The sequence below is a fragment of the Aphelocoma coerulescens genome, chromosome 9, assembly GCF_041296385.1.
Source record: "Aphelocoma coerulescens isolate FSJ_1873_10779 chromosome 9, UR_Acoe_1.0, whole genome shotgun sequence".
In the NCBI taxonomy this organism is placed as follows: Eukaryota; Metazoa; Chordata; class Aves; order Passeriformes; family Corvidae; genus Aphelocoma; species Aphelocoma coerulescens.
Genome location: NC_091023.1, coordinates 6,926,556 through 8,008,799, shown reverse-complemented (window position 1 = coordinate 8,008,799; position 1,082,244 = coordinate 6,926,556). Strand labels below are relative to the sequence as shown.

General features: G+C 39.6%; 9 protein-coding genes and 2 long non-coding RNA genes across 41 annotated transcripts; 8 read left to right on the top strand and 3 right to left on the bottom strand.

Moving 5' to 3' along the window:
- Positions 1-32,211: 32,211 nt before the first annotated feature.
- PXYLP1 (2-phosphoxylose phosphatase 1) lies at positions 32,212-81,434 on the bottom strand. 3 transcript variants are annotated; one of them, XM_069024603.1, is made up of 6 exons: positions 81,339-81,434; positions 65,913-66,044; positions 44,971-45,132; positions 43,947-44,073; positions 35,942-36,081; positions 32,212-34,552 (listed from the first exon to the last, which is right to left on the bottom strand). In XM_069024603.1, the coding sequence occupies exons 2-6, from the start codon at positions 65,989-65,991 to the stop codon at positions 33,621-33,623; spliced, it is 1,440 nt and encodes a 479-aa protein (XP_068880704.1). In that variant the 5' UTR covers positions 65,992-66,044; positions 81,339-81,434; the 3' UTR covers positions 32,212-33,620. The 3 variants fall into 3 exon arrangements, with proteins under 3 accessions (XP_068880704.1, XP_068880705.1, XP_068880707.1); XM_069024604.1 differs by lacking the exons at positions 65,913-66,044; positions 81,339-81,434 and adding an exon at positions 60,589-60,657; XM_069024606.1 differs by lacking the exons at positions 65,913-66,044; positions 81,339-81,434 and adding an exon at positions 50,096-50,189.
- A 46,779-nt stretch (positions 81,435-128,213) lies between these two features.
- Positions 128,214-158,447, top strand: SLC25A36 (solute carrier family 25 member 36). The gene is made up of 7 exons (XM_069023814.1): positions 128,214-128,437; positions 137,630-137,800; positions 141,616-141,693; positions 144,273-144,373; positions 151,750-151,816; positions 153,307-153,596; positions 154,310-158,447. Exons 1-7 carry the CDS (start codon positions 128,397-128,399, stop codon positions 154,501-154,503), a joined length of 942 nt encoding a protein of 313 aa, XP_068879915.1. The 5' UTR covers positions 128,214-128,396; the 3' UTR covers positions 154,504-158,447.
- A 112,892-nt stretch (positions 158,448-271,339) lies between these two features.
- On the top strand, positions 271,340-350,903 carry SPSB4 (splA/ryanodine receptor domain and SOCS box containing 4). 6 transcript variants are annotated; one of them, XR_011152780.1, is made up of 4 exons: positions 271,340-271,812; positions 293,790-294,646; positions 335,727-335,908; positions 349,613-349,682. XR_011152780.1 is itself a non-coding variant. In XM_069024594.1 (4 exons), the coding sequence occupies exons 2-3, from the start codon at positions 293,953-293,955 to the stop codon at positions 294,900-294,902; spliced, it is 753 nt and encodes a 250-aa protein (XP_068880695.1). In that variant the 5' UTR covers positions 271,340-271,812; positions 293,790-293,952; the 3' UTR covers positions 294,903-294,914; positions 349,613-349,697. The 6 variants fall into 6 exon arrangements, 5 of the variants coding, with proteins under 5 accessions (XP_068880695.1, XP_068880692.1, XP_068880696.1 ...); XM_069024594.1 differs by lacking the exon at positions 335,727-335,908 and adding an exon at positions 294,844-294,914 and having other exon boundaries at positions 349,613-349,697; XM_069024591.1 differs by lacking the exon at positions 335,727-335,908 and having other exon boundaries at positions 349,613-350,903.
- Positions 350,904-362,137: 11,234 nt separating this feature from the next.
- On the top strand, positions 362,138-379,149 carry LOC138114930 (uncharacterized). The gene is made up of 3 exons (XR_011152886.1): positions 362,138-362,227; positions 373,593-373,631; positions 377,001-379,149. It is a non-coding gene; the product is annotated as an uncharacterized lncRNA (long non-coding RNA).
- A 42,420-nt stretch (positions 379,150-421,569) lies between these two features.
- LOC138114929 (uncharacterized) lies at positions 421,570-575,090 on the top strand. Of its 2 annotated transcripts, XR_011152885.1 has the most exons (5): positions 421,576-421,656; positions 475,696-475,778; positions 569,943-570,065; positions 573,219-573,287; positions 574,768-575,090. It is a non-coding gene; the product is annotated as an uncharacterized lncRNA (long non-coding RNA). The 2 variants fall into 2 exon arrangements; XR_011152884.1 differs by lacking the exons at positions 475,696-475,778; positions 569,943-570,065; positions 573,219-573,287; positions 574,768-575,090 and adding exons at positions 434,155-434,264; positions 435,120-435,417 and having other exon boundaries at positions 421,570-421,656.
- On the bottom strand, positions 563,242-969,096 carry CLSTN2 (calsyntenin 2). 9 transcript variants are annotated; one of them, XM_069024915.1, is made up of 18 exons: positions 878,397-879,498; positions 869,355-869,474; positions 743,701-743,823; positions 636,706-636,901; positions 634,904-635,112; positions 628,578-628,727; positions 616,496-616,681; positions 611,027-611,275; positions 610,365-610,486; positions 587,428-587,590; positions 574,233-574,399; positions 570,702-570,850; positions 569,148-569,371; positions 567,346-567,516; positions 566,615-566,760; positions 565,988-566,111; positions 564,228-564,412; positions 563,242-563,620 (listed from the first exon to the last, which is right to left on the bottom strand). In XM_069024915.1, coding segments are annotated over exons 2-18 (2,775 nt in total). In that variant the 5' UTR covers positions 869,356-869,474; positions 878,397-879,498; the 3' UTR covers positions 563,242-563,410. The 9 variants fall into 9 exon arrangements, with proteins under 9 accessions (XP_068881016.1, XP_068881015.1, XP_068881018.1 ...); XM_069024914.1 differs by lacking the exons at positions 869,355-869,474; positions 878,397-879,498 and adding an exon at positions 969,073-969,096; XM_069024917.1 differs by lacking the exons at positions 869,355-869,474; positions 878,397-879,498 and adding an exon at positions 968,676-969,002.
- Positions 969,097-976,242: 7,146 nt separating this feature from the next.
- On the top strand, positions 976,243-997,986 carry NMNAT3 (nicotinamide nucleotide adenylyltransferase 3). Of its 13 annotated transcripts, XM_069024479.1 has the most exons (6): positions 976,494-976,755; positions 977,140-977,179; positions 985,248-985,384; positions 991,328-991,511; positions 995,407-995,513; positions 996,842-997,696. In XM_069024479.1, the coding sequence occupies exons 3-6, from the start codon at positions 985,276-985,278 to the stop codon at positions 997,249-997,251; spliced, it is 810 nt and encodes a 269-aa protein (XP_068880580.1). In that variant the 5' UTR covers positions 976,494-976,755; positions 977,140-977,179; positions 985,248-985,275; the 3' UTR covers positions 997,252-997,696. The 13 variants fall into 13 exon arrangements, with proteins under 13 accessions (XP_068880583.1, XP_068880589.1, XP_068880591.1 ...); XM_069024482.1 differs by lacking the exons at positions 976,494-976,755; positions 977,140-977,179 and adding an exon at positions 976,243-976,482; XM_069024488.1 differs by lacking the exon at positions 985,248-985,384 and having other exon boundaries at positions 976,489-976,755; positions 996,842-997,986.
- Positions 997,987-998,128: 142 nt separating this feature from the next.
- RBP1 (retinol binding protein 1) lies at positions 998,129-1,014,549 on the top strand. Of its 2 annotated transcripts, none has more exons than XM_069024494.1 (4): positions 998,129-998,828; positions 999,454-999,632; positions 1,010,909-1,011,020; positions 1,014,168-1,014,549. In XM_069024494.1, coding segments are annotated over exons 1-4 (366 nt in total). In that variant the 5' UTR covers positions 998,129-998,755; the 3' UTR covers positions 1,014,170-1,014,549. The 2 variants fall into 2 exon arrangements, with proteins under 2 accessions (XP_068880595.1, XP_068880594.1); XM_069024493.1 differs by having other exon boundaries at positions 1,010,909-1,011,010; positions 1,014,168-1,014,531.
- A 15,459-nt stretch (positions 1,014,550-1,030,008) lies between these two features.
- RBP2 (retinol binding protein 2) lies at positions 1,030,009-1,037,950 on the top strand. Its single transcript, XM_069024588.1, has 4 exons — positions 1,030,009-1,030,081; positions 1,032,908-1,033,086; positions 1,036,062-1,036,163; positions 1,037,897-1,037,950. Exons 1-4 carry the CDS (start codon positions 1,030,009-1,030,011, stop codon positions 1,037,948-1,037,950), a joined length of 408 nt encoding a protein of 135 aa, XP_068880689.1.
- A 17,836-nt stretch (positions 1,037,951-1,055,786) lies between these two features.
- COPB2 (COPI coat complex subunit beta 2) lies at positions 1,055,787-1,070,519 on the top strand. Of its 2 annotated transcripts, none has more exons than XM_069024004.1 (22): positions 1,055,787-1,055,881; positions 1,057,062-1,057,199; positions 1,057,452-1,057,538; positions 1,058,403-1,058,529; positions 1,059,553-1,059,701; positions 1,060,830-1,060,976; positions 1,062,025-1,062,124; positions 1,062,259-1,062,401; positions 1,062,623-1,062,822; positions 1,063,114-1,063,224; positions 1,063,490-1,063,578; positions 1,063,655-1,063,761; positions 1,064,038-1,064,181; positions 1,064,842-1,064,972; positions 1,065,272-1,065,479; positions 1,065,716-1,065,826; positions 1,066,642-1,066,856; positions 1,067,137-1,067,229; positions 1,067,309-1,067,489; positions 1,067,597-1,067,665; positions 1,069,290-1,069,379; positions 1,070,159-1,070,519. In XM_069024004.1, exons 1-22 carry the CDS (start codon positions 1,055,879-1,055,881, stop codon positions 1,070,252-1,070,254), a joined length of 2,739 nt encoding a protein of 912 aa, XP_068880105.1. In that variant the 5' UTR covers positions 1,055,787-1,055,878; the 3' UTR covers positions 1,070,255-1,070,519. The 2 variants fall into 2 exon arrangements, with proteins under 2 accessions (XP_068880105.1, XP_068880104.1); XM_069024003.1 differs by having other exon boundaries at positions 1,069,287-1,069,379.
- A 503-nt stretch (positions 1,070,520-1,071,022) lies between these two features.
- On the bottom strand, positions 1,071,023-1,077,140 carry MRPS22 (mitochondrial ribosomal protein S22). The gene is made up of 8 exons (XM_069024005.1): positions 1,077,034-1,077,140; positions 1,076,625-1,076,785; positions 1,075,713-1,075,877; positions 1,074,386-1,074,529; positions 1,073,830-1,073,913; positions 1,072,741-1,072,886; positions 1,071,478-1,071,586; positions 1,071,023-1,071,198 (listed from the first exon to the last, which is right to left on the bottom strand). The coding sequence occupies exons 1-8, from the start codon at positions 1,077,131-1,077,133 to the stop codon at positions 1,071,106-1,071,108; spliced, it is 1,002 nt and encodes a 333-aa protein (XP_068880106.1). The 5' UTR covers positions 1,077,134-1,077,140; the 3' UTR covers positions 1,071,023-1,071,105.
- Between the last annotated feature and the right edge of the window lie 5,104 nt (positions 1,077,141-1,082,244).

Below are 1,082,244 nucleotides of genomic sequence, written 5' to 3'. Positions count from 1 at the left end.
CTGCATTCCTGAAAATGCAACCTAAATCCTGAGCAGGCTCCTGTAACAGATTCCTAACTTTGCTCCCTAGAAGCTGGACAGCAGCACGAGGGAAGTGATTCTTTCCCTTTTCTCTGCCCTCATGAGAATTCCCCCTGCAGTGAGCATCCTGTTTTGGGGTCCTCAGCACAGGAAATACATGGAATGGTTGGGGCAGGTCCAGAGGAGGTCACAAAGATGATCAGAGGGCTGGAGCACCTCTCCTGTGAGAATAGGCTGAGAGAGTTGGGGCTGTTCAGGCTGGAGAAGAGAAGGCTCTGGGGAGAACTCATTGCAGATTTCAGTACTTAAAGGGGCCTTATAAGAAAGATGAGGGAACACTGTTTTGGCTGGGCCTGTTGCAACAGGACAAAGGGTAATGGTTTTAAACTAAAAGAGGGAGGATTCAGACTAAGCATAAGGAAGTTTTTTACAATTAAGGAAATGAAACATTGGAACAGGTTACACAGAGGGGTGCCAGATGCCCCATTCTGGAAACCTTCAAGGCCAGGCTGAATGAAGCTCTGAGGCATCTGACCTGGCTGAAGATGTCCCTGCTCATTGCAGGAGCATTTGACTAAACAGCCTTTAAAGAACCCTTCCAACCCAAACTGTTCTATGATTCTAGTTTAGGATTCTATTAGGCTTTTCATGTTCCATGTGTGCTTGATTATTCTCTTACATATAATCTACAAAACCAACTTGAAAGCTGGCAAGCAGGCACAAAAATGTTCCTTGGGTTGAGACCGAGATAGTCTAAGAGTGGGCAGAAGGGAACAGCAGGAGTGTTTATGCAATGTTCACTTATGCAGAACATGCCATAACAAATAACTGTGCTGAAGCCAGGTGGTTCTTAACAAACACAACAAAGACCTTCAGCAGACTGGCTTACATGTGATTTCCACACAGGTGTTCACATTTCTTTCCTTTTTTTTTTTTTTTTTTTTTTTTTTTTTTTTTTTTTTGTCAAAAGTAAAGCTTAACAAGAGCAAAATGCCCCTTTGTCTTCACAACAAAATGAAGCGCATCAGAGCTTGAAGTGGGGAAGCAGACTGGTGTACACTAGAGTTGAACAAAGTAGCAGAGCCTTCCCCCAGCATGCAAGCTACAATGTCTCTGCTGGCCCGTAAAGCACTTTGATGACTTCCTGAACCTTGTCCATACTCAAATGTGTTTTCAGAAATTTGAGCTTGCAACTACTACTCCAGGAAGATGCCTCCTGAAGCTACAGTCATGAGCTCTGAGGTAGCGGTTTGATCAGCAACTTGCGAGAACAATAAGCACAGAGAGAACCCTGCACAGCCATGACACTCCATGCAGGGAAATTGATTGGGTTTATGCTGAACCAAACAGCTGGCAGCTTCTCCACTAAACAGTTTGGTTTCAGGGAAAACAATCAAAACCAGAGTCCCAAAAGAAAACAGAACTGTGCAAGTTCAGCTTTACTGTTATTTTGGAAGCCAACATTATAATTTTAACAGTGCTGTTGAGGAAAGAAGAGAAGAAATCTTAAAGCTATAAAATATGGTATTTCTCCTGTTTGTTGCAGGGCAACACCTGCTCAAATGGGACACTATTGGTACGGTTTTTATGGTAAGGACATCAGGCCCTTCTGAGCTCATCAGTTGCAAGCCACTACGCACACTGTGCATTCTCCACTGATTGTATCTTCAGCTTTGTTTTGTTTGAAATCCTAATGTTACCACATTATCTATAGCCTTAGACAGCTTCTTGGCCCAGGCTCTGAGACTTTTAGAGGGTCAGGGCAGAGCAGTAGAGCTCTTTATGATTTCATGACAGACCACAAAAAACACTGTATGGCTCCCCGCTGGTTCTGTTTACACATTCTTTTAAAAATGCATAACAGCTCCCGTCTGCTCCGCTGCCTGTGCTGCCGAAGGTGCGGCTGGTGTCATCCCACAGAGGCCAGGAATCCCAGCTGGGACCTCTGAAGTGCTCTCTCTCATGCTGGCAGAGACTGTCACAACTGGAATTGTAGAAGAACAAAACAGGATTACAAAATACCAGTTTTGTGGATGATTATTCTAATATAATTCCAAATAAAAAACAGGATGAAAGCCTGGATCCATTGAGATTACTAAAGGTTTTTGTCAGACTCTGAAAAGGGCCAGGCTTTCACAGGCAGCATTACTTTAGCTCACCAATGCAAAACGATATCTATCCTATAGGAAATCAATACCATGGAAGATTTAAGAAAGCAATAGATTTGAAAATCCAGTATAGCAATGTCTCATGTCCTTCCTGCTCTGAAAACATGTTGCTGGGCTGGTTTACTGGAGTATCCATACCCTTTAGTTTAGGGCTGGGCTCCTCGCAGCATGGCACACAACTCAGAATGGCTAATGGCATCAGAAAGGGCCACCCAGCCTTAATGAAAGCAACAGAATGCCAGAACACTGTGACAGAAAAAAACCCTTGCAGTGTGGAGGAGAAAGTGTAGCAAATGTCATTCAGAAGAGCAACAGGAAGGAGAAATAAGTCGTATCTGAGAATGCTCACAAGCTGTGCTGCTGTAGTAACTCTGCTGTGAGGAACTTGGAAGGAACCAGCTGGCTCCTTGTTCCTCTGCCCTACTGATGGGCAGTTCTACTGATCGCCATCCCAAAAGGATGGTGGGTGTCCATTGTCCCCCATCCTACACAGGCAGCAAGGCTTTCCACTGAGGCCACTTCTAGCCATGGGTTGTGTTGATCTGGACAATTGTCCAGCAGGCAGCAGAGTGAGGGGGATCAATCAACTTGGAGGAAGGAAGAACCAGGAAAACATCAATAAAAATTAGCTGCTGAAAGAGAGAGCTGCAGCCAGACAAAACTAGACCAACAGCACACATTGCTGAAAGCACACAAGGAGGCTTGGCTGTGCCAGAAAGGGCTCTGTGTCTGAACAGCCTGGAACACCACACTGTGCCAGGGGCGAGGGAACCACCATGGAACAAGAGACCTCAGCTGCAACACTAAACAACCTTCCCCTTGCTATGTAAGGTTTATTTGATAGTTCTTAGATCCAGACTGCAGCTCAGTTAATATGACACAGGTTAGCAATTCTAGCACTGTCACAGTTATTAAAGGCAGAGCTAACCAAAAGATGAAAAAAAAAACATTCTTGTGGAAGGTTTTGATTCTTTAAATTTTTGTGAAGTTATTTTATAACCAGAAAAAGCCCATTTAAACATCAAAACTTGGCTGTTTGATTCAGAAAATATAAGGATGTAGCATGCATGTCTTACTGCAAGAATGAAACCAGAGAGAGGACAAAATTCAATGACACCGGGGCTGATAGTAATCTTTTATGGAAGATCAGGCCCTAAGAACCTCCTAGTATTGACTTGAGGGGGGGAAATCAATGCAACTGGGATGTGCTTACAGGAATGAAAGCACATCCAGAGATGCCCAAAGTGGTGGGGGCCCATTCTGCTGCATCAGTTTACTAACAAATACAAACCCCAGGTGAAAGGGTCCTTCCTGGCTCAGGTTGGCTGGGGCACTGCAGGGGGGAAAAGAAAAATTAAGGCCCAGAGTAGTGACAAGAAAATGGGATTTGCTTGTGGTTGTGTACTAAGCAAAAGCAAAATTCCTGTTCTCTGTGTTCCACACACATGCTTGCAGGAAGCTGGTTGAATATACTGAGAATTAATTTTTAGAAACAACAAAAAATTCTATTTAAAATGATACTTTTTCATTTTTGATCTTTCAAAGAGATACAAAACCAGGCAACACGTTAAGTATTCTCAGGTACTCTTATATTACCTCTGTGCCCTTTGAAACAACATACTAAAATATTTCACAATTTTTAATGTCATGCAGGGTGTTCACATTCTAACAGCTTTCTCTGAGAGGCCACATTAATGACTGAGAAACATGGAAGATTTACTACTTATTGCCTTTCTTTATGTTCTAAGAATTAATTGCGTGGGGGTGTCTTGCCCATTTTCAAATGTTCCTTTTCTGGTTTATGCTATTTGCCTCCCTTGTTTCAGGAGATCTTTTGAATATGGGATCTCATCAACCTCGTGTGTTCAAAGCTGTAATTCTAGTTAAGCTTCTGCAAAGGTAGATGTTAACTTTTACACTAGCTATAAACTAGAACATGAGAAAAATACATTAAAAAAAAAAAACCAGATGAGACTATAAGAAAAAGAGTACCTCAAGCAATTCTGGAGGATGTGCCCGTTCCCACACTTTGCTTCTCTTCATTTGACAACTTCCTTCATGCAGTGAGAGCAACTGCTTATGCCAGCCAGCTCTTCCTTGTGCAGTTTCATGGAACAAGGCCACCCAGCATTGGATGTCTCTTCCATTTCATCTGGAGTTTTTTCTACACACTTGGAGCCAATTTCTGTGCTTTCCTTCTGACATTTTTTTGTGGCTGACAGCTCAGAATTCAAAGCGGAGCCATTCCTGGGTGGTAAAGTGGAACTCACACTTGCAAAGGAAGAATCACCAAAAGATTACAACCTGGTTAAGCAGTGGAGCTATCAGAAACCTTCTGTAAACATCAAAAGATGATTACAGGACACAGACAGCTTTTGTTTAAATACAAACAAACAAACAAACTGCAATTTCTTCAAAACAGAATAAAAAGTAAAAAACACAGGGAGGGGTATTCTCAGCCACTCTGTCTCCTGAAGCAATACTGTCATCTGCAGGTCTGATAACTTAATTTATGAAAATTAATCACTCTCTAGTTTTGAGTCTTGTTTGCTTGTTTTGTTGTGGGGTTATTTGGTTTGGTTTGGGGTTTTTTTCTTTGTTAGCAGAAAAGGTGTCAATACTTACAGTTGGGGCCTCCAAGCTCTTCCCATGCTTCAATTTCATTTTCACATCAGTTTCTGAATCTCATTGAGGGATAAGATATTTTCTGCCGTTGTTCTGGCACATTCGCTTTGTTTAAAGTATCCAGATTGAGTTCAGTGCTTACTGCATCATTTAGAAACTCCTCCTTGGAGGCTGACAGACAACACACTCTTGCTTTTGCACTCCTCTCATCCAGCAGCTTCATATTTAGGACCTGTGAATCTTGCCAGTTTATCCCCAAAGCTTGAAAAAGATGTGAAGAAAAGAAATGGAAGAGTCTTATGTCTTTTTCAGAGCTTATTTAAAGCACAATAATTACAAAGATCACCCTCAAGCCTCACTCTAGAATCAAAGTATATTTTTCAGCTCCTTTCTTTTCAACCAGCTATGCACATCAATGTATGATGATGTTACTTTTATACATGAGATCCAACAAACAAGTAGAAATTGCCTTCAGAAACATTCTTTGGGAACATTCCTTTTCTGGATACTTCCACCAAATGTGTACTTCTTCACATAAGTCTCACAAAATAATTCCAATAAATATTGTCTACAGATGTATCAGAAACTCCCTAAAATGGATGAATGGACCATACATCAACTGCATGAATCAGAGATGGAATTTGTCCAAAAGGCCCAGTTTTTACTCTTACAACTCAGCCTCACAATGCAACAGAAAACACTACACGCTTTTACCTGTCTGGATCCTGGATCAAGCTCAGTGTGACGGGTATTTGTTCAGATTCTGTAAAACACAGTGAGAAAACAACTAGATGAACCAAGTGGTCTATGAGTAATTTCTGATTTTTCAGCCTACCTGATGGCACTGCCACCTCCTGTGTTTGTGTCAGGCCTTGCCCATAGCACAGCACTAACCCAGAGCAAACTGAGGCGCTCAGAGAAGCCTTCACTAACCGGCTGCCCCCGCTCTTGTGTCAGCCCAACAGCTGAAAGACATGAGAATGGAGTCATAGAGAAAAAAAAAAAATAAAAGGAAAACAACTCCACCACAATAAAAAAATGCTGGAAAAGCCTTTAAAGGAAATAATGGAACATCAACATCCTTCATTTCTTTGATTGTTTTTTTCACTTGAAAGCAAGTCTGTATGGATTCCACCTCCTCAGCACACAAGGATCAGCAGGCCTGAAGTTAAAAAAGGGAAAATAATTAATTCTACTGCATCCTGGGATGGCACTTCCACTTATGATGATAGTAAGTCATCTGCTCTCTAGATGACTGTGCATATCCTGTCGTGTTGATAACTTTAATCAGGACATTTTATTTTTTAATAATATTTGCATTTATTTTTAGCAATGTTTCCTCTCCTTTTGTGCACTTCTCTGGACCCTATGGAAAGTGTTACCAGGCATATATATCCTTGAGATTTGCGTTTAGATACGACCAGCCACCTTTTTTATGCCCAAGGGACTGCAGAAAGGCCACTTTGGGAATTGGGGTGCATTAGACAGACTTGCAGCATCTGCAGCCACCAACTTCCAGCTCAATCTTCAGCAGACAGTGTCAAGTGAGTCGGGAGCAGAGCCAGAATAACCAGCCCATGCTCCTCACAGAAATCTCCAGGTACCTCTAATTCCTGTGGTACTACACCTGGATTTTCAAGCCCTTTCCTCCCCAGAAGAGTAGGAAAAAAGTAAGGTCTTTCTATCCAGTTACCTGCCCATTTTCAGGGGTAGAAGAGGTGAGAACGGCCCAGGTTTCACAACCGATACTCAGGCACAGTCAAGCATTCAGTAGGAACCAGCTACAGAATCCTGCAAACACTCTGCCAAATGGGAACAACACACAGAGAAGCAAGGAAACAAAAGCTTTTAAACATATTTCCTTTTCCCAAGGACCAGAGAGGTTTGTAATAAGGCAGATCTACCAGTCCTCTTGAACCATGCTACCCCACAGGCAGGTTACAACTCCAATAAATGTCAATCTTGACAGCCTGACTAAAACTTACTTTGTTTAGAGGCTAGATTGGCAAGGGAAAAAAAATGGCAACTTAGTCTTCTAAACCCTGTGAGAAAGGTTTCAGATGTAAATAATACTTTTTCCTGAGGGAGACCTAGAAAAACATTGCTCTTATAGTAAAAATCTTTCTATTTCAGCTTCAGAATGATTCTTGGGTCCATAATTACTCTGAACTCCTTCCAGGGATGGACACTTACAGAGAAGAAGGACTGGATGTAATGAGTACTGATGTTACACCTTGGTAATTAAAGGATCCAGCAGCTGACCTGTGCTGCTATTTCTTGACAAGTATGGATTAACTACAGCACACAGCATTTTGCCCCCTATCTCACATATGAATTTTAGAGCCCCAGCAAGGTATGTCTGAAGCTCTGGAAATCCATCATGAAACTCATCCATCAGATGCAAATTGTTGCTCATCTCCAGTAAAATAAATTTGCTTAAAACAAGCATTTTCTTTTTTGCCTGCATCAGTCTTTGTGCAGAAAAGAAAATATGAGAGTAATTGCAAGCCTTGGAAGATCAAACAGAAATATATTTTACAGTAACTTCCAGAACACATAAGCTTTGATAGAACAAAGAATCAGCCTAGGGCCTGTCTAAAAATACAAGCCAAGTCATCATTGTCCCCCTGGTGTATTCATGAAGTCAAATTTATTAGCTGAAGTTTGGAATTTCAAAGGCTGCAAGAGAAGCCCCTTACCATGACCCTCAGAAGACAGATGCACTGAGGCTTTTGAACATCTTACTGTTAGCCTGGTGTAAAGGCATTTTCAAGCTGCTTCTTCTGACAGACAGTACAAGTGGGCCAGGATAAATGCCCACTGTCCACTAGTGGAAAACTGTTTGAATTTACTTCAGTAGAATTAGGAAACCTAGCTTGGTTTTTGGGCTTTTTTTTGTTTCTTCTTAAATATCCTCACAGACAACTATGAGTTGTTTCAATATTTACAGGAATGTGCAGATAAACTGAAGAGACCAGTTGATCAAAACTCACAGTAGCCCTTCAGAAATTCAGGTCCATAACCAGTTTTCAGCAGGGGAGAGGGATGACAAAAAAAAAAAAAAAAAAAGAAAGAAAAAAAGCACCACCTGAAAGCTTTCCACACATTAGAAAACACTCTTTAAGAAATAATCTTCTCCCTCCTTCCGCAATTTTCTCAACGGGCATCCAATTCTTTTTTAATAAATTACTCTGCTCTGGTGACACAGCAGGCACAAATTTCAGATGGCTTCCAAACCTCCTTGTTTTTAATGACTCATTAGCAACATGGATTCCTCTACATCAGCTTGTCCCTGTGGCCACTAAGCCAAAATGTAAATGTTAAGGTCGGTAGTATTTACATGTCACCACTTATGCTAATCACAATCACAGTACCTCACTCTTTAAGGGATGCTATCAATCATCTTGAATATGATTAAGCAATAAAGTGAGCAAACAGCTCACAAGGTGATCTCCCTACTCCTCAGTCAATTAATACTGCCTTGTACTCCATCTGTTTGGAGAAATGCTTCCTATTGAGTATTCCATGCCTCCCCTCAACACACAAAGAAGTAAACATGAATAGCACCATTTTATCATTATTCTTGATAGCACAGACATGCACCTCCAGCAAGCTGCAGCTCCCTGAGTGTGTGCTTTCCCAGATGTAGTCCAGATGCCTCCTAAATGCATATGGCAGGAAATTCTTTGCAATCTTTTCTGCTTCCCGTATATTATTGGTTTATAATTGCTGCTATCCATCATAATTTTTTTTTTTAGCTACTGACTACTGCCCTGCTCTGCAGGTGTGTAGAAGAAACACAGGCCTAGCACATGAGCTACTTTCGCCTCTATCTTGGTGGGTAGCAGAATAGCCAGTCTTTAGTGTTAGTTTAAAGGAAGCCTTTTTGGCAAAATCTAACATAAACAAGATATAATATTGCACAGAGTCCAGAAGAGAAATACATAGTACCTAGCAGACAATTAGTCTGTTTTCTAGATAACTGAATTTATTTGACTGTTGTTTGGCTGGAATTGTGCTAACCAAAGCTCATATTCAGAGAGGGTATGTCAGGGAATTACAGCAGAGCAGAATGCCACTGCACAGATCCACATCCCAGCTCCATGAGAGGCGCTTGTCTGTGGTACAACACACAGATTACATTTCTGCTCCCAGCAGCAGGATGGCTGTGTCAACATGGTGCTGGTGCTCTGACTGATTAGCCTGGCTCTAGGGCTGACTCAAGGATTCTCAGCAGATACTGGAGAGTGATATCTGTCCCCAGAGAACAAGGCGGGGTTGTTCTTATGGCTGCAAGGGGCAGGGGGGAAGACAAGAAGGACAGATGTACTGGACAGGTACACCCTGAATGTAGAGTCTTGGAGAGCAAGGCTGGGCAGCACCAGAATTGGGAGACACAGAGGCAGAGTTTACTGATAAACCCAGCACAGTATCTGAAAAAGGAGGGATGCATGTTGAGTTGGACATTCCCAGCAGAGTACACTGAGTGTTGTCCTAACTTACCTTGGGCCCATTTGCTTTTAAGAGACTGACCCTGTGGTTTCTAACATTTAGTGCTTTGTCTTGCAGCCCACAGTACAGACACACCATGGGAGTTATAATGTGTGGTGTCATCAGCCTGGAGTCCCTGGTTTCCTTAGGTTATTCTATGACCTGCAAAGTTTCCAGAGATTTCTGCAGAGCTTTGCCCTGAAAGGATAAATTTAGTGCATTTCTTATGCTTGGAACCTGAAAAAACATCTCAGACAACAATTTTACCGTGGTTTTCTCTGGAACCTTCCACTAGATACCTCACCAATCATTAAAACTTGTAACGATGAATTCAGGAGCAGCTTGTCCAGTTTTAATTGATCAAAAAAGGGGTGAAAGTCTCACCAGGTTACTCTAAAATTCTCCATAACTGACACTGCTAAGAACAAGAGGCCAGCACCAATAAACCATGACAGAGAAATATTCAGAAAATAATTGGCAAGAATAAATAGTAAGAAATCCATGTCTCCCTGCCTTTTTATTTTGTATAAAATCCTAAACTAGTTCCAGCAGATAATTTTGGCTTACTGTCTCTGAGAAAAATAGTAGATCATAAGGGTTTGGAGTGTTGGAGTTTATACTCCTTTTCCCCATCACATAACTCTAAAGTTCAGCACCCTATTGACTTGTAATTGTGTCTGTACCCCTTACAAATCCTTCTCAGGCAACAGATTGGATAAAAACTGAGTGAGGACATGGGACCATTATCAGCCTTGCCCAGACCTTTAATCTTGCATGACCACAAAGGTCTGGATGACTAGTGAAGATGTATAGATTATTACTCAGTGCCTCTAATGTCTTCCCACCCCCACCATCAGATCAGCAAGGAGAACTAGTTAGCACTGAACTTTTTCTAATCTATTTCAGCTATTTACAGACACTTCAGAAAGTCACAGAAGGTATGACAATACCTTTTTTAAATTGGAAAGAAATCTTAGTTTATTGAAATAAAATTCCTGTCCTTTCTACTTAGAAGTGTATTAAGAACTGCACCAGAAAAAAATCCCCTTCACTACCATATCTCACGTGTGACCTCTACAGCACTTCCATAATTCAAGCTATGCATGTCCCTGGAGCACAATTTGTTCACCGTACTTATTCTGAGCCAAGATCAGACATTTGTTGATCACCAGCTTCAGTTCCTGGGTGAAATTATCAAACCCTACTTTATCTCCTGACTATGCAAAGTTTAACGAAAATAGCATGGAGTTTTATTTGTACCTCTTTTCTACCTGGATTCTTTTGAAGACTATTAATCTGGGAAAATTAAAAGATTATAAAAAAATCCTCTCACTCCTTAGAAAATGAAGCCCTGAAGCCTTCACAGAGTCCTCAACAGAAACATTGAACATCTTAGTCTGTCTCCCAGTGGTGCAGATGTGGATGTCTGTACTCAGGCACAGGGTGAAGAGGAAGCAGTTCTGCTTCACAAAGCCCTTGGCAGAACACAGATAGTAAATTCATGTAAGAGATTAATGGAAGTTTTAGGAATATGTTTCAAAAAACATTTTCTTGGAAGAGAATTCTTGTTGTTTGGATTTATTTGCACATTACAGTTTGCTTAAAAAGTGCAACAACAACCTCTAAGCTCTGCTGCCTACCAGAACAATACCTGCAGAAAATAGGCCTTTATGAATGATCACTGTCATAGTTTATGTTTTTAGTGATATTGATTCATTTCAGCAATCAGATAGGATGGCTTCAAACTCAAGAAAAGATCATTTAGTCTGTCAAAACAATGCTCATGAATTATAAAGAGAAACAAATGTGCATTGATTGCAAATCTTTATGTATTGTGGATGTGTTTTGTTACAATGAGCTTGCTCCATGATGAGTTACGTAGGAACATTCTCCCTTCAGGGATCAGAGAGTAAGCATGACTTAGATCCTGCTCCTACCATGCCTAAAACATAATGAAGCCAGCCAGTAGTCCCTCACCAGCACATATCCCTTGCCCTTGGTGGTTTATGCTGTCACATGGGACCTGTTGCATGACAGCAGTCCAAGAAAGCTCTACTCTCCTCTTTTGCCCCATGGTGAACTCTATTACATCATCAGTTTGAAAAAAAATTTAAAAATCATTATAGGTAAGAAGCATCTTTGTCTATAGATTCACACACTCTTTTAAGGTAGCACTGCCCTGACAAAAAGCAGATTTACTCGGCAGCTGCCTCTTTCTGTCCCTAACAACCTCATTTCTCATCCCAGCAAAAGCATTTTTGCAGCACCATGGCATAAGAGATTATGTAGCAGATGGAGAATAAAATCTGACCAGTCAAAAATAGCACTTAATTTTAACTCAGATTAGTTTCCAGTAGTAAATTCCAGCTAAGACTTCATAAAAAGTGACAGCCTCAGTCTTCCAGCCAAAACATACAAAGACAACACAGACAGTTCTTACCAGCATTTCCCATGAGTTAAGGCTTTCTAAGGGAAAGAAGTAGACATGGAAAAGAGAAAAAAAAAACCTCTTATGATTCTCACTGTTCATTAGAGTGATCCCAATCCCCTCTACTGAAATCTAAGTAATCTCCCTAAAGTTGTGCAGAAGAGAACACTTCCAGTTCCATGCTCTGAGGATGCTGCATCTCATGACCTGGGAGGTTTACATTGTCTAATCTAAGTGAACTGATTTCAGTGCCAGGATTAAGATCTTACACCTCTCAAGCTGTTCCTTAGACTCCCAAAGTTATTTCAGGAAACATGAATACGTGAGTATACCACAAGCTCTGGAAAGTCTGCACCCATATGCCATAGGTGGGCTCTCAGTCCAGGCCACAAAGTAAGATTATAAGAAATATGCTTGCACATCCATCCAAGTTAACATGCACAGAACAGAGATGGTATATGGCCTTAAAAACCTCCCTGGACAATCCCAGAGGAAAAGCCAGCTTCTTCAGAGGGCAATTCAAAGCACTGCTAGATCTGCCCTGCCACACTGGTGTCACTTAGAGCTTTACCCCAGCCTTATCATGTCAGCCAGTGCTGCCTTTCTCCTTCCCTTAATTGCTCAGCAACGTTCTCCTGGTCATGCCACTGTAATGTCTGCCAGCCTGGCTGTGAATGTCCTCATCTTTTGAGCCCTTTATTTAATCTTTATATCCCCTCAGTCTCTTCTCCTCTTTATAGCTCTTTGGAACATTTATTCATGCCCCAAAATGGATTTGGTTCTGCTGTCTGCTTGCCCAATCTCCCATCTATCAGCTCACACATTCTTTAATTCAGCTGCACATTCTCTCATCATTCATCAGTCCATTTACACATTCTTCTATCCGTCCTCAAGTGTCTCCCTCTCTGTTCTTCTCACTTGCTGTTCTGTCACCTCTCATTTTTACAGAGCTCTCCTGCCTGTCTCCTGTGGGCCCTGCAGGCCTGGCTGTCCCAGAGTACCAAACTGTGTCATTGTATACCATCCTGCACTCAAAATTGCCATGAAACATTTCACAGCTAATCAGACCTGCAAACCCAAGTATGTTTTATACATTCAGTGGTCCTGATTCTGATTTCATTCACTTCACAGTAAATTAAGTCAATGCTAGTGGGAATATACAGGTGTAAAATTAGTTTAAGTAGGATGAAAAAGAACTCATATTTTCTACCAATAACATAAGTATTAAAGAGCTAAAAAGGAAGTTGGATAAGTCAAAATCCAGCAACTGATCTTTTGAAGAAACTGAAAGACGGTGGAAGACTGGACGACTGTTGTTTTCTTAGCAGAAGTGTAACAAAGGAACACTCCCTGAGCTCATGTTATTTAGTCCCAGAGATTGTAATACAATGGAATATGTCTTTCTGACTACAAAAGGCATGAGAAAGAAACACTAAAAACTGGTACAAAATCCAGTACAAATACAATTCACTCCACAGAGGTCCCCCTCAAGGTTCACGTGCAAGACCTCTAAGTAATGGAACTAACAGACAGAAACAGAGCTTGTAACAAACAGGAGAATCCATGGAAACAATGGAAAAACAACAGCAACATGGACAAGTTCAGCCATCTGCAGAGACCTTGCTCTGTTAACACACAAGGCATGAAAATGTGAGGCAGATTCTCCCAACACACACAGGGAAGAGCTCTTGCAATTGTGTTCATGGACTAGACATCCACAAGGTATAAGAGACCAGATGAAGATTTAATTTGGTCCTAAGGAATCAGATCTCAAATGGGCTGATCTAATGGTCTTCAACAAAGAGATAGCCACAGAATTCCATTAGCACCAATAAAATTAATCAGGGACAAGAATATTCACTGGAAAGGTGCAAAGAGAAGAGAGGTTCTGTGTCCAACCCTCAGACAGAAGGAGGAAGAAAGATCTTTTGAGGGAGCTGCTAGAGGTGTAGCTGGAGTGAGAAAACATCATCAGCCAAATGGGACTGATGGCAAATTAAAGTCCAAGGAGGAAGAGAATGCAATGCCAACATCCAGAGAGTAATAACACACAGGAGAAGAAATGAGAGATGAAAAACCAGAACAGAGTCTTAGTCTAAGAATGATCAAGGAATAATGCAAGAGAAAGGCATTGAGAACACATTCAGTTCCACCTCCCAAGTGCAGAAAAGAAACAAAAAAACTCGAACTACCAAGAAACAAAAAACTGCTCACTAAAAAACATAGAAAATGCCACATGATCATGGAAAAATCAGATAGGTCCAGAGTCAACACTACACAATCACTTACCATCAGGTTAAGAAAAGAGACAAGAAAGGACATTGCAGATTAAACTCCAAACACTGATCATAACATTATACAGAAGTTCTGTCCTCCCATTTTACTCATCTCAACAGTTTCACTGAATTGAGCAGAGTTTGGTGAGGCAAAAGAATTAAATTCAAGCAGTTCTTTCATAAAGAATAGGGAAAAGAAAGCCACCAATACCAGGAACACAGAACGAGGAAAATCAAGACCTGAGAGAAAACACTTGAGAAACCAGCCATCTTCACAAAAGAAGAAATGACAGGATTTTGCTTTCACAAATAGCTACCACACCTTGGAGAGCTTGAAATGCAGTTAAGTGGAACCCAGTGGAGGCCACAGAGAGGAAGAGAGGGCAGTGGAGGTTATTTGAACCCAGGAATATGCATCTTAACTGACATAGAATCATGTTCAGCAAATGTTTTAGAGGTAATGGAATGCAGATTTAAAGATTATGGAAGAATTAAGGGGCAAATGAGTTCAAAAAGACCTCATTGACTCTGCCATTCATTCCTGACCTCTGAAATACTTGCAGCATATGATGAAAGCAGTGACATAGGCTTTGCCATAGCCTTGTTTATTAACTAATTATCTAAGGCCGCAATCATAATGAGAACTACACAAACAGCATTCAGAACAGATTGTCATTCACCAGATCAAGTTACAGTCACAGAAAGCTATTTTTGTGGCTTCTTTTCCCCTTCCAAACTCCTACAGTATTATGATGATGTGTTAATGGCTTAAAAGTAACTTTAGCAAGTTGGTACAAGGCTCAGCTTTCTCTGACAATCAGCAGCTTGAATGAGCCCATAATGATGCTTTAAATTCAGTTCTGGGCTTTTCCCCTCTCCAGAGCATCCATATGGTTTTGATCTCATTTCCTTCTCCAGAGGAGACTACCCACAGTGTGCAGGAATGGGGAAGAAGGAGCTTAAGGTGTAATTTGCATTTCCAGGTGGGAGTTTTCTGGGCCGAATGTTTCCTAAGCCTGCACTTGTCTAATGCAGCTCAACATTTGAATAACAGAAGTTGAAGTAACTCCAACCACTTGGAAGGAAAAAAAAAAACCCAAACAAACCAAACCAACCCCAAAACTCTGTATATCAATTCATACCTCTGTTCAATATGCATGAGTGTTTAACAAAGCAAATCTGAGGCTCGCTAAGGGACAGTAGCAATATGAATATTAAAAATATTGCAATTGCATCAATTACAATTTACTCTTACTGAGAAACACTCGTTCTGATTATGCTACAGAATAAACAAAAATAACAGTATTGCTAAGCCAGTGATGGGTGTAACCACAGAGATGAACAGGTTTCTGAACACAGATCAAAACATCCAGAGCTACTCGCATCCATGTCTCCAGTGCAGCTCTTCCCTACCACCATGCCAGACAGAGCTGCACAAGGGCCCATGGGGTGGGAGTCACTTCTCCCTCAGCATCCCAGCAGCTCAGTCAACACAGCACAACAGCAACTGAGCCATGGCCTCAGGACTTCTGAGTGAAAAAGCCACAGCCCAAAGCAAAAAGCTTAAACTCAAACAGGGAGCAAACAAATGCACACTGAAAGAAATTGAGAAATAATTAATAAACCATCTGAGATACTGGGGGGCACTGCTAGAGGCTTTTGCAGTCCACAAAACAACTGAAATGAGTTAAACTAAGCACAGAAGCAAGGATCTACCTTCTGCCACTATGACAGAACTGGGAAGGGATGGGGAGTGAGAAGTTTATTTAAACTCTTTTTTTTACATCCTGACTGACTTGCACATTGTGAATTTTGTGTATTTATACATTATCCTGGCTTATGTTGTAACAGAACTTGTTTGTTGTTAGCTAAAGCCTTTGAGAAAGGATTATGACAGAAGGTTCTGGCATCTTTCTCACAAACTTTTACCAACTTGGGTTCCTTTGTCACTTCCCTTTACAACAGGAAAGATGTCTGCAAGCCTCTTCCATAAGGTCTATGGCATGTCACTTTTTTGCATATATTCTATAATTGATGTCATTTTAAATGTTCTTCTCTGCTGTATTTCATGGCAGAGGCTAAAGGGGGGGATACCTTCCTAGAACTATGTTTGAAAACCAGTCTCAGATTTCTACTGCTGCGCGTGACAGATGAAATAGCGGACATGAAAGGAAGGTATGGAAATTTTGACTAATGAGGAGAACATGAAATGTAGTTAGACTCTGGAAATACCTTAAAGCAGCATGTCTATATATTACCCTATGCTCTTTCCTGGTTACACATGGTTTTTATACAGGATTTACCACTGCATTAGCTAAGCATTTAAATACATCACTTCCACAGCATTTTTCTGGGGCACATCTCACTTTACTTGTCTGTGCACACCTGGGACATGGAAGCATTCTAGAAACAGAGTCTGGACAGCGTTTCTGAAGAGAAGTACAAACTGTTCCATTGGGCCCCACTGGGGCACCCTAAGGGTGCTACAGAGCATTGCTTTCAACACCTCTCTGCAAGAGACACAAGTACTTGCCTTGAGACATTCAGCAAGCACAATGCAAGGCCAGAAATAAACCTCCAACAGATTTAATTAGAGGCTGGTGTTTAAACTCTCATTTCCCTATCATCTTCCTGACCAATGGCTTAAATCAGGCATAGACAAAAAGAGCTTGAAACTGGTTTCAGGAGATAATTTAAAACCTCTTACTCTGCTATCTCTCAGCATGGCTAAGGAGGCATATCAGCAACATAAATCTATCCAGTTCTCAGGTTCTGTTTATCATAACTTGTTTGATGCTACTCAAATCATCTTGGGAAGAAGGTATATTAAAAAAAAAAAAAATCTAGCATAGGTATTTTCTGCAAGCTGCATCTTTTGTGCATGACCAAAAGAATTTGGCCTCCTATAAGCTGTCAATGCAGAGGTTTAAAATAAATGTTTGTGTTATTAAATTCACATATGAGGCTAAAACTTCTGGACTGAAATTCTAAATTTAAACCTGAAGTGGTACACTACTAATCACTGTATTTCTGACATCTCATTTTCAGTGGTTGTTAATAAACTCGGTTTTTGTTCTCTCTAAAAGTCACACCTCTCAAAAGTGCCAGAACATCTTGGTTAGCCAAAGTGCTCTGCTCCTTTCTACACTCTACATCCAAGAACATCTGTACTAGATTTCACATTTCTTCTTGCACAGGCCACTGCTCACATGACTATCAGCATGACAAGCAAGCCAAGGAGTAACTTACAATTCTCTAAAAGGAAGCAAAACTTTCATCAGCTTTTTCTCACACTTCTGGTAGAGACTTAATGGAATAGCTAGAATTTTCTCACCAAGATGGAAACTCCTTCAGGAGAATCAGTAAAAATATGGACTGTTTGAGAGGGACAAGCAGCTTCTCACTCCATTGCTTCACTCTCTTAACCAGCTTCCAGAATCTCTCTCATAGTGACTGTTCTTTTAGGCCACCAAAATTTGCATCTCTATCACTGGAAGAGAGCACTGCACTGTCCACTCTGGGCTGCCATGATTAGACATTAAATTTCCACATCTGGACACTTGTGCTGTAACACCAAATCTTTGCCACACCACCCAAGAATACAGAGCCAAAATTATACAAAAATACAGAGCATGCAGCCAGTGACAGAGAGCAGTCACAGCGTGAGTATAAGACAACACCAGTTGGTCTCTATGAGCATTTTTTTTCATTTGTTCTATTGCAAAGTTTGTATTTTTGTCACTCCACTTCCTTTACAGACTTGGGGACTGCATGCCAGTTGTACTGAATTTCCAGCTGCGCAGCCCAAACCAGGGCTGTTGCATGTCAGAGTTTAGAATTAAACATGCAGAATGCAGAAAACAGTCACAATACCTCCTTTATGATGCTAATGAAAACATAAATAAGGAAATTAAAAAGCCCCTGTCTAAAGTAAAAATAGCAGTCACTGCCATAGAGACTGTATGAGGCAAAATGAGAACTACATTTCAGCAAAAATGCACACACTCCCGTAGCCAGACAAGAAAATCCTTCTCCTTTGCTCAGTGGGATATTAAACTTTCTAGCTGTACTTCTTATTTTTTAGATAGTTCTTTGAATGCATAGCTTCTGACTTCCTTAATTTCTTTTGTATGCAGTAAGTTTTGATTTTTTTTTTTTTTTTTTTTTTTTTTTTTAGGAGCTGCACTGCCATAAATCAGTCCAATCTGTGGAGGTCTTAAAAATGTGACAGTTATGACTGTAACATTCATAAATACTTTTATTATCCCTTCTAGGCTTTGTGGAATGCCTTGACATTCATGTCTCTGACTTGGCACAAGAACCACCATGTCTTTGGGCATGTGCAAGCCCACACTCACACACACAGAGTCTCTCTCCTGCAGGCTGTTCAACCAAGAGCCTGTGCACGCTCCTGGCGTGCAGCAAGTGCCGCCAGCGCTACGGTGTGCGTGTGACAAAGCAGAAAGGGACTCTCAGGCTCGCTTCCCACAGGGAAGAGCCAGAATTGCTAAAGATGGATTCCGTGTCGCTGGCAGAGCCCCCCCACACCTCCACACAGTCTCCCTGCTCTTTCCAGAGAGAGCAGGCGCGCTGGGGAGCTCCGCCGAGCGAGCGCTAATGAGCCTCGGGAAGAGAGACATCATCACGGCTTCCCATAACGAGTTGGCTGATGATCTTTCAGCTCCACCAGCCAAAGAAATGAAAATGAGCCTGAGTGCAGGAGCTGTGATCCATGGCCAAGGAGCCAAGCAGGGGGCTGAGGGAATGACCACTTGGCTTAAGATGTAGAGTGATAATTGATGGGTCTGTTCGTAGCTGCGAAAGAGGATCTGAATCGCTGCAGTACACAGGATTTGCAGGTCATTCTCAGGAGACTGGAACCAAGTCCCTGTAGGAAATTACAGTGAATGCAGTCAAGCATTGGCTTTCCTCAAATGTCATCTTTTCCAGTGGACACATGTAAGCACAGGAATGTGTGTGATACCACTGCAAGGTGAGTCTCTCAGCCACACATTCTATTAAATGTTAAGCTTCAGACATAAAACAGGTTCATGTCACAAAACCACATCTAGTTCTAATCCTTTTACTGCTACTAAACCAGACATTTCCCTGGTTTTCAAAAGTTCACTTGGTTCTAATGAATGCTTTGCAGCTGTGGAAAGCATCTGAAAGAATTAGTGGTTGTTTAGTAGGGATCTCAGACAAAACATTCCACACGTGATCCTTTGAGACTGCCACACAGCAAAGGCTGGGAAAGCCAAAACACAAAAGGAAATTCCATGAGGGGCTGTGCATACGCTCTCATGGGATGCAAGGGCTGTTTCAAGGCTCAGGGAGGGCAAGGATCAGGTCTAGCAAACAGAGCTGGAATTAGCTGGAGAAAAACCCAAACACAACATACAGCATTTGGAGAAACAACTGAACCCCAGCTACCAAGGACACAATGCACAAATTGAACACCACACACACACTACCATCAGCTATCCCTTTAAATCAGAAGAGTTGAGGATGTGAGCCTGGATTTGATTGCCACCACAATTCATGAGCCAAGTCAGGACCAGTGCTTTGATTCAGGTCTAATAATATCAATTTAAGTTACTTCCGTGACATCTGAGCACCACAGAGCAGAAGTCTTGAGATTATTTGTTCTTATGAAGTGAGTCAATGGAGTAGAGAAGACTGCCTTGGACTTATGTGTATTCCCCCAAAATTAACATTTACCACTGCAAAAAATTAACTGCAAATTCCATGGAGGAGGCATGAGATCCTTCTAACTACATTGAGAATGCTTTTGCAATATAATATGGATTCTATTAAGCCTCCTATGACACAAACAGTGTTAGCACATATAAGACTATCTGTAGAAGAATTACATAGAATCAGGGGAAAAAAGTATGAGATTAGGGTTCCCAGACTCTGCTGCATTTGCAATTCATGCTGAATGTGTTCACTGTCAAGCTGTCATTTTACATTAGGAGTTAATTTTCCTGCTATCGATCCTCTCTCTGCTTATTCTTTTTCTCATTCTTCAGCTGCCAGGGTTTTGGAAAACAATAACAACCAAAACTATAACAGAGAACTTGAAGTCCCAAACAAATTTTGCACACATTCATTCCACAACCATCAGCTAGCCTGACTTCTACAGCTCCATTCAAGTCTCCATTAAAGTTGTCATGTATTTGAATAATGAATCACTATTTAAAGAGAAAAGAGGAAAAGAGGCACAGTGCATTTGTGTTGAAGAGGAGTTAAAATCAAATAAAAGTACTTCACAGCGTAGGTGTTTGTACTTGCTGTACAGAACACACCTTGTTTGTGAAAACAAAATCTGACAAGGACAGAAATATGACCCACAAATTAGGTGTTGCACTTTGGTAAGGATTGGATGAAATACCCCATATAGGATAGACTGTTACAGAAACAGAAAAGGAAGAAGGAGTGTGGTAGGTACAATTCCCCCAGGACATTTGAACTACATTCTGTGCTCAACAGAAGGATTTGTCAATAGCAATAATCCTGAAAGTGAAAGAGACATATGTAGAGTCTTTCCATCAGCCTTTTCTAACACATTATTCTTTCTATTTACTCTCTTTGCATTTCTCCCAGCTGGTTTTGGCGGAGAGATACAGCAAGGGGAAAGCAGACCAAAGTGTGCATAAAGCCTGCATGTGAGATCTTTCTGGCACACAGTGATGGGACACCCTCTCCTGGAGAAACAGACACACTTCCTCTGCTCCAGCAGTGAAAGAATAGGATATTAGTGATATTCTTGGGATCTGCAGACAAACTACCACAACAAATCTTGACATAATTGACAACAAGTAGGAATGCTTCCCCTTGATATACACAAGACTCTTCTCTGGACTGACAAAGACACTGTCAGACACAGCACCCTTCAGAAAAATCACTCATTCACATTCAAGCAATTGACAACTCTATTAGAATCATAAAGAGAGGAACCTCTAGATGAAATAAATCATGATTTTTGACTCAAATTTAGATCTTCCACAAGAGAGATCCTGTTGGTTGACTGACTCCCTGCATCACAAAATACGTCACTTTGAACCTGGCAGAATATCCCCATTCAGGTGGTTACTTCCTAAAGTTAAAAATTAAAATAGCTCAGATGGAAACAAAGGGTCATCTTGCTTGGCTAAAAGTCCAAGTATTACACATTTCCTCCACTCATTTCTCTAAGATGTCATAGTTTCATATCATTATGGATTATGGCAGTTCTAACTAATCCGCTCATATTTGCTTAGGATGTTATCTGCAAAATTGATAAAAGGTAAGGCTACGAAACTTCTCATGGGAATGCCTCCAAGAGGCAAAATAATAACCAAAGTGCTACTGCCTGTGGATAAATAGGAAAGCAGTAAATAGAGCAGGGTTTTGTGGTGCCAGTGACCAGGCTAAAGGTGACAATGTGTTAAGTTCCTGACTGGCTGCAGCCTTTAAAAATGAAAGAACTTTACAAGTACAGGGCTCCCAGATGAGCAGCCTGGATTCCAACACGGCATATTTACAGTGGCAGCAATATCTCAGACACTACAGTGGAACAAACACCTGGGGGATTCCTTTCCCCCCTGAGGTGGCTGGCAGCTCTGCTGTGTGCAGAAAGCAGGACAGCTTCTGAGCGGGACACTGCTGACTTGTATCTTGATTAGATGCAAAAAAGAATGGGAGGAGAGAGACAATCACAATTCAGTGTGGTCACTGATGTGAATTTTGAACTTCATTTGACATTGCTAACATTGCTCTCATTTGGAGAGCTTCCAACCACGGTCTCCTGTCCTATGACAAGTTTGTAATAAATTATAAATTATCAAACTGCAGGTATGTCTCTCAGTTTGCAGCCCAATTTAGAAAAAATCAGTGGAAGAACATCATCAGCACATGGCTCAGGCTATGCCTGATCAAAGGGGAATTATTCCTCACAGCTCCAGGAGCGTTCAGGCACTGTTTACCTCAAGGCAGGAATGAATAGCAAGGGTAAGGCACTGAAGCCCCTAGGAAGTCCTCACAGCCTTAAAAAGTCTGCAGAGAAAATTTCTAAAATGCAGTAAGCACAAAGGTTCTCAGTGCCCAAGGCAAACTGGAAAATATTCCTTCCCTCAAGTTACTTGAACGCTAAATCATCACCTGCAGGCTCAAGCTGTCATTTCACACTGAGTCGCATCTCACAGTGTCAGGAGTTCTCCTCAAATCATTTACTCTCCCCCTCTCCACCCCAACACACACAGTGGTTTCTTACACAAGCACTAGCAGAATATTAATTACTTCTAGGAAGGAGTGAGACTTACATTCATATATAACGTACATTAAATCTCTGATTAAATTCAGTCACAGCCTTCCAGTCACTTCAAACAGTTCTACATTCAATTATAGTTCAGGATTTATAAAGGAAAAGAAAATTCTCAGCATTTCCTGGTGTAAGGGTTAGCCTAAGAATCTGAGGTTTAGCCTATAAACAGTAAGAATGGACTTTCAAGAACCAGAGACAAGATGCAAATTAAACACAACCACTTCAAAGAGGCTCCTCAGTCTAGGGAATCAAAAAAATCTGAGTTGCATGCAAGAATTTAATGCAGTCTGTAATGTTTCACATCCAGTATAAAGCCAAAATTCAGGCTATAGATGTTGGAGGTCCTGCACTGCTGTGTTAGGAGTAGTGTGCAATTCACAAATCCACAGAACAGGGAACAATTCCTTAAAGAGAAAGCAATGCAAACCTCTTAAATCTGCTGCCCCATTAATTACGAGCTGCCTTCCTGAGAGAAATCCTTTTAAAATTGTTAAAAAATGGTAAAGCCAAAGAGCCTTCCAGCAAGTCACCATGCAGAGCAGCCCTTAACCACAACCTACACAATGACAGACTCTGGGCAATGCCTGCATTTACAAAAACACAGGTGAAGGTTGGCACACTCTTGGCATCAGCCAACTGCAGATTACCTCTTTCTTCCCTGCCTCTTCCCAAAACAGACGAAAGGCTTTCCACTGAAGGTAACTGTGCACTGGGAGCACATTTTTCAGAGCCCATACACACCTGACCAGCAAACAGGACTCAGCAATTGCTCCTAAATGAGTAGCACAGGCTCTCTATTCGATCAATAGGACCTTTCTGCTGATCTACTTTTACAAGGAAAGCTGACCTACGTTTCAGGACACCTGATTGATGTATGTATGCACTGGTCTAGTGCATTTAGGTTTTAAGTTTTGGCAAAACACACAATTAAGTATAAAAATTTAGCATCCCCAATAAGTTAAATAATCAGCCAGGCTGATAGGAAAAATCTCTTCAAGCAGTATCTCATTTCTGCTGTGCATTTTATCCAGAGGAATCCTGAAGGGACTTTAAAATATGCAGCAAAGCACAGTATAAATTATATAAATTATATTATCATTTCCCTCTCAGATGAGCTCTTGCACCTGTTTGACACTGAGCAGCATCGCTGCACAGCAGGCTGCAGCTGGAAGCAGAGCAGTTTTTTATATGGAAACTGCAGGTGGAGTTCAAAGTCAATATAATTACAGAGTCTGGAATTTCATCAGAATGCTAAAGATGACATTCCTTTCATTGCTTCTTTTGAAAGTCTGTAAAACTTAAATTATTAAAAAGGTCTTCCTCCAGCCATTTTTATTTTGGATTGACATTTCTTCACTCAACTCTCAATTTCAGTGGTCAGTAAAATCACAAAGGAATTGTGCTCTGGTAGAGCTTCCCAACAGATATTGCATGTTGCAATGAGGTCAGGGTTTTCAATGAGGGTGCAGGGGAGCCTTTCCAAAGTTTGGTTCGCATCTGTGAAGGGACCATGCTCATTACAAGTAACACCCACCAGGGAGGTGCATGTATCATTTCTTAATGCAAATAGCATGCTAACATTTCCAGCAGTTTCATTTGAAATTGCTTCTTCTCTTAACATCAAGAAAACAGAATCCCATGGCAAAAAAATAATTTGGAACTTACCTTCCTTCTCTCCTCACAGAGACCTCTCCCTTCAGGCCAACTGTATGGGAGTATTAGCAGAACCTGGAAGTGGTGCTTTACCTGCACAACATTTATGGACAAGTGTCTATTGATGGAAAACAACAAAGAAAAAAGTAGGCTCAGGATTTTAGAAGCCTGGTGTCTCTGCATTTTTATCTTACCTCTGATCAATTCAGTGTCTTCAGAACATTCTCTAACTTCCCCTGGAGAACCTCTTTACTCTTCCTGGTCGCATATTTTCACAAAATCTGTAGAGCTTGCTGACTTCCTCATTCCTGACAAAGGTTGTTGAAATCCACCTAGGTTCAAAATTTACCAAGGGGGAAGCTCTCCCCAAACTAGTGCCTGGTGTGATTACAAAAACCCTTCTCTCCTGTGTTAAGAGGCTGCCAATAGACCAGACTGACTCAAGCACCACATTAAAGAACCAAAGCTTTGTGCTCTTTTCTCCCACACGTCCAAAAAATCAGTGATTTACAGAGCAGGCCCACCAGTGTAACAGCAGATATTGGCGTTCTGTCAGCCTGAGAAAAACTCAACAGAGAAGACCTCTGCTGAGAGTGTTTGATAAGGACACTTCACTCTCTTCCACTGGCAAAGTCATTTTCTGTTCCTAACATCTGAAGGAGGCAACAACCAATGTCTTTGCCTATCTCTGTCCAGATGAACTGTACCAATCCCAGAAGTTTTGATAGGAACTGGATTGATAAATGCTGTAACAAGCTTGAAATTTTTGATCAATATTTAACAGGACTGTAATCGCCTCTTGCAGGGAAGTGTTCTCTTTACAAAGACTACATTCCGGAAAATCACATAAAGAAATTCTGAAAATTCACATTTAGGAGGGCCAGAGGAAAGAGAACAGTTCACACAGAGCAAAGTGTTCTGTTCAATCCCAATTCTGAGTTGACAGATTTGAAACCTGGGCATAAATAAGAAGCAGCAAAAAAAGTTTTATGAGAAACCCCTATAAAATACTGTATTTATATGCAGGCCCACAAACAAATGCACATGAACTTATAGGCACCATTTGGATTCTGGAAAAGCCAAACTTTTCAACAAGATTAAATAAGAAGTTAAAAATCATAACTTTATAAGATTTCTAAACAGAGGGATCAGAGATGAAATAAGCTCTTCTCACTTCTGTGTCTGGAAAAGAATCCCCCCACACACACATATCAATATTTTAGAGTTGTCTCAGTGGCCACTGATTTAAGAGAAAAATTTTATCAGCTTCTTTAGAACGAGAGAAAATTGTGAGGGGAGGGGATAGGTTCAAAGGAAGTAATGAAAGGTAGAAGATTAAGATGATACAGGTTTTTCCCTGAGAAGATTTTTGGCAACAACCCAGGAATGAAATCTACATTTGCACACTCCAGTGGGAACTGAGAGAAACCCCAGCCCTGCCAAACTCTGTAGCTTCAGTTTGATGGATGAAAAGGCTTTAGACAACTCACTGTACATGGCTGGAAGACTTGGGAGAAATGCACAGCTTCCAAATACCCAAATTCATGAGTAGTTTGCCAGGAGGCTACCACAAATACATGCCAGAAGTCGTGGACATTAGGAAAGTATTTCCATACAATCAAAGAAAAATAAGGATGAGTGAAACTTGGAAGTCACCTCTTCATGTCCTAGTTACAAAACAAAATAAATGGTCAGGGAGGTGTTTGTATCTCCTGTTCATAAAAACACTGAAGGACTGTGACTTCACACCTCTCCCACCAGTTCATCCCACCATTCTGCTAGGCTTACTCCTACAATTTCTTTCTTAAGTGTCCAACTTCAGTATTTTTAACTACAATTACTTCTAGCCCTAACCATGAGGACATGAGGAAGAAGAGATTCAAATCCTTTTTTTTTTTTTTTCCTCATAATAACCATATTTGCATTTGATTACACGCTTCTCCCCTTCCAGATTTCTCTCTGAGATCTGTCTCCCTCTAGGTTGTTCAATCATAGTTTTGAGCTGTCTCACTGTTCTGGATGTTCAAAAGTGGACATGGCACTTGAGGCAAGTCCTTCACCAGCACTGAGAGAGTGGGAGAATTGCTCCATGCATTCTGTAGGGCAAAACACTTCCTTAGGGTACCATCCTCTCCTCCCTGGGATCTCCCTCATGCAGTCCCCAGACAGCAACATCACCTGGCTCCAGTTCTCTCTCACACAGCCCTCAGGAACGCAGCCCCATCCAGGCTCTGAGAAAGACCCCCACTTCCCCCCTTGTCAGTGTTATTGCTAAATAGATGTATTTTGTCTTAATTAGTACAGCCTGCAGGGAACTTATTCTTTGAGTTATCCTGAGAGTTATTTTTAATGAATACAGAGGAGAGAAACCTTCAAAGATTGCACCAGGTATTTTAACACCATTTAATACTGGTGAAATAATATGTTTCAATGTGCTTGAGAGCTCCAAGAAGCAAAAGGAATTGTGACTGCTGCCATGATAAATTGAAAGCTTAAGAGAATGAGGATGAAACATGTTTCATCCTCAATCCATATTCATTATTTAAAAGCACATAGGATTGAGAAAACATGACCTGGATTCTGTACTTACGAAACAATGCCATTTTAAAATGAAACTTAAGCAATACTGCATTTCCTATTCCAGAGCAGTAAGTGAATTGCTCATGGTTTGCTTAGAGTTGGAAGTGTGCACATTGAACCATTTACTAATCTATCATCTTTTCATCCACAAATTAACCACACAGGATTACAGAACAGTCTGAGCTGAAGGATCATCAGTCCAACTTCATATTTTCAGTGCCACTTTCAGAAATATTCAAAGGGATTTAATAACATATTTCAATTTTGAGCTTTAATGCAAACTGTTCCCTGCACCTGCTGTTACCAGTGGTTAATATTTGACATTCTGTAGCTTTCTCATCTCATTCATATACTTTTAATATTTATGTTCTCTGATCAGACAGGTTCCAAGTCCAACATATAACTACCAAAATATCTTTACAACAGCCAAAGGTGGACGAAATCTATACCATATTTATAAGGAAAAAAATATTTGCACAACAGCTGATGACTGTGGAGTGTGCCAGCGCTGGTTTACTCCCCCTACAGGTACATGAGAGCATAAGTACTTAGAGGAAATAAATCATTTAAAGCTGGGATACAACATCAGCACAGGGCATGAACTCAACCTGCATCCAGAATTTCTGGATAAAGCAAAAGGCTGACTAAGGTGGTATTCCAGTTATTTGAAGGAAATGCTTTCTGGGATTTACTTCAGGGAGGGGAGATCCCATCTCCGAGGAAAGCCCCGCCTTGCACCTTCCATCGGACTTCGCTGCCGCTCAGACCTGCTCACACGGACACAAGCACACACGGGGCTGCACGCACCAGGGAGAGAGAGCAGCGTGGGCCTCGGCTCACTCGCACGGTCACACCCCACGGTTCCTTTGCTGTCACAACTTGAACACGAGCGACTTTGCAATGTGCCCTATGAAGCCATTTTCAAAGCCCAGATTAACCCCCGGGTGACCGTAGTCTTCCTGCTGGTCACGTTTTGGGGAAGCCGTGCGGGTCCCTGCAGTGGGGCTCAGTCCTGGGCCCGTCTCCGGGAGACGCTCCCCGAGGAGAGGCGGGGGTGGCCCGGGGGTCTCTCAGCTCCAGCTTCACTCCCCGGCGATTCAGCGACAAGTCCCCGCGCTCCCCGCTTCGGGACCGCATGCCGTCAGTCCATCCCCGAACCGAGCCGCAGGAGCGGCCAGGGCACGGTCCCGGTCCCTTCATGCTCCCACCTCCGGCCCCGCGGGGCAGCTCCGGCTCACCGGGGCAGCCTCCGCCCTCCTTCCCCTCCTCCTCCTCAGCCCAGCGCTGCCCGGCCGGAGCTGCAGCCCCGTGCGCCCCTCACTGCCCCCCGCCCAGGGTATGAGAGAACCTTACGGGTGGAATTGCGGGATTGAGAATCTGGACCACTTGCAGGAAATTCGACTTTTTGTATCCAATGAAGGAGTTAGAAGACAGTAAACCAGTCTCTTTCCCCGACAAAAAACAAGGTGTAACATTTGCGTTGTCATCTGATGTTGAGGAAGTAACGCTACGACCCCTAACTAAAATTGCAACCATCAATGACGGCCAAGGTCAGCAAGCTGCTATTAAAACTCTGTGCGCACCGACCGAGCTGCTGGCAAGGCCACAGGCAGCGTTCTTCAGCGTTGCTCCACCAACATCAGAGGATGGCATCAGTGGAAGGGGGAGCAGCTCCAGAACAAGGGCAGACCCGCGGGATTTGACCTGCAGCGGGGAGGCGATGGGGAAGCGAGGGAGGTGCAGGGCCCGGGCCGCAGCAGCTGCAGCACATCACGGCTCCAGCAAGGAGCTATCAAGGACACAGAAACGCTGGTTTTTTCCGTCCGGCCACGGGCTTCCAGGATTTGCAGGAAGTTTTCCTCCAGGCCAAGCAGGAAAAGTGAAGGCTCGCATCTCAACAAAGCACTTTACAAAAATTAAGGATGGCAAGCCATCAGTCCTTTGTGAAACAGTGAGATTCAGTCAAATCCAGTGGTTTCACATGGATCCCGGGATGCATGGATCCTGCTGTGGCAATTACCTTCCATTCTATGCCAATCAGAACAAGCACTGCCAGAAGCACCCCAGACTCACAACAAGCCCGTACAGCTAATGAGCCCCTGTCTATCTGTGTTTAAGCTGGCTGCCTTCCTCCTTATAAACACCACTTCAGAGAAGCACTGCCTGCTTCTAGTCCCCTATTAAAAGCAAAAGTATTTTTATCACTCTTCAGCAAGATGCAGTGCTCTTTCTTACCAAAACCTTAATTACCATATCGCAGACTCCAGTTATATATTAACAGGTAAAACTCCCCCTAAACCTGCTTAACTCTGGGTTCACATCTAAAGGGTTAGGAACATAGCTGAGAGCACACTAATTGCTGACAAATGTCAGCTTAGACCAGTCCTATTACATAGTCATGGACACCATTTAATCCCCCTTGGAAGAGGTTTAAGCAAAAAGACACCTCTCTGGGCTTGAGATAGGACTCAAGCCATTATTGTTGTCCACTTGACAGCTAAAAATGACAGTAGCTATTAACCATCCTTCAAGATAAGCCTGAGTTACGCATATACGAGTGTAGCAGAAAAGCACTGTAGCCTGTTACTTATAAAGGTTTGGTTGTCAAAGTTTTTTTTAAAAGGCACTGAACTGGTCAAAAGCCTGTTGATAATAACTGACCAATAACTGGCATTGCTAAAGAAGAACTTATGTATGTGATCAGTTCAAAAAGGAAAATGAAATTAGCAACGAGTGGGTCAATACTGATTCATCCAAAACCAGGCTTGATTCCATCTCTGTTACTCACCACTTTTGGGGGAAGACAGACTTTTAAAAAGATGAAACAGTATTACAGCCATCTCTCTCATCATCTAAACCTGCAAAATCCCTTCTTGGATCACTCTGCTTCCGATGACAAAATTAATTGGGCCTATGCAGTAGCTGCAGCTGTGCCTACCCAGGACCAGCCAGGAGTAAGACAGAACGCAGTGTGTCCAGCAGTTGGCCCTGGACCCTTCAGCCTTCCAGTTACCTCAGGCATTGCTGCATACACCCCAGCATTCACACATACAGCCTGCAGACACCCCTGCAGCTGCCCTCAGACATTCCTTCTGTCCTGTAGCTGGCCTTGGGTCCTCAGCCTCCTGGTAGGAACAGCTTCAAACAGCTGCCTCTGTACCTGCTCCAGGAAAGATGCATGCAAGAATTTGCAACTGAGGCCACATTTTATATTCGTTATCTATTTTTCATCTTGTGTATCCTGTTTTGCAAGGACCTACAGCAACAATTTCAGCTCAAACTTTCCCCTCCTATATCCTCCAATGACCATTCTACAATGTCATCTTAAATACTGGCACAGATGAATTTTTTTCACTCTACCGGTAGACTGTTTCTAGAATGAGATCTGGACTGCTTTACATTTCAAATGCCATCAGTTTTATTCACCCTACCTTTTTGCTTTCAACAGAAGAAAAGCTTAATGATGATTTTGGTCAGGGGATCCTAAAGGAATAGCTTAAGTGTAATTCTAAATCACTTTTGAAAATGGTTCTCCAGGATATTTGAAAATAAAGAGCTTAATGGTATTTGACTTTAGTTTGAAGGAACTTTACAAAGTTCAGACTCTATCACATCTCAACTGCTTGAATAAGGACATAGCACTCACATGCAGCATAGCTCCTCTCATGTGACAAAGGGGCAAGGAACAAAACCACAAGGCAAGCAAACTGAGACCAAGCCAGAAAACTGACGGGGGAAAAAATACTTTGCTTTGTATTTCCATATAGAATAGGCTTTACTAATTTTAAAAATAGCTCTGCTGAAAATTGTAGGGCTGAGTTTAGTACACGGGGTAGCAAAGCTGTAGAATACCTGCAGAATACAGCAACATGAAGTACTCACTTCAAAATAATCATCACAGCTGTCATCTTTATTCCTTCTTCGGTCCACAAGGGTTTGAGCATCTCACATAGACACCTACTCACTTAAACCACGGGGAAGGAGGCCTCTTGCTCAGACTGCAGGACGAAATCCATCTACAACTCACCCGGTTTTAACTCCTGCTTTTCCGGAGCCGCTCTGCCGCTGTAACTCCCGCAGTCCCGGGCTGCGCCGCAGGGAGCGGCCACGCGAGGGCGCCGCAGCCCCGGCCGCGCTCCCGCGTGTCCCGGGGGATCCGCCTCCCGCAGCCCTCCGGCACCGGGAATCTTGCGTTTACACTCCTTCCCTCCCTTTTTTATCCACGCGTAACACACGGCAGCTCAAGCCAAGCCATTTGGCACTCGCGGGGTGCAAGGAGCGTTTGAAACTAAAGCTGTTACGCCTTCCTAGGAATGGCACAAACAGAAGCGAGGAGCGGGCGGGGAGAGACGGGACATCAGCACTGCTCTGGGAAAAGAGCTGGATTGGGTGAGGAAGCACTGCACAAATTTCATTCACAGTACAAGTACTCAACATGTATAAACATCAGTTTCTATTCGAATACCGTGTTTAGCACACAACAGAACAGCCCACTCCTACGTCGGTTTCAAGCCAACAGGAAGATCTCAAGCAGCATTCCTTAAAGCAGCAGCTTTTAGTCCTGTTCTATCACCTGATTAAACTGTGCAACTGCTCAAGTCAATGCTTCCCAGCTGGTAGGGCTAATTCATCACTGCACCCCTATAGAAAGGCTATTCACCAATTCCAGGATAAATAAATTCCCACCGATTCCTCTTTTCATTGTTCAGGTAGTTACATCTGTTACCTTAATCCAAATATAAATCCACTTGAAATTGCAAATTGAATCATAAATTAGGTCAAACTTCAAAAGGTAATGATTAATCAACTTCAATAATGCAGTTTGCTGATTACTTTATCTCCACAGCCAGGTCCAAGATTTGTGAGAATGATCTCAGCCCTGCAGTTCTTTCCTTTAGCACTTCTGGTGGCACTGGAGATGGATCGAGTTTTTCACTGCTGCAGATCCTCTGCATGTGTGGCTTAGAAGAGATGAGTGTATCTTAGTGAACTATGCATACACACTAGAATAATTCGATTTTGCCTTATTATTATTTTTACATTAGAGATTTTGTTCTGCTCACCCAGTGACCTCAAACATACAAGCGAGCAGGTGCTGACAACATAAAGCTGTAACTGAAACTTTAGTTCCAGATTTCCTTAAATTCCCCAATACAAGTTTCTTGTCACTGCCCTGGCCACAGTGGAGGCTGTTTTGGCTGAAACAGCTATCAGTGCTCTTCATCACAGCAGGGCAAGAGAGATGGAGCTACCAGAGAGCCCCCACTGACAACACAAGAGGTTCCACCTCAACATAAAGGAAAAGTTATGGGGTCTCTACCTTTGCTACTTACATTAGGCAAAAGGACCCCTTCCCCTGATTTCCACAGTGAGCTCGCCTTTCAGATTCTCTCCCTCTTCTCCCGCCAGCACACACACAGGGATGACAACAAGCAGATCCAGTCTCTTGGGTAGAAAGGTTATCACTCCAATGTGGTACAAAAGCCCCAAATACTCCATCAGGATTTCTAGTTCAGCATTCATGAAATGTTTAGCTGCTCCTGCCCAGACTGGGGCCCAGGATAGATGCAGTGCAGAAGTTACAAATGCAACAAGCAGCTTAACAACACTCACCTTGTTCCTGCAAACAGCTGAGGAAGTCACAACGCACATAACACACAAATATACAAAGAGACCCCAGAATTTTATTAAAAGAAACATGTTCAAATGCAGCATTGAAAACAGAGAGAGCGGAATGCCAACAGTCAGAGAACTTATGCCGAGTTATGTTTTCTTTGACAAACTAGCACCATTGAATCACAAGTCACAGACTAATTTATTTCTAGAGGTTAAAAAACCTCCACCATTATAAAATTTCTATGAATTCTATTAAAAATTGGTTCTCAATTTACTACTCCTACAGAGATGAAAGCAGTCTGAAGTACAAGTTTTCGTATCTACTCATTGTTCAAATTACCCATAAAAGACAGTTTATTCTTAAGTCTAAACATCCTGATCAAGGGAAAAAAAAGTCTAAAAAGTGACCTCCACAAGTCTTTACAAACTAAACAAGTAAGAAATACCTACTTTGTTATAAATATACACAGTACAATATGTACAAGTCTGGTCTTACAAAAGAAGAGCTTCCTAGTCCATAAAAATACTAACTCAAAATTTTCTCAGTATTTAGTCAAGCTGTCTCAAGCAGTCACCATAGCAAATTCCTAAAACACTTACTTGTTCCACACCACAACAGCTTGAACGTGTTCACAATGAGAAAGAGCCCAACACTTCACCATAAAACTGATTTCTAACCCTAATTTCCCACTCAGGTTTAGTGGTGCTGTTAGTGTTACATATTTTAATGTCACAAGACCTTTACATGTTTCTAGACTGTGTTTCAACTATTCAAAGTGCTGAAAGTGCGATCAAAGAGGAGAGTTTTGTATCCCTTTTCCAGTACACCCTTCTCTGACACTGGCAACAATAGCCAAGGGTTTCTATGTCTGTGAGGTCCAAAAGGCACACACTCATTTCACATGCTCAGGCAAGTATTCACACACAAATACATGCACTTTGCTTTAAGGACCTGCCCCACAACATCAGAAGGCTTCCGCCAAGTAAGGAAATTCAAAATTTCCTTAAAAATGCCTTAAGGTAGACACCTAGAATTCATAATGACCCTGACATGAACTGCTTAAAATGGCAGTGAGATGGTGGTGAAAAAAACAAAAAAAACAAGTACTTTTGGCTTTGAACTTATGCTATCCAAGTATTGCTCTGGAACAGAGAAACACAAAGTCTATGCTCTCTCACTCTATCAAGCAAGCGCCAGGCTACATTCACCTACATGATTTATCACAACAGTTAACAGCATTTGTGAGCATACACATACACATAACCCTTGGCATTTGTTCTTCTACTTAAGGCCATCTGCAGCCTGAATGAAAATAAAACTATTTGAAGAATGCTTCAACCATTACCTTTCTGTACTTACACATACAAGTACAAGAAGTAACAAAACTGAATTGTGCCTCCACCAGAAAACAGATCACTGACACAAGTTAACACTGCCTCTTTTCCTCCTCCCTTCTCTACAGTGCTCTCCTACGACATGCATCATAGTAGCTAGTACTGTTAAAAATCAAGAACATATCCCTCTTGACAAAGTTGACAAATTTTTCTAGTGGGCACATTGGCTTGCTGGAACGTTTATAATGATCCTTGCAAAATGAGGTCTGGAATGTGACATCAGCACCGTTGTACAGGATGCGGATAAAGTGTTCTTTGGGCCTCTTCCCATCCTGCCACAGCTCAAAAACTAACCTGGCAGCAAATCTGGGAAATCTGGCCTCTGTAATGCCTAAGGCACTGAGAACAGGGGACAAGGTGACATCATGCGCAGAGTAGAGAACAAACACTTCTTCCTTCTTGCCTTCTGCAATACGCTGCAGTCGATTGACAGTCTGGTTGAGGAGAGGATGAGTAGCCAATAGTGCGTACAAGAAGTAAAGTTTCTTTTCCTGTCTTTCTCTCTCATCCTCCAGCTGATGTCTCTTGATTACTTTGAAGTGCTCCATACCAATGCAGCCAGTTTTGGTACATGGAAATGAGACATTATGACAAAAATAGCACAAGAGAGAATCTATTGGGTTAGAAGCTCTCAGCTGCCTGGTGGGAATGCCCACAATCTTTGCCATATCCACATATATTTTCTCCAAATCGTTGTTTTTCACCCGTAAGCTGTACTGCCTGCGCTGCTCCTCTTCTAGGTAGTGGTTTCTCATGGGACAGTCGCAGCTTCCCGAGCAGAAAATGGTGCTCCACTGGTGCCTCATGTTGATTTTCTTCCAGTCAAAATCTGGCAAAAAGGTGTAGAGCAGCGCCAAAGCACTCTGCAGGGTTCGGCTTTTCCCTGTGGTCTCCAAGTAGAGCTGCTTGGCTGTCCAGTCACCAGGAAGCAGTTTGTGTTTGTTGATATAAATTTCTCGGAGCAGTTGTCCATTTCGCAAATGTTGTACAACCCCTGAATTTAGACATAAATTCACATGATTAGAATCTCTGCAGTTTTGAAAAAAAAATTACAGCTAGCAGCCTTACTGATAAATGAACAATAAGTTAAAAGGTTATAAACTTACAAAACTGAACTTCACTTGTGATTGACTATTAGGAAAACTGTCTGAAACATGAGAAACCTGCTATTCTTCAGTATCTCTCAGATTCTAGGAACTAACCTGAAATATAGAAAAGAAGTTGGTTCTATCAGATTTGTTTAAAACCTTAAGTGGTTTAATATTTATTCCTTGGACAGACTGATTGTGTCTAACATGACTATAAAAGTAAGGTGTTTTTGAAGACTGCACCTGAGTCAGGTTTTCAGGCAGGCAGAGAATGCTGTGTCCCTGAAAATTTATGGCAGCCAATAAAACCACCAGCAGTCAGGAAACAAATACACAGAATGTAAACTAGTGTGTAAACTCAAAGAACAGCGGTGAGGTGCAGCAATTGCATCAAACTTCCTTCTCCATCTTCCTTTGGGGAGTATTTAAACTGCTTGGTAATTCATGCTAAGCTCTGCCTTTTTCCAGCTGGAAAGGGAGAGTATATCCTTCTCATGTGCCAAAAACCTCTATTTCAGTATTCACATTTCTTGCACTAACCTCTCACAGCAGCAAAGCAATGGGCATGAACCCTTTATGCACTAGAACACCTCTACATAACTTGCTACAGGCCACAGGAGTCTAGATGCCAGCTCAGTTACACAATCCATGTACTGTGTGCAATTTCACACACAACAGGCTGTGTTAGGAAGCTTTCTGTGATGTCCTGCCTTGCTTTCTCCTCCTGGTATCACTTTGCAAGACTTGACAGTGACCAAGGATATCTTCCAAACAGATCCCAGAACACACAAGGATCTGACAGGGACCAGATTAGTATAAAGCATTTCCACAGACCAAGCATCAGGTTTGTCTGCTACATCAGCATCTCTTGTAGGGGACAGAGGGTCCCTCTGAATCACAACCCTGCCAGTAACAGAGCACTAGATCTTCCTCAGGAGGGAGTGAGCACTGCTGTTTGTCACAAGGGTAACAGTGCAACTGTGTGGTGTGTAGTAACCTGAAGGAAAGGTGCTCTGCCTTGCTACAAAGAAAGTTAAAAGAGATGTCAAGATTGACCAGTGTGTAACAGAGTTGTCAAGCTACAGGACAAAGCATGGTTTCTACAACTGCTGCCACTTTTACAGTAGAGAGTCTAATATTTTATCCATATCCCAGCATAGCCTAGGATAGGACCAACATGATAAGTTTCCATAAACAAGCATTTATTTCAATATAAAGAGAATCAGAAGATCCCTTTTCAAGCAGACTGTGTTTTACAGAGCAGAGGATGAGACAGAGCTGCTATGGGAACTCACCTGTCTGCGTAAGCTCTCCCATTTCACATAGAGAATGACTGGGGAAGCGAGGCAGGCTGCTCAGGGAACCATCCATTTGGGCTGCAGACCCTTTGGACATATGCTTAATGAAGGCTTCAAGCTGAGGATGAGAAGGTTTCCTAGAGAGGTACAAAACCAAAATGTGAACACTTCCAAAAGCGTATGGGAAAGCAACTCAAGAGAGTCAAGTATTCCAAATATGTCAGCTCAGAAATTTCATGGTGTGAGGTTATTTCCCACTGAGACAACATCTGCTCTTAGTCAGGACTTTTGCAAGTATGGAAAAGAAATCTAACTACTTACTACCAACCAAAGAACTGTAGGAAAACAGATGTCATGTTAAAATTATGATACCTTTCAGTAAGTAATTTAGAACAATTTCTGGGGGTTGCTTTGAATTCAGTCACTAATACTGTTATGAATTAAAATGAAAAAGAAAAGAGATTTAAAAATCCTTTTAAAACCCTCCAAACCTCTCTCTGGTTTCTGAAGTACCAATGCTCTTTAACAGTGCAGCCAAAGGCAGTAACAATCTAAAGGGGTTCAAATAACCAGTATTTTAAATAGATGATCTTGAAGGAATTCTCAGATTTTGTAATGTACAAAGCTGATTACAATCTCAGCTTTTATTTCTACTTCCTTCAGCCTCAAATCAATTAGAATGTGTAGTCTCAATTACATGGGACAGGAAAGTACCATTAAAACTGGAATAATTGGGGTACTGCACTTTTATCCAGGAAGAAAGAGGCCAACACTGCTGGACACTTACACAGGTAAGATACCCCCACCATGCAAGGGATGAATGCAGCTGGAAAAGAGATATTCACAAAAATGTCTGAGTTAACTCACTGAAACAGAGTTCAAGTCAGTGAAAGAATGCTTAGATCTCCCAAACTGTGCTGAAAATTTCAAATACACCACAGACTCAGCTCCCTGTGGTACTGCTGTGCAGAAAGCTACAGGTACAAAAAAAGCCCACAATGTAACCCAAAGGTAATCCGAACCTTTAAAAAATAAATCTGTGATCATGTTCCTATAGCAGAAATGCATTATATGAGTGGGGTCTTCTTTGTTAAATGTCAACAATTACCAAAGGTCACACAGTCACCTCTCTAATTTTGTGCAGAACTAAATCAGAAACTGTTTGGCAACCCAACGCTGCCCTAGACGGTTTGTCTTAATAGGATGTTCAGCTTGAATACAGTTAATATATTTTCATGGTGCTTAAAAAAAAAAATATATATATAGAAAATAAATTTTGTCAGGGATCTTTTACAGAAGTCTGGGACTTGTGTTTACTGTTCATATTTACATTTGTTAGAATGATAAACTACTTTTGATATAAAAACCTCAGGTCTTAAAAAGAAACCCAAGTTGCAGGACCCACCAGAGGGAGCAGTAACACCACTAAAGCAGGACTGAGTGTCTGGAATCAAAGTTAACTGAGACAAAGACATGCATGCTTACTTAGAAGAGCCAGCTGAGAAACTATCATACATGAGAGGACCTCTTGCAGAGCTATGCTCACAGCCTGCATAGACATGAGGGCTCGTAAGAATCTGTCTGTCAACAGAAAGGTAGCTCATATCATCTTATAAAATTGGAATTTTCCAGTATTTTATTTACATTCAGGAAAAAAAACCCATCCTGGCAGGAAAATGCCACAACTGCCAGTAAGAAAAAGAAAGGAAATGAGACAAAAAGCATAATGAAATTAAAAATCAGACTAATTTTTTTCATTTTTACTTCAAATTAAAGGAAAACCAGCCAATTTATGATATTCTAAATCCACAGCTTCTTCTGTACATCGTAACTTTAGCAGGGCAAATGAAGATTGGTATTTGCAAAGCAGAAAAAGGAACGAAGCCTGGTTTATGTTTCTCAAGCAGCAGAGGCTTCCTGTTGTACAATCGTACATCAGAAGCTCACTCCAGCTCCAGAAGAACATTTCCAAGAGAACATTTTGTACATTGCACTATTTTCACAGCCCAGCAGTGAAATCTAAAAATGGAAGAATTAAGTTGAGAAAATTAAATTACACCCATTAGCAAATGGCCTTTTAAGCTTATTACAGAGGTAGCAGGCTGAACCACCAATTTTCTAAATCTTGAACTTTACAAAACTCTACACATGAATAAACTGACAATCGAAATTTTCCTTAAATGCTGTTCACTTAATTAACAAGTTCTGCAAACACATGTGATAGAAAACTAGAACAACTGCATTATCCATTCTGCTTCTTTTTCTGTTTTGCTCACAAAAGCCTGAAAGAATTCTAACAGAATCCAACCCGTGCTGATAAAACTGCCAGCAATCACTTGTGGGAAGAAAGAAAGGAAAGAAGAAAGCAAAGTATTTATCTGTACTTTGCAAAAGGCATTTTCTGAAAAAATAGCAGGCAAAATAAATTAACTTTCAAGACAAAATTTAAAAAGGGATGATAATTGACGAATTTATATTCCAGTGTATTAATACAGTGTATTAATAATATTAGATATGGAGATTCAAGTTACTTAACTTCGGATTACACTGTATTTAAAGTGAGCACAAAATAAGCACATGCCTGCAGAAGTGCATTGTGAAATATGACTGTTGGACATCTTTCTGAATAGAAATTCAAAGCTTACTTCTTGTTCAGTACATATCCCTGTAGAACTGGGCAAACAAACACCCATTTTTCTCAGCAGCAGGATTTGAGCAGCACTCAGGCTCCCAGCTGACAAAGCAATCCCCCTCCCACCCCAAGACTTGGCTTTTATTTAGAATATGAATCCTCCTGTTGAATTGGCCAATTTACAGATGCTGCAGGAGATGGAGTATCCAGGCAACACGGCTGAGGCTGCTGGGGCTGTTGGAGCAGGAAGCAAAGGAAATTGCTCAGTTGTACAGTTGAAAAGACTGAATTACCCTTAAAATTTTATTTCCATAAAAATAATCAGAAAATAAAAACGGGCTAAAGAGATATCCTTCTGTAATTTTCCTGGCATTACAATGGCAAGCAACCACATTTACAAAAGGTATTAGTATAAAAAAATATTTCATATTTTGTCAGAAAATGGAACAGCTTTTCACTTAAACCCACTAACAATAGCCGCACTTCCCAATTTTAACATTTGGTTCCATTATTTAAAATCTGTTAATATGCCTTTTAATTATTTTACTTATGTACAATAGAATAAATTTAATCTGTAACAAAACTGAGGATGCTTCTTTTCCCTCAAATAATTAATTCAGGCGACCTTTTTGTTATTTACGAACTAAACACTGGGATAATAGATCCCAGATTTAATACTCTGGTTTTCATGCACTAGCATTAAGATGGACCAACATTTAAATCCTTAATCAACATTTAAATATCTTATTTGCAAAGGTCTTAAAATGCTTTAATACTGAAATATCACCTCTTTATTGCTACAGTGTACATGGAAAGAAATATTGCACAACTATTTGAACTATATTATGTATTTCTGCCAGGAACAGAGCTGGCATCCTTCAATAAAATTTCCTTTTTCCTTAAGGAGTTGAGATGCATGGCAAAAGCTGAGAGGACCAAGGAGTTGCAGAGCCCTCAGTGCATCACTCAGTGAGTAAATGTGACCACACCAGGGTTCAGACACACAAACATGACCTTTCTGTGACTGTACAACGCAAGATTCTCCCTGCAAATTGTATCAAAAGCAAGTCCCTTTCTCTTAAAATGCAAAAAATCATTTTAGAACTTCAAGCACAAATAACATGTGTTTTCTGTGAAGTTCAAGTAGGCAAAAAAAAAAGTGTGAGATCAAAGGACTACACTGTTTCCTTTTTAGAAGGAAAATGAATGGGAAGAGTCACTTAACCCAACAATAGAACATTGTAGTCTACAAGAGAGATCCTAAGGCAGCAGTAGTACTGCTGGGGATTATTTATTCACAAAGGTCTCGCAGTTTTTACATTTTTATAACAAACTCCAGAGTGCTCCCCTGGCAGGGGCTTGGAATGAGAGGATCTGTGAGGTCCCCTCCAGCCCAAATTATTCCATGGCTCTGTAATTCCATCTACTTCACTGCTCTGAGTCTTCAAAGTCAGCAGAGGCCTCAGGAGACCTTTCTTCAGCTGGTGCTGGTCTGGATCCTACTTTGACCTCACCCCAAGTCAAACCCACAGCCCCTTTAGCTCACAGTATGATGGTTGTCTCATCTCCCACCTCCCAGCTCATTTTTGTGGCAGTTTCAAAACATGTGCATACTGAACCTAAAATTTCAGTATTTGTTACTAAGCTTCTTATGATTAACATCAACACCTCTCAAAATGCCTTCAAGTATATGCTAATTAACACAGCTTACTATCAAATTATAGCAGTCTTCTGAAATCATTTTAGCATCTTCCAAAAAGCATTTCTTCTCTCTCACATACAAGCTCAGTGAAGAAACACTGTATATTTTTTACATTTGACACTATAAATGTGAGCTACATAAGGAAAAAAAAGTGTAGGATTAATTTATTTCCCCCATAAGCAAACACTACAATGAAAGGATTTTCATAACATCATTCAAGTCATTTTCTTGAGGAAAAAGTATGTGTTATGTGGTTCCCTCTGAAAATTTGCATCCAGAACAATAAAAATGATAATAATAATATTAATTGAAATTTTAGATAGAAGACTCTCCAAAGCATTTAATCCATTTGCTTATATTCATTCCACATTTATATGTCACAATCCATAATTCACAAAACCCAAGCATGACCTCAAGGCTATTTTGCATATCCATTAGAAGTCCATGGGGCTGTGGCATAATCTGCTGAATTAATGAATTCCATCAGCCGAATGCCAAGTCAAATAAAGAGCAGCCTGCATATGAGCAGCTTGCTTATCTGATGTTGTGAGTCCAGAAAGCTTAAACAAGCCAGACTTTCCATCAGGCATCTCAACTCAACTGCACAACAGCAAGAAACCCTCAGTTCAAAGGCAGCAATTACAGACTCTGTCACACTCCCCATATAAATACATTGACAATCGAGCACCAAATTTACATCACAAAGGAATATAAGCCTGACAGCCAAACACAGCAAATAGCTTCCTGATGCTGAAGTAATGAATGTTCCATTCAAAACAATGGTTGAATTCTAGATTTATTCAGGAAGGTCAGCTTTAACACATCTGGACAGAATGGTGCAGAGCCAACTCTTTTAATCTTTCTGCTGCCCTAAATTAGGAGAGGAGATGCTATTTTACATACATTCTGTTCTTGAGGAGACAAGGTCTTTCAGGGGCTGTGAGTGGTAAGGGCTGTGTCATCTACACACTGATGCTCTAATGCTTCATAAATCATTGAGAGCCACAGGCATTCCCCCTCTGGCCTCCTCAGAGCCTGGCTGTGCCCTCTTAACTGCTCCATTTGGTCATGCTGTGTCAAAGCCACACTACTTCCTTGCCTTTTATGGATAGCTTTTCTGACTCCAGGGCCTTCATGTTGTAGTCCTTGCCTGAAACTGAAGTGGAAACAGCTATAAAAGCTTCTCTGACAAATACAAAACTGAGGTCTCCTGTGGCACACTGAGAAACACAGCTACTCGTCCAACACTGTCGCTTGCAGTTAACATCTTTTCAATAAAGCTTTCTCACATACATTCTAACATGACAGATATAAAGAAAGATCAGAAGATCAGAGCCTTCAGGAACTCAAATAGAAATCTGGATCATATTTCTCTACTTACTATTTCATGCTGGAAATAATCTCACCCTTTACAGGCAGGTCATTAAAAATGTTATCACAGCTATTAGCACACGATTCATTTTCCATCTTGTTAGAAAAATTAATTTCCCACTCCACTCTATGGCAGAGATAACTGGAGTTTGGTCTCCTCTCTGCAATCTCAGGAATGCACATCTCATTTCAGGAAGCCACTCAGTTTGCAGCAGGCACAGAGTGCTTCTGGGTTTAGGTACCGCTCAAGGAAATCCAACTTCTCTTGGAGGATGTTGGATCAGACCACTGAATGACACCTCTTGACAGAACAGGCACTTTGGTGGAAGCTGAAGTGTGAACACAGAAAAGCAGCAGCCAATATCTGGCCTCCTGGGCTGCCAGTGCACACATCCAGTTTTTCATCCACCAGAACGCCCAAGTTTTCTGCAAGTCTGTTCCCAGTGATTTCTCCCAGTCTGTCCCCATGTCTGGGACTGCCCTGACCCAAGTGAACCTCTTGAACTTTTTGACCCTCTGGAGTTTCTCATGGACCCATTTCTCAAGCTGGACACAAGTTTCTTGTCACTGCAAAGTTACCAGGGATGCACTTGCTTCCACTGTCCGTGTTAGTAATGAAGGTATCAAAGAGCACCAGTCCCAGAGACCTGAGGGACACCGCCCATCACTGACCTCCACCTGAGCAAAGAGCTACTGATTCTCTTTGCATCCTCTGCATCCATTCAGTCAATTCCTCACCCACTGAACAGTCCACCCTTCCAATCCACATCTCTCCAATTTGGAGTTAAGGACGCCATGTGGGACCACACTGAAAGCCTTACAGAACTCCAGGTAGATGACACTGGTCAGTCTTCCCTTAACCACTGTCTCAGTCACCCCATCATAGAAGGCCACCAGACTGGTCAGGCATATGTGCCTTGAGTAAAGCTGTGCTGGCTGCCTTGGATCATCTTCTCATCTTGCACATGCCTAAAAACTCCTTCCATGAAGATCTGCTCCATGATCCTCCCAGGCACTGAGGTGAAATGCACTTTCAGTGTGGCATTAACACCTCCAGCACAAGAGTAAAGCCATTTGTGAATAAAGAAATAACGTTCTTGCTTTTCTGGTGTGGAATTAAAGACAGAGGAGACTTCATGCCATTCTGGAAAAAGGTATTTATGGTCCATCTACACTGCTCTGTGTACCTACTGTGCCTCTTTTCCTGAGCGATGTAGGCAGGAACACAACACACAGCCCTCAGCCACTGAAATCTCCACACCTGACACTGCTGAGGGGACAGCAGCATGAAGGGGTAGATTTGTCCAGAGGTTTTGCTAACATATCTTGGTATTTTTCTTTTAAGCATTCAGTAGGTTCACCTGCAAGTCCTCTGTTGGAAAAATCATCATCATCATCATCCTACTTAAAAGTACTTACATTTAATCAAAGAAGCCATGTTGAGAAATTACATCATCACTGTTTTTTTCTATTGCTGTACACTGTAATTTATCTGTATCAGTGAATAAAATCTAAACAAAAAAGGAAGTTCTGCCACAAAGCAGCAGTTCAGATCATATCTGCAGCTCAAAGTGATTCAGGTGTGAAAAGAGTTTTCAGCAACCTACAAAGACATGTTAGACAGAAGCACTATACTGAAACAGAAAGGAAAATTATGTTTTAGTGGCAGTTAGACACAACTTACATGTGACAGTTCTAAACAGTGAGAGGTAACTACAGGAAAGGGGTAGTTTTCAAGTAACAAACAGTAGCACTTTCTGTTAACTTGTACTTTAATAGTTAAATGTACAACTCCCATTTTTTCTTGAATTTTGACCCAAATCATTAAGGGAAAACTCTGATAGCCTAGATTTCTGAAGAGTAAAAGAAAAAATAATATAAAATACAAATATAAATTTTCTTATGGTAGTGCTGAACTGCCTGAGAGCTTTTCGTATTCAGATGAAGGGAAGCATGCTGGCCTGAAATGGAAGAGACCACCTCAAACAACGCGCTTACATTTTCAAAACGTAGAAACTTATCTAAGAGGAATGGCAACCTAAATATCCAGCTAAATAGCTTTTGCTTTTTAAAGAAACATGAAGAACTTACTCTGGTCTGAACTGGTAACCTGTAATAGTTGTTTCACAGAAAATACTGTGCACCACTGATACAGGGGTTGTTTTTTTAAACCATGGTAATACACAATGGTCAGAAGTCACAATGTGCTTCAGGCTGCACAACTTGTTTCCTGAAGAGGAAAAAATTATTCTCAAGCAAAAAAAGAGCTTAGTAAAGACAAACTCCAAGAATTTTACCTGCTGGGCACCAACATACAGTCGATGTCAGGTCTCTTTGTCTTGGGAATGGCATATAGAGGATACCTATCACCGTGTCGAATCAGCACGTGAACTGACACCAGCTTAAAATAATGAGGGGCATGACCTAAAGTGAAGAAAGGGAGAACAAAAACAAAAAAAAAAAAGAGAGAGAGAGATAAAAAAATTGCTACCTGCATACACTTTCTTTATTAAAAAAAGCAGGTATAATTAGCTTGATAGCTGTGGTACTGCAGTGAAAGAAAACACCCCTAGGAAAATACAACTTAACCAACCCAAGAAAGATTTCACTTCAGATTGCAAGACAAGTTATACAAGACTGAGGTTCTTAGCACATCTCCACAGTACATCTGAAATCCACCAACCACACAAAACATTATTCAAGCACTGAACTCTGTCAACACAATAAGGTTATTCCACTTTCATAATGCCTCTCTTCCAGTCCCCATCATAATGATGGATTTTGCAGCATGTCTAATCTGGATCTTTTTGATATACTAGTTTGTGATTTATTTGATAAGCATTAGTAGGATATGCCAATGAAGGACTTCATTCAGACTCACTGCAGCCGCTGTAGGGTAAAGAATGCAAATATGCCTTCTAGCTGACCATGTCTAATGGCTTGGAATTCCAAAAGTAATTACTTCTGTGGGGGGTTTCTTCCAGAATTTCAAGTCAACTGTTTGAAATGCAGCCGACTTGCAACAGGAATTACAATTCAAACATTAAATATCTACACCTCTCCCAACCCTTCCAATCTTAGGCCTATAGCTGACCATTGCCTGGAGACAGAACCATTTCCAAAAATCAAGACAACGGAGAGGATACAAAGGGAAGGAAAGAGCAGGAGCATGTTTTGAATGATTTAACATAATTCGGCAACCAACTGGCATTTGCTGCACCTTCTCCAAGCACCAATGAACTGACAATACACAGTTATCATTTCTAATAACAGCACATAGAAACAAGCAGCTACGCTGAGATCTGCCCTCCCAAAGCTTACCTTCCATGCTGCGCTCAGCAATGGTGGGAATATTGCAGTAAACATGAGCTTCGTAAACAGGGTCTATGGCAGGAGGCTCTGTCAGCAAATCGGGCATTATTCTCTTCCGGCTCTTAGGATTCAACCCATCTTCCCTGACAGGGTTTACTGGGATTAAATGCACTGAAAGATACAAAACATACACCATGCATCTTCAGGAGAGTTTAGGGACATACAGGATTATGACTTTTTAATCATTATTTTTAAGTAATTATACATAAAGACTATGGTTTCCATGAAAGGATGTCTCTTGATAGTATACAACAACTTTGTTGTGATTTTTTTCCTGATTTACATAGCCCAGAAGAGCTTTTTGGCAAAGTCAATGCCAATGGCTTCAGAAGCAGATCTGGATGTAAAACAGCTCTGGGTTTTGCACTTTTCTTGAAGCTGCTTTTTCTATCAGTCTCTGAGCATGAATCACAGAAAAAGGGCCACATAGGTCTGGCTGTCTCTCATCATTTTAACCTAAAAACTGACATTGAAGGACATCAGCAAAAGACACAGCACAGCTAAGATGAGGGTAGTAGAAGCCACTGGGAAAACAAAGTGGTCACGACTGAAGGAGCTGGATTATTCATCATTTTCTGCACTAATCCCTGCCTTGTCAACCTTAAACAGTCTGGCTTATCTAAAAAAAAAAACAAGTACATGAAATATATTTCTTGAAATGAAATTGATATTACCCAAAAGCTGTGGAACACAAAGAAATGCAGTAAACACACACAGAGGAGAAACTAACTGAAATACCACCAGCAAGTCTTCTGACGTGAAGATGAAAGTTGAAGAATATCTAAATGTAAGGCCAGAGTTGTAATGACCCTGCCTTGATGCAAAAGCATCAGTCAATTTATGAGCCTGACCAGACTACACTTGTAGTAACAAATATCTCTATTCTATTCTATTTTCTGGTATTTTAATCAGAAGCTTTAGAGGTGAAAAAGAGGAGGAAAAGCATTCACATTTTTACCCCATTGGTCTTCCATCTTGAGAGAAAAAGAAAGAAGAAAGAAAAGATGAGAGAATGAATTTCAAAGCAAAACTTTACTAATTCTTCTGCATCAGTTCCTCAGCTCCATCTTGACTCCCAGTTCCAATTTCAGAGGTGAATTTGTTCCCCAATACAGAGTTGTGCTGACCAAGAAAACCAGTGAAGACAGCAAACTAAAGCAAAACACACATAGATTTTAAGAACATGTAGCCAGTAATAAAACACAGGCTCTTCATTCTTACACTACAATACACTACACTTCAAACGTTTTTATGTGGTTACTCTTTGTCTGCCAAAACCAGAACCCAAGCACCTTCCACAGCCTTGCTAGTGCTGTTGACCAGGCCAAAACCTGCCAAGTGCATCAACTTCCAACTTTTCATTAAGCTGTTTCAGATTTTGCTTTCAACTCTTTTGGTGAGAATATTAAACCGTAATTTTGACTTTGGACACTAAAATTGCAGAGCTCAGCTGCCATCCTAGCATTTACCTACCAGATTCATTTTTTTAGCTCCTTGCTTAGACTCACATTGTTTTGAAACATTGCAAATCCATGCCCAAGAAACTGGCAGTAACACAGAGCCTCGGTAATATCTATCAGAGGTTGGGAACTCTGGGGCTTGCAGCACATTTGTATTTGGGGTATAAATCCCAAACCCAAGAATGTGTTACAACAGTGACTGGACTCTGCAAATAAACACCACTACAGCCAGCAGTTGTCCACAGTACAAATGGAAAATTACAGGTACATTCTACTGGCCAAGTTTCCAAACCAGAAAGTTACAGGCAACTACTCCCAGCTTCCTGCAACAATTCTCTCTAGAGCAACCCACAAACTACATTGCTTCTTCTCCCTTAATGTCACAGAGTTGGATGAAATACTCAAGAGGTCATGTAGCTCAAGCCAGCTTAGACACAGGAGTGTTTCAGCAGACAGGGGAAACCATACCCCAACAGCATAAACTCCAAGTTAACTCTGGGTCCTCAATTTCGGTGGGGAGATTTAAAAGCAAAATAAAGATTCTATTTTTTTTTTATCTAAGGCAGCTTTAGCCACAAAAAACCCTGGATCCCATTTTTGTACTGAAACTATTAAGGGCAGAAGCCAACAGATGCATACATCAGCTTATTAAAATCAAGTGCCCATGATTCCTAGGGCCAAATACGTTGTCTGCGGAATGCAAGTCTCATTTCTAATCAAACTAATTTAATAAATCCCATAACACTGCCAGACAAATTTTAAGAATAAGGAAAAGCACTAAATCTTACAGAGAAACATCTACTCTAAAATATTAAAAATAAAACTGAATATTAAGAACAACATTGAATACTAAGAATAAAATTTAATATTAAAAATAACACCTGCAGGACTGTCAGAATACATGCTTGCAGTTCAAAAAGCAACTGAAAGAACACTCTTAAAGCAGACTCTCAAGTCAGTACAGCAGCTCTGGGTACAACTTAAAAATATTTTGTGGACTGAAAATGGACTCACAGATTAGAAATAACAATAGTTCATGTACTAGCTGGTAAATATTGTCATATTGTACAATGAATATGCTTGGCTTATACCTGGGAAGAGGAAAGGACACATGATCAGCAGGATTTTCCTTTAACACACTGGAAATAACAAATGTTGGGTGAAAATAATAATGACAAAATCAGTCAAACCACCTATGCAAACACCTTCTATTTAACACAACTAAATAGAAAAAATAGCTAAATAGAAAAAAGAATTACATGAACTGGGCATCAGTCTCTACAGCCTCCTGAAAATCTCCACCAAGTGCATATACATGAAAATAACAAGTATTTCAGAGTTTGGAGAATGGCGACGGCCAGGATGAGGGGGACAACAGGGAAGAATGACAACATAAGACCAAGGAGAGATGAATGCCAGCTGGAGCTGCCTTCTCTTTGCTCAGCATGGTCACCCTGAAGAGCCCACCCAGCCACACTGGTCCTCCTCACCCCTTGCTACAACTTCTCAGAAGCTGGAACATCCCTGCAGTTTCAGAGCTTTGGGATGAGGATCCCAAGCAATACATCCTCTCTCTGTATTCTGGCTGCTGAAACAACAGAGGTATTTTCCATGCCCTTAGTTGTTTCTCAATTATTTCCTCATCTCCTAACATTCCCTGGACATTGTTTGTGCCTCATGTATTTATGATGTTCTCCCCTTTCTCCCTCCCTTCTCATTTCAAGTATTTGGCCTTCATGCTCCCTTGCTGTCTTCATTTATCCCACTTCCTGGCTATCCAGTCCTGCTTTGCACGCCTCATCCTCTCCAGCTCCCTTTGCACAGAAGGCTCAGTTTGTTCCTTCATTTTTGTACTCCCTGTACCACACAGAGCAGTCCTCTAAAGCTCTTTGAAGAGCTGACTCTTTGTAACCGAGTATTTCCCTGCTGAAGTCCTCCTCTGAAGTGTCAATCCCACCTCTGTCTCCCACGTGGGTTTTCTGGTCCGTTTGTAATGGGCAAACCTACAAACAGTATTGGACTGATACAGCTCAGAGAGGAAAGTGAAAAAATAAATAAAAATAAATTTTAAAAAGCCCCTCACAGGAAGCTGAAATTCATCTTTTTTTCCAAACTCAGTTGCTCTTCCAGATGTACAGCATTACAAGGTCAGAATAGCGCTACACAGTTTTCACATTGTTTTTTTACAGCTTAGCACTATTTTATATGAATTTCTCTATTAGTTCACAGTAACATGCACTTGCCCAAAACAGAAGTCTGACAGTGTGCACATAGGCATACTTAAATCTATGATTAAGAGGGGTTTTGAACAGGATTTTTCCACTGCTGTGCCTTTCAAAGCTCATGTTTTACTATGACAGAAATACAACAATGTAAACCAGAAATGGAACAGATGATTTTGATGTGCATTTGCCTCAGCCAGAGCAGTTAATAAAACAGATCTGTAACATATTTCATCATCTAACTGGAAGCTTTGCCAACACGGGAACTATAAAGAATATGGACATATTATTACCGAGGTAGCTTGACAACAAAAAGGGAGAGACCATATTTTATTTCCCAATATTCATAAACTTATTTTTATAACTAAAGAAGCCACATAAAAACTACTTTGAAACAGTAATTCTGAAAAAGTTATAGCGAGGAAAAAAAGGAGAAAGTTACAGAAACAATAAAAGGAAAGAGAGCTCAACGCAACTCTTCCCAGGGTCCCACCAGGCTAAAATTGTGTGAAACATGAAATAAAACTAAACATATAGGCTGCTATCAGACAAAAGTAACACCTGATGGAACAGTCGAACAGCAACTGCTGCCCTGTGAGACAGAGAGGCACTGGTCACACAGTATTACACCTGAATACTGCTGCAGAATCACTCCTTCAAGAATCCTTGCCACTCCAAACTGAGATTACTTTTTAAAGTCAACACAATTCAAAAGAAGTAAAATTCAAATTCTGATACTAAGTTTAATTAAACAAAAAACCTCCAGGAACCTTTATTTTAAATCACACCACAGAACCTGAAGACCACATTCTAAAATGAAGTCAATAGCTTGGCTAAGAAATATCTTTAAGAAACCCAGCAGTGTCTCAAACATTACGAGCGTGGTTTTATTTCCAGTGTACATTAAGTATGACCTATTTAAAGAGTAACAAGTTGATTGTCTGACTTCCATACTCCCCCCGACCAAGTTCCTGAATGCCATGAAATATATAAAATCCCCCAAATATTAGACAAGTTGCTGCCAAGCAAGAGAGACAATCATTCAGAAGTGCTTTCAGTGGAACGATCGTAACAATTCCTACATAGCAACTAAACCCCTCTGGAAAAATGTAGAGTTTACCAAATCAGCTATTGTGCTCAGAAGCCAGCAGGGAGCCAGATATGCATTAGGGCTACAAAACTGACATGAATTTGACAGAATTCAGTACAGCAGAAAACCAAACTCAAAGCAAAGTGAAATTCTTGTAGAAAGAACACCAATTAAATGCTAAATCACTTCATTATCAATTTCTCTCCCTCCTGTAGTCCTACTTTCAGCTTGAGATACAAAAGGTAGCAGCACTGTTTACCAAGAAGAAACACATTTATCCATGAAAAAGAATCAACATTTACCTAAAACCAGAAAGATGGGCAATAAAACCAGTTTCCACTGCTGTTTTTCCTTGTAGCTCCAACCAGCCTGAGAAGCAGCAGCACAAGTAGCCATGTTAGTCCTGATCTTCTGACTTAACAGAGAGCTGAAATTTTCATCTTTTATAATACAGAAGGTTCTTTCAGCCCCATGCAAACATACTATATAGAACAGCCAAATAGAAATGCAGCCACACAGCAGAAATGAAAAACAGCAACCCCACTGTAAGTAACCTTATGCTGATGGGTAAAGAAAAGCAAACACGCATGTCAGAGAGCACAAAAAGTTATTTATACACTTCCACCTTTCCCCCCACCCCTTTCTGCTCCTACCAGGCTGCCTAGCACAGAGCAGAACGCTCAGGCTTCTGAAAGCCTGGTGATGAATGTGGACTTCATAGGCTCATTAAGGTTGGAAAAGACTTTTAAGACCACTGAATCCAATTGTTAACCCAGCACCACCATCTTCACCACTAAAACCTGTCCCCAAGTGCCACATCCACACATTTTTCCTCATATCCAACACCTCCCCCAGCACAACTTTAGGCAATTTCCTCTTGTTCTGTCACTTGATACCTGGGAGAAGAGACTGATCCCCACCTGGCTACAACCTCCTTTCAGGTGGTTGTAGAGAGAGACAAGGTCCCTCTGAGCCTCCTTTCATCCAGGTTAAACACCCCAGCTCTTCTTCTAGTTGCTCTCTCCCTGAAAAAAACAGTAGTATATGGAAGAACAACCTAAAAGAGGCAGGAATTCTTGAAAGCAACTGGGGTGGGGGGAAAAGGTAAAGAAAAACAATCTGGAAAAAGCAGCTAAGGCACACCAACGCTGAAGGTACGCTGCCAATGGGGAAATGAAGCAGCCTGAGCACAGCACTGCCAGAGCTCTGACATCCTGTAATCCTGGGTATGATCCCTGCAAGTCCCAGGTCAGGTCCCTGAAAAGCCCCAGGTGTGGTCCTGGCAAACCCCACCCTCATGCCCGACCAGCACACCCCCACGATCAGTTTTAGAGCCTTGGATTGCAAATGCACATCTGGGTATCAATGAAGTTCAAATGCACCTGTGTGACACACAACAGCACCTTTCTCATTTTCTTCTTTTGTACAGCTAAATAAAGGCTTTGACTGGCTCAAAGGTAAGATCTGTATTAACAGCAAGGGCCTTCATCCATAATGCAGAAGGCCACAATCACTAATGTGCTGTATTTGAATGCTGAGTAATCACACAAAAAAAGGCTTATTAACCTAACACTGGTCAAACTATCAAGTATTACTAAGAAAAATAACCATAAAAGTCTTTAAAAAGGCTTTCTAAGCCTGTGAACATAAGCTTCTAAGCTTTAGATTTTATATTTATATAAAATATAAATGGAGCTACTAAACTTTTACAGTCCTAAATTTTCACTGGCTTTTAGTATATTAAGATGATGTAGTTTAATTAAGCAAAAAAAGCCAGTAGTTTTTATTTTAAATCAAACCTCTTGCCCTATAGAACCTGAGGAGGAATTTTTTTATATGTGAGACCTGTCCACACTGAACCTAAGAAGAAGTGACAGTCGAAGAAGTGACAGTCACAGAATCACAGCCATCAGTGTCTTTGCAGTCTCTATCCCTTAACCACTTCTTTCACCACAACTCTGCTTCCCCAAGGATTTGCCCTTCCATTTTCTCCACTTTGGCTGAGTGTTCTGCCTGTTAAGGAGCAATTGGAGCAAGGGGCCCTAAAGCACAGATGTGTTTACAAGCATCCACAGCCCTCTCTGCTACAGAACAGGCTCTTAGCTTCAAGGTCTTCTTCCCACAGAGCTGCTAAATTTTCTGAGCACAACTACAAAGGAGAAAAAAAAGAGTGAAGGGAGCTATGGGGGAGGTGGGTAACAGAGAGAAGAACAGTGGGGGACGGAGGAGGGCACACACTTAAATTTAACCTGGAATAGCAACAACAAAATGCTTTACCTTGACAAACCCCTGAGAATATAAAGAAGGTTCCTTGGAGTGTAATTTCTCCACAATATTTCAACCCAACAATTGTGTGTGTTCCAAGGTGACACAGGTACAACCTTCAGAATGCAGCTGTGTCAGGGCAGCAGAGGTAAGTGCTCCCCTCCTAACAGACTTGAAATGTTACCTACCCAAACTCTGAAAATGGATGATTCAAACACAGATTCATCAACCTCAGTACGAAAGAGGGCAGGAACTTCCAAGCTCGTGGCATTCACTAAACAGCCAAATGGGAGCAAACAGAAAACAGAGACTACAGATCCCCTCCTCTGAGTTTCCAACAGTTTGCAAACACTCAGCACCAGCGGTGAGTTATGGGCTGACACATGCCCAGACACATACACCTATTTAACCCACTCAATTTTGTGACTGCAGCTGCTGTTTTCCCTTCTGTAAAAGAGATCATAGTAATTTAGAGACTTTTAAAGCAGTCTTACAGCACAGTAGTATTGCCAACACCCTACATGTCAAGTTCTAGGACAAACTTTAAAAAAATATTCACAAAGAGTATTTAGGTGCAGCAAGCAAGTAGCAGATGTCATTGAATAAATATTCTTTTCATGCCAGAGTTTCTAATCAAAAGTGCTGAAAAATGCTTGCTACAGCAGCCTTGAATACCTGCATTTCATACTGCAGAGCCACAGTTCTGCCATGGCCTTCAGCACACCATATTCTGACACCAGAAATTAAAGCCCACTAGAACAGTTCAATCGATCCTATCAAATGAACATGGACATCCCCCTATCCTACAGCCAAAAAAACAATTACTTTGGAAGACCATGAGGAATGCTGCCGCAGACTTGTGAAACAGAACATCATATTTCAAATTCTTACAGAGAAACTTTAACCTGTCAAGAGAAATTGATTAAATTCACATAGCTGGGGATTTTTTTGGGGGGGGGTGGTGTCCATTTCCGTTTCAGTGCACTTATCTTTGTTGGGTAAATTTCTGCATTACTTGGGTCACTATTAGAAAAATGCTGCTTTTAAAATTCTGTTAAGTGCTATGTTTGTCTTTCCTCATGTGGTTCCTTAAACTACATCTTCATAGTGACAACACGGAAGTTACAGTCCCATTTCCTCCCCCAATTACTTCTTGTGATTTAATAAAGAAAAAAGGTGGATTTCCCTTTTCTTTTAGCCTTGCAGACTCAGCCACCACAGAGCCTGAAGCATCAGGTCCCTTCCTGCCCTTCTCCACCTGGAGAACTCAGCTACAGTCAGTCTCCACCCAAAACATGCTGGAGATGAGAGCAGGGCAGCCAACAAGAAGAACCATTCTCCTCCAACTGGAAAAATACCCAGGGGAAATCTGCAATGAAACTGTCGTTCCTCTGTTTAACGTGTAGGAAATATAAGTTTTCTGAAGCATCCTGTATATCACAGGTTCACTGACAGAAAATGGGAACTCAGGGAGACTAGGAAGCTGCAGGTGTCCTCAGCTAACCCAGTGGAGGTCAGATCTGATTGAGGGGGAACGAGTGTGAGCTCTAGAGTATTTAAATTTTTAATGCACATGTTTTGAAGAAAATCACAGACATTAGGACATAAGGAAAAAAAACCCTAAAGACTTAACAATGTTCTCCTGCCATGCACAAGAGAAATGGAAGTCCACACATGCACCCCAGTATGAGCTTTCTGATCACAGTCCCTGCTTTCTCCCCAGAATATCATAACACAATTGCAGCTAGAACTTGTAGGTGCATCTTACTTTTTCTAATCAATCCTGGTGTCATTTTCTCACATGAAAGGCAACCAAAAGCTTATTCTTCAGTCTAATGCCTTCTGAGTTTTCAGCCTTCTTAGTTTTCAGATCCCTAAAGTTTTTCCCTGGAGATGAAAATGTCCCTATGGACAACTGAGAACTACTATAAACAGGCTGCTCTCCTTAGCTGTTTTTTCACAGAGTTACACAGAAATAGCCTCCCACCCCTTTCCAGGAGTGGGGCAAGGCCTATTTGTCTGCCTATTTTTTGGCTCACAAGTTGTGAATTTCTTTAAAGGTTTTCCTCAGTTTGGGGCAATTTCCAAAAGCAGCCCTTGCCCACGGAGCCATAGCTCGCAGGTACTGACCCAGGGCCTTATTCAATTTCAGAGTCAGGGCAAATGACCAGATTTCAGTACTTGTGTATTCATGTTCAAAGATAAAATAGAACAGCTACACACAACCACCATGCCTGGTAGCTTACCAGCTTTAAACCACTCACACCAGTATTGCAGAGAACAGGTTTCTTATTTCCAGCCGCATTAGCGGCATAGCTAGCAGACTTTTTTACAAGGTCATAATCAGACTTACATGAGGAAAATAAATATGTTGAGAAAATCCTTTTTGCACCAAACACAGCATGGCAGGCCTTGCACTCTTGTGTTTGAGACCTAATTTAAGCAGATACATTAAATTATACACTGTGTGCTTGCATTTATTAAGTCCAGATGTGGCTCTGAAAAGAGCTTTATAGTTTTAGGGGTTTTCCTCCGCCCCCCCATTGTTTTCCACTGGACAATTCAGAGGAGCATATGGCATTGCTTAAATAGCTTCCAGGATTTTCAGCCTGACAGCAATAACACAGCAATGCTGACTGCAAATCTGAGCCTTTTCAAGCTCTAGAGATGACAATCGCTTTCCACTTCTCCGCCCAAAGTGAAAAATTACTCGTTGTATTTCATCGTATTTTCCTACTGCACTGAAACTCTACAATGTTCACCACAGAATAGATTTATATTTTCATCAATTTAATGTACTACTTTCTTTTAAATAAATAAACATGCATACTAAAGCTTTTCCTTTGCAGCATGTCACTAATTACCCCACTGCTTGGCTCCACACTCGGACTGGAGGGGTTGGGCGAGGTTCCTACAGGACATCCAGACAAGCACAGATTTGCTGCTCTATAAACACATTGCTCAAGTCACATCTTGCTCATTTTCCAGGTTTAGTGACAAGATGGAACAGGAGCCTCAGCAGTGCTTACAGTGACACAGTTATGTTGGTCCCTGGCCCACCACAGGCTCACTGGGATTCCCAAATGAGAAGGGCAACAAACACCATAAACCACCACACTCTGAAGGAAGTCCATCCTACTGCTGAGAGCTGCCATGTCTCATCAGGCTGTGAGATGACTTCAACTATGTCAAATCAGTGTCCTGAGGGCCACCAAACAAGGATTAAGTATGCAAAGACTAAACAGGGGGGAATTATGGCCTGAGCACATGATTTTTATAAATACAGTCGATCCAGCCACTGCTGTTTATCCAACAAGACTCATGAGCATTGCAGTAAGATTTTAAAGCACTGTCCTGCCTCTGTCTACAGAACACAGCAACTGCTAAATGAACTAATCCAGCTGAATTGTCCTGGAACAGATTTTCAAAACAGCTTTCATCAGCTGTGTTCAGAAATTGTTGGCAACTCTTCCCATTTCCAAGTATTGTCTCAAAATAAAGATCAAATGCTTTACATTGATATACACTATAGTGAACGCTCTGCCATCCTTTTCCAGGGGGTGAGGACCTTTGCTTTTAGTTTGGGGTTGGTTTGTTTGTGTTTGTTTGTTTTTTCGTTTTGTCCTGCATGATTCTCACAACTACTGGAGTGGGAAGCTGTGCAGCAGTGATTGCAACATGACTGAAAAAAAGATGCTTGGCAGATTTCACATGTGAACTGAACACCAACATAGCAGCCAAGAAGATTCAGCACAGCAGAAGAAAATGCAGGAAAAAGTACTCTCAGGAACATGGACTGCAAATCCTCTGGCTTCAGTGACCCTTTCATCTACAGCAGCAGGGAATGATACAGAAATATGCCCCATAAAGCAGAGTTCAAGATAGCTCAAGAGTTGCTCCTGTTCTGTTACCCAGCAATCTGTTGCTGACACTTCACATCTCTGACATGGGCTCTCTGCAGCTGAAGCCCTATGAGTGCTCCCTGCACACAGGGGAAGTGTGCACTACTGCTTTCTATCATCCTAGATGCCTCTTTGCCTTAGGGTTCTCCTCAGACAGCATCCCAAAATACTCAGAATGTCTTCTGACATTCAAGTCAACTCTTATTAGGGCATGTACTAGAACATCCAGCTATTCAAACAGGAATCCCAAAATACACAGGTAAAACAAATAAATAAAGGGACTTAAAAACACACCTTAGCTCTAGCCACATCCTCACCAGTATTGCTCCCCTGGTGTCAAAACACCAATGCAGCAGCTTTTGGGCTGCAACAAACTACATCTGCTCACTGGTAAAGGCAGCTTCTGATCACCTCTCCTGAGCTGCTTCCTGCACTTCCCTGCAGCGCCCCTGCCTGCACACCTGGGTCGGGGGCAGAGATGTCTGTCCCTCAAAGGGCTACCACCCCAAAGGCAGGGACACACACAGCCTCTGAAGCTCAGCCACAGCCTCTGCAAAGGCACAGGGCACCAACTGCTTAATATGTTAATGTCATCAGTCAGACAAAATCCACACGATCCACAGACATCTGGCACTTCTCTACAGCACTGTCCTTCCAAGGTAAACAGCCTCACAAATTCAAATCAATATTTTCACTACTGCATTAAATTAGCACTTTTCTGTTTCACATCTAATCCCAACTGCTTTCTGTCCACAAACTGACCTGCTCAGGGAAGTGATCTCAACACCATATGCCACTGCTTACCCAAGCCAAGCCAGCTCACTTGTTTGTCCTTGTCAACACCAGGACAGGACACAGAAAGCTGCCATGGATTTGCCAGCAGCAAACCTCAAAACAACATATTTAATACAGTACAACCTGACAGGTTTTTGTGCTGGGGAAGCCTTCCATGACAGACCTACTCATTAATCTCAGGAATTCAGAACAGCGCTCTCTGGATTAGAGAATTACTGGTATCTTTGGGACCCTTGCCATAAACAGCTTAGAGGAAGACAGTGAATCTTATTTCTTGTCTTCATTCAGCATTAATGTGCACAGTTGGTAAACCCAAAATTACACCACATACGTCTCCAGCTCTTCTAATCCAACCATCTCACAAAAATCATGAAGGGAGATCACTTCCACTTTTTAAGACTTCATATTTTACTGCAGCAAGTCCACAAAAGCCCCAGTCTTTTAAATACAAACTAGACCATGCCTCATTTAAAATAAACCACAATGCCATTTATTATGTACAAGCACCGCATTTCTCTCAGAAAGTGAGTTTTGAAAAGCTAAAAGGGAACTAATTTTGGGAACAGAGATTACTCTTACTAGGAAAAAAAAGGCAATAAAAAACAGCCTGTACACATTAAAATCTTCAAAATCAGTTTGAGACCCCTTATTAATCACAGAAACTCCACATGCCCAAGAACACACAGTAAATTTTTCAAAAACCCTCACACTCAAGTGTCAAGACACTTTGGATTAAGTCAGTCACTGTATCGTTTCAGCAATGAGAGCCTATCAAAAGCACAGATAAAAGAACAAAACTCCTAACCCACAAGAGAAAAATTAAAAGGACTAAGAAGAAACACGAACAACTGTATGAAGCATATTAAGCATCTCTCTTTCAGATACACACAGTGGAACCAGCACATCCATAAACCTGATGGTTTTCAACTCAATTTGCAGCAGCACAGTGGGGATTAAGGCAGGCACAAAGCACAGCTCAGAGAAACAAACCTATCATCAAACATGAAGTTTAAGTAGCCCTCCATGCTTTTCAGAAGACTGCACATGGCCTAGAAACAGGGTAAGTACAACTGCATTATACCCACTGACATTACAGTAGTTCTCCTAGTGCTCTCCAGTTCAAACTCTGCTCACTGAAGAGGAGGGACGAGAAATTTGGGTCAAAACATCCTCTGAGGAAGACGCAGAACCCAAATCTCAAACAATGGACAGCAAATGATTAATGTATGATGAGCCCATTTGCAATTCATAGATAACATTGTCCTAAAAGCTCCACTAAAAGTAAGAGGGATAAAGCTAATGAAGTGTGAATTGATTGTGAATTCTCAGAAAACTGGTCTAACATCAGCGTGGACAGCAAAAGATTAACAAAAGGCCCCTACTAAAAAAAAAAAAAAAACAGAGTGACAAGGCTGTATTTACTTTCTTAGCTTAAGACATCCAGGTTTTGGTTTGATGCCATCATCTCTGCAACATGAGAAAAAGAGAAGTACAAGGGAAGGCAGCCTTGTAGCAAGGGGAGGAGCAGCTGAGAAATCGCTTATGGAAAGAGCAAACCTTCAGGGATGAGAATCGCTGCCAGTGCCCAGCCAGCCCCAACAGGAACACTCAGCAAGGAGGGCAGAACCAGACACAGGCGATCTCTGCCTTCGCTGGCTCACCCACAGGTGAGCAAAGCCCAGAACCCATCTCCCAGAGAGCCCCAGTAGTCAGGGCTGGGGGACTGGGCCCTACACTGGCATCTGCTATCCTGAAAACCCCACACAAGAGCTACAATGCAAACCCCACACAGAGGGGCCATGCTCTTGTGAGAATTGAGGCTTTACATTGTGCAGATTTCACCTGGTGAACTAACCCTGACTCACCAAACACTGAATAAGAATGGAAGAGCCGCACATTAGGAACAATATTCTCTCTTTGTTACTTCTACAAACAAAATAGGGTGAATTTCCAAGCTTAAGAACAATGTTTCAGTTGTTAAAACACAGTTTAGCCCAGTACACAAGTAACGTATGGAAAAATCCTAGGAACAATTTTATTAGCTTTAAAAGACTGTCGTGCCATTCCAAAACATGCCTGCAGTGACCTGTAAGGCAGACTGACTCAGCTTTTGAGAGCTGTGAAAAAGGAAGGGCAGAGAACTGGTTTCATGACAAAATAGAATTTGCTAAGACAAAAATAAACAAATCACATGACCTACTGCTACAGAATCAACTGTACAGCAGTCTTCAAACGTGCTGTAACAGTTCATATCAATTCTGCTTAAATACAGTCCAACTAATCACCATGGGTGAAGTCAGAATGTATATTTAAAGAGGAATTATGAAGTTCTGTAGCCTGACAAGTAACTTTTATTGGTCAAATCCCATCTCAAGCAACTAACCCTGACCTATATTTGAAGCAACTATTTTGAAATGATTGCTTTATTTTTTGTAGAAGAAAGTAAGACTGTCTCATAGTATAATTTTCAAGCATTCATCACATCTCCTCTGCCTTCAAGGGTTCATTTGGTGGACCGATGCATTATACCACCACTTTTGAATATCACAAAAAAGCTATTTAAATCTCCAGTTACAACATAAAAAGGATCCTTAACAAAAATCTCTATATTTACAGTAAACTCTCTTCACTCACTATTAAAATGCACAAAGCCTTGGACTTATTATTTGTGGGCCGTTTTTCTCTTTAATCTTAAATTCAGATTAAATTAGCACCTGCAAAAGTAAAACCCAGAGAGACTTCTCATGAGTGGAAAATTTGCCATGCTTATGAGCTTGAGGGCAAAATTCACGAGGGGAGATATCTGCTCTCCTTTTAATTTCGTATGCTGGTAACACACGACAAAAGCAAGTTCTCTACATCAAGGATTCTAAAGCTGTGGCTTTTTAAATATAGTTGCTTGTCTACACCAGCAAAATGCAATATCCACCCAAGCAGCCACTGCCCCATGGCTCTGGTTCCCAGCAGGGGCTGAAGGAAGCCATCGTGAGGATCTCAGGCTAAGCCCCAACACCTCAGTGTTGGATATGATGCCCACAGTGTCCTTGTAAAGTAAGAGCTGCATGCAAAACTCAAACCAAGAAAATAAAACTCTACTGAGGGTTTTTTTTGTGGAAAATCTCAATTTCTGTTTCCTGTGACTCATCTTTAAAACCAAAAGCTCCAGTGCAAAATCAAATGACAGAAAGTAGAGAAAAATTATTACTGGAACAGCAAAATGTCATTTCCAGACATGCTGATACACCAACACCCAAGCCTGAACCATCAAGGCAGGGAAAGTATTTTCAAAAAACGCTAAAAAGCATAAAACAGCTCTCCACACTTTAGACGGGAACCAGCACCCTGCCTGAGCAGTGGCTGACATCCTAAAAAGCACTGGCAGATACCAAAATTCTTTTTATCAAAAGGCAAGCCTAAGCCACTGATCAAAGTATCAAAGTATGCAGGAAAACAAACTCTAAACCAGAGGAGAAGCTCCCTGGGAAAGAGCTGCCCAAGAGCCAGGGCCTTCAGAAGGACAGTCTGGAACTGATACTGGGTTCAGGGTTATAAAAAGCATCCCTGTAAAAAGGGATGCTTTCCCACTATAGTTTTAGTCCTCTTCTCTTGACTGTTACTTTCCTTAGACTTTCAGTAAATAGAAAAAAAAAAAAAAAGGCAACAAAATAAAACAAAAGTATTTATTTCATGGAAAACTTTAAAAAATCACTGTCGAGCAAACTCTACAGAGTTTACACATGGCATTCTAACAGCCAGCTTTTAAACTGCCTTTCAGTTTGGTTTATTCAAGGTAACTCATGGATAAATAGTTGAAACATCTTGAGGACACCTACCGTGAGGCTCCCTCAGCCATTCACTGATGTTTCCATGTCGTGGAAGGCCTGTGTTTGCCCAGTAATTGGGTTCTCAGGTACCAATCTTTGGGAGAAAAAGAGAGCAGCTCCTCAGGCATACTTGAAACCTCCTGTTCCTCAGCTGACCTAACGGCTAACCAATGCAATTAACATTGACAGGGTCCTAAATTCTGTCTTTTCCCATTAGAGTGAGGCTGCAGGACCACAGCTGGATTCTGATACATCCTTTGAATGCAGCTGCCATCCTGTGTCCCTGAAACGTAGGGACACTGCATTTACCTGCCCTTTGCACTGCTCCGGGCATGTTACACAGCACGAAGAAGGAAGACAGACCTCAGCCACTGCAATCTCTTCTTCTGGCAAAAAAAGAATAAAGTATACCTACATATATTCTCTGTGTTTGTACCCAAGGAAACTGCCCATTTTTAGTCAACAGCATTATGGATAATATTTACAGAGACAAAAATATAGCCCACAGCCCAGCACAGGCCATTTTTTCATTCTGCAGTTTTTCTGACAAAGAAAAACACTGAAAACTTCAGATAAAAACAACATAATTACATTTTAGTACAGCCTTAACTGACAAGTCTATCAAAACCAGCTCTCCTTTTGTCTCTAATGCTGAAGTTTTAAACTGTTTTACAACCATGACCATTTACATAAACAAAGAGGAGAAAAATAAAAACACATGTGGAATGATAAACACTATAAGAAAAATACTTCACCCTTTTATGTAGATCTGGCCCCAAACATAAAACAAGAAGGGAAACAATGACAATTACTAATAAAACTTTAATCTGCCAGTCATATTTGGTTCGGAAGTCAACCGGTTTCCCTATCCAATGGGTTTCCCAAACACAAACTCTCCATTGATTTAATTATCCATCACAGACATCAGAGTATGCTTTTAGCCAGCAGTGGAACACATTTTTAGTGTTAACTTTTAACACTGTCATTTTCCTACACTATTTAAAAATTCAAACACTTACAAAATCCAGTGGGATTTGCCATTCAAGAGAGGTTCCCTCTACTGCTGAGTACTCCAGGTTTCACTCTGTGCAATGCATTAAGAGCCAAACTGAAAGTGAGGGCACATCTGGTCCCCAGTTTTTGCTTCATAGTCCAGGCCACACAACTATATTAAAAATGCCTAGAACTCCTCGGGTTTGTATGTTCTCAGCAAGTATAAACTCCCTTTTAAAAGTGTCCTATGTGCCTACTAGAAATGGTAACCAAACCCGGCAAAACTATGAATAGGTATTAGAATATTCTAGTAAATTTTCAAATGTGTCTCAAATGCATTTCTCCCATCATCTACCAGGTATGTGCAGAAAAAAAAACTTGTGGCATTATTTATCTAAATAAATACATGGCACTTGAAAACAGTAGGACTTCCTGAAGAAAATTCCCTTACCCCACTGCTCCAAGTGAAATTCCCAGGAAAGCAGCCAGGCCCTCAAAGATCGTACAGAGACCCTGTCCTTTTGCTCCTGTACAAGGACATAAAGAGCAGAACCAGTCAGGTGCCCCACTGCCCGAAAGGTACAGGACAGAGGACCCTGGCAGGAAGGAGGGTGTCTTACAGGATCCACAGCATCACATCAACTTGCAGAATGACTATTACAGTTTAAAAAGAGTCTCCAGCTGCACAGCAAAGTGCAGTCTGCTTACATGTCTCCTTCTTCCCGGGATAAGGAGACGAAGAAGATGCAGCTGGCATTTGATCAGCCAGCAAGCCAGCACACAACATGTGACAGACATGAACTGACTGCTCCAAGAGCTGCCTGCTGTACTCCTGGGACAGAGTTCTGAGGGCAGCTTCTAACCTGCATCCTTGCCAACTGCTCCATGTCCATCCACTGAAACTGTTGGTGGGAGAGAATACTTAGAGCACAGAGCTGTTGTTTGCTGTCAAGAGAGACACTGGGGGAAATTTTCTCCATGATTTACCCTGTAAGTTGAACTGTTAGTATCCACGTAAAGCACCTGCCTTGTAGTGAAAACAACACAGGAAAGCAGACTACATAACTCATAAACCACAACAGAAAAGGACCAAGAATAAACAAACATCAAAACAGGGAACAGAGTTTTCTATCAATCCTGGGTCCATCCCCAGCGTACCAACACTGAAGATTGTGAGGTCCTACACTGGTTGTTCTCCCCAGCATTTCACTCCCTGTGTCTAAACTCAAGGTGTGACAACTATTAGCTCTGAAACAATTGCCTCAGAAGTTTGTCTTACAAGCAAGGACAGACTTAATAGGACTGCTGACATGATACCCATCACCTCCACTTCATCAGGGCTGCAGGAATCACTGCTCATAAAGCAGTTCCAGACCCTTCCCAGCACAGTCTATTAAAGTAAACCAGCATCGTTTTCTTTTTGACTGGATGGCAAACTGCTGCAAGCAATTCCTGAACCCTCACAGCTCAAGCATGAGCCAGACTGTGAACTTGTCAGCCATCCCAGTGTGGGCTGTTTGTAATATTGAGTCAGAACTTGCGGTAAATCAGCTGAGCTTGGCCTTTACTACTCCCTTCGCTTCAGAGTTAAGCTACAACTCACAAGTCTGGCTTCAAATGCTACAGTTCCACATGTGGACAAGAGGGATAAAATATCAAAACATTTACAGGAGTTATGCCCTGCCCTAATGCACAAGTTTAAAAAAGGAAGATATGTATCACTTGTATAATTTTACATTTAGTGTTACTGTTTTTCTTTTATAAACAAATTTATCACATAAAGGAAGAGACATTTTCAACACTCCATGCTTAGAAAGGCAGTAGCATGTTTTAAAATTACCAGCCCTCCTCCACAAAGCTGTGCACTGCTTGCTAACAGAGATTCACAATCTCACAACAGTATAAAACATCCATTTCTACTCCAAATGCTTCAAGGAGGTACCTTCCTTCAAGCAAAATAAAACAGTGGCTTCAACATTTTCCTGAGTCTAAATGTATAAACACTCATTTTCCTTCCATGAACATAAATCATATTATCATAGAACCATCTAGGTTGGAAAAGGCCTTTAAGATCAACTCCAACCATTAACCATGTTCACCACTAAACTATGACCCCAAGTGCCACATCTACATCTTTGAAATCCCTCCAGGGATGGTGGCTCCACCACTGCCCTGAGCAGCATGTTCCAATGCCAGACCACCCTTTTGGTGAAGACATTTTTCCTATTATCCAATCTAAACCTCCCCTGGCACAACTTGAGACTATTTCCTCTTGTCCAATCACTTGTTACCTGGGAGAAGAGACCAATCCCCACCTTGTACAAACTTCTCTCTTTAATTGTAGAGAGTGATAACATCTCCCTGAGCCCTCTTCTCTGCAGGATAAACTCCTCCAGATACCTCAACTGCTCCTTATGAGATTTGGGCTCCAGACCCTGCACCAGCTCCACTGGGGAACTGCTCCAGATCTCAGTATCTGTCTTGTCACAAAGGGCCTGTAGCAGGATGCTCTGCCTAAGTGTGGGTAAAACAGCTCAAATTTTACTCCATTTGCAAAAGTTTTCAGTGATGGAAGAATAGAGAAGCAGGGGGTCATGCTGATTTTGGTGCTGAAGAATGCTGAGACCAGCCTGACTCAACAACCCCAAAGTTAAACATTCTGAGGATGTGAAAAAACTGTTTCCTGACAGAAACAGACACTGCTGAGGATGTGACAAAGCTCCTGATGAAGACAGCACTGGTAACTCACCTCAAGCTGCTGAGCTGCAGGCTGCCCAGCTGGCACAGCTCACCCAGAAGCACAAGGTGATCAAAGACAGTTTTCGTTTTGCTGTGGAGATGGTCTTTACTCCAAGTTTGGACTAACTGCTCTACATCCTGAAGCTGGAAGAAGTTAAAGTATCAGGCTACCTGAATGTCTTGGTTCCCACTGGACTGTATTGCAGTTCTCATTATGTAAAAGTTTCTGTATCAGTGTTGGTATTGGCACTGGCTTCATGGTGGCTGCCTGCTGCAGTTTACATGCTTTTTAAAGCATCCCTCAAACATCCTTATCTCTAGCAGAAATGTTATGGTCTAATTAAGTAGAAAATAATTTTATCTTTAGATGAAATGTGATTCACTCTCCTAAATGCCTACCTCCTCATCTCTAAATAAAACTCATTTTAGTTAACAATTCAGTTTCATGTTTCAGCTGCAGCTCCTCTAGGACCTTCGCCCTATGCACAATTCATAACCAACCCTACAAAATCAAGGGCAGAGCCGTAACGAGCCTAAGGGGCAAAACAAGCTGCAGTCTGACCCTCTGGCTTGTGCCCACAGGAGGCTCAAAAAGCAATTCAGAGCCACAGGTCCCTTTACTACATGCAGATGAGTTTAAGCACACAAAAATAATAGCAGAAACCCACGAAGTTTCTCTCATCTTCTTTCTCCCCCTTTTTTGAAGTTGTCTGTCGTATGCAAAAGACACATTCTAAATGTAACGTAATGTTTTGGGGATTTTTTTACTCTATGCAAAAAAAGCATAGCCCAGAAGGACTGTGCTCTTTAAAACACGATGAAAGATGACAACAACAACGAAGAATATTATCCTATGCTATGGACACGCACTTTTACTCGCCCTCTAAAAGCAACTCATTACATTGCTGGGCATTAGTGCAGACCACATTATCACAAAACATGGCTTTACCCAGGAAATGTTCTCTCTCATGAAGCAGGGGGTAATCAGCCACAGGGCACAGTGCCCCTCCACTGCCCTGCCTTCAGCACCACCTCCTGCTCACTCACCAGGACAGCAAGGCCCTCTGCAGTGACCCACGATAAATTCATCTGAAGCACAACTCAATTTATCTGCTCTTAAACAAACCAACCACTTGTGATGAACCAATTCAACTGTGTGAAGTTTCCTGATGTGAGGGTACAAATCAGGAGAGGTTCCAGCACTCAAACCTCTCACAGCAGTTTCCTCAATCCCATCTGGTCTGATGCAATGTAAAATAGGAATTGCAGCAGTTTTCACTCCAATGTGGTTTGCCTGCTTTCATGGAGGGATTCAATTGCATTAAATTACTTAACTGCACTACAAAATGCAGAATTTTTTAAAATAAAATAGTCTGAATTGAACTCTCTAGATCGTATAGATTCCTATATGGCACACAAAACTGTTTCTTATTTTTTTGGAAAACAAACAAACAAAAATCCTTACAAACAAACAAAAAAGCCCCAAAAAAACCCCAAGCATTTCAATACAGGAAGAATGCTTAAACAACATGAAATCATGCGCATTTTTAAACACACCTATAGACCACTATATGTGGAAAACAAAACATGAGGACACTTACAGAATTGTAGACTGAGGCTCAAAAAGGCTAATAAGGCTGCCAAGGCCAGCAAGAACAGAAAACGGTTTCGGAAAAGCATTATTATTCACTCTGCTTGCTCTTCATGGTTTCATCTTCAGATATCTGTGGTTCCTGCAAACAACAAAACATTGGCAAATATACATTTCAGATGTGGAAGCATCAGCTATAGCAAAGAAAATTTAAATATCCCTTTGACAAAAGCCAAGCTGTTCCTCAAAGGCAAGCACATAAGGTAATTCAAATTGGCAACAGCAGAATGGATAAGTTGCCTTCACCTTAATTTCACCCTAATAATAGGATTGACTGTATTTCCAGAACAAAACTTTCAGGTAGATAAAAAGATTCCCATTTCCCATAAAATTAACCTTCCTCCTGCTAAAACAGGGTTAATACTTACATCCACAATTCTTATTTAAGATAATAAACAGTAAGAAAAGGTGTCAATACCACTACACAGTAAACAAAAAAGTAATAAAACCTCAGAACTCGTTATTTGCTGCAGAAATAAAAAAAAAAAAACCCACCCCTCTCCTGAAAACATCCAAACACACTTTTCCTTGCAAAATGACATTCCAAAGAGTACGGAATTTGCTGAAGTGCCCTGTTTTCACAGATGTACGTTTTCCTGTGGAAAACTGCTCTATATAAGGGCTGAGGGGGGGTTGCTCTCCCCCCTACATGCCTTTTTTTCTTTTTTAAACAACCAGCTGCTCTTATGTGCAAGAGATGCCTCTCCCTAGTACTGACAGCATGTTGCAGGAAATTGGTTAGTCTTGAAAGAAATCTTCTGAGATTCCCAGATCCTTTGAACTGAGCTCTGTTTATGACAGAACATTCAAACATGTTGACAGAAAGTAACTTTTTCCCCCATCACTGTCTCTTTTTGTCCCAGCACTTATTTCCACACAGAAAGAGGCCTCTCTTTATTTTTCCTGCTTTTGAGAACGACAGGTCTTAACATACACATGTAATTAATACATATTTGCTTACCAAAACTCTTCTGGACTCCAAAACCTGACCATCTCAGCAAGATATTAATCTCTGAGTGCTGATATAATCACAACCTCAAAATTCTCATTTTTTCTACTCCCTCATTCCCCCTCACACCCCCACCCCCTCCCCAATTAATTGTCGTACTAGTATTTGAAAAGGTCTCAGGAATCACTGAACTTATTTTATCTGCTGGGGTTGGTCTTGAAAAGAGTTGTGGGATGTATGAGATGCCCCAAGTGGGCTTTAGCAACACGAAGCCATGGCACCCACGAGCACAAGTGGTGATCACAGAAATAAAGGCAGTGGGGCTTGCTGTAATTGGAATCCATTAAACCCATACGTTTTGGAAGAACTTAGGTCTTTCCATGTCATTTTATTTGGACAGCTACCTTTGCAGCTTTTGGAAACTGGAAAAATGGAAAGATCTGGAAATTCTGAGAACGAAGAAACCAGAGTCATTACACTATTTTTCCCAAATGCCAACAGCACCATAAATGGCATGTGCAAGCAGTAATAAAAATAAAGTAAAAAGAGAGGGAGAAAGTTGGAAGGAACAATTTTAACAGTTCTCAATTTCAAAAAATCATAGCTCATCCTGGAACATCCTAGTGAAAGGCAGCCAGAAGCAAAACTGAACTACACCACTGCAACTCAACAAAGCTGTGAAGGATAGAAGGTAAAAGGATTAGTGTATGCCAAACAACAGGAGAGAATAAAGCAGTTCAACCAAACAGATGGGAGAACAGAAGGGGAACCACAGGAAAAAGCAAAAAATAGACTTAGCAGGGAGGAGAAGGTAAAATCTATTAAAAAGCTCTCGGAACAAGAGGTCTTGTGCACAGCCTATACTCATTAATACTGTTGTTGCATTAAATAAAGCTGCCACAAAAAAGGAAAAATTACAAGACTGGAAAATAGGAGATCTCACACATCTCATATTAGCAAAATGTTTTAGTGACTAAGCTTAATGAGCTTTAAGCCTTAATTGCAAGATCAGAAGTTCTAAAACACTGAGTGTGAAATGCATCATTCAAGACATTACAAACAAGGTGGAAAGATTTTTCTTTTAAATATACTTTGGCTTGCTAACAAATTAAAAGTTGCTGTGTTGCGACTTGTGAGGAATAGGAACAGCTCCTGCTGAGAAGCTGTAAATTAAAAGCCTGTCAACACAATTTGCCAATAGCTCCTCCTGGTAAGAAGCTGCTGGGAATCGGGTGAAGGTACCTAAGACTGAGTCCTGAGCCTCTGCCCCTCCAGGCTGGCACACAAGGTGCTCCCAGGGCACAGCAGCGCTTGGCCAGCACATGTTAAGTGAAGGCAGTACAGTAAGTACTGTAAGGACTCTGAGCATTTTTAAACTAAAAAAAATAAAATGAAGCCTGGAGGGGGGAGAAATAAAAGCAAACCAACCTCGTCATCCCACAAAACTATTCTTACATGCACATGAAACAAATCAACAAACCACAGATCAAAACACATTTGGGGTGTTCAGGCCAGATTACCACAGAGTAAGAGCACTGCAGAGCATCTGCTACTAACCTGGTATTTAGGCACTGCTGATCTTTATCTGTTTACCCAGGCCAGAGTGCAGGTCCTGCCCCCTGGACAGGGGCACATCTCCACACTGAGAACTCCCAAAGGGCAATTCCATCAACAACTGACAGCACCACCTCGCTGGGCTGCAGGAATGGGCCTGGTTTGTCTCCGGGGTTTGGAGCCAAGGAAGTACTTACTGCTTTTAAAGGGGAGTAAGCACCCCACTGAGGTGGAACAGCAACATCAGGAGCAGCAGCTTCCGACATGTGCCCAAAGTGCAGTGGTTGATGCTCATACCTGAGACAGGGAGGTTTAGATTGGATATTCGGAAAAATTTCCTCACAGAAAGGGCTGTCAAGCATTGGAACAGGCTGCCCAGGGCACTGGTGAAGGCAGCATCCCTGGAGGGATTTAACAGACCTGTGGATGTGGTGCTCAAGGACAGAGTTTGTGGTGGGTTTGGCAGTGCTGGGGGAATGGTTGGACTCAACCTTTTCCAACCTAAACAATTCTGTTTCTATGAATGCAGTACTTGATAAAGATGACCTATAGAACTCCAAAACTCAGTCACACTAATTTTAAAAGTGACACACTTCAGTTTAGAAATTCATAAGGATAGTCATTAACAAAGCATCCTACGTCGAAATGCAGGTAAGTAAAAGGCTACTTCTGAGTCACCTTTTGCAGCATACCTACCTACAGAATTTAGCATACCTACCTACATACCTACCCACAGAATGTAACTTTTCCTTTTAAACATGATCCAAAATCTCAACTCATCAAAACAAGACAGAATGACTCACAGCATTTAGAGCACCCTCGGTTCTTACCTAATCTCACACAAGTGCTGGTGTGTTATTGCACGCTCCCACAAAGGTAAAACCAGCCTTATGGTTGAAGGCCAGGCCAGGGAGTCAGGAAAAATTAGTAACTACCTAGAAGTGCTGGGAGAGAGGCAGCCAGCCCAGAGCCCAGGCGAGGCACGAAGCTGGAGCAGAGCAGCTGGCAGCACTAACCTACTTTCTGTTCAGCACTGCAGGGGCACTGCCAGCCAGGGCATCACACAGAACCTCTCCCTGGCAGCACCAGCTCCTCAGCAAACCAGAGAGAAGGCATTTCTTGCAGGGCTGACCGGCTAAACTATTTCTTTTGTTTGTTTAAGTCAGCCCCTGAAAATAACTTTACATCAATGCTTTCCAAGCACTTGTGAGATTAGATGTGACACTAAACCAGCACTGCCAAACTCCTGTGCCAATTGACTGATGCTGTTATATCCTCCAAATCACCAGCATCCATCTATAATACAAACCTACTCTCCAGCATGAAGCGTAAGCACAGAATTATACTGACTCACCATGACAGCTTAAATGAATCTACTTGATTAAAACAGCATGTCTCCATAAATAATCAATAGTACTCCTCAAAGTCTGCCTCAATAAAATTACTGTATTTATGTGATATGCTGCATCAAAATGACATTGTCTACTGAAACACAAGTGAGCAAAAGCGGTCACAATGAAAAAAACAGCAGACAAATGGTGACTTTGCCCCAAATGGAAGGTAGTGTTCAGTCCATACATAACTATGTGCCAAAGACAGAAAAAAGTGAATTTTGGAGCAAGCTTATAGAGTGTAGGAGGGAGAACAAAAAGCCCACAGATAACATAAGGTTGATTTGGAGTAACATTCATAGATAGTTTTAGAAAAGGTCACAGAAGAACACAGGGACCCACCCATTAGTCTGATACCTCTACACTGCATAAGAGATTTAAACTATCACTTCTTTTTGATATATCTTTTGCTATTTATCTCCATCTGTAGGCTTATTTTCTGACAAAGCCTGTTTTGAAGGCATCTGAAATGAAGGTGACAGCTCCTGATACAATTATAATGAAAAGTTTTGCCTTGACTTTCACTTTAACTCGTGATGCCCTACCAATCATTCCCCAGCCATTGGGCAGCAGCCCACCAGGGACATTTTTCATCCACTCAAGTCCAGCCCCCAGACAACTTCAGACAGTGAGTTCATAGGCTTGAATTGGCAACTAGAGAAAACAGCTGTGTCAGCAAATGGCACAAGTCAAACTTTTTCTTTGGCACTTCAAGGGATTTGCTTTTTTTCCTGCATGAACACAAAATAGTGGCTGGGATTTTCTGGTCATGACCAAATCAACTGGTGCTATGAAGAGCCGTGACAAGCACCAGAACAGAGTGGAAATGGGAATACGCAGCAGAACCAATTCTCTGGTCAGCATGACCTGCTTAGTTACTGATGCCTGTAATTGTCACGGTGAGGAAACCCTCACAAAACCCCTGCAGCCACTGCAACAGCAGCAATTTAAATTGGACATACGATCCCTGCAACACTGAGGGTGCATTTTGCATGGCATCACAAAATAAGACAGCATCTGTGATGCTGTTCAGCAAAATTCTCAATTTTCCCACTGGAAAAAAACAAGAAGCATATTTATATATTTTTAATAGCATTTAAGAAAAATAGGTCACAACACTTGGTGTAAATAAATGCTTTTCTATAAAGAGTAAAACTGGCTCATCATTGGAAATATTAAATAAAACCTGCTCAGTAGTGTTACTCATGTCAGCCCACCCACCCAGTGGGTCAGTAACCATGGGACATGCAAAACAACTGAAAATACAAATAGGTCAGCAGCCTCATGAAACAAAAACAAACAAAAAACCACACACACAAAAAACCCCCTGTAGTGGTTTCGTCCAAAATACTCATTACTATTTACCCTCTGTGAGATAAGAATTAGGAGAAAAGCAAAGCAGGCACCAAACTTGAAAGAATATAAAGAAGTTTATTAACAGACCTAAAAGAGGGAAAAAGAAAAAATAAAATCATACCACACCTTCAGAACACTTCTCCTCCCCCCACCTTTCTCCCTTCTCCCACTGACAATGTAAAAAGACAACCCTTGAGATGTTCAGTCTGTTGACCACTTCCATAATAACCTTGTTCAGCTCATTTAGGAAGAGGAGTCTCTCTTGCCCATGCTATGAAAACATTATCACAACGAGACAGCCGCCCGGGTTGGTTCTCTGCTCGAGAGAGAGTCTCTCTGTGCAGAGTCCCTTCAACTTGCAGCTTTTCCCACAACTGCATTTGAGGGTCCAATCTTGAGTTACTGGGGTACAATTTTAAGGTTGAGCTGTTCAGAAACAAAAGTTCTCTTCACCCATCTCTGGGAGCATTTACTCTCTAAGAACAGAGGCCCTCCTCCTTCCCTGGGAGCAAAGGGTCCTCCTCATCTTCATCTCTAGGACTATCTCTGGGAGCATCTCTAGGAACTGAGGTCTTCTCCTTTCCATTTGGAGCAAAAGTCCTCATCGCTTCCATCTCTCCCTGTTCAAACTTCTCATCAAATTACAGTTGCTTCAGCATCTGCCTATCTCAGCACAGGTGCTTTTGCTCACAAGTACAAGCTGAACGCTCCACCCCCCATGCCTTCATGAAATTACAACGGGTACTCTGATACATCATAGCTTTACAACAGAATTTCAGCTTTAAGCATCTCCTTCTTCTCCCTCAGGTTTTCAGCTCTTCACAGCACTAAAAGGGTTAATCTCACCCAGGCCTTGCAGCTGGAATGTGGCTTATTGCTGTTGGTTACATGATCTTTTGCCGGACAGCAGTGCAGCTTTCAGCTGGATCTTGGCCACACTGGAGAGGGGGAGCTGAGCCGCTCCGGCTATAGCAGGGCTGTGGGGGGGGTTCTGCAGGTGGAACAGGGCCCATTGGCTCCAGGATGGCCGTGGCCCAGCCTGGCCTGGCCTGAATAGGGCCTGGGCCGGGCCCACTGGCCCCCGCACGGGGCCCACAGACACCTGTCCCAGCACCAGAAATGAGAGAGAGAGCTCTGCCTGGGGTGTGTCTATTCTTAAGTGTGTTAAAGAATTGTCCACATTCAAACTGGCCAGCTGATAGGTTCTATCAGGTCCCAGAGGAAGCTGTAAGCACTCCTTTGCAAGAACATCACTTCCGAGACTGTGCTTGCTAACCCATGACAACCTCCAACACCTAAGTGAAGATAAAGAAAGCCATGATAAAAAAGGCAGCGTGCACCATTCCACAAGTAAGGCATGGAAAGAGCAGGAAGCAGTGCCTGTCCAATAGAGCATGGCTACATGTTAATATGTAAAAACTAATAGTTCCTTATAAGATAATTTTATTTTTTAATTACTTTAACATTTTACCAACAAGTATCTGATAAAAAAAAAAAAACCACTAAGATGCTGAAGTTTAATATATTTTAGCACATTAAAATATCCACATCTACATTTTTCTTGCCTTCTGTTTGCAAGTTTCTTCCTTACCTAGCCAGTTCTAAAATCCTCACACTGGCACAGCTGGTCCTACAAAGGGCAAAAGCTCCTGGCAATGGCCCAGAAGTACTGCCCAGTCTTTCAAGCAACCAGCATAAGCTCCCTCTTCATGCAAGCCAAGGGATCAAAAAGATCTTACTTGAAAAATTCTGCCCCTCTGTACAGAACTCACTTTTCCCTGTGCAGCAGATTTACCCCTGAACTTAATAAGCCTGGACAGTGACGAGTGCTGAGCACACAGAAGTGATGAAGGGACCCTCAGCCAGGCTGAACACTGACACACCTCAAAGATAATCCCCTGCTCTCAAAATACGAGGTTCCCTTGACTCCAAAATCTGAGCTTTTAAGCCTCAAGGTGCACAAGAAGAGGAACTGGTGAACATTTAAACACCCCTTTGTACTAAGCAGCTTTCAAGTTTGAGCAGGACTCTCATAAATTTTATGCTGGAAATGCTGGAAAAGCTGTCTTCAGCTTACATCTTTTGGAGAGGCTGTTTCCTTTTTCAATTCTGTCCTACTCAGTCACCATTAGGAGCTGCCTTCTTTCATGTACCAGATGCTAAGAGATGAGAGCAGAACAAGAGTTTGCACAGTTTAGGTTTGCATTTGATTTTGCCAGTCTAAGTCCTTTGGAACGTATTTGGTTTATTGAACTTAGAACCTACCAGTCTATGAATGCCCTCCTGAAACTGGGCAATAAACACAGTCATGCAGAGACACCTATGTTTGAGTTTTGTGCATTAATGTTATAGTTAATGCAGAGTAACATTAGAACACTACAAGTATTCTTTATGAGTTTCACAGCATTGGGATTATTTTGCAGTTGGAAATCTCTCCAGTTTCTGGAATTTCCTTAGACTTGCATCAATTTTCTGACAAAATGATGCCCATGTTATCTTGAACAGACATAAATGAGAAAAAAAACAAGTGCAGGAACTGTTAAAAAGCATGAAAATATCATTAAGTGTTGGATTTTAATGGGTTATTGTCAACCTTGCACAGTAAAACATTTAGGTATGTGAGCTTACCTCCCCTGTACTCCGACCACTAATCATGATGCAAGAAAGCACTTCCAAAACCAAATGCTTCTGAAAACTCAAACAAAAACTTTTGGAAGAAATACCATACTTGTGACTTGTAAATACCCTTTTTGATTCAGTAATGTTTCAAAATCACACTTACAAACACATGAATACCAAAACAGGGTTTTCCTAAGATCAAGCACAATAATTTCTGACATGCAGTCACTAAAAGGGATCAGTACTGTAGTTATTTCTACATAATCAATGATTCCTAGAACTATTACTAAGAAAAATGTAAGTAAATACATTAACTAACTTAGAGATGAAGAAAATTATAGTTCCAAAATATAAGGTGCTGTAAATATCTTTTTCTTTTGGGATGAAGTCATTGCCCTAGATCACTTTTCCTTCTCCATGCTTTCTTCTTTTCCTAATATTATCAGTATATGTGAGAGAAGTTCTGAACAGTTGAATTCAAATATTATGTCTATGACCAGCATACCTTTCTGTTAAAAATAAGTAAATAAAACCACTTTAACATTAGTCTCCTTTTCTCCCAGAACACCTCCCCTTTAGAGACTCAGCCTGGAGACAGCTTGCCTTCATGCCCAGGCTCTGGCAGCACCCTGACAGCAGAGGCATTTTTGCTCCTACCAGCTTCACTGGTCTATTTATACAGAATAGCCAGTGTTCCCATCAGCCAGGACACAGGGATGACATGTCCCTGCCTGCAGGAACTTAACAAGAGTCTAAATTAGCTCTGACTTTAAACAAAGAGAAAAAAGCAGGGCTGCACATAGAAACAACTATGGAATGTTTATTCCAACCTTAATGTTCTACCTTCTCAGATTTAGACATCTGTTTAGATCAGAGGACAAAACAGTGGTCAGCAGCAAAATTCACGCTTCCCAGCTCATGCATTCTCTCCTTTTGATTTGTACTTTTAGTCACTGATGCTGTGTCTCACTTCACTCTGGGGGCTCAGAGCCCAGGCAGGCACCTCTGCCCCTGAGTTCTGCTCCACATCATGGAAAACACACAGGGAAAGCTCCACTTGGCACCCACAGAAAACCTCTGAACTCCAGTCCTTCAGCAGAGATGTCTGTTTGGCACAACCAACACTGCTCTAACGACTCAGAGTGCAGCACAGTCCCTGAAGATGGATGTGGGTTTGAATCTGAAGCTGCATTTCGGACAGAACATGATACAGCAAGGACTGCTTCCCTCAAACCACAGAGAAGCTTCACTGTGTTACAGTCTACCAATAAAATCCAGTCTGTAATAAAATCTGTCAAATTACAAAGCTTTCAACAGAGTTTAAATAACAATGAATCACAAGCCATTCCCCTTTTTAAAAAGTCAAGACTTCATGGCATACTCAAATCTGAAGTATTGAAGAAACCACTGCAGTTCCTTTCCTACCTTAAAACCTCTTCTCTTACTTTCATATTTCTTTTATGAATTGTTGAAAGTTCCATGCTTTGGCCTTTGGTTTTCCAACTATGATTTTATAGGTCTCATGTGGATTACTCATTTGAACAGCAAATGTATGAGATCGTGAAATAGTTCCCAGAGTAGGTGTCCTTAACTTCGGTTTCTTTTGGTCCACATAAACCCTTAGTTCAAGAGATTCTTCCATTCAGACAAACTTCTCAGTAAGTACTTTGATCTGGCTTTGATTACCCCTTTTTGGTTGGAAGTAAGATCAACGTCCTACACTACCATGTAGAAATCTTAAAAAACTTGAAGTCAATACCAACCCACCAGTCCAGCATATCACTTTGGAGACTCTAGGTGAACCAAATTTTAGTATCTAGAAAAATCTGTCACAAGCCCAACTCTCTGTTATCCATTTCAGGAATGTCCCCATAGTCCTACTCCTTCTCCTATGCAATAATAGGTCGTATAAGCCCCTGAAGGAGAGAAAGTAAAAACAAAACCAAAGGAAATTCTTTTACTTCCTTAAAGGAAACTGAGCAACTCTTTTTAAACAGTATTATGAAACCTGAAAGAAACCTTATGATTTTGATGGCTCCAGGCCAGACCTGAATATTAACTGGCAGCAAAACCATTCTAGAACATACAGATAATTAAATAATTCTTAAAAAACAGCACCAGAATGTAATTATTTTAAACTTACAACTTTAAAACCATATACCATATGCTCATAACTATGAGCATAGATCCTATTCATCCCAAGATCACAGCCAGTGGTTGATCAGATAACATCACAGCTCGAAAATGGCAGTGCAACAACCTGATGTTAGAGGAGTTTGTGCAAGAGGGATGGAAGGGATGACACTGATTTAATTTCCCATCACATTTCTACTCTATCCTATCCTTGTGCTCAAGCTGTATTTTGACCCTCATCCCAAAAGATTTTTCTTCTGCCTATAGCCCTGCATGAGATCTGTTCCATCCTATATGGAATATATATTATTATGTCAGGTCACCCAAAACTTCCATATTCAACCACTTCCACACAATCTCAAAGATTCAAAATCACAGGGTAGATACACACTTCTGTTCCAAATGGAAAAGTTGTGCTTCTCCACAGATTCTACTATTACCCACTGCAGCTCATGGAGAGGAAAAAAAAAGATTAAACACACTTTGTTCAGCAGTTTTGTCATCTTCCTGCAATCTAACCCCAGAATGGTGATTACACAGATGCATTAGCACACAGTCAGCATTTTCTGCTGCCCTTTCTTCCCCACAACACTCTGCACAACTGCCAACTTGCCTGGCTGCTGAAGAGCTGAATGGGGAATAACACAGGCAACATACTGGGAAAACTGCCATACTGCTGGCAAAAGGGCAGGCCTGGCTTTCCACTGGATCCTCATGGCAGCAGCACAAGCTAACCACTAGGAACACATCATCTTACAGTTACAGACAGCTGAATACACAGGGGCAGGCCAGGGAGTTATTGCTTCAAAAGGAAAAATAAAAATAGGTTTAGGTAAACAGTACTGGCATTAAACATCATGTCCCAGCATTTCCTCAGAAAGGCCCTCTGGCTACAGTTTTGTTGCTTTAGTTGCTTAGCTGGTTTTACATTTTATCAGCCCTCACAGAAGCTCCTCGTGAAGGTACCCAAAGGTCTTCAAAGACAGAAACACAAGCCTGTGTTCAGACTCAAGAGCAATCAACAAACCGACACCACAACCACCACGCAGGGAAGATGAGTAAAGCATGAGAAATACATGGCAAAGTGCAGGAAGCAGCACCAGCATTGCTTTGTCCTTTTAAACAATGATTAACCACAGAGGGCACCAGCTGTCTGCAAGGTCCCCAACCACCCACTGCCAGCACTAGGAAGGCACAGAACAGCATCTTCCCCCTACTCAAGTAACCATGACATTTCTCATTGCAGACACTGACACAAAGTTGTGGTGGTTTTTTTTTTTATTTTCACAAGGGAAACCATGAATCCTGTGACCATTTCTGTGGGAAACTGACTTCATTCTTGGTTCACGCCAAAGTTTTAGGTGGCTGTAGAAACTATTAATGGATCAGCTGAAAACAGCCACTGATTAGTATTTCCAGACAGAGTTCTGAATGTGTTTACCATGTGGCCCAAACAAATAAGCCTAATTATTTCAGCTTCCAAAAATCAGTTACTTTCAAGAAATATGCCAGCTGTCTAGTTTTTCAAAGGCCAGTTTACTCCTCTAATCAATATGAAATAGCCTGTCGATCACACTCTGAATCCTCTGCCTGTCATCAGAACCACTTAGTGCCTAATCACACAGTTACCATCTACCTTTGTAGCCCTCCTAGAAAATGTTTCCATTATCAGCTTGCACAATGCAAAAAAAATGCTCTTTCTTGCTGCTTAGGATGAACCATTACATTGATGATTCAGGCATTATCTGATTTTTTAAAAAGAATCGTAAATGCCATTCACCACAGTACACCTTCCCACTCTTTTATTTCTTCACTGAACAAGAGAATGCCTTACCCAGCTATAATCAGAGAACATCTAGTATTTACAAGATAAACAAGAACATGAATTTTGAATTCTAACCTAAACCCAATGGCACAAAATAAGCCACATGGGCAAAGCTCATATGCTCCTACATTGACATAAGTCAAGACTCACGTATCCCCCCCTACAAATTTTAGACAATAAAGTTTCCCAAATTTTTCTCCCTAAATAGTGTGCAAAGCCAAATGCTTGCTTCAGGGGGTTCTCTTTGGGATTCACCAAAGAGCAGCCTGGTTTTAACAGAATATGAAGCATGTCACAGTCTGTACAGCATTCCTTGTATCGTCCTGGAAAACTGCTACAGAAACCTTCAGTCGTCATCATCCTTTACATAGCTTTATGATCAACTGTTTCCAATTCTGTTTCTGTGTAATTTATGCCATACAGTGGCCTGCATTTCCATTCCCTGTTATGGAAAGCATTTTCAAAAGCTTTTCAAAGAAAATAAGGAAATAAGAACTTTGAAGCACAATATTTTATCAGTACTGCAATATTTTAATACAAATGCAGTAAAACTACCATGACACTCAAACCCATGCAAGCAGAAATCTTGCATGAAATCTACATTTAAAGTCTCCTCCCAAGCATTTGACATTTCTTCCCTTTTTGCTGCAAAATTTAAGTTTTCATTTTTGTACATAATTTACCACCCAAGCCAGAGTATTTTTAAATACATCCTTCTGAATGTGAATCAATGCATCGCTGGCTTGCCTCTCCCAGAAAAGTCAAGATTAAAGGCTATGTTCAAACACTTCCCGAATGTGATGCACTGCTGGGACAGTTTCGACCCAAACTACACTCTTTGCCCAACATTTGGACCACTAAGGTTCTTTTCAAGCAGCTCTTGAGGCTGCTGTCTACCAGTGTTTGTGTGTGTGCTGCTCCAGTGCCTGTCAGTGTGGTTGGGATGCCATGCCGCCTTTTCCTGCATCTTATCTGTTACCATCTACCAGTAACTCTCAAAACTTTCCTGTATTCCCTTTAACAAACTCCATCTTCTTTAGTCTTCTCATATTTCCTTCACCAAATGATTCTTTTAACAGTCAAAGCAAAAGCCGTGTATTTTCTGCACACTCCCAAGCTCCTTGAGAGAGCACCTTCATCCTTTTGGCAGCGGCAGGCTTGAAGACTCCACCCTCTTGAACAATTAAAGTACCACCACCTCCTTTGTAGCATCCATCATAAACCATAAATCTAAATCATAAAGCATATGTTAGTAGGTGGCTTAACATTTAATTCCTACGCTCGTGTGAGGTATGTTTGTGAGCACCACATATCTCACAGTGGTTTTCCACTTAATTAATTGCCAACATGTTTTTGTTAGTCAAAAGATAAAATCATGGGGAGATGAATTTGCAAGTAGAACTGACCATAAATCCAGATAAAAGCCACACTTAGGACCACATAAATCCACCATTCATCTTTTGGGCAATAACATGCAGACACACTTACAATACAAAGCCTCTGTAAGTAAAAGATTTTTTTTCTGTATCTGCAACTTCATCAGAAAAAGCATCCAAAAAAATTCAACTAAAGTCTAATTTCAAAGGTCTCCTATAAGATTGTGAACATAAACAAAGACCTACGTAAGAAACCTCACAGAACACTTGAGGTTTCATTCGTCTACGGAGGTTATGGTAAGTATGTAAGAATATACAGCCCCTTGTAAAACCACTGGAGGAAGCACACTTCACCGGCAACAGTGGTTTTGCACACCCTGAAGCACTGCTTTTTGTGTTTCTTCACTCCAAGATGCCCACCTCTAAAACTAGACAAAAAAAGCTCAGAAGACAAAAGAAAACTGTTACAGAAAATGAAGTTCCCATCATAAAAGTGAAACAATTTAAGTAAACGCCTGCAGCCTAACCCGAGGCACACCTCTACACCGGTACAGACACAGCCTCAGTTACACCAAAGCCAATTCACAGCTCTTGTTGTTGTCAGACCTTCCTATGACACCCTGCTATCCCCCAGTGCTTCCTCTGCCCTGGAACAGGGAGCTTGTTCACCATGGATTGAATCTCATAGAAAGTAGTATTTCAGCACTACTGAGTTTACATAAAATATTTAAGATACTACAATTAAAAGCCATTAGAGAGAGGAGCATATGTGTTTTAACCATGTGCACTACTTGTAGTTACCTTTTTGAGAAGATTAAAATTAAGCAGCTTTTGCTTTTCATCCCACTCACACCCTCCCACTACAAATTCTGTCTGAGCTAATCCTCCTTCTAGAGACGTCAAAACAGGGCATAAGTATTACAGCTACTTACTGCCAAAATGTGCTGGTTTAATATCCCATTACTATTGTAATACTGGCACAATAACTTATTATATGTGACAGCTTTTGCAGTTAGTCAAGGATAGAGCCACTTATTCAGTACAGGATTTTTCACCACATAAAAATATCTTCGTAAAATTTGTAGAAGAGAAAATTTAAGGTCTGTACTCAGATGCTCATCTCAGACTATCAAGCCAGACAAAATAAAAGGCTTATAAGGTTATTACACATGCTTTTCTCACCCTGTGATTTCCACAGTCAAAGACTTTATGTAAAGTGATCCGTCCAGAAATTCAGGTTACAGTGTTTACAAATGCATTGTTTAACCCCTTACTTCCCGGCATTGTAAAATACACTTTCACAGCTTTATTTGGTTTTTTTTTAAAGGCCACACTCTGTGTTAAGGCCAAGACAATGTTCACCTCAGAACACACTTCCAATGAGAAGTCCATGCTTGTCAAAACGTTCAGGGTTGTTTTTCGGTAACCTGCAGCACAGAAACAGACTAAGAAGTCTGTTCAAGGCTCTGAAAATATTTACGTTAAGTATGTGCGATGAAAAGGATGCTATGGGACACGCTAAAGACAAGAGGCATCAGGAAACAGGTGAATTCACGAAGTTACTCCGCTCCGGCCACAGCGTACCCGCCGACAATGGGTGACAAGTCCCGGCGCCCGGAGCGGCGCAGCAGCTCCGCTCCAGCCCCGCTGCCCCTGCCAGCCGAGGCGGGCACACGAGCCAGGCTGTGGGCGCGGGGACTCGCAGAGGGACGAGCGCCTGCCAGACCCTGCCCTGCACCGCTCCCACACACCGGGTCATACACACACCGAGTAACACGCAGCTCGCACACAGCGGGTCTCGCACACCCCGGCTCCAGCCCGCGGTCCCGTCCGGCCGCAGGGTGCAGGGCTGACCCGCCCCGAGGCCCCGCGGAGCGGCCGCCGGCCGAGCCCCCGCCCGCCGCTCCGGTCCGGCCGAGGCTCCGCGCCCACAGCGCTCCCGCCGCCCCTCTCGGAGCCGGGCGCGGGCCGCACCCCCGCTGTCCCCGCTCGTCGGCAGCGACCGCCCGCCGGCGCCGCCGAACCCTTACCGGGGGAACGGAGCACCGCGGGCACGGCCGGGGCGTACTGGGGCACCGGCCCCAGCGCTCCCCGGAGCCGCTCCCCGGAGCCGCGCCCCGGGCGCTGTCCCAGCTGCCCGGCGGGCACAGCCCGGCCCGTAGCCACCCCTTACCTGCCCCGCCGCGCTCGGCGCCTTCTCCCGGGACCGGAGCTGGAGCCGCCGGAGCCGCCACGCCACGGCCGCGGCTCCGCGCCCGCCGAGCGCCGAGCCCGCCCGAGCGCCGCCCCCCCGGCCACGGCGCCCGCCCGCGCCCCCTGCCGGCCGCCGCCGCCGCCACCGCCCGGTCAGCTCCGCACGGCACGGCCGGCACGGCACGGCCCGGCACGGTAACGAGACGGGAGGGTCCCACAGCCGGCGTGGGACAGCGCGCCCGCCGCCGCCCGCCCGCCAAGGAGCCGGGAAGTGTCAGCCCTCTGAAGCAGCCTTCTTTCACAGGCACAGCTGCGGAGAGCACCGAGAGGCTCCGGGACCAACAGCGGACGCCCAGCCCGAGTTCCCCACGCCCCAGCCCTGTTTTTCAACTTCCCGCTGCTTTCAGCTTGCAGCGTTGGAGTGGATGGCCGTCAGTTCCCCGGAGATGCGGCACGACCATCTCCCGCAGCTGGGTGAGGTGGTTACTGCCGCTGACTCCGCTGGCAAGTTCTCATACTTGACTCGCCGGGAGTACGGCTCGAAGCTGTCACGGCCCTTCGGAACAAATGCCACAAATTTCAATACAAAGATAAAACATGCACATTCTCTTGTGCAGCTGATAAAAGTGAATTCATTCCATAACTTGCGCTGTACTCAACAGGATTTGCTCCAAACAAAGCAGCTCCCAGCTAACCAACCTGTGCCCTCACAGGAGCCAGTTCCAAGCTCCACCAGCAGGAGTGCTTGTTCAATCCTACAAGCTGATCACCTTTCAAATACACCAGTTTTTCATGGACCCCTAAACCAGACTCAAATCAATTCTACAGATTTGGGGAATGCCCTAATTCCCTTTACACACCTACTCTGCTATGTGGATACAGATACTTTGTGAATGCTGGGTGATGAAAAGCAATGCACTAAGTATTTGGCACCAGTGTCTATAGCAAGTGTCTGTCAGGGTTTTTGTTGCAGTCGGGCAGCACCTCAAAGAATGTCTGTGGTTCTCATACTCCCGTGGTTCCACTTGCAGCCCTGGATAATTCTGCCAGCTTCCAACTGTGCTGTCGCACTGCTCTGCCAGACCAACAGACACACTTATCTCTGTGGCCTCTACCCTTGGGTCACGGTGACTGGTGGTCACAGCCCTGCAAACAGCAGCATGGAGCCAAATTGTCTTCCTTTGATGTTGCACATCCACAGAGTCAACATACCCCGGAAAAAGACTGGGCACAGTTTCCTGGCTAAACTCGTACTATTGAATGACTGGTATGATTCCACCTGGAAATGTGCTGAGGTTCTGCAACTTTCTGTTTGGGTTAAGAAGTAGAAATTAATCTAGTTTTAACCAACAGACTGCAGAGCAGTGTGGGAAGGGGTTGTCCAGCTGCAGATCAGAAGAATGGAGCCTTTACCCACTGCTGCTCTCCAAAAGCCTTCCCCAGAGCTGCTCAGCATCCTGCAAGCAACTGCTGCACATCAAACGCAGTCACAGCTGTTCTTCCCTGCTACCAGCATCACATCAGATTAGAGCTAATTGATCATAACGATTTTCTTATTTTGTATAAAACCAGTGCCTACCATCTGAAAAATAATGGCTTTGCAGAAAAGCAGAAGACAAACTATGGGCCCCTAGATGTGGAGAATGAGTTCTGACTGCAGTTCACCAGATCACTTTAGGGCATGTTAGGATTGCAAAATGCCCAACAATTGCACAAAGAAATCTGGCCTTCCCCTACCCAGAAAGCAGAAGACATACTTTACAGAACAGTCATCTCCATACGGGAGCAGTGATTTACCGTGATGGCAAATGCTTGCCAGGGCAGTCACATTTCCATGTCCCTCCAGAACAAAGTGCAGTTCAAAAAGGATTTAGGATTCAGAAACTCAATCTGTTCTCCAATGGAATAAAAGGATTTAATTTTCGTTACAAGATGTTTTTGCTTTGGAGAATAAAATATGCTTGCTTATACACACAAAAGAAATCTACTTCCTTAGAGATAGTCATTATGATATTTATACAACAAATTACTGTTTACTCTAAAGTTGTTAATATCCTGAAAAATTCTCTGCAGAAATCACATGCACTTGGATTTTAGAGAGGAAATTAGAAGAGACTAACTGAATACTCACAGGACAGAGCAACTGCAGCTCATGTCCTTGGGACAGACTCTGAGTTACTCACAGCCCCACCATATAACCTCACTTGATACTCTGGTCAACTGTACCTACACTCTGCTGTACATACCATTATGCATCAAATGATAGTGCAAATAACATTTCATAGCATCAAGTTTTGCTCTTCTGTCCTTTCAGTAGAGTGTATCAGCTATGAACTGACAGAGGTTTTGTTGCATTAACCAGACAGTAGCTGTGAGCATGTCTGGATGTTAGGAGTGTATGCTCATTCACTACCATCAACCAGCCATGGCCGAGACAATCCACTGTTATATATGGTCAAAACACTGCAGTGTTCCTCTGGTTGACCTCAATCCCAAGAGGAAAACTGACAACCTGAGTTAGAGATGATAGGTCATGGTGAAATGCAGCCCCACCAGCCTGCCAGAACAGTTCTAAACTAATGGTTTTACTTAGATTTTCAAGCTCATGGTCATAATGTTGTTGTTGTTGTTATTGTTATTGTTTTGGAAATTATGTCTATTCCAACAGTTAGGTGGGTTTTTTTCTCCCTCTCCTTCATTTCTAGTCACTAAGTCATAGCAGCTCCACATGCTTCTGTTTGCCAGCTTTTGAATTTGAGATCATCGGGAGAAGCAAAGGGTTAGTTCACAGCTGTCCTGCAGACAAATTATAACACACATAGTACACAATCAATTCGATTTCACAGCATAAAATAACTCAATTTTCTATTCAATCCAACAGCGAATACTTCTGCAAGAAATGGGAATCAGGCAGTAAGCTCAAAGATGTTACCCAAAATACCGGCTAGATCCTAGCTACTGCTTGAGAGATAAGTTTACGGTCAGTTTTGTGCATAAAGAAAGATTTGAGGCACTTCTAACCTATTGTACTTTTTAACTGTGTGAGAGTATTTTATATGAAGTGATATTTTTTTGTGCTTGTTTCACTTTTAGGATTATTTCTTCACTAACAGTTTCAGACCCTCTAAGTCTGTGGGCGGGGGATTTTTCTTCTTTTAGGAACAGAGGAGTTTCAGTGGTCTGAAGCATTCTTTCAGTTCCATTGTTTGACTTGGGCTGGATTTCTCAGCTACACGCCTGGATGCTTCAGAGAGTCCTCACTCTCCATCTAGTAAAAGGTGACATTCTTAGCAAGCACTATTTTCATTTTACTAATTACTGGCTGAGATGCTTTGTGTTTCGGTTCTACTGCTTTTAAGTATGTTACAGAAACTGACAGTTCTGGAAGGAAACCCCTTTGAAAACAGTTATTTATGCCTCTTTTTGCCACCACCACATATCTGAAGTCCAGTGTCACCTCTTTCAGCTGTTTTGTGCATGTTCTTGTGTCATTCCAGGTGTCATGTGGTGTATCTGCCCAATGCCTGACAAAGTTCCCCGTTTTTATAGCTCTGAGTGCCTTGGTGACTCATGTATATTTCAGAACTGTATTCCTATAACTTTCTGGGATGAAAATATCGTTACCCATTAAACTACCAGACTCTAAGTCTCATTGGATCTTTTGGAATCTTCTAATAATGTTGTAACCACCGGTCTGGATGTGGTGCCACAGCCACTCACAGAGAGTTCTGTAACTCTTCTGTTGCATTAAAGCAGCTTCTGTTTTCCTCAGAGGCTGTCTGTTATCTTATTCATCAGCATTTCTAGATATATGGCTTCACAGCATTTAAAATTATCTCTGCAGGGAGTCATTCAATCCAACCCTCAAAGATGCTATTTTGCAGAGTATCATGATCATGTTAAATGCTATGTTTTCATCTCTTGCTATCAGGCTTAACTTCCTGATAGTATCATCACACTCAGCCTCATCGGTTTCAGCAGTAATCAAGCAATCAGTAATTAAAGTACATACTAGGAATATTACCCCGTATCTCGTTATTTTCCTCTACTCTTTCACGGGTTGATTAAATCCCAAATAATAATTACAACTTCTACATTGTTTCTAGGTGAAGAAAGATACAGAAGAATATGCCTTATCTGGCTGTACATGCCAATGTTGCCCTTTCTTCTGTATAACATCATAGAAAGCCCCATTTATTTTTCAGAGTGAAGAGTGCTGTTTGCTCATGACTCTGTGTCCTGGTGGATATAATACCCCTTCATTTGGAAAATCACTGATTTATTTGCAGGACTTCAAAAATAAATTAGGACCTCTGAACAAATATAACTTGTACAGTTAGTTTGGCCTATTACTTCCTCCTACTTTTTTTTTCATGTCCCACTGCCATGAAGCTGGATGCAGACCAACCACAGGATTAAAATACAGGCCTCTGATCCCAGCAGGTCCATGTTTTATCCCAGCAGGAGCCACCAGAGTATTGTGAGCACATGGCAGAATGACGAAGGCCAGTGAAGTCACCCAACAGCAATGCAGTCAGCTACATACAAAGGCAGCTGAGAACTCACGGGACAACAACCACCACATGGCAATGCTGCCCATCACATTCCAGTTGTGCTTTTTCTAAATGTGCAGAGTGACATATTTTGAAGAACAGAGCTTGTTGTCACTTCTTTATGGAGAAATTGCTGCAAGCAGCAGAAACCACAAACTTGCTTTGGGGCTGAAGCTTTTGAAAGAGGAAGTGTGTGTGGGACCACACTCAGGGAGGAAAGTGTGCAGTAGAAATAGGCTTTATAAGTACACTAAGAAAACACTCGTATCGTGCATTTCTGATTTCTCCCCAGCAGAAAACCAAATGCCATTTCCCACTTTGCAGAGGTTCAGCAGTAATCTTCATAGCCCAGTTTCTCCAGCATGGACTTGCTAGCATGAGACACCGTAGGGGAACCATAGCTCTCATTTTGCTCAGTGTCTCTGGAGAGAAAGCTTAAGTGGCTTCTTTATTTTGGCATAACGCCTTATGACACATCATACTTCACTCCTGATCAAAGGGGTCCTGCTCATAATTCACACTTCAAAGCAGTTTTAAATGAGATCCTACACTCATTTAAGAGCATAAACAAGTGACTCAAACTCTAGCTTTTGCTACCATCTAGGATCTCTTTTAATGAACTGTTGCATTGATAACCAGTAATTGTACTCATAGATTTTTATCCAGGTGTTATTCTGAATGATTATCTAGGTTAGAACAGCACATATAATGGGGTGTGACAGACAACTTCTGGAACAGCCTTAGGCCAAAATTGAATGTTAAGGAACTTTCCTCTTAGAAACCCTGCTTTGCCTGTCCAAATAGTAGAGCTAGGGGATGGAAACCAACTTGGAGACAGCACCCGCCTTTGCCTCTCTGATAGGTGCACTATTTGGCCAGCTTATTATTTCACCTATTTAAAGATCCATTTAGTAATTTTCCACTAGAATTAGCTTCTGAAAAGAAACTCCACAAAGGGTTTGGCATAGTCCTCTGAAACACAGGTCTCAGATTGTCTGAATATGTATCATTGCTTTTATTTGCATTTCAAACAATGCGGATGAAAGTACAAATGCCCAAAAAGGGGGCAGGTGCATAGAAAAAGCCTCAAAAACAACCCTTAAAATAACTGCATACATACACAGCTACTCTCCAGTGTCATTTATGATCCCAAACAGCTCCTTCTGTCTCCCTGGAATAAGGCAAGCCATTCTTCCAGCACTTAATTGGTTCTAGGGGTAACCAAGTCCAGCTGCTCTGTCTTGCAAAGCAGCACAGCTGCCTTCTCTCAGTCCAGAGAAGCTGAGGAGGGGGGAAAAATGGAAAGTACCCATCACTTCAAGAGCTCCATTCCCAGGGTCTCACAAACCTGAGTAGAATCCAGATCAGAATTTTAAACAGATCCTTTAGGAGCAGCAATCAGCTTCCTAGGCAACCAGGGTGGCCACATTGCTGGCTGCTAACGTGGAGATAGGAGGAAGGGGAGGGGGTGTGGGGGGAAAAAAAAATATATATATATATGTATATATATATGTATATATATATATATGTAAAAGATTGCCCTTATACGCTTACAGGAGGGTTTCCTAGTTCATAAATATTCTTGCTGCAAGCTGTGATTTTAGTTAAATTCAGACTCAACTTGCCAAAGACGTAGGCAGTAAAGTTATTCAGAGTGGCAGCTCTTAGCCCTTCTGTTGCGGGGCGAGTTGGGACCAGATGGTGAGATGCCAGCAAAACTGGCTTTAGTGTCTGAATGCTTCCTGGTTTCTGAGGAATTCCCAGGTATCTTGCTGGGGAAGATTTCTGACCCTTCTGGTTGTACAGAACTAAAGAGTTTTCCATAAAGTTAGGAAAATTTTAAGCACGTATATTATTTCCCTGTTGTATTTAGTTCTCAAGGAAACTGCTAACTTAAAAAGTATAATTAGGGAAACCTACCTGGAAAAATAGCCTTCAGCACTGACAACATCACTTCCAGCTTCCTTATTATCCTGTTCTCTGATACATGTCAAATCAGCTCATGAGGTACCCCAGCCAGACATGAAAAGTGGTGGCTGTTTCCTCCTGAGTCATTGTCCTTCCATTAAAATCAGTATCTAGGGCACTTTTATGTCCCACACTGCTGTCCAAAATGTGAATTTGGGAAAAGCCTTGGAATACTTTATGGACACACATGCACAGAAGTTGGTGTTGACATACAGATATTTTTCATACTGTATTCTTTGTCACCAGAGAGGCAAAGAAGTCATATGGAACAGGAATGTTAGTCTCCTTAGTCTGTGGGCACTAACAGTGCTTTGCATCAAAGCCAGCAGGTAAAGCTCCACTTGGCATACAGACCTGATGTTCCATCAGGAAACAATGTGTACATGAACACAGATAACATGGGTTGGTGTAGAATACATTCAAATAAGACTATTAAGTTACTGCTACCTGAAATATGAATAACACTGAATTTGGGTATCTGAGTATCTCAGCGTCCTGTTTCGGTGCACAAATCCATTGGCTGAGAATGCAAGACACATATAGTCTGGAGCCATGTCCTAGTTTAAGTAGCGATAAATAGCACTGCAAGATCCACCCTCCCAAAATTTTAATTCTTCCTGCTTATAGTCAACACTGATTGGCATATTGTGAATCAGCAGAAGACTTCTACACACGAACCTGCACATCCTGCTGTATCAGATGAACTTCCAGGATAAACACATGTAATTGCTCCAAGGCAGGAATAGTAACATACTCAGCAGTTATAAAGCCAGACGCTTCAATATAATTTATTTCTAGCTGCATTTGATACTTGTGTCAGAATACACCTCACTTTTAGGGTTCAATTCTTCTGCATTAACATACAGTCGGCACTACTCCAGTGTGTAGGAACAAATAAGGAAGTGTGTAGAATGTAGAGAGTGAATGAGTTGTGGAGTGTTTTCTCAGTGTGTCAGAGGAAAAACAGTCAGTGTGGCTAAGCCAGGTTTCTCTGGTTTACACCCACATATGGTGAGGATTTCAAGAATTAATTTCCTCCTCGCTACTTTAAGGTTTGTCAAAGGAACAAATCCAGTAGCCTTAAGAGTATCTCCAGTCTTAGGAGAACTTGCTTTCAGACAAGGGAGTGAAAAAGCCATATTTTAATACTTGATTCAGCCTGGAGGAACCCACTGTGAACACCAGTTATAAGCAGTATTCCCAGAATATCTAAAAACCTGCAATTGTAGCACTGCCTGATTCCTTTCAGCTTCTCCTGTTCTTAGAGATCTTTGCTGAGCACATTCTGTGAAGACAAGAAAATCCCCATTCTACTGTACCTGTGGACCCCTTAGGCAGTTAATTCCTAAATCTTCTTCTCGTGCCTTTGGATGGGGGCACTTGGTGAGCCTGAGCAGCATCATTAGGGGCCGTTAGCACCCTTAGGGCCACAGCACTTATTTCCTCTCCATATGAGCAACATTTCTTGTTTACAGCCATTCACAGAGGCACCTTCCTCAGTGAATTGTGTGGTGTATTAATCGGTTCTTTTAATATTCTACAAAAAGCACCGGTGACTCTCAACAATCAGCTCTTACAAGATTTCCACTATCAGTTCAGATACGTGTGAAGCATGGCAAACACAAACAAGGGAGGCAAGGGCCAGGATGCTAAGCTGGGATGTGATGCTGGGTCAGGGGAATGACACTTTCCCACAGCTGAAAGTCCAGCATGTGCAATGTGATGGCAGCAACTTTTACGTCAGTGGGTCTGATGATGGCTGGAAAAAAACTGTAACTTTTAGAGTGCTCTGTAAAATTATAGATGCTAAAAAGGCTACTTGGAGATTACCCTTTATTGCATATGTCGTGAGGCGAAATGTAATTTTTGTATTTTTAGTATGTTAAAGACAGCATAATTTTTTTAGGTTAAATGAACAAACATCAGGCCAAATGATGGTCCTAGAGGTCACCTCTGTCTTGCTGAATGCAGACTATCAGCATTCAGCATTAATGAAGAGTGCCTGCCAGTATAAATCATTTGTCATTATCACTCTGAGGACTCACTTTTTTTTTCCTTTTCCGAAAAACTGTGATGTCTTTGTCTTGTTAGTTTTTGCATACAGCTAACTAGCATGTTTCAAGGGCAGGACAAGATCAAGCAAAGATGGGAGGGTATTGAGTCAGGAATGTGAGAGAGACAAATAATGTTGTGCACTGTGTGATGATAAAAAGAGACCATTTGATCACAGTCACTGCAGAGAATAGCTAAATAACACAAGTCCTGTGGAAGAGCATCAGATTGCCCCTAATGAAAAGAATTAGCCAAGCAAGGCCCAAACGCTCATTAGCTCAAGTACATGTCTGAAAACAAACATATCCATATGCATGGAGCTGTCAGGAAGGATTAATCCCACAATCCCAAGTGAAGAGTGACCCAGCTGCAGCAGACTGAAGAGCTTCATTTTCAGCTATTGGACAGACAGGGAGCATTTTACTACTGCTACCCAGAAAAAGCTGCAGGTCCCCTCAAAAATAAATTAGGGAACCCACCGGAGGGATCACAGGTCCTATCCAAGGATCAAGACCTGAGGGATCCACCAAAATACTTCCTTACGTACAGCATGGAAAGGAATACATGGCAGGGGCCTTACCAACCAGACAGACAGGCAGGGCATGAATACTCTCAGTCTGACATTTATACAAAGGTCTCCAGACAACTCTGGGTATGGAACCTCCTCTCCATGTCTGTGCTGTGGGAGAACTGGGGATTGGATGTGTATCCCAACACCAAACATCTGTATACGTTGTGAGCTGCAGCCCAAGCATGGAGAAAATAGAGCAACTTGCCTCTCTCTCACTGACTGTCATTAAAGTGAGCTCTGGCTGCTCTTGCAGCTGCAGGAAGGCGGGGGTTTGTTTTCTTGACAGCCTTCAAGTGAAGAGAGTTTTCTATTTTGAGAATGTCATTCCCCTTCCCCACTCCCAGTAGTTTGATATTTCTTTTCAGAAGCTTGAAAGTAATATTAGCCACTGAAATTTGTCTATTTTTTTGCTTCAAAAACTGAAGTTCTAAAATTGAATTTGAAGTTGAAACAACATTTAAGTGATTTTTTTTCCCCTGTATGCATGCAATGGCAGTCTTAGTAGATGCTGAGAGTTTTTCAAGTAGTCTGTATTGGTTGTGCTTATTTTGCAGGCTGATTTCAGACACACAAGAAGAGCTCTGCCATTCCCCAGTGACCTCAGTGGGGTTATTTCAGGTTTACATCAGCATGACTAAGAGAAGGAGAATTTGCCCTTTTAAAAAGCCACATAGCAATGCAAGCCTCTTGTCCACAGTCATGTGCAAGTTCTGAATGAAAAAAGCATTCTCACATCTAATTTGAGTATTTGAGTTCTACTGAATTCTGATAATATTAGGTATGTGTTTGAAGACTTTTAAAAAAAAAATCCTTTAAATGGGCTCAGATACAAAGCAAGCTGCCTTTTATATTCTGCTTTTGGCTACACTGGTGTCAGATTTACTCCACCTCCTTGCATGAGAAGTAAAACCAAGCCAGGTGGGAATTATGGAGATGACCTGAGGTGTCTCAAAGAAACAATCAAAACTTGACACACCAACTATGCCAGGTAACTCCAGTAAATCCTTTTAAGACTTTATAGCCCTTTAGAGGGACCACATACAGGTGGGAAAAAGGACAACTAAAACCAGACCTGCACAGGGTGTGCTATGAACGTTTAGTATCTCTTTTTCTGGCTGCCTGTTTTTAAAGAAGTAAAACCACTGCATAGGTCTCAGTTGGGTTTATGTGTTAAACCTTCTCTGAGTAAAATGAGATTGCACTGCTTGTATGTGGGTTTTTTATTTGATATCTTGCACACCAGGAGGGAATGCTGGTTTCTTAGCAGACTATTAAACAATCTGTGTTTATCTAAGGGTACGCTCTAATGTTTAGAGGCCCCTATTTACAGTGCATTGTAAGTATGGGTTTTTTTGATTTTTCTATTCTGGCAGATTAGAAACCCCCTGCAGAGGTGAAAATATTTAACTACAGACTTTTTGTAAACCTTCTGATGTGGTTTAACCTATCCCAGCTGAAACCAGGGCATCTTCAAACTTTTACACAGAATAAATTGTTAATTAAATGTAGCAGCCTTCAGCATATTAACAGCTTTCTCACTGAAATTGGTAAGTAAGCAGTAGAATTGATAAAATACATTATTTCCCCAAAGTCTAGCACTAGCAATCTTGGGTGCATTGTTTTCCCTCTCAAATGTTCATAATTACTCACACTTATGACAAATGTGCAGTTCACAGTCGTCAGTCTAGGGTTCACTAGACTTTAGGTCCTTGTGATACTGGATCTCATAATTCAGTCCTTTAAGATCTAATTCATCTCAGCACTTGTCACAGCAGGCAAAACTGAGTTATGGCCTGTTTTGTCCTCAGCCAATAGATGGGTGGGGTATTAAACCACATGGAGAAGAGAAAGCTAATTTACCACCCTGCATGCTTAAACAAATAAGCATATTAAAAGAGACAGTGATTTTGTGTGACTTTCCTACTGCTGCTAAGTAAAAAAAATGACAGTTTTTTCTGTCCGGTTTTAAAGCTAAATATTTCAGTTCTGAAGAAAGGAGGTGGGTAAACAAGTGGCTTTGAGGACAGGAGGAAAGCATTGCTATTCTTTGCAATGAATGCCCTAAAGCGTGAAAACAGAGCACTCTCATTGTATCCATGGTTCTGCTGTCTCCCTAAGGCACAAAGGGATGGCACGGGGGCTCATACAACTTTGACTGCAGCAAAGTAGCAGGGATCCCAGTGGAGTTCCCATGGAGCTTTCATCAGAAATGGAGACTCACGGTGTGTTTAATCTCAGCCCCTAAAGACTGCTCTGTGTCAGACAGCAGCGGTGCATAAAGATTGGAACAGCAGACTGGCAAACTGGGTCTAAAGTTGCACAGTTTAGTGTAAGCCAGCACACACACATGCACATCATGGCCCCCCAAAAAACAAAAAAACCCACCCAAATTTAGGAGAAATTGAAGAAAGATCACACTTCAACCCCCCAAATACAGAGTCTGAATTATGATGCCTCTGCCTGTACTCAGCAAAACATTGTTGTTACAGGACAAACTCCAGTTGGAGTTGCAGCCTATTTGTCACATGTGATTATGTCTGGTTCTCGCCCTCAAAGTCAACAGAACGTGGGTAGAAAGGCACTCATTAGTGAGCTCCCTGGTAAAATACAGATGAAACTTCACACAAGAGTGGTATATTGAGGAATTTCTTGCCTGGAGAGAAAGAGACATTCATTGTCTGACTGCTCTAAAAATCTGAACATGCTCAGGTCAGACAGATCTGCCCACAAGGTTACTGTTTTGTAAGATCCCAGGCAGTGCCTCTGAGACAGCTGTTCTACAAATTTTCTCTCCAAAAAGGCAGTGTAAAAAAAGACTTCCCTTACTATCTCAGCCTTGCCTCCAATGATTTCATTTTCTCTTTGTATATTTTGTTCTTCCAATACAGGCTACAGCTGAGGCATTGTTATGTTAACCCATAATTTCACAGGGTCACCAAACTCCTCCTGTCTACATCATCTGGCAGAATTTCACCTTCATGTAATTTGTGAATGGATGTAGAGCAGAAATATTACTTAGCATCAAGTATGGATTAGTTTGACTGCTTCCTGAAGTTGAAGAGTGTTACAAGAAAAGAGTTTAATTCGGCGTTTATTCCTGTACATTTTAAACATCTTTTAACACATTACCCAATCTGGTGTCATACATGCTTTTAACTTGAAGGCTTTTCAAGTACAACTGATGGCAAACATGTTTCAGCTCTATAATTGCTTTCTCTTCTTTGTCAAAACCAGTGACAGAACACAAGTCCCAGAGCCAATAATATTGATATTAAAATGTGCTGTAAAAAAATTTTTTTTAGGCTAGTGATTCTTGTTACTCTGGCAAGGGATTATTTCAGCATCAGCCAGTTATTCTAACTGTGAGAATAAATCTCAAAAGTTACCTAAGTGTCCAGAGTGGACACAATACACTCTGCTTTCAGTTTTGCCTCTTGTATTTTATCTTTTCATTTTTCTTCACAAGACAGCAGTGAAGAGGATCATTTAGTACTGCCAGTAACAAAAATATTTTGTTTTCAGCCCACTGCTGTATTTTATTTTAATGGCCTTTTCAATTGTTTCCAGCTGAATTGTATGGAAATATTTTTAATTTTACATATTTTGCTTGAAAAAAACCCACGTTATTATGTAGAATATGAGAAATCATTATTGGAAAGACTTCAGTTTTAGACAATATTTTCTATTCCCAACATAAATTGCATAACCTGAATGGTGTTCCCAAAACTTTGTGCTCAAACTAAGCTCCACTGGGAAACTGCTAGTAACCAGTACTTTTTGAGGACTATGTCTGTCTTGCCACTGGTGATCTCACTGCAAATGTGAGTAAGACAGACAAATCTCCCTCAGATCTGCTGGTTTCTGGCATGTCGAGAGAGAAATCATCAATAATAACTATTGATGCAAAATATACCTGGCAGTCAGCCACTACTGGTGTGTCCCTCAGGGATCAGTGCTGGGATCACCACTGTCTAATGTCTTCATTAATGATTTGGATGATGGGACAGAGTGCACTCTTGACAGGTTTGCAGATAACACAGCATTGGGAGGAGCTGTCAACATGCTGGATGGCAGGGCAGCACATCAGAGGGACCTGAACAGCCTGGGGAAATGGGCTGATGGGAACCGGCGGAGTTAAACAACCAAAGCAAATACAGATTCCTGCATCTGGGATGGAATGAACCCTTACAACCTAGACAGGCTGGAGCCAACTCTCTGGGAAGCAGCTCTGCAGAAAAAAATCTGAAGGTCCAGGTGGACAAGTTCACATCAATCAACAGGGCATCCTTGGATCAAAGGAACCTAGGAGGTTTTAGCCTGGGGTGCATCCTTGTGGCCACCAGTTGAGAGAAGTGATCATTCCCTCTGTTTGGCACTTGTGAGACCTCTCTGGGATATAACATCCAGTACTGTCTCTCCAGTACAGGACAGACATTCACATTCTGGAGTTCTGTGAGTGCCCACCAAGATGGTTTAGGGGGCTGGAGAATATTATGGAAGAGGAGAGGCAGAGAGAAGTGGGCCTGTTGAGCCTGGAAGAGAAAACACTCACAGGATGTCCTTACTGCAGCCTGTGCTTCTCTGATCAGGGGGTACAGGGGAGATAGAGTCAGATTCTTCTTGGAACGGCACAGCAGTAGGATAAAAGGCAACAGGCACAAGGAGGAACATAGGAAAGCAATTAGATAGAAATAAAATTTTCTTACCGTGAAAGTACTCAAATGCCCAGGCAGCTGTGGAATGTCCCCCCTCTTTGCAGATGTTTAAGACTCCACTGGACAGATGCCACCACAACCTGATCTCATTAGACTTGCTGTGAGCAGGGAGTTGGCCCAGGTGAACTTTGGAGGTCACATCAAACCCAAATTATTCTATGACACTATGATTTTTAGATACATGAAGAAAAGCTACAGGGAGCTGTTGGCAGTTAACCTCCACATGGCTGGAAAATAAAAGCAAGATAAACAATCTAATTAACCATGACCCTGTTGTCTTATCTTTAAGAGGTTTTAAGATTTTAGGATGCAATTTAAAGGTAAGAAATACTGAAGATTAAGTGATGAATGGACAACAAGATAATATCCTGTATCAGATTACCAGTAGCACACCCTTGAGATCATTCTAGTATTTTCTTTGATAAGAAATTCCAGGTAGTTTAGACCTGCTGTGATTAAACAGCACTTTAAGTTTTTCAGGCTGAGGAAAACATTTAGTGTAGTAAGTATAAAGCAGCAAGGGATCTGATTAAACCAAAGAACTGATAATTTGTGCCAAAATGAGAAGGCTGAAAATTGGTTCCTAGATGGTCTTTTCAAGGTCTGAAATTAGGACTACATGTCTTTAATATTTAATTTTGCCATTATCATTAAAAAGATGCAGAAGGTGATATTTGTCAATGTCAAAGGTGGGACATGTTATCAGCATCAGAGAAGACTGAAATATCCTACAGAATGAAATGAGAAATCTTTGAGATGACAGCATAGGAAGTGGATGATATGTAACTGCACAGCATGCAAAACTGTGTATTTAAGGAATTGCAGCCAGCTGGAAATGACTAAGGAAAGAGATGTGGATACGCTGGCAAATCACTCACACTCTGTCTGCTGTACAACACAAAAAAGGCTGTCATTTTTACTGACTTTTTTGATCCTTCTAGATTTCCTACCAGAGAGCAACCCTGAATATTGTACAGTTTTCCAGAACAAACTTTTATTTTTGTAGAAATCTTTGGGTTTCCCATACAGCAAAAAGCAAAAGAAAAGTATGTATGTGTGTGCACAGAGGAAGAGATGGAAAAAGAGTAGGTAGGGGAAACATTGAAGCACAAATATAATTTTTAGGGTTGGGATTTTCTGTTTGAATAAACAGCCGCTAATTCCAGACATGTCCAAAGACTGCTTGTGAAAGCTTTTGGCAACATGAGTTCCACTAAGGAAGGTACTTCCCCAGTTAATGCTTTTGGAGGGATAGCAGGTGATGTCTTGCCAGCTTTTATTTTGGCAGTGTCATTTCCATGCTAGACCTATCACAAAGATTCTGGATGCTTGAAATACTCAGAAAATGTTGTTGTTAGGCTGTACAATTCACAAGTAACAATTTTCTTATATTGAATCATATTAATAAGTTCTCTTATTCTGCTCTGATAGTTTCATATTTTATTATTATATACATTATTAACTATGCTAGCAGCAGGACATAACAAATGCAAAATACTTGTTCAGGAACACTACTGTTTCCAGCAGGGAATAATTAAGAATGCATGTCAATAACATTTAGGATTCTAATGAATAAAAGATAACTCATGCAGGCAACTCAGAGACCTGCATAATTTTCTCCAAGGAGGTTAAAATGCATGATGAGTGCCTAATTCATGGGGAAGCATTTTTGAGTCATATATTTCAATAGAAGACAGGATGAGATCAAGGTTCAGGTAATATATAGGTTTGAAATTTCATCTTTCCTGCAGGAAGCCTTCAAAAGGACGTCAGAAATCTTCAGTCCAATTCACCTGAAAAGCAGAAAATGCCTTAGAGAGGTAGAATTTTAGACCTTCAGCACTCAGCAAAGAGAATGTATATCAAAATCAGAAACTTTACCCCTCAGTCATAGAAGCACTGACTGCATTTTCCCAGCTGGATCTGAGATGGAAACCAAGCACTAAGCACAACTGTGTTCCAATCTCCGTAACAGCAGCAAATGAAAGCAGTAAAGAATGTGACCCTCAAACTGGCTTTCTTTCAGACCCTCCACCATTCCTCTAATTCTCCTAAATGCCAGAGGCAGCTATTTAGTTTTACATCCCAAAACGGCCTTGATTTTATTTTTTTCTAGAAAAATAGCAAAGGACAAAATGTGTTTCTGTGGCTCAGTCCATTTAGACCATCTCATTTGGTTTAAACTTTGCTGTCAATGGCAAGTGTAGGCTGTAGCATTATTGTCTGAATCCTCTTGAATTCCACACCACAAAATTGTAACTGTGTCTAGAAATTACTCCAACCTCTTTAGCACTCTTCATTTCAACTAGCATTCTGCAGGCATTTTGGGGGCAAGGGAGAGGTGGGGACTGTGGGGAGAGAAAGCAACAAAGCAAGCAAGTGCAAGGGCTGTTATTGCACAGAACAGAGGCTTTAGACAACCACAACTCAAGAGACAGACATTGGTACACAGAAACACTTACAGTGTTGCCTTTAAAACAGCAGATCCAAAACTTATCAGAAATTTATAACACATAAAGCACAGACAAGATTATTTTGCTAGTTGGGAATTTTTAGATGCCTGCCTCTCAGTCGCTTTGATAAAACCAAATGTTGAAGCACAGTCGATGTCTTGGCATCACCTCCTCCCTCATGCAACTGAACGGTTTTCCCAAATTTAAAAAAAAAATCTTAAAACTTGAACCAAACCTAGAGGATATAATTGGTTTGGGATAGGTTACAACTGTCCTTCCTACCAAGCAAGCAGACGGGAGCCAGGACTTCGTGTGAGGCACTCTGAGGTTTCCAGAGTGGCATTAGGATGTGAGAGGTACCCAGGAACAGCCAGGCCTCTGCTGCAGGCTGAGGCTGTTCAGGGCTGGTGTAAGACACACAGAGAAAAATAAGGGGGTTTGAGTGGCCCATTTTATCACCTATAGACAAGAACAAGAATTTTTCTGCCACTTTTTGTCAGTGTTGTTCAAAATGCTTTCCATCTCGTAAATCTGCTCGCCTGGCAGCTCACTTTGTCTTTATCCCTGCAGGGACAGCCACTACCTAGCTTTGCTCCTATATCAAGCTGAGATGAGCTACAAGAGAGTAGGATTTTAGGCAGCATTACTTCTACCCCTGTGCTGTTGCCTGGACTACAACAGACAGACTGGGTTTGGCCAGGTTGGTTCCTGTGATGGATGGGCACAACGAAATTTCTTCTGCCCCTCTGGGTGGTTCTTTTCCTATCAGCACAGATCCCTCCCTAAGCAAGCCCTTTCCCTTAGCCCACTACCATGTCATGTGTAAAGAACTTGGTTTTCTTTGTTATAGTCTCACCATCCCATTTCTTTCTCCTTCAACCCAGTTTCTTTTCCTGTTATGAGGGAGACTAAATTTCTGTGTCCAATTTTACAAGCTATATTTTTCTAAAAGATGATAGAGTATTTCATCCATAGGCAGTGATGTGAATTTAAGCTGCTGATCTCCTGGTTCCAGGGCCCTCCTGATTTCTAGAGCTAGCTGATGCATTTCTGAACTTTTCAAGCTCTCATGGTTTTAGAACAAAACTTAGAAACATTATCGGAGGAAACCCTACATTTAAATGCCAGGGAGTGAGCCAAAATAGACCTACAAGCATTAGTTTAAAACCCTCAATTGACATGTTTGTTAAAAGTCAGTATTTGAGGTGCTGCTTGGCCACAGGAGATATAATTAAAATAGTGTTTCTGACAGGGAAAACAAAACCCTTCAAGTTGATCTCTTACCCACGCTTGCTAGCTGCAATGATTTAGCCCAGGGAATATGTGATGATACTTTTACATCAGAGCTTTTGAGGGTATTTTTTGAAGAGCAAACATGTGGTGGAGGTATATCAGGCAATTTGACGTCGTAATACTGTCTGATCTCCACCAACCAGACTCTGCAACCAACAGCGGGGAGCAGGGCATCAGCTGGCAGCTCTAAAATTCATATTCCAAAGGCTGAGGTACATTTTACAAGCCATCTGTGGCCTGCTCTCGAGGGGACAGAAGACACACAGGAGTGCTTTGAATTCTAATGAGTGCATTGGCTTGTCAGTGCCCTCTGCACTGGCACCCGGTTTCCCTTCATGCTCAAAGTTATTTACCTTGAAAATACAGCTAAGGATCTGTGCTAAGTCATCACTGTTCAGCTGAGGTTCTGTGCTTTCTGATATCCCAGCCATATCCCTGCAACTCTTCTTTTTCCTCCCCCTCTTTGAGAAGACAGAGTTTCTTGCTTGGAATTAAGAATCTAGTGAGGATGAAGAAAGGGCTTCTTTGCTAAAAATAGAGTTAGAGAAGTGCCAGATAATAATTCTCTAGTTTCTGAGAAATGCTACACAGCACTTACCAGAGGCCAAGTAATAACTTACTCGATTTCTCCATCTTTACACTGACCAATCTACAGAAATCATGTAAGATTTGTCACTCTGACCATTTCCTGGAGGTGCTTTCAGAGGAAATTGTTACTACTCCTGAAAAATATTCTGCAAATCCCAAACAGGAAGAGGATGACAAGAGAGGAGCTTCACGACAAGCAGAATAATTACATTAGAATTACCGTGGCGCAATTGAAGACAGTATTTGGCCCTAAGCCTTTGGTTTAAGGCTCTAAGTCCAAATGTCTTTCTGCAAACAGCAGTTACACTACTTTCCAGCAAATTAGGCAACATTCCAGGGGGATACTTGGGTTTACTGGAAATGATCTTTTAATTCATTGTAAATGAAGGACTAAAAATTATGATCAGGTCAAGAGACAGAAGGTCTGGGGTGCACTTCAGAATGTAGATCAATAGCTAGAAAAATTCAAAATAGACTCCCAGCTAAGTGTCAGTGCAGATTTTCCTCATGAAATGAGTAAAGTGCTGGTCTATTGGCAACCTCATTATTCACTGCTTAGCAAATGCAGTAATGACTTTAGGTAAATGTGAATATTGAACCTGAAAGGTCTCAGTACTATAAGCAGGAAACGAGCAGAAATGACAGTTGTGTTATGTCGTAGCCCCTCAGAGGGCCAACAGAGCAGAAAACTCAGAATTTGAGCAAATTGTTCTTCTAAGGCAGAGCCATTCTGAGAGTAGAGGGGTGGAAAGTAAAGCAGAAAAAACCCTGTGAAGTACCTTCCTTGTTTACTGTGTCTTTCTTTCCTGGAGAGAGCAGGGGCCCTGTGAATGTGACACATTTCTAGTAATGTGCAGGGGTGGGTGGGTCACAGAGACTCCTACTTCCCTACTCAGAAAAAGAAGTGAGAACCAGAATTCTGTCCATTTTCCTTACTATTTGTCCTCTCTTGAGGCAAAAAACACGTTTTCTTTTAGGAGTTGGCAAATCTATAGATAACTATTGGAATTTGAAGTCATCAGACCAGGAAAAGTAAGAAAAGCAGTATCTTCTGTGGCTGTCTTAATATGATGTCATTTCATTGTAAAATAAATCTTATTCACAAAACAACTCTATTTTAAGTTCAGTGCCGTAAGCAAAGGTAAACATGAGGAAGCATTTCTCTAACTAAATGATGCAGCATGGATAGACTTAAAAAGACTTTATTGTAAACATATATTGAAAAATCTACCAGTCAGTGTTTGTAAGAAGTTTTTTCAGCTTCTTACAGGTGAATTTTTTTTCACAGGAGTAAATATTCATCTTCAAAGACAGTAGGTTTTAGGCAGCATTTTAAATTGTTCTTGGTTAGTTTGGCCTTTGTTTTGGTGGGTTGTGTTTTGTGTGGTTAAGAGGATTCATGCTACTTCCAAGGTAGCTAAAGTTTGTGAATGAAAGTCAATTTCCAGCTTCAGAAAAAGCACGTAGAAAAGTGAAATTTCTCTCATTTAAAACAAATCCTAGCACCTTGGTCATTCAACTTAGACCTCTGCCATGAATCTTCTTATCAGATCAGAAGGACCTGAGGCAGTGGGTCCAAACACCTTAAAGAGTTGTACTCTAATTGTCAAGATGCTGAGGAAATTTTCCTTAGCACTGCAGTTTAACACAGTCCCAGACTTGGAGGACAGTGACACTCCATAAGAGCAATCCTCAGGTAACTCCTCCCTAGTTCACTGTGCCTGAGACAGGTTAAGATGTCACTGTGCCTATAGAAAAACACTCAACACTGAGGAATACATAAGCAAAACTTAACTGAGCAATTCCTTTAATCCTATGGTAAATCAAAACTGAATTTCCAGTTGTACAACCCAGCCTGACCTGTTGCCTGAACTTTCATGGGATTTTTTCATATGAAGTTTATTTCCCTCCCATCATTCAGTGTAAATAAAATAAAGTTAAACATGTAACATTATCCACCTAGTGAGATAAAAATCTCAGTGCCACAACTCAAGCCTTTTGTATTTCAAGGCTGGGAAAAAAGGGAACAATTAATTTCAATGGCATTAATATAGGCAGAAGGACCTGTAACAACCACCAGCAGTGATTCCCAAAAGCAACATTCCTCTGCCAAACACTTACATATTCTCAGACCAACAAGCAAATTACAGAGAAAACTGAAGCAGCTGAAGGCCACTCTGAATTCTGTCTGATTCTTCTTTGTTTGCAAGTGAAAACCCTTGTTGCAATATGGCATAGAATTGTCCTCAAAAATGCTAGATGGGTTTGTCATCACAATAGACTGAGGGAAGCTGCTCTGTAAGAGGCTGGGTTTTAATGGCATCTGATTTACTGTCATGAGGGGAATGTGTTGCAGATCTTGGCCTGTGTTCAATTTCAAACTGGAAACACCAGAGCTATAGCTAATTTAGCTAAGGGGAAGCTATAGTAAACTGTACCTTCTAAAAGTAGTTATTTGTATAATGTGTGAGGGGGAACCTTGCTGTTTGCTTCAACCTTACTGAGCAGAGAGCTTAAAAAAGAAAGAAAAACTTGCATAGGGAAGAGCTCATCCCAGGCCCCAGCTCCCTTTGTGATTGCCTCTTCTTGCATGTAAATTTTAAATGCTTTTTGAAGGTCATGGCATGGAAAAACTGAATGGGACTGGTTTTGTGGTCTCCTGAAAACCACAGTGCACATCACCATTGCTTCATCTGTGTCATTTCCTTTGCACACCAGCTACTGTTCAACTCTGCTTAAAAAAAATTAAAAAAAATAATAAAATCAAGCATATCAGTGCTTCAGTGGACCTCTGATCACTTGTTTATAACCTTTTTCTGTGTCTTCCTTAAATGCACAAGCAAAACGTGCCATCAATAGGAACAGAGCAACCTTTTGTGTTTTAGGAAGAGGTAAGTGCAGAAACACTTGGCATTTTGTAGCGTTACCTGCTCGCTAAACGCTTGCCTGCCCTGCCTCCCTGTGGTTACTGCTGTCCCTGGCACATCACAGCGTGTCCTCGCAGCTTAGAGCAAATCACCTCCTGTAAGGGTTGCCCGAGCAACTCATTCTTCAGACTTTTTTAAGCCTGAAAATATTCTGGAATAAGCCAAAGGACGCTGTGGAGGCCAGGAGCATCATCAGCGGCAAACAAGCATGTCAGTAATGCTGGAGTATCTGCAACACCTCTCCGATTATGAAGAGATATTTTAAAAAACCCACATAAAGTAGGATGCATTCTAGTGTAAATTAGCTGAATTCTGAGTTTGAGTAACTGAATTAAATTCATTCAGAATTAACATATTAATCCTTCAGAGTGAGGCTTTTCAAAGGAAGCTTTTATACATTTTTTGGCTACGATTTGATTAAACATCTCTTTTTCAGTCTAAAGCCTGTTTCTAACACTGGTGTATTATGCATGTTTTCTTTCTAGAATAGGTTAAAGGGTATTTGTTATTAGCCTTTCCCTTTGCTTTACAACAAAGAAGAATAACAAATTACTGTGAATACCAAAACACTTTGGACACTTTAGAACAATTTTCATTATTATATATCAATATTCATTACTGATTGCATAAGACAATCAACTGTATTTAGAACATTTTCAAAACTCATTATTTCTCTTGGCCCTTGAAACATAGCTCACAAATGGTGATGATCTATGGAGCTGCATTTTCTGTGTTTAAATACCACAGGTGCCTTTTAATGTTTTTAACAGGTCTTGCAAGGGTTGAGCTCAGTCTCACTTCTTTGCACCACTAGAGGGCAAAATGTTCTCATAGAACTGCTTAAAAAGAGAGGAAAAAATATGTTCAAGACATTAATTTTGAAAGTACATAAACTGTCCTAAAAACAAGACAATTACAAAAACAAGAAAAAAATATTATGGTCCCCAAAACTTAAGACAAAAAAGAAGTATCTTTGGAAACCATAAATCTTCTTTAGCCTGAGATCCTATGTCTGCATTTTTCAGTTACTCTAGAGTTATCAAGCTAGAACAAAATTCTTCTATAACTACAAATAAATAACAATGCCCTGTGGGATACGTGTCTGTCTCAACTTCAGGCGAATAGTTTTAGTACACTAAATTTTGTTCTTTGCTAATGAATTAATGCTCAAAATATCAATAGGCCATTAATAAACAGAGTTTCTACACACAACTCCTATCTGTTAATGCAGAGTCTAAATCAGATCTGTACAGATGTAAGGAGATTTTGTCCCCCAGTATTAGGTATTTGCTTAAAGGCCATGATAAATGAAGAAAGGGTTTTTCCTCCCTCCTCATTCACACACACACCATGAGCATTTGGACAATCTGACTTTCCCCCGTCTCTCAGCACCACAGTCTGAGAAGGGCTGTCCTCACTTACAGAGACCAATTGCCCCCCATACTATTGGCATTAATGTGTGGCATTTTGGTAGTATCAAAAAGTAAAATGTGAATTTACCTACATTTTCACCTCAAAGAATTCTCCCCAGGTGAGGATAAGCCAATAAATACTTATGGATAGAACAGAAGTAGTGAGTAATCAGTGATAATTGATAACTCAATACAAATCACCTGGAAATTCTTCCTCCAGTGCGACCTAAAAAATTTATCATGATCTTGAGGCTTGAGTCCTCATTGAATAGTTTCTTCATTCCTTTTCTTAACCAACATAAAAACAATAGAGGAATTTAAGTAATTAGTCTGAATTTCCTTTTTTACACCTTTACTTTCTCTGTGTCCACACATGAAGTTCTACAGAGACTTTGGACATGTAAAAGTAAATCCAGAGCTGCCCATTAAGAACAATCTTTCTCCTTTCTCCATCCTAAGTACAGGGGGGAAAAAAAAAGCAGAAGGAAAAATTCTAACATAAATAAATGTTTTGCATCCAAAAAAGCTATAGAAGAATCCCTCTCAAGGGAAAGTGGCCTGGAACTGATGCAGATGCTTCCTCATGGCTTCATTGGGCAGCCAACTTGTGTAAAAGAGTGAGTTAGAACAATCAGTTGGAATGAAATTTTGGGTGTAGCATCATAGGGAGGAGGACTGGATTAAGCCCTATTTAGTCCAACTTTGTAAACTTTTCCATTTAAATTGGTTCCTGTAGTAATGGTAAAGGAAAAATAAACCACATCTGATGTGTTTAACAATAACATGTATGTATCTGAAGTGTTTAACACTACGATGCATGTTAGTCCCATGAAAGGGTCAAAGAGTTTTCAGAAGTTGCAAAACAACAGGCCCTGCATTGATAAGGAAAAAATGGGATTTATTTCTCTTTACAAAGCAGTGTTGCTAGAATAATTCCCCTACCAGTGATTCTTTGAGCAATGCTCTGACAAAACTGGTCTGAACTGGCTCTCAGTCATGCATATGTCCTACTTGGAGCTTCTCTGGCCATGAGATTGAGTGCATCTTTTAATTAAACACTGGTTTTAATAATTTACTGACAGATTTCTCAGGAACTGCTGGTACTAAGCTCCTTTCTACAGTATAACTCATATCTAGATCAGAGATAATTGATGCCCAGCTCCATCGAGACAGGCTGTGCAAACAGGGATGACTTGCAGTTTTAGTGGTCCAGTTCTTCACACTCAGAGTGCTGGATGCTGCTTCAGCACCACAGAACAGCCATAAACCTAGGTGTCCTGTTTATGTGGAATACTTTCACCAAAATAAAAAATATTATGTTCCAGATACTTGATGAGATGGACTGCCCTGCTGGGAAATAGTGCAATACAGAATGGATCTCACCGTTGGCACTCATGAGGAACCAGTCACTCCAAGTACAGCAAAAATGCAGCTGCAACTTCACCTCCTCCTGCAATTGCTGATGTAAGGCCCTACAATGTGAGGCATAACTGCTGCCTAATTCAATCTGAGTAAATCTTTAGATGCTTTTCTGCTTTCTATATCTGAGGAAATAAAGCTGTGTGAACATCTGTATTTCTAGGACTCTGATATCTGAGTGAATACAAAGAGAAAACATTTTGAAAAGTATCATTTTTCTATAGAAATCCTTGCTTTACCCACATCTTAAGTACAGCATGCAGTTATGGTCTGCATCCCAAGGACACAAATTAATTAACAGAAAGTAAATATAAGGGAAACTAAACAGATCAGAAGGGTGTGTGGCAGTGGTTCCTAGGTGTGCAAAATTCCTAGAGCTACAGTAATCATGTACAGCTTTTGCAACAAGTACCACTGCCCTCTGTTCTTTAACCCAGCAGGAAGGGTTTTTGGCTACCTTACTTGACAAAAGGAAAGTATTCCCACAGGCATAAGATTGACCTTAACTTTGCTAATTCCTTCCCTTTCTCTGTCCTATTTATGTAGTTTCCCCAGTGTAGTGTATCTTCAAGGATGGTGCCTGAGCCTGTGATTGATTCAAACTGGTGTGGTTGCTTCATGAAAATTAGATCTTATTAGCTTAAATCAATTAAAAAGAGCAGGAAGTTCTAAGGGGGTAAGAAAAATATTTTCCCTGAACCAACAGTGTCCCTTTCATTTATTTTCAAATAAATTACAGTACGTAATATTACTTACTCAGATGGAAAAAGGACAGAAGACTACAACTGGTTGAGCTGAAAACCCTCCCATGGAAATGTTACTGAGTGTCACAGATTTGGTTGCTCTTACTTTCTCTGGAACATGCATTCTACATGTTTCTGTATATTTGAGGAAATCTCATTCTGCTTTTTAAAGCTGGATATAGGAAATGAAAGATTCTCCCACACAGAAGTGGATTCTGTACAGACAAGTGAGATCCAGCTCCAAGACTTTTTCAATGCCTTGTACCTGCAGCACTACCATTTTCTGTCTCTGTTCCACACTGCACCCAAATGTGTGGCTTTCCTCAGACCTGGCATGAACCCTTCCCTGATGAATGTTCTTCACAGAAAGGAATTGTTCTGCTAAATTTATAACCTTTCTTAAAGGCACTTCAATTTTACCTTTAGAAAAAAAAAATCACAGGAAATTTGGAGATCCAAGATAGGCCTGATTACTTCTGAAGGTCACATAACTGATTTTCTTGATTTAAAAGAGGTGGCTGCAGTAAACTAAAATATCTGTAAGTTTTAGGGTCTGTATCAATGTAGCAGGAAAACATAACACTGGGAGGTTGCCAAGTGAGTTGTCCAGAGACTCTGCAGCCAGGACTGACTTTATGAACACTACAGGAAATTCTGGTGTCACTTAGGCAACAGCTCAGGTGCAAGAAGTGAAGTACAAAACCTAATTACCCTGAGCTTGCAGGGCCTATGCCATCAGTCATATACTGTCTTTTAGAATGCCCATCCTCTTAACTGGATTCATTTCAGTGACTCAATTTTTAAGCCCCCCTTCAACAGTGCCCAAATTAATATGAAGATCTATGAATTCTAGGAGTAGGCCAAATTCAGCCCAGTGAACTGGGCATAACTTCCAAACATAGCAGAGATCTGCAACAGCTGAGAATGAGGCTGACTAACTATCCTCCAGTATTTTATGTTATAAAACAGATAAGACAACCTCAGCACCTGGGAATGCTGGAAACATGCAATGGAAGTTAAGAATAATCAGGCTTACACACACAACTAGTTTGCTTCAAAGGCCATACCTTGGTAGTTGTTTTCATTCCTGCCATTTATGCCACTGTCTTTACTCTGGAAGGAGACCTGTTGATCAGAGCAAATGAAAAGAGAACCTGTCCTCAAACATATTTTCTTATTTCTAGCAGAACAGATGAGGGAACTAGAGTTTTAAAAAAATCTCTTAAAAATGTAACTGAAATAATACCATTCTTCCCATACCTACATTCTATCAAGGTTAGCTTTCTTTCCCAATCTGCTGGCCAGGTAATGCCATCACAGTAGCACATTTTGTACCCAAAGTACCTTTGTGATATAAATAAAACCAGGTATCAGTGAACTCAATTATACCAGAAAGCAGAACTGATGTCAAAGCAATTTCAGAGTGCCTTGCGGATCAGTGAAGTGTGGGTCTGTTTTGGTAACACTGAGAACCAGGCACACTATTACATTTCCTTGCTGTTGTGGTCAGCAAACAGCACCAGCAAATACACTGCCTGCACTCATCAACAGCACCAACCTGCTCCTTTCTGCATGTTCCCCACAGGACTGAAGGGGAAAAGCACAAGCTGCTCATCTTTAAACCACCAAAATGAATCCTTTTCCTTGCCTTGCTATTAACTCAATCCAAAGAACTGAGCAAGTTGGGCAGATGTCAGGCTGAGCCAAGGAAGTTTCAATAAGCAGTTACATCTACCTTAGTGTGTGTATCTCTGGTTAAAAACCTGCTGTAACACCATCTTGTGAATGCTGGTATTACTCTGAGTGAAGGCAAACAATTCATGCAGTTTTGCTTTAGTTTTTAGACATTTGAAGGCTCGTGCTGCAAGGCATCAAGGCATGTTTCAAGTCAGAAGATGGTCTTTTTTTTTCTTGCTAAAAGGTAAGTTTCATCTCATCCCAGCCACTGCTAAATCTATTTGATATTTGGACTCTGTGGCATCTGATTATTCTGATATTAAGTTTACATGATTTGAGCCAAAATCTCCAGAGAAAGCATGGATATCACATGAATGAAAGCTTTCTAAGCAGACATTGTTTGATAAATGACATCATTGATCCAGATTTCTTTATAACTCACAGAGCAGGGTTTATGTAATTTGTTACTAATATTAGAAATTAACTGTGGGGTTATTAAAAAAAAAAAAAAAAAACACCAAACCTGTTTCCATCTTTATATAAAAAAGATTCTGACTAACAGAGGCTGTGTATTTTTTCCAATTTTTTTGTAGAGATAGCCCTGTGTGTAATGCTTATGAATATACAAATTCCAGTTCATATATGATCTGCTATCAAAGCCCTGTGAAGTCAGCAGAAGCAAGCCTGTTGACTACATAGACTCCAGGTGGACATCAGAGAGCACCATTTTGCAGCCCTTTAAAAGGGACTTCTTCTGAAGCAAAGATGTCATATAGATGAAACTACAGTTTTTACAGGATATAAATGTGCATTATGTCTCAAATCTTAAAATACGCTTCAAATAACTTGGGCTTGTACACATATTTAGCCATTGGTATGAACAAGCAGCAACTTTCCAAAGGCCACATTTGCTACAGCCTCAAAATCAGATCTAATTAGTAGTGGTAGTTGTAGCAATAGGAGTAATTTTATTTTTTAATGCATATTTAGTAGCCAGAAGGTACTGTTACAATGGTTTTGTAGCTATCTGCTCAATATGTGCCTTACTCACCAATCTCAGGAGTCCTGGTGTTCCTGTTTTATTCACCCCAGTGCTCAGGACCCTTGCAATATAACACCTTGCGCTTTCACACTGCCTTCCCCAGCATTGCTGATAACAACACAACTGGCTGGTTTTCATTAAAGGATTTTTAAAGAACTTATACAGCACATAATTGCATTACTGCTTTTAAAAGGGCTACAGTTTTCAGCTCTGTCCCACTGGAAGGCAGCATGAAACACTCAATAAAGGACACGCTTGTCTGCTTTTGGTCTAATACGTCTTTGCTACGACAAATTAGTTTTAGACCCTTTCTACCACAGGTTGGGCCTGCTTCCAGCTGAAGCTGGGCTCAAAGTGAGTTGGTAAACAGTTCAAAGCTTGGTAGAGAGGAACTCAAAAGCAAGATGGAAGGCAAGTCAAACAGGTGAAGGGTGGGGAAAGTCCATTAGGATTTAATAATGTCAGCCAAAGAGAGTATGTCAGTATCTTTGTGCTGGTTGGTAGTTAAGAATTCAGAATCAACTACCACATTCAATCCATTTTGCTGTGGATTTGTTTGCTTTGATGGGGAGCTGCAAGGACTTTGATAACTGCCTGAAAAACACTCTTTCCAGTACAAGTTCTGCCTTTCCTTATCGTGAGTTGTCAACACAATTCTCTTCAGAGCTGTTACATGTCAGACAGGGGCAGAAGATAAAGGCCAAATCCGAATCCTTCTACATGTCAAAAGGAGGGGAAGACTACAATATGCCTTTAACATTATTTCTGGCCTAAACTAGGACTTCTGAATTCCCATTTTGCAATTTTTTGAAAAACTGATTTTTTTCCCATAATTTCTGTGTTTTTCCTAGATAAGCTCTGAGACATATCTCCTGTTGAGAAACATTTCCATCCATCTTCAGAGCGAAATACAAGCTTTACACAAACATGCCATCTAACTCCTAAGGGAACTCACCACACCACAGGGCAATCAAATCCAATCAATCATAATCTTAACTTCGTCTATATTAGACTGAGACACTTTGTCCTCCACCTCTGTGATTTTTCCAGGCAGTCCATACAACCACACTCTCTCTGTTTCTCTATTCACAGCAGCGATATTTTCAGCCGAGATTTTCCCAATGCAGATGAAAGCAGTGAGCTTGTTTTGCACAGCTACCAAGGATCTTCCTCTCAAGGATATCAGCAGCTGTTAGTGTTAGCAAATCCAAAGTTCAAACAACTGTCTCTAAAGCATTACTATTCTCCATAAATTTCTCTTTGATCTTGAAATCAAACAAGTTAAGCAAAACAAGGCCTCTAGCTACTCTTTACATCGAAGACTGTTTTCTCTGAGTTTTACTTGTTTTCAGGATTTTCAGCTAAAGAAAACACTTAGATATATAATCTCTCATTTTGGCCATGGCTCCGTAAAACAAGTTCTCTTTGTGTTAAAAATTGAAAGTTCACTCACTGCTTACCATGAAAAACATATTTTCTCTCTTAAAAAGCAAACAATGCAAAAGTAATTTACCAACAAGAAAATGAACTTCAATGAAAGTGAAAATACTCAATGCTAGGAATAAAACAACACCATGGGCTTTAAACTGTCTGACTTCCTGTCCATTCACTGCTTGACATTTTCCCACTCCCTGTTTGAGTTACAGAGGTTTTAACCAGAGCCTACCCAACTTTAGCCAAGCTAGCCTCTTCATCATTGCATGTTCTGTCAATCCTGTCACTTAAAAAAATGACTAGAGTCTATAAAGGTTTGGGGTTCTCAGCAGGAGTACTAGCAGGGAAAACTGCCTTTTAGAAAAGTGCTGCAGCACAGATTGTAGTAACAAATGCACTGTGACTCAAGGCAATGAATGTGTGTGGATGGATAGGAGAAGGAAAGTAGCAATGGTAGGGGGAAAATCTGGAACAAATCAATGTTTTATCAATGTCCTTCTGAAAAACCTACCAACTTTGGTACCTTCTTTCTCTGAATACAGTGCTGAACCTAAAGTCCAGCAGAAGAGTGCAGTGACTGTTCTCATGTTGCTGTGCACTTCCTCAAGGAAGGAACTGACTGGTGAGTGTGGGGACAGTCTCCAAGAACTCACCCGTCCTGCACTCACTTCCAGCCCAAGTGCTCCCCATGCACAACAGCTGGTGAGTCACAGTATGGCCACAGTCAGCAGCCAAGTAGGGGAACAGAAAGATAGGGAGGAAAAAGATATTAACTCATCTGTTTTATCTTCTTGAAGTGCAAGCTGGTTCTCTGCATTTAATAGGTTTTAAATATTTCTTAGGAAAGCAGAAACTTCTAACTGAACCCAGGCCTTATGGGTTTTGCTGATAACAAAAATAGTTTTTCACATTCTTCAAAGCACATCTCAAAATAAGTAATGGTACAGCACTAATCCTCCTCTCCCTTGGCATTCATACCCACCAGAGATCTACTGAGAGTGTATTTATACTCAGTACTGCACTATAGCTTAGCCAAACTCAGACTTAGCTCTTTAGCACTCCTTACTATCCTATGACAATTATAATAAGAAAATTTGTTTTTAGACCTAAATTTCCAAATATAAGACTGCCAGTTTAATAAAACAATTACAGATGACTAAGTCTTTGTTCTGGTAGATTTAATACACCATAAATTCAGGCATACTGGATGCACGGGCATACCTGCAAAATAAAATTTATCATAACCGAGTTGAAAAGCTAGTCTTGGATATTTTTAAGAAAATTTGGAGATATACCTTTAATGCTGGTCATTAATCAAGGTGCAGGTCTGACTGTGTAAATGACCATAATATGACCCATTCAAAATGCATGTTTTATAGGACTTCATGAAAAGGGCACCGAGCAGTGTAAGGAAGGGTAGAAACAAGCTGCCTTTGCTCTGAACCTTCAGGAGTAACTCACCAAGCCTTCCCCTAAAGCATCTGTACAGGTATGGCTTTGGGGTCACCAGATGTGCTTGAACTACTTCCTTAAAGCTTGCTAGTAGGAATATAGGGGGAAAATACTGTGCATTGAGCTAGTCTCTTCCAATATAGCCACAAATTGATGCTGCTTTTGAAACACATTTCCACGACAGGCAATAGCTTATGTAAATTAATAATACAATAAAAGCATATGTTCATACAGTTATGAATTTCATAGTTTACTGCAGTTTTCTTTGTGGTCTGGATTGTGGCTAGCAAAGAGTTAAAACAAGGAGCATAGACAGAGCTCCAGGCAGCAGAAAGCCAGTTTGCACTGCTAATTCATTTGGGGACTCTGAAGGAACTGTTCCACCTTCTGCTCTAATACGGTAAGTGATGGCTGTGTTAGACATTAAATATAATCTGTGCTCTTGCTGTAGGCAGTTCCACTTGTGGGGCTCTTGCAGAAATGTTGTTACAATGGGTCTGCACTTGCTCCAAACCTTGCCTACATCAATGACTAGGCACAGAAAAAAGCATCTTTCTTGCTTTGCCTACTTGTCATAAGAATGGAGAAAGGAACAAACAGGCAGAGAAGCAGCATCAGTGCAGAGTCAAGAAGGCTTTGATTGGCTCAGCACTTACAGAAATGCAGCCTGTCCCTGCTCCTGTCAGAAGGCTGGAACAGGAGCTCCTGCCAAGCTCTGTACAATCAGTAAGTTTCCACTCTCTAGCAGCATAAGCATGCATTTTTGTCTCCAGGAGGAGTGTGAGAGCATCATGTGAATAGGAGTGGAGCAGAGTCCAAAGGGCTCCAGGACAGCCACTGATACTGATGAAAACAGGGTATCTAGATAAGTTGAAAACATCAGTGATAGGAAAAGGACTTTTTTAATCAAGTCAAATACAAGAAAGGGAACTCCTGTCAATTACAACTACTCCAGTTCCAGGTCATGGAAGTACTCAGCACTGAACCACTTTTCTGAATCCAGCTGGTTTTATCTGAAAGTAAATGCCAAGAAAGGAGGATAAGCAATATGTCCAGCCTGAGCTTAGCTGTCCCACTTCATACTGAATTCTCTGCAAATTTAGAACCTCTTAAAAGCTGTCCTCTTTTATAAGATTTAGTAACTTTTCTCTTCTGTATGGCAAAACTGAATGTTCACTGGTTAGACTCCCTGCACCTAAACCTCACTATCACATTCTCTTTTTTTTTTTTTTCCTTTGTTACAGCTTCTTAAAATTATAGGAAATGGTTATGGCGGCAACTGCAGTCTGTCTTGAAACAGCTGTAGCTTTTTAATATCCTGCACCGTGGTTCCTATAGGAGCAAGAAGCTTTCAGCAATACCCGACATAAAGTGTTGTCCAGTAGAATTGGTCTTGTAGTGGATGGCTCAGCTGAACTGCCCTATGGCATGTAAGTATTTCACATACTTTGCCAGATGTGTATTTCATATACAAATGCCAAATGCATTTTTGGGTAATAATTTAATCATTCCAAAGGTTACCACTCACTTCCTTCTGAAGTTCACCTTAAATATTTTATATCATCAGCACTATCATTGCAACCTGCTTGTCTGGAGTAGTTCTAGTGAGAAGCAACATTTACCTCTAGCGGCATTCCCTGATGCTCACAATGAACCACTACCACAGTGTTGTAAAAAGGCAATTTTGGCCTTGTTTCCTGAACACCTCTCAATAACAGGAGATGAACAACCAGGCAGTCTGGTGGCAATTTGAAAACTTTCAGGGCTTCTTTTGGTTCTGGGACAGGCACTCGTTATCTGCAATTAAAATGTGAAGAGCTGCCTCACATGTGGGGTGATAGTGCACATATGGGAAATTGTGGGTGGCAATAAAGCGAGCAGCCAGGCTCTGCAGAGGTGTTACACAGGAGCATGTCACACTGCTGTCACTGGTATTCTGCTGGCACTGTTGGCATGCTCACAGAAGGACAGTCAGTTCCAAAGCAAAGAGCTAGTCTCTCCCACTGGCCCTATAAAGTTTGATCACTTCGTTCTGTCAAATGGTTCTGTTGAAGCATTCAAAGTACTGCAGATGATTTATCTCCAGTTTGTTTGACTTCAACTACATCCTTAAGTACAATTTAAAACACCCCTGACATTGTGGCAAATCTATTGCAATACATTTAGGCTGAAATATATTGCTCAGTATTTTGAAGATGTCTCTTAATCTGCATCTCACAGCTCCAGTTGCTCTGACTTTTCCATTCTTCTGGGCAGGCTGCAGGCAGTGGGACTTGCTACTGTAACAGCAACTCACCTCAACTACAAGAAAGGCCAAGTGGGAACAAATATGCCAGCTCTTCTAGCTATTACTGTCACCACAGGACCACAGCAGGAAAAAAGAGGAGGCCAAAAGGGTAGAAAGCAGGAACAGAGACAGGTGCCAAAGTATCAGGTGCTCAGTCCCCTATTTTTCTGTTACAGGCTGGAGTAAAGGGAATCATATCTTGTGCTACCTCTCTACCAGCTCTTCCTGAAGTAGGCAAAAACTTCATGTACCTAGAGAACTACATGTGTCTATTTAATATTAGGCAATTTAAACAGTGCTCAACACATCCTGATTAGAAATCAAGCGAGCTGCTCTAGCACAGGGGTAATGTAGCACTGCATCTGGTCTCTCATTCTCAGAAGTACTTAAGCATGTTACAGGATACAGGGAAAAACCCACAATCTACCTGGCCAGTTCTCTAGGACAACCCTGCAACAGAAGAAAGGACCCCTACATGTCCCAAATCATGTGACACACCAGTGTGTGATGTCACATAGCAGAATCTGTATTCTCGAATCTGCTCATCAGTGTTGTTTCCAGTCAGGCCATGGCTGGAAGAAAGTGCACAACTAAACTTGGACACCCCCACCTAACCCACCTTTTGGAATTGTGACTCCACTTTTCAGCAGTGGCTCACTAATAGGCTGGATATGTTAATGTTTACAGCTCACCCCAAACCATTTACAACTTCCTGCTGTAAAGTTAAATTAACTGTTAAGTTGTTTTCTTGAACTTGTTTTACAATACATGCAGAATCCCCCAGCCTGTAGGATACCTACTGTCTGAACTAATTTTGTTGACAGCAGTAATATCTGGCCCATACAAACCACTCTTCACCATGACAATGGGACCTACATTTTAGCAGGGTCAGTTATCTGCAGCTCTTCGGCTTGAATTGAAGGTTTGTTTAGTATTTCTAAAAACTAACTTCTCCTCAAGGAAATATATGTGATACATAACAAAGAAATAGAAACAAATTATGAGCCATATACATGTGATTTGTTCTAGGATGAACTAGAAAAGATATACAACATCTGTCCTCAAATGTTACACTTTTTTTTAAAAGTCACTTTGGAAATTACTGAGTAGCCTAGGAATGGAAGCTTTACAATTATGACTACCAACATTTGGCTTCCCAAACTTTACTGTCTTCTCCCTCATCTGAAATTCTCTGTGCTTGCTTTAATCCCAGCAGTGATTTTTTTTTCCCCTTACTTACAAAAGGAAGAGTGTTATTGTACATTAAACTGACTGTAACAAGGGAAGGGAATTTGTTAGGAAGATCCAGTTATCTGTCTGCAAATTACCTTTAGTGCATTTACTCAGCCCTCAACAGCTCTTAGCTGTGTGCACTCTGGGAGCTCAGTTCTCCACAGAACTGTTCTCATTTTATGTTCATGTAAGAGACTTAATAAGGCTAAAACACAGACAAGTCTTTTTAGTCCCATTGTCTCTAAAAAGGCAGAAGATTAAAGGAGAAAGTTATAACAGTGAATAACAACCTGAACACTTTAAAAAATCTCCTTTTACTCACACCAGAGACAACACTCTTTTTATACATGTTGGCTATGAGATGTCATGTTCTCCAGCTGCCCTGGGTGATACTGGCACTCCTTGTTCTGTTTCCAGTCCAAGGACTCTGCTGCCTGGAATCAAAGTACTGCTGAATGAACTTTCTTACCTCTCCCTGATGCTACAACAAGCAAGCAGAAGCCTGGCTGGTATCTGTTTCCTGCTTTGTTGCAGAGGCTCAGCATGGCAGAAGCTCTAACCTCATTTTGCATAGTTTTCCGGTGCTGCAGCATGTGTGAGAGGAAAATGTGGCATCTCTCTTCACACTAAACTTTTCTGGGTGGTGGTAGTGGCAAGGTGCCATTGGGGAAAAAGGAAGGAAGTGGTATGACCATTCCAAGCTTGGGAAAGAAACCACATGCACAAGTCATGCAAGATTCTTGAGTTCAGAATGGGATAATCTTCAAGTGCTTCTTCGCTGTTTACTGCTTTATAGACTTCAATGCAATAAAACTCTTATATAGTCAGAAAGTTAACACAAAAACAACCAATCCAAGTGATTTTATCTACAAATCCAGACATCTCTGTGTGAATAACCTTTGATACCATTCACTCAGCCTTATTCCTCACTGTAATTCTGTACACAAACCTCTCTCTTGGGTGTGGAAACATATGTGGCTTCATCTGTCTCACAGCTGGCTCTGCCTTCTTGCAAAATTGTTGTGCAGTATCCAATGCAATGTAAGAAATCACCATCAACTACCAGAGTGTGTTGCCTTTTGGCTAAATTTTCTAATAAAGTTCCTGTAAATCTTCTGAACTATGGCCAAATGAACACATCTGTTGTTGAGAAGAACACAACCCATAAAGCTCTCACGTACTTCTGTCCCCTGCAAGCCCAAGATTACCAGCTCTTGGAGTTAGAACAACTTACTTCCTAGTTTTGAGGACAAACTCCCTGCCAAAGCACTTCTCAACAGATGTTCTGATTCAGCATTTTCTTTTCCTGTTAAACAACAGTCTCAGCAATGGCACCTCTAACTACCAGAGGCATCATTGCTTGGGGCCTATGAAACATGGCTGGGAGCCAAAATATCCACACAACAAAAACAGAGATAAAACAATGGTATTTATCAAGTCTATTGGATTACAAGACAGTGGAGGAAAAGAGGATATTTGCATGAAATAGCCCAGATAATAAAGATCAATGGATAAATATTGTAGTCTCACCCACCATAGAAACAATCATTGTTGACAAAGACACTTAAGAGATAGCACACTTAGGTTCCATTACAGCCTGGAAGTGACACATTGAGGTTTGCTCAGTTTTATCCAAATTGAGGTATTTCCTTCACACATATATGCATCACAACCAGCTTTCATTTTGAGTGTTGAAGGCAGGCTGAAATAACTGAAAAAAAACCACTGGAAAATTATTGAGGTTGAAAAAACTCAAACCATTGTTTTCTGTAAAGAAGGTTTGGACATCGATATTTTCACTCAAAATCTACACTCTGTGTTCTATGAAAGAAGTTTGAGCACTGAAGTTTTTGCCTGCCATGTCTAAATTATATTGCTTATAAACACAACCAATGATTTGACTGCTTACTCTAAAGCTAAATTCACCCTCCCATTTAAGAAAGGGAAACACTGTTGCACTCGAAGAAGCCTGCTGTTTATCCTGCTTTTAATTGATGTCCCTGTTATCCGACCTCTCAAAAAGGCTACAAAAGCAAACACCACAGTACATTTCTGACTCGCCTACTCTCTTCCTGTCCAGGCTGATTTATTGATTGCAGTTGAAGATTAGCCAACACTGAAGTGTAACTGATTACATTCAGTGTGAATTAGGTTCCACGCAGAGTCTGAGGAGCTGGAAATGTCACATTGTTTAAGGATGGCTCAGTTTTCCAACTGAAGTATTTCCTTCACACACACACACCAGTGCATCACCTCCAAGACAGTGAAAGTCACTTGGCCAAAGATCGTTAAAGCCAATTAAGTTGAGCCTCTATAGCGGCTGCAATCCCAAATTCCAGCTATAGAAGTTCTTGGAAACTGTAGTCAAAATAGTGGATATGCTTATCTGACCTGGTGGAACATAAGCCTGTCTTTTGACCACCAAATAGTTTTGGTTTGGGGGTTTTTTACAGACTGCTACCTAATTGCATATCATTAACATCATGGTATATGCTCCTTTCCAGCATTACACACCAGTACTGTTTAAAAATATATTAGCAACATCCTCTTTCAGTAGGAATACTCTTTCTTCTAAAACAGGGACAGAAATGAGGAAAATGTTGGAGCTGTATTTCTAAGTTATTCTTCTATCTATTTCTTTCCAGAATTAGGCTGAGATTGAAAATAAACTTCCATAGCAACCCATTCAGATATAACAAGCAAAACCAACTATGTTTCTGGAATGATGCCAGCAGCTGGCAGTGCTTGCAAATTTTTCATGCATAAAAATTTCAGGATATATTTGCCATCTGATTTTAATTATGGTTCCTCCAGTTAGAAAATATCACTAATAACTACAAGCAAAAAGTGCAGAAGAGAACAAATTTCAGCATATCCTTGCACTTTCAGTCTTTTCTGTGACTGACTGGAAAAAAAAAAATTGTATCTTGGACTCGGTCTAGGATGGAATTCCTAAAGGCAACTCAGAGAATTAGAAAACAAAAATCCCATCTGTTCACAGTAAATATAATTTAACTGACATTGAAAGTGTCACTGCTATCACTTAACATATGTTCAGATCTCAGGATTCCCACCCCATCCCCCAATAATTTAAATATATCATGGCAATTGGTTTTAGTAACTCTCTTGCATAATATGGAATGACTGCTTCCTGTAACTACCATGGACCCTATTGCTTGTAGTGCTCACCAATGCATTTTGGACTACTTTTCACACATATTTTTCAAAGGTGGTTTGAACACACTCTTAATGAGGGTTCTATCAATAGCTCTTTTACAAAGTGTCAGCCTGATAACTGTAGGGGAGTTGAATTATAACTTAGAGGCTTTGATTCAGTGTTTTTTATAAACAATAGGAAAGCAGTGTTCTTATTGTGATAAATCCTTGTACTTGTCACGTTCCGAGAATAATACATTCTCAGTTTAAGCTTACCTGAAAGAAGCAGCAGATATAATAATCTTAGATCCATCTCACCATTAGCTTACTTTTCTGGAAATAATTGTTGCAGAATGGCAAGTAACTTTTCCTCCAAATGCAACAAATTCAGATTTTTAAGAAGAAAGTCAGCTACCAGAGTACTGTCATTCAGGTGCTTGTTCCTTAAAAAAATAAAATAATTTTAAAAAGACCAGAGGTTAAAGCCATTCAAAAAGACCTTTACACATTGTTAAAACAAAAACCTGTCATTTTATTTCTAACATTTATCTCAGAACCCCTCTATCAGTATATCTACCACCATCCCAGAGATGCAGGCTCTACATATAAATTTGACAATTACTTGAACAAAGTTGTAATGCTTCCCCCCTTCATCCTCCCTTAGATATAAGAATTGTCCATATCCATTTCTGAGGATGATTTCAACATACAGATTCATTACTTTCATTATTTGAGCATTCTTATTCTTGATACCATAAAAATCAATAAAAGACTGTGAAGGACAATGGGAAGCAGCAGTAGGAGCTGGGCTCCTACTCCACCTTTATTCCAGTGGGGATGTCCCTTCCTTTCTTTGCAGTGGCAGATGGTGGTTAGGAAAGATAGCTTGGTTTATAGTAACTGGTGGTATCTTTAAAAAAAGTAATTCGAAACATCTGCTCTGACAGAAGACAGACCTATGCCTCAAGTTACACAGCAAACCTCCCCTCAGACGCCAGTTCATGGAAAAATGTGGTCAAATATCTCAGAATTTCAACACTGCTCCGTTCTGGATAGAACACAGCAGCAGGCAAGGAATCAAACTTCCCCTAATCTGAACTCTGGACTTGTAGGACACAGAAAACAAAGTCAGCACTGTACTACACAGCTGGATTTAGGACCATTTGAATTCTGTTTGGAGACACTTGAAGTACATGTGTATTGCATAATCTCACACAGACTTGGCTTTGTGAGCACATAGACTTCTGCTTTGCACACAAGGCAAACTAAACTCAAGATAAGATTCAAATATAACTAGAAGAAATACTTAAGAGTATATTCTTAGCCAGAAATTCTTGTATTTTGAGAGATGGAAATTGAAAAGATTCTTTTAAAAAAGAGAGATAGAAAATTTCATAGTATGATTAAAAATAGGGGGGTTAAAATCTTAGGTCACCATTGACACTGGGTTATGCAGATGTCTATTTCATTTATGGAGATAAATACATCATGTTTTATCATGAAAAGATAATAAATTCAATTTCCTCATCACTACATGCCATAGGTAAAAATTAAATATAGTTCTTCCCATCACAGTGACTAACAACCTAACTCCAAATCCAATCAAGACTTGAAAGATTTGCCAAAGCCACCTCCATCAAATATCACTCATTTCACATCACAAAAAACACTGCTCTTTTCACAAGCCTGATAAGATCAAATTCACCCAAGCTGCAATTTCATCTAGGTTAGCTAAGGCACATACAGCATATTATGAATGAAACTATTTGAGGTTCATTGTGTCTAAACTTAAAACAATGCACAGAAGATTTTGTAAAGTATTTTCAAAGAACTAGGGAAAGATAACTCACTGCATTTGATTAGAGAACAGGTTAAAAAATAAGTGAGCTTGTGTTTCACAGGAGAGGAAATAACAGCACTGAGAAATGAAGAGTTACCAGGGCTTTGTATCTGAGACTGCGATGTATCCCCAGAACTTACATGAGCCTACTTGTGCCAAATACATTCCAGAACAAATGGGGATTTCATGTTTGACCTGATGCCCTGTCCCAGAGCCATTAATTGCTCATCATAATCTTGTTAATTTGTTATCAAAGGTCAAGTAAATCAGTCTTCCACAAAGCCTTGGAAAAAATAGAAAAACTTGTAAGTGTTCTTTTTTGTTTTGTTAAACATCTTTTAAACTGGCATTGCTAACACTGTAAGTAGGTTCTTTCCATTTCTGAAAGTGCCTTTTCTAGGCAAAGGAATCACTTCCACAGGCTGTTCAGGGGCAGAAAATCAATTACAATCTGACCCTTTTAAAAAAACAAATCTAAACAAACTTTGTTCCCCCAACATTTCTGGAAGTAAATGAGATTGTCAGAAGAATCTGGAACATGACAAGACATTTCCATAGCCTACGGGAAACAGTGAAGAGTTTATACAATGAAAATAAAATTGGAAATAATATTTGCTCCATTAGGATAAACAACCTGTTAACAATACTCAACATTCTCCCTTTGTAGCAGCAGCTGATGTAACAGTTTTCCTTCTAGTATGGTTTCTACACTTCAAAATTGAGTCTCTAATGGAGCTTTTTGTCATATGCATAATATCCAGGAAACAAACTACACTGCACAGCTACACACCAAAACTTCCAATGAATTATCTCTTGCAAAAAACAAAGCCTCCTGGCAATATGTCTTTAACTGCTTCATTAGCAATAATGAACCTTATGTCCCTAATGTACACCTGGGTCAGAAAATTCCTTGTCCAGGCTTAGACAAGCTAGAGAAGTAACATCTCCTCCAGAGGGACATTAATTATTAAACTACATTTATCAAGGGAGAGCAGCAAGGCAACTGACTCCCTAGGCAACTGCCAGCGGCCTGAAAACACTTCTTTAGCCTCCATGCACATCTAGGATGGTCGGGTTTGCTCAGCTGTCCAAAGCAGGATGCTCACATAGAACACCAAGGGCCAACACAGCCCAGAGAGCAACATGTGCTGCTGTGACCCCTCTGCACTGAGACTCAGCCTCTCCCAAGAAACACAACAGCGAGGTGCAGGCAGTAACCACATTACTGCTAAGCTCCCTGGGTTTGCTTACTCCAGCTTTGCAAAACCTATGCAGTCACACATTCACCTTTTCTAAATGAGTCACAATTCCTTCTGCCTTCTGATCAAAAAAAAAAAAAAGAAAAAGAAAAAAAAGTAGAAGTTCTGCTTCATTTAGAAGTGAGTAAATATCTCAAATATTTGAAGTTTTTCACATCAGCCATGGGACAGTGTTTACACAGGTCTCTCAAAGTAAGCTAAGAACAGAAGCCCTTTTTATGGTGATGGGCAGAAACAGAATTGCATCATGGATTCACACATTTCAAAAGGGGGATGCCTTGACAAGGTAACCCACCTATCTCCTCACAGTTTGAGACTCAGTTGGGCATAGGCTGCATACAACACTTGAAATCTTTCATTCTACCCTCCAGATGCTTTAGAAAATCACATCACAGACTCTCACTTTTTTTCTCTACCTGAATTTATGCATGTCATCTGGTGACTCAGCTAATATTGACCTTTGGCTTATGTAGTATTTTACTTCTCTGGTCTCCGTAGATTATTCCATTGACATATTTTTTCAGAAGAAATCATATCTTTTCTTAGTCTTTATTTACCCAGTCTAAACAAAACAAATCTTCTAAGTGTTCTTTGATATGATAAGGCATCCATTTTGCAGATAATCTGAACGGCTCTTCTGTACACCTAATTCTCTGAATAAACCTGTCATAAAAACTGGAAGCCTAAGTCCTGCAAAGTGCTCACCACCTGCAAAGGCCAACTATCAGGAATTAACTATTTCCTTTATTCTGTAGTAAGTACCTGCATGTTCCTGACTATAAAACCCATATACCACTCTTCCAGTCTTCATTTACATGGTACTGATATCCCACACCTTTTTAAAAGATCAGCTGTTCCTCTTTTCTTCTTTCCCTACTAATTATCCTTTTTTCCTGTCCTCCTTTATCTTCTGAATATTCTGTAAGCTACAGACTTCAGATAAACAAGCAACTGAGCAATAGACTTACAAATATGTTTTTACAAATGTGTATTACGAAGGTTTTTATGTCCTCAAGGAACAGAGGCTACTCCATTCTCAAGCAAAAGAAGGCCTACAGAAACTACAAAGACAGCTTTTTATCATGCCTTCCCTGCTGGTTTTCTTGGCCAAAAGGTTATTTCTAAATCTGATCTGTCACTGATCTGTCCAATGGTTTTGATTAAACATCTGTCTTGTTTCATTCTGCTTCCTTATTTGTGAAATGGAGTTAAAAATACATTAATAAACAGATTGATAGAAGTGCATTAATAAAATCAAGGCACTTTTAAAATTTCTCAGTGGTCAACTTTTGCTAGGATAGAGTAGATGCCTTGTACTTTACACCATTGCACAAATTCACTTCTATCATTTCAAAGGAGCAGTGCAAACACAGTCATTTTGTTCAGAATCAGTACACTTTATGAGCTAGAAAACATTCCTTGTAATATCTTGCTATGATTCCAGATTCACAACTTAAAATATGCCCAACTCCTGGCAACAAAAATCCCAATCTCACCATTTATGCTGGTGGTATTTATCCCTGGAGTCTGAGTTGCACAGATCAGAAGGCTAGTTATTTATAGGACAGTCTTAAGATTTTGCAGTTTATATGTCTAAAATTCTTTTCCCTTCATTGAAAAGCTCTGTGAACATACTAGCAGAGAGAAAAAGAACACTGTGTGAGAACATAACACCATCTCCCCTGTTTTGAACAGTCTATGAAAACAAACTAGATAAAATATCAGGGAAATGGTATTTAAAAGGGGGAAAAAACCAAAAACCACCCCTCCAAAAAAAATCCTCATATATATCTCATGTAACATGTACTAAAGAAACCCATCCAGTTTCTTCGCAGAGGCTTACTTTAGATCTAAATTTAACCTTTCCATCCTCATTAGCAATAATGAAGTAGCTCAATTTCTCAGTGTCATTAATAAGCATGAGCTCAAGTCTCATTTCTAAGCCAGACATATCAGGAGATTAATGCTGGCTGTTTAACAAGCTGTACTTCATCCACTTACAAATGTTGAATCAAACTGCTTTTAAAAATGCCTTCCATGGAACACAGAAAATAATATGAAAAAAAGGAAGCCTTAATCACCCACTACTCCTTTTCCAAAGCACAAAAGATATAATTTAAAGTCTAATGTTAGCCTGACTTCCTTGTGAGACCAGCTCACTCTTTCCCCTCTTGGAGTAACAGCCCACTCACATTTTGTCACTGCCAAGTCCTTGGGCTTTATCTCACTTTGTGTACTTTTAACGTGACCTCATCTGAGCTGTCCCTGCAGTACAGGCTACCTTTAGTCATTCCAGTTTGGGATGTATTCTCAATACTTAATCCCCTGGAATTTAAAATTTATGATAGTTCTTCAGGCACAGACACTTTGTATTGGTACTAATTCTGGCCCTGAGACAGAGTAGATGTTAAACCCTGGAAAACTGTGCCTTCCAGGGGAATATTCCTTCTTCACTCTCTCTTCACTCCCTGTGCAGTGCCTGATATACTCAATCTTATTCCACTGGAAAGAAATACAGGAGAACATCACACATCCTCAGGATAACCTACACCAAGTGCAATTACACAAAACATTACCTTGTGAAATTTAAAGAAAATCTGATAGAGTCTCTGACAATTTCTCAGATTGTAAATGTTGAGTTCCTAGAACTAAAAAATACTTAAAGAGGAGAACATGAAGGTAGCGGTCACAATTTTATGAATAGGTGGCATTCACTCACTCTTCTAGAAGCTCTTGAAGTATTTGAAAGACTAAAGAAAATGAATAAAACTTAACATCATAGGTTTGAATTCTGAATATTCCTAATTTTTTATTTTCCACATCTTGTCATTCCTGAATACATGTGTCTAAAGGGAATATCTTAAGACATCTCTCCTTGCTTTTCATGATATTTGGAGACAAACAGAGCCTGGTGAATGGGATGATCATTTAAAGTAGGCATCAAGGAGATGAAGAAAAGGTAGTTCCTAGGAAGAAAACGAAGCAGCGCACCTCAGCTGCGCCTCTTCCTATGCTCTCAGCAACATCCATAAATTTGCTTGCTCGAGGGAGATTTGTTTCTTCCATCTCATGACTCAGCAGTTCAGGGCCAGCAATTTCATAGTAATTGCTGTGCTTCCTGAGGCCTTAAAAGAGAGGCTGGGCTCTACCTCCACTCTCAGGAGCACCGCAGGCCACACGCAGCCTGCTTTATCCTCATGGTGTTCCCTGAGCCAGGCCCTTAGCTGAGCTCTGTGCCACTGTCTGCTGCTTGTCAGCCTCAGTGCTCCATTCATCAACAGGAGAGGGGAGGTTGGGTTTTGTTTGGGTATTTATTTGGTTTGGTTTGGCTTTTTTTTCATTCACACAAACCTCAAAAGTTTATTGGACTAAAGGATCCTCCCTACTTTCAAGTCCCCTGGGGATACAAATCTCCCTCTCTCTGCCTGAGCATGTAATACATACATCCATTATTGCATGATATCAATAAATAATGTTATCCCAAGGCAGGAAAATTTCATAGAAGGAGAAAGAAGTGGATTAAAATTGTTCAGAACCAAAATTCTTTACTGAATAAACCTTGTTTTCCCATTTCTTGAAGGGAGAAAATATATTTCTGTGAGCTTGATCAGGAAAAGGAATAATGTATCACTTAGATAAACAGAGCATCTAAGAACACTAAATATTTTAAATAGGTCGTTTAGTACAAATATTGTTTTCTGTTGTTTTATGAGGGTTAACCTTGGTACTGGCAGAAGATAGCAAGTGCATGTTTGAAGAACACTATAGGGTAAACAAAGCCATGACTACACTTAATCCATGTTTCAGATGGGGAGTAATGGTCCCATTTCCTGTATATTTTAAACTTGTGAAATGTGGTCATATAAATATTAGAAAAACAGAGGGTCATTATAACCATAGTAAGGAGGATGTGAATCCAACACAGTAGTTCTGAAGAGAAAGACAAATGCAATTTTTGGCAACCCAACGGAAAAAAGGCAGCAGAAATTCTGCTGCATGGGAAGACTCTATTCTCCCACCTTAGGTTGCTATAAAGGAGCAGAAAAAAAACAGCTGTTATCAGGTATTCTAATTTATTCTATTACTCTTTTTGACACAGAAAGCCAGTGATGAAATTTAAGAAAGGGTGTGTTCTGTTCAAAGACAACAAGAGGAAAAGTGCCGCACATGGTATGTGTATCTTGAGGAAAAGTTAGAAAAAAAACTGAAACAAAGTCTTCGATACTTTTGTTACATGTTTTCTCCTATGACATCTTTGTTAAGTTCTATTACACATATTCTGCTACATGAAGCAGAATAGAAAAACTAAACCCAAATCCCATCCAAACAAATTCTATTTTAATTTATTATTTCTAAGAAATCAAGAGGTAAAAAAGACCGAATATTAAGTAGAAGAATTAGTCAGGTTTTTGCAATAAAAGTATGGAAAACCCCTAAAATCTTACAAAGTCTTGTATGAATGAGATCTTTTGAAAATGGGATTTCATGCAATTTGGGTGTTTTTATTTATGGTCTGCACTCTCAGGTGTGATCCCACGTGTCAGCTCCTCTCCACACTTACCCTGATAGATGAAAGGGAAAATATGCTGTAAGAATCCATATCCATCAAATATTATGGATATGCAGTCCAGCCAGAAATCCCAGCCTAACAAGGAGAATAGAAGTGGTATTAAAGTCAATTCTCAAGAAATAGTGCAAAATAATTTTGAATCAAAGTGCTTCAGACTCCTAATAAAAACTGAAAATATTACAGTTCAGACCCTTTAAAGATTTCAATGGAATGTCTAAATTTTCTATAAAATATCATTTAAAATTACAAAACATCCATTTATGTAAAGAAAATGTTTCAACAGCTCAACTTATTCTAGCTATTCAATAAGTATTCATGAAAATAACCATGTTACTTTTTCTTGTTTGTCACCGTGGAAGCCATGCATGCCAGATGAAGTTAAAATTTCCCAGATTAGGAGTTCACCTATACAGAGACAGAATAAAGCAGAGCCTGTGTCTGGTATTGAATCTTCTTTTGAGTTTACTGGGACACATGCCCCTGGATGGCATCACATGGCCTGCAGAAAACCCATCTTCTGTTCCCTTTTAAGCTACTGAAAGAATTTGAAAAAAATTGGACCCATGACCTCACATGAAGTATTTGGCATATGACCATCTTTCATGTAGGATTTAATAAAATCACTGTTGAAGCTTTCCAATACTTTCAAAATAATGTATCTGTTTTAATTAACCAGAATATATTTACTCTTTTCTGTGTGAAATCTTGTGCCAAGCAGCATATGATGCTTTCTCACTTTTGAATATTAAATTTAATATATCTTGTACCCACATACTACAGGCTTGTGAAAGTCTTGCATGTTTTTCTACTTTGTAACAATTATTCCTCTGCCATTCGCTAGTTTCAACTACACGCTGTGTCGAGTGGTAATGCAGGATCCCGGGCTGCAAAATCATTGTCCTACTTTTACTTGTCTCAGTGCAATGTAACAATTTTCTTACCCATCATCTCCACATCTCACACTTGTCCAAACCTTCTCCCATCCAACCTCCTCCTTAACTCCCACCACACTTTCAAAAATCTCACATTACATTTCCAACTTGTCTTCCACATGAGCTCACATGCTTAGAGGAGCATTTCTCATTTAAGACATAGCTTTGAAAATGCATTCTTGTTCTGTTCTGCTGTTATTGAAATATCTGCTTACATTTTGGGGGAGGGTGAGGGGGATGTTGTGGATATTCATGAAGATTTTAGCAAGTCATGTATTTGTCTTTAAGTACTTGGATTTTCAACATATTAACTCTGATGACAATTTTACACATGACGTTAAATGTTTTCCTGTTTAGCCTTATTTATTTTCCCTTATCCGTATGTTTTTGAGGAAAACCAAGATGAAAGCCACTCAGTGAGCCAGGATACTCCCTTCAGAAACACCCAAGGAGCAGTGTTTGGGTGCCTCTTTGGGGAGACGCATTGCTTCAGTAGCTGAGGGGATGACCCCTAAGTCAAGAATAAGAGGAAACAAAAACTAAGGCCACCACACACCTTACTAGTGCTGCTGTTTGGGGTTGCTGAGGGCCCTGGGGCTGCTTTTCATACCCTTTTCCCCACATTTTCTGCACTTGCTGGTTGTGACCTTGCCAGCCTCAGCGGCTGCGGGTGTAACAGAAGGGGTCAGGTTGGAAGGGACCAGAGTGGGGCATCTGGTCTCACCTCCCTGCTCCGGAAGGGTCATCCTAGAGCACAGGGAACAGCACTGTGTCCAGACAGTTGTGGAATATCAGCGACGAGGCAGAGCCCGCCACAACCGCGCCGCACCTGCGGCGCTGCCGCCTCACGGCTACCCACGGCAGCCCGACATTCTGAGGCAGCGCTCGCGTGACGTCACACCCCGGAGCCAATGGCGGCCTCTGTTTACTTGGGGGCGAGGAGATTCGTTGCATATTCACGAGGTGGGCCCAGTGCCTGCGATGACGTCACGCTGCCGTAGCCAATAGCAGCATCGGTTTTCGGGGGGGCGGTCCGTTGCATATTCATGTCATGCATATTCATAGCCACGCACTCTAGGTGCCGCAGCGGCCGCGGCGAGGGGCGGGTCCGGCTCGGCTCAGTTCGGCTCGGCCCGGCCCGGCCCGGCTCGGCTCGGCTCGGCTCGGCTCGGCCCGGCCCGGCCCGGCCCAGCCCGGCCCGGCCCAGCCCGGCCCCCTTCCCTCACAGGAAGCCGCTGCCCGTGTGCCTGCGGAGCCCCGCCCGCAGCGGGAGGCGGAGCCCGGCCCGGCCCCCGTTCCTTCACAGGAAGCCGTGGCCCGTATGCCTGCGGAGCCCCGCCGGCAGCGGGAGGCGGAGCCGGCCTGCCCGTATTTATGCTGAGCCCTGCCAAGAGCGGCGCTGTGAGCGCGGGGCGGAAGCGCCCGGCACCTCCTTCCTCCCGCCCGGGTGCAGGCGACGAGGATGAGCCAAAGAGACACCCTGGTGCATCTCTTTGCCGGCGGGTAGGTGAAGCCCCGGGAACGGCTCGTGCGCTTTCCCGTCCTCCTCCCCAGGATGCGGGTTTGGCCCCGCTGCTGGCTGGCCTGGGCGCGCGGGCGGCGGCGGCCTGGAGCGGCTGCCTGGGGACATCTCGGTGGGGCTGTGAGGGGCTGCCTCGCTCCTCTGTGCCCGAGGGGCCGCGGGGAGGAGAGAGGGGGCCGCACTCTGCTTCCCGCCCTGAGGCCCTTCCGGGCCCGCTGCGCGGTCGGGCCCGGCCCCGGGTGTTGCGTTGTGTCACGGGTGGAACGCGGGCCCCTGGGGAGGCGGGGTGGAGGCTTCGCGTAAAACCAGCCCGCTCCATCTGATTGCGGTTCCCGGGTTTGTCCCTTATCTGGCGTTTTCGTGGAGAAGCACGCAGGGCCCGCTGTGCGTGGGCTACCCCTCTGTACGGAGAGGCTGCCGGGACTCCCCGGGCTGGGAATGCCCCGGTGGTCACGCTCGTGTCCAAGGGCCGCTGTATCCATGGAATGCATTTTAACGCTCCAGTATGTGCTGCGCTTCCGTGTGGGGCTTTGGCACGGTCGTACAGCTCTCCACCCACAAAGGCAGAAGAAATAGGAGGGAAGAATGTACCCAGAAGTAAAGATGTAGCCTTAGTTCGGTTTGAAGTAACTTTTTTACCTTTACAGCTACTAATGAAGTTTCAAAATGTACGTTTTTAAGTTTCAAAACTGTATTTCAGAAGCCTGTGGTCCTTCCAGGGGCAGGCTGGGAAGGGCACCCAGCTTCAAAGGGAAAGCTGGGGGTCCTGATGGACTTGACTGTAAACGTGTGTTTGGGTAGTGAGCATGGCTATGCAGAAGTGACAGGGGACACACCTTGCATCCCATGAGAGAGCTTGAAGCTGTGATTTCCCTTTATGCTCCTGTGCTGCTTCTGGACTGAGGTGTTTGAGGTGGCAGAACAGTGTATTGATTCTGAGCAAGTCTGAGTGACTTGGATACATGTGAGTACTTTCTCTGCTTTTGGCACACTTTGCAGCATTGTGCACCTGATCTAGTGCCTGTGTGGGGGCTTTGTCATCCCCTTAATTTCTTGCACCCTGTTTAAGAGGGGAGTAGTTATGCAGCAGGAGGCCCAAGATGCAGTAATATGTACTGGTTTCTTCAGACTTTGCATCCTTGTAAGCATTCAGAAAAGCAATAGCAGGAACTCAAGCAGGATAGGGAGCTGCTGGAGAGGGTCTGCTAGAGGGCTACAAATATGATGAGGGATCTGGAGGATCTCTGATATGAGAACAAACTGCAGGAGCTGGGCCTGTTTTCTATCCCAGTTTGGAGAAGACTGAGAGGGGATCTCATTGATGCGTACCGATATCTCAAAGAAGTGCCAAGAGGATGGTGCCAGACTTTTTTCAGTGATACCCAGCTACAAGACAAGGAGCAGAGGCCACAAACTGAAACACAAGAAGTTTCACCTCAACATGAGGAAGAACTTCTTTATATTGAGGGTGGCGGAGCACTGGAACAGCTGCCCAGGGAGGTTGTGGGGTTTCCCCCTCTGGAGATGTTCCAAACCCACCTGGACATGTTCCTATGTCACCTGCTCCAGATGACCCTGCCAGGGACATTAGACAATATGATTTCCAGAGGTCCCTTCCAGCCCTAAGGATTCTTTGTGTGGTGCCTGATTGTAGCCCTTCAGCTTGACAGCTCTGCACCGGGGAAATTACTGGGCAGAATTGTGCATTATGTCAGAAACAGGTTTATAAACCTGAAACTCAAGACCAGATGAAGATTGCTCAGCTCAGCTTGCTGATTCCTATTTATTGCAGAGCAGTCTGGTCAATGGTTAGGTGCTGGCCAGCTGGGTCAGGGGTTATGCTGTGACGAAGAGGTTGAGTGCCAGCCACATGTTTCCTGTGACTTTAGTTCAGCCGAGCTAGCACTGTCTATTTGGTCACATTTTGCAGTAGAAGAGTTTTTTGGGGTCATCTCATGACTTTGCAAGCATGGTGCACTACAGATCACCTGAGTGATCTTTAGTCTTCAGTGAAACTTAGAGGAACGGAGCTTTGTTTGCATTTAAGTTGCACCAGAGCCTCTATGGAAACAACATGATTATCTCTGTCTGCTGGCTTTTTTTTTGTTTTTGTTTTTTTGTTTTTGTTTTGTTGAAGTTCATTCTTCAGTTCCTGCTTTCTGTAATGAAACTTTAACAGATGACACTGCTGGTTTAATAATGTAAGTGGGGCCATTCTGGGATCTCTCTGTAGCTGCCTAGGCTGTATGGTGTTTTTTGTGTATCTTCTTTTTTTCCACCACACAGTCAAATAGCAGCTATTATCATTGTAGACATTATGTTGGTAGTATAAACTCAGGTCCTTTTATTGTAAAGCAAGGATGCAGTTGAACACTCTCCATTCTTAAATTAAAAAGTAGTGATTGAAATATAGGATGTAATTAACATTTTTAGTTCAAGTAGTAAGTTATAGTTGCTCTTCTAGTTGTTAGACTCTATAAAAAAAGTAGTAGAAAACCTTAATGTTTTGCTTTATAGGAAAGATTAATATGTTTTGGATGTTCTGGCTTGCAGCCATCCAGTGAAAATTCAGGTGTTGGCTACGAAAATAATGTTCAGGTTTTCATGATTTATTCTTCATTTCCAGAAAGTTTATGACAGTAATTCTGTATCATACAAACTTCCATCAGAGCAGTGAACTTGTGTGAGCATTGTTTCCTCAGCAAAAGGAGGGGATTGGGTTAGGAGGTGGACAGCTGCTTTTCTGAGTTCACAGTTGAATAGTCTTCAGGTTTGCTTCTTTTCTTCACTCTTGGTGTTTCTTGCAGAAATCTGGCTGTTTTCTAATTTAATGTGTGAGGAAGTATAGGGAAGAGCCTCATTATTTGTTTTGATTATAGAATGGTCTGTAATTGTAACCCCTCTGTCTGACAAAGGTTCTTGGCAAATCCTTGCAGTGGCTAAAATGGTACAGAAAATGTATTTAAATAAGTGTTTGAATTCTCAGCAAGATCCGACACTGTTGAAATATATGAAGTAAAGATTAAAGATCCTTGGGCTTTTTCTGATTTCAGAAGATAGTTAATAATGTGTAACACGTATTATGATGATGGGGGCTTTTTTATTCCCTTTCAGAAAACAGCCACTTGAGTCATAACTGAGTTGCTAAGCACTCAGCTCCTCTCTGCCCTAAAATACATTCCTGGCATAACCCTGGATGTGTTTCAGAACAAGTGAAAAGGAGGTTAGTGCCCTTCTGTCCAAACTTGAGGTTATTTTTATATTCAGATACATTTTTGTGTGAAACAAGACAGTGTTTATTTAAAGCTATGGGTTGCTCCATGGGGTTACTAAATTGCATGAAAATTGCTGTCAGTACTTGAGAAACTGTGCCACTGGTATTTTTCTCATATTTCTTTCTAAATGCTTTGAGCTGTTTTTACTTAATACAAATGTTATTGTAAGTATTTATTTACCCTGGCTCCTAATAGAAGCTACACTGTTCATGTTTATGTTTGTTTTGAATAATGGAACCCAGTGATGCTTGATCCTGTGGTGGTGTTTTTCCTGTTTTCACTTGTAAGTTTCTATGTGGCAGCATATCCAGGGCAATTTTATTTTTACACTGTTAATTAGAAATAGCAAGTTTGATTAGTATTTGTAGTTTAAGGATGTGAGCTTAACTTACACTTTCTAAGTTTCAACAAAAAAACATAATTGATGAGTAAGGTGGGTAAAGGTTTTTGGCTGCTAGTACTCAAGTTGAACAGTATAATAACAGGAAAACCCTGAAAATTCAGGATTAATGAATTCTGGTTTTGAAAGATGTACTTGCTAAAGCCCTTCTAAACTCTCTAAAGACCGATACTGTAAAATTAATATATAAAGCTGCAACTTTGTTGATGTGGAAGTTACTCTGGTTTAAGACAGCTCATGAAACTGCTGATAGACTTGGGACCTGAATTTGCAGTAAGTGATGAAGAGATAGAAAGGTGCTCTGATTCCAAGTTGCTTGGATAATTTTCTTCTTTTTTTGACAGAGTTTTGAGCTCAGGTTTCTTGCTGTGTCTTTTGACAGCCAGTGTTTGCATGGAAGTTTCATTTTCGTACAGGAAAGATAAGTAACTGGTAAAATACATGAATGAATGTAGACCTAAGATAACAGGGTCAAGGGTTATCTTTAAGTCTTTGAGGCTGTGGTTACAAATACTGTGAAAGGTGAATCTGAAACTAGCACTAGGCAGCCATGGCTTTTGTTTTTGTAAAATACATCATTATCTCAAGGAATTTATGAAAATGTGCAATGACAGTTTCAGTGCTAAGTCAGCCTGCACTGGCATTTGAAATATTAGTGTGCTTTAGAGCATTTCTAGAGAGTCCGGTGGCTGAATTTAAGACCCTCATTTGTGCTAGAGCTGTCTCTGGTGGTACTTGCAGGGCTGAAAGGTACCAGTAGAAGATACTCAGCTGCTCTGGACAAGGGCAGTGACTCCTTAGCAGATACCTTCGCCTTGCAATAATAAGAGAAGACTTACTTGTGTAGCCATGTCTGGAAGGAGAACTTGGGATGTGAAGGCTGAACAGTTTTAGGTTTTTGAAGCATGTGCATATTTCTTTCCTTGGAGTGTCACACAAATAATGCAGGTCTGTCTGAGGACAGTGGTTGTCAGAGCTGTGTCTGTTGAACTGTTGGCAGGATTTAGAGCCTGATAGTTCCAGGTTTGTTTCTGTTAAACAAGTGAGGTGATGGTCTTCTAAACTGACATTTGGGATCAAATTAAATGTGTTGTGGGTGGTTGGGGTTTCTTTTGTGTTGTTTTGGTTTTTTTTTTTTGTTTTTGGGTTTTTTTTTTTAATGGATGCTTTTGGAGGAGAAATGTCCTCCTTAGTTTAGGAGAACATTGCCATCTTCCTAGATTCTTCAGTCCAAGAGATGTCAAGTAGACAACTGTTCTTAGTTTTATTGTTTTTCTTTTAGGTCTGTCACGATCCTGCAGATGGTAACTGCATCTTGTGATGTCCATTTGTCTTGTTTCACTGAGTATGACGTCTCTTAAACTATACAAGAAGGCTCAAGTTGAAATTTTAATTTTCCAACTTGACTGTGTTAATAGTAGTGGGATTTTGGTCTTCCTTTTTTAACCAGAGTGTTTATTTCTGTGGATTTACCTACTGATCTCTGCTTTTCTGCCCTTCAAATTACTTGGACCCTACAGGTGGATTCTTGTAGCCTTTTATGATCAGATGTTTCTGATGAAAAGTCAGCTTTGCAAGCTTTTTTTTATACTCACTTGGTAAAGCTGAAAAAGGCTTGTAGTAAACATTGATGAGAGGCGAATGTCACATTTAAGATAGATAAGATGAGCAACTGGTCTTCTGAACAGCATTCACTGGAAACTGCAGTAAGCATTCAGACACAGGAGTGTCTCAGGTCTTGCCATTCTTCACTTCCCATTTATACTGTGTCAGCAGGAGTGTATTTGCTCACCTATGTATGCTACCAGGTGAAATTCATTTAATCCTGGAGAACAAGCTACATGTTAGTAAGTGTTCCTGCAAGTCACACTTGTTGGGGCCTGTTGCATGCATGGCTCGAGAGGCTCAAGCCCAGAGTGGTTTTAGGTAGTCGAAATTTCTGAAGTAGTTTACAAAATCCCACCTGCATTTTCCAGAAGAAATCTAATATTCTTCAAACTGTTTAAATAATGCTTTTCTGAACTGTTCTAGTTCCTAATGTGTGTTAAGCCACAAGCTAAAAATACTCCCCTTAATTTAAGCCAGTGAGGAGGGGAGCAGGAAAAGTGGCAGCAGTCTGCTGGCAATTTATAGAGCACTTGTAGGCTGGAGCTGGTGGCTGGCTGTTAATGGCCTGCCAGGACTTGAGCACAAAAACATAGCTGTCTCTGATGGTATTCCCAGTAGTGTGTTAAATAAGCAAAGCTGGAAATACATTTCTAAGTAAAATACTCTGTCATTGATGCTGGTGACAGAACAGCTGCTATGCTTATTTGTACAGAGTGCATATTCTTGAATTGTTTCTCTTCTTTGTTTACCCACAAGCTCTGTTTACTGACAGTTTTTCATAAACAGATTTTTGTCAAGCCTTGTGGTGTTTATCTTAAAGGTCAAGTGAAGTAGACAAGTCAGGGTAGTTACTGAATTATGCCTTCATTTAGTAGTTTAATTCAAGCTGAGTGGATCTTGTGGCCGTGGAGAGAGTTCTGGTTCCTCAACATATCAAGATATTTCTTTTACTCTTTCAGTTTCGGATGTTGTGTCTATTATATGGGTCTTTTTGGGGCTGGGAAAATGACATATTACTTTGACAGAAGCAGACATCGGGAATTTTGCCAAGACTTGAATTACAGAACCACATAGCACTGTAAAACTTCTCAGCTTTCTTCAGCAATTTTAACTAGCAACTTGAGATCTTGAAGATGGGGGACAGAAGTTTAATTCAAACTATAAACTATTTTCAATTGTGGAAAACATTAAAAATATTCTTGGGATTAGTCAAGACATCTTAAATTGTTTAAGAAAAGCCTAATCAAAGAAGCACAACAGCAAGAAACTGCCAAGGGTGCTGATTATTTGAAATTACTTGAATGGCAGAAGGTGGTGCAGGAAAATGCTCTTAAAGAGAGCTTATGATGCGTGTGATCATAGTGCTGGCTGCTGTTACATCTGCTGGCTGTCACTGACCAGTGCCTGCCGTAGCCAAAGTTACAAAGAGCAAGCACAGAGTAGCTGTGTATCAGCCCCCGTCCCAAGTAATCCATTGCTGAGTGAAGGACGTGTGACCCATCTACAGTGGATGTCTGGCAGAAGTGTTGTAGTCAGGCATCCCTTGTGATTTGGGTGTGGTGTAGGGGAGCATTCAGGTCAGCATTAATCTTCAACTTTAGAAAATTTTTCTGCTCTGATGTAGCTGGAGGGAGCTTAAGGGCTCCAAACTCCAAGCCCTGTTCAAGAATGCAGGTCAAGTTTTTTGTCCTCATTTCTTCCCCACTTCACAGCATTTATCTCATTAATATAAATCATATCGTGTACTTTCTCTTGTGATTACCGTTGCTTGAAAACAAGTTCTTGTGTAATGTCCAAAATGAAATGCAGAAACGTTGAGAGTAAGCTCAAGGGGAACAGAAATGGACGGAGTGAAAGAAAGGAAATAAACTCGAAAGCCAACTTCCTACATTGCCTGCGTAGGCACGTTACTATGGGGTGGAGTCTGTTTTGAACTGCAGGAAACACAGACAACTTTGTCTGTCTCAGAGCTTTAGAGCTTCAGTAGCATCATGTCAAATTGTTTTGGGAGCTGATCTACCTGTGCTTCTCACATGCTGTTCATAAGGAGCCTTAACATGTTACACGTTCCTGCTACTTCCAGCCCTGGCTGAAATAAATATTAGCACATCTACTCTCTCTTTCTGCAACTCTAATTTTAAAATAAGTTTATATGTAGCTTACTGTTAGAAACAAGTGAATTGTTTATTCAGAGCAGGTTGCTCTAAGGTTTGTGTGAGGCTGTAACTGCATTTGTGTGGCACACACTGAAGGACTGTCTTTCGTCTTCCTGTGATAACACTTTTTTCCAGACTGGCAAAGAAATTTATTATCTTTCCCCAATTAAGCCTTGGAAGAGAATAGACTTCAGTCTAATGTTGGAGTTAGGGATGGGCAGGATACCTTTAGGCTTAGTAACGGGGTACCTCTAGGTCACAGTGTTTAAATGCAGTGTTAAGTGAACATAGTCAAACTTCTACTTGGCAGCTCTACTCTCAGTTCACTTCATACAAACAGATTAGGTTTGTAGGGTGCAGTGCTATATTTTTTGTATTCCCTATGGTAGAAGAGTGTTGTCAGACTACCCTCCTATTAAAATTTATAGGAGATCTTGAGTCTTAGCTGTTACTCCTACTTTGGGCTGAACTCTGTTGCATTTTGGAAAACATTTTAAAAAGACTTGAACAGTCTTACAGCTTATTAAAGGGTTTGGGGGTGTTTGAGCTGCTTGTGTTAAAAAAAAAAATAGCTGATAACTATCTTGTCAGAATCAAGCACTTCTTCTCATTATATATATATGTTATTATATTTATTAGGGGGAACAAATGCTTGGCCCTTTGAATTTAGTACAAATTATATTTATGTGTTAGTGCATTTCAAACTGAGCTGTAGTTAGCATTAATACCTGAACTGAAATCTAGGTTTGCTTCCTTGGGTTGGATTTTTAGTTAGCTTATTTGTTTTTTAAAGGAGATAGTGTCCTGGCCATAGTTTTAAGAAGGGTGTTTAGCAATGCTAAGAATACTGATCTCTGAAAATGTTCAAGAGACTGTCTTGGAACTCAGACTTTGTAGATTTGCTATTTTTCCTCTAGGCTCTGCAGAGCTAAGAATGTAGATATTAATCACTGAGTTCTGGGGAAGCCCAGGAAGGCTCTGAGCAGAGCTGTGCAGGGCAGTGTGTTCCTGGCTGCGCTGTGCTCGAGCAGAACGGCAGGAACTGCTCTGTCAGCACAAGCTGTGCACAGCTTGCCTTGGCTCGCTCTCAGAATGAGAGGCAGACTGAAGCAAACCCTGCGACTCTTCACCTGGTCAGCCATGTGAGCTCTTCTGGCCTTGCAGGTTCTACTCTACGGTACCTGGTCTGTCTTTCTGAAATGGGCACAGCTCAGGAAGCACTTGCACAGCCGCTGCTTTCATGGTACAAGGACCAAAATGCAATCGGGCTTTTGAAGATGGTGTTAAATTGCCACACCACAGATGTTACCAGTTCTTACATGTAGCTCTGTGTGCATAGTGCATAAACCTCTTCTGCCCTTAAGGGTTTTTGGCACCTTGTTTGTGGTCAGGAGCACACTAAACATTAAAAAAAAAAGTTAAAATTTACCATAAAAAGTTAAACATTTAAGCTACTGAGCTACTTTCCAGAACTGATTTGAACAGCATGTACTGAAAGCTATGTACCTTGACTACTTTTTTTCTGTTTAAATTTTCACTTCAAGTTGTGGGGTTTACAAACTGACTTAACAGTTTGCTTGCCTTCAAGGGCAAATAACTGTCATTGTGACACATGTTCCTGTTGGTTCTTCACCTTTGCAGTATGACTGTGTTGAGTATAATGTCCATTCTATGTGAAGGTACCCTTCAGTTACTTTGCAGTTAAAAATGTGGCGATCCTATTTACCTTTGCAGATGTGGAGGTACTGTTGGTGCAATTCTGACATGTCCACTGGAAGTTGTAAAAACACGACTGCAGTCCTCTTCTGTGACTCTCTACATATCTGAAGTTCATCTCAACACTGTGAGTGGTGCTACCGTCAACCGAGTAACCAGAGTTTCTCCTGGACCTCTCCACTGTCTGAAGTGAGTGTAGCTGGCACAAAGGTTTGGGTTCATTTTGGGGAGGGAGGAGGACAGGTGTGCTGAACAAATCTGTGTGAAAGTGACTCTTACGTTTGTCGTGATATTACTAGGAGATGACTTCCCATATTTTGCCTTTTAATTGTTTCCAAATTTTCAAATGTTCTTCATGCTCGAGTTTTTATCTTGAAGTAGCCAGAGCAGATTTACCTTGTACAACTCGGCTCCTAACTGTGTGCCTAGAATTCACTGGCAACATTGTAACATTTACATGCCAGACTCTCATGTTCATTCTGAAAAAGTGTTCGTATAAGACTTTTTTTAACTATTTTGTGTCCAAATCATAGAAGTTACCAAATAAGGAGGCAATTAAAATTAACTCAGCCTTTTAGTCTCTTTCAACTTTCACCACCCACACATTTTATGCCTTTGAATGTGTTCTGGTGAATGTGTGATTAGTAATACTCTTTTAGAGCTAGTAAGAAATAGCTAAGGTCAGCTTTTGCCAAGATCTGGGATGTCTTGTTTGTGTTGTGCCTTACTGAATGAGGGCTGCCTCTCCTCTCCTTGCTGGCAGTGCTTGTGTAGTTCAGGAGCCAGCAGGAAAGTTGTAAGGTCACAGTTAAACTGCTTGTAATGCCCACAGGAAGGGTTCACTTCACCCTGGGGGGCTCAGGCTCACCTTCAGTATTTGGGGAGGAGGGGAAATTTCTTCCAGGAAGGACCTGCAACTGCTTCTTGCATTAGAAAGTTGGTTGAATCTTGACAAATTCTGGGTTTCAAGTTCTTTAAATACAGTAAATGTGAAAAGATACCAAGTGACATGGCAATGGACTGTGACAATAAAAATACGTAGGTGCAGGACATGGTTACTCTTGTTTAAGGTACTAGGGCTGTTTAGTGGGGAAATAAAACTGGATTCCTTTGTCACTGTCATACCCTTACTGTCACTTGATATTTTTTGACTCATAGTTGTCAGAGTGTGGTTGTGTCATAGCAAATTCAGTGCAGTGCTCCAAGGCTCACATTATTCAGTCTAAAAGCAGAGTGAATCAGGCAAATTATGTCAGAATTTCAGTGAACTGACTGCTGTAGAATCATTTCTGCATCTTAAGCATCAGTGGAGGTGACTTCAAAGGCATCTCTGTCAGGAAACAAACTCAGAAGAACAGGTGACTCTATTGATTGGCAACAAAAGCAAATTCTTTTGTTCTTAGATATGTGTTGCATTTCATATTCCATATTCTCATCACTCATCTTGCACAATTTAAACCTGAGGTCTTGCTAATGGAAATCTCACCAGCCTCCCAGTGCAGGCTCTCCATGTGACATAAGAAGGTCAGTTGAGGTCGTATGGGGCACTTGTCCTGCTCTTCCAACCATGGATTTGCCCTTAACTGCTTTCAATAAACAAGTGCAGGCTCTGAGATCTGCTCTTTAATGTAGAAATTTGTGTCTTATTTTCAGTGCAGCCTCTGGTGCTCCTCCAGCTGGCATCTGTGAATGGAAAAGAGCACCAGTAGCTACCTCCAATATAATCCCGTCTGTTGCAACCTCTCTTTAGCTCTTTGCTCTCTGTCAAATTCTGGGACTGTAGATCCAAAAGAAGCAAGTAGACATGGTTCACTTCATTCCTATGTTTCTAAGACACTGAGATTCCTGCTGCTTTGAATACATGTATAGCTATATGTGCATATATGCATGTGTAACACATGATGTGGTGGTAGTGATTTTTAAGTAGTGGTTTAGTGAACACAGATCATGTTAATTGGGTTCAGCATTGCAAGGCATGAAAATTCTTTCAGGATGACAAAAAAAAAAGGTCCAGGTTATTTGTATTTCCAAGGTGTCTTTGAGTATGCGCTCAATATTCCAATTACTGCTGTGGAGCAATGCTGCTCACACAGTGAAATGATAGCTAATCGTTATGGACACAAAGCTGGAATGTTGCTGGGCACCTTATATGTCAGTATTCCTAAATAGCAGTGGTAACTGCAGAACCACTGTTTTATCTTTGCTTAGTGAAAGTAAAGGCAAACTTTCAGTTTGATTTTGCAGCAGAGCAATTGTGAATCAGCTGCTGGGAGTCAGAATAGGCTTGGAATCTCCTTCAGTGCTATAGATTGCTTTCACTTGTTTGTTCTCATAGTAAATTCCAAACAAAATGGCCATTTATACAAGGGTAGTTTGCTTTATTAAGTAATTGACTTGTCATTAACCTGCATTGCTCTTTGAAGAAGAAATATACAGGAGAGCTATTTGTGTGCATTGGCCAATGCTTCTAAATCAATAAGCGCAGGGCTCTGTTTTGCAGCATCTGGGAATGTAGTTAATTCTTAACTTTAAATCTGGTTTTAAAGTAATTGCTAGAGCAATTTGCAGTAATGGGATGCAGGTAGTCCTTGTTACTCTGCCCATGTCCTACCATACTTTGTAAAATACCAGTGATTAGCATCTAGATTGTGGGGCAGATTGATTTCACTAAAACTGAATATTAATGCGTAGTGTCTTACTGTGCCAGGGTACCTTGCTGCATAATGGTCTTCAACTCTTCCTAAAATCCACAACTACATGGGATCCATATTGCAAAACTAAAGGACTAATAATGCCTTATTTGAGGTCTCAACTCACTGCTTGTATCCCTGCTTCTCTGTAAATTCCACAAATGGGGAAGGTTATACCCTGCTGCCACCCAAGCAGTCTTTCCTGAGCTGTGTTCATAGTAAACATGGTATAGGAGATGTGAGGACTGTACTGTGGCTGTGACTCTGCATGGGTTGCACTCTTGTCTCAGTTACTATCAGTGAATTACCTTGTGTGGAGAGGTAAGGATTGTCTTCTCTGGAACAAGTCAGAAAGCAAAAAAACACTGGCTCCACAGCCCAGCAGCAGTGCTTGGATAGGAGCACACAGGCAGCAGTTCAGAGGAATAGGAGGAAATCCCTGCCAGCCTCTAGCAAGGGCCACTTTTCACATTGTAGTTTTCAACTTCCTTTTACTACAGGCAAAATAATCACCATGCCTTAAAGAAAAAGCTAAGAATGTGCTACTAGTTGAATACTTAGTGGATTTCAGTAATTTATGGGTATGAAAAAACCAGAACATGGAGGAAAGCAGCCTTACAGATACAAACTTCTGCCATGGAACTGTTGGGAACCTTGTGGAATCACAGTGGGGTAGCAGATGCAAAGCTATGTTGAGGTCTCTCTCTTTTTGAGAAGAGATAATAAATTGCCAAAGGTGTCCTTGGCTGGGTGTCATGAGCAGTAGACCAACATCTTCCAGAGTGGCTCTTGGACAGCAATGGCTCAGTGAAACTGAACTTCTGAAGTCTCTCTCCTCTCCTTCTCTCTTGCCCTTTGTTCTCTGGCCCTCCCACTCAAAAAAGTTCACAAGCATTGGGAGCTGAAGAGTGGTGAAAGGAATGTAGCATAGAATAAAGTATTTTTGTTTCCTGAGCAATCTACAACCTACATGAATGGGAACATTTCCATGCTTTGTATTTTGTCCCTGATTCAAGGAGGCTTTCTTTAACTTCCTAACAGACAACTCCATGCATGTATGTGTTCCTATACATAAGTTAAACCTGTATTGAGATGTTAAGTCTTACTTCTGCATTTAGTTTATGGTTTTCATGGTATGTTGAGCAATAATGTAATTTTTTTTATGCTGATTCTAGGAAACGACTAATTTTTTTTATGGCCAGCACTGTATTATTATCAATTACTATGAAAGCTTTTCACACAATATAGTTTTGGTGGTTAGTACATTCCTTAATTTTGCTGTGAATGTTCCAGTATTGTCTTTTTGTTTTCTAGGATGATCTTGCAAAATGAAGGCCCTCGTTCTCTATTCAGAGGGCTGGGTCCTAATTTAGTTGGTGTTGCGCCTTCCAGGTGAGTACAGATATGCACAATAAATGAAATACATTAAGGGATTTAAGGTTTATTTGAAAAAAGTCTTGCATCTGCAGTTGTAAATACTTAATTAGCAGCAGGTAACCTTTGATTCCTGGGGTAATTTTTTGCCTGAGGAATTGAGCCATTTATGTACTCCAGACCTCCAGCTGTCTCAGCATTTCTTATCCTGTGTGCTACTGTAGTAGTATTTACTGTTGTGTACTATCCCTTGTGCAGAGTTTTGTCCAGTTAAAAAGAAAAATTCATAAGGAATTGCACATGTAAACTACAAGTTTGGATCTTGGAAAATACAAAGGTATACTTAGCTTTCAGTTAATCCTTCATCTTCAGGAAGCAATTATGTGACTGTATCCTCAAAATACTGGGTCTTCCTTCCTGAGTTCTGGTGAAGCACTGCCTGGTGCTCCCCTGCAGGAGGAGAAAGCCTGTTCTGAAACTTCAAAAAGGTTGAGACATTGCGTACGATGGGAGATTCACCAGCTGTCCCTGAGAAAGCAGATCCAGCAGTGGGCTGGGCTCCAAAGGGTACTGGGGCAGTGCAGGGCTGAGGATGTAAATCTGATCTAGTTGGCAGTGGTGTTGCTGTTGTCTATTGCTCTGCATCAGCACAAATACTCCAGCTCCTTAGCTGGTGCTGGCAGGCAGAGAGAGGAGCAGATCATGCCAGAGTTTGAATTTATCCTTACATAGAACTGCTAGCTGAAGTTCAGTCTAAAAATAGGAGAGTACATAGGAAGAGTACAGAAACAGAGCTGTGTAAAAGTAATATAATTCTTCAGGCCTGGATGAGGATACTTGAAGTTGTTTCCTGGCTCATAGTTTTTCTTCTCTGAGAAGAGCCTTTATGCAGGGGGAATATATTCCACAAAGGTTTTATTCTTTCCTTGACTTAGTGCCCTGCTTTTGTTTGTTTATTTATTTTGTTTGAAGAGAAAACATTCCTATCTCTTGCACACTCAGTTGGAGAGTATCCTAACTTTTTTGGTTTGAGGTATTTGGATGTTTCTGAAAAATATTACTAAACTGAACTTTAGATCTGATGAGGTAATGTTCTTTAGATCCTCTGCATAAATAAGAGAAAAACACAATGAAGGAATTAGATTGTTTTTATTTTAACAATTTTTTTTAAGGATTTGGGAATATCTGAGGTATTTTCTGATCACTAGATTAGCACCAGTCTTTGGAAAAGCTGAAGTAAACCCAGTAATGTTTTTGTTCTTGACACCTACGGGATGTCAGCACTTCCTAGTCTGGAGAGCCTGTAACTTTTGTACAATAGACCGATCTGTTCTATCAAATCTTCAATATTGATATCACTTTAATGGACATTTTTACTCAGGAATGGGATCCATTGCATAAATGTCTATCCTCCATGAAGAATATCCTCAGCTGAAAAAAAGAAATTTTTTTCAGTTAATTATATGTGAAGCCTTCTGTTTCCCTTTGGTTCTTCCCCCAGGTGAAATACTTAGCTTGTTGCCTCCCATCCGCCATACCAAAAATGTCAGCTTGATATAGAGTGCAAACCTTATTTATAAGCACATCTTTATTTCCCTCTGGCTGATTCTGTCTTCAACCAGTACTTCATTTCAATTAAGCATTAGCTAAGTGGATTTAACATCAGCTCTTTGTTTAAATAAGCTGTAGAGAAGCATGTTTCATAACACATCCAGTGTACTTAACTGAGTACAGGTTCCATTTTAGAAATTACACCCACAAAACAAGCACTTTATCTTTTTTGTAATAAAGAAAAACATGTTTGCACAGCTAATGATGTTAATGTTCTGGTCGGGAAAAGTGGCACATTGATTTTTTTTCTCTTGCAGAGAGGTGTCTGTAGATATAAAACAACTGCGTTACAACCTGAAATGTGAGGTTTAGATGTGCTTAAAATAAGATTTTTAGCTTTAATGACTGAAACCAAGCATTTTTCATAATATTGAATTGGGATGCTGACTTTGTCTGGCTTTGTTTTGATACCAGCTCACAAACTTGAGTGTAGCACAAGTTTACAACATTTTTCATGGTGTATTCAGAGACAAAAATCAGTGTCTATTATAAATACAAAACTCTGGAAACAAAATGTGAATTGCAGCTTCACAGCTGTTCTAGCATTTAAAGCATAAATATTTATAACCACAAATTAGCAACTTTTAAATCTTAAATGCTATAGTAATAAGAATGTTGTTTGGTTTTTTAAGAAGCTACATACTTGCTAGTTCTCTTCAAATTGTCCTGCTCTTTGAATGAGTTGAGGTCCATTAGAAGAAATTTGTTCTATTATTAATGTTGAGGAATACTGAATCTTTTTTAGTGTTTTTCTTCTCTGGCTGAACTTCCTAGTGTCACAAAAATCACTGCCATATTTCAAACTATCTGTCCTTCCCCTCACTAATTGATAATTGGAGCTGTTGTCTGGGGGGAAAACAAGTTCAAGTGTCATGTCTTTTCCATTCCTAGTATAGTCCCACTACTTTGCAAGAGTTAATGGCTCTGCTTGTTAAGGATTTTGACGTGTTAAACATAACATAACTTGGATTTTGTTCTAATTTTAGAGCAATATATTTTGCTGCTTACTCAAACTGCAAGGAAAAGTTGAACAATATTTTCAATCCAGATTCTACCCAGGTACACATGATTTCAGCTGGTGTGGCAGGTAAGGATCTGTAACTTTTTAGCTTCATCCTACAGTTATATCTGCAAATGAGAGGTGACAATAAATGTGGGAAAAACCCCAACAAAACATGTTCAATAATTGAATGATGTCTTTTAGTGGTTATCTGCCTTGGCCTCTCATTAAACAGGCTCTCTAGAGAATTATATGCATGAAACTGCACTGAGTGGTAAATAACTGTGTGTGTGAGCAGTCTTCTCTAGAAAACCTGCATGCCTGCTTTTTCAGTTGTAAATTTGTGAAATGAAAAATGTAACCTTTCAAAACAGTAACTTGTTGCTCTGTAAGCTATAAACATTGCACTGACTTCTGGTTTAATTCTTCTTAATCAGTTTTTTTACCACCACTTTCTGCTATGGTTTTGTATATTTGACTTATTTTTGTCTTTCAGAAATGTGCCTGCAGTTATTTGTGTAAATTATATGTAACACTCCCCACTCCTTTGTTCATATACCAATCTGTGAGAAGCTTGCTCTACCATTAAAGAGTCAGAGAAGAGCAGATTTTTCATAGTTTGTGTTTTCATCTCTGAAGAAATAATTCCTATTTTATATCTGCAGTGTAATTTTGGTGTATTTTAGCAGCTACCAATATTTGTTGCTCTGTTTGTATATTTTGTGCTTTGGGATCATTAACAAGGGGGAATTAAAGGCAACTGAGCTATGGTCATGAACTTGTGCTGGGAAAATCAAAACTTGGGCTGGCAACACTTTATTGTTGCCTGTGCCTTTCCTGCACAAAAACAAATTTTCATATTTTTTTTTTATAGGCCATGGGCACTTCACAGATGAATTCTGACAATTTAATTGTTGAAGTTTCTAATTCCTGTCAAATTTTACAACCAGTCTATAGAATGTGAGTACCAGCAATCTGGAATGGACTCACAAAGGTGTGATGTCAGAGTAAGGAAGAGAATTGGTTTTCTATTTAATGCTTGCTAATAATCTGATACAGAAAGATTTTATATAGCATATAAAATCTAAGTGATATTAGCTTTATACCTAAATGACACTAATGTTCATCTCTGGCACATGAAATGTTCTGGCAGTTTTTAATCTTTAAGGTGTAAGAAGAGCTCTTTTATTTCACCTGAGTCAGACAAGGACAATGCAGGGTTTGCTTTTTTGATCATCTAGAGGTGTGTGTTTTTGTTTGTAGGTGAACAGCATGGGGAATGGGATGGAAGGGGATTTAATGAAGAGTTCATCCCAATCAGTTAATTGCATCAAGAAAAACGAAGAGTCTTCAGGTTCTTGTCAAGGGAATAAAACATGTCTTTAATTTGGGGGCAGAGGGAAATGTGGGTGATATAAACAAGTCTGTCTTCAGCTGAAGACAAATGAAGGTGCTGAGTGTTCCTTACCTTTGAAAGTTCCTGCCCTCATTCTGTAGTGAAAAGCACGTTTATGGAGATGTGCTGCAGTGCCTTTTCCTAAGTGTTTGCAGCCTCAGGCTGCAGTTTGTCATGGAGCTCTGTAGCAGCTGCCCTTCCAGAAGGTTGGTTGTGTGCATTTGTATGTACAGCTGCAGGACACTGGGGAAATGGATTTGAGCCTTAATTGCTGTTTGCCTTTTTTTACTTTTGTGTACAAGTTTTAACATTGAACAGCTCTTGAGGCTGTTGACTTTCTCACACTTCCCAGGTTCTGCAGTTGTATCTCTAAACTAGTCAGTGAAATGGAATGGTTGGTGCAGTTCACACCACAGGTCTTGGCACTGTACAGTACAGAAATTCTCAGGTTCTTTGACAAACAGCATTTCAGTTCTCTGTTCTGGTGTTATTCTGATACATGAAAAGGACTCTGCAGTTAAAATTAACAGTGCTTTCTTGGGAATGTGCTAACCTTGTTTTGTAATTCTAATATATTTCAGAAAATGCACTTAAACCAGCTATTAACAGTTTTACCTGCAAGGTTTGTATTGCTGTATGATGCAAATCACCTTAAAGAAATGGCAAAATAATAGGGAAAAGATCAAATGTGAGCTCTTATTTGGTTGACAGGTTAATACAGAAGATCGTTGCAATACTTGCTTTGGAACCTAAGATTTCAGAATTGGCAAGGTGGATAAATACTTCAGAATTAGCAAAAAATAATCAGTATTGGTGTTTTTCTTTTTCAGCTGCCATTGGTTTCAGTAAGGAGTTGAGTAATTCAGTCTTAAATGAGGGTTGTTGTTTTGTTGGTGGTTTTTTGGTGGGTTGGGTTTTTTTGGATATGACCTTGCTGTTTCGTAAAGTCTAATACCTAATTAGCATGAAGTGGGATTTGCACTTGCAAAGCTTTTCCTGTAAGTTGCAAAATACAGTAATGATGCAAAAATACATTAAAAAAAAAAAATTGTAACATTGTTTTATGAAAGTACTGCAAATAGTGAACTTCCGTCAACTTTAAATTCTGTTTATTTGTATCATGTGCTAATACATATCTCAGGCTAGACTGATGTCCTTGTTAAATAAGGATTGTTTTATGCACATGGCATTTTTGGGAGTGAAAAGCTGAGCTATAGTATTTTAAGCATTTTTTCTTTTGTTGGTTGGTTTTAGGCCTGATTCTTCTCAAAATATGTATTTATGGTTTTAAGATTCTCTACTAAGTTTGTTTTATCCCAAGAAGAATGAATTATTTACATATTAGTAACTGATGCCTTATGCAAATAGAAATGAATGCTGTCTTCTTGCTGTGCTAGTTTCTAGCATATAGAGCACATCCCCTTCATACCTAAATATATCTGTGTTGACATGAAGAAGTACTCAGCTACTCCTCAGCATATCATGGTTCTCTTTTTGCAAACCAGGGCAGGGAATATATCTGAACGTATTACAAGACTGAGAGTGTTTGTTTGTGTGAAGAGAGTTGATTTCTGGACATTTCCAAGTTAGGCTAAATTCTCAGATTCACTATAAGCTCTGCCTTCTCATTGCACTCAGCCTTTCTTACCACAGAGAAGAAAAGCTGTAGAGAACTGAATGATATACTTGATTCCTGTATGGCTTTCTTGTTTGCTTTTTTAATGATTCACAGCCTCAATCAGACAACATGGTTGCAAATCTGCTGCAAAACTACTTTGCCTTGTATGCTATTGCTATTTTTTCTAGAACTTTACTAGCAAACCAACCCAAATGCAGATTTTTTTTTTTAATTTAAAAATAATTGGGATTACCTTATGTAGAGACACATTACTTGTGTAACTTTTCAGTACTATGCACACAATTAATTCATACCAAATAAAATGCATATTTAGTTCACTGACCTTAGAAAGTTGGATTTCATAAGGCATCTATCTTTGCTTTTTCAGTCCTAAGACTAGGCTAGCTTTTGTGAATAATATTTCAAGGGAGCGGGGAAGGAGGAGGGTTCACTTGTAAATTTGCTATATAGGTAAGTATTTGGAGATGTAAAATTAAACTGCTGCAAATGAGCAGAAATTTCAGTACTCAGTGCATTTTACACATCTATTTTAATATCTGTGGCCTGTTTTGATTATTTTTCTTTCTTTTTTTCCTCAACTTTTACCTGCAAACAGTTAGATCTCCCAATAACTAATTGACAAATCCTTCCTCTGGGATTCGATTTGTACACTTTGTGTCTGATGAGGTCACTGCTTGTTGTTATGATACAGAAAAGCCTGTGTCTATTTTAGGCATTTACTGTACATTTCTCCCGTGAAAAGAGTGAGATCGTGTCATCTCATGCTCCCCCTCCGCAGGTCACTTCCTGCAGCAATATGGACTAACTTAAACCTCGTGAGTACTGAACTGAGCGTCTCTTGCAGCCTCTAGTGTAAGAACCACACATTGGGTTTGTGATATCTATTGAATAAACAACGTAAGGGGAAGGCACTTCTAGCTTGAACTCAGATGATGTGCGTTGTACAAAGACATCACTTTTCATTAACTCTGTTTAGAGTGATTTTTTTTTTTTTTTCCTGTGCAGTTCAGGGAAAGGTAGGAAATACCTTTCACTGAGAGCTGCTACTGTACTTAGCTTTGGCTAATTGAAAGCCCCTGCTGGGTTAAACAAGGCATTTTGGGGTTTTTTTTCCCCAGTGTTCCAGAGCTGCCTTTAAAATGCTGCAGCTGATATTCTGTGTTGTCACGTTTATTTCAAAGACCTCTTTTCTTTTTCTTTTTTAATATGTGTATATAATCTCCTTTCTGTCTCTTTCTGTTTATTCTTTTGGTTTGTTTTTATTTTACTACTTTGGATTTTTAATTCATCATTCCATGTTCACATGTGTCTGTATCAATTACGTTGGCTTATAGATTAAAAAGCACCAACCCTATCCTTTGAAATATGATGCATAATAGGAATACCTGGGATCTTACCTGTCAGTAGCTGGGATAGCTGAAAAAGTAGTTTTAGGTAATCCTATCTGAAACTGCAATATCATAAAACATATAAAACTACAGGAGTTTGTAATACTGCTAAATTTATCTGTATTTGTTATGAATCTGTGATCTTTCTTGAGGGTGCAACTCATTGATAGGCATTGTAAAGCATTATAAAGATCACTGAGGCCTTTAAAAAGAAAAAAGGAAACAATTGATGAAGCTTCATGGCAGTTGTCGAAAGCCCCCAAACTTTGTTTTAACAAATATTTTTGCTGCAGATTTTCTGTAATTAAAAACCAAAATTTATCTTCTCAAGGATCCCAAATGGTGTGTTTCATGGTTTGGAGGGCTTTCCTTGGTGTCAGCATCACTCAACTCTTAATTAATTTTTCTTCTTCACTAGCTGCATTTAGTACATTAGCTGTAAGAATTGGCCTGTAGTCATCTCATCTTGAAACCTTGAAGGCCCTTTGATTTGAAAACTTTGGTCTGAATTGTCAATTTAGACTTATGACAGCCCTGGGGAAAAATATTGGCCATGTTGCTGACTGTCTGATCCTGCTGTTGGAGGTGCTGCATTTAAATAATGCTTACAGTGATGCCAGGAGTGCAGTTTTGAGTAGAGTAAGGGCTGCATCCTGTGCCAACTACTTCTTGCTGGAAATTTCCGGTATACTTTTCCCAGCCAGCCTGGAAGTATCAGGCTGCTGCTATGGGTGAATACAGTCACTGCTGTCACTCAGCCTCTGCCACTGGTGATACCTATGCATTGCCTGTTCCAAATTCAGGATTTGCAGAGACCCTTATTTTGAGTTGAATATGAAGGAGAAAGACTGTATGTTACAGTCTAACAGTAACAAAATTCCAAAACATGCAACTTAAATAGGAATGCAGAAGGCTTTTTGGCTTTGTTGATTTGTAATTAAGAACTAGGAGAGACTTAAGAACTAATTTTGGTTTTTAGAGAAGTCTTTCTTGGAAGATGTGTTGGTAGGGGAAGTGAGTAGTTTTTCCCCACCTTATTTCAAATCCTTTGTTGCAGTTCGGTGCATTTCCTAGTGCACTTCATGCCACAAAGATTCTGATTGGAAGTCAAAGACAATTAAAACTTTATTAGTGCCAGTGTAAAGAAATAAAAACATGCAAGAATGAAGTTTCCTTTCAGTGTAGTTGAACTCAGGCTCAAGCACTGTTGGAATCTGTGGCATTTCTGTGACATTAAATGTCAGGTCAGACAGGCTCTGGCTGCTTGAGCTACAGAGCCTGTTTTGCACATGTGGTGTTTTAAAAACATCCCATGCCTTGTATGGCAGAGTAGTTCCCCCACTGCTTTGAGTTTTTACATTATTATTTACCTTCATGAAATAGAGATATAAAACTCTTGGCTTGTTAGGATTTCTCTCCATCATATGAAGGGTCTGTAAGTACTGAGATAGGAAAAATGAGTAGTGAATCAGAAAAAAAGAAAGCCAACTCCAAACCTTTATTATCTACCACAGGAAGTTGCTTAATTAAGAAGTTTGAGTCAGTTTAAAAATCTGTTTAATCAGAAGATTGAACAGAAACCTCCAATCTGTTTTTATTCTTTTGGTATAGAAAACCAGCTCAATCTTAGTAGCTTCCCAAATCTGGTACATTTTTTTTAGAACTTGAACTGAAAACCATAATGACCTGTTTAAGCTTTGGGGGTGGGCACAGATCAAACCTTAGAACAGTTAAGATCCCCTGGCATTTCCAAGTATTGCAGACCTTTGTGTGCAATGTAAACCTAGATTGTGATTGAGCAGGAGTAACATGTATGCAACCAGTTCTACTAAATCTGTTGCTGTGAGCTGTTACTGATCTGATAAATGAGCTTATCAATAGCCTGTTGCTGGATAAGTACCATACCCCAGCAAAGCACTGACTGAGGTAACTCTGTCCTTCCCCACACCCCCAGTCTGTCCCCGTGCAGGAGAGCAGCATGTCGTTGTAGTGATATACCAGCCATGTGTGTCACTTAGAGAGCAAGTGTCTAAATTTATCATCTCTTGCCTGGCCATGTTCCAGCTTTTCCTTTTTCCTATTCTCTCCTGCAGACATGACACCTCATTGATGGTGCATGTGCGGTATTACAGCTCGAGATGATTTTTTAAGTTTTACTTTCTTTCAGAGCTGCCTTTCACTCTGCTTTCTCTCTCTCTCTCCACAGTTGTGCAGAAGTAAGAGTGATTCTTACTTCTTTTTTTTTTTCTTCTTTTTTCCTTTTTCTTCTTTTTTTTGTTTCCTTTTTTCTTTTTTCTTCTGTTTTCTTTAGTGGACTGAAAATCAAAGCTTTAACCCTTGGCCCTTATGCAAGCCTGAGTAGTTGCTGTCTGTCTGAACAGTTAGAAGTCATAGTATTTACTTTAACAATTTAAACACTCATATGCTTGTAAAAGTATTCCAAGGCCAGCCAACAATCTTTGCTTTGAATACTAAATAAAAGATTAGCACTCAAATTTAACTGCTCTTTATAGTTCAGTATTAAAAGGTCTCTTAACTTACAGTAATAAATGCCTTTTAACTGCACCAAAAGTAGTATTTATTCAGTCTGCATGCTTTTAAACTCGGATTGTATTTCAGGTAACAAAGTAAATTGAGACAATGTTTCATAGCATTTCAAATTGCTATTGCTGTCTCTGCAATTCTTATTGGCATTTTTGTCCAATTGGCTGATATTTGTCTAGTTGGCATTGGTGTTCTGTGGTGTCAAAACAGGGTTGGTATTAGATAGGCAGAGAACTGTACTTAATTTGGCTTATTTTATATGGGGCATCTCTTGCTAAGAATGAAACTTACTCAATATTAATGTAAAATTTAAAAACAATCTAAGTGTTTATTGGCTATATGGATTCACAAAATGTCAGCAAAATGGGGACTGTGGAAAAGTCAGTATAGTCCGAGTTTTTGCATCCACTGTACCTTACTGTGTGCATTTGGAGCTTAGAGGCAGCTGTTCTTCTGATATTATCACATCTAATTTTGTTCTTTTTACATTTTTTAGGCTTTACTGCGATCACAACAACTAATCCCATTTGGTTGGTAAAGACACGATTACAGCTTGATGCAAGGTAAAGTGACAATGGGAAACCTCACTGCTCTGATAAGATTGTACTCAAGTGTTGTTAATCTTTTCTGCATCCCAAAATAGAACGAATTCTTAAACATTCAACATCGCAAATTTGGAAAGTTGATGCTGGTCTCTCTACAAGTTATACTATAATTTCTCTCTGTTTTAATCCATTCTGAGACATGCTTGAGGCACTGTAGTAGACTGACCAGCAAATTTGAGATGAAATTTAAGGTTAACAGTCTCATTAAAATCATTTTCTACCAATATGCTTGCATTTTCATTGAGTAATACATTCTCTTTAACTGTTGAGCTAAACATTCCTGAAATACAGATTAAGTAAAATAGCAAATGTTTATAAAAAGGCCGTAGACATCCTCAGGGTTGGTTGGTTTTTTTGTTGTTGTTGTGGCTTTTTTTTTTACATACAATGACTTCTAACTTATAAAAAGGGGAAGACTTCTTTCATGGATAGAACACAGGAACTGCCCCAATGTGGGATAGTCAATAAGTTGTCTGGACTTGGCACAGAATTTAGTATAGAAACTGTTTATTATAAGACTTGCGATGAAAATATAATTTTATGCAAATAGGAAGGAAGACAGACCTCTATATTCCCATCTGTTTAAAACTGTAGGGAGACACTCATATGATGCCATATGATATGTGTCCATATAAGTTACCATAACTCCTTAGAAGGTTATCTGCTGTTCTATGCTCTGACTTGCTCACTCAGACCTCTGCTGGCACAATCCATGTGCCTGCCCTTGCAGCTGTAGTGAAGCACAACTCATGCAGTGTTGTCATGGGTTTGCATAGCTGTGTACAATATTTTAACTACTTCAATATGCACAACTCAATTCAGTGAGCAAGCTCAAAAGGGGAATAAACCTTTATTTGCCAAATACTGCTTGAAACAGGTCTATCTAATGAGCATTTTCCTTGACATCAACAGTGGCTTAGTTCAATCAAATAACAGCTCCCAGTGTTGTCTTGGTTGCTGTGCCAGTTATTTGCTGAGAGCTGTAATGCTGAGGGCTGCTGTTTCAACTCTTGGGCACTGAATGCTGTAGAGTTCTTTATTGAGGCAACAATTAAGGCAAATCCATTATGCAAAAGGAAATGGTCATTTCTCTCTTGAGTCACTGACATTGATAGCCCTTTTAGGAGTCTGTTTCCAAGGAGTTTAGTGTATTATTGCATGAGAATTGGGGAGGCCTAGAGCTGCTTAATGTTTCTATGGGATACTTTTTCTTTAGTCACTGTGTGAAGTTTGGCTTGGATTCCGTGTAATGCTTTACCTGCATTTAGTGCTGAATGCCTTTGAGGGTTTCATGTTCTATGTGTTGTGCTCAGCTGTATCTGACTTGGAGCCCCTCAGCATCAGTGCTAGGTATTTCCCAAGTTTTCTCATTGATCCAAACCTGTTTAATTATTTTCCAGTCTCACTGGTTGCACCAGTTGATATTGGACTTGTTATCTCCTTTTTAGGAACCGTGGAGAAAAGCGAATGAGTGCTTTTGAGTGTGTCCGCAAAGTTTATCGCTTGGATGGTTTTAAAGGCTTTTACCGGGGAATGTCCGCATCCTACGCGGGCATATCTGAGACTGTTATTCACTTTGTCATTTATGAGAGTATTAAGAAAAAATTACTGGAGTATAAGACTGCTTCTGCCTTGGACAATGAGGATGAATCAGCAAAAGAAGCATCGGACTTTGTTCGAATGATGATGGCTGCTGCCACTTCCAAAACGTGTGCAACATCAATAGCATATCCCCATGGTAAGTGGGACATGTGCAGCTGAGACCCTGAGTCAGATCCATCAAAGGGAGTCTTCTCAGTGAGATTTGTAGCCAGTTTTGGTTTACTTGCTCGCAAAATACTTCCCTGTCTAAATAGCAGATTTAGCAGGTCAAAATGAGTATAGGATTCAGAAATGGAAGTGCAGGGCCTTTTCATAGGCAATGTGTATTTTGCCAGGGTATGGCCCAAGGTACTCAAAAGAGGTACTTTTCAGTTGGAATCTTTCCATATACTCAGCAATTTTCCATAATCTGCTAGTAAATTCTTGTCCCCCTTCTAGGGAAACAGGATGTCTAGTTTGTGTTTCAGTTGGACTTGATCTTCCTGCAAAGTAGTTGTCTATACATTGTTTGTTAATGAACTGAGTACTGAACCATTGTCAACTTTGGAGCTAAAATGTAAGCCCGAGCAATTGTCCTCTTCTGGATTGTAGCTAAGCAAATCAATTTGCCTTTTTTAGTCAAGTATCTAATACTGCCAAAAATGTAACTCATTCTGTTCTTACAGATACTTGGTTTGCTACTTTGTTCGTCTTCCTCCTCCTACTTTAAAAGAGGAGTTGTGAGATTGAGAACACAGGAAGAGGGATTTTCGTGTAAAAATCACTGATTGGTTGCTGGGAAAAATAATTAAAAGTGGTGAAAGTAACCACTCATTTTTTCTTTTTTCTTCACTGGTTTTCTTTGTACAGAGGTTGTACGAACAAGACTAAGAGAAGAAGGAACAAAATACAGATCTTTCTTCCAGACACTCTCTTTGCTTGTGCGAGAGGAAGGGTACGGCTCCCTGTACCGAGGTTTAACTACACACCTGATCAGACAGATTCCAAACACGGCTATCATGATGTCCACCTATGAAGTTGTAGTCTACTTACTTGATGGATAGCAGTGTGACAAGGCTTTCTGGAAGAAGGTGGAAGATTGAAAGACTGGAGTGGACCACTGAATGTCAATGCCAATGTGGTGGGCAAAAGGAACGTTGTATCAGGAACTAGCAGCTATGGACAAAACAGAAGGTTGATTGTGGGCAACTCTGAATAATTTTGCTGCCTTTGTGTGGTCTCATGTCAATGTGACAAATGGGAACTGCCCCATAGGGAATGCCTTCATACATCTCTTAATTCAGAATTATTCCTTTATTTTCATCTGTTAATCTAGACAAAGCCATTGAGTCATCTTCAGAGACCCAATGGGTGAGGGAGGGGACGCGAAACGTGTTCCTGAGCAGCCCTATTCACTTCTCTTAGTGATTGCTCTCAACTACATCATTTTTGTTCTGTTTTACTGCGCAGTAACCTGTTGGAAGAATGGGCAAGACAGTACTTTTGTAGCTTTCTATACCTGAAACTTCCATTTAGTTGCTCTGAAGATTCATAAAGAGACTGAGGTAGTAGTCAGTGTGTAAAGTTTTCCATGTTGCTACCTCAAGACAAAATATGGTGCAGGGACCCAGAACAGTTATTTCTTCACTACAAAAGGTGATACCTGGTGTAGCTTTTTTGTTTGGTTTTGATAGTTCTTTTTTTCTTTGGTGTTTGAGCAGTGTTGTTGGTTAGTGAGAGAGGGTCTGACTGTTCAACTCTTCAGGTTATCAGTCTGTTAATGTTGGTGTATGTGGACTTCTAGTCCTGCTGCATCATCCTTTTTCTTTTCTGGAACTTTTCTTAAGTAAGAGACGCCTATGAAACACTGTCCTGTATCATCAGTTTTCCTTGCCAACCTGTTCAGGTCACTCACACAGCTAAGGAAGAAGTTGCTGAATGCTACTTTGTAACCTTTTTAAGGATTTGTCATGTGATGAGACATCCCAACTACTCTAGCCTCCCATTTGGGAAGACAGGATTCACTCAGATAGTTTCATGCTGCCTAAGCACAAGTTGTATTACCCTTAAATGTCTGGCAAGCCTTGGATTACTAGTATTTATATGGGAATACTGGGGGGAAATGCATATCACCATGGCTAGGGTGACCAGAAAGCAGAAACCATTTGAAGCTGTGATAGATCTTATCAGTGCAGACAGGCTGTGTGCAGAAGGATGGAGAAATTATAAATGAGATCTTCTTGAAAGCATTCCCCTTGATAATTACTGTATCACTTCTGTCAGCTTGAGCCTGTGTACTGAACTGCAGCTGACAGTATAACCTTGTCCTCCGTGTTGTCTGATTATTCAGGCATTGGTTTTGTTCTGTAAGCCAATTGCAAAATAATGCCTTGCATTCAGCAGTGAGGTGTAGCTGGTTTATTCTGTCATAATTTACAGAGTTTTCCAAAATCATACAACTAGAGTGTCAGGTTTAATGTTACGGGAAGTTTTACAGCTTTCCAGACAGACACCTTTTCAGTCTGCATCCATTATCCTTACAAGGAAGATGATCATTATAAATTGGGGTCAATAGCTTTCTCCAGATAGATGCTGCTACACTGGCATGGACAGAACTGTGCTCTCAGCTCTTCCAGTGTGGTACTTCAGTACACTTGAACTGTGCATCATGTGCAATGGCTTTGTTTTATGAATGACTTCTTATGCACTTTGTGGCCTTCTTAGGGCTTATGACTTTTCTTCCTCTTACTGATTATCTGGAATCAAACTGTGTTTGAAACATGCCGTTTGATTTTTAAACAAAGCATGTGGTTCGATTTCTGTGTAAGCTGTGCAGGAGTTTATGCTGTAAATTCATAGCATCTTTGTGGCAGTGGTTCTGTAGGCTCTATGTAAAACCTCAAAGCTTGCAGAACAATCAGTCTGGGTTTTTCTCCTTTGCTTTCCTTTATTGACCCTTGTCATGTTCTCCACACAGTGTCAAAGTATTTGAGTATTTCATGTAATTCTCTGTATTAATTGCTCATCCTCTAAAAGCCACTCATAGCAAGTACAGCAACCTTGCAGTGTTGTATTGACTTCCCTGCATGGAAAATGTTCCCTTTTTAAAGACAGCATGGTCTGAGGTGTGACCATGGTGAACTTGATTGTCTCAAAGACGTGAAAGGAGTGCTTAAATGTGTTTTAAAGTGAGCTTTTTCTAGTGGTCTCTCTAGGAAAAGACTGGAGTATTTATGAATGACCTAAGCCTTGATGCAATGCATTTGTTCAGATAAATAAATGCAGGAATAGTGACTTACTGTAATTCATGTGATGTAGAAAGTGAGTCGCTCTTCAGGTTATCCATATTACTCAGTCACAGCCAAAACTTAAATTGGCAAAGAATATACTCAGCTTTGGAGTTGATGAATACAGTGAACACTTGGAGTAGCCTAGGCTTCATGAGTTTGTCTCCTCTGTTTGGATACATTGTCCCTTGGTTCTGTGTTTGTCTCCCATTCCTGGGTATTCCCTGGAATTCCCTGGGTACTGTGTGTGCCTTTTCTGGGTGAAAGCAGAGCCCCTGGAGTTGATAAGTAGGACATGTTAACAAGGACAATTGAATATGGGAGATAACAGCTAAAAGCAGACAATTGGCTTTATTACTCCACCTCTTTAAAGGGTGTTCCAACTTTGTTTTAAACTTCAGGTGTGATCGTTTTGGCTTCCTTTACATAACCAAACATAACCCCAAAGTTTCTTGGGATTTTTCATTATTTTTAAACTACAAGCACCTGCAAAATTACCTCTGATATATTTCCCAAAGATCTTTGAATTATGTATATCGTTTTCTTGATATTTATTATAAAAACTCAAAGGGAATAACAGGATGCTTCATTCAATAATATCTCTAGCTACAGAGCTGAAAGCAGTGCATTTAAACTTTCAGTAGCTTGGTCATCTTGACTTGTATTTGGATGTCATGTATTTATGTCAGCCTTGTCTGTGCTAGAGGAAAGGATTTGTGAAGAGCTCCCAGTGGTTAATTCGTTCCTCGTTTCCCTGGCTGTGCTCGGAGCCGAGGTTGGTGCGCGGCGGGGCCGGCAGGTGGCGCGCCGCCCCCGGGAGTCGCGGTAGGTAAAACCATGGAAAACAGATCCCGGGAATGCCGTCCCTGAGCCCCTCCTAGCCCTGCAGCGCTGTGCGGGAACAGGCCAGCTGTGCACGGGGAGATCCGCTGTGCCTGACCCAGTTTCTGCTCTGCGTGCTTGGAAGTGGGTAGTGCGAGGGAGCTGTGGAATGTTTTGGTTGTTGTAATTGTAACCGAGAGGTCGCCTGTCCACTCATCCATTAACACTGCCCCATGTCTGTTTACATAACGCACTCCGCATCTTCCCTTCCTGATTGAGATGTTAATGACAGCGGATTGTTTGTTTGTTAATGGCAGTTTCTGCTGTTCGGTTTTTCTTATGACATCTGTAACATTCCTCAGACTGTAGCATTGTAAAAGAATGCTTCCAGAGACAAAAGAGTGAAGAGCCTTTATAAATGTTGCTTCCTGTTTAAACTGTTCAAATTTGGAAAACAAGCTGTATGCTGAAGTGTGCCTAGGTAAATGTACTACTTTTTCCAACTTTCTGTCTGTTAAGACTGAGTTATGTAAGTTTTTTCAGTTCTTCTATTTAAGAGTCTGCCTACCCTGCATATGTGAACATAACTATGCCCTCAGAGTCATAGCTAAACGCTCACAGATGACAGATGGAGAACACTTCAGTACTCATGTGAGGTTTGCTATTATTCTTGCATACATGTAGTTGGCTGTAAATGATGTGCATTTACTCTGTATTTATATAGTTAACTTTTTTGTTTGGATTGCTTTAAACTTCAAAGCAAATTAAAATTATGTGCTTCTATTCAAATGTTGCCTTCTGTGCTAAACTGTATGCTATTTTTAACCTTTTAATTTTTCTATTATTGATGCACACCGGTGCCTGGATAGTTGTGATTAAAAATGAAAAATTCATTAGGAGATCCCAGTGAATCATTTTATCTTCTGCCATTTTATAGTAGCTAAAAATAAGGCGTTTGTATTGTACCTTTAATATGGCCTTTTTGGAGGGATTCATGGATGACCTAAACTAGTGCTATGTGTTGTGCAGTTGGATTTGAATACAGTTACCTCTGCAGAACTAAGGGGTCCTGTCTATCAAGTGAGATTCAGGAACTGGTGACCACAAAACTCGTGTCCATTTGAAGTGCCAGCTAGCACAAGCCACTGCTGACAAAACTGAAGGGGCAGTAATTCCTTAAAATACTCAGAGTTAATATAACCAAGTCCTTGAACCTGACACATTGTTAGATATTTATATTGTTTTTCTTACAGTAGTTGGTGCTTGATATGAAGTCTGTCCTCAGCTTCCTCACAAATCATTCTGCAAATGCATCCATGGGGTTTGTTTGGTGACTGTGCTGTTTTTCCCCCTCAGTGTGTGTTCTGGAACTGAATCTCTGCAGCCTCTAATATGGAGGCAGGCTGGATGTCTCTGATTTGATTCTTACAGCTATTCAAAGCTACTTGAAAACTTGCATTAAATCAGCACATCTGTGATAACTTTTTTCTTTCAGTAGCTGTTAACATGAATTGCCCTTTACCTTGCTGTACTTTCTAGCTCCCAGGCCAGCTAGGCTTAGAGGTGATCAGTCCTCTGGAACCAGTACAGGCAACCAGTGTGCTTATCCCTGACACATCTGAAATTGTGCCTCTAACTGGCATAGCTGGAATCATCTGTAATTGATCTTTCACTTTATGCTGCAAAGGAGGCAATCTGGCAGGGCAGAGCTTAGGGTAGGTCTGTGGGGATGTTTTGATGTTCATGCTGCTTTACAACCCCTTCTGCTAGAGGGGTTATGTTGAGCTTGCCATGGTCAGAAAGGTTGTGTGTAAAATGAAGTTGTATTTGCAGTGCTAATTGGTTACGACTTGGCATTAATGCAGCAGTGCAGTCTGACTGAGATGCAGCCTTAAAGCATGTGAGGCTTGACAATGATGTCTTTCACAAAGGAAAGCCCTTGAATTTGCTAATACACTTACACTAAAATAAAATGTACTTCCAAAGACAACCACTTATCTTGTATGTGCTGCTGCCAGCCACTGTGCTCTGTGCTGACTCAGAACATCCTTATCTTCCTGCACAGCTTCTGTAAAAGGCAGGAAATGCCAGGACTGGAATCCAGTTTTTCATGAGCAAATTGATGCAAACAAAATGGTGTCTTGAACTGTGAAAGACAGATTGGAGCACAGGAACTTCTGTTTGTGTGGATGGAATATTTCAAGGGATGTTCCTAAATCTGGGCTCACTACTGTAGTGACACCTCAGTGATGAGGTTGTTTGAAGCTGACTAGAAGCTTTCCAAGACAAGCTCCAGATGGTGAAATGCTGATTCTGGGTAAACCTCTACAAAGGCAATGTTTCCTCCATTATCTGTGGCTGTTTGAAAGTTGGTAGCTTTTCCTCTTTAGCAGACACTGGGGATGGGACTAAGGGAGTATGTGTTGGAATTGTCTGGAGTGTAACCAAAATGCAAAGCAGTCTGTTCTGAGACTTGGTCATCCATCCAAACTTCTGAAATACAATATGCAAGTGAGGCAGCAAATACTTTAAGGATTCTGTTAATGTAGGAGTGTCACTATGTAATTAGAGAGTAGATAACATAGAACCTGTATTTGAAAGGGAAAACAATTAAAGAGGAAAACTATGGGTTCATGTGTCTGTAGCAGAGTTCTAAGTACATCCCTCTTCTGCAAAGTATGTTACAGACATAAAGGTAACTGGCCAGTAAGCAAGAATTGCTGGTGTTAAAATAAGCTGATGATTATTTGTGATTGTCTGTATTTCACATGAAGTAAATGCAGGAGAGCCAATCTATATGGGGTTTTTGTGGAGCTATGGGATGTGAAGCCACAAAGGAAATATCTTGTTTATTCCTACACGGGTAAGATCTTGATTAAAGATCAAGTGTTTTGTTATGGGCACTGTTGGGTTGCTGGTGAATACTGCGTGTTCTGGGTGGCCTCTACTGAAGACTGACAAGAACTGGTCTTGGTATTGTGAAAATCATTTGGTGTGGTCAATTTTTTTTTTTTTCCTCTTTCTCTATATATATGGATATCTTTAAGCAGTTCATCACTTTAACTGAGCAGTAGAAGTTATTGTGTTGGTGATCTGGATCTGTCCTGGTCCAGTGCCACATGATGCTTTTCTGGCAGCAGTATATTTCTGTCAGTGTCTGAGGATTAACAGAATGACATTCATATGCTAAGATGTTAGGAGAGAATATATGGCTTTCATAGGGAATGTTCTGGGCTGGTTCATCCTGGTGCATTCCTGTTTGCATGTAGTGAGGGAGAGTCTGCATTAAGCAGGGATTTGGGGTGTTGACTGGGGGAGGTGTGTGGGCATTGTAAAGTTTTCAAGGGAACTTGGTGAGAAGCTGTCCTTTCCAAGTTACAGGCTCTGAGAATTTCACTGGAAAGGATAAAAATCTGGAAGTTGGACACATCTGAGTTAGAGCAATAGAAAGCAGCATCCTTGCCATAACAAGAGAAACAGGTAAAAATAGACTGAAAGAAGTGAGTAGGTAATGTGATTTGGTTTGGTTTTATTAATGTTTTTGTGATTTCGGGTTAGATGTGTAACAATATTTTTAAATGGAAAAGGTGTCCCCTTTGTCAGCAGTTCTCACCCAGAGGAAAAAAGCTCTCCAAGTACAACTTTGCAGAATTTTTATCCCAGTTTAGCTGGGCATGGAGAAGGTAATATTCTGTATACTTTTCAGGGCCACATCAGACTCTCTGCTATTCCTAGCTCCTCAAGACCTCCACAAGAATGCCCAGCAGAAATTTTTCTGTGAACTCAGATCACTTCCCTCTAAAGAGAAAAGGCCAATTCTCCTAAGACTGTTCTATTTCTCTCAGGATAGACTTTAACTAAAATGAGCACCAGCAAGAGCCTTTTGGATATGGATGCTGAAGGGAGAGCACACCTCCTGACAGAACGTGCTCCCCACTTTCTGTAGTTTATCCTTTGGATAGGAAAAGGAAGTAAATGCTGAAGAAATAATAACTCTGTTCTTGCTAAGAAAGCCCAGTAAGTGTGAATCTGTTCCCAGAAGTGGGTCACGCTTCAAGGAATTCTGTGAGAACTCGCAATGGATTTGCCTAGGTCTTCTCTTTCAGTCTATCTGGGAGCAAGGTCTGCTTGGGGAAGAGTTTCCTTCCTCATTCCCTGGAAATAGTTGGAGACAGATCCTGCTGTTAAGACTTTCACTGCCCACAAATGCTTTTTCCTGCCAAAAATTCTTACTGAAGTGCAAATAACTTTTTTTTTCCTCTGTCTGCTAAAGGCGGGCAAGCAGAATTTGTTTCTAAGCTGGTAAGTTTTCATTACAGTTCTCAGTTACTTTCATTCTGTCATTTCTGGAGGTATTTGTTTCCCTTCTGTCTCTCCCGGAATGCAGCTAGCAGCAAAAGTTTAGAGTTCTGTTATCCTGCACTGCCACTGTAAATGTTTCTGGCCTTTGCAGGGACTTGCAAGTTGATTTGGGGAGCTCCAGCTGGATTTGTGCTGGATATGCTTAGAGACTTGGAAATATGCTTTGAATTACTTGAAACAAGAATGATCTATTATCATTCACACATTTTCCTAAGAGACTACTTGAGGGGAAATACTGAAAAATGACAACCATTCAGCTCTGCTTATAGGGTGGTCCAATATTATTCCCTAATTCATTCAGGCAACAGACAAAGATTTAAAGTGCTTTCTTTGCAATACTAAAAATTTTTTTAAAAAATCACAAAACCAGTATGAAAAATATTGACCTTTCCCCCTTTGGGAGAAGAATATCTGCCCTAGTCCCTAATTGTTATAAACTGAGGAGACCGTTGCCAAAATTTTATAGCTTGGATGTAAATGGAATATTGCCTCTTGAGCAGGAGCAGCTTAGAACTGTTAAAACCACACACACACACTTGGCCACACAGGGCTGAACCAGTTAGAGCCAGCGTTCCCCAGAGCTCAGGGCAGCCAAAACTAAACTTTCTTCCCATCACCTTCTTTCCCAGGGTAAAAAATTGTTTCCTTATGGCAGGGCAGGGACACTGGAGTGGTCCTCAGGTATTATTGGGTATTTCTGTGGGACAGCATTCTTCTAATTCTCAGGATCTGAGCTTTTCACTTGGGCTGTCACTTACCTCACCCTTCTCCCCCTCCACAGAAAGGTGATCAGAATTAATTTGGGAAGGATGGGATTTTTAGAGATGACAGACAGGGAAAGAGGCTGAAAGCCCAGTAAAAGTATGAGAATTCTGGCTTACTAGGAAAGACAAAAAGATATGACCACCCTCTCCTTCCCAGATAGCTCGAGAAAGATTAATCTTTGTGAAACTTTGAGCTTTATTAATCCCTAGCTGTGGAATTACTTCTGTTATTCAAATGGAGACTTGGCAACATGTGGTGGCAGTATATGCCAAGCTTCCTATTCCTGAAGAGGAAATAAGACTGGGATCTGGCACTTCCTAAAGAAGGATTCAGCCAAGGAGACAGCATCTGGAGAAGGCAGGGAGTTTCAACTGCTTCTCTAAGTCCCTGAGGTGAAGAAGGCTCTGAACTGAATTCAGTGTTACACAGTATATACACCTTACTCAATTATATCCAGTCTTTCCAGTTTACATGTTCTGGAAAAGGAGTAGAGGAGCTTCCTTAGCACCTGGTTTCTCCTCAGCCTTGTGTCCACATACAGCCTTGAAGGGAGATGGAACAAGGCTACAGTGATTCCCAGGCCTGCTCTTTGCTCAAGCCAGACGTAAAAGTCAGAGGGGTAAAGGGTGACTTTAAGCTGTTAACAAGGAACAAAAGCTGTGTAGCTCTCCTCCTGATTTGACTGCATCTATTTCCTAAATTTTTATTTCCTGATGTGTGTTTGTACAGTTTTTCTTTCAGCTGTAGATTTTGATGATAAAAGCAGTAATGGATGGAGAAAACAGGATTATCTCACTAGGTACAGCAGTTTTTCTACAAGAGAACTGAAGTAGCATTGCAAAAAAAAAGAGCTTCTAACAGAAACATCCACAAACATCCTGAGCCCATAGACTAAACAGCATTCTTGGGACTGAGCAAGAAGCCTGGCAGTCTCTGCTAAAGTCAGGGGTAAGAGTGGAATGTCAGCAAAGTCACCCTGAGAAATAATAGGTGGGCTATATATAAGAGAAGGATAAAATGGGTTAGGTTGGAAGGAGCCTTAAATTCATCTCGTTCCAACCCCCCTGCCATGGACAGGACACCTCCACTAGACAGTGTTTTTTCATACTGAACCTGGCTAATTCACTCTTTTACATGAAATTAAGGTAAAGACAAAAGGAAAAGAATTGAGGTATTAGTCAGCTGAGCTTTGCATAAGGAAAAATGAACTACCAGCTCACTCCACTGCAGGGAACAATTTAGCAGTAGTGTTGTCAAAATGGTTTATTATGCTTAAGTAGGTATAGAGATCTTTCTACAGAAAGAACTGATGAGGTGACCGTAATATAAGATGATTTAAAACCTCACTGTCAGCTATAGTCTCCTATGGAATTATGTTGAGAGAATTTGGATTATGATGAACATTATTATTGTAGCATTGAGGAGTGTTAATCATGAAAAACCTGGTTTAGTGGGAGGTGACCCTGCCCATGGCAGAGGGGTTTGGAATGAGATGTTCCTTTGGGTCTCTTCCAACCCAAACCCTTCTGTGATTCTATGAGCAGGACATCTTTGTGCAAGCTACAGATGTGCACCTTTGGAATGTCAGCTGCCTTCTAAGTGGGCCCCAATTAATGCAGAATATTTTAGGTTACTATAAATGCATGCAAATTAATTTTCTGCAAACTAAGTAAAAAAAATGGTGTAGTCAAACTAATTCTTGATTTAGCTTTCTCTTGGCTTAGTTTTTGAGGATTTAGGAGTGTTAGTGGGGAAAAAAAGCATTTCTACCTGTAATACCTGATTTGATTTAACAGAACTGTAATTTAGCCTGTTAATTTGAAGTGTTACAAAGTGGTTACTTGTGAAAAAGCAATGTAAGTCCAGGAGACCCAGAGGGACTGGTGAAAAGATGCCTTTTTTTTTTAAAAGGTCATTCTGAACTTTTGCCTCTGAAGCTGAGGGATTGTTCTTGACCTTGGCATTTCTGGTCTCTGGACCAAGGGTCATTAAGAATGTTGAAAACAGAGCTATAGAAGACTACCCATTTTCACTTATTGTGGAAACTGATAGTTTTGCAAGTATGTGAAAATTTGATCCAGTCTACAGTGTGCTTTTTCTGCCAGCCAACCCTCCTATTGATGGTGTAAATGACTGCACTTCTCCCTCTGGGCGAAATGGTGAATTTGTTCAGGCCCAAATATGTCTTTCCATGATGAAACTTTACCCCCTTCTATCAAAAGCAGCTTTTTTTTTTTATATAGTAATATGGTTTTCCCACTGTTTTTCTAGTCATAAGAATTTCAGTGCAGAAACAGTGGTGTGGTGTTTTGGGAATTGCATACCAGCTAAAGCAATTCCAGTCATTGTTCTCCCAGCTGTATTTCCACCCCTCCGTGGACCCCGCACTTCAGCTTTTCCAGGTTAGTGGGAAGTCAGTAAGAATTAATGAAGGTAAAATTACATGAATGCCTAAAAGATTAATTTATGCTGATTATTTCCTTGTTTACAGGCAATCAAATATCTCCTAACATGAACAGAAAGTCTCTAACATGGTGAAAAGCCTGATACTGCTTAAGAAAGCACTTTGAAGGTTAAAGACAATGTTAATATCTTACAGTCAGAATTATGTGCAGCACAGTAGGGTCACCAACAGTAAACCATGAATGGGTCATAGCACTTACAGAACAGAAGTACCACATAAATTCACATTCATAAATAACATATGCAGTCCTATAGGATAGGAAAGGAAGTATATTTGAGCTTTCTCATATTTTCCCTCAGTATGTGAAATGTTATGAGAATTACTTCTTTTTTTAAGGTGATTAAGTGTAAAGTGATGTACATATGAGTTACTGAGATCAAGCTCTTAGGGTTGGATTGTAACATTTTGTTGAGCTTATTATGATTGAGGTTCATTCTGTATTTGTATTTTCTGATTATATCAACCTAATTGTCAGTCAGAAAATCTTGACCCATGCTGCTTAAGATGTATTTGGCACTAACAGCAAATTTTAGAATTAACAAATCAAGTGAACTATATGTATATATAACTATATATATAGTTATAGTTCAGTATATATATGTTGAAATATATAGTTCAGTGTGTATATATATAGTGTATATATATACTGAACTAACTATCCACTGTTCTTCCTACAGAGTCTATTTGCAGAGTTCTCTGTTTGATATGTCCCTGCCCTCCAGAGATGAGGGTATAAGACACTAGAAAGAAGTGTTGTTTTATATAACTAGTCAATATAAAAGCATGATTCAGAGTGGGAATTCTAACAAAAAGCAACAAAGCTAAGACCCAGGTCTTGAATAGCCTGGATAGAGCTTGAATATATCAGTGTATAAAGATGTTAGTTAATGTTTTTCTTCACATGACTGATAAATGTTTGGAAGTGGATATATGAGTTGAAAGAGAGATTCTCTAGTAGGTCACACTTCTAGTAAAGTTTCATTTTTGATATTTTCTATACAGGGTGATATTAAGGATAATTTTTGTGGTTGATAAACCTGGTAAATTCTAGTAAATCAGTAAGTTGCTTATGACATGAAAGTATCTAACACCTTGTTGTGCTGTCTGCAGTACTACTGTTTCTGTAGATCATAATAGACCTCCCAAGGATTTATACAATTTGCAGAAATAGGACCCTAATGTGCAGGTTTAGTATTACTACTGAGAAACAATGTGATTTGCAGGTGGTTTATGGCTTAAAAGTGGCCTAGGAATGATGACAGAAGACTACACAGTAGAAGCTTAAAGCCCATTGGAAAGATAAGTCATTTATTCTGGTTCAAGTATCCTTGCCCAGCTCCTCAGCAGGGCCTTGCCACTCAGCTAACCTGGTGTTGTTACTGTTCTGTGACTCTTGTGCAAGGCTTGAGTAGCAACCAAGGCACCTATAGGCACATAAGAAATTACTCCTCTCTCACTTAGCAAAGCAGGACCAGACAGGGATTCTTGTGTGATTAAATCCAGGTCCTTGTTGTGGGAGCTTGTGGCCTATACCATTCATAAGTCTACCAGGCTTCACCTTTAAACTAATTAGGTTACTTGTTCCACTGGGAGGTTACCTCAAAACCTGGCTTTCTTGTGTTGAAACTGCTCTAATTTACTGTCCTAGCAAGAGTCCATGGAAATTGATATCACCAGTGACAATAAGTGCCAACAGCCCTCTAAGGAGTCACTTGTCATAGGCACTTTGTATTGGAGACAGTTTCCTTGATTTCCTTTTTTCTGCTGGCTTTCTTTTACTTTTGAGTAGCACAGGGGAATATCTTGCATATGGAAAAGTGGCCTGGGTTGCCTTGTTCTTGGATTTGCGTAGTAAAAACGCTGTCTTATTTTTATTTTAAAACAGTTCATCATGTTTGTACAAACAGGCTGAATAATCAGCCAGCTATTGTGTCTTACAGTTAGCAAATAGCACAGCTGGCTCAGCTTCTGTGCACCCCAGCAATTAGTTCAGACTGACTCTCTTGGATTGTTTTTGCTCTATCTTGGCTCTCAATTGCTGGTTTGCAGCAGTGACTCACACATTCTGTACAAGTTTTTCTGTGGCTCTATAGACACTAAATTTCCTTTTGGTTATATATGATATTATGACACCATTGAAATGCAACCTCATAATATTTTTGCTTGCATCCTTCTGTGGGCCTGATTCTGTTCTCCTAGCTTGCCTAAATAAATCCTACTCATTTGATGCCATCATGCCAGCCTACTACTGCTCTTCCAGCAGCACAGTGTAAGGCTATCCTGAAAAAAAACCTATTCCAGTGGTTTTGAGCTCTCCTTCATTGCTGCACACCTATAACTGCTCCTGTAGCTTTGGGGAGCTGTTGTCCTAATGTTATTGTATTGTGTATGTCTGACCTTCAAGCCTACAGAGTCCTTCAGTGGTGGGGTTGTTTGAAGTCATGGGAGAGTCAGCACTTCCATTCCTGGCTCTGCAGCTGTGCACAGCATGTGTAAATCACGTTACCCTCTCAGTGGGAATTAGCCATGCACTGACAGGCTGTGGATATAAATAACAACGTGTGTGGAATGTAAGGTGCATTCAATTGATCTGTCTGATAATGAAATAATTCACTGGCAGCTGGTCTTTATTACAAATTTTGTTGCTGTTACTGAAAAAACTGAGTTATCATCCCTTTTTTTTTCTGAGAAAGTTTTCCATTTCCCATTATTTCCTGCTGGGAAGTCTATAATTCATAAAACAGGTGACTGCACTGTACTGATTGAGGCTAATGCCAACAGAAAGAGTCTTGAAGGGGAGGGAAAAAACTCTTCCTGTGGGGGAGAAAGCTGTTCCTGTAGAGAGTTAAATCACTGGTTCTTACTGTTTTTTAAAAAATCTGTCTTAATTTGTGCTACTCTCAATGCCAAAGAGAAATAGATTTACAGGTATTTTAGTGAACCACAAAAAGCTGTCTCTTACTTTTCCCTTTGAGAGAAATACCCTTCTGCTAATTTCAGAAAGGCCTTCTTTGGACACTGTAATTAGAGTGGTTTCCTGGATTCCTCTAGATGAGAGTTTGTTTCATTCAAAAGGGCTTATACATCTTGGACTCAGAGCCTTTAAATTAGAGCTGCCTAAGCGTAATTTAATTTATGCCAGCATTCTCTGTCCCTCAGGCTGTTATCTTGTGCCCTCACATAAGGTGCTTTCACCCAACCAACTGCAAGTCCTAACACAAGTCTTGCATAAGTGAAGCGGTTAAATTGACAAGACCAAATGGGGAAAAATATTATAGGTGCATAGCAGTCAAATTATAGACTTAAATGAGCCAAATCATAATTAATTTTCCTTTTTATTTTTAGAATTTTGTTTGGATTGTTTGGGGATTTGGGGAATCCTATGAAGCTGAGGTAAATCCTTTGATGTTTAACAGTTTATGAATATTTTTATCATGACATCCAATTGCCATACTCATGCTTTGAGATAAACTAACTTCACTTCATGAAGAAAATAATCATTGAAAACATACAAAACTCAAATAAGTAGCAGATTCTGTGACTCTAGTGCTGGACTGCTTTCAGTAAGGATTTTTCTTTGTCATTATTCAGTTGAGATTTTGCAGATGAAAACCTTTTGCATTTTCCCCTCTTCTGAGACAAAGGCAGAGGGATACCAAAATTTCTTCAGAGTCTGTGATAAGTGAGCACATTGGAAATAATCTTTGTTTTCTCAACACAGAACATTTCAGAACAGGACTGGCTTTTGTCTGAGGCAATGCGTTGTCATTGGTTCTCCGCACATTTCCCTGTGCTTCTCTAGGTCAGGCACTTTCAAAGACAACTCCTGTGCAGGAAGATGTACTGGGATGTGGCTGAGGAGTCTGAGTGAGAAGTGACCAAAAATATTTGGAAGGCATCACATCTGGTATGGACACAGGACAACTCAGCCACTCCATGGGATGGACTTGCAGGGAGGGAGAAGGGGAGCAGCTGAACAGATGAGTATTCAGGCTATTTATAGGCTTCCTTCCAAATCTTGGTTGGAAGGCTGGCTTGCTTCCTAAATCTTAGTGAAGCTATCAGATCAGCTGTATTACTTGTACAGACTTTTATTAATAGAACTTCTGGAGAGACTTTTGGTTTCTTGTGCCAAAATGTAGAGAACTATCACCACACTGTAAAACAAAAAGCAGGCTTTTTAAAATCACCACACAAAACCTCAATGGTCCTGAAATGAAAATATAAGTAGACGCAGAGAACAAGTTTTAAAAAAAGCATAGATTTTGTTGCATCAAGCATGCTGTTCTGAAGGGGAGCTGTGACTTCAGCTTTGAATATTTTCTTGTCATAGGGGTTGCTGTGACCTTCACAGTAATGAAGGGGAAGGAGCTGTAGATTGAAGGGAACAGGGCCTGCTTTTCCTTGCATGAGTGAAGCTCTCCAGTTTTCAGACTGGGAGGTTGTGTTTGACCATTCTGCACCCAGTTCTGACTGCCCTGCAAAGAATGTTCCTGGAGCTGCCCATTCCCCTGGCCTGGAAGCAGCAGTGCATAAATAAAGCTGTATTTGTGTGTGCCTCTTCCTGAGCCAGGCTGAAGACTTTCTTTTCCAGCATGGTCCATCTGCTGTCACCATTCCCTGTTGAAAGCAGTTTCCACTTGGGTGTGGTGCCATGCACATCTCAGTGAAGCTGCTTTCTAACACAAATCAGTCAGAATACTCGGAACTGTGCTTTTATTTAACTGATCATTTTGTCAGGAAAGCTTTAGAATATGCTTATATGTGGTGTCTTGTTGCAGTAAAAGCCAGAGATGGGACAAGCAGCTGGGGAGGGGATTGGAGTGGCTGTGTTTCAGTGGTCTGAGCACTTGGACACACCTGCAGGTGGGTATCTCCTAAAGCTGTGCTTTAAATGTTAAATTTTCTTCCTTACATAAATAGTAGTTAAATACTTAGTTCCCCTTGAAAGTCATGCTGAAGGTCAGGAGCTGGTGTTTAACTCCCATTTGTGTCTTTTGAAAGCCTCCATTTTTATTTTGCCACTGTGCAGCAGCATTAAAGTCCAGCAGGCCCATCTAATTTTGAAATACTCAATATAAGAAAAAAAATTATAATGTGAAAATGCTGTTAGATTTTACAAACCTTCTTTGCAATGCAAAATTCATTCACAGCAAAGAAGTTGAATCAAAGGCTCACCACTGCCAACTAATTATTTAATGTTCTCCAGCTAATGTTGCTATGCTGCCAAAAATGTGTGCTTCCATCTTTTTCTTTTCTCATTAGAAGAGGATAAGCTCATAAATTATTTTTCTGCTTGAGTTGTTTGATTTGGACTAAATTCTCTTTTGTGAAACTATATGTCTGCTCACCAGCAAACTTGGAAAAAATGGCACATCATCTCTGTTGCTGAAGCTAGAAGCAAATATTTTTTTAATTGGGTTTTATCACACTTTTCAAACAAAATATATTAAAAATCTTTATACAAGAATCCAGAAACCAAAGTGAATGTGTGACTACTTGTTTCTACAAGGTCTGAATATAATGGTACAAAACAAGGCGTTGGTTAATTGCTTGTCAAAGACTTCAGAGATTTGCCTTCAGTTTGCCTCTGCTGCAGACCATTACAGGTGCTGTAAGATTGCTGACAAGTAGCATTAGAAAGGCTTTTCTTAGTACACACAAGAGAACAAACCCTGGACTTCAGGTGCAGTTCGGAGGTGTTCAGGGTAAAGCAGGGAGTCTAACACCTGAACACAGATGCCCCTCAAAACCACCTGCCACCAACTCAGGGTGGCTTTGCTGCACACCAGGACTAAATAAATGATGCCCTAAGAGGCCTCCTAGAAACAGAGACTAGACAGGAGTAAAAGAATAAAATAGGTATTTATTTGAAAGGCCTTCAAAAGTACCCCCTGGGGAGCCAGAGGCTACTCCCAAGATGGACCCCAAGATGGATGATAGGTCACGAGTTCTTCACACCTTTATAGGTTTGGTTCATTTGCATATCAGGGTTAACTCTCCAGTTAAAGCTTCAGTTTAATGATGTAACTTCCCCTCTGCTTGCCCCCCTTAGAGGCTCTTTGGTTTATACTTTTCAGGCCTAGGATGGTCTGAGTGTCCCTGGAGAGCAGGCCTGGAGAGGCTTTGTTATGTCTACATAGCATGAGAGCAGAAATTAACAGGCTACAAGAAGCTTCAGAGTTACACGCTAGGCAGTACAGGATTTGAAAAATACAAAAGTTAAAACCTAGGGCATCACAAACACTGACATTCTGTCTGTATAAGTTGGGGGGTGTTGATGTGAGTGCAGGTATGATCCCCTGGATCAAATATGTGTCTCTTTGTTGCAATATCCAAAGATAAGCATTTTCTAGTAGAGGTTTATTCTTTGGACACAGCAGCTCGTAGCTCTCCCATCTGGAGCTAGGATTTCATCAGCTTTTGTAAACAGCATATTTCAGTCTGATTCAGAGGCTTGGAAAGAAAGAAAAATCTGGAATGTTACTGCTGTGATTTAGTAAATAGTGCTATCCTCCTGTTCCAGTGCCACACTGTGCTTCCCTCAGAAGGAACAGTGTTAGTTGTCCGATTCCTGGAGATCACATGTGAGGAGAACACATCCATGAGGTGATGAAGGCTTCCTGTGCAGTATTTCAGTGGCACCAGGGCACAGCAGAGCAATGGTTGGAAACAAGGGCAAAACACTGGGCAAAAGAGGAGAATTTTCATCCAAACAGGTACTGATCCCTTACGTATCCTTAGTGCAGAGACAGCTTGCAATGGTCAACTGGAAGTAATACTGCAGTTCAGCTAAAGCAAACCTGAACTTATAGAAATAGAGATGTTCCTATGAATAGGAAGCATTTGTATTTGCTTTGAGAAGTAAAGCCAGGAGGAGATCCCTTTGGGCTAAGAGTCAAGGTCTGAGATCTTCAAACTGAGGTCTCAGGACAAGGCATTTCTAAAAATGTGTAAATACTCAGCCTGTCAGATTTTTGGCAGTTTTTGCTTATGTCTCCATAGTGAACCTGACAATTTCAGTGCATGGAACTGGTCAGTCAAAGAAGTAATTGAGGCATTAAATGGTTGTACCCCCAGATATCTCATAGCTGGATTCCTGTAAGCTAAATTAAGCATAAAACACTCTATGGAAGTAAATGTCTTTGTTGCCACTGGGGTAAATGGAAATAAGAAAAGGTGAGTTGAGGTATTGGTGACAGTGGTTGAAGAATCTGAAGCAGAACCTGGCAAACCTGTATAGCAAGCTTGGATTTATCAGATCTATTTCAGCAAATGGATGTGTGAGACATTAGTCTAAATGCTTGAATTCCATTAGGGGAGAAAAGAGACAATGCTGAATTTCCATAGGCAGGGAGATGTCTCTGGATCCCAGCTGACTTTGCACATAGTAGTGATCCAGTGGCAATTGAAAGTATGGCCGGAAATTTCAGATTATTATACAAATTCCAGTCCTGATAAAGATAAGAGGAGAGGTGGTTGGATTTTTGGTTTCTTTTTTTTGGTTGGGTAAACTGTATTTTTGGATTTATTGCTACTTTCTGGCTTCTGAATAAGCAATGTGTTTGACCTCACACTGCATAGAATTTGTAGATCATGTTCCTACGTGCCCTTGGCCTCCACTCTGGATGCTCTGTTGCAGTTCATTGTAGTACAAAAGGGAGGAAGATGCTGCAGACATTCAGATGGCAAGTTAACTTTTATAGAAAACTTTTTTTTTTTATATCATGGGCAACTTTAAAGACCATACACAGCACCTGCCTCAAAACTCAGGCCTCAGAACTCTGGTGTTCTGACAGTGATTGAGATGGTCTGTGCCTGAGCCTGCTGAGTTCTGGCTCTTTAGGGGTGTTACAAATGAAATCACAGCACCCAGGAGAGGCCTTGTGTTGAGTAGCCTGAGTACAATCCTAAATTGTAAAAGCCTCCTGGCAGCATGGCACAGAGCTGGAGTGTTGATCTCCTGTTCTCCAAGTCTCCATATCCATTCATCTTGTCAGCTGGGACTACACAGGACAGAAGAATAGAGAAAAACCACAGAAAATATTCAAAGTGGTACAAATGTTAGCCTTCTTTCAGAGATTGCTGAGCTTCCATGTGCCTATTTGCCATCTTTAACCACAGCCCTGCAGGCATTTAAGGATGGCTGTGTAGCTGGGAGGGATTGAGCAGTGCATCCAGACTTCCAGCCTCCTTCTGCCTGGGTTCCTGGCATCAAGAGATGCAGTGCAAGTTCTGATCTTGATCAAGCTTGTAGGAGTTGAGGTGACTTGCAGGGCTGAGCAGTTGGGATCCTGGGCTCAGTAAAACTGCATTCACACTCACTTGTGTCAGCATGAATGTGTGATATCCTCAGGAAAAACACTGGAAGTGAGAAGAGAGCACAGCAATGCAGTTATAGGCAAAGGAAGAGACAAATTCCACTTGGACGCTTCCAGGTCACTTGCCAGGTTTAACTGCCAACTTCTTCCCCCTCAACTTCATGACAACCTTTCCATTGCAGTGGCCATGTCCATATCTAACAATCTGAGTAAAGTGGTCTCTCTACAGTGGATATTAAACAGTTTATGCCCCAGGCAGTGAGTGCCCATTTACCCTCTCTTCAGAAGGCTAAAGGAAGTCTAAGAAGAATTTTTAGCAGAGCTGCAGTAAAATCTTATTTGCTGTCCTGAGGTTCTCCTGCTGCAGCTGAGATACTGCTCTTGCTCTAGGAAGAAGTGGCATTACTCCAGCTTGCAGAATCCATTTCCCTGAGCTGGTGCTCCTTGGTGGGTGGTGACTAATGGAATGCTACCCTGAGAAGTGCCGCCGTAAGGCTCAGGGATGCTGAGAACCATCTCTGGGGTCAGTAACTGCTCGCAAGTAGTTCTGTGTGTAACAAATCTTTCCATCAGGGTAAGTGGGATTCACCCAGCTGTGCCCCTGATGAGCTGCTGTGAACATGCACTGTGAGCTGTGATTTAAATTGGCACAAGCATCTAAATTTGTAATGAAGAATTTTTATCTTCCATCCATATTATTACATAGCTGTGTCCCATATGCCTGCTTCCCAACTGCACTTGTGGCACTTGGAAATCTTCTGTTTCCTCCCAGCTGAGAATCAATTAAGAGGATGGAAACACTGAGTTACTCTTTATTCAATTCTTGCGTTTGTTTCTGGTAGCTCAGAAACAGGTTTGTGGAGTTTGTTGCTGGTCTTGCTTTTCATTTACAAATGCACTCTTGATAGAAGCAGCTGGTTTTAAAATGCGTTAAGTAAGACATGCTTTAAAAAGAAGTTCAGAAATCATTGCAGAGATGACTAAAGATTTTATTTTGTAAACTGCATGCTTTATTTTAAAATGCTGCCAAGTATTGATTATAGTCTTAAGTTCTCTGTCCTTTGGATTTTTTTTTAAGTCAGGGACAGGATATTAATAGATACATTATCAGGTAAAAATAACAACTAATGTTTGGGGAGAGAGGGCATTTTCCTATTAGTTCACCAAATGCCCTATAAGCAATACATTAAACTCCTCTCTTCCGCTCTCTTGGCTTTCTGGTTTGCCACATCTCTCTAGTGCAGCTTTGGAAGACAATGAAAGGCAGAAGTAGCTGTAGGGTTTGCACCAAATCCCTTTGTGCCTTTGACACCTTTTGTTTCAAATTCCTCCTGTAGTATTTGACAGAGATGCATCTGCCTGCAGGTAACTTAACAGCCTGTGCTGCACTTAAATGTATCCTCTGTCTGTGGCATTTAGAGTGAGCGAGCAGGGGAGGGATGGATTGTGGCACTGCAGGCAGCTTCCAGTTGTTTCATTGTACAGCTCGTATCGGAGGAAGTTCTCCTGCTGGGACCTCCCAGTGAATCTGCTCCACTGCAGTTGCTTACATGCAGAAGTGCTTAATGTGGTTTCCAGCTGTCCTTTGATGTGTACCAACAGATAGATCCTACAGGGAGACACAGCGTCATGGACACAAAGATCTGTAAGGAAACTGTGTTACTTCCAAAGGGCATTTTGTTCTCTGCTCTCCTAATTATCCCTTCGTTTGGGCAGCCTTGCTGTCTGGGAGGTGTTCCCTTGGGGCAGGCAGAGGTGGAAGATCTGGTACATCTGGATGCACTGAAGCACAGTCACTTGATAGATAACACACTTAAGGTTTTACTTAATGCAATTGGAAGTATAATTCAAAACTGGCATGAGCCAAGTTCAGGGTGGTGGTGTAGACTGAAACATCAAGGTCAAGAACAGAGTGGGTCCATTAAGGGTCTGTGAAAACTTCCAAATAGCTTTTTTCTGCTGATAACACAAATGGTGCTTTAAGACTGTACTGTTTGACAATATTGCAGTGGATGGTGATGAAAGAGGATTATGCTAGAACTGAGGGCATATGTTATCTAATTAACATTATATACATGTATATAAAATTCTCTGGACTTCCAGTTATTGATAAGTTTGGCACTATTTTCAATTTTCCTTTTAATTTAAATTAAAAGGAACTATCTTACTCTTTAGAATCATGCACGCTCATTTTCACTTACAAAGCTTGTGCATTTTAGCCAAGAAAAATACATTTGTGCAGACTGAGAACTCCTCCTGAACTGAATGGGAATTTTATCTTTGGGCTGACTGTGCACCACGTAGCATTTCTGCAGGGAAGATATCAGAACGTTTCATTTGTGTGCACTCAGGAAAATGTATCCTGGATAATGTCTCTGCTTATGTCTGAAGCTGGGTCTTAGAATTGGCTTTCAGACAAGGACTGATACAAAGAATGCAACACAGCCTCCAGATTTGCAGACTTTTAACCTGCCTGTAATAGCACTCATAACTTACACTTTATTTTACCTCTGAAATTAGCTGGGTTTTTGTTGTGGTTCTGTTTCACAGCAGGGATCCATGATACAGTTCTTGCTGGATTGTGCAGGGAGCTCTGTGCTTGGACAAGTCGATGGTGTAGTGATAAGTCCTACCTTACACTTAGATCTTTCTGCAAAAACATTTTTAAGAATTTCAATTTTACTAAGTTGAGGGGATGGTACCAGATTTACACAGACTTTTGGGGAGGCATTTGGGTAGTTAAGTCTACTGCTAGGGTAAAAAAAAAAAGGGTGGCATCTCCTAGGTTGCAGTTCAATCATTTGTATTCCTCTAATGCAGAAAAAGCCAGGGAATTGTCTATGCCTTGCATCAGTTTCATTGGAGATATTGGCCACCTGGGACTGGGGTTTGGGTTAAGGTTTGGCTTTCAAAAACAAGGGAACAATCAGCCCACTCTTAGACAGGCTTGGAGAGCCAGCATGGGGGCTGCTGTAAGTGCAGTTTGGCTTCCATGGGAGAGGTGGCTGCTGCTTCTGTTTCCAACTAAGGCTCATTGAAAGTTAGTTTCAGAAAAGGACTGACATCTCTTGCTACTTTTTGCACAGTTTGTATGCATTCCCAGTTCACTGGTGGAGAGGGAAGTGTCTGTGCAATCAGAGCCTAAGGCTCACTCGAGCTGCTGGATTAAAAGAATGCTTATCTTCCAGCAGTATCTTCATTTTTAGGTACATCCAGAGGCACTGGTTTCAGCAACACAAATAGGAAGCTGTATAAATGTACATTCCATGGGCCTAAATAATGTTGTGTCAGGGAAGGGATGATAAAGCCACCAATGTTCTTGTCTATACAGAGGCAGACAATCTTTAAATCTGACAAATAATGAGAAAAGAGTATGTGTTAATAGTAATTAACTTTGAGTGGTGTCTTGGAAAGCATGAGGCTTTGCTTTATAGAGCCACTGACTGATGGCTGGATGTTGGTGCTTGTTTTGTTGTACAAGTGACTGATGCAGTCAAGCTGATGATATTTTGCTGAGGGCAAGTCAAGAGAAAATGGAATAGTGCATGTTGGATATTGTTGTCCATAACACTAAAAGAATTGTACTGCTTTCCACTATCTCTAGCCTGGCTTATAAAGAAAAAAGACTAATGAATTCCCATTATCCTTGACAGTGTCTGTCTCGTATCTCTCAAATTACCTCTCCCAATCTGTTCCTCTCCCTGTTGGCTAATTCCTGTCAAATTTCTCTGAGGCAACAGTAAAAATTATGGTCAAACAAGTTTTTTCCTAGTAGATAGCAAAGGATCTCCATGGAGTGTCTTTATAGAGGGGAACACCACAGGGTGAGTTTGTACCTGACTGAGCATCAGAGAAGCCACCAGGGAGTGAGTTCTCTGCCAAAGCCTCAGTTAAAGTGCTCAGCTGTGGGAGATGAAGCAACCTTCAGTGGTTCTGCTGCTCACAAAGCAAACTGGCATTACTGAGTTGTGGCTGAGTAATGCTGGATGTTGTCTCTGTAGGTTTCTTAGGTCCTTGAGACTTCCTATTCCAGTAGCCATCCCGTGGAGCTGAAAGTCACAGTAATTAAATGCCTGGGTGAGATGGTGCTGTTGGCACCACGACAACAAATGTCTTTCACCAGAAGAAAATTTGTTTTCCCGAGTTTGTAGTTTATTGGATTTAATGGTAACTTGATTCCTTAACTGCTTTGTGAGCCCTTAGTCAGAAAAGCAGCTGAGACTCTGAATTTCTGCCCATCTTCTTTGCATTTAGATGGGAGGAAATTTCCCTAAACATCCATCAGGTTTAACAATGACTAATCTTCAGTAACAGCTGGAATAATGCAGAAAGCACTCATTATGCAAAAATCTGCAAACAAATGGCAAGTACAGTTCCTTGCTTCTGTTTCCACAGTTGAAAATGAGAAAGCTTTTGCAAAGTCACGGAAACAAAATAGCTGTGCTAGTCTGGAAACAGCAGCCCTGCACAGCTTTTCAAGGAGAAAAGAAGAAACCTGATGCTTGTGAATGGCTGAATCTCACATGTACCAGTTTTGAACTGGCAATTTAGTGCTTGTGCACCTCTTTCCCTAATATTCACACATGAGCCAATGTTCCATCAAAAATAGTCTTTCTACTGCCATCCTTTCAGAGGAGAAATTCAAGCGCATTTGTTTGCATGTTTTCATGCATTTGAAGAGTATTCTGGCATTAGGCTTTCTATTAAGAAAATCACAGTGTGTAGAGATCCAGCACCACAGCAACCCTTCTTCCAGAAATATATACCTGTAGTTCTTTGGGGTGTGGTTTACTCGTTGAACAAGTTAATCTCCACTGCATGAGGGAGAGACAAATTTATTCTCTGATTTCCTCAATGATAGCACATTATGGATGGCTTAGTAGCCATCATGGTTTCAAGATGGAATCATTAAAGCATCAGACAAGCTTTCCATGCATATTTCCTGGTTATGTGTCACACCCCAGGAAGGTGAATGTGAATAGAGGTCAGTAGCACATAATGAACATGTGAACAGTGTTGTAAGAACTAGTTCATCATGGCTGTATTTGTGGTAAGAGGGATCCTGATTTCTCTTTTCAGATTCACATGCAATTTACATGTAAATTATCATCTTCTCACTGGATTTATGCTGAAATGAGGGTGAGAATGTATTCCCTCCATCTACAAATCATGGCCAGTAAGTTTATATGCACCAGTGGCACTAGATGCAGGCTCAGTGCTCTACTTTTATATAGAGATAATAGACGGGAAAAAATAAATGTCAAAACTTCACTGGTGAAAGAGACATTTCTAGCAATATATAGTAAGATGGACTCAAACCGGGAAATAAATACTATTTTCTCTTTCTACAACTGGTATAATTTGTACTGTGGCAATGGCTGAGGCCCCATTTAGTTGGGCACTGAAGGAATAGACAGCCTCCTGAAGATCTCAGTCCTGCAACTTTTGTAACTGTCTTCCCACTTTCTCCTTAAATGGTTCGTAAAATCTGCCAAATGATGAGAAAGTTTCTCATAAGTGAAATATGTTTTAAATGGGAGAAATATTAATGATGACTAACACTATTCCTGTTTTATGATATAAAGGGATATTTAAAATAGTGTAACAATATTCTTCAGTTCAAATACATCCTTTTATGGCCCTGTAAAGTATCTCACTTGCATGTGAGAATCCTATGTAGAGAAAGATTGAGTGTACAATAAGATAAGTGACTGTTCCTTTGGAGAATTCGAGTGTCAATTCTTACTGAAGTGATGAAATCTGGGTGCTATTGCAGATATCTGAGGGGATATGCTTTGTTACCCAGTGTAACATCCACAGATGATTTAGTCTGCACCTCAGAATTCCTGCATTTCATTTTCTGGAATTCTGCTTTGCTCAAATGCTATCACACAACTCCTGCTGTCAGATGACACCATAGGAAAGTAGAACAAACAGAAAATAATGCCATTACATAATGTCTCTGTTCTTTCCCTCATCTTAGAAAGTGACTTTGCCTCAGCATCAGACTGGAGTGTTTGCATCTCCTATTCCCCTTTAAGAAATAAATAGGTCAGTTTTCTGCAACAGGGTGGAAAGAGCCAACCATGTCCATGGTACTGCCACAGGCATCTGATTACTTACAAAATATGATTATTAACCATGTAATCATGTGTTTCTCTACCATATTTTTCCTGAGGTAGTGTTGTTCAGTAGTCTGTTGAAAATGTGCCTGGGACAGCCTGAAGAAATGCACTGATAATGAGCTTCCCTGCCTGGTGATTCAGTCCTTTCCAGTTTCCTGAAGGTCACCTCCAGCTGCCTCCCTGTTCACGCTTCAGTTTCTCCCAGTTCCATTTCAGTGCTCTGTGCAATAACAGGTTGCAGAATTCAGTTTCTTAAATTGGCATCCTTAAAAAGCCCTGCTCTGAAAATCTAAGCACTTTAATGATTATGTGAATCCACTCTGCAGGCTTTTATATAACAATTTTGGTTTTCCTCTTGTTGACATTCAAGAACTAAAGCAGAGAATCCAAAAAAGAAAGCAGTGAATTCTTCCTGTTCTGAGAGCTCTTCAGCAAGAGCTACTTCACTCCAGGAGCTTTCTTTTATGATACCCACAGAGCACTGCCCAATTTTTTGAAATGGCACTCAAAGCTTGGTGATCAATTGCAGTAATGTGTCCCCCATCCCTAGAGAAGCAGGATCTATGAATGGAGCCAACCTAAGCGACAGAAGTGGCTGAGCAACCCTGACAAGTTGCCTCAGAGGAAGCATGTGTAAGTCTACTTCAAGTCAGATGTTTTCATGATTACATGACTTGCAGTCTTAAAATACTTCAGACAATTGCTTCATCTCTGGTCTGGTTGCCAGGTGGATGCTACAGAGTAAAGCCTTTGTTTCTCTTTTACTGAAATCTTTAGGAAAACTTGTACCTTTGTCTTCTGTGAAGAATTTTGTTTAATGATGCATAGAAAATTTGTATCTAGTAGAACATCAATAAAGACTTTTCACTGTTAATTTGCACTAAGGGATTCGCCCAGGATGGCATTTCCAACATTCTTAGCTCAGCAATCTCATACACTTTTGTGTGCTTTATGCATAGAAACCATGATTAGACAGACAGATTTGAACATGGCCCTGTGCCACATACTTATTAAAATGTAAGTGCCTGAAATCAGCCATTAGCTTTGGGATTTATGTTATTTGTGAATATGATAGTAAATTTGGAGTTGTTCTGAAGCAATCGTTATTCTGTGAGATAAGTATGGGAAGTATGCCTAAAGGGTTTTCTGTTTGTTTCCACTGATACTACATCTTTGTAGCTTTTGCTGCCCTGGGGCTGTGTACTTATCCCCTCTGCATGACGCTTTCATGTCATTAAACACACGTCTATATTGTGGTTTTTTTGGCTGAAGTTCTACAATATTTTAGATGGCTCACACCAGACTAAAAAATTGCACTGAGGAAAGAAAAAAAAAAAATCAAGACTATTTATTTAGCTTGTGTTTTTCAGCAGGAATTGGGCAGTCAATGAGCTTGTAGGTGAAGTATTCGAACTGGTAATGCCAAAACAGAAGAGTGATAAATGTTCAGAAGGAAGTTGTAATGAAGAGTTCTGGTTCATCTGTGGCATCCTTTTGACTCACCACAGCATCTGGTGTTTTGGGGAAAGAGAACATCAGGCTTTTTGGAGACCTAGACTATATGGGCCATCTCTGTTGAAAGTTCAGAATAGGCACCATGCATTGTCTGCTTCAGGCCTCTTGATTGATCTCAGTAGCATTTTTCATCTGGCAGCTATTAATGTTTGTACCCGATAAAACTGGAGAGAGCAGTTTGGAGAACTTGCAGTGGATGCTTGGAGCCTTAATTTCAAGACACCTTACCTTCTTAAAATGTTTAAAGGGACCTAGAGCCATTTATACAGCTTACTTAAAACTAGCTCAGATTGTGCTGCACTGTTACCTGCATTATGAATATAGCTGAAGCTGTGCACTGCTGTGGGTTGGCCACACTTCCTCACCTCGGGAAATTTGCATTATGATTTCTAGTCCAAGTCACATGCAAACATATTTTCTCTTTTTATGTTCTACTTCTGTCTCTGAGCAGACGCTGTAGCAAGGTGCCAGTGGGGTAGGAAATGAGCTGCCTCTTGGAAGCATCTGGAGAATGCCGTGAGCTGGGCTGGGCTGGACCTCCTGCTCAGCTGGACAAACACCTCAGCTGGCAGCTCCATGTCATCTGCTTAGTGAAGTTTTTTCTGCTGCTGCTTATTTTCTCCTTATGGAGAACGCTTTGAGAGAAAGACTCAACTCCACCTGGGTATGCTGTGTTTAAGATAAATGTGTCTCCACTGAACAAGGGTGGTGTTACTGACAGAAATACTTGAAAAATAGTAAATATTAGGGAATACCCTGATGAAATGATATCTTAGTGTATATGTTCAAATCCTAAAGTCATTTATAGGAGGAAGGTGTCTAGAATGAATTGTTCATTACAGATTGAAGCCCCAGTCTCTTCCTACAGCACAAAACCAAAGTACTTCCCTGACAAAAGGCGTGAGAAAGACAGGTCAAGTGAATAATACAGAACACTGGATAGTAGTTCTGGAAGGGAAACAGCAGGGAAAATGCCAGAAATACCAAAAATCAATTTGCCACCATAGAGCTCTTAAAACTAGTACCTATTGGGCTGAGGTGCTGACCTCATTAAAGTTATCAGGAGCATTTCTGATGGCACTAGCACAGTTTTGCCTGATGAAATGAGGATGAGTGCATGGGGTGTGTTGCATTCAACTGATATTGCCTTTGTTTGCTCTGAGGCCTAGGAGAACCAAGGGAGGAAAAGTGGTAAGCTCAGAAAGGTGTGAATTCTTCAAGTGGATGCAGCTCAGCCAAGGTGCTGGAGCTCGAGCTGCTTTGTATCAGTGCTGCACAAGCATCTCCTTATCCATACTCCCAATTTCCATGTGAGGCTCTGTGATTCCTGAAGTGTTCACCAGGGCTGAAATCAATGAATCTGCACGGAGGCCTGGAAACCTGACTTTACTGGGTTCTCTAAAAGTATTTTGTTACATAACTTATGCAAATTCAGTGCAAAGCAAAACCCTGCATCTGCTTCTTGGAATAATTTCCACATATCTAGAACCAGAGTTTAAATTATATTTTAAGTTATTGATTTAATAGATATTGCTTAATATATTTTATTGTAGTAATAAAGTCCTTCAATTACCAAGTTAATATTTCCCAAGGAAAATCTGGCGAGTCCTAAGTAAAAAGTGAATTGCTGCCCACAGTTGATAGCTTAATAGTGGAAATGCTATTTAATTTCATTGTTATTCAAATTTATGTTTGGTTTTCTCAATTAGCATATAAATACTATAAATCACTTAAATGGAAAAAAACCTTATCGTGGAATATTTGTAATGATTATAAATAGCTGTGTAAGGCAAAATCTTGGCTAACACATAGCAGTGAACACAATTTAGGCTGAACAGGGTTATGGTACAATGAGAAATGTTTGTTTTCTCCAACTTACTTTCTGTGGAAGAATTTTTGGATCCTTATGTAGAGATCAGAATCTTTCCTTCTTAAATCTATTCATGTTAAGGAGTAATCATTTTCTCTTACGTGTGTATATATGTATTTTTTGAGATGGTTTGCACATCTGTTCTTTAACAAAAGCCTTTTTTTAAGAGTAAGTTCAAGCTTCTCTTTTGCATCTTTAAAAACTGGTGCTGAAAGGATGCTGTTCCTGTAGCCACCTTTTGCCCAGTGTAGGTATAAATTAGTAATGCAGCTGAAGAAAATATGCTCCATCATTCTGCTCTCTCAGTAGAATAAGGACATAGATTCAGCAACATGGATGTTTATAAATGAGCAGCATTTAGATCAATGAAAGGGGAAGTGACAAAGCCAATGATTGGTTAACAAAAATCTGTTTTCATCCCCAATTTGTGTGTAGACTGAAGTGCCAACATGTTCAGTTACAGCAGTAGAAGTAGGTAGCTTCTAGTGTTTTTAGGTTAAAATTATCACCCTGATCTTTTTTCCATTCTTAGCAGACAGACAGAGTAGGTAAAGGAATATCAATTTAATTTCTTCCCACAAAATTACTCAACCTAAGAAATGACCTATTGATACCATGCATAGCCTCTGACAAGGAGGTATCAGTGTCTTTTGTGAAGTACAGTGCAGGGCTGTGGTCTGAGAGCAAATCCATCCTGGAGCATGTCAGGAGTTGTACTGCAGCAATGGGAATGTGAGCCTTGAGTAGAGATGAAAACCTGTAGGCTCGGGTAGAGCCCATGCCTTTGGTTCTGCAGGCGACACACGCAAATGATGCTCGGCATCCAAAAGGAACAGCTGTGCCTTGTAGCATTCACTGTTCTGGTTGTGCCGGCCACTGCTTTCCTAACACGTGCTGGGAACCACCCAAATTTCAGTAGGAGCCCCAGTCCCACAGGCAAATCCTCCCAGTAACAAGACAAATATTCTCTCTGCCATCTCTTTAGGCTTTTGCATCAGCTACCAGCCTTGCTTATGTTGTTTTTCAAACTGATTCTCAGGTTCTAAGAGTGAGAATCCTCACCCTCACTTTCCTCCAAGAGTTCATTGGTTCGTTCCCACACCCTTCCGCTGCTGGAACTGAGAAGGCAGGTATTGGTGTTGATCTCTTTTGGGTGATAGGAAAGTTTGAGTTATTTCTCACATAGCATGTATGGCAATTGCCATTTGAACACCTCTGAATTTGACAGTATCTGCTTCACAGCTGCCACTGCTCTGTCTGGTTTTAAAGGAATAAATATTTCATTAACAGCTGAGAACTACATGTTGTTCACTCACACATGCATAAAAATATACTAGTTAACCATCCAAGGCATAGTGTCACTGGGTCCCTGACAGGCAATTGTTTGAAAATGTTTGAATATTTTGAACTGAGGTTTATTCTTTGTTGGATGCTTTCTTAATCAGCCAAATGACTCAGAATGAACATTCTACCTACTCAACCTACTCAAGCATCAGTTATCTCATTTTCTTGAATCTAACTATTCAGGGGTTTATGACTCCTACATTTCTGCATAATTTTTTAACATGGGGTTGGACAATTATCTAGGCAATGTAGTAGAGCAAATGCATCTTTTTAACCTCTTTCTGAAAAAAACCAGTAAAAAAAAGTCTTTGTGATTCCAATTTCAGAGCCCAGCACAGTCATGTTTTGTCCTGGTGTCTCAGCTGAATTAGCAGCATTATATCCTTGCATCCCAGATACTTTTGGCAGGAATTGTAGTGGGACATGCTTTAAGTTGCTTTGTCTGGTTAATCAGGAGTTCAAGCAAAGACAGCAGGCATCATGTTAATGTAGGAACTTAACGGGCTTATGACATTTCCCTGCTCGGTGTGTCTGGGCTGCGCTGCGAAGCTGACGGTGTTTGTACTGGAAAAGAGGGAAACAAATGCTGTGTTTGATCTGGCTCTTGCAGAGCGTCAGTGGGAATTGTTAGGGATGTGTGAAGCACGTACAGAGCTCACGTGAGCTGCTGCTCTCAGAGGTGTGAAACTTCTGTCACTCCCAAAGCACTGACACTGTTCAGCCAGTCAGACCAGAGCACATTCAGACCTTCCTCATGCTTTTTAACCACCTGAATTTGGAAGGAGAGCTAATTAAATATGTACAAAGCTTCATGTCTATTATAAAACCTCTTCATGTCTATTATAAAATACAACAGTGACACAATTTCTCAGGTGAAACCTACAATGGAAGTGATGAAAACATGCATTTCAAATGAAGCAGCTCTGCAATCAAGATGAAAAGCAGGAGAGATCTTGCCTAGGCAAATTAACCTATCTACCCAGCTATTGTGTGCTGGAAAAATTATTTTTAACATGCCTCTGACAAACTTGATAATTACTTTTTTCGGTAATCAAAGGCTGTATTTAACGAAACAGAGACGAAATGGGGAGTTCAGCATGAAGGAAGAGATGTGTGTAATCATCTTTATCTGTTCATGTTAATGCTGTGGGAATGCACTGCCTCAGAGCCTACAGTTATACTCTGAAAGAGGAGCAGAAATAATTACCTGTCCTGAGTGCTTGCTAATATCCACTATAATAAATGTTAAAGGGGCTTGTGAAGGATTTAGTCCCAAGAGGTGCTTTGCAGGCTGCAGAACCAGAAAAATGGCATGGAAACGTGGCTACCTGCTTTGCCAGGTAGCTTCTCCTCCTTTTCCACACAGGCATCATCTAATATTGAGATACCCTGGAGTTTCCTGAGTTGAGCCAGCTGCTGTGAGGTGCCCTGTTGGGCAGTTCAGCCTGGACTGCCCCCAGAACCTGCAAGGTGAGGTTTGCAAGAGGAGAATTATCAGGAACTCCAGCACTGGGGAAGGCAGGTTCTGCACTAAGTTAACACAGTGCTGAGAGCTGGCACAGCACCCAAGGGCCATGCAGAGCATCTTAGGTTTGGTTGCTTGCAAAAGAAAAGATCTGCTTGGAGGGGAAAAAAACCCACAAAAACCAAAATGGGATAAAATCCAGTAATTCACACAAAACTATAAAATTAATGGAACCTCATTTAAAAATCAACATGAATTTTATATCATTCCACATGTCTTGTCCATTTAGGCTTTTTTTTTTTTTTTTTAAATTAACAGCTTTCAAGTAAAGTACTGAAAAACACTTTGACTGGAGGGTTTTGGAATGAAATGACAAATTTAATGTGCAGTTTGTCAGCAACTGAGAATAGAATTTTTCTAGCCTCATTTTGCCGAGGGCATTTTCTCTTGTTAGTCTCTTTCTGATCATCTCTACTGCCTGAGAAAGGAAAAATCTATATTTTTATTAGCTGCACTGAAGAAATTGAGTGACAGGGGCTTTTTCCATGACTGACTACTGACTTAAAAAAGAAGTTATGGCTGGGGTATGATTATTTTCTCCTGCCATGCTGAGATTAGAAAAAGTTGAAGTCAGCACCTAGTTGGGGACAGTCATCAATACAGATGATCTACAATAAAAATGAAATCTAGCATTACATTCACCCTTTGAGCAGCAGCTCAGTTTCTGTGCTCACTTCCTCATTAAGAAACTTCTCTTCAAAGAACCATCATTAAATTATGTTTCTCTGCTTCTCAGGATGATGTGCACCTCCTAACTTAGCACTTACACAGTCGGAAAAAATAACTTTGAGGTTTTCAGCTCTCTCCATTGACTTGCAAGAGGAAAAAAATAATGAAATGACTCCTTTCAGGTATGAAAAGAGGGTGAGAGATACTTATTCATCAGTATACTTGGACAGCATGTCCCCCACCATGAACATCTGTGGTGTTTTCCTAAACTTTATCACAAACTTTAGCAAAGTTCTAATATGTTCAGTTTAGTGGATTTCACTTGAAGAGTAAATGTAGTTACTTACACAGTATTTTGAAATATCCAAAGTGAAAAGTTTGGGAAGGCATTGAAGTCCAGTATATTCCCCACATTGCATTAAAATTTGGTGCTTTCACAGAGATAAGAGATTGTACGTATGTTTCCAGGCTTTACAAGTCAAGCATCAGCCAGATGAAAATTTATAATTGGAATCCAATTTTCTGAAATTAAACATAATTTGAGCCCAACAGCTCCCTGTGCAGCATCACATGGGTACCCTCAGTTGCACACAGCTGCCTGTGCTGGTCCAGGTTGATGAAACTTCATGGCTGAACTGTTGGAGGATGGTAGAGAAGGCATAATTAATAGTTAAATACTGTATTTTTAATATTCATAGAATGGCCTGGGTTAGATGGGAAATCAGAACATCTTGTTCCAACCCTCCCGTCACGGGCAGGGACACCTTTCACTAGATCAGGCTGTTCCAAGCCCTATCCAACCTGGCACTGAATGAGGAATTCCAGGCTTAAGGACATCCACAACTTCTCTGGACAACTTGTGCCAGTGTCTCACCACCCTCACAGCAGAGAATTTTTTCCTATTATCTAATCTAAACCTGTCATTTACAAGCTGTTTAAAATCTGTTCTATTATCTTACTTATTTTAGCTTAATTTTAACTTCATACTCATTGTCTGAATGATTCTCTCCACTGGGGGAAATGGAAGTTTGTTCATTCTGTTACTCTGTGAAGAATCAACTGGGAAAACTGCACCAGAGGCAACAGGTATTTTATTAACTATGCATTTGAGCAAATTAATTTTCTCAACCTCATTTCCTGAGAACAGGCAATCGTGCTGCAGAGATCCTACTGTTGTTACTGCTCCATAATCCAAATATTGCTCTGGTGTGCACTTCCCACCCTACAGATTTGTCACTGGACTATTATGTTCTGCTCCACTGTTTTTTCTAATTATATTACATATCCCTCTTCCCGTAGCTTCCATCCCATCCAAATAATACATTTTAATCATTTGATGGAACGTTATTTCATAGCTTCTTCATAAATTCTGATTGCCGGTATTATTTCACAACACAAAGTCAGTTCAAAGTTACATACTTCAGCTTTGATTAGTAGTTCTGCTTTTCTTAGTTCTCCAGAAGACAGATAATACATTTCAGTGGGGCTGGCTTTTGCTTTGAAAGCTGGGCTTACTATTATGGTATAGGGAAAACAAGAGTATAACAAATGTGAGTATGACAAGTTAAATTTTGCTTATTCCATTAACTGTAGTTGTGTTGGAGTTTGGTTGCTGTTCATTCATGGTAATAATCCACTTTTTTCCTCAGCAGTTGGAGCATACCTAATACCAATTACAGCTTTTACCCTGTGTCAGACCGCTTTGAAATCCATGTTGCCATATTTACTCTTCACTATTTATACCTGGGATTTGAGGAAAAATAAAAGTATAGGTCAAGAAAGGAGAGAAAGAAGAAAACATACCTGTTGAGTTAGAGGGCTCAGTTGTTTCTGGTGTGAATTGAAGAATTGCAAAGTGGTACTTAGTCAGCTAATTGCTCTCCATCAGTATTAATGTGCAGTTTATTCCAGCTAAACATGAACTACTTGGTGTGAAAAGCAATTAAGAAGTGAAATCATAGACCCTAAACCCTCAGGGATCAGGCTATTTTATTGTAACCCATTGATGATTCCCACACAGACTTTACTTCCCATTCAGGTAATCTAGTTTACAAGCTATTTGAAAACTCATCTGCAGTTTATACCTGATTGTTCCACATCTGAACAATATTACTTTGCTATTTTCAGATTTGTCTTCATTTATTACTATGTTACATAATGACATCAAGATAATTAAACCACTCTCTAATGACAGGAAGACAATGTAATATCAGAGGGAGAAAATTACATATCTTGCATTCTCTTAATTTCTCAGAAGTTTGGAGTGGGAGAACTCAGTAACTCTGCCTCCATCAACAGCCCTAAAGCGCTCTCAGGCATCAGACATGTAAAGGGAAAATGCCCACAGCACAAAAGCCACTCAAGGGTTTAATTAAGTTTGCCAAAGCTGTCTGGGGTTCAGTGTCCCGGCACCTGTAGATGGTTTTCCTGGCTGTGAACAGGCTTGCAGCTTGTGCTGGACTGATGTGGTTAAACCCAGCATGGGTTTGCTGGCATTCACTGCCTCCTCCTCATCTGGGGTGGCTGAAGGACATTCACACTCTCCTTAGAAACCTCTCCCAGTGCAAACCCAGCCAAGCCTGAAATTGTCCTCCCAGCTGCACATTGGCTGGGCTTTTATTGAGCCCTCCCCCTCCCTTGTCCCCTGCCCACATATCTTGACTTGCAGCTTCACTCCTGGGAGAGCCCTGAACACAGAGTGTTTTCTGTGGAAGGACACAGAAGGACCCAAACCATTTTCTACACACAGTCAGGACATAGAAGTTTCTTATCTCATAGATGAAGGAATAGATTTGGCCTCAGGCAAGGTGCCCTGGGCATTATGTCCTATAATGAGATAGCGAACAGAATATTTTCATCTCCTCCTCTCTCCAGGTAAATTTACAAATGGCTCACTCCTGCCTCTCTATTCAACAATTTATTCTTTCACCCAAATCAGCAAATTAAAATATGAGTTCTCTTCCGGGCTGACATTTGCATATTCATTAAACATTTCATTAAATTATTTCACATTTTTAATTATGCTCGCTGACATCTCAGGATGTACCTCTCGTGGCAATCTAAATTGGCAGAGCTGTACCTCAGACCTGAAAGGGCACCACCATTCCTCCCCACTGCCAAAATGCAGCAGTGTCAGAGAGGGGCTGAACTTCCAACAGGCACTTACTATTGCAGACTGCCTCCCCTCCAGTTCCAAATTCCTTTTAAATATTTCCATATTCAGCAGCACCAAAATTATCTTCATGAGCATACATGCATTATATGCTTACAGGCCCTGGCATGTCATATTCTGATTTATATTCATGGGTTTGACATTAAGGTTTGTTTTATATTTGATTCAAATACTTCATTAATATGAAATTAGCACAAAATGCAGTCAAATAAGAGGAAGCATATAAACTGGTGGACTGTCTTTTTAAATTCTGACTTGAACCCCTTTGGTAAAGTCAACATTTTCTAGAAAATAGCTTTATTAAATACACTGGGTTGTATTATGCAATCCTGATTTTTAAGGACATCTGTAATAGCTGGAGGATTAATTCATTCAAATGAGAAAATGAATTACGCCGGTAATTTATTGGTTTGGCAAAGTATGTGAAAGACTGCTTTTCTTGGGTGTGATGTAGAAAAACATTGATTGTGTGAGCACTGCAAGGTGAGATTTGTGTAATCATGAGGTAGTTGCTAAATCAAAGAAAAATAGCATAGTAATGAAACTTCATTTGTTCACTCAAATGCTTATTGATTAATGTTTATTTTCTCATTTCGATTTAATACACATTTTGTGAAAAAAGGCAACTGCTGGTGACAAGAGAGCATATATGATTTGACAGTGAATTAGTTTGGCACCAGACAACAAATTTGGCACTGAACAGAGTTCAGAAAAAGTTTAGATATGACACAGAATAAGGTTGGAGCTGTATGGCTGAATATTAATGCCTTCAAATTCACTAGGGGTTCCATTTTCCTCTAGGTTCATAAGTCCCTGAAGGGTTTACAACTCTGACCCTGTCTTCTAGAAATTTCACAATGTACACTTCAGTGAAAAAAAATAGTTTAATAGAAATATTGGCAAATCTTAACAAAAAGCAGCTCTACTTCTTTGGCTCTGAAGAGTAGTAATGAAATAGATGGCAGGAGAATAAATGTGTAAAATGAATGTATGTTTAAGTCATATATAAAACAATGTTATTGTGATAACCTGCATGCAGCTTTTCTCCAGTGGGATTTACTCATTGTGAATACATGTGACCATGCTGGAAAGCACAGGTGAAAACTACAGGAATGTGAATTTATTTCCTTCCTTAGTTAAAATGTGCACAAACTTAAGCTGTCAGAGATTTGTACAGAACCAGGATTTTGTAGGAGGGTTTTTTCTTACTTTCTCGCCACATCTCTAATTTTATTAAAAAGCTTTAAAGAAGCATTGCAGGAAGTAGCTTCTAGTGTTGGAAAACAAATATTTAGCTTCTCTAGAAATCATATATGAGAATATTGCAAAGTCACCTGCAATAATGTCACTTTGACTGGAAGCAGATTCCAGGGTTTTATCTCTTACTTTAGTTGTGCCTAACCTTGATTTTTAGTGATGATCATAAATATAAATCAAGACTAATGTATCAGTAACACCATCAAAGTTGACTTCAGGAGCCTATTTCAATAACTTGGACAAAAAGCATGTTCTCCTGGGGATGGTCTGGTCTTCTGACAACTTTTTTATTCATGAAGTGAGGAATGGAATAGATTTATTATGCAAGATCAGTAACAAACAATGGCATGACTTGTGAGGCTTATTAGTACCTTAAAGGTTGTTGCTAACAAAATTTTGCTCAAGTTCCAGAAAAACACTTTATTGTATCTTTAATGTGGCAATGGAATATTGTGCTAAACTTATTATTGTATTTATTTTTGTTATGTACTACAGTGATGAGTATTTTCTAGAATTGGGAAACTTAAAAGGTTATTACTCTCTATCTGAAGAAAATTATTTCTGTCATTACAAGGCTATTATTTCTATTCATTTTCAGTGCAACAAATTGGTTTTGCAAGATTTTGTTCTTCTTCCCTCCCACCCCCACATGTGTCTCATCTCTGCTGATCTTAGGTTAATGAAGAGCCACGTGGCTTTTGTCTGTGCAGAAAATATACAGATCTCATTTTAGGTTCAAAAATAAATTTTCTTACAAAGAATATCAATGATGTTATTAATCACAGCGTGCCTTTATAACTTTATGTGCTAACTATATTTTTGATGCTTACTCTTATGCTGGTTTATTCTTTTATGTCTAATTAGTCTTTGAATAACAGACAAAATGATGCATACAGTTATTCCTTCAGATTATTCATTCACGACATTTGAAAGCTTCTGTTTCCTAATGCAAGTATACATGATGGCTTGATAGAGTTTTTAAATTTGATTTTTGTCAAGGAACAGTGTCACAATCATTATTAAATATCAAGCAAAAAGCTGCATCAGTAACAAGACTTACAGATGAGCCTCCTGCATTTATCACTGTTCTGTAGTCTGTGTTGAGGAATGAAGAATTTAAATTTGCTCTGATAAATGCATGGGCTCACTGCAAGTTAGAGCAAACATGAAAATAAACTGGCATCCTTGATAACACTGGGAGGTTTTTGGGATTGCTGGTTTCATTTCTGTTCTCTGTTGTCCTTTCTAATGTCACCTGGTATATTCCTTTCAGCAGGGAAATGCTCTTGGTTGTGCCTATGAATTAGGTCTTGGAATGAATCTCTAGGCTGGACAAGGCTCCACTAACAAAGCTGAATTCTGTGTGAAATACATCATCATGTCATGACTGACCAAATACATTTTAAAGATAATTAACTTTAATACAGAACTGCAAACTTTAATTTTACATGTACTGGGTACAATTCTGTACTAATTTGGATATGCAGTGCTTGGCTTTTAAATTTATTGCATCCCCATGACATTTTGTAACATGAAATGATGAGCAAATTTTCTGTCTTAACCCCTCCATCAAGTGGCTTCTTAAGGAATGTTACTCCCGAACTTGGGCTGTGCAAAACTTGTCAGGAAGCAGAATGTCTGATTCTTTTAAATGCTAAGAAGATACTAAAAACAAAAAGGGCAAAAGATCAGTATTACTTGCCTTTTTCTGTGAATACTTTGCCACTTATACAACTCACTGCCCTCTGAGCCTCTTCTAGCACAACGTCATTGGCACTTCAAACTAGAGAAAGTTTTGAGTCATCATTACATGTTAATAATTTTTTTTTAAATTCCAAATATGGAATGGGTGAGGTTCATGACAGGAGTATTCAGCCTTTGATCAGTGAGTTTTTTAGGTTCTGGTATTTCATGATTCATTGATATTAGAGTAACTTTTACCATTTGAAAAACCAGATATATTCCCACTTTCCAAACATCAAATTCTCCATTCTCCCACTGTAGTCCTGGTATGAAGCATCACACAATTTTCAGAACTGAAAGGAAAACATGATTTATATGTATAAAAGATACTTTGGGTAATTTTTGTAGTGTTCTAATAAAAGTGATTGGATGTAACTTGTTCCTGCTTTCCAGGACAATATTGTTTGATTTATATACAAAATGGGTCAGAATTTATTATGGTAGCACAAAAGTCTCAAAAACTGTAAATCAACAGAGAAGTTCATATGTAAAGATAGAACTTCTCCAGCAGGTTTATTGTGCCTAATTTGGAATGCACACCACCCTTTGATATCCTCCACACACCTCACTGTCACAGAGAACTGAAATCCAAACCCCAACTTCCAGCATCAAATGGCACTACAGTGCTTGGGAGAAGTAGTTTCCATATTTTAACTGTGTATCTCCATGCTTTAGCACACAAAGGTTGGATTGATTTCACCAAGCATTAACGTGCCCATCTCAGGTGGGGCAGGTGTCTGCTTTGGCCACGCAGCTAAAGCAGAGCCCAGCAGATTTGAGCTGCTGACACGCCCTTGGCAGGTGCCTGTGGGCACACTTGCACAGATACCATGCCTAGACACAGATTCCTTGTGCTTGTGAAAACAGAACATTTTTTAAAATGGTTTAGAACATGAGCTCTGAGTGTTTATTAAAAAAAACAGGACTAATTTATGTGGGCTCTTAATAGAAGTATATAAAATTACATAACCTGCACATACTTCCCTTCAGTGTGGATCACATTTCCTGCATGATAGCTGGTAACATTTTGATTTGTGTATTACTTGATTTTTTCTTACACCTGAGAGGGCAAGTTACGAAGCAGACAGATGTTCACAACTCGCGTTTACAAGCTTAGAAACTTCCTACCAGATGCCACGCCATTCCATACTCCCAGACACCTATTCCAATATCTCTGACCCCTCTGTTTCCATGTGTGAGAGGACTGCCTTTACGTGCTGATCTACGGCAAGCTACTCAGTAAAACTCTCTGCGATCCACAATCGAAAATTTTACATACTTCCACAGATATCTGTAGAAGTTCTCAGTGTCGCCTTACGCTATTTTCAGCAAGAACAGCCGAGCGAAGAAGGCACGTTCGGGCTGAAGCGGCGCCGGTTCGGGAGCGCTGAGAGCTCCAAGGGCGGAGCAGCAGCACCGGCGCTGCCCGGCCCCGGCTGTGGCCGCCGTTCCCCGGGGCTTGAGCGGGCGCGGGGCCGTTCGCTCCGCAGGCCGGGCTCGCCTCAGCGCGCCGGGGCAACGCCTGGGACCAGCGGGCGCCTCTCCAGCACGGGCACAGCCGGGACCCTGGGCCGGGCCCCCTCGCCCCGCGGGGTGCGGGGAGCCGGCCCGGCGCTGCCCGCGGCCGGTGAGTACCTCCTGCGGGCCGGGCGGCCCCTGAGGGGCGGCGGCCGGGGCTCCGCGAGGTGTCCCGGCGGTGAGAGGGGCACAGCACAGCCCGTGCCGCCCGCCCGGCGGTGCCCGGGGGTGACGGGGCACAGCACAGCCCGTGCCGCCCGCCCGGCGGTGAGAGGGGCACAGCACAGCCCGTGCCGCCCGCCCGGCGGTGCCCGGGGGTGACGGGGCACAGCACAGCCCGTGCCGCCCGCCCGGCGGTGAGAGGGGCACAGCACAGCCCGTGCCGCCCGCCCGGCGGTGAGAGGGGCACAGCACAGCCCGTGCCGCCCGCCCGGCGGTGAGAGGGGCACAGCACAGCCCGTGCCGCCCGCCCGGCGGTGAGAGGGGCACAGCACAGCCCGTGCCGCCCGCCTGGCGGTGAGAGGGGCACAGCACAGCCCGTGCCGCCCGCCCGGCGGTGCCCGCTACAGGAGAAAGGCACCACCGCCCCGGGGGCGGCCCCGGCCGGCTCCTCCCTCCCTGCGCCTTGAACGCTCCCGTGCCGAAGTCTTCTTGCCAGCTGCGTGCTGAGTGCCTCCAAAATCTGGGGCGGAGGCACTTAATGCTGCCTATTTAACCACCTTTGTTTAAACTGTACTGTGTCAACGTTATCTGACGTGTTTTCTTCCAGTTTTGCCTTGCTGCTGGCACTTGCTATTTTTCACGTATTATATAACGCCATGTACCATACCCGGAGCGCGGGGGAGGGTCGCTGCTGCGATGCCCTGTGGGCAGTGGGGTCTGGAGGCGGTGCTGCTGCAGCTGGAGCGCTGTGGAGCAGCAATAGCATCCCTCAGGAGCCCGGCATTGCTCCGGGAAGCGATGAGCGCTCGCTGGGTTATTCCAACACCGCTAATGAGGAGGAGGCAGTGCGGTTTTGCCCCGCAGTGTCAGGGGTGACCTCTTTTCAAAGGGCTGTCAGCGACAGCGTCTCCCCGGGACGATGTTTTAACACTCATTCACGCTCGTGGCAAAATGTTTTTCTCGCCGCCCCTTTATTCCCGCAGCGTTACAGGCGCTGCTGGTGTCACACCGCACGGCTTGGCGCTTCCTTCAGCACGCCGAAGAGATGTACAGTTCCATTCATAGTTTTCTTCAGTCTGTCCTCTCAGCTGGTTTTAAGTGCTGGACAATGAAGTCAAAATATCTTTAACTTGTACTTTTGCGTTGTTTTTGAAAACACAGAACACAAAGGGCTTTAATGAGAATACTCAGGAAAAAAGGAAACGTTTTCTTCCCCTGTGTTGCAGATGCATCTTATTGAACAATCCCGGTTTTCATTTTCCTTTTGTCACAATTCCCATACCTATGAGATCTCTGAGGATCCGAAAGAAGCAGAGAGCTCCAGGTTCCTTCCTGGTCTTGCGTTAACTGCCCCGAGAACCAGGGTGACTGTTGAACTGTCAAACAGGTTTTGTGGTGCAAAGAAATAAATCTTTTGGGTTTTTTCCTTTCTGCTTCCCCGTGGGTAGGAGTCTGTGCTCTTTGCAATGAGTGGTTAATGGTGGCACCAGCAGTGTCACCACTTACTGCGTGGAGGGATTTCATCCTGAGTGTATATAGACCTACATATGCCTTCCTATTCTGTGGCAGTAGATGAGAAACTCATGTATTTAAGTAAGCACCTCTTTTAATAAATCAAAATTAGGCTCTTCATTAATAATGCCTTAAAATAGTTTAGATGCCTCTGTACCATTGGGACAAAGAGGCTGGTGTCACTGAAGACTTACTCAGACTTACGCTCACATCTGTATCTGACGTTAGTGGCATTTAATCCTTATTTAATTCTGGAAGGCTTTAGAAGTTAAATACTGTCACAGAAGAATTTGTAGAAAAGCTTGATTTTTGGGTCACATTAGTGTTTTGATTCTGAATTTGTCAAATGAAAAGCGAGTTTCATTGGTATTTATAGTGGCATCAGGACCAAACCTGAAGAGGAGAGGGCTTATTGTGTGCTCTACAAGGATGTTCTTATCGATTATGACCCCTATTCATGATGATGCAATGACTATTTACTAAAGAGAAAAAGCAGCAGAGAAGAAGGCAGGAATTCTGTTGCTGCACTGTTATTTTTGAGCATTTTCACATGAGCAATTTTGTAGCTTTGTAATATATTTTTAAAAAACTCTGCATGCTACTATTTTGCAATGCTGGTTTCTAGCTCTTTTTAGCATGTGAGGCCATAAGTTCTACTTTCTTGCTGCCTTCATTTCATAAGGATAGGTAGTGAATTTCCTAAACTAACACTAATTTATTTTCCAGGTGCAAGCCCGGGACTGATGTTTTCTAAATGTTAACTGGTCCTAGGAGAATGAGAACTGCCTGATCAAAGTGTCAGGTTAGTTGTCATCAGGCCATAAAAGCTCTCTCTTTTCTATTACCATTTTGCTTTTCTTTGTGCTCATGTCCTTTGGTTTATAAATTTAGGTTCATTATGTAGGCTTGGCTTATTGTATGTGTTTACCAACTACTGGTAAAGTAAATTAAACTCATACATTAAAGCAGTGTAAAGTAAAGTATTTCAGCTTTCCAGCAGAATTAAATATTTGATTCTGACTTTGAACATTCATGTGTTATCAACTTCTAAATATCAGCACTACGTCCATTTATCTTTGGAACTTCTTCAGCATTACAAACACTTAATGCCTGATTTTAGACCAACACCTTTTCTTAATTTCCACAGACAAACTTTACAAGCAGTTCTAAGTGCCTGTTTCAGATGCTGAAGTGAGATGGAGATCTCTCCTGTAGTTCAGAACTTGCTTCTGGGAGGGTAATTTTTGAGTGGGATGCATCCATTCAAGGGTTTCAGATTATTTATCCAAATTATCTCTATTTGCTCCTAATTAGTCTAAATTAAAGCGCTGTCCCTTCAGTTTATGTTAATTTTAAAAGTGCAAACTACTTTAATTCTAAATGAGAGCAACCACACTGGGATTTAACAAGTTTACTGGTTTTGCCTAATCAGAAGTGTTGTAAGTTTGTCACTCTAGACAAATCTGCAGATTCTGATGGTGAACAGACTGATCCTTGTTAAAACTACTGATAAAGCTTCTGGTAACTTCCTCAAAAGTCTGCATCTTCAAGCCCGTGTCAAGCAGCCCTTAAGACAGAATTCCATAGGCAATAGTAAGTGTGAAGGACAATTGATTTTACATGGAACAGGGGTAATATAACTCAGCTCTCAGTGCAAGTATTCCAATTATATAGAGTGGTTTAACTTCCTGAGATAAATATTGCTTGTGTTCAAGGCCCTAATTTTGAATATTTTCCTGGGCACAGTAAAATACATGGTTCTCATTTCTTTTTTATTTGTGTTGTAATACCCATATGAAATATGTGCTTCCAGTAAAGTTATTCCAGATTTTGTTTTAAGTGAATTCTGATGAGAATTCCTATCTCAGATCCCTTGTCGGGGAGTCAGGCTCTGATAAAAGGTACACAAACCTAACAGTGTCTGTGATAAAAGTTAAATGTGGTTGGGCTGCAGCACAAAACAAAGACTACAGCAAATATTTCCTAAATTATTCTGGAGACCTGTTCTGGTGCATTCCAGTAGTTGTGTAGTGTTAGTTGAATGGTTTTTTTGCCTACTCAATTATGTGCCTCTTAAACCCAAAAGTCCAATTTCTTGTTAAGAATCTCCTATTGTCTATTTATTAAGCTTCCCTTTAAAACTCTGCTGAGACATGGCCTGGTCACATAGTGCTGGTGAATAATCAGATTTATAGTCTGCAAATCCATTTTAAACATCTGTTGAACAGTGTTAAGTGTGACACTTATAGCCAAATATGTCCTAGATGCTTCCCTTCTGCCCTAGAAGGAGGCCAGCTTTTTAAGTCCTTCAGCTTTGAGATAAAGGAACAAAATCACTTTATTGCACTAGAGTTGTTATGTTATTTTAGCAAATAGGATGAGTTCCTGAAAGACCAATTAACCTTCATATAAGTGAACTGTGCTATGTTGCATAGTGTCCTTTGGAAGCTCTGCTGAAGTTTGCTGATGCTTACAGTGGCTGCTCACAAGGATAATTAGATGTTAAAATGATGATCCTTGGATTTCCAAGGCATTCTCTAGGGATCAAGGGCCTGCAGAAGGGAAAGTGATAACCTGAAATCTGAAGGGGAGGTAGAGCAGTGCTTAACCAATACCATTCATTTTTATTTTGTTGGCTGAGAATAATAGCCAGTTTAGGAATAGTTGAATGCTTCCTGACAAGTAGAGGGTGACTTTTTAAAAGCTGGTTGATAAGTCATAGATTGTTTCTTTGTACATAATTCCTTCTCCTAGGAGAATGAAGGGCACAAGCAATCCCATGTCAATCCTGCTAACAAGACTTGCTGCTACTTAGCCAGCCTGCCTTAGTCAGTGCCTATTTCGTCTCTTTTGCACAAATAACATGGATAAGTTTCGCCTTCCTTTAAGAACTATTATAGCATTTTTGATACATGCATATCTGTATGTTTATTTGGGGCCCAGAGAACTGGAGTGGAAGTCGATGGGATGAGGGATGGGCTGTTGTCTGTTCACACAGGGAGCCTAATCAGCAGTTCAAAAATGCAGTCCAGGGAGGCTGGGCTTAGTATTGTGGGGCAGAGGTTCCTGCAACAGCAGATCCTGCACAAATTCGGTTTATCCAAAATGCTACATTAATTCAATTACAGCTTGAATGATGTTTAGTTCTGCCTATAAAGTCAAATAACATGTTATTGACTCTTCCTGGGTAATTTCATGGTTTCTTCTTCCTTCCCCATATCTCACCCTGGCAGCTGAAACAGGTTTAACACTTTATCTCATTATTTGTTCCATTGACAGCAGAGGTGATTCTTGCAGAAAAAAAATGAGCTGTGTGCACTCTCATCACAGAGAAATACCAGAGTCCTGTTTCTTCTGACTTCTCATGCATGTGGGTGTTTTGGGTTGGTGTTTTTAATACAAAATTGCTGGATGCAATTTTCTGTTTTGATAATAAATGGAAGAAAACAAGCTCTTTGGGAATTGTCAGGTTCCAGGTGCTTTTTTTCAACACCATTCTGGCTACTTAGGACTATGTGAGCAAATGGAATTTCCCCAACAGTTCATTCTGTTGTCAGCGGACTGCATGTGCAACTTTCAACCTGTAGTTTCTTGAATTTTTTTATGCTTTACTTTGCTACTGAAGTGTATTTTGAATGGACATATAATTAGACATAGAAATACCCACCTATATATCCTTTTTCACATATGGATGTGTTTGGTGTGTACACACAGAGTGCACCAAGTTATTACTCTGTGTGAATAAAGCTACTAAAATCTTGACTGTTAAGTGTAAGAGATGTAAGAATTATGAGTTAATGTTCACAGATCAAGATATGTGAAGCTTTTGGGGGTCAAACACGTTACCTCCTGGTGCATTCAGGATCATTGCAGTGCATTTATTTACTCTAGAAATATCTGAGTGCTCTGACTTAAAAGACTTTAGGAGAGCGGAATAAAACAAAAGTTAATGAAAATAAAACATTCACTTCCGAAGACTGTACATCATGAAATATTCATAGTTGTTCTGCAGACAGGACATAGTATATGGAGAGGAGTAAATCATTTTGTTGCAGAATTGCAGCTTGATGTATGCTGATTAACACTGGAATGTAATTGTTTGACATAATCAGAAGGGATAATATTTTGGGATAGCAGATATGTATGGTTTTGACTGAAAACATTGATTCCTAAAGATGAGAGTGTCCTGCCAGCATTCTGTGGGGTCCCTGCTGGTGACTAGGTTGAGAATTAGAAAAGTACATTACTGTTTCATTTCTTTTACAAATACTTTCACCGTGAGAAACATTTGCTACTTTAAATGTTTTGAATATACTCAGCATCCTGTCCTGGTTTTAACTCTGTTTCTTGCTACCACTCATTAAAATGATTTTTAGTAGGATTAGTTGTCATGTTTCAAAAATAAGTAATTAATTTTTTGTTTTTTTCTGGAAGGATTGCCCAACTTCAGGTGCTCTGCTACTTTAGACTGCTGTTAAATAGGACCATTAGTCTCACCTGACTTCTTCCCTTCTTTTCCTCTCAGCTCAATTGCAGGTTGTCAGTGCTGAAAGAAATGCTCTTGGTGGTGGAGTGGTATAAAGGGAAGTGTTAGCAGCTGCTCTTAACGGAGTTCCTGAATTCTTCCTGCTGCAAAACCCAAGTGGTTTTCGAGAAGAGCTTGATGTGTATCAAAGTTGTCTTATCCCCACTTGTCTGAAATTCAGCTCAGTGGGTATTAGGCTGGAATATTGTGTCACTTCAGGTGCTGAAATGCTTTGTTGTATCTTACGTGGTTGTTTAGAGATGTCATTTTTTTTCCTCTCATATAGTCTAGATTGTCAACAAGCTATGCTGCAATAAAAATGCACTGGGATGGATTTATTTTGCTACTCTAAAGGAAATTGCAGTACAGCTAATTTGCAAATGAATATATTTAGAGATTCTTCTGTTCAAATCTTGTAGTATTGATTTCACAAGTCTTTGTTCAGGGTATTCTTTTGAACCAGGAGGAAAAGTGAAGAGGCAGTAATTGCAACTGTGATGATCTGTGGTTAATTTGAAACACTTTCAAAAACACTTTAAAAAGCTTCTGAAAATCGAGGTGAGTTGGTGATAAAATACCAAAGTTGCTTATGAAAATGATATTTAGAAACCTGAAACACCTGGAATGCAGACTCTTAAATGTGCTTCTCTTACCTTCAAAAAGGTTTTGGCCCAGAGCTGTAAACACAGAATTAATTTTCCAAACTGTGGACTCTAAAATAATTTGTATATACCTAAAAAACTTATAAAATGTAAGCAATGTTATCTAATGCCTTTCTTTGTTTCAGAGCTATCTGAGGTCTGATCATGGATGCATTCAGAGTTGCCAGAGTTCAGTGGCCGGTGGGGATTTTGCAGCAGAAGGGATAAAGAAGGGAGTGTATTGTTTTGTCATGTTCTTTGCTTCCTCACTAAGCTTCCTTTTAGTCCTGTCTTCTGATAAGTATCTTAAACAGAACATTCCTAATGAAGGGACTGAGCCCCAGGTGACAGAGGTTCCTATGGCTGCTGGTGACCCTGGTTCCTTTGGTTAGGCTGGAAGAGATAAGGAACTCAGGCTCCAGTAAAACTGCTGTGTAAGCTCACACCAAGTTCGTGCAGTCCATTCAGTTAAGTTCATTGAACAGAAGTTAGGAAATCAAGTAAATGGTAAATTTAAGCTCCCTGTGGCCCAGCACTGAAAAAAAAAGTTTTTAAATGAATATCAAACTTGCATTATTTTATCAGATAAAAATAATGTTCTTAGCAAAAGAAGCATGTGTTTACTGGAAATTAGGGTGTATTTGAAGGTAAGGCTGGGTCTGCTTGGGACTGTTACTCTGGCAAATTATTCGTCACTGTAAATGTTCCCTGGGGTAGAAGGGAAAGCAGTGCATGTGGTGAGTTCCTGTTACATTGAGATGCATTTTAAAAATGACAGTTATTTGCACAGAAGTATAAAGTTTTATAGTCCCTATATTTGATCATTTATTTTTAATGAAACAGATGTGTTGTTAACGCTTTGCTATGAATTTGCTGATAGTGAAACAGCAATAGCCATGGTGAGTTGTGTGTGTGTTAGGGCAGAAAATCTGCTCAGAATGTGTTATATTTCTTCCTTCTCTTTGGTTACCTCCCTCAGATTATTCCAATTTTTAAATGTTCCTTTTTTTAACTACTTCTTCCCAAAAGTATCCTGTATACTTCCTGCAAGTCTGCATTGTATCATTCCAGTTCATCTGTTGACTTTGAAAACAGAGGGTGAGACCTCACTCCGAGTTTTAGAAAGTAAATTATGATTTTGGCCTTTTCTTTTTTAGAGCACAAATGATACCTTCTGTGGAGCCTGGTTTGTTTCTTTTCTTCTGGGCCTCTTTTTGTTGCTTTTAAAAACTTCATTGGGAGTTTGAGGTTATCCCAAGCACTTGGGGGAAGACTTGAGGATGTGTATACTCAGTTGGGTGTGTACTTTTCCAATGGCACAATCTGGCTTCAAATATTACCAGCTTTACAAAATCACTTATATGACATTTATTCACCAATATATATTTTTGACTTGCAGACTTGACCATCAACTCTCCTATTTTTCTAAGTTCTGTGAAAACTTAGCAGAATCCTTCAGTTACTACATCAGTAACCTTTTCTGCTTTGCTCAGTGCATATACATGACAGACTTCAAGAACTTCCATGTTCTGTTAATTCACTTTAAAATTAAGTACTTTAATATTCACATTCAGCATAAATATAGGCCATTAGTTGACTCAAGCAAATACAGCCACAAGGATGAAGTTTCTCTTTAATATTAAGTTGTTATACAGAAAAGTCACTAAGCTCATCTAGGTCCTTCAAGTAAGCCAAACTAAAATGTGAATATTTATTACTTCTAAAATGTCACTTCCATTTATGAAGGGACTCAGAGTATCTTTGTTTCACAGCAAGCAGGTAAAGACAGTGAGCTGCCCTTAGGTGTTAGCTGAAGTTCTTGGCTGTATTTGCATGAAATTAGTTGTGAGTGTGCAATAATTTGCTTTATGCCCACTAAAATAGGTGCATCCAAGGTGCCACTTCAAACATCATTAAGGTATGAAATACCCATCTTGTCTTTTCTCCTTTTGTTGAAGTTACTTATAGGTGGGCATAAATACACAGGGTAAGTGGTGAAATATTATAAATAATTATGCGACCAATCCAAAATCAGGGGTTTTCACAACAGTAATAAAGCCCTGCCAGCCCAGAGGGTTGACAGCTATTGATCCTGACTTTTATAAGTAACTCAATTTTGCCTCTTACATTGAGGACTTGGAACTGTATCTGCAATTATTTCCAGGTCCAAACCACACTTAACCAGAAATAATTTTTTTGTGTTGAAAAGCTGCACTTTGATATGTAGGCTTTATTTCAGCCCTACTGAAATCAATAGGACCTTTTTCTGGTGACCTCAGTAAGGATTGGACTGGGCCCATAATTTACGCTTGCAAATAATTGTGGCCACAAAATCATATCTACAGAAATGGAGGCAATTCCTCAAAACCAGGCTAACTTCTGCTTGTCAGGGTTTTTTTGGAAGGGAATTCAGTAACTGGCTATGGTTTTTCCTTTATCCTCTGGGGTTACCAGAAGCACAGTAATTTTCAGAAGTTGTTGGGTCAGGGTGACATGATCTATGGCTGCTTCCTTGAAAGGAAAGCTTTCTCTAGGGTAAAGAGGAGTTCTGCTTCATTGTGCCTGCTGTGATGAGTCATAGGGAGAGAAACTGCTCCTTTAGGGTAGATGTGAGTGTTCTCTAGCTATGACCTGAGCTTTCTGTTTGCAAACCTGTCAGTCCACAAAGCAGTTGATTCTCTCTTGCAAACAGCACTGTAACTGGCTCAGGTGTGATCAAAGGTAAGGGCAAAATGACTCCTGCTTTTAACAGAAACAAGGTGGATTTTGTTCTCTGAATCCTCTCCCCGCAAATTCAATCATGAAACTGTAAGGATGTTGGTTGTAGATTTAGCTGGCAGACACCAAATATTTGCAGAAACAGAAGAAAAGCCTTTATGTGCAGATTTAAATGTTTGCAAGACAAAAATCCAGTCTATTTCTAATAGATTGTTTACCCCAGATGAACTAGAAACTGATTGACAACTTGAAGTCATACTCCAGAAAATATTTGAAGTACTTCTTTATTCTCAAGTAGAACTTTATTTAGAAACATGCGCTGGTGGAAATTTCAAGATTTATAAATGACCTTTAATCCAAGGATACAGGATCAGTGAAAGAGACAAATGGTTTGATATCTCCTACGTGGTGCAGTAGAAGGAATTGCAGTTGGACAAGATACACCTTCTTTGTAAAATACAGTTGGCCTGCAGCTGGAAGGCAGCATCATGACTGTAGCATTAGGACTGATGCTTTCCAGTGAACTGTAGCCTTTATGATCTTGATAGTTCAGGAGGACTTCACAGTGAAATGTTTAACCTCTAGGATGGACTACAAATGTCTTCTTTAAAAAATATTTTAAAATTACATGGCAAGTTAGTGGAAGGAACTTAAAATGTTCTAAACTGCAGAAACACCTGCAGTTTTCTTTGCTGCTTGCCTGCATTAATTCCAATCACGTAAGAGAAGTGGCACTGCCTTCTACAGTGAATAAATAACTCTGTCGGTGATAGGATTTCTGGAGATTTATTTTCTTTGCAAACACTCAGTGTTCACGAGCATGTAACTGGAATGACTTTCATCATACTTGCTGTTTGTAAGTTGATTTGTAATTAATACTGGCAAGCCTGAAGATACGGTCCTTTGTACCTTGGTTGATGCAAATCAGATTCTGCTTTGCCTTGTGGGAGATTTTTGTGTGTTTTCATATTGCTCTTTGCTTGTTCACAGCTGTGAAGGATATAACCTTGGAAGTAGTCCAGTGGTTGTTTACATAATGGCATGATGTGGTTTTCACCCAGCTCATGTAGGTGGGGAAGTCAATACCTATAGATTATTTAATCTATGGTTTCTCCTGTCTCAGTTTTCAAAGATCAGTTAAATCTATGGTGCTATCTTTAGTTGTGGTAATTAGAGTGATGAATATATAGTTTTAAATTATTATTTTTTCTGAAAATTACTACTTTTTTCTGAAAATGTCACTCCTAAAAATAATTTAGGTAGCAATGCCTAAATGTATATTTAAATATTATTCAGACGTGAAGCATCAATTAAAGATGGCTTCTTCCCTAACCAACATGCAGAAGAAGGAAACCAGGACAGCCCTTTTAGATGGAAAAGGTTGGTCCCTGACATCCAGCTCTAACTCTGTCAGGGAATTTAACAGAGTTTGCCAGATAAAAATTATTTAAGTCTTGCAGGCTTTGGAATTGAATGTAATTAAGAAGATACATTTCAAACCAAAATGCTACGCCCACTTCAAATCTATCTTCAAATACATCATGGCAAAATAGTGATACTGTATTCGCCCATCTTGAAATGCCTTTAGTGTACTCATCACTGTTGTCTCCTACCCTCTTTGGGAAAAGACTCACCTGAGAGAGAGAAAAAGCCTGTGAGACTACTAAAGAGTTCAAAAAAACTGAACAGAGAAGTTTTAGCATATCTCTTCTTCTATATGTCACTGCTAGGAATAATTTTGGGATTCCATTCCAGGATGTATTCAGATTCCTGAAAGGTTTGAAAAGTACATTGCAGTGTTTCACAGTAATGGAGAAGAGGAGCCTTGGATGTCTTTGAAAGAGTTTAGGGAAGAGACTGAGTGTGGCAGTCATGAAGCTCAGTGTGATGAAGGACAAGAAATCCTTGAAGGTGTGTGGAGATGGTGACTCTGGGAAGGAGTCATCAAAGTCTGTCCCAGCGAAGGGGCTGCTCTTCCTGCCTGCATAGAGGCACACTCAGCTCTGTGCTTATCCTGAGGTATGTGGAAATAAGCCCCAATGTGCTCAGTGCCTCCGTACAGGACCACATGCCCAAGCTGAGATGGATCAGGAGCAGTGGCAGCACAATACTGCAGTAGCACAGTTAGCTCTGTCTTGTGTACTTCAGGACATTGTGAAATTGCATTTGCCGTTTCCAGATTCTCTGTTTCAGATTCTGACTCCAAAATCCCATGAGGCCAAAGGAGGGAAATGCAGGGAGCCTGCTGTGCTCTGCAGCCATAGAGGAAAGATCCATCAGGTCCCATAACTTGGTGCTCTCTGGACTCTGCTTGTCTGGAGACACCAGGGCTGGGACCCTATAGTCCCCTTTTGGGATTTGCTTTAGGGTTTTCCTCACAGCTTTGTGTGTTCAGGTAGGGCAGGGTAGCAAAGGGTACATTGAGGAGCTGTGTTACCAAATCCTGGGAAGAGTTTTCCAGATACAAGAAACCAGAGACATAAGGTCCAATGGTTTCTCCTGACCATTTTAACTCTTTGGTTCCCAAGTGCATCTTTTTGAATTTGGCTGCAAAAACATAAAAGCCTGGTTAAGCAGTCCCAGAGCAACAGTTCAGTGACTTGGGGGTTGAGCTTTTTTTGGTTGGTTGGAGTCTTTTCCACAGACTGGCTTAAGGAAATTTTAGAAAAATTATTAGTAGTCTATCAGCCAGTTTGGTTAAAACAAACACAAAATGGATTAAGCATTCGAGCTGTGGAATTGATCTCTGTGGGCAGTTCTTACAGCATGTGCTTTGAAGAGAAATGTGCTGTCAAATGTGGGCTATGCTGTAGTTTGGGGAAGGGACCTGCACCCAGCATTTAAACATGTTTTTCACTTTTTTTCCCCTTGTTTCTAATGGGAAATTAATTCAGCACAACTTTTTCTATTTCTCACTGTGTATAGTTAAACTGGTCTGTAGAGGGTATGTGTACCAGGCTGGCTTCCTGGGGCAGAACTAATCCAATCATTTATGAGTTTAGCAGATGTTTTTGCTTTTCAGGCCAGGTGTAATCTCATGCACCTTTTTTGTAATTCTTCCCTGGAGTAAATGCTAGCTAGGCTAATGGCCAAAAATTTAATTACCTTTTTTCTTTTTTTCTCTGTTTTCCTTCTAGATGTGGGTAGTGCCACTTTACATCAGACTTCCCCTCTTTTAGGAACAGTACAATGATGCATCTGTTCATATTTTGTGCAGAAAACGATCACTGACTACTTTTCCTTTGCAATGGCATTTACTGAGTTGATTGTGTTTGGCACACTGGTGGGCTTTGGTCATGGAGAAAGATTTATATCTATTTCTTTATACTTTTTGTATATCCTAATGGAAGTGCTCTTCTGTTGTATTATACTATTGTCTTCTTACTCTGCCAAGGATTAATTAATTGTTTCTTTACCCTGGTTTTACTCTGAAGTCAACATAAAACTTGGGTCAGAAGTGGGCTAGAAAGGGAGACATCAGGGCTACAGACACTGAAGAAACACTGAGAGGGGTACAGTTGGTCTTTGGGAAGCCTTCATACCTCTCATTCACTCATAATGGGGCCGTGTTGCTGCTCATTGACTGTACCAGTAGTTTGACAAGGAAAAGAAAAAGTAATGATAGCAAGAGACGTATTGGACTGTTGGGAGGCAGGAGTGGTGCCTTGGGGATCCCTGTTAGGACTGGATCGATAAAGCTGTCGTGTGACTTACCTGGAAGGAGAAGCTGGCATGCCAATAAAACTTCTAGAAGACATTAAATCAGGATAACTGTGCACCAGTGTCAGGCTGTACAGAGGTTAGAATATGGACAAATGATAACAAAAACCTGCAAGACACATAAGACATGAAAATATTGCCCATGGAGTCTGGAAATCCTCTGTTTGTCTTTTCCCGTGCCATACCTCAGGTAACTGTGAAACTTAAATGGAATAGACCATGGTTTGTCAACTTTGCTGGAAAAAGCAAACTGCCAGTACCAGCAAGGGTTTCATGTGTTAGATACTGAATGTGAGTGTTTTGCAATAGAACTTTCTCGCAGAGCTGTGGTGGGCCAGGGAAGGGGAGTTTTCAGCTCTTGTCTATGCATGCAGAAGCACTGGATAACATGGTAATTCCATTAGCCAGACTGCCTCTAGCCAAGCCAGCTGATTTTGCTGGAGAGAGGAAGTGTATGCACTGTGCTGGCTGTGGGTTTGTACCTAAAAATAGTTCATGGCTGTGATTACATAGGCACAATTAAGCAGAACAAAAAGCTATAATTGTCATACTGGCAAAATGATTCTGCGAAGAGCTGGCATTGCTTGGTTTAGGAAACAAATTCTAGGTGGTTTGATTCACTGCTATTTTTAACTCAGTTTACATAATGAGCTATGGTCCCTAAATGAAAATCTTGGTTCTGCTGGCTCCAAACTGACTGGTACTTTCAGAAGCTGATCCAGCATTTTGGTAGTTCTGGTTTGCTCTGTAGAAATCTGTTTCTAGTTGATGTTCAACCATGTTAGTTAGGAATTTAAAGGTAAGTAGTGTGTCAGTACATGTCTGTGTTTCAAGCCCCAGATGTGAATCTGGTTCACTGAGGTTGGCAGATGTGCTCTCGTAGTGGGTCACCTGCTGCTGCAGCATCAGGCAGTGTGTGCCTATCAGCCAAGGCGGGGACAGCTCTTCCTTGGGCTCACCTGAGGCCTGAGAGACCTGCAAATATCTGGTATGGTAAACTAACACCCTACGGAGTTTATTCATATCAACAAAACCAGCACCTATATTTCTAGCACTTTTAACCATCTGGAATCTGAGTAAATATGTTCTCTAAAGGAGCAAGTGCAGCATTGTGGGGTTGCTGCTGTTACTGCAGGTACTCAGCTGTCAGAGCAGCGCAGCTTGGTTGTCTCTTATGTGCAAGAAAATTCATTGCCTGAACCAGTGTAAATTTGCAGGACGTGTGGCATTTTAAAATGTCAGTAAGTTAAGTGGGGTCTGTAAACATTCTAGGCAGGTTGTGGTTCCTTTGCTTATTGTTTGACCATTTTGAATGGAAACATCCGTGTGGTTTTATTACATCACGATTTGATTAATTACAGCCAGTTGAACACTAGATTACAGCACCAAGATGCCGAAACACTGAAGAGCTTTTAGGGAGAGAATTCTGAATACTGACAGAATTAAGTGTGGCATTTCCTGATTAAGAGTGCTGTGGTGCAGATGTTAACACTGCCACTGCTGATTAAAACAAATTGTAAATAACACTCGTAGAAAATTCAGTGAAAGCCACAGTTGCCTTAGTGGTTTTTTCAATGACCAAATGTACCCATTTTAGAGGACACTTAAGGTTTCTATTGCTAACTTCAAAAAATGGAAATAGAATAGATTGCTGCTCAATCAGTACCTTAATTTCTCCAACAGCAAAAATCTTCAAGGTATTTAAGATGGAAATCCTGAGTCTCTCACAGCATTTTTTGGTTTAAACTTAAATTTTTTTATAAAGATTAGAAATAGTAAGGGTCTCAAGGCACAGTAAAATTGTGGAGAGTCCAAGATATTTTTACTTGCCTCTCTAAAGCACAAATAGAACTTTAAAGAGAGATTTATGCCTTGGCAGTATCTGGTCTGTCATTAGGGCCCTCTTCCCATGAGGCTGGACAGGATTTTTAAAACTGAAAGCATCCCAGCTCTGGTGAGAAATAGCAGTGCCTTTGAGCAACTCAACCCATAGTAGCAGCCACCCAAGGGAGCCTGTGGCTCTGTAAATTTTCACTGCTCTCTTTGAAGATTTTGGGCTGTACTTCAGCTCCCACTTTCATGAAAAGTGAATATGTAAATGTGGGGTTTGTCTCACTGTTAGAAGCCAGGTGTTACATAAAAAGCAGTTCAGAAAAACAATAACTTGAAGTTGACATTTGTTTGAAGAGAATGGAGATTATATGGGCATGTAGTCCGAAAAATGCTGCATTTATTGCCGATTAAGAAATTCAGCATAGTCAGATAATGAATAGTGCTGTGTGACTCCCTATACCAAGTCTAATTTGGTAATAATAATTAGGTAGGGAGTTAATCTGTTTAGTCTCAATGGCAGTGCCATAAAAGGAGACAGTAAGTTTAATGTGTGAAACTAGTAAACTGTCAGGTGTTAAATTAAACAGCACAGCTCTCCTGCTGATGGGGGTCTTAACTTTTTAGTGGTGGATATAAATAGGGTACAACTTGGGGTAGTTCTTCCATATATACCAATTTAAGTGTTGTTGAGCAGCTGTGGCCTTGGGAAACACTGGTGTCAGAGATCAGAGCTGTTGGACTATGTGGTGCCTCCAGTGCAGAGTGCAAGGCAGGGCAGATCAATGTCAAAATTGGATCATGCCAATATGGAAAGGCTGGGCTGTTAAGAAGTGTCACAGTCATGTGCTAGGACAAGGTTTCAATCAGTGACAAACTTGGTCATTTGCTGGAGTAGTAGTAACTTATTTAAAAGCTGTGCTTTAATAGCAAGACCATTTAAAATCATGCATATTTATTATATAGTTTTGATTTTTTTTTGTCTGCTTTGATTCTTCTGTTCTTAATAGAAAAATCAGTTTTGAGTTTATTAGTGATAACAACTAATGCCTTAAACGCTTTCCCTCCATAAATAGAACATTGCAAATATATAAATAACTACATTGCTTTGATGCCTAGATATGGTTGTGTCTTATAATTAATTCATTTCCCAATAAGAAAACCAATTTTAGAAAACAAGCTTTACTTATCTGTATTTCTTCAAAGGAATCTAATTTCACAGTAATTCAGTTATGTAACCGCAATTAATTCATTGTTAATGTTAATTAGAGTAAATATTTCTAAAATAATTGGATAACTTTAAGTGTTGCTAATGATTTTGATTATTTTACCTTCAGAATTTCTCACTTAGTCAGCACTTCAAATGAGTATGCCAAGAATATGTTCATGTTTTCTGTTTCTTCTTTTATTTTTTGGATTTCTTTTTTCTGTTTAATTTCTGTTCTCTTTTCTTCAACATTAGATCTAAAAAGTGTCAGCTATGACCAGATGTTGTTTGACTATCTCCTATATACCCTTTTAACCTATTCTGTAGAGTTTTAAAACATTCATGCTGTAACCTTGCAAAAGAGATCTGTGGGGGCTCATTTCTTCTTGTATTATTTACTGCTAGTGGAGCAAATTGCAATATGTGAAATGGGACAGATGCCTTTTTATTTAGCATCAAAGCTTATCTTGTAAGTTTTAATTCTGTTTCAGGAAGAACTGTTTATGGCGATTTTTATTTATACAGTGCAGGTATGAGGGCAATGTGAGAACTGGGAAACAGCCTCAATTCCTCATTAAACCAATTCCTGAGGTGAAGTATTTCCATAAATCTTTTAGTGTTAGTCTGAAATTCCTAACAGAAGAGGAATCTTATCAGTCTAATAAACATGCTGTGGGATAGGTACCTAAGGCAGACTTAAAATCCTCCCTCACTGCCTGATTTTCAAGCAGAGAACCCGCAGGCAAGAGGTGGCTCTGGCTGGTGCTGGGCAGAGCCATGCTGATGGTGCCAGACTGGGCACCACTGTCAGTAGAAAGGTCCTGCAGTGCCAGGGGCTTGTGTTATGCACTGAAGGCACAGCAGGACTGGCAGCTGATTTGTTTGATGCTAATATTGGGGGGATGGCCAGCCCTGGGGCTTAGGCTGGAGTAAATTGCAGTAATTGTTCAGTCCCCAGATATTTTCTCCCACATATCTCTGGGTGTGTCAAACACTATTAGTTTTGTGTTAGATGACCCAGATTAATGATGTAATATAAACCCAATGAGGTATCAAAGTGCCTTTTTTTTTTTTTTGATAGAAAAACCCTGTAAGATTTAGTAAGTACTGTTTACAAAGGGTAATTGATGTGCCTCATTTGTGTGGCAGCATGCTGCTATAGGATATGGCAGGGCTTTGCCGGGAGGAAGAAATTTGTATTCTCCTGAGGATGGGGACAAGTTTGCGTTCCTCTGTGATGGAGAGCTAATTGCCACCCACAGATGGGACAGCCTATCAAAGCAAAGGTAATGCATAAAGCTTGAGTTGAATTTTGTTTTGGTTGGTTTTTCTAATATAGTTTCCCCTCTCCAAAAAAAGTACTTGACTTGGAGTTAAAACAGATAATAGAGTTCTTTGATGGAGAAAAGGTTGTGACTATTGAAGCTTTTCTTCATTCTCTTCAGCCTTTGCTGGTGCATTTCTAAGTACTTTTTTATCTTGACTGAAAGTTTTATTTGGTTATTCTAAGGGATTTTTTTTAACCATGTCAGAGATAAGGAAAAAAGAAATCATTTATTTTCATTCTTAGAAGGTAGCTGCTTAAAGAGAAATCAATAACAGTGTCTGTGAATGAGCTGCTGACCAGTTGACAATGTAATAGCCTGGTTTTGGAGAAAACAGAAAAAAATGCAAAATAAAAATAAAATATGTTGGAGCTTAGGTTTAGGATAAATTATTTGAATGCAGATCTACTAGCCTCATGGGTTTTTCTATCATAAAAATCTTAATCTTTACTATAGCCAGTGACTTGTCATTTTGTACGGATTTTAATGAATTCTCAAAATCCTGTTTGTAATTAACCCTTCTTTTCCATATACTTCATGCATTAGGAATACCAATTAGTATTAGTTTTTTGTATTAGTCTTAGGAAAAAATGTTATACTAATTGTGTTGTGTCAAATTCTATAGCACTTTTTCTAGGCAAAATAACAGTTTAAAAGTGAGCAAACAAGATTCTAAGATTCCTCATTAGTAGAATGATGGGGAGATTTAAATCAAGGAAAGATGAACTCTTGGGGAGTATCTTTCCTTTCCTTTACTGTTGACTCCAGGAAACTGAAGCTGATTTTGACTTTTCTGTGTGTAAGTAATTGACATAATACTTTAATTCCCCCTGCACTCCTCATGCATCAACTGGCTTGGAAAAAAACAAGGATGATCAGAGCATTGGTGCCTGCTTTAACTCAGCTGAGTTGTATTAAAAATACATGCAGCCAGCAGAGCTTGTATTGGTTATGGTGTTTCTGAAAACAAATATCTGCTCCTGTATTTTGTCTGTCTAATCATTATACTCCAGTGTAGAGGGTTTTATGCAGTAAATTCTATGAAGTACTGTATTCCAGAGGATCAGTGATAAAATCCTTGCCCTGTTAGAGTTGATCTAGGTCCTGTGAGTTCAGGAGGATTAGAGTTCAAAGCCTCCCAGTGCAATGAACATGTTTCCTTCAACTCATGGGTGGAAGATGAGGTAGCATAATTACTGTGGGATGGATTCAACTGGGCAGATGTTTGCAAATCATCTTTATTTGGCTTAGTAGCAGAAGAAAGCCCCCTGCTCTCCTGTCAGCTGGCAGTTCAGTCAGTCCTTTTGCCTTTGCAACTCTCCATTTTCAATGAGCAAGTCACAAGCGTACGTCGCAGAGTCCAGCTCTGTCTTGGCAACATCAGGAGAGGCAGTCACCACAGAGCCTGGGCTTGCAGTGATGGGCCTGTTTGCCAGGTTCCACAGCTACAGGCCTGTAGCTGTATGTTGTCATGCAGGAGAAAATTAGAATCTTCCTTTCTTATTTCTCCTGTAAATTTAAAGGACGTGATTTTTCTTTTCTGTTCTATTTCTGTAAATATGGAAGGTGCAATTTATAAAAACAAAGTTTGAAATGGACCTCAGGTAGCTGATGGATTAATTCTAGGAGTTTTGTTAAATATTAAAGTAAATTAGGAATTTAAGGATAATTATTCACCACTCCTGTTTAGAGAAGACAATTTAACATGGAAGAGTAATTCTACCTAAAGGTATCTTCTTTCTTCTTTTACATTTAAAAATTTAATTTTTAAATTAAAAGTTTGATTGGTAATTGATTTACCTTGGTAAGACATGATATAAAGGCACCTCTCAATTTCATCTCTGAAATGTTTATAAACTGAAAAGTGAAAGAAGTTTCCATGGAGTATCAAAAGAGATGCTTAGCATAGGGGCTTAGTTAACCTGATCAGAATAAACTCTGGACTCCAGCCTCTTTCTTGCTGAGAATCAGCACTGGCCAGGCTGGAACAGTGTTCAGGCTGTAGATTGGGCCCATGGTGTGTGGTTCTAATGGATTCATTCTCTGGGAAGTTAATGTTTGCTTTGGAAGAAGCAACCTGTGTGTGGGGAATTAAGTGATGTCTCACAACTGCAGGAATCAGCCCTGGAGAAACAAGACTTTGTGCAGAGAGGTTGATTTTTGTGGACAACTTTTTGCAGTGTTGGTTTCTTTATCTGCAGCCAGTCAGATTCATGTCTGCATTTTAATAATTAAATCTCTCTGTTTAATCTTTTAAATCCAATTTGGGCCATTTTTCAAAGACCACAGCTCCTTTGCCTGTCATCTGAATGTTTGGTTTATCTGAGCTGGTCATGTAAATTGAGTGTCTCTGGTTTGGATCTGCTTTTTTGATGGGTAAATACCTCCTTGCAAATGGACTACAGATCCCTGGTTTGAGGGCTGTGCTGCTGCATTTATTTCTTGGTGTTGGTTGTTTTTGTTGTGGGTTTTGTCTTTTATGGGGGTAAGGAGGGAGGCTGGGGAAAGCAGTGAAGGGCAAAGAGTTAAAGAACCTGTACTGGGATGTGAAATGTGTATCCTAAGGTGTTAAGAGCTATTACATGGATCTGCAGCATTTCTGATACCAACCTGGAGTAGTTATGCTTCTGTTTATGATTGATAGTTATACTTCTGCCAGTGCCTCCATTATTAACTTCTGTTTTCACAGAATTGTACTACAGGCAGAGTCTGTAGCTGGGTAATTTTATTAAAGCAGTTTTCAACAAGCTCTTTGGCTGTACAAGCACGGAAAGAATATTAAATAAAAAGAAAATTCTGAACCCAGGGAACCTAGTGTTCTGATATGGGATGTTAAGCTATGTCATCACTAATACAATGTGTAATTTCTGTTTTGCTCTTATTGCATGCAAAGTCAATGATTTTTCAGCATCAGTAGCTTCAAAACCGAGTGTTTTAACCATTGCAATAATAGCCTGGAAATCACAAGATCTTAAATAATGAGTTGGCTCTCCATTGCCTTCCACTTTGAAGGGCAGTTTGGCAACCAGGAGTAGCTGACCAGAGCCAGCGTTGCAGCAGAGCTTTGCCTCTTTTAGCTGCAGCCTTGAAGGGGTGGCTGAGCCAGGACTGTGAGCAACACATTGCTCAGAAGGTCTTCAAACACAGCTCCTGTGTGACTGTCCAGATTCTGGTACTGGTTTACAGGGTTTACAAAGGTTATTTAGGATATCGGATAGAGATGTAAACTGAAGACACCCGACTTAACGAATCAATAGTTTTTCAAAAATGATATCTGGGTGGTGATATCCTCAGTTTTTGTGTCTGGGCTTAGGCATAATTCCAGGATATGATGGTCTGTGTGGGGGAGGCAGAGTGATCTGAGAAAATCCCAGCAAGATCAGTGGAGAGGTTTTGGCCTTTTACATCTTCATCCATGTTTGTATGAGATATAATCTACGATGACGAATCTGAATTATTTCATAAGCCTCATCAGCACAGTAACTGGGAACTGCCTAGAATGCCTCCTAAAGACTTCTTTTGCTCTCTAAATGAGCGTGAAATCTGGGAATTTGGCTTTGATTTGAGTATATTGAACGTGAATGAAGCTGCCTGATGCAGAGCAGGAGGCTGTAATGAATATGGATGTGGTGCTGCTGGCCTTTGTTAGTGCAGAGGTGCCTGGGGAGATGAGATGGGGGAGCTCCTGAGTGCTGATCTTCTGCTCAGCTCTTGATGAAGGATGTTTGATAACTTATTTTTGAGGTTTTTGTTTGCTGTTTTCCCTTCTTTTTAAAAGATATCTTTAAGAGAGCTCCCTAGAGATCTCTGACTGTACTACTTTACAACTTAGTAGTATTTTACTTTTTTTGGATTAGGGGTTCAGTGAATCAACACTTCCTGCTTTCTAAACAAAGGAAACTTCACATTTCTAATTTTTGTTTTAATCTCAAAACTTCCTAGTTAAAACCAAAAATCCCTAAGACGTGGATAAGTCAGAATTTCACTGCCTTCTCCCTCCCGCCTTCCTACCCCACATTGAAAAATTAATTTTATTTCAAGTTAGTTAACTGATAAGAAGGAGACAAAATTATGTTGTGTATTTTAGAGCCTTAAGCAGTATTTTGTGTATTTTTGGGACAGTTATTATAGCTGACATGAATTTACATCTTTCCTTTGTCAGGCTATACTTGACAAACACTTCTTGACCTGTTTTTTTAAATATAAATGTAATATTTATATTGTTTGTATATTCCTCCATAAATTACAACTACACCCTGAAATTGTAAACATAGATTCTGACAATCAAATGACAGATTTTTCATGAGTGTTCTAGTTTATTTTAGTTTTTCCCAGGAGCTTCAGGTTATTAATTTAAAACAAAACAAAAAAAAATTAAAAAAAAAACCCTATTTATTTCCTCTCTCAAATGAAAAATGAAATAAATATAATCGAGGGAATTTTTATTTTGAATTGGGAATTAAGCAAAAGTGTGCTGTACTAATTTTTCTTTTTAAGTACTGGAAGGGTACAGGCTTCCTGCAGATATTGCCAGAGGAGAGCAAAGGTATTCAGGGAGTAGAATAGAATTCAGTAGATGCATTGTCACACAAAGGATAGCTGGAATCCTGGAACAGTTTAGTTAATTGGATGGTTTTGCTTATACTATGCAATTAGGAAATTACCCATGTGGCATTCAAACTGTTGTCATCTGAGCTTCAAAATCAACACTTTAATTCAGAGCAATGGTTTCTTTATGAATATTTATGTTATACTTTAGATAAATCTTCACAGAGTTTCAGGTTGTCTGCATGTTCAGTGGGAAGCTTGAGTTTTCAGCTGTCCCTCAGAGTCAAAAGGGTTCTGTGATGTAGAGGGACTTGAGAAAGTCAGTGGCAGAAAGCTCGACTGCACAGAAAAGAGAATTGTAAAACATTCTGTAAACAGAGGTGCTGCATGCAGAGAGATTGTATTCCAACAGATGAGGTTTCCCTAAGAGTTTCACAAGCACAACATAAAATTACAAAAAGTCTGCTTATTAAACTCTGGGAGAATTTTATTGCTTGTAGAACTTCAGTCTGAATGTCACAGCTGTTACAAATTACAACGTTGAAGATTAATGTAACCGTACATTTCAGTGCATACAGGATAATGGGAGCAGAGGGGATGATACAGGATGATGGAAGTTTAATGTAATGCACACATTTTTAGCTGATTAATAATAATTTGATGCCTTCATGTAATACTTTACATGTCTTTTCCATTGTACATGCCTCTAATTCATAAGTCTTTAAAACACCCCAGGAAAAGATACTGGCTGAACATCCCCGTCTGCCGCTCTCTTTGGATGTTGCCTGCGTGTATTAGTAAAGATTATTTTAGTGGTAACTCCTTTCTCTTTTTTCTTCATAATGTGTCTCACCTTGGTCTAGTTTTGTGGTTTTTCCATGAAGTTTTCCAAAGCAGTAGATCCTAAGAGATATTAACTGTTACTAGTTGATGCTGTATTTCTATTTTTTGCTTCTTTGAGATACGGCTCTTGGGTTTTAACTAGGAAGGATTTAATGTATTGATGGGGTTTCTTTCACCATGTGGCTTTTTGAAATTACTTTAATTTCATTTGCAATGCCATGCTGCTTCTAGTCCCAGAGTTATGAAGCTCTGGTGTGCAAACTGCTGGTACCTGCTGGGCGGTGGGAAACGGTCTGCAAAGACAAAGAGTCCACAGGGCCTCTTGGGATGGAATTTGATGAGCACGCATTGCCACTTGGGAAGAACCAGAGCTGATGGAGGAAAACACACAGCAACACTTTTCTCATGGTATTGAAGCCAATGTATTTTTATTTTATGTTTCCCTTGAGCTAAGAACGTTTGTGCGATCAGTTCCTCAGGTCTGGTGGTGTTTGCTAACTTGTTATGGAGTAGTAAATGGGTCACCTGCTCACCATTTCACCTGGTTTGTAACATGTTCTCTTGTATCTATCTCTGCTGTGGACCTAGCTAATCACTTTTTGAAGCTTATCCACTACTCCTGGCATGGAGGTAACAACACATGCTCTTTGATGCCCAGATTTGGCAGTTTCTTGAAGGTCCCATCTTCTTTTTAGGAGATGGACTTAATTAAGCATGATAGACTTTACCTTTTTTTTCTCTCTTCAGTGCCAGACTGTCTTGCACTCAAATAATCATGAGGCAACTGTTTCAGTGGGAACTTTATGAAGCTGAATTTTGTAACTGGCCCAATCAGCTTGCAAAGTGCCCCTTGACTTTGCTTCCCACACAAGTTTTCTCTGGGAAAGGGAGCTTTAATTTCCAGCTCTGACTGTCTCGAGCAGAGGCCTTGCAGAGCGTGCTCATCCCCAGCAGTGGGGACGAGCTGCCCAGGCAGCATTCCTGGAGTCTGGAGCTCGTGTGCATGACCTGCAACACAGGGAAGGGGAGAGCCACATTAGGAATGCCTGCTGTGCTCTCAAGTTGCGACTGGGGAGAAGCCTGGGAAAACTCCACCAGCCCACACCAGCAGAACTGGAGGTGCTTCTGGATGGTCCAGGTGCATCTTCTCATCCATTTTTACAGGAATTAATATAAAACCTTCTCTCTGTATTCTGGTAACCATTTTTATTTCCTTTCTTACCCCTTTTTATTTTTTTTAGATCTCTAGGATGGTGTGAACCTCTCACACCATATAGGGAAAGGATTTGGAGAACCTTTCCCTCTGTGAGGAAAATGGAGTACCCCAGCTGTGCTTCCCAGGCTTGTTAATAGATCTGTTTTATTGTGTTCTGTTCCAGTGCCAGAGAATTTTGTCAGGCAATCCACAGTGATTGATTCTAGGGAAACAAACCACCATTTCCTTCTGTTTTCAGTCTTGAGTCACGTTGTAGCTCTCATACCAGACTTTTTTCCCAGTAATTCCAGAATTCATGCACTTGTCTACCAACAGCTGTACAAAATTAACTGAAAATAACTTTCAATTCTGATCTTCATGCCTAAAACTTATGATTCAGAGACTGATGAAAACGGCCCATCATCCTTCTGGATTTTATATGGAACAAAAAAGGCCATGTCCCAGACAACAGAGTTTCTTTAACTTCTAGAGTTTCATATTGTTTTTCTTGATGTAAGGTGCTCCAATGCTGCATGGAATCATTTTTTTTTCTGTTTCTAACTGCGGGTCACCTGCAAAAGAACTTGAGAATTTGGTGCAACATTTACAGTTTACTTTGTCTTATTTTCCTTGCAGATGACCCTCTACAGAAAAGGTAGAAAGACCCAGAGAACACAAACACTCTTCTTTCCATTTGCAAACTCTGTAGAAAGCTGGTGTTCCATCATTAGTTGAAGCTGATATAGAAGTATTTGCAATGGCAATACACTGCTCTTAGTCACACATGGTCAAGCGTGTTCTGCTAAGTAACAAAATGACAAATTCAAGCTGTGGCTGCAGGGGCCAGCATGCTGTCTGCTTAGCAAAGTCCCCCTTAGTAAGCATGGATTCATTGCTTTTCCTGGAAATGCTGCTTCTCTTGAGGATCTCATCCATACAGTTCTCTTCCCACTGACATTCTCCATCAAGGTGTTTGAAGTGTCTTGTTTCCTACTGAATATTTTTTATTGTGTTACTGTACAGAAAAAGCTGAGTGTTGAGCATGAGAAGGGGGAGAGGAGTGATGGCTGTAAAAGGCTGCTGGGAAAAGTAAGTTGAATAGAAAAGAGGTTATGGGGAGGATGGGTTGAATGTAAAAAACATTCAGGTTGGAGTGGCTTGATGGGGAGTAGTGAAATTTTGTAAAAAAGTTATTACACAATAAAGCACATCCATTTTCCAAAATATTGCCAGCCACAAGGTGTGTGAGTCCCTGCAGGCCAGACAATGTGAATCCAAGCCAATCCATCCTGTCAGGGTTAGATTGCTGCCTGCCACAGACTAAAAACCATCCAAGGAGTATTTACCTTTCCACTGCAACCAAATTCCAACAGTCATTCCGCATCGTGTTGTCATGGAGCAAGAGGACTAACGTTAGTTAGTGTGGATCGATTTTATCCTAGATAGTTGGAAATTTACTGCTGACTTAGAATATTTGTGAAGGTCACTTCCCCTTAAAAAAAATCTACAAGGAAGTGGTAATAGAGCAGTACACTGTTTCTAGAGCAATTTTAACTCTATGGGAAGATAAGCCATATTATTTACAGTCCAAGGTCTTGATGTATTTTATGTTTAAGCCTTCAATATTTCTCTCCTTTTTGGTTCAGTTCCCTGTTTATTTTCAAATTCTCTGTGAATGAAAAGGCAAAAATGTTTTCCTTTTGTTACCCATGCTATCATAATATAATACAATACAAAATTAATACTGCATTATGTAAAATGCAGTATTGCTACATTTCCTTCATGGAATGCTGAAATATTTTCATGCTCTTAGAAGTTTCACCCTTTGGATTTTGTACCTGGTGCATTTTCCCAGAGCTCTCTGGCTGTGCAAAGCCAGCCAGCTTCCTTTCATGGATTGGTTCCATTGACGACCTGCTCACTGGGACTGTATCTTTGGCTTGGTGTAGACAGATGACCTCTGGGTGAACTTCTAGTAATTTGCTTTTTCTATTTGTTAATGATTGGAGATTTTGTAGAGGATTTGTGTACAGCCGAACAGCAGATGAACAATAATGCATGTCCTCATTAAGTCTTCAGTATTTCTTTTTCATTGGACTTTTCTTTTGAGTGGGAAGAACTGAGCCCTTATTCAACAGTTAATGGTATCAGAATTGTCCTTCTTAAGTGAGCAAGTGCCTACTGTACTTCTTAATTTTCTTTCAATGAAAGAGTTGCACAGAGGCATTATGAGGAGTTTAGCAGTGTAGCTAGCCAGTATATGTTTGGTTGGGGTTTTTCTGTTTTCCCTCACATGGCTTTTTCCCCTTTTCAGGCTGGTGGAAAATTGCTTCATTATATGCTGTCCAAACAGCCTAGGAATAGCCAGAGGTCTTTTTATCAGTTTTCCAGTACATTCCCACACCTCTGTTTCCCATTGATAACCCACTATTTTGTCACTACCTTCCATGCTCCTTATGTAAATTAGTATCAAAAGGTTTCAGAATATTTTATGGAGATTCGAGCACTTCTTTTCCTCACTTCTGGAGACAATACGTTTTGCTGACTTTTACAGTGGTTTTTAATTTAAGATCCTTTTGTTTTTCTTTCTCCTTGTTTGTTCTCTCCACTATCCCACCCTCCTTTTTTATCTTATAGCAGAGAGTGTTGCATTTCTTTGAGCTTTGTATTGATGTTCTTCCATCAACCTTGCTTTTTTATATAAGCATAAATAAATTTCTGTACGTTACTAATGAGTGGTGTCTGCTGTAAAATCATCCTTTAGATAATATTATAAAATTAGTGAAACTTATATAAAAATGTCTTTTCATATCATGCCACACTTTAAAAAGTGAAATTGCAGACACTGGAGAAGTTTGAATTCAATTCTGATGTGACATGTTCCTATGCATTTAACACATGGAAGCAGCTTTTCTTTTTCTGGCTGTGATCCAAGCCTTGAGTCCCCATTCCTGTTTCTTTGCTCATTGAAACATCCAGTGGCTTTGGGCGGATTTAAGGAAAGGCTATTAGGAAATAAATGGCAAAATAATGGTTGATGTAATGAAAAGTGTATGAAATGAAGTCTAAACCGGGTAATTAACTGCTTTCTGGTGCTCTTCCTACATTGATGATTCCTACATCATCACCACCATTCCTACATCATCAACACCATTCCAACAGGTTTGGTGTCTTTTTTTTTTTTCATTTTGAAAATGTAAGGCTACTTTGCTTTGGGTTTGGATTGTCCTTTTTCTATTGCAAATGAAACACACTTATTTTTGATGTTTGTCATTGGTAACTTAAGAATTTAATGAGGTGTTCCTATGAATACCTGTGTGCAATTACTGTGTAGTGTCTCCTTATAATTTACCACATTTAGATCTAGGCTAGGATTGTGCTAATGAACTGCCTTGTTTGCATGTAACTTCCTATGTTAACAGAACAGTATGACAGTTCATAAAAATATTTTTTAATGAAACTTACTTTTATTGTCTGTAGACAAATAAGTACTGTACAAAGCATACTTCTTTTTTTTCCCTGTCAACTATTGCATCCTCCTTTACAGCAAAGCACTAATCTTAATCTATGTCCCATGTTGTTTTCCAAAGTTTCTTTCTCTGGGTCTTTCTTGAGTTGCTTTCTTTCTCTTCCTTAAGCAGCACGTTCAAACTGCCTGATGCACATGGTAACCTTCATGTCAATGTCAAATGGGATTGTTCTAAAAAGATCCACTGACAAAGAGTGAAAAGGAACAAACAAATCCATCAGCTTGCTAAAATGAGGGTTAAAAAGCCTGGAAATGTTAGCATTTAAATTTAAAAAAAAGTTGATCTCCTGCCAGCCTTCTACTTTCTGTGCTCAATTCATACGAATTGGTAGGATATCAGATGAGGGAAGTTAACCTCTGAAGCTTTTAGGGGAAAGCTGTTTTGTCTCCTTCAGTTCCCTGCTGACTCAGGGGAAAGAAGCTGGCAGGTTGAGCTAGGAAGTGCATTTTTTGGGTGGACACATTCTCAGATTTATTTTTCTTCCAGTTCTTCTGCAAGCTGAAGGATAAGTTTTAAACACTGCTTTTGAAGTAGTCATGAAATAATCCTACATGCTATGTTATCCTACTGTTACAGGAATTGGAGTATCTTCAAGCACTTATAGACGGGATGTGCAGGAAGCAGTGATTTGCAGTCTTGTAACCTGTTAAACTGGACACTACCAGGATCACCAGCTACCCAAAGAACATGAGGCACACTTAAAAATGAGATAAGAAATCATTATTTTTAGTTGCTTTCTATTCTATCAGCCATTACAACTTTTAAAGGACATCTTGTTAGTCATGAGAGCCAGAGGCCTTCCTTTAAAGGCTGGGATTGTGATATAAATGCCTCACTCTGTAGCTCACACCTTCTAAGGAAGGCACTGAACCTTGTGAGACCCTGCTGTTATTGGGAGCTGGCAACATTTTGGTTCCTGACCAGGCGGTAAGAAAAGTGTCCTTAGGCTGGTTAAACTTTCTGGCTGTGTGGACAGTTTGGTGCCTGCTTAGAAACAGGTGAAAAAACTCATGGCTACCTTGAACTCCTATTTTAAAGACTGTATCTCTCAAACTAAAGAATAATTTCTTTATCTGCACTGTGCTGGGATTTGACCTCTTAATGTTCAGAAAGGAAAGAAGCTCCTGTGTCTTCTGTACAACCAAAGTATGTGCTGACAGGAGATGTGCTCTATATCCATGATGTGATGTGAAGCAGTCTTAGAAAAATTCCCTACTGCTCTGAAAGTTACCTCCTTCTCCCTCCAGCAGAAGGAATAATTCAAGGTGATGAGCTTGGTAGTTTTAGTCCTGAAATCACTCTACTCTCCTAACATCAAGAAGAAATGGGCCAGACTTCAATGGTGGTTTTCCTTTTCATTCCTCAGTGAAATGTACTGCTTTATCTTGCAGGGTTTTCTAAACTTTAGGAATCACTTCAGGGATGGCAAAGTCAAAAAAAACTGGTTTATTTTAGTTATAATTACTTCTGTCTGGTAGCAATTAGGAAACCAGAGAGGCCAGACCAGTTTGTAAGTGGCAGGAAGGCTAAATTTATTGAGATTTTCATACACATTAAGATCAACTTTTCCAAAGAGATTTTTCAGGGAGAAGTCATTAAGGAAAAAGGTAAACTAATGAGAACTCAGACTGGAGTCCAGTTGTGCTACCAATGTATCCTTTTTTGCTCTTTAGAACAAATAATTTACCATCTTTTGCTCAATAGTGAAACCCTACATTGTATTACCCTGCAATAGTATTTCGGCAGTCTCTATAAAGGTCATTAACAGGAAATAGAAGAAGAATTCCATGATGTAGTTGATCTTAGTTCGGTATAACAGAGTAAGTGAAAAAAAATCTCTTTTATGATTCCTCAGTTGAATTACAGCAAGTTGCTTCTCAGGATGCTGAAAGGTCAAAGCTGCTGTTTCTTGGTGACGTGTCAGAGCTTGTTTTGTTCTGTTCTCTTTCGTTGGCTGCCTAATTATGGTCTGCCTGCAGAAGGGAACTGGATGATCCATGATGAGTTGCTGTGCCTTTGGCAGATGGGCATTGCAGTCATACTCTTGGGCTTTCATTTGCATGTTTCTTACATCTCTGTATTTTCACAGGAAGATTCTTAGAATACATGAAAGTTCCAATTGTTACATAGCAAACCATTTTAAAGATCCACTTTAGAGTTTTACCATTTGACCAACACATAGCTGTTGTTTTTACACAAGGTGAGCCCTTGCAGTACAGACTGGGGCTGTACTTCAACCCTCTTTTTAACTGGCACCACATCCCAGGAAACTGTGTAAGGCTCAGCCTGGTTACTGGAAAGAACACGGTGCATTTGCACCTGTGTGGAAAAATTCCTGGTGCATCCTCCTGCTGGGTGTCGTGAATTTCTCTGAGCACTGTCAAGACCAGCACCCACCTCTTTACAGCGTGTGTACCCTCAGTGCTACTGATGTACCTGTCCTGTGGAGTCCCTCATTGTTAATGCTGTGCATGTGTACTCCCTGGGGCTGCCCTGAGCTATTCTGGTGTCAGCTTGATGTCCTGCACCTAGCAAAACTTGCACTTATCTCTCGGTCTGGAATATTTTTTTTTAATGCCTAAAAAGCTGATTGTGGTAGCCAATGTTGCTATAGAAACCCACTGTATATTGGATAGAAAAGGATGGCTGCCATGGAAGTGTGCTGAATCTAAATGCTAGATGTGACAAAACTTGCTGATACAGACTTGCTGTCTGTAGGAGCATGTTAGTTGAGGAAAGACAGGGATTACTGCACCATCAGTTGATGATACTCAGATCATACATTCACATGTATTAGACCTGTTAAGTTACTTATGAGAAATAACCCAGATGTACCTTCATGGGTATTAATAACTTCCTTAATGTTATGAAAAGGACTTCATCCAAAGAGGTACAAGGCTGTGTCTTCTTTCCCAGTCAGCAAAATCAAACCATGTTTAAGTGACTTGCTGAATAAGAGTTTGCTTAGACACATCCACAATGGCTTAAAGAACTAGATGAACACGTGTAAATGTAAGAGGAGTAATGGTCTTTGAAGCAAAAAGCAGAAATCTTCCAGACAAGTGAAATAAAGTAAAACTTTTACTTAAATGATTTTGGCAACACGCTCGGTAATCAAAACATGAAGATCAACTTGCAAACCTTGATTGAGTGTGGAATATTTCAGACAGGTGAGCAGAGAAAGGGAAGAGAGCAGGCAGTGAGGACATCCACAGGCAGACCAAAATGAAGTTTGATATGGCAGGTTTCTACCTGGGGGCTTCCAAAATTCCCAGCACAATGAGTATTTTTTTCTCTCCAACCTGTAGCTGTTACAGTGAAGCTGAGCCTTTCACAACAAAACCTGTCCCTGAACTGAAATAATCCATCCTGCTGCTGCTTTTCAGAGTGGAAATGGTGTGCAGCAGGAGGGGAGGAAAGGATTAAATTAACCTTGACTTTAGTGCTCAGTGTTAGAATCCATTTTAAAGGAAAATAAACATCTTATTGTTTTGGTGCAATTATGGACTTAGAACAAGTTTATTTTAGGAGTGGTTTTATTTTTATCTTGAATTCAGTGGTAAGAACTTTAAGTTCTCTTATTTGTACCTATTACCTTTTGTTTCCCTTGGCACCCCTTTTTTCTGTCGAGCCTTGTAAGTTTGTAATCTGTTGTGCCTTTACACCTGTCTAAACACAAATGGTGTTTCTGATGTTTTTAACACCCTAAAGGAATTTATAAACTCTGCCCCCATGGTTGACATTAATGGTTCTGACTGGCCATGGTTTGTTTTGGGCTGGCTGGGTACAGTAGCACTGATGTAGGGGGCTGAGACACAATCTTGAGTTGTAGGATTTAAGAAATAATTGGTTTAAATATGAATTTTCTTTGATGTTAAAATAAAATGGGCTGGCAAGCACAGTGCTTCTATGCTTGTGCCTATAAATAGAACAAATTTTCCTTTTAAGCCTTTGATAAAGTCTTGAACCAGCTGAAATTCCTGCTTTCTTGTGTTCCAGCCACTAGCAATGAAATGGCTTTAATATTTAAGTAACTGTTTTTATTAGACTCTGGTAGGCTTTAATAGGTGTTCCTGGAGTGCTGTTGACTTGTTCTTTATTGGTTAGGTGAGAGAAAAAGCTTTTATTCTTTTCCAGCAGGACCCTGAGGGTGTCATTCAACACCCTAGGGCAAGATGCTGAGCCAAACCCAGCAACAGGAGGCAAAGACAAATCTGGATTTCAGGGAAATAGAGCAGGTTAGGCCTCAGCTGCATTCTGTTAAATTTCATTTTTGACACATTCAAAATGTATTAATCAGTTTCTATTTCCAGCTGATGGCCTTCAAAATATGTTTATTCACACAAAATAATTTCTGTTGGTGCTTTGAACTGGACTAACTTTTATGTGAAAATTGTTCTGATAAGTCTTGCCTTGCATCAAAGACAACTTTGTCACTTTCAAAGAAATATTTTGAAGAAATAATGAACAATAGGAAATTGCACCATAAAACATTAGGTCTTGTGTGAAAGTAGGCCCTGAAGTAAGACTTCCTGTCCTACAACCCTAATGCCACTAAGCATCATTTTAGCAGGATGTATAGGATTTTCATGTTAGACTGGAAAAACAACACAGAAATGCCACTTCCACTAGTGAAAGTTGAGTCCTTTGCAATGTACATTGCCATCCTTTTGTTGGTAGGTTTGGGAAAGAATAAAGAACTTCTGGCATGTTTAAAACCCACCAGCACAACAACAAAGTAGCAATAGTTTTTGCTAGCTGGGGTGTTGAGCTTTGTATTTTATGTTTGGGCTGATAATTTGAATTAAGGAAAAAATGTATATTTAGACTCTCTCCTAAGCTGTAGGATCCCTATTTGCTGGATAAATACTGCATTCCAGTAAGGAATGTTGAAGCGTCATTTGTTCCCACCAGACATTACAATCCCCGTCTAAAAGGGCTATTCCAACTCATTTTGCTGAAAATACTAAAAAGAAAGTATCATCTTATACGTAGGACCTGGCGCAGGAAATACCATCGAAAAAAATTTCTTATAGAAAGCTTTAAGCATATTTATCTAAGTTATAATAAAGTAATGACAGTATTTGCTGTCAGTTTCAGATTCCAGAGTATTAAACAGTCCAGAACTGAAATGTGAATGTATGTTTTTCTGAGTTTTCACCTTATTTTTCTGTTATTGCTTTCAGCAACTGCTGTTGTCAACTGGGCACTCAGGATATTTTTTCTCCTGCACAGAAGTGTTGATGGGTTGGGAACACCGCTTTAGGGTTAATTTTCTGAAGGGATGTTTTGAAGTGTGGTTATTTTTGTAAGTCACTAGTCAGAGTAAAGCAGACAAACTAACAAAATGTGAAATATTGGGGCTGCTGGGGATGGCTTGAAGACTAAATATAATTAAATTGAAACAACAGGATGAATGATGCCATGCTCAGAATAGAACTCACATAATTTACAGTCCAATAGGATGTACTTAATGTTTCTTGCTTGAGCAGGTCTAGGACATTGAGCAATAGGTGTTTAGTGGTTAGTACTTAAAATAGTACTGAAAAGAGAAGTTTAGTAACAGAATTCATTGTTTAATATAAAGGATACAGTTTTGATATAGAAGCTAAAGAATGTGAAGCTCTACTTGCTAAACATAAAACTGAATATATATTTATGGGGTGGAGGGCAGGTCCAAAGACATGGGTGTAAATAGGTTGTCCCTTTCAGTAAGCATGTCTTTAGGATGAGATCAGAGAAGCAGAATCCTGATTTTCAAATGTAATTTTCACCCAAACACTTCCTAATCTCCAATTTATAAATCCTAGTGGCATAGTGGGGTGTGTTCATCAGCAAAGCATCTGTGTGTGACTCCTCCAGGCCTCCATGAGGTCCTGGCTGCTCTGTTCCATCCTGAGCCATTCCCTCAGCAGCTGCTCCCTGCCTGTTCTTAAGAGGTGTCCTTGTAGGAGAGACCCCAGAGAACACAGTGCCTGGATCCAGCTGCTCCCTACCAATCAAACATGTGAGCAGAGATGAGGAATGATGGTTGTTTAGCTCATTCACACATCGGGACAGCTCTTCTCATTCAATCCCTCTTCTGTCCTCCTCACAGAGGAGCATTCCTGGCTCCTGGATGGGGCACGGTATTGCTGGACAGCCACAGAAACTGAGTGACGGAGCCTGTGTGAGCTGCACACCCTCCATGGGTGAACTCAAGAGCCTTCTTGATATATGCCTGAGAAAACTTTACTATCTTGTCTTTCAGCAGTCACCTCCCCTTCCTTTCCCTGATGCATGCATAGTAGAATGAGTCATGTACTCATGAGTCATGTACTCTGGTGTCAGCACCGTTTGTAACACATATGGAACATTTTATAATGGCTCCTTTCCTTTCGGCTTCTTTCCAGATACCTGCTGGTGCTTTGCTAAGACTGAGATTTCGAAGGCCAAAAGCAGGTTTTTCTGTCCTGAGTTACAAGGTAGGCTACTGACTGTTACTAAGATGTATCAGTGTTGCAGTGTAAATCAGGGATAATCATAACAGTCCTAAACAGTTTCCAGAGGTTCTGGATGGAGCCTAAGTGCACCTGCACAGGTAATTGCTCTTCCTCCTCTAACAGGATGCTGGGGCACTGTGCTGTGGCTGCATGTCCTGGTGTTGGAAGGATGAATTCCCACATGCTGTGTGAGCTTCAGCTCCCTGAAAGCCCATTTCTCTGGGGTCTTTCCCCTCTATTCTGATCCTTGTCTAACTGTGCCAGCAGCACAGAGAGCTGCTGATCCCCAGGAGCTAAGTTCATGGATACCACAGTGGAGTCACTTTTACTGAGCTGTATGAGCAATTTAGGATCATCTGTAATTATTCAAAGTACATTTACCTATGCCTATTAAAAATGATAAATAAAATTCTGTATGGATAAATATGGAACCTCTTGCCAGCTAAGGCTGCCATTGCAAATAGTAAGAAATCTGATCAGTTTTATACATATAAAAATAGTAGATAAATATTGTATTTTATGGACATTTGTATATTTGCCTGTATACTTTTGTAATTTTCCTTCTTTCATATTATAGAATTGCTAAGGAAAAAAAAGTTGATTAGCTTTTCTAAAAAAATTTTAAAGGATGAAAAAAATTCTAGAAAGTTAGAAAGATTTGTTTGGCTTTCAGCAAGAATAAACATGTCAAGTCAAACATCCTAATCTAGGCAATTTAGTTCAGCTCTGACATTTCTGCCTTAGGCACTGATTGGAAAATTGTGGTTTATGTCATAACCAGCCAACTAAGCTGCCTAATTTTGATCTTGATATTTCCATGATAAACATATTTTGGTTTGTTTCGTCCTTGAAATTGAAACCTTACTCTGGCTGTTTTTTAGCTAATTAATATTTTCCACTCTTCCAAAATGTTTATGCTTACCATGAAGTAATGAGGAACTGGACCTTTTGAAAGGCAAAAGCAGCTTAATTTGAAATTTTTATAAAAGCTGTGGGGCTTATTCCTGGTTCCTCTTGTCAGTTGAAGAACTTTCCTGGAAGTCCTCCATGTATTTAACCAAACAATCAAACTTATGGGAAAAACAGTGTGCCATTCCTTATAAACCTACAGGCCTTTCACTGTGCAAGGATGAAAGACAACAGACATAATCTGAAACAAAGCAGGTTCAGATTGGATAAAATCTCTTTTTTTCCCTTTTTTTTCAATATATGAGAGCAAGGCAGTGAAACAAGTTGCTTAAAGAGATTATGCAGTCTCCATCCTTTGAGGATTTCAAGACCCGACTGTATAAATCTTGAGCAACCTGATCTGACCTCACAACTGCCCCTGCTTTGAGTAGAAGTTTGCCCTAGAGACTTCAGGTCTCTTCTAGGGTGATCGTTGTGTCAAGTCACCCAGTTGCTCTGACAAACATGCAAACCCAGCCTTTTTTGTATATAAGGAGTATGTGTGTATGTTCCATAGGAAACACCTAGTCTGAAAATCGAAACCTCTGACAAAGAGCTGTGCCTGAGACACTTCAGTAGAATGAGCAATTAAAATTGTAACTGAGAAATCCCTCTAACAGGCACTTGCTTCCCCTTACTGCTGTCCATTTTTGGGAGCTTTTCTGCTTTTTATTGCCATAAAGACTTTAAAGTTATCTTCATCCTTTTTTGCCTGCTTGATCAGATGTGGAAGCACCTGTCTCAGAATTGGCTGCTGCTTGATGGCACATTTCAACTTGAGGCTCCTTTTTCATTGTATGAAAAGGTTAAAATAAATGTTCTGGGTTATGCCTGAGAAATTACATTTACATGTTGAAGCTGTTTCTGTGCAACCAATAAGGCAAGAATTACCAAACTCAAAGATACAAGATATAAATGCCTGATAAGATGATTACAAAACTGGAAAGAAAGCTTAAGAAAGAGCATCTCTTTACTGGTCTTACTAGTGTTGAAGGGTTTATTTCTAACTCTCAGAGCTTAGGATTTCTTGGTTTGCTTGGAAAAAATCTTGCTCTGCTCACAGACATTTTTTCCCCCATTACATGTCTCTGGTCATTGTTTAACATCAAGTTCCTAGTAACCCTTTGTTTACCTTGCCCTGCTGCTGATGCTGCAGGGAGAGTTAAACTCTAAGGTAAGTTGAGAAATCCTGTTTTAAACTTTTGAATAGGGAAAATCAGTGCAGTGGTAGTGAAAAAGGGGTAGGAGCTGACAGAATAGAGAGTGATGTTTACAACTCTCAAGTTTGGTTGTTTGCAATGCAAGCCTGACAATTTAACTGGTCCAGTAAAAACAAACAGAAAAACTTAAAATCAATGAATTCTCCAGCAGCCAACACCAAACCAAGTATCCAAACAAAAAATGACAAACTGAAAACAAACCCACATTTCTTAGTGCTCCTTTGACCCAGAGCAGCTGCAGTGGCAATGAGAAAGCTCTGCAGAGGCTTGGCCTCTGACTTCCACAAATGTCAGGGTGCACAGGGAGGAATGTTGGAGGAAACCTGTCCTTCCCATCTCAAAAAATCCCTTGTTTAGCTTTACAGTTACTTATTTAGATATATATATTTTTAAACCCTAAGTTCATCCTTAAATAAGAAATCTAGTTTCAGGGTGCCCCATGAGTACTCCCAAACAGAGTTGGGATTCCCAGGTAGAGCCCCTTCTGTGAGCTTTGAGTTATTTATTCTCATATCAAATAAACCTTTAATTTATACTGATGAGGCAAATCTGGCCCCTCCTCTAATGCACATGTGTAAGGATATTCTGAATTCTCTGTAATGCTGAGCAGACTCAGACCCACATGGCTCAGATTCGGTTGTGTTGCTTAAATCCACAATAGAAAAACCTTGCTAGCCAGCAAGAAAGCAAATATCCAGAGGTCTGGGAGCTCTACAGAGAACATCGACCACAGCACACTGTAAATGAATTTAAAATCCTATAATATCAAAAGTATGGAAAGAGAATGTATACACAAGTTATTACTCATCTATTGCCGTATTTGACGTCTTTCCATCTTGGATGGAATTGATTCTTCTATTGCAAAGATGCGAAGGCCTCACTAGTATAGAATGGTATTCATAGAAATCCAGAAAGCACTAATCTGAACCTGGGAAGAATAGAAGCTGTGTTTACCTGAGCATGGGAGGTCCTGTGCCCTGTGCTCTGTGGTAGCTTTCAGGGGTGAGAATTGAGTGCCTTCAGTTCACAGTTGTGAGAGCTTCTCTCGATTCTTTTCTTTTGTGACCATTCTTTTTTGCCTTTCTTATGCTAAAAAGATTTACTTTATAAAGCTTTTAACTTAAAAGAACATACTTCATAGAGAAATGGTAATTTTAAGGCCAGCTGAAAGGCCAGCTAAAGTCCTACAATTGCCACATGGCCTCTGCCTTCCTTTGTACAGGGTTGCAATTTGGACTTTAGGGAAAGACCAGCACTTGCAAAGCACCTGTGGGGTCTTATCTGTGGCTGGGGCCCCTGGGTGATGCTGGGTGTGGGCTGCTTGTACCAAACTCCTGTGCCCAGTGGGGACATGGACGAACAGTGTCTGTGCTTTGGCTGCTTGTGGGAGAACATCCTTTGTGCTCAAGATGACTTGTCAGCAGTGATCAGACACCTTGTGGCATCTGAGCCCCACCCTCCATGTTTGTGTCACTGCTGGGAATGTAATTGCATGCAAGTGTAAAGGAAAAAAATCTTGCGGTGTTTGATTTTGAGGATGGTTTGAAGAAAACTGATTAGAACGCAGCTGATGCTGGGGTTTTGTTATAGACTTGTGTGAAGTACTCATGATGTTATTTGGGAAATAGAATGCAATGCAATGTGCCTGAAAAAAAAAAAAAAAAAAAAAAACCACAGAAAGGAAATAAGCTATTAATCCTAGAAAACAAAGAGAAAGGGACACAAAGGTGATAATTTTCTTCCATGCCACTTCTTCAAAGTGATTTTTCCTTATGCCATCTGATGTAATTTTGGCACTGGCTGAGGTGATGTTTCTAGCAAACTGCTTCACTCGGTGTTTTGTTTTCCTCTTTTTCATCTCTGATTGACAGTCCCACCAAGAAATAACAATGAAAAATTCATGAGGTCAATCCCCAAGTGATTCAGAAAGGACTTTCATGGGATTAGATAGCGGCAGTTAAATTTCCTGGGGCACAAGTGTGCTTTGAGGAAAGGGATAAAAGTGTATTATTCTCTGGATAATCCTGGCTGAAATATAAAGGACCACTTTTGGTGAATAATTAGAGAAAATGTCCCAAAACTATCTTTAATTGCTATAGCATAAAAACATGTATTAACAGAGATGAAAGATATTTTTGCTTTGGCTCCAGATAAGTGAATAGTCTGTTGAATTTTACTTGCATTGGATTGTAACTTTTATTATTGGTTCACTTTAGTGACAATATTGACTCAGTAACTCCAACTGAGTCAGAAGAGTACAAAATTATTAAATGAGTATTAAGGTGAATTTTTGTTTTATGGCATGACTTGTGTTCTTATATCTTCCTTCATTTTCTTCCTCTATAGGTAAGGGCATTTTCTTTTGCTTTATTTGTTTTTTAACTCTCATGGAAAACATGAAAATTATACGTATGACTGACATTGATTTGTATTTATGATCTGAATTGCTAGGAGATAAGAAGCCCTTTGTTCCTATCTATGGGACAGTGTGCAGAAGAATAGCTACAGAATTAAGCTATGCAGCATTCACCCCCTTCGTGCAACAGTCTGTTGTGCGCTGGGAATCAGCCTCAGGGCCTGACCTGGAGGAGGTAAAGACGCCTCAGGAAAACAAACACTTGTCTGTGTTGATCTGCTGGTGCTTACAGAGGGACTTTCTGAGGGGGGCTGAGGCAAAGGAAGTTCAGGGCTTGCAGTGTCATGTAGCTGGAGAACAGCCAGTCCAGGAGCTCTGGAAATTACCAGTATTTCTCATGGTGCGTGGGGAAGCTGGTGGGTTTGCAGCCTCTCGGGCTGCTGCGAGAACACCAGCACCAAACCACTTGTGCTGAGGGGGCTGGCAGGGAGCCTTGAGTGCAGCCCACAGGACAAGGGTGCTGCCTGCTGAATCCTCACTGTATCTTTGGCGTTTCGCTCGGGTTATCGTGTTGAGCTGAGTTTGGACAGGTGTTTTTGTCCTTTGTGGAATGAGATTTGGTCTTGCTGACTGCTGACTTTATCCTGTGTGCATCTGAAGCTGCCCATTTTCTTTGTTTCTGTGGCTCGTGGTAGCTGCACTGTGACCTTCTGTTGGGGAAAGAGGAAGAGAAATTACAAAGTCTGCATGGTCTTGATGGAAGCAACATGTTTGGTGCTTGCCAGTTTGAACTGTGTCAGTCAGGTCATCAGCACATATCAGAATCACAGTTCGGAACCATTGTCCTTGGATAATTCATTACCATGATAGCTGTAAGCTTTCACACACTGCTCTGCCAAAAGGAAAAATGTAACATTTATAAAGAGAAATCATATGGAAAATTGGTACTTATAAGAAAAAAAAAAATCTGGTTTTTTTTAATGACAGTGTTAGAATAATTTTGGTCAGTCTAGATATGTTGTGGCAAAGTGTTTACATGAAGATTACATCTTTCTTTGTGTGATGTGTAAGTATATATTTACCTATGTGCTGAAATAGGTTTTGTGTCTTTAAAGTTTTAGTTTTATGAAAGAAAAACCTGTCCCCTTTGAAAAAATATAAATATGCTCCCTTTGTCCAATATCTTGGCAATGCACATTCTCTGTCCATCTAATTCTCAGTGAGAATTGTCCCTGCTCTTCAGTGTGGCAGTTTTGGTTCTGCTGAGACTGCCTTATACCAATCAGTGATTTATAAATACCACAGAACAAGTTTGAGGGGATTCACTTGTGTTGGGAAAATTTTGGGGTTGTACTGAAAGAAAAAGTTACAAAGTAACTTCCCTATTACAACTCATGGCACTTAGTTTCTATTATTGCCTCGTTTAATTAGATCTACAGATAAGATACACAAAATTAATCTATGTCTGATGAGGTCATGATTCCTTAGTGCTCTCAGAACATTTGGGCTGCCTGTTGCTGTTTTCCCAAACTCGTTTTCTGCCTTTCACCTTGTGTTTCTGCTGCTTTTCCAGGGAAGAGCCAAATCCATTTGCCTTTCTGTAATAGCAGAGGAAGCTGAGGGTATGAGCACTTTGATACTGTGGGCATTAACTGAGCTATTTCACAGAAAGCCTCTGGAGAAGTATTGGAAGGACTTGGATCCTGCAAGCTTCCACAGTTGGGTGGTCTGCAAAGCAGCCCACCGAGAGCCTGGATGAGGTGGGAAAGGAAAGAATGCAATTACAGCCTAATTAGAAATCCAGATTCTCTTCTGCAAAATGTGTAGTTTCCTTTTCTGCCACAAAACTGACTTTTAAGGCACTTAAAAACAAATGCTCCAGCAAAGAAATTACATAGTTCAGAATAGCCAGTAACCACTGGTTAGGTTTTCTTTTTGATTCAACTCTACAATCTCCAACCACTTGGCTAGTGACTACTCTGATGGGAGAATAGAGCCCAGCCATTACAAATCTCTCCCATAAAACCTCTTTGACATGGGTATGTTCCAAGAAAAAGGTTCTTTTTTCCCTTCCTCCTTCCTGCACCCCTGAAATGAGCATATTCTGACTACAAGAAATTTTTTTGGAATATCCTTAACACCTATAACTAGCAGCTGCTGAGTACTTTTTTTGTTGAGGAGTGAAGTAGTGTGGTCTGAGCAATGTGGGAACTGGACTTTCTAGAGAAGAGGCAGTCACTTGTGAACATGATTAATGACAAATCCATGCTGTGATGCTGACTGGGTACTTGCTTTGGGTGGTGTCTAAGGAATTTATTAGTGGGTAAAAACAGTTTGCAGAAAGATCAGTTTACTAAATGGGTCTAGCAGAGGTTTTCTTCAAATTTACTATACGTTTTAGGATTGCAGGAAAGCATGTGTTGCTAGGTTCCTAGTGGAAATACTTGTCAGATATTCACAGTCGGATTTCATACCTGATTTAATCTCTGCATAACTGTTAACTAGATTTTATTGATTATCTATGTTAATTATGTATTTTAAAATGTCAATTCCCTTACTGCAGAGTTCTCAGATCATTTAGAAGCTTTATTTTTCCCTTGACTTAGTCATGTCTCTTGAATCTAACCAAGGAAAGCAGGAAGCAGCATGGAGCTGCGTGAATCACTCACGCCAAGCATTATTTGACCTTGGGGTATCTTTTCTTCCCTTGCAGTGACTATTTCACTGTCAAGGGATGAATTGTCCATGAGTCCTGTTAGAACCAAGCTGAAGATAATGAATTACCACAGCATAGAATGACTCAATGCTTCCCAGTGGGTGATACAGGAAAGAGCAAAATAAATGAGGAAGATGTGCTGCAAGGCCCAGGCTCTCCAATCTGAGTCAGCTATGCCTGCCTTGGGCTTCTATTTTGGTATCCTTTTAAATCATCTGTTCCTCTGCTGAGATCCTTTTCAGTAATGCAAGTAGACTTTGTGAGCTGGACCCTCTAAACTGACCTGAGATGGGGAAAGATTGCTGCCTAAAATGGGAAAAGGGTTCCACTTACATGTTTGGAAGAGATAGTGTTGATGAAATTAAGTTAAATTTTTTTTTACATAAACATGGGTATTTTGTCATCATGTTGATGATTGGTATACTCCGTATTGGTAACTGACTTTTGGGGGGAAGAACAAATTGAACTTCTAAAAATATTTCAAGGCAAAGATGAGGACATCATCTGAACACCACTGGGGCAGGTTGGGAAACAGAGATAGCAGCAATCCCAAGCAGTAGTAGAATCACGGAAAACAGGAACCTACAGGATTTGTGAAGCCATTTAACCCACTTCCCTGCCCCAGAGCAGGATTAATTTCATCTGCTGGAGTTTCAGAAAAAGTGGTACATGAAATGTTCATTTACACTGCTAGGCAGAATTTCAGTTTTCCTGGGTTGCAGAACTAGCTGATGAATATAGCCTGAAGGGGAGGAACCTCTGCTCAGAGGACTAGTCGGGGATTTGATACCTGTCAAGCTAATTCTGTGATCCATCAAATCACTCTGGTCATTCTTTCTCCATTGTACTCTGTGCAGCATACAAAAAAAAAAGGACTGAGCAGGCTGCAAGCGCCTCTTGGAGTACTCAGAACAGTGGGGCCATACAAAGACACCGGTTCTCATTCTTTGAAAACCAGCGTAGCCCGGGGCAGTGTATGTGATTTACCAAGCCCTGCTGGTGGGACAGTGCTGCTTTGTTTTACCTGGCGCTGGGAGCTCAGGTGTAGTTTTACTGTTCTTTATTACACGATGCGGGTGTGCTCCGTCCAGTACCGGGAGACTCATGAGGACAAGGATTGTAAAGCATCTCAGATCGGCTCACACATAAAGGCACCTACGTGCACAAGCACACAACCACTTATTCATCCCAGGTACCTACATGTGTTCTGTTTGTCTCTGCCTCCCTGCACGTTGGGCAGTCACCAGAGCATTTGCCCTGTCCTGCTGGATTTTTATTATTCCAGTAGATGTCCCATCTGTGAAATAAAAGTAGCTTTCTCCTGTCTTGCTGTGGTGATTGCGAGTCACACGGTGACAGGGAGTGTAAAATACCCACAGCAGACAAAAGTTCAGAGAATCTATATCCGTGTAAGGAGTCTCTTGGGTCTTTTGTCCCTTTGCTTGTCTGAAGTTACTCCCGGTTTATATCATCCTGATGGAATCATCAAGTCTGGGTTGCAAATAACAGATGACTCTAGCGTGGCTAAAAGGAGAGTCTTGAAGCTCGAAAACTGTCCACAAGCTCTCCCCCAGTTCAGTCCCAGGCACAGTAACCCCCTCGCACAATGCCAGTGTCCTGTTTCACTGATGGCGTCGGTCCCTCTCATCCCCGGGTTTGCATTTTGTCAGGCTCACAGGCAGCTTTGAGGAGTGTTTGATCTCCGTTTTTTCAGTGTGTGACACTTTTCCTAAGGCTATCACAAGGAACATCGAAAGGCATCTGCTCATCCGTAACACATCTGAGCGCAGCGGGGCGCCGGGCTCGTTAGCACCTGTTAACAAGGACAATGTGCATTTGCATTTCTAAGGGTAAATGTGGAGAGCTCTGGTGGAGTTTGGGTGGTTTGGGGTGTTTTGTTTGGAATTCGCTGCACATGCTAGCATGGTTTAGCTTCTTCATGTTGCTTTTTCAGCAAAGAAAGTAAAACAATATTGAACTATCGACCAGGGTACTTAAACTACTAAGTACCTCTGAATCTGTTTATTGAAGTCTGCTCCGTTTGACCTGTATCTGAGGCTCTTCTGCACTAATTCAAGTTACTTTCAATGAGTATATTTTATTTCTTCCGTATTCACTTGTTTTAGCTTCTTGCTGTTACAATGTGTTTATATGTGTGTTGTGTCGGACCCTATAAAAATCCCTTTTTCGAGAGCTTTAAAGCTGACAGTAACGGATGAAACTGTAGCATGGTTTAACCACATTTTTGTCTTTTCTTCTTAATCAGCTGTTATGGATTCTGCCAGACGGTCAGAACTGTCACCGTTCGTCCAGAAATCTACCTGTGTTTTTCTTTATCCTCTCTTCCTAAATCAGGGTACCCTCTTCCATTTTATGTTTCTGTCAGAGACCCTTCCTTTTCCAGTATTATTGTCTCCCTCAAAACCAAACAGAAGACCCGCCCAATGTTGGTGATGGGTCATTAAGCACTACGGACACCAGTAAATTCAGCATATGCCAGCAGTTTGCTGCAGTTATTCCTCAGTCTGATGAGAGCAGAGCTTGCCAGCCTGGTCCATGCATTACAGAAAATCTTCCTGTTACTCTCTAGAGCTGCAGCCTCTCTCTCAGGCTGAATTTAGGTTCAAGTGTCTTCTCTCCTCTCAGCCTTTTTAATCAGACATCATAAAGTACATTAGTAAATGACTTGCTTTACTACTTCCATGCTTAATGAGCACAGGGCAGAGCGGTGGGTCCCCTAAAAGCTCGCTGCTGAATGGATTGATTTCAATCCCCTTCGAAAGAGACTATTTCGTAACGGTGCTAAGTGAGGCATCTCATTCTGACAAATTCATTTAAGCACATTTAAGCAGGAGCCACATTCCCAGCTGACACACTGGTACAGACTGGTACTGGCAGCAATATTAGGAGGTGCATTTGGAGAAGCTTAGACCCTGATCCTATCTACAGCTCCTTGTGAGAGAACAGATTTGGCAGTGGACAGACAAGGATTATGTGTTGCGTCAAGAATTAATGTGGTCCCCTGGGTTTTAAGAATATATCCATGGACAATGGGTATTCTTATATATATATATATATATATATATAATTTTTTTTTTTTTACAAAAGTCATTACATATGACCAACACGTTTAGATATTTTTAATACCCCTCCAGTCTCAAAAAAAAAAAAAAAAAAAAAAAACGCCAAACAACACAAAACCCACCAAACTAACTCACAACAGCAACAAAAATAATATGGAGTTTCAAGATAATTGGTAAGCCTACAAAAGGTGGGAAAGGGGGATTGTGATGAGGGGTTTTGTTTATATTTGCTTATTTTTTGGTTGTTTGCTTACATTTATCTAAAAACTGGGATGACTTTAATTTTGCACTTTAATTTTTTAACGATATACTGAAAGCAAATCTTGTAACTTGGAATCAAAGAGAGAATTCCCACTCCTTTTGCTAGTTGCCATTATATTCTAGGGTAGTCGGAGTATGCCAGGGAAACCTCTGGGAGAGCATTGTGCAAATCCTGACTCTCAATGTGTCTGAGTGAGATGCAAAATAGTACAGCGTTTTGTTTTGTTGATGAGTAAGACTTCAAGACTAGTTTTCAATAGATAAAAGTTTAGGTTTTTCCTATGCTTATCGTATCTTTATTTCCTACATCTGCACAATCTTGAGTTTCTTTACTTCAGTTATTTCCCCCTGACTCAGTACAGGCAATTCATGTCTCATATTTTTGCTTGCAAGCCTCAAGGATTTACGTAATTTTCTGGGAAACACAAATCAGCTCCAGGCTAACAAGTGTTCACGGACCTTAACACTACTTAAAGAACAGATGATAAAAAATAGAAGTAAAATAAAACATCCAGCTTGGCTATTTCACTATAAGATCTCATGGAATTTTTGGCCTGACTCAGCATCTTTGAACACTTGGATCTGATTGTACCACATCATCCAGAATATGTCCATGAATCAAAAGATGACAGTTAAGAACAACAAAGAAAACCTCCTAAACTATTCATTTCATTTGTACTCCATGTTTAAATTTTAAAATTCCCTTTTGTAATGGTAAAGAAAGGGGTCAGGAAACATTTGAGAGCATTGTGGGTCTTGGCAAAAACAGTCCTGCTCTCTCTTTCTAATAGGCGTTGACCCCAAAAAAGGCTAAAACCCATGCAAGCAGTTTTTCAGTTTTAGGTTATGAGCAGTGTTCTTGTCCCCTGTATGGCATTTATTATCAGCATGTGTATCGCCCCTCCATGGAAATCCTCCAGCAATACTCAGATTAGTAAAGAGGTTCATAAAGGATGAACTCTTTCCTAGCAGGCAATGTGTTAGCAGCAACAATGTTACTGGTAGCAAATATTTTGAAAATTTAAATTCATGCAAATACATGAAGCAGGTAAAAAAATTATAACCGATTTTTTTTTCATGTGCTATTCTTTTTCATGTATAGTTTATCCTGGGCAACACCTGATATTCCTTCACTTTTTTGAAACCTTTTATTTTTTAAAAAAAAGGAGAGCAAACAGGAAATTTTTGCCCTGATTTTTTACCCTAAACATGTTCATGTGCAGTTTATTACAGGTTAAATCACACTAGCTACCCTTTGTGTGAACTTTCACTGGGCTCAGATGCAGTCAGGAAGAACAATTAAAGTCCTGTAAACTACAGATTAATTCTTATTGATTGCTCTAGTTTGAGCGCCCCACAGGGTCTACAGCTTTATCCTACAGACAGTTATGCACATGTCTATCTTCACCTTCTGGGAGAAGTTATTTTTAGCTGGAAACGTGACAATCAATGTGTGATGCTCCTCACCAGCTCTGGCAGTGGCTTCTGTGGCTTCATTTTATATATATATATGTATCTATATATATAATATATTCAGCAGAGTGTACATCGTGCTCTCTGAACTGGCAAAGGTCTCAGGGAGGAACGGGTTAAGAAATGAGCTTTACCCAGGCCACACACGAGCTGTAGCATTCCCATCTCCCTGTTAGTCTGATCCAGACAGTGAGGGACAGGGAGAGGTGTCAGTCTCCTGCCAGGGGTAACACACAGAATCCTCCCTCACTCTTGTTGATGGCTTCGTGAGGGGGCTGAGGAGCCCCAGCCAAGGGAACACAGAGGAGGGACAACCTCCAGACCGAGACTGGGAACTGGGGGGAATTTAAGAAGCAGCCAAGGTTTATTTACATTAAGACCTGTGGAAGAGAGTTAGGTGTTTTGCGTGCACTGAGGCAGCACTTGATTGATAGTTGGTGTTTCTTTATTACGTTTTTTCCATGGCTCTAGTAATTGTGAGGTGATAAAGCAGCCCAAATTTAACCATCTGCACTAAAACAAATCATATGAAGTACTCGTCCCTTTTTGGGCACGGTGCACCTGGGTTGCTGCAGTGGTGGCTGCAGGGTGATCAGCTGGCAAATTGCCTGTCCATATGCTGTCACACTTGGCTGCGTGCTGGGCACTGAAGCAATGCTCCATGGACTGCTCAAATGGATGGACGTGTTTAATGGAAAGTTTTCAGTTACAGAAATTTTGTCTTATAATATAGCAGGAGATTTTTAGCCCCCCACAGGCTTTGCAACTGTTGCTTCCCCAGAAGTTTTAGTGGGACTTCAAGTCATGACATGTATAAACCAAGGAGGGAAAATGAAGATACAGGTGAGGGTAAGACAGGAATTCTTAAGGGGAAGGTTATCCTTGTGTATGTGTTTGTACAGACTCTTTGTTTTGTTTTATTGCTAGTCATTTTTACGACAAGCAGATTTTCAAGGAGCTCACTGGTGATGTGTTGTGCTGCAGCAACTGAGATGTTCAAGATGTGAATAATGGAGCACAGAGCAGCCCTGCAGGAGGAGTCTCACTGGTGGGGCAAAGAACTGAGCTGTGAGGAGCTGGGTGTGTTCACAGCCTTTTCTGGTCGGGCCAGGTGCTGGGTTTGGTGGTCGTTGACCCCACCCAATGATCAAGTGGGACATGCCACAAAGCTTGTTATAATGCTTTTCTCCATCAAACGAAACAGTGCCTGTAGTGGTGAATAATGACTTCCAAACTAATCTCACACTGGCCAGTTTGTCCAGATGTTTATCTGAAAAAAAAAGACCAACACTTCAGTCACTTTTGTTACTGAAGCAGAGCCTGGGCTGATTCCAGCTGCATACCCTGGTTTACTCAGTGTGGGGTTGCTTGCAGAATTTTCCATGCAGAAGGAATTAAAACAATTCTCTTTCCCCTCCCCTCCCCTCCCCTCCCCTCCCCTCCCCTCCCCTCCCCTCCCCTATTTTCACCTGTTTTAATACCCTTTTATGCTTATGAACCACATATTACTCAAAAATAAATGCCAGGGGCAAATCTAAGTTTAACATTGTTTTAATGATACTTTTGGAGACATTGAGAACTGATACCAATTCTCTCTGAAAGAGTTTTAAATCTTCATGTTCAATTAGTGGGGAGATCTGATTGCTGTAAATGATAACGTTGGCTGTGCAATCTGGAGCTGATTGACAGTGCACTTAAAGGGACTCTCAAACGGCAGTGGCCGCATGCACTCCTTTATGCAGGTGGAAGAGGTGTGTAATTACCCACAGTTAGTGTGAACATGGAATTCGTGCTTTCTGAGAAGACTTGAGAATAAGTTTTGTAAATATACGATGTTACTATGATTTTTCCTGTAACTGTTCATAGGAAATGCCACAAAATAAATTAATGCTTGAAATATTAGAACTACAAATGTCTCCATTCTTCAATGCAGATTTTTATACTCCCACTATTTATATTTAGGTGGTACAGATGTTGTCATTTTCCTTATAGATTCCTTTATTTTCATGGGTTGGTTTGAGTCAGATGATGAGTTATGCCATGGGAAACTAACTCTTAGACAATTTTCAGAGAAACCCTACTTTTTTTTTTTTTTTTTTAATGAAATCATACCAGGGTTGACATTTAGCAGGAATGTCTTACAAATTTGGAAAAGGTATTGTTCTCTCCTAGAAATTTTAAACTTTACTGAAGAAAATGCATTCATGCAATAGAATCCTATTACATTCTGTGGGATATTTTTGAAATAATGCATAAAAACAACTCCGTTTTTATTGTACTAATTTTTATTAAGTTTTGATAACATATAGCCCTCTGGGGTTTTTGACTGAAAAATTAAGAAACTTCAAATTTAACCATATGTATGATTGATGGTCTACTTCTCTTTTAAATTCCATTTAGTATCTAAAGGCTCTTTTGCCTCTTAGTGAAAGTATCAGTACAAGAACAAGAATATGTTGCTTCAGCCTTAATTTTAGCTAATACTAAGAAGAGAGGAAAGGTTCTTTAAATAACTACGCACTGGAGGAAATTAATCTGTGTAGAATTTCTCAGGTAATATTAATATATGGAAAATTGAAAAGAAGGGGAAACCAAATGGACTCCAGTCACCAATTGTGCACACAGTGTGCTCTTATTTCTTTATTTCTTTTTGTTTTTATTTTGAACAGCACATGGTGAACTTAAAAAATGTGGGTATATAGTTACATGACATAATTTGTTCATTTAAATATATTTCTTAAGGAATCTTGTAAATCTTAGTTTTTATGCAATGGACTTTTTAATTTGTTTATACAAATGTTGCAAGTTTAGCCTGAGTTCAGCTGGGTTCAGCTGAAGGTGATGAAAATTGTAGGTCTCTTGTAAAGTACTTCCTTAATTGCTCTGGTTTTTTATATATATGAAATAGATGTTGTTAAATTATTTAAGAATTCAATTTAAAATGTTTCTTTTAAAAATTGGGAATGATATACTGTGGCACTGATTGTCTAATCTGGGATGTTATTGATTGTACCCTGATGCTGACAGAACTGTTTTTCTTCCTTTTGTGGCATTTTCACCTTCAGAACTTGCACAAGGTGACTCCGATATCCACAGGCACATTCAGTGATATGTAAAAGTAATAAATTATAAATCTCCAAGCAGAGTCTGAAGTTATAATTAAAAGGAAATGTGCTGGGGTTTTTTCACCCAAAGTTTGTAGATATTCTTAGGTAGCCAAACATGTAGAAATTAAATTCTCTGAGGTTTGCCATCCAAGGGCTGCCTGTGCCACAGTTCAGAGTCCACAAAGTACGATCTCTTCTTTTACTACTAACACACAAAATGAATATATTAAAAAACTATAGTCTCAGTTGAACACAATTACTGTATGACATAAATATTTACACTGTTATTAGTACCGACTGCAAATACACAAATGAAAATCCCTTACCTAGTTGTACTTTTGTGCTTGGGTAGGAATTGCTCTAAATTTAAAATCGACAAGCAAATGGAAGAAGTAAACAAGAAAATGATCCAGAGTCCCCCAGCCATCTGCTTGAAATACTGTATTTGAAATCTGTGTAATCTGTGGAGTTACCACTATTTGTTTTTCAGACCAAATGCCTTTGTAACTCAGCGAATAAATTAGTAGTTGTGAATTAGTGAATGAATTTTGGCTTTTTTATCTTTCTATTTCCCCATTGTCCTCAAGCAGACTGTCGACAACTTTTTGTTAATTTTGGTCTTTGTTCGTCATTCACAGGTTATTTCAGCAAATCATTTCTGGTTGGCAAATCATTTGAGTTCTTTACTTTGAATATTTGCTGTTTGTTTTCTGATGGTTTGCGCTTCTGTTCCACAGGAGTTTCATATGTACAGGATCTTCTTTAGTTTGATGCTCTTAAGTGAAATTTTAGGAAGAGTAATTTAGTGCAATGAGAGTAGAAACCAAAATTAACGTCTCAAACCTGTCAGAATTGACATACATTTTATCTCAGTTAATGTTATGGGACCTTATATACCTACATATAGCTCTTGAAAGAACTGTAGCTTCCTGGAGCCTGTACAAAATCAAAGACATAATGTCAGAGGAAAGGAAATGATGCAATATATTTTCCTCTGTTCACTTATAGTCTGAACTTCTCTGGAATCACATGTTATTTTTAAACTGCAGAAACGAATTATACAAGGGAAAATGCAAAACTCCTGTTGCACAGCTTTTTTTTCTGATAATATTTTATTTAGAAATAGCAAGGGAAACTTCTACCTAGATCTTACCCAGCATGTCTGCAAAGAGTGGGGCAGTTGGTACAACAGGTATTGTATCATAGTGCTTATTTCATAGTTATTGCTGCATATTTGTGGGTTTGGAGGGCAAAGGAGAGAGTTTGTACAGCTTGATGGAGCCTCAGTAAACATTACCATCTATGTTTTGTACTGAGCATCAATAGATCTCTCTTTTTTCTGTAGCAGATGAGGCAGATGATCAATGGTCTTTACCTCTTTCAGGAATTTGTGTTTTACTTTTTGATTTGCATTCTGGTTGCCTGAAGCAGAGGAGTTTTGTTCATTTTTTTAGACAGAAAAATATGATTTAAATATTGTGTTGGGTTTTTTTCTTCTCTGCAAAAGGTGCTTTTAAGACACAGCTTCTTTGTGATGCCCTTTGCTTGGTGTCTGCTCTTGCACAGCTGCTCGCACACTCTTGCCTGGGGTGTAGTTGGTGGCAGAGCTTCAGGAAAAAATTTACATTCCTGAGGATTGAAAGAGCTGCTAAGACTAAGTGGCAGAAAAAGAACTGGCTGATGCCTCTGCAAGAGTAGTATACTTTCTAAATATTTGAGAAATGATGATTGTCAGCACTCACACAGCACAGATGTGAGAAAATGCGGATGATTCACTGGCAGATTTACTGAAGGCAAAGCCCAGCTCAGCTGTTCAGCCAGGATTTTGCCGTGCCTTTTTGACTCATCCGTTTGGATGGGGCAGCCACCAAATCCTTCATCTCTGATACTCACACTTGCTTACAACTATGAAATCTATTTCCTTGAGATGAAACATCATGGTCATGTTTTAGAATACTGTCTTGTTATGGAGTCTTAGTGGTCAGTGGTTAACAGGTAGTACTACTGCTTATTGCTATTTAGTCTTACAGTCATACTGGATGGATGGTGTGGATCCAGAAGGAACATCTATTAAGTGTATTTACATTGCAAGTAGCTTCTCTGGAGAGTAACAGTCACTGATTTTCCATTCCGCATAGAAAGCAGCATCAGGTAATAAAAAATACCTTTGGAGTAAAACTAATCCTATTTTTATTTCTGCTTGATACTGTGGAAATTAGCTTGCTTGGGGCTTGCTTTGCATTAAAAAAAGAAACCAAAAAAAGCAAAAAACCAAACTTTAGTCTACCAGAAGTGTCCGTTGTTTGCATATATTATAGATTTAAAACCTCGCAGTAGAATAAAAAGGATAGATTCTCGTGGAAGCATAAATACTTGCCTGTGACAAGTTGACAAAACCGTGGTGGTGAAGGTGAAACATTTGTCAATAGTATCTGCAAATGCTTCCCTCACCTGCAGGTTGTCACCTTCACGATCACCCATTTGGGTGTGGCCAAATACCAGGAAGACAAGGTCCCGGTCCCACGTGTGAGGACTGCCTGTCAGCAGTGAGTGTGGCACACAGCCACCTCGTTCACTTCTCAGGCACACCGGATTGCCTGGCGTAACCTACTTGTGACTTTCATTTGATGTGTCAGGGGTGCATGTTGCAGTCTCAAAAACTCCTGTGTGATTACGTGTTCTGGAGCCGAGGGTTAGATGAAGATTAGCGGAAACATCAAAGCTGCAGTTAAAATGAAAAAAGATGAGTTAAAGCCAAGTTATTAGAGATCCCTTTGAAGTGTTTACAGATTAAGCTTTGTCTCTTTTAAGCAGAATACTTATCTGCCTTTCAATATTTAAATAATAAGACACGACAGGCAGTGCTTTTCTGAAGGGTTATTGTATGGCTGTGCTGTGCTGAACGGCATCAGGCCAGGGGCAAGTGACTTCAGTCGTGGAAAACCTGTAATAATCCTTTAAATATCTCTCTATGCCGATGTTAAGCAGACCTTTTGAAGGTGAGAAGACCACACAGCACACTTCCAGATGAGTGCTGTAGACGACGATGTGACACTGGCGTTAGCCAGACTCAGGGATGGCTTTGAATGGGATGCTTGAGTTCTAGGACAGATAATAGATCTTCCTGTAAGATGTTTTAATGGCATTTTACAAGGAACAAATTTATTATCTCTTGACAATTTGAAATGCTTCCTGTTCCACTACCTGTGCTAATCCCTTCTGGCCTGCCAATCTTACTACAATTGTTAGAACAAGCACAGGGGACCCGGTGGACTGTTACTGTTAATGCAAACGAAGGCAAAGTGAGTCTCAGAATGTTTTTCTGCATAGAAAGGGACAGTTGGCTTTTTGTGTGTGGATATAGTGGATATATATTGAGAAAACTCATGACATTCCACTAATAATTCTAAATATTCATAGCCATACCTAGAATTGTTACTTTTATAGTGTGAAATTAAAAATTGTTTTTTGGTTGGGTCTCTACAAAGTGCTTTTTCCCTGGAGAACTTGCAGTACAAGGGTTAATGGAATCATCAAACAATTTATTTTGGAAGAGACTTCTGCAGGTCAACTGGTCTAGCTTCCTAAAGTGAAATAAAACAAGAGAGACAGATGGGAGGCAGGTATGGAATAATCAATATAAGTATAAAAAGGGTGCAATTCTCATCCAGATCCAGTCATTGCCACTGGATGCAGACTTCTGTGTTTTAACAAGTAGTGCTGAGTTGAGACAAGTCCTTTTAGGGACAACTTGATCAGCAGGTGCACTGAGAAACGAGTGGCACTGAGCAGGAAGGGGAGGGAAAGGGGAGCCAATTTCTGCTTTTCATTGTAAAAAAGATATTCACCATTTTATAATGATAAATTTGCATTCCATGGAAGGGTTTCTGAGCTATACTTTAAAAGTGAGAAACGACCTGTAGGTAGTGGAATGAAATGCACAGTCCTGCCAAGTAACGGCAGGGAAAAAATGATCATAATAATGGTTTTGGATAATTGCAACTACATTTCATGGAAATATGGCACCCTAAACAAATGTCTTCTGTGCAGCTTTACTGCAGCCTGTGTATTCATCCCTTCCCTTGAGAGCTGGTGCTGTAATTTCTGTTGGGGCAGCTCCCAGGCTGTTGTAGGAGGGAGTGTGTTCCTGGCTGGTAGTAGCTGGTCTGCCATAGGAGACTGGAATTAGATTGGGTGTGATATTAATCTGAGGTGAGGGGGAAGATGTTTCAGAGGGAGTTGTAAAGCAAAGCCTCCTCTGTTTGAATGAATGTTGAACGTGTACAGATGCCTGTGGTGGGCATGAATCTGTCCTGGCTGCTTGTCAGTGGGAAATTGATTCCACAAGAATCAATTTTCTTAAGGTTCAAACCCTCTTCTCCTGATGATGTAAAGATAGGTGCTTGATAACCGAGATGTCACAAGCAGCTAGTGTGCTTCCTTGGTTCCAGAAGTCTTTTTTAAGAGGATGAGTACTGCAGAATGATTACTTGTAGGTCCCAGGTCAACTAATATGAGCTCAATATGCATCATAGGTTTTGTGGGTCAGTTTCCATAAAAAACCTCTTCATTCCACACTTACATTTTCCTATTTATTTGTTTAGTGCCACTTACAGTACAAAAAAGGCAATTTGTTTTTTTACAGAAAGAAAATATTTCTTTTTGATATGGTGCCTTTCAATCCACATCTGATGCGTTTTTAATGTTTAAAATTTTACCATTAGAGTTACAGATCATTCATCATTGTCATTGCTGGAACTGAAGGTGTCTAATTGTAGTGCTTTTAGTATGATGAAGACTGACTACCCCCTTCCATGCTACATCACTGCCATTCTCTACCAAGATACCTGTGGAGTTTTTGTGAGGGCTTGCTGAAGCAGCTGACAAAGTGCTCAGAAGCTGAATATTTTCTGTGTTTGACATCTGGTTCCGATATAAAGAAAAACTAAAGAAGTTACACAGCAAGCTGACCAGCAAATTTGATCATATTTAGTATGTATTTCTGATAATGTGAGAGGTTTCTAGGAAAAGGTGATTTCCCAAACTTCACAGTCCAGTCAGAGTAACAGCCCCTGTGGCCCAAAGCAGGAGCTGGAATGTGCAGGCACATTCCCACTGCACGGGCACAGGTTGAGTCAGTTGTGCTGCAGCTGGGTCAGTGACAACAGTTCCAGTCTGGGAATCTCTCCTTAGGGACGTATCCGTGTCCCTGTGCTGGAGCTCTGAGCCTGTGTGGCCACAACCATGGCAGTGTGGGTGGCTTTCCTCTTTTGGGGATATTTCTGTTTTGCTTAGCAATGATATTTTCAGTTAAGCAAATACTCTTTGCTGAAAGGTTCAAGTTAAATTCCAAACAAAATTGCTGTATCGTAATGAAATCCCCTTGGGTTTGTCCTGGCATGAGAGTACCTGTGCAAATGGCAAGTACTTTTCTCTGGGCAGAAGGTAATTTTTTGGTAATGTGCACATGACACATAATTTTCACATTAATGCTGTTTTCTGCTTGCAACAGTTAAAGGCACAATATTTGGCAGCATTCCTGCTAAAAAAATATACTTCAGAAGATTGCTTCTTCATTATTTTTTCCCCAAAATTCAAAAATGTATTTGGATTATAAATGAAACAAAATTATACCTTTACTAAGGTACGTTTGAGGACTATACCCAGACTCAAAATTCCAGTTTCTCCCTCTCAAACACAGAGTGCCAGGCAAGGAGTCCTGTTAGTCGAGGAAAATAGATACAAGGCAATCACAGAATTCTTGCAGATCGTTAAAGGGGTATTGAAAGGTCTCTGCTGTTTCAGGGCCTTATGGGTGTCAGATGCTGTATTGTATCTTGTGTGAAATGTTGTCCCCTAACATGGGGTTAACCATCAGTATCACATAATAGGAAAGCTTATTAATCATTCATGAATCTTGTATTGACTATTTCTAAATGTACTTTAATATGTTATCCAGAAGCCACAGGCAAAAGAATTCTGAAGAAGGCAGTAATGTATGGTGAGAATTCCTTTCTTTTGTCTGCTGCAGGTTTCCAGATTGCTTGAGCTTTCCTTGCACAGGACATAGCTGAATGGCTCTCAAGCAGTTTCCTGACAAGTGTCATTTTCAGTTTCTATTCTTTTTGCCACTTCTCTCCAAAATTGTCAATATGTTAACTTATTACTTTTTTTTTTTTTTTCCAGTGGAAAACTGCAGAGTGTTTGTGTTTCTTTCCTAAGTGAGGAGGATTGGTAGATGAGTTGCTTATTATGTGTCAGGTAAGAGAAAGCTCAGGCTGAGAAAAGCAGGAAATAATTGCTTGGTGAGAGTAGCTGTACTGCATGGTGGGACATGAGGGGTTTCAGTTTCAGGTTGTTCTGCCGAAGGTGTTTGGGTGGGAGAGCACTTCCTTGGAATGGTTATTAAAAGCTGTTGGATTGAACACAGAGTTTCTATTTTAACTTGTTCTGTTTTACTGTTCAGCTCTCTAACAGGATGTAAGGGAGGAATGCTGTCTATCTGTATTCCAGGTCCCAATCTGTTTGGGATTTAGTTGTTTGGGCAATACACAGTAGATGATGTTATTGAAACAGAAAGTTTTTTCCTCTCTTGGTGCCTTGTGTTACTCACATTGTTTAGGAGCTAAAGGAGGATGCCGTTTACCCATCTGGAGCTTTCTCTTCCAATCATATTTCTAAAAACGACTTTCACAAATGTGTCAGTACACAGTAAAAGTGTTCCCTCAAATTGTAACTCATACTACTAAAATATGTGACTCTCTCAGATACATTTCATCTACCTGCCCTTTTTGTTTCATTTGGCAGATAGAAGGTGGTAAGAAAAGTCTTTAGGATAAACCTTTAGATTGGAGTTGTCAGAACGGCCTAAGGGAATTCAGGTGTCCAAATCCCTGCCCCAGACAGAGGTTTTAAAACAGTATTTTATTCCTGCCTATCAGCTCATCAGTAATGATGGGGCCACATTAAGTCTTTCCATTCAGTCAGGTTTTGCGGGCTAATGTTTACTGAGAGTTTCACGCTGAGACACCGCTTTTTTCTACAGCACCTGCGGGTACACCCCAGGGGTTTCTCTCTCTACCCAAGGTCAGGCCCACCTTGGCTTCGCTGTAAGGTAGGGAACAATCCAGCCCAATATGTGATTGTGAAAAGCATCATTTGCCAAAAATACTCTTTTTTGGGGGTAAGATTAATTTTTCCACTATTTATTTTCATTGTAATGAGAAATTATAGTACCTAAACAAAAACTGGTAGTGGTTAAAATAAATTAATTTCCCTCTTGTTTATATTACTGAGGATTGTGCTTATAAAAAATTTTATTGACTACATCATTGTGGATGTCTCCTTGAAAACATTCCTCATTGTGTGCTGGCATCTTTTATTATGTCATAAAACTGCAATGCTACATAATGGCTGATTTTTCACCCCACTCTGGTAAAAAGCCTAAGTCCTGCTTTCCTTTTGAAAGGTAGATAGGTGGTTTTATACTAGCAAGATTAGAGCTTAATGTTACCAACCTCAGCCATATTCCTCAGGGGAAAATGAAACAAAATTCAGTGAGATGGTTTGGAGTTGGAATTCTTCATTTTAGTCATATTCCCTACCATCGATAGGTAGCGTAAGACAGGAAGTCTGTTAACTGATTTAAAGAGAAAGAGCTGCCTGATTTAAATTTAAATTGTATTGTTCAACAATGTTGTGTAATTAGATGGAAAAGCAGCAAAGTCCTTTTATTAGAGATGTCTTTGTAGACAGTAGCCATGAAAGCCGCAGTGGTTGATGCTAATTACCATATTTTGTTTAAACTTCCATCTAAATGAAAGGATCATTCAATTCCGAAGCTGCAGCCATACAAAAACCACAAGTGAAGTTGAATTGCTGCTGCCAAGCAGATGGGGCTTTGATCAGAATAAGTTATTTGCAGCTTTATTGTCTGGCTTCCAGGGAGGGGCTTGTATTGAACCACCCCGCTCAGAAGAAGGGGAGAAATGAGTCTTGCTGATCTGAGCTAAGTTCATGGGAGAATGAATTTTCCCATTCTTAGATTATTTTTGCAGATGAAAATCCAGGCTTGAAAAGAACAGCAGTAAGGCACTCGATATTGGGTTGCTGTAATGTGTCAGATGGGTTTGGTAGGAAGAGATTAAAATGTTTATTTTAGAGGAATAGAGGGGGGACACAGAGTGTTGGTCACAGCTGCCTGCATATTTCTCCAAGGTCGATTCTAAAACTTGCACTACCTGTGCCTTTTCACTGATGTGTTTCACACTCTATGGGATGGACAAAAACTGAGTAGCCTCACACATCCAGGATGCTTCCTGTAAAGACAGTGTTAGACATGGGTCCATTTACAAAGCCATCCAGAGAGTAGGGCAGGGGTAAGTGAGAAGGAATTCAGGAGAAGGGGCTGAAAGGTTAGGGGGTTTTGGGGGGCTGTGGGTTTTTTCCAGTTATATAGTATTCCATGTGCAAGGGGATCTTTGATTACAGCAATTTACTAATACAAAAACTGATTTCCAACAAAGAGTGGAGAAGGAAGAAAACATTACCTGGCGCCGTGTGACTGTGAGGTAGAAGATCAGTATAAAAGTAGAAATGACAACTGTAGAACAGGACTATCCTGAGAAATGCAGAGCAAACTTATTTTCTATTTTTAAATTTTATTGGTTGTTCTCAGTCTTGTCTCCCAGTGAAAGTCTAAAAGTGAGAAATAACCATTGCTTCTGTGATCTTGTTAGTCAAAAAGTCTGACTATGAACATGATCTTATTCTGACCTGTACCATAACTATCTAAATTCAGGCATTGAAGTTTTCTCAAGCATAGAAAGCCTTTCACATGCAAAGACAGAAAGGAGGGGGTTGGGGGTAGGGGAAAAGCCAAACCCAAACCTGATAACTCTGAATTTCTTCCAAGTTGCACTACAAATACTGTGGCAGAACTGTATCATTTCCAGGCAGTTACAGTCGGGGATGTTCTGAGGCCTCTTTAGCATGACATGTTTTTTCCTTTTTTCTGAGGTGATGATCCTGTTTGTGTGCATGTTTGTACATGCTGCTGCTCAGTGTCATGCATGTGAAACTTGATAATGGTTTATCCCCAAAAAACAGTGTGTGGCCTCCAATTGGTTTAGATTTTGAGGTCTGTGCGATTGGTACAGTTGAAGTGGACTGAAGATAAAGCTGTAGACTTGCTGAGACTGGCTTCCGTTTTCACTTATGCAATACAAACCAAGCCAAATCAAAACCCTCAAAACCTATAATTTTGATATATTTTGGGGGTTTTTAAAGTCCTTTCCTTTTCTTTAACAGTTTCATTTCTTGTCATGTCTCTGAAAATATCTCCACAGTGCTTTACACATTAGAAGGGTCTCAAAAGAAAATATTATGACAATCTAGACCTTGTGTCAGACTATCTTCAAACAAAAAGCATGAGAAAGTTTAAAGTGAAAGGGTATTTCTTAGCACTTAGAAATTTTAATCACATTTTGTAAGCCAAGGTTTTTTTAGAAGCACAGCAACACAGATGTCTTTGTTTTAAGTAAACTGAGTTCTCCTCCTAAAAGAAATAAATATGATCACTATTTTTGTAGTAAACAAAGAACCCCAAATTTGTGTTAAATTGAACAGATTTTGGGTGCAAATTCTTAAGCTTGGTTCAGAATTTTAACCCCTCCTGCTTTGTCCCTGAAATGAGACCATAATAGAGAATATATTTTAGTATCTTATGCAGTAGAGTATTATCCTAAACATATGCAATCTGCTGTTCCAGGGGCAGTGAACATGGAGTTAAGGGGACTTTAAAGGATGCCCCACTGCCGTAAGTGGACTGGTAACAAATGAATCAGGCACCCAAATCTTCAGCTCTTCTGTAGGGATGACATGACAAAACTACACACTTAGGAGTAAGGGGGTCAAATACTGGTTCCAAGACTGTATTAATCTGTTTTTCTGAAAGCTCTTAGAGGAATTTGAAAGCTCCCAGGGCACAATTTTTGGAAAGTCTGTTAAATTGTAGGACAGGCTACCTTCCCCTCTGCCCCCACCATGAGTAATGGTGAATAGGCAAAACCTTTTTGTCATATTTTTGGCAGCAATATCATTTACAAAAAAATAAAAGGGGAGGGGGACTATAGAAATCCTTAAAAAAACCTCTTTTCTGTTTTGGCTTTTCTCCAAGTACAGAAGGCATCAGTGGTGATGGAGAAAGAAGGCATTGGTGGCAGGCAGAAACTTTGAGGTTTTTGGTTGTTTGTTTTTTTTTTCTTTTTTCATGGTGATGGGGGAGCTCTGATTTCTCTCAGCTGTATAATTTGGCCTAATGAGAAGGTAAACCCTCAGGTTTGATCACACACAGCTCAAATTCAGTGTGTTTCCAGCATATCAAAGAAGTTCTGCTGCCTTGGTGCTGAGAGTGGAGCAGTAACTGGCTGAGCAGAGCCAGGTGTCAGGTGAACACTCCCACTCAGGACTGGACAGTGGGACACAGTGGGATTGTTCCCAGAGATTCTCCTGCTGCTTCTCCCCCTCTTACTGCCTCATGCCAGGGAACTACCTGGTGGAGACAGGGGTATGTGCAGACAGCCGTGGCTTTTGGGGATTTCACCACAGCATTTCTCTGATCAGTAGAACCTTTTCCTCAGTAAAATGTTCAGATCAGTCCTCAAATTGAATTTTCAAGGTTACATATTATGGTATCATTGAAATACTTTTCACTATTGAAATAGTCCTTGACACACAGTTAGATGCAGCTCTGAACTTTTCAAAACTGGGACTGAAAATCTTTCCATGTTGGATTTGTTGTGGTAAAGAATAATACATCTGCACACAGACCTGTGCAGATGGCCACTCCTTCCACTGGTCCGGAGCATGAAGCCAAGGGCTGACACTGCAGTTTGTTATCTTGATAGTACAACGGGTGTTGCAGTCTAATTCCAGTTCTAAGAATTAATGGTGAAGTAATAAGAGGCGATAAAGATCATAATCTGTGTGAAGCAGCAAGGAGCAGGACAGAGTTGTGTCATTTACTTTGATGCAAATTAGGTGTTTGTTCTGCATTGCTCTGGTAGTTCAAATGAGGTGAAGCACATGCAGAAAATCGGAGAAAATTGGTTTGTATTTACCATACCTGTTCATTTACCACCAAGCTATGCTAGAGACCGATATGTCTTTATTGGCTGGTTTGTATCTTTATATTTGGACATCTTTACCAGAACAAAATAAAATTGATTAGCTGAAGAGCACTGTACTCATGTAGTTTGTTTTCTTTTTGCTTTGTTTAGTGAAACTTCAAGGTATTTAATGAACCATTATCATAACAACTTCTCGATTCACAGGTTTCTGTCCTTCTTAATGATTAATTGAAAAATACAAGCTGACATCTCTGTGGCTGCTGTAGTGATGGTTTAAAAATAAGAAATGCAGTATTTTTTTAACCAGGAAGGAGGAAACAGCAAACCAAATTCCTGATCATGTGTAAGTGATCTAAAACTGGCAGCAATTCGGAGAAGAACTTCCCAAATTGTTAAGGGTGGATTACAGTCATTTGGCATGTTTGCCTCATTGTGCAATGGCATTTAATACAGTAGCTGGATGTTTTTACCATATTTTGGGGGACTATGTAAGTTCTTGAAAGCTTTCATGTAGTGACTTCAGTCCTTTCAGCCCTTCAGGAAATAGTTCCATTTTTGATACTCGAGTTTAAGAAGTCTCTGTGAAAAGCATTAAGGGTTACTAAAGCAAAAGTCTCTGTGGGTTATGGATTTGTGTTGCTTAGTTCCTGCAAAGCTGGTGGTGCATATATGGGTGTTTTCTGATTTATGTGGGGAAACGAGTGCTCCCCATGTTGAGGGTGAAATCACAGTGTATTCATTGCTGTTGTACAGAGCTTCTGCCTTTAGACTCCTACCTGAGGCTCAGGATTCCCACACAGCTAAAAGTAACACGTAGGTACCCCCAGCCGGTGATTTACAAGGTAACAATAACTATCACATAACTAATTGATCTCTAGATCTCTAGAGGTCAGATCCATACAGACACCCCGGTGCTGCCCTCCAAGGGCCAGGGCCCAGTGAAAGGACAGAAGCTCTGGCTGTCTTGGCTTTGAACACTCAGACCTTGTGGGCTCTGGGCTCTCAGCCACACCTCGGCTGCTACTGCTATGCTTGGTCAGACTTCCACAGATTTTGATGACCTCATTTTGTAAACATACCTGTTAACGCCTCTGAATCACAGCAATCTGAGAACCTGTTGATGTGGAAAGTTTGCTCCATGCAAGATTTTAATCTCCATGATGTGCTTTAATGTACATTTTGTCTATTCAGTGGGCGGAGTAGTCAGTGTCTCCATGAGTACTGCTTTGTGATTAGCTTCTGTTCTCTGCATAGTAGAATTTTCCTTACATCATGTTTCAAGAACAATATTTGTGCAAACAAATGTGCCCCATACTCATGGCAGATCTGCCACTCATTTCAAAGTGAGTCTACTTGCAAGCAGGTGTAATTAAGGAAATAGTTTTAAAAATACCTGTCCTGACAATTCATAGTAGTTTTGTAAACTTTCACCAAAACATGAAAATTTCACAGGGAAAGCTTTAATAGGGTATCACCAGCACATTTAATCTAAATGTATGGTTCTGTGACAGATGCACAAAAATGCATGTAAATCTAATTTTCTAAAAATAATAAATAAAACTTAAAATAACAGATCCTAATCTAAGAAGGTTTTCCTCCATCTTACTAAAACAAATCTATTTCAGAATAGGTTCACTAGAACACTGATTAGTTTCACTAAATTGATCCTTTTTGTTCTGCTCTGAGAAGATCTGCATGGTGAATTGCTTAAAGAATTGTAGTTAACTCATACATTGAGAATTTCTTCTAGAAAGAACACAACTGTGCATTTAACCAATTTCAGGATGGTTTTCTTATTTAGAGAGAACTTTACTTCTGCAGAAGAGCCCTGGAGGGACAGACTGCACCGGAAACAGGGAGAGCTTCCTCCAGGTTGTTTTGCTAAGGAGTATTTTTCCCTTACAAGACTTTCCCCTCCCTGTTGGCTCAAGGCCAGCAGTGACTTTCCTGGCTTGCTTGAAGCACAGCAGTAATGAGAACACACTTCTGGAAATGTCTTTGTTGTCTGTTGCCCTTGAAACAAGTCCTTAAGAAGGGGGTTGGCCTTAAAAGTGTGGAGGAGAAACATTCAGCCTTGGCTCTTAGGTTCACAGATTTCGGGATGGGATGTGTTCCTCGGGCTTTGTGCAGATTGTGGCTCTGTCCCCTCCGTGCTCCCAGGGCAGAGCACCGGGGGACGGCCGAGCTGAGCTGCACTGGCCTCAGTGCTGCTCCTCAGGGCTTAATGTTAATTAAGACTTTGGTACATTGTCTTGAAGATTACTTAATCCTGTCATTGTTTTAGTGCTGATTGCTAATGCAATTAACAGATATTAATCCCTGTGCTCTTTAAGAAATGAACAAGAATAGACTTCTATATCAGCTTGGTTTTTGCAAGCATCTTTCCCGAGCTACAGCTTTTATGGCAAGATGGTACTAACTGCAGCTATCTGCCGCTGTACTCTGTTTAAAAAGTCCACCATTTCACTAGAAACGGCTTAAGAGGCCCTAAAAATACATTTGAATTGTAGTCACCTTCATGTCCCTCTGCCAAATATCGAGGAGTTTATTTTTTTTTTCATTTCCATATTCTCAAAGCAACATTACTTTAATTTACAAAGTCTGTTTTCAGCAGCATGAATTAATGTTATCAATCAATCTATCTTCCTCCATAACATAATTTTTGAAAGCCTGCATTTTGCCGTGCTGTAGTGAAAAGGAAGTTGGTGCCTTAAATGACTAAGTGATGGTTGAGATTTTAGTATGCATATATTTTGGCTACTTTTCCATTTCATATGGCTCAATTGATGATAAAGAGCCCCTACACTCAATATTTCTAAACTTTTTCCTATCAACATTTTAAGTTACTTGCATCATGGTTTCAATGTTACATAATTAAATCAGATCTTGAAATTATTTAATTTAAATTTTCATAGATAAGTTTAGCATCTTCATTTTAGAAATCTCATAAAGAGATTATCTTTTACTGATGGATCAAAATTTTTTATGTAATTTTGTTGGTACAAGTCTGTAGATTTTTATTGGCTTTTCCTTACCTGGAATTTTTGAGGGTGTAATTTTGGGGTTTTGTTTGTTGGTTGGTTTTGGTTTTGTTTTGAGGAGAATTATCAACACCTTTTTTGCTTAGCGAACAAACTTTTTTCTGTAGTGAAAATCTGTAAATATATGTAGTTGAACTAACATTTCGAAATGTTGATTGAATTGTATTTAATTTTTTCAATTACCTGGATCCACTTTCAGGAAAAAAACCCTGAGAATGTTCTCAAGAGTTCCTTATTCAAAGTCAAGTGTAACTATCTCGAAGCCCAGAGAGAGAAACACATTCACAGGGAACCATGTCTCAGTAGCAAGGTTTCAAACGTTTCAATGGCAAACAAGCAATTATTTAAATAATAAAACAAACACCTGCTCCTTAAAAGCCAAAAGCAAAGAGAACGCAACGCCCCCTGCGAGCCCCCAAGGCAGGCACACGCTCCTGGGCAGACAGAGGCACTGCCTCGGGAGTTTGCTGAGCGGAAAGGCTCCACAGCTGAACAATACACCCAAGCTCCAGCTTTCTCTTTAAATAGATGTGCTTTGGCGACTGCCTCTTTACTGAACGTGCTTTTTGTTGGTTTTGGGTTTTCTGTAGCATCCTCTCCTTTCATCTCTTAGATTTTGAAATAGTTTTTGACAGTGTGATGTATTTAAAGAAAAAAAATATAAAAAGCTTTATGCATTCGTTTGGGGACTCTTTTTTTAAACCTAAGAGAATTGTAAAGGATCTTGTAAAAGTTGAGTTCTATGTGTTGATCTAAAGAACTTGAGTTAAAAGCATTTAAGCTTTTTGAAGTGTGTGGCAACTGCATCAGCAATTTATATGGATGGGAGATCAGCTCTATAATAAATAACTAGCTGCATATATATAACTTCTGAAAGCCTGCTATCTTGTCTATTAAATAACTCTTTTTTTAATTAAAAGAAGCCTCTAATTAAGCATATGGTAATGTTAAGGTGTGATTAAGGGAAGTTTCATTTGAGCTAGAATCCTTTTATTTGCCAACAGTCTGACAACATACAATTTAACTCCATCTCTGACTCGAGCTTTCTGCATGGCAGTAACATTATTAGTTTAATGATAGAGCTGCTGAGTTACAATTCAGGGAGTGTGCAATTACAGAGCCTCCTGAGCAGCCTGTCCTCCTCCCTGCCCTGCTGGCAGATTCCTGGAGATGACTCACACTCCATGCTCAGGGTTCACTTCAGCATCCCACCGCAAAATGTTTTGGGGAAGCGAGGCCTGTGCTCTCAAATGATTTCTGGAGGGAAGGACTGACCACTCCAGCCCTACTTCATAGCATCAGGTTTAACAGGGAATGCTCAAGCCCTAAAACTAACAGGCAGCAGTGAAATCTCTCTTCACACCCTCGGCCATCACTTCCTGTGTCTGTGTCCTCAAGCTTTGCTTTGCTTCCTGCAGAGCTCAGGGAAAGGGTATCTGTGGAGGATCATTCTCCATCTATTGCAGAATATTGGTGAATATTGGTGGGGAATGCAGTTTCATGCTACTCTGAGGGGCCCCAGGGGCTCTCCCAAGTACCCAGCACCCAGCGAGGTCCTTGTCGAGGGTGGCAGGACTGGTTTTCCTTCCTGCTTCACTTTCCAGTCTGATTGTGCAGGCTCATGCTGGAGGCACCTGGAAGTTCCTGAGAGCTCATGGCCAGACAGTGCCGAAACCACGGAGGATGCTCAGAACATCCCTCAAACTGTCTCTGCTGTCCAGTGTTCTGCTGCTGAATGTGATTGTTTCAAGTCATATTGAAACACACACAGATTTTGTGGTGAAGTACCCAGGTAGTGGCACTCTGAGCATCATCTGAAATTTAGAGGTAACAGAAATCCTCTTATTGTGTGTTTTGGGATTGGACTGATTGCTAAAGGATATGAGAGGAAAAAAAACTAATCTGACCCTCCTTCCAGAGGGTTCAATGCTAAACTTTGGTTTCCTAACCCATGATTGAAATAGTTGTCTTTAATGCTCTCCTCATGTGAAAAATCTGTGGCAAAAGCAGTTAAGCACATAAAACCTCCAGTAATATACAAGATATAGAATTCAGACTAGGCTTGTGCTGATGCTGTTCTGTCTCCTGTGTGAAAACAAGGAAAGGTGACAAGATGATGATCTTTTTTTCCCCTTTTCTGGGCAAAGAGGATTGTTCCTCCATATGTGTTTTGTATTTAACATTTTAGGTCCCATATCTTTTCTCATCAAATGTTCAGTCCTGCTCTTTTGGTACATCTGAAATAGACTGAAGCTTTGGTTGGTAAGGAAGGCAACTGAGGGTTCAGAATGGGTAAGAAAATATCTTTCTGACAAAAATGTCATGGAAATTTGGCTTAAATCAGGAAAGTCCAGTTTTATATATGTATATATATTTTTAGATATCATCAGTGATGTATAAGTCATTTGGCAGGTCTGCTGTTTTGTTTTGCAAGGGTATGACATGGTGGGCAGCTAATGTGAAAAATGAGCATGGCCTTGCTGGCTGAAAGGATCTGCTGGTTTGGGCTGGGATAAAGTTAATTCTCTTCCCTGCACAACATCAAGGCCTTTTCTGCTTCTCAACCCACCACTGAGGAGACTGGGGGGTGCACAGGGATAGGGAGGAGATGCAGCCAGGCAAGCGACCCCAGCTGACCCAAGGGAATTTCCATGTCATCGTGCTCAGAATGTGAAGCTGGGGGAAGAAGAAGGAAGGCAGGAACATTTGGAGTGAAGGCGTTTGTCTTCCCAAGTGACTGTCACACATGATGGAGCCCTGCTGTCCTGGAGGGTGGCTGAACACCTGCCTGCCTATGGGAATGATGAATGAATGAATTCCTTGTTCTGCTCTGCTTGCATGTGTGGGTTTTGCTTTGCCTCTTAAACTGTCTTTATCTCAGGACACAAATTCACTTCTACTCCTCCAATTCTCTCCCCCATCCGACAGGGGAAGTGAGAGAGGGGCTGTTTGGGGCTGAGTTGTTGGCAAGGGTTAAGCCATGACTGAGAGCATCTCAGATGATGGCAGGACAGGGCAGAACCACATAAATCAGCACCTTCTGTGGCACTGGACTGTATCAGCTCTGCAGAGATAAAAACTCAGCAAATTAATTTTGGGAGTGTATTAGCATTTTTGGTACTGAGGGGTTTTTTAATGGCACTTCGTAGGCTTATAAAAACAGAAAGGGGGCCTGTAAGCAGTATCAGTTTTCCCCAAAGATCTTGCAGAGTGAGTGGGTTTGCTTTTTTGGAAGGCCATTCTGATGAGGTTTAGTATTTTGCATGTACTCAAGATGGGGTTTATTGTTCTGGCACTATGGGCACATCTGACTGCTGGAACATGCTGTAATTACCAGTTAAACTCTGAACTTGGGCACTGAACAACACAAGATTGCTGTTACATGTCCTCCTTCTTTCTTGTCAAATAGCTCCTCTGTCATATGACAGAATTGGGAAGAATTTACTGTTCAAACATACTCATTTTTCTTGACAGAACAATCTGCAACTGCAGATATTAAATGTTACATACCACATATATAGAATCCATAAGATATTTTACATATAATTTGGAGTATTCCCTAAGAATACAGTTCATTATTAGAGCTAAACAATTACTTTGTTTCCCTTAAAGATGTCTTTTTATAAGTCTCTAATTAAAAGGAAGAAAAAGAAAAGTTTTCTCTAAAAAAGTGAAAATAGTTGAAGTGCTTGGAGTTCAGCATTGCGAAATCCATAGTACCATGCAATTATTATTTAGATACAAACCAGTCAATCTTTCAAACAAAAGGAGCTCTTGTCATATCCTGTTTCACGTACTGGCTGCACTTCCTGGTGTCACCAGGTGAGGTATGTGACAGCACTCCTTCCCAAGAGGCAGTTCTCCTGTTAAAATATTTGGATTATGGCAACTAGAAAGAAATTAATTAGAAGTGAATAGCTTGTAGGTAGGAATGCTGTGTTTCAGGCTATGTGTTCATCCAAGTAACTGGAGGGAGGAAAAAGATTAGAGTTTATGAAGTCCTTGTTTAACTTCCAGCACAGAAAGATGTTAATTTTTCCAGTCTTGCTCTCCACAGTTTCCATTGAATGTCTTTTTCTCCCAGTGAATTCAAGGAAACTCAAGATGTTAACTGGCTTGTAGGATGGTGTTTGTAGCATGGAGTTGGTCTCAAGCTAAATGCAGGCTAAAATTTGGAAAGCAGGCTCAACTTAGAGACAAAATATACAGTAGCATTAACTCCTAAGAAAACCAGGTTGATAGAGTGGAAATTCTGCCTGACTCAGCTACCTCGATATGAACAGGACCATTTGATTGATGAAAATGTATAGCTCCAAAGGTGAAAAAACAAAGATATCTCCAGCTGCACACACACTTCATTTTCATTTTTTGAGGGTCAGAGCTCTTCTGTGATAGAAATACAAAAGAAATCCTGTGTCTCTAGGTTTAGGGGCCTTTACATGAAAATTGCAGCTAACAGAGGGGACTCCATATTAGTCCTGAATACTTCTTTCCTTCTTTCTCTAAACAAATTAACATAGTCCTGTTTGATTCCTTTTCTTAAAGTTGCATTGTGTTTTCTCTATGCTGATATGGTAGTGACACATTTCTAAATTGGCTCATATTGATCTCATTCAAACTTTACATGTTTCCTGAACAAAAGCTCTCCTCAATGTGTTCCTCATCCTTGTTCTTCCATGTCCTGCTGTACTGGTGTCATAGCTCAGCCCCACACAGCACCTCACTCACTCCCTTGTCAGATGGGGGAGACAAATGGAAGAGTAAAAGTGGCAAAATTCATGAGCTGAAATCAAGACAGTTCAACAAGTAAAGCAAAGCAGAACAAGGAATGGATTCACCACTTCCCCAGGGTGAAGTGCTCAACCATCCCCAGGACAGCAGGGCTGCAGCAGTGAAATGGTGACTTGGGACAACACCACCATCACTCGGAATGTTCCCTCCTTCCCTCTTCCCCCCAGCTGTTCCAGGGTCAGCTGTCCTGACTGTGTTTCCCCCCAGTCCTTGTGCACCCCCAGCCCACTCGCTGCTGGGGTCAGGAGCAGAAAAGCCCTGACTGTGCAGTCACTGCTCAGCAGTAACGAAAACACCCCTGCATTCCCTACACTGCTCCCAGCACAAATCCAAACTATAGCCCTGCACAAGCTACTCTGAAGAAAATTAACTCTACCCCAGCCAAAACCAGCACAACTTGTGGGAGCAGCTGTTACTACAATACCACCTTTTCCCCCATCTGGCAGGCAGATGGGCTAATCCACAAAGAGCCACTATTTGTTCATGGATCAATTTTCAGAGTCTAAAGTGAACAACCGACAACCTTTCCAAAGATGCTGAACATGTCCATGCCTGGGGAATGTTTCACAATACAAGAAAAGTCTTTCAAGACTTTTAAATATTCCTCTTCCTCTCCCTCTCTCTCTCTCTCTCTCTCTCTCTCAGAATAGGAAGAAAGAGCACAGTAAAATTTTTAAATTAGGAGGTTGTTTTGTGTACCCATATATGCAAGAGCTCTGCATTTCTTTATTTCATTCTATTTTTTAAGAGAGAAAATATTACAAAAGGAAAAAGGAAGGACTTTTCTTTCCTAGACAGCAGCAACTGCAGTAGCTTAAGTATTTTACAAATTCAGCAAGGATTGTGATCAGAAGACTGATATGCTAGTTTGTATTGACCTATGATCTCTCTGAGTTTTTGGTTTTCCTGCTGACATTCCTGGTCTTTATTTAAATATCTGGGCTTTATTGCCTGTTGAATTACTATATCCTTGCTGTTTAAATACAATGAAAAACATTCTATCCTCTCCTTTTTTTTTTTTTACTTTTTAGAGAAGGGCTAGAAGTACCCTTGGTCTTTCAGAGTTTAGTTAGCAGTGGGATGTATGCCAGAATATATCTGACATTGTGTAAACTGCACATAAAGCACCATAACAAAAAAGCTCTATTGGAGGGCAACTTGTTACTTTATGAATCCTATTTTTAAATCAATCACAAAAGATTGGAAGATAAGTGAATAATGGTTGAGTGTGTCAAATGATGCAATTGTTTTCTTTGTCTGCTCAGACTTTGAGTTTCTCTTCCAGAAGTCAGCCAGTGAGCTGTGTCCTCCCTGACAAAGAGCAAACCAGAGCAGTATCTGGCTGCAGCCCATGTTGTTTTCCTTCACAGAGGTGGTACCTCTCTGGTGAGGCCTGTGCATTGTCCCAGGTAGGGCTGGCAATACTTCAGAGGCAATATCAACAGTGGGTTTCTGCCCTGTAGGGCCACACTTTCACTTCACAGCCCAGGATGTCGCAGGAATTGTACCAGGTTGGAAGGCAGGAGTGGAAGTGTTCTCCTGGCCCATGCGCGTTGTGTGCTTTTCACCTTTGTTCACCATCTGTCCTCGCTGGAGCTGACGTCTGCCATGTGAGGGCTGCCTCCCTGATGCTTAATTCTCTGATTAGATGCTTATGGCACCCTCAAAAAGCCCCCTCAGAAACCCAGAGACAATCGGGTGTCTTTGTAAGGCGCACACTTCCCTATCCCCGTGGCGCTTTTGTGCACACACCCTTCCCAACAGCCTTTTGTGTGTTCAGACCCCAGATGGTTGCCTGCAGTCACAGCCTTTAGCAGAAGAATCATATTCTAATTGTCTAGTGGATAATAAACAGTACTGACTTTGCTTCTGATGTGAATGGATGTCTTCAAGTTGAAGAAACAAAAGATCTCCTGGGGAAAATCACTGAAGATATGTATCACTGTAAATCTTGAACTAGGGGGGAGGGAAGCTGAATAAATTAAAATTCCTTATTGGTTTTGCTGAGGAAACAAGCACTGCAGAAGTTGAAGATTAAACCCCAGAAAATATAATAGAATTAGCAGAGTGTCTCTTAAATCCTGCTTTCTAGATTGCTGCAGCTAAGCAACTAATACAGCCTTTTTCCTATGTTCTGAATTCACACGGGCCATATTTGATACCTGGAATGCTTAGCAGTTTATTTTTGCTGAAACAAAATGCTTTCAAGAAGACTTTACAGTTGCTAGAGTGTTCTCAGAAATTTCCAGTGGCAATAGCTGAAAACCTTTGAGGCTCTCTTCCCTCCATTCTGCCCTTCAAATCAGGGAACAGAAAAATGTGACACATCCCGAGAGTTTTAGATGGAGTTTCCTGGAGTTTCAGATATTGGTAGTTAATCTGAGCAAAAAAAGAGTCCACACTGATATTAGTCATGCTTCAGTGTTAAGTTTGAGCAAGTATTCCAGGGTTGGAAAAAAAGTTTTCTGTTTGGTTTGGGTTTTTTGTTTGGTTGTTTTTTAATGGGATGAAAAAAAAATGTGTTAATGTAAATTTTTTTAGCTGTCCAAGGCGTGTTGCTACAATATGTTTTTCTAATATCTAAACAGAGATTTTCAATCTTTTTAGAAGTAGTAATTATCACCAGACTTTTTAACATAGAAAGTAGGATTATGAAATAGTAAAACTCTTAGGTGCACTAATAGTTCCAGAATATTATATATACATATATATTAAAAAAAACCTGTAAATCACAGGTGAATGTCTGGAACGTGCTGAGTAACAGCAGAAGTGTATTTTTATAGAAGGATTTGAATAAATCTGTCTTTGATACAGCTTCCATAACTTTTGGAAAATGCAGGATTTTTCTTCCAGAAGCAAGGCAGAATGCAGGATAAGCTCTGGCTTTTCAAAGAGAAGGATCTTTTTTGGACCTACCTCTTCACTTGTCTGTTAAGTTATATGTTGAAATCTCATGGAAGTTACCCATTAAGCACTTCAGGAAAGCAGTTTTGAAACAAAAACAGTCTTTTTCAGTTAAAAAATTTCTGGGCACTATGTATGAGAAATACATTATTATTCCTTACATTTCCAGAAATACATTGCAGGGAAATCTGGGTGACAGACCTCCCCACACAAGCTCATGACAGGATTTGAAAGAACAGCTAATGTGCTACGGTTCTGCACACCCAAATTGCCTGTGAGCTGAAGTATGCACCTTGTGGCTTCCCATAACGAATTATTTTGGGATGATGTATTCACACTAAAAGAAAAAAGGAGACAAAGATCATTGCAGCCACTTCTTGCTAACTGTAGAGTCAAAACTTTCCTGTGGGAGGCCATAAAGACCTATTCTCTCACTGGCTCAATGGACAAGAACCAATATTATCAAAAGTATCAATAACATCTGAGTTTCCTTCACTTGTGTAGTAGCTGAGGTAACAGAATGAATACACAGGGAACAAATGTAGCCAGAGGAGTTGGACCCGTCATGATTTAGTCTAAATCGAGGTGAGATGCTATTGATGCATCAAAGAGACTTAAGTGAGCTAATGAGGATCCACTTGCACCCAAAACTCAGTGTCAGTATCACTGTCCTGTAGCAAAACAACCACTTTATGTAAAGTGTCAGCAGTCTTTTCTACTGCCTTGGGTTTAGGTGTTTCTGTGGTAGCCATTGTCCCAGGCTCTACATCCATCTCTTCCAACTGAAAAATCTGTGTTTGATTTTTCTCTTGACATCCATGTTCCTACAGTTGCATGTGATTGTGGCAATGTACTGCAGGCAGTGTGATGTAGTAATAACACTTGAAAGCTATGATTACAGTAATTATTAGAGGCCAAAGCAGAGACCACAGAGTCTGGGATGTGAATTAGCCACCAGTCAGGTTCTGATGGGCTTTGTGGCACTGTAATGACTTAAAGGGTCTGATGTAGTTTCAAAGCAAGTCCTAAGCAAAGGCTTTTATGACCTGGACTGCAGCAGCCAGTGGAGGCACAGGCTCAGTGCTTCCCAAACAGGAACTGCCACCTCAGAGAGCATTCTCAGACAGAGGTTTCTGTGTTTGAATTTAACTACTGGAATTTGCTCTTCAAGTTATGCAGAACCCAAAATAAGTAAGTAGAATCAATTTTGGATTGCTTTCAGTACTGTAATAACGATTTCCATTGTTTATCAGCTGACTCTGTTGCATCCTCTGAGATGTCCCTACCCTTTTTACTCCTGGCACAGGCCAAGGAGTCATTACAGTGTTTGAGACAAAACCCCTCCCTAAAAACATTGTACTCTCTTGTTTCTGTGTTAGTGGAAACTTATGGTTGTCTTTGTCCAACTATATTTTGCCTGAGAGAAAAACTTGAATACCAGCTCCATAGAGAAATCATCTCCTTCAGATAGTCCTCGAGACCATGAGCTCTGATAGAGATAACACACGAGGAAAATGAAGGGGAAGTTGAGCTGCTTTCTTCTTACCCGAGAGCACTGTGTATGTATAGTCTGATGTTTTTTTCCTTATCTGATGTGTTTGGGAAAGGGACTTGACTGTGTTATAGGACATGAAGTACACAGTAAACTTTGGAAACCCATCTCAGAGTGCAGGTAGCTCTGCTTTTGAATAGATGGGTTTCTGACATTTTAAAATACTCCACTTTTGCATTGTTAAGTATTTCCGAATGCCATCCTTATTTCTCAAATGTAGTGTACATGATCTTTATGCTAAGAATCTTTGAACTAAGGAAACATTTATGCAAGTGCTGATTCCCTAATCTCTGTGGATTTTTGTTGTTGTGCTTGCAGGGGGATGAATTCTAAGAAGGTAAATTCTAACTTCTGTCCAATGGCCTAGGGGAGCAGATCTCAGCTTCAGTAGCAATTTGTCAGTTCATTAAGAGATGCAGTATCCTGGCTTCCTGGTTAATGGTTTTGCTAGGCTCCAAGGAGCAGTGGCAAAGTCTGAATTCATGGCTACCAAGATATGGCTGGGTCAGAATGGAAACACCCATGCAGAGAACCTCTGTCCAGACAGTGTTTTGAATGGCTGGAGCAAGGCAGAGGCTTCTGTGCTTCTCTGGGTGCTTTCATACAAATGTCCAGCATTCATGGAAGCAGAGCTTTAGGACTGGAATACTCCTAAAGTTTAAACATCTTGTGTGGGAATTTTGTGGACTTTAGATTACTATAGTTAAGGTCATATCTTCACATGTGGATATCTAAAATGCATGAAAATACAGATTTTCATCATAATTTTCAACTTTGGTTCCTCTGTAGGAATGATGACTGGAGTATTGCTGTACTTAAGAGGGCTGTTAGAAATAATATGCATTGCTTAAGCACCATAAATGGAAATTGTGGTGCAATGAAACACAGTTCTTTACAATCCATTAATCTCAGATGTGTATTTGTTTTGTCTTAAGGATTTCTAGGTGGGCTTTGTCCACACTGTCCATCAGCTGATAACCTTTTCTTTGTGGCCTCACTCAACTCTCCCCTCTATCTTATCTGGAGTTCACCCAAAACTCCAACCTGCATCTAAACAAGAAGAATTCCAGGGATGTAGATATACAAGACATAGCAGTGCCTAAATGGCCTTTTGTTGCAAGCTCCTTCTGCCTGTGCTGGGAGACAGCTCTGTCTGGAAAGCCGGGCAGCTGCAGGGCAGCCTGGACTGTCAGCAGAGTAACTCAGCCTGCTACTAAAAACCAGAGCAGATGTAGCCACCCTGAGGACAGCAATGCCCAGAAACCAGGTGGGTAAAATATCAGTGATCTGACAAGTTGTTTCGATGGATCACAGGATCAGGGCTCAGTACTTTTGTGAGTGTGTGTAGGAAATGTTTCCTAATTGCTTCTGAGTGCAGCTGAGGGTGTAGGAAGGTTCACCATGCAGTAATGTGGAATCTACCTTGAAGGTGAGTGTGTAGGGGAAGAACAAATTTGGGCAGTTACATTTTTTTGGCCTGTTTGCTATCAGATGCCAAGATACAACTTCAAATGATGAGTCTCATGTGAGACCCAAGTAGAAAGCAGATTACCATCTTCTTGATCCAAATCAACTTTCTTTTTCCTCACTTCTTTTTCTTAACTGCACCACTTCATGGGAAGCAGTGAACAAACAACTTTGATTCTCAACTCTCTGCCCAGCAATTCCAAGGTGACTGGAGAGGCAGAAGATTTCTCACCTGGCCCTCAGCACCTAACCATGGTGTTTCCCAGTCAAGCACAAAGTGTATCATTCTTAAGATTTCCTTTCCGACTGTGATTTTTATTTTGTGAGGTAATTTCAAAGCAGTGGAAGACTTTGGGGAATGTGAGTAATGCACAGTGCTTATGATACAGCCTGGGTTCTGCACAGGCTTTATGATGCACAGCTCCAGGAACTGTACCTAAAGGTTCATTTTGTTGACTTTGTGTCACAGAGTTTATCTTGAAAGGTTTGTAATGTTACACAAATATGTGCCTCTTCCTCCCCTCCCCAGGTATTTTACAGGATCAGCTCAAAAGAATGGGTTGTATCTGTACCATGCTTGTGTGTTTTAAAATCACATTAATATTTTAAAATGTGATTGTTTCCTATTCTTTTACATTCTCATCTATATACAAATAGCATGTTGTAGCCCTCATTAATCAAAATGACGCCTTCTACACCCTCAAATGTTTTCACATTTGCACATGAAGTGTGTTCCCAAAACTCTGTGCTGCCTGATTGATCTCTGCATTGTGCACTTTTCAGACCTATGTGCCTAAAGCTGGCTGAAAAGATACAAAGCTTGACTTCTAATGTGATTTCTTTAATCTCCTTTTGTAGAATTAGTATTACAAACCATGTAGAAAGTCTTTCTAAGTTTGCTTTTTGCATCAAGCTTGGCACAGGCACGAAGGACCACATCCCATCTTACACTGGAAAACACACTGCTGGCTGCCAAAAGAAGTGTTAGGAAACACTGCTGTTTTGGGAAAGGGTGTAAGAGAAAAAAGGCTGTTAAAAACTGAGAAAAGCAAAACATTGTCCATGGCACAGACTTGCCCCACTGACTGTCCAGACATGGCTCGTTCTAGGGCTCCTCTTCCCAATGAGTGCCACAGAACAGACATTCGCTGGTGCGCACATCCAAGAGGAGGATTTAAATTCAGTAACTTGTCCGCTGGTAAGAGCACAGATGACTACTCATGTCAAGACTTCCATGTATGTATATATAAACCAGACAAAGACTGCCTGAGGGAATGGGAAGCAGCAGAAAGCCTTTTCTAGGCATAAAGAACTCTGGAACAGATAGAAAACTCCCATTCATCCTTTGTTTTCTATCTACTGTACATCCCAAAGGCTGTGGGGATGGGTGTGTATGCAGGGCCTGGAGAGGAACTGGAGTTTAATACTCTGTTTAAAATATTTCATTGGGGTTCAGGAGTGTCTGACCCCTGGAGGCACCACTAGGTCCCCACAGAAGTGGTGCTGCCATTATCTGACACTTTTTCTGCCCACATGGCATGTGTGAAACACAGCCAGTTTTACTGCAGCTCATATGGAGGATTTCTTGACTGAAGACTCTCAAAGAATTTGCAGAATTTCCTTTCCATTTTTTTTAATGGTCTGAGCTCGGGTATTTCTCTTGTCTGTCTCAGTTCTTTGCTAAAAGCCTGTCTGAACATTTTAGTAAAAGAAATAAAAATACTGTAGAAATAAGTATCATCATGAAAGTGCAGTGGGGGTAAATTTTGCCCCCCTCCATCCCCAGAAGTATAAAGCATAGGTAGAACAGCAGAATTTGAGGAAAAACACTAATCAGAAAGGTTTTCTTCAACTTTCTCAGTTTTTATTGTCTTGTCCTAGAAGACACAGTAATTTTATGTCACCTTTCTGGACTGGTCTAAGGTCTCTAAGAGAAGATAATCTAGTTTTGGGGTGAGAAGTGCACAGCCTGAGCAGAAGCAGCACCTAACATTTCTTGTCTTGAGTGTGGCCCCAAGCACTGCATGCATGAGAGAGAAAACAGCATGTGCGTGAACCTGTGCTGGTGTTCCTGGGAGCAGAAGGGAGGGAGGGCGATTTAGGGCCGAGTTTATTAGGATTAGAAACCACTGCTTTTCAGGTTGTTATTTACTGGTATCAATGAGTAGTGATGGAAGCACTCGCCCTATGACTGTTTTGTAACTTGCACTGGTTTGACAGGACTTGCCTTGCCTGCAGCCTTCTGGGAGACTTGAAGCTCACCCAGAAGTGTGGGGTTAGTTTTGGCAGCCAAAAGTTTAATTAGAATTTCACCCGCACGTATCTGGCTTACAGAGCCCGGATAACGCAATACTCCCGGCAGCCCCAAGGACGCGTCTGCTGAACTTTTCACGGCAGTGCCCGATGCCCGGCATTAATCCCGCGGGCGATCCCCGCCCGGCCCCGGCCCCGGCTCCGGCTCGGCTCGGCTCTGCCTCGCACACCATGAGCCGCCCGCAGGGACTCGCTAGCAGGACTTTGGGCACCTCCGTGTTGCCTCCCCTTGCGAGCGGCACGCCGGTAGATGCTGCTGTGCTCTGCCGGAGGTGCGAAGCCGCCCGCTCTGGCCCGTAGGGCGGCGGCGAGGCGAGCGGAGAGGCGGCGGCGAGACGCGCTGCTGAGAGAAAGTTTGCCGGTGCCCGAGGGCGAGTTTCACGCGTGAGCGGCCGGGGCTGGCGGGACGGCTCGGCGGGTACCGGAGCCGCGCCGCGTCCGCGGGGGCCGGGCCGGGGCGGGGGGAAGGGGCGTCGCCATCTGCTGTTAATTCCCCGGTCATTGGATTAGTAACCCGCGGTGATGAGATCAGCGGGATCGGCTTTCGCGAGGGGGCACGGCGCTCGCCGCGCTCCCCAGCTGCGCCGGCTCTCGCATGAGGCGGCAGCGGGCGGCCCAGGGGGAGGCAGCGCGTACAAAGCCCGGTAGCCGCCGCAGGCCGCCGCCCCCGGGCACCGGGCGGGGCTCCCGGGCGGCCCGGCCGAGCCGAGCGCAGCCGCCCCGAGCCCCGCAGCCGCCCGCAGCCCCCCGGGCACGGCGCCCGTCTCGCTCCGGGCCGCGGCTCCCCCCGGCCGCCCCCGGCTCCTCTCGCTTCCCCGGGGCACCCACGGGCAGCCGGCGGCGGGAGCAGCCTCTGCCGGGCGAGCGCGCTCCGGGCGGGGGCACGGGCTCCGAGCGTGGCGAGCTGGGCCACGGTGGCTCCCGAGTTTGTTTACTTGTACCCCGCGTCTCGCCCCCGGGATCGCCTCTCTGCCGGCATAGCGGATCGGTGGCGGTGCCGTGCTGGGGGTTTATGGTAAGTTTGCGGTGGGCGAATCCCTCGGTTGGTGGGAATTCGCTGTTTTGTTGCAGTGTGTTTGTGGGGGGCTTCTTGTATTTTTTTTTTTTTAGTACTGGGTTTCAAGCTGGTGTTTAAAGGAATACACTTGCTAAGCGTTATCTGCTTTATAATGAAGTGGTTTGCAATAGAAATTAGTTTCCTGAGCTAAGTAAGAGAATTATTTCTAGATGTTGGATAACTAGAGATCTACGTTTCTCATAAACTGAATGTATCTGACTTTGCGCTGCCGAACGCATACCCTCTTGCCTAATGATTGCCACAAGCTAATGTTTTACAGTGGTTACTTGGTGCTTTTTCGGGCAGTAAAAGCCAGACCTCAGTTCTAGAAGGAAACAGATCTGAAATACTAAACTATCTTCTCGTAAGAGTAAGAGGCAAGCTGAACCTTTGTCAAGACAAGCCTGAATTTGTATGCGAGACTTGTGTTTCAACAAAGGAAGGTATTGACTGAATTTGCCCTCATGTTACTTGTAAGAACTCGGAGCCAGGCGGTGGGTTTGCTGTCGCTGGTAGGAAGCTGTTCCTGCCGAGGGACCAAGGGCAGGGGAGCTGAACGCTGCCCTCGCAGCCCCATTCGTTCCTGGAGGGGCTCTGGCGTTGATGTGGCAGCATCCGTGCTGGCAGCAAGTCATCTTTATTTCTTTGTGCCTAGAACTTGGCGTGTAGACTGCTACAGGGTGGAAAGTGTCCTATATAGAGAGATGGCCGGCTACCACTTCAGCTGCTGGTTTGATGTTGGCTATAGCCCTTTGGTGCTTAAGTCATACCTGATATTTTCACAGTGCTCTGTTTGCCTTCCGGTGACAGAAGCAATCCCTGATAAGATATCTCCACGCTGCAAAAGAGCTTATCAGGAGAAAAAAAACCAGTCCCAGAGAGTTGATGCTTGTGGGTGAAACTGGCCTGACTTGTGCAGTGTATCTCGAAGGATGCTACATTTTTAATGTTGCTTCTGTAACTAAAGCAGACTGTCAGGGACATGAATATCAAATTGCTGTTAGATTATTTGGTGCTGCTGACAGAGAAATGCCAGATACTGTACGTTCTCCTAACAACAAGCGGAAGTTTTATAACTGGCCTTAGTCATGTAAGTCTGGTTTCCTTGGTAGCTAATGTGCCTCGGTGTCTTGCTGCTAACTCCGGATGTCCTTGGATGACCGTCCTGTGCCTCAGTGTCCCTGCCAGGGCTGAAGGGAGGCTCGGTACTTCCCTGCATCACCAGCATGACAAAACTTCCTAGCTCCGTGCCTTGCTGAGGCCCTCATGTGGGTGTTGCTCTGGAAGTACACTGGTGCTGTTGGGCTCGAGAGCCCTGTATGCATTCCCACCCCATCCCATCCTGCTGGCCTGTTTGTCTTTGCAAATGTCACTGCAGCCAGCTCTGAAGCACCGGGCTTCCTGCTCAACAGGCTCTGAGGCTCGGGACTAAGAAAGCAGTGCCACCTTTTTGCAAGGAGCTTTTCAGAGTTGTGAGACTTTTGGTCTGTTTGGCTGTTTTTGTTTTTTTTTTTTTGGGGGGGGGTGTCATGGTGGGGTTTGTTTGTTTTTGTTTGGTTTTTTAACAGGAGCATAAAACCTCCCCATGAGAAGTACTGATCGGGTATCTGGTTTCTTGAAAGAACCAGAACTTCTGATTCTTGGTTTGACCAAATTACAGTCATCTTTATGGCTCGTGCTTGTGCAGCATAGGAATTTCTGAATGATGGGACATCTCTCCTGTGACTCCACAAGCAACAATTCATTAATTCGTCAGGCTTCATTGTTGCTGTTTTATAACTTTTATAATGGATTTTCCATGTACCAAGAAAAACCAAGGAAGCTATTTTTGTCTCGTTTTCCTTCACAGTCACTGTTTTCCCCTCTTCTGTGTATAGGACATTGACCTCTTTTTATGGAGAAGGGAAATAATTTTCACAGTGGCACTCAGTGCCATGTGACAGGACTCCATATGATGGTTACTTTGAGTTGGCTTCTTTTAATTGAGACAGCTGTGGAGTTTTCTTTTGAGGAGGTGATTTGCTTACACATTTGAGACCTAGTGAGAGCAATCGAGGAAGAAGGCATTACATGATTTTCTGAGATAGTATTGTTAAAAATCCTTGGCTAAAGTGAGTAGCAAGATCATGCTAGATATTCAACTGTCCCATCCCCATAATTCTTCATGGCCAAGAAGAGGAGGGTAGGAAGAGTGATGCCTTATTCAAATTCTGTAAGCCATGCTGTGTTTGAGCTGTCTGCTCTCTTCAGTCTGCTTGGCTGCTCACTACTGCTGCACTGACATCCTCTGCTTAATTCTTTTTGTGCTGGGGCAACTTTAGTGTAAACTTGTGGCTTTTGCAGTGGTAAATCCCAGGCTGAATAATGGTAATGCAGAGTGGCCTTGATACTCACATCTATTTCCTGCATCAGTTAGTGAGGATAAATGCACTCTTAATAGAATATCTGTGTAAAGAAAACCTGGATGTATTCTCGTCTCAGCAGGTTTCCCAGGACAGAGGATGGATGTAAATGTTGCTGGACTTCATAAATCCTCTCTGAAGACTGAGGCGAGACTGATGGTAGAGAGGAGTGGAGACTGGTACTGCTGGGTGCCCGCCTTCCTGGCGCCATCCAGGAAGCAAAGCTGGGCTTGTGGCTCCAGGGATGAAGGGCTCCATGCTGGCAGAGCTCTGGATGGATGGATGGATGCAATGTAGTCTCTCTGAGCTATGTTAATTCAGTATGCACCTTGAGATTAGCAGAGATGCAGGTCACACGTGTTGTCCTGGGAATTTCAAGTATTTACTAAGCCAGAATAGATCCATTTTCTGTGATGAAGGCATTGCTTAAACCTGCCCACTGAACAGTTAACCAGTTCTTGCAATCAAAGCTCTTTGTAAAGTTTCTATGTATGGCTAAATATTTGCTTATAATTCTGGAAGTTGGTGTTGTTGGACTGACTGGAAATAAACGAGTGCTGTGGGTTGAAACTTGCCAGACCAGATAGCTACCTCACTCACTGTATTTTTCGTGGCATTGTGTTCATGCTGGTGAATCTGTGTCACTTCCTGCAGCACACATAGCCTTTGGGGATGACTTTAGGCTGTCTTTGCAACATGCAACCCCGGCAGCCCAGGGCTCTGTTAGCTGACATAGGTTGTGCTGTAGGATAGGATGTTAATGCATCATGTGCTTCCTGGAAGAGCAGTTCATGTTTTCCAACTTTTTAAACTTCAGTCAACTCATGCTCAGGTTGTTTGTGGGGATTGGTTGTTTGCTTTTTGCGTTGCAAAGGTGCGTGTGCATCACTGCCACTGGTGCTGGACTGTGTACTGCCAATATACTGGGGATTGCTGCTTCAGAAGGGCTGAATGCAGCTTCACTGAAAACTTTCCCAAAGAACAACAGGTGTCTGTTATTCTGTTGTAGTGTCCAAGATCTGTCGCTTGAAGAGAGCGGAGTAGTGTACGTGACCTGTGCTCCCTCAAGAGTTAAAGTATTTGAAATGGGGGGTGCTGTCTGAATCCTGCTTTCAGGTGATGTTGGGAAATACCTTTTCCTCAGCTGCTTGTACAGTTCTACAGCCCACAGCCCTTTAGATAGGATGGTGATTAAGTTAAAATTTAGTTTTGCTTTGATTTTTTGTGTTTGGAAAGCTGGCAGTATAATCAGTAGCATTCACAGCCTATCAGGAACAAATCCTTGCCCTGAATAGATTTAACGGTGTGCTCCAGTGGCCTTGGTGGCAGCATGGAAAAATGCATAAAGGAGAGCTAGAAAATGTGGGTTATGTCTTTTGGGAGCAGTCGTGGTTAAGAAAGATCAGTGCTCACAGGGTGCCATGACTTTGGGCTAAGAACTGTCATTTGGCTGGCAATAATTGATTAAAGCTTGATGGCTCTATTTTGTCTACCTCTGCTCTATTGAAGACTGGCCCATCAAGAGTGCTGGGCAGAGCTCACCACTTTCCTTCCTTTGGCTCTTTTCCACCGGAAATGGAGTAGTGTCAGGTACTAGCCTGTTGAAATGTACATATGTGTGTGTTTGTATTTTTTGGTGGGCTGTCTTTTTTAAGTGGATGTCACCTTTGCCTCAGCGGCCAATGTGGAGCAGCATTTTATTTCTGTAGGAATTGGAATGCAGAAATTTTACATAATTTGCTGTGGTTTGGCCATAGCAAAGAAGCATGTGAGGAGAATTTATGTTTCCATCCTTAGTAAGAGGTCAGGTGCCTGGACTTGAACATGTGTGCTCTGTGACCTAAATCTGTTCATTCTGAAGTCATTTGAACTTAGACCAGTGCTGAGCAGTATTCTGTATAATTCCTTGCTTCTCTTTGCTTATTTGTGTATCTTTGGATTGAACATTTTGGGGTAATCCTGCTCCTGACTGGTGTCAGATGACAAGTTTTATTGTGTTGCATTGCAGAGTGTGGTGACTTAGCAACTTTATCTTTGAGGATTTGTCAGAGGCTGAAGTGACAAGTAAGCTTTGGTGTGCAGCGTGAAGTGCAGCAATGTATGAAATCCATCTTGGAGCTGATTGCAAGCTAATTCTTTCAGAGCTGTACAGCAGACTCCTTAGATGAGCTTGCTTTCTTGATTAAACTTGTTTCCAAAAGCTTGTTCTTGCACTACCTTTCTCTTCCTAACCTATTGTTAAAGCATGGGGTGCACTTGTCTGCTGTTGTGCCTTTCTGCAGTAACAACTCCTAAGCAGAATTTTGCCAAGAGATTTCGAGAAACTGTAAATACAACCAATCTTTTCTCTGTCTCGTCAAAAGAATGAGGATTTTCTTCCTGCAGAAATGGGTCCATGCCCTGGGACCTAACCATGGTCCAGACTGCAGGAGCTCATCTCCTGAAGCCTCTGCTTGCTGTGATAGGGAGCTGCTGGGGGAATTCCCTGTGGAAGGGCTGGACAGCCTGGGACTTCTTGTCCTGAGGCAGCACAGGCGCTGCTCGCAGCCGACTTTGCTGTTCTGTTTCTTCAGTAGTTTTTCTGCTTGGCACCTGAATATGGCCCAGCTCTGTGTGAGAGGGGAAAGTGAGGCCAGTACCTAGAGACCATTCAAGCTCCTTCTACGCCTTGCAGCAGCAGCCTCATGTAGCCTTTGTTAAAAAGGGTGTTTCTTGAATGTTCAAAAATCAACATATTTAGAATTGCTTTTTCAAGGGAGCATTAATCACGAGGGAGCACTCGCATAGCTTTAGGCATGGAAAAAGGTGGGATTTTTCAAATCTGATGAAAGGTTTAAATACTTAATTATAATTTAATTTTAACTGCTTCTCCTCTGTCTCTTCTTCAAATGAATGCAGAAACAAATTACCTCCAGGAGATGGATACCTTTTTCATTAGATATTGGAGGTCATAATTTTAAAAGAGAGCCACATTGTGCAAAGTATTTACATCAGTGCTACATTTCATACTGAGAATGAGCTGTCCACAGAAATCCCTACGTGGAGGTTGTAGACGTAGTCATGATCTGTGTGTTGGTTCTAAAAAATAGTTTTGCTCTGGAAGGATGAAAATGGCTTGGAAGAAAGTTGGCTGGTATCTTTAAACACTGAACTAATTCTCCAAAATATTGAGCTTACTTCCCAATTAAACTATTTCATGATAGAAGCCACGCAAAATGAAGCAATAAATTCAGTGTTGTCAACAAGGATTGTATTACTTCACCTGTGAGAAAATGCCATGACAATCAAATCGATGTATAGCCAAGGAAATAGTTCATTTAAACGGTAAAGGGCATTTTGAATTTTGAGCTTTAACTATTTTCTGAGTTACTAATGAAACTGCAAACGGTTTCTTGTTTTGAGAATGACTTTAAGGGCAGCTGGGACAACAATCGGGGCGGGGACCAGTACTGGTACTTCTGAACCTCTGTTTTCCAAGTGTTTTAGACTCCATGTCCACAATAAGCTCTGCTGTCATTTGCTTTTGACAACAGAATGATTGCAGTGTTATGAAGTCAATGGTTGCTTTAAAATAAAGTTCAAATGTTCGTTTGTTTGTACTTCCTTGCTCGACGATGTCACTGCATATAGTTACGTAGTGTGTCCTGTATTTTACTTCATTTGTGTGAGTTGCTGGCTCAAGTTATAAATAATCCCAAAATCCAGTGTAGTTGACCTGGGAATTTACAAGTTAAAACTGAAACTTTGTCCTTACAGCATTGCTTGTGGTATTTTCTGACTGAGACACTTTCTTGAGTTAAAAAAAAGCACCCATTAAAATTTAACTAATTCATTTGTTTGATTATCTTGAAAGTTAATTCTAATTTAACTTGTAAAAAGGTGTACTTGTAGATACTTCAGATTTGTGTAACATCTTTGCATGGGGAATTGAGTGTCTGTTCCTCATGGCTTATCACTGGTCTGCTTGAATTTAAATTGAGGATGTGAGAGTGTGATAGGAGCACATGCTGAACTCTTTCAGAGACTGAGGATATTTTGAGGCTCCAGCTAGTTCACTTGGGCAGGGCCATTACTTTATTCTTTGCCTAGGAAAGGAGCAGCAGCAGTGCCCTTCTGGGCATGTGCTAAACCTGAGAATAATAAATAAAATTCTGATCTTTGATGTTTTCATCCCATGCTTGAGCAAAGTCCCTGTCTGTAGAGCAGATTGTGCAAGGAGGTTCAGGTGCATCTTGCTTTCAGAAATTATGATGCAGCATAAAGAAATGGAAATGCTATTTTCCTTGTTGAAATCTGTTGTCAAGCATGGCAGAGATGACAGAAGTTGTTTGAAATAAAGACAGTGGCACATCAAAGTCTATAAAAGACAGAAGCACTGCCATCCCAACCTCATTTCATTGTTGCTGCATACTAGTATTACATCTGGTTTGTACCAGCACCTGACTATCCCCGAGCTTCGGTACCATCAGCCTCTGATGCTGTTAACATCTGGGTAATACTTGCTGTGATATTCTCACTTCTAAGTGTACTGATCATTCACTAAATATTTATAGAGTCCTTGGGTTTTGATGTTGCAAGATAAAAGGGTGCATTTTCTATCATCTGTTGTATTCAAAGGCAAATAACACATTGAAGCTGGTGATTATTTAAAATATTATCACATCAATAAGTTCCTTTGTACTTTGGTCAGTGCTGACGTAACTGTTTCCAGTAGTCTAGAAAACCTTGCACTTAGTTCACTGCTGGCCTGTTTAGACTAAGATGCAGTGTTGTAAGTGCAGTGATCATCTACCAAAGATGTGAGAATGTGCTCAGGAAGGATTTGTTACAACATGTGTAGTATCTTGTCTTTTGAGATTTAAATAGAACAAGATGTATTAAACAAGCATGAGCATGAGACCTGGAATATATCCTTGTTGTTTTTAAATTCTTTAGCATTCATATTAACGTTATTGGAAACAAAATGTGTGGGTGGAGAGAAAGAAGAGAGGCTCACCTGTGAGATCTCTTGGTAGCAATGTACTCAAGTGTGGACAGGGAAAGAGAGGAGCATAGAACAGCAGTTCTTGAAGGTGATGGGGAAAAAGGTGATTAATTTGTCAAAGGGACTAAGCTTAAGTATTTGTCAGGATTTAAAAAAGGAAATGGGGAGTGAAAATAGACTTCACAGGCAGGGTGCACAAAGGGAACCATCAGGAATTGCTGCAAGGTCCAACTCCTGTGCTGCTCAAACTCCTGTGAGGAGTCAGCAGTGATGTGGTAACAGAACTTCCCTCACCTCAGTAAGCTGCAGTGGGATGGGAGGAAGTGCATGAGGCTGCTGCTTTGAGTTCATGCCTAGGGTTACAGTAGGCTTTCAGTTTATAATAATTGGGGTTTTTTTTAGTGAGTCACCTTCAGCATTGATAACTGGCTTGCATTTCCTGCTCTTAGGCTCGGTAACAAGAATCAGCAGCTTGTTTTCACTCAAATACACCTCTGTCTAGCAAAGGGGAATAATAGTGCAAGGGAATTAAAAATCCATATGTTCTAGTTCATCACAGTTTGACTGCTGGAAAAAGACACCAAAGGGAAATTCAAGCTGAAATGTCTCAACACTCCTGGGACATGAGAGTGACTGATGAGCTCACTTTTACTGCTTTACTCCATCCACATCCTGCTAATAGAGGACATGGGAGCAGGAAGTCTTCCTCAATGCAGAAGCCAACCCTCTCCCTTTACTCCCTTTATTTTTAAGTTTTGTTTTCCCTGTGGTAAAATCATTTGGAACCTGGGTGAGCAGTGCCCAGGGTTAGACAGAAATGTGACTCGGTAGTGCCTGCTGCCTCGTGTGTCATTCAGGGGATGAGCAGAGACTCTTTCTCTCACCCTGTAGCTAGAGGCTGGGGATGTAATTCCAGTGTGTGGAGTTGTGACATCATGTTTTCTTCTGCACATGGATGAAGATAGTGAATGGATGCAGAACTGTTTTTCTTTTTGTTTTGACTGTTGGAAGAAGTGGAAAAACCACTGGCTAAACCTGACATCTAAATTTAGATGTCTGAATTAGCAATGCAGGAAGCAGTAGCGTAGCAAACAGCTCGGTTCCTCTGGAGCACTGCTGGCTGGCAGGATAGAAAATCTGGGCACTTAACAGATGCAGGCATCTCTTCACACCTCCTGGGAAAAATGTGTGTGGGATGCTTCCTCTGGATAATCCTTAAGCCTAGGCTAAACTGGCAGTTTAACTTTCGTCAGAATTCCCAGTGAAGAGGTTTTCACAAGGGATTTTTTACTTGTAATTTTTTTTTTTTTTTGTCTATTTGCATACAGTGGGGTTTGCTTCCACAGCTGTTCTGCGTTTGGCTTCCATAGTGGTAAGGAATGTGGTGTGCTGAAATCAAGGCTGAGCCTAATAGTCTATTGTAGAAATAGATTGTAAGGAAAAATTCAAGCAGTTACTTTATTACAGCAAAGATGTGTGGGTTGATGGTCTTGGTAGAATTCAGTCCAGTCTCATGGTACAAGAAGAAATTTCATTACTTGTAATAATTAGCTTTTGAAATAAAGAGGATTATCTTTCATTTTAATCACCCTGCCTTAATAGCAGGGAAGAAAAACCATTGTTTTATAAGTGTCCCAGCTCTGTTCTCAGTGTTTTCTAGAATGACATTTTAATTGAATTTTATATTTATGGGACTGATACTTAAAACTTGTCATTCTCATGGGTTCTTACCTGTTTTCCTCTGTATATTAACCACTTGTATTTTTAAAGAGTGTAAGCTTCTGTCCTGCTTGTCTTGCAAAAAAAATTTCCTCAAACAATTCTTTGTGAAGAGAATTATTACTTCTAGTGATCATTTTTAACATGCAACTCTTTAATATTCAGCCACATTTCTCTTGTTAACACAAAGCATTGTATATATATGCTTCATATCCAGTATGTGAATAGCTTGTAAATAAATTACAAAAGTAGGTTTAAATTTCATGCCTGTACTTAGCAAAACTAATGGATGGTAATCAGTGTAATGGCTGATGATAGATTGTGCTGTGCCAGCAGGGGAACTGGCACCCAGAAGTAACACCAGCTCAGGAATGGCTAGAGACTGGCTGGTGAACGTGTTCTTCTCCAGATGCTTTTTTAATTCCTTCAATTAACTTGATTAAGCAGCTTAGCTTAAGTAAGCAGAATTTGTGACTTGGAAGTTCTCCCATGTAGTATTTTCCCATTGCCTTAGGAATTAATTCCTTTAATGTCATGTCTGTGTAAAGCAGGCAGCCGTGGTCGCTCCTGAGTCTTGCACAGACACGAGATGGTGTGTGCTTAGTATGAGAGGCACACACAGGGGTGGTGTTTCCCCTCTCTGCAGTCATAAATCATGGTGATTTCTGCACAGTGCAATTGAATGGAGCCTGACAACTGTATTTTTTTTATTGGTGTTGAAAGTTCCCCGTGCTTAGATCACTCTGAATCCTCCATCAGGAGAGAGGAGCACGCTCTCTCCTCTGTGCCCTGTGGTTCCTGAGCAAGGGAATTGCTCTCAGGAACCACTTTGGAATTTCCTAATTGTATCACTGGTGTCCCAACCAGGTAACTTGGTGCATTCTCTTTTCTACCCAATGTTTTATCATCACAGCATGTGCCATTAGATAGGGAATAGGGACAGGGATGTTAAGGAGGGAGTCAGATGGTAGCACAGAGTTCTTGTCCACCTGTTTGCTTTCCTTGAAGACATCCCCTCCTATTCCAGTAAGGATGGTGGTTATGTTGCAGTCGCCTATATTTTTTAGAGCACAGAAAAGTGGCCTCAGCTGGAACCTATTTTGTGTATCCTACAGTTCCTGGTGGTACTGGGGGACCCACCTATCAGTAACTACTGCAGCACAAGCAGGATTGACTGTTGAATATTGTGGCGGCCTCTCTGAGGCTCAGCTCTTGTGTTTACAGCTGCTGGCCCAACAAATTGTTGTTTTCCAAATTGTAAGTCATTCATTCTGGTCCTGGCTTTCAGTTATTTGTATAAATATAAGTATTTCTGTAGTATCAGAAGTTGCAGTGTCTTATATAGATTGCCATTAAATCAGTGTAGTAATTTCAGAAATTTAGATCTGTGTTTACAGGTGGGACTTTTTTTCTTAAGAGAATTTCAGAGAGGAGCCTGACACTACATCTCCTTTTTCTTGGTTTTAGTGTGTTAATCAGATGATGATGTACTTTCGTAATTGCTCATGAGTCTGCTACATAATGAAAGGGGAGGGTTGAGTGTGCTTCCATGATGCTTCTCTTTCTAGCAGTGCCAGGTGGGGAGGTAAATAACAGGGTGCTAAAAAACGGTTAAAATTTTAAGCCGTATGTGGCTTCCCAGTATGAAGGAAACTGACAATGGGATGTACAGGAGGGGAAGAGATGAAAAGGAAACGGAAATTAGAAAGACTGGGCTTGTAACAAAAAGCCTTTTGCCACAGATGTGGTGAAGATATGTTGGGCAGTTGAAAATACTTCTGTTTTCCATTCCCTCCTTCACTGTGGAGGAAGATCTCTGTTCATGAGAGAGGTTCTTCAGGTAGTTATAAGTGTTAATAGACCTCTGGGTTTTAATGCTTCATTGAACTTCCATACTGTGTAAATTACTTTCTGCAAACTTGCTTCAGTTTTTGATCTCTTGACTGTAAATTGTAACAGAGTTCATGCTAAAAATGAAAATGCATGACTGCTCTTGATCGCATGATTCTTGTAGAGATTTCTGTGTCTGCACAGCACTTCAGTGAAAAATACGTCAGTTTATCTGTTCAAAGAATGGTTGGAATTTAAACTGCCTCTGATTTCCAGTATCCTTAGATACTTTTTTCCTTAACCTGTAGGCCAAAAGTCTTGCTTTCCTCCTCTGAAGCTATTTGTAGCATTTGTGCAGTATCCCACATGGTTTTACATTCATCAGTGGTGTGGTTTGTATGTGACTTCCAAGTCTTTTGCAGCAGTAAATGATTGATTGAGAAATGCAAGTTTGCATTTAGGCTCAAGTGAACATATTGGTTAGTTGTCAAATGATTCTGGAAGGATCTTTGTATAAACCTACTTCATTTTCTGCTACTTGTGCTGCTCTTGAGGATGTAGTAAACAAAAACAAGTTTAGCTCTGATGAAGTTGAAAAAAGAGTAATTTTCCTAGTATTCATTCAGGAATGCAGGCCGTACTGAGTGTGTTACAGTTTTTATAACTCAGTGGGAAGATGACTTGTTTTCCTGGAGTTAGTCCTTTACTTTTGAAGATATTTCTAAATGTTACTTTTATTCTTTATCATGATGGAAATCAAGATGATCTGTATATGCCAATGCAATCTAGGGTTTTGTTTTTCCCAGAATTAAAAACTCTGAGCACCTTGTTTTTAATATATTACACCTGTTGCTGGAGCTTAGCTCGTAATTACTGATGGGCTTTCTCTTTGTCTAAAGTACAGCTGATCCAAATTTAGACTGAGCACATTTTTCTCCAGGGCAGAACAGGTCCCTGCCTGAGTTATGGGAGAATCAGTGTCTGGCAGATTTAGATCATATCTGGAAGATTATCTCCAATCATATCAAATATGGGGGGTTTGTGCAAAGATTAATTGGAATATGCTCTTTTTATTTTTAATATAGCTTTTGCAAGACTTCCAGAATGTGATGCTACTTATTTTATTTCAACAGCAGTACACCTAAAGAGTAAGTGCTAGTATATTTTTAGTCCCATCAAAGCTTGCATCCTGGTACAGTTTTCTTACAAATAACTTTGAATCTTTTTCCCCCCCTTTTCATCCAATGCATTAAAGAAGGAAATATAGTTAGTAATTAATTGTTACAAATAAAATGCTGCTTAAAAAAATTGCCTGCAGAAGACTGCTTAGCAGGGGGAACTAGAGTGTAAAGTTATTTTGAGAAATACAGACCTTGTGTTTCAGCTTATAGATCACAGTCTGTGTTGAGAGTTGTCCTGTAGGCTGGGACAAAGCTGATTTATTTTTATCCATACCTCTATTAGGAAGTCTAGTGTGGGTTTTTTAAAGTACTTTCCTGTGGTCAAAAATACCTGGAATTGTTGGCTTTTGTAACATGAAATTCTTTGAGGATGTACGTTGTTAGGTCAGTAGTAGAGAGACGTAAATGCTACTTCAAGCAGCAACTTCTTTCACCATGGCTTTTCCTCGTTGGAGGCCCTCTCTGATTTTAACACTGCCAAGTCTGGAATAGTTTTTCTCTACAGAACAGTACTAATTTGAAAAAGCAGCCTTTCTGCTTAAATCTGGCTCTAGGGCAATGAAAGAGCCAGACGCTGTACCTGACAAATTTGGTGGCCACCCACGGCGACATTTTGGCATCGGTGGATCAGGAAAAAGGAGCTGGTGTAATCTACCTGGATTTATGCAAAGCATCTGACATTGTCCCACAGGACATCTTTGTTTCTAAACTGGAGAGACTTGATTTTGATAAATGGATCACTCGGTGGATAAGGAGTTGGCTAGAGCAGGATGCCCAGAGATCTTTGTAGCTGCCCCGTCCCTGCAAGTGTTGAAGGCCAGGTTGGATGGGGCTTTGAACAACCTGGTCTAAGGACAGGTGTCCCTGACATGGCAGGGGAGTTGGAACTAAATCATAGAATCACAGAATATCCTGAGTTGGAGGGGACCCATCAGGATCATCGAGCCCAGCTCCGGCCCTGTACAGGACACCCCCAGAGTCACACCTTGTGTCTGAGAGCATTGTCCAAATGCTTCTTGAACAGGCCTGGTGCTGTCACCCCTTCCCTGGGGAGCCTATTCAGTGCCCAACCACCCTCTGGGTGGAAAACCTGTTCTTAATGTCCAACCTGAACCTCCCCTTACTCAGCTTTATGCTGTTAACCCGAGTCCTGGTGACCTTTAAAGGCCCTTCCAAACTAAGCCATTCTGTGGTTCACCACTGTGGGACCCACTCTGGGTTCTCCTCAAGGTCCCCAAGACCCTTTGTGTCTTCAGGAGTCAGATTCTTTACAAGGGGGCATAACTGTCTGTAAATCTTTAACTCCTTAAAACCCTGTGCCTTTTTTTTCCCCAGCCTCTTCTGTATTACCAAGTGCCCTATTTCCTCAATTAATAGCAAACAGACACAAAAATACTACTTGGTAAAATGGGAAAGCTTTTATGAGCATGAGGAAAATCAATTTTGTTGCTTAGAGCTTAGATGGTTTGTTTCTATGGTATTACTTTCCCCATCATCCCCATTTGTCTGTGCAATTGTTCTCTACTGACAGATGGGCTTTAGCAGTGGCTGGTGTTTGAAACAGACGAAATTCATTGCTGTTGTTTAAAAAATGTGGGGTTTCGAGAAAACATTTATTAGTTTATCAGGAAGTAGTTTTGTCTTTTTGTCAGCACTCCAAAGAAACTTGATTTGTTGCCTCACCTGGGAAATACAGAATCATCTGTGCAATCTGATTTTGTCATGATGCTTCCTTAACATATGTAAAGTGTATTTACTTAATCTCTGTCCTTTAAAAGAAGGAACTGTGGGACTAATGAAGCATTGCTTCCTGGTTTTGTGTCTTCTGGCTGACTTGATGTGAAATCTTCAGGTCACTTTGCCTGCAGTTACAGCTTTGATGTGAGCTCATTCTCTTCAGGATTTCTTGGCAAGATGTGGCCTTGCAGCCCAGCCTGGTGTTCCATGTGCTCACTTCCAGGATGTCTATCCTGTCCTGTAGGAACAGTTATCCTTGAGCCTGCTGCTGCTCTGTCAGATTGGGCTGAGGGTGGCTATTGACTGAAGTAGCTGAGGGGAAAGGGTTAGGAGGGATGCAGATGGTGTGATTGTGTAAGTCTATTTTCCTATTAACAAAAGAATACGCTTTTGTTCAGGATCAAACTTGTTCTCATGCATTCATCTCCTGCATGTTTGTGCAAGAACAATGGCTGGGTTCCCTCCAGCCTTGCCCTCCCTTTCACACTGTGCAGCCCTGAGTGAGTGGAAGTGGGTTTGACCCCCATGTCCATTTGTGTCCACCCATGGTTTGTCAAGACAGCCTTTTGAGGCATCTCTTCTACATCAGTCTGTTCAGTTCACTGCAGGGGGAGGAATATCTTCAGCTCTTGTCTGTTGTATTTGGCCGGAGGCGCGGTATCTTTGTGTCACTGGAGTTTTGCAGCACTGCTGGAAGTATTAAAGTCATCCAGGTCACATCAGGAACTGCCTTGTATGGGCTGCTTCAGCTGAGCAGAAGGTATTGTCTGTACACTGCTGCTTCAGTCCAGATGGGAATTGAACAAAGACTTGGATGCAAAAGAAGATGACAAAAGTATCCTGGTCATTCCAGAAGCATTGCAAATTTTAAGCTGTTAGTGAATGTCTTTTTATAAATGATACAGAGGTGAGGCCCTAGGATCATCCACTGCAAAATGTACAGACAGGCACTGAGAGAATGGAGCCATCTCTTGTGGAGTCTGGCAGATCTACAGCAGCCTTGTGATGCTGTAGACGCCTGTGGAGCTGCTACTAGTGAGTGTTCCTCCTTATCCCCATCCTCACCATGGTACTGCCCTTAGAAAACCAATAGCAGACTGAGGCTCCCTCATGATGTATGAAGGCTTGCCAAGCTTGGAAAACATTGACACAATCAAAGACTGAAGCTTGAGCTGAGGGGCCAAATTTTCTCTCCAATGTGTTATTACAGTTTCTGCAATTGCATTAAAGTTCTGGTGAGCGATTCTGTCAAGCCAGAGGAGCTCTCATCTGTCTGATTGTCACTTTCTACCATCTGCAGGCCTTTCCTCAGTCTGCTCAGGGATCAGCTCTGGCACGTGCCCTGGGATTTGCAACTGGCTAGACTGAGGAATGATGCTTTCCAGGAGTATTTCTCTCATTTATGGCTTTTTAACTTATTTCATTTTAAACGCTGACTGGCTCCACTACACATTACAGCAAAAGGAACTGCAGTGAAAGAAAGGCAGTGGGAATGTATTCAGCGACATTTTGAGGCCATCACTTAATGGATATTCCGATTTTGAAATTGAAGCTGTAGGGCTGTTGATCCTCTACAAAGCCATAGAGGTAAAATGTAACATGAATTATCTAAAAAGAAAAGGGTTAGGGTGGTGAAAAGTAGTAATGACTGAGAAATTGCAATATCAAAACTTAATTGTTCCTTGGGCTTTAAATCTCACGTGTGTGACACCTATTGGTATTACTTACTTGGTGAAGCAGGGTGAGTAGAAATGTAAAATGGCAAATGATCCTGTAAAATGCAAAGGGAAGCTGAAAATGTAATTTTCAATTTAGCATTAAGCCTTTTTTGTGTGTTAATTTGCTGTTTTAGTATAACCCTGACACTTGAATATTAAAAATGGCCACATCAGCTATTTGGCAAGTCAGGAAGGTATTCAGTGCGACAGAAGGGTGGCTGAAGGGTGAAAGATGAATGATTTTGTGCCCAGAGAGAGAGGAAGATGTAACCAGAAGCTCACGCCTGTGCTGAATTCAGACATGAAGTTCAGCTGTGCCCCTTAGGGCAGCTTGAAGTGACTATGGAAATTTGCTCCATGGTTTGGGCTGCTGCCTAAATAGATGGTTCTGCCTTTGAGCTTTTAATTTTTTTTTCCTCTCTTTCTTTCCTTTTGCCAGAGCAAGTATTTACATAACTGTCTGATATTCCAGATCAGAGGGCTTATCCACCTGATAATAACCTCACAAAATAAAACACTAGATTTTGCTTGCTTTAATTTTCTGAGGCGGACCTATTTCAAGGCTATTTGAATGCAGGTGGCTGAAGGCAAAAGGGAAGAATGACTAGAAAGGGTTGGTAGAAAGGAGGTAGCAGCTTGAACATTTGCACCCTTATGGTAATTATGAGATCACATGGGTATTCCTGTTAAATACTGTGGAAAGAAAAGTGCCGTTTTCTTTCAGGTACTTTAGACTGAAATATTGCTAGTTTTAAAAGTACTTGCATAAGTACAAGAAGGCAATTTTTGTTGTAATGTGTTACTATATTTGTTTTTCAAATTGCGTTGCTGTATTCTGAGAAGGGATTATGCAGAACTGTTTACAGACTTGAAAGTGTTTTCAGTCTTCTTTTATGTTTCTTGGGGATAGAAATCTCTACATTTAAAACCAACTTTCATCTTGAGAGGGGAGAATTCCAGAAACACATGCAGAGAGAGGAAGGCATAAAACCAACCCAAAACCTCAAGTCAGCTCAATTCCAGAGTACAGTAGATGGAAGTATTTAAAAATATACATTCCACTGTATTCATTGCTACTCAGGATTCTTTCTGCATTCTTCATCATATGACTAAACTGCTTCTAAGTCGGGTGGTACAGATGGTGTGGTATTTCAGATTATTCTAATTCCAAGCAGCTAAATGCACAGTCTTTTTTAATAACAAGCTTATCCTGAATTTTGAAACAATTACATTTTTTTCACATTACAGAACAAGTTACTCTTTATGGAGGAATGTCCTTGGGATTTTCAGGATTTGCATTCCTTTCAGGAATCGAAGAAGTCATGACTTACTGCTGCATTGTTCATCCCACATATTAAATGTCATTTGCTAAGTGTGCATGCAGCTTAAAATTTTGTCTGTAGTGCAGGATAGCTTAGAATAGCCAAGCATTTTTGTCTGGTTGCATTGTTACTGCATATTCCCAGTTTGACAAAGGAAGCCAACACTGTTGATATATTGCCCATTTTGAACAATGTTGGATACCAGCATCTATAGTTGAATCCAAGCTAGCCAGCCTTTTTAAGGTGCCAAAAATGTGTTTAATTCATTGTCACCCTCAAAACTGTGTTGTCATGGTTATGTAGCTGTTTGCACACTGGGAACAAAGTTGATAGATACTGGGCCTTGTGCCTTCACATTGTCTGGGTGGGGGTAAAAGTCCTTGTCCTTGAACATATAAACCCTTTTCATTGATCTGCCCAGCACAGCATATCATGTGTTTTTCTTCCTCCTATTCCTTCTATGGGAACTTTGGGACTGGAGTTAGATTCAGAGTGTTCAAACACTGAGGGTATCTGTTTTGTTCAAGCATCTGGGGAACGAACAGTTTTGGTGCCCACAGAGGAGTGGCCTTGGTTCAGAGCCTCCTGCTGCCTCTCTTGGCATTCAGGAGTCCTTGCTGGCTGGCGACAAAGCCCATGTTGGCAGGGGAGGTGGCACTGAGGTCTGGCTGCAGGAGGGAAAAAAAGAATGAGGGAAAATAGCAGAAAGAATGAGAACTGCTCTGTCGACATTGGAAATGCTGTTGGATAGAGGCATCTCCTTTCCTGCTTTTTGTGATAGCCACTGTCACTGGTCAGTGTCATTAGCTGGGGCTCACCTGCTGCTTCTCACTCTTTGGGTAAGTGTTGTTTTAGCAGGATTAACCTGAGCCCCCTAGCATGTTCCTAATGTAGTTTTGAATTTCGTTTGTGGTGTCATTTCTCATGCGTGTTTGTTAAGCCTCTTGCTGTCTAGTTTGTGATCCAGAGGGAAATACAACTATGAATGCTGAAAGCTGACTTTGCAGAAGGCGTGTTTCTTTTATCAGTTATGTTCTACTGATGCCAACATACCAAACTGTTAAAAAACGCACCCTATTTAATTACAGCAAAGTGATGTCCCAGCAAGCCTTTCTCTGGTAAGTGTAATTTGTGGTTTTATTGTGAATAAGTTCCCTAAATATTTTAGCAGTCTGAATGAAGACACTGCTAAGTGACATTGACACACTTTTCCTGTTTGGAGTTGTATTGTTCTTGTACAGTACATTTAGTCTAATCATTGTAGCCTGACAAAGTTTGGCATGAACAGGAAGCTTTGAGACAGAAATTATTTAGGTTGCAAACAGTCTTCTCAATCAGAGATTTCCAGGTGCTGATTATTTTCCACAAAATATCTTTTATTGCAGCGATAACTGGTGAAATTTAGTGTTTGTCATTAAACCAGTGTAATGGAGAGGTCATACATTAAGCCAGTAACTCCTGTAGTGGTTAGAAATTACTGGAAGAGCAAAGATTTGGGAAAACCTTCAAAGCAAAACTTTACAGTGGAAATCAGGTCTTTCTATTTCTGAATATTCATGTGTCTGGTGAGAAGATTTAGGCAAGGAAATCGAAGTTTCTCTAAGAGGTGTAAGATTGCAAAAAGTCACAGCAGTTAAATGAGACTGCTTTGACTAGTTTTTGTTAACGCAGGAGACGGTAAGGTTTTACAACCAAATATTTCTGTAAATGGGTTGAACACTAACGAGTCTGACAGGAATAATCTTCTGTCCCTAACCCACAGCTTTTGCTAGTGGTGTGTGGTGTATCCATCCAGTGCTGCAGACGGGAAGCCAGTCTGGGGTACCTCTGCCAGATGAATTGTTTGTCACTCCCCTTCCCTCTGGGGGAGTGTGCTCAGCTTTCCCAGGAGCTGCTGGGGTGGAGAGAAGCTGCCTGCAGAGCCCTGTAGTAGGGGGGCAAGTATGACTTTGCTGAGGCTTCTGCGCTGCAAGTGTGTGACCTGTGGAAATAGGGAGGGGATGTTTGATGGTGCAGATAGGCTGAGCCCTGGTGAGCTGTGTCCCTCCAGCAGCAGCTGCTGATGGGGTGGAGGGCAAAGTGGTGCTTCCCTGCTGTTCTGTGCCTCGGCTGTGTCTCTGCCATCTGCTTGGTGTAAAAGGACAGGATACAGGCGAGGCAATAGATGATCTGGCCTTTGAGACACATTGCTCCTGCAAGCACCCAAGGGGACTGTTGTGAGCTGCCAGGAGGAGTTTGTGGATGAGTCGCTCCCGGTGGAGCTCACATTGCTGCTGCCTGGGTTGGGAGGCAGGGCTGCTCCTCATGTAAAGGCTTCCTGTCAGCTACTACTCAGCTCCAGCAACCAGAGCTGCCTAACTGTAAGATCTTTCCACTGTTGTTTCAGCCTATGTCCATACAAAGCTATTTGGCAAAATATTCCATTATTTCATTAATTTTTGTGGTAATGTTCATGTGTGATGAAAAACCTAATATTGTAAGATACAGTTTCAAATCAAAGTACTTACCGAGGGCACCCCAGAGTACAGGCAGGGTTGTGTGTGTATCGAGGTACTCATAATATGGTGCATTTTACTCCTCCGAATTACTGATCTATCTATTAGAAGCCTGTTTATGTTACAGTTTGGGGCACATGAGGAAGAATGTCTTTGGCTTGCCAAGTGAGTCAATTCGGCGTTTATAATTTCTTGGTGATTTGCCAGGTAAACATCTGTGCCAAGTTTAGTTTCTCATGTGATCAGGAAGTGATACAGCAGGATGCACTGAGGACTTCCCCGGCTGTCTCCCCTCAGCACCCTGACAGGAATGTGGTAATTGTCTTGTGCTTTAAAGTAGAAATTTTCAAAGGCATGTAGAGCTAAATCCTATACAGGAATCACTGACGTTCCCCTTGAAAATCTGATGTTTTCCCTTTTCATTTCCTTTCAAGCTCAAATAATCACCTTTTTTAAAAGGAACTACCCAGTCCCTGGGCATGTGTCCTCCTATGAAAGTTTGCTTACAAGATTTACTCCTGTTGCTTCCCTGTATTAGTGTCATTATTTAATTTCTCCTGGGATTATTGGTGTGGAATAAAGTCCTGAACTTGCTTTGCTGGGCCAAATTGGCATTGTAGCTTTGAAACAACCCACGAGTGCTTCTCCACTACTGGAAATGGGAAGCATCAACTTAAATGTAATTGCTGTTTAAAGCTTTGGATTCCTTTTACATGGTTTGGAAAGGAATAAGGGGGATCATTCAAGTTGATCTCATGTGAAGAGCTCTGTGAATTGTGAGTCTTCCTGCAAATGTGACATGAGAGGATTGGATACCTATGTATATTTTTTTTATTTTCAAAGATTAAAATTAGGTGCAACGAGTTGGTTCTTCCACATTGAGGTGTGGGCATATATACCCTTGTGGGACCAGTCACCAGAAAATATTTTCATGTAGTAACTTAACTGTCATGTGGTTTTAAAAATTCAACTCTTTACTTTTTTTCTTTTTTTTTTTTTTTTTTGAAAGATGGCTTTCACATAACGTATGTATGGTTTAATTTCTGTGTTTAATACATGCAGAAAATCCTTTGCATGGTATTTGCCATTGGAAATACCATGAGGACTTCATTCACTTCTCAAACTCGGTTGGATGGTAAACTTCACAGGGTTTTTTTCCCTAAACTTTTTTGTTTCCTTCTATTGTGATTGCATGTTTCTTACCTTCTTTCAGACATTATCTTTGGAATGGGATAGTGTGTTTGGAATAGAAGTTCTTTAAAAGGAAGAGCATGGACTTGACTTACCAAGTGAAGTCTTGCAGGATGTTTTTTGCAAGAACATCTCTGCCCATCTGCTGTTTGGTATTTTATGACAACCCCCTGTCACCTGGGCTCTTCAGCCTCTTGAGAGTGTGGAGATTTTTTGCTTCTTGAAACACTTCATCACTCTGTCAGTAAATAAACAGAGTGGGTCTACTCAGCTATATTTGAGCATTCCTGGACTTGGCACTGATTTTGCTAGAAGACAGAAGTATGTCTGGTGCTGCAGATACTCTGTTTGATCCCATGTCAATCACCTATTTGAGTTTTTAGGACTTTGTCTTCATCTTTATTCCTTTAGTACTTTTAGAAGTTCTTTATTTACCTCTGCTCTCTGCCTGAGCTCTAAAACATGACTAAATCTAGATTATCCAGGTTTTTCCTGGTGCTTTTTTACCATGTTCGTCTGTGGAAGCAGAGAAATAATACACTTCAAAATCATGTATTCTCCTTAATGTGTCTTAATGTGTTCCAGGTCAGCTGAATACTGAAATATGGGAACTGTGGATTAATTAGCCTGCTGTCCATTAGCAGGAGGAACATCCCCAGCTGCAGTAGCTGCCCATTAGAAATGTCTGCCCAAGAACTGAAACTGCCATTCTTCATTTGTCCTTCCATGGCTCCTCTTCCTCAATCCCTCTATTTTTTTTAGCTTATTTAAAAAAAACCTAAATCTTGATGAATTTATGATGGTTTTCTCCTTTTATTTAATGCCAGGATAAGTTTAAAAATTAACACTTATATTTTGCAGCCTTTTGCTGTTGGCTGCATTTGTTTTAATGAGGGCAGAGAAGCTGAAGTCTCTGTCACCAGGGCCCAGGGCAGAGCACATCTGGAAGTAAAAGGAGATTCTGACCTAGTGCATGTCTGAGACTGAACCAAAAGCACAAGTGAAAGTGAAGCTACTGCTGCACATAAAGTTTATCACTGTTGCTGGGGAACAGCGTCCGCCTGCTTTGGGCCCGCTGTGAACTTGGCCAGACAAAATAGGTGGAAGGGCAGAAGGTGGGGAATGTCTGCATCCTATTATGAATTGGAGGAAATGACTGTCTGCGCTCTGTGTGCTGGTGGGCTCCACATCCTGCTGGCAGCCTGGTTAGCGCTGCAGGACACTTCACAAGGAGGAGTGAATTTAGCTCTGGTGTTTAAAATAGCTCCTAGGGATGAGAAGAAGCACTTCAGAAATATGCTGTGGGTTTTCTGTTGGCTTTCTTAAACTAACTGGAAACTTTCTGCTTTCTTTCAGGAGCATTTTTTACTCTGGAAACATTGCTGCTAAAAAGCTCCAAACAGGAGGAGTAAATCCAGTCGGCTTGTCAGGTCACTGGCTCAGTGTAACGGTGCTTTCATGAGGTGACGTTGGGCCAAAGTCAACTTTTCTTTCTCCTTTGTAAACCTGCAGCCAAGCAATGGGCCAGAAAATCTCAGGGAGCATAAAGTCTGTGGATGTGAGGGAGCCCCCTTATAGACCCGTGAAACGAGAGCTGAGAGGCCCGGATTTTTGCAAGCCCGCGCGCTTGGACATGCTGCTGGATATGCCCCCTGCCAAGCTGGAGGTCCAGTACAAACACGCTTGGAATAACGAAGATCGCTCTTTAAATATATTTGTAAAGGAAGACGATAAACTGACTTTTCACAGACACCCGGTGGCCCAAAGCACAGATTGCATCCGGGGCAAGGTGGGCTACACACGGGGCCTGCACGTGTGGCAGATCCACTGGCCCACGAGGCAGCGGGGGACTCACGCCGTGGTGGGCGTCTCCACAGCCGAGGCGCCGCTGCACTCGGTGGGATACACGTCCTTGGTTGGTAGCAACAGTGAATCCTGGGGCTGGGATCTGGGGCGCAACAAACTCTACCACAACTGTAAAAACCAGCCCGGGGTCACATACCCTGTCTTTTTGGAACCAGATGAGTCTTTTGTACTCCCAGACTCCTTACTGGTGGTTTTGGATATGGATGAAGGGACGCTTAGCTTCATGGTCGATGGACAGTATCTTGGAGTGGCCTTCAGGGGACTAAAAGGGAAAAAACTTTACCCCATAGTCAGTGCAGTTTGGGGGCACTGTGAAATTACAATGAGATACATCAATGGACTTGACCGTAAGTGTTGCATTTCTTCATTACCCTCTCAACTTTTCTTTTTCTTTCTCCTTTTGCTGTGGACAGTGTGCAGGAGGGAGCAGACTGTTCAACTGTGAGGAGACTGCACCCCATACTTACTGCCCACAATGAATATATCTCTGTTGTGTCTTATAATGATGGTATGGATTGTATCAAAATACCTTCCTTTTTGGCAGGCACAGAGGCAAGAATTCCATGTCCAAAGAAACTGAACAGGCTGAGAAAAAGATACTGAGAAACTTCCTGGGTATATTTAACAGTAAAACTCTTGTTTACTGGAGGATATGTTTTTAATCTGTGGTTTCCAAATAGGATTTGCGGATCCTGTAAAAATTTCCTGTAGTAGTGGAAACTCTTACATGGTGTGCATAAACATACTTGAACACAGGTCAGACAAGTTCTTTCTATAGTTGCCTTCTCAGGACCCTCAGAAGCAGCTGCGGATCCCCAAGAATCTGGAAACTGAGGTCAAATACTGCTTTCAGCAGTTTTTCTGAAAGAGTTCTGTTCCTTAGTTCACTTCAGAAGGTACTCTCTCAGGATATTGTCCAGAAATCAGTGTTTGGGATAAGCATGAGCTATTTCTGATCTAACAGGGTAATACCTAATGAAACTGTTACATGAGGAGCAGCATGTTGCTGCTGTGACCTCCAAGCAGCAGCCCAGCAGAAGGTGAGTTGCAGAAGTGGGTCCTGTCCTGTTGTCCATGCGCAGGAAGGCATGGGCTCTGCCAGGTCTGTGCCCAATTCGCTCGAGGCCAGCCCTTCGCCATCAGCTTCTCAGCTGCTGGAAGCTAGGGGATAAAAGGATGGGCAAGGTAGCAGGTGGAACTTGGTTCTTGATTAAAACTGTATTATCTGAGGCGTAGTAGGAGCTGCAAATATCAATATATAGAAACAAATAGATGGCAGGGCAACATTTTCTTGTTATTTTGGGCTCTTTGAATGGAACTTAGTCTTTTAAGAAGACAGTAAGAGCAAGTGTTCAACACTTGCCTTTCAATTAGTAATTTCTAAAAGAATTTACTATTCTTTTCCATTAGGATGGAGTGGTCTACATTTTTTTCTGTCAAAAATTAATTATCTTCTCATTAACCTTACATCTGACATCCCAAGTAGAAACATAATTAAATAGTTCAACCCTGCTTAAGATTACGTTTTCCTAAACATCTGTAATAAGCTCTGGGGGGAAAGACTTTTTATCCACAGAAGCTGTGCAAGTTTTACAGCTAGATGCTAAATGGCAGCTTCCCAAGTGCTTTCATACAGGGGAATATCCGAGTATCTTAAGTATTTTGCAATTACTCAGTCATTGCAGAATGATGTGCTGACAGTCTTTTTTTGGGTTGTAGGGGAGAGAGACTTTTGCAAACTGAGTATTTGTTTGCGAAAGCAGTTTTTATAATACTGGGAATATCTGCCAAACTAAGCAAAGTACAGCTCAGCTTGGTCCACCAAGTCCACACAAGGAATTGTTCTGTATTCCTTTTGTAGCTTTCACAGGGCTGCTCAAGGGAGCTCTAGAAAGATGAAAACACAGGAGGAGGATGTGAATGAGTTCGGTAGAAATTATAAAATAAAAGGGAATAAATGGAGAAGGATAGCTGTGGTCTGTGAGATGTCAGACAGAAAAATTCCTATCCGGTTTCTCGTGGGATAATTTTGCTGGAAGAGGCAGGATAGCTTCCTAAACTATCCCTGAGAAAGTCAAAGTCTCTATTTTTTTTTAAGCACGTGAACTCGTGGATAAAAGCAAACTTGTGAACTAAACTTTTATGTAGGCTTGAGTGTTAATCTGATCATGTGAAGAGGAAGTTTAAAGCCTCTTCGCCATGGGGCAGTTTGACATCCTGGAATCACATAATTTACTATCACATGTTTGCTGATCTATTACTGTCCTACAACAAAAACAGCATTCAAGAAACCAAATGAGCTTGTTTAGCTGTTGCTCCAAAGGAAACACTGTCTCTTTTCTGCTAAAGGTGTTTTTATATAGCTAGCCCATGTGCAACAGTGCAAGCTTGGCTGTGGCATTCTTCATGTTTGCTCTCATTGCATTTTTGATTGCAGGTTTTTATAATTGCTTGTTCTTGTGAAAATCAGAGCAAATATTGCAGGACAGTTGTGTTCACAAATGTAAATACATTGGAACATACATGTATGTGGGGTGTTGTTATTTTTTGGTTCTTTTCTAATCTTACCAATTAGGTCTTTTTTTCTTTTTTTTCCCTAATACTTTTTTTCCCCCTTGTATTCCCTGGAAGTATCTCCTGCAGCTTTTAGTAGATCTGGCCATAGTAATTTAGCTGGTTTTGCAGCTGCTGTCAAGCAGTGCCTCGTAACTTGCTATTCAGTGATTGATTGTTGCTGCTCAGAATGCAAACCACAGCTTGTGATGGTTGTTTGTGTGGTGTCCTACAGAGCAAACTGAGACCTCCACGGCAGGGATTTCTAGTGTTTTCAATACTTGCTGCTTAAATTGAAGACCTCTGAATACTTTAAAGGCCCGTGTATTTCAGTTGCTTGGCAAAGAATGAAAAGCTTGCAGGAATGGAAGAGTGAAAGGCTCAGATGACGGGCTTTCATGCAGCTGCAATGAACTTAAACATACGTCACAGATGATGCGGGCTTCCAAGTGTGTTAATTACTGCAGAGATGGCAGATTCACAGGAGGATAAGGCTGCAGGTCAAAGATCAAGGACCCGTGTGCCCTCTGTGCTCTGGATATTGCTCCTAGAATAATGCTGTAATTAAAATCAGTTGTACTTCTTCCAGCTGCATCTGATACCCACAGTATTCTGCTTCAGAAACTACTTTGAACATCACATGATGATGATCTGTGACTTTTCACAAGACTTTTTTTCCTTTTTTTTTTGAGAGACTTGGAGTTGCAAATATTTTCAGGATTTGGGAGGAAAGGCAGAGGGGCAGGATGGAGAGTGCTCATAGTAAGTACATTGAGTTCTTCCCAGCACAAACTCCTTTGATCAAATGCTGTCAGTACTTACCACACTGATGTTTGCCCAGTTCCTAAGCTGGACAGAATTTTACATCAGCCTTCTGACTTACTGCCTATTGCAATAATTAGAAACCTCAAATAACATAAAAGCAGTAGATGTTACTTTTCAGATCAGGGTATGTGCTTGTGTACAAAAAGCTGGTCTGTTTATATCTGGTGTCTGATGAGGAGTCCTGGAGACTATTTATAGACTGGAACAGAGAAATAGCAAAACACGTCTGTGTAAATGTACATTGCAGATCATGAACTGATCCATTAGTGTTTAAACAAAGCATTGGGAGGACAATCAATATAACAGTGCTGTGAAGGCAAACTTGGTCATTGAGTAGGTAAACTGAACTCATTGCAGTTTTTGCACTAAACCTCCCACAGTCCTTACTCAATTCTGAAAATAATAGTTGAGCTCAGGAAGCTGGAAGCATTTGTCTCAGAAGAGAAGACTTTACTTCCAAGTATGATTTATGAAAAACATTTGTCTGTACCCATTTGTGTTTTAACCTGCAGATCCTTCTTGCAGGATCTGGCCCTCACCAGCAAGGGTCCCTGGGCTCTGTGTCAGCAGTTACTGAGCGCTGCCATGCAACAGATCCCCTGCTTTTAACATCTCTGTTTACATCCCCAAAGGAAATGGAAGTATTATTCGATGTATATTCTTTGAATTTACCGACCATGAAGGAATAGGTGGACTAAATATCATCCGAACAGAAATTTTGGCTCCTGTTTTTGTGTGCCAGTAGCCTGCTCGCTCTGCCTGCAAGTTGGCTCAGTTCAGGGAGTTACGAGCCAGTGCATGCTCCTGTGTAGAGGCCCAGAACAGTAGTTCATGTTCCTGGATCCTGGGTTGCTTGGGGAAAGGGTGATGGTCCCTTGGGCTCCTGCCTCTCTTGGCTGCTGGGGCGCTTGCAGCCCACCAGGGAGGAGCTGGGGGTGGTTGTGTACTGCAGGTGTGGGGAGGGAGGAGGGGGTTCAGTGCATGTCCTCTCTGTTCGCTTGTACAGCTACAGAAGTTCCGGCATGTGGGGTGAGTTCAAACCTTTGGCTCTCAGCTGTTAAGATCACAGTGTAACCCCTGAAACTCTTTCAGACCTGAGGCTCTGTGTGTTTAGCATTTTGAATGAAGGGTGGTGCTTCTAAGCTAAAATACCAATTTTGGAGCTATGCACAACTTCTTTCCTCTTTCCCACTGTTCTCAGTTTATTTTCATTTGCATTGGTCTAACACACCACAAATGCTAATTATAAGCATACACTCTTCCCCTTGGAGGCCTTTTTGCCATAAAGAAATCTAAGTCAAAATTGCGGCGTTACTAACTGCCAGGAGAAATCCATAATCTCTCATCAGACTGGGTTTTCCCTCCACATGGTTTTCAATTAAAATTTTTAAATGGATTTGGTTTTTTGTTTATCTAAACTTGTTTTATGCTATTTATATAATACATTACTCAGGAGACTGCAGTGGGAATAATGTACTCTGAAAATCTGGTATTGCTAAACCTTAAAAAGGATTTTCCCTACAGACATGCAGTCAGAGGATGAAGCAGCAGCAATTAAGCAGCCAATGCTGTGAAGAAGCAGTCTTTAACGTTTGAGATAATTTAACAGGAAACAGCATTTCAAGCTTCAAGAGTCTGATAACTCTTGTTGGGGGTTTTTTGTCTTCTTCTATGTGCACCCCCCATCTCTGGCTTAAGTGTGTTTTTTGTCCTTTAATCTTAATTTGTTGACACTTTCTAATTAATTCTCAGCCTTTTCCCAGCAGGTTGAAATCACTTTATTGTCACTAGAATATGCCACTCTGCTAAGTGGCTTTTCACCCCAGCCACCTCCTGCCCCTTCTTGGTGATCTCTGCATTACATCTCTCTCCCAGATACTCTTCATTTATTCAGTCCCCGTTTCTTTCTTTCCTTCCCCAGCTGAGTTTCTCTTGTTTTCTGTTACCACACTAAGCAATAATAAATTCTTACCTATCTCTTTTTTTTTTTTTTTCTTGTCCCCAACTTCAGGCATTTTTGTTACTGATAACTAGAAGATCAGATGCAGTATCACTCTTCCAGAGAAGGACATTTCAGATTTAAATGTGTGACTTTAACTGTAATGATGAATGGCATTTGTTTTATATAAGTTTGTCCTGTTAAGATCTCCAGTGACAGAGCCTCCTCAGACAATCTAAGGCACATATCAGCTTTACAGATAGCAGGTTTGTTGGTTTCGGGCTTTTTTTTGTGAGGGTTTTTTTGTTTTTCCCTCATTACAGTCTTGTCTACTTTGTTTATCAGCAAGGAATCCAGTTATCATTGGCCTAGCACATTAGAAGGTGCTGGGATACTTTATTTCAAGCTCGGTAGTTCCCAAGGCTAAGAACAGGCATCAGTAGTCCACAGCTGGGTTGTGGTTTCTTTGCATCCTGACATACCTGTGCTTTATCTTCCTTCTTTGGTTCATAAAGGTGCCATGGCAACTGCCAAATCTACACTTTTAAGGAAAAAGTGCCTGATTGTGTTTCCACTGATTTCCCATGTATTCTGTTTTTAAGAAATAAGAACCTTGAAGAGCAGTGACTATACTTCTGTTCTCAAAATTGATGTGAACAAGTTACACTGTGAATATTGTACTTACTACACTGAAATAGCAGCTTGGTAGCCTTTGCTTAATTCTTTTATGAATTTGCTTGAGCTATGATGCTAGAACTGCTCAGCAATATGAACTGGTTATCACAGGTTCATATTAGAAGTGGAAATTTGTAAAGGATTATTGTTTTTGGATTTTCTCTATCTCTCTTGCTTTTGGGGATTGTAGACTAGAAATCCAAGTTTCAGGGCAAATAGTGATGCTTCTGTTATTCAGTGAAATATTTATTTTATTGCCAAAAATGCACGCTTTTTAAATTAAGACTGTTTTCATACATGTTTCCTCATAAGTTATATTTCTCCTTAAGATACTCCTTTTTTTTGTCTCTCTAGCCATGGAAGTTTCTACCCTTCCGTAATCATAAGCTCTTTTTGCAGATGGCCTCTTTCTCTTAAACCCAGTGTAGCTTCTCTGCTTGGAGAGGCAGTTAAACAACCTAATTTCTAGTTTGAGCTCAGAGAAATTTACACTCTGAAAAAGAATGTGTTGTGGTGAGTGGCAATTCCTATACCAGTCTTCGTATTATGGCAAAATCCATTTTATATGGTAGATTGACAGGCAGTGGGTCCAAAATGAGCGAGTCCAGAGATGCTGCTTTATTCTGCAGGTGGTTCCACTGAAAGCAGTGCTGGGTGCTCCCTGTGTACAGGAGAATAAAGCTAGCAGTAACACTGTGTGAAAATAATGCTGAGGCTGTGCAGTCAAGCACCTGGAAGCTGGCAAATGGCAGAATGGGTTTTGCTTTTTTGCTGGGCAGCCTTATCCCACTTGGTTGAGATAGTGTTTCACTCTGCTAAAAGGTGGTAGGTTCAGCTGCAAGTCATCCTTTTGTACTCACTTTTTCCTTGACTCTTTTCTCCCCAGTCCTGTGTGTCCATGAGTTGGTGTATTCTGTAGTTTTCCCCGGAGAGCCAGAGTGGAAACCCCCAGAGCACGCCAGTCCCTGTGTTCTCAGGTTCAGGTTTATGTTACCCTTTGAAGATAGCAGTGGAAAAGTCCTGTTAGCAGGACGGCACTGGATCAAAGCTCCCCCTCATCTGCTTTGGTTTGGCAATATACCTTCAGTCTTTCACTTTAAACTGCTTTGGGGTGGGACTGATGATCAAATCTGTCTTCAGGTCTGTTATCAAACCTGATTTTTGCTGAAAACCTCCAACACTAGAAGTGTGAGATGGAGCATTTCAGTCTTCAGTGCTGGAACTCAGGGTTGAGGCAGAGGAGATGTTATGCTTGAAGTTATTGACAGAATTGAACTTCATGTACAAGTACTGAGAGAATGTTTTCAGTTGATTAAATGTTAGTTGGTGATGAAATACAGAAGATAAAATGATGACACTACAAAGAGAATTTCTGTTGGTAATTTCCAGTGTAACCTCAGATCAGTTAGTGAAAGCTATACCTGTATTTTCCATGGTCATGCTTAAGAGAACACAAATTTCATTTTCGTACATGTGTCAAACTCGTATCATGAGTAACAATATAAGAGTATATCTCTGCCTTCTCTGAACATTTACTTCTGAAAGTAATGAACTTCAGATGTGGGATGTCTTTGAGCTGGGTTGGCTTTTTTTTCTAAGAAAAGGTTCGTATTAGCTCTGTCTCTGCCAATTTCTTATCACTGGTTGGCCAAACAAATTGTCTTCTTCCAGAGAAGTGATTTGTATGAAACCAAAATGTATTATGAACAAAGTAGGTAACATTAAAAAAGGATAACTTTTGTTTGAGAGTTTTATTTCTCACAACAGACACTTCAATTTTTACAACACGCTGTGTCCCCATTGGAAACGGGAATTCCATTTCTGCGTGTGTTGGTTCGGACACAACATTTAAAGGCGTGGTGTTCCTGCTTTTCAATAAAAAGTAACTATAAAAGTTAATAATATTCTTGTGTGTGCCACATATCTGCCTGTCTATTCACTGTGCCACTGAATGGGCCACAAAGCTTTGAGACAGCATCTTGAAGCTAAAAAAATCTGCTTCCTCCTCCCTCTGGTTTCAGCAAGCTTGACAGCTACAGTTTATTTGAGCAAGACAAAATGATTAATTTCTTTTAGATCCTGGTACTTTTCATCATTTCTTGTAGTGTTTACCTTTCATATTTTGGCGTTCTCTTAAGCATAGAGCCTGTAATTGCTCTCAAAAATATGTTCCTCTGTCCATCAAAACAGAACAGAATGTGGGGTTATACTAATGCCCTGTTCACATGTTCAAAACTGAAATGCTTTGTGCTTCTGAAAACTCCTCATTTTCAAGTGATTTGTATTACGTAAAATACACTATATGGAGAGGCTTTAAAAAGATCTTTATGAAAGTTAAAATAATTTTTAAAGGCTTAGGATCTTGGTTTGTTTAGAACCTGGTGCTCAAACAAGTGCAACCCAGCAGCGCGTTTGGTGTTTGTGTACTGTCAGCAACAGCTTCTCTTCCAGCCTCGCTTTTTGAGCTTTTATATTCTTTGCAGTGTTAACTGCCACCCTGCTGAATTAGCTCATGCACTTAAAATTTTGTAATATTTTGACACTGGTGATGTCAAAGGCTGCCACTTCTCATTAAACAGGCAGTGTTGGGGTAAGTGACTTGGGTTAGGTTGGCATGGAAATGTGTGCCTTGGCTCCTGAAGAAATACCAGTTAATTTCTTGATTCGTACTTGAGTTTCACTGCACTGGAAGGTCTCCTCATCACATGTGTGGACTCACTCTATCTTTGTTGTTTTAACTAAAGCAATTGCTTTAATGTGCTGTGTTGTAGCCATGACTCCAGCCCTGCTCCATGCATGCTTACCATATGTGTAAACAATTTGCTGATTTTAGTGGTATGACCTGATGGCCTCTGCTTGTATAAACAAATGAAGGCCAAAGTTCAGAGAGATCAGAAGGGAAACTTTAAACATCCTGCAAAATCTGCAGTCCATTAAGTCTACGTTAGTATTTGGTTACAGCCAATCCTTTTGTACTTCTGAGTAATTTGTTCATGGCATGTTTGGGAAAGGAGGGATGGCTTCACCTGGGGCTTGGACTTACACTGAGAAACCAGCTTCAGTGGTATTTTCTTGGCTTGGGAAGGCAATGCTCACACATGCTTCACTTTTCATTTAGATTGTGGTTTGGAAGTCAGAGTTGTGGGGACCTTGGCCAAAGGGCTGTAGTGTGCAAAGGATGTATGATATCATGAAGGACGTGTGACCCACAGGCAACAGAATGAAATGTGTGGCAAGGGAGGAGAAAGAGCAAGAGGCTAAAGTGAGAAGTGCCAGCAAGATCTAGGAAGATGTACTTGAAAGAGCAAATGTGAAGAAGGCTCTAGTGCTTAAAAGGAAGAGAGAAAGCAGACAAGTCTGGGAAGAGGGTTAAAGAAAAAAGATGCTGAGATTTTGACAGAAGGAAATAAGCCTTGATGTAGTAAGCCAAGTAGCACATGGAAAAGAAGGGTCAGGACTATCCATACTCCTGAATGACCAGACATCCCTCCTGTACTTTCTTTACTTTCATCACCAGTTTTTCTGGAAGGAGTGCAGGAGCTCCGATTCCAACCCCCAGCTGCATGGTAGGGAGTGAAAATTCACCTGGCTCCTCCTGGTGTTAAGCACAGCTATGCTGAGCTTTCCTGGCCACTGCTTGTAACTGCTTGTTTTTGTAAGTCAGACTAAGAGCCTGTATAAGTCAAAGAACCTGACAAATGTTCCCTGTGTTTTTAGTATGAACTTTGCAGGAATCACTGTGATGCTATTGGCATCTCCCAGGATTTTTTGTCATTCATGACTTTACAAATGGAGTTTTCAATTTGTGTAGAAATGAGTGAACTGTTAATACTTCTGCATCTGAGAGGCTGAATTAATGCTGCATATTTTTGAGTGACATATTCTTAATTTCTGATAGACTTTTATAAGTTCTTAAAATTTTTTTCCTCAGTTTTCTGAACTTACTGTAAATTTAAATCTGTTACTGCTATGTAATAGATCTTGTGTCCTCTAAAATAATTTGCTGAACTTCCAGGTATTACTGATCATCAGGAATATGTTCAAGGCATTTTATAATTTCATTTCAAGAATAAAGCAGAAACTAAATCATCTGTGATGTAAATGTTTTCAGAGTCCTGCATGTAACTTGATGTACTTGAATTGCTGGAGTTCCAACCTTCTAGCGTCATCCCCAGCAGCATTTCTGATAAGAAACTCTGATAATAATTCTGAAATGCAATTCTGTTAACTGGGCAGCATCTGTATGCAAGCAGCGGCTTCCCAAGAATGTGATTTTTTTTTTTTTTCCTAAATCACTTATGCAGAGGAAGTTCCAGACTTCCTCTGGCCCATTTTTTCCCCAGCACCTTTAATACATAATGCATACATAGGCTATATTCATGTTCATGTTCATGTTCATGAAAATAAGTTTGTCTTTAAAACAGAACAGAACTGGAACAAACCAGTATGGTTTGGACTTTGTATCGAAGTGGGTGATGCTTTCAGCAGCTTCCCTGGCCACAGAGCAGCAGTTGTGTGCTTCTCCTTACCCACGTGCTGCTGCTGTGGCTCATGATGCCCCAGCTCCAGCCTGGGGTAAATGTGAGGTGCTGCACACGAGTCATTAGTGGTGACAGCTCTGCAGAGAAGGAGCTGAAGGAGGAATTGGCCTGGGGAGAAAAAAAACGAGCCTGGGAAGGGGTGTCTGTGCATGAGAGGCCTCTCTGGCAGTGTTTGGCTGCTGTCATTAGAGGTTCTCTATTAGAGAGCCTTCTGTGCTGCTTTGGGAGCAAGAGCAGCCATTACCCTGTTGTGGTGGATGGGTTTCTCAGCAACCCACAGGAAAGTGCTGGTCAACAAATCCCACGGCTCCCAGGAACTTCTCATCAGCTGGAGCTACCATCTGCTTTCTGTTCCCCAGATTTCTGTGCTGATATAAACTTCCTTAAAATGGCAATACAAAGAAGCATTTTGTGTGTGAAATGTGAGTGTAAAATCAAAGGGTCACTTTGACCATGGTACACTAAATCACTTATTCCCCATTATTGTGAATTACTGTAATTTTGATTTAACAGAAATTAAATTCACTCTAAGTTACTCATTTGCTTTTTAAGACACCTTAACAAGTTATTGCAGTAGGCATCTTATGTTAAATAGGGAAAAGATTTGCTTTCCCAGGTAGAAAGTAACAAAGCATTTTGTAGAATTTATTGTTTTCTCCTTGCTGACAATTCCTTGCAATAACAAATGTCCTAGTTTGCTATTTTCCCTGTTGTATGCTTAGCTACCCTTATAAGCAGGATAAGCTGTAGCCCCAAAACCCCCTCAGTTAGCATCTTCTGGTTATGTTCTCAGTACACAATTACCTTTGCAGTGGTAATATTTAAAAGAGAGATTAGGCTTTTAAACTAGAGCTTTTGGCTAACTCTGCATAATTAGTTTTTGAAGTAATGCATGAAAGGAGGTGTTTGGTAGGATCTGCTCTTGGAGCAGGGGAAAATGAAAACCCAGTGTTCTCTCTTCTTGAGAAGTTGCTCAGTACTAAGAAAAGAAGAAAACCCCATTTATATAACCAATACAAGAACACACGTTAAGTGTAAAAAAACTTTGTTTTTCAGGCTTTTAGGATCAAGATTTTGGGCCAAAAAGGCAGATGCTAAATCAATTTCCCAATGCTAATCTTACAGTAATGTTCTGATCCTCTGTGGAGCTCAGCAAGGCCGTGTGCTTCTCTGAAATTCTCTGGCTGCTGGGAAGTGGTATCTCCTTGTGCAAGGAAGTCTTCTCTGCTTTAGATGGAGAAGGAGAAGTGTCTCCTTTTCATGAGCAGGTGGACAATACTGTTTCTCTAGTTTCTCTGCAAGGAGTATGATAAGATGTTTTTTCAGGAGTTGGGGAAGAAGAGTGCTTTGGTGTCCTTCTCTGAGTGGACAGCTATAAATTGTCTCTTACTCATTCTTTCCTTCTTTAATCTGCAAATGATACTGTCTCTGTTCACACAGGGGCTCTGTTCAGCTGATTCTGCCAGTTGTTTTGCAAAAACAGTATTTTAAAATCGTCTTTTGAGATAAAATGTGAGAAATGACCTTTGAAGAAATTGGGGTAAACCAAGTGAGTCGTACAAATGCAATTGTGCAAAGCTGTCTAGGTGTCTTGAACACAACTAGATTTTACTTGATCCCCTGAATAAACCCTAAAATTCTTGGGTTTTTAAAAAAGAACAATTTTCTTTGACTGTCAAGAAGTCACTAGTTTCATTTAATGTGGAAAATCATGATAAAGCTGATTCAATTGTAGAGCTCTCCTTTGACCTTGCAGAATAAGAAGCAGACAAAGAGATGGATTTTCAGGTGGTAGAGGGGGGAGGTACTGACTAAAGGCCCTTCTGGATCTTCTTGCTGCCAGTGCTTAGAAAGACCTGATCTGCTTCTGTTTCTCTGTCCAAGTTAGTTGCAGTCACAGGAGTTTTTAGGGGCTCTTTGGCTTGGTTTGACAGCTTTTTACTCTGTTCTACCTAGAGTGCAGTAAATGGGTAAGCAGAGAGAGCCTTTTCACGGAAGGGCTGATGTTCTGTATTACACAGCACTTCCAAAGAATGAAGTGTTCTGGATTAAGCAGGATTAGACCTGTAATTTTTCTGATCTTTATCTGTTCTTTAGGTAATAACTTCCACCTTTTGGTGCATTATAATTTCACAAATAAGCTTCTGCAGACAGAGCCAAACTATCTGTGTCCCAAATGGGCCATCCAAGATGAATGATATGTATATTTCATCTATATCTATCTATATAGCTATATATATATAATCTCATTCTTATCCCTTTTAGAGCCTTTCTTGAAATTCTCATAGAACGCATTCAGCTATTTTTGGAAAGGTGAAACCAAATCCTTTATTAAACATGGAATTGTGTGGTGCAGACAGCAGTCTCCAAAGATGTTACTACTCTTTTTGCCAGGTAATTGTAGCAGGGAATTCAGTGCCTCCTGGGGCACTTCTGCCAGCGGTCTCCAGTCATTTCCCGCCTCTCAGGGAAAACAATGAGCAGTAAATGATTTCTGGTTTTAATTAGGCTGACAAGGATGTGCCCTGAAGTACATTAGAAGGCACAGTCATTAAGTGTGGAGTCCCTGGAGGCATTTCCTGCCTGTGCCTTGGGGCTGCCCATGTCCTGGGATTTGCTGGTATGCAGCATCAAACACCTATATTTTCACTTATATAGTCAACGTTATGTACAGTAGATTCCATTACAGAGGGGACCTCGTCTAGTCTGTGCTTCCCCTTGATCCCGGCTGGAGATCTAGTGTTCAGATAAAGACTAAATTAAAAATCTAACAAGAATTTTGGCTTTTGATATTAGAAACTGTAACAAAGAATAGGATGATTAGACAAGTGAATATATATGATGATTATTTCATGGAAGGGAGTGTAATGCTTTTTAGTTGTCTGAAGGTGGGAATGTGTGGGAGTAAGGGCAGTCCAATAGGTTTTGAAATTTAGATACTTCAGAGAACCTGATGAAAGAATCCCTTCTGAAAAACTTGTATGTTGGTGAAGTCAGGCAGTTCTTTTGGGAGCCTTTTTTTAAAAACAGGCAAGAAAAGGTGGAAGCAAATGGTCAGGTTCTAAGTTGGGAGGAGATTATTAGTATGATCTCTGCTGGGATCTACTCTGCTCAGTACAGTAACAGTGAACTGGAAAATAAGGTGAAGTAATTTACACACAATCTTTCACGGTAGATAAATCCAAATTGGACTCTGAGCAGAATCCTGCAGTAATTAACTTGACAGTAAAGAAGTAGGTGAAGTTTGGTGATGTCATCTGCCCAGTGATGTGTAACAGGATGGGGTGAGGGGAGCAAATGTGCTTCTGTGTGGTGTGTGAGGAGTTCTGTGCAGGATGAACTGTTGCCATCTTGAAAGAGATCCTGGAGACATTGTGCCTAATATGATGAAAATGTCACTAATGAGTCACCCCCAGGCTGAATGTGATGTTGTGAACTGGGACAGAGCAGGGAACTGGTGATGTTATTGTGGCCAGCTTGTGTCTTGAGTACCACGTGCTCTTGTCCACACCTGCCCTCTCCTACCCCTTCTCCCCAGATGTTAAAACATGTAAATAAATACTAAACAAAATAAATACTAAAAATTAATAGGCTGAATAGGAAGAAAAGTATGGCTTCTGCACAAGGAAAGAATAAATAAACCTGGATCTGACCAATAGTCCCCCTACATCTGTATCCTCGACAGCTACAATTACTAGCTGGCTAAGGGACAGTGTGGGAGCTGGGTAAGCTTAGAGGGAGAGCAATCCCTTTCTTTCCCCGATTCCTCTGAAGCTTTATTTCATCTGGGTGATCCCTTAGCCTCTATTCATCTGGATTTCGTACTTAGCCAGATGTATATGTGTTTAGGAACCCTTAATAGTTAGTTTCCTAAACTTTCTGGTCTCCTTTTGTGGAGCTGTGTAAGCTTTTTGCATCCAGAGCACGTTGTGGCAGCTTACATATGTGTTATGTGACAAAACACCTCTCTTGGTTTGTTTTGGCTTAACTCTTCAGTCTGAAAAAGAAATAACTGCAGAGAATATTAAAAAAATGTCTGTGCATTCATAAATGGCACAGAAAAAGTCACTGTGGAAGGTTCTGTGTCAAAATCTGATGACTGAGGTGTTCCAGTGAAATACCAGGTGCCTTATTTAAAAAAAAAAAAAAAAAAATTGAAAAAATCAGTCCTATAAATTATTGCAGTGAGATTATGTGAAAATCAAAAGTATAAATGGGCTTGAAAAGGAATGAAATATATTCTTAGAGGATCTACTGATATTGGTTGAATGTGGCAGTTCGGTTACATCCTTCAGCACAGGAAGTATCATGAAATGGAAAACAAAATAGCGCCAGGCAAGCTATCATAAAATAATCTGCTCATAAAAAAAAGTTGAAATTTTATATGGTGCTTCCTCATGTATTAAAATAAATACAAGATTTAGCTATATGTTTTTTGAAACACCTGAAGGTAATAGAAGTGGATCTGTGATAAGCACATTCCATGATCTCTGACAGGAGAGACAGGATAACTTGATATTTAGTAAAATGTCAGGTATTTCTGAAGACCACTAAAGCTGCTACAGGAGTTGCAGCAGGGATTACAGGTTTGTCTGGTCAGGTAAGGTGAATTTTATTTCCACCTCACCTCTATGAATAAGATGAAAATAAAATATGGAAATACTACTGCTAGAATTATTTGATACTCTGTTTCTCACATGTGTTTTCCATTACCAAGCAAATGCTTAAAATAGTTCCAGGAGACCGAAAACAAGTTTTTGTCAGACACAGTTTATAAAATAGTTTCAACCACTTAAAATGGAAACAGCTTAAAATGGATTATTATAGGTAAGCCTAAAAACTGCCCTCAATAAAGATTAGACCATGGCAGTATTCCTGCCGTTGCTTGGTAGTGAAGTTAATTCTGTCTTTTTTCTTGAGCTGAATATGGGCATCTGTTCATACTTAGGTAACCTTTAGACCTAAAAGGAAGCTGTGCATGTTGTTTGCAGGCATCCTTATGGCTACTCACCAGCTGTTCATTCAGAACTGGTCATCACAAACACACTGTAAATGTAAAACCTCCCCTGGTGAAGAAAGGCAGCAGATCCTTTGCCTTCTCTCTCACTGAAGAAAGTAGATGGGAAAATATTCTGCTTAGAATTAAGTGCCTTATTAGGCCTGAACTAAAAATCAGCTGTTAATTCAAACCCAGCACCAGTGCTTCAGCATAGCAAGGGAAGCAAATGCTGCCTCCTGACTAATTTTAGATTGACTTCATTAGACACAATTTTGTATGAGTTATGTTGGCACTGATCAAATAACTGGTACAGTATCTGAAATAGGAGTTGTATTGAAAAAATAGGGGAAAACTGCTATTGCTAAAATTGCTGATAGGTATCCTTGAAATGGCTCACTTTAGGTGGGTTTTCTCTGACTTAGAGTAAATCTGCCCTTTCTGGTCTGCTTACACTGTGTGTATGTGGATTGATTCCTTTTAAAGATATTTTTTTAATATCCTAAATATTTGGTGACTGACACCAGTCTGCCCTGCCTTGTTCCTGCTTACATTTGGAGACTGATGCTCCATGATGCATCCTTAAAGCATCGTTCAGCATGGGACAAAAGCTGCCTCTTGCCTCATGTCCTTGCAATGCTGTTGGTCTAAGCCTTGTTGTAAGTTGGCTTTCAGTGGGCTGGTTGGCTTTCATTGCTGCTGAATCTGAGGGCAAGCAATGAAGCATCAGGACATCTTTCTGGCAGTCAGTGAGGTTAGTGTGACTCTCTGTTGGAAATCCTCACTTCCACCAAAGCATTGCTAACAAATACATCTCTGAAATAGCATCCCAATGAAGGTGTCTATTAGCAACACTTTGCTATCTAAAAAAGATGGATTAAAAGAAAAAAGAAACACATTTATTTTTAACTTACCTCTTTTTTAACCTGAGAAGTTTATTGGAAAAGATACTGAGTTTTAGAAAAATTAGCTATGGATACCTTGGATCCGTGAACCAGCTGGGAGTAGTTCATTTGCAGATTGACTTATCTGCCAGCAGCCTTAATCTATTTGACATCCATTGATGCAGTTCATTAAAGAAGGTCACTTTCTTGTTATTGCCTGAATTGGAGCTTAAGATTCCAAACTGCCCAACTTTGGCAAGGTCTTACATTCGGTAACCAAGCCTTCTCCCAGCTCAGAATGATACCACCACCCCCTGCCTTGTTTCTTCCAGGTTTTATCCTTCAATAGCACCAGATGTTCAACAAGCTTATGTTTTCAGCAAACCTCCTGGGCCTGTTTATTCTCAGACTGTTGCACTGCAGTGTTGGGGGGTCAGCAGTTGACCTATTAAAAAAAAAGTAGTTGATTTCAGGGGAAAATTAAATGCCTGAAGTGACAGGTGAAAGCAGTGTGTGTTTTTAATGTTTAATTCTGTGTGAGAGAGTGAATGAGGGATGTTTTGTTGTTGGTACCTAGTGATGAGTTCTTGAAATTTAAAAAAAAATCAAACCGTGGTATTTAATTAATTGAGCAGGAGAAATTGCAGCAGCTTCTACACAAGAGTTTCAACCATTTGGGTTTTTTTACCATTCGAGTTTTTTTATTTGGATGGTTGTTTTAAATTCAGCGCTGTTTCAATTCACTTTCCCTCAGGAGGTTTTGTGTTTCTGAGGTAGGGAGGCAGGGGACCACCCCTTCAGCTGCTGGGGTTGTGCTGCTGGTGCTGATGCAGCCCAAGCACTGGGCCAGCCTGTGTTAGGTGAGAACTGGAACAGCTTCTCTGGCCTCCTGGCCAGTTTTCCCTTTTTATTGAGGTTTGCAAGGTGTCATACAGGCCACTATGACAAGTCAAATTCAACTTGGTACCTGGTTCACCCTTCTGGCTTTCCATTCTTTGGTTAAGCCCGTAGTTTCAGCATTAAGATCTCTTTCAGAGCTGAGTGTGTGTCCTGCTAAAGGAGTTACCTGAGCTTTGTATCTTTTCTACTTTATTATTTTTGTGTCTCTTAAATTCTCTTTTTTTCCAAGTGTTGTTTATTACACCCTGTAACTTGGCAGTGTGGTCTGTGCAATCCTCTTCTACACTCCCTGCTGCTGTTTTATTGAGTGCAAGTGACCTCTTCAAAAACAAATAATGTAACAGTGATGTGAGGATGTCAGGGCTTTGAAACACTTCATATTCTTCCTTGATGTTCAGGTCCCAATAAAGTGCCAAAAATGCCCAGGAAGGGAAGTGATAACATGTTGTACACATCACACAAGGGACTTGACTGTGAAAAACATTGGTTTTCTTTTAACGTTGATGTTTTGGGTTTATTGTCTAGGTGCAATTGAACAAAATGGTGAACTACCCCTTCCCCCCCCCCCGCCCCGTGTACTTGGGGTCACTTATGGTGTTCTGGCCATAGTTTGCTTTTCATCCTTTGCAAGCATTGAACTTGCTTTCCCTTGGGAAAGTGAAAATATTGGAAATAAGCAGTGTTGTCCAATGACATTTAATACTTGACTAGATTGCTCCCTGAGCATGGGAGCTACATTTAGATACTGGGGCTGTGTTGAACATACTGAGTTAAGCTTCAAGAAAAGCATGTAAAATCACACAGCATAATTCTTTGTGTTATTTACAGAGCTCTTGTTCTGAAGTATCTGAGAGAGTAACACATATTTTAATGAAACTGTAATAAATCCTGGACTGAAAAGAAAGAAGGATAACTTCATAGTATGGTCACCTTGGGCTATAGGATGATTTTGAAGATAGACTTATTAAATGTTTTTTCATTAAGAAAATTATTTGAGCTTCATATTGGGATTGACTCCCATTTAAATAGACATCAGCATACTTAAAAAATAAGAAACATGAAAAATGGACAGAAGAGGCTTTTGTATAAGAACCAGTTTTATCAGATACATTTTCTTGTTGCTACTCTTTATTTTTGAAGCATTTGTTGCATAAGCGCTCAGTGCAAACTTTTATTTGCTATTAAATTCTATTACAAAGTTCTTTTGACTGGAGTACTACTGTGTTAGAAACACAGACTCTATTATTAAGACACGTCCTACTTGACGTTGCTTTATTACAAGGGAACTTTTTGTGCAGAAAATGGTTGTCTGTCATGCTTCAGGTAGCTGTGATTACTGCAGCGTTAACGTGGCCATATGCTCCTAGAAAGTTCATAAGGCAAGGAAAAAAGCTTGGCACTTCTTGAGCTAAAGAGCTTGTGTTGGAATGAGGCCAAGCTAAACACCTCCAGGTTTATGATTTGCATCTCTCCTCAGCTGTTGGGGTTCCCTGGGATTTGTACCGTTGCTCAGGGGCTGCCTGCAGGCACTATGGATCCTACTGTCAAGTAGAACAAATATATGGAGAGCACCTGGGGAGAAATAAAATTCTTATTCTTTGACCTTTTTAAGAGAAATTTTATTGCATCTGCCTTTACAAACAGTTCCTGTAGGTGCGTGATTCCCGTTTTCCATGAGAGGAAGTGTTGAGAAATGTGTGGGTGAATCCACGCGTTTTTCCCTTGCTGTTTAAATGTGCGCTTCAGTGTTAGATTTTAAAAGTATGTGTAAACCAACCAGCAAACCATAAATCCTTATTAAAACTTACTGGAACTGTTGAAATGTGTATTTTTCTTGAAATCACACTCAGGCCTTGTTTGTTTCTTTGGGTTTTGTTTAAAAAAAGTTCAGAAAAGTTTGTTTTTCAGAAAACTCCACATCAAGTCTTATGTCAGATTTTTCTCTCCCTCTCCATACACCTACATATTTTTATAGGTATAAATAGTAACCATAATGTTCTTGAGCTTGAATAACACTTTTCTTAGTCCATCAGAGATGAGGTTGCCCTCTGTACTCAGCTGTTAGCTGCCTTGCTCCCCTCCCTGCATGGTTCAGTGCTCCTTGCTGAATGCTCCTCCAGCCAGAAACCACATCATGCTCTAGCAGTTGGTATTCAAGGAAAAAAATGATGAGAAAGAGTCTTTTGAGTATGCATGTGCAGGGCCCAGCAGGAGCTGCTGGTTAGAAGGAAAATATGAACTAGAAGTTGTATGTTTTAATAGTGAGGGTAATTTATTATCCTTTGGAACTCTTTTATCAGGATATGCAGTAAATTGCCCGGTTGTGTGGCTTTTAACATTTAAGTTCATCTACCTTGATACAGCTGCTAATTCTGCTTACTGGATCAGAGGCAGGAGTTGCAGGGTGATTTTTCCGTGGGAGCACAACTGAGCACCTTTGGAAATGCCCCCCTGGCCACTGGAGTAGTTCGTAGCTATGGCAGCCGAGGTGACTCTGCTGTTGCTGCTCAGAGCCACGTTTACAGCTGTGACAAGGCACATAATGTGGCCATTGTGTTCTCCATTCCGAAATGGAAAATTAGTGCAGGCTGGGGATCTGTCAGTTCCTGGGCACGGTGAGGCAGCTGCTCCTCTCCCTCCGTATCAGATCTGGAAGTTAAAGGTTTTCAGGTACACATGCAGCAAAGTAACCCTTAATACTGGGTCATTTTCATGGCCAGCTGGATAAAGCACAAAGGCTGTGACAGATTTTTGGTGTGCAGAGCCTCTGATGCCCTTGAGTAATGCCTGGCTGACATCTGCTTCCATGGATCCCTGTGCAGGACAAGGGCTGGTTTGAGAGATCTGTACCATGGGGTTCTTGTCTCTTTGTCATTAAATACCATGTACTTGCTAACATTTCTTTCAGACAGCAGCTAATGGAATTAAGGGTATTTTATGTCATCTCTACATCAATAATGCAAAGTGGGCCACATCAAGAATTGATTTTTTTGGTGTGTGTTTGGGGAAGGAAGTGGAAAGATAATTTAACTCTTGACAGTGAGAGATTTCTTTCTGTTACTCCAGTTTGATGTAGCTTCTGGTTGTGACCTTGAAGTCACATCTAGAAGCAAGGAGGCTAATTAGTAGAATTTTGTAATTACTTTGGATGACTCCATGCAGCAAAATCAATACCCCTGGAGCAAAGCAAGTTGTACTGCAAAGACAGGTTAGTGTGTAGGGCTATTCCGGTTGTACTGCTGTGCTGCATAGGTTGTAATATCAGTATTTTATTGTGTCTGCAATCTGGGTGTTGGTTGGTTGAGTTTGTTTGGTTTTGAGGTTTTTTTTCCTCCATGGGGTAGCCTGTGAGCAGAATTGTTAATTTTTCCATGTGCTATTTCCACGGCTGTTCTCCTTCAGTCAGAAAATCAGCAATTCTATTTGCTGGTGCCAAGTTTGCTGTGTCCTTTGAGAGGATCAGTGGCATCCTCTAAGCTACCTCCATAAAGGAGGAATAACTTGAACTTGCCTGTGCCTTTGCAGATGGTGAGGGAATGCCCTGACCATGCAGAAATAATCCAAGGCAGGAGCATATCCAAAAGGAGAAGGCAATTCCATGGGGCAGTAGAGAGCACTGGCAGTGTTTGCCATTTCTAGATAAGCAAGGAATGGATTTTTATAAGCTGCAGGTTTGGTTGACAAAACTTCCCCTGAAGGCTGACAGGAAGCTTTTAATTCAACACTGAGCATTGCAAAGGTCTGGAGTTTGTATGCATGAGCTGCCATACACCTGCTTGGGTTTGTTTGCCCTGGGTATTAAGTACTGAAAAAACAGTGTTGATGTGTTTATTTCTACAATTTGATTTTTTTGTTTTGCACATTGTAAATATATATTCCAACGTTTGTAACAAACGCGTATTTGGGGACATGATGTGCAAGAACTGATGTTTTTAACGTATCATTGTTTTTTAAAGCGAAAAAGATTTCAGGTGAAGCTTTTGCTTATCTCTGTGGTACTGAAAACCTTCTGTTCAAGATGCAGCATTTTTATGTAGCAAGTACTTCAAAAATCTTATGGCCATTACTGCTAAGTCACAGTTTAATGCAGATTATTTATTTGTTGATGGAAAGGTAGCATTTAGGTAGCATTTCCAGATTAATATATTTCTTTTTTCTTTGTTTTATAGGGTGATAAACGTAAGCGGGATTTCTCTTTCATGCTGTTTTCTAGTGGTTTTTATTCCTTGTATTTGCAAATGGGGTACTAAAACATGAGGACAGGCATTTTGGTGCTGAAAATCTCCCTGTATATATCATTCATTTCAAGAGAAAACTTTTTGGTAGGCTGAATCTTGTGTCTTGATAGAGATGCTTAGAAGGTCCATTTTGATTTTAGACAAGGGCTTCAACCGTGTCTCTTGCAGCTGAAGAGACATGCAATGTCTCTTCATTCAGTATGAATGCGTTGGATGCCTGTTACATAGCACAGAATATTGTCTTTTATTAAATATTAAAGGTTCTAATTCCATGCTGTGCTACAAACAGCTCCAGGGTTTCCTGGTATTTCTGCAGTTCACACAGGAACTGTTTGTGTGTTAGGCCACCCGGTGTTTCTGGGCACTGGTGTAGTACAGAAGTCAAACTTCAGTGTCCTCAGGTTTAGTTTAGCAAAGGCGTTCTGGCTTTTCCCATTCTCCAAAGTGCCAAAGCCATGGCCATGTACTAAGTGCCACTCTCAGTTCACAGCATCATCTCTATTTACCAAATTCTTCCGATGTGTGCCTAAATTCATTGGAAGTCAACAACACATAGGCACGTGCTTGATGACTCTCCTTGAGGACCTCCTGGTGTCTGGCCAAAATCTGTAGAAAGAGCCCAACCCACCTGTGGCAGGAGCTGGTGACAAGCCCATCCTGCTGAGCCAGCTGATTCATCATTACCGACAGAGCTGAGGGATCCTGGCTCTCCTCTTGGTGCACCCTGCATTAAGGTAATAGGCTGTGATTATAGACTGACTTAGCCAGTTTGAAAAAAATCAAACCCACAAGCCCTTCTCAGCCTTTCATCAAATATTCTTTTGCTGATGCTGACAGAAAGGAGAGCAGGCAAGCTATGAATACACTTACCCTCTTTTAAATTTGTCTGTGGCGATGCAGACTCTCATCCTTGCCCATTGACACACGGAGCAGACGTGCTCCTGCCTGCAGCCTTGCTGAATTGACAGTCTCTGTCACCAGTCTGTGCTATCAGCCCATCATATGGTCATATTTTTATTCTGCTGGCAAATCTGCCCCATCAAGATCATTGATGGAAAATGTCAAGTTTTTGTTTCTTCTGATGCTTCATCTTCCTGTGATGTATTTAAGTTTATGATAATGGATTTTTAATTTATTGCATGCTGTTTAATGTACGTGGCAAGGAGATGTGCACTCATGGGACTGGGATATCAGCCTTTGCGAGCACACAGGTACTGGAACTCTGGAGTAAGTGCCTGTTTATTGGTGGGTTTACATGTACTGAAATATTAAAAATGATATATATTCTAGGATTATTTTTTGTCATTGCAGACACAAGTAAAGACTTATGTTCTAATGTATTTTAAACACAGGGCAAGGTCTTTGCAATTCACCTTTCCCTGCTTCCCATGGGCTGTCACTCTGTCTCCATCTTCCTTTGTGTGATTTCAGCTGAAGAGGGAAAAAGGATGAGTCATCCATCAGCTTATTGTAAGACAGTGTAGACAGCTGTAGACAGTAAATATATCCTGTCTGGAGATTGGATTCCAGTAATCAGCACAGAATAACCACTGACATCACACAGGGTAACTCTGAGCTCGACTCACTCAAAAAAAGGGGGTGGGGGAAAGGGATTAATGGTGCCAAAATAGCAAAGGGCAGTACTCCTTCCTGTCTACATCGTGTGTGTCCCTGTGGTGTTTGTGGCCTCCACAAACTGCATGGGAACAATTAACTTGCACACTGTTGCTGTGGGCTGGTATCTTAATACGGCTTTCTTTTAAAAAATATGAATAATAAAAATCAAGACACGAGGCCACAGCAGTTTCTGTGCCTAGGGCTAAACTCGTGGCATGGGGAACAGGTACATCATGGTACCTTTCTTAATTGTAGACAGTTTGGGTTGAAATCTTGAATTTTGCTTGCAGAAATATTTGAGGAGGATGTGGCTAAAATGGAATGTGTATTTAATTTGTATGAGCACAGCTTTTGTATGTCTGTGGTTCAAGGCTTATGGCTTGCGTGTCTCCACTTGAAGTCTGAAAGTGGAAGTGAGTGAAGTGAACCAGTTTCCCCTGAATATCTTGCATTTGTTTATTTGGAGTGCTCAAAGCTACCAAGGCATTAAGGCAAAATAGCTGCTTCCAAAGGCAAATGAGAAACATGGCCAAGAGCTAGGAATAGCATGAAGTTTGACATTATTTTCTGTCTGGCTGAACAACAGCCAGAGAGACAACAAATATCCAGGAGAGGTTGAGGAAGAGATTGCACTCTTCAATGTCACTATGGCCAGCTACTGTTTTCTTCAGGGATACTATTTTAGCAGTATGGGTCTTTATTAAAGCTCCTTCTTCTTTCTGGAGTTACTAGAGTGGTTAGGATCACTCCATAATAACCCTGTCCAAACCAGCAGTTGCAATTGATATGTTTTATTTTACCCAATATTACGAGTTTCGTAATCTGTTGAATATGTGCACAGCGTAAATTAGAGATTTTGCATTCATTTGAAAAAGGCTAATTTGTAGTGCCTCATGCAAATCAACTCTTTATCAAAAAGCTCCAGGGAGCATGTGTGTACTTTGTTTTCATGCCCTTCTCAGATGGATCTGTAGGTTGGAAGCTTCCACAGTACAGACCAGAAGAAGCAGGTCTCTGCTTGGCATATGGAAATGAGATTTAAGAAATCGTTTAACCAGTGATGCCTAGATTTGCTGCTTTGAAATGGAAATTGGTTGCAAAATAAAAATGTTGCTTTTATATGGGTTCTGATGGTCTTGCTAGTGCTGCTACAGGAGGCAGGAATGAAGTGAAAGATATTTTAATAACTAAACCACCAAATCCTCTTTTTTACTTTCAGCCTAGCTGTATGTAGTCCATGTTCAAAGAGTTGTTGCTTCTGTTGGAAACTTCCCAGATTAACATAAAGACTGTAATTCTGTTAAACAAATGTTTGAAGTGTTCACATCAAATGTAGGTGCAGCAGGATCTACATCCGTAGGTCTGGAAGCGGGCAGCCTGCATGGCTCCCCAGGTTCCTGTGCCTTCAGGAAGCCCTGAAGGGGTTTTGGTGGTCAAGTGCTGGCAGTCCTGGGCCCCACACACTGTGTGTGGCTCAAAACCAGCAGGAAATGCAGGTTCTAGACTGGGGTTTAAGATGTTTAATCCTGGAAATAGGTGTCTCTGTGGGAACATGTACGAGTTAATCAGTGCTATTACATTGTTTGGGGCTTTTTTTCTTCTCCTTGTTTTCCTCCAAGTTTTTAGAACCTAACATTATTAATTGTAATTTTAGTTCTTTTAGTGAGTGTCTTCCTCCTTGAAGCAGCAGCAGGTCTGTTGTCCCTGCTGTTGCTGGGGGCAGAGTACAGGTGACAATGAATGCTGCTAATGAAGAGCAGGATTCAAACCAGCCAGAGCAGCAGCCCTCTCTCATACATAAGAGTACAAATAATGAAAAGTTTCCTCTTCTGATTCAGGACTACTCTTCATGCATTAAAAATTTCAGAAGAAGGGGAGGGTGGTGACTGTGTGTGGTCTGAGGAAAGAGATTCACCAGTTTAATACTGAAAGATGTGCCTTAACTGCTGAATCATGCTCCTGGGGATCCTTTGAACTTTAATGTGGCTGGAAAGAAGTGAACGTACTGTTTCTGTGCAGTATAGCATAAATGTGGTGCCTTTCTCTAAGGGCTTAGTATTTAATGTGAAATTTGTTATTTGCGTTTAAAAATGTATTTAGAAGTTTGTAAATAAGCAGCTCAGGTTAATTGTTGGAATTAGCCTGTGCAAAATGCGTGGTCTTTCCCAGAGGGAATTCTGGATGAGTACTTTGAAGTTTTTTCGTTGTGCAGCTACCCAATTTTTTTCAGATGACTTGAAAAGCTGCCAGCATCTCTGCTGATTCAGAACAAGCTGACAGTGTTCTCTGCAGAGCTGGCTGTGTCTTTGGGGGCTGGCCTGAATGAATTAACACAATGTTTACGGGGGACAGTCTGGGAAACCAAGGCAGAATCAGTTTTAGAGAGCCTCTCCTTTCATGTAAAATCAAGAAAACCAAAAGAGTGGTGTATTTCATATATGTGTAACTAGGAAATTTCAGTGGGGTGTGTGGTGAGTGCTGTGCTAGGAAGGTCATAACTGGGTGGAGATCAGGAGCTTGTGTTTCTGTGTGTTTTCTAGGAATTTGTACAGCAGCTCAAGCTGCTGGCACAAGTGGTGTGGTGATATGTGCTTCTTATGGCTTGGAGTTGGTGTTACAGGAATCAGTGTTCCAGTATCAATGTCTCATTTTAATTTGGAAAAAACCTTGACTTGAATGCTACATATTATTGAAGATAATGGAGAATATGCAGAAAGTTGTTGTAAACAGTTGTATGCGATATGGAACATGAATTTCTCTTTTATTCTTTAATCTTTTCTGTGATGAGGTGATCATTTTACTGTATTGTGGTCTTCTTTCTGCTTTAAAAACCTGGGGATGAGTTGCTGCCAACAGCACAAGAAAATTACTGTGGCTTTGCTTGCTAGTGGTGTAATACAGGAGCAAACCCTGCACTCCCTGCTGTCAGTAGGGCTTGCAGTAAGTGCCATGGACTTGCTTAAAGTTACTTCCCGTAGTAACTTCACCAGCTCTGGGCCTGCCATCTCCTCTTCCTTGAGGGCATCTTGCCCTTTTTCTTACTGTTTCCAACCCCACAACCTTTTGGTTTCAGCTGATATGCTGTAGCTCCATGTATTTGGAATCATGTTCATATTCTGGCTCTCCAGGTGTTACAATAATCAAGGACAACTTTTATCCTTTTATTAACCAAGGAAGCAAGATCAGAAGCATGTATTTGTATCCCACTGCAATTTATAAAAGAGAAGTGATCAGATTAGGATTTACAGGATGGTTTTTTGAAACATTTTTCCTTTTACTTTATTTCCCCTTTATTAGAAATCTGAAAATTATACTTTTGCAGGAAGTTTGAGCACTGAAATAAAGTCAGTGGAATGCAGGAGCAGCATGTGTGGAGAAGCCGTGCTGGCTCCCAGGGAGGGTGGTGTTCCTGGAGACTGGTTCTACTTTGGCTGTTTGTCATCCAAGGTGATGGAAGCCCACTGGCATATTGCTGCAGACTGATGGATTTTTTTTTGTTAAAATCTTTGGATAAGAGTATGAGGAGAAGAAATCCAATCCAGGCCACATGTGTGTCTGTGGATAGTGATCCTCAGAAAGACAGTCTCAGGGAATAAATCTGTTTTTTATGAATGAGCACCTGTTGCTCTTCATGGAAGTGATAATCCTGGAGCAGCTGCTGGTCAGGACCAGTGGTATCAGCTCTTGGCCCTGCTTTAGCACAGTGTGTTTCAGCCCCATCTGTGGACTCGCTGATCTGCTTTATGATAAACACAGGTGGCTCTTTGATCATGAGGACTGACAAATGGAAAGTCACAGGAGGCTCCTTGTTGCAGCCCCACATAAGTTCCTTTGCCCACTCGAGGAGGTGTCACTGCAGGGCTCAGTCAGCCTGCATGCTGCCCTAGACACTGCCTGCTCCTTCCTGTCCTTCCAGTCTCCCTGGAGCACAGAAACCCCCACAGTGTTTTAAAGTGAATAAATGGGTATGTTTCTGTTTCTTGAACCTCGTTTTTAGAATGTTACAACATAGAAAATTGCGGAACTATGGTTGTGCTGCTTCTCTCGTGTGCTGAACTGGCACTGACGGAGACAGGACTTCAGGAGGTTCTGACTTAACAGGAGCTTGGAAGCCTGGTGGCACTGATGAGCCCTTCAAAACCTATTTTTAGACTGGGAATACTGAAGACTGACAGTGTAGTCTTTTGGGATCAGTCTTTCCCCATCTTTCTCTGTAATGCCAGCTCAACGGCTGTTTTGTGTGCAGAGTGTTTGCATAAAATGGGGGAAAAAACCAAACTCACAACATTTTAAGCTCCTACAAAATCAAATCAAGCACAGAGATTGCTCTGTAATTACAGGGGGCTTGCTTCTGAAACACGTTGTTTTTTCCTGTATCTTTCTTTCTTCCTCTTAAAGTGCCTGCATACGTCACTTTGTAAGGATACAATTGCCCTTACAAGGGCTGTGCAACTTCTTGGTAATGTTATTTATGTAGACCCAGGTGCCTGCTGTATTTCAGTGATTTCATTTGAAAGAATTGGACTGATAAGCCTCAGGTCAGATCCGCCATTCCTATACCTGGGCAGAGGTCTGAAACTGTGTGGCTTCTGTAAGCAGACATGGATATTTATAAGCAGAAAATCAGAGGATGCTGCTTCATTGACCACTGCTTCTTATAATTTGCCTTTTATAGAAAGTACCATGTGCATATGTATGTGTGCAAATGCACAGAGAGTATACATGTGTATGTGCACCCTCTCAGCACTGGTTTCTAAACTTCAGTGGCAGCACTGGGCAAGCAGAGTTATCCTGAGCACTCCCAGAAGAAACTCTTGGTTCCCAGAAAAGTCTTTCCAGCCCCAGTGCAGCTCACGTGGGAGCAGTTCTTATTAGCAAGAGGTGTGGCTTTCTCAGTTATCTAAAAGTCACAAAGCATGTCATAATTATCTGAAAGAAGATATTAAAAATTCCTTTCCCATTTTCCTTCTCTCCCTACTATCTCTACTTCTCCTTTTCATCTGTTTTGGTGTGTGTCTGTGTATTTAAAATTTTTGAGGGGCAGGGAAATTTGTGGGGTTTTTTTAATCAGTCAGGATACTCCTTTAATGCATTAGAAATCTGCATTTTTTTATCTACATTTATCTCAGTGTTTTCTGGAAGCTGGGAGGAGGAAAAGAGACGTGGAACAGCAGTTGCCTGTTAGCTGTGTTAGATTGTCGCAGTCTAAAGTACACAGCTTGTTCTTGAGATGACCAGACTTTTATTCATGCTTCAATTTCTTTCTGTTTAAAATACAAAAGACAATTTTTTAAAAAACTCTTTTTGTTCTGGCTTTTGCTGTTGTTCAAGTATCATTTGTCAAGTTCAAGCAAGCATGGTAAATCCATTGGCAGAGGCTTATCCAGCCCTGCAGTGCAGCACCAGCAGCACACTGAGCCCTGGGCCCAGGCCAGGTGCTTGGCTAACCCCGATAAGTTGATAAATGCTGATAACCCAATGGACAGTGGGGCAAATTTCTGCATTTGTCAAGGTACTAAATATGTTTATGGCAAAAAATGTAATTACAGTATTTTTAGGTATGCAATACATGCTACCAGCTGTATTAATTTTCTTTCCTCATCACTTCAAGTTTTCCATTATTCCTCTTTTCACAAGTCCTGATGAACTTCAGTGTTTCCATGACTCGGGGTATAACATTTGTTAGTTTTTTCAAAGCATTTATCGCAGTATCATGAGCCCCAGTGACTGAGACAATGCACTTTGGAATGTGCACAGATGGATAATTATAAGCAATGCTCAGTTTATATTAGCAGAAAATAAAGTTAGATTCCCAGCTGAGGCAGTGGAGTGCCCCTTACACAGAGCACAGCCCTTCAGGAGCCACCCGTGTGTCCTGTGCTGCCCAGCGTGGGAACACCTGGCCTTGACAGAGAGGGCATCTCCTGTTGGACACAACAAGGCAACTTGGTGGATGCATTTGCCGAGCCTGAGAAGAGGCAGAAAGATGATGCCACATTTCATAGAGCTTGTTTTAGGTCATTGTGGTTGTTTGCCTGCAGAGGATGAGCCTTTGTCAGTCAGCACTGCTGCCATGAAGTGTGGTGACGTTCTTCTGCTGACTCCAATAGCAGCAGATCAAGCCCTGTCATGTTTGTAACAGCTGAAGCTCCATTTTCCCGCTCTGGCAGCATCTGGTGAGCATCTGCACGCTCTGTGTTGAAGCCACAACAATGAGACTTCTGTTACATGGAGTATTTTGGGAGAGGAGGAGGCTGTGTGAAAATTATCCTGGGGGGTAGCAGCTCATCCCAGCGTGTTTCCCATCACCCTTGGGTTGGTGCTGCTGGTGCAGTGATCTGTTGCCTGGTAAGGAAACTTGAGCAACTTTGTCACATTAGAAATTAAACCTTGTAGAGGAAATCATTCTTTGGAGCTTCTTTGTGGCCTCCTTAATGAGTGGGAGCTGGGATTTGGGCAAACTACAGAAGTAGGGTTAATGAAGTGGAACTTTCCCTGCCTTTCATCTATCTCTCGTAGCTTGTGATTCAACAATGACTTTTGCATTCAGATGTTTCATTTGGTCTCCTTCTGCAGCCAGGTTTGGAGACACATGCTGATTAAATTATTTAGTAGTAATAGATCTGAAGCACTCACACATAAATTTACAGGAATATTAAAGAAGTCAAATGCTATTCCAGGTGAGAAGTAACATTTGAGTAGACAATTCATAATAACATGAGCTCCTAAAACTTTCTCAGAACTAAGGGAGGGAAGGCAGTTTGTAAGAACAAACTCTAAATGTCAAGTTTATGGCTTTTGTTGTTGATATTTATGTATGACTGATAGTAATGTATACCGTAATGGTGCTATGCAACCAAGTTACTTTCTTCCAGTTAAGCAAAAGAGTTTAGTGTGTGATCAAAAAGCAGGCCCCAAAGGAAACCATTACAAGTCTGTGTTAATGTTTGCTCTCATCCTCTTCCTTAATAACAGAAGGGACTCAAAGCTGTTTAGGTGGGCAAGTTAGGGGTGGTTTGGGTTTTTTTGTTGGTTTTTCCCAGATCTTTCAGTAGAAATACTTTATGAGAGAGAGGACTCCTGTCCCTGGATTGCCAGAGGGCCTTTCTAGTGGTCACACTGCTGTCCCCCATCCTCTTGCTGTCCTCACACTCAATACAGGAGTGGGTGGGCACAGTCTGTGTCCACCCAACCTCTTCCTAGTCCAGTGCTTAAGTTACAGATTTCTTTTTTCATACACATCAAAACTTACTCTAATTCAGTTTTTAGGCAGTCACTAAGATTTCTGCAGATCAATGTTTTTGTTAACAAAGTCAGAACAGACAAATACTGGCTTTACAGTGAAGGCTAAGCAAATTCTACCAAAAGTTAAGAAGGTATGACTGGTGATAAACGTGCTTATGCCTTCATTCCCCATTTACTGAATGTTAGTAGATGTTGTGTTTTTAAAAGGGGAGGGACTGGGCAGCCTGGACGAGGGCTGTTCTGTTTTACCCTGGGGTTGCACCCTGCCAGCATGTGGGACCCAGGAGAGGAAGGAGTGACAGTTCCTTCCTCGAAAGCAGCCTTGTCCACGCAGCCAAGGGGTGGGAGGCAGCCCGACACAAGCCCAGAGGTGACCTCGAGCTCAGCAGGACTCGAGTGGCTGCCAAAAGGAGCAGGAAGCTGATGCATGGCCAGGGTCTGTGTCTCTGAGGCAATGGAAGAAACAGTTTCTCTGTGGATGTGCTGGGGGAATTTGTTCCAAGCCGGAAAACGGCCGAGTGGATTAGCAAAAGGCAAGCCAGACGACAGCACCTCCCTGCCAAACCATGGCAGGAGGTGTCTTTACAAACCTTCCGACTTGAGTAGTATTACCTTTGGGAGCCAAATTTCAGTATTTAACATTTCCTTGTTCTAGTTTGTTCTGATGAAATGAGGCTTTGAAAAGGGGTTTCTGGGGCACTTGCTTTAGGGTAAAGGTTGCAGAAGATTTTTCCCAAACTTATTGCAGACTTGCACGTTCTTTTCTGTTGTTCTCCAAATATTAAGGAGCAAGTAAATTTTTTAAACTCTCATTTCTGTGAATAGAATAACAAGCCAGAGAAAGTTTATTTGCTCTAAATACTTGATATCTGCACAACTGGTGTGGTTATGTGATGCAGTTGGATTCAGCTGGTTATGGTGAATATTACGTAAGATGCAGCAAGGAAGCTCTTTGACTGAGGTGACACTTGCTAATGAGTTTATAGCAGAGCTTTGTAATGGGATTTAATGTCTGCATGCTCTGGAGAGGAGGGTGGGATTTGAGAAGGGAAAGTAGGCTGCATGGAGCAATGGAAAGGTCTGTGGTGGTGCTGTAATGAAGTAGTAATTCATGAGTCTGGTGACCTGCAAAGAGAGGGTGTGAGGGGAAAACTTTTGGCTGAAATGATGTTTAATAGATAAGTGCTTTCACCATACATCTACAGAATAATAGAAAAATTTTACTTGAAAACTCCAGACTTTTATAGTCTTAGTTAAACTTCGATTATGGGAGATCTGTCTGGAGCAGTCAAGCGCTTTACTCTTCTCTGTCCCCATCTCTGGGCTATGTGAGGCTGGGGATACTCCATCCTCATTTGTCCTGCCTGCAGAGGAGATGTCAACAGTAAAGAATTCAGTGGGGGAAAGTACAGTTAAATCTCTTGTAAACAGTGAAACTACCAATGCCTCTGTCTGTCATAAGATTCTAGAGTTTGAAGATGGGCGGGGCAGCAGGAGCTGGGGCTGGTGGCTGCCTGTATTGGGGTGGCTGTGCTGACAGGGACAGTGTGCAGGGCTGGGGCTGTGTGGGGTGGCTGTGCTGGCAGGGACGGTGTGCAGGGCTGGGGCTGTGTGGGGTGGCTGTGCTGGCAGGGACGGTGTGCAGGGCTGGGGCTGTGTGGGGTGGCTGTGCTGGCAGGGACGGTGTGCAGGGCTGGGGCTGGGGGCAGTTCGTAGCACCCAGGCCTTTGGAGCAGGGGAAGAAGGAAGCTGTTAGGGATAGAAAGATAAACAACCACAGAGGTTCAAAGCATTAAGTATTTCCCTCACTGTAAGGGATTGGGGCTCATAGTTTTTGTTTGTAGAGGAATAAAAAACCTACTTGGAGTTTGTTTGCAGAGCACAGTAAGTACCTTGACTGACTTACAAAACAATGAAAAACTGAAGCCTCTTCACCTGGCAGCAGTATCCCCAGCACAGTGGTTCTCATGGCTGTGGGATCAGGCCATGGGGAGGGCAGGAGGTGGCAGGTTATGTCCTATGGCAGCTGCAGTGTGTGGTAGGAAAGGAACAGTGGAGTTGAGAACCAGCTCCTTTGCAGTGCTCTTCATTGCTGGGGACAGCTCAACATGCAATTGTATTTCTGTATTTCTGACTCAAGAGCTTTGCTGTCACACACCCACCACAGGCCAGACTAGCAGCACCTCATGTACAGACAGAATGGACAAGGATGAGCCTAAGGCTGCACAGAAAAAGAGTTTTAGACAGTGGAGGAGGGGCATGCATAGCCAAAGCAGAAAATGGGGGAAGGAGGAAAGAATCAATAGTTCATTAGATTTATAGAGTAGAAGAGGGAGAAAAGGGATCGATAGTTCATCTGCTCTGGAGATGCTGCTTGTGAGATGTGTGTGGTTAAGACAAGGACATTATGCAGCAGCTCATATCAGCATATCAGGGAAAGAATGAAGGAGAAGAAGAAATTAAGGGTAGCCAAATTGTAAAGCCTGATTTAAGGGAGGGCACCCTCTTAAAGAGAGCTTGTTGACAAATATGAAATGATTCTTTGAGGTTCTTCAGCCTTCCTTCACCAACACTGTCTGTGGCATGAACAGCTTTGCTGAAAATTCTGCAGTTTTCAATTAGGATTTCAGTGAATGTGAGTTTTGTCTGCGGGATTTGGCGTTGTGGTTTTAATAGTTTACAGCCCAAGTAAAAAGTAAATACTGTGTTGTAACAGACAGATTTCAGACACGGGTGTGAAATTTTCTACAGAATGAGCTCATTTATTTAACACATATGGACTAGAAGTAATGCAGTGATGCAGTTTCCATGATTATACTGTAGAGAAATAATAGCTACTGTACTCTGAGGCTGTATTTTTAGAAGGAAGGTTGCAAACATGCAGTGTTGGTTTGGACTGGCACTTCAGAGTGGATGTAAGTAGTTTAAGTGTAAAGGGCTGCTTTTAGTACAAAGCAGCTATTTTCTTTGGGTTTATTAATTTAAAGGATTGTGTATTGGCCAGCATTAAGTGCTGATGGTCTCATTAGGGCCCATGAAAGCACCTGTATAATATCCACATGCACTGACATCTTCTAGTAACACAAGCATTCTTTCTTGCCTTTAGGAATATCAGTTGGCTTAAATATTCCTTCATATTTCCTTGCTGTGCCTGAGGGAGAACAGTCAAGTTCTCCTGTGAGCTCTGCAGTGCCTGTGAGAACCAGAAGCAGGCTCTTTGCCTACGTGGGTAGGCTCTGTAGGAGATGCAGCAGTTAACTGTCTCTTGCTTTCAGATAAAATAATGCAGCTTGCCTTTTTAATGGCTACAAATCATGGGAGCTTCAGATTTCAAGTTCCCTGTGGCCCTCTTAGCTGAGTGTACTCCTGTCCTCCATGCATGAATAATGCATGACCTCACTGGCTTTAGTAAGATACAGCTAATTCTCTTGACCTTTAAGGGTTTTTTCTCCCTCCGTTATTACTTAGCTGCCATCCTGTTGGAAGGGAATGAATTAACCACAAGACTACAAATGCTGGTGAATGTAGGAGACAATAACATTATATGGATAAAGCAACTCCAGAGTTCAAATTCTTCAGCAGAGATTTGTGTCTCTAGACTTACTAAACATCTCACTTGTGCTGTGGACACAGTTGGTCTACCAATATTCAGATAGTTTTGTGTGTAAAGCTTTATCAGATGCAGTGAAAGCCCCTGGGCGTTGCTGCGTGGGTGAGGTGGGCAGGGCAGGGCAGAGCAAGGAGCTGCACACATGGGGCAGGATCTGCAACTGGTCCCACCTGTTCTCCTGGCCTTGCCAGTGAGCATGGCACTGAGGTGGTGGCAGGGTGCCCTTTGCAGTCCTTTTTCTGCATTTGATACCATTTCTGAAGGTCAGACAGCTGTTGGAACACAGGTGCACCCTTCCTGGGATGGCTAGGGAAGAGAAACCTGCCTTTCTTTATTTGTTTATCCAGATGGAATATCCTTCTGAAAGTCGTACTTAAAGCTTAAATCTCTTTTTCTCCTGTTTACCCAGCACAGCTGTAGGGAGAATTTTGGCATGGTCTGTTCATTTTAGCATCATGTTCTCTCCATGTTGAGTAGGTAAGGCAAGACTTGAGAATGGCAGGGATTGACAGAGCACCTGCTAAAACAGACTGCTCTTTATAATCTGTAATTCAAATGTTTATTTTAAAGGGAAATACTTTGGTTGGCAGGCTGTGAAGTGTGTGATGATAGCTGAGTAAGCCTCAGCCTATCTGGGTAGCAGGAGGTAGAACCAGGTCGTGACATGTTGTGCTTTTTCTCAAGGCACAATTTTTCATCTGGTTAACTTGATGTGCTGACCCCTGTAAAGAATAACTGAACCCTAACAAAATGATTTTTGATTCATGGCAAACTGTAGCTGGACTGACAAATCAGGAACATTTAAAGTCTTTTGTGGTATCTAGTGACATTTATATACAGTCCTAAATAGTTGACAATAGGTGAGATTTATTGGCATAACATACTAACAGCTCAGTGCTGGGTCTTAATTCTTATTCATTCTAAAATGAGAAAGGGAGGCCACTTACATTGTTTCACAGTACAGGAGAAACATTTTAGGAAAACAATAGGTGATGGAAAAAGTAATTTAGGCTGACAACATCGTGTTTTTTTCTTTGCTTAACAGGTATTTTCTTATGAAAGAAAAGTGGTATTGTAAGATAAGATTTTTAAATCCACAGGTGCTGCATATTGTATGCAGAATTTATCTGCTTTAAATTTTTGCCAGTTCTAACAATTGTTTAATTGGCGCATAAATTACTTACGTGTCTTGTTCTCCCTGACGGTGTTTTCGCTGAATTTTGTAAAGACTAATTACTGTCATCCCCAGTAGAGTTGCTCTTTTACATCAGCAATCATTCACAACTTACTAGGTGCCTGCAGCTACAAATCAGTCATTTAAGCAACCCTGGAAAGTGTTTTGTAATTTATTTTTCACATTATCCAGCCCATCTGGTAATGGAAGAAGCTAATAGCTCTAACCATATTATCAACTTGAAATCCAGCCATTTCAGAAGCGTTGTAATTAGCAGTTCCCTCAGCCAGTGACACAGTCTGAGTGCCACTCACACGTGCCACTGTGTGTGCAGAGAGGACAGGGGCTTTTCCCTCCTTTTTGTCTGCCTAAAAGACTTCCAGGAGGACAGAAGGGGTAGTTGGAGCTCTGATGTGAAGACAGGTAGTACACACAAAATTAAAACTAAAGGCCACAGCTTTGTTCAACCAACCAGGCAATTTCTGAAAGGATTTCAAAGTTCCAGGAAAAACAAGTTAATACCTTGAGACCCACCTTCCGTGAACTATCTGGAACAGGGCAGTGGCAAGCTTTAATTAGAGAAGCAGTTGCTCATCCATCACCTCTAAGAGTCAGTGGGCTGACTTCCAGGAGCAGGAGTCAGATGTGGCCAGTAAGAAGAGCCACCTGTCCCGTCAGCCCTGTGTCACCTGCCCAGCCCTGCCCTTGCCACAGTGCCGGTGCTCCAGCCAGGGCATGCCTGGGAGCTGCCAACCAACGCAAACACCACGTGGAACCTGCTTGAAAGGCACATTTTGCATTGGTGCATGGTAATAGTGGGTATATTTTACAGCAGGAGTCAATTTAAAAAATAAAAATAAAAAATTAATGAAAAAGGTGTGTTTTGTTAGGTTCCTCAGCCATCTATTCAAAACCAGTTTATTTTAAATGGCCTTTGAACAGAAGCCAACTAGAAGTTTATTGCAAAAATGCAAAGTAACTTTCCTGTAGGTCCTGTAGGAAACAGTTATTTCTCTTTAGATTATAGCTGTATATTTGGTGTTTCATTTTCCAGTGCCTATTGGAGTAATAACAGGATAGAAAATAAAAATTTTTACTTATCCCCTTTCCAATTTACCCAGTCTCTTTCTAGATGGTGGGACTGACCTTTTGTTACTCTAGTACTTGTTACAAGGAAAAGAAACTCAGCCTGCTCTAAGATGAGGCTCAGTCAGTTAATGAAATAGTATGTACTGCATTATTTACAGTGGCAACATAGTAAACTCAATGACCCTTTTGTTTCGTTTTTTTGAAGGCTTTTGTTCATCTGCCTGAAGACTTTGTTGTTCTGGGCTGAATGGTTTTAGCATCTTTCCCCTCTCCACACCCCCATTCCTATTCTGCAAGTACCAAATGATAAAACTCCCATACTCTGTCTCAGGAGATTATTCCACAGTTCATTTCTGGTATTCATCTTGGACCACTCTTGTTTCCAAAGTTGTAGTATTTCCTGAGCAGTTGTTCTTCATGCTGAGAGCTGCCGCATTTGATTTTTGTCTGTCCCAGCATCTCCTCATTACTGCTTTCATTTAAACGAGTTCTGTGGTGTGAGTTCTTTTAATCTCCCCTCCAGAGCTAAATTTAGTCAATCTTAAATCAGGCTTAAATGTTGTATTATTGCACACAAGTGTTGGAACATTAGAGCTGTACTAACATAATGCAGTCATATAGCATATACTACAATTTAATGGTTCTGCACCAGGAAACTGGATTAGGGATTGCATTTTACACCAAATTTGAGAAGTTGAAGGCTGGTTTTTTTCTTGCTATGAAGTCGAAGGAGCTGGAGATATGGCTGGGCTTTGCCTTGGACTCACGCTCCATAATTCACTGCTGAGAGACACTTTGTGTGTCCGTCCCCTTGACGTGTTCTGTTGCCCGGTTTCAGAGCAAGCCATCTGTTATGCATTCAGTATATTTCACGGTCACTTTTATTCAAATATGCTGAAAGCTGCTTAAGGAAGAAATTTTTTTTCTGACTCCTAAGTCTGACTGCATGGAATGAGTGATGTCTAGCTTCACTTTTCAAGACTGAATGGTTTAATAATGGAATTAGGCTGGGCACATCCAAACCCAGAGTGCTTCAATGTCATTCCTGCCTGCATGAACAGCCACTGTGATTCTTCCTGCTTGTCATGATAAACCAGACTAAGATGACAGTATTCATCTTCTGAAAAGTGAATTTGACAGGCGCTTTTGCTACTAAATTAGTACTGGGAATTTTGTCAGCAGTACCCAGGCTGGCTCTTGGTGCTGGCAAGTGAGTAACCTTGTCTCTTGGCTTATTTGCAGGAACTGCTGGCACTTAGGTGAGCTCTTTTCATCTGCTTGAGAAGAATGCTCCAAAGGCAGTCCTTGGGTTTTTTTGTGGTTTTTTTGGGTTTTTTTTTAAAGCTTGGTTTGGTAATTGTGCTTCAAAGGCAAGGATGCTGACAGAGTGATGAAACTGTTGGTAAATAATTTATGCCGAGGTTGCCACTGGGTTGTGGAACACTGTCTCCATATTTTACCCTTTATGAGCAGTGACTGAGTTGAAGTGAAGGTGAAACTTTATTTTAGAGTAGAGAAGGCTGCAGTGAGTCAAACTGTGGTGGCTCATGGTTGCTGTTCCTGGCGTTCTTCCCCTGCCCTGCAGCAGGGCAGGCAGGCAAGGTGTGTGTGTTGCTGGGGAGGGAGGGCAGTGGGTTGTTACTGGGGTTCACACCATTCCCAAAGCCCTTGCTGCCTCCCTCAGTGCAGGAGAAGGTGGTTTCACAGTTTGCTCACTCTGGGTATGTCCCCTCTGTCCCAGAAAGGTGCTGTGTGTGAGCCAAGAGAATGGCCCAGGCTAAGCATGATGAACACCATAGCTCCTCAAGAGGTGACCAGATGTTACAGTTCATTTATCCAGCTTAGGTATTGTTGCACCTCTTCTGCATTCTTGAAAAATTTAGGTCTTTATCACTCATTTTTTTTGGTAACAAGAAAGAAGCAAGCATGTGATTTAATGCACTAAGTGTCTCCCTCCATGTTCCTCCCAAGTGACACAGGTGGTTTGTTTTCAGAGCTCCTCTCTTTGGTATTGTTTTTAACTGAGCAATTTTCATTTCATGGAGGAGGCAGGTGCTCATTCTGTTAATATCTTTATAATTTTCTTTCACTGTGTGAAAACTGCTGTAATGGAAGCCAGCCTGGTAGAAAGGTCACCTCCTTTTAATTACTTGGTTTTTTCTTTTTTTTCTTAGCATTAGGAACAGGACAACTTAAAACTCTTTGGAAATTGGTCTTTAACATATGTGCTCTGGGAGGGAAATGTTTTTCCCAGTGAGAAAGGCAGACCATGGGGATGTGTTGTCAAATGTTGCTACCAAGACAGAGGTCCAGTAAATGGATCTCTCCTGGTGATAAATTGTAACAGCGAAGAGATTGTGAGGTGACAGCACAAGAGCTGAGCTAGTCTTTACACCCCTGATTTTGGTTTTAACACAATTTTTACTTCACAAAGACACATTTTAATGAAGCTTTGGCGGCGGGGGGACGGGGGGGGTTGTTGTTGTTTTTGTTCTTCTTGTTGTTAGTTGGGTTTTTTCCAGAAAATTCCCACTGTGGCACAGCAGTGTAACAGATCCTGGCAGGAGCCAATCCCAGCTCGTGCTTGGCACAGGTGCTTCAGGCATCCCTCAGCACAGGGTCGATGACTTGCCAGTGCCAAGCAGAAGCCACTCCTTTGGGCTGGGGTGGCTTCTTGGGTGCCTGTGTTGGGTGTTAGATCCACCAGGCTTCTTGAGTGGTTCCATGAGGGTGTTTGCTTCTGGGCCAGGCCGTGGACCAGTTTAAGCTGAGTTCATTGGGGTAGGATGTTCTTTGTGGTCTTTTATTCACAGGGGGAATTTCTCAGCTCTTCAGGCCCGTGTTATGCACACTCAATGTTTGCCAGGATTTCCTGCCAGTTTTTACTCTGTCTCACGTCCAGCACATTCCAAGCAAACATTGCAAGACAAACACTGCACCTGGCATAGCCACTTGAGCGGGAGGATACAGACAGGAGACTCTGCATCTAAATGTTCTCTTACAGGATGCTTTTAAGACAAAGCCAAACGGTGTAACTCTCCTCCAAATTCCAAAGCAGAAGCCCCCCAGGGATGTGTCAGTTTCAGTGCAACCCCAGTGTGTTAGTTTGGACATGGCTCGATGCTGCAGTGCAGCTCCATGAATCCAGCTCCTCTCCCTACGTGCAGCAGAGCTCACTGATAGCAGGAACTTCTTTGGTGTGGCCAACCTTGCATAGGAAATGTGTCAGAATCCTCTGTGACTGCCATGTTCTCACATGTGCTGTGGTTTGGTGTTCATAAAGCCTCCAGACTCCCAAAAACCACTGTAGTGGTTCTTACAGTGTTGAAATAATGATTTTTGTAGTGTTTTGAAGGTTCTGGCTAACAAACACCGCTGTATATTTACACCAGATGTCCGTAATCCAAAAGTAATACAAGATATTTTCTTTCTCTGATGTTGGTTTTTATTAGTTAGATGTATAGTTTTAAGTTGATGACACTGTATTTTTTTCTTACTACAGATGTGAGCAGTAACTTCTCAGTGCTGTTTCATTATACATCTAAAACCCAGAGTTACATATCTCAAAATTTGCTGACATGCAACTAAAGTATCACTGGATCTGAGTGAATGTGGCCCACTCTCTCCCATGCCTTTCATGTTGTTTTCCTGATTTCTGTCACTACTTACAGGAAATAAAAATGAGCATCAGGTGTGTAATTCATCCTTCAGTGGTGAAAAAGAAGAGTCCATCAGTTGATGCCAGGTGAAAGCATTTGCCTGCAGCTTGTTGGACTGTCTGCTGGTTTAAGAACTCTGCTCCTGTCATAATGCTCAGCTTCAGTGAAAACTTCCATTAGGAAGGCACAGTCTCAGTTGTACTTTAGTTATTCCTTCCTTTCCACAAGATCTTTCTAGAAATACTTTGAAAGCATTTTAATGCCTTATTTTTAGCCTACAGTGACCTTGCTGGAATGAAAGATTTGATGAGGAGATTGGCCTGTGAGTGTACATTCCTTTCTTAACGAAATTGGAGGGAGTGTGTGTAGGAAAAGCTCTTGCAGGGAAAAAGGTACCTGCTGTTGTGTACCAGAGCTGCAGCACTTTAAAAGGTGCTGCCTGTTGCCTGACCACAGGTCAGATGCTCTTACTCGAATTTAAAAAAATACTTTGCAGTTATTTAACAAACCATTTTGGAGCTTATAAAAGTGAACTGTTCTTTGCAGAGTGTTTTGATGCCCTCCCCAAAGCTTTCTTGAACCCTTGCGATATTTGTTCTGTTTCAGATGTAGCAGGTTTCTGTACTAAGGGCTAGTTTAACTTCCTTTCTCTATGGCTGTTAATCTGTGTAACATATAATTAATATAGAAAAAGCAATGTATAATTTGTTTGTGCAGATGGACCATACTATTTTATTTTAAAGAGTCTAGTAAAACTTGATGGTTTACCACTTAGAAACATTCTTAATCCGTGGTATTCCCCCAGAGTGATTTATAATACAGCAAGAAATGGAAAGCTTAAGAAAAAGGAGGAGGGTTTGGATGGGAACACTTAAAATTTCTTGGCAGATGTTTGCTGCTAGGAAATCTTAGGGTTTTTTCTCTTTCCTTCTGGGAGTGAGATTTCAAGGAGGAAATGGCAGATCTGGGTTGCTGAGAGTGTTTTCTGAAGGCAAGCTCAGGGAGAGCCTCATTTACATCGCAGACCACATCCCTGAGAAAGTGTAGCCTGGACTCCTCACCTGGAGGCTGCCTGGGGCTTTGGGAAGGAGCCCCAGCTGTCTGACCAGGGTGGCTGCCACTGCTGCCTGGCTGGGGCTCCCTGCACTGCCCACAGCTCATAGAGGAGCAGTAAGAAACAGCCTTTTTCTCCTTGGAGAGAATGGAGTCACAGAGGTGCAACTAGAAATTTAAATTGCTGTTCCTGAAACCCAGGGGTAAAGACCTGCATAAGATTTAAACTGTTCTGGCATTTGCATGAGCAGTGCTATTTTGCTCTTATCAGATGCACTTCAGGGTTGTGATGTTTGAAATTCTCACAAATGGTAGATGCAGAGAGTCATGCTAGTTATTACATTAAAAAAAACCCCAACAAACAAATTAATTTCCAGCACTGTGTGTTGTTTATGATACTTAGGGGAATAATTATTATTTGCATTTCAGGTAACAGTTCTTAGTTTTACATTCTTCTGAGCAGAGCTCCCCAAAAACGTGGCTGACTGCTTCCAGGAGGCAGAGTTTTACTGAGGCTCTGCAGGGTTAAGACCATACCCCATGTTAGATCTGCAGAGCACAGCTTGCACAGAGGAATCCTCAAAAGATCTGGAGGCTCCAGAGAGCTGCTGGTTTGTTTACATTTTGTTTTCTTTGTCGTTCTTTCAACTCCCCTACTTTGTGCATGCAAATATAATTAGTTTAAATGTCAATACTAACGTTTTAGTAATGGGTGGGAATGTGTTCACATGGTGCTGGAATGTTACAAACACAATGTGCTCAGTCCTGGTCCACCCTGGAAATCTGCTTAGAAGGGCTGTGGTCTCCTGTTGCTGCAGGGTGAGTGTTGCTTTTCTGTGAGACCCTCAAGCAGTGATACAGGTTGCTCTCTATGCCGTTTGCTTGTGCCCAGGCATAGAAGTTCTTGTTCAAAGCTGAATGGGAGAGGGGTCCGGGAGTTTTGAAGAATTGTCATCTGGCTTTGTTGTTTTGAAAGGGAGAATGTCGTGGAATGTCAGTGTTAAGTGATGTTACCTACCAAGGAAGAGGCAGTGATGAATAATATACAGTCCTGCTTTTGTCTTTGGAAGATACCTCAATAAAGGAAAAAAGATTAAAACATTGGCCTTTTTCCTAATCTGGAAAGTTACCATAGAGACAGTGAAATGCATATTTCAGTTAGTACCAGGATCCCAAATATACAAAGCCCAGAATTCGGGTTTTGTGTCAGTAAATAAAAATTACAGTATATATGATAAAAATATTTCATTCAGAATATGAAATTCATGACATCAACATTCAAATATGTCATCATAGCAGAGATGATGGAAGCAATGCACTGAACAGAAACACAGAGAAAGGAAAGCTTTCATTTTTCCTTTATTCATTGATATTTTTCCACTGATCTTGGTGTGGTGCTGGCCACTCCCAAATTGCCTTTGTCTTTGTCCATTAGTAATCTCCTGCTCTCTCAACCTTCCCAGGCAGGGTGTGAGCAGGAGGAAGCATGCCCTGCCTCGCTGGGAATGTCTGCAGAGGAAAGCAGGAGGGACAGGCAATGGAGGGCTCCAGGGCTCTCTTCTGTCGCTGCAGCACACACAGAGCTGCCTTTTGAGTTTCCTGGGAAGTATCTGGATGGTCACTGCCCTTCTTTCTTCACTACCTCTTGAGCTGGAAGATGCTTGGAAGGATAAAGTCAGCCCAGTTCTCTTCACTTTGGTGCCACTTTGGTTTTTGCTCCCGTCTCCCAGCTCTGAAGGAAGGCGTCTTCCTTGATGTGTTAGTCCTTCTTATTGAAGAATTTTTTCTGATTTTTGAAAGGACAAAGAGATGCAGACCAAGTCTCAGCACTTTGGGAAGTGGGATACATCCTGTTTCTTCCTGTTACTGCTGTTCTACAGTGTGCTTTGGGGTTGTGGGTTTGATTCTCTGTATGGTTGAATAAGACGTAAAACAAGCACGAGGTCTTGATCTCTCCTCCTAGAGTAAAAGCATATCCAAAGTAAACAATGAACTAATGCCATGGGTGTAGAGGATGGGTTTGGAATGCTCTCCAGGAAGTCTGCTCTGGTTGGCTGTTCCCACCCCTGTGAAGGATGGTTTTGGAAAGCTCTGTGTAGCTTTTTGCTCAGTCATTGTCTACATGATTAACTTAATTAGTTAAGAAATATCCAAGACATCAGAGTGGCCTGGGCATGTTCCTATGCCCGAGGGGTCAGTGTTTATCTCAAACTCTGAGTACTTGGGAAAAAAATCAAATTAATCTTACAGGCAGATTGACTTGGCAATCAGAAATGACTTGGCTAGAGGGATAAAGTGAAATATATATGGATGGGGGACCCCATTTAGCAGTGTTTACCCTGGTAAAAATCCCTTTGGCTTTGCTGACAGTGCTGGAGGAGTCAAAAAGGGGAGTCGCCAAGGAGCGGAAGGAATTTGGTGGGAAGCATTCTTTTGTGCTCTGTGTAATTCTGAATGTGCTTTTAATACTTTGGGGGGGGGGGGGGGTTGTACTTTGGATTAAGTACCAAGTTAAAGAATTTAGGCTTAGAAATTAGCATTTTATCTGTTGCACCAATGTCACCTAGATTTTTATATAAAACAAGTAAAATACTCTGTGCCTGATGTTTCCAGACCCACAGGTAGAAGGGCTTTTTCTTTTTAAAGCCCAGTGCACTGACTGACACTGTTTGAGAGTAGGAGGTTAGAAGATAGGGAAGGAGCCAGCTGATAAGAGAGAAAATAAGACAAATGGTTTAATAGGTCAGAAGATTTGACTGAAAAGAGTCAGAATGGAGTTATATATAAACTATAAAAATTACATATATGTTTATATCTGCCACACAAGCTTAAAATGGGATTGATATTTGTCTCTCACCTTTTTGGTTTTGTAATCACATTAATAAAACACTACAAATTAGTGTTCAAAATATGAGGCTGATAATTAAGGAGTCTGTCCAGAATCTATTAAAACATAGTAGAAATTTAGCATCAAATTGATATGCCAGTACCTGGAAGAAAACTAAAACAGAAGTCCCCACTGTTACTCCCATTGAAGAACTTAACTGTGTAAGTTTGAAATTGATATTCTGAACTGTAAATAAAATGTCAAAAACCCCAAAAAATGACCAAAAAAGCCATCCCTGTTGTAGGGGCTGGAAATAGCCTCATTGTGTTCAGTAAGCTGTGCTGTCTGCTTGGCACTGTAATGAACCAAGTCATTTTTTGTGAGACCTCACTGTGGGCTTGCATAAACTCATTTATTGTAGAAAACGGGTACCTGCATGTTTACCAATGCCCAGATAAGAAAGTAGATCCCACTGGAGCTAAAACCATGTTGAAAAAAGTTTATATTTCATTAAGAAATTCATTAAGAAATTATTGTACATCTCCCCAGGCTGTAGAATTCTAGAAATGGTTTTTTTTTTTCCTGTGGTATCAATCACACATGTATGTTATAGTGAGCTGAGTGCCTAGAGCTCCTGCCTGAAAGTCTTTAGGAATCTGAAAACACAGACATGTAGAAACTGTGATAAGGTTTTTTGCACATATTCGATTTCTTTCATTTTAGTTTTTTATTTGCTATCAGCTGTATTAGTGGGTAGATGAGATTCCCTTTCCTACAGAAATCAGGCATGCAAGTACGTGAAAGAGGTGGAGGAATTGCTAGGCTTTGCTTTGTTGTTCCCAGATGCCTTTTTTAATTGCCAGCCTCACAGATTGACTTAGGGACCTGAAATTCTAGATAAATCTTTGTTCATAATAGCTTTTCTGCAGGCCAGATGATGCTTTCATTTACACCTGTGCAACTGCTGCCAGCTGGCAGCTGGGGCAGAGCGAGCTGGAACAGGCTGTTCATGGACAAGGCATGTTTGATAATGAATCAGTGAGAAGCAATAAAGCCAGACCCTCTGTGGTGTTTTGTAGTTCCTTCCAGAGCACAGCCACACCACTCAGGGGTTCAGCTGCTCCTGGCTTTCTGCTCTTCTTGTCTGACACCAGTGGGGTCCTGTGCAGATGGTGGTCATAAAACCACGAGTGGGGACAGAAGGACCAAGCATGAAGCTGGGAGATGTGTCAGGAAGAGAGGGCTGGGGTTAAAGTCCCCCTGGTCACTCCTTGCTGCCCTCCGCTTTGTGCTTGAACTCATTGGAACAAGTGAGCAACCCTGGAGGAAGAGTCGTTGTGTGGAGTTTGAGAGGTCCAAAGGAAATGTGTTGGCTGGATCTGGTGGGCTGCAGAGGACAGGGAAAAGTTGAGTGGTATTACCCTGCAGGCCTAGTTCTCAAAGTATAATGAGCAGTGTTGTGAGGAGTAGGCTGATGGATGGATGGAGAATGGCAGCAGGTCCATCCCAGCTGCCACCCTCTCTTTCAGCTGTTCTGGCCAGAGAAGACAGCTCATAGGGGGCTCCTGCTGTCCATGTATCCAGAAGGACCAAGTACAGTAAAGTTTTGCTCAGTGATGCTGCCCCAGAGGTGAAGAAATTCAGAGTGAGTGAAACTCGGGTTAGCTATCAGATTTTAGGAATCCTGTGTGAAACTCCAGGGGATGTTTTTGTGAGTTTTAATGTTTGTCCTCATGTTGTATCCCCCTAACCCCCACGTGCCCAGGAACAAGAAAAGTCACTTCACTCCCTAGCCCACCTACCCTCTCACCTCTCCCACCATGTCAGTGGGTTTGTGCTGGTGCTTCAGAGGCTTGGGGTGTGATAACGCATCTCGTACAGTGGCTGTAGAATGCATAATATGGAAATCCTCTTTCCACACTCATATCTCACAAAAAATGAGTTTGTAAGATGATGTAGCAGTATTGCTGATTGTAGGTGGGGCACAGGGCTGTGACATTTCAGACAGAGCTTTGCTAGCATTGAAAGATGGTAACAAGAGCTTGTGATTGAGAAGAGTTGCGCAATGGTGAGTGGAAGCAGCCCTGTGTGCTCTACCTGTGCTACGAGAGTGCATTTGTGTTCAAACTGAATGCTTTAGAATGTGTTCAGAGAGCATCAGCTGTGTTTGCATGCCAGGAACAATGATGAATCCTAAATTCAGTAGGAAAATAATTCAGATAATCTCCAGTACCCATTTTCTGCTGGTGAAGATTATGGTTCTTAAGAAAAAATTGCTTTCAAGAAGTCCAAAATATAAATGGTACTAAACTAATTGGATCAAATTAATTATATTGAGCTTAATTGCAACTTCATGGCTCCAGATTTATTCCAATGTAATTCTGTTAATACCAAAACTAGAATAAAGTGATGAGTCAGGTCTATTGTTTGTGAATCTCCACTAGAGATCATTAGCTTGTATACAACTGCATTAAAATTTAAATGACATGCTGCTGTCATTTTTTCGCTTGGTTTGAGAAAATCTGCATATGTTGGAGCCTCTGGTTAATTTAAATTGAAGCAGTTGAGAAGATGTCATGTAACGATGATATGAGGAATGTAGTCAAATATTAATTGTCTGAAACAGCTCAGCACAATTTGTATTAATGTAAGTAGGAGAGTCATCAGTTCTGTTACCCTGTCAATATGGTGAAACTTCAAAGAAAGCTGCAGTGTGGTGCAAAAGATGCTTTGAATCAATTTAATTGCTAACTAGGGTATGCAACTTTGGTATAATACTAAAGAGCCATGCAGAAAACTATTGTGAGAGGTTCCAGCTGAGAGTGGGAGTTGTAAGCAGTGGAAATGTCGAATGAGGGTGTGTTATTTCAGTGTGGTGGTATGGAGAAATTCTGGTGAGGCTCCAGCATGCCAGGCACAGTACAAGAAAAGATGAAAGGGAGTACTTCACTGTCCCACACAACGAACATGTCACACAAAACGCAACGGGTATAAAAGAGGCCAGTGGGAGAAGGGCAGAGGGGGCAGTCAGGCAATCAGGGACCCACTGGGTTCAGCACATAGTCCAACATTTTGGTTCTTTGCATGCTTCTCATTCATTCTCTTCCCTTTTCCCTCTCCTCCTCTCATCCTTGATTAGCTAACTCAAAATAAAAATGTGTTTAAGAACAGCTGTGAAAACGTACGAGTTTGAATTTTAGGATATTATAATCAGTATGATTAGGTTTCCCACCAAGAAATCTCCTCATCTGCTGTCATGCTGTTAAGGCAGAAATGTGTTAATGAATTAAAGGAATCAGAAGAGGTTCACCAAAAATATCTTTGACTTCCTGCCCCCCCTTTCTTGAGCAATAAGGATTTGTTCACAGCCATAAAGGTGGTTATAGGTGTGTGCCTATGCATGCTATTTTATATGCCCTTTTATGAAACATATCTCATGAAGAGATGAAATGCAAGGAATTGTTTCAGCGTATTTCAGTCAGGGTGTTGCTCACAGTGTGCGGGTGCCTGTTGCAATAGTTGTCTGCAGTGGTTTGTCCTTGAATCCTGAACTTTCCTTCAACTTTTTCTGTTATTACTTTGTCTATAAATCTGTCCATAACCCCTGAACAACGTTGTCTTTGAACTCGGGTGCATCTACTCAGTGAAATTCTCTTCCAAGCTTTAATCTTCTCTCACCTTGATACATTTTAACTTCCCTGTTTATGGGCTGGAACAAGAGCTGAATTTAATGGTGATAAATGTGTTTCTGAGATTAAAAACTATAAAGTATATATTACAGATTATTCTGAGCCAAATCTTCATTCCCAGCGTGGTAAACTTGGGGAAGTTCAAGGAGGGAGGAGCTAGGGAGCCTGTGGTTGTAGCTTAGGCTCATCTCTGATGTCAAACCCTTGGTTTTGTTGGTTGGTTTTAAAGGGCGTCTGTTAATTTTTGGTGTCTTTGCCTACTACAGGACATTTAAATTATCACTGAAGCAACTGTCCCAATTTACTTTCACACTGTGTTCAAGAGCAAAGCTTGAAATGTGGAAGTATCTGTGGGGAGAAGAAGAACAAAGAAATCAAGGCAGAAAGGAAATCTTTCCAGCCCGTCCTCCTTATTTACATTTTTCTGATGCACATAGGGAATGAATTCATATGTTTCCTTCCTCTTTCAAAAGGGAAGTGGCCACTGGTTTTGCTTATGCTCTTTGTCAGCATGCAAATTTATCAAGATATGGCAAAACCAGTTTAATACAGAGCCTTGCTCCATTAAAAAAAAAAAAGCCACTTGTTTGCTGTTAAAATTTCTTAGTATCTGACTCTCCTGCAGTTTCTGATTCAGAGCAGTATAATTTAGTAATCTAAATTGTAGAAAGAGTGTGTTAAAATGTTTTAAAATAGGAGTTGTACATGTGGTTTTGGTGGTGGTGATGGAAATTGAATTATTATGATGCATATGTACATTTAAATTAGCAGTTGTAATTCAGAAAAATGAGATTTTCAGGTGAGTTTCCCAGTGAGGTGTGCTTGTAGATTTGGCCTGGGCCAGACTTTGACTGTGCCTGTTCTTCATATTAAATGTGGTGGATCAGAGCTCTTTTTTGGGTGGATCATAAACCTACCTAGAGGTTAAGAACTATTAGAGACCACGAGGAGCCTCTCAAGAGGGGTTACTGCAGGTATAGATGTGTATTACTATAGATATAGCCTTCCTACAAATGTACACAGACAAATTACTTTTCCAAGAACACTCCTATAACCAATACGACTAAAAAAAAAAATATATTTAGGCCCATGCTTAAGTCTACTAAGTTGAAATCTTTAGGAGTAAATTTTAAGCCTGTATTGAATTAATCGAATTAAGGCTCTGGTGCTCATGAGTCAGGACCAGTTGTCTGAGTCTTGTGTCTACCTCCCAGGAGATGACAATCTCTGAACTGCAAAAAGGACATTGCACGGAGCTGTGTATTTGTGCTTAAAGAATAAATTCTTTATCGAAGCCATAACAAGAGGCCACTGGCTTTAAGGCTTGGTTTTCGTTTGTTTTCGTTCTGTTCTGCTTTTCAACCATTTTCCTCTCAAGAAAGCACAGCTGGAGAGCATTAACTGAAAACAAATGATGCTGCAGAATATCTGCTTGTTCACTGCTGCTCTTTGTGCTTAATTCTGCTAAATGCTGCTTGATTGAAGTTTTGAACTGCCCTTAATTGCATCATTTAACACTTAAAAGCCAAAGGTATCTGTAAACTAATCCTCCCTGCCCATCCCAAGGCATGCAGGGGAGTGTGGGGGAGGGGTACTCCTGAGCCCTTCCCCCTGTTCAAGCTTTCTTGCCTTCCTTTCTCCCTTTAACATACTAAAGTCCAAGTGCCGAATTTTTGTGGGATGCGGGTGAGCTCAAATACAGGGCGGTGTTTGTGTTGTTTTTGTATTTCACCTTTCCCACCGTGCCTGCTAAAAGCGAGGGGCGGGTGTGGACAGCACAAAGCTTTATTTGTGCAGGCAGACAACTGTTGGAGACAGTGGCTCCTTATCAGCCGTGCCTGATAACACAACATCTCCCCATCTGCCACCCGGGAGCTTTGGAGCACCGAGTGCCAAAGCTCCCAGCTGCCTGGGAAGGGGCTGCCGGCGGGGGCGGATGGATAAACCTGGGATTTAGGGAAAAATGACAGTGCTCTCCTGCAAATCACGCTGTGCCCTTTCGAATTGCAGAATTCTTGAGAGAGGTGATTGCTCTGGATCGCCTGGACCGTGATTTAAATGTGATTTCTAAGGTGCTTCACTGGGTTAGGCTGCACAGAGCTTAAAGACATCTGTGGGGAAAATAGATAAGTGTTATCCTTTGTCCGAGTTGCTGTTAGGAGATTTATTAGCATTTTTTATGGCTGGTCATAGCCTGTGTTCTTTAATATATTATTTGCAATTTCCTTTCCCTAGATTGTGCCATTTGAGGAACACAGCTCAAATTCTCCATCAGTTGCATCAGGGAAGCCATAAATATGTCACAAGGGGCGTATTTATGTACCCTATTATGCTTTGGAAAGAATTTGGCCTGTACTGTGTAAAATTAAAACAATAATTAAGCTTTGACAGAAAGGTTGGAAGGAAAACTCCTGGCTTACATATATTTGTGTGCTTATTGTGTGTGATAATTAAATGGTAGTTACAGATTTCTGCATACTCTAAATCACCCTAATGGAAACACTTAGGCCACGTTACCTCTTAGCAGGTGTCTTAATAACTGGAGGAGGGATGAAAATTGAGGAAAAATGATTTAATAAAAGCATGCTGCAGTCTGTAATACGGTAGGCACTCGAGTGCACTGGTGGGGGACAGAGGATTGTCCCTCGGAGCAGGTAAACATCAGGGAGCTGAGTGCTGGCAAGCTGTGGAGGAGCTTCCCCATCCCTCTTTCTGGATGTGGGAGTCCCACCAGAGCAGGCCCAGTGTAGGACTGATGCCTCGTGTCCGTATTGGAGCCCTTTCCATGGCAAGGGATCAGTTGTTGGGAGACACCATCCCTCTGAAGATCATGATGCTCACTGATCTTGGCAAAGTATGAGGTAAAAATGGAGCAGTGAAAGGCAGTACTGGGCAAAACCTGAGTGCTGCTGACTTAGAGAGGTAAAGACTCAGGAGCAGGAAGGGGAACTGGGCAATAACCACAAAGTGTGGAAAATACAGAAAACCTTCTGCCAGGTAGGACACGAACAGTGGCATTGGGATATGAGCAGTGGTGTCAGGATAGGAACAGTGCCATCCTGCTTTTTCCTCCTTTCCAGACTGCTCTCTGTGCACTGGCTGTGCAGCACTTCTGCAAGACTTCTTTCTTGAGGCATTGTGGCTTCAGCTCCTTAATGAGCTGCCTCATCCCTTGTGGGGAGTGCAAAGTTGGGACTGGAGAGATGTCCTCCACTTATTTAATGATGTGCTATCCCATCTCTGTCTCCTAACACTGTATTTTTTTTTTTTTTTAAAAATCTAACTTTAAAACTGCCTTTCAGCAGTTGGAAATATTAACATGGATCACTGAATATAAGTGCTTTTTAGTAAGTTTAAGGTCAAAACTATGGAAATATAAGGTAGCTTGGTGTCTTAGGTATGTATATGAAACAACTAAAAAAAAAAATTCTTAATTTTTGGTGACATCAATTCTTACAAAAACTTCCTTTGTCTTTCACCCAGCTTTAATTTTGCTGATTGTGGTTCCCCCTCCCAGTTATATCTGCTTTTATAACATGAGATAAAAATATGTTCTTCATAGATTAATGAAAGCCATGAACATGAGGTGCTGTTAGAGCTTTACAAATTTATTTTTAAAAATAGTGTTGTCATTTGGCAAATAAGTGTTGTGTGCTAAGAGCTGCTCTTTTGTGTGAGCCATATGTAACATTGCAGTTAATAACATTTAGTGTTATCGGCTGCTAGATGACTTTATCTCAACTACAAAAGCCTGTTTGCAGAGAGGAGGCAGCCTTGCTGGAGTGCCAGATTGTTAAATAACTGCAGGTTGCCAAAACTAAATGAACTTTTCGGCTGGTAATGATGTGCAAATTGCTCTCAAAAATGTATGTGCACTGGAGGAATGCTCACAAGCACAGGATTGTGTCTGGTTACAAACTTCCTTGCCTTTGTCCTTAACCCAGCAATGGCACCGTTAGAATGAATGTATCTGTATGTATAATAATACAGTTATTTTGTGTTATTCATAGCTGAATAGTTACTCAATAGCTATTTTAATTAATGTAAGTAACCACATATATATTTAAGGGATTTTTAAGTTATTATCTATTATGTTAAATAGCCATTTAAGCTGTGTTGTGGCCCTCTTGGTGAAATGCAGCTCTGGGTGAGAGGAGTGCTCCCAAAGTGTTCCCCTGGGTGTGACTGTAGTGTAGGGAATGGAAGGTTTGCAAACGGGCCTTTTTTTAAACTACTGGTACCAGATGGGGAGACACAGGAATTCAATACTGACATGTCAATTAAGCAGCATTTTTTTAATAATTAATTTTTAATTTTCTTGAAAAATAATTTTCTGTAATATGGCAGATATGAGGAGATACCTTCGGGTGAAGAGGTCTCAGAGTAAACTTTGAATGAGAAGGTGATTAGTTAAAGTATGTTCAGGAAGGTGGCTGGAGTTGGCCCAGGCATGGAGCTGTGTTACCCAAAAGCTGCAGTTCCTCCCCAGGTGCTGCTGCAGCCCAGAGGAAGCGCTGGGTTTCCTGTGCAAGGCTTGCTCCCTTGCCCTGGAGTGTCTCGCCTTGGATTTCTTAGCCTGGTTGGGAATTTTGTACAAAGAGCCATTCTTGTGAATCATGTTTTCTTTGCAATTTTGCATTCCAGCTCAGCAATTCATTCCTTCTTTTTCTAATGGCAAGGACATTCCTGGAGTTCACATGACTTTGGAAAAATGGTTAGTTCAGGTTCTTCTGGGGGTCTTGAATGTTCCAGTTGCAATCTGTTGGGGGTTGTTTTAAAAATACAACTCTTGGTATACCTAATATGCATTAGAAGTAGTGGGATGTTCAGACAAACAATTAATATCCCTGAATTTAAGAGTTTTTCAAAGGTAAATATTTAAAGGTGTGAAAGAAAGGCTTTTTCAGTAACCAAGTTAAAGCTAACGATGCGGCCTCAGAGTATTCATCTTCCCAACCCTCGCATTATTAGACTCTTCTCAGCAGTATTTGTTTGACCTCAGATGAAAACAGCATTTTGGAAATACGATTTGAACGTTTGAATGTGCTGTGGAGTGTTTTGGATGCATCAAGTCTGTGTGTGTGTTTCAGGTGGGGTGCACGGCAACATCCTCTGGTTGAACCAGTCCTTTCCTCTCTGGAAGGACTGAGTTACTCGTGGTGCTTTTATTCCTGCTTTGTAAAATACGTAGTAAAAATGTGAGATGTGGTGAAAGGGGAGTGCTGGCATTAAGGTACACATGAAATGGTTAATGATGGTTCTGTTGAGCTAGGCTGCCTGAAAAATGCCAGTCTTTAATTTTAAAGTTCTGCCTTGGTCCCATAAATTATTTTGAAATTAAGATTATTTATTTTTCTGAATTTAATTTTTATTCATTTAGGACTGTGCACAGCTACATAAATTTTTAACTTAAAACGCTCTTATTACAATTTTTTCTCAAGTTATTACAGCCAGCACCCCAGAAAACATAATTTTTATTTAGTATTGTAGGACTAACCTGTTCTGAATTTGTTGTAGGTTTGAACTGCTGTCGGGCAGAATAAAAAGAATATAGTTCAATTTTCAAGTTGCAAAAACACGTTTAGTATGGGCAATTTAGCAGCTGTTGCAAACACTTGAGGGCATTTCTTCAGCATTTGAAAATTCCCTGTAGAAGTGAGACAGGAGACATTCATTTCGCATTTCAAGCTTGAAAAATAATTTAACCTTTCCTTAAATTGTGTTTTGAAGTTTGGGATTGACGCTGTGCCTGGCTGCACAGATGGTTACATTTTACATATTCCTTTGTCTAGGGAAAAAAAAGAGACCACATGGTCAGTTAATGGCTTTAAACACTCCTAGTCCTCATTTTATATCTTCCTAATGGGACCTCAGAGATTGTGGGAAGATACTCAGAAAACTGTTGTTTATGGTGTAAGTCTTGTAAGATGTGTTGTATTCTGTGTCCCAGAACTCATGAGCTATTTTTGCTCCTGCTTATTAATCCTGGTTAATGAATTTTACAGCTTCATCCCTTAAGATTTAACATTCATAATTCTGCTGTGGAAAAAATTGAAACTAAGATCACCGATGTATAGAAAATGCTGCTTTGTTACTGGAATGTGAGGGCTCTTATTTTGTAACTTTTAATAGGTAAAATTATCAATGAGGTGTATTTTCAAGAAGTAGACTCCATATCAAGTCACTGAAATGGGTTACAAGCTAAAAAAGGTTTTTAGTCTTTCAGAATGCTTTCTAAGCTTTTTTGCAGCCACTTTGGAGAAATACCATAGTGAACCGTGGACAACACAAATCAAATGTGTTGCTGGAATAAATGATGGAAAATCCATTAAGTCAGTGGTGTGTCACCAGAGCAGACAATTACAGCATTTAAAACCAGTCCTTAATTGGACATTTTGTGATATGCAATGATTTTTTTTTTTTCCAAGTAGTTTTAAAAATATCAGCTAACAAATTGATAGATTAACACAGAATTATAGAATAAAGTCATGGAATGGTTTGGGTTAAAAGGGACTTTAACGGTCATCTGGTTCCATCCCCCTGCCGTGAGAGGACACCTTCCACTAGACACAGTGTGTGTAAACCTGCATGTGGCACATAAAAGAGTGCTGTACAATGTTGAGCACTTTTAAGAAATCTGTCAGGTTTATAAAATGTCATCACTACAGTATATAGGCACAGGACTTTTTTCCCCTCCATTTGAAAGTGCTAGTAAGGGTTTTAAGGCTACTTCTGTTTTATCATGTAAAAAGGAAGAGCTTCCTTTAATCTTTTAAATTCTTACCCTTTTAAACCAGCACATGCAAAAAAATCCATCTGGTTGAAATTCTTAAAGATAGCAGTAGCTGGTACAAGACTTCACAGCTTTATTCCAGTTCCTGTGGCAAAAAGATTTCCATTGCCAACACTGCAGTCACAGAGATGATTCTTGCTACTATGAGGTGGAAATTTTATGATGTTCCTGCAGTTCTGTGTGAGCTTTGCAGGCCAGGATGAGACATAGGGGTGAGATGGTTTGAGATGCTGGGGATCAGTGTTTGGGTCTCCAGTATTAAGTGCTATCAGTGAGGCATTTCTGGCAGATACTTAATTCACTTTGATTAAGTTAAACTTGAGACATCTGAAGATGTTGTTTATATATTTTGGGGGTGTTTGTGTACATCCATATCAGAACACATACCCTGCCTTCCAGTCAGCCGAATTCTCCTCCCCTAACTTATTGACAGAGGAAAAGGTTATGTTTCCTCTAGATTTTTGAGGGTGTTTTGTTTGGTTTTTTCTTCCAAGGAACTTCCTAGAAAGTAAGGAAAAGCACTGTTGGCTGAGAAGTTTGGTTACCCCTAAGTGCCATTTCCAGTTCCAGTGCCTAAGATACAGAAGGAGCTGGGATAAAAAGGTCAGGAGCTGCCAGTGTAGTTCATGTTAACACAACATGACAAATGTTGTATTATAAACACAGAAACTCTCTGTCTTGTTTGAGATCTGGAAATGTAGTAACTTCTCATGCTGCAGCTTGGTAGGGTGGCCTGAGGAGTGGTTTGGCATTATTATTGTAAACCTCACAGATAAAGAAGCTTAGTGTGAAACTTCGCAGCCCCTTACCATGGGTGAAACATAGAAAATTCTGCCTTGGTTTCTAGTGATTATCTTAATTGCTTCAAGATACCAAGGTTTTCCCAATACTGTTACTATCTTTATGACTGGTCGATAGAATACAGAATCTCTGTTGATAAATAAAACATCTGTAAATGGAGCTGATGAAAAATTAACTCTTTCTTTTCTTTCTCCTGTTTTTCCAGCGGAACCCCTGCCTTTAATGGACTTGTGCCGAAGATCAATTCGTTTTGCTCTTGGCAGAGACCGCCTGCATGACATAGAAATTCTACCTTTGCCTCTGTCTCTGAAAAATTATTTACAGTACCAATAAGACATCTAGAACCCTCTGGCCTCACATTGGACTTCATCAATGCAAATGGCAGAAAATTGTTTACAGCAAAATATAAATCTTTGTGATGGACACTTAAGTGTTATTTAATTTTTAATATATATTTTTTTTCTGAACCAGTGAAAGCAGGTCACTGTGGGGGACTACTAAAGAATGTGAAAACATTGATTTGATTAAGGTTCATGTGTTACCTGTTGCCTGTTGTGTTTACAGTCCTGAAGGCTAAAATTCTCATCTCTTATACATTGGTTTATCTTTGTTGCCTCTGGTAAATGCCAATAGAAAATCTGACCTGCAAGATTCACTGTCCTGCAGGACAGAGCATTCTTCAATATTATGATTTTTATTTTTCTTTCTCTCTCCTACACTTTACCCCAATAAATAAAAATAAATTAGCAAAAGAAAAGTCTTAACAGTAACTTCTGAAAAATATTTAAACCTTGTCTTTGGTATGCAGAGTTGTTGAGAGTTCTGCATGTTCAGTGCTCAACATAATTAGGCCTATAATATCTAAAAGCTCTAATGTTTAAAAAAAGCAGGTTATTGTTTAGAAGAAGAGAGCATGGTTTAAAAACATGAGAGGAAAAAAATGGTTTATGTGTCAGATCAGTTTCTGGACTTGGTAACAGTAAGGTGCAGTTCGTTGTTTTCAAGACCAAATCTAGTCCCTCCAAAGTTATGCAGTTTAAAACAAAGTGTTCACTGTCCCAAGAATTTAGGATATTCATATTTTAGAAAGCTTGTCACTTTTTTTTATTTGAACAAATTTATGATTTTTATGTGGTATGAACTCTAAGTACTTTGTTTTCTTTTTAATGTATGTGTGGTTATAATGTTTATTTATCTGTTTAGCATCTGTGGAGTTCTCATTTAACTGTTTCCCATCTTGGGGTGACTGATTTTGGTTTTTTCCCCAACTCCATCTGAAATGTATCAATTTTTCAGGCTCATCCCTTTTTTTTTAAGATGCTGCTTTCTGTTTGCGTTTCTTACATGTTTCAAGTTATCTGCCTGAATCATTATCTAGTTTTTAAACTGGAAGTTGTTGTTATGGCAGAATGTCAAATGTTTAGACTGAGCTGCCTTCAGCATATTTTAATGTGAATTTACTGATGAATGAGGAGAAAATTTCTAATAAAGTCTACTGTCCTAAGTAAAACTCCTCTCTCCTTTGATGAAGTGTTAAAACCTGTACTGCTCATAGCCCAGAGGTGAAGTTCAGTTTGTCATGCAGCATTGTAAATGCTTCTGTTTTGTTCTTCTGTGGGATTGCTGTTCTGGGTTCCTGTGTGAGAGATGTGGCAGGCAATGTCCTGTCCCGTTCCTGACTTGTCCCACTCACTCTGAGTGTGGCCTTGCTCTTGCTCCCAATACCATTCTGCTCAGATTCCTCAGAACAAAACCTTACTTCTGAGCCAAGCTGTGCTTTGGGACTTGGTGCTTTTGAGGCAGGTTGACTGCTGTGCCCTGATGATCCAGGCAAAATCACAGCCCACAGAGGGCTGCCCCGCTCTCAGTCACCTCTGGGAACAGAATTACAGTTCTAGCTGGCAAAAAGAAATGTGAGATACAACAACACAAGCAAGAGTGGAAGCAACAAGGGCAAGGTAACACAGGGGTGTCAAAAATGAAATAACTAATATTTGCTTGTCTGGGTTTAACTGTAAGCTGATGTCTGCTTCAGCATGGAATTATTTTGGACTTGCTTTCACTTAAGGTGAGAGGTACATACTGCATTTCTTCCCTTAATCTTACAGAGGGGAAGAGACTACTGCAGTGATCCCCATTTTTTACCTTTCCTGCTTGCTTTTTTTTTATTTAAATGTTTTGTCTCAGTAGGTACATAGGAAGAAGGAGCTATAAAATTATGATAGCTAACACAAAAGGCAGAACAAAGCTGTGCCAAGTGATCTGTTGTAAGCAAGGTAAGCAGCTGTTCAGGAATGGCAGAGCAATCCTGGTAGATCTTATTTTTCCACCCCCAAAGTCCATGTTAGGTAAGTATTCCCTAAAGCTAGTGTTCTACTGTGTGTAACTACAGACTTCATGTTCCTTTGAATAACTGCAGTGACACAAGTGTTCTTTCATGTGACCCAGGCCAACAGCTTCTTAATGTTATGGTAAAGTCAGAACTGATATCATAAGGCAAACGAATGGTGCCTCTGTATGTTAATTAACCTAATCACAGTTGCATTGGAATTTCAGTTGGTGCCCCTTCTGTGATGATTCCTCTAAACCAAACATCCTTACTTTAACTTTCAAATATTTTTTCTAACACTTAGTGTCTTCCAAGGAATGCTTGTTCTACAGGAACGATAATTTTCTTCTTTTACTGTTTCCTAATTGCATGTTGTGATTCTGTGGATGGTAGATAAACTCCTTCATATGGGATTAGGGCCATGTTTTTGGAGATCAAAGTCTTTTTGATACAGTTTTCTTGGTCCTTGTAATGAGAATGCACTGTGGAGAATATTAATGATACTTCAGTGTTCTTCCTAACCATCCCTGTGCAAATGGATTCTCTTCCAAGAGCGTTTATAGGAAACGCAGAATACAGGTAAGGATGAATCAAGCATTGAGGCTAAACAAGTGTCAGAGAACCTTCTCACAAAGAGTACCAGGAAGTCTCCTCTCTGCTGGTGAGCTCCAGCCTGGGCGCTGTGTCCGTCACGTTGATTCTCCAGGCTCCCTTTACCGGAATGTAAATGTTGTTTCAGGAGGGAATTGAGCAATAATTTAGAAAGTGGCCATGCATTGGCTTTTGCCCAAATCAGAGGTCAAATGCTAAGTTGTTATCTTCCTTCAACCAAAGCAGTTGAAACTTCTCAGAATCTCTATCCTGGCCACCTAAATGCAGGAAGATCCCTACCCAGAGGTCCACTCTGGGGGATATCTGACAGAGGGGATGATCACTTACTATGAAGCTGAACTCCTCTGAGATTTGGAGTGAGATCTTCCTTGCCTTTGTATTTTTAATTTCCTGCCACTTCTGCCTTTCATTACATGAAAAAACATAGTCAGTGTGATGGTTTTCAGCTTTCACTGTGTCCCTGTGCCTGAGTAAAAGGAGTGTGGCTTCTCTAGACATTCTATGGAAGTGAATTTCAGAATCACAGAATATTCTGCATTGGAAGGACCCACAATGATCATTGAGTGCAACTCTTAAGTGAATGGCCCATATGGGGATCAAACCCACAATCTTTTATTAGCACTCTGCTCTGACCAGCTGAGCTAATCTCACACCCATGTGTTCCCATGGCTGATAAACTGAGGGGAACAGAAGCTCTGTAATGCAAAACACAAGAGTTTGTTGTAGTATTCGATGGGAAAGGGCACATGCCTGGGAACTGCAACCAAATTGCAACCTCTTTGAGGGGTGCATGCTAATTACTGGGTTGCAAAAGGAAATATTTTACCTACCCTGCATGTGATTCTCTAATGTGGCCCCTTCCTAGGAATTACTGAAGGTTCAGAATCCCTTCTGTTACAATAGTGGTTAAGACTTGTATCATAGCTTCTCTTCTCTACTTCTCAGTATTCTTCACCCGTCTGCAACTCATGTGGGGTTGGGGTATTGATTTATCTCCCTGGAGATGCTGCTTTGGTCATCACGATTCACAGGTGCTGTAATCTGAATGACACACTCAGGTTTTTAGACTTACTAAGGCTGTAATTTTGTAACACCTACATTTGGAGTCAAATTTGAGAAGCCACTGTCCTTTGGTGTAGCAGCTGTCACATGTGTCCCACTAATAGGCTGATAAAGTCTGTGCTACAAAGGCTTTACTTCTGCTTCAGATTGAACCACTGGAGATGTGTTGAAATGTCTGCATTCTCATCCAGAGACAATGTAGTACAATCTGCAGGGAAACCATGAAGTTTTATTTTAGTCTTCACATGTAGTCTTTCTGGTGTTCATGTTTTTATATCAACAGATCAACTTTTGCTGTTGAGGTAGGACCTAACTTTGGAGCAGTTGCTGAGTGTTCACTTGAAGCTGGGAAAAGCTGTTACCGAGCAGACATGTACAAATCATTTGAGTGTTTTTGATAGTTATAAAAGAGCAGCAAGCCAGAAATGCTATAAACTTTCCTTCTCATCTCCATTACAGTTGGTGTTGTTAAACTATAACCATATGTTCTCCTGTCAGTCAGCGGCAGGCACAGTACAGCCAGCTCTGTATCAGCCCCAGCAGAGCCCATTCAGGTGCAATTCCCACTGACATCAGCAGGAGATCTGCCTGAGTCAGCACTGCTGCTTTTGGTTCCCATGTAAAGATCCCCAAACATTTCCAATACATTGTATTGAGCCATACTTTATTATATGTAAGCAATCTCGAGCAGATGGTTTCTGCAGCAGTTTTTCTAATTTGGCAAAACATGCTGGCAAGTGGAGTTAGGTGAATGTTGTGAGAAAGTTGAACAAAAAAATGCATCTCGTTGAGGCTGAGAGCAGTATTCAAAGGGGAAGCCAGACTTCTTGGCTCCTTGGTGATGGTTTTTCATTTATAAACCTTTAGAATCTCACAGTGGGTTTTATTCTGTATGCTTAAAGGAATGTAGGATCTTTATCCACTCCTGTTTATCTCAAAAGAATGTCTGGTGATCATAAAGTGGAAATCCCTCTGCTTGATTCAAAAAGACACCAAAAAACCTCCTTCCTCCTTGGGAAATGTTCTCTGTAGACATAGAGCCATGGGAAAAATACAATACACATCAGCCTGGATGCCCCCCAGACTTCTGGGTTTTTTTTCTTTTTCTTGAGGTAGCAACTGTTCCTTCAGAGAAGGTCTCAGTGGGTTCTGCAGGCATTGTCTAAAATAGAAATGTTTTGAAACACCTGCAACAAAGCTAAACACCCTGCTGAAGGTATGTTGAAGCAAATTTGGGTGTACTGAGGTGGGGGCAGAGAACAAAGAATCAGAGCTTAGAAGAATAGTGTTCACCTTGTTTTCTTTTGTTAGCCCCACTATTGAGTAGAAGTAAATTCAGAGGGGAAAGGAATAAAGAAAAGTTGTTCATGCTTCCATTACCATCAAGTGTTTAGTTTAAAGCTTAAGCATCTGTCTTCCTCAGTAAACCTTTGTTGTACAGCCTTAACATCCCCAAGGCTCTACCACTGACTGCTGCAAAAGCCTCTGAGTGTCTCTGGGCTCTGCAGTTGGGTGTAATAGCACCCAGTTCCATGTCTTGTCCTGTTAGAACTTAATTCATTAACTTCTGGGCAAAGAGCACAGCCACTCTGTCATCTTTGACACTGCTGCAGGAACATGTGGGGGTACCCAAACCAGCTCCCATCCTCAGCAGAGAGAGCCCAGCCCTTGGCAGAGCAGAGCTCAGTGTGGGGCAGTTCCTGTGCCAGGCAGCAATGGGACAGCAGCGTGAGCACGTCTGCAGGCAGTGATGGATGGCTGAGCTGGAGTGGGTCTGCATTTCAGTTGGGAGGCAGCTTTGCAAATCCTGTTTAAGACAGGTGTCAGGATCAGGTACTTGCAGTTTCATTTGTGTAGCTGTGAAGATTTGTAAGGTATATATAGGCTCTGATCTCTGCAGGTGACAGCAGATGTAGAAGCAGAGCTGATGTCTTTAATAACTTTAACATATTAGGGGTGCTTACAGTGGAGACAGCTATGTTGGATTTTCATGTACTGTTTCTCTGACTTTTGAAAGCTACAGCACAAAAGGCAGATGTCTTCAGACTTCTTGGGAAGAGCAAACAAAACACATAAATGAGCTGATATTTCTGCCAGTGCTCATGTATGACAAATGCTATTGCCAGTTCCGAATGTCTGTCACAAGGCAGCATCACAGAGGCACTTAGCTGAGATCAGAATCTTCTCAGTGGTGCCTGCATCGGTTTCCTCCATATTTACCTATTTTGTTAAGAAGAAAAAAGGTATTAAATAAAGCTACTCAAATTATGAGCTTAACTTGAAAATGCAGTCTTCTAATGAATAAAATGCTTATATCACACTTAAGACTTTATTAGCACACAAATAACTGCTGCACACATACCTGGGAAACTAGTGCATGTTTTTAATGGGAAAATGGTTCAGCCTTTTCTCATTTTACTGAGATAATCAGTTTGGCAAGTGCTGTGCTTCTCATGTAGCAAAATGTGAACAGCTCCAAGGCAAGGAGCCAGAATTTCAGTTATATACATTTGGAAGTGACTTCCAAGCACACTAAACATACCTGTGGCATTATTTTGGGGACTGAAGTCTTACTTCATTTGTAGATAACTTTTAACTTTTGGGAACTTAATAGGATTGGGATCCTTCTAAGCTAAGTATTCTATACTCTCTATTGTCTAGAAATGAACCATACCAAAACCAAACTCCCCCCTGTAAATTAAGCTACCTGGGTAAACTTGGACTGGCATCAGGTGCTGCTGGTATTAAAATGTTACCCAAGTACCATCTAATTACATAAATAAACCTCCACTGGAAAAAGCCATCTAGAATAGGAAAGGATGTTTATTAAATTGGCCTCCAAAAGTACTGAGATGAATTCCAAGTGGTGCTGTAAACTTTTATGTTCTTTATTATTTGCTGATTCTCCCTCCAACCCGCCTCTACCATTTCCTGTGTACATCAAAGACAGCAGTCCAATTTTTCCATTTTTTCTTTGACCCTAAGTTTTCATGATACAAATAAAACCACCCAATTCTTTTATTCATTGTTTCTAATCTTGGTGCATCTTTTACCTCATTTTACCTCATTACCATATTTTACCTCAATCCCATCTCTTACCTGGTATTTGAGACTCAGGCTGTGTTTCCCAAGCTGAGCTTCATGAAAATCCACCTTGTAATTTCATTCTTCTCCTCACCATCCACTTTGGGGAAAGCATCTTACTATTGAACTTCACTGTTCATGACTCCAAGAGCCCACTCAAAAGGATATTGGGACATGTCACATTGGTGGCTTGCTGTTGAACTGACCTAATTAGTTTTTAATGTAATAACTGTCCAGTTATTAAGGTCAGTGTCCCCAAATGGCCTCATTCTGCACATCTACACAAAGACACAGGAGATCATTCCTAATTTGCAGCTAATACACCTTTTGTCTTGTGTGTTTGCCTTTTATATGCAATTTCCCTTGACTCGTCTACTGGGGCCTCACCCTGGGAAACGGTGGGTGCTTCAGCCTTCCATGACCCCAGTTTAATTAGCCTTTTCAGAAGAATCAGCAGTATTTAAAGTAAGAATTTGTTTTAGATCAAAGTTCTTTGAGCTGTCACAAGAGCATTGCACAAGATTGGAATAAATATGGATTTTAATAATAGAGATGCTTAATGTTGAGGTTTAAAACTCAACGCTTCAGTTCCTCTCACATCATTAACTCTCCCGCACTAAGGAATGTTATACACAACTTTACTATCAGTGATTACTCTGACATAAAAATAAGAGAAATAAATCTGTAGTTGTAATACAGAAAATTCCTCCTTTCTGAGATCCATGACCTCCAGCTTCCTGCTGAATCTGAGCTGGAAAAAAGAGATCTGGAGAGGCTGGTTCCTTGCATTGCTTGGTATTCCCATCCCCCACAGAAGGGGAAACAAATGTTTTTAATTGTCAAATAACTGATAATAAATGGACAGCTGGGATAGGAACCTCTCCTAGGATGTTGTGTCTTGTGCACTGAAAGGTGAAATACATGTTTGGGTTTTTTTCCCCAAAATTTTATCTCTTCAGAAAGATCTCCTAAATATTTATCTTCTAAATATGTGCTTCCCATTGGGCATGAGGAGATGCTTCTAATCCTTTTGAAATACTAGTCTTTTGGATCAGGCAACTTTGTGACTTGGGAAAAGGAAGGACACTTTATATCATGCCCTCTTTTTATTTATTTTATCTTTAGTTAAGACTTTAAAGTTTTGTTTGATTTCCGATTTTGGAATTTATCTGTAGAAATACAAAAATATTCTCTTTTTCTTTTGTGAGTTTCCTTACTGAATAGTCTTGCTATAATTAAAGAAATTGGAGAGTCAAATGATGTCTTTTATGAGACCAACTGAATGAAACTGAAGAGACATTTTCAGGCACAGAAATGCTTCACTGAAATACAAACACCAGTTTTCAAAATTAAATTCAGATTAAGAACTGTTTAAACTTGATTTTGCTGCACAGAAATTTGATAGTTGATAAATGTACTGATTCTGTGCCCTGTTACAATTTTTCCCATTCCTGAACCACCAGCAGTTCCTGTATGTGCTGCTGAACCCAGCTTTCCTCTCTGTCATGACCTACTGAGTCTTCCCTCTCTGTGTTGCAGGTACAAACCTCTTTGATGATGTAATTGATTAACTTGGTTTGAGTTAAACTTGTATCATGAGTTTGAAGCTGTATTTTGCCTTGAGGATCAAAGCTTCAGCCTGCATATCCTGAAAACTGGTCTGGCTCTTAGAGTACAGCATTAGTCACATTAAAGATATTATCTTTGTAAATTCCATCCTGTATATATCCTGCAGTAATGGTGTGTATGTTCGCACCATCCCTTCTACAGAGAAGGTAACTAAAAAGAGCAGATGTCATATATTTAATCAAGACCTTTCCTTTTCATGGTTTTCCTGTTTAAAGAAAACGAAGATTAATGAGTTCTGAGAACTGAAGTCCTCTGCTGTCTGCACAGAGCTGCTTTTTGAATGGGCCTGTAGGCTTACACCTCCTCTGCTGTCATGCAGAAACATGGCAGGAGCTCACTGTGAATTTCGGTAATGGAGTAGTGGCATTCAGGCGCAGGGAGGGCCTTCCCCCCGCCATCGGAGGTGCGACTGAAAGAAGGCTCCAGGGAGCGAGGCGGGCAGGGGCGCGGCGCGTCTTTGCGGGTGTGGCAGGGCAGCTTGCGCAGGCAGGGTTGCAGTCATCCGCCTGCTAGTGGGGTTTTTGTTTTGTGTTGGGGGTTGGTTGGTTGGGTTTGGGTTTTTTTTCAGCAGTGGTCTCCAAACGATCAAAAACTATAGCTGGTAAAAGTGTACCGACCCAAACAGAACCCCCCAAGAAGGACACATCTGCGCAGACGCCTTCCTGTAAGGAGCATTTTAACCTGCAGTAGTACCAGGGGATGCTGCAAAAGGCGCCTGCGTGCGGTGCGAGCAGGTGAATGATCTCCTCTGTCTGGTGGCCGAGCTTAACGAGAAAGTAGAAAGACAACGGAGTGTTAGGGAAAGTGAAAGGGAAGGGAAGTAGACTGGTGAAGTTTCACCCTTCCATCCCTGAGAGAAGCCCACCAGGAGTCACAGCAACCTTACTTTCCTTCCCACTATCAACTATGAATAGGGGGTTTTAAAATCAGTGTTTGGGATCCCCTGACATTTGTATATCAAAGCTTTTATTTAAAATTGCAGATTTTTTTCCACTTTTCAACATCTTAGCTTTTGGCTAGGAACTGTGTCTCCTGGCACAGAATATGCCCTCTGTGTTCCTCTCTTAGGCTGTCGCTTCCTGGAATTTTGAAATTATTTCACAATTATTTGCATCCTTTTGCTCTAGAGAAACTCCTTCTCTCTAATCCTTTTCTGCAAGAAAAGAAGCACAAAACTGTTGTCTCCAGTCTTCTCTGGAACAGCATCTACTCTTGCTCTAGAAGCAGGAGTGTGAAATGGTAAGAGGGAAGAAAATAAACTGGAATTTAGAAATTACAGAGGTGGGTTCTTCAAAATCACAAAACCTACATGTCTTGGCAAGTGCTAACGTGGGTGAAAAGTCAAATTTCACTCTTTAACTAGAACTTGCTAAGCAGTGCATGGGAAACACAGCTCCAGACTCATCTCTGAGTGCCTCTGTATAACCTTAAAGCAGATTTTCAGCTGTCTGGTTCCTAACTCCAGGTGAGCAAAGCTGCTATTGGCTACCTGTTGCTCTCCCAAGATCCCTATGCCAGGTGTTTTCTCTTTCTGCAGTACAAGCACAGCAAGGATGTCCCAAAACATCATTATCTGCAATACACCTTAAGCAATGCAAAGAAAATCTGTGTTTCTGTGGCAAGATGTGCTGCTTGCCTGTGCTGGTGAAGGGAGGGAGAATGATGAAGATTTTCCCCAACAGTTTTATTCCATAGCACCCACATGGGTATAGAAGGGGGAAAGAAATCACAGGTTTTTACAGATTTTTAGGTCTAATAGAAATTCATTTAATAATTTTAGAAAGAAGGTCATAACTTAGCAAGCCAAATTCCTTCTATTGGACTGTGATGAAGCTCTTCTTGGACTATGATGAAACCCTTCTGTTGGATTATGATGCTTAGTTAGAGAACAATAAATGTGTTTTTCATTCACTTTTTCTTATTATAGTTTGTTCCAGTTCTGGATGACAACCACAATTAATGGTAGAATTAAGTTCTTTCCCCCACCTAAAATTACCTACCTGGAGCTCCAAGCCACTGGTGCTGGTTCTTGTGTGAAATTTAAGAATGATGTGGCACTGAGTATTACCTTACCAGTCTGATATATGTGCATTGTAAATTAATCACAACTTGATCATCTTTTGATGATCTAACCATACAGTGAAATCTTAAATTGTAAGGAAACATCTCTAACTTTTTATAAAGGTCATATCTCTCTGTGCCAGATTTTATAATCTCTTAAAAATGGTTTTATGAGTCAATGGTCTACAGCCAGGTAAAAAAAAAATTCTGTCTCTGGCTGTCCCCCACTTCATTTTTGATGTGAGGAACAGATTATCCTTGCTTTCACTTTCTTTCCTTGTTTCATTTGCCGTGGAATTGCTTTGAAAACTCTTATTCTTCGCTGCATATGTCTGTTGTTACCCACATGTTTTTTAGCTTCTACTTTCTGAAATAGTCTCTCATAATTAAAACCTGGTATCTTGTTCTTTGATATAAAACTTAATTTTTTTCATCAGCATTTGAATTGGTCTAATTCTTCAAGTAGCCCAAATTTTTTTCTGTACAACTGCCCTGTTCTCTGTCATTATCTCTCACCCCCTCAGTCCTTTTTTTAGTCTGTAAATTTGATAACCTGTGATCTGAGAGTTGCACCCGAATCACCATGGAAACTTCAAACAGCATCAAACTCCACTGGAAACACTTTTCAGTAATGATCACCTGTGGATAACCTCTTCAGGGGTTAGCAGCAGTCAGTGCTTATCCACAAAATGGGCACTTTGCTCGGGGTGCTGCCATTTTCTAAAATAAGGCATCAGGTACTAGGTCAGATTGTTCACCAAAGTTAAAACAGTGCTTTCTTTTTTGCAGCTTAAAATGATGTTCAAAAGAAGCATGTGAGGGAGATGTGGAAAACAAAACTGTGGAGTTCAAGAATGGAACCAAGAGAAGGCAATGGGGGGGGGGGGGGGAAAAAGAGGATCTTTGTTAGGAATAGAAGTATAGTAAAGTTTCCTGGTGACCCAATAATTTAATGCAGTCATTGTGACACTCTCCAAAAAACACTGAGCAGGTTCTTCAAGGCCAAATGATTAAATTTTTTTTCTTTATATTTCAATTACGCTCATGCTGTGCACTCTTTGGTTGTTGATGACATTGTTTTATTTATTTATATCTTTTTTTATTTCATTTTATTTCATTTATTTCATATGCTTGTGTTCTGACTGAAACATTGAGGCATTGTCAGTTCTCTTCCATTTGACTGTATTTCGTAAACACATTTCCAAGCACTGCATCGGAAAGTTAATATCAGTGATCTGATTTTTGTCCCGTCTGTCTCATGTCTCAGTCTGTAGGGAGTGTTGGAGGTCGGGAGGAGGTAAAGAGTTACTGCTGTGCAAGTGGTTGCCTCAAAAGAGAGTTGCTGAACGGAAATGCAGTTCCTGCAGTGCACTTCATGAGGAAAACATAATCACTTGCTAAACACATAGTGATACAAGTTCGCTTTCTAGTTTTGATACACTTTTTGTATGTGGCTCAAGCTTGTGCCTTGGCTGCTCCTTCATTTAGAAGTGTTTGAACTGTTTCCAAGCAGTTAATAGGTGACAATAGTTTTTCTAAATTGTATCAATCTCCGGTGCTCCAGAAGTACTTTGAGAGATAAAAGGACAATGAAGATGATAATGAGGTACTTAAGGTTACGAAAGCACTGCTGGGGTAGTTTCCTTTAGGCATCAGGTTTTTGTTCCTACGGAGGCTGATCCTACCATGCTAATGGATTTATAGTAATGATACTGGATCAAGTTTTTAGGATTTATAGTAAAATGGTGATTTATAGTAAGATTTATGGTAAGGTGCACACAGGGTTCTCAGGAAGATGCCAGGTTCTTATGGCTTGGCAGCCTCAGGTGTATCTGTTCAGGAAGGAAACATTGTTTAGCACCTTGGCAGGGTTATCCGAGGCTTTGTTAGCAGCATAAATTGAAAATACGTTTGTCCCGGTGGAGTTTGGCTCATGGCAGGTGATGAGGGAGGGTTCGAGGAGCAGCACTCAGTGGATCACCTCACACCAGCTGGCCACCAGTGCCATTCCTGCTGCCACAGCGGTGGCAGGAGGAGCCCGAGGTGGGATTCTCTTCTCTTACAGCAGCTACAAGTGAGGTTGCCTCTGAAAGGTCCTGCTTGCTCCCTTGCTTCAGGGTGTTTTTTCTCCTGCTTCTGTATTAGCACTTACATGTTATTATGTAATTTATTTCCAGTCAGATAGAACGACTGTGTAAAATAGATCAGGGAATGCAAAACCAAACCAAAGCTGTCATTGCCTTTACTACCTCCTCTTAAAGAGACTTGTTCTTCAATTCTCCAGGAGTAAGCTAAAAAAGTACATGTCTTTTCTGTCTTAAGGTTTCTGCTGAGTTCTGCATTTTATATTTTGTTTTATTCACTTGATGATACCAAAAGCCATCATCGCCTGGCCCTGCTGGCAGCCCCAGGGTGAAGGTCTCTGAGGGCGCTCACCTGAGCGGGTGGTGGATCGAGCCCAAACAGGTTAGGCCCAAATGTGTTTTTACCTTGCTTGAGGCTGTTTTTTCTCTAGAGAAGGGAAAGCTGGTGGAGGTGGAAGGGCAGGATTGGCCTCAGTCGTGTCTGTGTGTGGTGACCGCGGGAGGCAGCCCAGATGGTGGTGAGAAAGAAGAGGTACCTGAATCCTGGAAAACACAGTCCCCACCTGGGAGGGGGGCCCTGGAGCAAACGGCACCAGAGGGTCAGTGTCAGAGTGACACACATGCCAGGGACAGAAACACAGCTTTTGAGGTGAAGAAGACAAATGTGTGCTTTCCCAGCGAAGGGCAGCATGGCGGGCACTCCTGAGGGCTGGCCTTCTCCCCAGGGGTGATGCTCGTGGTGCCAGTGAGGTGAGGGGCGCCCTGCAAACCCCAAAGGCTGGGGAGATGTAGCTGTCCCAGTACTGGGCTTCATGGTGTTTGGTCTGCCCAGGTAACACATGGTGGGTTTGATGCTCTGTCCCTTCCCACAGGAAGGGTTTGGCAGAGCAACAGCTCAGGCAGCATAAACTGCTTTTAAGTTTTGGGTATAATTTGTCCCCTCAGTTTGGTCACCCTTGTTGGGTATAAGTAAATATTGAAGGGGAAATGCAAAACTAATTATTTGCCCCTCAGCTTAGGCCAGGCACAGTTTTCATCTGTCCTTTTCCACAGCTCTGTTTTACAGCTCATCTTCTGGCTTTAACTGCATTGTAAAGGAGTGGGAAACAGGGTCAATGTTTTGGTATAGTTTGTGTTATTGATGTATTTTTCTGTAGGTACATGTGTATGAAGTGAGGAATCCAGCTTGGGTTGTGGTTGCTGACATTGTATTCAGAGTTGTGTTCCTGAGTGAAATCATGATTTGCTGTTAAATAATTCAAACCCTATTCAAATTGATCCATTTTACTGTCTAAGACCTGTAGAGATCATATGATATGGCAGAAGGCCACGAGTTTATCAGTTAGTACAAAGGGGAGATAGCTGGTGTTGACACAGCATCAGCTGTCAGCAATTCTCATAACCCACCAGCATCCACTGAGGCAGACTCTTAGATATTTCTGCGTTTCTTCTTTTTGTGTTTTATTTTCTTCTTACGGTGTCCTTTTCTGATTTCACTTAAGAGGCTATGCTATGGTAATTGTGCATTACTAACTTTTGCCTAATTGAATCAATATTCTGAATTTGACTTTCTTTTACAGCACCCTATTCATAAATTATTGCATGATGATTCATGTTGTGTTGGTTGCTAAATTAGTTCCAAAGAGTGAAGCATAGCATGTATTCAGCACTTTTTGCACAGAAAATTTGTGAATGCACAGAGCTGCCTGTCTTGGAAGACTGATGCCAAATGGCTTGTGATGTACTTTATTGCAGCTCTTCTAGCTGGGTGTTTCAGGTTTCTCATAATTCAAAGTAATAGAAAAGATTAGAAAAATGTGGTTATTCTATGATCTTACTTTCCCAGGTTTGCTGTCATAAATCACCCTAAGAGCCTGTAGCTGCTGATGAAAAGGGTAATCCAATCTTTTCCTCTTATCCCTGGCAGTGACTGTGCTCTGCCTTCCCTGTGTCGGTGGTAGCAGTTGTGTGGCCATGCAGGCAGCAGAAGAGGAAGAAAACAAATAAACTTTTAGCTGTTTCAGCATGTTTTGTGACTTGCCACATACCAGTGATTGCTGGTGGTGACACAAAAAAGGGCAGGAGCACACAGACGTTTGTGTGGGCTCTGATGGGTTTAAGTTGGTGATGAAATCACGTCTGAAGAAGGAACACAAAGGGAAGAGGAATTCATATTTTGTGCAGATATGCTGTGTCTTGGTTTTTTTTCCAAATTAGCTATTTGCAAATAAGAAACACTTTCTCAGTTTTCATCTGCAATTTTTAAACCTTCCTCTTGTGCTGCTCATCCCATATTCCTCAAAACAGCAGAGTGTTTACTGAGCAGAGGGAAGTGCATTAGCTGAGGAATCATGAGATTGTGCGTGAAATTCCTTTGGTAACACTCGTATTTCATGGCAGCATGTTTTTGTTTTCTTTCTGACTTCTCTTGATCTTAAAACATAGGTAGCTCTTACTAGAATATGAATTAAGCTCATTATGTCTTTTTTAGACTTTCAAATAAATCTTAGTGCAAGTACTTTACCCGTTATCCTGGTAGAAGTATTTTTTTGACTTTTTGTTGTTTTTTTTTTTTTTTTTTAACCTGAGGTTTGCTCTGTGTTTACAGAGTTCTCTGTTTCAGAAGGCTGGTTGGGTTTTTTTGTTTGTTGGTTTGGTTTTTTTCCTCAGAGTGTTATTGGAAAGCAACTCAAGGTTACTGATTTAGGCAGTTATTCTTATGAGAGCTGTGTAGGTCATAGGTCCCAGGTCACAATATATTTTATAGGTGTTCCTCAATTCCAGACCCTTCCTCAGGAAGGTTCTATTTTCCTTATTTTCTGAATGTCCACTTGGTATGGAATGCAGCAGGGTTTTTTGTTTGTTCTGTTTTAACAATATCCATCTTACTGACAAATCGATTTATAGTCCTTCTGCTTTTAGGGGAAAGTCCGAGATAATCTAACAGATTGTGGTTTTCACTGAATTTTCTTAAAGAAGTGTAAGGGTTTTCTAGTCCTCTCTTAAACCTGGTATGTGTTTGAGATACAGATGCAGAATCCTTACTAAAAGCTTTATCTCTGAAGTACTGTAAACAGGTAAGCTGGCCAGGACACAGGATGCTGCATCAGTGAGTGAGCTCTGGTAAAATGTCCTGATGGGGATATTTTGTTCGAATGTTGAGGTAGTCTCTGTGATGCTGTGGATTCAATGAAAGTCCACATGGATTGTCACTGTTTAGTTTTGGGTTTGTTTTCCTTACACTGCCACTCAGCGGTCAGTAATGTGCCATCAGGAGATTCCAAGAGCTGAGAAATGACTCTCCCAAACGGTCAGCTCCTTGTTTTGGGAGTTCTTTCACGGTGGCATCACACTGGAACTGTCTCAGGGTTCAGAGGAAGCCTTGCTACATCACCAGATGAAATCTTGTTTAACTACAAAGTGTTCAAGCATCGCAATTGAATCCCCTGCCAAGAACTTGCTGTTCTGCTGTAGAGAATCAAGATTGCACTTCCATTTAGAGGAAAGAGAATCAAATAAGAGGTTTGCTTTGGGGTTTTTTTGGTTGGGTTTTTGGGTTTTTTTCCTATTCTTTTCCTATTGCTGCTATGCTTGTGTCTTGATATTTGTCTCACTTAGATGACTCATCTCTCCAAAGGCCAAAGCAATGGGAACATCTAGAACGCAACTCAGCCTAGCCTGAAGTCATTCCACAGAAATGAAAAAGAAAGGTGTTTAGGAGGAGAAATGAAACATTTTTCATGTCCAAAAAGATAGGCATTTAATTTAGAATATTTGTAATATTTTAAAATTTAAAAGTATTCTATTTACTTTTGGATAATTGAATACATTTAAATTCAAACTATTAGTTTACAGATAATTATTTCAATTGTAATGCTTAATTTTTTTAATAGTTTGATTAAATGAATTGCAAAATCATGAATGCTTTTGATCTGGAAAATTTTGCTTCTCTTGGTTCTTCCAGAACCATTCCATCTTCAATGTGCATTTGGTGTGTTGTGGACTCTTCCATAGGATGCTGCAAAACAGATGCAGCAATCCAGTTTTAAATGAAAAATTACAAATGGGGCACTTTCATCCTCTTCTGTGAATGTGTGAGGAAATCAGTGGGACCTACCTGTGACCAGTTTTTCAGCTGAACATATGTGGGTGTTCTCTAAAACTTCTCAGTGATTATTTTTCAAGCTCTAAGTTTATTGAGACACCTGCATCTTGTCATTTGAATTCCTGTTCTTTGGCTATCTACATCTCATGAAATAATTTTCCAGTCTCTGATTGCGTAATAGTGGCATCTTGCAGCATATAAATTATTAGGTAGATAACTGGGATCTCAAACTTAAGTAGCTACAAAATGTTCCTGCAACGGAGGGTGCTTGTGAAAATTAGCACTTGTAAGTGCAGGAGGTTCATCAGACTGGCAGAGGAATAGGGCTTATGGTGTGTGTAGTCACCAATGAATTGTGCCAGGCAGGACCAAAATTTTGCTAGTATTTTTCAGTTAGGAACATTTACAGATGCTTGGAGATGGGAAAGTTTAATTTATGATGAAAGGTGCAGTTTGAACACTTCTTTCTCCCTACGTGTCCTTTACTGGCTGCATTTTGCTATGGACTTTGCAGAGTAGGGGTATGAAAGGCTCAGTCTTAGATATTTGGGGTCAAATCAGAGGTGACTTTCTGCCTGTGTCTTGACAGCTTAGAAGCATCTGAGTCAAGGAAAGCAGCACAAAATGATGGTAAATTTCTCTCCTTTCTAAAAGAAGAGACATTTGTGGGAAAATATGGTACAATGATGGGTGTGAAGAACAACGACCATTGACTGACCTGGAAGAGAACAGAGCTTATTGTAGAAAAGTTTGATGTTATTAACACTATTTACAGAGTCATCATTAGAAAGGGGGGAAAAAGGAAGAAGAAAGGAGGGCACATGGGATGATGAGAAGCAGAGGAGGCAGCACTTCACCTTGGTTGGAACCTCTCTGTGCTGCTGCCATGCAGTGCTGGCTGTTGACAACAGGAGGGATATCACCACTGAGAGGCTGGGATACTCAGCAGTTAGGATGGAACCCAGTCCCAAAACATCAAGTTAAAAGAATGTTTAAAAGAAATGCTGCTTTTTTTACCTCCTGCTAGACAATATTCTTCAGGAATAAACTGAAAGTTTGTGTTTTGGAAGGAGAGGACAAAAGCAGGTGGAAGCAGATGGTGACCGATAGGTGTGAGACGGAATTAAATAGAAAGCTTGGGCTATGTATTTCTGTGCTAAAATAAGTGACTAAGCCTGCAATTCAGCAAAAGCTTTTCAAAACCATCCCCAAATCAACTCTTATTCAGCAACAGCGTATTTCTCAAAAATACCAACCTGAACAACACTAAGTCTGCTAAATTACTTGAGTGCTCTTGAAAATGTCACAGCATAACATGGAAGTACTGATTCAGGAAGACATCCCTACTAAGCAAAGAGTTTAAACAAGGGGTTATGTCCATTTTGGAATTAGAACTGTTAACACTGCTTCTGTGACAAATGGATTTTCATAAAGCTTAAGAATCTGTTTAAATTTAAAGACAATTACATGGTCTCTTGAATTAGGGGCTAGTTTAGCAGAAGGAAACAGCTGAAGCAAGTATGGTAAATTGATTGAAAGCATCTAGAAATTGTTTTGGGAGGAATGTGACTGAAAATAAGGAAGACGGTTTTAAAGGAAGCTGAAAAGGATTGTGATATCAAGAAAATGTGTTAATTCAACCTTTTTACTCTACCTTCTCTTATGTTGTGAACAGCTGTAAAGAAAGCCCAATTTTATACCTATGAGACTGGACATTTGGAGGTTCTGAGGATGATTAACAGTATGCAGCACTCTTTGGCAGGAATAACTAACAGAGGAGTAAGAGTGATGGAGTTTAGTGTCTTGAAATGCTGCTGGTGCTCTCCATTTAAAACTTTCTTGCCTATTATTCATCCAAATCAGTACAAGCTATCGTCTTTCAAATTTTAGGCTTTTACAGCTCATTAAAATGTGAAGTTAGTCAGGCAAAATAATTCTGTCAGCACTCTGTAACAAATCTTTAAGGATTGTTGAACACATTTGAAAATAGTCCAGAAGAACAGCTGCACAGGATTAATCATTCTAAGGCAAAACCTGGTTTTTCCAGACCTGTGCATACACTTCACAGTCTCTTTTTCTCAAATGAAAAGCCTATTCCTATTAAAAATCTGAAACAAACCAATCTACAATTACTTTTGTCAAGTTTGTCTTCTTGACCAAACAATTGGCTAATAAAAATCTCTGGCAACAAGCAACTAAATGATGATCCTTCTGCATGTGGGCTTTCATTAAATTCCAGCCCCATCACTGCACTTCTGATGGCTGTTCCATTCTCATGTGGATTTGGCCTGTGGTTGGCAGCTGGCAGCTCCAAGCCTACCTGCCTGGTTCTTTGTGTCAGACTTGGTGGTGACCCCAGGTCTGAAGCGCGTCAGGACTGAAAGGGCTCTTGAAGAGGTTTGGAGCATCATTTCAAGGGGTTGTGCAAGAAGCACACATTACTACTTACCTTATAGGAACCGCAGGAATTTAGCAGATGTCTGCTGTCTGTCTCCTGGGTTACCAAATTAGTGTTTCTAACTTCATACACATGCCAAAAATAACAGCAGGTACAATTTGTTTTAATTTCATCTGGTTTTGTTTCCTTTCAGGAGAGGGAAGCAAATAAAAAGTTTATTTATGACAGAAGGAAGTAATTTTTGCAAAATTCCATATTCCAAATTGCCCTCTGGCTTTGTGATCTCCACTCCAGGATGAGAGTTTTCTGTCAGCTCTTCCCTGGCTGTAGCTCTATCAATGTTAGTCAATAGGAACATGAAGTCTGAGGAACAAAATCTGCCATGCAAAGAAAGGTCTCTTTAATGAAACAGTCCTGGGTCTGGAGCAGTTTATACTTTTGGAAAGAGCTGATCTCTGAATGCACAAGAGATCCCCTCACACTTCAGCTAGTCTGCTGAATTTTGCATAATTAAAGATGAGCAGTGAGAAACTGGTGATGGGCATGGTGCATCCATAAATAGAGATGGCAAAGGTACATCGAACATTTTTGACATTTGAGCATTCTACCTACATGAATTCTAGTGTTTATTTAATGGAAACATATTCTTTTTGGAATATATTCATAAAGGCAATCTGTTTGAGGTACACTGAATTTTCAGCAGGTGTGAGCCAGCAGTTTGGTGATGGATGGAATGAACAAGCATTCAGTAGGACATATTTTCTTTAGAAAGCAAAATTCTAAGTACCTGATGGACCTGAAAGCACAGTGGCTCCAATTAAGAACTGGTTGGCTCTTTAGTTAGGCAAATACTTTTGGTTGTTTACTCTCAATAAACAGCTAAGGTGCTGGAGACATAAAAAGAAAGAAGCACCATGATCACCTGGCAGTGGTGTGGGGTTTTTTTTCTATACTATAATTAATTTTAAAGATATTCAAATATATATATGTGTGTGTGCATATATATATATGTTTCTTACAGGCCATAAGCCTCCAGTTCCTGGCTATAGTTGTAATTGTTAATAGTTGGATGTGATGGATTTTCCCAGCTTGCTTCAAGGACCAGGAAAAAGAAAGATGTTTAAGTAAGGAAGCAATGAGCGAGAACTTCTCAAACAAGCCTGCTAGACTTTTCCAGTGGAAACAGCACAAGATCCCATTAGAATAACTGAATGTCCCACACACCACCCCAGTGATTCTGGGATTCAGCAACCGCAGTGCACCTGGCGCCAGACACTGTCTGCATTTGCAGAGTGTTTCTCTGGATGAGAATGACCCAGCTGTCAGACACTGAGTCTGGACAACTAAAAGATGACTGTGGTACAGATGGACAAAACTCTCTTGTCAGATTATGTTTCTGAAAGAGATAAGTTTTAAAGAATTTGTCAAAAATAACCACTCTATTTTTTCAGGACAAAAATAAACATCATTTTGGGAATAAGTCAAATACCAAACAGGAAACAACTGCTTATTTTTAGGAGTAAGGAGCTGAGATAAAACACGGTTGCATGAAGCCACTTGCAAACACATAAATTATTAAAATGTGTTGCAGCTATTACTCAGATACTCAATAGGATGAATTAAAACTTGCCTGCGAGAAACTAGGCAGGAATCTTTTAACTCTACTACTGCTGTTTAGAAGCTGTGCTCAGTGCTTATGGCTTGCATGTCTGGAAAAGGGATGGAATACTTTGTGGGAGCTGTTACATTACACTTGCCTTGATAGGAAGTTGTTTAAGCTAACAAAAGCAAATTATCCCACTTAAGTTGTTGGGGTTTTTTTTTAAGTATTTACTCCAATGTTTTATGAAGAGCAGTGTTCTGTTCTTCACCATCATGCCCTTTGTAGCCTGAATCTTGGGTATTATTATCCTAAATTTAAATTCCCTGCAGCCCACCATCAAAATGGTACCCGTTAAAAGAGTAAGGCTGTTTCACAGGTGCACTAATATTCATTCTACTGTAGTAATTTTTAGTTTGTGGAAAGTACTTTTCAAGATAATTATATTTCTGCTATATTTGGAGGGAGTGAGGCCAGTTGCCTTCCCCAGGGTTAGAGCAGCAGAGCCAACACAAGAACAGAAATCTCATGATGGAAAGCTGATTTCATGCTGTACTTAGAGCTGCATGGTGCACAGATCTCTGTTTCATGAACAACTGAAAGCATTAATGCTCTTTTAAAAAACATTTCATAGCCCAAACAGTAAGATGTGACCAGTAACTCTCACATACTGTAGCTGATAGGCAGGTTTCAGTTAATTTCCATTCCTCACTGTTTATTCAAATAAAATCTTTGCCACTCAGAATGAGTGAGAGCTGGAAGCACTGCACCCAGAAGCAAACTGAAGTGAATTTCATAGAGAGGGGCACAGGACAAAACATTTCTAAAGGCTGTGCAGATAGGAAAATTTTGAATTAGTTCTAATACATACTAATAAGTTTTAAATGTTCGTGAAGCAGAGATAGGTTACCTTAAATAATTTAGTGTTTGCTAATGTCCATGCCAACCAGAAAATATATATATATAAATTTCATGCAGATATAGTGACCTTCTTGTCTTACTATACTATTTACACTATTTACAGTCAGGTAATTTATGAGCTGTGGTGTTCACAGTATGCCTATAGAATAAATATTCAATATAAGGAGAGAAACAGCAGATTTTTCTGTTAATCTTTCGCAGGTGGAATATATATCTCTGTATAATGGAACCCTTATTCATGTATTTCTACCTTGTTCCATTTCTTCACAAACCAGCCGTTGGGGCATGGGGTCTTTTTCCCATGAAAATGTGTTGAAGCTCTTTGCCTCGTAAGTTTGGGAAAAACTGAAAATATTATCCTCCTCACCAGTATGATCAACAGCCTCGCTTTGGCTCTTCAAAATCAAGTCACCTCCTCAGTCTGAGTCCTCTAGACTTCTCTTTAATCAATGGAAAAAGAAAGAGAAATCTACAGGATAGCCTCTTTCACAAACCCTAGATACTGATATTAAAATGGTAGTGTTAGATTATTTTGCATTTTCTGACCAATATTAGTGTACCATAGAGCAAATCATTGTAGTTAAGTAGTTTAAGATTAAAATAATAAGATTAAAAATATATTGTAGGATTGTTCCAGTGAGCAGTATTTAGGTCTAACTCCTGTGCTTAGTTGTAGACTAAATAAAAATAAAGTAAATATTTACTTTAAATAATTTACTTTAAATAAAGTAAATATTTACTTTACTTGTCTTGGTAAAGTCTCTGAGGTGACAAGGCAAGTTCCTAATAGAGATTTCAGCAGGTGTATGGTATATTATATGTAAGTTGTCCCATCTAGATTGCTTATGAACTCAATTTGGTGGAAGAATTTGAGGTAGAAAGTCTATGTGATCCAATGTTTCTACATAATTTCATTGCTGCTATTTCACTTCTTTTTTCTTTTTGCACCTGAACTATCTGATTTCTTGATTTATGGTAGTTTTTATTTTCCGAAGTGGGTGGCTGCTAGAAGGCAAAGCTGCATTTGTGGTACCCAGCTTCAATTTCTCAATTTACCAAATGCCTTCATTCTGACCTTGAGTGAAGTAAATCTCAGGTGTCCAGAACTGCTTCTGAGCACATGAGCAAATTAAGATCAGTCATGTTCTACTTCACTTTCCCATCTTCCCCATTTATTCCAAAGAAGTTCTGAAGATAAACAAAATAAAGGCTTTGTAGTGTATTACTGTGAGAGGAATTACAGGAGTACTTGAGACAGTGAAGTTACAATTCCTTTTTAGACAATCTTTGACAGAGTCCTCCAGCACTTCCCTCCCAATGTCATTGTATGCAGTTAATGAGCTCCGGTAAGGCAGAGTTGTGCTTTGTTACTTGAAATTCAGGGCTGTTCCCCAGCTGTAGCAGCATCTTAAACCATGAGAGCCGTTATCAATGTTAGCAAAATGCCACTTTCCTCACCAAATGGCACACTGGCCATTAGCAACAATCTGCCCACCTGCCACGTGATGAAACACCACTGCAGAGATGCCATCCAGGAAAATGATATTCTTTGCCCAAGCTGTCAAGTGGAGGCTGAGTATTTGTTATTGACTAAGAGGGGATACTTACTTTTGTATCACATTTCTAAGTAAATTTTATGACTGAATTTGAATGATGGCTCAAATGTTACCACAAGCAAGCTCTTTCTTCTATGTCGAAGAATGTAATTAAATCAGGTATAAAAATGCAAGGGCTCTTGAGAGCACTATGTAACTGCTACAAAACAGAGTGGCAATAAGTAGGGACCCTTTACTACAAATGTTTTCTGGTAGCAGAAAATGAGTGTTTGCTTTGAAGTGAATGATGAAGTGAATTAAGCAAGACTCTCTGTATTCAAGTCACAGTTAACAATGTGGTTATTGGGCTCTATTTTTATCTATTTACCACCATGAGTGAAACAGTTACCAGCCCTTTATAAGTTTATAAGTTCTTTATAAGTTCTTTATAAGACTGAATATGGAAACACTAAATACTAGTAAATAATGATCTCCAGATATAGACCTGGTAACTGTAATCCAAAGCAACAGAATATTGTAAAAAAAAAAAGGGGGCAAATCAACAAGTGTTGAAGGAGGCAGAAAATATTGATAATTAAAAAAAAATAAATTCTCTTTCCTCCATTATTTCCATATTCTTATCATTACTACTTTCTTCTGATGTGGTAAAAATTATCTGATGTTATCTGAGAGTCACACTCATGAGGGTTTGGCAGTGTGTTAATTTCCATAGTAATGCACTTCATTTTTCTTTCTGTATTACAGAATCAGGTTTCCAGCAGTCTCTGGAGGAACTTCAGAAGTGTAAGTTGGAAATGGATGAACATTGCATCAGTCACATTTTACAGTCTTGCCATGAGAGAAAGGCAGTGGTGGACTGGGCTCCAGGTTCCAGTGCTGTAGGTACCTCTCTTAACGTGTAGATAAATCATGTCAGTGCAGTAGGATTGCTTGAGAACAGAAAGTCAAACACATTAATCTGAGTGCCTGAGATCACTGATGTATTTGCAGGAAGTGTCAAAAACATTAGCAGCATTAGAGTTTTGTTTATAAAAGTGACAGGTTAGCTAACCTTGCCTTAGCTGCATTATAATTTTTGTATCAAATATGAACAAGTGAAAACTGTGTTGTCTGCAAAGCACTGATGCTTGGTGGTATTAGAGAATCAGCTCTATCACCAGTGTTGTTTCTATCTGTGAAAGACTCCCACCTGTGCTTGCAACTGCTGTGATGACTGAACTTCTTGCTGTCTGATTTCTTATTTTACATTTCTGTGATACAGATGAGTTCACAGTTGTGGTTTTCCAAACAGCAAACATAGCACTTCATTTTGTAATAAATCATAAAGAGCATGAAAATGAACAATAGCAGCTGTTACTTGGTACTAACATTTAGTTTCAAAGTAATACACAGATTTTGAACCACTAGAGAACACCCCTGTCCTTCCCAGGTGGTAGGAAAGATGTAGTTTACCAGATATTGTTGCCTTAGCCATTCCCTATCACCATATTTAAAAAAAAAAAAGTGCAGTTCCTTAATTTGAGCTGGCTCTATGATTGTGTTTATAAGCTGTTAATTATCCCTGACAAAGAGAACTTGTTCTTTGCTTTTCAAAGGACCCAGGTATGGCTCATTGCTTTCAGAGCAAGCAAGTTGCTACCTTAAAACAACCCATTTGCCTGATCTAGTACAGTTGTGTGTGCTGCAGAGGCACAATTTTAGTCACACACCACTGCCAGGATAGGAGTGGAAGTGTCAGCCGCAGGTTGGCCCTGATGATTGAACAAATTTCATGCCTATTGCACCCCATCAGGCAGCTCAGTGAATCCACTCCTCTCCCACTCGTACTGGGCTGTTGAGAAGACCAGCTTTGGCAAAAGTGACCTTCCTCTGAGTAGTCCTTCTTGTACATTTATTCTCTGTGGGCTCATCGTTCATCTCTCCTGTTTTGCAGTTCTTTCTGTGTATGCTGGAGGTTGTTTTGTTGCTGTTTTAATAATTACAGATTGCCTGTTTTGCAAAGGTTTCCAGCTGCTGCTGCCATCTGTCCTCTTCACACACCACACAAAATATTTTTTTAATCAGCGTTTGGTCTCTGTGGCCACTGGAGCTGGTGTGATGCAGACTCAGTACTGCTAGGGACAGGCAGCCTAGCAGAGGGCAGAATGAGTTTGAATGATCCTTGTGGGGTTGGACTCAGCATATGGACTCTTTCTGTCAGTCTTGTATCATGTGCCTCTGTATGAGAGATCTGGAGTGCGTGGTTGCTGACACAGGAGCACGCAGGTGAGCCTGGGAGCTGGACGTTTGCTGTTGGAAGCCAGTGGAGTTTGACATTCTCTGTAAAGGTTTCCTACTGAAGCTGTACTTCCTCTTGTTCTAAGGGTCCCATCTGTACACATCACTGCCTCTTACACATGTTAATTCACAGCGTAGTGAATGTGCCCCTGAAAACAGTTGTCCCTGATGACTTCTTGCCCTGAGTGACCTCTTCATCTGTCATTAAATTCAGTTTTCTCATCAGTACCTTTAATCTTTAGGGTGACCAGAAATGAATGCTTCAAAGCACACAAGAAGATAAAAATCTGTTACATCAAGTGGGATAGTTCCTCATGTCTAATCAATAGATAAGTGTGATCTCTCTTTGCTTTATTTTGAGTCAGTTTCTTTTTTTTTTTTTTAACTTTGGGGAGAACAGCATTGTCCTCTTCCTACCTCAGGTGCAGAACATGGACCATCTGATAGAGCAGTCTCCAAACAGATGGTTTATCTCTTTCTGTGCTTGAATGCAATTTCTTTTCATTTTTCATCAATATTGTAACATAAGGGACATCTCTACTGAAAGCTGATAAAATTCTCCTTGACTTCTATTGCTGTAATAACCTAGGGAGCTACTCTGTGATTTCCAGCATTATTCCTTTCAGCTTTCTGATATTTTACCCAAATTCTCCTCTGTGAAGCTCTCTTGCCACTATGCTCTTAACTGAAATACTTTGCTCCTAATTCGCTTTAATAATATTCAGTCTTTACAGTGGGCCAGTGGCCACTGTGGCCCCTTAATCTCAGTTAAGGAGTTATGTATATTGCCACTGATTCCAGCTTCTTTCAGAATCAGAAAACCCTGATTCCAAGATAAAAATATTCTTTCAAGGAAATAAAAGATAAATTAAATTTTACAAGAGACATTTGAGAAGTAGTGAATAAAATGTGCACACTCTTGTTGATGTTACTTTGATTTAACCAAATCTAAGAATAATAGGACTCTGTCTGGTTTAAAATCCCCATAATTACTGGAACAAAGACTATAAAGAATAATAATGAAAAAAAACTTACATTAATCCTGAACTCAGCTGCTCCATAGCAAAAGCTTGCAGTGAGCCATTGAGAAGGAAGAGATAGAAGCGTGAACTGCAGATTTAGATGATCATTATTAAAAACTAATAATGTTTGGAAAGAGAAACATATAAATAAGAAGGAATGGAGAAATTTATTAACTCTTCTAACATTATAATATAAAGATTTCCTAAAGACTTTTACTAAATTCACCTTGCCAGGCAGCTGGGCTCAGCATGTAGCTGGAAAGCAGAAGGGATGAAGGGAACATGTCCTGGAATCTCATGGGGATTGCACAAAACCTATCAATCCTGTAGGCTGTTGTAAAGGGGCTTATCAATTCAATCTATGTTTTTACCCCCCTGCCAACCAACAGAGCCTCCATTTAGGATGTTTCTGAAATAGCTTCTTGGGTTTATAGAAGGGTAAAAGTGATCATGCTGTAAAGCCACTGATCTCCCTTGCTTTGCCCAGTGGCAATTCTACCTCTCCTGGAGGAGTGCTCAGTCTTAGAAACTATTTCTTTAATGTTTTTACTTACACACAGATTTTTAAACAGATGTCTAAAGCTGCAGCCACTATGAAGGGTGGATGAGACCATGTGTCTGTTTGATGATTGGGCTTTTAATTTATTCCATATGGAATTAAGAAAAAACATTTAAACAACAGTATTTTAGTGCTGACAACTGTGTCAAGAAGAGCTAATCTAGCAAGAAGAGCAGGAATGATCTGTGTGAACTCCTTGGTGGCCTGCAGTTCTGTCCGCAGGAAAAGTGATGGAAACAAGCAAAAACCTTTCAAAGAAAAATAACTTTGCTTTTTTCTTTGTTGCTTTGTTAGTTCTGTTGTGCACAAGCTGAAGCATGTGGGGAATCAGAATCATTAAGGCTGGAAAAGATCTCCAGGATCACTGAGTCCAACCTTTGACTAAACACTGCCATGTCAACTAAACCAGAGCATCAAGTGCCACACCCAGTCATTTCTTGAACACTTCCAGGGATGGTGACGCCACCACTTCCCTGGGCAGCCCATTCCAATGCTTAACCACCCTTTCAGGGAAGTGGGAAGGTGGTGGGTTAAGACAGACTTGTGAGATAAGTAGCAAAGAGTTGACTATAGTTCTACCTGAATCCCACCATGTGTGCCATTTTCACTGGGAAAGTCGTGGCTCTGGCACCTTGTACCTCTCTTGCCTCAGGCAGGCAGCCTGTCAGCCAAACTGGGAAGGAGTACTGGACAGCAAAAGAAGTGATAACATGAGATTGGAAGTAGAAGGAAATGAGAGAACATGTCTAGTTCAAGTATTCTTCCCAACACTGAAGTTTTGTTACAGTCGTTACAGGTCAAGGGTACACCCAAACTCAGTCACAGCTGAATTTTTATTTCAGCAGCTACTCTGTTGTTTGCTCTGAATCGCTGTACATGTTCATCTGGATGTTTGGTAAAGGGAAGTGACCTTCCACACTCACTGATGCTTATAGGCATTGTTACTAATCAAGATTTACATTTATTTATACTTCTGGATCATAACATCCATGATGTTTTTCTGGCTTGTTGGATTCATGTGACCTTGGGAGAGAAGGAGAAAGATGAATTATTTCTATGCAATGTTATTTTCTTCTGTCTTTGTGTTGCTAAGTATAGGGATCCACAGTTGTATTCAGAAGCTGCTGCAAGTTGCATATTTCACGCTTTATTCTCAAATCTCTGCATTATTTAATTGATTTGTTGCCTCTTCTAATTCATGACAATGTAAATTATGTCAGAATCATATGTCTGTGCACCTTTTCCTTTGCAGGGGTGCTGCTGGGAAAGCCCCACTTTTTCAGAGGTTCTCAAGTATTCTGTATCCAATTAGTTCACATTCATGGATAGATAAAGATCTCTTTAATTTTTCCAGCCTCAAATTTAATGCTACCAGATAAAATATTAAGCCATCAGATAATGCCAAAAATGTTTTTCTACAATGGTTCTCTACAGTTACAGAATGAAATTAATGAACATGATAAAATTAACCAGCAAAATGCCCTTTTGAGTCTTGAGAATGAGATTTTGTTCCCACTACTTCACAGTTCCATTCTGTCACTGTTTTTGTGCTGTGCCTTCTGTGCAGGCATTCCTGCAAAGGGGAGGTCTGTGTAGATCAAAAAGGGTGTTCTGCCTCAGCAAGGGTGACAGAATCAGGCCTTCTGTCTCCAGGCACAACCAATTAATCCCTGTTAATAAATGTGTAACTATGGAGGGGATGAGGAATTCTGTAGGAATCAAAGCTTGGAGCAGTGCCTCAGCTCCTGCAGAGAGCAGAGTTAAATACTTTCAGTGGGAAGGTCGCCCTCTGTCTGTCCCCAAGCGTGTCATTAGCTGGGGGTGAGGAAAACACGTCTCTGTTAGTGACTGCCCTGCTTGCAGGACTAGCTGTTACACACAGCTCATCTTCAGTTTGATGTAATTAGTTCATGTTCATTCCGTGGCCAACTCATCACTCTGATAACTTACAGCGCTGGTTCATTAAAGTCATAATTGGCCATCATATTTATTTAACTACCAAGTATTTTACATAATGAGTGAATACACTTAGCCACTATTGGGAAAGAGTTTGTTAATCTAATTAAAACTGACACACATACGGGGCTTTTGAACTTATTAAGAATGTATAACAAGTTCAGGTAAGCTCTTTTAAAGCGTGATTTTTTTTTAACCTTGACCACAGTGTCTTTTCTACAGTGTGTTTTCCTTTTGACCAAATGAAAATGTCAAAAACAACACATCTGCAGATCAGGAGCCACTGGTCCTGGCAAACTGCAGCTAACTTGGTTTCAACACAGATGAGAAAATAAATTTTAATTATTTTATCTCAACATTTTCAGTAGGCTGTTTATCCGTGCTTTTAATTTGTAAGAGCATAATTTTCCTTTCTTACTTCCCATGTAGTATCAGAATTTACTGTTACTTGCCATGAAGATAATTTTTATTTATTAATATTGAGTGCATTATGTATATAAACACCATATCCATACTTAATAAAATAAAAACCTTAAATATCTTTATCTATAGAAAAAAAATACCTTACATGTGCTATGTATGACTACAACCACTAATTTGGTGAATTTAATATGCACAAAATGTGTTAACTTTGTAACACAGGTTTATACAATGAAAAAAGTAGTGTTTGGGAACTTTAATGATTCTGCAATGAGTTTGATCTCCTCAGAAAGGAAACAAGTGGTGAGAATCTGATAGCATGGCTCTTCAAAGCCTGCCACAATTGTGATGCTCATTATATTTTGTTTCGGTGCTGCATCACTCCAGAAATGCAGAAAGATGTTTTAAAAATAAAGGGGCCTTTTCTCGTCAAAAAGCACCATCTAGTGTTGGTTTGTAAAACTTTGGCCAAAAATATAAAGAACAATGGAAAAACCCCCAAACTCAGGACTTCACTGTAAAATAAATGAAAAATCCAGACAGGAAAAATTACACTGGCTCCACAACTGTTAGTTGTTGGGACACAGTAAGGTTTCCTTGGCACTTGGAGTAATAAGTTCACTCTAGGGGCCTTCCAAAATGTTTTCAATAATCTTTCAGAGTCTTGTATTTTGATCTCTTGCCTTCCAACCTGAGATACAGGGCAGAAACATCTCCTTGTGACCCAGCTGCTTGTAAAATGGCTATACTTTGTACAGAACCTAAGAGAGAAATTACTTCATTAAACAGGCAGGAAGCCGTAGGAAAACATGGTATTTTTCCTCCTAAGTATGCTTATTCTTATCACAATGTTAAAGCCTTTTTTCTCTGCTAGATTGCACGTTTTACCTTTAGGCTTGGTTCAAAATCCCTTCACCTGTCATGTGGTGCTCCCAGAGGGACACTGTTCACACCAAGCCCCAGGGTAGCCCGGAGTCTGTGGCAATAGCAAACCTCAGGTGATCGGTGCTTCTAATGTGTGTGATTCAGGAGAAAGCTGAAATTTTGGTGGGATAAAAATGAGCAGGATTAGAGGTAGGAAGAGAATTCTTCTTTGCTTGCCACTCACATGCCTGTGGTTAGGAGTGCACAAAGAGAGACCTGGGCTCTTTCCATGGCCCAGTGAGATTTTTGTACAAGTTCCAACAAAACATTTCAGACAGACAAAGAGAGTTCCAGCAGAGACCGCTGAGAAAGACATGCCGTTGTGTTCCTGTTGTATTCCCTGTTGTATTCCCAGTAGCCCAGGGCTTGGAACAGCCTCACTGAGGTGAGTGAAAGCTGTTTATCCTGTTATCACATTTTTCCTGGCAAGGAAAACAGCCGGATTTCTGCTCACTGTAGATCATGTGAATGATTCTTGAAATTGCAGAGCACTAGGAGTCTTCTTATCTCAGTAGAAGGTCTAGGTGTAAAATCTTTCCATGAATTGCTAATATATACCCAGAGACTGGTGCCTGCCGTAAGGAAAATATCTCAGATGTGGCACAGTGAATGTGACATACAATTATCTACTCTGGGAAGAGGACAGATTGAAAGTTAAGGTTAAGCTGGAAGAAAAATGGAGCAGTAGTTAGCTTGCCTGATCTCTCTTGAATCTATATTATTTAATACATAGCAGAATTTTAAATTTCAGTCTCTGGAGATCAAACACAGGCATAAATAATTATCAAGAATTTGACCTAGAAGTCACTGGGGTCTAGGAGATATTTGCAGTAACTGCTGAGAATTTTGGATCTATCCCAAAGTAATCTGCTTGATTAATAAAGCATGTTCTGAAAAAATTATAGGCTTATAAATAAAGAAATAAATATAACAACCTTAACAGAATTCCTCAGTAAACTGATATCTTTAAAGTTTAAATAAGGTCTAAAGTTCCAGAGAACCATTTTTCATATGTAGAAAGATTTTGCCTCTGGGAAAAAAACCAAAGAAAAACAATGCCTGATGTCCCATGAGCCCTTAAAAGAATCCCAACAAAATAAACAAGTGGTAGAGAGAAATGAAATACAATGTTTTCAGAACTGGGGGCAGGAAAGATGCTACAGAAACCATCTGAAAAAATGACAAAAAGTCTGTGCAGTGAAATTCAAATTTACTACAGAGACTAACAGTAGATCACTTGCTATTGTTGCCTTTACTGAGGTAGCTATTGCTTTAGAATTATCTAGTTTTTATTTTAGAGCAAACCTGGGGAAAAACTTCAGATGCATTAAGCATGTAAAGAAAAGTTTAGAAAAAACACGTGAAAGCAACTTGTATTGTTTTAGACCAGGCCAAAGCTGAATTAAAACATTTAAATACAATGTTTCAGAATTCCTGGGAGGTTAAAGTAAAATGTTATGTTTCTGCACTAATCCATAGGGGTTTTATATGGAAAGATTAATTAACTACCTTAGGTTTTGGAGCCATTCCTAAAGCATTAAACTGGAGAAATATAACATGGCTGTTTCCAAAATTGGTGAGATAATCCCAGCTCTCCCAATACAAACCAACTTTCTTAATGCTTCAGCTTCATAAATCACAGTTTATATGAGAATCATAGATGTCTGTATAAAATTCAGAAAGTCTTCAAGGTAACAGAACAACCTTAAACAATTATGGACTTTGTATGTAGAGAATTCAGAAGATATCTGAAATACATGCCAAAATATCTCATTGTATTTAAGACAATTTAACCATTTTCTTAGCTGGATTAGTGTTATCAGAATATTGGGAGGGGAAAATAGACAAGGAAAAAAGGAAAATAGACAAAATAGTCTGTGCTACATCTTGTTTTCTGCTTGCAAGGAAGATGCATTCTTGGGTTTTATCTTGAGGCTGCAGGTGAATTTTAGATAAAAGGTGACCTCCTAAGAAGATACACACCTTATGTGTATGTATAAATGTCACTACATGGATACGGATTTGGATATGCATACAGTGATTTATCAGTGTCCTTTGATGTATTGGCCTGTAAAATTTTCCCAGAGGAATGAACCACAAATTGAAAATTCGAGTCTCCTGAAAGTGAATGTAGATTATAGTCAGGTTTTGCAGTCCTCCCAGATGTATTCCACGGACCTCCAGACGCTTCGGAGGTTGGATTAAGGTTTAAAACATACCTGTGGTTACGTGATTGGAACACCAGATGGCAATACAACGACGTTGGAAACATTTCCGTGCCCTTCTGCTTTGAATGCAGTAATGAGGAAATGAAGGACAATAAAACTGCTTTGACCGTGTGTTTGAAAACGTTGATTAGTAGGAATTGATATTCTGCCCAACCAAGCATGATTTTATATGGATTTCATGGTCAGGAGGTTTTGAAAAGAGATCAATGAGAAATTACCCCAGATGCTGGTTTGTTTAATTCTGAAGATTCAAAAATAAACTTTGAATTGCATTAGTAGCTGTATTAATATTAGCTGGAGCTCACAGCCCTTTCTTGTTAGCCAAACACGGAACAGTAACAAACACACCTGCTCTGATCAGGAGTACAGGGAGGGGCTGCTTCAGCTGGCACTGCCAGGGCTGGCCAAGGAGAGTAGCACAGCAAGTGCAAGGGACCAGGTGAGTGGTGGAATGCAGGTGTTAGAATGGAGCATCACTAATTTCACTGCTGCAGCTCTGGTTGCATAATGTTCCCAGGGGTGAGGAAATTTAGTTTTCTATGTTTTGCAGAGTTGTTTGTGCATAAGCGTGAACGTAGCTGCCTCTGGCTTTAGTCAGGTTGCAATCCAAACCTCGAAAAGCTTGTTGTCTAGAGAGAGTGTTAAATGCTAACTGGCTAGTGACCTCAATAACGCATTAAATATTAAAAAAAAAGTAGAGATATTATTTAAAAAAGGACATGTTTTTAGTGGAGGTGTGGGTTAAATCTGCCGTTCTGAGTGAATGTGACCTGCTGTCTGGAGCCCTATTGAGACTTACATCCAAAATGGCATGGAGTTCACTAAGATGAGAGGCAGTGGCTCCAGCAGTGAGCATAGGGTTCTGAAAGTGGGACTCCAGGTACCGCTGGGTTTATTCTGTGTTGAAGCTTCTCCCCAGAATAGCCTCAGACTTAGTTTTCACAAGAACATCTATTTATAGCCATTTTAACCCATAAAGTGGCAATTGTTTTGTTCTGAACCAGTAGAAAGGAGATTAACTCTGCTGTGTTGGCTTTTATATGAGATTTTTGGTGTGTGCTTATGCTAGGGGAGGCTGGTGACTCTGCAGCTATCTGAAAGAATTAGATTCATCTTCAGTCAGCAAGATGCTTTCTGCCTGTTAAAGTCTGAAAAAGCCAAAGTGACACTTGCTAAATTATTCTCACTATCCAGCTGAAAAGTGTTTTCTCATTCAATAATTCTTTTCCCTTTTATCCTTGCAAGGGGTACTTCCTTGTGTTACTTACAGAAGTGTTACAGAAGTGCAGAAAGGTTGACAACCTTGTTTAATTTTCATCTCAGCTAAAATGATTTCTCCCTTCCAGAGATCTGTGGGGGATCTCAAACTGAGAGTGAAGAAATGTGAAGTTTTTCTGTTGATCAAAATGTGTTGCAGCTGAAAATTTTAACCCCAGCCAGGGTAAAGATTAGCCTGTAATTGTATTTAATGTTGAAGAAGTAACCAGGTAGGTGCCAGGCCTGTGAGCTAAGAGTGCAATAAAGGTTTTAATAATGCTGACTTTTGGCCATGAATCAGTACAGTATTTTACAACAGAGTCATACATTGATGTAGGTGTTTCTGTGCATGAAAATAAACACACCCATGCACATCTTGGTGTGGACAGTAATGATATATCAGTAACTGTGGTGAAAAAGTCTGCAGTGTGTTAGAACAGAACTGGTAGCAACTTAATTGGTAACATCTTTTCAAAGGAGACATCTGGGTGCAGTAGAAGTTTACCTTGAATCTATAGCAGCATTTAAGATTTCAGGTTTAGTTAACAGATGGCAGATAGGAAGCTGTAAAAGAGTAAGACTGAATTAAATGCCTATAACCCATTTTGTTTCCTCTAATAATCTCAAAGACCTTGGCAGAGGTCTGAAAGCTCATTTGATTGCAATAGACTAGGTGATATATCCTCTAAGGTACAATGGGGAAAACTCTCAGTGTGTCACAACCGTAATATTAAGCAGCAAATAACAAGGCAAACTCTGAATTTAGCTCCTGGTGTATGGTTTATGTATGACACTCTCCACTTTTCACAAAGGAATTTTTCTGGTCCAACCTCAAACTGTAGGGAATTTAATCTCTCGTTTACTACTTGTACTACTACTTAACTGCACTGAGATAGTGAGAAAGTGAAAACATTTACTTCCCTTCTATTATATTGAAATATCCTGTTTACCCAGAGGATGGAAGCACCTGACCTCTGATCTCCAGTGAGCCGTTTCTGTTTGTTAATTTAGTTTCCTTGTTAAACAGACAGTGCATAAGGAAGATAGAGGGGAAGAACGCCTTGGGTTTTTTAAAAATCAAGTGTTCCTTGTTAGTTTTGCATGCAAACTGGTCTACATTTCATTGTCCTTAATTTCCTGACATAAAATTTTTCTGGATTGTTCTGGCAAGTGAACTATGTCAGCATATAAACTGCACTTTCAGCTTACACACTAATGGATTTTCTTTCCTTAGAGCCATAAGAAAATTGTACCAAAAAGTGGAGAGCAAATAGCTCTTTATGTTTGTAATAGCTGTTTATTTTTCAGTTGTATATCTTGCATTTTCCGAACTTTCAGTGATACCAGGAGCTTGACATTGCAATTAAGACATTACCTAAGTACTCAAAAGATCGCATTGATGTGGGTTTACAAAAGCCTTTTGGATTCAAGGATAAAGCAGTATCTTTGCTGGAAGAAAATGGGATTAAGAATTCTCTCAAACTGCCACCTTGTGAAGGCTCTTAGAGCCACTGATAAGTTAAGGCAGGAGCATTGACCAGTGAGGGGGTATTGTAGGAACAGTGAGACTGCACGGGCCACAGGTCAGAACAAAGGTGGTGATGTTGAGGAGGAAGGGGAATTGTGGTGAACCTTACGAATTTAGGCTATGCTGCTTTCCCAGACACAGCAAATGAAAATAGAGCAAGGTGGATGGGCATCTGTCTTCAGGTTTTTGTAGCCCCCTGCCAAGCTGGGTACGGTGAATCCAGGATCAAACTTTTACTGGAGAATTGCTCCTAATAAGCACGGGCCAGTGTTTCTCATGCAAGGAGAAAAGGACTGAGCCATAGCCTTTGAACCTCAGCCATGCCTGAGGTGTCACTATGAAGCGCAGCCTGAGGTCAGCTGTGCACTTGAGAGATACACTGGGAATTTTCCACCAGAGCAACCCATAGCAGGTCGTCCTTCTGAAACTCGGTGGTATTCTTTTTAACCTGTTTTCATGCCTCACCATGGCCAGGGGCCCTGATTGTGTGAGGCTTTAAAAATCAGCTTTCCCTCCTATATGATTATTTATTTTTTGTAGGCGAAGATGGGGATATTTCTTAATCATAAACACATTGGTTTCATGGAACTAAGTTAGTCGTAGTTACTTGACATGTTTTGACCAAACTCAGTTAAAAACGGAGTGTACTTAGAGCCTTGGACAGGGAACCAGATATTGTTACCAACTGGAATGGACCAAAAATGGCTTGAAAGGATGTTTTCCCATCTGTGTTCACTAGAATCTGAATACAATTATACATCATGAGAAGTACATGGAGTGTACATATAAATCTTTACTATGTTAAAGAGAGTAACGTAATCAAGCAGTTTTGAATGACTGAAGGTGAAAGGGCTACTCTAGATACTGTCACTTGTATTTTTGGAAATTTCAGCCCTTGCAAGTGGAGAAACTGATCCTGGAGTTTCTAGGTGGCTCTGTTATTCTGAATTGTTTGTTGATAAATGAAAAAAATGCCACAAGTTGTTTTGAAAGTTTGATTTTTAGCTTTTGTTGGATGTTTGCCATTCCAGAGGCTTGCTGGTCTATTATCTACCTTCCCTTGGGAGCTCTGAGGTGTTTAGAAAGAAAATAACAAATGATGCAATTTCTGTGTCAATTATTTTTATGGTGAATGTTAAATGTTTGATAAACTGAGCAACATTTTCAGTTTTCAAGGGGTAATATGAAGATTATTCTCATTATATTACACGATCAAGGTTATCACACCACATATAACAATGAGGTTAATTTGCATATGGATTAAATATTTGCTAATCTAACTTTGTATTTGACCCAGAACTATTGTGGACAAGAAAAATATCCCATAATAAATATTTTGTAGCCACTGCCTTTCATGTGTAGCACAGGATTAATTGTACAGTTCAATGAAAAACAAATTGAAAAATAAGTGAGAAGATTATATTAAGAAATAGATAGGATAATGTATCTTGGAGCTAAATTTACAGTGTAAAACCAATAGTGTACATTGATAGCACCTGAGAGTAATGCATGTACTAGAGAAAATTATATTGCAATATGCCTTGATTACCATCTGCTTGATTTTAATTAATTTCCTTAATTGGAGAACAATGCATTTTCTAATTACACATGAAAACACCACTAGCTACTGCAGTCTTTATCTATTGCACCAACTCTCCTGGTAGATCCACTGCCTGTCTAATTTATAAAGCCTCATCTCAGTGAACACGGGCTGTTTGGCGGACTCATGACAATTACTCAAATTAATTACATGTGAAGCAACATTCCAAACTTGTAATTTAGGTGCAATAAATTTCTAACAGTGAATAACTCAGCTCACATGGATATAAGGGTGAAACCTCCACCAGAAATGTAATTAGAAAACAGTACAGTTGAAGCTAGAATAAAATTTAAAGTGAAATGTACCATCTGAGTAAATGCTTTGGAGATAATGGCTTTGACCACAGGAATGGAAATTAGTCTTACTTCAGACCAAAAAGGTAGTATAATGTAAAAATATCTTATCAGGTAAATAACAAAATATTTAAGCCACAAAATCAAAACATCAAGCGCAGAGGACAAATTTATTCTACTTGTAGCTCTGTTGAGATCTAACTTAGTTACAGATGAAATAAAATTGGCTCAGTGATTTAAACTAGAATTTCTTCACATTAAATGTCCCTCTTTTCTGCAGACTAATGGAATAAATCCATCAAGGTATTTCTATCTTGTGGCTTAATCTTCTTTTGGATATAGTCCATCACAGTTCAGCAAGGTACCCTTTCACAGATTCCCATTTCTCAGTCTGAAGCTCAAGAGTGTGCTGAATAAGAAGGGGGAGTGGCTCTTATCTGATTTATCACCTGCCTCATTTTTGCAAGATTAATTCTATGCCAGGTATTTGAGTTGTTTTGAAATGGAATCACATTCAGCTGTGTTACGTGATCCTGTCTTCAAGGGCAAACTGTAAAATCGGGGCAGTGCCTTGGGTAGAAAGAGGAACCAGGGCTTCAGACAGAGAACTCCAGGGGTTTTCTGTTCCATCTTGGAGAGAAGCACTTTGCAATGCTGCAGCTGAATACTGCCCTTACGAACATCTGCTGTCAGTTATTCATTTGGACACCTCTGCTAGATGTACTTTGAGATCAAATCTGTTAAGTGGCACATTTCTGAAAGTTTGAAGTGCGCAAAACCCCCTCAAATTACAAGTCCCTGTTTGTAGTTTGCAGAGTAGGATATCAGTGATATGATACTAAAAATGTCAGCCTGGTGCAGAACTCAGCACAACCTTTTCAGGGCATTTGACTAATCCTTACTGGATATGAGATCAAGTTTCCATGCATGGTTTTGAGCCTCCATTCTTTAATACCACTATTAGATTAACAAATTTTGCACTAAGATTGACTTGGATAAGAAACAGGAAAATTGTTCAAGCTGCAGAATACACAAGGCCTGGAAGAAGTATTAGACAAGAAAATTCAGGAAAATAATCAGCCAGAGGGCAACTTAAAAGGGTTTCATTTCCAAGGAGAGAGTGAACAAGGAATTTGGGAGAAACTGCAGCACAGGTGAATACACAGCCTGCCGTACACATAGAGGGGAGGGGAGAGGGAAGCCCTGATTACTCTGCAGTTATGTCTGTGACTGAGATAGGAATTTTTGGAAGAGCTGATATATACATGATTGCAATATTTACACAGCAAAGTACGTACTAAGTATTTTTTCTATAGCTGCCATTAAAAGAAACCAACAGAAAAATGTCTCCAGTGCATTCTTAGGATCACGGTTTCTTGTTGCTTGGGTAGAATGTGTTTGGAGCCTTTCCTGTGCAGGTTTGAATTTCTCTGCAGGTATTCTATTGTCTACACATATGAGGTCTATACATTTGTTTTAAACTGACTTTAATCAAAGAAAAATGATGTTTATTTTGACTCTTGATGTGCTTTTTATGCTACTCTCATCCTCTAAAACATTGTATTCATCTGTTGTGCATCTGTTTGCCAGTGGCACTAATGACTGAGTGTCGTTCCTTTAAAGAAACTTGAATGAAGCTCTTTGAATGTGTCAAAATGTTTTCAATTATTCAGTATCAGGAAAGCTACAAGGATATGGGAAATTGATCCTTGGAAACAAAATATCTGAACCAGAGAGAAGAACTGATTTGACTCAGAACTAACCATCCAGGTTGGGGTTTTGTGATGTTCTCTGATAATCCAGTTACATATTTGATAGTCCTGTCTGTGATCTCATGAATTTATTTAACCTCTTGTTGTCATGCTTAAATACAAAGGTTGAGCCTGGACCTCCACCTTGGAGGGCTATTGTCACCTGAGGTAAAACCCAAGGTCTTCTGGGGAATAGATATTGCAAAATGATTGTGTTGGCACATGTTATTTCTCTCTTTATCCAAGTAGATGGGCTCCCCTTGCTGAAGTTAGCTCCATGTAATCATTTTGCTCTAACTGCTGCATGAAAACTGTGTAACCTGCAGATTGCATGTCCAGGAGCACTGGGAACAACACACATGGGAGAGGGTGATGTAAATTATATGAACTATGTGACCCTGTATAGAAATAGATACTGGTATGATAATGAGAAGATCTAACATGTAGACATAATGATGAAATGAAATTTTTCACATAGTTTTTTAAATGAAAAAAATGATGGCAGTCCGGTTTCTCTTGTGCCTTCATTTTTCAGGGTAATACTGACACTTACTAAAGCAGTATTTTGTTTGACTGAAAAACAAACTGCCTGTAAGCCTGGGCTTACTCCATGTTCTGCTGATTTCATCACTGAACCCAATGAAGTTGTCTAATACCAGCTTGAGTACTGTATTACAGCTGAACTGTGAAGTACATCCAGGTTATCCCTTTGTGGCTCTTCACAAAGGATGTACTTGAAAACTTGCTGGAAAATAATCACTTCTTTTTATGTGAACTTTAAAATTTTTTTTAGTGATTAAAACTCATTATATATTCCAGAGTTCTCTGGCAGCTGTTACCTACCCTCCTTATTCTCTTTCTGTCTCATAAATGCTCTATTTTAACCCTATTATTCACATAAATAATGGTGATTTTTCTTCTTCAAAATGGGAGACCTAACTCATTATTAGAAATATTTATAATGGTCAAATAACAGTAGTAAAAACTCTTATATGTGATTTTTCTGTATCTGAAGGACAGAAAACAACTCAGGAGAATTTTATTCTCCTGGTTTTAATCATTTGCCTCATATACCACCAAGAAAGAATGAGGAAGATATTCAATCTCTCCTCATAAACTCACTATAAATATTGTGGTTCAAATATAATACATACAGATTGCAGGAGGGATTTTCTGGGACTCTTAGATGATTTAAATATTTCAGTCACAGGAAGTATTACATTTTATTTAACTCCTACTGCTAATGTAACTTTCGATTATTTTAGAACATTTAAAGAAAAATTTAATTGTTTGAGAAATGTTTGCTCTCAAACAGTCCATCTCCTCTGTGTGGAGCAGGGATTCCTGGTTTGTTCCATGCCACTCCTGGAGCATGGAGTCGTTCAGATTCCCAGCTCCTGATCAGTTGTCACAGCTGCCAGCTGGAGGTGGGAGGCAGGACTCTGTGCCACACTCTCGGTAGGCACAGGCACACAGAGCTGTTCCCCAGCCCTGCTAGCAGGAGGCTGCAGAAGCTCTGGAATTCCAGCTCCCTCACCCACTCTGTGCCTCCTGAGCCTTCTCTGCACAGCTGAGGCTGTGCTTGGTGACACTCTGTGCTTGGTGACACCGTGTCTGCCACCAGGGCTGAGAGACACCTTCTCCTGCACTGCTGTGATATCCTGCATCTGGCAACTGAAGGAAGGTTTTTAACCTACCTAGACTGCATTTGTTAGCAGGAACCTTTCTGCTTACTGCTAAGGGAATTCTGCACCAGCAAGAATTGGCAAGCCTGGATATCCACATCAGAAAAGGAGGTTTCATACAGTCTGCAACCAGCTTTGCATTCTCAGGCATTCTTACACTTGTTTTATCAAGGTATTGCAAAGCCTTATTTCAGTTACTTTCAAATCCAAGCACCTTATACCAAAATATAAATAAAATGGGCAGAAAGTTACACTCCTTATATGGGATTACACTTTTTACAGCAGTAGCAGTATTGTCAGAAAAATGAGATTAATCAAATTTAAGGGAGTAGAATTTTGTTCCACGTGGTTTAAGTTAGTGTGCTAGGTGTAAGATGATATTATCTCTGCTTTAATCAAATTTAAGGGAGTAGAATTTTGTTCCACGTGGTTTAAGTTAGTGTGCTAGGTGTAAGATGATATTATCTCTGCTTCCAGTCTACTAATTTTTTAATTTAGAAATATTGTTAATGAGCATGCTGTATCTGACAAACTTGTCAAGTCCTTGTGATGCCATGAATAAATATTTAGATTGAGGACAGCTTTCTCTAGCTGAAGAAGCAGGCAGACAACTGAGCTGAACAACAGTGATATATATCATGCAGGAAATTAATTTCTTCTCAGCAAAGTTCCATGGAGATACTGGGCATAGCAGTACAAGGCAGTATTAGGGACTTTATTTAAGATCTGTACCTAACATTAAATCTCTGTAAGATTATTTGAGGACTGCCTTTCCCTATAGGACGTTTTTGACAGCATTTGTTGGAGTTCACAAATGTGGTGCCTTCAGGTGACAGTTGCCTTGATGCATTTTTGATAGAATCCTGCTACTTTTTCCTTAACAACTGGTGGGAAGCCAGATGGGTGCAGTAGAGTAGGACTGACTGCTGGGTGGTCCTGAAGCAACAATCTCCTCTAACAATGATCTGTGAATTGTGGTGGGTGAATTTCTTGTCAGATGAGCTTGTACAATTACCAAACCTCTGCTAACTTTAAGAGCAAAATTATTAATAAATGTCTCTACAGTCTTTTTTTGACATGTGCATGTAAAGCCTGCCAGCAGTAAGGATGCAGTAATGCAGATTTGCCAATGCAGCTTCAGAGAACTGATCCTGTGAGATTTAAGTTAAAGGGAATGATTGGAGAGTAGCTGTATTTTAAATGGCACAGTTCTAAATTATCTCCCAGCAGCTTTTCAAGAGTGGTTTTGCAACAATCAGAATATTGTCTGTTAATTTTTTTCTCTGAGGGTACCTTGGGTTTTGTTTCTAAGGTCTTTCAAAGATTTTCTGCTGAACTATTAAACTTTCTGACTCATTTCTCTCTGAAGGAACAAAAGAGAAAATTCCAGGGTAGGCTGTAGAAGGGCTAAATTTCCAGAGAGCAAAGAGTAATGATGAATTGTGTGCAAAATGGCACTGGTCCTCCTGCACCCTTCCCTCAGCAATTTCACTCCCTTGTCTGGAGGTTCAGTTGCCTAAAACTATTCCAATATCAAAAATGAGGAAAGCTTTCCAGCCTGGAGGTATATGATATTTCATGTCAACAACAGAAGAAAATGGTTTGACATGATTAGCTACATTTTGTATCCAGCAAGAGTTTGCCAGGAAGATAAAGAATGTTATTGATGATCAATTAATCTTTTCTTTTTGAAAGCCTAGGATGGGAAAAGTCCCCTTAGGGTTGATTTGCAGGAACTTATAGGCACTAAATCTTCTTTTAGATGCCAGTATTTAGATGTCACTAGCATTCACAAAAACCTTTACTCAGCCCTTGATTGACCATGGGGGCAGCTGTCCCTCAGCAGTGAAGATTTTTCTGGTGAAGCACCTATAAGTCTTCTGTGTATTGGTGTAATTACTTGATGACAGTCTTAGCCCGTACCTGAGTTGTGCCAGGATTCACCAGCAGCCTTGTACCCATATGCTGGGGCTCTATAATGGTGGTAAAACACCTCTGTACAGCGGTGCCTCTGGGAAACAGATGAGAACTGTCCTGCCTTGGACTAATGCAGAGTGGGGATATGAGTGTGGATCTTCCATTTCTCCTGACAATATCTAATGTCTGATGCAGAGAATGTTCTGGAAATAATCCCAGATCTCAGTTCTTCCCCTTGTTCCAGTTTATGTATAAAGTGAAACATTTCTTAGACTGTACTTCTGAAGTAACCATCAGACTAGAGAGTCACTCTCAATTTGCCACTGGCCCAAAACTTGCTTAGAAAGGGCAGATAAAAGCTACAACTTTTAACAGAACAGACTGGGGGGGGATCAACCAGTCACACCAGTGCTTTTGGCAAAGGTACAGTGGAAATGGTAACTTTATTTTAGAAACTTCATTTGTTCTACATATTTCTGAACAAGAATTTTAAGAAACGATCATGTCCATAAATTGAAAGGGCTAGTAATGTGCACAAAAGGTTTTATATGTAGGGCTTACATAATTCAACTCCAGTTCCTTTCAGTTTATCCAACTGCTCTTAGAGGCTTCTCCAAGTGTGTTTTTATCTTTTAGGAGTGATTCTGAAACAAATAGTTTAATTTAGTCATTGCTTCTAATGGCAATCCTTTTAGAGAAATGCGAGAAAAGAGAGAAATGGGCAGAAACTGCAGAAGGTAAGATTCTACAATCTGGTTAATGCTGTTGGTAAAATATTACATTTTAGTACTCCCTGCTGCAAATTTAAGCAAAATATTAGGCTTTACTGGTCTATCACTAAGATTCCACGTTTTATTTTGAAAAAAATGTATTTTTCTTTTGAGAAGTACAGATGGCAGTGTTGAATAAATTACTCGAGCTGTATCTTCACAGAAAATACAGAAATTTAGTTTTTGTGCTGATGAGCTAAAGCTCAGTGACTGTCTCTCTCATTATTCTCCCAGGTCAGTGACCACCTCATTGTATTATCCTAAATAATTAAGAGGGTAAAGCTTCTGCTAATACTGGAGAACAGCAAAGATTTTCTGTCCTGTATAAATTGAGCATGAGTGAGGTGCTTGCCAGGTGGTTAATCAAAGTAAAGGGCAGCATTTTGAATCCAGCCTTTTAGCTCATCTAAAATGGTGCAGTTCTGTTGAATGCATTGAAATTATGCAGATTACATTAGCCGTGAATTCATTGAATTCATATTTTGGATTATTTTTCCTAGAATGAAAATCTCTTTTAAGCTGAATTATTTCATAATTAGATATTAGTTGAATTTAAAGGCATTAAAGGCACTTGCTGACTTCCCAGCTAGGTAAGGTCAGTGGCTGGCACTGCAGCCCTGAGTGCTGTGAGTGTGAGCAGTGCCACTGGCTCTATGGGGAGAGCAGGCTGCACGTGACAGAAACAATCTGGCCAAGCGATGGTCGCAGCCCAAGTGTCAGTGGCCACCAAATACCCTGTGAATCCCAGCATGAGCCCTACTGAAGGCTCTGCTCCAAGCTCAGGAGCTTCCCAGTGCTGCAGAGGACTCAAATGTGGGGTTTTTGAGCTGTAACTGAGGGAGCCTGGTTTCTTCTGGAGTTGTGCATTGTAGCTGAGTGCCTGTCATGTTAAAGAACCCCTGACTGAAGTCTGTGCTGGAGTAAAGATATACATAAAGTGCTTTATTTCATGTAGTTTCTCTGGTGTCTAGCATGGAATATTTTAAAGTCTTCTATCTTGTAGTTAAGTTTCAGGGAACCTGGCCAATGAATTTATAAGGCAAAGGCTGAGAATTTTTTGTACCTACAGTACAAAAGACCCAGTTTCCCAAGAAGGAAATATATGTGGGTGAAGAGGAATGCTCAGAGTATGAGAGGGACCAGGACTGTACCAGCTCTGTGCAGCTGCGTGTCTTCTGCTTTGGGGGGACAGACAGAAGTATAACAAGTCTAGAGAAGAGACAGACTTAATACAAACTTCTGCCCAGGAAGGAAGGCCTCACCTCCAGGTGGTGGAGGATCATCTCTGTCATCGCCAGGTACATTCTCTGCTTTGCAGCGTCATTCTGGGACAGTCCCTCCTTATGTATTTTGTGTCTCTCCCTGTCATACAAACAGACACATAGACAAGAGGTCATGAAAACAGGCAATGGGAGATGCCACACACATCTCACCATTTCCTCTCTTCTTATTTCTGTGGACTTTGTTCAGTGTGGCTGAGATGTCTATACTTAATTTAATTTTTTCAGTTCCAACCACTCTCCCTGCTTCATGAATTAAGGGAAGTTCAGGCCTTTCTCTTACAAATAAAATAATATATTTTTCTGTAATTTTATCTCTTCAAAATTGACTGAACCTGTTGTGCTGAGGTATTGCCAAAATACTCATTTTGAATCGGGGCCAGACATTGCAGGAAAGTACTGGTTGGCTTTTAACACATACAACACCATTTGCAAGTATGTGAAATGAGTCTAGGCATTCAAACCCCAAAAACTGTGTGAGTTTAAGGAAAATAGCAGCATATTTCAGAAATGTCAAATCTTGAACTGCTGTGGATCCAGGGTTTTACTGTGTGACATCCACAGTCACACTGGAAGTATGTTAATGCTGGCAGAAATGTAATACTATCACTTCTGTTCTTCATTTCATTTATCTCCTCCTACTTCTTAGCCTACTCTTATCTGAAGTGTCTGCTGAATTGTGCTGGAGTGTCTCATCCACAGATGAAGTCAAGGTAAAGCACATAATCCCATCTCTTTGTCAGGATGTGTTGAGTTCAGTGTACTCACCGCATTTCCAAGGAAAAGAGCAGGAAAGTGAGCAAAGGCAGCAGAGTTATGAAAGGTGTTTGGCATTTAGTTCTGCTATTTTATGAAATGTGAGCAAACAGGACAAACAAAGGGTGAATATTTTCTGTTTACATGATGCCCTGCTGGTAAGACATAAACCTTTAGATTACTTATCTGTGTCCTGTGGAGTACCTGATGGCTGGGGAGACATGTACTGAAGATCAAACTGCTGTGATTTTTGCATGCAATATTTTCCTAGGCAATGTTCTTGTTTTCCTTTATAATTGCATTTGTTGGATAACACAGTCATGCGTGGGCTGGCTCACCTGCAAATGCAATCACTGTCACTATCACAGTTACACAGAAACTGAAGGGCTTTATTCATATCTATATCAAAGCTTCCTTAGTCTTCTTTGGTGTTTTAAAGTTGCAATAAATATTCTTCAAGTCTCTTTGCACTGTCATAGTGGGATGAAAAAACCTGGCTGATAGTGTCCCCTCAGTTGCTCACACCTGGGGACAAGTCATAGCATGGTTTGAGTTGGAAATAACCTTAAAGGTCATCTTGTTCCAACCCCTGCCATGGGCTGAGACACCTTCTACTAGATCAGGTTGCTCAGAGCCTCGTCCAGCCTGGCCTTGAACGCTTCCAGGGATGGGGCATTCACAACTTGTCTGGGCAACCTGTGCCAGGGCCTCACCCCCCTCACAGGGAAGAATTTTTCCCTAATATCTAATCCAAATCTTCTCTCAGTTTGAAGCCCTTCCCCCTTGTCCTGTCACTCCAGGCTCCTGCAGAAAGTCCCTCTTCATCTTTCCTGTAGCTTCCCTTCAGGTAGTGGAAGGCTGCAATTAGGTTACCCCAAAGCATTCTCTTTTCTAGGCGGAACTACCCCAGTTCCCTCAGTCTCTCCTCGTAGCCGTGGTGCTCCATCCCTCTGATCACCTTGGTGGCCCTCAAGTCACATAATGCAGAGCAAGAAAATACAATCTATTAAGGACTGTATTTTTTTTTTTTTTTTGCCTATATGCTGATTATCTTTGCATTCATTTTTATATCTAAATGCCACCCTTTTCTCTAAACTCCTCAAGAAGTAAATTTTTGGTGATTTTTTTTCTCCTAAGTCATTGCAAGAGAAAGAAATCTGTAGAGTGGCTTGCGAAAAATCAGTCAGTTCAGAGGTGGTTCTCTGTGTGAGGGCAGCTTGGCTGAAGGGAAGGCATGCAAGGCATGCTTGCATGAGAAGCTGACAAATGGGCAGATGAGGCTGGGAGCTGTGCCCTTAAAAGCATTCTAGGAGAGATGCACGTGTTCAAGGGAGTACTGTGGAAACTCTGAGACTGTACTGCTTCATTTATCCTTGGAAATTAAAATGGAGAAGATGCTGTGAGCAGCTCAATATGATTATCATTTGTGACATGCCGCAGGACTTACAATTGCTTGTGGCTGTGGCCTTAACTGCTAATGAGTAAATGCTTCCCTTGGTTACACCTGTGCTGCTCCACTGACTCCATGGATCTGTTATGGCAAATGGGAATGAAACTGGAATAAAGCACTTAAAATGCACTGCTGTAACTAAAATGCTGATCACAACAGTAAGCATTTTTGGAGAAGAAATTGTAAGAAACAGGCACCTATGTTTGGTTCGTATTATTTATTTACAGTCTACTTCTCTTTCTCCTGTGAATAAACTGTAAAGTGATCAAACACAGGCTGGATTGTAAAAAAAAAATAATGTGTGAACTAAACATAATGAGTTTTGTTCCTTTCTGAGAAGATTCAAATGAGAAGGTGCAAGGGCTGCTCTGCTATATACACATATTTTTGGACACACCATAGGAATTCTGTGTAGATGAATTTCACTGATACCCAAATTGGCTCAGAAACTGACATTATGGGATTTGAAATATTTGAAGCTGAGGCTAGGAGAGTTTCCTCCATTAATGTGACTTCATGAGTTAAAGCTCCGCAGTGTCCTTTTTATTCTTAATTACTCTCAAGAAGCCCTTGTTAAAATTCTTGCTGGTTTTGACAATAAGATAGAAGCCCCCTAGTGAATGGCATCTTTTAAATAAAACAGTTCTGCTTACATCACTCAATAGCAACTTTGTCTGACATGTACTAGTTTTCCATCTTTGTGTATTTTGTTTTGCTTAAGAGTCATTCCCCTCACTTGAGGTCAGAGACATTTGCAAACCTTCTGCCTGAACCAGCTCCAATGAATTCTCTAAGCATAAGACTTGCAGTACCTTAGCTATGTGACTGATGAGCTATCCAGCTCCATCAGAGGAATAATACTCAGCCACTGGCACAGCTGAATTAAGGCAGACATGGAAGAAGAACCTCTTAATTGTGGTGTCATAAGAATTCACAAAATTACCTACATACAATGGTGAATACACACATGTGGGGACAGGACAGCTTGAGATACTGATAATATTCCATACAGATTACACAGCTGAATTTACCCCAGCTTAGAAGTAGCTGAAGTTGTTTGGTGTCTACTCATTGGTCTCTGCAGCATGGATAAGAAGGTTTCCAGTGCTAAGCAGCCAAAAATTTGGATCATTCATTAGTTGTAACCACTGTGGTAACAGTAAGATTGTTGTAACAAGTTAATAAGAAATAAGGCAGTAATGAAACTGTCATATTTAATTGGATATGAATTAGTGTGGCAGATAAAAGCTCTTCCCAGACCTGGTAGCAGCCATTTCAGAGCTGGACTGAAGCACAGCAGTACACAGGAGCTGCTGTTGTCTTTGCTCCTCTACTGATGAAAGAGGGACCTGGACCCCAACACTTCCAGTCTGGCACTTTTCACAAGAATGAAGAAACAAACCTGGCACAAAGGATGTGGCAAATTGAAAGGAGTTTGGTGTGTGGCACATTTTATGCAGTTGGTGTTGTGGTTGGTAAGAGAGTGACTTGCTGGGTTAACGTGCTGTGAAACCTCTCCTGGGTTACTGTTCAGTCCATTTGGCCTGCTCTATCTCCTTATCACATAATCCCCTATTGGACCGAGGGTATTTTCTGTTAAATCTTAGCTTTGAAATGATGAATCAGGGTTGATTATGGTCAAATATGTCCTGATTAGATAAATGGTTTGATGGGCAGAGCAATTGTTTGATGGAGGGATTATTTATAAAGTAAAACACTCCTGTTGGTGACACCCTGGCTATTTCCATCTGGGATGGGTGCCAAGGGGACTCATTTTCCCTCGGCAGCACAAAGCTCAGCTGCCTGAGGTTATGGACTCTCATCCACCCTGGGCATTGCAACCACGGTTACATTTTCTGTGCTACTCTTTGGGTAATGCTGCAGGAACTGAACCCATTTCTGAGGAAGAGTGTGTGGAAAAATGAGCTATTCTGGAACTGCACTGCTGAACCTTGTGTGTGCAAATTTTGATAAAGAAGCAATTTCCTGGCCCTTTGTGCTCCACCACCTTTGCAGCTCTAGCCCAGTGAGCTCAGCATAGGAAAGTTTCAACCAGGTGTCTCTGTGGCAGGTAGATTGTTTTCAAAATGCCTGGAACTTTAGTTCAATATGGAGATCTGCAGAGGAAGGGGTAACAATGCTGTTTTACTGTTGATCATGAAATAAGTTTGACAAAGATGAATTGCTAAATCAATGTTGCCTTGAAAATGCTCTGATATTTTCTTTACTACATTCCTGTTGGGTAGAAGTTTATTACTTCTTAATTGAATTTCATTTTATAATGAGAACATCTTGAATGCATGTTAATTGTGCTGTATCAAAAGCCATGGATTTCTGAAAATATGTTAAAATAAAAATATACTCAAGAAATAAAATGCCGTATGTCCCTCCCCCTCTGTGATAATGACTAAAATTCCCTAATATTTTATCATTTTTTCAGCACAATTTTCCAAATTTACTATAGATAACACTGGTTATGAAAGGCAGCTTTTTCCAGTACCTTTTCCCAAGAACCAGGGGCGGTAGTTAATTTGAATTTTAGCATGTGAGAGAGAACTAAGAACTATTACTAATGCTTATACAGTTTCCTGATTAAATATTAAATTAATCTGATGATTAGTGCCTGGTTTAATTCGATTGCTTCTGGTATTTGGACTAAAATATTAAGTGATCTCACCAGGAAACAACAGCAGACGTGCAGCTGAGATGAGCACCAGCTCACAAGAGAGACACGGGCAGATGAGCATCTTGTGAAGGAGAACTACCAGGACAGTCTGCAAAATATTACCAAATTCTTGCCATGTGCCTTGTCGTCTCACCAGGGTGAAATATTTCATTTCCCTTCTCTAGGATGTTGTAACTGGAGCAAGGAAAAAGTGAGATCAGGTCTCTGGCTCCTAGCTGATAACTTGAGGACAGCTAAGGCAACTGGAATTGGAATCAAGAACGTTGTCAGTAAAAATTTCAGGATGTCTTTAAACCTTTATCTCTCTGGTTGCTGGAAATCCCCCAAGGCTATATCTACACATGACAAAGAGCCAGCTGAATTCTCTTTAAACAAGATGATTTCAGGAAATGGAATGGTATAACTTTTTTATTGTGTCATTATATGACTTTTATAATGTATTGTGAAACGTAAGTAACTTCAAAGAAGTTGTTGGTAGAAAACTCATGTTATTCTACAGCCCTTTCATAGAAGTATTAACATACACATACACATGACTAAATGTTTATTTATTTATTTTAATAATACCAGAGTCCTCAACACAAAAGCAATGCTTTACAACTTCTTTCTATATACATATAGTCATATGTCTTCAAATCTCCTTTTGTCTTTTCAAGGTATTTTCTTGTTTCACCTATCTTTCTAATTCTCTTTAGCTGGCACGTGTGTTTATGAACACTGGTGTTGTCCATATTCTAGGAGTTTATGAACTGTTCCAAAATTAATGTGGATTAGATTATATGTAAGAAACTAATGAAGAATATCCCTTTGGACAAAAATCAGTAGTGACTATTTGGTTTATGTATCAAATGCTCATTTTAGCTATTTTTTAAATGCGGAAAAATAGAAAAATATGTGCTATCTATAGAGATTTTTGTATATCATATTTTTTGTGCTAATTCCATTATTTTCATGACATTCATCCTTCACTTCAATGTTAATGAGGTGGCTGGCAAGAGGGCCTCTAATGATCCAGATTTCTTTTTCACTGCGTATTGAGAGGAGACCTCCTCCTATGGGACAGACACTGTTTGGTTGATTGCTTGGCTATTTGCATAATTATTCACTCAAAAAATAGTGTATGTGTGGATTTCAACAGCAGAGTAGTAGGTAACATTATTCAACTTCTTTGATTAATGTATTACTATTTATTTATTTGAAGTATTAAATTTTAACTACTTAAATACATACATGAAAGTATTAAGAGTGTTATAAGTAGTGAAATTATTATAAACAAACAGGTCTACACTTCAGGTAAATTCTGCTTGCACATTTACAGAACAGGCTGGATTAGATGACCTGCAAGGGTCCCTTCTAATCCCAGCTCTTTTATGACCTTGGGGAAATTAAATGTAACTTATTCCCTGCTCACTTTCCCCAAGGCTCCATTTCTCCTTCATTCCAGATTCCTATACATTTGTCCCCTTTGCCCCTGCCCGAAGCAGCACATGGGGATGGGGAATGGGGACTGTTGCCAGCCCATAACATCTCATCCTTACACCCTCTGCCCTGCTCCAGCATGGAGCCTGCCCACAGACTGCCCTTCCTTCAGGACAAACCTGCTCCGACAGGGCATCTCCCTGGCCACAACTCCTTCAGGGAGCATACCCTGCTCTGGTGGGCTCTTACCGTTCCCTCAGAAGGAAATGGTGAGATCAGCCAGCTCCCCAAACAGGCTGTGCTCTAACAGAATCCATAGTGTTTCCCTGTGGAACACCAACTTCCCTCGTTTGGAGGAGAAGCCCTTGAAGCGTTGGCACAACAACATAGGTGCTTCAGGCTCTTAAATACCAGGGGTGATGTTTTAAGATTAATTGGAACCCAGTTTCTAGGAAGAATAAAGTACTATAAATCATGGATACATATCCTGTCAGTCTGAGCAGAGGGTGTTGGATGTCTGAAAAACCTCAGCTCAGTATATACAACACTCTTATCCTGGATTTCCTGTTTCAATTCAGTGTTCTCAGGATAGTACAGGTAAGGAAAAGGATTTCTCTTAGCCTCTAGCAAAGCATAATTTAGTGTACAACCAGTTGATTTTCCTCATCTTTTATAGCATACTAGAAATCAGCTTTTGAGAAAGTATTGGTAGGAATATCAGTGCTTAGATATTAAAAATGAGATCAACAAATTCCTTCAGATTGTTTTCAGCACTTTTTTTAGGAACAATAAAATAATACAAAGTGGATTCCTGTGTATGGTTAAGCTGGAAACCATTTTAGCCTGTGATGGCCCTTCTTGGATGTTAATCATCGTTGTCTTTAATGCAATTAATCACAGTTGTGGTTTGTTAAAAGTAGTAGGACAGACCACTTTGGTGGAATCCATAATTCTACCTTTTTCTGAGGAAAACGTGGAGCAAACATTTCAATATGACCAAAAATCCCAAACAGATAAACTCCAGGAGGGAAAAGTGTGAATTGGTCAGATGCTTAGAGAGAAAGAGCAGAACTATAGCTGTTACTTAAATTTAAGATGGAAAGCTGAAGGGAGCAATGCTGTATTTAAAGACATCATTGGGGTTTGTGGCAACGTGGCCAAAGCAATATGTGAGGGATTCTGTGGAACTAGTGAAAGTGCTGAGAAGCACAACTACTGTGCTCTGTTTTTCATGCAGTCATTGCATCCAGTATTTCAGTTTCTTTGGCATTTTTGCTGATGCTGACAGGAGGGGTTGGATATTTATGCGAGGGAGATGACTGATTAGATCTGTGGAAGGGAGCGTGTGTTTTGTCAGGGTATTAACGCAGCTCAAGGTCTCTTGTCACAAGTGTTTATGGTGACGAGACAAATACAGAGCAATTACCAGTTACTGGGTAATAATTTGGCAACATTTTCAAAGTGGTAAACAGAAGTGACTGGAGTAATATATGAGTTGGGGCATCATCCCAAAAACCTATCAACACTAATTACAGATTTGGTGCACCAGGTGATGGTTCAGCAAACATTTGCAACTCTTATGCTTTTTTTGTTTGTTTGCTTCCATGAGATGTAGTCCTCAGCATGGGACCATAGCTCTTCCCTGCCAGTCTCCCACACTGTGCTTTCCCTGCTTCCTTTTGCACATGGATTTGTCATGGAAAGACAAGATACTTGAGAATTATCTGGGCTGGAGAAAACCAGTTGCACCTCATGGACTATCTTTCAAGGGTGAAAATTATCCTGTTAATAATTGATATACATGTTCATGTTTCTAATAAAGGTAATAAGGAATATATTTAATTGGGAATTGTACACAGGACACTTGAGATCTGTTCTTAGCTCTGCCAGACTTTCTGTGTCAGTATTGGTTAGGTGTCTGTGGTTACAGCTTCTGCTTTTAAAGAGAAAGGATACTTCTGTGTGAGGGTAGCAAATGTACCTGTGACTGAAGGCAGAAACCTCATCAATAAGGTGCATATAAACATCTAGAATAGATGTGAAATTGTCAGACAATATAGGTCACAGTTGTGCTGAGGGACATCTTTATTTGTAAAATTGAAAGACTTCAGTTCATAAATACACTGACAGGCATACATTCTTAATGAATCATTGGGGGAAGGGAAGCAAAAAATCCAAAATGCCAGACCTTAAAAACACAACCAGAATACCCCCACACAGAATCCTAAAAGACAAAAGAAAAAACCTAACCCTTATAAAAAGCCAACAAACCAACAAAACCCCAAAACAGTAAGATATTGAATATGGCAGTCCTTACATTAAACCTTTAAAGCAAATTTTTTCCAGCAGACGGAACAATTTAATTTTCAGCTTGTTACTCCCATCTTCTCCCATGCAGAAAAACTCTGTGTGCACAGGTAAGCTCAAGCACAGCAGCAGCTGCACTTAAATTAGTGAGGCTCTACATCTACTTACCTGCATGGGCTGCAGCTGAGCTGAAATGAGGACACAATTAACAAAACTTTTGATTGTTTTTTTTCTTCTGGTTTCCTGGCATCTTTAAACACTTTTTCATGCCATTCACTCTCTTGCGAAAAGAGGGAGTATAGTGGCAATATTGTAACTACTTCAGATTTATGTTTTTACATGCATTTTTAACACAGGGATAATGTGAGAGGAGCTTTCAAAGGGTGAAAGAGTTGTACTATGAGTTGGATCTTTCTTTTTGAGGGGATTTATTTTCAAAAATATTTCTATTTAATGACTGTGTTACCGTACTGTGTGTACTGATTTCTGAAGGGGAGTTTAATGTTCTTGTACTTTGATAGGTTTTTCCTTAAATTATAGATGGAATGATGCTGGTGGGAATGCTACTGCTTGAAGGAGATAAAGCACTACTTTGGCATGCTTCACTTCAAGTCTCACATGAAGCCACCCTGGTGGTCTGAGTCCTGGCTGGTGACAGTCCTTCAGTGTGGTACTTAACCTTCTTTTGTGGTGCAAGCCCAGCCCTTCCCTCTAACAAATGCCACAGACACTTGTTTCTAGGCTGTCCTCCCCCTCTATGGCTTTTCTACATCACCGAAACAGCCTCTGTGAGAACACGGTCTAAGTGACCTTCTGTGATGTGATTTGCACAGTCTCATTAACTTTCTTATCAAGCCTAGTCCTGAACACTGAAGTCTGCGGCTTTGCCAAGGGAGCTGACACTGCATAGAAACATTATAGCTTCAAGTGCCAGTGGATGGCTTACTGTTAAATCTGTTAGGAGTGCTTGCATGAGCCTTGCTGAAGCTGAAAAAAACCCCGTAACTTGTAACATGCTGTCATAAATCCATAATTTTTTTCATTTGTAAAATAGGTAGTCTTTTTAGGGTAAAAGCATATTAGCTGGATAGCCCCTGGACACTTCTCCAGGCAGAGTGTATAGCTGAATCCCTGGGGCTTTGAGACTTATTCAACAAGGCATCAAGAATTTCAATTTATGTTAAACAGTTTAAGAATTCTTTCCTTGAAACTGAAATAAGAGCCAGTATAGTAGACCAAGCAGTTGCCTTCTCAGGGTAGCTAAGGATGTTAAAGCATTTGACCTTAACTTCACATTGCAAACTGCTGGTGTTGTCTCACCACAGTTTTTGCAGGCAGTCTGTATTTATCCTGCCTTCTGGGAGTAGAGGAGTTGTGATATGAAAGGGTTTTTTGTGTTAATTTTGACATTATCAAACAAGTTTCAATCTAAACAGTTAAAGTTAGCTAGTTGTTTAAAACCTAAACCTACTACTGAATATTCCAATTAATGATCCAGTCATCTTCTGTGAACAGGGAAGACTTGCAGTTTTAGACCTATGGTAGCCCACGAAGTGGTGCTAAGATCTACTGAGTAAAAAAAGATTTGCCCAGTTAGCCTGGGTCCTTGTGGTTATTCTGGCACAGGTTTAGATCACTGGGTTTGTTACATGTGTAAAAAGCAGCAGCCCTGTAGGTGCCTGCACTCTCTGCTCATGAGTAGTACAAAACATGTGGGTTCTTTCTTTATTTTCTTGTGACTGCAAGGAATAGAGTGTGTTTCCACAGGTAAGTATTGTTTTGGACAAGTCTACCTCTTTTTGTTAATATTCCCACCCATGTCCTGATTCTGACTGAAATTCATCCTCTAGGCTCAAGTTGTTTAACAGACTCTTCTGGCTTTTACCTCTGGGTGACCAGAATAGTTGGATATTACCAAATACAGATAATAACTGGAGATTGGCAGGATCTGTAGAAGAACTTCTGCTCTCCATTAACCCTAACTGTGCTCCTGAGGGCAGAAGAAAAGCAGTGGTAGAGAGTTTCACAGCCAAGGTTGTAGCCATAAACTCCTTCAGAATTATCAGCTCTAGTGGGTTCTTTTTAAAATGAATAGAGGAGTTCTGAAGGCTGGGATGGGAGTTTTAAATATCTTCCAAGAAGGAGTGGCAAAGATGGTGAAAGCTGCTTGGTTTTAAAGAAAGAAGTGAGAATGTGAGAGGAGGAAGTGCAGCATCCAAAGGAACAGAGGAGTCTTTTAGAACCCATTTAAACAGAAACTCAGAAGTTTTCTTTTGATACACCTTGGTGGTTTTGTTATACCTGCACTGTAATTCACAGTCATCCCACACACAGCCCAGTGTTGCTGTGTTAATTGAAGATTTAGTCATCCAGGAAGATTAGCCCAGTGTACTCCTTGAAAATTGCATATCATGTCATTAAACTAAAGTTAATGCTGGGCAGTTTGTTGCAGAAAGTTAATCATTTTGTCCTCCAGGTCTGTGGAGAGCCATGAGAAAAATTATATTCCTTTAACTGTTTCCTTTAACTGTATTCCTTTAACTTATTATATTCCTTTAACTGTTTTTCAGAATGTAGTCTGCATTTTATTTTTCTGGTGCTAGTAATAGTGCATTTAATCCTCATGGTGTTGTCTTTTTGGTTCTGTTACTCCATGACCATCACAAAATATGCAGCAGCAAAATGCATCAAGAAACAAAGTCCTACATTTACCAAGAGCTCCATATTATATTAGCCAAACTTTGCTATTAACATTTCATGAACAGAGATTAATAAAACGTTACACAATTAAATATTTCATATTATCAATTGCTTCTGATTAGCAAGTTCATGAACAGTGTGGGAAAATATGATAGGTTGAACACTCTTCAGTATTAGTACTATTCAGTATATGTGATGCTGGAAGGGCAAACCTATTACTTTAGTAAGTCATAGTTGATTTGGTGCAAATCACACATTCATTTAGCAAGTTTATTCTTTTAACCAAACTAATCACAAATAATTGTTATGTCACTATTTAGTTTATACTTTAGTTTGTCACAGTAATTAGTTTATACTTTAACTGGTGTGCAGAAAGTTTAATTTTTCAATAGGTTTATTCCTGCATTATTTATTCGGATAACATTGATTAAATAATTCTCAAATTGACCTGGAGGGGATTTTTCAGCAGGAAGACAGTATTTATTGCATGTGAAAAGATTTTATTCATGTATTCTGACTTCAGAAGAGCTCTTTCATAAGATGCCTATCTTTAGAAAGTGTTTATGTGGCAATTTCATAGTATTTATTTATGCCCTTATGCACCAAAATAAGCCAGTTTGTAAAAGTCTTGCTCAGGCTGCTGAGGAATAATTTGCAGGAGTGGATTGAGCAAAGACAATCTGACATCACTAATGGCACTTCTAAAAGCTGTCCCTTTCCCCAGTGATGGAGATTTTTCTCCTCTCAGTATGTTTTTTCTCTTCTCTCCATTTTTAAAGGCTGTATTCTGGTACTGGGAGAAGCCTAGTAATAGAGAGTTATACTAATTAAAGCACATACTCCTCTAGACACCTTTCCTTTCCATTTTTAGCCCTGAAATGATAAATCTCCCTATTCAGAGTTCTCTCTTCTCTGCATGCTTTCAGTTTTCACTGCTTAGAAAGTGAATATTTTCATGAGTCATGTATTAAAACTTACCTGTTATGAATTGAAAGGGTTTTGGTCTTTTCTGCAGTGTTCACTGTGAAGAGGAACTGTATGTCCTCTCACAGCTTGGCTCACTTGGGAATGCAGCCACTTTTCTGGGATTTTATATGGTCCCCTGTGGTATTTGATGATCATTCTTTAAATAGCAATATATTCTGTCATCCTCTTCTGTTCCCTGAAGCTACTCTGTTTGTCCTGAAATGCTCTTCTATTTGTTGTGGAAATTCTCAGCTTTTCTGAGAAAGGGACTGGTAAAAAAAAAGTCTTTATAGAAATTATTCATCTATTGAGAATCCTGCAACAATACAGGGCACAGCAGCAGGGGGAGGGCTTAGGTGGAGGAACACATCTCAGTGAAATTAAAGGTAACTCAGACTGTCCTTCCCTCTGCCACACTGTTCCCTGTGATGGTGCAGTACTGATCCAATTTGTGCCAAGTGCCCTCAAAAGCAGGCCTGGAAAACATTTGAAATAACGCTAACAAGCAAAAGATGAAATGTAATGACTTTCTTTTCTTTCTTCTAACTTTTTTTTTTTAAATATAAATTCCTTTAAACCTTGATAGGTGAAGAGCCATTTAGAATAAGTAAAAAGGCTTAATCAAGACCCATAAAGTAACATAATTTTCTTTACAACATCTTTTAGCCAACTGAGACAATGTTAAACTTCTAGCACAATTATAATCATGATCCAAATGAGAAATTCAGTACAGATGTTAATTCCCCTTGTTTACTTAAAACTGTGAAAACTGCAGTTGATGGTGGTGTAAGAAGGAAAATACCTGGAGGTAGTTCTTTCAAAAGCAATCATTTGGGAATATCTAAACTGAACTTGTTTGAAAGGGAGGATGAGCAAACATTTACATATGAAATGTAAATTTCATACACAGTAAGAGTGCCCACAGTTAGAGAGCTCATCTGCATTTAGAAGATTATGAGAGAAGAGAAATCATTTTTTACATAAATGAACTATGTAAAGTAAGTGCAAACAAAGAGGGACAGAATTCGTTGAACTCAGAAGCTATGGAAAGGGAGAGGGAAAACGAATTGTTTTCAAGGCAAGTTACCATTAATACTTTGAGATTTTTCTGGGAGAAGGCACTGACCAAGAAGTAAGAGTGAATTTTTATAAAAGCATGGCACAGGGGACTTTGTCTTTACAAAGGCGGAGATCCCTTTTAGAGGTAAAACTGGAAAATCTCAGTTCTAAGAGGTAAAGGTGAAGTTCTGGCTGAATGAAAATCAGTAGTAAAAACTGTTAACTTTTTGAAAAGAACCAGGATTTTTCTCATTGTTACCTATTGGAGTAAGCACTGATCTAAGAACTAGAACATTCTGGATTCTGACTCATAAGTCTATATGATAAATACATTCTCACAATCTCATCCTCACTTTTAAACCTGCATGGTGTTTCTCATGAACTGAAGAGACAATTAAATAAAAGGTCTTATTCATATAAAAGTAAATGTTGTAATCTAATTTGTTAGGTTTCGTATTTGTGGTATCAACATTTTACAGTTGTCTATGACTAAATTCTGTCTCACCTCATGATGTAAGTGCCTTACAGAAGGACTTATTAAATTCATTTATTTCATTCTGCATATGGGACCCTAAGTCTGATTTTCCTTGCAGTTCTGAAGTTGGTGGGAATGCTGGGTGAATTATTTGGCTTATCCTGAGAATGGCATTCTCCTGCATGCATGTCAATGTTCATACCTAACTAGCCAAGCCCCACACAAATGTGAGAAAGGAAATGTTCAGGCTTGAGGTGTCACAAGGGCACCGTTTGGTTCTGAGTGTTTGGGGAATTCACGGACTGCCTAGGATTTATTTGACACTTGGAGGTGGATCTTGCACAGCTGCTGGAGAAGGCTGGTGGCATTTAGTTGGGAGCACAGATGGTGCTACGAACTAACCTGGAGTGTAAGCAGCTGAAAAAAAATACTATTGAAGGTATGGTGAGTCACAATTCAGGGACTATTCTGAATAAAGTGAGCAGCAGTTCTGAGGCTTTGCATGAGCAGTCTGCTATGGGGATTGAGAGACAAGGAAGCAGAAGAGGAGGGAAAAAAAGCCCAGGTTTTTTGCCTGGTATTTGCTTTAAAATAAAGCTCTGCTATAAAATGCATATCAAGTGCATGTGGACACCTAAGCTGTTTCTAGGTGCAGGGGTTGGCATCCCAAACCAGGTAATTAATACCCTGCAGTGGGGCTGTATGAAGCAGGAGAGGATTTGGTCTGCAGTGAGGTTCATTGCTGTGGATAGTGCCCAACCCTTTTGGCTACAGATTGATCCTCTCACTTTCAACTTGCCACCTACTTGCAGTTAAGATAATCATCAGTAGCTTGATGCTTAAAACACCAATGATGTGTGAAGGAGAGAGCCAGTCTATTCCCAGCCATCATGCCTATTTCACCTTGCATGAAGCAGTCCAAGAATCACTGCCTGAGAGTGAACAGACATGAACAGGACTCCCCAGGCCAGTAGTTAGAGGATGGAGAAGTTCTGGTGCCAGAACAAGGGCCCTACAGAACTGTATCCTCACAGGAGGAGCCCAGGAGGGTTCCCTAATCCAGGATTCTCTAATTTCTGCTAGAGAAATCAGCATGTACCTGAGCACCATGTGTACAGAAAGGTTGATGTGGCTGGATGTGTTGCACTTGCAAAGCATACTCTACAAACTTGGCCATCCACCTTGAATATAGGAAGGAAAAGCATCCATGTTTTTCACATGATTTAAAAAGTAAGAGAACAGTCAGTGCACAGCCTGTTAAATGCCTTTCAATGGGTGATATAATTACAGAAATTCTCAGTTTATGTGTCACTGGGTACTGGCCACAGTAAAAACATCTAGGTTTGTGTGGGCACCTGAGACTCCTCATGTAAGTACACATATACAAACATTTGTAGTTACACCTGTATTGTTTACGTATACACAAATACATAGATTTGAAGAAATCTGCAGTTTAGGAGACCATTTGAATGAAAGTTCAGAAATTAACAAGGATTTGGGTCTAAAATAAAAATTAGTGAAACTTTTAGATGATTTGGTTATCTTGGGCTTCCAGTCCTAAGTAAAGAATTTGAATGACAAGGTAATATTGTGTAGATATTTCTTTCTGTGACTTCAGGAAAGCACTTAAATATGAAAGTTCCATGAACTTCAGTGTGACTTACATGCACTCAGACTTGCATACATGCTTCAGTCAGGACTGTGGAATGCCTTTGGCTCTCTGATTGATAGATAGGACTTTTTTTCCTGGCTATTTTCAGTTAATACCATAATTCAAATGTAAACCAGATCTTAATACAGTAATTTTTTTCCTATGGTATAAAAGTGGTGTTTTTCAAGTACCACTGATTTTGAATACTCAAATAGCAAACTTGTAAGGTACCTATAAAGAATAAACCTTGCCCAATATTTTAAAATTAAAGTATTTGTACAAATTTCTGAAAGAATTTTGGAAATGCTTCAGACCTTGAAAGCATTTTGAAATTAATGTACTAAAAATATTTGGTTAGTTTCCCCATAAACATATTTCGTTATCAGGATTTAATTAATTGACAATGATTTTGGGTAAAACAGACATTTATCAAAAGGCAGTCATAAGAACTGGTTAGAATTTCCCAGTATTCAAGTTTTTTACCACTCATGTTTTATTCAGGATTGTGCTTAAATATTTTCCCAGGGTTATCCAGCATAACCATTTTCTGACACAGGCAGCCTGGTTTGGATTCATACTGCTGACCTACAGATGAATGACACCATATCCAGTACAGCTGGAAAATATCTGCAAAAATATTAATCATATAAATGATTGATGAATTTTTCTACAGTTCATTGAATAATTTATTTTCATGACTGGTATTCAATAAACTCTACAGCCAGCCTTAAACCTGCTCTAATAAGTAGGCACCATCCATCACCTGTCAATGACCAATGCAGCACCCCTGCCATCCAGGTCCCATAATTCTCCATTTTAAAGGGAAAAAATGGTAAGTCTGGTCACCTTTTCTTCAACTTTAAAACCTCTTCTGAAGTTGAAAAATTGGATGCTTATGTTAACCTTTCTGACAAGTTCTTCCAGACTTTATGACAGATTGCCCAATTCTGGTCCAGTGGAGCCATGGCAGTGGCAGTGCCTGGCGGTGCAGCCGGGCACCAGCTGGCAGTGATGGTGCTGCTTTGGGACAGAGTGGAGAGGAAGTTCTGAGTCAGTCCTCCTGCAGGCTGATCCTTAGTTACAAGGCTCTCTGGGTAAAGTTACCTATTACCTTCCTCAGAAAGCTCTCTCCTACTTTTGGATGTAGCCATCCTTCCCCTGCCAGCTCTGTACCTGAAAAAAGTGGAAGTGATCAGCAATTCCATCTGACATCCAACAAGAATTCGGTTTTTTGCACACCAGTAATAACTCTCATTTAGGCATTCCTCTTTCTGTCTGAAGCCATGCTTCATTCACACAAGTTCTCCCGCAGAAATTTTGAAAGAAACACTTTTTGGGGTGATGATTTTTACCCAAAGTCATGACTGCTTCAGTTTGTGCTAATTATAGATTCCTAGACTGTTGACCTCCAGAAAGATTCTAACAGGTCTAATGTAGTTCACCATGACGGTAGGCTAAATTTTGAGGGTTTTAATCTATAAGAGGAAAAAATGAAATTAATTACTATCTTTTATATTGGTTCCTTTAGATAATCATCTCAACCAGATAATGAGTCAGTATTTATGAATATTTTCTTCCTAGAGGTGTTCCAGCTGTCAGGTGGTACCATGTGCAGGTAGTTTTTTCATGCTATGTGTTATCATCAGTTACTCAAGAGCTGAGTCATCAGCTGGACACAACCTTCTGTGGTGAAATTTTTTCTCCCCTTTGGAATGTCTTTTCTTCTTTAGGCCTTTAAATTTTGGAATTTTAGATTTGAAAATTTAATTACCTTCTTTCTAAAATGATGCACATCCTGAAGTGAGAGACAGAAGGTGGGATAGAGTGCCCACAGGAACCACAGTCCATCTGTATGCTTTTAGCCTTACTGGGTGCCTTGTTTCTACTCTTCCTTTGTATGATATTTTTCATATGTTAGTACATGTTAATCAATGATAAGAAGAATTGGGACATTCAGACTAGAATGACACACTTGAATGAATGAGAATTAGTATCACATTTAGTGTTTCAATGATTGTTTATTTTTTGTTTTGAATTAAAATTTACTTAGTCAATGCTGTGTTCATAGAAAGTTAACTTAGATATGTATATGTCAATAATAGAAAAATGATTCCAGAACAATATGGTCTTTTAAAGAGGTGTAATTTCTTCTTATGTGTGTTAAGTTACACAGGCAGGACAGTTACAGAATTCTGTGAGTGGACAATTTTAAAGCAATGAGTGACTTAAAATTAGTATCATGAGAAACTTTTTGAATCACTTTGAGATGCAAGAATATTTGTGAAAGTAATGGCCAGTTCCAAAGGTTTTTTTGTGTTACCCTTTTTAATGGGAAGAGAAGATAGATGGGAAAAGTGGTGAAGCTGTCTTTTACATCCCTGCACAGGTGTGGGAGGGAATACATTTGATATCAGGGTTTATCAGTGCTGGTAATAACGATTAAGAGAATTGTTGCCAGACTGAAAAGTGCTGCTGCAGGCCCACATCCATTTTATATCGTGTTCTGCCTTCACCACATCAAGAATAGTGAGCAATATTAGGACAGGACCCAAAGATCAGTGCCTGTCTCAGGAACTGTGCCAATTTGCAGATCTTCATTCAATGACACAGTTAACTGTGTTATTTCCTCCTCTGTAATTTATTTTCTTCTCTGTAATAACAAACATTGTTTAGCATTTACCCTCATTGTTATCTAATGAGCAAAATTCCAGACTTCGAACCTAAATTCACCAAATTAAGTTAAAGAAAAATATTTTTATTTTTAAAATATTTTAGCCATTCCAATTTATGACCCTTTTCCTACTTCTTATGAATTCTTTGTGATATTGTCTTTGATAAATATCCACCATCTTCCTAATAAAATGTGCAGTAACTTTCTTTACATAATTGAGAGCCCTTTAAAACTTATTCTTAATTGCTGAGGGACTGCCTCTGTAACTTTAAGATATATTGAGATTTATAGTTTTATTACTTTTGCACTTTAATACTGCAGTTTTCTCCTATTTGAAGTGCCAGAGAAATTGGTGAAAATATTTCAATTCATACAAAATGCCACTGCTGGAGTTATCACTTGCATCAAAAGTTGAAGTATGTTCGTGCTATTCTGAAACTTTTTATAACGGCTTCTGGTTCAAGCCTTTTTGCATTTTAAGACTTCACTTGACTTACAAAAGATCCTTGTTGGACCTTAAATTTGCATATTTGCATGATTTGTCCATCCATACCTTTTCAACCTCACTTATGTTTTATTGTCAGCTTTGCTCTGTGCCTTCACTGATGCGCATCTCTGACTTGATGTGATCAGCTCAGGGTTAGATCTGTGTTTAGCTTGTGCTTCCAGCTTTAGGACTACCTTGGATGCAGAGCAGGCTGTATGGTCATCTCCATTATAGCAGGGCCAAGCCAGTGTAACTTCACTAGATTTTATGTTTGGAACTATTTTTCATTAGTTGTGTATCAGACTGACTGTCTGAAATGGGTTTATCATTTTTATTGCCATTGCATTTGTATATTGATCTGTTCTTCTAAAAGGCTGTGTTTGCTATGCAATGTGCAATATCCTCCATGCTGTGGGAGGTCATAAACATTTGTAAAGTGCTGAGACCCAACATGGCTAATCTTGAGTCTGTCATAAATCATGTATCAACACCAAACCAATGTGATCTCCTTTTGCACAGCTGGGCTTTGGGAAGGCCATGAAACACTGATTGTACACAGGCTCTTCCTCTTTGACCTGCTCATGTGGGGCTGGCTCTTTTCAGCAAGAGCCTGCTGAATGGCCAGGAAGAGGCTACAAGTGTATGGAAGTTTCCCTCATATTGTTTTGCCATGGGAATATTTTCTTGACTACACAGATAGAAAAGGAGAGGTAAATTCTTGAGACTGCAAAAGCTCCATGAAGTATCGCCCTTCCATGATCCTTCACTGCACAAGATAATTAGCACTGAGTGTTGCTCAGCTTGAAAGTGATGTTCATTAGCATTAATTGAAAGGCACAAAAAAGAAAATTTATTCCATACCTCAGGAAAAACGTAACATCAAAAGTTCCACACATTTAAATTTTCTAGATTTCTGAAAAATCAAATTATCTCTTTTTTCCTAATAAAAAGTCCAGCAATCTCTTAGACATTCAAGTGTTCTCAGAAATGGAAACTAGGAATTTTATAGGTCAATAGAGACACAGTAAAATCCCCAGCAGTCAGATATCAGGAATTTAGATGAGTCTCCTGGCCTATCTAGTACCTGTGTGAAGCACAAATTCACTAATAGGAAAGGGCTAAAATGTCTGCTGCACTTCCTCCTCAAGTACTCCCTTGTTTGTTCCTCCAGATCATGGAACACTGGAATAATTGTGTGTTCAAGTCAGAGCAGCCCTGGATTTGACCTCCAGAAACTCTAAGTTACCCTTAATCATAGCTGCCACTATCAGCTCAATTCCAAGAGGAAACTTGATGCAGCATTGTCAAAAATATTAATATGAAATGAAATGAAATAGGACAGCATAGAACAAAACTTGGAAAAGAAAACAATGCACTTTGAGCTGTTTCTACCATCTTCACTCTCTCTGTCATTCAGAGTAGTTAAATGTGACTTACCAAAACCACCATCAGAGGTACATACATATTTATCTTAGGCTTTGTTTAATAAAGCAGTGATAGTGTACCATTTAATACATATTTATATTTAGATACTACCAAATGATGTCTTCTCATTTGTTCTATGTTTACTGAATGGGAATGTTATAGATATAAACCCTTTCAACACCAAAAATTCTACAAAACCTATAGGTATATTCATACCTCACCATGTGCTCATACCTTAACTGCTGGAAACACTTCAGTGAGAGCCCTCTATTAACTCATTCTTTTAGGAAAAGAGAATCACAACTGGACATCAATAGTGATAGGATTTAAAAAAAAAAAGTGGATATTTCTATTGCTAATTTATCTTAACATAATTTAAGACAGAAGGCACATCTTAAGGTGTTAACACCCCCCAGACCAAGGTCAATTTTGTATTTTAGTAAATAATAAGAGACATAGACAAGTTATTGTAATGTAATTGCACATCAGCAGGGCTTGTGTAAATTAGACAAGGTGCTTCTCTTTGTGAAATGTTTGGTGTTGATGATCATGGCATTGGCTTATCTGATAGAATAAGGATCATGAAGCTCAAACATAAGCATTTGTATCATGATCTGATAGAGTTCTGTAAAATATCAAGGTCTGAAGCAGTTAAACAGAGGATAAGTATTCAACATTTCTAATTATTCTAGAGCTAAGGATCACTTGGTAAAATTATTAAGCCACTGTAAATCAAACAAAGATTTTTTATTTTCTTTTTTTGGATGTTAAGCTTTGGAGTGATTTGTGGAAACTGACCAACAAATCAGCTTCAAAAGGTTAGACATCTCTTTTCACAGTTACCAAACAATACAAGCTCTACCTCATATTTTTAAGCGTTTTTATTTTGAAAGCAGAAAAGTCTAAATTAGCTAAGTAATAGTAGTAGTTTGTTCCGTTTTCCCCAGTCATGAGGTTCTGGCCACTACACCTTAGCTCATATTCTCCATTTAGTGTTTGGTGTATATTCAAGACAAGACTTAGTTCTGCTAATTAGAAAATGACTTTTCTCTTAAAGTTTCTTCTCTTAAGAGTGAGCTTAAAGACTGTTGAATGTGTCAAGATGATAAAAATGTCAGTTAAACATTTGAAAGAGAACAAAACTATTGTGAATTATTACATTAGGAAATGAAAGGGCTGGATGCCAAATGACAGCAATGAAACAGGTAATGTGTTACTTCAGGATAGCAGAGAATGAAAAATTTGCTATTTCTGCTACCCAATTCTTAACATGATTTTCTGCTGACACTATAGTCTAAATTTCAAGAAAGTACTGAAGAAAAAAGATTTTGATCTTTGAAAGTAACCTTTTAAAAAAACTAATTTTAAAAAAATCAGCATGCCTATTGGTTATCTGTATTTGAAGACTGTAACTTCAGCTGGCATTGTACCCAAGCGTGGGGAGCTCTTTGCCAAATAAGCTCAGTTTCTTGCAACAGGCTTATCTTGCTTTGATCTTCACCAGCTCCTCAGAGTGTGATCACAGCTGTTTGTATATAATGGCCTATGCTATCAACCAGATGCCTTTTGTTGGAAATGCAGTTTACAGCTTGCCTAGGAGAAGGAAACACCTTGTCCCAGCAAGGGATGGGTCAGATGGCTGAAGATCACAAAAGGTTGCCCCATCATTATGTGCCCAGAGTTTGGCTCCACAGGCTCTGATTGTCAAAAGCAATATATATTTTTCCTTGATTTATGTGTTTTTAATGGCTTCATCTTGTGCTTTCACACTATCTGATCATATCACATTCCAAACACGATGTGATGTAATGCAATTCACTTTTTTCTGTCTCTGACTAAATTAACAATGGAGAAGAGGTATGGAAAATGCTCTACAGAATAACTTATTCACCTTCACCTTCTTAGCTTTCTTTTAAACTTCTGCAGGATTACATTTGTCTTTTCTTACAACTGAACAGCTTGCTCCCTTGAGCCATTTCCTCAGGGAGTTTTCTGTCTTTTACCTTGCCATTTATCATTATTACTTCCTCCACTTGCACTGTTTCTTTCTGCAATTTCTTTTTCTGTTCCAGTTGTTTTGTATTTCTTTGGTTTAGGATATTTCTTTTCATTTTCAATTTATTCTTGTTCAGATTTACACAGTGTAGATTCAATTTTCTTTGCCAGATGCGGCAATATTTTATGATATGCTCACTTTTTCCCCTTGAAGATTATTCACATTAATCCCCATAGTTCAAATCTCAAGTGACCAATGTTTTGATCAGTTATTCACCATGCTTTTATTTTATCTTTCACAGTCTGTATCATTCTGTTTTGATTAGTTTCTTTGTAGTTTTGTTTTCTGTTTGCCCCCTTCTGTCTATACCTCTCTTGCATGCTCAGTCATCTCTTTAAAATGCACAAAGTAAAATTACTGACCTGTAGCTTTTAACAAAAATGTATCCCAGATGGTAACCAATTATAAACTCCAAAGTTGGCAGCTGCTAACAGGACCAAAATGCCTTCTGCTCTTGTCTGCAGTTTGACACCTCTAAGTGCAGAATGATTTGCCACACAGGCAAATAGTTAATAAAATTACTGCTTTAAGTTTCCTCTGTCTCTGAAACATAAAAACCTTCTGGAGGCTTGGGGGACACATTTTAAAATGTGAACTAATTACAATGATTTTACAAAGGACTTTATTTATGCTATCATGTGTTATTAAATTCAGATGAACAAGGATGTCCAAATACATAAGAAGTAATCAGGCACTTACTGAAACTTGATAAGTTCTGTAGCGTTTTCTCAATGGGTCCTGCAGCAGCTGTGCCATTATTGATTGCTGCACTAAGTAGTTTTTAAATGTTTGGTGTCAGCATTGCAGACCTCATCATTTATGAATTGCCATTTTCTTTGTCCCTCATTTGTACCTGTTAGGATTTTTGCAGTGGGGAAAATGAATAATTAAATAATGTTTGTTTTAAGTCACTCAAAAATTGGCTCTGAAAGAATCCAGATTTTATGTTCATTTGTGCCAGAACATCTTGTAGGCTGATACAGCTCACAGAATTTGTTGCCTTTTTTTTTGGTCTGGATTCCTCATTTCCTCTTGGTTTCTCTTCAAGCTACACAAATAGTTATCTATATAATTTTTACTTCTAGCCAAACCAGACATTATTACAATCAATAGAGTGTAATGTTTTTTTCTCTGTACTGTAGCAGAATTTCACTGTTGCATTAGATGCAGGAGTCCTGCATGTCTGGAAATTTCTCTGTGCATTTTCTCCCTGAATGATCGAAGACCCTGTTTTCAATTTGATTAGAAAAGATTAATAAATGGGAGTGGAATTTTTAGTGACAGATGCAGTAAAAGATGATGATGAGAGGTTTACTTTATTTTTCTTTAGATGAAGGAAAGATGACAAATGTCTTATTCCTACCAGAATAGAGTTACTTTATTCTATGCCAGTCAGTGATGAGTTTTCAGAACTGTTTGTGATCAGTGGTATCAGAAACCCTGAGAAGTGTTAGAGTGCAGTCAAAATTGTAACGATTGACATGCAGTTGACATATTCTGAAGGAGTTACTCAACTGAAAAATAAATTCCTTGTGCAGTACCATGATTATTGCACCAATGTTTCTTAGTATGAAAGCCTGTTGTCAAAGTTTTATGTCTATCCTCAGATAGCAAAAGGAATACACTGGTTTCCAGAGGCATCCACAGACTTTTTCACTTATTTCCTCAAGGTAATTAACAGTATTTAAGTATGTGAATTCTCCTGAGTTCCGTTTTCCTTCAAGTCAGTAGGAACTATCCATGTGCTTCAATTTCTTTCTGGAAAAGGGCTGCATATTTAGATTCTCAAAATGGAATGGGCACCGTCTGCCTGGGGAGGTGGTGGAGTCACCATCCCTGGATATGTTTAAAAAAAGACTGGATGTGGCACTCAGTGCCACGGTTTAGTTGAGGTGGTGTTAGGGCATGGGTTGGACTTAGTGATCTCAGAGGTCTCTTCCAACCTGGTGATTCTGTGATTCTGTGATTTAATTATATAGGGGTGGGTGCCTAGATTGGATATCTGACCTATGTTTGCTTATCATGGATGTGTTTCAGTTGATTGTGATAACCAGAGATAATATTTTTCAGATTAAGTATCATATACTTTTGAAAGGTTTGTTTCCTTTCATTGTGTGTTGAGGAACACAACTGAAAATCAAATCATTTATTCATGCAAGGCCTTCACATTGCTGGACATATTTACAAGTGCTCAGTGGCAGGGGGATTCTAGAATTGGACAGATGGTTATACTAAAAGTGGATTGTTGATCAAGAATCAAATTTAATGTATGCTCTTTTGGGTGATTCTTCCAAATTAAAAACTTTAGAGTTCAGTTACCCAAGGGACAAATAATCAATCAATTTCCATTTTGGTGGTTTCAATTTCTTTTGTATCAATCTTTCTGCTTTCTCCAGTTATTAAGTAAATGGATGGTTTTCATACAACCACTTACAGTACCTAACTACACAACTGCTCCAAGTAATTGTCATTTGTTGTGAGAACTCTTGTGAAAAAGAGGCCTATAAATGAACTGTACAAAATAACTAAGAAAATGATTCCTCAGCTTTCCTCCTTCAGTTATACCTTGAACAGTGAGGATGGGGTGATGGTTACTTACCCAGCCATAATACTCGTAAAGCAAAATTTGTGAAGCTTTAAGACTGCAATACTCATGTTAGGGATAACTTTTCTTTAGGTTTTTTTTTTTTAACCTAGATGTCTTCTTGGGTCAGAAAAACATTGTTAAAGTCAAATTGAAAAAGTAATCTGTTGCTTATGACTGCTTATTTGCTCTTAGAAGTAATGGATCACTGACAACTTTTACATTACTTTTGAGTCATGCACTCTTTGAAATACAACAGGCAGAACCAGTGCCTCTTGTTTTGATTTAAAGCAGCCTCCAACCTTTAGAGAGAGATTGGTTGTCCTTCTTGAACTAGTCTGTGTTGCTCAGCCCTGACACAATTCCCAATCTGTAAACTGCACTGTCACTGTGTAGACAAGATTTTTCAGAAGATGTTAAAGGAATTAGATGCCCTCTTCCTCCTTGCATTGAATTACACAGAGTTTTAGGTGCCTTATGCTTCTTTGGAAATAAATTGATGTTAATACTAAGTTCTGTAACATCATTTTGCATCCTTGAGATAAATGTGAATGTGAAGTTCACATCAGAACACAGGGTTTAATTTTTACCCCAGTTAGCATTTAGTTCTCAAAATTCCAGTATGATGGTCTTCCCTGTCCTTAGATTTTCAGTGTTTCCTAGCTCAGGTTTGTTATTCTTTTTCTTACAGAGTCAGAGCAGTCTAGCTGAGGGCTGATCTACCTCAAACACCCGTCTTGTCTTGTAGTTGGCTAAGAAAAACTTTTTGAACTGGCTGAAATTTAGCATGTTGACTAAGACTTAGCAACTAACAGCACACAGAAGATCCCAGACAGACACTATTCTGAACAACTAGATCATGACTCTTCCTTCATTTTCCCATTGCCTTTGTTTTCAAGGGTCAGATGTTCTGTGTCTAACCAGGAACTGATATGACAATTACATAAGGGTTTTTTCAAAGTCCATACTCCCCTTGTCCATAACCAGGCATTACTGCCTGGGTCACACATATGATTCACACCAGAATTTAAAATCATATATTGTCTTCTAAAGTCCATATTCAAAAGAAGATTCTGTGTATTAAAACCCTTTCATATTGACTTTTTATTTCTTATTTCAGCCTTTCTTCTTTCAGTTAAGCATGACTTCTGTAGCTTTTCTAGTGAATATTTAAATGTCTTTGAAGACTTTGCTAATATGTACATAGAAGTCAAGTACCTTTGGGAAAAGTGCTTAAGCATATAAATGTCTCTCTCTCTTTTTTAATTTGAGTGCAACCAGTCAACCTTCATATTGCTGACCTGCTTCCCTTTGTTCCTGACACTGATCCTATTTGAGTCACAATGTCTAGCCCTGCAGATAATTGGTTTGTATATTTCTGGGCAGCTAATGAATTCTTCAGGATGACAAAAGTTTTAGACCTTTAAAAAAAGAAGCTTCAGGAATGTTTCCCAGTGTGCCTTTATGTGTTTGATAGTACCAGTATAAAATTCAAATAACTTGAGGCATTCTTTAGTTTGTTTGATACAGTCAGAAAACCACAGCAATAAAACCAGGGGTGAAAACAATCAGGACAGTTAAAAGATAGAATTACTGGGAAAGATTAAAAAGCCCAGTTTCTAACCAGGTTTCCTTCCTGGAGAGAAAGAAATTAGCTATGATGAGAATAGAAGGAAAAGTGAAGAACCATATCCCAACATTCAAATAATTATTTGCATTTGAGCATACTGTATTGTGCACCTTTGCATCTCAGTAGTTTGCAGATGCTACTTATTAAAAAAACCAACAAACTTGTAGCAAAAAGGATTCTCTGCTCGTGGCAGTTTTGCAGAGCTCTATCAGCTTTAGTGCATCTGGGCTGTTTACATTGTAAAGCATTTGCAGTAAGACTGATGCATTATGTCTCTCCAAGATAGCACGGCAAAAACTTTGGCTTCAGGATTTGGCATGAGCACACAACACAATTACTGATGCTCAGCTTTAAGCAATTAAAGCCACACTCCTGTCTCCAGCAAGTACCATGATGTACCCTGCTGTTTTTCCTTATACATTAGTGTTAATTAGCAGCCTTACCGTTCAGCTGTCTTCTTCAGAAGCCAGAAGCAGGATAGGTGAAGTACTTAAATTTTGCCTTTTTTCTCTCCCTGGTTAGCAAAAATGTAGGGCTTTACTGCAGACTCTGAATGAATACTCATCATCTTTGTTTTGCATCTTTCACTTATCCTTAGGTGTAAAAAGTCCCATATCAGTTCCAAAAATGTTATAAACTTTTCTGGCTGCCTAACTTTGTAATTTTCTCAATTGCTTTTAGATTGGCTGGTTTTTTGGGTTTTCTTGAGAGAAGTGAAACAAGGTATGTTGTTTAACTGTCCAAATATTTAGCTTCAAACTGCTGTGAGACAGTGCTGTAAAATTTCTTTCTTGTGCTTGAGCTGAGCTGCCTGGGATGAGGTTGTTCTTCCCCAGCTGGGGCAGGAACATCAAGTAACAGGATGCACCTGTGGCACCCCAGCTGGGACAGGAACACCTCATAATGGGATGCACCTGGGGCACCCGGGAGACCTGGGACTGATGGGAGCAGGAGCTCCACACACACGGGAAGGTCACACGAGAGGTGTTCTTGCAGGGAGCTGCTGAGAAACAAGGAAGGTAGGCAACAATTCCACAAAATATAACAAAATATCTGCTTTGGGGAATATTATGATGCAGGTGCTTTGTTTAGATTAAAAGGGTTTAGAACATGTATTTCTTCAGAAAAATGGTGGCCACAATGAGTGCAAGAAAGCTGATAGCAGCTTTGGTGACCAAGGAAAAACTGAGAAAGGAAAATAGTTGTTTCTTGTGTGGTAAAGTAGCACTGGTAATTGCACAGATATCCATCAATTGGTTGCACTGTTTGTGTTCATTTTCAGGTTTCATTGTTGCCATAATATATGAGAAATAACAGTGGTTTCTCACTCCATTAGCTGGAAAAATGTGAGAAATAAAAGCAAGGTGCCTGAAAGGGAAATGTCCTCTTTTAACTTGTTTTCTAGAACCTTCTGTTACTGATTTAGTTTTATACTTTATATTTGTCTTAAGGATATGTCTCCTTTGTTTGGTAAGGTTTATTGTTTGTAGTGTCTTCTTAACACCATCCTGCTGCATTTTATTCTTGTTTCTTGAATTGTTCAAACTGTGATACTTTTCACTAAAAAGTGCTTTATCAGTCTCACCCAGATCATAGACTTTTTTTTTTTTTTTCCTTAAAATAGTTGGTACTTTTGGTGCTTGAGGCTCTGGCAGCAGCTTTTTGAGTCACTAACACAGGGTGTGAGCTCAGCTCCCGAGGGAGCAGCCGCAAAAGCCACTCTGGAAGTGTAACAGCCGTAAGAGAATGAGAAACAGTGGCCAGGGCCGTAGAAACATGGCAGACTGCTAATAAGCAAGGAGAACATTTAGAGACAGGGTTGAGATTCGAAATGTCTTAGCAGCCAGGACATAAAGACCCTTTCCCGATTAGCCGGCAGAAGGCACCTGAGCTCTGCCCAGCTCCCGGGGCGCAGCCTCAGGTGTGGGTGGAGTAGCTGAGGGGAATGTAGTTAGTGTTGTGTGAATTACTGCTGCATTCACTGAGCTGGGGAGCTGCGCTGTGCTTGTAGCCCATGCTAATTATGAAAACATACGTGCAAGTTTAAGGAGTTTCAGCAAGCTTTACTTTAATTCTGTGCAAGTTTCATAAAGATTTAAATCAAATGCAATTTATTTGACAATTGTATGCAGAAAACAAGCTTTATTGCCAGTGATAGTAATGGAGGTCTTTCCCAGCTGCTGTTAGCAATGAGATTTGCTTCACCTGGTTTAGATTAGAGTCCTAATTTTTTGATAATTATGGTCGTTTTCTGCATTTGGTGGGGGATGCTTGAGTTATACCAACATTTTTAGTAACATGTCTTATAGATTAGTCAGCCTCCAGAAGTGAATACCTACTGACTGCAGACGTAGCCAAGATGAAGATCTCTGATTAGGTATTAACTTTTAGACACCTCAAGTCAGATACACCAGTGATGCCTGTCCCTTGCAATGGGTATCTTAAAATAGTTGTAAATAATATTGCCCTTCTGGAATACCTTTTCCTGCTTATTTATCTGAAGAAACCCAAATGGGTGGAATAGTTTCTCAAAAGATTAAGGCTCTGTTGGATGTTCACAAATTCTATGTGAGCACAGAAGAAGAAACAGCTTTCAAATGATAGGTAAGGAAAGACGTTAAAATGAATTTTTATAGGAGCTGTGACTGGTTACGTTTTAGAATAGCTCTGAAAGTGTTGATCCAAATATAAAGGTTTACAGAAATGAACTTTAAGTTATACTATATATTCCTATGTTGAAAGTGCTACATACCACACTCTGTACTGTTATCCCATTCCCAGCATTTTCAGGGGTAGAATGAACTGCAAAGAACATATTTCCAAGTAGTGTTCTGATGAAAAAGGGGACATGGCATATTGCTGTTAGAAGAGAGAGTTCGTTTAAATATTAATCTGAGGTGCAGTTGTTCTTTAAAGCTTCTAACTGCTCATTGAAGCCCAGGAGTAACAGTTTTCTACAGGTTTATATAGGAGATGTGTGCACTCAGCTTCCAGGGAGGCTGACATAAGCATTTGTTGATGGGACAGTGGCACCAGAGAGTTCACTTCAAATATGCTTATAATCAGCAATAGTCATTTAAATAATACAGGATTTTGTATCCCTACTGTATCAGGGATATAAAATAAGTCATGATTCAATGCATTTCTCCCTCCTGTAATAGCAAAATGAAAATGTATTAAGTGAATTCTAAAGAGAGTTTTGATGTAGGTGTGTGTTGTGAACTGCTTGTCAAAGTGCATTTTAGACTTTTAGAGTGGATGTTTTAAGTGTTCAGATGAATGCAGTTCAGTATTTACAGGCAATGCAGGCCACTAAAAGTAAAGAACATACCATGGAAAGAAAAGGTGACTTTTATGCCTCCATAAGAAAGGTCACAAATAGGTAGCAACAGTCAGTATGCTGCATCATGCTGAAGTGTGACCCATTCCTTCTAGAACAAAGCTTGCAAGGAACTAGAGTCAACTTCTGTGTGAGTTAAACTTTGCTTGTAATGGCAAACTATTACATGCTCTGTTGGTGTAGAAAATGGCATTTTCCTTTGAGCTGTGTTACTTTTAAAACTATTTGAATAGTGGTACACTTATACATCCAAATCAATTTATTAGAATAAGTCCATGCTCTTGAAACAAAGTTGACTTGTTTAAACATGTTTAATTGTGATTGAATTTTATTCTTCCATTTAATGAACACTGTTCAGTCATAGTGTTCAATTGCTAAATTAATTAACATGTCTGTAACTCTAACTGCGCACATGTCAATCAAAATCAAAGGAAAAAGTGACAAAGAATTTGCCTGGCAAACAAAATAGGGCTATTATATGAAATGAAAGTAAATGCAAAATTAGAATGAAGTGTGTTTAACTACAGTAAACAGGCGCTATTGTTCTGTTTTTTAATATCTGTTTCAATTATTTTTTAAAGAAATCATGCTTGTAGAATTTGTTAAATATTGCATAAAACTCTTTTATACTTATATTGACTGCCACTCTGACTGATATGTTCACCATTCCACATCATCTATGTACTAATTGCTGTTATAGTAGGGACATATTTCTGTATTGAAAGGTGACATTCTAATTTTGAAGGGATGAGGTTTATCCTTAAGTATTATATAATAGTATTCACTTATGTATCTTTTGGGGTAGGAAAGGTGAGGAGTATCTCAGTTTTCCTCATAAATAACTTAATGAGCATTTTCATCTGACTCTGCTGAATGTTTTTTCAATCTTAATTTAATTTGCTATATCATGTAATTAAAAAAACCCCACAACTCAAATGAGTCCTTTATGAATACGCTGCTGTGAGTTCAAAAAGTAACACTCAGATCATTGCATTGTGTTACTTTGTTCAGGTTGAAATTTTTTCCTCTGTAAATAATTGTATAGAAGACAAGCAAGACAGTTTGGTTTGAAGAACCTACAAAAGAAGAGGACAAATAAAAATTCCTGGCATTTTGCAAAACAACTTAGGTAATTTACCTTTATCACAATTGGTTTCTGCAAGCAAATAGCAAAGGAGGCATTAAAAAGACTGTTCTGAGCAGCAGTAACTGCAGGACAGATGTAGGGAGAGTTGTAGAGATGATATAATGCCATTAACGTGACTGAAGCAGTTGAGTGACTGACATTGTCAGTCGTGGTGCCCTGTGTCCCTTCATTAGCACTGTTTGCAAGGCTGCAACAGAGCCATTACAATGTAAATTAGAGTATTCCGTGAAATGCTCCATGTACCCTTTATAATGTCATTGGCAATAACCCATACAATTTATATACCACATATGGTTTAATATCACACATCATTCTAGTGAGACATTACACTCTAAAATACTCTAAAGAAAATTAAGTTTACCAATTAAGAAGATAGAAGTAAAGAACCAGAGAGTATGATGATCACTTGCTATCCAGAAGCCCTTAATGGAGAGGTTGCACATGTTTTCTATTTTCCAGAGGAGTGAAACTTCCTGCATGTCACAAGGGTTTGAAATGAGCTGTATAGTGTGTGGTGAAGTTTTGTTAATGGATCCTGTTCTGATTTGGGGCCATACTGTCCTGTCACTGCAGCTCTCATGCAGCAGGGCAGCTCTCAAGCTCTCCTGTTGTCACATGTGGATTGTGTAGGCACCCCTGTAGTACCCTGTGTGCACAAGCTCCCTGTGCAGCCCTGTTCTGCACAGGCTTCACCAGGGATTATGTTTTAAGGGTAATTTAACTTCAGCATCAATCTTGTCCCTAGCTGCCCTTAGTCATGCTAAATCAAACACATAATTGTTAGTATGGATCACTCACTGTGGTGCCTATTATGCTACTATAAAGTCATTCTCCTTTACTCACAAGAGGTCCTGAACAGGCCTGCAAGGAAAAGTGATGGTCAGTGGTAGTTAGGAATAGTCTAACTACACTCTTCTTTTGCTCTGTATTTGGAAAATATGATCCAGAGATCGTCATAATTCCTGTTATGGGTAATTGTAGCCTGGTGTGTGATCAACAAAACACAAAAGTAAACAAAAAAAGAAAAATATTAATATTTCTGAATGTTAGAAACATAATATAAACAATATTTACTTTATGGCCTTATTGAGTGTTATTTGGCTGTTGAAGGCAGCCAAATGAGCAAATGGAATGGGGACTTCCCATAGGAAATGCTCATGGAATTAATACAGGTGATGAGCTAAGCTCAGGGTCAGCTGGGAATGATGCTGGAGGTGTTCCTTGTTCTATACAGATGCCATTTTTCCATTATATACCACGAAGCCACTTGGGGTGGGGTGTCCAAAATTGGTGAACTTGTGCTTCTGACAGTTTATACAGCAGCCTAGTGCCCAGTGGTTCTATGTGGTGTCTTTTACCTGGTTTCAAAATGCACTTTTCCTGTGAGTGAGTAAGTTGCCTAAAGAAGGTGAAAACTGAGAAGTACTCAAAGAGTACTTGAAGAATAAAGTTAGGCTTTGGGTATGTGCCATGTGGGTTTTGGTTGGGGGAAAAGAAGTCTGAAGTTAGAAGTCTGAAAATGCAAGCAATTCAGTTTTAGGCCAAAGGTGCTGCAGTCAAATCAAAAGCTAAGTTTTTAGCAGATTCTGTGAGGAGAAGGGGTCTTTTAATATTGATTTATTTGACCTTGTGAATTTGAGTTGTCCTATTGAAAATGAGCAGGAATACTCAAGTGTCTTACTCTCAAATCTGATTGGATCTGTGTGATACCAAGGTTGCACTTTCTGAAAGAAAGGAATTTCACTTGAGCACAAGTACAAAGTTGATAGAGAATACACTGAAATGAGGGAATTTTCTTCCTAACTATTCAAAAAACAGCATGAGAAAAAATCACCTTATAGCCAGCTACCAACTCCCCAGGAACCAAAAAGTAAAAATCACATCAGTTCCTTTAAATAAATGACAGCTCAAATATTGCCATGGAAAAATGTGCATACACAGCCTAGTCACAGTTCTTTAGACCTGCTGCTTTTAGCATAGCAGACGTTATTAATGAAGTAATTTTTTATTCATAAAAATGTCTTCAGCATTTCTGTAGTTCTTAATTTGATTTCAGCAACTCTGCCATGCAAATAAGTAACACCAAGTTTGGAACAGAAACCATGACAAAAATATTTGCTTCTCTGTTTAGAGCACATGGCTAATGCCCTTAAACATGGCTTTGAGACTTAATTTCTAAATACACCTAATAGTGGGGGGTGCCCACAATGTAAAATGCGAATTTTCAGGATATTTCAACAACATAAATAGTTCACAATGGATCTTGGAAGCCACAGCTGAAGGGAGGAAAACTAGGTAATGAGCATATGGGATTTCAATGAAGATGTATAAAAATAATATTCAGTAAGTACTTAGAAACTGATAAACAGCTATCTATCAATTATTAGGGGAAATGAAATTCCTCTTGACATAAAATAAGAATTGTATATGTGCTTAGCAAGGTTACAGCTCTATTAAGTAACTTCTGGTTCTGCTTAGGATTAAAGTTCAGTTAATGTCAAACTCATTTGGTGACATAAAGACATTGGATCCTCAACTTTTTTGAAGCACATCAGCATTCAGTATAATTCTCAGTTTAAAACAGTGTGATGCTAACCAGTATAGCATGTACACAAGTTATTTAGAAAAAAAAATTCTTCTGTCTTCTCTTAAAAAGGATGAACCAACATACAAAATAATCAGATACACAACTTGAATGTTGGAAAGTTCTGATCCAGTTCTCTATTTAGTGCTGCACAAAATAAAGCAGCCCAATTTCATACTTTATAAAAAGAAATGGGCTGGGTAATGAAAGCAAAATGACTAAATCAGCAAGGTATCCCACTGGGGCTATAGTCCATTTTTTTTCTGCACTGTGCCATGTAGACCTATATTCTGTGCTTGGGTTAATATTCAGTGCTGGAACTGTGTTCCAGAAATGATTGCTGAGATAACATTACTTCTGTGTCTATTACTTCTGTCAGAACACATATAGATATAGATTGATTTGAATTTATGAAGTGTATTACTATTTATTCCTCCTAATAGCAAAATAGATATTTGCAATAAATAGGAGATGACGTTCATTCCCTCTGTGCTTTTATGAGAGTAAAAGAAGTTTAAAAGGTGCTGGCTAGTCTGTAAATTAAGGAGACAAAAAGCTGTGCTATTGAACACAAAAGGATCCCTTCAGTCTCTACCACGTCTTCTCAAGTCCTACAACCAGGAACTAAAGAAGTCTGGTCGGTCCAGCAGACCTTAATTGATGCCACTGTGCTTGCTTGGTGCTGCATCAGGCCACTAAAGAACAAGAATAACTTTTCATAACATTTTAACACTTTCCAAATGTCAATATGAAGAAACTGCATTTTCTGGCTAAGTATATAACCTCTGAATCGTGGTTCTGTTAATAGAAATGTTATTCACAGTAGTTGCTTATTAAGTTCCACATGTATCCAGCCAGACCCACAAACTTATGCAGTATCAGAACTTGATAGGATGACCATATGTCCACAACATGGTATGAATGGAAGACAGTCCCTATGGAAGCTTACATTATTTTCATTGATATTTTATCACCAACTAACATTCCTTCTATTATCCTTTTGAAATAATATTTATTTACACATTGCAGTTCTGTAAAGAATAGAATAATCCTCCTTTATTATCTAACAACTTCATTGTCAGACCTGCAAAAATAACACTGCTGAAGTTACATTCCTTGCTTGGAAGGCAGGGTATTTTCATTTGTGCCAAATGAGTGAAGTCTGGAAACTTTTATTTCTTTGTAATTTAAAATAATTTTTTGTAATTTTGTTCATTCTGGTCTTCCAGAATATGAATGAAGTCTATCATTGTGTATGTGAGAGATTTCTTCACTCCCCTCTGTTTTCCAAAACTTGAATGCTTCCTCTGTGCCACCACTATCAGTTCTTGCCCTCTGGCAACAAGATCAAAAGGCAAGTGGAATAAAAGGGAATAGGATAAAAATAAAGAATACAAAAGAAAGATGAACTGGGAGAAGAGCAGAAGAAATGATTAAAGAAAGGGAAAATAAGAGAGATGACAGATGTAAAGCTGATATGTAACAAGGTTATGAATGTTTTAATGCAACTTTTATGGAGACAACCAAATGAGTTTATTTCAGCTTACTTGAAATTCTGTGTGCGTTTATTGATTCAGCAGCGTGAAAGTCGTCAAATGCTCATTATCTGTCAATAAAGATCACAGTCACTGTGCAGGAAAGTCACAGACCAGTTTTTCGAGGAAGAATGTACTAATCTACTACTGAGAAGTAGAGGTTTCAAGGAGCCTCTCTCTAACCATCTGGCTGTCTTGGAATACAAATATTTGAGATGAATGGGTTCTGTGGAGAAAGAGACAACCTAGAAAGGATATTAGAAGTAGTTTGCTAATGTCAAGTGCTGCAGGGACTGTGACTCCACAACTTCCCCAGAGGGAGCAAACAGGGAGGGTTCAGGCACATCTCCGATCCAGGGAGGTGAATCCTTGCCCTGTAGAGATGTGGTGTGTGTTCAGAACAGAGCCAAGCTCAGTGTCAGATCCAGTGCCTGCTTTGGGAGACAGGTGTTTCTCAAAGCCTGAGACAAGGAAAGAGCTGTCTAAAAGAGCTATGAAAACTTAAAGCAGTGCAGTAACTACTCCTGATAGTGTCGCTGTGTATTCAGAGCTCTCCTGTTTTACCAGACTGCGTTCTTTGTGTGATAGAGTCAGTGGATTCTGTTCTGTACCATGCTAGTGAGCATGCACAATGATATTAGTGTGAAAGGAGGGATGGTGCACAGTCCACAGGAGGGAGCAGTCACTCCTCCAACCTGTGCCTGATCCAACGTGCAGTAAGTAGTAAGACTGGGATCCTCTCAGGGGATTCAGTCTGAATGCAAACTCCGCACTGTGAGAGACCGGTATTTAAGCTTTTTGCAAATTTATTTTCTACATGGTTTTTCAAGGATCAGTCACAGCCTAGCCCTGTGGAGAGACATGAACGAATAGTTTTTGTCTTATGAATATCACTCAAGGAGTTTGGGAGACCTTATTAGCCGTGCTTATATCCTTATTTTCTGTGTGCTGCTGTTCAGCAGTTCAACCTCAGGTCTGTTCTGCTGTTGAGACTGCCTAGAGATAAATTTCTTTTGCTAGAGAGGTGGCTCAGGTAAACCCAGGAGCAAACTCCAGAAGGATGGGTAGAATTACTGGCAACAGCAGAGATAAAAAACAGCATGACTTGGTTGTTTTTCTAATTTTCATGTGGAACAGATTTGAGCTTTAGGTGGTCACTGTTGGCTTCTTAATAGAAGTGGGCATTGTAGTGCTTTCTACTGTTAATTCTGGCTGATGTTTAGCGAACATTTTTTTCTCACTGTGCTCAAGAGGAGAAAAGGAATTAAATAATTATGGTCTTGGAGGTCATAATGTGCACAGAGAAATCTGTGTGTTGAAACTTGAATAGCTTTCACTTTCGATCCTACAAAATAAGAAAGACTTTGTTTTCCAGCCACATTTTAAAACCAATACAAGAACAATTGTGTTTGTAACAGTATTACACCAGCATTTGAATATAAGGTGTAAAGACAAGGTGATGTACAAGTTTGCAAGAAACTTGATAACCCTGCTGGATAATAATCCTGCCTAGGAAAGGGGACTAAGTTAAAGTTTTGAGGCTCATTTTAAACTGGTCTTGCACACAGCAAGAAAAGAAGTGCAAGGTTTGAAAGTTCATTAACTGCGCCTGTAAAGTTAGTATTTCATAATGCAGAAAACAATTAATTTGTATTGATCTGCAAATGTGTATTTATTAAAAGTGTGTGCTTTTTGATGTATATGTCCACAGGGACTTCCTCTGGCAAATGCAATAAGTTGTGCAGTGGACACTAAACTAATTTTTCTTTTTAAAGTAACATATTATGAGTTTCCTACAACAAAGGCTTTTTTTTTTAACTTATGTTTCTGTCTCTTCAGTACTGTGCTGCCTTACACAGTGCATGCCTTGCATCTGTTGTGAAATGAGAGCTCTTAATTGTTTTCTCACTTATTTGGACTCTTATTAGCTTGGTGGGGTTTTTTTGTTTATTGTATTGGTTTTGCATGGCCTGGTTTTGGGAGTGCAGGGTCCACAGAGGGGGCTTCTGTGGGAAGCACGGTGCAGCAGGGCAGTGGCTCCTCTCCTTGAGCAGCAAGAGAAATCATGGGTGATGAACTGACCATAACCCCCATTCCCTGTCTCTCCCCACTGTTGGTGGGAAGGAGGGAGGGATTGGGGGGGTAAGGGTGTTTTTAAGGGCTTATTCTAATTCTTGTTATCCTGCTCTGACTTTGCTGGTAATAAATTCACTTTATATCTCTAAGTCGGGCCTAGTTTTGCCCTTGATGATAATTGATGAGTGTTTTCTCCCAGTCCTTATCTCAACCCATGAACCCTTCATTATATTTTGTCTCCTCTGTCTAGTTTCAGAGGAGGGTGAGAAAGAAGCTTTTGTGGGTGCCTGGCATCCAGCCAGCATCAGGCCACAACACTTAAGTAGAAGGGGAAAAATTCCTTTGGCTGTGCAATCAGAACTCATCAATAACTTCAAACATTCCAAGAACATGTCATCCTCTCCTCCCTCTCGACCACCACTTTCTCTCTGTTCTAAGGCTATGATTCCCTCTGCGTCTGTAGCCATTTTGTAGTGTTTTGTGGGAAGTAAATCCAGTCCCACAGGCAGGAGCAAATCCAACGGTTCCATTGGCAGAGCCCCAGTAAGCCTGTACTACATTCTGCAGCAGCTGTTGCAGCATTACTGACTTCTACCCAGATACAGTCCTGAGCTGTATCTTCATTACCTTAAAACAGTGCTATGTGTGCTGCCTGTCATTATCTTCTGGTGAAAAATAAATTACACAAGAGCAACTACAGAGAGATATTACCCTACTTCATACCTGGAGTCCATCCACCTCTTCAGAGATAGAGCAGTATTTGAGGGGAAAGCAGTTTTGTCCAATTTTCCCCTCTATCACCTTGAAAACAGGGAACTGATAATTACAGCAAACCAAAGTTGTTGCCCCTTCCTCTCTAGTGTCACCCGTGTTTTGATCACACTGAAAAGAGGTTGCTGTAGTTTCCTCTGCCAGGGACAGTGGTTCAGGGCACTCAGACTCTGATGTAACTTGCTGATTTTTAGAAAGGTAGAAAAGGGCTTGTTTCTCATTTTTTTATTGACTGTGTTTATAATGTCACAGTGTTTTATAGATTTTTGGCAGCTCTATCTCCATAGGTAACACGGGTAAATATTTACAGAAGTAGCAATAGGAACACCAATATGAATCTTCAAGAGGACTCAACGTCCTGTGAAGTGTATGACTTCTGGTATAGCAGAGAGAGTCTCTTGGGATGTTTTGAAGTATTATAACCATTTCAAAATCTGGCTGTTTTGTTCTGATGGTTCTTAGTTGTCTTTGGGAACAGGCCATGCTCACCAACGTTGCATTTTACCAATGGCAGTGCAAATCGTGCCACTCCTTCTCTGAACTGACACATTTCAAAAATATCTAATGTTACTTCTGTGTTTATTTTCCACGTAGCTTGGCACATCACAGTCTATTTACTGACTGATCATTCCTTTTCCACTCAAGATTTCTTTAGCCAAAAATAAGAGAAGCAGTTTTGAGATCTCGCTCTTTGCAACTTGAACTTTTGTTTTATTAGATAATAATGGAAACTCAAGCTGGTGTGGCAAATGAAAGCTCATTCTTTTCTTTCTTTACACACTCTTTTCCACAGAAATAGGCCATATTATTTTGTTAGTCCATATGGCTTTAAAGCAAAACTGTGTAGGGTTTTGTCAAGATATATGTAGCTCTTGGGAGTTTCCTTTACATCTATTAAAAGACAGAGTTTTTCAAGACTTCTTGGTAACTCATGAGGGAGTTTTTTTGTTGTCCCCCCCCCCATCTGGTTTGGCAGTTCAGCAAATCGATGTGCAGAGCACACTATCTTCTCGCCAGTTTTATAGTCCAGTTACATCTGTATCCAGATACATCTGCTGTGTTGCCTACAGTCACATCATTAAGTAGAGTTTGGGTACTTGATGGCCAGCACAGGGTAATTAACACTGTATCCTAGGAAGGCAGCTTGATTTCTTACTTGCTACCAGTTTTACTGAGAGCCGCAAAACCTGGCTCTGTCACCTTAATGCGTTAATCTGTTACTCACTGGCTAATGAGAAGCTGAACCCAATTTCCAGAACTGGTGAACTTTTGCTGCTTCAGCTGAGGTAATTTACATCTAAGGCTCTTAGTGTCTGTGAACAAATTAGTATTCAGGTTTTTAACCTTGCTTGGAGGAGGTCTTTAGGAGTTAGATTGAACAGTCAGACCAATGTCTGTGTGAGGACCAGAAGCGCTTGCAGAGCGCTCCTGGAGGTGCTGTCATCATTATGGCTCACCCTTCAAAGCAGTATCTGATGACTAGGAGGGAAATGACAGAACCTGAAGTTACTTGGTGTGAACAGTGCAAGTGGCAGCAGAGATGCTTAAGCAGCACAGAGCACAGCCAGTGAAAAATATGAGGTAGCGCTTATTGCAATTTAAATATATTTTATGTAAGTCCTAGTATAGTATTTAGACTGCTCTTGAGAAGATAGATCAGTCTCAGGAGAGCCACAAAAAATATTTGGGTCACAGAAATTCTAATTATGGAAGATCATACTATTCCCCTCTGGACTCCATCTAGAAGTAAAACCTTTTCATTATGTGGTTATCTCACTGGTATTCCATCGCCATTACAGTTTGGGGTGAACATTTTGGTGGCTCCTAATGGAATCAGGATTTCAGCTCTGCATTAGGTGGTGAAAACAAGTTCAGATACAGAGACGTTGACCTGTTAACAGGATAAAACCAGGGAAAGTTCACATTAGTGTTTTAACCAACTAGTATAAGAGGCTAGAGACAGAGAGATGGAGCTGGGTGTAGTCAGTTTATGTCTCAGATAACTGACAGATGCTACATCCTGGACTGGGTTTCCTGCACTGTGTCTGTGTTCCATCACAACAGTGGTCATGAAGACAGTTCATCCATTGCCACTTTATGTTCAGGAGTGCTCTGAGGGCTGTTCCAGGAGGTGCATGACTGAGGTGTATTTTCTCATCTGGAAAAAAAAACAGGTAAGTATTGCTCTGAATTATTAATTAAAATTAATAGACTTTTTCAATGATCTTACTATGTGATACCAGTAAGATTACATAAAATCCTTTGTTTCCAATTTTCTAAAATAAAAAACACAAGACAGAGTCTTCTCAATAGGAATGATTATTCTTCCTATCTGTGCTCTAGGAAACCATATGATCTGCCTATGGGACAGCCTGCATTAGCAGAGAAAAGTAAAAGTTATGCGGGGACCAAACCCAAAGCTGTACTTTGAAAAAATGCTATAAGCATTGGCATGTTCTGGAAAGTTTCAGCAAATGTTGAAAAAAGTCCAACAAGCCGAAACTCCCCAAAAGCACAAACATAAAAAGCAGTTTGCCAACTGCAAAAATTCTGGCTCCTTTCCTCTTCCCATATTTACCACAGCCTCATTAAGCACATGAATTGGATGACTCCAAGAGCTCTTTTTCTGTAGGGCAGTCTGGCACAAACTTGCAACTTGTTCCAGGAACTCCCAATGAACCTCTATCAGAAATAAATAATTATATTGAATAAGCAAACAGAAAGTTACCAAGAAATAACTGTACATGTGTCAGGACAGTTGTTGCAGCCTACTTGCTTGTCAGAAGATTGGGCACTTTTTTCGGTGCTGAAAATTAATATAGTTACTTCCCATTTTCCCCTTTCCTCTGTGTGAAGTGGTGATTATGAGAGAACTGTGGCTAAAGGGAGTACTTTGGTAAATGTAGAGAATACTGTGATACACTTAGGAATGAATAAATTCCTTTCAGATTCTCTGTCATCTGCTAACAAATAGATATCCCGGCTCGGTCAGTTTTGAGCGTGTTCCCCTCCTCCTTTCTCTTGCTCAGCTCATTGCTCCTTCTAACTCCCATCTAGAGGCACTTCCTGTCTGGCTCAAGGCCCCTCCTTACCATCTTCTGCATTGTCTGCAAAACACTTGTGTATTTGTCCTGTACTACAGAGGTGCTGACAGGACATGCACAGTAAAGAGAAGAGCTGTAAAATCATACCAGATGTAAATGGTGCAGGAAGTGAAGACAAGGTATAATGACTATTTGAGTTATGTTCCACAGAAAGAGTGAACATTCTTTAATAAATCTATTTTCCCAGTTATTCTCAGCTTATATCTTTCCTTACTCCATCAAAAGTGAGGTATTGAGCCTTGGTTTAAAGGTAAAATAGGAACTGAAGGCATTGAACTGCCTGTGTTCAATTTAATGTCTCTAAATGCAGATGTACTGAATCAAGTAGCTGCTGTCTAGAGAGCTGTGATGTTTTATGCTACCTTTTTGGCCTTTATCTTACACAGAAAGAATGGTCCTTTTCTAAAATAATAAATGAGCAACTGCTGTGGTGAGTAGAATGAATAAACATCCATGCATTTAACAATGCAAGAAATTGTGTGCTTGTCTTATACAAGTGTGTTAATATTCTACACTTTAGAGAGAATGGAGATAGAATGATAGAGTTGTTAATGTGCTTAAAGGTGAAAAGGCAAAATAATTTATTCAATGGAAAGGAAGGGCAAAGATAATACTCCAGAAATATCAAAGATGTTGTTTTTAATAAGAAATCTGTTTAAAAATATCAGCAATCTAAAGACTAGATCACAAATAATGTGTCTATACTCATGTATCTTCAGGTTCATGAAAAATACATACATTTAGTATTTATGGTTTTGTGTTGGTTTTTCTTTTTGTTGTTTGTTTGGTTTCTTTTTCTTTATATCAAGGTATCTCTGCTGTCTTAATATAAACTTTACTGCTCTGTAAAAGAAATTCAGTCAGTACTATGGACAAATTCCATTGTGAGTCATTTGAAAGAGGGAAAGATCCTAAACCCAGGAAGAGGCAAAGTTGTGACTCTTCCTAGAGACATTTTGGTATTGCAAAGTGGAGGATGACAGTGTTTCAGCCATTTAGCTGAAATGGATTTAGTTGTAGCTGAAATAGGTTAGCTGTGCTTTGCATCCCATTGTCCTTATAGGTTTGGCTGGATGAATGGATTCACCTGGTACCAGTCACAGTGTTCAGAATCAACTGCAATGCTGGGGTGAAACTTCATTTCAACACAGCGTTCCTGTTGTGAGGTGTAATAATTTTTATTATACTTTGAAACTTAATTTTAGATTTTTTTTTTGTTTGTTTGGCTGGTTGGCCATTCTTGTCTGTTACCTGCAGTTTAGAGAACCTGAGACAGAAGAGAACAACCTAAATAGCCCTGGCAGCAAATGAAATTACAGCCTGCTGGAAAGGTCAAAGCAGTGCTGCTCACAATGGTAATCTACAGAATACATGAGGCATTCCATTTCAAATACATCATTCCTCTGTCAGAAATTGCAAAAGAGCACAGAAAATGACAAGAAATGAATCCATAACTATTGGAATGAAGTTGGGAAGAACTTAGACTTAACATGTTCCAGGTAAAAAATAGCCATTTGTACATTACTCTCAACAGTTGCGCCTGAATTACAGGGAGAGCTGGTCCCCCACCTGCTCTTCTCGTCAGTGTAACAGCCTTTCTCCCATTTTGCAGTGAATACTGGGGTAATCACAGAGTATGTGTGCAGCAAGGGTGTTTTAAAATAAGTGTAAATTGTTCCAAAAACATAGGTAGTGTTCATGGTGGAACTTGATCAGTCGGGGCGAATGGTAAACTGTTTGTTGCTACAAGAAAAGAGGACAACCTGATCTCTGCTGCCAGGGCTGATGGATGGAAGCAGATCCCACAGACCAGGCTGTGATACTGACTGATCCTGTCATTTCAGTGGGCTCTCTGTCCCATGTGACATTTGGTGTTCGTGTTATTTTCCTTTGCAGCTCATATTTCCCTGGCTGGTGGAAGCATATGAGGTGTAAAATGTCATTTGTTTTTGGGGATACTTAGCTGCTACAAAGAGGAAGCAATCAGGTCAGGGGAATAGCATGAGCCAAACTGTCACAGGGAGAGAGATAAGAAGCAATGCTGAGTGGTTCTGTCAGGAGCCATGATGCTTTTACAGTATGCAGAATTTCCTGAGACAGTGAGCAGAAAGATGTTGGCCAGTAGGGATTACTAACTTTTAAAATACATAGTGAGAACTCTGTGCAAGGCGAATTCTCCCTCCAGTGCTGTGGAAGGCAGGAGGACAGAGTGCTTCAAGCAGGAGTAATTGGCAATCCCTGGTGCTTAAAATGAAGTGGTGCCTTTGAAGCCAAGCACACCAAAGAATATCTTTGCATTTAATTCATCTCATCAGTCTCAACTCCAGCTGTCAAAATTTTGATGTCAATGGGAATATGATTTTCAGTTTACTTAGTAGTGATGGAAAGAAGGCAATGATAGGTTGTGTTTTGTCACCCTTGTTGTTGTTTGCTGATTCCTTATTTGGAAGCAATTCCTTCCATGGGGCACAGGCTTGTGCAAAGAGAGTTAAAAGTGTCCTGGTGTTGCTTGTCCTCAGTGCATGATGGGGCAATGCTAGACATGTTCAGCACCCAAAGAACTGACTTTTAAAGCAGGCACCTGGAGGTTGATAGGACATGGCAGCTGCTAGGCCACAATGCCTTTCTCAGGGAAACACTTCAAGGTTGTTTCTTTCCCTTATAAAGACTTCCTCTTTATCTGTTCTGCATTAAAACTTCAAGAGTGCTGGAAAGCCAAACCCTTTCTGCTGAGGGATTTCTAGTTTAATCCTTGTCTTTACATGATGTGTGTGCATTTATTAACTTGTGAGATAACTTTTATATCCAAATGATTTGTGCCTGAGTTTGCTCTGTGATTTACTGTTTGATTTTGGCTTCCAAATACTATTTCTTGGAGTTACAGCTAAATGGCATAACTTCCAAAGATGCATTCTGCATAGCAATCCACATTGGTTTTGTTTTGCTTTTCAGTGTTAAAAGTGGTTTACAGAGATGTAATTTTAGATGTAGGTGACTTCATCAAACTTGCATTGCTTTTGCTTCTGGGTAAAGTCTCCTTGTCCATTCTGCAATTACTCAACCACAGAGGAGGAACTGACCCCATATTTTTGTATTAAACTGAGAACAAAAGGATCACAATCCAGATAAAGTTGTTCAAGCGGGAAGGTTTTTCAGGGATCTGACCTAAAGGCTCTTTCCTCCATAAACCCATTCTGTGTTGTCCCTTCCCCTGTGGATAGGGGAGAACAATTTCTTACCCATGTTCCTGCAGTAGCTTTCAAACAGGTGGGAACTGTTACCTCCCGTCAATATTCCTTCCTTAAGCCTGAAAAACCTCAAATTTGTGATATGGACTAAAGAAGTGTTGCTACTTCCTTAGAAATATCTTTAAAAAGTAAAGTTCAGAGTAATCAAACTACTGTAAGCAGGCAGATCTGGAAAGATGAAGTAATTTGTAGGAGAAAATGAAACTTGTACTGGGAAATAGTACAGTAACACTAAGCAAGTGCTTAAGCTGAGGAATAATTATATACAAACTTTCCAAGAGTATGTTGAGGCTAGAAATCAAAACATGGGTTTTAGTCATCATACAAACGAGGTTCTAGAACAGCCTTTTAGTACAGAGAAAAAAGCCCAGCTAATTTTTAGGAGGAGCTTGATCAGTTTAAGAAAGTGATTGCATGATGTAATTATTTGTGAGGGTAGAGAGAACTTAATAGTCTGGGCAGTCTCTTCCAAATCTTCTGTTTCAGCTGAAGTACCTTGTTCAAAAGTCTCCTTAGCCCCCATGTCTCTTGGAAAGATGGAGTATCTTATCGTGGGATCCAAAATATAAACTGAAAAATTTAACAGCGAATACTTTTGTTCTTCCTTCTCACTTGGTCAAAACTTACATCAGAGGGAGTTGTGCTGAGTGAGAGTATCTGTGTGTGTTTCCACATAATAAGTTCATGCCCCACTGTGACTGAATTTTCACTGTACACAAAAATAGAAATTGGTTTTGGGGAGATGAAAAGAATGTCAGATGCAAGTGCTTTATTAATGCAAGCAGCAGTCCCATCCTTAAAGTGTGTTGTGCTGGGAAATTTTCTCCAATGATATGGATTTGCTTTTTTATTTGGAGGTCAAAATTTTCAATAGCAGTGTTGGTAGTGACCCATAAGGCTCATGAGAAAAGCTTTAGCAATAAGCATTCTCCTAAATGCATGAGAATCATTTGTATTTTAGAGGCTATGCTTTTCAAGGTATTATTACTTTTATTCTAATTTGTTTTGGCTCATGCTTTTGTTTTTGGAGGGTTTTTTGAAAATGTTGCTAAGAAAAGGAAAATTTAAATAGCTGCTGTCCTATACAGTATACTTTAAATTTCTTATTTCAATCAAGGATTGAAATCAAAATGAATCTTTCTGGGTTTATATCATATCAGAATACTAAAGGATCAATGGAAAGTAGGTCCACTCTGAAAGCTGGAAAACTTTCCCCACATAATTTGGACAGAAATTTTAATAAGATTCAAAACTATCCTGAGAAAATGTTCATAATCAAATTTTCTTCAAAATCCTTTCTCTAGGATTGGGTTTAAAATGCCATAACATGAAAGGGACAGATGTAAGTATTGCAACTTGAGCCTATCAACAAGATAAAAATAAAGTTTGTCTGCTTTTGTGAAGATTTAGGTTATTTTGACTACTTCCCCTAAGCATTCATCTGTATGCACAACAGAAGTTCTTCTAGAGTCACCTAGGGGACTTATATTTCAAAATTTGTCCCAGTATGTCACCATGAAGAAGCATATGATGAACTTTTAAAATACTTCATACTGCAATAAATGTAATACTAAGCAGAGATCATTTATACATTATGTATGGTAATGCCTCAGGAATATCATTCTGGAAGAAAGTCAGGAAGGAGTGCAGGAGAATACTAAAAAATCTTTTCAGATTAAATTCAACTTTATCACTTGCGGGAGACACCTCCTACTGAGGTGAGCAATCTCATCATATCAGTACATTTCTGCTTCTGCCATTCCTTCAGCAAAGTGCTCATGTGGTTGGATTAAGCCATCTCCTCCTGTTCTATATTTATGTGTTAAACCTTTGGTCATATTTTTTGAGAGAAAGCTACAGATGAGTCTCTGTGTGTGTGTGGGCAGTTGATTCTGTGAGATCTGAGACTATTTTCTCTCTGTCTGTAGCCCTACGAGTAGGACATCATGGGGAGCTGTCACACACTTCACTTGAATTTAACTTTGTGCAGAGTTCTGAAAGTTTCACTCTTCTCCTTTAGTTGACTTCTCCCTTCAGAACTTGTCAATTCAGATATTTCTGAAAGGAAAAAAAAGTCACAAAGGTGAATTGTTCGAATATTGTTAAGATTGCTACTTATCAATGTTACTATCTGGTAAGCTTTCATCTCTCCTACAGAACACAAGCCATAAAAGCAAGGAAAGCAAAAGAACATAATCTATTGTTTCTTGCATATATAAACCAATGCTAACCATGTCTCCCTGTCCTCAGATGCTCAAATAGTAATGAGCAAATAATTAGGTTACATCAGGATACATAAGGAAAAGGGGATGGTCGAGAACCTGTACAAATCCATACCAGGCAAAGTGAATGAGCCAGGTTTTTATTAATTCATATACTTGTGGATTTTTATTTAAAGGTGATCACTACATGTTATTCATCTGTATACTGCCACCTCTCTCTTTTTAGCAACTAATTTCTGTCTACATTTTAAGACTACTTAAAGGAGTAGCAGTAGTGTCAATTAAAAAAAGCAGCAGTGATATGAAATGCTCATTTATTGAAACTTAGCGCTAAGTCTTTGTTTTTTTATGAACCTATTTGGTATTCTTAACTTTGAGTTACTTCAAGTTCATGTGTGTGAGTTCATTCTAGAAACAGCCTAATGGATAGGAATTGTGATCAACCATTATTGATTCTTCTCCTGTTTAATAAAAGGGAAACCAGGCTCATTTAAATGATTTCATTAGAGGAAGACTCAGTGTGAGTCATTCTGTTCTCTTCATGCAGTATTGCCAGCTCTCCACCACACAGAGGCTCAATTTCCTCAGAGCTCTGCCAGCCAGCACCTCTTCTGCTTAGAAAAGAGGAGAGTCCAGGCAGCTGATAAGCTGAGGGAGTTTAGATTGCAGCATCCAAGGAGGATGGAGAGCTGAGAGAGTTCAGCTTCATCAAATAAAGAAAAGGAAGGTGAAACTTCCTGTATGTTTTGCAGTCAAGGGAGAACCTTTGCTTTTCTACCTTTCCCCCTACATTTGCTAACTCTGGATTGACTTTTAATTTTCTCAATATTCCTATTTCTTGCTGTCTATGAAGTCATGTCAGTCAGTATATAAAGAATAGTGAATTTATATCTCTCATTTCTTTCACCCTTTTTACCTCTCTGAGTTTGAGAAACCCACTGTAGAGGAACAGATTATTTTCACGCTATTTTTTCATTTCTGATAGTACTGAAAAGATATTTCCTCAGTGCTGGTTCAGGTGAGGCAAATCTGCCTGGTGTACCATGATTTCCGGTGAATTTTATGCATTCAGTGCAATTCTGTATGCAGAGGCCATCCTGGTCTAAAGGTATGATGGCTACAGAACACAATTTCATAACTGAGGTACAGACTGTTCCACAGTAATACATGATTTCCCCTTTGAGGCAGTATAAAGCTTCATCTTTTAGCCACGGAATGACAGCAGTGGTGACTCTGTGCTTAATTCCCTTGATATGGGTAAGTGCAAGGACTCCAGGGATGAAGCTGCAACAGCAGCATCTCTTGGAGCCAATGCAGCACTTTAGAAAGTGTGCACAGCATCAGGGGGTCCCTCTGGGGATGGCAGAGCCCTCCAAGGTCTACGGTGGCCATCACAATCGTCATATAATGCACATTTTAATATCCCCTGAATTACACTCAGTTCAGTGGCTATTTAATTAACTATTACCTAATTAACTACTTGCTTGAGAGATATCATAATGCTTCTGCAAATGGAGTAAATAGGTGATATGGGAGCTCTTGAAAGTGTATATTAGGGGTTTTATATATATATATATTAGCAATTAATCAGGAAGATGATGTGTATGCAGAATTCTCTAGGAAATGTTTGTGGTGCCAAACTCTGACCTATAAGTTGCTGGAAGGGATGGTTGAGGCTAAGGAATTCTGCAGTCATTTTCCTTCAAATGCTAAGGAGGATACTGCCACCTTCTTCTTAATGTTTGGGTAGGGAAGCAAATGTTTGCATGAAGAAACAGATATTGGCTTTTGAAGTGGAAAATTATTTCAATATGTTTTGAATAAAATATTTCACTGTACCTAAGAAAAGTCTCAATTTTTTTCCCAGCTTGTTTTGAAGAAATATTCTCTTTAATATTCAGTGAAAAGTCAATTATTTCAGCTGGGATTTTCATAGTCCTTGTTTTCATAAGATTGCATTGTGCTCTCAAAACTGCTTGAATACCACTGTTATGGCTAAATTACTGCATAGGAAGTTGTGCAGAAAAAACCTGAAGCATTCATAAACCAGAGCACAATCAAATTTATGTGACTAATACAACAATTTTGTTTTGAACTTTCTTCCAATATTTTTAATCCCAGATAGTAACTTTCTAATGTAAACAATATCACTTGGTGTAATGTTTTCACACGGTTGAATTTGCACCTAGTTTAAGAAAAATCAATATTTGTTAATAGAAGCTGTTGTTTGTCCTTCAGTCAGCTAAACAACCAGCATGGAGCTGGATAAAAGCTTAAAGAGATAGAAGGAAATGAACACAACCGTATGAAGAAATAAGCACAGAAAAATTTAGAACAATTCTATTAGTAATGCAAGGCTCACAGAATTGGGGTTTTCTTTGATTCACTGCTGAAGCTCTGAAGCAGCAGTAAAATGGGAGAGCAGTCGTGACACTGCTGTGCCGAAACTGGATTTGAGAATAGTGTCCCTTTCATCTTCCCTCCAGGGTGTGAGGTGTCAGCTGTTACTGAAAGCATTTCTTGTTTCCAGTCACTGGGACAAGTCACCTCCCAGTTTAACTTCTGTGGTTTATTCCCTGCTTGTAATTTCCTACTGTGCTGCTCTACAGTCAAGGCCTAGAACATTCTTAAGCAGAGCTGATCTGGATTTTGCCAAAAAGACTGCATTATCGTTGGAGAATCATTTTGACTGTTTTCTTTTAGCAGTCCAGCACTATGATTTCCTTGAATTTTTTGTTCTCATACTGATTTTAAAATATTTTAGGATATTCTCAAAATCAAAATAGTTAATGGGTTGGAGAATAGCATTTATAGGGTCATGGTTTCAATGTGTCTGGAGCAATGAAATTGTCTGGAACAAAATGTTTGTCAAGGGGATAAATTAAATAAGCTGCAAACTACTCTCCCCTTGGGAGTCCTCTGGCTCCAACCATTGCTTGGGCATTTTGCCTGTCCTTTCCTCACTCTGCTCCTTGAGGTCTTTGCCACCCTATTGTCCCATATCCTCATCTCAATTTTAGCTTTTTGAAGCCTGCAGCTTCAATCATTTGTGCATTTAACCCTCTGCCTGTTCTATAGTGCTTATTGGGTGCTAAACATTTTTGAATTGTCTATTCCTATTTAATGTCATTAAAATAATAAGGTTAGAGGATGTGCTGTTGATTTGTTTTTTCTCTCAATATTTTACTATTTGCACTATGGCTGGTGTTTGAAATCAGTGGACACAATCAATCAGTAGGTTAAGCTGTAGTATCTCATTAGCTGCTCTGTGTTAATTGCAGGTGTAGGTACTACTCCTCTGCTGTCTTCAGTGACTGTCAAATTAGTGCTGGACAATGAATAAGTCTTCCTGGGTGGTGTAAATTTGCTTATATTCTTTGTAAGTTCTAGGAAATCAAATAAACTTATATGTGTCCCATTTTTCCTTACCATTATCTTTCTCTACTTATTTAATGGGCTTAAAAAATTCCTTCATTTGGTAAAAATTTCTGTGCATCCAAGAATTCAAGGTCGGGTTTTTTTTTTGCTCTATCTCAGTTAATAGCATTGTGGTGCATTTGTAGCCCGTATGCTAACTCGGTGTCATAGTTAATTTTAATTTTGAAAAGAACATTCTTTACTGAAATGCCTAAGGTTTCCCTGCAGTAGCATCAATGAAAGGCATTTCAAGCTGTCCTAGGGAGAGAAAATGAGAAATGAAAAAAAAGCTATAGACTTTGGCATTATCTTTAGTTCACTGACAAGGAATTCTTTAATGTTGAGTTGTGGTCATAAATGGGATGTGAAAGATGCTTCGGGAATAAAAGATACATAAATATTCAGTTGAATTTGAATGGTAAGTTTTTTAAGCATCGATACATGTTTTGCATTTTATTTAGAGCTATTGTACAGTGATTATAATACAGCTCTGATATCACATTAGATATAAAGCCCAGTAGCAAATGTGGAATGAAACAAACAGTAATCTTTAATCAAAGCTTAACATTAGGACAATAGGTGATCATTTTTTAAACTTGTATAAGAAATAGTAGGTTTTCTTCTAAACTGTTAACAAAGAAATCTAAACTGCAGTAAACAGGATGGAAGGTTTTGCCAGAGAGTTAGCAACTCTGCCATAATTAACCAAAATGTTGCCACATTTGGAGGTGCATTTTCCCAGAACAGAGCACTGCAGTGTATTTTCATGACAGTACAGTGCCACGGAGAGCTGTACAGTGGCTCCTGGCTGAACCTCATCAGCGTGGTGCTGCAGCTGAAGCTAAAACTGCCCGGTGGATTTCTGTTGTTGCTATAATTTCATTACAGCTACATAGGGAACCTTCTTCCTGTGTTCAAGGGAATATTGCAGGTGTGCCTTGGAGCAGAGAGCTTTTTCCAGAGAGTTCAGGGGGTCCGACAGCACAGCAAAGCTCCTGGTGGATTTTCAAAAGAGCTGGACTTATTTATGTAAGCAGAAAGGTTTTTCCATAAAAACTCAGCTTTAACTATGGGCTAAGTGAAAAAAAAAACCCTACCCTACATAACAGCAATAGGGTAAAGAGGCACTTGTGTGCTCTGAGAGCTTTCTCATGTGAGATAACTAAGTAAACTAGATCATTTCCACAGGATCATATGTGACTAAAAATATGTTTCTTAAATGGAGCTGCTTTTAAGTGCCTGTGATACAAGTGCACAAAATTAAGCACTTTGAGATAGTCTGAGTGAAGTGGACGAAAAAAAGGAGGAGCTCCATGTGAGAGGTGCTTTGGTGACTGAGAAGAAAGGCCCTGGCCTCAAGGCCATGCAAATTTCTGTGGTCACTCAAGGCAGAGGGGTAAATGATGGAACTGCCTGAGCAGAGAAATGTGCCTTTTAGATGTGAGCCTGAGAGAAATGGGCAATATGTATTTTAAAAGATACTCAACAGGAAAAGAGTTTAAAAGCCAAATAAGCCAACGTCTGGAAGAAAATGGTAACAGAAATTCTTAGATGAGAGGAAATTACATTATTAGATTTGACTATCAAGCTTCTTTATTTCTACCTTTGTGTGTGAGTCGCAGTGAAGGTTTTTGTTCATCTCTTCACACTTCTGCTTGTTCTTAGTGGCCAACAGGTCACCAAAACAGTCTCTGTGCAAAGCCAAGGCAGAAGTTGCACAGTATTATACATTCTATTCAGGATCTGCAGTACAATGTTCCCCCTGAAATGTCTTTTCAGAACCATCAGATTTGAGTCTTTGCCACAGAGCTTCAGACAGAGTGTGTTATTGCCAAAGACAATTCCAAAAATAAAATTAGACATATGGTACTTGGTAATAATGAATGAGCATCCAGGATTTCAATTTGGTTTCTGTAAGTGCTTAGGAATCTGGGTGTTTATCTAAAATAGAATTAAGCAGATGAAAAATGGGTTGGAAATTTTCCCCAGATGAACTGTATTAGAGACTTTTAATCTTTTTGGGCTTGCTAGGAAGAGTCATCTTTTATTCTGCAGTCTTCAATAATTATCAGATAGCCTGTGTTTTGGTTTTCCCTTCCTTCTATTGAACTTTGATCAAGTTACTATTTTATTCTCTGCTCCTCATCTATTTTTAAATAGGTAATATGTCCTTTGGTTCATAAGATCATTGTTAAAGATAAACCTCCTTTCTGAGCAGCAAAGTACTACAGTTATATAGAAGAGCTGCACATTTATCTCAGATTTCATCTGAGTTCCTGTGAGAATGTTAGTTTTAGTATTACTCTTGGGTTTAAAATTCTAACTTGTCAAAGAATTTGATGTTGGGTAGTGAAGGGAAAGAAATTGAAAGAAAATAAATAGACCAGCTTCTGTTTAAGCTTATGGGATCCTATGGTTTATTCATGACCAGCCCATATTTAATCTAAATTACCTCTTTCATCCCAAAACTTTAGCGAATATCAATCTAGTAATTTTAAAATCTGTTTTGTTACCTTCTTGTACCATACCCTGTACTTGATATTGTTGTTTACCTCAACAATGCTAGTATGCACTAGCATGTTTGCCAAAACAATTTAATACTGGATCACAGAGTATGCCTTTATAATAATGAAAGTTTTACAATATGTTACATTTTCACGAATGCAGAAGCCAAAATACGTTTTGGGAGTGGAAGTAAAGGGAGAGAAAAATCATCAGGTCAATGTCATTTTAGTCTTTTTCATTACACGTGACAGGAATTGTTAATAAATAATGAAACTAAAGCATGCTGAAACACTTTTCCATTCAGTGGCTGCATCAAAGGAACAAACTGAAACAAACTAAAAATTACCAACAAACTTGAAGTTAGCAGCTTGTCCACTGCGTACAGCAAAGCACAGCTGATGGATGAGCTGATGGAGGCAGAAAAAAAGCCATGAGAGACAGTTCTTAGAACTCTAACTTGACTTTGGAAACAGAACTGGTGTGAGCAGGTTCACAATCATAGCACATATTCTGCATCAGACAAGCATCTGGAAAACCTGATGAAGGCTAATAGAGGTCACTGGTAGGAATTAAACAAAATAAAAATTAACTTTTACAGTAGTGAGTATGAATATGTGCATGAGTAGGAGTGCTATACAGTAATGTTTTATTTTTCTGGAATAACAGTGCAGAATTAACACATGAGGAGAGCCTGGCTCCTTGCTTTGGAACTGCACTGCCAGAATCTTGGGGCTAGTGAATGAATAGTTGTGAAGATTATTTCCTTACCATTTTTTTTTGGTGTGAGTTTTAGACATGAACTAATAAATCCTGAACATATACACCAGAGAATGATTAAAGAGAGAGGAGTCCTAAATTAAATAGATCTTTGATAGCAGTCCTACTCTGCAGACTTTTTCTGATATATGCTGTCATATCCATCTCCCAGTCTACTTCAACTGACCCATAAACTGCAATTTTAGTTTCAAGGAGTATTTTATGAAATCAATTGGTTGCTGGTATCAAGCTCTTATTTTGATAATGTTAGTGTTTTCTATAGGAAACTACTAAATAATGTCATCAAGGATGACAGAAAGCTTTTCTTCTGTTTATTATGTAAAGCTGCAAACACTGACAAAAAAAAAAGTTAAGGCTTCACCAGGCAGGTCAAACACTCTTCCATTCCATTAGGCACTATTTTTCTTTCTTTCATTCTTTCTCTATTTTGGTTGTTGCTCTTGTTTTTTCAGCAGTTCTAGTGAATACATACTCTGGAAAAATTCCAAAATGCCTCAAGACTAATGCTTTGGGCTGTGAGAGATAAGTGAAATATATGATATTGTCAGTGCTGACACTTTCAAATGCTTCTCTCTAAATAAATTGTATTGAAATTGATCTCTGTAAATCCTTCTTTACATTACGTGTTCTGGAAGAATCTGTCAGTTTACAAAAGTCTATCTTTTTGCTTTTATTTTCTTTCTTTCTTTTTTCTTTTATTTTTTAATGAGATACATGAAAAATTGTGTTTTGTATATATGGTTAATGTGTCAATGTGTTTGCAGGAATAATTATTACACTTCGTAACTGGCAATCTGAAAACAAGTAATTAAGTAAAAAACTGAAATATGTTTATTGTTTTTTTATACTATACTTTTTGCTTGAAATACCTAGGTTTATTGTCTGGATTCATCATTTTATTTTGAGAAATATACAAAGGGTTGATGTATGGTTTTTTGTTGTTTTTTGTTTGTTTGTTTTTTTTTAACTGATTTTCTTATGCATACAGCCTTTGGGAATGAGGAAGCACTTTTTTTTAAAACAGTTTTGTGTAACTGTGCTTTTATTCTGTCTCTTTAACAGGCTAAATAGCCTATTGTCAATAAAACTCCAAATGGCTGTAAGAGAAGCTGGTTTTTAAGACACCTATGTTTGGATAAAATGCCAAGGGATTTATTGGCATAGTCCAGGCAGATGTTTTCAGAATTGCAATCATAAGAAATTCCTGTAAAGTGATGAGCATTTATTAAGTTGGACAGTGACCAATGAATGTGACATACGCTATGTAAAGGGAAATTAATTAGAAATTAATTCACATCCCACTTCTCAGCAATGGGCCAAATCTATTAGCTTATATAACCACATAAAAAACTCAGTGCTCTTTTAAGTACTGATTTGCTGTTTGAAAATGAAATTAACTGCATCTGACCAGACTGTAGGACACCAGCTTGGGTGAAATCTGCTTATCATTGCAGGATGCTTCATAGTATCTCTATATGTGACCAAAAGTTTACTGTCCTTTGTGGATGGCCTGCTGTGGTGAGATGAGCATCTGTGAGAAGCAGTCCATGCACCAAACCAATGGCATGTTACAGAAGTGATGTTTGTACAGGAGAATAATCTGGAATCAGCCATACCTCCTAAATTGGTGTTTTGTCCATTAAAACAGAGCTGCAATCTCTTGGAAATGGAGAATGGAGCAGGTATTTCAGCCTGGGGTATTCAAAGGGCACAGCAACACACAAGTCCTATATCTGCCTTCTGAGGACTGACAGCACAGTGCATGCAGTCCACACTTTGCACTGACAGGGATTTTTAACTTTCACTGTCCTACTGGGCAACAGGCACAAGCTGCAGAGTCACATGATTGTTGCATATCCTTTATAGTTATATTCAAGAGTGAGCAAAGAATTTTAGCCTGTGTCTCATTTGTCAGAGACCATAGGATTCATGTTTTTTAACCTTTCTACAGATCATGGGATATAATTCGCTTTGTAAACTTCCCATGGCATTTTCACTCTGAAGTTTATTTCCAGTTACAGTAATCTATGCCACTGCAAATCTCTTTGTCTATGCAGCTAATTTCTTCTGGTATTGTATATTTCCATTGTAGACATAGGGTCTTGTGGCAAACCCTGTGGGTTGCACCTGTTCCTGGTGTCTAGAGGATACATTAACATTTCTGGTACTTGGTTATTCAAAAAAAACCCCAACCAGTCCTGGAGTGAAAAGGGTAAACTGGGAGACAGGTAAATTGGCAAATGAAAAGGCAGGTTCCTGGGATGTAGAGTGTAGTTCAAGCAGTGGAGCTGTTATTCCAGCCACAGTGTTTTAGTTACATTCTCACTGCACTCCATCAGTTAAAGGCTTAGCTTTAAAATGTTTTATCGGTAGCCATTAAGGTGAGATTCCAGGGTTGTACAAACATGGTCTTGTTGGGGAAATTACAGAAACAGCCAATAGATGATTTGAATGCTGTCTTTAAAACTACCAGGGACAGTTGTACTCTCAGTTTCTGTGTAGAAGCAGATCTCCAATATCAGCCCTTGGCTAACAAACTTTATCACTGTCTCTTTTCAAGATTAGACAGAACAGAGTTTTCTCAGGAAGGTGTTTGTGCAGAAGAGCAGCAGCAGCCTGGACTGTGAGCTAAGTGAGCAGCACGGAAGCACAATTCACGGTGTGCATCTGCTGGTACTTGCCACCAGGCAAGGATATACCCACTGCACCTGTGGGAAGAAACTAGTCAGGGGGATATAGGCAAAGGTTAGTGCTAGAAATGGTTTATTGAAGATCATCTGGAATCTAATTCATTCCAGCTCGTCCATTGAGATCCACTCAGAGTTGATAGTTTTTTGTTGTTGTATTGGAAATGCCACATTTTCAAAGTAATTTTATGATGGTGGGAAATGTAATCACTGGGTAGATAGCTAAGAATTTCCTAAGATGCATTTCAACACTTATGGTTATAGTGTTGTTTTTTTTTTTTTTACTTTATTTCATGAATTAATTTTTTTAGCAAATGACAAATGTCTGCTGTTCAGGATTGCAAGTAAACACCCCAGCTTTCAAGCAAATAGGGAATGGACTATGAGGAACTTGTTGAAAAAATATGTAGCTGGTTAATTGGGAAATTTTTCCACTAATTGCTTCTGTTGTTAGGAGAAGTTTCTCATTTGTTGAAACGGTAAAAAGCGCAGAAGAAATTCTGCATAAAATGTTCTCTTGGGTACGTACCAGAACTTCTATGGAGGAGGTAGGAGGAACAGGAGGAATGATTCCAAAATTCACCTGTTGGAAAAGCCTTTGCTCTGTTTTACTCAGGCCATCTGACAGTTTTGGTGATGTGGTCTCAGATCGCATTGGGCCTTTACAAACCAACTTATTTCTTCCAGAAGAGCACTGGTCAGTGCTCAAGGCACCAAAATAGGTAAAGTCTCTACATGTCAGCTTGAGAGCTTTTTGCAGTCAGGTTGTTGGTGACTGCATTAATAGTTTTGATTACTTTTGTAAAAAACAGCACTAACCAGGATCAGGCTTCATTATGCTGAACCAAACCAACATGGAAACATCATTCCCTTCTACCTCCTCCAAATTCCCTTTTTTCTAAAGCTCTCTTTCAATTACTCAGAGTGTGAGTAAGAGCAATGAACTCAGGGGATTAGTCACTTGTGTGTGTGACTGTATTGTGGGTTTTTTTCAGACTCCTACATGAGGGATCTCTTCCAAATTCAGATATTCCTCTCAGGTCACATGCATTATGAAATTGGTAAAGGCTTCTGGGATTTATCCAGCAGAAAAATAGTTCATTTTCTTGTAATCTCTTAAGGTTAAAGCAAGAGAGAAAATCAAATTGTCACACTTCAAAAACAGTAATTGATTTGCAAATATGATTATAGGGCGCTGCTGATGAATATTGGTCTGGGTTTTTCTCTTCTGTGACATTTTTCCGTGTTTGGCTGTTCTGATGTTGCATCAATGAGTGGCGTAGTTGCTGCTGAAATCTGCATTGCTGCTTTCCAGTATGGTCAACAGTAATGCAGAAATATCAGCTAGAAAATTGGTCTTTAAGTAGTAGTAGCAGAACTTGCAAAACGCAGCATTTATGAACTCACAGCAACATTTTATTTTACAAAACATTTACTATTTGCAAATATCCTTATGCTTCTAGAAATAATAAAAGAACAAGTGCCACTAGATGCAATATTTACACAAATTTGATATTCCTGTCTTGTTTGCAAATGTTTGCAAAATTCCTCAGCCTTGTACTTTAAAAGTTGGGAAATAATATTATTCATACAAATTTATGGAAACCACATATGGAACTTTTTGCCTGTGAAAAACATCACACTATCAAATTGAGGTAAATTGCCAGTATCTAAGTGCTATTTGATAATACTTCCCTAACTAATAGTCCACCTACTTTCTTGGGTATGAGATGACATCAGTTAGATCCTCTGTCATCCGTGTTGAAACTTTGGCAGATGGGAATTCTATTGAGAAACAGCTTTTTCCCAAACTCCACTCGTGATTCTTGCCAAGGTTATAGCTTTTCACATAGAAAAGGCTGAATTCAAGCATATTGCCAAAGGACATGACCCTGTCACATGGCGAGGAAGAGGTTCTTCTCCTCTGGAAAGAGAAAGCACAGGCTGGCGGTGGCACTGGCTCAGGGAAGCCAACCTGGTGCTGATTTGCTTAGGTGAGTGCCAACTGTTGTACACAGTAGATGTTCATCCACTGTGTTGGGGGAAAAGGTAAAACTGGCTAAGAATAGAGAGGGAAAATTAAATCACAGTAATAAATCCACTGACTCTATAGCTGAGTAATGCAAGATTCTGTTCTGAAGAAGAAATAAAAATATATCATTATGCATAATATGAAAACAATATGATCCAATATAGACAACACAGAAACGGTAAGTTAGTAAAAAGTACACGCAAAATCTCAGAGAAAAATTATGGAGATGCTCACAGCTTTTTACCGGCTAGGCTCGTAGTTCAGTGCCTTTAGAAAAGCCTTGGGCAGCCTAGAGAGGTAGCACGGGCAATCCAGCATTTCAGGAGCTCTGAAAGCGGCAATGGTAGCTGAAAAGCTGATACTACCAGCAGAAGCAAAGAGGGAGAAACATAGCTTTTGGTTGCCAATTCCTGCAATTAGAAGCTTTCAAATAGAAACAGAGACAAGATGTTTGCAGAAAGGGTGCAAGCCGAAGAGTGCCCCCTCTCAGGTCCTTCTTTTATTCAGAGAAGTGGAAAGGGGAGGACTGGGGGTGGACCCGGGGTGCCCGGCCAATCAGACACTGCTGAAGAGTTTGAGTTACATTTGGTTTTGTCTGTGCTTGGAACAAAGTGGTTCAGAGCACATGGCAGAGGCAAGTGTCTTGGGGAGGGGGAACGGAAGCTCGGAACAGGCAGCAACAAAAAATGTCATGACAATTATCTAAAAGGCTGAGACAGGCAAGATTATTCTGCTTTTTCCTAAAAGTGCTGTTTTTCCTTACACAATGGCATACTGATGTCACTTCCATTTCTCATTTTCCAAATGGTCCCCCTTTCTGTGTTCTGTGTGCTGCTGAGAGGGTTCTGCTGCTCCTTACATTACCTAGAGCTGGGAAAAAATACGTTGGCTGGGCAGTTACTGGGTGGATTTAGTAAGTGTAGTAATTCAGTTAATTACCAAGGGACTTAGCTGGTATATGAGCTCACTGGTCCTTGTCACTAGCATTCCCAATCCCCTCCAAAAGAGAGGAGGATGTCCTCCCTGATTTATGGCTTCTGTTTCTCACATTAAATGGATGCTCGAGCTGGTTCCTGTTGTCCTGTAGAATAAAAAGGCCATTTTCTTTTTATGATCTACTCTCCCTTTAGTTGCAAAGTAGGCATTTGTTTATTCTTAATGTCCCCACACTTCTGTGGTTCTAAATTCTTGTCATGTGGCTTTTTTCTAACAGCTTGAGGCTGAATGATCATAGGAAGGTAATCAGATGCCATTGCTGAGTTGTGAATTTCTGTTCCAAAAGCAGCAAACTGCACCTTGATTCAGTTGTTGAGAGGCGGGAAGAGTAAAAATTCTGGGATATATCAATTCATGCAGCTTTAAAGATAGCTTTAAAATGAGTTCAGTTGCATTTCTACTTCCTGCTGGCCAAGAATCATGAATGCCTTTCCCAGGGCTGGCACTGGCTCTGCTGCACACTGGGGCTGCACAGGAGCCTGCCAGAGCTGTCGGTGTCCAGCTCGGGGCAGCCCTGCTGCCAGCTCCCTGCCACCCACACCAGTATGAATGATATCTGACAAGAGGAGTAATCTTTGGGGTTTCAGAAATATTTGGGGTGCCCTGGCCTGTAGTTCAGTCTGGCAGTGCCAGGCGTGGTGCAGCGGCAGGTACAGGTGGGTGATAAGGCTTGGAGCACCTGCTGATCCCTGCCGAGTTTGTCCAAGGCCTGCATTCTCATTACCTCAGGATTTCTTAGACTGCACTCTACCCTACTTGTTCTTGGAAATCAAGTTAAACAAGTCATGACATATAAGTATGTAATGAAACTCAGAGTTTCTTTTATGTGCTGTATCTGTTAATTCATAGCAGCACTGTGAGTGCCAGGGGAAGAGTGAGGGTTCAGCAGCAGCAGGGAGCAGCAGGCAGCTGCCAGGCACATCTTCCCAGCCACAGGGTGCCACCATCGCTCCAGCTGATGGAATCCTGACAGCAACAGGGAATGCATCACCTGGAGATTAACAGAAACGTGAACTACTTCAGTCTAGTTTTCAAGTTAATGTTTATGCATTGATATGTTATAATCACACACAATAATAGTTTTCTGCATTTGAGAAGCTCTAAAAGATGTGTAATCTATTTAAATTAGGGAAAGGAGTCCCCAGAGAATGTAACAATGTTCATAAAGTAATCATTACACTTTCCAGAATTGTGTTGACCTGAGTTTGGTGCCACATTATGTCCACATCAACCACAGGAAGCCCCAGATTGTCCATGAAATAACCAAGTGATGGGATGCACATGTTCTGTGAAGTGACTGTGGTGAAGAATAGGGATGCCTATGTCTGACAACATTTCTCATAGGCAATAACAGCTGCCAGAGTGAGAGAAACCAGTCTGGATGCTGTGTGGCAGCTCAGCAACATTTGAAATGGCAAACCCAGAAGATTAATGATTGCTTTAGGAAAAAACAGGGCTTTGCTTTAGCGTGGCATCCTGGAGTAATAACTGTTATTTGCAGGTGTACTGGGTGAGGGTTGAGTGGCTTGGGTTATTTTTTTTCATGGTTTAGGAATATTAGTTATGGGTGTCCACCAAAGCTGATGGATCTTTGAGAGATTAGCCTAAGGACAAAAATTTATTCCTCATGTTATGAAATCCAATTAAAATTTGGAAAGTGCATGAAAATACTGTTGATAGCTATAAAACTGAAAGAATAATGGAGTGGAGGAAGTTTCTCTGGATCTCAAGGACTGCTTAGTGGTTTTTCACTTAAAATTAATTGGATTTTATGCTAAAACAGCATAGGGAGCTAAAGCTAGAAGCCAGGACACTGGCAAGGAATTTTTGTTCTCACTGGAATACAGAATTTTATACTTTATTTTGGTCCTTCAGGCCTTTTATGTCCTGATCTGTCTTTATCAGCAAATTATTTATAAATTAAGATATCCAGGAGTTTATTCTATAAACAACAAAACTGGTACTTCTATTTCAGGATAACATTTCTGAGTGTTAGATAAAAAAGTTTCAGATTGGTTAGATGTTCAGTTCAGGCAGTAAAGGTAGTGACAATAGCCTGAGATCTGTTGCCTCAGGTTTTATTACAAGGTCTGTTTTATTTTCTAATAACAGACAGACACTTACTTTGGAGGGTAATTTTGTAAGAAATATTCTATCTGGTTTAAATAGCTCACTAATTTAAGTTCTCAAGAATCCAGTTCCTGTTTCTGTTCCTGTAAAAGGCCATGTAAAAGAAGCAACACTGATTAGATCCAAAATTAAATGAATAGACTATTTTTTAATAGGTTGGGTTTTTTTTTTTAGTGTAACAATGAGCAAAAACTTAATGGTAAGTAGATTTTGTAATAATTGTACAGCATCACAGCAATTTCAAGTCTGGGCTTTAGGTTCTGTTTCATTTGCAGTGGTTTGGAAGATTAAATGGTTTCACAGGAGTGAAACTGGCAAAATTGACTGATAAAGCACAAAGGTGTGGCAGTTTGCTGATAGATGACTACTGGAGAGAAAGCCTAGGTGACTCTTAAACCAGAAATTCTCTACTGCTCTGACCAACCAAATAGTCCCACATGGCCCTTAAGTACACACTTCAGTCTTTATCATTTGGGTAGAATCCAGCCCTTTATATCCTTAACGTACAATTTCCCTTCAAGAAGAATTCTTAGTTTATTTTGCTGAAACTACATTAGTTCCTCTGTAAGGAGCAGGAATCACCTTGCAGGCAACCTAAAAGATGCAGTTTCATAGCATTCATGTACCTCACACTCAAGAAAAACAGTACTGTTAACTTTCTTTTCTGTTTTGAAAAAAAGTGTCAAAATGCCTTTTCTGCCACAGTTAAGACCATCCAGCCTGTGGTCCAGTTTATGCTGAGACACATTATGTGCAAAAAATCATATTTAGAAATTTCTGCCTTTGTGTTGTCCTAAAATTAATGAGGTCTCAAGTAACAGAATACGGTGTGTGTGAGTCTGTAGGAGGAAATACTCAGCTCTCCAGTCTGATCCTATAGATGGAGAGAAGGTTCTATGTGTCTCAGAAGAGGCTGAGTTGGAGCATTTTGCACTGACTGTGAATCTGGTTTGGAATCCTTCCTTTTCTCTCTACCCCACAAGACTAACACCAGGACTGGCAGAGGAAAAAAAAAGAAAAAAGGGAGCCATTACCTTCCAAACTTACAACCAAAACTGCAGAAAACATCATCCCAGTTGTCTACTTAGTGTGGAGTTCTTTCAGGTTTGACTCAAATTTTAGGCTGTTTCAGAAAAAATGGTGTGTCTGAGGCAGAATGTTGGTCCACCTGTTGGCAGCTACTTGGAGCCAAGTCGGGGACTGTGCAAGTTTCATACACTTTAAAGTTTTTAAAATTCGGGTCCTTTGGTTGTGAGATTGATAGATGTAACTTATAGCCACTAGAAATGTCGACAGGCTTCACAAAACCCTGCTTTTATTAGTGTATGATTGTGAAAATCACACAGTGTGCTAGGCCCATGAGCTCTGCGTTTTCCCAGTCTAGAGTTAGGTTTGCATTAATGTGTATGGGATGGATTGTCTGAGAATGAGTCTGCAAAAATGGCACTCTGACAATTTAATCAGTTGCCCACCTGCTGCAACAGATTTTGTTACAAATTTCGGTTGAGAAAGGTGTTATTTCTGTAATTTTTACTAATCTCCCTAATGTCTGAACCAGATCTTAGACTTTCAGACAGAACCTGTGTTTGAGCTAAGTCTCTATAGCAGAAATTCAGCCCAAAGGAGTTTTTCATGGCCAAATTATAAATTGCTGGAAAATAAATTTCATTTTGAAAATGTGGATTCAGCCTTCAGTGGCACAGCACTTTGCTTTCCCAGTTAATAGCGTAGTGACCTATATGTGCAAAGTTTCTTTAAGTATTTCTTGAGGCAAGTTTTTCTGCTCTGGGTAGGAAGGGATTTATTATTTTATGTAACTCACTTGGCTCCAGTAAACTGTGTGATTAAAGACTTCTGTAACAGCAGCAGATGCCCAGAAGTAGAGTTGATAAAATCTGGGAGTTCTAGAAGTCCATGTAGTTTAGTCATGGACACACTTTTAATTGATGCAATTATGTACCCCTATTAGTTAACCTCATCCTTTATGTATTTTTTCAGAATTATTCTGTGGACAGTAACATTGTGCCATCTGTAGGAAAAGAAAAAAATCTCCAAATCTATGTAAAATGTAAAGTTTTTCTGAGACTTCCATAGAGGGTGAAAATTACTCAGTGATGAGATACATGCTATGGGAACAGGTCAGTCCAGAACAGCTCTTTTCACATGGGCTATTTATGAAAAGTTAAATCAGTAATTTTCTTACTAAAGTTGATAAGGACTACTGGAAGCTAAAAAATCTCCACCCTCCCATATTCACTCAGTTGTGTTATACAGCACCTTTTGTATGCAGCTGGAAGTAAATGAATGCATTCATTGAAATTAATAAGGGTCTTAAAGGAATCAACTTATAATATTTAAATTAAATCTTTTTAAAAATCTGCTTCCTTTAAGACAAATATGAAAGAAAAGGATGCATGCCATAAATAGAGGATGATATTTTATAATGAGTCCTTGCAGAAGTCCTTTTGGCCTGTTTGGTTGGTTAGTTCAACCAGAAAAAAATGATAAATCATGTCAAGATAGAGAAGTCCTTTTACTGCTTCAAAATGAAAAGAAAATCTGATTTTAGAATGTCAGGTTCAGGATTTAGGAGTAGGATTCCCATAATCAGTCACTCAGAATGAATCGTATTATTTAAGATGTATTTTCAGGCAGACAAGCTGAAAATATTTCTGTGTACAATGCCAAGTCAGTTTACACTATCTTTCACATCTAAATTGCTTTTTCACCCTATGCAAATGGAAACACACACACAAACATGGACACACAGTTTGTTAGTGCTGAGTTCCCTTATGAATACTTAAAAATTCTGACAACAGTGCACAACAGCAGAAGGGGAGGGAGTTGGAGGTTTATCTGTGGTCTCTTACCTTGCAGACCACTGAAGGTAATGGACACAATAAAACTATTATAGAATTGCCCTAAATGGTATTTAATACTGATAACACTTAGAGGGGGATCAGCTAGTAGGAACGGGGCCTAAAAAATGGGCCTCTGTTGGGTCTATCCTTCAATTATTTAGAAATATGACAATTTTGACAGACTTTTGATAAACAGGGCAGGAAGGGAAAGAGCTGGGCAAAACTTTACTAGGCAGATGTCTTTGCTCAGATATGCCAAGGTAACTTTTGGTGTTTAAGGAAGGGATTTTCTTTAATTTTGTCTTTTGCATATAGCAGTCATGGCCCATAGTACTGCAGCATTATAAGTGAAATGCATGCAATGAAGTAAATATGTAAATAACTATAATAGCTGCAAACTGTAAATGGCATACTTGATCCTTTAATAGGTCATAGTGTGCCAAGGTACTGGAGTGTCTAACTTTATAATCTTTCAGAGCATTCTTATACTGACTTTTTCCCTTAGCCTTTCATCATTTCTTTTGACTTTTTTGACATGGGAATTTTTTCCCAAAGTTCATACCCAGCTCTCTGCAATCAGAGGTCCAAACCACCAAGGTTTATATTCTTTGGGAGGATGGGAGTGACTATGAGCTAAATCAGTGCAAGAAATGGTATGCCAGTTCCACCTGTCTTCATCAAAATCTGCTTCAAAAAGGTCTTTCCAGCTCTCAGCTCTCTTTGATAATGCAGAGATTTAAGGATTAACATAATCCTACACATATCCTCTGTGCAAAGTGATTCTTGTAATGGCACAGGGCTGAAGGTGGTCTGAAGCAGGAGGGTTGTGATGGGTTTATGGTTTCAGAAAAGCATGTGTGGGGGCACCTACAAAAAATGCTGGCTTGTGTAAGTGGACACTTGATACACATCCAAAATTATGTAAAAACATAAGCCCAGGTAGGGGGGCATGTGAATTGGACCCTGATAAAAGACAAGATATTAAGGACAAGAAAGCAAGAAGGACAAAGAATAGATTTGGGAATGCCATATATGTGTTTTTTATTAAAGGACTCTTTTTTAAAGGACCTTACTCGAGCAGTAGTCATGACTTCAGATGGACACACACAAATTCTTCTGAAAGGTGGTGAAAGAATTCTTGCTATAGGTTGGAGAACAGTGTAAAACCAAACCCAAATAAGACTCAGCACATCAAGGAACAGTAGGAGGTGGAATGTTGGGGTGTCATGCCAGACCTCAAAGTGCTATCACTGCCTCCTCTTCATGGGGGCAGAAATGGGGAAAGAATCTGATGAAATGACTGAAGCAATGCCTTAGCAGCTGAGAATGCACCTATTCTAAACTACAGCTATGAGTAGATTCATGAAATTGCCAGCTCCAGAGTGAAAAAATTCCAGAGTGAAACTCACTACTTTTTTTCTTCCTGAAATGGGACTCAGCACACAAGGCAGGTTATTACATGCCCATAGGAAATCTTTCTTTCCCTCCATATCTCTCCATGCTGCTCTCTATCATTATTCCCCCCCCCCCCCATCCCTTAGTGCTCTTCTGTATCCCTCTGCACAAATGCTATTTCTACAGCTGCAGTTTGTGAGGGTGGACTGTAGGTCAGATGAATTATCTTGGCACACTCAGTTGCTCCATTTCTTCCTACTGCTTCTCTGCAAGCAGAATTCCCAGCTTGCTCTCCTTGCAATAAATGAGAGACCCCTCATTTCAAAATAAGTCGGGCACTGCTAAACTTTTTGGCAGATGCACATATCTTGGGGTCAAAATCTAGTATCCTCTTGCCTTCAAAAGTATTAGGTGAGCCAAAGTTTTAATTTTAACAGAGCTCTGGGCTCAAATACGTGCACAAGTTTCTTGAGAGCAAGTCTGCTGAACACCTGTGCTTAGTACTCCTGCCTGCTTCAAGGCTGCTTTGCATGTCTATCCTGTGACTGAATTTTGAAGGCCAAGGTACTCAAACTTTCATGTTAATGTTGTGCTCTTTTCCGTTTTAAATTTATCAACGTGTGTTTTATGGATCTTACCTTACTGGATTGGAAAAAAACCTGAATGTTTCCACAGGCAAGTAAAAGTGTTCCAACACTGCAGAGTGCACTGTAAAATGGGGATTGTGTTTGAAGCCAAAAACCTATAACCACAGTCTTGTTGGTTGCTTTCTTTGGGAAGAGCAACAAGCAGCAATCTCCATGTGAATTATACTATCTAAGGTAAATAGTATGTGAAGCTTTAGGGTGTCCTGAGCTGTTGCCAGGACACTGATGCTAGAAAGCACAGCTGCCAAGTCAGATGCAGTTTATTTAGGAGTTTGGAAGCATGAGCCCATGACAGCAGCATGATGTAGAAGCTCAGTTTGGGTTCATTTGTTCTAAGAAGGAAAAGGGAGAACAGCAGCACCTTGATAGAGCCTTCAGCTGTCTGTAGGAGAGAGGCAGCAATCAAGAATGAGGTGGGGAGGGGGAAGGAATTGCTGGATTTTGAAAGCCTTTTAACCTCTGACTTCAGAGAAGAATGTGTGTCAAATCTAATGAAACAAGGAGACAGATCTGGATGGGCCTAATGGTGACACTTTTATAAGACAGCAGACAAAGAATCTGTCTTTGCTGAATGGAAGCTGACAGTAATTTCTCTTTTCACAAAAATGGCAACTTGCTGAAGAAGAAAATAAAAATGGTAATGTGCAGTTATATGTGCATCAAATCCCCCTGACTCCTATGCCTATAACACTGGAAAATGGTAATGCTGGTGGCTTTCCATCATTTAATAAATCTATCCACGCTCATTGTGTTTCCTTTTAAATTTGGTGTGGCCCCTTTTACGGTAGTACTTCCCTACCATAAGTCAGCAGAGGGAAGATAATATTACAGAATATACTGTCTGTTTCTAGCCAAATATACATTTTATTAAAACAGGGGTATGAATAGGTGCTTCCACTTTTAAAATGACTTGGCATTTTACCTATCCTTCATAAATTGGCCTTGATCTCCTTCTTTTCTTCCCAAGCAACTTTGAAACTGTAACTCTTAAAATAATTTTGTTTGCTGCTCAGTTGGTGTCATAAAGATGCTGTTTATTTTTTACTGGGCTGCCAAAACTTAGTCAACATTGAACAAAAATTTGCCTATGATTAAATTTATTTACATCAATATCCATATTGAAGTGTGAGACTAATTTCCCATATAGTTCTGGATTCTCCTAATTACTATAAAACTAGCAGATCCTTGCAATGTTGCCAAAATACCTGCTTTTAAAGGCTTAATAGCTAATAAGTGACGTTTTATGTGGACTTGGAGAAGGGAGATTATAACCCAATGTCACAAATACAGAGAATATTGGGTCAGTATATTTTAGTTGAAAAATGGGTAGGTAAGATGTTTAGAAAAAATGCTTTCACTTGGTTGAAAAATTCTACAAAAAATCATCAGAAAATACTGTTTTATAAAACCTGAACCATTTCAGTCAAAACATTTCTTAGTGACTTCATGTCCATGAATCCAAGGCAAGGCCTTAAGGGACTCTGCATTTGTGGCTTATTGATTTGCCTAGACATTCTCTGCAGACATCAGAAATATCAGTTTCTCTGAATAGGATCAAGTTCTGAATAGTTTTGTGTTTACTCCAGTTTTATTTTTATTAATAGCACAATATCGAAGAATAGTAAGAAAATCCCCAATGAACTCAAATCTCTGGAGGATCAGTTGGTTTTACCTTTTCTACTCTAGGAACATGAGCTAATACAATTCTGTGTAGACATTAAAGGGAAGTGGAGTGTGATTAGTTTTAATTCTGGCTCCCAATTTTTAATGGGAGTTTAGAAGCCTTTTCTAGATTAAAATAAAGTGAGATGAAGAAGGGAATATGAGGTATGGTCCTTCATAATACAAGCAAAGCACTTCAGGTGTAGAAATGCTTTAGTCAGATTTAGTTCAAGCAGGATATTAAACAACTTAAGCTCACACTTGGGTTTTGGAAGGTAAACCCCCATTCTCTGGAGATTATTTCACTTAACAGATGATATTGTGATACAAGCAGTGTTTGATAACTGAAGAATGTGCTGAGCCAGTCCAGGCTTCATGGGAGAGCTTTACACAGAGCTGGAATAATGTCCCCAGCTGCTGCATCAGAATAACGCCGCTGCCTTAGAGTCTGAGGCGTTGGTGTTCTCTGCACTTTCAGCTGCTGGATAAACTGTATAGACACAATAAGGCTTCTCCTGCTGAAAATGTGTGAGACAAGTGGAGAAGCTGCTTTTACTAAGATTTATAAGGAATTAATATTAATTTTGGTACTGTGACTGTCTCACTCCCTTGACTGCAGTTTCTGAGTTGTATTAGAGAAAGCTTAACCAAAGCCAAACAACAGGAGCCAAGTGTTATCAGTACAGGAATGAAGAATGGGCTGAGGTACCCTCATTCTCAGAAAGAGAAATTGGAGAGGGACCATAAGGTTCTAAGCCTTGAGTGTGGCTCACACACATCTTCTAGTAAAAATTTTGTTGTTTTTTTTTTTTTCTCTCTCATGAGAGAAAGCTGCAATGTAAGTAGGGTTCATCAGATGCTGCTGCTGCTGATTTACAGATATCTTTTCCTGAGTGCATATTTAGATCTTGGGGTGAATATTTCATTTTTGCATATTATCCCTTTTTATTAGTGCTGGTGTTTGTGCTATAAAATATGTTCTGGTTTAGAATCATAGAATAATCTTCTTTGCAAGGTACCACCAAGGACTTTTAGTCCAGCCTCATGCTCAAACAGAGCTAATAAGACCAAGCTGTGCAGGCACTTCTCTTGAAACCTCCAAGTGCTGGGAAAAGGTGTTAAGATAATTGAGAGGACAAGTTGTCCTCAATTTAGTGTACACCTGTAATCAACTCTCAGGAGATACTTATCTCCAGTACTTTAATAAGATGTGCTGAAAGAATGTAGCCTTTAAGAATGAGCACCAGTAAGAACAAAGGTATCAGATATCTTGTCAGCCAGCAGACAGTTTGAAATACTGGATCTTTTGATTCTCTAGAAGATAAAGAAGATAAACTTTTTCATCTTTCATGTGTAAACTTTTTTTCTGGACAAAGAGTGGCAGTGTGGATGGCAAAATTAACTGATGACAGGATGGTAGAGATGAAAGATTCCTGAGTACTCACTGACAGAGGCATTATTTTACCTTAAAATGGCACAGTTCTGACAGTGGTAGGTCTGACATTAAATTCTCAGGATTTGCAGAGCTACAAAAAATTTTCTTGAACATACGGAGTAATGATGCAATTTTAAATGAAATCTATATATTTCTGCATCTGCTATAGGCTATTTTTGCATTTCCTTATGATTTGATTTCTCGTGGGCTAGACTTGGGTCGTGATAGGAGGCAAACCAACCAAGAAAGCTGGCAGTGGAAGTAAAGGAGTGCTATGTATTGATATTTCAGGATGTGGTGTCTTGGATTTTCAGTTAAAAACTGTTATGTTTTTGCCTGGGTAGAGTTCCAAGGACTGGACTATTTGAAGTGAAGGAATTTGGTATCTGGACTGAGGGCCTAAGAATGTAGCCTGTAAATAAGAATCCATTCCCTGAATTTCCCCAGTTAATTGCTATTTTTAATTTCATGTGATTTCCTGCCACTTGGATCCACTGAAAGTTTGGAAAGCTGTTCTTACAAGGTTTGTTAGGAGCAGAAGTGTACCTGGAAAACCTTTATCTAACTTTTGACAATCTGCTTTTGCAAAACTATTCAAGCTTCTGAAAGAATTGTCTTAAAAAGCAAAGTGGGAGACCTTGCTCCACAAAAGAAAAACAAAAGAGTTTTTCAAGCATCTCAGTTGGCTCCTAAATCTCTTTGCTGCTGTGATTTGTGCTCCTGAATCCAAACTTCTGAAAATCTCTTATCTTCTATTACATCCATCATTCACCATTTTTCTAACAGTAGAAAAAAAATGAAAGGGGAAATCTTGTTAATGGAAATGAGTGTCCAGCTACTGAGGCAGATGAAAGTAAATGTGGATTTGGCTGTTATTGGATAATATACCACCTATTCCCAATTGGAGGCTGAGACCTTGTAACACATATTTAAATGTTCTTTCTGTTTCTTAAATATTTTAAATTTTTTTTTTGTATAAATTAACTTTCTGGACACTGTATCTTTATAAACATTTCCTGCCACTTCTATTTGTAAAGTTTAGTGATAAGTTATGCTTTCCACTAAAACTTAATAGATCAAATGATAGTTTTTTCCCCCCATGATTTGTTTGTTCAATCAGTTCCTGATTTATAAGCATAGAGAAGAAAATTCTTGTCTGCCATAGCATCCAGTACTGTGCCCTACCTGTTTATTTAAGCTGATGCTGTAGATGGCCAAGAGCATTGAACAGAGTGAAAAAGACAGCTGGAAATTTTGTATTTCCCTGTGGGAACAAGGCCATTTTATTTTTCTACGCCCAGCCTGTAACAGGAAAAAGAGAGTGAAAAATTAATTGTATCTCTTTCCTACCATCTTAGGCATTAGTATTGATGCCACTTATGACTAAAAGAACCTAATTTTCCTGCAAGTTATGAACAATAGTTTAAACAAAAGGCCATCATCATCACTCTGATGTTTCTTCATTGCTGTACTGCTGGTTACACAGGGCAAGTCTGGCATTCTGTTTGAAAGGTGCTATTGATTAGTGTTGTGCTGACACTAATGGAATGAAAGCTGCTATTTAAGGAAAATAAAAATGTTTTTGAGTTTGGGAAAAGAATCTCAAAATCTCTGAATACTTTGTGGAGATATCTTCCCCTCACTCTGAAATAAGTTGTCTCAACACAGTTCTTAATTCTGTGTCTTAAAGAGAGACTGCAATAGACATTTCTAGCTGACCTCTGCTGCACATTTTCTGTATGCAATACCCCAGGAAAGTCTCTTTTCAGCAGTCTCTCTCATTACTAGGAAACGAGCTTGTAGCAAAACTGAGCTGGGAAAATAATGGCAAACGTAGAAATTGGAAAGAATAAAGTTGGCCACAGCAATATTGTTATTCATTTGGGCTGTGCAGATTCTTCTCATTCAATCAGGCACCATTCCAGTTATGAGCTCCACATTTTTTTATCTCTGAGTACCTCATCCTAGGATGTCTTAGACAATCCATTTTCCAAGTCCACTCTTATCCTTGCTGCTGTTTGCTTGTCCATAACTTCTTCATTTGTCCTTTAAAAGAAGATTTCTAAGAAGCAAGTAGTTTTGGTTGATACTTGGAAAATACTCTATGCACTTTTATTGATACTGGAGCTCAATAAAAATACCCGCCCACCCATTCACAGTGTGAGTTGCACCAGAGGAGGTTTAGATTGGACACTAGGGAAAATTCCTTCACTGAAAGGGAGTTCAAGCTTTGGAACAGGCTGCCCAGGGCAGATGGAGTCGCCATCTCTGGAGGGATTTGAAACGCCTCTGGATGTGGTTCTTGGGGATATGGTTCAGTGGTGGAATTGGAGTGCAGGGGTAATGATTGGAAGCAATCTTAAAGGTAATTTACAATATAAATGATTTCATAATTCTGTGAATGTCAGACTCCAGACCATCTCTGGGAAGTACAAGGGGGGAAGCACACACAGACTTCACTTGCTGGGGAGTCATGCTCTGGATCTCCTCATTTGACCTCTGTCAAAGGAGGTGTGAGGAGGATTGACAGATTCAGTTCAATCACTTTTGTGTTTCTGTATTTTTATGATCCAGACAGTGTTCCAGAAAGAGAAATGTATTTTTAATGATGAAATACCAATTAATTCATTGAGATGTCAGAAGTGTATTCACCATTCAAACGTATTTAATTACTGCAAGCGCTTGGGTTTTGAATTTAGAAATGTAATATTAGTTAGGCACCTCAAATGCTTCTTTTTCATTGCTGCTTCTGGTGCCTATAGTGCCCCAAACTGCTTGCAATTCATCAGTGGTGTCTGAAAAAAGGTTTTATCAGAATTCTGCCAGAACTTCCTAATTAGGTGTAATTAAAATGTTCCACAGTGATAGCTAAGTTAAAAATGTTCTTTTGTAAGCAACAGCACTAACGAAGCTCGGTTTTCTGAGAATTTCTCTTACATGCCAATGGAAGCGGCCTCATTTCTTCGTAAGTCCCTCTGTTAAATTCCTGTGTTGTCCACCTTTTCACACTTCCCCAGGGCGTTCTCCAGGACATGCCCTGAAGCTCCTGTGATGCTCTGCTCCTCTCTAGGTCCCACGTGGTTCCCTGGGCATGAGCAGCTGTCTTGGCCAGGGCTGTGTGCGTGTGCTCACAGCCCAGCAAGCAAATCCAATCCAACAGCTCCTCTTACACTGCACATTCCTTCCCTTTATCCATCTGGAGATTCTCATAAAACTCAAAAAATTCCCATCCCCAACCCAAAAACCAACAGAACCCCCTCACCCCAAAAAGCAGTACCAAACCTCACACCCACCAACATTCTTTCTGCCTTTGAGATCTCTTTCAAAGTTTGTGATTTGGCCAGTAAATTAGGAATGCGTGAGAGTGTGAAAGATGAACAGATGATGTGATTGTATAAATCTGCTTTCATTAAGAAAACAGGGCTGGAAGTTCTGGTAGAGCCTTGCTGGTAGCTGACACTGCCTGGATCTGCTCTCACACAGCCTGCTGTGCTTTAACAGATGAGGTATCTCCCATGCATCCAGCTCTGATGCAGCGTTTTGTGGAGAACAAGGAAAAGGACTGATTTTTTTATTTTAAATGGGAGCAAAACAATTTTCAAAATTCTGTTCGAAATATGTATGCTCTGCCGTACCTTTCCTGGAAACTTGCTTTCTATAAATGTTTGGACATTGTTCACAGAAAATAAAGAGGTGGAGTACTAATGTCAGGCTGCCACAGTTTATAGCTTGGAGAAAATAGTCATTAAAAAAAATGACTGTGTTGGGCTCAAGGTTAACTGAGGTATTCTGAATGTTTTGTTTGAAATTTCAAATGAACAAAACCAAAATAAGCATTTGAGTGGGCCAAGAACTTCTGGCAACACTTTTTTTCATAAGGAATGTCATAGTATGAAAGCGGTGTACATTTAAGAGGAAGTTATGTATGTATCTGCTTTTTTGTTTTGTTTTGAAAATCATAAATCTGCTTAGCAGTGGTTTTTTTCCTTCGGTTTTGTTGTTGCCTTAAGTTTTCTGGACTGCATAGATTCAATCTTAGGTAAGTCAAGCAGTGCTCTTTTTAATGAGTCGTCTTGGAATGACATCTGGTAGCCTTCAGTTAACTACAGGATCGGGTACCACTTTTCCACCCTTCGTCTTTCGGCCTTCTCACTGCTGATCCACCTCTTTCATTTCTGAGAAACTGCAATAGAATGCCCCATCTTTACTCCCTGCCTTCTTATCCAAATTACCATCCAGTTTCATTATTTATACCTCTGAAAGTTCATAGCATCTAAAAGTAGATGAGAACAATCCTTCACGCTTATGCTGCTGTTTGTAATTGAAGGGATGATTGTGACTTAATTGTTATTATTATTATACAAATAGACACTGCTGTCTAACCAGTATGTACTTCATATAGGTCATCTTTACTCACCTTATATCACCCTACAGTAGTTGTTTTTAAAAACATAATCCTACTTCTGATGTCTATGAATCATATCTTACATAATTTGTGTTATGTATAGAGCCCCTCTGCCATTTCTTCTGTTGAAAATATCCTATCTCAGCATCTTAATTTAAGGTAGGTTGCAAAGAGAGAGCAAAAAATCCTCCACACAACTAAAAAGGTTTTTATCTCCCTATAGCTTTATTTTTATTGGGGTTTTTTATCTTTTCTCCTTACGTTTCTGTATATCAGCAGCAGTACTGAATAATAATGATAAATAATGTAGGCTCAGCCAGTACTCCACATTAGGAATGGAGGCACTGAACTCCTGAACTATTCTCTCTCTGTCCACAGGCACAAGGAGGCAACAGTACTTTTTCCTAAATATTTTCTGGTGTGTAGTTCTTCCCCTACCTACAAAGGTTAAGCCATTTTTTTCTTCTTCCTTATAGATGGTTTTTAGTGAGGGTGAGGAAAAAAAAGTGGAGGTTGAATTGTATGAGTGGAGTTTCTATGTTAACTTATATTTGTAGCATAGCTCTGGTCTGATAATTTGAGTGTAGCATGTTAATGGAAGCAGAGATAATTTAAAGGTGGTCCTTTTAACACAACTAAAATGACCCTGTTAACTTTACTTTTCCACTGTATCTTTTTTCCCTTTCAGAAGTTTTGTAGAGGGTACCTGTGAGTCACCAATGGATGATTCCCCACCAATAAATTTATTTTCTCTTCTGAGCAAACAGTAATTTCAGCACACAAGGGAAGGGAAGAGATTTTTCGAGTCTTATCCCCAGTGGTAGTACTGGCATCTTCTTTGGTTTTGGACAAGGAATTCTCTCTGCTTTTATGAGGCACACAATAGTTCATTGACTGACCAGATCATGAACTGGGCTGATTTGAGCAGATAATGCTCATAACTGCATTAAACCGTGCAGATGAAAGCAGAATTTAGGCTGGTGTTTGCAGAGCATTCAAACACATGCAGCGACCTGCTTGTGTGTTGCTTTGATTATCTCTGAGTTACTGGGGCTGTGCGTGCTGCAGGAGCAATAAAATTGCTTCTCCTGGTGAGGTTGGATAATGCTCTCTGTTTAGCCAGGACTGTGAGAAGTACTGCAGAATAGTTGAACAAATGTGGGGTCATTTTTATTTCCATATTGAACTTCTGATTGTATTGATTAGGCCCTGATTCAATAGCACAGGTCCTCAGATATGATTACATTTTATTTTATTTTAACGCCTTCCCCCCCCCCAACCCTCCACCTTCACTGAGGTCCCTGAGTTTTTTAGTGTATGTAGCAAGAGATTTCTTAGATTGCAGAGGGGAGGGGGGAATCACAGAATAATTGTGCCATGTAAAGGATGTGAAAATTCAATTGCTGGCCGCAATGAAATGTCAGCGTACTTTGAGAGCACCACAGCCCCAAGCAGTGAGAGCACCTCCCAAAGTGTAAAGAAATAATAGTGATTACAGAAAAACTTGCTGCCAATTACTGTTCAGAAAGCAACTGTGGCTTTGTCTGCCTTAAAAAACACATTCCATGATCTACAGTTATGAAATAAAAAGGGAATTTTGTATCAGTGTGAACCTGCATCCTTAGGATAAAAAGAAAATTAACCAAGTGCTTATACGTTTTCCTGGGATATTCCCTGAAGTTAATGTGTCAGTTTTTAGTCTTAATTGCAGCAGCAAACTAGAAGCAGCATTTTCAAACTCAAGTCATAGTGATATTACAGATAAAATGTAAGAAATTGCAAAATGGGTCTGGATATTTAGTGAAGCTCTTTAGAGGTTCATGTTGCAGTTGCAATGGTCATTTCTGAGTGCCCGTGAAGCAAATCTGTGACCATGTTAAAGCAACTTTCTGCAAAAATAGCTCTAAACCACTTTGAGACTTGGCCCACCAGTATTCACTCCCATACACATAGGTAGTGCCTGTCATTTTTTTGTGCATGTTGTAACAGACAATATTTAACAGAACCAGAACCTGAAGATGGAAAAGCAGGTTATGCAGCTTTTTACCATGCCCAACTAGAAAATCACCTGGTCATTATTTCTAGTGATATATTATAGACAACAAAAAATTCTCTTATTCACCAGTAAGAAAAATCCTCTCTATTTCTAAAAAATTATTTTACATTACCATAAATCCAGACTAATTTTATGAATGATTGCCGAGATATATCAATATTAATAGTGCAAACCAGAGAGAAATTGATTACCAATGTAATTGTTTGTGATAATTCTGTTTTTTTATGAAGGTCATAACAAAACCAATCATCTTCTTATTTTTATTTCTTATTCTCTTTATCATCAAAGCTGGTCTGGCAACAAAAATTTAAATGTTCAGGGAAACAAAAGTACCTTATAGATATTTTGCCAACCTGATACCTCTGTGATGAGTTAGGTAAATCCATTCTGTTATATCTTTTCTCCTCACCATTGAAACTAAGCACGAGGCAGGCTGGCTGAAACACTCCTGTGAACTATAAACAGAACAACCTGTGTTGGTAACAGGGATCTTCTTGAGGCCCTTGGAAACTCTAGTAATGACTGAAAAGGTGAAATGGTCACGTTTACCTTTAAAGACTGCAGCAAACAGTGCCAGGGAATACAAAGTACCATTCAGGCCCCTTACCTGTCTGATACTGTGCTACCAAAATTAGAACCACCCAGCTGCAGAGCTTTCTGTGTTCCAGGACATCAGAGATCGCTTTCCTGAGCAGCAGCAGGGCTGTGCTCAGGCATTGGCTGTCTGGGCAGCTCTGGGAGATGTGTTCTGTGACCTGGAGGATCTGCAGGACCGCAGTACCTTTAGGCTGTGTGTGCTAAGCCTGTGTAGGAACTTGCAGTTTTGTAGGAATTGCAGTCTCTTAGATTGCAGACTCGAGTATCTGGTCTGCCTGCTGAACCACTGAGAGATCAGTTGCCTGTAACCAGGATGACCCAGCACTGTCCAAGGGCATATGATTTTTGTGAAATGTTTATATCTCTGCATGTTTCAGAAAGAGCTGCCATGTGCCTGTTCTCTGTGTTTGTATAAACCCAGACAAATTTGACAGGATGCACTTACCAAAATTACAGGATAAAATAAATATGTTTTTGCAGTGCTGACAGATTCCAGGAACTTTACGTATTCTGAAATTACGGTCTAGTAAAAAGGAAGCTACTGCAAGGTTTTCACTGGAGAAAAATCTCCGGAGGACCTAACCTTAAACTCCAAGGAAGCAATCAAGGAGGTAGCTTATCCACCCTATTTTCATTCCTAATAGCTTTTGCCCTGTTGTCTTCTGTTGCAAACACTGAAACCCTTTCTTCCAAGTATTTATTGCTTTGGTCTCTGTAAGAAAAAACCCAAACCTAGTACTGAGACAAGCAAGTAAATCCTTGAAAGTGTTGCAGCTGTTTTTTCTCTTTTAATGTGAGTCTGTGGCTGCTTGCTGTAATATTAGACAAATATTTGTTACTACTCGATCCTCTGCTAACACACGAGCATTGTGGCATCCAGCTTCTTGTTAGCTAATTTTGTGCTATTTTCTTGCACAGTATTTCATACTATTGTTTTTAGCTTCTAATACTTTATGGATAGCTGTGCAAAATAGCACAAATCTAATCCAAAACCAAACTTGAACCAAGGTTTTGCACTGCTATACTTTCTAGTGAGGCCAAATTTACTGAAGACTGAGGGAAAATGTTCAGACATCTGGATGCGCAGAAGAGAACAAGTAGTGAATTAATTTACTGTGCTTAGTTCAAATCAGCTTGTTAGAGCTGGGCAAATTCCTCAAGCATTTGCATAAAAGTGACAAACTTTATAAAGGTGTGCAAAGCATGAGTAATCTGCCACACATCTATTAAAAGAGCCAGAATTCAGTGCTTCTCAATGGGAGTCTGATAAATGACTTTAGAATTGCTTCTACTGTAGTGTAAATCAGATTATGTACCTGTTATCTGAAAAGTGAGGGGACAGTCTGCCAGGGACACTGAAAAATATGTGCTGCTTGTGAATCATTTAAGGAAGAACCTTCTATCATTCGTGGCCTGGAAATCTGTGCTAGGAAGAAGTTTTCATGAAGGAAACCTCGACAACTAAAGAATGTTGTTGTAACTGCTGCACACGGGACAAGGAACTCAGCAGGGTTTTTTACCTTCTTATTCCTGCCCTTCTTAACTCTTCAGATACTGTCTTGCTCCCAGCTTGTGCCTGTGATTATTTGTCTTTCTCACTCTGAGTATTTACCATGTATTCCTGTTCCCTAATGCCATCTATCCAACAATGCTGACAAGAAGAATGCTTCACCTCAGGGGACATAAGTGTCTTAGGAGATATCTTTTCAATTAACCCATGTCAAGGGGGTTATGTTTATTCTAGGGATAGGTAATTTACTGTTGAGGAAAGGCTTTTAAACTATAATTCCCAGTGAGAAATGAATGGGTGTCTTGCTCTGACTTCAGGCCGGTATCATATAGATAAAGAAGGGGATATTTGTACTAAGAAAGTGGACTGGACTACTGGGGAAGACTTTTTCTTTCCTTCTGCAGTACTTTTTGGTGGCTTTAAGCAGTTACATAACCAAACAAAGGAGAGCTTCCCCAGCGTGTAGTATGACTTTGTTCAAATGCCATATCCAATAAGCACTAGACCTGTTTTGCTGGAATATGTGTGGCTCTGAGGGTGAAAACCCTCTGGATTACAGTGCTTCCCAAGAAGGGTCCTCCCTGAGCTTTTCCAGAGCTTAGGAAAGGTGTGTGGAGGTCAGACACTTGTAGCCAAGGATCTTCTGAAGATAGTGTGAAAACTTGGATAAGATGGAGCAGTGCTGGGTGAATGATACACTGTATGTGAAGGCTGGAAATAAAAAAGGAGCAGTTCCGGGAAAAACTAGGATATCAGGGTCCTGATGAACACTGTAACAAATTAATTCCTTGGTCTTTATGAATCTTTGGGGTTGTCTGTGATTTTGGAGGGGGGAGGCGGGGAGCTATAATTCATTTGTTTTGTAAAGTGTTTTGATGATTGGGTAGTACCTGGGGATCTGTAAATTCTCATGAAGCTTTGAGTTTCTAACAAGAAACAGATGGTAGTTGCTTTTGCTATAAAGAATCTGTTCTCAATATCCTTTAAAATATCATGTGCACTGCTATTGGCTACTGTTTGCCTTAGTGCTGATAACCCTGACATCTTTTTCTTGGTTTCTATAAAGACAATTTTGGGTAATACACCTATTTAAATAGAAGAAATCCACCAGAAATGCTTTCTGCCTATACAATTATCATAATAGCTGTAATAAAAGCTGGTGACAGCATTGGATTAGAGCAGGCATCCTGGATAGCCTGCCTTGTACCCTCTTACAGAAACTCTGAGTAGAGTTTGAATTCATACATGTTAAGCAGAAAAACCTTAGCTTTATTGAGTGTGCTTCTCATTTCTTCATGGACCATTTCCCAGCTTGCAACTATTTTGCAGATTTTCTCTTTCACTGCAGAGCTTTTTTAGATAATTCAAGAAAACTATTTAGATAATTTAGAAAATCCAGTTCTTCCCTCTTCCTCGCACAGTCCCTGTGCTCTTTCCCTCTCTCCCCAGATCTGTCAGCATTTATTGCCTACATCTTACCCTATTTCTTGAAACATTACATCTTCACAACAGTCTTTCTATATTTCATATGTAAAAAGAATCACAGTTGAATTGAAAACTGTTCCCTGTGGGATTAGTGCAACTTCACATCGTGATACAACGTTTTACAGCTTGTAGAGAATATTTGCACAGCATGGACTGTGCATTTAGAAATTAATTTCTTGTCTCTTGCCACACAAATGATAGTCCTGCTTTGACTGGTTTGTGTGTGAAAATCCAAAGAAAGACTGCTGATGTTTTTTTAAAAATATATCAGCAAACTTGCAAAAATGAAATTCTCAGTTTTCTGCAGTATGTCAAGTCAGTCATAGATAGTGCTTGTCTGCTGCTGTAAAAAAGTAGATGAGATTCATGACATTACTTTAGTTAAAAGATCAAATAAGTGGGATATAAACTCTTATTCTGCCATATCTTCATGCAGAAAGTATTAGATTTTGGATGACACTTGACAGTGACTTATACTTGTATGATCATAGAAGTTGATGTCTTAATATGACTTTGTTTTTAATTGCAAAATCTAGCACTTCATTATTGGGAATTTCAAATTTTCTAATATTTCACATGGAGCATAGCAGCTGGATCCTGTTTAAAGACTCCATAATAAGGCTGCTGCTGACATATCTGAAAGTCTAGCAGCTTGGAAAAATATTTTTTGGGATTTTCTAATATGAAATATATCTTTGAAGTATTTTCTTAATGCTCTTCTCCCATGCACGGGGTCTTTATGCACATGGCACAGGATTTTATCCAGAAAACTTGGACTTTGGGCCTGACTGCCACCCCCCCACCCCCCCACCCCCCCCCCCCCCGGCCAGTTTCTGGAATGAGAGGGAAGAGTGAAAATCATGGTGTAAATTCAGAATATGTTCTTTGTATTTTCCTGTGTTCCTGTCCTCTTAGAGTACATGCCTGGTGTTCTTAAAAAAATACAACGAATAGTTCTCAAGGTATGCTCTGTTCAGGTTTCTTGGCAAAAGAATTAGGTTGTTTTGACTGTGAAGAGTTATTATCAGTTTTTCTCAACACAGTCACAATGACATTTTGCTTTCTGAAGGCTGCACTGATGCTCAGAGCAGCTCTCTGAGTATGGCAGTGTGTTCATCATCTCGGCAGGTTTTCTGGCAAGAAGTGGTGGAAATATTTAATTGTTTTGGTATTTTTTGGGGGGGGGGGGGGATTGTGGATTAATAATTTAGACAAGTATAGAGTGTTTGCTTTATGCTTTAGATCCTTGAATTTCCAGAGCTATAATTGCCATAATATTCTGTAGGTATTTTTAAAAAATCAGTCCAGTCTGTTCAGGATGTTCATTGAAAAAAAAAAAAAAGAGAAGCTGAGATTTGTATCTACTAATATACTACTATAAAGACAAAAAAATTAACTTATAAAAGCAATACATGCTCTACTCTTGCTCTAAAAGAGCCATATGGTGTCCATAACCTTAAGGTATGAGATTGTATATACATTTAACAAAAAACGATTCTCCACAATGTTCCATAGAGCCCAGAAAAAACCTGATTTGCAGGACTAAAATTGTTTAAATGCAATAAAAATATCACAACAAATAAATAAAATATTCATTTTAGATATTTAATAAGAAATTCTATGAGATATAGTGAGAGCTATGATAGAACAGTAGGGCCTGGCACCACTGTATCATCCTTATGCTCTTGTAAGTTTATTCAAAATGAAGAATTACTGGAAAGCATCACTTTGTGCTTATCATTTGTCCTGCACAATACAGGAAATGAATGCTTTTATCTTTCGTATCTGGATTTTATGCACCTTACAGGAAGAAAAAGCTTACCACAGAATGGTTTATTTTTGTTACCAAAATAACATGACTTTGTAGGGGGGAATTTCAGAGTGAACAGTTTTGCCTAGTAAGTGCCATATTTCAGCAGTCACTATATAGAGATACACATTTGTGATCTGCTTCATTTTTAGCCTGGGAAAACAAGCATAGGTGGAAAAGAGAGAGACTGATTTCCTTTGCTTAGAGGATTTATCTTTATCTGATAATGACTCTGTCATGAATCCTGGCAGTGATGCATAAGCATTTTAATTCAGTTCTTCTCAGACTAGAATCCAGTGTCTCTGAAACTAAAGAAACAAGGAAAGAGAATCCACCTTCCTCAAGTTTATTATAAATGTTATTTATAGTTCCTGTGCTTGTTAGACGTAAAGCTTTTTCAATGCACAGGTGGAAGATCTTTTTATCTTGGTGCATCTAGGTGAACATGTGCACTGACTAAAGGCATTCTCTAGAGAGGAGAAAAAAGAAATGCAGAGGGGGGAGAAGAGGTTAAGAGAGGAAGAATATTAAAAAAGAAAAAAGGTGAAAATTTGAATAGTGTAGGAATTTTTTCCTCCTTTGTGACCTCTGAACCTCATGGGTATTTTCTTCTTACTGGAAAAGGGTATGCCCAGAGAGTTTTTCAGCACTGCAGGACACCACCCCAGCAGCCAGCTGCCTGTGAACTCTCTTCTCTGAGCATCCAGGTATTCCTCTTTCTTTTAATTTCTTTATTTTACACATCATTTAGTGCCTACTGGTAATGCTACAAAATGAGTTTATTACTGATGACAATGATAAACCACCCCGAGTTCCCAACAGAACCAATTCAAAATTGTTCTCTCTTCCACTTAATAAAATAGAATAAAGCAAAATTCTTCTTTTTTTTTAATAAACTCTTTTGGAGAAATTAGTCAAATTCAACAAAACTTGAATTGAACTCTAATGTACATCAATAGCTCTGTGAGTTCAACAGTGGAATTCAACAGGAGCTCTTTTTGTTAAGTTCCAAACTGGCTCAACTTTGCCTGAATTTGCACTAAATGATATACACCAAGTTGCTTACAGCTGCTTTTAATGGACTTTGGATATTTGAAGTACACATATACATTAGGGATTGTAACTTCTGGAAGAGGAGATCTTTATCTGACAAGAATAGCTGTACTATTTCAGTGAACAAAGGGAAAAGAGTTCTCTATTTATTTTCTGATTTAAATGTGAATTTTTTCTTCATCTTTTCAGATATTGACAATTTCAGATCAGAGTTATGTCACTGAGCTTTCATACTTTGTGTCACAAAACAAGCAGGTTCTCAATATTTTACTGGGTACGCAAAGCCCTCCTCTAGGAATCAGAACCCCCCCCATGCTGGGCACTGACAAATCTAAGCCAGAATGGTGTCTACTCTTCTCCTTCCCACAATTATTCAGTGGAAGATAGAATTTGCCTAATAGCCGTTATTCACATTGCCCAAATGAACTAACACAACTTCTACTGGAGTTAAAATAAATGAATCACAGAATATTCTGAGTTGGAAGGACCCACAGGGAGCATTGAGTCCAACTCTCAAGTGGATGGCCTATAGAGGAGTCAAACCCACAAGCTTGGCTCTAAGGAGTTTTTGTAGGAAGCAAGATCCCCTTAATTAAAAGGAGATACATAAACACATTAGTAGAGCTAATCTGCTTTCTAACTGTCCCTCCCTCTTCATAGCGGTTCCCCACCTTTCTCTTGTGAGGATTTTTTGGCTTTGTTTTCTTGTCTTGTCATTTCCACACAGACACACACACACACAACAGTACAATTGCAAAACAGAATTTTGCCATCTGGTCCAGCCCAGCAGATCTATCTGTAGCACAGCATGCTGCCACTTGCAGGAACTTTGCTTGTGCCAAATTTAGTGGTGTCATAAGCAGTGTAAAGACATGCCAGTACGCCAGTGCAAGTCACCATGAAGGCAGTTCAGATACTCGAAATTGTAGGTTATAATAGGAAAGGATCCAATTTAGGTATGCAATATAATGGAATGTCATGTAGCTGATCACTTCTATAACTTATAAATTTAGGCTCTTTAGTCCCAGTGTGAAAGGCTGCATCTAATGGCATTCAACTTAAAGCTTTTTTCATACAAAACTCCCAAAAGCTCCATAGAAACAAAAGAGGAAGACTGTTTTTAATGATGACCACAATTGCAGTCAAAAAGCAAGGGAATGCAAAGGGAGCTGGATGCATGGTGTAGGAGCTGTGTGAAAGAAAGAGGAGGATAGCCTTTTTATGTATGCCATTTATAAACCTAAGCAGTTAGTTTGACCTTGCTCATCTGCTGATGAATTCTGCTTTTCATTTCCATTTGAGAACTGTCCCACAATATTGTTTTATGCTCTTAATTCCCCTAATTAAACCCATTGCTTTTGTAGCTACATTTAAACTAAAAAGTTATTAAAAAAAAAAAAAAGTAAAATAAAAACTGAACTGACTAGATTAAGCACACGGCGTGTTAGGGTTCAAACCCGAAGATTTTAGATTCTGCAAATGCTGGATATATTTCACCCAACTTTAGGTCTCTATTTCTTCCCAGACCCTGAAGGGAAATATCTGTCTCCTGAGGGTGATTCTCCCTCCTTCCTGCAGTTGCCCAAAGCAGGCCCTTCCTGTGGCTGAGCCCAGCTGTCTCTGTTCACTTCAAAAGAAGCTCCAAGGCTGACTTGTTCACGGTGCCTTTCACATTTCCAGCCTGCAAAAGCCTGTTGCAATCGAGGTTATGGCATATTTGACAATTTGGTTTATACTTAATCCATCCCAGTCTTTAAGAACTGGTAGAAAACCATGGGTTAGGAAGTTGTTAGGCTTGGGTTTATTGCACTGAGCCAGGGCTCAGAAGGATGATAGAGGCTGTAGCTATGTTAGCTTGAATGTGGGATAATAAGAGCAGATCTGTGGAGTGAGGCTGGTGGCACTGAGGATGCAGTGACCCTGTCACAAGGCTTCTGTGAGGCTCTCCCTCACTGCTATGATGACCTCAGGCACAGCTGGTGAGAGCTGTGCAGGTGTAGGAGCAGCCTGACAAGAGGAAGTAATGCTGTGGTTTGGCTGGTTACACTTAGGATCAAGCAAGAATAATGGAGCAGGGCTAGAACTTTTAAAACTCTAAATGTTGTAAGTGTCCACTAGCATGATGGAGGCCTTGTATGCTCCTGCTGATGAGGAAACAAGTTATTGAAAGCTCCTTTTTGAGTGGTTCACTCTTTGATAAGGTGACTATTTCACAGAACAGCATTCCCTATTTGTGCTTCAGTTCTAAGCCTAGATAGCAGTCACTGCCTACGTTTTGTTTTCTGTCCCTGTTTCTGATGCTATTTGGAAAGGTGATTTTTGGAAAACATTGCAACTTTGCCTCTCATATCCATGATTTAGCACTTAGAAATAAAGATAAAAGTCTGCCCTTTTGGGTGGCCAGCTGGGAGAGGATTATTGTAGACTACACTCTGTGAACTACTAGAGTATATAAACAGCTTCTTTTTTTCCTATGCTTTTATATCACTTATTCTTGTCACAGTTTTGTGTGACAGTAACAAACTACAAGAAATTTATGTTAAGCTTTAGTCTTCAGTATTTAGCAACTTTTCCAATCTTCCTTTTAAGTGGCACCTTCAGCAAATTGCCAGGCAGGTACTCTGTTTATGACAAGATGATGGAAGAGGAACATGGTTAAAGCCACATAACCTCAGGTGTCATTGTTGCAATGTCTGCCCAGGTGTCTAGTCAAAAAGAGCGATTCATTTTTGGCATTTAGCTCTTCTCTGTGGAAGGTCTGTGTGAGAATTCATGATAAATGAGGCTGAGGTTCAACAAATGTTCACCACGAGGGAAAACACAATCTTGTGAGTCAGAGCCTAGCAGCAGGTAAAGGTCAAGGGGAAAATATGCTTTATTCTGGGAGCTTTTCATGGGCTGACTCAAAAGCTGCTGGTCTGCTGTGGTTCAACCTTATGATATCTCATGCATCTTGCCCTACTCTGTCGTCCTATTGTGGCTCAAGGTGCTCTAATCCACAGGTATTTTGTAGAGAAAAATGGGGTTGTTGCACAGCTAAAGAAGCATTGCTGCTTAGGAAAAAAAAAACAGCAAAGAAATTGTGAGAAAAGTTGATTTCTTTTGGCACCACCTGGTTTCTTTTAAGTCAAAATAAATGAAAACGAGGAAGGGCAGCACTGAAGAGCAGTACAGTGAAGGTGCTGCTGCAGGGCTGCTGGCATGAGCTCCGACCTCTTGGCCATTATTGTGTCTTTACAGATCTAGTTTCCTTCTTCAGCACATATGGGCCTGTTATATCTATGAATAGCTGTATTCATTTGATCAATTTGGCTGTTTCTTAGATAAAAACATCTGCTGCTTTCTCCCAAAGCCAAGCTTTTGGGTAAGTTGTATGACTGTCTTAAATGTCTCTTATAAAATTGTGCTATTTTCTTCCATATATCAGTGTTTCATCTACTTTTGGTACCTACTTGATACTATGTTTTCCATGGTTTTTTTGTTTAATTTGGAGTTCAAATCATCAGGAAAACTATTAGATTATAGTCACTTTTTTTGGTAATTGAAAACATAGCTTAGCAGTTTATTAATATAGGAAATACCTAAAACTGACTTTCTAGCTATAAAAAGAAGAGGCTGAAAATATAAAATATGACCAGTGAGGTTAAATGAAAGGATGTAGGCAAATAGAATGAAATACTAATATTTGTATGCTGTCTATACCAGTGAATGTTGATTTGGAAGGCTGGCAGCAAATTAGTGTTGATCCAGCTATATGTCATTGATCACTTCAACAGAAATGGAGTTTGGTGATCAATGACTATTTCTCTTGGTGAAAGATGTGTTCTCAGTTCAATCACAGGAAAAACAGAGGATTTTACTTTTAACAACAAAATTAGGACTTCTCTCCCAAAATAGTGAATTACAGAACAGAAACTTGGGCCAGAGTTCTCTGATTACCAGTGTGCCCAAATTATTACACTTTCTGACTGTTTTGAATGTCTTCCTATTCCAAATAAGTGTGTCAAAACTGGTAATTCCTCCTTGAAATACTTGAAGTTCAGTAAAGAGGTATATGTTAATAAAGACAAAAAATTGTTTTTCAAATGAGCCATCTATTGATGTAACAGAGAAAGCAGCCCAGGTTTGTCAGTAATGGACACAGTAATGTTCATTACCTGTGTTTTTCCATATTTTCAACTGCTGTTTACTTTGTCAGCAGGCTGGAGAGGGTTGAGTTGAATTTTAGTCTATTGCATTTCCAACTTCACCAGTCAAGGATTTCACCGATTTAAATAAATAGAAGGATTAGCTGAAGGTCTTATGCAGCTTCAGAAAGTTTCTTTGAATTCCTTGTGATTGATTCCTGGAATAATTTCAAGTAAGTCACACTGGCCTTTGTCTTCTTCCTTCTGCTCCATCTGTTGAAGTATTTAAAGTAATGAAGGTCTTATTTGGGCTTTTTCTGAGGGAAGTCCTGGCTTCTGGCATTTTAAATGTAAGTTTTGGATCTGTCAACCAGTATTTCAACTGCTGATCAATATTTGTATGTATGACCTGAACTGAACTCAGATGTATTCTACTATAGATTGTTTGACCTGCTCAAGGAGAAATTTTATTTTTCAGCTATGTGTCAGTTCCTATGTGACTTCTCACTGAGGATTGCTGGAAAATGTTATGCTTTGTTTATGCAAGATTAAAAATGTAAATCCTGTTGCCAGTCTTTGGCCATACAGTAAGATTGTGGGATGGTGCTGCTCTGATGTTACGTGTTCAGAGAGCTTTATTCCTGAGTGCTCCCTAGATGGGAATAATCTGCATTGTTTACAGGGTCATGGGCCAGGGTTGCAGTGCTGAACGCCGTCTATCTTGTCACCATCTAATTCGTGTCAATTTAAATGGTTTCTTATTTATTCCTTGTTGCACACTTTTTACTTATTTAGCATTGGCTTTTTTGGCTTATTATTCATTTTTAACCACTTTGGTGAAAGGCACTGTAATTGGTTCATGCAAACAGTGCCAGCTTCAGAAATGAACTGCAAGACTCTCAGTAAGCAAGCTGATTATGTTTGACTTAGACTCAAAAGAATATTTTTTCCCTATGAGAAGCCTAAAACTTGTTTGTTTTATATTTTTTGTTTGCGTCTCTGAGCAAGGTTATTTAAAGAAAATGGAGCTAAGAACATGGGAGTGCGTCAAGCATGAGTTAAACTGCTATTGGTAGTGACATGGATTTTGTTAATTCTCTGAGAGTGGTGAAATAGGTAACCCCTGACAACCTTCTTAGAAAGCCACATCTTTGCTCGTGTGGGTAAGGCACCGAACTGATGCTTTAAAATCACGAAAGGTAGTAGGTATTTCTGGGGGGAAAAAAGGTTTATGATCCCTTTCTATTAAGAAATATGGAACTCTTGCACACTCGGAAATGAGTTTAAACAGAATCTGCTGAGGAATGAATCAGTTGCTGTAGCTGCCACAAATCGACCCTTTCCATTTTTTGTTGGATCAGGTCGATGTCCCCAAGTCCTTATGAAATACAATATATCAAATACTGCTGCCCTATGTATAGCTGGTCTTACAAGTGGCTTTTTAATTTTTAGATGTTCCATCCAAAAACCCCAAACGCGTAAATGGACTAGATCTACATCCCTAGCAGGTTTCATATAAGCTGGAAAACGAAATTCCGAATAGATGTTTCTCCCAAACATGCCAAGCATCAGGGCAGGGGAAAAAGGTCAGAGAGTTAGAGAAAAATGTAATCACCACTCTCATATTCATTTCTGCAATTACAACACAGTGAAGAGAAAATATGAGTTTGCAGAGCTCTAAACATTTGAAATTGATTTAGCCAGAATAAATACATTCTTCAGTAAGTGCTTTCCCATGTACTAGTAACATTCAAGTTTTTGTGACATAGGAGACAGAACTATAGTGATTTAATCAACTACTTTACTATGACTGCCACTCACAAGGCAAAATATGCTGTTAGTTTTTGTAATGTCAGTATTTATCCAGTAAGGGCACTGGGCTTTCTAATTAATTGTATACAATAAACACAGACAATAGCAGCTGTTGCTTTTGATTTTCATCAAACTCTCCACAGATACATGTTGAAAATTATTCTCTTCCACAAACACACTGAGGATTTTTATTGCCTTAATTTGTGGGCAGTCTGAGGCATCTTGAAGCCTGATTATTTTTCAGTGGGTGGAATAATCAGCACTTTCTAAAATTCAGAGCTCTACAAGATCATTTGATGATTACTGAAACTGTTGGCTTATGATCATGATTTTAATAGAGAAGTGCTTAATCAGATATAGAAGTCATTAAAAAAAAAAGGCAACATATCTTTCACATGTTTGCTCTTTACCATCGTTCCATATGTTTACTCTCTTGGTCTCTTGCTCTCAGGATATGCACACTTTAACCTCTGCTGGTGGTTTTGTATCAGTGACAACAGCAGTTACTTTATGGTGCAGAGTAAATTCATTAATTTGTTTTCCTTTTCCTAAGTTCCATTAGAACATGTCAGTGCTGTATATTTAATGCTTCAGTGATTAATCCTTTTTTGCAGTAGGAATTGCAATAGTCCATATCATTGTGTTACAGATGGGTTGGCTTTGCTAAGGTCTGTTATTGGCCGCTCCAGTGAGATCAGGTGCTGAGCTTTGGCATCATGTTGAGGTGAGCTAAGGCTAAGTAAAAAAATCTGGCTTGGCTTCTGACAAAGTGAAAAAAATGTGGAAGTAATATTATTCTATTAACTGATTTGTTGAGGCATCTAAAATTAGAAAAGCTTTGGGATTGGCACTGGCAACATGTTACAATATGAAGTACTCCAGAGATGCCAGAAATTATATTTCTGGAAACAAGTATAATATAATGTTAAAGTTTTTTTATTTTGTTTTGTTATTTTGGCTCCTTGGATTTTTCTGCCATAGGAGTTCTGTCTGGTTAAAGAAGGAAGTAATACCATATGTACTGCAACTTTCTGTCATCATGATTTTGTTCAAAGAATTGATAGTGTTCGGACTATTATCTCTGGGTTAAAATGGAAGCTGAAAAGCCCTGAGCACAGGGTACCTGAGTAGGAGCCTTTGCAGGTGACTCTCTCACCTGCCAGTATTCTCAGTGGCACTGGTTTCACTGAGGGAGAATCCCACTGCATGCAGTGGAATTTGTTCTGGTTTTCTGCAGAACAGGTGAAAGCAGAGTTCAGTGGCCTCAAATTCCAATTAATGGTTGACATCCCTTGCTAGAAAGAAGTAAGTAACTTCTGCTTTGAAGTGGACATTCATTACCTGCAATATAACTTTTAAAACTGGGGACATGGTAGCCATGATCTTTGAGAAACTTTATCCTTAATCTCTGAAGGTCTGTTTTGTAGCTATCCTGGGTTTGGTGCCTTTTAGAAGAGCTGCTTTGTCTTACTGAGTGGCAATCAAATCAGGAAATGGAAAACTGTATTGCTAAGGCCTAATGAGGACATTTTATTTAAGTTCCAAAAGACTCAAAATGCTGCAAGCAACGAGGTGATATAGCTAAAAATCACGAATAATCATAAGCTCAAGTGCTGAAAGATTGCTGTTGCCTGGCTTCCCACTGAAGAGTTTATTACTTAAAAAGATTGCGCTTTTACATCCCTCTTTGATATGCTTCTCTTTTCATGTTTGAATAGTGTTTACTATTGCCTGTTTCCTCAGCTGTGCCTAAACTTGTCTGAAATTTTTAATGCAGTGATTCTCACCTTTCTCAGGAAATACAACTCCTAGTTTTTTAACTGTTTATTTGCACCAAGTCCTGGAAACTCTCTGTGCTCTCACCTCAGCAATGTGAATTTTTCTGCTATTATTAGTCTGTAGCATTAACGTTGCAATCTGTCTGAAGTTGCAAGTTCTACTAATGTTGTAAAACCGAGCAGCAGGTCACCCTCATCTCCCAGGAATCTCTGATAAATGAGTAGCTGTGTGTCTCCTGTCAGCTTCACAGACCGCAGCCATGTTCCTTGCTAATATCACCACTAGTAGTAAAGTATTTATTTAATTTTTTTTAGAGCTAAAAGCAATCACTATATATAGCTGTAAGCACAATTAACTGCTCACCAAAATTCTATTTAGAATGCTTAGAACTTTGCTCCATCTTTTTTCTTAAAACTCTTGCACCTTGAGCCATTTCTTACCAGGTGGACAAGTTTTGCATAGCAATCTGAAAGTGTACTTTTGCCTCATTACTTTGCATATCAATTTTAGATTAGTCTCAAAATGTCCTTTGTAAGGAAAATGAGCACATGAACAGGTCAGATTATACTTCTATGAATGAGGTAGGAGAAGGCCATGTGGATTAAGCAGAAACAGACAATTTATAGTTCAATGTCCTGGGCCTTATAAATGGTTCCAGTTATATCAGGTACAAGTGAGTTTGACAAGATATTCCACACAGCTCCACAATACAGGGTTGACAAATATCCTTCCTAAACCCCAAGAAGAGTTCCTTGAATGTATCACTGGCGTGTGCTCTCACAAATGAAGTCTCCTTCAAAGTATTCAGTCAGCACCCTCTCAGCAAGTTACTTTCAGTTTACGCCCTGCGGCACTTGAAAGTGTATATTTAGACAGTGACAGACAGCAGTTTCAGATAGGCAACTTCATCTTGGTTACTTCCCTAAGGCACCAGATTTGCCAATTTGTTAATGCCCTTTGCCTGTAGCAATTTCATACTTGGTTTGTCAAGCACATTTGTTATGTATGTTCAGGCAAAGACTGCAATAATGAAAAATGCCTTATCCTGCAAGTTCTTCCATCTCTTCAATTCCAAACTTAGAGCTGAAGGTTTTGCATTCCAGCAGTAACTGATATTTAACTCTTAGTGGGTTTTTTTATCTGAAGTTATGGAAGACTTGCAAGAGGCAAAAGCAGTGAGGAAGAAGCAAAAATATCTAAGGTTAAGTCAGACAAAGGTCACAGGAAAAAGCAGTGGTATGGACAAAAGTACATAGCAGAGAGGAATGTGTTCTCAATTTGGAATAAAGGTCATAGGGGACATGACTGTCCCTTTGCTAATGGCTGTCCCTGTGTTAATAGGAATTGTGTATATAATCATATATGTATAATGTATCTGATAAGTATATATATAATGCATATAAATAGAAAAATATATTCTGATTGCAATTGCATTCTTGGATTGACTAAAAAAAAAAATATCTTAATTTCATCCATCTTTGCATTCAAAGAAAATGAATAGAGCAGGCTTCCAATAGAGGAGAAGTAGGCTTTTGGGGCAGTGAAATTACTGTGACATTGCATCAAAAAATGGACTGGTTTTAGTGTAGTGACTTGAGGGTTATAACATGATCTAAACCCTTACTGATGTCAGAAAATAGGCAACAAAGGAAACTAATGAACTGTTCAAACTGGGGCTGTTTGCTTTTTAGCAGAGGCTTGTGTCCAGCAAGGGTCAGCCTAATCCAGTGGTTTGGGAAATATAGGAAATGCATTAAATTTTGTTGCTTCAGCATAGAAGAATATCTAATTCTTCTAAATATTGAGTCCAGAAATAGTAATCCAATAATCAAGACTACATATGTGGCACTTTACAAGAGCTTACAATGGATTAGTCCATCCCTTGAATGCTGCAGAGGAACAGCTTCTTCCTAGAAGAGAAAACAAGCCAATGCTCTTTGCCAGGAGTTCTTCTGACCAGCTTCTTTTTTTTTTTTTTATCCAAACTTTACTTCTGGGTAAATTGTGAGTGTGCTGACCTCAAAGAAAGGGAGGGACTCTTGAGATCATTTGGAAAGAGGATTGTAAACTGCAGCCTGGCAAGCAGCACTCCCTATCCCTGTCCTGGCACTAACCAGACATCCATAGCAGCACATCCTGTTTGTTATTTGCTTGAAATGTGCTTGCAATAATTTAAGTAGTGATAGAATTTTTCTAAAGCGAGGATTATCCCAGCTGAACTGGTTTAACACAGGCCATGGGTATTTCTGGAAGTGTTTTGCAGTCTGCTTGGGAACTATGGATCTGGAGATAAGTTAAAATGAGTTAAATAAAGCAAAAGAAAGGAAAAAAACCTATTTAAAAAGAAAAAAAAAGGCAATCAGACTCATGAATGAATAGGCCTAGGATACAGAATAAGTCTTTTCAGTTCCTCCAGCTGAGTTATTGCTTTTGGTTTTCTTGTCTGTTCTATAACAATCTCTCTCGAGATTTTCACTATCCCATATGCAGCTCTAGTTGCTCCCAATATTCAGCAGAAATGTACATTTACCTTCCAAAAGCTGGTTTCTGCAGGTAAAAGCCTGCTTTGAGAGCAGCTGTTGTTACTGACTGATGTTAGTGGAATCAGACATGCAGTCCATGCTTTAAATGACACAATAATAGTGCCTCATCTGCCGCAAAGCACTATTACCAACATTTTGAGAATCAATGAGATCCTGATATACTGTTTATTTTTTGGAGAAAAATAGCTACTTGAAAAGCTCTTGGGTCCAATTCTCAGCTGGTTCAGCCCCATTCCATTGATCTTAATGTTTCAGATGGAATGGAGGCTTTGAGACACTAACACAAATCATCATGTGCAAAGACTATTCCAGATGAGGCAGCTGTAGAAAACAGGTAAATGAAATATCACGGTGGTTAATTATTCAGTTTGAAAATTCCATTTTGTCTTACACAGTCACTTATTTAGCATTCTATCCCCCCTGTCCCTCCTTTTCTTGAATTTCTTAACATCCTAAAATGAGTCACTTATGATTGCAAATGTGGACTCAGAAGAGTTGCCTGGCTCTGTGGTTATGTCAGGAGACAAGGCACAATCCTGTTCCTGACACCATCCATATGCTCATTTTGAAGGAGCAGTTTTTGCCAATGAAAACAAAAGGGAAGTAACTGAAATTTGTTTTCTTATTTTACCCACTTACATTGAGAATCAATATTAAAAAAAACCAAAACAAACCACTCAAAAAAATTATCCCAGGTTCACAAAAAGCAGTGTAAAGATGTCTGATGTTTCAGCATGTATTCAGAGGACACTCAAAGGCAGCTGCCTGGGCATTCAGTGGCCTTTTGAACTGCTGGTTTGCAATGATATTTGGAAAGAGGAAAGTAATTCACCATGGCTGACCCTGTAAATATTCTTATCTGCAACAAATTGCAGGAAAGGGTTAAAAAACTGACATCTTAAGTGGTGTTTTCTAATGGAATATAGTATCAGTGATATTATAGATTATGACATAAACACTGCATGGATCAATTCATTGTCCAGTCTGCAGCCTCATCATTTTTTGGTGTGATGAACTGTTTGTTTCATGGTATAAGACCTACATCAAATGCAATTATCACTTAATCAATCTTGAGCCATAGAAAGTGTGTAATGGGTGGCTGGATCAATTAGGAAGTTAGATCACTTCATCAATATAGCAGGGCAAGATTATTTTAAAAACTGATCTCCTTTCTTTTATATAATGTGCTTCATATGTCTGAGGCAAAACAAAGGTCAAGCCTAAATTATACATGAAAGTATTTTATTATCAAAGCAGCAGTCCTAAATTTGACATTAGGCTATTACTGAGTTATTGCAAACAAAGCCAAACATAATACAAATAAACGTTGGTGCATCGTGCCGTTCTTTATGCAGCCTTTGAATCAAACACTTGTTCTAATTAATAAAAACTTTCTAAGCAGTTGCCTGGTACCCAAATTCACCTTTCCTATCCAGAACTTCACCTCTTAATTTGAATAAATGAAGTTTATCAAAGAGTGCTGGAGCAGTCTGTTACTGTGAAAAGAGAACACAGTTGTTGGTGAATTAATTAAAAGACAATATCTACAACTGCAAAACATATTATGAACATTTTTAAGAGAACATCAGAATGCTGAGTGGGGAAAAGAGAAATCACTCTGGAAAGGGAGATATTTTAAATTAGTGGGGGTTTGTGGCCTTTGAAATTGCGTCAAATGAAGTCTTTGAATGGCTTCTGGAATTAATATTGGTATGGTATGGTGTGGTTTTATGTGATGTCTTAACTGTAGTAATTTTTTTTTTTTAAGTCTTCTGATAACATTTCTGATGGCTCTTCACTTTGAGGAAGCTGCAAAGACTTTTTTTAGTGATAAGAAGTTTCAAATTAAATGCAGAGCATATATAACTAAACAGTTGAACAGATAAATCTACAGGAAAATATTACAGTTTTGCCATAAATGAGTAAAAGCAGCAGCAAAAAATGAACCAAACTAGGAACAGCTGTTTTCTTGATGAGTAGCACTGAGTGAAGTTATCATGAAGGGTCTTAGTACATAATGTGCTCTCCATTGGCCTGATTGAAAGCCTATTTATAAGGCAGTGGGAATCTTTCAGTGGAATTCCCAGTTGACTTTGAATCAGATCCAGTAAATTTTGACTTGTATCTCTTGAATCCAAATTCTCTCATGTGCCTAGTGTGTCTTAAGTTTAGCACTATTTTAAAATAATCTAAATATTTTTTCTATCAAAATATTATTAGGCCTGTAGCAGCTCTAACACCTTTTTTTTGTCACTGAAAAATCTGAGAAAATAAAAAATTAAAAAAAAAAAAAAAGTATTATGATAGATAACCATACTGATAACATCTTATAGAGTGGGGCAGTTGGAAAGAGAAATGGTTATAACTGGACTGGCAAAGAAAACCAAAAGAGGTATATGTAAATAGCAAATGCTAATTTTGACATATAAACAGAGTTAATTTCAAATACTCTCATGTGTCTGTAATAATTATCCAGCAACATAATGCTTCAGAAAGATCAGTATCATTTCTATACTACATAAAGGAGCCAATTGGAGTCAAGGTTTAATTAACTTTATACACTGATTTAAACAATTAGAAGTTGTTAAAAAACACATTTACAAAATGAAAAACCATTCTCTGTTTAGATAGCAGTGAAATGAAAATATGACCTGCCAATTAATGTGGAAGACTCTTGTAAGAGTAGAATCCTGAAAGTATTGGTATTTCAGAATAAAATATTTCTCTAAAGATTCAAAATGACAGTAGCTTCAGTTTCAAATCATATGTTATCCCTCTCAATACAAGCTGATTCATCTGTAGGCTCAGTATTAACAGGAACATTTCAAACCAAGATAAATACTTGGAAGAAAAAGCTTGCTTCTTAAAATGAGAAATACTGTGTATTACATTTAGTTTGTCAAGGAAATTATGATAAATAATTTCTATCTTAAAGCAGAAAAGTGTGATTAAGTGATCTGAACAACTAGTGGCAATATCCATCCTAATTACTTTCCCTGTGTTTGCATAATCTCTTCTGTAAGCATAGCCTTGCTCATAGTGAAATACAAATGTGATAATCGACATTTTCAATCTAGGGCAGCAGAGACACCTTGGCAAACAGCCGTGTTCTTAACAGCTGCAGAGGAGGTTCTGGGTGTGCATGGATGTTCTCATGGCATATGGCAAGGAAATACATGTTTTATTTGGTCCTTAGAAGAATCAGGTTTGTTCCCAGAGGGGAATGATTTCAGGAGAGTGTCCCATGAACACAGACAATCATTGAAAAGACTGGTTTCTCTTGCCCTCTCCCAGAACAGCAAAAAGGGGCAGGGAGGGAATCAGTATCTTTGTGTTTAAAATTAATATTTGGCAAGCTAAAAAACAAATGTAGAGAGAAGATCTTCCTGTTTTCTATAAAAACTTGAGGAATAAACACCATGGAGGTTGAAAGAGCTATTGCAGATGATGAACAATGCTGGCATAACAAAAAATGAGTCTGCGGTGCCCCTGAACAAATTTATGGTGGAAATTAAGAACTGTGAATGGAATTAGGATCTGGAGCAGCCATTCACAGGGGCAGAGGGGACATTCGGTGTTAGGATGGATTTTATTATGCTCAGAGTTATGTGATGTGCTTGTCTGCAATAGCTGATTGGATGGCTCTGTTATGTCTGGGGTGCTTTACCTCGTCCTTTCAGAGTCATTCTACCTAAAGAAAGCAGCTGCCTGGGGAGATGTAAGCCAGGAGATAGTGACAATTTTTTAGCTAGGTTGAACTTAATGATCACAACTGTAATGAGGCTTTGAGTTTAATCTAGTACATGATAGGTAAGGGATGACATGATTTAAGCATCAAAGCCATGCCTGCCTTTCGTGACAATTATTTGTTGACAGGTGTGTTAGTACATCCGTTGTGAGAAAGATGACTTTCATCCTCCTAGATAAAAAATAGATATTGCAGCTGAGCACTGAAACCTTACCAAGCTTTCAATCAGTACTATATGTAATTAAATGGAGATGTTTAGCAATTTAAGGATCCCACTGAAATCTTATAAAGAAAAACCTGATGCCTAAGAAAGTGGAAACACATTTTGCAGACTACGTTACAGTGCTGGTCAGATAACACAGCTATAGTAATCACTGGCTCCTATGAATCTTTTGTGGTTTAGAGTTTGTGAGTATTTTCCTTGGTGCTAAAACAGGTATCTAAATTGCTTCCTCTTTCTAGAATTGTATCTGATGTCAAGACAGAACCTTAACTCAGAATTTTTGGACAGAAAGTCTATTCATATGGGCATCTCTTGACAAAGCTTTTTTGTTTTCTAATTAAGCAATAGGAAGATGAATGCAATTCTATTAGTTGTATCCATTTTCAAATACCTATTTTAGCTGATTTTGAACAGGAACTTTTAACTCAGTATTATGACACTCTTGAACAGGAAGTAAGATCTCCCTTACACAAAGTATCTTATTCTTACCATTTCTAATCAGGCTGATGTTTAACATCACATAGAAATCCCTTTCATGTTGTTTTATGGCCATGGCTCCTCATCTTTGTTTACATAACAATGTACTTTCATCACCCAAAAAGTCCTTCACCTAAAACTTGGAATTCTCTTTCAGAAAAAAATAAAACTTTAATCAGATTATCACTTTTCTCATACAAAAAGTAAGAACAGATCAAGTGATAACAGGGTCTTGTTCCTTGTCTGCTGAGGAAAAGACTCGTTCTTGACAGGTGCATGAAACACTACCTTTCCAGGTAGGAATTTGATCTATTTAAAGAGTTAAAATTAACTCTGTTTTAAACTGAGGTTTCAAGAAAATCTGTAAGGTGGAAGGTAAAGGTTTGAATATGAATAGAACCTAAAGGAAGATTTGGGTTATTAGAATCCTTTGCTCATAGAGGCCAAGTTCCAGGATACAAGATTTTGAGCTGCACTCATCAGGGCCTAGGTGTCCTAATAGTTTAATAGCTGTTGAAAGAAAGACAAAATAGTTATGAAATATAAGAAATATAAAATAATTTAAAATGTATATGGTTTTCCTTTTATTTTCTATGCACCTGGCTCTAATCTTTGGTAGCAGCATTGTCTACATTTGGGTGGTATCAGAAAGTTCTGTCTTTGCTATTACAACTGCAGCTTTCGCCTAAAAAAAAAACTTTTCAAGGAACTGCCCTAATTTAGAAGTTAAAGATAATTTGGGTATGGTGAAATACTATTGTACCCATTACTTTTTGTCCCTGAGAGTGGTAACATTACTTTGAATGGAAAGTTCTTTTGAAGTTCCTTGTGAAAGATGATTTTTGAGAACTGATGATAAGGGGAGAGGGTAATGAAAATTAATTGCATGTGTTTCATAAGTGTGAATTTCCATTGCAGCTTGTGAGGATGATCAAATTGCTATTATTCATTGATCCATAAGGACAGACATTTTCCTAACCTGTGACTTGTAGTCTTCTCAGGGGACACTGAGCTCATGCCTGTGCTGCTGTAAATGGACTTTACTGTATGCAGTGGGGATGAGCTTCTAGGGCAAAGAGCCTTGCCCAACTCTGTTAGTACATTGTAGATATAAACATACAGATAATGTTAAAAAATACGTGTTTTTCCAGTGTGGCTTATTTGTTTGGTCAAGCACTGTTCTGGCCTGCTGTAGTTTTTACCTTTTTCATATACTGTTTGTTTTCTTTGTACCAGATCTTTAAATTTGCTTCAGAATTTTGGCTTAGTATGGTCCCTGGATTTAACTTCAAGTCTCACAACATAAATCCTGTTTTTATCTCCCTATTGCACTTTGAGATCTGCATAGTTAAATGGAATGAGGAAATTAAATGTCAGTGCAAAGAGCTGTATTGACCTTTACACTTTCTTTTTTCCTTCTGAAAAACTGTTTTCAACATGTTGTTCATCCACAGCACCTACCCCCAGCAGATTTGCTGTGCTTGATTATTGACTAGTTGATGTTTCTGCAGTGAAATCTTCATGCTTGCAAGGCAGTGCAAAATTAATTAGTATCTCTTAAGGGAGGCAGTAGAGCTATTAAAGAAATATTTTTTGAAACTCTTGGGGAATCTGTATTCTGTAATACAGGAAAGGAAAATCCTACCAGAAACCCAAGTGTAATTTCAAGGAATGAAATGTTATGAAATGGAGTTTGAAGGTACTAAGTTAATGCCTGTGACAATGTTATCTAATGGGAAGCCTAGAGACATAGGACAAAGGGTGATGGCTTTAACATGACAGACGGTTTAGATTAGATTTTCGGAAGAAATTCTTCCCTGTGAGGGTGGTGAGGGCCTGGCACAGGTTACCCAGAGAAGCTGAGGCTGTGAGTGTTCAAGGCCAGGTTGGACAGAGCTCTGAGCAGCCTGGTCCAGTGGAATGTGTCCCTGCCCATGGCAGGGGGTTGGAATGACATGGGCTTTCAAGTGCCTTCCAACCCAAACCATTCTGTGATTCTACGCATGGATGGGCATCCCCATTCTCAGTAGCTGTAGGAGAAAGAAGAGAACTGAAACATTTTCCTCTTAGTCCCTTTTAATGGTGAGCAAGATTTGTTAGGGAAGTTCCAAGTGCACAGAGATTCCTATTCCTTTTTTCTCCTTCCTCTGAGCGTTCCCAATGCCACAAAATTAATTTGGGTTTAATGCAAGGATTTAAACTTAGGTTCAAATACATCATAATACATCATAACTCTCAGAATCACTTTCCTCCTTGAAGTCATGGTATTTTTTTTTGAGAAAGGAATAGCATAATTTGAATTCCAGTGTGTGACACACTGAAATAATGTTGCATGGTAGATTAGTCCTATATGCATTTAACAAAGTTGTTACATATCACACATCCTGGAAAAGAGGCTATAATGGGAAGGTTGCAGATGGTAGCCTATTAAAATATATTCTTTATCAAGCCTGGTTAGCCAATGAAACTGAGCCAAGCAGTGTGCTCTCGGGGGGATTTTGCGGCTGAAGTTATTTACCTTCAAAAGTACAAAGTAATGAGAGAAAGTAGATTATACCTGCCCCTTCAAAAGAAAGACACAGGGTTTTTGTAAACACATACCTGCCTAGGGTAACACATACAGACCCTGTGATAAGCAAAATTATAATAAATGGAACAACACATTGCTGATATTGGAACATCTGCTTTTTGTGTGCCCTGTGCTGGGCAGAACTCAGTCCAGGGCAGTCAGTTCATATTCTGCTGTGTAACCTCTAGGCAGGAGGAGCCTGAGGGAGAGAGGACTGAATCAAGCACTCAGGAGAAAATATATATATATATATTTTTTTTTTAATAAGCGTTTAATCAGGCTTTATGATAAGGAAAATGGAGGGTGAGTTTCCCATTCCTTATTTTGACATGAAACATTGAACATGTAGTGATTATTTGCTAGATAAATATAATTAGTTTTCAATTACCATGAAAATGTCATCCATTCCCTTTAAGTATCTCTGGCACTTTCTGTTCTTCTAATCACCATCACGCTGACAAGTCTCACATTGGCAGGAGGTGAGAAAAAAGCCCTTGAAATAAGAATCATTGTTCTTTGTTGAGTACCAAGGTTTGCGTTTGAAATTGGATTAATGATACAGCTGGCTAGGATTTGATTTTTCTAGGGTTTTAGGCTTTGTCTTTAGTTCCATCCTGCCCTTTGTGCAAGGCTTAGTTGGGGGGTTAAGATTGGTCAAGGTCTATCCTGAAAATGCTTTTTACTGAAACACTGAGGAAGTGTCCTCTGCTTTCCATTTCCATCTAACCCGAGAAGGAAATTGGACTAACAGAAAAGTGATTCTGTAACAATACCATCACAATACAAAAGATGTGTGTCAGGGTGGTTTTCCTGATGTATTAAATTAATTGACAAATAGGTGTGAGTGAAACTTTGAATGTACAAGCTGTATGGACTTGCCAGAGGCAATGTATCTTTTCCAAATTTTAAAGGCTCTGATTAGCTCTGATCTTTGTGCAGATGAAGACAATGAAGGATGCAGAAACCTTCTTATTCGTCCGTAATTGCACTATAAAGCTTAGCAAAATTTTCTTCCTTCTGCAGCGTTGAGATCATGAATTGTGAGACTTTCTGGTATGTGTGAAATAAAGAAGGGCCATACCCTGCCCTCCTTCCATGCTGTGAAAAGGACACTGCAGCACTGCAGAGGTTACAGCACCCTGAAGTCCAGCTGTAGTAGCAGAAATCTGTTTTTCCTTGCTTTTCTGCTCCCTCCTCCCTGTCTGTGTCTGGGAAATAAAAATTGTGTGAACTTCCCCTTGCCTGAGTAGATGAGCTCAGGTTTTTCCAGTTATTTACTCGGTGGTTGTCTCTATCCTCCAGCAGGTTCTGAGAGATTTCAGAGGGCTCTGGTATGAGCAGACACAAGCAAACTCTTGTCATTTCTGAGGTTAACAAAATGTTAATTATTGCACTAACACAACACTGACTTTAGAATATCCCATTGAATAGGCTGTTTTATTAGCCCACTTTTAGTGCTGCATTAATGGGGTGTCTGTAAGGACTGTGTGTCTCAAAGGCCCTATATCCTGTGGTGCTCAGGACACAAAAGCCCCATAATGCTGTCTTCAGAAGAGCATTTTCAGGAGCTGCATTAAATACCACAGGTGCCTCTGTTTGTGAATACGTTTGCTGCTAGGGAAAAGAAGTGATTTGAGTTTAAAAGAGGACAAACAGATAACAAAACTGTGAGCAGAATTTTCTGATTAACCATCTAAAGAAACTCCATGTGGAACATAAAACATGCCTGTAGCTGAGCAAAATTCCTGGTGAGTTTGTGGATGATGCACAGTAATCTAATCTGGAGCTTTCCATAGTCCCTGAAGTTTCCTGAGGTGCACAGCACAGTTGGTCTGTTGTGTTTAATTAAGAATAAACTCAGCTGAGAGGGATTTTTTTATTGTTTTATCTACTTTTAATGTGTTTAACTAAGTCAAATGGATGTTTGGCTGGATAAGCTTGTGATGATTTGATTTCTAGTTTTATAGCAAAACTGGGACTTGAATGAGGGCTCGCTTGAAATTTATTCCTTGGTGAGTAATTCACTAGGTAACTGTTTGATGAGAAAAGATCTGTACAAGATAAAATCACCAGCATTTTTACCAAATTTCTCCACACTGTGATGGCCTCATCCACTTCTAAACTCCTACCACAGTCCCCTTCAGGGTGGAGTCAGTTCATGGAAGTGCAGAAAATGCAGAACTTGATTCTGCCTGACTCAGAGACATTGCTCCATGATTTATTCTCTAGATAGATTTCCACTAGTGACAACAAGAATGATAAATATCATTCCCTAAAATGAAATATTTAAAATGTAGCAGGTAGTGACAACTTGTACTGCAGAGCTTTCAAAAGAATTATCTAAAGTGTTTTCTTGTCCACTTGTTTACTTCTGAATAAATCTGGGAAAAATTAGGAAGGTATAGCTGCCCAAAAGAAAGTTCTGGAAGAGCTATTATTTTAAAAGAAGATCACCTGAGCACATATAAATATATATCAACAGTGGTGAATAAGAGAAAAACTTAGATCTTACAATGAATATTACCTTTTCCATTTCAAATTTCCAAATACCGCCCTGATAAGTTTTTAACAAGATCCACCTATATTTATTTGGCCCTTCTGTTAGAAAGTCCCTTTGCAGATGTCTTATTTTAGTTCCATTTGACTTACTCATTAGAAATAATTTGTCCACAATTGTAGACATTCATAGAGAAGTTAGGCAGTAAGAGATGCTTTATATGGTAGAAAGAAATTTTAAATATCAGGTGGGTATAATGAACTTCTAAGCTCAGGTTTGATTTTACTGCTGAAGAGGGTGAAACTCCTGGCACAGGGGTTATAATACAGGCAAAAAGTTGTCAGGATCTCAGAAGGGCAGCACACAAATGGAAAGAAAACACTCGAGAGTTGTTGGATACCAGGAGGCTCCCTGTGGTTGACAAAACCCTTAAGCCACACCTTCTGAAAGCTTGGAAAATATCCCCATTCCTACACTCCCCTGCTGATCCCTGTTGGAGACAGTGGGTAGGACACTGGGCAGAGCTTTTATCTCACCTGACTGTTCTTACATTGTGGATTAATCCAGGTCACTGGGAGCTGTAACATGGCTTGAATGTAACCATTCAGCTCACTTGTTGTGCACTGAGTCCAGAGTGCTGAGAATCCATGACAAAATTCCACTGCTTCTTTAGCCTAAGAGGAGTTCTTGGAGCACTGGGTTCTGCAGCGTTAGTTTGTATTGTCTTATGATGTTCAAAAACCGCTTTGAAAAATTGGTTTCTGGATGGTTGGGTTTTCTTATGACCCCACTGTGGCTTCTCACCTTCAGATAAACTGCTGGGAGAACAAGAGTTAACCCATTCAGAGCTGTCTGTGCAAATCAGGTATATATTTAGTAACGTTACAATGAAGAAATAATACTTTCTGTGCAGGCTTTCTGATGAAAAGCTGAGCATTTCAAAGGGTGAAATTGCCAGAAAATACAATGTCATTTCTGCTCAGAGTGTTTGCTGGGGATAAAAAGATAATCCTAGGGAAGTCACTGTCGTGTCTAAATGTTTTTGAAAATGCAAGCTTTGAGGGGTTTTTTTTAAATGAAAAAAAAAAATTGAAACCTTTTCCCCTTCAGCTTACGAGTCTTGCGAGACACTCGTATTGCATTTGAATTACAGTAGAATTATTGACTTGATCTTAGATTTACTATGATTTATTTCCTGCCATGAGTTGCTGAAAGCAAGTAATGCAAAAATCTCATGGTAACTAACACGTTAATAAATGCAAGGACACGTCCAGGAGGTTTTTATTTGCAGACCAAAAACCTAGAATTTATAGAGTCTGTCTTAGTTATTATTGTGAAGAAGATGGAAAAAAATGCAATGAACTGTATTAAAAAGATTGATGTATGGCTGCAAGAGCTCTTGACAATTGAGATTTCTCTCTGAAGTGTTGTTTAACATGTATGGCAAAAGAAATGCAGGGGAAGGAACCCAATTTTCCCATGAATTTTTGAAGGACTTTGTATCTAGCAAAATAATGAAATGATTGAAACACAAATTCTGTGTAGCCAAGAAAGCAAAATATTCCCATTTTATGACGCAAGAACTTGTGCCAGGTAACAGAAGCAAAATGATTTCCTGGGTATTTGAGCTATAGGTGGTCTATATGGGTGTGGTAGTTGGGCTGGCCAAACTACTCTGGTCACGTCTCTTGTTGAGTCACTGGCTGGAACAAGAGCTTTCAGGGTGATAGGTGACCTTCCTGTGACATGCACATCCTAGTAAGTGTCCTTTTAAAGATAAAATTCTTCTCTTCTTGAAGCTGAAATATTCTTTACTGGGTGAGACGGGCGATTGTTGTCCTGAGCACTCTCTCTAATATTGGACAGCATTGGAATCAGTTTGGCCCCTGAAAATAATTTGCAATATGTACCATATTCACTGTTAAATTTTGTGTAACACCAGCTGCTTAAGTGAAAGCAGTAATTTCTGAACACTGTGTTACGGTACCTGGGCAGTCTTCTCCCTGCTCTCAGATGTTTACACCTTTCAGGCAGGCTGTTACTTTATCCTTGCTCGCTGTCACTTGGATGGATATTGAGAACTTCATTCTCTTCCATACATTAACTTTCCTGGAAATGTTAGTGAGAGCTTGAGGTCTTCAGTAACACAACAGAGAAGTTCATGTTTAATGTTTCTGTGTAAATTAATCCTCTCTGATCTCCAGTAATTTTGTTTGTCTTTTACTATCTAGACTTTACTAGCCTGAATTTTGTTCAAGTTCCACTTCTAATTCTGTTTTCTATGGCACGAGCAAGAAGCAAAAACCTTACATTTATGGACATATGTTTCATGTATTTTTAAAATTTTTGTTTGCTAATATCTAGTCCTTTTTTTCTTTTTATTTGAGCTCTGCTTTTATTTTCAAAGTACATTATCCAGGTGTTTTTAATTTAAGATGCATTTGGGGAGACTAAAAGTTGTGGGTTTGCATTTTTTTAAAAAAAGACATTTTTCAAACCACTTTATTATTTTTTTTTTTTCATTTTCGTTCTCTCCAATTATGTTTGCAGAACCTCCTAGTTTTAGAATATATTTCTCAGCAGCATTAGAGCATAGCATTACAGTCCAAAATAGAACAGTTTTAATGGGCTGGTTTTATGTATTTACTGCTCTGCTTTATTTTCTTAAAATGCTGTGACTTAAAACAATACTTGTAGTTGGTCTTGATTTCATCATTTAACAAAGAGAGGATCACCATCTCGGAATATCTTCCTTCAAATTTTTATCATTTGCTTCAGCCCAACTGTTTTCTTGGCTTTGGAGGAGGTGGTTTGACAGCCACCTTTATTCTGTAATGTTTTGTTCAGCAGGGTTGGTTACAGATATTCCGAGAGACAAATGGTGGGAAATGAAATGATGGCTCATCTAATATTCGATTACATATATGTCTTTCATTTGTTCACCTTGGCCACCTGCCCAGCAGAAATAGGTGCTTATTGTTCTCTAAATAAATTATGTTGGTTCTAAACTTCCCTGCAATTTGATACAAGAGTTCTGTGTTTATTTGCTGGCACAGGCTGCTCTAAAAATATTCAACCTTCTGTGGTTTGGTGTCTGTTGTACTCATTACCTTGAAAAGTAATTATGCAAATATCACATTGCATTAAATACAGGCAGGTTTTTACTTATTTATGAACATCTCAAAATTTCAATTTCTGGCCATGCAGCTGAGAAAGGTCGGCTTGGAGTGAGAGATGGTGCTGCCTCCCCACCCATTGCTGCAACTGAGCAGCAAGTAGGAGATAAGGAAAATTGTTCCATTCTTTGCCTTACCTGCTTACTGAAAGGAGAAGTGCAGTAAATTGGGCTGTAGACATTCAGTCACAGGGGGATTTGGCTATGCTCAGTTCAGTGCCTGCCTAGTGCGTGTAAAGAACACACCTTTTTTTCTCCCACGAAAATAAAGAGGCAACCCTGGAGAAAAAAAGCAAAGAGAGCTGAGATAGAGATGTTTGAAGTGTAATTTGTTTGAAAAGAAATGTAGGCTTCCAGCAGCCCCAAAATAATTAACAAAAATCCTGAAGCTTGTTGCTTTGGACTGATTCTGATCTCTGTGTGTTATTGATAAAATGTTGCCCGATCTCAGTGATCTGAGTCACTGTTTACGTGAAGTGGGAATTGGGAGCTCGGTTTGGCTGTTGCACAGAGCTGTGCATGCAAAGGCATCTCTTGGGCGCTGCTGGGTGCAGAAGGCTGCTATTACCAATGGATGGCCAGGGGCTGCAGAGGGATTTTATCCAGCTGATCCAAATTGCAGTCTTACCTATCTACGGAGAAATAAACTAAAAGGGATACCAGATGGGTGAGTATCTGGGGAGCTACAGACCACCAGCAAAAACTCACATGTCCTTGAAAAAAGTGGAAAATGTTGCTGTCTGGGGAAGGGGTTTAAAAAACCATGAGTACTGGAGGAATAATTGGCCTTTACTGTATGGAGAGCTGACATTTAGATTTCTAGAAAAATCTAGCAAAAGTTTTAGAATGCAGGTGTGATGATCAGGTTCCTCTAAATATTTCAAAATAAGCTTCTCAAAATCAGACAATGCTGCAATTGTTTAATAGGTTTGAATAGCCTTTACTCCTATCTAGAGACTTGGCTGTAAGAAAAGTATGTTGTCAAGGAAAGGCTGCACAGAGGTCTTGGCACAAACTGAACATTAACTGAAGTATCACTAATACCTCGCTGACTGGCACAAGACAGAGAACTTGGCACTCTCAGAGCTGAGCTTTGAGCTTTGCTGACTTTTTGTTTGGACTGTTTTACCACATTTGCCATCCGCAAAGTGAGTAGAATATCACTACCTTGCAGCAAAGCTCAAGCAGAGCTTCAGAAATGAAAGGTGCAATAGAAAAATCATATATTGTAGATAAATATGCCTAAGTTTTATTGTTGGCCTTAAGGAAGGTAGTAGGAGGTCCATGATTTCATGGGCAATGTTCATATAATGTGATTTTCCCCAACTGGATTTGTTTTGTAAGACACAGACTTACAGTTTAAAAGAGCTGGTAGTGACCCTATTTCCATTCCTTATTAAATACCCTACTTGATAGGGAAAAAAGGAAATCCACCCACTAAGAGTTATCTGCAACTTAATCTGAAACAAGTTATTCTCTTTCTTCAAATAGTAAAGGACAGTGACATCTATACTGTACATATTCAAGAAAACTGGCTTTTAATGTTGGTTTCTGTACTGTAACTAACTAAATTTTCCAAAATTTAGCAATTCAACTTGTGTTAGTGGGTTAATGTGTAATTGGGAGTTAGTTAGACAGGTCTTAGCATAGTTTATTGTAACAGCTCCTTTGAGCCTGTTTGCTCAAAGTCTGTTCTGCCCAGAGAAATTTTAATTCACTGATCCAGAGCCCTACAAACTGTAATGGCTGTGTCGTTATGTGTAACCATTTACATGATGGGCCATAATAGGTTCTTTGGTTATAAGCTATTGTGTCAATTGGATTTTCATGCATAAGTACTAAATTTCTGTGGTGAATAGCTTTCCATAGCATAACCTGAACCTTTAATGGATGTTATTTATTCCCTTTGTCTTTCCAGTTTAATCAATGGTAATGCTTTTTTTTACTGTGCATATTTAATTTTGGGGTATTTAAAGGCTTTTGAATTTGATCATTAGAAATAATGTATCTTGTGATGCTTGTCTGAATTTCTTTTGCAAAACATTTATGAACACGTGGAGTATTTTGAGGAAGGAAAAGTGGGAGAGTAAGAAAACAAACTGTGTGCCTTGTGTACCTCATGCAGATACTTGGACACTCTTTTCCATTTTCACATAATACTGAAGTTAGCAGCACCTTGTGCATGTATCATTCTCAGTAACAGTGCTTTTTCTGGGATTCTCTGTGAATTGTGTTTTTCTACTTTTCTTGGGCAACTTTGTCTTCTGCCTCATATAATTCCCATGGCTTAAGAAATAGAATTTACAGTACTCATTTTTTCATTATTTTCATGAGCCTTTTTGTTCCTCCTTTCAAATCTTTGCCTGTAGTGAAATGGCCACCCTTGACTTATGTTTCTAGCAGCAGAATTATTTTGATACCTTTTACTGAAAAAAGGCAGAATTGATAATATTCAAATCTCCACAACTGAGCAGGATTTTTGGCTGTTAGGGAGGCACATTAGAGGCAGCAGCCAGACCAGACCGGGGATGGTGATTTGCTCTCAAGATTAGCATCTAGTAAGAATAAACCCCTGGTAGGCTTTAAGGCTTGTTCATTACTCTAAAGCTGGATAAAAAGAATATCACACTGAGCTCCAGAAGCCTTTACCCCCAGATAAAGAAATGGATGATAAATTATTATAAATTTCCTTCTACCACTTTTTGCTTATAGACACAAGGAATGTAATCTGATTCATTTATGAGGTCGCTCCTTTGACCACATAATATGAATCTACATTTTATAGTCATTCAATCTGTCTTTGACTTCAGAACTATTTGTAACTACTATACTCTACAAAAATTACAACTGTTACAATTGACTAAGAATGAGAAATATTGTATTTGAGGAGTAGATGATGTGAGCCACAGGGAAAGCTAAGAGTGTACAGTGCTAAAGGAAAGGATTTCTTCATTAGTGAACTTAACTGAGATCACATGGTAACACAATTAGCACCAGAAATATATAGCTAAGAGCTGTCTAGAATAATAATAAAAAAATCATTTAAATGAACCTAATATTTTCAAAGTATCAGGGCCTAATAAAATTCACCCAATGAATATAGACAAATATCTGAAGTATTCACAGTGGGTTTGTTCTTTTTTGACAACACATGAAAAATGTTGGAAAAGGTGCAGGACCAGATGAAATTTAAGATTACACAATTTAGAAGAAAACCTACAAAATCTCATTTTGGTTGAGACACATTTCCCACAGAACAAGGGCTTTGTAGTGCTCATGTGACAGAGAAATCACAGCATTTCATTCGCCTTTGCAGAAATCTCAAAGGCATTAAGTGAATCTCTACAAGATGCTTAAGAGGGTCTATTTTTCATGGATAGTAAGTAACTACAACAACACACTGTTAGCATGGTCTGCATGAATGCTGCTACTAGGGTCTGAATGCGGCAGCTTTTCCAGCCTATTTCTTATTCCTGCTGTATGAAGCCCTGTTGTTTTATGTATTACTGTTACAAGGTGAGTCCTGTTATTCTTTGGAACCTATAAAAGTTATGAAAAAAGTTATGAAAACTATTTAAAGAATGACTAGATGTACTGGCTGTGTATTATCTGTCACTCCCTGATTTCCCTCCAGCCCTTGTGCACTTTTGTCCTTATCCGGGTGGTCACACACATTTCCTTTTGCCTGATGTATTTTGGTTGCTGGATAGGCTCGCTTTTGGATTCCCTTGGACTCTTTTTGAACTTGCTTATTCCCAGAGTAAGGGTCTTCATCTCCTCAAGGTGAAGCATGTCTGTGCTGCTATTCAGACTACACTAAAGAAGCTTCAGCTCAAAGCAAACACTACAGCAGTGTTAGCTGGAACAAATGTAGCAGCTGAAAACCAACACTTAGAAAATTTAGGGCTGTGCTGAGTTAAAAGGTGCTGTACTGCATGTTAAACTGTCTGTGGCTACAAACCAACCAAAATTCTATTATAAAATTGGACATTAATAGAACTGTGCTTGTTAAAGCCAAATGTTTGTTGTGGTCAGCAGTGACGAGGCACTTGCTCACCTTTGGACTGCTCCATTGGTGTACCTGCTTTCCCAACCCTAGGATTGAGCTCCAGCCTCACTTCTTAGTCTGTTTTTCATTTTTGTGTTGGTTCTCTGCTGGACATCCTGACTCCTCTCCTGATTAGCCTGGCTCTAAGCAGTAACGAGCTTATTAGGAGGCCCAGCTGAGAAGTGAAATATGCGCTAATAACTTGGCTCTACTAAAAAGGAAAAAAAAAAAAAAAACCGCTCATTTTATCACTTACACTGCCTAGGGGATGAGAGGAAAATACAAATGGGGTGGAAGTGAGAGTAAAGGCTTTATGGAATAAGCAGTGGTAAGCACAAGGATTTAAAGCTGTGGTAAGCAGAAACTGCCTGTGATCAGGGAAGTGAAGATTTTCCTTCACCCCAGAAGTTCCTCCTTCTCACCAGCTGAGAAGGTTTATAGTATATGTAAAAGAAAAATAAAATAAGTTGGTTTTAGAAGAACTTGTGAAGAGGGGAAAAAAGAGCTCCCAGCAAGGAAATCAACAAGTGTAAACACTTCATCTGTAATTAAAATCTGAAGATGATGCTTGCTGCTCCCCTGTGGATAGGCTGGGGAGTATACCTGCCTGCATGCATTGCACAGGTGAAAAAGCTTCTTGAGCAGTTGTTTCCTGTGAGTCTAAGTTTGCACTTGAATTAGGGCTGGAACTATTGTGTCACAAACAATAAACTTTCAATTTTACTTTCAGTTTTGCAGCTCTGGGGTTTTTTCTCCTGTTCATGCCCCTGTTCTTGCTGTGTGCTTACCTCTTGCAGTGTGTACACCCTGACTAGGCTAAAGGTGCCCACCAACCTCTCTATTACTCCCCTCCTCAGGTGGACAGAGGGACAAAAATTAAGAAAGGCTCATGGGCCGAGATAAGGACAAGGAGACATCACTCAGAAATTAAAAGACCTTCCCCTCACCCCTCCCTTCTTCATGGGCTCAGCTTTACTCCCAATTCTTTGTCTCTTTCAATTTCTTCACCTGAGCAGTGTAAGGGGACAGGGAAGGTGGGTTGCAGTCAGTTTATCACACATTTCTGTCACTCCATTCTCCTCACACTCTTCCCCTCTCCCACTGTGGGTCCCTTTCTCCACAGGTCCCAACAGGATCCTGCCTCAGTGCAGGCTTCCTGTGGAGGTGACAGCCTCCTTCGAGGAGGACCATAGAATGTCTTGGGTTGAAAGTGACCTTAAAAATCATCTCGTTCCAAACCCCTTCCATGTACAGGGACACCTTCCACTAGGCCAGGCTGCTCAGAGCCCCATCCAGCCTGGTCTTGAACTCCTCCAGGAATGCAGACATCCACCTGCTCCAGGTCCTCTCCAGGCTGCAGGTGGATCTCTGCTCCTCCCTGTCTGCACCACCAGCTGCAGTGGAATCTCTGCTCTCACTTCTGGAGCAGCTCCTCCCCCTTCCTCTTCACTGACCCTGGTGCTTCTCTCACATGTTTTCCCTCCTCTCCACAGCTGCTCTTCCCCAGCAGGTTTTTCTCCTCCTCCTTGATTATGCTCTCCCAGAGGCACTCCCACCATCACTTGGCCTTGGACAGGGGCAGGTTGGTCCTGGAGCCAGCTGACACTGCCTCCACTGGACACAGGGAAGCTGCTTAACAGAAGCCACCTGTAGCTCCCATGCCACCAAAACCTTGCCACATCTCTTGTATGAGAATATCAGAGAAATATTTGTGTAATTGTGTGAGGCTCATCTCTACCAGACTTCTCATCAGCAGTAAGGTAAAGGATGCTCGAGTCTGATGGATAGCATTTCTCACTGGAAATCCCACTTTCTATACCATAACAGACTGTCCTTTATTGCTGTTTCTTCTGTTCCCTATTTAACTTTTGGACATGTCTCTTGTCTGGTGTTTTGGAAAGGCAGAGGGTTCTCTTTAAATGTCATCTGTCCTGCTTAACATTGCACAGCAGGAGTCAACAAAGTTTCCATTGTAGACAGTTTTTCATTCAATTACTTAACAGGGATTTAGAGAGTGCTTCTGCCTAAAGGCTTAGGTTGCTATACCAACTATTTAAATTATTTTTCCCCTAAAGTATTTTCATTACTGTATTACAGTAGGGCACCAAAATACATCAGTGCTGTTGTAAGTGAAAAATGATGCAGCATTTGTAATCATTTGGCTTACATTTAGAGGTGATGATAATAGTGATTATAATTAACTGAATTTGCTGTTCACTGTTGGCTGCAGAAAATACTGTGCAATTATTATCTAATGTGCTCTATGTCTGCCTCAATTCCTGATGCACAGACATTGTGGACTTTACTAGTTACACATTACTTGGTGCAAATAGATGTAGTATGCTTTCCATTTAAGAAGCTTTATGGAATGAATCCTTCCAATAATTTCTTCCAGTTAATTAATATGAGTTGGCCAAAAAGCTTGTACTGCAAACTCCAGTGTATATTATACCTACAAGCAGTTCATTTGCAGCAGGTACTGCTTGCTGGGAGAACAGGAGTCACTTAAGTCGCACCTCTTTTCCCCCCTCTTTTCTCTGTCTGAATAATAAAAATGCAAACTTGTAAATAAAATGAAAGTGATCAGTAGCATAGTCTGGTTTCCACAGGGATCTTTTCTGATACAGAAGGAGGTATTTCTAGAACAGCAGTTAAAGCACAAGCACTGTGCTGAGTGATAGTAACAGTATGTAGAGGGAAGTTGCATTTGGCTCTGCTCTTGGTTCTTGAAGATCCATCATCACGGTTTTCCTCGTTGCCACTGAAGAAGCAATGCTAAAAGATACGGGTTCTTAAATGTATTGGCTTATTAAGATTAAAACAACGGGATAGTTTGGGTTTCATTTGATCTCAGTACTGTCTACAATATTTTACTATGAGAGCAGTCCGCTCCAAAGTGTGATTCCTGCACTGAGATGGAAGAACTGACAGAGGGAACCATATGATGGGATGACATGCTTTTTAGGTTAAAAATAACTGTATCATACAGTCAGAGAGACTAAGCTGTTAGAAAGCTTTGGGAGTAGAAATAACAGTGTATAGCTGAGGCATGTGAAGAAAGCTTACTCCAATAACAAGTGGATTATAAAAGAAGAAAATGTTAAACAGTGGTCAATATTTCCTCTATCCTTTTATAGATAACAGAGCAACGGGGAAAAAACCTACAGTTTGATCTCCAGCCCTCAGCAAATAACTTAACCTTGCTGTGCTACAGATTTGCTACATAACTGGTTTTAGGATATAGGTTGAAAGTCTTAATTTTTAATACTTTAACCTCTTCAAGATTCATGTGCCTAAGAAGGCTATATGTATGCAAAGGGTTGTTTGAGTAAATGAAGTCATGAGATTGCCTTATGTTGAATCCCATTTTTTTTTCCCCTTTAAACAGTAAATACTAGAAGCTGTTCCATTTAATTAGGATGTCAGGCAGTGATCTCACCTCCTGAGGTGTACTTGCTGTTTTCCAGGGGATCCCTGCAGGAGGTAGCAGCGGTTTCAGTGGCACTGAAGCGGCCAGAAATAGAATACTGACAGTGCAAGGTGGGGTGCTTTGCTTGAAGCAGTAGACTGAAAGTTTAAGGTGTCACAAATCTAGGTCTTTCTATATAAACTGGGTGTATGTTGGATATTGCTTGGATAGCTTGATGTTCTCCTTTTTTAAGTTAGCAATCAGCCTTGTAGAAGGCTACACCTGATTTTATTACAAATGGAAATGTGGCTCAATATGATACTGCAGTGTTTCATATACTTCATGCTCTTGAAATGTCATGCAAACTATGTAACATCACAAGTTTTTTCTCTGTAATCTTTCAAATTTTTTACATAATCCCACTATTAAATAAGGAAAAACCCTCCACATAAGCCAAACCTCTGTGAGCTAAGGAGCTAAATTTCATTTGGTGATGTGTATCATGTATCTCAGTTCTAGCAATGGTCATTCTCCCTTTCTTTTATGCTTGTTTTCATTCAGCTGGCTTTTCTTTCAACCAATTTTTATCTTGTCATACAATTCTAATAAAGAATTTGGCTGATGACTGGAATGTCAAAGGACCAAATTATGAAAGTTGATATAAATAATTTTCTTTCAAATAGGAAAAAAAAGCTCATTGTTTCTTGCTGCTTGTGAGACTCCTTCTATGTTCTTACACAAAGTAGTTGGTGGTCAACTTTTTTATGTTCATTGGCTGATCTGAAAAATTCCATCAACTAATAATGAATGAGTGGAATCCAGGCAGAGGGGGATTAACAGCACAAAGTTTCTGGATGCTGCAGAGTGCAATGGGCAAGGAAAATATCTTGCTCTTCCTGATCCATGATGATGAATGACAATGATTACCATGAATTTGACACTGTTTCCCCCAGCATTCTTCTGGAGAACCTGGGATCTCATGGCTTAGACAGGCGAAAAGCTGTCTGGATGACCCCAGAGAGGGGCGGGACTAAATCCAGCTGATATAAAACTGGATATTCAGATCTTTTGTGCAGGATACAGATAGTAGAGCATGTTTTGATAGTTTTGTCTCTAGCACAGTTAGTCCTAGCCAGTAGAAGATAATCGTCCTTCTGCATTTTAGGCTGGATTCTTTCCTCCCTACTCTGTGATATCTGTGACTCTTTGGCACTGGAGATGTTTGCTGCTCAAAATTCACTCTGGGTTATTGTAGCCAGTTTTGTTTTATTGAAATTTTCATTCTTTCCTTGTATAGCTTTACTTTTATTAGGTACAATGCTTTTGCCTTAGAGAGAATAAAAGTTGTTATACCTTGTGGAAATAAATTCCTTTTTGTTATAAATGAGTCCCAGCAAACTCCCCAGAACGTGGGAGGAACACCAAAGGTGTTCTTTGTGTTCAGTGGGACAAGAATAGTTTTGGCTTTAAAGCTGGTAAATTTGTGAGCTCTTTTTGTGCAGAGTGTAAGCCTGGATACTGTCAAGGAGACATTTCTTTCTCTGCTAAGGGAGTGCTTGATTTGCTATTCACATGTGATATTGAGAAAATGTGGTGCTGAAAAAGGCAAGTTACTGCCCCAGAGTTGCAATTTGTGTGGTACTGGAGCTTGACTAATTAGCAGATGTCAGATCAGGGTTTTGTCTTAATTCTCATTTATTAGTGTTTATTTATCCCTTGAAAGGAATTATCATAATTCTGCCTTTGTCCTAACCAGACTTTTTTAAGTGAAAGGAATTATCATAGCTCTGCCTTTGTCCTAACCAGACTTTTTTAAGTGAAAGGAATTATCATAGCTCTGCCTTTGTCCTAACCAGACTTTTTTAAGTGAAAGGAATTATCATAGCTCTGCCTTTGTCCTAACCAGACTTTTTTAAGTATCTTGAACTTTGTGAAGAAAAAGGTTGCCTTTCCACATAAAAATGTCAATACTTTGAGTCTTTCTTACAAGGAGGAACAGAAGAGAGTATTCCTTTACCTAAATAGCAGCAGATGAAAAATCAGGCCAGTGTCCATCACATGAACCTATCTTCATCTTGTTGTAATAAATTTTTCCTTCTGCTTGCTTTCATTTTCTGCTGTGTTTTCTCTTGAGAATTAGAAAGCAAAGTTTTTGCTACCACACTCAGAAAATCAATCAGGTCCACCTAAAGAGATAACTCAGACACCAGGCAGTGTTTGCAATCATCTTTTTTCCTTGAGAAATCTGTTGGAGACTTCAGACTGTGATTATCATTGAACTTACAACTGGGTAAATGGGATGATTCTTTTATTTTTAATGTACCTTGAATAAAACTGACAAGTTAATACCGGCTTTGCTTCTATTCTGCAGACTTGTTTCTTGGGTAACTTTGAACAGAAATTAATGATTTCAATGGCATCTGCATATGTTTATCACGAAAGTGTTTCCCTTAAGTTTATTTGATAAAAGAAGCATTATTTAGAGCAGAGAGTCTTACCTGCTGTTTGTCCAAGCTTGTTATGCTTTACAAGTATGCATGAAAATGTGAGGAGGAATCAGTGCATCCAAACCAAACAGCTGTGGGATGCTGTCATGTCTGTGTTGGGGAGTGAAGGCTCAGGTCTCTGAATTTCCACTGAAGTGAGCTGCAAGTTCAAACCTGAGCTGGAGTGGCACAGCTGCTGTGCTGCACTTGATGCTCCAGCCTTTGTCTGTCTACTCCCAACACAACTGTCACTGTAAATCAAGGTGTCAAAAGGACTGATCCACTCAAACTGCAGTAGTTAGGGGTACATTGTGCAGTTCAACACTTTTTTTGGTAAAATGTTTGATTGTGCAGTGGAATGAAAACTGTGTTGCAGAAGAAGCAGAGAAGCAGTAGAGAAGTTGTAAAGAAGCAGTCAGAAAGAGTGCTTTTGAAGACTAGAATTACATAGGCAATTATATATTATTTTGCTCATTGTGTCATTTCACTTGGAAAAAAGCCACCTCCAACCAAGTTCAAACAACAGTTTGTAGATGGCTATGATTTATTAAGAGCAAATTCCTTCAAACTGAGACTAGAAATAGCATAAACTAAAAGCCATCAAGATGGAAAGCCACTAGCAAATCCATTTTCTGTTGTACTGGTGCAATGTGAAAAATATGAAATCATCCTGGTGCTATTTAATTTTCTTATACAGAGTAGCCAGAGGTTTAACTGCAATTCTTTTACAGAAATGTTTATATTACTCAGGAAAGGCAGGCTGATTTTTTTCTTGGTACAGTATATAGATGCTGATTTCTGTGGCATTAGAATTTAAGAATATAGTCTCATTTTATGCTCTACTTCAGAAGGCTGTAGGAGCTACCAATTTATGTCTTTGATAAAGTCTAACATTTATCTTTCAACTTTCTGATAAAGAAGAAAAAAATGAAATTAGGGGACAAGCTCACCTACTACTTGCAAAAAAGGAGTTAGGTCTTTGAAAAGCTAATATTTTATTAATTGTAAAAAGAATCTTTTTTAGGCTCTCTAAAAAAGTAGTTGCCCTTAAGCTATTGGTATAGCAGCATTTAAAATAAGTTTCTGACATCCTCAAAACGTGGGGTTTTTTTTTTCATTTGATGTCTCTTCAAACTTGCTAAACAACAAAGCAAAATCAGTTCTTGGAGCCTGAAGTATCTTTATGGAAAACCAGGTTATGGAATAAAAGAAAATTCATTAAGTTATATAAAACTGTAGTGTTTTTATTAATACAGATCTTTAGTCTTAAAACAGGTTTAGTATTTTACTTTTTACCCATTTTTGGAAATAGATTTCAACACATTCTGTCCGTTAACTGCATTTTGTCACTAGAATACAAGATCATAGGGCAGAGAGAACTGAAGGTGAATAAAAGTATATGGTTTCCCTTTTCTTTCAAATGAGAATCCGAGAATCCTGGTGTGCATAAAAGCTCTATGCCAGAAACATCAGTGAATTGTGATTTAATGAAAGCAAATCTGTTTGCCAGGAGCTAATTTGTGCAAAAAACTTCTCATGAAGCTGCTATGATTAGACCTCAACTCAGAATAAAAATATAATCTTTAGAGTTCTTTGTCTCAGATTCTTGCCAGGAACATTTGCTTTAGTAGTTGACAATGTTGATGAGACAGTTAAATCTGCTGTAAGAGTAAACAAAGGAACTGTGCTTGTCTTGGCAGTGTTTTGATTATTTAGAAGTTGTATTTATCCCTGTAATTGTTTCATCTTCAGACTGGGATACCAGTGTTTTTTTTCTTCTCAACTTCCACATACAGTGTCCTTTCACCTACATGTTTTCTCATTTTGTCATTTTATAAGAATGAATCATTACACTTAGCAAATGAGTTGCAGATCCCTCATGCTTTCTCAGCTTCTGTCTGCAGATTGGTTTCTCTCTGAACTCCTCTTTTTTGTGGCAGTGTTTCCGTTAATGCATTATTACAAGATCCGATATTACTTTATTCCAAGTAAGAGGAACTGACCTTTCCTCTAAAGACACCAAGTGCTGCCTGTGTCAGACAGCTGAGCACTCAGCCCCCCTTGCAGCAGGATGTGCTCTCTGAGGCAGTACAAGCAACTGTGAAGCACAAAACAATTTGTTTTGTTAAGGAGCTGTTATGAGTAATTGTTTGCACTACAAGGGTGTATGGGGAGCCCAGGCACAGATAAGGACATTGCATGAACCTGGACCTAATTCTTCACTGATAGTAAGAGAATTTGGCTCGATAATGAGCTAACAAAACCAATGTTCTGAAGGTCTGGCAAATAGAATGGGTGGTAGTGGACTTCACGTGTCAGGTGTCGTGATTTGTGTTTGTTCTTGGCAAATCAGTGCAACCCCTTTCATTCAGAAGTTATGCTGAATTTCTGACATTTGGGAATACAGCATGTGATTGATAAATACCTGCTGGTGTAAAACCAAAAATAACTTCCCTCAAATGCTGTCCCATACACTTTTAACATTACAATGCAAGAAAATTAGATTAGAAGGAAAGGCAACTTTGTTTACAAGAATGTTATGACTTATTTTGGCTGAAACTTAGTTTTCTCAGTTTTTCTTAGCAAGATGCAGAGAAAATTACTGTGAAGGCTTTTCATGCCAAGAAGCAAACTGAACAGTCTCTTTTCATGATCTAGGCTGGACCATTTTCCCAGTTTTTCTGCTGAGGGAAAGATAGTAATTTTTTCAAATAACTTACAGTGTGCGACTGAATAAACACTGTCGGTGGTAAGCAAATGCAGTGGACCTTGAGAAAGCTACTTCAATGATTAATCAACTTCATATTTCTGACACCTCTGATTCCTTGGCTCCTAAATATGATAGAGAGAAGTATGTGAACTGCAGTTCATAATGGCTTATAAAATGTAAGCATAGTCCCTGGTTCTATGCTGCCTAAACTGGATTCTTCATCTTCACTGCATTTAGGCAGTCGTTAGACAATAAGTTGTCTGCATGGAGTGTGAAACCATCCTACAAATTTCGGGGAAAAAGTGAGGCCTTAATATCTGGGAATAGCATTGCCAATATGTGTCAGAAAAAAAAAAGGCTTTTTTTGTAAAGATAGACACTGAATCTTGGAGTGATTATTAATTTCAGGATATTAACTTTCCTTGCATAATGGCTGTAGCTGTATTTGTCTAGTAAAATGTGGGGAACTGTACGTTGGAATGCAGGTCTTGGGTGGTGGGGAAAAGAGGGATGGTAGTCTATGGGATGAAGTCCCTGTGCTGCTGTGTTATCCAAAGTCTGGCTTGTAACCTCTTGCAAAGAAACAACTACATAAGTAAAGTTTTTACATTCAGGTTTAATGTCTGCAGAGTAACTGCAGTCTCTGTGCCATGAGCAGGGATTTAACTGCTCTGCTGACAGTGACACTGTCAGGTCTGCCTGGGACTGCAGTGTTAGCTTTAGCAAAACCTTTCCTTGTAAAGCTCCTCCCTTATGAACATGCTTTCTCCTAATGAATTCTTGTTTTGGGTGTATGTTTCTTGTACCGTTATTCATAGGAACATCAATAATCACACACAGAACAGCTCATCTTGTCCCCTCCAGGCTGGAACAGCTGCTGCCCAGCCACCAGAGGGGAGAGCTGTCTCCTACTGACCCGGGTCATGGACCAGCACTTTTTCCATCCCTCTCTTACCCGGTTTCAAACCACTTTTAGCACTGACCAGTGAGTCTGGGAAAGATCATGCTGGTAGACCAACATGACATTGCTCAGCAAAGTAAATGAGGAATCTTTAATTCCTGTCGGTAGGCATCATTCTAAAATATCAATATACACACCTCTCGTGTTCTGACTGCAAACCCAATAATTTCCAGGTTTTCCTTTTTGTTACCCTGAATATCTGACTTAAAGATCATACAGTGTTTTTTAGGGAATGTACAATCCATATACCTGCAATTCTTAGCCGTCAAACTAGAGCAAAACCAGGACAATTCTGTTCAGAAATAAGAACCTGACAGTGAAATATCTCAAAGGACTGGAAGGAAGAAACCATACTTCAATTTCTTGCTCCCTCACTCAGATGACCAGAGACACCTAGCAGACTTGTAGTAAGCTACAGTCAAAGGAAAAGAAATAATATATCATGTTTCTTTTCACTGCAACTATTAAGATAGCAAGCTTGTAAATTTATCTTTTAAAGAAAACAAAACAGTGGAACTGTTTCTAGCTTTGACATTAATTATTTGTATGTGTATGCACACATATACCAACAAGCATGCATATATGTTTAAGGGAAATACATTTTTGAAAGTCTAATTATTTTAAACATTTAAAGTTGCATCATGGGGTGGGAGAGAAGAAAAAGAAGATATGGATAGAAGATTCTAGTCTTCAGAGCTGTTAGTGTGACAAACTTCATAAACACCATGTGTCTGAGAAATACATAACAGAACTTATAAAGCATTTATGGAATTTAGTGACTGTGAAAATTGCAACTGCTAGTATTTGGAGTAGTAGGAGAGTTGTAACTTTTTACAGAAGATGACATTTTTATTGCCTTTGCTGTTTATAACCATTGTTTTCTACACAAGAGAAAGAAGCATGTCTGTAAGAAAAGTATAAGGCTTGAATAAGCATCTTAAATGGAGGTGATGTGAAACATTATATTTTATCTTAAATACTCTACTTGTCAATAAATTATGAAGTTCAGGTTATTTTTAATTTGATTAATTTCAAACCCAAAGTGGGAAACGTTCACATAATCCTGTCCTTGTCCATAATCTGTGACATACATCTGGAGTCACGAGAACTCATAATGTGGAGTTTAAACAGGCTGTAAACAGTTCCTTCTCTGGATTATTGCTCATCTCTGTGACAACAGTTAGTGCAGCATACAGTGCATGAAAAAACTGTGTCACTGTATGAGTTAGAGAGGTTGGAGCGCAACACTAGTTTGGAAAACTCTCTGTATTTGTTTCTTCAATGTCATTACTGAAACAAGCTGCTTTTCTGTGAATCTTATCTCACCCATGTGAAAAGAGTTTCAGAAGGAGTCAAGATCCAACTATCAGATTTCTTTCCCTCCCTCATGTGATGATGACCATGTACAGTTTTTCAGTGATGCTGCCGAATGTTGGACATGTAAAACACCTAACCTGAAGAATATATTTTATTTTGAATAAGATAGTGCAGAGATAAGCGTAAAGGTCTGAGCTTCTTAGCAAAGTGCCTTATCCTCATAGCTAAATAACCATCATCCCCTTTAGGGGTATGGATAAAGAATAGAAGAATGTGGAGAAGGAACAGTTTTGCTAATGTCCAAGACAGCAAAATTAGAAATACAGTAAAGACATTGCTGATTCAATTTCAGTATCCCATAGCAGACCCTTGAATCTTTTCCAACACATTCTTTCTTTTCCCTTGCTTCTTAGTTTATCCCATCTCTGCTTTGTAAATTTTCCAGTCTTGTCATTAATTCTGTTTTTGCACAATGCCTGGTACCATAAATCCCTCACCCTGGCTGAGATCACAGGGTACCACTTAATTTTGTTTTGGTACAGGGTAAATACTGCTTTTATGCTGAACAATGACTGTGTTTGCCAAACAAGTAGGAATAGAGGGTAGGGAAGACATGCTCCATTAAAATCCATGGTCTTGCCAAGTGTGCTTTCTCAGGCTTAACAAGAGCACTCAAGTTCTCTTCTCTTATTAGAAAACTACCAGAGACTGTCAAGGTATCTGCTGAAGGCAGAGACAAATAGCCTGGAGATAGCAAAGGCAAACAGATTACCTGGAGCTGTAACACATGGTCTAAGATACTGCTTGAGCATTTCTTTTTTTATGAAGAGTAGCAAGAATGAGATAAAAAACCTGAAATATTGACTTCTCTGGATGTAGGCTGTGCAGGCTATGGCTGCCCACAGTGCATTCTGCCTAGCCCTCAGCTTTCTTCTCTCAGCAGCAAATTCCCCACAACATTTGTATAGCACAGAAATGAGAAGGGTTTGGGTGTTTTATTTTTTCCCCTCACCTTAGAATTAATAAATAGTAACAAAAAAATTTAACCTCAAAAAGGATGAAAATAGTTGTTGACATCTTTCAACCCTTTGTAATCTGTATCTAGCTGAAAACTGGGTTGTCTGCTTCCTAACTCAGATTTTGTCTCAGCTGTTTCTGAAAATATTTCTGCTGTATTGAGTTGTCTTTGGTAGCTAATTTTCAGTTGAGCCCTGCAGACAGAAGGAAGTATTACATCGACCTAACTGGGGCATATTCACTATGAAAAGAAAGCGCAGGGGTCAGCTTGTGGTGACAGCAGGAGGGACTGATAGATCACACTGAGATGCACCTTTTATTCTCCAAGAAAATTGTGTCCTTTTATCTCTTGCAGTGTATTTCTAACCCTTCTGCTGCCTTTTGCTGCCCTGTGCCCCTCCTTATTTCCTGTAGTGGCAGCACAACAATAAGGATTTTATTAACAGTAATGTACATCCACAGAGTTTTGTGAATTGGGGGACACTCTACATCTGCTAACCTGTTTTCTTTCCTTGCAAGGTGAACGGCTGCAAGATGTAAATAGATATTTTGCAGGAGAAACGCAAAATGGAGGTGACATAAAACATAAGGCACTGATACAACCAGATGCACTAGAAGAGCAAATGCAAAATGTTTGGAATTCTGCTCTGACATCACAGTATTCTTGATATAGGGCTCCATGAATTCTCTCATTTCTTTGTATGTAGAGCAAAATGCAAAGAAAGAAATCAGAATGATTTCTAGCATGCTCTTTGATGACTGGTTTGGACTATGATGCACAAACATGCACCTCAGAGATGTACTTCTTAAAAAAATCAATCATATCCATTGATAAATTCTCCAAGACGTTTGCTGTAATTTGATTTATAACAATGTAGCATAACTTGAATTCTTGCCTGTGTAAAAAAGATCAATGTGAAGTTGCTATTACAAAGATTTATTCATGGGTACACAATAGTTTCTGTCTGCCTAATTAAATCTATGGTATCCAAACCAATTCGATTGGGTCAAAGTTTGTGCACAGAGTAGCTGGCAAGTGCTGCATCTGCAGTGCCATTTAGTTATGGCAATTTGTCAGTGGCAGTCTTAAATTATGAGATGTTACAAACACAGACATTTCCTTAACATTGACAGTGTCATTTCAGGCATCCTTAATGACATTATAATTTTTATTGTTGTTGTTTGCTATCTCCTTCCTTCCCAGAAATGCCTCTGAGGCTTCTCAAAATAACACAAAAAATCAGAATGTACAAGTCACTCATAATTCTTTGCCTGCTTCCTCACAGCTTTGTTGTCTATAGAAAAGCCTTGCAAAGGAATAGAGTTTGCCTGAAGAAAATTTAAAGGTATCTGAAGTTGCTTATCTAAGTCCTAGTTTAATGAAACAAAGATGAAAGCTCTCAGTTTCAAGGACATTATTCAGTTTTTGAAGATAATTACTGTGATTACATGTGTGTGTCTACATAGTGAGTAATTTTCTGGGTAAGAGGAAAGATGAGTGAGAAACAATAGGTGTCATAGCTCACTAGGAAAAAAAAAAAGTAAAATGTGTAAAACTTTTACTCTCTCTGTATTCCTATGGTATATCTGTTCAGCTGCATTATAGAGCTTTACAGCTTTCTGTCCAGTTCCATCATTTTCTTGAAGGGAACGAAATGTAGCTTCCAAGTTTTTAAGAAGGATATTTGTCAAGTGGTTTTGTAGCACTAAGGTACCACAGATGACCCAGTTAGGATACTATGTAGCTTTGGGGGGCGGGGGGGGGGGGGGGGCAGGAGTATTTATGCATGGTTTTTTTCTTTATTTTATTTTTTAAATATTTTAATCATTTTTTTAACTGCACTTTCCCCATGTCTAGCACACACATGGGAATTCATGCTGGCTAGAGACTGGCAGTGATCTCCTGCTGGGGAAGCAGTGAAGTTCCTGGTAGCTCCCAACTTATTCCTGAATTTGTTTGATTTCTGGAGATTATTTTGTCCCACTGGTCCATTAATATGTCATTGCACTCCTATCATGAGATTGACTGATCTTCAGTCTAGAGATTCTCACAGCACTGAATCAGTTTGATGTTTGGTTTTTTCCTGGCATGCTGTTCCAATGGAGTGGGATATTTCTTTCACACCTCCTGTGTTGCATTTGAAGAAGGACAGCTCACAGGCACTTGAGTTGAGAGGGACATTGAGATCCTGGGGTTTAGGTATCAGCTATGGCTGATAGTTTTCTTTTTGAATCCAGAGGAACACATCACGAGGAAGAGAAGATGAAACTGAATTGAAAAATAGGGTCTTAGGAAGAAGTGGCGTAGGAAGGACACTTCAGGAGCAAAATGCCATTCAATTAGTTTTTTACTGATGTAGTAAAAAAGATGAACTAAAAGAGTAAAAAAAGAAATTAGTAGTAGATGAGACTTGGAAGTCAATTACAAGAACTGTATTTCCAGAAAGAGCTAGTTTTTCATATATGTAATTTGTTCATGGATAGTAAATTAAGTATTTTTAAAAGCACCTGTATCATACTTCATGGCAGGGGGACTGAGGCACACAAAGTGAATGTCTTCCAAAGCCCCAGATCTGTCCACTTTTGTTCAAAGCCTCTGGAAATATTACTGTGGTCACTATTACTGTTCTTCAAAAGGATCAGTGAGTGTTTTCATTTATTTGATCAATGACATAGAAATGGAAGAATGAGGGTATTTCACTTTTTGGCAAAATATGATGATGCTGCAGTCAAACCAGAAGAAAGGTGTTTTTTATAGCAGATGCAGTATGTATATACATTATAACTATATATGTGCATCAAAATCTAAATATCCTGTATTGTATGTGTTTCATACATATTTCCTAGGAGCTTTGTAAATCCATTTCCATGTGTTCTCTGTTGGAAAACAGAACTGCAATACAAAAGTAACATATTTTGAGCTTTTTATCTTTCTATGTGTGTGCCTTTGTTTACATTACCTGTCTGAAACAACAGACTAGTATATTGTTTTTTCCAATACAAATGTTTTGGTACTCTGGTATCCTACCTGCTCATAAGAAATTTTATTCCCATTTATTATTCCGGTCGATTGACTAGGGCAGTTCAATTGGGTAGAACTTACTCAATCATCTTGTCCTACTGCCTGACCACTCCTGTTTCATTCTCAAAGTCAACAATGACATTTTCTGCAGCTACTGTGCTCAAAAGGAGCCACAAGAAAGTGAGAAAAAAAATTCCATTTAACAGAAAGTAGATACATGGCTATTTAGATTCTTTGGAATTGTCCTCCTGTACTTGGTTGCTGCTCCCAAAGTTATGAGAGGAAAATGTCCACATCCACAAATGTGCAGCTTGGGCCAGTTCTGAGGAGTTCATAAGCTAAGCAAGAAATGAAGGGGAGAAGGGTTTATTACTCAGTTAAATTAAGTGTAAAAGCAATAGTTAAGCACTGTCCTAACTTTGAGGACTGTTATGTAGAGGTAATACAAGGTTTACTCAGTATTTTGAAAGGAAACAGTTGTTGTGGTGTTTTATTCCTATGTCAGTGGCTTCTGGATCTATTTTTATCTATGTTACAAATCTCTCTCAGAATGGCAGTATTGACTAAAACAGAGATTACTTATTCTTTGAATTTTTATTCTTTCAAAAGGAAGATAAAACCTCTAATTGATTTCCTGCAGAGAGTGCAGAAAAGCAAAGTCCTGCTAAAATCATCCTTAGTTAAGCATTAGCTCTAATTGTAACTATTAGAATGAAATCTTCCAGATGAGAGGTTTGCAGGACTGTGTTTTTGTTGTTTTGATAAGCTCTGTATTGTTTTGGACAGTTAAAACCAAGTCCCAGTCAGAGTGTTTTATAAACCACACACATTTCTCTGTCAAGGATGCTTTGGTGTAATTGCAGTGAATACTGGGATAAAATTTCCACCTTACAGCAGGCACTTGGCAGATCAGGAAATGCTGGTTCCAGGTGACAGCAGCACAGTACAGTGGAGTATCCACAGGGTTCTCCTGTGCTTTTCCAGATGAGCTATCTTGCATCTAGAGCTCAGCTGCTGCTCCATCTTCCTGTGTGCTCTCTTCTCCTGGCTTACCTCCATCCCTGCTCTCTCCTTCCTGTGTGAAGCAGGGATGTATTTCTGGTGCTGGATGAAGCCCTGCCATGCATGAGTGAAGCTGAGCCTGTGGTGATCTGCAGGGGAGGGATTGTGTGGAGTAGGATTCAGGAGAGTGATTTGTGCGCTCTCAGAGGAGCTGCAGTGTTCAGCAGGACTGAACGAACACACCTGTATGCAGCTACATGGAAACTGTGAATTTTACTGCACACTGGGATGTAGTGAGGCTGGGATTATTTGTAGGGTTCATCCCTCTTCTCACAGCAGTATTTGTTAATTTAAGAGGCACACAGCTCCATTTAAGGTCATCTAGTACAAATGGAGCTTTTTAATACTGTAAGAATTATTAAAATCTTGGTAAATGTGTTACTTTTCAGGGAAGGTTGAGGGGAAGAGGTGTTTTTTAGCAAGGAGAAATGGGCAGTAGGATTAAAATGAATGTTTTATTGGTCTAAAGTCTTATTTGTGAGTGCAAGAGTTCCTGCTCCTTTTTTTGACTGTATCACTTGGGGGCATGGGAGCTGCCATAGTGCATCAAACCAGTCATTTGTCTGCTGCAGCACAACCTTGCCAGCAGTGGCCAGTGTCAAACACTCTGGAAAAGGCCAGGAAAACCTGTGAGGCGGCCAGAGTGGGGAACACTGATCCTGAGAAAAGTGAGGAAAGTGGCTTCTTCTCCCTCCTGCTTTTGTTTTGCTTTTGTCTGGATGAAATGGATTGAAAGAAAGCTCCAAAGCCATCATCTGTTTGTGACAGCATTTTAAGTGTTCCCCTTTGAAAATTCACCACAAACTAAAGAAACTACTTAATAAGAAGGCAAGGGGGGAAAGGTATCCAGCTGCATTAAAAAGTACATCTAATCCAGTGTAGGAAAAACTATTTTGTTCAGCACAAGAAAATGTCTGTATGCTGCATCTACCTCCTACCCTCCAGCATACCCCTTCCAGCTCCCCTCCTCCACAGCTGGTCCATGTGTGTGTGCTTCAGTGTTGTTTAAAGGTAAAGTTAGTTTCTGCTTCCCCCACATTTCCAAAGGGAGGTATCTTCAGGAATGCTTGATGATTTGCCCAAATCTAGGGCAAATTTAGGGGCTGTGTCTAGCCATAAATACTAAACACATCTTGTGATGCAGAGCCAGCAGAGTAATTCAGAGGCTTTCCATCAACAGTGCTGCACTATGTAAGTCGATGATGGCAAAACACTTAGAGTTGAAGAAAAATATATCTCTCTTACATATTTTTATTTCTTCCCTCCACTCCAAGCCTTCATTACCATATTTACAAGTTTTTAGAATACTAAGCAAACTATTGATGGAAGGTAATTAGGATCTCTGCGTTGAGCCTAAATGCCAACACAGGAAAAAACAGCACATTTTTCAAGGAAAAATCTCACAAGACTGATTTGTGGATGTGGGAGACAGGAAAAAAGTGTTCAATAAATCCCTCTGGGAAGGAGTAGAGTTTGGGTTTGTTGACTACCATGGATCTTGTTTTAAACTTAATAGTAGTGGTAACTAATAGTGAATTTATTGGTTCTGGTGCTAACACATCTCCATCATTGGATTAGGATGCAGAAATAGTTCTGTTATGTGAGAACTAACCAAGCCTCCTCCTTTTCAAATGAGGCTCATTAGAAATTGGGTTGCTCTGCATGCTGCCCATTACATCTCAAACAAGCTTTTTGTGTTGGGTACAGAACTGGAGCTTCAACAGCAATAATGATCTTTAGTCAGCTGGAAAATTTTAAAGGAAAGCCAATTATTAGTGTGGAGATTCTGGTTGTAGGTGGCATCCTCATTCCATATGTTTGATGCTGACATATTTAACTCTTCTTTGCTGTAACCAATCTCTGGATTCCACATGTAGCTAAATACCAAAGGATTTTCTGTTGTAGCCCACAGAGATTTGTCCTTACTAATGAGACTTTAAATCACCATGGAACACAGTGCATTTTTAAGTAGGTAATGAATAGTGAAGAGATTGACTGAGTGATTGATTGATTGATTGATTGAAAAGATCATAGGGTAAACACAATCGGAGAGGAGGGATAGGACTGAAAGAAGAGCTCACATGTGCAAATAGCTGGCAAAGAAAAAAGCAGAAAATATAATAAGGCTAAACCCACCATAATACAGAGAAATACAGTACTGGTAATGACTTGCATTCCTGCAGCATCTTTCATCCAGAATTGTCTTCAGACACTGCAGAGATCTCATCATTCATCCTTCCAAAGAAGTCACCTTTCAGGTGAAGGTGAGAAAAATAGATTAGAAAGATATGGAGAAGAAATATTGTGAAAATCTAGGGAAAGGGAGGCAGAATAGGCAAACCTATTTTTCAAGAATGTTTTGCAAAACATCCCACTCATAAACAAGTCATGGTCCTGAACTGAAGGCATAGATATTCCATAATAATTTATATTGCATCTGGCACCTCATCTTGGGAAAAATAGTTGGATGTCTTACCTACTATGAAACTTCAAGACATAACCCCCTCTGTGCTGTATTTTGAGGCTGGTCCTGCCACATGAAGGCATCATCTCCTGAGCATGTCCTAGTTTCCCCAGGGAATGGCCATGAGGGATCCATGATCTCCACCCAGTCTCTGGTTTGGACTGAGGACATTATGGAGGAAATCCACAAGTCTCTTCAGACAAAGTACATTTCAGTGATAGTTGAGGACTTAAATATTGTTTTCATCTTTTTTAAAACAGAAAAAATATTAAGGCAACAGCATTTTCTGCCTATTGTTTCTGAGAAATATGACAGACTTGTGAGTTGGAAGGGTTAAAGTTGTTTCTGCACTTTGCAGGAGCAGGGTCTTTCACCTCCAGTCCCCCCGCAGGCTGGAATCATCTCAGGTGCAGTAGGATACTCAGCGGTGGAACTGCAGATAGAGGCAGTCCTGATTAGGAACAGAGTGTGATCATATAATTATATGTACATTCATGCCCACAATTCTTAAACACAGGCAGGAGGACTCTCTTTTTCTCTTCTCATTACACATTTCCCATTCCTAAAGAATAGAATTTCATTTTGCAGCTACGCAGCCAAAGCCGCCTTAGACCGTAAGAAGGAGAGACTGTTCCGGCTCTGGCAGCAGCACTTCAGTGTGACAGGGAATGCAGTAATTCAATTAGGAGCACTGGCAGTTTAATACCCATTCAGTGGGCAGTGTGTGAGCAGCTGTGCTCTGCCACATGGTAGCATAGCACAAGGAGGGACAAACATTTGCTCTTGAGCTGCCCTGGTTTCTGTATTCCTCACGTGCAGTGTGCTGGGCAGGCGTGGGCTGCTGCAGAAAATTCCATGCAAGGTTCTGCGTGGCTATGTCTGGACACTGAGTGATTGCACCTGTCACTTTTCATCCTCAGACAGGTTCATATTAACCTTCCCCACTAGAAAGTGTACTTCCCTTTCCCAGTGCCTCAGGCGGAATTTCTGAGGAGACACCTTATGTTCCCCCTTTGAAAAAAGGCAGAAGGATGTTTAACAAAGTGCTGCCAGAGGACTTGAATCCTCTCCATCTCTCCTTGCCCTGTCCCCTACTGCCATTCTTCCATCAGGCAGATACTGTGGTGTGTAATTCAATTTTAAGTAGCAGAAGCTGCATCGTTCTTATACATACACCCAGGTCGGCTGGTGCATGAAATAAAGATGTATGCACAGCCCAGGAGAGAGATGCATGTCCTTTGCACCTGAGAAAAGCAGATAACTGTTACCTATGGAATGATTTAAAAATTCCCACTCTGTCTTCCAAATTTCATTTTATTCAGCTCATTCACATTAAAGTACTCCCTTCTTGTGCTTCTGTATTTACATAACTTCATACTCGACTTCACAGCAGATGTGCTGTAATTTTGGGGTTTTTTTTGTTGAGAAGCAGGGATGCTTTTGGTTTTCATTTTGTCTTCTGGTTCTGAGATTTATTCCCATTATCTCTGTACTTTTATTTTGATAATTGTACTTTACCTTCTCTGAACTGACAGTCTATTTAATTTGTACCCATTTTACTGATGTTCCTTTGTCACCTGTGTTCACATGCTCAACCAAGAATTTCTGTGATAAATTAAGCTATAAGATAAAGTTATTTTTATTGTGAATAAGCCCAAAACATCCAGTCCAAAACTGGAGTTTCAAGGCATTTGTTACATAGCTTTGTTGTTGTCTGGTGAAGAAGTAGCTCCAGATTTCACTTTTAGAAGTTTTAATAGCTCTTGAAAATGTCTATACAATGTAGCTGTGTTCCACTAGCAAGGCTTCAAGAATTATTAAAAGCGATTCTACTTAGATTTTTACAACCTATATTTCTGCTATAATGTACTTTCCAGGTTCTGAAGGGGTTCCAGTACAACTGTGAGAGACTCTTGTAAACCAGTGGGTTCTATGCAGCAACATCCATAAAATGAGCATGGCTGAACATTAAATTTGGCAAACTGCCTCCTGTGGCTTTTGTAGCCTGCCTATGGAGCAAGCAGAGTCAAATGGCTTTTAGAAAATTCACATCAGGCTATGGAAAAGGTTGTTAGAAGAAGTCAAATAAGATATTAGAGGTTATTAGAGATCAGAAGTTTCCTGGTGCAAGCAGGCAGCTACAGCAGGTGCTGCTGCTGTGGTAGATTTTAGCACTTGTCTCCTTAATTTGTGCAAGCAGATAAAACATAACACTGAGACACCTTTGTTCTAGCACTCCCATTCCTTGTGCTGGGCTCTGGATAGTCCTTTCTCCCTCTCTCTGCACCTGAGGACTTCAGCCATCAGTACTGACCAAAGTAACACATCTGATGTGTCTGCTGAAGCACATAGGTTTCTGGATGGAAGTCACTGGAAGTCACTGTAAGAAAAAATTGAAACAGTTATTCCCAGCTTGTGCTGTAAAGCACCACAATTCATATTTTTTCTGTGACTTGCACCAAATGTCTCATCCAGTAACTTAGACTTTGTGGTTTTTTTGTCAGTAAGGCCATACTCGCTTATTCCCATTTACAGATCAGCCTGCTATTAAACATTTACCCAAAAGTGCTTTCTGTACCATGGAGTTCTTAACTGCAGCTGTTACTTGAAATGTAAACTCACTCAATGATGCAACAGATATAAGTTTTCAGTCTTTATTTAACAATTTTGCATGGGATACTGGGTGATTTTTCATTTGTCTAGTAGAGCAATTTGTTATCATCCTTGATTAATTCTTCAATCGTTATAGTTTTAGTAGTTCTTAGAGCACCATAGATCTTTCTCTCTCTCTCCCCCCCCTCTTTTTTTCAAGTATTGATATTCTAAAATATATCTGTGCCTTAGTACAATAAAACTTCACATTTGTTGTTTTCTTGCAAACAATTCAGTTTATTCAAATGCTCAGCAGAGACATTTGTAACCAGGTCAAAAACAGGAGTTGATAAAGTTCTCCAGATGTCAGTAAAATGACTGAAAGAAGAAACCACATACACAAATAGCTGGCATAGAAAAAGCAGATGCTGATGCAGCAAGAGAAATTATCTTTTATTGTTTTTGAACACACTGCTGACCCATTGAATAAACACCAAAATTATATTGCTGTATGAAGCAAGCTTTCACTGTTCTTTGAAAATAGGATAACTGCATTTCTAAAAGGCCTCTGTTATCTGTAAGCAAATCCCATTGCTGTACAGAAAAAACCTCTAATGGTGTTATGGGATATGGTTTATAATAGACCCAGAATAGCAAATATTGTTGTGCCATCAGTCTGCTCTAACCCAGAACTACCTACACTTGGAAAAAGAAAAGGCTAAATTATTTATTAGACAAAATATTACTAGAGGGCAGTAAGCCTTTTAATTTTTGGTCTGTAATTTTATTGGTACATTTTGGAGGGAGGGATTAGAAGATAATAGGCCTGTGATAGTGAGCTGCTGGATCACAGGTGACAATCAGCATCAGCTTTGTCAGTGGGCATGATTTATTGAAGGCAAACAATCAGTCTTTATCAGGGTGCATGAAAAGAGCAAGTGAAGGTTGTCATACTGCCAATAATGAAGTGTCAAAAAAGGGATTTTTTTTCTAGTGGACTACAGAATATCAGGGACATAATGTGCTCTTACAATGTTTAAAAAAATTGTTTTATGAAAAGAGAATGAGCGGGGAATGAGACTTTTGTGATGTTATAGTCCTCAGTCTGCTGCTCAGTGATGTGAGTTGAGAAGAATCCGATAATTTGAATTTACAGAAAACATGTTCTAGACAATGCCCAATAATCAACAGAGTTCCCTAGGTTAACAAATCCAATGACACGTAAAGAGTGATTTGCTTCACTCCCTGAAAATCAGGCTGGTTTGTTACAGTATTTCTAGAAAGATGCAAAGCCATTTCTACCAAGGGCTTCCATCCCTAATCTGTCAAATACATTATCAAATGTACCCTGACCTATCTTATGTACACTCATTATGATGCCCTTTTCTTGCAAAGCTGTCATAATGAATTCCTTAGAAGTATGGGAGCAGAGCTGGAGAGCTGGAATTGTTACCAGTGCTTATTTGTAGATGGGCAGTTTTGGGCATCCATATAGAGTGGGAAGAAAAGTAATCAGATTTGGAGCTGTACTGCATTTTACCAGAGCTATTCATAGAAGAAAATGGCTCAGTTGGCACAGTTTTAATCATATCAGGATCAAAGTAGTTATTGGATTTATTAATGACAATCATTAACCGGCAGTCAATGAAGTGTATATGCAGGATCACTATTAGCAATACAGCCTCATAAACCATAATGCTAAATGTTTACAGAATGCTCACAAATACAAATTTCTCCTTCTATTACTAATCCAAGCAATTTGTAGAAGTGCCAATGCCAGCAGAAAAACTGCTGGTGTTTTCAGACCAAGGTTTAATGCTGCTCTCTTGCTTTGTCTTTTTCCCCACTGATAAATATTTCCTTGCTTTTTTAATGGTTCTTTTAATCTGGCTTCTAATTTATCTCAAAAGTGGCTTTGTTATAGTTTAATGAGGCTGATGATTGTCCTTTTCTCAGTGTTACAGGTTTGGGGGGAAATGACCTCTCAGGCAGTTTGAGATTTTTTTTTTTTTTTTTTTTTTTTTAACAAACACATTATGCTCCCACTCCTGACTCTCCACCGATTTTTCCAAAAGGAGGCTGTGTGACTTTGCCCCCATGTGCTGTCAGAGTAGGTGATACCAGCCCTAGGATCAGATTCAATTCTACCTTCTGGGTCTCCTTGAGCAGAGCCAAGAACCAGACTGGAGCATGGATTATTTATCTAGCTCTGTGTTTATCAGAAGCCTTTTTCTTCCCCTAAACACATTTTTGCTGCCTTGTCTCTGATTCATTCTATGTCAGAGGCTAAGTATTAGATATCTTTGTTCTCTTTGTGATGTGAGCCTTAAAAAAACATAGATTATTCTATTTCCTGAATAGATGTTGAAGAGTCACCAAGCTCAGACTCCTTACCAGTCTGTAAATGTTCTTGGGGATGTGGATGAGCATGATGACTCTTTTTTGATGACCAATAAAATTCCTGAAAACTTGGAGATTTAACTTCTTTTCTTGTGTATAATCTCTAATTCACTTTTGCCTCTAATACTCTCTTACTGGACATGTGGTTGAATAGCAGCACAGCTAAAAGCTTTTCCTTCTAAAGTTGTCTTTAAATTCTTTCCTTGTTTACAAAATCAATTTCATATAAGAAGGTTCCCAGTGTTATCAAATTCTTAGAATTTCTGCAAATGGGAGTATTGCTTATTATGTAGAAAAGTAATAGTCTTGCTTGTGTTCAAATTAATTATAATTACTGTTGCAATATTTATCCATTTCCTATCCATCATCTTCCTGAAGTTTCCTGTGTTTGTAATAAGCTCTAAGATCTATTGCTGTGTGTTTTATAATACAGAGGATTTTGAGATTTTCTGCCTTACGCATAACACATATTTTGATATCATCGGAAAGCAGGAATTTTCTAGAATAAACACACAAGTCCAGAGTTTCAAATTTGTTGATTTCAGGTGTCATACTTAAGCATCCAATGTCTGATTCCTAGGAGTATTGAACAGTTAGCCTCTAAGAATCAAATTTCCAGTGACTTGTATGTAATTTTTTAAAATTTGTTTTCCCCTCTACTTCATGTACTTCAAATTGAGAACTTAAGAAATTGAACACTGGAAATATTTTTTTAGTCTTTCTCATGCTTTACTTTTTTTTTTTTAATAATCATTAAAATCAAGCATTGTCCATATTCAGTTTTTAAAGTTAGAAATTAAAATGAAATGAAAAACCAAAATGAAACAGAAATCAAATAGAAGTCTCTCTGGCTCATTTTCCCCTGAAGTGAGGTGTCATTACTTATTCTATCATTTACCAAGGTTTTTGCTGTCTAAGCTGCAAAGCTTTCTTTGCTGTCTAAGCTTTCTTGTGAAATGTTAACAAGGTAAAGGTAAAGGGTCTTTCCATTACTCTTAAAAAGGACAGGCATTTATGCATCCAGATTTTCAATACTATGTACAAACAATTACAAATGAAAATATGCCTCTGCAGTCTTGAGTAATCTGAAGCTGCAGTTAACATAACTATGGATAAGATAAACATTATGCTGTAGTCACCACCCGTACCCAAAATTACCCAAAATCTGTGCAGGGATTGTTTCTTTTTTTTTTTTTTTTTTTGAGTTGGGGAACAACAAGTGTTTTTCCCATGTTACTGACAGACAATCATCTGTCAGTGTCCACTGCTGTCTTTCACTTCATTAGCTGGACTCCAGATTTTAAGGAAAGTTTAACTGAAAAATGTGTTTGCAGTAGTGCTCCAATTATTCTATGTACACCATCATGTTTATGGTAAATTTTCCAACAATTTTTTTTCTAATGTATAAAGAAAACACAGCTACTTTGATTTCAGGAAATATACCCAAGTTCTAGTGATTTGCTTATAGTAATGAGATTTTTTCCTCTGTCCTCCTTTATTTTTTTCCTCTGTTGCTCTTTACCTTCTTTTTATCATTCAAGTGCCTGGAGGAAAACTGTTCCAAATGTTTTCTTCTGGCATGATGGTCAAAAGAACCTTTCAAGCATAATAACTGATAAACTATTTATAACTATTTACATGTAGGGCTTTTTTTCTGCTTTGGTAGTCAGAGGGCTGTGTACAGGTCTCAAATCCCCAGGGCAGTCAATTCAGAGGAAGTTAGACATAAAAAGACATAAAATCCCTACAGCTGTAGTTGCAAGAATTGTCACCTTTTGTTGGCTTCAATCAGCAGGACAGCCTAGAGAACAAGGTGAAAAACTTCCTGTGCTGCATGGTGACAGTCAGATGCAGTAAACAGACCTTTTATGTCTTCCCTTAGCTGCTGTTCAGTGCTGGAAGCACCTGGAATCTGCAGATAGTTCTCCTTCTGCACCATGTGTTTGGAGATAAAGCAGAGTGGGATAATTCGTAAAACTCAGAAAAATTACCACTTCAAATCAAAGTCTGTTACAAGAGCTACATAAAGAACAACAGGAAGATTAAAACATAAACAAAAAGACAAATTGGCATGCAAGTTTCAAGATGAATTAGAAGGTTTGTGCGATACTGGAGAAAAGTGCCTGTAAAACATAATCAGAGTGACATCCTCTCCAGTGGGGGCATTGTGGGCATAGAGCTGGCAGGTGGGATATTCCACTTGCCAGGAATCAGTCACTGCTCTCTGGTGAAGACAAACACATTCCTGGTGGGTCTTTGCTGAAATTACTGACTCTGAAACACAGGAAATCTGGGGAAACTCTGCTCTGCTGGGACTGTGTGTTTGTTAGGCCTGTGTGGGTATTGCTGAAAGGGTCTGGGTTGTGACCTGGTCCTGCAGAATGTGCTCAAAACTGAGGAAAGCTCTGCAGGCACTAGAGCTTTTGAAGAAATTTGGGAAAAAAAAGACCTAAAGCAGCAGACGGTCTTAGCAGGGAAGGCAATTTTCAAGTCTAACTCAGGTGGCAATATCTATATGATGTCTGCCACAACAAACTTGTGGAAAGTCATCAGTGTGGTAGAGACAGTAATAGAACATCTGGTTTTGTGGCTTTTTAAACAAGGTGCTGATCAAAAGAAGGATATTAATATTTCTCTATTGTAGAAACCTCTTCTTACTTGCAAGGGGGAAAGTGGCAGGTGTCATCAGGATGCATGGAAAGCCTGGAATGATATATTAGGTTCATGAAAAATAAAAATTTACTATGGGTAGATTAGGAACATTCATGGGTTCGTAACTTGCCAGATTGCTATAAAGTGTGCAGAAACGACAACTGTGTGTGCTGTGCTACAAAAAATATATATTCCTGGTATATATTCCTTGTAGCTAAGGTGGAAATAAGTTCTTTTGTATGTCTTATTGTTTTGCTGGAATGTGAGAGATTTCCATTGGGAAAAATTCATAATTTCTGTCTGCATCTGTGCATGGAATCTGTGACATGAGAACAAGAACACTGAACTGAGAACCCAGAGGAGTTTAATGACTGATCACATAGACTGAGGTCTCCTCAATCTGAAGAAGGCAGATACTGGAATTGTATGTTTGTGTTGGATTGTTTAGTGCTTTTAAATACCTGTATTGTTAAGGACACGGGGGAAATTTATCTACTAAAAGTGAACAAGTGAGAAATTCATGGATTTCCACTGTAGTAGGGGGTGAGGTCTTGGCCATTTGGTGTTTATCCCAGGCTGTATTGATGCTCCCTAGGCAACAGGGGCTACTATGAATGCAGGGAATAGAAATGACACGTGGTTCTTGCCATCTGAGGAGACAACATAAACAATACCTCAGTCCAGCAGGATGAACTGACAATCTTTGCATCCCAGAGCAAGTTAGTGATAGTGTGGTGTACAGACCTTGGCTGCAGGTTCTGTTCCCACCTCTTTAGAGCTAAAGCATCACCAGGGCTCTGTGTTGGTGGCTGCCTGGCTTTCTGATAGTGCAAATAATGTGCAGTTCTTTTAACTCACTAGATAACAGCAATTGGCTGAAATCTTGGTAGTAGATGAGCACTATTATATGTGATGCCCAAAAAGAGCATTTGAAAGATATAGGACTAAAACCTGGTCTCAGTTCTATTTGTGTAAAATCCTCCAGTGATATAAGTCATAGTTATTAAAACAGGAAATGGTTTTTCTCAGTCACAAAACCTGCACCTGACTTTTGTCATTGTACATTGAGGCACATGAAAGAAGTTACTGCCTGGAATTAAAAATCCAGGGAGAAGTTCAGGTCCTAAACACACCAATTATTAAAGTAAAACCTTAAAAGAAAAGAATCAAAGCTATTGATGATCCCTTTTCCTGCATATAAAAGACTTTCTGTAGAATGACTGCTTTTACCTTTCATTTCAGTGGCTGTTTATCAGTGCTTGGCAGCAGCATTTTCATTATCAAATTCCAGCAGACGGTAGCATTGGCTCATCAGGATGTCCCTTGGGTATTTCTTGGCCATGTGATCAAATAAGGCATTTTTCCCAACTTGCCTTCTTTGATATCACAGGAGGTATCAGTCTTTGGAGTCATATTCTAGGTTGTAAATTGAGAAAAAGGATTCAGCAGGTTCACAGCAACATAGGTACCTTGACTTTGGCTTCAAGGATAAGATATTGCCTTCAACCAATAAAAATCAGGCAGTGCTCTCACTGTGTCTGTTACTGTCTTCTGTGTGCAGTTTTCCAAACAGAATTCCTCTTAGCTGAGGGGAAATTCTGTAAAGGAAAGCTTAGAAAAAATCACAACTTAGCTCAGTATCTACTCAGATCCTAATGAAAATCTACCAGAAATTCTCTTCTTATTATATTTGCTTTCTGAGACTTTATACAGACTTCCTTGTTGTCCTGATTATATATGTCCTAAAGTATATACACTGTCAAAGCTCTGGAGTAGCTCCACAGAGGGGGAAAAAAAAGTCACAAAGCCAGTGAGCTATTTTTGCTTTGTATCCATGTGCATTCTGATTTACAACTCAAATGGTATCCGGAAGTCAAAATGAAAGAAAAGGGTTCACTGTTAAACTAAATCCTATATAACTGTTCTCAATCCATCAAAGCTGTTAGAAGTGGCCCAACTTTCATTTTAGCAAAATTCATGTGCTGATGTGATTCTGGTGTGTTCTTATCCATGCTGGAAAGTTTTGTAGTCCAAACCATGTGGAAACATGGGTTAAGGTAGTTGGATCTTTTATTTCTCTATAGTGACTTTTCCTAACTAACCACAACAGAGTTCCTTGTTCCTTTTATCCAGGACTGTGATAAGAGCAGTGCTAAAAAGCCAAGCAGAACTTTACAATGATAAACCTCCTTGTGTAGGGTTTTCATTCTGTGCACAGTACACACAGTACAGGAACCCCTAAGTAATATTTGCTTCACATAGTAGACTTTCAGCAGCATAACTTCAAAGATAGGTAAAAAAAAGAAAAAAGGAAAATAAAATAATTTGTTTTAAAAGATATTTCTGTCAATCATATTCTATTCATGTTTTGCAGTGAAGAAGTGCATAATGTGTTTATGGTTTGCAGTTCCTTGTTGTGTAAGAGGTAAATAGTTCATAGCATTGTGTTGCTGGGGATGACTTGTATATTATTGGAAGAAAAAAAAATCTATCCAGATTGCTCTTTGGCTTTAATTAAAAAATACCACCCAGAATATTACATGTCTCTCACTTCATAAGGGAAGTGTCACACAGTGTAAATTATTTCAAAATTTTCTTGCACTTTGTGCAAGCAATTACTGTTTGAATGTGTTCCTTCGCAAAGGAGAAAAGAAGGGAACTATACTACTTAGAGACTTGCTTATATTATCCTAGAGCCCACCAAACACGTTAAGGCTGCTTCTCTGTTTTGACTGTTACTGTCAGAATTTTGTTCAGAGAGAAATACATAAAATCTCTGTAGCTGGAGGAATATAATAAAGTTGTTAGTATATCTGTAAGGTGACTCCAAAGGAGTTATAGGACCATACATATAGTCCTCAATGGTAGCTTTTAACGTGCATCTTTAAATTAGCTGCAAGATCTAAAGTCAGGAATGGGTTTCAGTGGCTACTTTGATGAGTGCTCTGTGTTTTGGCTATCTGAAAGAACCTGGGAAATGGGCTGTGTGCATGGCAAGGACTGCTCATGGGCTGCTCTCAGAGGTGTCCCTGTGAACAGCTTAGTTATATTCTGCTACACTCAGAACTTTCTTTGTCTCAGGAATTCCAAGGTGAGGACATACTAAAACAATGGTGGTGTAACTGAACAGATGAATAACTGGATGATGGGATAAATTTGGGTCAGAATTTCTTTTGTACCCCTGTTATATTCAGATTTTTGTGAATTTCTCATACACGGCTTTTCTGCTGTGGAAATCCATATGAGGACATGTACAAGATGTGCTTGCTATGATCCTACATTGTTCTTGTTTGACAGATGGAAGGTCTGTGTTCTCATCCCACTTTTGATGTCCTGTTATCAGCTTCTGTCCATTTGGTTCTCAGTCTGTAAAATGAAAAAGGAGCCTCAATCTTGACATGTAGTCAGAGATTTTCTAAATAGCCCTGAAATTTTGGCTATTTTGTCATCTATTATCTCCAGTCTGAGTTTTTGCTCTGTAGTAGAAAATAACTCTCAGATATACAAAGGAGGGTTTTTTACATTTTTTCTGCAGGTATCAAGAGGGTGGGCTCTTATTGGAACAAAATCAGTATCTATACACCAATCTCATTAACTGTCACAAGTATTAAAAATTGCAAAGGACACAGGGAGACATCTTCAAAATACAATTCTATGTCAACTACTTGTTAAAAGAAATTGCAGCAAATCCTGCACTGTGTGAGAAAATGTCTGAATCTGAACCAAATAAAATACTTGCTCATGCCCTTGGGAATCAATGCTGCCAGGTTTTATGCGGCTCCAATTAAAATACAGCACACAAGGGATGCTCATGCACAAACCCCACAAATTTGATTTCAGTACTGGTGCAGTACCTTACTCATCCTTCAGTGCTGGGTTATTCATGAATAATGGATATTTTATTTGTTATTTAGATAAACAGTTTTGTGTCTGCACCACAATGTTCTGCTGTTTGCTCTAGCTGTGAGAAGTTGCACGTACTGCGTGAAGTTCAAAAGTTCAAATTACCAAGGTCTTTTGGCCTCTGCAAGAATGAATGGGAAACCTAAAAGGGAGAAGGCTTCTGGGGGATGTCTGCTTACAGTTATTGGGGTTGGCAACAATTTTGGTATCACATAAGTAGATCAACAATTTCTCATATAGAACCCAAAATTCAATTGTAGTCGCAGAGGCAATACTTCCATGTATTTTTTTCTTTGGCAGCGAAGAAAATGTGTCAACTCTCTTCTGTCCATCTCTTGTTAAGCTTACATGTACACTTTTTGCCTGCATGCCATAAAGTCAGAAGAAATATATTAAAATGGATCTTAGAAATAAGTTTTGTCTCCTTTTCTCATTGAACTGTTCATAAAAGTGTTAGTGAAGCTGTGTGTGCTGTTATTAAATCACTTATATATTGGTCTAGCCTACAAATTTGGTATAATAAAGCAAGATTACTTTTTCAGAAACTCGTTAAACTTTACTGAGTTGTATTATACATGCAATAATTCTAAGTCTTCTACTGCAGAAGTGGAGAGGAGCAGTTTGTTCCTCTATGGTTTAACAGTTTCTTTATTTTGACATATCTGGTTTTGCAGCTGAGAAAGGAAGCTTCAGATAATGCCTCTGGGGCTTCTGGAAACTTGGAGTTTGCAGAAGATACACTGACAAAGTGAAACGAGGGAATGACTGGATAATGAAACTGAGCCTGCATGGGCAGCAGTGTCAGGATACTGAGATGTAAGACAGGGATAATTCCAGTGTGTGGCAGCAATTACGTAGAAAACCTCGTTCTCCACAGTCTGTGCCTGCCAATGCCTTCTGTCTGTCTGTGTCTGTTCCCTGTCACCCTCTCACACACAGACAGGTGCAGCACCCACAGCCACATGACACAACCCACTGGCACAGTCCTGCATTGGCACAGTCCATTGGCACAATCCTCCTTCGGCACAATCCACTGGCAAAGTTCTATATTGGCACAATCCATTGGCACAGCCCAGCCTCAGTGTGCCGTGTAGGCAGGCTTACCACTGAAAATTTACAACCCCTAAATTTAGAGCTGCTTTGTGAGTGCAGAACTCCTCCAAGTTTGGCCCTACAGTCCTTTGGGCTTTAATTCTGTCTGATGAGGTTAATGATCGATTTTTAACCCAGATTTTGAATTAGTCCTTGTGGCAGGACTGCCTTTAACAGGGTTCCACTGTCAGCAAAAATGTTGAGATGCCTCTTGATTAGATGTGATGAGTAACATACACACAATGCAAATAAAATTTTCAAAATTTCTCTCCCCTTCCGCCAAGGGAGGAGAGCATTCTCTCTCATGTTTTTTTATCTTTTCATAGAATGTGCTGAGTTGGAAGGGACCTGTCAGGATCATAGCAATAAAAGGCAAAAAATCTGCATAGTAACTGAAAAGTGTGTCACATAAAGAGCTGCATGAAGTCATTCTTGCAAATGTCATTCAAAAAAATGAGACTGTACCCTTTCTTCAAATATATACCTTATTTTCAAAATTAATTTGTTATTGAAATTCTAGCAAATAATGCCATTACATATTATTAAAAAGTGACTTGTTTTTGTAAGAAGCTGGAAATTAATTTTATAGGACATTATTGTGGGTTTTGGTCTGGTGCAAACAGGGTTATTGTACCTTTATGTGTCTGTTATATGGAGCAGAATTTAACTTTACAAGAAACAAACATCTTGTGTTCTAATTGAATTGAACAAGTATATACAAGAAACATTCATTTCTTTATTATTGCTTTTTCCAGCAGTAGTTGTCATATGCAGGCATAACTTTTATTTCCTTTTCTCTCTGACAATTTTAGCTCCCTGTCTCTGGGGAAATAAATCAGCAGAACATTGTCTTTGCTTTTTAGAAGCTCAAGACTGGGTAAAAGAGAAGGAAATGCAGTATTGCTTCTGCTGGCTGAGCTGACCAAATCTAATTTTTTCAGTAATTTTTTGTTTTGTTTTGTTTTTTAATTCTTTAAAGATGTCTGTTGGCCTGTTGTTCCTCCAGCTTTCAGGCAAGGAACACACACAGCACACAGAACACAGCACTGCAGTGTTGAGGGGTGTCTGTTCCAGCAGCTCTTTTCCCTCTCTGTGAGGGGCAGTAGCTCCCTGGTTCCAAGGATGCCCAAGCAGTTAAGCCAGCTGAGGACAGCTGCAGTTTACCTTGTTGGACATGTGACTTCTGAATTTCCTCCTGTGATGTTATCATTCCAGCTTTGCCCCATGTCTTATCTTCTTATCTGCTTCACCTGACAGCTCGGTTGATATTCAACTCTATCTGTTTAGGCAAGTTCTCTCATCCTCTTTCTTCAGAGCAAAGTGCTCAAAACCTCTGGCATCAAGGAGCACAGCCTGGGCCTCTCCAGTACTCGCCAGGGCACAACTTGAGATGATCCAGCTTTGCCTGTGCTCCAGGGTAGAAGGCTGTGAGCCAGATCCTTGCTCAAAGGAGCTTGTGAGTCCACAAACAGGCATCCCTCACACCTTCTCAGGAATCTGATTAATTACAGCTAACAATTCTAATAGCTTTGAAATAGGCTTGTGTCCCTGGCTGCACCCCACCGCTTTCCCAGGCCCAAGCAAAGAGAAGTGGCATTAAAATGCTGCTCTGTAGAGAAGGACTTTTCTGTTTCTGTTCTTATCTGGCCCACATATTCTGCAGGATCTCATCTTACATAGAGTTCTCTCCTCTTGGAGACAGGTAATATCAGTATTTCCTGGTTTTTAATATGGATCTTGTTCAGCCATCCATTGCAATACAGCTTTTCCTAAACTTGCTTGTGTTCATGCAAAAATTTCTTGGGCAAGAAATACTGATTATACTTCATTTGTGTTACTTTATGTTGTTGAATTTTTGTTCTTGAGTGTATACAAAAATTAGGACCATGGTGCCTGGAGATGGATCCACTACTGAGCTAACTTGCTTTGTCAGCTTTTTTTAAAAATACATTTACATAGAATTATATTTACAGGGTTTTCTCATTTTCTAGTAGAGGTTTGTCTTCATTCATGACAACATGATGCAAAATGTCAAGAGTAATTATTCAACCCTTGCTAAAACCTTCCTGAGAGGTCATTGGTCGTCCAAAGCAGCCATGCAAGAAAACACACAAGCATGTTGTCACTGAGCTTTAGGGAATAAAGTGCTAAAGGGATTGACAAAGTTCACGCAGCCTATTTTACTGTACATAAGCACTACCTTTCAGTAGCCTCAATTCCCTTGAACCTGTTTGCTCCATGATTTTGTTGAACACTTTTAGTCTTCTGGGCTTAGAGTTCTGCCCTTCTCCTTTACTACTGAGTTATTTTAAGCAATCTCAATGCTAAAGCTTTTTTTTTTTCCTTGTGTTTTTCTTTGAGAATGCACTTTTGCTTCATAGGATGAAAGCATTCCTAGAGCAAATCTATGCCTGTGCAAGTGTAAACTTTGGGTTCTGTGATCGTTCATACCAATGAGATTTCATTCTGTTTGACTTCAGGGAAATTCTATTTTGAATACAAGAGGAGAGTGAGAAAATTAATTTCTAAAATAAAATATGATAAATAGTCTGTCTTAGTGCATAACACAGGAATATTGTTAGTAAGAATAATCCTAGCAACCATACTATTGCACAATTAGATTCCAAAGCTCCTGATTTTAAAACAGTTGCATAGCTGAAAGTCAAGGAAGAACAAAATTGCTGGGGAGTTTCCTCTCAGCCAGGATGAAATTAAGCAGGTTACTCTGAGAGCTGGTTGAAACTGTAAGTTTAATTAATTAATGGTTCAGGGCACAAGACTTCTGATAAAGCAGACTCTTTGTGAAAAGAAAAAAATAATAATAAAGTTAATTTTTATTTTCCCAAGAAAATTAATTAAGTCCTGGTTGCTTTTAATGGGTTTTGCCCCTGCTGTCTTGCCTACCCTTACCTGATTTCCTAATTAGACTATGTGTCATCAAGAGATGATCAAGACTCCTTGTACAAGGAGTCCCTGCAGAGACTGTCTGACTGCCTTAGGCTGGAAATTTTCAAAACCAGTTAGAAATAGTGCAGTAAAATAGACTGGAGCTCAGGAGAAAACAAAATGAATGAGCACAAAAGGAGCATGGATTATCAAGCAGTTCAGGTACTAAGATATGGTTATAATTGTACTATTTTATTAACCTTCTTAATTTTCTTTCTTCATCATCTTTAAAGAATACATAATCTGTGTTCATTAAAGTCAACAGACGAGCCTTTTATATGCCAAATTTGTAAAGTTTGATGAAACCAAGAAAGGTTTGGCTGATTTGAATCACAGAACATATGCAATTTAGATGGCACAAAAAATACAGTGAGAGTGAAAAGGAGAAAAGGCAAATCCATAACAGCACCCTGGGACTGCAGATCCCCAAGGGGTGCTGCTTCATCACTTCAGCTGTGGTGTTTACCTGGGCAGTGTATACCGAGACTTCGCAGAGTCTTTTTCCTTTGAAACTTGTTCAAGTTGGTTTAGCTACAGTAGTGAAAAACTGGGTTAGAATTGACCTGATCCATAGAGCTCCAGCAGCCCCTGTGGATGCCAGGCAGGCTTCAGGCTGCAGCACACATTTGTGGGCAAAGCCGTGGCTGGGGGACAAAGGAAGGCTTAGCTCCCTTTGAGCTCTGAGGTTGGGATGGTGATTCCAGCAACCTTCTCTCCTTCGTGAGCTAAATGCTTAATGGCATTGCTAAAGTTAGTGAGAAATGAGTGCTCCAATAAGCACTTGTAAGCTCATAAAGAGCTGTGGTGTGGGGTGAAGGCCTGGTCCCGTGCTGGGTGACGTTAGACAGCACCATAGCTCTAGGGAAGAAAACGGGGACAATGCAAAGGTATCCGTTCATCTGAATACTCTTCCACCCTGCAGAAACGTGCAAATGTAGGAATTCTTGAACTGGAGATAATACTTTTTTGCTTAATGACTCTTGATGGATGTTTTCTTTTTGCTTGCCACAAGTTAGTGCAGTTCCTCTCAGCCTTCACAGCCCCCTGTCCCACACCGTGGTCAGCGATAATCTCTCACAGGCTGATCTTTGTGGCAGCCACTGAAAGCAGATCCTATAGAAGTGCTAGACTTGATCACCTTCTAGACAAATGAAATTAAAACATTATTGAAACTCCCTGGAAGGGAAGATTAAACTTTTTCTATTAAATTGAACTCCTTGGTCAAAGTGGAAGATTCAAAGCAGATGGTGTATCAATGGTTAGAGAAGATAATTATCCTTGAGGTAATGAAAGAAAATTCATAGCAATTGAAAACTTGTACCCCAAAGGACAAAACTTTTCCTATTAGAAAATATTTTAGAAGTGCCTTAGGGATTAGAAAAATGAAGCTCAAATACAGAATAAAGATGATCATGTGCTTCTCTGCACTTTACACCGTGTGATCTTGTAATACATTCATTCTTTTTGTTCTTTAAATCATGCCTTAAACAATGTGGTAAGTTGCAAGCAGGTTTATTTTCTTGAATTAAGAAACAGTGAATAGGTTGGATTTTTCTGGGGGTGGTCATGAACACACAAGGTATGCAGTTCTAGTATTTTGCATGGGAAGTGATTGTTCCAGATACGGTTTGGGTGTACTGCTCCTGATTCTCTGCCCTTTGTGCCAATTTAGTATTAGCAGCTAAAGAGTGATGCTCTCACACTGTTGGCATCCCTTTGGGTCAATGTGCTATTAAGCTCCCATTACTGAGGAGGGTCTTTTGGTTTAATGCCTGCTCTTTCAGTTTTTTAGCTCTGCTGATGGCACCATCATGTCAAGTGGTGTCATTTGAATTGAACGGTTATTCCTGATCAAGCCACTTCGTCCACTCGTTCCAGTTGGTCCATATTGCATTTCCATTTTTGATCAATTTGAGGACAGTGTAATTGCCAGCTCTCCATGAGAACATCTCTGAATGTCCTCTGAAGGGACATTCTTGATGTTTTATTTTTGTTTGTTTGTTTACTCCTTCTCCTCACAATCTGAAGGAAATATTAATCTCAGTATTAGGGTCTGAACAGGCAATTCAATCATCATAGCTTTAAAACTCCTCATGTGTTCTATAAGGCACATTACCATGTCCGTGTGCATGTTTTTAGCTCTAGCATTCTGATGATTTTATTCTGCAGATGACAAGCAGCAATTTACTGCTTGTTCTGTCACTTTGCATCACTGGCTCAACCCTAAGAAAAGACTTTTACAGCTGAGTATTAATCACCATGTTTGTGAAAGCTTCATAACATTCAAGAAAGCAGGAGGAATTGGGTACCTTTTGAATTTAGATTTGCAGATTTGTCTAGATCTCCACCAACAAACTGTGTTATTGACCTATGAAATGTAGCTTTGTATCTCTTGTTTGTTTCTTAACACGTTTCTGTACCAGGACTTATTACCAGGAAATATTCCAGCTGGCAGCTGGAATATCTGGACATTTTATTTAGATCCAGAACTTTAAAGCCCTTTTAGGAGAATCCTGTCCTTTTATGGACCATACCAAGCTTCAGGGATCTGCTAACTGAGAGTGTTTGCCATGTGAATTAAATAGTGTGAATTAGCTGCAGTGTCTTCAAACAGCTACTGACCAATCTCAATGTTTGGTTGTCATGGGAAAATGCAAAAAAAAAGACAATTATTTCATTTTCATACCAGAGATAAGTAGGAAGGAAAAATATGATCTTGGTACTTAGTAATACAGTGAAGTTGTCTGCAAGGTGCAATTTTCCCTCTTAAAATAAGTAGCTCCAAGTAATGCATAATAAATATGAGTGTGAGCTGTGAAAGTGATGAGAGCACTGCTGAATTAGTAAGGATATGCTTTGCCTGTAAATTTGTTTCTCTCATGATTTCATTCTTTCACTTATAAATCACAGGATGTTTGTTAAATATCCTCTTATTCAAGCACAAGTAGCTTATCAAATACCATACATAATGTGCCCACAAGCTGCTTGTGGTCTTTTCTGCATTGGAGGTTTAACATAAGAAATGTCAGAAGAAAAAATGCTTTACATTAAACTTGGGGCTAGAAATATAATAGGCTTTCAGTAATGATATATGATCAGAATTATGCAAAGATGATGAAAAGATCCTGGTGGAATTCTGTTCAAAAATGTTTCCCTTAAGGGAGCATCCTATGAAACCAATTAAGAATAAACCCATGAGGATTCTATTGAATTTGTTTCAAAGAGATACTGTATGCAATAAAGAGCAATTGCTCTTTTTGTAGGGTTTTCTTTTTTTAATCATCCTTCAGAAGATCATGAATAATTATACCTCTGCTAGCAAATCTCAGAGGCTGGTTTTAAAAATGCACAAGAATTTCCCAGAGGAATTTATTGTTTTGTTCAATATGATCATATTCTTTAGGACAATTACTCATTTCTTTTGTGATACTACTGAGGATTGAGTGTTTTCACAGAGGCTCACCAAACCTTGAGGTGAAGAGCCATTTTGGTTCCTTCAGAAATCCTCTTAATGTCTACACTTGGAAAATCCCCTCTACTATAATGTACTCAAAGAATTTCCTGATAATAGCCATGGTGATGGGTTACAATTTTTCTTCAATTGCTAAGAATATTTAGAATATCCCAAAAGTTGTTCGTAGTTGTCCTACTTAGTTTTCTGATATAACCAGCGTTCTCTGTCTGCTCTTTTATCAGAATTTTGCCCAGTACAGTTCAAATCTGTGCACAAGTAAGAGAGATGTGTTAATTAGCCCTGTGCTGGAAGTGGTGTGGAGGTAACCCGGTTTGTTTCTCTAGCTCCCCGCCGTGCTGTGCCATGGAGACACAGCCAGGGAGCTGAGTCATGGATTGATTTCCATGGGCCAACACATGTGGGCAGCATGGACTTGGCTGATAACTAATGGCACCTGCTTCTTCTAAAATAGTGTCAGAGGGTAGAGTGGAGGCCAGACCCAGTAAGATGAATAGCTACATTTTAAGAATATTTTGTCTTTAAACTATACAGAAAAATGTCCCTGTGCTATGTCCAATGATTCTATGCTCCTCATGAAAAAAAGGTTTTATGGGGCAATAGGATTCGTTGCTTTTTCTGAAGGTTCATAGTTCTTATCTGGAAATTCAGCAGTTGCAACCTCTGCCTGATGGCAACCTCTGCCTGATGGCAACCTCTGCCTGACGTCTTGCATTCTATCTGTTTAAGTACAAGTAGCTCCCTGGGGAGGAAAAAGGGGCTTTCCTGAGGCAAGCTGTCCTTTAGGAGGACAGGGTCTCTCCTACCATCAGTTCCTGCATATTTTCCCAACTCATTCTATTTCTGTATATTCAATAGATCTTTTAGTGTTTGCAGCTTATGAGTTCTAGTTGCTGTCTGTTAATAATAGTAATTGCCATGTTTCTTATAAAATCTGTTCTTGATATAACCTGATTTGGATAAAATATGCTATTAGGGGACTTCAGTCAGGCTTTACCACAGAGTAACTGGGACTTTGAACAACTTTTATTGTCATGTTCTGTTTCAGGTTACTTATTTGGAAAACCTAGGTAACTGTGGATTTAACATTGGAGGTCTCTATACTATAAAGAGTAGCTGAATGAAAGACTTAATAAAATGAGGAGGTTCTGGGATGAATAAAATACTATTACAAGACTCAAACAATTGAAACTTAAAATATTTCTGGACTACCTGCTTTGCTGCTGTACAAGGGGCAGAGTAGGCTGCCTCTTCTTAAAAGTATTTATGTAGCCAAGGAGCGTGACTGGAGATACAGGTGGCATTTGTCTAATGAGAAATTAAGAATTTAAGCAGTCACGATCATAACAGATGTGTGATAGAAGGGAGGCAAAATTAGCCTCAGGTGTTAGGATCTGGTACATGACAATGGAGATATTTGGAAGCAAAGTACCCACAGAGTGAGTCAGGGGATGCTGGGCTTTGAGCCATTAAGGGCCAACAATCCCTTTACAGACACAGTAAAGTAGGAATGCTGTAAGTATTCTATTAAAATAGAAAATAAATCTTTTCTTGGCTTGCAAGAAGGACAAAGCTAAGTATGACTCAGAGACACAGTTTTCTCACATTTGTGAGAGCTGAGTAACTGGAAGCAGATCTGGCATTTGAATAGCCTCTTCTTGTAACTCCTTAAAAGTCAGTCACAGCTCCTGTAAGCTGGAGTTGCACAAAATGAATGCACTTGAACAGTTTCTGGTGCCTGCCAACCCTAATCAAGCCCCATCGATCAGTCTTACACTGCACTAATTACTATAGTTACACACCCAGTCCTTACCACTGGCCTCACAGACCCTGCTTGCATAATCTCCTTTTACCCAGCTTCTCCCCGTCTCTCCTTTCCCTCAGTATCCAAATTGCTTTTGGCTCAGATCTCTGTCGTTCTGTAAACTGACACCTTTTCTCTAAAACCTCGTTCTTTGTATGCTTTTGTGGATCCAGGGTAATGCTGGAGGGAAGTATTCCCCTTGTCCTTCTGGACCTGTGAGCTCAGAACCAAATCACTCCAAGGCAAGGAGCCATTCTGTGGTAACTTCCAAAGAGTGGCACTTTTGAGCACATCTCAAACCCTTATAGAGACCTAGATCTGACCCCATTTGGTTTTGCTTTGGAATAAGGGGAGATGTGAAGCCAAAATCAAGGCTCACACTTTGTCCTGGGTCTTCCTGTGAACCTTATCACTGTGACAAGCACACGGCTGTGCTCTCAGTTTCAGCCAAACCTCTTTGCTGTACAAAAGCAATCACTATTAAGGACCTGATGAACCAGAGCTGCCTCCCCGTGTGTAACTTATTTGCTTGTCAATTTGTAGCCTTTGCAATGAGCATATCTGTGAGAGGATGTGACACCTGTAGTGTCCTTGAGAGAACAGGCCAGGCCAACGTGCAGCCTGCTCACTGACCCATGGCTGTGCATGCATGTGGCCAGGGAATGTGGCAGCACAGCTGCTTGCAGCTGTGGGCTGCTTGGGCAGGACACAGAGCTCTTCTGGTGTGTCTGGCTGACACTAGGAATCTCAACAGATTGCAGGAGAGCATGGAGCATTTGGCAATGGGCAAAGCTGTCCCACTGTAGTGAAGATACCTCAGCCACACCTGGCAGTGCAGGGCAGGTTGGAAGAACTTCTTCTTTTAACTGGAAAGTTGTATGTTGTGGACTTAGAAAAAAAAAAATTGAGTCTGAGAATAAATGTGTATTTCATAGTATTCATCTACCTTTTGTCTAAGCCTGAAGCAAGATAAGTTTTATTTAAAGGGAAAAAATCAAATCTGGGAGGGAATTATCATTCTAAAGGAGCCACCTGGTTCTGAGGTTGGATATACAGTGGAAACAAATGTTCTTCTCTGTCTTGCTGACACTTCTAAGAATAAAAATATTTGTTCTGTTTGTCCTTCAGCACTTTATTGAACTTCAGAGCCCAGTTCACTTTGAATTCATGCTTAATGAAGCGTAACTTGTATTAATAGCAGCTATGAAATCTAGATAGTGTAATAGAAATTTCAGCTGGACACAGAATCTGACTCAAGCAGCAAAGACTGGCAAAGCCCAGTTGTGATGTACTCCAGAGATTTCAATTCACATCCTAATGACACTGCCCATGAATCACTGCCCACGTAAACAAAAGCCTGTTTCTGGATAAGAAAACCACTTTACCTGAGCCAAAGGATGTCTAAACAGTATCAGTGAGGCACAATGCACAAATACTTTCAGAGAAGACAAGCATGCTACAGAAAATTGGAAAAAAAACCCAAACCAGTATTAAAAGTCAGCCTGAGAGCTTTGGAAAGCTAGGAGGATATTTTTAATAGTCAACTCTTCCTTTGTGAAGATATTAGAGGGACTTTTGGTGTCTTGGATACCCAGGGGCTTTTAGTAGGCAGCAGGGAGCCTGAGCTAATAAGCTGTGTAAAATACAAGGTGACCGGTTGGAGCATTGGACAGAGATGCCCAGCCTGACTTGACATCTACAGCAGCTCAGGCTCAGTAGCCTTGGCCAGCCTGTTCTGTGCTCCACAACACATCTGCTGGGTTTCCTGGCAGAGCAGGAGGCAGTGCACCTGCATTTCTTTGGCAGCACACCCAAAGTACTCTGCCCTTCCCTGTCCATCTTCCTTTGTGTCTTGGGAGCTGCTTCACCTGTGGTGCTGTTTATTCACAGATAAACTGCTAAAGTGTTAATCTGAGTTGATTGTGCTTGTCAATCAGACAGGTTGAGTGCCTTACATTCCCATCTCATCCTCTGTTCTAGAAGAACCAAAACACTTTACAGAGTTAACTAATCAATATATGAAGTGCATTAGACAAGCAACATGTGTTTTGTTTCATCTAGTTATTGATCTTTGCTTGTTGACTGAATGAGAGCCTAAGTTTAAGACTAGATATTACTAAGAACTATGGGATAAAAAGGGACAAATAGTATATAAAGAGATGTAAGTTCTACTAAGGTAGGTAAATCTGATACAATGCCCAATTTGGATCCTCCAGGTTTTAATAGGTGAAATTTAGACACTAGGTAATCAGAGTGAGTTCTGTCATTCAAGAGGTTCATGAAGGATCTTATCAAAGTGTATAAATATCTCAAGAGATGGTATAAAGGAGTGCTGGGTCTTTGCAGTGGTGCCCAGTGACAGGACAAAAGGCAAGGAGTACAATGTGAAACACAGGAGGATCCCTCTGAACTTCAGGAAACACTTTTTTACTGTGAGGGTGTTGAACAGTTGGCAAAGGCTACCCAGAGAGGTTGTGGAGTCTGTATCCTTGGAGGTATCCAAACCATCTGAACGTGGCTCTGGGCAGCCTGCTGGAGGTGTAGGGACCCTGCTTGAGCAGGGGGTTGGTCAAACTGACCCCCAGTGGTCCCTTCCAGACTCAGTGGTTCTGTGATTCTGTGACACATCATCACCTCCACAGTACCAGGCCAACAGTAAAAAGATTCAGCTTTCAGACTGCAGTGTCTCACCTGAGGTAGTAAGTAGTAATCACAGTGGGTCTTGAGGAATCTCTGCATCTTATACAAATTCCCAGCTATGCCATGAATCTCCTGGTGTAGTTTGGGCTGTGATTTTCAGGCTTCCTTGGATTATAAACTATTTTAAACAGTGATCAAGAGGATTCCTGATCTCCACTGATGCTCTCACATGTCTCATATATAATATTGCAGATTAAACATCGCCTTTAAGACATCTCAAAATCTGCTTCTCCCAAAGAACCCACCCTGGCTTTTTTTTTTTTTTTTTTTTTTTTTTTTTTTTTTTTTTTTTTTTAAGGGAAAAAACCACTGTTGTAAAAAAATAATCTGTGATTAATATAATGCTTTTCTCTTTATATATGTCACATAAAGTGGTGTCAATTGCCATACTTGTGGCTTTAGTGTTGCTGCACTAACCTAAACCAACCACGTCTGTTGCTCCATGTATAGATTTGCACTGCAAGTACCAATTCTCCCAGTGTAATTGCCTTGACTGTGCATATGAGGAAAACCTGTTTACTTCAACATTATATCTGAGGACTGCAACTGAATGCTAAATAATTGTATTTTAAACTGTAGAAAGCTGTTTGTTATTGTAGATCTCCACAAAAATAAGTACAAAAGAATGCAGCAGTTCCTGTATTTAAGAGCTTTTTTCTCTGGGATTCCACAAGGGCCAGAGAATTGGAGAATTTCCCAATACAGATACCAGCTAGCAAGTTACTCTTTAACCTTTATTGTTTTTAAAACCTTCATTAATAGTTGTGTCCAAAGCAAGGCTGAATCTTGTTCAGTAGCACTCCAGTGATTAATTCCTTCTCCTTCCCCCTCAAGACTCTGACTGATTCGTTTTTTGTTTCTTCCTTAAGTTCTCCTTTATCCATCTCTATATTGCAGTCATGGGTTCACTGGTCCTGAACTTTAATCCTTGGGTCACACTGCTGCCAGTGCTGGGATGGCTGTGGTGAAGCTGTCTGAGTGTTCTTTTTTTGACCTCTAGTATTAGGGAGCTTTCCAAATACAGGTTTTCTGTCAGTTCACGGGCCTGGGTGTGTGCCTGTCCAGTGGGAATTGGTTTTCATCACACAGCATCTCTGAAGTAGCTGGGGAAGATGGATAATGTTTCTGGACGAGATAGTCATGGCCAAAATATTTTCAGAGGGTGAATGTTCAATATCATGTGAAAATCAACCCACACTGAAGTGCCCCAAAACACAACCACTTCTAGTCTGAGTAGACACGGTACAAGATCCTAGCTAATTTCTTGCTCTGTCACGCTTAAATGAAGATGGTAGTTAAGATTAATTTTCCCTGGATAATTATTCCACTTAGAATGGAGGTATTTACAAAATAGTACAAAAAAATCTGTCTTCAATGAAAATCATCAAGCAAAACAACTTGTGTGTACTCTAGACTTTTGAGACAGCATAAATAAAATTGATGCTTCCCACTTTAATAGGCTTTTTGCCTCAACAATTATTTTGACTAAATGCCTCAGCTTTGCCTTGGCATTTACTTAAACAGCAGAGGAATGTATTCTGCAACAATGCTGTAGTCTCTGAATGGGCTCCCTTAGCTATCCTCAATGGGACTGGAACCAGCACTTTGGGAAAAATGGCACTTAGTTATTGTAAAAAGAAACCTAAAAATGACAATGCTGCCATTAAACTGAAGAAGTATATGGGATACAGGCTTTGAACTCAAACTTCTGGGCATGATAATTTCAGAATTTCTACGCTACCTTCCCAGTTTCAAGTCTCTCACCAGCTCTGTGGTTATTGTTGTCTGCTAAACATATCTCTATGGGAATGCAATGCTTGTGACTGAGTTTTATCCTTAGATATAAACTTTAGTTCTTACCTTTAACTGCCTCAGAAGTATTGTAAATTTAAAAAAGTAAATAAAAATATTGCATTCTAGTAATCCCTGGAATGAGGCATTGTCCCATTGTTGGATTGCCCTTGTAGGAGGATCACCTTTCAGAGTCAAAGCAGGCATCAGCATTTAGATTTTGCTTTTTAAAACATAATGTACTAGAAGAAGAAACCCTGAGAGCTGTGAATTTCAGAACTCCTCTTCCTGTCCTGCCTGCAGCTCACTGCTTCTTCGTAGGCTTTATTTTGTCATATCAGGAGACATCCCTCACCAGCATTATGTACTTTCCAATTCTTGCTTGTGTAAAACAGATTTCCAGTATATATTTTGGAATTTTGGACCATAAGACTTCATAGATAATAAGGTAGAAGGTATTTCTAGTTCCTTAAGTATTTTTTGATATTGTGCTCCTTAATATAAAAAAAATCTTCCATGTCTGAATCACTTTATTAATACTTACGTTAATATTCAACAACTGTGTAATTGTTTATTCTAATAAATTTCTAAAGGTCTCCTAGACCACTGTAGAGCTGGTCCTAATATTTATAAAATCAAAGATTTCTATAGCCTTAGATAAACAATATTTTTTAATATTAAACTTTCTCTAATAAGTAGACATGGCCATATCTTTATGTAAATTTGTCATTTATTTAAGGAGAAAATGATACTCAGTATCAGTAATGAATTTCATTAGGACTTGATTGTCACTGTTGCAATTATCTCCTTTCCCTGGACAGAGCCCTTCACTCTTAGGCAGTTGGATGTCACCATTTGATTCAGTCTGTAAAGGAGCTGTAGGAGAGCAAGATTTGCTTGCAATGGTAATATTTATGATCTGCAGTAATTGTATTTGGTTAGTCATCTTGCTATATAAGGTGTTATGTTGAATGGGGTACAGGCAGTGTTCACACCACACATGAGAAAAGATAACCAGAAAAGTTTTTTTAGCTCCACTTCATAAGTGGAAAAACTGAAATACAAAGGAGGAGGCAGAATCTTATGAAGATGACAAGCAAAATGGGCAGTAAATGGAGTCTAGGTTGGCATATTTGAGGCTCCTCTCTACCTGTTCTGCCCTCTCACATTCCAGGTATAACATTGATATTTTTATTAGTGTAACCCAGTCTGTGTGGTATCATTCATGTGAATAAACCCAAGTGTCCTCCACCTTATAAAACATGTAGTAGAAAAGACTATTCCCAAAACCTTACAAGGTAAGTTTTAACAGGCCACAACAAACAGCTAAATCTCAGACAGGGGAAAGCAATGAGACAAAGCTGAGCAGCCTGATAAGAAGCAATGCCTTTTTGGAACTGTTACTCCCTAGTGGCTGTTTCTATCTTGAATAATATTTTTACTCATGAGTGGCGCAGAAGAAAAATTCAGAAATTGGAGGGGTTCTTATACCCACAGAAAGGCAGACTGTGGATGTCACTACTGAGGGCTCTTCCAAGTGTTTCATCTACAGGGAGATTAATTATTTGGTTCTTGCTGGAGTTGCTAATAGGATAACTGATTTAGATGGTCATTCCGTCATAAATATCTGCTTGAAGGGATGAGACGGAAATGTACTGCAGTTAAATGTAGAAAGCTCTCAGATACAAGAATGGAGGTTAAATGAAGAAGCAAAACCAATCCTCTCCATAAGCTAAATCGACCATCTCTTCAACACAAAAATACTTTGCTTGTTCTAAAGATATAACTGAGCTTGAGTCATCACTCCAAAACTCACATCTCATTCCTGCCTATCTTCTGTGAAGACATGAACTTCACAAATCCAGTTTTTTCTCTCTTCCTTGACCACTGCATTGAAAGACAGCAAGAGCAGACAGAATCCTTCCTTTTCCTTTGAAAAAGCAGCTGGCAGAGCTAGAAAGGGTTAAAAATAAAGCCCTGCTTACAAAGTTTTATTAATCTCAGAGACACAGCTGAACTCTTCCACTAAATGCTAAATTTCTAAAGGTTTTGCTTATATTTCTGTGTGAACCCTGTTTTAAGGATGATGTTTGCAATAATATGCCTAAATAATTTCTTCCTCCCTGTATCTATGATTATGTTCAGGGAAGTTATAGTTTTTCTTTTTTTAAGATCAGAATAGAAAGACATTTCAAACCCTCTAATTTAAAGCACAAGAAAAAAACTACTGGTTTTCCTCACTGTAAGGTCTCTTGTGATTTTTGTGTCTAATACACGTCTCTGTCAATGTCTCTTTGTAACACCTTTAACTCTACAGCGCATTGGTATCTTACAAGGTCTTGGGAAATTTGGAGACAGCTGTGTGTTAATTTTATTTTACCAAAATCTTTTACACAGATTGATTTTTCTCTCTGAGCCCCTACAGCACTTTTTCTCATTCATATACATTTGTGAATCCTTTTTCAGTGGTGTTTTCATTTGAGCAGACGTTTCTGATTGAGTAGTTAGCGGGATTTGCAGAAGTCACATTGAAAAATTCGCTGTCTCAGGAGCTTTCCTGCTGCAAGGCACACTGATTCCCTTGGTGAGCTTTCCTCTAAGCCCTTTCATGCAGAAGCAGCCAGGGAAATTTAAAAACTGCCCGTGGTCTTATTTACTAGTCTGTCCCATTTTTGTTGAGAGACATCAGACTGTAACTTCTAACTCAGGGAAAGTGAGAGAAGAGGCAGGAGGGCTGTGAGGGACAGCTCCTGATGTAGTCAGGGTGCAGTGCTGAAGCCAGGAGGAAATATTTGGTCGCTGCCACAGCAAGCATGTGTGGTGAAGGCAGCAAATCTCACAGGCTCCAATCTCTGCTGCCAGGCTACAGTCAGTGAATTTGTTGGAGTCAAACTGGAATAACTAGAAATCAGAATTTCTAGACCAGTGAGCCATTTGCTGGCTCCTGTACTCTGCAGAAAAATCTTCATCACATAAGGAAGGCAGATATGAATCTGTTGTTGCTGGGTCTGTTCTGCTTGTGTCTTTGCATCTTATCTATGTAATCATTAGATCAACTACAACTTTTTAAAACATTGATATCTATGAGTATTTGTCTATATATGATCCATCAATATATCATAGAATCATGGAATGGTTTGGGGTGGAAGGGACCTTAAAGACCACCTTGTTCCATCCCTGTCATGGGCAGGGACACCTTTCATTATCCCAGGGTGCTCCAAGACCCATCCAGCCTGGCCTTGAACACTTCCAGGGATCCAGGGGCAGCCACAGCTTCTCTGGGCACCCTGTGCCAGGGCCTCCCCACCCTCACAGTAAAGATTTTTTTCCCAGTGTCTAATCTAAACCTACACTCATAGTTTGAAGCTATATGGCAGGTAAGAACTAAATCCTACTTTCTCTTCGTGGCTGGAATATCTTTCCTTGCACTTGATTTTGGGACTAGCATCAGCTTCTTGTTTTCTTTTTCAGTGTGGTAGAGGACTGATGTTTAAAGGTTGTCATAGTACAAGCAAGAACTTGCAAATAAGTGAAAAAGCCATTTGTATCAGTTAAGCTTTAATTTTCAATTTTTTATTCCTAGTGAATCTTGTGTGTAACTAAGAAAAAAACCCTTAAGTTTTGTGCATCTGTGTTAGGAGGCTTTCAGTCTCCTAAATCAGGGAAGGTGTAGCAGAGTGTTTGACTACTTGAGACATATTTTTAGCTAGACTAAGCCACCATGATTTGTTGTAGGTTTTCTAAATTCAGGAACAAAGATCATGGAGGTTATTAAAAAACCTGCAAAGGTAACAAAGGTTTGGAATTACGAATAGAATTAAGTTATAAATAGAAATTATTTTTATTCATAAAGTAGTAAGTAAATATTGTTGTCTTTTTTGTGACAAGACATAATTCTTTGAAGAGGGTTGCAGAAATCTTAAAGATGCCCTAGCTCGTATTTCTGATTTTTCAGGAGCTCTTCAAGAAATCTCTAAATTAAATATATGATCACATTATGACTTAGTCATTAGCCAAAATTGTTTTCTTCTATATATTTTTGAATTGTCACAAAAGGAAGAAAATTACAGGGTGGAAAACTTTAGACTCTTTTTCTAGACAACTTGTAACTTGTTTTGTTTCTTTGAATCACTGCAATTTCACTATAAGTCATTAGGTTTAGACTCAGGACTTGTGCAAGGCCCGTCCTAAATTCCGAATAGGTTCTATAGGCTATTTAAATTGCTAGAAAGAAAATGCACAGTCCGAGCCTGCAGTGACTTGTGTGTCTTCTCAGGTCACTGAATAGGAGATGTATATTTGCTGTTAAGAGAGAGTGCCAGGACTTCATGGTTGCTCTGGTTGGGATTAACGTGGAATACAATTTTCTTTCCTTCTTCTTTTACTTTGTTAACTAATGACACACAAGAAGTAAAAAATCTAGATTGCATGGAGGGATGGAGGAGAGTAAAGGCAGTCAGGAATTGCTCTCTAAGGAGGCAAGGGTAATTAGGTTTAGAAACTTTTTTTCTATTAAGAAAACAGGCCTTGCAGCCATGCAGGCTGATGATGGGCCCAACCTTGCTGTGGGCACACTCAGCACAGCTACTCTTAACTAATATTTCAGACCCTCAGGAAGCTTTATTATGGAAAAGTGGAAGCAGCCATATCTAATCCCATTATACCAAAGGGAATTGCTAAGGCTGCCCCACTCTGGATGTGACATGCAGGAAACAAGGACTTCTGTTTGGAATCTGTGAACTCTAACACTAGTCTGTACCTGTGATGACTCAGGACTGGGCTCACTGTCCCTGTGTAGGATATGCATTTTCCCTGATTTTCCCAAACTCCAAGCCAGCCAGGGGATGCTGTGCCACTGAAATAGGGGTGTGAAGTCTGATGTCGCCTTCAGTACTTGCTGTGTTCAGCCTGGCACAGCAAGGGCTGGGGGCAGAGATTTGGATGTTCAGATTTGGCTTTTGCTTGTTACTTAGACTTGTGAAGTAGGAGATGAACCCTTCTGAAAATTGGAAAGGACTGAATTGCATCTTAGACCGCTGATGTTGGGTACTTGTGTGGCTAAAGAAGTGTGCAGGGGGAGTTTGTGACGTGCAGATCAGACCTGAGGTAATCAGTGGAACATCTTGTAAAAGAATGAGATTGAGCCTGAGGAGCTGACAAGGAGGGGAGCTCCAGACAGAGCAGAAAGCAAAAAGAAGTCAGGTACATTGCTGTGTGTGATGAGATCCCATACATCACTTACATGGTCTAATGCAATTCATAGGCTGGTGATTCAGCATTAGGTTTTTCCCCTTGTACTATTTCACATTTTATGTGTGTAATATGTGGTATATTCATCCCTCTCTTTAATATTTTATCATATTTTATCACACCAAAATGAAAGGGGAAAATAGATGGCTATTAAATGTAAATACCAACAGCTCTTCGAGAAGTTCCCTTTCCCTTGCTTCCCTTTCTCAGCAGCAGAATGAAAAGTTGTGTAGATGCTCTAAAACTGGACTGGAAAAGTCTTTTGACATGTGGCATATTCCTTCCTAGGAATTAGCAAGAGAGATGGCAGACATGGGCCAGATATTTAACCTTTGCCACCAGAGGTGTGTTAGTGTTTAAAGGTTATGGTACAGTAAATGAGAATATCCCAATAATCAGTGAAATAAAGATGACAGAACATTACCTTTTATGTGAAATTCTAAAATTATATTTATTGGCCAATTCACAGAAAGTGCCGTAGTGACCACAAAAATGATTCTGGCTTTTATACATGTACAGAACAAATTTTAAAATAACAGATCTATTTCAAATATGCATTTAATCAGTCCTGTGGAAAACATGGATACTAACAATGTCAAATTCATAAATGACTGTGCAAATTGGCATGGCTTTTATGAAATACACCACTATGCCATGGAGAGGGTTTTGTACAACTTCTTGCTCCATGTAAAGTTAGGGTTTGTGTACTGTACTGTCTGCCAAAATTTGCTGTACATTTTCTTTAAGAAAGGGTTGGTTTGGTTGTTTGTTTTTTTTTAAACAGCTGATTCATATCTGTTCAAAAATCATTTCATATTCATCTTTTCAATTGCATATAGTCATTTAATTCATCATACTGCATAAATTGTATAGATTCATGCTTTCAGAAATGCATTTAGCATCTGCAACAAGACATTTCAAGACATGGTTTATGGTTGTTTCACATCCACAATAAGATATTTCATGTAAGAGCATCTTTCCTGGGCTGAACAGTCTGTTGGTTTGAGACACATTTACAGAGTACAACCGTTGTACGTACAACCATACAGCATATGTTTATTTAATCCCTTCTCTGGTATATGTTTTATTATCCATAAAAGTGGCCACAACTACACAGAATTTGGACAGCTAGGAAGCAATCCCAAGCTACAAAATACATGCTACCAACTGCAGTTACTGCTCCTCAACAAAAACCAATGCACTAACATGGAAGCAATCTGGGAAATGGCAAACTTTGTGTGAAAAATTCTACATTTTTGCAGGCAGATGAAATATCGTTTTTACTGTCAAGAGATGATGAAATATGAAATAGAATTGTCCCAGCCAATTAGAGCACAGCTGTTACATTTGGCATGATGAGATTATTTCTCAGCTCTTTGAAATCCTACACTCTCAGTAACATATAAAATATTTAATAACTATATAGTTAATTCTAACTAGAACAACCCCTTTCACCAAACTGCAACAATATTCAGGGTGCATGCCTGATTCCTGCTCTGCTGGTCATCACAAGTCATGTTTTACAGTTCCTTACTGAGGAATTCCTCTTCCTTTTCCTCTCCTTTGTGTTGCAACCTCAGCTTGCAAGGCTCATTCATCTTCCCCCGTCTGTCAGACCTTGGGTATTCCTCATCCAATGGCTCATTTTGGGAAGGTGGGCAGAGAAGTGACAGGAAACAGCCAATGCCAAGGCAGTCATTGTTTGCTCCTGTGACCTAAACCCACTCCTGGCAATTCATCATTTCCTACAATATGGTTTGCATAATTTACACCCACTAGGGACTGAGATATGCTGAGGGAAGCAGAGAGTTCCCTAAAGTCACCACTGGAACCCTCAGTGTTCCTGCTCTCCCCTTTACACCAATCCTTGCAGACAGAGCAAATGAAGAAGAAATGAAATTCTGTTTCACTTGGGTCTTAGTGATGCAGTGGCTCTTCAAGCACAAGGATTTCAGTTCTGGTTTGGTGTTCAGGTACAGGAGGCAGGAGCAGATGAAGGAAACACATCAATGAAAAGACCCAAGCTGACTTTGTACATTCTCCCTGTTTGCCTGTGTGGCTTCTGAGCCAGAGAACACAGGCTTGAAAACAAACCCCAGAGTCATCGTGCCAGCAGAGACCAGAAACGTATCACAAATTTGCAAAATAAAGGTAGGCATGGCAGTAATCAGAAGAGTTGGCACAATTCTATTTCTTTGCAGCAGTTAGTGCCTGGCTGGAAATCTTGAGCATTTGTTTTAGAAAGTAGGTGCATTCTACTGACATTTGAGGAGAAGCAACATTATCTGTCCTAAATGAAAGTACTAATAGTTAATAGTTGCTGTTTAGTATAGGGACACTTAAAAACATGGGCACATGAATGACAGTGTCTGTTTTCACATTAATGACAATAATCTAATTTTTAACAAATTATACTTTGTCTAATTGTTTGGCTGGATCCAGTGTTTATTGGTTGGCTTTGTTAAATCATTTCCATGTAAAAGACTGCTAAATTCATATCGTATGAGGACTTATCCACTGATTACAGAAAAGATTTTTTAAAAATCAAGTTTCAATTTAAATTTATTGTTTAACCTTTGACAACTTATGCAGTGACACACACCAACACAGAGCACCTTAACAGAGTGAACTGATTGTGACACATTTAAGGAAATACCAGGGCATTTATTTTGTGTATTAAAGACATTTCATGAAAAGGTAAGAAATACAAGACTGAAGGAATGAATTGGGATGAGGAGGGATTCACAGCTTCTCTAGTAAATGACCAAAGGCAATGAATTTGATAACTATCTAAAAATATTCAAAGGATATAAATCATGGTTAGAGGAACTATTCAGAGTGGTGCAAAAGGGTATAATTGGGACTAATGAGATAGAAATTACAAAAAGGATTATTTAAATTCATTTTCAGGAAAAGCTTTCTAATGGTGAATTCTAATAGACTCTAGAACAATCTCCCAGGGGAAGCAGTAGAAGCCCCAGGCTTAGAAACATTTAAGTAGGTTGAAGCACCCCCACCCCTAACACTAAAAAATATATTCTAGTAAAGAATTCTGCACTGTTAGCATAATACTCACACTACATTTTCCTTTTTTCTACTAATCTTTATTTCTAGGATTTGGTAAGTCTAGTATGAACTTCTAAACACACTGAAATTGAGATGAAACAATTCTTAGGAAGCCTACCCATAGTGTGTATTACCCTGCAAAGCAATAATCCACTCTGGTGTATCTTCCCATCCCTGTCATAATGACCCTTTGAACAGAACTGCCTGTTAACCACAATCAAAAATTTACTCAACTGTTGGTGCAGTATATGTAACAGAGTATATATAAAAACCCCATCTCTTTTCAGATATACCTCACACTTTTACATCAGTTTGGGGAGAGGCCAACAATAAACGTGCCAATAGTTGATTCTGAGAATGGAGGCAATAACTTTAGCTCTCAGATTCATTCAGGAATGGTCATTATCCTTGAAAAGTTTTCTATTATGTGTATTTTCAAAAATCAGGAGTCCTAACTATGTGGCCACTTAGGAGATTGTATCACTTCAAAAAGTTTGCTTGGGGGCCTTTTCAATGTGGAGTATAGTCTGCCTTGGGTGTCTCCAGCTCCTCATCAACCTATGGATCTCCAAAACTAATCAACACAGCTGTCTGTGGGCAAAAGTTCCATTTCTTACCTCAAATTAAACTGTGTGGTAACTGTACCCTCAAACTCGAGTTACAGAAGACACAATGTTTGCCCCAAGTCCCCGTGGGCTGGCTTTGGCTCTAAATTTTCCTACATAGTGCACGCCCAGTATAGCAGTACCTCTCATGGCCCTGCTGCCTTCCCAGCTCTGCTGGAGGTGCTGTAACTGGAACTAAAGGAGGCAACTTCAGCATCAACAAGGCTAAAAAACTACAGGGTCTCCTTCATCACCAGAGCCCCCACTTCCCCATGGGAACTGTTATGTGATTTTCTTGTATACACACATATGTGTGTATGCGTACATGTCTGGTCACCTCGGAACCCTTCGACATCCTATATTCATTCTTTTTCTTGTTCATCATAGTGTCAGTTCTGGCATGAAAACAGAAAATGTTTCCATTTTCTTACTATTTGACACTCGAGCTTTTATGTGTCTTTCTTTTCTACAGGTATAAATTTCAACTTTTTTCACATCACTGTAAATCTTAACTCTTTCTGTTATTCATGCAGTATTCTCTTCTACCTTCCTGTTCACTCTTCCTTAAATAATTTGGTTTCCTAAAGGAACTGACTGTAGTTGATCCATTCTACATTCAAAGAGCATGCCTAGTTAAAACATCATCCACCTTTTCATCTACTGTATATTAAGCAGTTTGTAGACAAGGATTTACTGCCAATTTCAGTACTGGTTTGAAATGTCATTGTAGTCACAGACTTAGTCAGGATTGTCTGATCAAGTCTTTTGTATCGGTATATTTAGGGGAGGCAGGAGTAGAAAAAAAAAGACATTGTAATTTTAATAACTTTTTGCCATTTTTTCCCCCTTAGTATATCCTGAAACCTTTAGCCAGAAATAGTTTTATGGGTTATTACACCAAAAGACACCTGAAAGAACTTTATACCCAGCTGGGAAGTTCAACACCTCTGAAAACCCAAGACTATCCAGATTTTTACAAAAGGAATAGGAAGGGCTGCAGTAAAGCATTTTACTCCCATTAAATTTTCTAGGTTTCTAAAGCATGAGGATGGAATACCACTGTAAAATCTTTGTTTCCTATTTGGAGGCAGCTTCTCTTTGTGTTTGGCAAGCTTTGTGCACCTTGCCCAGGGAAAGCTGAACTCTTTTATTGTACAATGTGCTTAACTGGGAAAAAAATTCTGCTGCTTCTTTGTTCTCAGCACAGACATAAATAGTGATAATACACGGCCATGGAGCTTCAACAGCTGATGAATGCACAATTTCCCCATGACTTAGTACTGAAAATAAGAATGAGGGCTTTTCCTGAACTCTGTTTCACATGTCTGCAGTGCTTCACGCTGCTGAGTGTGTTTCTTTATATACAATAACTAATGAAGCACCAGCCCAAAGCTCTCCACTGTAACCATTGTGTCATTCCCTCTGCACATGTTTGGAGTGCTCCACAAGGGAGGGCTGTGAACAGAGCTGCAGGAGAATTATTGAACCACAGCACCACCAAGCTCTTTCACAGGGCCGTTCATCAGCAGCACTCACAGCTTTCCAAAGGATGCCAGCAGTACTGTTCCTATTGCCAGCAGAGACACCAAAACAAGCAAACCACTGGCAATACTTACTCCAAAGGCAGCAAAACACCTCTAGGGAAAAAGGTTACCTGCTCTGGTGCCTGCCTTTTCATCACCAGGAATGAAGTTATGAACATACAAAACCTCCTGGCTTCATTTTATTCTGTTAAGTTTCAAAAATAAGGGCTACAACTGTTTATTATTTTAAACCCCTGTGTTAGAGAGAGGCTTATGAAATTAAAGCCTTTGCTCCCCTTTCCTTTTTGCACTGTTCAAGTGCTGTGTATTTTTAATTTATGGTCATGTCTTCTTTAGAGAAAAACAAAACCAGAAAGAGCACACCAGGCTTGAACCTTGCTCATTCTACAAACGTGATGAATTATAATTACTTTCTGAGATATCACTGGAGCAATTTTCCCAATATATTGTGCAGAAATATTTCTTGAGATTGGGGGTGTTAAGAGAGTATGAATTTTTCTCTGCTGTAGCTTTAGTGGTTATCTCTATTCTTTGTGTCTTTCCTCTCCATGCTAACAAAAATGAAGTTGGATTCCAGGCGAGTCCAGCAACCAGAAGTCTGATCATTGGATACACAATCTGAGACATGCAGCTTTAGGGAACCTGATCCATTTCAGTTTACAGCTCTCCTCACATTGCTTGTTATGACTTTCTCATTTGATCCAAATGTACAAAGACTGTACAGGATCACAGCTTCTGGGTGCTGTAAAAAGTACTTATGTTACAAAGTGTTGCAAGGTTTGGTGCATGCAAGTGTTGGTTCCTTTGGGAACACCAAGATCTTTGAGGGATGGGATGGCTGCTATTCCTGTGGCTGGTTGCAGTGGTGCTGGAATACTGTGAGCTTTGCAGGCTCTGGGGACAATGAGGCTGTGCAGGAACAAGGCCTGGCAGCTTCCTCAGCTGTGCCTGAGGGAGAAACCTAATGCCATTCTGTGGTTGGTGATACTGGTTGGAGCATGAGGAAGATTATATTTGTACAGCACAGAATTATGTGCCATCAACAGGAATAAATTTAGTGACTTAGAAGGTGATTTGATTTCTTTAACAATCTTTTTGGTATTTATGTTTTGTCATTTGGGGTTTTTTTCTCTCCTATCTCCTTAGATTTCCTCACTTGGTGTAGAACTCCTTTAAGCAGTTGCTCCGTAAAGGTCAGCAGCTACAGGGATCACCCAGAGGGGCATTAATCCCAGACCTGTTGTTTAAAGCCTAGATAAGGCTACTGCATCATCCAGGTTCCTCCCAGCATTTCCATTATTTTTATTCAGTAATTTTATCAGGGCAGAACCTGATAAAACCTGATATCCCCCCTGAGACTGGGGATATCCTTGTTTTGAGATACTTATTCCGTTCAGCACGTGTGAATTCAGGGAAGAGGAAGCCCCTTAGAGGAGATGTACACACAGTTTAATTCCTCTCTCAGTATCCATAGATTTTTGCAAACATCCTTAATTCTGGTATTAAAATTTATATTCCAGGAGCAGCTCCATCCCAGCAGACCTTTAGCTGCTGTCACCCCAGTAAAGCCTTTCCTTGTGCTGTTCTGTGGATATGGAGCGCTGTGTGTGCTGGCACCAAAACTTTGAGAAGAGGCAGTGTTGTGTCCCAGTGCACTGGGACCCTGGCCAGGGAAAAGATTAAAGCTGCCTCTGAGGTTACAGCTGTAAAAAGAGACAGCTGAGACACAAATTAGGTGCAGGGCTCAAAAAGCTTTGCCTCAGTGAAGTAAGGGCTGCTACTGCATTACCCTCTGACCATCCTTCACCTGGGGCTGCTGATCTCCCGTGGCATTATTTTCAGTTTAGGGTCAGGCAGGGACAGCTGCTGCAATGGAGACAGTGGATTTCATCCCCACCAGGAGGAACTTTGTAGCCCTCTGATCCTTTCTGAGCCTCATTTTGTTCCCAAATGGAGTAAGAATGGTGCACAGGTGCTCAGCAAGCTCAGCACCACCACATGCCAGACAGGAAAATAAACTGTTCCCTCCCACTAGCCTCTGGTGAGAGCTATCATTGGGTAAAAAGCAGTCCCACCACCACTGCAAGGTATTACCTGCTGGAATGAACAAATAGCAACAGTTTATTTTAATTAGTATTAAAGATGTCACGAAGCCTTCATCTTTATTTCTAATTTGAACTGGTGTCAGCCAATGCAGTAAATATTGAGATTAATCTCAACTGCGCATTTTAAGGTTTAGTTGCAAAGATAAAACACCTGTGGAGGGGGGTAGATGTGAAAGAGAAATGAGCACTATTAATCACAAATAGCCACGTAGGTAGGTCTATTAATTCAGATAACATCTTCAATTTGCATTTGTACGTTTTGCAGCTTTTCCCAGCCTAAATTTTTGAAGTTCTAATCTAAAAGGCATCACTGATGTGATGTCATTTTAGACCTCTGTTGTCACCTCTGGATTCCTGATGCCATGGATTGTGGGTGCCTCTTCAGAACTGCTTTCTTTGGATACACTTGTTTATTGCTACTGTAAAAAAGCCACCTCACCACAAGACAGACATTGAGGGTCTGGAGCACAAGGCTGATGAGGAGCAGCTGACAGAGCTGGGGGACACTCAGCCTGGAGAAAAGGAGGCTCAGGCGGGCCTTTTCACTCTCTCCAACTCCCTAATGGGAGGCTGTAGCCAGGTTGGGGCTTGGTTTCTCTTCTCAAGTAACAAGTGATAAGGTAAGGGGAAACAGCCTTGAGTTGTGCTGGGGAGGTTTAGATCGAATATTGGGGAAAATTTCCTCATTGAAAGGATGGTCAGGCACTGGAAGAGGCCATCCAGGGCAGTATGGAGTCACCATCCCTGGGGGAATTTCAAGACACATGAATGGGGAACTTGGGGCCATGTTAGCGTGGGTTTTGCAGTGCTCAATGATCTTAAGCGGTCTTTTCCAACCTGAATGGTTTTACAGTTCTAAATACTTTTTTTCAGGGAGGAAAGGAGATAATTTTGGCTTTTGATTAGGGGCAAACCCCCCCCCCCATGTGTGTCTTTATGCACATATGTGTGTATGTGTTCTGGTTGGTTTTTAAGCAAGTAGGCTATATCTAAAATAAGTGCTGGAGGGGAGGAAATATTGTTAGAATTGTTTTAGAAAAAGTGATGTTTCTTTGATTTTCTGTTAGTAGTTTCACTCAGCTATCTGTGTAGCTCTCAGTGCTACACAGATATTCTAGGGCCCATTTTGTGAAGAAGTCTCTCATTCTCACTGCCATTTTGTGAAAAGGATGCTTCTATTTATTTAAATGAAAAATGCTGCATAATGCACTCCAATGAGTAATCTAAAATACGTACAGTGATACATTTTAGTTTGCTGAATATCTTACTGCAAACCAAGTTTTAGTGACAACACACATGCCTGTATTACTTTGCTTAGGTTTAAAAAGGTAGGTTTATTTACAGTAGAGAAAATACTTTGTTTGCTTCTTGTGTAATGTACGAGTACAACCTGAAAAGATCTGCTTCCAGTAACAAAAAGATAAAAGTCTATTAGATGGAGAAACACACTGATGAATTCACAAACATATAAAAGAATTAAAGGCTGTCAATAAGGTTGTAAATTGCTCTTTTCATGTTGCCCTAATGTTTAACAACAATAATAATCAGGAAGAACAGAAACTTTAAAATAATTTAAGTCCAGTTTTAAATCTGAAATTGACTTTTAAAAGCAAATGTACATATTTAAATCTTTTTTTTTTGAACAGAAAGATTTGCTGATATGTGCTGATAACAAGCATCATGAAGAGCCTGCTTCATATCACTTAAAAAATTAAAACTAGGAGATTATCTAGGGTACTAGGATGGTAGGAAATGATCTAACATAAAACATCTTTGTTCAAGATATTCAGAAATATTAATTTTGTATTGCACAGAAATTGTGGACATTTTTACAGTTGTTATTCCTGCAGATAAAATGTACTTATGTGGCCTTGATTCTGCAAATATTCTTCTAAGTTTAATACGTGTGAGAGAATAAAATGAAACAGGATTGATAACAAAAGAAAACTGCTGTATTGCCAGTCTTAACAACCATGTGACAACATGATTGCTGGCACAACAAATACAAACATGAATACCTCTAATTTTAAAATTAATATAGATTTTTCTTTCATTTACTTTCTAGTTATTTAACTACATGGCCTAGTTGCTGTCAGTATTTCCCTTCAGCTATCAAATGCAGAAACTGGAATTACAAGAACTCCCAAACACACTATATATTCTCCCTATATCCCACGACATTCAGGAGCTGTTAGTAACCTAGTATTGAGGGAGGTGGATACCCTCAGGATTGCTCCAAGTACCCTTTGCAAGCAACATCAACCACCATTCAGGGCGCTCAGGAAGGTCCTGTTGTGGCTAGACTGACTGGGAGAGTGGAGAAGAGGAAGCAGCTCATTTTAAACAGCAAATTATGAAAGCAAAAGTCAAAGATGAAATTGCAAAGAAAACAAAGTACTCAGGAAAATAACCCAGCCACTAAGCAGCATTCACTTCCATGCCAATTTGTTTCTATGCGTTAGAGCAGCTCCCCTAGCAAGTGCTGCAGCATTTGGTAAGCAGAGCAGTTGAAGACGCAAAGGTACTTAAGGAAGGGGGACAAAAACCACACCACACAGACTTATCAACACATTGTATACATAGCTCTGCTTTTTCCTTTTTTTTTTTCTTTTTAAACAGTGTTTAAGAAAAATATGCTGTGTTACCATAACAAACTAAAATACTCTCTCAACCCCTTCAGAGTTTAGTTTTCATTTTCAGCTATTTTGGTTCCACATAGGTTTTATTTTTCCTTGTCTACTTTATAAAACCTTCTCTCAACATTAATGGCTTCAGGAAGAAGAAATAAGGGAGAATTATGAGCACAGAAGAGAGCTCACAGTGTTGGTTCCTTTCTCTTGTGCACTACAGGCAGGCAGGGGTACAGAAGAAATAGGGCATAATGTTTTTATAGAATACAGTCAGAGAGGAATTCCAGCTGGCATTCACTAAGCAAAAGGGAACATTTTCCTCATCTAAAATAATTGTTTAAATCCCAGCCATACATAGCTATGGAATAATGGGGTCACTTATTTTCCACTAGTTCAGTAAGATGCTGCAGTAAGCTAATGATTCCATGAGACAGACTGTTTAAAGCATTGATTTGCTGCAAATTGCTCAATCCATAACTAATGAGCAGCTCTACAGATTTTCAGTGAATCAATCCCATTAGAATTTACAGTTTGCATAAGATCATATTACTCAATCTCTGGACACAGAACAAGCTGGGGTTTTTTTTAATAACCTTCAGCAGCCCCTTCTTGTTGCTGTTTTTTTAAAACTTGTTTTAATTTTTATCTGTAGGTTGGATAAAAATCCCTCTCTTGAGGGTCTGACAGCATGCCTGAAAAAATACACTGTCCATGTCTACATAGGCACACATGCATCCCCTGTCAGGTCCTAGATATTCCTATAACACAGTTAACATCCAAAAGGCAGGATGAGACCACAGATGGAATTCAGCATCTGTCCCCTGTAGCACTAAAGCCCTGTCCCAGTTCAGAGGAGGATTATGTTTTTTACTCCTATAAGAATGTGAAGTTAGATGGCAACTGGTATTTGGACCCACAGAAGTAATTCTTCATAACAAGCTGAAATCTCTCCCATGTGAAAAAAGTAGTAAAGGCAAAAACCTCTATGGATCAAGTGACAGGACTTTTGTCACACACCTGCAGGTAAAAACAGGAAATTGAGAACTACGCTTGCTAACAGATCAAGCTCTGGGTTACTTTATTACTGTGTGTGCCAGAAGGTTTGTACCACATTTTCCCCAGGCTTTGTAAGAAAAGGATCAGTTCTGTCATTATCAATTACTACAACAAGATCATTTTAGGCAAAACAGTTATAGGCAAGCAGAAGTTCAAATCCTGTCAATTAATTCAAAGACTGAAAAAACATTGTATTGGTTGTTACAAAAGAGCTGTGGCTGCAGGCTGTTTGTTAGTACGGGACTGTTGAATCATCCCACTCCAACTGCTCTTGCCTGGTGGCATTCTGTTTGTCTCCCTTTTGGACAATCACTTCCTCCTCCTCTTCCTCCTCTTCTTCCTCTTCACTGTCATCTGATTCAGCACTGGTTGTGTCTTCTTCTTCATCATCTATGTCTTCCTCCTCACTCTCCTCTTCTGTCTGGTGTGGCTTTTCATATTTCTACAATACATGTAAAGAAATGGAAGAGAGACAGTAGCAGAGAAGTGCCTTCTTAGCAGCCAGTGGCTGTCTCAAATGAGCATTCAGAAATGCTAACATGATGGGGAAATCTGCTTTCCATCATTATGTGATTATTAGGCATCAAATCTCATACAAGCTGGTAGCAACCATTCAAAAACTACTGTAAGAAGAATGGAATGTCAATAAGCAATATAGTTGGTAGCCACACTGCCAAAATTTAAACCTTCAAAAATCAGCTTCTTTAAACTACTGATGATTTCCCCTCCCTTTAGTGCATCAGTGCTTACATTAAAAGGTTAAAACCAAAGCAACTCTATCATCTTGGGTACCTACAAATAGACATGGATGGAATGGAAGCGATGGTGTACCTGAATGTTCTTCACCATCTTCTTTAGTAATTATATATGACAACAAATCTGAAGTTCTCAATTACATCTTAGCAAGGTGTGCAGAACTGGGATGGGGTCCTGAGTGTATGTATGTACAACTGAACAACTGCACCCTGAAAGAGGCTCAAACCCTGCTACCAGCCCAGCCAGTGACTCCTGGCAGTGCCAGGACACAATGCTGTGCCTCAGTTAAGTACCTCCATGGGGTTGACAGTGATGGTGAGAGCAGAGTCATCCCAGTCCATCTCGTTTTCCTTGGCTCCCTCGTGCTCTGCGGAGCTGTGCTGATGGGCCGTGCGGATCCGGTACACGCCCAGCGTTATGACGAACACGAGGATGCTAACACAGATGATGATAACGATTGTGGCCACACTGGGAACAACTGGAACAAAGGGTGGGAAAGGGAATGGAGTTATACCTGTGGAAAACATCGCCTAAACCCCACTAAATACCTCGTTAGTTTTTAACCCACAGCACTCCCTCCTTGGGACTGAGAATCAGGACAGACACCTGCCAAGTGCCTGGGATGACAGAAGGTGTTGACCAGTGCCCACCTACTAAGGTGGAGCAAACACAAATGTTCACATATTTCTTATCCTGAGTATGATAAACTAAAAAGTGAACAGGCCCACCTTTGCTCTTTGAGACACTTAACTACAGAAGACGAATAGTTAAGAAGTGCAGAATCAATTAGTTTAGAACAAGTGTTTGTGCAGTAAAATTCTGTTCTCTCACCTGCATGTTGACCCCTTCTGGTCACAGCTGAGGCCTTAACTTTACTTGAGACAAAATGTACATCTCAAAGCTTATATTATAAAGGTTTCAAACACTTGTGATTTGAATCTCAAGCTCCCAAAAATAAAATAATGCATTGCCACCTTATTTGCCTGTGTTACAACCTTCCTGGGAGACTCTTGAGGACTCAAGACATTTTTCCTCACTGTTTGGTTGCACTCTGAGAAGCCCCTGTCTCCACTGAGTCACAGGCAGAAATCTCTCTGAACTACTGCATGTAATGAGTTCCATAATTAGGTTAGTGGAGAACTGCTGCCACTCTATGTACCTCGAGGTACTGCAGTTCCAGGAGCTATAGTATAACCCAGTCCATAACCCATTTTATGACCTTGCCCTGGAAATCTGAAATCAAAACAATATTTAGGAACAAAAAAAACTAGTTTGCAATAGTTTATCCATTAAACATTCAGTTTCATTTTCGCGAACTGTCTATACAATGTAAAGAAAAATACAGTGATTTTCTAAGCATGTCTGTATATAGCTACTTACAACTGGCTACACTTTAGATCAGCTTTACTTCTTTACATGTGTATCATTCAGCTAAAAGGATTTCAGAATCCAACTTTTAAACCGGTATCTTTGCCCTGGATTTAACTTCACTGAAAAGTTTTCAGATTTGGGTATATATTTTAACTCACATAGCCTAAAAATTAAATTAAAATATATCCTAATTCCTGCTGCACATAGATGAATCTATCTTATCTCCGGAGAGCCCAGACTGAGGCCTTGACAGCAACTAACAGAGGCACTGCAGCAATTATACATTTAAAAAATAATGCAATTTCTTCCTTTTGTTTAGAAAGGAGTGGGTAGAAATTAATATGCTACAGAAATACAAATGCACAAGGGCAATATGAGCATAAACATTACCCTTCATGCCATTCAATACTAGAAACAAGACATTTTTTAACTGTGGGGGTCAGAGTACAAAACCACGAATAAAGACTTTAAAAAAGGATACCAGGTTCCAATTACAAAGTACATTGTTGGACAGAATAGAATTCAGTGTTACCTTCTTTCACACCTGTGCAATGATCTCTGAGAGGTTTTAGAAGCTGAAACAATGGACCTCAGGGCTTTAGTCTGTTGAGCAGGCTGACCCCAAGGGAAGCACTGACACACCAGCATCATTGTGAGCAGTCTCTGTGAAGGTGCCACATACCTGAGTTGTGAACTGCACTTACACTCCCCTCAGGGTGCTGAACAGATTGGAGAAATTGGGGTTGGACTATCATGTGATTTACATGGTCCATGAAGTTGGAGTTGGAACTGTGTAGGATATTAACCTGGGAGAAGAGAAAAATAAGAGACCAGATACTAAAAAGTGTTTTATACTCCAAGCCCACTGGCTCCATATATTACATTGGACTATGAAGCTCATCAGCAGATAGGAACACTATTACATAGATCCTAAAGGCCAAATTAACTTCTTTTTTTATGCCAGTGGAAAACACACAGCTTAATATATTTCTAACTTCTAGCATGAAAAATGCATTCTAACCTTTCTGGCTGTTGACTCTGAAGTGGCACAGAACAGGACCCTTTTGATTTACCTGTTTAGTGACTTTTTCTTCTCGCTATATGAATCAGCTTTTAGGTGTTATCGAAACATTATGAAATAACTGTTAATTTTATTAACAATTACTAAGCTGTTAATAGTTTTTATAAACAATTATTAATTTTGACCATATTGCTAATTAGGTCCTGCAATTTCCTGTAGTTGTTACCTGGGCTCTAGGCCTCGGTGCTAGGTCAGAAAACACAACTCCAAGCTGAATTGATTGCTCACCTCCAGGTTGAATTCATTGCTGGTGTAACGCCCATTGAGCTCCGAGCACTTGACCCTGAACTTCCTGTCCGAGGTGGCCGAGGTGGCCCAGTTGCGGTAGCGGAGCTGCCGCAGCACCTGCTCGTAGCTGAACATGCTGTCCACACCTGCAGGGTGGGAGGGCAGGGACAGCTCAGGGACAGGCAAGGGAATGCTGCTCTGAGCAATACAGAACAAATCAACTGCTCACAGAAAACATGGAACTTGGCAGAATAGTCTGCAAATGACAGGGCATCAAATACTCCCTGATACTCGATCATGCGAGAACAGCTTTCGGAATTGAATGTAGCTCCCTAATGGAGAGGGATGAATACAACAACAAAGGTACAGAATAAATTACTTAGCAATCAGAAAAAAGATGGCCAATGTACCAGCATTGTACAGGAACACTGAGGAATCCCCTCACTCCCACGTTCCACTGTGATGGTCCACAAGAACCCCATATTTAAAGAAAGCAGGGATGCCATTTTCCTTACTTGGGGAGTAGCAGGAGGGATGCTGAGAATCCAAAGGGCAAACCAAGGCGCATCCAAAGATCAAGAAGCAATTGTGTTTTTTAAGATACAGTCACTCTGGGGATATTAATGTGTAGTAAATCACAGATTTCTGTTTAATTTCTAAAATACTGGAGCTTTCATTCCAATATATAATCAGTGTGACAAAATAAGGGAAAATAAATTTCATTAACTTACCATAGATTGAATATCCTGCAGTGGAATTTGTGGCATCTAGATGTCTTCCTTGCAGCTCCCCATGATCAAGTTCTAAACACTCTTGTTCAGGGTCTAGTTCTGCACCAATGACCAAAACATCACAGAAATCCAAGTTGTGGAGCATTTCCTCTACTACCACTTCCTTATTGGCTGTGAACACATGGCATAGATCATGAAAAAAAAGAAGGAAATTAAGATAAACGATCACAGACCAGCTCAGTCATTTCATGTGCTTTGCATCAGGGCTTTCAATTTTTGCCAAGATGGCTGAACTGTTTTTGCTGATATTAAATCCAGCACACTTGAAGCAAATCAAGAGAAGTATCCTGTCTGTTCTGGTGCCGTGATGATGAAGGCCTACAAACACCCAGTGGGATAGATAGAAAATATATTGCTCTGTAATAAATGGCATCCAAGAACACTACTGGAAGTAGAAAACTGAAATTTGATCTAGGAAATAAATTAATGTAAAAATTCCGTGTTTCAATGCTGTATCAATACTGGGTTCCTCGAGGAAAATCAAACTGGAAAAATACACAACCAACATATCTATGCTTGGATGAGTCTCTCAGTTACTTTATGCCCCATAAACAACTTGCATTACCAAAGACCTGGCCATCTATCCAAGAGCAGGGCATTATCATAAATAGCAAGATCCTATGCTGTATGACTCAAAGAAATTAAGTTATAAACTGACTGTCCTTCAATATGTACAAGTAAAAAAATAATTCTATCATTGGAAAAAGAGTAGCATATCAAATTAATATTTAAACTCTCTGATCAACTTAGCAGAGAGTGTGTGGCAGAACTGCTTAAGCAGCTCCCTGAGGACACAGACACAGCAAGCCTGGAACTTCCTGCCCATTTTGTGAATTTGATGTTAGAGGGTGTATTGGGAAGGAGGGCACAGACAGGAAAGCCTTATGCCCTAGATTCCCAACTCCTGGTGCAGTGAATTTGGATACCTAAATGATAGGTACAGCTGTAACATATCCAAAAATATAGACCAAGTCAAATTTGTAGGCCTCAGGGAGTCCATGCCCCTAAACTTGCATATTATTACCCATTTTCTCTCTTCTACACCTAGTTGCTGCTCATTCTAGTCCAACAAACAGTGTTTAGAATGATTCCTTAAATTATGAGATATTTAATCTGCCTTGCACACAAACATCCAAAAAGAATATTCCTTTAAAGACAATGATTTTAAATTTGATTTATAATTTGGAACATTCATCCAGTGTTGAATAAAATAATACACACATTGCTCAGCATTAGAATAAACTGTCATCATTGAAGAGAAATATTTAAAAAGGATTATATATACATTTTATAGGTGGGAAACTGAGGCACAAGATTACTTTCTCAAGTACCACTCACAAGCTGGTATCAGAGCTGGAAACATAAGAGCAGACTAAAACTTCAACTTTTGTTCAATTACTGCTTCTCACTTTATCAGCACAATTAACAAAATTCTGTTACAAGTAGAGACATTCTCATGAAAATACCCTACATAACAGAATATGAAAGGATGAGTAGGAAGGAATTATTCTGAAGTATACTAAATGGGCACTACATGGAAAATCTGCTTTTTTTGAAGCACATTCTGACCCATTTAGCACATTTTTCAATTTGTTGAATTGAATTTCTTCAGTGCAGCATTACTGTGGCCTAATTAATCTGGGTGAAGTGACTTCCTTTGCGTTACTTGTTTGCACCATCCTTTAAAAAACATGAGGAGACATTAAAAATAAGTAATAATATTTAGAAAGAAAGACACAAACCTCTGTCATGTTCTCTTAAGTCCATTGGATGCTCCATTTTAGTGACTGTGCTGACAATCCTGATGTCAGGTAACAAAATAACACCTCTTTCACTTTCAAACTGTGCAGCTGGTCTAGCAAAGTGGTCCATGCCAGTTATTGTAATCTTGGGCTCATTGGCCTGAAACACCATTACATAGGCATCTATATCTGGGATACTAATGCAGACATCTTCACCAAAACATCTGAAAAAACACATTAGTCATTAACTAATGCATGTTAACACATTGCACATCAGAGGTGTGTAGCATTGGCACTGCCCCAAACCCAGCTCATGGCTCTCAGATCAGTCTAGTTCATCCTTGGACACTGCCACATATAGGGAAGTATTCCTGTACCACTGTGTACACAGGCAAGCTCTGTCCCTCTCATCCCTTTCCACCATCACAGCTGCTCACACTGAGGGACAAAGTCACTCTTTCCTAAGGTCACTATCAGAATAATATTTTAACGTTTAAGTGACATTTAACAGAGCAGTAAATGGTTAAAAAAGTTAACTAGATAACAACTAACTTTAGTAAACCTAACATTAAATTCAGAAAGTGATGGCTAATGAATACAACACGGTTATCTTGTCATGTGTGATTAAAAGGGCCTAATTAGCCATTTAAATTGGTCCCATCATGAACTCTTTTTGGCACCCTCCAGTATTTGCAGGGGTCAAAAGATGCCCGTACTTCCACTTTCATCTGAATCAGCACTGTGCTTTGGAAGTGAATCTCCTGACAAACTCTCCCTCATTTCATCCTGGCACAGGAGCTGGCCAGCCCTGGAGTGTGCAAACTGGACTGCATCCAGTGAGACTGCTCTCCAAACAGGGAGGTCAGCCCACAGCACTGCCCTGAGCCTGGCACTTCGGAAGAACTGTGCCCACAGCAGGTGAGAGTCGGCAGAACCGGTGTTTGTCTTCCCTCTAAAGCCCTGCTTTCCCTGCTCTGTACAGAGCTGTGCCCCAGGGGAGCCCAGCAGAGGCTGTGGCCAGCTGTAAACGTCATTGTGCAGCTTCTGTCACTGCTGCTCCACGGAAGGGGAAGGACACAGACTCCTGCTTAACACCCTCCACCAGTGCTTCGGTACAGCACAGATGTGTGAGGGGACAGACACACAGAGGCTATTTCAAGCACACCTACAACTACTGTTCTTGCAGATATGTCCTCTGTTAGATGGAACAGGCCTGCATTAAAAAGTCACGGCTCTGGCTATCCTCAAAAGGAACTATAAATGTTTAAAAGTAAAAGTAAATAAGATTCAGTCCAGACAGTATGCCCCAAACTATAAAGAGAATGCAAGTACATTACATGAACAAGAAAGGTTTCTTAAGAAGATAATATCAAAAGAAAACCACCATGTAAATTGGCATAAAAGTAAATTAAATTAATCCTTTAGGTTCAATAACAAAGCAGTATGATTGATCAATTTAATTTAGCCAAAATTATTCTTTTTACATGGCCAGAGAAAAAAGCAATTCATTAAAAATGTTACTAATCTGTTCAATTCAGCTGAAGTATAACTTACTGGACTTTAGATGAGACTTTGAGACGTCGTACGCCTGCAGTAGGAAACTGTCTGGAATTGATGTATGAGACCTTTTGCAGGGCTTGATTTATATTCTCAATGTCATCTCCTTCCATGACAAGGACTGACTGGGAAGGGTTGAAGTGATACTAGGAGAAATGCAAATTAGTATTTAAGGGACCAGATACAGAGTACAAATTAATGTATTTTTTAAGGAATGTTGAACAGACATAAGTTAAAAATTTAAGGATTTAAGAAAAAAAATCTTAGTAGCTTATCACTGGCTGAACCCACATGTTGTTCTCTAAAACATGTACTTGTATCAGTTACCTAAATAACTACTGTTGTAATTAATTTTGTAGTAAATTAATCCCAATTTGCTGTTCTTTGCCTAGCCTTATCAACCTTGCTGATACTATTTCTGCAGCAATTTCCAATGCTGTTTATTTTTGAACTCTGTAGAGTTCAAAACCTTAACTTACCACCATGATTATTATTCCTATGTAATCTTTTTAGGTTAAACACATTCTTCATATAAAAGTATTGCCTTGAGCCAGCCTAGCATGCAGAAGCATATTTTGGCTGCTTTCTGTGTGGTTTTATCCTGGGCTACCTTTCTGAGATCTATTTCAACATGAACGAACAAAACAATTACAACATTTGCCTCCTACATCTTCATTAACGTCAGACACACTAAAGGGGGCTCTCCATCCTGTCTCATGATCAATAAGGGTGTCATGATTTAAGATGGAGTTGCTCCTTGCACAAAGCTGCTCACTTGGGCCAGCAAACCCTGCAAAGTCAATGCCTGCTCTTGTAGCCCCGAGCCATCTCTAATCCATTGCACTGAACACAAATCAGTCTTGCTGACCAAGAAACTTTGTCAGTGTTGTGACATAACCAATGACTGATTTTTACCTTCACCATAATTAATCCTAATTCCATGTTTTGTCTGTTAATTGGTTCAGTAAACCATCTGCATTGCAGAGGAAACCAGCATAACCCCCGTGATGTTGTACCCTACTGTTGTCAGCACAGAATGCAAATGCACCTCTCTCTCCCATGTAGTCCCTCCCCAAAGCTGGGCATTGATTATGTGAAGATGTTCTGTCTACATTTCCTTACAGCCAGAAAGGTTAAAAGCAAAACACATCAAACAGACTGTGAAGAACAGGAGGAAGTGCAGGGTTCTCTGTCAAACACAACATGGAGGACTGGGTTTAAAGCTTGTGCAGGAAGGTCATAACAACACTGAAGGGTATTTTTTAACAAAGAGAAGGAATAACATGAGTCCCAGCCTGCATACACTTCTTTTTTCTGTCTTTAAGCTAGCAGCAGTAGAGAATAAAATTAGCAAAAGGAGACTCTAGCTAGCCAGTTAATAGCTCAGCTGCCAAAACAGCTGGAATTCTGCCAAAGGGACCGGAGAAAGCCCCAGTCTGAGCCATTTTTGTCTTTCTCATTAAAAAAAGCTAAAAATAGCAACAGTTTAGGCAGTATCTCAGAGAGCTGTTACAGATATCTGAAAATTAGGCTGCAGCCCAAAAATGTCCAACACTATCGTGTCAGAAACTGCTGCTGCACTGCTCTTTCTTAGGCGGTTAAAGGGTGAATCTCCATGGTCCAAAGTGCCCAGAAACACCTTCCAGCATCAGCTGGCCAACACGGAATCTGCAAAGCACCACGTACACAGCCCCACAGAACCCATTGTCTGTGCAGCTGTCACACGCGCCTGTCTGGGATCAGGTGTGCTTGTTTCTGACACCACAACACCTTTCTATCTCATTTTCTGTTCAAGGTCAGGCAACTGTTCTGCTTTCGGCTCAGCTTCCTTCCGTCAGCCCCCTAAAGAAACACTTCCACAATCTCTCTCTGGCTGCTCCTTTCATTTTTGCCTCCTGCTGTTGCACTCACTGCTGGCTTGCTGAGGCAGTAAAAGCAACATCAGTAACTTAAAAAAATCCACTATGCCTCATCTGTATTTCAGAAAATGAAGATGTTTTCAAGGTTTGAAAAAGCATGAAAAGGCAGAAAACAATCCCTTGTCTTCCGTTTTCCCTCTGCACTGCCAGTACAGTAAGGAAGCCAGTCACGCACACTGGAGCAGCAGGGTTTTTTTGGGATTTTCCCAAGCGCATGAAACTGGGGTGACTCAAATATTGTCAGGTTTCAGAGGGTAACAACAGGGGAGGAATTGCTATGCTTTTAAGCACCACAGACCAAGTGTACAGTGCTTTAATTCATGGAAAGTCTCAGCAAAGAATTTACTATTAGGCATACACACATGGGTTCCAGAAATCCCTACCTGCTCTTTGTATGCACTGCCTTTTAAAAACAGCTTTTATCTACCCCTGTGACATGTTGCTGTGAGAAGCAGCAATGTCAGATACTTAATGATGTCATTGGTACAATAATAAAAGAATTCTTTGGGGTCTTTCCTCATATGTAAAAGTTAGAGCTAGCAAAATTCCTCCTTATCTTTGCACTTTCAATTTTCATTTTTACCCTTGCTTTCAGAAAATGTGTCAGTTATACTACACCACTGCAACCCATCATCACCTGGACAGACATTTGGGCACATTTCAGGTCAGTCTGTACAATGGAAAGGTTCAGCTAATAAAATGTAGTCCATGGCATTCCCCCTGGATGTTCCAGGTGAAATGTTACAGCACCATCCTCCTGGCCCCTGAAAACCCCACACTAAAACACCCCTGTGCAGTTTCTCAGGATGCATTGTCTGCACCCAAAGGAACTTCCTGGGTTGGAATTGAAGCTCAGCTCCTTTGGAAGTGGTATTTGTGTGCTAGGAAACAGCTTCATAGTGCATTTACATTAAGCAAGAGAATACTGTCACCAAACAATGGTGTCAGTAAAGGAAAACTGACAGTACAACTCACTGGAATAGCCAAGATCCTACATATGTATCCAAAGAATAGAATTTGTCTGAATGGATGCGAAACAATCTGGCTACCAGGTCAACTGAAACAGGATTTCTCTGTCTGTTGTTCACCAACTTTAGAAAAAGCTCTACATTACCAGTAGTCATATACATAATGAAGATGGATAATGACTTATATTCAAATCTAAAAATTTAATTTCTTGACTTTAGGGTTTTCATTGCTCAATTTTCATGTACCATAAAGTTTTCCTCTTTGAACACACTGAATTTTAGAATGCTATTGCATTAGGACTTCTGTGTTCCACTGCTTTAAAAGTACTTGAGATCAAAATTCAATAAATCTTTGCAATCACATCTATTTCTGTAGAAGTAACAAGCATGAAAACACAGCCTGGCAATTCTAAAATATCAGCAGTGCCTTACTTTCTGATCATCTAGCTCTGCAATAATGGAAACATTTTTCTTTGCAGTGTCACAGCTCTTCTACTGCTCTGTTTTTTCTTTGCATGATTTTATGGGAAATTACATTGCTTCTGGGAGTACATTTGTACTGTGTGTACTCTACCTTGGGCTCTCCACTTCATAAATCAGATCTAAATTTTTATCAAAGATGATGTCAGTTCATCTCTCACCTTTATTCCTTGGCCAAGACTCTCAAGAGAATTAATATCGAGACCTTCCTTGCAGGCCTGCAAACAGGAAATCACTTTCTGACTCTCAATTTTCCCTGGCCGGATTGTCAGACTGGCCAGGCTGCCGTGGAAATACTGAGCAAATCTGGGCTTGGTGACTTCACCTCCTGCAAGAAAGAGAATGCAAAATGGTTATTAGTACCAACACAAAAACCACACATCTAATATATCACTTTATGTTTTAACACATTTAAAGAGTTTCTATCCGTCTTAGCCAAGTGTATTTGAGATCCCATTTATTGTGGTGCAGTGGAATGTCTTTGTGGATTGTTGGGTGGTACCTGGTAGCAGGCTGTCTTTAAGATTCTTGTTTTTCCAGGATTGTATTCAGGTGTTCATAAAGCTGTGATAGCAAACCCAGAGCTAACATGGCTTCCCAAATGTATAAAAGGAAGCATGTGATTTTTAAAAATGACCTTATTTAAGTACCCAAATGCCAATTTAATAAATGTTTAAATCCAGTATTTATTTATAGGGAAACTGTATTTGCAAGTGTTCCACAACAAGATCAGCTACCTCTGCCTTTCTCCTCCAAAGAACACAGTACCAGATGAGCTGAGTCGTGGCTCTGTGTACACGAAATGCCACACTCCCTGTGAAGAGCTGTGTCTGAGCTATGCTGTGAATTCCCGCAGCGAACAGGGACCCGTGCACAGCACTACCCTGAAAGGCTGGGAGTGCTGTCCCTCACCCAAAGTGGATCACTTGGTGCCAGGTCTGGTCCTGTCACTCTGTGTTTCACCAGGTCCTGTAGACATGCTCGGTTCGGTTTCACTCCGGGCAGCTCCCAAGGAAGACTGATCTTTAGGAGCTGTCAATAAAACGTGATTACAGACTGCCTGCTCCAGTGATCATGGCATCTCAATTACTCTTGGGACAGTTAGTGATTTACTCATCCTCCTTTAGGAGAATTTTTAGAGCTTGTCTTTCCTGCAAGTGTTATCTCTTGCAGTGCATGTGAATGACTGCCTACCTCGAGCCTGGGAGGACTAAAGGAGCGACACAGCAGTGAGCCATGCAGACTAATTGGATTAGCAGTTGATAAACTGTTGATAAGATGTTGTAATTGGTAGATAAGTCATCTCTACAGTGTTTGTAGCTTTAGTGTCAAACAACTTGTTTTTGCCAGGCAAGATAGCTCAAGCTTGAACTTTAACTTGAAGATCTGTGTGTGGATCGGAGCTGGATAGGGATGAGGTGGCAAATTTTTTTTAGGCTGCTGTTGTTACCTAGAAGCCTGAAAACGCTTACTTCCAGTCTCTGCAGGAATAGCATTATCAAGAAGACTCGAGCTATTTCATACAGTGAAGAAAATACACACTGGTGTACTGACAGGAAAGAGGTGTCCAAGCAGGCTGTTTCATCAGAGAAGTAGGCAGGTTTTGTTCTTTTTATCTTAACATTACAGCATAAACTGCCTCTCTTTTTTTTACCCCAAAGCAAGGTTCCCAAGGGGAGTTTATTCTTCTCCACTCTCATTCATTTGTCCATTACACAGAAAATTTCCTCTGGGCAGAAGTTTGGTGAGATTTCATAGAAACTTTCACATATACAAACAGCTAAAGTTCAGCCTTTCTGATACTTACCAAGACAATTATTTGGTAATTATTTGGTAAATCGATAGTGCATTATGGGGACGTTGGCTTTTCGGCCAAAATGCTGTTATATTTATCTGCTTACACTGTCTTTAAAAGTACATATTGCCACTAATAGAGCAGTAATGTATCTGGACAGAAAAAGGTAAGTCAAATTAAAAAAAAAAAGGCAAACATCTCCTTAAAAAGGAGGTGAAGAGAGAAAACCAATTAAGAGCTTACAGAAGAAGAAGGAATCACATTTTGTTTGAAGCTTCACATTCTCATATCACTACAGAATTGTGAAGACAGCAAGTTCCAGGGCTAAAATACCAACACTAATCCTGAAGCTTTGAAAGTTAGAAGCCTATAGTGAGTCTGCCAATAGGTCTTAGTAGTTCCGAGGAGATGCAAAATAAGAAGCAGGCTCAGATCAGTGATGTATTTAAATGTGAAATACACTCATTAAAATGTATATAAAAGACCAGACAAGAAGCCAGAATGAGGAACTCAGTGCTGTGGCTTTGCCTGACAGAAACAAGCAGGATAAACCAAAGCATGCATGAACAGACACAGGTTGTTCTTGCACTTTGGACTAGTTCGTCTCTGGTATTCTTCACAAAGCACTTACAATTTCTAAGTCATTAGCAGTGATACAGTAATTGCCCATAAATCATTAAATATGCAGGATATTCACTGTGCCCAAGCCACACTTCTAAAAAATGCTGGTGCACAAGGAGGTATTGCCATCTTGGAGATATATAATTTAAAGTCTTCTGTCCTGTCACCAACATAAAAGCATGGAAGAGAATATGAGTGTTTCCAGGAATAAGCTTTTAAGATACTCTGAAAATACAGGCACTACAAAAGCATTGAGCATTTAAAGAACAAGGCTTACACACCCTGTTCACAGGTATAAAGATGGGGTTTGTGCAGCTGTATAGATCAAGACTGGACTGTCAAGGAGGTGAAGTAATCTTTGTTTGGGAGAGGCTATCAACTGTTATGTACGCAAAAAACCCCAAGTATTTCAAGAAAACCTGAGTGAAAAATAGCTGAGAGTACCCAGTGTCACACTGTGTGAGTAGAGAAAAGCTGCAGAACCATGGCCATGGTGATGCAAGGTGATCCAGGCTGGGAGAATGCATGTGAACAACTGAGAGCAGAGCCTGCAGGGCACTGAGGGATGAGGCAGTCTGTCCCCAGCTTCAAGACAAGAACAGCTGTACTTAATCTATTCTTGATAATATTTCCCGAGCTTCCTAAACTCTTCTGATGACAGAGGCTCCCCAAGTACTCCACTCCATCAACCACTGACCCTCGAGGTGGACGTTTATTCCCAACAGGGAATGGGAGCTGTCAAAATACAGTCGTATGGTTTTTCTTTGCCAGGCTACACAAGGACTTCTCTTTACATCTTCCACCTAACACTGTATGCTGTGAACATCCCTGTTGCTCTTCCTGAAACTTATCTTGCTGAAGAACTAACCCTAGTGTAGTGTTCTTGTCATGTATGTGTAAAACAGGATGTGCCTGTTAATCCAGGGCAGTGAGAACACCAGCTTTTAATCACATGAAAAACAAGAACACCTACAGAGAGAATACCATCTTATACCAGATTGCTAAATAAGCCTTCCATAAGCACCTTTTACCAGTGTTAAAGACAAAATTATATACCTGCCAGTTCTGAACTTGAAGGTGAACAGAAGTCATTATATCTGACTCTTCTTACAGCTGCTTGTAACTGCAGCATGCTGACATTTTGATATTCTTCTGTCTCAGCATTTTAGAATCTTCTCAGCTCAGTGGGGTATGCTAGCTGCTGATGTTCCCATCACCAGTAATTATTAGATTGCAAATGGACAAAATCAAATGCAATAAAACTGGAAAGCAAAACCCAAAACTCTCACTAAAATTAAAGGAATGGCCTAAAGCCAGTTTCCTACAATTCTGCTTTCTAGCTTGGTTAAAATGTTTTATTCATACTTGTTTCTGCTGTATTAGTGTGTTTGAAAGCTGTCTTTCCTTCTGCTTCTGCAATCTGATGTTCTTTGAGTGTTTGACTTCAGCTTCTCGGTGGGTAGAAATTTAGCTCAGGATGGCCAGTCTCCAAATCCTAGTCACTCTAAAATTCTGAGCTCCCAAGACTAGATGAGTATAAATATATTTAATCCAGCATGAATGTAATAATTCTGTTGCATGTTTAAGCACAAGGGATAACTGTACCTAATACAGATAATAACATTTTACATAATATTATCCAAATGCTTCTAAATACTGGTTTTTCAAATAGAGATTCTTTGACCCTGAGCATGATTCATTTCATGTTCCCCACATAGCTAATAGGCAGCTCAGAGTCAGTGGTTTTGCTGGGCAGGAGGATGCTCAGTTCCACTGCCTGGATTTGACTCAGGACTGATGTTACAACCTGCTAAGAAACAACTGAGAAAAGACACGAGCTGCTCCCAAAAGCCCTTACTGCTTTAAGGGACTTTGCGCTCTTGGTTCTGACACCAAACTGAACCTAAGCAACAACATTTTTGGGATAATGAAGAAGACCTAAATAGATTACACAGAGAACAAAGTGGAGCTCCAGTGACAATGGTCTTGAGGTAATCCAAGTATACTAAAACTTGTAATGGTTCTGTAACACAGCATCTCCAGTTTCTCCCCAGAGCTCAGCACATCCAGTTAACCTAGATTGCCTCAACAAGGTTCACGGGACTTCTCTACTGTCAGGGTCTTTTTGCACTTTCCTATGAGTGAAATACTGCTGAGATAGAGCTCATCTCCATGAAGATGCTGGTAAATTCTGAGAGAATGAGAAAACCTATTCCTCAACTGTGTTGTATCTTGCGTTTCACTCAGCAGTATGTTTATTGATTGCAATGGATTAATATGCTGTGAGTGCTAATTCTTGGGGGACAGTTAAGTACTTATGGCTGATGAATGAGAGGCCAAGAGAGGAAAACAGAACCTTCCCTGCTGTCAGGGAATTAAGTTAATGTCTACTACACTATAGTTTAGTCACCAGCTATTCTTACTACAATTCCCTACCTGAAAAATTTTTGAAGCTACTGATTTTTTTCTCTTCCTTAAATGTAAATGTTGTGGTTGCCGTCACAGTTGTGAAGGAATACAGGCCACAGGGCTGTTCAGATCTTCCTGATAAAACTGTGCATTGCTTTTCACACTTGACCCAGCACATACCAATGCTCCCAAAGTCTGGCAGATACAGGAGGATGGATGGTAGCTTTCAGCATTAATTCAACCCTTATAAAGGGAAGATCGTGTCAACAGACTGTGGAGGCATCCAGAGGAGCCATGACATTCATAATTACTCACTATAATGCTGTTCACTCCTTAGTCATTGTCAAAGTAGCATGCATCACATCTTTCACTTGCTAAAATAATAACTGTTTTCTGGACTGAGATTCTTCTGTGCTGGTTCTGATCTCTTTTGCTGCTGGAATTATCTAGATAACTAGAACTATCAGGGTATGCTGAAGGGTAGTGTCCCATGATATTAGCTGCAGCCTAGAGGCACCTCCTGCACTGGGGCAAGGGTTCCTCTCCCACAAAAACCCTACAAGCCTCTGACCCCTTGTGAGTGTTAGTTCCCTCCTGTGCCATTCTCAGCTGGTGGCTGAGCTCACAGCGAGCCCACCAGCGAGCACAGCCAGGGAAGGACTCACCCAGCAGGACATGCAGGAGGCTGCACCCACAGACCCCTCAGTGGGGAGCGATCAGGCTGCCAATGAAAGCAAGACTTTCCAATATCAGTGCTTGGCATAGACCTAAATAGTCACAAGGGACAGTTACAGCTACTGCCTGAAATGTCAAACATACCAGATCAAATGGAGAAGAGCAACCTACTTAATTTTAGCTGAGTATGTTGCAGATGTGTGTCTGTCTTGGGGGCAGCTCAGTGGAGATGATACATGTGGAGGAAAACAAATGTTTTGTTATAAACAGCTAAAGACTGCCAGATGAACAACAATTTAGGGGGGTTAAGAACTGTTACCTGGCAATCACCTCTGGTTGCAGCCATGAAGAGGTTCTGCTAGATACAACATGTTTTATCTGTTAGATATAACATTGGAGAGTCCAGGGGAAACTGAAGAGTCTCAGGGTTTGGACTTCATGGGGTTAAAATGCATTCATTAAAGAAGCAGAGCCTGTTTCCATGACACTTTTGTTTTGTTTTTCATTTTGCATTGAGTTGATAAAAAGTGTGACAGAATTTGATTAGCATTGAATTTTACAGTTGTTGGTTTGACTACACAGATGTAAAGTGCTGTTTGCATTCCTTACCAGTCTCCAAAGAACAATCAGGCACGTCAAAACAAGTGACTTTACTGAGCTCACAGATTTTGCAGACTTTTTGCCCTATCCTAATAATGAGCAAGTAATTATCGAGGCAGTCAAAGCACAATGAGGTTTTCATGGGAAATGGTGAAATCAAGAGAATTTCCAACTGAGATGCGATTCTTTTAAGATATTCTAGACTCTGGTTATACTAAGCCAGATAATTAGGTAAAAATTGATTAGTCAGGGTCCCAACATAATGATTGAATGAATCTGGGAGGAGACACAAGACATTCTGGCTCTGAAGTCCTCAGGTCCAAGCCTCCAAATTTATCCCATCTTTTTATTATAGCAGTTTAGGGAGCTGGGCTTAATTCCCTGACAAGTAGATTGGCTGTTAAAAAGGATGAAACTTAACACAGATTTCAGGAGTAGCCCCAATTAGTGACTTGACATTTTATACTCCCAGAGCTTCTCAGCACAGAGAAGTTTTAGTGGGGTTTTTTATATCACTCAGATAAAAATTAATCAGAAACTGGACATCAAACATGGCCCATGTTAAACCTGCCCCTGCTCTGGGTAGATATCATAACCCAACAACCTCACTCAGACAGCTTTAGGCTTTCAAGCTTTATCTGAAGTATGACAAATTCAGAGAACACTAAGGGCTCCCTGCTCTTACATGTCCAAATGCCAATGATCTCTGTGCAATGCATCCTTAAACCAAACATGGGTATAACTTACACTATTGAAGGTAAGGTTCTCAGGATAATAAAAACACTCTACAATTTTTCACAATTAAGCTAATACATAAATGTTGCTAAAAAAACCCCTATATCCCTATTCTCCAAAAAATATTTTTGTGCTGGTGCACAGTGGTCCCTGCAGAAATTCAATTAAAAATGGGACATATATCTAGGCTGAATGGGTGACAGATTTGAATGCAAATTCAGCTCTCCAAGAAAACACCCTCCTAAACAAAACCTTCCACACGTTTGTGTTTCTACTACAGCTAAAATTCAGCAAAGATCTGTGAAGTGCACTGAAATCTGCCCCATCTTTCTCTTGATGAGAAGGACAGTGTAGCAAGAGCAGTGCTGTACCCATGGAGGCATCAGTACACAGATATTCAGTATCACATTGTGCTGAAATTGCCCCAGTGCTCTTGCATTAAGGTGTGTTTGTACCACTCCTCTGAGGTCTCAGGTTTGTGCAAGCTATGTCAGCCCCCTTGGCATGATCCAGTGGTGCTGGATGCAGAGTAAGGGCAATCTTTATCTGTTGGATACCTTCATTTCTGGAGGAAGTACAAGGTTGAGTGATGCAGGCTGCTGCTACACTGCCCCCACTGTCTCTCCTTTCTCTGACCCCTCTCCAACTTTTAACTCTTATAGTTCTTCTTGCCTTGAATCATCAGTCAGTTCTCTGACTGCACTGGGTGATTTCTGTGTCAGAAGAGGGCTGGCATGTGAGAATAATAAGGCTATTCCACAGAAGGACTTTTAAAGAAAACCTGATCTCTCCAGCATAGGCTAAGGAAAGAGGAAAATGACAGGAGAATACAAAAGAAAAATAGAAAACAGCAGTTCCTTAGAAAACAGGAACAACAACAGCCTTCTGCTGTGTCCATGATAATAAAGTTGCTGTTGACAGGCTTCTCCTGAAGCCCCTCTCTGTGCAGTGTCCAGCATAACTGCATTGTGAGGCTCCAGCACTGCTGAAGGGGTGGCACTATTAGAAACAGTGACTTACAGTCACGGTAAGCTACAGCATAACCTTGTGACAAGTCATTAACTTGTGTCACTACTTTCCTGACAGTGCTTTAGGAGCGAGACACAAATTCCTTCCCTCCCAAAATGCCTTGTATGAACTCAAGACCTTATCTTTTCAGAGAAACCATGAGGAAGTCTGTCTTCTGCCTCTGGTACAAAAAATTATTAGACTACCAAATCACATAACTCGCTCCCTTCCTTGGCTTTTGCCACTGAATGTATAGCAATAAAGGGATCAGAGGGGGAACCTATAAACCTTGGTTTAATGGAAGAAGTTTCTCACTCTGTAAAAGGGTCCATTTGCTATGTCCTCAGATAAACTGAATCAGAAATAATGAACTCAGAGGAGAACTTCCTGGGGTAAGCTCTTGTAAAGTGCACTCCAGGACAAGCTAATGATTTGTTTGCATTGCTCAGGAGAATGAAACAGGATGTTAAAACCTAAAAGAGAGAATAAGAACATAAGATCATGAAGTCTGATTCTATTCTTGCTTTGATGCAGATTTAAGTGACCCAAGGAAAAATCATCTACCCTCTGGATACTGCACTTTATCCCCACAGAGTACGGGTGACTCTCCCGCCTTGCTGCACAATTGTGTGACCTCTTCATTATTTAAAAAGATCTTGAGACTCTTAAGGTAAAAGGACAAATCTAAAAGCATTTTTATGCTAAAGAATAAAAAGAGTAGTAATGAGAACCAAAGCTGAGGCTTAGGGAGTTCTCTCCTATCCCAATAGACCATGTTTGCTTTTAATATCCATTCAGGGAAGAAGGGGTTCAGAGACAGGGCCTTTTCCCTGCTGTTCTCCTTGGTGTCTTTTGTTCTAGGAGGCAGACGTGCAAGCAAGTCAATTTTGTCCTTTAGATACCCTGAGAGAGTAATTTGGCCTGAAAATTTCTTTCACCGTTAGAGACAGAGCAGCACTTTGGCCTTAAATAACCTGACCTACATCAAAATCACAGCCTTAACAATCATCAGTGAGACCAGTGATGTGAACAAAATTTTAAAGATGCTAAGATTAAGTTATATAATTAACCCTATCTACCTGCAGAGAAAGCTGTCAAACTTCACCAGGGTACAGAAAGGGCTGATTCCAGGAACAGCTGTTCCAGGTGTTTATTTCTGCCCTCAGTTAGTTCGCTCACAGCCCAGTTTGCTTAGCTCTATGGTCAGCGTTACCTTTTCCCAGGCCTCACATCACTGAAATCACAGGTAAGGAGTAATCTGGGATTTGCCATGCATGAAGGCTGGCACTGTGTTGGAGTTTAGGTTCTACCTGTCACTGCTCCTGGGTCATATGTAACCAAACCAACATCAGCAGTTTAGCCTAAACTCCCACCCTCAAATAAACCACCCCCACTCAAGTTCAGCAGTACTGAACATCAACTACGCAAAAAACAGTTCGCTCTGGGCTAACCATTGTGAAGGACCCTAAATCAATGAGGTAGCTCTGCTTAGATCCTCCTTTTAATAAGCTCCCTGAAGAAAGAACCAAGGTTTTTATGTTAAAAAAGGAAAATTATACCACAGTAACATACAGACTACCTAATTTTAAGTAGATAAGGTACATATTGATTATGCCAGAACAAATCATGCAACTTTCCTCATGCCCAGTATGTCACCAGAGCTGGGAACTGTTCCCCAGGCTTGATTATAAGTAATTGGGCCACTTCCTGGGCTGCAGTAAATCTGACCCTGTGCCTGACAGACCCTGGGAAGAGTCTCTTCGATCACTTTTAAAGCCTGGCTTTCTGCTCTTTTAATGATATTCATTCCCTGCTTGTCTCCAAGAATCTGCCCTTTAGGAAGAGGCTAATTTCCCCTCCTTTTTGTAGAGTCCTAGCACTCAAATCACATTATTTAAAGAAATTTTGCATAAAATCAGGAACAAAGAAATCAGGCAAGATTTTTACACTGCCTGAAAGGAAAGGGTAAAGATGTGGGAGAGATTTGCTTATTCCACAGACAAACCAAGGCACAGTGAGCACATCATAGGCTAAAGTTTAAATTTGTCACATAAGCCTGAGAAATTACACATTTGGTTTGTTTTCATCCTATGGTCAGGAGAACAGCACTGATCTTAAACTGCTCTTATATTTCACTTGAGCAGCTGAAGGTAGAAATAAAACCCAACCTAACTTTTCATAATGAATGCTACAAACAAGGCTATAAAAGTCAGAAAACAGTTACTGAGGCATTGAAATATCAATAATAGGAAATAATAATCTCAAAGAAAAGAATTTTCCATGTCCAAGATTCCTGCATGATATAACTCTGAGAAAGACAAGGAGGAGGTGCAGGCATGATGCTTGCTGCATAAGCCCAGGATGAGGACCAGTGTAAGTGATGGAAAGATCAGGGCTCAAAGAGTCACTTGTATCACAGAGGACACTCAGGCTCCTAAAGAGCAGGAGAACAATTCCCTAGTCAGAACAGAACAGTTCTGACTAGAACTGAACGTTTTTCATATCTGAGAGGGTAAATCCCTCATAGCAGTATCAGACTTTCCTATTAGTGCTAACAGAGCAAATTGCAGTTCTTGTTCTTGATTTTTTCACTGTCCTCTAAATACACTCTTCCCACTCCCTACCAGTTCTTCAGCTGCCCCACAGCCACAATGACATTTGGCTGTCAGTAGATCAGAATCAGTGTGGGAAGAAAAAAGGAATGTTATTTCTTCTGATTCATTTACTTGTCTGAATTGAGACTCTTTTTCAAATAATTTGACTTTGACAAATGGATGCTGTGTACTCAGAACTGTAAAATGGTTTAGTAAAGACCTTAGAAAAGAAGGTCTTGCCCTTTCTGAAGGAGGAGGTTAGAGCAGTGTTCCTTTCTGCTGGTGCTTTGATGAAAAGGAAGGAAGCAGTCTTAGCACACCAGAGCTGGAAACTCCTCATAGCCTCTTAACATGGACACTCCTGAATGGCTTATGACACCAAAATCACTGCATATTTTACTGAAATAAATCACAGACTGTTGTAAAGCAGCTTTCTAATGCTTTGAAAATGTAGAGGTTTAGACTATTGTTACTGGCCAAAATGTATTAGTCTAAGTAGACCTTGTTAACAGTTTCACAGAAAGTATTTATAGTTAAAATATTTATTTGATAGAGACGCTTTTTCTTGAAATATACAAATTTTGAAAATTAATGTTTTGACTAGAATAGATTGGTTTTATATGTTGAATAATTACTATTTCACAGGCTGAAATGCAGCACGGAATCTTATTAACAAAGTGACTTTCCACACCATCCATTTAAAACAGTTTGAGGTGATCAAAACAAATGTATCAAAAGATGAGCTTGGTCAAAAGCAAAAGCTTGAAATCTTGTTTCCCATAACCATTAAAGGTTTATCTTTTTGCCTGACACATGATGGTTTATCAGAATCTTTAGCACACTGTCTTACTAAATCTTAACATTTTCATGAGGTGGAAAATTTGTTTCTACTTTTGACGAGCTCCAATTCTCTCACTATTAAAAGAGCAATAACACAATATTGCAGTAAATATTAACAGCAGCAATAGGTACGATTTCAGTAGTTTAAATCATGTGTTTCAGCAAAAAGGAGGAAGAATCTTATCTTGAATGGTTATTAATTAAGCCATCAAATTATCCCAGGCAAAGATAAAAATGTCTGAAAACAATTGCAACTTTCTATTTGCTTAACAGCTTAAATACTAAATGTAGTCTGTGGTCTGAATGTATTGTGGGCCCATGTGAGGAGTTTGGCCTTAATTCCTTCTCTTCCCAATTTGAGATACGGAGACAGAGGTGCAAAGGGAACAAGATTATTGTTGTTCTCAGCTGCCTTGGAGGCTGATGAACCCCACAGATGCAGGGCTCTGGCAAAGCTGGGACAGCTTTGGCTTAGGCAGGGCCTGTTCCACAGATACCAGAACTGCTCCAAGTCTCCCACACGTGGCATCTGCAGCATGATTAACATGAGGTTCATGTGAGGGCTGAGGGGAGTGGATTCCCACCAATACCAAGACTTTTAGGAAAAAAAAACCAAATCACTAAAGACTGCTTTTAGAGAGTAACAAAAACACTAAGTGTGAATGAAAGAAGATAAGGGGCAGAAGTAATACAAGTAACGCACAAAAACATTTTCGTTGACCTATGCAGAAGAACCTCGTATAAATATGAAGTAAGGGATTAAAATAATTTTTTTTTTTTAGCACAGCTACTGAAAAATGGTGATTTTTCAGAAGGCAATACTCCATAATTATTCACAGCCTCTATGGCATTTGCTCGTGTTTGGAAAGAACTAAATTTACAAATGACATTTGCATTTGCTAACTCTGGAACTTTGATCTAAAAGTACTGCACCAATACTACATAACAAAAAAATCAGCCCGTGCAAACACCAGCTAGACAAGAAACAGTCTGTACTTTTCCAAATATATGGGATTAGTGCAATGCTGACCAGCTTATCATACCTACCTCAGTGATCAATATGGTAAACTTAGCAAATCTTGTTTTTAGGGTTAGCGAGGCTTCATTCTGCATGTTGTCATGAAAGTAAAGATTGGATCTTTACCCCACTCATAATCTAACAGCTGGATTTGCTTTGAGTACTATTTACACTGAACAGCCCTGCCATGCATAAGATGTCCAAATTTTGCAAATAAGCAGAGATCAAATTGGCAAACAAGGTGATAATGGAGAAGGTGAGACCACATGAAAGAGTGGGGAAGAAACACAATCTATGTTAAAGCATTGTTTCCTGATTATAGCGTCCTTCACTTCATACTTTAAGTGGAAACAAGACATAGTGTAAATAGAAAGTCAGCATGGAGGGGTAATGGAGACAACTTTACCAAAACAGACAAGCAGAGAAAGAAGAGCACTTCAGGTGTAAGGCAGAGAACAGAGAAAGCAAGTGGTGTAAGGACCAGGTAAAAAAAAATGAGAAGAGTGGGATTATGAAGGGCAGAAACAGAAAAAGGTAATATCTAAGCAAAGGCCCATACAGGCACGGCTCAGGGGTTTGGACTTCAGGATTTATTTTACTCTCACTTTTACCTCTGGTGTATAGCTGGGTGAATCAAGTACATTACTGGAATTGCTGGTGAGATACATCCAGTATGAAGGGCACAGGATTGGGCCATGAGTTGCAAAAGAAATATGGGGCAGGGACTGAAAAGAGATAGCTAGAGTTCTTTAATATCCAGATAGTTTGCTTAAGACTGGAGAAAAGGGAAACAACTAAATGAAGTGAAGACAAAAGATTACTATCTTTCACACTGAATACACAGACTGTATCCAATATTTCTTTAGATGATGAAAATGCAAAGCCTTTTAATGTCCTGTCCATTTTATCCTTGGACTGGATTCATCAACAACTCTGGATTTACATCTGATTTTATACCATCAATCTTTTAGCAGTTTATTTCCTATGCAATCAGAGAGACAAGTAAGATTCTTTTTTGGCCTGAACTCCTGATTGTGCTGTGTTAACTGCTGTGATTTTACCTTGCCAGCAAGCCCCCACTGTGAGCTGCATGGCGATGTGGGAGGGGTGGATGGGCCAGTCGTTGGTCACCAGGTACGGCTCGTACGTCGTCCCGTCCATGTACAGCGTCACCACGGGGAACTCCACATTGACAACGTAGTAGTGCCACTCCTTGTCACAAATCTGGGACACACAGCAAAATAATAGTTAGCTCTTACAGTGACTGATTTTTATATCCCACATGGTTTTTTAAATTGTGTTGTTTCCAGATTCCACTCATAGGAACTAATAATGTTGTTGCAATTTCTACATCTCTAACATTAATGAAAGCTAAAACAATGTTGATAAATACTCTTGGCATATTTGCAAAATACCTGCGATAAATAGAGGGATCTTAAAACACTTTTTGAAAACAAGACATGGATAGAAAATAGAAAAATCAGACAATTTGGTATTTTCTCTGTATTTTCACATTTGCTAATACACAATATTAGCTTCTTAATATTTATATCTAGTGTTGAGAATACAAAATTTCACGTAAGAGACACATACTTGGCATGTACTGGAATAGTTACTGGGGATCCCTATTAGGTTCAGATTAAGAAAATATACAGTCCTTAGTCACTGAATTGTTGACTTATTACCAATGATTGCCATTATTAACTTACCACATCACTACTTAGAAAGTCCTGTCCAACCTGCCAGGACCTCTGCAGTACTGAAAGGAACCTGGGCCATGCTCTATGGAACACAGAGAGACCAGCAGTCTGTGTCCCACTGATCTGGGACTTGAACTTCTTCACCCTTCATCTTTTGGCCTTGAGCTTTTTCCCAGATGGTGGGAAAAATTAGGATCTTTATGGTTTCCCTGATACCCACCAGTTTTGAAAAGCAACGGCCACAGTTACACCATACTTTCAGGATGACAACTTTAATGTCAAATCACACATAAATTTCTGAGGTGGATAACCAGGGATTACTGCAGGATGGCCAAATTCAGCTTTAGCTCAGAAATGTACACCTGGATGAACCTGTGCCTCTAGAGAAAGAAGTCTGGTGTGCAAATATCAATGTCTGCCCAATTATTTTTTTCTGTTGTTGTATCTTTATGATTTAAAAGTTCAAAGGAATAAAGCACAGCAAACTGGTAGGATGGGTGGGCTGTTTTAAAAACAAAGCAATAGTTACAACAATGGTACTTTCAAGTCTGGAGAGGTTCTTGTTTTGATGTATTAAAAACTGGAAATGCTTGAATGCAGATATCCTTGCTGTTTCACAGAAGCAAGCAGCAAGCAGAAAGTGATGTTTAAACATAACACTTTGTCCTTGGCCAGGTTAAGTGCTATCTGGTACAATATCTGCCCTTTGAAAGCAAAAGCTAATGTTTTGTTCCAGCAGACATTTCAACAAGCACTTAAATCACTTCTATTTCAAACGGATACATTTATTACTGCAGACATCATAGCTCCACAGCAAGAGATAAATACAGAAAGGGGCTGCTGGAGGAAGCTTTTCTTTTGTTAGCAGCAGACAGCACAAATGTTTTCTGAACATTAAATGAACTGAAACCAAAATTCAAAGTAAATAAATTGGAAGACTGAAAACTTTACTGAACAAACAGCAACCACCAACAGTATTATGCAGCCCTGCCTTCCGAGGAAAAGCAGCTTGCCAAACCCCTGACCGGCTCATTAGCATGTGATGCATCACAGCTACATGCAGCTGACATTTTATAGAAAACAAAACCTGTTTCTGAGAGACCTTGCATGGCCAAACCTGGCACTTTATGGAGAAATGTTCCACACTATTTCTGTTTTGCCACCCTAAACTGCATCACTCGGGATGCCCCAGGTGCACCCCAGTAAGTGAGCAATCCTCATGTTTAACTAAAGCAAGAGTACTTTGACAGAGCAAACCCAAACATTTTGGGGCATTTCATACACAAAGAGCACAATTATGTGTAGCCAGTGTACTTACTCCATTAGGCAGTTACATTTTTCAAAGAAAATGCTTCCTGGAAACACAACATTTCATAAATCCCACAATTCAAGTCTCCTGCAGCTGGGCTCAAGTGCTTCCAAGAAAAATGCAGATGTCCAACTGTGGACATCCACACAAAGTACTTAGCTTTTATTTTTTCTTACACATTCTTGAACATAAGATAATGCAAGTGCAGACAGCTTGGTGAAGTCCTCGAACCATCACTTACACGTGTTTCCTTAAATTTCAACACATAAGCACAAAAAGCTTTGTTTTGAAGGGAATTTACACACTCAAAGTTCCAGCTCAGCTGTTCCTAAGATTTCAACAGCACGTGTTGGTCATCTTAATTGTCACACGATTTCAATCAAGCTTAGGGACACAGACGTGTTTATTCCTCCAAATGATCTTTCAGTGTAAAAACAAATATTCTACAGGGAAGCAGAAGTTACTTCCAAACTCTGGAATACATCCCAGTCATTCAGCAGCAGGCAGTACTACGTGCCTGACCATTTCACAAGCAACAAAATAATGAAATAAATAACTGTGGTGTGTAATTTGTTATGCTGTCATTTCAGACACCTTCTTTACCTTTTTAACATAGGAAGCCAGTTTTTTCCTTGCATGTATTCCACAGTGGCAATGGAATACAATATGAAGCAGTGAAGCCAGGAAAAGAAAATGATAAAATATACTACACTGGCAAATAAAGAAATTTTAATAATCTCAAGTTGGAAATTTATTTTAAAAATCTAATTTATAAAGCTATTCTAATGAGATAAAAGTACAGATGAGTAAGCTGGGCTTTCCAAACCTGCTGAATGGCTTGGTCTAATCACTCTATCACATCAGTCTGCCTCTAAAAAGTATTAATCAAATCACAGTGAATTAAACAGCCTGAAATCCTAGTGCTGATTACAAGCCATTGCATTGGAATATGCTTTTATGAAATAGCTGAAAACAGCCTCCATATAAATCTTACAGAGTTTGTGTCCCAAGCTCTTGGCACCTTCTAATGAAAAATGTCAGATGTTTGTGTTTTATATTAGAATGCTCAGGAAAAGACTGAAACCAAAATTCTTGGTCTGAGAAGCATGTGGTGCTTAGAACCAGACTTTGGTGGTCTGCAAAATGCCCCATTTTTCAGCTTTGTCCATACAGGCCTGGCATGCACCTGTGAGAATTTGCAATTTCCAGCTCTTTGAGCTCCCTCGGGTCAGCTGGGGACACTCCTGGAATGGGGGCCATGCACCTGCTTGGCTGCACACACGAAGGCAGCCTGTGCTCCCAGAAGTGTCCCAGTGAAGAGCCATCCATGTTCAACCACGAGCCTCTGCTGAGCTTCCTGCGTGTCCCTCCAGTGCTGTTCCGCAGCGCAGGGAGCCCGAGCAGGCCAGCAGCTCTGCACATCCCCTCAGTGCTGCTCAGGGCACACCCTTGGGGCTGAGAAAGGCACTGTGGCTTCCATCTTCTGCTTTGTGTGACTTTGCTGAGGAAGTGCTGTCAGGACACATTCAAACATCCTCAACAAAAGCAGGAGGAAGAAAAGGAAAGCAAAGAAAGCTCTCTGCTCACTGCAAAAAGCACCACTTACTGCAGCTATGAGACAAAAATCCTTCTGCCTGAGTGGTCTGAACCACTCGTTCAGTTGGCAAAAGTGGTCTGACAACCACTCGTTTGAAGAAAGCATCTTAATCCAAATTTAAAGCACAGAGCATGTCACTGTATTCACTTCTCAGTGCCTTTTGTAGCATCTTAACATGCTCTGAATCCATCACCCCCATCCTTAGTCATAATTTATTACAGCAGATCTAAAACACTGTGCCTGCTTTGGGCCCCTAAGTACAAGGAATATTTAGATAAACTGGAGTGAATTCAGTGGAGAATCAGCAGAAGGGCCAGCTCTGGCCACACGAGGAGAGACTGAGGGAACGGGGATTGTTCAGCCTGAGGGGAGGCAGTGCTAGGGAAGAACAGCAGCCCCGCAGTGCCAAGGCAGAAGTGACCACAGACAGGCTTTTCAAAGTGGACAACTCCGCATTTTTATATCACCTCACTAAAGAAGGCAGGGAATATTATACTTAATGGCATTAGCACTATTCACTCAGCCACAATCCCAAGGACAACCCTCTTGGCCTTTTTCTGAAAGCAGCCAAATGCTTTGTGGCTCTGCTTCAAAGCCTGGCCCCCACTACCCTGGTTCAGAGGACTGAAAAGAAATGAAAATTGGATGGGGAGAGGGGTATTGCTTTGAGTTTAAAAAAATACCACCTTTTTCTCTCCATCTCTAAAAAAATCCTTCTGAAAGAGCTTTTTAAAAATTTACAAAGTTTTGCATTGTTCTTTTTCTGCTGATTCCAATAGTTTTGATAGGTTTTTTATATATTTTGAGACAACAAAATATTTTTATTATGCATTTTGGACATATTTTTATAGCACTGAGAGAAAGCACTGCACTGCTTACAAACAGGGAGCTAAAAGGAAGGTTCTGTAAGACTGTTTCATTACACTTTGAATCAGGACCTAAGGAATAGTGCCACTGCCACAAGAAAGCCTAAAAAAGATATTAATTTGGAATTGGTTGGCAGTGGATTTCATATAAATTTGAAAAAGTTACATATATTTGCAATTTTTCAAAGAAAAATGTCGTATACTTACATATGTCAATTTAAAAAAAATTAAGCATTTTAGTCATTCTGCCCAAGATTGGTGAGTTTGCATGAAGGCAGTTCACAGGTGACCACAGAGAGCCTTTCTCCTCTCCCACTCTCGGGTTTAACAGGGTTGTCTCTGAAATGGGATCTTTAAAGACACTAAATTAGCTTTAATCTGTTACTTTAGAAACTCATTTATTATCTTAATTGTTTTCCTAATGTCAGTTGTCTGCAATTAAGGCACGTTAGTTTAAAAGAAGAAAAGGAGAGACCTTGGGGCATTGCTATTGCTATAACTGCTGCTTCCTTTTGATTTCTTCTAATAAATCTTTGCCTCAAATTTCAGTAGCTGAGCTACCTGCAAAAGCCGACTAAGTGGTATAAAAAAAAATAAGTTACACAGCTGACTTTTTGAGCTCTTTTTCTCATTGTCTATAAGCACTTCTTTTAAAAATTATTTTATTATCCCTACACCACCAGGAACAGAAGATAACACTGCTAAAAATGTCCTGGTGGAGATTTCAAGTGTGTAATTCGGCACACAGATATTCAGTGTGAAGGATGGCATTGCTTCACTGGGTACCTGAGTTACCTGGTGCCTTTCTGTTGTCTAATGCAATGAAGAAAAATCTGTGTCTGCTGTGAATATGTGGTTTTATGATAAAAGTCTGCTTTTTGTGGGAATCAACAGATAGTCACTTGGAACTGGCTTTGTGCTACAGTACAGTCTGTCAGCATATTCATTTTGGGGAAGAGCTTTTGGAAATAAACAAAAATAAAATGCAAACATTGACTAATCAAATCCATTCAGTCACATTAATTGCTGTATCTTGTAGCATTTTTTATTCTATCTCAGTAACAGGCTCTGCATGAGGACATATTTGTCCTCATGTGTTGGCTTTACTCAACCTATTGCTTCACTGGAAATGATTAAAACATCTCTGGGAAAGGGTTTGGATAGTCTAATATCTCCACAACCTCTTCAGAAAACTTTAAATAAAGCTCTAAAATATTCAGATTATGTACCAGGGCTATTTTTTTAAAATACTCTCTTTGTGTTTTGTGTTCTACATTTCTCCTTCAGCAGCTTCTTCACACGGCACTTCTGCCCCCCGTTTGTAAAATCAATATACCCTGTCTCTGCAGTGCCAATAGATACAGTATGGAAGTAGTAATTAAGGCAGGATGGAAGGAAAATGTACTGCATATAGGAAAAGGAGGCATTGATCCACACTCCCACAGTTAAATTTACAGGTGATACACTGAAAAACATTGTCACAATCTACCAAAGCAGTGTTTTTGTATAAGAATACTGCTGCACACGTAACCTACACATCAATCTTGTAGCTTGAACCTCAGCCTGCACAGCCCTGCTCAAAACTGATCACAGAATCTCCCTAAGAAAGCTCCTGAATTCTGACAGCTGGTGGCTGGCAGTGAAGGAAAAACCCCAACCAGCCAGACTGCTTTGCCCTGGACCAGCTTTTCCACTTTTGAGACTGGAGCATCACCACTCTTCCAAGTGTCAGCAGTAGCGGCTGTAGGATGGAGTAATTTGTACTCCTTGATGAGGAAGCTTTTCCACAGCTAGCAGAGCTGTATCAGAACCTGGATGTCTCTAGTACAGATGCTGATGTGATGTTACAGCTTTTGTACAGGGAGCTAATTTGGAAAATTAAATAACCATTCTTCTACAACTGCATTTGCAAAGGACTGTGTGTGATCAGTCCTAGAAAAAAAGGAGATGAGCACTGTGCAAATTAATCCCTTCTTTCTGGAACCTCAGCTAAGTATCAAAAGAACATAACCCAGAAAAGGGAGCAGAACAGACTTCCCTGCTCCTCATGGAAGTCTCAAGGAAGTTATTGCTTCCTCACAGGACTTTGGGTGAGGAATCTGGAAACAGTTTGTATTTCCTACCCTGGCTGCATGGATGAAAGGAAGAGAATCCCCTTGTGATTATCCTGAGCCACAGGGATGTCATTCTCAAGGCTCTGCTGGCAGTGGCTCATGCCCCAGCTCCTGAATGAGGTACCAGTGACATTACACTGTGAAACCCAGCCAGCTCCCTTCAGGTGTCCCTGCACTGACATCTTGTTGAGAAAGCTGAGCAAAACAGAAGGGGTTTTCCACAATTGTGTATTTTGAAACAAACTGGAGGTGAAAGACTGGGAAGCACTTCCTTGCCCTTATAATCTCACTAATTGAAAGGATAATGCAGCTTCACGCTGATTGATTTCAAATTAGAGTTTGTGTACCTTATAAAAAAATTGTTCCTTCAATATGAACTATGTGGTTGGATAGTTTAGAAAACTGTCCATTAGAAAAACCTGCTGGAATTTCTTGTGTACCTGCTCAAGTAAATGCTTTACACAAAAAAGCACATATCTAATCACAGTCTTTCCAAACTGACATTTTCAACTATTTACTCACTGTCTAGTACATATTTTGTTCTTCTGCTTGACGTTTATATGACTTAGACATTCACTAAAAAAAACCAGATTTTCAGAGACTGTTCAGGAAACATCTCTAAGATTTGATATTTTTAAGAAAATACAGATAGAATATTTTGTTAGAATACCTTGAACCCTACAATATATTATGCAATACGGTTTATTTACCATGTCAAACAGAACTGTGATGTCCATTAAATCACTTAATCACAGAAAATTTGGTGAGGAAAGTTCCATTTTTTAACCTTTTTTTCTCTTGAGAAATACTCCAACAATACCAATTCATCCAGACTAATTCCTGAAATACATTTATACAGCATGTTTGCCAAGTATTTTCCTTTATAGCTACTGATGTTCCCATAGGAAATGCCTTGTTGCATTTTATCAGAAATTCTTCTTTACTTTGTAGTGACAAATAAAAGTAATTATTTTTTTCCCTCCTCAGCCATTTCCCCTCCACATCCATTCAAAAGAATGCAGAAGGAAGAGCAAGCACCTAAAACAGCTGAGTCTGTATTTAGCACCAGACTTACAGATGTAAGACATGTTTTGATCTTTGATTTTCCCGAGATTAAAAACCTGAATCTTGCAGAACTCTGCAGTGTGTTTTATTTGGAGATTGACTGACACAGCCAATGTCTTTCATCTCAAAAAAGAAGGTGAACACAGACACTGCAAGTCACCCTGTGGCAACGGGGGCAAATTTCTCATTACTGTGGGTTAGTTTTATTCTGGTTTGTGTATCATAGAATCACAGAATCACAAAGAATCACCAGGTTGGAAGAGACCTCTAAGATCACTGACTCCAACCCATGCCCTGACACCTCAACTAAACCATGGCACAAAGTGCCACATCCAATCTTTTTTTAAACACATCCAGGGATGGTGATTCCACCACCTCCCTGGGCAGACAATTCCAGTACTTCGTCCTCAGTTTAAAAGAGCTAAGTATATAAATCTGACTGTGAGTTTTCCAAGATTTTTTATCTGGTTTTGTCCAAGCTCCCTGCCCCATATGCTGGAAAGAGGATGTTAATTGTGACACTGACCTCCCTGTTAGCCAGAGTATCCTCCCCTCCCTGTGCTGCGGGCATTCTGCCAGGCAGAGCAGATCACTGCCTTGCATCTCAGCATCCCCTGCCCCTTTTGGAATCAAAATATCCACTCTATTACTCCAGCATTTAATGAAGCCAACTTCATTCCAGCCACATACAACATTTGAGTCATCTGCAAATGAACCTTCAGTGTGTAAAAACAGGAAGGATTTAAGAAATCTCAGGGCAAACCTCTATTCATTAACTGTAGAAAAAGAAAGGACAGGGAATGAAATAATAATCAAAGACATCACTTAGCTTCTTATTCTGCAGCCCCCTGATAAGATCTTGCATGACCACAGTGCTGGCCCTTTTCCATCAGAAACCACTCTCATTTGAAATTTATCTGGCTGTTCACCTGCACAGATTCTTCTCCTGTCTTACTATTAGAAGAGACTTGACAACTCTGTCCCATACCTGAAGACTTTTACGTTACTGTAAGATGGAGAAATGGTAAAACCAATTCACTGGTGCAGTCCTTTACAGCTTTTAGTGGCACATATGAATGTATGAGATATATAGATATGCATATGCATATATAGACACAAATTTTGCATTTTTTTATGTGGGAAATGAAGTTACCTGTGGGAAATGAAGTTACAGAAGTTACAGAAAACCCACAGGTGCTCACAGGGTACAGAAACAGCATTGTGCTTGAACAGACAGAAATGGATACATGTTTCGATCTGAGACCTTGGCAAAGGCTGCCTGAGTTGAAACAATGAGTTTTTGCAGCTTAAAGCAAGAAAGTAGTTTTGTAATAAGTATGCCTTATGAAAGTAGAAATGTATTTTTAACAAGTAAAAACATGTTTTATGCAAGAAATAATAGTGATAAGTAAAAGAGTAAAGACTTTTCAGTTTAACAATAAATTTTATAATAGAGTTTTTTAGAAGGTTAAGATGTAGTAATATAAGCCTGTGCAATAGGCCCTAATAGCAAAATGTGGACTGGATAAGAAAATACGCACTGAGGCAAAATCATGTACAGTGAGGATTGGTACAAATGTGTTAGCAAGCTTTGTGGCATTTGCTTACTGGCTTAAAAAAGTATATAAGGCCTTGTAGAAAAAAGCTGCTTTTAGCTACCTCAGCTTTTGGACCTGCTGCAGCTGCTGCTACCTTGGCACCTGTGCCTGCTGCAGCTGCCGCCACTTTTGCTATTGCTACTGTAACTGCTGCTCTTGATATTAGAGATGCTGTTCACAATATCTCTCCTGCCTCATCCTTCAGTAAACATGAGACTGATTCCGCAATACATCATCTCTGTGACATCTCTCAGTCATCCCGGGACAATCCCCAAAATCCCGACAACAACCTAGAGTGAAACATTTGAAAACAGGGTTGTGGTACAGTTACGTATTTCTAAAGCTTTAAAGTAAAAAGGGAGCACTGTTTTTAGAAAGTCAACATGGTATAATCACTGAAATGAAGAAACTCCAAACAGCTCATATCGATATGAATATTTTCTTAGACCAATTAGTACTATTCTACCAGTTGTAAATGTTCTAGTTGTAAAGACTTCAGGGTACATTCAACAGCTCCTATCAGAATAAATTGATTTAAAAACTGTTAAAGAAAGAGACATTATCAGAGCATACTAAGATAAAAAACATTTTCAGAAACTAAGTATTTAATAACTGAGTTGGACTGAAATTGAAACTAAACTATTGAAGTGCAACACAGCCAATGAAAACTGACACCTGTTAACTCCACTATTTAAAGGTATTATTGATATTCCTTCAGCTACCAAATAACAAAGTCTTTGTAGGTAATAGAAGGGAAAATAATTTATATAAACTGTTATAATGGTCCCATAAAGAAATTTTCATGGGCTTAGGATGGATGTTAGTTATTCTTCACCAGTAAGGAAATTTTTCTTGGCCATTAATCTCTCTCTTCCTCTCTCTCCCTCATGTGAATAAGCCCAGTTAACATTATTTGAATGTGGTGCTCTGGACTGGGCCATGCCTCCTTCCAGGCTTTCTAGGCTGAGGGGGCTGGTCTGCAAAGGACAGTTATAATGGGAGCAGGGCAGTAGCCTCCTGTTTCAGAAGCAATATTCCCTTCTGAAGCTGTCAGATACCCAATGAAGGGAGCAGCACTACTGCCAGCAGAAGTGAGACAGCCAGGAGGAGAGCAGACCACTTAAAAAGTTTTTCCAGGTTTCTCTACTGTTGTTTAAAAAAATAAGTAACAAACCAAGTAATTGCTATTTTATCTGCTCTTTTTTCTTACAATATTTCACTACCTGTAACAGGAAGCTTTACTGAACAGTAACTCATCCTGGTAGTATTATTTCCCTTTTTTCCTTTTGTAAAAATTCCCTTTATTTTTCTATTAATTAACACCAATCAATCACAAATTAACAAAAGGCAGGAAAGTCCCCTGATGTCAGGGAATAAAAATAAAACCATTAAGGATAATGCAAAGAACTTTGCTTCAGAGATGCAGCATGGCCACTGCCAGCTTGGATTTGCCCTTGGAATTCTAAGGCTGAGGAGAGCAGGAAAAGCAAGGGAAGAGAGAGGCACTGTACCTCCCACCACGGATACTGCAGCTTGTCAGGCTCAATAAAATATTGCCTTGCTCCTACCAGGGTGGAAAACTGCTCCTATCTAAATGGAAAGAATGATCAATACTCCGAGATGAATGCACTTTCTCCCTTACAATGAAACATGGGGACCTTTTTTTTAGATCAACTTGAATCAACTGAATCTGAGGAATAAAGAGATCAGCCAAAGTCTTAGCCAGAATAAACATTACAAGTTTAATTTCCTGCCTCCTAATTTAAAGGGCTTCTATGATTATTTTATTTATATGCCAGATACTGATCTACACTGTGATTTGTCAGTATAAATTTTCTGCTAAATATCTCTTTAAACTACAGAAGCTACTATAAATGTTATATAACCAAATGTATATGTATATGATCAGAGATGAAAAAATGCAAAGACCTGGGGAGATCATATCTTTGGGAATTATTCACAAACAGAACACGTTTACCACTAAGCAAATAATAATATTAAGGAGAGCTACAAAACCCACCCGATCCTTTGAGCTCCTACCTAACTGAAACAGCCCAAATACCTCCTTTATTTCCTAATCTGAGACCTGATACCTGATTGACATTATCTATTGAAGTGTTCAATTAATTTTTTGAATTTCAGCTATCAGTGCATTTATAAAGCATGAAACGGTTTTATTTCCAAATGGTACCCATTATGTTCCTGAGTACATCACTGGGAAGGGAGCACAGAGATTAGGGATGTTTTCATGTACACTGAGGCCCAAATTATGTTAGCCTTGTTTTCTTGCATTATTAATGTCCTTTCCAAAACCAAAAAGGTGTGGGCTTTTGAACAACCTGACTTCAAAGAGAGCTGAAATGAGCTTTTGGTCTGTGAGTTTGTTCCCTCCTCAAGACAGCACACATAGAATTCACACTCATGAGGCCTCATCATTCATCTTTGAATCTTATCTGGAATTTAAATCACTTTCTCTCATCTCCAGGATCTGCCTTCTTGTTAGGTGACACATGCAGGGATTCTACCTATTAGATATTTCTGTTAAGAGATTTGCAACAAACTTATTTTTCACTCTTTGGAGGGCTCTGTCTGCAAATGGAATTGTGGTCATAAACTAAATGAAATGCCCATTTAACACACCTCCTGAAACACACATTATTTGCTAGAAAACCAAGCAAATACTTTTCAGTTTATTAATAAGACTTAATCAAAACATAGACTTAATTAAAAAAAAAAAAAGACTATGAGTGTTAATACAAAACAAGCCCTGCTATTGTTTGCCATTACCGCTCAAATATTAATATTCAGGGATTTTATTCAGTTTGCTTTCTGGAAACCTGGCTGAAATGTTAAAGGTTACATTTGAGTCAGGCATCTTGACTGCCTGCTGCTCCAAGGACTGAGGCAACTGGGAGTTCTGGCCACACTCCTGAAGGGTACTCAGTAACTGAGGATTTTTTTTTCTCTGTGAGCATAAGGAGGTTACATGAAGAAAAAGGAGGCTGTCACTGTTAAAAGCAGGATGATACATCCTTCCCTTGCTGCTGGTGTCTGAACAAATACAACACTTGATTCAGGCAGCTTTTAGAATGTTATACAGGTACAAAGACTGTGATTAATGCAAACTAGACCCCAGAGACAAAGAAAACAGGGTAGCTGGGGCTTGTTTGCTTTGGAGGGCAAACACGTGTGCTCAGCTCTGAAAACACCTCCTGAAAAGAGGTCCTGTCTTCTCCCTCTCACACAGTCCCACCTACTCACATCACTCACTTCTCTCAGACCAAAGGACTACACTCCCTTATCGATTCACATTCCACAGGAAGTGTTATGTGCTGGCATTAATTAATTAAATAAACATCCAGACTTGATGCCTCAGCTCTCAGCTACCATCTGGGAAACACTGGGATTCTCAGTCTGCACACAGAAGAAAGCCCACCTGGATACTGCCTGGGGCTGCAGAACTGTCCTTTGCTGGCTCTTTGAAGGGTTCCCATCACCTGGCAAATCCCTCTTCAAAGGCTCTGATCTCTGAAGGAAGTGCTGAGACTGCTTGCAAGGGTTGCTTTAAACGTGCTCAGCAAAGGCAGATAGAGCTGACACGGGTGTTAAACACCTTTCACAATTTCCACGTTTTGGGAGAGGCGATTTACTTGAAAGATTATTTGCTCTGTTGAAAGTGCACAGTGCAAATCGGGGATGAAAGAATCCCTGCTCTTACACAACTCTCACACTGAACTGAGAGGATCTCTCCAGGGAACCACGGGGTGAATCACGTGCAGCCCAGAGCCCACTACTCTGGCAGGTCTGGATACTGCAGCAGTCTGAGCTGGAGGCAGCGACAGCAGCACAAAGGCACAGCAAAAAATTGGTGCTCCTTCCCCATACAGATTAGTCTTGGATTTACTTCGGTTCCAGCAGGCAATTAGGACATAATGCAGGGAAAAGCAAATGCTATTTTGTTTTTAATGCAGCTAAAAGGTGGCAATGAGTCATACTTGGCTACCTTAATAATTTCTGTAAAGTGAAGAATGGTTGTGTGTCCGTGCTTCTGTATTTATACATAGAGATAAGTCAGGAAATTAAACAACCCAAATATTATGCATAGTCTCTTTAGTAAAATGGGGACTGCTGGGACTTTAATTACAGAGCTGGCATTTTGCAGACGGGCTGATTATATGTTATATGCCATAGTAAGGTAATTAGTTATCAGCTGTATTTGTGAATTTGCCAGAGAATGCTGTTATTTAGTCAATATGCAGCTTGCTTTTAGCACTAATCATGATCATGTTCTTAGTGCTTTTATGGGAGGAAACAAGTCAGCATTGAGGGTCTTCATCCCAGAATAGTTCCGGGCTGATGTAAGGGACATGAAACAAATAGACTGTGGCAAGACATTTTTGATATCAGTGTTGCAAAAGCCCTTAAAGTTTTATGGATCTCATTAAAGTAATTGTTTAAAGGCTCAAACATTTATTCACAATTGAGCTGTCTAGAATTTTCCCAGTGAACACTGTTTTGTTGATTGGTAAATGGGTGCTGAAACTACTACTGTTAGAAATAAGACAACAAGTTCTTCAGGGAAAAAAAACCACTGAAAAATATGCCTTTTTAGTTTTGCCAAATAGGTCAGGTGTTTGCTTGCTTTCAAAACTGTAAATAACTTAAAGAAAAAGAATCTGAATATTAAGGACAAAAATCCCAATATGCTCCCCTAAAGTATGTAATAACAGACCCAGACCAATTCATATGGAAGTCTTACATAACATGAAACAACTGTAACTGCAGAAATAAAGGTAATAGGTGAATTGTCTGCCAGCTGAGAGCTGTGCATTTCTGAAATTCAAACACAATCAGTCCATTTGGGCTAGAAAGTGGCAGTCAAGGAAAGCAAGAGCAGTTCTGCAAGGAATCCAAGTACGACATTCAACAATGTCTCATTACCTGACAGAAACTGGACATTTCCTGTCACCTCTGCACACACAGGACTATGGTCTCCTATGGCACACTTGAGAGTCAGATTAATAACATGATTTTATGTTTGAATTGTAATACACTTAACTGTGATCCCAGTTCTCCTTCTATTTACTTTAGCTGAGCACTGTGTGATCAGTTACTGCAAGAATTTTCATTAAACCAGCCACATTTGGTTAAATATTCATCATACGGAAAATGAAGGCTGAATTAGAAATCAGGGTCTCTGTGCTGGCCACAGAATTACAGCAAAGCCTCACTCAGGAGCGCATCCAAATCCAGGGATGTTGGCAGAGGTGCCTCAGGGAGAGAGGGCATGAGGCCGCTTGGCAAAGAATAAAAAATGCCATGCAGGCCATGCATGCAATTACAGCAACAGTAAATTACTCTGAACAGGTTTGAGTCCACAGGTTAATTGGAGTAAACAAACTGGAAGGGATAAGACTGAATCAGTAATAAAAGAATCACTGCAAGATTGGAAAATAACTTAGTCAGACCCAGACTGCTTGAAAAAATGCAGTAAAATTCTGGAATGTCTGCAGTGCCATTAATTGTCCATTTGGAAGAACACCAGAGCAGGGGTAGGAAGATCTGTGTACTATCAGCCTGCAACTTTTTGTCTGTTTTCAAGCAGTTGTGAGTAAATTAGAAATAAGAACTTAACTGGCTGCTGTGAGGATATTTTAAAATTGGAAGGTTTGTTATAATACTCTACTAGAACTCTGTGCAACTTCTATGGCCTAGTGATGCTTCTTTTGGGAAATTTGCTTGCTGATGGAGGTTTGTTATGACTTTAACATGCAATTACTTAAGAAACCCCTAATACTAAAAAGCATCACAGCTATCAATAATACCAGAGAATGCCAGGAACTTTCCTGAAATTATGATTCAATAAACTTGGAATTTCTAATATTAAAGTTGCGCTTAGAATTTCTTTTGAAAACAACTTCTGCTAATGGAAAATTTAAGTGAGGAGACTGCTTTTGCCTGCCTAGGAAGTTTCTGTAGGGTTCATTGCCTGCTTATAAAGAATATGCAAGCCTGAAGTAAAAAAAGCTTTCAAGACATGAAATTATTCATAAGGATTTCCATTTTTCTAGCCAGCACTATTACTGCTACAAAACTATAAATAGATTCACAATTATTTGTAACCTAATCAGGCCATAATTACTAATGAGAGAATGGTTAATGTTAAATTTTGAAGTTATCCTGGCTCTGCCATGCTCTCACGGATCCAAGCACAGCTTCAAGACTACATTTTTAATTGGTGGCATTGAACTGAAAACCTGCACGGTTACCCTGATCTTATTTAACAGCTGCTGATTCTCCTTTATTCTTACACAGTGAATATCCATTTGGTAAGGAAGCAAAGGTTTGGAATCTCAGCCAGTGCAGATTCACACCAGTGGAAGCACTGGCTCATCAGCTCTGCAGATGCCTAATGCAGTCCTTAGAAAATTTTAGTTTCTGCAGCACATAAACACACTAATAACATAAAAGTTCAATATGGCCAACAGATATCAATTCTTCTGAAAGTGAATGCAAAAATTGTTTTTTTAATCTATGTCTTAAGACAGTCAATATCTTAAAAAATGTAGAGCTCTTTATGAAAAGTGAAATTGATCTTTCTCCTAATTCATGTAAATCACGCATTTGGTTTATCCACCACAGTCATTCCTAATACATCCCAGGAGCTCTGTAAGTAAGAATATTGATTTTGATGACCTAGGGAGGTGGTACATTGAGAACTGACAAATCCATAGTACAGCTAAATGACTCCTACAGACTTGGGTGGGGAGTTGTTTATATGGCTACTTTCACATGACAAATGACTGATATAAGTTTTATTAAACCACATGACAAATGACTGATAAAAGTTTTATTAAACCACTAGCAGCCATAATAATATATTTTTAGAATATTAGACATTACTTAGAGAATAATAGGTAAAGCTGGAAGGAAATTTAAGGGGATATATAAAGTGTATCTCTCTCTGTGCCAAGGTTGTGCATGTACCCCCACTACAATTTCAATAATAAATACAAGAAAATAAAATGCACTGGGTAAAGTATAGAAAGGGAAGATTAGGAGATCAAGTTCTTATTTGGTGCAAGTAAACTACTGCATTAGAAAATGCAGCTTTCAAATAAGAATCATTCTATTTAAGGTACATTCACTTGTGGCAGTGACACAGGACACTTCACTGTAGTGGCTGGAAGAGTTTGCAAACTGATTTGCATGCAAGCTGTGAGCTGCTTTTGTAGCCTTGAAAATCATAATGTGTAATACTTATTTTCACAATGGGTTTCAAAAATACGGATGGCTTAATTACAACTTTAAATAATGAAATTGCTTAATCATGCTGACAGATAAAGCACCTGAAAAGCCTGATCGTGTAGTGTAGCTGCAGCATGTCTTTGTGCTGTCATGCTGTAACTTCCAGGTGTCTTAGTAAATTAGATCAGTAGTTCATTCATGATGAAATAATTCTATTATAATCCACCTTTCTTGTTGCTAAATTGCATCAAGCAAATATGTCAGTTCAGTAACACTTGATGACTGCATTTAGGCAGCACCCTGTGTTTAGTTTTTAACTGCAGAACTAGAAAGCTGCTTGGTTTTGCATTTTTATATAATTTTTCGTCATGTGCTTGAGCATATGCTTTTCTAGGCTTTGACATTGTCAAGAGACTACCCAGATGTTAAAGTAAATCAGTGGAAAAATACCACCATACTTTCTTCCTGAACTGCAGACGTCCAGAAACCCTGGCTCCAAAGCCAGAATAAACAGTTCATGCACATGGATAAATTATATTTATTAATAACACAACCTCTTTGTCTCCTAACCTGCCATTGGAAGGATAAAGATGTCAGTCCTACCTTTGTGAAATGCTTCAGACAACACCTGAATGCTCCAAAGCCAACCTGCTTTTCTTGTAAGATAAACAACAGAGGGGCTTCAGGAAATTGCTCAAGATCTTGAACATTTCCAAAACAGTTTGTGCATGTGCTGTACAAATTCTGGTAGCATAAGTGATCAATCATACAGTGTAAAATAGAAATATTAGAAATAGCTGACAAATAAAGTAAATGTGACTGTTAACCTTCAAATCATACTCCGATTGGGATTTTGCATTCTAGGCTTTAAATTTCCCGAGTTCCCAGAGAAACTGTACAACCAGGGCATTAACAGACACTTTAATCCAGCTTGTTTAGGTGTATTAATAACTCCATATCAAGATATTCTCTAAGAAATGAAATTATTTTGAGGGCCTTCCCACAGTATGCTTAAAGAAGGTTAGAGTTTTTATTATTTCATAGGGCTATAGACAGTTTTAAATCCCTTTTATTCTATGCAGAATTTCCTTCTTTTTCTTTTTCCTGCTTTGATAGAGAAATGGGTGTCTTAGGGTCTAAAGGGCTTGGTGTTTGCAACAGTTCTAACTTGCCTTGGGAATGATCATAACCACACGTGGGAAAAACAGTTGCCCATGTAAGACCCAAAGGACAACACATATTAGGGATCATTTAAGAAGGGTCAACCCAGCTCATTCAAAGTCTTTGGGAACAGTAACTGATCATGAACAGGTGTGAAAATCCCATACCAGTGTAATAAAGCTGTAATAAAACAGGTCACAAAATTGCAAAATGTAGAGCAGAAATATGCAGAAAAATGTCCAAATAATTTCAAGCAAATGCAAATAGAGAAATTATAAAATACTGAGCTTGGTTGCTCCTTAAGGTCATCGAAGTTTTACGGGAGCACAGAGCAGTCACTGTGTTTCACACCAAGCTGTACTGCAGAAATCAGAAATGCACAAACCCACATCAGATTGTAGGGAATACTTCAGAGGTGGCCCAAGGGAACTTCTGTATGTCATAAAGCAAGTTCTGGACAGCCACCGTGATTGGTTTGTCAAGATTTTGTTGTTATCAGTGATAGAGCAGTTGCATTAAAAACTTCTATTAAACAAGCTTCTTTCAGTTGGGATCTCAAAGAATATTTTTGGCATTTATCATCACTGGTGACTCATCCTTGTGCTACCAAAAACTGTTTTGAAGCAAGACACTGAATAAATATTTGTCAAAATAGCATTTAAAGATGGAAAGTGGCAATGAAGTGTGTCAGAATAGACAGGGCTGTAATGGAAGGCACTTGAGGTGCCAGGGATGCTGCCAAGACTTTTTAAGTTCTGGAATTATTTAATCTCTGTTGCAGAATTAGTGAGATTCATTTATCATTTATCTCTTACTGGCTCTATAGGAAAACACCTCACTGATTTCTTTCTGCAGTTTTATTAGAGGTGTATGCACAACACAGTGCAGGCCTGCATACCAAATTCTAAACTAAGTGTTTAAGAGCATAAGAAACTCTTTTGAGCTTCAAGTAATAAACAACTAAGCTCCATCATAAAAAAAAAAAGTTAACTTCAAATAGAGCATCATGTTGAAAAGGATGGGACTAGCAAGACTGAGGGCTTTTTTTACCTAGAGGAGAAATTTCACACACAGAGATGATGGAAACTTGCAGCATCCTGTCTCTCTGTGTACCCTTAACCCTCTAGGACTGAAGTCATTGTGTACTTTCCATAAGTATTCACTAGTTTTCTCTCTCTCTGAATCTCTCAAGAGGGAGGCCACTCACCGTTTTCATTACACGAAGGGTGCTCCTCTCAAAATGGAATGCACACAAATAACAATTCTAAACAATGTCTAACAACCCAGCATCAAAGAACAACTTCCAAGCATAAATCCTGTTATTTAATGGAAATACCTAATTTAACCATAAAAAAAAAGTCCAGATACCAGATCAATTTCACTTTACCCTCTAATCATGTAACAAATTCCTTCAAAAGTCAGTTCCTGCTCTACCATGTCCTTGTGCAGTACCTTGTTTTAAAAAAGGAGCTGGGAGTGAAGGGCTTGACTGGCCACAACTGCTTTCTCCAGGGGGAAGCCCCTGGTGCGTGTGTGTGGCCAGTGAAGGGGTGACATGCAAACCAAGGCCTTGCCTTGATTCTTCAGCAGTTCCAGTTCAGTGCACACACAGACAAAATGCACATTTAGATTTAGATGCACCACCTTTACCTCTAGTTCCTGTTAGAAAAGGAATTGTTTGGGGCTTTTCCACAATGAAAAGCAGTGCAGGTTAATTGTGGATTATTCAAAGCAATTTATCTCATCTTAGTGAAGAAACAGTAACTTTTTGCATGTTTATCTGGTTTTGCTGACTTAGAATGACTCCAGATCATGCAGTGCATTCCCTGTTTTTAATGGGATCAATATCAATTTTGCCCATGGCGTGAAGACTGTTTGCAGAATGATAACATCCTGAAAATAATGTTGCACTGTGAATAAAGTACATGAAAAAATTGCTCATCCCTGGCTCAGAGACCTTTTCCTGCTAAAAAAAGTGCTCCTATCCTATTGATTTAGGAGAAGGAAAAACACCTTCTGGCTTGACTGTCCTCATATTTGTGTGGCAAGTGTAATACCTGTGCTGGACAGAATGCAAAATACACTGTCCTATTTAATGTTATGTATTCCACTGCCACCAAAGGCTTGAATACCATGGTTCATCATTCAAAGTACAATTTTGGTTTGGTTTGCAGCTTTCTAAGAAAGTCAAAGACTATTCTTAAATGGCCCAAATGCATATTTGGCTAACTAAATAGTTCACTTAAAATCACACCTATGTTCCTATCCATTTGAGACAAATAGATGATGATGTAGTTGCCTTTTACTGACTTTGGCAACAAAACGTCTTGTAATAGGGTTTTAAAAGTGTCTAATTGTTAAAGTATGAGAAAAGAAATGACAAAAAAGCTGACAAACACATGGTGATACTCAATTGAAACTTTTAAATGGGAAACTGAGAAAAAAGGTCATGATTCTGAAACAAAGGAAACACCTGGGCTTACAAGGAAATGAGAATAAGTAAAAGGAAGGAACCTCCTCTACCTGGGCATCTATTGCAGTTTTTATTTCCCAGCATTACAAACTTGACACTGATTTTCTTTAACATTGCTCTTTCCATTCCTTTACTTCCAAATTACTGCTAATGGATTCTCTCACAACTAAGACACTTTGCAAAAGGATGAAAGTGGGGAAAATCCCAAACTATCTACATTTCTTTTTTCCCATGTTCCTCATAAACAACAAGGATACCTTCAGTGTACACTGTTACCCCTGATCATTAGCACCTTCTGCAGAGGACCTAGCAGGTCCCTGGTAAAGGCACGTCTGCCCAGGGCTGTGGCACTCTCAGGTCATGGATCAGTACAGGAAGTTAAAAATTCACCTAGCAAAGCCCATTAATGTAACAAATAGGGCTAAATAAACTCAAAGCCATACTGGAAATAAATCCTTAGGTTTATGAACTGACTTAAAGACACAAATCTTCCCAGAGCTAACTTGGCAGATACGGTCATGTGGAGGTTCCAGACACTTCTTATGCAAGGCTATTACAGTGCCAAGAGGCTTCAGATGCACTCAGGTGCAGCTGTATAAAATGTTCTGGGGATCCCTGTATCCAGAAAAGGATGGAGCCTGCAGCTAAGATGTGTGCCATACTCACCCACCACAGAAATGAGATCTACAAAATTCCATTAGACCTGGAATGACAATAAGCTCACATTCCTGGTCAGTGACTTGAAAGAATGAGGAGTCTCGTGGAGTAGATAGAGCCCAGAGCAGCTGGCATCATAAATTTTACTGTTCCACAGTGAGAATGATAAATGATTTCACCAGTTCAAGCTTCACCCTCTTCCAAGGTCACTGGATTCCTCTCAGCAAAAACAATCTCTGCATTGTTGCACTCAAAGTGAGCTCAGCAATAAACTGCTCTGCCACATTTTACGCTGCTCTGGCTGTGCTTGGGACCAAGCCCTGGCGGGTCTTGCAGAGTCATCTCTGCACTGTCCTGTCTGCAGAGTCCTGTCCCACAGTGCAGATGGGGGGAACATGGACAGCAGCTGGGCACAGCTCACTTCCCAGGCTTTTCTTAACATAACAAAAACAACAAGAAAGCGGCGAGTATGCCACTACAGAATGAACTCTCTGGAGGTGAGATTTCCAGAGGTACTTCAGCATCTAAATATGCAAATAATCAACTTAATCTTCTCTTGAAAGTCTAGCCCAGGTTCTTTTCATATTGAGCAGGATCCTAATTTGTTTTATGATGTGGTTTTAAAATATCCTGTGCTTTCTAAGGTGGACCACTCTGGGTATACAGTTAGAAGAAGGCATCATTTTACTACATTATAGTGAAAATTTCTCACTGCCTTGTCTTCAAAACCATGCAAGTTCCTTCCCAGCCCATTATTCACATATATTTTATTTTCAGTTTCTTTTAATTTACTCTACCATATAGGCCAGATGGAGCACGAAGAAGAGATAAAGCAGCAATTTTTATGAGGTCCCTTCATGACAAAACTTACAACAGTATCACCATGACAATATAAATTTATCTTCATGGAAGTCTGGGCACACAACCCATAACAAACTTTATTTATACTTTAATCTTACTTTCTTTTTCAGCTATAAACAACAGCTGAAAATATACTGTGGAAATCAATTGACAGCAGCCGAATGAAAGGAAATTAATCAAGTAACCTAAAAAAAATATTTTCTGTCTCCAGTTTCCATCATGTAGGAGTTTTCAGTAGTAGTTAGGAAGGTTCATGGCCAAGTTACAAGAGTTACACACACAAATTTCATTTATTGAGAGGACCCTGGCTCTCTCTTATTGTAAGGACACAGAAGCTGGCTGCACTCAATTTTCAAAATTGAAATACTTCCCACAAACTTTGCATTATCATTAATTTAGATGCTTATACAGAGTTAGAAATACAAATACATCTTCAGCATTCAGAACAGCCTTATCTGAGGTGGTATCAGTTACTCCTGACTTGCAATCTTCAATATGATTTAATTTAAATTTGTTTTAGACACTGTAAGATTTCATATCAAGTACAGCAGAAACTGATTCCAGACTGGTTAACGTGCATGCAAAGCAAGTGCTATGATCACCACAGGCTTTCATCTGATAAACACGATGGTGATCTCATTTTTATATGCATTTAGAAGGTGAATTAGGAAAGTAAACATCCTATAGCTCATCTTCAATAGCATAGTTTGGACTCAAAGATAAGAAGAAACTTGCTTTGAAAAAACAGTACTTTGCTGAAGTCTGTCTTCTTTCATCCAAATGATCCTTATCCTGCCTAGAATTAATAAATCTATGAAAGGCGACTCTTATCTCTTTAATAATAATTTCCTCGCAATATACTCTTAATAATAAGGAGAAATTACATACAGCACAGCAGATGAAAGGAAAGGTCTGCAGATTGGATTTACAATATAATAGAAGAGCCTTTCTGTGTCAGCATACTCTTTACTGAAAAGGTTTCCATCACTTCCATTGTGCTGATAAAGCAGATTTTTTAAAAATGGTAAATGGAAAATTTTTAGGGAGCTATATGCAATGTCACATCTCCCTCCACTGCCAAAGGATATAAACCTCTACTTACCGTTTAAAGTGGCTCAGTTAAAAAAAACAGCTCCTGAATAAAATGACTCAACAAAGTTAACTCATTTCTCTCTTTTTATGTGGACCCTAATTAGAGTTAAAACAGCTGCAAGTTGCAGTGAAAGTGCAGAAGACTCCGGACAGACCCCGGACAGACTTCAGAACAGTTGCTCTGGGATCTGGGTCGTTCCCTATGCTCTCTAAAGGGGATGAGGAGGAGGGAGGGTCCAGAGGAAGCAGGGAGGTACCTGGTCCAGTTTCCAGTGGAACTCGGCGGGGCGGAAGGTGTCGGCCTGGTCGAAGTCCTTGCGCAGCAGGAACACGAGCCGGCAGTTGTGCACGTACAGCGCGTAGTGGTGCCGGTTCATCTCTGCGGGGAGGGACACACCCAGCTCAGCCACCCCACACACAGCAGCACTTCTGGTTGTGTCTGGAAGTCTTACACACAGACAACACCCAGCCAAATATGAGAAACCCCAAAGAACTGAGTCTTCTCATGGATCATTATGGTTCTTGCCGGGAGCATCTTCTTGAATTATGCCGTATCAGCTTTGTTTATGGAATCATCCTGTCCCAGCTAATAAATCAAATCCAAATGCATATTTCATATAACTAGTTTCAGTGAAGAATTAGAACTGTTTCTCCCAATCTAAATAATAAAAAAAATTAAACATAATTTCATTATTTTATTAATCAATTTCTGTGAAATCTCTCTAGCTATGTTATGCCAGCTGTGTTTGAAATTTAGGTAGTCATCAGTCCTCTCAACAAACTCTCAAGTCAGCAATGTTTAGAGTGGCATCATCTGAGATTAGTTTTTTCTCAGACCAAACGAAATGAGGAGAGATGGCAACACTCTACTGCTGTTGATATTCCCTTTGCATAACATCTTTTCCATACACAGACTCACCTGTCTTGTCAGAGTTGCAGAGAATAGTCTCCTTCTCAGCTCTTAACCCAGGACTAGGTCCATGTTTCATCCACAGAGTGATGGTGAATTGATCAGTTAAATTTTTTGGAACTATTCCATCTGGGATTTTGGCTCCTTGCTTTCCATCAAATTTAAAAATGATGTCATTGCTATCCATGAGCAGCCCAGCTGTCCAGTTGGTTGTTGTACTGGGAGATGGTAACAGGTCAATGGCACCTGAGGAAGCTCCTGCAAATCACATATCATGAATAACACGATGAGAGACCAATGAAAAAGCTGGGAAGATTAGTTTAATATAGGCCAGGGTTCTGATTCACACTCTTTAGACTATTTTACTACCCAAGTGGCCCTACCAGCCTCAAAGCCAAATCATTGAAATGTTATAAAATACCAACCATGGTAAACCAGAAAGAGTTTTCTAGATTAAATGTAGTGCACAGGAAACTATAAAAAATAATGTAAAGTTACCTTTCTCAGAAATGTTCATTATTTTCTGAAATTCAATAATGACATTTCTTCAGCTGTTTCAAGATCTGCTACGAGTCAAAACAAATTTTCTGCATTTATCTTCCCTCCGTGACAGCATGAAGATAGGTGGGGATGATATGCGGTAAAATACAGCATGGTGGGGATGAATGCAGGACAGGCCACACAGTGTCCAGCAGACAGGCATGGATATCCACAATAACTCTGGTAGGAATGTCAATTCACAGGGGGGATTCACCCTGACCAGATAATATCACTTCAGTGCTGGTTTCTGGTACATATTTGGTGGTTGTAACTCCACATGTTCTTTAATGATAGACTGAGATGGAAAACACCGTGGTGCCAAGGTCTGATAAAACAGCACAGTTCTTCACAGCTCTGTGTTTTCTTACAGCTTAACAGCTGCCAGGCACTATTAAAAACATGTAAGGAGCTACCCAGAGCATTTACCTACTGGTGAAAGACAGCATTTAGCATTAAGGAAATACAATTCCAAGAATCTTTGTGTTCCCGTTGCTGCTTTGTCAAGTAACAATATAGTGAGCAAACCGTGACAGCATAAAAAATCCCCTGCTAAGATATTCTGCCTTCACCATCCAAGAAGAGATAAAAGATCCCAAATCTCTGCAGGTGTGCAGAATTTTAAACCAAGAGTGTGTAGAATTGTATCATAGGGACTTCAAAAAAAAAAGTATTATAGTATTATAGATTTGGAAACATTCACATTATTCTGTAACTGAATGTCTTGGATTCTCCTCTAAAATTTATTACTGTAAAATGAGGCTATTTTGAAGTGATATTTTAAATATCAAACCTAACACCTACAGGTTTATAGTTTGAGCACAAAGTTTATTTATTTTACAAACTGTAATTCTGAATAATGCACAACACTGCACTGCTTAATACAGAGATGTTACCAATAGGAATACATCAAACTCAATTTATCCAGATGGCACAATTTGGGATAAACTTTTTTTTGCTTCTTTAATTCCATTTACTAAGAATAAAATTATTTGCACAGGACACAGGTAAAATCATTATTTTCTCACTCATTTTCCTTCTGAGCTAATTTTTATATTCCGTTTTTTAAATTTCCAGAAGGAACAGAAATACCTTGTATCATGGTTTATATCAAAGAAAATACATTTTTAAATGGGCACGTGGTTGTATTAGTTAAATTATGAGCTCAGAGAAGCTTCACCCCTCATTATCTACTCTGGCCACAAACATCTGGAAGTTTTTATTTTTTATATTAGAATTAATCCAAGGATATACTCCAAAATGCAATTTTGTCATGGTCAGAGTATCATAGAATGGTTTGGGGTGGAAGGGTCCTCAAGCATCAGTCAGTTCCAACGCTCCTGCCATAGGCAGAGCACCTTCAAGCCCCATCCAGCCTGGCCTCGAACACTTCCATATTGCTAGTTAAACTCAGCAGAGTGCTCAGGTAAATTACCTTATTTACCCAACTTAAGGTCAGGCTTGTGCAAGAGCATTTTTTTAACCAGCAACAGGTTCCACTTTATCTGCTCATATTTGTATGGAGATTTAAGGCTAAGTTTGGAATCTCATCCTGTTAGCGTGTTTTAATCCTGCCCTGAGAAAAACCATTGGATTATGTGCTTGGGAGACTTGGCTGGAATAAATCATGCTTTTTCTATCCTAATAAATCCAGCCAGAGTCCCAGGCTGCTCAGCCGGGTACAGAGACAGACCTGGAACAATGCGAACAGGATCTGTCTGGAGGTGTTCCCAGAACAGCCTTATCATTGCATCAGTGCTCTTCCACAATGTAGTGCCTGATGCCCTTTTCTCCCAAAAATACTTTCAGAACAATGCAGGAACTGCTGCATGAAGCTCGGTTTTGGGCTGAGATCCCTGAAGCACCTCTTGCATGTAAAAGTGTTTATTTTCACAAGTGATTTATGCAGTTGGCCCCACCTCCTCTCCCAATCCTGCACATTTGGGCTCCAAACTTTGTGCCAGGATAAGCACACAGTGATGCTGCTTGCTGAGGGCCCAGACTGCTGGCTTAGCTGGAACCAAATCATCCAAATAACACCCAGCCCTAATTGTACTTCTTGATCAGATCAGCAACTTTCTTTGAGCTTCTTGCAATGCTGCACCACCCAGGATAACAGAGAGAGGGCAGAATCTTAGCTGGAGCAGGGCCTTGAGTCTGATACTCAAGTGTTTCCCTGACTCAGTTTCCCATTTGCCACATGTGAGAATTAGCAATCCCATTATTTTCTGTTTTACCTACATTTAGAGGGAAAGGAGCCATCTTTCCACTATATTTTAGGCTCCTTAACCTATATTTCTTTTAGTGTGGTTTATTCTGATATGTTTTTGCAGTCCAAATGGCATCTTTTAGACAGTCTGTACTTTTTATTATTGTCAGGTGACAAGGTGAAAGAATGCTTACTAAAATGCTTTGGGGCACAACACTAATAATTCCTTGACTTTAAAATGACTCGGGTGCAATTTAATCATTTAAGCCGCCCACCTTGACCATCCAAGGGAGTGCAGATCTCTGGGTTATGAAAAGCAAACTTAAACTTTCTGTCATATAAAAAATGAATTTTAATTCACCCTCCTTAGCATCTGCCTTCTCCAGATTTCCAACAGATAAATGAAGAAATGAGCACAGGATTTATAAATGGGATCTTTAATTACACACAGAGAGCCTTGCATTCTACATGGTGCAGAGCTGTCTGTGAGTGCTCAGTTCTGCACTCTCTGCAATCACACAGTGCTTCACTGGACAAAAAAAAAATCAGGGTTTTCTTCCTTTTCAAAGGATTTTATCATCTAGCCATTAATTACAATAAGGTATTTTCTGAGAGAAAACTGATTTCCAGAAATAATTTAACCTGCTTTCATAGGAGTTCTCTCTACATTAAGGATGGTAACAAACACTAAATAGCAAAGTACAGGCCAGGCTAAAAGCAATTCTCATGTAAAGCACATTGTCACTTACAACCCTTTTATCAAAGTCCTGTTACAAGTTTCTACTATGTCTGCTCTCTATGAAGATATAGAAAACTTGGACAAAAAAACCAAATTCTTTCTGCAGTGAGAATTTTCCCTCTATTTACATACACTCTTACACTCTTATCTATTTTCTCAAGTGCTTTGCATTCTGTTCCTTCACAGATGTGCTGAGCAAAAGCTGAAGTTCAACAGTGACATCTGTCCACTGCTCAGAGCTGCCTGCAGCCACCACAATGGCCCTGACAGACCTGAGAAACTCTTGTAATTCTCTTTTCTGCTCTAGTGTCAGCAGGTGAGGCAGTCAAGCCACATTCTGCAAACTGACCCCCTTAGAGTTTGCACAACCTTCCTCAACTAAGGAATTTTATACCAGCTGAAGGTAACTCCTTTCAGCCCTACACTTGAAATGATAATGTTGGACACAGCTGCTGCCAGTGTTTAATTTCAAGGTAATAATTTCGTGGTTTAGGTCTTGTTCGTAGTGATCTGCACTGAGTGACTGTGCCATTTGCAGTTCAGGTCTTTAACAGCACAAAGCAATGTTCTTTTGGCTGCCAGTGCAGGTTCTTAGAGGAGGCAAAAGTATTTAACTTTAGCTATAACATATTTATTTTTATTAAAATTCTAGTACTTTATGAAATCAAGCCTTGCTCAGCCTCTCAGATTTACTGTCATTAACACGATTAAGATGCATATTGGGGCAGATGGGTTTTCATCTGCTCTTCTAGAGCCCAGGCAGTTGGATAAAGACACACAAAGTCATGATTGTTTCTGTGATCTTAACTAAGCAATTTTCAAGTTGAAAACATTCAGATTTTATGACAATGCTACTACTCCCACTCACCTTTCCCTCCCTTTCTCCATCTCCACTGATAATTGATAATTGCAACTGCCAACTATTTTCCCCTGGAGATTCCTTCTCCATTTTTAATAATTTAGTAACACTGGCTGAAATTTTTCATTTACAAAAGTTATTTCTTAAAGGTTAGTGTATTGATCTTAATGTATCTGCAGCACTACTGTGTGGTTATCAGAGCAAAGGTAAACCCTACACCAGAGCACCCCAAACCAAAATCCATGCATTTAAATGGAAAAAAAATTACACACTTGCTACTGTAGCTGAGACAAGAGCCAGGCAAAGAGACATTTTGGAGAAGATAAGAATCAATGTCCACACCATCAAGGCTTCAGAGGAGGACTCTAAAGACAGGATATTAGAGGAGCAGGAGAGACAGCTGATCTCAAAAGATAAAGGCGTTATTGTGTGGCCATTGCTTTGCCAGATACAGAATCTTGAAGTCTCAAAAAAATGCAGCAGTATCTTCAAGTATTTAATCTACCTTTCCAAATTGATTTGTGCCTTTTACACCAAGTTATCAAAAAGCACAAAAGGGGAGGAAAATAATTAGGAAATATTTCCTCATGAGGTCAGCACCTATCTGAAATTCATGTTTCTTAAATATTTTTGCTCAAATGATTTCCCAAAATACTCTTCCACTTTTTGGTTGTTTGTCCTCTGACACAGCACTGAGCAGCAAAACAGAAAGCTGAGTCAGGAAGACAAACACAACAGGGAGATTCAGTTCCCTTCAAATCCTATGGTATTCCTGTGATGGCAAATCTACACTGGAAATCTCACTACACTGTCACACCAGTATTTGTAGCAGAGGGAAGAAAGAAGCAGAAAGATGTGGAATGAGGAAGAAGGAAAAATAGGGAAGGGAACAAGATCAGGAGAGAAAAAAAAATAAAGGAAGGTGGGGAGAAAAGTATGAAATAGAGAAAAAAAATGGAAAAGAAGAATGGAGCAGCTGTCAAATACCACTACTGTCTCCATTTTCATTGCTACAATCCAAGGTGAACCAGCTGAGCTAAATCCAAGTGCTGAATGTTTACAGGTCACAAGGAACTGGAGCTTTGTCTGGAAAAAAACCCCCATTATTGTGTCAACTGAAAACCATATTCATACCGCATAATTTCTGCAGAGATTTTTCTGAGTAGGTTTCACGATCACAGCCCTTTCCAATGTAATTGGTCTGCAGTTCAATGGTGGTGTGGATTGAGGACACTGGTCCATCACACGTTTCTAGATGGATGCTGGGAAACAAGGGTATGCTGCCAGAGCCAGGCCTGTATTCAATCCGTTTGTTCCAGTCTGGAAAAAACAAACCAATAAAAACAACAAGATCCAATGGTGAGTAAAAAAAGGGAAGGGAGTTATATAATTTTAAATGACATATTGTTCTCAAAGGCCACTGTCTAAGGCAAAAAGAAGAGTTCCTGAATTTGGCATCAATAAGCTACTGTCCTAAAAAAATTGGATTTTGACCCTGTTTTTATAAGAGCATCAGGCTCAACTAAGTAACACTGCTGCTGATTGAGTCACACAAGCATGGGCTACACACATCTCCTGACAAGAAGTGCTAATTGGTGTCAGTCTGGAGCTCCAGTGTCCATGTTCCCGTGACAGACTACAAGCCAGCTCTACAAGGAGGAGGTGTCTGCTGTACCCAATTTGGTCAGATTTCACAGTGTTGTGGTAAGAGCAAATACGTCCAAGAACCTGGCTACACACGTCAGTCTAATGTAACACCTCTGTAGTGCTACTTGTCTTCCAACATCTTCCTAATTTTGTGAAGCATTAATGACAGGACGTTCCAGCTGAAAGGATGACTTGTGCTTCCAGCCAGATCTGACTAATCCATGCTTATGCAGACGCCTCACAGCCCACAGCATTTAAACAATCCCCTGCCTTAGGCAGCCACCTGTTTGTGCCACACATACCCCTGTGCTGCTCAACTGAAGCATTTAATGTTTGAAATCCAATTAATTATGGTGTTTGCAACACGCTTCAGAGAAAACCCAAACAAGCAGCAGTAATTACAAACGTGTATTTTAGCTGTCTTTACAGCTCGTGTTTTCATCGAGTCACAGAATGGCTGGAGTTGCAAGGGATCCTCAAAGCTCTCTTAGTCCGTCCCCCTGCCATGGGCAGGGACACCTTCCACTAAACCAGGTTGCTCAAAGTCCCATCCAATCTGATCTCAGTCAGCTTGAGGGATGGGGCATCCACAGCTTCTCCGGGCAACCTGTGCCGTGCCTCAGCATCCTTATAGGAAAAAAAAAATTCTTTCTTATATCTGATCTAAATCCAACTTAAAGCTGTTGCCTCTTGTCCTGTCACTACAGATCTCAGTAAAATGTTTTTGTCTTGCTTATAAGCCCCCTTTAAGCACTAAAGAAAGGCCTCAGCAAAATCTCTCTGGAACCTTCTCCACACTGAACAACCCCAACTCTTTGTCTGATCTTAAATGAGAGATGCTCCAGCCTTCTGGACATGTTTATGGCCCTTCCCCTTGTTGCTCTAACAAGTTCAAATCTTTCTAGGTAAAAGAAGACTTCATAAATGGAAAAGTTCTAGGTCCTAGCAGTCAACAAAATCTCTGGAAGCAAATGGACAGAGACATTCTTTCTAAATATCAGTGGAAGGAAAACTAAGAGTAGATACAAATATAAATATGGTTTTAGTAGGTGAAGGAGCTTGGTGTTTTCCAATAGATCTCATTTTCAGAAAGCTTGAAAAATGGTGCTCTCTCCTACTGTCTTAAACTGTCTTAAACATTTACCAAAAAATCAGAACGTCCAATGTGAACACTCTGAAGTGTAAGGCAGTCATCAGTCCAGCGTCCTGGCAAAAATGCTACAATCACTGGTCTGCATTTCAAAATTCTCAGATCTTCTTCCTGACATAACCCAATTGGTAATCGTGCAGCATTTTGTTATCAAGAGGAAGATGAGACTTTCTGGAACATTCTGAAAGTATGTTAAGCATCTTTTTTTACTAAAATCTTTAGGACTTGTACATCGTGACTAAGACAACCATGAGTACATGACTGCCTGTGCACACATAACTGAGTTACTATTTCAGTTGTAATTTCCAGGTAATTCACTCCATTTGTTCAATATTAAGTTAGATTTGATCTACAGTATTGCATATTTCTCTGCAATTGTCAGCTTAAACAGTTCCATTAGAATTTCAAGTATCATATATAGGACAGCATTACAATAATAGGTTTCTGTTCCCTCCCCATTGCAGAAATTTGAGGTTAACACATTTCCAATAGAACAACAGCAGCAAATTCTTCCAAGGTACTTCACATAAAAATAAAATAATTTTATAAAAACTAGTAACATATGAATTACTGATCTTTATCATCTCTTATTCACCAGTTCAGGCATTATATTCCTCTACCCAAAAGGGAAAAAATCAAGTCTTATATATATCTGAAGACTTTCTGATATTTCAGCTGCTTTCAGCCACATTTTCACTTCTCAGTTATCCCAAATGAACTAACACTCATACAAAATATTCATTAGTGGATGAGAGATGTGACTAAATTACAAACTGCAAGGTATCTGTAGCTGCACACTCACCTCCAGCTATACGAGGAATGTCCTATAAAACCCACACCATATAAAATGCCACTGCTCGCTAGGAAGAATAATGGGAGCCCCCTGTTTCTGCCACAAGAACTGGAGGAGGTATTTTGTTTCACAGTATTACCTTTCAGCTTAGCAGAAGTGGGAATTTGTACCCAGAGATCATAAACCCTGCACCCCCCTAAATCACTCACATTAATCTCAGCCCTAAATTGTAAAACATCAACTAGACTTGAACCAGTGTTTTTGTACCTTGGTCCACTGCACCATCACAGACCAATCCTCATCCTACTACCACTGCCTTCACTGACTTAGTGCAGATTTAGGAATTCCACCAAGATGTCCCTCTCCATGCCAGAGGCATTCCCAGGCAGACGTGAGGCAATACTGGAGTAGGTTACAATCCTGTGATGACAGAATAGTCCCTAAAGGCAGCGACAGCTCTGATAAGAAACAACTGGCTTATTTCTGTAGTACCTGCCCCCCAAGCACTTCAGCATCCCAGAGCTGTGAAGCTGAGGCCAACACCCTCTGGATCTCACAACCAGTACAGGCAGCAACACTGGGAAGTGCACAGAGTTGGAAAAAGCAACAATAAGTGGTAGTCACAGCATGAAGAAATTATTGTGAGAGCAACCCAAGTCTTTAATTTAATTTAATTTAGAATGGGATGAATATAATTATTTTGCTTTCTCCCAGAATAACATCCCACATTTGACTTCCTCAAAAGATCAGCACCTTCCTTCAGGAATGTGGTGGCACTTTTTCATTTTCTCTGGAAGTGACTCAGATGAAAAGTCTTATGTAACCTGAGTCTGCAAAAGCCTCTGAATTTAAGTATTTTCCAGATTTGTTTAGATATATAATCCCACCTGAACTGGCAGGTTGCACTTAGATTAGCTAAACCCAACCAACATAACTCCTCCTTTGACACAAACCTGACACAAGCCGTGCTACAGCACCATATTACACTGCAAACTTAGGAAAGTAAACACTGTCAGGGTAGAAGACTAATCCCAGGGGGAAAGTCTGGATAAAACTAGCACTGTTTAGTCCTGCAGCCTCTGTTTGGATTTTATAATTCAACAGGCTTTTGCTTGTCATTTGTGGCATAAAGCTACTCCAGACATTGCAAGACAGCCCTAGCTGGGTTATCCCTACAATACAACACTAGAGTGCAAATATCACCATATCAAGCTTGTGGTTCAGATTTCATCAATTATAAAGCAGCTATGTAAACCTGGATCTTGGTTTCTGAGACCCTCAAACTATCACAAGATCAAAATGGATCAAACTTCAGTAACAGTTTGAACCTTTAAAAGTAAATCCCAATGCGCTAAACAAATTTTCCTTTTAACAGCAGGATAATGTAAAGACTTTCCTTGATCTCTAAACTTAAGGGTTTCTGTACTGTCTTTGTGATCCATGTTTTATACTTTAATTCATTTCTAATGCTAGATGACACTAAGAAGGATTTAATCTAATTTTTTCCCTTGAAAGAGATCATGCAGAGAAGGTATGATCTGATTCATATCTCCTACATGTGTGTGGCCATAAACTTTGATTCCATCTCATGGTGTTAAAAACGACAGCAATGTAATTAAAGATAATTGTAACACAATGAAATGCAAAACTTCTCTCCTGTTGCACTGAAGATGTGCATCTTGGCAGCTAAATGCAAGATAAAATTTATGTGGTGCTGTTAGTGAGCCTCTGCAGCATCACTATGTAATTGCTGGAACAGAAGGTTCCCAGAGCAGTGTAATTGGTATCTTCTATTTTCTCTGCAGCATCCTCACATCTGTGCTGTTTATGTAGGCTGGAGACTTGGCCAAAGGTTACTCTGGTGTCTTTTTTATGTGAAATAAGATGAGTGACTTGTTAAGGAAATGAGAATCAGGTCTGACTCAGTTACAGGGTTTCCACAGCGAAGAGAAAACTCTAACTAATGTCCAAAGCTCTGCTACAATACCATGGTTTGCTAAGAGATTGGAGTGTGCATCTCAAAGCATAAACAAACATTCATATACTCCTTTTCCTTCTGCAGCATGTTGATAGTTTTAAAAAGACAAACAAAAAGGAGACAAAAATTTGTGCTTAGTACAGAACAGTGGAAGGGCTGGTGCTGCAGGAGCTGGTGAACCCTAATGGAGTAACTGTTGTGCCTGACCTACTGACACTGAATATTCCATCAAGTGATAAAGTTCCCAGCTCTAATGGTGCCTAATTATGTGAAATAAACATATAAGAATCTTAAAACCATGAAACAACAGCATAGTTAAGCTATTGTTTGTTGTGAGATTGCATTTCAATAACCTATTTCCCACAGTGTCAGAGCCCCAAGGGCACTAATAAGCCCTAATGAACCTCCAGAAGCTTCACCTGGGGCCTCCATCTGCCTGGAGCTCTGTTTAAGCTCAGCCCCATCAGGCTGGGCTGCAGGTGCTGGTCTGGCTCAGCCACAGGTTTCCTTGATCCAGCAGCCAGCCCAGCGACTTGCTGCTCTGGCTTGACAGAGCCTCATCACTGTGGACCTGCCCAGTGACCTGACCCCAACCCTCATCCAAGGATCCACTTCCTGGGACCTCCTCACCATGAGGGGGGATCTGGCATCTTGGCTGAGCCTGGCCCCCTTCTCTGGGTCTGCCCTGCTCCCCTCAGCAGGGTGAGGGGTTGGCCCTGGGTGATGAAGGCTCTGCCAGCTCTGTTATTACAACTGGCTCTTTGCTTGCTTTCCTTTAGGAAATAACCTTGTTGCCACTTTTGGGTTGGTCACAGACTTCTAATGTCTCTACTGGAGAGTCTGCAAAGTGCTTCTCAGATTCTAAAAGACAGACTCTGAAACACTGCATGGAGTAGTTATCCAAATCAATGAATTGACCGTGTCATAACTCGTGTGGAAAGTCTTCAATTTCTCAGCCCAATGTCTAAGAATATGTGGAACATTTTACATGCAAAGAAAAAAAAATCATAAAGAAAAGCTTCAAACCTAACTGGATATCCTGTAGTGCTTTAAATTTTGGGCAGAGGAAATGTTAATGGAAAGATGCTGTCAGCTGCATCTCAGAGATAAGAAACTTCTCAATGAAATTATAATTTCCCCAGTAAAGCTCAAGAGGATCTTGCAGTGAAAATTCAAAAAAGAAAAGATTATTTTTGTAGTTGAAAATGCAGAAATATGAACAAAGCAGTTCTCTTCCACAGAGGTCTATGGAAATAAGAAGCTAGTTATATAAGTCTAAAATGAATGGGGGTTTTGTATCACTTAAGAATGGAAAAGACTGACTTCAGTATTTCAGTCCTCACAGATAAGCAGAACAGCTTGCAGAGAGGGCAATAATGGGTTACTCCGAAAATGTGAAGTTCATGGTACACAGGGAACTAACTGGTAATGATCCCTGTGAGTCTGCCTTGGGAGTGTTATTTGATATTTCCATTTGCAGTCTTGGCACAAGACCAGGACCACGTTAGTTACTGCTGCCAGTGAAGGGAAAAGAAAGCAGTGCCACACTAGAAGTCAATCTAGAAAGAGGATATCCTAAGCATAGAATAAGATGACCTTGAGAACTGATGTTACAGAAATAGTGTTTAGCAGTAATGATAGAAACTCAGGAACTTCAGCAAACTGCTGAGAAATCACTGAAAAATGACAAACGGAAAAAAGAGCTGATTCCATTAAGACAAGAACAGCATTTCCACGAGCCAGTCTGATACAGCCAGGCAAAGGAAAGGCAGTCTTGGAATGTATAAAGCACTGTGTTTTCAGTAAGAGGCCATGGTAAAAAGAGACACGAAAGGACCTGGAGTGCACAGCAAAGAACTATATAGCTATAATGCAGACACAGAACTTACTGAGGGCATAGTTTAAAAATTAGATTGGAACAAGTATGACTGCTTTCTCTGAATATGTCTGGTAGTCAAAGAAGAGTAAAAAAAATGTTGATACAAGTACAAAACCAAATATGAACTTATGTAAATTTTAAGCTCAAAACTCGGTAGTGCTCAGGAGTTCAGTTAATTTTCAAATGTCTGGAGTGGTTATTTAGAGTGGGTTTTCTACTAAAACGGTGCCATTCAAGTTAACAGCTGAATGTAAGTATTTCATTCTGATTACCCTGGTTGAAGGATGTATGGCTAATGCATGCACAGCAGTGCCAAGTCTAGACTAGCATAAAGACTCCCTGCTTCACAATAAATTTCATTTATAAAAATATGGTTGAATATTTTACAGCTAAGACAACACAAGGATGGTGTTTTGAGCTGCTAGGTATGTGCACAAGTGAAATACAAGTTGATTTATGTTTAGTGCAGAAAATATTTGGCCTTTTAAAATTGCTCTGGAAGACTGGGAATATTATTCTCATCAGCAAGGTTTCTGCGCTTGACCACCCTCTTCCAAATAATCAATTGCCTTAGTACTCATATTCCTCCTTGTTAAAAGCACTGGCAAAACGAAAGCCAATATGGTTTTGGTTTTCCTCAGTAATTGGATCTTAGTAGAAAGCCCCCATGAAAACCATTGTGAAGTCACTCAGCAGCTACTGCAAACAGCATCTCTGAGGAATGTTGACTCAAAAGCGATGTAAGATCACTCTGCTACTGAAATAGAAGGTCCTGCCCTTCTCTGTACAAAAGAAGGATTTTATTTCAGCAGAAAGAGCAGGGTGATGTGACTGCACACAGCCTCTGAATGACTACTCAACCTTAAAAAGGTGGTAGGCATGTGCCTTTTGGTGGTAGCAAGGGCCCAGGTCACCTTAGTGAGCCCTACATGCCTTACAAAAGAAATTATATGCAATATCTTTGATACATTAACTACCTTTATTAAATATTTTTATAATCTATTAGGTGAATAAACAAACAGAAGCTTGTATTTCAGAACTATTTTTAAGCCAAAACTATATGAAAGTAATTTAATTTTTCAGGACTATCTCTTTTACGATGAATTTTTAAAGAACTTAAACCTCATTCTCTTTCTTGGGTAGTTGGGTGTGGATGCATAGGGGTTCACAGACCTTGGAAGATAAATGTAAGAAATCTTTCCAGATTGGTAAAACACTTGAGAGGCTGGATGCTGTGAAATCCTTTCTATTCAGAGTTCTAATTGTCTGTTAAACTGCAGGTGAGTCACCATTGCTTATGCAAGGCCATATGAAACTTGGCATAGAAAAAGAGTCTTCTTTCATGAGGGGAGACAAAGTGACTTTTGAGTTTTGGACTGTTGTCTTTGCTCCACACTCATCTCCCCAGAAGCACAGCCAGCCTCCCCTGTTGGTTTAAGGAGAGCAGAGTTCTCTGACACTTTCTGGGGTATTCAGCCAGTTGCTTTAGAGAAGCTTTTTTCTTTTAATAATGATTTTCTGTCTGAATCAACTGCATTTTAGGCAGCAACCTCACTTGTGGTTTAATTGCCAAAAATTGAGCAGACCTCTAACAGTCTCAAAACATATTTTTTAAGTTTGTGGGTTCATGATTCTGCCCTTTCTTTTTTGAGGCTAAACTCTTTTTCTCCCCACACAGTACATCGATCACGAGAGAGCCTGGTACAGGAATAATTGCTTTCAATTTTCTGCTATCTTGCATCTTTCAGCACATTATTTTATATTTAATTTCCATTTGTTATCCCACTATGGGGGAACAGTAACAGTTTTGTGAAAACTGTTCCTGGAAGTAGCAGAAACGTGACAAAAGGAGATTACAAGACTATAAATGAACTAAAGGAAACCTGGTCTAGATTGCAGGACATTTCACCTCATGCTATTTAATGAAAATACTTTATGGATATTTAGTACTGTGTTGCCACAAGTCTGCCCACCCTGCTTTGAATAAGGAAGATGCAACTTTATAGAAATCAGTATTTGTGACATTAAAACAACTGCAGTGAAAAGAACCACATTGAAAACGAATCCCCAGGAAAAAGTGTAGTGTGCGCTTTGTGTCTGCAGAACTGAAATCAGGCAGAGCCCTGGAGGGAGGGACAGAACCTGGGGAAGGTGTTGAAGATAACAGGTTTTTGCTTAGGATGGAAACCCCTTAATTGTGTTTAAAATGTTTTAAACCAAAAATCAAAATATCTTCAACTGCAGATCGAGCCAAAATGATATCAGGAGTACCATCATCATCCAGCTTTTCTTGGTAATGTAGTCCTTTACCTACCTAGCAGGACATGGTCACACCATTGTTTGGAAATCAGGGACATGAAAACACAGCTGGCATGAAGAGATTTTGTAGCACAGCTATAAAAGTCATTTGACAAAACTCACCAATGAGAATTTCCAATTAAAATAACTGATTAGGAATTAATTCAGCTCATTGATTTACATTTTTAGCTTGCTCAGGACACAAGTAACACTCCAGAGTGGGCTGTTCAGAATGGTTTGATGTCAGCTTGGGTCAAGTTTCTTTCTAAAGTAGCCTCTTAATAGAGAGGAGGCTTGTTTGCTGAAAATGTCTGTGTGGGGATCTGGCTGCTTGTGTATTAATGTCCATCATCAGAGAGCAGGGAAGCAGCTCCTAGATTTAATGAAGTCTTCAATTCTATCAGCCCAAGGGAATATTGATTAAAGGAAAGCACCTTGGCTTGTGCAGCCTTATTTGCTTTGCCACACGTCAGTCACGTGCCGCTGGCCTCAAGAAACAGGAATAATCTTGAATTGTTTTACATAAGCCTGTACTTCCCAGTCCCAGCCCTGCAGAGTGGAGGTTGTTTGAAGGGCATCTACACTGAATTTTGCTGCACTAAAAATTTTAATACTGAATTTGTGTTAGACTACTACTATCTCTATTCATGATAGTTACATAAACAAGTGCACAATATTTCAACTTACAAAAGCCATTAACTTTTAGGAACTAAGTGCCAATGCCATAAATTGAAATTCCAAGTATTTGTTTGTTCAAGATAACACTGAAGAACAAAAAAAAAAAAAATCACGTATTTTAGCAACATCTCTATTATAACCAAAGACTCAGAATATTCCTCTTTTCTGTCAAAAACCTCCCATTATTTTACTTCCTGTAGTCATCCAATCTTTACAAATATAGCATTATTTCAAAGATGGAGCAAACCTGCTGGCTGCCCCTTTATGGGGAGGTCACAGAGCAACAGACACAGGGAAGAAAGAACACTCTAAATATCTTCTATTCCTAGTCTCCAGATTTCTTCTTTAACTACTAGAAATACTCTTGGAAAGTTTTGCTTATTTGATCTTATTTTTTTCCCTAGAAACAGGTTATTTTTACAGATACTGGCTCAAACTAGAAAACAGCAGCACCTACATGAATTTCTCCACCTTTAAAAATAAATAGGCATAAAAAAGTCTCATTAAGAGAAATGTATAAATTTCTGGAAATATTGTGTTGCAGCACATTTTCAAATTACAATTAATGACTTAGCAATTAAGAACTGGAGCCCTGTCTACCCAGCTGTTTGCCTAAAGACCTTCTACCCTGAGTAGGAGACATCCCCTTGCACTTTGTGCTCCTTGACCCGGGCATGTGCCAGTGAGGTGAAGCAGTCACGTGTCTGACAGATGGCACATACAAAGAACATGAATAAAGCATAAAAAAAACCCCTCAAACCCCAACCAAACCTGATGTGAGGTTTTTTCAATTCCTTTTATTGGTTACCCGGTGTCTAAACCCACCTGATAGGACCAGTAATAACCATCTCTCCTATAATGGTTTGAACTACAAGGTAACTATGACAATAGTGGGAAATACAAACACACCATTACCACCTTTGCAAAACTTATTCAATCAATAAAATACCTAAATGAAAAAAATATAGAAATGAAAAAATATAATCAACAATTGCACCCATCTTAATACCAATCCCAAGCTAATTTGGGGGTACTTAACTTATCTGAGATAACTCCATAAAATGGAAACAGAACATTTCTCCAGTGTAAAGAGACCATAATAAGTTTTACAGAATAAATCACTTGAACAGTAAGATCAGTTAGAAAATGTGGAAATAGTTCACAGGTATTGTGTACTTTTTTTAACAAAAATGGTATTCAAAGTACTTGGGTACTAGTACATCCCAGAAAACTGAAATGTGGCTCTGCTCGAAGTGAGGCCTGTGGAAATGGAATCCTGCTATTGCAGACATTTCATTACAAGCTCCTCTAGACCAGGGCTTCTCATTTTACAAAGAAAACCTTTTTTTCTTCTAAATGCCAACCTGCAAATTTAGCTTTAAGTACAACAGCCAAACTGATTTTTTCTTTCTCAATCATTATGTTTAAAAATTACAGTTATGAAGGTCGAGTTAGTCCTGAATGACACCTGCATAATGTGGTCACATCCAGTTGGTTTGTATGTAATCCAGCCCTCATTTTCATCTTAATTCCTAATAATTAGTAGCATATCTATCTTCCCAGTACATTGTCAGCTGGGGTTTTCTCCATTCCAGACAGAGTGTAGATCCTTACAGCCTTTTTAGAAAATCAATTCCTACTGAAATGTCTCAATATAAAGACAGGAATCGGCTCTAAAAATGCTTATCACTCCCATTGAGGGTGCCTTGGCTCCTGGATGCCATGAAAGCCAATCCTGAACCTGGAACAAGATAACCTGAACAACTCCAGCTCACATGGCAAAAGTACCTTGCCATTGTGAAAGATTGTATTGTTTATTAAAAAGGATGCCTTTAAAACAATATATGTAATCAAATATACTTATATGTATTGCCAATCAAATATACTCATGATATATATTGCCAAGTATTGCTTCCTTTAAAACAATATATATATATATATATAATCAAATATACTCAGGATATGTATTGCTAAGTATCGCTTCTGCAACTACTGTATTGCTGTACAGATGCTTGCATAACAGGAGAGTGTGGCATGCCAAACACTGTGTGTTCAGCTCTTTTTCCATATAAGAACAAAAAAAAGATGATATGCCAGATATTGTGTCTTCTTCTTCTAAAAATGGACAAGGAACAAAAGGTCGAACAGAGGACAGAAGAGGAAGACTACTTCCTTCATCCTCAACGACCACCGGAAGGCAGAAGAAGACCCCCTAGCAACAAGTGGCACATGCGCAGAGTGGTTCAAAGCAATCCACGAAGAGGGAAGTAAAATCATATAAATAGGGGGGGCCAGCTAGAATACTGACGTGACAGTGGTTGAGCGCAGACTCCCGGTCACCCAGCGCTGTAATTTGCTCACTTTCTACTTGCTACAATTAATAAACCATAAATTGTTGCTAATTGGCGAAGTCTTAATTTATGACACCATGGTGGCTTCAAAAGTGTTCTTTAAGGGAATAGTAGGAGAGTGGCAAATCAGCAGCATTTTTTTTTATCCTTCCAGTATGTTCATTCTGACTCATAAGATAACTTACTAGAATTGAAATTTGTCTTATTTCTTTTTGTCTGGTCTGCTCTTTGTTCTGCCTAGAGAAGAAACATGGCAAATGGAAACAAATGTGGGATTATCATCCACTTTGTTATCAGGCTTGGAATGAGGCATAAGAAACAGCAGCAGTTCTCCACACCCATGCAATAAGCACCCTACTTTCCTTACTGCGAGGTAGAGGGAAAACACCAAAGAAAAGAGATTTAAATAAAAAATTAAAATAGATAAGCTATTAAACCTTACCTTGCCAGCCTGGTTTGCACACTGGTTTGACATTAACTCGTACCAAGACATCTTCTGTTGCATGTTTCTGCCCACAGTCAAAAGCTGTCACCATTATCTCATACTGGTGCTGTTTATCATAGCTCAGTTTCTCGGTGTTCCTGATGTTACCTAGAGATTCAACACAAGAAAACATTCAGAGATTCATTCTTGGCTAAACATACACAGACTGCAACATTTGGGTCCTGTTTCATCAAGTGTTTTGTGACTTTGGGCTCTTTAAAGCACATGGGATATCCACAGGCAGGACAGTTCTGAGGAATAGGAAGGATTTTCTTTCAATCCAGCAGAGAAATAAGAAGATTGTAGGCATATATAAGATGGGAGGGATATAATATGGGTATGGCTATATGAGAAAACATCTGCTCAACAACACTTTCTAAAGTAAGATGGTAAAAGTAATTAGCAGTTACATCTTGACATGTGAGGTATGAGTACCCTCATTTTCATATTTTCCACAATACACTGCTTTAAAAGCCACATTCCTGTGATCCACTACAGAATCTAAGTATCTTCCTGTTTTCCCAAAAGCTATTACCCTTTAGATGAGAGACATTTTATAAATAGGAAAAGCCCCAGAATCACCTCCTGCATTACAGTGCTTAGCAGTATTTGATACGGCAGCAGAGTTATCACATGGAAAATAAAACCCAGCAACAACAGGGTTTATCTGCTGAACCTGACACACATATAAAGGTGACAAATTACCTGCTTCAAGAACAAAGACATAAGAACTTTCAGAAGGAAAGGGAAAGATCTTTCTCAGAGCAGTTCCTGCAGGACTAGGAGAGCACTGTGCAAAATGTATGGGTTTGCTATTAACAATTCCGGCATTTTAATTCTGTCCATTTCCACTGAAATGTATTTCTTGCACAAGTTGAAACTTCATTCTGTTTAATCCATTTCATGCTTTTGCTCAGGGCTGTTTGTTTTATCATCTCTTTGAATGAGGATTTTTGTTCCAGAATTCAAGAAACAGACGTACTCTGCAGCAATGCTCCACATAACTACTTCCTAACAAAGATCAGCAAAATCCAGTTGATTGTGATAAATTTGAAATGGGCAGCCCCCAAATCCTAGAATTTAGTCAAATGCAGTCAGCTGATCCCCACAGATACTGGCCAAAGTTTGTTCAGGCACAAAACGCTAGGCTTTGTTTGGGCATTTGGGTTTCATTTTCTTTTTTCTTTTTGCTTAAATGAGTGAGAGCCAGGAGAAAGCAAACAAATGCAACTTTTTAAAAGAAGTCTTTCACTAAAGCTCCATTAATTTGACAAGTGAAGACTTTTAGCAGGTGTCTCTCTGCTGCACACTCCTTACCTTGTCAGAGCCCACCACTTCTCTTTCTACTACTACTACATTAAAGCCAACTTTAGGAGTTTAAGTTAAACGGATGCAAAACTTTCCAGGTCAGGCCTGAAGAAAGGCTGCTTTTTGCATTTATCACCATCTTCAGGCTCAAAATTTGTAGCTTAAATAGACTCTTACATCTGCAGTTATAAGTCAGGCCCAATACCCCATTTACTGTTGACTCTGAGTCTCTCTCCCTCCCGTTCTGAGCCAGGCACAGAGGAGCACAAGCCATTCTGATATTTTTATGTCTCAAAAGGAGAAACGAAATGAGCTGCTGAAGGCTAATATGGAAACAGGACAGTGTCCTGCAGCCTCTGGGGTTCTCTCTCCAGGGTACCTCATCTTGCCAGGCATTTTCAGGCCTGTCATGGACACAGCTCTTTCCTCCCCACAAGCAACTGCAACAACGACACCAACTACTTCATTGGTTTTTGAGTTAGTGATTGACAAAACAATCTAATCACCCATTTTACTATCTTCAGTTGCCTGATTAGTGGCTGCCTAAGAGATTTCATGAAAAACTGCCACTGTATATACTTCATTACTGATTTTATGTCTGCTCAGTTCTTCTATCCTTTCTGCATTATATTAGTTCTTAAATTAATCTTTATATTTCCCTACTTGGTTCTCCTTGGTATTATTTTAGTCTGTGATTGGCAAAAAAAATTCTCAAGAAACCAAAATTGTCCAAATCTTTGTTAGCAGATTGCTAGAATGTGTGTGGTACATTAACTGTCCTACAAGATTTATAAATCATTACAACACATTTATATTTCATTAAATCTATCCTCCAAGATCTGCATTTCATTATGGCCATTTCAGATTTGGACTACAAAGATTCTAACTCTTAGGTGTTATTCTGGAAGGTCATTTGGATGACTTGCAGATGCTACCCAATAGTTTATTGATTTCCTAGTAATTTTTTTCTCTTATCTCTGACGCTTTATGACTCTTTGGGTTTTATAATTTAATCAATACAATTAAAAAGTAGACACAGAAGGAAAGCACTATAAACACAGACTAATTAAATTTTTAGAGATGATAGTCTGAAAGTTTCTGTTTACATCTCACCCGTAGACAAAAAAGTAACTAACAACATTAAAAAGTGAAAATTTTAATGGCAGGAGTAAGCACATTTCTACACAGTTCAAAATTAGGCCATAATTTTTTTTTCAGTCTTCCAAATATCTGCCTTTTCCTGGAAATACCCAGAGCTATAACAAATTTTCAAACAACATAAAAGCAGATCAGTGACTACATGAATATAAAAAGTCCTTCCTGAGGACACAGACATTTACACCTCTGTTTCTTCAAGGTCAGTTTTAGGGATAGATGGATATAGACATCCCTCTTTTATGGCTCTTTCACCTTACTTTGGAGCAGTCACAAGAATGGGGAAAGACTTGACTGATTTTATATGGTAATTCCCTCCTAAATTCCACAGTTACTAAGTCCATTGAAGGGTTAGAATTTCTTCTTGTAAAAAAGATTCATTTTAAATGATAACGGAAAGTATCTGTCACTTAATAAATATATAAATATCAAATGCAGATCCTCAGCTATAAAGTTTGGCTTTACTTTTCTGGCAACATGAAGTTTGCACAGCTCCTACCACAGCTCTCGGTGCTGTAAAGGGGGACCTTGTGAGGTCCTGTCCTATCCAGGATGAAACCTACAGGCCCCTATCTCATCTTCACATTGACCAGTCTGAACACGTATTTGTGAAGTGCTCCCCAGAGGTGGGTGGCAAATAAGAGTCATCCCCATTTTAGGTGAGAGTAGGTCAGAGCCATGACAGAATTTGTATCTATACCTGAGCTCTCTGATCATCTGACCATAATCCCTGACAAATACAGCACAAGATATGTCAATAGAAATGGGTTTTGCTGGCATTACAACAGATCTGTGCATTGTGGTTTAATTTTTCTGTCACCTGAAAAAAGCCAACACAATATTGATACAGTAACAGACTTGATTTGGATTCTCTGTAAGGAGAAAATGAGACTAATCTGAATGCAATAGTACTTTTAAAACATATTTTGCCTTATACATTTAATCACAGATCTTTGCACAGCAAAGCATAAATTTGTCCTCTGCCTTTACTTGACTGTATTTTATGACTAAGAGTTCATTACCCTCCAAGTTGGGCTCACCATATACAAGAGTAAATTTTATTAGTGCTATAGTTTCAGAACACAAAGTAATTTTATTCACAAAGAAATTACATACCAAGGGCCAGAGCTCCCAAATGTAACTCTGAAGTTTTATATTACCTGCCCAAAGTCCCTACGTTACAAGGACCTGTAGGAAATACCCCTGAGCTGATGCTGATTCCTGTGCCCACCCACTCCTGCCTGCCATGGAGTGGGGATGAGGCAGTCTGTGCACCAACACAGCCTGCAGGGCTCTCTCTGCCTTTCTGCAAATGTTCCCCAATGCATAATACAATTTTTCAAGGCCAAAAAATGCTCCATGCATGGATCCAGGGACAAGAAATGTTTTACCTAACAAGACAATGACCTGCCAAAAGAAATAGAGCTGGTAGAATAGCTTCATCTTTTTACAGACCTATGTTTGGGGTTAGTTTCATATGTTGGTCATGAAAAAATCCACCATCTGGGGCAGACAATGGCATATTTTCTCACAATTCACCTCCACCTCCATCTTTGGGGCCCCTGCAGTATTTAGATTTGATTTTAAGGTATCTGCTTATCCTCTTTCTGAGCAATGAAGCTCCAGGTGTAGGTGACTGAAAAGCGTAAAAAAATCACAACCTGCAGAAGACACAAGAACCTAGATTTGTATTTCACAATGGCTAAAAAACCTGTTAACAAAATCCTCATTAGCACAGTATTAACAGACAGTCCCAGGCATCTCATACATCTATTTTAACCACCCTATAGGGAACAAAAATGGGCATGTTTCCAAAGAATTTGCACCAGAGAAAGTTTATATCAGCTGCCACAGAGAGACATTCTCAGCAGTGAAATGTGTTGGAACTAAACAACATATTTCTGTCACAAAATAAAAGTGTAGCCATCTATTCTAACTCTGTCTCTAATCCCAGTGGGTTTAAGCAATTACCATTATCTTTAAAAATTGCAAATTAGACTGCAATTACTGTTGGTTGTGGCAGCACTGCTCTTTTAGTGAACAAATAGATCAAAAATATTAATTGAATTCATGACCAAGAAACTGCAAGTATTACAACCGTATACCAGTTATTCACTGCAGGCTTTAAAGTCATGTTTAAATCAATGATTTTCTCATTGCCTTTGCTGAAAAGCAGGTCCCAGGCACATGAGGGCAAAGATATAACCAAGGATTCCTGACATTTCCCATGCTTTTGATCATGTTTTGACTGCAAAAAGACACGATCACTCCTGAGGCAGCTGCTCTGTGTGATAGGAGCTGAAAAGACACGAGCAGTAGAAATGACTCCTCTGTATCACACCAATTTCAGGGTATTCTCTGTCGCTTATATCTGCCACAAACCTGGCAGGAAATTATGAAACAACCTGTGAATTCTGTAAGTAACCACCCCTCCATACAGGCAAGTCACGTGGAGCTATGGAAGAAAATTGATTCAGAGACGTAGAGAACTTTCTCTTATGACAACATGGGAAATCTCACAGTTAATAAAAATCCACAGAGAGGAAAAGCTTCTAGGGACTGCTTCCAAATGCCCACTTGCTGTAAAAAATCCTTTGTGCAGTTCTCTGGATTCTCAAGAATCCTCAGGATTACTGTGCCAGCTGCCCTCATTTACCCAAACACAAACATATTCCTCATGATTGCACTTCCTATACCATACCTTTGCATCCCAGCGAGTGATAATGAGATGGATTTTTCCCCAAAGTCAGTACAATTTATTGATGTAACAGGTTATTGTCTTCTGATGCTCATCTGTGCATTGTGCAAGAGCTGCACAAATACAGATGAATAACTTTTGAACAGGGTAAAAAGATTTTATAAAACATCCCAACATGAAAATGACTGCTCAGAGAAAACTGTAGCTCCATGCATGCTTTCAATTTACAATTTGGCCAAAAATCAGATTTAACTTCCAAACTGAACTCTCCTCCTACAAACAGCATGGATTAAATGCTTCTGCTAGGGGAGATAAATCAGAGCACTGCTGGCTATGTACACAGGGTGTTTCTTCTGGGGAAAGTATTTTATATTGTCGGAAGCAAGCAGAGAATGGGAGAAAGGATCTTCTACACACTTTTCATGCAGCTCAGCCACCATTCCCAAACTCAGTTCCATGTTCTATGCTGTTCCAGGAAGCTGACATACAGGGCCACCAAGGTCAAAACCTACTGCATATGGAAAATTAATATGGTTTATTATTTTCCCTAAAATATAAATTATATACCTTAGAAAGACCTCTAAAAACAACAAACAAATTTAAAAATTGTACTAATTCTTCAAAGCACATTTTCTTCCATGCTGCAGAATAATGGATCCACTTCATGAAGCACCACAAGTGGGCAGGTCTGTGGACCTGTGATCCTAAAAGTTTTATCAACACACATATGCAGAATATTGTATATTCAAGCTCTGCTTCAGGAAGTTCAGGGGAATGGGACTAGCTGTAATCCACTGAATAAACCCTGCATTAGGGAATACATGCTGCACTGGGGAATGACATCACTTGGATGGGAAACAGGATCTGAGAAAATTAGGAGAATGGACTGAGTGACCAAGAATCGTATCACCTGATCTGGTGCCTTAATTTCCACAGGAAATTACTGCATCGCTGTCTGCCCCAGTCTAAGACAAAAGGGATGGAATTTCTCAGTGTAAGTATTCCTCCATTCTCAGAGATGAGAACAGGATTTCTCTCTGGAGTTCACTCTCCAGCCAGGTGATCAGCTCATCCCAACAGGCACTGACACTCCTGCAGACAGCCCTGCTGTGCCAGCACTCACCGTTCCTGTCGATGGCAAAGGGCACATCTGCTGTGACAATCTCGTAATTGCAGATCTGGCTGTACTGGGGGGAGCAATCCTCGTCTATGGCTTCCACCTGCAGGATGCTGTCGTAGATCTTCCCCTCTGTCACAGTGGCCTTGTACATGCTCTCCTTGAATGCTGGGGAGAACTCATTAACATCCTTTACCTGGATATGGACTACTGCCCTAAAATAGGCACACAGAACATCAAAAAGAAAAATTAGTTTATGGTGACACCTCACAAATAGTTCCTTTTTAAAACACTTGAAAAGACTAACAAAACATATCTAGAAAACTATATAAGCCCCTATTAAAACGAGATATTACTGAATTTTTATGTTTAATTTGCCTAATTTAGTATCTTAATATGGCACTAGGTAAAAGTCTATTACCCTGGCTTATAGGGAGAGGGTTTCACAGTGCTCCCTATTAAAATCTGCCCCTAAAACTGAACTCCAGCAGAAAGCCAATGATATCATTACAGGGTAAAATAAGCAAAGAGAGAGGAAAAAAAAATCACAGTAGTCTTACATATGCACCTAAAAATTATCAGTTTACAAACATTCTTCCATATTACATAAGGCTCTCACCTTCTGCTGATGATAATTATCTAATCCTTCAATTAGTTACAACACTGTACATACAAGCCATCAAGGCCCTTAGTGAGCAAACTCTAAAGGCCTTGCTGTTGGAAGGATTTGCTTGCTGTTTGGTTTGATAGGCAGGGGAACAGAGGGACACAGAAGGGATGTTCTAGAGCAATGGCAGAGCCACAGTAAACGTTGGGACCCCAGAGAGCGTGGCTCTGTGTGTGTGTGCTACCAGACAAAGTCTGGTGGCAGTGGGCCACATTTCATTTAGTCAAGATTAGACTAAAATTTTCCACAAGTGGATTTCTACCAGATTGTTACTGACAGGAGAGGGGGGAACGTACTAAAATTTGGTATTGTGAAGGAAAACCTGTTTCTGTGATTTGGTGGTTATCTGCTATTGCAGGCTTCCCCCTAAATCTGTATTCTTTTTAAATATCCTGAAAACTTCAGCATGCATTATAGACCTAATTAAATCTTTAATTGTCATGTGTCCTGGGTGAGCAAAAGGAAGAATGATCACTATAAATCATTTCTTATAATGGCTCTCAGCAAAACGAACAATTTGTAGAGCACTTACACATCTATGTGAGTTAAATTCATCTTTAATGACAAATAGTCTGGAGCTTAGTTTCATGAATTTAAAGGGAAAAAAGGCACTGCATCACCTAAGCTTATGCAGGGAATTGGCTCCATGGTAAAAAGTACCACCTTCTGACCTTCAATGTACTCCAGAGGATTTTAGTTCCTCTGAGACTCACTGTCCAAAAGCTGAGGTCAGAGACACTCTGTTCAAATGTGACACTACTCAGCATTTGACATAAATATACTAAAAAAATGGGATGATTCCTCTTTTCTTACCATTTGAAATGGGATGAACAGAGAGAAAACCTATTTAAAAATTGTGACTATCAATCGAAAGCCAGCTTCTATGGCCTGAATGTATTCAACACGAAAGCAAGAATGGAAAATATAAACCAAAACTGAGATGCATTTGAACCGGGATCCTGTCAAAAGCTTTAACTGAAGCAAACAAAAAGGAATATATTTTCTAATAGGAAAAAGGAATGAAAAAATGGGTAGAATATTGCAACAATGGTTCATCGTATTTGCTTTCTACCTAACAATAATGTAATGTAGAGCAAATGTATGCCAAAGCAAAAGAATATTTCTCCTCATTTTCACCTACTTGTGAGATTTCTTCCAGTTTGTTCCACCTGGTCCTGATCCACAGTCATAGGCCTGGATGATGAATGTGTATTCCTTCTGCAGTTCACAGTCAATCGGACTCTTTGCTCGAAGCCGACCTTCTCCAGATGTCTTGTTCAGCACAACAGCCTCGAAGGGCATTTCTTGCCCATGGATTTTAAAAGCACATATTTCACCTGTGAGGAACAGCACAAAACAATCATAACTGGGGGGGTCTAAGTCTTATGCACTGGAGTGGCACCTGCAAAGTTCATTTGTATTTCACCTGCTGTTACAGAGGGGGGACATACAGACTCAGGCAGCAGGTCATTATGCATCCAAAAGGGTCATTAAGCAGGTGCTTGTGCAGTGGGATGCGCTGAGTGCAGCTCCAGGCACACACCTCCCTCTTCCTCTGTCAGTACTAAATGGTTTCTGAAAGCCCCAGAGGCCATCCCATATGGTACCAACAGCAACGCTGCGCTAAGTTATTTTTGAGCTGAATTAAGAGACTGTATTTATTTAAAGAAAATAGCAAAAAGAAAAATAGATAATACTTCAGAGGTGGTCTTTTTTTAACTGCTGTTGTTCCTTGAGCCACTTGAGCTGCCAGGTGGTAGCAGATGTGAAGATTCTTGCAGTTTATTTCCCAACAGTGGAAAAATCTAATGGTGCAGAACATGGGCACATTCAAAATACATCCTGCTTTATTTACAGACATACATCATCTTTGGAACAGAAGTAGTTGAAGGAACACAGACGAGTGTCCCTTTTGGACATCTCAGTCACCCACCCACATTCACACTCTCATACATGAATGCCTTCTTGGCAGTAGCTCACTCTGCCTCCAAACTGTTTCCTAATATAATAGATCCATAGCATCTCTCAGAGGAGTACTATAGACCAAAACAGATGATATAGCAAGGACTAAAAAAAATCGACTTGGTCACAAAAGACAACATAAAGAATCTTGTGAGAATATGAGTCTGGAAAGGGAAAAAAGACCCAGTTTCTGGTGTTCCTTTTTTTATCCATCATACTGATAGCAAGGATGCACACCGAGTTCATTTTTAACCATTCCAGAATCCAACTTTAAAAATGAAATATTTATACAAAGACCAATGTGACTTAAATATTTTTATGACACATTAAACACATGCTCTTTTATGAGCAAGTCAGTCTCGGGACATGCATTATAGATTCAAAGCGGTCTCCCACTCACATAATCCTTTTCCATTTATTTCCAATTTACAGTTGCAGCCTTTTGGAAATCTCCTTGCCAATCATAGCTGAGCCAAGTGCCAAATTCTAAATTAACTCTGAATCTATGACCTCTAATTCAGGCCAGACTCCTCTTTCTCTATTACAACATATTGTTTATTTTTGCAAAAGAGAGCAGACAGTGAGTTTATAAAAAGTGCTGAGGCTCGTAATTCCTATTACGTGTGAAAAATAAAAAATGGCAAGGGTGCATGTGCAGGGAGGGTGGGAATTAGGTACACTGAGGTATAAACACAGGATTTTTAGAATATTCCCTCAACTATCATCACACAGGCTTCCCTTTATGACCACAGGAGCTGAAGCTTTGCTCAGCTACGTCCACTGGCATTTAGGCAGACAAATCCCACACTTGAAAATTGCAACCAATCCTATGAATGTCTTTATAGGACCAGCACACAGTTGTTTTGGTAATTATGAGGCTCTGAAAACGTCCAACAAGCATTTGCTTGGACATTTTCCTGCTGCATCCCCTCCTGCCAGGGGTGTGAAAGGGCCATGGAGTTTCCCAGGACAAAGCTGTGCTCTTTTCCAATCACTCTGCTGTTCACCCTCAATGAGCTCAGATATTTGGGCTACAGAAGAAGCAATGGACTTTACCCCAAGAATCAGATTTTGAAAAAGACTAACACTTTGCACATCCATAAAAGCAGGCTGCACAATGGTAACAAACTGTGCACAGGGACCAAAGCATGAGATTAAGAGAAGGCTGAAGTGAAGCAGCTTGTTCAGCTTTAACCATGGGCACTGTTCACTGAGTTTGTATCCCACTGCTGTCAAACACAACCTTTGAAAAAAATTATTCTAATTTCCTTGTAACTTCAAAACAAAACAAACATTCATCTAAAATGATATTGTGGATTTCAGTGTTATTTTAATTGAATACAAAATAAGCCAGTGCAAACATGGGAAGTCTAATGGAAAATACTGTTTGCTATGTTCTGTGAAGACTGGCCTTCATAGTTTCTTAATGAAGTTTTCCCGAGATGCACAATCCATCAACAGAAATCCTAACTTCTGTGGTTTGTGTTTATTATTTTATTGATCCACTGTTTGATTGCAAACCATACAGCATTTGCAGACATCCAAGCTACCGTTCTTAAAAAACGGAAATAGCTCTGGGCAGAAAAAAGTTCTCTCAGCCCTTATCTAAATATTTATCATTTTTTCCTCTCCAAAGGCAGAGCCCTAATGCAAAGCAATCATAGAAGCAGCACATGCTCCAATTAGTTTTCATCACATATTTTAGAAGTCTCTATATCCCGCTCCTATGCGAGATGCTCCAGCTTTGAATATAACTCTAATTTTGTCTCCATATTCCCATTTGCCAAAGATAAAATAATGACAGCTGCCTGGATATGGTGAGATATTTGTAAACACACACCAAAAAAACCCACACTGACTTCCAGAATGTGGGTACAGAAACCTGCTTATATGAAAACAACTGCAAATGTTTTTAAAAACTGGATAAGAATTTTTTTCAAAAGAAGGGCTCTACTGCTGTTTCCAAAGAAATTAGTTAACACTGTGGAAAATTAAAATGTATAGGATCGTGATGTTTTTTAAAAGGTGTCTTAAGGGCTGTATTGCAAGTAGAAATGATAACAGAGTTGTAAGAGCTGTAACAAAGCAGAAAATTAAGTAAGGTCCACTGCCAGACACACAACCATTGACAGATACATGGAACTACTATTACTAACCATTATAAATAGTGTCTTTAAAATGTAACAGATACTATTTCTCATTAATAAATAGAGCTACAGGACTTCATTTCAACCCAGCTGAGCTAACCTCAGACCAACATGATGCCAATGAGAATTGTGCCAAGCTTAGGTAAGTATGGTTTTGTAACTCATTGGAGGAAAAGGAGACAAGAGTTTCTCTCCTACTCAGACTCACCACTGAAGTTGCAGGACCTTGGCACCACCTTCCCCCCTTCTCCTTTGCAAGGCTGAAATAATGAGAGTACAAATCGGGACATTGTTTTTCTCCCAACAGACAACCCAGCAAAATTCTGTGCTTTTTTCTTCATTTCATTTGAATGGGTTGGGGAGCAGGTGGATATGGGATGTTGTGACCATGGAAGAGGTGGTAGAACTGAATTGCTAAAAAAAGGATAAGATGGTGACACCATGTAAAGGTAGAAGCATATTCATGAGATCCTATAGCAACTTCCAGGGCAGAGGGAAAATATCTCTTCTCCCAGGCCAGGATGCACATCCTGCGGGCTTCCAGCTGAACTCTGCTGAGAGTTTCACTTTAATGCATATTTTAACTAAACTCTGGACACATTTTTTCTTCAAATCATTCAGACTAGCATTAGCCATAAGCACCTATTAATTTTGAAGTTTACATTCTTGTAATTTTGAAAGCCTTGGTAGAGATCCATATGTTACTACTGCAGGGATAATAAGGATATAATTTTCTCTGTAAAAATTGCAATAGCCTGAAAAAAAGCTACTAATGGTTCATAATTTCTGAAACATAACCAACAAATTTATCCACTGTTTGGAAATTGATAAAGACAATGTTTCACATTCAGTCACATTTACGTGCAAGATTTAGTGATTATAATCCTTAATCAATAAAACTGTATTGCAAATTACTGCCTTTTACATGAAACACCAAATTCATACTTCTTTCAGTAGAAATAATAATCCTCAGTGTTACTTCTTTAATAACTACACAGCCTCACTCACTTGAAATCAATTTCAGACATTATTAGAAAATACTGCATGCTTATTTGGCCTTTCACAGCTCCCTTTGCTACTTCCTCAACCCTCACTACACCAAGAATACTGAAGACTTCAGATGGAAAGCTGGGATCTCTGATATTTCATCACCGTCATCAATAGTTAAGAAAAGGCCGCAGTTGTATGTGAATCAGGAATCACCAAATGCTGTTTCACTTGGTTGGCTGAGGTTCAGCAAGGCCAAGTGCTAGGCCACCACAACCCTGCAGTGCTCCAGGCTGGGGTAGAGTGGCCGGAAAGTGCCCAGCAGAAAAGGACCTGGGGGTGCCAGTCAACAGTGGCTAAACAGGACCCAGCTGTACCCAGGTGGCCCAAAAGGCCAGTGGCGCTTGGCTTGTGTCAGCAATGGTGTGGCCAGTAGGAGGACCAGGGCAATGATTGTCCCCCTGTACTCAGCACTGGTGAGGCCACACATCAAATACTGTGCCCAGTTCTGGGTCCCCCACTGCAAGAAAGACATTCCCCAGAGAGGGGAATGGAGCTGGGGAAGGGGCTGGAGCACGAGTCTGATGAGGAGCAGCTGATGGAGCTGGAGAGGCTCAGCCTGCAGAAAAGGAGGATCGGGGGAGACCTCATTGCTCTCTACATCTGCCTGAGAGGAGGCTGTAGTGGGATGGCAGTCAGTCTCCTCTCCAAGGTAATAAGTGATAGGGCAAAGTAAACAGCCTCAAGTTGCACCAGGGCAAGTTTAGATTAGATGTTAGGAAAAATGTTCCCACCAGAAGTGTGGGACAGGCACTGGCACAGGCTGCCTAGGCCAGTGGTGGCATCACCATCCCTGAAGGGATTCAAAAGACATGGAAATGTGGCACTCAGGGACATGGGTTATGATGGGCTTGGAAGTGCTGGGTTAATGCTGGGCTCAATGATTTTAAAGGTCGTTCCAACCTTAGTGATAATTGAATGCTTAGGCAATCCCATGATTCCTTACGGAACAGAGCTTACAATGTCGTGTCCAGAACACATCTGGGTGGTGACGTACTCACATGGATTAGTTCCTGAGACCATTTGTTAACTTCAACTACATTTTAAAGAGATGAATTGTTTCCCTCAAGTGCTATGAAATGATGCAGCTCCACAATACAGAGATGCTACAGAAAAAGCATAGGGGTGACAAAGAGGTCACATCTCACTAAACAGCAAACAGAACACACGAAAGTGTTCTAAAAGCTCAACAAGAAGAAAAGCTGCAATTCTATCTTGTACCTTTTCAGTAGCAGTAAATCAAACGTGAAGCTCAAACGTCTAGGAAAGCAGGCTTCATTAGTTTGCTGCTGACAAAATCACTCCTTTACATTCATATCCTGTTCTAATTTTATTACTCTCTAGCCTTTTATTACACTTCCATGTGTGTTTTTCTCTGACGTGCATATCAACATAGATAATCCTTCATTTAAAATTAAGGTTGCTGTTTTATACTTCCTGAGATAAGCACAGGGTCCCTGGAAGATCCCAAAGTGCCTAAGAATCAAAGCCCCAGGACCACATGGCACATCCAGTCCGACCTTGAAGGAGACAAAACCCCTGCTCAGGACAGATGCGTATCAAGTTTTGATTCAAAGGACAGACAGAAATGCCACGATCAAGGTGTTACAGTGACCTCTAAAGCTTTGCACAGCAATGACAGTAACACTGCTTTTTCCTTAGGTGTGTCCTTCAAGAACTTAATTCAGCTCCATGGATCCATCAAGTCAGAGGTATCTGACAGCCACCACACTAATGAATCTTCTTCATGTACTACATGCCACCAGTAGGCTTCCAAGAATTTTATGTAACATGTGGATCTGCTTGTGGCATGACTTTCCTCTTGTTCTAACTAAAAGTTTGTAAACAAAATTGAAGTACTCTCAGCATGAATCAAATTTGAATCTTTAAGGCTTTACATGTGGATGGAAATCCAAACACAGGCACGCTGTTCTTGGAAAATTTATCAGCAAAGATCTCTCCTGGCAGTTGGATGGACACCTGAAAATAAGCACCACAGCTGGGACACTGCTCAATTTGCTGTTTTCTCAGAAACACAGCACTGAACCACGGCATGCTGTCAATGTCAGATTTACCAATAACTTTTTTAGGGGGTGCTGTTTCTCTGGGGTTTTTTTAATCCAGCCTTCCACAATAACAGCTGTATACAAGTTTCTCTGCTGGAATCCTGCAAATACCTCCTACAGTGCAGAGCTGGTGACCTTTTGAGTGACTCTCACTGGGAAGGTTTACAGCTTTGACAAGTTTTTCTATCACAGGCTGTAGCTACTGTTTAAATAATTACAGAATGCAGAAGGTTATGTTTTGAAGGAGGAAAGGGCAGTTTTTTGGGAAAGGGAGGCAAAATAATAATTAGAGATATGAAATATCTGTAAGGATGGGAAAAAAAAATAAGGTAGTAACTACTGCATATGCTTTTCCAGTTCAGTCAAGTCCATGCTATTAAACTCATACTGAAATACTAAATTCCAGGAAGCAATACTGAAATCATGAACAGAGGGAGGTATTCATGCCTTAATATAACACCAAAATTTATTATTTCCTCATATCTAATTTTATGGGCAACACGCTCTGCAAAGCAAGAGCATAAATCCACTGCTACCCTTCCTGTTCCATGGATTTGAAACTGGAAGAGGAGGAAACTGCACTTGCACTTCAAGTAATTCATTGTTGCCATAAGCTCGCACCAAATGAACCAGGCTTCATCCTTCTACTGAAGAAGGGGCCAATTGCTCAGGATAAAAAGATACTTCTGTGGGCAGCATAAAGCAGCAGTGATATCTGGGTTTCCTCCTGGCTCCACAATAAGTTTCCCTACTCTACAATTTTGTTTACATAAATCTTGCTTAAAAAGTGTGATTTTTCTGGACAAACTGTGATTCTAGTGAGATATCTGACCACACTGCTCTGTTGGAATCCCCCACTGCTGAGATGCGCAACACATCCCACTCAGGTCTGCACTCCACCTCAAATGAGGGAGAACTGATAGATGTTTATTTGAAAACTGCAATAAACACTGAGGTGGATTAGAAAAATACATAACAAGGAGATAAATGTTTGTGCACATAAAGATGTGCTTAATTAACTACTGACTGTGCCTTTCACAAACACCTTCTAAAAGCATAGAAACATAAAATATTGTTATTCCTTCCTCCCAGCAATCAAACCCTTACCAAATTAACACTCTATTGCAAATAATTTCAAACACTTCTTATTCTCTTATTCTTTCTGAAATCTGCAAGATTCAAGAGAGAAAAAAAGCAAGAGAGTGTGATTTTAAGAAGAGTACCAAAAAAGTATAGTTTTATAATCAATGTGTGGAGCTCCACACCCACCAGCACCAATGGAAGGCTTTTGTCAGCCTCAAGTGTTGTGTTTGGAAGTATCCCATGGATTCAGGAGTGCATCCAGTGTCACACAACCATGCACTCAGCACACAGGAACAGCTGTTCCATTTAGTTACAGTGCTGTAGGGCACAGTACAGTCTCTTCAAAAGTTACATGAGTATCCCTAAGAAATATTTGCCTTGGCATTTTTTAGAATACCACATTATAATAAATTATTTGAAAAATTAATCCTGCAACCGTGTAGTTAAGCCTGTGGAAAAAGCACATTAATAAAAGGAACTTTATCCTCCAGGAGCCAAGTGAAGCATAATTACACAGCTCCCAACTGGGTCATTTTCTGCTCTCCTTTTTCACAGGTGTCAATAACAATCACAAACACCTCTGGGTCGTTTTCTTCACACATAGCCTGCATTCTTTGGGTAGTGCTCACTTGAGGCTGCAACATTTGCTATTGTAACTGCAGCTTTCCTGCTGCTGCAGCAGATCAAACACCACACTTTGCTTCAGACACTTCTCTTCCAGGAAATACAGAGGCCCAGATGCTCCCACTGCCCTAATTCCATGTTCGTGTCTGGGAGATGGGTCACGAAGCTATTTCACCTCTAGATTAGTGAGGTCTACACTGAGACAAATAGGAGATAACTTGCCTTATGAGGCCCTGACCCAATTTACTGTGTATATCCTTTAAAAAAAATAAGTAGACCTATTTCTAAAAGAGTGACCTACGTCTGCACATAAAATTAAAAAGCTTATTACTATGCTTGCAATAATTTCCTGCCACTAAGTATTACTGAGCAGTTAAAGAACAAATGCTAATAAAATATGTGAAAGTAGCTAATGATGTATAACATTCCTAAGATCTTCAAATGAAATAGAGACCTAGAATTAGGAATGTGGGCTAGCAAATATATATTGCTTACAGAATTCCTTCAGTCCTGCAGGCAAACCTAACAAAAATATTTCCTGCAGCAGGATAGGTGCTCCAACATGATCAGCTAGATTTGGCTCCCTTGTGAGATACACAGAGATAAATAAGAAAATGAACATCACCGTGTCACACTCAGAGTAGAAAATCAGCAGCTGTTTAGTCTGCAGAGGAGTCGGCAGACTGACAAAAAACCTTACTTTTTAATTAAACTACTTTCCCTTGGGCCCTATATCAAGGCAGACAATTTCTGAGATATAGCAGCTTAGAAGATGTTGAATTTATTAAAATTATTATTTCCCTGAATAATTTTAAAGGCATTGTTTTGGGGCATAGTTAGCTAATTCAAAGCACACAGTGAATGATCAATCAGTTTTTCTGTTTCTTTTGAATCAAAGGCATGAACTAGCTCTAACTTGAGAGCTAAACCAGGAACTTTGGACTGGCTAGGACATAATTTAAACAGCAGACTCAACCATGCAAACCAGAGAGGCAAGTATTAGGAGCTAGGGATGTCCTGCAAAAATAACAACCATAAAATAGTTCCAGTATTATGCCTTTGAATAACTGTGGAGCTTCCACGGCATTGGCAGCCCATGAAATGAGTTCAAAGGGAGAGTATGCAGTTTGGAACTTTTCAGTGGCTCCTAAACTCTTGCTTTCACACACAGTAAAATGTCAGAGATGCATTAGGTGTCTCAGGACTCTTCCACCTTTTGCCCACAAGAACACACGTGAGAGACAAGGCTTTGAGTGAGAGGTTAGGAAAGGGATAAAGTGCTCACACATCCTCAAGTTTTCACTTAGTTATTTACTCTGCTGTGGCCTCTTCTTACAGAAGCAGATTAAATAAAAAATTTAGGAACATTAATTTAATCTTGGCATGGAGCCTGGACACAAGGGATTAGTCTGTGCATCCTGTAGACATGCAGCAAAGTAGAGCACTGAGTTTAATTGTTACAAGAGTACCATATGGTTCCTCCTGATCATGGCTTTTTTTCATTTGTTTTTACTTCCACTTGCCTGTCTTTAAACAATCTGAAATATTCAGCTCCTCCTGTAAAGTCATAATTTGGACTGGATCTCTAGACAAGATGAGTTACTTTGGACACAAATGCTTCTGCTACAAAGCATCATCTCAAATGAAAAGAAACACAGTCAAAATTATAGCATCTAGCTTTTTATCAGAATGGAAATCACATAGCAAAGATAACAAAATTCATCAAAGGAAAAAGTAAATGCACATCTCCCTAGAAGATCAGCTGTACTCTAATTTGTTTGGACACTTAGAATTGCTTTTTCTATTTCTAAAAAAATATATTCTGTTCATCCTATTCCTCTGAGCCTCACAGTCTCCTCCTCTTTTGTTCTGTTTAGTTTAATATTTCCTACCACACCTTAATAAAGAGAAACGTCAGTGCCTTTTTATACTGCGCTGGTCTTAAGCCCAAGGTTGCTCACCACCAGCCCAACAACCCACAAGACAGCTCCAGCCACTGACCAGAGCTCAGGCAGACAGCAAATGTCTGTGTTTTTATGCAGAAAAGGCTTGCAGTGCTGTGTCACTCACAGGCAGTTTAGAAGGACACCTGCTTTCAGACACAGCAATCCAAGACTCCCCAGCACAACTTTGTGTTGAGCTGCCTTCACCTGCTCAGGCTTAGTATTTGACACATGAGAGGTGTGAGAACCTGAGCTGTGTGAGCTGACTACCTCAGTACTTCCAGCTGCCCTTGGGCAACTCCTACTTGGTATTTCACTCCTTATTCTCAGCTTTTCATTCTCCTAATAGCAGCACAAATGCTTAAGCACTGCAAAACCCCAGATTTTTCTGAGACTCTGATGAACTCCTACTCAGAGTTTAGTAAGATCCTTGTTTCTCAATGCAGGACTGCCAACCTTAACAGGTGCTGATACATTCCATGATTCAGATGGGACTCCAGCCACCAAAGCAATTCCAGAAGCACAGACCCATGGCACAGTATTTATAATGGCAGGGAGGATTGTGCTCCAGGAAATCTCTGACTGAGCAAAGACATAGCTCTTTCATGGAATGGTATGGTCAGTACTAGCACAAAGTAACTTCTCCTGTATGGAAACTTAGATTAAGGTTTTTATACTCTCACTGACATGAAAATAACTCTAATGGATATATGAACTGCAGCTGTGTTGAGACTAAAGCTACAGGACAGCCATTAAGAACTCCATTGTAAAAACAGGGGCTCTGTCCCTTCTAAGATTTTACACTGGGATATCTTACTCACATTAATTATTCAGCAATGCAAAGAGCTTTGCTTTCTAAACTGCAAATTCAAAGCCACAGTAATCTCAACATGCACTTTTTTTTGTGCTTTTTATCATCTAACCCACTGAAAAACCCTATTTATTTGCTGTATCTCTTAGATGTTATCCTATTTCTTGCCCTCTTGAGCAGGAACTCCACAGACGACAGAAATGGTGTTGTTCAGCAGCTTTGAAGATGGTGTTAGCTTTTTTTTCCCCAATGTGAAATTAAAAACTATTTGAAACTTTTCGTGAAACTGAGCTGTGTCAAAATAGTTGTTTTTAGAGAAAGTTCAGTCCTCTCGAAAACCCCCTCACCACTGCAGAAATGGCAGTAATATAAAAAAATCCACAAAATGCTTCTACTTAGGTACAATTATATTTTTGATAAACCATATTTTTGCCAGCTCCACTGCAAATATTTAATGACTTTGCTCTTTCTCTTTGACTTCTGCTCCACGTCTGCTGCCCAATTCTGGCTGTGTTAGTCTGAGAGGTGCTTGTGAACTTTTAGAAAAATTACTCTTCCTTGTTTCCTCACACGTCAGAAACTGGGGGTGCCAGTCCTGAAAACACATAGCACTTGTCACAGGCTGCAGTGGGCCTGGGAGTTCACCATCAGATTCAGTTCCTACTGTATGTGAATTTGGACTTTCTAGGAATTTCTAATCCCTGGATTTGTTGTCCTCAAAGCATGTGTGGTCTTGCAAACATTTCAGTGTCAGGGGATGTAACAGGGTCATTGCTCCCTCATCACCTGCCTCAGTTCAGCCTTTGAGTAAGTCCCTGCTGCAAGTGCAAAACTAAAGTCCTGAGGGAATGACAAAAACTCTGGAAGTGGACTGAATTCGATGGAATCCAACATGACACAAACCATGTTGTGGCTACATATTTCAGTTTCATCTCTACATTGAAATATCTGCAAATTTACGACCTATTCCTTTAAATTACTTAAAATCTTTCTTTCTTTTGGCATATTTTGCATCCCTAAGAGTTAAGACTTCTGTGGGAGTTTTGAGAGGTCTGGATTTAAGTATAGACATAAGTCTTTGCATAGCAAACCCTTTTAATGTTTTAAAATTTGAACTCCCAAGTTCTGAACAGTTCTGTATGTTTTTTGAGCAAATGAGATACCACATTAAAAAAAAAAAAAAAAAAAAGACTATCTGAAAACAGAGCTGAAGTTAAAAGTACAACCTGGGTCTTACTGATTATTTACAAATTTTGCATTGATATCAATGGCAAAAGGAATCCCTTGCTGAGTGCTGCTAAAATCCATAATTGCTAAAGGCTACATTAACCTTGGGAAACCAAAGTGTAATAAAACTAAAGGTTGTAGTACAGAAATGAACACAGATCTCACAGTTACCAGCAGCTGTTATGAATAACATCACAGTTCTTGCTAAGAGATTTTTTTTCTACTTAGTCTGTATTCCACCCCCACTTTCATTCTAGAAAGTGAAGACCAAAGCTTATTTTTTATGCTTTAGGAGCTATGGCTGAACTTCAGTTGCAATTTAATTTTTAATCTGAAATTAATGGAATGAAGGATGCAACTATTAAAACCAAACATGTGCAATATAAAGCAATAAAAAAGTAACACCATGTAAATTCCACAATAATAAATCATTCCAGTGATTCCGAAAGCACAAATAAATATCGATGTAGTTTCTATTTAACTGTTCCACAGCAGTGTAAAGAAACAAATTATATTTGCAGTTTCTGAAGTAAATTATAATATTAATTTGAATATATCTAGTCGGAAACACAAAGTATTTTATCAAGATGTAAAGTTAATTCAAAGCCGGTTTTGTGGTTACCACTCAACAACATTTATGGCATTTGCATTTATACTTTCACAAGTGGTCAAACAGCATTTGGCTATGGCAGAACTCCTTTGTGAATGCTCAGCTCTAGCCCTGGGAAGCAAGCACTGTGTCGACACAGTTTTTAGAACAGCCATTTACAGACCTGAATTTTTGGGTGACAGATGTGTTTTTGGAAGGAAGAACTGAGTAACTGCTTGTCAAGGCTGAAAGCAGCTTCTCTATCAGCTTTTATTCCATATATCTTTGAACATTCTAATTTAATTTAAAAAGTGGTATTTTCTCTCAGTGAATATGGTGCAAAGCTGTCTTCTAGGAATGATCAATAATGGCTGTGCTATCTGTACTGATTGGGTTATTTCACTCCAGGTCACCCCTCTTGCTCTGAGGACACAAATGCCACTGAGAGTCTCCTCTCCTCTTAGCCCTGCAGCACACAACTCGCACTGAGTGACCAGGATCACGCTTCTCCTGACACATCATTAGCAGCCTTGTTTACTGAAAAACTCATTTCCAGATGTATTGAGTAAATGCTGCTCCTCAGGAATTCACTGGAAATTGCAGGTGGTTACAAAGCCTAAAGACCAGGCTGTCATGATCGTATTTGAGCTAAATAACATAATTGTACAAGTGTCTTTAAGGGCATAATCTGGACACAGAGGGATCGAACAGTTGTCAGTGAGAGCCCAAGGAATCTTTATTCTCATTAAATACTTAGAACATTTTGTCTCGGTAAGACTGGGCTGAACTTATACATGTAACAGTTTAAAAAAGCTTGTGATTTGTTGCAAACTGAGTACAAAGGAAAATAATGAAACAGAGTGACAAACAAAGTACTGCTTTAAGAACTCCTAGGAATGAAGAAATACAGGAAATTAGCCATGCTTGTGCCAGGGCTCTTGTCTGCAGGGCAGAGCTGCACACCATGAGACAATGGGGCCATCTCACAAAACCTAGCAAACACCTGGGAACAACTGGGATTCAGAACCATAAATAGGCCACCTGCACACGCACTTGTTTCCCTGGCATGGCTCTCTGGGCAGGGTGCTCTCCTGGGGACCAGAAGGAACCCAGAGAAACAGGGTGCTCTCAAGCAGGTAAGTCTCACCTGAGTGAAGTTCTTCAAACACTCCAAAAATGCATTAACACCAGTTCTGTGGTTAATGAAAAATAAGCAGCCTCAGCTGGCAAAAACCCCAGCAACCACCCTCATCATCCTCCCAGTGCTGCTCCATAATCACAACATTATGGCTGTCAAAATTACTTAATCAATGACAGCTCACTTAGCAGATTATGTACCATTATGGCTTAAAGAGCCATAATAGTACAGAGATATGCAGCTGAGTAACCCTTTAAGAATTTTGAGTATTATAGGTCTGATGAATTAGATGATAATGAAAGGCAAGTTATTAAAGCACTTCTCGTTTTTCACAAGTTGTGATTTTCAAATTACCCAGTGTGCCAACTTTTACATCTACAAACCACATTCTGCAAATGGGGTAAAAAAAGCTTCCCAGTTGTGGCACTGGCATAAGTGTGTGATGAAGTCTGAAAGGAACACATTTGGCCCACTTCAGGCAGAGCAGAAGCTCCTTCTCCTCTCTTCTCCAGAATTCTGGGAATTCTCAGAAGAGCAGGTGTGTGAGTATGTGTGCACTGCAGAGAGCAGGTGGGAAAATACTAATGAAACCCAAACGTACAAAAACCTCCTGGCTCGAAAGGAGACGAACCCTTGGTATCTGCCCCTGAACATCAGGAAAGTGTAGTCACCACGGAGCGACTACAACTTTAATCATGTGCTAGGCTTGCTTGGTCTTTGGAATGGTTTCTTCTGGTTTCCTTTCCACAGTGGAATAGATGTGTAAACCTTTAGGTACACGAGCTGCTTACACCACTGCCCCCTGCACTAGGCAGTGATTTCAGAGAACCCCTTCCCCCTCTTTTTTCTTTTTTAGGGTTTTTTTGGTCTGGTTTGGGTTTTTGTTTGTTTGGGGATTTTTTTGGTTTTTTGTTTTGTGGGACAGGGCAGCAGAAGGTGCTGGGGGAAGAAGAAGAATCAAGTGTTTTATTAAACAATCAGTGTTTCTTTTTCACAGTTTTACATTCTGGGTAGAAGGCAATCAGGTAAAAGAACTGATAATGACTTTTTTGTGGTTTTAGTGATGAACTAGATCTCTCTCATATCAGTTTATTCATAGCATTGTTCCATTGGCCTCAGGAAAGTGTTCTCTGTTTTTACAGCTGGAAGTGAACCAAATAAGCACAATAATGCCCAGTGACAGCTGCAAATGAGGCATTTTGGGGGGGAATTCCAGAACATTAATCCCTTTTTCCACTGTGAACAACACACACATTTATTGTTTCAATAGTGCACATCCACTGTAAGTGTAAAAAACTGTGCAAGAGTCTGTGTAAATTCACTGGAGATCTCAAAAGCATAATTTAAAAGTTATTTTTACTGTTACTAGTACTGTGACCTATAAATCAAGGATACATGGATACAACCACATCCAGAAAGTGATTCTATTGGCCATGACAGAGGAATAAACAGGTGTTTTTACACAGTATCCACAGCATCTGCCCTGAATTATATTCTCTTAGACTGCAAATAGAAGTAAAATATGGATGTGGAAAGGATTATATGAAAACACAACCACAGTGCTACTCTGATAGGAGCTTTGGAAGGATGTTTGACAGATTGTGCTATCCAGGAATGAGAGATCTCTTTGCTTTGATCACAAGGCAAAAAAAAATAATAAAAAAAAAAAAACAGAAATTCTTTAGGTAATACTGGATTTGAAACAGTGAAAGCACCAATTCGAAATCAGAACAACAAAGTTTCCACAAAACTGATGACAGACAAATAAAACACAGGTAGAGCCAGAAAAATCAATATTAATTATTCCATTGATTCCTTGCTGTCCAGAGCAGAAGCTCTGAAGAGGTCACTGCCCACCAGGCAGCCTATATTCTGCTACAGTATCAAAAATATTTAGTTGCAATGACCCTCACACGTTTGATTTCTGCTGCTGAATGGCACCATTGGCAGAATGACAAACCAGGCTTAAGGTAGACAATATTCTGGCAACAATTATTCTGAGATACTCCCTGTATTTTCAACTCTGTTCTGTAAAAATATACCACTTTAAAAATAAATATATTCTACAGCTCAGTGTGGCTTTCTGGTTTTTATACTGAAAATGCTACTGATGCCAGAAAACAGGGACTTATTTCAACTGAATGATACAAGTTCCTCCCTCCATCTCTTTTAAAATCATTCTATGAGACATAGAATTGCATCAGAAATAACAGTACTGGATGAGGCAAACCAAGAAACTAAATAATGATGAAAGCAAGCCTTCCAAAGAAATACCTGAGTGGTCTGTGAATGAGCAGTGAATAGGTTATCAATGAATCTGCTGCTCTCAGACAGGGTTAATTAACCTTTAACTCCCAGGCTGAGAACTAAACTCCAGGTGACAGAGAAGTCCCTGTCCCCAGAACAGAGGGGTCAGTTGCCAACAGGTGGTTGATGGAGAGCAGGGCAGGAGGCAGCAGGAAGGGGTGTCCCTGCCACAGGTTACAGACAGACCCAGCATGACCAGAGACCAGAAAGATTATTATTCTAATCTAGAATTATTTTTGTAATTTAAAAATAATTAATCTGTGGAATTCCACACCAAGCCAGGCTTAAGAGGGTCAGGCAGAGTCAGGTTTGACTCCAGCAGGATGCTGGAAGAGACTGGTAGCAAAGAGAGGGCAGTGACTAATGCAGACTTGTCAAAACCTCATGGAATTAAAGATACCTGCAGTTTATGGTTCCAGTCCTACCTCAGCTAGGTTAAACACCAGATTTAAATGCTGTTAGAGAGACCTGTCTCTTGGAAAGCATCTTTGGCAGAGGAACTGGGGAACAAGGCATGGATCCAGCTTAGCTCTGATCCATCCCACCGTTTTAAGAAAAACAAAGCAGGCCAGATTTTCAAGAGTCAAAGCCAGCAAAGCTATCAGAAATACAGCATGGCAGGAATTGCACAGTTTATTCTATGCCCACCGTGACTTCCTGAATACAGACACATATATTTGGAACTAGAAGTTCCTAGATATACATACATATTTTCTCTTAACTTTCATAATTTTAGCAGCCCTAGGGGTATGTGAGGCACATCAAAAGACCTTGTACATTCTGAATACAAGGTGGCCATTTGCCACCACCCCCATCGAGAGGTTACCTGAGGGGCAGATTGCAAGACCTTGTCCTGAATGAGATGCAGGTTTGCTGTAGGGCCTGTTCAGAACCCACATCACCCAGAACTCTCTGTCCCCTCAGGTAGCACCACGAGTCTCTTGACATGAGATCTCAGGACACTGAAAAAAATTTTATAGACAAAAGTACTGTGCAGGTATTACAGACATCAGCATCTGGTCTGCAAAAACCTGTCAGGTTAGCAACTCTGTCCACAGAAGAGACACCCAAATTTTACATGTTTTACCTTCAGGAAAAGAAGCTTTTTTTCCTGAAAACTTCAGCATATTCAAAATGGAAATTGCTGAGGCACAATAAACAATAGAGCTACATCTCCAATTTTACAACATCATTATTCACACAATGGCTTTCCTTTAAAATACTCTTGAAGAAGTATCTAGGTTGATCATAAAAAGCTGTGTTATAGCCATTATATTTCTTAAACAGTTGTTTTTGTTGGATGTTTAAACTTGCAGTCACAAGAGGATGATTAAAGGTGAAATGAACTATGTAGCTCTGTGGAATTTCTTAGCTTGTCTGAAGAATTCCTTATGGTCATCCCAGACCAGAGAAATGAAATACAGTGCAGTGCTTCCCTACATGACATTTTCTAATTCCGACATGTTTAAATTTCTTTAAATGACTTTGCATAAAGCAGAGCATTGTGAAAATATCTAAGCTAATGCCTTCTGCTGGACACATTCACTCTCATGTTGGTAGCAGAACGCAGCACTTTTCATGTCATTTATGCAATGGCTACAGTCAGAGCCAAGATCTAAAAGTAAGGAGCCAAAAGTAATCCTCAAGTCCTTATACAGAGCTACCTTTTTAAGGGCTCTCATAAAAGGATATGTTGTCCTATGGCAACTATGGGAGCACATAAAAGATTGCTCTTTCTTACAGTCTTGCAGAGGATAAGAACGATACAGACATTATTCTCCCCTCTGGGTGAGGGACAATCACAGTGACCTGGCAACCTCACTCCCTGTTAGCAAGTGAAGTTTTAATGAGGAGCGTCCTTTCTTCCTTAGAAACAAAACAAAATCCCTTCAAATGAGAAAAAGGATCAGAAAAATAGTTTAAAAGTACAGAGGAAGGAAAAGATGAACCATTCCCACTGGACCAATTCAGTCTATTCTCTGTTCAATAGATTAAGCAGTCACATGTTGATTTGTTGGTTTTTTGGTAGTTTGCTTGATATGGTGTTTGATTTTTCAGCTCATTCCTCTCTACTACAGCTACCTAGTCTTCTGTATCTGTTACTCCTTTGTCTGATGTCAGGCAAAGAATCAAAGGACTGGCAACAAGGAAAATAACCGGAGTGGCTGATCATACACAGTGCACAGCATCCAATTATTCCATGCAGCTTGCTTAAATTATTCAAGTCCCTCTGCTGTTGTTTATAACCTTGTGAAGCTTTCTTTCCACAACAGTTTTTGTGGGAGCTGATTTAAAAGCCGTAAATACAAATAATGGGGCAATGTAGTTTAATTGAGGAGTGAGCTGGTTCTTCAAAGCCTGACTTGTTACAGTATTTCATATTCAAAACACAGAGTTCAGCCTGAATTGAATAGAAACAATGTCCCCCATGCCAGAAGGCTGAATCAGATTGCAGAGGAATTTAGTTGCCTACTCCAAAATGATTTTGTTCTCTGTCACCATTAACTTAACAGCTGGACCTCGCCATTACTTTTCAATCTGTTCGAGCTGACAACAGGGAAAGGTGCTAATAAAAGAAGCAAAAATGGGTGAAAAAACACATGGGATATAAAGCAGTCACAGCTCAAAGACTTGGATTACTCATTTTCTCCTTCAACAAATCTAGCCTGCTCAGAATAAGAATTCAAGCACATTATGGCTCTGAAAATAAAAACACCAGTTATTTTTTCTCTCCTAAAAAAAACCCCAGAAAACAAAAAAAAAACCAAAACAAAACAAAAAAAAAAAAAAAAAAGGAAAGGAAATGTGAATGTAGAATGAAAAAAAATGAAAGCATACATAGCATTCACAGTCAAAATCTATCTGTGGAAATAAGAAGTTTATATAAAATGATAAATAAACGATATGACACTTTCTTTTAGAAAGTATTTTTTGTGCTGTTCCTTTACTCTCCTCTTTTATTTTTTAAGACTTGTCATGGCTTAAAAAATATTTCAAATATTTTTAAATACTTGCTATGAATTTGCATTATGTCCAACAGGCCACCATTGAATTCACAGGCTGGGTGGACACCAACACATCTGCTTTGGACCAACTTCCCACCTCTGGGCATTACAGAACTGCAGGCCCAAGAAAGGCTTCCCTTTTTCAAAGGATTCTTGCAAGAATAGGTTTTAATGACTCATGAAAACTGCTTTACAGGAAACTCTGCCAACCAAGCTTTCCATCTCAGAGCAGCCACCAAACAGGTCCTAAGGTAGGAATGTCATTGAAAACCTCATTTTTCTGTGTAGCACACAAAAATTCTTGACTGTATGTAGGTGTAGATCTTCCAAGAAAAAAACCGCATCACATCTCAAGGAAAGAAATCCCTCTAAAGGTTTCTTTTTAACCAACTTTCAGCTTCCAACCAGTATGGATTTAATGTTCTCTTCAATATTACCCAGGGCAGCATAAAATATATTGAGAGTTTTTCTTCAAATAGAACAGAATCATCTTCTTCAAAGAATGATTCAATTTTTTCCTCTAAATACAGTTAAAGTAGCAGTAAATGCATCTTATCAGTCCAGCTACTCTGGATTCATTTTTCAGAATAGATTTCTGCTTAGAGAGATACTTATTTTCTGGTTCTCTGTAAGTTCTCCTAGCGAACAGTTTGCAGTTTTGAATCCATTTACCCAAACAATTCCCCATAAAAGACTGTCAGCAATATCTTGCAGAATAGGAAGTAAAACACAGCAGCAATATCTTGAAATTAAATGAAGCCACAAGAGAAACAGAGAATTTTACCCAAATCAGTGCCACCACAACTGCATTTTAAAGCTGTCGGATATTTGCTATTTCAGAAAAAATGCTTTTTAAGGAAAAAAAAAAAAAAAGGAAAAAAAACTCCTGGTCTCACCTGCTGTGCTATGAAAATCTCTGGTCAAAGAAAGCATCTGAGAAAGTTACAATATTTCCTAATGACTAGGCTTCCTTAGACCCCTCATGGGATGTTGAATGGAAAGTCTAGCAGGTGGTTTAACTTTTAAATGCTTCTTGGTGTTTAAGATGTATTTAGAAAAAATGGGAACTAGGGATGGTAAAGAATTCTTTGTCAAACAATCTTTGATTAAAAAAAAGTACTTTTTCAGATTAGGAGTTGTTTTCATTTATTGAAAGTTAAAATGCATTTCAAACCTCTTCTCCTAATTGCCCAGTTCATTAACTGAGGGAAAAATGTATTTACAGGCCTAATACATAACACAAAATTTCTGTAATCTGAGTGGCCTCCTTTATATAGATGGACCATATAGTGCACACTTAAGGGTGCTATTTAAAAGAAATTCTTTTTAAAAGAAGCAAAATTTCCAAAGAGGAAGTTGTGAAAATTAAAGGTAGGAAGAAAAAAAGGAAAAGAGAAATAATAACGTATTCTAATTTATTATTTAATTATATACTCCATAATGGGGGGAAAAAAGATGGAATATGCAGTGCATTAGGGTAAACTATGCACAGTTTCAAAATTACAATATGGAAAAATTAGATTTTTGCCATCACTACACAGTTCAGCCTGCACTGTAATACATATTTTAATATTCAGCTTCAAAGGAGTGTCCTTAATGGCAGCATTTCAGTTTTTTCAGGAAAGACAGATGAGAACTAGATGGAATGGAAACATAATGGGAATTCTGCTATGCCAAAATAGATCTAATTCAATTAGCACACATGGCTGAAACCTCAAATGAAACTAATGAATTGCAATGTCCAATATGCCTTTAAATCAATTTAAACAACATCATTATTAATGTAATAATTAATGCTCCTAGTAATTGACAGACCCTGCTTTTGTGTCCATTAATGTATTCATTTACTTGACAGGCTGGTTTTAAGATAGGGAGAGTGGTTTTGAGGTGTCTTCTATTAGGCAGGAAACAGTTAAGCAGCAGAAGTACATGGACACTTAAACCCAAATGCTGGTACAGAAAATCAGTCAGTATTTGCAAACAACTGGTTTTGCTGATAACTCCACTCCACAGTTCTACCACAACTGTGCCTTGGTAGATGGCACCTGGGAATAAATCACTGCATTTCACTAACACTGAAAAATCTTTTCAGTAGTTTTTGTTTGAGCCACTCCATAAGAACTTACACTGCCCAACACCCTGCAGGATACCAAACACAGTCACTTGGTGACTTTGGGGGCAGAGTCTCTAAAGGCACAGCTCAAACTCTTTCTGCCATGGCCAACTCCCACTTATGAAATGAGAAATGCAAAAACAAATTTAGGCATCTCATGCCATTAAATGTAGGACCAACAGTTATTTCTGCCATCCACCAACCAGACACCTGAAGTGACAGCTCTGTAAACAGGGACTCCTCTAAAATGGCACAGTTCACACAGGATCTGTGAAAACACAGGATTCTATCTATCCTGGACCTCAGAGACCTGGCCAGGCAAAAGGAGGAGGGTCAGTCACAATTTCCTACAGCAAAGTCATTTGCTGGAGGGTCCAGTTGACCAAGGGTAAAAAAAACCCAGCAAAATAAAAACCCAACCTCATGCAACTTCCCCAGCCACTTTTGCTCGCACAGAGAAAAGCAGTATAATATGGCTGCACTCCCACAGACAAAGCCAGCCTCCTTTCCATGTGAGAACATTAACTTCAAATGCCAGAAAGAAAGAGATTTCATTTGTGAATTAAGTATTCATTAATAAATTCATTTATTAATATAATCCATTTCTAACCATTGTACTACTGAAAAAGTAGTTTGTAAGTACAGAAATCATCCATGAATTTTAATTAGAGTCTATCAGAATCTGGGTTTCACCCTTCACCTTTTATAAACTCACACTAAATCAGTGCTCTTCAACAGAATATGTTAGAATCCCCTGATACAGACTCCCACAGACCAGAAAAAAAAACAAAAGCCAGCCACCCTGGTGGCTTGGTTCATGGGCATTTCTCCTGCAGTGATTTGATGTCCCTGTGCACAGGTTAAGAATTCCAGCACAACCTGTGAACCAGTGCCAAGCAGGAAGCTGATCTGATCCCTGAGCAATGCCATGGGCTCTATGTGGCTCCAGGGTACAGTTCCCTGCAGCACAAAAGTAGTTCCAAAGAAAAAGTAACTGAAGTGAGTAGTAAGACCTCGTCCACACTCTGCTCCTGCTGGGAGGAAATGCAAACCAGTTTCTGTTTTCCAGCATTTCTTTAGTTTCCTGGTGGTATTTTAGGCCAAAATTGGAACAACTGTGTGACTAAGACAAGGCAAGTCCACAAATGTTTCCCCAAAATTCCCCAGGTATGGAAATACACGAGGCCCAAGCTGTCAGCCTTTTTCAACTGCCATTACAAACCAGATAATCACTGATAGGAGTTGATCTTACGAATCAGCCCTGTATTTTTAACTGAGTAACAGAATATGTGCATATGTTAACCTTACTGGGAGAACTTCTAGGTGTCTGTGTAATGCCAGAAAACACCTGCTACTCATGGTAAAAGGGTTTTTTTTTCAGTAGCTCTACATAATGAATCATATTGAAATATAATTTGTTTTTAAACCCTGACAAATCTGATATATTCCCTCTATGTTGAAATATATTATCATGAGGTCATTTGTCTTGAATAAAACTCTGTGGGAAATAAGGGTTTTATTTTAATATTGCTGGAGTCTCTGAAAATCAGTGAACAAAAAGAGAGTGCCCAATGCCCAGAAATAAAAGTGTATGATTGTTGGAAAAAAAATGTTAAGATACAGCCACACATTATGGGGAAATATTTTTCATCTGGAATTCATTAGCTCCTGACACACAGTACTCGTGTAATAATTTACATCTCTCTCTAGTTCCTTAAAGTAAAATCTGCAGAAATAAACCATGAACACTTTAATTGGCTTTTGTGTTACTGGCTGAGATTAAACATGAAAAGTAAATGGGAAAAATTATTTAATGCAAGTTGAACATTTTGCACCAGCAGTATTTTCCTCCAAATGCCTTCTAAAATTCACAAATAAAAACTGAAATAATTCTTTGAAATTTATGATATATGGATTTCACAAAAACCTCCTGAAATATTTATCTGTTTACTACTGAAAAACATATAGTACACAGGCAACTTGCAATTTACTAGCATGGTAGTATTATGCTTTTGTTTAAATAACAGGAAATCATAAAAATTAATCTGAGATGGATTTCACATTTTAGTTCCTATTTTCTGATTGACAAAAAGGGGCAGATAAGGAACAATCATTCTCTTCTTTCATTATAAAGTCAGCTAAATGCATAAGCAAAAACCAGCATTAGCAGCAATCTTCCCTTGCCCATAAAAATTTTCCATGATTTTATTACAGCAGAGAATCAAAGCAAGCATTCTTTTAATTAAAAAAGAGGATGAAAGAAATGTTTTGAACCAGTCGAAAAGATCTGTAAAACACTCTCACAAAACACTGTGTGAAAACAAATGTAAAATTATCAATAACATTATTTCTTTATCTCTCAAATGTGTTCCACGTATGCAGGATTATCCAACTGAACTACCTTTATTGGTTTTTACCTTTCCTTCTCCTGCATCTAAATCAACATGCAAATATATTGGCATTTCTTTAATGGCACTGTATTTCTTGCTCCAGCACATCTGATCAGATTTGAAAGCACAGTGAAATCAGTGAAGCCAACCCCTCATTTCACCATCTTATTTGTGACAAATAAATTTTAAGAGCCAAAATTTCTCCCTAAAGTGCCCTGGCGAGGTGGGAAGGCTCTGAGATGACACCAACACACAGCCCCAATTCTCACTGCTCACTCTCACCCCATGCTAACCGTGCCTCTTCCTCAGTTGTTCACAGAAAAATACTCACGGGCATGTGTTGTGAAACAGATTGTGAACTGAGCCAGGTTAAAAATAACTCTTAAAGCCAATGCCAAGTCTTCACATTTTGACATAATCCTCGGGGGCTTGGAAAAACCTTTCTAAGGCTGTTTTCACATCCATAACCAACCCACCAAAGCAAAAGCAAATACTGGCCGGGCTTTGCCTTTTATTCTTACACTCATCTGTGTAAGATGGACAAGGAGCTATAATTTAGGACAAGGAGCTATAATTTAGGTTTGTAATCTCACTGAAAATTCTGAGATTAAATCTATGTATAACTAAAGACAGAAAATCATCAGTGCCATGTCTCAGAGCTAACATAGACTGACTTTCAGTTTCCAGGCCTAGATAGAAAAGTTTAGGAGTTTTTTGATGCCTTTTTATTTGGAAGGCAGTTTCCTCTTTTTTTGGTATGAACTGAGATTTTCTGTTGGTGCCTGTGGAACACAGCTCCGTTTTTCAGAAAAAATTGTGCTCTAAACGCTCTTCCCCATGAGAGAAAAACTGGATACTTCAACTCAATGGTCACATCATTTTGAGCCAAAAAATGTAAAATGTATCTTCTCCCTCTTGTTGAAGGGATGGTGAGAATTTTTTTCCCTGCTTTTCTTATAATGGTAGTCTAAAGGCAAAGGGAGAGTATCCTTCAGCCCTTCTTTAGGGAGCAGAGTCAGGGGAGAAGAGCAAGAAACTCTACAGTCAATTACAGTGGGAAAAAATAAGGTGAAATATAATCCATGAAGGAAAAGCACTACTTGGAGCAGGCAGCTAGTGTAGCTCAAGATAACCTGGATTCACACATGTGAAATGAGATTGGCAGACAAAACCTAAGTCAGAAAATATTGCTATTCTCAAACGACAGTCTTTACTTGGGCGCATCCAGGCTAGAGCACACCCCAGCTCCCTCAGCTGAGTCCCCTCACAGCACTGACAATAATGCACCCTCTATGACACAAGTTGTACTGCTTGGCAAGGATTTGTCCTGTTATTCATGTGTAGAACTTTAAAAACATTCAAAGAAATAGAGAATCACCAAAAAAAAATGAAGCATGAAATAGCAACAGCGCACACACAAAGCTTTAGCACGTTGTTTGTTGCTATTTTCTAACTGCCCTCAGATTTAAATCAGCCACGAATTTCAATTAAAGAACTATTTCCTCAGGAACAACAACAGGGGATGGGTAAAGAGGAAGAGTATGATGCTGTGAGGCACCTTGTGTGCACTGCTACAGAGAGCTGGTGTTAAGTCCAACAGGTCCTTGCTCATCCTGAGCCGTGTGGTTTGGGAGACCTTGTGACACGGTATTAGGTACCTGTGCCAGCTGTGCTTCCCTCTAGCTTTGCAAACCCCAATCAACCCAAAAGACTGTCTCCATTACTTTTATTTATCTTTTTTTTTTTTTTTTTTTTTTTTGGTATGTGTTTGTAGAGACACAGAGTATTTAAGAGAGCAATGGTCTCCACAGAAAAGCAGTGGGACCTAGATGCAAAAATAATCTGTGTGCATTTTCTGTCTCTCAAAGGTAAAAGCAACATTTAATCATAGTGATTCTACAAGCAAAAGTAGGGCTTGTCTAAAGGCCAAAGATTTATTTGATATACAAAGAATCCAAGGATGATTTCTCAGAAGTATTAAAAAGCTTAATTGGGTTGTGATGATGGAGTAAGTCCTTTCAACCACTTTTATAACATCAGCTCCTAGCAACCAGAGTTATTCCAACCTCACACTCCTACCTGCCAAGGCACAGATATGGGACACAATCTGTGACAAAGCTTGTAATATCCAAGCAGGAAATTGCAAAATTATGGGCAATTCACTTCCTCTGTGCATATAGCCCTTATTTCCAGCACCTGCAATTTTGAACTGTAAAATGACAGCATGCCAAGTTTGTGTCAATCATGGGTAATTTTGGGACTAAATAAGTAACAGGGGCCCTAAAGGCAAGCAGAGGCTAAAAGCTTAACATAGTTTTGATTTTAAATGTTAAGTCACCCAACATTTCCTTAGTGAAAAACTTCAGTAATATTTTGAAGCAGAGATATTACGCTCTTTATAAATGTTTTTTCCTGTTGTGTCTTCCTAATGGAAGTCATATTAGAATCACTTGGTCTTGCATTGTCTTTCTAACCCTAAGTACTTAGAACCCAGTATTAATGTATTAGCTCCCCAAGATGTGATAGAGAAAATCAAGGGTAAGTCTTCTCAATTCAACCAGCAAAATGGACATGCACCGCTCCATTTAAAAAGTACTTTGTGCCATTCTTCTTTTTCACACCAGTTAGTTCTGTGACAAATGCCCCAATTTTGTGACTCACCTTTGACACCCTGACAATACCTAACAACATATTCCCTTCCATCTCCTGTATTATCAGGAGAATCTCACAGGCTTTTTTTACCCTGCTATTTTCTGTCCTTGTCCCAAAGGGATAGATCACAAAGCAAAGATATGCTTTTATCTACTACTTTTATCAGCCTGGGTAACACTTCCCATGGAGTCCTTTGATGCAAATTGCCTGCTCAGCCTGAGGAGTCTCCATCTTTCCTCTCGCAGGGTAAGGACATATTACTCTTCCTTGCCTTATAAAGGATCCAACCAAACAAAACCAATCCACAACCTCTCCATCACTTGCCTATCCATACATTTCCCTGGCTACTCGGCAGCTCTAATGATTCCATATGTTGTTTCTTAAAGCGTAAAGTCTTTTTAAAAAATTCCACCCCATCTACCCCCAGAATTTACTGGAATCTCCCAAAGTCAACACATCCCTGTCCATTTAAAATGTGGAAGGGTTTGGTCTCAAGCCTTTGTGCAATGCATGTTTGAGATTCTTCAAGCTTTCAACTCTAAAGACCATTGCAGAATTTATACTACAACACATTCAGATTTCATAAATTTGTAACATTTCCTGGGTTTGAGACATTACTCCCCTACTAACTTTTTTATAGCTGGCCAAAAAACTTCAGATAAGCATCTGACTTGGTGTTAAAAAACACCAACTATTATCTGAAATTTTATTTCATTTTTTTTAAATTTTAACAATTCATTAAGCAACATTGAAATAATTATCAATAACCTCAACCATATTTTACACAATGCAAAGACTGCTGAACATATTAGCTTTGTATTTGTACACCTAAGAGTTAAATACAAACTGAGTGTGAGCTTTTGGTCCCAGCTTAGTTTTAGGTATTATTTCATAGTACCCTACTGATTGTTATGTGAGACTAAAGATAAAACAGCAGAAGGCAAATTTTCAGCTAAAGGACACTTTTATGTTGGGTGTCACAGGGCCTGGGATATGATCAAGAGAGACAGTATTTGCAAGTACCTTATAAAATTCTTTTCAGTTTTCGTTACTTTCTTATGAAAATAAATATATTTTCTCTAACGTTATAAAAAGCATATAGGAGGCATTATTTTCATTTTTTTGTCATGTCTGAAGGCTGAAAAATCTTTCTGGTTCAGCTGAAAATTAAACTTTACTTTTTTGAGGCAAGTAGCATGAAAGTTCTGAAGGGACTCAATAATAACAACTGAAGTGGCTGTGCATTAAAGGGGCTTGTCACATGCACTGCATTGTTCCAGAGAGCCTTCCAGCTGCACGGCACAAACGGGCTGCCAGTGCCTCTAGCACATTCTTCATGCTGTACATTGTGCTTCTCCCCCTTTGGTTACCACCGTCACACCTGTAAATTGAAGTAGCATTTGTGGGGGGAAAGTAAGACAATTCAATTCTCAGCCTACTGTGGAGCCAGCCTGGAAACAGGTGAGACTTCCTAATCCTATAAAAGCACCTCTTGCTTCTGTGTGAAGCTCCAGGGCTTTGTTAATCACAGCCCTCCCACTGCCACTGCTCCTGCTGCTCTCCCAACACCACCAGTGGCACCGTGGGACTAGAGGGGGTGCTGGCTCCCTCTTTAAAACACAGCCTCATCCTTTTCCAAGAGACAAACATGCAGTCTGTACACCGGGAAATGCAGTAACGGTAACCCCAGCAAGACACAAAATTTAATGTTAGGATGTACTGTGACTGTGGAGCAGAAAATTTGCCCCTACTGGTCATACAGGATGCAAGTGTCCAGGGGTAAATGAAACAGAAAAGGCTGCTACAGTCACACTGCACCCTGTGCAACTGAACAGAAAATACAGATGGAGAGAAAAAGGAAAAGCTAACAGAAATGCAGACCAAAGTTTGGCACATGAGTGTGGTTCTACAGTATAGAAAGCAGCCCTTAGACTTTCATCTGGCCTTTCATCGTACTTACTACACAGAATTTTACTCGAATTATGAACCGAATGAGGTTCTCTTAACCCCCCTTTTCAACTTTTTTAAAAAAAGCCTCAAGTTTTCACACAGATTGTACACACAGTGGTTACACTATAAAAATATTTAGGGCTGGCTTAAAGCCAAACTTTTAAGTGTCGGTCCTTGGTTTAAACTATCAACATTGCATGGGGAAAATGAACTAATTTCAATAAACAAACACCACCACCATTCATTAGCCAGATGCAATTGATTCAAGGAAAAAAGGAAAGAGTGATGAACATTCCAAGCAATATTCAAGATTCGAGGTATTTCCTAGGTCACAAAAAGCACTTGAGATTTCTCTGCAAGGTCACCTCTCTCCTTTCCTACGTGCATGCAAGAGGAGAGCGGAGGACATTGTTCATCTTGACTTCAGGAAAGTTTTCCACTCTACATCCATAACATTCTCACTGACAAACTGAGGAAGTTCAGCCCAGGTAAGTAGACAGTGAGGTCTATTAAAACTTAAGATTGGAGCAACTGACAGGTAAATAATTAAAGTGGTCACTTTAAACCTGGGATTCATCCAGCACGCACATTTAGCTGACATTTTACATCACTGGGAGGAAATATCCCAACTTAGAAGAGGAATATTAAGGCACTTTACAAACAGTAAGAACTTGAAGAAGATAATCAAATTTTCAGGTGTGTTGACAAGACTCACTATCAGGGTAGAAATAAAATAATTAACAGAAAACTAGGAGAGAATAATGCAGAACTGAGCAAAGGATTCAGAGAAAAATACTGCAGTGCTCTGCAGCAAGTGATGTGTGCATGTTCATTATTCAGTAGCATAATTCCTTGGAAAGGCATTTTAGTTGGAAATATGCAACGTGCCTACTTGGAATATGCCAGGCTGTATTACAATTTATATCTTGTACAAAGTATGTGGAACTAGATATTCTGAAACTGAGCAAAAAGTGTGACCACAGTGTGATTCAAAATCTCTTAAAGCACAAAAATATTTTCCTAAAGAGGCAAACAATATTTACTATTTTAAAGGATGTACAAGAGGACAAAGGATCTCCATGTTATTAAGAATTTTTATGGGGTTTTATATATGTAAATTGTTACATTACAGTAGAATGATTACTTTCCAGTAGAATTAGACCAACATTTATTCATTCCAAACCAAGAGAAAGAATTTGATTTTGCCATTTTCCTGTTTTTGACATAAAAAATAAGAAGGCAATTTTGTCAAATCTTATGGAAAAGTGGATCTGAGAGGATGTAAAATTGCATGAAATAGCAAACAGTTTTGTGGGGAAAAAAACCTCAAAGAAACATTCTGAGTAGTTTCACAGAGCTCTGATGAATACCATAATGAAAGAAAATGAAGGCAGACACTACAGAACAGAGTAATCAAAAACCCGGATGAAAGCACGTTATTGTCTCTTTGTTACTGCTCTCTGAGGAAGGAGAGCATGCATTTTCCAGAAGGAGGGGTATTGGAGATCCTGCTTCGGGGACTCAGAAGTCATTTGGAATGACACTGAAAAAGCATGTGTAAAACAAGTAGATATCAGACTGAGAAACAACAGAGGCACCCCTCTAATGATGGATTTCAAAGCACTTTGTTCAGTCCTAGTGAACAACTGTGTGTGTGGAACAAGATATTGTCTGTAGCAACTTGGCAATTGTCTCTCCTGGATCTCTGCAGAGAGGCTAAAATATAGGTTATCTGGTTTTTTTCAAACATGCTCTAGGAAAAACACAGGGCCTGCTTTTACTTTTTTCTATAAAAAATTTCTTAGAACACATTTTGCAAGAGTATATTTTGAAGATACTGCTGTGCTTCCTTCTTTGGCATCTCTTTAATGAAGTATTTCTGTTAGGTAGGAAATTCATTCTGCTAAATAATTAACATATACCATGAAAACTACTATAAAAATTACACAGGTTTCTACTATGGTGTTACGTACATCTTAATAATTTCTTCACCTTGTTGGTAAGCTTTGGCACTTCATATAGTATTTGACAGTATGCATATACTTTAGGGTGCAGGAATCAACTGGCTGCTGGAAGGTCCCAGCTTTATTCTGACCTTTTATTGTGTGCTATCTCAGTAAAACAGTGATGCTGATACATTTTTAATCTCCTACCCTACAAGGCACAGAGCCAGCAATGAACACTTTTTATGTCACGGGTGTGTACACACAGGCTTGCTCTTTTCCTCTCGAGAAAGCTTGGAAATGGAGAAGAGCCTTCATGCTTTCAGCCACCAAAGAGGTGTCTTGTTTCTGTCTACCCTTAAACACGAGTATGTTTGTTAGGCTGTAAGTCTGTCAGCTCAGACACTGTTTTGCAATGCATAGTCAGTGTATACAGGATACCAAACACTCTGCAAATGTAATCCAGCAATTTATTATATTGAAATATAGTCTTTCCAAGAGATGCAGCTTCTCACACACAAGGAGAGCCCTCCATGCTGTGCTTCTCTCCAATTTATAAATACACTTCTGAGCCAGGGAGCTGCAAAGGCCTAGAGCACTTCCAAAAATGACACTGGCAAATGGAGAGGCAGCAGCAACAAGGCAGCTTTCCCTCGTGCTCATAAATAACTTGATAAATGTTTTTCAGTCACCTCCAGAATTCCAGGGGTTTTTTTTATTGCTCTTGAGAAGAGAGACTCAGCTCCAGAAACAGAAGTAACTAACTCAAGAGTGCTGGTCTGCCTGCTGGGTTAGAAGCTCTGCCACGTGGTGGGTCCAACTATGCCCTTACTACTTGTGCCTCCTTTCCAGTGTAGAGTGAACACAAGGTCTATCTGCCTTTCTCATGCACAAGAAAGTCCCTATGTTGCTTTGACACCTTTCAGCTTTACCTGTCAGGAATATGGATCAAGTGCTACTCAGATTAAATTTAGCACTCTCAGGAAAAGTTGTCCTCTCATATCTGCTGCCAGCAAAACATCTTGTGTTGCAATCCTACCATCCTGTTACTCAAATATTGTTTTATTAGACAAGAACACTTTTCAAGCAAGTAAGGCTGATTCATCAGGAGTTATCTCAAGCAAATACCGCAGAAGACAATCCTGTAGTAAATAATCATACAAACTGCTCTCCAGTCAACAAGATTAAAGTTACAAATAACTGCTAATGAGAGTCCATAACTCAGGATCTCTTCTCCTCTCCTCTGTTCCAATACATTCTTATAGAAACATGGCATTTTGGATCCTGCTTCAGCACATGAATATCTAAAAGTACATCTCTGCTCACTACCACCTGCAGTCAATCACTGTATTCTGCATGTTCACCCATTATTTAATTATCTTTTTAATGGCCTCTCTATGCAAAAAGAGGAAATTACACTATCAAAGGAAAAACAAAAGCCTACTTGAATATAAGTAATTACCTAATGAAGAAAAGAGCATATCAAGCAGTAACAAAAGCAGTCCTAGACACTTGTATTTGGTCGATGAAGGAGAAAATAAACCAGATTTTGTGAAGACTTTCTACACTTACACTTCATTTAGCACTGGAGAACCATCCACAATAAATGACAGCAATAACAACTGAGGAGGGAGTAAGCCAGTTTACCGTTGAGTAAATAATGCAAACAAGTCCCTGATTTTATTTACTAAAAAACAAAGGGAACTATAAATTCTGTATCTGAAACACTGATCTGAGGCAGGATGTAATCTCTTGCTCCCAGGACTCCTATCAGCAGTACAGAGTTCAAAGTCAAGTCCCTTCTCCATAAACTTTAATGTGGTCACATTCCAATTCCTCGTCCACCTCAAAATGTTACAGAGGAAAGGTGTTTTGAGTTTTGCAAGCCCTGTGCAACATTAAAGGAAGAGTAATAACTTTCTCCTATCAAATGTTTAAGAGCTACATCTTGCATTTTCCAGGTCTAAGAACTGAAATATTTAGACAAACACCATTTTAAATGCTTGGGTCCATCTTCCTACAAATGCCCAGTGTCAAATAAACACTTTTGTATGCCTTTACAAACTATGGCAAAATCTGTCAGCTATCTGCATTAACGGACTTACAAAACATTTTTATCTTAACCAAGAATCAAAAATATATCCAAAAAGTGATGAGCATAAAATCTTTCTGAATGGAACTTCATTCTTTAGGAATCCATAAAACGTTTCGACAGTGGAGTGCAATGATTGAGAGACAGCAGCATCTTGCTTTGACACACTCAAAGAGACCCTACTTGAAACCAGAGTGGGAAGATAACATTCTCACACACAGGAAACAGGATGTTCCAGGACAGATGAGTGACTGAAAGGAGGGAAAAAGGCATGTACTGATAGCTGGCCTCAGAGGCCATAATCTCAGTAGGGTAATGAGTAAAAACTATGTTAGCAAAACAGTGGAGAGTCTGAAGGGATAATGAATCCAGCTGTGGTGCCACCAACACATGGTGTTGGTTATTGCTGTGGCTATTTTCTGAACAACCCAACTATCATTAAAGTGCTCTTCAGGGACTCAGAATAGAGGTAAAAATGGATTTTTTTTTCTTTTCTTTTTTTTTTTTTCTTTTTTCTTCTGACAGCAGTGGCAGACAAGCTAAAAGATGAACTAAACTGTGTTTACAAACACAGCTTCTTTCATATCCACCATGGCTTTAAATAGCATTTCACTATTTTATACATGTTTCCTCTTTGTGCAGTATTTTCCTGGAAGTGCAGTAGACTGTGCTCAGCAGGCAGGGGTCCTTGATCTTGCTCAGGGAGGGCCCAGGAACAGCCTGATCACAGGTTAAGAGGTAACAAGCCTCTGGGTTTTTATGTGATGCTCTTTCTCCACACTCACTTCATTCTGAGTACCTTTCCCTGACATCCTAAAGTGGATGGTTCTGCTGGGGCAGAGGCCTTGGGCCAGTGAAATAAAGAGAGGCCATGAGGCCAAAACAGAGAGGAAACAATGGAAGCAAGCGAGGAGCTTTAGGACTGTGTGGTGTGTTCAACCACCTACTTGAACTCTGTAGGTGAATGCACCAGACAGACCAACAAACACACCTCTACACATCTCTAAATGACCTTATCAGTTATTTGGGGGAGACAGCACTTGTGGCATTTGGTTAAAAACAGAGTGGAAACACTCTAGATTAGTACTTTGAAAGCTAAAACTCTGAAGACAGACATTGTACACAAAATAAAGCCTGAACAAGACAAATTACACTGACAAAAACCTATCAAAAGCTATTAGAATAAACACACGAGCATTCCTTTGGTATATCAAGAGTTTTAGAGACCTCAAAAACTCCAGGAAAGAGCAAGCCTCCTGTACATGATTGCAGCTCAACACTTATTTCTAAGCCTGAGGATGAGAGCTGCAGTCAGGGTTACTCAGAAGGTGACAAATTAGGATTAGAAAGATAATACAAGTAATTCTTCACACTGGAGTGGCAGTAACAGCTATATTTAAGGTCAGGAAGACCAGGATACAATACCTGGAGAATGGTTTTGTTGTGAATACTGACTGTTGGGGAGACACACTTACAAAGCTTAGTACCTATTATGCTGCAAAATTTATCCTGCAATGGTAAAGGTTCTTCCATAAAAGCTGCATTTTCAGACTCTGATCAAAGTTTTTGACACAAGTTTTAGCCCGTGTATGTAAGTAATCCCAGAGCTGTCATTTCTTTGAAAAGAGAATGACAACAGTACTAGATTTTCTTCCTTTATAAATATGTGATTTTAAACATTTAAATGAAACAGAATCTCATCCTATTTCTCTACACAAAGGAACACTATCACAATTTCCAAGCATATGATTTCCAGCTGTTTCTCATGTGCTATTTAAAGTCAAACTACTAATCTCCTTGGTACAAGAGATAAACTTATTAAGAAAAAATTAAGGTTTGAAATCTTGGATATTGTACCTTATGCAAGGCTAAAACTGGGTCTGAAAATAAGGCAAGTTTTCTATGTAAATGAAAAGAATCAAATATAGTTAAAGAAAATGTATCAGATACATAAATTCCCTGAAATAAGCAGAAGACTCAAATGAGCAGGAAATCAGTAGACTGATTAAGACATTTGCTTACTGAATTAAGTTCTGTTTTCTTATTTACATTTTCTAATTAAGGCTAAAATAGTAACTTGCATTCTGTGAATTTCTAGTTGTGTAATTACTAGGAAATAATAATTGAATATCTGAAAAAACTGTAGAACAAAGAACCTTTAAGAAAAATTGTACCAATTCTTTAGTCATACAGAATGAAAATCCCTTTCTATTAGAATTATCCTGCAATTACTGCTGAATCTTTCTTCCTCTTAAATGTCTAAGAAATACACAAAGTGAACTACTCCAAAAGGATATATCCTCCATCAAAACAATGTGCCATATCCAAGATGATGAAAACATAACTGAGTGTTGCTACATTTATGTTCCACTTAAGTTCATCAGTAATTCAAATGCTTCCATCAGTGTCAAAGGACCAATTAAGCCAACTTTTAGACAGTTTAACTGACCCCCCAACACACTCCTGTAAAAGAAAAGGACACATCCAAACATCTGAGCATGAGTTAAGAAGCAGAGTCCCCAACACTGGGATGCCTTTGTGCTGAGGGGCACACAGCTGATAGTTCCAGGAGAGGAATAATTACTCTGTATTAAATTCTGAAGATAAACTGATGGTAAATCTATCCATGCTCAGGATGTGGGGAGGTGAATCAAACACAGCAGGGTACAGTCGATAGCATCCGACTCCCTGGCTGATGGCTGCTTGTTAGAGCACGAGCCCATTCTGCACGCGAGTGCGTAAATACACAGCCAGCTTCCCTGAGCTTAAAATGATGCACGTTCTGCTTTGGACAGGGAGGCTTCATGCAGGAACCCTACTGCTACCATATACTTCAAAGAACAGCAATGACAGGCAAAGAATCACCTCAGACACCCCCAAATATGTCCAAATTGTACGTACTGTCCACTGACCTGCTTGTGACCAGGGATGAGCAAAGGCTGCTGAATGTGATGTGCGCAGCACGGGACAAACAGAAAATGATCTGCAGCAAAATTAGGGATGCACCCAAGCTTAGAAGTTATGAATATAATCCTACATATAAATGAACTAACTTTTCCACTGCATGCTGCTGTAGCAGTTAATAAAATCACTCTAGAAGTACTTTTTCTTTCTTACTAGATGTTTATATGGACAAAAGCTGGACTTTCCTATTCCACCACTACTGCCTTCATATTGTTTTTAACCATCCTCACTATAACTAGTGAGAAAATAATGGATTTTTACAGACCAATTCACAAAGACCATGAAACTCTTCAATTATTTAAACTATCAGAGAAGTGACCTTAAGCTGTACTCCCCCAGTGAAACATTTATTTTATAAAGTCTATGTATGTGTACCCACTAAAAAGTGTCTGAAAACTAAAAGTAGCATGGAATTCACAAACTGGGACTGAAAAGCAAATCTGAGCAAACTCCGATTATTGTTCTAATGTGTCTCAGTGGAGCAGAGCATTTTTCACAAAATCCCGTTAACAAAATCTCCATAACAGCATTAAACACAACATGCCATGCTGCTGGGAACGCTCTTCCAGCTTCCTGCATATACAGGCTGTAAACTCCTCGGATCCCTGGAACCAAACTCTCCCTTCATCTTTTTCCATGTGGATACTAGAAGATGAGAAGGATGACTGGCTAGTTAGGACTGGGAATTGATTTTTTTCCCCTACAGGTATTTCTTTTCAAGATTCTGCTCTAACAAAAAGCCACCTCAGAGACACCTCACACACTGTGAGGGCTCTGAAGGGGCTTAACAAAAAGGGATCTAAAGTGTAGAGAGCTGGGCAGCTCAGAGCTCCCATCCCAGGAAATCTGGTGTCACCCTCTCAGGCAGCTCTGGAAACATCCAGTGAGGGAACTGCACAGCCTTCCTGCAGGAAAAGAGTCAGGCCACAACAAAGCACATTTCAGTGTGCAGGCTAGCCCAGATCCAAACTTTGTCCAGCAGCTCTTTGCTTTGTCTACAAAAATCAGTTTCAAAAGTCAAATATTTAAGCTTTATGTAGGCAATAATGATATTGTAGGTAATATGGATTTACACAACCTGCTTTTTCATCAGGCTTTTAAGTCCTACATATTTGAAAAAAAAACCCAGGACATATAAATGCTGCAAGTCTAATAAAAATCAAGTTACGCAGATTTTTAAGTAGTCTGGTGAAAATTGAGCCCAAGATACCATCTGATAGCAATTTCTACAGTTTATTTGTTCTGCCTATAACCCTGATTGGAATGCATAGAATTTTTTCTGCTTTCTAGCATGAACTGGCCAGGTCAAGACTGACCAGAAGAACAATTATAGTCATTTGTTATAATTACTAAACTGAGGCGAGAAAACTAAGTCTGGAGGTTTGGTTCAGGCTAAAAGACAGTACTTCTTTCTCTTGCCTAAAGGGAGAGGCATAACTGTCAGGAAAAGACAAAAATAAAGAGACAACCAGACATCCTTTTGAAAAGCACTGATAATAAAGCAAGTTAGAGTCCCACAGGGAGCTGTGCACCAAGAGAGAAAGGAAGATGCATGGCCATGTGCCCTGCTTTGCCCCAGGTCACAAGCAGAACATTCTTCTTCTCTTTGCCTGCCTGAGACCAATATCTCCTATAAGCTTCTAAATGAAGATGAATTAAAGAGGGGTCCTTAGTCTGTGAGTTCGTGTTCCAACAATTTCAATTCTTCTGTTCATTCCTGTTCCAGTAAAAGCTCACCAATTCGGTCCCTTCAGCAAATCACACAGATATTTGTGTGTTTACAGATATTTCCTACAGATATTTGTGTGTTTACACACACCTCCCATGGGGCAAAAGCAGCAATCTCCCACTTAATTTAAATCTAGTCCCAGTGACACAGGCCAGCAAATCATCCTATGAAGCTGCATTAATCAACTCCCCTGGGTGTAAACCAGATTTACACAGATCAGGTAGAGACTGGACAGGACTTTTGCTCACTTGCATTGAAATAAGTAGTTCCACAAGCACATTTCCCTATCTACAGCCTTGGAGTCATTTATTTGCAGTTTTTAGGTCTGAAAAGGTGGTGTTTCATAGGCAGAGTTGCAGGTGGCCAAGTGGAAGAACTGGCAATAGTTTAGTTCTTGTTGTTTTGATTTTTATTTTACTAAAGATGAAAACAGTTACATTACATTTAAATTGCTGTGAAGATTAAAATCCATAGATCTTGTGTAATAAAAGCTTACCTAGAAAGAGCTTTGACATTTAGTTTACAAGTGTGCTATCATGTTTCTCTCAAAAGCTTCTTAACTAAATTGTTTTGAACAGTACCACTGTAATACACAGTTTTATATCTAGAAATCAAACTTGCAGAGATCATGATTATTTAAAATATTATTTTGAAATGTCATAAACCCTGTTAAGTATATGCATAAAATCAACTTTACTGTCAATTAAAGAAATCAAGAATATGTAATTTTATTTGACTTGTGACTCCAGGCACATCAGCACTCTGCTTGTTGCAGGAATTCATGAATGACACAGGAACTACACCTGCAATACACACAAAGCTTTGACAACTGCACACATATTTCTATTACATGCTAAATAAGCAAAGAATTACATTATTTACCCCTCTGAAGCAAATTCAGACATTTGGATTTTAAGTGATAGAAAAGGACTTCTAGAACTAATTTTTTTCTTTATTTTCTTCACTTTTACAAAGCATCATCCAGGATTTACTTCTGGTTTGTCATTGGCTCCCACACAGGGATCTTGGCATAACCTAAATGGATCCTTCCTAAGGAGGACCACCAGGAACAAACTCTCTGAGCACAATCAAATAGAATGCCCAATTTCACACAAAGTAAACAAAATCTATTCTATAGAAAGGGGAATCTAGAAAAATACTATATAATCCCATAGTCTGCAATATGAACAATGAGCTTTGACACGAGGCAGAATTATTTCTCCAGGCAGATGTAATTAGGAAGGAAGTAAAAAAGTGAAAGAAAGCAAGGTCAGACTGTGTGAGACTGGATTGCAAGGGCTTTAAAGTGCAGAGTGGGAGGAGGTTGCAACAAATCTCAAACTAGTAAAGAAAAAACATCCAGGGTACAATTTGTAGCAATAAAATGAATAAATAAATGTTATCATTAGCATCAAAAAGATCCTCACAGCATCCACCTGTATTCCCTCAAAGGCAGCTTATTCATCCCTGATACCAAAGACAAAGCCTTCAGTATTTTCCCTTTCATTAACCTTTGTAAGTTTTTTTTCTTTTCTTTCTGACTACAGATGTATGCTTTGGAAATAGGTTGTCAAAATGCAACTCCTTAATTCATTATATACTGCAGAAAGAAAAGACAACCTCAACATTTGAAATTTACACGTTCTAAAAGGTTTTCTATTTTAATCATGTCAAGCTAGATGAATGGAATTCAAATGGAGAAAATTAGACTACATTTGGGCAGGTGTACGTTTAGATTTTTGCTTTTCATTTATGGCCTGAAGTAGTGAGGGATTTTGTCTGATTTATTCACACACCCACCCCAAAACCACAAAACAGAAGGTGGCAGCATTTCAGGGGAAAAGAAAACCAGGACGATAACAGAGAATTTAGAGACTCAAAACGTATCTTGTTTCTTTGACACCAAGATTACTTAAAGAAAATACCTCAGCAGAGCCATGCTCAGCTAGAGCTTCCTAGTAATCTTTGGACCATTTGGAAATTCTGGCAACAGTGTGAGAATAACAGATAACCTTTAATTCCAAAGGAGATTTTCCTTCAGTCTTTAGCATCATGCAATGTAGAAATACAGGTCTGCTGAAAAGCTCCTGGGAATAAAAACCATCTTTTCCTTTATATTTTAGGATGACGAAAGCCTGGTTTAATCCAGGGTCATTTTAGAAAGGACATTTCCTTGACTAAAAGCAATCCACAACAAAACAAGGGGAAGAGCCGTGAGTGACATGGTAAAAAAAAAAAAAAAAAAGGTTACACAGATTATGAGTTTTATAGGCAAGAAGAAAAGTAATAGATTTTTTTATCTTGCATTAAAGGGAAGAAAAAGCATCAGCAATAGAGGGAACAGAAAGACATATTTTACAGCCTGAATAAACGTAATGTAAATCACACCAGATACAACAGAACTTCTTTTTTAAACTCTTCAAAAAAATGAGAGGTTTTCAATTTTAAAAAAAAAGTTTAACTGTCTTAGCCAATCTGTGCTAATTGAATAAAGACTGAAGCATTTTCATTTTTAAAAATTACATTAGAAGAATCCCAAGCCCTCCAAGCCTTTGGGCACAGTAGCGGTCACACAAACCCACTTAAAAGCAAACAAAGCAGTTTGCAAGTTACTGTTTACAAGAGGAAGTTTGCCATATGTCCATGAGAAAAACAAATAATAAGAAATGCAGCAAAAAGTTTAAAAATGGCAAGACAATACTTCTCTTCCTTCAGGCATAGTTCAGTGTACAGAATATTCACAGGCTGGAGCTAATACTGCCAGAATTCCACCTTGCAGAGAGAGGGTGACTGGCTATTAGAGGGTCTAATATGACAGGTTAGAAGCAGCAACAGTTGAGAAAAGTTCTTAAATAAGGCCAGATATTTTCCACAAACAAGGGAGATTCAAGCATATTTAATTTCCAGACTAGACATAATTTTTTTATCAAGCAGGTGTATGGTAGCTTGCTCAGCTATGAGTGTATTTACTTTGCTTTTTTTCCCCCAAGTGTAAATTCTTCCTTAAATACTTCAGGGTTCCTTTTCTGCCCTAAGTTATGCAGGAAAATCCTACTAGATGGGTGCCATAGCTACAGAGGCAGAAGACCACATTTTGTATGCAAGTTTTGTACACTTGGGGCTCTGTTGATCAATAGCGCAAGGAATGTATCTGGATTACAAAGACAATTCAGTCAAATTTTGGTATCTGGACCAGGCTGGGGTTACTACAGAGCAAAGCATTCAATGAGCTGCAGGAATGACAGAACATTCCACAGAGGATGCTCTACAGTGCTGACAAAGGGATTTTCCAGAGCAAAGCCATCAGCTGCATGGAACACAGAGAATGAAGAGGTTCAAAAATGGAAGGATCCATCTCTCTCAAACTGGCATCTGAACACCCAAATTAATTAGTTTGTTCCAGCCCCACCAGAATTCTAATAGTTACTGCATCTGAAAAGGATAAGACAGTCTGGAGGAGAATTTTTCCCTCTTATCCAGGCAGGTACACCCTCAGTAGCAGAGTTTAGCAGACAATACTTGGTACCACAAAGAAAGACAATTCCCTTGAAGCCCTCAGTGTTTACAAAAGTGTCCAGCATTAGTCTGTACTTTATCTCCTACTGACCAGGGCCATTTACCTGAAGATATTAAAAATGCAACCCAAGAAGAGACACAGCCCCTATCAACCTTCTATCCCTCTGCCATTTTGTACAATTCCTAAGGTTAATGATTCATATTAGAAATTAAAGAATATAAGTACCATGACAACAATACTCCCAATTCTACTTTTTGGACTTCCCACATTGCATCTGTGCCTAATATATCTGGGCTTCCTGGGACAATGGTTCCTCTCATGACTGAGTGAGCCCAGAACAATGAGATGTGTTCTCCACTTTTCTCACGGAACACGTACTGCTGCTGTTCACCAGCCTGCCCCACTCTGTGCTGTGTAGCACATGCTAAGAACAGGAAGGAAGAACAGAAGCTAAGCTTTAGATATTTTGCACATGTATTTGGATAGGAAAAACAGCCAAACCCTAAGAGAGCTGGAATAAAGCAATATGTTCTGGACACAATCCTCCAGGGAATTTTACTCTCCCAAACCACTTTCTGTCTGTTGTTTACGCATCCTGCCATCGAGTGTTGTACAACTGAATGCTCCACATACTTCTGTCAGCCTCTCATCATCCCCTTCTCACAGCCATCTGAAATGCCATCAAATTCTGGAATGATTAAAGTAGGGATTTCTCTGCTTGAGGACAAAACAAACAAGCTCCTTTCCCGGGCTGAGCTGCAATTCACCAGTGCTATGGTGTTACGCCAGGTTGACAAAACATAACAAAGTTACAAAAAAAGGAATGAACCACAAACATTTTTATCTGGTCAGTTTGGGTTCTCCCACATGAACTAATTAGCCCACTGTCCTGGGATGCTGCAGGTTTCATGGTTTATCTGAAATCCATTTATTCTGTCACGTTCTGAGACTTGACAGAGATAAACGATCACAATGATGTAACAAAGTACTGTTTGGTGGTGGGGTTTCTTCTTTGTGATTCTGCTCTTCTGAATACATGGAGTCACCAAGCAGTGCTGATTATAAACACTCACAAACAGAGGCTCCACTAGTTGTACGCAAAATCCCCTTGGTAAAAATTTTGCTTTTACCTTTTTCCTCTACCACTGTTATAATACATAGACTTTTAGCTTCCAGGAGTTAATTTTCTGTGTCTCAGTTTATTATTTTATTTATTTATCTGAAAGGCAACTTTCCACAGTCAAAGACAACAGGATAAGCAAGCTCTTCTAGAGAAAATATTGCGTATCCTTACTCTTAAAGTACCTGTTAAAGCCTGTCATATATGGCAGGGAAAAATAAGGGATTTTTCTTTGTTGTAATTCTAAGGAGTTGCTTTGTACATTTCAGTTTTGAACTTTGAAAAAATCCAACTGATGAGTACCATTTCTTCCCAAAGCTGTGCCTCACAAATTACTAGTGGCAAACAGACCAAAATTTAGAAAAATGCAGAGAGAAGTGATCCTGTGAAAAAAGGGGTTTTGTTCAGTAAGTCATTACTACAATAAAAAGAGAATACTCATGCATGAGAGCACTCATTGATACAAGATGGAAAAGGTTGCTTAGCAGTTTCTATGAGGTCTCTTTTTGCTCTGCTTATACATTTGGCTTACAGAGAACTTGAATTCCACAACAAGGCCCACTTAATTTAGAAAGTTTATAAAAGAAAATATTTGCCATTAATAAAGGTCAGGCCTAATTTTTCTTAGGCACCTTAGTACAAACATGGAATTGACCATACTTAACCAAATTGCATTGCAATTGCTTCAATGGTGCATCCCTCATCAGGGAAGAATGAGGTGTACTTGGATTATTTCTCATGTAATATCATCTTGCAGTCATTCACTGCACTTTGCTTATCTCTGTAGCATGTAGCAGTAAGCAGCTTATGGATGTAGTCCATTAAAAATATGTTTGGTTCAGTCTTCTGTATTATATCAATAAGGAGATACAGATTTAAAATCTGGAGCTAGAAATGCAAACTAAATCATCCTTTTCAGCCAAATTAAAAGGTGAACATCTTATCTAGGTTATCCAGGTCCCATCAATTTGTAGAGGTACAAAGGATGTAATCCTCTCTTGTTCTAACACATCTCAGACACTAAAGGCTCTGTAGCATGCCCGGTGCCCTCTTAGAGTTTGAAACATATAATTTTCCTCTAATAAACCCAATCAACATTCTTCCAGTCATTGTCAGTGCAGCAAGGGCAGACTTCCAATCATTTGCCTTAAGGAAATCTATTCTATATATTTATATATTGTGATGTTAGATCCTAAATACCACATCTCACACACACTTCAAACTCCAGTAACTACAGGGGCACTAACAGCAGGCTGCACCCTAAATCAGTTCTGGGGTAATTAAACTGCAACTGTAAACAAGCAAGGTCACTAATGAGCTGAGACAGAAAACAGAACTGCTGGCTGCCTTTCAAGTTCAGAGGAGTGTTCAAATAGATGTGTTATACTTGAGAGCAGAGAACTAGATCAGTATAATAATTAATTCATTGTTTATCTGAAAGTTGTTAGAAATTTCAAGGGTAATATCCGGAATGCAGGAAATTGGAAGCTGTGTCCATTCTGTGATCCAGTATTTATCACAGCAGGGGATTCAGGAGCTGTCACTGAGGTCACAGTTAGACACTCAAATGTGAAGAGACAACCATCTCAACACAAAGAGCCGCTACACATTAAAATCTACTGCAAATGCATCAGAAACACAATGTCATGTTAATCCATGTGTAAGAAAATGACTTTGGTGCCCAGAAGTCATCTTTGCCACCAAGGGGAATTGCAAATGGTGTCCTGCTGACATTTGTTTCTGTAAAAAGAAAAATCAAGAGGGGACCGAGGCACATGCGCTCTACTGGGACAAGTTCAGAAGGGGAAAGAAAAACAGCAATTATATAAGCAGAAATGTTCTGACAGATTAGTACAATTTCTCTATACCCTGAAGCAGTAATCTTGCAAAAACCCTCTGAATTACTTTGGCCAGATCTGCTGGCCAGTGGGGGACTATGAAAACACGTACACATGACCTTCAGCTTCAGATTACAGGCTGACACAAGACTGTGGCTGGACAGACACGATGCAGATTTAGGGAGCTGTCCCCTGGCCCAGTAAGTCAGAAAGTTCCTAGTAAGTCCACAAAACATAAATACATATTTTTCTCTTCATTTCTTAGTATAAGTATCAAAAAATCCCCAAAACCCACAAGTGATTAGAGATCTTTACTAAGCTCAGAACTTTATATTGCTTTATGAACATCTTACTGTGTCAGTGTATTCCAGTGTGCCGTTCCAAGGGGAAATGCATGACACTGGCTTCCAGGCAGTGGAAAAGGCTTCTCAAAGAAAGCACAAGAGAAATGTTCTGTCCCAATCACCTTCCTTTCAGGTGGGCAAACATGAATGAACTTTTAATTTCCTCTCTGCATCAAAGACTGAGTCACCTGGTTTGCTCAAGCAAATCACAAAGCCACCTTATGTTTAATCTGATACTCTTCTCCACCCAGAACATATCTCCTTTGCACCGTGGGATCTGTCTGAAGCCAGACTTATTCATGAAGTTCACCAATATATAACATAAGCAGCACTGCTCTCAGGAACATGCTCTTTCACAGCAGTTAGACTTTTGAAGCTCTACCAGTGTTAATAGAACAAATAAGTCTTTGTCATTTTTTATTTAGTGGTATTAAAATAAATACCTTGATACCTAGGCAGCCAACAAGAAAAGCAGGGTTTACTGTGGTAAAACAGACAGAGTATGAAGGAATCTGTCCTTTAAACTTGACTTTAATATTAGTGCTTGTTAATTTCTTTTAGCTCTCCCTTACCGTAAAGGCAAAAGCTGGGGACTCAGAGCACATAAGGACTCGACTTGTACTCTCTCTAGGTCATCAGAATTCCAGCTGTTAAGGTGATCCTAAAATTGTTACATCAGTATTGAAACAGCATTATGCATTTCATTAGAGAAGCAGTTCCAGACATCACTCCCTTAAGATAACCTTAATGTGCACACGTTTCCTGTATATGACATAGCCACCACCAAAAATCTTGTGCTAGTGTGTGTTTTATGCCAAGACCAATATTAATTGGAGTTGGAATGCAAATCTAAGCATAAGTAATTGAACTGAAATTCAAACTTATGTTTAATGAATTCAACAAAAAATGATGTATTTTTTTCTTAAACAAAAAACAAAACCGAAACACCCCCACTGAAAACAGGCGGGTTTCTGTTTTCTTTTCCCCCATCTTTTAAAATAAGTGCTCTGATTTATTGTTTCAATATTTCAAATTATCTAGAAATATCTGAGTACATGCCCTTATGCCTGTGGGGTCTTATAAAATTTGACATTTAAAAGCTGGTAATAAAGTATTTAAAATTATTTGCTCCTTAAATTAAGATTAAATATTCCCATTTAGGCAAATTCTTACAGACTTGTATAAGGCACGCCAGCTGCAAAATCTGATCCGAAAAATCTTAGACTATGAAGTATTAGGTCTCAGTTTTAGGTCTTGGTTGGCTTACATTGCCTACAAAATCAAGGCTAGAGACAATAAGGCAGGCTCGAAATAAAATGAAATCTCAAAAAATGCTTTCTTCCCTGTATATCCTTGTATTTTCCCACATACAGTATGTTAAATCTCCATATTCAAGCTGCAAGTTTCAAAGCTGATATTACACTTAGTTTTAAATCCTTGAAAAGAGAACTTTACTAAGGAAACTTTGACAGACCTTCAACAACAGCACCTCACAACTCCCTTCATAATGCAACCTGACTGCAATTGATTTAAGGCTGCTCTGTATTCCACTTAGCTCTGCCTCTTCATTTGAGTTTCTTGTATTATCCTCACTAATTAAACTGGTTTTCTGGTAGTGCAGTGACAGGTGAGCAGTACCTTCTGAATACTCAAGTATTGGGCCCTCTTCAGTGGCTGGTTTCCATGACTGCTAATGATCAAGTTGTACTAGAGGGTACTTTGCATCACTGAACACTTCTGGGTCAGGAAGAAAAGGTGACAACACAGGACTCTTGTGATGTTCAGAGAAAGAGAGACTTCCTTTTGTCTCCACCACTCTGCATTCCTGGATAGAATATCAGAGCAAGGTGCTGGGAGAGCAAGGTTTCTTTGCAGCCAGTACTCTGCTTCTTACGTTCAAAAGGTGACAAAGTACCACACAAGTCTGTGTCACTGGATGTTTGTTCTTGTGCTGCAAAGTTTTCCAGTAACTGTGTCCAGCTTCCAGGGGAATATGGAATATCACTGCTGGAGCAGTGCTCCCAGTGAACGCCTTTGCTCAAAGCAAACGCTTCTCTCCCACCAGCAGCTCCTGTAAGCACTGAGCCACACATACATCATCCTTGTATGTCACACCTAAACCCTCTCCATAGTATTTTAAAATCCTGCCAGGCAAGATCCAACGGGAACTGTACAAGCTCCCTGGAAGGTCCCTGCACAAGCTTTTATCTGTTTTTATGTCTGGTACATTACTGCATTTACCAGTGAGCCCCTTCAAGTTTTGCCACACTGAAAAGATGTCATTGTGAGTCCTAATGATTACTGCGTAAAATGGTTTAAACAGCATTCATTAATAGGAATAGAATTAATTTCAATGCTACCATGAAACTGTCTTTGCTGCACCATGATAACAGTTTGAGTTCTGTGGGGTTTCTCTCCCCCAGCAATATGGAAGAATAACAGAAGGAACAAAAGGGGCAGCAAAAGAGTACTTAAGCAATAAAAATTCTTCAGGGTCACTGAGCCAGTAAAATATAATAGCTGCCAAAGGATGGGATTTACACTATATTTGACCAATTTTCTTTAATGCAATGAACATTTCTTCAATACTTCCATATAACTTTGCTGGTATCAAAATGAGATTTTTTTTTTTTCACCAAAGCCTTTCACAGTTAAGTTAATAAATTTTGTTTAAATTTCAAAAGGAAAAAAATATATATATCTCAAACACACCATATGAAGAGTCCCCAGAACAATGAAAAGCTTGGTTTTATCATGTGATTTTCACAGAATACTAGAGAAAAAAAATGTGTTTGTCACCTTTAGCTACTTAGCTGCCTCTTTTCAACTACCTTGAAATTAGCAGGAAACAAGGATAAATCTTGGCTTTTAGCAAGATTTAGTATCAATTCATCAACTGTATCTGAGAAGCTTACCAGGTGAAAATGTACCCTAAGAGCATAAAAAAAAAAAAAAAAAAAAAAAAAACCAACAAAAAAACAACAACAACAACAACAAAAATAACCACAAAATCCCTTAATAAATTTCCTGGCACATTCCAGAAAGAGAAATGCTACACGAATTATTTTTTAAAATGTACAATTTAGTTTCATATCAGCATTTCATTTGCCATCAGGAGCCTGTGTTAGAAAGGAATTTCCCAGTGCCCCCATCTTCCCTATGCTTCAGTTCCCATCACACAGCAGGTTCCAACCTGGTGCCAAAAGCCAAGTTGTGTTCCATACTGCCACTTGCCACCCCTCAAAATCACTTTGTCATTTCCTCTGTGACTTGTCTCATATTAATTCTTTTGTAGTTTGTTTCCTTTACCAGCAAGTAAAGACATGCAGTGATGGAGGCTCAGAACTGCCCTACAAATGTGCACAGTATGAGGTCCAGAATCACTTCTAATTCCAGAATGCTGCAGAACAGGGATAGCTCAGGTGACCCATTTTTCACTACTGTAATCTCAAAGGATACAAAACTAAACTGTCATTCCAAGAAAAATGATCTTCATTTTAAAGCCATTTCTTCTTTTCATTACAATCTACTTTTTCTAATTTATTAATTTATTTTAATGAGAAAGACTGGGAGGAAAGAATAAAATAACTGCAATTACTGTTCTACTACTAAAACATGGTGGGTTTTAAAGACACATTGCTTCAAAAGAAAAGCTGGTCTATATCTGAATGCCAGAGCACTCACCCTTTAATCCTAACATGTGTAGTCTCAGGAGGAAGGCTTAACATTTTCTAGGCAGTTCTGTGCTAAAGATCTCACCCTACACAGCACATCCCAAGGATGGCTGAACACAAAATCTGTATCACAAAAAATGGTCCATTCTCTGCCCATCTGTAGCCACTGCAGTCCCTCACAAGCTGGGGGACGTGAACAAAAACACACATTAAAGCACATAGGCAGCAATACAATTTGCCCTACTTTACTTTGTTTAGCCCCAAAGAACAAATCAAAGATGATGATATGACCATAATGTGGCAAAACACCCAAGGCAGATGGCAAGATTTAGAGGTAAGAGGCAGGCTTGAAGGAATAGAGAAGAGATAATAGGAAATCATTTATCCTCGAGTAAGGCAAAATTTGCAATTATTTCAGTAAGGTTCTCATTCAGGAAAACATTTAATCATGGTTGTTTCCTCAAGTGCATTCATGGTATGCTGAACCAGGGGTTCCACCTCCGCAGGGAGGCACATGTCCTTCAATCACAGTGCAAAGGTGAGGCAACAAAAGGAATCAACATCACCTGGTCTCTCTGTATGTAAAAATTACTAAACTTGTTTTACAAGCCCTGTGATTTCCCAGCATTAAAATATTTTATACACTTACGAGATGGTCAGCCTTTCAACTAACTATCAAACTGAACAAGGTTCTTCCCACATTCAAAAAATATCATCAGAATCAATGCACTTCAACACAGGGAAAGATTATCCTTGTGGAACTTGCTGGCCCCTGCTCAGTGGATGTTTTCTGAGCCCCTCTAACCAGGCCATTTCAGCCCACTGCAGTCCTTCCCCTCTCATTCTGCATAAGGCTGGCATGCCAAAGCCAGTGATGCCACTGTAGGAGAGGAAAAGGAATCCAGCACGGATCTGTTGGGGGAGAAACACTGTTCAGAACAGCAAAGGCACCTAAAGGGAGATCACCACAGCCAGCACCCAGTGCCCCAGGGAAGAAAACAGCAGCCCTGCACAGTCCCCAGGGCAGAACAGCTGGAAGCTCCTGAAGCAGAAAAGGGGACCCTTATGAGAATCTGCCCTGTTGGATGCAAAAAGGTGGTGCTGAAGGATTCTTCCCCATCTCCACTAAGAAAGGGTCTCCCCTCCTTTCTTAAGGATGTGGATCCTCTGTAGCAGTTCAAATTCCCCAAATGCATGAGCTCTGTAGTCACTGAACAAGTGAGTTCAGAAATCCAAACACCTCCAAAATGGGACTAAAACTCATCAAATTTTTAAATCAGTGTTAGGAGCTGCTGTGGTACAAACAACACATGAGGCCTCAAGGAGTGGCTCTGATGGAGGCTGAGCTCAGCCACAGCATCCAGTAGGTTGGAATGCCACAATCCCAAGTGCTCCCAGCTCACCCACTGAGAAGCACAGATTGCACTCCAAGGTACTGCTGCACAGAAATGTGTGTGCCCTGGCCTGCATTAAATAATCAGAGAACAGATTGCTGACAGTGCTGCATGTGCTATTGCCTTAAATCACCCTCACATTAAAGAACAAGTGGGAAGGAAAATCTGCACTGAAATCCATGAAAAAAATTCCTGCCATGTGGTCCTTCATGCCAAAGGGAGAGTTGGGCTCTGGATTTGTATGTTAGATATTTTTATTTTATAAAGCTGATCTTTAATTAGTGCAGTAAATCAGCCGCAGTGAGGGATGCTGGAATGACTAGTAAAGTGTCCCCATCCAAAATGTGCTCATATCAAAGGAAGAACAGATGGCTTAATAAACAATCTATTACGCAGCACAAGGATTTTCCACAATATACCAATTCTCTTTACTACTGGAATTATTAATTTCCTGGGACATTTGTAATCATAGCTGGTTAAAAAGTTGTCTAGACAAAGCATTCATTTCCAAAAAAATGTGGCATTGTTTTACTCAATTCAAAGCTGACTGCAAGAATAAAGCCTGGAAACACTGCTCTAGAATACTCTTCCAATTCAGTATCACAGCTTTGATAGCACAGGAGAGAAGGAAGGTGGTTATATCCATCAGGAACAGACGGAGATCACAGTCTTACAGTAAATTCCTTGTGGATGAGCTCTCCGAGGGATTCTTTGAGAACAGAGAAAATGGTTATTTCTAGAGACTGTGCATTCTACTTTGACATAAGCCTCATTCCAAAAATTTATATTTAGTACATCAGTGAGACCTCAGTTCAGATTTTTCAGGTCTTTATTACCATTTTTGCCATTAAAGTAGCACTCCCTAGGTTTTAGAGATTCAAAATGAAAATTTTCTTCTTGCAAAGGGACCAGAAAAAAAATAATAAAAACTAAGTAACATGGCATAGAGGTTGTCCCAAAGTGAAGTTCTATGAAATAGTCTATTGAACTCTATCCAGAAATGAAAACACTCCTCTAAGAAACAACTACTTTTTAAAATATTAACTTACTCTCTTATCATCTTTCATTTAATTCTTCAAATCAGACTGAAAAATCTGAATAAAGATCCTATGAACTCTGTTGTTTTAGAAATAAAAGTATATTCTCACACTGAGACCTGAACAATGACATCATACATACAGGCTGTTTTTTACTCATAGCTCTCTATTTCCAAATGGATGTAATGACAAGGAATATTAACTGTGCTCCAGTTTCCACCTTCCCAGCTGCTGAGGTTCTCAGGAATTAAAAGATTCCATGAAGATACAAATAATCATCGTGTATCACTTACAGCTAAATCTAAAAATAACCATATTTGAGCAGGTGCAATTAAATAAATTCTAGCAAGCTGATGCTGTAAAACCACTCCCTATATTTTAGTTTTTCCTCTGGAAAATTTGTATATGCCTAAAACTCTGTTGTATTACTGTATGCTGCCTATTAAAATAACTACTAACCTGTGAGAAGGGGCTATAGGAGGAAGGAGTCTTGGACATTACAAACTTTTCCTTATCTGGCAAAGGGATGAAATTATGACCAAAAAGATACTGGGGAGGGGGAAGACAGAGAGGGGAAGGAGTAAAAAACCATCATATTAATCATGGGCATAAATAACTCAGTCTCATATTTCACCTCTCACTCAGATGAAAATCTTTGAACTGTCTCCTGCACTCCAAGTGAAATCTCTCAGCTCTGGGCTCAAAGCAATTATCTTTTTCTTACAAATTCTTCTGCTAAAGTTGGTTTTATTTGGCTGATTCGGAGGAGAAAAAGAAAGATAAACACTCTTTCCAGTCCACTAGTTAAGGCACTTGCTTGGGACAGAGGAAGAGAAGGATTAAATTTCCCATCCAAATAACTATTTCAATATTTCTACAAAATACAGCAAGGGAAGAAAGTGATAAAAAAAACATCTTCTTGAGCAGTGTGCTTGTTTTGGATACTGAAGACCTCACCTGAGTCCTCCCTAACAAGGAAGTCTCCTGATCCTGATCCTCCTGCCTGCCCACACCCCGGACTCTGTCCTTCATCCCTGCACTGTCCTTCATGTCACAGCTTCGTCCTCTCGTGACCAGGAAGGACAACTCAAGATTGATGGAACTGCTGCATTTAAAGTAGAAAATTGCCATTACAGAATGAATCTACATAAAATAATCTAGAGCTACTGAATAATTAGATACATATGGATTAGACTTTGAACTCATCCCAGTCTGGAAAACTCCGCAGAATTCAATAAACTACATTGATTTGCCTCTACATCAACTACATCAATCTAAATCTGATTGATAAGAGAGCTACAGGCTATTTTTCCCCTCTTATCCATAGTGCAGAATGCACCTGCTTTCACAGGTACTGAAAAAATATTCAAATTATTTTGTTGTTGTTTTCCCATGTGTAAAAAATCTAAATAGAGGATATACACTATCATCTATTCTCAAATTATATCTAAATACTGAATTACAACAGCCTTAGACTGTTTGCTCTCAACTATTTCTAGAGGTAGGCAGAACAGGATAATTAAAAAAAAAAGCATGGTTTCTGTCCATTTAATTAACATCTGGTAAACAATCAAATGTTAATGAACATTAAGCATTTGGCAAAAAAAAGGTAAAATGCCTTGAGAATATAAATTACCCAAAACAAAGAAAATAAAAAATAGATAAAAATTGGAGTTGTCAGCTCTGTCAGGGAACAGTTCTAAATAGGAAAAGGCCACCCAGTGAAGATTAAGGATAATTACAGCAGAACTTTGCCATGCAAACACTTCCTTGCACTGAGCCTGCTTTCCAGGCACCTCGAAAAAGAGAAGGTAACATTCTTCTATTCTGCCAATTTATAAATACTCTTTTATATACTTCCAAGTCACCTCTGTGCTGCACTTCCTTTGTAAATGCAACAGATTAGAGGAAAAATTGCATTGTATTACATAAAACAGAAAAATATCTAAACCTATTAAATCAAGAAAATAAGAGAATGTGTGGATATATACAAGAATATTTGGACATGTATATCCATTTTCAATTAACAGTCAGGTCTATACATTCATTTTTCTAAGGATTATGAGAAAATTCTGTATCCACAAAAAAGATCTGGACCACCATTAGTCTTCCTATAATTTTTTTTTTTTTTTTAACAAAACCACATAAGAAAACCAAGTAAACCTAATAACAGTCTTTCTACAGAAGACAGACCATTTTTTCTGTTTCAAAGCGTGATCTAGAAATTCATGAGAAAAAGTGTTTTTCAAGGGAGTTAAAAGCGTAAATGTTAGCAGCTAAAAGTAGTGTAAAGGAATAGAATTCCGAGACCCCAAGTGGGATTCTGGGAAGATGGTTTTCTTTTGCTATTTCTCCCCTTTTCTTCCCAGTTTTACAGATAAACAGAAGTCTTAATAAAAGATGATAAACATCAGCTTTACAACCCTCATCAGACACTAAATATTGTCATTTAATCTGTATTTAAGACACAACCCTGGGAAACAACAGAACAGGAAAAAAAAGGATGAGCTGTTAATAACATTTTCATAGGAGAAACTGAACAAAAATAGAAATAAACAGCAGAATCACCAAGGTCAAAATAAACTTGTGGTTCAATGAATGCAATTTTTAGGACCCAGCACGGGAAGCTGTATTGATAAGTCACAGAATCATGCCGAAGATTATGTGGATTTCTCTAGCTGGTAGTGTTGCATGGGAGTTCGCTGGATTATAGCCCAACAAAAAATGAAAGCCATAAACAGTCATTTGGAAGATGGTGGCTGCAGAAGATTCACTCCAACTATCAAATAACCAGCATCAATGCTTACTCAATGTAATTGAGTGCAGTTCCTCAGAAACATTTAACACATTGAATTATCTTACAAGGTCTCAGCTACAGAGTGGCTGGCATTCAATGACATCTAGAAACATCCAACACAATGGGAGCATCTCTAATACAAGCAATTTAGGACTATGCAAGTTCATAAGTTTCAGGAGACACATTTTAAAATATGGCCCTATAGCAATATATTCTTTTTCATGGATAATATGTAGAAGAAGTTCCTTCTAAAGTAACTTAATAGTCTTTGAAATGCTAGTTGGGTTTTTTTTTTCTTTACTCTTTTCTAACTTCTTTTGCCCCAGGCACTGGATAACAGTATGGCATATATTTACTGAAAGTATTTCAGCCAAAATGATGACAAGTCAGCCCACTTTTACTTAAAGTCAATAGAAAACATGGAAATTCAATTTGCTGTTGTAGACCACAGTAAATGTACTAATTAAATTATAATGTCTGCGAATTTTATAAGTAAATGTTGTTGTAGGTTTCTATGTAAACATTAATGTTCAAATCAGTTTGGTAAAACTGCATTTCTATCAATAATCACAGATACTGCAACTCCTGAACTACATTTGGAAACACCCTCTTTACTCATCTTTGAGCACAGAGCAAACCACACCTGAAACTTGTGTCCATTTCCAAGTGCACACCAAATACAATCTGTCCCAGTTGGCCAGCACTACCCAATTGCACTTAATTTCCTTGGAGTCACTTTCAAACTGCCAATTTAATTTTTCATATCTGAATTGGTCTTTTTTTTGTTTTCTTTTTTGTTTGGTTGGGGTTTTTTTTGGTTTGTTGATGTTGTTTAATTTATGAAATGCAACTGTCAGAGACCTTCTTGTACATGTTGCTTCCCTGAGATTTTATTCCCAAACTGTGTGGTGTTGCTTGTCCCTCAGTTCAAGCTCCTTCAGTGTTCAAGCCACGCACACCAAGTGAAATACCAAGTGATATATTGCACTGGGCATTAAACTCTACTTCCTTTGAAATCACTAGGGAAAGTCCTTAAAGATTTCAGCAGAAGCCCTGGTGTTCACCTTCCAACACGCTGACATGCCCCTGCTCTGTCCTCAGAATTATGATGGGTGTGGTTATATGCATGTGCCCAACAATGTTTCTTTTAGCCAAGCACAGTAAAAAGCAAACAAATGCATTGGCACAGAGCTTTAGGATGCCCTCCAGCTCACAGCAAGCCTTCTCCCCAGTCAAAAGCACTCCCCAGCATCTCCCTGCTTTACAGCTCCCTGGGAGCTCAGGCTCTCCTGGACATGTCACCTCTGTCACCAGGGCTCAGACACTCCCCAGCTGAAAAGGAGACTCCACAGCACACTCCCACACCCCCAGCAGGGCAGCAGCACTGCAGATGTCTTGCTAAATGCAATCAATACTCCTACAAATGCCATCAATCAGTAAAACAGAAAAGAACAGAACAAAAAGATGACACCATAAGGTTCTTATTATTGAAAGCATATTATAACAGAGAGTAAAGCAGCTAAAGAGGCACGGTGCAGGATATGGCAGAGAGGCTTGGCTTCAAGATTCCTCTTAGGCTTTGATGTTTAAATGAAGGCAAGACAGAATCCGAATAACATTCTTGCTTAATCTACTAGAAAACTGTTTTCAGCAAAAATTGCTAATCAACCACAACAGGATTTTGAAGCAGAATTAGAATCTTAGCAAATGTAAGCCCAAAAGAGAAAAAGAGCCTATGTGTCCAGATTAATAAGATTAGAAAAAAATAAAAATAAGAGAAGTGTTAGTACAGTAGAACAAAACCCTATTATGCACCATAATTAGATGTCAGCACACATTCTGTCAGCTTACATGCTAATTTTAATTTCTAGGGCAAACTGTTTTACATGTTTGGACATTTAAATTGATGCTTTACAGTCTAGTCATGAGTATCAGATCTGAAAATTAACCTCTTCTGACAGGCTATTATTTAGGAGTTGATTCTGCAACCACAAGTGAACCATGTTTGGATACAGCTGCAGTTTGGTCAGAGAGGGCATTTATCAGCCTGTCTGCATTTGAACAGAGGCAGGTACAGCTTAGGACAATCAATGCAACAGCCCTGCAAAGTTTCACTCACTTGAGGGATGACCTTGATTTACTCCACGGACTTCAAATTAGTGGAGTTCAGCAAAGTCACAGTCTACTACGGAAGGAAGAACTGTTCATTTCAATATCCCAAAATACTGAAGTTCATTCAAATATCCCTAAATACACTCAAACATCCCTATTAATTAAAGTAAGCACATCAACTAGCAAAATACCACTGACATCCATCAATTTGCAAACGATCATGTCCTGCTGCACCAATACTTTTTCTCTTGAGTGCTAAGAGAATTCATCCTAATTTGTACAGAACATGAGATCTCTGTCCCATTAGGGGGATGGACTTTTTGCCTTCTATGCCCTTTGAGCATGAAAGTATAAGAAAAACTTGAACAGGAATATTCAAGGCTTCAATTACTCTTTCTAAGTTCTATTTAGAGGAGAACAAAATTTCCATTCCCCCTCCCCATTACTCCCTGTTAACTTTATTCTATTTTCATCTGAGTATTTCAATCCAATGTCTCTGTATTCCGTATAAATTAACTGTGCACATATAAGAATGGTTCTGTTTTCCTGTTATTATAAAACATTGATGATGTTGATTTATAGCATCACTTAATGAAAAGGCACTCTGAGATGATGGCTGAGTGGCACTTTAATTTCATAAAATAAAGTCTAGGGTGCCACTGAAGTAAATTTAAATAGAAGAAAATTATTCCCAAGCACAGAAAAACAGTATAGTGCCATATTCTTTCACCCAACACAGATATGAACTTACAAGAAACTTGTGTTTAGCTTTATACAAGGATTTAAACTGATGTTAAAACAGTTTTGAATTTATGAACAATCACAAAAGATAAAATTATGGGTATTTTAAAAAGCATTAAACCAAAAGGCTGTTTAATGCTGAGGATCTTACACAGTGTTCATTTGAGAATTTCCCAAAGGCACTGGAATGAGAAACTAGTTTATTCTGGCTAATGAAAAATATACCTGCTAAAATGCTTTCACATAACCATATATTAATTTTATTTGATTTATTATTTTAATAAAATCAGTAGTTTTATTTCATAAAATTATTCTTTTATTAAAACCCCCATTGTTGTGTGGTTTCATGTGTGTGCACGTTTGCTGTTTGTGATCTTGAAAATACTGATTTGAGACAGTCAGCCTGAGTCCTCCCCAAGTCTTCAAAAGAGGACAAACAGAAAAAAAGTATCTTTACTATGTATTGCAATAACTCTGAAGAATCAGGACTACTATGGAAATGCAAGTTGGATTCTATCTCCAAATAACCAGGATGTGCCAGCTAAGTTTCACTTCCAAAACCAATTTATTGGCAATGGTGCATGAACCAGGATGAACACAGCTTGATTTACATCTCACGCTGAGCTTGTAGCACTGAAAACAACAATAACAAGAAATCCTGAGGTGCTTTACTTGTAAATTAAACCAGTGTATCCCAGAACACTTGTCTGTAACACACATCAAATGCTGTAATTCTGCACACTCAGTTTCAGGTTATTTTATCTTTCACCCTAAAAAACAAAATACATTTCCCTTATGGGAAAAGCAGAACTCAAAAGCAGACAACTGGTCTACAGTGATGGCTTTTGTATTCTATTTCTGTCCATGTAAGAAAACAGCTCCAGTCAAGAGTTAATTATCCTTTCACAAATAAAAAGAATCTTCATTATATGACACTATACTAAATCTCAGAGAGAGGTAATTTATAGGAGGTGGTAAAAATTGACGATAGCACATGCCCCAAGATGTTGTTTTGTTTCTGAACCTAACTGGAAGCCAGAGCAGTGGAAAAAAAATCCAAAAAAGTAAGAATTTAGGAAAGAGAACAGATGACAATAAAGCAGATTATGTGAACTGAAAAGTTAAAATCTAGATCAGTGTCTGGCTTTACTCCAGAACCTAAACTCGCTCAAGTCTGGATTTTAATGAACTAGTATTTGTACAGCTATAATCCATATTGTTCCAAGTGTCCTTTCCAGCTCACCATCACTGAAGTATATTTCACCATAGTCTTTGCCATACAGCTACTCTTAAATAAAAAACTGTTTCAAAAGGGGAAAAAAATAAAACAAAGACCACTGGTCTGTACAGGAGTCTAAGAATATCCAAACAAACTTATTTGAATTATTCCATGAAATCAGTTGTGGAGGCAATAACCTAGCCTCAAAGAACAATGAACATCATCTCAACAGCAATAATATTTTATACCAACTGTCTGTGGAAAGAAAAAGAAATTATATTCCATCCAAATGCTTCAATGTTCAGGATTTGATCTGATTTAAGAAGATTGGGCCACTTTTCCTCTCTCCCTTCTGAGCATTCAGAATGAGGAGCCTTCCATTTACTCCCATAGAGAATGGCAGTATTTCTTGTATCTCCCTATGTTTTCCAGGGCACAGCTGTACTGCAGCCTCAGCTGTTAGGAGGCTTGGGAAGATTTCTCATCTCTTGCACCTTGTGGCTCAAGCTTTCACTCTCACCTAATGCTGTGTCTGCTCTTTTAAAATTAACTCTGATTCTGCAGCACAGGTAGCGGAGTATGTTTTTAAAAAGCTATAACACAAATTGTCTCTGCATATAACAACATTAAGGGAAAACTACTTTCATCACTTCAGGGCACTTTCTTTTGTATCATTATGAGAATTATCTTATTATGTTAATGTTTTGCACTGAAGTTCTAATCCATTGAGGATCTCTGGAGTGATACTAAGAGGAACAAACAATTAACTACCAGCTAGAAACATTTAGGTATGAGGCAGAAATGAGAAGTTCTGGGAGAACAGTCTCAAAAAAATTAACAAATCCATTTATGTTGATTGGAGCAGCAAAAACGAGAGGTTTTTTCTGGTCTCCCATAACATAGAACTTTCCCCATTTAGAAACATATCATTGGAAGTAGAGGGGAAAAAACACCTTTGAGGATTAAATATTAGAGTTTCTGCTCTGCATTTTATAAAATACCTCAATTTCAGCACTGATTAGACCAATAAAGACACCATAGAAGTAATACAGCTCTGAATGAAACAGTGGCACAGTTAGTAATTAAGGATTTTGGGGATTATGAGATTTTTTCCTGCCATCAAGCTCCTCAAACAAAAACACACACACAAAAACATATTCCCTACATTCCTTTCAGTTAAAAATAATTTAAGATTATTTCCTTGCAGCCTAATCTAGAACTGGAATCAAGTTCAACAAAACATAGAAACATTCATGTTTTAAAGATTTCTACCACAGCATTTCCAAAACCTCCGTAGGAGAAAAACTCTGCAGAGCCACCAGCATTTTGGTTTGTTTAGCTTAAAGAAAAGCACCAGAACACTTGCCATGAATAAGGTAATAGAGAGTTCAAAGTCCTGTATACAATATATAAGGAAACTACTTAATTTTGACACCAGCTGTTTTGAGCTCCACTGAAATAGCAGGAACATGATTACGAGTGGTTTAATTGAATAAAGACTGGTTTATAGTAGAAAAAGAAATGGCAAATAATTATATTCATTTAATTCACTTGGGATTCAGCTTGTTTTCTGCTTCCTTGATATTAATGAAAAGAAATCTAATTTGTTCTACATGGCAAGAGATGTAATTTAGATGCTTATTAATGCACAATTCTGGTAGCAGCTCTCTGAGAAATGTAGCTTTTAAAGTGTTTGTTTTGTAACTCCAGGAAGCTACAAGTGTAACAAAACAACACGCTTTGCGTCCAAGTTTAAAAAAATTGAAAAAAATTGTTTCTCACTGCAAGCAGGCATATTTGAAGACTTTATCAGAACCTGGAAAGAGAGCTTTTGTAACACCATGACTTAAAATATACACTTCAATACAGTATTTTCTGAACTTTACTGTAAACATGCTTAACATTAAGTAAAATGACAAAATAGTTCTCCTACAGTCTCTAACATTTCATACCATTACACACACTGGACACAATCACAACGTCCTTGGAAAAATATTACTAATTGGCTTTAAGAGCTATCACATCTGTCTTAACCAGGCTAATCCTCTCTGACACTGCCTGCATTCTTGCCTCCCAAAGAATACTTCTGTTACTTCTAACTTTTTCTGCTGCACATGCAGAAGGAGTGTTGCAGGCATTGTAAATCCTAACTGCACCACAGGTTGAAATACAGGGGAAAAATGAAACATCATCAAACATGCCTTGAAATCAAGCAATGGGAAATAAGTACCATTGCAGATCCACCTTGTGATCTACCCAGGAAAAGAGAGAGAAAAGAACAGCAGGACAGCAGAGCTCCTGTGATCATACACAGCTTCTAGCCTGAAGGTAACTAAGTGAGGAATCCAAAGAAATAGATTTCTTAGGCAATGCTTAGTTCCTTGGCCTCCTGCACAAGGCACAACTCTCACACTTTGAGAGGGGCATTCCTGAGAATCACCCAGATGTCCTGAGCCACTTCAGGGCACCTTCCCATGCTCTGCACAGATGACTTGCCATCCAATTTCCCTGACTTTTAAAATGAGAAAAACCCTTTCTCCATTGCTCTGAATCCCTAAGTTTTTAAATTTCCTGATTCAAGAGTTTAATTTTCAATTAAAGCTGTGGTCATGGAGGGAAGCAGGGATAGGAAATAATCATAACATTAAGGAAGAAAAAAAAATCAACACTTTCTCATTGAAAATCTCATTAAATAGGCATATGCTACGTATATACTATATACACATATATATATATATCTCTTGCATACATATATTCTATACATGTAAATAAAAAAGACTTCAGATTAGATGCACTCCCATCGTACAGGCAATTAAGCTGGTGTATTTCTAGAAACTGAAACTTGTTTTTAATGAGTGCTACAAACTTTTAAATTTTGTTTCTCAAACTCCATTCTGTTCCAGCTAATTGTCTAGTCTGCTAGCTGCTAATTAGCTGCAAGTCAATAACTGAAGTTTCTGTCAACAGGATTTGAATTTCAGCTATAAAGCAATGGAAATTCATTTCCACTAGCACACCTTAGAAATTCCTCCAATTAGCTGCCTTTTGTCCTGATTTATTCCTGTGGGATGAATACTTACAGTCCTGAACTTTATTTGTTGCTGCACATAAATAACCAGGATTATTTTCCAAAAGCCTATTAATGTTTTATTTTTATAAATCACATCTATATCCACTAGGATGGCTGCCCTTACAACGTTAAGCAATTAGTATCTTGAACAACATTTTGTAATAAAACTTAATTTGCAATAATTAGAATCTAACCAAAAAAAATAGTTATCATTAAGATACCTACAGGCATTTTGCTTGGATGGTAAAATAATGAAGCTATCTATAAATGTTTCCCTCTTCAAAGTAATGGTCCAACATATAGACGCTTCAAAATAATATGTGAAGACAATACATTTTAAAATTGAAATATGATTAAACTTTAAAACACAGTTCAAAACTGCAAACATAAAAAAAGCAGTTTTGATTTTCCTTAATGCAAACATCCAGAAGTCTGAAGGAAAAAAAATGTAAGCTGGTAAAAAAAAAAAAAAAAAAAAAAAAAAAAAAAAAAAAAAAAAAGTGACTTTTTGGTTTTAGATTTCTCAGATTTTTTTTTTCACTCATTTTAGACCTTGCAATGGCACAAGACATAAAAAATAATTTGTAAAATATCTTTGCATGTAAATATAAACACACTGGACCCATTTTCTTCTTCCATTTCTGGCTTTAGCTATGGGTCCTTCTGAGAAGACATCTTTTTATGGAATGGTGCTAATAAAGAAGACAGGATTCACTGAAGGGAGAGCAAGCCTATCAAAAGCATTATTTTCCAGCAGAAAGAAAGTATAAAAGAAAAGACTGGAGAAGTATTTTTAGGCTACTTTATTGGACATTAGTTTTGCTCTGGGCTCACTGCATTAGATGGGGAGCACTGTGATACCATGTTAAATACTGCCTTGTACAAGCACAGCTGAACCTGGCTCCAAGACATTTACCTGTGCATAGTAGTTGTATAGATAAAAATTGTAGTAATGCCCATATTTGATCAAGAAAGATGAATTTCCAGGTGCAAAATCATACAGGGTCAGGATTTTGCTGTTTTGTTTGTACACTGAGCTCAGAGGGGACAGCAGAAGCATTCACAAACTTGAAGAAAAAAAAAAGGCTATAATGAACTTAGGTTTCCCTCTGATAAATTATATGAGATGCTTCAAAAGTAAGTGGAAAATTTGAAAAGAAAACAAGCAGCACTTGAGACTACTCTCTTCAGTGAAAAATAAGGAAGTTCACTATGTGGAAATCAGCTGTCAGCCCTTTATATCAGGTCTCCAACAATAAAGCATGACAAGCCTGCATCTAGTGCCTCACAAAGTTATGATAAATGCCTGAAAGGGCTGCTGGGTACTTCTAAATACTGTGCTGAATATTCCTCAGCATACAGCAACTGTCATATGTAATTGCACTGATTCAGTGCCATTAGAACTGTGGTAAATAGAAGAAGGGGAGAATATTAATCTGCAAATTACTGATGGACACATATCTGGGTAGATCAGAGCTAGGCAATCACCAACCATATTAAATTTAACAAGAACAACTGCAGAACTCCCTGCCTGGGATGGGGTAATCCTAACTATAGGTACAGAGTGGGGGACAAGAGGCTGGAGAGCAGTGCCATGTAAAAAGTCTGTTGAACACAAGTCACCAGTGGGCCCTGACGCAGTTGGGCAAAAGGGAGCATCAAGCACTGCACTGCCAGCTGGTCAGGGGACACAACTGTCACACCTCAAGTGCTGTGAACAGTTTTGGGAGCCAAAAAGACAAAAAACTGTAAGAGTGTCCAGAGGAGGGCATGACTGAAAAATATAACATTCTCTTAGCAAAGGATTGTTTCTCTCACTCATAAGGATTAACATAACCCAAAAAGGACTTTGCCACTTTTATGAGAGAATAAAGGTCCTCTGCATAGAAATACAGAAGTATTCTAAAAGCAGAAGACTTTAAACATCTGCTTGTGTTAGTGGATACGATGGCCCTCTGCTAGAGAGAGAAAAACTATCAAGAAGGAATTGAAAACAAAAACTAATTGGAAAGCAACCCTAGAAAAATATTACCTAAACAGCAAGCCTTTGATAGCAAGCATACATTTCTAGAACACAGAAGAATCCCTTGAGTCTGAAATACTACAAAGGTAAGCAGAGTCTCCTAAATTCTGTTCTGGGTGTTTTGAATGGGAAATGAAGGCAACATCTGGATGGCTAATCCAGAAAAGGCTGATCTACAGATTCTACTATGCCTGTTGTGCACTCGTAAAACATGTAGCGCAGAAAATATTATCTACCATTCTTCAGCACATCTCACCCTAAGATCTTAACAAGCTTTGCTAATATGAAACATTTGCACTGCACAATGTCCATGTGTCTTAGGGAATAAAGGTTTATCCTCCTAGTGCTGGCGTAGTCTGCTCTAGCCTAAGAACTGGTAGGAAGCCAGGCAGCTACTCTGGCCAAAATACAGCCCAAACTGAAGGAGCAGACCAGGATAATACATTCTAGCAACCAAAAAAGCTTAGAATTTGTTTTTCAGTATATATCTGTCTTTAGCATGGTTCCTAATGCCAGTATGGATCGGAATTGGACTGCTGGATCAGAATCATCTGACTTTCTTCCCTTCAAGATTGTCCACACACAAGATGTAAAACTGCACTTTGTGGAAGGGGATGATCAAAAAATTAAAATGAGAAACAACCTTTCAGTTTGCCATGTTTCTCGTGTCCTGGATTTCAGCTAAAGCCTGTGAAGCTGTAGGTGGGACTGAGCAGTGCAGGAATCCAGCGTGGGGGAAAAGCAGGCACTGCACATAGATTGTATTGTTGGAAGTTTTATCCGTGCCTGATAATGCACTAAAGCTCCAAAATGCCAACACACAGGAAGAGAATCACTTTCCCCCCACTGCTTTTGACACTTTGACACTGAAATTCCTCCTTTTCATTAATTACATCATCAATTTGTTTCTGTTGGTATCTTAATCTTCCTCAAAGCCATTTCACCCCTTTTAGGAGCACCAGCAGAACATTACACATCCCAGTCTTGTCAAGGAGCCTCAGAAGATGGCCCTGCTCATTCTGAGCTTTAGTCAGTCTGGGCAAAGGACTGCAGATGCACTTTTCCACAAGATTAGCCACCAACACAAGTTTAATTTCCCATGTTTCCTAAGGTACAGAAAAGTGAAGGGTGTGGAAGATAGGCAGACAAAAAATTGGTTTAGGCTAACCTGAAACCTTACATTTGTCTTCATGTACTGTCCCCATCTGTCTTTGAGGAAATCAACAATAACTTCAGCATTTTTACACTCCTTCTTCTAGCACTGAGCCACAAGTTATTACAGCAGCCCAATTTCCACAGATCCACAAAATGCAATGGACTGCGCTTCTAAGGTGAAAAATGTATGAAGTGGTTGAGGTCAAAGACACAAAGGAATTTTTTATTTTACTGGTTTCTTCCCTTTAAAGGCCTGTTTTCAGATTCCATCCAATTTCAAATACACTACACAGTACAGAAATACAACTGGGAATGTCCCTAAACAAATTTTTAGCACTTGGCCATCTACGTTGTTGATAATGCCTTTAAAATATAAATCATGCTACAAACAAACATTAGGCCCTCTAGGGTTCTCTTCAAGACATTATCTCACACAGCTCAGCAGGGTTTAAGTTTTCTCAGTCATCTTTTTAAGTTAAATCATTTAAGTAAAATGTGCCTTCTGATCAGGGCCTTAGATTACTCATATGATTAGAGTTAGAGCCGGAAACAAGATTCCTGGCATTCCAGTTATGACTTGTTTAGGAAATTGATATTGGCATTTTCTGCATAATTTGCTATTTCTCCAGTGAATTACTTTTCTGTCTTCGATTGTCCTAAAGAAATTTCAACCTTATGGGGGAATAAAACTAATTAAAAAACCCGGCAAATTTAACTTCAGGCAGAGAGTCTGAGCTTCCTGTTAGAATTAATGTACCTATTGATCTGTTAAAATAATAAACTAAATTTCACAGTCTATCACAGAAAACAGCAAGGTGTTTGAGGTCAAACACTAATTTATCCTTTAAAGGAGACTATAGGGTTTCTTATACCATATATAGGTTAACCTGGGCAGCTTTCCAAGATAGGATGAGAAGAATAAATAGGAATAAGGCCCTATGGAATACACAGGGAAACAATTAGTCATGTTAAAGGTTTTTTTTGTTTTTTTTTTTTTTGTTTTTTTTTTTTTTTTTTTTTTTTTTTTGCTTTACACAGACAGAACTCCCTGTAATAATACAGAGATGATGCAAAGCATTCATTCTTCTCAGGGACACATTTTAAACTGCCTAGTGACAAGCCTTTTTCTTTTTTTTTGACCATGTTAGTTAAAGTTTAAAATAAAGTAGTCTTAATTCTTAATTCTGCAATGTATCTTCTGTGAGTTTTGTCCTCTTCCCCAGTCTTTCCTGAATACAGTTGCTGCTACTACATAAGTTAGGAAGAAAAGGTCTGCTTTAGATTTTCAATATCAAAGACAAATCAATTCTAATTTTTCAGGAGATGAAACCACTGATGCAGAAGGTCATTAAACACTATCTGCTTTTCAGTGGCACTGGAGCCCAGAATAAAGGATCTCACAAAATGAAAATCACTGAGATTGAGAAGACGAAGAGAAAGGAACAGTTTCTGCTCAGGAGGGGGCACTGAATATATTTACAAAAGGGACATCCTCTTTATTAATGCCATATTACTGATTATACCCACTGAGTACCCAGGTGCTATCCCAGTGATGCAAATCCTTACACAATATAGGAATTTATGACCCAAAACTCCAAACAAAATTAATCTTTGCTGCCAGCTGTCCTCCACTAGCATCACTATGTACCTGTAGTTTAGTTTTAAATTTAAAAAAACCCCAAACAAACAAACTGATATTTTTATTTCAACCAACTCACTCATGTTTCCTTCTGGTATCTTATGCTATGGAATCTTTACCACAATAATTACCACAAAAACATATTCAAAATGATCAAGATTCATGTAAGTTATTGTGTTAAATGGAAGCAACAAACACATTGCAGAGATGAAGCCCCAAAAGCAATGTTAAACAAAAGAGCAGGAAATCTGAAATTGGCATCTAGGATTCAGGTCTGACAGTGCACCACAATCTGCAAAGATGGCACATAGCAATTTACACATTATTCTTTCTTGCATCATTTGGAAAGCCTTATCAGCACGGCTGCCAGTCCCTTTGTCTTGTTGGGTTCTTCATCACACCCCTGAATTTATATTTCCCTGATCAAAACCGCTTGCATGAATATATTAGATATTCATCACAATTTGAAGTCAGACCTAAAAATATCAGTTTGGTTTACCTTCCCTTTTTTGTTTATTTTCTTTCTCTACCTATTCTCTTTCCTTTTATCCTTTAGTTGCCTTTTGTTTAGCTAGTATCAGGTGTATCCAGACAGGACCATTTTTCACTGAGCCTGTGACCAATGAGGCAGTCAAGAGCATTGACCTAAAGAGTTTGACGTTAATTCAAGTTTGTCAGGTCACAAAATTCCTGGTAAGACTTTGAGCTGAGCCCATGTTTCTGCAGAGGCAGTACTACAGCAAAAGGCTGAATGGAAAACAAACAAACAGGATTTTTTTTTTCACTTTTATTATAGGTTTCCTCTCCTCTTTCCTGCATTTGTCTTCTTTCCACATAAAAGAAGTAGGCTTGACTCCAGTAATAGCTCCAGCTCTTCTCAAATAACTGTCTCTATTAACTCTCCCTCAGCCAACCACCCCTACAAGGAACATTTTTTATTATCTCAAAATAGATTGTGTCAGTTGTTGTTACAAACAGCAATTCCTTTTTCTCTTGTATCTTTGGAATTCATTTAAAATACCTGCAATCATACACTAGCCTTGGGATTAAACTGGCCACTGTACACTTCAAACTGCAAGCCATGCTCAGCTGGCCAGTGGCACAGACTACCTGCAACTATCTTGCTCTGTAACTGTATTTGTACTCATTGTCTCTCATTCCTAAACAATGCTGTTTCTCTAATGCAACACAGTGTAAATTAATTTTCAACATCTACACATTTAAACCAGGTAACCTGGTTTATTTTTCCTAATCTCACCACATTCCACAGACTGAAAGCAGAAACAAATACTCCAATATCAGGTTATCTTACCTAAATGCTTTAGCAGGCTCATTAGTCAATACACACATTCATTTCCAAAAAAGTGCATGGAAATTAATGTGTAAATGCCTTCAAAGTGAATGAACTGATTCTCAGATGTGGAACTAATAATAAAGAGTACTACCCACACTACAGTTGTTAACAGAACTGTAATTAGGATTTTAACAATCAGAGTTACTATCTAAATTTCAACAGTCATCTTTTTACAATCATGTTAATTAGGAGAACATTATAAGGTAAGCAGGACCATATGCTTTCAGTGAAAAATTATTTTGTGAAGTTATCTTGCCTTCAGTATATTACACACAATGTGGAAAAGTAGCCTTTCTAAAGTAACTTGCATGCTATCAAACTTATGCAATATTTTAAGCTTTTTAAAATGTAAAGAAGAATTTTCACAGGCTCAGTATTTAATCAGTGTTGAAATCTTGAAATGAAAAACAAACTGTAGGAAAACCTAGCCTGCCTTGGTCACTCTGAAACACAGCCCTGCCCTGAGCACCACGAGTGCTTCCTCCAGTTTGGGTTCCTCTGCAAGCTCCGTGTGAGTGCACTCAGGGCCTGCCCCACACTGCTCTGGTGTTAGGGGACACATCTCAGGTCACACCATGGCACTACACCCTCAACCTGGTCAGGGTGCCACGCCTGGCCATACCCACTTAACTCATCCAGCCTGCAGCACAAATCTGGACACAAGTGTGTTTGAGAAAGGCTGGGGCACACCCTGCCAAAGGCCAGGTAAATGGCAGCCACTGCTCTCTGCCTGCCCACAAACCAAGTTATTTTACACCAGGGAGGTTGGTGAGGCAGGAATTACTCTTGGTAAATCCACACTGACTGTGTACAGTCACCTTTTCTCTTTCAAGTGCCCAGAAATGCTGTTCTGAGAGGACTCCGCTTATGATTTGACCTGGGACAGACCCTACAGTGAGTTACCTTCTGTTACCTCGGGACAACAGCACTTAAGACCACACTTTGCCTAGGAGATCATTTAATAGTATATATGTTATATATAATATAGCTGAATGTGGCCTGTGCAGCTCTGAAATCAGATTCAAAACTCACAAAGACTAAAGTTCTATTTTGGATCAAGTAAATGCTCAAGCCATTTGTAAACTACTGAAAGCTGCTAGTGCAGCTCTAATAGGACATCTCTATTACCTGCTCCAGCTATATTAAATATTTTTGTTAGCTAAATGACAAAATGTTGATTCCTGTAACTATACTTCAATCAGTCAGTGTGACAAGTATATAAAATTTAAATTGTCTGTATTATGATAAGGTCCCTTGGAATGTCATCCAAGACAATTAGGAAACATTTCTCTTATTCTAACCACCTATATGTATTTTGCATAAAAGTCACATGAAGTTCACCTGTCATTCTACAGTACCAACATCCATCAAATGACAGCATCTTCCATCATCAATTGTTTGTTATAATGGAAACAGAGTCCCTGAAATACAATGTACTAGAAGGATAAATGACTCTCACTTTGAAAATAAATGTACCTGCTTCACCTCAATGTTTATTTCCTATGAGTGCCAAGGGGATGCTGAGACATTCATCCAGCAGTGGGAGGACATTATCCCATGGCAATGTTCTGTTCTGAGAGTCTCTCTTAAATAATCCAAGGTCTATTATCAACATCCCTGATCTACAAAGCTTCATCTTCCAGTATGTGTACTGTGTACACTGGGATCAATCCTGGAAGATGATGGAGCCCTTTAAAGAACATGTTACCATGAAAAAGGTTTCACCATTTCATGGCCTTCTGTCCTTAGACAATACCAAACGTGCAAAAAAAGTGCAACACACTTATGTTTTTAATGTTTGACTCAAATAAGAGCCAATACCAAATTTTTAATCAGTTTGGTAAATTTGATTTTTGAAGGCTTATGGGTGTGCTTACTTTAAGGTCATGAATATAAAAATCTGTTTATTAATTTTAGTGCTGCAGAGTTATTTCAACTCAGAAAACCATTCTGTGAACTTAAAATTGTGCTCCCACCTGCAGAGATATGAGCAAAAATGCAAGCCTTTTGTAGGGCGAAGCATTTAGATGAAAGCTTTCCTCTGATACAGAATAAAACTAAGCCCAAAACACTGAAAGTATGCTCAGAGTGTACAATAACATCACCATTTCAGCTTCACAAAGGCCTCTGACCTTCCCTTTCATACCTGTCACTTTGAGATTCTGAGAAATTGGCCTAAACATTCTTCTAACCCCACGTATTCAGACTGTCTGCAGGATCAGGGTCATGTTGATACAATTGACAGAAAATAAAGAAAACCTTTATTCCACCAGATACTGTAAGAAAAATATGATACATCTCCTTGAAGGAAGTCTGTCGATTCTGTTGTAGGGCATATTATCAAATAGCATCAGGAATGGTTAAAAGTGGATGGCTTTTGTCACACAAAGGACATGGCAACATGTACCTAGGTGTGCACTGCCTTTGCATGTTTTTCTCATCACAGAAGACATGCAGATCAATTTACTCATGAAGAACTTGAAAACAGTAAACACAAATTAGGGTCCCAGCTAAGACACTAGTAAAATGAAGACACAGGAGTCTACATCTATTTAGAAACATTAAAATCAAATGCAAACAGAGAATACTAAGAACAATATCTTCACCTCCCAATGTTTTGAATCTCAGAGCATTTTCCCTACTCTTTTCTGCATTATAAATTCTACTCTTTCACATCCAGTATCATGGAAATGTAGAATAGGTGTCTTTTCTTTTTAGGTTTAGCTGAAAACAACCTCTCAAGCCCACTTTGAGCCTTTTTTTCTCTGATTGGTCCTACTTTGGGGTTGAGCTCCCTTAGTTGAAAAATTTGGTTCCCAAAGCATTCCACAATACACCTACACCCACAGTGATGATTTTATTTCTAAGGTTTAACTAACATTCACCAGCAGTTCCTACTTCAGAGGAGTTTCAGTCTCCAGATGCTTCCAATCATTTAATTTGATAAATTTCAAATATGGTCAACATGAACTTAGTTTCCAATTAAAAATAAAATAATAATATGAATTTTCACATTCTTACATAAGCCCAGTGGAAAACAAACAAACAAACAAAACAAAACAGGAAAACCAGAATAAAACCAGGAAACATGCTGCCACTGAAAGCAATATCAAGGTTTTTTCCTGACCTGGAAGTATTTTAAATATATGCATTTCATTTGATGAGTGCATGGAAGTATATTCTGTTCCACAGAATCTCTTTAAAGTTAATATAAAACTTGGAACCATTTCTAGGTTTCTGCACACACAGGAAAATGTTTATACCCCTCTTTCTGCATTTGGCAGGGGAAGTCCTCAAGAACTATAGTTTGGCAAAAATAAGAAAACCTCACCCAAAGTATTGATGTAGTCAAAAAGAAAAGAAGAACCTAAACCAAGAAAATGGGCTGATGCATAAAACACCAACATCAAACTGATTTTTCAAGTGCTACATGACAAGTCAGCTGGAGAGGAGAGGCCACATCTTGTGCTCCATGGACTGAAATATGCAGCATCCATGTCACTAGAAAATCACTGGAGATTCTGACATTTCAAAAACTGCTCTTCTGCATAAACATCCTTTATAAGATTTACAAAACAGTTATAAACAACTGCTTTTTTCCTCAGGATTTCTGTTGTGTTTCTAAACTCACAGTACTAATGGTCATTTCAACTTTGTTTAGTGATGCTTGACCCACAGGTAAGTCTATGCCTGAAGAGATCTACAAGAAATACTATAAAGAATTTTAAAAACCTCACCACTGATACATTATATTTGCAGGATCGACAGCATTCAGGTGCTTTGTACTTTAGCAGTCAGATCTGTCCATAATACTTGTTTATTTTCCCTGACATTAACAGTATATATTTAATTTCCTAGCAATTTTGACAACATACAGCCACAACTCCTGTAAAGTCATAGCATCACGTGCATGCAGTAAAGCATCTTTGAAAAAAACAGTAACACATTTTTAAAAGGAATACAGAAACCCAAGCTTACATACTTGAGGGTTTTTTGTTGGTTTTTTTGTTAGGTTTTTTTAGGAACTAAGCTTTAGAATTTAAAACAGTAAAACCAAGATGCAGAAGGACACAGTAAGTAAAAACAAGTTAGGACAACAGGATGCTTTAACCTGAGGCATCTTTCACATCATCTGAAGCAAGTTAAGACTCTGCAGCAAAGTACTTCTAAGAGATCATTAAGGATTATGTCAGCATCATGCTACATTTCACTGAAATGCAGCCACCTCTGGGATAAACACAAACATCAATTTAAAGAGTACATCCTTTGCAAAGTAGTTAAAAGAAGTTTCCAAAACTGCAGTGACACAGCAGCACGCTGAGCTTAATTTGCCTACCATCTACATCCTTGCAAGCCTCAGCACTGATAAAGTGCAATAAATTTGTGTTTAGAGGGCAGATTCCTGGGTCAGCAGAAATGAACCAAGTGATGGAGTTCAGTTGTGGTTGTGTCATAAACCACGTGGCCATGAACATCTCTGGAACCAGAAAGGACTGCAACCCCTGACTTCCTCCAGCTGTCAGCATGTTCCAATTCCCACCCAATGAGGGGATGATAATAGTATCAGCCAGTGTATGGTTTGCCTGGTGAAACTTTGCCCCAGGACTTTGAAACAGAATGAGTCTATCATTGCCTGTATCATATATGTGAAGCATGTCCAGGGCACACAAGTGTAGAGATATGTGCAGAAATACTAGGGTTGGAAAGGGGTATTGTATGACCCCTGTATTATTACCCTAAAAGCAAGCAAAAACCCCAAGGATGGCCCAGGTAACCACATTCCCCTCTGTTCCACTGGGAAACCACCAGCACCCAACTCATGGCATACCACCACACTAAATATTTATATAAAACTTCATTAGCAATTCAATGAATGCAAATTGTAAGATAATTTGTAAATGTTCCTCCCTAATTTTAAGGCACCGTGTAGCAGCACTATGAATTATATGGGTAAATCTGTGCTATAGCTCAAGGAGAATAGACAATGTGTTTACATAATTCTGTTCAGATCAATAAGGTTTGAATAACTAAACCCATAAAGAGACTTCAGGGAACCTACTTTTACTATTAAGGAACTGCCTTTGCACCTAATTTAAACATAAAATAGACAAACTATTACATTTCTGGGATCCTTGTTAATTGTTTTGTTATATATTTAACATTTGTAACAGCTCTCACAAGTACAAAATTAATAATTGATTATCAATTATTTGGAAAATAACCTAAAGTGGCTATGATATGTATAATTTGCCCATACAGATGTATTTTCTTTTAAATGAAGTTTATTCTGAACTGCAATAGGAAGCATCTTAATTTTCATGTCCAACATATATTCTCTGTGAGATTAATAGTAAAGCATTAAAATCAATAGGATTAAAAATGTATAGATAAATAATACCTCTTACACGGCTTCCTGATATTAGCACTGTACTTTTAGCAGAGAAGTGTATTAAAAGGGGTAGGTTACAAATAAAATAATGAAAATGAGTCATCTTAATTGTTCAGTTACATATTCCATTAGGACTACATAAAGCACACTCATGTACAGCTGAACGAAACCTAAAACTCCATTCTGTGTTAACCTTCCTATTTTTCAAGGTGAATGTTTTTTTAAAGTAGTGCCGGGATTAATTTACAGAACAGGACTTAGAGGAAGATACTCACCCCCTAAAAAAACCCAAACATTTGCTGCCACACCTGCTGTGCTCAAATTCTCCACAGCTCCTGCAATCACAATCATAACTACCATTTTTGCACATTATAAAAGTAAAAAATTGCCACTATGTTCTAAAAACTCAGCAACCTCATATATTTTGTTGTTTTTCTTCTTCTCGTCCTAAAGATTCCAACTTTTATTCTTCCCCAGCTCAAATTATGTACTTGCTTATAGCAATCTGAGTATGTTTTCCTTTCACTGCCTTTTATTGAGCTTTACCTCACACTCCAGGCAGTCACTTCCTCGGTAGGGAAAATTTACTGTATTTGTGCCTGCACCTGGAGAGTTCCCCCCACTCCTCTCTCATCGGGATATTCTGCCCACCCTGACACCCAGCTCATGGCAGGGAAGCAAAGCAGCTCCTCACCTGCTGCCCACAGCCCAAGGCCTGGAGGGGTTTTCAGGCATTTAGTCACTTGATGAGCCACATGCTGAGCTGTTTGTACTCAGGTTTCTTAGAGGAAGCCTTTGGGTTTCATTGGAAATATCATCCCTCGAAGTACTGCTGAGGCTGTAAATCTCCCTAATTGCCAACTGAAAACATGCAAATATTTTCTTCCTGTGTTCTTCACCAGCCTCACTGCTGCTGTGACTGGGGGAGAAGGAAGCCTACTCTCTTCCAAGTCCTCCTCCAGCTCGTCTCTCAAATGCCCACACGGACGGGATTCTGCCAGGGAATAGCAGCGTGAGCCCAAGGTGATCTCTGCCAGGTTTAGTCACGTTTACAAAAGTTTCTAAGGCACACTTTGCTAATTTTAACCACAGAAAACTTATAGCACAGGCAAAACAAAGCACCGCTGAGCAGAGCTTGCTCAGCCCATGCCAGAGTTCCCAGATCTCAGGCTCCTAGGTGGAAGAGGAGTCTGCACAAGGAGATGGTGAGTGTTTGGGATCCAGCACCTCAGACACAGACTACACTGCCCTGGGCAGTGGCACAACAACATGCCAAACTGTCCCATGTTCCTGACTCTCAGCTCCTTCTATTTAAGGAATGTCCTTATCCACGATATAATGGCTGCAAAATTCAATTTTGTGACATTTGTGACATTTTTAAAGGATCCTGGGATGGCTCTAACTTCAGGCATGCTGCATCTTGAAAAAAACCAATGAGCTACTGTGGGACTGCCCAACTGCAGATTCTAAAGGGAAACACTGCACTGGATACACTCCATTTAAATTAACACGTACATTTTTCTGTTCAACACCACGGGCTGCAAAATTCCTAACGTTCGAAAAAACCTAGAAGCAGTTGTCAGATTATTCAGAGGATGTAGCGGAGCATATCTTTTATATTTATTCTGCATAACCTCCACACACATAGCAGGCCATCACATTCCAGCAAAAATATCTCAGTACAAACAAGATTGAAACAAATAGTCAAAAGGAACATCAAAGAGCAAAGCAGCAGGAGTTTGCTCTTCTAAAGTTATCAGTTTTCATCACTGAAGCAGAGAGATGAGAGACAGAAGGGGAAATGCCAGATGCAGTCATGTAAACCAAGCTATGGATCTGGGAATGTAAGATGGCCAACAAACACTGCAGTTAGCAGAGAGACAAAGACTGCTGACTGAAATATTAAATCTCTGTCTACTTTCTACTTTTACATTAAATATTGGTATTTACTCATGTTTATCACTGCAGGTGGTTACAGGTTTATTCTAAAAAAAAAAAAAAAAAAAAAAAAAAAAAAAAAAAAAAAAAAACAGAAACCCACCACCCCTAGCAGACGTTTAAGCTTTCAGACTGTGAAATGTATTCACCTGAACTTCAGTTAAGTGTTGATCAAAGAATGTTTAACAAAAAGAATGTTTTACATACATGAACTTCCCAGCTTTGAATTTCATCTGTGAAAAACATACACTAACAAGGTCCAAAGCTGTCAATCAATTCTTCACAAATAATTTTAGCATCCCATGAAGCCAACACATACATCCACTATATGCACAAGAATTAGCACAGAGCACTCCAGGGTACCTTCTCATCTAGTACAATATAATTATTTTACCATTAATTTTGTTACACATTATTAGTATTGCAAGAGCACCAAAATCAGGGTCACATGAAACCACAGACAGAATTTCTCACAGTAGATGTAAAAGCCAAATTTTCCAGCATGCACAAAAGGCCTCTGGTTCAACATGCCAGTATGGAAACTCCAGTCTCTTAGCACCCCTACAAAGCTGCCTCTCTGCTTCTGCTGTTGCCTAAATCAACATACTAAATGGTCTGCAAATAGCATTCAAAATTTTTATGATCATTTTAAACAGTTCTCCTTCCTCCTTCCATTGAAGATGAAAGTATTTAAAATCTACCACACAGCTCTTCTCCTTAAACTATGTTCATCTATAACCTAGGGCTGGCAAGATGAAGAAAAGCCTGCAGAAAGTGCAAAGTTATGACACATTTCCCTGTGAAGCCATTTAAAAGTTCAAATATAGCACTTAATCCATTTTAATAACAGCTTTAGGAAATTGAAGTAAAAAAATCCTGTGCAACTTTTAAAATTGAACTCTTCTCATAACCTACAAAACATTACTATGAAACAGCTGTGCTGCTTTTTCCAAGAACCATTCCCTTCCCCCTTTTCAACAACCTAAATAAAACCAAGAATAAGGATGAAAAAGAAAATACAAAACTAACACACATTAAATTTCCCTCACTTTTACCCTTTGACTCCCTTTGTACTTAACATATTATTACTGACTACTTTCTAAGAACAGCATTCTCTTGTTTTTAAAATGACCATCTAAGAATTATGTGAAATTTAAAGCTCCCCAAAACACAGTGATAGTTTTTCTTTTACATTCATAGCACAGCTAAAATATATCAGGTCTGATTTTCCCCTGCTTTTTAGTGGGGAAACAACCTACTAAGAGAGCAGATTAAAAGAAAGGTTCAGGAGGAATGCTGAGGACAAACACTTCTCCCTAGCTTTACCTGCACACAAAATTGATGAAGTCTGGGGGTTCCCCACAAGCTAACCCGCCCTTTCCCCCAGCCCAGCTTCCCCAGCCTGGCTGAACTGGGGGGCTGCTGGCATAAACAGGAGCCAGTAAGCCCCTGGGGCACTGTGATGTGGCCAACTCTTTGCCCCACACCCTGTCTTTGGCTACTGCTCCCCAAAGGAAGAAAAGTCTAGAAAATAAACATGAGGACTCACCTACACCCAAGATGCTGCAGAGAAGACCAGGTTCCTGAGGTTCCTCACACACTATAGGACAAGAAAACTCTGCCCCACCCAAGGACAGGAGCCCCATCTGTGGGTAATTGGGTAATTGCCACCAGCTGGCACTGCACATTTACACCTGTACCACTGCCTGCAAACCCTCCCGAACAATTGTGGCACAGTTATTTCCACTGCAAACACCTGTGAATACCAGAACACTTAATAACAGTCCATCCCAGAAAACAGCTGAGAAAAAATACTAAGAAAGCAAGTCAATTCAATTATCATAAAAGTTCTGTTTGCTTCATTTACTAACATCAGGGCTTCACAGCAAAGCCAAAGACGGTTGTTCAGACAACAAAGATGAACCTGGTTGTCATTTCCAACTGGGCAAGGGGTTAAAATCTCTTTTTTTCCCCCAAATGAATAGGAACTAAGAATTCAGCATGTACATTTTGCAATATCCATCATTTATAGACCATGATTTGATAGCTTAAAATGGGAGGCTAGAAGTGCCTTATGTAACTGCTTAGGCTGTGCACAATGTAAGCAATGCAGTACATGTCCAATTCTAACAGCACCATGCTGACTCTGTCCCCACAGCCAACCTGCTGTGGGCACTCAGGGATGCACCAGCTTCTGAAAAGATCCCAGGTGCTGTCATGGAAATATAAGATGAACGAAGCAGAATGGTCCCATTCGCTTCAGAATTAAATCAGAACTAAAGACATGGCTTGAGCCCTCTGGAACAAAGTGGTTTTGCAATAGGGAGGTCAGCATAGTTAGTGAATGTTGAGGTTCTCCAACTCTTAAGTCAGAATGATTTTATGTATTGCTACAAATACTTAACAGCTCCCTGGAAGATTAAATTAATTTCTTACTCCTCAAATATCCACATGTCACATATCTTTGGTCTACTCTGAAAAGAACCAAGTATACTTTACAGCTTCCAGATAGGACATACACTGGCATATTTATTTCATTTTTAGAACTGCAGTGAGCAAATAAATTACCTAATTCAGGTTTCTTTGAAAAGAAGCCTGAATATACTAAATAGTCTTCATGGATTTATTATTTTTAAATTTTTACACCTCAGTGAAATTTGTTGCGTGAGAGGAGAAAACCCCCACAAGGTGATCACAGCTGGAATAATTTCACATGGTCACAGCACCATTTTGTTAAATGCAACTGAAACTGGTGAGCACTTTTAAGGGGGGTCAGATGGCTGGCTGGCCAAGGCAGTGCTGTTGCTGCATAAATGATCCTAAAGGTGTAGCTGGTATTCTTTTTTTCATTTATTCTTCCTGGGTGCCTGCCCTTTTGCACACAGACTAAGTGCAATTTTGTTCCTGTGTTTGGGCACAGGACAGGTTCTGCAGTGTTTCCACAACACATTCCTCACAGCACTCCCCAGCTTCCATACAGTTATAATCCCCTCTGTGAGCAGGCTGGAGGGAATCTCAAATAGGTACATAGGGTTATCTGTAGGCAGCAAAGGGGAATTTGTTGGAAAGGCTCTTTAGTGGTTAAAGCAATGCCTACAGATTTGTTCACACTTGCACACCCCTTCCTTATTGTGTCAGTCTGAATGCAGCCAAGGAAAAATCAGGAAAGAAAGTTCTAACTTTTTTGTACCACAGCCCTAAAACATACTCACTCTTGCTTTACAAATCCGTGGTTTTATACAGAGAGCAATTTTGTACAGAAACAATGTCTGCCTCTCACTGCAGCTCTACCTTTAATGATGGTTTCAAGGAAGGTGAGTAAATGCTTGCCTTTTCATTCATGGTGTACACTGGCTAAATGAATTTAGCTTGAATACCAAGTTAAAAAAACTACCTCTAAAATATACATGGTGTCCTTCAGATGACAAATAAAGCAGTGTAGAAAGGCAGCAATTTCCAGTGAATTGCCTATAAAGCAGACAGTTCTGGCACGTATGAAGGAACAGGCCTCGGTCTCTGATGGAGCTTAATTTGCTTTTGCTTACTGCTAAGTCAATTTCATAGGAATGATTTATCCCACGCTCAGAAATGTTCTGTTAAGGAAAAAAAACCCAACATGCCTTTTGGCATCTGAAAACACCAGAGTACCTCATATATACAGATAGACCTTCCTCACAATTCCTTATGCAAAAACTAGACAGCTCTTTTCTATGTAGCATAAAAGGGCAGGTGCCTTTTCACAAGATGGAAAAAGTTCTCACTTTTGCACCTGCCTTAATTCAGACATGGAATCACAGAAATCACAGAATATCTGAGAAGACTGTGAATGGTCTCTTTAAAACATTAAAACATTACTTGCTACATCAGTGATTTCATCAGTGATTGTCAGGTGTTCAGGGTTAGGGCAAGATGAAGAGCTTTCCTCCCACACCAGTAACGCCTTGGCACATAGGAGAGAGTGCTCCAGCAGAACTTGAGTGCTGGAGTTTAACCTGGCCATTTAACATTGACAGTTAAGCAATTCTTTGTTGACAATCATTATTTCCATATGTTGTGGAAGATACAGAATGCTCCAATTCCTAGCTGGAATAAATAATTGCTCCTACTCCTTCTGTATTTCTCTGGCCTTGTGGCAGCATTCCAGGAGCTGTGTATCACAGGACACCGTGCTCTCCTCCACACAGAAGGCCCTGAGCTTTGCTTCCCTGAGGCACATTTGCATTTGGAGGATCACCAGAGGGTGGCTGTGGCAGGGCTCTGACTGAACTTCTGAAGAGGAAATCGCCAGAATCATCTGACAGCAATGCATCAATTCTGAGCTGTTAACACTGTGCTTTTGTGACTACATAGCTCAGTCCAACTCTGAATCAGGGTTGTATCCCTACCTTGGTCTAATAAAACATACACAGACTCCCAATGCAAGTGGAAAAGCTGACAGGAGAAAGTACAGATTTTATTTTTACCCTTGCTCCAACTCAATAATGAGAAATAATGCTGCGCTGAACACATGCCCCAAGCTTTGCCTTTCTAGGTTCTACCTGTCTAAATTAATGTCCTGGGCACTGTGGCAGCTGCACAGCTTAGATCAGGCCATGCAAATACACTTCACTCGTTTAAGATTTTCCACAGCCCTTTGCTTAAGGGCTTTCTCCCTTCTCCTATGTTTTGTAGAGGAAAGAATACACAGGTATCATGGGGCACTATGTGATGTAGGATCCCTCTGTACCTAAAGACTCCTGCCTTTTCATGCACTTATAACTTTATTTATTTATATAGCACTTTATTATTTCTAGTAGAAAGTTTCAGGAAATTAAAGCAGATATCTGCATTTTTAATTACTCTAATGTGCATTTCAGTTCTGCCTGTCAGTGCACAATTAATTCAAAAGGGTCTACTAGAAGATACAAATAATAATCAAATAACAAAGTAGTACCTCAAATAAGGGCAGATAAACCATAATTTGGTTAATTGGACTGCCTGTTTAGGCAGCAAACTTGTCTTTTTCCAGGCCTGTACCTTTATAAAAGCAAATACAAAACTGTTAGCGATCCTTCTGTAGAGTAAGCACAGAATGAGAGGGTAAAGATGCTTGGAAATTAATCTCTTCAGGAGTTATAAGAAAATGCTACAGGAAGCAGAAGATGTTGTCTGAGAGGCCTGGATTTCTGTTTTATCATCCACTGACTCTGCCTGGTTTGTACCTGTGCATCAGTTATGCTCTATTTTGAAAAAGATGGTGTTTAAGGTGATTTGGCTGTTTGTCAGACTCCAGGGAGGGCTTGGTGACTGATGTTGTGATTTCCTGTGTTGTTACCTGGGAGACAGTGATGCAGCCTAGAAATTATGACGTTCCTGTGGTTTGTCTTAAAAGAAAAGTAGCATAGCCAAAACTTGAGAAAATATACCTAAGCCTGCTAAATCCACTATTCTTACAATACACTGGCATTTGTCAGTGAGGTGTAGGACCATGGGGACTAATCCAAGTATCTTTATGATATTTGGTTAAAAGACTTCTTACATGTGAAAAAGGGAAGAGGGGAACAGTTGGTCTTACCAGATTTTATAAGACCTTTCCTCATTCCATCTCCTTGTTATTATATCAAAGGAATTTATTATTATTATTATTATTATTATTATTATTATTATTATTATTATTTGGGGGAGGGTGGTACTTCAGCCAGTTTTCTACAGTGTATTTCAAGCATGTTTACTGGGATGTGGGACATGTTAGAAAACACTGGCTTGTCCTAAAAAGCTGTTCCATGTGAAAGATTAAGCAAGTACTAGGGCCGGTTAAAGGCTGGTCCACAGAAACTCCAGCTCCTCCACTAGAACACTGAAACCTGCCACTGCATAAAAACAAAAGGAAATTTAGATTCAGGTCCTAATTCATCATCTCCTTGAAGGCCTTCGAGCAGCCTAAAAACTTGTCAGAGTATTAATACCTCTTAAGTGGCCTCACTGCTGAAGTTCCTACATTTTCTGTTATTCTTCTTTGCTTTCAACTAATGTCCTCTTGTAAATGTCAGCCTGAACAAGAGCACAGTAGTGTAACACTCAGTGAGATCTATATCAATAGAAACAAAAGGAAAAAATCCTTCACTTCATATCAACAGGAAAAAAAAAGGAAGATGTTGGTTTTCATGACTCTAATTAGAATGGTATCAATGTTTTATCTCTTCCCTCTATAATTTTCACTTCACCATTTTATTGCATCTTTCTATTTTCTGCATGATTTTTTCTCCTAATTAAATTTATTTTCTGTTTTATATTTCAGCTACATCTATAATTTACAATCTTTCATTCCAGAAGTACAATTTCTTCACCTTTCTCTATTCTCTTCTGGCAGGTTTAGTATTAGAAATCATATGAAAAGGGGAAGGAATATAATGACAATATCAGGCAGATGATTTATCATGAAGATTATAGGCTAATAGGCCATGTCAAAGCCTGTTAGAAAATGTATGGAACACTCTCTGTGTTTTAGTGAGCTCCAAATGTTACATTAGAAAAATTGTGACAGGTGATAATTGAAGATATTAGTATGGGGTTAAAACCAACTGGAAATAGGACAGTGTCCTCAAAGGGTACACACTAAAAACCAGGATTCAGACAGAAAATACCCTGAGCTACACTTGAGACTTTCAGTCAACAAGTCAAGTTTTCTTTATTGTTACAGTTATTATTTTTTTTTACTCTATCCTCTGTATTCATTGCAAAATAGGGCAGGAAAAGCATAAGTGTGAAGTCTCTTAGTCTTTCAAATTATACAGGGAAATACCAGCAGAAGCCTTTCTGAAAGATGTTCCTCTGAGGGGAAAACTCCTGTAATGCTTCAAATAGAGCTGAACCAGCCAATAGCTCCAAGCCTCCTGCAATGGAGTTTAAGTGGCATCAGAAAACTTTTATCCCTGAATATCATATAGCACATGCTTGGCCTTCATCCTTGATTTTCCTGGTAGTTCCTAATAAAGGATTATGTATGTGGTAAACCCAGCTAAATGAACACTGAATGTGTGAGCAGCTGGAGAGTTTATCAGCGGCTTTATTTAAAGACAATTTTGTGTCCACAAAAAGGAGAGGAATAGAGCATCCAGGCAGAGTTATTGGCATCTACATGAAGATGCTGGGTTCTGCTTCTTCATTTCTCTGAAGCACAAACTCATAGTTCTACCAAAGAAGTTTGACTGTGTAGAGGAACATCTCACAGGCTCCAAAGCACCAGGTTAATAACTCCAGCTCACCTCTCTAGCACCGGACCACCACCATAGTCAGAGCTGTACCCACGGTGATGTTTATCAGAGCCCTCGGAAAAGAACCCAGGAAGTGTTTCTCTTCCTCCCTCTGCAGCACAGGACAATATTTTGCTAAGGTCACACAGAAATCTCTCACTTAAACAACAAGGTGCCAATGCAGGAGCCCCAAAAAGCTGTCAGCACTCCAGTCCCTTTCTCATGACCCACAGGCAGGAGAGCTTCCCAAGCATGGCAATGCTCAGTTCAACACCATCATCCCCAACACAGGGGATGCCCTAACAGAACCTCCGGCTTCAGGGTTTTTCTTCAGCTTCAGTCTCTATAGTGACATAAATGGACTCCTGAGCTCATGGAAATGGTACCTGGATGAACCCTATGCAATGTTTTCTCAGAGGAAAAGAAACAAAGCTTTAGTTAATGGTGCTCTGAAAACCCGACAGATGGGGGCAGTTACACGATAACTGATCCAAGTTTCAGCTACCTTAAAAATAATTAACATCGAATGGAATATCATACAACCCAGAGACATAAGTGATGCAACTTATTTCTGGGACTCTAAAATGTCTCCATTCAATAAAGGAAGGCTGATACACCTAATTTTTCTGAAGCACAGTAGTTCATCCTTTTTCCTGTTTAATTTCAAGTATTGTTATTCTATCATTCAGTGTCCACTGCCCAGCCTAATATAAAGTCATGAAGTCTAAAAATATGGCAGAACCCATGAATCTTCTCACTTTTATTTTTATTAATTTTTGAATTTAAAATGTATTAAATACTCATATTAATTTAATGATCTCATAAAAAGGAATTTAATTCTTTTTCCAAATTAATTAAACCCCACTGAACTCATCTGCTACCACATCAGCAGGGCTTCAAAAATTCATAAAAGCAGCTGACAGTCCTTGTAAACAATAGCTGTTCCTCATAAGACCACATTAAGCTGTCTATTCCAGAGAATTAAGAAGCATGAAATAATTTTGATGACAAAAGTTAATATTTAAACAGAATTATCATGCCAGCATTTTCTCTACCAGTGGACTCTCTCACTTAGCTTGTTTCTGTTCTTACAGTTTGTCTAGCAAATTAAGGAGGATTCTGACATTCAAGAGATATGATATTAAAATATTTGGCTTAGCAGATATGAAGAACATAGCAAAAAATTCAGTGGCAAACCTAAGAAATAGATTAAAAAGAATTAGGTCTCAATAGTTGTTACAATATAGCATTCTAATGATAAAATAAATTACAGATAAACAATCTCTGCCATTTATTCTTTTAAAAGGTATTTTAAAACTGAGTATTCATTGAGTAAACAGCTTTGATGAAGAAGGAACAGCTAAATGAAGCACTAGGGCTGGCTACACATCATCAAATATTTAATTTTGGTAGCATTGTAAAATACGACTACATGGAAATGTTTCTATTAACGTACCCACTCTCTACAGAAAAGTCATTAGGAGAAACAAAAATCTCCAGCAATGTATGGAACTGCTGATATTGCTGTGATGTGTGGGCTGCCTGTGTATCTGCTGCAGGACTTGCCAAGGCCAAACACCCTTTTGCCATGATCCCTCTGCATCCATACAGAAACCCTATGACTTATGTTCTTATCAATGATAAGAAGAACACAAATAGAAAAGAAATCCTTAAACTCGGGAGTTTAAATATTGCAAAACTACAGACAAAGCAAATAAGCTTTATCTATAGGAATGAAAAAAATATCTATGAAAACAATTACTACAGTTTTTAAATACTAAGGGCTCACTACATTCTTCCAATGTTATGAATCTTACAGTATTTAATGGTTCTCAAGCACTTCTCATCAGGGAGCTGGTAGTCATCAGAATCTCATTGCTCTACCAGTCAGCATCCTGATTGCTATCATCCAACAATTTACTAAATCAGATATGAACATTCAGCAAACCACTATCATATCAGTGGAAGCCCTCAGGGGAAAGTATCCATGCTATTTATTATATACAGAAGAAACGCTGCTCTTTTTGTATAAAATAGGTAAAGGTTTCTGAGCCAGGGGTGTATAATGTATTATAATTTATTAACAACTGGGTTGGCTAGCAGCTGTCAGAAAGATTAGACACTTGCATAATCATAATGAAAATCTAATCAAGTCCCCAACTAGTATCAATTAATTTCAGGAAGAGTTAAGAAAAACTGTAAAGGTTAACCAAAAATATACATCTAAAGTATAAGAAAACATAAAAGAATAGAAAACAGAACATAAAGAAAAGTATTATTTAAATCTATTCACAAGAAATTGAGGTACAGTTAAGAGGTAATTACATGTCTGAATAAAGCTCACCTATTAAAGTCATGCTAACAAAGCTGGAGGCTTTGTTATTTAATATTTAACAACAGCCAATGAAAAGGTCAGGAAATAACCACAATATCCTGAATGGGTTCTGAACCTGGACCTGAATCTGAAAGTTTGTGCCCCAAGGAGTGGTTTACAGGACTTCTTGTGGCACCAAGGAATTCACTGCTGTCTTTACTCTGCAAGCCTTACACTGAGCTCTGTTTTTAAAATGACTCAGTTTTCTACCATACTGCATTAGATTTTTAATTGCTCAGCATTTGGCTTCCAAAAGCAGCTCAGTGCAACATCAAGCCAGCCCTTATTCATCACTCTACCTGCGCATTTCTCCTCTTCTGTCAGCCACCCCCACTTACACGTGTTATGGCTCTTAGGGAAGCATATACCTAAAGTAAACACACCATATAATTCCGAAACTTATTCTAATCAAATGCAGTAATGCAAATCCCATTCTCTAAAGTCCAGATAAATTCCAGAATTGCCAGGTACTAATTGCCATCTTAAGGACAACATCCCTGTTACAGAGCCTATAGTCTTTTGTCTTACTACTCCCCATCTTAAACCATGCAGTTTAACCACTTGTGATTCTGGCAGGATCTGTTTGAACCTTGCTCTGTTCCTCACCAAGTCTCAGCACATACTCAGAAGGAATCATCCTTCTCTTTGCAGCACAGAGATTTTCAACGGCACAGAGATTTTCAACAACACAGAAATTTGGTTTGTGTCTTTCAAAAAAACCCAGAGCCCTCAACTACTACCAGTTTTCAAAAGAGCTGATTGAAATGCAAACTGATACTGTAGAGAAAGATCAAAATTTCCACATACACATGGCTAGACATTTCCTACATCTCCCTGCCCACTGGCTCATTTCCTGAAAAATTCTGCTTCTCAGAGCAGGAGCTGCAAATGCAACCCGTTTTGTCATCAAATGATGGACACTTTGATGACCAGGGCAAGAGATAGCTGTACTGTAATCCCTGCTCAAATTGAGAGAAAATGTAAGAGTAAATCAGAATTCAGGCAGACATGTAAATGCCTTGATGTCAGGCCGAGTTCTTTGCTATTCACAGAAATTCTTATATTTACATGGAGCATCACTCTTTATTGCACAAAAAGGAAAGGAAAAAAAAGTTTTGCAGAATAAATGCCAATCATGAATTGACTTGTCAGCCTGAAGTGCTCACATCCAATGCCATAACCCAGTGTCTCCTTTGGCAGAAAACTGTATCATTCTACCCCTCAGAAAAAACTCATCCTAAACAACATGTGGAGACCCAGTGGGTCAGCAGCAAATACAACACTTTTCAAATAAGATAGCAAGCTGGACATTTAAAGATTCTGACACATGAAAAATAAGCCCAGTGAAGTTGATGTGCTCAGTTACACAGGACTCTAAGAGCACATGCCAAAGACTTCTATTGCCAGAAGCCTCTCTCTGAATACCAATAAATTCCAGACCTTTCTCATCTTTAAAGACCTCAACAGATTTAACTGACTATAGCTGAGAATGACCCAAAGCTACCAGAGAAAACTGTATCTCAGTCAACTGTCAAGAATTTGGGAGCACACCTGGGCTTTCCCTTGCACAAAGAGCACAAAGCACTCACCAGCCATAGTTTTAACATCAGGGAATTAATAGTAAAATACCTGTAAGCACTTTTGGAAAGCCTAGACAAAGCTTAATGTTCAAGGTATGTACTGTGTACTGAATATGCTTATGCTGGTTAAGAGATTTTAAGTTGCAAAGAAAAGAGTGATGTGGATTTTCTTCCCCATTTACATTTCTATTTGGTTAAAGTATTCCAGGCAGTTTGTCTTCAAAAAATGGGCTCTTCAAGAAGACAGATTAACAGCTCCTCTTATAGAATGACAAAACAGGACCAACACAACAAACAAAACAAAAGACAGCTACATTAATATTAGATTACCCACTAAAGAAAAACAGTGTAGATGGAGACGTGCATGACATTTTACAAACTTCTAAAACAGAACAATAGTATCCATCTTAAAGACAATCAATTAGATGTTAAAATATCCAAACAGTCTCTCAATGTTTTACATTTTTGGCCTTGTGTCATCTGGGAAACTGGAAACAAAACTGAGAGAAGGATGCAGTATTTATATATATGTTTTTTAATTTATTGTGATGTACTGACAACAGTTTTCCATGAAAAAAACTTGTTAAAACAGTGAGACTTCAAACTGCTATTTCTATTCCTGTCATGGAAATTGCATTGCTTGACACTGCAATGGAGACTCCCTGCCATATGCTTTTAACCCTTTAATAGAGTGTATTTCAAATCCTTCATAAAATAACCAGAAGCAGGCTGGAAGGGGTAATAAGCAACTATTTACTCCAACTGTAACTCCAAGGAAATATATTTCTAACCTAAACCTTTTTCAACATCTACTTAAAAGTTTCTAATAATAGAAATACCAAAAGTTCCTAACTCCTCTAGTCTAATAGTTAATCATCATTAGCACACCACAGGATTTCATAAAATAAAAATGGCAATGTATCAGAAGTTCTCTTGCTGTAATTTCAAAGCACTACTCTTTGTTCTAGTCCTGGTAAGCAGAGCAGCATATTCCTACCTTCCTTTTATCAACCCTTTCATGTACCTGAAAACTCCTTTGTGCCAGCTGTCCTCTCTTCAAGAGATCAAATATCCCACATTCCTTCTAAGATCCCTTCTTGGGATCTCTGCCCATGCTTCCTACAGTGTAGCATGACAATGGGTGTGTGTGTACAAAGGAAAGAGCTGCTAATAAATAATGGGCATAGCAAGAAGTCAGGAATCCCTGTGCTTACATAAGGAAAGGTATAATAGCTGTACAATCCAATTATTAAAGGCAGTCTTCTCATGTTTTATCTTCTTTATGAAAATTATTTGAAGAGAGTCAAAAGTGAGAAGATTTGATCCTATGAGCCAAGCAACATTTAATTCATTTAAAGACCCTTTGAACAGCAGCAAAGGGACTTTTTCTTGGCCTAAGATCATCTAACAACAGGCAAGGATGGGGACAAGGAAGGTTCAACCAGTGGAATTGGTGGCTTACATGAGCAGCACAGGCATTTGATAATTCATGATCTTGAAATCAGAATTAATTTTCAGGCACATGTAAGTTAGACAAGAGTTGTATGGCAAGAAGGAGAAAAGTTATCCCTGAGATTCAAGTCTGGTGTAAATTTCAACAGGATGCTTGCACCTCTAGGTCGTGTTCTGTACACTCCTCTCAAATTCCTTATAATTAAATGAGATTGATGGAATCAAGAATGCTTGATTGGTCATATTTACTTGTCTTTACAAAAATATTTCCCTGATTACAAATACGAGTGTGCTCAAATCTGTTTTCTTTGGACATGTTGGTATTCCAGCCAAGTGCCACGAAAGAGATGCCCAGCTATGGAGAAGCTTTGCCATTTCTAGCAAGTATTTTATCCGGTGAACAATTCATTACACTTCCAGAACTATTTGTGGGAAGATGTATTCTTCAATAAAACCTTACAGTGATAACAATCCTCTCACCTGCTTTTCACTTCATTACTTTTCCACTCCCACAAATTCATTTCAGAGACAAGTTTAAAGGAGCATTTTTATGCATTGGCGTTTGCTCATAACTTAAGCAGCTGAGCAATTCCTAATTTATGTGGCTGTTGGGAAAACATTAACTCTGAAAGAACTGTATAAAAATGGGAATTGGATTTTATTTTCCAATAATGACAAAGTACCATTTTCACAGATTACTGTAACTGATTATTTTATAACCTGCTCATTTGTGGCCAACGATGAAATCCTTTGCAACTACCGTATTTTTGATTGAACTACAACCCTAAACATTTTAATTCACTGTTTTAGACATTTAGACAACAAAACAATTACAAAAGGAAACCTTTATTTAATACTAAAGGAAAAAATTATTTTTGTGTAAGTATAAAAGAGTTGATTGATTAAAAGTATTTTATTAGGTATGATATAAATTCACCAATAGTAGGTCAAAACCTGCAGGTTTCTAACTAAACTCAGTAACCAGAAAATTATTTCCACATTACCAAAACATGTCTAGAGTGTATTAATATCACAGCCATCAGTTCTTAAAAGGATAAACAGTTATATAACTTTATTTCGTATTGAGGCACTTAATACTCTGAGAACTGACAAAATGGATTTATAATCCCTATTACTTTTTGACATCTCTCATCCATATGGTTTATGTACAAATAATGCTATTGATTACTTAATGAAAGCATTTATGTGAAAGTTCAGAAATATCCTAGAGTTAAGCACCTCAGCTATACATTTCATGAAGATGAATGTTTTTGGTTATAAATCTATCTGCATTGCTTCATACATTCAATACATAGAGCTAAAATTATGAACCAATAACGTCAATAAAATCTGCTGTGTCAAATTTATAGCAAGAATGAATACACACATTTAAACACTCATAGTTCCTGGAAGCATTTTAAGCAAATAGGTATATGAAGAGCTATGGCTGAGAGCACCTAGAGAGCCAAGTTCAAGTAAGTGAAATTCATTTAATTCTCTGCACGCCTGAGAAGGTCAAGATAAGATTATATAAAGGTACAAAGTTTATTGGCTGTCTGCAAATGTCACTTTAAAACAAAAGAAAAAGAAAAGCAGTATGTTTAAAGAATTCTCCTCAGCATCTTTCAAGAAAGAAGGAACCTCACCTTGCCAATCCCTGAAAGGTCTCCAGGTAAAGAACTACAAAGATCTAAGTATAAAAGCAAATAAATCAGCATCTTAAGCTTTGGTATTTTTTAATTCCAGCAAAGTGATTCCAATCTGTCCTGAACATTCATTTATATATCTACATGAATATTAAAAAAAGAGAGACCAACCTACAGTGAAGTTGAGATATAAAATGTCTGTAATTTCTACTCAGATACTAAAAGAAAAAAATGGTAGAGCAAAACTCTGGATGTTTAAAGCTTCTACTCTGTTTTAAGGCTTTTATTATTATCCATTATTCACTTACTTTCAGCAGCCCTGAATATCTTCAGGATCCTACTCCTTATTCAAACTAAGAATGCTAATCATTCTGAATTTTGATTAATGCTTTTCAGGCTTCACTCTGCTGATGGTTATTTTCCTGTGTTGGCGGCTTGATAGATATTGCCATGCACATTTAAGTAAAATAATTAACTGAACTAATTTTCCTCCTCTCTGGAAGTAATTTTGTTTATCTGCTTGCTCCCCCCAAATCATAGCCATAAATGGAAGTATTCCATTTATCAAAAGCATTGGCCGCTATGAGTTGTAAAATTAAATATTTAGACATCTTCCTAGAATAGATTAAATGTCAACTGTGTCATCTAATACCAGGAAATATCTATTAAAAATACATTTGATAGTAGATATTTTCTCATAATACTAAAAAGCTGAGAAACAAAAAATTCTTAGAGTAATGCGAAATTGAAAACCATACATAATTCAGCACTCAAATTGAATTTTAATCATTTCATAATGCTTGGGGAAATATTTTTATACTTATGAAAACTAAGGGAGATAAAGAACATTACCAACCAAATAAGTGGTTTTATGTTCAGGCAGAAATGATACAGTAGCTAATAGAAATAGGTTATTTGGAGCAGTGAGAGGAATAGGAAGCACCCTGTACATTACAGATTCACATCCAAGTTTACAGGACTGTTGAAGGAAATTAAAAAACATGGTATGAGGAACTCAGGAAACTTTTCATCACAAAAGGGAATAGTGGACCCCTTTAAGAGTTTAAACAGAGGAAAAGCTGAAAGAAGCAGCCGCCCATCGGCAGACACTGCTGCACTTTGCTCTGATGTTGTTTAGAGTCCTTCCTTCGGACAATTCCCCTCCCTGTATGTGGGTTATTGCTGCCTCCTCAAGTGGCCCTGGGCGCAAACCACTGGTCTCCAGTAAAATACTGCTTGTCTTTCATACCCAAGGACTAAAGGGGTTCTCAGCCTGAGAGCTGTAAAGGACAACACTTCCAAAATCACTGCCTACTGGATTGGTAGAAGGATCATCACCAACCAAAAAAAACCAATCAAACATCATTCCAGTTGGTGTGAGCACCAAGAAAAATCCAACAGAAAGAACCAGGACTGGCATGTCATTCACACTGTGAAAACAGAGTTTCTCAACAGATGTAATAAAGATATTCTGAAATTTACAGCTACTGATTCTGTAACATGAATCCAACTACCACAGAACCATCTCAGGATATATGCAAAGCACTATTTGACTCTTGAGTAATCCCTCACAGTTGGCTCAATAGGTCTACGAGAAGATGTTGGTAAAAGGGAAAAAAAAGCAACAGTTTTACTACCTCATCCCCTTCAAAATACTGGGAAAACACCTGTTCTACAGGACCTTCTTCTCGTGTTCCTCCTCAGTTTTCATAACTTAGAATAAATCTTTGTTCTCATTCCCTTAGGTACGTTGGTACTGTAGTCTTGAGCTTATATGCAAAGCAATTCCTCAACATATGGGGTAAATCTTTAGCAGCAGGGAAGGGCATCTACCCCTTCTTCAAATTTCAGGCCCAGGTGTCTTTGAGGACTCTGATGCACAGATGAACTTTTTGTACAAGTTGAGTCTTTGGGAAGAGCTGAGAACTCTGTCCCTGTGTCCCCCAGAGGATAAGAGGGCTGAGCTAAGTACTTAACTGCTGGTTTGTAGTGAACGATCAACTTCCAAACCAGGAGAACTATTTAATTTACAGTGTCCAAGATTTCCATGCCTTGTAGTTGCCACTCATCCTGATGCAAATCCCAGCTCAGGCTTTCTCAGATATTACTGCTGGCTTCAGCAGATGGTTGCACACTTAGAATTAGTAATTAGCCATGGTGTTAACAGAGAAGAAAACACAGACTGGGGGGGAAAAAAAAAAAGGTTGTTTTTCTTTTACTATTATTTTTGCTCATTTTCAGCCACACTGAAGATCCTGGTCTCCTGTCAGTGATAAAGATTAGCCATTTTTCTGCAGCAGTTGATTAATTTTTCTTTATAGGTAACTGGATTTTGTTTGATAGTCAATTTTTCAATTTTTCAAGGGCTAGAAATTAGGAAGATAAGGTCCATCAGGAAAGTTAGTCCCTATTTGCTGAGCACAGGAAGAAGGTTATACATTAGAAATATACCATTTTTACAGGGGAGACTGGGAAAAAAGCCAAGGAAATGCTGTCAGCATTTCACTGGAAGAAATGAAAACTAGATCCAGGACTTGAGTCATCATTAACAGAGCAGTGGGTTCAAACAGCTCTTTAATATTTAATTCTGTATGTATAATTTTAAATCCATTACACTTTTGATATTTGCAGATCTAACAGTCATTTATTTGCTGTGATAACATGGCCATAATCATGAAATAAAAGATGCAGTGCTATTCCAAGAAAACTAGAGAGGGAGGGAAGGTGTTTGGGAATTTTGGCTCAGATGAAATTTTTGGCTGTTTCTATTTCTCAATAGCAGGTGGGATAGTCAGTTTTCCCCAAACAGCACTATTTTGTGTCACACACTTCACACAGACCAAAAATGAACACTGACATATTTTATCATTACTGGGTTTTCCTCATTAGTGTCTAAAACATAGAAACTGTTTTATTTATCAAGGAAGCAATTGCTTCCCCTTCGAAACCAAGAGACACATTATTTAAATCAGCCCCAGAACTGAGCTATTGCAGCTGTCCATTCTTTCAAGCAATCAGATCTATTAACAAAAATAAATCTAAAAATACACATTTCCTACCCTTGTCTCTGAAAAAAAAGGATTCACTGAAATCACAGAACATACCCTATTATTCTTGTCAATTTTATAATAAATATGAAACCATTAAATAATTTTCTGACTATCAGAAATACCTTCAAAAGGTTTCTTTTTTTAAACAAAGCTACTTTCCTGATTCAAAGGGAGAGTAAGCTGGAAAAAATTATTAGGCCAGACCCATGTGTGTCTTATTGGGTCAGACTCACATTGCCTTCAGTCTTTTAGTAGAGCACTAATAACTCCTTGTAGATGAAAATCTGACTTACTATCATTTCAAACTGATCGTGCCATTTTCTTAATAAACCAGAGCTAATCTATTAAGTGCTTAAATGGCCTCTGGACTATTCCAGTGCCAAGAATAAATAGAGTGTCTTCATGAAAAGCTTTTTATGTTTCCTTTCTGAAAAACATTCAGAACAAGGAAGCAATAGAAAACAGTAACTGCCAATAGGTGCAACCCTCACATGAGTAATCCTCTTCAGATGTGTCAGTGCAAGTCAAAGGTTCTAATGTCAGTGATGAGATCATTATTAGATGAGAAATCCTATGACAATTGCAGTACTGTGTGGCAAGAAAAATAAAAAAGACAGGAACCTGACTATAAATACACACACTATTTATTTGTGGCACAACAGAAAAGGCAACCTCCATTTAACTTTAAAAGCCTAAAAATTGAATTAAAACTGTATTTCCATGGCCTATGATTAAGAACACTTAGAAACAGACAAAAGTAGACAAAGCCTTTGTGTATAACCATCTCTGTTGCAGTGCCCAAAAACTGAATAGCTGAGAATTCTCTGTCCTGTCTGCAGGAAGGGCTCTGACCCAGCACACGGAACACTGCAGTTTGCATTTTCTTGACCTAATGGAGTGATTATCTGGAATAATTTGATAGACAACAGCACATGAGAATTGTGTCTTTAAGTTCTATGTCAAGTACAGACTGTGATAAACAAAATGGCAAGAAATCAAAATTAAATTCTTATCAAGTGAAGACAACTGAAAAATTTGCAATAAGCCATGAGAGGCAAACAGCTCCCTTTCAGGACTGACCTACCTCTTTTGAATGTCCACAGTAGATAAAATTAAACACTCTGATGGTTTTAAGTTGCTAAGAATTTTTCCTTTAAGGAGATGAATATACACAGACATGCATCCTGTACTTTGACCAGTTTGGACAGGACCCTGAAACTGAAGCAAGCATGCTTTTTGGAAAATGGTAGAAGCCACCTTTCCAAACCAAAAGGAAATGAAAGGCAGAGAAAGTTCAAAAGCATGCCAGAATATGAAACAGGAAGGACTGCATACATTACCATCATCAGGTTTGTACAAGGAACATGAAAGCAGCAGTTATATTAATAAGGCCATTTATTTCAATAGATTCCTACAGTGATCTTCATTGATGTTGATTGACACCAAATGATGAATGGTAATCAACCTGGACACTTAAGTGACTGCCCAAAATCTGTGTCAGATGAAATAATTAAATTTTGATTTCTGAAGTCCTCTGGAGTCTAATTCCTTTTAAGAACAATTACAGATACCTACCCTGGCTCAAAGAAGAAATTATAAGAATTTATAATTCTTAATAAGAACAAAATAAACTGAGTGTATGGGAAAACTGACTGCCAGGTGAGGTGGAAATACAAGCTATCAGATCACAGCTCATAGTCAATTCAAATGGAAGAAAGGGAAGACTCCTCTCTTTTACGCCTTTTCTATTGTTTCCATTGTCATCGGCGAAACAGCACATAGTGGCTTAAGTGCAGAATACTGAAATATTAATTCCTATGCCCTAGTTTTGTGCTCTGTGCACCCTCCTGAAGTGTGATAAGTTACTTATTTTGGTTGCTTGATAAAAAATTGATCTATTCTGACCAGTGCAAACATCCTAAAAAGCCTGGTTTTACTCAAGTATAAACTAAAGAGCCAGCACAATCAAAGCAGCTTTGGTGCACTCAGAAAGCAGAAAACCACAATGCAATACCACAAACCCAACAGAGTTTTCAATAAATCATAGTGAATGATAGCAGTTCATTCTTCATATACAAAATATTTTTGAGTCTGAACATTTCTCAAGATGAAGACAAACTCAGAATAAATATTATGACTGTAGCATTCACAGAACTACCTGAAATGCTCAGCATGCATCTCCTGCTGTGTATTCAGGCTTCAGTTTCCTAGAGTTTATCTACTGACTTATCAATCTCAAAAATTAATTCTAAGCTAACATCAGTACAGCTTATTTCAGCACCTTAAATTATTTCCCATTAGTTTTAGGAAACAATGACTCAGCTTTCTCTTTTTTTATTCAAAGCTGAACTTTCATTTTTTAAATCTGCCTTCACTTCTCTTCTGATGTTTAGATTTTTACATCTTTATCATAGGAACAGAGTTCAAAACCTCCTGTTTTCATAATAAAAGTATCCCAGAATGAACTAATAAATATTTGATGTTATTTGTGTATGATTTAAACTTGCAATCTAAACATAAGTCAGTATCTTCTACAATTAAGAGTCAGTTTCAAGGCTGAGTATAAGAACTAACTTCAGTAAAGCAATTTCAAAAACTCCTTGGAAGTTGTATGTTATTTTAAACAATGTATGTTATTTAAACAAAATAGCTGTGCTTCAGTCCCTTATTCCAGGTCACAGAGCCATTCATAAAGAAACTGCACTGTGGGCAAAATGTTACTGAAAATTCAGACTAAGTTTAATTACAATGCAAATTTAACCAGTACCTTAGCTGCATCATGGCAGTGTTGCCCTTCCAGAAAGTGATTGCTGAAAACCCCAAAATGCACACAGCCTGTGGCTCCAGATGCTTCACCTATTTATCTAATGTCGCTTCTCCAGTGTTATTTCAAACCTTGGCAAACCTTTATGTGGTGAGTCAGCTTAAGACATGTCAAAAAAACTAACAACATATTTTAGGATGGTCTGTAGCTTTCTGACTTAAGGGTTTATTCACAACTTTTAAATACATTTTCAGAGTTATTTAGGTTTTTTACTCTAAAAATTCTCTTGCTGTTCTGAGAAACTGTCCTTTTTTTCATCTTTCACCTCTTAGGAAGTTAGGCCACTACCTCTACACCTGCAGTCACAGCATTAGGGCAGACACACCTGGAAGTGTTCATCCCTGAGCAGTTCATTCCCTCTCTTCTACGTAGATAACATGATATTGAAATAAAAAATTTAAAAATAAATCAGCACAAGGGGGGTTATTTCTAGATCTAATTCTACTCAACAAAGCCACAGTCGTTGGCAAGAAAAAATTCTAACCAAATTAACTTTTATCTGTATGTAAAACCACACCAAGCAAACAAATTACATGGGGACCCTGGAGAAAGCGGTAGTTTTTCTACTGTGCTTTTACATGCAGCATAGAAAAGCACTTTCCAGTAAACAATAGGCAGGGCCTGCTACTTAAATCTTGCAGATTAAAGCATAAGACTGTTTTGTTTTCAGTCAACCAGCTGCATGCTCAGCCCCACACCCAGCAGCCTTTGGCTCCTCCAGTGACACTGATAATCTGCCATATGTAGCACATCCTATAGCAGCACTCCCCACAGAGATTGGACCAAGATCAACACTGTTGTGTTTTGCAAAGGGCATTGAAAAGCTGACAGATGGCAACAGCTGGGGCAAATTCAATTCAAGGAAGGACTTTTTAATCAAAAATTTTATACAAAGCGAATGGGGCTTTTCACTGCACATGATTTCTCTTTCATTGCACATGATTTCCGTTGCCTTTCATGCTGCTCCCACACAACAGCCAGTTCCCACAAATAAGGACGGCACTGAGGTAGCAGAAAATGGGCAAATATCCATTTGAGCCAACAGAGCTGCAGAATTTTTCCCTTTGCTCTGTCCACAGTTTTGGTGAAACACTGCAGAAGTGAAGCCTGGGAGAAGAGGCTGTACAGAAACACAGCTCTCAGCTCCATGGAAGTTGCCCGGTTGGCATGCAGAAGCTTTGCTGTCCTAAATAATGTATTCTAGTCCAAAAGCACCTAAAAGCTGATGTTAAATTGCTGTCATCCTTTCAATTCTAGCACGCCTATTAATTACAGTGTTATATTGAATTTAATTTCTGTACTCTGGATTCCACATCAAATGCAACATTCGCTGTTCCTGCCTTCATTCACGGCTTTTTTCATTAGCACACCTGGAAGCTCTCCAAGGCAGGCGTCAGTAAGGAGCAGAAGTCTTGTCAGAAATATCCATTAAATCTGTCACATGCACTAACAAATCAATCGAGTACCAATGAGCCTTTCAGAAATTTTTTGAGCAGCTGGTTAAAAAGGGACCCACCTGACCTGAAAACTTTTCAGCAACAACAACACACTAGGCCTGACGTGTTGTGGTTATTATATCCACTGCTGCAGCATCACAGTTATTTAAATTTCTTTGTCATATGACAGGAATACGTTAATTTTAAATGCTTGAACTAAATTCAAATATAATTAATTAAATTATTTTAAAGGAAAATAGTTAAATTTAAATACAGTTTTTTATGGAGATGAATTCCTGTAATAGGTTGGCAATTGTTCTCATTTGTTAATCCAAATTATTTTCCTGTTATTTTAAAATTTATATAAAGGGCAAGCAAGTTAGAGTACATTATGATTTTCAAAAAACAAGAAAAAAATCAGAAATTTAAAAATTCAACTCGCATTTTTAAAGTTTGTTTTGCAGTCTGCTTATATCACCATGGTAATTGCACACCAACTAACTGGAGTCACAGTCAATGAAGTAACTAAAAACCAATCATTTCCAAGAACTAGTTCTTTTTCTCTCAATCTTTATATAATTTTCTAAACATCACACAAGAGACAATGCTATTAGTGAGGGAAACTGACTCATGATATGAAATACTTTATTACAAAAGTAATAAAGGCAAGTGTTTGTGTGGATACAAAATGCATACACTGGTAATTTTGTCCAAAAGATGCTATAACAGCACAGAAGTTTTAAAATAGCGTGCATCATAAATGCCTATAACATACCTACCTATACTTCACACCTACCAATATTTCATCTATTTAAGTCCTCGCGGGTTTTCAGTAAGAAGAGAATGTGTCAAGGTCAGGGTGATGGAAGGGCGTGACAAACAAATCCATTGACAATCCATGACACTGAAACAAGGCATTGAGGGGGGAGGGAGAGAGCAAGGATCCAAGAGAGTGAGACCACACAACGCTCCAAGGAAAGGATTAGGGCATCCAGGAGATGACTGGAGCTGTGCGGATGGGATTGGGTGCCCATTTTCCATCATTTAATCACACCAGCATGTCCTCCTTAATTAAACTCGCCTGAGCCAATTAGCTGGGCAGCTCTAGTGTTTGCCACCATGGCAGAAGCAGATGGTAATGAGGGCTCTGTCGAGCCTGTGGGTGGCAGAATGTGTAATCCTGCAAAAACCTAACACAAATGATATATTGTTTTCTCACAGATTCTGGACTCCACTGTGTTTATGTTCACCTCCTCCCCCCCATGATGGAGGCAACAAACAAACAAAAAAAAATCTAGTGTTGCCTCCACTGTCTTTCTACACTGCCTTTCAGTCTCAGAAACAAGAGTCAACCTGACATCAGACAACATTTAAAATAATATAAATCTTTGGTCTATTTAATACAGAAGCATTGGACTTCATTTATAAATGGAGAGGTTGTTTCCAAATCACTGAACAAAATTGCTGTGTGCCAGTCTGGTGTCACTGGCAAAGAACCCAACTAGTGAAGATGCTGAGAGATTCTCCAGATAGCTGGAATAAGGTTAGACATTTCTAATTGCAGCATTCTTTTAGCTTGGGACTGTTTTTTCAACCAAAAATAATTTAGATTTGGTCCTCCTAGCCAGCATGCAGATTCACATCCTTTGGAACTTTGGCCCATATAACTCAGGAAGGTTTCGTAAGTGTTAATGGTTAAATTTACTTGTACAATTTTAGACGACATTTTTAACCAGTAATCCAGACCAAGGGGCACTCAGATGACATTTGGGTGCCACTGCAGTGCAACACCTTTAAAAAGGAAGGTTTATCCTCTTTAACTTGGCACTAAGAAAAAAGGGATATTTCATCTTTCTTCAGAACAGTGCATCACTGGCATATAAAGAAGCTGGGAGGAGACCCAGCCCCAGCTGAGCCAAACTGGCCAGAGGGATATTCCACAGGGCATGATGTCAGAGGATAAACTGGGGGGAAAGGTGGCCACACCTGCTGCTGTGAACTAGCATTAGCCAGGGAGTGGTGAGCAACGTCATTGTGCATCATCTTATATTCTAATTCCATTATCACTTCCCCTTTCTTTTCTGTTTTTCAAACTGTCTTTATCTCAACCTACAAATTCTAGATTTTTTCCCTGATTCTCTTCCCAGTCTCACTGAGGGGGGGGTGTGAAGGAGAAGCTGTGTGGTGTTCATCTGCCTGCTGGTTAAACCACAACAGGATCAATAGAATATAGAAAGGCCAGAAGGGATATTACATGCAGTAAAAAGTCTGTTATATCTGGTAATAAAATCTTTCTTTTAAAAAGCTCTTAAAAAATCAAGAGTAAATTAATATATTTCAATTAACCTGAAACAAAGACAGATGTTCAACAGCATGACAAGTTTGAGTCCCCAGCACTCTCACAACCTCTCCTCCAAAAATATGCTCACAGCCACGGTTAACCAGAAAATTAAGTCCCACTGACAGACAAAGTCCCCAAATGAATCAAGTGTAGACAATACGTATTCCTCTTAAAGTATTTTTCAACTATGTATTTAAAGACTGCAGTTTAAATATTTTAGCATGTTTAACTGTATTAATGACATATATCATAAGCTGCCATATTTACAACTACTGAGAGGTCTAATATCCGTGTCTACTTCTTTTTAATACACTCTAAAGAAACATGGGGATAATGACAACTAAAAGAGCATTTCCTTGATATAAAATGCCAAGGTTCACAGGAGACAGGTGGATTTCACGCCTGTTACATGATGAGGTCAATGCAGAACTGCTATACAAAAGAATGCAATGAGGACATGAGCCCCTCCCAGGGTGTTCACTCAACACAAGGGGGTCACTTTGCCAGAAGAGTGAACTCCAGGAGTCAGTCTGCTGTCAAATACCTTCAATCTACTTTCTGATTTTTATATGAGCCTAAAACACATAAAGAAGATTCATGGCCTAGCAGTCATGTAATGTTAAACCACTGGTATTAAGAATTTTTATTCCTACCTAATATTTTGAAAACTTCCATTTTTGTGTGTATTGTACATAGTCATAGTAGTTGAGAGTGAATAGTTTATATAAAAAATAAATTACAATTTTTAAAAGTTATTTATTTTGAAATAAAAGCATCACTCCCACGCAAATAGCAAGGCTTACACAGGACAGGGAAGCCTCCTTGCAGCCTCACTGTATCTCAGTGGGATCAGCACCATCCACAACATCCCTGTGACATCTCTCTGCACACATAACATGATTAAGAAAATACTTGGCTCTTTACATCACGTCTTGTGTTTTCGTCTTAAATAATTGGATCTTTTATTCCTTGATATTAAATCTACAACGGCCAAAACCAAACACAGATCTACTCAATGATAAACACATTTAGTATATTCCACATTTTTGGTAAAAAGCAAGACACATTTTGTTTCTTCTTCACAAAGCACAACCCCAAGACTAAACACTCAAGGAATTATTTTTTAATTTTGAGAACTAGCAACCTTAAAAATACCTAGACAATCCTTTTCCCCTCTCCCTTCTCCACTCCACTGTTTGCCAGTACTTTTCCTTCGTGTCTGTGCAGTGCCTCTGTCTGGAGCACGAATGACAGTCAGAGACAGAGCTGTGAACCACACTGATGTGTATCTCCAGAAGGATTGTTAACTCAGGTTCTCAACATCCACACAATCCCATTGTTACATCCCCTGTAAACACACCTATCTCATAAATGGTTATGGAACAGAAAATAGGTGAGAACAGCAAATCTTCCTTGTGCTGGTGCTGCACTCAGAGATGCTCAGTGCTCCACAGTCATTGAGATAAAAGCACTTGGGAGAGCTCTTTTTTTTTATAATCTGAACACAGAAAAAAGGACAGTGGAGGAAACAACAGGCCAGGAGAACAATTGGTTTGATCCATTTCACACAGCCAGAAACAGGAGAATTGAGCAGAAAATTGATGACCTAAACCACCTGTCCAGAGTTTGAATTCTTTATATTCTCCTTCCCCTTTTTGCTTCATAAAAGTAGCATCACGTGCATTTTTTAGGTGGTCCTAGCAAGCAAAGGGATCAACACCACTTTCAGGCTATTGGGAGTGTTTGTTCTTGTCCAGAAAAATAAGCTTTTTTCAGCTGACTGGAAAGAGGCAAGTTTAAAGAAAAGTGGGGGCTTTTATCTATTCTTCTCACAAGAGAATAGTTGACCAATAACTATAAGGAATTCTGAAGAATAAATAATTACCTACTCAGGCTATTCTTTTAAAATGTTCTTAATATTTAGAAACCATTACAAGCAAGTGACATGTCCCTGCTGCTTTACATTAACTCAAGTAGTTCCATTCCAAGGAACACATTTTAAAGCCTTTTGATTTTATTTTTAAAGCAAGCTGGAATCCTGCAGTGCCAATTTTGTTGCAGTAAACTTTTAAGTGGTGAATATTCCAATTCCACTTGTTACATTACTAACACTTCCTGGTATTATAAATTATTTTTCTAAGTCGTTATAAAGAATCATTCATGCTTTTACAAGGAGACCTTTTTGATTTTCATCATCATTCACATAAGAACATGACAACACAGGAACTCACACATAAAACGAAATATTTATGTAAAGGAGAGAGATGGAATTGAATTAATGGGTGGACAACAGATGGAATGAAAGTGTGAAGAGAGATATTAGAGTGGAATTTGCATTATTTGACCCAGTTTATTCCTTCCTTTGAGTTCTCACACTACTCTTTCAGCCCTCCCTCTGAGAGTCCCTTATGTTATTGCAGCACTGGAAATAAAGATGGGTGCAGATTTTGGATTCTCAGGTTCACACAGACTGGAGAGCAAAAGTGAGCAGGTCAAGTTCACTACTTCTTGAGTATCAAATAGCGAAGAGAATCAAACTACACAACAAGAGAAAATGTCCTAGGGGTGTCATTCTTGTTTGCTTCAATTGGCTCAGTGTAAATCTTCATGTCTTGGAGTTATGCTTGCTAGCAGAGTTTTTTAAATAATTTCATTTATATCAATAAAAGTTGGAAAACATTCATTTCTACCTGAAATTGTAAAAATTTAAGCAGTTATGATTTCTACTGCAATCTTAATGATGAGGGATAAATACAGCAGTTTTACATTTTTCACTTATTTTAATATATGACCTTGTTCAAACCTCAAGTAACCCTCCATGTGTCACACAAACCATAACAAGAGAACTATTCCTCATCCTTGTTATCCCCAAACAGATGTGCTTCCTATGCTGCCCTTCCTGTAACCTTCAGAATTTGAAATCCTTGAGGAACCGTCTCTGATTTTAGAGAATGTCTAAAAAGTGTAGAAATCACGCTTAACTACATGACAAAAATTACATCTCAAAAGCAGTCTTAATTCACACTAAATGTTTCATTGCAGAAAAAAAACTTGTTAAAGTTTATTTTGTTAACTCAACAAAATAAATTACTTTCTGCAGATCTTAAAATACTTTGTTGAAAATAAAAACGTAATGGATATAGTTCATTGAAATAAATGACTTTGTATTTTAGCTGCAGATTCAGGCACATTGTTCACAGTGTAGTTTTTAATTATAAGCAAGGCTCTCACACAGCAAGGCTTCATTAGTTTCAAACGAGTGCAACACAAAATCTTCATCCATACTCCGAGCATAACAGAAGCTACAAATTTTTGGACCTATAGGCTTAGTAATTCAAGTACTCCCCACTCAGGTTTCTCTCTTGTGTTCTGAATAGCCCAGAAGTTTAACAACTCTCACTATTTTCCTGGCAGCTTCAGTGATAATCTGTTTTAACCAAACGATTTTTACCTAAATGGTTACTTAGTACACTTCAGGGTTATAAGATTCTGTCCCTGTCCTATTGTGTAGGGTTGCAATCCACTGTAATATTCTGTCCTATTTTTCTAAAGATCAAGTCTTATACATAAAGAAAACTACTCAAAACCAGCCCAAATTTATTTCAAACCAGTATTTTCCATAAATAGTTTTAAAAGTCCAAGTGGTTATCATCAGACTGGAATTAGTTGGTTATTTACCTTGCTTCTTTCTAGCTTCAAGTAATTTAGCATATTTAGGTGTAATAAAGTATCTCAATGTTCCCATTCATTATTGGTTTTATCTGTCAGAAGGAATTTGCATTCACTCTCACGCATTCAATTCTCATTTTCTGCCTAACCCCTTCCTCCTGCAATGACAGACCACTCAGCAGCCACTAAAAGCTCCATTAGAACAGCCTGAATCCTTGACCCTTGAGTCTTCCTTGGACATATTGGTGTCACCTATTATTATTATTGCACAGCTCTAAAGATGACTAAGAAACGGAATCAAACTCAATCGGCAAAAACTTCAAGAACAAAAAGTAACCAAACCCCAAAGCCCTCAGACCCTTCATCTCTGAGCTTCAGGGACTAACAGAGGTCACTGTGAGAGTGATTGGTTTTTTGGTGCATTCTAAATCTGAAACCTGAGCATGTTTATCACTCTTAACTTTACTGGATGATAAGTAGCATCCCTTAAGCCAAAAAAAGCATCTCCAGAATTAATTGTGCTATTACCAATCTTTTATTTTACCTTAGATTAAGATCACCGTGAAGAGATTGGTTTTTTGCCTTTGAATGCTACAGTCTTAACTAATTAAGCTGCAGTAATAAATGTAAACCCCAAAGATAGAAGTTAAAAATCATTTAAAAATTGTTATAAAAAACTGCAACACTCTGTGGCTTTGCCTGCACTTCATATTTTTTGATCATGCCTCATTTTCACAGAGAAATATTTAACACCAATGAATTCTGGGCATCATAAACTGACTTGTGTTCTAAGGCTGGCGGACAGTGAGTAGAAATGACAATATTCAGAATGACAATTTTAAAATAACTTCTGTACTTTTAATGTTGTACCAAAAGGATAGTTGCTGCTATTAATGCCACTGCTTATCAATACAAACAAATGAACAAGGAGGCTGGACAGCTTCACAGTTTGAAGCAGAGAAATGGGATTTCGTGTTCAGCCCCTGGGTATAAGTAGACTGACAACTACTGGATTTGCTGTGGTGCAGCTGAGAATACACACTCCTCTGAACTGCTAGAATAACAAAGAAGATTTGGGAGAGTTTGTGGTGGCAGCTTGTAGTTCAGTGAATATTCAGGCATCCTTCCTAGCTGTTTTTTTTTTTTTTTTTTTTTGTCTCCTTATTCTTTACAGTGCTTTTAGCACAGCCAAAATATAGTCAGAGACTAGGACTCCATCTGACTCCATCTGCCAAGGAGGTGTGATCTGGAACTGCTTCTGAGACACAGATTACTTGTCTGGGGGCAGCCAGACCTCTGATCTTGCTAAGAAAGGCTCTCTATAAATTTATCAAGAGCATAAAAGCAGCTGAAGATGTAATGGGCCCAACTCTGGTACAACTACCCAGCTCAGCCTCGCTGTGACACAAGGCACTCGAATGTGAGTTTATCGGCCCAGCAATGGGGACACAGTGACAAGTGTGGCTCTTCCAAGGTGAGAATGGGCATGCATCATCTCATTGCTCTGAAAGTTACCTCCTGTTTCTCTGCTTCAGGTAACACCACAAACAGCAAACCACAAACAACAGAAACACCCTCCAGCCCAGGCTGTTTTAGATGATCACAGTGCTTTTAGGGAGTAACATAAAAGGCTTTTGCACAAAAAGAGTCTGAATAATCTGCTCTGCCTAGCCATTTAGGATAGGACTAACCCTAATGCACTAAAATCACTGTACAGAAAGCTCAAACCAAGCTTCATAAAAAACCAGGAGTATGGTGAAGTGTGCAATACATCGCCCAGGGAAGCTGTTGCATCTCTGTCACTACAGAGCTGTAAGATTAGGACAGAAAACTTATTTATCAGGAATGACAAGGGTCCTGCCTTGGGCAGGAGGATGGACTGATGACATCCTAAAGTTCCTTTCATATCTATTTTTGCACAGCATTGCTGATGAAACATAGTTGCTGTTATTAGAATGCAGATAGATGTCTTTTCCAAAAGCCTTCCATAATATCACAGCATTCTGTGAGGGACAGAATCCTGTCAAACTGATTCAGTAGATCTCACCTTGTTTCTAGCCAAACTACCCCTAAGCCTGAAAGTCAAATCCTTGAAGTGATTACCCGCCTCCCCACCAGAAAGGGAGCTGACTGTTGCATGGCTGACTGTGCCAGTCAGTGTAAACTGAATTAAAGTTACATTCCTTCTTTCACGTACATTTTATTAGGTTTTTTTAAGAGAGATTGCTCCCATGGATGTCCCTAAATGAGCTAAGTCCACTCTGCATCTATACAATGTTTATGGTTTCTTTGTGGGTTTTGTGAGGTTTATTTTTTGGCGAGTATTTTTTGGCCAAGGGGACAGGAGGAGGGTCAGGGAATGTCTCTGATACCCTGCAAAAGGTTCCAGGCTGCCATGGTGAGTTTAGTAATTCAGTTGTATTTCACCACTCTGTGAAAATCCTTTTTGGGCCAGGACTTGAAAAACTGAAATATGGAAAACTGCTGATACTGAAACTTCTCACACTTACAAGCTTATACTGGTATTTTCAAGCTTTTCTCAAAACTAGGAGACAAAAAAATGTAATTGCACAAAAAAGAGAAAGTGAGGTATGCTTATACCAAGATAATTTGAAGAACCAGGACTTTACATACACTTCAATTATTCACAATAAATTCATAAGATAAAGAAACACCAAAAGCCATTCACTGCAATCTTGTGAAAGTCTTCATGCTCCAGTTATGAAATATGCTGATCACATTTGAAAGTCAGCATTTTCACAGGCACATTTAGTCCTGTTAGTCTCTGCTTAATCCTTCCTGGAAACACAGACCTGTTGAGATGGTAACTGCACAGAAGATTCCTTTTTCTCCTGTCATCACCCTTGATGTTAAACATTAGACAGAGGTAAAAAAAAGAGCAGATTACAGTAATTTTCTCCACTCAAGTTTGTGACCACTCAAGTTCGATGTGCACCATAATGTGTGTACTCCTAGAAGGGGTTGACAGACTTACCTTAGTAGCCACAGCGATGAAAAAAGGCAGAGGTATTAGAAAAAATGTTAAAGTTTCCATAAGTAAAAACAAAAACACCATTTGCAGTTTGGAGCAGACCTGAGCCAAAAGTAACATTTAAACTAAAAAATGAGAACATGGGAACGGGTACAGAAAACATATCAAAGCACTAAGGGCAGATAAGAATCGTTGAATAGCAAATGCCTCTTAATATCTTAGTTCTGCTGAGTAACAAAGCATTTATCTGGTGAAAAACCATTTGCTCAGGTGACAAGTATGAAATGCTTAAACTACCAGGGCAAGCAGCAGGATCAAAGTGCTCTGTGCATGGCTCAAAACATCCTGATATGCACAGCTCAGAGCTGGAAAACTTGCACCACTTCCAGACTCCTCTCACTGGACTCAGAACTTCCTCAGGGAGTGGAAAGCCCTTCCAGAAGCCAGGGCTGTACAGCAGAGCTGTGTTTTCCAGCATAGGAAGAGCAGTGGGATCCCATTATCAGCTGCTCCCTTCTGTTGGTAGTGCTCATCCTGTCATCACTCCAATCCTGGAGAGCACTGTGCAGCCTCTACAGATATCCCAGACTTTGCCTGGCAAAGCAGTAAGCAGGGATTTGCAGAGAAAACCTCAGGGAAGTTCCCAGTCTCCAGGGCACTCATTTTGACGTGCCTTTCAGGGTGGAGATCCCGTCGCCTTGGCTACAAACTCGAGGACCACCTACCCCTTCCTTCCACAACTTAAGAGCATGTCCAAAAGAACTACATCCTCACTAGCAACACGTAAATATGGAATAAGTATAAATTAGTAGATAAATGTATTAAATAAATATGCATTTCCCCTACCATGGCCTGTCACAGTGACAAATCCTGTAAATTTCCCTAAATCTGTCACTGATGGAGGACGAGCACTTCAAAGGGAAGACATTATGAACAGCAGAAAGATTTCACTGTGCACATAACATCCAGCCACGTCTCTATACAGGCCTGCCCTAGGACCATCAGCCTGGTGGGTAACACGACACTGTGCCTTCTGTTGTTGGTTCGGTTTTGGTCCTACAGAACTTATGCCCATCTGCAGAGTGAATGCATATATGGCAGTTGGGTTGTTGTCTTTTTTGTTCGGTTGAGATTTGGGTTTTGTTTTGGTTTGTTGGAGGGGCTCTTTTGTCAATAGATTTTATCACATTGGTACTACTAGAAAAAAAGTTTGTTTCTATAAGGTTACACAAATCCTGATGGAAGAACCAACAATCTGCCTGTACACTATTGCAGTGGTTGTTGCAGAGGAAGAAATCACACAAATTTAGTCTTGGTACAGTTTGCTCAAGGAGATCTAAGCAGACATTTCAGCACAGATCAGAAACTGCCCTGATATATTCTTGAATCTGGGCCCATTAAAAAAACAACCAACAAACCATGGAAAAATTTCCAAATACTATAATTTTTTTCTTCTCCAATAGTTGCACAAAATACTGAAAATATTAACAGGCTGATGACAAAGGAACTGTTGGAGCTCTGATTCTCTGTTACAATTAAAGACTGATGTATTATACCACTTAAATTTCCACATTTAAGCAAAATATACCCATAAAGGATATTCCACATTACCACACTATTAAAAGTACAGTTACTGAATATTGCTAATGTTGTAATTGTATCTGTTTCAGTTTTCTCCTCCTAAATACATGACGCAAATTCAATTTTCCATAAAAAAACTTAAATAAATTAATGATATTATGAAAACCAATAAAAGTACATGATATTAAAGCAAAAATTACAACAAAAATAATAAGTTCCTCCAACAATTTAAAAAGACAAGAGTTTGCAAAGTGCATAGAGGTTTTTCCAAAAACAGGGGGAATCCAGGCCCTTCAAGGGAGTGAAGGGTTCAATCAGTACTATAATATTATGCCTGGACTGCAGACCATGAGTCCAAATATTATCAGGAAACGAACTATTAATACCAAGGAATACACAGAAAGTATTTTCCCTTGTAAGAAGTAGATACTTCTCACAATATAAATCATTCAAATCAATAAATGGAGAAGCTAAATTAAAACTACTGTCTAACGTAACCTTTATCACAAAAGCCAGTGTGTCTGTGTAAGTTCAGTATTTCAAAGGATGATTCTCTACATGAAAAGTAAATCACTTTTTAATAAAAACATGTAGATTCTCCCAATGTAAAAGCTGAGAAAATAATTAGGCTAACAAATTCCCAGTCAGCAGAGTTTGCAAAGTGTCAGTGACAACAGCGCGTGACTAACGTCCCTGAAAGGATCCAAGGGGAATGCAAGCAAGAGAACCAAATATGAGATGGAACACCCACAGTAACAGAGAAATAGAAAAAAGGAAAAAAATGAAAAGGGCATCTTTTCACTAGGAATTGACCTTCATGCAACCAAGAATAACTGGGCACCATGAGAGACAAACAAATCTTGATATTAAAATAGGGTTCAATATATAAAAATCATTTGTGAACTCCTGTTTGGCAGGGTAGGAATTGATGCCAGTATAGGCTTTTGGGAAAAGTGACAGAACAATTCTTTCAGGAAGCTGTAAAATGCTGTTTGGGACAAGCACTTGGACTTCTGCTTCCTGAACATGACTACCCCACGAGAAAAAGGATACTCACCTCTACCAGTTCCTTTCCTTAGAAAATATTCTTAAACAAGATCATCTTTTTAACAACTGCACCATCTTAGGATCTTCAGAGCAGCTATCAAGCTTTACTATTCTCCCTTTTCTTCAAAAAGTATTTTTAATGAAAGAGGGAATTTAAGAGAAAACTTGCTTGACATGCAGAAGTCCCATATTCTGCCTAAGGGACTCAGGACAGAAAAAGTGTCAGGAAAAACACTCAATACAGATGAAAACTTGTGTATGACATACATCTATCACACAGCAACCAGAGCAAAAGTTTTCAATACCTCCATTAAATTTTCTGTCCAAGTCTTGACAGTTATAAAGTACTTACACAGTAAGATATGATTTGAGCAAATTTACATGTTTGTCAGACAGCTTGCCCATAGCCAGGGAGCACAATAGGAAGAGATAAATCAGGGACTCTTACTGCTGAACAAAATTAGTTATGTATTACTTCAGGTATTTGCAACAATTCATTTCTATAAAAGCAAATTCAAATGTAACTGTATAATTATTATGTTTTCCCTAAAAATATGTTGATAGTGGGTGCCTGCTGTATTATTTTGTTCTGCTTCACAACAAATTCAGTGGAGGAAACACCTCATTTCAAGATCTGTGGGCCAGTAATCGGGTCCTGAGGACTCAGACACAGCCTTCAAATTACACTGGAAATTCCTTCCTTAAAAATGCTAATAAATTCAAAATGCAATCCACAGGCTCAAATGCAGCTGCTAGTGTACATTCCTACCTGCAAAGGGAACAGGTGCATCTTTATCCAAAGCAACCAGGGGAGGATCCAAAATCACAGTGTCGTTGTTTTCAGTTATGATTCCATGGTACGACGTCTCAATCCAGGGTTTGTGTTTGTTCACTAGAAAACAAAAAAAACCCATGCCTAATTAATTTGGTTTGTGTTTCATGTCCATTTAGCTCATTTTATCTATAAAGAGAAATTATTTAACATACTTCCAGTATTAATGGTATTATGCAAAAGCCACTAACAAGATCCCTAAAATAATCATTCAAATATAAAAGAAAAATGGCATGCACATTGTACTGCACTGATGAGAAAACCACCACTTACAGCCATCCCTCCAATTAAGACACCAAAATAAAAAAGCAATTTGCAAAATATTTTTAATGTGTTCTCAGCTGTCAGCATAATTAGGTTCAAGACACTTCTGAAGGAATTACTTTCAGTTGCAAAGCTCTAGTGCAAGAGAAAGGGCATCCAGAGAAACCCAACTTGACAAGACACAAAGGCAAGCAGAAGGGTGGGTGAGAACATTTGACTCTTGGGCAACTTCTCACTTTGTATTTTCGAGACAATAGCTACAATTACTTTAGTGTTCTGTACATTGTAGAGAAAACATAAGCTTCTACATTTTAATCACTGATAAAAGTTAGCACTTCTTTTTAATTTAACCAGCTTTAGATATGCTTAAATGGGATCTGATGTTTTTCTGGAAAAATCTGTCCTTCAAATCCAGCTGTTGAACATTTGGATATCTGGTCTTGAAGCACAGGGGAAGATCACACAAAAAAGACACTTTAAGGAGAGGATACACCACATCATCAGATTGTCTTATCCCTGAACCCTTACCATTTACATCCCTTTCACGATCCATCTCCTACTGATTGTATGAAGTATGAAGACACAAAACAAAAAGGAAGGGGGAAATGTAAGAGGCCTAGCTTTGCTCCACTTATAAATTGTGTTTTCTTCCTGCAGGCACAATCTGAATGTTATGTCACTGGAACTCCTACATAAGTAATACAATGGTGATAGCTAAACGAATTTCAATTTGAGGAATGTACTCCCCCAGGCAAGAGGGAGCACTGCATCAAGGAGTATCTACCACATTTGCAGCAAACTCATGCAAGGTAATTTCTATACCTATTATTTAGCCGTGTGTACCATACGCTGAGGAAAATACCTGGTGAATTAACAGAAATCACCTCCAAGATGGAGAGTTGACACTTAAAGTGAAATCAGATTTTTAAAAAGAAATTTAAAAAATTAAAAACCAAGCAAAATCCACAGATATAACCCTAAACTCTTTCCTGCCTTGTCTTCTGTAAAACCCACAGATATCAATGAGATTCAAGTCCCTCCCTTTGTGAAGAAAGCAGCAAAAATCACCAAGACAACAGAGAGGGCTCTGGCCACAAGTAAACATGGGCAATGAACAAATTATTTTTTTTCACTGGCTATTTGGAAAAGGCCTACAAATATATTTGTGGCAAATTGAAGTTCATTCTTTTTCCTTCTTGCTTCTTTGTTTAACTATTGGGAAATTGTGGACTCGGGAAGACTGATCCTTTTAAAGCTGAATTAGTTTATATTCTAGCACTAATCTGGGAGCTTTGAGTTCATTTCTATGTTGCAATATATCTTCTTTCAGAGGAAAGCATACTTATCTTCACAGTAGTTGGTTTTGCCCATTTTTGCAATAACTAAGCAACATGAAGATTAAAGTGGGGATGTGTCAGGGAAAGGTGAAATGGAAAACAGGGATCTCAAATCTCTTTATCTTGTAATGACTGTACAGCCAGAGGAGAGATTGGTGAGTTTATGTAATAGATGAAGGCCAAAAGTCTTGTCGATGTTGAAAAATGAGAAGTGATGGATGCAATTTCAGAGCTTTTTATGGCATTTGGGATTCTGGTTTGCAGGGTAGCTGAAGTATTCTGTAGTTGTTATTCGAAAACGTGAATTGCCTGAACATCCAGACACACAAATGTGCTCCACTGGCACTCAGCTATGACTCAAAGGCTCTGACTGACACAGGCTGCACTGAGCCAAAGGTCATCTCTTGACTGAAGGCAGATACAACTTAGCCAATGAAATAGTACACAGGAACTCGCATGAAAAGGGAACTCCTTATGCAACTAAAATTTCAAGTACTAAATGCTTTTTCATTCCCCCGATTCTGTTAAGTTCCTGAGCTCTTAAAGAACAATCAATCAAACAAAAAACCCAAACAAGCAAGCAAACAACAAAAAAACCCCACTGAAACTTTCCTCGTGGATTCCTACAGAATACTTTTGATGGCACTTTCACTTAAGAAACTCTCAGGATACAGTGACTGCAATTCTACCAGCCTTAGCTCTCTTCAATTGGTGACCAATGAGCAATAACAGCAGTCAAATGAGTGACAGCAACCTAATTCCTAAATTATACTGGGGGGAAGAAAGAAAAGTATATTACGAACAAATGCCACAGTTTAGACCAGGACCTTAGAGACTGGTATTGGGAAGAAGAAAAGAACAATAAAGCAAAAGCAAAATAAAATAAAATAAAATAAAATGTCAAATTATTTGCAAGCTCTTATCTTGGAGATGTATCTTGGAGATACAACCCCAAATGTAAAACATATGACTGTATGTGCTCTGTGTAACCCGTGGTGTGGAAACGTTACAAATAATGGAAAACAGACATGCTTTTGGGGAGCACAAAGCAATTCTTTTATATCAGATGATCTATCACTTCGAAATACTTTCACATCATCAGAATTATTGATCCTTTTACACTCTTTCAGGTACTTGCTTTAAAATAAGAAATCTCTTATGCTGAGATGAGTAGCTGGTGTTCTGGTAGGGTGGTGGGGGTGGGGGGGGGTGTGTTTATATTCTCCCTGCTGAAGGCTGGTAAAATGTTCCTATAGAACTAACTGCATAAACCACTCTGTAGGCTTTCATAAAATAATAGATTCTAAATGAAAAACCTTCATACATAACATGATCAATTAATATTTTAAGTTTCTTACTCTGAAACAAAAGAACTACAAAATGTTAGACTGGTTCAAATCAGTATTTATCCACAGGTTAACACACCTCTCAAATCTCTGATATTTTCCTATCCCTATGCAGTATAGAAATTTCAATATTAATTCAAAAGTGTTTTGTCTTCTCTTATTTGAGCTACTGATTCTACTTCAGGATATATTTGAGTCAGATTTTAGGTTTCCAAAAACACAGTAATGCCACACTGCATTTATTTAAACACTAGAACAAAAAATGCTGTCTATTTCAGGCTAAATGAAACTGTATGTTTAACTGGAAAAGAAAAAAAAATTCACATTATTTTAAAAGTTCCATAATTCTGATTATAGACAGTTCTCATTAGGATATTTTAAAGATTAACATGTATCCATTTTGGAAGGAGACCACTACAAAGCCAGTTAAGCTCAAACAAGCAAATAAGCTGGATAATCAGCAGATAAGAGTTATAAAAAAAAAAAAAAAATCTATTCCCTCTTAAGACATATTAAGTTGCAGCACATTGATATTAACTCTAAAATTAGGAAAAAAAAAAAGGTTTTCTCTTTCTCACAAAAGATCTTCTCTGGAAGCATTTATTGTCTTCCTTTTCCTTGCATTTGTCTAGCTGGGTGGAAGCTGGAATCAGTACAAGGCTTTCATGAATTCAAACATATTTAGTTAAGACATAAAGATACCCATGCTGTGGGTAGTTTGTCCTTTTTAAACTTGCCTCCCTTCCTATAATTTATTAGTCATTCATATAAACCCATTATATAAATAATTTATAGCATCTAGGATAAGACAATTAATCTTCTTCCTTTATTACGGCTCGAGGTCAATCCATTAAAATTTGTCTGCACCATTTACACTGCATTTTCTCCCTTTGTCCCACCAAAGGTTGTGATTACAAACCCTTGGATGCAATTAAACCACTGTGCTAGAAAACTGCCACTCTGTGCCCCCTCTGTAAACGCACTTGGCACGCAAAGCACCAAAGCAGAAAACGGTGAAAGAAAACCAACCCCATTCTGAAGAGTCTGCAGGAAACCTCATGCCCCCAGGATTGCTGTAGTGAAAGTCAGTTTAAGGACAGGCCCCAAAATGAAACAAAATGAAGAGAAAGGCCCAGATGATGTTTAGAAGCCCCAAAACATGCTGACCTCCTACACTGTATTTAAGACTGCAAGACATGCACGTCACTTTCTGAAGGCAATCACAGTCTGTGCATTAAATCTTCCAAGTCTCAAAGCCTGTGAGCAACAGAACTGCAATTTGTCAGTGCAGAAGCATTATTATAACAGGACTACAATAAGGACGAAATGTATGAGGACATCATCTTCTGAGGAAAGACATCTTTTCTCTAAGCCAATATAGACACTTGTTTGGGCGGGGGGAGAGGGGGAGTGGGTGGAAAGCAGCACGTGCACAAGGGACACAGTACAATGGTATTTGCAAAATTCAGATGATTTCTGACTCAAATCATTTAGAAAATGTCACTGATCCAAAAATAACACATTATAAAAGAATTATGAAAGAAAGAAAAGTGACTATTAGAAGGTTTAACTCCTGACACTAGGGCAGATTCAATATTGTCAGTTAATTTAACTGCTGATTTCTAAACTTCAGGCAGCTAAAACCTGATGTAGCAAATTATAATGGTTAAGAATTGCTTTATGAATGCAAATGTTTTCTTTCTTTGTCTCCTCTAAATAGCACAATGGATTTATTTTCCATTTAATTGTGTTGATAATATGTTTTCTCATCTCTAGCTTAAAGAGGTTGTCAATTCCAGTGAAATTGACAAAAAATTTAAGCTTTCTTACCACCTCTTTTAGCTCTAAGTCTTGTCAACTGCTAACTTCACTGATCTTCAGCTCAGCCTGCTGGAATCCTGCATAAGTGTCAAAGGCCTTCCCTTCAGAACCAGCCAAACTGAGGATGCTCAGGAAGCCTTTGACACACACACAGGAAATCCCATTAACTTCTGTAGAATGTAAGAGACTGAACTTCCTGCCTTGTGCACTCTGCAAGCCCTCACCCTTTTGCAGCAAAGAGATGCTGCTAGAGCCCTGTTACAGGGATGCAGCTGCCATAGGGACAGCTGCAAGGCACGGTCCCTCTCGCTGGAAAAGCCTCCAGACCCGGACACCATTGACCTGGCAGTCACTCCTCGCTGGGGGCAATACTTTCCTGGGTAGATGCCACAGTGAAATCTGTGGGATCAGAAAAGACCAGAGCTCTGGCACACTTTTCAGGTGTTTCAAAGCAAATGGCAACTGAAAATACAGTTTGTCCTTTGTTGAATTCCTGCTCTCTGGAGAGTTTTAACAGCCCTGTGCTCTGGACCAAGAAGGAGAAGCTTGAAAGAGAGTGAGGTCAGAAGATGATTTTGACTCACAAGTGTGGCTTGTGCCATGTTCATTCTCTGATGAACAAGTGAGAAGTTTTGAAAAATCATATCCTTAATAGAAATTCGGTGGCATCTCCAGTAACTCCAGTTTCTGGTAACTGAAATATGTCAGAGATTGTGGTTTTTGCTGAGCAAGTCCTCGTCACATGGTTCATACATGTGACTGTATTGGGCACGTGTAACTTTGTAACAGAGTAGACCTTAATTCCCCCAAGGTGTGTCTTGAGATAGAAACCTGGATTTGCAGAATGAGCCGGGAATAGCAACCAAAGACAGCAGCAAAATCCCAAATCTCATAAAGTAGCAGCTAAGAACAAAAACAGTCAGAAGACAGTCAGATTTGGGTGCTTAGGTCACTAAAGAAATGAGGATTGGAGCTTGAGAAAGAATTTAAGACTTTCTCTGAAAGGCAGAGAAAACAAGGACATGGATAAATGCATTTTTCAGGAAAAAGAAACTAAGAAAGAAATGGAAACTAAAAATTGCTGTGAAGTAGGAGAAGTAAACAAATGCTTGCATTTTACAGGATTAAATCTTTCTCAGCATTAGGAAAAAAAAAACCCAAACCATTGAGTAGCTCTATCACGAGAAACTGTTTCCCCACCTACAAAAAAACCTGAAAATTTTCCAGAAACTTTCACATATAAAACACACTTTATATGCTTTGCCAAAGACAAATTATAAAGAAGAAATTTATTCTGTCCCACACACTTCATTCTCCCTGTGATGCCACTGCCTGAATTACTGAAATTCCAGTAGTTATGTTCTAGCTTTATTTTTAGATAGACAACTTTAAACCATGATGCTTAACATGCTTTTACATAAAATAATAACATGAAACTCCTGCCCCAATTAAGGCAAAGTGAGTTTTGACACTAAGATCAGTTAAAGCAGAATTTATATGATTTATGATGTGTGATTATGAGATGTGAACTCTTTGGAGAACATTTAAACTGAGCAATACATTATGGGCAGTGCATCTCAGCAACATTAAGTTACGCAGTGGAGCTCCTGTGGATACCCTGGCATTGCTTTGCTTGTGCTGCATAACAAAACCCATTCTGCACCAAACACACTGCACGAAGTTTTCTGCCATAAACACATTTTCTGGCCCCCAAGAGAAGGTCTTTCAATAATGACAGTTCCCATCAACAGAATTTGTTCTTATATTAAAAAATGGGGAACATTTGAGAAGGAAGGCTCTTTTGTTAGTAGCTAATTCTTATTACAAGCTAATTTGACCAAAAGCACCAAGCCTAATAGACTTGATAATATCAGTAATCACTCCCATGTTGGCTATTTCTAAAGTAAAATAACATACTCCCTACTTATTCTGACATGTTGAAATGTTTATGCAGCTATAAATATGTTTACTTCTCTTCTAAATCTGTTTGTTTGGGGGGGTTTTTTGTGAGTGGGGGAGAGATACTTCTTAACACTGACCAAATTAATATTAAACATTTAACAGGAACTTTGTGAATGCTTTGCTCAACCCAAACCTGTGCTGTTCAGGAAAAAACAGTCTAGCTACAAATTTCGTAAAACTCCACTTACAATTCTGCTACGTAAAACTTTCAGCAGCATTTTTTACTTCTGATCCTTATTTCTGAAAAGCACATTTTGAATTTTCACAAGCATACAAGAATTAGCCTTTACACCATGTCTCATTGCCATCTTTTAGGTAATGGACCACGTAGTTGGGCCTTGAATTGCCTTTAAGCTTAAAAGTTATTTTAATTAACACAAAAGACATTTCAACTCCTTCATCAAGATGCCCTTATAAATTTATCTATTGATAGTTGTCATAACAAACAGACTTCAGAGAATGCAAACCTGAGTTCTGAACTACCATAGTTTACGTGCCTCAGTATTAAGACCAGGAAGCTGCATGTGTACCAGATCTAAGGAACAAAACTGGAATTAGGGGATGAGTCTGTCCCACAGCTACCCATAGGAACTTTACCAGCACTTACTCTGACATGAAAGTTATACAGTTAAAAATCTTGGGGAAAGTATCTAATGGTTTAAAAATGTTTTCATTGATGTCACAAGGGCACAAAAAAGTCACAAACAAGGTGTTTTCCTATGTACTTGCTTGAACTCAAAAAGCTTTTCACTTACCTTGCTTGCTGATCTTTAATTCAACATGAATTTCTCATGAACAGCTTCATTGTCATTTAAAAATACATAAAAGCTTGAGATGCCCAATATTTAACCCTTCTACCATTTGATATTACTTTCTTCAATACTTAAAACTCCATGCTCACTATATGAAGCTGCCCCAGTCTTAGACACTTTATCTCTTTTGTTTGGGCTGAAAGCTGTTCAGAACATGGATTTACTTTTCCATTCTGAGCATTAACAGCATTCATTTTAAATTAACCTGATTCTAGTCCTTCTTCCTTAAATAAACAAGAATGGAGTGTCCTCTGAAGGGTTCTGTCAGATCTGACTAGGGCTTCCAGCACAGCTGTTTCACTGACTGGGTACCAACTCCTTGCAAATACTCCAGGCATTTCAAGTAATGCTGAGGAACACGCAGATCTCTAGTGAACATTTTTATCATGACAGTGTGTTTTCACAGGAAGAAAAAAAAATAAAATTCAATGGTTATGCAGAAAAGCAAGAGAAATCCCCTAACAGCACCGAAGACAGACCTCACTGAGGAGCTGCAGACCTGCAGCATGTCCTGTTTAACTAAAGAAAAAATTTGCATTTATAATACCCCTCTTACTGCCTGAAATACCAAAATGAGGGGATTCCAATTGCTGCTATTTCTTCCTATGAATGTCTCAACTATGACATCTCTAAAGTGAACATTGCAGCTACTACAGAACTCTAGACATTTTAACACTGACTGAGCAGATTTTCAAAGGTTTCTCAGCACCTTATCATTCAGATTAGCACGTTTTTCTTTGTAAATAGTACCTTGAGTTGAGGTTTTAAAAAAGGATATTAAAGTAACTTAAGTTTTATGCAATTACGTCTCAAGAGTTTCAGGAATACTCTGTAGCTGAGAACAGTATTTGGAAAAAATCCAAGTTAAAACCCCTATTAGATTATGAGGCTAAAATAAATGAAAAAAGAATCTTAAAAATTGGTTGCCTTTATAAAATTTCATGCCACACTATTTTGATAGCACAGACTCAAGTGCTATCACAAATTTAATCTCACTGAAATCCTATGCTCCTATATATAAGCCTACACCTTTGGAAATCTTGGGAAATTAGATAAATCCTAATGCCATGGGGTTTTAAAGAAGTAACTAGTTCCTTTTTGGTTTTTTTTTATAAAGTATTGATGTTCACCTTTTCATTATTTGTTCAAAGTTAGTTTTCCATACAGCAGGGGCTGAAGGATATTGCAGTAGAGAGAAGCTGATCTTGCACAGGACAGGTACTGCTTCAAATTACCTGTCCTTTACTTCATCCACAGAGATAGGTAGCCAGCATATCTTGAAAGGTCGTGATCTTTTTCTTTCTTATGGCCACCGCTCTTTCCAAATGAACCATGTTGGTTCTGAAATTGTGACTGCATTAGAGAAGAGATGCTTTATTCCCCCATGAAAAACCCCCAATAAACTCAAATTCTTTAAGAGGGAATAATAGGAAGAGTGAAGAAACTGAGAGAGACTGATAAATTCTAGGGACGCTTGCGTGGGCAAAAGCTCATGAAGCTGAAAGGTTAAGGGAGAGATGTTAAAATGCACAGAAATACAGAGCTGGGAGCATAAGAACCCTTTGGAGTACATATCCTCTGATTGTCTTGCACCATTTGTGGATTATGGGCAAACCACACGTGGACTGCACATGTCACATTCCCTATTCCACTGCAAGTTGTTCACATGTAGGATGGCACACCTCTGTTCCATGCAAGTCCCAGGGTCATCACAACCTGTCCAGTAGCCATGGACCAAATCCACAGATTAAACCACGAAGTGTAAAACTAGCTACCAGTAATGTAGGCAGAAGGGCACTACAGAGAAACACAAAAGGAAGCCCATTTGCAAGTACTTATTTTGTGTTCCGATGTCTCTTAAGTCAAAATGTACCTCAAAATAAATACATTAACTGACTTTCCATCTTCACACCAAACCTCTCAGAATATGCCTTTAAATGACATTTATTACATGGTCCCATACAATGATTACGTAAGTTTTACTACCATCAATGCACAAGGCAGATGCCAGTTGATGGTGCTGCCCTTCTCAGCCACAGCAGAAAGCAGGAATGCAGTAAATAACACACAGGCAGGATGAAGATAACACTGGAGTGTCTTCTGCATTGGTACAATTCAGTGCAGTTCTATCCACGTTGGACATTTCTTACAGACTCTCTATTGTCTCCTGAAGAACAACAGGTCCTTGGGACAGAGTCCAGCTTCTTTTCACTTTAATACAATGCCTCTGATTAGTTTGTGGTCCTGACTGAAGCTTCTATACACTCCAAAACAAATAAAGATCTCTCTACCCCCCAAAAATCAATAGCAATGTGGGTGTTCCAGACATTTTAAGAGTCAAGACCTCTGTGTTTCAGCTCTCCAAGACAGAGAATGCACGTAATTACATGGGCTATGTAATCCATATGGTGAACACACTGACAGCCTGCTTTACATAACTATACTGCATTCTTTAGACATATTCTAGCTACAATTTAGTTTTTTCTACTTCATTTGTTTTCTTTTAACAGCTTAGTCTAGACATAGGAACTGCCTGAAAGAAATATGTTTTTAAGTTTTGACGCTGTTTCTGATTATGAACAGCTCTAACTTTATAACACAATACTTAATTTAACTGATTTTTATGCACCTCCTCATTATCAATGCAGTGTTTATTTTTTCCAAGGCAATCTTTTCTCTCAGTACATTTTTTAGATTTAAACCGAAAATTATCACTGATCCTATCTGTATTGTTTATTCTTCCCTCAAAGCTCCCTCACCTCCTTCTTTTGCATTTCAACCTGGAAACAGGCTCTTATTTTTCTTTCTTCCCTCAACATCCTCAAGTGTCTCCTAATTGCTGAGTGTTTCAAAACATATCAGTCTATTTACATAGAAATTATACTGCCAACAGCCAAGTTTTAAAATGCAATTCTTATATTAGCAAGTACTCCTTCCTCATATCCACATTTCTGTATTTAAATAACAAATGTTGGATACAAGTGGTGCTTGGGGTGAAAGCGTGGCAGAATTTGCCTGCATTAGGAGTCAGAGTTCCCATAGTTCCAGTCAGAGCTGGACCATGACATTGCCCAAACAAGGTTCTTGTCCCCATATGGTTCCAATGACAGCACCAAGATGCTTTTTGTATTTCAGCCTCTTTAGGAATGAGAACAAACTATCAAATTCCACAACTTAAGACAGCTTTCCAGCTCTCTTAAATCTTGACTCCAAGTAACCTCCCTGTATAACTGTCCCCCTCATTTTAGCCTGATCATATAAGCAGGTGAGGAAGGAGACATCCAAGTACAGGAAAGTAAACATAGAGATCACCTGAATGTGTGGGTTACCTTTTCCCGTCCCTGTTATTACACATAACAGAAGCCAGCATTCTGGGGTCTGCACAGCCTTTCATCAGATGCCAATATAAATATCACTCCAAGGTTTCTTTTGGGGTTTCTTCAGAAATTTTTAGTTCCTGCCTGTGTTTCTGCCCTACTTGGGCAATGCCAAAATGCTTTTAGACTTGGGGCACACTGTACAGGAGATCCCACAGGAAACAAAAAACTGTGGCAAGACTGACCAATCTTCCTGACCATATAAAACCACATGATTAAAACCTCCTCCTCCTCATTAAAAACCACATCAAGTCTACAACTGGGTTACACGTGGGAGATGACAAGGCAGCAGGTTCCTCTGCTCCACTGCGGGATGGGATATTTCACTCGCTTTGCATGGCAAGTGACATCTGCTACAGTGATGCCTGATACAGTTCTTCCCAACAGCAGGCACAGAGACCCACCACCTCCTCCCTTCCCAGCACAGCCCTGCTGCCTGTCAGGTGACACTCCCAGCCTGGGAACGGGGGCCCATGAGCCCCACAAAAGTCACATGTGGCTCATGAGTTATGGGTAGCCACTGGGGCTGCTGAAAGCACTAAGGCAAATGAAAGAAAAAAATCAAATGATGATGGAAAACTGCTGGTTTAAGTCTTGATGTAAAACATTCTATTGTGTTACAGGCTAGCAAGCACACAAACGACAGTGAAATAATCAGTGGTCAGACAGACAGGAGCTCCCATCCTCGGGCAGCACAATCCCAAGGAATGCTCACTGGTTGGGAGGTAACAACTTTGCTGCATTTCTTCTCCAAAAATGAAAATACACATTTGGAGAAAACATCTGATTTTGAGAAACACTATATGAAATCAGTACTTTTCCTCCAAAGCAGGTACTATATAATACTAGAATAATTAATTGCTAACATGAGCTTGATATGTGTACTTACATAAGATACATTCTTTATGTCTATAAATTAATTCATTTCTGTCTGTCTAATCTTAAAAACAGCTAAGTTTCCATTCATTCGTTATTAGTATTCCCTGATAATTAAACAGATCATTTCCTAATTACTGCTATCTGCTGTAAAAAGAGTTTCCAGGGCTCCAGCCAGTGCACAAAAACTTAGTTTGTCAAACAAAAGACAGACTGATGGAATAAAAATGAAATTGCATTTTCTACCCATTTGAGGTTATTTTTAGTTAATTGGTTAAATCTCATGGCTAAATATTAAACACTATTTTTCCCATCTTCATCACTTTGTCCCTAATTACCAACCATCTCTATGAATTGCTAATATGAATGATTTTGACCCGTGACATCTCAGCTTTTATCCTACAGTATTGTAGATGGGACATATTTTATCACAAATTTCATTTCATGCTTTTTATTGTGAAAGGTATGGAACACTGAATGATAATTATCTATTTTACAGTTCATTCATTTCAAACTGATCATTTCATATTCATTACTGCAGTGACAGACATGTCCTGTCAGTTTTACCCCTCATTATGCACATAATATCTGCATTTGAGCAAGCAATAGAATTTTGAAAGGAGATTGCAACCAAGATTCCATTTTAAAAACCCCACCAAAATTCAAAAGAGCTCTACCAGCTTACCTTGTTACATTAACTTTAGGGCCTGCTGTCAAAGAAAATGCTGACTAAAATCACATTTCTGATATTTTTTACAACCTGGTTAAAAAAACTAGGTTTAGGCACAAAAATACACAAGCATATAAATCATTCCTATGAAATCTGAAGAAAAGGTTAAAGCTCCTGGATATATTTTCAAGAAATGAACCTGGACTTCAATTTTTCCTAGTATTTCAGATCTCACCAAAAGATCATTATTTTTTGTATTTGAAAAAGTCACCCTGGTGATAGCCAATGATTACTTGAAAATGTGTGTAACATAAAGGAGAACTTTTTTTCTGTGCTTCCTAAAGCAAATACTCCAGCCAATTTCTATGTTCCAATTTTAAGTAAGAGCTCTCTGGACACTCTTTTTTTGAGGCTCCTTTCATCAGAAATAATTGCTGATAATCAGAATCTCTTCATCCATTGATTGCATGTTCAATGGTATATTCAAAGGACATTCGGCCCTCACAAAATCTGGGTTGCTAATAGAAAATTGTTCTGCTTTTCCTTTTAATGTCCCCAAGTAGAGGTTCTGACTCCAAAAGAGGAGGTTATAATATAAGAAATACGGCACATTAAATAGAAAATATATGGGAGGAATGAGTACAGCTGGAAAGCAAACACCCATGAAATGCCAAACCAGATATGCCTCAGTACAAGCCAACAGAGGGTAAAATGAAGCTTTGTGATAGCCACAGCTGAACCACATCAATGACCAAGCATTTACACTGGGCAACACCAAATGGGACCAAGACAAGACAATCTGTTCACTCCCCAGCCTGGTGAGAACCTTCTCTGTCAGTTTGTGCAGCACAGGCAGGGTGTGGCAAAATCAAAATAGTGGATGCACATCAGACCACTCAGATTTCCCTGTTAGGAGCCAAGATCTCTACAGAACACGTCAGCCAGGATGCAGAAGAAACTGCCTGCAGCTATTTAAATGCAGAAATGACATCATAAGTGGTAAGGCAAAAAATACATATTTTTCAGGGGTCAACACTGACAGTTGTTTATAACCTGATTTGGAGAGACCAATGGTTGAAAGGACAAAAGAAGGAATGAATTAAATCACAGTTATAGGCTTTATTTATTTATTTGCATTTTTCAAATAAATAAAAGTTCTGAAGACCTCACCCTGCATGTATTACCCCCTGTGCAATAGAAGAAAGGTCTGACCATGCCATGTCCTCAGCTGAACTGTACAACATTCGCAAGTTTTATCTGATCTGAAAGCTTGTAACCTGTAACTGCCCAGAGCCTGTCCTGGATAAAACCCAAAATAACCCCAAACAAAACCCCACACAACTCCAAGTTTTTTATGACTTTGAAACTTCATTCATTCAAGATCCTCACACAGTAACTTGACAGTAACACTTAAAAACACTAAAATTGTTATATATTAAAATGCAACAAGAAACAGCAGAGTTCCTTCAATGTTTGGATCACGCTTGGGAGCCCAGGGAAGTGCCTGCAGCTACACAAATGCAGAAATGACACCCCATAATCATGTAACCGTGAATTTAACAAGGCTGACGCAGGGATTTGGCAATTGGCTGTGTTTATATCAGCACATCTTCAACACTGCTCATCAACCTTTACTGTTACAGCAGAGATTAAAGAGGCAGGGGAGGAAAAAAAAACACCTAAAAATCCAGAGTAACTTGCCTGTAGAAAAAAAAATGTATTTTATGTTATTTGTGTCAGTAATAGAATCTACAAGCTCAATTAAATAAAGTCACCTGCCTGGCAAGGGTCAGAGGACTGCTCTAGTTCAGCAAGCATAGACCAAAGGGGCCACTTCTGTTTGACTACTCACACATGTGGGTAGTCCCCAAACACAAAGGAGGAAAAACCCTGCTGTCAGAAGGGGCATGTTATCGAGCAGGGCTTGGCAACCCTTCAAAAGTACCTTCCCTTTCAAAGCAGTACTTTGAGTGCCTTTACATCAAGGATGCCAACTTGGATCTCCCCCCAGCAGCAGCAGTTCCGTGTCCCCGGTCCCTCCCGGGTTTGATCCAAGCCCAGATCGCGGCGCACTCGGATCACAGAGAGCAAACAGCAGGGCCCACACGTGTGAGAGCTGAAAGGCTCTGCAGACCACAGCCCTGGGAGCCACTGCCTCTCCCAGATACACATCACACATGATTATCCCAATGTACTTAATGTGTTCATACATTTTAACAAGATGCAGATGACAGAGGGAAATGATGACAAGCAAGCTGCCCTAACAAATGCTGCACATATTTTCATCAGTCTTACCATTGATACTACACTGCACATTTGCATAACAAAGTGTAAAAACACACAGGCCTCGTGCTTATATCGTTGTGAGGGGGAACACAGGAAAAAAGGCACTGAATTTTCTTGGTATGGCCCTTGTTAGTTAAGCAATACCACAAATAAGAGCTATGCTAACCAAATAATTTATCTGCTCTCTCCTATCTCACACCAGCAACAAGTCTTCCTTTCACTGTTCCTTCCTAAAGTTAAAACTGAACAAAAAAGCAAATGTTAAGATTATCATGCTGATCACATTCTCACTGGTGCAATAAGTCAAACAAGAATTTAAGCAACTGATTTAAATGTAACAAATATATAGCCACTACGAGCTCCAAGGTTTGCCATACTTGTAAGGCTAGAGTAGAATTGCATGGCTGTAAGTCCTCTGCACTGCCTTTTGCCCCATGATTTGACAAGTAACTCTGATCCCCCAAGGCTGGGACTTGGCATCCCACTGGGAATCAACTCCTGAACTACTCCAGACTTTCAGCTTAGTGCATCCATTTCAATGAGATCTCCCTACAAAGTCGCAGCTCAGCTGCTTAACACATTTCCTCCCCTGGACCATGACCCATCACTACAATCGAGAGCCCACCAACATTTTACAGTCTAGGACTGAGGTGAAGGTGGAGAGAGATGGTGATTTTTCTTTTTCTCCTTTTCCTTCTCCATGAATCAAAGCTGTAGTTGTTGATTTTGTAAAGCACTGCATTTAGGAATAGAGCCTGTTCAGAGAGCTTAACAGAGCAAAAGCACTTTGAGCAGCCTCCAGTCTGTGCAGGGAAAGCACTGCCAGAGGAAAGTTTTCTCCTTTTGTAACAGTATAATGCAATGCCAGCATTTCTATCATGCAGGCAGCACAGTGCAGAGGTCCTGCCTTTTTGGGGGGACAGATCTGCCAGTTACCTGAAAAATCTGAGAACAAAGGGCTGAGGGAAAAGGCAGGTCATCTCCACACTAGCTTCTAGTGTTTGCCACTGAATGAAGGACGCTGTCAAAAAAATGAGTTTAAAGAAAGAAAACGAATGTCCCATCAAATATATTATAACCATTGAATTAAGAAGGAGAAGAAGTATTTGTCTGTAAAAATTACTCATGGCAGTTGTTTCATTTGTTTTGGGTGTTTTTAAATCAGTCATATTCTATAGAGAAATGCTGTGGGCAGGTTCATTACTAAGCTTCTTTTTATCAGAAGCAGGAAGACTAAACCTATGCAAGTCATAATTTGATGGACACTTGAAATCAACGTAAGTCAGCTCTATTCCAAAAGCTGCACTGGATCCTGCATTTTTGTAGCCACTATCTCGTACCAGCATCACCCTCCTGACAAAGATACCCAGAACAATGTACAGCAATGAAACCCTCCCACAACCCCACACTCTCCTCTAGCAAAGGCATCTGTTGGGAAGTCAATTTCTTTTGGAGGATGTAACAAATATCTGGTGAATTGTGCAGATTCAGAAAACTGTGCAAGAAACAGTGTCACAAAATTCCACATCACAACTGTAGCAGAGTGTCATAGGTTAGCAATCTCAATTAGAAACCTGAAATAGTATCACAGACCTCAACAAGATTATTCCAGTTTTAGGCCAATAACCTGCCTTGGTCATGTTTGCACACAGCTAGGAGATAAGATTGAAGAATTTTTGCTGAATTAATCCCAATAAGACCCAAAGACTAAAAATAAATTAACTTTTCAATGTGCATTATTCCAGCTTCTGATACTACTTCTGGGTTTATTCTATAGTTATCTTACACTGTTTGCAATAGAAAGATCATTATGAAAAATAAAAGTTCTAATCTTCAGTTTCAAATGCAGTGGTTTGAAACTCCCCCCGTGACAGCCTCAGCATTAACATAAGCCAAAATGTGTAACTGGGTTTCTTTCTGAACCAAACAAGGTTAAAATTAAAGTTCTTTTTACACAAGAGATTATGAGTGATGGTACAGAGCCGAGACAGGGTTCAGCTCCAAAGAACATCACCAGTGTTCACAGTGTCATTTACAGCAGAACACTTTGCCAGCACAGAGATCAGGACACAGGAAAATATCATCGCCACAATGAGCCTTGCAGGACTGAGTGTGCAGTGCACAGCCACAATCACCTTTGCTGCTCACCAGTGTTTACACTAAACAATTCCACAGCAAGTTAGTTTCTTTTTTTTTTTCTGTTGCCTTAAACTTTTAGATGGTAAAGACAGTGAACTTTATTCCTGTACATCTGTTAGTGTTTGTATTCACTTATCCTTGGCTGTTTTTGGTATTGATCACAGCATATTTAGTTTTATCTTTCTTACTTTTTACATCAATAGCTTCAGTTATTTCTTTTTTTATTTCAGTTTTAGCATCCTTTTATATAATGGCCAAAATATATCAATACAAATTTCTCCTTCCCGAGGAATGGTTCACATTCAGAGGCTAAGGCATATTCAGGGCTCCACTGAAAAACAAAATGGACAGGCAACAGTTACGAGTACAATTTCAAGCTTTTAAAATGTCTTTCATGAATCTTCATCTGAGACAGCAGTTACTGCAAGGGGCCACATGCAGACAGAAGAGACCTTTTTCCAGGTCTTTCCCTCATCATTTCCTTCAGGACATTTCTCAGAATGCAGGATTAATACCATAACTGTATTACACCAAGCTTGCACTGCAGATCTAACACCCCAAGCAGTCTCATGGCAATGCTGAAGTGAACAAAGCATTTATGAATAAAAAAGCTTGTAAATGATGAAAATTAAGCATATATTGCAATCTTCAGAGTACAATACACGATCCTCAAGGTTTTAAAGAAATCACTTGAGCTATGATTTATGAATGTGAATTTATGAATGCTCCAAGCCATTCCAGTGCAAAGCCAAAGCTTTATGAAATCACGAGTACTCATGGGGTCACTTATGCCTGAGCAGGGAAGCTGCAACCACAAGTGAAAGGCAGAAGTCTCTGAGCCACAGCCCAGCTTTCAGAGACCCAGTTCTAGCAGCTGACAGAACTAGCACAGACTCAAACCCAGCAGAACAAGGCAGTATCTCTACACTCAGCAGACACAAGCATAACGTGACCACATCAAATGACTCTGCCTGATGTGGGGATCTGACCACAGAATACAATTTGGCAGCCCAACCCTAGCCCTGAAACATGAGTGTAATTCTTAATGTGGCCTCAGATTTTACCTATTTCTGTTATCAAATGGGTAAAATCTTGCAAATGGGTAAAATCTTGCAAAAAAGTTTGCAAGAACAGCAAACTCAGACTCAGAGCCCTCAGATGAGGGAAGACAAGGTGGCCATCACAACCCATACAGGTGCCCAACTACTTGCTTGTGAGTCGGTCTTGTTTTTAAAACTATTTAATCACTCACAGGTGTTCTCAAAGACCTAGACCACACCTCTCCAAATTCCAAAGCAGCATGGAAAATGTATGAACTGTATTTCAGTGGCATGACACAAATATTTTGGCTGAACAGTGACTGGAGCTTGAACTTTGGAATTTCCATTTACAAAGCAAACATCAAGAACTGACCCATTCCTCACGACCTCTTTGCTTGCCCCACGTGCTCCACTTTCAAGTCTCCAGCCAATGTTTAACCTCTAAAGAAATACCCTCCACAGCAGCACTTTAATGTATAATAAGAAAAAGATTGAATCAAAATTAATCCATCTCAATTCATTAATTGTTTCCTTCATAAAGTGAACCTCTTCTCTTTCCCCAGAGCATTGAACAGTCCCCAGAGGAAAGGCTCTTCCTCCTTTTTTCCTCTCCCAGTGTAGACTTCTGTTTTCCCAAACATGACTTGCAGGTGCATCCATTCAAGTGCCTGAAGAAGCTGAATGTTCCTTTTCTATTAACAATAAAAAGACAGGTACTAATAGACTTGAGGAGTGTTTGGCCCCGGGCTGGACATCATAACAGCTTTGTTTTGTCTTTTTAAAACAGTTTAAAATAAGCAAATTGAGAGTATAAATCCATTTTTTTATTATTATTCTTTCTTTGTATAGCCACCCTATTTCAATACAAACACATTGTCCTTATTCTTCTGTTTGAAGACAGCACAAACAGCTTTGTGGCTGTTTGTAGTTCCTGCCATTCTCCTCAGAAATTTGCAGATCTCCTCTCCCCCCTATAGTTTAAATATCACTCTTCACACCTCTTATAACAATGAAAAAAGAATTCTGAGCAACATGGTGAAGTGTGCAGTCAGTAGCCCTCAAATATTCCTTTAAAATAATTTTATTCAGATGGCATATTTTTTACAGCTTTTATTTGTAGCCATAATTCTATTCCTTTAAGTGGTATCATCTCCTTGATTTGCCTGCAGGTGTTAACAACTGAGGTTTTTAAAAATTAGGAGTACAATACCAGTGAGTTTCATAAGGCCCTTAAGTCTAAATTCTATGGAAATACATGGTGTTTATAAATTATTCTTTTAACTGACTGCTTTGTTATGTTAAGCAGTAGGAAAAACTAATTCTATTACTACTTGTTATAACAGTGGCATGGATTTTTTTTTCTGAGATCTGGAAGATTGAAAGTATAGTGACTTGTCCACTCGTATGTTTTTTTACCAACATGAAAGAGCAGAGTTGTGTCACTAGTGAGGAAAATATCTATTAAGTTGTCAGTTATGATATAATTTGCCTTAATAATATGGAACAACTGCAAGCTCAAAAAGTGACAGATAACACACAGACATGTCACAGAAGTGAAATACAGAATAGTAATTAGCATGGAATGAAAGAACACGGAGATGAAAAGGAGAAGAGGGATAAAATCTCGTACACAGGCAGACAGAGACTAGAGATGTGTAACAGACAAAACCAAGAAAGGATCAGGCCATTCTGTCCCTGCTTTGCCAACAGATAAAGAACCTGCCTGCTTATATTTTGCTATGGATAAAGACCTGCCCTTGGGCTTCTCAGGCCATTTACTACTAAAGATGGGGTTACTTTCACTCCTTCTGTAGCAGGGGAACACAGAGGAACTAGACAGACACCAGACATTTGCTCCTGGAGAAGTCCAGACACATTCCCTCTGGAAGAAGACAATGTGTGTAGGTAGCACCACACACCGAAGACTCAGGTATAATAATTTCTGGCTGACAGTGCAAGTCCTTTCTTTCCACCTGGTTTTCAGGTGGAAGAATTAAACTGTTTTGCATATGCAAAGTGACAGTCACATGAAAGTACTCACAGTAAGAATCTGCTTTCAAAACTAACAAGATTATGCAACCCACAAGTGTACAAAAACTATTATCTCTATTAGTCTCATTATAATGACATTTTTGAAATGTGTGAATGACAAATAAAAGCAGTAACTTGCACTTGCAGGAACTTTTTAATTGACGTTAAGGGGCAAGGATAGCAGTCTGTCAGTGTTAGGTCTTATCAGCCTCTAAGCTCCATCTTTCTTTAGGACGTGTAACTGAAGTAGAATGAAATGTTGAACTGAAAAAAGATCTGACATCCCTTTTATAATAGAGGAAACAATTCAGCCAGAAGAAAAGATGACCACAGGATCATATAGATATAGATTAGATAGATATAGCTATAGCTATAGATATAGATGATATAGATATAGATATATAGATCTACTTTAGAGTTACAAATAAGCTTCAGAATAGAGAACCAAAAGAGATTACAGCAATTACTAATTTCAACACACACCCCATGCATTAGTTTGAGGCAATAATAAACTTGATCAGTTACAATTTCATGACTAACCTAATGCCATAGATGTTTTTACTCAAAGGAGCCAGAGATGCAAGTCTGTAATTGGAAACTCCCACACCACATGTACCTTGTATACTGAAATTAATGTCACAAGTGTAACAGTCCCAATCATTCCAAATTATTAAAAGCAATGATATGTTACGTATTTATGGGTGTTTTTTAGCTTAAAACTAATATTTTGGAAATTAGATCCATGCCAAGCAGACTAATAGTAAGACAACAGGACAAGTCCCATCTCTGGTACACGTTCCCAACTGAACGAACGAAACAGTAATAGTTAGAGTTAAAATAAAGAGAATGCCAGATCTTACCTAGATTTCATCCAATATGGACTACATACAGTTAATAAAAGGAATGCATGATTAAATAGTGCTGGCCAAAGAGGGTAGAACACTCAGCAGTGAAAGTTCCAGTCTGAAGTCTTTAAGATGAGTTAATTGACTTATGGGTATACACCTGTATATTTTCAGCATATTGAGAGAGATGAATTTGCTGGATCAGTATCTGCATAGATTATCTGCCATGTCAAGTGCCAAATGCAGAAGAGAAGCCTGTCAGAAGCAGCTCTTTTTGCATCAAGAATGGATACAGAGGTGTCATTTGTAATGAGTCCTTCATAGTGGCTACCCTTTGTGCTAGAGCGTGTCTTGGTTTGTTTTTATCCAAAACTCTGCACAGAGTACACTGGCATAACTTCTCAAATGGATAAGAGAAATGCATGCAAATCCAGAGGTACTGAGTACGTATTAAGCTGCAGGCAGGATGCTGTAAAAATCAAAACAATTCAGTAATTCCTCTTTAACTGCTAAGTTATGGAAAGTCACACCACACACCTGCAGCTGGCCAAACAGCATATAAAAACAAAAAAAATAGCCAGATATTAATACTCACAATACAATCTATGCATTGGTTACTTCAGTTCTTGCTAATGCATTAGAGTAACTGCTCTAATCTCAACATACTAGATGTGATTTTAATGATGTACCAATACAAAAAATGACCATAGCCACATTAAAATCCATTTCCATGCACTATTATCTGAATAGGTTTACAGAAAAGACTTAATTTTAAGAAGGAAGTTATTTTCTCTTCACTAACAAGCTACCCCTCTCATAGCAGTCACCTTTAGAAATGAATTCAATTATCCATTCAATTATTCAGTTAGTCACAGTCACACTTTCCTATTTTTCCTCAAGCAGAGGGATGTTAACTTTGACTAAATCTACCCCACATTCACACATTTTCCACAGGGACATAACTGGGTACATATGGCACTCACTGCTTGCTTACCCCTACAGGGAACCATCATTGCATCATGCTGTGAGGTCACACTGTAATAAGATCATTTAAATATCTTCAGGACCAAAATAATTCTTCATTAAAAAAAAAAAAAAGCTAGAAGACTGAGAGAAAAAGTGTTATTTTTTTCACCCACAGGATTTTGGAATCACATAGCACAATTTTATGCAAGGAATTTGTGAAACAGACTAGATAGTTCAAGAAAAATGGATACTAAACAAAGCTGGGCAGAAAAAAGTTTAAAATCAGTCCAGCATTGTTACAATAACCCCACAGCAAAATAAGGACAGTACAGGAATGAAATGCAGAAGTAGGAAGTACTTGTTCACAACAAAAACTTTCTTAAGCTTTCCTACTGTTAAAAATATGTTACAGAATCATTTCTTGAGAGTGTCTCTTGTGCCCTTTCCCCCCACCCTAAGTCTCCATGTATATTCAGTCTGACAATAACAGATTGCTACAGCCTGAAGCTTTTTAACCTCACACCACCTGCAGAGACTCTGTGCCACAGGGGCCTCAGTCCTCAGGTCACCCTCTCACAGCCCGGCCCAGACCACAGCCACTGCACTAACACAAGGCAGGGAAGTCTTCACCTTCTTTCAGCCCTATTTCAGCACCCCGGTGAAAGCTGCTGACATGATTTGCTTCTTTCTTCAGAAAGAAAGAACGCAAATATAGATCTACTTTAGAGTTACAAATAAGCTTTTGAATAGAGAACCAAAAGAGATTACAGCAATTACTAATTTCAACACACACCCCATGCATTAGTTTGAGGCAATAATAAACTTGATCAGTTACAATTTCATAACTAACCTAATGCCATAGATGTTTTTACTCAAAGGAGTCAGAGATGCAAGTCTGTAATTGGAGACTCCCACACCACATGTACCTTGTACATGCACCTATCTACAAGAACTGCCCTTAATGAAAATGCCTTCAGTTGATCAGTCTGAGGGGAAACACCTCCCTCTCAAATCCCCACTCCTTTATTGTAAGTGAATATTTTTCTATAAAATATCAACTATGATGCTTTCTCTTGGCTCAGCCTGGCTGAGATGTAGTTTGCCATCCCAGACACCTCTACAGCCCAAAAAAATTCTGTGCCTGTGTTGGTATTACTAAGACTTAATGCCTACATGCCAAAGCCACAAACATCTGTGCTGTGGGATTACCTGTATCTAAGAGCAGTCCTTCAAAATAATGGATGCTGTACATCATCCCAATGAAAAATCCATGAGGAACTGTCATTCAGAGAAGCACTTAATCTGAGGGGATAGAGATTTACTCTCTTCGTATTTGAGGCACTGCTTCCCATGTTTACCACGAAGACTCGTTTGCATCCTTGTTTGATTGTTTCCTGTGTGGAGATGGGAGAGTCAGACAAGACCCTTCCCTTTGGTGGCAGGAGGACAATCCCGGCAGCAAATGATACAAGAGCCATATAAAGATGGCAAATAAACAGTTAACAGATTAAGGAAAATATTAAAAAAAAAATCTTTTATTTTATATCACTAGAAAATGAAAGCATTTCAAGATTTGTTAAAAAAAACCAAAACAACAAAACCAAACCAGATAGCAAGACAACAGTGCAGATGACATCAGCAAGACAGCTTTAGCATGAAGGCAACTCCAAAATAATCAGCTGGGATATGAACAAGTCACATGAGGCTCCAGATCCCACATATGAGGCTAATATATTAATCTCTAGTCTATGGCTTTCTCTTGAGGGTTTCTCTTGCAAGTTCTCACTTTCATCAGAGACCTGAGGAAATACTCAACAAAAGGCTCATCAAGGCTGTCATATTTCCCTGTAAAATTTCACAGTCAATAAATCAGTGTTTCTGATAAAGCATACTGTGCTGAAAAAATTATCATCTTCTCTTATATCCTTCTAAAGGATAACTTGTTTCTACAGTAATGGGATAGCTCTGAAAGGGTGAGTAGTTTTATTAAAACTTTGTTTTCATCAGTGCTGAAAGGTGCTAAAAAGCTGTAAGGTATTGTGCCTACCACTGCCATAACACAAAAGCAGCTTAAGCTTTCATAACCAGCACAGTCATGAACTGAGAAACAATGTACTCAAAGGTCTGCATAGTCAAACTCAAAATACATATGAAATTATTTAAGCACATGACAGATAGCGATAATATGGTTTTCCAGGCCCACAACAACATATAAATCAACCTGATAGCTCCCCCACTGTCACCACTACACTCTGGCAGTGACTGAGCTCTGGTTTGACATCATCCCCACCTTTCCTTGAGCCCACAATCCACCACAGCCACCATGAAGTCCCAAAGCAGTAAAACCTGTCTGAGTTATTGCCCGCCTGCCCACACTCTTGATTAATGGCTCAACCACAACAGTTAAAAACCAACAATGGAAAGAGCTACATGAAAATTTCAAGTGATAGTAAAAATGTTTCCTAAGAAAGGAGGCCGTGTTTTCAAACAGGTAATTTAATTTCCTTGCACTGCTTTGTAAACTGAAGTTTGTGAAATTAAAGTGAGATTTGTTTTCATGCTAAAATCCACTGGGAGGCTGATTATGCTGAAACACACTTCACCAAGTGTTGAAGGAACAAAGAGGAATGCAAAGAATGTTTCAATATATGGAAACTGCATATTAAGTAACGCCTTGATTTTCCTAAATGAATACACTAAAATGAAAAAAAATATTTCTTATAGAATCAAATTAAGATTTACCACAGACTAATGAGTAACTGCAAGCAAAATTATAGCTCTTTAGCCAGCTCACTTTATGTTAATTTCAGTGCTAAATACTTTGAGGAGAATTTCTTATGCAAGAATTGTGTTGCTCTCCTTCCATAAGGCAGGCGCAGGTAAACTCATGCTGTGGATCTGCGCAAGTTCCAAATAAATTCTTACCGTCATTGCCACAATGATCTGTCACCCATTTTTCCACCAGTTTCACCCACACACGTATATATAAAAATTAGACAAACCAGAACAAGAAAGTCCATTGGACTCCAAGACTTTATTCATCATCACACTAAGAAACAAGTTGTTCTACTTGTAGGTATCAATCATCTAGGATCAAAATGAAGACAGAAATGCTTGAACCTAGACAATGACACATCAATATTCAAATTATTAAGTTCTGGAGATTTCTTCCCATTTGAACTTCAAGCAAAACCAAGAAAGGGATATGGAAGAAGCAGCAGCAACTGAATGTTTCACTTGAGCTAAGGCATTTGGTACTGCAGAGGTGCAAGGTATTAAACACTTCAATAACCGTGCAGTAGTCCATCCTCACCTATAACCAGTGTGGAAGTTTGGTTTCACAATCCCTCCCTCTCTTTCAATTATTATGGACAGAGTGGGGGAAAAAAACATCTCTGCTGATCTCATAAGAGTATCTCAAAATGACATCCAAATCAACTGCATGCATAATGATCTCACATGATATCAAAGTTGTTTATGAATGAAAATTTCAACCAATATTTTTGGTAAATTTCTACAAATGTGACACTTTGGGCTGTTTTAAAACAGTACATTTTTGAAATGCTTCTCTTGAAAAATGAGAAAAAGTCCTCCTAATAAATGCTGCTGGGTGGTTCAAGTCACAAAATAGCAGGGATGTCTCACCCCCACAGAGCTGCAAGAGTTTCAGCTGAGGGTATTTCCTTTCAGAAGTTTTCTAAATCTCAAATGAATTAACAGGAAAATGGTGCAGGCATTAACCCCCTGGAATTCTGCACTGCTTGGGAGCTTCCAACAAGCCTTCAAAGACTGCCCTCAGGAATCTTATCATAGCAGATGGATTTCACTCAAATGGCCCCATCTGTCATTTCTCATTCGTGTGGCTGCAGCTTGAACTCAAAGAACACCTAGGGCATATTTTCATCAAAATGCCTGGCTAAGCAATCCAAGAGATGAAAGAGATAAAGAAGATAATGCTCCAAATCTTACGCTGAGCAGAGTCTGACCCAAAGAAAATTAAATTCTGCCAGATTCGTTCAAGTTAAGAGATAGGAATAGAATATTCCCCCCTGCTCCCTTCACCCAATGAGCTGCAGAGGTAGTATTTGGCAAAGGGAATTTTCTCCTTCCTGTCATTTCCTATTTTCCAGGGTTTGGCCATCTGTCCACTATTAGGTCCCTTTGAATGACAAACCAGTTTAGAAGCACAGAGTCATTTTCACAACTGTTCTCTTGCAGGGCAGATAAGGATAGAAAGGGATGATTAAAGCTTTTGCTGGCTAACAATAAAATAAATCAGGAGGAAGAAAAAAGAGCTGATCTGAGTCTTGCGAGACAGAAGATGGTTTCAAACTACTGCCACCCATAACTAGCCTGTCTGGAGGAATGGAATCCACCCCACACTTGGCAGCACAGCGGTTCCATTTTAAATGTAAAGTACCTGGGTCTATTAAAATGCCGTCATTTCAAGCATATCCAGTCAAATGCAGACATTCAATTTCCAGTGAAGAAGGTGAATAATACAGATGGTGCACACAGCTCCAGAGGACAAACCTCCACCTTTTCAGAAAGGGGCACTTGCTGCTCATGTCTCCCACAGAGTTCTCCTCTTTCACAGGCAATTCAATATGCTTGCACCTAGTATAGACTATTTTTCCCTTTTCCTTTATTTTTTTTTTTTCTCCTGAGACTTTTGTCAATATCAGTGGAGACAGTTATCAAATGCAGCAGTAGGGAAGGATAATACAAGTTTTCCGGTAAGGCAGGACAGTCTCTGGATCACAGTGTATTGTATTAGTGTAATGAAATAAAGAGTAGATTTCAGTTGACTAGAACAAACAGCTGTGTTTTTCAAAAACACCTTAAAAACACGAAACACGAAAACCTGTTCAAAAAGTAGCGCTTTTCATAAACATGTAATTAATTTAACAATAAATCTGTGAGTTGCCAGACAAAATCCGACCAGGTACCTGACCAGCCTTTGTGTCATTACAAACTTAAGATAGCATCTGTTGTCTGATAAGTGGCATGGCAATTCTGCAAGATTTGTAAATGTATCAACAGTTCGGAAGTCCAGGCACACACTTTTGAAGGGAGATGGCCCTAAAGGAGCCCTGCTCCCATCCCCAGGGGAAGAATGAGGCCAGGAACCGTGCCTTGTCAGGTGCTAACCACAGTAAGGAGCTTTCTCCTACTGATTAGGGACTGCTGGGACACAGCACATTACAGTTTACTCTTCCTTGCATGGGTCAAAAAATTCCAGACAGCATTCATGTCTCTCAATTTATGCCAAAGCATCTTTTTTTCTCAGAAAAGAACCATAGTCGGGTTCAAACCACATTTTGACACCAGTCTCTGACACTCTTTTTCCTTGACCCTCTAGACTGGCACCCTAATCATCCCCTCAAATTTGAATCTACACATCAGAAAATGTGTGTTTCTTCATATCAGAGGGATGATGCAAATATAAATTCAGCATTTGTACCATGCTGAAACTCCAAGGCCATAAGAAAGTTGCATTCTGAAGAGAACACGATGGAAAGTATGTAAGAATTCTCAGTGGAACAATATCCTCACAAAAAGCTATTCCAAATGCTCTGCATTAATGCAGAGAATTGCTACCAATAATGGCATTTCTGTTGGCATTTTAAAGCTATTTTATATGTAGAACATTTTATACAGACAGATATTAGACTATAATCAAGCCAATGCCAGTAACACTTCAGTGTGACAAGATCAATCACAGGAATCCAATAGCTTGGGTAATCATTCTGTTAACTCCAAAGAATTGGCAGAACTCAGCAGCTGTGCTTTCCCCCAACTTTTTATCACTAAGCCACATGATACAAAGCATCTTGTGATGCAGAGTGAAAATCACTTTTATAAAGATGAGATGAAATAGAGCAAGAAATCACGCAGGTAAGATCATCAAGAACTGTTGGAACTCCACAAAGACCTTGCGAAGCATTTGTCTGCAGTAGGCCTAATGCCAGTAAGCAATATCATAGTTTATGAATAGTAAATTCCCCTCACACTTAAATAAAATATTTATAGTAATCGATTAAAAATGTAACTCTATATAATGTCTCTCTATATACACATATCTTACATATGCATCTAAAGAGACTGCTGGTGACAGAGACACGAGATTCACAACACTGAGGTGAATCACTTTACAAAATGTACTTATGAAAGCTCAAGAGGGAATACCTTGAGTGGTGGGTAATTGCTTGTTCCCTCAATAGTGCTGAATTTAGAAATGAACAGTAGTAATGATATTCATAATGAAAATCCCTTAACTGTTTAGAGACCACTACTCTGCATACTATTCACTAACTACTGTATTAGTGATTTTTCATAGGACAGGGAATTTCAGCATAATTTTCATTAGGAATGCTACAGTATTTATTCACTTAATGGCTATTTTCATGCCCTCTAGGCAGTCAACTCAGTCTGAGGAAAAACGTTCATACACAAAAGTTACAATAATCACACAGATTCATTCACTATCAATTTTGGCAGCACACTCTCACACCTAGAGCACCTCTCAAGAGCCCAGTAGCAAAAGACAAATCGAACAGCTGAGAAGTCCAGGCCACTACCAGAGTCAGTGGGCAGGTTTAAGGTAACACACTGAGACAGGGAGGAGGAGAACAAAGCCGTTTATATCAGCTATACCTTGTGTCCTTGTCTAGAGAAAATGGAAACGGCATCAAGCAGGACTTGGGATAAGGAGAAAAAAAATCACTTTAAATGTGCACTGATCATCATTCCAAATTAGGCACATCACCTTCCACTCCAGACACTGCCCCAGACACATTTACTGCACCCAGGAACCCATTCAGCAGCTCTCAGTCCACCCCCATCCTCCTCAGCAACAGCAGCACACTTTTCTGCCAGCCCACCCCTGTATCCCACCCAACTTCACGTTCCATGCCTTTTCCTCTCCAAGGCCACACCTTACCTTTTTTGGATTCTGAAGCATAGCTTAAATTATGAGGGTCACACCACTCTATCCTAGTACAAATAGCATATTTGATACATCAGGATATTGCCTCACAGCACAAGAAAGGTTTGCAGACAGACAGACACGGTTCTCTCAAACAGCCCCTTTACTCAGTTGTTGCAGAATACAGCACTGGGGTGTTTCAGGGACTTGCCAGTTCTGATTCAATCAAGACTGCAGAAGAAGTCATAATTTTAATACCAAGACTAGCACAGGCAGCAAATACTCAGGTATAACTGTAATTTCCAATAAAAATACACCTAATTATTTCACTCTCCCACTTTTTGTTTTTAAGCATGATTTTTTCTGTATGTTTAACACAACATAGTCAAAAGGACATTGCAATGGCTTTCATCATTCATCAGAATAAAAAATATAACTTAGAAATAATAATATGTTTCTCAGAATCAACTGTGCAAGAATTTCATCATGTGTGAAAACTACTTGATTGTAATTTTGTAACTAAAAAAATTAAAATTCCCTGAAAAATAATATTAATGGTAACCCAAAACATCATTTTAAGAGACAACAGAATCTCAGTATCTCACATAGGTGCAATAGGGGGTTGCCCAGTAATCAGATCACTGTTGAACCAGACACAGGAAAAATGATAAAAACTAAATTCTATCTCATAGTCCTGCTACTGCCCACTGAAAAAAACATTTTTGCACAGAATCACAGCAATGATAACAAGGTCAGACCTTTTAATCTTCCTATTATATTAAAAAAATTAAGTAAGCTTTAGTGTGCTATTTTAAACATGGAAAAAATGTGACAAGTCACTGCTAATTACATATTCAAGAGCCATGTGAATTAGGAGCTGACTCTAGTGACACAAATTAGTTCTGGTGCACCTGACTGTTTGAGTGGGGTGGTCAGGACTATGCTGGGGGTGAATTTAGGGCTTCCTGGCTTCATGCCCAAGATGACACTCAGAGACGAACAGGCCTGGGCAAGCAGCAGATCAGCACAGCAGGCTTTGGGATGCAGCATCTGTTCCAGAGACTTTGTGCTCCAGCCTTAGTTTGAATTTCTTTTCTTACTTTGAAGCCTAAATAAAAGTTACAGGTAAGCCAAGGCTTCGTGTGCACACGCTGGAAGAAGTCTGCAGCCTAACTCAACAGGATACTAAATCTATCATGCAGGACTAGCTGTACACAGTGATATATTGCTATTTCCTTTATCATCCTTTGAAAACCACCATTTCAGTCCCTCATGTAAATGTGTTTTGATCCCCATTTATCAAACAGCAGCAACGTCCTCTTCTGCTAAACTAAACTGCCTAATGTGCAGTGGGTATCAGCCTTCCCCACAGCACATAGAACAACCAAGTGAGCACACTCCAAAAGACCTGACCAAAGAGGATAAAGGGTTTACCTCTGATGTTATCAAGATAAGACTTCAAAATGTAGTGAATGGACAATTTTGCTTATATGGTTTGTTTTCCCCTTTTTAAGGACAAGATCTAGAACAAAAGAGATCAACTGGAATAAAATGATAGTATGCTGATTAACAAAAAAATTACCTAATTTTAAAGCAGACATAATTTCAAAGATTTCAGGATACAGGTCTAAGTCTTATATCAGTTTTTCTGTGTAAATAAAAGTAATGCTGTGATTTCAATAGCCAGTGCAGAATATACTGAAATAATTTTCATTAGCACAACACTAAGCTGCTATCAATACATTTTTTCAGTAAACATCTCTTTCATGTTCAGCCTTTCCATCTTAGAGGCACTAAGATAATTTTCTTCAATAAAACAATTTAATTTAAAGGATTTTATCCATATTTCACAGTCTGCTTATGACCTACTTCTTTGTATTTGAACTAAAACTAATCATATTTCCCATGCATTTTACAGAATAATAAGATCAGGAACTGAATATTAGAGAGAATGGAAAAAATACCACAAAAGATGCTTCCACACTGCTTCAAACAACCTTGAAAGCTCCACCTCCAAGTCTGAAACACTAAGTTTCTGCTTTGGAGGCATTGATAGCTTGAGTTTTAAAAATCTCCATAGGTTAATTAACACAAAACCTGGCCTAAGCAAAGCCCAGCAGCCATAGGAGAGTGGAAAATGCTTCACAAATATCATTACTGCAATCACCACGAAGGCAGCACAGCCCTGCCAGCCTCGGGCATCCTGCTCCTCTCACCAGCTCTGCTCCCACTCTTGGCTTTCCATTCCTGGCTCCAGTAGTCCCCAGCAGCACCAGCCCCAAGTCTCTGCCCCCACTTCAGGTGCCCAACACCAACATGCCCGAAGAGATGCAGCATGGCTGCACAAGCATGGCTTATTCCCATTTGGAAAGTCTCAGCAGGCAATTAGCATTCCTGATCAAGCTAAAAGGTCTAAACCAAAAGATTTGCAGATTTGGATATTCTTCCATTTTCCAGAGGGCTTACTAGTTAGGAAATTTAATGGGGTTGCAGTCTATTAAACAAGTAGACAACTTGAGATTAAAATCTTGCAAGGTATGCAACAGCATTTTTCAGTAGAGTATATTGTAACAGCAGTTCTACTGTTAAAAATTTAAGTAAAATAGATTATGTAAGTTTGCTAGAAAAAATGAGCAATGTAGTTTACAACCCAGCGTTTTTTCCAAAAATAATTCCAGTGAGCAAGTCCAATGAGCACCTTAGTTTCAGCAGTATCAACAGACAGCATAGAGGGTAAATGCCACTCAAAACTTTCTAGTATCTCCTCATTATCTGATAAATAAGATAGTGGGTTTTTTTCAAGCATACCCTTGTTTCTTTAAAGTAGACACAATAGCAATCTTGACATTTTAGATACAGCCTCTGTCAAGGGTTCTCTGTTCTGATCAGAGAAAATGTCCAGTTTGTTGATTAGTTCCTGGTTTTCACTGATGGTCTGAAAGGCTGATGACTTGTATGCACTGAACCCCTACTGAAAGGCTCCCCGAACTTCAAACCTCTTGTTATCTGTAAAAAGAACTTTCAGACATTTAATCATCATTGCTACATTTTACAGAGGATAATGCAGGGATGCTGGGTTAAAACCTTCTGCTCCCAACAAGTCAGACTATAAGCCTTTCAGAGCACCGTGGTGATACAAACTGCTGTGCATTACCACAGTGGACTGAATGATTTATTCATACCTCAGGCTCTCGTTTTCTGCCCTGTATCAAGCCACAACAGAATCTTTACTGGATTGCAAATCATAATGACCTATGACCAAAACCCAAGGGCAATCCTGCCACTTTTATAGATACATAAATGATTAATAACTGGGAAAGGAAAGAATTGCATGTATTATTTGCTACATTAAATCATCTAAAGTGTATTGTATTTCAGCTTGCAATAAGTGATATCACAGAGGAATACAAAAATCTAAGCCTGCTATTTCTGCAAACGCAATAGAGAATGAGAGCCTATTGACCAGCAGATTCCACATCACCACTTATGTTCCCATTTTCCCTATGCCAAAAGAACAAACCCTTCATACTCCTTCAAGTCTTCTCCTTAACCTTCTCCAAAGAAAAATTTTAACAGCAGAAATAACAATTGGTTCAACAAGAAATTAAGCATTTAATGAAGTAAAGCAAAGACTGTCTTTACATTGGATAAATCAACTTTTGGTAATGCAAAAAAATGCACTTCTTTCCATCCCTATATTGGTTTTACCAGCATATGAGCCTGAATTTGTCAGGAAAAGTAACTTGATGTGCTTTGTCTGAGGCACAAGGAGCAGCACTTGCCATTTCAGAACTGTACAGATGAGTCAACTGCACCACTGGAAGAACTTATACCAAGAGCAAGTGTTCATCATCTCTCTGCACATCATTTCTCAGCAGATTGTACTCTACCAGTATAAAATAGCATATTCAAATAACTTTTAATATTTCATCATGTTCACAATTATCTGTAAATAATTTATTGTTTGCTACAGTTAATACATGCAGGAAGTTCACAGACAACAACACAGAGCTACATTAGTAGGTTTTTATCCTGTGGTGTGCTACAAGGATGCCTACAAAGCCCAACTAAAAGCTTTCAGTATAAAGCTTGAGCTTTTGATCCAAACCGGCATGTTCAAACATTTGAAAACCACATAGCTTCCATGAAAACATGACTGGTACAACAACAGGAAGAGCTTTCATTTTTAATCAGTTCTGTTTGGATGATAACTTCCAACAGTCTTTACCACCACTGCAGCTGATAACACAGCACTTGCTGAGCTCCCTCATTACAGCTTTCTCCAAACTCAGCACAGCTTCCTCTGGCAACAGAATGCAGGAATCACATCCCACTGCTCACAGGCAGGGATGGGGGACCAGCAGTCACATGGAACACAAGATACATGAGCTGTCTCTCCACTGATCAGTGCAGGAACATCATATTAATCAAAATACCAGCAACAAGGCAAAACATCAGACAAGGATCCAGATGGTAACTGTAAAAACTCCAGAATGCGTTACCTGTTTACAGGGTGGTACTGCAGTCTTCTACTCAGAGAAGATGGGTATATAAATCTATGCCAAAATAGGTTAAAAACCCAAGTATTTCAGGGAAAATTCTTGTTTTCCCTGAAAATAGGAGTATATAGATGCAGAACAGTGGATTTGTACTTGCCAGTCCTCCTCTTTCTTCTGCACTACCCCCAGTCATTCTACGCTGAGAAGAAAATCAATTTCATCATTCTGTGTGCCCTGACCAATGAAGTACTAAGACATTAATGCTGTCAAATACCTTTGTTTTCCAAAAGAGCATAATCAGCTCTCCATATTAATTAACCTCATCCCCAACTGTAATCCCAAACCAGCAAAGGAAGCTAAGAAATACAGAAAAACTTGAATCATGTGGTACAGGAGTAATCAGGTAGAATAAATGCAAATGTAAATCACTAACAACCAATTCTCAATCACCTCTCACTTTTTAGAGTGTCGTTGAAGGGAAGATAAGAAGGAAAAAAAAGTGGGGAAATCCCTACCCAGCCATGTGACTTCAGGAGCCTTTTCCCCCAAGACACCAGGCAGGTGGGATGTATCCCACCCTCATCAAATGAAGGATGTTGGCCTTTGCATGCCCTGCAACCATCCAGGGAAAAAGTAGCCACCCTAAGATTCTGCCTCCTGTAAATTTTTCCTGGCAATGGCAATCACCTCAGAAACACTCTGCAAAGCTGTTATTCCTTCTTCAGCAGTTGGCACGAGTTTACTGCTGAGCAGCAGCAAGTCCTTCTTCAAAAGCCTCTTTCTGTTCCTCAAGTGTTTTTTTAGTTAATCCTCCAGAGGGACCACACTCATCTTCTAAAGCCTTGACTTCCCCAGGTAGTGATAATCCACCAAAAGGAGATGGTTGTGATTTCAAAGCACTCAAGTCTCAAAGTGCTGGCCTCAATCTGCCAAATTCAGTCCCAGATGGAATAAAACCAAGCTGAGCCAAACTGGGAAGTTAAACTGCAAATATATTCCCCTGCCTCCAAGGAGTTTTAGTCCCCTGCTCCTCTGGGGAACAGGTCACATGTCCTATTATCTTGAAATTGCCTGGGTTTCATTTCAGACACTAATATTTACAGGTCTACAATATATGTTTACTTGAAATACACAAATTTTAGTTTTTTCAAAGTCTCAGTTACTAAAGTTTCTTCTCCCATTCTCTTTTTGTGTTTTTAACTCCCAAGGAGTCCAAATAAACGCTTCAGAATCTCTAATCCGTTACAATACAAACCATGCAGAGTGTGCCAGTCACAAAATTAGTCTGTGATTTGCAAAGGAGGCTCAGCTCAAAAATAGAAAAAAAAAAGCAGCATGTGCAATGATTACTCCATTTAAAGAGGAGGTGGGCAGAAATGAAAGTTACCACAAGATCAGAGAACCTTTTATATTGATTAGAGTTTAAAAGGATAACAAGAATAAAGAAGCCTGTGTAGAGTTATTAGTACAGGGCAATCACCACTAATGAGTTATCATTAGAAAATGCATTCTGATGTCATGAGGGATCTCAAGCACGTAACTCCAAGCACAGAAGGAAGGAGGATTTATGGAATATGGGTATTCACAGGAATGGGGAAGTTTACCCACCTCAATACTGGATTCCTCTCTATGGAATAATTAGGTCATTTCCATTTCTTTATCTTTAATATTATGTTTCTGAAATTGTTTTAGGACAGCTATTCTCACAAAAGCACAGTAAACAAAAGCACATGCCTGTACAAGTTCTATCATTAATTAGATTGTACATATCATTACGATTTCAGCACACCAAGCAATTGCTCCTAACTTTGTGCAAAGCAGATCAAAGTTGCCTTAAGGTAAAAAAATAACTGATCAGCTCCAGAATCTGCACTAAGTTGCAACGCAAGGCAAGCAGCTTTTATGCAGTGTCCTTTAGATTGTGCGATGCCCTGGGAGGCTTGGATGTCAAAACACACTTGGGTTAATTAAAATCAAGGTCAAATTAACAGTGTTTCTCGTTTATTTTATAACTAGGTATTACATCAAATTTCCTAATATCAACAAATTGGTTATCTAAATTTGAGGTGGAAAATGAGTTCTAAACTTCAGATAATTTAATAAGGGTCATGGAGAGGTTAATAACTATTTAAAAGAAGAAGAAAGTAACAGTGGATGCTACACTTTCTCCTGAACTTCCTATCCTATGTCTGAGGTTCCTCAGCTTCCTTAGCATATTATTCTTTTTCTTTCCTTTGTGGCAAAAATTGCAAATAATTAACAGGAAAAAACAATTTATAGAAATCAGTGCCAGGTGCACAGACCAGTATTCTTGCAATAATTACAAGTAGGAGGAAAGGAGTGAGTTCTCTAACAAGTAAAATACAATGTAATTACTGGCTTATTTTCCTTCCCAAGAAGTCTTCAGAGTCTGGTGTAAGCCTGGCTTTATTCCTTATTGTGACAATAAGAACCTGCAACACAACTGAAGGCATGCAAAGCTCTTCAATGGTCTGATTGCTGTGGGCATTGTGCCAGCTTTGTGGGAGACTGTCACACTCCCATAGAAAGTGTTCAATATACCAGAGAACCAATGGCCTTCAGAATCTGGGACAAAGATCTCTCCCTGAATAGATTTTACTTAATACAGGATACCTACTACATTCCACAGACATATCAATTTAAATTTCAGGTCTGCTGTGGATGCCCCAAATCACAACAGTTTTGACAGACTTGTAGCTGTGCAGCTTCTTGATGGGATTTGGCGCAATTTTGAAAGCTTGATCCGAGCAGTATTTGCTGAGCACATTCAGTACTTTCCTTACATTACTTACACTGGTCATCTCCAGTCAAAGTCTCAGGAGTGGCTGCAATAACGCAGACTTGAGTAAAACAAGTTTGACGTTTTCTGAGACCTCTGAATATAGAAGGGACCTTAAAAACTCCCCTCATTCAAATTACAGACTTGGTTAGGGAAGGAACAGGATGATGGCCTCTGCTGCTTTTCTAAGTGATGCTTGGTTTACTAGCATTAATGAAGGGTACTTAGCCCAGGTATCCACAGAACCAGTATATTTTTCTCAGAAAGGATGCCCTTTAGTGACCTGTGTTGGACAGATCTTCATATCTTTAACTAAAAACCTGTAATTATAAAATTAATGGTCCTTCAAGGTCTAAAAACCTGACAATTCATTACATTTGCCTTAAGGAAATGCTCATGATACATTAAAAACTCACAGTACAAAACAACCATCTAGCTGCCCCCACAGAGATCATGGGAGGTCACAGGACTTGTGCTTTCAGGGAATGCTGAAGACACTCTCACTTCATTCATAACTTCACCACCACCAAAGGCTGCTCTGGAAGGAGGGTCATGTTCTCCTACATCCCATTTTGGGGTGATGCTGCCCTGAGCTCCCACAGAGATTGGATCGCTCAACACTCTTCCAACCTGGGATGTCTATGACTGATCGATTTCTACCCTCACATCCATCTCAACGACCTTCCTTTCTTCCTGCTTCAAAGGTTAGGTTATAGCTTGATGTCTTTTTAATTTTGGTTTGGCTTTTTAAAAAATTCCCCCCTTCCAATCCTAAAAAAAATCAAGAAAAAAACCACAAAAAAATCCAGCCTCCATAAACCCAACACCAAAACAAAGCCCCCAAACACCCCACATGTCAGCTCTTCTGTGTCTATATTCTCCCTCACACTCCAAAGGTGATGTCTTGGTTTTGAGCTACTATTCCTGTTTTCATATTCTGTACAGAAGCGAGTATTTTTGTCATCATACAGCAGGATTTAACTTCCCTAAATTCACAGTCCACAGCAGAAATGTCACATGAACATTCTGCCAATTTGATTTTCAATTTGAAATTCATCATTCCCAAACTCATAGTGAAGCCCTCATTCAATTACAGGCTCTTCATTGACTTCAATTAGACCAGTACTGATCCTGTTTCTTCCCACACAATTCTACCATAATCTGGTTACTTCACACTGCAGCCATCATATTTCTCCTTTAAATACTTAATCCCACAGAAAACTTTAAATATTCATATCATGCAGACTGAGCAGTTATGCCAATGTCGAAAGAGAAATGGAAGAAAAGCACAGTATTGCCGGTTCTTCTGGGCAGATGTGAGAAAGCTCAATGCCTTTTTGTCAACTGGAGGGCTGCCTTCGGTTTCCACAGGTATTGGACACTCACAATAAGCACTCTGTTCTTCCAAAGTTAAAAACAGATCACTTCAGTGGCCATCCGGCACTTCCAGTGTGCAAAGCATGGAAACAGCTACTCAGTGACACATCCATGAGCACCAGTTGGGATAGGCTGTTCTGCCTTAGGCTAATGCAAGTCTTTGAAATAGACACAGCGTGTTCAGAGACTAAAATAATGCAGTTTGGTCCCCCATTGCCTTTCCCCCTTTTCCCATTCTGTCTAGATGACATCCCATATTACAGTGTGGGACTCAAAGTCCCAGCTACATCTACTGCCCCCTCACTAACAAAGGTTCCTTTCTTACAGCATATTTCCCAACTTCAGTTTGAACATTTCAGGTGATAACACTTCCCCTGAGAAACTCCTCGGCAGCACTAAAAGCATCTATTTACAACTTTTTTTTCCCCCTTGGTGTTTGTATAAATGATACCCCTTTACTGCCCTCCTCACTGCTGAACATGAAATAACAATTGAGTTCTTTATATGTGCTTGCATAGAAATAATATGTTGACGATTAGATTAATGATATTATACATGTTCGGCTTTTCATAGTTTCTTTCCTTATAGTCCTCAAAATTTATCCCTTCTTTTATTCAATTTTCTGTAATGTTTCACTTATTTTTGCTGAAATTGAATGTAGCATTCCCTGTGTGGAATCAGAACAGTCTATAATCTCACCTGTAAATTAAACTCACAGTGGTTTCTACTGGTGGAATCTACTGGTTTCTTGTCTGGTTTTTTTTAGAAATCCCCACTTTTCCCTTTCTTCTGTTTTACCTGGTCACACAAGTATCCCTTCAGTCCTTGTTCTTACCCAATGATCATCATCCGCCCCTCATATTTTTCCAAGAGGCAAATGACTTTGATCTCTCCTCCTATAATGCAGATACAGTTTCTGGTTTACATTCAGTGAAAGATTTGTACTGTGAACACACATTCCTTCTTCCAGATGCTTAATAAAGTTATGAAGTGAGAAATCACCTCATTTAGCACCTCACAAGATATCCATGAAACCTCACCAAACCACTTTACTCCGTCTATGATCTGTCATCTAGTTTTCCAGAACTGAAGCTGCCAAGTATTGGAAGAGAACAAGAGCGAGAGCACACCCACAGCCTCGAGAGACTCAAGACACCAAATGCAGCAAAAAGACTGGTTTTGAGACTAGCAGTAGAGAATCAGAAGCAAATACTGTCAGGTTCACCAAAAAAGCATACAGATTTTGCATGTATTTCCAAATGTAGAAAAGAACAATGCAGTAGAAAAGGGGATAAAATGTTTTCTGAGCTACTTTTGCTTATGATGCAGCAATAATTAAGTTTTCCTGCTCTTTAATCATGTGAACAAAGAAGGTTTTATGTGGACTTTACAGCTTAAAATTGCTACTCCTTCTTCAGTGGATTTACTCTACCTGTTTACAAGCTGCTGGAAAACCAGCAGAAGTAGAGAGGAACTTCTAATAAAACAGAAGCCTCATCCTCAATTACTGCAACAATTAGAGCAATTATAACCAACTGCCAGTCTCTAACGAGTAAGTGGTCACAGAGTAAAAGCTGTCAGGGTGCACGGTGACCTGTCACATCCCCTCTGACTGGGGAGGAACCGGGCTGTGACCCTCCAGGATGGGTGGAGTTTTCTGATACATTATCTCTGCTGTAGTCAGAAAAATAAAAGCACCAGTGCAGGCATTGCTGCCTGGCTGCTCCTCACACCTCCTTTAAGCCAGACAAGAGCAGCTGCCAGCATCGGGTGAGAACAGGTCACTCCCAGGAGACACCTCCACAATTCCTAACCTCAGTCCCTTGGCTGGAACTCGCTGCTGTGAGTGTTCAGCAACACACTCATTAACCAATGAAGCAGATATAAATTAAAACTGATTTAGTATTAATAAATAAAAACACGTCACCAAGCAGCCCTCAGAAGTCCTGCAAAAGCATCTTCTTGCAAACTAAGCTGATTGAAGTCACTGGGGACATTAAAGCCACAAGCCCTCAGGACTCCAGCAGCAATCACGAGGCCAAGCCAGAGTGATACAGTGAAGTGGAACCTGGAGCAGGATGTTCTGAGCTGGGCTCTCAGACCTGCTCTTGTGTTGCCTGTTGAAGGACAAGGAGTTGCAGAACCAGTGGATGAGTAACAAATATTAAGTGAAGTCACTTCTGCTCCATTTTGGAGCAGATGCCACGGAGGTCTTGTTATTCAGTTCATCAGGACTGTCATAGGTTAGCAAGCATAGTCCCGGAAGGGATATCCTTGCTAAGGGGTGCTTACAGCTTCCTCTGGGACCTGACAGAACCTATCAGCTGGCCAGTTTGAATATGGACAATTCTTTAAGCCACTTAAAGCTGTGACCGCCTCTGTGATCCACACTTAAGAATAGACAAACTCCCCCCCAAGCTCTCTCTCGTTTCCGGTGCTGGGACAGGTGGCTGCAGGCCCCGTGCAGGGGCCAGCGGGCCCGGCCAGGCCCTGCCTGGGCCAGGCCGGGCCGGGCCACGGCCATCCTGGAGCCAATGGACCTGATCCATCCGTGGAAACCCCCCCCCCACTGCCTTGCTGTGGGCAGCCGGAGCGGCTCAGCTCTCCCCCCTCTCCACTTCCATAAGCAACATTCCAGCTACAAGGCCAAGGTGAGATTAACCCTTTTATTGCTGTGAAGAGCTGAAAACCTGAGGGAAGAGAAAGAGAAGATGCTTAAAGCTGAAATTCTGTTGTGAAGCTATGATATATCAGAGTATCCCGTTGTAATTTCATGAAGATATGGGGGGTGGAATGTTCAACTCACAAGCAAAAGCACCTGCGCTGAGATAGGCAGATGCTGACGCAGCTGTAATTTCATGAAAAGTTTGGACAGGGAGAGATGAACCAGATGAACCAGATGAGGACTTTTGCTCCAAACGGGAAAGGAGAAAACCTCAGTTCCTAGAGATGCTCCCAGAGATAGTCCTAACGATGAAGATAAGGAAGACCCTTTGCTCCCAGGGAAGGAGAAGGGCCTCTGTTCTTGTTTCTGAACGGCTCGACCTTAAAATTGTACCCCAAAAAGCTTCAAGAGTGGACCCTCGAAAGCAGTTGCGGGAAAAGCTGCAAGTCGGGGGAAGGGACTCACATGCGAGCAGAGAGACTCCTCTTCCTAAACGGACTGAACAATATTTGGAAGTGGGAGGCTGTCTCGGTGTGATACTGTTTTCATAGCACAAGCAAGAAGAGACTTCTCTTTCTAAATGGACTGAACAAGGTTATTATGGAAGTGGCAAACAGACTGAACATCTTAAGGGTTGGGGTTTTTTTACATTGTCAGTGGGAGAAGGGAGGAAGGTGGGGGGAGGAGGAGAGTTCTGAAGATATGGTATAATTTTTTTTTTCCCCCTCTTTTAGGTCTGTTAATAAACCTCTTTATATTCTTTCAAGTTTGGTGCCTGCTTTGCGTTTCTCCTAATTCTTATCTCACAGAAGATAAGCAGTAATGAGTATTTTGGGCCAAACCACTACAAGGACCTAACTCTGAAATCACAGAATGCCTTAACCAAACTGTGCTTCAAAACAACCTATTTGACCCATTTCTATTTTTAAAGCCTCCAATTTAGAGGCTGTAAAGATGTAATACCTTTTCAGTGTAAGTGAACTGTCTCACTGATTTGAGGTATACAGCTAATAAAACAATTATTCCTTTACAGAACCAAAAAGTCAATTCCAAAATTAGGTTTTTAATTTAAAAACTGAAGTGCTCTTCTACACAACAGATGAAGGGCACATAACCAGGTTCAGCATTTAACATCAAACTAGAGATTCAAATCTTTGCTTTTCCTTTCTCTGGTGTGATCTTGCGTATCTGTGGTTATATAATTGGAATTATTAACCTGAATTACTAGAGTGTAAAATATGAAGCTGTCTGTGATGGTAAAATTCTTTTAAAAAGTGTTATGATTTAGTTGGTAATAAAATGTGCTTGTACTGTGAAAATTTTAATAATATTCCAAAACAATAAACATCTACTTTCTCAGATAAGAGTCACCAAACGACAAGGTATCATCTGGAAGATGTAATTATTGCTAATGGTAGAATAGTATTTTATGGAAAGTAAGAACACAAATTTAAAGGACATAAAAATATTAAATTGGAAGGTTTGTTATTATTATGTACTTAAATAAAACAATTGTATTTTCCCTCTATATGCCTCTCTCAGGATGGGCAAGGAACCCTGCCCTGAATCTTTTCAAGCATTCCTTTCTCAAGATTTAAAACTATACCTAATTAATGAGGAAAATATACAAGATTACTTTGAATTTTGAAGACTCTCAGAGAAATGCTGCTCATTTTCATACTCACAGCTCAGGCAAGTAGCCTTAAAGCAACACTTCTATCAATTGATGGCATACGGTCCCAAATACCAAGCACTGGAAATGGGCTTCTTACAGTCCAGTCCTTTGTCCCTCAGAGCTTTGTTTTTACCTGCACAGAAGGACAATGTTTACTAGCTGGAAATATTGGATATGCACCTGCTGTCTGAGCATCGCATTGCTAAACTTTCTGGAGAGGGAAGTCCACTTGTGTAGGAAAATGAACATTCAGATTTAACCCAAAACCTGTACTCCTTTTAAAAGATATTTTCCACCTGGATTCTCAGGTAACCAGCTGAGGTCTCAGCCGCTGCCTCAGGCTACTTTCCTTCAGTAAAACATGGAATGAAACCTAACATGGTTCTGGTTTTGATTATCTTTTTGGAAGGACCAACCTTTGAGGTTTGTAAGTCAACCAGGTACAGTTTGCAGCCATTTGTCCTTTGCGGCTGTTGGCAATTTGAAACAACCCAAGCGACAGAGAGCTGGCAAGAATTCCAGTTTACAGGAGCATCCTGGCCTGCACAGGGAAAGCACAGAGATGTGAAAGCTTCATTTCCTTTAAGGGATAATGTGTAATATACCTCCAGGATATTTAGATAAAAGCCATGCTACTGACAGACTGGTTTATCATAGTTCTCCCAGAATCTCAGGGAGATTAAGAGGTTGTCAGAAAGATATCATGGAGTTCTTTTCTTTGATAAAGATTTTACAGTTTGGATCAGTGGAAAAATAAGCCAATTTTGCTCAATATCAATTTATTCTGTGTTTGGCAATCTCTTTAGACTCTCAGCACTAAGGTAAGTTGCTTAGTTCATCTTTGCAAGGGGCCAAGCAAATATTCTTTGATAATATACTAGTTATGAAGGTCTCAGCATGATAAAGAATCTGAAAGGTTATGCAGCCCTAAAAAGTAAGTTATTTTCACACAGCAAGTAGATAATGATTACATTTATTCTGAGTTCAACCAAAAAAATCCACCAAGAATTAGTTAGAAACTATGCAAATTATTTCCATTTTCATGGAATAATTAATGCCTATGAAACTTCCCAACATTTATCATCACTTCAATGTACAGTCAGATGAATGGATAACAAATGCACTGCCTGAAAGGAGGAAAGTTCTAATAAATCATCTGTAAAGTTAGATCTGGGCATGAACTGAGATGTTTGTGCAGTAGATATATTTAAGAGTAAAATGTGATGTCTTTAGCTTTTGTCCTATCAAAAACAACATGTACAATATCAATTTGGGTAAAAATAATTATGTGCTTTCAATAATCATCTTTCCTAACATTTGGAAGGGGTTTTCTCTTGCTCACTGCATTGCATTCATTTCTTACTGACAAATTATAACAACAATTCTCAGGACAGGGGAAACTGGAAGGATGTAGCAGAGGAAGTGATCGGTCTACAATCACATTTTTTAATTTAAATTTTTTCCCAAAGCACACCCCCACCTCACCAGGCCTTTGGAGTGACCCTGTAAAGTCTCATTCCAGAACAGATCAAGAAATTTCTCCTAAGGAATGAGATGAAGCTTCAGGTGAACAGGGAAGTTCTGGCTGTCGTCCTTCATACGCACTCCTGAGCTCCAGGCTTGGAGTGGGAGCAGACTTCAAGGGAGAAAAAAGAAAAACCATTTGGCCTAATGCTATGAGGGGGAACTTCAGCTCTAGCAAAGGCACCGGAGGATTATGATCTTCCCAGGATTAACTGTGTGAGAAATCAGCTGCGGACGGAAAAGGAACCTTTATAAGCAAAGTCACTGCAGAAACCCTGAGATAAAAGTGTTATGAAACAAAGGGAGGGCCTTTGTCAAAGGCACACACTGTATCAGCTATTTTAACTCCTAGGTTTTTACATGCAAATTACTATCGAGAACCTACATTACTTCATTCAAGCCCCTTCAGTTAAGAATATGTTAGACATAAAATAGCAGCCAAATTAATCAATTGTAAGACTTTTCCTGCTGCTAATCCATACAACATAAATTATCAAGAATAAAATTTGGCCCTATATATGTTTCTGTGGCAAAGTGAGGACTTCTGGAGCCAAGAAACTTGTTTGATTATATGAACTTTGATTGCCCATGTCATGCAAATGGTCCCCAAGCTATTGCCTACAACCAGCTTTGTGGAGAACAAAACCAAAACAGAGATTAATTATTTCAGCAAGGTAGAAATAGCATTTTATTCATTTAATTCTCCTGGATTTTTTCTTTTTAATATTAAATTTAGTTTTAATTTCATATCAGGAATTGCTGCTTCTTCTCTCAGTACCCACTGCTGAAAAGGGCAGATGCTGAAGGTAATTAAGCCATGAGTGACAGATGAGTATTTGGGCAGTGTTCCATTCAGGAGGCTCTCTCAGCACTGCACTCCTGCTTGTCCTACCTGCCCACTTTGCCATGGCTCCAGCAGAGAAAACTCACCCACGACCAAGGCAGCCCCTCCTCAGCAGAGCCAGATAAACTGGGAGAGGACAAGGAGAGGGCGAAGGGGCATCCATCCACCCCAGAACACAATGGCCAAAGTCTCTCACCCTGCATTACCTCTTGCTCCATTGTCCCTTTTATGCCAAGATCACCTTTTAATTTCTTATTTTGATTTGTATGGCTTTGGTATTATCTAAACAATGTTGTTAAGTGATGTAGGATTCCTAATTTTCTCCTGATTCTTAAAACAAATAATAGGAAAATAACATGAGTCATTTTCGGCACATATTTTACTTGCTAAATATAGTCAAGTACAAAACACAGTAACCTGTTCAACAGCTTTCATCTTCTATGGAGCAAGGTGTTGATGAAAAGCAGTTTAGTAGCTTTGATAGCAGGGAACACAAGAAGTTGCTCATTCTGACTTGTATTATGTAAATGGCAACAAGAGATGGGCAGACCTTTCAGCCTGGGAGCTGGAACAGAAAGATTCTACTTATGAAATCCTTAACAGGTTTGCAAGTCCTGAAAACCAGAAATGAGACATTAACAGTAAAAATTACTTGAGATACTGCTCAGATTTTTTTAGGGGCTTTTTTGCTGCTGCTGTTAAAACAGGAGAGGATGCTTAAAAGGGGAAGAGACTTTCCAAAACTGCACGGTTTTGTAACACTGAAGATGATTTATAAGATGGCTGATCATAAAATATATGCTTTCAGATCCTACAGACCAGGTGCCTGTGCTAAACTATGCCCTGCATTAATTACAAACCAGCATTATGAATTTGAAATCTTCCCCAATAGACTACTGGCACCTTCCACAGATTTATAGGGCTAAGAAAAGAGCATTAATGTCTCACAAGGCAGGTAGAATTGAAAATATGGGGTTTTCAAGCACATTTAAATCTAGGCACACAAAATGCTTCAATTCATGTAGTAGCCATCCCACACAGACCAGAAACCTTCACTTTCAAACATGATTTATGAAAAACCTCATGTCTAACATAACATAGCCCAGCTGTTTGTTAGTCAACAGCAAAATGTGCTTACAAAAACAGTACCTTCGTATTTACCACTGGTAACTTGATGCTAAAATCCAGCTGTTCACTTAGAAACTGATCCACCAGGCAGTGGGAAGGCGTTTTCTGAGGGGATTTTTCAACCTTTTGCAAGAAATAAGCACTTAACTCTGTGACCTTTTGCAATATTTTCCTACCCAGCTGCCAGAATTACAATTTTCTTTTGTCTTTTTCTGATGTACCCTTTTATCCTATGACTTCTGATCTATTGAAATGATAAACTGTGTAAGAAGAAGAGGAGAATTAGCTACTTCCTCTAAATTTCATTGTGCTTTTTTTCATGTTAAAAACTCATCATTTTCACAATTACCATCCTGGAACAATCAAAGATACAACTGAAATATTTTTTTTTTGAGAGTACAAAAAGCTCTGAATGCCATAAAATTAAAAGTTCTGCTTGACCTGTTCAATACTGAACTGAAATCTGCATTTGTTTTCAGTATTTCAATTGCAGAGTTTCAAACTGAAAGCAGAAAGGAACCTAAAATCCTTGACTGCCTAGCTCTGTCAGCCAGGGAGGAAACCCATTTTTGTATGAATAAACCCCGACAGGATGCTGGCTTGGCATCTCCCACTGAAAAGCATTGCAGTAGAAAGAGCCTACTTAATTCTATTAACTGGTTCTAATATGCCCTCATTTCAATTTCTAATTCAACTTCAAATTGGAATAATTGGATCCCATTACTGCTTCTGGGGTTCTTGGTAGATTAGAGAGCTGCTATCATGAATCTCTCTCTCTGTCCCCTATATTGGCAGTTATATAACCAAGTGACCCCTTATTTTTCTATACCGTAGAATGCAACCTTCCTCCTGACTGAAAGGACTGATACTACATGACAACTGTTTATTTGGACAGCTCAGCTGAGCCAAGCCTTTTACTCAGCTATCTAGAACATATTCCTCATCCCTGCCTTACCTCCATTTTGCCTTTTTGAATAAGCTGTTAAGAAAAGGCAGAACACAGTGATTTTGTATCTTAAAAATGTCCTTTTTCCCAGAGGATGTCCCTTTTCCCAGAGCTCCCAACCCAGTTCAAGGCAGGAGGTGCTGCAGAGCAGCCTCCAGCCAGGCCCTGGAATGCCCCTGCATCCCTGTCCCTGCTCAGGCAGCTGCCCTGAGGGATGTCACCACCACCTTCAGAGCACCAAGCCCCAGACTCCCAGCAGAAATCTGTCACAAGCCTCTCCAAAGGTCACGCCTCTGGAGAGTTGTCTGTAACAAAGCAGAACAGCACTTGGAGCCACACATCCTGCAGCAATCCTTGCCTTGGTAACTGAGCTGCACTTCACCTTCCAGGAAATAATCCTGATGGATTTTCCTACCTTCAGGAACTATGCACAGCAGTACCAAAAAAAAGGCTGGATTAGTGACTTGAGGGACACTTTTCCTTTGAAGTGTCTCGAGGGAAAGACAGTCCATGCATCAAGAACACATTTGCTTACCAGAGGTGCCCAAAGAAAAGGCACTTCAGACTGCAACTCACACACACATCAATTATGTCAGTGGCTCTTAGAGTTCTGCACCTTTCTCACGCTCAGTTCCACAATCCCCCAGCTGCCACCCAGCATGGGTATTCCAAACAGCAGAACTAAGCAGCATACACATCAGGAATACCATGTATTACCCTTCTTGTTGGGTCATATCAAGACTAATTTAATCCCTTTTCCTTCCTTCCCCCCCCCCAAAAAAGAAATAATTCATGACTTGAAAAGGCACTTTTGGGAACAATCCTTTTAAACATCATTAAATTTCTATAGCCAGCAGTGCACTATGGTAGGCATGGATGTGCTGGGCCACATCCAAATCAAGTTAAGGTTAAAAAATTAACTGATTTATTATATATTAAACAAGCAACTAAAAGTACATGGAATTAGACGAAACTTGTATCATGTATCTTGGAAAAAAAACCCAAACCAACAATTAGTCTTCTCACAGAGCAGCTGCTGGCAAAACCAAGCTCTTGGTAAGGAACTGTTTACTCTTTTCCAAGGATCAACAAGCATTATTGACAGAAGTATTTAAATATTATTCCTTTTTTTGTTTATTGGCAGTTATTTTCTGTAGAGCAATTAAGACAAAGCTTGATTGCGAGGAAAGCTTAATTTGAAAAGAGAAATACATATTTCATGAAAGCTGATAAGGAGTTTCTAATTGTGGAAATTGCCTTACCTCCAAAAAAGGCTGTAATCTCTTCTTTTGGGGAGGAGAGAGAGATTTTTCTACACCCTAAATATCCACTCCTATTGAACTAATCAGTTGGTGATGCATGAAATTAGACTTCACCTGTCAGGGTGCCCTTGCAAAGGTCTTTTGGAACCTATTATTTAACAAACACTCCAGGATAATTCATCAAGGAGGTCACAGGACTGGACACAGAGCTAACTCACACCTAATGAACGAACATGCCCAGGTTTTTTGTAGCTCCATATTATTATAGGAAGAAATCACATTTTGAGGAACCTTCCATTGAATCTTTACTTTCATATGGCTTTAAAGAGACAGAAAAGTAATTAAATATAAAAGCTTTTGAAAAAGTTCTGTTTTTTCCAAATTTGATATGCCTATATTACTAAGCAGTATTTGATATCTACAGTGATCAAATTACCAGTTGCTACAATGAAATCCATGTGGGTAGAAACAAGTGACATTACAGCATCGGTACTACTGAGCTTCCACACAGCTCCTGCTTCTCCTTCTGAAACAGGAAAAAAGCTGGGAAACAGCCCTAATGGACACAACCACAGAGCTCAGAGAGGAAAGGAATCAAGGTCACAATGTGCCAGTGAGCCAAGACTGCACCTGGTTGCCTGAAAATCCTACACTGGGTAACTTGGTGGACTGAGACAGAAAAACAAAACTTAACAGTACTTTCTGTTTAAATGAGGAGTCTTCAGGCTTTCAGTAGGAAAGGTGGCTGTGTTTTTATTTGTAGGAAATAAAAAGGAAGTGGCCATCCTAAATTTAATTGCAAACAACAAAACAGAATAGCTCAAGCATCTGATACAACAGATAAATGATTAGCTAATGAACAGGTGTCTTTAAGCTGGATCACAGGAGTTTCTTGCTAGTGGACACGTGATTTTGACAAGACATACACAGCCTTTGGTTGCAACACACCTTTAATTTTTCAGTGTGTTTTCTCCCTTTTCCACGCTTCTGTATAATCTGACACAAACTCTGTATAATTGTTTCTCTCTACTTCAAAGGGTTGCATGTCTCCTATGACTGCAGTGGACATTTAAATGCCAAGGGAACAATCCAGCACAGAAAAAAATGTGTATGTGTGTGTATATATATATATATATGATCTCCACTTGTCCTTAATAAAAAATTAAGAACTCTACAAAAGCAAACACAACCATCTCAGATCATCCACTTTCCTCCTAAAGCTTCTTACTTATTGAGTTAAATGCACAGTAAATTGATTTATAAACTAATCGAAGGGTAGCAGAGGAAGAGAGAAGATAAATAAGCCCTGACAGCTATTTTTACTTTTTTACCCAGGCAGTCCCTGTTTCTCTGCAATGAACAATCCATCCCAGCAAGGTGCTGCAGACTGCCTGAGCTGGAAGATGAACTTCAGTATCCATGCCTGAATACGCAGCTTCATCACCAAGCAATCCCCCCTTAATTCTGGTTACGATCTTGTGTGCAAGCTGGAGCTCTCTGATCAGATGTGACACATCAATAACAAGTGATCACCCACATTCCTACCGTAAGATTTGCTGGTCCCCATTAAACAGTGGCACATGTAAACTATGATCACAGCATTGTGCTGGAGTTACAGCTGTTTCTGAAGTGAAGCATTTCCTAGGAGACTTGTGGGATAGCCAAGTGTCAGCACTGACATGCCAGGTGAACCAGCACACAACTCTTAGGACCAGGAGCTAAGTTAACTCAGCTTGTTGCATTATTCCAGTTCTCCTGGGGGACCAACAAGATCAAAGAGTTAAGCCTGCAGACACTCTGCTACTCTGAGCTACTTTGTCAGGCATCTCTTTCTTCCCCCAGGAGAATGGCTCAGAAGGAATATTGCAGGCTGAGGCCCTGGCTGTGCCAGAGGGTCTTTCATGATGAAAGATTGCAGCTGACTGTGCAGATGGCCATTATCAGAGTCCAGTCAGATCACACTGCACTAGCTTACTCTCCTACTGCACTGACATGGTTCAACTTCTAGCAAAGCAGAATTTATTTAAAGGGAAAACTGAAAAAACTGGAGTGAGTTTGGAGCTGGCTGGATTCAGTCCAGCACAGACAGAATTCTGGACAGAAACTACAAAATCCCTTTGTAACAAAAGAGATTTGAAAACATTAGATAGACATTTTCATCAACAGAACTTACTGCTTCCACCCAGCTCCAGATGTGCTAAAACACCCTGACAGCTGAAATGTGAACTTGAGGAAAACGCAATTTAAAAATGAAAAATACTTAGATCAATTTTTGTAATCTTTGAAAAACAAAAAATTTCATATGTTGAGGAAAGTTAAATGACTTTATTTCACTCAAGGCTAATAATACACATGCTGTCAATGATCACCAAAAAAGAAACCCTGAAGACATTTCAGAACCTAGCAGTGCAACAGAATCCTATAACTCCTAAAAATCCTCATTTTTATTGACTCTTGCAGCAATATCTTTGAAGTACAGCCCCAGAAAGGTGCACAGAAAGCTGAGTTGCCTTATACTGTGCAGCTTGAATTGGGAATTTTCTAAACTTACTGTATGCACCCACAGGGGCTACAAGAAAAACCAAGCCAATTGTCTGTTATTACGTGTCCCTCCACCTCCCTTTTGCTAGCAGACAAATGCCAGTGGTGGCAGAACCAAAGGCAAAGCAAAATCAAGACTAAATTATAATAGTAGAGAAGTTTTCATTTCAATGTTTCCTTCACAAACTAATCATATTGCAGACTTCTCATTTCTGGGAAAAGGAATGATGCTACATCATCTCCCTCTTAAAAGGCATTCCTGCGCAATTTATTCTCCAAGGTAAAAAAAAAAATAACAAACCAAAACAAAAAAAAAACCAGACCACCACAACAAGAAAAAGAAAAACGCTTCAAGGAAAAAATAATCAGCCACATCATGCCCCTCACAAAGAATATTTCATTACATTTCAGTAAATTATGGCCTTGAGACCACTGAAGTAGTCATGAAATTATCAGGCTGTATTTATCCTCTCCATTTATGAAATGGAGAAAATGCTGCAGCACAGAAAGGCTTTTCTGCTCCAGGCTTTTTTACATTATTAACAAATAAGTGCTGGGTTTGTATTTGGAATTTGATAAAGATTACCAGTTTAATTTCACAGGTTTCCAGTGACACGTTCAAGGAAACTGTTTAACAGGGAACTAAGCTGACATTTGGCTTGCAAAGCCTTTGAACTAGCAAGTACATTAATTCCACTGCAAACATCCTAAGCCCACAAAGGCTTATGCTATTGTTCCTGAATTATCCACAAGCTTTGAATTAGCACATGAGAGGCCTCCCAGAGGGTCACAGATCATTGATTCTGCCTAGACGAGTCTCGAGCATGCTGATCAATGAGAGACATAATTGGAAGGTCTCGAATAATTGGAAATTTCAAAGGACTGCTGCAACCTCTGCAAGTACAACTGGTACAGAACCATATAAAAATACCAGTCTGAAGGGACTTTAAAACAATGCTCTAGCTTCAGTTTCTAAAGACTGCCCATTCAGAAACATCCTTCTCCATCATTAGTAGCTGGCAATTCCACCCATAATTTTCTGAACAAAATTACTTCAGGTTATGAATATTTGAGATTTGAAAACTGTCTTCTAACTTATACTGGAATAGCACTGTCAAACTTCTGGGGGAGAAAACAGAAATAGCAAATATGCTTTAAGGATTTTTTTTTTTTTCTTTTTTACAAAACTGGCAAACTTCAAAGTAAAATCAAATCCCTATAAATGAGATTACACATTTCATACAAGATTTACAGTATCCTGGTCTTACTGAAGTATCAGAGTTCTAACAGTAATAATTTTCCCTGTCCCTGCTCTGCCAACAGAAGTTTATCTGTGCTTTGAGCTTGGATGACATCTGGGATATGCTGGTGGTACCAGAGAAAGCACAGGACCTGAATTCCCCCACCATCATAGGCCATTACAGAAGTGCAAGAACACCAACACCACAGTGGGTTTGGTGGGAAAAAAAAAGAGCTGCTGATGAGGTGTTACCTAATTTCCAGAACAAACTTCAAAGGTTCCACCAACAGTGGAATTACCTACTATTCAATTTTGTTATGCCCCTACACTATTTCCACATGAAGAAGAAAAAAGCAAAGGTCCTGACTGTTCCATTTCTGGACTTTTTACTGCCTGTAATCTTGAAGGGAATGATATCTTCTGTCAGTCCCATTTCTAAAATGCTGCTCTTCAGCATGTTTTTGGTTTTGTTGCTAAAGCCTCAATTCTTCCTCAAGAAGATCTGCTCATCATCTGCTTGAAAGCAGATCTTCATGTGAAGTAGGGATTAATTGCCAAGGGAAAGACTGCACACTTTAAGATGGCTCATTTCATGTTGAAGTAGTCTGACAAGAGCAAGAAAAAATTTCCAGCAGAGAGCTAAGCAGAGGTCAGACTAGCCACAGAATAACCAATCTCCAGTGCAGGTCTTATGATTTGTCACACCGACAAATGAATATTTCATTCTGCCTGGGAGTGCCATCAGGAGCCAGAGTGCTCAAACGATACAAAACACTTCTGTCCTAAAAAACTTCCTGCCCAGGATCTTGGAGCTGGAAATCCAGGCAGGCAGGAAGAGGCCTGTGAGGCACCTGAGGCAGCCACACCACACAGTGCCAGCCCCAGCTCCCTGCCTGGGCTCTGGTGAGTTTTAAGTGTGGGAAGGAAAAACACCTTTCTCCCTGCACTGGGAGGCAGAGGGTCTGGAGCAGGGAGGGGACACAGGAAGTCTGCAGGGACCTGAATTTGTTTGCTTCTCTGATTTACACCTGAGCAAGCTGTGGGAAGGCTCTGCCACAGCTCAAAGTCCAGCACAGTGACCTGTGCAGAACATGGAGCTGGACACTGTCCAAAGGCTGCCAGCTCCCTCCACGAGCGCCCAGAAAGCTCAGATTCATGCTTTGGAATAAGAATGCTTTTACATGAGAATGCCAGAAAGGAGATTCAGCTCCCCACACAAATGAGAGCACAGGATGGAAATGCTGTGCACCACAAGGCAGTGGCTCAGGGCCCTCCACTAATAAAGGAGTGACTCCAGGAGTCAGTGGAGGGCAAACCATGCTCCGAGCTCTGAGACACACGAATGCTGTGTCCTCACTTCACATCCACCACAACTCGGGACTTTCTTCCCTCACTCGTATCGAAAAATGAACTGCATCCACAATATCACACATATTATATGTTATATTAGAGAGTATTAATCTACTTTGCAGCAAATATATGTCTTTTCTTGATAAAATACATGAGAGATTGCATCAGTTAAATATTATATTCCACCCCATTCTAGCAATAGGACTCCAAGAGAAAAACAGACAAGCACTTCCAATACCCTCAGAAAGAAGAAAAACAATTCATCTCCTGGAAAGTTCCTAAATACCGTGCTCAACTGAATTTTTTGCTGAACTATCCCCTCTGGAAATTGCATTTCAAAGAACTGAGAGGATACCTAAAATGAAGAGCTTAAAGTATAAATCTTGAAACTCAGCACTTCTCCATGTTTAACCATCAGAAATTCATACTAAAATATGAATCAGTCAATAATGCAAAGCAAGTCAGTTGTGTAACAGGAAGGAAAAGAGAACTGGAAACAAGGCCCAAAAAAATCAAAGAAATATAACATTTTTAATATGATTGTGAGGCATTTTAAAATATTGAAAGGTAGGTAAAAAAAATAACCCAGTTGTAATTAATCGTCTTTGAAACTATAAACATGTAATTTTTACACATTTCCTGACAAACCTTTTATTTAGCCATTGCTGTCATTTTGCAGCTTCTCTCTGATAACTTTCAATGCCCAGCATTTCACTGTGACAGCAGCTGTGAGTTTTCTCACCAAAAGTAAAGCTGTGTTAGTAGCCAAATACTGAAAATGTGAAACATTGAAATTTAACATAAAGGAAAAGACTTTTTCCAACCTAACAAAAAACTCAGAACTTGAAGTTTGTCAGAAACAGCAATTTGCTATTATTTGAAAGGAAAAAGTTGTAGGTGTTAAAAGGTTTAACGGTAGTTTAGTAAATTGCCAAGAAGTTGAGGACAGAAGGTCATAAAGAACAAAAAAAGAATTATAAAATCGCCATTTGCAGGACAGCTCTAGCTTGTGAAAAATCACCAGCATCCTCTCTAAAATACTTTCTTCTGACCAGCATCTTTTTTCCTCTGGCCTCTTATGGTACAATTTTTTAATCCTCTTTTGCTTATGTTCATTTTGTTTGGGCCATCTCACTTTGGGGTTTCCTAGTGAGCAAGAAGCTGTAAAAGCACACAGTGCCTCCATCCATCCATCCATCCATCCATCCATCCATCCATCCATCCATCCATCACCCAGCACAGTTCTATTTAAGCCAGCATCTGAGAGAACAAACTGCACACCAGGCTGAACAGAACCAGAGCTTTGTGCTCAGCAGAATAACAAGAGACTCTTAGAGCCAGATGAGTTTCCAACCAGCTCCTATTTCCCTTTGAGGATAACCAAGCTTTGGAGAATGGGCCCAGAAGGGCTGTGGAGCCTCCTTCCTTGGGAGTTTCAAGACCCAACAGGACAAATTCCTAAACAATTTGAACCCAGAGCTGAACCTGCTTTGAGCAGAGCCCTCATGGCCCTCTCCAACATGAATGATTCCGTGGTCACAGTTCAAGAAACAAACCTAAATTTGGGAGCAATGCTGGATGTTGAGAAGTTGGGAGTTCTTTGGAAAAACCTGACCTCCTTGAGGTCGCCTCAGTGCACCAGAAATGCACGTCCAGCATCTGAGAGGACAGTTCAACATGCACTTATTGGTGATCCTTGCCCTCCCTCAGGGATGTGGAGCCACAGTTTCCCATCCAACCTTCACATCAACATTTCCAGGTCAAAGCATTTAAAGAATTCTCCATCACAACAGTTCCATTTTTTCCCCCTAATTGATAAATTTCTTTTACCATTTGCAGTTTGTTCCAGTGACATATTCAATTTCTTTCATGGACTTAATACTAACATTCTAGAGAACCAATTAAAATAGAAACAATAACTTAATTATTTTGCTTCAAATGTGGTGTGAAATATTTTAACCTCCTGGAAACATTCTAGAGCAAGCTTAGTTTTATACAAAATAATTTCCCCCCAAATACAGCAAGAAACTTAGTTTGCCTTTTTTAAAAAAAACCCCACCTTTTTATATATTGAAGAGCTCAATTAGAAATAATATTTTTTTTAATTCTTGGTAGAATAACTAAAAGTTAAATTCATTTACACTCATCTGCTCTATCACAGTCAGAACACAGAGTCAATGGCTAAATAAGGGGATGGGGGTAGGAGAAAGAAATGTAAGAATGGACTTATTCCACATAGAAATACTATGACAAAGTTATGACAAAAAAACTAATCTTGACTGAACATTGAGTATTTTTAAAGAAAAGACTAATCCCTTCATTCCAGTCCCCAGCTGCAGCACCTGTGCAAGCCACAGCCCAGGTCACAATGACAGCCACTGCTGTGTGACAGCACCTACCTACCTACCATGTGGCACCTTAAATCCAACAAATCCAAACCCTCAGGCCTCCTCTGCCAACAGTGAGCTGGGCCATTCAATACTGAAAACTACTTAATAAATGAAATAATCCCCCTCCACCAAGGTCCATAGATGGGACCATAATACAGAAACCCAAGGTAATGTGAGGATAAAGGAAGGGGAATCACCTGGACTGCAACTCTCAAACACAGTAGTGTCAATTAATTGGGGAGAAAAAGTAACCCACATAGCAAGTCTCCATGAAATAAAAATTCTAGTAAGTGAAACAAGCATCTTGAACAGACTGCTGGAGGAAGGTAAGGGGAAAACACCCAAAGATGGGAAGTTGATACTCTCAGCTGATTAAACCCAACATCCCTGTAAGCCACTGTCTCCCCCTCCACTTTCAAGAATTTTTGATCAAACATAATCAAGGAATAAGCAGCACTTTCATTCTGATATTTATTTCTGCAAATAAACTGTCTTCAGAGAACTTTTCAAGTCTTATCACAGCCCCCTCAAAATCAGCTTATATTCTGAGTAGACAGAGGGGTGAGGTCAACCAGGATCAAGATTAGAAAAGCAAGATTCTGAGAAAAATGTCATAAGAGACAGACTAGAGTTTGTATGATCTAAAAATACAAACTATCCTCAAGGACTTGTTCTGTAAAAAAATTGTGAGTGCAAGTGGTCCTGGGACTACCTATGACCAGAAGATATCCAATTCTAACGGACATTCACTAAATCTTTCACTCCTAATGGAAAACATTGCCTTTTGGGGACATGTTTTTATGACAATACTATTTCTTTAGAACTAAAACTCACCTCATTCTTACTTTAACAAAGCAGTTTTACTTGTGCCTGGTTTTCTTCAGATGAAAAAGAATAAAAGGCTACTAAAATAGTCCAATCATAAGAACAGCATGGTACAATAAGTGTTAATCAGGCTTGCCCCAAGCCATGCAACATTCCTCTTCTTCCCAACACAAACGCAAGTGCCCTGTATTGACCACCACAATTAAGTATTCACACAGGTTATACATCTGATCAAGTTTTATGCAGCCCAAACTGATGTTTTAAAACAATAAATTACAATTTCACATTGCTTCTGCCTCTTGCATCTGATCCTAAGAAAACAAGCATTAAGGGGAAGCAGGATACAGTTCAAAGACATTAATTCAGGTGACAGAATCAATAGACAATATTTACTGGTCAGCAGAGTATCAGCCTGAGCTTTACGACTAAAATCAAAATTATTGACAACAGCAATTCAAATAACTTCACCCCTCCCAAGCATCAGTGGAACTTGCTCTCCTTTGGCATTAATCTCTTTAATGGGAGCTTTGGGAGTTCTCAAATCCAGATGGCTTATTTAGGTGTTTAATTTTAGGCACCTGCACTTGCTGTGATCCAGGCTTTGACAAAGATTTGTATGCATTTGCCCCAGTTCACTGAGTAGAGAGCAGGATACTTTGCAGCAAGTGTTTACAGGAACAAGTTCCAACACTTACATTCTTATTTTAATTATGATGTCTAGCTCAACACACTCTGCCCATATAGATTTTATAGCTCTTGGTTTAAGAACACAAGTCCTAGAGTGGATTTAACACCAAGGAGTCTTCAGACTCCACTCAGACATCATGGCCACACGGAGTTCCTAAGGCACCGGATTTCAGCAAATCCATCTCTGATGCAAAAGTCACCTTTAATTTTCCAGAGTCCCTAAGTGTATCTACTCCTTTATCTATATCCCTGAAATAAGATGGCTACTGCTCCTATGTTTTTTCCTCCCCTTCTCAGTTTGCTGGGTACTGACCTGGTCACAGCCCCTCCAGTTCAGGAAGGGGGATCCATAGCTCTATTGCAGATAACAGAGCATTCCCTCAGAAGCATTCCTGTTCAGCTGCAGACACAATGTCACAAACCAGAAAGTTAAGTCTCTACACTATTTACTGCAAGAGACAAGGTTTATTCCACACATGTTTCTCAACAGAAGCTTTATTACACTGGTCTGCGTAGTGCCCCTCCACAGAAAAACAAATGCAGTATTTAAGATTAATCTAAAATACAATTTTCTTTTATTCCCAAACAGATTTTTCTAGAATATTACTTATTTTCAGGTAGAACAGCATTTTCCTATTTTCTCTGTGAAATGGTTTTTAGCTACAGAAATCCACTCATAACAACTACAGGTAGGTGTTAACCAAAACTCTGCCATCAACCATAGGCTGGTGTCCTGCTACTTTCCCAGCCTTTACCCAGAGGGATTATCTAAGCAGCAGAATGATAAAATCATCCCACCACATCTCAAACCCAGCCTGCTGCAGGAGGCACAGCTCAGAAGGAACACTGCTTGTGCAAACTTAGTCACCAAGACTTGTCAGGTACAGTACTTTGTTCATATCTGGCATTAATTCAAATATTAATTAATATCTTTGTCCTTTTTAAATGCAAATGGAAAGTCATGGGACTTTTGTCTGGATAATACAAACTATTCAAGAAATTGTGCTCCCCTGGTTTTATGAAAAGTGTTTTATACTTCAGATCAAAACCTCAACAGGTTACTGCGAATAAGCTGATCCCTGGCAAATTAACTTGCAACGAATGTGAGGTAAATTGACTCACCAAGAAGCTACAATGCCCTTGCTGTGAAGATTGACACAAGTCATGAATAGAGAAATCTTCATCTTGAAGAACTCATCGTATTCTTCAGATATTCTACAGCATTCTTTCCCTCCTAGCACATCGCTCTTCCAAGCACTTTCAGGTAACAGCGTCCTCCCCACCTTTCTCACCATTACAGAGACAGAGGTGAGTGTACACACGTAAATACACGCATATTTAGCTGGTTGGCTTTTGCCAAGAAGCATTTTGTTTTAAGGTTTCAATCTATTTGAAGTTGTAAATGAATGCTAACTATACACTTTACAATATATTATCCCCATTAAAACCTTAATGTATCAAGACACCCCTGGTTCATTAGCTTCATTGTTATCTATGTTCAAATGTTCACAGAGCACAACACTTCCTAGAGGAAGTGACAGAATATAACCTGAATTTTACATCCTTTACTATTTACCAGTGTAGATTTAAGCTAAATATCATTTGGACCAAGAAAATCTGTTTTGTGCTATGAAGGAAGTCTTGCTCTGTATTGATGGGTCAGGTATCTACCTCATAAAACTAAGGTAACCAGAAATATGTAATTTTCCAGGATCAGGCTGTTAATTCCCTTGGGGGACAGCAGCAGTGCTATAGTTGAACACTTGGCCTACAGAAGTCCTCACAGTGCTTCACAAACCTTATTTTCTGGCCTCAGAAATGGTTACAGACCCTCTCAGACAACAGCCATGAAGCCCAGCTGATAGTTGCGTTCTGGGGACTGTGGTGTGCTTCATTGCTGCTGCAGAGGCATCTCACCCCGGGCAAAGGGAGGCAGGCTCACCGAGCTGGAGTTTGAGCTGAGTGCTGCCTTTCAGCTGCAAACACACCTGCCCTGACTACCACTCCTGAAACCAGCAATTTCCCCTTGCAAAAGGGAGTCCAGGTCTGTGTAAAATCTGCCAGACTCTACTCTCAGTAAAGGATACCACCAAAAACAAAGCAACAAAATCTTCCTTATTTTTTATAAGAAATATTTATGATGGGGATATTCCTCTGCCTTCAGGAGTTTCATATCCTCACTGCCACCTTAACTTTCCTTAGGCAGTTCCAGCCACCATTCTGGGGTTGGGCCATACTCCACTGCTGCTCCTGAGGTTTCATATTTCTCCACTAAAGGTTGTACAGTGAGATGTACATGGACACAGTGAAAAATAAAACAGGGTTATAGCTGTTCTTCCAGTGAGGACACATGGGTGAGACTGGGAATCCTGGGTCCTGGGCTCTGTGAAGTGAATTGGCCAGTAATCAGATAAATGCAGGAAGAACACCTGTGAGTTATATAGGAAACAAAGTAACAAAAGTGTCACTTCCAACAACAACAAAAGACTAAGGAGTATTACAAGTACCAGAGTAACAGTCTAAGTGCCCAACACTCCCATCCCCAGCTCAGGCTTCAGAGTTCTCAAAAGCTGCTTTGGATGCTCAGCCAGCCTAGAAAGCAACCCAGAAAACTCCTGGTTTAAAGCAGGACACACATTCCTGCTGGAGGAAGTAACAGAGCCTGGATTTCTATTCCCAAGTTTTAACCACGAAAAAATAGTTATTCATCAGGACACAGCACCACACCGTTGCTGCTACTTCTGCTCATGATTTACAAGCATTTTCTTATTGTTAAATTACACTATTTGCAGTGTGCCAAATGTGCACACATGGCACTGCAGAATTTCCAGCAGCTTGGAACAGGCTGCACAATTACGACATGAAGGGCTGATTATGTTTTACTGCAACTGCTCTTTCTAGCAAATGCCTCAGCAAACTGCAGTGGTGCAATTACAATATGCTGATGATCAAGTCTTTCACACCATCCCAACGTTCTAGGAAGTTTCACCTGTTGTTATTTATTCTGTTAGGAAATATGTCAGCAATATAATTATTTAACCTTCTTTTGTCACTTCAATATCAAATTAAGTGTTCAACCCAAAAAGAATACTAGCCTGTACATCTCTCCCTTTTTCTCACTCTTCAGCTTTATCAGCCCGGACCAAACACAGTGACAGGAGTTCCCAAAAGCATTTTCTCTTTCAAAACCATCAAACCAGCTCAGCCAATAAAACTGTTATTGTGGTTTCACTAACCACTGTTACAAATTTGATCTTGTCAGTTTTCAATGTAAATGGCAAGGTGCAACTAACGCAATGTTTTGCATCCAAGTCAGTTTAGAAAATGAAATACACTTGCTACTGGTAGTATTTTTATACATGAGAACATGGAGACATAGAATAAATTAAGTCATAAAGAACCCTTCAAGGCCATCTGCTGCAGCCACCTCCTCAAATCAGGGCCAAATCTGAAGCTAAATACACTTGCTCAGGGCCTTATACACCCTGTTTTGATTATCTGCAAGGATGGAGATTCTACACTCTCTCTTTTCCCTCATTACTCCTATAGGGAGAGAGGGAATCTCAAGGATCTCAATGTGCATCCCCCCCCTTACGCTTTCCTCTCCAATTTTATATTTGATTTAGACACAACAAATACATTTTTGGGTATTTCATTTGGGTATTTGGCCTAGAGCCACACGTTAAAAACTCATGAAATGTATGAAACTGCTTCCAAAAGATATTTTATTTTCAGAAGCAGTTTACATTCACTGAGCCGATGTACTGAGATGGCTGGAAAGCAGGTAGAGGCACAATTCTGCCTACAACTTCACTATGCCTGATCATCTTCCAGCAGTGAAAACACTGTGTTGTGGTTGTGGTAGGACAAGACTGAGGTTCTTTCTAGGAGGCTCTGGCATCTTCTCATCTCTCAGTTCCATGAAGTAGAACATTTCCTCTCAGTGATGGATGTGTGGAGGAAAGTTACCCACAGGGTTACAGATGAAGTAGGCAGTAAATATCTGGGATTTTAAACCCTAAAACAGATTTTAAACCCCCAGTAAATCCAGACACAGTATTTTATTTTGATGTTATTGACTCCAGAAGCTTGAGAACAGAATCTTGAAAACAAAAAAAGCACCTACTGTGATTAAGATATGCCTGTATCAGGTAGCAATCCTTATTCCTACCACATCCCAGAGCTTGATTTTGTTACACCCGCTAATTCAATTGCATTAAAATTTATTAAAAAAAAAAATCTATAAAGTAGTTATTTACAGATAATATACCAGTTTGAGATGCAGAAATTGCACCTTTTTCTGAAGGATACCAAAGTAAAAAAAAAAAAAAAAAAAATCCAAGCAAATAACAAGAGAACTGCTCTGGTTTTCATTTCCTTCTTTCTCTTCTCAAAGGTTTTCCAAGCATGCATCCCTCTCCCTACCCATCTAGACTTCATAGCCAACTCTTATCAGACCTGTGAAGAAATCTGGGTTTTACTCTCTGCTCCACTACAAACACCCTCTGTCCTTGAGGATGTGAAGACACATCCTCCATGGCAAAGCTCCAAGTACCCACCTGACCCTGCCACATCCCTTAAAAGCATCTTATTCAAAGGGCTTCATTTTTTTCCAGCGTCCTGCCTCTTCTTCCCACTGTGTGAGCTCACAAAATCTGAATCATGTAGATGAGGTCAGTTTATGCTGCTCTACATTTTGAATTTACAATGTCACTCAGATCCTTTTGCTGACTCGGAGGTGAAGGACAAGATAATTGGATCGGGACTGGTTGGACCAAGGAAGGTCAGAATCAAGTTCTAATTTTACTTTATGTCTATTAACGTATCAGTGAACACTAAGATTAGATGCCAATTCAAATGCTCATTTTTAAAAAACAGATGGCAAACCAATCAGAATCCTTGAGATTATTAATTCTGAGATGAACATTGTCCTCTTTTACTTTTCAAAACAACCTAGCTCAGCTTAAACAAAACTAAAAATGTATATATAAATTATAACCAGGTTACAGATTGAGTGATCACAGCTGAAGTTTTATATTCAACCACAAACACTCAAAACTTTTTTAACCTCTCCTCCATACATAAAATTCCAGGATCTGCATCACAATTCCACCACAATGAAACTTTTAGTAACTACATGCAAAGCCAGTGGCTTCCTTCATTACATCTCAGTTTGCAATAAATCTAAAAACAAATTGCAAAAATAAATTTGTAAGTATTTCTCAGTAAAACAGCAACAGCAAGCACCACCTAAAATTAACTTGTAAAGCCATCATTCCATTCAAATTTATGAAATAAAATTACTTGAATTCTTCACATGCATAATTTTAGATTTAAAAAGGCAATAATCCATTTCCTTCTGCCTTGTCACCACCAGAACCAGATGAATGATTTCAGATGTTAATAGAGGATTATATTGGAAATGTTATTTTATTTTTCACACAAAGAATTATTTCTAAAATTCTAATTAATAGAGGATAAACCTCCCAAACTGTAAAAATACTTAAATCGTCCTTCAACTAATGTTTAGGTGTAGCCCGGTATGATAATAAATCACTAAAATCTCAGCTGATGCAATTTCTAGGTGGAAAAAACCTTGGAACATAAGTGAATCACCTTCATTACGCAGTTGTACCAGGATTTCATACATTTGGAGCTCATTTATTGCAAAGAATGAGGTTCTTCAAAGTCAGCCTTCCACAAGTCATCATTTCTGTACATTATATACTCCCTCATGTCAGGAACAACCATCCATGACATATTTATCTGAATTATTTGGAGCCATTATGAGAAGAATTCCTGTTACACCTGCTTAGAAATACTTTTCCAGGCCATATGCTCTCAAAATAGCCTCTTCTGTGTTGAGACAAATACAGCATAATGATTCAGGAGAAAGGTGAAACAAAGTCTACTTGAAATTTGTTGTGCAAATGTCCTCAGACCACCAGAATCTCATTATGTTTGGATACATTAATTTATATAAGTTTTGTATTTGTGCAACAGTCACCAGAAGAGTCTCTTCTGACCCAAGTTGTTAGAAATTTAGAAAATTTAATATTGCAGAGAAATTTAAGAACATTTATATCAATGTTTTCCTTCACATAATTTCATACAGAAAGTATACATTATTCCTGTTCACACATCCACAAGAAACAACAGCAAGTCAAAACACTCATCCATGACTCCTAAATCCCAAAGACTGTGCTTGGTTTGGCTACGAAAATACCACACAGAACATCATCTTCAAACATTTCATTTGGGCAGAATGTGGAGATGCAGACAGCAAAGAAAACAAATGAAAAACCCCAAACCAAACACACACAACTTCAACAAAAGGCTTTATGAAGCTGTTGATTATCAGGGCTTGTCATATTAACATTTCTCCAGCCTTTGAAAATGAAGAAAATGACAGATTACACAATTCTTCAAGTGCAAAGGGTGATGTCTAACATAGATAATTTTCCCTTTTGTTTAAATTGGTTCTGGAATCACTCAGAGCTGGAAACAGGGAGGTAACATCTGTAGCACTGATTCAAACTTACCAAAAATTCAAATATCAGGCATTCATTGGATTGTTTGTTAGTGGTTTCTTTCATCATTACTGCAGTGATTTAGATCTTGGCTCTTGCCGAGTAAACAAGAGCAAGTCATATTTGCTTGTCAACTCTGTCAAGTGCTCCCCCAATGAGAAATGTTGGATTAACACTCACAGGGTCAGTTTACTTGCCTCTAAACTTTCATTTTAGAAGAAAAGCCAGATTTCTACTTATTAAAATTCATTTCAGCTATGTAATAAATGCAGTTTATTTGCCCTTGCAGACTAAAAATTATCTGAGGGGGTTTTGCAGTCAAGATGATAAACACACACACAGAAGGTGGCAATATTTGCAGCTGTATCTTTGTGGCTGCTGAGCATGAGGCAGATGTTGGAGAGCAGAAGTTTGAGGTAGCACAGACTCTTCCAGCCAACGTGAAATCAGAGAGGATTCCTGATATCCAGGGAGCAGAGGACCATTTTCATGGCTATCTGCACCTCTATCCCACAACCCAAGAGATCCCACCCCTGGATTTGGGCCACAGTGACTTGGCACAGAAGAGAAATTATCAGGTTTTTTCCCCACTCCTGGGTGTGAGAAATCACATAATATGAAAGCAAAAGTAAGAAATCACATGATTATCTTTTTTAGCACTCCTGTAACTTTATGTTATCTTGTTTATTTAGTACTCCCCTATAAGAAATCTCATTGAAAACAGTCAGTAATTCTATGGAGGGAAAGAGGGGTCTGCCACCTCACTGCCCATTTTTAGCTTCCTTAAGGCCAAGAATTATTTTAGCAGTTTAAAGAGAAAGATGAGATTCAGGGTGAAAGAATCAGAGCTTGGTTTAATCCATGCCTAATGCTGTGTGGTGTTTTTCAGAACTTTAAAAGATGCAAGGTCTAAAAGACTTCTCTAAGAAAACAAGAAATTTACCTTCCTAGAACTAAAAGTATTGACTTCTGGATGAAGAAGTGTAAAGGGGTTTAAAATGATGGTATCTTGTTGTTCAAAAATACCCACTGCTGGATTATCCAGAAGCTGAACACTTACACACCCAAGCAGTCAGTTAAGTGCTGCATTATATCCCCTGTATGCTCTTATTTATTATATCTAACCATCACCTACATTTTTACTGTTCCAGAACACAAACTTAGTTCTGAAGAGCTTTGGCACACCCTAGAATAACAGATGTGTAGCTTTCAGGCTTGATGGCACTATTACCATAAGAGATGGGTATATCAGCTAATTATCCCACTGAGGCTGGCAGGGATGGAGTTAAGTGTCCTCCTTGCTGGTCAGCCTCGGCGCTGTGTTTCTGATTTGTGACTGAACCAGCCTAAAAACACAGCACAGTTTTGGCTGTTGCTGAGCAGTCCTTGCACAACATCAAGGTTTTTTTCCCTTTTTCCCCACTCTGCCCTCACAGCAAGCAGGGGTGGGCAGGAAGCAGGGAGGGCACAAAGCCTGGACAGGGGACCTGGCCATCCTGATTATAAAATTCAAGCTACTAATTTAACTCTATCTGATGCCCCTGTGCCTTGCACAAGACAAACACAAACCCGTGGAAAATGTTCCAGTCAAACCAGGGCTCTACACCTGTGTCACACCTTCAGGCCAACAGGTCTGGGTTACACATTCCCACCCACCCACCGGTGCTGCTGCCAGCATGGAAAAGGGAGAATTTCCCCAGGGGAGCAGTTTCTGGGTGGCTGCCTGCTAAAGAACAGTGACAGTTACCACAGCAGTGACAAAAGGCATGAAAAGAATGACAGCAGCTTCAAGTCTTTCACGGCAGTTCTCAACACTGGTACAGTCTCACTTTCCAGAAAGGTTTAAAAGAAAAAAAGGGGGATTAAAAAAGTCTCAGAAGGCAGTCTATTCTTCTGCAACCCTGAACTTTCTTCTTAAAGATAGGGGCAGGAAGAAAGATTTTTCTCCCCCAATATCTCACAAGTACAGTATCTTTAGCACATATTTTTTCTTTCCCTTTTTTTGCAGTGTGAGTGAAGTCCTTGCCGAGGTATAATCTCCAAGGGAAAAACATCATTATAATTTACAGAAAGAACTAAAAAAAAACCTAAACTCATACGTACTAAGCATGTAATTCTGAATCTGCTAAGTACTTCAAACACTTTTTCTACCACTAGGGCTTTCACGGTACATTTTCACAATTCTCCATTTTAAAGAAATAATGAAATATTTGTTTTAGAAAGTGCAGTGCAGCAAAATTTAGTTCCAACTCCCTAATTTTGCCTGTGTGTCCCCTCAGTGAGGCCAAGGCCTGTCACTGTGCTTGGCTCCCAGTTCCCTTTCCCATGGGGAGCTGCTGCTGGACAAAGTCCTTGCAACCAGGGAGCAAAAACTCCTCTTTCTCTGGAGAATCAGCCTGGACAGAAGACTCACAGCACAGTAAAGCTACAACTTCCAAAAATCCCTGGCCCTGGAAGCCAGGTCAGCTCCTCTGAGGCTTTAGAGGCTCTGATGCCACTGAAGTCTAAGCCCAAGCCACTAAAAGAGATTATCTGTTTCAATGGTGCATATACAACCTGACAAGGCCATTAAACCAGCGGGGATTTTAACTTATTTTGCATTAGCTCAGAAAGCATTTAATTCCTGAACCCCAGAAATTTTTTTGCATTAAAAAAAGAATCAGACTAAACCAAAAATTATTACCAATATATCAAGGTTATGTGAACATAAATTTCCTCCCCATCATCGTGGATTTGGAGGTCAGCCGTTGGTATCCACCCATTCCTGACTCACTTCAAAGAGAATTTAGGAAGGATTGATTTATTCCCAGACCTCACAAAGTGGAGGAGGAACTGCCTGACCTTAGATGGCCAGAATGTGATTAGGTATATTTGCTTTTCCCTTTCCACAGACTAATTGCCTAAAGGAGAAGACAAGGAACAGAGAAGAGGAATATTATCTTTAATGCAGAGTCCAGTCTCTGAAAGAGACACCTTTGAGGTGTCCAAAGAAAATGGCAAGCAAACCAAGGACAGACTCAGGGCATGTTAATGAGGGAGAATGAATGGAACATTAATACACTGTAAAACAATTTTTAAGTATCTGCAGGAATCTGGAGCCTATTATTCTGTCTGGTAATAGCATTAGTCCCTGATCCGGACCATCCCTGCAGCAGAAATTATTACTACAACCAGTAAATAATCAGACACATAAGGATCTTGGCTCAAAAAATATCAAGGCACTTGGAAAAAGAGCACATATGAAACCAGGGAAAGGGGAAAACCAAGACAAAACCAATAGGAAAGCCAAGCTAAGTTTCATGTCCTTATTTTTAATTCTAAGACAAACCAGTACATCTTGACCAACCACCACTCATCTAACAACAGTCAAAACACATAGCTGTTAGGACCTAGCTACTTATTTTTAGTGGATCCTAAAGAAAATATTTCAATGTGTCTTTCAGTGTTTTCCTGGAAGACAATCTTCAGGAGTATGATTGCACAAAGCCAGTGCAACATTGGTTTTCAGGTTAGAATAATACTCACAGATAGTACCTAAAAAAAAACCCAAAAAAACCTCCCAGTGCACAGTAAAGCCAAAAAGCCAATAAAAGTGGAACACATGTTGCCTCCTATATTACCTCCTATAGTGTCAAGACAGGTTAATTTTAGAAGGCATTCCAGTTAAACAGGATAAATGATTTAAAAATCCAGTTTGATCCCAGTAATTATATAGGAGGAATATTTTGCATTTGAGAATTAGTTTGTAACTGCAGTGATAATTAGACCCTTCATTATCCTTGTACAGATAATTTTTAAGGCAAGGTGGTTTGAACACGTTCTGACCAAGACTGTGCTCTTTAATAAGCTGTTGAAGATGAAAACTGTAACACAGGAGAACTACCAAATAAATTTTCCTCCAAATGTCCAATTAAGAAAGAAATGTAAATATGAGTAATGTGGTCATTAAAACCACAAAATGAAAATACAGTGCAGTTATCCCTGCAATGTGCAACTGGAACACAGGGATCTCTCACCTGAGAGCTCGAACGGGACAGCAAACATCATCATTTACTGACCTCTACAGCCTAAACAGAAGACTTGTGGCCCCTTTAGTAAGTGAAAGCATCTCATTCTCATTTCTCTTTTTCTAAATTATCTGTCACCTCACAACAAACTTGTATATTTTCCAAAGCAGCTGATAGATATGCTGAGACTTCAACCAGAGAGCATTGCAGGTATGCAAATCCCAAGGGCATTTTCCTCTGTTCTGAGAAATGAACACCCATTTTTCAATTCTTATTGGAGATGTGAAAAACAGTCTACAAACGACAGCAATAAGCCCGCAGTCTCTTGAATTAATATCAAGGTTCTTTTTTTAGTTATTAAATTTTGATTTGCGGGTGGGGAAAAAGACATCCTTAATTTACATGTCTGTATTTGTCTGGGCAGCTGTTACTGCACAAGAGTGCTGCTCCCTTACAGAGGGAACACCAATCCTGTTCTCACACTCACATGAAATTTGTTACAAATACTGGAGTTCTTTAAACAGTGCCTTCAAAATAGTTTTGATTAAATTTCTCCAGAGACCAGAACAGGATTACAGACTACTTCACAATTCATTTATCTGTCATTTAAACAGATCTACACTGAAATAGGTTCTGACACAATACAAATGGACAAAAAACACATAATTTGAACAGTATTTCTGGCAAAACAATTATTTAGTGTTTGCCCTGTTCCTTGAGGTGCTTTTTATTGATCAGATGAACTATTTTAACTGCTGTGGCTGAAGCAGCTGGATGAAGGATGAAATGGGAAACATGCTACATGAATAAAGTTCTGGGTTAGACATGCACTACCACCATTTCAACATCAGCTGTGAAAATAAAGATGCTCAACATCACTGCTATGAAATTATGCAATGACTGAAATGATATGACACATAACCCAGAGACATGGGAGGAGAAGTAGGAGAGAGAGGATACTGCAAAACATTTTCATCTTATAATACAACTAGGAAATCAATTCAAATCTGGTTTTGTCAATTTTTTTCATATGCTGTTTAATGTTTCTCTTTGAAAATAGGTTTATATACAGTGCAGAAAATATTTCTGAGTAGTTTCCTGCCTTTCAGAAGATCTGCCACACTTTTAAGCACAAGGATCCTTCAGTGGCAACAGGCATGCAAAGACAAAATGTAAAAAAAAAGGCAGACAAGCACGTGTGCCCTTGCCTGGTGGAGTGGTGGAGGAGGCTGCAGATTGCACACCACAACAGAAAGCCTGAGTTTCAAAGCAGAAGGTGACTTTTTTTGGCAATTATTCAAAAGAATTACATCCTATTGAGGGATTTAATCACTTCTCTAAATATTACTGGAACCTCCTTCACCTTACACATTAGTCACAAGTACAGAAATTCATCTGATATGTTGACAGAGTAAAGGGCTTGAAGAGCAGGCAGCTAGAGGCAGACAGACTGACAGAGTCAGCCTTGAAAAAGTTCCAAGTGTGTGCAGATATTACAGAAGAACAGGGAGCAATTAGGCTGAACTACCCACTCCAAGGGTGTTAATAATATCGGATAAGTAGTCTGAACACAAAGGTGACAAAACCTACATCTCCTTTATGCTGTGAGGCCAAACAGCTTTTCCAAGAAGGGAGAAAAGAAGCTGTTGCCAAATTAGAGCAGCCCTAAGCTCACTGCTGCAAGCACTCCCCAGGCTGCCAGCTCTGGCTCTGCTCCTCAGCACTAACGCCCCACCACAGGCTGACTGCCAGCCCATCCTCACACTCTCTAACAGAAAATTTGGTGGGAAAACATCATATGACATTTTTCTAAAGTAAATTCCTAATGAACAAGTCCTTATTGCAGCTTTAGCAAAGAAATCAAAACTCTGTACAAAAGCCTGATTCTGAGACCTGCTTTAGCAGCTTGCAACTTGTTTCAATACCTGCTCACCTTGCTAAACTGTCACTGCGGATTCTGACATGAAAGAGCTGCCAAATGGGGGAAATACCCATCCAAAGAGGAAGCTGAAATCTTACAGAAAAAGTGCTAAGTAGGATTGGACTTGGCTGTTGACTTTGCAGAAATGCGTCCCCAGCAGAACTGTTCCCCAAGCCTTCAAAACAAGGTATTTTGTCAAAATATTGCAACATATGCTTAGGCACTTTTGATAGGGCAGGATGGGGATAATTGTGGTGAGCAGATAGAAGTGACAGATTAAATCAGTTAGATTTCAGTTGATATACAATGGCACAAGGCTTCATCTTAACCATAGTTCTTAACAGGCCCCTAGTTACTAGAAATGGCTAGGAACCAAAGCATCAGAAATCTTCAGAAGTCTTCCAAATTCTGAGATTCTAGTCAAAGAACCAAACAACAACAACAAAAAACCCCTTACCACCCAAAACGTAACAACTGAAATCTGTTCCTTTCCATGTCCTCCTGTTCTCTCTGCCAGGAGATTGATGCAGAGCTGCCTGTCCCACTTGTCTCCAGAAGCTACTGCAGAGCCCCCACGTTTCTCCTGGCACACATAGAGAGAAGCTTTTCAGATGCTCACCCCATACTGCCAGGGACCACCTGACCACACATACTTCAAATACTCATTTTTATCAGCTCATATTCTTTAGCAAAATCTAATTTTCTTGAGAATTAGCTAATCTCAGTTAAATGAGCTGTTGATGGTTAGTCAAAGCCAACAACAGTTTTAAAAGCTATGAGAGAAGAAAAACCACAAATAAGTCTGATAATGAAACAGTTACAGGCAGTTTGATGTAGCATTTTTGTTCCTTTTACAAAGAGAGACTGCAGGTAATAAAACCAAGCAGATGTTTTCATTAGTGGATATTCTATTTTGCCTGGAATTATAAATATATATACATAATATATTATTCTTGTTAAATATGTCAAGCATTTAAGCTGTTTTACTAGGAACTATTCACTGTTACATTTGGCACAACTGCTGTGATGTGTCTGTACTACAGCAGAAGTGAAACCAGTGTTTGAGGTCTGTCCCAGGGATCTCTCTGAGGAGGAAGGAGGCAATGGACGTGCTCAGGACTGAGCATCTCATGGGCTTCTGGGAGCTAACAGGACTAATGGCTCAGGAGGTGTTTGAAGGATGACACCTTTGAGTTCAGGGTTTATCCTCAGGAGGAAAGGGAGGAGTTGAGTGAGCTGTTCCTCAGCAAACTCCTCCACAGTGTTTGAGACAAAGCACAGTACCATTAGCAACACTTCTTCCAATTTCCTTCAACAGATTATGGATCAAATCTTCTCTATAATCTATCGCAAGACTGACTGACATTCTTTGAAGAATGAATTGAACCCTAAATTATTTCAGTTTACAAACAGCTCCACAAATACAGACATGCTATATTCCACAGGATTGAAGCTGGCAAATGAACATTTGCAAAAAGGTGCTCCAAAAAAATCTGAATAGCAGGTTTATTTTTTCAGCTTATTTCACAGACCTCTCAGAAGTAATTCTGCAGAGCAGCAGCATCATAGATGAGTAGAATGTCAGCTAAAAGCCACAGTATTAGTTACTTTTCAGTGAAAAGAGCTAAATAATGCTAGTAATAATATTTAATACTTACTTATTTAGGTTTCAACTATTTATTTACATCACTACATTCCACTGGTACCTGAACATTCCCTTCATAAGCAAGGCATCTTTATTACCAACTTTCATCCACATGCAGAAAAAAATGGGTATTTGTCTGATGTCAGTGGAATAGAACTGATGTTTCCTTTGCACTACAGGAAAGGATGTGTCCTTTGCACAGGACATATGCTCCAGTTATCCCAGGACTTCAAACACAGCAGGAGCAAGCCCCGAGTGCTCCTCAGCTCTGCTGTTCTCCCTGTTCCATCTATCAAATCCAAGCCAGGAAGGCTCCTTATAAAACAAAGGGCTGTCCAGGATTGGGTCTGTTGTAGTTGTTACAGACAAAGGAAACAACCTCAAAAATGATGATTTGTTTTTAAGGCAGTTTTGCAGGTCAGATTTGCTTGTTCCTAATCAAAAAGAGGACTGTGAGGGAAAAGAAATGGATAGAACCAAATATGTATCAACAGACAAATTTACCTCAATTTGAAAAATGCACTTTGAAAGAGAAATACTTCAGATTTCTCAGTGCATCGGATTTAAGTGTTATTTGTATGAATCCATGAAGAACTTGAAAAAAGCCTGCTGTTATATTCTCAAAAAGATACAAGTTATTATGAATCAGAAGGGACTGAATGCATAAGTATTTTTAAATGTATGTTAGTGGTGAAAAAGAAGGCAGCAATAGTTAACTTAGCTGTGAGAGTGGAGGACTTTAAAAAAATATTGAAGAGGTGCCTGAAAATATTAATCTGAAAAATTATAAAGTTAGCTTAAGAGAGACAACAGAATCTTGTCCCTGCCCTGACTCCTGTCTGACTTGAGTATGCCCTTACATCAGGTGAGTGGAATGGAGGATTCCTGTTTCCCCCTTCTTGCATCTTGCAGTACTGTCTGAATTTTGCTGGCTGTTGTTTTCTTGTGTAAGATTTTATAAAGCTACTTCTTCCTACACTGAAGAGTTCCCTTTCTTGGAGTGATCCTTTTATGAACATGGAATAACATCTTTAATATCAAATCCTTAATTTCTCTAGAATGTGAATGCTCCACATGCCTTTTACATGACTAAAATCCTGTATTTCCTTGAGCTTATTACAGATGCAGGTTCCAAAGGATAATTTTGAGAGTATAAAGCATTTCACGTGAAAAAGGTTATTTTAAATGAGCAAAGTGTCCTTCATGTTTGCATATGCAGTCCAAGACTAGAGTGTGCCTCATTTGGGTTCTCTGTGTTGCATTCTATTTTATTTTCAGTAACAGCTACAATTCTGACCACACAATGCTTATGCTCTGTCTTATGGTGAGTAAATAAACTTCAAAAAGCACAGCAGCCAAGTTCAGCTCAGCACTGCATTGCACTGTTAGAACTTGTACTACACACAAGCAGTGCCTGCTCACACTGCTCCTCAGCCCAAGTGCCATCCCAGGGCTCTCCAGTGATGGCACAACCTACACACAAGCACACTTCTTGGTGAGTTAAACCAAAAGCACTCATGAAAATTCCAAGTACTTGTTTTTAAAAAGGTATCTACAAGTGCATTTCAGTTTTGGTCTGGCTGCTGCGCAGTAGATTTACATCTGGCTTCAAGGTACTATCATATTAATCACTCTTTCTGCAACTCCAATACCACAACAGATTTGCTATCTTACTCTAGCTCTAACTCAACTTTAAAAATAAACATGATAAAGTAGAAGTTCTCACCAGCTCTGAAAAGCAAGTGGCACCAACTAGGAAACTTGCTTTTCAGGAGCAGTATCATTCCTGGGTGATTTCAGTATCTTAGCCATGCTCAAACCCTACTAGACCGGTGTAGTCACTACTCAAACTAACAAGTAAATGCAAGTCTCTGCATCGAGCTGTGTGCACTGTGGAAAGATCCCTCATGGGATTAACGGAGGTGAAGATTTAGGAAAGGTCTCAAGGCTAGTTAGAGCTGTCAAACCTTTTGGGGCACATAGAGATAAGACATTTTCATTTCCTCATAATAACAAAGATGCAGATACACCATCACTAGAAGATACTGATCATCACCAACCTTTAAGTCATAGAAAGGTAATACATTTCTGCAACATCTTTTCAATGTTCTTGGCATGCTTTAAAACCAGAGTGACAAAAACATACAGATGCCATTGTCTCCTTGTTAGCTGAAGCAATGGGACACACTTGCCCCACTCTGAGGCTACAGAACCCAAATCACTTTCTGTCAAGGGTATGAACTTGCACCAGTGCAGAACCACCATGGCCACATTAGCATGGCTTGTCTTAAATGGAACAACTCCTGGTATAAACTTACCAAAACCAAAGCATGCAAGTTGTGCAAAAGGCTGAAATAACAATGTCAGTGGGGAGTTACAAAAAGCTGGTATTGAATTTTTCATAGAGACAAAAAGAGGAAAAAAAAAAAAAATCTTCAAGTCAGAGCCAGATCAAGATTGTTTCATCTATGGGGAAAAAGCAAAAGTGACAAGGCAGAGAAAGAGGTCTATGAAAAGGACAGCAACCAATCTATAAAAACAAGAAAAGACCCCCTGGAAACAGCATTTCAGGTACAATAGTCTGGAGGTTTTATTTACTAAGTACACATTTCATTCATGATACACATGGGTGAACTGGCAGCAGATTAATTTTGCATTGCAGCAAAGATTGAAGATAGCCAAGGAAGACATTACACATAACGTGTTCCAGAGGCTGACCAAGCAACCAAGATAACAGCAGATGAGAGGGTTTTCCTTAAAAATAGATGGCATGATAGATAAATGGAGGGAAGTAGGATAATGAAGTACTGAGGTTCTTTCCTGAGCAAGAGGACAAGACTTTAGTTCTGATGGTCTGGCATAAAAAGCAGATCTGTTCACTACTGCCCTTCCATGAAACATTTGCAAAGATAAGGAATAAAAAGTATTAAGTTATATCATCTGAAAAGACATCAATTCATCACCACCTTCTCACACATTGCTAAGGCTTTGCTTTTGGATTTTCAGACTAAGGCTCTTCCTCCTTTCTCAGTTGATTCCATTGAGCATATTAAATGATATCAGCACCAATTCTGAGAATAAGGAAAAGGAGTTAACTCTTGATTAGGAATTTATTTACTTTAAAATCCCATAACCAGGTATCACATCTTTAAATAGTTTAATTATCAGGAACTAATTTCTTCAGGCAACTAAATTGATTTAGCTCTTCATAATTTTCAACATTTTTAACAATCATCTGTGATAACACCAGGGATCTTGCTCTACACCACATCATTTTTAACTTCTCTTTCCTAGGTTATCCCAAGATAAAAATAGAATGTCCCTTTAAGATCATTTCAGACACCTCCTTAGCTCTCACAGAGGAAACAGTTGAAAACAGTCTGTTCTACAGGGCAACTTGGCCTGGATATGTCAGAAATATGAAATAAGAGGATGAAATACTTCATCAGCTTTACCTATCACAGGCTCAACAGCAAGACTGGCAGCTGTGGGACTGAATCAGGGAACCATTCAGACAAAAGAACAAATTGGCATCAGCCAGACCCATTGTGAGAAGGTACAGACAAGACTAAAATCAGGGAGCTAAGTAGTCTGACATTTCCTGGGGGAATAATCAATGTAAGAGGCTGGAAAATTACTTTGGAAGAGGCTGGGAAAACAGAAAATGTAATTTGCAATCAACAGCCAAAAAACAGATCTAGGTCTGTGTGTCTTGAAGTGCATCTCAAATTGTTTAAGACATGTCTTAACTAAATAAAAACTATGTAAGAAAGAGACAGACAATGACCTTCACTGTGGTTACAGCTCTCAAATCTTTAGTTTTGTACAAATCCAAATTACCCTTGAAAAGGTGTTCTGATTACATTTTCCACTCATATAAAGTTCCAGCATCCATCTGGATGTAACAAAGAGGTGATTGTCCATTGCTCCCATGGAACATCTGCAAAGCTCTGCCTTCCTCTGTAGCTAAACTGTCCAACAAGCTACAGGGAGTTTTTTGATCTTTGGTGCTATTTCAGTGATGGGATTTATGTTTAGATGTAACAGAGTTCATTGACAAGAAAAATAAATACAGTTGAGGTAGACCAGACACTACAATCAAGTTCTCCCCTGCTTTCAAGACTGTCTGGTACCAGTGATTCTCATGTGAAATACACTGATCCCCCACAGCAATATCAACATGTGCTTCTAAGCATTAATCATAAACGAGACAAGGGAACTAAAAATAGATCAGCTTTCTAAATTTCTGATTTCCCCTTGTGCTGCTGTGGCTCAGACTGGGCAAAAACATTTCACAAAAGTAGTGAATTCACTAGGAAAAAAAATAGATCTTTCAAGCACTTAGAGTTTCTTAGATGTTGCAAAATGAATTCTCTCTGTAGCTGGACAACAAATGGGATAGCAGATTATCAGAAAAGTCAAAATGCAGTGGTTTGACCTTTCCTGAGATATACTGAAGGAACTCACAATAAAGTAAAGTAACAAATTACGAATTTACAGAACTGGAAGTCCATTTCACTCTACCTGTGTTTAGGACAGATGCAAGATACACTCAGCTGTCCTTCACAGGTCCCACAACTGCTCTAAAAATGTAAATCTACACTTTGAATGAAGTACCATGACCACTGTGCAGTAAAGTATCCTAGGACATCTTGTTCTGCTTCCTTCCTTCCTTCCACACGATCTGTGCACATCTGCAGCAGTCCTTAAGTGCTCAGTGACACAGTAAAAAATATTTTAATGCTGTCAAAAGTTACATGACAAAACACAGCTTGCACTGAACTGAGTTTAAAATGAATAGAACCCTCTAGAAACCACAGAGTGTTTAAATACTTTCCTCCTCCCCTTCTAACACCACAGAAATAAATACCCAAAGGTCTTCTGCCTCCAAAAGAGGGCTCTAAAGAAACCTTCATATGAATCACATCATCTGAGATGCTGAATAATGACACCACAAAAATTTATAAAGCAACTTCTAAAATCTGAATTTTAAGGCTAAGCACAATATTAAAAACACCAGTAATTTTTTTCTTAACTTAAAATATTCAAGCCTGGAAGCATAGCTTGGAATTATTCTTTTACCATGTTTTAGCAATGTATGAGCTGAAGACAGCTGTTGGAATAAGAATCATCCTACACTGTGGCTAGACCAGTCTTACATCACATTCCCAACATTTCCCATAATGAGCACTTCCCAGGGCAGCCTTGTCACAGGTTACCCAGGCAAATTCCAGCTATGAACATAACTGAGTGAAGGTGCATGGGATTATCAGAAAGAATAATAGCTTTTATCCAGACCTGAGCACAGGCTGTCTCCCTGGAGCTCTGTAATCCCAGTCCTGGACAAGCACTAGGGTGTAGTTAACAATTCCAGTGGTGCTGTCTGGTTTGACAGGGTCATGGTCCAGGAATGCTCCAGAGCACGGTGTATAATTAGTACAACGAGCCAAACAATATTTTTTTAAATCTCTATGGCTCACCACAGGGTGCTTATGTTAAGAGAAGGTTTGCTTGTTCCTACATGGAAAAATAATTTATCAGTGTAACCTCTGAACAGAGTCCTGTATCAGCTCACACATACATCCCATAAACAGCTTTATTCTCACTGCTGTGATTGCAAAGCATTGTTTTCTGTTAATACACTCCAGTGTTTTAAACTTGTTTTTAAAGGCTCATTTATTTAAACACACTCACACTACTATGTAAATACTCATGGTCCATGAGTCCTAGGATTTTGTTCTCAGACTTTTTTTTTTTAAGATTAATCATGACAGCTTTGCTGCTCCTCCCAGTACTGGAAAATACACTAGAGAAATTAGAAGTGTACCCTCCATTTATGTCAAAGAAATATGGTGTGTAGTTCCTGAGAGCTCACAAGATCCTATGGAGGTGCTGCACAAACAGCTGTCCCTCAGATTTGCAGAACAAACAGACTTTAGCAAATACAAGCTGTACAAGCCTCCACACACCTCATGCCTTGCCTGAAGTTATCACATCTATTCCCTGATGTCTGTGATCCAGGGATTGTGTGTGACAAAGCCATCTTTTCATCACATTCTTTGGAACAAAGACAGGCTTAAGTTATTATTTCTATCATACTCGGATCTGACAAACCCTAAGCCAAGGTTTGCATGCCTACAAAGTTACAGGAGTCCTCAAAGACCACTGAGCACCAATTTACGCAGCTCCATTGCTGAATTTCAGCCTTCCACCTTATTCCCAACAATGCATTTCAGACTTTAAAAACTCACTTCATGTTTTCTGTGTAACTTCTTGTAGTATTGATAATCATTCCTGTTGATTCTTCACGACAGCTTTGCTCACCACTACCTGTCACAGCTCTCAGAGGCCACTCCATGCCCCTGAATATTTGAATTACACACTGGCAGAACAGTCCTGTTTCAGCACGTTGGGGGGATACTCAATAGAGGTCTTGCTCTCCAGCTACATAAATCAGTGGAGCATTTCAAAAAGGTAACATGAAAGATTTATTATCCCATTTCAGGGTTCACACATATTGCTTCCTAACAATAGTTTAATAGTGGTGTATAAAATGCAGGTTTTGGAAATAATTCATCATATTCTGAAAGGACTTTGGTTTGCATTCCAGACTAAAATTTCAAGCTCCAATTCATATTGAAGTCTGAACATGCCTCCTCTGCTCTGAAATCTGGTGTTTCCCATTTTTAGACCTTTTCTTGCACACCAACTCCCATTAGTTCAATGAGTGCTTTCAGCAAGCAAGTCACAGAAAACTGTCACCAGTAACGTGGCTGACAAACCACTGGGACCAACAGCATCCACCACAAGCTGACATCCAGGGTCCCACTTGCACTAATAGATGGTGATGTCTCTCAACAAAGCTTTCTTACGGCCAATATTATTTCCTTCTGTTGAGACAGGTTCTCCATCTGAATAAGCAGCTCCTTGTGATCTTTTGCATCAGAAGGGCAGCAGCTATTATTTTCCTATGACTGCCTGAATTGAAAGCAACACAACATGAGAGCACAGGATTGGTAGCAATCATCCCACACACAACTCCACAGCACTCTAATGATCTATCCATCATTCCAAAACCAATTCCGGAGATGTGCTGGCTTTAAAATGAGGTACAAAAGCCACACATACTAAAGTTTTAAGTAAACAGCTAAAAGCATTGGGTTCTAGAAAACACATCCTTTTTTTTTTTTTTTTTTTAATCTCCATACTTTCCTTCTCTTTTTTTTTAATCACAGATTAACTTAAACCAATTACAAACATATCACATTTAATAATCACAACCCTTTTGGACAAGCTTTAGTTTAAAACTCAAGCACAAAACACTGTCTCTCCGTAGCCTTGAAGACTTCCTGAACTTTTCACCTACTGTGCTGGGCACAATAGGCATTGTTCCCTTTCCATACCAAGAGAACAGAACTGAGACAGTAACAATGTGCACAAGCCAAAGGACCAGAGTACAATAAAATAAAGAAATTCACAGATCTATACTCTCAAGAAGTATTTGGGGATGGAGAACATACAGAGAATAAAATAAAGTCTGAGTCACTGTAAAAGCCAGCTGCTTTCTCCTTTTAAGTGAACTTAAGGAACTGCAGCCTAAACAGCAAGGAACCAAAGTTAACACTGGAAACCAGACTTCAAATATATGTCTACACTTTCAAAAGATAATGGCATTTAAATTCTCTGATAATGCTATATTGCTATTACTGTTACATATAAAAAGATGCTGCAGTTAAGGTCAGTTTCCCTCGCTGTTTTTCAGGCACACAAAACTCAATGCATTGGGCAATACATAAATGGCCTAAAAATGTATTATCACACTTTTCTGTAGGCTTTTACTTTTTGGCAGCAACATATAATTTCTGTCTGAAAAAGATCTTCCTTGAAGTGTGTTCAGCACAACAAAACTCTTCCCTGCAAATCTGTGTTCCAGTACGTGACTGGTGGGAACACTTCATTGCAATTCTTCACCCAGCCAACATTTTATGGCAATATAGTCTCATGTCAAAAATAGGGAAGATGTGCAACTTGAGCTCATCAAATACAGCACCAAGGTTAGAAATCTCATTTATTTTCTATATCTACTGAACAGAGATGGAAAAAGGGTTCAGTTGGGTGAATAAGCCATTTATTTTGTAGAAGAAAACAGAGTAACACTTCAGCACAATCAAAAATTACATATTCAGTTGCTTCAACACCGAATGAACTTTTTGTCTGTGGGTAGGAGCTTAAGATTCACACTTGTTCTGCTTCCTCTGTGAGTCTACGGAAGTATTGCTATCAGAGGTAGGCTACAAGATGCACAGACTGGTTGATAAAACACGTTCCACATTTTCATGTGCAGTGCTAAATTAACAGTTGGACTTGATGATCTTAAAGGTCTTTTCCAACCTAAATGGTTCTGTGATCCATAGACCTTGATCTAATGAGAATCACAGTTTTCAGGGAAAATAGTGCAGAGCAATGTTCTGCATTATGAAAACAGGCTCCCGTGACTTGGAGTACAACTGAATTTCTATCGCAAGTGCAGGCTGTTGCTAAATGGAAGTGCTGGGACAAATACCCAAATGCCCAGAAAATATGGGCCACAGCCATATCAGGCAAAGACTGGAAAAACAACAATAAAGCCATCTAATACTTTTAGGAAAGCCTACGATGAAGCAAGCAATATTCCAGGGAATACCCCACCTGGGAAATAGCAGAGTACTCGCTCATCTGAGACTGTCTCTCTACTTAAGTAAACACAGTTGAGCATTAATCAGGCTCTCCTCAGCCTGAGATTTTGGCAGCTAGAAAAATGCTCCTGTATTTCTACTTCATCTTGTTAAGTGGCACCTTAAAACAGAGAGAACCATAGGATTAATGAATGGTCATTTTGCTTATCTACCTGAGGGCAATATGCACAATAGAAATGCTCTCAATAACAGGAGAAAGCTCAGAAGCATATTTCAAGGTGGCCTGCCTTTGAGGCAGAATGCTAAGATGACCAGGAGATTTACATCTCAACTAAATGTAAATAAATGCCAATGATTTTAATCCCCAGTGGTTGTTTTGAATAAATCAGCTCCATGCAGCAGATAGGATTTCATTATACCCATGATTTATATTAACCCCTAAATGAACACCTTGGCACAATGGAGTTTCCTTATATGCCAGCTTCATACTTTTTCAGAAATATTTTTATATAAATTAAAAATTCAGACTTCATACCACAGACTGTGGAATAAACCTTTCTTTAGGGAAGAGTGTTTTGCATCACACATCAGATGTGTGTCATCTTGTCCCTGTAATCCTACACTTGCTCTGAACCCAGGTCATATAGGAAATTACTGTAACCTGTCTTCCTTTTTCAACTGGACAATCACTGTATGAGCCAGTTTTATAGTTTTAATTATCATTAGGGGCTGATTTGCCATAGCTTTATACTCAGTAACCTTTAAAAGCACTTCTCAAGCACGACTACAGCTGCAGGAAAAAATTTCCACAGAGCTCAAATGCACTCTTTGGGCAATACCAAAACCAAACAAAAAGTTGAAAAGAGAAAACTTGTCTGAGCTAGAAGACAGATCCCTGTGTGTGGGAATGTTAAGCAAGCCACTGAGGCAAGATCCACTCACTGGAGTAATTCAGAAATGCCTCATCTGTCAGAGAGGATAAACAGTTACATCGTTTGCTGCCTAAAATTCCAGGGTTTTCCTTCCATCATCTAAGTATTCTTTTATCAGCTAAAAAGCACCTAATTCTCATGAGAGAACGTTAATGACAGGACTTACTTTATTCCTCCGCGAGAGCCCTGAAACGTGCAGGATTTCTCTTGCTGGCTCAGTAAAACAAGGACAGTTAATATACTCTGCTCTCCCATTTTTCACCTTCTCCAGACTACTGCTTTCCCCCAAAAAACCCAACCTGTGGCTTACACTGTTGTAGTTGATGAAACTTCATCACTGAACAAACCATGCACAATTTCCTTGGCACCTACAAACTTCATTACAAATAAATTAATTGTACATGTTGATTCTTACAGTATTTTGAGCAGTCTAGCAATAAAATTGACTCTTCATTAGTGACAGGATAAATAATCCCCTGGAATTTTGCAAGAGGTAGCAGTAACAAAGCTATACACCAGCTAATGTACATCAACACATCCTTTCTGCAGTGATATCAACCATATTTCCTTGATTTAAATACAGTCCTTGTCCTGATGATCTCAAAAAATGTCTTTCTACTCAGCTAGAGTAGAAGAGTTTCCCCAGTTCTTACTCTTCCTGCAGCAGCTCCACTGCAATGAAAAGATCACTTCTCCTAAATATAATCCAAAGCATGAAACTTGCATAGAAGAACTTGGGATTCTGTCCCTCCTTCCCTTCAGCCAGACAGTGGCAGTGCCAGATACCAGCATGGTTAAATGCTCCAGAAGCACGGAGAGCAGGGCCCCCAACAGGTATATTGTAATTTCACCAAGGCTACTGCACCTGCACACCAAGCAACAGCTTTGTTTATGATTCCTTCAGAGCCGACATGCCATGAAAATTAGGGAAAAAAATTCCTTTTGCTAAGTGTTTTTTAGTAGACAGATAATGTTCCCAAACAGTAATCCATTCTACTTTAAACTATTTTTTTTATTTAGGCTTTAACTTCTTAGTCTTCTTTGAACCACATTTTTCTAAATGTATAGGAAGCACCAGTGGGCTGGAAATCAATAACAGACAAAAATTTCCTTTGCCTTCCTCTGAAATTTACTGCTCTGTCCCCAGTAAATCTTCAAATGTTGCATGATAAACGGGCCATGACTTACTGGCATTTTCACATACCACAAGGGTTGAAGCTGAAGGCTTTAAGCATTGCTGAGTCAGCCATGGGTGCATTAAAGATTTAGCAATTCAGAGCTGTAAACTACAGTTTATTCATTTCCGAGTCATAAGTTAAGCACCATTGCCTCAGCTCTGGAGTAAAACACTAATACTAATAACTTTCACATTACAGTCTGAGTTGTTTATCTGTTGCTTCCATGTAAAATTCCCACCAAATCCATTTTAGAAAGGTCAAAGAAATGGAACAGGATAGGGCTGAGCATTCTGTATTTTAAGACGAGTTTGAAAAATCAGTGTATTTTTCTGGCAAAGTTGAAGTAATTACAACCTCTCAAAAGGAGTGCATTTTGCTTTGCTTCAAGACCAACCACTCATCTCCCCTTTAGGTAAACCTCAAAATACAGAGAGATTTAGCTAGAATGAGCATTTGTGGCATTATGATCCTGCTAGCTAGCTACAAATTACTTTGTAGAAACACAACTGGTTTGGGAACTGCACACATTTTTGCTATTTGCTTATTTCAAGTGGTAAAAAACTAATGCTCTCTGCAGAGCCACCTCCTGCCCACTTGGCTGGCTTTTAAAAGTATCAACACAGACATTGTTCCTGAATTTGGGGTAAGAAATAGCTACAAATACTGCATGTGGAGCACAGAAGACACTGGTAAATGTTTCCCACTTGTGCTCAATGACAGCAATGCTGTGCACAGGTCAGACTGGAGCTCTAAGATAATCAAGCAAAGGAAGGATGAATTACAATTACAGCATGAGAAAGGAATAATTCACTTGGCTTTTCTGTCAGAGTTGTCCAGAAAACTCATTTAGTATCTTGGTATTTCAGAGCCCTCATGTCTCACAGTCCATTCGTGTATTAGGTGCCTGCTGTGAAAACTCATAAAGCAGGACTAGAGAAGCAGCACTCACAGAAATGAGTTTATGGGAGTATTACAGATGCTACAAATTAAAAAAAAAACAAAACAAAACAACCCTTGGACACTACAGTTAAATCAACAAGTGGGGGGAAAAAAATCATACATCTGAACCACCTGCTTACTTTCTTAAAAATAGGAATATAAAATTACAGGAAACTAAGTATTACACTTATACACAGAAGAAGTCTAGTTTTGTGCATTTGCATGGTAAGAAGTTGTAGGAATAAAAAATGAAATCGTTTTTTCAAATATTTCAGAGAGTTCAAACTTCAAATGTATCAGTTCAGCAGTAAGCCATAAAGTGTGCACATGGTAATATTACTGCAGGTCCAGAGAAAGGACACAGGGGCAAAGCAGTGATGCAAATCTACAGGTGACTAATTTGTTATTGTTGGTCACTGCAAAGTAAGAATGGTTGAGGCAGGAGGCTGCTGAGGCTTCGCATCCCCAGGGAACAACAGGCAGCTGTGGGGGGCACAGACTCTCACATTGTAATGCTGAGAGAATTCTGTAGTGAAGAAATCAGTCTGGGATCAGAGGGCAAAAAGGCAGCTATAAATTAAGTTCTGCCTGAAAACAAGAAATATAGCTCAGATGCAAGAGAGAAAAGCAGGACTGAATACTAATGAAACTGTGGTAACGGAATAAGACCAGACAGGAAGGTTACTAAAAATAGCTCTCAGTGTTATCTTCTGAAGATAGTTTCAGATTAAATCATGAAAATCATTGAATAAAAATTCAAATGCTTTTCTGACTGGAAAACAAAGGAGACAACAAAACAGCAACACTGATAAACAACAACATTACTATCAATTCAGGAATGAAGAATCATAAATCTGAGGATCATCCCACACCTTTGCAAAATTTCAACCACCAATGGTCTCTAATCTGTTCACTTATGGCAGCTGCTGCAAAAAGAAGGAAATATAAAAAAGCATTATAAAACTCTTAGTAGCAGCTCATTTTGCATTATCTGGATCATAACATGCTGGGAAAGCAGACCATTAATACTCTGCAAATAGGACTGGGTGCTGTTTTATTGCAGGCTGGTGTTCTAATTGTCCTTGCTGCTAGAGCAATCATTCACATTGGAAAGCACTTAGCTCAAGACTAAATAAGAGACAGTTGCTCTACTAAAAGCTGTGAAAGGTTTCTTTAATACATTTCTTTTAAACAAAGTACTTGGAGGAGCTATTGTGAAGCAGATGTTTTTGAATTACCCCAGAGAATACAAAAAGACCTATTTCATCATTATATGGAATAAGGTATTACCCAAGGCAAATGCTGGTAATAAAATTTTCCCCCAGGATTCCTGTTGATATTAGGGATATTATCTTACCCTAAATATTACAAGAACTTAATTTTCAGAAATGAAGCAAGTACACAAGTTTGCTGGAAGGCAATAGCAAGACATTAAAGCACCTTTGAAAAACTAACAGATTTCCTACACAGTTTGCAAGTTGCAATGGTTTCCATAACTTCTTTGAAGAGCTTCCACAACTCCAACGATTCCAAAACCTAAAAGACTTTTATATATATATATTGCCTAAGAAAAGGGGACTGATGTGATCCTATTCACTCCAAAGAAAGTCCGAAAAGTGCCACATCCTATCCCAGGCCTTCCTCAAGTCTCCTAACTTTGCTGTGATTAAACATAATCAGATAGTGAGCTAAAAAAAGCTAAAGGTACCTTTAAGGTTGGATTCTGTGGGAAATCTAGTAACAAAGCATGGCCTGGAGAAGTTGATGTGAAAGCAATAAATTAGCAGTGGTTTGAGCAGTTCTACACAAGCACTTCTACAGAATGCTAATTTTTTGTTAAAACATGGTAGTTTCAGGTGAGGGAACTGCCAAGCCAGGCAGTTTCTCCATAAGAGCTCCAAGAAATTTAGAAGTTCTGTGTGGAGGAAGCAGATCCTCCCTTCCAGCCTGGATAACCAAAGAAGCCAGGCACAGAGCTGTGCCAAGGAAGGAAGTCTGACCAGCACCAAGGACACAATGACCTCACCCCTCCTTTCTGCTCATGTTGAGCACGTCTGAGGCAGCAGACAACCAAACCAAGGAATTATCCTTTAAGAAGGGACAAGGAATGCCATCCATATAAATCAGCTGGAACAGTTTTTATTTTATACTCCAGAGCCTGTAAACAAATGACAGTAACTTTTTGCTGGGTCAGAGGGCACTGCTGCTCATGGAGCTGGGGTTCTGCACTTGTTTAGTTGGCCCAACACCAAGAAGGAGACTTGGACCAGAGAGCTCATTTTAACTTGAATTTTTGTTTAGAAAAAAGAGAGTAAGCAATTTCTAAGCCTAGTGCTGAAGCACAGAGCATAACAGCCATATTATACACCATATGTAAAGGAAACACACATATAGTGCCAATTTCTCCTGGGCTCAGACCCCAACCTGCTTTCTCACCTCACTCATTAGTTCACTTCTTCAGTTATTTACGAATGTAACTTGATAATACAAACTGTTGATTCTCATCCTTAAAAACCACTGAAGTCAGTGGAAGCCTTTTGAGCACACAAAACTTCTTCTGAGAGTTTTAAAACATATGAAACCTCTGTAGAAGCACTAGAAAAAAAACCCTTTCCCTCCATTTCCAACAAGGAAAGAAACAGCTATTGTTAAAAAGGCTCAAATACTTAAATGTTCTGTGCCTGTGAGAATTGAAAGGTATCAGCTGGGATATGGTAATACAAGCAGAAGAGAAATAACAATTGCCAGGTAGTTATTTATGATGCAATGTTTTATTACACGATTTGAGGGGTATTAGTGCAACACAGAAGAGGAATTGCTGCTATATTGCTGCAGGAAAGTTCATATGACAATCACAGCTTTCTTTTTGTTGTTTTTCTGCTTATTAAAAAAAAAATCCCCTCTTTTCTTTTAGACATGTTTTTCAGCTGAAAATATGAAAACCAAAATGACACTTCCATTCTGAGATTAATGGCTGCGTATTTTTGAACAAACAATTCTGAATTTTAATCTGAATATCTCAATGCATTATTTATATTTACTCAATCATTTGAAAAATACTCCCTCACTCCTATCCTAGAATTTTCCTAAAGCCAAGGAAAGCAATATTTCAGAAAATTACTTTGTACTTCTAATAAAGAGATATTTCCATAATAAAAACCCATTTGACAACTACAATCACAACACAACAGATTGTTTTAAGGAAGGATTTGTTATATTATAGGAAAAAAAATAATGAAAAAGTTGGCCTTAGAGCTAAATGAGCTAAAAGTTTTCTTTTAAGGATGCCAGTGCAGTTTATTATAGCAGTCTAAAGCCATTTCTCTGGCCTACAGAGGTGTTGCTGAAGATCCAACAGTGAGAGGCACTGATCAATTGGGCAAAGATATGTTTACACTCTTAAACATCATCTACCTATTGCACAGTTCATAAAATACCTGCGTTTTTACTTCCCTCAGATATATTTCTCTGAAATACTATGATCATTTGGATCATTATTTCCACCACATATGAAAGCTTTAAAATTAAAATGAGGCAGAAATACCAACATACTTTTTGTCCTTCCTTTGGAGGTCTAAGCAAAAACCATCTCATGGAATCAAGCATACCTGGTTACATGAGTCAGTCACAGGATGATTTTAGCAATGATAATTAAGAGATATAAATAGAGACATTTATGTCTTTATTTCCCTTGACTAAAGATGAACACTGAGCTTCTATAGTCTAGTGGAAAAGTAGAAAAATTCACAGATACAGTTAAACACAACTTTGATTTTAGAACTTGATTCTTCAAAATATCCAAAAGAGCATATGCATTGTGATTACCTTGGGACCTGCTGTGCTACCTCAAAAACAGATGCTAAATTGAGAGCACTAATTACAGAATAAGTGCCCACTAAATCAGACCCAATGCTACAGCACAGTTGTTACTGACATTCCTGTTAGTTTAAAAGAGAAAAGTACATTCCTAGCAGGCAAATCATATTTCGTGCATCACTTTCTGCCTCTGCATGGTTGAACTTAACACCTCAGCACCATTCATGAGTAATAAAATCAAGCAGTGGCATCCCCCTTCCTCCTTGGCTGGTTTATAACTGGTTTCAGTCAGGTTCACATGGTGCCCCTTGTACAGAGCATTAGGAAAGGCTACTCTCAAATCATGATATAATTGAATAACAGCTCTCTGTCAGGTGGTGACAGCTCCCTCAAGTCTCACTTGAAGAGCCAGGAAAACACTATCTCAAATGTTAATGAGAATGAGGAAACAACAATAAAGAAAGAAACAATTTCAAGTCATTGTCTAAGAAAAAAACAAGACATTTCTAACGACAGAGATTCTTAGAACTTCATGTAAGAAAATCTTTTCCTGAAGTCCACACGCATGTTCTTTTTCCACTTTTTCTGCTCTGAACAATGATGCCATTTTCAGAACCACTAATCCCACAGATACTACGGCACAGTTTCTTCCTTTATAAATTGAGCCTAAGGATTTCCCACAACCACAGGTGAGACAGTAGCTGACAACATTTAATTAGGCAATATGTACTGCAAATGGAAAACACAGATTTAGAGGGGAAAAAAAACCAATCAGCTACTAAGTATTAGATGAGAAGTCATACTCATTTCAGCAGCAGCCAAAATCATATTTCTGTCTTTCCACTAAGCTGTCTTCTGGAAAGCAACACCTTCAAAGTACAGTTACACTGCAAAAATCCAACACAGACAGGAAAAACAATGATTAAGACAGATCACACCTTTCCATCCCACAGATTCCCAAGCTGCTTTATAAAAACCAGTCATACAACTTGAACGAAATGCATTTTCCTATCTAGAAACTGCACAGCGCAGAACAACAAAGGAGCAAAAAGAAGTTCTGGCAGAGGACATAAGGGCTCTGTGTTTGCACATCAGGACTGATTGGACTAAGAGGCTTGTAGCAAAAAATATCAAATAAAGGCCATTCTCCCTTGATTTCTCTACAGAACCTTTCCTTATCACTGATAAATTACTTTTTCTTGTGTGAACTTACCACTAAAGAAGGACTTCCAGCACTTTTTTGAAACGGCTATTTTGCTAGGCCACCTTTGTCTGGTGTCCTAGGCAACACCTGATCTCTCCCCATTTTTCTGCCAGGATGCAGATAGCCAGAGGGAGCATTTGTTAGGATTCAGTGACATTCTCAGTAGGTAAAGCCCCCTGCAGTCAGTCTCTGTGCTCCTCACAGCAGTCTTCTTCTTGGGTTGAACCTGCCAGTGCTGACACGGGGGTGTTAGCAGACATCTGTTTAAATTAAGGGACCCAAATTCGTGCTGATTAATTACCTTTTTCTGTGAATAAACACAGAGTATCATGAGTTAATTAAGGTACACAGTCATTCTAACTGGTGTCAGGTGCACTACTCCGCATCCGATGCAAGGAAAGAAATCCTTCGGCACTTCAGGACACAGCAAACACATCCAAACAGCCTGGGGTTTATCTGGGCGGACACTGAGGTCAGCAACTCGGCACACACTCCTGCAAACCACAAAATTAAACAGTGCACAAACTAAATTTATCCTATCACATATTGAAAAACTTCTCTTCAAATGAACTCGACTCAGTCTTAAAGCTTTGTGACTTCAAAGCCGTTTACTCTATGAATATTCATGACCTGAACTATTAAGGAAAGTTACTTTCAGTCTATTCTAGGTCTTCAAGCCTACCCCGAGGAACTCCTGCAAGCATCTGAGTGGCGCAGCTGACTGGGGGAGGAATCCCAGGCAAGCGCATCCCCGATTGCACACATGGCTCAGTGAGTCACGCAGGACACAGCCTGGAGCTCTCCTGCAGCTGCAGGGGCACCGTTCATTCGCTGCTCAGGCTTTCCTTCCACAGCATCTTCAGTGCTATTGCCAAATAAATGGTACAAGTTCCACTCTGAAAAGCATTCTTGACTATACTCATTCTATCCTCATCTGCACTGAAGATCATCATAAGCTGTTTGGTCAAGAACATCCATTCTGAGAAATAAAACCAGACTCTCTATTAATGGCATTAAATCTACAGTGTCCCTCCAGAAAGGCAATAATATGAAGATCTTTTTAGAGACTGTCGTGAGACACATAAGAAAATACCAGAAATACATGGACTGAGAGTCCAGGGCCCCATATCACTAACATGTAAGCAAAATAATAGCAATTTTTAAAACTGGTCTACTTCTTTTGTACAAGCCTTAACTCAGGGCTGGAAGTTGTTTACAGCTAGGAGAGTATGAATGTCAGAGCCAAGAAGTCCACTTGCCAAATAAAAGCTGAATTTTAAACACTAGAATGAACAGGAGAGCTTATAAAGTTTACAAGCAAGTTTCAGAGGAGCACATTGGCCATTGCCCCGGGATCATTAGGTTAGATTACAGGAGTGCAGGTTGTTATTTCTACAAGGCTGATGCTGTGCCGTCCTTCGTGCCAAAAAGACCAACAGAAATAGTAACTCAATATTAATAGAGAGAAAATGTGATAAATCAGGAAAAGGAACAAACCAGAACCTTCCCTCTGGAATGCCATGAATTTCACATGCCTATAGTAACAAAGGCTCTCAGAGTGCAGCACAGCAGGGTTTTTACTGCAGTCTTGCAAGATCTTTAATAACAGAGGTTGTTATTGCAATGCTTTGCATGGTGGTTCTTGGCTACTTTTGTCTCCTACTTCTGATCAATAATGGCTTAAAGAAGCCGTGTCTCCAGGAAGTTCACATGTATTTCTCTCAACGTATTGCACAAGTCACAGTAGCCTACGACAAAATTGACTCACAGTGTAATTTTCTGCCTACTAAATAGAAAACTGAAGCCTCTTACAGCATTGTTGTCTATTCCACTGCTCATAGCAGGTTTTGAACCACACTTCTGGAAATGAAATAGTATCAATATAAAGATGCTTAAAAGCATTAATTTGTGTTTCTCTAGTTAATTGGCAGCAGGAGAAAAAATTTTTCTTATAATTATCCACAGTCTGCTTTTAATGCCAATAACTAGATACAAAACCCTGCAAAACAGCTGCTAGAATTAAAGCCAGTTCAAGTCAGTCTGTTGCTGTCACTGATCTTTGCATCTTCCAATCAACCATTTTCCAATGGTCTACCTTTCCAACACATCTGTACAGCAAATAAATCTTTCTGTACAGCTTTAATTGTGACTTCATGTCATACACCTCAAAGACTCCAAGGGCATTTAATGCCTCCTTGCATTGTGTCATTCATTTTTTGGTCTTCCCACTCTGTAAGGCAGAGGTCCATCTCTTCCACAAATACTTTTTCTTTCTACATTTCTCCAGCTACAAAGAGCCCTTCTTCTGCCTTCCTCCTGCTGGCTTCCCATTGCTGCCTCACCTCCAGTCCTTCCGATTGTACAGCTACCAGCCTCCTCTCCCAGAAACAGAAACTTTCCTGCTGACATAGCCTGAATCTCTCCTTATTCCCAATCACCCTAAATCCTTCTCCTCCTCAAGAAAAGCTGCTGTCCTTGAATGAGGTCCTGCCCTTACCTTCTATAGGCATTTCTGCTTGATTTTAGCAGACTGAAGGACCTGGCAATCACTTGAGCAAGAAATGACAGAGATACAAGAGCATACCTGCTTCAAGGTCCTTTTCTGTCAGTTCTGTTATCCCCTTATCTTTTACAGAGTCTGGGAGCAGACAAGTCGCAGCACAGTTTCAAAGGGTAACCCACAGAAAGGCCAAAGAGCCATTAATGATCTCTGTCTGTGCTCAGTGTGCCCACACTGCAGAAAGGCAAACCACAACACTGCAGCCAAAGGGGATGAACAAAGGACTGGGAGGAATCATTATGGTGACACACAAAGTTTCAGTTCCAACAACGAAATAAGCAGGGTAAGAAATAAAAGTGCAGGTTACATTTCCACTTTGAAGGAGAAAAGCACTTCCCCACCTACTGTACCTCAGGGAGCTCCCAATTTTTTTCCTAGAGCCACACTGTACAACTTGCTCTCATCTTTAACATCATTCTTTGGACCAAATCACACACCCAACTTCATACCCAACTACCCCAAAGAGATTCTGAGTTCCTGGCACACCAACTGAATGGCATATTTGACAATTCCCACTGTGCTGGATACACATGGAAACGAGCTCTCTCCAGCACAGCCATCTGGGCTCCCCATAGCAAGCCCCAGTTACCACACCAAAATAAGACATCCACTAAGTTCTGTTCATATTCACCAGATGAACATTTCACGAACTGAAACTCAAATGAAACAAACTCAGGAAGCAACTATTTTTATAAACAGGAAATTCTCATCTCTTCAATTACAAAATCAGGATTACCCCTCAATTAAGTCATTTTATGCTAAACACACAATGCCTTTACACGTCAAATGTCTTTTCAGCAGTGTTGAGAATGAGATCCCTGATTGGATGAAGGCAGAATTATAAAAAAAAAAAATACCAAACCTTAATCTTTAAAGAGCATTACTGCTTCCTAAACCCTAGTCTGGGCTAATAAATCCTTTTATCATTTGAAATATAATTTCTGTAAATACCTTATGAAAAGATATTTGAAAATATAAGAATCTGCTTTTTATAGTTGTGCAAAACAATTCAACCCATCTGCTTATTCACTTAATCTTGTTAACTTCTAGCAAAAGAGAAGGAAAATTCGTACATCTGTAAAGAAAATACTTCATGAAAGGCCTTTTGATTTTTTTTCATATCCCCAAATTACCAAAGTGTTTGAAAGAACTGCACCTACTTATTTATAAGAAGGAACGTATACAAAACTAGGCCATTCAGACAAAGTTCTTTTGCTAGAAAGTAACAGAATTCAGTAGCTATCAGCCATAATGTACAAATTCCTTATCCAGCAATGCTGGAAAGATAGCTACAGTCTCAAAAATTACTTAACAGCACATCATTTTATCCAAGAGAATCCTTCCCAGCTTTCTCCTTTCTGTGATAAACAGTTTACTTATATTTTTTTCAGATCCTCTTGATCAAAAATCAATTTAATTTGACGAGAAAAAAAATTAGGTTTTGTTCTGCCCCAGGTACCATCATAATACACATTAATCATGTTCCTATTGCACAAGTAAATTAAATTTTTGTTTACTCTGTTGGATTTTCAAAAATGCAATTAAAGGTAGGATATTTGAGCACAAAAAGTTATGATGGATTTAATAATGACATCTTAAGGAAAAATACACATTTTTGCCTTTTTATTTTCACAGGAAGAAACTTTATTTTGGAATCCATGCAGGCTCAGAAATTAATTTTAAAACAGGTCTCCAAAGAGGCATCATTCCTTAGCCCTCAAAGGTTTTATACTAATGGTGGTGTCTAAAAACATTCTGTCCCCTGTATTGAGACGTAATTCCAGAGAGTGATAAAACTGCCAGTAGATATGTAAGTGAAGAGCACTCAGAAGCGAAGATTATTCTGAAAAATTGCAGGAGAAAAGATCACTAAGAGGTTGAGAGAGTTCAGGGGTCTCTTGAATGACGCAGGAACACTTGAGCTCCCTCAGGAGCAAGATGGAGGCCACGGTGGGCCCCAGGAGAAATGTCAGAAATCGTGATCTGTCCAAGCCCTTCCCCAGGGCCAAGCTGGGAAGCTTCTCCTAACAGTTCTTGAGGAAATACACAATTACTGACAATCCGCATGAAACACGTTTATTCTGACTGAAGAAGATGCTTTCAAGTCTCAATTCTTCTCCCCCTCTCTGACAGGGGAAGAGAGAGACGTAAGTTTTTCTAATGAAGGGATATATAGATGCCTTCTTTAACTGAGCAGATATGACATGTTTTTCCCAGGCAGCTAGGATAGATAGCCCCAATATCCTTGAGTAAAGAAAAAAGATATATCTTGGAGTACATTTCTTAGATATAGTGGGGCAGCTGAGAAGTCAAATTGAATTTGAGGACAGAGGAATTTATGCTGCATCCTCATTACCATGGTAAGCTCCTTTAAGTGCCTGGACAAGTTTAATGCCTGAGAGGGAGGCTGCAAAATCCCACACGTTCTTGTAACAACTGTCCCCCATGGAATTTGAGTTGTTCAGGCGGATTCTAAGGCTCATTTTCAGAGAAAGTCACCTCAGCTCCTTCAAGTGTGCTGGAAGGGATTCAAACACTTGAAGAGCAAATTATATCCTTTCTTTCTCCAAAATTACTGGAAAACATTTCAAAAGGCTTCCAAAACGGATATCTGCTCCAAGCTTCATAGTTCAACAGTGGGACAGAGTTGAAAAAGAGGAAGAAGCAGGCACAGAAGAAAACCAAAGCACAGAAAAATGCAAATGAGTCCTCAGCTTTTATCCTAAGTGTGCAGGTAAGACTCAAGCAGCTAAAACAAAAGCAAGATATAAGTTCTATAGCCCATGGCACAGGGAAATAGGAATGGAGATCATCTAAGGAAGTCCCTAAAAACTTAATACAGAACCATCAGACTCTTAAATAACGATGAAAATATAAAAATGTGTCAAGTACAGCAGATGTAACAACAGAAATCTTAAAATAATTTAAGAAAGACTGAAGTTGCCTAGAGCACAGTAATCTCAGTCTTGTTGACAGAAAGTTAACAGATGAATTAGCCTTTAACAGGCTTGTACAGAATGCTTCTATCACTGTTTAAGGGGACCCATGATGGCTGGGAGCAGGTCAGGGAGTATTTAGGACAAGTTAACTGATAATAGAAAGGCTGGATTGGAAGTCACTACACTCATTTTTTTATCTGGTCTTTTAAAGATGAACAATAATTGAAGGTAACTCTGGAAAATCAGTAACACACCAGAAAGTCAGAAGGTCACAGAGGCAAACATTAATACAAAAGACTAATTATGTAACAGAAGAAACTGATTTATGTTCAGAACTATCACTGATAATAAAAACAGGTTCTTAATACAGAGTACCAGGTAGGAAATGCTCCTCACACAGTGCAGCTACAGAGCCCTTGGTTAATAAAATTTTAACTAAAATACAAGGATATTATAAATACCAAAGGAGATAATGCATTTACAGTCAGGTGATAAAAGTGTAAATACAAGGCTTCAAATGCAATTAGGACCATAGCATTCTATTATTCTTTGCAAAAAGCATTACTTTATGTGGGCTAGGGCTTGTTTCTAGCATTTTTTTTTCTTCAAGTATAACAACAACAAAAAAAATCCATATTGGATACTTGCCCCTTCTCCATCCCCTCCACACAAAACTTCAAATTGAAAGAGGCACTTCTTTGTTTTACAATGAAAAACACAGTAAGAAAAATGCTTCTTTCACATGCTCATAAACAAAACAGATGAAGTTATTTAAAAGCCTCTTCTAGATCAAATAAATGAGTGAAAATTCTTATTTGGAGTGAAAGCTTCTCAGACTTGACTAAATACCGCTCAGGACATGAGGCATGCAGTGATTTAGGTGACATCCCCACCCAAGGGACCTCTGATCTACACTTATCCTCTGAGCAGCCATGCACACAGAGCCAGTGCTAAGAATAAACAGATTGCCACAATTCAGTCTGCTCTCACTTTGGCTACCAAAACATCTCCATTAACAGACCATTTGTTCTTGAAAGTGTATTTTGGAATTTCTAGAATAACACTTTGAGTAAATAAAAAAGCCCCAAACCCTAAGATAAGAACCTTAACTACTTTCAATTTAATAAAGCTAACATTAAAAATTAAGTGCTTTGTTTACACACAGATGGCAAGAGAGATCATACACCCAGTAGAATTTTCTGATTTAAAAAGGAAAGGCAAGAGAGAAAAATTAAAAGAATCTATCTTGAGACAATGTATGGGCAAGCCAGCTAAAGAAAATCACCCGAAGGAAAGCTTGTACAATTTCAACAGAAGACAGAAGTTAAAATCCTGTAATTTTGCAGCTGGGTCACTTAAAATACCTAAAAGCACAAACATTATGAGAAAGGGCAAAAGGGAAAAATGGAAATGAGTGTTTCCTGGGAGATTAAATCATGCTCCATGGAAAAGAATCAGCATAAAGCTCTCATGCAGCCAAGGAAACAATTCTGCCCAGCCCTCCTACCACTATGATTCATTCCATTCAGCATCCCAAGCATTTCCAAGGAGCACAGGGCTCTTTCAGTGGAGCCAAACATTACCCCAACTTTATTTCCACTGGAGTTAACAACCACTGATCTGAGCAGTAGGACAGCAACAACCAAATTCTGAAAATCCTAGACCTGGCTGGGGAGAAAGCAGAGGGACATAACCTTCATCAATGTTCTCATTGAATTCTGTCCACTCTTTAAAACTCACCCAGCTCCACCTGGGTTTTGCAGAAGCTGCAGCTACTTACACATCAGAAAGAGACGTGGAGTCCCTACAGCAGAGGGACGGGGGACAGCCTTGTCCTGGCTGTATGTCTTGAAAAAAACACTTCAACCACAGACCCACTGAGGTATTTTTGAAGCTTTATTCAAAAATACCTCAGTTGTATGAGAGTTTGAAAGCCAGTTGAGACATGGCTGCTTCTCCACTCAAATCACTATTCTTACTAAAACACAATAAAAAGACTGGCAAATGTTCAGTCAATAATCAAGAGAACAATTGCCATTTCAGTTGGAATAACTAATACATAACATGATGTTGGTTTACTTTCTGAAGAAGAAAGAGCTCAAAACACTAAAAGAATACTAAGGGACTATCTATCAAGCTTAAAGGAAGGCTTAGGCATGTTGTAAGGAACAGATTTATCGAAAAAGTTTCATACAGTAAAAGAGAATATTTGCACAAAACAAATAATACTGACCTGGACATAAGCATCTCAAATGGCTAAAATCACTTCCACATAAGGAAAAAAAATGCATTACTTCTGTTTTAGTGGGAGAAGGGTGCACATACTGCCTATGTACTACTCTGGGCTGGAAAGATTCTGCTGTAGTTACACAGCTAAAAATGATGTTTCCTCTGAACAGCCACAAGACAACTGCAAGCTCTGATCCTTGAGTCATTGAGATCTCATTCAGCCTCTGTAGTTCGCATAAACAAATAACTCACTCGTTTTGGGATGAAGACAGGAAGTGTTTAATCCAGCTATGACCGAGACAGCAAGCACAATTCTCAGGAGTTGTAAAAAAATAAGACCTGTACAATGAATTACACTTCCCTGTGGTTAAAAGTTTTAACAGAGGCAAATACAGTTGCACACGTGTATGTGTGAGTTTTCATTGCAAAACAAGTTTAAAACAATGGGGGGAAACTAAGCACAGTTTCAGAACAAAACAAGAGCAACCTGAATGAGCACTCAAGTTCAGTGAAGCTTGGCATGCTCAGAAAAGCAGTTATTTGCCAAAAACTCCAAAAGTCTAGTCCACCTTTCTACCAGTACTTAATTAAGTTTTTTTTTTTAAAAAAAACTTGGCATTTCAATTTTATATACTATGTATTGCAAATTATATAAAAAAATAGGTAAAAGAAAATAAGGAATGCCTTTTAGAGGAGTGGCTATGAAAAGGTTGGCAGATGCACAGTGTAAGACAGAAAAGGTACCAGAAATACCTGACATTACCTTGAACACATTAGCAGCTGACAGAGTGCTGCCTATGAGAGAATGAAACAAATTTATAAATAAAAGTGTAATAATAATAAAATAATAAAATAAAGGGGGGTTGGGATTAGTAGGAAGAAATTCAAATAACTGAGTACCATACCTACCCATTTATAACTTCTCCATAAGCTATAGGAAAAAAAACCCACAAGATTTCTCCACTCATGCTTTATTGCCAATTTAGGTGCCTCAGGTCAGTGGCAATGCCACAGTTTTTAAGAGGGAGACACAGGGAACAGGAAGGACAAGGGCAGACTGGAAAACGCAGGAGTGACCTCTCAAAGGGAATCATGACTTCCTTCTGTGATTGAGAAGACAGCAAGGTTCAGACAACTGTTTAGATTGGAAAAAGGAACATTGAGTCCAACTGTTGCCCCAGCACTGCCAACCCACCACTAACCCATGTCCCCAAGTGCCACATCTGCATGGCTTTTAAATTCCTCCAGGGCTGGGGACTCCACCACTGCCCTAGGCAGACTGTTCCAGTGGTTGGCAACCCTTTCAGTGAGGAAATTGTTCCTCACAGCCACTTTAAAACTCCCCTGGCTCAACCTGAAGCCATTTCCTCTTGTCCTAATGTAACAGACAATTTGTACAAAACACAAGCCATTAACTATTCTCAATTCTGAGAAAGGGCTTTCAATGCCCTTGCTTTTCATATCCAGCATCTTTTTTGTCCAAGCTGCTTGATATGCAGTCCTTTCTTTCTTCATCTAGGGAATAAAATAAATTTTAGTTGAGAACTGTAAACAAAACATTATCTTCAAAAATATTTATGAAGTACTCAACAGCTGTATGTCCTTTATAAACCATCTAGAGATTGCTTTGCATCACTTTTTATTTTTCTGATTTATAAAGAGATTTTAAAAAAAATAATTGCTGTATAGTACCTTGGAAGGTATTCTGCAATATAAATCTCCCATGTGCAATATATTAGTTACTCAGATAGACCTTACAGAAAGGTGGTATGAAAACATGTCCTCAAATAGCACACAAATAATAACCAAAATTAGTGTGTAATCACCACAACCAGGGGTGATCTCAGTGTATGTCTGCAGCTGCTTTCACTGCTATCATTCCAGCTCAGGTGGAAATTCCCAGCCTCACTTCAGAACAGGCACCTGCAGCTTGATGGAACAACTTCCCAGCAGGCACCCAGTGCTGCCTGAGCTGCCCTGCAGAATTCCAGGAAGCCTCACAGAGCTGCAAACAGGGTAATGGATCCCAAGGATAATGGCAGCAGGACAGGAGAGATTCTCAACACATCAGAGACGAAGTCCTGCCCCTAAAAACACCCAAACCAGCTTTCAGATTCTAAACACAGTTCATCTCAGCTACAAAGACGGATTTAAGGGTTCAATCCTTGTTTGGGCAGTTATCCCTGCTGAGTCTGGAGCTGCCCCAGAGTTTACAGACACTGCCCACATCCTGCACGAGCTGCAGCAACAGTGACAGCAACAAGAGCACAGAGACCCTGGGGCAGCACAGCTGCAGGGGCACTAAGCCAGATGCTGCTGTGGAAAACAGCATCTTCGCAACCCACATCAGCTGCTCCTGGGCCTCTCACCAGCCTGGGAGGGCAGCTGACTTGTCTGGCTTGTGTTCTGCTCAGAAGAAATGTCAAAGAGCCAAAAGAAAAACAAGATAAACCTACTTGAAGTCATTTTTCCCCATCATCTGTTCATTTACCTTTCACTAGAAACAGATCTGGTTTCAGGTGTTTCTTTCTCAGCTGGTTTACTACTTGGATAACTTGTTTTCTTAAGCCTCACTAAGACTGAGATAAATACAGGACTTCAGGTCCCTTGCTTTGCATTGACAGAACATGATAAGGTACGTTATCTGTATCCCCAGATAAGTATTAAAGTTAAGATCCTCTGAATTAAAAGAACACCAGTTTGTAGTCTTTAATATTAATAAAATTAATTAGGCAGAAAAAAGACTAACTTAGAGCACATTAAAAAAAAAAAAGGCTTTGCTGGCATATTTTCTCTGAAAATCCAAGCTAACACTTCTCATTCTGTGTGAAAAGCTTCTTTTCATGTGTATATTCAGGGACTTTAGTAGCAGAATATTGCAAATGTGGTAAGACAGTGATAAATTTGCAAGGACAAGCCAAGAGCAATCTAATTGTGTTGTTTCAACCAAAGCCAGCTCAATGACTAAGCTCTCTAAGGACAAGGAATATAAAGCCTTTTTTTATTTAATGACTGCAATTCAATTTCTGCCACTGTTGGTCACCTGAGGAAATCCCAAACGATGCAAGATTTCCCATTCTGGAGACACGGAATAACGGGGTATGAGTCTTACCTCCCTCACACAAAAATTACAACAGTAGTGAATGAAGATCTTTCAAAATTTGGCTAAGGAGACAAAAGGATTTGTTATTTTTGGTTGTTTGGGTTCAGATTTCTGTGCTTCAGCTGCAGTCAGTGCCCTGTATTCAAACATTCCAGGTGAAAAGGTACTGAATCAGACCAGGACCTGCTGCTGAGGAGATGTTCTCTTACCAGCTTCCACAGGAATCACCTTGGCTAACAGATGGATTTATGGTCTAAGGGGACTGAAAGTGTCTATTGCATATAATCTTTATTACTTGATACATTTCAACAGTAAGGAGGTTGCTTCATAATGGGATGACTTAATCTCAACTGTTAATTAACTATTCATTAGAATCACTATGCAAATCCAATAATACATTACACAGGGTTGGGGTTTTTCCAAACCTATTCATGTTCACAGTTCAAAATACCATTAATTAGCAAGAACATCATATTATTTAAACAGGGTTAGGGAATGTGCAAAGTAATTTTTCCTTAATACATTCTCCCAGCTTTTTTGCCTCAAGAAATCTCTCAAGTGTTAATTGCTGACTTTTACATATACAAGACTGCTCAGGAACACTGAACATGCTCTGAGAATTTCATCAGTCTGTGCAACCCTCTTTAGTTCTTTTACAACTCTGCAAACATTTTATAATTTTTCCAAAACATCTTTTTCCTATGAACTGCACAATGCAATGAAGTATAACATTACAGATAACACGCAAATTATTGCTCTTACACAACAATTTATAAAACTGCACCTTTACTTTTCGGTCCTCAAAAATGAGAGTTCTTAATTTTTTGTGTCTCCTGTCCACATAATTCATGTTTTATCCCTGCTTTAAAACTGATTTCTTCATCAAAGGACCTGTTTCCAACTTCAATGATATTCAAGGGGAAAAAAAAAAAAAACAAACACAATTACCAAATATTTTTAGTGTAGATAATCTCTCATCTACTACTAAAATTCTGTCCCATCTCAGATTTCATTACAAAATATCTGCTTTTCCAGGAGAATAAAAAACTTTTCTGAACCACTTATGGACTAAGCCAGAAAGGCTATTTCCCAAAACAGAAGGAATTCAACAACCTGACCCGAATTTTCACATGACAAATTTGCCGCTGTGAAAATGGACTACAAGTCTCATAATTAACCTCATTTGTCAAAACTCTAGTTTCAGATTTCATCTAAAACATTTTTCAGAATTAGATACACACACAGAGCACACACAATGAGTTTCTATTGTTTGTTCCCGCATCTCATGCTCTGGACCTCAATCCAAACCCCTGGCAGCCAGATACTATTTATTTTTCATGCCTAGTCCACAGTAATACTGATTCTGAAATAATGCACTTCATTTATGTTTACTCCTAATTCTACAACAGAGCAAACAAAGAGAAGTAAAGCCCATATCTAACAAAGCTTTGTTCACCATTGGGTATTGGTATTTGAAGACAATACATTGATGATATCTTGTGCTAGTGTTAACTAAACAGTTTTCAATGACGTTATTTGAAGGTAAACAGCCTACAAGAAAAAATTGCTCCTAATTCTTCTGTGACAATCCAGCAAGGTTCATAATAGTGCTGCTACCAAACATCCTGGTAGGTGGCAAAATAGTTTAGTAGCCTGTGGTGATGCATTTGTTGTCCCACAAGTTCACTGGTGTTGTGCACCAGGAATTATCTCTGGCCTTTGCACATGTGCAGATCACAGATGGCCCCTGCATAGCTCAGGGAAGAAGTCACAGCCTTTCTCTCTAATAATAGCATTTCTCTAAGATTTTATTTTCTTTCTTTCTGCACGATGCACAGACATTTCTGGGCTGGAGGTACCAAGTGATCATCGCTTTATTTCTGTCCCTGGCCAGTCTTTCATGAAGTCAGTTTGATTGCACACATCCTTCCCATGCCACAGCAGCAGCTCTGTGTGTACAGCACGATCATGTTCCAAACCCTGGCATCAACAGCAACACCCAGCACAACAGCAAAGTCAGTCAGAAAAAAACCCCAAAAAATCAAAAAACTTTCTTTATCTGAAAGGCACTTCAGAGCAGGAGTCCATTAAGTAAATCATTTGAACAAGTTTTCATGTGCAAAAAACCCCCTAACTCCAAAGCTCTATTGACTTTAATAGTTCAAACACATGAAGAGCCGCAGTTTTCCCCTGGTTTGGGGTAAGCACAAATCTGCTGGTGGTGGTGGCTTGGACTCCTTACCCCAACAGCTTTTCATATTTCTGGGTATTATTCCCTCTTCCATAATTCATACATCAATAGGTAAGCTGCCATGCTCTATTTGAAAAATAAGGGTCAACAGTTGTTCTTTTACATTGTTCGTTGACAGAACACAAAGCCAGGCTGCTCTTAAAAAAATTCCCACACAATATCAGTCCCTCCTCGCTCATTTGCCCAAATTACTTAACTAAGAAAACTTTAATATGTACCGTTTTTTAGCAAGAAAAAACTATTGTATTAACAAAAGCAGTACCACCATGTAGGTGATGTGCTAAGCCCAAGGAATTGAGGGAGAGGCATGAGACAACAACATGAAAAATCCAGGTATGCACAGAATCAGTTTCCCCTAACTCAAAAGTTACTGTAACACAAGGGTGACTGTCTGAAAATAATACACTTTGAAAGTTTCACTAAGATTTTTTCCCCCCTCTCCTCTTTGTCAATACTAACCAAAAGGTCCACTGAAAACTTTGTTCAAGTTCTGCAGAAGCAATGTCTCTCCAGCAAAGGATGTAACTGATGGCAGCACTTGCTAAGGTAGCTAGTGTCTGCACACATGCACAAATCACAACTGCATCAGCTGATGGTTACTGACTCACCTCGGGAGAGTAAGATCTCACTACAAACAAAGGTACAGTATTAGGTCCTCAGAATGGTTATCAATACTCACAGTGCTCTTCTATGTAAAATTCTAACTATTTTTAAGCCACCTACAGATTTCTACATGGCAGATACTTGGAATTTGATGCTGTTTAAAGCAGAGGAATCCAGATTACATCAGAATTTTTTTTTTCTTTTTCCTTAAGTTCTCCCTTTTAATTTTATTATTTTAACCCTGACTCCAGTAGCACTCTCTCATGGCAGTGCTGCTGAATAACTGTGCCCTTCCTTAATGACATGGCTTTATAAAAACAAAAAGAAAAAATGCAGTACAACACCCCCAGTTAGCTGAGATGGGGATAACCTGTCTGGCCATCTAAGTGGCACCTGCCTGCTCCCAAGAGCCAGGGGCTCCTTACTCAGCTGACCAGCTCACCACCTCTGCACAGAGCTCTAGTTGAGATGTTGGCCATCAAAATATTATTCTCCTCTGCAACCTCACATAGCCATTAAGCAGAGTGCAAGGACAGGAGATGGGATCTAGTACCCATCAATCACTATTCCTCTGCATGCAACCAGGACTCTTAGCAAAATATAGAGAAATAACTATTTCACAGCCCGACTCAAACCAGCTTCACTCCTTCCCTCCCCATCATAAGGAGCCAAGTGGTCCTTGAATGCAAGATTGTATCACAGCTTATTCCTGAAAAGCAATATTAGCTTTTTTAACAAAGAAATAGAACACTAACACTGAAGGTGCAGCAGCAGACATGAATTTAATTCTCTAATGCAGTTCAATCCCAAAATTATAGACAATTACAAATGCACTTACTAAAGCTACCCCATTAAAATATGACACAAACACCCAGACAAATAGTGCAGCATCCATTAGGAGCTAAAGATATAAATCTTGCAAAGTTCTTTACCTTTCATGCAGTGTCATCCCTCAGTTGAAATCCCTATCATCTGTGTTACCTGGACATTATTTCTCTGCTGATTCCCTTGCTGCTGTGGCAGGTTTGAGACTGTACCTGAAAATCAGTGGCAAACACAGCCATAACTTTGTGTATTGGCAACAGAGCTACAAAACTTACTTTGTTATTCACCAGTTCTTCATTTGATTTTCAGACTAGTGAATATCTTTATCCATCACAGTTTCAGGTCGTTGCTAGTTCAATCACAGAGTAACTAAATTATTAGGAAACAGGATGCAAGAACTGACAGCCACTACCAAAACTCTCAGGTTTGGTTTTGAGAGATTCTAGATGACATTCTCAGCAAGAGATTGCAGAAATCACAGCTGGAACAGAGCAACTGCATCATTACATTGTGAGCACAAGTAAAACAAAGAATATCAAAAGCAAACAAATACTTCTTAAATCACGTAATTGCAAAACAAATTAACTAAGCAAAAATTACTTGAAAAACAGCACTTAGGGCAAATGCTTCATTCCTTTCTCAGCCATTTTCTAATCTGCCAGAAGGTGCGAGCAATACAATCTATTTTCAGGGAGCCTTCATACCCAATATAACCCCTCATTCCATTTCAGATAGGGAAACTCTCAGTACGTTGCATTTCTGAACCATCCTATTTGATAACATAAATCCCTTATTACAGTCCACAGACAGACTGGAGTAGCTCTCTTCTCAATGAAATATGAGAACAGGGAGAGAACACACAGCAAACTGGACCCAAACCAGATACAAAGAGCACATTACACTGTTTTTCAAGCACGACAGCAGCCACAGAAAGGTGGGATTTTTCTACAGAAAACTGAATGACCATCTTGGCATTCAAATCTCTGTTCATTATGTTTAGACAAAAGACAAGAACCTCTCAGCTACAGAAAGGGAAATTAAAAAAAAAAAAAAAAAAATTTGCTAAACAACCCAAACAACGAGACGCCTCAGAAAGCTATAGAAGTAAGAATGATGGGGACCTACAAATTGACTGATATCAATTGCATCTCTTGAAAAACTGAATTTGAGGAATTTTTTAGAGGACAAATTATCACATGAAAATGGGAAACACAGGAAACACATAGGTTTGGGGTTTTTTACAACTAAAAGAATGGATATTTCATATTTCACATCAACATTCAGAAATGAATAATCGCAAAAGAAGTCAACTATTGTGGACACCTGTAATCATTTCTACAACAAGCTATTACATTTCAAATGCACACAGTTACTGAAAAGAGAAAATGGGGAGAAAAAAGTAATTACATGACTATGTGAAAGAGCAGAAAAAGAAAAATTGGCAAGCTCTCAAACAGCATCACTACAATAATCTTCCCCATGAAGAGGAACTCACACCTCTGGTGTTGGTATTTCATCACCAATCAAAAAATGAAACCGGGGGGGGGGAAGAATAAAAAAGGTAGAGTTTGTATCTGAATCCTTGGTATCCATTCCAAAACATGCTTTAAGAGACTATTTCTCTCCAGCTACATCAGGAGCCCTACCATGCACAGAGAGCTCACACTGAGGAATTCTGAAAGGAACCTGTCCCCATGTTCACTTCTGCAGTAACCAAATGAATGAGGTGCTTCCTTTGCATCTGTGGATGTTGTGAGAAATTAGAACAAGTCTGATTGCTGCAGCATAATTGGATTGCAGAAGTTGGCAGAGTAATAAAAACCTCCTAATTACATGATCAAAGTATATCACAGGCATAGAAATGCCTGTTCATTAAAGCCTTGCCAACTTCCTCTCAATCATTTCACATGCCCCACTCAGACTCCTTTTTCATTGACTGTTAAAACAAATGCTCATTTTGGTTACAAATCTTTCAGTTATCTGAGGGTACTCTGATTACAGTCTGAAAGAATATTAAAAATATCCATTTTATACAAGGCAGGACCAGAAAAAACTTCTTTATCAGGTTACCTAATGAACTTGAGGGATGTTGTTCTTGAAGAAAGCGTAACTTGACCGAACAGCAGCAAAATAAAATCCGACCAAATTGAATCTCCAATTGCTCTTAGAAAGACTCAAAGATGAACTTCAGAAAAAGCAGATATCTTTATGAAGGTAATTAAAATTGATTTGGCAAATGCCAGAACACCATTTGAAAGTGTGAACTGACTGTGTTCCCTTTATTAGTCTCTCTAACCTCACTAACCATTTAGGTCTCTTTCCATATCTAAATTAGAATTCAAGTGCAAGACATTCACTTTTCATTAATGTCTCATGCTTCCCCAGCAGAAAAAGAAATCTAGAGTAATAGAATGTTAAGACTGTACCATTCTAGAATAGAAAAAAATAACTATTAATAAAAACTTTAGACAGTTCAAAATATGGTAAATATATGACTGATTACAAGTTCTACCAATTACTGAATTCATTTTACTCAGGGATTTAATTTCAAAACTTTTTCCTCTTTTTTTATTTTTATTCTCATGGTACAGAGTTCTCACAGATACTGTCATTTCAGAGGGGAAAGTAGCCTTGAGGACACCATAACGTCAGGTGCTGGTGTCAGCCCATGTGTTATGACACTAAAAACAAATTCCGTAATTCCACTCTTTGTTTGAAGGAAACATCCAAACCCAACTCCACAATTCAAATGTGATGCCCTGCACTGGGGCTGATTGAAGTACCTGATTAAAATAAAACTAATTAAAACTTTGAAAACTAGGAAAAAAAGTGGGAACTATCCTATTCAAAGCAGATTTAGGGACACACTGTCACATTGTATTTATGTTTTAGACACTGTTATTGTGCCTGTAGGTTATATCTGGATGCAGTTTTAAGATAACTCTCACTAAACACAAATTTAGTGTTTTAGGCTCTTTTTGATCACAAGTTCTTGGGAAGGTTTAAACCTCAAAAACCAATCTTCATTCAATGGTCTGAATTCCTTTTTTGTTTGTCTCTGAACTGTTGCATGTTCCTGGGGGAGGCATTATCCGTTAATTTACTCAGTGTCAAGAGATCCCACCCACACACTGCAGGAATTGACACTGACTGGCATCACATGGGAGTTTCTCACTGTCTGCAGCCGATCCTGGCAAGCCTCAGCTGGACCTGTCTATGGTATAACTGAGCAGTCCAAACGTTCCTAAAAATACTGATCCTCTCATACCCAGGACAGGCCAGGGCAGAGCTCTGTGTAACAGCAAGGCTCCTGTTATTTTTATTTCTTCTTTTTATTTCTGTTATTATTATACACTGCATTAGCCCCCAACCTGTCAAAAATTTTCCAAAGACAGGGAGACACCTCAGGTATTAAAATAATAATGAAAGTCTCAAATTTACACCAGCAGAATGACCTTTAACAAAGAATTCAGGGAGCCATTTGTAAACAAGGGTTTCAGTGTCTAGCAACTAACACATATATAATGGTGAGTTCTAATAAATCCTTTATACTTTTCCACAGCACTCTGGCAGGAATAACAAATAAGCATAGTTAATATGCAGTTTTATGATACATTTCAAAAGAATTCCTAATGAGGCTACACTCAACATTAACTAAACTCCTTAGCCAGGGATAACCTTAAGAAAAGGCTTTTCTTCTGCCATCATATAATAAATAATAAAGATTGTAGTGGACATTTATCTTTCACTTCTGTTAAATCTTTGATCATGGAAAAGGCATTAACACCTAGAAGTTTAATCTTGTACTGAAGCAAAATACAAAGAACATTTACCAAAAAAAAGTCTTTCAGAAAGACTTTCAGAAAGTTTAGACTGATTTGTTTCAAAATCCATCAAATTAGGAACAAATATGAATTAGAAATTTAGAAAAATTTCCATTTGGGGGGTAAATGAGGGTCTGGAACTGAACACCAGTAGATTCTTTTAAATAAAGCATTTTTCCCCTCAGAAATGCAGATCTTGCACTCAGAATTAACAAATGTAAGCCACATGCTTTCTTACAGACCAAAAAGTGAGAAAGGATTTGTCACAATTTCTGTGACTTCACACTCACAGTGTATTCAATGCAAGGTTTGTATACACAAGATTTATTTCCAGACTTCTTTTTCCTCTTCTCCTCATCAATCCCTGCCACTATAAGATATGACACCACTTCTTTCTGAAACACACAACTGGCTTCATCTATCTGAGCAGAGGAAAGGGCTCATTCCTGCTTAAGGAAGTGAAGCAGAAGTCCATAATCTTTCCAATACTATATATACAGGGGAAACAAAATCTAATTCAATTTAACTTCAAGTTTTGACCCCATCTCCCACCTCATGCCTACCTTATGTTGACCAAATCAAAACAGAGCTGTGAACCTCTCTAGAATAGTAAAATAAATCAGGGTAGGGTTACCCAGCAGTCTCTTCCTCATCTAGGCAAGTTTTCCTTGTAGTCCAGTGTCTATCACAACAGATCTGGCTCTTTGAAGATCCAATATTCCACAACTGCCATCACATTTTCAGCTGGCCCTTGTCTATTCCAGGTTTTAAAGAATGAGTATTATCACACAGTGCCCAGAACTTACAAACAATACTGTTATTGTAACAATAACCCTGCTCCCTCATACGATCAATCGTATCAGGTGTCAACTAGTACTGAAATCAAACACTTGAGAAATGACAGAAGGTTCTTCAGATCACTTCAGATTCAAGTTTCAATTCCCAAATACCAGTAATTGAAATCCAAATATCATCTAAGCATATTTAGGAGTGAAACACCTTGTGCAAATTCAAAAGGACAGTCACTGGTACCAGTGCTGCTTCACCCTGCTCAGTTCTTTGGAATCTCTTCCTCTTCAGGCCACTTTTCACAATGAATGGGTCACCTTCCCCCACCAATATTTTTCAGAACAACAGTATGTACAAAAGTATTAAATTGTTATTTGTAAGTCCTTGGAGATACAACTCTTTATTAAACTCCAGCAACTTAGTGGTAACAATTCTAACTGAAAGAAATGTTCTCCTAAAAAAATACTCATTACAAAGATTAGGGATGGCCTCCCCAGCTTGGCTAGGGAATCATTCATGAAACTGAGTGGCACCCAGTGCATGACTGAACAGCCAACCCCTTGATAAATCACCACCTTGCAGCAAAGGAGCTGAAGAGTCAGTTCTGCTAATATCATCCCCATCTTCATGATGATCATAAGAAACAGTCTAAGCCAAAGACTGAATTCAATTTTATACAATTCATCCTGGTAACATTAAGACACTTAATAGTTGTGCTTTTTCCCTTGAGTCAAGAAAGCTGTTTGAATTTTTTCTACTGCATCACCCAGTAAAAACAACAGAAGAGACTGGATAAAACAAGAGTTGTAGTGTAACTATCAGTGATGCTGTACAAGTATCAGAACTACAAGTTTTGTCCTAGCATGGGGGTTTAATGGTGACAGTGGCTGTAAGGACTAATCCAGCAACCTTCCAAAAAGCTCATTTTCCGTCCAGCAATTTACACAACAATATTTATGCTTCTTCCTTAAGGAACCACAAAACCAGAAAAGAAAGCTGTAGGACACCTGGGCCATCTCCAAAAAAATTAACTCAATCTCCTCTGAAATCAAAGTTTGCAAACTCTGCAATGTTCATTTGTTTGCCATCACCTGGTTATAGCCCCTTCATGACTTGCAGTGGTGTGACAGGAAATAATAGGTTCAATATACCCAAACCAACAGCACTGATATATCCTGTGTTCAGCCCCTTATAGAAAATGTCATCAGATTCTTAAGAATATTCTTAAGTTGAAAGAATGAATTTAAAAGAATTTAAGTTTTAAAATTTAAATCTAAATTACAGAAATAATTTCCACTGCTATCTTTTCAGCAAGAGACCATGACTCTGCCTTAATGACTGTCAAAATGAATTCTGTCAAAAAGCCACAAGCACTCTGAAGGCTTATTTCAGTCTCCTGTTCTGCAGAGCAATTACAACAGTCAAGGTTTGTAAATTATACTCTTAACACTTAAAACTGTTGATGGAATACAGAAAATAAAACAGCAAAAAATGATATGGACTGCTTGTAAATAGACTGGGAAGTCAGAACAGTGGTGTTGGCCCACAAGCTCTTCTCCTGCTGGAGTGATCTCAAACACTCACTCCAGTCTTTGAACAGGTTCCTTCTGCCCCTTCTTGGCAGGGAATGCTGCAGTCTCTCATACCTGCAGTTATTTATTCAGCTCAGCTATCAAAGCTGCAGTCACAAATTCCTTCATGTGGCTTTAAAGGTCAAAACCATGTCTCTCCAATTTAGCTCACTCGTGCTGCTCTTATATTGCAAATCAAGGTCAAAAAACTTAGTTTCCTCTCATGAAAGAATGAGAAACAGTTAATTTCACCACTGAAAGCAGTACCAGATGTAGCACAAACAGCAGCACTTTACAAAATGTGACATTCACTTCTCTTCCCAAAGATCATTTCTGGTGGTAAATGAATACTCTGTATCAAGTTATCTTCTTATGCCACCAAAGCTGAAATAAACTGATTTTTTTCTCATTTAAAGAAAATATTTATCAACATTATATGAAAATATTTCCACGTTGTAATTCACATGTTCCCTCACGCAATCTTTTACCTAGAGCACTTCAATTTGTTAGCTCTTGATAATAAATTATAAACAAGCAGTGCATGTGAGCTAAGTTCTCCTTCTCTCTCAGAAAAAAATCAATCTGAATAATTAATTACCGAAAAGCTAAGCAGTTGTTTCTGCAGCAGTAACATACTGGGAAAACTCAAAATTTTTCAAGCTCACTATTTCATAATCTAGACTTAAGCCAGGATCCAACTCTACTTACTTCAGCTGTCAAAAAGAATAATTTGTTCCATCTTCTCTAGATGAGCCTTCCTCTCTTTATAAATATTGATTAGAGAAATAGCTTAAAGACAATTTCTAGACAGCTCAAGTTCATAAAATGGGTCCCTGCTACAGTGTGCTGCCTGGGACTGCATGCCACATGCAGTTTTGGCTGCAAAAAGCTCAGCAGGCAAGACAATAATTCCAGGATCTGTAATAAGAGCCAGTAGAAAGGCAGGAGAGCAACACTGAATACAACACTATAGTTCTCAGCTGGACAGACCTCCTCACTTAGAAATCCTGGATTCCATGGGCAAATCCAACAAGCATCCAGCACCCAGCCCAGCAGTGACTGTTTCAGCCTGCAGGACCAGACCAGCCAAACACTGGTGTATCAGCACATTCACTGCTGCATTGCCAGGCCTGCACTTCAGGTTCAAACACTAAGAGTTAAACCTTTCAGATTAGATTAGCACACATTCAACTCCATCCTCAGAAAAAAGGAATTCAAATAATCATTGAATTTTTACCAGGACACTGTTTTGCCATGGAGGAATTTAACTGCTGAGAAAAGCACCCATTTGGTCCTGTAACACTACATGTAGAGGAATATGCTACATTGACCATTGGAAAGTAACAACAGATTTTACATAAAAATTGAGAGCTAAGAGTTACAGTTACATTTTTCCTCTATTATAACCCTTTTTCACTGCAAGAGCTGATTTCTTCTTCATGTAAAATTAGTTACTTCCACTGATGAATTGGTTAAAAAGCCTTCTACCCTATTTACTTATTTACTCATGATACACTGGAGTAATAAAGAATAATCCTTCAGCAAGGAAAACATTCATTCTGTAAAAATACCTAGCTATACTTTTCACATGCACAGCTATATATGACCACACACAGCATGTATACATGCAAGATACACGAGTGCTAAAGAATTGTGTTCAAAGCCACCCCAGATGACTGCAACAGCATCTGCATCAATTAATGTCAGAATAGAAGTGCTGATGGTGTGCACACATGTACATAAATATACTGTAAAAGTAAACTTCTATGAGATCACATCTGAAAGAGGACATGGCAATGTATGTAACAGAACTGCTAAACTATTTCCACTCTCTCTCCACTCCAAAATACTATAAAATTAAAGTAAACCTTGGGCAAAAACTTCCAAAAGCTTAGATTGACCTGAAAAGACAAGACAGACACTCTTCACTGGAATAAAACCTTACCTTGATGTTTTCAGACATAAAGCTTTGCTCCGTTCACATTACAATAACTCTGTAGAGCTTTTGTTAACTTCAATTCTTATGTTCTTTTATTCTTTTTGATCACATCATGGCAAAGTCATTTCAGATCAATACATTGCCCAAGAGGTCAAAAGAACTCCAGTCAATGGGTTATTTGGACCTACCATGGACTATTATTAATTAATCCTCAGAAAGAAAGTACTGTTCTACTCGAAAAGCAGAGATAAAGCAGGAATAGCTGGATCAAAATTCAAAGAAATCACTTAGTATTTAAAGTTAATTAATTGCTTCTCAATACTTTCTGAGGGCTTTTCCTACTACAGCTGACCACAGATGGCCTGCATTATTTCACATGATTAGAAAGAGTATTTAATTTCATGAACATTTTATTTGGCGATTATTAAATTTTAAGTCTTTTATGGTTACCCTTCTACTCTGTTTTAGCAAGGTTTTAAGAATAATGTTCACCCTTTCCAACAACTGTCTGACCACGGGAGGGAAAGAGCAGCTCATGCCAGTTCACCAATGAGAAAATGAGAACCATGAGACAGAAGGAGAAACCCTGAAATAACCAAATTAGTTTAAGACTTTATGAACTACTTTGTGTCTCCAAAGAATGTCTCTCACATTGTAGCTGCCACCTAAGCTTCTGTAAAGTCCCATAATACTAAATAAAATTTGACATTATGAAAAACTGCAAGTCTGCAAAGCACCTCAATGTCCTCAGTATTTGTGTAGAAATCTATTTATGTTATGACTTACAAGCTGATGTGTATGTACAGCTTTTCAGAAGCAAACTGGAAATCTGCAGACCCTGCTTCAATACCAAAATTAAATTTTGATTCCTAAAACAGGCTGAAATTACTTTTTACAATAAAAATAAATAAATTGTTTGGTACAAAAAACCCAAACAGTTAGTTTGGATTAGCAAACCAGGTCTAACAAAAATCTCAGACAGCAACAGTTTTACTCTGAATTTTCCAGACGTTCAAAAAGATAGACATATGTTTTCCTTTGGCTGTGTATCCATGTACAACCACAACATCCATGTTCCTGATTTTAGAATCCACACCAAAATCTCAAAGCTGTAATTACTTATATCCATTTTGTCAAAATCTTGATAACTGGGTAACAATCAGTGACTAAATCAGTAAGGAAGTTTTCCAGTGAGTTAAACATTTCTACTTTCTCCCAGTAAATATTCTGATTCCACAGAAGAGCTGTGTCTGATTTCCCAGACTATTCTGAGTTGGAAGAAAACCACAAGGATCACGGAGTCCAACTCTCACATGAATGGCCCATGCAGGGATTGCACCCACACTGTCATTAGCACCAACTGAACGCATCTTATCTTCACTGTTCATTTCATGGACTTGGATTCCTTAATTCTCCCTTTATAGACATCAGCATCAAGAGCACAACTGCATCAACACTATTTGGCAATACTGGTTCACAGCTGCAGAGAACAAGTAGTAGGAATAATTGTTTAATGCCACTGCCAGAAAAATGTGTTTTGGAAGAATGAAGACCCAGCTGTGTCAGGGGCTGCACAAGGACCAGCCAAAAGCATAAATAATCCCATGAGAAACAACGAGGAAATTTACAGTTTCTTGAACTAAGATTGGCATATACAGAAGGCCTGAGCACCAAGAAATGAGTATAAAAACAGAAACCACAGACATACAATAGGCCTCTGCCCAGACATTGCCTATTCCACTTAAACTATTTAAATTCAATTGCAAGTCACCTGGGCTAGCTAAAGAGTGGAAATACTCACAGTGGAGAGAGCAAATTCTTTTTTTCCTTCCCATTATGAAACACTCCCACAAATTTAATTTCTCTTTTCTACTATCTTTAGTATCTTTGCACTCCTGCATACTTTGTATTTACACCTTAGCTCATCTCCACACAGAGGACAATGACGTTCTGTTGCTATTTTACATCAGTGCTTGAACTACTGGCATGAAATTGAGGAGCATTTCTGATACAGAACTTTCTGTTCTGATTCATGACAAACATCCTTCCTGAAATTAAACTCTCCCTTCAGAAACTGCAAGTTTTGCTTGAATGAAGACTACAAGTAATCCTCTACTGTATCAGATTATATAAGGCACACAGTACCTCTAGATAATTGCAGGGCAAGATACAAATGAAGATTAATCTTTTTCACTCTGACATGGGGAAAACAAAAGCTGCAGGTTTAAATTATACCATCAAATTCCAAAAGACTGTAAAAGCTTAACAGTATCAACACCAATTTTCAATCTAAGTGAGATAGTATATATTCACTAAGGCACTAAGATTTTCACAATTTAGGGAGAGATTCACCTGATATCTTGTGCTTTCCTCTTATTAGTAAAGCTTCTATTTGTCAAAACTCAATTGCAGTTGCCTCTGCTCCCACTCCTCCTCAAACACCTCTCACACTGCAAGAAACAGTTCACTGACTGCAGCTTGTTAAGCAAAAGAGCACCTAAAGTACACAGATTCATATTGGGAAAGCAGATAAACAATTACACAGGGATATTGATTACCAAAGACATTTACTTTTATTAAAAGCATTATTCAGATTTGAACACTGACTGAACATTTCACACTGTGTTCAGTCAACAGCAATGCTTCACCTCCCAGTGGGCTACGAGCTAAGCTTCAGCTCCATGGCACAGCGTGTGGCAGAAGAATCCAACCATGGAATTATCCCATTTATCATCCTAATTATGCTTCGGAAGCTGCTGCATTAACATCAATATCTGCATCAAACTCCAGGTGTCACTACAAATTCTCAGGCAATGAGCAATGTCAGCGTGTGAAAGACAGAGCTGCCCAGGCAGAAATCAATGGAATATTACTTCCGTCCTCCCCCTCCCTTCAGGATCATGGCCAGATGAAGAAATACCTGTGTTTGATCCTTATATCTACAGAAGGCCCCAGCTGACACGATGTGCAACTCCACAGAGCTGCTTGGAAAACCCTGACAACACCCAGATCAACAACGCACACTCTCACAGCAAGCACAAAAAGAGCCTCATGCAATATTTTACCAGACATGTGAAATGAGGAAAGGAAGATCCCTTGCATAGTAAGTACAATTAGACTGCTGAAAGAATAAACAGAAAAGATATTCTGCAAAATATGCCAAGGGAACATATGGGTGCTATAGCAACACTGAGGTATGGCCAGGCATGACCAGCAAAGGGAGCTCTCATGACAAGGTCACAGTGCTCACAGACTGCCCTCACAACACTGAAAGCACCTCTGGCATGGTGCCAAAGGACAATGATAAGAGGAGATTCACAGGAAAGCCATCCCACAAAACTCATCTGAAAGCAACCCCAAATGCAATGCAAGTGTACAGCTTCATGTTAACAGGGTTGGAACGGGGACACCAGGAGAGCAAGAGAGCTATCGAGAATTAACCTGTCCAGGATCTCTTCAAGGAATACCTGCAGTGACTGCCAAGAGAACAAGTACTGACCCATATTCCTCTCTGCCACACAAATTGTTTTTACATCCAGCAGGGACAACACCAGTGTGAACCCCCCCAGCTTCTTGTTCCACAGCTACAAACACGTGAAGTAGCAAAAACAGGGAATTGGAATCTCCGCAAAGTAATTTTTTTTTTCTTTTTTACAGAAGAAAAAGCATCTTTTCCACAGATTAAATGCAATCTTTGATTCAGATCTTTACATTTAAAAGCAACAGACTTCTCACTGCATTTATATTAATGCTCAGACTGGAAGCCTTGTTGATTAAACATTCAATTGCTGTTGAGTATCACCACAGCCCTATTACCTCGTGCTGGTGTCTGAGAGTGAATCTAATTCTAGCCCAGCACTAGCGCCTGTACATTTTTTTTTTAACTGAATTTGCTTTTTCATACTTGTGCAGATGACTAATTTGCTCAGCAGTAAAACTTCTTTGCTGACTGCAATAAAAAACCAACAAAACCACACCGCAGCCAGTTTAATCAAAACTAGTCCATTTTACAGGCCCTAAAATGAAGGGGGAACTATGGGCAAACGACTGGAAAGAGGAACAGCAGCTTTCTCTTTTTATTATATACTGTGTTCAAGTTGACTGACTTTGGTTTTTTGTTACAATTTAGGCCTCTTCTTGAGTAGCTATTTGAACTGTGATGACACTGACTTGATAGAAAACTGTCAGAAATACAGGAAGCTCTTACCAGAATCCATCAAACCATTTTAAAAGTCATCTAAAAGAAGGCCCATGTAAATATGACACCCATTGGTTAAACCACTGCCAGTCTTGATTACATTAATAGTATCAGAAGGTTCTTCAAAATTACCTTGGCTTTTTGTTTAGTACTATCTGTTCCTAGTTAATGAAAGTTAAGTTCAACAGTAGCATTCTGACTTCAGAATAATTATCTAAATGGAACAAAGATTCTGCTGCTATTAAAGGATGTAGAATAAAAGAGATGCCCTGTATAAGTCTGAAAACAACCACAGCCTTCTTCATTGCGTCCTTGAAATGAATGCACATTAAGTGGCACAGGAGAACCTACAAAGAGAGCAATCAGTGATATGAGCTGGAATCTAAGGTAAAAAAAGGTCTGTTCACAGACTTAGACAAAGAAACCACAAAAGAATGTGCTGCTGAGAGATCCGTTCTCCTGCAAGGTAAAGCTGCATCACATTAAAAGAGATTTATCTTCAAATGATATTTATAATACACTTTGACAAGAATGAACAGCCAAGATAGGGAAAAACTTCTAAATTATTAAAAATATTAATTGACTAAATTTTTTTCTTATGAATACTAAAATAAAGCTTTGTCTTAATTCTGTTCTGAGATCTTTTCTCAAATAAGGAGGAGTCCCTGTGGTTACACTCATGGCTTTATTATTCCCCCTTGAATTTTATGAAGTAAAAAAATGAATGTAAGAAATTATTTCTTAAATGGCTCACACATCATCTTAGGTCCCCTTTTTCACCTTATGAAATGTTTCCCACTAATCTTGATTTCACAAAAGGACAAAGGGAGGTAAAAATATTGGAGACATTTTTCTGATTCCCTTTTTTTTGTACATGAATGCAAACAACTAGATTATAATTAATATTTTATCTGTCAGCTACTCCTAATATAACATCTGAGCAGTAGTTTGTCACTTACTGCTTTTTCTTTATTAATATTTCATGATATTTTAAAAAACACACAAAAACCACAAGAACAAAATCAGCAGTAAAATAAAATACAAGAGAGACCAAAAAGTCACTTCAGACCTCATTTTCTATTCATGGTGTATAGTTTAACAAATAATGTGTCTGTGTTTGATTTTATTATGTTACTGTGTGACCTACAGAATCTCAGGAGACCAGCTAAGAAGAGAGATGACCATTATTCCATTAGTGAGAAAAATCAATAAGAGTAGTTACACACTTTATGCAGTCTAAAACCTAATTCATATAGAATTTTTAAGGAGAAGAATAAAAAAACCCAAACAAACAATTCTTAACTTTCCCTAGCCAAGAAAGTAAAATAAAGCTATGTTTCATTCAGAATCAAGGCCAAGAGTCTGGCTGTTATGCCTAAATACACCAAATGCAAATATAAATAGCATCTGTATTACAATGTAGGGTTGCTTTGGGGGTTTGGTGGGTGGTTTTTTCCCCCCTTTCAAAACATTGTTATCTATAATTTCACACCTATTAAAAATAACATCCTTATTTTACAGTAGCTAGAAATGCTAAACTAAAAACCTACACAAATGGAAAGCAGAGATAAGAGACAAATGTTCTGCCTGGGAGAAAAAAAAAAAAAATTAGCCTGCAAGCTTTTCTCCTATCTCTGTTTTCTGAGGCTCCTTTAGTGCTTTTGCCAGAGAAAAAACTTAAAAATAAATTGGGGTGATAGGAAAACTAGCAACACCCTAAGAAAAATACTTTTAAAGCCCTGAACAACAATTTCCAGCCAGGGCATAATCACTGCATGGTAACCTGTGTATTCCTGCCTCGGTAATGACAAGGCATCCCTGTCACCAAACGGGCCCCTGCTGTGCCACGAAGGCTCACACATCTTAATGACACTGTAAGAGGATAACAGGCAAACATGAAAGAATGCCAGCTTGATGTACACTGCATCTGGAACTCACAAATCAGTCATTACCAGCAGGATTCACCATGTTTTTCAATTATCCTTGAAACACACAGTCATACTGTAATTTAGTTTAAGGAACAAAGTCTAACTATTGGTATCAGAGCCTAACCCAAAAAAACTCACATTTCTCAGATGGTGTGGGGATGCTTATATTAATGAATAATCTTCCTAAAAAAATCCTGCAAAGCAGAAAGATGCATAAGCCTGGAGAAAACAACACAGTGCTGAATGCACCACTCTCAGGGCCTGGGAAATCATTCACACATAGGACTGCCCTGTTGATTGCCCTAATTATCAGCTTCCTTCCCAGTTCTGGTCACAGACAGAGCATACATACCTTGCTGCATCATCCAGCAGTTGCTATGACACTCTGAGGTAGCTGACAGAGGCCCTTTGCTTTGCTGAACACAGACCAAGAGCATCCTCAGCCCTGAAACACAGAAGCTGCACAAACACATGCTCCAGGAGAAGCTCCATCCTTTACACCACGTGGAGCACAACAAGCCAGGGTGCTGCTCAAATCCTTGAACAGGCAGCAAACACAACTTTCAGCCCCAGCTTTGTCTAAGGTTGTGAAGAGGCACTGGCTCTAGAGACCACTGCAGGAAGGCTGCAACTGGTACCATTAACTCCCAGGTGCTGGTGGACAGAACAGCCAGCTCTGGCCCAGGACAGGATTCAAGCTACACACACTGTCTTCTTGAGGAGACCAAATAAATAAATCAGCTTTATCATAGCTAACAGTTTCAATAAAACATAATGCAAGGGGAAAAGAATTCTTTAAAAGCTACTAGAGTCAGCAAAGGGGGGAAAAAAAAACCAAACCCAACAAAACAACAAACCACAAAAAAAAAAAAAAAAAAAAAAAAAAAAGCCCCACCACAAGCCAAGCAACCAAAGCATTGAAAAAATTGCAAACTGTTTCTCAGGAATAGTACAAAACCCTGAGGGAAAGGATGGAAAGAACCGTAACCTGGGACTTAAAAGCCCACGGTGCTAGTATTGCTGCCACAGTCTCCACATCCTGGATAGAAATGCAGTTGAGTTACTGCACTTCCAAGGGAATTAAGTGTGTGCCATTAAGGACAGCTACAGATTGTAAGACAGCAAGAGGAAAGAAAATTGAAATCAAGAAAAGAACCAGGTAGTCTGAGTACGTCCAAGCTAACTAAACCTTTTGGGATAGGGCATTTGGGCTGTGGAAGATGTTTTCTTCCTAAGTTTTAGTGGAAAACACATTTTCAGCAGACTACTCAAAACCAAGGTACTTGCTTCACATTTGCTTTAACAGCAGAGCTGACAATGTGAATGACAATGGTGCTTCTACCACCACCACCCAGCTGGTTTATGACAGAATTCAGAGATTATTTTGCCCATTCACAAGAACATGTTCTGGCTCATACAGACAGCATGCACTGCTTGCTTTCCTTGCACTCCACCTTGTTCCTCACTCAGCTACACAAAGTGGAAAGATCTGGCATGGTAGCACAGAACAGGTGGGAGCACAGAACAGGAGACAGGCTGATAATCACAGAACGTAGCTCAATGTGAACAAAGAGCAGCATTTAAAATAGAAAATGCATCACGCCTCTTTCATGAGGAATAAGCAGCAAAGAAAAATAAACTTCAAGCCAAATCCTGTCCGTGGAATCTCACAGAGCCAAGAAGGAAGCAAGAAGAGCAAATCTGTGGTGTTTCATGAGTGCTGTCAGCCCAGAGCCTTCTTTCTTTCCAGTGCCCCATTCTGAGGCAAATCCTAATAAAAAGTCATCTCACTGTGAAATATCAGTGTATAAGCTCCTTGAAAAAAACAGAACATATAGTTTTGTACTGCCTTGGACACTAATCTTGATCTGCAGAATATGCACTGCTACGATTTCCCAACTGAAAGCCCAGTTTTGATCTCTAAACTTCCAACTTCCTTCACAAGCCACCCTGTTGACTTCAATGAAGAAAAAAAGCTAGGAAAATATATTAGCTAGCATAAATAAAGGGATTAGAATCTGATGCATATCAATCCCAAAAAGCCATCTGATTACAGAACAAACCACAAGTGTTCTATAACAAAAAGACAGAATTAAACTTAAGTCAAAAAGCATGACTTTTCACCAAGTCATTAAGAAATGCATAAAACATATTTGTATTTTCCGTGCTTCAACTGTTTACAGGTCTTGCCTGCAAAAATTACAAATTAATATTTAAGAAGTTAACAAATGCACCATTCTCATTCACAGAAACAGTGGCCTAAAGCTAATCAATCAATTGCTCTACAGATCCATAAAATCTACTCCTAAAATGGAAATGGAACAGTTGAACTCATTTATTTACAATCATTTATTCAGAATATGCAGGGTATGTACATATAAATAATACAAGGCATGTAGCAAGGATACACAATATTTTTGAAGTAGTTTTTACAATCTGCTCAATGCTCACGTCACATTACAGTTCTCTTCAAGAACTCAATTTAAAATGGGAAACATTTTCATGAATCAGTGCTCCAAATGCATTTAAAAAGAGCTAACAGCATGAAAAATCCTTCTTTAGGGTAGAGTTTTTACAGATTACTTGACAAATAAATTTAAATTCTAACCAGCAATATAGATACCTAAATAAGCCTAACCTTGGACTAAGTAATTTCCCTCAGTTGCTGGCACAAATTTTGAATGAGAAGTTTGAGTACAACACAAGGAACTGCAAAAAGCACATACAATGAACTTTATCCTGTTATCAGCTGCATTCAGATGTATTGGTGATGAGACTTTAAAATGCATCTTCTCTTCAGAACCACCATGCTGAGAAACAGCCCTGCCCATCAAATAGTATGCATCTTATGCTCAGAGTATTGAGCAAATCAACTGCCGTCTTAGTCTTTTAATAATATTTTTTCTACCTGAAAAAGCTATTTAAATAAATTCCATTTAGTTTTAATATCCTTACCAATTGCTCCACAATATTAAATATTTCTCATAGGATGCAATCAAAAATTCACTGGCACGAGTTAGGAATGAGAACAGTGGTGTCCTGTGCAAAATACTTTGCTGAGTTTCTCTGAACTCCAGATTCAAGAATTATCTCCCTGACTGCAAGAACTTGCAGTTAAGTTGATAACCTGCCCAGGTTGCCAGCACCTTGAGAAAAAGAAAAGGTCAAAAGGTCTGGGTGTGCTAAACAGCATTTTCCAGAGACACTGGGAAAATCTGAGCCCCAAGCAAAAAGCAAGACTTTCTACTACACTGTCCCAGCCTCACACAGTATTCATCTCAAAGACTTCAGAAACAGGGTCAATATAATGTTTTTTGTCATCTTCTCGTGCACACTGCAGAACATGAATTAAACTAAACAGTGACTAAACCTAATGCAATAAAGACACTTTTCAGCACACCAGTAGTAACCACCTCACTTGGTCCAGTAGCCATTTGCTCAAGGCAAGATTTTTAAAGAGATTTACCATATTGACATATGTAATGATTTTTTTTTTAGTAAATTAACATTTTTGTTCTTTTCTAGTTCTCTAAAATTTTTAAACTAAAATTTTGCACTCTAGTCTTGAGGCCATGAAATATGCAAACACTCTTTCTTTAAACTTACCTGACTTACAAAGAGGGTACCAAGAAGCCCCCAGGAGACTTCAGCCTACTTACCCATACTTTGCATCTGACCAATCCAGAACAGGCTGCAAAGGTCTCTTGCCTGTGCTGAAGACAGATTATTTTTAAAAACTGAAGACAAAAAACCAACTTTAAAATTTGATGGGAAAGAGAAACATTAACAGGAGAAAGAGGAATAAAGGCAATTATAACTTTTAATCAGCTTTCCAAGCTATTCAGTGAATGTTGGTGTTCATGAATAGCAATCAATACTGCATTCTAGTAATTTGTTATGCAAATGAAGCACTTCAGCAGTATTATCCTATCCAAAAATTAACACCTTAAAAACTCAAAAAAAATTTAAAATCTATTTGCCCTTATTATAAAGGCAAAGGAAAGAAAGAACACAGAGAACTTTCCTGGAATTTGAACTAGTTATACAAAGGTACCTGTTTACATTCCAGAACAATTCCCACAAGTTGAAGAAGATTTTGATACCTAGATACTTTTGAAATACCAAGCCCAAATTCACAAAAGACAGTTTGTTCAAGAATTATAGCAGAAAAAGTGAACTATTAGCATATGTAAAAGGAGTTTATAGCCTTAGTATAGTAAAAACAAAGTCAGTATCTCCACTATGAATGACAAAGAAAGAAAAAGAAACCCAAACCACTGGTACTGGTCACATTGAAGCCTGGTCTGAATACAGAGGAAGAATAGTCAAACCTCGTGTAATTCCTGCTATAAAAGCCAGGAAGAAAAGATGTGAATTTTCCCTTGGAATGTTATGTTCAGTGATATTTGAAAATAACACATCTGCAGCTGCATGGTAAACACAGCATACACAGCAATTCATAAGTAACATCAAGTTAACCCAGACAGCAGCTGCTGAAAACTTATTTAAAAATCAAAAGCACTCTTTATTTTTCTCCTGCCCAGACAAAGTCGGTAGTGTTAACAGAACATATTAATCTCAGCAGCAGTCAGGTGTTTTCCTGGTCACACAGAAGTCTCACTTTATCACACACATACCCAGACAAAGTATTGTAAATCACTGGAAAATCTTCTCCAAAATATCTGCCAGCACAAAGAAGCAGGATGCCAGATGCTTTGTTGGGTTTTCAAGCATACTACCTAGTATATTTCTATTTCAGGTCACAAAAGTGGGACATTACTTTGTACAAAGGCTATGAAGCATGGTCAACACAATTTCTCTCACACATTCTGAATTCCTGTGTGCAAACTTGCAGATTACCAAGAGTCTGCACACATGGACTGATTCAACTTTCCCATAGTTAGGAGAGAAATCCATTGATTTCCACATGAGCTGATGTACCCCTGAAATACAAGAATACTTCAGACTACTACTCCAGTAAAACAAGCACACACTTTTTCTCCAGTTTTTGTAAAATAAATACTGCATGGAAGCTCCCCTGCAGCAAAAGTGTCTCCAGCTACATCACTGCAGTGAACAGTGCAGCAACTTTTCAGGGTCACACTCCTACAGAACCCATTTGGGTCCATGAGCTGGCAATGACATCTCCATTCCCTTTCTGCAATGCAGTGATTGTGTACACTCCCCATCAAACACATCTTGGAGAAAAAATACCAGTGTGAGCACATGATGCTGCAGCTCTTGCACAATTTGAGCAGTCCATTTTTTATGAGGACCACAGGGAAGCTCATTAGCCTCCCAAGGTAGGTGCAATTGTTGTTCTGAGCCAGGTATCTTGGAAAGTCTATGCAGAACCTTCCCTTTGAAGGGCAGAAGTCACTCTCAAAGTTTTGCTGCATGCACTCCAAAGTTCAGCCACAGCAAGTTACCCCCCTGATGGGTCATACAAAGCTGGTGGCAATCAGTTCCACTTAATGATGGGAACACCAAATGTAACAGCACTTGTTACTACAGAAATTAAAGTATCAGTTCTACATTTCAGATCAACTTCCTGCAACAACAAGCATTGAGTTAGGAGCAAAGCCCTCCCTTGTAAGACGTTAATTTCTACATGCCTAAGAAAGTGAAAGGATACGTGTTCTATTTCATATCCTTTCTCCTTTCCAGATCTCACAGAGATCACAGGGTGCTGAATTTTGACAGACTCACTGTATGAACTGATATGCATCACAAAAATATTGCCAAGTTTAGAAAGTTCTTACATTTAGATCTGAGAATGGAAATTTAACTTGTAATAATGAACATGAAACCAGCTGAAGTATTACAAGTCAACCAGGAAAAACACTGTTTTTCTGGAACCACAGAGTCCTTCAGTTCCCCAGCCTTTGGAGCCTTAGAAGGTGCTACATTTCTTATGAGGCAAGGAAAGCAAGAGTAGCATATGATGTCCCACATGCTCCTATCCCTTTCCTCCCTTTGAGAGGAGGGACTTACACAGCTATTAGTGCTGCCCAGGAACAATGCAAAATAATTCATAAGTAGCATCCCACTGTTGCTGTTTTTCTACAAGTTACCACTGTGCATTTCCTTGCTTGCCTCGCCTCTCCATCATCAAATTTCTCCTACTGTGCATGCAACAATAGCTGAGAAAGAGATCTGCACATTATACACAGGAAAAGACTGCAATCAGCTCCCTTTCCACAGATTAGACCAGACTTCTCCAGGTCCTGGGTGATTCAACTCCCCTGTGTATTTGGCCTTCAATTTCCTCCTTTGTTCAACACAGTCATTATAATCATTGCAGCAGGAAAGTGAAAAGGTCAGGAGGTCATAAATTATATCAGAGTAATTGCTTCTGTGAAATATAAGATAATTCTCTAATGTGCAGTCAGCCTAAAAGAACTGGTTTAGACAAGATCTGCAAAAAGATACCCAGGAAACATTTTGCAAAGATAAACTCAAAAATCTCAAAAATCCTTTACAATTATGCTACAGTCAGGACTTTGTAGGACGTATTTTAGTATAGAAAGTGGTGAACTTAAATACAGACTAAAATTAATTTTCCTTCTATGTCCCAGTTTACCCTTCAGCTATTCTCAAGGTTTCACTAAATCCACTAATCTGCCAATATTGGCAAGTCTTGCAAAAATATATTGGGTTTTATTAGCTTCCAAAGAAACAGAAGCTGGTCTATAATTAAATTTCTATAACAGACCTTATTCCCTTGCCCTAATTTATTTTTAGAATTTGTGGTCTCAATGAGAACTGATTCCTGAAATACAGTCAAGGCCACATACCCAAAAGTTTACAAAATTTCAAAGCTTTCCCATCAATCAGAAATCTTTGGAGAGGGCTCGTGGCTCAGAGCTCCTTTCCCTGTTAGGGTTTGCAGTGCTGAAAGCACTGAAGCCTTAGAAACCTTAGAACTTGATTTGCCAACCATTTTGCTTATCAAAATACCAAACTATTTTTTCTCTTCTGTTGATCTTGCTGTAACTAAATGCTCTCTGTTGTACAAAATAAGTACACAGCCTCATTTTGTACAGAAAGCATTTATATTGTTCAGCTTCAAGTCTTTCAAAGGAGATTAAGCTAAACCATGCACAGATTTAGCTCTTCATGTTCAAATGGAGTGTTTAAAAAAACATTACAGCATTTTAGGATTTACCCCCTAGTAAATTCCACGATACATTAAAGAATATATACTCTTTGAGACTGGAAAACAAGACAAGTTTGTATTTTGCAAAATGAGGGGGGGGGGGGGGGGAGGCGGGGGGAAGTAAATATTCCTCTGAACTTATAAGGGAACTAGCTCTTTTAAGACATCTCAAATTAAGTACTTTCTAAATAAAGGCACCTCCAGTTGCACAGTCAATTCCCTTCTTGGAGTGAATTGCCCTTGATTATCCCTTGCTCTTCTCCATCACACCAGTCCCTCCTCCCTGAACACTTGTGTACATGTTGTCCATATGTTTGCACACCCCCAGGCACCAGGGAAGCGTTCTGCAGACACCAGTGCAGGCTGCAGCCACGCCAACACCACGTTTCCCTGCTTGCCCACTCAGCCAGGGTGCATTCCACAAGCCAAGGATGCTCCCCTGCAGAAAGGCAAAGTGCTTCTGTTGCAGAAAGTGTCCTTTAAAACACAAAACATGGAGAGCCATTTGCGTAACACAGAAATTGGCCACAGAACATTTTGTTGCCAGCTGGGTCCTCATTCACCCCAAATGCTGCTTCCTACCAGACATAACCACTGAGTTACCTTGCACTCAGGGCAGACCTGCAGCCCACAATGCCCAACAGAAGCAGGCACCAACAGTGATTTAAAAGGCTTTCAAGTATTCAGACTTTAAAAGTATTTATAAACATTGGAAGCATGCAGAGAAAAATTGAAGTTTGCAACTTACAAATTAGCGTGAAGTAATTATTATTTATTTACCAAGACTGACATTTTAAAACCTGCAAGAATTATATTCAAATCTACACAGATTTAAGTTATATATAAAAAAGAACATATTGGACAAAATATCTTAACATCTTTTATTATTAGAAAGTCAAATATCCAATGAACAGACTGACTTTTTTTGAGGTCATGTTGTTTCCACCAAAAATATTCTCTCTCAGATATTTTTGCTGATCTTCACAAGCAGCTCCAGTTCTTTTTGATTTGTGAATCCCTACAAATTTAGATGGACAGCTGAATGGTAACACAAGCCTACTGAAAATAGACATGTTTTTCTTGATTATTTTTGCAGCCATTAGAATAGGCCCACAGATCCCACAACACCAAAGACCACCATTAAAGGAGGAGTGCAGAAGAAACAAAAAAGGAAATCAGTTTCCCAAAATAAGCCTCAAAATATTTCTCTTCATATTATTTCATCTCAATAACTCTGCCTCATCTTGTGCTTTTTGCTTCAGCAAAACACTGAAATGATTGCACTTTGATCATTTATACAGACACAGTCTTTATCCTTTTTTTGAGGAAGAAAAAGATAGAAACCAATTACAATTGGCTTCAGTAGCCAGTGCTTTTCCCTTTATGACACCAAATCAAGAATTTGAGTCCACCTCTGCCAGGGTTAAAGACCACTATCAAAATGCTGACTTTTTAAGGTAGTTAAGTATAAATCAGACATTTAACATCTTTCTAGCTTTCATTTTTCAACACAAATTTAAAATTCTGTTAACTAAGGAAGGAAAAAGGAACTTTTAAGATCTAAGCCTGACAGTAATGGCAAATACCATCTGTTCAGCTATAGCTCAGGAATTTTTAAAGTAGCTCTCATAAGAAAAAGGGAAAATCATCCTTCAAACACGATTGCTGTACAGTTTCTTCAGAAATACCTCAAACATTATTGCCAATGCATTCCGTCACAAATAGGCCTGTGCTAGTAGCCCTTGTGAAACTAACTCCAAACCAAATTTCAGAAACCAACATCATCTATCAAACAGAAAACCATGAGAGACCTCAGAAATTATTTTAACTTTGTTCCACCAACCCATATTTTACAAGCTCCTCTTACAACCAAGAAATTCAACCCAGTCACTGCAAATTTGCAACCCAATATAGGCAAGATGTGTAATACTTTCCAGCTAAAGTCAGACTTTGACTGCATTTCCAAGAGCCAGGTGTAAGACAAAAACAACCCACCAAGTTATGAGGGAAACATTAATTACTTCCTTTGTGTCCGTTAATTTTTGTGATTTACCTGCACCACCTTTGTGCTTCTCCCTCACATTTGAGGTAGAGTTTATCATTTTTTTTAGGGGATAAAAGACTACATTTTCTTAGTCACTTGATTTCAGAAGCTTGGTTTTTTCCTCCTTAAACTCCCACATGTCTTAAAAGTCATTAAGTCCTTGTAAGATGATGACGATCAGAGACACGTGCAGTACATATATAAACACATACACAGTATTGACAATCATGTGCATATTTCAGTAAGAGGAGAATCTACACAAGTCAAAAAGAATGAGGAAATCAGTCCCAAATTAAGCAGAGTTTATTTTTCTCACCTACTTTACTTACTCTAATCTGCTAGCAAATGAGTGGTAGATGAATGCTGATCCGAAAAGCAGAATCTTAATATTTACATCTTGCAATTTTCATCAAATGAAATAAAAGGTGCTCCACCTCATTTTAATTGTCCTAAGACATGCAAAGGAAAGTAGCAGTAAATTAAATGTCATTCTCAATAATTGTTAATAGAAAAACAGCCAAGTATTATCCACATTTGGGATATGCAACTTCAAGTGATTGGTCTGATTTAAAACGGCAACAAAAAACAGCTCCACAAAACGAGTACAAGTGAAACCTGGGGAAAGTGCAGCACTGCTTGACTTCACTACACTCACAGCATTTAACAGTAACAGACAGGAATCATGGGGCTGGAATACAGACAATGAGCAAAACAGACTGCTCCAATACAGGTATTCTGAAAGACAACATAGTGAAGAATAACCCCACTTAAACCTGCAGGATACCCATCTTGGCCAACACTTCACTCAATAGTTTTAAGTTGAATAAAAAGCACTTTGGAAAGAACAAAAAAAAAAAAAAAAAAAAAAAAATCACCAACCAAACACCAAGAATTGTTCTATTGACTCAGTGAAAGCAGTTATACCACAGGAAGCTGTAAGGTGAAAGAGATTGAATGAAACATTCCCCCTGTTTGGATAAAGGCAACTGTTAGCAGAACAACATTAAAAGCTTTGAAATAACTGTTTACATTTATAGGAAAACACACAAAGGATGAAATTCTGATTCCACCAAGATACACTGCAAATCTCACATTGATTTAATGAGGGTCAAGATTCCACATACAAAGACCAAACATCTAAATAACAGCATTAACTGCTGGGAAACTGCAAATCCATGCAGAGCCATCTTTAAAATCAATACAGAGAGAAGCTACATTAAATGAATTGTAATTCAGCATATATACTTCTATTCTATTCCAAAAGTTACTTTTAGGTAATAGGCAAAAATCGTCTTTCCTAGCCCAATACTCCTAAATAATCTATTAGTCAACTCACACTCCACTTGTATCTTGAGGATACTGAGCCCCACAAGGGCCCAAAAAAACCCAAACCACTTTTACAATCCCTTTAATTTCTGCCAAGCTTGAACATCTTGTACACACTCAACCTATGCCAAAAAGCCAACAGCATCAGGCATACTTCACCACCAAGCACCACAAGAGATTTACACGAACTCAATTCATGTCTTAAAAGACAAATTTTAAGAATCATCCATCTTCCACATAATGCAGGATTTCAGGGCAGGGGGGGTAAAACCCACTTATATTCAATGTGTCTTAAAAACTTACTTTTTTTTTAATATCAGTTTTTGAGAACAAGTACCAAATTAACTGACGCATTTAGAGACACACATCCAGAGCCTTTAGGCTAATTTTATCAAGAAGTCACTTGAATTTTGATGTCATATTAGAATGCATCATGTTTTAACAACTTACTCTTAACTCACTCCCTTACTCTACACCTATAAGCAATCATCATATCCATTCTTATTAGAATACACACAGCAAAGAATTGGAAGGAATTTAGAGTGAACTGTCCTCAGGTGCACTTTAGAAATCAACACTTACACATTTTAAATAGTTACATTCCACTCGTTAACCTATTTGATAAAATAAATTTGCAGCTCATAAAACAAAACAAAACACGGAAGCATTACAGGCATCCTGTAGATTGTGCTGAAAGCCCCCCTGTGAGGTGCACAACTCTCACCAACTCGGTATAGCTGTTGGGTGTTTAAAACCCAATTAAAGAAAACTGAGGTCACTTATAAGTGTGCAATTTGGCCAGGAGAAGGTGTATCCAGATACAGATACAACCCTTGGAGTTCAGAAATAGTCACTTTGAAGTGGAAAAATGTAACCGATTAATGTAAAACTGAAACCAGGAGTTCTCACTCCCCGTTTTCACAAGGCATTTGAAAGAAGCCAAGTCACATGAGCAGAGTTCATGAAGATGCAAACAACACGGAAATGAAGGCTCAGGGTCTTTCTTTCTGTTGAAAATCCTTCTGTTGCAGGGTTTACTCTGAAAATTGTATCAGAGCACACTCAGCAAGTTCACACATCCCATTCCAGGATCTTGGCACACTCCAGTCTTGCACTGCTGTCTCATGAGACGCGGAATGCAGAAGGAATGGTGACGTTTCCTTTCAGGTTTGTACCACTCCTTACACCCCCCAGGCAGTCACGCAGGCACATTTATACGGATACAGACGTAACTCTGTTTAAAGCTAACACAGAGCACACACACGCACGTGCTTTTCCATCCACATTTTCTGCTCACTACATAAATCAGACAGCAGACATCCCACTACGCTTTCCTGCAAGCACTGACTGGGAGCACAGGGAAGTGTATGGTGCTGCGGAAAGCACTTGATACATTACAACACAAAGTGGCAGACAAGTAATCCTGCCTCTACGTGCAGTGACAGATTTAACAGCTCCTCAAATCACGCCACAAGTGTCTCTCGCAAAATTCCTTCTAACTTATTTTTACAAACACCCTTTCCCAATCGTGACAACATACTAAATTCATAGATGAAAGACTAAAGGAATCAAACCACAAACTTTAAATTTAGTCAGAAAATATTTTCTTTCTAATCTAAAAAATGCTTCTCAAGTTTGATATTAAGCTCCTTTTCCCCACTTCTTCAAATTGCTTTCTCATTTTACACTTATTACTTTAGCTCCTACTTTTCAAACTAGGTTCACCTGTTCTCCAGTTCTCAAGTTTAACAGACTCAGATTCCTCCCCACCCTCCTCTCTACCTCAACTGCAAATACCAAAAGTACAAATACAGAATTTATTATGGGCTTGCCAGTGTACTACTCAAAACCTACATTTGTGGAAACGAAAAGAAGTGTACCAAGTCTTAAATAAACCAGGATGGTCTTTAAATCTATAACAAAACCCTAGAATCTGTGTTGGGCACTTATGCCAGTTTTTTAAGTCTTACCCACCCCCATTCACTGGGTTGCTGGGTGAAGACCCCAGTAAAAGTCAAACTGTAGGAGAACAAGGGACAGCTGAAGCCAATATCCCTGCCTTGGCCAGCTGCAAGTGCCCAGGGAAAAGAGAAACACACTGGGCAGTTTGAAATCCAGGACATGAGATGATGTTAGGAAGTCACTGCATGCCTTCTGCTCCCTACCAAAAAGTCTGGTCCCCTCTTATGCACTAATATTCCAAGTTCCACTTTGGTCTTACAGCTCTCCAGTTAAATGCACTAGAAGATCATGACAGCAGCTTCTCCTGAAGCCTACCCAGAATGTTTCCTCTTTCTGTTTAATTTCTGTCCTGCCCAAAAGAATATGGAGAACATGATTTTATCCTCTGCTTTGCAGGAGCTTTTGATGTACCTGGAAACCATTTCCATGTTCCTCAATTCCTTTTCATTCAGTCAACAACTGTTTCAGCATTGTCAAGTCACATTTTCTAGACTTATCAATCTCCCTTGTTCTCTGCTGGAATTAACTCCAGCTGGTCCAGGTTCTACTTGCAGTGCAACATCCAAACCCCAATACTTCTGTCCAGCTGAATCTCAAGGAAGGAATGTATCTCCTAACTGTGTTGCTGTGTCCTAATTATTCTGTTAAAATTATTGCAACTGATTTAAAGATTATTTTTTCCTGTTAATTTCTGCTTCATAAATCAAAAGGAATAAGATATTTGAGAGACTGAGGAATCACCATTTGAGCACAATCACTGGGAAAGCCAGAAATAAGTCAAAGATCCCATTTGGTACATGCCTTCTACCTGTTATTTTCAAACTGCTCTTTCTTAAGGATGCCAGAGAGGGAAGGAAAAAAAAGTTCTCTGAGAAGAGCTACACTTAGTTTATTGTCTTCCTCACAGACAAACAGGTTTGAGCCAGGCCAAATCTCCCTGCTATTGGGCTTTTAAATGTGTCTTTTAAAATTACACTTACACAACATTAAGCAACATTAAACACATTTTCAATGTCAGGACTAGAGTATTTGCCATATTTGCTAAAACAGGCTGTAGACAACAGGGAACTACACTTGACACCAGCAATTATCTTGCTATGGAAACAATGTATTTTCTCTTTCATTTTGCCATTATTCATTTCACAGTAGGGAAGCTCTCTGCCCTAGATGACGTGTTAGCTTCACCACTCACACACTCTATGGGAAACAGGCAAGCTCTCTGCCACCTTCTGGAAGCAGAACCTTCTTGGAAACAAATGAAAAAAAAAAAAAACCACTTTGAAACAACTATGACAAAATGGGGACCAAGATGAGGCCAGGGATAAAGGCACAAAGAAAAGGAACTGCGCTTGAAGCTAGACCTCTGAAATTACTTTCCCAAAACATCCTGTCAATCTGACAGAGAAAATCTGTGTATGAGAAAATCCACCCTCTGACATTTTTAAGGGGTATTAAATAACAGTACCATGAAACTATAATTTCAGGAATCCTAGGAGTAAAATTTTTTTTCTAACACACACTGAGCTATACCTAATACAACCAGTAATTTGCACTCTACTTTTTAATGCCTAATGGATGCACAGGGATATCAGATCATCAGTATCTTTTTTCCAGTTAAGCAGTAAATAATGAAAACAAAGGGACAACTCCTCCGAGAGCTAATCATCTTTCACACACTCCTCCAAATCATTAAAAGGTGGAAAAGGAAAACTGAGGTCCACCCAAACTGTGTGCAATCTGGCCAGGAGAAGGTGTTTCCAGATGCAGATACAACCCTGAGAGTTCAAAACCAATTGCTTCAAAGGGGAAAAACAAGGATGAAATTCTGACTGCTCACAAGCCACTTAATGTGTGATGACAAAAGACACATTTTGGAAGGTGTTCTTTAAGTGGCACACACTCTGCTTACCATTAAAATATGCTTTGGAAGCTCTTAGGTTCCCAGTTTTGGTAGTCTTCCAAGTAATGCAATTAAAATTGGTGACAACAATATGATTATGACTGGGAAGCATTCTCTAACTTCATAATGATAATTTAAATATAGTTGTCAGTCTTCTAGGCTGAAATACACCTGAATACTAAAGCTGTTATCAAATACTGACTTCTATCTTTTGAGACCTCTGAATCATTTCATTATCTTGACACCCAGACTTCATAATCAGACAAATCTTTTATCCTGTGAGACACAAGAGTCAGTTTTCATGAACTGCTTTTCAATCAAAACACTCTGAGAAAAAAAAGGTTCCTAACTCCATTTATTGATGAAAAGTAAGGGAAAGATGAAATCATTTACATGTCTTTATTGGGGTTTATTGGTGAGCTACAGAAAGCACCAGCAAAGAAAGCACAGTTGCTTCACCTCCCAGCTTCTGACCTAAGCACTTGCCAAACCTTACTTCTTGTGTATTTTGGACAAAGCTGAAAATAAGGCTCTTTTTTTTTTTTATGTCTCCTATGAACCGATAATAAGAAGTATTTCATTATTATTTACTATAAAAAGAAATACAAGAAAACAGTGTGACGCAGAAAATTTCTGACTCTAGGATCTGTCTAGTGTGTGCTCAAAGCTTTTCCTTCCCTTTCTTCCCCCCAGGCTTTAAGGTTTCTCTTCCACAGAAGATGCTGGCTCTGTGTCCCTGGGTCAGTTCTTTCTCTGCTGCTGATAGTCATATCTGATGTATTCACATCATAGACCTGCCAAGTGGGACTGAATGTTCCATTGATTTGGAAACGTCCACAATGACTAAGACTTCAAGTTTTGCCCATGTAATTAATTTAATTGGAAGCAAATATTCTTAGTTATTCAGATCACTGAGAGGCTTTCAGCTGTACTTAAAAATTAAGACTAAAATGTTGTTTATGGTAATGATGAAGTTCAAATACAGTGAAACTTAGGTGGATTAATTGGGTCTTACAAGAAATTTGGATATGAAAGCCCTTTTAGGACTTCACTGAGTAGTTTAGTAGTACATACTAGAATAAGATAATAAATTATTTAAGAGATCAGCTTTATGCAGAGATTTGTGGAAACAAAAAGTGCTGCAGGTTGTATTGCTCCCTGCCTATGACCACATGGACCTATGAATTTTGAATTTGTTGGGGGGGAAAAAACTTTATCCTTCAGTGTATTCTATTTTCCATACCTAAAGACCACAAGAGACAGTTCAGACATCATTAACACAACTACATTAATCCAGAGAGTGCACTTCTGTCTTATTGAAAAAACTATCTGAAAATACTTAAAAAGAAAACATTTTTCTGTCCAAAATGGTGATTTTTATTGGACCCTATGATAGAGATCTCAGTGTCAACAACCTGCTACAAAGATAACAAATTGCATGTGCATATTTAATACACACATTAAGTTCTCTAACTAACCACCTCCTAAACATTCTGATGTTACCTCATATTCTTTTTCCTTGGAAAACTTTAGAGGGTTGTTTTTTGGGGTTTTTTTGTTTGTTTTGTTTTTGGGGGGTTTTGGGGGGGGGGCGGGGGGTGTCACCCTTTCTATTGAGAGTAAATTATTTTTGCAGCCTGGACATATTTAGTGAAAGAAATTGTTATTTTCTACTGAGTGAAAAGCGAGAACCAGAACTGTTCCTGTAATCCTTCTCCCCATCTTCAAAAATGTGGGAAAAAGGAGTGGGGGTGGAGGGCAGTTGGTTTTGGTTTTTAAATGAGAGGCAGCAGAGCACAGCCAAGAAGATGAGATAGGATGAGAACTGAAATCATTATCTTTGGGTTTTTTGATCCTCTGTACAACAGGATGCTCAAGGCACCAAAGGAGTTTTCTACACACCACATCCTACCTGTGTCTCCAACCAGAACGCACCTTCAAGCCCCAAGTCCACATTATGGTTACAGTACCAAGCTTTGCAATTGTGTCCACGAGATACCCACAAAATGCCTTTTGACTTAAAACTTGCTTACTGTAGAAAAACAGAGAGCAAGGAGAAAGTAGCACCAGGTTCTTGCTGAAATGAACCCTTTTTTTCTTTCCTCTACCGATCAGGTGGAGGAAAAAAAAGGCATATCAAATATTAACTGCATATAATGCCAAGATATCTTACTCCATTTATTAGTACTGCATTATAGTCTTTGAAAATATCCAATTATATCCAATAAAGTAATAAGAAAAAACTTAAAGCACTTGAATATCAATATAAATAACCCTGAAATGCCTATTTTTAGCCACCAAGTACTGGCAGATTGTGGCTACTGTTCTCCAAAAATGTTCTCTGCAGCCCTCCAGTGGTGAAAGGCACAGAAGAGCCCAACGAGAGAACGACCCCGTTTCGTCTGGTGAACTACCGGCAGCGTTTAAAAGACATCTCCCAAGAAATAAAAGCTCACACCCTTATATAAAGAAAAGATCCTTATAAAGGAAATAATTACCTTGAATTAAATTAGAAAGTAAAGAGGATGGAAATAACTCCCCTCCATCAAAATGTTGCGTGTTAGATGTTAACCTGCCCAGAAAACACTGTATTTCCACCAGGACACCAAGGTACGTTGGGTTAGTAACAGAAGGCACAATCCATTTCCTACAGTCACTTTCTGCTATTCATACACGTAAATGTAAACGAAGTCAAGTAACATTTGCTGGAAAAAATCAATTTCCTCATAAAGTTACGGCTCAAGCAGTTGGTTGCGGTTTTCTTAGGAAAACAAACGCCAAACAAACACTGAAGTTTTCTCTTCTGTCTCACACACATGTTCACAAATAAAATAAACGGCAAAGCCCCATATAAAAAATAAGAGCAACTGAAACGTTTGAAAATAATATAAAATAGACTGAGACAGAGTTCTCAAAACTAAGTTTCTAAAACTTGGGGTTTGAAAGCCAGTCCTAAACTGCATGGAAACAATGCGAGGGAAAAGAACGCAAGCAGAGGCAAGAAATCCCCGACACCTGTGAGACCAGAGCCTTTAGAAGGGGCAAGGCTGGCTGGGAGGTGGGAGCGCTGCGGAACAGCGGGACCCTCGCTACACCTGCGGCACCGCGAGCGGCGGGCGGAGGTCACCCCGTGCCACGGGGAGCTCCAGCGCCTTCTCCTCCCGCTGAGCTCGGCCCAGCCCCAGCCCGCGGAGGCGCAGTCCTGACCCCATGCCCGATCCGCGGCTCCCACAGGAGCGGCACCTCCCGCCCGGCCCAGCCCGGCCGCTCCCGCATCGCCCCGGGAAAGTAGCGGCCGGCGAGCTGCGGGCACCCGCTGCCGACCCGCCGAGCCCCCGCCCTCCCAAACTTTGTGCCCCTCTCTGCGGGGAGCGGCGGCTCTGCGCGGCAGCCCCGGCAGCTCCGCTCAGCCCCGCGCAGGGCGAGGAGTCACCCCGCTCCGCTCCTCCCCGCCCCAGCGCTCAGTGGCCGTCCGCGGGCAGCCGCGCCCCGGTACCTGCCTTTGGCGGCGAGCAGGCTGCCCAGCCCCAGCGGCAGCAGCAGCAGCGCCGCCGGGCCCCAGCAGCAGCAGCGGCGCCTCCGCATCCCCGGCCCTGCGCGACTGCTGCTAGCCGCGGCTGTGTGCGGGGCGAGGCGGCGGGCGGAGGCTGCTGCCGCCGCGCCGTCATTCGCCCTCGCTGCCAGCACCGGGGCGGCTCCGGCCCCCGCCCCGGGACCGCGGCGACGTCACGGCGAGGGGAGGCCCGAATATTCATGAGCCGAGGCGCCGCCGGGAGGGCGGCCCCGCGCACCTGCCCGCGCAGGTGTCACCTCGGCCCCGCGGGAGAGACCGCCGGTGGCGCGGGGCAGGGCCGGCCCCGGGCTGGGGACACGGGGAGGGCACAGCGAGCCGGGAACAAGGACATGGCAGAACGGTGGGCAGTGAGGGAGACGGGACGGAAAGGAAGAAAACGAGGCTTTGGTGAAGGACGCCAAGGGCACCAGGAATGGAAGACACATAGGTGGTGGCTGGAAGAAAGGAACGGAGAAGAAAAGATAAAGTAACAGTTCAGTAAAGTTGGAGGTAAATAGAAGATCTTGGAAACCCAAAGTGGGAAGATAACATAAAATGCTTTTGTTGGAGGAAAAGGACAAATTGCAAACGTTTTAGTAAAGGGGAGAAATGAACAATAAATGGACAAACCTTAGACATGGAGATTGCACTGCTGAGGCTTGGAACAATGCAGAAAGGCTGTGGGGGTCAGGTTGTGAAGGCAAGGAAAGCTGGGGGGTGGGGCCTCACAAATTATGCCCAGGTGCAACTCATTACCAGGATTGCAGACAGCTGAGATACTCTGGAAGGAAAGCACCAACAAACGCGAGGACACTCACATTAAGATTACACATTATACTGACTGCAATATATTAGCTACCTATAAGCTTTGAGAGCTACAAGGAATTATTGCAGGGTAGTCTATGCCCTGCAAAGTCCCTTCCCTGCTTCAACTGGTCCCTCATCTATGCTCTATCCCAAAAATTGCTCATCAAAGCCACCTGACTTTGGAAAAGCCAGTACTTCCAACAATCACCGCTCCAAGGGATTCTCGTTGATCACTTGGCTGCGGGAGTGTTGTCATTGTGACAGAGCAACCTCGGGATGCTCTCCTGAAATGGTACCTGAACATCTCGTGCCTAAGAGCAACACCAGGGGCCGTCCCACAGAATGCCATGTAACTTTTGCACCAAAGACATCACAGGTGTTGAATACAATATTTTGGGTTTAGGTCTCTATCACTATTCCTTTCCATTATTTTTCTCTGTATGTAGTGCTAGAAGCATGATTCATTGAGCAATTTGCTTTGAATAGATGGAATGCAGGATTCCCTCCTCCTTCTGTCCACACACATGGAGAAAAAATGGGATGGGATACAGAAACAAGAACCTAAGCCCTTTTCCGAACCAAATATGTAATGCTTCATCTGCTAAGGAAGATGTGTGGAAATACATATTTACTGTTATATTTCATTCAGGAAAAAGAAAAAAAAATTTAAAACTGTTGGGACAAACTTCTAAAGATCTTTTTGACTGCTCAACTAATTAGTTATGGAATCTGCTTTCCTGCAATCTCTATTGTGAGCTTGAATGGAACAATGTATTAAAAAAAAAACAGAGAAAATCAGAAGTAATGTAACTTTGAATACCACAAAACAATACAGAAAAATTAAATTTTTGCCAGCATTCACGTCTTTGTCATCTTTCTAAAGAAGATTCTTCGATAAGGAATTCAGCCTTTTTCTGTTGGTGAGGAGGAAAGTGCTGCAGCCCCAGAGTGTGAAATGTTGCCCAGCAGCGCTGGCTGTGTGCACAGGGAGGGTTCCTGCTCAGACACATGGCGTGCCCGTCCCTCCCCATCCCAACAGGGCACAGCGGGACCGGGCTGGGGAAAGCAGCCGTGAGACAGAGCAGCTGAGCTGCTGAAAGGGGCACTGCGGTGCTGAGTGCCCGAAATCCGGCACCTGCAGGCAGATATTAAATATAGTGCAGACAGATTTAATATAAACAGCAATGGCCATAACATTAAAGCCAGGTGATCCTGCCCAAAATCGTCCACATTTATAGTGGTCACACTGACAAATACTGTAAAGTCATAGAAGGAACTTTAAAATCTATAGGATTGTAGTTTGTTAATTTAGAAATAAATAAATAGTAGCAAGCAGCATAAGCATTTTTTAACACAACACCCAACTTTGTGAAAGGTGAAAAATGTGATCTGTGGACTAACACTCCGAAATCATATATATATATAAACACAGCATCATAATTCAGAGGAGGGCATTTTCCTACATGGGAACCAGCAAGTCTTTGAGGGAGCTAAAATTGGAAAATATCGCATTTTTAGAATGAGCCTGTTACTAACAATCCAAAATACAACTGATTTGGAGGTGGGATGTAGAAAGCAGGTTTGCAAGGCAGACGTTGTACAGGAAGAAGCATCTCCTCAGACAACTTATAGCCTAAATAAATAAGCCAGATAACAGAAGAGAAAAGGGACAAATGTTGCCCCATTCCATGGGCAAGGAGCTGAAGCACAAACAATGAAGAGGCTTCATCTGTAGATAACATTAGAGTGTATTCATCTGTAGATAACATGAGAATGTAGATAACATTACAGTGGTGTCAGAATTAAAACCTAATTTCATCTCTGGTACCTTAATCAAAAACTCTTCTCCTTTTTACTGATTGTGTTTGTTTATTGATATGACAACCTGGGTGTTCTACAGTCTTCTGCTGGTGTCTAATACAGGTGATGGATGTAGATGGATAGAATGGTTTACAAACAATAATGATGATGATATGGTATTGTGCAGAAATTTATAATAGATAGTTGGCATTACCTCTTCTGTTTAATACTGCTTCACAACCCAGTGTGCCCATTAACTCCTACAGCCTTCATCAGGGCTTAAGAAAGCAAGTAGAAAATTCTTTACTCATTTTATTCTTTCTTCCTAATCATTGTGTAACTGAGTGTATCCTTCCATTTTTCCTTGCATACATTTTTGACAGAACCATTACAGCAGGGAGATGTATTCTTTAGTCCCAAACAGGAACGTGCTGAAGGATTACTTCTGACCTGAGATCCATCCATTCGCATGTCTAGAACCGCCACTTTCTCCTGACATGGTTTATTGGTCTTGTACAATAGAAATTCTAAAACAAGGGGGAAAAGGTCACAGCCATGTATTCACTGCAAATTATTGACATGGACCTGGCACCAGAGGCAGTCTATCAGAAAGATCCATTTGAGTCTGGAGATGTAAAGATTATTTTTATCATAATTTCTGTAGTGTGGATTCAAGATACTGCTGGAGGCCAGGATTTAACCCTGACAGGCAGAGTTTGCTGAAGAAATCTGGGTTGCTCCAAGGTCATGGTCGATACAACTTCATGATATATCAGGACATTCAGCTGGGAACTTTAACTATTGGGATGTTCATGTTTTCTCAATAAAAGTTTTTAATATCAAGGTGAATACTAGATTTTCTAAGTAACAAAGAAGAGAGAACTTGGCAGTAATATTCAGGTATAAAGTGGGATTACTCTATGTTAAGTGCATTAGACTCCATTAGTTAAAAAATAACTAAAGCAACGAAAATAAATGAAATCATGAAAGAAGAATCTGTTTTAACATTATAAAAGTCACTTTGTCATCCATAAAAAAGAATTCAGTATGTAAATAAAAATAATTCAGATCCTATAGCAAACCTCATTGTAGCGCTGGTTGGAGGATCAGGGTCTAAGGTTCTAAGTTCTTCATAATTTTATTTTAGGACATGTTTGTGTAATACCAAAAATGGGAAGCAGGTAATCTGATTGAGTGCCTACAGCCATGATTCAAACAGTGTTAAGGTATAGTTAGAAACAGCCAACTAACTAAGGTACAGAAATCTCGATTTGATCACATTTAGAAGATGTTTAAGCATTACCAAAGAAAATAGCATTATGTTTTCATGCTGGAGAAACAAAAAGGGGAAGGAGCTAAGTGTCATTTTAAGGAAGAAAATGGATTTAAAATACAGATTATAGAGCATGCATTTTCATATGATACATAGAAGTTTGCTATTGCAGTCACAGGATAGAAAAATAAGTTTCCAATAGAATGGAAGTAAATTTTAGGTTTGCTGGTGAATATAAAGTAATCATTTTCCTGTGTGCCAAATGCAGCAGCAATAACAATGATGTAATTTGTGTTTCTTCCCAACAAGCATGAAGTATGCCTGGGGCCATGTGATTATTTGTTCTTGCTTCATGAGTTTAAACTTTCCTTGGACATCAGAGGACATGAAGAGAATGATGCAGCATTTTGCTACTTCTACTACAGGTGCCATTGCCTCTCTAGAAGTTTGCAAGCATTTCTGCAGACTTACGCAAGTCAGGAACTTTCAGTAAATAATTATGGTGGCCATCAAGTAGAAAAAAACAAACAGCCTGAGAAATTAGTATAAATATAAACATTACTTCCCATATATGCTCCAACTGCTAATGTGTTAATTAAACAGAAGAAAATGTACTTAAATTATTTATTCTTAATAAATGAACCATCTGAATAATAAATACATGTGTTCTATAACCATCAGGAAGGTTTTTAAACAAAAGGGCCTTTTGCGGAAGGAAAAATCACATGAAAGGTGGGGAGAGAACTGTATTTGTTTAAATACCATTAAGAACCCAACCAAAGCCAAATAGCTCTAATGGTGGAAATTAATACTGCTGACAGGCTATTGCATTGTCTCATACACTTTGTGTACAATGCTGTAATTCCTGTTTAAGAATACAGATGAGAGCTCTGAAAGTATATTTAACCCTACAATGGCTAATCAGTATAATGGAAAACGTGCACTCAGTTCCTCAGCTCTTTTTGAATTTCAGTCATTAACACGGAACCCTGCTGCCTTCACACTCTGCTTCTGTCATACTCCTCAGTTTCAAAGACATAGATCCCGTTTTAGGCTGCATAAGAGACACATGGGTTTGTTATTTTGAAAGCAGTTTTTGTTTTTAATGCATTATGAACCTTCCTGGGTTTTTAGAGTGAGACATCACTAAATAAAATCATGTTACATGCTAAAATTAATCTTGCTTAATCACATCCAAACAGGCCTTTGATGGACACCTGTGTAAAACACTTTTGTCTGGATGAAAATGAAGCTGGTAACTGGGTAGGAGACAGCTCAGATCTGAGCTAACATCACCACCACGCTCCTGGATGTGCTTTGGAATGACTCGGATAACAAGCCCTGACAGCACGCTCTCTTTCACAATCCTGCACTACTTTTGGCAAGGCTTGGGATCTTCCCACCAAATTCCTTCCTGGCTGACTCGATCCCACCCACCTAACTTCCCCATAAAGCTTTAGTTGGAGATTGTGCCCCTCCATGTTCACAGACACAATGATTATATGCACAACAGCATGCTGAATCTCTAAAATACAAAGAGAGCAACGCTATTCAGGCAACCAGCTCATGGAATCCCCAGTGGAGTGCTTAACTCTGTATTAGGCTTTTAATTGTTTTCCTTTTAACAAAAACAAGATTCTTAGTCTATTTTAACATTAATGAATGAGATAACACCCACTAGGTGTTGGGCTTTTCAGTATGAGTTACTGGGTACTATTGCCCTTGTTTTGTGTTATCCAGTTTAGATCTTTCATTTAAGACATTTACATTTAAGACATTTTACATTTTATGTAAATAAAATACAGTTTGGAAGCAGAGATAATATGTATTTTTATTGCATTAATGAGATTGTCAGCAGAGAACAAGAAAATTAGCAAATCTATGGAAAAATTTTAATGAAGGTAACACAGGGTTTCAACCTTAACATTGGATCCAAATTGGAAAAGATACAGTTAAAATTAAAAATTGGAAGTGAATAAGTATTTTTCCTATAGCCAAGATGTAATTTCAAGAAAATTAAGCCAGGAACACACTGTATAAATATTTTTTTCAATTCTGTAATGTCTGCCTTAGAATTAGTTTTTGATGCCTCTATCCAAAGGTATCAAAACCACTGGGTGTAAGTCACAACCAGGGCACTGTCTCAGATCCTGACTAGTCAGATAGGGAGATTAATGCCTCCAGCAGAACTACAATTGCAGCTTCCCACATCCACTCACCATAAATTACTTCCCCTTCTGAAAGTGTGGGCAATGCAGTCTTATATGTACATTTAAATTAGTGACTGTTGATTTCAAGTAAGTTGCTATGTTTTATTTCTGGGGTCCCCCCCAATTAATATTTTTATACTTTTGAGAAAGATTTCAATGGAAAAGTAATTAATCATAACAACATGATTTCAAAACACCTCAGATTTTCCCCTATTTCTTTTGTGAGAGTGTTCTCAATGTCATTCCTGCTGTAAAAAGTAACAACCCTTCTCATCTCTCCTATTTTGCATTAGCAATTGAGCCCCAGAAGCAATAAATGAGTTTTTATTTGGTTACTGGTTAGACACTGGATGATCAAATGAGAGTGTGAGAAAGGTGACAGATCAACATCTGCGCTGTGGCTTGCACCAAACAAAATGAAAAGTGAATGTAGGGTGCCTGGCACAAGTGTATAATGCTGTTTTCAGATTATTAGATCATAAAATTGGAGCTGCTGTACAACCTGCTGAACTAGGGCCTTTCTTTGGGACCATTTTTCGTGCACTCAGAGAGCCAAAAACGTGGCCTTGTGGAACACTAAGTCAGCTCTTCATGAGATGGACTTCATGCTTGCTGAACTTGGATGGCAGCACTTTAGGTAACTTAAAATATCCAGAGGAAATGAGAACACCAACGTAACTACAGTACTCTTAGTTCTTGGGAGGAAATGCTGTCACCTGAAGGAACAGTAAGCAAATTCTTTAACTCTTCAAAACATTTATTTCTCCTTCCTCGTATTTCCTGCCTTCAAACCAACCTTCCTCTCCTGCGTACAGAACAGTCTGTAAATAGCACAGTAAAGCTGAAGATGTAAATTGAAACCCCATTGCAAGCTTTATAGCCCATGCTAATTCATTTTATTCTCCTTTTCTCTTTTTACAGACTTTAGGGATGACGTGAATCCATGTAGGACATGAATATGGCCATTTGAATGTGTGGAAGGGGAATAACAATAAATACCAAAGGTGACCTTTGAAGCCCAACTAAAAATGTGATTTGACAAAATTTTAACGATACTGAAGAGAAAAATTACAGCATTTCTATCCACACTGAGTGCCCTTTATGGCTCCCATCAGACAGCACAACAAAATTTCTATAGGATGTTTTTCACGCTCCATACCTTCTTCAGAACTTTGTCAGTTCTTGCACTTTTCCCACGTTCTAGAACTTTTAAATGACCATTTTGTTTACTTCACCCTAAATATTTTATGTATTGACTTTTCAGTTAATCACTATTTGCTGTGCCTACTTTCTTCTAGTTTCTGTATTTCTCAACACTTCCTGAAGGTCTAGAAAAAGTGTCAGACTGTAAATTAATGCAAAAGAGCCAAAAATCTATGAGGTTTTCACATTCTATTTGTAAAAAGTTATTCTAAACTAACACTTAAAGAGCTTCTATTTATTTGGCAAAGCACAGCTTCCCTTTACCAACTCATAGACTTCAAAATGAAAAAATACACCTTTGCAGGAAAAGAATATTCTAATACAAAAATGTAGTCAAAGCTTGGAATCTCTACATGTCTATTACCACTGCCGTAGTGCTACCTTTCCTGTATTTTAATTACCATTATTACATCAGGCTGAATGTCAAAAAGTGTTGATGCAGATAAAGATTTTCCACTCACCGTAAAATTTCCTCCTCAAGCTAAATTTGAACCAGTTACTTTAAATTGCTGCTCTTCATTTTTTCTTGATTGATGATAATTCCTTATAATTTCCTACCTTTTTCCCCATGTCTGATTTCTCTTGATTATTATAATAATATAATCTTATACCGTATCTATTTTGCTTTCTTCTGAGGCATATTTCTCGATAGTAACCATTTTAGGTTTAGTGCTGTTTGATTTGAGCTGCCAAGAGCTGCTCTGTTTTGGCTGATCACTTAGCAAGAGCTGGTATTTCCAGGCGCTCATCCTTTCGGAGGGAATATAGGTGAAGAGTGCCATCCAGAGACACACAGAGCTCCAGGCATTCGGGAAATGGGGAAGAACCTGTGTGCTTGAGTCACAGCACTGGGGGCTTTCTGCCCCACTCTGGGAAATACAATGCAGTGTGGATCATTTTTGTGTTAAAGATCAGCACAGGTTGTATCTGTATCACAGGGAATCAAAGTTCTTGGGTCCTCAGCAGTACCTCACATTGTGCTGTTGTTAGCACGCAACTTCTACTGCTCTGACTGTGCCCATTTCCTCTGCAGCAGCTGAGCCCTTCTCTGTAGAAGAGAAACTACTGTGACTTTTGTGGGTGACTGTATCACACCCAGATGAATGAAAACATGGTTTGGAAAGCAGTCAGAAAAGCTGTACTGAAAGACAATGTTTCCAAGGATGATAAATTATGGAAAAATTACAGCAGAGAGATTCAGTGCTGAAATGCATCCACATTGGTATCCATGAACCTCTGAATTTTAGCAAAATTCAGCTGAAACCAAACAAAGGAATTGCAGTCAAGTCCTTCTGAAAAATGAGTTTGAGAAACCCAGAGTGACTTCAGAGAGGAATTACATACACAGGGCAGAGATAGCAGATTCATCATTCCGGGAGCCGAGATGAATTCCTAAAAATATAACCTTATTTGTTGGGTTTCTAAACTAAAGGGAATAAAACCAGCAGAGTTCACATCCTAGAACCATTCCAAATGCAGTGCTATCTCTTCAGCATAGATTTCCACAAAACAGTAATTTTCTTACAGGAAACTCTAATACAGCCAAGGACAAATAAGCTCCTGATTTAGTCATAGAAGAAATCTCCAAATCCACAGTGTCCACACTGCTGCTTGATAACTGATACAGGAGCTATTGCAATATCCCACTTACTGATGTCCTGGCTCACTATAAGGCTTAGAGTTTCCAGAATCAGTAATCCTTTAACTGTGAAGGTGATAAATGTTGCAATTATTCTCAATTTCCCCAAGTGATAAGTTTTAGTACATAAATAAAATGTAAGCAAGGAACCTTTTTCCACATTAAATGGTTCAGAGCCAACCATACCAAAGGAGGCCAGAAGGATTCTCCTAAATGCATCCTGTGAGCCAAATTTGAAGTATTCCTCCAAACTATCCTGCCTTGTTTACAATACCAGGGGACACATTAAGTGGCCATTACCAACCATAACTTGCAGAAATAGCTCATTGGAACACAAGGCATCCTATCCCATTCTCTAAAAATCAGAAAAGATTTTGGCCTGCTGCCTGAATGAGGTTACATGACTTACCATGCCCTTTTCATCTACTAACTTTCTGGCAACACAGAACTCCAGATTAAGTGTATTTATTTTTTGTATAGAATATCGTTGGTGAAACTGCTCTGGTTTGGAAAATTAAATTTTGCTATACTTCCAAGGACAGTGCTGGTCCTCCAAGTAATTGAGAATTGACTTTTTTGAGGACTGTAAACTTCAGCAAAACTTGTGGTAGGCAATGAATTTAAAATGAACTTATTAGCCCACTAAGTGACTCAAATTCTACTGTAAATGGACTAACAAAATACAAAGGAAAAGAAGCAGAGCTTTTTCACAGAGCTGCATTTTCTTACTATCTCATCAGAGTCTTGCTGCAGAGACTGCAAATTTCCCAGTGAAATTTCTAATCCCCAATACTCGGTAGGAAAGGATTGTTTAGCAGTTGCCCAACAAGTGATTGACATTTGCATTTCATCTGTCTTTGGCAACAACAAAGTCACTTTTGTGCTTTAGTAACTTAAGTTTGGAAAGGCTGCAATTTAGATGTGATAACAAGAAAAGTTGTTATTGTAATACAAAAAAAAATTAGCCTCTAAAATCTCCTAGAATTTGATAGGTACCAATTAATAGATAAAGCAAAAATATTATTAAAATACAAAACCAATCAAGCAGTATGATATTGTTTCAGCTGCTCATGGATCAATAAGGAATGGCCTGTACCCTGAGCAGGTTAAAATTGTCCATTAATCAAGAGGAATGTTTGCTTTTCCTAGAAGGTTTTTTAGTAAGCACATAGTGACTTTGCCTACTTAGATGGGAGGTTTGCAATGTCAATGCAGTTGCTGATAGCCATGTAAGAATGTAAGATGAATGTAACTCCACAGTAAAAGAGAAAGCAAACTTCCCAGTCCTTGTTCCAAGAGGGCCTCCAGCTCCTTCCTATCCATGTGGCTCATCCCACAGGAGCCTCCAAACCAGCACCAGGACACCTTCAGACAGGAACTCTATGGCTAAGCAGAACCACCCCCTCCACGGAGTTCTAGGAATGTTGAGTGGGAAAGTTCCTTCAGCTGAGCAATGGAAGCACCCCAGTTAGCAAAGCTCTGTCACAACAGAATGAGCTGTGAGGGAGCAGGCGGCTCTGCCTTCCTCCCAGGAACTGAGACAGTGCTCCAGGGCTACTCTGAGCTGGGAAAGCTGAGTGTGGACAGATCTTGGCCATCCATCAGCTTCACATGGAGTCTCTGGGACACAGCATCTCAGACAAAACACCCCCCACAAGCTCATCATTTAATTTAAGTGCCATCACATCGCACTGTGCCAAGCAAATTGATTGATAGGTTGTTCAGAACATTCAAAACAAGCTTTCCTTTTCTCAGCTGTTCCCACCTTACTAAATCAATCAAAAGAAGTGTGATTATATTGTAAATTAAGCATATCAAGTTTGCTGTAAGATTTCCTTTTTTTTTTTTTTTTAAATTATAAGTGCAGGATCAGCAGCAAACTAGGTAATAAACACATTAAAACATAACAGAAGATTTTAATAAAAAATAGCTGAGGACAAATATGTGACTCACTTTGCAAACAAAGCAAACAGTCCCAGCCCACCATGCCCTGTTTACACTGTGGAGCAATTGCAGAACACATGAACTAGATTTCTGTCAAGTGACATCAAAGCAGCAAATGAAATGTGGTCCCTGCCCACACTTGGTGTCCTCCAGCTTTTTACTGTTGTGCAGTCCAGAGGACCAGACTAGGGTAAAACTGAAGATTGGAGTTAAATTAATGAAATGTGATAGTGTGGGCAAACGGTTTTCAGCATCATAGCTGTAGTCATTCCATCTCCTCCTATTGTACAGTACACTTTAGCAGAGCACACAGAGCTTAAGTAGGATGTAGTAGCATGGAGTTAATTTCAAATATTTCTCTCCAAAACCAAATCGCAATCTGACAAAGATTTTGTGATTTTTTTTTTTTTTTTTTTTTTTTTGCACTCAAACATTTCAAAGACTGGAAATGGACAAATAGGATATCTAGGTATCTTTACTATTCTATAATCATTTGTGTTACAGCCTATAGTCCCTTCTTCCCCATTTTCCTTACCTGATAAATTATTTCTAGAGGTAATATACAGAAGGACGTCCTTTGTGGTTGTAGAGTTTGCACCTATATTTCTCTCCTTACATTCGCATTAAGTAACACTTGTGCATGTTCATAGAATCACAGAATGGTTTGGATTGGAAGGGCCCTTAAAGCTCATCTCATTCCAATCCTGCCATGGGCAGGGACATCTTCCACTATCCTAGGTTGCTCCAAGCCCCATCCAGCCTGGCCTTGGACACTTCCAGGGATGGGACAGCCACAGCTTCTCTGAACAGCCACTGCCAGGGCCTCCCCACCCTCACAGGGTAGGATTTTTTCCTAGTATCGCATGTAAACTCACCCTCTTTCAGTTTGAAGCCATTACCCTTTGTCCTGTCATCTCTCAAGATGTACAAGGTGCTGTCGGGTATTGATTTGATCCATTTAATTGGCACAGCAATTTAGTAATCCCATGCTGACAAGTATTTCTTCATTCTATGCAACTTGAATATCATCCAAGCACCTGGACATTTTAAATGTGAATATTTGAAGTTCAGATTCTGCAAACCTTAAAGTGATGAAAATATAATTTCCAAATGTTTGTAGGAGTTAAACAAAGCCAACTTGAACTACACTTTCCATCCAAAAGAAAAATGATAGAAATATTTTTATAGTGGTAACCCACTTTTGCCCATTTTCCCTTAGTGAACATCAACAGTGCAGCATGTAGGCAACAAGTCTGCTACCAATTTATTGTATCTATTTTCATGTCCTAAATAAATGTAGAAAGATTTTGCATGGTTTTCAGTTTTTCATTTTCAGAAAAATTAATCTCTTGAGGAAAAAAAAAAAACAAAAAAAGCCCCAGACTGAATTAATTATGAACAAAAGATATCCATGGTAAATGCAGCAGAGGCTGCAGTGAGCAGAGAAGTACCATGGCCTTTGTTTAAGAAATTGTATTCAAGTCACTGTCTTGTTTCTATCTCTATCTTGTCATACAAATGACTCTTTGACAGAGAGCTGATACCTCATCAAAAACTATTATAAAACCATAATTACTACTTCTGGATCATTAATCTGAAATAGCAATATGTTTCTGCATAAATGGAAGTGAGTTGGGAAATTCTGCCAGTCTGTGGTCCCTCAGATGTGTTATAAAACTGTTAATTAACAGAACAGAGACCTATATAAGGTCTACTTAGTTCTGTTATCTCCATGAAAAAAGGAAGACTCGGGGCCAGATTGTAATTCTGGCCATGTTACCACTTCCCTGGAAATTTCAGATATCCATTCCCTGCTCAGCTGTCCTTTCCCTTCTTACTCAGACTACTGTGAGATGGGAACTTGGGCATGACCTTCCCTGCTCACTGCACTGTTTTGTTCTCACTGGGATGCTCAATTTCCCAGGAATGTGTTTGTGCCTAAATGCATTCCAAGGAAGATAAAATACAGGCTTTCTCCCCCACTCTTCAGTGTTACTTTTCTTTTTTTTTTTTAATTTCATATTGCTATCCTCCAGTATGTCCATACCATGCCATGGAAAAGAAAGTCCATACAAAAACTGGCTGTGATTAATCTTGAACATGAGGTAATTACTGGCTGGTAAATGCAGCACCCTGCCATAACATTTTATAGCTGTGCTTTTGTAGATTAGCATACATAAAAAGGCATCTGATGAAGTAGCACATTATGAGATAACTCTTGAGAATGACAAAGTAGAAAGGACTGAGAGAAAAAATTAGGAAAACTGAGGCCAAGGAGATCAGAGGTGAAGATATATTGCAACTATTATTCATCTTTCCAGTTCAGAGACAGCTTTACATGTGAAAGAACTACAAAATTTGACCCTGAAGAGAATAACAATACATTAAGTTTAGAAAATAAATGAGATGATTTAGTGCTGAATGCAACCAAAGTTGTCAAATACAGGTTGTTTTTTTCACTGTGTTTTGCTTTGCTACTGAGTTGTCTACAAAAACCTCCACTCCCAGTGTGATATTTACAAAAAAGTAGCAGAAGATGCTCAGATCCTCCATCATTAGCAGATACAAGAGCTCTAAAGCTATGAAAGTAAGGGAACTTCTGCAGGAGCTACCTAAACCAATCTCAGAATTATCAGGAGATACTGTTTAGAAGTGATGCTGATTTCACTGAGTCCAGGTTCCAACTACTGCAGAATAGAGGATATTTCAACTCAGATGTGAAGAGGAAGCCTGATTAACTTACAGGGCTATCACACAAAAATCAAGACAAAACTGGTCAGATTACACAAATAGTTACAGCTTTCAAATTATAAATCATATTTCATATAATCAAGTATTGATTACTTAAGACTTCTGAGAAAAAAACTGTTAAATTGTTTCTCATATAAGAAAATACAGCTATGTTTTAGACTTTAATTCTCATAGTACCCTGTAACAACAGGAACAGCAGGACACAAAAATGAATGGTGTAATCCTATCCTCCCACCAGTTAAAATCCTGATTTTGCTCTCCAATTGCTAGCATAAAAACTATAATATTTCATCCTACATTGTTCCTCACTGTTGTAACACAAATATTGAAACTGTAGAAGTCATTTATTACAGCACTATTGGTAGTTATAAAAAAGCTGGGGGGAGGCTCATTTCAGAGCCATAGACTCCATGGGATCAACCACTACTGATTTCACCGAGTTTTGCCTTAAAAATTAATATCCAAAGCCTCCGAGCAAAACTTACAGTGACTTTATGAGGCCGAGAAATCACATCTCTAATGCAGTTTGAAATAAATCATATGTGTGAAATACGGAAGAATTAAGAATTAAATCCAAACCTCATTTTTCAACACCACTTTCTGCGGTGTTGTTTGGCTTTGATTGTGGGTTTTTTGTTTAACTCATTCCGAAAGTTAAGAGAAGACCCAGAGTGTTCACTGGACTGAAGCAGTGAGCTGGGGCTTTGTCATTGTGGATCAGTTCCTTTGGGAGGCAAAGCTCAGGCTGAGCAGCACTCCACAATCCAGGGACTCGCTGAGCCCTGGATCTCAGTGCTGCCATCTCTGCTCCTCATTAAAATGGGCTCAGGAAATGAGCCCGGGCCCTGGCCAGCTGCTCAGACGTTGGCCCCACTGTTTGCTTGCTCCCCAGCCCCTTCCTGCCTTGGCCAAATTGTAGTTTCCCAACCTGCAAGGGCACAATCCAAGGAACAGCAGTGCCAGGGACAGTTCCCAACAGCCAGTGGGGACAGCAGCTACAGGGACACCAGAGGAGATGCAAAGAGGAGAGGCAAAGCCAACAGCTCTGTGGAAGCCACATGGATATTTCAGAAATAATCGTGTCCTAGTTTTTCCTAAAGATACCTTATCTGCTTGCTTTTCTCTAACAAAAGATTGTATTACAAACTGTTCTTTTCTGGTATACTCCATCTTAAAAGGTTTTGGGGTCATTTTTCTGTATTTCATCTGAGCTGCTAGTTTCTTTGAGTTCAAAGCAAGCTTTACAAGTTTGCTAAGTGTTTGCTGCTCTTACTGCAGCTATCGAACATCTTTCCTGTGTTTTACTTTTGTCTGTTGCTTGTAATTTGTTCCTCCTACAACTGCTTGCATTGTAAACAGTATATTGCCTTAAAACTTCTGCAGCTCAATGAACATAGATGCTTTACAAAGCTAATTACCATATATGTAACAATTATTTAAAGGTGCTTAAAATTGATAACTCACAGAAGAGTAAGAGTTAGAAAACTAATATATGAAAAATATATGTAAATGCTTCCCCATTATGAGAAGCAAAAATATGGATAGGTATGTCAGCACATAGATTGCCAAAAAGAGATTTTGACATTGAAATGATTTTAAAAAGTCAATTATTTCTTCTCATCTGACCAATCTTTACATCAAAAACATTGCCTGCATTCTGAGTCATGTTTGCCAGAAAGAAAATGTAAGAAAACAAGATCAAAACAAGAACAAAAATGAGTTTGAAGAAGGAAGAAACCTAAATTGTCTTTACAGAAATCCAACACAGAATCAGCAAAGAGTCTGAAAAATCAGTGATCACACTGCAGCCAAGGCACAAGATAGCCAGACTAGAGAGAGTCTATGTCAGCAGGGCCTATTCATACACTTTTAATGAGGAACTTGGTGCAGTTAATTGTCTAAAGTAAGTGCTGCGTTCAAAGATGGAGAAATTTTATGAGGAAATCCTCATCCATTTCTTGCCCCTTCCTACCTCTTTCCATAGAATCTCTAAAGATGCAGGAGAATAGGAACCATAGTGTTTATTAATTATACAAAGGCAGCTTCTTCTGAAGGATTTCAAAGCATCTTGTCAAACATTTAATTACATCTCACAGCTAGCCTCACTTCAAAAAGGTGTTAGTACCTTGTTACACAAGGCTTTTCAGGAAGAAGAGGTTTCAGTAAAGGAACTGGTAAGATTTCACTGCAAAATCATTGTGGAACTGAATAACTATTCTCAAAAGGCAGAGGAGCAGGAGGATGGGCAGGAGCCATCCCCAAACTACTCTGTGCACTGTGCAGGGACAGAGGCCTTGATGGATCCCTCCTGGAAATCATCCCACCTGCTGTCAGTGACCAGTATCTTGGTACAGAAAATGGTGTGTATTTGAGCAAAATGAGGAGGAATTCCCTCTCTGATTCTCCGGTTGACACCACTCACAAGATCCCTGAGGGACAAAGAGGTGTCTGTCAAGCAAAGGGAGTTAAGGAAGAGCTGCCACCCCTGTGGAATGTTCTAGGGATGCTGCCTTTGCACACTGGTGTTTCAGTACTCATATCCATGCCAGGAAAAACCATGGGAAAACTGCAGAGGGACTTTGAAAAAGCTACAAAGATTTCCAGAGACCTGAAAAATATGCTTTGCACACATCAAGCAGGAAATTCAACCTATGCATTTTGTCAAAAACACGTTAAGGAAGTCAGGAACCAGTTAAAGTAGAATACTTTCAATAGAACAGTAGAATTAGTAAATTATGAGGCATTTAATTCAGGCAACAAAATGAGAAAAAATAAACACACCAAAAGCTGACACTACTAACAAAACCTTCTTCTTAAATAATTCATTACCTATTGGAATAGACTAGCAACAAAATTGATAAATTTTCCAACAGCCAACACCTCTAATGTGAGGCCAGCTGCATTTCAGAAAAAGGGACAATTGACTGGAAGCTGAGAGTAGTAGTTTAGGTAAGCTTAATGACTACAAATGATTTGGTGTGACCTTAAAGCCACCAAACAGCTATGAAGCACATGATTTCTGTGCAGATCCTTCCCAATTGTGAAAATATTAAGGTGATTTAGTTATTTGGTCAAGCTTTCCTGCCTTTTCAAAAGTCACATATCTCAAAAAAACCCCCAGCATTCCAGGAAAGGAATCATGAGAAAGTTCACATTAGTGAAAAGGCAGAAATTTCTGTTCTGTATGATTTTTTCCTTTATTTTCTCAATTACTAGTTTTTTATTTAAAAAAATAAAACAAATCATTAGAGATACTCCATTAGTCATTTTGTTAATCACAGCTCTTAGCTTTCAGACTTATCAAGAAAAGGATTAACTTCTTAGTTCCCAGTGCAAACCATTATCTGCATAATCTGGGAACTGGAAGGCTTGGTAAATAAAAATTGAGGGACCAGAGTTTTCAGTCAAATCCATATGGTTTAGATAGGTGCCACTGATGAAAATCATGGTCTAAACCTGCCACTGTCTAACAATCCTAGGTACTGGTAGGTAGATGGACAAGACAGGCTGTGAGCAATCCTTTTTCTCTCTTTTCCTTGGGTAGTGTTTTGGTTTTGTCTTTTAAAAGACAAGTTCTGCCAGATTTTCTAACAGCAGTTTCAGACTTGCCTACAGTGCAGGGCAGAATCGTTCATGCATGGTGGTAGCAAAAGCCACTTTAGCTAACACCAGAGAGGGGAGGACACTGCTGCCACCACAAGCAGCCTTGGCTCCTGCTTCACTGGGCAGTGCCACTGTCACACTCTGCTTTCCTGGAGGCAGCAGGAGCAGGAATTCCCACTCTGAATGGGGGCCCAGCTTTGTGCTTTGCTCACAGGGCACTGAAAAGGGCCATGCGCTGCTGTCTCCCAACCGGGCCCTGTCCCCTCAGCATGGCCAAAAGCAGCAGCTGCCACCTGCCAGGACTTTGTTGCTCACTTACCTCAGCTAAGCCCATCCCAGGATCCACTACCATTAAAACCCCCATGAGCTGCTATTAATATGAGCACGAGATGGCTTGTGCTGTTAGACAATGCAGTGTGGGGGAAGAGAAAGAACTGCTATTTTTGCCATTTTCTGCAAGTGTTTTGAAGGTATAGATTTGCATTTGGTAATCTCCATGGGCCCATGGAAGGTGAGAGCTAGTCTTGTCACATGGATAACCCTCCTGGGCACCCAGAGAGGCAGGTAATGGGCTCACAGGCACAATTACCAGGAAATTAAAGGAATGGGAGAAAGAAGAAAGCCTGCAATTAGTTAAAAATATAGGCAAACGTGCCACATACCACATTTTGTTATGCCACAGTGTCTCTGCATAACAATGTAAAAACAATATAAGGATTACCTAATAAAAACTAGTTTAATGCTTGTGCTGCTTTGGGCTCTCCAAATCTGCCATTCTTAAACACTTGAACTGATGATAATGAATGTGTGTCTTTATTCAGGGCTTTGACAAAAGATTTCAATTTCACATTAAACTTGTCCACATGGCAACATTAGACTTTTATGCTGCAGGGATGTCACAAGCACATTTTTATTCTCTCTGCTTTAATTTTGGTTAATATGATCATCCAGAGTCAACTTTCTTTGAAATAAAATACAGGTGTTACAAATCTAAAATGATTGCAAAGGAATATCCTAAACCAAGCTACATGAAATAATTTAAATGCTTTCTTTCCATTTTCCATTTCTGAACTAATGTATTTAGAAATTACCTTGAGAAGAAGGAATACTTGTACTTCCAAGTTATTTGTATTCCTGTCAGATACACAGCATACAGGTGGTACTGCCCAGGAACTTCAGTGTAAGAACGAAGTGTGGAAGAGTTTGCATAACAAAGGAGCTCATTCTACTCAGAAGACAAATGAAAATTAAATAAATGCAGTAAGAACTAAGTCTAGACTTGAACAGAAGACTTGAATTCCTTGAATTCACAGACCTTATTTTTTACATAAAAGAACATTCGTTTTAAATAAATAAAGGGGGAAAATATTTTTTAAAATATTGCTGTAAAATACACCAGCAGAGTTTTCCAGCAGGAACAACAATGATCACATCAGTCTTGCAACAGTGCTGGGACTTTCCACTCTGCTCTTTGTTACAGCCTCAGGCAATGTTTTCTGCAATTGTCACTGGAAGGCCTGAGTCTTTTTTCTTGTGTGAGAAAGATGAGAATTTTTTTTCTTAGTCCTTTCCTAAACCTCTCCAAACAACAAAATAACATTTACTTTCTGTGGTCAGTTCAGGAGCATCTTGGAGCTTCCATTAGATTCAGAGACTGCAAAAGAACAGAATCTGTCTCCACAATCTGTGGCCATGGAATGATAACTCTCCAGCAGTAACATTTTATGGCTTTTCTTTTCCATTAGGACAGAGTGTAGCACTACCCTACTTTCAGGCACAGCCAAACCTCACATCTACCTTGAGAAATTATGAACAAGTTCACAAAGCCAGGCATAAACTAATTTCATTATTGCAAATACTAAGCACTGGAAGATAAAAATATCTTTCTTACTTTCCCAGTGGAAATGCCCTCAATCCCAAGACTAAACCGATCCAGAGATGCACTTTAATGCTGTGGGCAAAACAACCTGAAATCAATGGGAATTCTGTTTACCAAAAGGAAAACAGAGACTTGAGCAGATACAATCTTCCCTTTTCTCAGTGTTGGGCTCTTGACTGACAGTCAAGATTCCTCGTCTTCCCTAACTGTCCTATAGAGTAAAAGAGTAAATTTCCTGAATTTCCCTTCTTAGTTTGTATTCCCCAGTCTAACCTCCTTGATCCCCATTAAAACTCCAAAAAACACAATCCTGTAGTCATTACTAGAAATCATTATTTACATTCAAGCCTCTTAAGGATCTCCAGATTTTGCATTGTGCTATGAGACCACTACTGGAGAGAAGAGTTGGATATATTGGAAAATAAAAATAATCAGTGGGATTTTTCCCTTTTCACAGTAACTAATGTTAACCTGTCTCAAAAGACTTGGAAAAGGTAACCTGCTTTCTAAATACAGGAAAAGAAAGATACTTGAAAGGGATTAAAATCTTTTTGATATCAGAGACAAAAATTACTAACTTGCATTTTGCTTTCCAGCTGAGATTTAAAATTGATGCACAGTTCCTTATGAATCTAGGTATTCACACTAATTTAAAATTCATCTCTTCATGAGCAACAGAATCCATTGCCCTGAGTGTGCAGAGTCTAACCAATTTGTCAAAATAATCTTCAAGTTTAATTTTTTCATGGTTTATTATAATCATAGCCATTTCAAGCAGTGTGATAAACCTGCAGATGTGTAAACCTCTGATTCCAAGGAGTAAAACCCAATAGGTTGCAAATAGTCAGCTTCAGAAAAAGCATTTGCTTAGAAATACAAATCTTTCTTTCTAAATAAAAGTAGGGATTCCTATTGTTAAGAACATCTTAAAATATATTCTCATAGCTGTAGTTTTAAAAGTCTTAATAACATCTCTGTTTTGGAGTTCCTGAAAATAATCTGGAGCTTAAGTTTTGTGTATTTTGAGAAAGCTTTATGACAGCATTTCAAAGATTTTGCCTACTTTTTCCAGGTACTGCCAGGGTCAGTACATGGAACATGAGAGCGGGGATCCATTCTGTGCTCCCCAATCTGCTGTTTCCACTCCTAGGAAGAAAAAGGAGGAGAATCCTGAGCTGGCTGGGAGCAGAGGCTGAGGCAGTTGTGATGCAGAAGAGACTTCAGTGCCTGCTAATGGTATGTTACCTAAGCTGTAATACATAATGAAACTAAATTAAGGACAGGCAAACTTAATTCCAGCATGTGTGAGCATATTAATATTTGACTTGGAAACTGTAGGAGCATGACAGGTACATGTGGGAGCAAAAGGAACAGAAAGGGAACAGAAGAGAAAGGAATTATATAATTATTATTTAGCAGTCCTTAGATCAGCTTGAAAGTTACTAAGCACTGTAAAAACTCAGTGTAAGTGACAATTCCTGTGTAAGCATTTAGAAATCTCAAAACGTAAGGAAAGCTGTAAGAGGCAAAGCACTTAGTTCAAAGCCCTCCCTTCTATGTCAGTGGCAAAGGAGTATTTTGATTTGCTTTATGGGCAATAAATAACACAAAAGCCTAGAAGATGCAGCAGGAGTGACAAGACTGTGCAATCCTCACAGGACAGCACACACAGCTAATCAAACACACTGGCTTATTGCCTCCAGAGCTCCTTTGCCTTACAGTGCTCTCCTACACCTGAGTATTCTTGGCTGGAAAAGAAAAGGATGAAATTATAAATCATAGCGAGCAATACAATGGATTTGGCACATCCTACACATTAATTCACGCAAAGCTTTCACAGAACTACTTGGGTACCTAAAGAAATGAACAAGCATCATCTGCAAATTACTATTTCTTTTGCTGCAGAACATGAGGTGCTGCCTTCCAGAGGCAATGAGTCCTGAAGGGGCATGATGCATGAAGAACATAAGGTCTCCAATTGCCTCCAGTGAAACAGCCTCTCTGACTGCAGGTCACCATTACTCACAACAGCAACCAGAGAGCAAACCCAAAGGTAACACTGGATGAGCCTGATCCTATCTCCACAGAAAAGGGGATTTTTGCTCCCAAGTCAAAAGGGTTCTGAACTTCATCTCCCTCTCCTGCTCTTCAGTCTCATTCCATTATCTTGGGTGTTCTTGCCACAGCATCGAAGGTGAGTCTCCTATGGTCCTGCAAGGTAAATACACTTACTTCCCTGTGCACTACAGCAGATTAAGTACCATCACATTTTATTAGAGTTAAGAGAAAAACTGCAGGTCTGCATACCTAGTTGAGAATATATTTTACATTGCAATGTAATATTCTATGATGTTATGTTACCAAACACTGAGCAACCTGACAGATACATCTGTTAGAAGTATAATTACACAGGATAACTTGTATTGGTGTCCCTCTCTGTTAAAGAAAACAATGGATTTTCATTCAGAGGGGCACCTTGGAAGATTAATGGTAGTAATGAAGCATGAAATATTTCCTTCCTAGCATGGTTAATCTGAAACAGAGGAAACAATCATTTCACCCTGGAGGGATAATCCTTTGAGGAAAATCTTCAGTGAAATAATGTATTGTCATATCTCATCCCACATAATGTCAAAGAAACTAGCAGTGTTGTGCTTATTGCAGTAAAGGCCAACAAGAACAAAAAAAAGGACATGCAATCAGCACAGCCAAAAAACAGATACACAGTGGTATCAGCAGGAAGGAGAGAGCAAGGCAGGAAAACAGTGACAAGAAGCAACAGCATAAGGAGCAAAGGAGGACAGAGACCAGAAATTTCACCACAGGGAGAGAAGCTGGAAGGAACTGTTCAAATAAAAACAATGAGGGGAAAAATATTTGGGGGCAATTTTTTAAGTCAGCCATGTTAAGCATTTGTCAGAAGGAAGTGGCCACACGGGCAGGTACTGCAGCTGGGCAGCAGCAAACAGCACCAGGGCAGGCACTGTGCTTCCTGAACGGCCTCCTGTCACCCTTTGGACACAGCACCAGGGCAGGCACTGTGCTTCCTGAACGGCCTCCTGTCACCCCTTTGGCCAGACTTTGGCTGCTCTGCTGCAGCAGTGCTGCCCTCGAGTCGTCCCCAGCTCAGTGGCAGCTCTCTGTGGTACAGCACTTTAACAGGGGCTGCCTCCAAGGCTGGGCCAAGACACCTTTAACTTCAGGACGGGGTGGCCACAAGCCCTTCTTAGACAATCTATACCTTGAATGGACTCTACCAACTAACACAGAGACAAGTACATACACAAGAGAAGCAACGTTTCAAAAAATATATACTCTTTTTAATTTTTTTTTAAGTAAAGTGTTTTCAAGCAAACACTGGTCTCCATACAAAAAAAAATCCCTTGATAACAGCTTATTAGAATCATCCCCTCAGATCCTTACCAATGCTCTATCTTCAAAGAACACTCACAAGCCTTTCATTTTTGGTAGATAAGCCATTTGATCAATATTTTCAACACTAATCAAGGCCAAGAGCAATTTCATTTCTACCCTTTCCCTAAATTGAATTGGAATCTAAGCAAGTGCATCACTCAGTTACTTTGCTCATAGTAAGCAGATTCAGCTGAAGGAGATAGAAGCTTTCAGTGCCAACTAATGCTGTTCAAATGATAATACTTTATATTTATCTCACATAAACATCAGTACAGCAGGAAATGCTAAACTTTCTCTAGGAAAAAAAAGCCCCATTAAATAAGTCTATTTCTAGATTCTTTTTTTAATACCTAAGTGCCTTTTTATTACTTGAACTGATGACTGCTGTTGTCCTGATGATTTTTTATTCTGCAAGATGTTTTATGCTCACAATATTCTCAGTGTGAAGCACTAATTAGAATCAGAAAACTGGTCTATTCTCATAATCTTTTTCCTGTCCATATTTATTACAGGAAATGCCTTTCCTGTAAGAAGTGTACCTTCTCCCCTGTTGTCTGGGAAGCTGGGTGAGCGTGGGGACTGTCACATCCCACTGCTCAGTGCTACCAAGAGCAAGTTATTTCCACAGCCAGCACAGACAGCAGAGGCTGTACCTCCTGAGCCACAAATGAAACATTCCCTAGGGTTTGCCTCCAGCCTATTCTTCTGTGATGTTTTGTTTGTTCAAGTCATACCACAGCCACTACTGTGCAGCCTGAAGGCCCAGCAGAGCCCAAGATGTGAGGAAGTAGCACAGCTGCAGCCACCACTTTTCCTTGGCAGGAGGTTTCAGGTATCTCTAATTGGACAGCTTCTGTAGCAAGAATAACTCAGTTTACCCACACTAGGCTGGTGTTTGCTGTCACTGATAACCTTGTGTCAATGTGGCTGTGACCACAAGAACAACTCCAGTAGGATGCTCTCACTACACACTCCCCACTTTTGTGTCACACAGCAGCCAGGACTTTGTTGCTGCCAGGAAAAGAATAAGGAATGAAGTGTAGAGAATATCAGTGTGACTATAAAAATGCATGGCCATACTTCACTTCACTGGAAGAAAATGCAGCTCGACTACTGCAAGCTCTGTAGCAATCCCACAGACTTCCCTTTGGCTTTGAGAAAGCCATTTTGGCTTTATCCCTCTGCAGTAGACACTTTAAAACCTGTCATACAATCTGGGGGTTTTTTACCTTTTGTTTCTTTCCCTGATATTACAACATAAAACACACAAAAGAAAAAAGTTCCCTTTCCCAAACATCTCCAGAGCTAACAGGAGCTTACAAAATGCTGTCTGCTGTGCAAACACAAATTTAAGACAAGTTTATAGGGCCTGTTATTTACCCAGCTATAACAGCTTCTTTGTTAGAGGATGGCACTGTAATTATCTGCTTTTATCATTAATAGCTTGAGTCAGTGGTTGATGCAGAGGTGACAAATCACTGAAATGCCTGACAGTTTATGGCTTTTAGCACTAAGGAATGTTTCTTTTATTTCCTATCCCTTGTGTATGTTGTATTTCCTTTAGATGTCTTCTCTTACATACACATCTCCATTCATAATTAAACACACCTGATCATAATTTATTCACATGCAACCAGTTACCAAATCTCTTTTGTTTAGTGATAGTGCAGATTTGGAAAGTGGTGGAATGAGGGGAATGTTTCTAACTGAGGAGTACCAGAGTAAGGGCTTCAGTCTTTTATGTCCATTCTGAAAACATCAGCCAGCAAACAAAGAAAAAGTACTCATCTGCTTGAATTTGCCAGCCATTGGAAGGGTGGGGGGAACTGCCAGTACCCTCAACTACACTCCAAAAAATGGAATAAGAAATGTTTCAGGCCCAAAGCAGGAAAATGCTCTGCTTTCCCTACAAATTCAAGTACCCATGTTCCACTTGCATCCTGTTACAGGCACATAGACCAAAGACCAAAACTAGTGCTGCCTGTGCACACCAGAGTGCTGCAGAGCACAGGCCCAGTCCTGCAAACATCGAGATGAGAATAAAGAATATACTGTCAGCTTTAGACTGCCCTTCCCTGACAGGAAATACAGCCAGCTTGTGACTCCATTATTTACACACAGACCATCTGATTCACCCTATGTATAAGCATAATTTGCCCCATACAATGAGGTTCAGTTGCTCACGCTCCTGCCCCATGCTCACAAAAACACACATACCCCATTTGAAATGAAATGTAAGCCCCTGTGTTGTAAGAAGTCAGTCACTTTTGGAAGCAATGAGTAGCAACTGTTAAAACAAACCAAACTCCATTTCAAATCCACCGTGAAGCAAAGAAACAAAAAAAGAATGAAGCAGAAATGACCTTATCCATAACTGCAGCCATAAGGCTAGTTAGGATTCCTTCTGAGTAAAAAATAGAGAAGAACAACTGGCAAATGTCAGCCTCATTATCATGAACTCTTTTTAGTAGTGAAACAAAAATTACCCTTAGATCTTTTTTCAACAGCCTAGACCATTCTGTGTGTTAGAAGCCTTTCCATTTCTTTTGAATAACTATCAAATTATGGTAACCTCTTTTCTCTTTAGTACTAAAAGCACATGTTTCAGTCTTAATGAGTTTATACACGCTACATTTGTCTTTCACAAACACTTGATGTTAAACAAGTTGGGGCATAATGTTGTGAAATACAGTGAGCAGAAAAAAAAGGAGGAAAAGCTGAGCAAAAAGAACATTGAGTTCAAAGGTAATTGCTTCTCTCTGATACCTACAGTTTTTCGTATTTTCCTTTAGAAATACTAAAATATAGAACATTCCAGCTCAATAAAAGAAATTCTGAAACAAGTTCATGTAATGCTTGTGTCACTGTTTAAAGCCAAGATTGTGTTTTTCAATCTTAATTCTGCAATGTCTGTAGATAGAGAATACAGTTGTCCTTAACCTGACAGATGTCAATGGGAGTTTTCCAAAGTAATAACTTGGTAAGAAGTCAAATCCTAACCTGCTGCAAATCTCTGAAGCTCCAGTAAAGTTAACAGAATTGTGCTGTTTCATGCGAGCCTGGGCTCTGGCACAATGCAATTTAATCCGGACACTGTAATCTTTGTAGCCGGCAGTTCAACTAATGCATGTTTTTACAAGTCACTTGACTGAAACAAGGGCAGGTTGTTATATTGGCTTTTTTGTCTCTTGTATAGTTTTGGTAATTTTTTCTTTGATATTCTCCAGTAATGCATCCTCAAGTGTACCTCCATCTCTTCTTGAAGGCCAGGGCTTTAAGTCCACAGTTGTTATCCCTCCCAGATATGACCCAGCTGCTGTTGGGTCCCTGGGACGGTGATGGAGCACGGCTAATTTTCCCTGTTCATGACATCATAAATTATCCTTTATGGGAAAAGATATTATTCATGTATCCACATTATCTATAGATAAGGCTCAGAAAAAAAGACCAGATGTTGGGTTTTGTAGTGGGTTGTTGTGGAATTTTTCCCCCCAGAACATTTATTTCCCTGTAAAGAAACTTCTGATTGTGATATCAGGTCAGGATTAGTTGTCCAAATTGTTCCCCACCTCCCCTTGTCCAGCTTCCTGAACTGACACTGCGTGGGTCTTCATCACATTTACCCACCTGGCATTACTGGACCAGGAGTACAAAAACATTTCCCCCTTAGAGCTCCTGTTTCTCACTTCCCTGGTACCTGTAGATACAAATGCAAAGCTGAGTGTTCCAGGTTTCTATGCCCTCAAAACTTCACATCCAGCATTTCGCCCTGTAAACACAGAGAGATGTACCAACTCTGTGTGTCTTGTGAGCCTTGGTACAAGTACATTCAGGCTTATCCAGCTGTAAAGGCCCTGGTCTTTGAGTTCAGAACTGGTCTGAACCCAAATCTGGTTCAGCTGGTCTTTGGGCTGCAGAACTCAACTCCACATGGAGGGGGACAATGATATGGAACTAAACAGAGAGATTTCTGATAGCTGACCAAGGAGTAGCAGAGAAGACAAGGGATTCTGCCTCAAGCCTCATTCAGAAAAGATCCCTCAGAGTCAACTCCAGGCAGCCAAGGCCATCTCACATGGCTTGTGACTCCCCAGGGAGCAGCATGAACAATAAGCACCATGTGAGGGTTTTACCATGTGAAGCACACAAGGATTCCACTCAGCCACAAATTTAAGATCAGAGTATGAAGGCTAAACAGAATGTCCCATAAGATACAGTAAAGGGTCAAAATTCATGTTTGAAAAAATGGGAGTGATAATACTTACTTGTTCCAGAGGGTTGTTATGAAGCTCAGCAAAGTTCTGTGATTCTCTGACGTGCCCTATCAATGCCAAGTGTTATTACCTCTAAAGAAAGCAACCCTCCGATGTCTCCTGCCAAAGTGTGATTTATAGAACATGCCACAGAGCAAACCAGACACAACTCTGAGAGATGCAGAAATAATAGCCTGTAGCACAAAGGGTGCTGCTGGCAGGGAGCTAACAGCCTGTAGAAAGGGCTTCCTGCAGAAAGCAGGACTGTATCTGTGAACAGATGTCCTGACTTTACAAGGATGCTAATAAATCTTCCAGCACTTTTCCTACTATGTTCAATGAGCATCTATCCTACACCTTGAATGCTTGCTGGAAATGGCAGCTTTACACAAGATACTTTTCACCTGGTCTTGCATATAACATAATCAATGTATCTTCCCTCTCGTGACAGCACCCAAGAAAGTCACAGCTGAAATCCCAGTGAGCTGCTTCAAGTTCCTCTTCAATGCAGCAATAGTTCACTCAGGTTATATCCCTGAAGCTTCTTTTAAAAATATTATTACCAATATAGAGGACAACATTTTCCATTTTTTCCTATGAATCCAGGAAATTCAAACATGGAGTCAGTTGAAGAATATAGCTATCATCCTAAATGCTCCATTCCTTAAATATGGTGCTCATTGCTATTTCATGTTACTTACAGCTGATATTCCATCAGAAAACAGACAGATTTAGGATACATCAAATAAACTTTATAAGATCAGAGAAATATTCACAATGATGATACAGCATTTATAACAACAACCGCTAGAAATGAAAAAATCCACACTGGCCTAACGCATGATGTGAGTCAGTAATAACTCAAATTCAGTGTCAGGCAGAGATGCCATTAACTTGTGACCCAGTAAGCTAGCAGCTGTGAAATAATGTGTTCACTTAAAAAAAATAAAGCAAAAAACCCAAACCCCAACAAATCCCACCACAAAAAAAAAAAGACTGAACATGTTGCTTATAAAATGTTTACACCCAGTTTACCAATTTGTGCAGTAATGATACTTAGAGTTTGTTTCTCCAAAATGGCTTTGAGATGCCAAATGCAAAACAAGAATTAGAAGACTTGAAAACAGCGAGCATATAATTGCTACCAAAAAGAGATGGCATCAGCATATTGCACACACCCAATGAAATCCATATGGCCATGGCTAATTTCATCTCCCTAAATTCCGTTTTGTCCTTTCTTCGGAGTTGATACGTTCATGTTCTAAATTACATTTCCTGTAACTGCGCTTCATGGCACGAAACCGGGCCACTCTGAACTCAGAAGTGAAGTAAATCAGCAGTCTGGCAGCTGAAAGCATCATCTGGAGGAGGGAAAGCACAGAAACACCCTGGGAAGGTCAGAAAGCAGTGAGTGCAAAGTGATGGCTGGGGCTGGAAGGTGTAAGAGGGTGAGGGGGGCCATAATGTCACCGTTTTGTGGTGGGATGAAGCAAAACAGAAAAGTGTCCTCCAAAACTTCCTTATCCAAAGATTTCTAGATTCCAAAAGGAACAAAGAAGAGGCCTGGACTTAGTGGAGTTACCTGAGTACAAATCTGACTTAATGGGCTTTTCAGTATGTTGTAAGAGTCACTGCATATCACAACTCTTTGGACATTTCTTTTTATAATTATGTCAGATGCCTGCTCTGGAAACCTTACTTCCCCCCAAACTTGCTGTTAAAGCTCAAGAACGCCCTGGTTTGCTAGTTTATATCAGTTTTGTCAAAGACTGTAAATAGAGAAACTTGGATTCTTTATTAAAAAAAAAAAAAACAAACCAACAAGATTTGTTTTTCTTCTGATTTTGTTAGTTTTTCTAATAGATAAAGCTAATCAGACAGTATTTTCAAATATTTTTAAATACAGAAAATCCATACAAAAAGCCCTGTGAGCATCATATGATTGGTGTGTTGGAGTTTCCACCGTGTCTAAACACAAAAATTGGATATTGGCCTTTTTTCATCCACGATCTCTGGCTCTCACTCTATGACCAACTGTGAAAAACTCTGTAAAGAAAAGGGATTGAGATTAGACCTTCCCAAGGGGTCTGTTTTGATGGAGTTGAATGGAAACTCCTGCTGATGTCTGATGACAAAGAGAAACTGGAAATGTGGGTCCTTATGTAAACAATGCAAAATGGAAGAAGATGTGATACTCTGAAGCCAAATAATGTTAATAAATGTAAGAACAAATTGTCCCAAGAGCAAAAATAATTAACCAAATTGCAAATTGACAGCTAGACCTGAACTTTCTCAGATAAAAGAAGACTGAGAACTGGTGTTTGTTTTGCTCATTATCTTTTCCTGAGTTCATGGTACCCACAGCTAATGAGAGGATCAGTCTGAAATTTCCAGTCTGGCAACTTTTTTAAGTCAGAAGTACAAGCAGGTTACAGGTAAGGAGACTTGTACAGCTAAAGAGGATGTGAAATTTAAAGTTCTGAAATATTAACCAGAGTTTCATGTTCGATATGACATCTGATTGGCATTGCTGATAGAGCAGAAATCTGGAGAGAGGAGAAACTCATCTCTCTCCCTCATTGTGTCTTTCCTGAAGATGCTTCTAGCCCCACATAGCTTCTTGGCTTTTCTGTGGCTGCAAAGAATGCTGAAAACTTGACATTTTCACACTAGAACCCAATTTCACCTTGTTTGGCCCTTGACACCTGATTTTATATACATGTATATGTATCTTAAAGCGTTGCCAGCTAGAACATTATCCATTGCCCACAGAAGGAATTCTCTCAGGCCACCAAAATGCAGGAAGTGTAACATAGTAAATAGCTCGGTGCTCCAGGAAGATGTAAAGCTTTTGAGGGCAATTTGTAGTAAATGGCCACATGCCAAGCAAACTGCTGTGCAACAAGTGATTGATGTCCTTGCTGATATTCCCTATTTCTCTGCCAGGCTCCTGCAGCAAATCCTGCAATAAACTGGCAGCTCCACTCAAGTGAACAAGGCTGAGGTAATTGATATGTGCTGAGAATCTGCCTCTTCTCAGCTATGGATTTCTTTGGGCAGACACTCACCACTAAAATCTACTCCTAGAGAATTGAGGCAGCTCTGTTTCATACATAAATATAGCCACTTAAATTTGGCTTCCTGTCCCTCAAATTACAGCCATACTTAAAACCAGAATGCTGCTGAGCTTTTCTCAAGTCAAGGAGATAACACTTACTTAGAGCAGTTGGGCACCTAGACCTCCCATAAAAATTACAGAACTCCTAGGCTTAGAGCCAACAGCCTGTAGGATGACACAGGAAAAAAAAAATTTAAAAAAAAAAAAAAATCAAACTGCATTCCTCACTATGGGGACTGAGGGAGTTTTGCTTCTTGGAGTAACTCCTTGAGGTGCCAATATGAATAAGGTATTGTTTAAGACAGGCTGAGAGGCAGGCTTGGACAGAGGAAATCAGCAGAGGTGACAGTTTCTGGATCCACACTGACACAGCCAAGCTGAACAGAAGGCACAGGTGGTGTGATGAGAAGTCCAGGGGACACTTCTGTAACCAGAGTGTCCTCCAGTCAAACCCTGGGCCAGCCAGTACCAAAGCCAAGTGCTCACCCAGGAATATGCTCATGCCATGGGGTTCATTTGCTGGCTTAAATGGACAAGTTTCAATCCTTTGGCCACTGAACATGGTGTATTTTAAGAACGCATTAAACATAATGCTAAAATGCTAATGCAGATAAAAATGCTTCAGAATTATCGACATTAAATTGGAAATATTAAGATTAAGATAAAAGTTTCCATCCCACTTCATCAATCACAGGTACCATATTCCCCAAATTGTCTTTTAAGTGAGCTAACTTCTAAAGAGAACCCATTAACGCTATTACTTGTATAGCACAGAGACAATATAACAAGTACATGATCTGTGAAACACTTGGAAGGAGAGCTTGGGAGTCCAAACCATAAAATATGGTAAAAAATATATCTTATAAATAGACGTAAAAATATTTTCTGTAGTTTCCAGTTGTAAAACATTCCATAGATGGGATTCAGAAAGGTCACTCCTCACTTTTAGAAGCCTCTTTATAAAACAGTTCATTAAAAAAATTAGAAATAGCATGAAATTCTATTATAAATATTGCATTACTTACAAATACAGTTCTCAGTAGAACTGGAGAGCCCAGACCATCTGCTCAAAGTGCCAAGGACAACCACTTTACTTCAGCAAACGTAAACAAAGCTGTGCCATAAAGACAGACCCACTGTGGTTTAGTAGATTTGCTGTTAAAGAGAGAAACCTGCTTGGTTTCCAAGTACCTGGCTGGTGCAGCTTTATGAATGAAATGTGTGAGATAACAGCATTTACTAATGAGTCCTTACCACTAATTTAATTGTTTGTTCTTCCTGGTATTTATTGCCATGATTACCTCTGAAGGGAGAGAAGAGAAATACTTATTTTTTTATCAAAACATTTCACATGGGTCGTGCCAAGTCAAACAGTTGCCAGCTGTAAACCAGCAGAATATTTACAGCAGGCTCTAACAGCAGCCACAGCTGATGGAGAGTGTCCTGGCAAGCTGCTGAAGTTTCTCCTTCAATGGGTCTTAGCTAAACTGTAATGCATAAAACATACCTTCAGCACACAGCAATTTGGGCTTGGCTTTTTCCTCCTGTATATTAGATTTTGTTGTATTTAAATGTATCATTTCAAGTCCCTCCACTGAATTTTTACAAAGATCTAAGAGAAAAAACCACATCAGTCTGAAAGATAAAGACAATACACTCTGTCTGTTTCTATGGTTATTTTAAATCAGTTTTATGCTGGCTTTGACACGGGTCTATTAAATCAAAAGCCAAAGACTGAAGTGGCAGTTCCAGTAGAATTGAATGAAAGCTGAAATAACTGCAGTCAAAGAAAGGGTCAAAGCCTATGTACTGCTTCAAGAGCAACCTTCCTTTATTCGTAACAATGATTTTTAAGCTGCTAAACATTCTGAGCATAGAAAGATGCCACTGAAAGGTGCTGGACTGAGGCCCAATTCAACAGGAGGTCTCTCTGGCCTCAGTGCCTCTGGATGCACTATCCCAACCACAAAACCTCTCCACAGCCTCCTCTAAAAGCCCTGTGCCCTAAGTGCCACCACAAGTGACTTCGGTGGGAGGGACATTCACCTCTGAGGAGGCTCCATCCCCCCTCATTTCAGATTCCACCTTGGGGGCACAAAGAGAGCGTGAGCGAAAACACAAGAATGGCCTCAGCTTGTCAGACATGGTCCACTTAGCCAAGGAGCTGATTTGCTGTTAGAGATGATTCAGGAAAGAATATAAACCCAGGAAAATGTATTCTCATGGGTTCCTGCTTTCAACAATAGCAGCTTTTTTGAGATAAAATTCAGATGGACACAATGGTGTTAAAAAAATCCCTATTGATTCACCATGACTTTTTGAAAGATACTTTGTTTCTATAAGACTGTTGCCTGATAACTCGATGGAAAATCCTCAAGGCTTTTCTTGAGAAACACTGATATTTTTTCTGTAAATATATTTTTATTTATTTTTTTCTTTTTCTTCACACCATTATTGATCTCAAAGACCTCATATGCTCCCACATGTGAGAATTTAAACAAGCACGTGCAAGACAGCAACATTCTGAGCTGTGAAAGTGTCTCCCTTTCATGGGAGTCCTATTTTATAGTCATTTAGTTATACCTAAACCTGTATTAAACAATGCTACAATAGAGCAAAGACCTCAGCATTCAAGAGCACAGGTTTCCAGAGGGGAGAAAAGGTCAAAATCAATCACATAAATTCCACTGCTTGCAAAACCGCAACTCTGTCAGGGTGATGTTAGAGCTGATGGCTTTACAATAGTTCCTGTCACCATCTACAAGAACCTGATGATCTCCTGGTGAAAATGGTGATCTCACCAAGGAAACCTTGGTCAGGATTAGAGAGGAAAGTGAACCAAGAGTGGAGAGTGTTTTGTGTTTACAAAACCAGTGTTGGGCTAGTTTACAGAATCTGGTTTGTTTTTCTGATTCTATAAAATATGTGGTAAGAAATACAATGGATTTCATTTGGCAACTGTGATTACAAATTAAAGACTTTCTTCAACATAAATGTTTCTCAGCGTCACACCACTTACCTGTTCAAGTGTAACTGTTGAGCACTTTGCCTTTCCTTCCAAGCCTCAGCCATTCCCCTCTCACCTGGAGACCAAGTGACCTGGTTGTGTGAGCAATAACTTCAATTCCTGATTTAGATCCAAACTGCAACAGTTCTGCAGTTGTGTTTGTGTTAATGAATTACATCAAAGTAATTCAAACTACTTAAGAGAGAAAGAGTCCAGATCAGAGTTATTACTATACATTTTATTACTATACATTTCGGTTTTCTGACCTTTTTTTTTTTTTTTTTTTTTTCTCATTCTGAGGAGGACATTTAGTTATCATCCATTTTATCATATTGGATTTGGGGGAAGAAAGGTGAGAAGGAGGGAGTGGAAGCAAAGGAGAAAACCCCAAATGTATTGGAGAAAATCTGGAGAAGTAGGAGGCTGGTGGGAAAATTTAGTAGCAAAGCTCCTTAAAAGAACAGGCCATATTTCTACTTAAAAAAAACCCAAAACCTAAACAAAACAAAACAGAAACACCACAACAAAAACCCAGTAAAAACCCCAGACAAACGGCCCAGAAAGAAAAACCTCAAAACCAACAGAAAAGAATTTACAAGCTTTACATTGCCAGTTGAGCAAACTGTGCTTTTCCAGCCACGTCCAAAACTGCTTTTAACCTGCAGGACAAACCCAGATGTCTCAGCTTGTGGCCCCCTCAGTTTGTGCCAGCCCATATGAGAAAGAGGAACCATAATGAACAGCTTGATGCTTTAGCACCCTGTCAGACCAGAACAGCAAAGATGTTTTCAAAACAGCTTCTTAGGAACAGCTTATCCCTTTCATGATCCAGAGAACAAAGAAAGAGCATAAACCAAAACAATGAGAAAAATATAAAAGAGAGAAAGGAAAAATACATCTGAAGGCAAAAGGTGTTATCCAGAGATTACACTGGAGCAGAGGTAGTAAACAAGAGTAAGTATGCAACAAAACAAGGATATAGCTGAGTAATTTCTTCTGATTTTTTCAATGGTCAGCAAAATGGTGCAGTTACATAACACAAATGAATTACTGACAGAGATAAGAGTATTGCAATTTAGGATTAGGGGAACTTTTTCTGGGACAAGAAAAGATTTTTCTACTTTCTTACAGAGACCATTTGTTTCTTAATTTTCCAGGCATTTCAGCCAAGTGCTCAGTTGCTTAATCCAGCCATACTGGGTTTGTAATATGCCTCAGTACTTACGCCGTTATGAAATGTCTTCCCCTTCCTTTAAAAAAAAAAAAAAAAAAAAAAAGGCAAGAAAGGAAGACTGTGGGTGTGTAAGAAAATGTCTCTCGAATGTTTCTATTTAAAAAATTATCTATTTAAAAGAGCAACTAAATGATAACAGCAGCTGTACATGGGTATCACCATGCTCACCAGCTCCCCTCACTTCATGTAGGATGACCCAAGGAAAGCCAGCAGCAGCCAAAGAAGTGTTTTCAGACAGAAGGGTCTGGAAAACCACAAATGGACTATACTTCAGAGCTCCCTGGACCTCTCCAATTTTTCCAGTACAAATCTATGCATAAACATTGTCATTTTCCCTTTAAAGAGGTGTCTGGGAAGGCACACAACAATTCCTGCTACCACACGCTATTAAAGCTGGTGGAGTTTTAGGCCAGGATGCCATCAGAGCGGCGCAGCAATCTGCTCCAGGGTAAGGCACTCCCTACATCAAGGCAGCATAACCAGGGCACTGCATGCTGGAGACAGGAGTTTTCCAGCTCTCCTTTTCCCAGGATGGAAGAGAGAAGCATGGACCTCTCTGCTGGGCTTGAGACTTTCAACAGCCTTTCAGTCCTCTAAGTCTGACTGTGCTGCTGTGTCTAAGTGGTCAAAAGGGAGATTAGAGATCAGGGGAAAGGGAACAGAGACCAGCCTGGAGGACAAGAGAAGTAAAATTGATGTTCCAACATCTACAAAATCTCCCTTACTTCTGCTTCAAAAAGTTAAATATTTTAGTAAGAATTTCTAAGGGACTATCTTAAAGTCACAAGTCAGTGTTCTGTCCTTGTTCCAAAGGTTCACAAATAAGTTGTACCCAGTTCCCAGAGGTAGATCACTGTCTCAGAAATTTACTTGGACAAGCAAAGAGCACAAGATACTTCCAAGATTTAATGGCTATGAGGTGAGAAGATGACTTTCTGGAAATATTCTGCAGTGAGCATCCCATCACTTACAAGAAGTTTGTAAAAAGCAAACAAAGAAAAGCGAGGAACAGAAGGAAAGTGAATTCATCCAGAGATGGGGCTGCAAATTCAGAATATGTTCAATGAGCTCTGGCACAAGCGTTGGAGCCAGCAGGGACTCCTGATATACTCCTCTAACATTTCATCTGGTGCACAGAAGGGGTTCATGTAGAGCAACCATGTTGCTTGTGCTAATTCTGCTCCACCTGACCATCCCCCTGACACAGAAAACAGTTTAAAAGACAGCAAAGAAAGAATAAAAATGTAGTGTTGAGGCATGTGAGATATTTAAAAACATGCTTTTTGTATGTTCATCAAATGTACCAGTTATTTAAGTTATGCATTAGTGAAATTTGGGCATGTTTAGACAAAGTATTTGAAAGGTTAACTTTATCATATTTGCAGTACAGATAGCATAAGAAATTCCACACCAGCTTAACAGCAAGTGATCAGGGCACAAAACAGCAGGTGAGATTTAGATTCAGAAGTATACAGGGCCATCCACATAGCAATAATTTCTCAGCTCACTCATATACCCTGTTTCTGGTTCTAAAATGAAGAGCTGGGTGGAAATGGTGCTGTATGAACCTGGCCCTCAGGACACTGCAGCACATCTGTGCAGTGGCTCACACATGGACACAAATATTGGGCTGTTTCAGCAGCAGACCAGCAAGGAATATGGAATAGGAAATATGGAATATGGAATGCACCTGGGCCACTGCAGGAGCTGGAGGCTTCTCTCCACCTTTATCATTAAGTTCTGGTCTCTACCACAAAAAAGAGATTGAAGAAGTGAAGGGCTTCAAGCACAGATGAAAGCAATGCCAGTCAAAGGAGAGAGGAGGAAAGGAGTTATTACAGCTGTTGGTGGGGTCAGTGGCTCTGACCCAGGAAGAGGTGACCGGTCTGGGGAGATGGTCCCGAAAGGAATCGCCTTCCCGAGGTCCGGTGTCTTCCTCTCAGCTGTTGGCAGAGGGGCCCTTGCAGAGGCTATCAGCTCCTTAGTGATTCTCAGCTCGTGATTTCAGCTCAGCTCTGCAGGGCACCCCCAGGCCAAACCAAACCAGAGAGAGACGAGAAGGCCCGTGTGGCTGGTTCTGCACAGAGGTAGCTTTATTGTTGGTCTCCTCTGGCGAAGGGGAAAGCCAGGGACGAGCTCTCTTCCCCACAGAGCCAGGGGGCTTCCTTTTATAGGGATACAGGGGATCAGTGGGGGACCAATGGGTTACAGAGGGTCTGGGACAGACCAATGGGTTACAGAAAGATCTGCATAGTGTCTCTCAAAGGATTGTGGGTCCACTTTTCCTCGCCATGACCCAAGAAGTGGCTGCCCCTTCAGGGAGTCCTGCTGGGCGATTGTGAAATCTCTTGTCTCAGCAGAGATCCCTCCAGGGCAAGGGCTGGGCATATCCCACAGGAGTGAAGATGAAGAGAGTGCCCTGCATTCATGCAGGCACACAGGAGCAGGAGGGAGGGAGAGTCCTCTCCTCATCTTTCCTTGTTAAGGTAAACAATCCCACAAAAATGAGTGTTGGGGAGGACAAGGCTGGCATGACCTCAGTGCTGAAGGGTGGCAATTAGATCACAAAGCAGATCATGAAAAACTTTCCTTTAATCTTGGGTAAAGGTGAAGTGATATTCCAAAACATGAATTCTCTGCTGGGAATCAGAATACACATGGCCGTAATTATTCCCAACACTGAATTTCGGAGAGTTTCTAAAAGAATTATTTGTCTGCTGCTAGAGACCAACAGCATGGGCGCAGGGACCTGCTCAGCCACAATGACAGTGCCTATGTCACTTACACATGAAATCCCAAATAGATAAAAAAGTAAAAACTAACACTTTCTCAAAATTTCATCTTAAAATAGTGCATCTGGGTCAATAAAATGATACAGATCAAGTCCCAACTTTTTGAAGATGACCTCTCAGCGACCTTGCTACTTTTTATATAAGCTTAGAAAAGTTTTTGACGCAGCAGCCCTATAAATCTACATTAATATCCAAAACTTACGTTTCAAGATAGACAAAAACGAAAAAGCTTATGCCTTCCACCATTTTCTGATTGAATTTCAATTAGTTTTCAATCAAAAACTTGATCATTTTCATTCTTAAACAATGCACATATTGAAAATTTCCTTTCAGTTGTACCACAGCAGCTTTTCTGTTCCCCTGAGTTTAACAATAAGTATGTGTGTGCCCTCCCACTGCCTCAGACCACCACTCCTGATGTAAAGAGAGGTGGATTGGTGCAGGTTGTGTTTTGTTTCTCCAATTTCATGTTAGATCTGACAGGAGGAAAAACTATATACTTGTCATCCTATTGCAGACACTTCCTCCTTTTATCCCAAGGCCCAGATGCTTTTCATTAGGTTATGCTTCTCCTATGGCTTTCATCTCCCTTTACAAAAGGCAGACTGCTCCACTGTACAAAAATATGAAAAAGAAAATCTGGAAAAGAGCCTCTAAAATATTGTGCCTTCCTTCCCTACTTTTATTTTTATATCTCCTATTCTTTCTGTACTTTTGCCATGGGGTTGCTCATAAAATATCTGGACAAAAAGTAAACATGTTCAAATTAATTTCTCACACTGAAAAGTCCTTTTTCCTCAGACAACCCCAGGGCACTAATAGCATCTTTTTATATATTCCTGCTTGTCTTCCCTTCCATCCATTAAATGTCTAGATCAAGGGTTCTTGGACTCAGCTTGCACAATCTTATCATGCTGTTTTCTTAATTTAAATGCTTGTCCTCACTCCACAGAGTCTAATACTTCATCTGTTCATTGCAGGTCTCCTTAATTCACTGAGTTGATTAAACATTTTAAATATATATGTATATATTAATTATTTATGAGAGTCAGTTGTGTGTGTCCCCTGCCCCGTTTCCAGCCCTGGAGAAATATAAACAGTCAGTATGGTTGATTAGTGCAATCATAAAGGCATATTCCTCTCTTCTTTCCCCTGCATCAGAATAATTGTGTTTAACTTCTCACTGGGTCATATCAAAATATTTGTTCACTTCTGCACTGGTCTCCCCCGTGGCCATTGTACCTTCCCCACTGCCCAGAAGCTGAGTCACTGTTGTCACGCCAGCCAGCCACACTGCTGAGTACCTGAGCCATGGTAACACACCTCGCTCTCCCTTCTGAAACACTGGGGAGGGTGTGGTTACATCAGGGCAACTGATGGAATGGCAGTGTAGCAAAACACCTTTTTCTGGCTGATACGCCTCCTTCCTGAGCACCAGCGAGCAGGAGTTACTCGAAACGGACAGAGGCTCACGGAGAGAAACAGAAACATTGCCCAAGGCTGAGAAATGCCTCGGCCCACAGCATGGACCAGAAGGGATGTGTTAAGGCCCAGGATGGAACTGGGACACCACTTTTTCCCACAGCCAGGTGTGGCAGGAGCAGTGGCCTCCAAGAGCAGGGGAGATGGGACCAGGGGAGTCACTCCTGAGCTGCCCCAGATGTTCAGTACTGCCAAAAACTGGTAACTGTTATCCCTTAAGATCTGCTGTCCTAAGGGGCATCCTGCCACCCAAACACTGTGTGCACATCCTGGCTTTGGCTTCAGGTAGACTTTCAGTTGGGTAAAGACCACTACCTTACTCCCAGAATATGACGAGGAGATGGGAGAGCTGAGGACAGACAGACAGCACCAAAGGTAATTTAGACCCAGAGTTTATCATACAATTCCAGCACAGTTATATTCAAGGAAATTTCAGCAAAATCAGTGGAGCTAAATTTAACCCAGTCACGTTGCTGAAAGGTGCAATCTGAGGAATGTTTCTGAAAATGGGTCTGGATGGGCTGACCTGTTTTCTGACATAACTGAGTGCACCATCAGATTGTAAGCCTGAAATACAGCTCCAGCAGAAATCAAAGGGAGTTTTTTCTTCAATGAAAGAATATTTCCCCCTCAAGCCTTCAGCAGAGCTTTGTAAACTATAAGATATCTGAGCAGCTGTTCAGCTGCTACAGCTCTGGTCATCAAATAGATAATGAAAGAGGGGGCAGATTTATGCTCTTATGCTTTTTATTTCAGAGGTCTACAGTTCTGGGGTTTGCTTTCGAACAAAACACAAACTAAGTTACAAGCCATACCGCCTCCCTCTTGGGAAGTGGCCTCATTTCCTAAGCAGAGGGAAAAGCAGAGGTAGCAGAGAAGAGCAGCACTCCTGGAGATTTCCAAGGCCCTGCAGGAGAGACCGTTCATGCCTTCAAAATTCCTCTTATCCCAGGACTGATTCCTGCAGTCCACTCAGGTAACTTTGAATTCAACTATAGTAATTGAAAATATGGTTCTATTCTCCTCCCACATAAGGCACCATAAAAATCTTTACCTTAAGATAGAAAACTTTAAATCATTATATATCAGAGTTTTCATCTCAGTGGTTTTTTCTTAATGAAAAGATTTATTTCCAGCAGGAACACAGTTTTAAAATATATTCTTGTACTTCTAAAATATTTCTTCCTCTTTTTTTTTTTCTTTTTTTCAGTAAAAGATAATGACGTCAGTTTAAGAAGCTGGATAGAAAAGAATTTCCTTTGTACTAAAATTTCTTTTATTGTTGCGTTGAATCCCCAGGTCAAGATGTTAAATTGCCCTTTACAGGCAGTAAGAGTCTCAAAGAGCCACTTAGCAGGATTTGTAGTAATGTGCTCCCTCACCCTGCTGCCACAATTTTTCTGGGATGGACATTAGTCAGGACCACTGCACACTACAGAGCTTTCGTTTAATCATAAAATTAGCCTCTCCAATCAGGTTCCAGGCACTATTACTGAATACTGATGTCATGTTTAAACAAGTCCTGTATTAAAGCAGAGAGTGGCTTTTGACTATTTCTAGACTTTGAGGTATTTTCATACTGCACCTATAGCTGCACTGTGAACACCTAATTAATATTTCTTTTCTGCTGCCACCTTCTCTCCTTTCTCCTCACCCCTTCCTGCTGCTGCGATTCCTTCCCAGCTGCTATTCCACCCAGCTCCCTCTGATTTGGAGCCACCAGCTGACAGACACAAGCTTTAAAAGCAGAGGTTGTCTTTATTTTCATCAAGAGAAATCACAGCTGCAAGTTTCAGTACCCACAGAGGCTTTTAACTGTGACTTTTTATTAGAAGTGCTAAATTGGGAGTAATAAAAACTCCCAATTTAATAGTTTAATAAAAAGAGGAAGCTAAAAGCCAGCATGGCTGTGGAGGAGCAGCAGTGAGACTGGAGGTGCCAAATATTTGGGTTTTAAATGGCTCGGCTTTCTCCTGTGTTTTATGATTCCAAAGAAAGGCTCTCCGGTGAGCTGCTCTGGGCACAGACAGGTTTCTGCTTACGAGCTGCAGAATGTGACTGTGTACTCTGCACTCAGACAGCACTGGGCTACTCCTCAGATGCACTGTGACTACACAGGACTGTCTTTTGCAAAGCAATTGGGAGGAAAAAGTCCTGGCTGGGATTTTCTGATGCATTCTTCAGGCAGACCTGGGGCCAGGCTCTTTGAAATAGCAAAGGATTTATCTACAAATAGGAGGCTCTGTCTCTTTGTATCACAAATGTTTAAAATCTGACGCTTATTTCTTGTAAGAAATTTGGGGCTGTTTTTCAGAAATAAGGCAGGCTTCCAAAGTTGGTGTTGAACAGCAAGGGGTAACCATGAAAATTCAGTGAGTGCAACTGGAAGCTTCTAGCCAAGTAGCCAAAAGTAACCCTTGTCTCACCAACGTCACATAAAAAGGCCGCATTACCAGACCTGACTATTGCCAGATATCCCCACGTTGCTGCCTGGTAGTGAATTGTGCTTTCATTATTCTGTAACACCATAAATATTACAAGAGTTTAGTTTTATTTCCAATGTCAGGATTCAAATTGGACTAGAAGCAGTAATCCCAGCATAAAAACCAAAACAAATACAAAACAAAAAAACCCAAACAAACAAGCAAAAAACACAAAAAAAAAACCCCACAAAAAAAACCCCATCAAACCAAACAAGAAAAAAAACAGCTGAAAAAACACCCTTCAACCCCTTCTTTTTTTTCTTTTTTTTAAATAAAGCTGATAAGTCAGCTCTGTGGTGCATATAAGCCCTAATATTGCAAGCATTAAACAACAATGTAAAAATAATTTTTGAGAAGACCTGGTTTTGCCAGAAGTTGTCCTGCACGTGCACAGCTGCGCATGCTAACTTCAGAAAAATTAGCAAAGGCCCAAGGAAAATGTAATCCAAATGACAAAACAAGTTTCTATATAAAATGAACAGACAACTCTGCAACATTTATCTAAATAAGGACAATTCATCTCTTATTCTTGGGTATAAAGGAAGAATGGGCTTTAGCTAGATTGTGCCAGCTGTCCTTGTCAGTATTAGAGAGTGCTCTCAGTACAAAATCTCTGCTTAAAAAAGATGCTTTAAATGTTGCTTTTAATTATTTCCATATGCTAAAGCCAGGCTTTCTAGACTTCAGACAGTTGCTGTTCCCCATACTGTAAACTATAACTAGAGTTTTTAACCTTCTGAAGGTCCAGATGAAGCAGTCCTAAAATGCTATACAAGGAATTTTACAGGTTTACTAGCTGACTCCATTAAAAAGTGCTTATTACTGTGGGAGTACACAAAAGTTAACAGGCAGAAATTATTCAGAGCTCTCTCACAGGCAGAGTGAAGCACTATCAGCATATCAAAACAGCGATCGCTGCTGGATGCCACCAGAAACTTATAGGAAACTGTCAGGGGAGAAGGGAATTTTGAGGAAGACTAAACCAAGTGCACACGCTTTGCATCATCCCCGAGGGTCAGGGAGATCTGAGAGCAGAAGAATGAAAGGATGCAAAGCCTCTGCTCAGGCAGCTCTGCTGCTGCCAGAGTTAGCAAATTTCCCTTCGGGGAATGAGCAACTTGGATGTGGTTACTGCTTCCAGGCACACTTTCTGCTTTAATTGTCAAAATCCTACAAGGCTCTGTTCCCAGCACTATCTCCAAAGATGTGTGTGTGTATATGTGTGTGTATGTGTGTGTATGTGTGTGTATATATATATATATATATATATATACACACACACACATATATATATATATGTATGTATATTTCTGTCACCTGATTCTTCCACACAAGAACATTCCCATCCAACCCTACTCTGAAAGCATTTGTTTCACCCATTTTAGTATTTGTCACTTGAGAAGTTTCTGTTCCCTCCTCTTCTAGCAACTGCTTGTCAGGAACCTATGTTAGTCCCTAACCTTGGTAATTCCCTCTTAGATGGCATCTCCTTGGGCAAGGAAGGCAGGCTGTATTTCAAAACATGACATCTGCATTAGCAATTCCTATGAAAAGAGAACAGGATCAACCGCTGCAATGAAGGAGGGAGCCCATATCACTGGAAATTTGGGGCTTACAGTTATTGAAAGAAGAAAATAGAATCAGTAACACTTCTTGTATTTGCTCCAGTGAGTTCCTTTCAAATCCACGTAAAAGAGCATTACCCTTCTGAATTTTATAAAGCCTGATTTCTGAAAAGACTACAGTTATTAAAATTATTTTACAAAAATTCCCTAGTCACAGATATTTTATGTGTTTCAAGAAACTCTGGCATCTCTCTTTTGATGAGTTTTGGTGTTCTTTGCTTGCTTCTGGGAAATCTTTGCATAAATGCTTTGGATTAGAGGATGAAGTTTTTTGATAGCACAAAGGATGAAAGTTCTGTTTCAGTAGTAGATGAATAAAAATGGTTAGGGATTATATAAAGGAATAGTATTTTGTTGAAAACAGATATTTTCTTACTAAGTTTTCATGAACATTTTATCAGAAAAGGCTTCTGAGGTTCATGATTAAATTCGAACCTGCAGAGAAGCTGTTTTGTGACCCCTGAATGACCAACTTAACCTTAGATTTATACAGAATGAGAAAGCTCCCAAGGCAAAGGAAATCCATAATTTCTGGGTGAAGACACTCCCTGTGGCCCCAGACTCTGAGGTTTTGGCCCTTGCTCTCCCTCAGACAGACAACGGGAGCCTTCCAGATTGCAAGTGCTCTCTCCTTAAAACAAGAATGGCAGCATTGCCTTCAGTGTTTTGGAGCTTTCCCCTTGCACCAGATAATAAAAAACATTTTCAAGTTTCAAAATAGTTTCAAACAAAAGTGAAAAACTTTTAAATATCTAAAATATTTTCTGAAGTCCTTTTTCTGTGATTTCTAGAGCTGGTCAGTTGAAATTCTTCCACCTCTCTTGTCCATAGACACATGCACCACATACCCAGGTTCCTTTCCTCAATTATCCTCATTCTCAGGGATGATTTTCCAGCTCTCAGTTTCTCATGCAGGCTGGCCTGACTCCCAAAAGGGGGTTGTTTCCTACTCTATCACATTTTACAAAGCTTTCTCCAGAGCCTGCAGTAAATGACAACTGCTGGATTTCAATCTGTAAAATTTTGCAATCCTGGCAAGACCATTTAATTGATTTGTGGTCATGGAGGAGATGCCAGGTGGATCTGTCTGGAGGAGAAAAAAATTCCTGGTGCTGTAAAAATTTAAAAGATGGAAACACCAGGGACTGGTAATTGTACATCAATAAATTTCGAGGTCATCTAGAAGCGACAGTAGATAATTAAAGAGCATAACTGTACCACTGGCAACCTGATCTCAATTAAGCATTCCTTCTTAAAATTATTGAAATTAAAAGGAGAATGAAAAATCTGCTTTTTAAAATCACACTTTCAAGGAATTTTTAAGGTCTAATCATGAGACCTCCAAAAGGCCTGATTTTCCACCTCTGATCTCCTCTGTTATTTACAGCTTAAGTGTTTTATTTATACACAACCACAACTCTCCCTACTCCTTCTCCCAGAGGAGTGCCTAGTATTTAAAACATGCGTTAAAGGGCTGCTGATATGATGCTAAATCTATTTCTGTCCTTGTAAATACTGCTTTGCTCAGGGGAGTTGAAGCATTTTGGAATCCAACTTTATTTGGCATTCCTATTTTGGAACAGGAACAGTCAAATGCCAGGCATAACATGTGAGCAGAGCAGGAGTTCCCTCCCAGTGCACACCACCAGTATTACGCTGAGGAGGATTCTCTTTGAGAATTATCCTTCAGAAACAATCACTGCTGTTACCTTTGCCTCACAAATGTTAACAACTTAGCAAGTGGAAGGCAGCACAATGTGCTTCTGGAGAGAGAGAGACCTCTCACTCCTCTCAGAATATCTTGCCTTACACAGCAAGAACGTTTCGGAGCAATAACTCGGTAATAAAGGTGGATATATTTTATGGAAATGTGATATCATTCCATTGTGCCAAGAGCAAATAAACTGCTGTTTCTTATCAATCTTTTCCTTTTGTGCCTTTTGGCACCTGCCAAAGAGCAGGTGAGCTCTGAGTGAGCTCCCTGAGTTTCTTGGCTTTTACAGCTACCGCAACACTTCCTCCAGGCTGCTCCCTATGGGCGATTAGCAAACTCAAAGCCTCTACTGGCTTCCTCTTCCCCTCAGAGTTTTCCAAACTGGTTTTCCATCTGCTCCTACATATTTTTCTGAACATTCCCATTCATACTAAATATTGCCAGACACAAGGCAGTATTTTAAATGAAACAGCATGTGCAAATGCATGCACATATATTTTTAGCAGACTACTTCTGGTTTTCCATGTAAATAACCATGAAAAACAAATTTTAGGAAGAAAATTCAAAGGCTGTTAATTAATTAAATAGAAGAAGAATGTGGTGACAGAAAAAGCTATTAGTCCTCTGGGAATTATCTTGAGAAACTGAAGAAAAGGTCTGAAATATACAGGTGCAACTCAGTAAGGATAAATGCAAAGCACTGCAGTTAGGACTAATTCACTCCAAAACCAACAAAAAACCCCAACAACAACAAAGATACAAGAAAAATCCCCTCAAAACACGATGGAGGAAAAATGTAAGCACCAATTTCCAGATAAGGATATCAGAATTTGGTAGATGCCCAACTGAAATCACCTGTATATCACTGCTCAAAACCAAACTAACAAAGTGTCACGTGAGATACAGAGGACATTCCTCTGTCCAGCCTGGCAGTGGCTCTGTTGGAATGGATCATCTGAGCACTGCATTGAAGGTTCACACCCACCACAGACTGTCTGTAGGAGAACAATGACAATGACCAAAGAGCCAGTACAATGTCACAGAATCATAAGTCTATTGAAATTCCTAAGGACTGAAACGGGATTGTGTGTTCTTCGAAAACACTCATTCCTGTGGTTCTGAGTCTAAACCTGTATGTACATGATACAAAGGGATAGAGAAGGAGTTAATAAATTGTTTATCCTCTGGGGGCAAAACAAAAAATAATGGCCTCAGCATTCAGCAAGAAAGATTTGGGCAAGGCACTAAGAAAACTTGTGTGGTGAGGACAGTGGAGAACTGTGATACATTGCTTTAGCACTGAAGGCTTTTGGAGAACATATTACAGGAACATTTATCAGGAAAAGCTTGGTAGAAGTTATCTGGCCTTTTGAAAAAGTATAAACTAGATGGTGTCTTGGGGTTTCTTCAAGATAAACCTTCTCCATAATTTAATATGATGTTTTCCAAAGCTGTCTATTTGTCTGCAAATTTCAACATTTACTCCCATCTGAGTTAGTCAGATTCATTTGTATTTTCTTCTTCACTTAAATCTTCTCTCGAAGCCCTGTGCCATGGTCACCCATCTTTAGGGCTGACTAGAAAGCTGTCTGGATACTGTAAATATTTGCCCTTCTCCAAAACTGAGCCCAGCACCTTCACAGGAATCCCAGCCTGTGTAGCACAAGGAGGAAGAAGTTGTGACTGGAAAACCAATCAGCTGGAAACCTTCCACTGAGACTGGATGCTGCACTTATTTCCATGGAGCGTTAGCACAGTCACAATTCACAGCTATGTTCACTGGAGCTGTGTAAAGCTTCTTGACTGCTTTCAGGGTTTCATTACAGAACTGCGACCACACAAAATTAATCAAATGTTTCAGCAGCCCAGAATGTTTTAGCTTTAAGATTCTCTAATTAAATCTGGGGGGGGGGGGGGGGGGGGGGGGGGGGGGGGGGGGTCAGGGGGAATGGATAAAGGAAAAGACTATTTTAGGTAGGAATTAACCAAAATGCGACCTGATGCGTAATCACTTCAACCACTACAACCTCTGTGTTTTATCAGCAAAATGTATTAGAAATAGGCTTGAACTAGAAACTGGAACACAAAATATCCAGTTTGAGAGGAGGTGGCATATAAAACTGAACATGGATTTTCATTTTACAGTTGAAGCCTCTCTGTATTATATCAAGCTATGGGCAAAACATATGAACTTTGCCAATTTTCCTACTTACAGCCCAAACAAATAAATAATATATTTAAAATCACAATTTTCTACCTACTCTATTTCTTCCACATTATTTGTTTTCCTCCAAATTTTCTGGACAACTTCCACTGGGACAGTTTTCAGGCCTTACATTTTCATTTGTATTTTCCCCAGTCAATACAGACCCTCTCTAAAAAGCCATGCACCCAAAATGCCACCTTGGCCATTCATTTACTGAGAACTGGAGGAACTTCAGCTCTCTGCTCACCTTCCTGATGCACCCAGTGAAAGAGCTGGCCCTGAATACAGAATCTCCTGAGATTTCCAGGTCTCACTGCAATACAAGTAACTTACAACAGTCCAAATGCACCAATCATGCGCTCCTGCATGAGGAAGTTGGAGTCATAAATCCTCTCTACTTTTGCTCTGAAAGTTTTTTTGATTGTACTCTGTCTCATACATCACACGCTGTCTGCGGAATTCAAGGGCACTTTCCAAGTGGACATGTTTAAGTAGGCCAAGGAACTCTTGGACAACATGATAAAGCTAAATTAATCAACTGCACAGTAACTTCATACAGAAGGTAAGAAGAGAGCATGAGGTTTTGGGGTGTTCTAAAAATTAATATAAGGAAGCATATTTAGAACAAATAAAGGTATAAATGGTATTCCAACTTCCAAGCCTGGGTTTTGTTCTAATCCAGAGATATAGCATGGTAACAGAACATGAATTTTGGAATTCATAGATGGAGGGAGAATGATGAATCACCTGTTATAAAGTGCATTTGATCCACATGCATAACTTCTGCTATGAGAAGCTGGAGATAAGCAGATGTATCAAGTGAGAGAGAGCAATCTGCTGCCATGGTGTTGGACACAAGAGGATACAGATTCACTACGTCCTTCAGAACAATCAAACAACACAAGGAATTAGATTGGATACATTATTGGACTGTAGGATATGTGCTTTACAGGCAGCACCATGACACCACGGCAGTCAGTTGTGCTTCTGTCCTTGTGGCCAATTTTCAGACACCTGCACTTTTCTGTCCAGGGAGTTCTCCCACAATAAATCCACATGACCTCCTTAACTTCACCCAAATTCAGTTTTCAGTGCAAGGAATACCTTGGCCAATCTGTAAAATGAGGGTATGGCTTCCCCACATCCAACTGCCTGGCAAGGATTCCCTCCTTGATTCTGTCAAACGTCTCTGAAAGCTTGGAAAAGCCTTGCTGTGCATAGGAAGGCAGGGACTTTCTTCCCTGGCAGGAGATGCTACAAGCTGTGCTTGTATGGTTCTTTGTCTCTGCCAGCTCTTGGGGGTGGCGGGTGGAGCTGGCATTTTGGAAACAAAAAGAAAACCTATTCATCTTTTACCTGGGTTATTTGGTGGTCTTTTAAAACAAATTTCAGTGAGATTTATTTCAATCGAATTTAATTAATTGCATTTTAAAAAGTCCAAAGCTGTACTAATTCTCACTACCATAACAGTATTTCATTATAGTCATAAGAATTGATTGTGATTGCTAGTTTTGGCCTTTTTTCTAAAAAATTAATTAGTTAATTAAAAAACCAAACAAACATAATGTTTACATAATTCTCAGATTCTAGGAGGAGAAAGCATTCAGAGTGGGCAGAGGGAAATTCAAATAATGAAAAGGGTTCACAACCCACAGAACTAACATAAGTTCTGGGAAATTGGATTAACTGATTCTCTCTTAAATAAAGACATCAAATCTACCTCTTGGCATTTCTGCTGCAATCATCTAATTCCACTGTCACATAAAATAACTAATCAGATTTAAAAGGGTTAGGCACAAATTCTAATGATTCAGTGCAAATCAAGTACTTTATTTATTTTATACATTCATAATAAATTTAAACTGTTTAAATAACAACTTTACCTCAGACCCCCAACTCTATATTAGTCATCATTAAAAATCAGAATATCACACATTAACTATTCCCTTAGAGAAAAAGAAACCAATCAGGAACTGAGACAACAGAGATCTTGATAATAAATGATGCATATTCCTCATTCTGTCATCATTATTTTCTCATTCTTTTGTCATTTTCCACTGAAATTGAGTCATGAAAATACACTGAAATTATAGTTAGATGTAATTGGTGCAATTGAACTGCATCCAAATTCTAACTCTGAACTACTTTTAGAAATAACTCTTTGGTGATCAGAAAGAAAAAGAAAAAAAAAAATAGAACCTCAAGTATGGGTTCTTTCTCACTGTCTGACAAAAGCCTCCCTGGCTCAGCACAGGAATTGGTGCTGCAGGGTCAGACTGGGAGTTTTGTAGCTTTACATTCCAGGCAAAAGGCCCCACTTGTCTTTCCATTACAGTTGCAAAAGCCTCACTTGCTCTGTAGTAAAAGGGCCCAGAGAATTCCTCATAATCAAGGAAGGGAAAGGCTCAGAAGATGCCTTAAACATCTGTGACAACCATTCTTTCTCTGCTCTGCAGGCCACATTTTTAAGCCCCCACTTAATCAAAACCACCTCCACTTCTTCCTCTCACACTAGAAAGGACTCCTGCCACATGACTGACCAATCACACCTCAAACACCTGAATTAAATAGCAATTATCATCCCCAAATCCAATACAAAAAAGTCCTAATAGCAGCACAGAATCAGATAGTTATAAATAATGAGGAATCATAACTTTTTTATCCCCTAAGATTTTGTGAGTAGAGAAAGAAGCCAAACTCACAGTCAGCGCCGATGAAAAGCAAAGAGACAGCAAATTTTACTGTCCATCAGCTTTTCTTAATGCATTCTCTCTACTTTAACGATGACACAGATAAATCTCAAGTGCTCCTCTATGCAGGCAGTGTGTTCGTGCAAGGTGTAAGGAACTGACTAAATTAAACTTTTTACCTCAAAGCACACTCAGAGCTCAGTTTGATGCTTTAGCCTAGAATGCAAACCCAATAAACAGGAAAGAGCACCACCCCTGGTTTAATAAGGCACCAGAAAGCATTTTTAGTTTCCCAAAAAGGGGAAGAAAAACCAGTCACTGCATCCATATTTTAAGAGCCTGTTTATAATCTGCACCAAAAACCTCTGTAAAAGCTCAGCTGGTCAAACATGCTTCTGTTTATTGTACTTTTTGTCAAAACAATAAGTCTTTGAAAAAAAGGGTTTGGTGCACTCAATTTAAGTGTCCCATATTCAACAGTGCAGTCAACTGGAAATTCTCCATCAAAAAGTATTAATATTAATTTTTCCCTAACTGGAGTTAGAAAAAAAATGAAGTTAATATTAAAATAATCTATTTTATTTTTGGTTTCTGTAAAATTAGAAACAATTTAAGAGCTCATTCCAATCAAGCACAGATGAATTTTCTTAATTGTCAATTTTCTTTCTTGAAACCCCATCCTATCCAACTTCAAATTAAGTTGCTCCTGCAGCTTCCCATGCTATAATTGCTGGGTTGCTCAGGCTGATTTCCTATTCTCAGAATACTAATAGAAAGTGAGGAATTTCTGTAATGCTCATGCTGTGATTAATCACTGCAGGTGGGTTTCAGTGGCCTTAATCTCACATTGTAGAGGTCATTAACAGCCATTACTTGCCCTAAGCAGCCTCACCCAGGACTTCCATCCATATGCCCACCATCTGTGGGCCCAGGAGCAGCACATAAGCTCCAGCCTGGGCCTTCAGTCTTAACTTAAAGCCATTTGTATACTCTTGTTTCTTCTCCTGTCCTTTTGGTGTCTTAATCTGACATTGACTTGTTGCTTTGCTTTATTTGATGCCACTGATGGGAAAAACTGCTGGTGCCACCTCTGTGCTCTCCTTGCTTGTCTCCAGCACTGTGAGACTGTGCCCTGCAGGCACCTCTGGCTATCCTTGGCTCCCCGCTTGGCTTCCCTTCGGAAATAACTGAGTTCTTACTGTTCTCGTACACTGCTGGCTCCACACAGGCATCTGAGGCACTCCTGCATACCTGAATCTTACAACCTTTTGTATCCTTTCCTTCTTCCTGACTGACTCGTTTCATTACAGAAGATCCTCAAGCAGGCTCAGAAGTCAGACCTGAGTTCCTAAATAACTCCCCCTAAATAGCACTGCCTCCCTACCAGCACTGCCTCTGGTGTATCCTGGCTGTATTCCCACCCAACAGTATTTTGGGCATCCAGCTTCCCAGGGAGTGCCTTACAGCCTGTGCACTCACCTCAGGGCTGTGAGTAGTGGTGTATTGCAAATCCTAACTGGTTCTGCAGTCCTTAAATTACCATTCATCCATGGTCACACCGCAAGTGACAGTGGAGAAGAATTAAGTCCTCTCCCTTGAGAGACAGGCTGTACTGCTCACTGAGCCATGCTTCTGCTTAACTTCCCTGGCAGAGAATAAGTTTTGCCTTTCATTTCACCACTCAGTCTGGAAAAAAGGGCTAAAAACAGAATAAGGAAACAATAATTCTGCTTTAGCAGATCACAGGATTTTTAGCATTGAAATTCCAGTGGCTGATTTTTCTGTGCACTGCAGAAGAGCAGGAAGCTCTGGGGACTGGGAAATAGGCTCTTTTAGCACTGGGTCACTGCTGTGAATCCAGCTCAGGTCAATGAAAATGGCAGCTTAGTCGCCTGTGTTAATTTTGCTGATTGCCTCAGTCCAGGTCTGTAGAGCGTCAATAGCTACAAATAGCCCATCACCACAACTGCCATTATTCAAATAAGTTAATTAATAAATTAAATACCCAACAAAAGGTGCAACAGACCTTACTCTCACTAATAGGCTGCTTGTAAGACAAGATATAAGCCAATGAGTGGAGTTCCTATAGTCAGAAAAAATATATATTTGTCCTTTTTCCAGCAGAAAAGCAGCCATGATTCCATCACTTTAGCATGTATATATCTTTGATTAAATCAAAGTTTTATCTTACACAAACAAATGGGCATTTATTGTCCAAAGTTATCTTTGAATAGGGAAGGATTTTTCTGTTGGCTTTGAGTTTATTAAAGGCTGTACTGTTAAATATGTAAGATCTCTCAAGATTTCTTTGGTCTCAGTGAAACGTTAGGGAAAGAAGTGCACAGCCAGACAATATAAACTGTGTTATTTAAGGAAAACATAAGCAGGAAAAATGAATAGATAGACATAACCTCTATATACTCAAGAGCCACTTTCAGACCATCTAGCACTACAAATATTTAACCTCCTCCATCATCATCACAGCTCTTCCACAACATCATGACAGCACAAACTAAATTGCACGAGTGCCTTAGCTACTTTTTTTTTTTTTTCTGAATTGTTTGGCTATCTTTTGAATACAACCTGAGCACTGAATACACTTAACATGTAACACTGGTTTGGGATACACAGGAAAACCTTTGTCATGTTCAGTCTTCAGCTACAATACCAGCTCCCTTTGCCTTGGAAAACAAGCTGAGCTGCACAGCACAGCTGAGTGCCAGCACTGCCCTCGTGCCATGCACAAACATGGGAAAGCACTGAGGCACACAAGGGCAGGAAGGTAAGGCTGGATGTTTCAGGCCTACAGTAAAAAGCCAAGGTGCAGCTGCCAGAGCGAGAAGGATGCATTATCTGTTAACTCTAACTCCCCAAGCACCACAACTGAACACTGGGAAGGCACCATTAGCTGTTCCAAGGGGATGGAGAGCTTTGCACTTCTGCTAGAGCGATCCCATCTGGCCTAATTAAATGATCTGCACTGACAGACTTCTGGGGAAAGTCCCATTGTGTTCTCCCAGCTGGAGGAGGAAAATGCAGTTGAGGCCTGCTTCAGGGAAGTAATACGGAAGGGTCTCCCAGGGAGCTGGGATGTGTCTGATGGTTTTAAAAATGCAGGAGCAGCAGGTGAAGATAAAATCTAAAGAAGCATCATCCCCAGTTTTATGAAAAGCAGTGACCCACTTTCTGCTTCAGATAAAGGTATCACCTGCGGGTCTAGGGCCTCCTCAGTGCACAAGACCAATGAAGAACCAAAAAGGAAGATTTCCTGCAGGATAAATGGTACTGAAACAGAATAGGAAGCAGAGTGCAAATTAAGCTATGGCCACTAATAAGCTATGGCTAGTAAGATAATGAGTAGCTGAGAAGAGCAGCAAAATGACCAAATGATAGACTAATTATGACTGAATATGAAGAACTGCCAGCATCAAGCACTCAGATACTGTAAGTCAGTCCACTGAATGTGGAGCCTTTTCATCTGCTGAGCTCTTGGAATAATTTTGTACTTTTGCTCTAACTCGTAGCAAAACCAGCTTTGCCCTCATGAGGCTTGACTGCCACTTTAAAATACAGTCCTGTGGTCCCCAAAGGGGGTGTTCAGGTGGGGATGTTTAGCCTGGCACAGTGGTGCACAACATTTCTCCACCCTACTTCCCCAAAGGTGTTGAGTGCTAGGAAGTCCTCAGATTTTTCTTTAAACAGATAGGGAGGCTTTTGTGTTTGCTTTTTATATGACCCAATATAGTTAGAGGATTGATATATTTAGATCATGCAGCTTTTCAAGTGACAGCCCCACCTGTTTAGTGGTAACAACATTCAAATAAGTCTGTCAGTGAATTCAGGCAAGAAAAAAATATTCCTTGTCTTTTGTATTAACGTCTTGTTCTCATCAGTTAACTCTGTCAACTGGATTTTTTAGAAAATGTTTTGCAAAATACCAAGGATAGCACAATCCCTTTAGATTGAAATTCACTACAGCTGCCTGTAAAGTGTTGTAGAAGGTGGACTCTTTCCTGCTGTGTATGCACAAAATAAATAAGGTTAAAATGTTCTATTTGAGAGACTTGAACTAGAAGAATGATAATTTGTTGGGCACTGCAACAGAGAGTGTGAATGTTATTAAACTAGTTCTGGTGAATCACATTCAGCTTAAAGATACTGACTTTAAAACTGGAAGCACGGCGCTCTAATAAACTAATTTAATCCATCAGTATCAGAGCACATTATGTGAATAATGCAAAATCACACAGCACATAGCACACTGACCACGACCTTTCCATCTTTCAGGATTTGTATTACCTTGCATTCTTTTACTCACTGTGATGTAACTCTGACAAACAGATTCATGTTAAAACAGATGGTCATAGGCCTGGCTCAATCTATAATTTACATGCACACTGTGGTTTTCTGTAAATTTAAAATGAACAGCATGATGCTACATTTGGTAGCATCTTCTCTTGTGCTAATATCGGCCTGAAACACCAGCTCCTTCAAGAGGTCACCAAGTTTCATCAACTGTCAAAAATGTGAAGGTGAACCCCTCAGTACATCTGCAGATTGGACACATTTAATGACATTTTTGTTTAACTGTATTCTCAAGTAAAGCTCTAAGTCTGATTACGTACATAAATCCACAGCGTAATCTGGATGATAGGCACATGCAACCCTAGGCATCAGATTAGACATTCAGTTAAAAGAAATCTGCTTGCATGAACCTCAAGTGATGAATACCTACTATTGTTCTTCAAAGAAAGAGCCTCAGGATAAGAAATTTGCATATGTAAATGATGTTTTACCTTGTGATTGCTGTGTGCACTCAGAGCTGCAGGAGGCACATCTGTATTATTTTTAAAGTCTTTTCCTGTGTATTTGATTTCCCAGTTTATCATAGTTCTCTTTTAACCTTCCTGTCTATTTTAGTGAGTAAAGTGAGTAAAGTAAAGTAATTTTAAAATCCCCCTTGTTTTTTCCTCAGCAAAGATGCAAGTTCTCAAAACTGTAAGGAATATGCCATCAGCGGAAAGAACAGGAATCTGATTGAGCTGACTTGATCCAAACTCCCAGTTGTGTGTCTGTATGGCTGCACAACCTATGGCAAGTCATTTCACCACATCTCTTCCTTTCTAGTCTCTCTTCTCTTTGGATACACATTTTCAAGGCCTCTACTCTGAAGAGAACTGGGGACTACAACATCTGACAAAATGACTCAGACACAAAACACAAAGTGATTGTATCATCATGGTTGTTTTCAATTTTTTTTGCAATATCATCCACAAAGTCAAAGGAAGCAAAGGGAAAGACTTCCTCTAGTCCACCAGGTTTTGGTTCAGATGAAATTCAGAACCAAAATTTTGCTACACCTTTTTATTGTTCTACACCACAGCAGTGATCAGAGCCAAGAGCTTTCTTACAATTCTTTCTAGAGTTAAAACTCTCAGAATTTACTATAAATCTCCACTTGATCACATTAGTTCCAGGCTTGTTTAATGGCTTTAATTTTTTTTCCCCAGGTACCTCAGTGATGCAGAACTCATGTTTGCCCTGCTCATATCCTCCTGCTGTAGAGCTTCCTCCCCTGGAATTATGAGAACTCTGTCAGTGTCAGCAGCACTGGTGACACAGCCAAGTTTCCCTTGGCAGTTCTGGTTGATTCGTGCTGAAAGGAGGGAACTACACAAAACAAACGTGCCTGAACTGGTAAACGTGAGACCAAGGTCAACAGCAAGTAACTGAGTAGGGAATGCAGTCTTACGCAGCTGCTCTTCTATTTGCTACTGTTATACCTGGGGCACAAAATCTATACCTAAGTAGAATTATTTAAAAGACTCCAGAAAAGACCATCTGGCTCCTTGTGGCACTTACGCTCTTCAATTACTAGCAAAAAACCCCAAAACTATATACAGACATCCGCACCTATGGTGATGTAATATTTCACTCTTATTATTTATAATGGCAATAACTACTTCCACATCAGACAATCCCTATCATTTAATGACCTCAGGCAATGCCAAGAGCATTGACTCCTCCAGCCAGTCACCAATTGCCAGGAAATACCTGTTCCTGAAAGTTATTATTCTTAAATTCAAAGTATCAGACGAGAGTGTAGAAAGAGGAGAGGATGTTGCTGTATTTGCTTACAGAACTCCAGCTTTGAGTTTGTGACTTACTCATTTTTGTAATTAGAATGTGTAAACCTATATGGGCCTATATATCATAAAAACATTCCTTAGAGGTAGTATTTTTTCCTAGGGAATTTCTCCTTGGGTGTGACTTACAGCCAAGGCAAGACTCCAGTCCCTGTCTTCAAACTGAGACAGCTACCTAATGTATGTTCCATCAGTGATTTGCCCAACTTGTCAGATTTTGTGGGTACAGAGGATACGCTGCTGAATTTAAGCTAAGACAGAGCCCTTTTCTTTCAAATACTGTAGTCCTAATCCACAAAAAAATTGATCTGGGTGCTCTTTTCATTGTATGAACAGGATGTAATGATAACATTCTCCTGAAAGATTTTTGACACACACTTGTTCCACCCTTGCTGATGGGTTCCATGAGCCAACCTAATTATATTACTGCTCAGAATGTACTATAATGTCCCCAAACTTCTTCCTCCCTGCCCTGTTGAGGAAAACACAGTTTGAAGTGATCAGTGGTGGGAGAAGCACATCTGAGCCTCAGCTGTGTGTGAACAGTACAGCTACAGATGTTAATTTTTATTATACGCTACTGGATTTAAAGATCTCCAAGTATTGAACACTTACAGTAATCACAGAGCGTCTAAAGAAACTATTTAACAAACTACAATGTTGCATTCGTAGAATACATTTGTACATAATTGGTGAAATATAGGAGTTTGCTTCCAGTTTAAGAACTCTCTATTGTAGCATTTTTTCAACAAACGCTACTTATGCAAAGAATGAAAATACTTTATTGAGATATTTACAATAACTTCCCCTGAAGCACAGCTGCCAGGTAGCATGTGATTACCTACACTCACAGCTAGAAAGAAGATCCAGCAGTTTATGGGCCACTATTATTATGTGAAAATGAAAATAACAGCTATTTCAGTGGATCAACATAGGATGCAGCACCAGCTATTATAAAAGGGTCCTGAACGGATCCTTGTTGGCTCTGCAGCATTCCAAAGGGGTGGCCTAATCTGCAGGCACCCCAAAGCACAGCTGAATTTGCAGGCCAGGACTCTGCACTGCCATCTGTTCAGCATTCTGAACTGCCAGCCTCATCATCTTCCAGCCCAAAAATACATTTTTTATGGCAGGAATGTATTTTTCTATGAGCAATTAAGGCAGTTCTAGGAGATGGATTATTACAAGATGCACTTAAGTCACTGAAATGTTAATTGGATATTCTGGCCAAGCCAAAAGAAAACAAGTCCATTTTCCAAAGTTTAACTGATTTAGAAGGCCTGGTAAAACCAGCCCAACCTACTGTCCTCAATAAAAAAAATCAAATCCTGCTCTCCTGGTTCCACAAGTGTGCCCTTTATCACAGCTATATAGGAATATGCATGCAGATTATAAAATTACTGGTGTGTAGTACTACCAGCAGCAGAGACTCATTTGGCATGCTTCATGGAGAATTTTCCATAGACACTGCCTGCTCTGTCAGAGAATGCTTTGGGTTGGAAGGGACCTCAAAGATCATCTCATTCCAATCCCCTGCCATAGGCAGGACCACCTTCCACTAGACAAGGCTGCTCAAAGCCTCATCCAGCCTGGCCCTGAACACTGCCAGGGATGGGGCCTGTATCTTGGGAACAAAGAGGAGAGCAGGGAAAGAAGTGGATTAACAGGAATTGTGATGAGCAGCATACCAACAATAGAATTTCTCTTGACAGTGTAACTGGACAGGGTAATTTCTTAGAGCTACAAGCACTAATTGCACCAGTAGAAAAAGAAATATCTTTGGTGAAGCCTGATTTTCCATGGCACACATCTGCTGTGGTAAAACAGGCATAAATACACACACATATATACACACATACGTACATGGTATAAATACAGCAAGTTCTCAGTATTTCTGAGAAGGTATGGATCAGCAGCACCTCCTGCCAGCTGCCCAGAAGTGAGGAGTGACAGGCTCTGGAATGGTTCACATGGCAAGACACAACTGCAGGAGCAGCTCATAGAAGCTCTGACTCCTGAACAAAGTCCCAGAAAATGTGGTAGAAAACCCACAATGTTTCCAGTGGAAATTGGTCAACGACTTGAAAGATTTATCAAATCCATGTGACCGAAGAACAAGTAAGTATTTCTCACTTAGATCACATCTCTCGGGAAGATCACCAGGTGTGGCTTTTTATTCCCTCATCTTTTTTTTTCCCACCACAGCCCTACTGGACATGTCATTTCCCTTTGGTTCTGTAATAAAAATTCCTGCTTTTTTTGCCTCGACATGCTGCTAAAACATCACTTTTTGTGAGGCAAGAAATGAAATGCAGCTCACAATTTTAGTTTGGGAGCTAAGTCTCTGTTTCCCCATATCTTTGACTGTGCTAAGGCAGTGCATAAATCCTCTCCTCCCTCCTCTTTTTTAGTGGATGTTGGACTTGGGGTCCAGCCAGTCAGAACTTGCAGGCAATTGCAGAAGTGATCTTTGATTAGGGCTGTTTTTCTAGGACTATAATGTTATAAAATTGCCACTTTTGTATATCATCTTGGAAATCCAGCCTGGAGCAATTGGGTAATAATTGGCTCCCAAGTTTTTTCTTTTAATTTGAAAATCAAAATTAATACATCAGCTCCCCCACCCCCCAAGTAATATCCATTTCATCCCTTTGAATATATTATGGCTTCATTTTCATTTTTAAATCGCTCTTTGTCAGCTCTTGGCTATCAGTCCTCACTTCAAATATTCAGAGATATTAATCAGTTTCTTTCATCATCTACTGAGTGTTTGTTCTAGAAACCACTACTGTTATAGTTTAGAAACCTAATTCAAAAGGGATTTATTATTTTTTTCTTTACTTTTAGCAAAAGATAGCTTCTATCAAGTTTAACATTACTACAGCAAAGAAAGTAAATAAAGCAGTACAAGAGGAGGAACAATTTCTGGCACAGCAACAAGTTCCCAGCAAATATAAGGGGGTTATTACAGGAGGCCATTAAGTGGAACATTCATTTCCTCACAGTGCTGCAATTACAAAAATATCCCATTCTATATGAAATCCATGTCCAGAACCAAGGTATCACCTACCTGAAACCCTTGGCATCAAGGAGTTAACATCAAGCCTGAAGAGTTAGGAGAGAGAAAGCCAACTCAACGGGCTTTGTATCTACAGTTTGCTTTTGTTTTTCCATGCCTCTATCTTCTCCATTAGCAGCAGTTTTACTGGCTGAAAGAAACTATGGCACACTAAGACTACCTATCATTAAAAGAAAACTATTAAAAACCCAAAAAAACCCCAACCAACCCAAAAAAGAATTAAATTCTGCCAGTGTCCAATAAACAGACCCATCACCAGATCAAGGTGGGTAAATGGCTGTAGGCTTCTCCAAATGCAGATCAGCCTGCCCACTACTAATTTACAAGACTCAATTTTTAAATTTTTTCCTTTTTTTTTTTTTTTTTTAGCAAACGCACTCCTTGCCACAAATACACAAATACCTTTATGTTTGTTTCTAGCCCTTTCAATCATTGTGTTTAAGACAGCCCGAGGAGCTGCTCCACTGAGTTAAGGCTGATTCTGGATGGGAGGTGTTTCTAGCATAGAAGTTATTTGGTTTAACTTCAGCATTTTAACTTTACTATTTGCACAGGCATTGTTGCAGCATGAATGTGAGATATTAGGGATATAAAATTGAGGGAATCCTATGATATGCAAACCTAAGATTTGGCATTTCCACAGAGTTGTCAGATTCCTGCTGCCTGACAAAGGAATTCTACATATCTCCAGAGAAAAATGGCAACACTGCACATTATCTAGGGGAATAAAAACTTTCTAAATTGCAAAACAGAGCAAAGATCAAAGAATTGACAGAGGAAAGGGAAAGCAAAAAAAATTGACAAGTAGAATAGCAGATTGAGAGCTGTCTGAGAGACTGTGAAAGAAAAATAGAAGCACTGGTCTTTATATAGTAAATTAGTACAAAAAATCGTAGAGAATTCACAGATAGCATAAGACTGACATTAATTAACATTTATAAAGAGAAAATCACACTTGAAATGCCTACTGAAATTTTTATTAATTAGCAGTACTGATCCCATCTTGCCCACAAATGCTCCAGGTATCTCACAGGGCACATGAGACTTGTGAGCTCTGTACACCAGGACTCAGGGCTGATATGATAAAACACAGATGTATCTTAGTGACAAGACTTTCCTGCCTCCCTAAAATCAGAAGCTGTTTGGCAAGCAAAATTACTTCACTGAAACATTTTAATTAGTTTACCTCTTCTAAAGCTTTCTGACAGATGTAGATTTTAAAGAGGGATTTGAATGAGAATAATATATCTGGCAGTAGATATTGCACCTAACGAGTCTGGAATCTAATACATGTTGGCTTGCCATAGGACATAAGCTCCTGAATCACACTTCAAAATTCAGAAGCACTGAAAAGAAACCTCATTTTATTTTTCAACATGCCCTGACTTTTCAGAGCATTACAATTTCTCAAAACCAACAACTGTTTATGCACAATGTAAATATCACATTTCTAAAATTACAGAGATTATGTGGCCTTAACACCCCTGTAGAGAGTTTTGGCCTTACGTCTACTTCCTGTAAAATACCTCACCACAGCTCCCAGTCAGCCCAAAACTTCTCCAGCTGCCTAGAGACTGAATCCAACGTGATGCCTCTTGGATTAGCTTAGACCAGAGAAGCAAAAGAGGTTTCATTCCACATGTAAAGCAAACATATATCTGGAATCCAGTTTGGCAGAAACAGGAGCTATAAATACATGCAAATTCTTCAGATTCCTTTCCCAAACATTTGAAAACAATTCCTGGGATTTATTTTCTTTTAATTAAATTTTGAGCTGGGCGCTGTGACAGATTCCCCTTGCTATGTCTTGTATGCACACCTTCTATATTTTTTAAACCTCTTCTCCTCCTTCTCCCACTCCCTACAGACTCACCAAGACATAAAAGGAATCCAGAAAAAAACCCTGGCATTACATTCTTATCTTTGAAACCTCAAGGGTGAGTGGATTTGAAATCTACAGTTAATTTTACAAGAGCTGAACATATGGTGATACGAAGTTTTATGTGTGTGAAGACCAGCTCTGCTCTCTCCACCAAGAAATGTGAGGAGTATTAAAATACCCATTTTTTCTTAACATTGCTCTTCTATATTGTCCTAGAAGGAGGCATATTATATGCTTTTGTCTAATACACAGTTTAAAACCACTTCCCATTTCACACATCCATAAAGCTAGGTGCTTTATTTTTTTTTTTTTTTTTGCTCCTAGCAAAATAAGTTTTTTCCGCTGTCACTTAGTAGCTGGATGTGAACCTGACAATCAAACTGCTCTGTACCTGCTGCTATCACCACAGGAACACTTGTCAGACTACAAAAATGAAGAGATTTAAAACAATAATTGCTTCCAAACTCTCATTTTCTCCATTTTCAGCAACTGACATCTATTGCCATGGAAACAGTCAGAGAGCAGAGTAACAAGGATACAATCTGACCTGGAGGTTCTAGGATTCTTCCAGCTGCCATCACACTGATAACAATTTTCAAGAAGTGACCTCTCTATTGCACCTTTAATAAGAATCAGGAACACATTACTTACTCACACAGTAAAATTGAGCTAAAAAACTGCTTCTAATTTTTAAGCTGGACTTCCAGTTCCAATTTGCATTAATGAATTTCCAGGTATATGATAAGCCATCTAACATCTTTAGTATAGCCACCATCTCCTCCCAGGGGTGGAAGAGCACCTGCCTCAGGTGGGGATTTCCCCTTGCACAGTTCACTCTACTTGCAACTCTACATGCACTCAGCTGCTTATTTTCATTATGCCCATTTTGTGTCATTAAGATCTGAACAAGACAGAAACAGAGCTGAACAAACTGATCCAGGTAGTTTTCAGGACAGCACGAGATAAGCACTGTCATGCTCACCAGGAAAGGAAACAGTTGCCGCTACCCAGAGTGCAAATGAGTATTCTGCAGTCAGACCTGAAATTCAGATACCAGCCCTGGAATGGTTTCTGCTAAGCACCACCACTTCACTATCAAAGGTCTTAATATATTTAAATATTCATTAAGTAAATCTTAAATATTTTAAATTCTGTATGAAAGCAATTATTCTGGTCTTTTGATCACAACCTTTTATTTTTTCACTGTATTTCCATAAAGCCTCAAGAGATTTGTACCTACACTTTCAGTGCTCAGATACCACAGTGTTGATTCAAAACAGTGATACCAGAGGTAAAATCCACATGGCTCAGGGATGATGGTTATTTTCCTTAATGGCTGTTATTTGGAGAACCAACAGCAGGACACAACTGGATTGCAAAGATGCTGCACACACTTGAAAATACAACCCAATGTTCAATAGACTTAAAATTATACTTGGGGAACCAGCTGCTACTTGAACAGATTGCCTATGTAACATCAACATCACACTTTCATTCTGCACTGGGAATAACTTCAGAGAAGACAACAAGAAATTCCTTAGCTGGGGATAGACTTTTGGTACTCTGGCTATTTCCATTCTAATTTTAACCAATGAGAGCTATGTTAAGTCTAGACTCAGAGAGTACATTAAGTACTCAGGGAAAATTCATCCTGAGCTTCTTTTGTGGATGCTCAGCAGACAAGTAGCATATTTTTTTCTCAGGTATTTATTTCTCTCAATATTCAAGATTTCAAAGAGGACCTATAAAGCCTTCCTGTATTTTAAACGGGGATTATTGTGCACTTCAGAGACTTTTGCTGTGACACTTTCATGCAGCTTGCCAAATGCTTTGAAAGGCCTCTGAGTTTGTGAACTCAAGTTCAACTAATTAGAGTGAATGGAGAATTCTGAATTCATGAAAACCATAGGACATCAATAAAACATAAAGCCTACTAGGTCAGTCCAGAAGTCAGCAAGTCCATTTGGCAGCCACTGAATAACGACAAGGATGAGTAATGCCAAATAGCAATGGGAGCTTGTGGCAAGAACAGTCCACTCACCCACACATTCACAGAGCCACAGAGAAGGTGGCACAGAGAGATACCCAGACTGTCCTTTGTTACTGAATCACTATAGACTGAAACTGTCCCTTGAATGGGCACTTCTGAGGTGTCATCTTATTTTCTGTGCCATTCTGCACCCACCAACCACAACTCTGGCTCAGTAAATAGAGCACTGGGATGGTATGCAGGAGACTGGAATTCTGTTCTTTCCTAAAGTCCTTTAGTTAAGTGACACTGGAAAAGCCAGCCTTTCCCCGTGACCCTGCAAAATCCTATTTATCTCTGCAGAGTGAGATTACCTGATGGAAACAAAAAACCCAGACATTATTTTCTTAGCAGGCAACTAAATAAATTAATCATCTCAATTGAGGGAAAAAAATTATCATCTCACAGACTGTTGTGGTATCCAACTGTCCCCACATCAAAGCAATTTTAATTGAAAATTTTGAAGGGCAGGAACTTTCCTGCAGCTCACAATCTGAACAAAATAAATAACAATTAGAAACCAAATAGACTCTATTAGCCCCTACTTCTTCATCTCAGCTACTGACCAAAAAGAGGAAGGCAACTATTCTTTTTTTGGTGTGTAATAAGAGCTCTCCAACTGCGTCTGGCCCGACACCCAGCCCGTGGGTGTGTGAGTGCTGCTGTCTGGCATGCGGAGGCACTGTGCTCTTACATAATCCTGCTGGGAAGGCTCCTGGTGGGAGCTGCTACCATGGACAACTGCCCGGCTGCCTTTTTCCATTCGAGACTGGCTGCACAATTTGCTTACCTTCCCCTGCTTATCTGGCCCTGAAGCATTTTGTAGGGCCATTTATACCCTCACAATTTCAGCAGGTTATAGCAGAGGATGGGTCTTGTACTGTACAGACATAGCAAAGGCATTCCCCAGCCTTAAGGAGCTGCTGATCAAAACAGACAACACATAAATGGGAAGCAAAAGTCTAGAGTTGCTACTTAAATTTTCTATCTCTGTGTTCCCCAAATCCCTTGTTCACTGAGGTGTGTACACAGCATGACCTCAGGCAGGATTTTCTTAAAAAAATCCACCATGCAATGCTTTTGGCTCCTGCCACAGTCACCTTTACCAGCAGCTCAGAGCCCTCTGCCTTGTGCGATTCACTCACTCAACACCAGAATCTAAGCTGAATGACCAGTCACCAAAACAACTCCAAATCAAACTTTGGGTACTGGAAAGAACTAGGAAATAATTGCCTACAGTTAATCTAAGAAAGAAAAGAAAAGGCAATGAAGAGAAAAATACAAGAAGGATGCAAAAAAATTTTAATTTCTTAAAGATATCTGGATGAGATTTTGATAAAAATCATGATGTAATTGGCTATTACCAGATTCAAAAGAGGCCATGTTGAGAAAATATTGTGTTGTTAATTTATAAGTTTGGCTGTATTGAGCAGCAGTGAGGCTGTTATTTGTTCTTTGTTTCTGCTACATTATGAGGGGAAGGATAATCAGGAGTAATTACTACCTGGTAGGAAATATTGTAGATTAACAGAAGGGAGAAATGAAAGGCAATCTACACACATAACATATTTCTTAAGAATATATCTTCTCAGGGCAAAGACCATATTGGTCTTCAGCTTCCATCCCTAATGACAGGCACAAACCTTTTACACACTGCTACAGCACATCACATTTATTGATGGTAACAAGCTCTGTAGAAATGGATCATTAAAAGAACACATGCAAGGAAGTCCATAGACATCAAAGTTTGCATGGAGAGCTGACAGAAAACAACACAGAGAAAATTGATGTGAGGAGGCAGCAAATGAGCAAGAACTCTGATGGAACAGAGGGAGGTTGCTCTGTTCAGCTGCACTTCTGTGCTTTGCATTGACTTTTCACCAAGGTGAAGAATGGCTTTAATCAGGTCCTTGGGGTCTGTGCTTGGCTCTATCAGCCTTTCTATTGACAGTGAGAAAGTCATTTCACTTTGCTGGGAAATCAAAGTGTGGGGTGGAAATGGCAAGATGTGCACCTTGAAACCAGAATTATGGGGACTCTTGGCCAGTGTAGTCAATAAAGTCTGTCTCGGTTCCCTCTCTATATAATTGTGAGCCTCTTTGTCTGCTTGGCTGAAGGAACACTTCTCCAAAACACTCTTGCTCTCAGTGAGCTGGGGATTTTTCCCACATCAGTTGCTAAAAATGTAATTCTGTTTTGTTGCTTTCCAACGAAAACAAAGCAGCACAATGCCAGACACAAGAGAGCAGATGACACAGGAGAATGATAGCCTCCAACTGTGGCATCCAGCCAGGCTTCTTGAAGCACTCACAGCCAATCTGACAGCTTGAAGCATCCATCCCGGATCACACCATTATTCTGGCAACTCTAAATGTTTGCCCTTAGCAGCCAGAAGCACCAAATATTTCAGGAGATCAATCCTTCCTCCTTGAAACAGCTAGTGAGTTGTCCTCTTTTAGGCTAAAAATACCACTCCTAAATTCAGCCTGAGATCACGGGAGCTTAATGTTTATATTTAGTCTTCAGTAGTTGTACATGTTACTGACCAAAGTATTCTTAAATCCTTTCAAAATCCTACAACATTTGTTTGAAAGTGAGAAGTTCACTGAACACCCACCTCAGTTATTCCGGCAACCAAAAAAATTACCCATGGCTTGGTACACAGAAGAGAAAGCATTTCCAGTTATTCCTTTAATACTGATCATCTTTGCTTTAATAGTGACCACCTCTCAGATTTCAGGGTCTTAGTGGCCACATATAATGGTTTGTGAACCCATACAAATATAGGTTTATATATCTGTAGGTTTGCAGTAGTTTTATATGGCAGACACAGAACAAGCACAGTCGTCTCACCTGTGCTGTAATTCCATGTATTGGGAGTGCCCTTGAAGAGAGATGGGACAGACATTGGTTTTCTCCCTTCCACTGTTCCAGGACTTCCTCATATCCAGGGAGCTCTGTGGAGTGCAGTGAAGCAGTCTGGGTGCAGGGCAGGCAAAAATTTGTGCATAGAGTTGGACTTATAAAAGACATAGATTAGATCCTTCTGAGAACTGAACTTAAATCTTGTTGGCAGGAAGGCCAACAGAATATCGATCGTGTGGAATTTTCCAACTGCCAAGATTTAGGTCTACTTTAGAAGAGAGGCAATTACTAAAAAAAGAATGAGATCAGAGTTCATGAAGAGCAGCAAATTAGCTAGCAGTGGAAACTCCCCAGTATTTAGATTTATCTCCAAGTCATACACTATGAATGTGTGCAGACAGTAGAGCTGTGTCTATAAAGCAAAGTTTTTGAAAATTAGAAGTACCATGTCCAACTTGAAAAAAACCACCATACATGACTTTTAGAAGAGATATTTAGATGAAAGAAAAAAAATTAAGAAAAAATTGGAGCTTTCTGTTAAGGAAGCAAATAAGAAAAGCTCGAGGACCCAGTCTGCTAAGCTATGAAACTACCACTCAGCTAGCACAATATATTATATATAATTGCATAAAAGTGCTAAAAAAAGTTGAAGGTTGACTTATTACTACTTGAGATGTGATAACAAATAATATTCCACTGATGTCTGACCATTTAACTACACTTTTTTATCCAATATTTTTTATCCAATAGATTTTTTCCAATATCCAAATAAGTACAACTCAGGGAATGCTTTACAGAATTCAGAGATATGACTTTGAGTTAAAGCAAGAATTTTCATCTTCTAAAGACTGTCACTGTAACCAGCTGGCACCAAAATTGTTCACATTTTGTGGAATCATTTCAGTTTCAGGAAGATTTATCACTGGGACAGCTGACAAATTCCTAAGGCCACTATAAATGGGCCTTTTTTAACCATTTTGCCTTGTTCTTTTTAAGTTATAGACAAGTAGAAACAGAAATTTCTCCATATGGTTTGATTTTCTTTTTTTTTTTTTTTTTTTTTTTTTTTTTTTTTTTTTTTTTTTTTTTCCAGTGAAAGAAAATCTGGACCTGTGAGGTGTTTGGGATTTGGCTTTTGTTGTTTTTAACAGGTACACAAGCTTCAAATCCCTCAAAGCTGAAGAATTTCTTTGCCAAATTCCAGCAAGGACAAACTATTTCATGTCCAAAGTATAAACCTCAAAAATTCAAACCTGTAGTGACAGGAGATGTTATAATAATGGAAATGCAAAACATTAGCTCTGCAACAAAATAACAGTAGCTATCTTTTCACCATTGACCCTCACTGGGTATCAAATGAAGTAAAATAGGAAAGCCTCAAATATAACCTTTTAGTGGATTTATCAAGACATAATAAAGACATGAATTCTCAGCTTACACACTATAATGTTACAAAGAAGCTGTAGCTCTTTAGCAAACTAAAATAAACCAACAGAATGAGAAGTTCATGTGTTTACTACACAAAACAAACTTGATATCTGAGTACACTGTCGCTCTGTTCACTGGCACAGAGTAAGACAGTGCAATATACTTACTGCCTTAGCCAGCCTTTTTCTTACAAACATTTGGTTCCTCCTGCTGGTCAACCTCCCCATTTAATTTCACTGTCTGGCATAAAAAAGGTTTTCCTAATAGTTGCCCCTATATTACAAATCATAACAAGTATGAGAGAGTAGGAACTGACTTTTCCATTCATTTCATTTTGAAGAGCTGTCTCAAAGAGAGGAAACCCAGATAATCCTTCCCTCCCTCCCCCCCCTCCTCGTAAACCTTTGAGGTTTGAATTTCCTGCAGGCAAGACAGAACCAGAGAGTGGGAACAGCCATTCATAGGGACTTAGCTGTAATTTGTCCTGAGAGGAATCCAAGCTCAGGTCAGCAAGGTGCTGATAATGAGGACAGAATATTTCTCCTGTTCAGTACCCATCTCATTCAGGCAAGTCTGGTGAGAAGCTCAGCCTAAATGGAAAACTGTGCAGAGGTATGACTGTGACCACACCATGCAATTCCAGAACCCACCCCGTGCAGAGCAGTGCCCCCAGGGCGGCTTCCCCTGCTGTAGTGGGTCAGCATATTCCTCAGTTAAACTCTTCAGTGAGATGGTTCTGACCCCTCTTTGGGGGCTTTGCCCCGGCCTGCCCATTTCCCATCTTCCATGATTTGTCTCCCCTCCACTGTCCTAAACATGTATGTGCTCCCAATTTCCAGGAGAAAAAAAAAAAAAAAGAAAAGAAGGCTCTTTCAGTAAAGCAGGCTTCAGCTGCGAAGGCCATGAAGGGGACATAAACTAATTTCCACCATTTATCAAGTGATTGGGGGCAAGTTTTTCCAGGCAGATATCTAAAGACACTAGAGAAGGAATGATATATAATCAATGTGACCAAATGCATGTGGCATACTTTAGCAGCATCTTCCATCACAGCAACCCAAATATGGTTTTTAAAGGACCAATAAAGCTTCACATTAACTATTAAACCAGACAAGAAGAGAAGAAATCACCTATGAGTATAAACTGGGAGATTTAATGGTGCAGGCAACAGCACTTTGGTAGTTGCTTAATCATTTTGAATGGAGTAGTTTTGGAAGTGAAGCAGGTCATCTCAGTATACTTTTTGAATTCTCCATCTTAGGTTCACCTTGCCTGGAATATAATAGTCAATGAAATTAAATCTGTCAGGAAAAAATATGCTTCAAGTTCACTGAATTTTTTTTTCCTTCCAATTTCCTTTTAGCCAATTTAGCTATGCTTTTGAAGTGGAGGTGAAATATTGTTGGAAAAACTACACCAGGACTAATTTTCAAACTGACTGCAATGTATATAGGATACCTGTGGTTGCAGCTTTGGAAAATTTTGATAAATGAGAGAGAAAATACAGGCAAATGCTTGCAACAATATTCTAAAGATCATTTTGAATTAGAAAATATACTTGTGACTATTTAAAAGGAAAAAGCTAACAGCAAACAGAGGGAAACAAACTAGTGCTACCCCATGTCTAACAGCACTCAGCCTTGCATTCCATTTAAAAGGCATACTCTTGCCTGTTTAGGGATTATTCTTTTTCTACCTAATCCCCTTCTAACTTGCACAAATCCAGCATTTGAATATGAAGCCAGCAGTATCCCCTGCAGAGGCTGCAGCTGCCACTTCTGAAATAGCATTTCTTTGGAAATCAGTAAACAGCCTCACCTTTAACAATCTGTTAGAGATGGTATTCCCGGGGTGCAATCTATCCTGGTTTATGTGTGATCATTGCCCAATTTGTTCTTATTATGTTATTAGTGCTGAAAGATGTTTTCCATTAGAGGGTGCAAGCTTTCAAGTTCTTGCTGGCTAAAAGATGAAGTTAAAGGCTTTCAGCTCTTAAGGGAGAGACATATTTGCAAACATTTAGTTTTTATGGAGCCGACCTCTTTTGCACAATAGCTTTACTATTTGGATTTTCAGGTGGCATACATGAAATGAAGCTCCCAGTCTACCCAGGATCTTTCAGCATCAGCCTTAATAACACGTTAATACTTCACAAGAAGTCTGATCAATGTTTTTGAAAACATAGTTTAAATATAATACTCACTAGCACCAGCTACAGAAAAAGCTGATTCACAGGAGGAGTGGCTGGTGCCATATATTTCAGTGAAACATTGGTCCCCAGTCCAAATGAGGTCTGGTGGCAGTGGCCAACAGCTGTTGACACCTTTTTGGTTGCTATTCACTGCCAGTGTGATCGGAGTTTGGGCAAACCACAGCAACCAGACTGGTGCCCCCTCCTAGATGTACTCATCACAGCCAACAACTGCACTACCAGGCACATTCACTAAGTCAGACACTTGACAACCATGGAAACAATGCCTTTTGTATTTCAATGCAGCTCTTCTGTGCTGAGAATAAAGGAACGGGGTGCTGTCTGCTACCTGGGATACTCCTCTCAGAACTGCAAAAGCTGTGAGCCTTCAGGCTTAATCTGGCATTTACTGTCGAGTGTAAATCAATAAAACAAGAATTAAAATGTGTGTTCTTAACTTGCTGAGGAATTACTTATTCATACATTAAGCTGTCATTTTATTTTACTCAATAAGGAAACAAACCCTCCATCACTATGCCAATGCCCTTTAATTTACCTGTAAAGAAGCCTGTACTGTTAAAGCACATACAGCTCCAAGTCCTTCCCAAAGATGTACAGTCTCTCATTACACAGATGACAGTCAATGCAAGGTGACTGCCTAGTACCATACTGAGTCTATAGAAGACACAGAACTAGGACCCAGATCTCCTAAATTCTTGCTTTTCCTGCTCCATTCCTGATGGGCAGACAATTTGGTAGCAATCTTGCAGGAAGACATCTCCCACCAATAGTGTAAATAATTGTAAAGAAAAATTGTCACAGGCCTAATATTCATGCAATTGTGTGCCTGTACTGAGCTAGACTTTTGTGAGGTCAAACTCACTGAAGTTTTTCCATTTCTAGTGACAAGACTCTCCTTTTTAACATTAGGACCTCTGCTCTCAGAAAACTGAGATCGATATTACTGAACTTGAGCAAAACACAGTGCACAGATGTGGGAACTCCACTCCACATGCCCTGCATGCTGTAGGAGGGATGTAGTTTCTGCTAGCCAAATCAAAACCTGACAACTATGTCAGCTGCCAAGCGACAAACACAAATGTCACCAAATTTCAGGTTACACCAAGGCAATTCCAAGTGTGAAACCATCCAATTATGAACTGCCATTTCCAAAGTACAAAGCTGCTCGTGTATCCATTAGAGCTCCAGAGCACTTCCTCTTTCCCTCCTGGAAATTACTGAAAGGAGCTATGACAGCAGTAACAGAGACAACCTGGTTCTCACAAATATATGCTCATATAGTACTATACCCAGAAATTAGGTGGTGGGGTTTTTTTTGATTTTTTTTTTTTTTAATTTATATAATTCTTCAAAGGAAACATCTTTTTCCTTTGCTGGTTGATACAGAACATTTTTCCCCAGAGCTTTTACAGAAGGCTTTTGGTGGGTCAAAGTTTGACAGCATAAAGCTTTACTTTTGGATTAATAAATAGGGGGGAAAATGTCAGAGAAGTTTATTTTATACACAGTTTAGAAGTTGCCAATCCTATCTATGATTTTTGACAGTTCACAGGTAATGGGCTTTATCCTCAGTACAAAGATTCAGAGGATTAACTACAAGCTTTATTACATGTGAGATACATATAAGATAAAGCAACTTGAGAACATAAATACACCTTTTTTCCCTCCTAAGTTTACTGAATTTTTTGTTAGGTTTACAAGGCTTCATTAAACAAACTATTTCTTTATTCTCACACAGAACTTTTGGAACTACCTAGACGAATAACAAAATATTCTATCACAATTACCTGATTAAATGAGGACACCACTCTCAGCACTTAAAAGCAGAAATAGAGAATATAATTTTAAAGTCATCTTTCAAGTATGTACAATACAATGTGAATGTGCAAGCCTATAGTGTTTCCAGTAAATATTTAAAACTATTTGAGCCATAAATTCTCTCAACTTTAGCAAGAGAACAAGAGAAGGACTTGAAAAGGTAAACGTTTTTTGCAAGGTGAAGACTTAAATAGTCTCCAAAATGGACCATTTAAAATGAAGAAACAGCTCAGCTGGTTTAAAACAATCATATATTATCATGCAAAATTGTATTTTTAACTTTAAAAGCTTAAACAAGTTGAAGTCAAACAATGCTATTCCTGTCATAAATAACAACAGCTGCCAAAACCCAGGGCATTGGGTGCCCCTTCCTACTGCACCTTGGCTCTGATAATTAGACTGGATAGTTCTCCTCTGCTTCAACACATGAATGAATAACCAACTTGATCAACCCCAGCTATAAATTCTAATTAAACTTAGGCAGCTCACAAAACTGGGGCCAGACCCCTAAAACTTGTTCCTGTTGTTAGACACTATGGGAGTTGAAGTCTGCTACAAAAACATGAGCCAAATCCAGAGTCTCATCCTAGCCCAGCTGTGGACAGTCCAGGTGAGGCTTCTCTTTCCTTCTGTGCCAGTTCTACCAGGCACAAGTATTATGGGAGCTGATGAGATGGCACAGAAGGCAAGAGGAGCCTCACCTGGACTGTCAAGTGTTCTGTGTTCAGTCATACACGGAGCCCACTGCTTGGAAAGCACTGCTTCCTCATTCCTTGGCTACCTAGAATGGCCCAGCTGTGAATTACATTGACAGCACTGAATTTATCAGCTCAATTCTAGTCTTTTGCCATAAAACAGATTCATATATAAGCAAAGAGATCCACATGCTGTTCTATTCCTAAAGGAACTGGTAACTACCAGCCATTTTGGAACCATTTTTCCTTGGCTGTAACTGCTTTTCTAGAAAGCAAAAGGTATCTCAATATTCAAAGAAGATTGATATTTAAGCATTCTGAAATTTAGGGGATGCTTAAATAGTGCCCAGTAGTCTATGATCCACCTGAAATAAATTTGAAAAGCCATTTAAGTCACTGTCCAGTAGGACAGCAGAACCTAATCCCAATTGCAATCAAAGGCTCTTATATTTTTAAGTCTGAAGACACTGGATTGGTCCCTGTGGGTAGAGAGAGGAGAACTGTGAAAATCAAAATTAATCACTGCAGTGATTCTAAGCAGACAGCCCTTGTAAATCAAGGAGTTACTGATCCCCTTAACAGCTCAGCCCAAGCAGGCACAGGCTGGGCTGGGCTGTGCTGCAGGTACAGCTGAACGTTCAGGTTTGTGTTGTGCTGCACCGGAACCTCGACTGCAGGATGAACTCACCCAGGCAAGTGTGACAGAGGAGGCTGAGGGCAGCTCCCAGCCAGCACCTGAGATTTCAGTCCCTGGGGTCCTTGCCTTAGACTGGAAGTGCCACAAGTCCTTGTGTGAACATCAGTTTTTTTTGGAAATAGAAGTATTTAATAGAGTAGCTTTGTTTTTAAAAAATCCTGAAAGATCTCAAAAACCCCAAAATTGATGGGCAAGTTTTCCACACGTGGGATCTGCCTGGCTGGAAGCCCACCTGGCTGCAAACAATTTGAGGTTCCCAGTGCCTGAAAGAATGCAAGGTTTTTCAAAAACCTCTTCAGAGAGTCCAAGTGTACTTTTTACTGGGATCATAACGAACCTTGTGCAAAAACAGTGTGATGGGAAAAAATAGATCCTTCAAGGTTTTCTGCCAGAATTACCAATATCCAAGTCTTCCCTTTGGTTCTAGGCTTAGCTACATAAAGTGTACTGACGCCTGACTGCTTGAGTCATCATCCTTACAGAAAGCTATGTTTAAATGCTTTGCATCTTACATATAAGAAAATAGTTAATTATTTCATTGCTGATACTTAGATCTGAAATATTCAGTCATGAGCGTGAATTTAGTTATGCCAAAGGAAATATTCTGTTTTCACAATCAGAAGTGGAACAAAGATTTCTCTCCAACACTTGTTAACTGCTCATTCTAATATGTTCCAGCTTTAGTAATAGTTAAATATGAGAAATCACTGGGACTGTAGGCACTCCAAACTCTGTCTGGTTTCAAAACTCTTGAACTTGAGAGGAAGCACTGCATGCAGAGAGCCTCCAAGGTGGCTGTATGGTAAATCAACTCAGACTGCAGGAAATCAGCACCAAGAGTAGCCTGAGTTTTATATAAAAACCAGCCTGACAAGGTCAGTAGCTAAGAGTAGAAGGCAGGAGGTATTTACTGGAGGAAAAATTTTAATAGCACCAATGGCAAGATTTTAATTTTGGTATTATCTGGGATTGTCTCAAAAAGCAGACAGCTAACCCAGTAGGTCATGCACCTACCCTCACATACCAAGGCAGAGCCTCATTCCTAGGGAATAGATTTTTCACCTTAGTATATATTAGAGATTGTATTAGCCACACTCAGAAGTAAAGTAGGTTGAATCTATTTTAGCTCCAAACTGATTATCTCTGTATTGTTATTATTTATTATTTAATTCCTTCTGGACCATAAGAGTCAAAGAAAATAAATTATTATATATTTCTAAATGTTCCCCTATTTGATATACTACTTCAATAACACAGTAATTTTATTTTTATCTCCTAGAGAGATATAGAAACAAAGAAATAAAGGAACACAATCATAAGTTAGAAAATAAAAGCATAGTTTCAACTTCTCAAAGCCTCAGAAATTCCATGGCTGTTTGTCTAAGAGAACAAAGCCACCATTATTCCGTAATAATTTCTAGAAGGCATCAACACAAACTCCTACTTCCTCTGTTCTTCTGAAGAAAAAATTCCAAACTGTACTTCACTTCTGAATACTTCCAGTGATACTCACTATTAAAATGCTCATTTCCCTTTTTAATTAACTACCCCAGCAATACCAAAATCCTTATAATTTATGAGGTATATTGTGATCACGTTATTAACTCTGGTGGATAGCTTCCCACTGAAATAGCTCTGTTCAGGTCAGTGGAATCGCTTGTGTGAATGATTTACCAGACCATAATCTGACTGAGTATCTCAGAAAGCTCTGAGAAACCTTACATTTGTTAACACTGGGCATGAAGATGTGATGGATAAAAATTTATGATGTGGAAATGCAATATACCCTATTGAATACCTACTTCTTAATATATACATTCAGATAATGGTCTAATTTAGAGCCTTATAAAAACCTTTATGTAACCAGTTAGCATTTAGAGCAGTGCCCACTACGATGCTCACAGCAGTGCTAATGGCCTGTATTGACCATTATAGATGTTTGAGATAACTCTGTCAGAGATTCCTCAACCATTTTCGTTCTGATATTCTGATTTCCAGTGTGCTCTGAAAGGTTAAGTTCTCCATATCTGAAATTTTCTTTGGGTTTTTGGAGGTTTTCCTTTAAAGGTCAAATAAAACATGGCCTAGTCATTTCTGTGACCATGTTCTGGAAAATTTACAGGTTTGGGGGTTTGGGGTTTTTTTGGTTTTTTTTTTTTTTTGGCTTGTAAGAATTCTTTTGGAGGATCCTGCGCAGTTCTATTATTTGAAACACAGAATGAAGCAAGACAGGATTTTCAGCATCAAGTCACATGAAAAACCATGTATTTGATCACATTTTTACCTTTAGAAACACCTCAGTTTATGTGTGCTCAGATTTCACTTGGGTGTGGAATTTTCTAATTCCTCAGTGTTCCTGGCTTTATCAGGGCTCTTGGCCATGAATGTTCAATGCCTGGCAGTAAACTTAGAATCCAGTGAGAATTTTGTGAGGATTATATAGACACTGGTTCCTTTCCACATATTGTGTACTGTCAAAAGAATTCAATAGCTTGGGCTGGTGTTTATTCAGGACAGCATTTACTGGCAAGCTTCATCACAATTTGACCTTCTCCAGGCCCACCCCTTTCCAGAACTGCTGTTGGTCAATGTCTGTCTGTGCCTTACTGCAGCTTCACAATACAGAAAAATAAACATCAGCACAGAATTTTTATAAGATATAAATAATTGGCTTTCAGATATCTATGAAAATACAGCAAACAGACAGAAAAATCATCACATCAATAGCAGTTTTTAGACTATTCTAAGCAATATTATGAATGTTACAACCTGAGAAACAACAAATTACTGACTGACTCACTGTGTGCTTCATCTTAAAAAGTGATTTCACATCACTTCAAGTACTCCCAAACTAATAGATTTCATATCTTCAATAAGCTATCAGAATTACACCAAGTACAAGAGATCACAGAATCATTTAAGTTGGAAAAGACCTCCAGGATCATTGAGTCCAACTGTTTCCAGCACTTCCAAGTCCACCACTAAGCCATGTCTCCCAGTAGGACATCTGCACATCTTTTAAATCCCTTCAGGGCCGATGACCCCACTTCCCTGAACAGCCTCTTCTGATGCCTGGTCACCCTTTCTGTGAAGAAGTTTTTCCTAATATTCAGTCTAAACCAAGGCCATTTCCTCTGGTCCTATTGTTATCTGGGAGAAGAGCCTGACCCCCACCTGGCTCCACCCTCCTCTCAGGGAGATGTGGAGAGCCAGAAGGTCCCCCTGAGCCTTCTTTTCTCCAGGCTGAGTGCCCTAAGCTCCCTGAGCTGCTCCTCATCAGACTTGTGCTCCAGGCCCTTCCTCAGCTCTATTCTCTTCTCTGCACACACACTCCAGCACCTCAATGTCCTTCTGGTAGTGAAGGGCCCAAAGTGGATATGTAGATCATAAAAGACCCCAAGAACCTCAGCCTCGGAAAGTTGAAATAATTTATGATGTTACTGTTATTATGAGTCTGAGTTACAACATAATCGAGCCGCAACTTCTTTGTGCTTCCTAAATAGAATACTTAGAATAAGACCCCCTAAGTGAACCACCCCCAGTTACAGCCCAGCTAAGGAAGAGCAGCCATTGTCTATCACAGAACCAACTTTATAGCCATTTTTTGCCTGATAGTCCCTCACCTATGTTGGTGTAAAGGATTAGATGAAAATTCCCTTCATCCACTCTAGAGCCCCAGCACAGCACAACCAGTCCTACAGTCTCATCATGCCTCTCCAGCATATAACAAACTAGGAAATAGCCGACTCCAAGTGATGAGGTTCCATCTCATTGCAACAGTTACTGTAATTAGTCTCTATGTATTTGACTTTGTGCAATTAAACTTCATTCCATTTCCATTAGTCAAGTCTACAAGGCCATATAAAATTTGTGGATGACAAAATGAGAAAGTATTGCCAGTCCTAAAGGAAGACTGCATCATAATTCAGAAAGAATTATTCCCTTAAATCCATCTAATCCTTCCTAAATTATGACCCAGTCCTCTTCCAAAATTGGTAACCCTTTCTGACTTTGTGTCAGACACAAATTTTGTAATTATACCCACTTTGTTCTTGTAACGAGGTCACTAATTGAAATACTAGACAGGATTGCTCTCCAGACCAAACCTTGAGAAGCAGCACTGGTAACTTCCTGTCATTGCAGGAACTTTCCCTTCCATATAATTCACTGAAGCTTCTACTTTAGCAAGCTTTTTATCCACCTCATAGCTTTTTAATTAATCCCCATTTTCTCATTCCCCTTGAGGAACTATGCCAAAAACTTTGCTTAAATTTAGACAGATTAGGTTCATTGTATTCCCCTTGTTTAAGATGTCAGCTATCTTATCAAGATATTAAATTAGTCTCATAAAACCTGTACTTGATGAAACTATATCCCATGTTATTCCATTTACCTCTGAAGCCTTGATTGTTCCTTCATTCAAAACCTAGAGATTTTGCCTATCAATGGAGTCAAACTCATGATTTCATGCATTGCTTATAACTTCCACTTTTGTGAACAAATCTTTTTGGCTATTCTCCACATTATGATATCAGTAGATGTAGTGGGTCATGGCAGCAGACACGGTAATGAGACAGATTTCAGGCAGGATCGAGGGAGAGATTTAACCACAGTCCTTGGCCTCAGAGACCTGGATATTAACATGAGTGACCTCTACACAACCCCAGCACGTACTGTGACAGAAGTGTGTGCTGCCTTCAACATCACCATCCATGAGTCCCAGTTGTGAGAATTTGTTTCTATGGAGATGTGTAAAAGCATATTGCTCTCACTGAACCTTAGTGTACCAGAAAGTGCAGCATTGTAGAGGTAAAAGATTCTCAGCTTCATTCATTTGGAAGAATTGCCTAAAGATGTGAAGAACAGTGAGTCTGGTGAACCTCATCACAGGCAGGATCTGTGCAGCACATCACAATCAGTATGGAGGATCTCACACAATGCTGCACACACCAAGGTTTCCAGTGTCAGAACTGCACATAAATGCAATCTGTCTTGCAGAAACAAACATTTTCTACTATTTACAGAGTGATCCAGTAAAGCATCCACAAATGACCACACTTTTCTTATCCAGATGTCAAAGGAACTGCCCCTACCCCTAGTACAAAACAGTAGCACACATCTGGAGTAACTGCATGGGGAACAGACCTTTCTACAAAAATAATCCTATAGCTTCTATTCATCTTCACAATGATTTGCCTGCAGACTTTCTGGAAGTTGCAGAAACACCACAGAGATATTTTTAAGATCACTCAAACAGGCATTATGATTTATTTTGATACAATTTTACATATTGCAGTTAAGTTTTATTACGTGAATTCTTTTTTAAATGAACAGGGCCCCACTTACATTGAGTTTTTGAATACCATTAGTTTTTTTCTTCAGTAGTTTTCTTCTCCAGCATATTCAGCTGACACTACACACAGCCAGACATAACAGTTTCCTCAGCAGTGGACCCATGACTTTGCTGTAGGAAGTGCTCTGTGATAAAGCAACTTGAAAGGAACAACCACTGCTAAACTTAAAATGCAATCACTTTCTGTAGATACTCTAACATCCAGAGCTATATGGGAACATCTAACCACTCTAAAACATATAATGAGTAGTTTCTACCCATGAAAAATTCTATGTGCTCAGGATAGAGATTCTTTATGAACTATGGATTGTTAAGAACAAGTCACCAAGAATAAAACAGATTTTGTCACAGCCTGCATGAGCTCAAGAGCTCTACAGGTTATTGGTATTGATTTGACATTCAAAAGAACACTACCCTAATTCTTTCAAGAGAGCCTAACTCAGCAAGAAACACAGTAAAACCACTTAAGTCAGGCTTGGAATGGTACAATAATAGCAAGGTTCGAGTTATTTCAATTCCTGTCATTGTCAGTCTGAAGCACTAAGCACAGAGAGGCAAGTGTGGAAGGAGAGAGATTTTTGAAAGACAGGAAGATTTGAGATACTTCTTGACTTCAGCCTATTCATTATTAATCGATCTTTGATACACTTAAAAGGTAAAATTGAACCAATGGCCAATTTAAAGCTGATGTGTGTTGATATCCTGGCTGAGAATCATTTGAGAAAAGATTAGAGGACACAAAGCAAGCCCAAGAGGATGAAGTAACCCTACTGATGACATGCTTAATTCATCTGAATTCCCACATGTGGAAAGGGTAATCAGAGATACCTTAGTAAGGCCAAGCTCCCTTTCTATCTATATTTTCTTTTAGTTTTTCATCACTTATATTTTTTAAAGCAGGTATCATTCCTTCTCTGAAAGTTTACTTGCAATTTGAGAACATATATGATGAGCATAATACCTTTCATGCTGATGTTTCACATAAAACCCCCAACTTCTATCAATTAAATATGTAAAAATATTAGAAAGCTTTTTAACTGTTTTCCCGGTGTACCTTTCATTTTCCATATTGGTTTGCATAAGTTGTTTTATACTGACTTGAAAACATACACAGCCAGAGAGCACTTCCAAATTAAAAGTTAATTGATTGCACTTCAGACAGGGGAAGGTAATAGGGGAGGGGGAGAAGACAGTATTCCTACCAAGAAGCATCCTTATAGTCATTAGTTGCAGAAAGGACTGCTCCAGAGGCATGCAACACAAGCAAACCCTTCCAGTAAAATAATGAGGAGTTTTGAACAGCTATCTACTCTCTAATGAGAACATTTCAACCTTTATGAACACACCAGCCACAGATCCTTTAGTCTTGCCTGACATATTGCCAGGTAGAAAAATCACACTTGGAAGTGGTGAATTGATCAAAACAAAGGCAACTGTGGCGGGGGAAGCCCAAGACTAACCCACAGAGAGAGCACCCTTTTCTTGTAAGGCCTCAGCACCTAAACAGCTCATCCTCTGATAACCACTGTCTCAGCTCTCCTAGGGAAGGAGCATCTGTACCCTTTCCAATCAGCTCACTAACATAAACAATAGACATTTCATGCCATAAATGTACCAAAGCAGGCAGAATACAGAATTTTGAGCACTGCAAGATGTTGAGAGCCAGGCTCACTCCAGCTTTTCTTGCTCGGCTCCCTCTCCTGGTGTACACAGGGTAGTTCAGCCCTTCAGCAATACCGAGGGGTTTGCTGGGCCTGAACTTCAAGATTCATTTCTCATATTCTTTCATTCACTCCCCCCCATGAAATACCATTTCCCTCATTCTGAAACTCTCTTTAAAAAATAGATAAATTTTGGCAACAAGTCATAATAAAACACAAAAGGCAGTGAGTGCAGAAAACTTTCTTCTGGACATTATTGTTGTCCTGGATGAATACTGTGTCCAGCTCTGGAGCCCTCAGCACAGGAACCACATGGACCTCTTGGAGCAGACCACAAAAATACTGGAGGGCTGGAGCACCTCTCCTATGGGGAAAGGCTGAGGGTTGGGGTAGTTCAGCCTGGAGAGGAGAAGGCTCTGAGGAGACCTTATAGCAGGGTCTTGTTACAGGGCCTGTAAGAAACGTTTTAGCAGGGCCTGTTGCAATACGACCAAGGATAGTTTTTAAAATAAGAGAGGGTAGATCTAGACTAGATGCAAGGAAGACTTTTTTACAATAAGGCTGGTGAAACAGGGGAACAAGTTACTCAGAAAAGTGATGGATGCCCCATCCCTGACAGAATTCAAGCCAGGGCTCTGAACAATCTGGTCTAATTTAAGATGTCCCTGTTCACTGCAGGGGGGGTGAACCAGATACCTTTAAAGGTCCCTTTCAACCCAAACTACGCTATGATTCTGTGTCTTTATTTGTGCTTTTTTTTCAGATTTCTTCAAGCATAAAAAAAGTGGGGCTTTTCTTGAGGTGAGGGGAGAAGATGGCATGGTGAAAAGATTAAATCCTTTACATTTTGAGGAGAATGCTAAGCCAGACTAGCATGAGAAGTTGAAATATACAGTTGGACAGCAGAAGTTCCCTGAGGGTCCTTAGAGCTACCAAGATTTGGGGCTGGACTGATCCTGCTGCATCCCACACTGAGGGAATAGAGAAGACAATGGTAATTAGAACAGGGATTCATAGTCTCTCTTACTCAAAATCCTTAAGGGCAGCTATAGGAAATTCTGTCATCTGTCCTGTTAGCCTTTCATATTGCCTTCCTCCACTTTCAGATTTTAAAAAATCCAGAATGCAAAAGGATCCATTTCAGTGTTATCCAGCAAAGACAGATATGATAAAATGTTTTCCTTTTGACACAAACCACCTATTTATGGATTATCAACATTTAGCTCCAATTGCTGAATTATACTGTGTGATTTGGAGGATGGCTTTCATCAGTCCCATCTGGTCTTCAATTTTTTCTGTCAGAGGAATCAGGAGTTACAGAAATCCTCAACAACTATCAAAAGGAACATGAGGCATGAGTTACTTAGTGGTATAAAAATAAAGGCATCTATTTCTGGGTTTGTGGTAACTCCAGAGACTATTTCCCATGGCTAAGGATCTTCATTTCCATTTCTAACTCAAGTGTGTTTTCTGTGTCAAACTTCACTTCCATCACCTCAGAGTATCAGAATTTTCTGTCCCAGTCCTCAAAGAAAGGAAATTTCCATTGTGTTCTTTCAGGGTTTGGGCTCTGGCAGGACCAGCGATAGGGGTCCATTTCCCTTAAGGAATGAGAGTTTCACTGTCAATCCCAATGCAGTCGCACAGTTCTGGTGAGGACTCAGACCCTCTCAGAGGACTTCAGCCTCCTGAGGCTGTGCAATCTGGGGTCTCTACTCCACCCTCCTACCCAGCCCTGGGTTTACTACATGAATAGCTGCGAGAGTTCAGCATTCCCATCTCTGTGTGATTCAAAGTATTCACAACCAAGTGAAAAGCAGCAAACAGATGCCTGATGTTGCATTATGTGGAACTCTGTTCTCTGCCACCAGCTGTTCAGAGAGAAAAACTCTTCCTGGCACAGCACAGGTGGCACACACAAAGTGCAAATTAAAGCCACAGCTTCTCCCCAGAAGAGGTGGAAGTCCCAGCAGCACTGGCCTAGTGACCTGTGCCCCTGACCAGAGTACAGGAGAGAGAGAAGAGATGGGAGGAAAGGACAGGAATAGGGCACAGAGCAGGGATGAGCAGCTGGGTGTGCTGAAGTGGCCCTGGAGCACCCAGGCTCTAACCTGGAGATGAGTTTCCTTTCTGAGCACAGAACCTGCCTGAGTGAAATTTATTTAACCATTTGAAATCTAAGTGCTGTAGTTTTTGATTTAGCAGTATTATAGAACCTGTAAGAGATGAGATATGTACATTAAACTATACAGCTTCCTGTTAATATTTATTGTTCCCCTAAAGCAGCACAAGCTGTACAGAGAGCTCTGTACTCAATACCAATGAAAACCAATCAATATGCAAGCAAGGAACAGCTTCTGATTTCAGCTGTAGCAGGACAACCTCACACAAGCAAGATTATGCCAGATTCATTCCAACATCAGAGATATGAGAAATCAGATTTGCTGACACAGCCCAATGGCCTGAGCCACTGTGGCAATGCAAATCACGCCAAATCCAGAGAGCCCAGGAATTACGAAGGACTGGCCCCTCTGAATCAGAAGAGCAAAGCTACAACAATTTACTGGTGGCCACTGAGGTAACATGAACTTCCTTAATTCAACTAAGAAACTGAAAATTACACGCACTGAATGCAAGATTTGCCAAAGTTTTTGTGTTTCATTTTTTTTTGGTGTAAATCTGGAACATTTTCTGTTTTCCAACATGAGCTGTTCCCTTCTGTATGCCACCTCATTATGTATTTATGAGACTGCCTTGTTTGCTTCTTCTTCATCTCTTTTGTATCAGAAGTGACTTAATCTCAGCACAGATCTCAGGGAGAGAGGGAAAGGCATACTGATGCATGAAGGAAGCCAAGAACAATATGTATTTTCAAAACAGAGAATGGAAAATATCTTAACAAAGGTCCCAAAAGGCAAGCTGAAACAAGCTCTTATTTGCAGAAGACAAAATACTTTACAGATGCGAAGTCCTTCCTCCTTTTATGCCATGATCAAGAACATTAATTCCTGTGGATCAGAATAGTATTTCTTCTTTAGAGAAAATAACCTGGTTCTAACAGTTTCTCCAAAATTTAGAATGGACAAATACAACTAAATACAGGAGCATCCTTAGAATTAAAAAAGATAACTTTTGCCTCCATCTTTGTAGAAATCTAATATATTTAAATATTCCTAGTATTTTAATTTCACATACACTATCAAAAGTACAGGTCAGCATAGGACACCCTCCCTTATATTATTGAGTAATTTCTCAGGGTATTCTGAATGCTTTCAGCAAAAAATAACTTGAACACATTATATCGTGAAGAAATTCTGACTTTAAAATCCTGCCATAGCCTTTAAGCACAATCAGACTTTGCCTCTTCATCTCTCCCAGTAGTTCTACAAAGGTCCTTCCCTGCATTTATCACAGCTGCTCCAGAAAATTACTGAGGAATGCCCTTTGAAATACCTTGCAAAAGCTTCAAGACTGAAGCACAAGATCTGCAGTTGAATCTAAGATCAGACAAATACCAGTGCAGTGCTGGGAGCTCGGCTCTGTGCATCTCCCCTAATTCAGCCACTGATCCTGGCTTGCTGAGCCAGTTGTTTTCATGCCTGTGTGGAACAGCCCCACTTTCAGGGAGGTGCAACAGGAAAACACACATGGCAAAAGAGGGATATTTCCAACCAGAAATGGCTGGATGCACACGAAAGGGGTAAACAATTTCCCCAAGTGATGCAGCTTGTTAGGCCAGTTGCACACCCGTATTTGTGAATATCAGTGAGAATCTGGATGGATAAAGCAGGAAACTTAGCATATTCCAGCTTTTCAGATTCAGAGAGGAAAACTGAAATAGCTCAAAAAGGAAGGGACAAATATATCTCCATCTCTTATGTGGCAGGACTGTGCCACTTATACCAACTCTTTTGTTATAGGAACAGGGACTTTACAGTGTCAACTGAATATGACATTGTTAACAGAATGATCACACACTTATTAGGAGAGCAACATATTACTTGCCTGGTGGAACTTATGATAGAGGGAGAAGTACACTTGTGACTCATGTCAAAAAATGGCTGGTGACATCAGATTTGGAGAAAAACAGAGAAAGACCACACACTGAACACAAACCAAAGTATCTAAGTTTGCTGGTATCTTAGGAGCTCTCTCTATTTTCAGGGCAGATTAACCTTGTCCTCCCACTTTGCCTTCCTTTTCATACATTACCACTGCATATCAACAAGGTCAACTCTGGCACTCACACTGAGCTGCACGAGTATCTATGTGAAATGCAAATCCGTAACAAAAAAGTGATCATTATTTTTCGTCCCGCTCACTTGGGCAACAGCAGTCTTTGCTCACTTTTAATATCATGTACAGCCAATGCAAACACCAGAACCACTGTAAGTGGGCCACAGGGGACTTCATTTTGGAGCACCAAAGCACAGCCATGAAGGGCCAAGCCCCACAGACACTGACAGAGGAACCCACAGCAGGAATGTCAGCTGTGCTCTTTCCTATTTGGTGTGGAAATGCAAGCTAAACACCACAAACACTCACCTCCTTACAAAGTAAATGCATTTTTGCAAGCCTATATTTCTCATTTATTCAGTCTTTTCTCCGAAGCAGCTTATTAGTGCTCTGTTCTCCAGTGCATGAAATCTGGCTTTTCCCCGCTTCGTATTTCCTTTAGTTATGGGCTTTTTGGAACAATTGTATGGATTTCTTATTAGCAGTGCCAATGTTTCATTTAAAACATCACTAAAGACAATTCTATTCTAAATGTGTCAAAAATCAAGCTGTACATTTCCTGCTAATCCAGTAAGTGTATCTGACGAGTAAATGAACACTCACTCGACTTTCTGTATAGGGTACACTTCTGGCACCAGTTCAGTGCTAACAAGGATTTTACTGATTTGTACTGACATATATTCCATTATAGACTCTACAGAGGCATTCAGAATATTTGAATTTTTTTTGGTGGGATTTTTTCCATCCTCACTTACAAATACATGAACAGAATTACATTTTTTAGACAGTTCAGGTTGGTAGGCAGTAGATAAAGCTACCGAATTATACATTTGTAGAAACTACCTACCAATAAATTTCATCCTACAAACATCTGGTACAATTTCCTACTAATTTTTACATCAGTTGCTTTACCTGTGCACAGTTTCTCTCCTTTTTCACTATTAAGTACGGTGCACTGCACAGCTTAGGGAGAGCATTGAATTGCATAGATCAAGAATTCATTGACTTATTACTGCTAAAAGGAATGACATGACTTGGTCATTCTTTATTGTGTTCTGTACTTTTGTATCTGATGGTCAAACCTATTTTAACCCTTTCTTTGACAAGACTGGGGCAGTCACATTTTACAATTGCTACATTATATTTTCTGAGATTCCTTGCTGCTTCTAAGCCCATCCTGACACAGCTTCTTTTACAGGAGGAATTTTAAAAATCCTTTTTCAAAATTACTATAAGAAATTCTAGTTATGCTATTCAAAATTATTTATATAGTTTACTAAAGAAATGTGTCAGAGGAAAATGTGAAAAATAGGAGTTTTTTACTGGTACTGATGGCACCAGAATGTCACCTTCCTACAGAGAAGCCTGATACCAGACAGCTACAGAACTTCTGCAGGGCATGGAGAGCCCTAGAGGGTTGGCCTGAGACATAAATTTGGGGTTCTATTCTTTCAAAAGTTTTCTCTTTTACGTTTGCCAAATCACACAAACTCAAGCCTTATAAATTTATCTAGATGCTATAGACTAATCTACCTTAATAGAATCCATATCCTTTTCTTCCCCCTTTACTTTCTTAAGAAGCAAATCCTTATCCCAAACGAATGAAAAGCTAATACACATTGTAAGACCATCAGTTTCTCCGTAACAAGTGCCAGTGATTGATAGGAGAAAAAGTTACCCAAGGTTTTTTCAAGCCCCTCTTTTGAAGAATTCTTATTCTAACTTAAGGGCAAATTCATTTCTTGAATAAAGCAGTGCCAATGTCATTAACCTCATTGAATTGCAAGTCTTGGCAAAAAGAAAACCACCTTTCCTACTACTTCTTTGAATGTAATTATTCATGATTAAAGAAAGCCAAATTAGTAGGAAATGTGAACTCAGTTCCATAAAGCAATTTCAGAGATATGAGCACCTGCACCTTCACTGCAGAGAACTGTAAAAGAGAACCCTTTACTGCCTGCTCACAATTCAGAGTTGCTGTGCACAGGCTCAGGAAGAAGAAATGAAATGTTAATTATGTTTCTTTTAACCAAACCCTCCTCTAATATACCTGTTTCTGGGAATACCATATCCATAGATGGTTGGAGTGTTCTTGGGTTAAGAAGCTTTATTTCAGATGCGAAAAGATTTAAGTCAGGCATTACTTAATTAATTCTTTTTTTATTTTTTCTGAGTATTTTTTGGAATTTAAGACTTCTCTTAAGGAAAGTTCATTAGCTATGTAAGAACATCAGGCATACTTTTCCTTCTACAATCCTGTTCACCTCATTGTGCTATTTCCTGCAAATTGCAAAGAAATTGAGTCATTCTAAAAATGGCACTACCGAACTCACTCCCTGCATTTCAATGTCAACATACATTAAAGTTTCCAGGGTTATTTTTCCTCCTCTTTTCTACTGGTTTACTGTCTGATTTCCCTTCCTTTCTGATAGAGGCCAGCCCTTTCTGCAGTTGTTTAGTTGTATCTTGTATACATAAACAACAATTAGAGGTTAAAGACACAAATGTTTTAACCTTTCTGCATATGCAAGTAATCCTTTCTCCAAAGAGACTCTGCTCTTTTCATATATCTTAAACTAGTTCTTTATTCAGTGCCATGCTTTACCTTGAAGGTTCATAACTTTTATCTTGCAAGGAAATCTCTCATTGTTTCCACTGGGGTTTACAGTATTAAATTCCAAACAACTGTTAGTCCTGCAGCTGGCAGTGAAGTTGGTCACTTATGCAACTCCAAGGGCTCAGTGCTGGGGTCACACTCTGCTACCAACAAACACCACTACTGGGGAGGAATGCAGAGAAACTGAAAACAGGAAGGAATCAAATACCAGCTTCCAGCAGTACAGAGGGGTGTGGATTTACTGGAGCCTTAAAAAAAAAAAAAAAATCTATTCGTGATGAGTCTTAACACATCTGCAGAAAAGTCTGGGTAGGACAAGAGAAAGAAGAAGGGCTAGTTTTGTACATTCTGATCTTCACTTTTTCTATAAAATTAGCAGCACAAAGAAATGACACCACAGTGAAGTTGCATCACTCGACATAATGCAGTCCCTTGACTCTGCAGGCACCAGGATCCAGAGAGACAGACATGGCCCTCGTGTACCAGGGTTAGTCATGGACAACCAGCAATGTGGCTGAAGCTCTGCTGAGGTAAAGATACCGAAGCCTGGAAAAGCTCAGGGGATGATGCGACAAATGGAATCACTGCTTTGGATTTTTGTTTATTTGAATTACAGATGCCTAAGGGGGAGAAAGAAGCAAGCCAAAAAGTCTGCTCTGCACTTCATGAATGTTTTCAGCAGAATTACTGTTTCATTTTCCCTTTTCTTCTTGTCCAATCCAAGAGGTATTTAGGAAAAACCTTTTTAAATGGGCTGAATTTCTTTCTCCTGCTGCTGAAACAGCTACTAGCCTAACACAAGCTTAGCTTTTAATTTCGACAAACAAGGTACGCAAATCATGATTTTCGCGTCTGTCTTGCTGCATTAAAAGCCTCACATATCATGATTGCACATTTTGAGAAGTTTTCTTACTATAAACATCTCCTAGATTAGCATAAGCAGTCATTAGAGGAAACAGTAAAAGTGCTCAGTAGAGCAGGAGGAAAGTGAACGTGAAAAGATCAACAGAGGTAATGTGGATTGGCAAAACCATAAAGCTCAGTGAAAAGAAGGGGGCAGACTGCAAGCACAACGAGAACTGAGCTAAAGAGGGGTACTGAGATATCTTTTCAGATTCTCTTGGGTCCCCTGGAGACAAAGTTTTGTTTGGGGACAGAACTCAACCACTTTCCCCAAGAACCAAACAGGCAATAGAAGAGCACACAGATTTCACATTAGGGGGCAGAGAAGTAACTGCTCACATCTTCCCTTCCCTTCTCAACTGAGGTACTGAGGCCACCACGAGGACACATTGTTCCCAAACATCTGAACTACCTCAGGACTTCCCCGAGGACTCAGTGAACTTGTGAGTGGAATTGTGTCTTTTCTTTCAGAGGACACGACAAAATATCCACAAGAAAGTTTTAGGGATAATATCTCCCTCCTGAATGGCTTTTGATGCAAGATACAACCATAGCCTGGAGTACAACTAGGCAGGTGTGGCCTTATTCTGAGGTTTATACCTGCAGCTACAAAAATATGAGCAAAAAAAAAAAATCTCAGGGGTTGAGCCCCTCCTTCGTACCCAGAGTGTTTCATATTCCAGACAGTTCCCCCTGTACTCTGATCACATCATTAATCATAAGGACCCCATAGCTAACAAAACATCCTTTTCTTCCAGAGGAACAAAACAATCCTGAAAGGTCAATAGAAGTAACAGCATGAATCATAATAGCAGGCAATTACATCTGCTGCAGTATCAACAAGGTACTCAGAAAACAGCATCAGAAGTTGCTTGATCAGTGACTGGAGCAGAAGGATAAAGGAGCTCATCAGTGACAGCTGAGATAATTGACAGCTCTGGCAAATGCCTTGGCTGCAGGTGCCTGAAGTTCATCACTATTGATGGCAGGTTCCCACCCGCAGGCCTCACTCCCAGAATCCCAGCAGAGCGACTGGGTAGCCACAGAGATTTCTGCTCAGAGATCTGCTGGGACATTGATGCCTGGGGGTTAGGATTTAATGGTGTGGTGCATGTTGAGGATTTGGACTGGTAATTTTAACTGCACCCCTTTTTTTAAGTTTTTGTTAAAATCTTTTCTTAACGTCTACTCTCTTTGAGTTAACTTCAAGAAGTTATCACAAGATATCAGACTACTGCAGATAACCATTTTTAATGGCTGAGTGTGACTGGAGCCATCAAGAGAAACATGAGACACCAGCTTTTACAGTCACAGCTGCTTCTCCCTGTGTTGTACTGCAGCAAAACTCCCACTTGCATCATCCACATACAGATGCATTTAGATGCCTTATGCAGAAATGGAGAAACGTTATCCCACCTCCTTTGCAAACTTTTCTTCTGCAGCCAGTAATTCAGCTAAAATTTTTTTTGCACATAAAATCTTTCTGGTCTTAAGCATCTCTCACAAAAGTGCCATCCCACAGTAAGGGCCAACATGTTGACAGGAATTCCCTAAAGAATTATGGATTGCAGAATCAAGGTCTAACTTTTGCATTCCAATTCCAACAGAAATTCCAATTTCTAGATGAAAAGGTATCTCTGAAAGCAACATACAGACATTTTTCACTTCTGAATTTCTGCCTCTCCATTCCTCTCCTTTCATGCAGATAAGGGACGTTGTCCTTGTCATCTAATTAGCCAACAAATTTTTGCAATATCTGACAGTTACATAATTTCTGCTTTTTCCTTTATGTTGGATATATCAATTTAGACATATAAAGTCTTCATCACTCATATTTCCTGTTTAATATACATGAAATACCAGTAATAACTGGGTATCATCTCACATACTGTCCAGGTCTTTTCTGAAAATAAATTAATGGCAAACTGTTGAATCTCACTAAAGGGAGATTTTGCAATTTTTATTAGAGCATGCAAATAACTGTAATCACTTATGCCACAAAAAAATATTAGTAAAAATTATTTTTGGAAGTCACAGAAAATACTTTTTTAATAAACCATGAAATTATACACAGGAATATCATAATCAACTGTATTCATAATTACATTTAATACAACTGAGAATGAAGCTTTCCTAAAACCCACCTGTTTGTTGATTCAAATGGTGCCTTTAACAAACTGCAATAAATCGGCAGCTTGCCTAATGCTAATCAAAAATATGCAATAGATGAATGGTCCAATGCAGCAACCATGAGACATAATTGCAGTAAAATAATAAACAGCCACAGCTTGAATGATGTTTATAGTTTGATGACAATGTCAACTGTCAACAGTCAAACAGTCAAATACTTTTTCTCCTGAATAAAATTTAGGGAAATGAATAATACTTAAAACCTCATCCAGGTGACATTCATGAAATATTTTCCTCATTGTTCAGCAATAATTTATTTTTTTTATTGTATTCAAGCAAGTCGCAGTGTTGCCAGGACATTTATGTGGTAACATTTACCTTCGTGTATGCTTGTCAAAAACATGATTTCTCCACAAAATAGAACATTGTAAATTGGATAGATTATTTCTTGAGGGCAAGGAAAATAATGTTGTTTACTGCTATTTTTTCTAGTTTTGTACATATAATAAGACTCTGAAATTAGCGCCTCGGGATGGTTAATGAAGCCAAGTAAGCCCATTCCTTGTACAGCAGAAGCAATAACTTGTTTTAATTCCATGTTAATATAATTTTTTCAAAATAGACCAATTCCTCTCCATTCTGGGGCAAATTATGTATTCTATGCACATACTGAGCATGCCTTGATAACCATAGATTCCATTACAAGTTTAATAATTGACTGTTCAATAGAGCATTGATGCATTTTTGTCTGGAACCAATTCACCTTTGTCTGTGTATCAAGAAGAAAGTACAGTGAATCACAGATACGGTCTTGAAATGTAAAGGCCATATGCTTTATTCATCTCAGGTTTTTTAAACTACATATTCATGACAGGCATTGCTTGGAAATTAATATCCTAACTTGGATATGCTAGTATATATACAATATGATTTATTAGAGCAATGATTCATTGAAAAGCACCTTGAACCTATCAAGGAAACAGCCCCTTCTGTAAAAGGTTTGACCTCGAAAACAAATCACTCACTGGTGTATCTGCAAAGATGCGTGTGACGTGTCACACTAACAAACAAAAACTGTGGTTACAGTATTTAAAATATCAAGTTTAAAAAATCCACCAAAACTGTTGCTGTTACTCAGACACACCAATGTCTATGTGGCACAACAGTAAGCACCAGAAGGTCCCCCTTGTTCATGCAGAGCCATCATCCCATCACTGCCAACTCAGGAAGAAAAGATCTTCTGAACAGGGGGCTTAGTCTCAAACGTAGGATGTTCCATCTCACAAAAAAATAAGCATCTCCATCACCTCTGTCCTCACCTAACAATTCTAACCAAGGTCAACCAGCATGGGTGGTTTCAAGCACAAACTCATTGATCTAGGTCTCACAACCGCATGGAATTCAGCCCAGAATGAAAAATAAGACTGAAGAAACAATCTCTAAAATTTTCAATAAATGGCACTTAAGGAGAAAGAGCAGTAATTTTTTCTCCATTGGGAAAAATTCTCTGTTAGCTGTACAGTAACCTAACTACTTTTCCATCTTTGGAAGCTGCATGTCTAAATTTGTTGTATATTATTTCATTCAAGCCAGCACCTTCAAGAGCAATAAATTCACATACAAATTATCTTTGTCACTTTGCCACAAGTGCACTATTGGCCCAATAGTGCCGCTGAATTTCCTCCAACTATAACCAATGCCTAATCCCTCACAAGTAAAGCAGCAATGCCCTGAAGTAAAGCATCTGTTACTTAGACTGATTTGTAAAATCACAAATGTAGATTTGTCATCAACCAAATCTGGTGAAGGGTTGCTTCTATCTAATAATCTTACCTGTTACACTACCTTGTAACATATAAAGGCTGACATAAATCTTGTCATGGTAAATAACTGATAATGTTCCATTTAACATCTTAAGAGATTTCAGATACAGACTCTGGTATTACTTCACCATTCTTGTTATTAGGAAGTGTTTATCTTCAGAGCACTACAAAGCAGAAAACCATTTCAAACACCTCTTTGCAATCTTACCTTAACTTTGGCCATCTTCACAGCCATTCCTCCAAAATACTTGGGTTTCATCTCTAAATATGTTCACTTCAAACCATAATAGACTTTTCCCCATACTTTGCAGTTGTTTTCTCTCAGAGGGTTTAAAAAATCCTTTAGGATACAAAGTACCCCAAACATTTTTATCCACCATAGCTATGTTTTGAGAGGCATTTATCAAGTTAGGTTGCAGTTTTGCTGCAGCTAAGATAGACCCCACTACAGTGATCACTCTCCAGAGAGCCCAGATAAATGCACTGTTCCGAAAGCCCCATTCTGAGGGGTGTACTATCACAGCAGTCACTCACTCACACAAACTCAGGCTATCCCCAACATTTATTCTACTTGAGGAGTAGCTGTAGACACCCCCTGTACTAACCCTTCATTGCGGCTATCAGACCCAAAAGAGAGAGTGTTCTGCTAAACAAGTGCTTTTTTCACCCACCTGGGGTTGATGAGCAACAGAATTTCTTCACATCTAGAGAATTTCAAGTCATGTCAGCTGCAAGCCATTAGCTCAGCTCTAGAGGTGGGGCCACTGCAAGTACCCCATTATCCATTAGGTCTGGAGGAAAAACAAAATAAAACACTGAAAAGAGCTGAACTAGGATTTTTAGGAATCTACATTCATTGTTTTCTAACACATTTGAGATGTCTAAGTTTCATTTCCCTGCAGACTGTGGGTTTGACTACACAGCTATCCAAGTGTTAAACAGCTTCATTGTTGATTGGATGCTTGTCTGTGATTTTATTTTATCTTTTGGGGGTGGGGCCCCCAACAGGCAAGGTCAATTTATTGATTTTCTGAAGAAAACAATAACTTACAAGATGTGAACTCAATTCACAGTCCAGTTGAAGTGTTGGGAATCTCCCCAGTGGTCCCTCCCCATCTTTAGTGTGGTTCTGCTGTATTTAGGAATATTTCCACTCTTTCATACCCTTCTTTGCTGAGAATACCTTTGATAAGTACCATTGATTCCCAGAGATTTATTTAATTCATGTTTATTTAACAAGATGTGCTCTTTACCTACTTGTATGGTGTTACAGCCCTGATATGCTGCACACTCACACCTCCACTTCTGGTTTTGTTGGGATTGTGATTACAGACACATGGGCAACAAAGACAGTGGACACTGAAGATCTTAATTGCATAGCCTCTTCTTCCTTGTTTTTTCTCTTCAGGACAACTAATAATCATTTATAACACAGACAGCTGGGTTTTTTTCTGTTCCCACATAACTGTTATGTTGTCACTGCATTCAGTAAAACACACCCAGAGAAAATGCTTTCAACTGACGAGTTCAGGAGATAATTCTAGTTCTGCATTAGCTGGAAAATTACTGACATTTCACAGCATGAGGGATGCTGTTTCCTAAGTGGATACTTCACCTTTTAAAGGGCTTATTTACAAGCTTGGCTGTATGCTGTACCATTACATACAGATTTTGTCTTTCATCAACAACAATGGCAAGCACCAACACGGCTCTACAGCTCTAGAGACACTTCAGCTGCTGATGGCCTCGAAGTAGTGAAAACAACCAGCAGTTTCTCATTCCTGAGTTACTTTGTGTTTTTCATAGCTGGCTCTCTTGGTTGCCTGGATGCTGTCTAAATAAGTCAAATGCCCCATTCAGGACTAAAACGAAAATGCACTCAAAAATACATGGGAAAGGAAGATTTTAATGAAAACATTAATATCTTTAATGAAAAATAGACCAAGCTCTACTTACCATTTCTGTCTCTGTTTTAAATATGCATATATTGTCAGCTGTTAGCACATCACAGCCAGCTACGCTATCTTGCAATAATAACTAACAAGGACAGTTACACAAGATTTCATGGCTTTCCTGAAGGAAGAAATCTTGACACAGTAGTTATGAAAAGGGGAAAAAAAAAAAAAAAAACAAAAAAAAACAAACAAACAAAAAAAAACCCTTAGGTCCGCTTTTCCCAGAGCTCCACATAAAATATTTTTTTCTGCAAGGGTTTATTTTACCAGTGATCTCTGCAGGAAGAGCAGAGCTCCCGATAAAGTCAGGCACTGCTGCTGGATTCTGAATTGCCTGTGTATGGACAAACCAATTAGTGACTAGCAATAAGTCATCAGGTGCAATTGAAAGGAATATGCAATCTGGCTTTCCTTTCTCAAGAGGCACTTATCCTCTCATCTATTGCTGCTATAACTTGAAACTCCTTTACAGTTGCCATCTGGCATGCAAGCGTGGAGCTGGGCCTCAATGAGGAACAATAAAGATGGATGAAAGCCTTGATGCTTTGCACTGCACAATACGGCTTTGTAAAAGATCCTTTATATTAAATGATACTGAAATCAAGATTTTAAGCATTATATTATGCCTCATTGTATCATGTCAAAGTTTATATAAAACAGATTAAATAATCTTCTAGCCAAGTCACTAAAAACTAGACTGGTGAGGGACGAGAGAAAGAAATCTTCTAGCTGACAAACATAAGAGAAACCATCATCAAAAAATGGGTAAAATGTGGTATTTACAGCACATTTAATTTTTATTCTCTAAAGTACAATATTGTATGTCCTAAAAAAGTGTACAAGTATGAACAAAAAAGTATTTTGGTTTTTTTTTAAATTAAAACCATGTTGTGCCTCAACAGTCCTTGAGGAAGATGGCAGTGTCAGGTACTCAGGGGAGGCAGGCATCTGCCTGGCACTGAGGGACTGCAGCTGACCTCATTCCATTGCCTGGTGAAATTGCCCCACTTGCAAAGAGCCAGAGTACCAGCACTGTGCGGGCACAGAGGGAATTCCCTTGAGGGAAGAGTGACCCTGCAATGCCTCCCCAAAGCACCAACCCCACACTTTTGTTTGTCCACAAAAGTCCCACTGTACTAACTGTAAGATCAGTTATAGGAAGGGAAAAATTCTCTCAATTTCCTCCTGACAATTCTAGGAGAGGAAAAGGAGGTTACATGGAGGAAAAAACCCCTGTAAGTATGGTTTGCTATCAGAAAATAGCAACAAACTTGATTATTTCAGCACGCCTGTGTGGCTGTGGCAGCAGAATCAAAGGCTGGAGTACCTCCATTTCTTAGAGTGGGGAAATGTTGTGCCTTTACAGTAATTCCTCTCAGAAAAGCAATCATGAAATCCACATATTATACCCAGCTTTTCTACGTTACACAATTCAGAGTTATGGACAAGCTATTCTAAAAATTACAGAGTTCCCAAAAAATGACAGCTCTGTTTCCCAACAAACCTTCAAGGTTTGAAATTAGTCTTTGTTCTGCATTGAAAGAACACAAACTCTTCTCCATATCTTTTCAGAAGGGAAATGTGTCAGATATTCAATTTTATCAAAACCCATTTGCTTTCCAGTCCTAGACTCATCTCCTTTCTCTCTGCCCTATCTGTGCAAGAGATCAGCAGCACTAAGCAGTCAGAATGTTATCAGAACAAGTATGCCACCATGATACACTTCAATATTGACTAGTGCCACACTTGGCAATTTATTTACAATCATCAGCACAGGACACACGGAGATCCAGCAAGTACCAGTGTTGGACAACATCACAGAGAGAAGTTCTAACTCTGCTGGGCTACCCATGTTCCACAGCGGGGAAGTTACAGCACCTTTGCTGTACAGAAGCATATTACAGTAGCAGTACATTTATGTCTTGGTCCTTTCTGAATTAGAACAGAGCCATACCAAGAAAACAGGAATGGTTTCCTTTTGATAATGGTATTACTCCCACTTTCAGCTCAGCAGAACTATTAAATCTCAAACTTCCAATGATATAGAGGCTTTAGGTATAGGGAAGCTGACATTTGACAAAAATGGTGCTGTGGTTCCCAGTACAATTATTAAAAATACCTGCAGGTAAAATTCTGTAGGTTACAGAAGAACACAGCACCACACTAACATTCACCAACAAAGATCCCAAATAATGCACAAACCAAAAGCAAGGTGCCAAATACTTTCATTAAATCCACTTGAAAAAAACAATGTCAAATTTCTTATATTAAAAAATTGATTTTTAAATGAACTTACAAAATTTCCCTTAAACTGGTTATATGCTGTTGTTGTTGCCTCCAGATACAGACCTGCAATTTTTTTTTTTAATTGTGATTAAAAAACCGAACAACTGTAAGATTTTATCAACCAGTAATACAACTTACTGTGCTAGAAACATAATATGGAATGTCACTGGAAACATTATGCAAACAAAACAAGCTATTTCAGCTTCACTAAAATTCAAAATACAAGTAAAGGCAAGGACAAAAACAATTGATACATATTGGCACAACTTTACAAACAGTGGAGCATTAAGGAGAGGGAGGAAAAAAAAAGAACCTAAAGCAATTTAAATGCACGTCTGAGTGACTCTCTACAAATAGAAAGAAATGAACCAAACATTTCATTCTGTTTACCTGTGACAAAAAAAAGACTGTTTTGATGCTCATGGAACCTAAAACAAGTGAAAAATTTTGTTTATCTCCCTTTCTCTACTTGTATTTTATCTTCTAGATAAGTCTTCCTTGCAGCCAAGTTAAAAAGTTTTATGATTGTTTTTGAGCCTTTTTAAGTTGGTCTGGGTTTTTTTCTTAGCTTTCAGACAAAGCTTTGTATTCTGCCCTGTCTCTACCTCAGCTCATTTATCTTCTATGGCTTCAGAGGAATCAGCACACCGGAGCCTGCTTTGCTTTGTTTCTGCACTGCAGTTCAGCCTTTTGATTCCTACTGCTTTCCTCAGTAATAATGCATTTGCTAATGTTTGCCTTTAATTCTAACAGCAATCAACCAACTGGATGATTTTCATTTGTAGAAAGTCAACACTTTCTTGCCCACCTGTATTTGTGATATTCGATGCAATGTTCAAACTAACTGTAACTGCAGCACTTAAGTAATTTAAAGATAAAAGCTTGTGTATTTACTTCACAGATGAAGCCGTGTGAATGATCACCAACACTTCAAGCTAAAGCTCTCCAACTCTTGTTATGGAGGGGAAAGGTTAATGAACACTTCTCTCATGTTTCTCTTCTCCATCTCATCCCAATAGAATTTTCTTCAGATCTGAACTACACATCAGAACAGAGTAGATGCCAAGAACTAAAAGATTATGCTGACATGCCAAGCCGCTGTTTTGGCAGATTTTACAATTATGAGGCCTAATTCTACAGCCTCAGTGTGCATAACTTACATAAGACCCTGGGAGTTTTGCATCTCAAGAACTGCATCAAATGCCAAATTTTCTTACAAAAACCGATTCAAAACATCTGGAACAACTTTGGCTTGGAATTCTGTACTCATAGTTTCACACCTTGGCATGCGTATTCTGATTTAAGTTTTACTTAATGCTAACATAAAAGTAACAGAGTTACATGTTGCTCCAAATTCCCACTGACACTAGGCCAGAAACCCATGAAAATAATACTGTGATAAAGAGTAGAACCTAGTCCAGTGATTACCATTATCTTTAGGTAAGTGTCAGAACAATATATGATTCTGTAGTGGTAACTTTGTCTTCATTTGGTTACTAGAAGACAGGTTTTAATTAGATCATCTTTCATAATCATTGTGGAACTTTCTGTGGTCGTTTGTTCTTCCCTTGCAGAGGAGCATCTCAGTGCTTCAGCTCTTGTACACTTTCTTGTCTGAAACTCACCTCTTTCCATATCATCCCTTTTACATCACTGCACTTCAGACATGCTTTGCAATTTCACCCACTTCAAGAGGGCTCAGTAGAGAACACAGCTTGGGATCACACCCACTGTCCTTATTTATTACCATCAGCAAATTATTCTCAGTTCTAAAGCATTTTATTTATTAAACAGTTTCTTAAAAACTGATGTGAAGTGGAAACCTTATGTTTAAAGACAGGAAGCCAGAAATGCTTATTACTACAACTGTGATTCAGTTTACAACAAAACTGGTGAAGCACAGAACTTCAGCCAGCACAGAAAAGTTCCCACTGAGATCAGTGAAGCCACATCAATTTGTGCCTACTCAGCAGTTCATCCCTAGCTTTCAAACCTGATGCATGAGATTTAACCTTTGGATTGGTTGTCTTTCTGTAAATGAAGGACAATGTTTCCTCTTATAGGGAATCTTATATATTGACAAAACACATAACAGTAATTCAAACGCTAGAAAGAGCACGTTTTCATCCTAGCTACTACTTTTCAGAAAAAAACTTTATATGTTTAGTAAGCCTGGTCAGCCAAAATAAGTGGTCCATTATGCACAAAATGTCAGTGTCATAAAGTTTTTTAAAATGGATTTTTGTCTCTCAAAGGTAGTTGGGGAATTATTGTTTCTACAAAGTTCTAGATCCTTTTATAAGAATGATTATTTATACAGACACATTAGTTCATTTCAAAAATTGCCAGTCTGGCTTTTCGTCATTATATAATCCCATAGCTTTTAAAAGTTGAGCACCTACAATCTGGACCACTTTATGTATAAGAAATTGCTTGTGCAGTCTTCATCCAACATTTTCCCTGTTTTAAACAATGACAAAAGTCACTCTGCCACTAACAATAACAGTTCCCTAATATCTCAAATTGCAAGCTGTAGTCTATGAAAAATAAAACTTCATGTGAACAGAGCAGGACCAAAGACAAGCATGGATATGTCATGGAGAAATACACAGCCACACACAGGCAAACTATTTCAGCACTGTCCACACTGCCACTTTAATCCTTCTGAAGTTAAACCTCAAAAATGCATACTCTGCTCCCAGTCTGAAGCCAAAGCCCCACTGCCAAAACCATCTCTTGGCCAGCTTTCAGCAAGGACAATGAAAAGTCTGAAGTACATCTCATGGCCTCTGTGCAGGAGCGAAGCTTCATCGTTTACATGTGCATTTCACACAGTAAAGCTTAAAAATGCATTCCACAATCCTATTTATTTTTTACCATCATGTCAGACAAGAGGAACATTTGTGTTTCCCTTCAACAGTATGAAAACCAGGATGTTTGTGGTAGACTAAAACTAACTGGTTACATTCTGACATCTCAAGAAGCTGGATTTCATATGCCTAAGAATTAATGAAACAAATTATTTAAAACTCTCTGGACTCCACTTTTTGCAAAATCTATTTAACACACGTTTCATGACATTTGTTATTTCACAAAACATTCCATAGCTGACAAAGAAGGAGATGACTTTGTGAGGCCATTCAACACAGAGAAGGCTGAGCTTCATGAAAGGAGTAAGAAGAATGTGTCTTTACAAACACACCACATGAATCTGCTTGTAGGTAGGGCCAGGAACTTAATACATAGGGAAGTAACAGAAGAAACTATCTGTTCTAAAAAATGTTACTAATTGGCACCGACTGTTGCTCAGCCAAGGCTGTGTTAAAATCCTGAACTCAGAGAAAAAGAACAAAGACTTAACAGAATTATGAACAGTGTTTTGTTACATATAAGAAAAAAAAAGGGGAGGGGTGCATAGTAGAGGGGGACATTAGTAAACGATTCGGGAAGTCTGTACCTTCCGAGTTCCTCGGCCAATGGGGGAAGGAAGAGGGTGATGTGGATGGGAAATTAGGATAAAGAGGGGCTGCGTCCCCCAACAGTTTCAGAGACCCCATGAGAAATGCCCCATGGCCTCTCCCTTTATTTCAGTGAAACTACAGGACTCCTCTGTCTCCTTTTTGGACAGAAACCTTTGCCGCTATGAATTCTTCCACACATTCATTACTCCAAGCCTCGCAAGTCGACCTTCACCGCGCTGTTAGCACATCCCTGACGCCGCAGGGCCCGTCTTTAATAACAGCAGGAAGCCGAAAGTTTGGGACGTCACCTTCAGTAAGTAAAGGAGGCGACTCTGCCGCTGTGCAGCAGCGCTGGGGGAGGCCCAGCCGCGCGGTGGGGGCGGCGGAGCGGTGCCAGCCCCGAGCCGGCCCCGCTGAGCGGGGAAGCAGCGCCTGCCAACCGCCGGCAGCTCCCGCTTGTCCTGCGGTAAGGACGGAAGGACTGACTGACGCACGGACGGGAGGAGCCGGCCGGATCCCGCCGGGAGTCGGGGAGCGGCTGCGGGCGCGGAGGGGAGCGGAGCGGAGCGGGCACTGCGGGCAGCGGGTAGGCCTCGAACCCCCGGCCGGGGCTATCGGGCTCGCCACGCCACGTACTCGATAAACGCATATCCACGACCATATATATACATACATATATATACACACACACGCATACACACATAGACGTATGTATGCGTGTGTGTGTATGTGTATTTAAAACAGAGAGCTTTTTTCCCTTCTCCCCCCGCCGTTCCCGAACACCTCCCCAAGAGCAGTGAGAGTTAAAGAGGACAACAGCGTATACGGTTACTTTTTTTTTTTTTTTTTTTTTTTTTCAATCCATCTGGCTTTCACCGCGTAACTTACTCGTCTTTCTCCCCGGCTTTAAGAGGGTGCAACAGCTGCTGTTTGATTTTATAAACAATCCGTGATGTTTGTTTTCTTTAAGCTTTGCAGCAATATAATCAACGTGAGCATGGATTTTCCAGGTATGATTTGCTACTGAAATCTAGTTCCACTGTGTGGTTGTACCAGTGAACTGCCTTCGTGCCTTTAGCTTCAGAAATGCGAATTTTAGCATTTAGCTTATCTATGATAACCTAATTAGCGTTTGGATGATCTAAAAGACCTTTAAGAAGTCCAGAGATGCCTGCGGGGAACACTGAGGACACAACAGATGACAGTCCTGTCAAAGGGGAATTTGAGCTTGTGCCTTTTAAAATAATTTAATGAGACAAATCGTATTTCATAGCAGTGATGATTTCTAAGGACTTAATTAATACAATGTTTCAGTTGGTACTGCTGCACCTGGAGCAGATGAGGGTGGCCAGGTGAAGCTGTTAAACCCCCACCTGCCTGCCCTGGCCACAGCAGGTGCCCTGAAGGAGAACTGCCTCTCTCTCATGAGCCAACTTCATACCTGTATCTTTTCCCATCACATTGTTGATTTAGTGCAATTACCACTCAAATAGTTGTGTAGATGTCACTCTGCTCACCAAGCACTGTGCATTTTTCTGAACAATAACTAGCAGAAGCTAAGAAATTAGCCATACAGCTTCACAAAGTATAGTGGAGAATTTCAAAAACGTAAGAAATGTCATCCAGCCCAGTGATCGGGCACAGGCAGTGAGAGGGAAGATGTGATTTAGGGACACTCACCTGTCCCTTAGCTTCCCCTGGTGTTCCTGCCACCAGCCACAACTGCTTCCTTAGGGACACCATATGTATTTGAATCCTCTCAGGTGCACTTTTGCTTCTTGTAAAATTTCTTGTTGCTTCCACTGGCTGCCCTCTAAATCTGATATTGCAGGGAGAAGTTTTGCATTCAATTTAATCAGTGCCTTCATCATTCTGCAAAACTCACCTGTAGCTTCCCCCAGGCTCCTCCTCTCCGAACCAAACAGTCCAAGCCAATTGGTTTTGCCTCTCCTGGATAGTGGTAGCTCCATTCACTTGGCCTTTTGAACTGTCCTTCTGAGCTGAGACCAGAACTGCTCATGGCAGCCAAGATCTGGTCCCATCCAGGATTTCTGTAGTGCTGAAGCAATACCCTGCGTGATGGGCTTGGTTCTTTCCCTCATAATGCCCAGCATTTTGTTGCCTTTTTGGTCCGCCATTGGAAAAAACAGGAAATGCCAAGTTTTGTAGCTGGTAAGACTGTATGGTTATTAATGTATATTTTAGTTGTCATAAGAATGTATAAACATTTAGGTGATAGTTGCAATGTGGCTGCAGTTACCATTTCACTGTAGTTGTTTCAGAATCTCACTTTTTTTCTTTGATAACTAGAAAATCCTGCATAGGTAAGATGCTCTTACAGAGAAAGAAAAACATTTTGGACAATAGGGAGGCACATACCTGCTTGTATAAATTCTGAATTCTTTGATTATACAAGATGAAGCAAGTGGAGTTCTAAAGTGATCATTCAATTAAAACATAAAGATAAGCAGTGTGAACTCTTGAGCCTAGGAACCATTTACTTAAACTGCTCCATTGCTATGCAAAATCATCGGTCTTATTAGGAAAATTCATAGATTAGTACAAGAAATGCACATGACGCTTTGCATTTTGATGGCTTAAAAATTTAACTGCAAATAGCCTTCTGACTCCTAAATACACTACACTTTAGGGCTCCTGGACACTACTGAATGGGTGCAGGAATGTTGATTTAAAGAGCAGATTTATGTATTCGTTACTGACCTCAGCTGTTGAGTTGGAATTGTTGCCTCTGGCAGTAACTTATAGATGAAGTTTCAGAGGAAACTGAGACCTATCCTGCACTTTACAAACTGAGCAGTTCCATATATTGCAGAATTCCTTCTCGCTTCCTGGAGGTGGTCAAGTAAACCTTGAAGCATAGAAAGACAGCTTTCTTAGGCATGATTTAATTTCTTTTTCTTTACTTTGCTAGAAGACGTGTTTTGTGTAGCTGTAGAGCCAGTGAGATGTTCACAATGGCAAATAGCTATCCCTTTTTTGAAACCCAAAAGTAAGCAGTGGGATTTTGGATGCTGATGCTTTAACTTCGGTCTTGCTGTGCGTTCTGGAAATCCTTACGCCCTGGTTGCTATATATAATTATTTTGCATCTGAGTGTGCTGCAGTAGTACTTCTAGGGGTTTCATTAGCTTGCTGCCTTTTAAAACCAGCTTTATAAGAGCAGATTTTTGTGATTGAATGTGTTTTCTTTACCACTTAAATTTATCTTCCATTTGTGTGCAAGTTCTGAGATTTGCCTTAGGATATGCTAAGTATGTTTTGCTAGTTGAAAGAAAATTACAGAGATGTTGATAGACAAAAAATCACTCTGAATGGCTTCACAACAGGAACTCTTGAAGTTTTAGCAAGAGTTTGTTTTGACAGACAGGTTGGTGCTTTCACTAAATCAGCAGTTTGTTTGCTTAAAAAATAGGCTCCCAGAGTTACAGTTCTGTGTGAATCCTCTTTTTCTGCAAATCAATATATTGTTCATTGTGGATGACTGACTCATACATGCAAACAGAAGGATGACTACTGGCTTTACTTAGAATAGTTTGGACAACTGTAGAAGAAGAAAAAGCTTATTTATTAGTGCGATATGGGCACAAAGAATAGGAAGGGAGTTGAGTGTCAGATGTTGAGTGGTCACTAGCAATTATTGGAGAAGTAATCATAAGGGTAGGAAATACAGATACCAGGAGATGCCTGTATTCTATTGAGCTTGTGGAAATGCTGCAAAACTGTGCAAGGAGTGCTGCTGTGTAAGGCCAGTGAGATCCTGCATCATGTGAGGTGTCGGCCAGTCTGGCCCTTTTTTACTTGTTTTCTGCGTGGTTCTGGGTTAGTGTAGTATCATTGGCCTTATAACCAGCTGAAACTGCTACAGAGCTCCATGTCTAATTATTGTCAAGTGTTTTAGGAGCAGTTAGAATGTAATTAATGCCTTTTTTACAAAATGGGATTATTTCATTATTTTCCCTAAGAATCCAGAAAAAAAAAACATTAAGGACATTATGCTGTGATTGTCTTTACATGTTTACTGTTTAAGGACAGCAGAACATCTGAAATAGCCTCAGAATATTTAGTAAATGCACAAATAGTGTTGTTAAAAATACGGGATTTTTCTGTTGATGTGCATGAATGATGGTTTGTGAATTTCATGTTGCCAAATTGTTATATTCCTTGTTGCTGTTCAGGCAATGGGCAGCCTGTAAGCATTATTATTTTGCAGGATGATTAAGGATATTAATAAAATATAATATTCTTAAGAATACTAAGAAAAATATATCATATAGGATATTATTGTGGGAGTATCTCAGTGGGTAATTTATTGTCTGGACTGTGGGACCAGACACTCTTGTGCCCCACTGTGTAATTCTAGCTATAAACTTGCAGCAATTGACAGGCTTAAGAAAATGTGTTGTTGAGTTGAATTCACAGGCACTGTTTTGTGTGTGTTGAGAATACAAACTTTTTAAGCTTGTGCTAAGGAATAATTCTGCTCAAATTTTTCAGAGTTCAAAATTTTTGAAGGCAATGCCATGTTCATTATTAACTAGAGATTCAATATTTGCATGTATTTCAGACTGCATGAGTCCTATGCTCAATTTATTATTTATATTTTTTGTGCTTTGTCAGTGTGTAGTTTTTGTGGTGAATCATCTTCTTTAGTGCCTTTCAACTGCCTATTCTCTGTAGCAGAAAGAGTTGGGATTGGAAGCTGAAAACAAAGAACTAGATTTTATTCAGAAGAAAAAACTCATTACAAGTAAATGGAACTGTAGATCATATTTAGGTTGATTTTAGATATTTAACTGATAGAGAGGCTTTGTTGGTTCTTCTGTGAAAGGAAATTTCCCCACTGATGCAGCCTGAAATAAAGGAATGGCAAGAGTGAAGTATTGTGCTGTGATTTGAAGGATTATAATCTGAGAGGAAGAGACACTTCTGCTGAGGCTGCTTTCTCTGTTAGCCACCAGGGCGCTTGGAATTCAGGCCACAGGCAGTTTTCTTCGAGGTAACTTGTTCACAGATAACTTTTTGTTTAGCTGGGAAAATTGGTGCCTGGACAGAGAGGAAGAAGAAAAAGTGAGCACCCCCAAATTAAGCAGGTCTCTCTTAGGCAAAAGAACCCTGTGCGTTGTTAAAGGCAGTATTTGGTGTGCTTTGAGCCATCTTCAGTGTTACATGTGAAAAAGCCCAGATGATTTTTATAGGGCTGTATAAATTGCTGTTCTAGTGAATACTGCACTGAGCTTGTAGGGCATCAGATCTTGGGGTTTCTTTTCTTCTTTGAAGCTGCAATGGGACTTATGTTCTCTGACTAAAAGTCTGGTGTGGGGATTGGCAGAAGCAACTTCATAGTTCTGATATGCTGAATCTGATAGAAAATCATGTATCCTGTCATGGCTCCCAATGAAAGTCAAATAAATGGGGTGCATCTGAATCACTGGAATTTAATAATAATATGACTCACCACATGGCCCTGAAAAAGCTGTTTTAGAGGGGTAGAGCATCATATTGGGCTGTGTGTAATATATATGTGCTCCTTGCAAATTCTTTTTTGGCTGGAGTGAGTAACTTTTTGATGAGTAAATAAAATACTGCCCCAGATGATACAGTTTTCATTTTTCCTCACCCAGGTATAGTATGTTCATTATTAAAGTGAAGGTGGGGATATACAGGTAAATATTTGTCACTGTTGTGGAGGATTGGGTTTTGATGACAGCAGATGCTGGTAAATTACTGACTGGAGTAACTTCTCTTATGCAGCAAGGAGAAACTCTCATATCCAATCGTATTTTTAAGGGATATTTGTGTACTGTGGTTTGCTATGATTTGGGTCAGCTACTGAATGTAGTTCTATTTCCTGACTTTGAAGATCTGTCTCACAACTATAATATTCTTAGTGTCACTTGGCATAACTCAGCTGGGCTTGGTGCATCTACATGAATTTATATGAGGTAATGATGTGGCCCAGTAAAAGAATGGAATTGGGCAGCTTTGAACTTGCTCAAATCTAAATTTCATCTAAATTAATCTAGATTCACCCTCACAGGAGGAGATAACACTTTAATCCTGTTCTAGGATTTGGTTTATTTCTTCTTTTTGCAGAAATTTTCCCGTAAGGGTGAGTGCCTCATAGCATGCACGTATCAGTGTCTTGTTCTCCAGTTTACTAATTTAACAGCTCATGAATCAGACTGTGCTGCTCAGCACTCCATGCTGCTGCTGATAATTAATCAGATATGGCTCTAATTACTGACTTTCAGCAGAACTTAACTGTGGTCATCTGTAACGTCATCTGTTATTGACATATTGTAGGAATATAGGCACCAGAAAAAGAACTTGCAGGAATTTTCTAGCGAAAATCATAATGATTTCTCCATCATTAAACCTTTTTTTATATAGCTTAAGTGTGGCCTACTCATTTGGAGGTGACTGCCCTTTTCTGTATTGCCACACGATGTCCCCTGTTGTTGGAAGCTTCCCAAACTGCAGACTGGCATTTCTAGGAAGACACTGCTTGGCCAGGGCTGCTGGTACACAGGCCCAGAGCAGGGCACAGAGACTCTGTGTCCAGTGTTTGATTTCTCAAGAGACCTTAGCTGAAAAATCAGTTAACTCTCTTTTTTTTTCTGTTATTTTGAGTGGTCTAATGATTTAAAACCCCTTACGTAATTAATACCAGCTGAGATAGCAACTGAATCAGAAAGTTTTGTTTCAAATAGTAAAAGTTGTCCTAGATCTGTTGAATAGGTGTAAGGTGCACTATAACTGGGGATAGTAAAAATGAAAGCACTGATTCTTGTTTTTTAAATATATATATATATAGGGTGTTTGTGAGTTTATAGATGTATAATATCTTGTGAAATGTTTTTTCATTACATGTTTATTTACTATTAGTACAATATTGGTTTGTTGTGGGGTTTTTCTGTTTTCTTTTTTCTTTTTTTTTCTTTTCTTTTTTGCTGTTGTTGGTTTGATTTTTGAGTTTCCATTATCAGTACTGTCAAGTTACCACTAAAAATTACAGGTTGTAATCTTTCCCTGGAGTTTCCAGGGTATAAATGAGTAAGAGCTGTGATCAAACTGTCCAACACCTTTGTTTCAGGCGAGAAATAGAGTAATCTATAGAAGTAAAAGCAAAGCAAAAGAAAGCATTCAGTTGAGAAGGCAAATAAAAGAACAGCTATGGAAATATAAAATGCACTTCATCAGAACAGGAGAGAGCACAGGAGAGCTGTGAAGCAGCAGATGAGAGAGCTTCCATTCAGATGCTGATGTTTTGCTCAGTCTCAAGGCAGAAACACCTTTCCCCATACAATGGAGATACCTTTACAGAATTGCTGATACGGAACAAAAGAATATTTTTTGTTCGTTCTGAATAAAGAACCTGTAGATTTTGGATACAGTTTTCACGAATGAGTTTTGGTTTCTACGCAGGGACAGTAAACGAGAGGAGAGAGTAGAGTGCTGTGAAAGGAGCTTCCTACAGCTGCTCCCATCATAGACCATAAAACTGTTGCTAACTTTGAATGTGTCTACAGCTTTTCTCCCCAATATATCTCCCCAGGTATGATGGATGGTATGAAAAATGAGGAAAGTAAAATAAAAACATTATAAAACAATCGTTATATTCTGTACTAGATGCTGAAGGTAAAGATAGCAATTAGTGCTTCATAGAATTTTCTCAGTAAAAAGTTTCTAAGTCACAAATGATAATATTAACACTTGTTGCTTGGTGCACTGAGTGCTGTTCAATGGTACAGTCCCAGTCTTCAGGTTGTAAATCCTCCATAGATGAACTGATAGTGTTGGCAGGTATAAAATATCAATATGACATTGATTTAACCATTATTATTAATTTTTCTAAGTCAGAGAAGGGGGGGGTGGGAAGGGACTATAAGAACTGGGAACAGTAAGAGGTAGGCTCTGAGCTACAGGGCTTTGGTGCAGTGCAGATGGAGAATGAGATTTGGCTAATCAGAGCACACAATCTCTACTGGGTTTGTCTGTTGTCCCAAGACTGAGTTCTGAAGTTTGGGATGCAAGTATCTTCTGCAGGAAGACTGTTCCATTTGATGGAGAGGGCTGGAGTCCAGGGGAACGGAGGAGAGTGGTTGTATGATACATAGCTGTGAGCAATGTAGAGATTTCAAATTCTAGGAAAAGACTTTGGATTTGCAGACGTTTATGTGGGACACAGTTGTTTTTATCATGCCAGTTATATTCTGGATTAGTTTTAAAAAGACTTATGCAAGTAAATAGCTCCAAGCACAGTGGATTTAAACTGATTTCTGCTACATTTTTAGTAGATGACTGATAGTTTAAATTATATAAAGGTTGCTTGTAAACACGCCTGCAAGGCTCCTAACAGCATTGCTCCCTACCCATTCATCCTGTCCACAGCTTTTTAATGGCCCTGGGGTTTTCCTGAAGCAGCTGTACTTCCTCCTCCCTGCTGTTCCCTGTTGTTGGTCCACTGTCTATTGCTCTGCAGTCCAGCTAAGGAACCACACAGGCAAATGCTGATAATCTAGCTGGAAGTATTTGCCAGCTGGCTGACCCCCAGCTGCTGCCTGCCCAGCTCTAAGGAAGTTGGACCTGTAGGATTGGGTGTTGCATGTGAGGTTTTGTCACGTGTTATGAAGGTTCATTGTAAGAAGTTACTTAAAAAAAAATAAAATCTGCTTTTGTAGCAGGCCTACAGGTCCCAACGTTATCAATGGACAGGAAGACAGAACAAAACCTCGTTCTCCAATAAAAGCAGGTTAAAAATAAAAAAACATGTTAAAATCTGTCCGGTTTTAATACTAGTAAGAATAGGAATTTCTAGAAGTATGGTCTAGCCATGTCTGTGTGTGGGGAAACAGAATGTATTGGTGCTCTCCTAATACCCAAGAACAGCTGTGTTCCTGAGCAGGCAGTTGCTGAATGCTGTGACACAACTGATCTCTGCATACTTCACTGGTGCTCCAGGAACACCCAGTTCTGGAAACGGTGCTCCCTTTAGTTCAGGAACAAAGGGCAGACTGCTCTTTCTCAACTTGCTTTTATTTTAATTTCTTTTCTTCAGGGAGGAGTTGTAATGTTTTGCTGTCAGAATGAAGAGCAGGATCCCTGTCATCCTTCTGGCCTGTGGCTCCTTTAACCCCACCACCAACATGCACATGCGTTTATTTGAGCTGGCCAGAGACCACCTGCACCAAACAGGTCAGTGAGGGGGTGTGAGCATCACACACACAAAGGGGTGTGCTGGGAAAAGCAAGAAAGAGTTCTAATATTCACTTAGATAAGCTCTTACTTTACAGCTGGGTTAATTTTAATATTCTTTACTGATATTAATGTAAAGCTTTCATGGTGTATTCAATACAGGAAGTCTGGCATTACTGCAGTGTATGAGCAAGTATAATGAGTGTTCATGCAAAGAGAATAAAAGTTGTATCAGCAGTTTTAGGATCCTATTCATGGCACTGGCTGAACCTTGTGAAATAATATGGTTAATAATTTTGAAACTTAGGAAAATCATTTATGCTCCAATTTCATGCTTTTATGATGCAATGTGTTTTAATATGAAGAAGAGTTCCAGGTAGCAGTTTTGACAGGTGGGGGAAACTGGAGAAAAGATGAAACATTAATTATTCATTATCTGTCTTCACTAAGAGGCACTTTATCTATCCTAGAAAAAGATCAGAAAAGTGAGATGTCATGAGGCTAAAATGTTTTGGCAACAAAAGAGCAACGTGGGTAACATCAGGAATTTAAGAAAGAATTAGAAATGCTACTGGAAAGCCTGGAACTCTAAGCTTGATCAGTTCCTTAGTTGTTCAGGGATTTATTTTTTATTTTCTTCATCTGGCAGCTAAAACATGCACTTATGTTTCTGGAAGTGGTTGGGAGGGAATCATTGTTTATTGGAATCTGACAGAGAAGTTCCTGGGGAGGTAGTTCAGTAGGAGCCTGAATAGCAAATAATAGTAAAAGGAATTTAACTGTCAAATTGAGCAGGGGCAAAGAACCTGGTAACCCACTGATACCATTGTGCTACATACTCTGAATATACAGTGAGAATAGTTTGACTGTCATGAGGAGGAATTACAGAGCTGGCTCTGAGGGCAGCCTCTACAAGTTTCCATTGTCCTATAACTAAAATTATTTTGTTGCTCCTGCAGGACTGGAAATAAAGGGTTGAAAAGAGATTTTAATCTACTTTTTTCATTGTAGTTTTATAACTGATTCTGCTACCTGGGTAAGCAAAGAGTAGAAAGATAATATGAGACCAACTGGTAATTCTGTTTAAGTCATAAATTATTGCCCAGTAACATTTCTTTGCCTTGAAAGAAGGACTGAACTGGGAAATGAATTATTATTCTGTCTGAATCAATTGGATGTCTGGCCTGCTCCAGGGTCAGTATAGAAAGACTCCACCCCTTACTCAGGGCAGTTTGCTTAAAGTCTAGTTAAAATGATATTAATAATGAAATTTTGGGAAGTTGAAATGTAAGTTGTGCATTATATTACACCTAATGTCAATGCCTAGTTCTGGGTAGGGTGTGATTTGCCTTTCAGCTTCTTATTTTAGTTTGTGAAGCCTTACAAGTGCAAGTGCTTTATGCATTAAAGAATCCTTCTTTGGTGTCTGGGTTGTCTGTAGCATTGTCTTTGCACTTTCTGAATGCTTAACCCAGGATGGCTGCAAAGCAAGAACCCTCAGTGTGTTTGCAGAAGCTTTACCCATGCCAAGCAGAGGTGGCTTTATCTGAAGTAACTCTGATTTCTCTGAAGTGCAGATATATGTGTTTGTATGGGTGGATACACAAATCCCATATATGGCCCTTCCTGCGACAGGGAAGATAGTTTCTCAAGCAGAAGGGGTTGGCAACATGCTATAAAAATGACTGATTCTGGATGCCTGTTTTATAGCAGAACCATTCCTACCCAGGAAATTAATTGGTCATTCTCTCATGATTTTAGCCCTGTTTCTACTTCTGAGGTTACACAGGGAAAGAGGGGAGAAATTGGAGCTTATTTGCTGAGAAGAAGCAGTAGCTGCAGCCTGGGAGCTGATGGAGGGGCTGGAGAACAGTGGCTATACAAGACTTGTCTGACTTGAGGTAGCAGTCAGTGATTCCCTTCTCAGAACAGTGCATTTTGGAGCTGACATCCACCCTGGATGCCTGAAATGAGCGAGGAATTAATTAGTGTGAGGGGCATATTTCCTAGGCTTGAGAATGGCTTCATTCTGCTGCTACTTCACTAGTGATGCTCCATCACAAATCAGGCTGAAATGATGAGTTGAGCAATAGCTTGGCTGGAGTTCACTCCAGTCACCAACCCTGGAAGTGTTCCAAAGATGTGTGGATGTGGCACTTGGGGACATGTTTTAGTGCTGGGTTACTGGTTGGACTCAGTGATCTTACAGAGCTTTACCAACCTTAACAATTCTAGGATTCTGTGACTTCAGAGTCAGGTTTCACTGTCGTGAATGTCGTGACTATCCCTGATGTGCATCCTGACTGACATCTCCAGTAATTCTGTCTGCCAGCTTTTTGTACATCACTTCAGTTTCAAATGCTGCCTAATCTTATTTTTCATACATCCCTATTTTAAGTAAGACATTTTATTGGGTTTCTACTACTTTAAGTGCAGTTTCATTGTCACATATCAAGTAATTCATCCTTTTTCTGTTAATATCAGCCAATAAATCTTGTCATGCTGCCTTTTAAATACAGCACACATAGCTGTGTGTGCCTGAATGACTCAAATCATTCTCTTTATCTGGATTTTCTGTCTACTCATGTGAATTTGGCACTTTACACATCCTCACACATAGCTAAAATTTTCTGAGATTCAATCCTTGTTTTAAAAATTTTTTAAAGTTTTTTGAACCTTGCGGTGACTGTGGCAGATGCCTTTACAGTTTGCTAATACCTCTCAGGTGCTTTTACTTCCCTCTGACTGTATTCCTCATTTGACCATAAAGACCAAAGAAATAGTACTAGAATCAATCTATCTTAGATATTTTTAATCTTGTTTCCCAAGTGCTTCCAGAGGATATTTACATCACCAAGTTTCCAGGTAAGACCAAAAAGGATAGAGGGCAAAGGAGGAGGGTGTGAAAGACAAGATGTTTCTATCTGTGGCAAGACAAATGCAAGGGGAAGGTGAAGGATAATGAGTTATTATCTTATGAAAACTGGGGGAAAATGTGACACTGTTAATGGGTTGTGTCAAATGCAGTTCTGGTCAGCAGAGCTGAGAAGGAATAATTATGCATAATACTTGTTTAGCTGCATGTTGGGAAAGGAATGAAATCAAGCAGCACTCAGGCACTAGGTCTAGGTTGCACTAGGTTGCTGCTGCTCTGGACATGGTGCAAGGAAGAGCACTGAGGTTATTCCTGTTCACTGGGTAGGGTAACACCAGAAAGCTGCAGAGCTTCTGTTGCGTATTTTCCTATGACGCTGAGAGGAAAATGAGTAGTGGGGGAGACTTAAATGTATGGAGGTGTTTGATTTATTTGGTTTTCTGTAGTGGTTACTTATTTCTATTATTTACCTCTGGTATAATTTCTCCCAGTGAATTCCAGACTTACTACCAGAAGAAATTAATCTTTAGAAGCCCCACCAAAATACACAAACAACTGTGTATGAAATTGGCATTTGATAAATTTGCTTTAGTATTAGTAAGCTAATTAAGCATTACAATTTGTGTTAGTGTTTGTGACAATTTTCAGTGACACCTTTATAACATAAAACTAAATACCTATTTTCCATAATAATCTACTTTAACATGTTTGAGGGACAGTCTTTGTTTCACTACTTTCGTTATATTTAGTTTCCTAAACACTAACCAGTTCTCCTAAACAGTCCTTAGAGAATATAAGTTCATAGCAAGAGGAACTTCTTTCCTGCTTTTGGTAGGTATATTTTGAAAAGCAAAGCCACTTAAGGGCCTGGAGGATTTTTCAACATATTTAGAACAAACAATAATAACATACTTCATGATGAAAACAAATAGAATTCCAGAGAAATAGAATTTGAAGATAATTCTGGACCAAGGAAGGTTTGAAGCAATCTGTAATAATTTATGGGGGAGAGAAGAGAGTTGCAGTGGACATTCAGAAAAGCCCAAGGAGACAGAATTTAATGATTTCCTCTTCACATGCCTGCCAAAATTGGGGGACATATTTAAATTGATGAACTTTTAAATTACTGAATAGAAAACAAGTTATTTAGAGTCAGTAATAAAATTATTTCCTATATTTTGACAGCTAAAGATTGTATTTTTATGTGGAAGGCTCTCATGTGCATCCTGTGTGCATAGTGCTGGGTTACTCAGCTGTGAATCTTCTCAAACCATTTCTGTGTTTGACTGTCTGAAGGTGTTACCAACCTTGATTTTTCTCTTCCAGTTGGTTTCTTTTCTGCTTTGGAGCAAGCTGATGCAGCATCAGAAACTCTTACGTCATCCCATTTATGCAGCTCTAGGCCAGACTAGAGACTGAAATCTTTTCATCTCACAAGGATATAGCAGACTCATATCATTCTTGGCTAGCATGGTCTCATAGAAATACGATTTTTCATTTAATATATTCAGTTGAGATATAAGGGAACAACTTATATCTGTAGAAACTTAAAGAAACTGAAATGTGGAAACTAAAGTCATAGCATAGGAGAAACCTTTTAATAAGGTTAACGTAGTAGTGAATTCAATCTGCAGTTTCCTTCCCTTTAAACAAGAAATGAATTCAAACTGTAATTTCTTTCCCTTTAAATGACAATTTGTTATAGCACTGTATAATACCAGAGTATGAGAGAATAATTGTTGTTCATAAATCAAGTGAAATTATTTCCAGTTTCAGATCAAGAGATGGACTTAATTATATACACATCTTTGCATGTTTCTGGAAAATTTTATCTTGCTCATTTTGCCTGTAATGAGAATATTTTAAAATAGAGGATGGTTTGAACTGCCATCTTAAGAGGATGTAAATCTCATTGACTCTTAATGCTGGTTTTTTTAAGTCCGATTTTATGAAGTTCTTTTGAAAATTTTATTACTTCAAAATAAATGTGACATTACTGGACTGTCATGTTAGAATATTAAATTGTCATGTGCCAGTATCAGAAATATCAGGAATATTATTTTCCTTACAAAGCAATAAAGGTAGCATGCTGAATTGAAGTTTCTTTGTTAAAATAATTGAATTAGAAAAAAGGAAGAGGATTTTTTTTACTTTTGAGTATCATATTTATCATAGTTATTTAATTGCATGTGTTACATTGGAAATAATTTTGTTCATTTCTGTTCAGTTGAAACACTCTTTCTCTCCTTTCAATTTCTTGAGGGTTGCAGCTTATTGTGGTGCTTAATTTTTGTTTCCTGGTTTGAGGCCAGAACTGCAAAATCTAACAAGAGTCTGTTGTGTTAATGATTACATTATGTTACAGGGGTAGAAAACTAGGGGCATATTTTCAAATGTATTTAACATGATCAGCCAGACAGAAAGGCATTTAGTGGCTGGTAGGCTGATGTTTGGAGCACAGTGCTCTAAGTCTCATTTTAGACTCCATTAGCCCCATCACTGTGCTTGAATCTTCTGATTTGTCTGAATCACATTAATCACAGCTGCATTACACACAGTAATATGTTGTAATTCTTGCTTTAACACAAAGAAGAGGCACAGTGATTCTGATAAATAACAATGATCAGATCTTTAAGAACAAAGTAGTGGTCAATTAAGTCATTCGTTGCTCTGGCTGTATCAAAGCTGTACTAACTGGATATGAAACTTAATTATATCTAACAATTTTGATAGTTTGCAACATAAATTATGACTATGGCTACCTGGTTTAAAATTGTCTGTTTACCCAGATTTCCATTTTGGGTCATGTGTTAGCATAAACATGATAGTAATTGTGAGCAGTTCACAGGGGAAGAAAATGTTTGCATTTTAATTTTGTAATTGCTGGGAATGGATTAAAAACAATACCAAATCAAGTTGTTCATAGCATAAACTTTGAAGTTAACCATGGAAGTTATCCTTTGAAGAGATTGGGCTAGGTGAGCTCCTAAGGCCCTGTCCACCCTAAATTTTCAAGATTCTGTGAAGAGGACGTAATTTTCTTTTTTTCTTTTCTTTTTTTCTCAAAGGAAGATACCAGGTGATTGAAGGCATAATGTCTCCTGTCAATGATAACTATGGGAAGAAAGGCTTGGTTTCAGCAAGGCACCGGGTAGCAATGGCTAAACTGGCACTGGAGACATCTGACTGGATCCGGGTGGATCCTTGGGAGAGTGAGCAGGAGACATGGACAGAGACAGTAAAAGTATTAAGGTGATTACGTTATCTTTTTCCTGTCCTTATGAAATTACTGACTGCCAGAAATCTGCCAGGCTGCCATGTCAATACACAGAACTTGCTCCTCTAAAACATGCAAACAAGTCAGGATTCCCCACCAGGAATCTTTCATTTGCTTTCCCCAGACCTATGTAATAACCACAGTACTGCACAAGTGTCCTTCAAGTAGTTGGATGCATGTGGAAAGCCTCTGAAAAATTATGGCCACTGCTGGGTTCTGCAGGAAAAGTTCTTGGCTCTCATGTTACCTTTCTTGGGTTTAAGTGTCTAAGCAGGTAATAGAGAGATTGTAATCAGAAAGTAAGAGCGTTTATAAATTCTTGGTTCTTCAAGAGTATCTCTGTTCCAGATTAGCTATGTTAGCAGTATTATGCCTCCAGGTTTATCTGTTCACACATCCCTGTATAGTTTTTTATTAACTAATGGTAAGTTAAACCCAGGCCCATAACTGCTGATGTTTTCTTCTAAGTCTCAAGTTTGCTGTGGTTCTGTGCTGGGAGGAGAAATTAAACAAGTTGTCCAAAACCTGATGCAAGGACCCTGAAACCTGTCTTTTCCATATGGTAATAAATGCATTATGGAGCATAATAATTTATTATGGAGGGTATGAAAACACAAACTTCTTGTGTTAACTGCTCTTTGGAAAAGGTGCTACAGAAGGTAACAGATACCATTAAACTGAAAGACTTCATGGAAGTCTACAGACAATGTGCTGTAAGAGCTATCACTGATTCTTCATTTTTCTAGCTTACTTTCTAAGTGGAAACAGGTGTTCAGAGCTCTAAATTGTGCCTTCCAACAGCTTCCCTAAAAGCTCTTGTGGCTCTGTGTGAAAGCAATTAAAAGCCAGACCTGTTACTTTACAAAAGCATCCATAAGAATTCACTACAGACTTAACAAGACAACTGGTGGAGCCTTTTAGATCCGCTTTTATTTGCTTCACTGAGGGAACACAGACACCCACTTGCTCCTTTTGCTCCTTTTGCCCCTTCCCTCTAGGCAGCAGAACAGGATCAGGCTGGGAGGTTTTCTATCTTTGCAGAAAACTGTTCTTTCTCTAGTCATAACTGTATGTCCCAGTGTGAGAAGTCACCAAGTACTGTCCTACAGTATTGGCTGGGTATGGGGCTTTTGTCCTAAACTTCAATTCAGTCAAACTGTTTTCCTCCAGAGAAGCAGTCCCAAATCTTACAGATCAGGTGATCCTACTTGGATCTTGCACAGCTCCAACTGAAGTGAGTACTGCTTGCAAGATGGGGTTTGTAAGATATAAATCCACTTCAGAGTTCTTTAGGACAAGAGGTCTAGTAAATAAAACCTGTATGTGTAATTTTCTGCTCATGCAAAGTAGTATGAATGTGGTATGAACAGCTAAACTTCCCATTTGCCTAGAAAGTGAACCTCTAGTTTTATTAGTAAATTCACAAAATGTTAAAATGGCTGCTTGTTAAGGAGAGAAATGAGCTTACATCTTTTTTTGTCCACAAATGTTGACCTGTATTAATGAGCTGAATCAGTGCCATAATCTAATGCTGAGCCTTATCCCTTGAATGGGGAAGCAGGGTTCTGATGAATGTAGGTGTTTGTGCTCTATGTTGTATTTTAAGTGCCACAGGTGAAAAAATAAGAGCAAAAAGAACTGGCTTTAGGGGATCCTTACTAAGTATAAACAGGCAATGATTTATTGTAGAGTTGTTCTTCACATGCTTTCAAAGTTAATCTATAGGTTCTTCCCTCCTCAAAAAACCAAGGACTAACTGCTGCCTTCATTATAAGCTCCCTCAGGTAGGAAACTTCAGTACCTATAGAAAGAGATTTTCCTATTGCATGGCAGAGGTAGAAATCATTATTGTACCTAAATGTCTCTTCTTATCAGTATTTTGAGTTGTACACTTAACTGCACTAGAACATTTTGTCCTGAAACACATGAATGGCCTTTTCCTACAGTACTTGTTTTAACTGAGTGCGATAAAAATGTCACATTTCATCAAAATCTCTGGATTTTGCAGAGGATCCCAAGTAGCTGTGACATAAAAGAATCTTAAGAAGCAAAGCTCATATCCCGCTTATGGCAGTGCTATTAAATGAGTATGGAAATCCTGGAGACTATCCCCAGGCCTTTTTTAGAGAGGAGGCAACGTAATAGAGCTGTTATTCACTTACCTCCTGTTTGTGAGTATTCTTCCTAGACAAGGAAACAGTATCATCAATAAGCAAGACTGCATTCATTGCTCTTGTGGATTTGATTGGCATGCAGCTATACTACAGAGCAGTTAAAAATTGGCAAAGATCTGCATTACCCAGCTTTTGTTGAGTTGTGCTTGTGCTTGAGTTCTATAGTTACTCAAAGCTCCATACACCATTCAGAAAACACTTAAGAAGCTGGCAGATGGGTTTGTCCTTTTTGGTATCTCTAAAGTAATGTAACCACCCCACCCCTCCAGCCCTTGAACTGCTGAGCAGACCTGGGGCAGCTCAGATTTTGCAGTGTTTGTAACGTTAGTCCTGCAGTGAGCTCTTTGCCAAGCGTTCTTATTTTTGACTCATGGCCCGAGAATGTCAGACCACGACACACAGTCAGTGTACTTGACTATACATAGCAGCAGCCTGTTTACAGCAAGACAGGATTAAAATTAGAAGTGTGGGAAGGTGCAGACCAAGCTATTGGTACCTGCTCTCTACTGCCACATGTCCCTCACCTCTTGGCTGTGCAGTTTCTTTGGCCAATGGCTGAGCATCAGAAATCACTGGAGGTTGCTTTGCAGCCTGTCTGGGTGTAGTTTCTTTACACATGTGCAACTTACTCCTGTAGCTAAAGTATTTGCATGATTTGAAGAGTGTACTTTTAAATCCCTAACCTGTAAATTCCTTCTGTACAGCAGACATTCAAAAGGTCAGCTAGGGCTTTGTACGTGCACTGAATTCAGACTGTTCCTTGGAACTCAGAATCTTTGCATTGCTGCAGTTGTGTAAGAGCTGATGGTCGCTGTAGCTCTGTATGTGCTACACAGAAATTGGACACAGACTTGATTCTGTGTCTGCTTGTCCTGTCAAACCAGGAGCTTGTTTCCTGAAACAATTTTGGCTTGTGCGGATATGAACAATGCTTAAGCCTGGCTCGGGATGGTGCAAAGCAGGGACTATTCTAAACAAGCAAGGCTGTGCTGATTTGGAAGGAAAAGGTGACTGCCATGAGGGAGCAATACCAGTATTTCAGGGGAGCACCAGGGATCGGGAGCAATGAAAAAATAAAGTAGCAGAAACCTGGAAAAACTGAAAAAGGGATCCTTGCCTGCCTTCCTGGATCTGAATTCAGTGAAAATACAAACACAGAAGACGTGAAAAATCTTAGGAGAATTTTTAGTTTCTTGGAATTGTGATTCTTTTAATTAAAATGAATGGGAATACAGCAGGGTAAAAACTCGGGGAACATATTTTTATGGAGAAGAGGAGAAGAGAGGACAAGAATGGCTTCTACTCAAAACAGAGCACACGTTATAAAAACACTATCATGAGGGGTTGTATTTAGTCAAGAAATTACAGCTAGTGATTGAAGTGAGATTTAGTCCTGTTTTAGGCAAAAAACCTCCACTATGCTTTAAATGTAGTAGCTGCCAAAATTGCCATAGAATTTCAAAAAGGATTTACAAACCAGGATGCCATTAAGGAGATTGCTTGTCAATTCCACAAAATGTAACTACATTGATACTAATCTCATGACAGAACAAATGTGCCAAATTCTTAACAAATGGTATTCAAATCCAACGTGCATAAAAGTAGACCCTGTTCTTGAATGGGAAAGTGCCAGGTAATCGCTTTGTTGCATCTCTGAGAGGATTACCTCACACAGAAGCCTTTATTTTAAATGCAGGCACCATTATAATGAATCGCTCAGAGTGTTCCAATCCAAGGAGTTCATGAGAAACAAACATCCCACAGAAAGGTCTACGGGAGAGTCCCTTTCTTGCCAGCAACCAGGTTGGTTCATGACTGTAAACATGATGCTGTGTTTAGCATTAAAAACTGTACAGCTTTACCAGATCAGCAGTGAAAAAACTGAACATAGTAGCTGGTGAGTTTTGAGAGTTGGAGCTGCCTGCCAAGACCAAGCCATGCCAAATGCCAATGTAACTGCTGGGGCAGTTGTTTTGTAGTAACTCCCACACAGATAGGAGACCTTGGAGTTGTATGAATTCTTGGTTTTATAAGCATCTCTTTAGCTATGTCAGAGATGTATGTTGTGGTCCGGCTTGTTCTGCAAAGCATGAAATATATGAATAAAAAATATGAAAAATACAGGGATTACTTAGAATTCTACTTCTAGTATTAGACAGTGGACAAAGTGTATGGATACTGCAGCTGTGATGCTGACATGTTGATGTTTGCTGCCTTTCTGGCCAGAAAAGCTCCTGTTGGCAGTAGAAGCATGGCAGGCTCTGGAAATGATGTCAGTTTTCAGTTTTCTATCTAATCATATTCCCTAGTCCTATGACTGGCTAGGATGCTGCTGGATTTTTGATAACGCTGCCTTTTTCCTATAGTATTATAGCATCTCTTGGACATGAATAATACATTTCAGTTGTTCCTGGTTGTTGATGAGTTGTACCTTTACAGTTGGTAGAGGAAAGAAGTTACGCTTTTCGTGCATCACCACTGGAACATTTCTTACTTTCTGAATGTCTCCTTTTAGATGTTTGTGGAAGACTTTCAGATGTGCTAACCATCAAATAAGTGTAAAGGGAAGGCAATACCTCCATCCTTCCCCTTCATTTCACAGGAATACAAGGCTGTGAAAATACCTGGTCAATGTTTGTGCAGTGCTCAGATGGAATAATGATGAGTGCTACAGAAGAAGTTTGAGGAAAGAGTTCTGTGCTGCAGCTTAGGCAGTGAACAGCAAATAAGAAATAGAGAAAATAAAGAACAGCAGGGCAGGATGGGGTGGAGTAGCCAGGTTCAACCAAGTCTAATCTTTGTGCTAAAGTATTTCTCTTTATTTGCTTTTTCCCCCTTTTGGATTGCTTGAGTGGAGTAAAAATTCTCCTTTAACTGTGTAGAGATAATATTCAATATGCCTTGAGTGATGAAGTAGGTGATAAAGTAAGTAATTGTGACCAGACACATAAAAACCTAAACTGAATTTTCTTGCAACCTTCTGCAAAAAAGCCTGGAGTAAAGGTAGATGCTTTTAAAAATAAATTTAAAAAAAAAATTTAAAACTGACAAGTTCAAACCAATTTTAAGTATAAACTTCCTAGAAGACTGAAAAAGGATAAGACATCTGTTATTTCCTTTTGTCTTTCCAGTTCTACCAGAATTAAAGCTGCTCTGTGGGGCTGATTTTCTGCAGACATTTAAGACACCCAATCTCTGGAAGGAAGAAGACATCAAAGAAATAGTGGAAAAGTTTGGTTTGGTGTGTATTAGCCGGGCTGGCTCTGATCCATCTCAGTATATCCAGGAATCAGACCTTTTAATGAAATTTCAGCACAATATTTTTCTAGTGAAAGAGTGGATTCAGAATGAAATCAGTGCAACACAGATACGCTCTGCCTTGTGCAGAGGACTGAGTGTGAAATATCTCATACCAGACTCTGTTATTGCCTACATTGCACACCACAATATCTACACAGAAGAGAGCGAGCGCAAGAATGAAGGGGACTTCCTTCAACCTCTCAAGCTGCATAACACAACAATAAATCCTCTGAGTGACTGATTTCTGCAGTGTGTGCCAAGTCAGACCAGGAGTTTTTTCCTGTAAATTTCTTGAGAAAGTTGTTTCTTATTAATAATGAAGGGAAAGTCCAAAATTTCTTGAAATCATGCGGTGTTTTAAATCCATGAATGTGTGTGGTAGTGCTCAAGAAAGTTGGGATGCTCAGCTGCATAGCTTAAAATATACAAAGAAAAGCTTCCTTGTGAAAATAAAAGAAAGGAGATCTTTACAATAAATATTCTTAAGACTTCAATACTTTCAATAAGTCAATAAATATGACTTAAGGGTCAAACACAGCACTTTCCTGACTTGTAATTCTGTAATCCTTACTGTTCTAAAACAGCAAAATACAATGAATCATAACTTGAGAGAGAGAGCGATATGTTTAAATATACATTACTTCTAAAATTTGACCTTATAAGATCCTGAATAACTTTTTTGATTTTTGGCAATTTGGCCAAGAGCTGGAAATAAATCTTCTTTCATGCAAGTACTTAAAAATGCACGTGCTACTTATGCTGCTTCTAAGCCTCCGGGTTTTCAAATGACAGACAGTCCTCATCCCCATATTTAAAGTAGGTTTCTTTTCTTCTCTGATCCAGAGTCTTCTATAAGAGCAAGCAACTGCCAAAGCCCCAGAGTAGATAATATATCCAATAGGGACTTCAGCTTTACCATGTGAAAACATCTGAGACACTCAGTATTTGAGCTCTAATGTTAGCAGGAAAAATCCGTGCTCTTCTATGCTGGTTGCCTGTTGTGCTGGTTCAGTGTATCTCATTTCTGACAGAAGTCACTTTCAAAGAATATGAAGTGCTACCTCTGTGTTTCAAAGTTTCTTAACTGAAAGCATTCATTCAGTAGTGATGTAGCATTTATCACTGTACAGAGCTAACCAGTGCTTCCTAATATAAGTGTCCATCTAACTGGTCCTTTTGAGCCCCCAGTTGGTCAAGCAGCTTCTAGTGGTGGTTCTCTAGAATTAAGAAGCTTGTGGAACAAGTGAAAGGAATACCATATACAGGTGGCTTTCACTGAATGAGTCTCTATGATTGTTTTCTTGAAAGAAACCATAAAGTAGCTGAAACATATTCAAGAAAGAATTTGCCTCAAAAAATGCATAAGCACTTGTATAGCTTTGGCTAATATCCTAAACTAAAGCTATCTGAAAGGGGGTTTTTTTGAGTGGCATGAAAAATGAAGAGTAGTATGATTAAAATGGATTTCCCTTACACAAGCGATATGAAAGGTGAATATTTCATTTGTTTTAAATCAAGTCATCCTGTTGTCATTAGAAATCTCAGAGGTTCAGCCTAGTGGAAGGATTTAAAGGCAGCACTTCAACAATAATCGGATTAGAAGGACTTGCATAGCTCCATGGTCTAAAAAATGAGATAAAAGAAACCAGAGTTCAAACTAGCCACAAAGAAAGGCAGTGAGTTGTGTGGTGCAGAATCAACCCACAGCTCTGAGCCTTTGGTTTGGACAATCACCTGAAGTAGGGATGCCTGCAGACTTCAATGGCTACTGGAAAATGATCAGCAATGACAATTTTGAGGAGTATCTGAAAGCACTGGGTAAGGTTCCCTTCATACTTCTTGAATAAATAATCAATAAATGCCACCTCTCTTATTCTTTACATGAATCTATTTTTTCTTGTACAGTTATAAGTCATTTTTGTGAGAAATATTTTTTTCAGAAATGCACTTTAAGAATTGCCTTAAGCAAAATTGTTTTGCCTTAAGCAGCCTCTACTTTTTACCATCTTGAAGCTTACATTAATAGGTATTAAACTACATAGCTTGAAGAGGTAAGTGGCAGATCCAAACATAAAAAAACTCCTATAATTTGAAAAGCAGTAAAATAAAGTTTTTATATTTATTAAAGATTCAATACAGTACTTTATGCGATTCTGTGTGTTTGTATTTGATGTTGTGTTAGTATTTCTATTGAAATAGTGAAGTCTTTATTAACTGTCAAATACAAATGGCATTTTTTAAAGATTCCACATAATCAGAAAATTGAAGCATTAAGTTATTAAAGTTATAAGAATTCAGTTATAGACTTTTTCCAGATCAGAAGGCTGGTTTGAAAAATTTGGACATCTATTTATCTTTGTTCATTTTAGTTCTCTGTAGAAGCAACAAGCTTCTTTTTGTGGAAAAAAATTTTTGGATAAAAATAATTCTTTTTCTTTTTCAGATGTAAATGTTGCTGTAAGAAAAATAGCAAACTTGCTAAAGCCTGACAAAGAAATCCTTCAGAACGGGGATCATGTGATCATTAAAACGCTAAGCACTTTTAGAAACTACATCATGGAATTTGATGTAGGGAAGGAGTTTGAGGAGGATTTATCTGGGGTGGATGATCGCAAGTGCATGGTAAGAAGCAGATCTGTAACAGTGGACAGAAGGGAATATTGATAATATGAGGCCTTCCACAGAACACATCTTTTAACCATCCATGGTGGCTATTCCTGAAATTATTTCTATACTTCTCAGTTTGCCAAGATGTACCTACAGTGTTGAGCGTGCCTTTGTATTAGAGGAATGCTAATTTTAATCAGGAGCACAAAGCGATTTTATCAATCAGTGAATAATAACCTCAGTGAAGCTATGCTCGTTTATACTAGGGTATTTGTTAGTCAGAAGGACATCTAGGGTCACTTCCAGAACCTCTTTAATGAGTAAGGTTTTACAGTAGAGGAAATCCACTGATTGCAAGGTCAGGCACTGCTCCCTTAATAAGAATAGCCAAGTGCTTAAAAATTTCCTGAGTGTATTTATTAGAGCACACACTTAACTACCCCACTGGAACAAATCTTACTGAAATGAATAAGCAAACACTGAGGACTTTGTTTTACAATAGTTCTGTCTTATGAGCTCTTTTTGCTTTTTAACTTAGGAATGATAAATATCAATTTACAGGAGAAAAACTTGAGAATAGCAAGTTCTCACCTATTACTTTGACAGCATGACACTGCCAGTATTCAACAGTGAGGAAGCTGACAAATAAAAGAAAATTATCTCAGGAGAGACTCTAGAGGAGGAATCTCAGAGAATTAATAGGTTTCCATTCTTAAAAAGATAGTGCTATTTAAAACCAATACTTTTCTCTCACACTAAGATTTTCAAATTTGCTTTTGTTCTGATCATGGCAGGAAAGGGAAAAATTGTGAAGACCAGAGAAAAAGAATGTTTGGCTACTGAGTGCCTCAGAGTCCCTCTGTAGTCCATGTTACAGGGGGTACAAGTTTGATGAGAGTGCAGAATACAAAATTCTCAGAAGGGAGGGGCCTGTGTATTTAGGAAAGTGCCCCAATGGCATAATGTGGTTTTGGCTCCTGGAATGCTGTTAATCAGGATATTGAGGTGCAGATTCACTGAACAGTTACGAGCCCAAGGAGAGATTTAAGACTGAGATGATTGAATTCCCATCAAAGACACCAGTGCTCAAAACATCTGTTAAAAAGGTTTGGGTGTGCACAGAACTGTCCCTGTCTAAGCATTGTCTGTACTTAAATACCACTAAATTCCCATCTAAAGGAGAACTAAACCATCCTGTACATGGTGGAAAAACATTTTAACAAGCCTAAATTCTCTAACCTATTTTGCTACATTGAGTGATAAGGGAAAGATTCAAAATGTTAAACCAGAAAGAAGAATCTAGAGAGAGATCATTTTGCTCACTACAACAGCTGTTTGATTTGGAGTAGAACCTAGTTCAGCCTACTTTCAAAGGTTACTCAAACATTTATCTATTTACTGTTCAGTGGAAAATGCTTATTCAGCCTTGGAAGCAGAAGGTATCAGCACCTTCTTGCCTGTTACAAACAAACAAACAAACAAACAAACAAAAAACCCAAACAACTAGGGGTAGTCACTGACTCTGACTGAGTTTTTTTTAGGAAGGACTTAGGGATGTAATTCCATCAAAACACCCCAGAGATCTCCGTGTCTCTTTATGGTCTCCAGCTGTAGCTGGACAGTTCAGGTCTCTGACCACTGGTGCTTTATTTGCCCTGTTGCAGCATATCACACTTTATAGTTCAATTTTCTTATTAAACATTTCTTTTCTACATGAGACCTCTGTTTTGTCAACAGCAAAATAGTACATCTGAAGTGACTTCAGTCCAAATCTGGTAACCACAATGTCAGGCAAAATAAGCAGGAAAATAACTCCAAAGGTGCAGAAGGAGTCTTGTGAGAGAAGAGTCATGGAGGTTGTAAGAGATACCGGACCACTCCCTGAGTGGTGTTACAAAGAAAACCACCATAAAAGCAAAGGTTGAATATCATTCTTGGTGCTCCATTTGTTCATGTAGAGCTTGTGGAACTGCATGCCATAAATGGCTTAATCATTAATAGTCAACCTGTGTAATGGGAGAGATTGTGAATCAATTACTGTTATTTATATTGTGGACTGAGCAGACCACTGGGCAAGTTTTATCCAAGTAGCTCAATGTATGAGCAGTACAAAGTAACATGGATAAGACAAGTTACACATTAAAGATTAATCTATGCAGCAGAGCAATCATCAGGAGACCAGAAAAAATAACCGCAGAAGTAATTAATCCTATAAGGATAGATTGTTTTTTCTTTTAATGAAGAATAGATCATCTAGCTAGAGTTAACATATCTGTAAAAATAGTATCAGCACGGTGAACAGGTTAGATCCCGTATGTAATTCACTGGAATTGTGTTCACCTTTCAGCTGTAAAACATATCCTTGAGTCAGTCAGGGTAGAGTGTAACTACAGTAATTCCAAATCAATACTGTCCGTGAGGAGTAAAGGCTAAAAAGTTTTGCTGATACTTATTTTAGAAGTAAGTTGAAGTTTTGACATTAGGAACTTGATAGCCTTGTGACAGTACAAGCCCTCTCCTCCTTTCCAGTTAGGGTTTTTTCTTTTTTATAGTTGGCCACTCCTGGGAGCCTGTCTGAACTTTCTTGGTCAGTGAGTTAATTGAGTAGGATAAACTGTAGCAATTTCAGTTTGTCCTTCCTCTGACCCTCAGGTGTGGCTTTCTTGCATGTACATGTTTTTGGGTGACTGTTCTCTGAAGGGATAGAGGTACCAGCAATTGGTGACATCAGGTCCTTTAAGATGGTTTCTGTAGGGACGTGAAAATTTGCTACTTTGGAAGCTCTAAAGCCCTGCTAGTTTAGTTAAAGATGCAGTTTCTGTGTTCTGCAAAATCAAAGATGGGGATAGTTGGCCACAAAGGCGAGATCACAAATGACAGTTGGTATCAATGACCCTCGAGCTTTCTACCCCAGGATTTGATCTCCTAGATAAAAGTTAAATTACGGTTTCTCTATTCACTTGGCAATTTTGTGAAAGATACCTTTCTGCAAATTCAATGATACATAAGTATCCAGGGTTGTTAAAAACTTGGCAGTTTCAAGTACAAATGTAAAATGAAAGTTTACATCCTCAGGAGCATCTTTCATTCTTTGCAAATGTTCCAAGGTGTGTAGTAGATGATGTAGAAAGAAATTTAGAATATTAATTTATACTACATTTTTTCTCACATAATGTGAATTGAACCATGTAGTCAAGTTTCTACTACTTTGAAGAGTTTGTTCACAGTTTTACTTGGCAACATATTATCAGGTGGAGACCGTACTGAGACAGAAATTTAAAGTTAAATGGATAGTTCTGGCTTTGGTATTTCTCAAACTGAGTCTTTGATCCTGCTATCTTAATTCTCAGTGAAGCTCCAGTCTCATCATGAAATCTCCTCAATTTTAAAGATAATTTCTACAATCTCAAGTTGTGATTAATTTAGCATCTCAGGTATTGCTCTAAGTATGAAACTTGTTTTCATGTATATAAACATTACTGTGGAAAAAATTTACTGTGCATGCAAAAGGAAGACAAAGCCATCTCTGAAAGTATCTCTCATTCATCAGGAGATAGTTGTGCTTCCCTTTTTCACTGTCAGTAATAACCAATGAAGCTGATGAAACATCTACAATGTGAAATGTGTACCAGCACATAAGAACAAGGCACACAAGCCTCCTGTACCTTCACAGTGCAATTTACTTAGTATTTAGTAAAGAAATTATGAAAAAGTTAAGGGAAAAACCTTAAAATGCTGAAACAAAGGCTGAAGTTTCACATGGCAAGTCTTTGCATCCAATGAGTCAAAGCAGATTGAGAATTGGATAGCTTCGATGCAAAAATTACTTTCCTAAAATTTTTGTTTTTCTAATCACTTTTCTGCTAAAGTCAGAGAAAACTTTTGCATTATAATTATTCTCTGCTGTTCAGGCATTTGAAAGACTGAATTGCTTTGTCTTACACTATGCAGAATTAATCTCTTTTGGCAGAGACTAAGGGAAAGCGATCTGTTAAAAAATCAAGAAAGACTTTATGTTCTAAATATAGAACAGCAGAATTTCTTGTATAACTGAGAACAGTTGTGTTATAACTGAGTATTTTTCCAAGCATATGAGAGGTGCTTTGGTAACTTAGAACCTTGTGCTCTCTGATACAGTAATTTTCTTCTTCCATTGAAGCAGGGAGTGAAATGACAAAGGACAAAGGCAGGGGATTGGGAAACAGAGAAAACTGCAAGAATTTTAAACTGAAAGTGGGAATTAATACATCTTAACCATTTCATTATCTAAAACTGAATACAAGTGGAATATAACCATGAATAAGTTATCAAGTAGGTGGTTTTGGAACTAATAGAACTTCTAGTCGTAGTTAAGATTTGCTGGGGTGGGGTAGGATGAGGGGGATTTGGGAGTTGTAGAATTCACATGTCAGATCTATATTACATCTTACCATGTGAAGTGTCAGTTAATGTTTAAAACAGCCACATAAGGACTGTTCACAGACACCTGACACGTGACATATCCGACTGAAGGTAGGAAGTTGTTTGAAACTGATCATGGCTCTGTTTTAATTAACAAACGTGCCGAATGTGACACTGATTCCTCTCGAGTTTGTATTCAGGAAAAATGCAGTGGAGTTAGTTGTTCTGGATAAAATTTGATTTATACCACTTCAAGGTCAGAATAAAGCCCTGTTACAAAATCACATTCATTAAGCTTATTTAACTATTTAGGCAGGTTCCTCTGTTACACAAATGGAATTCACAGCTGTTAATCTAGTTCAGAGCAGGTTTTGGAATTAAGGCTTTGCTGCCAGAAAAACAACAACCAACAAACAACATTCCAGTACATGGAATTGCAGGAGGGATCTCCCACAGGGTGAAAAGATTCAAAATAAATTGTGGCTGTCTAGCAAGATGCAAGATCAGCAATATGTCTTTACCCGATCCCTCTGATTTAGCTGTTTTATTTCTTTACCCTTCCAGTGCTGCCCTTTTGGGCTTGTAAGTGTTTTCTCATGTACTTTGGTGGAACAAGCATTATTCTAGAATCAGTGTTGCTGGGGCTTGTCTTCTCTCAGATTTAGTCCTCCTGTCTCTCTGCAGTACTGTAATTTCCCCAGCTCCTCATTGGCATAATTACTGATTTTTTATTTTGGGGAAGAGGGAAGCGTAATTTAAAAGAGGTAGACTTCATGATAGTTTTCTGCTGGTATTTCTCACCTTTTACAAACTGCTCTCAACAGGTGAGGAAGAAAAGTCCTCCAGTCAACCTCTTTGAGGCTCCAGAGAGCAGAAGTCCACTCCTGGGTCTATCTCAGGCTCTCTCAGAATGGACTCTGGTCCATTCTGTCTCTGCCTCAGTGAGGAGGAGCAGTTTCCTTTTTCCTGCCTTGTTCCACCCTGCTTGCTCCTTTGGCATTACTGTTACTACCTGTAAGTGATGTGCTCAGCACATTTGCACAGTGATAGCAAATGAGATGATCTGAATCTTTTGCTGTATAATTTAAGATGTCATAAACTTAACATTTTGCGGTGCTGGATTAATGTCTAAACCACGAGACTGATTAGAAGCTTTTGAGCTAGTTATTCACAAAATTTCTGCTAGCATACTAAAGTTCTGCAGGGAAGGTGGGTTTAGATAGGTTTAGTATTTCAGCTTTTTGTGAACTCTAAACAGCTCTGAGAGTTATGAATGCAGAAAGTGCAATCAGAAAGAATTAGCTGAAAGCTGAGAACCAGACTTAACAAAGCCAATTTTGAATGACAAACCATTAGTGTTACATGCAATTGCATCTTGCTAAAATTACACAGGGGATAAATCAGTTATACCCATTAATTTAAACAGTAAGTGTCTTAGAATTGATTCTGATCTTTGCACAGAGTGAATAGGATGCGACGGGTTTTACTTTTTTTTCTGGCATGGGATATGCACAAGTTTTCCTATTTTTGTATTATTTGTATACAATTTTATTTCAGTGAGAAAAAAATCCACCATTCCTAAGAAATAAAACAATATGCACTGTCTAAAATATTGTCCTCCTCCTCCCACATATTGTCAGCTGCATAGCCTGGAGCTTTTGCTCACTTACTTTCCTACTCCCTGGAACATACCTCTAGTCTTCACTTTCCTCTGTTGCTCTTATGAGTAAGGATTCAAAATAAGAAATTCGAACATTAAGATCTGATCCTATCTGACAACAGCTTACCTTTCATCTAAAATTTTTCAGTACAATCCTAAGCCCCTTTTCTAGCAATGCTGCCACTGGAGATGCTGACAATGACAGAAGCAAAGAGGACTTTGCTATGACTGAGCTACAGCATGGCTAAATAGGTTCAGCCTTTGTCCAGCACCAGTATCTGGAGATAAAGCCCAGGAATCCTTCCAGGAAATGCTCTGTTGGGTTTGGTGTTGTTTTCTCAGTAGTTTCTCTCTCTGTGGCTGAACTTCCAGATGCAGATGTGATGAGATAAAAGGGTTTTCAGGGTGGAGAGGTGACAAAGCTAGCCAAGGCTGTATTCCCCTGGGAGCAGCCTCCTGCACAGAGGCCATAGGGAGTGATCACATGGCAGAATTCCCCCCTCGAAACTATTTGTCTGTGGCATCAAGGTTAGTTTATTCTATCAACACTTCATGTTTTCCCAAAAAAACTGCTTACAGGAGGTTTTTATATCACTTTGATACTTAGTACAGATGAAATGGTTTATCTTGAGAAGCTATTAAATACTTTGTTGGATATATTACTGTGTTTTACCAAAAGTTCTAGGATATTTTCTTTGGTGTTATTTACAAGACACAGCTCAAATTGGATTTTTCTGTTTCATCTGACCTAAAAAAATGACTTTCCATTTTTTAATCCTTCTTAGATCAGAATTACAGTTGTAAAATGACCTGTCATTCTCCCAAGCAGAGAATTACTGGATTGAGATGGAGCAGGGAGTGTGTCGTGCGCTCATAGCTTTGCAGTCATTTGGTGCTCCATATATAGAGGCAACACTCTGAGGGAAGCAGGAGAAAAATAGAACTGGTACTGCTGTGTTTCTCCTACAGATAGGAAATCAATAATGTATTTTTGATGAAAGGGGGTAGCTACAAGTCATACTTATAAAGGCAATGTGTCAAAAATCTATGTAGCATTAACAAAAAATGTTCATTAACTACTTTGAAAAAAGTTATTTTCTTCCATTGATCTGTAAAATACATTCTGTACCTTCAACTGCTGAGCGCCTGACCCAAGCAGGCACACAGGAATTGCCAGCAGGGGAATGAGAAACATTGTGCAGAGCCAGCACCAAATGTCTTTGCACTTAGACCTTACTGGGAAATGCAAAGTACTCTGACAACATGTTTGATGACTATTTCAGTAAATTACAAAGATCATTATCTCTGGCTGTGGGTCAGTATGATTTGCCACTGGAAGCTGAAATAGTGCCAGATTTCACTACAGTTACTGCTACTAAAGAAAAAGCAGATATGTAGTCAATAATTTGTTTGGGATTTACTTAATATTTCATTTAATAAATCTACCTCATCTCATAGATGGAAACAGTAATGAGAATAATTATAATTTCCTCCAGCTTTAATATTCAGGAAGATCCAGGTGGTGCTATGCATATGAGTTTAAATCTTCATAACACAAAGAGATTAAATCACTAAAAGAAGTATGTGGGCGCCCAAGTAATAAGAGAATATCAAAGCACACAAAAAGTGAAAGACTACAGAAACCATACCATAAAACTAAAGAGAATTTGAACTTTTTTTGTGTTCTCAGGCTTCAAATGCTTTTTCACTTCCCAGAGGAGCTCCATTCTCTAGTATTACACCTCAAGAATAAAGTGTACATAATCTGAAAAATGTGCAATATTGGTGGTTGGAATTTTTGAGAAGAGTTAAATTGAGGCAAGACTCCCTGTTTTTTACCTCGCTCCGTTACCCTTCCATGCGTTCCTTTAGTACTGTTAACAGTACTGTTGACTAATTGCACACATCACCATTCTCTATTGAAGTTTCCTACAGAATTACATGCACTTGACCTAGGAAGTGTTCACCTTAGGTTTAAGTATGATCAGGTGGTAAGTAAGCAAGATACAAACTTGCTTATGGTGAACTAGATTATGTACTATGTAGTGGAAAGGCATAAACAATGTCTTCCATTTATTATGCAAGTAGTACAAGATGCTTGAAAAGGCAGTCTTCAGTTTTAGAGAAATATTCCATTTTCAACTAGTTGGTTCTGTTACTGGAAACTGCTGCTTTCCAGAGTCTTCTGAGTTTGTCTACCTCTCCTCCTCTTAGGGAAGAGGATAAAGAATAGGAGCTGTCTGCCTGGGCCTGCCATGTCCACCAAAGCCTGGCAAAGATTTTCAGTCATTCCAGGTCGGTGGCAGTAGCTCAGCCTCTGTAATCAGGCAGACCTTAGGTAATGCTATTACCAAAATGGGGGCAAACAAGGTCAATTACAAAGGCATACTTTTCTAAGAAAAGTAGCTTTACATAAAAGGTAAAGTGTTTCTTTATCTTGAGAGTGTGTGCCAGGAGAGCAAAACTGGAGGAACCAAAGGGTCATACAGAACTGCCTTAGAAGTCTACAAGTGCTTGGCTCCTGATTATACCGTGGCAATATCCTGATCCAGTCTTCAAAAATAAATACTTGCTCTTAGATACAGCAAGAGAGATTATATGTACAACATTTGCCCTGCAGTATTTCTGGAGTATTATTTTTATGTTCTAATTCAAATATTTGGGAATGTTGTAAACCAAGCATTGCTCTGGTTTAGGTATTGTAGAGGGTGGAATGTTCGCAGCAGCCAGTGCACATTAACAGCCAGAGCAACTTCAACCTCAGCTAACACTCACTGTGTGTGGAAGGACGTGTTTCAATCTGACTTGAAAGAGAATTTTGTATCTTGTGTATTAGTTTAATAAAAGAGACACTGAGACATTACAGTTTGACCTAAAGAAAGGATACAGATGCCACTGATTAATCTTACTGTCATAAAGTGGTTGCTCCTGCTAACAAAGAAAATGACATAATGTTCTCTTGCAATATATTCTGCCCTTTATAACCTTCAGAGCAAAATAGCTACATACAGAAATCCAAAATTGTATGGTTTACTCATATTCCCTCAGTATTTATATTTCTCAAAGGGAATGCAGAGGATACCTGAGAATATTGTGTGATAAGACAGCTTGGTTAATGTCTGTGGGTTTAGACTCTTTGTGGTTATCACCAAATTGCAAAAAGCACTATCTAATCTTGACTGGAAAAACAACAAATCCTGAGAAAAAAGTGTGTTGTTTTCTGAGATGAAACAATTTCAATCACCCTTGGAGGCTAAAAAGTTAACATTTCCTTGTGCTGCTACAAATATTTCTCTATTTCCCCCAAGTGTACTAAGTCAGTGAATATTTTCACGTGTGATAACATTCACAACTGACTTTGAACATTAGTCGGATTAATAAAGTTGGGTCCTACTTTTTCATGGTATATTGCCTCTGAATTCACATATAAGCCCACAAAATTTAACTATTAAGCTAGACTAAAGATTAAACTATGCTGAGCTAATACTCAGTGGATACAAATAAGTGCAGTTACTAAGTAAAGTTGCACATACAAATGCTTCATTCCACAGTATCCCTCACATCTACAAATCGTCATTCATTTTCTGTTATATTCATTTTTTAGAATCAGTAATTTGTAGATAAGGTACCTTATAAATTAAACATTATTCACTTTGACTCCTATTATTTGTTATCTTCTATCTTTTCAGTGGATATCTGCAGATTCAGATATGGGAGAGGATTTAGGTTATGGTGACCACATTAACTACAGCTTTACCCAAATGTGTTGTTCCTTCCTGCATTAGCATTTTTTATATTTAAAGGATATGGTTTCATAAAATGTTATCTACTGCTTGGTTTAAATACATCACTTTACAAAAGAGAACAGAAGAATTTGTGAATGCATTTTCTAAATTAGAGAGATTTTTAGCAAGAACACGAGTTAGTCTTTCAGAGCCCCCATGTGGTGCAGACAGACTGATGGGATCAATACTATTGCCTTGCCTATCATTATCTATCCTGGCACTCTGTAGTGATTCATTTTCCATGCTTGTTTAGTCTAAAGCTTCCCACAGGAGGAGGCTGCTGCCTGCACTCATTCAAAGATAGTGGCTGTCATGGTTATCATTTAAGGATTAATTGTTTGTGACATTCACAGATTAAATAAATAGGACTGGATAGTTTTTGAGTGTTGAACTAGTTTTAATTAGCAGAAGGAAAAATGTAGGCTGACTTCTTCCCTAGAAACTACACAGGATGGATGCAGTAAGTGTCCTTTAATGGCAGATCAGAATCCATCATCTCTCCATATCTGACTACCCATGCAAGCAGTGGCTGAAGACTTTTACAAGGTAGACAGTAATTCCATATTTCGTCCTCAGAGTCCCTTCAAACAAGCTGATTGAAAAGCCATGTGCTAATATTAATGTTACACTATCCTCATGGAGCACAAACTGTCACAGCTCTTCCCTCTTTAAATATTTTACAGAGCATTGCTTCTCTTTATCTTAGGGGGATATGAAAGGCAAATTTTCAGTAAATGCTAACCAGAGTAACAAGCTGTAGGATGCACTGTCATACATTTAAGGAGTTTTATGAATCAGGTTTTACTGAACCACTCAGGACAGCACCAATATTCACAAAAGTGCAGTGTTGGTTACTGCACCTGACTCTTGACTTACTCTGCCAGTCCCAGTTCAACTAGTTCCCCAGCCTCAGGTGCAAAAAGCAGGATGTTGGCAAAGTTCCCAACTTGCTGATACTTCAAACCACTCTGCTTGATGAAGGAAGGCAGATTGAGACATGAGGAAAAACCAGCTCAGTATTCAAAAGCTTTGTTCATCCATAGTGCCAGTAAATGGGAATTTTTTTAGGTAGAACACCTGGGGAATCAGGGTGGAAAAAAACAAACTGGATCTTATGTTTTCAGCTCCTTTTGCAAATACAGTGCTAGGCTGCAGGGCCCTTCTGCTGCTGTGTTTTTCAGCAGGGAGAGATGAGTGTGTTCTTACACAGTGATTTTGATGGTATTTTTCCTTGCTTTATCTCATCCCTCCAGTTTTTGGCAGGCAGTTGGGCAGCAACTTTCTGTTCAAGCTCATTTATTTTGTAATTATCCTAAGTGGTACAACACTCTACAATCATTCTTTTTATGAGATACACTAATCATTAGAGATAAGTTTTGCTTCACAGAAACTAATCCTAATATCAGAGAATATTACAGTAATACCAAACATGTCTGTTTTGTTAGACTACTGTGTCTTGGGATGGAGATAAGCTGCTTTGTGTACAGAATGGAGAGAAAGAAGGCCGTGGTTGGACCCAATGGATTGAAGGAGATGAAATGCACCTGGTAAGATCATGTAAGAGGTTTTGAATGCCACTCTATTAAAACAGTTAGATAAAACACAGCAGGGAATGTGCTATGTTCTTTTGGCTTACTTTGACATAATTATGTATTGGTGCAGCATTTGACTTGTTTCTAAAGCAACAATTTCATTTGGAACCATTATGTTTTTATGTCCCTTACAAAGCCTGACAGTTTCAAATGTTCTTTCTGTGCTCAGTGTCTGTCCAGACACACCAGGCTGAAACGTTCACACAAGGAAGACATTTAACAGAATTTCCCTCACACAGTCTGTAAAATACTCAGTATGTGAGCTGTGAAACTGAGCACCCAACAATAAGGGAAAAATACACCATTCTTCTTCTAAAATAATTACAGGCCACACTACATTATAGTCTAGAGAACTAAAACAGCAATTAAGTGTTTGAAAATGATGTTTTTTCAGATCATCATTTTTATCTTTCTAAATTAACAGGACCTGAAAGAAGATGCCTATTCTTTTTTCCTATAACTCTTTATAGCATCCTCACTCTCTCATCAGTGTGGGTACAAGGCAGTCTTCCTGCTGAGATAATAAACTCCAAACTCCATTTCTCTTCACTGTGCAGTACTATTAGCTTTCAGCAATCTAAATGGATATCCTCTAAATGTTCAAATCAGTAGCAGAGTTATGCAGTCTTTGCAGAAGTACCTCAAGCCCCTTATTAATAAACATAATTTTGAGAAAGTATTGGAGGTCCCAGAATCCAGTTTAGGAAAGGAATGTATGTGACAGATCTTACCATCTGGACTTGATGCAGCACAGGTAGGGAGAAAGTTGCTGTGTAAATGATGAATTTATAGATGAGTCCATGGGCTCACCTAAAGGAGGGGAGGAAGCATTAAAAAGGAGATGCCCAAATTTCCTGTGCATACACTTTCCCTCCATGAAGCATTTTGCAGTATTTCCACACTGCCTCCCAGCTGCACACCAGGCATCAGCCCTTTCAGGTTCTCTGCTGGCAAACAGGTCTCAATTACCCATTACAACGCCTGGCCTAGAAGTTCAGCTTAACCTGGCTGCTCCCAAGTCATACACAGCTGTGCATTCCTCTGCACATATATAAACAGCAGCACCAGTTGCTCTTGGATTTCTCTGGATTGGCATCCTGGTTTCTGGCCCTTGTTAGCTCCCAGGCATTATCTCTTCCCATCTTCTGTCCCCAACATCAACTCCTTTAGCCCTGGTTTCTGCTATCCTTACTCTGATTCCTGTTCTAGCCACACAACCCAGCCATGGAGCTCCATGCCCAGACCACTTTCTATACTTGTCCCTGTCAGGAGGTTGATTTTAGAAGTCAGAAGCTCAGATTCAGTTGCTCAAATACATGTGTCTACTGCAAGTTAAGGTAGCTCAGGGTAATCTGACTTTTCTGATGCTGCTTTTCAGAAGGCTGGGAAGAATTCTGGATCATACCTGCCAGCTCATGTGTTCACTCATTGGCACTTGGACAATTTACCACAATCTGTCTCTCATGTACGCAGAAGTCAGTACAAAATTAATTCATGCAAAGGAAGTAACCAAGCACTTTAGAGCCCACTCCTCAATATTTCAATTTTCTCACTTCTTGTATTTCGTAAACTTCAGAAGATGTCCTTTTTATTTCTCTAATCCTTAATGCAACTCTCTTGATTAAAAATACAGTGAAGAGTCCCCTTTAGTATCTTATTTTGACCAGCTAAGATTACTAGGTCCTGTACTTTGGAGAGTACTTTGATACGAGCAGTTACCTTTAAAGCATTGATACTCAATAGCTTTATGATCCTACTGAACTTTACTCAAAGAGCCAAGTGTTAATTTATTCTTGTCACAGTTCTGCAGAGAGTGGAACCACATCCTTTAGTAGTTTATCGCTTCCTATTTTCTTCATTTCATTCTGTGGTCCGTACTCTGTAGTTCTTTTTAGATTTTATTTTATGTGAGTGACTTATTTGACCATTCCCATTTCCTTTTGTGTTTTATTGCCCTTTTCTATTGTATTGATTGCTTCTGCTCCATAGTTTTTGTCACTGTCAGCAGGTCTCTCAGCCCTTACTGCACACTCCTCCTTCTGGGTTACCTCTGCAGTAGTGAACAAAACAGGTCCTAACTGAAATCACTGGATCAATCTGTTGTTCCACCAATTCAGCATGAAGCACTTTCTCTCACTGGGGTCTAGCAACATAATGTCAATTAAGGTTATTGACCTAGTTTCTTAAAATCATTTTATCGAAGTCCCCCATAAGAAATGTGCATAACTTCCTCAAAATATTCTGGGAGCTTTATTGAAAGTCTCATCTTGAACTGGAAAGTGCATCTCTTCTAGGTCATACATAAGCATTGTCTTTATGTCCCTTAAGAGCTTCCACACTATTTTTTCTTGCACCTAAACCAGTTGCCACAGGCACACATCCCAGGCACACACCTGTGTGCACTTCTCAGGTTAAACTTAAGGAGTTTCAGGAACAGAGGTGGGTAAACAGGCAAACAGCAGCAGTCTCACAAATCCGAGCCCAAGATGTAAACACTGCCCCTACTTATGCCCAGCTCACAGCAATCCAAAGATTAGCAAGGGGGTTTTTGAAGAGCTCTTGTGGAACACAAAGGAACAGCATTATGCATCCAGTGTGGTCAGGCTCAGTCACACCTCACTGCTGTGCTGGTTGATAGACCTGGGTCAAATATTCTGTACAGTTACCTGCCTTTTATAGCCATGATCTCTGTGTTGCCAAAGGGGATCCTGATTTCTGAATTTGTAGGCTTGAGCTACCAGTCATCACCACACAGATTCAGAACTGGTGAGGCAAATCCATCCCCACTTCCTTATGTATCCAAAACAGAGAATGCCCATTTCAAAGACCTAAAGTAGTTGTATACACTGCAAATAGAGAATAGTGCACCAGGAACATATTTGGCCCTTTAAGATCTGAGACCCCAAAATAATTTCCCTTACTCCACCTTTTAGCAGAAGACAAATCCACACCAGATGGCTTCTTTTAGGATGAAAAGCAGGCTAAAATATAGACAAGCCCAATCTAATTTAGTAGAAAATTGTGAACTCAAATTAAGCTGGACATACATGTGAATCTATAATGTTTGTGTCCTAAGTAAAAGTTGTGGTTTTTAATTATTTTTTCTTCCTAGGAAATAAGAGTGTGTGGAGTCACATGTAAGCAGGTCTTTAAGAAGGTACAGTGAGCCTACTGCTGCTACAGGAGAGAACAATAGAATTTACAGACTTGACACCAACTCTCCAAATGCTAGTACTGAACATCATCAGTGACAAGAGCAAACACAGAAATGAAGACCACATTAGAGCTGTATAATTAGAATAAAATATTTTTAGGAAATAACTTTGAAAAAAAATGACTGCAAATAAAACTATTTTTAGAAATGCCAATTAAAGATACTAAACTCTATAAATGTGTGCATACCATAATTCTTGACTATACCAAAAAAGGACTGTTAGGTATAAAACAAGATGCTGGAGTTTTAGACTTTGTAAGCTACTTTTTTACTCTTGATAGACATCACCCTTTCAGAGCCTTAGCAAGGGGCCTCCAGATACCCTTGTTTTCAAATGTTGAACTGCAGTTTTAGGGAAGCAAATGAGAGCTGTAGGATGCAGCTTGCACCTAAATCCTGAATTCACTGAAGCCAGTAAGAATGTTACCATTAGGTCCAGTGGAGTAGCACTGTACTGGAAGCGTTCCATCAAAAATAAAAACCTAATCTCTCAAAATGAGTAAATTTATGGATCAATATTTTGGAAAAACAGTGCTTATAAAACCATGGCTAAGGGGCAATTATTTTCCAAATGCTTTAGCCAATATCTGCCCATGCATTTTTTTTTTCTAAAAAGCTTTTCTTAGAAACTAAGAGTAAGATCATAGCTAGAAACTGTCTATACTTGTACACACACCACACAGAGGATAAGACCAGCATTGCTTTGTACAGTATCATTTGCAGATGTTTTTATGCTCCATCATAGTCCCATGTTTTCATGCAGACTGAGCATAGGAATGCCTTGGCCTGGCAGTTTAAATCAGAACTGTGATTTAAACGTTAGTGAGGGTAATAATTTGCTGACCATACTGCCAGATTTTCAGTCCATCAACACGCTGGAGATATACAGTGAACACCACCACTTCACATCAAATTCAAAAAGGCTGGATCAGAGCTTCAGCATGTAACACAGAATTCCAAGTGTCTCCTGTACCAGCTGTTATCAGCCATTTTCAGGGACTCAGTCAGTGGGGAAATCACTGTGGCAGAGCCTGTTCTAAAGTGGGAATATCCCTTTTGCTGCTCTGCTGCAACTCCTGTACTTGGCCTTGCTTTGCCTTCCTTGGGGGCTCAGTGCTGACTGAGACATTTTAGACATGTAAATGGGAACAAATGCTGCCACTCTCTACTAACCAGAGACTATTTTAAAATATGCAGTTATTAATCCTTTTTAGAAAAGCTGGGAGCCTGATCTAACATAGAATCATAAACACACAGAATGGCCTGGGTTGGAAGGGACCTTAAAGATCAGGTAAGTCCAACCTCCCTACCATGGGTGGGGACACAGCATAAAGAAAAGGAGGTTCAGAAACAGTCATTGTAAAGTCTAAAGTTAGCACAGCAGGGGTGGTAAACTTTCTGAACTATGGTATTTCAATAGTACTATATATTGTGAGTGTAGCATCAGATGTGCTGTAATGGACATCTAATTTAATTTTCTAAAGTTTTGGGGTTTGCTTTACTTAAGAAAGTAACAGAAGATAACTATCCATGAAGGCTTAAGTGTCCCCATGTGATAAACAGGTGAGTAATACTCCCTCTCCATGTACATTCTTGTGTTGCCATTGCAAAAGCTGTGGATGATGCTACTCAGAATTACAGACATGGAATGAAATTATTTACTGTAAGTTCCCCTGTATTTTTTTTTTTTCTTGGCAATACTTATGCCTAAGGAAGTCTCTGGGAAATATACTTGAGTCTGATCAACCAGGTACATGCCAAAGCTGCTTTTCTCTCCTGGAAGAGTGTGTTAGCCAGCCAGCTGTGTGTCCATAGATCAATGGATATCCCTGCTGAGTCACATACAGACCACCAGTTCATGGGGATTAAGTTTTCTTGTACTTGGAGTGGGACAAGTCAAAACTGGTTACAATTAAATATGACAGAAAGGTTGTAGGAGAGGGAGAGGATCAGAAACGTGGATTTTGGGCTAAATTGCTGCTCTGCTTAAGGGAAATTGCAACTACTTGCCTATTTAAAATGCTGTTTATCATCTTACACAGGGTTGAGGATAGCCCAGTTGCCAAATTTCAGTGTATCGGTCATTTGTTTTTCTTGAAAGATTATTTGACACAGAAACTTTTTTTCTTCAAGTTTCTAATTATTGATTTCATAATCATGGACACCCTCCAGGTATCCTACTCTTCAGCCCCAAGGAGAGTAAGAGAACAAACAAGTAACTGTAATAAAGTGACGGCTCACACCACTATCCCCAGTTAAACTTGGCATGATTTTTTTTAATGTTCAGCACTGACTGAGACCTTTTTTGAAATGTAATTTTCCTTCAATAGAACTTGGCTGTTCATAACCCTTAATTCACCAGCTGTCTTCTAATTTTTGCCCGCAGCTCTCTCCAGTCTTGTGTAACATTCACAAACTCTTTTTGCAGAAGGTTATAAGTGGATCAATTAACATCTAGCTAAGTAAATCCAATTGTTAAAAGCTATTATTATTGTAATCAAACAGACAGCTTTTCCCCTTTGGGTCATTTGGTACAAGGGCAAATTTAGCACCATACTAATAACTAATGGCTTATCAAGCAGAAGCAATGTAACCTGCTGCTAATTATGGAGAAAAAGCAAGTTCACAATGTACTTCCACAGCTTATGGACATAAAATACAGAAACTTCAGAAATATTTAACTTTGAATATCTTTGCTTCAAATCATCTCAATTGCTTGTCATTATAATTGTAACCTCTTATCTCTACTGCTGCAACCGTTTCCCTTGGAAAAGGAAATTATGTTCATTCATTGCTTCCACGACGATGCTTTCCAATTAATGTGTGTAAAATCAACCATGCTGTTTCCACAAACCTTTAACAACCTGTTATCATAAAATGTAATTCAAAACTTTCTCCATAAAATAGATCCTTGCTGAATGTATAGCATTCAACAATTACTTGACAAACATCTTCCTCCCTGACTATTTCATAACTACTTAGTGACCAAGACCTTCACAGTGAATTCATATCCAGATTTGCTTGCTACTCAGGAATCAAACTTTATATTGATTTTCTTGATCTTCAACAGAATTTCAGCCCTGGTTTGCCAATATCCACTCTGTATTTCTTCAGAACTGCAATACCTTCAGGCAATGGACATTTTATATTTTGTTAGGAAAGACCAGTGCCTACAGAAGCAGTGTGAATGGAAAGTGTACACAAAACAGGCTTTTTCCATTGTTGAGAAAACACTCTTTTTGTTTACTTGAACCTGCAACCTACAGGTACATTATAATGTAATTTCTCCCACCAAACAGCCATTCCCTGTTTTGTCCATGCCACTCAGATTTTCTTTACCCCTTCTAGTATATAATCTTGGCTGCTTTCATATCTTGAAATCTAAGCCACAGAAACCAGAATTGAAGTAAGAGTTGGGGTCACAGTCTACATTTATGCAACAGTTCAACTGTAAAGGATGGGAAGGAGTTACTTAGTATAATCTGTGTAATAGTTTTATTGTAAAATAAACAGACCGAAGGCAAATTCCTCATAACAAGAAGGTGCATCAGATTCCTAAAGAGTCTCCCATGGGACTGAGCAGTGGAGCATAGCAGTCTCCCGGCATGGCATGGCATGAATGATGTGCTCCCCTGGATACATCCACTTCCATCAATGTCTATCATTTGGTTGGCTCTACTGTATGAAACTTGACAGTAAAAAGCAAGAGTTCACCATTACAACATTAATAAAACATCCTAGTATGTATCATTTTGTATTTTATTCTTTTTTGGACAGCCTCATCTGTAATCACATAACAGATTCACAACTATTCATCCTTTCTTCCTCTATCAGTAGTGCATTTGTCTTGGATTATTACCCGTGTGGTACAGCTATTTCTATTTTAAAAAGGTTTTTTAACCTCAAAGCAAACGTTTATTTAAATAATTTTCTCCTGTCTAGCAAAAGTGCCTACAAAAGTAGAGCCCCTTCAGTACCATGTATTTTATTACTAGGGCAAGCACTTTCTCTATATTAATAGCTGATAGTAAGAATCCACATTGAACAGTTAAGCAAAATGGCATTTCAGTTCTTCACCAAACCCTTCAATAAGACTGCCTGACACTTGAGTTTCTGCACCACAGAGGCAAAATAAAATTCCCTCTTTCAATGGCAACATTCTTATTAAAGGAAGGGAGGAAAGAAGAATGGGAAACAGTCTGTGGTTATTGACTCTACACTTATTTACATAACAAGAGACCATTTGTCTTGTGATACACCACTATTCTAATGCTGAGCAAATTAAAAGGTCAATATTGTGACAAGAGCATTCCAAATCTAAAATATTTTATTTAAATGTTCTGCTATTTGACAGTTCAAGATTGGAGCAGAAGCATGAGCAGTTATTTATGGGTCCATAAGCATTATAGAGTAGCTAACATTTAAAACTTGTTTGTGCATGTGTGGAAATACACACAACATGATTCTCAGCAGTACACTGCAAAGATAGGCAGTCCTTAAAAATGCTTTTAGACTCACTTTCAGAGCTTTCTTGTGTCTGTTTGACTGGCCTTTCTTTCCCCTCCCCTTCCAGCTGCAGAAGGCAACAGTACAGAAGTGCAGAGTTGAAACACAAGGAATGATGAAGACCTAACGCAAAATTGTACTGAAATTTGGAGTTATACTTAAACAGAAGAGTTCCTCTCCATCCTGATGTTCCCACCAATTTTTTCGCTAGTGTGAGTCAGTGGATTTACTACAAAAAGGAAATGCTCATAATGCAATGCAGTCACCATTATAATTTGGTGAGGCTTATGACCACAGTGTATGGGGAGAGCTCACTGAAATTTAACATTCCATCAAGTGCAACAAGACTCACAATAGTTCCTTGCTCCCCTTCCCTAATTTGAAATCAGCATGCTTCAAGTTATATTTTCTTACCAAGACACTGATGCGTATCATCCATAACCATTACAATTTCCAACACTTCTCTCCAGCTGGGCATGCTAAGGGCATGCAGAGGAAGTTAACACAATTCAGTAGTACTTCTGTGAAATGACTGTGTGATCTTTCACTCATCCTGTCAAGAAACATGTTGCCATTCTTGATGCTGGCATTTCCAAGGTTATTTTTGTAGAGGAAAATGAGAGAAAAGTGCCATTTTATCTGTGTTGCAGCAACACAGAAAGAACTTACTCAAACACAGTACCAAGCAGCTCCTACAAACACTCAGCTTTGGGTAGAACAATGTAGTTCACTGTAATGCAATCTCTCTGTTGTAACACTGATGCCAATGATCATCAGAGACACTTAATTTCTCAGGACAATTCTTAAGGGCAACATGTGGTCTAAAGTAGCACCAGCTGGAAAGCCAGTCATCACTACTCCTTTATTCCAACACGTGTTCCATTATTGCAGCTGTAAACACAGATACACTCTCAGTTCCTCAGTTCTTTGGAACTGGTAATAGATTCTAACTCTGAAAGAATTACTTGAATGTTTTAGACCTATTATACATAAAAAACCAGCCAGAAGCACAGAACAGACTTTTCCAACACTGCAGCAGTAACATATCATCCCATCTTTGCCTGAGATTGGCTTCAACCAATCTGAGACACAGGGGCTGACTCAGGAGCCAGACAAACACGAACTGCACATGAGATTTCACACTCTCCAAAATGATGCAGAAACAGATGATTCATTCCCTATCAAGCCAAACAGAAAAGAAGTAGAACATCAAAGTTCCCTAGCAAAATAACCTGTGAACAGTCTGGTTCCACCTCCTTAAGGACTAAAAAGCCCCAAACTTCCATTAGAAACTTTCCTTGTCATCTTTTGTGGAAAATTACTCCCAAACACAAATGCAGAATTACTGCAGATAGTATTTTTTTTTTTCAACATATGTTCAACCTTTTATAATGTATTTTTCTCTCACATCAAGTCCACCTTGTAGACATTTGAATTATCACATTACACAAAATTCCATTTCTAGTTGGAAGCATCTATTTTTTACTGTCTTTTCAAATTTATTTTGGGAACCAAAGAAACAAGTAGGTACTTAAAGTGCTGAAGGTCACTCAAAAACCTTACCAAGTGCTTAACTTTGAGTTTAAATTAACAGGTTAAAAGTACCTAATTTGCTTGAACATAATTTGGAATTTTTTAGGAGAGCCTTTTTCCCTCTTCAGCCACAAAAATGCTTTGATAATCTGATTAATGTCATGCAGTACTTCCCACTGCAGCTTATATAACTTCAGGGACATATAGGTACCTTCTCAGTTACATATTCCCCTGAAGTGATTGGTTTTCAGTACCCATTAGACACTAAAAATTTGAAAAGGGAATGCCCAAATCTTAGTGAAGGTAAATGTAGGACATATCCCCAGATAAAAAATACTGTTCTTCTTTTAAGTCCCCCTTGCATAACAAAAAGGAAAAAAAGGCACCACAACAGCAAAATCCTCAATAGCAAAATAAGTACTGCTTTCAATTATAGAGCTGACCAACAGTTCATTACAGTTCGTCTTGAAGCATAAAACCTCAAGACACTGGATCATGTGCCTCAATACAGGATGGCACGGGATGGCAGACTGCTTATCAGGCCTGGTAAATCCTCCTCCAAAAAATGTTTGTATGAATCAAGAGAAAAATAAATGCAATAGGCAGGCACAGAAAAGAGCACTTTTTGTAAGAGATATGTCTTTGTGAAGTAAAGCTCTTCCTGGACCCACTACAACTTTTTTTGGAGTGCATTTTGTTTTGTTGTGCAACAGGCACATTCCACCAGGCAAAAAAAATTGTTGATGAAACAGCTGGGCAGAACAAGAAGATTTTTCCTTTTTTCATATTCCTTCTCTTTATAGTGCAAGTACTCCTTAATTTTAGCAAATTCAGTTTTTTAAAGCTGTACCATGGGTCACTTTGGTGCTTATTTGCTTATAATTTGTTCTTTTCACAATGAAAGTACTTGCTGAAATAACACTTTTAATTTCTTTTTTACCTTTTGACAAGACAGCAAAACTACCTGTAATTTTGCCAAGGATTTCAAAAGTACGCATTTCCATGTTTAAGATTAATTAATTAACTTCCATGTTAAGATTAATGCAAGTATGTTTCCTTGTTATATTTAAATATCTAAATTCAATCTTCTGTCTGCATTGCAAATGCCCTTGAATGGGATTCTGCAAGGTGCTGAGATCTCTACCTTGATATGGGAGCTATTAAAACACAATGCTATCACTGACAGAAAGAAAAAAGTTATGTTGATGTGCTGAGTAGATAAAAGGGAGATTATTCAGCAGCTGCTGGGTCCGACACTAATGAAAATGTATTAATGGGGAGAAAAGGAACAGTCTTGGGCTGCTTTTGATAAATCTAAACTTTCAAAGCATCTAATTAGAGACTCAGTCTAGTGAGTGTGTGTCTGATAGCCACTATGCAAAAGGTTATAATAATGATATGTCTTCCTTGAAACTTCAGGTACATCTGATTGCCATGCAGTAATAGAACCTTTAGTTGCAAGTGAAGGATATATTGTTGGACAGAGATAGCAAATCAGCCTTGGAAGGCCATAAGCATATTCCAATGAATGGCAGGCATGAGGCAATCTCACAACTGTCTGTTAATAGGGCTCCCAGCCCTTCCAACCATGTTGTACGTTGTCATTGTCACTCTTACAACGTGGTGCTGTTTAAATCCTTAGGACTGCTGCCTGAAGATGTAGCTGTAATAGTCACATGGAGGAAAAGGAATCATTTTTTCCCCTCATGCTGAATATTGTTCTAACAGACATTTTTTCTACCTTAAAATGCCCACTGGTTTCAATCTCCTGATAGCAGAGCTAATTCGTGCAGCAGTCCTCTCCCCAAAAGGTTCATTTTTCAGTGGGAAAGCAATGGAGCACAATACCCTGATAACCAAGACTCTTCTTTTCCCTGACAGGGTTGTCTTTTACTAGCAACAAAGGCAATGATAAACATCATTCTAACAGATATATAGCTTACTGCAACAACTTTGGTTTATGTTCGGCAAGTTAGAAAAAAATGCCCAGTTATCTATATTTTTACAAGTAACACATTTCATTTCATCACAGGACTCTGTTTTCCCACTGTCATGAAGGGAGACTCCTCATAAGGAGTCTAATGGTGCTGAAGAAATATTTCCTAGCTCAAACTCCTTTTTTATGGTTGTTATCGCAGAAGTCAAAGCTGACACTACACTTGTGCTGTGTTCACACCCCTGGCAGCCTGTGACTATGTTCATAAAAAGGAGACACTTGTATCCATGTCAGGTTTTGTTCTGGTCAAACCTCAGATCATCTGGAAATTTCCATAAAATCGCGATAAAGCCAAATAAACTACACTAACTGTAACTTCAAATACAGTCTAAATAGGGCAGGTGGGAAAAATCTCTAGAGACCAGAGTGGATACTTTCATTTTGCACTAAGTAACAAATAGTTTTAGCAAGACAGAGGTAAACATGGCTGTTCTGCCTTATCCATTCAGCTTCCTTAAGTTCCTTTCAGAAATATTCTAGGCAAACTCTTTTCCTTCTTTCCTTCTTTCCTTACCTTATTAAACCCAGTGAGTATATAAAAAAATTCACTTGTGTAGTTCTTCAGTTTCTAGGAAGCTTTTAATGTAAATTTGGAAAAGTAATTTTTGATGCTCTGTTGAAAGTAACTCTCCTTATAAACGCATTAATTTTTTTTTCACATATAAACTAGAGAAACACATCATCATGAACATTACTCTGAACTTCTGGGGAATCCTTTCTAAATATAATCTGAGATTATATTTAGGTATCAGGTTTTCAATTTTCAATTCTTTTTCTCTTTTCTTTTACTCTTCTATGAAACACAGCCTGCCATTCTCTTATATTATATATATAGATATAGATATAGGTATAGGTATATCTCTATCTAAATCTATAAATTTTCATCTAAAATACACAATTTAAGAATTCATTTTATCTTTTATCTTCTTCTATATTAAATGTACTTGGTACTTTTTACTGCAAAATGAAATTACCGTATTTATCAATTACTTGTTTCAATTCAGTTTTCCAGTGGCAATGTCAATAAATCAGATAAAAATGCTCCTTCCCCTGCTTTCCATGCATGTGCATCCAGTAACTGAAACCACATGGCATCACTGCTATTAAGAACCAATCCTGTCATATGTCTGGGAGAAATCTTAACTTCAGCAATGTGTCCTGAATTATATTGCTTGGCCCATCCCCAACGATTCTTAAATTGATTGATTATACACTTGCCTTAAGAGCCAGCTTGCAGTGGCAAGTGTGTTGCATTTTAACAACACTGAGTGTACCAACTCATGTAACTACAGCATACACTATTTGGATTTTTCAACTTAGATTTTTTTTTAATATTACTATAAAATTTCATCCTAAATTCTATTTCTATCAAATAAGTGCCAACTTAGAGTGAGAAATTCACCAAAAAGACAGACAGATATCTAAATGCCACTTTACTACAACAAATTATTTTCTAATGTTCCAGGATGCCTTGGAGAGTTAAACACTGATTCATTTCTCAAACAGGATATGGTAGAATGAAGCCAGAGCTTTTCCCACAGAAAGGATGCTGTTGTGGAGCTGGAGACACAGACAGAAAAGGATTAACCATACAGCACTGTGAGAGGAGTGAATTTATGAGATTTACTACACAGAGCATCCCTTAATCAACAGGAAATAATGACTTGTGCTTACGTTCTAAGAGAGATGCAACAGCACAGGATGATGGTATTCAGTTACCCTGAAGATTTTGCTGCTGGCTTTCTGAGCTGGTGTTTTTTTCTATCTGAAGCAGTAAAACTGATTTATGGCAAAAAGAAGGCATTTGGGAAATAGATACACTCACCAATCTAGGAATTTTCCTAGGAGTACCTAACAGTTCTGGAACTGCTCTGCACTGATAGCAGCGTAGTGAAAGAAAACTGGCTGAGTATTATTGTGGATTTTCATCAATAGCTCTGGACCCAATTTACAGTCCTGCTGGGACACTGGCTTTAAGTCCTTAAGGTTATCACAAGAATGGTTCTAACCTTTTTCTAAATGGCTGCAGTGAATCCAAAACTATGCACTAATTGCAACAGCTTATACAACTTTTTCTCTTCATCTGGATTCTAGAATTGGTCACAAAATCTTTCTATCATTGAATTCTGTCACTTAGGAGTTATGTGAAAACTTGAGGTCTAAGATATTTGAAAGTATCTCCATAAAGTTTTCTCCAGATGAGGTAAAAACTACTATTTCTGTCTGACAAATTTGTTTCTTTAAAATATTCTTCTAATGGATAAGACCCTGCATTAAAATGGCATTTCAGCTTTTATGGTCAGGCATGAACAAGCCAAAGGAGATACATATTTTCTTAGCTAAATTGTGCTTGTCATGGAAATATCAAAGAAAAAACCCCAGACTTCTTTCTATAGATTCTTTTAATTCAAAATCCATCCATCAGTATTCCAGTCCAATGTCTAAGTAATGCAACCTTTATCTGATGAAGATAAGAAGCAGCAGTTGCAATTACAAAACTGCCACAGAATAAATACAATTAAGTTATAGATTACAGTCACAGGTATTAATGCATAGTTCATGCAGGGAATTCAGGTCCTGAAAAAATCTTTTAAGAGAAAATTTAAGCATCCTTAATGGCAATGACAAAGCACTTAAACTGGGTTCAGATTTTCCATCCACTTTAAAGATAGCCCAGAAGGAAGCACACTTTAGTGGATATGCTCACTGACTTGCTCTGCATAGTGACTTCTTTCATGACCTTGGCCAAACCATCTTGCCTCCTAAGTTTTTCTGATTTCACAAAGGCTGATGATTTTTATCTGCTTCCTCAAAGCCTGAATACAGAGCTTTGAATAAGTGCTCAGGAGAATTAATGAATGAATAAATTCAGTATTCCCCATTTATTTTGAAAATCAAGGTCGGTCAGCTTTATCCACTGGCCAATGGTTCTCTAGAGCATAATATTTCATAATGTAAACCACCTTAATAAAAATGAGTACTCAAGACAATAGAATCCATTGGATTATATTTTTAATGTTTTCAAACTCAGTAACACAATCACAAGTGACATCATGAAGTCTCTAAGAGCTAAGCTAAAGTCCTTAGTTAAGAGAGGAGGGAGGTTTTTGGTTAATACTGTGTGTAACATCTGCATCCAACTTCATCAGCAAAATCAGATGGAGTAAGAGAGATGGAAATTACTGAAAAAAGATGAAAACTCAATGTCTGAAAGCCAATTATTTTATTTCTAAGAATGATTAAAAACGTATTTTGTGCATCTTTGCTCAAGTTGAAGGTAAACACAAAACGTGCTGAACTGGCATAACTGTGAGCTCTATGTGCTCTGTGTACTCCCACAGTGTCTGCACCCCGTGTCCCTACTGTTTTGTCAACAAGGTGTCAGACAAGTTCCTCTTCTGAGATGTGAATGAGGAAATTCCCCCTTGTCTTAGGTGTCAACAAAAAGTTTGTTCCTGCAGATGTCTGTTCTGGAAGATCAGCTAAGAACTCACATAAAATAATAAGTGTTTAGACAACAACTCTATGTACAACTCATCCAAATTCCTTCCATTCCTTCTCTGGAGGGCCCAGGCCTGAACAAAGCAATAAGCCCGAGTCAGAAGCCAAACCTCCTACTCCAAGGCACTGAGGTAGGCTTGCTTGTACTGACCTAGCAAGAAAGCTTGGGATCAGCGAGGGATATCCAAAGTAGAGTAGTGCCAGTCAATACTGGGGGAAGGCAACCCCCAAGTGGGCCATCAAATAGTATTTGCTGAGCCCATTCTGCAAATAACACCTTTTGATTTCACCCTCTCCTGCTGTACATGCCTTTCCTACTGCTCCTGCCACATCCTGGTGAGATCTCTGGGCAGCAGCTGAATCCCCAAGACCTGCAGGCCATCACACACTGACAAGCAGCCGATTGCCTCCTTCCAGAGTACTTTTAGTTTTCAGAATGTGACTCCTGTTGTTTGTGCAGAACAGAGCCCCCAGCCTGGTGAGATAGCACCTCTGACAGCTTTTGCAGTAGCAGCCATCACTGAATACATTTCAAGTGATTAATTTTCTAAAAAATAAAAATAAACCTAGTGAGTGCACATGTGCTAACAAGTTAAAAATAATAATAGGTGTCTGTGACCATGCTGCTTCTGTCTGAATCCTTCAGGGGAATTCAGTTGCTAAGAACGACTTACGCAGTTTGCCATATTTCTACATGTTAAACAACAACCAAATAACTATAGGCAAAAGTCCCAGCTGTCAAGCATGAGGAGTGTAGGGGCTGCTCGGGGGAGTACAAGGCATTTTTCTCCTGTGTTATATCTGCATATTGGATCATTTAAAAGGAAAATTAAATGAGGCAAGGACAGAGTGGGAAGTATGTTACCGTCTCTTCAAAATACCATGCCCAAAAGTTTACAAGAAAAATTCCATTTGACTGGTCCTTCTGTGCTTCATGTAGAGCTCTAACAGTGCTTTACAGAAGAACCTTCCAAGGGGAATGCACTTCCAGCTCTTTCCAATAGCAAGAAAGGCTGAACTTTGCTCACCTACCTAGACAGAAATTCTCTTCTGGGCAGGTCTCAGACACAATGGGAGGAACTGGAGGCAAGTGTTGGAAGTAACATCCATGATTGTTGACTCATTCCACACAAACAGCATTTGGGCCTCACTTTTCAGTCTTGTCAGTCAAAGTGTTTTCCATGAGATCTTTTCTTTTCAAACTGCCACTAATCAATACTGACTCAGAGGAAAGAGGCAAGCAATGCCATCTTTGTTTCTTCACACACAAATAAAGACTGAACAAGTTACTCAGGCTTTTAGCAGAACTAAGTTGATTTTTCATGACTTTGCTTTATTTCCAAGGCCTCAATATTCAGCCATAAATCTTAGCCCTATGTTGAAACCTCACACAAAAGATATGAGCTCAGAGTTTCATTTTTAGCAAGTGGTTTTGCAAGAAAAGGATGCTGAGAACAAAACAGTCATGACAATTAGGAGAGGGCACCTTATCTTAATTTCTTTAAATAGATACCTTTTCCATGGGAAGGAAATAGTGTTGCCATTTTGAAAGTTTGTCTCTGTGTATGCAGTATAAAAACAATAAATGCAGAGCACAAAGAATAATTTCTAAGTTGTCAAGTGGATAATAAGTCAAAATTTTAACATTTTGTTGAGAAGCAGGTCAGTGTAACTGGCAAGGCAAAGACCTGAGACACAGAACTCTCCACCCAGGGCTTTTAAACAATAGTGTGAACAGCAGCTGTACTGTATCCCGGCACCCCATGATTTTGCCAGGCATTTGACTGTGTTAGAGGTTTTACTGTCTCTCAGGATATTGATTTGTAAACTGAATATTCTCTTTGTGGACCTTAACACAGCACTCCTTAAAAGCTCATGAAGTACCATAGAACTCTGTCAAGTCAATATTTCATGTTTCATTAATTCCCTACTTAGCCAGTTCTCTGATTGGTTAAATGTAGTATCTGTAAACCTCCTAGCTGTATTTTTACCTGAAAAGGCTCAAAATGCTAATTTAGTATGATGGATAAACACGTGCTTAGAAAATACATATATTGGGGAAAAAATGTAAAAAATAATAAGGGATGAGCATAACCAAAACTTTGTCAGGAAAAGCTGTACAAGTATATGTATATGCTGTTAATTAGTTATGATATTTTATGCAAAGGATGTATTCATGTCATAATTAATTCTCTCTGAATGAGCGTAGTTATGCATATCTACAGCAATGGAGCCTTCTGTTACTTTATTAGTTGTTAATGGGCGTTAATTGCTGATGGTCACACAATACAGCTTCAGTCTCTTCCCCATCTTACCAAATGACTTACATAGGAAGCAAACTACGTCAGAACTTAAATCAATGAGCATAGAAAATATCTCACCTTGCGCTTCTAGGACATACTCTCATTCTAGGATGTGATTGTAGACATTCAGTCTGATGTATTATTTTTACAGGACCTTTTAGTATATACATAAAATGTATAAATAGTAATAATGCATTATTAATGTTGATGCAACACAGAGGCTAAGAAAGAAAGTACACAAACATATGTAAAATCAAAGCTATTGCATAAGTATTACATAATATCACTACAGAACAAAGGGATTTTAATTTTCCCTTTCAATGTGACATCATTCATGGTTTCATCTAGAATTTCTTAGAGTGGAAACAAACACAGTAGTAGTAGATGTGATCAGCCCAATAAATTGTGCTTGAAATGAGACACACGTTTTAGAAAGCCGTTCTTGTCCTATGTAAAGATATGATCACCAACTGCCCTGGATAAACTGCCCTACAGACAAACTGCACCCTCCAGCCAAGGATGCAGGTAATTTCCTGGGGGCATTCCCACAGGAATTCACCTCACTCCAACTTTCAGTCACTGCAGTTCCCCATGCCCTTGCCTGATGCCTGATTGAAAACCCTCTTCATGTCTCCTACTAGTACAGATCAAGATACTTCTTTTCCTTGTCTTAAATTAGCTCCTTAAGTTGAGGCATTTTAAGAACTCAGCTCCCAGAAACTCTCAGCTTTCTTTAGGTTTGTTTTGAGTTTTTTTGAATCCCTGTACAAATTTTCAGCATTTGTGGAATTTTGCATTAATTTTAACAAAATAAAGGCTTAGATGAGAAATCATAAGATCAGTAACTCTTCCATTTACTTAGTTCTGAGTTGAAGATCTAGATCTTAACACTTTTTCTAACAAATTTTTTAATAATATTCCCATTACAAAAAAAAAAAAAAAAAGGAGAGGAAGGCAAGGAGTTCAAGAAATTTTTGACTTTTGGTCACTTCTATTGTTTCTGTAGAGCCAGCCGTAAGTTATCTTAACTGATTAAAGCCCCATAACATAAAACCTTCAATTAATTTTCTCTTAGTACTTACTTTAAATTCCAATAAAGTTTGACTGCACATTCAAATTCTCCATTCTGACACATTCTGAATGTGCTTATTTGCGCAACTGAAATCCATGGTTTTTTCCACAACAATGTATAAAATAGCTTTCCAATGCAAATTGACATGTTTCAGAGGAATTAAAAAATCATTTTTAGGGCAGGATTGATACTAATTATGATTGATTTTGATTTACTTTACATTTGCTAAACTTGCTCTTCAACCAAAACAAAAATTCAAAAGTATAGTTGGTATAAGTACAGCTATTGGTACATAGCAGATATATTGAAAATCAAACTAAAACAAAATTTTTTTAACAAGAATATTCCCTTTCCTGCCCTGTCTTACATTTGTTTCACATTCAAGACTTCCGTAAGTTTTAAATGGGAGTTCTGGATGTGTCAGCTCTGTAAGGCTGCTACTTCACAGCGAAAAGTGAATGTAGAAAGGAGGTAAAAAGACAATTCACCTTGGAAAATTTAACTGGGTTGTACAATTTGCCACTGTGTTCAATATATTTCAAAGGTACCCCATAATAGCCAGTAGTTCTTTACAAAGGTCACTGTAAAATCATATCCTGTATTACTACAATTTCTGAAAGTGTTCCTTGTCTGCCAGCTGTTCAACTGAACTTTGTAAATGAAAGCAAAGTTTCCAGGGTTATCACTCTGCCCCTTAAACTGTATTATCTACAAAATAATAAACCTTAGTGGAAAAAAAAGATATGAAAAGGTTTATAAAACATTCTCTTAGCAGAGATTGTTTCCAGTCTCACTCCTTAAGCTGAAGTGGTTTAAACTCTCACCACCATGCCTGCCGATTACAATGGGACGTGGGAAATGGAAACCAATGAAAATTTTGAAGGCTACATGGTTGCTTTAGGTAAATGGAAAAATGTTGACTATATAAAGAGAAAATGTTTCAATTATAAGCAAAATCCTTCTAAAAATTAATGAGATTTTTCTGTAATGTACATTGTGGCATAAGGGTTTCTGCCAATGGCCTTACAAATCAAGTAATTGTAATGTAATTAAAATTGCAATGATCTAAATGTATAAGCAAATGAAGACTTGTAGCCAAAGATATTATTATTTATTTAGATAATTGAAAAAACAGATGCAGATGGGGGGGAGGGGGGGAGGAACCAAAATAACACACTTTCAGATATAGAAGCTCTTTTTTACTCCTGGTATATACTTATGGTAAGAGTGTAGCCACAATCTGGTTAAAGAGGAATAAGATATTCTATATCACTAAAGTAAAAATAATGCCATGATTTAATCAGTGCTTTGAACTAATTATGTTACAGAGATGAAAAATTTGATGCTTTAACTGATTTTCTACCAGTTTTACCAAAGAACCTTAATCCTAATTGATTGATCTGTTTAGATTGAAATAGAAGGAATACATAAATACATTAAAATAAACTCTCATCATTTTTCATCAACAATTGAAAACAGTTGCAATTTTCTCAAAGCTATTGTAAGACAGAAAGGCAAGTCTCACTATTCATAGTTTTTAGCTTCTGCATTTATGGAAAAAAAACTCAGTAACTTCAGGGGCATCTGAAAATAATATGCATATACACCTGTGAGGCACAAAAAGAGAGAGTCATTAAAAATGAGAATGATTAGGACAACGAGAATGATTAGGACAGTGTTTTGAATTTCAGGAGAAAGATACACATTAATTGAAGTGATTTTTGTGCATACTTGCATATATAAACCTAAAATTATATATACACTATAAGTGATAGTAATTTAAAACTGCCAATGAATAAGCAAAAAAACTCAACACCAAAAACACTGCAAAGATGCATATGCTATAGGTGATTCTCAGAAAGAAATTGCAGGGAAAGGGTGAAAAGATATTCTTCTGCTCTTTTTCCCACAATTTTACATTTTGTTGATATTTTAAGTATTAATGTGCTCATATTCAAAGGACACTGAGGTTTTGAGGGGCTTTTTTAAATTCATCTGTCCTTTTAATTAATGCACACACATTTCTATACTTTAATTAAAGATTAGTTTTGCCCTTTAAGTCAGAAACTTTGATTTTATCATAAACATGTTACAAAGTATTTAAATCTACTATAATAGAACTGCATATCATTTTTATTGCTTATATTGTTCAAAATGCAGTTATGAAAACCATGCTTTAATAAAACCTCCCTGATTTTTCTCCAGGAGCTACAAGACTAATATATTAGTCAGAAATAGCATTTCTTTAGAGGTCTAGACATTTTTTTCCCTGAGAGAGAACTAAATTTTATGTTGCCTGGCTATAAATCAGACCCAGAGATACCTTTAATCCACCACAGCAGATAAAATATACCCAAGAAGTCTTGAATATAAATACTGAACAAGATCATTATTCCCCATGTTAAAAAGTCACATTTTTTTCAAGCCTATCCTCTTAGTCAATTCGATTAGTACTTCACAAGTAGGATAATGAATCTAGCAAAAGAAAAAGGGCTCCATTAGCAAGTGGCATTGCTGAGCTGACAATGATTAACACACACATGAAACCACTAAAGGATGGCCAGCAAACCAAACCCATTTTTCAATCTCTTGCAGAAGCATGGGAGATTATTTCATTTGCATACAGCACCATAATAAGATTCCCTGCCAGCTGGTCAGAAATATTTATTGCAGATGGTAATGCTGCTGGCATTAGGGGGGTTGGCTGGGCAAACTGGGATCATGGTCATGTATATGCTCCCTTTGGTAACTTGCAATGCATTCAGTCCCAAGCAGTTGTTTACATTATAATTTTATAATCATGAACAAAATGAGGATGTTAAGGAGATCAGTACAGCAGAAAATGTTGACAGAATATTAAAAAGGAACTGTCAAATGCTTTACATGGATACTTTTTTGACTTTTGACTTTGAATGTGTCTCCTCTTAAACTGCAATTTATTTGTGTGCCTGCTATCAAACAATAATGGATTTCAGGGTTTTATTTGATTTCTTCTTTTTTCATCAATATAAGTTTCGTTCTTTTAAGTTAATTAATTAACCTCTTGTATACTCTCACAGACTATAGGTTCATCATACAAGTAACATGCCCAAGTCCTCTTGATTACATACTCATTCTCCCTTGATTACATACCCATTTTAACATGCTAAATTTCTGATAAGGAATATATTATTCTGACATCCTTCTTTAGGGGTGGCCTAAAGCATCTGTAACCCTGCAGGACACACAGCAGCACCCTCATGTGCCTAAGACTCCATGAGTTCCACTGCATGCTTAGGAAAGGGAATGGCTGCCGAGCCTAAGATGAGAATAGCACTCCTGCATTGCCACAGCTTCATGTATGAGTGAGGCCAAAAGGGCACTGTCAGTCTTAATAGCCCCTGTTGTTTCACATTCTCAAAGCTCTGGAAATTCGGGTGATTTAACACACCAGCATCTATTCTCTATTGGTTGTATGTTGAATGCTCACAAAATTCCCACAGATATCCTGTTAATAAATAAATTTATTATCAGTGGAAGATCCTCAAGTTGAAAGTGTACTTGCAAACACAAGGTAATTTTTATTTGAAATTATCTTTTTCTCTAGAAAATGTTGTAGGAAATAGCACCATTTGTGGAACTATGTTTCACCTCATTTTTTTTAAAAATGTGTAAATATAAACGCTGTGGGTTTTTATTTTTGTTAGCAAATACTGGAATTTTCACTTTATTTTCTGGTTTTTGACAGGTATTGATTTTGCAACTCGTAAGATTGCAAAACACTTGAAACAAACAAAGGAGATTGTTCAAAATGGAGACAATTTTAAAACAAAAACACTCAGTACTTTCAGAAACTATGATCTGGATTACACTGTGGGAGTGGAGTTTGAAGAACACACCAAAGGACTGGATAACCGAGTGGTGAAGGTAAAAATCTGGTATCTGATATTTGTTTATACTACAGTCCGTACCAGGAGCCAGCAGTTCCAAAAATCAGCTGAACACGTTAAGTAACACCCCAATATTTTACAGCCATCAGAGTATTTTTATAAAACAGAAATAATTTGCATCCTGAGACAGTTTTCTTTCCTGCTATAAGCATTTATTAGAAATGCAAATCAGGATGGCTACTGAGATACGTGAGGACAATCATTAATTATGTTTTTCTAGTAGGGGATTTTTCCAGCTTTTCCATGATACATCTAGAAATTAGCAAAAGTCTATTTTTACATATATATCCTCCTTAATGAAACTGTGGATTCATCCCTGTAAATTTAGGACTGTGTCAACATAAAATTTCATTTTGGGATGGCTGGGTTTACACTGATCAGTCTCAGTTGGGCAGTTTAACAGTTGGACATTGTTAAAAATAAACTTGCACTTAGCTTTTAATGTTAGGGGAGCTTTAGGAAGGGACAAGAAAAAATGTGAGCCAAAGCTTGGAGAGATTCAGGTGGCAGGGTAGGTGCAGAGGCAGCGGGCAAGGAGGCCCAGCAGTGGATGCTTCACTATCTTTGGGATTATAGAGTAACCTGAGCTCAGAATTTCCCCAGGAATCTGTAGCCATTTGTTCAGACACCCTTCAGGGAGATATGTGGACAACACTTGGATTAAGGGCCATGTTGTAGCCCATGCCCTACCTCCTATGGCAGAGTCAGTTCCTGGGGGGATTCAAAGACTCTCTCAGAGAAGTCAGGGAGGAAAAGAATACACACAAGCACTGATTCACTTACTGACTTCAGTTTCATGTTTCTGTATCAATACTGCTTCTGTTTTACTTTCTTCTCACCCCTAAAATGCTTAAGCAACACTTTCAGATGTAGAAAGGCCAGTAGATCTTAAATTTCCATTGACTGTCCCCTTTGGAGTCGTGCTAATCCAGCATCCCCTTCCTCCTTTGCTTATCATTCACCAAATCTACCTGTTATCAACTCTGCTAATTACCACGCCTGTATTCTGCCACTCAGCTTGCAGTTGCCAAACTCTGAGAAGCTGGGATCAAAACTCACTGTCAACTTTTTTGTTTTAGTAATTGCCACAGGAAAAGTGGCAGCATAAAGGACATGTTTGCATTTGAACTCACATCATGCTTCTTCACTGAAGTGGCACAAATTTAACAGCAGACATTGTTTGTACACCATGGATAACTTTTAATTCTCAAACTAACTTTGTGCAGTGTCATTCCTATGATTTCTTCCAAATTATTTCTCATTCACTGCACTGCAAGCCACCAAAGAGTAAGACCCACTTCTTTCACCTATCCTGAATATCCCTGTCTCTAAATTTTCTGTCTGTCTCCTCCAGTGGGCACTGGGTGGAAGAAATTCCTGTGACAAAGTCTATGCTTTATAACATTGCTCCCACATCTCTTCAGATCAGTTGAAGGTATTAATAAGGATCTAAGGACTCATTAGTTTCATCACTCCTTAAATCCATCAATTACTGCTCCTCTAGTGCTCATCACCACTTCCAAAGCCATTGGCTTTCTCTGAAAAACCTTTTCACTTGCAGACTCAAGGAAGGAAGGAAGGAAGGAAGGAAGGAAGGAAGGAAGGAAGGAAGGAAGGAAGGAAGGAAGGAAGGAAAGAAGGAAGGAAGGAAAGAAGGAAGGAATTGTGCATTTATAATCCTATCTAATTTAATTAATTTTGCCTAATATTAATTTCTAAACAAATCATATTGTTTGTTTCTAGAGAGGAGAAGGAAAAAGGAAGCATGTCATGCTATTATTCTCTGAATTGCTCTAAAATTATTTTCTAGTCACTTTATTAACAAAACAATGCCTCAAACACATTAAAGTTAGATGAAGGTAAAAAATTGGTAGGCAGCATTTAAATGTAAAGAGGGTATGGATAATTTAAAGAGCATGTAGGTTGAAAATTCCGTAAATAAGAAAGAAATTAACTGAAATGGAATGAGTTTTGTCTCATTATTAATGGAAAGCTCCCTCATAAGAGAAATAAATCATCCAGTGCTGAACTAAAAATGAATTAAGCTCCCAATACGCTTGGAGCTTTATAATAACTGAGCTTTCATGGGCTGTAACTGGTCTCTAATAAGGATTTGTCTGATACATGGCTAAGTACGTCCCTAAAGGACAAGGGTTCAAATGTAGAACAATTCCAACAAAGTTGCTTTGAATGTACCCTGGCACATCTATAGATAGATAATTTAGCCTGTAAAGAGAACTTTCCCTTAGTGAGGTTTATCCTGCTCCTGGACAAGAATCAGCATACCCAGTACCTCGTCTGCTGCTGATAGACTCTGAATCACACCAGATCAGGAAATGGTTGAGGATGGAAGGGGTATCCTGAGAACACCTAGTCCAACCTCTCTGCTCAAGCAGGGTCAGCTAGAGCACATTGTCCAGCTTATGATCACATCCCTTTAAATTTCTTTGTGAAAGTACATGAAAATATACAAATAAATTTAGTGTATGAGATGATATTAACATACTCTTCCTCTTATTACTTTACGCAGAGCTAGAAAAGGTGTTAGCCCTGCACTTGCCATTATAAGCTCTCAAGTCTTCACCCATGAAACCCTGTAATTTTTCCATTAATGGCTTTAAACAGCAAGAAAAATAATACAATTTGCATATATTGCACAAGTAGTTGCAAACACACTCAACAATTCACTAGCTAGTATGAACAGTTGATACTCATGTATGTGAAGAAACACATGGAAATGACAACAAAGCACTGCAAAAGCTTTCCATCATCACACTGCTGTCATCTTGAATGCATTTGGGTTTTGTTTAAATGCTTTTGGGGTTTTTTAATGAGGAAGATGGAGAATGATAGGAAGCAACTGTAATTGTGTATTCACATTGTTTGAAATTATTTTTATACATTCATAAACTTCCCATTAATGTAACTGAGTTAATTATCTGATTCATGCAGAGCCTGGTGACTTGGGATGGTGACAAATTGGTCTGTGTTCAGAAAGGTGAAAAGAATAACAGGGGCTGGAAGCACTGGATTGAAGGAGACATCCTGCATCTGGTAAGGGCTGCTCTACAGATACACAGCACATCACTTAGGCTGCAACATAGGCTCAGGCTTTCCATTTCAAAGGATTTGGTTTTTTTTTCTGGTTAGAAAAGTCTTTAGACAGTTCTGATCTCTGAACTCTAAGGAAATTTCCCCTCTGCTTCAACTCAGGAATGCTCAATTTCTTTCCACCTGCTCCAAATTAAGTTGTAACCCTGCAGTGGTTTTTTTTGCTCCAGTCCACTGCCCTCCAGCTCTTAACCCTTCCTGTTACATTGCTCCTCTAACATAATCTCATTCTTATATAATCACTGGTAGGGAAAAAGAGAAGGAAAAAAACCCAATCAGATTGCAAGAAAAATGTTATTATTTGTTCTAAATGAAGCAATATGAAATTTTAGCAGACTGTGCTGTAGTACAGATCAGAAACCCCTGGATACTCAAGAGGATCCCACAAACAACCCATACTGCAATTATTTTTTCCTAGTTCAATAATGAATTTAAACATCTACAGTAGTAAACTGTAGCCCAAAGATAGATGTGGTGAGTCCAAGTGAGGCCAGAAAGCCTGTGCAGGAAACAAGCAATCAGTGATGTGCAGAAAGATTTCAAAATAACAGTAGTAGAATCATAGAATCATGAAGGTTGGAAAAGACCTCCAAGATCATGAAGTCCCAGCTTTGACTGAACACCACCATGTCCATTAAACCATATTACAAAGTGCCACATCTACTCATTTTTTGAACATTACACATAATGATAATGATTCCAGAGTTTCCTGGGAAAGCAATCAAGAAATGGGTATGATAATATTGGATGGCACAAGAGGTGGATGGAGAGAGATTCCTGAGAAGGGCCCATTGTTCTATCCCATGCTTTGCACCAAGACATCTGCTCCTTCACAAGTTTACTTTACACATACTTGGTGTGGGCAATCCCAGTGGCTCACATCTCTGTGCCTGAAAGGTCAAAGATAGGAATTAAAGCCCACAATGTGCCACCCAACTAAAAGTCACCTGTCCAGTGCACTTCTCCAGCTCCATCTGAACACATATTCAAAAGCTGATCTAAAAGGTTCTACATGCTGGTACCAAGATTTAGGCTGAGACTGGTGGAAACAAAGAAGCCAAGATCCTTACAGCAGTCTTCAGAAACTGTACTCCAGGTTTGGCCCATTGCTGGTCACAAAGCCAGCTTCAGCTCCCTTCAAAGTCCTGTTTGGCACAGGAATGCTGGCTAGTGACACCAACCAAACTGACTGCATTGCAATGTGCAGCTGTGCCAGCCTTTAAGAGGTCAGCTGCAGCACTGGGCAGCAATGGTGCATTGTTCTGGCCCCTGAGAAATGGTTGGGTACACCTCTGAAGCAAATCATCTTTTTAAAGCATTCCTCTTTTTTTTAATTTCCTTGTTTCAGTGCTTCTCGTGAATTTTGAGGTAACATGAATTATAAACTCTTACAGTATATTGTCTTAACAACAGAGCATGAAAAAGCCTTGAATTAAAGCACAATTTTTATGCATTTTTCATGTTTATTCTTCTTAGAGTTCAATTCATGTATCAAAAACTAATTATTGCAACATGAGGTGCATACCTGCTGTTTGGTTACATATAATACACTATTCTTACTGTTCTATTTTTCATAAGTTTTTTATGTAGTGGCTCAGTATTTCTGGTGGGATCTGATACATATGCAAAATAAAACTTCTACCACTACATACTTACTATTTGTTTTAATACTGCAGGAACTGACATGTGAAGACCAGTTGTGCCATCAGACATTTAAGAAGAAGAACTAAAATTGAGCAGAAAGGCTCCCAGATCTTCATCACAATGTTATGCCATTATGTTTTGTCTAAAAAGAAGAATGAAGCCAGATTTTCATTCCTTTGACACTGCTATGTGAATACATTATGTGCCTGTTTATGGAAAAAGCACACTTTATAGAAATAACATCAAACAGTTACAAACCTCATAAATTCCTTTGCCTTTCAATCTGGAGTTAAATAAAATTGTCTTTCAAATAATGTTTCCCTACATCTTTATAATCATTTCCAGAGGAATGTCCGTTAGCAACAAGGCTGAAAATTAACAGCCACAATTATTTCAATCACAGTCTATCTCTCCATAGTGCTGTATTATCATTATGTCTTTGGATGACTGAGTAATACTGGATAATCATTGGACAGTTTCTATTTAATTTAGTCCTGGATCACTAAGTCCACAGTTTCAGGCAACAGAATGCCTCACTGAGCACAATACATGTCCTTTCATATCTGGATTGTTCCCTTGAATGGCCCAGGTCTAAAGCTGCTACTGGTTATCACCATAAATATCTCATGGCCATTGTGAAATGCTGCAGCTCCTCAGTATGATCCTAACATGGATCAATGACAATGCTGTAACTTCCAGTTAGAACTGGTACCCTAATAATCATCCCAGTGGATAAATCTGCTGTTTGAAGCAAACTCTACATTGAAGAGTTGTTCCGTGGTGTGAAAACTACGGCACACATAGGACTGTAAGAGGAAAACTGCAGAGTATACACAGTCTGCATGTACTCTGTGCATAAAGAGTACCCAGCATGCTGCAATCTTCACCTTGTGCCACCTTTCAGAGACTGTAAAAAGAAAAGTCTTTTCCATGCAACTCTTCTCAGTTTTATTCAGGATTTTTCAAAAGAATTCATGTTCTTTGCTAAAGGCAAGTTTAACTTAACCATGGATGATGAACACTACTTCAGTAGATAGAAACTTGTATTATTCAACAAAATGTGTGCACACCTTTCTCAGAAGAGCTTGTATGCCCAAAAGCTCATCTGCTTTTTCCCAACTACATGAATTATTTTAATAAAATACACTGTCTTTCCTACAACCTTGCCTTTCAGATATAAAAACTTTCACATCAGCTTTAGCACTGGTAAGTTCCCTCATGTCCATAGGCCCCCACCTTCTGTTTAGTATGGGAGGAGTGTAAATCCGCTAAACAGATCAGTGGTAGGGAAGTACAGAAAATATGTTTAAAAACTTTTGCAGAAATGGAAGAACATATGCTTTCTCTTCATCTCCACCTGCTCCTTAGCCTGCTCACTGTCAATAGCTCAGGATAGGAGAGGAGTCTCCCAGCTGACAACTAGGTTACAGCTGCAAAAATCTGATTAATATATCACCAATACTTATATGACCATAGACATTATGCTGGTTCCAGCTGCGGTTGAGCTGATTTTCATTTTAGTAGCTAGTACAGCACTGTGTTTTGGATTTTGTATGAGAATAATGTTGATAATGGTTGAGTAGTCGCTAACTAGTGCTTCCTCTCAGTCAAGGACTCCAGGTTCCATGTTCTGCCTGTGAGGAGTGCACAAGAAGCTGGGAGGGAGCAGAACCAGGACAGCTGACCCAAACTGGCCAAAGGGACATTCCACACCATAGAAATCATGCTTAGCATATAAAGCTGCAAGAAGGAAGAGGGAAAACTGTTGTGTTTGGGATAGCATTCCCCAGTAATTGCTTGGTCTTCCCAAGGAGCTGTTACACGTGATGGACCCTGCTGAACACCTGCCCATGGGAAGTGGTGAATGACCTCCTTGTTCTTCTTTTCTTGTGCATGCCACTTTTTCTTTTCCCATTAAACTGTCTTTAGCTCAGCCCAGGAGTTTTCTCAGGGAATGGCTGTGCGGTGCTTAGTTGCCAGAGTTAAATCACGACAGGCATAGAAGTGCATATGTAAGGATATTTTTATTAATTGGACTTTGCTTCTCCTGATAAAAGTTGACTTGGTATCAAACTTCCTGTGTCCTTTGCCTGAGCAATGCTTTCATATTAGTTTGTGCAGAAGAAACTGCACTTGGAGTTAGTAAACTCTTTATTTTGTCTTATTCAGCCCTGACCTGGACTTTTCAGTAGATATGTATTTAATTCATATTTCTAAGTCTCTTCTAGTTACAAGGACAAGAAGTACCACAGTTCATTAAGCTTTCAAAATATTATCAGAAGAACATAATCACTAGGAAACAAAATGTGCATGTTTTAATCAGTGACATTTCTCCTAGTTGATTCTTGGCAGGAGTAAGTCTGCAAAATGCAGGGATTTGTAAATTCACACCAAATCATAAATCCAAAGAAAACCTTTCATACATCACAAGGAACTATCATCAATTCACAAATTATGAGTTTGAAGAGGGAAAGCAAACATTCTTCAATTGGTTTCTTATTATGCTCACTAGTTCTATCTAATGGTTATGGCTCAGAAGTAAAGGAAGTAGGTGGTTGAGCACAAGTAGACTTTGATTAGGAGAAAACTGGATCCGACCCTATTTTTTTACCTATCTTGGAAATGAAAATTTCAGACTTTTTAACAGGAAGTGAGAAAATATGCAAGCTTTTTTAGTCTCCAAAACAACGTTTTGTTTTTGCATGGACTGATATGCAAGAACTTGCATCCTCCTTTACAACTGTACGCACAGTGCTGGAGACAGAGGAGATATTCGTTATGCTGCATTATAATTACTTCCAAAGGTATCCTTGTTTGTATCCTATTTGTGATGTTAGGTTGGTCTCTAAGCTGTTCAAAGTCCCTTATCTCCTTGTCAGCAGATTAAATACTTGTGCTGGAGGAACGGACCTTGCTGGTAAATCAAAGAATATTCATTCATATTTTTTCAGCCCTCTGGCACACAGTGCTGTCTCAGCTGTTTTGAAGGATTACCATTTGCATGGATTCTTTTCCTCACAGAGAATATTGCTCAAATACAGCCCCAGGAAGGGAATTTATCAGCAACCTTCTGATCCAGTGTAGTGCGTTGACCCTGGATGGATTCTAGGAACCCACCAAAGCCGCTCCCTCACTCCCCTTTGCAGCTGGACAGGGGAGAGAAAAAACAACAAAGGGTTGATGGGTTGAGATGAGGACTGTGAGAGAGAGATCACTCACCAGATACCCTCACGGGCAAAACAGGCTCAAATTAGTGATATTAATTGACTTTATTACTAACAAAACAGAGCAGGATAATGAGAAATAAAATGAGATCTTGAAAACGCCATCCTCCCACCCCTCTCTCCTTCCCTACCTTTTGCCCCCAGTGGTACAAGGAGACAGGGAATGGGGGTTATGGTCATCACCTGTGGCTTCTCCCACTGTTCAGGGAGAGGAGTCCCTCCCCTGCTGCACCATGGGGTCCCTCCCACAGGAGACAGCTCTCCATGAACTTCTCCAACGTGAGTCCATCTCATGAGCAACAGTTCCCTACAAACTGCTGCAACATGAGTCCATCCCATGGGCAACAGTCCTCCCAAAACTGCTGCAGTGTGGGTCACTCTTCCACAGGCTCAGTCCTCCAAGGACAGGCTGCTCCAGCCTGGGAGCCGGGCCCCTCTTGCCACAGGCCTCCCACGGGGTCACAGCTTCCTCCAGGCATCCCCTGCTCCAGCGTGGGCTCCTGCACAGGCTGTGGGTGGATCTCTGCATCCCTGAGGATCTCCATGGGCTGCGGGTGGATCTCTGCATCCCTGAGGATCCCCATGGGCTGCGGGTGGATCTCTGCATCCCTGAGGATCCCCATGGGCTGCAGGTGGATCTCTGCATCCCTGAGGATCTCCATGGGCTGCAGGTGGATCTCTGCATCCCCGTGGACCTCCATGGGCTGCAGGGGCACAGCTGCCTCACCATGGGCTGCACCTCGGGCTGCAGAGGAAACTCAGCTCTGGTGCTTGGAGCACCTCCTGCCCCCCTTCTCCCCTGTCCTTGGTGTCTGCAGAGCTGTTCCTCTCACATGTTCTCACCCCACTCTTCTCTGGCTGCAATTACAACTGTACAATAACTCTTTTCTTTCTTCTCAAATCTGCTATCCCAGAGGTGTTACCACCATTTCTAACTGACCCGGCCTTGGCCAGAGGCACGTCTGTCTTTGGAGCTGCCAGGGATTGGCTCTGCTGAACATGGAGGAAACTTCCAGCAGCTGCCCACAGAGGCCACCCCTGTAGCCCCCCTGCTACCAAAGCTTGGCCATGCAAACCCAATACATCCAGAACAGAAAAGCCTGAACAACACAAAAGCACTTCCTAATGAGTACAGTACTGGGGAAAGAATCAGTACCATTACCTGTTACTGGACTTTTCAAATGACAATGACAATGACAAAGCTGTGTGCAACAAATGTTTATGGTGGAATTTCTAAAAATCTCTGCATGGAGACAATTTTTCTTCCAAAAAGTTAAGCATTTTATTGCTGACTGCTAAAAGAAGAGAGCAACCCTGCAGGCAGAGGCTGTAGAATAATGCTGTTATTACTCCTAACAATTCTGTTCTATGGCCAGGCCCTACAGTGCTGTATTTCCATGGAGTTCTGGAGGGTCACCCAGATATGCACAGAATGCCTTTCAAATTTGCCATGGATATCCTGGATGCTCTGCTGCTCTGCTGCTTGTGAAAGATACTCCACTGCCATCTGGCAAGAAGTCTGAGGTTTTTAAATCAGCATTTACTTCAAGATCTGATGGCAAAATTTAACCAAAAAAAAAAAAGTTGCTTAATAAGATTTATTTGTATTCTTTTAAGCAAGGGTATATATTTTGCTATAGTGGGGAGAGATTGATAGAAAGGATTTCTTTAGAAATTTTTTTTCCCACTAGGAGACATTCTTTTCTTTAATTTGTGACTGATTTAAAGGGCAGAGGTTGCAGATACTTTAATTTCAGCTTGCTGATTACACTTCTTATGCAGATTGTGAGGATTAGAAGAAATCATTTTGTGAAAATGAGATTTAAAATAATATTAATGAGACAAGCTTTTCAATAGCTGCAAAATTTTGTCAGTTATTCTCTAAATATCACATTTGCTTTAATTATATCTCACACTGCAGTGCTTCAGTCACCATTAAATAGAAATGGGAATGCAATAGATGACAGTAGATATTCCAGAGTTCTTTGAGGTGGAGGAATCCATGGAAAGATGAGGAGCTTTGTCTTATGTGAGAGCAAACATGACTTCAACTTGGAGAAAGAATATAAAAATGAAAGGTTGCTGCTGAAGGAATAGGGGCACAGTCTCATCCATACTCCAACACAGGAAAAGATCAACAGGAGCAGAAGGAACAGCCTGGTACTGCAGCAGGGAAACTGCAGGTTTGCTGCAATGCCTCTGCTCTCCAAATAGGTGAAGGAGTGGAAGAGACCAGCAGATGAGCTCGTGGAGTCTCTGTGGTCCCACCACAGAATCCATTTTCTTCCATCAGCAAACCTATCATTGTACCTGCAGTAATAGTTGGCAAAAAGACTGGCAAGAAGATCCCAAAGATATTATAATTCTTTCTGGTTTTATGGGGAAAAAAGGGTCAAACAGACCCAAAGAAGGGTCCCTGGAGTAAGAGAAAAGCTACTAATGTTTAGCAAGACCCAGAAACAAGCCTTGAGAACCACTGGCAGATCTCTTTACCTGTTTTCGTTCTACTGTACTTTGGATTTCTGCTGGGTTTGGTTTAGGTTACAATCTTTCAAAGAAAGGCTTCCTGAAAATCTGATAAACCCTTCACAAAGGCTTTTGCTGTAAACTTAGTTATGATTTCATAATTAAACCATGGCATGAAAGTTAAACAGGATGTCTTTCTGTGAAAGCTGCAACAGGCATCCTCTGAACTGCTTTTTAATGTGTATAAGTGCCCTTTGCTGCCTTTGTCACTGCACCCAAAGCTGTTTTCCTGTAATTACTTAATTGTCTTTCCCTGTCACCTCTATTTCATTCACTCTTGGATATACATATGCACCATATCCATGGATATATATATATATTTATGCATCTTTACACACACATGTATTTACATTCAGGGGTAGAAGGGTTCATAAGGGCCCATGATATTTGTTTGCCCACACCTCCGCAGCTTTTGAACCAGTTACCCAGTGTAGACTGGCCAACCAAACCTGACTGTAAAAGATAAAGTCTCTAAGATATAATAATTCTACATTATATGAAAATCAATAGCTTGATAGAATGCCTCCAGTAAAAGAAAGGCTACAGGGAGAACTCATGTTTATAAAGTCCCAGAAAATCATTTAGGCTAAATGCCTGTAACCATGGAAAACCTTCATCTGGATGCCAACGAATTCAACCATGAGATAAAATCCACTAGAAACCGAGCTTTGGTGGTTCTGCTGCCCACAGCAGTACTTGTTTCATGTTCTACTTTACAATGTTTAATATTTTTTCTACTTACTAAATTATCTGATTTTTCTTTTTCTAGCTGTCTCTGTAGTAACTAACTTTTTTTTTCAAGATTTTCTCATATTTTCCTACACATGTGTAGGGAAAAAGAACTTTAATAACAAAGTATATGTTTTTTCTTGAAGGTGACAAAATCCAAAGATTGCTTAAACTTTCTAATGATCACACTAAAGCAATGCCTTTCCAACAGGGGAGCAGTCTTAAAAGCCAACTGAAGAGTGTAGTGTGCCTTGTCAACACATTGAATCACTACCTGAAAATTACCCCGCTTCATGGTCATGCTTAAGCAGAGAAAGGTTATTGAGCTTTGGCACAAAAGTGAGTGAACTCGTACCAAAGTCAGTTGGTGTAACAAGCGAGAAAGCAGTAGATTCTCAAAATATATAATTTTATCTTTTCTTTTCATGGTTTTAATTAATTTCCAGCTTTTGAAATAATTATAAGGGTGTCAAACTAGATACTGGAGCTTGTTTTGCAAGTAGTTCTACTTAAGTCAGAGCACTTCCAGGGAGTCATTTATTCATTTCAGCCAGATCAGATCCTGATCAGACCATACACCTCTACTGATAACACAGACTGTAGACTGTGAAGCTGCAGAATTTAATGCATTCAAAGTATCAGGGTCGGAAAAATGTGTATTGCTATTCACTGTTGTTGATACAATAAATGAATGCAATAAAGTTCCTGAATGTTTAGAGACAGGGTTTTAAGTTAAACATTTTTCTTTTTGCTTAGATGTTGAAAACAAGCAACTAAAAATAAAGGCATGTGACATATGGCATTTTTTTCTGTCATTTAAAAAAAAAAGAGAATTTACATTTATTTATATAGACATATCTTGTCTTTTTTTAATAAATCACCTACAACTTAATATAAATTAGACTTTCATTTTCTAAATACTTTTGAGAAGCCAAAAAGCAGTCAAATAGTCAGAAAAAACACCTGGAAGATGAGCTATACTGGTTAGAGGATTAAGACAGAGCTGAATTGCTCCCTTTGTGAAATAACAGCCTTGGTTCTCTAAAAACACAGATTGCTGTTTGCTACTAATGGGTGCCTTGTGTAGCATTACAGCAAATTGCTTTCCTTGATGGCATAAACTGAATACACAGAAAACATGAGCACTTAGTTAAAATGTTAGCACATCCAGAGTCACTAAAGGAAAATAACTGTTTTCCAGAGAAAGGCTTTGTATGATCATAACTGAACGATTTCTGGTTTATGCAACTTCTGTCACTTAAAACAAGAAGCAGCACCAGGTTTTCTATGGCCATGCTGATTGCACAGTCATTCTGCAGCAGAGCAGAATGGACAGAGACTGTGACTAAATGACAGTGGCAGGAGTAAATGAATTCCTGGCCAGTGGACTGCAGGATCCAGTGTGGTCCCTAGTGGAAGTCTAGACATCTCCAGCCTTTGCCTGGGCTTGGCCTTCCTGCTCCAACATCTGCTTACAGCCATATGGTTGTTGGCTGTTTGTTGCACCTCTCCCTGCCTGACTCAGCTGGCTCAGCCTGTACTGCACCTGCACCGGGAGAGCCAGCAGAGGTGATGCAGTGCTGCGGGAGGGGAATATTCACCAGATGATCTCAGACCAACTAGGTGAAGTCCTTCCATGGAACAAGATAACAAAATGGAATTACAGAACATATTTTAGTATAGCAGTTTAAACCTCTGTAATGTTCCACTAACACAGCATGAATGCAAGGCAATGAAGATTCTGGCTCTTGAGCTCAGACTTGGGTTTCCAGGTTTTCATAACTTGCTTTTTCACAAGGAGAAACCTCTGTATGCTATTGATATAGTGTGTGTTTGTCATTTGTTTCAAATAAGAAAGTCAATCCTTCACGAGGTCACAAGAAAAAAGATCTGATTTGCTTACTGTGTATCTCAGTATAAACAAATATAAGCAAGGGTGTGGGTGAAAACACCATAATAGCTTCTCAGATCTCAGGTTTTATTTATAAAGTAGGTAACAGAACTCTGTAACTGTCCTACTGCAAGTAATTTAAATAAAAGGAGACCCAGAACATATTTGAAATCTTCCAGTGAAAAATAGAACATATTTCAGCACCTTGGAATAGGTTAAAAAAGGCCCAAATAATTCACCTCACACTGCAAATTTTTTCCTAATGGAATTAGACAGGGATTCAAATTTTTGATAGAATAAATCAGTATCACTATGGATATAACAACAATTTATCTAATAATCTGGGCCTGCAATTTATTCCAAATATATGCAGTGCTCTGCCTTGATGACCAACAGTAGTAACAACCAAGACTTCTCAGTACATCCACTCCAGCCAAAGGTGCTCACAGCCTGACACCCAGCAGTCAGTTTCCCCTTAAGCAGTTAACAGGCCAAATAATTTTCTCAAATATTAGATCAGTGTTAGCACATTTGAAGGACATGTTTTGTTTGTTTTCTGGATTCCACTTGGACTTCAGGACCAAAATATGAAAATATTTTAATCCATTTATCTCACTTTGTTAAAAGGTTATAACTTATTCTTCTTCCCTGACCACTCCATTAGGTTTTGGTAATGCAACCATTACTATTCCTATCCTTCCCTGCCAGCTGCCTCAGCAGTAATTAATCTCCACTGACTGAGGAGTATAAAGGTGCTTTTATCACCATTTTTCCCCTGCATTATAATGATTATATCACCAAAAAGAAAAAAAAAAAAAGGGGCACCAGAGAACATCTTTAGGTAGGACAAGATTTCATGTGACAACTTCTATATCCAGTTCAGTGTCAGGTCTTCTTATCTGGCAGTATTTAGAACGCAAAAAATAAATCTTGTTTTCTGTAGTTCCCTGTAATGTGTAAGATTGTAACCACGTCACTGCATGGTGAAATGAGCTTCACAGTACAGCACAGCCATCCCATCTACTGCAGGGTATGGAGAGCCTTTCTGCAACACCCAACACTAAAACACTCCATGGTCCTTTCAGAGGTTACTTGAAGCCACAGAAGAATTTGCAGCAACTTCTCTGGAGATAAATGCTTTAACTTAGTGATATTTGGTTTTTTTAAGAGAATTTATATAAGAGTAGTACAATAAGCACTTTTTTCTATACTACTACCTTCAGCATAGAAAGGTTTCCTCAAAGGGGTCTACATGGCAAAGGTTGTTTGCCAGAAACCTCCTTTTGTCACAAAAGCTATACACACAAACCTGATGACAGCCAGCAAAGCCCAGTTTTTGTCTTGTCTAAATCAAATCTACTTTCCCAAACAGAAGAATTCTCTTAGCCAACATACAATCACCAAAGATACTCCTGACAGAATGACATTGTCTCCAGCTTCTATTTGCAGTCAATCTTCTGAATCCCATCTCAGAGGAGCCTTTCAAACAACTCCATCACTAATACATTGAATGTAACAATATTCATCAGTTGTCATGAAATAGTTCACCTCGAAAGTCAGACAGCATTTTTGTTCAAGTAATTTTGTAACTAATTTTAAAAAGTTTCAAACAGTGGATGATGTCTCTTCCAGTTACAAACCTACCCAATGAGCCTGGGTTTTGTCAGCGAAACAGACAAGTATGCACAGAACAGAGCAAAGTCCTAAAATATCAACGCTGTTATGTTAAGGGGTTTTGTAATGGATGTAGCGCAGCCTTGACACACAAAAAAGTATCACAAAGGAAATAAGCCTTGTTGGTCAATTTGATGCCAGGAACCGTTCCCATGCCACTGTCCACCCACAAATATTTACATTGAAGAAATGCTTAACCAAAACTGAGGGAATTCACCACTTTTCATTGAAAGGCTGGAGTTAAAAGGAATCAGTGAAAATTCAAATAATTTTATTTACTTTTGCAGAGGACATTAAAAATTATTGTTTAGAAATATGTGATAAACATTCTTACCCAGACAGATTTACTACAAAACCAGTTTTGGGATTTTGTGTCCAGACATCAATCAGAGAGAAAAAAAAAAAAATAGAGATGAACAGAATCAAGGCGACATCGAGTGGTGAATCTTGTAATCACACTGCCCTCTTCCCTCAAACTAAAAGATAGTCATTATTGTCATTTTATATCTCTGTGGTAAATTGAATAACATTCTTGTCATTTCTTTCTAGGAACAGAACTGTTAAGATAATTTGTGTACTCATAGCCACATCACAACTTTCCAAGTACTTTTACTTTGGGGGGATGAAATTCCAACAATATATTGGCTACATATTATTAAAATTCATCAGTTTTAATTTGGAAAGCCATATAAAAAATAATCCATCTCTCTTGTTGATGGAAAAATTCATAAAGGATATAAAACTATGTGTGGGTAATAGTTATTATCACTACTGGGAGGGAGGGGGAAGCTGACTGTATTACGGAATGGTAGCACTGGCAAGAACAGCAGCATAAGAGTTGAACCAGAAACCTTTAGGATTAAAAGCCTAAACGTTTTTAGTCTAAACTGAGACTCTATACTGATCCTCACTCATCAATAGATTTTATACTTCATCTTTGACAATTAATTTGTCAAGAAGATCTGAACGCTGCAAATCCTGTGTCAGGTTCCATTTATATAATATATTGACCAAGGACTTAAAAAGAGGTATTCAGAGCTAAAAGAATTAATTGCTACAGTCTGAGTTTAAAAATCCATACAATAGACAGAGATAGTTGAAATAACTTGCAGTCTTCAGATTACATGAAGAAGGTACACAGCACACACTAAAATTATTGAATTATATAAATATAGGACTGCATCTCTGAAAAAATTAATGATTTGGGTTCTACTAGAAATGGGAAAACAAAAGAAACAGTGCTTGTATAAGACTTGTACATACAAATATATTGTTATTTCCCTCTGGCAGTATGTTATTTATGTGTGATTATTGTTAAAGAGCAAAGATAAAATTTAATATAGCTTTCATCACTGCCTGCTCTTCTACACAAATAACTTGTTAATGTGTTATTGTGAAGAAAAAGCTTTCCATATAAAGACACACATTCAGTGCTGCAGAAATGCCACAGAAGTCTGTGTGCTGCTGATTTTCTGAACACAATGCAAACTCATAAACCATGGAACTATGCAGCTCCAATCATATATACAGAGGGGTTTTGACCTTTCCTAGAAAACACCTACATATTACACTACTGTAAACAAATTGTAAAATAATAATAGATTAAAAAAAAAAAAAGCTCCCAACCCATTGACAAAGCCACCTTCCATTTGACAGGCATATCTTGAGAGAATAGTGTTTAATTATGGTCACATTTGGGGTTTCTAAAAGATTCTTCTAAAACCCTGTGTAAATTAGCCTGCCCTGGAACCAAAACATGGTTAGCAAGGTTTAGTTTTCTGCGCCTAGCACACCACAAGCCTGACCTGCATTTGAGCCCATGGGGAAAAAACTGCTATCAAGTTATAAAAACAAAAGACTGCCCACAGCAGAGCAGTGAGCCTTCTGGGGTGAGTGCCTAAGCAGTAGGATCTTAGTGACAACAATGACATCTGTGCTTTAAACTCAATCCCCTTCCCTTTGTTTGTTGAGAAAATGCACAAGTGGAAGATACTGTCTGGTATCACTGCACTGCCATAAAAGTAGTTTTAACATCATTATTGTTCCTTTGAAACAGACACTAGTGTAGGCTATTTGGATAGGATATTTAGATACTTGGGTTCTGTACAATGTTCTGTACATTGTATAAGTGTTGCAGTAGGAGCTGAAGCATCACCTCTGCATCTGGAAAACACAAAACTGCCAGATCGAGAGAAAACAACCAACTTCCTTCCTTCACAAGCTACAGTCAATCATCAAAGTCTGGCCACAAACCTTTCATGCTGACTAAGTGTCCATAGTGATGCTCTTAAATTTCCTTTTATTACCACCTTGTATCTGGATAAAAAATAACTCTATGTCAATATTGTCTAATAGAAAACAAACACAGAGTTTTCAGTTTTCCAGGGTGCTGGCAACCCATACTATTCAATAAACAATTTTTGCAAGCTTATGGAAAACCTGATGCTGAATCATTTCCCAAGAATGCTCCGACTCTGTAGTCAGCAGTGATAAGGCAGTAATACAAAATAGCAAATAAAAATGGAAGTCACAGAATCTTTCTGTCCTGAAATCAATGTCATTGCAGAAATTTTTAAGTAGCTATTGGACTGATACTCCTCAGACAAGAAATCATTTTATAAGTTTTCTAGTTCATGTTATCTCAAGACTATATTCAGGGCAAACTAAACTGCTCACCGAATCAGATCTTAGGAACAGTTTGGCAGGTTTGAAGATGAACAGAGAAAATGCAGTAAATTTATCTGAAGCCTCAAAACTCAATAAAAGAACATTAGCACCAACATTCAACTATAGTGGAAGGCATTGTAAATCTGATAAAGAAAGAAATTATAAGCTCCAAACTTGGAATACCTGGGACAACTGCCTTCTGAACCACTGCCTTCTGAACCACTTCTGTGGTTTCAAGGCCTGCCCTTTTGCCACCAATCTTAATGGAAATAGAATCATGCCAAAATTGGAACTGTGGCCTCCAGGAAATAAAACAAGAAGCGTTAATAAATCAGGAGCACTAACAGGTCAATCAAGACGGTTCTTGCTAAGTGATTACATGAATGACATGAAGATAGAAGTTATCTAATAAATCAAATGTTCCAAATGAAGCTGTAGCACAAGAGGTCAAAAACTGGAGTCTTTATATTATGTACAACACTTTGGTCTCTCTCACTGACAATCTTTTTTTATCAGCTGTCTGTTTAAAGACATCTCTCTCCTTGTTATTAGCATGTGGGTATCACATACTAGTGTACTACCACAATTAATACTTTATATTTTCTCTTTAAGTCCATATCAGATGCTGCTAAAAGTATTGCTGATTATCCTGTTGCTGATTTTAGAGAATGTGGGTTTTGTGCTGCCATAAGACCCTTTAAAAAATAGTAGACCCTTCTACTGAAATTTGAAAAGACAGTCTGAAATAGGTTATCTTGTTGAGGTGAAGATATCCAGTACAAAAAATCCAAACCCACGTGGCTGAATTTAGCAGAATTGTAAGTTGAAAAGGCAGGTCTGTAATGAAAGTGTCAGGCAATATTATTTTAGATGACATCAAATACAAAACTTCCAATCCCTTCTTTACTTACAGCAGTATCTAGTTTCTCTGTATGCACGACATATATGATTGTATTTGAAGGAACAACCATTTTTTGAAACTATCAGTTTATGCACCATCAGGCTGCTACTGGCAGGTTGCAGGTTTTGGAGGGGATGGGATTATATTTTTTATAATCTGAACTCTAGAATTTTGACAGTTGTTATTTCTTTACCAGCATTTTAATTCCTCATTATCCTAGTCTGTTTAATGCTTGGTACATGAGTCAGGATTGTATCCAAAGCTAGGATGTTTCCAGGAGAGTAAGAGAGAGGCTGGGCATCTCGGACTAAAAGAGACAAAGTGCATTCCACAACACTGCTGTGTCCCTGAGCTACCACAAAGTGAAATGCCATCGTAACAAGGGAGGCTTTAATTCAGATTTACAGTGGGGTTTGTCTCACAGCTCTGCCACCTACATGTTAATAACACCTTTCCTTTAAACCCACCATGTTCCATCAATCTTTACTATCTTCCAAGTTAAGGCTGCAATGAGTTTTGCTTCAGTTCACTGCACTGCAAGTATTAACTCCTGGCAATCAGCAGCACAGCACATTAATTTCACATATGAAATAAGCACTTTACAATACTGTAGAGCTGACCTAAAGATGTAAGTTCCTCTGTTTCTTATAAAAGAAAGGACCTTATGAGAATAATACAGTACTTCAGGTCACAAGGTAGCTCACAAACCACTTAGAGAATTAGTAAGCCCTCAATACCACCTCAGTTAGTCAAGCCCCAAGGCACTGGGGAGCTGAGCCCCTAAGTGAAGTGCAGCAATCCCAGGAGGTGCCACTTGTGAGGAAAATCAGCAGTGGCTGAGGTCTGGAGAAAGAATTTGCATCCTGGGTAGATCAATCAAGGCAAAGAAACCTCGGACCCCAGAACTGAGCTGCCTACTGCAGCAAGCAGCAGCACACATTATATTTATTACACCAGGTAATGACAGCATTCCATGGCTGGATATGAATTTTCACACATATGGGATGAGCCACATAGATATGGCTCTTATTTCCCGACCTCTAGTCTTTACTTGAGAAAAAAAGAAAGTGGACTGGTATTTTATTGTTAAAACACCAGTTAAAATTCATTTGGTACACTAAGGATAAACTATAGATGCTTGTGATTGGTATCCCAAGGCGCTTTAATATTTTTATCTGAAATAATGATATTGTACTCTTTTTTTTAAATCTTATAATGCTATATCTTACTTCCAAAAAAACTTTTTATTGCCAAACGAATGCAAAACCTGCCAATAATTTTATAGCCAAAAGAATCTAAGCCAAAATCTCAGAAATGTAAGGTTGAGTGGATTGGCTCTCCTGAGAGACAATTATTTGGGTAATGAAAAGATCCTTTTTAGTGCTTTGTATTGAGAACTTTCAAGAGATTTAAAAGTAGCTTTGCACCTACAGGAAATGTGTCCTGCAACACCCTATTACCAGTTCCTTTATTACACACTTACATACACACCTACATCCACACTTTACAGAAATACTGGTTGTGCTCCTAACAAGAAGGCAGTTGTGGAATGGCCCTTCACACTGCATTGTAAATATTCTGTACAGCTTTATTCTGGTTTTTGAAGGAAGCCAGGCCGGTAGTTGCACTCTTCTTATCTGCCATCTCTCATCATTTCCCTACATCATTTTTTTCTCTCCCCTTTCCCTGTCTGTGGTCTTAAAGATATCAAGTAGCTACAGCAGACAGGCAAACTCAGGTTTGTGCCCTTCCTCCAAAGTAAAGAAAATGCCAGATTTCTTTCTGGCCTGGGAGGAAAAAGCCAAATGCCCAGCACAGGTGTGCTGCTCCAGGGAAGCTGCAGCAAGTGCTACTGCAGAGCCAAGCAGGCAGAGGTAAGAAAGGGGCAGCACTGAGGAACTTCAGGGCAATGCCCACAAGGAACAAAGTCACCTCTGTTTCACTGTTCTGGAATAAAACACTGTGTTAGGGTTTCTTTACCTGAATAATATCTTTCAGTAAAGCATAAGAATAGCTGTCGAGTCACACAAAAGAACCTGAAGTAGAGATTTTGCTCTCATGTAATCTCTGTACTAAAAGACTTCTTAGAGACATCCCACGGCTCCAGCTGTTTTGTATACAGCCCCTGGTGAAACAGTGGCCAGTAAAGGGTACACAGGAAAGAATGTGAAAGGCAAACAAATACATAATATATTTTCTCTGTATACCTATTTAATTTCCACAATGGATCATAGTTTTGACTCAAAACTGGTACCCAACTGGTAAACTTGCCTCTAAAAGCTGTGAGGAATATTTCTTATTTTGCATTTAATTGCTTTTTTTCATTTCTTCTTTCCTACTTTAAGGTCAGTCTTGGCATATACCCTGTGCTTTTTCTCTCCCCCTCAGCTTTTCTATTATTACAACTTCCCAGGAGAAGCTAACAGCAAAATAATTTCTTCCTTTCTCTGCTGTTATTTTCTTGACTAACAAGCTCTACACCTTCATCTTTCCCTTACCTTGCTGATCATCTTTAATTGCCCTGTAATAGTCTCATCTCTCTCTGGACAGGACTTCATTGACTTTTTCAAGGAAAAACATACCGTGTGTGCTGTATATCCCCCACTACCTACATTCTCTATTATGGTCACTTTCCTCTACATCTCTTCTTTCAGTATTCCACCTCAGCCATCTAAAAGTCATGAACTATGCTCGAAATTCATAAATTTTGCTCAAATCATTCCTTTTAGGCAAGGTTATCCAGATTCTGCATCCTCAAATTCTGTACTCAAACATTTTAAGTATTATTCATTACATTGTAGAATCATCACTGTCATGAATTCAAAGTGGAAAGCAAGACTTGAAGAAAGCTGAACGTCTAAACTCACCCATAGCAGTTGACAATATTGTGCCCCTTTTCTTGCTTCAGGCATTTCTCTTCTCACTTTTCATCAGACTTGTGGCGTTTTTTTTAAGTTTTAATGATCTGTCTTTTCTCCCTTGGAGTGAAAGTGACAAGAATTGCTGTAACTGTTCTGTCTCTCTCCCTTTTGTTTGTTTATGTCCTTCAGACTGCAAACACTCCAGGCCAGTGTAATCCTTCTTGCAGTGTTGTGGGATAGAAGACACAGGGTTCCTAATCCCCAGCTGAACACTTGTATCAAAAGGAGAATTTTCTTTAACTGAATCCCAACGAATAGAAATATCATCTGTGTTATTCCTCTCCTTTATACAACGAAATGTGGGAGATGCAATTTTTAGAGATGGAACTTCAATCTGGCAGCAGGGATAGGACAAATTCCCCCAACAGTGGTTCCTTGTGCTCTGGTGCTTCCCAAACCCTCACCTTCCCCATGTTTCTATTTGATGCTCTTTGGAGTTGCAGCAACTTTAGCCGGCAAAATGATTAAGAAATGTGTCACATTGCCTGTCTCAAGGTCTGCAGGACTGACCAGGCTCATGTCTTTGTTTTTGAGACAGATGGGCATGCTGGGCTCCTTGCCAGGGTCACTCCATAGCACTGTCACCAAGGACTTATCCCCTCACCCAGTGTCACCATGGTGCACACTGAGACTGCACTGAGGGGGACGGGACCAGTCACAGCTGGGCACTGCCCGGGAGCTCTTCACCACCATCCTCTAACTGAGAAGTCCAAGGTCACACAGGGGGACTGCACAAGGGACTCTGAGGGGACACTGCGGGGACACAGTTTTGGGCACCACAACATAAAAAAGACATTCAGCTACTTGAGAGTGTCCAAAGGAGGGCCACGAGGATGGCGAGGGAGGGGAAGCCGTATGAGTGGGTTAGGACACTTGGGTCTGTTCTGCCTGGAGGAGGCTGAGGGGAGACTTCATAGCAATCTACAGCATCCTCATGAGGGGAAGCGGAGGGGCCGGTACCGATCTCTGCTCTGTGGTGACCAGTTACAGGACCCGAGGGAACGACAGAGAGCTGGGTTAGGGGAGGCTGAGACTGGGTATCAGGAAAAAGTTGTTCACACAGAGGTTGGGCACTGAGCAGGCTCCCCAGGGCAGTGGTCACAGCACCAAGCCTGACAGAATTCAAGAATTGTTTGGGAAACGCTCTCAGACACACGGTGTGACCCTCCATGGGGTGTCGCCTGCAGGGTCAGGAGCTGGGTTCGAGGATCCTCGCGGGTCCCTTCCAAGTCTGTGATTCCGTGGCTCCCAGCGCCCCCCTCCGCTCCTGAGGCAGCGCGCGGAGCTACAACTCCCAACCTGCCCCGCGCCGCGCGGCCTGCCGCCGCCGACTACATATCCCGGCATCCCGCTGGGGCGCCTCGTTCTCGCGAGACGCCGGGTGCCGCGGCGGCGCTGTCGCGAGAGCGGCGGGCCCGGAAGCTCCACGTCGGAGGTCGGATCCTGCCCGGGCGGCGGCAGCGGAGCGGCGCAGCGGGGCCATGGTGAGCGCGGGCAGCGACGGACGGTGTCCCCGGGGGTGCTCTCGCCCCCGCTGAGGGAGGGTGACCGCCCCACCCCGGCCCCGGCGAGGCAGCGCAGCCCCGCGATCGGCGGAGCCGAGGGGCAGGAGGGGGCCGGAGCGGCAGCGCAGCGCTGCCCGCGGGGTGCTCCTCAGACCGACCGAGCAGTTGTCCCGGAGTTCGGAGTGCGTGTCGCACTCAGCCCTCGGATCGGCTGTTCCCGGCCCTTGGGAGCCGCAGATCCCAGCAGTTCCAAGGATAAGCACAGAATCAAGTGTAGTTGTGCTTGCCTTCCCAATGTTTGTAGCAGGAGAATGAACCCCAGATTCATCTCTACCGTCAGATGTCATGTCTGTAATACAGGCACTACATGATAACTAGGTGGCTTTTTCTCCTTGCAATGTCTAACATATGTAACTGCAGGCTTTATTAATACATGCAGTGTTCTCTGATCAGCTATTATCCACTAAGTTCTCTGAGATAAAAGCAGCGTTAAGTGATATCAAATGACTGTCTAAATGAATCTGTAATGCCTCGAATATTTTAGAAAATCACCTTGCCTTTTAAATACTCTGGCTTTACATTGCCAGTGATGAAAGTGGAAGGTCAGAGCCTTTTTTGTAAGGGAAAGACTTAAATTTTCCCTCCTCTCAGTTTCTACAAGATAGTGTTCCATTCTAGAATGTAATTAGGGAATTGCTAATGCAAGCAAATTTATAATGGGCAAATGTTGTTGTGCTCTATTGTCATAACTGACTTTCCTTCCTGATTTGTCAGGCGAAGTAGCAGGAAGATTAATTTTCTAACATTTATGTTAGGAGCAAGTTCTCTTTGCTTTGCTTTCATAGTTCGGGGACACCAGGAAGATGTGCAGTGCATCTTTTATTTTTTTGACTCTACTGGAGATACTTTTTACAGTACGAAGAAATTATGAATTTCACAGAATTAAATTAAACAGGCCCATTGCCATTGGTGGGGATGTGATGCTTCCTACAAAAACAAATACGCAGCTGCGTAGGAAAGAGTAGTAACCTTCTGTCTGCCTGAAAAGCAGGATTGGCTCTTTTTATTCTACGAGTAAACTTCAGCTCTCCTTTTCCCTGTTCTGTGCCAGTTTCCTGTTAAAAAACCTAGTATTCATTCCCAATTCTTTTCCCCCCAGCCTCTCCGACTCGATATCAAGCGGAAGCTGACAGCCCGGTCTGACCGGGTGAAGAGCGTGGACCTGCATCCCACAGAGCCATGGATGCTGGCCAGCCTTTACAATGGCAGTGTTTGTGTTTGGAACCATGAAACACAGGTGATGGCGTTAGTTGTCCCTTATTATGAAGTATTCAGAACTGACAGATGTGTATCTAGTGTTGAAAAATTGAATTTATAAGAGAATCTTCAATCACTCCCACTAATTGACTGTGCTCTCCTCTGTCTGAGTACAAAAGTTACTGTATCAGTAGACAACTGATATATTGGACACTGTTAAGAAAGCATACAGATCTGATTTCAAAATTGGTATTTTCTCCAGTGCTATAAACTTAACTATTTTTATTTTTAGACTCTGGTGAAGAATTTTGAAGTGTGTGACCTGCCTGTGAGAGCTGCCAAATTCGTGGCGAGGAAGAACTGGGTTGTTACTGGAGCTGTAAGCTGTTCTCCACTTGTGGTTTCTTATGCAGCTGCACTTTCTCTAATTTATTGTCACGCTGTTACTTTGTGCATCACGTAATAATCTGACCTGATATGAATTTGTAGAGGAGAAGGGAATACTTCACTACAGTTTCCCAGAAATTTTCTCCTTTAAGGAAACTTAGAAGCTTAAACTTTTCATTTCAAAAGAGAGCAAGCTGCTAAGGTGACTAACTCTGCAGGTAATGCCAGGTAGATGTAGTTCAGCTTCTACTGCTAACTGGAACATACTCAGCACACAGTTCTGACTCAGTATTATTGGTGCAAATTTAACTAAGATGAAACTATTGACAATCCTAGGTAAGATGAATTAGAAATTGCTTTCTATTTTTGTTCTTGGTTATATTAAAAGTAATTTTTTTCTTTTTGCTCACCTGTAGAAAAAAAATCTCTGCTTTTATTCAGTGAATCTACCTTGGGAGGAATAGTTGTATTCTAGTCTTGGTAACACATTTTTCTTTATGAAGTGAATATTTTTTGGCTAAATTAAGGAAATACTTTTGTCTCAACTTTCATTTCCTAGTCTTCTGCCCTGTACACAGAGTACATTTCATTTCATTATCTTATGCTGCCATGACCCAGTTACTTGTAAAATGAAAGTTTGGTTGAAGTTTTTTCCATTTCATAAATGACTTGGAACAGCAATGTGTAGTTTATAGCCTTCTGAATCCAAGTATAGTGTGTATCATTAGCAAACAAAAATTTTTAAACTTTTTATTGTCTTCAATGATGGAATGTTTTTTCCTACCTCCCCTGCATTGCGTAGAAGGTGCACTGCACAAGAGACTTACTTTCATGTGGCTTTTCTTCCCTTTCCTAGGATGACATGCAGATCAGAGTTTTTAATTACAACACCCTGGAAAGAGTTCACATGTTTGAAGCCCATTCCGACTACATCCGGTGCATTGCTGTGCACCCCACGCAGCCCTTCATCCTGACAAGCAGTGGTGAGAGTCCTTTGGGATATTTTCATATTCGATAACCAGCTATTTTCAGGCTCCTGTTTTCTGTGCAGTGAGGGATTGCAAGTCTTCTTGGGAAGACTCAGGATTCCTTGAGCAAGTAGCCAGTGTGACAGTTGTCATTTTGTTGTTTCTTTGCTAGATGCATTCATGTTTCTTTAGTGAAATATCAACTGCACTTACAATTTAAAATATAATGGCTTGTGTTCTTGTCAGAGAAGAGCAAAGAGCCTTCTCTCTTAATATCTGCCAGAAGAAGCATTCATATATGTGCTAATCAGTGTGGCAAACTCTCTAATTACAGCTCAAGTTGTGTTTTTAAAAGATTTCATAGTGGTTTGGAGTAAGTTTTTAGCTGGGAATCTGACTTGAAAGCAACAGATAACTTTCATCTTTTTTTCCCAAAATACCACTGAATTCTCTGTTCTTTGAGGTGATCTGAGTTACTGAGGAAGACCCCAGTGTCCCATCAGACCTTGCCCAAGAACACTTAGATTGTGCTGCTCAGTCCTTTTCCTTCCTGGAAACCTTACACTAATGTAGTCTCTGCAGGACTGCAGAGAGCTCTGTGAGTCACAGGCACTGTGTATTTCTGTGTTTTGCTGTTGAAGGTACTTGAGGACCCAGATTTGCTGTCTCTGCTTCATCCTTAGCACTCCCCAGAGCAGGTGCTGCAGAACAAAGCACGGGGCCAATTGCTTAATGTCTGCCCACTATTTTAAGATTAACAATTCAATACCTTGATTCTTAACCTCCTTTTTAAAGGAGAGGTATTTTTTTTAAGACAGAGGTATTTCTTTTTAGTTTTATCACCACTACTGGACAACCTTTTTGAGAAACTTTTACTCCCTGCAGTCCTTCTGCCAGAACTGGTAGTCCTACAGATCAAAATAGATTATTAGCAGATTATTCCAGCCTTTAACATGAAGTGATGGAAAATTATGCAGTTTAAAAAGGTAGCAATCACTCACTGAAGCTTGGTTGTTTGTTGTTTGTGGTTTTTTTCAGATGACATGCTGATTAAACTCTGGGACTGGGATAAAAAATGGTCTTGTTCTCAGGTCTTTGAAGGACACACCCATTACGTCATGCAGATTGTCATAAACCCAAAAGACAACAATCAGTTTGCCAGTGCCTCTTTGGATAGGACAATTAAGGTAGAAAAACTATATTTGGGTTTTTTAGTCATTAAGTGATTATCAGCATACACAAACCAATAATCCTGTGTGGATGATGGGTCAGTATTCTTAAAAGCAGGTGCAATACCAGAATTTTGACTGAACAAAGACCTGGACATTGGTCCAGGCACCTGCTTAGTAATTCAGTAAATTTATCAGATTACCTGTTGCCTCTAATCATTGAAAAGTAGTTGTTAAAACTCTTTTAAGTGCTATATCTCCATTTGGACTACACAGAAATATTGGAGAGGAGTAATGGTTATACTGTCAGTGAGTGGTTTGGGCATATTGAAACTATATAGTGAATAAAGACTAACTGTGCATTAAAAGAAAAAACTAAACCCTGGTAAAGGTGTCTCTCCCATTACTCTCATGTCCTTGGCTATCCATGCATTGAATTGTTTCCAAAGATGCCTTCAGCCTTCTCATGGCAGACCCTGATGAGTCTCATTTGCTGTGCAGCTGTAACTAAATATCTGTGACTACAGGTTGGCAGCCACTGAGCAGTGACACTTCCTCACATTTCCTGTTCATTATCAGTATATTGGCTGTAAAAAGCCACCACTGATTTCACATGTCCACAGATGTTGAGGTGTTTATTTGCTGTGATAAACAATGATGAGGAAACAGTAGTATAGCTACACTTGACTTGCTTCATTTTGTATCTTCATTTAATATGAGATTTTATATTCTTTAATGTTACTGGAAAAATTAAAATTCAAGACATTTGGATGAAACTCATGTATGATAATAATTAGTTACTAGTTAATTTTATAAACATATACTACTTCTTAAAAGCAGTGCTTTATATGGTTTAATGTCCTTAAAAAAAAGTTTAAAGAAACCAATTTCATTATTTAGAGGTATGAGCAGAACATGGGCAATTCAGCATGTTATTTGTGTTTATTGGGGGAAGGACTGGTAGTTGACTGAGCAGTTGTTGAGGTTTTTCACCGAAGAAAACAACTGTGTCTTTGGAATTCTGTATTATTTCTCTTTGGACTTGTAAAGTACCTCTGGATGCCCACTGTGTTTGCCAGGGGTGACCTGGACACAAAAGGTCACTAAGTACACATGGCTGTGTTTTGTTGGGTCTTTTCTGGCAAGGTGTGGCAGCTCGGATCATCATCTCCCAACTTCACCTTGGAAGGCCACGAGAAAGGAGTAAACTGCATTGACTATTACAGTGGTGGGGACAAGCCATACCTCATTTCTGGGGCAGATGACCGGCTGGTGAAGATCTGGGACTACCAGGTGAGTGCTCAACTCCTCAGGAGCCCTTTGCAGGCTGCCACATTTGGTATCAAGTTTCTGTTGTTAGCGTTAGACTTTTTCCTTGTGACAAAATTGATCCCTCCCTTTTAGGCTTCATGTTTGTGGATTAGGCTGTTCTTCTTCTGTGTTCAAGTGTAAATATTGCTCTGGTATCAACTCTTTCCATCCTTCCACTTCTCTTTTTTTTCTTCATTCTTTATTGCATCCCCCCCTCCTTTTTCATCCTGTGCACATTGGCACAGCCTCATGTGTTGCATGCACACACATGTGTGTGCCTCTCCTTGGCAGGAGTCATGAGGTGCCCTGTTTGAATGCTCTACAGGAAAGAGAGATCTAATCCAGGGATTCCATTCTGTTGCTGGACCCTAGAACTCAAAAGTTCCTCCTGTGTACAAGTATCTGAATGGCCAGAAGGGCAAGACAAAAGTTGTTAGGTGGTACTTTCTGGTTGTTAAAACTTACTGCCTCAGAGTAAATGCAAGCCCAGAAGTTAAAGCTGGCACTGTTAATTTAAGCATTCACTGCAGTAATGAATAATACACAACAGTGCTTGAAATTTTGCCACCATGTACAGCTGGAGACTCCGGATACATACTTCCATCCTAGTTATCTCAAGCAGAGTAGCCTCTCTTTCACAACTGTGTGAATGAACATTCTTACCAAAGACCTAAATTAGATGTGTTTTCACCTGCAATGCAGTGTTTTGTTACAATTTTTTTTGCAGTGAATTCAGCTTTCTATCTTGCTTTAATCAGTTGTGCTATGCAGCTCTGAGAAAGCATGTTTTCTAGGCATTAACATATCTGAAAGTAGAGGAAAAGGCCTCCGTCAAGAGAAATAAATATTTTCTTCTGGGCAGGAGGTACAACTGAATACAATCACAGTTTTCAATAGCTTAGTGCTGTTGTTTGAACGCCTTGGAAATGTAAGAAATCTAGGGAGTTTTCAGATATATTTTGGATTTGGGGGTGATTTGTTTTAAGAAATAAAGGTTAAAATGTAGCACCTCATTCTCTGTTTCTTTCAGAATAAAACCTGTGTCCAAACACTGGAAGGACATGCTCAGAATGTGTCATGTGTCAGCTTCCATCCAGAGCTGCCCATCATCATCACTGGCTCCGAAGACGGTAATTTTGTGTTTTCTGATGTATAAAGGACAGGAAAAGAACTTAGGGGAGAACTCTTCCTGTGGTGTGGCTGCAAACCTGCTGGCCTCACACTGAGGAGAGATTAAAGGATCCATCCCTTTGTTTTTCCCTAGGAACGGTGCGCATTTGGCACTCCAGCACTTACCGCCTGGAGAGCACCCTGAACTATGGCATGGAGAGGGTGTGGTGTGTGGCCAGCTTGAGAGGCTCCAATAATGTGGCTTTGGGATATGATGAAGGCAGCATTATTGTTAAGGTACAATTAATGGTTTGAAATGAGAAATTGTGATTCATCCCTGTCTTCTGTGTGCAGAACAACTGATATCTCATTCTGGGATAATGGGTAGAATACTGAAATATTGGCATTTTAATTGGCTTTTTTTTAATAGAGATTGACTATTTCACTTGATATTTTCAACTGAAAAGAAAACCAACAATGTATTTTTTTCATAGCCTAACTTCTTACTTACTTTCTAGCTTGGTCGTGAAGAACCTGCCATGTCCATGGATGCAAATGGAAAAATTATTTGGGCTAAACATTCCGAAGTCCAACAGGCTAACTTGAAAGCTATGGGAGATGCTGAAATCAAAGATGGAGAGCGGTTGCCACTGGCTGTGAAGGATATGGGCAGCTGTGAAATCTATCCTCAGACAATTCAGCACAACCCTAATGGACGGTAATACATTCTTTTATCACTTCTCTTGAATTGGCTGGGGGAGTTTTGTTAACAGGCTAAACTGAAAGGGATACAAGGTACAAGAGCTGCTCAGTGGAGAGCAGAGGGAACACGATGCAGGAAGGAAATCCAGTTCCATGATGTTTTAGGAGTATATAAAGCTCATGCTCTGTGTTTGCAGTGATTACATTGGCCATGGGAGCCTTTACCTTTACAGATAATTTGCCTTCTTGCTGCTGCCTATCGAACTGAACAGAGATAACTGACAAATGCCTCTTTCTCCTGCCCCAGGTTCGTTGTGGTGTGTGGTGATGGTGAATACATCATCTACACAGCCATGGCTCTGAGGAACAAGAGCTTTGGTTCTGCACAGGAGTTTGTGTGGGCACATGACTCTTCAGAGTAAGTCTTGCTCATTTTTTCCTTTGTATTACATTTACTGCTGTTACTTTAGTTTAGTTTTCAGGCCATGAAGACCCAAAGAGGCATGTAAAATGAACTTCCAATAATTAATTGTCCTGCTTTAAAAGTTTGAATTTTTAGCACTCTGCTAGTTTTAGAAGATAACTCAAATGCAGTTGTTTTGTAGCAGCTTATGATTTAGTAATTTGCTACTTTAGAAACTGAATAATTGTTTTGGTTTTTCTTCAATTTAATCTTTATTTAGATATGCAATCAGGGAGAGCAACAGTGTTGTAAAGATATTTAAAAATTTCAAAGAGAAGAAGTCGTTCAAACCTGATTTTGGAGCAGAAGGTAAGTACTTTAAAAATAAATATGTTGGTGTGGTTTTTGCACAACGTGGATTTCTTCCACCTTTACTTTCTTGCAGGCATCTATGGTGGCTTTTTGTTGGGAGTCAGATCTGTTAATGGCTTGGCTTTCTATGATTGGGAGAACACAGAACTGATTCGCAGAATTGAAATCCAGCCCAAACATGTAAGTTTCTACGTGGGACTGAAGTTATTTACCTGTCTGTGTTTACTGATTTTCCCTTTCTGCTACATGAGTGAGATAAACTTATTACTTTATTATTGACAGCTTGGTTTCATGCAAGAAAATCAGTTTAGTAAAAAAAATATTAAAAAATTCCTGTATTTGTTGGCTTCTCAGTCCTAAGCTTCTAGAGTTAATGTGTTTTACCCTTAATATCCACATCATCCTTCTTAGCCTGGGGTGTCTAACACTGTGCCACTGTTGATTCTGATGATACAGATTTTCTGGTCTGACTCGGGTGAGCTTGTGTGCATTGCTACAGAAGAGTCCTTCTTCATTCTCAAATACCTGTCAGAAAAAGTTGCAGCAGCCCAAGAAACACATGAAGGTGTCACTGAAGATGGAATTGAAGATGCCTTTGAGGTACCTTCTTTTTAAAAAGCGGAGTAAGATTAGATATGGTAGAAGCAAGAGAGTGCAGCCAACTTAGTCCTTAACATAGTCCAATTTAAATTTTAGTTTCCAGACCATTTAGTATCACACATTGTTATCTGCCTGAGGAACACTTAATCATTTTCTTGGAATTCCTGGGGAGTGTATTCCTGTCTGAATCCCAGAATAATAGACCTTGATGCCTGCATTTCTCTTCACCTGTTCACTACTGTCAGAGTGTTACAGAGATTGTTTTTAAAACACACTTTTGGGTCATAGCTTAATTTTTTTTTTCTACAATTTTCAAGTTTTGAAATGTTATTCAAGTTTGAGAAGTGAAAAAACCTCATGCTGTGAAATGTCAGAAATCAAAATTTCAGAAGGAAAGTTATCTTTGATTGTCTTGCTTAATGCTTAGTTTGGTGCTTGTTTCCTAGATTTATAATTGGCTTAGTTAAGAACTAGGGTAGCATTTATGTAAAACTAAATGATCATTTATGTACTTCTAATCTATATCTAAACTTACATTTGCAACTCGCCCAACTATTTACTTAATTATAGAATATGGAATTAGATTTTAAATTGTAATAGTCTTTCTGTTACCTAGAAGTATCTTTTTATGTATCTAATTAACCAAAATCTGCTTTGCAGGTTCTTGGTGAGATTCAGGAGATTGTGAAAACAGGCTTGTGGGTTGGTGACTGCTTTATTTACACCAGTTCTGTGAACAGACTCAACTACTATGTTGGAGGAGAGATTGTCACCATTGCCCACTTAGACAGGTGAGCTGTTGCTTCCACAGTTGAAGTGTTAAAGATTCTCTCAGAGAAGGGAGTTGAAGGTTAACCCTGTCAGCTGCTTGCTGTGCCTTGCTTTAGCACGATAGGTAGGAACAAGATGGATGTTCTGAGGCAGCAGTGCAGTTGTGGAGGGATGAACAGTGCTGTGTGGATGTGCACATCCGGTAAAAGTAGAATATTTTATGGGAGTATTCTTGCTACCATAAGAACTCCTGGAATCTTTTTCACAGACTGTTGTGTAGTGGGTCTATTGAAGCTGAGTGTTCTTTGTTTTGTTTCAGAACAATGTATCTCTTGGGGTATATTCCTAAGGACAACAGACTGTATTTGGGCGATAAAGAGCTAAACATTGTCAGTTACTCTTTGCTGGTGTCCGTGCTTGAATATCAAACTGCTGTGATGAGAAGAGATTTCGGCATGGCTGACAAAGTTCTTCCCACAATTCCAAAAGAACAGAGAATCAGAGTCGCGCATTTTCTTGAAAAACAGGCAAGAAAACTACTTCTTAGTTATCAAACTAAATAAATCAGTTTATTCACATTCTTAATTGAGTTTGCTAAGCAAAACTCAGTCATATTACCTGTGAGCATTAACTCTTGTTAATTATCCCTATTTGTTTGAGAACACTGTAACCTTCTGTTCAGAGTGGTGTTAGGATTAGGTTAGCATTTAGGATTATGTTTGACCTGACAGGTCCCAGCTTCACTGTCGGATTTTTATTTTAGGGCTTCAAACAACAAGCTCTTGCAGTATCTACAGATCCAGAGCATCGTTTTGAACTTGCTCTTCAACTTGGAGAATTAAAAATAGCCTATCAGCTTGCAGTGGAAGCAGAGGTAATTATATAAATTTGGGTGATTCATCCTGGATTCTGAGTAAGAGCATGAATCTGAGAGGCCCTGTAAGAAAAGGCAGTGGTATATGAGGATGCAATACAACTCTCTAAACACAACTGAAATGCCTCCCAGCTCCTTTGATTAAGTTGTTCTGCCTGTAATTCAAAGGAATCTTGTGGGATGGGGACAAAGAATGTTGTCTGCTCAGAAAACTACAGAAACTCCTGGAGAACACAAAACTTGAGCTGAGAACCAAGCCTTAATCTCCAATACTTAACAGTGAGAGGAGGAAAGACAGGGCTGAAGCCTTCAGACCTTTGTTCCAGCCTTGGCAAACTCAGACTGCTTGCACTAGAAAAACTGACAGACAGTGATTTTTCCCATCATTATTATGCAGAGAATCGATCTTATTGTTCCTGCTGTAAAATAATGAAGTCATTTATAAGGAATGTTAGCTTAGTTACAGACACAAATGCCTTTCCGCATTCTGAAAGTTAACTTGGGAGCTTTGAGAGATTGTTATAGTTAAATTTCCCAAGTTATGCCTATGTTCCCCCTCCACGTTTACTGAGCTGTTTATTTTATGTAATACTATAGCTGTGTAGGGATCTCTTTTAACAGTCACTATGTCATGCTGGGAAGCTACAGTAATCACAGTACCTCAAAGGGAAGACAAGTATAGTCATGGGATACAGCACCTTCACAAGTAAACTTGTATTTTCCTGCTGAGCACTCTGAAAACCTTTACATGCTGTTCAGAAATGTGAGTGGTTTGCTTTTCTCTTTCCCTCCCTCTCCCCTTTTTGTACAATCAGTCAGAACAGAAGTGGAAGCAACTTGCAGAGCTTGCCATTAGTAAATGCCAGTTTGGCTTAGCCCAGGAGTGTCTGCACCATGCACAAGACTATGGAGGACTGCTGCTCCTGGCCACAGCTTCAGGAAATGCCAACATGGTGAACAAGTTAGCCGAAGGTGCAGAAAAAGATGGCAAGAATAATGTGGCGTTTATGAGCTACTTCCTGCAGGGAAAGTAAGTAGCAAACGAGATTCTGATTGTTCTGTTCTGCTTTCCCAAGTGCCAAGGCCCTCAGGTTCTTCAAGTGGTTAACTACAGCTACATTTAAACTCTATGGAGAAAGATGGTCATTGGTCCTTCTCAGAAAAGCTCATTCTATTTTATGATGACTGCTAGATTTAAAATCTGCAATGAAAGCACTTTAAGTTAATGTAATAGAATAAACAGCTAAACTAATACAAGAATTTGTCTTTATTAGGTTTACTGGTTAAAATCACATTTTGAAATCTTTTAGGCTTGATTCATGTTTGGAACTCCTGATTAAAACTGGGCGTCTCCCTGAAGCCGCTTTTCTTGCACGGACGTATTTGCCAAGCCAAGTTTCGAGGTAATTTCTAAGCATATGCAGAGCGTGAATTATGTTGTCAAAATGAGGTGCCTGTAACAAATCTGGTTTGCATCTCCAGGGTTGTTAAACTCTGGCGGGAGAACCTCTCCAAAGTTAATCAAAAAGCTGCTGAGTCCCTTGCTGATCCTACAGAATATGAAAATCTTTTCCCTGGATTAAAGGAAGCTTTTGTTGCTGAAGAGTATGTCAAGCAAAGTCTTGCTGACTTGAGGCCAGCCAGGGAATACCCCCTTGTCACTGTAAGTAGAAAGTTTTATTGTCTCTAGAAGAAAAACACTTGGTGCTGTGTAAAATCAGCTCTAAAGCAACTCAGTGCAACACTTAAATGGGGTTTTTTGACTTCTAGCCAAATGAAGAAAGAAACTTACTTGAAGAAGCAAAAGGATTTGAGCCTTCTGGAATAATGACATCTCAGGTCAGTGTTTCTACTGAGTGATGAATGTAAGGGAGAACTTTGCTATCTTACAGTAACATCTACCCTGGAGAATATTTCACCAGTAATGGACAAATTGTTGCTTTTATTACCTTGACTGTAAGGGCTGCAGTTGGTTTCATGTTCTTTTGCCTCAGATTCTTCTTAATCTGCATCTGTACCTGCTAACAGACTCTTGACTGAAATTATTTCTGTGCTTCCTTACCTTGGGTCACCCTTTGTAGTGTGAGTAATTGTAGAGTCTTACCATTGAATTCATCTTACAGAAAAATAACTCCAATTGCATTTACAATCACTGCCTCGACTGCAGCTGGTTTTGTAAAAGCTCAGTAGCTGGAAATGGAAACTCTTGAAATTACAGCAATGAAAAATGCTTTGTGTTCTTGGCTAGGGTGCTGCGTGGTTATGGAATAACACTGCTCCATAAGTAACTGACCAGGAATCCTGCTCGGGTACTTGAACACAGGTTCTAATCAATATCTGAAGTAACAAACTCATTTTTTTACCCCCTCAGTTGTCCAATTATTATGCAGAAAATAGGACAAGTATAAGGTATAAGCATACAGATTGAAACAAGCACTTAAGGCTTTTCAGAGCCTTAACAAGATGACAACCTCTAATTTTGCTCAAATACACTTTACATTTGTATATGAAAATCATAATGCAAGGCTTTATAAAGGCAGTGATGTTGGCATAGTTCTTTGAGGCTATAAACATCTAAAACCAAAACTGCACTGGAAACTGAGGGAGAAACAGAAAAGCTACAACTCTCCATTGTCTGTTTTTCCTCATCGGAGATGCACTACGAAGCATAGTTTTGAACACCTCTGACAGACCAGAAAAGTTAGGTTACTTTCAAGCCTCTGTAGTGACTCTGCCTCTTGTGTATCGAAGGAAATAACATTAAAGCAAAATCAAACTTGTCTGCACATTTGTTAAAGACGACAACATTGTCAGGGCTACCTGAAACATATGAGAACTAGCTTGCATTAGAAGCTGAAAACAGCACCTCAGTGTATCTTTGCATTCAGCTCATGATTGCATAGAAGCCCTAAACCCCAGCTGTCTCTTACAGCTGAATATGAGACATTTTGTAGGAGACAGATTAATTCTATAATTAAATACAGTTAATTGAATAGTACCATTGCTTCAGTAATAGTACTAACTGATGAATTACCTTAATATAAAACTTGTGCAGCAGTGAAGCGAGAAGATGAAGTGTTAAATCATTATAGGATATGGAACACAAAGCCCAGCAACTACTAAAATTTGCTGTCACAGTCTCATCTAACTTCATTTCTCCTGCTGAGGACGTTGAAAATCACTAACAGCACTTCAGTATTTGAAATGTACTGGTACTTTCTGAAGGTTCTCATTTTATCAGTCCCATCATCAACTGCTTCAAATAAATTGGGGAGGGAAATAGTCTCCAGTGGAATGAGGACTAGAATCCTTTGTGACAGTGAAGATGTGGCTCAAGAATAACTGAGGGAAACTGAAAGAGAACCACTGGGCAAGGGGCATTATAGGTCTGCTGTTGTTTACCTGGTTTTGTTGAAAGAATTTAAATTGAAAAAAACTAAAGGAATTTCTTTGCCATTAGAAGAAGGCTGAAGAATCAGTTCCCTCTCCTAAACAAGACGTGATGAAGACAGTTGTGCAGAATTCTGATAACCTTCCAGCAAGAGATCAAAAGGTACCAAAATGGTTTTGAGGGGAAGTATAAGCACCAATTAATTTTACATTAAAGACTTTTAATTAGTGTGATTTAACAAAGCTACTGGAAAACATCACTCCAACAGTCCCAGAACAGTGTTCAGAACCGTGCCCCGTTACTACTGTACCCCGCAGCTGTAGGAAGGAGAGGAGAGAGATCCAGCAGGCAGGAATTGTGCAGCAAGATTGATTGATTGAATTATTTTACAAACTCTCTTATAGACCTTTTCTTCCTAATCTAATTGGACAAAGGATCAGCCACCCCCCTGGGGTGATTGGCTAGAATCCTAAAACATCCATTGTCAAAATGTTTTTCTACTGTACCATAAACAAGGCTTTGCAAGATCACAGGTGTTCATAGTTCATAGAACTCTGCTAATATCTTCATGAGAGAGAAAAGTATCTCACGGGCTTAGAAAGAAGCAGGAAAATTTCTTGCTAACAGCATTTTTGTATCCACACCCCATATGCAGACACTGTACACAGTAACAGAGACCAGTTCAGCAGGTGCGGGGGGGTTAAAAGGGTGAAGTTCAAACAGCTGCTCAGAACCTGGTAAAAAGCTGCAGTGGTGGAAGATGCTTCCTTACCAAGCAACAGCTGCTCTCTCCAGCTTCTTTTAGCACTTGTGTTCCACACAACTGCCTTAGCTGGGGTTTGCAGAGTGTGCAGATACATCCCACAGAGCCATTCATCCCATAAGCTGCCTAACATGTAACCATAGCGATATCCCCTTCATCCAGTCTTTTCTCTCCCTAGACACTGCTGGACTTGGAAGATGACTTAGATAACTTGGATTTGGAGGATATTGATACCACAGATATCAACCTGGATGAAGAGATCTTAGATGAGTGAACATCCTTTTTTAGATGACCAAATCAGGAAACAAGTTTGGTCAAAACCCAGAGGAATGAAGTTCTGTGGACTGTGTGCTCCAAGTTATTTTGATTTTTATATCACAAGTGGACCATATACATTTAGAAGGAAGTATAGACCCAGAAACTGTACAAAGAGAATCATCTTCCAGTACGTTGAAATTCAAGATGTAGGCCTACTCCAGAACATACTAAAAAATGTTTTCATTTATCAAGCAATTCAATAAATCCTTTTAAACATTCTACTCCTCAGTTCTCCATTTACTAGTAATGTTTGCTAAGAATAGTATAATTCTTAAGAATTCTATAGTGTTTATTACAAATCTGTGAAACAGGAGCATAGTAGCTGAACATTAGTATTTTAACCTGACTTTTCTCAGCATATACACTGAGGTAGGTGGTCACTGTGCTACCATCTGCCACTGGTAACCATCAGTATCAGCTCGGTTACTCTTTCAGACACCACTTCTAGCTAAAAGCTCCAATTGAGCAGTGATATGGGTTAAAGGTTAGAAGTAGTGTTTGTTAGACCCTTTCCTAAATGAACCCTGCACTTACCTCAATAAGTAAAATGAATTGTGGGCAATTGCTTAGATTCAAGATGTAACCGTAAAAATATTAAACTCGGGGTTCAGTGTCAATGAAAACAAAAGTCATGATGGGCTGCTCTACACTACAGAACTTTTCAAAATAAACTGCTGTAGTGATTCACATGTATTTTAGTAAGGCAAAATACATTCTATAGCAGTCAATTTCAAGTATTTATTGTGGAATCCTATACAGAAAATATTTATAAACAGACTTAAAACTTATGATGAGCTGATGTTTACTTCATGAAGCTGAAGAAGTAGCCATTGCTTCTTCATAAGCCTGCAGGGCCAGCTGGATATAACCTTCTTTCTGGGATTCAGTTTTTGAAAACACCTGCAACAGTGGCAGGAGAGAGGTAAATGTACAATTAAAACAGCAAGAGTTGCATAATGAAATTTCATCATGCCAGTGGCAGATCAGTCACCTACAACTGAAATCCTGGTGCAGCTATACTCTATATATAGTTTAACAAAAACCCCAGCATGGCATGTACAACAGTTCTGGTTAAATATCTGCTGCTTAAGGTAAGAAGAAATTTAGACTACTAAATGGGGTTCTGCAGGTTAAAAGCTCTCTTCTGTAGGTTAAGTAGTTTAAAGCAGAAAATCTTACCTTGATCAGATCAACTCCTTGAAGTTTCCCTTCTTTAGCTTCTTTTGCTGACTGACATTCAGGATGAAGCATATGATACAGTGTAATTAAACTTGTAGCATCCTCCAGCCTAAACAAATAAAGGCTCATTTTAGCGATTTTATCTTCAGAGTATTTAGAGAAAGTGTATTTTGTAATGTACTTTGCACAGCACAGGCTGTCAAACTGCTGCTTCCACTGAGTATCCAGTCCCTGGAATACAGAGGTGACCAGGCATCCCACCACCCCCTGTTGCAATGGCAGCCCCTTCACGAGAAGGAGGGCCAGAAGCCCCTGAACACCACGGTGTACCAGGCAAGGGACCTAAATCTATCCCTGCTGTTCAGCAGTAATACAGCTGACATCTCTCTGAAAACACAATTAATTACCCAATAATGAGTGTTTAGTGGAACAACTTCCACCAGAGGGGACCTTTCTTACACAGACTGCAATGACCAGTATGTTTTACAGAAGTAGCACTAGAAATCCTGTGACACAGAGCTCTCAGCTGAATTTAAAACTACTGAAGTGTGTGGCAGGGAAAGACACTCCAAACTCTGCTCATTTCAGTTGTCCAGATACATCAATTTTCCCTTTAACAATTTGATTCTAAAACAGGAACCTTCCTGATTTCTCCATATGCTCAGGTTAAAAGCAAAATCTGACCACCTGTTCTAAGTTTCTAACTGAAACAGCATGAAATAAATGCCATTATCACTGCAACTTGAAGTTCTGATTGTACAAATTTCTCCCAGCTCTAGTGACATTTTGAACAATTGAATATTGTTCACTTCTGGGAACTTTGAATAAATTTAGCACCATGTTTTATAGAAATCCATCCATATAAAATGAAACCTTATCCACGTGTTCCTAAGCTACTTAGGAATTGCTCTAAAACCCAAATGTACCAACCCTGTGAGCCAAAACTGAGCTCAGTACAGAAGTGTTAGGCTTTAAGATCAACAGTGCTCAGAGCGGGAAGTGTTCTGACAGTTACATGGGAAACAAAAATAAAAACCCAACAACTACAAAAGGCTATTTCTGCAGAAACCTAGTTTAATACCTACAACTTCCTGGACTGTTACCAGTGCTCCTGTATAGCTAACAGTACCTATACAGCTAACAGAGCTGGCCTAAAATGTCATGCAAATGAGAACTTTTCTACATCTGACAGAAATACTGTTTTTATTTTCAGACAGCAGTACTTGTTCTAAGCAGGATTACTAAGTGACAAACTGTACTTACAAGTCTCTGTTGATCATATCTATGAGTAAGCCATCTGTCTTCTTTCTGTTGACCAGATACCACACCATGCCCCCAAAGTGCCTCGTTGAGCGGAGCAGGTCATACTTGGCGTGTTTGTCAATGTCCTCGTAAGTGCGGTGATGAACCTGCACATACACAAGGTTTTGTTTCATTTGCAGAACTGGAGCCTGACAACAGTTTTCCCCCTGTACCTCTCACAGAGTTTTTAATCTTTTTCATTTCCCAAGGTGCAGCAGTAAGCCACGTGCTGAACCATGCTAAAGTGTTATGCATGTTTTAATTCAGGGTAACACTGGGCTAGCCCAGTCCTTAGTACTTAGGCATAGACATCCTTACAGTAAAAGGAAACTAAATCCTATCCCTGAACATTTGGGGAGGGAGAGACATAAGCTCTGAACCTTCACTGCACTGCTGTCAAGTTGCATCTATTCTTTCAGGAGAAAAATGCTAGAGCAAAGAGGTGAAACTTTACTTCGAAAAAAAAAGTTACTTGAAAAATCACCTAATAGATGTTACAATTTCTCAAATCACTAAGAATATTACAGTTTAAAGAGAAGTAAACATTCTAAAAGCAAGTGTAGACTAACATTTACCAGCAGCTATAGCTACTAATTTTTTTCTACTAGAACTACATTTTTGTAGCTGGTCTTTGTCAAAAATAACGCTTTGTGCACAGTGCTCTCTCTCAAAATGCACTTTGTCAGTTCCCTACCTGGTCCTCCCAGCTCCTAAGCCAGCAGTTAGTGTGACTTCAGCAGCACAACTCTGCTCGGAGCCTGTGACAGGTTTTATCATCAATTCTGGTTTGATACCAAAAGTACCTGTATGAAGACTTTTTTTGCATGTGCAGTACCTTTCTAAGCTGGTGAAAATTACTTGTGCAAAATCCTGTTTTACTTTTCTGCATAAAAATAAACCCCAAAACTCATCACAAGGATAATCTATATGGGAAAATTAGAGCACATATGACCAACACCTCTGATCCCCAAATAATATTTTTGTTTACAAAATAAACGCTACAGTTCTCCACTATTATTTTTTTGCTAGAAAAATGAAAAGTGAACTCACTCTGATATAGTCAGGTGAATCTGGCTCAAACTGAGCAATGCACATGTTAAGGACATCTTCATGACGGTCTTGCTGGAATACCATCTGAAACAAGTTGAAATTCAGGAGTAATTATGTAATCCCACCATCCCAACTCTGCAAAATCAAAACAGCAGCCAAAACACTCTGTTCTGGGTAACACTTACAGTGAGTAACCCCTTCATCAAAAGACAAAATAGATAGAAGTACAGTAACTGCCTTGATGACATTTAATATAATGTTTCTTGATTTTTGATTCTAAAACACCAGTTCATGTTTTCAGATTAACTGTACAATTGTTCCTAGTATGACACAGTATTTACACCTACCCGGGATTTACCTGGCCCTAACCTGGAACTTTGTTTCAAGTATTTTAACCAAGTTACAATGAAAGGCAATTTTTCAAAACAGAATTCAAGCAGCTGAACACACACATGCAGAACGGCCTCTTCAGAGTTACTATGCCCAAAGAGCACAATTTCACTATCAGACTGCAATGAAGTAAAAGTGATCAGTTTCAAAGCCAGGAGGAGCTTACCCCAAGGTTCTCATCCTTGAATAACGTGGGGGGAATCACTCTGCGCCCTTCCTTTGGGAAGAATATCTGTATCATCCTGTCTCGTTCCTCCCAGGTCGCTTTGCGTAACACCCCACTGGGTTCTCTAACTACAATGAAACGTTCCTGGAAATGAGGTAAAAACCCCACATTATCTCCCAAAGCCTTCTCTCTTCATAGCCAGAACCGTTCTAAAAAAAAAAATCTCATTTGTCAAATATTTGTTTTATAAATCTCATTTGTTCTATACCTATACTCACCCTACTGACACCAGTTTCTAACTGACTGTGGCCATGTGCTAGATTCATCACTTCTGCCTTGCTACCTGCTAATTTAAGTGCTGCCTTTGCACCTCAGTTTTATTGTATGACAGCTGTGCATGTGCCAACACTAAAAGCTACAGCTCTGGGAAGTTTAGAGATAACATAACTCATACCCAGACAGGGAGTTAGCCTGATTCTATCATTTGATAATCCATATAAAATTAGGAATGCAAGTGTCACGCACTTTTGTACCTTTTTTCCAGAGGTAGGTACTAGAAGCAAGTAAGGGCAAGTGCAAGGCAAAAAATACAACAAATTAAACAACATACACAGATCTGTTCACAAGCATAATTGATTTAGGGTGGCAAATGGGAAAGTTTGTTTGACAGGGAAGTTTTCAATACAGTGCAGCAGGAGAATAAATAGCAGGTTTCTGGAGAAAGCTCTCAGAGTAATAGATGGAAGACTGAGCAGTTCATTTCACAGGATCATCACTATCCACACATTTGAACCATGAAGACTTCTTGGAATCATAACTTTGTTAAGAATTTTTCCAGCCTTTTATTACTGGTACTTAAGACCATCGAGATGTTTCATTACACAAAGGAAACTATCCCTGTACTCTCCAATTCCATTAGACAGCTATTTCTTTACAGCTTTCCTGTGAATTCATTCATTCAAAGCTGTTTCCACAGCTTTCCACCAGATCTTTGCAGGTGTGGAGTAGCTCCATCTTACAAAGTAATCCACTTCTACAGAAAGCTTCTAAGAGTATGGAAGAACTCCGCACTCCTAGCGTATCACAAGCATCTGCTTGTAAAATAATTAACTACCTACCACACAGCTTTCTCCCATGCCTGCTTTTGAGCAGGAGAATGTCATTTACTATTATCAGTTAGAAGCAAGTACTTAGAAATACATTTTTCTCTACTGCCTTGCACCAGACTAAATTTTCAACTCCTCAGCCTTTTTGCAAACTGATCTATCTACATTTTCATTAAAGCTTATTTAGAAAACAAATTAATACTGTTAATCACATTACTTACACGATGTGGAATGGAATAACTTAAATCTGTAAACACATATTTTGCAGTTTCAGTTCCTTCAAGGACTTTGTCTTCTGCTAAGACATCATCAATTGGCTCTCGTTCATTCAAAACAGGGGGCATGATTAGTTTTACTTTAGCTTCCTCAATGGCTTTTCTTGTGGCCTTGTAGGGGAAAAAAAAGTAGCTTAATTTTACAATTAAAAATATCATCCTATTGGAAAGATAACATACAATTTGGGGATCAATATTTTCATTTAGAGAAGCTTGGTTTTTTGTTCTGCAGTTGAGAAAAAATCAGACACTAATTCCTCCTCTAGGTAGGTGAATTTCATATGAACAATTTACTACTACTGAAACCTGGACAAAATGCTGGAGGACGTTCCAAAACTACAATGGACAAACTATTGCGAACACCGAGTTTATTTCATGTGTTTTTCCAGGGTAAATTTCCCCCAAAGCATAAACCACAACCAGCAGTTTGTATATAGCTTTAATTGTGGCTACAGCAGAACTGGCTTAAGTCAGGTCCCTTTGTCATCCTGAATGAATTCAGAACAGATGGAAGAGAAAAAAAAAAGTAGTCAAAGGATTTCCAGGGCTATAACTTAAGTATCATATGAAGAGATTTAACAGAGTTAGGAAGCATAACAGGTTAATAAAGAGAAACTGTCACTCAAGAAAAACAGATCCGATTTCCTTCCATATCCCATCAAAATCACACAAAATTGGACAAACCAAGCTATTTCAAGTGAAGACACACTCTTTTACACTAATTTAGGGAATAACCTGAAACAAAATAAAGAAACCAGAAAGTTTTCAAATGCGGCGCTAAAGAAGGCAGAAGTATGGGCTGTAATAGGCATTTTACTAAAACCAACACTTACTTCCGAAGGAAGCAGAGCAGCCTACCTCTTCCAGCTGAGCTTCGGTCATCAGCTTGTAGTTGGGCGGCTTGAGGCCCTTTTTCACAGGCCGGAATACCTTGTGCAGGTCGAGTCCCGTCATTTTGTAAAGCAGCGTCTGGACCGCTTCGTCCGTGAAGGCGGGCTTGGGCTTGGCGGCCTTTCCCTCTGCGGGAGGGGCACACGCTGTTACCAGGGGGCTGAGGGGACGGCCACGGTCACAGTCACCCCCTGCCCTCACGGCTCCTCCCGCCCCTGCCGGGACCTCCGCAGCCCCACACCCGCCCCGACCCGCATCCCTCCTCAGGGCGACCGCAGCCGCCCACTACCACCGCCACGCGGGGCGCGGGCGGCTGAAACCCGAGCCTGGGGCAGCCGGGAGCGCTCTGGAGGTGCCTCCGGGTCCCCTCACGTACCGCCGGCGTCCGCCGCCAGCGCCCGCCGCGCTGGGAGACCCCACAGCGCCCGCAGCCGCGCGGGCAGCGCCGCCGAGCCCCGCGCCCCCAGCGCCGCCATCTTTGCTCACGCCCCTTCCCGCCCCGCGGCGCGCCGGGAAACGGAGTCACAGAGTCACGGAATAGCCCGAGGTGGCAGCGACGCACCGGGATCGGCGAGTCCAACTCCCGCCCTGCACGGCAGTCACACCATGTGCCTTGAAGCGTTGTCCAAACGCTTCTTGAATTCAGGCAGGCTTGGTGCTGTGACCACTGCCCTTTAGAGCCTGTTCCAGTGCCCAGCCATTCTGGGTGAAAAACCTTTTCCTGATACCAAACCTAAACCTCCCCTGACGCAGCTTCAGGCCGTTCCCTCGGGTCCTGTAAATGGTCACCACAGAGCAGAGATCAGTGCCTGCCCCTCCGTTTTACCCTATGAGGAAGCTGTAAATTGCTATAAGGTCTCCCCTGAGTCTCCTCCCGGCGTGAGGGAGACAGGGGGTCTCCCGGCATTTTCCCCGAGGGAAAGGGCAAGAGCGTTGTTCTCAAGTGCTCCCAGCGCGTTTGTGCCATTAAAGCGCTGCTGAGGGGAAGGTGAGGGGCTGGTGAGGGCGGGGATCCCGCGCCGCTGTTGCGGGACAACGCCAGCAGGAGCGGGGGGCGGCCGGCGGGTTCCCTCCCTTAGCGGGAACCCTCAGCAGCAGGAAAAAAGGTGGAACTGAGGCCGCCGTGAGCGACCAAACCGCTGGTAACCTGCGGCTGCCGCGAGTCAGGAGAGGTGCGGGCGGCAGGGGGCGCGCTGCATCGGCGGCTGCCCGGTGTGAGGGGCGGGCGGGCAGCTCCCGGCCCCGCGTCCCGGGCAGGCTGCCCGAGAGGGAGGAACACGGCGGGAATTCGTACATTAACCCCCCCCGGCTCTCTCTGTGCTGCTTCGGCACCTGCGTGGTGCCTGGAGGCACCTGTGCTGTGCGGGGCACTGGCCTCATCAGCCCGGGCACGGCTTCACTGCCACGGGTAGCGAGGAATTGTATTCTTCATGTTCAGGGAGCTTTAACGCTTTTATAAAGGAAGGAAAATATATAACTGTATTTAAGCATAAAACCAAAATTAACCTCATACTCAGTAATTATGACGTATTGGCTCAAATGGCTGTGAAGAGAGGGCAGTGACTTTTTATAACTGAGTCTGTTTCAGGGGGTTGAAAGTTTATTATGACTTGAAGTTTATTTATTCTAGCCAGTCTGTATCGTCCATTGTGCATTTCAGTCGTACAGACTGTGCTTAGGGGTGTGTGAAACAGAAAGAATTTGATCTTAAAGGACTCTTCCAATCTTGATTATTCCATGATTCTCTTATCAGCAGGCAAGTCTCTGTCCAAGAGCCCGGAATGCTTCAAGTTCTAGAATGTTCAAAGCCACTCATCAATGCAAGCTGGCTCATGACTTCCCCTTGAAACAGGAAAGATTTCAAGTCCCCATTTTCATTTTTTTCGGGAGGGGCGATACAAGTAATGTGTTTATGTTCTGTAGATCTCCAATTGTTTTAAATTTTAGTGGGTTGTTCATTGCTTTGCCAAATCAAAGTTTAAATTATACTACTTTTGAAAATGGTGATTGAAGTCTGAGAGAAAATGAAGACTTCAAAGCATATATTTGTTTTAGCTAGAATAAAGTTAAGCATCAGCTGAGGAAAATATATTTATTTCTTATACTTGCCCTTTTTTGTACTGGGGAGTATTCCTGTTCTTCTCTGCCTTATATCCAAACACATGCTCTGGGTTGAATTTAATATCCAGGCTTTTCAATATCCTGGCCTTGTCAGGAGGGTTACAGGAGGATATGTTCTTCTCATATTTGAATTGCTACAACTAACTTGAAATTATTGGGTATTGAGAGGGCAAATGAACCCTTAATATTATTTTAATATAATTTTGTGCAGAATTTATTTAAATAATACTAAGAAAATGAAAAATAATTTTGATGAAATGGAGAAGGTGTTGTTTTTCAATTCTTGCATGGAAGATCTCTGGAGTGAGAGCTATACCCTATAAGGGAATTGGGAAGTTATTTGGCGATGTGCCTAAAAGCCACTTCAGACCTGCTCATGAGTTTGGATGGCAAGCCAACGTCCATTTTAATTCACAGAAGTGCTTAGAAAAACAACAGAATTTATTGGGCTATATCCAGGAGAGGTTAAATTCACATTCAGTCTGTACTGGAGTAGTAACAGCTGCTGTGAGGATTAACCTTTTTGGCTGGTGGGATGAAAAGAAATATTAACTAACTATACTGTAGATGGAAGTACAGGTTAACATAATTTATAAAGTAGGATCACTTATATTGGGTAGGTTGGCTATATTTTATTGTGGTTTATATTTGTACTGAAGTAACAGCTTTAAGTAGGATATTTTTTATTGATACAGTTAAAAACATAACACCAGCTTGAAGAATCGGTGGTGAAAAAATGATAAAGAAATAAAGAATCTTTCTTAGCTTTTGTTATTTTGAAAGCATCCCAGGACAGTTGGTGTTGGAAAATTACAACCATCTGATGATGGGTGTATGTCCCCAGTGAAACACATTGGTGGTCCAAGTCTGGATTCTATTGGAAAAGTGTCAATACAAAATCACCTGTACAGTTGGCATTAATTTTCTTTTTGTTGGCAGTTTCAGGAGAGCAAAAGGATCAGATGGCTGCTGAGAGTGCACCAGTTGGTTGACATCTCAGGGAAAGAGGAGGCAAATGAGGAGCTCAGGAGCTTGTGTTGTTGCTTTGCCTATGTAACTGATAAAATAAGGGGCTGTAGTTTACTAATCTTTCTGAGTCATAAATATGTCAAACTAGTAGTGAGAAGTTGTTTGGAAGGAAGAATTCTTTCTTGGAAAAAATACAGAGAAAAATACAAAATGTCAGGTTTGGTAACTGTGCATCCAATTGTTATATGAAGAACACAGAGTGAACCCAATCAGGCTGTGTACGTGTCCACAGTTGATGATGTGACCTTTTTAAAATTAATGTTTGGTTCTCTTGTTCCTGATAAGAAACAATCTGGCAATCCTGTGGAACATTTTTCTGAAGGACACAATGGACCAGTTTGGAAGCTCTTTTTACTAAACCTGCATGGATTAGTCTGAAGGTAAATTATTTTTTCCAGAGAAGGCATAGAGTGCTGACATAAGAGAGATGACACAAACCTTATTATATCATCAAATTAGTTTTTAAAGGAATAAAATATTACACATGGCTGGTTTGGTTTCACCATTCCTCACACATTGAGGAAGTGGGTATTTTTTGCTAAAATTATTGGACTTCTCATTTTCAATATGATTGCCTATTTTCAGGCATATTGCCTGCAAGTAGCTTATTTGCCAGTTTCTTTTGTTTAGGGAAGAAACCAATATTTTATCCAGAATTGTTTTTTAAGGTCGGTGGCCTGGGATTTGCATTGCTATCCCAAGCCCTGCATGGCTATTTTGGTGATGGTGGTGATGATGATGATGCATGAACCTTTGTTAATACATCAGAGTGGCTATTTTCTGTCTTAAAACCCATATAGATATCTGAAGCTGTTGTATTTTCAAATTTCGTTTTGGTCTTTGACAGCAGGGACAGACCAGGTTGGCTGTAGGACTCTGCTGGGCCAAACCCTCCTCCAAGGGCAGGGCTGTGGGCAGTTCTGCTGGGCAAAGCCCATTTTTACAGAACATCCCTGAGCTGCCCACTGAAACTCAAGTGACGGAGCTCAGCTGCAGCATTATCACCCTCTGTACCAGCTGCCTTCTGCTGCTGATGCAAACACCCTTAGTGAGAGGGACTGAGGAAACATTATTGCCAAAGGCTTCCAAAGTTGTTTCTTTGGTGCTGTCACTTTTAGCAAGTGCTAATAGTCAGCATAGGTTGAAGACCAAATGCCCCTCGAAGTTCTATCTGTGCCTTGACTATTTGGCATTTGTGTTTGCAATGCAAAGGGAAAATTACAAAGCAAGAAGGATTAAATGTGCTCTTTATTTTCAGTTTTCAGTCCTGTTTCAGTCACGCTTGCCCTGAGCACGTGTGCTGTATTCCTGTGGGCCACGGTGGGGCAGGAGTGAGGTCTTAAACGTGAGCAATTGAGTGCCTGAGGAGCTACAGCGGATAATGTAAATAAACTGTTTTCATTAATGACCCAGATTTGCCTCTGTCTCGCATAAAGCTGCCATAATCTCACTTTAATAATGATAAATTAGATATATACAAAGACTGTCTCCAGTAGTTGAGATTACATACATTATTTATAGTAGGGATATAAATCCCACTTCAGTTTACATTGTTTTCTTTGCTACACTATAAGGGCTTGAGCCAAAGCCCATTAAAGTCCTTCCCTAACTTCAGCAGGCTCTGAATTAGGAGTCCCTATTTTTCAAATTAATTTTATTATTCCTTTCTCCTCTTGTAATACTTATCTTTTAAAAACAGTTATCAAGGAAAAAAATAATAGTACATATTCAGTATTATTCAAAGTAAGGTATGGTTTGTTTAACTGTTGTTTTTCCCATTCTTAATAGTTTTTTAACCTCCCTCTACATTCCATCACTATTTCAAGTCCTGTCCTTCTGAATCCAAGCTCTTGCCAGAGCATTGTGAACTAAATGTGGTGTCCAGCACAAACTGTTACATGTGGGCAGGTGGGAGGTATCTGATCCCTTTGTTTCCATAATAGAAGGGCATAGCAATGATCCTGGCAGATTTGTTGATTTGTTTTGTTCTTTGGGGACAGGAAAATTAAGAGAAGATGGCATTCTCCAATTCAATGATCAATTATAATATTTTCCTTCTCTCCTGTTGCTAGCACAAGTAGTCAATACCTTGTTCTCATAATTGTACTTTTATCTGTTTTTCACTGAAACGTGACACCTGAGAGAATCTTCTGAAACCAAAACTGTCCAAATTAAACCTAGATGTGCGTTGTGTGTATTGCCTGGCCTGTTGTCAAAGGTTTCATAAAAATCTAAATCACGTTTCTACTGGTTCCACTTTGTCATGTTTTGTCATCCTCACAAAGAAGCCTGGAGGTCTGGTTTTCCTGCTTTCTAAAATCCAAGTTTCATCCAGGCTATTGTATCATTTTATGGTTTTTAATTTAATTATTTTATCACTGAATTTACCTGACAAAGAAGCACATCCTCCTAGTTATAAACTGTTCTAATACCACTC

Bases quoted from the DNA above. Each gene is read 5' to 3' on its own strand.
- RBP1 (XM_069024493.1), top strand. From the start codon at position 998,756: ATGCCTGCAGACTTCAATGGCTACTGGAAAATGATCAGCAATGACAAT. The intron at 998,829-999,453 runs GTAAGGTTCCCT...TTTCTTTTTCAG, and splicing joins GGAGTATCTGAAAGCACTGG to ATGTAAATGTTGCTGTAAGA. The intron at 1,011,011-1,014,167 runs GTAAGATCATGT...TTTTCTTCCTAG, and splicing joins AAGGAGATGAAATGCACCTG to GAAATAAGAGTGTGTGGAGT.
- NMNAT3 (XM_069024482.1), top strand. From the start codon at position 985,276: ATGAAGAGCAGGATCCCTGTCATCCTTCTGGCCTGTGGCTCCTTTAAC. The intron at 991,512-995,406 runs GTGATTACGTTA...TTTTAAATGCAG, and splicing joins GAGACAGTAAAAGTATTAAG to GCACCATTATAATGAATCGC. The intron at 995,514-996,841 runs GTTGGTTCATGA...TTGTCTTTCCAG, and splicing joins CCTTTCTTGCCAGCAACCAG to TTCTACCAGAATTAAAGCTG.
- COPB2 (XM_069024003.1), top strand. The intron at 1,059,702-1,060,829 runs GTAGAAAAACTA...TTTTCTGGCAAG, and splicing joins CTTTGGATAGGACAATTAAG to GTGTGGCAGCTCGGATCATC. The intron at 1,064,182-1,064,841 runs GTACCTTCTTTT...TCTGCTTTGCAG, and splicing joins GAATTGAAGATGCCTTTGAG to GTTCTTGGTGAGATTCAGGA.
- RBP2 (XM_069024588.1), top strand. From the start codon at position 1,030,009: ATGCCTGCCGATTACAATGGGACGTGGGAAATGGAAACCAATGAAAAT. The intron at 1,030,082-1,032,907 runs GTAAATGGAAAA...GGTTTTTGACAG, and splicing joins AGGCTACATGGTTGCTTTAG to GTATTGATTTTGCAACTCGT. The intron at 1,033,087-1,036,061 runs GTAAAAATCTGG...TGATTCATGCAG, and splicing joins TGGATAACCGAGTGGTGAAG to AGCCTGGTGACTTGGGATGG.
- CLSTN2 (XM_069024910.1), bottom strand. From the start codon at position 877,968: ATGAATATTCGGGCCTCCCCTCGCCGTGACGTCGCCGCGGTCCCGGGG. The intron at 635,113-636,705 runs GTAGGTGAAAAT...TGCCTATTTTAG, and splicing joins AACTGGAAGAAATCTCACAA to GGCAGTAGTCCATATCCAGG. The intron at 611,276-616,495 runs GTATGAATATGG...TGTGATTTGCAG, and splicing joins ATCTCTGCAGAAATTATGCG to GAGCTTCCTCAGGTGCCATT.
- PXYLP1 (XM_069024606.1), bottom strand. From the start codon at position 50,189: ATGGCTACTTGTGCTGCTGCTTCTCAGGCTGGTTGGAGCTACAAGGAA. The intron at 44,074-44,970 runs GTAAGCTTTGGG...TCTTCACTTTAG, and splicing joins TGCTGAGCGCAGCATGGAAG to GTCATGCCCCTCATTATTTT. The intron at 36,082-43,946 runs GTAAAATTCTTG...GTACCTCTCTAG, and splicing joins TGTATGTTGGTGCCCAGCAG to GAAACCTTCTCATCCTCAGC.
- SLC25A36 (XM_069023814.1), top strand. From the start codon at position 128,397: ATGAGCCAAAGAGACACCCTGGTGCATCTCTTTGCCGGCGG. The intron at 141,694-144,272 runs GTGAGTACAGAT...TTCTAATTTTAG, and splicing joins GTTGGTGTTGCGCCTTCCAG to AGCAATATATTTTGCTGCTT. The intron at 144,374-151,749 runs GTAAGGATCTGT...TACATTTTTTAG, and splicing joins GATTTCAGCTGGTGTGGCAG to GCTTTACTGCGATCACAACA.
- SPSB4 (XM_069024591.1), top strand. From the start codon at position 293,953: ATGGGCCAGAAAATCTCAGGGAGCATAAAGTCTGTGGATGTGAGGGAG. The intron at 294,647-349,612 runs GTAAGTGTTGCA...CTGTTTTTCCAG, and splicing joins ATACATCAATGGACTTGACC to CGGAACCCCTGCCTTTAATG.
- MRPS22 (XM_069024005.1), bottom strand. From the start codon at position 1,077,133: ATGGCGGCGCTGGGGGCGCGGGGCTCGGCGGCGCTGCCCGCGCGGCTG. The intron at 1,076,786-1,077,033 runs GTACGTGAGGGG...CCCCTCCCGCAG, and splicing joins GCTGGCGGCGGACGCCGGCG to AGGGAAAGGCCGCCAAGCCC. The intron at 1,073,914-1,074,385 runs GTAAGCTCCTCC...AACTTGTTTCAG, and splicing joins TCAAGGATGAGAACCTTGGG to ATGGTATTCCAGCAAGACCG.